Source organism: Rhinatrema bivittatum, chromosome 5, assembly GCF_901001135.1.
Source record: "Rhinatrema bivittatum chromosome 5, aRhiBiv1.1, whole genome shotgun sequence".
NCBI lineage: Eukaryota > Metazoa > Chordata > Amphibia > Gymnophiona > Rhinatrematidae > Rhinatrema > Rhinatrema bivittatum.
In genome coordinates, this window is record NC_042619.1 from 148572433 (window position 1) to 149641834 (window position 1069402).

Below are 1069402 nucleotides of genomic sequence, written 5' to 3' on the forward strand. Positions count from 1 at the left end.
AGTCAAGAGCCGGTCCGAGGGTACGATACACGAGAAGGGTCAAAAGCCAGTCCAGGATCAAGTCAGGAGAAGGGTCCAAAGCCGATCCAGGGGCAAGCCAGGAGAAGTGTCGAAAGCCGTACCAGGGTCAAGCCACGGGAAACACAAAAGCCGGTCCAAAGGTCAGAAGCCAAGAATCAATCCAACGGAGAGTGGAAGCAGAGCGGGACAAAGAACCAAAACAGGAACACGGAGCTCAGGATGAAACCCAGCCAGGAACCTTGATACCAAGGCAAGGTCTGAGGAGCAGACCTTACCTTAAATACAGAAATCCAGGGAGGAGTCTTCAGGAAGGAGCCATGACAACTTCCTGTCGTGGCCCCTTTAAATATCACTTCAGCCACGTGCGCGTGGCTCTAGCAGAGACAGAGGGGGAGGAGTCAGCCCGGCCAAGCAGAGCCCAAGTGGCCGGGCTTGGTAGCGGCAGCGGCTGTGAATGTAATTCCAGTGAGGCACCCTACCAGAGGGACCTCTGGATCAGACCGAGCCCAGGGTAAGTTTCAGTCCTGGTCAGGACCACCGCGACTGACGGTCCGGTCCCGGACGCGGACCCCTGCTGCTGGCGGCCATGACACCTGGCCCTGTCGTGGGCCGCCGTGGCCGGCGATCCTAACACTCATCCTGCCCTGGCCTATCCCTTCCCCTCTGTCCTGTCTCTCTAACTTCTTATGCTCCTCCCACCACTCTTCCCTGACTAACCCTTTCCCCCTCCCCCACCCTCCTATCCCTTTCCTCTTGCCTGGCCCTGCTGCTAGCCCTGGCCCTACTTCTACTCCTAGTTCTCATTCCCCTGCCACTCCTCTCCTCCTCCTCTCGCTCCCTCTCACTCCTCCTTCCGCTACTATCTCATAGGGATGTGAATCGTTTTTCAACGATTAAATTATCGTCCGATAATGTTTATATCGTCTTAAATCGTTATAGAACACGATACAATAGAAATTCTAACGATTTATCGTTAAAAATCGTTAAATCGTGTTAGTGCGCACTAACTCGAGTTAGTGCGCACTAACGGGGAGTTAGTGCGCACTAACGGGGAGTTAGTGCGCACTAATCGGAAAAAACGATTTTTAACGATTTTTTAACTAAAAAATCGTGCCTAAGACGATTTTCTTGCCCTGCCACACGATTTCTATCGTTAAGACGATATGGAAAACGATTCACATCCCTACTATCTCATTCCTTTTCTCACCTCTCTTTCCATTCCTGTCACACTCCATTCTCTCCCACAACTCCTCTGCTCCGCTCTCCCACCACTCCTCTACTCCACTCCACTCCTCCACCACTACTTCACTCCACTTCTCCACTCCACCACCACTCCTCCACAAAAATAGACAAACAAGACAAACAAAACTAGCAGTCCAACAAATATGACACAAGACAAAAAGGTTCAGGGACACAAAGGAAAACAAAGAGACAGCACAACTCACTCAGTAGTCGATCAACAGCTAGCTTCTTCCTCTCCGATAAACTCCGCTGCTCTCCTACACCTCCAACCACTAACACACCCTCAAAGGGGAAGGTGCAGGAAGTGTGCTTTTATACTGGAAACATTATTGCTAAACGCGATGACGTGTTCACAAAACACGATGTGTTCGCAAAATGTGATGACGTTTTCGCAAATTGCGAAGTTAGTTTGCCATTTGGGAAGTCACTTCGCAAATTGCAAAACATACCGCAAAATGAGATACTTACCTTTGCGAAGCGGTAATACCTTCGTTACCATAGACACGCCCATATTTTTATCCCATGCGTTATTGATGTGATATTTAGTGCATTTTGATAAATCCAGGCCTAAATCTCTTTTTGGGTGTGGGAAGGACTAAACTGAATTTTTGTGACCTACTTTATGTTACAAGGATATGATCCTTGACCTCCACTGAGGTCACTCCCCACACTCCTGTGTCTAACTCAGCATCTCCAGGTCCACAACTACTCAAAATGGTTCCATTTGGACTTTAAACCACCTCCACTAGCTCCACAGTTACTGTTGCAAAGATAACAACATCTCTCCTGGCCATCTCAGGTTATACAGGCAGCATGCTGACATCCAAGAACACATCAGCACTTTGTGATAAGAACATAGGATTTGCCATACTGGATCAAGCCCACCATCCTATTTCCAGCAGTGGCTAATCCAGGTCACAGTTACCTGACAGGATCTCAAAAGGTTGATAGATGCCATGTTGCTTTTGTCCAGGGATAAGCAGTGGATTTCTCCTTCCAGCCAGCGTTGTTGGTGTCTTATGCTCCCAGGTCTCATTTTCATTTCTTTAGGGATTGTTACGAGCGCGCGCGGGCGCGGTCGTCGTAAGCGGGTGGTGGTGAGCCCTTGGGCCACGGCAGGACTCAAGGAGGAGCCCCAAGCCACACCGTGGGAGGTGAGCTGAGCAGGCATGGTGAGCAAGGCAGGCAGGAACAGAAGCAGGGAGTCCGACCCTCAGCCGGACCTGCATGCCCATGGTAGCCAACACGGGGAAGTTGACTAATGAACGGTCCTCCGACTGTTCCCGGCCCTTTCGGACCTGCCGCAGGGAACGGCAATGGGCAGCAGGCCGGACAGAGGCGAGGGCAGACAGAGTCCTTAAACAGAAGACATCAGACGGGGCAGAAGCAAGCTGAAGCAAGACTGAGACATCAGGACAAGGGCTGAAGCGAGACACAGGAAAGATCCAGGCGAGCAGGAACTCCGATGCTGGGATACTCACATCCGAAGGCCCCCTCGGCTGGCAGAAGCTCAAGAGCCCGTGGGACGAATCCCTCCTGTTGGCCACTCCAGGGCCCAACAGGACAGAAGGCTCAGGAACCAGACGAGGACGTAGGTCAAGGCAGAGACAGGAAGACATCCGGGCAAGGGCTGAAGCAGACACTGTAGACAAGGCTGGACGGAAACATGGCACTGTCCATCAGGGCGCCCTACTCAGCCCACCCGTGGGACTGAGTCGCGGACCACCCTGTCCCAGACGCGCCCTACACAGCCCAGGAAGGCTGGTCGCGGACCACGCTGAGAAGGAGGGTGCAGGGAAACTCCAGGCAAACAGGAACTCCGATGCTGGGATACTGACATCCGAAGTCCTTACGGCTGGCAGGAACAGGATCAGACATCAAGGCAGAGACACTGGACAGGGATCCATCAAGCAAATGAGATCACGGAAGACCTGGATCAGCACGGTTACAGACAACTGTAGGACCTGATCCGAAGGCCCTTTGCAAGTGAACAGAAAGTCCTTAAATACTGGAGGTAGAAGGCAACTCCCTGGGAGGAGCTTGCCAGGACCGCCCACCGCTGGTCCTATAAGTCAGGTGGAGAGCTGCGGGCCAGCCCCTAGGAGAAGGGCGTTGCCAAACAGGAAGTCCAAACGCTGGCAAGCAAGCCACAGGCACAGCTAGGCCTCTCAGGCCCTGGAGCAAGTCCCGGATGGAACACAGGCCCTGGAGCTGTGTCTGCTAGGCCTCTCAGGCCCTGGAACTGTGTCTGCTAAGCCTCCAGTCCTGTAGTGCTGTCTCTCTTGGGCCTCCAGCCCTGTAGTGCTGTCTCTCTTGGGCCTCCAGCCCTGTGCCTTTGAGTCTCCTGGGCCTCCAGCCCTGCTGTTACTCCTGAGCCCTGCTGCTGCTGCTTCCTGCTTCCAGCCTCCTGCTTGCTTTTTCGGCCACATGTGTCCTAGTGGCCTCTTGTTTTGTCACCCCTCCTACCTTCCCTTCCTTTGTCCCATGCTGGTAGTCTCCGGCGCCCTCGCAAGGGGGCGCTGGGGTGCAATGGATTCTCCTTCCCTTTCTTTAGTTGTCTGTTTCTCCCTGTTTCTTTAGGAGGCGGGGGCGGCCTTTGGCCGCCCCCGCCTCCTCCCCACCCTCAATAGATGGCAAGCAAGCCACAGGCACAGCTAGGCCTCTCAGGCCCTGGAGCAAGTCCCGGATGGAACGTAGGCGAGGCCCTGGCTTCAGAGCGGCCTCCGGAGGAAGGTAAGAGACCTCCTGTAGCGCAGCAGCAGGGGGGATCGCAACAGGGATGCCACTTCAACTGGCAGAACCCCCAAGGACATAACCAGGGTCTAGGTTCTAGGCTATGGGATTGGCAAAATAAAGTTATCTATGGGGCCTGGGGCAGGGGACACCCTGAACTCTGAGAAATAAATCCTGGAAGTGCCCTTCCTCTTTTTGACAGAAAATTAAATTGGAGAAAAGCGAAAAAATAAAAAAAAGTTTCTTCCCAGTAACAGAGAGTAGACAGTGTGTGGCTACTCTCCGCTTTGACAGTGGTGGGGGTGGAGGGTCAGGGGGTTGAAGAGGAATTGGATTCAGATTACAACCAACACAGTCCCTGACTTTTAAGGCCTAAGGTGCTGATACACAGACAGAAGTGAAAAAGCACAGGACTGCTTCTAAGGCCAAGATGGTCAAGAACATAAGCAAAACATGACCGCACTGTCTTAATTTTGAAGAATGCTCATCACCCAGTAAAAATGTTGCTAGCAGTAAATTTTTTATGGGTTATCATAAGGCTTGGGAATAACTGCAGAGAATGGCAGTTCCTGCCTTTAAGTAAAACATGGGGATAATGTGCACGGCGCAGCACATACTGCCATAAGAAGCTTATTGGGAAGACTGGATGGATCATTTGGTTCTTTTCTGCTGTCATTACTATGTTACTATGCTACTCTGGGGCTGTCATCTTGGATCCCAAATCAAGGTATGTCAATCTTTTTAAAATATAAAAAAAGATCAATCTCTGTTTAAAATAAAAAGTTTCATGTTCCTTTGCTTGTTGTGAAGCATAGTTTGTACAATTGCATTTTTCTAAGGAATTCAAATCACGTTTTTAATATTAAAACCCTGTGGCGTGAGCATATTTTTTACACTTTCATATGGTAGTAAAAGATGCAAATAATTGAAGGATGTGCCTCTTTCAGTCCTCAGCGATGAGCAATTTTATACTCTGAAAATTAGGTCTATGCTACAAAACAGAACACCTTGAAAATTGAATATGTAAAATGAAAGAAGATATACCTGGACTTAATAGTTTTGCTGGTGATGAATTGGCATTGCTATTTGGCTTAGAAAATTGCTCCATAAAAAACAAGAAAAATGTAACATTTAAATATAAATCCATTTACCTTTCAAGAACAGATTTTTAGTTGTGCCCTAAATTGCTAATGTAAAAAGAAATACTTTTTCTTTAGTGCCAATTTTTTCTCTTCCTTTATGGGGAAGCCATAATTCTTTCTGTTTTCATACAACAGTTTATTTATATTTAGTTCAATTTTCTTTCTTATACTTTTCCCAACCTTATTTCAGTTCTTCCTATTTTTTACTTCACAACTGAATATGAACAAAGTGGATCTGTACTCATGGTTTCACCACCACTGAGGTGGTGACATAAGATAGTGTTTTACAATTCATAAGCAATTATAGGATTTTTTTAATCTATCACAGTAGGATCAGTATTTTACTATTTTGAAGCAACCTTGCTAGAATTAACTTTGGGATTGACATAATAAAATGCGCGCTAAACTTGGAGTTAATTTTCAGCACAGGTTTTATTTAGCGGGTGGGAAAAAGAGACACGCCCCCATCGGCTGCAGTAAGCTAATGGAATGCAAATGCAACTTTAGTAAAAAATCTGTGGTAAGTTAAAAAAGCACACTAAAATGACTTAAAACTAAAATGCAGAAAACCTCAGTAAAAATGGAACAAAGCTGGAAAGTGCTGCAGTGTTCTCAACTGATTGAGAACTGTGACCTAAGATGACCTCTTCTGTGACTGGTGGCACATTGCTTGTCACGTGGCAGAGTGATTTCATGTGCCCTTGGGCCTCAGCCCGACCCCAGACGGATCCAGGACCGAACCGAGGGTTGACGGTGTGTTCCAGCATGGCTGACGGTCTTACCCTCTGCCAGGTCTGCAAGCTCCCAAGGCCAACAACATGATGATGTTGGAATGTGAATGGTCCTCTGACCATTCCGAGCCCTTTCGGACCTGCCGCTTGGATCGGCATGGAGCAGCAGGCCTGGCCTGAGGATGAGGGCAGACGGGCCTTGACATGAAGACATAACACTAAGGTCGATGCTACGGCATCGCAGATGAAGACATGACACCAAGGCTGATGCGGACGGCATCAGAGACGAGGGCTGGCACAAGACATGACACCAAGGTAGTTGAAGACATGACACCAAGGCTGATGCGAAGACATCATGGACCAATGGTCGATGCGATGGCATCCCGGACCAGGGTCGATGCGACGACATCAAGAGCAAGACGTTGACATGATACCAAGACTGATGCAACGGCATCCAGGACGAGACGAGGAACTTGACGAAGTCCAGACAAGACGAGAGCTGGGAGGGTGAACATTGGCACTGTCTCTCAGGGCACCCTACACAGTCCACCTGCGGGACTGGTCGCGGACCACCCTGTCCCACTGCGCGCCCTACACAGCCCGAGGAGGCTGGTCACGGACCACGCTGAGAACGGGACGAGCGCAGGGAAGAATCCAGCCGAGGCAGAACTTCGACGACGGAGCTTTAAGTCATCCGGAGCTCCGCAAAGGCTGGCAGGACATGACGGCTCAGGAGCACAGGAACGAATTCCACCTGTGGGCAACTCCACGCTCGGGAAAGACGTCATCTGAGAGAGCACGGCCTGACAGGACCATAAGGCTCAGGAGCACTGAAGACACAGGAGCAGGACACCAAGGAACTTGGGACATCAGGAGACAGAAGATCAAGACGAGACACTAGGACACCTGGATGAGGACCTCAGGCATGAAGACTTGACTTGACATGACGAAACGAAACAAAGAGGAGCTCCACGAAGAAGACCTGATGGAGCTCTGGCAGGCAGGAGCCTCCAGAGTGAAGTAACTCCGATGCAAGGCGAAGACTGAAGTGACGGAGCAGCCCTTTATAGGGCTGGAGCAGGAAGTCTAATCATAGGTGGGGCCAGCAACACTTCCTGTGGCTGGCCCTTTAAATTCAGCAGAGAGGCGCGCGCCGGCGCCTAAGGGAAGCAGGAAGAAGCTGGCTGTGTGGGACCGTGGACAGCGGCCTGCTCAGCGTCGATGTCGCAGACGCAGGGCTGGCCTGGAAGGCAGGCCCCGAAGACGGCAGCGGCTCCAGTCGCTGCAGGAGACCCCGGGGGCAGCTCCAGCCTCCAATCGAGCCTGGGGCTTGCAGCCTCCGTGTCGCAAAGATGATGTGGACGTTGGGGGCGGCTCTGGCCGCGAAGAGGAACATGAAGCGTGGCTTCCAGCCGCGAGGGGAAATTAAGTCCGTGACTCCAGCCGGGTAGGCAGGCCCAACTTCGGTGGCGTCCAGCCGCATCAGGTGAAGGCAGCATGGGGAAGGTGAGTGCAGCCTGCTCGCGGGGAGACCCGCGGGCAGCGTTCCATAACATTGCTGTTCATCAGGTTTTCTGGGCACACCTCCTTGCAGGGAAATAAAAGGCAGCTTCTTCCAGGGCTATTTTCTCAGTGTTGGGTGGTGTTACATCAGCTCTGGATTTTGCATTGGAGGGTTTTTTTGTTTAGGACTTGTTGTTGGTTGGTTCATGTTTTCAATTGTTGATTAATGTCTTTTCTGCTGCTTGTTTGCCATGGCAAGTACTAGTCTACTCCACCTTCAACAAGGCCAAAGAAGCCTCATCGACTACACCATTGAATTCTGGACTTTAGCGTCTGAACTCGCTTGGCAGAAGGACTGCCTGCGAGCTATCTACCTGGACCGGCTCTCCCCGCAACTAAAGGACAAGTTGGCAGCATGAGAGCTCCCTTCCGCCCTCAAGGATCTTATCGATCTAACAGGCTGAATTGACCACCATCTCCAAGAGCATCACCGGGAAAATCAGATGCCCAAGAAACCCTCTCGGGTCCGTTCCCACTCGCCCCCTGCTACCAACCCTACTACTGGTAGGAATTCTGCTGTGGCCGAGACCAATGAACCCATGCAGTTGGGTTGTGGGCACCTGTCCCCAGAAGAGCGCCTCCGGCGGAGACAAACAGGCCTGTGTCTGTACTGTGGAGCACCCGGCCATCATCTACAGACTTGCCCAGTCCGTCTGGGAAACTTCCCGGCCTAAGTTCAGTTGGGGTCCTGAACTTGGGTGCAACGTCCCCGGTCTGCCTGTTACTATAGTCTCGGACACTCGATCGTTTCCTGTCCTTGCTCTGGTGGATTCCGGAGCAGGTGGTAATTTTATCCTTAGAGACCTGGTTCAACGCCTGGGTATCAATACCCGTCCTCTCGAGACTTTCTTGTGTATTGCTTCAATCTACGGAGAACTGTTATCCGGCCGAGTCTCCTTAACCACAGAGCCAGTTTGACTCCTTACTGGCGGCCTCCACTCCGAAGAAATTGAACTTTTGGATCTAGAGAAGTCTTTCCACCCGGTAGTTCTGGGACTACCTTGGCTCCAACGTCATTCTTCCCAATTCGATTGGGGATCTCTTCAGCCGACTGAATGGGGTTCCTCCTGTCACCAGACTTGTCTTCATAAAGTGGCGCTCCCACCAGTGGTTCCTCTGGCGACCACTTCCTCAGGCATACCTGCTTCCTACACAGATTTCGAAGACGTGTTCTCGAAGCAGAAGGCGGACCTCCTACCTCCTCTTTGGAAATCTGATTATCACATCAATCTTCTGCCTGGAACCACGCCCCCCTTAGGGTGTACCTATCCTCTGTCACTTCCCGAAACCAAGGCCATGATGGAATACATCCGGGAGAATCTTGCAAAGGGGTTCATTCGCCCCTGTACCTCCCCTGCTGGCACAGGGTTCTTTTTCATCATGAAAAACGACTGATCTTTAAGACCGTGTATCGACTACTGCTGTCTGAATGCGATCACTCTCAAGAACAAGTACCCTCTGCCCTTGATATCTGAATTGTTTGATCAGCTACATGGATCCTCTATCTTCAACAAGTTAGACTTACGCGGAGCCTATAACTTGGTGCGTATCCTCCCTGATAACATCTGGAAGACAGCTTTCAACACCAGAGATGGACATTACGAATATTTAGTGATGCCCTTTGGCCTTTGTAATGCACCTGCAGTTTTCCAGCGAATGATTAATGAAATCTTTAGGGATCTCTTATACATCAAAGTTGTGGCGTACCTGGATGACATTCTTATTTTCTCCAAGGACCTGGCCATGCACCATACCGATGTTCGTACTGTACTTCAACATCTTTGGGACAACCATCTGCTCATGAAATTGGACAAGTGCCTGTTTGAAAAATCCAGCTTGCCCTTTATGGAGTACATAATCTCCCAACAAGGATTCTCGATGGATCCTGTGAAACTAAAAGGAATTCAAGACTGGCCGCAACCCGTGGGCCTGAAGGCACTTCAACGTTTTCTAGGATTCACAAATTACTACCGCCACTTTATACCGCACTACTCTACGTTGGGTCAGGACACAGTAAGGGTCAAGACACCCAAAACTTGACCCCGGAGGCTATTTCCGCCTTTCATCGCCTCAAGAAGGCTTTCTTAACTGGATCCTGTCTCCATCATCTGGACCCTAATCGCCCCTTCTTGGTTGAGGTAGATGTCTCCGCAATTGGAGCAGGGGCAGTCCTGAACCAATGCTATGCTTCCAGATCTGTGGTCCCGTGTTCCTTCTACTCACGCAAATTCTCTGCTGCAGAACAAAATTACAGCATTGGAGACCGCGAGTTACTCACCATCAAGCTGGCTTTGGAAGAATGGCGCCCATGGCTAGAGGGCACCCAACATAAATTACAGTGTTCACAGATCATATAAACCTCGAACACTTGAGCCAAGCCCAACGTCTCAATGCCCGTCAAGCCCGATGAGCTCTGTTCTTTTCCAGATTTAACTTCGAGCTTCGCTACACCCCCCCCCCCCCCCCCCGGCAGAGACAAATCTCTGGGCAGATGCCCTGTCTCATTCATTTGAACCTGAAGACAAACCTGATGAACCCGGTCATATTATTGACCCAGCCTGCATTTGTCTTTCAGCTACTCATCCTGTTCCTTCAAGGAAAACGGTGGTTCCCCGTCGACTCCATGAAAGAGTCCTCCGGTGGGCACATGACTCTAAATTTGCTGGTCACCCAGGGCGAGCGCAAACCTTAGCACTGCTACAGCAGTTCTTCTGGTGGCCCACTATGGTCTCTGATGCTAAAGCGTACATCGATTCCTGCAGCACCTGCGCTCAACAGAAACCCCCGGCCGGGCAACCTTGGGGTTTACTCCAGCCACTCCCAGCTCCCGAAGAACCATGGACAAATCTTTCTACGGATTTCATCGTAGACTTACCACCATCTAAAGGCCACACGGTCATATGGGTTACAATTGATAGATTCTCCAAAATGGCCCATTTTGTTCCACTACCGGGCCTACCAACTGCACCCGAATTGGCACGCCTGTTCTTTCGACACATCTTCCGACTACATGGCTTACCCAAGGACATTGTTTCTGACAGAGGCCCACAATTCATCGACAGATATTGGCACGCCCTTTGTAAAATGCTTGGCATTAACATCAGTGTAACAAAGCATACCATCCTCAAGCCAATGGACAAGCCAAGCATACAAACTGCTCCTTGAATTCCTTCCTCCGTGCATATATAAACGACCGTCAGGACAATTGGTCGGAGCTTCTTCCTTGGGCGGAGTTCTCCCACAACTCCCTCATTTCCGCTGCCACAGGTATGTTGCCCTTTTCCATCGTTTACGGGAAACAACCACGACCACAGCTACCCATATCATTATCAGTGCCTTCTCCTGCTGTGCAAGCTATTGCCGATGCCCTCAAGGCACTTTGAAACCAGACGAATCTTTGCTTACGCCAGGCCGCTTCACGGGCCAAGAGATCTGCTGACAGCCATCGATGCTCAGCTCCTGAGTTCCTTCCTGGCCAGAAAGTCTATTTATTTATTGCACCAAGGTATATTGGACCTTTTCCAATCATTCGTCATGTCGGACCGGTAATCTACCAACTCCAGCTGCCGCCTACATTGGGAAACAACAATACATTTCACATATCACTCCTAAAATCTGTGGTCCTATCCTGGCCTTCACAAAAGGCTCCTGCACCTCCTCGGCTGATTGCAGAGACCGACACCACTTATAAGGTCCATGAAGTCCTTGATGTCCGCTGCAGGGGCTGCCGGTGGGAATACCTCCTTTCCTGGGAGGGTTACGGCCCTGAAGAAAATTTGTGGGAGCCAGCCTGTAATATCCTGGATAAGAAACTCCTCCTCCAGTTTCATCGTGCCCATCTGGGCAAGCCCAGACCTCCAAGAGGGGGCATGGGGGGGGGCACTGTTACACCCTCCAGCCGCAGCAGACCTGCAGCTCGGCACCCTCACCTCTTTCAAAGTGATCCAGCATCTGGCCCCTCGTCTCTGGCAGCTGTGGGCTGCTGGCTCCGTCCTCAGGCCACCCTAAGGCCTCCGGCTCTGCAGCAGTTCCTGATGTTCTATGTCGGGCCTCTCTGCATGGCCCGCGAAGAGACGCCATCCAGACCAGCGCCGTGCCCCTCTCTAGGCGTGGCCCCAGATGATGATGTCAGCAGAGCTCCAGTATATAAGCCCGGGCTCCACTCTCTCAAATTGCCTTTGCAACAGGTCCCCTCGCTAGTCGAGTACTTGTTGTCTCTTCAGTTCCTGGTTCCCAATCCTGATTGCCTTTGTTCCTGTTTCCTTGTTCCCTGTGTTCCTGTTCCTTCATCTCTCTTTTGGATTGCTAACCCTCCGGAACTCTGCCTCATCCAGTACAGACTGACACCTACACTAGTTGCTGCCTCTGGGCTGACTCCAATCCACTCATTCACGACTACTGACGGAGGCCACCTAAGTCCAGCCGGCCCCTGCACCCAAACGCTCAACCCACGGGGAATGAGGGCTGGTATTGGTGAAGCGCCAGTTCATCAGCCCTCTCTGCCTGCTGTAGGTGGGGAGCCGTAAGATCCCTCTTACGGGTAGCGTCAACCCCAACTCAGCCTAAAAGTCCACCTCCAGCACAACACATAGTAGCTAAGTCCCAGCTCCAGTCTGGCGTCCTTGGTGCTGCCTTGGACGAGGAAGTTCTCATGATCGGAGAGAATCAACCCGGTGCAGCAGGAAGTGATCCTCTAGCAAGAACCTGCTCTCCAGGTGGCGCATTGTCCTCTCACACTGAGGTTGTGTCTCCCAGGGCTTCTGCCAAAAAGGGAAGGGTCAGGTTGTCCATCATAGTTGGTGATTCGATTATTAGGAATGTAGACAACTGGGTAGCTGGTGGGCTTGAGGATTGCCTGGTAACATGCCTACCTGGTGCGAAGGTGGTGTACCTCATACATAACCTAGATAGGATTTTAGACAGTACTGGGGAGGAGCCAGCTGTCTTGGTACATGTGGGTAACAACGACATGGGAAAATGTGGGAGGAAGGTTCTGGAAGCCAAATTTAGGCTCTTAGGTAGAAAGCTGAAATCCAGAACCTCCAGGGTAGCAATCTCTGAAATGTTCCCTGTTCCACACGCAGGTACCCAGAGGCAGGCAGCTTTGGTGTCTCAATGCGTGGATGAGATGACAATGTAGGGAAAGTCGACAGTTGCTCAGCAGCGTGTGGTTCGGAGGGAGGTATCTTTTAAGGATACTAATGAAGCATTAGAGTTAGGGCATCCCAACAGAGAGGTTCCAATAATAAGAAACGTAGTCCAAGTGCTTATAATTAAAAACTTACCTGAGCTAAAAGATTCCAATTTATTCCTGTCAACTGAAAAGCAGAATGTAAATACAAACAAAAAACTCATTTTGAAATGTTTGTAGTCTAATGCCAGAAGTCTAAGAAGTGAGATGGGAGAATTAGAGTGTATAGCAGTGAATGATGACATAGACTTAATTGGCATCTCAGAGACATGGTGGAAAGAGGATAACAAATTGGATAGTGCTATACCGGGGAACAAATGATATCGCAATGACAGAGAGAAACATCTTGGTGGCAGGGTGGTGCTTTATGTCTGGGATGGCATAGAATCCATTGCACATACATCAAATAACCCCAGTAGTATATTCTTTTTTGTTTTTTAACAGGTGATTTGTAGGACCTTCATGACATCAGCTTGCCAATGATCACAAGCTGTATCGACCTCTGGTACAACTTAATTTTAATTTAATTATAGTGCTCACTCAGAGTCAAATATATTTTTTTATGTAGTTTTTTACGTTTTACTTAAAAAGTCATGAAAGGTCCACGGTTGTTGATACCTATATGAAATTGGTGCTTCGTGATGTGCAGAGGATGGAAAATGAGCCCAGTTTTAAAATATGGTTCAGGTCTCATGAATGGTCTCAGTATCAACAAAGAGCCATCAAACGATTGGCTGAGGATCGAGATATTATAGTGAAGGCAGCTGATAAAGGTGGTGCAATTGTGTTACAAGATCGAGGCAAGTATATGCAAGAAATACTTCGTCAACTGTCCGACAGTAGATATTACCAACCTTTAATTTGTGATCCTACTGATGAAATACAGAAGTGAATAGAAGTGATTATTAACCAAGTTATTGATCAAGGCTTTATATCGAACCGCGAGGTGCAGGCTATGAAAGTGGAAAACCCGGTTTGTCCTGTTATGTATACTCTGCCTAAAATACAAAAAATTTACAAGATCTACCAGGATGGTCCATTGTGGCAAGCCGTGCGTCCATCTTGGAACCGTTATCAAATTTTTTGGATTTTTTTCTAAAGCCGTTTGTTTTACAGACTAAGTCCTTTGTTCAGGATACTACCCAAATGCTGGCCCTTATTGAAGAGGTTACATTGTTACCACAGGATTGCATCTTAGTAACTCTTGACGTCGAATCTTTGTATACGAACATAGCTCAACAAGAAGCATTTGATTTGATGCTAAAGATCCTCAAATCCCGTGAACGACCCCATAGGGTCCCGACAGGTTTTTTACAATCCCTCCTTGAATTGGTGCTTTTCAAAAATTTTTTTAGTTTTGATGAGAAGTTCTATCTTCAAGTAAAAGGAGTAGCAATGGGTGCCACTGTAGCCCCTGATATAGCAAACTTATTTGTTGCGGATTTTGAGGTAAGGGTAGTCTATCCTTCTGAACGGCGTCGTTATATTGACGATATTTTTTTCATATGGTTGGGATCTTGTACAGAGTTGAAGACATTTGTAGAGTGGTTGAATGAACAAAGTCCCCATTTAAAATTTTCGGCACAATTCAGTGCATATTAAGAACATAAGAACATAAGAACATAAGAAAATGCCATACTGGGTCAGACCAAGGGTCCATCAAGCCCAGCATCCTGTTTCCAACAGTGGCCAATCCAGGCCATAAGAACCTGGCAAGTACCCAAAAACTAGGTCTATTCCATCTTACCGTTGCTAATGGCAGTGGCTATTCTCTAAGTGAACTTAATAGCAGGTAATGGACTTCTCCTCCAAGAACTTATCCAATCCTTTTTTAAACACAGCTATACTAACTGCACGAACCACATTCTCTGGCAACAAATTCCAGAGTTTAATTGTGCGTTGAGTAAAAAAGAACTTTCTCCGATTAGTTTTAAATGTGCCCCATGCTAACTTCATGGAGTGTCCCCTAGTTCTTCTACTATCCGAAAGAGTAAATAACCGATTCACATCTACCAGTTCTAGACCTCTCATGATTTTAAACACCTCTATCATATCCCCCCTCAGTCGTCTCTTCTCCAAGCTGAAAAGTCCTAACCTCTTTAGTCTTTCCTCATAGGGGAGTTGTTCCATTCCCCTTATCATTTTGGTAGCCCTTCTCTGTACCTTCTCCATCGCAATTATATCTTTTTTGAGATGCGGCGACCAGAATTGTACACAGTATTCAAGGTGCGGTCTCACCATGGAGCGATACAGAGGCATTATGACATTTTCCGTTTTATTCATCATTCCTTTTCTAATAATTCCCAACATTCTGTTTGCTTTTTTGACTGCCGCAGCACACTGAACCGACGATTTCAATGTGTTATCCACTATGACACCTAGATCTCTTTCTTGGGTTGTAGCACCTAATATGGAACCCAACATCGTGTAATTATAGCATGGGTTATTTTTCCCTATATGCATCACCTTGCACTTATCCACATTAAATTTCATCTGCCATTTGGATGCCCAATTTTCCAGTCTCACAAGGTCTTCCTGCAATTTATCACAATCTGCTTGTGATTTAACTACTCTGCACAATTTTGTGTCATCTGCAAATTTGATTATCTCACTCGTCGTATTTCTTTCCAGATCATTTATAAATATATTGAACAGTAAGGGTCCCAACACAGAACCCTGAGGTACTCCACTGTCCACTCCCTTCCACCGAGAAAATTGCCCATTTAATCCTACTCTCTGTTTCCTGTCTTTTAGCCAGTTTGCAATCCACGAAAGGACATCGCCACCTATCCCATGACTTTTTACTTTTCCTAGAAGCCTCTCATGAGGAACTTTGTCAAACGCCTTCTGAAAATCCAAGTATACTATATCTACCGGTTCACCTTTATCCACATGTTTATTAACTCCTTCTGTGGCATTTCTGGATATCACTATTTCTAAATGGGGAGATCGTTTATCTACCACATTATATAGAAAGAAGATGGACCAAAATCAATTTTTGAAGTACTCTAGCTGTCATCCGAGACATTTGAAAGACAGTCTCCCTATTAGCCAGTTTTTGCGTTTAAGAAGGCTGTGCTCTACGGTGAATGAGTTTAAAATCCAGTCTAAAACGATGTGGACAAGATTTGATCAATGAGGTTATCCTTGGGCTGTGATTAAATAGGCTTATAAACGTGCCCTTTTCGCCAATCGGGAACTGTTCTTGGGATATAAATCCACCAGGGACTTTGAAGGCACAGTGTGTGTCCTCCAGTACAGTAATAGGGCTCAGGATGTTGTAAATATCGTACGAAAACATTGGGCAGTAGTAGCCTTACATCAAGGGTTACAGTCTGCTCCCTGTATTTCATTTTCTAGACACCGGAACTTACGTAATAAAATAGTTCGAGCATTGATGCCACCTTCAACAAATGATAGGCCTCAGGGACATCATTCAGGAACTTCTCCGTGTGGTGCCTGTGATATGTGTGCGCTTTGTTTAAAAGGACCAGTATGGCAGGCCCCTGGTTTGAACCACGAGATCATTTTATACCACACTACAAACTGTAACTCTTCAAGTGTGATTTATGCTATACAATGTCCGTGCGATAAAATATACGTGGACCGGACGAAGCGTAAAATTCGAACAAGATTAGTGGAGCATAGGAGCTGTATTGAAACTCAAAAATTGACTGCCCCGTTGGCAGCGCACTGCATTGAAAAACATCATCAATTTAATGATTTACATTGGCTCATTTTAGAACAAGTGAAGATTTCCTCCCGGGGTGGTGACACATCTGCATTTCTCAATAAGAAGGAAAAATTTTGGATATTTAAGTTAGATGTGATTGCACCTAGAGGCCTTAATGAAATTATAAACTGGTATTCTCTGATTTGAGGTCTCTGACGTCAATTTGACGTCACGGATGAGAAAGAGACTGACGCCATTTTGTAAGTTTTTATATATAAACGCTAAAGCTATACAGGTAAAAGTATCGGGGAGTGTTGGAGATGTTGAGATCTTAAAAGTATTCACTAGGAGTGAATGGAAATCGTATGAGAAGACCCCCTGATGCAGAATGTGATTGAAACATGGCCATGTCGGGGTGATGTACAGCTTTCGACATTAAGTTAAGTTCCGGTTACTTGTTCCGCTCCTGGACCTGGGCAAAAATTTGCTTCATAAGATTTCCCTACCCCGTGGACCTTTCTTGACTTTTTAAGTAAAACATAAAAAACTACATAAAAAATATATTTGACTCCCAGTGAACACTATAATTAAATTAAAATAAAGTTGGACCAGAGGTCGATACAGCTTGTGATCATTGGCAAGCTGATGTCATGACGGTCCTACAAATCAGCTGTTAAAAAACAAAAAAGAATATACTACTAGGGTTATTTGGTGTATGTGCGATTGATTGATATTTCCTCAGATTTCCAAGGTTTGTTGGGCTTATTTTTTGATGGCATAGAATCCAACAGGCTAGGCCTTTTGGGGGATCCAAAATGGCGGATTGAAGGAGAGAAACAGAGGAGGCTCTCAAATCTCTGCTGGATATTTCTTACCTGTTTTGCTTGTGGCCGCCCGGAATTATGCTGCATACTAAGGGGCGGATTTTCATACTCCGCGAATAGGCCTACTTTTGTTTGCGCTCCAGGCGCAAACAAAAGTACGCTGGATTTTAGTAGATCTGCGTATCTGCTAAAAACCTGGATTGGCGCGCGCAAGGCTATCAATTTTGTATAGCCGGCGCGCGCCGAGCCGCACAGCCTACCCCCGTTCCCTCCGAGGCCGCTCCGAAATCGGAGCGGCCTCGGAGGGAACTTCCTTTTGCCCTCCCCTCACCTTCCCCTCCCTTCCCCTACCTAACCCACCCACCCGGCCCTGTCTAAGCCCCCCCCTTACCTTTGTCGGGGGATTTACGCCTCCCAGAGGGAGGCGTAAATCCCCGCGCGTCAGCGGGCCTCCTGCGTGCCGGGACGCGACCTGGGGGCGGGTCCGGAGGGCGCGGCCACGCCCCCGGGCCACCCCGGGCCGTAGCCACGCCCCCGGGCCCGCCCCCAGAACGCTCCCGACACGCCCCGAAAACGCCGCGTGGTTCAGGCCCGCCCCCGACACACCCCCTCCGAAAACCCCGGGACTTACGCGAGTCCCGGGGCTCTGCGCGCGCCGGTAGGCCTATGTAAAATAGGCTTACCGGCTCGCAGGGCCCTGCTCGCCTAAATCCGCCCGGTTTTGGGCGGATTTAGGCGAGCAGGGCTCTGAAAATCCGCCCCTAAATGTAAAGGGAAATTAAGAAAAGCAGTTTTGATTTCTTCTCCGGCTTGCCTGATGCAACAGAAAATAGAGAACTTCTTTACCATTGACCTTGGAAGGGCTCCAGTTGGAAGCGCTGTGACACCAGCCACGGAACTAATGGTGGCATCATTTGCTTCATCAACATCTTTTAGTCCTATGGCGCTGATAACACCCTCCCCACCCTTTAATGAAAGTTTAATGAAACTTTAATGAAAGTTATTTCTCAGAAATAACTTTCTGAGAAACCTGACCTGAGGAAAGTCTAACAACAGGCCAGTTGTTCGCAGAGGTGGAAGAGGGGAAACCTTCAGATGAGCCTGCAAAATCTGAAGTGGGAAAATCAACATCATTTTCCACAATCAATATACCTCGGGTTATGAGGAATGACGCCAAGAATTGGTGTTGGCATCGACTCCTTAGGGGAGAGGAGGAACCTCCAGTGAGCACAGTACTGTGGTAGTCCCTGGAGGTGTAAGCCTGGAGAGTGGCGTTTCTGAAAAGATAACTGTAAAACCTTCAGTAATAACTTTGGACTCCAATGTATTTCTTCCTTGGTTTTTGTTAAGGGCTATGCCCTAAAGTTAACTGTATTTATCTGTTCCTTGTAAGGGCTTCGCCCATAAAGTTCATGTTTTACTGTGAACCGATGCGATGTGCAAACGGACATCGGTATATAAGAGACATTAAATAAATAAATAAATAAATAAATGTGGACAGCAATAATGACATTGGAGCAGTCAATTATATCTTTAATATCTGCAGTTGCTGATATATATAAACGTTCACAGACGTCGGAACAATAAGTTGTATTGCATATAGCTAAATTAGAAGAAATGGAGCAGAAAATATCTCAAGTCCAGAAGGTTCAATCTGGTTTAATACAAGGTGACATCGCATATAAGGAAACTAGAGAAGATTGAAAATGAGATAAGGTACTTAAATTTAAGAGTACTGAATTTTCTACAGATTCAATATATTACCCCACGTGAGCAATTTAGAAAATATCTTCAAGAGGCTTTAAAAATAGAACCTGAAGCTGTGCCACCTCTTGCAAAGATCTATTTTGTATCTTTCAACAAAAAGAAGAATTATTGTCTCGAGAACAGAATTTAATATTAGAACCCTCGATATCCAACCTATCGGCATTCCTGGAATCATCATCTGGAGAAGAACAAGTAATAAAACGTGGAACATTATTAGTTAAGTTTATATTTCAATCTGATAGAGATTTAGTGCTTAAATTGTTTCTGCGAAATAGACAGGTTTTATATTATGGACAGAAGTTATGGATCTTTCCAGATATAATTAAAATCACTCAGCAAAGGAGGAAGGAATTTTTAGGTCTTTGTCCACAAACTAGACATCATGGTGCTCAGATTACTGTATGGTACCCTTGTAAATGTATCATGAGATTTAATAATGTTAAATATATATATTATGAGTCTTCAGACCTTAAGTCTTTTCTTGATGCAAAAGCTCTATTCGGGAACACCACAAGCTAAGCTGTTATCGCATAATGGAAAATCCGGGTAACTATCCTTATTTTTCTTTTAGTATATGCCTGTAGGAAAAGTTCTTTCGAATCATGTTCCCCCCTTATTCCATGGTAATTAGGATATTAAATACTATATATTAGGTAGAAGGTTAAATATTAAAAGCTGTATTAGGATAATATGGCAGTGATTTATGTTTCTCTAAAATGGATATTGGATTTCCTTGTTTTTCAGGCCGATTCAGAAAGAAGTGCGGGAGAGCAGGCGAGCGCCCACTGTCCCGACGTGCACACAGGCCACTCTTCTGGACGCGCGATTTAGTAAAAAAAAATATTCAAATGAGGGCCCACGGTAAAAGGAGGCACTAGGGACACTAGGGCGTCCCTAGCGCCTCCTTTTTTACAGAAGTAGCGGCTGTCAGCGGGTTTGACAGCCGACACTCAATTTTTCCGGGGTCGGTTCTTGAGCCCGCTGACAGCCACGGGTTTTGAAAACGGACACCGGCATAATTGAGCATCCATCTTCCAACCCGCGGGCTGCGGGCACATTTAAAATTGTTTTTTTTTTAAATTAAAATTGTTTTTTTATTTTTGGGGCCTCCAATTTAATATCGCTTTGATATAAAGTCAGAGGGTGTACAGAAAAGCAGTTTTTTCTGCTTTTCTGTACATTTCCCCAGTGCTGGCCGAAATTAGCACCTGCCTTTGGGCAGGCGTTAATTTTTTAAAGTAAAATGTGCGGCTTCGCTGCATATTTTGCTTTCTGTATCGTGCGGGAATGTCTAATAGGCCCATCAACATGCATTTGCATGTTGTGGGCGCTATTAGTTTCGGAGGGGTTGGCCGCGCATTTTCGACGCCCTATTACCCCTTACTATATAAGGGGTAAAGCTAGCGTGTCGAAAATGCGCGTCCAAACCCAGGCTAACAGTGCGCTCCACCGGAGTGCACTTTACTGTATCGTCCCGTTTGTTTGTTATTAATATCCTTGTAATTGACATGATTTATTACTGTCAAATATTGTTATAATCAATAAATAATAAATTAAAAAAAAAATCCAACAGGATAAATGCACAATCAAATCTATATGGGTAGAAATCCCTTGTGTGTTGGGGAAGAGAATAGTGATGGGAGTATACTACCATCCACCTGGCCAAAATGGTGAGAGAGATACTGAAATGCTAAGAGAAATTAGGGAAGTTAACCAAACTGCTAGTTCAGTAATAATGGGAGATTTCAATTCCCTCAGTATTGATTGGGTAAGTGAAACATCAGGGCATGCTAGAGTTATAAAGTTCCTGGTTGGAATAAAAGAGAGTTTTATGGAGCAATTGATTCAGGAGCTGACGAGAGAGGGAGCAATTTTAAATCTAATTCTCAGTGGAGCACAGGATTTGGTGAGAGAGGTAATGGTGGTGGGGGTGCTTGGAAATAGTGATCATATGATCAAATTTGAATTAATGACTGGAAGGGGGACAGTATGTAAATCCATGGCTCTAGCGCTAAACTTTCAAAAGGGAAACTTTGACAAAATGAGAAAAATAGAAAAAAACGAAAAGGTGCAGCTATAAAGCTAAAAAGTGTGCAACAGGCATAGACTGTGTTAGGGTTTTGAGGTGTTGGAGTGGATTCTTGGGTACTACGGTGATGACCACGCCCACGGGGAGGAGCCCCGTGAGGAGCCGCAGTACTGGGCTAGACTGAATACACGGAAACACAGTAAATTCTTCTTTATTATACAGCTTGGTGGTACTGCCTAGGGGTGGCAGTAGTGAGGTAACCCAGTAGGTAGTCCAGGGGTCCTCGGGAGAGGAGACCAGTCCCACATTCGTGTGGCAGCGCAGTGTGGAAGAGGGATCCCGGAAGTAGACTCCCAGCGCTGAAGCTGTAGATGATATAAGCTGAGAGGTTAGGATACTCACTGAAGTAGATAGCTGTATAGATGATATCCCGGCAGGCAGAAGTAGTAGAGCTGTAGGCACCAAGTAGGGAGAGCAGGCCCTTGAGGAGCGAGTATCTGATATCCCAGTTAGGTATCTGAAAGAAAGCACAAGGGCCCCCGAGGAGCGGGTACCCAGGTTAGAGTTGACCCCGAAGGGTAGAGAGCTTCCTGCGGCAGCTGGGAGCGGCAGAGCAGCTTAGACCGGTATGAGACAAGTCTGAAACAGAGTCCTTGCTAACTCGATTAGTCAGCAATGAAGGGAAGGCTAAATACCCGGATGGTGTGACGTCACTCAGAGGGGACGCCCCCGAGGTTCCCGTCATGATGTGGATAAAGACATGGGTGGCGTGCACGTGCGCACCCTAGGAGGCCCTCAGGAAATCCATGGTGAACACTGTCACCATTGCCATTCTGGGAACGCTGGAGAGAGCGGCATGAAGACGCAGCAGCAGCCATCTTCCCAAGGCTTGAGGAGAGAGAGTGAAGAAAGGTGAGGCACAGAGGTTGAAGCCGTCTGAAACCGACGGATGCAACAGACTGTTAAAAAAAATATCATCCTAGAAGCACAGACCAGATGTATTCCATGCATTACAAAAGGTGGAAGGAAGGCAATACGATTACTGGCGTGTTTAAAAGGTGAGGTGAAACAGGCTATTTTAGCCAAAAGATCTTCATTCAAAAATTGGAAAAAGGATCCATAAGAAGAAAATAGGATAAAGCATAAGCATTGGCAAGTTAAATGTAAGACACTGATAAGACAGGGTAAAAGAAAATTTCAAAAGAAGTAGACCATAGAGGCAAAAACTCACAATAAAAATTTTTAATGTCCAAAGCAGAAAGCCTGCAAGGGAGTCGGTTGGACTTGGATAATCAAGGGCTTAAAGGGGCACTTAGAGAAGTTAAGGCCATCGTGAAAAAATTAAACAATTTCTTTGCTTCAGTGTTTACTGAAGAGGATATTGGAGAGATTCCCATTCTGGAGAAGGTTTTCAAGGGTGATGATTCTGATTCACTGAACCAAATCACAGTGAACCTGGAAGATGTGGTAGACCTGATTGACAAACTGAAGAGTAGTAAATCACTTGGACCAGGGTTCTGAAAGAACTAAAAAATGAAATTTCAGACCTATTAGTAAAAATGTGTAACCTAGCATTAAATCATGATGTACTTGGATTGGAAGATGGCCAATATAACCCCTATATTTAAAAAGGGATCCAGGGGTGATCCGGGAAACTATAGACCGGTGAGCCTGACTTCAGTGCCGGGAAAAATTGTGGATACTGTTATAAAGAATAAAATCACAAAAAATTTAGACATAGTTTGATGGGACCCAGCCAGCATGGATTTACCTAAGGGAATTCTTGCCTCACAAATCTCCTACATTTTTTTGAAGTGGTGAATAAATATGTGGACAAAGGTGAACCAGCAGATGTGGTGTATTTGGATTTTCAGAAGGCGTTTGACAAAGTCCCACATGAGAGACTTCTAAGAAAACTAAAAAGTCATGAGAAAGGAGGTGATGTCTTTTTGTGGATTGCAAGTTGGTTAAAAGACAGAGAGTAGGATTAAATGGTCAGTTTTCACAGTGGAAAAAGGTAAATAGTGGAGTACATCAGGGATCTGAACTTGGACTGGTGCTTTTTAATCTATTAAATGATTTGGAAAGGGGAACAATGAGTGAGGTGATGAAATTTGCGGATGACACAAAATTATGCGGAGTAGTTAAATCTCAAGCGGATTGTGATGAATTGCAGAAGGATCTTGCGAGACTGGAAGATTGGGCTTCCACATGGCAGATGAAATGTAATGTGGACAAGTGCAAAGTGATGCATATAGGGAAAAATAATCCTTGCTGTAGTTACACAATATTAGGTTTTATCTTAGAAGTTACCACCCAGGACAGAGTTCTAGGTGTCATAGTGGATAATACATTGAAATCGTCAGCCCCATGTGCTGTGGTGATCAAAAAGGCAAACAGAATATTAGGAATTATTAAGAAGGAAATGGAAAATAAAACGGAAGATGTCATAATGCATCTGTATCGCTCCATGGTGAGATCGCACCTTGAATATTGTGTGCAGTTCTGGTCACTGCATCTCAAAAAGGATATAGCTGAACTAGAGAAAATACAGAGAAGGGCGACCAAAATGATAAGGGGCAGGGAATGGCTGCCCTATGAGGAAAGGCTAAAGAAGTTAGAGCAGTTCAGTTTGGAGAAGAGACAACTGAGAGGGGATATGATAGAAGTCTACAAAATCATGAAAGGGCTTGAACAATTTAATGTAAATCGGTTATTTACTCTCTCAAATAATAGAAGGACCAGGGGGCACGTCATGAAGTTAGCAAGCAGCTCATTTAAAAAATGTGAAGAAAATTCTTTTTTTACTCAGTGCATAGTTAAGCTCTGGAATTCACTGCCAGGGGATGTGGTTACAGCAGTTAGTGTAACTGGGTTTAAAAAAGGTTTGGATAAGTTCCTAGATGATAAATCCATAAACTGCTATGCAGTAATTTATAAGCAATAGTAGCTTGTGATCTATCTAATGTTTGGGTACTTGCCAGATACTTGTGACTTGGATTGGTCACTGTTGGAAACAGGATACTGGGCTTGATGGACCCTTGTTCTGACCCAGAATGGCATATCTCATGTTCTTATATTCTTATTATTTTTGCAAATTAAAATAATTTTATCTTTAGGTCACATATGACAATAAGGCTCTAAATAAACACTACCCTCATTGGTTCACAGCATGTATACTTTTATCTGCAGAACAAAAAGGGGTAGGGACAAGTTGGGAGAAAAGTATGTGCGCAAATTTCATTTTGAAATCTGTGTGTACTTTCTGGTGTGTACGTTATACCTGCTCCCATGTAGGTGCAAAGTTTGCAGGTACTGTTCTACCCATGTTGTGCACTGACTGATATTCAAAGGGAAACTACAAGGAGTTTCACTTGGAAAATGAGCTTGCAATCCTGCTGGTGGTATCGTAATTGCCCTCTTAATTTGCAATTTATTGCACATTTGTGCTGCACTATCAGCAATGTAATAGATACATACAAAATAGCAAGAGTTTTAAAGTAGCAAAAATCAAAATGCTTCTCTCTGCAAACTGTAATCAGTACAACACAGAACTAAAGAGAGATTTATAACTGTTACATTATTGTTATTGTATTTTATTTTTCCTTAACAGTAATTGCTGAAATATTTGGCTCTGACCAGATGAATAAATAACTGTTGTGCAAAATTTTAACTTGAAATTATTCTCTGATAAAAATGGAAAAAATTGCCTCTGGTTATATAGCAGTCATGAATCTTTCCAAGCAGTGCTGTGCTGCAGAATTTTATTGTATCATAGCTATATTTAAGTAATGTATTTCCTTAGATTTGATTTTTAAGCAGAACAAAGAACTGGATGAAAAGAAAATGGATATTTCAAGAGTGATACTGTTCTAAAATAACATCTTTAAGGTTTTTGAAAAAGCAAATGCATTATACTTAAAGTAGATTTCAGCACTGTTCAGTTTATCTCCATGAAATGAATAAACTGAGTGCCTCTGGCTAAAGATAGCAACCATTGCAGTAAATGTACTTTTCAATGCAAAGATACCCCTGATTTAGGGTAGTAACATCAGGAAGTTATTTGTTAGTCTGAGGTAAGCTTATCTAGACCCACCAAGTACAGAGGTTTGCTGCTGACACAGAGATGGGAGCTCAGAGAAGAGCCATAGGCTTAACCCATGCTTTGTGCTTGTGACATAAGCAATAAAATTGGAACAAAGCCTAGCACCCTAAGGAAATGATGCGATACCACTTGCGTAAAAACGTGCGTCCAAACTGGGCGCCCATTTCAACATGTTCACATCCACCTCTCCTGGGCATGTGATGCAATATTCTAATGAGCTGCTGCGTTAAAAAGGACATGCTAAGGTTAAATTGTGCGTCCCTAACGCTTAAAAGCATTGGATGCCCAGGCGACATGACCGTGCGTGGGTTAGGAAAATGGAAGCTCAATATGAGTGTCTGTTTTATTGCGCCGTAGAAAATATACCGGCACAATATACACATACAAGATACACAGCCCGGAGGGTGGATATTGTGCTTGAATATTGTGCTTGAATATTGTGCATCCCAAATTTTTTTTCATCAAGCCTTTAACTTTTTAAATCATTTTTAGTTATCGCAAGGAATAGATCTTAGTATTGTGATGATACCAAGTAGGCGGAACCACAGAAAAGCAGTATTTTTTGTTTTTAGTTGAGCCCTTGATGCGCAGCAAGACTTTATGCCAGCTCCGGGGCTGGTCTTAAATTTGCCATTTTAAAACATGCATGTTGGGCCTATGATGATTTTTTGCATCGGGGGTAATAGTTGTTTCTGTTGAATGTAGAGGGTTAAAGCCAGAATAGATTGAATCAAGAATTGCTTGAAATGAATGAAAGTCAAGACAGTGGTAATGAACAACATGTTCAGGTAGTTTGGAAGCAAAAGAGAGGAGGCAAATGAATGATAGCAGGGCAGGCAGGATCCAAAGAGGGTTTTTTTGAGGAGTGGTATGATTACAGCATGTTTGAAGGCAGGGGGAACTGTAGCTGTGGAAAGTGTAACACATAAATAAAGTTGTTGCTATCCCTGGGAGTAGGTAAAAGGAATTAGATCTACTTTATGGGATCTGCCTGATGCTTACGTCCAGGATTGCTTTCTGTCATTTACAAGACGCTGGGCTTGATGGACCTTGGTCTGACCCAGCATGGCAATCCTTGTGTTTTTATGACAGTCGTCTTGCTTGACAAGTGCAATAACAGACCGGAAGGAGTTTAGTATGAATTTGAAATATATGAATATATGAAGTTGGCATGGACAAAGGATTATAGCTAGGGATGTTCTGCAAAGCAGGCACAGCAATGTAGGAAGTGAATTCTAGGACTGAACCAAGGCTGAGGATCGGTGTGCCTTACAGGATGGGTAAGGAGAGGGGCAAGAATATCTAAAACAGAGGAGAGTATAGTTTTGTAAGAATAAACTGCCTCTTCAACTGACTGAAAATGCAGTGGAAGATGCAGTGGAAGAGAAGAAAGATGAGACAGTAGTGGAGAAGATATAAGGGTCAATAGCCTGGAGATTGCTGAAGATGTTGTTAGAAACTGGAATGAGGCTATGGGGAAGGGTAGTTAAGTGTGAATGTTATCAGATGATGGTCTGAGGGGGGAAGAACTGAGGCAGTCAGAGGAAAGAACTAGGTCAAGGCAGTGGCCATGCTTATGAGTAGGGATGATAGAGCAGAGTTGGAGATCAAATGAGGAGGTTAAGGCAAGGAATTCTGAAGCATAAGTCAGAGAGGTCATCAATGTGGAAGTTATAGTCACCAAAAATAAGGGAAGGAGAAAATGGTTCAAGGAAGAAGGAAAGCCAGCAATCAAAGCTTGTGAGAAAGGAGAAGGGGGCTTTATCAACGAATTGATAAATGACAGCTACCCAGAGAGGAGGTGGAGTGAGTAAACAGATGGAGTGGGCCTCAAAGGAACCACTTCTTTCACTTCAACCACTTCTTTCACTTTCAACCACTTCTTCCACTTTCACTTCAACCACTTCTTCCACTTCAATAGAAATTGAAGTGGAAGAAGTGGTTGAAACGTATAGGAGGGGGAGACTATCAGTCCAGCACCACCACAGAGGTCTACTATGTGAGGTGTATGGGAGAAGAGATAACCTCCGTGACAGAGAGCAGCAACTGAAGCAGAATTCTGGGGAAAACCAAGTCTCAGTCAAGGCAAGAAGATGAAGAGTATGATAGATAAAGAGGTCATGAATTTGAGCAACCTGTTAGAAACAGAGTGAGCATTCCACAGGGCACATGGAAAAGGAAAAGAAGGGGAAAAGAGATAAGATTGGAGGGATAACAGTTTGATATGCACAGATGGTGTGAAAGTTTATTTATTTATTATTTATTTATTGAAAAGGTTTTTATATACCACATATACACACACAAAGTGGAACCTAGTGGAAGTGGAAGTTGCCTTGGAGTGCCAAGACTGGGAATGATATCTCCAGCTGAGAGGAGGAAGATCAGGAGAATATGTACAAGAGAGGTAGTGTTATGTTTGCCAGCTTGCAGAATGCCCCTGCAAGCCGGCGCACTCACCCCCGAATGCCACAACAGCAAGCCTCACTTGCGCGGCACAGATGTTGCCATCCTTGCATCAGCCCTGCTCTCCTTTGGCACACATGTGCACCAGCCACCCAGACTTAAAGGGCCCTTTGTGAGAAAAAGGCCATGGTGCCCTTGGATGACATTATAGTCTTGAGCCCTTAAAGGACCTTTTGGACATCTAGACCTTGCTTAACAACGGGTCTCCAATGCGTGTTGCTAGTGTTCCTGTTCCTTGCCTCATCTTCCAGCCTTGCCTCATCCAGCCTTGCCTTGTTTTCCAGCCCAGCCTCATCTAGCCTGTCTTTCTTGTTCCCATCCTCAGTGTCTCCTGTGTGTCTACATCTCCCTCGGCTTGCAGTTCTGGACCTGACCACGTTTACTTGCTTCCTGGACATGATCTCTAGCCTGGATTCAACTACTCTTGCTTGTTGCCTGCCCCGATCTTGGCTCTCCTCTGACTTCTGTAATCCTGCTGCCTACCTTGGCTCTAGTCACCGCCACTGTCCTATAGACACACTTAAGTCCTGCTGGCTGCCAGAATCCAAGGACCCAACCTGTGGAGGAGACGGCTGGTAAAGGTGAAGCTCTAGAGACTGTCCTGCTACAGGGTGCATTTACCAGCTGCTGGTGTGGGCCTCAGAGGCCCACCCTTGAGTGCCGCAGCACTAAGAGCTCACACACCCCATATTCATTACAGGTAAAGGTTTGAAGACAGCGACAAGGATGAGATGCTGTCAGGAAGAATGGAAATGGTGAGTTAAGAGGAAGAAAAATGTAAAGCTCAAGAGCAGTGTACAGGACAGTTGACAGAATGGCAGGTGAAGAAAACAATATAGAGAAAGGGGACAGTTGACTTGGTATTAGTAGTGGTTTGCAGCAGGGAATAAGACTGGGGAGCATTAATATCAGGAAGAGAAGATGTAGTGGAGCCATGGGAAATAAAGAGATGGACAAATCTAGACTTGAGATAATGCTATAGTGTGTACCTCCTGGCTAGCTGGTAGAAACCCCAGGGGGATTGAAGTGTTCTCTGAAGCACCTGAGAGAAGTATGCACATGGGTTGCAATCTCCCCAGCACCTGACCAGCTGCTCAGGGAGCACCTGATGGGAGCAGCTGAGGTGAATTGTGGTGACTTCTGGAGTCAACCACTGAAGTAGCTTGCACAAGTATGCAGATGGCCTGCAACTTCTCTAGTACTTGTCTGGCAGCTCTGGAAGCATGGGGTGGGAGTAGCTCTGGCCCAAAGTAGTTCTGGAGCAGTGTTGCCAACCTCGCTTATTTACCGCAAGATTGGGCTTCCTTTTCTAGTCATTCGCGGGGTTTTTTTCTGATTCGCGGGTTGCTTTTAATTGGGCTATTTTTTTCTGCCAGTCGCGGTTTTTTGGGCTTGTTGGGCGGGACTTGTGCTCTGATGTTACAGATTGGCTGCTTGTGCTCTGATGTTACAGATTGGCTGCTGCTGCGATGAAGCCTGTCCATAGCAGGCGCACCCTATATTGCAGCAGTAAGCCAATCAGAGCTGCAAACCTTCACGAGCACATTTGTGGGCAGACCCAGCACCGTCCAGCACGGCATGCACAAGCATCCCACGTGGGCAGACCTGGAAGACCAGCAGCACGGCATTGCAGCGCAGCAGCAAGCAACAGAGAAGGAATCCTCCGACTGCAGCTACAGCCAGGTATCAGGAGGGGAGGAATTAGTATGTTGGGAGGGGGGAATGAGAATGTGGGGGCCAGAGATGTGCTCGGAGGGGTTAGGGAGGGGGGAATGAGAGTGTGGGAGCCAGAGATGTGCTCGGAGGGGGGAATCAGTGTGTGGGGGCCATGGATGTGCTTGGAGGGCGGAATGAGCATGAGGGAATTGAAGACGAGTTTGTAGGGGGTCGGAGAGGGGAATGAGTGTGTGCCAGGGATGTGCTTGGAGGGGGGTGGGGAGGGGGGAATGAGCATAGGGAATTTGCTGTACCAGCTTCTTGCCAGGTAGTAATATGCTGAAGCGATTCAAGGAAAATATGTATGGTGACAATGCTGACCATATAGAGAATGAAGAACTGGCTGTTATCACTAATTGTCAGACCTTGTTTTAGTTAACTGTGAGAGTTACAACAATATATTACAATAAAGTCAGCTGTTTTGTGTGCATTACAAAAGTATTTCAAGCCTTAAATGCTATAAAAAATAAAAAAAAGTTTCAATCTCACGTGTTTTGGGTTTTTTTTGGACTTGTTTTTTTTTGGAAAAAAGTGCTTGTTCTTTCATGAAAACCTGGCAGCCCTGTTCTGGAGTCAACCACTGAGGCAGCTGGAAGAAGTATTCTGATGGGCTGCATCCTCTCCAGTACTATATTGTAATTCTGTTTACTTATGACTTTCTGAGGGCCAAGACTCCATCCAACACATTTTAAAATAAGCCTATTACCATATAGGGTCCAAGTGTCTTTTTTGTAGGGTTTTCTGGTTGGCACCACAGCAATGAATGGAAATATGATATACATAAATGATGTTTTGTCTCAGAAGACTGTACTTTAAATGTCCTTTTTCATGTAAAATCTTCCTTCTTGGTTGGGGAAGTTGTTAAGAAGGAATTTTAAAATAAATGTATAATTTGTAATTGTTTGTGGGGAGGTCTGGGGGATGGATGGCACAAGCTGTAAGGTTCATCTAGGATGCCTACTACCCTTGCACTGGCCCTGAGAGAGGGTGCTACACACAGACTCCCACCATTTCCCCCATCACCCACATCCCGGGGGGGGGGGGGGGGGGAGATGCCGAGGGAGGGTGAGAGGCTGGTGGTAGGGTTACCAGGAATGTGGCAGGGCTGCCAGCTCCCTAGAAATATTGTCATTGCCACTCTGTGCCACTCTGCTGGGAGTCCTGACCTCTGCCTCCTCCCTGCCCCAGGATTACAAATCACAAAAGGGCCAGACTCCAAGGCACCCCCCCCCCCCAAGCCTTCTTAGTAATTTGACCTCTGCCACGCCTTTGGGTGGGGAGGGGGGATGCCATCTCATCCCTTGCCTCAGGCAGCAGATTATCTTGAGCCCCTTCCCCAGTCAGATATTCTCTAACACTCTGACCTATTGAATTATCCCATCCAGAGAGAGGATTTGTTCTATAGCCCAAAGCATGAAATTTAACAAATGTTTTGCATGCTCTCTGGGCAGGTAACTGTAAAATGTTCTTGTCTGAGTATTTAGGCATATGCTTGCTAGAGATGAACCTATTGATTTTTTTTTTCTGTGATCTGAGGCCATATGGATTAAGTGTCTCTTTTAATTGTTATCAGGTTTATAGATCACAGTTTGTGATTGCAGTTTTAATAGGGATTTTTTTGTTTAAATGACAAAACACAATGTTCTCTTCATCTTACTCACTGAGCCTAATTGGTGTTCGACAGTAATACCCAGATCTCAGAAGAGATCATGGATTGCAGTTCATGGATACCAAATTTAGGTGCCGCATACCTCACTGCAGAGAAAGCTGTATTTCCTGTGTTGTAAATGTAAAATTGCTTTTAATGCCCACAACGAAAGTTTCCTTATTCAGACACTTATTCTTGCATCAAGCCATAGAATGAATTGGTGAAGGTTCCAAAATGCAATAAGCTGACACAGGAATAACTTGTAAAAGTGTCCTTCTTTCATAATTTCTCCTTGGACAAGTATTCCATGCAAACTTACTAAGGATAAAGTTCTGAGATAACTATAGACTGACTATCAGTATAAGAGAAAATACTAGATGCCAGTGGCATACTACGGGGAGACAAGAGGCGGTCCACCCTGGGTGACAACAAGGGGAGAGGTGCTATTGCCACCAGCATATAGAAAGATCCTGTGGCGGAATGAAGTGACATGCTAGCGGGGTTCCCACTCCCCGCCAGCAAAAGTGAGGTCCTGCAGAAGAAGAGGACAACAGCAGATGAAGAAGAGGCCCTGTTTTACCGCCAGCATTTCCCCGGAGCCGGCGGCAGATGAAGCTCTCTGGTGCCACTGGCATTTCCCAGAGTCGGCAGCAGAAGAAGAGGCCCTGCAATGCTGCAGACATTTCCTGGTGTCAGCAACAGAAGAAGAGGTCCTGCTGTGCAGCCAGCGGCCAAAAAATAGGTCCAAAATGTATGTGAGAGAGCAAGAGACTGATTTTGTGAGAGTGGGTGCAAGTGTATGAGATGGGATGTGCATGTGTGTGTATGTGTATGCAAGGGTGTGTGTGAGAGGGATATGTGTGTATGAGAGGGTGCCTGTGTATGTGTGTATGAGAGGGTGCCTGTGTGTGTGTGTGTGTGTGTATAAGAGAGTGAGTGTATAGAAGAGTGAGTGTGTGTGTGCGCCTCTGTGTGTGTGTGTGTATATATATATATATATATATATGAGAGGATGTCTGTGTATGAAAGGGTGCTTGTGTGCATGCTGGGGTGGGGGTGAGAAAGAGAGGAAGCATGTATGCGTGTGTGTATGTGTGTCTGTGTGTGTGTGAGAGACAGAGAAAGAGAGATAGAGCAAACGTGTGTCTGTCTCACATACACACACTCAAGCTCCTTCTGTCTCTCACCAAGTGTGTATGTCTGTGTGAGACAGAGGGAGCATATTTTGTTTGTGTCTCTGTGTGTGTGTGCGTGTGTGTGTGTGTACCTCCAGTCCAGAACAATCTCAGGGTGACAGGTATGGAGAGTGGGGGATTTTTAAAACTCATATTAATTTTAATTACTGGATGTTATTTGATGTCTGCTATTTTGAAATATTTTATCAATGTTTAGGAAATTTTTAAAAATTTGTACAGGAGCTTCTAATTATTTAATATTATTGTATTCATCAGCTGTTTTGAAATGTATATTTTTCAGTATGGTTTTACTATTCTGATTGATTTATATTTCTTGATTGTATTGATTTGAGGAATAGTGATTTTCTGCTTTTCCATTGTTGCACTACATACAGAATCTGGCTTGTTGAGGTTTCCAGTTCAGCTTTTGTCTGCATCTATGTGTGTGTTAGTGTGTGTGTGAGAGAGAGAGACAGACAGTGAAAGGAAGCATTTGTATGTATATATGTGTGTAGCATGTGAGAGAGATACGAAAAGGAAGTGTGTGTGTGTGTGTGTGTGTATGTGTATCTGTTAGTGTGTGAGAGAGAGAGACTGAGGAATCATGTCTGTGTGTGAGAGAGTAACAAGGAAAGGTGTGTGTATGAGAGAGAGGTACAGAGAAAATGTGTGTGTGTGTGTGTGTGTGTATGTGGATTTTTCTAACACACATACGCTCGCTCTGTCATGAAGCATGTATGTATGTATGAGAGAGGGAGCAACTTGTGTGCGTGTGTGTGTGTATGTGTGCTCCCAGACTACAACAATCTTAGGATCACAGATATGGAGAGTGGGAGATTTTTAAAATCCTTATTAATTTTAATTAGTGGGTGTTATTTGATGTGCTGCTGTTTTGAAATGTTTTATCGATATTTAGGAAATTTTAAAATTATATATTGGGGGGTGGGGGGTGCCAAAGGAAGTAGCCACCCCGAGTACCAAATTCTTTAGATAAGAAACATAAGAACATAAGAAAATGCCATACTGGGTCAGACCAAGGGTCCATCAAGCCCAGCATCCTGTTTCCAACAGTGGCCAATTCAGGCCATAAGAACCTGGCAAGTACCCAAAAACTAAGTCTATTCCATGTTACCATTGCTAATGGCAGTGGCTATTCTCTAAGTGAACTTAATAGCAGGAAATGGACTTCTCCTCCAAGAACTTATCCAATCCTTTTTAAAATCCTTTTAGGTATGCCATTGCTAGAAGTTAACATTAAAATAGCACAAAATAAAACTTTTTGATAAGTAAGAGGATAATTTTCAATGGCATTTCTAGAACTTTACTCTCTGAAATGGCTGGATATGAAATTGCTTGCCTAATATGCAGGTAAACTTATGTGGGTATGTCTTATACGAGTGTATGTTACCTGGCATGAGCACAGACATTCCTGCAGCTGGGATTAGGGAGGGGTATGTGCTTTTGTGCATACTTTTGCATTTTAATAAATTTCAACGCACACAATATTTATATTGATTTATGTCCTTTCTTTTTTACTGCCTGTCTAAAAAGCTCAGGGTGGTATTCAACATATTAAAAACAATGAAAACCATAACCTTGTACATAAAAGAAAAGCAATAAATAATACCAAATTAAAAAAATAAACAAAAATATAACATCAAACAAAAAATAAATAAACTACTGTTAGCTTACCAAAAGGCAAAGTAAAACCTGAAAAATCTCACACAGAAAACCCAAATAGGAAAGCTGCAGAAAACAGCCAAGCCTTACAATGTTTCTGAAACAGCAGATAGTCAAATATTAATCTGAGATCTTTAGGTAATGAGATCCAAATTCTTGGGCCTAAAGTTGAGAGAGATCTCTTCCAGGTCTCGGCTTATTTAACGGTGAGTTCCTTAATAATAAGTCACGAGTTGAATGCAGCATTCTTCCTGAGGCATAGATAGTCAAATGGTGACATGATATATTTGTTTTTGCTGATAATATTGTTTTGTGAACTAAAGACATTAAATTTAATTCTACACTGCACTGGTACTCAGTGGAGGTTTTCAATAATCAGAGTATTGTGATATCTTTGTTTAACGCACCCACCCCCCTCCAATAACAGACTGGCAGCAGTAAACTGTACCGGATGCAATCTATGCAACTTCTGTTTTGGTAACCCAGAGTATACAATATTACAGTAATCAAGGCATATAATCAGCAGTGCATGAGAGACAGTAGTAACATCTCCCACATTCAGATCAGGGCAAATGTAATAAATAAATCATAAATATGAAAATACGACACTTGAATAAGAAAAGAGATCTGAGAATACATCGTCAAATTAGGGCCAGTTCTTACATTAGGTAAACTAGGCAGTCTCTTAGGATGTCAAAATTTTATGGTGGTGGCAAAACCTCTACAATCCTCTAGGTACTACCTACCTACTTTTAGGCCAGTGCTTTTGTATATGGCACACCTGGCATAGGGCTCACTTCATCATGGCAAGCCATCACCTCTCCTCCCTCCCACCCTCGTTTTCTTCCCTCTCCCCAGCACCCCTGGCATCATCACATTTCCTTCGCTTTTCCCCCCTTCCACCTGCATTATCACCTTCTTTTCCCTTCCCTCATCTGTCACCCTCTAACATCACCACCATCTCTTCCCCTCTCTCCCTCCACTCCACTGCAATCCCCTTCCCTATCCCTCCCGACACTACCCCTGGCATCATCACCTATACTTTCTTCCCTCTGTCCCAGCCTCCCAGCATCATCACCTTCTCTTTTTTTGCCTTCCCTTCCTTCTTCTCCTCTTCCCCACCCCCTGGCATCACCATTTTCCCTTTCCCTCCCTTCCTGCTGCCTCCTGGCATCATCACCTTTCCTTGTCTCTCCCTCCACCTCCCTGGCATCATCACCTTCCCTTTCCTATCATCTCCCTCCATCCCTCAGCATCATCACTACCACTTTCCTTTACTATCCTCTCCTTCCACCCACCTGGCTTCGTCACCATTACCTTCCCTTTCCTACCCTCTCCTTCCCCTTCCCCCCAACACATTCCTTTTCTTCCCTCACTCCCCATCACCTTCCCTTCCCTCTCCCCCCCCCCCCCCCAATATCCCCAGCTTCCTAGCACATTCAGCTTTCCCATCTCACCTATGTCCTGGAAATTGTAGATGTTGCCAGCAACACTTACCTGGTGCTGCTTCTTCTTCTTCCTTCTCTGCCTTTTTCTCACTGCAGAAATGCATGGGGCCAACAGGACTTGTGAGACTTCAGTTGTAGAGGAGAGCCAGCAGAGGGGAAAGCAATAACAGTAGCAGCTAAGCACTGCTCTCTGACTCCTCCTACTGGTGAGAGGATGTCCTGCAGACCAGCTGTTTCAGGCTAGCAATTGGAAGAACAGTTTATGGTACATGAGAACTACAATTGTGACACACCAGTGTGCTGTGGCACACCGGTTAGAGGGAATGGATGCTGGGTAGATGTGGGGGTTGGACTTGGAGTAATCTGGATTAGTGAGGAATTGTGGAGAAAGGATGCTGGGTAAGTGGAGAGTGAAAAAGGGCACTAAAGCAGGTGCTGGGTAGGTGAGAGTGGGATGAAGGGAGAGAGAGGATTCTGAGCAGGTAGGTGACTGCTAAAAGGGGGCAAAGAGATTGGGATGGTGCTGGTTTGCTGAGCAGGAAGTAAAGAGGATGCTGAGGGGGAGAAGACGAGAGGATAGAAGTTGTATAGAGAGGAGGAATGCTGGGCACTATGGACAAGGAGAAAAGGGAGGGAGATACAGGACTTGTGAGTGTGAGGAGAGAGTGAAAGGTGGATGCTGAGTGGAGCAGGAGAGGAGTACGCTATGCCAGAGCTTCTTCTGACTGGCAAGTGTGTAAAGGTGATGGTGTCTAATACCCTTGCACTGGCCCTGCCTAAGATTCAGTAGGATGCGTGACTATATATAACTTCAGCTATTCTTTTTAGCAAACAACGACAACATAATCCAATGCTGTTTTATTCAATAACGCGAAAGAAAGAACTTTAAAAGAGGTACAGTCCTCTGACACAGGCATATGCTGAAAAAGAACATAAGAATTTGAAATGTTCTTGATCCATAATGCTGTATAAGAAATGACCCTCCATGACCCTGATGTAAGGTATACATGTTTCTTCATGCTTCCCGACACAGCCTCCCCAGAGAAACACAGCCCTTGTTGGGGGACTGTACTCTGTTAAAATTCTTTCTTTGAAGCTATTGAAATAAAAAGCATTGGATTATTTTGTCATTGCTGTTTGCTGAAGTTATATGTAGTCAGGCATCCTACTTACTGCCTTATCTGAATGCATAACCTGTGACTACTCAATGCTCTTGCTTGCTCCTGGCTAAGATTCAACATGGAAAGACTTACTTGATGGATTACTTGAAATCTCATCATGTTGGGAAGATCATGTTTGCCCTTTTGTTTTTGCAAGGCTTAGTCCTGCTGGAATTCTCTTTGGTCCTAGCCTATTCTTTTGTTCTTTGATAGTTTTGTGTGCCCACTATACACAGATCCTAAGAGGCTAATTCTGCAGCTGTTTCCTTAATACCCCATTGCTAGACCACCCTGTGTCATATCTATGCTAGCAATACCTTCCATAGCATTCCATATCCCTGCAAACTTACTAAATGTTTCAGGATCATCATTGTCTTATTTTACCTAAGGAGCTTGGGCTCTATACTGCTTAGCCTCCTACTTCAAACCCTATGAGGGCCACAAGCCAAGTGAAAGTCCACTGTCTCTTATTCAAACATTGTGAATTGTTGAAATTATAAATAGCCTGAGAGGGGGACATGCCATATAAATACAGGGCACGAGAAAGGCAACTGTGTCTTCCATATGGGGAAAGCTTTCAAATCTCTATTACTGGCTGGCACAGAAGTCATTGTCCTGCTCTGGGCTATTACAGTACCTTGACACTGCTGCAACAGACTATGTAGTTCCCTGATTTTCTAAGGCACTCATATTCATATAAGGCTAAGAAAGGTCAGTGAAACCTTGGCTGAATATGCTGGAGCATTTCCCTTTTTTAAAAATTAGAATTGACGACATCATGCGCAACTAGAGATTTTACTCTAGAGCAGTGTTTCCCAATCCTCTGCTGGAAGCACACCTAACCAGTTGGGTTTTCAGGATATCTTACATGAATATGCATGAAATAAATTTGCATATATTGGACACCTAGGGTATGCAAATCTATCTCATGCATATTCATGGGCTCAATCCTGAAAACCTGCTGGACAGTAGTGTCTCCAGGAGAGGGTTGGGAAACACTGCTCTAGGAGGGATCTTACTAATTCCTATCGCTATGGCAGCTGCTATTAAGCCTGGCAATTTTCTATTTTCTCCTTCCAAAACACGTTCCCTGTCAAGAGCTGCACTCAATTTCTCATGCAAGTGTGTCACTTCCTCTTTCAAATCACAGTTCTGTGTAATTAGATAGGAAACTTGAATGTTTAATGAGATGTTTATCACTGAGGGAATCAACTTGAATTTGAAGCTATATGTTGCCAACAGTGACAATAATGTGCTTCCTGCTAAAATTCTTCGCTCCATTTACTAGTAGCCATGTTTCAGTGTTAGGTTTTGCTTTCTTATACTCGATATTATACAACAAGATATTAATTGTATTTAAGTTCTAAATCCCCTAGCAGAAAGCTCTCTTCACATGCCTTGGGCTGCCAAGGGGAGGTAACCTAATCTGCTATAATCTTCTCAAGGCTAGAAGTAATTTGAACATCAATTAAATCTTTCTTCGTGTCAAATTAATCGCGTCCTCTTTCCGCTTTCTTTCAAAGATAGGCATTTTCTGAATGAGTGAGCTAACTACTCGATTGCTACTAAAACAAGTTGCAAACGAGACACTGTAGCTGCTGTATAAACCACAAACAATGAATAAATCAATAACCATGTCACTGCACATCCTTCCCGCAATCTCAGTAAAAAGTACAATATATGCCGAGCATGCAGCAAATGGCTCACAATTGAAAAAGAGAACAAATGCACAAGGAATAACGCTTGCAACTGTGTTCCCTACCAGTGATCTTTTAAATAAAGGTATATATTACCCAATTACTCTATAATAAAATCAAATGAATGCCACTGGTGCTACTATATTAACTGTGAACAATAAAGACTGATATGGTGACATGCATGTTACCAGAAATTCTTTGCTAAGTGGTGACTAGGTCTCACAATAGGGATCTGCATTTGAAAAAGGCAAATTGTGATGGGCATTATATTCCCCTGGTGAATACAAGAAGGTGGACTGTGAGGAAAACTTGGGAAGGAGATCCAGTACGTAATGGAAATCAGATTAGGAGTTAGACTCCAACTCCCAGAAGGCACAGGGGTTCTAGAGGGGGAAGAACTTCCCAGACTTTGCCCTGTCGAGAGGACTAGAGAACCAGGGCATGGTGGGAGAAGAGTGAGAGCTTGTCTGAAGGAGGGGTGCAGAAGGGAACAGGATGGAGTCCTTCTAGAACCAGATGAAGAGACAGAGGAGACAGAGAGAACAAGCTGGAGCTAATGGACTTGGAAGATGAATATTGGAGACCCCCTCCAGAAGAAAACACACTTATGGAGCTTGCAGGTTAGGCATTTTAAGTGAATGCTGTGGTGGGGTACATGTAGTTGCAGCCATAGTGAAATGGGAAGCACAAACGCCAACTGCAGACTACAATGGGAAGTGGCAGTAGGGCCTGGTTTCCTAAGGGGTGGGCAAACTTTTTTGTGCTGGGGCCACATTATAAGCTATTGAGTGCGGGAGGGCAGGGTGGGGAAGGATAGGCATGGCAGGGCAGGGTTTATAGTTTATAGTTTATTAGGTTTTTTTATACCGCCGTATTGGCGTTAGCCTTCACAGTGGTTTACAATATACATATTATAAATAATACAATAAATCAGTTCAATAAAAGATGACAGCTAAAATTAATTAAAAGCACGTAAAAGTATTTTAGCTTTACAAGTAGAAATAAAGTTATAGATTGCTATTCCTCAGTGTGGTATTCAAGGGTAAAGTAAAGTTAAAACAAATTAAAACAAAATAATAAAATCAACATACATAAAATATCACACTCATAAAACATAAAAGTTAGCTCTGTGTCCTTGACACATCAATCAAATTTCCAAAACTTGCTGCAGGCATTTCAGTATCCTGCAGGCTTGAGCATCATTATTTTTAGCACCTAAGCAACCCCTTCAATCATGGATCCCAGCCTCTACCTAGCTTGATGGACTCTCTACCTGGGTAACAACAAGCTAGGTGGAGAGAACATTGCACAAATCTCATCTTGGAGTGAGTTTCCTCACTCCGTAGGTCATCAAATCTTCACAAGAGACCACTGTTCTGTTCATACATCTCACATTGAGTGTCAAAGTGGCCCCTACCCCCCTACACTAATACTTAACCCTCACCTCGAGTTACTAGGTGGGCTTCCCATAGGGATACAAATACCTGTCTAGGGAGGAGGACCTATAGCACGGCTCTCTCTCTCTCTCTCTCTCTCTCTCTCTCTCTCTCTCTCTCTCTCTCTCTCTCTCTCTCTCTCTCTCTCTCTCTCTCTCTCTCTCTCTCAACAGGCTAATAGTGCAACTTGCAATAACAGCCTTTCACATAGCTGATATCACAATTTGCAATACACATGCTTATTAGCATAAGATACACCCCTTTTTGGTATCGCATGCGATACCAATGTGATATTGGAAAATGAGGCCCTTGGTGTTTTAGGGCCTGGTGTAATATTTGCTGTGTTGCCTTTTCATAGGTAGGGTTGTTACTGTTTGAGTGCTAGCAGTTAGTGCTGTTTTCGTATGGGAGATTTACTAAATTGTAATTCAGTTTACTGAAAGCTTTCTGAAGGCTGACATGTTTTACAATAGTCCTAATGCCATATGACTGCAGGTGTCTTTTATATTTTGCAAAATTTTCTGATTGGTACTATAGCAGTGCATGCAAATAATATACATGTTGTAAGTGATGTTTTTACCTGAGAACGCTGAATTTCTTTCATGTAAAATCTGTTACTATAAATGCATATTTTTAAATTATTTGTGGGAAGGGTGGGAATGTGTATGCAAGACTGTAAGGCTCACCTATGATACCTAATACCCTTGGCTCCACCCCTGTCTCTACAAGGTAAAGCAGGATTCCATCGGGAACTGTGCTGCTTTGGGTTAGTGGCTCTCCCCAGCCTTGGCCAGGGCTTAATTTTCTCTTTTTATAAGCCTTGGGAACAGTGTTGGTCACTTCTGGTCCCCTCCTCCCCTGGAGTCAGTGGGCAGAGCAGAGCCTAGGGAACTATAAAAGCAGCAGACTTTGTAGCCTGCAATAAATGGGAATGCACTGGAGTGGTGGGAGGATTGCGGAGAAGTAGAGGCAAGCTACAGGCACAGGTCATCAGGGGGTAAGCCAGGTGAAAGTGCCTATGCAGTGTTGGGGAGACTTCTGTCTGAAGTGACTGCACTGAGCTCTGGGAGAAGCAGTTGGCTGGCTCTGGAAGCTGTGAGTCTCTTAGAGAATGAGATTGGGAAAGGGAGGGGGCTGCTGTAGAATAAGGAAGCGTTGGCAACAAGCAAGAACTTTACACCATGATGCAGCAATGCTGGACTGGGGGCAATGTTATGTTTTGTAGGGTTTGGGTGGACCCTTGGACACTGTGGGAGCTGACCACGCCCACGGGGGGAAGCACCGTGAGGGGCCACAGGTCAGGCTCAGCTCCGGACACACAAACACAGATTATATCTTTTACTAGACAGTTTATGAAGTCACCAGAGGTGGCAGTAGTGAGTAGAAGATGGAGCCTGGCTGGGCTAGTATTCCTCAGGGCGCTGGAACAGCGGCTTCTCTGGTAACAGTGCTGTAGGAAGAAGAACTGAGAAAATGAGTACACTGAGATATTCACAGAGTCCCCAGTATGGAGAAGCCCCGAGATAGGGAGAGCTGGCCCTCGAGGAGCGAGTACCAGATCCCTGGGCACAGAGACTCGTTGGCAAGTACTCACGCAGCAGTTCTCTGTGGAAGATGGCACTGGTGCTGGAACGGAGGCAGGCCCTCGAGGAGCGAGTACCTGTTTCCAGGGAAACAGCTCTGAGGAGTAGATGGTAGATGGTAGTAGTACTCACAGATGGTGTCTGTAGTGAATTCTTCCAAGTAGAAGAGGAGATGGACACAGGCAGCGAGTCAGGGAACATGGGCCCTTGAGGAGCGAGTACCGGTTCCTGATAGCGACCTGAAAGAAGCAGAGAGGCCCCCGAGGAGCGGGTACCTCATTAACAGCAAAGAGTCCAAATAGAAGTTGGAGGCAGAGTAGCTGGGTACGGAGAGTGAATCCCATCCATAAGAATCCCCTTGCTAACTCAAAGGCTAGCAATAAACAACAGGCTTAAATATCCGGGCAGCGTGATGTCATCACAGGGGGACGCCCCTGAGGTTCACGCCAAAGAGGAAATAAGAATGAGGGCCGCGCGGCGCGTGCGCCCTAAGATACCTGAGGAGCATGGCGGGAGGCAGCGCCGAAGCTGGTCCGGGGATGCTGAAGAGAACGGCGGACAGATGCCGCGGCAGCCAGACGTCCACAGGGAGCAGGAGGAGTCGCAGAAAAAGAAAGGTAGGCGGAGTGAAGCCATCAGGCCAGGACAGTTGCAACAGGCAATCAGTGTGTGAGCACATAAACAGCAGTACAACAGCAGCATGTCAGAGAGAGTGTTTGTGTGCCTGTGTCAAAGAGATTGAGAGAGAGAGATCCACACCCAAATACACTTTGTGTTTGGGTATCTTTCTCTCTGACACAGACATACACTCACTATATTGGTGGGTCTTTGTGTATGAGAGAGAATATGTGTTTTTGTTTGTATTAATATGTATGTGCCAATAAAGTTTCTGCAATCTAAAAATCTGGTTGTGAATGAGTGTGTGTGTGTGTGTGTGTGTGTGTGTATCTGTATCTGATACTGGCTGGCAGTGTCATTACTTGCAATTAGTTCAAGAGCCAGACTGGGAATCCAGGATATACTCTATAATATATAGAGATATAAGTAGATGAGTAAGAGGCCCAACCTATTTGCATGGTTGAAATGGGGGCAGCAGCTCTGCTCACCCCTGATCTAGAATGTGCTTAATTTCTTAGTTATTTAGGAAAGATGAAGTTTATTTTGGAGATATTTTGACTCAATTCTGTCAGGTTTCAGGGTTAACTTGGTGTGCTTTTGGGAGCTGTTGACACGTGTGCTGTAGGGAAAGGGCATGAGTGCGTCAGTTACCCCATGGGCTGGTTTTGAAAAAAATCACCCAGGCCAATATTTTCCTGCAATCCACCCCCCTAACAGACCACCTAACCTCAGTCACAAATGCAGGCCATAAGTATAAATCGTAAGGTGTAGACATAAACCTGGACTAGAAACCGCTAAATGCAGTGCAATAAATCAAAAACAGAAATATCACCATTCCTCATAAAACAAAGTCAAGAAATATAAATCAATCACAACATTGAGGAAACCATACTAATGAAAAGCATATTTCAAAACAGATAACAAATAGACCACCACCTAATAATTAAGAAGAATAAGGATAAAAAAAAAACCTTTTAACTTTTCCCTCACATCAATAAAATATTTCAAAACAGCAGACATATCAAACACTCAATAATTAAATTTAATAAGGATAAAAAAAAAATCCCCCCCTTTCCATATCTGGAAGCTTTTCATTTCCAGTCAGCCTGAGATTTTAAACACACTTTCACTGGCACACACACAAGCAGGCTCCCAATCTCTCTCTCTTTCTTTCATAGGCACACACACACACAAACAGGCTCCCAATCTCTTTCCCTATCTCACTGGCACACACACAAGCAGGCTCCCAATCTCTCTCTTTCTTTCACAGGCACACACACACACAAGCAGGCTCCCAATCTCTCTCTCTTTCTTTCACAGGCACACACACACACAAGCAGGCTCCCAATCTCTCTCTCTCTTTCTTTCACAGGCACACACACACCCAAGCAGGCTCCCAATCTCTCTCTCTTTCTTTCACAGGCACACACACACACACAAGCAGGCTCCCAATCTCTTTCCCTATCTCACTGGCACATACACAAGCAGGCTACCTCTCTCTCTCTCTCTGTCTCACAGACACACACACACAAGCTCCCAAACAGACAACCCGCTGGCCTGGGTTGAAGTGGCGGCCCACCATCCGGTCTCTTTTCTTCTCCTCCGGTGGGTAGTACTGCTGCTGCATCTCCCTTCTCCTCCTTTGGCCCCACTGGCCTGGCCTTGCTGTATCTTTTTTTTTTCTTCATTTTCGGACTCTGCTCCAGCGGGTGCTGCTGCCGTGACTTCTTTTCTTTCTTTTTTTCGGCCCTACCGGCCTGGGCTCTGGCGGGCACCACTGCCATGACTTTTCGTCCCCGCCAGCTGCTCTCCAGCGGGCGCCGCTGCCACATCGCTGTCTGTTCTCGCTGGCAGGAACCCTGCCAGCACCAACAAATGGGATCTCTCCTCATTGGCAGAGGTGGTGGTACTACCACCAACTCTGATGAACAGGGTCACTCCTCCCTGGTGGGGGACAGGATCCCCACCAGTGCTGACGAATGAGGTCTCTTCTGCTGGCAGGTGGTAGGAAAATGGCCGGCACCGATGAATGATGTCTCTCCCTGCTGGTGGGGGATGGGAACCCTGCCAGCGAGCCAACAAATGGGATCTCTCCTCATTGGCAGAGGTGGTGGTACTACCACCAACTCTGATGAACAGGGTCACTCCTCCCTGGTGGGGGACAGGATCCCCACCAGTGCTGACGAATGAGGTCTCTTCTGCTGGCAGGTGGTAGGAAAATGGCCGGCACCGATGAATGATGTCTCTCCCTGCTGGTGGGGGATGGGAACCCTGCCAGCGAGCCAACAAATGGGATCTCTCCTCATTGGCAGAGGTGGTGGTACTACCACCAACTCTGATGAACAGGGTCACTCCTCACTGGTGGGGGACAGGATCCCCACCAGTGCTGACGAATGAGGTCTCTTCTGCTGGCAGGTGGTAGGAAAATGGCCGGCACCGATGAATGATGTCTCTCCCTGCTGGTGGGGGATGGGAACCCTGCCAGTGAGCCAACAAATGGGATCTCTCCCTTGCCTCCCACCAATGTTCTGACCTCCCTGCTCAAGCATCATCAAGGGCTATAACTTGGCCTTTGATGATGATGCTGGGCGGGCAGGTTGGAGCATCAGCAGGCTGCTCATAATGGAGTGTCCCCAAGTGGTAGGCAGGCCAGATTAAAACCCTTTAATGGCTGGATTTGGCCCACAAGCCGTAGTTTGCCCACTACTGCCATAGGGCACAGTCAAGCTTAGGATGTACAGGAAGCAACTGTGAGCAGCTGCAGGAGGATTAAGGAGAGAGTTGCTTTCTTATCATATGAGTTTGAGACTGATGTGGTTTGATAAAGTAAAGTTATAAAGACTTTAAACTACCAGGAAAACCTGGGACTAAATCCAGTTTTAAACCCAGTTCACCAATTGGGGTGAAAGGATTTGAATCCATAACTATGACACCCTTCAAGAAATGGGGTAAAATATAGGCTTTAGAGACTGGAGCACCTGGCCTAGGGAGCCTCTGAGGGTGTAACTGGGGAAGCTGCAAGGAAGATTTGTCCAGCGGGACTGTGGAAAAGCACCCCCCAGAGGCTTAACCAGTGGTTCAGTTTCTTAGATAACCAGAGAATTCCAGCCAGATTATTTGTGATTGTGAGAGTGGTTACTGGCACAAATCCATGACAAAATGCATAAAATAGAACAAATGAAGCCATTTTCAGTTCGTTCCAAATGCAAAGAACTGAAAATAGCCTCCTAGGAAAATACCCAAATTTTTTTGGGCATTTTGATATTTGAACATTTTAAAAAGAAAACAGGCCTCTGGCAGGACCAACCCTTGTCTTGGGCCCATTGCTGACACCTATGCTACACTTGGCACTGGCAATAAGCCTGGACATGGTGCTGAGGCCTAAGCCGAATGCTGGGGCCTGGCCCTAGCCCTGGTCCTGTTGCTCAGAAATGGTCTTGTCACTGAGGTCTGGTCCCATTTTTTAGGTCTAAGCCTGATACTGGGGCCTAGCCCAAGGCTGGGCATCAGCACTGGGGCCCTGCCTGAGGCCTAGTCCTGTCACTGAGACCTGGTTCTATCACCAGGGCCTTGACCAAGGCCTAGTCCTATTGCCAAGGCCTAGGTTTGGCATTGGGGCCCAGGCTGAGACTTGGTTCGAGGCCTGGTGCTGTTGCCTGGTGCTGGGACCTGCCCTGAGACATGACCTTGGTGCCGATGCCTATGCCTGGTGACTAGGCCTGGTCCAAGACCTGGTCCCATTGCCAAGGCATGACCTGAGGCTTGGTCATGTTTCTGAAGCCTAGGCAAGGTTCCAGGGCCTGGCCCGAGGCCTGATCTCAGCACCAATGTCTAGGCCTGGTACTGAGGCACAATCCGAGAGCTGATCCCATTGAAAAGACCTGACCCTAGCACTGGGGCCCAGCCCTAGACCTGGTCCTGTTGCTCAGGCCTTGTTCGTTGCTGAAGCCTGGTCCCATTTCTGAGGCCTAGGCCTGATGCTGGAACAGGAGCCAGTCCAAGGCCAGACGATAGAACTTGGGTCCGGCCTGTGGCTTGGTCCTATTGCTGAGACCTGGTCCTGTCACTGGGTCCCGGGTCAAATCCTGGCCCTATTGCCAAGGCCTAGGCTCAGTGCTGAGGCCTGGGTTGAGACCTGGAATGAGGCTTGGTCCTGTTTCCAAGGCCTAGGCCTGATGCTGTGACCTAGCTTGAGACCTGATTTTGGTCTTGATGCCTAAACTCAGCACCTAGGCCCAGTCCAAGACTTGGTCCCATTGTAGAGGCCTGGTACTGTTTCATAGGCCTAAGCATGATACCAGGGCCTGGAATGAGGCCTGATTCCAGTGCCAATACTTAGGCCTGGTGCTGAGGTGCAACCCAAGAGCTGGTCCCATTGTCAAGGCCTGAGCCTGACACTGGGGGCCCAATACAAGGCCAGATACCGACACTGAGGCTCAGCCCAAGGCTTTGTTCTGTTGTTGAGATCCAGGCCTGGCACTGAAGTCTGGCTGAAGCCATGATTCCAGTGCCGATGCCTAGGCCTGATGCTGGGGCTCAGGCTGAGGCCAGGAACTGGCATTGGGATCCAGCCTCAGGTCTAGTTCTGTCTCTATAGGCTGGTCCCATAAGGTCCTGCCTGTCTTGATCTTGATGCTGATGCCTAGTCCTGGCACTGGGGCAAGCCCCAAGGCCTGGTCACATTGCTAAGGCTCAGCCTAAGGCCTCATCTTGTCAGGGGGGCCTAGGCATGTTGCTGAGCCCAATACCAAGGTCTGGTCTTCTCATCGAGTCCCAGTTTGGTGCCATAGCTCAGCCTGAGGCCTAGTCCCTATCTCCAAGAGTTAGGCCTAGTGCTGAGTCCCAGATTTAGGTCTGTCCCATCCCCAAGGCTCAGTCCTGGCACCAGGGTCAAGTTTGAGGCCTAGTCCTGTTGCCTTGGCTTGGCCAAGGCCTGAACCCAGTACCAGAATCCTGCCCAAGGCCTAATCCTATCATTGAGACCTAGGCCCAGCACCGAGGACTAGCCTGAGGTCTGGTCCCATTATCTAGGCCTTGGCCCGATGGCCTAGGACCAGGCCTCCTGATGTCTATTTTCTTCTTAAATCTTCAAAAAATGACACCATCCACTTGAAGGATGTGCTGCAATAATATCACTGCAGCACCTTCCTCCAAAGTAAACAGTGCCATTTTGATTTATGGCCTCAAGCCAAGCCCAAGCATTGGGATTGGCCTTTGGTACTGTGACAGACCTTGGACTGAGGCCTGGTCCTGATGCTGGGGCTCAGTACAAGAATTGGTCCTGGCCCCAAGGCCTGGTGCTGATGCCTGGCCAAGCTATACATCAAAATGGTGCCAAGCACTCCAGAGGAAGGCATGTCACTGCAGCACATCCTTCAGGCAGACAATGTCATTTTTCAAAGATTTAAGAAGAAAGATGCCATCTGGCACCAGGACTGGGCCTTTGCAACAGAACAGGACCTTGGGTTGAGCCCCAGCACCAGAAATGGGCTTTGGTGATGAGACCAGGCATTGGGCCAAGCCTAAGTGCTAGGCTTAAGCCTTGGCACTGAGACTAGGACTTTGGTTGGGTCCTGGAACCAGGCTTAGTCTTCAGCACTGGAAGTGGACCTCGTCACCAGGACTAGGCCTTGAGGCTAGAACTTAGCACTGGGACTGAGCCTTGATGCCTGGCCTAGGCCTTAATGACAGGACCAGACCTTGGGTCAGGCCTCGGTGCCTGGCCTAGGCTTTGGATCAGGCCTTAATGCTGAGGTCTAGTCCCAGTGGAAGCCTGTCTTTTTAAGTTTGGTTTTTTTTTTTGGGGGGGGGGGGGGGGTTTGTGCGTGTGTTTTGGTTTCATTTTTTCAGTTTTAGAAATGTTCTGAACCTAAAAAATTAAATGAACTGAATCTTAATGAAAACTCCCCTCATGAAATGAAAAAATGAACTGAACTGAACATTTTGGGGCTGCATATCCCTATCTCACAATTTCTTATGTTCTATTTCTACACATCAGAATTAATCGTTTATTCTGCTACTAAAATATGTTACAAGACAAGAAGTGTGCTGAGAATAACACATTTTATTATTATTATAATGATGCAAAGACCTTGTTGTATTAAATATTGTGGAAAAGCCTACCCAATAAGATAAAGAGTTATCTCACCCAAACTGTGACTTCTTCATTTTGCCAGAGTTCCAAAATCAGAGAAGCTGTTGCCTTCTGTTTCTTATGAGTGTTTGATCTTGATGCTGTCTGTCACTGACAGATTTGCTGACACATTGTGGAAATTTTGTAGGGCCATCTTTTGAAATTGTGGCTTTTGTTTCCCTTCTTTTATTTGTGATTTAACATTTGGGATTCAATGACTCTTCTGTATTGTTGACTTGTCCTTTATTCTTGACATAACTGAGACACAATGGATTGTAGAGAGAGCTTACTGTCTTCTGGATTGGTAAGAGGATGTTCCTATGACTGGGGAATAAAATTCATGTTGACCTGTGATTACATTCGTCCACCTGCAAACGATCTTGGATTCACCTGCCATGTAGTCTCTTCATGCCCTGGTTTTGGCTGCCATGACTCCGCCTCACCTGCAGAGGCCTTCAACAAGCCTCACCTCAAGCCTTGCTAAACTCCTCCTCACTTCTCTTGCCATATCCAAGTCCCAGCCCTTTGTAATTCAGCCTTGCCAGAACCACCTTGCCTCTTCATGGAGTCACCCTTGCTCTCTGATCTGGCCATTCTAGTCTCTTGCCTTGAGGCCTCCAGACCTTCTGCTGTTGTTCAGCTCCTTGTTTGTGGCCTTCGGGCTTGTTCTATTTTGTATCCTGCCTTGAGGCCTACTCTGTCTTGTATCCTGCCTTGTGGCCTTCCAGGCCTTTCTGTACCTAGGGGCCTTTGGGCCTCTAGCCTTGCTGCCTTTGGGATTCTAGGTTCTTTGTTCTGTGTTGTCTTGCCTAATCCTTGTCCAGTCCTGTCCTATCTGCCATGTCTAGTCCTGTGTTTGGTCTTATTTTGCCTGCCCAGTCCAGCCTTGTTATTGCCTGCCTTGCCCTGTATCAGTATCATGCCCAGTTCATGCCCATTATCTTTGCCCTGTTTCTGTCTGTACTAAGCCCCAGTCTTTGTTCTGTGTCCAGCTCCAGTATCCAGGATGCCTAGCCTTGCTCTAGCCTGTCTAGACTCACCATGATTACTGCCGCCACAAATACCTACTGGCCCCTAGAACCCAAGGGCTCAACTTGTGGGAGAGGGGGTTGACTAGGCGGAAGACCAGGCTTTGTCTAGTCCACTGTCCTGCCTTGCAGTCCTGCAATGCTCCAGGGGTGGTTTACCTAGACTCCAGCAAATGTGACAGACCTCATGGCAGCTTCTTTGTTTTGCAAGAAAATTATCTGTTTGTGGTTATACAGCGGTTTACTTGTCCATTCCAAACAGCCATACTTCTGCTTTTTGCAAGCTTAGAGACAGGGTTTTTTTCCTCACCTTTTCTGGTATAAAGGCCACATGCTGTTTATAGAAATGAAATCAGTCAATGTGAGTTCAATTGTGGTTCTCTGTGAGTTCAGCAGATTCTGTGTCGATTGGGGAACAGGCATTTTAGATTTGCAGACTGATCCCTGGCCTAGGAAAGAAAGGCTGACTTTGATCTCAACTTACCTCCACTGACTACTCTCACCTATTATTCCACCCAGGCTTTATACTTCCAACATTAATTGTGCATGTTATATCATTTTCATTATTTTTGATTTGTAGTTTTCTATTTTGTTTTGTAAACTGTTTTGATTTTACTATGGAAAAGTAGTTAATCAAAAAATATACTAAACTAAATAAATAATAGAAAAACTAAAGATGTGCAAGGCTGAGGTTGGAGATTGGATTTAAAAGAGTGCAAGTCTAAATCTGAAATGTATCTTTTTAGGCTTCAAAGATAAATGAACAGTGGGTCCTTACTTCAAACTAGGGCTTCATTTGTAGTCAGAAAGAAATTGAACTGTAAGGTGGAGTGGGGCCAAGGCTGTGGGAGGGGGTGGGGTCAGGACTGTGGGAGAAATTTTTCTCCATAAGAACATGCCATACTGGGTCAGACCAAGGGTCCATCAAGCCCAGCATCCTGTTTCCAACAGAGGCCATAACCAGGCCACAAGAACCTGGCAAGTACCCACAAACTAAGTCTATTCCATGTTACCGTTGCTAGTAATAGCGGTGGTTATTATCTAAGTCAACTTAATTAATAGCAGGTAATGGACTTCTCCTCCAAGAAATTTTATCCAATCCTTTTTTAAACCCAGCTATACTAACTGCACTAATCACATCTTCTGGCAACAAATTCAAGAGTTTAATTTTGCGTTGAGTGAAAAAGAACTTTCTCCGATTTGTTTTTTTTTTTTTTAGTGTAATACAATTTTTATTGAGTTTTTCAAAGAAAGAAAACAAGGGGGAGTGCGTTCTGATCTCCCCCCACACAAACCAACTCAACAATGTTACAACTTTCCCCCCCATCAGACACCTGCCCGTCCCCCCTCCCCCCCTTCTTTCCCCTTCCCTCCCTCCCAAGTCATCACAATGCGGGGTAGATCTGTATAAGGAGAATAGTGGACAAGACCAAAAAGATCACAGAGTAGCGCCAATCAGTCATTCAGGACCAGGCTTCGCGCCCGGTGAGGAAGTTGTTGAAGGTATGGGTTCCAGATGTTGGAGAACTGACGTCGGCGACCTGGCGAACCCCTCGCCGCCATGCTTTCCATTGTCATCATAGCGTGCAGCTGATTCCTCCACACCCAGAAGGAGGGTGCGTCCCGAGACCGCCAAACCAATAGTATAGTCTTCTTCCCCACCCAACCCGCTTTTTGAACAACAGGCGAGAGCCAGGATCTGTAACCCTAATGGGGGAGATACAACCAAATAAAAACCACATAGGAGAGATAGGCAGCGCCACGTCAACTAAATCTGCCAAATAATTCGCTATCTTACCCCAAAATCTATGCACCACAGGACATGTCCAAAAAACATGTGATAAAGTCCCTTCGGCCTGTTGACAGCGGGGACAGAGCGAGGTAGTGGCGATTGTCAATTGATGGGCCCTTTGAGGGGAAACATACGCCCGATTTAAAAATTTGAATTGCATTTCCCTGTAGTACATGCTAGTAGAGATCCTGGCTATTCGCCGAAAGCAGACACGTAAAATGTAACTGGTCACTGTAAAATCACCATCTTTGTTCCAACGAGCAACCAAAGCTGAACAAACATCTACTTGATTCCCTCTCCGATTCGTTTTAAATGTGCCACATGCTAACTTCATGGAGTGCCCCCTAGTCTTTCTATTATCCGAAAGAGTAAAAAAAACGATTCACATCTACCCATTCTAGACCTCTCATGATTTTAAATACCTCTATCATATCCCCCCTCAGCCGTCTCTTCTCCAAGCTGAAAAGTCCTAACCTCTTTAGTCTTTCCTCATAGGGGAGCTGTTCCATTCCCCTTATCATTTTGGTTGCCCTTCTCTGTACCTTCTCCATCGCAACTATATCTTTTTTGAGATGCGGTGACCAGAATTGTACACAGTATTCAAGGTGCGGTCTCACCATGGAGCAATACAGAGGCATTATGACATACTCAAACTCACTCTTCCTCCTCCTTTCTCCAGTGATGCTTCATCCCTAACCCCCATCCTTTTTTCACCCACCAGAACCGATACATTCCATGAGCTCTGCTCCACTTACTCAGATACAGGAAAAAAGGAGGCAAAACACAGTTTTAATTCATTCTTCCAGAAATTAAGTCCTGGCTAACAAACAGAAAACGGTGTGGATTTAGCACAAGTTTGAAACTTGTGAGCAGTAGTTAAGTAACTAGGGTTGAAGCCTTGATAGTTGGCACTACTGCTCGTGCTAATGTCTATTTCTGCACTGCAATGTCTGCTTCAGGATCACCCTCTTTTCTCCTGTTCCCTGCAAAACAGGAAGTGAAGGGCTGTTTTCTGCTCTGTTTGCTACAGGCTCTCCCTCTCTTCTCTCCTGGGCAGGCTGCCTGGAGGGGAGGGGCTGGAGCAGAACACCCCTGCTTTAGAATTACGGTTGCAAAAAGAATGGAAAGCAAGAGATGACCTACATCACATAAATTGAATTGCTCAACTTTGGGAGAGAATGGTTTTTAAAAAAATAATGTATCTAAAGCAGTAAATATGAACAATATGTCAGTATGTGGCAGGGCTTAATTTGGGGGACGGGGGGGGGGGGGGGGTGGAAGATGGTCTGGAACTCAGTTCCAGCACTTCTTTTCAGACTTAAGAGGCAAGGTAGCAGGGGTATTTTTTTCCAGCCTGCAGGTAAGAGGAGGGAAGGCGTGAGCTGGGGCAGTCAGAGTGGAGAACAATTACAATGCTCTCTAATTCGGCCCCTCCCCTCCTATTCTACAGAGAAAAGGACATGAAGAAGTGTTACTGAAGCTGAAACTACAGAGGAACAAATCTAAAACTTATAAGCAATAGCACCAGTCATCAAGGCTTCAACCCTGGGCTTGATGATTGGCATTACAGCTCACAAGTTTCTAACTTGAGCTAAGTCATCCCCTTTTTTATGTTTGTTACCCAGGGCTTAATTTCTGGTGGAACAACCCAGAATGGCATTCTGCCACTTTTTATCTGGTACCCAAGGAAGCGAAGTAGAACTTGTAGTGCAATTCAGATTTGGCTTCCACGCATAAATGGCCTTGTATATCAGCTCCAACTCTCTTGTAGAAATGAAGCAGAGCTGGTGGTGCCATGTGCTACTTCAGGATCCACAGGCTCCAGAGGAAGCACAGCAGAGTGCATTGGAGTTGCTTACCTTGAGAAGGAGCAGCCATGTGACCTTGATTTTTGTACAATTTCTTTGTACAATTGAGGAGGCCTTGAAGGATAATGGGCAAGGTTAGCCCCACTGCTTCTTCCATTACTGAGTGTGTCATCTTCCTGGCCAGGTTGCTGCTTATTTTACTGGCTTCCCATCTCTTGCTGCCTCTGCTGCTGGTAACCACACTATGGGAGGTGGAAGAGAGTGAGTGAAGAGATGGTTGGCAGAGGGGGGTGGCAGGAGAGTTAATGAAGAGATCAGAGGGAAGCAGAATGAGGGTGGGGAAAAAGTAAGAAAATGAATGAGGAGATTGTTGCGTCCGTCGGTGTCAGACGGCTTCGCCCGACATGCCTCACCTCTATTTCAATAATTATCAAAAGGGGAATCAAACGGTTCACTCACTGTGAAAGTCTGCATTTCTTACCATTTCACTATTATGCTATATCGTTATCACTTGTGAGGTGTTTATTTATTATTTTATAACCTACAAGTCAAGTGGGAATCATCTTATCCGGTGCTGAAAAATTTTTTTTGTGTTAAAAATTTTTTTTATGAGGGGTTGGAGAGGTTTCATATAACTGTGTAGGCAACCCTGCCTTTTTCAAGCATATTATAATCATGAACCCACCAACCGCCTCTGTTTTTTTTTTTTATATATATGTGTGTGATATTAAAAACTTTAATTAACTGATCTCTTCAAGATTCAAAAGTCTGTAATGACATCCGGAAAGTATCTCCAAGAGAATTTGATAATGATGTTCCTTGATGTTATTTTGAAATTATATTCCTTAATGTTATTTTGAAATACCACGACACCACCACTTGTACGCTGTTTGGTGTGATCTAAATGGGTTGCAAGTGACACTCTTTCTACAGAGAACTTACTCCTTGTTGGTTCTATATCACACCTCTGAGCCTATAAAAGTCCCAACATGTACATGTTTTGGACGATCCACATCCTTCCTCAGGGGATGTTCCAGCGGGTGATGTCTGACCCGCTTATTGATGATAGGAATTGATAACAGAAATTGGAAATTACTTCCCTTAAACTTGTGTAAAGATGTCTCCGTTTTTGAACCGCATTCCTTCCTTGTTGCGTTCTTCCATGGAGTCTTCAGATTTCTACTCCATCAATTGGGTACCTTTGCCGGTGTCCAGTCCGGATATTGACATTTCACCTCTATTTCAGCCTTCTCTACCAGCCTCAGGAGAATGGCGTCCGTAGTGTCTCCTTGCCGCACCCTCTGGCATGCCCGGAGCGGCTTTGGTGTGGCGTCCCACCATGTTGACCTGAAGCCTCCTAGGGCGCGCGTGCGCGCACGCCTCACGTCTTATAGCAGTGTTGGCGCGAACCTCGGGGGCATCCCCCTCGAGTGAAGTCACTGTTTATGACCACAAAAGGTTGCCCATTTGCTGACTCTCGCTGAGTTAGCAACGGATTGGATTCATTCCGGTCTGAAGCTGCTCTGCCGCTTCTGCTGCTGCTGGAAGCTATCTTCACCCTTCGGGGTTCTACTAACTTGGGTACACGCTCCTCGGGGCCCTTTGCTTATTTCCAGGTGCCTATCCTGAATCCAGGTACTCGCTCCTTGAGGGCCTGTGTGTCTATCCTGGTGCCTGCTATCAATTCTTCTACCTGCTGGAACACCACCTATTAGCTACAGAGAGTGAGTACTACTTCTCCCAGTCTGTTCATCTACAGCTCCTCGTTGTCTATCTGCATCGGGCCCTTCACCACCATTGTGGAATGGGACTCCTCTGCTGAGGATCACAGACTGTTGCTACCTATCCTCTCTCTACTGCTTATTGGGAACTCTATCTACTCAGCTACAAGGGAGTGTGTAATAACATCTGCCAGTCTGTCTCTCCTACAGCGCCTCACTGGATATCCGCATCAAGGCTTTATACCACCATTGTGGGACGGGTCTCCTCTGCCAAGGATCACAGACTGTTGCTATCTAATCCACCTCTGGTGAACCATACAAGCTGCATAATAAAGATATATTCTTTGTGTTTGTGCATCTGAGTCTCGCCTGGTGCTACAGTTATTTATTTATTTATTTTTAGTTTTTCTATACCGATTTTCCTGCATAAAATGCATATCAAACCGGTTTACAATAAAACTGAATAAGCAGGAAGTGAAATTCCTTAGTCTAATACATTTAAACATTTGTAACGACATTTTTTTTTTAAACAATGGAAACAATATAATAATAAAGATTAAATTGTTAATTAAATTAAATTAAATTAAATTGTGAGTCCCTACGGGGCTTCTCCCCGTGGGACTCACTATCACTGTTGCCCCTAAGAATCCACCAAACACCTCGATATCATGATGAGATGATGGACAAGAGAGAGAGTGAGGAGATTGGAGAGAGGAAGACAAGTAAATGAGAGAATTGTGGAGCTGTGGGTTGTGTGGAGACAGAGAGAGAGTGAGGCAATCAACATTGTGAGGTGTGAGTGAGGGGAACAGCATGATAGGATGTGAATAAGGGGATTGGAGGGACTATGAGGTATGAGTGAGATAAGAGTGGGAGGAAGTCTGTAATGAGGCAATTAGAGGAGGCAAGAAAAAAGTAAATGAGGGGAGGGAAAGGGAAAAGAGGCATGTGGTGAGAGGAGGGAGAGAATGAGTGAACTGATCACTTGCCTGAGGAGGCAAATAGCAGGATGCACTTTTGAATTTCAGACTCTCCCCTACCCTGTCTGAGAAGAGTGGATGGTGTAAACTAGTCTGTCCCCACCCCCAAGGCAGAGGATAGCCATCTGATTCTGGCTCGAAGAGGAGGCTTATACCTTACAGGTCAAAGAAGAAGAAGAGGATGTTATGGTTATGAGGTGTTGGAGTGGATTCTTGGGTACTGCGGTGATGGCCACTCCCACGGGGAGGAGCCCGTGAGGAACTGCAGTACTAGGCTAGACTCTATACACGCAGACACAGAGAAGTTGTATTTATTGTACAGCTCGATGGTACTGCTCGGGAAGCGGGCAGCAGTGAAGATAACCCATCAGTAGTCCAGGGGTCCTCAGCAGAGGAGATCAGTCTCACACTCGAGTAGGTGATAGACAGCGCGGCGTAGCAGGGACAGGTCCCAGATGTAGATACAGAGTGCTGAAGCTGAAGATGAGACAGACTGAAATGGTTAGTATTCACTGAAGCAGAAGCTGTATTTTTGAAGGTCCTGGCAGGCAGAAGTTGTTCAGTGGCAGGCACCAGATTAGGGAGAGCAGACCCTCGAGGAGCAAGTACCCGATATCCCAAGATAGGTACCTGAAATAGAGCAGAAGGGCCCCCGAGAAGCAGGTACCCAGGTTAGTGAAGAAATACCCCAAAGGGCAGAAAGAGCTTCCTGTGGCAGCTGGGAAGCGGCAGAGCAGCTTAGACCGGAGGCAATCCAATCCTTGCTAACTCAGTTTGTTAGCAAACGAAGGGCAGGCTAAATACCAGGATGTGATGATGTCACTCGGAGGGGACAACCCCGAGGTTCCCGCCATGACATGGATAAAGACGTGGGTGGCATGCGCGCGCGCATCCTAGCAGGCCCTCAGGAAAATCATGGCGAACACCGTCGCCGTTGCCGATCCGGGGACTAGAGAGAGCGGCATTAAGACGCGGCAGCAGCCATCTTCCCAAGGCTTGAGGAGAGAGAAGGAAGAAAGGTGAGGCACAGAGGTCGAAGCCGTCTGAGACCGACAGACGCAACAGAGGAGAGATGCTGGAGAGGATAATTTTCCAGGAAGGGGGAATTAGTGACCATGAGCGGGGATTGGGACCCCAAGAACCATCAGGGATTGGGAGTGAGACTTGGGGGCTCTACGACCACTGAGGGGAGATGAGGACCACTGGAGGAATCATGGAGTGTTCATGGGTGGGAGGTGGGCTTGGGATGGAAAACTAGGATCACCAGGGCAGAAAGGAGGAGGGGAGTAGACAAAAATGGCCCTATATTCCTCCTTTTCCTCCTTACCTCAGTGACTCTCCATCCACAGCCCTACCAGTGTCCAATCCCCAGTGCTTATTGAGCATTGATGGAGGAAGAATGGCTAGGAGTTGAGAATTGGTGGGGGCTGGGGATGAAGGATCACTGGGATAAGGAGACGGAAGAGTGTGTTCACATATATGTGTGAGAGAGTATGCTTGTGTTTCAGGAGAGATCATTCATACCCGGATCTGGTCCTGGCCCCCTCCCCCCTACAGGTCACATCCTACCTTGGCGCCCCCTCTCTCTGCAGTTCAATTTCCTTTTTGTCTACAAAACAAGCCCTGATGTGTGGTCACCCTCTGTTATAATAATGTACAGTAGCTCTGCAGGCACATTCACACTCTGTATCTAATCCATCACATTTGGGATTATTGAGTTAACATTGAAAAAATTATTACTAAGGAAAATTACATTTTGGAAATACTTGCATTAATAAAGAATCAAAGAGATGAAAGTCTGACATCTCTGGGTCCTCTTGTTTTCTCTTTAATGTCAAAATTTTATCATTGAAATCATTTATAAAATTCAAGTCTATTATATTAGAGTCTTGACTTATTGATAGAAACTATACATTATTTAATTTCAAGCATGCATATGAATTTTTCTTTGCTAGCAGAAACTATTTGAGAGATTAATTTCAAAGGTTTGCATCAAGTATTGAATGGCTCTGTGTGAAGTTTCATATAAAGAAAGAATGGTTTGTACACTTAAAAAATGTAAGAAAGACAAAAGTTTTTTAAAAAAAGAGAGAGCTGAATCAAAAACAGTTTGAATGCTCTTCACCCCTGGTTCTTTAACCATAGCCATTATCCTTAATCTTGACATTTCTATGATTCTGATAAGCCCTTTCCAGATGGTCTCATGTAAGCAGATAGATACAATTCTGGTTCATTTGAGTTTATCCTTATATATTCTGGATCCTTGTCCATCTTGGTTAATAAAGTCAGCAAGGAATAGTTTGTCAGATTGGTTCATTTGAATTGTTAATCTTATTTAAGTGAAGGATAGATGCCTGTTTCATTAAAGAAGGTGGCTATTGTTTGAAACAAATGAATAAAATGCAACAAATGAGACCATTTTGATGTAATTTCTGGCTCCCTGAAACAAATGGTTCTCACAAATATAAACAAAAATGGAGGGTACTCACAAATATAAACACAAATGTTTCCCTTTCAAGTCTATGGCCCATAAAAAAGCACTGCAGTGAGACTAGTAACTACAGCAACTAAGCAATGCCTGTGTGAGGTACTAGCCTGGACAGAGGAGAGGCAGGGGAATTAAACAAGTAGTCAAGAAAGAGAACCAATCAAGGTAAAGCATTTTTTTTTAAATTGGCTTATAGCTGCAATCTGGGTCGAGTGACACTGACATCCTTACACTGAAAGGTCTGAACATGTGCAAAGAAATTCCATTTCTCTGATTCTACAAGGAAAGTTTGTCTTTTCAGAAGCTCTCTTAGAATGAAAAGAAAGGTTTAAAAAAGAAGGAAATAGAAATTTGGCATGGGTAAAAGGCTTTTTTAAAATTTTCAGTTTCATGCACATATATATGCATGTAAAGCAGTGGTGATCTAGAAGCCTTTCTGGGCAGGACCAGTAGTTACACGTGTAAGTTTCTATTTTTTTTTTTAAGTTACATGCATACGTTTTCCAACTTACTTGCCTATTTTTGCATGTGCTAATTAGCTGGCATAAGTGATATTAAACGTGTTTATTCTATAGTACTGACTGGGTGGGAGGTCTGAGTGAACTGGGAGGAGCTCAAGCTGAACAACCAGGAGGAGCTTGATAACCTGGAGAAGGACTGGGTAAACTGGTGGACAAATTGGTTAAACAAAGGGCAGGCTAAGTACCAGGATGTGATGACGTCACTCGGAGGGGACGCCCCCGAGGTTCCCGCCATGACGTGGATATAGATGTGGGTGGTGTGCGCGCGCGCGCGCGCACCCTAGGAGGCCCTCAGGAAAATCATGGCAAACACCGTTGCCATTGCTGATCCGGGGACACCGGAGAGAGCGGCATGAAGACGCGGCGGCAGCCATCTTCCCAAGGCTTGAGGAGAGAGAAGGAAGAAAGGTGAGGCACAGAGGTCGAAGCCGTCTGAGACCGATGGAAGCAACTGTACCTTGAGCTGCTCATGCCTCACTTGGTGCCGTTTTGCCCCTCTTCTGGGGGGTTCATGCCACTGTTGTTGGTGCCTTTTGCTTCACTTTTAGCACCTTGAAATGTCTTTATCCCTCTTGCTGCTGCATTTCTCCTTTTACTGTGCCTTGGAGGAATCCTGCCAGTGCTGGTTGCATTTTTCCCCATTACAGTTCCTTGGCCTATTCATCCCACTTTTGGTGCAACATTGACACAGTCGTGGTGTGTTATAGTGCCATTCATCCTTCTTATTATGTCTGCCTACACATTTCTTATGAAATGATAGAAAATCACAATTTGGGTTCCCCAAATAGATTGCATTGCTTCCCTTATTAACTTCAATGGGAAATGAAAGAATGAATAAAACAAATTAAAAAAATAAATCCAGCTGAAACAAACCAAACAAATGATTGCTGCCTATGTAACAAATAAACCAAAACAAACGTTGGCCTCTGCACATCCCCATTATTCACTCTCTGTTGAAAAAGCCTTCACTGAACTCAAATAAGCTAGACAACTTTAGCATTATGTGCAACACTCCTTTTAATTTTTTAAGCAAAAGTGATTTAATGAGAAGTATTATTATAGGTCCAGAAGCTACTGGATAATGTTAAATTCTTGGACCCTTTACAATTTTTGGTTTTAGCTTTGGCTGTCCTAATGGTTTTGAAGGACAATTTGTACTGAGCATTAGATAGTGGCAGTATGCTTCTACTATTTTTTTACACTAGTCAGCTACCTTTGACCCTGTCAGCTATAATATTCTGTTAGACTGGGTAGGCTTGGGGGGGACTGACCTTAGAATGATTTCACGCTTTTTTTAAGGGGAGATTTTAACAGATGGTGCCTGAGAGCACAATTCTCTCTCTTCTACATGAGGCTATTAAATGAGGTAATCAGAAAATTGCTTGTTCCCTGGTCTCCTAATGCCTCTGCCTGACTTCTGATATGACCTTGGCCTTGGACCCTGACTTTGCTTATGGATCTCCACCTGCTCTGACCTCTACCTGGCCCTTGATGCTGCTTGTTCACCACCCGCCCTGACCTTGGCCTGTTACCTGGCTTCGTCTGACTGCTCCTTACGGGACTTTTGTCTAAGACCTGCTAGCCCCTGGAACTCAAGTGCTCAACCTGCAGGGAACAGGACTGGTATAGGTGAAGCCCTAGACCTAGTCCTAGTAAGAGCATGTCCACCTGCTGTAAGCGTGGGCCTAGTGGGTTTGTCTGCTAGGCTGTGTCAACCACACCATAGCCAAAGGGCTCATACTACATGGCAGACCCTGAGCAGGAAGCTCTGGGTAAGACTGTGGAGAGGTCCCGAGGAGTGAGGAGGAATTCTCCAGTAGACAAGCAGGCTGATGATAATACCTTGACTGAGACCCCCCGAAGGGGAAGGCGCCAGTCAGGCCATAGAATGGGAGGCTTGAGACTGGCGTGCAGGAGGGATAGCGGAGAGACACCCCGAAAGGCGGAGTTGCGGAGCGAGGGAGGTGTAGCTGTAGTGACACTGGCTAACCCGTGGAGCAAGGAAGCCCAAGACCGGTCTTCAATGATGACGTAGGTAGAACCCGAGGAGCGGGGAGCACAGACAGTCTCTGTATGATAGAGAAGCACAGCCCCGAGGAGTGGGGGAGGTGCTGGTAATCCAGTAGCATGTAAATGCAACTCCGAGGAGCCAGGAGGCACGGACAGTCACAGTAAAGCACAAGGACATTGTCCCGAGGAGCGGGATGATGCTGAGAGTCTCTTGAGAAGTAGGAGGATGCAGCCCTGAGGAGCGGGGAAGCGCTGACAGTCCAACACAGCACGTTGGCACAACCCCGAGGAGCGGGGAAGCACTAGAGTAAACTCCTGAGTGGTAAAGGTGTTCCAGGGGCAGCCCCGAGGATCAGGGAACCTTGCAGAGTAGGACTTCAGGAAGCGCAGAGCCAGCCTGAGGAGCAGGGGAGGCCAGGAGACAAGGTCCCCATAAGAGTACCCACTGGCCCCCGAGGAGCCGGTAACAGACAGAGTCCAAAGTCCAACGAAGACCAATAGCGTAGCCACTGGAATACAGAACAGGAGCTAGTAGCGACGTACGGAACTTGTTGCAAGTCGGCTAGCTGTGGGCGAAGGTGAAGCTTAAGTACCTTGATCCAATGACATCATCAAGCAGGGACACCCCCAAGGTTCCTGCCGAAGAGGCTTCAAAGGAGGGCCCGGTGATGTGCACGCGCACCTAGGAAGGCCCAGAGACGACGTAGTTGGCCACGGCATCTCAGCCGCCACGAGGAGCCATGGGGAACACGGCAGTAGAGATTGGCCTGTACCGTGAGCAGACCCAGGGAGGGCTGGAGAACGATGCAGGATGTAAGTAAGCGCAGTTGCAGCCGTCTGCGACAAATGGGCATAACATTAGATGACAAATCTGCAAAAGTAAAGGATGTTAACAAACAGAAAAGAGTAATCCTAACCTGGAGGTTATATGGAAATGTTTAGCTCTGCTTTTTTAAGCATTTGAGCTCAAGCAATGGAGCAGGAATCCCCTGTCAGCCTGAGAAGTGGAGAGGATTTACAATTAGTTATTCTGCCTCATGCCACATTCAGTACCTGGTACAGATAGTGGAGCAAAGGGCAGGAGCAGCTCCAGACACTACCTTTTAGCAGAACATCTCACATTGGGTACACACACATATGCAACACAGATAGACCCTTATCAAATACAGAATAAGAGACCACAAATTAGAAATAAAAATGTGTAGACAAAAACTAAAATGGAAAAACCAGTAAGTCAGAGTCTGGCCTGGGAGTGTTTGTGCTGATGCTATTCTTCCTCTAGGTTACAGAGACCTGGTTCACTGAGTCTCATGATTGGGATATGGCCATATCAGACTATAACTTGTTAAGGAAGGACAGAGAGGACAGAAAAGGGGGAGGAGTAGCTCTTTCTGTCAAAAACAATAATCAAGCAACTGAACTGCAAGGAATGAGGGATTGAGAAGAAGCATTATGGGCCATCCTAAAAAAAGATCATGGTGCATCCATTTTTACTGGAGTGGTTTACAGGCCTCTGACTAATGGAAGAACTAGATGGAGATCTGGTTGAAGACATCCAAAAGGTGGAAAAGAAGGGAAAAGTGTTAATTGTTGGAGATTTTAATCTGCTGGATGTAGACTGGAGAATCCCTTCTGCGGAATCTACCAGAAGTAGAGAGATAGTGGTTGCCTTTCAAGGGGTTCTGTTCAAACAAATGGTAATGAAACCCACGAGGGAGAGAGTTTTACTCAACCTAGTGCTCACTAATGGGGATAATGTCTCTAATTTTATCTGCACTTATACAATTCCATATATAACCAGTGTACATACCATCTGCTCCTCAAATCCATGTATATATCTTATCCTTATGTATCTGTTCTCACCCTCCCCCACCCCCCCTCTTGTCTCTATCCCTCCTTCCCCAAGTTTTTTAGTTATCTGCTTTGTTACTGTGTTACATATTGTTCTTTGTAAAGGCCTCGCCTATATATTCCTTGTTTATAAGTTACTTGTAAACCGGCACGATGTGCAAACGGTTGCCGGTATATAAAATAAAATAAATAAAAATAAATAAATAATGTCCGGGTGGGTGCCCACCTGAGCACCAGTGATCACGAAACAGTATCGTTTGATATTGCAAATAAGGTACAGAGAGGTCACATGAAGACCAGAGTTTTGAATTTCAAAAATATGGACTTTGTTGAAATGTGGACCTACCTGGAGGTAGAACTAGAAGAATGGGAGAAAATGAGAGAGGTGGAACAATAGTGGGCCAAACTAAAAGGAGCAATTACAAAGGCAACAAAATCTATGTATTAGAAAAGTAAACAAAAGTAAAAGAAATAAGAAACTGATTTGGTTCTCAAAGGACGTGGTAAAAAAAGGCAAAAAAATACAGCGTTCAAGAAATATAAAGGACCCCAAAAAGAAGAACACAGGGAAAAATATCTGGTTAAACTGAGGAAGACGAAGAAAGAAATCAAGAAAGCAAAAAGTCAGGCAGAAGAAAGGATTTCCAAAGATGTAAAGTGAAGTGACAAAACATTTTTCAGATATATCAGAGAAAGGTCCGAAGTTGAAAGGTGACAAAATCAATGTGTGGAGAGAGATAAAGAAATGACTGAAAAATTAAACAAATACTTTAGTTCCGTGTTCACTAAAGAAGACCCTGGTTGACAAGACTGGATGGGAGTGGCATAGACGAAATTCCATTTGCAGAAGAGAATGTATGGGAAGAAGTAGGAAAACTGAAAGTGGACAAGGCCATGGAGCCAGATGAGGTACATCCCAGGATACTGAGGGAGCTCAGAGATGTGCTGGCGGGTCTGCTGAAAGACCTGTTCAATAGATCCCTGGTAACAGGGGTGGTGCTGCAAGATTGGAGAAGAGTGGTGGTGGTCCCGCTTCACAAGAGTGGGAGCAGAGAGGAGGCTGGAAACTACAGGCCGGCTAGCCTCATCTCAGTGGTGGGAAAATTAATGGAGATTCCGCTAAAGGAAAGGATAGTGAACCATCTTCAATCTAGTGGGTTGCTGAGGCAGCATGGATTCACCAGGGGAAGGTTTTGTCAGACAAATCTGATTGATTTTTTTGATTGGGTAATTAGAGAATTAGATCAGGGAAGAATTCTGGATGTATTTACTTGGAATATGGTAAAGCTTTTGATACGGCCCCACATAGGAGAATTGTGAACAAAATGAGAAGCTTGGGAAAGGATGCCAAGGTGGTAGTGTGGATTGCAAACTGGTTGACTGACAGGAGACAGTGTGTAAAGGTAAATGGAACCTACTCTGAAGAAAGAATGGTATTAAGAGGAGTGCCACAGGGATTGGTTTTGGGACCAGTTCTGTTCAATATCTTTGTGAGCGACCTGGTGGAAGGGATAGAAAGTAAAGTTTGTCTATTTGTGGATGATACTAAGATCTGCAAAAGAGAGGACACGCATGAAGGAGTAGAGAGAATGAAAAGCGATTTAAGAAAGCTTGAAGAGTGGTCAAAAATTTGGCAGCTGGGATTCAATGCCAAGAAGTACAGAATCGTGCATCTGGGGTGCGGCAATCCAAAAGATTGGGAGAGGGACCTTGGTGTGGTAGTGTCTGATGATCTGAAGGTGGGAAAGCAATGTGACAAGGTGGTAGCTAAAGCCAGAAGAATGCTGGGCTGCATAGAGAGAGGAATAACCAGTAAGAGAAAAGAAGTGATAGTGCTCTTGTATAGGTCCTTGGTGAGGCCTCACCTGGAGTACTGTGTTCATTACTGGTGTCCATATCTCAAAAAGGATAAAGACAGGATAGAGGCAGTCCAAAGAAGAGCAGCCAAAATGGTGAGGGGTCAGCATTGGAAAACTTATGAGGAGAGGCTGAAGGATCTGAATATGTACTCTGGAAGAGAGGAGGTGCAGGGGAGATATGATACAGACCTTCAGATATCTGAAAGGATTTAATGATGCACAATCATCAAACCTTTGCCATTGTAAAAAAATCAATAGAACTAGAGGTCATAAAATGAAACTCCAGGGAAGATGAGTCAGAACAATGTCAGGAAATATTTCTTCATGGAGAGGGTGGTGAATGCCTGGAATGCCCTTCCGGAGGAAGTGGTGAAGCCGAAAACAGTGAAAGAATTCAAAGGGGCAGGGGATAAACATTGTGGGTCCCTATAGGCTAGAGATGGGAAATAAAGAAATGAGTGCATGGGGGGTATCTGGGGGTAACTTGCTGGTGTGGCAGTTGCTACCCTTAACAAATAAGCCTTGATAGTGATACTGTTAATGCAACTCCATCATTGCTCTCTACTTCAACGGCAGTGGGAAAAGGGGAATTGGATTCAGACAGCAACCAATGAGGGTCCTGACTTTTACGGTTTGGGGAACAAATAAACATGGGGGTAACTTGCTGATGTGGCTTTTACTACCCTTAATCTCTAAGCCTGATACTTTTTGATGCAGCTCCATCATTTCTCTCTGCTTCCATGGCAAGGGTTAATGGAAACTGGATTCAAATAGCATCTGAGGGCCCTGACTTTTACAGTCTGGGAAACTGATAAGCATGGGGGTAACCTGCACAGTGCAACAGATACTACCACAAGCTTGCTGGGCAGACTGGGTGGATCATTTGGTCCTTTTCTGCCGTCATTTCTATGTTATAAATGAACAGATCATGGAGACTCAGCATATGAAAATTTATCTCATGCATATTCATTGTGGATATCCTGAAAACCTGACTGGCAGTGGGGTTCCTGGAACAGGGTGGGAAGCCCTGCTCTAGCTGGTGCCTAATCTGCCTAATCCTTCTAGCCCTGCACTCTCTCTCACTCACATACCTTCATACAGTCTTGCTCCCTCTTATTTCTCATCCTTTTCCACTATTTTCTTCTCAGTCCTCTTTTCCACCTCACTCAAACCCCTTCCCTTTCCTCTCCTTCCCTCCCTCTTTCCCTTTCTTTGCCTCTCACTCACCCTTTCACTTTCAGTCACTCACTACCTGCCCCTTCTCCCTACTCACCTCCCTTATCAACCCTTTCCTTCCTTCCCCTTCCCCTTCCCCTTCCCTCTCACTCATCCATCTTGCCTTTCCTCTCAGAAACTTCTCCCTCTTCCCTTCTCACTCAATCATTTACCTCCTCCACTTCCCTCTCACTCACTCCCCTAAATTACCTCCCTTTTGACTCTCTTCCACCAGGTTTTCTTCTTCTTCCTACTGTCAGGGTATGGTAATCCCGCTGGCACATTATCATCTGGCACTGTCATAGGGATTTCTTCCTGACATCGGGATGTGGGAACCCCTCATCCCACTGTCTTGAACCCCTCCAGCACATCATCAACTGGTGCTGCTGAGTGGGTCTTCTTGCCATCAGGGTATGGAAACCCTGCAGGCATTTGAATGCAAAATACAAAGTGAAGCATCTGCCGCATGGGTGTTTTGGGGAGATATTAGCTGCTGCCCCAAAATTTGCTGCCTGAGGTGGCTGCTTCACCCTGCCTGATTATAGAACCATGCCATCCCTGAAAGTTGAAGTCTTATTTAAAGAAGGGAGGAAGGAAAAAGAGGACAAACAGACCTCTGGTAGATAAAAGAAGCTATGGAAGGAAGGGAGAGATTACATAGAGTAAAAGTAGGAGGAGAACAGGAAAAATCTAGGAGAGAGAGGAAACTGGGCATTATTCAACATTTGCTGCTAATCATAATTTATTTAAAAAAATATGTAGTCCACTAATCCGAAAATCTTAGCGGATAACAATAAGCATACATAATAAAATCATCAAAATACAAACAATCAACAAAATATCTAAAAGTACAGAACACAAATAAATTAAACATTACAAAAAAATTATGAAGGTAGATTCCAAATACTAGCTAAAGCAGTGTAGAAACCCACAATAAATCTGCAATGAATTTACCAAACAGATGGCACAGCACCTGGTGCCCCGATCATGACCTGGTTCCCAGATCTGGGAACACTTGGGAGAAAAGATAATTTTTGAGCTGCTTCTGAAAATGAAGCGGCTCATTTTCTGATCTGATTGTCATGGGTAATTTGTTCCATAAGCTAGGACCTGCTATACCAAAAATTATTTTATGAAGAGTGGTTAATCGTTCTTGTTTTGAGGTAGGGATATCTAATAACAGCTGAGAGGAAGAAGGTAGTTGATGACTTGGAATGCATTGTCAAATAGAAGATTGAATACTGAATGGTAAAAGTCCATGTAGGGCTTTAAAGACCATGGTTAGAACTTTAAATTTCACTCACCAGACAATTGTGAGCCAGTGTAAACTTTCAAGGATCAGGGAAATGTGATCACGTGGGAAGGAACCAGAAATCAATCTAGCTGCAGAATTCTGAATTAACTGCAGAGCCTGAAGATGGGAGTCAGGCAGACCTAAAAACAAGCTGTTGAAGTAGTCGAGCGAAGATAAGCTGAAAGACTGGTTCATGGCATGAAAATCATGAGTGGCTAGGATAGGCTTCAGAGAAGAGAGAGTCTAGAGTTTAAGAGTTTGTGAAGATTTTTCAAGACATGTAGTTACAGCAATCTTTATAATCAGGTGCTTTTTATACTGCTGTTTGTTGTATGCTGCAGTTTGAGTTCCATGGGTCTTTTCTATCAGTTGTTTTTCATGGGCTTTTTTTTTTTTATTTAAAAATTCAAAAAAATGATTAAAGATTTTTGAAAATATATTAAAAGTTAAAAAAATTAAGGAAGGAAGGAGGTTTTTCACTTAAGATGCCTTCTGCTCTATAGCGCAATGAAGTCTTCTCCTCCTATTTTTATGTATGTGAATAATTGCCTTTAAATCAATGTACCTATTGGGATTGGCATTTGCTTTTTAGTGCTAGCGTGGGGACACTTACTGTGTGTGCACATGAGCAGAAGGGCAACAGTGGAATGTATGTGAGAGTGAGTGTGTGTTAGAGAGAGACACACACACACACACACACACTTTGGGCCTCATTTTCTAAAGTATCGCAGGCCTGCGATACTTTAGGGAATGAGGGGCGGGGGGCCGAAACGGGGTGCGGGCCTGCGCTAGCCGGCAGCGATCGCACCGTCGCGGTGCAATCACTGCCGGTTTTGTACCCAATAGCGCCACCATAGGAGGTGTAGCTATTGGGAGCGAAATAGGCAGTGAAAAGGCACTTACCTTCTCGCTGTGTGCGCCGTCATCGCGGAGTCGGCCCCGGTAATGCCCCAACTCCTCCTCTTCTGGGGCCGACTCCACCCCCATTTTGGTATCACACGCGAAAAGGGACATTTCACATGCGAAACGTCCTTTACCGCGTGCGATATGTTTGGAAAATAAGGCCCTTTGTGTCTAAGAGTGTGTGTGTATTTGTGTATATGTGTGGGGGTTCTCTGACACAAACAAAGAATAGGTGTCTTTCTGGCACAGAGAGGTGTCTTTCTGGCACAGAGAGACAACTACACATACATACTCTCTCTCTCTCTCTGTGTGACACAGACAAAAACACACCAACACCAACTATTAGGTTGGAAAGAAAGGCACCCACACATACACACTTACTCTCTCTTTCTCAGACACAAACAAAGTAGATGTTTGTGTCTGAGAGACGGTGTGTGTGTGTATGAGTATGTCTGACAGTGTCCAGCAGTGTGATTGTCTCATTAGTTAGCAACTGCTTCAAGACCTGATTCATTGGCAAGAGATTGTAACACCAGACCAGAAATCCAGGATATTTATATATATCTATACACACATGAGAAATGTAACTACATTTTGTTTTGGGGGGGAGGAGGAAATTGATTGCATGAATGAATGTAAGGGGTACTTCAGTCCTGTTTGCTCATCCTTGGTCCAGGGTGTGCTCTATTACTTAGTCATTTAGAAAAAATATGAAATTTAAGTTGAGAGATCATTTTACTCAATTCTGCCAGGCTCCAGGTCAAATGACTGACTTCTCAAGAGTCAGTTTGACTTGCGTTTGGGGGCTATTGAACCATGCACAGCAGGGAAAGTGCACGAGGGAGTCAGATATCCTATGAGCTTGTTTTGAAAACATCCCTTGGACTGATATTTTCCTGCAATCCACCCCTGGTACCACAAAACACTGGGAGGAAATTTTCTTGTTATCCCCACTGAGCTCAGAGTGAGTAAAACCCAGGAATGTTTATAAATAAATGAAAGTTTTTGGTTTTCAGTGGAAGTGCTACAGAAAGTTATCTAGCTTTCAATTTCCTGATTTACAATGCCAATGATACTGCAGACTTCGATCTAGGGAAACCTACTTTGTAAAACTGATATGTAATGTATCACAGTCTTGCATGCAAATGCACTGAGTAATTGCCTTTCCTGTGTTGCAAATCTCTTTCCCCTAGAAAAATGTTAGCAATTTAAACTCAATGTCCTAAACACATTTTTACATTTATTGCCTCAAAATATTTGGGACTCAATTTATACTAGCATAGTTGTAATGCACCTTCTTCATAAAGAAGAATTCATCCTCCAGAAAAAGCTGAATCAGTCCTTCCAATCAAATTGAATGTTTTCTGGCACATGAATCCACATTAGGCTAGGCATGCTAGAATTATGGGGCAGCCATGATCTTTTTTTAATGGATCTTAGGATATTATTTAGTGAGTGGCTTAATATTCTATTACAGAAGATAAAGCAATTTTCCAACCTTTGTTATATCTGGCTTTCTTTCTTTCTTTCTTTCTTTTTAATCTGGCAGTTTTACTCTGCTGCTTTGGGCTTCTAGCTCATTAGGAGGCAAGCACCATGTGCCTTCATTTGCAACAATGGAGGATTTCCCCTCCTATTTTCTATCCCCTTCCAAATTTTCTCAGTCCTGGCATTGCAATGACCGTTCTTGACCAGGGGCTGTGTTCCAGGAACTCATTTCAGAACCTTGCAATTGTGGGGCTTAAGTCTGACCTCTGAGTGTCACTTTTGTGTGATGACCAGGAGTCCCACCCTCCAGGAGCTGTGAATATTACCTTTGCAGCTCCAGTCAGCCCAGGGAGCCGCGTTGTGGCCTGGGAATGAAACCGAGGACCTCCGCATGGCAGTGAACATTGCTGCCACTGAGTCACAGAGTTGTGCCCCAACATCATCCTTTAAAAAGGATCCTGACATGCTTTGCCAATATTGCTTTGTGAGATGGACGCTCTAGAACAATCTGCTGTTGAATGAAACATGATATGTTTTGAAGGACAGAAGACAGTAAAAAGACAAAAGTGAAATCTTCAATTTTAAAGTTCCAAAAGTAGGAACTATTACTTTGAAACTAGAGCATTTTATAAGTATATATTTTTGTTAGTATGGCTTAAGATAGGGGATGGTGGGGGTTAATGATATTTGTCTTTACATTGTTTTATTTGAAGATTTTATTGTAAACCGCTTGTATGCTTTATGATACTGGGTGGTATATCAAATGTTATTAAACTTAAATGTAAATAAACCTCCATAAACAAGTTGTAGATTCCTTTTAATTGGCCTGATTTAACGCACGTGTGACCAGATTTTGAGAGCTATTGTAAACCTCCAAAAACACAGGGGAACCTCCCACTCAGAGTGGCTTTAGTGATGTTAGGTGTTAAAATCATATCTTTTCTCTAGGGATCTACATAAAGGAAGAAAGTTTTCCCTTTCAAAATCCACCCCACAATCCTGCTTTCTAAGTATGTAATTAAGCAGTGGGTACCCCATGACCACAATGGGCCTCCCAGAAGTAGAAAAGAAGTTGTTATAAACTAATATAGATAGGGAATACAATAAAACAATCTCTAATGACTCTATATCAAAGTCAAAACATGCAAGATGTTACAAGTAAAATATTTTTTAGAATTGCCTCTGTTGAATGTTACTGTGAAATGGAAGAGGTTAGTTGGATAAGTTTGATTTTCTTCAGGGGCATCTTTAGCTCGAGGCACATGGGGCCATCCCCCCATGTCTGCTCAACAGTGTCTTAGTCTCAGTTGCTCCTGTTGATATTTTACCTGCTTTAGGCTTATAAAGAAAAAAAAAAGAGCCAGACTTGGTCTTTTTTTATATTTATTTATTTATATTATATATATATATATATATATATATATATATATATATATATATATATATATATATAAACAAGCATGCACCTCCTTCACAGTCCCAGTTTCAGTCTCTTTTTAACCTGCAAACTGTATAGTTATTGTATTGTCTTTCTTTCCCCTGTCTTGTTGCACTGTACTTGGCAACTTAATTATCTTTTACCAAATTATAACTCACTTTGTTCTCTTTTGGTGGAAAAGCATATTATAAATAAATGATGAGGATAATGATGAGGATATTCTGACCCGGAATACTGTGAACCTGCTAATATTTTTATGTTCAATTTAAAGAAGGTGAAGAGAACCTGTTACCTTTTATGTTATGAGAACATTTCTGTTTCAGATCCTGTGGCTATTAACAGGCCCAACTCTGGACAATAGGGGGAAAGTCAAGTGCTAGCCATTTGGTATGACCAAAGCAGATGCTGATCTACTCCTCCTACCCTTCCCAGCATGATCACCGTTCTGCCAGTAGGAGGAAAGCAGTTACAGTGCTTCTTTATCTGTGACTGCCTGCTTCCTTTTCAGCTGGCTTTACAGTAAAATCTGAATCTTGTGCAGTCAAACTTCACAGTAGAGCCAGCAGAGGCAGAAGCAGGTAAAAAGCACTGACACTGCTTTCCTCCTGCCGGTGGAAGGATGGATCTTGTGGTCTGGTGTGATGCAAGGAGGATCAAACAGGATAGTAGGAACAAAGGGAGAGTAAGGGCAGAAGAAGGAAGGGGGAAGATAACAGGGTTTGAAAGTACAAACTGAGGCTGGGGGAGAGTAGACAAAGGAAGACTGCTAATGAACTGGGGGAGAGTAGACAAAGGAAGTGGGGGATGAAAGTAGGGGAGCTAGAGAGGGGTAAGATGGTGTGTGAGAAGACTAGGGGTAAGTGAGTAAGGGAGGGCTAGTTGGTTAGAGCAGAGGTGTGAACGAGTAAGTGAGGGTGTGAAGGCGAGAGGAGAGTTAGCATGAGTTGCTGGGTTTGAGAGCGAGTGGAGTTTGAGAGGCTGAGTGTGAAGAAGAGGGACAGGGGTTGTGAATTAGCAGACAAGGAGGACTGGATGGGTGAAAATGAGTGAAGAGGAGGTTGGAGTGGAGAGTGAGTATTTAAGAAGAAAGAGGGAGAAAGCGACAGAAGAACAAACCTGATATGGGTCTTCACGTCATCTTTTGAACACATTAAATGTAAATGAAACAACCTGATCTTTTTAAAAATCAGATTAATTACATTTTGGGATATTTAGCCAGTCTTTCCAAATAATGGTCAAGGCAGTTTAGAGCCTTTTTTGGTTTTAGAATTTAGGTATACTATGTCTCTGCTTAAAATAGCTTACAATTTAAGGCAGTACATCAGACAATGGGATATATCTATATCTACTGATTTGCCCAAAGTCAGAAGAAATGTCAATAAGGGAAGTGAGACTAAGACCCTGGCTTTCCTAATTTTCAGCCCATTGTTCTAACCTCTAGGCCACTCTATTTAAAATTGGTTACCCATAATACTGACACCAGTGGAAATTCTCCAGAGACCCTATAAATTGCTCCCCCCCCCCACCACCCAGCATAGCCTGCCCTCCTGCTCTGAGCCCCAGTACAGCCTACTCAGCCCCATCACACTTGCCCCCTCCCCTCCACAGCCCCAGGATCAGCAGAGGCTGCCTTCCCCCCTCAACCACAGCCCAGGCTGCACCTCTCCAGCCTCAACCCCAGCAGCAGCAGCACAGTCACCCATTGAAATTCCATGGAGGTTCCGATTTATTGTCCTCCCCCTCCAGCTCCAGCACAGCCTGTACTCCCTTCCATCAGCAGCTCAGCCTGGCCCCCTAGGCCAAGCCATTCCACCAGTCCTAGCACAGCCTACTAGCCCCCACTCATCCCTACAATGCTAGTCTCCAGAGACTGGACCTGTTCTCTGAAGGCTAGGAGCTGTTTGCATCAAGTGAACACATACTACCTATCACCAATGGTAGAGGCACTCAATGCAAAAGTATGGATAGCCCCCCCCCCCCCCTTGCTGCTGGACTACTGTCTGCATCTTAATTCTGTTCACTTGTTAGTGATTTAAAATGTCTAAGGGAGTAAGGATGTTCAAATTAATCAAGCCTTCCCATAACCACTCGTCCTTGCTACAACCTCCACGGACCTACTCTTTCCAAGCTTAGATTCCTAAGCACATTTTTTCCGCTGGCCAAGATATCCATTATATGCATTTGATTTTCATTAAAGCTATTGTAACCCGCTTCCATCCACCACCCTCCCCTCCCCCCCCCATCCAACCCCCTTCCTCGGATTACCTTTTTTACCCTAAAAAGCCAATTCTTATCAGTTCTTACCAGTTTGATACGTTATATTTCCCCTTGCTTAAGTTGTATCCAAGTTTTTCTCCTCCTGTTCTATATAAGACAATTCTTGTCACTGTCTGTTTATGGTTGCAATGTAAACCGGAGTGATAATTAACTCTGTTATTTGAACTTCGGTATAGAAAAGTTATAAATAAATAATAATAATAAATAATCTAAAGTACTTTTGGTTTATTTTGTATTTGTCACTAATCCTCCAGAGACTACAATTACTCTACTTATACACCTTATGGACACTTGTTTTGAACTAACTCCCTGTTATTGTATTAAATAAATAAATTGTTGAAAATTGTATAGGAAGTGACGTTTTGGCACATGCCTTCTGATTCTCTGCTGCTAGAAAGAGAGCAGGGGCTGCAAAAGCTGGGGCTATGGAAGATGAAGCCTAGATGGCTTGCAGTGTCCTCTGCTGGGACTGCTGTGAGTAGTATACAGATAAGCCTTCTAGTCCTCTGCTGCTGGAAAGAGGGCAGGGTTTGTGGAAGATGAAGCCTATAGGGCTCACTGTGTCCTCTGGAGTCCTCTGCTGGGAAATGTATGCAGATGAGTCTTTCAGTTCTCTGCTGCTGGAAAGAATGCAGCGGAGACCCTCATTTAAGGTCCCCACGTCACTTATATTTCAAGGGAACTGCATCCCAATTGTTCATAAAGTATGGAACCTGGGAATTCTGCTTGATACTAACTTATCATAGAATTTAACATAAAATATCAATATGCCGATAATTTCAACATCAGTACCTGAAATAATGTTAGTGGAGAGTGCAATAAGTAATGTTGGATATAAAGTGTATTGTTAGTTGAATTAGAACCTGTATTTACCATTGGGTTGACCAAAAATGGATGACTATGAACTAGATTAACTACTTTTGATCGTAATGTCCTAGAATATGTGTGAATATGAACCAGAACATGTATTTATTATGGTGTTAACCTAGAATGTGAATGTTAACACACAGTATGTGATTATTGACCAAGGATATGAATGATGATATTATAAACCATTGTGATCTTCATTTGGAACGACGGTATATAAAAATGCCTAAATAAATAATTAAAATAAATTATCAGTGCAATCACATATCTCCAAGACTGTAACCTCCTTTTTTTTACAAGCTTTGATTACTTAAAAGGTTAAAACTCTTGCTTGAACACAAGGATTTTCGATTAGTGTTAAAATTTCTAATACTGACTCAGCTAGACTATTGCAGCTTCTTATATCTTGGATTTTCTACACCTACTACATGTCCTTTGCAAGTAGTTCAAAATGCTGCAGCATGAATCCTGACCAGCATATGGCTCAGGGACCATATAACACCTGTTCTATCTGATTTTCACTTAATGTAAAGTCCTAACTCTAATATATAAACAAGTCCTCAAGTACTGTTTGCTATGGCTGAGTGTATCACTCCAATTCTACAGACCAGCTACGCAGCAACAATCATCTACAAAAAATATGCTTTAGGTCCCAGCACCTAAGCTAGGTCAACTAGACACCACTCAGAAGACAGCCTTCTCAGTAGCAGACCCACAGCTGTGGCATTCCATCCTGCACCAAGCTGTTAAAAAAGGCATTAAAGACCTTCCACTTTATCAAGTCCTTTGACATCCCATATTTATTTCCAGAGCACTAAAGTGCTGTCTTGTTATATGGTGTAAGTTTACATCATCTTTGCTGAAACTGCATCCAGAGATTTTTTCAATACTTATGTCTTATATTATTTATTTATTTATTTGCAATAATTTGTATTCCGCATCATTACCAAATAATTTTGTTCAAAACGGGTTACAACAATATCAAATACAATAAATACAGTTAATACAATTAAAACAAACATTAAGAAGTAAAAACATAGGACATCTCAATTAAAAGCAAGCCTAAACAAATATGTAAATTGGCTTCTGTCTTGTCTTTTATTATGAATGTTTTAATCATTATCAGCTGTCTCAAATCAAAATCATAGAGTGCGGGTTAAAAATTCAACAAAATAAATGTTACTCATGTGAACCCTTGGGTTGTGACAAGATGGATGATCCTTCGGAGATGTCCCCAAAGGTTCTTGCTGTCAGCAGGCGGATTATCCCTTCGAAGACCAGGGGTTCGAAATGAGGGCTGGTTGGCACAGTCCAAAACAGGGCAGCAGCAAGTAAGAAGAGTCCAAGTCACAATCCGAATCAGGGCAGGCAGCAAGCAGAGAAGAGTTCAAGGCAATCTGAATCAGCCAAAACAGGCAAGCATTAGAGAAACGTGTTAGACAGAGACCTGTAGCTGAGGCACAGGTTCCAAGTCAGACTGCCCTAAAATCGGGGCAGTCTGATGAAGCTCAATTCGTGCGCCGCCGGGAATTCCTGCCGCGGACCCTTTATCAAGAAGTGGCTGCCCGCGCACGTGCCTAAGGGAAGCCGCGGCAGACAGTGGCGTTCCTAGGTTGGCCACATCTGCGGGGAGCAGCGGGAGCGCAGCAGCGGGACCACCACAGGTAACAATAAATAAATAAATAGATGCAGGTATGATAAAGCCTAGATGGCTCACAGTTTCCTCTGCTTGGAGAAAAGTATGCAAATGATCCTCTTATGATGGAAAGAGTTCAGGTGCTGTGGAAGGTGAAGCCTAGATAGGTTACCTTGTCCTCTGGAGTCCTTGGCTGGGGCTTAATCTTTTTAAATGCCAGTATTTTATTCCTAATGTTGGTTAATTTTTATATTTTTAGAGTGTAGTTTTTTAGATATTTTATAATATTATATTTTGTAATTTCTCTCTTCTAATATTTCCTCGTTTCTTTTTTTATTATATTGAATTGTTGTAAACCGTTGAGACGGATTTTCCATACAATGGTATATAAATTGTTTAAATAAATAAATAAAATAAAAGTATGCAGCTAGGTTTTCTAGTCCTCTGCCACTGGAAATAGAATAGGGGTTGTGGAAGCTGTAACCTAGAGGGCTCACAGTGTCCTCTGCTGGGAGAAGTATGTAGATAATATTTCAGGTCCTCTGCTTTTGGAAAGAGTATAGATGTATAAGCTGAAGCCTAGATGACTCATGGTGTCCTCTGGAGTCCTCTGGGAGAAGTATGCAGATAAGCTTTCTGATCTTCTGTTGCTAACACACAGGCACCACTTCCTCCTAAGCACATAGGGGTAATTTTCAAAAGGATTTACAAACAAACTGGGGTGTAAAGTGGGCCTTTGAAAATTGCTACAATATATACAATTGAATTATCAAGACATTTTATGCTTGTAAGTACATTTTAAGTGCATAAATAGGATTTTGGAAATTGCTATGATAGTATGTTACATTTACGTGGTAACTCCGGAAATTACTTCCCCTGAATATAGATGAATGTTGAGTTTTAGGCGAGGAAACTGTGACTGTTCAGTTAATTTAACAAAATGTTGGGAGGGGAGGGGATGCGGAGGGAGGAAAGGGAAGAAGGACCTCCTGGGTCATGCCCCTGATGTTTTAAGTACCTAGTAACATCTCTGGTATTCTTACTTATTTACATGTAACTCTTGTTCTACTGGCTAGTGTATTGCAAGGGTTCACCAAGGAGTGATGAACACAGAGGTCACATTCTGACCCACACTCCTGAGTTCTTCTCTTGATGGGGGGAAAGATAAAGTATTTCAAGACCCTTAGGCTGCCTGGAGGTCTTCTGCTATATTCCAGTAAAATAAACACACTACACACAGTCAGCTGTTATTCAAAAAAACTAAATCATTTTGCTGGTTAGCTTGATTGTATGTAAAATTTACAGCATGTACACTTTGGAATAGTGCACTTCAATGTAAAAAATAAAGCTCCAATAAATTGCAGATACAGTCATTGGTCAATCTCCACACTCTGTCAGTAGGTACCCTCCCTGGGCACTTCTTAAATGGTCCCTCAAGTTGGATGCAGCCTCCTTCATCATAGGAAACTGGAAATTCATCCTGATACCACTTCAGGTAAATCTCTGTTGATAATTTCTTTCAACAGGAACTCTGCAAGCAGATTTTCCAGTTAGGTAGTCCTCAAGCTCACTAACCAGAAATCTACTCTTCAGAACTCTTAGGTAATCTCCCATGGAATAAATGGAAAATGGAACTAACTGCTACTGATGTTAATTTATAGATTGATGCCACCTTGTGGCTGATTGTTATATTTCACTGTTTTCTATTTCCTGTTTCTCTTGTTACTTTAAACTTGTGGGTTGCTTACTGAGTAATACAATACAACAAGGCACCCATTCACCAGCAGCTTTCAGTTGTCTATATTTCTATATATGAAACCTGGTGTCAGAAGTATCTGAATCGGCATTGCTTCCTTATATTTGAAGTAGAGAGTTTCCGGAGTGCAGTGGGCTTAGGAACTGTGAGCAAAAGGCAAGGCTTGCAATGATATTAAGACTTGAGATTGCATTTGCCTTCTTACGGACACTGAAGTACAGAGAACACATCTATGCTCCCCCCCCCCCCCCCCCCCCCCCACCGCAGGCATGAAGATTAGTGGTGATTTAAGTATCAACTAGGAAAATTTTAGGGCAGGATTTGAAGACTACTCTATAGCCACTTATTTAAATGAGAAGTCAGCTGAAATGTAGGCTGTTACATTAAGGAAAGTGATATGCATATTCTATCTCTGCTATGCATTTCCAATGCACAGCTTAAACAGATAGCTTAACTCGGTCCTTACTGACTGACAAAGGAGGCCATTTCTTCAACTCCAAACAGGCAAAACAAATAAACAAAGTATTACTGTGCATAAACTGAAGATAACAACGATCATTGTAGTCTGTACCACAGAAATAAAGATAGGTAAAATGAGAATAATTCTTCAGGTTTGGGTCAGATTAGCTGCTGACGCACACAGGCTGGACAGAACAGAGTTGACTGAAAACATGAGACAAAAACTTGCAGGCACACTTCCTTCCAGTCAGAAGTTAACTTTTTAGAGCCAACTGCACTGATTATAACAGAGGCTGTGAATGTGCAGGCTGATCACCAGGTGACAATATAACAGCAAACAAGAAACTATGCAGAACAGCATGAACCCAGCATTAACAAACATAAAAGCTGCTGTGGAAGCAGGGCACTGTCAAAGCAGGACAAAAGTGAATAAACAGAGAAACACCTATGGAGACAGGACACTCCCCACCTGGAATTGTAAGACTCTACTATTAACTTTTCTTTAATTAAATACTAATTACAACATGGCAGTCCATGTGAGGAGTCCAACGGGCCGATGCAGTAAAGTGCGCTCAGGCTGAGTGCACTGTTAGCCCCCATTTGGCCGTGCGTTTTCGACACGCTATTTTTACCTCTTATACAGTAAGGGGTAATAGCGCATGGAAAACGTGCGGCCAACCCCCCTGAAACTAATAGTGCCCGCAACATGCAAATGCATGTTGATGGGCCTATTAGTCATTCCCACACAATACAGAAAGTAAAATGTGCAGCGAAGCCGCACATTTTACTTTCAGAAATTAACACCTGCCAAAGGCAGGAGTTAATTTCGGCCAGCACCGGGAAAGTGTAGAGAAAAGCAGAAGAAACTGCTTTTCTGTATACCCTCCGACTTAATATCATAGTGATATTAAGTCAGAGGGCGCAAAAATAAAAAAAAAATTAAAAAAAAAATAATTAAAAATCTGCCCGCGGCCCACTGGTTGGAAGACGGACGCTCAATTTTGCTGGTGTCCATTTCCTGAACCTGCAATAAGCAAGCTACCCCAACGCCTATTTGTTTACCCAGACTGTGTAGTTCAGTCCTTGTTGGTTGTTGTCTGAATGCAAATCCTCTTTTCCACATTTCCCCCTGTTGATTTCAATTACCCCAGTATTGACTGGGTGAATGTTACATCTGGACATTCTAGAGAAGTAAAGTTCCTGAATGAAATAAATGACTGCTTCATGGAGCAGTTGGCACAAGAACCAACAAGAGGGTAAACTATTTTAGTCCTAGTGCTTAGTGTAACACAGGATTTGGTGTGAGAGGTAACAGTGGTGGAGTCACTTGGCAATAGTGATCACAACATTATCAAATTTGACTTAATAAGTAGATGAAGTGCTGCAACAACAGTATTTAACTTTCAAAAAGGTGACTATTCTAAACTGAGGAAAATGGTTAGGAAAAAACTGAAAGGATTCAACTGCAAAAGTGAATGCTCAGACTTGGATGTTTTTTAAAAATACCATCTTGGAAGCCCAGATGTATTCCATGCATTAGAAAAGGTGAAAGGTGAGAGAGGCTATAATAATTTAAAAGATCATCTTTCAAGAAATGGAAAAGAAATCCAAAAGAAGAAAACAGGAAAGAGTATAAGCACTGGCAAGTCAGATGCAAAGCATTGATAAGAAAGACATCGTGGGAGTTTGAAAAGAAGCTTGCAGTGGAAGCAAAAACTCATAATAAAAACTTTTTCAGGTATATTCGAGGTAAAAAGCCTGCAAGGCAGTCAATTGGACCATTAGATGATCAAGGGGTAAAAGGGGCACTTAGAGATGACAAAGCCACAGCTGAAAGACTAAATTAATTCTTTGCTTTGGTATTCACTGAGGAAAATGTAAGAGATAAACCCATACTCAAACAACTATGGTGGAATGAGGACTCGATCAAATATAAAGCAAACAACACTGTCCTTTCTACAAATAATTAGCCACCAATGTAGCCAATCATAATAGGCACTTCTGGCAACAATTATACTTTCCTTTGCCTTATGCTTAATCATAGGTCAACAGTTCGGGTTTTTTTTTTAAATTTTTGAATTGCAAATAAAATGCACTTATCTTATCTTGCTCGATGACATCAATTCTCTGGCATGGAACTATGTTTCAAGATCCTGTATCAGGGGGTCATTTGTCTCATAAGATTGTAGTTTTCTTTCATGATTGTAGAGGCAAATAATATTTTACTAAAATAAAAATAAAAATTATATATACAGTCATTCCAAGCAACCATCTCCAAACAGACATCTAATCCATATACATGTATTTGAGTTGTAAAGTGCTGCAACTCAAATATTTCTAAAATTTCTATAATTGTTCTTTCATGATGAATGTGTAGAGTATGTTGCGTAGATGAATGAAACAAATTCCTACTTTAATGCATTTTGCTTTTTATTTTTTAGAAAGCAGAATCATAAAAATATACAAGGATTTTTAGAAGGCAGATTAAGCAGTTAATTGGAGGCCATCGGAGAATGCAGAAGCAGGAGCTGAATGACTAGAGACCTAAATGTTTAAATTAGTAATCTCCAAGTTAAGGAGTTATGACTTATGTTTTTAGCTCACTGGTAGGAAGAGGCCATAAGAGAGAAACTAATTTCAGTATGATTTAAGTTATCACAGAAATAACTACAATTTCCAAAATTGGTTAGCATACTTAGGGCCTGATTTACTATGGGTTGTTTCCCCCCCATGGATACAGAATGGGAACAAACCCTTAGTAAATCAGGCTCTTAATAGCTGTAAATTTAGATAATAATTACAATGTGTAACTATGTCCCCTTGCAGAGAGAGCTCCCTGCAAGAATTTCTTAGCACAACAAGCACTTAATTACAAAGAAACCTATGGTACCAAAGCATATTATTATTTCATTGTTTTCTATGGTACCCTCTGGTACCATAATGTATTATTACTATTATTTCATTTCTTATATGATGCCATATCTGGGGAGCCGTACAAATGAAGATTAAAAGAAATATGAAAATGACTCATTAAATGGACCAAAGAAAAACTTTAAACCAGGAAAGTTTGTTTATTTGATTTGTATTCCGCCTTTCAGGCATTTCAAAGTAGATTACATCCAGGTACAGTAGATTTGCTATCTGAGAGCCTTATTTATTAAGCATTTGTCCCATAGACACAGAATGTGAGAAAAGCCTTAGTAAATCAGGCCCTAAGTTTATACCTGAGGCAGTAGAGGGTGAAATAACTTGCCTAGAGGAGCAGCAGCAGCAAAATTTGAACCCTGATTTCTCTGTGTCACAGGCCACTGCTCTAACCACTAGGGCTACTCCTACCATATGAAACCATGTCAACAGAAACATTTCTAGAACCATTAAAGAGAACTAATTGACTTTATGTTGCATGTTAGTCAAAGAGCTAAGAGAAACAGATAAGTATGAGAAAAAAAATGTGTGAAGCTTGCTGGGCAGACTGGATGGGCCGTTTGGTCTTCTTCTGCCGTCATTTCTATGTTTCTATGAGAACCTATTAAACCTTGAGAAGTGTTCATGATCTTGCCAGGTCTGTATTATCAAAAGAATCACTCAGTTCTGAGGAAAACCAAGTTATACACAAGTGAACTATAATGTACATCTGTGTGTGCTCTGAAGGATTTGTACAAAAAATAGATATTGTTATTGTTATAATTGCAGTTATTATTGCTTATAAGATGCACAGCATAACACCCTGAAGAAAGGTGTAGTTATTTCCAGCATTAAATCGTGCAATAAGGCCCTAACGTGATTTGATGAATGACCCCCTAAAACAGTTACCAAAACAAATAAGGCTGTTGCCCTAAATATCTGGCCTTCTAAATCCCTGGACTTACTGGACATTTCTAGACCACTACCAACTTGCTGGCCCTGAAACAGTGGGATTTATGGGAGTTATAATCTAGTTATCTCATGGACTGCAATATTGCAAGTCATGCTTCCAATACCAATTGAGCGATCTTTGTCTGCGCAATTCTATATCTGGCACATTGCCAAGGACCCAAGCAAATCTTACTTTCCCCCCTTACCTCTTTGCCACCAGGCAGAGCTGTAGCTAGCCTATGGACCAAACTGGCCTCAGCCATAGGCTCCATCTACCAGGGGACACTACCATTCCCTCACACTGAAGTGCCGCCTCCCCTCCACTCGATATAGGCTTACACCTTAAAAGCTCTGCACCAGGGAAGAAGAGCTGCTGCATCTGTTCCTGGTGTCCTTCTCCCTTCAAATTTCTCCTGTAGCAGGGCTGGAAGAAGCATCTGTAGTGCGGAACAGTGAGATTGTGCTGCTGGAAGAAGCAGGAGGAGAGTACAGGATTATTTCTTCTTCACGACCTGAAGAAGAAATTGTCCCATCTGTTGCTGGAGCTGAAAGAAGAGACTCTTGCTGCTGCTTTGAGAGGTGGAAAAGCATGTGAGATTGAGAGAAAGCATATGTGTGTGTGAGTGTGTGTGAGAGCATGTGTATGTATATGTGAGAGAGAGCATATGTGTATGTGTCAGCATGTGTTTATGTGTGTGAGAGAGCATGTGTGCAAGAGAGCATGAGACAGCATATGTATGTGCGAGTACATGTGTGTGTGAGCATGTGAGAGAGCATGTGTATTAATTTTATTTATTTATTTATTTATTTGGTTTTGTATACCGACATTCGATCGAGATATCTCATCGGTTCACATGTAACTGAAACAGAAATAAGACAAGGTTGCTTATTTTTACATTGTAACTTATATAAGAAATTAGAAAGCTTAACTTACATAATAACTTAGAGATGTTAACATTTAAAAGAGATTTGGAGTAAAATAGACATAAATATAAAATGAAACAGATTTAACTATTTACAATGACTTTTTACAAAGGGAACAACATCTAGGGTAGTTGAGGGGGGCTGGGAAGATTGGGTGACAGGGAAAACAGGTGTCTTGCAAGGAGGTAAAAGAATGACATTAGGGTGGAGTGCATTTACAATGCGGTATGGAATTACAGGGGAAAATAGGGGCAGGGGGAGGAAAGCGGGGAAGGGTTGATATGCTTGTGCCAAAAGAGGAAGAGGTAGATTACGGGTTGTATTCAGGTTTGGTGGAAGATGCATTTAAGAGGTGCAATACAGGGGAAAGGATGATTCACTTCTAAGCAGGGTAGGGCCTGGGCGGGGGGGGGGGGGGTTAAGTTTCTGGCAAGAAGGCTTTCAGGAAGAGCCAGGTTTTAAGGTGTTTTTTGAAGATTTGAGTCGATGGTTCCGTTCTGAAGTTGATTTTATTTATATGTGACAAAGCATGTATATGAGTGAGCATCTGTATATATACTGTATATGTACATGTGTGTGTGCGCGTGCAAGTGTGAGAAAGAGGAGAATATTTGTGCACAACAATCCTCCTTCCTCTCTCCCCGCAAATCCAGGACAATCTCAGGGTATCCAGAAATCCAAAATTCCCAGTTATGGACAGCAGGGAATTAAAAAAAAAATCTTTATTAGTTTTAACTGTTGGGCATTATTTGAATTGTCTGTTTTGAAATATATTACTGGTGTTTGGAAAATTTGTACTCGTTTTTAAATTATTGGATGTTATTCTATTCATGGCTGTTTTGCATCATTCTTTTTATTGATATGGTTTTACTGCTATTGATATTTATGTATCTTGATTTTATCGTTTGATGTATTATGAGGAATGATAATATTTCTGTCTTTTTATTATTGTACTGCATGTAGAAGCTGACATTTTACAGTTTCCAGTTCAGCTTATGTCTGCACATTTTTATTTATACTTTATGGTCTCATTATTCTAAATTTGAGGGTCTGTGTTCTGCATGTATCTCCAAGGAGAGGTATTTTGTGTAGGGATCGATAGCAGCTTGGCTTGTTCTGTTTTCCTAATAGGTGTATTAGTGTTTTAGGGTCTGGTGTAATATTTGCAGTGTTGCTTTTTCATAGGTGGGTTTGTTGCTGTTTTGAGTGTTGACAGAGCTGTTTTGATATGGGGATTTATTGTAATTCCATTTCCTTGTGGCTTTCTTAGGGCCATGCCCACACCCATGTTACAACAGGCCTAATATTATGTGGGTTCCAAGTGTCTTTTTTTTTTTTTTTTTTGCAGTATTTTCTGGTTGGTATCACAGCAGTGCATGTAAATATAATACACAAATTGTAAGAGGTTTTTTTTTACCTTAGGAAACTGTACTTTGAATAGCCTTTTTCATGTAAATTTTATTATAAATGCATACATTTTAATTGTGAATGGGAAGAGCATGACATGCAAGGCTTAAGGTTCTTCTAGGACAGTAATACCCTAGCACCAACCCTGGCCATTGCTGTACACAAAAGAACAGCAGAGGACCAGAAGCCTCTTCATTAATGCCCCTTTGTACTTTCTCTCTGAGCCAGCACAGTCACTACTAGATTGAAACCTGTCAGGACAGAACTTTCTGGTGCTGTTCTTGTGATGCACAAAATCAGTAGCAGGATGTGCCCACCCTCAAGGTTTGAACCTGGTAGGGTCTGTGCTGGTGCAGCATGGGCACTGTCACATACATTTAATGAATGCATGTGAGCAGGATTAGGCAGGACAGATTCAGGAGAAGGGGGGGGGGGGGGTGAGGCAAGGGATACATTTAGCAGGAGAGAGGCAGGACGTATATATCATTGAAGGGGAGGGGCGGGCAGGCAGGGATCAGGTGCTGGGGAAACAAGGGTTAATGCTGAGGAAGAGGTTGCTGGTGAAGGAGGAAGAAGAAGCAGGGTTCAGATGGGGAAAAATGAAGGATTGATGGAGGAAAGGGAGAAAGAAATTCAGAGGGATATGATGTGTGGTGGGGATGGGATGGGATAATATGGGAAACAGTAGTGAACAGACAGCCTGTGTGAGGGAACTAAGAAAAAGAGTGCTGGTGCCGAGGATCATCCTGATGTAGTGCCGGGGTCCAGCAGAAAGGGAAAGAGCATTGGAGAGGGAAGCAGGGAGGAAGAGAGAGAAGGTGTTGGGGTCCATCCTGGGAGGGGAAAGGGGAGAATGCTGAGGTCTTGTCTTGAAGAGTGGGGAGAATGTTGGGATCTTTCCCCCCACACGAAGCTGACCTGAACTTTAAAGTCCAAAAATATGCTTCTTGGGGTTTCCAGTTTGTCTGAATATTTCTATTTCTAATTTAGTATCCCTCATTCTCTATTTGGTGAGAATCTGACCATGTTCCTTGTGTGTGACAGAAGTGAAAGATTTTGCTAGTGTTTAAATTTCTGTGTAGGAATCAGTAGTTCAGCTTATTCTGTTTTCCCAGTAGAAGGTGTCTACTGTAAATTATAAATAATTGTTATATTTTAAATGTAAAATACAAACCTTTCACAGAGTCTCCCAGCTTGTGGTGTCATGTGCTGTATATTGTGTGAGGGTGCAGTTTTTTTACTTGGCCATAGGTGCTAAGTTGTTTGGCTACAGCTCTGGCACCAGGGATCCTTTGTACTTATCCCATGTTTTTTTTTTTTTTTTTAATTACCTTACTGGTTTTGTCTCCACCACCTCTCCACTGGAAGTTCATTCCATGAAAGAAATATTTTTTGTTGTTGCTCCTGAGTCTACCTCATAGAGCAGTGATCATTACAGTTGCCTTTTAAATATTGCTTTGGCCTACTCTGACACCTACAGTTCCCTGTATCTCATGCATACTATGGGCCTGATTTACTAAGCTTTTTTCCCATAGATATAGAACTGGAAAAAGGCCTTAGTAAATCAGGCCCTATGTTTGTTATTCTCACATAAGCTTATTTTCACACCTGTTCACCGTTGAACACCCTTTATCTGTCAAATACTCATTCACTAAGGTTTCACACATTAACAAGAGCTCTATGCATACTTTCTAGATGCAAGCAAACATTTTTACACATGACAAGCTCTTACCTACTCAGACATAGTATACATCTGTAGGGTTACATCTAATCATAACTGTATCAGAGATGGCTATTACTGTTCTATTACTGAGCAGGATTCAATCACAGAGTACTCACATAATGCTAATAAATGCATGCATATCTTTATTACGAAAAGTTATATTTTACTAATTTTCATGCCATATGCACGTATCACCACTCAGATCTCATTTGTCATTTATAATTCACACAGGTCATACAAGAAGTAAAAATAGACAAAAGAATTAAACAAAATGTAAGCCAATATTAATGAAAAGATTAAGAAAATATTTTAGACAACTAAACTGCTTAGCAGGTGACTCTAGGGAAGGATCATGTGGTTGACAGTGGTGGATCCCCCAGTTTGGCTTCATGTAGAGCGTCTGCATGGGGGCTGCAGGGTGACCTCTCTCCCTTCTCTGACTGCTGTTCCTCCTCCTATTCATGCAGAATAAGCAAGCCAACCTGTGGCTAAAAAAAAGGAAACACTTGTAACATAGCAGGTATTTGATTCCCTCCTGAAACCCAATGTAACCATACAGCAGCCATTTTAATTATGTAACCTACAGAGAAGAAGAGAGAGCTGACAGTCAACGAGACTCGACAAGGCAGGAAACTGCAACAAAGAAAAGAAGAAAGAAAAGATCAACAAAGAAAGGAAGAAAGAAAAGATCACAGAAACCATAACAATGGTTAAAGTGGATTTCACACTTCATACAGCAAACCAAATATAATAATCAACGAAGATACCAGCTACTTACCAGTGTACCAGTGCTGTCCTTCCCCCCCCCCCCCCGCACCTTCCCCCAATGGAATGTGCCATCCTGCTGACACAAGTGGATTCTGTCATGAACTTGGAAAAAGATGAATTAGGGGAGATATGTAGCTACAGAAAATCATAAAATGTATGGAGAAATGAAAGCTGTATTTAATAGTCTATGGTTAACCTAACACTCCTGGTTCAGAGCATCCGTAAACCACGACTGCTGTAAATTGGGAAGATATAAAAGAGGATAGACCATTTTATACATAGCCACTCTCTTATTAACTTCCTCTAAGCAGCTGCTACTTGCCACTGCCTGATATGGCAGTTTTTAAGTTCTTATATTTGAAAAAGTGCCAGTCATGTAACAGGTTCTCAGCCTGAGTCATTTGGACTGTAGTTTCTGTACGAGATGAAACCTGGAAACGTTTTAGCATGAGACATACTGGGAATAAAGCATAGCTCACTAGAAAGAAGAGGAGAAACAGTCTTGCTGAGGGAATGTTTCCTTTGTGAAAAGAGATTCCAGTTGGCTGCTTGCCCTACATAATAGAGCCGAGTGAAAGAGAACAGAGGGAGTACAGTGTTACTCAGAAAGGGCATATTTTGCTAGTGTTTTAAATGAGCCCTGGCTATTATTCGACACTGACAAAATTCTCACGTGGCTTATCATTTTGCACTGATTTATACTGCTATAAAACATCTTACTTGTTCATACAACTATTTTTTCCTAGCAGTTACTGCACCAAAATTGAATCTTATATAGTATATGTTAAAAAAGAATATGGAGAAATAAGTTTATTGTTTCTGTTTTGTACATGAACCAGTTCAGTGTCTTTAGGTAATGCATTGCACTGTTAGGGGGATGATTCAGACCAAATGCACTGAAACATCACAAGTCAACAATGTCATGGAGCTACTGCTCTCACCTTAAGGAGAAGCAGAGTTTGAAAAGAAGGTAGGGATTCAAAGTTCATTATTCATAACCAGTGCTCACATTATGAACTATGCAGTAAAACTTGTGCTTTTTTTTTGTATTTTTTTTTTTAGCATTCACCCATTAAAAATTTTAGCATGCTACTAATATGTCTTTTAACAGGAAATGCAGTCAATATTTTTGTAAATGGACCATAAAGTAATCAAAGTAGTGCACATTATTAGCATGTACAATAACAGAAAAAAAATGTATTTATTTTATTTTATTTTAGAAATTTTTATATACCGTGGCATGTTAAGAACATCACCTCGGTTTACAATAAACAATAATTCAGCAACAGGCTTTACATTCTAAAGATCATAGAACAAAACATGTATCCAAAAAATTCCATGTATGATAGAAAACATATAATACAAATAAACAAGCCTAATACAAAATTAAACAAGCCTAACTTGGGCAGTTATATAGTAAGTAAGTATAAATAACTAGGTATTTTCAAACAATAGTAGCAAGGAGAGTCAATCTTGAATTCTAATTGTAGAATGGTGTTGTATTTCAGGAGAAACATATATAGATTACAAGGAGTTGCCGGTGGGAGTAATTATCGAGGTAATGTGGATAGCAGAGATGGGAAGGAGTGATTGGCAGTTCAGGTTAATAGATTTCCAGTTAAGGGTAAGCTTGTTTGAATAGCCATGTTTTGAGGTTTTGTTTAAACTTCTTATGGCAGGGCTCCTGGCGTAGGTCAGTGGGCATTTTGTTCCAAAAGTTGGTTCCTGCAATAGTAAATGAGCGTTCTCTCGTCGAAACATGTTTGATATGCTTGAGAGTGGGAGTTTGGAGTTTGGCTTGGTGGATAGTTCTTGTTGGTCTATTTGATTTGTGAAATGATCGGCAAACCATTGCATTTCTTGGTTATAGATAGACTTGTGAATGAGGGTAAGTACTTTGTACAATATCCTGGATGCTACAGGTAGCCAGTGCAGGGATTGTAGAGCAGGAGTGATGTGTTAGTGGCGATGTGCATTAGTTAGTTTGTGGGCAGCTGCATTTTGTAGCATCTGTAATGGTTGTAGTGAATTTTTTGGCAGACCTAGGAGGATCGAGTTGCAGTAGTCGAGTTTTGATAGTATTGTGGCTTGTAGGACTGTACGGAAGTCATTAGGGTGTAGGAGCGATTTAATTCTTTTTACCGTATGTAGTTTGAAGAATCCATTTTTGACAGTGGCCGAAATTAATTTTTTTAGAGATGTGGTTGTCAATGATTATGCCGAGGCTGCGTACCTGCTGTACCATGGGAGGGCTGGATTGTGGAGTGTGAGAATATATGATGGAAGAATTGTTCTGTGGTGAGATGATGAGTAGTTCTGTTTTCGCAGTGTTTATTGCCAGGAAGTTTTCCGTGAGTAGATTCTTTATTTCTGTAAGTGCAGTATCCCAGATTTTCAGGGCATTATGTAGGGAGTCATTGATGGGGATAAGGATTTGCACATCATCAGCGTATATGAAGTGCAGGAAACTCAGTTTATTCAAAAGTTGACAGAGGGGGGGGGGGGGGGGGAGTGAAGTAGATATTGAATAGAGTCGAAGAAAGAGAGGAACCTTGAGGTACTCTTTGTAGCAGATTTTTTGGTTTAGATTTGTGGCGGCCAATTTTTACACTGTATTTCCTATCACTCAGAAAGGATTGGAGCCAGCATAGGGCGGAACCAGCAATGCCAAAATCATAGCATCTATGTGCTAACACTACCTGAATGCTACATAGCATTTCACTGCTACATAAAATAGTACACACATGCTAAATACAGTATGATAAGGCCTTTTTTCCTTCTGGCTACACTTCTTTGTTAAAAAATTGCAGAAAATAAAACCAGACACATTGGCTTGGTTGTCAGTGGTGAGGGGAGATGTAAGAGAGCAACTGGACCCCAGAAGAGTAGGTTTAAGGACAGATGTGAGTTTGAGAAGATAAAACAGAAATAGCTTTAGCTTGTTATGTCTCTTGTACTCCTTTGTATTTTGCCCTTCCTCTGTCCACTGGTGAGAGAATGTTTGACTGAATATGTGTGTTTCTATCTTGTCAGATTTTGGCATCAGTATGTGCCTACAAAGAGCAAAGCGAGGGGATGTGGTTGGGGTGAGAATGGAGCGCTGAAGATGGAAAGCAACTGTGTATAAGTGTGGAAGGCATGTGAGAGTTATAAATGTGGGTAGCTGTAGAGGCGAGAGAGAGAGATGACTGGTCTTGTCAGGAGGAGAGTTGGGGCAACAGAAAGGAGGCCTACTACAGTGCAGTTAGAGGCAGAGAGGGAGAGGTGCAGCATAGCAGTCCGGCCACAGGGATACAGTAGGGACCCTAGAATGCCCAGGTCAGATCTATAAGAAACCAAGTGGAGGAATGCAGCAGGTGGAAAAAGGGATGGGAGAAGTGTAAAGGAGATGTAAAGGAGGCTAGGACTTCCCAAAGCAAGCAGCACCTACACCTTTCTAGGAGGTAAGGGACATTATGGAAGAAGAGGAGATGAAATGGATGGCGTGTTTCACTTGCAAAGGAAATGATTGTATGCTGGAGCTGGTCCTGGAGAATTATTGTGTTTTTTGGGAGAGACTCCACAAAGAAATCCCTGGCAGGAAAGAAGCACATTTGTAAATAAATAACCTCAGATGGCAATAGTCTTACAGTTAATCCCAGGTCAATACAACACATTAAACATCACTATTGGGCATTAAATGCAGCATTCTTGATGTTATGCCCATTAGAGATGTGAATCGTGTGATCGATCGTCTTAACGATCGATTTTGGCTGGGGGGGGAGGGAATCGGATCGACGCGGTTTTGTTTTTTTAAATATCGAGTAAATCGTAAATTGGGGGAGGGCGGGAAAACCGGCACACTAAAACAACCCTAAAACCCACCCCGACCCTTTAAAATAAATCCCCCACCCTCCCGAACCCCCCCAAAATGTCTTAACTTACCTGGGGTCCAGTGGGGCGGTCCCGGTGTGATCTTCCACTCTCGGGCCATGGGTGCGTGGATAGAAATGGCGCCGGCGCCACCTTTGCCCTGTCATATGACAGGGCAAAGGTAGCGCCGGCGCCATTTTGGTTCCTCTCCCCTGACGTCATGAGCGTAGGAGATCGCTCCCGGACCCCCGCTGGACCCCCAGGGACGTTTGGCCAGCTTGGGGGGGCCTCCTGACCCCCACAAGACTTGCCAAAAGTCCAGCGGGGGTCCGGGAACGACCTCCTGCACTCGAATTGTGTTGCCGTATGGCCGGCGCCATTTTGCAAAATGGCGCCGGCCATATGGCCATTTTGCAATACGGCAAGGTTAAGTACCGCAGAGCGAAGATGTCATCTTTCCGCCTCATCGCTCATTTGATTGTGCAATCAACTTGCTACCCAATACCGAACCACCCAGAGGAAGGGTGTACCCACTTTCTCTGATGGAAACGAAAGCTATATCTGAATATTTTCAAGTGAACTTGGCAAAAGGCTTCATCCGGCCTTCTAAATCTCCTGCCGGAGCCGGATTCTTTTTTGTGGGTAAGAAGGATGGTTCCTTTCACCCATGCATAGATTACCGCAGCTTAAATGAGATCACCCAGAAGGACCGATACCCATTGCCACTGACCTCTGAACTTTTTGATAGGCTCCAAGGAGCCAAAATATTTACTAAATTAGACCTCTGAGGAGTGTATAACTTGTTCAGGATACACCGGGGCGATAAATGGAAAACCGCATTTAACACCCGCGACGGCCATTTTGAATATTTAGTAATGCTGCCCCGGCATTCTGCAACGCCCCGGCAGTATTTCAAAATATGATGAACAAATTCTTCAGGGATATGCTTTACAGCTGTGTAGTGGTATGCCTGATGACATGCTGGTTTTCTCACAAGACCTTCAGAGCCACCAATTGGATGTCACGAATGTCTTACAAAGATTGAGAGACAACCAGTTATATGCTAAACTGGAGAAGTGCTCATTTCACCAGGAGTCTGTTCCCTTTCTAGACTATGTGGTCTCCAGCAGAGGGTTTCAAATGGATCCCCAAAAAACCAAGAGCATTCAGGACTGGCCACAACCCACCGGTCTCAAGGCCCTGCAAAGATTCTTGGGTTTTACCAACTATTACAGATCGTTCATTCAACACTACTCTACTTTGACCGCTCCACTTACGGCGATGACTCGAAAGGGAGCCAATCCCTTACAGTGGTCTCCTGAAGCCATGACAGCCTTTCAAAGACTCAAAGAGGCATCCCTGCAAGAACCATGCTAGCGCCACCTGGATCCCCAACAACCTTTCATCGTAGAGGTAGACGCTTCTGACGTCGGGGTAGGGGCCATTCTCAGTCAACACTCTGTCAACCACATGTTACATCCTTGTTCATTTTTCTCCCGTCATTTTTCCCCCGCGGAGAGAAACTACGGAATTGGGGACAAGGAACTTTTGTCAATAAAGTTAGCCTTTGAGGAGTGGCGTCCATGGCTCGAGGGAGTGCAACATCAAATCACAGTCTTCACTGACCACAAGAATCTTGAGTACCTTTGTAACGCTCAATGCCTGAATCACAGGCAGGCTCGCTGGTCTCTATTTTTCAACCAGTTCTATTTTCTCTTGCAGTACCGGCCACTCATTCATCTCAGAAGATGTTCCAGATACTCCATGCCACATTATTGACCCTACAAGGGTGCTCCTCTCTGCTACACACACGGTTCCCGTTGGGAAAACTGTGGTCCCACAACCACTCAGAAAGAAGATCCTCAAATGGGCGCATGACTCTCTGCTCACCGAACATCCTGGGCAAGCCAGAATGCTGTCCACATTACAAAGGTTCTACTGGTGGCTGACTATGAAGAAAGACGTCCATGCCTATGTAGAATTGTGCCCTACCTGCGCCCATCAAAAACCACCAGCAGGCCGCCCCTGGGGGCTTCTCCAACCACTCCCTGCACCTAGCGAGCCATGGACACATATAGCCACAGACTTCATTGTTGATCTACCTCCGTCCAGTGGTAATAACACCATATGGGTCACCATAGACCGTTTTTCAAAGATGGCACATTTTGTGGCGCTACCTGGACTACCTTCGGCCCCAGAATTAGTGAAACTAATCATCCGCCACATCTTTCGCCTTCATGGCCTACCAAGACACATCCTCTTGGATCGAGGGGTCCAATTTACAGAAACATTCTGGAGGTCATTGTGCAAGAAGTTCGACATATCACTGGATCTCACATCTGCCTACTATCCACAGGCCAATGGACAAACCAAAAGAACGAACCGCACCTTAAAACAGTTTCTTTGGGAGTACGTAAATTCCAGACAGAATGACTGGTCCGAACTGCTCCCCTGGGTCAAGTTTGTGTTAAACTCACACCAGTCAGCTTCCTCTGGATCTTCGCCCTTCCACATAGTCTACGGATGCCAACCACTACAGCCTCTTCCAGTTCCTCTGTCGGTATCATCCCCCGCTACACAGACTTCGGCACATGAATTGCACCGGCTCTGGGAGCACACCAAACAGCTTCTTCAACAGGCTGGCCAGAAGGCTAAAAGGTTTTACGATGCTCATCATCAGGCAGCTCTCCTCAGTTGCATCCTGGAGATAAAGTGTGGCTCAGTACCCGCTTCATACGCCTGAAACTGCCTTCTGCTCGATTTGCACCCAGATACATCGGCCCATTCTCAGTACTTCGCTGCCTAGGTCCAGTTACTTACAGCCTCCAGTTACCTCCTTCACTTAAAATCCACAACGCCTTCCACATCTCTTTCTTAAAGCTGCTCATCCTGTCTGAGTTCTTACAAAAGACACCTGAACCTCAACCGTGAAGAGGACATCATTTACCAGGTCAAGGACATCCTGGATGTCAGAAAATGTGGCAGGCGTTGGGAGTACCTCATCTCATAGCATGGTTTTGGTCCAGAGGAAAACAGTTGGGAACCCGCGATCAATATTCTCGACAAGGAATTGATCAAGCAATTCCACAAATCTCATCCTAGGAAACCGAAACCCCCGGGGAGGGGCCCTAAGAAGGGGGGTACTGTTACGCCCGTCATTCGCAGATGGCTGCGACCACTAATGCTCACCTCTTTCTTTGCTGCCTTGTCTGTATTGGGGAGAATGGCGACCTCTGCCAGTGATTGCCGATCTGCCTGGCGTTCCCGGAACAGTGTGGGCGCTGTTGAACGTTATCTTCCCCTAGGAATCACATAGGCATACACGCGCAAGGGCCACTTTTGTACACGTCATGGCAGGAACCTCGAGGGCGTCCCCTCCTGATGACGTCTTCGCTCTGTGGTACTTAATCTGACTGGCACTGCCTATCGACAAGTTAGCAAGGAGTTTCCTCGTTGCTGAATCCGCTCTCACTCTCGGACTTCCTGTTCCTGCTTTCAGCGTGAGATGCCATGGGTACCTGCTTCTCGGGGGCCCTTCCTCGTCTCTATCTGCTCCTTGGAGGGCCTTCTGCCTTGGACTGATGCCTGTCCCGCTCCTCAGAACCCTTCCTGGAGCTACCCTTCAGTGAGTACCTAATTCCACGGATCTACTCTACCAACTCTTGTGGGATCCTCACCGGTGTACCCTGTTCCTCAGGCCACTACCGTATTCTCTCTAGTAGGAGCTACTCCGGTTTACCCTGCGCTGCAGGCCACTACCATACCATCACAACGGAGAAACTACCTGGGTATTTCCTGTGCTACAGGTCACTATCATAGCGTCACTACTGAGATACTCCTTTGGTGTACCTGCACTGCAGGACACAACCTATCACCACTACGAAGAGACTTCCTCGGCGTACCCCGCCCTGCAGGCCACTACTGGATCTCCTCCTCTGAGGTAATCCCTCTGGGTATTAGGGATGTGAATCGTTTTAGGACGATTAAAATTATCGTCCGATAATTTTAATATCGTCTTAAACCGTTATGGAACACAATACAATACAGATTCTAACGATTTATCGTTATAAATCGTTAGAATCGTGAGCCGGCACACTAAAACCCCCTAAAACCCACCCCCGACCCTTTAAATTAAATCCCCCACCCTCCCGAACCCCCCCAAATAACTTAAATAACCTGCGGGTCCAGCGGCGGTCCGGAACGGCAGCGGTCCGGAACGGGCTCCTGCTCCTGCATCTTGTTGTCTTCGGCCGGCGCCATTTTCCAAAATGGCGCCGAAAAATGGCGGCGGCCATAGACGAAAAAGATTGGACGGCAGGAGGTCCTTCCGGACCCCCGCTGGACTTTTGGCAAGTCTCGTGGGGGTCAGGAGGCCCCCCACAAGCTGGCCAAAAGTTCCTGGAGGTCCAGCGGGGGTCAGGGAGCGATTTCCCGCCGCGAATCGTTTTCGTACGGAAAATGGCGCCGGCCATACGCGTATGGCCGGCGCCATTTTCCGTACGGAAAATGGCGCCGGCAGGAGATCGACTGCAGGAGGTCGTTCAGCGAGGGTTCCGGCGCCTCGCTGAACGACCTCCTGCAGTCGATCTCCTGCCGGCGCCATTTTCCGTACGGAAAATGGCGCCGGCCATACGCGTATGGCCGGCGCCATTTTCCGTACGAAAACGATTCGCGGCGGGAAATCGCTCCCTGACCCCCGCTGGACCTCCAGGAACTTTTGGCCAGCTTGTGGGGGGCCTCCTGACCCCCACGAGACTTGCCAAAAGTCCAGCGGGGGTCCGGAAGGACCTCCTGCCGTCCAATCTTTTTCGTCTATGGCCGCCGCCATTTTTCGGCGCCATTTTGGAAAATGGCGCCGGCCGAAGACGACAAGATGCAGGAGCAGGAGCCCGTTCCGGACCGCTGCCGTTCCGGACCGCCGCTGGACCCGCAGGTTATTTAAGTTATTTGGGGGTGGGGGATTTAATTTAAAGGGTTGGGGGTGGGTTTTAGGGGGTTTTAATGTGCCGGTTTTTCGATTTTTCGATTTTTTAACGATTTTTCACGATTTTTCACGATTTTTCACGATATTTTACCCCCCCAAACGGCAACAATACGATTCCCTCCCCCTCCCAGCCGAAATCGATCGTTAAGACGATCGAGGACACGATTCACATCCCTACTGGGTATACCCCTCTACTCTGACATCACCACTTTTCCTGCACTCCCGCTCCGAGGGGTGTGACCTTCTATCTATCTAATAAAGACTATTCCACAGCTGTCTGTGATGTCTGTTGGACCATGCCTCCCGATGGTGAGGTTCACAGGGCTCCTCCCTGTGGGCGGTGACACCTCTCACCTTGTCCCAGGCTCCACACACTAACAAACCATAACACTTGAAAAGCATGCTAAAATCTGTGCCAATTGCTTTACACTACTGGAACAATGCTTTGTGGAAACATTGGATTCAGATATCATTGCCAGCCTCCCAGAATACAACACTGGACAACTGAAACAGGGAGCAGAAATTGTAGATGACTGTAACTGGGAGCAGGATCAGAGGCTGGATGAATAGAGCTTCACTGGGGTAGATGCTGGGGAGTTTGTTAGACCAGCAACTGTGTGCCGTCTGGGAGTTATTTATATGTGGATCTCAATTTGGGGCACACCCAGTGCATGTCCAGTAGGAATCCTGCAGAGGTGTGTCTAGCTCTCCCGAAAATACAGGACAAATATTATCTGACTCCCTGGAGAGCTAGCAGCTTCTGCAGCTCTGCTGCCAGTAGTCAAAATGGCGCCGACGGCCCTTTGCCCTTACTATGTCACAGGGGCTACCACCGCCATTGGTCGACCCCAGTGACATAGTGAGGGCAAAGGGCCATCGGTGCCATTTTGACTACTGGCAGCCGACAGCCCAAGTCCAGGAGATCGCTCCCGGACCCCCGCTGGACCACCAGGGACTTTTGGCAGGTCTTGGGGGGGGGGGGGTCAGGAGGGGGGGGGGTTTGTAGTAAATTAATTTTGGAGGTCTTGGGGGGCATCAGGAGGGTGGGGGTTTTTATTAGATTTTTGCTTTTTTATTAAAGATTTGTCTGCGAGCCAGATGCAGCCATCAAAAGAGCCACATCTGGCTCACAAGCCATTGGTTCCCGACCCCTGCATTACACCATGACTTTCTGTATGCTCTGTGATTTTAATCTTTAGGATAGTTTCCACTATTTTTCCCAGTACTGAAGTCAGGCTCACTGGTCTATAGTTTCTTGGATCGCCCTTGGAGCCCATTTAAAATATTGGTATTACCCTCCAGTCTTCAGGTACAGTGGATGATTTTAATGATAGGTTACACATTTTAACTAATAGATATGAAGTTTCATTTTTTAGTTCCTTCAGAACCCTAGGATGCATACCATCCAGTCCAGATGATTTGCTACTCTTTAGTTTGTCAATCTGGCCTACTACATCTTCCGGGTTCACAGTGATTGTTGCGACCGTCGCTGCCTGACGTCTCCACTCCGCCCACCTTACCGCATTGGTGACTCCCTCCGGGGAGTCCTTTCGGTAGAAGGACTAGGGGACACCTCATGAAATTAGCAAATAGCACATTTAAGTCTAATCAAAGAAAATTATTTTTCACTTAACGCACAATTAAGCTCTGGAATTTGTTGCCAGAGGATGTGGTTAGTGCAGCTGGGTTTAAAAAAGGTTTGGATAAGTTCTTGGAGGAGAAGTCTATTAACTGCTATTAATCAAGTTTGCTTAGGGAATGGCCTCTGCTATTACCGGCATCAGTAGCTTGGGATCTTCTTAGTGTTTTGGTACTTGCCAGGTTCTTGTGGCCTGGATTAGCCACTGTTGGAAACAGGATGCTGGGCTTGATGGACCCTTGGTCTGACCCAGTATGGCATTTTCTTATGTTCTTAACAAGATGAAGACTCTGATGTTGAAGTTGATCAAAATCCTCTGCAGCTCCTTCACTCAGTGGTGATTCAATCTCGAGTTGGTCGTCGTCATCTAATAATAGACCAGGGTCCCCCCAGGGAGAGCCACATAAGCCTAAAAAGGCAGCATCTCAAGACCTTCTGTCTGCGCTTCCTTTACAGCTGCAGCCGCCTCTCGCATCCAAAGCTATGCTTCAGATTTGTCAGGCTCTCAATACCTTCTTCCAGGATTTACAATCCATGCACCCACGACCCGCAACTCCATCTCCACCAACAGATGCACCGGGTCCATCAAAACCTACTCAACCACCTACATCATTCTCCACACCGAGAGAGTGTCTGGATAGCCCCACCTCTCAGTGGTCAACCTCTTCACCAAATTCATCCACAGGTATGCCTTCTGACCCCCCAGAAGGTCTTCCGGAATCCTATTTCCCACCAGAAGACTTAACTTATGCAAAGTTTATTGAAAAGGTGGGTGCCCTTCTGAATATAGAAACTGGCAAAATACCGGATCCAAGATCAGAAGTTCTGGGGATTCTCAAAATTTTTGAAATGCCACCAGAGCCTACTGCAATACACCGTCATACAGTTTTAAATTCAGTACTGCACAAAATCTGGGAAAAACCTTTTTCTTCTGGTCCAACATCCAGAAAAACAGATTTAAAATATAGGATGTGAAACTCCATTCTTTACGACTCTACGCAATTATCTCATAATTCGATAGTAGTAGAGTCTGCCCTCTCCAAAGCAAAGCAATCAAAGCTCCATGCCAATTCGCCACCCAGTAAAGATTATAAATCTTTGGATGATTTTGGACAAAAGGTATATCATTCTTCGATGTTAACCACCAAAATTGAACATCATCAATTTTACATAATCCAATACCTCTTTGAAACACTTAAAAAATTGCGTCCATTCTGCCTAGTCTCTGACAACTCCTTGCCACAACCCTTCACTGACATGGAGGAAGGACTTCGACATTTACACAGGATAGTTTATGAGTCCTTCGAGTCTACCTCACGAGGTGCTACCGCGGCTATCGCAGCACGTAGAATAGCTTGGTTGAGGGCTAGCTCAATAACAGGCCAATACGGGGGTGGGGGGGGGGGGGTGGGGGTTTGTTGCCTGCAGAGAAGGTTGAAGGAGAGATCCAGAGGGGGCGAAGATACAGCTCAAGGCAGCAGGAAGCTGACTGAACACCACACTAATGCCAGGGTCAGGGTAGGCAGTAAATTTGCAGGTTAAAGACGCGGCAAAATAGCTGGTTAAAAAGGAGATAATCTGGGCGCACGTTACTGTATCGGAGGGAATAGCTAATCCGATCATTAAATATATCATATACATGCCGCGGGCGGAAAGGGATATGCGATTTCAAGAAGCGGTAAGGACGCGTAAAACCGGATACTGAATCGCGGGTTCACCTTACGCGTCCAAATTGTGCGTCCAAAGAGGGTTAGAAATGGGGTAACTGCGGCCGCACTTTACTGTATCGGCCTGTAAGAGAGGACTTTCATGAAAAATTGGCTGATATCCCCTGCATGGGAGACAACCTTTTTGGCGATAAATTTGCTGAAACCGTAGCAAATTTAAAACAGCAAAATTCGGCAGTGCTTTCACTTACAGCACCAACAGATCCCCACGCTTCCTACAAAAAATTCTACCCTAACTTTAGAAGGCGTACAGACCCAAGAACATCATTCAGACCTTTCCATCCTTATCGTCCTCAACAATATACTCAACCACGATTCCAGCCTCAACCTCACCAGTCTCGTGGACGCTTCTAGACAACAACGTCTGCAAAAGCAAGCCACTGCAGCCCCTCAGAAGCAACCACTGGCTTTTTGAGCTGTCCCGAGCCACCCCCACCACTATTCATAGAAGGTCGCCTACAGCATTTCTATACCAACTGGATAGCAATCACTACCAATCGCTGGGTGTTAGATAGCATCAGGGAAGGTTATTGCCTAAATTTCATAACTCCTCCAGAAATTCTCCATGTTCCCCCTTCTCAGGGGAACATCATTCCATGCCTCTTTTCTTCAAGAAGAAATAAGAAACCTACGTCTCCAACACGCCATTCAAAAACTTCTTCTATCAACACGAAATCAGGGATTCTATTCCCACTACTTTCTCATTCCAAAAAAATCTGGAGGCCTTCGTCCAATCTTGGATTTAAGGAATCTCAACAAACACATCCAAAGAGAAAAGTTCAAGATGACCTCTCTCAAAAACATACTACCCCTTCTACAACCCAATGACTGGCTATGTTCCATAGACCTGAAGGATGCTTACTCCCATATACCCATGCATCCTTCTTTGTGGTGATACCTCTGTTTCCAGGCCCTGCATGCACACTACCATTACAAGGTCCTGCCTTTGGCCTTTATTCAGCCCCAAGAGTTTTCACGAAATGTTTAGCGGTGGTGGTGGTGGCTCACCTCAGAAAATTATCAATCCAAATTTTTCCCTACCTGGACGATTGGCTGTTAGTGGCTTCGGATCCAACCACTCTACGTACACACACGGTACAGATGATAACTTGTCTACAGACATTAGGTTTCCTAATAAATTATGACAAGTCCAATCTACAGCCAACCCAGACACTTCAATTCATCGGGGCCCTTCCAAAGGACAGAATTCAAAATCTCTCGTCCCTAGCTTGCAGACTACTCAATCAATCCAATGCTCCGCATATCAAGTCCTCCAATTGTTTGGTCACATGACAGCAGCAATCCATGTAGTCCCATTCACAAGACTACACATGCGACATCTTCAATGGGGTCTAAAAACTCAATGGTCACAGTTCCTGCAACCCCTCTCTACCAAGGTCCAAATCATCAAACTAATGCGCATGGGTTTGCAGTGGTGGATATTAGGGGTGTGCATTCGTTTCCTATGAATTGGTAATCCACAACGTATAGGGCCATATTAGTTGTATTCGTGGGGAAGCGAAACACATCACGATTCCCCACGAATACAACGAATCTTCGCCGAATTATTCGTCTGTCTAAAGGAGCCAATTTAAACAAACCCCCCACCCTCCTGACCCCCCTCAAGACTTACCAAAACTCTCTGGTGGTCCAGCAGGGGGTCCGGGAGCCATCTCCTGCACTCACACCCTTGACTGTCGGTATTCAAAATGGCGCCAATAGCCTTTGACCTACTATGTCACAGGGGCTACCGGTGCCATTGGTCAGCCCATCACATGGTAGGAGCAATGGATGGCCGGCACCATCTTGTGCTCCTACCATGTGACAGGGGCTGACCAATGGTACCAGTAGCCCCTGTGACATAGTAAGGGCAAAGGCTATCGGCGCCATTTTGATTACTGGCAGCTGACGGCCCGAGTGCAGGAGATCGCTCCCGGACCCCCGCTGGACCACCAGGGACTTTTGGCAAGTCTTGGGGGACCCTCCTGACCCCCACAAGACTTGCCAAAAGTCCAGCGGGGGTCAGGGAGTGACCTCCTGCACTCGGGCCGTCGGCTGCCAGTATTCAAAATGGCACCAATAGCCTTTGCCCTCATTATGTCACAGGGCCGACGGTCGGCCATCCATTGCTCCTACCATGTGACAGGGGCTGACCAATGGCACCGGTAGCCATTTTGAATACCGGCAGCCAAGGGTATGAGTGCAGGAGATGGCTCCTGGACCCCCCGCTGGACCACCAGGGAGTTTTGGTTGTCTTGGGGGGGGGGGGGGGGGGGGTCAGGAGGGTGGGGCGGTTTAGTTAATTTAATTTTAGCCGGGAAACGAATAAGAATTAATGTATAAACGTATCAGGGGCCCCCTTTGCCAAATGCAATGTATCTACCCCCCGACAAATACGAATCCCGAATGCAACATATGGCATTCCTTTGCACATCCCTAGTGGTTATCCTCCGCAAACCTGTCCTCGGGAGCTCCCTTTCATATCAACTAATGCTAACAACGGATGAATCCAGAAAAGCTTGGGGAGCCCACCTGTTAGACCTAAAAACTCAAGGCTGCTGGTCGCGTCAAAAGACTACATACCAGATCAACCTCCTGGAACTTCGCACAATCTGGAGAGCACTCCAGACCTTCTCTCCTCAAGTCTGTCACAAAAGCCTCATTATTTACACCGACAACCAAGTTGCGATGTTCTATATAAACAAGGAAGGAGGGTCTGGTTCATGGACCCTATGTCGGTAAGCCCTTCACATACTTTTTTGGGCGAATGCGAACAGAGTAACACTTCACGCCACTTACCTACCGGGGCTGGACAATGTCACAGCGGATCGACTCAGCAAGATTTTTCATCCACACGAATGGACACTGAATCACAAGGTAGCTCACATTTTTCAACAATGGGGCTTTCCAACAATCGATCTCTTTTCAACTCAAAGCAATCGACAAACACAAACCTTTTGCTCCATTTACCCAAGCAAACTTAGTTATGCTCCTGATGCCTTCCTCATTCCATGGACGGAAGGCTTGGTGTATGCCTATCCACCCATTCCGCTCACCTCCAAAATGATTCAGAAATGCATTCAGGACATGGTGGACTTGATCTTAATAGCTCCAGCTTGGCCAAGGCAACCATCTCATGCGACTCTCTATATGCCCACCCATTCCCCTGGAATACCATCCACACCTGTTAACTCAGGAAGGGGGATCCCTCCTCCACCCAATGCACCAATCCCTCCATCTGACAGCATGGAGGTTGAAAGGCAGGTATTAAGCCACTTGGGCCTCTCTTCAAGATTAGAAGACATACTGCTCGCGTCTAGGAAACCCTCGAGTAGACGTAACTATGCGGGAAAATGGCATCGTTAAACACAATGGTGCCAACCAAGGCACCTAGATCCTTTTTCATGTACGTCGACCCAACTACTGGAATACCTTCATATGCTCTACCTCTCTGGTCTAGCGTACTCTTCAGTTCATGTACATATTAGCGCCATTGCATTTCACCACCATCATCAGGGTCTTCCAATTTCTAATCACCTGCTAATCTCTAGATTCATGCGAGGCATACTATACTTGAGACCACCAATAATGAAGCCTCCTGTACCATGGGATCTGAACATTTTGCTCGAACAACTCATGGCTTCTCCCTTTGAACTCATGCCATATAAAATACCTAACCTGGTAGACTGTTTTCCTGGTAGCCATTACATCAGCACGAAGGGTAAGTGAGTTACAGGCCTTAGTTCACTATTCTCCTTACTTGAATTTTATCATGACAAGTTCACCCTCCGCACTCATCCTACCTTCCTCCCGAAGGTGGTTACAGCGTTCCATCTCAATCAAATGATTACACTACCAATCTTCCAACCCAAACCTCATCAGAATGATCATGATAAACTCCTACACTCATTGGACTGTAAGAGAGCTTTAGCCTATTACAAACAGAGAACGCATTCTCCATCAAGGCCATCTCAATTATTCCTTTCCTTCAATCCAAACAATCCGGGGCAACCTGTTGCAAAAAGAACCATTGCAAACTGGTTAAGCCAATGCGTAGAATTCTGTTACAACAAACGCTCTATCATTCTTAGTAGCAAACCAAAGGCCCACCAAATACGGACCACCGCTACTTCAATTGCCCATTTCAAGAAAGTTCCACTACAGGACATCTGCAAAGCGGCAACTTGGTCTTCTCTACATACCTTCACATCACACTACTGCATTGACAAGCAAGCTTCTTCCAATGCTGCACTGGGCACAGCAATCTTGTCCAACTTGCCTGACACTTAGGACTATCTACTCTACTTATGGGTTGTCATCCTGAACTTAAACAGCACATGCATGCAGACACAACCCGGGAACGTGGAACTCCCAGAAAGCATGGCTAATTCAGCCTATCAACGGGAAAAAGCAAGTTTGCTTACCGTAAACAGTGTTTCCGTAGATAGCAGGATGAATTAGGCATGTGATCCCTCCCCACCTCCCTAGACAGTCCATTACTACTACTGCTTCCTACCTTTTTGCTATATATCTTGCTTGGTTACAAAGAGACTCAGGAGAAAAAATGGAATCATGCGGGAAGACCGCACAGACGCAGAGAGTTAAAAACTCTGTCACTACTAGAGAGAAACTCCGCCTACTCCGGTCATGTCGACGCTCCCAGAAAGCATGGCCAATTCATCCTGCTATCTACGGAAACACCGTTTACAGTAAGAAAACTTACTTATTTTGAATATTTTATAAAGCTGGTTAATAGGTTGTTTTTTTTATTTTTATTTTTTACTGTTTTGTGTTTACTTTCTAGGCAGCATGAAAGGATTACTGCTTTATGCTATACGGTGTTTGTATCCCTGATGCAAGCTATCCTGCCGCAACATGGACATGTCGAGTATTAGTTGAGTTTGTTATAGTTGTAATAGTTATTATGCTGATTTACAATACATTTTAATTTTTCATTCACATTTTATATCCTATTTTACATTATTTTTCTTTGTTCTGTGCTTCTGTATATTTGTACATTGTGACTCTCACTCCTCAACATTCTAGGAAAAGAAAACTAACAAAATTACTTCTATTGATTATAATGGAAGTTGTATAGCTATATCTGGGACTTTGGAGATACTCTTGCCCTGAGCATGTGAAAATATTTTGTTTTTGGGTTTAGGTAGGTGGAAAATAAGGGAATAAGTTTGTAGGAAATAATTCTTCTGATCTGATCACCGAATGGAGCACGTATAGTGGCTCTATTTCATGTGCACCCCCAAATTACTTGTTTGAGATGCACATAGCTTCCAAATAGACCCTTTTAAAAAGTTGCTATTCAGCTAAACTCAAATGTCACAAGAGAATTGCTTTCTAGAATATTAAAGGACCAGGGAATAATAGCTGTTCTTTACTTTCACTAAAATAATGTATAATTATTGCTATTTAGATATCATCACAGAATTCAGTTTAGAGGACACTAGAACCTACAGCCTCTGCTAGCATACAGATTTTACATGATATTGTCTGAACTGACAAATCTTTATTTTGCTCTGAGGAATAAAATTTGCCAAACCAGTTCTCTGCAAGGCATGCATATATTAGATATAACTGAGAGAGAAACATAGAATCAAACAAATTGAAATTATTGTATAAAAACTGCCAGACATATTGATAAGCAGTATAACTGTCATATAATGAGATGCAACCAAGATGGGCCTCTCACCTTAGAGTCTTTTTAAGACAGATGTTTCACATAGGGCACCGGGAGAGAAAAATTCACAGTATGTCTGCCAGCAAAAACAGATTGGGAGCAGAGATTATAGCTGGTGTACCCAGGCCAAATAATTCCATCTGTTCCAAGTGGATTATATCCTTTTTTTTTTTTTTAATGAGACAGCTATGCTATGCCCAATTTAGTAGTGCCAAATAAGGAAGTGGGGATTGCCAAGTACTAAATACGAGTATCTGACACTCTACCAAAGCTGCATAAGAGACAGATGCCTCAAGTCTTATTGGTGGTGTTGACAGGCTCCTTTACAAGTAGATTGCCTGGGTTGAATGCAATGCTATGGTAATTTTTTTTTTTTTTATAACTTTTCAGATACATACAGAGTATAATATACTTAGGAAATACTATATAAGCCAATTATGAAACAACATTAAATAAGCAAAGATAAAAGATGAAGAGAAGAGCTCTATCCTTGGCTTATTACATGATTAATAAATCAACCTAAGAGAGGGGGCCCATATATGAGTACAAAGACAAATAAAGAAGAAAAAGCATAATCCTGATTAAGCAGAGCTGCTTGAAAGTTAAGCTCTCAGCTGTTCTGGAGCAAAAAAGATATAACAATCATCTTTCTTAACTATACATTTACAAGGGTATCTTAATAGGAAAGTAGCCCCAGAGGAACAGTTTCTTGTCTCACAGCTAAGAAACCTTTTCTCCTTTCTTGTGTAATTTTTGAAATATCAGGAAACATTTGTACATTAGAATCATGAAAAGGAGAATTTAAATGATGAAAATAGCTGAACAAGACATTAGTATATTAATGTCCTGTTATCAATGAGACAAGTAAAGTGGGATGATCAATGATTTCAATGCCAGATGATTCCAAAAAGGTGGTAAGATTTTGCATATCCACAGAAAGTCCTCCAGGATCCATTGGTGGGCGTCTTTCCGCAGAGGTGACAGGTACAAAGTACACTTTATTAATGGAGGGAAGCTCTATCTCTGGAATAAGAAGTACTTCCCAAAGATATACTGCTGTGGTATCCTTTTAGTTTAGTAAGAGATTACAGTCATTACCCATTTGCCAGTGCCTACTGGTTTTGTCACACTATAGAGGGCTTAGCACATCGTACACAGATGCAAGAGCAACAACATTTTTTTTTTGGCTTGTAACATCTGAAAAGTTTCCCAGGTCCCAGTCTTATTTACCGCCAAGCAGTACTTCATAAGCAAATGATGACACTGCTACTTAAGCAGCAAGTTTCAGGCTGTGTTGACTAAACCAAAATTTATACTTATATTTTCAGCATGTTTTAGCCTCATTAAGAAAATTAATTTGACCAGAACGTAATTGAGTTTGTCAAATGTTTTTATTAGCAACCTCTGAAAAAAGTATTTTGAAACATATATAAATCTGTAGTGTTTATTAAAATTTCCCTTAAACTAAGCTTTTAGATTAATTAAAACCAAACACATCATGTATTCTAACTCAAATTACCAGTCAAATTAAGTTTGAAATACTGCCTATAACTAGTCCAGCCCAATCTGCTGAACACTCATACAGCATTTTTCATAATAATTGAATTTCTAAAATATACATTTTTGGAAATGAAGGAATGTATTTTCACAGAAATAAAAGAGGGGAAAAGAGTAGACACAATGTCCTTCAAAGAGCAGATTTAACAAGTCAGCCTGAGTCTTAAAGGGTCACAGCTTTTTGCCTAGGATCAACTTGTCTTTATGCAAAGTATAAGTGTAATAGGATGGCTATGGGCTAGATTAGAAAGAAGCTGAAGCTAATTTAGCTTCTGTCCCATAACCTCAGCACTGAGTAGAGATTATGCTGTAAATGACCGAGACCTCACACAGCTTACTGCAGTCACAGAGTTCTTTTCAAAGGTGTTGGGGGGGGGGGGGGGGGGGGGGGGGGGGGGGGGGGGAGGGCGGAGATAGGAGCAAAGCCTCAGAGCCCTTAGGGATAGCACAGTCAATCATACCCGGACTCCAGTAAGACACTTCTCTCCAGGGATTAGTTTTCCAACAACATCAACGTTATTTATTGATCAACTTTTTCAATGGTAATGATTTGACAATAGATCCATCGCCAAATAAATATGTAGGTTTTCAGACTGCAAATTCACAAGCACTCTCTTAGAATTCCCCTTGGTGTTTTTCTGTTCCTCAGATTCCCTCATTAAATGGCTCTAAGGGCTCCTCAGCTCTGGGGGATATTCTTTCCATGTTTTCCAATATGGAATAAGACCCACCCAGATTTAATTTAAGTGCTTCTGATTTTTCAAAATTAATCTGAAGGCCATAAAAGTTCCTCAAGAATCAATTTACCCTAATACACTGTTCAATGATTTACTTGGTTCACTAACAAAACATGATCTGCCCCCTTCCCAACTGTTTAAAAAAGGTAATTTGGGTCTGCAGTTTCCCTCCTTATCCCACCCACACAATTTTTTTTTTTATGCTGTTGGGTCTGAGGCCCACCTCTTACCTAATCTGTATAAAATAAAGTGGCTTGATTATCCCCCCATAGATCCCACAGAACAGCTCCAAAACCCCATATGCGGGCCGATACAGTAAAGTGTGCTCAGGCCGAGCACACTGTTAGCCCCCGTTTGGACGCCCGTTTCGATGCTCTATTTTTACCCCTTATACAGTAAGGGGTAATAGCGCATGGAAAACACGTGTCCAACCCCCCGCCCCCCCTGAAACTAATAGCGCCCGCAACATGCAAATGCATGTTGACGAGCCTATTAGTTAGGTCCCACGCAATACAGAAAGTAAAATGTGCAGCCAAGCCGCACATTTTACTTTCAGAAATTAAAGCCTGCCCAAAGGCAGAAGTTAATTTCGGCCGGCACCGGGAAAGTGTACAGAAAAGCAGAAAAAACTGCTTTTCTGTACACCCTCCAACTTAATATCATAGTGATATTAAGTTGGATGCCCCAAAGATAAAAAAAAAAAAAATCTGCCCGCGGTCTGGAAAAAGGACGCTCAATTTTGCTGGTGTCCATTTTCCGAACCCTTGGCTGTCAGCAGGTTTGACAACCGACGCCGGTAAAATTAAGCGTTGGCTGTCAAACCCACTGACAGCTGCCGCTTCTGTCAATAAGGAGGCGCTAGGGACGCGCTAGTGTCCCTAGCGACTCCTTTTTACCACGGGCCCTAATTTGCATGCCTTGGCTTAGTGAATCGTGTGCCCAGGAGCGTGGCCTGGGCGCGCGTCGGGAGAGCGGGCGCTCGCCGGCTCTCCCGCGAGGTTTACTGTATCGGCCCGATAGTGAGCTGGTAGAACTCCTTCTTACCTGCTCCGCATCCAGCGTCGTTGTGACAATGGTAATCTAAGTATACTGGCTAAACTAAAGATAGCCAGAGTAGGCTTGTCACAACAATGCTGGATGCTAAGCCTGTAGGAGATTACAGGAGAGCCCTTCTGCCAGCTCGGTGTGGGGAATTTTGGAGGTATTCTGTGGGGTCAGAGGAGGGGTTGGGGTGGGTTGAAGTCACTTTGTTTTACATAGAAACATAACAGCAGAAAGAGACTGTATTGCCTATCTCGTCTGCCTAACTAATTTAGCATTACAATTCCTATCACTCCCTCAGATAGCCCATGTATTTCCCATGTATCCCTCAGATATCCCATGTATCCCAGGACTTCATCGCCATCACCGAAACCTGGTTTAAAAATACTGACCAAGTAATCACAAATCAACTAAATAACAATGAATACGACCTATTTTCAATTCCCTGGAAATCCCGCAGAGGAGGAGGATTACTACTAATCATAAAAAAACATTTCACAATGAAACTGAACCCACACACAATCCCGCAACAATATGAAGTAACCATCTTCGACTCAGAAAACCTGCAAATTTTCATAGTATAACTGCCCCCCCCAAACTTCTAAACAATGACATATGCTCACTCCTATAATTCTTCATAAACATCAGCACGAAGAAACCTACAATTATACTAGGAGATTTCAACCTCCACATGGACAGCAGCCCCCGATCCCAAAACTGCCAAACCATGCTTGAAGTACTATCTACTTTAAATCTCACACAACAGGTGAACAACCCAACTTATAAAGCGGGTCACACCCTGGATCTGATATTCACAAACAACTTCTTCTCAAACACATCAATATCATATACACCAGTCCCATGGTCCGACCACTACCTCCTACACTGCAAGACCCAAGCAAACATTATCAACACGACTAAAACAAACGAAACATACTCCTTCAACTACCGACCACCCTTCCAACCTGACATCCTCCAACATGATCTCGGAAAACAGCTAATAAATCTGGATCTTTCCAACACCACCACCAAATCATGGCACAAACTCACAGCGGATACTGCCAACAACATAAACCCTGAAAGAACAAAACAGATAAAAAACAATAGAGAGAAAATAAACCCCTGGTTCAACACCCAACTAAGAGACTCAAAATTAACCCTAAGGAAAAAAGAAAAAGAATGGCGAAAAAATAAATCCCCACTGACATTGGAAAGGTATCGCACACATCTTGCCACATATAAAAAAATGATTAACAACACTAAGCGAGATTACTATAGCAATAAAATAAAAAACTCCACTAACAACTCCAAATCCCTCTACAACATAGTGAACAACCTAATATCAGAAAACAACCACCACCCCACATCACAAACCAAAAACTTAAGCCAAGAACTTGCTCTGTTCTTCAAAAACAAAATCAGCAGAATAACGGGAAACATAAACAAATCCACTATCCTAGATGACCAGATTACCTTCAAAAACATAATACCCTGGGGTCCAATTTCGATCCCATATCGACCACTGAAACAGAGAAAACTTAACCCAGTCTGCCACGATCTGGACACAATTCCAACTCGTGCCCTAAAAGAAAGTGCACAAAGCATTGTGCCATCCATCACGGCTATCATAAATAAATCTCTCGCAGAAGGTGAACTACCAGATATATTAAAAATCACAACTATTAAACCAATAATAAAAAAAAAGAACCTCAATCCAAATGACGAATAACTACCACCCAATATCAAACTTACCACTCCTAGCTAAAATGAGAGAGAAAGCTGCTCTGAAACAATTCAATGAGCATCTCGAAACCAACATCTTACACCCAGCCCAACACGGTTTCAGAAAAAAATCACAGCACAGAAACCTTGCTACTCAACTTATCAAACTCAATAATAAGAGGCTTCGACAACAATCTAAGATACATCCTCATACTACACGACCTCTCAGCAGCATTTGACATGGTAGACCATAAAAGCCTTATAAATAGACTTACTGACATCGGTCTTTCCGGTACAACTCTCAACTGGTACAACTCTCAACTGGTACAACTCTCAAACAGATATTTCAAAGTTAACATCAACAACCACTCCTCAGATGCCATACCTCTTGAAACCGGAGTGCCACAAGGCTCTGCTCTCTCTGCCACACTTTTTAATATATACCTCCTACCACTCTGCCAACTCCTCACAAGTCTCGGCGTCACATACTACATGTACGCCGACGATATACAATTAATCATTCCAATAACAACCACTATCGAAGATACAATGAATCTCTCGGCCTCCTAACTAGACACCATAAGAAACATGCTAAACCACATGAAGCTATGTCTAAACATGGACAAAACCGAATGTATTCTACTAGAGAGAAAAAACTCAGGATTGAACACAAATCACTCCATAAAAATCGACAACACATGCATCAAATTAAAAGACAACCTGAGAGATCTCGGAATATGACTAGACCCAGAGCCTAACCTCAAAAAGCACATCTCAACCAAAATCAAAGGCGGCTTCCACAAATTACAAATCCTCAAACAACTAAAACCACTACTGTACCACCCCGATTTCAGAACCGTTCTACAATCACTTATATTCACCAGTTTCGACTATTGCAACTCTCTACTGTTAGGACTACCCAAAGCCTCTATCCGACCACTCCAGCTACTGCAGAACGCCTCAGCCAGAATCCTCACCGGGCACAAAAAATCCGATCACATCACTCCTGTGCTAAACAGTCTACACTGGCTACCTGTAGAAAAGAGAATCGAATATAAAACCCTAACCATCTTACACAGTACAATATACAACAGTGAAGGAACATGCCTAAACAACATTATTAAGAAACACGTATCCCAACGCAATACAAGAACCACTAGCAAATTGCAACTAGACATACCATCAATCTCAACCGCCAAACATTCAAATGTTAGAAACAGAGCCATCTCCATAGCCGGTCCTCAACTCTGGAACTCACTGCCAAAACAACTAAGATCACAAAACACCACCAAAACTTTTAAAAAAGAACTCAAAACATGGCTTTTCAAACAAGCCTTCAAAGATGGAATTGGCTAAACACACATACAATAAAGGTCACAACAAACAATCACGGACAGAGAATTTCGATTACGGATAGTTATCTTACCGATGACGATAACCCACTGTATAGAATTTTAAAATGTTAACTATTTATTAATCTATTTAATAAATAGATTAATAAATAGTTAATAGTTAATATATATATATTAATAAATAGTTAACTACTTATTAATCTATTTAACTATTTATTAATAAATAATCGTATTGCGAATGTTCTCCGATTTCACTTACTGTTTTATGTAATGGTTGTTGATGATGTAAACCGGGGTGAAGGCAGCTAGCTATACCTCGGTATAAAAAAAGCTTTAAATAAATAAAATAAATAAATTTACTGATGGCGAGGCATTATGTTACGATGTTCCCATTTATTTTTTTAAGTTGAGCTATGACCAATTTGATTACGTAGTCATAACATGCACATATATATTGTCGCACCAGTTATATTGTTATACCAGTTGTTACTCCTCTTGTAATACATTGTTTTACCTGTAAACCGGAGTGAAGGCATCTAGCTAAACTTCGGTATATAAAAACACACAAATAAATAAATAAATAAATAAATAAATGTATTTATCCTATGCTTTCTTGAATTCAAAGACCGTTTCTGTCTCCACATCTCCATTGGAAGGCCATTCCATGCATCCACTACCCTCTCTGTAAAGACGTATTTCTTAAGTAGAAACCCTTCTATAGTTAAACCTCATGTTTTAGCCTTGGATAGCTTTCAAATTGCTCCCTCAAATCAAGTACGGAATTTAAGTATCCAGTTAGATGAAGACCTAAGAAAAAGCACATCAATAAATTAGTTAATACAGGTTACACAAAGTTACATATACATCGGATGAAAACTATTAACTTTCAAAGACTTCCGTACTGTATTGAAAACTCTTTTCTCAAACCTAGACTACTGTAATTCTTTATTACTCGGACTTCCTGCATATATCTTAAAACCATTACCACTATTACAAAATCCTCAGCTAGACTTTTATTAGGAACCAGGAAATTTGATCACATTACACCCTTGCTGATTTCATGGCACTGGCTGCCAGTACAATCCTGCATCTATGACAAAGTATTAACGTTAATATTCAAAATCATACATTCCAGTAGTACTGGTATGATAGGTGTGACATTACAACCATACAAACCTCAGCAAACACTAAGATCTCAAAATAAAGGACTAATGACTGTTCCCACAATACAGAGTACACATCTGACTCAAGTAAGAGATTGTGTGTTTTTCATAGAGGGTCCAAAGCTATGGAATTCTCTATCTGAGATGTTAAATATCTTTCTATGTGGTATCAAATGTTAAGTGTGAGCTAAAAACATGGCTATTCAAAAATGTATATAACCTAACTTAAAAACATCAGAATGTAAAGAACTAAAATAAGATGGATGAGAGATTAATTGAAGCATGAGGAATAAAATATGATTGAATGTAAGAATCACAAAACAATGTACTGACATTAATGTAATATTTGTTATATTATTTCCCTGTATTACTTGCCTTATGTCTTAGATGATTAGTAAGCGACTTACTATGTATTGGAGCTTCATATGATGTGTGTTAAGTCTGTGTATAAATGCAACTTATGTAAACCATCAAAATTTGATGATTAATAGTTATGTTACTTCTATAAACCACTATGATCTTTATATGAAACGACGGTATATAAAATGTCTAAAATAAATATTACTCTTTAGTCAATCCCCTTTCAGCCTCATCCCACGACCCTTTGTTCTACAGCCTCCTGTGCATGGAAACCTTTGAAATATTTAATCTTCTGTACCATATCTCCCCTATCTCACCTTTTCTCTAGGGTATACATTTAGATCTTTCCCTATATGCTTTAGAACAGACTCCTACATCCCCAACACATATAGACACACAGGTTCTACTACCCCTCACACACGTAACTGACAGACTCCCATACCCAGGCTGACACCCACATAAGGCCTCTTCTTCAGCCACTGCCATACTCCATCTTCACTGAATAGGGTATGGGGGTCCAGTAGCAGCCTTCTCCTTCTTTGGTCACCGCAGGATGAAAGCTGTGTGGCAGTCCTCTCCTTCTTTGGCTGCCGCAGCATGGGATCTGGATGGACATCCTGCAGGCTTCTTCAGCTGCTGCAGGATGGAGTCCTGCAGTGGCTGGCAATAGCAGACCTGTCTGTGTCACTATTTATTGCGAGGTCCTCTAAGTTTCCATATGCTTTTTGTTAATTACTTAGTATAATGAAACAATATATATCATTGTCAATTTTGTTTGCTTTTAATATTTATAATCTGTTATGGACCAAATATCCAGAGCAATGCCAGGCACTTTTCACTAGTTGGGGAAATAAAGGAGCAATTTTTGTCCACTGATTTTCAGCTGTTTGACTGGTCAATATAAATGCTGATAAATTCCCAAGGAAAATAATAAAAACTGAAAATAAAGGTCCCTAGACATACCACTTTATTCAAACCAAGGGTTACACTTGCAAACATTTATGAACTTCTATTGACTAGGTGAGATAAGAACCTTAAAGTCTTTAGTATGCCTGCTTAGGAAGAATAAGGGAATATATGCCCATAACGTTTGCAATAGTTTAGATAATTCAGTTGTTAGTTAATAGAAACACTATAATTAAGATCTGTGCTCCTGTGGAGATAATAGTGTCAAATGTTTCTTAAAGCACCTCCTATTAAACACTTCTGCTAACAAGATTATAACGATGCCTCTGTGCTGCTTATCAAAATGCCATGGAGGCCTCATATTAATGTATTTAAGTTTGATCTGTTTTATAATATCAACAGCTTTGATTTTGCGAGAAGCGACATATTAAGATAAACAAAACTGGACAACAGCATAAACCAAATGGGAGATATATTGGGATAAAAACTAAAATGCACCTAAAAGTTAGCCTACTCTCTGCCTGCACACCAGAAAAGCAATATAGCAGAGGCAGGTAAGTTGATATTTTGAGCAATCTTTCTTTTCCCTCTCTGTGCCCACTTACCTATGAACTCAGATACAGTGGCTTGCAGAAGTATTCAACCACCCTAAAAAGTCAGATTTGTGTGGATTACAAATGACGCTTACACAGATTGTTCCAGACAGTACTTACTGCAAACCAGTATTCTCAAAATATATATTCTAAGTCATAATTCATTATTTTCCTAGCATGTAGACAAACGGACTCAGGACCAGTGGGTTTATGCTCCCCTGCCAGCAGATGGAGATGGAACAAACTGACGACATGGTATATAGAGCCCTGCAGTACCCCAGCCTGCCAGTATTCTCCGTCTCCAGCAGATGGTGGATGTGCATCTCCCCATGGGGATTGCTTTGAGCTTTTTGGAAGGAGAAATTTGAAATTCTAAATTAAGGAAAAGAAAGTCCCGCTCCCCTGTGGTGACACCTAAAGGTCCCTCCCCCAGTGGAGAATTCCTGAGGTGATTTTCGTGGTCCCTCAGAGCTGTCCCTTGGTCCAGTAGCTGGGTTTCCCAGCTTAAATTTATCTGCTAGTTCAGCTGAAAGGTAGCAGGTGCAGGAGGCTGAGCACAGTGGTGATGGCAGATGCCCTCTCCCCCTGCAGCAGGTAAGCGCTGAGCTCAGGTAGGGTTTACAAAAAAAACAAACAAACCCCCAAAATGTTTTACCTTGAATCAGAAATAGTTAGAGGGGTTTCAGGACTTTCTCTGGTCTCTGTGCTTGTTGTGCCATACCGATAGTTGTTCCCGCTCCCGTTGGGGTTAGAGAACAGGGCAGCCTGGCGGATTGAGCAGCCCCTGGTGGGCTAGGTCCTGCACTTAGGCTTTTTTCTTGCACTTGGTGGTAGTGTTTTTTCACGCGCTCCTTTGCTGCCCTCTACAGGCCAGTGTGCGCAGTGCATCACCTCTGTGCACGCGTTGTTCACTTGTGCTTTGGGTGTGCTTTTTACATGCACAAATTTTACACTGTTCACACGCTTAGCCTGGCGCACAAGTTGTATGCCGCAATTCCTTCTAGGTGCTTATTTTTTGTGCACATTTCCCTTTTGAGCTTGAGCCGTTCAGACGCATGTTTACTGCCGTGATGGTGCCAGTAAGCAAGAAGCCTAAGCATCTTCCTAGTTGTGTTACTTGTCATATTAGGGCTTCTCAGCCTGACCTGGCTTCTAACCTACATCAGCACTGCTCAGACACTCAGGGAGAGTTGTCTTCCTTGGATTTTACTAAGCCTGGCTCCTCCTATTCTGATCATGGGTTGGTCACTGCCTTGACTAGAGGGACACCAGATCTTGGATCTCCCTTGATTAGCTCCTTCGCAGGCAAGGGAAGTTCTGTGGGACCAGTTCCAGTTCCTTCTGGACTTGGTCTGGACCCGGCTGCTTTTTCTTGGGTGGAATTTTTTCAAGGCTTACAAGCCTTGGCAGGCTGGGGTCCTCCGCTTCTCCCATTCCTGTCTGGTCAGACCCTCATCTGCTGACTATTCCCTCTTCCAGTCCTATGCTTAAGTGCCGGAGATTGCCTCGTCTCCGTGAGGGTGTTCCGACAGGAATCCGGATGGTACTGATGATAAGTTTGATCCTGATCCCCTGGAAGATGGGGAAATTCCTCCACGACAGGAACTGTATTGAACCATGTTCCAGTTCTTTCATAGAGATGAACTGCTGGCCTTGATTTCCCAGACCTTGAAACACCTGGGTGTCCCTGGTTTGGATGCCATGTCAGAGCTGAGGAACAATCTCATTTTGGTTTCCTTACATAAAGCCTCTTGTTTTTTCCCCTGTGATGGATGCCATTCAGGAATTGATTAATCTGGAATGGGAAGCTCCAGAGGCAAATTTTAATGGGGGTTGGATCTGGCTGTGAGAGCGCTTCTGCGTTTTCCCAAAGTGGAAGCACTGGTCTTTAAGTGGACAACCCCCATAGAGGGAGGAGTGGCCTTTGAAGGATGTACATGATGGAAGGAACATAAGAAATTGCCATGCTGGGTCAGACCAAGGGTCCATCAAGCCCAGCATCCTGTTTCCAACAGTGGCCAATCCAGGCCATAAGAACCTGGCAAGTACCCAAACACTAAATCTATTCCATGTTACCTTGCTAATGGCAGTGGCTATTCTCTAAGTGAACTTAATAGCAGGTAATGGACTTCTCCTCCAAGAACTTATCCAATCCTTTTTTTAAACACCGCTATACTAACTGCACTAACCACATCCTCTGGCAACAAATTCCAGAGTTTAATTGTGCGTTGAGTAAAAAAGAACTTTCTCCGATTAGTTTTAAATGTGCCCCATGCTAACTTCATGGCGTGCCCCCTAGTCTTTCTACTATCCAAAAGAGTAAATAACCGATTCACATCTACCCGTTCTAGACCTCTCACAATTTTAAACATCTCTATCATATCCCCCCTCAGCTGTCTCTTCTCCAAGCTGAAAAGTCCTAACCTCTTTAGTCTTTCCTCATAGGGGAGCTGTTCCATTCCTCTTATCATTTTGGTAGTCCTTCTCTGTACCTTCTCCATCGCAATTATATCTTTTTTGAGATGCGGCAACCAGAATTGTACACAGTATTCAAGGTGCGGTCTCACCATGGAGCGATACAGAGGCATTATGACATTTTCCGTTTTATTCACCATTCCCTTTCTAATAATTCCCAACATTCTGTTTGCTTTTTTGACTGCCGCAGCACACTGAACTGAGGATTTCAATGTGTTATCCACTATGACGCCTAGATCTCTTTCTTGGGTTGTAGCACCTAATATGGAACCCAACATTGTGTAATTATAGCATGGGTTATTTTCCCCTATATGCATCACCTTGCACTTATCCACATTAAATTTCATCTGCCATTTGGATGCCCAATTTTCCAGTCTCACAAGGTCTTCCTGCAATTTATCACAATCTGCTTGTGATTTAACTACTCTGCACAATTTTGTGTCATCTGTAAATTTGATTATCTCACTCGTCGTATTTCTTTCCAGATCATTTATAAATATATTGAAAAGTAAGGGTCCCAATTCAGATCCCTGAGACACGCCACTGTCCACTCCCTTCCACTGAGAAAATTATCCATTTAATCCTACTCTCTGTTTCCTGTCTTTTAGCCAGTTTGCAATCCACGAAAGGACATCACCACCTATCCCATGACTTTTTACTTTTCCTAGAAGCCTCTCATGAGGAGCTTTGTCAAACGCCTTCTGAAAATCCAAGTATACTACATCTACTGGTTCACTTTTATCCACGTGTTTATTAACTCCTTCAAAAAAGTGAAGCAGATTTGTGAGGCAAGACTTGCCCTGGGTAAAGCCATGCTGACTTTGTTCCATTAAACCATGACTTTCTATATGTTCTGTGATTTTGATGTTTAGAACATTTTCCACTATGTTTCCTGGCACTGAAGTCAGGCTAACCAGTCTGTAGTTTCCCGGATCGCCCCTGGAGCCCTTTTTAAATATTGGGGTTACATTTCCTATCCTCCAGTCTTCAGGTACAATGGATGATTTTAATGATAGGTTACAAATTTTTACTAATAGGTCTGAAATTTCATTTTTTAGTTCCTTCAGAACTGTGGGGTGTATACCATCCAGTCCAGGTGATTTACTGCTCTTCAGTTTGTCAATCAGGCCTACCACATCTTCTAGGTTCACCGTGATTTGATTCAGTCCATCTGAATGAGAAAACCCATGAAAACCTTCTCCATTACGGGTACCTCCCCAACATCCTCTTCAGTAAACACCGAAGCAAAGAAATCATTTAAACTTTCTGCGATGGCCTTATCTTCTCTAAGTACCCCTTTAACCCCTCGATCATCTAACGGTCCAACTGACTCCCTCACAGGCTTTCTGCTTTGGATATATTTAAAAATGTTTTTACTGTGAGTTTTTGCCTCTACAGCCAACTTCTTTTCAAATTCTCTCTTAGCCTGTCTTATCAATGTCTTACATGTAACTTGCCAACGTTTATGCTTTATCCTATTTTCTTCTGTTGGATCCTTCTTCCAATTTTTGAATGAAGATCTTTTGGCTAAAATAGCTTCTTTCACCTCCCCTTTTAACCATGCCGGTAATCGTTTTGCCTTCTTTCCACCTTTCTTAATGTGTGGAATACATCTAGACTGTGCTTCTAGAATGGTATTTTTTTAACAATGACTCTTGGACATTTTTTACTTTTGGACTCTTGGACATTTTTTACTTTTGTAGCTGCTCTTTTCAGTTTTTTTCTAACAATTTTTCTCATTTTATCAAAGTTTCCCTTTTGAAAGTTTAGCACGAGAGCCTTGGATTTGCACACTGTTCCTCTTACAGTCATTAAATCAAATTTGATCATATTATGATCACTATTGCCAAGCGGCCCCACCACAGTTACCTCTCTCACCAAGTCCTGTGCTCCACTGAGAATTAGATCTAAAATTGCTCCCTCTCTCGTTGGTTCCTGAACCAATTGCTCCATAAAGCTATCATTTATTCCATCCACGAACGTTCTCTCTCTAGCGTGTCCCGATGATACATTTACCCAGTCAATATTGGGGTAATTGAAGTCTCTACACAAAAGACGTCGCAAGCTACAAATTTTTCATTTTTCTGTGCATTAAATTATTTAAAGCGATGGACCATCATACCACCCAAGGTTGGTTAGGCAGTAAGCCAAGCTCTCAACCACAACGGGTCATGTTTAATCATCGGTCCGTTAAAGTCTTTAATTCCTCAAGATGCTGCTTTATTGTTAAATCAATTTTTTCTGCTTTTTAATTTTTTCTTATGTTATAAAAAATATTTTTAATATGATGGTGTTAGATTGGTAAAGGACGGTGTTTCCTTACTTATGCTGAGCGCCGCCGCGCTTCCAAGAGAGGGTGTTTCCTTACTTGTGCTGAGCGCCACCGTGCTTCCAATTTAGTCTACAGCGCTGCAGCGCTTTGTAGGTGAAAGTTGTTCAGGAATTTCTTTAAAGGGATGAACTTCCGATATTGAAGATGCTTGCGCAGTCCGACGTACGTTTCGCTTTGCGCTGCTTCAGGGACTGTATCCACATCGGAAAGTTATTATGCCTGAACTTAGAAAATGCAAGGTTTAATTCCCGTCAAGATTTTACTTGGTACTCAATACCTTGGTTTGACACCCGTCAGATTCACAGTTTAAAGAGGCTCATTACACTGCAAGAAGTTACCAGCTATATTTTCTGAAGGTGCGCTGCCTGAGGTTTCCCTTTTCTCCATTGCTTATAATGCAAGTTGGGTTATACAATGGGCTCTTGTAAAGTTAAATGGTAGAGGTGTCAAAAATGTCATAATTCCTTTTATAAAGGTTGGTAAGGTCTGCTAAAGCATCTGTGGTTGGTGGGGGAGGGGCTGAATCTCATGTTTGCCTGCCTGATAATTTCGTTTTACTTAGTGTAGACAGATGGACTCAGGACCAATGGGTATAGTGTGCTCCTGATAGCAGTTGGAGACAGAGTCAGATTTCAATCTGACGTCAGCACTACATATACCCGTGTTCAGTATTCTCCTCGAAAAGCAATAGTGGATATATGTGTGTTTGGATAACTTGATTAACTTGGATAACTTGAACTAGTTGACGTGAATTGTCGCTGGAGACCACCAGTATCAACCACCGAGAAATGCTGACGCCCGGTAACTATGGGCGTCTTAACTAGGGGTAAGTCTGGCTTACCCATGCTTGTCTTGCTATCAGGGATTGTCATCTGAGGTTTCAGTATGTTGAGGCAGCCGTGGGTGGGATACTGAGTCCACCAGTCTACACTAAGGAAAACAAAATTATCAGGTAAGTAATTTCTCCATTTCCTAGCGCGTAGCAGATGGACTCAGGACCAATGGGATGTACAAAAGCTACTCCCGAACTGGATGGAAGGCTGCCCGTGGCCCACTTAGTACTGCCCTTACGAATACTGTGTCCTCTCTGGCCTGAACATCCAGGCGGTAGAACCTCGAGAAGGTGTGAATAGAGGACCACGTCACCCCCGGAGGGTCTCCACGTGGGAGGTCCCTTGTGCTGGATCGGGGTCTAGCCTGGACGGGGCTGCTCAACCCGACTGAACAGACGCCGGAAGGAAGATCTGTGTGGCTATCCAAGCCTCGGAGACCGGAGACTTTAACAAAAATTTTCTACCTTACCTTGTCTCGGCGCTTCCCGGTCTCATGCCGGGTGGTCTCCGGCTGCGGGGGGAGAGGGAGATTACCTTCACCGCCGTGCTCGGTATTGCACCCGCTGCCTCTCAGCCACTCCCGTTCCTGGGGGCTAAGTCCACGTCGGGAGCCGGCTATCGGACCGAGGCTTACCCCTGAGGGATCTCGGAAATCACCTCAGGAATTCTCGACTGGGGGAGGGACCCTTAGGTATCACCGCAGGAGAGTGGGGCTCCTCTGTAGAGGTAAGATTTCTTCAGTGTTTTAGAATTTTCTTCTTTGGTTTGGACTTTCTAATGCTGTGCCAGCGTGTGTATAGTCCCAAACTGCTAAGGAGACAGAGAAATACTGAAGAGCAGAGCTTCCTGCTGGGGTATATGTACTAGGGATGTGAATCGTTTTTTGACGATTTAAAATATCGTCCGATATATTTTAAATCGTCAAAAATCGTTAGAGCCGCGATACAATAACAATTCCCCCGATTTATCGTCAAAAAATCGTAAATCGGGGGAAGGGGGAGGGCGGGAAAACCGGCACACTAAAACAACCCTAAAACCCACCCCGACCCTTTAAAATAAATCCCCCACCCTCCCGAACCCCCCCAAAATGCCTTAAATTACCTGGGGTCCAGAGGAAGGGTCCCGGTGTGATCTTTTACTCTCGGACCTCCTGTGCGTTGTAGAAATGGCGCCGGCGCTACGTTTGACCTGTCATATGACAAGGCAAAGGTAGCGCCGGCGCCATTTTGTTTTTTTGTCCCCGACGGCAGGAGCGTAGGAGATCGCTCCCGGACCCCAGCTGGACCCCCAGGGACTTTTGGCCAGCTTGGGGGGGCCTCCTGACCCCCACAAGACTTGCCAAAAGTCCAGCGGGGGTCCGGAACGACCTCCTGCAGTTGAATCGTGTTGCCGTACGGCCGGCGCCATTTTGTGCAAAATGGCGCCGGCCGTACGGCCCCCCAAGCTGGCCAAAAGTCCATGGGGGTCCGGGAGCGATCTCCTGCAGGAGGTCGTTCCCGGACCCCCGCTGGACTTTTGGCAAGTCTTGTAGGGGTCAGGAGGCCCCCCCAAGCTGGCCAAAAGTCCCTGGGGGTCCAGCGGGGGTCCGGGAGTGATCTCCTACGCTCCTGCCGTCGGGGGACAAAAAACCAAAATGGCGCCGGCGCTACCTTTGCCCTGTCATATGACAGGTCAAAGGTAGCGCCGGCGCCATTTCTACAAGCACCGGAGGTCCGAGAGTAAAAGATCACATCGGGACCCTTCCTCTGGACCCCAGGTAATTTAAGGCATTTTGGGGGGGTTCGGGAGGGTGGGGGATTTATTTTAAAGGGTCGGGGTGGGTTTTAGGGTTGTTTTAGTGTGCCGGTTTTCCCGCCCTCCCCCTTCCCCTCCCCCCCCCCCCACTGGACCCCAGGTAATTTAAGGCATTGGGGGGGGGGGGGTTCGGGAGGGTGGGGGATTTATTTTAAAGGGTCGGGTGGGTTTTAGGGATGTTTTAGTGTGCCGGTTTTCGATTTACACGATATTTAAAAAACCCAAACTGCGACGATCCGATTCCCTCCCCCTCCCAGCCGAAATCGATCGTTAAGACGATCGATCACACGATTCACATCTCTAATATGTACTGGTGGTGACATAAGATTGAAATCTGACTCAGTCTCCAACTGCTATCAGGAGCACACTATACCCATTGGTCATGAATCCATCTGCTACACACTAGGAAAGGGGTGTATTTGATTGACAATTGCAGTGTGTGTAGGTACACTTCTGAGTCAGTTTAATAGTGAAGTGTTAGGTTGCGCCAAAAAGCTGCATTTTTTGTCTCATCTGACCTCAAAACCTTATCCCACATTTTAGCTGGGTTATTCTGATGCTTTCTAGCAAACTCCCGATGTGGTTTAATGAGATTTTTCTTCAGTAATGGCTTCTTTCTAGCTACTCTTCCAGTTGTATGCAGAGCTCTTGATATGAATGACTGGTGCACCTCTAACTCCAGTCTCAGCCACTGAATTCTGTAGCTCCTTTAACAGGATTGTTGGCTTCTCTGTGATTTCCCTCACAAGTCTGCTTCTTGCTTTGACATTGAGTTTTGAGAGACTGCCTTGTCTAAGGGCTCACTGATATATCCAAGCACTTGGATATTATTTTGTAACCTTTTCCTGTCTTTGGAATGTCTATAACTTTATCTTTAGTTTCTTTAGAATGCTCTGTGGTCTTCATTTACACAGCTTTCGTTCAGATTCATAGTCTGATAAATGGTACAGGAATGGGGGGGGGGCGCGGCGCTTTTATCCAGAGAAGCTGACTTTGTTTTAATGATTCACAGGAAGAGGCCAACTGTAAGGCAATTGTTAGGGCAATATTTTTCATCTTTGTAAAGTTGGAGCTTCCACAACACAGGGGTTGAATACTTATATAAGCAGCATTTTTCAGTTTCTAATTTTATATTACAAAAAATGCAGAGAAATAATGACTCGTGACTTTGAAAATGTACTTTAAGAGCATACAGTTTGTAATAAACTATCTGGAACAATTTGTGTAAATGTCATTTGTAATCTACACAAATCTGCTGACTTTTAAGGGAGTGAATACTTTTACAAGCCACCGTATTTTAAGAACTAAACAAAACTTTAGTTACATGTAGTGTGCGCCATCATGCATTATATCACGCCCTCACTAAAACATATAGAATTATAGGAGATGACAGTGGCACCACATCTAAACGCTACAAACTCCATTAGTACAAAGCGACCACAACCAGTCAACTCGGTTACCAGGCTAATGACCTCCTTATCTCAGCGAGAACCTGTATCTTTTCTGTTACCTTAAGCACCCAAACTAAAAGCTGGCTCCCAACCCTCCATTCTGTTGTGAACAGTTATACATATCCACTTTCTGCACCAGACTCTCTAGCAATCGCAGCAGATCTGCAGCAAGACTCCGGCTCACTACCTCCCAGGAAACCCCGACAACGCGTGGAAACTGTGCCAACAACCCGAGCTCCCACTGACTCCTGCTCCCGTTTGCCAGCACTCGCCACGACTGCAGTAGCGGCGGCGGCGGCACGAGCGTCAGCCCGGCTGCGCGATGACGACATTGGCGCGCGACAGGCAGCACGGAGTTACTCGCCTTTGTTTCCCCGGCCGGAGTTAGTTGGAGCGTTCCGGCCCAGGCGCTTTCCCGTCCCAGTCTGGGCTTTCCCTTCCCGTTGGCCCCTCCCCTCCTCCATTCCCTTCCCCCCGCCGGGCCACCGCGCGCCTCGCTGACCCCTGGACACCGTTGAGCGCGTACCTGGTTGCCAGAGGGAGATATGGCGGGTCCCATAAGTTCGTCGCTGGCCGCGGAGGGCTGGTAAGAAATTCCCCCCTCTCTTCCCCCGCCGTGCAGGCCTGTGCTGTGTGACTCGGGGCAGGCCTACAGGCCGCTCGCCCTGTCTCCTTTTTTCCCTCCAGGGCCGGGAAGCCTCAGCCCGCCCGTAAAGTTGCAGATTTGTGGCTCTTTTTCTCGGGGTGCGAGCGCTGTTTGTTTCCCCTCCACGGTTTCTTTCCCGCCGCGTGGAAGTTCTGGAGCTGGCCTGAGCAGGCTCCTCCAGCTCCCCAGCACGGCCGCATACCTATGGGCCCTTTCTTCCCCGGGTTTAATTCTGATGGAGAACACCGGGACGTGACCGCTGCGCCCCTGCGATCATAGGGAAAAGTTTTGGAGCGACTTAGAATGTGTAACTAATGACAGGTTGTGTCAAAGGCTTTCCGGTCCATCTGATATACTTTGAAGCCAAAGCGCTCTCCTTGCCCTTTTTTTTTTTTTCTTTAGTCCTTGCAAGACATGTCAAAATTAATTTGACTCACCTTAAGAAGTGTTATTACACCTGTAAAATGTTATGATACCTGAAACCTCACAGATAGTGCTTTTAACACACAAATGTGTGTGTTGCTTATTGTATGTTCCGTCTTACATTTTCGTTGTAACTAGAGAATACCATGGTGCCATGAAGTATTGCAAAAGTAAACTTTGTATTGGATGCTTGCTGCCTCTTGTTCTTTGTAGGAAAGGATTTGGATACATAGTAACGGGATACGTGTCCGATACCTCCTAGTGCTTGATTTCTCGCAACGATTTTTCTAAAATGCATCAAAGAGTATTGTGAATGATGCCTTACTCTCCATTTTTACTGCCCACACTCACACATTTACCCCTATCCTGATAATTTCCCACTTTGATCACTACATATTTCGTACTGGCCTCCCTCTCTCCTGTCTTTCAAGCCCAATGCTTTGATCTTGCTTCTTACTACCTTGAATTCCTTCTGTGGTTTCCCATCACCTCCCCAGTTAAACACTTTGCACAATCCTTCAAAGCCATGTACACCACTTTCCCACTTTGCTTTTCATTTGTTTCCTCAGTTCTTTCTCATTTCTGGGTTGGAGTAGTGTTTTAGTCTTCTTTGTCTTATTAACTTTCCTTTATTATTTGTACATCTTATTTGTTCTTTCTGCAGCTCGTTAAATATCAGGCAACAATATAATTTTTAACATGTCTGAGGTCTCCTGAAAAGATATACCGGATACTATTTCATGTAGAACCCCTACAGAGCCAAGGCTGGGTTTACAGATGGCTAAAGATTATAAGAAAATCTCTGAGTAGAAAAAAATTAAAAAATCAAATATTCCTATAAAAAATTCCACTCTAGAAAATAGTAGCCGAATAAACTCAAATATATTTACTAATGACCATCATAAAAAAGACGCAAAAGCACCTGCTTTAAGGATTCTGAGTGACTGACAATGTCTATGTAATAATCTTTGGTCAGAAAAATATCCTGATATATTTTGATGTGCAAATAAAATGTCCAACACTTTTCCATTAAAGACATATATCAGTTCACCAAAAAACATTGTCTTAATATCAAAGTCCAAAAGAACTTATCTTAAATTTCAATGTTGCATCAAAATGGTCATGCAAATGAAAGAAAAACTGACACTGGCCAAGTGTTTCAAAGTTCAAGACTGTGCTCAACGTTATCTGCCATTGAACTTTATGTCTGTGCTTTGACCCGTGACACAGAGTTTTGAACTTTGATACACTTGGCCCTTGTCTGGTTCCCTAAAAATAAAGCTAAAATACAATAAAAGCAGCAGGCTACGAGATCAAGTGTTCATCATGACTAAGATATCACACTAGTCTTTCCACCATGCATGCAGAGCCATCAGGGCTTTAAATACCAGCACTATCACCTTAAACTGAATTCTTTCAGTTTGGCAGCCAATGATGTTGTTTTAATGCTGGCATATGTGTTCACATGCTGAGCAGAAACCACTAAGCATGCAGCAGCGTTCTGCAATAACTGTAGATTGGCAATTCAATGTAAAATGAGTTGCAATAATACACGTTCCTTTGTGTGCATTGCAGTCCTTGGATAATTGTCTTTGAGTGTACCCTCAGTCAGTTAAGTGCATTTGCAGGTTACTTGCAATCAGGCTTTGGAATGGGTTACAATCTGGAATTTGTACTGTTACTGATTACAGGTTGTTTAGAAAGAAATTGAAAACTCACTTTTTTCAAATAGCTTTTCCTTGATGTATCTTTCTTTGGAAGTTGTATAGGTTCATTATTTTGTGTTACATTGTTATGTCTATTTTATTGTGTTTTTTTTTTGTTTTATGTGAGATTTTATTATGTATGTTTTGTTTTGTACAGTATTTCCGATATGTGAGATATATTACATTCTTAAATACGAGACCCATTGTTTAATAGTGTCACTAGGCAAATTTGGGCAAGAATTCCATGAGACTGTCATAAGAACATAAGAACACTTTCATTTGTAGAAGATAACACCGTTCCATAATAAATAGTCCTATATTTTTTGTTAAGAAAGTGCTAATGTGCACTTTTTTCCATGTTTCACTCTTGTCCGATGTATGTCAGGGCCTGATTTTAGATGTTGCACTGATTTTCCCTTATAAGTAGCCACTGTTTAGCTGCCTGAATCTCCTGATTAGCATTCTATCCTACTGGGACAGACTGCATCACCCCTATGATACTCCCATCCCTAGTTCTTACAAGTAAATGGAGAACCATGGTCAGGATTGAACTTGAATCTTTCATATAAAATCATTCTTTGCATTTCACTACGCTCCAGTGTCAGGTTGAGATGTAATACATTATTTTGTTATGGGGCTGCTATACATAGAAGTTGGAAGTTGCTCAGTTTTGTACACAGAAGAGAAGGTACTTGGGTTCACAGTATTGCTTTAATCCAAGCTGTTTCCAGAATAATATAGTGGTATAAATGTTTATTTTTTTAAGTATAGTCTTTTCCATATGATTACTGTAATTGTTTGCTGGTGATGTCACATTACTTGTGATTGTTCGATCTCACTGATTTTTTGCATTGCTCCCTATAAACAAACAGAAATTGTATAAAGGGTTGCTTCTCATAAGTGTTAGTTGACAGTAGTTCACTTTTATAACTCTCATGTGAAAAAACAGCCAGTGACAGTAGCTCTTACATATAGCATTTTGACATTCATAGTAGTAATGATAATTATGAGACTGATATTCAATGCTACTTAGCCGGATAAGTATGGACTTATGGTAACATAGTAACATAGTGATGATGGCAGAAAAAGACCAAAATGGTCCATCCAGTCTGCCCAACAAGCTTCCCAAGGTAGTAACTGCTGCTCCTTGCGGCTACCCCCACGTTTCCGCCAATAGTAGTAACTGCCGCTCCGTGCAGGTTACCCCCACGTTTCGGCTAAGGGTAGAAACTGCTGCTCTGGGCAGGTTACCCCCAAGTTTCTGTTAAGGTTAGTGACTTAGTGGCAACAGCTGAATATTTGGTCCTGTTTAGCATTTGCCACTTAACTGGATAAGTCACTTATTGTCAGAGTTTGAATGCCAGTAAACGGGTGACTTCCAGGATAGAAGCAGTGCTGGATTTGGGGATAGCAGGATACAGTAGGCATGAGCTGTGCAGGACCAGATCTTCTGTCTAACCGGCCACTTCCTCGTCAGGTTGAGCCTTCAGATTCTGGTGGCCAGTATGACTTCAGTGGAGGTGCTGGCAGGGGGTCTGAATGGTACCCACTAAGATAGGGCAGATCTGGAGCATTGATAAAAACACAAGGGTGTTCACAATTTAGGACAAACCGATACAAACAAAGGGACCAGCATGCACACAAGAACAGGACAGAACAACAATGATGAACACACATACACAACTAGAGGGCCAATATATTGGCCTAAGCAGGACAGCGAACAACAAGGAAGCAAGGAAAGGACCAAGGTTAGACCCAGTCTGAGGCCGTGCACTGTGAGTGAGGCAGTGCTGCTTCAGAGAGCCTTCATAGCAGAATCTGTGCAGTCAGTCTGTGGCCCACTGAGGGCTCCTGCAGAAAGGAGGGCCGCACCATAGCCAGGATCTTTACACTTATCCAGCTAAGTAGTTAGCCAATTAAGTTGTGGGTGGGATGTGGTCATTCCGAGGTGGAGCTATTTATCCAGCTAACTTACAGGCCGATACAGTAAACGTCGCGGGAGAGCGGGCGAGCGCACAGGCCACTCTCCTGTGCGCGCAATTTAGTATTCAAATGAGGTCCCACGGTAAAAAGAGGCGCTAGGGACACTAGCGCGTCCCTAGCACCTCTTTTTTGACAGGCATGGCGGCTGTCAGCGAGTTTGACAGCTGACCCTCAGTTTTGCCGGCGTTTGTTCTCAAACCCGCTGACAGCCACAGGTTCGGAAAATGGACGCCGGCATAATTGAGCGTCCGTCTTCCGACCCGCGGGCTGATTTTAAATTTTTGTTTTATTTTTTTTAATTTTTTAAATTTTTGGGACCTCCGACTTAATGGTTTTTTCTGCTTTTCTGTACACTTCCCCGGTGCCAGCAGAAATTAACACCAGCCTTTGGGCAGGCGTTAATTTTTGAAAGTAAAATGTGCAACTTCGCTGCACATTTTGCTTTCTGGATCGCGCGGGAATAACTAATAGGACCATCAACATGCATTTGCATGTTGTGGGCGCTATTAGTTTTGGGGGGGGGGGGGGTTTGGACGCGCGTTTTCGACGCGCTATTACCCCTTACTGAATAAGGGGTAAAGCTAGCGCGTCGAAAACGAGCATCCAAATGCTGGCTAATAGTGCAGTCCACCGGAGCGCACTCTACTGTATTGGCCCGTTAGCCGGATAAGTAGCAATATTCATACTTAACTGGCTAAGTTAACTGGATAAGTTAGACTTGCTCAAAAGCAGGTTTGATGTTAGCTGGATAAGATTTATCCAACTAATTAGCAGGGATATTCAGCAACATTGCTGTGCTGTGTGAGTTATCCAGATAACTCTTATCCAGAACATAAGAAGTTGCCCAACTGGGTCAGACCAAAGATCCATCAAGCCCAGCTTCCTATTTCCAACAGTGGCCAAACCAGGTTACAAACACCTGGTAAGTACCCAAACATTAAGGAGATCCCATGCTACTAATGCCAGTAATAGCAGTGGCTATTCCCTGAGGGGTCGATTTTAACACCCATGTGTGCACATGGAGATGCTGATTTTATAACGTGTGCAGCGACGCGTGCATGTTATAAAATACTATATCCGCATGCAAATGTGCTTCGGATTTTAACATCCATGCGTTCATGTGCGGGTGGCCTGCGACTTGTACGCACAGGGGGGATTTTAAAAAGTGATGTGCGGCGACACGAGTAGGGCTTCCCCAGTTCCCTCGCAGTCCACTCCAATTAAGGAGCGGTCTAGGAGGGAACTTCCCTATACTCCTATCTAACCTTCCTACCTTTTCTCTTCTCCTCCCCGACCTCTACCCCCTAACTAACTATTAGAATTTTTTTTATTTTGTACCTTACTGCTCCTTTGAAGCAGCAGTAGACTCTGTGCGCCGGCTGGCTGCCGGCGTGCGCTTCCCCGGGACAGCAGCCCCCCCCTGCCCAGACCACGCCCCTTGGCCTGCCCCTTTCTTTGGGCCCGGCACTTTAGTGTATGATGGGGGTTACGCGCATGGCTGGTTCCTTTGTAAAATGTGTACAGCGCGCGCAGAGCCCGGCCACGCATATAACCCTTGTATTTTACGTGCGTGGGCCTTTTAAAATTGGGCCGTAAGTTAACTTAATAGTCAATGGACTTTTCCTCCAGGAACTTATCCAAACCTTTTCTAAACCCAGCTACACTAACTGCCCTAATTACATCCTCTGACAACACATTCCAGAGCTTAATTGTGCGTTGAGTGAAAAGAATTTTCTCCGATTTTTTTTTAAAAAATGTGCTACTTGCTGACTTCATGGAGTGCCCCCTAGTTCTCCTATTATCTGAAAGAGTAAATAACAGATTCACATTTACCCGTACTAGACCTCTCGTGATTTTATATCTCCTCTCAGCCGTCTCTTCTCCAAGCTAAACAGCCCTAAACTCTTTAACCTTTCCTCATAGGGGAGCCATTCCATCCCCTTGATCATTTTGGTCGCCCTTTTCTGTCTCTTCTCCAGTGCAACTATATATTTTTTGAGATGTGGCGACGAGAATTGGACACAGTACTCGAGGTGCGGTCTCACCATGGAGCGATTCAGAGGCTTTATGACATTTTCTGTTTTATTCACTATTTCCTTCCTAATAATTCCTAACATTGTTTGCTTTTTGATTGCTGCAGTACACTGAGCCGATGATTTCAATATGATGTCTAGATCTTTATTCTGAGTGGTAGCTCCTAATAGGGAACCTAACATAGTGTAACTACAGCATGGGTTATTTTTCCCTATATGCATCAGATGCATCTGCCGAAGTGGACTCTGTCCTCAAAAGTTTATCCTTTAATAAATTTGTTAGTCTAGAAGGTGTCAAATTACACTTGTCATTTTTGCTACACCAGACAAACATGGCTATCCCTCTGAAGATTCTTTATTTACAGTATTTGTATTTATAATGCCGCATATGTTAGAGCCCATGGTGGCTTACAATAAAAACATACACAGTAGTACTCATCACTTAAAACAAACAAATCAGAAACGAAAAAGCCCATGCTGCTGCACATTCCATCAATTGATATTTTTAAAAAAGCTTGGCTAAGTAGGAATGCTTTTAGAGAGCTCTTTAAATACCTTTGAACATTCTGCACCAGAAAATTTCACAACAAAGGTGCAGCAATTGATAAAGCACGTTTTCTAGTATCAACGAGCTTTGCCTGCTGAAAGGTAGGCACATTCAACAAAGCTCTCTAGAAAAGTGGAGTGACCTGGTAGGATTATATATCCACAGCATAGCAATGGCCAGGCAAGTGAGGTAATGGCCAGTAATTTATGTATTAATATAGAAATGTTATATTTGACCCTCCACTGGATTGGAAGCTAGTGGAGGGTCAAAAAAGACTGGAGATTTGATCTCTTTTACTATGACCTGTGATGAGATGTGCTGCTGCTTTTTGCAGTAGCTGCAATGATTTTGTCATTGAAGCTGGCAGGCCTAAATAAATTGAATACAGCAATATAATGTCATCATTACAAAAGCTTATACCACAAAACGAAAATATCCAGGTTATAAAAATGGTTTAAGTCCTTGCAAAAAATATAGTACCTGATTCACTAAGAGTTTTTCCCTTAGGCACAAAATGGGAGAAAATCCTTAATGAATCTGTCCCATTGTTTGTAAAAACTGGACCTGACAGTTGTTTTTATCTGGGGAATAAATGATAGACTGGAGTCAATTATCATTCCTAAGCTCCGCACCTGTGAAACGATTGGCAAGTCAGCACCTTCAGTACTTACAGTTGTGGAATTTACATTGTATTACTATGCTGAATCACTAAGATTTTTGTCTTTGACAAATTTAAAGCAAGCTTGTTATGTGTAAGCCATCGCTTGATGGTGGTCAGACACAGTGAGATCACAGAGGTGGTATCAGACCATGAGGGGGCCAGAGGAATATAGAACTGTATATTTTATTTATTTATTTAAATCTTTTCTATACCGGCATTCATGATACAAATCATACCGGTCACAAGGGACAGGGGGTTTGTAACAATAATATTGAAGAGGAAGAAAAGTTACAATAAAACAAGGTTATGTGAACTTGGAAACAGAATTGTGCCGGAGACAGAGGAATAACGTTGTAAACTTAACAAGGCTATACTGGAAGTGCATTGGGTCGGAAGTAAGGCACTCTAAATATATATATAGAACTTATATACAATCATGAAACTGGTTATATACAATCATGCACTGCTTCCATAACATGCACATTTTCTCTCATGCATATTCATTGTGGATATCCTGAAAACCCGACTGACTAAGGGGGGTCCTCAGGAAAGGGCTGGGAACCACTGCTCTTTAAATCTTTATCCATATGTTTTATGACAAAGAACACTGACCATTTTAGTGGCCGTCCTCTGCACCGACTCAATCCGTTTTATATCTTTTTGAAGGTGCGGGCTGCAGAACTGTACACACTATTCCAAATGAGGTCTCACCAGGGACTTTAAAAGGGGCAATATCTCCTCTTTTTTGATGACTGCTCCTCCTCTTATGCATCCAAGCATCTTTCTGCTTTTTCTGTTGCCTTATTCACCTGTTTGGCCCTGTTAAGATTATCAGATATGATGAAGTCCAGATCTCACTTTTGTTTCTCGTGTAGAAGAATTTCATCCACATTCTGTACCACTGCCTTGGGTTTTTGCAGTCCAAATACTTACTGCATTTTTTAGCATTAAATCAAACTCTAGACCAGGGGTAGGCAACTCCGGTCCTTGAATACCACAAAACAGGTTTGGTTTTCAGGACATACACAATGAATATGCATGAGATATATTTGCATATATTTGGAAGCAGTGCATGGATCTCTCATGCATATTTATTGTGTATGTCCTGAAAACCAGACCATTTTGAAGCACTCTAGGACCGTAGTTGCCCACCTCTGCTCTAGATCATTCCTTAAGCTTCATTAGAGCCCCCATGTTTTCCACACCTTCCTGAATGTCTACCCTGTTGCAGATTTTGGTGTTGTCTGCAAAAAGATAAACCTTTCCCGATTAGTCTTTCCACAGTATCGCTTCAAAAATGTTGAAAAGAACCAGTCTAAGGATTGATCCCTGCAGAACACCACTGGTAACCCCCTCTCCGTGGAGTGAGGTCCATTTATCACTACCCTTTGTCACCTTGCACTCATCCAGTTTCTAACCTAGTCCGTTACTTTAGGGCCCATACCCACTGTGCCCACTTTTACACAAATTACATCTAGTACTCTTCCGTGATCCTCGCCCAAACAAAGAAATTGATCAGATTTGTCTAACAAGACTGACTTCTGATAAAAAATCATGCTGCCTCGGATCTTTTAATCCATTGGATTCCAGAAATTGCAATTTCCTCAGTTTCAGCAGCAGTTCCTTTAAGTTACCACAGAAGTCAGACTAAATGGCTTGTAGTTCCTAGCCTCCTCCTTACTTCCACTTTTATGCAAAGGAACTACAAGCCATTTAGCCTGACTTCTGTGGTAACTTAAAGGAACTGCTGCTGAAATAGAGGATAATGCAATTTCTGGAATCCAATGGATTAAAAGATCTGAGGCAACATGATTTTTATCAGAAACACTCTCCCCATTGATAAGCACTAGGTCCAGTATTGCCCCCCTCCTGTGTAGGTTTTGTTACCAGTTGACAGAACAGTTCTCCCTGCAGATAATCCAGGATCTCTCTGCTTCTAGAAGATAATGCACTCAGGATGTCACAATCTCAACATCCATCAGATTGAAATTACCTAGCAATGGCACCTCCCCTTTCAGAGCAATTTTGTGACCATCATCCATTAAATCTCTATCCTTTTCTTGTGTTTGAGATGAAAATCTGTATGTTATACCACTATAAATAGGTGTTCCATTCCCTCAGTGCCTTCTCTCTACCTCATATGCCCTACAGTTTTGTTGCTTTAATTTTATAACATTTTAATATTATATAATATTTTATATATTGTTCCATTAGTTTATGAAATACAAAGGTTTGTTCTGTTGTGTCAGCCTTGTTATGTACTGCTTAGCACTAGGCTTTGGTATTTTACTCCCAGATCATCTTATCTGAGCATTTCATAAGAAATGCTGCCTCAAGCATAAAAGAGAAAAACTTATAGTACAGGCAGGGATGGAAAATATTTTCTCTGGTTACTTGGCATTGTCTGCTGCAGCAAATAAAAATTGCATAACAATATTATTGAAGTATTTCTTGTCATGTTTGATTTGATATGAGTAACTTGTGTTAAAATCTCATTATTGTTGCTTTTTGTAAGTGAACTAGTATTTCACACCTCTCCCTTTCGTAATGTGCTGTATTTTGTTTCCTGCTAAACAAATAAACTTTCACTTTGATACTCTGATTTAGCACCAGACTTGACACCTCATGTCTATTTTGAGCTGTGCTTTTTCTTTTGAAATTGTTTATGGGAAAAAAAAAGTTGTAACTACCTACAACTTCTTCTTACTGTCAGTTATTGGGCCCAAAACTGCTTTATGATTTTTCATAAATATTGTTTTTTATAAACTGGAACAATAAAAGCGTTAATGGTTAGACAAGTATTTGTAGGGTTGTCAATTGGCTTCAGATTTTCAGGACAGGGTGATCCAATCCTGGTTTTACTGCCCTGCATGCAGGTACTTATAGTCTTGATTTTCTTAGGGAATTCAATAAGTAATCCAGCATGCAATGGGGTAAAACCAGGACTGGATCAACTTGTCCTGAAAATCTGGAGCCAGTTGGCAACCCTAAGTATTTGCTATCCTATTGTTAAATTAAATTTGCTGATTAGTATGGTGCATTAAGTTTGTGTTGGTGATTTTTTTTTTAAGCTCCAATCCTTTTTTGGGCTGTCACATGAAATCCATCCTTCTCTTCTCATTTCTTGTTTCATAATTCAAATAAAATGTCACATAGAATAACACAAAATGTTCCTGATACAATAGGAAGCAGAATCATAAATATATTTATAACCAATTTCTGCAGATACATGGGGAATGCATCTTGTTTGAATGCTAATGTCTAACCTTATAATAATAGAATTGGTGCTTTTTCCATTGCAGTAATTGCATTTCAATAATTTATGTGCTGACACCATAACTACATAAAGTTCATCTAATTTGTAAATATCCCCTTCTCCCTAAAATAGCTGTTTTTGTAAGAATGAATTTTTTTCTCTATGAGATATCTGTTTATCTGATGTTGGAAAATATATTTAGCTGCTTAGTGCTGAAGGTTAAAGTGACAGTTTGGGCAGTACATGTAATTTATATTAGCGCTGGTATCGTGTTGGATATGTGGTGGCTGTCTAATGTTTTTTCTTACCCAGCTGGGCTTACTGTGTCCTCTTTATATAGATATTGTATGGACGAGGGGATTTTTTTAACTAGAGAAATTAGTTTCCTCATTATAACTTCTTTAAAACTCAGTTAAAACCTTCCTTTTTCAGGAAATGTTTTTTAACTTACAGATTTTGCTCTTTTTTGCTTTTATTCCTTTTTAATATATTTAACTTTATTGTTTTAGAATATTTTTTTTGTTTTTGCAGATAAGATTTTTTTTTTACTATGAATGTCCTTTATGTGAGCCACTTGGCAGCCAGCACTTCCTGTGGGCACTGACAGATGATGTCATCTCTGCTGTAGTATAAATAGAAGCTCAGTGCAACCACTCAGTACCTCAGCAAGAGGTCTTCTGCCATACTCCTGCCTGCAGTGCTAGTTGTTTTGTGTTCCTGTCTTCTTCCTGCCTCATTGTGTTCCAGTATTCCTGCCTTGTTCCTGTCCTGCTGTGTTCCAGTCTTGCCTTCCTGCCTTGTCCATGTCTTACTGGTCTTCATCTCCTTGGCTTCGCTTCTCAGTTGCTGACCTTGGACCAGACATTTACCTCACCTTGCCTGCCGCCTGCCACGACTCTTGCCTAGACACTGACCACGTTTTTGCCTATTGTCTGTCTCGATCCCAGCTCACACTCTGACCACGCTCGCTCTGCCATTGGTACTCCATGCTACTCCCTCCTCACCCTGGCCTAAGGGTCCACTCCATGCCATGTTACAGTGGATGTGCATTCTGGATCTAAAAGATGCTTATGCTCACATCCCCATCCTTCTCTTCCAATACTTGTGCTTTATGGTGGATTCTTCTCACTGTCAGTACAAAGTCTTTTCCTTTGGCCTCTTAACGGCACTGAGGGTCTTCATCAAATTTCTAGCTGTAGTAGCAGTGAATCTATGCCATCAGAGCACCTAGGACTTCCCTTACCTGTACGACTGGCTTGTGATAGTTAATTTACAAGAGGGTGTTCTAACCTCCCTGGAGAAATCAATACATCTCCTACAGTCACTTGGCTTCCTTGTGAATTTTGAGAAATTGATTTTGATTCCCTCCTAGAATATCAAGTTCATTGGGGCATGGATAGATTTTTTGTAGGAGAGAGCTCTTGTTGGCTCTCTGGGCATTGGCTCATAGTCTGCTGAATACAGATTAGTCAACTGCTCTAGAGGTGCTGGTTGTTCTTGGTCACATGGCAGCAGCAATAGATTTAGTATTGCTGACCTGCCTACTCATATGTGGCCTACAATGAGGCCATCATTTACAGTTGGGCCAGCCAATTCATCTCCTAACATCCAAAGTAGAGATCTTTAGAAATGAAACTGGAAATCAGTTGGTGGCTGAACACCTTCAATCTACAGGAAGGAGAACACTGTGACTAGCTCCTTATCAAATAACTTTAGCAACGGATGCCTCCACAAAGGGTTGGGGGTCAACACAGGCCTATTTCAAATTCAAGGGACATGGTCATTCCGGAAGAAACAATTTAAAATCAATTTCCTCAAATTGAGAGTGCTAAGTTACACTTAAACAACTTTTACTCACCTTCTTCAAGGGAAGAGCATTCTCATTCAAACAGGTTGCCATATTCTTCGTGAACAAACAAGGAGACACAGGATCTTGGACTCTGTCAAGGATAGATAAACATATGGGAGTGGGCAATCAAACAGGCTGAACTGCAAGTGACCTACTTTTCCAGAATTTCCAACACAATGGCAAATGGCCTCAGAAGAATCTTTTGTCCCCTCGAATGGTTCCTTTATCAGTCAACAGCCAACAAGACTATTCAGTCTTTCTGGGGATTTCCAGCAATTGACCTGTTTCTGTCAGTGCAAAACAGAAAACTGGAAAAGTTTTACTCCATACTTCCTAACAAACTCAGATCTGCTCAGCACATTTTTCTGCTTGTCTGGAATGCAGATTTAATGTATGCTTTTCCACCAATTCTGCTAATTGCCAGAACAGTGCAAAAAGTACTGAAGGACAGGGTCTGTCTAATCCTTATAGCTCCAGCGTGGCCCAGATATGTCTGGTTTGTATATCTAGTTCAGCTCTTCAGCCATCCTCTTCTTCTCGGGTCAGATGTGTTCTTATTATCTCAAGAAGAAGGGCCTCGTTTCACCCGGACCTTTTCTCCTTCAAACTGATAGAATGGATGTTAAATGCTGAATGATGGAAAAAAAAAAATGTCATTACTCAAAGCAGTGGAGGACATAATAGTGTCTGCCAAAAAAACATCAACTAGAAGAGCTTATGGATTTATATGGAAAAGGTTATCCACATGATGTCAGTGCAAACACTTGGATTTTCTTGTTTGCACACCAAAAGAATTATTGATTTATCTGCTCTCACTTTCTGATTCAGGCCTAACCATCAATAATGTGGTTATTTAAAACGAGCGCGCTGGCACCCATACATGCACGTATGGGCGTGTGTGCGAACATATACTGAAATTTTAAATTGTGTATATAGTTGCAAGTGTATAATTTAAAATGCACCTACCACACGTATGCGTGCTTCTAATTTTAAGTGGGTACTTGAGCAAACCTACTTTGCAAATGTGGCACCCCTACCGCTCTGGCCACTAGATGCCACTATCCCTGCCCTTATAACATACTTAGGGAGCCATCCATACCCTTCAGTCCCTCCCACCTGGAGATTCTGATTGGATGACTCAATGCTATTTAGCCCAACAATTTTAAGACTCGGGGATTCAGTTAGACAGAACAGCTGCAGACACGACATGTATTTTTTCCACACTCTGGTAGGACCTCTTTTAGAAGAGACACCTCACTGTGCACTCCCTGCCAGAGGGTCCTTCTTATAATTTACAATGAGATAGACTTTTAAAGCCTGATACCTCTTTGTGGCAAGGGCTCTCTACAGGGGACCAAAGACCTATGAGCCTACTCTATTCTCTAACAGGTCAATACAGTAAAGTGCGGCCGCGGTTACCCTGCTTCTAACCCGCTTTCTACTCACAATTTGGCCACGTTAGTCCAACCCGCGTTTCACTAACCCTTTTAACCCATCCTTACCGCCTCTTTAAGTCAACGGGAAACCCCTTCCGCCCGCGGCATGTATATGAGATGTAAACGATCAGATTAGCTATTCCCTCCCATACAGTAACGCGCGCCCCGATTATCGCTTTTTAAACCTGCAGTTTTGCCGAGCGTTTAACCTGCTAATTTACCGTCTACCCTTACCCCTGCGTTAGAGGCAGGGGTAAGGGTAGGCGGCAAACTGTCCCCCAGCCCTCGCTCACCTGCCCTGGCCGGTGAGCGAAAAAGGGGCAGCCCAGTCCTCTCTATCCTCCTCCCAAAGCAACGAAAGTGAAAAAGGAGAAAAGCGACATGTGAAGTGTAACTTACTTTTCTTGCAGCCCTCCTCCGGAGACGCACCGCAGCTCCCCTGCCTCCCGGGGGCTGCACCCTGCCTCCCGGGGGGCAGCCGGCGGCGAAAGTGGCCCCGCCGGCGAAGATGGATGCCTGCACGGGCCCTCTGACACGATCGCTCCAGCTGCGGCCACTTCTGCGTGCATTCAGCCTGTGCGTGCAATTTGGCCGGTCAAGGTGTGACGTCACTACATTTGGCGTCACGGCGTGTGACGTTGGCGTTCGCTGATGCACTGCCTTGAGCGCCCAACCCTCAGAGAACATATCACCCAGGTCCTACAACATCTACACTGGCTACCTATATCCTACCGTATTACAAAGAAAATACTTAACACTATACACAACTTTTTATACAATACATATTCAATATGGCTCTGCTCGCTTCTTAGAATTTACAAACCAACAAGACAACTAAGATCAATGGATAAATGCATGCTGGAAGTACCATCAGTAAAACTTGCCCATCTAGAATTTACAAGGAAACGCACTTTTTCTGTTGTCTGACCAATTCTCTGGAATACCATCCCAGAAGAAATTTGTTTATTGGCAAATGCAAAAGAATTTAAAAAGGCTCTAAAAACATATCTCTTTGCCGCCGCATACAACATTACCTAACAACTCTTTCAGTTTATTGAACACATTGTCATGAACACAACAAATTTGTTTTTTGATTTTAGTTAAAAAAAAAAACAGGTTGATCGTCTCCCAGTCCTTGGAGTTTATAGGAGGGATGTGTCTTTTTGACCCAGAAAAGGATGGACAAGTTGATCTTAAACGTTCTAGCCTTTCTGTCCCAATGGATGCCCAGGGCATGAGATTATCTCCAGCTCTTGGGCATTATGGTGGCCAACCAAGACCTTGTGTATGCCTCCACTGCAGTTGTTCTTGTTCAATGACTCAATGGTCTCCCATGTTCTAGAATTACAAGAAGTGTCTGCATGTGCTGCTTCCACTAAGGGACAGTTTTGGAATGGTGGGCGATGCCCTTGAATCTATTGAATGGAGTGGATATGGAATTTCTTAACTAGATTGTAGTAATCTCATATGCAAGCATGATGGGCTGGGAAGCCCACTGCTGCAGTCAGGTGGCCCAAGGTATCCGGGCCAAGGAAGAAGCATAGTAGCCATGATTGGAAACAAAGGCTATTAGGTTAGCCCTAATACAGTTCCCCCCACTAGTAAAAGGAATGTAAATCTGAGTGCTGTCAGACAATGTTATAGCAGTAGCACATGCGAACAAACAAGAGGGCACTTGAAGCCCCATGATGGAATTAGTAACTATAAGCAAAATTGTGTAGCTTTGTCAGAAGCACCACATAAATTTGTAACCCTGCACACAGAATCTACCCCTGAGCTGGCAGAAAAGACTGGGGGCCTTTGGCTGAATGTCGAGCCCTAACCCTTCCTTCTTTAGTGATCTCTGCCAGCTCACAAATCCATGCTTTATTCCTGCATTGTTTCAGCATTGCATTTCTCACTCAAATCTTGCACATATGGCAACAACAGTGGACTGCCCAGTGTCTGAACAATATATTAATGTATTAAGCTTACTTACTTTCGCAGTCATACTATATATTATGACTGCGAAATCCTTCCAGAAAAAATGCATTTTCAATGTATAAAGCTATAGCTGAGGAGATTATTTGGAGAATGACCCTTGTATATAGAGCTTTCTGGAGGACTGCTTTTGGATTTTGAGATCAGTTTACATTGAGTAGCCTTTAAAATTTCACATTTTTCTTTTTTTGGTAATGTGAAGATTTAAATTCAGTTCCATAACTGTCAAGTTCTCAGCCTGATTTTGTTTAAAGCACAATTTCATTCAGGTTCCAAACAGAATTTATTCTAAACAGGGTTATTAGAAACAAATTTGCTGGGGTTTTTTTTTTTTTCCACCACAGGGTTTCAAAACTCAAAAGCAAGCTTTCCACAGGGCATGGACCAGGGTAATTCTTAGATTCTTAATAAGAAGTCTAGTTAACTTAAAGGACTCGCACCAGTTCAGGGATTTCACTTCCAAGTATTTATAAGCAGATTCAGTTTATGGTATTCACAAAGAAGTCAGGTTCAAGATCAGAATATTTAGGTACTCACATGCATATAAACTTATCAAGTAATTCACTTCAGGGCCAAGCATCACAGATCACAGTATCTGGGTTCTGTAGCAGAGCTCAGCAGCTCTCAAGTTGCTGAGAGTAATTTAGTTGCTCTCAGCAAACCCCTATTCTAGTTTTTGGGACCGATATGTTTCTTCAGGGACAGGGTCTCTGATTCTCCCAGCAGGTTCAGTATAAGCATTCCTTATTTGCATTTCGTACTTTCATCAGTGTCCTCCAGTGCCTTAGAGGACAAAACTGGTTTCTTTCTCAACTGATCAGGACCACCAGAAGTCAGTCCTAGTAATATGCACATCTGCTCAGTTTTCTCAGACTTGCATGTTTACTGGGTTATAACATTTCTACATAGGTTGTTTAATAATTTCTCCTCAGTGACGCTATCATTTTCTTATTAGAGTAAATGCAAGCCCTTATTACGAGCATTATATGGATTTATTTATTCTATACCCCTTACCTTTTCTGTTACTGTTAAAAATGTCATTCTAGATACCTTCCTATCCTTGTATTCCATATCTCTCTCACATTTACTTTTCTCTTTTATTTATTTATTTATGTATTTATATTTATGAAAATGTATTAATCGCCTTCCAATTTTTATGATAATTTCCAAAGCAATTTACATACATTAAAAACAATAAAATAAATATAAAACAGCAAAATATTATAAGTATCTTGCTACCTCCATGCATCCACTCATCTGTTCCACAGTTCATACAGCATGTTCATCATTGCCTTCCTATTACCACCCGCCTACGCCATGTTATATGTAGCACATATATAAGTACCCTATATTTCCTCCCACCTACACCATATTTCTTACCATAAATGCATCACCCCCTTTCATAATACTACCCCCCACCTGCTCAGCTTCAAACCTGTTTAAACTTAGAAATCAGACCAGCTCACACTGATCTAATCACCCCTCTTAATCAAAAGCGGACTCTGAAACTATCAGCCATGTTCTCTTCACTTCCATTTACTGAACAAATATAAGTTCCTCCTTGTTTACTTTTGACATCTTTTGCCTACTTTTCCAGACTCTCTCTCTTTCCTATTTGGTCTGTGTCAAATTGGTTTTCCTCAGTCTTTCATTTCCTCTGGATGCGAGCTGTCAGATTACATGGCAGTCAATGCTCAAACGGTTTGTCTGAATCCCTTCTCAGTTACCCTGACAAACTCCAAGATTTGAATTTTCCACCCCTTTCACTGGCAAAATTGTAACAGGATAAAAAGAGGCTGGGCTGAGGGTATGGCTAACATTTATCTGGCTAGCACTGATGTCCAGCACTAGTCGGATACACTTAGTTGTGTAAGTCCGGTCAGAAAATGTACTGTCCTAAAGTCACCTGGATAACTTTAGCTGGGTATATTCAGCAGAGCACATACTGGCTAAGTTCCTTGAATATCCAGGTAAAGTTAGTCAGGTAACTCTCTCATGCCAAGCTTACTCAATATGGATTTTGTTATCTCCAGCCATGGTTTTTTTTGCATGTTTTTTTTTTCCCCTCTCTGGTTACCTGACAGCCATGTTATGCTGTCCAAATGGTATTTAATATTCATCATCAAATACAGTTATGTGTAAATGTTTTGGCATCCCTAGTCAAATTGTATGTTTCAGTGACTCTGTAAGTGGACAGAAACTGACACAACCTGTATATGTTATGAAGTTAAACATAACAATGTGAACATTGGTCATGAAAAAGAGGATAATACAAAAAGGATTTAAAGGGACCTACAATAAAGATATCTATAGAGTAATTACCGTGATGATTCAAAAAAGTAAGAATTTAACTGAGAGGAGGCTAAAAAAGAAACAAGCAGATATTGTAAACCTTTATGTAGCTGATATTGAAAATAAGCATCTCGCTATTTATTCATCCCTTTAAAGAAGAAAATGTTTATGGAAAAGATACATAGATTACATTTTTATCATGTGTAAGCTTATTGATTTCCACAAATGGCTTAATACTAGAGATGAAAATCTAAAGTTTCAAATTAATCCCAGTGCTACACACATTCCATTCCTTAATATCTTGATCAAAAAAGAAAGAAAATGTATTGTCATAAAGCTATATAAACTAATAATTTCTGCATTTTCAAAGTCAACATCCCAGAATTCAAAAAGAGAATCTGCCTATAAGTCAGTTTGTAAAGTTAAGGAGGCTTTGTTCCACCTGTATAAAATAAAATAAAATGACGGGTAGGTTTAAAGGAAATCCTAATGCATGAATCAATAAAGCATACCACTGAGGAAAAAATTCAGATAGGCAGTCACTCCTGCAAGGGACCAAAAAGGGAGAAGATCCTAAACTAGTGTGTTTAAGATTATCCTGTTTGGCACAGGAAATCAAAAAGATCTTGAGAAAACATTGGCATGTAATCCAAGCACACCCTGTATATGATTAAAAAAAAAAAAATATATATTTCCTAGCGTGTAGCAGATGGACTCAGGACCAGTGGGTATAGTGTACTCCTGCTAGCAGTTGGAGACGGATCAGATTTCAATCTGACATCAGCCCCTAGTACATATACCCCTGCAGGAAGTGCAGCTCTTCAGTATTTTCCGTCTCCATAGCAGTTAGGGACTATCTGCATGCTCTCAAGTGTTAGATCAAATTTAAAGAAGAAAACCCAAAATTGAAAGAAGAAAACCTACCTGAAGACGAGCCCCGCTGTCCTGCGGTGATACCCTCGGATCCCTCCCCCAGTTGAGATTCCCGAGGTGATTTCCGTGGTCCCTCGGAGGTGAGCCTTGGTCCAGCGGCCGAATCGCGGCAAGGACCTAGCCCCTGATCCTTTGGGCGTGGCTGAGAGGCAGCGGGTGCACCCTCGAGCGCGGCGGTGAAGGTATTTGCCCTCTCCCCCCGCAGCCGGAGACCGCCCGGGGCGAAACTGGGAAGCGCCGAAGACAAGGTAAGGTAGAAATCTTCTACTCGAATCCAGTCTCCGAGGGTCGAGGACGAGCACAGGTCACCGACTGGGGCCAGTGCCACCGGGTTGATCCGCCCTAGCAGGGCCAGGCCCCGGCTATTCCAAGAGTCTGCCCACGTGGAGACTCTCCGAGGGGGTCGCCATATTGTCCGTGTGCTCACTGTCGCCATCTTGGCCTTCTTGCCGCGCCGTTCGCCTCCGAGCCAGGAGCACAAAGCACTTGTGCGCATAGACTTACGCGCGCATAAATCCTTGCGCGCATAACTTGCACGCACATAGCCGAGCGCATATCTTTGGCACAACCGCGCGCACAACTTACACGCTCAATCTAAGCGCACCGGAGCGCATAAGACTTACGCGCCGACAACCATGGCACCCCCAGGAACAGAAATTAAAGCGCAAGGCCTCTGCCCAGCATGCCACATCAGAGTTGCACAAAGCGAGGAGGGTGACGCCCTGTGCACGCAGTGCGAGGAGGCCCTGGGAGATCCAGCTCAGGGCCAGTCCCACCCAGGGCCGAGTTCCAGCTCCTCAGGGGGCACCCCCCACATACGGGGACCCCCAAGGAACCAGCGCCCCTCGGCTTTGATCCAGCGTCCATATCCTGGGTGTAGTTTTTCAAGGGGATTCACGCCTTTGTTCAAATGCAAACTAAACCTCTGGCTGTCCAGCCACATGCTCCACCGGAGGACCCACATGCTCCAGGCCCCTCAAGACCTAGGCACAGGCTCCCATTACCCAGAAACCCCACCTGCGGGGACTCGGACACCTCTGAGGAAGAAGCCAAACCCCTAGAAGAAGGGGAGCTCCCCCCAGGGACAGAGCCTCACCGAACCATGAGACGCTTCTTCACAAAGGACGAGCTCCCGGACCTGGTTAATCAATGTCTGACGGAGCTCACTATCCCGGGCCCAGGCACTTCGGGGAACCGAAACCGAACTCCCTGCTGGAGGGTCTTCGACAGACTTCTCGCCATTTCCCTCTGTTACAAGCAGCACAACAGCTGATTGACCTGGAATGGAATGCTCCGGAGTCTGCATTCAAAGGGGGACGAGTCTTGGCGGCCCTGTACCCCCTGGACCCAGCAACCAAAGATCATCTTACATGCCCAAGAGTGGATGCTATGGTCTGCGCGGTCTCTAGGCGCACCACTATCCCAGTGGAGGGAGGAGCTGCGCTCAAAGATGCACATGACCGACGTCTGGAGTCCATCCTCAAACAATCATTTGACGTTGCTGCTATGTCTCTACAAATTGCGGCCTGCTAAACCATGGTGACACGTGCCTGCCTATCACAAACCAGGAGCAACACCCCGGGAGAAGACATGGAACCAGCGGTATCATTCCTAGTGGACGCTGCCTCCGACCTAGTGCGCACAGTGGCCAGAGGAGTGTCCTCTGCGGTGGCTGCCAGGTGTCAACTTTGGCTCCGAAGCTGGTCGGCCGACGCATCTTCCAAAACGCGCCTCACAAGGATGCCCTTCAAAGGATCCCTCCTGTTCGGCAGCGAACTAGAGAAACTGGCTGACAAATGGGGCAAGTCCCCATTGCTGCGACTGCCGGAAGATAAGACAAAGAAATCAGTGTCCCTTCCCCAGGTCCTCCAGGGGCAGAGGTTCGCAGCGCTTCAATCCTTACAGGAACAACTATCAAGCATCCTGCCCTACGGGCAGGAACCAATCCTTTCAGACCAAGCACAATAAGAGGGGAGCCAGCTCTGGTACGGGTCCCAGCTGCACCCCATAATGAGATTCAGCCGACCCATCCAAGGGAAGAAGCCATAGGGGGGCAGATTAGCCCTATTCTACCACAGATGGGTCAAGATAACCTCGGACAAGTGGGTCCTAGCCATCATTCGGGAGGGGTACTACCTGGATTTCCTACGAACCCCCCGGGACAAGTACGTGGAGTCCCCCTGCCACGACCCCTCCAAGAGGGTGGCAGTAGAAGCTACACTGTCCAGGCTACTGGCACTCGAGGCCATAACCCCAGTACCTCCACAGGAAATAAATACTGGCCATTATTCCATTTATTTTATCGTTCCCAAGAAAGAGGGAACATTCAGGCCCATCCTGGATCTCAAGTCGGTCAACCGCCACCTCAGGATCCCTCGCTTCCGCATGGAAACCCTACGATCCATTATAAAGGCGATACAACCAGGAGAGTTTCTCACTTCCCTGGATCTTTCGGAGGCCTTTCTGCACATCCCCATTCATCAGGAACAACAGCGCTACCTACACTTCAAAGTCCTGAACCGTCACTACCAGTTCCGGGCACTACCCTTCGGGTTAGCCACAGCACCCCGGACGTTCACCAAGGTAATAGTGGTGGTGGCGGCAACACTGAGGAAGGAAGGAATCCTTGTTCACCCCTACCTGGATGATTGGCTGATTAGAGCAAAGTCACCGGAGGAAAGCCACCAAGCAACCAGCAGAGTCATAACTCTATTGGAAAGCCTAGGATGGGTAGTCAACGCAAACAAAAGTTCCCTACAGCCCTCACAGTCGCTGGAATACCTAGGAGTCCGATTCAACACCAAAGAGGACAAGGTCAGCCTGACCCCCACAAGGAGATCAAAATTCTGGAACCGGCTACAAACCTTGCTGAATGATCCTCGTCCCACAGCATGGGATTACCTACAAGTCCTCGGGCTGATGGCATCCACACTGAAAGTTGTGCCATGGGCGAGAGCCCACATGAGGGCCCCTACAGCGCTCACTCCCATCATGGTGGAGCCCACGGTCCCAGAACTACACCATACGTCTATCACTCCCGGGCAGAGTTCGAACCCAGCTACGGTGGTGGCTGCAGGCCAGTCACATGAGCCGGGGATCAAAACTATCCTCCCCAACCTGGACTCTACTCACCATAGATGCCAGTCTACGAGGATGGGGAGCACACTGCGAGGAGCCAACCGCCCAAGGGCAGTGGAACGCAGAAGAGGTGGGATGGAACATGAACCGCCTAGAAGCGCGAGCAGTCAGACTAGCCTGCATGCGGTTCGTCCACAGACTTCGAAACAAAGCGGTCAGGGTAATGTCGGACAACGCCACGGCAGTGGCCTACATCAACCGGCAGGGGGGAACCAGAAGCCAACAGGTGTCCCTAGAAATAGACCCCCTGATGGCGTGGGCGGAAGCAAACCTCCAGGAGATCTCCGCCGTCCACATCGCCGGGAAAGACAACATCACGGCAGACTTCCTCAGCAGGGAAAGTCTAGACCCAGGAGAATGGAGGCTGTCACCCACAGTCTTCAAGATAATAGTGGATCGGTGGGGGACACCGGACATGGACCTTCTGGCAAACAGATCCAACGCCCAAGTATCCAGATACTTCAGCCTCAGGCGGGAACTGCAGTCCCAAGGGATCGATGCCCTGGTACAGCCCTGGCCCCCGGGGACTCTACTATATGCCTTCCCGCCATGGCGCAATCATTCACAAGATACACCTACACAAGGGACTAGTTCTTCTGGTGGCTCCGGACTGGCCAAGAAGACCCTGGTACGCAGACAAGAGAAGACTGCTGGCAGGGAACCCTCTACCCCTGCCCCCACACAGGGACCTGCTACAACAAGGTCCAATCCTCCACGAGGACCCAGCTCAATTCTCTCTTACGGTCTGGCCATTGAGAGGGCTCGCCTGAGAAAGAGCGGGTACTCAGGGGCGGTAATCGACACCCTCCTCTGAGCACGCAAGTTCTCCACATCACTAACGTACATAAGGATCTGGAGAGTATTTGAAGCCTGGTGCGAAGACCACAACATCAAACCATGCTCATTCACAGTTCCCGTGATCCTGGAATTCTTACAGAACGGACTACAGAAGGGCTTGTCCCTCAACTCCATCAAGGTACAGGTGGCTGCCCTGTCATGCTACGGCTCCAAGAGCGAGAGCGACAGCATAGCCTCTCACCCGGACGTGTCACGCTTCCTGAAAGGAGTCAAACACATTCGCCCACCACTAAAGTGGCCGGTACCTCTGTGGAACCTCAATCTCGTTTTGGACTTCCTAGCGGGAACCCCCTTCAGACCCCTATGAGGCCTGTCCCTTCGCCTGTTAACCTTGAAGACGGTGTTTTTGCTGGCGGTGTGTTCAGCCCGCCGCATTTCGGAACTACAAGCACTGTCCTGCCGTGAGCCGTTCCTCAGGCTCACCCCGGGGTCCATTCAACTACGCACGGTCCCCTCCTTCCTCCCCAAAGTGGTCTCTCACTTCCACCTTAACCAGACCATCTCGCTACCAACGACGGATGGCCGGAAGAATTCGGAAGAAGCCCGTAGTCTCCGCCACCTCAACATCGGCAGACTCCTATCCAGATACCTGCAAATGTCCGAGCCCGTACGAAAAACGGACCACCTTTTCATCCTTCACAGCGGAAAGAGACAAGGGGAAGCGGCCTCACGGGCAATCATTGCCCGCTGGATCAAGGAAGTCATCAAGGCGGCCTACGTAGAAGCTGGCAAGCCGCCACCTCTACAGGTCAAGGCCCATTCTACCAGAGCCCAGGCAGTATCATGGGCAGAAACTAGAATGCTGTCACCCGCCAAGATCTGCAGGGCTGCAACATGGTCCTCCATCCATACCTTCTCCAGATTCTACCATCTGGATGTTCAGGCTCGGGAGGACACAGCATTTGCAAGGGCAATACTAAATGGGTCATGGGCAGCCTCCCACCCGGATCGGGAGTAGCTTTTATACATCCCATTGGTCCTGAGTCCATCTGCTATACGCTAGGAAATGGAGAAATTACTTACCTGATAATTTCGTTTTCCTTAGTGTAGACAGATGGACTCCGCATTCCACCCTTGGCTGCCGTCATGCAGGGCCTTCAAATGTTCAAGTGTAAGCCATGTTTTTCATTTACCTCGGGCATCCACCGGGTGGATGCCGGGTGTCGACACTTTCCGGTTGAGTACACTGGCGGTCTCCAGCTATAGTCAATCAACCAGTTCAAGTTAATCAAGTTTAACATTTAACCAAGTTATGAAGTTATCCAAGTTAACCAAATTATTAAGTTAATCAATCAGTCTGTCACACATATATCCACAATGCTTTTTGAGGAGAATACTGAAGAGCTGCACTTCCTGCAGGGGTATATGTACTAGGGGCTGACGTCAGATTGAAATCTGATCCGTCTCCAACTGCTAGCAGGAGTACACTATACCCACTGGTCCTGAGTCCATCTGTCTACACTAAGGAAAACGAAATTATCAGGTAAGTAATTTCTCCATTACAGCATTCACCAGAGGAAAGAATTTAAGAGACAAAGTAGTCTCATGTGCTTCAGATTCCATCACAAATGAAAAGAAGGATAGATTGGATACTTCCCTTTTGGAGATTGCATAATCTGTCCACAAGCAAGGCAACAAGAATTTTTTTACACATCCTATCACAAAAGAACAGATACATATTAGATAATTTTCTAATTGTAGCACCAGAAATAATATCTATTCCACACCACAGATATCATCTGTGCCATTCAATGCCTATGCAATTTACTATACATTGGGAAAGCAAAAAGAAAACTAAAAACACACTTAAAATAACTTTTGATTAAAGTGATAGTTTAGAAATCAGGTATTTCTTATTTTTCTGCTAGAGTAGTCATATGTATGAGATTTCCCGCCTCCACAGTTGATGGAGACAGAAAATACCTCTTTTATAACCTCACTGTGGGCTATAAGGGAGGTGTGGTCCTAGGCCATTGCCAGTAAACACTGTCTCTGGCAACTGCGGACACGTGAAGGATGTGTTTGAGCCCTGGTTGCTTCTGGAACAACAGTTCTTAGGGATTGTTTTTCCCAATGGAAAATTCTCTCAGGGTAGATTCTGGTCGAGTCCCCTGGGAATAATCCTTGTACCCTGAGGGGGTCTGGTGATTCTCCAGGGAAGGGTTTCTTAATTTCTGTAAAGGAACCAGAGAGTGAGAGTGCTCTGTCTCTCTCCCTTTCTTCTCCTCCTCCCATGCTTACTTGTTCCTGTTCAGATCCAACAAAGTTAAACGGAAAAAAGGGAGTTCCAGGCCTGGAGAAACAGCCGGTAACACAAGATCCTTGAGGTGGCAAGTATGTGCAGAGGCAGCTTTAGAGTATAGAGCGAATAGCATTGTGATGTTTTTGGGATCTCCCACTCTGACAGAAGGGAAAGAGAAGTTTTTACCATGGCCGCAGTAAAGCACTTCAATGGACTGCAAACAAAAAAAGCCACTGCAATGGCACCTCTTGCCACAACAGGAAACTGCTAAGTTTCCTGTTGTGGCAAGAGGTAGTAGTGGTAGTAGTGGCAAGAGGTAGTAGTGGTAGTAGTGGCAAGAGGTAGTAGTGGTAGTAGTGGTAGTTGTGGCAAGAGGCTGTAGTAGTGGTAGTTGTGGCAAGAGGCTGAGTGGTAGTAGTGCTTTTGCGGTGGTGAGCATCTGACCCCCATGATGCATAGAGGTAGAAGGTGCCTGGCCTGTAGAAATAAGCAGGTCCTGAGCATTGCTGGCTCGTTTTGCCCTGTCTGTGAAAGTGAGCTAGACCGAGCTTCCCAGGGAGAAGTTAGTTCCTCGCCTCCTGCTCCTAGGGAGGAGCAAAGGCAGATTCAGCAATCAAGCCAGGTGAGCAAGCTGCAGGGAAACAAGATTTCCTCTCTCTTCCTCCAGGGCTGGTAGTAGGAGGTAGTTTATGTGCAGAACACCTACCAGAAGGGGCCCGCCCCCTAAGAGGAACAGTTGTGGCCCTGGCAGTGGTCTTTGTCCCCAGACTTCTTATTGGTAATGCATTAGGCATATATCGCAATGCGGAAGCCTGGAAATCCTTTTTCATCCGATTTTCAAGGTTGCAGTTACCACCAAAAGGGGGCACTATACAAGTGGCCGAAGGAGAGCTCTTACACTGCATGAATACACAGGACTCTAGGGAGCCATCCTGGTCCGGGGAGGGGTCACAGGAAGAAGGATAGTTGTCTTCAGAGGAAGATGACGTCATTATAGTTGGATAATTCTGGAAGGAGGTACAATTAGCCATCATTTCCAGTGTTTTATCAGCCCTAGGGATAGCAGATACCATCCCTGTTGATCCCACAGAGGGGGTCTCTATCTTTTAGGGTCTTAGGAACCTTCTGAAAGCAATCCCATTACATAGCACCTTGAGGCACATGGATTGCCCCCAGGCAGGGCTTAAATGGGGTAGAGTAGTAAGTAGAATTTACCCCTTGCCTCTGGAGGAGAGGAATCATATTCTTAGAGTCCCACGGGTAGATGCTCTGGTCTTGGCAGTCACATGTAAAACCACGATCCTAGTTGAAGGAGGGACGGTCCTGAGAGACCCTCAGGACAGGAAGATAGAATCAGTTTTCAAACAAGCCTTTACTACAAATGCTATGTTTCTGTAGGTCTCTAATTGTGGAGGTTATTTGGCACGGGCAGCTTTGTGGTGGGTTTAGCAACTCCCTAAAAGCACAGACACTGCCTGCCTAGAGGGGGTGGTGCACAGCCAGTTAGCCCAAGGGCAGTGGTCAAGAGAAGAAGCATCATGGCCAAGAAACTTCCTAGAGACGAGTGATCAAGTTAGCTCTGCAAGTCTTCCTCCTGTTGATAAAAGGGAAAGCAGTCAGAGTCTTGTCAGACAGTGCCACAACAGTGGCAAATGCAAACAAACAGGGGATAGTCGCAGTCTAGTGCAGGAGGCAGCTTGGTTATGCGAATGAGTGGAGCAAAATCTTCTCCTGCTTTCAGTGTTGTACGTAGCAGGGAAAGAGACTTGCCAAGCTGACTTTCTGAGCCAGATCAGGTTGGATCCTGAGAGTGGGAACAGAGCCCAAAAGGCTTCCAAATGGAAATAGATTGATGGGAATCACCTGGGCATGGATCTAATAGTGTCAAGGGTGAATGCCAAGGTCAGCATATTTTTCAGCCAAAGGGCGAGGCCAGATTCCAGTGACATAGATACACTTGTATGCCCATGGCCACAGCTCAGCCTGCAATATATCTTCTCTCCATGGTTGCTAGTAGGCAAGACAACAAAAAGAATAGAAGATCATCCATCTATGGTGATATTAGTGGCCCCAGACTGGCCAAAAAGGCCTTGGTATATGAACAGTGAGATCACTGTCTGGGACCCTGCTGCATATTTCCCATGGAGTGGGGCCTTTTCTGCAAAGTCCGATCCCAACAGGAGACCAGTCTGCATTCTCTTTTATGGCTTAGCCTTTGAAAGGGCATGCTTAAGTTAGAGATGTTACTCCTCAGCTGTGGCCTCAACCATGTTGGAAGCACATACGTTTTCTACTTCCTTAGTGTATATCAGGATCTGGCATGTCTTTGAAACATTTTTTGGCAGACAGGAGGCTTCTCCTGTATCAGTGGTATTGTACAAAGCATGTTCTCATGCTTCATTGATTCTTCCTTTGTCTTACCTCTTGATTCACTTAGAGCAACCTTCGGTACCCTACGAGATGTTTGTTCTTGAGAATATTGCATTTAAGGGGATTTCTAGTGGTCACTGTACTTAGGTTGTTGCCACTAGTCTACTGCCAAGGACTATACTGCCATTTTTGCCCAGAGGTATGAAAGAGTTGTGTCCCCAGCCTTCATCAACTGTGGAGGAGGGAAATCCCATACATAATGAGTAGTCTAGCAGGATTCAAGGATAGAAAATTATCAGATAAGAATTATTTAACTTTTTCATTTAAACTATCTTATTTGGTTTTTACTTTTACCTTTCTTATTCTCTCTTTCTTGGCCACTGCTCACTTTATTTTTCACTCTCATGTGGTTGGCTAGCCTCTGTGCTTTTCTGTTTACTTTCAACAGCCTTGAGCTCCTTTAAGCATCTTTTGTTGAGCATTTGAAAATGAAGATAATTCACTCATACAAAGTAGAGGAGTGCTATAAATTTTTTAAAAATGTTTCCAGCTAGTAATTTCATCTGCCAGTAACATTATTAAGAAATGAAAATTACATGGAACTCTAGTATTCAAAGCAATATCTGGAAGACCAAGAAAAATTTCTGCGAGAACTGTCCAAAAACTGGTCAGATCTGCAAAACAGAACCCACAGATCACTGGAAACATTGTGCTGAAACGTTTAGCTAACATTGGAGTAATTATCCACGGGCCAACAGTGTATCATTACAGTTACAGTATCTTGCGTGATTGTGGCTAAACAGTTCAGTTTTTGTTTCATTAGTTCAAATCACTTTGTTCCAAAAAGTTTCAGACATATCAATATTTTGTTTTGTTTATTTTAGAGCATGACTTTTGTATTGAGGCTATAGAAAGGTTTTCTTCTGACAGCTCTCCTATGCAAATTTGTTAGCTACTCCAGTGTCATCTAAATTTCTCAGCAGGTCACTTGCAGTGATCTATGGGTTCTGTTTTGCAGGTTTTGGGCAGTTCGATTGGAGGTTGCTTTTAGTCGTTAAGATTTTGCCTTGACTTTAACATTCAACATCTTCATTTGCAAATGCTCAGACAACTGCTGCTTATTGGAGCCCATGGCTGTTGAAAATAGATAGAAAAACAATCACAACCTGAGAGGTTAGAAAGGTCAGAGTATTTGTTTAGCCATGAAATTGTCTTCACTTAAGTGAAGGCCTAATTAGTAAATCAGTTTTTTGGGCCCTATTAACAACTAAAAAAAAAAAAAGTAGTAATGAATCACTGGGAGGGTATCCAAACCTTTGCACATAACCATATTGACTTTTTTCTAAAATTATTTTTAATCTGTTAAAATTAGCAAGCAAATAGTAATTTTTCATTAAAAGTTGCTGAAAGATGTCATATTGCTACTGAATCTATCATATGAACAGGACTTATTTTATATTTACTGCTCAAGTAATAGTCTAAAATAAAGAGACCATCATACATCCAGCTCTCCTCAATCTTGAATGAAATTTCTCTTCAACAACAAATGAGAGAATATTTTATAGTCATAGGTCTCACATAATGATTTCCTTTTTTTTTTCTTTTTTTAAAATGTATCTTGCTGCTAAAATATCAGGACAATATGGAGACTTCAAACTTATCTTAACTCTGTCTCTTCCCTCAGTTGAAACATGCTGGAAGAATAGAAACTCCAACTTATCTAGACTCTGCTTTGTATTCCAACTTTGTTTCTTTCCCACTTTCAATCACTTCCTGGCACCGATCGACATTTCAAAGGCATTTCTGCATCAGGAGAATTTGCACATAAAGTCACCTATTTTCTTCTATTTCAAACTGTCCCAAGTTTCTAAAGGCAGAAACAAACACCATTACTCTTATATGTCACCATACCTGCATTTGCAAGTGTTTTAGTAAGTAATGATTATAAGTGGTATCCTTAGTTCTCATATATCATTATGGGAGTCAAGTGATCTATAAATGTACTTTTCACTTGCTTAAGAAAACATCCTAAAAAAATTTAGATGCAAATGAAGAGGAGTTTTTAAATTTGAACTTTATATTGATTAGCTTATAAACAAAATATCACCCATGCTGTTTGTTTCATCCATTACATCTGCTTTTGGTCTTAGTTCTTTTTTTTTTCCATATTATAATTTTTTGTTATTTTTATTCTTTGTATATAAAGTCTATAAGAGTAGTGATAAATGACTCTTGTAAAAATATCTTGCAATTTTCAAACTGATACCCAAATGTAAGGTGATCAGCTGAAGAATGGACAATGGGAAGGCCACATTAAAAACTCCAGACATGAGGTTAGTAAGACGTGCACATTTTTTATTTTAAAAGGAGTGAATATATTGAAATCAAATATATTAGTACAAAAAATATCTTAAGAACAAGACCAAAAGAAGCATCAGAGCCAAGAAACAGGGAATTTGAAGTTTTGAAAAAATGTAATATGCAGAGAATATTGAAGAGGATGCAGAGAAAAAAAAAAAGCAAAAGAGAAAAATATTACAAGAAATACAATTAATAAATTGTAGCCAAATATAGGGCACACATTTTCACCAGTTTGCTGGAAATTTAAATTTGCAGATGACCCAGTTATTCAAAGTAGTTAAAAAAACAAGCAGACTGAAGAATTGGAGGAGGACCTTGCCAAGTTGGAGAACAAGGTATTTAAATGCAGCTGAAATTGAATGTGGACAAGTGCAAAATGGTAAATGTAAGGAAAAATAATCCCAACTATATATACACAATGCTGGATTCCATGTTCATAGTTATCACCTAGGAAAAGGATCTTGGAGTCATTATGAACAATATATTGAAATTCTTAGCTTAGTGTGTGGTGACAGCCAAGAAAAGATTGAATATTAGGAACTATTTGAAAAGGAATAGAGAATAAAACTGAAAATATCATGGTACCTCTTCATAAATCTGTGGTGTGGTCACTGCTTGGGTTTTGTGTGCAGTTCTGGTTCCCACATCTAAGAAAAGATATTTGTGGAACTAGAAGAGGTACAGAGAAGGGCAACAAAAATGATGGAAGGAAAGGCTTGATAGACTGAGGCACTTTAGCTTGGAGAAGTGATTGCTGAGAGGGATATGATAGCTATAAAAGCATGAATGTTGCAGAACAGTTATTTACTCTTTCAAATAGTACTAGGACTAGGGACACTCCATGAAACTAACTAGTAGCAGATTTAAAACAAATTTAAAAAAGTTTTTCAGTCAGCACACAATTGAATTTTGGAACTTGTTGACAGAGGATGTGATAAAGACCAGTAATATAGCTTACTTTTGGGGGAATTCTGCATAATTAAATTTGTATAGCATTTGTGCAGAATTCCACATTCACCCCACAGAATTAGGCACAAGTACTAGAAGCAGCAATGGCAGTAGAGGCTTGCACGTGCCGGAAGGGAGGATGGAATACTATTGGTGTCAAATGGACATGAGAAAGGAGCTGCAGTTGGCTAGCTTATGCAGATCAGAAGACAGTTGGGAGAGTGTCTGCATTGGTCCACGTAGGCCGGAAGAGATGATCCTGCATTGGCCTTGGCTTGCATGGCCCGAACAAAGGAGGGAAGCAGTGGGGGGTCCGATGGAGCCTGCATTAGTGAGGAGATAGTGAGTTTTGGGTAAGGTAGGAGAAAGCTGGGTAGTCTTGCTGAAGAGGAAGTGGCAGACAGAGCCTTACTGGTGTGAGTGGAGAGAAATGGAAGAGGGAACCTTTATCTCTGCCCTCCTGCAGGACTTAAGTCTGGGTGGGGGAATGGGCAGATAAGAGATAACTAGAGGCCTTGCCAAAGGGGTGTGTGTGTGTAGGGGGGAGCATCAGATAAACAGCTTGTGGGTTTTGCTGGGGTGAGTGGGGGGAACTAGGGAAGAACCAAGAGAGAGAGTGAGCTGGTGAGGGATTCAGGCCTTGTTGGTACTTCCTGGGAAGTGGGAGGAGAGAGAATGGGGGAAGTTTGAGCCTAGTGGGGGCAAAGGATGGGATAGGTCAACCCTGGGGAGAGGGAGAGGTAGTGAGCGAACTGGGGAATTGATCTGAGGAGAGGAGAGATCAAGCATGGAGAAGAGATTCAAGCCATAGGGGGAGATTGGTGGGGAAGGTCATTGAGCTTGGGGGATGGGAGAGCAATCTGGTGGGGCTAGGCCATATGATAGGGAAAACCCTGCACAAAATTTTTTTTAAAAAAATCTGAATCTTTGAGTAATAACTTGTTTCGGTTTTGCATTATAAAATAACTGTTACTCAGTGATTATATTGTATAATTAAACTAAACCTAATTTATCTTAAATTCTGTAGAATTTTGCAGAATTTATAATATTGTGCACAGAATTTGTAAAGTTTTTGTGCAGAATTCCCTGAAGAGTAATAGCTATGTTTCTGGGGGACAGATCCATTGGCAACTCTTAGCCAGGTAAGCTTGAGGAATGCATCTTTTTACTGCCTAGAGCTAGGAATGAGTAATAGGGAATGGATCTCTCCTTAGGATCTGTTAGATGCTTCTTACAAGCAACCCACATTAGCCTCTGTCAAGAGAGAGGATGCTGGGTTCAGTGGACTGTTGTTCTGACCCAGTATGGCATTTCTTAAGTTCTTTTGTAACATGTAAAGAGTTTTATTTCAACCTTCAGAAAATGTTCTTGTGTGTCCTAGAATACTAGGGTAAACTCATTAATTTAGTTTGTTTTTTTAGTTGTGTCCCTTGGTTACTCCTGAGGGAATCCTGTGCACAAAAACTTAAAATTCTGTGAATTTTATATTGGTCGAAATAACACAAATTACATGACAGTCTTTAAGTAATTACATTTTAAATTAAAACAGAAAAAAATTATTACTTAAAGATGCAGAATTTTAAATATTTTGAACAGAATTTCCCTAGAAATTCACTATAAGAGTGTCCCTTCTACTTTCTCTCCCTACTCCCCTGGCCACTTAGCCCTCTCAGCCCCAACTCCTCCACCTGCCAGTATCTCTCCCCTCCATCTCTAGGCTCAACCCTTTCCACTCTATTGCCAACCCCAGAATTTGACCCCGTTCTCATTACTGCCCCTCACACATGCTCCCTCTGTCCCTCCCTCTCTCACACACATGCTCCCTCTCTCTAATACACATACATACACCCTCATACAGGCTCCCTCATTCTCTGGCACACACGCATCCCCTCATACAGGGCCCTTTTTCTTGCATATACACCCACACAAGCTCCCTTTCTCTCTCACACATACATCCTCACACAGACTATGTCTCTCTCTCACGCACCCCTTCACACAGGCTCTGTCTCACACACACACAATCCCTTCACACAGGCTAGCACCCTCACATACACACAATCCCTTTTTCATACACACGAGCTCCCAATCTCTCTCACCCATACACACTCCTTCACAATCTCCTCATATAGGCTCCCTCTCTCTGAAACCACCACTCAAGCATCCCCCCACCCCCCCCCCTTTACCTCCCATGCTCTCTCTCACACCCTCCTGCTCTCTCTCACCCTCCCCTCCCCTCTCTCACACCCATTCTCTCTCAGCGGGGCCTTTATCTTCACTGCGAGCGGAGCACACTCCGTTCGCGGCATATGGGGGCCTTCCATTTTCACCGCGAACGGCATGCCGGGGCCTTCATCTTCGCGCAATGTCGGGGTCTCTGCTATTTTCTGCGCGGAATTCCCCCAGGACTACTTGTTTTTGGAAAGACTTGCTACTATGATGATGGAATAAACTATTGGCAAGCTTGATTTAATTTGTATGATAGTATCAACTTTTCTTCTACTTTCATTCCATCTACAGACACTTAATATTCATATTCACAGTTAAGAAATATTGCTAATTTGTTGTTGCTGTTACTGTAAATAGATTTATAATGCCTCCAGAGTTTATTTAGGATTTTGTAACAGAAAAAACTTAAGATGCTGCAAGAGATCCATGATAATTTAATTTTATAGAGCATTTTTGAACAAAATGGGAAGTAGCTGTTATTGTAGAGGATGCAAAATATTGACAAACATTCAGTTTTGAAGGCTAGTTGATTTGTGTTATGTATTTATGCATATTATTATATATGCTGCCTAGAACTTTGCTTTGTGCAGGTAATAAATGTTTTAAGTTAATTCATAAATAGTTCAGCAGGTGATGCTTGATATTCTAAGTAGAAAACTGTGTTTCAGTCCTTAGTTGAAGAGCTGTCTGAGGTTGGGAATTGCTGCAAAGTAGCTCTTATAGGCCCAGGTAAAGGAAGAATCAAGTGCTGCTCTCGTGGTAACATCATTTGATTGACTAAGTAAGAATTTATGTGTAGAAATAGCTATATACTGTTGTCATTTAAAGGACACAAAAACAAGTAAACGTTAATCGATGTTTAATCTTTCAAAGGGTACAAAGAAGATGAAGTTACTAGGTGATACATTTAAAACGAATAAGAAAACATATTTTTTTACTCAATGCATAATTAAGCTGTGGAATTTGTTGCCAGAGGATGTGGTGAAAGCTTTAGTGTAGCTGGGTTTAAAAAAGGTTTGGACAAGTTTCTGGAGGAAAAGTCCATAAAAAGTTATCAAGGTATAGGGAAATCCACTGCTTATCCCTGGGATATGCAGCATGGAATCTACCCCCTTGGGATCTTGCCCGGTACTTGTGGCCTGGATTGGCCACTATTGGGCTTGATGGACTTTTGGTCTGATCCAGTATGGCAAGCCTTATGTTCTTATATTCTTATAAATGTGCATTTTATGGTCTGTGTTTAAGAGGGATGAAAAAAAACATTAGGACAGGGGTCCTTATTACGGTGACCATGGATGAGCTTCATGGACTCTGAACTGGACACAAAATATTTTCTGTGTATGTGTTTATTTGCTCTGGGGAGGGGGATCCATAGCTTTCATTATATATATAGAAACATGGAAAATGATGGCAGGAAGGACCAAATGACCCATCCAGTCTGCCCAGCAAGCTTATTGTAGAATCTGCCGTGCCGTGCAGGTTACCCCCATGCTTAATAGTTTCCCAGACTGTAAAAGTCAGGGCTTTCATTGGTTGCTGTTTGAATCCAATTTCCCTTTGCCCCTTGCAGTGGAAGCAGAGAGCAATGTTGGAGTTGCATCAAAAGTATTAGGCTTATTGGTTAAGGGTAATAAAAGTCATATCAACAAGTTACCCTCATGCTTGTTTATTCCCCAGACCAAGTTGGGGCCATTGGTTGATGTCTGACTCCAATTCCTCTTTTCCCCCTGCCATTGAAGCAGAGAGCAATGATGGAGTTGCATCAACAGTATCAAAGCTTATTGGTTAAGGGTAGTAACTGCCGCTTCAGCAAGTTTACCCCCATGCACTCTTTTCTTCATTTCCATCCTCTTGCCTTTAGGGATCCACAGTGTTTATCCCATACCTCTTTGAATTGTTTCACTGTATTCATCTTCACCACCTCCTCCGGAAGGGCATTCCAGGCATTTACCATCCTCTCCATGAAGAAATATTTCCTGATGTTGGTTCTAAGTTGTCCTCCCTGGAGTTTTATTTCCTCACCCCTAGTTCTACTGATTTCTTTCCAAAGGAAATTGTTTGACGATTGTGCATCATTGAAACTTTTCAAGTATCTGAAGGTCTGTGTCATATCTCCCCTGCACCTCTTCCCTTCACATTCAGATCCTTCAGCCTTTCCTATTAAGTCTTCCGATGCTGACCCCACACCATTTTGGTTGCTGTTCCTTGGTCCGCCTCTGTCCTTTTTAAGACAAGGGCACTAGTACTGAACACCGTACTCCAGGTGAGGCTCATTCTCAACAGAGTCCATGACCAAAAAAGGTTAAGAATCACTGAATTAGGGAAACACTTTTATTTCTGCATGAGCAATTTCTTTCCATATTCTTTTTAAAAAATCATTTTATCTGTTTGACATATGGTTTGTTTGAGACAACTTGAAGAGCACAATTCGATTCTTCAGGCTCTCTTTGGTACCACCCTAAACCAGCTACCACATATGGTAAGTAACAGAGTGGAGAGCCCAAGAGATAATTTTTCCACCTGAGTAGGCACTTCCAGGGTCTGATTCATCCTAGTGGGGTTTCAAACCTCACCACCATGAGTATAGAGGTTCTAAGCCCTGCACTGCTATCCAATCAATGACTTTTTGATTAGATCCTGAGTCTGTAGCCAGCACTCTGCTTTCTATCTCTGAAAAATCTCCTTGTTGGATGAAAGCTAAGGATTTTCACAAACTGTTGGCCCAAAAGAACTTCCAACAGCTGGATCCTTTGGATTATTTTGACTACAGAGTGCATCTATTGGAAATTCATCCAGACTATTCACCAAGGAAAGTATTAACTGTCCCATTGTACGAGGAATTACTAAATTTGGATATCTCCTCCCTTTTACAGACCAGGGAAGTCAAACCTGTTCTGCCTTAGGAAAAACGTATGGGGATTTTACTCCAGGTACTTTCTGGTCCTTAAGAAAATGAGAATATACTCCCATCCTGGACCTACAGTGGCTAAAGAAACACCCTCCTTGAATATTTTTCACATTTTGTTGTTTCAATGTGTCAGACTTGCATTCATTTAAATGGCGATATTTTTTTCCACTCAACACACCATACTCCACACATTTCAGGTCCAAAAATGTTTTTTTGGGGTACAAAGCATATATAAACAAAACTGAAATCCATCAGTTAGCTAAGTCTTCACCCTCCATCCCTCCCAAGTCAATACTTGGTGGAAGCACCTTTGGCTAAAATAACAGGTCAATTTGTTCCAGTCTCAAACCACTGCTCTACTTTGCTGTGCAAGGGGTCTTCAGGAATGGCCAAAGGAACACCATGGAATATAAAGAAAAATAAAAACACATTCTCAATTTACTGTCCAGTGATCCAGAGGAAATAAAGAGTGTATCTGTTAAAAACAAAAACACCCCCTCCCCCCAAAAACATTTAGTTTGTAAATCCAAATCCAGGCAAAATTGCAATGATCAAAAACATGAGAAAAATCAGTGTGAGAAAAAACCTGGTCTTTTTATCCATGCCTTTCCTCTTTGCAGTTCTTCTCTTCCCTGCACCAGCATTCATGTCCAACAATTCTTCCCCTTGAAGGGTAGGATCTCCCATTTCTAGTTCCAGCATCTAAACCACTTGGAAAAGGTGACAAAACCCCTTGTCCTCAAAACTGAAAAAACTCTGTTAAAAAAGTCTTCAAAAATGGTTCTTCAAAACCATTCAAAAATAGCGTAGAAGTCAGAGCCCACTCACTGTCTCTGGTTAAGGGGAAGGCAACTGCATTTAGCAGTAACTACTCAGCAGGGAAGCACCAATAAAGCTATCAAAAATCTTCCACTCTTCAACTTAACTATTGACTCTTAAGCAAAGGCAAAAAGAATCAAAGCCAGCCCTTAAAGGTGCCAGGGGGAATCCCTTCTGTCAGGAACTGGTTCCATTTAAAATCCCAAGAGTAGCAAAATTCTTCAAACTCTTCTCTGGGTCTACTCTTCAAAGAAGTTGAGAAAACCCTTCTTCTGTTCAGTCCTCCTGGGAGGATGGCAAAGACCTCCTCCTCTCTTCCCTAATCACCTTCCTTCTAACTTATGAGTATGCTATTCCTACAGGCCTACCCTTCCCTCAACAACCATCTTCCTGATGACCCTCTAAGCTGTGTATAATGCATTCCCTGTATCACCCTTTACAATGTGCCCCTGTTGACTTTTTCTCACAATAACTTCCTTGATGACCTCATGAGCTGTTTACACTTTTCTCGATGTATTATCCTCACAATGTGCTTCTTGTATTATCTTTACAATGTGCTCCTGTCGACTTCTCCCTCTTCCGCCCCCGGTTGAGGAACCGTCGTTCCCTGTAAATAGTTACCCAGTTTCCAATTGTTCATGTTTTTTCTCTTGTATGCATCGTTTACTGTTCTATGTAATGGCACTGCCAAAAAGTTCTATGTAATGACACTGCCAAAAAGTTTTAAGTTATCTGTAAACCGACACGATGTGCAAATGGTTGTCGGTATATAAAAACCTATAAATAAATAAATAAATGCTCCATGGGTATTTATAGCCCATAAAAGCCTCTCACAAAAAGGTGGGGAAAACTCAAGGGGAGTATGCAAAAATATAATCCTCCCCCCCACTATCTAAACTAGAAAAATGTAGGAGAAAACTTAGTAATGGGCAAATCCGGGTCGCACATCATTTTGTATAACCTTTATTTTGTTGTTCTGTTTTGGTCTGCATTCTTTCAATGAAGCCCTTGAGTCTGTGGTGTGCCATCCTTTGTTTTGAGGAAATAAGAGAAAATTTTATAGCAGAAGTCATTAACTATAGTGAAAATATAGGAGTTGGCTGGACAAACCAGATTTTTAAAGTTCCCATCCCATCGGACGGGGAAATTTTAACCAAAATAATTATTATCTGATTAAAATTTAGCTGGATAAAAAAGAGGTGGTACGGGGGCATGGCTAGCTAGAGAAAGTTATCTAGCTAACTCTGGTTGGAAAAATTACCGGCCTAAAGTTAAGCAGATAAATAAATAACTAATAATAGAAAACCCCCCAACTATCTGTCTAGTGGTAGCTGATCCCCCTTCCTCTGAATTAAAAAAAAAAAAATCTAGTAGCAGGCAGGGAGGGCTGATCTTCCTTTTCTTTTGCTCCACCCAAGTTTAAAAGTACAAAACAAAAAGCCTAGTGGGGCCAAGCCAGTGATTTCCCCCTCCTTCCCACCCATTTAAAAAAAAAAAAAAAAAAAAAAAAACCAAAACAAAAACCAAAATGTTACCAGTCTAAGCAGCACCTCGAAGCCTTTCCTGCCCGCCCTACAATAGTAAAAAATCAGCAACCGAGCTGTCTGATTAACCCCACATCCCCAGAGTAAAAAATTGTGGGCCACAAATTTCCACTCCCATTACCACCCCTTAAACCTCCAAAAGTACCTGGCAACCCGAGCAGGAGGAGGAGATTCTCTTACCTCCTCCCACTGTACTGCTGTCTAAATGTTGGTACAGCTCTCAATTGTACTGGCATTAAATATTAATTTATTCACTTCACTGGATCACTGTTTGGTCCTTTCACTGACAGTTTACAGTTGTCAGAACCCATTCAGAAGCTTCTCCTCCTGTTTGGGTTCCCAGGCACTTTTGAAGGTTAAGGAGATGGTGGAGGTGGGAGTTTTGTGCCCTACAAGTTTTAACTTTGGGAATGGGGGGGGGGGGGGGGGTAAATGGGGGGAATCGGGCCTGGTGAGTGGCAAAGTTACATAGATAACTTTATCTGGGTATCTTTAGCTGAGAATATTAATGTTGTCCTGTTCACTTTCAGTTTTTGTTTTTTTATGTGCCTTATTTGTAGAAACTCTATACTTTCTCTCTAAAAATAAAAAAAAATGCTCACAGGTTGATGAAGCCTGAAGATGGCCAAGAATACATAAGTGTTGCATGTACTGTTAAAAATAACCCAAACAAGAAACCAAAACCATACTAATTTAATGGAGCACAATGCAGAAAATATTATGATGACTTAATCATTTCCAGTGAAAAGCTATGGTATATTTATTAAAGTTTGCTGGGTATATCCCGATTTAGCTAAATCTACGCAGCAGCGTAGAAAAGAATTTCTACTTATGAGACCTGAGACCATAGCAGCAGGGGGTAGTTTTAAATTACGCTACCCCTGTAAATGCATAATACAACTGGCCAGTAATACATATGTTTTCTTCTTACCAGCCCAGTTGAAGGATTTTTTATCTGGTAGGAGACCACCTGAGGAGTTGTAATGAGGTCTATGTGTAAAGGTGGTAGTTACAGGGCCAGTAATTTGTAACTGTTTCTTTTTGTTACTCCTCATATAGTTTCCTTTCCCCCCCGTATTTCCTATGTAATAAGAAAACGATGTTTGTCAATAAGAAATCTTTTGATTTTGTTTCTGATGTTAAGGGCAGGAATGGCCCACTACTAACTTTATAATTTCTGTATTTTCCGATACAATGATTTATTGTATATTTTTTGTAAAAGTTGAGAAATTAAAAAAAAAAAAAAAAAAAAAGTTTGCTGGCAGAGGCAGGAGCTGCTTAACCCCAATGACCTAAAAGCAGATAAAATGTCACCTGGTAAAGGACATGATACCTTGCAAGAAAAACCCAGTGGTTGCAGGGGAATGAGCCATTGTGTAGTAACAGAGCGTGAGTATCATACAATTAGCCATGACTCTGGAATTTGGGTTCCTTTATTGTCCAGCCTGAGTAGTTTTAGTCTTTTTTTTTATTCCTCTATTATGTTCTTTTTTCGGTGAGGAAAGTAAAAGAAAAATGAATTGATAATAAGTAGAACTGGCATCATATGTGAAACTTCCCACGGTTTCTTACTTCGTAATGAACGTTAGTATACTCCCAAGTAAGTGTTAGCAATATTGTTATAAAGCTCCTGTAAAGAAAATTTCAGACGATTTTATTATGCAAGTCCAGGGCAAGGTCTGTTTAGTTCTCATTTTTAGCTTTTTATAGAACTGCTAAGCTATGTAATCTGTGTGGTTTAATCAGCTTGGCTGTGCTGAGGCCATGTACACACCAACTGTTTACGCTAGGGGTTATAAAAATCAGTAGACTGTGACATTTTATTGGTGTCTTGAGTTCAGAGGCATAAACTTTAAAGCTTCCATATTAAGAATGGGCTAGAAAGCAAACTGCCAGAAGTATAACACATTCCTTATTTTAAATTAACTTGGATTATAGAACACATCTTACATTAGCATATCTGAATATGGCTTGAGCTCTCTCTAAATATGTGGCAATTTGTTTTGTAGGCTTTTTTGCTGCCTTTAGCAGATACAGTAACGTGTTTGATAAAGAATATTCTGAATTTAGTTGACATTATTGCTTGAGAGATATGCATACAATATTTCCATGATCATTATTTGTTTACTAAGAACTATGAAGTTTACTTCCATTTAGCCAGTTATGTTTTAACTTAGCTGGCTAAGTGGTGCAGCCGCCACTTAGCCAGTTGTTTAGTTAGCCAGATAAATGAGGGGGCAGAACCAGGGTGTTCCAAGTTGGAGCTACTTAGCCAGATAAGTGCTGATATTCAGTGTTATCCAGCTTAGTTAGCCAGATAAGTCCAGGACAGCTATTTGGCTATCATAGTTAGCCGATAAATTTATTTGGCTAACTGTAAGATAGCTGAGTATGTTCAGCAGCTAGCTCTTTAGCCAGATAGCAGATGAATATTAGCTTTTATATGTCTAAAATAATAAGGGCTGTGTTTTTAGCCTTGACAAATTTTTCAAGATTCTATTTGTCACAAGTGTATGAGATTCAGATCAGATAATGTGGTGATGGCAAGCTAATTCAACAAAAAAGTTGCACAGGGAGTGACAATAAGGTATTGATATGGGTGGAACATCGGTCCGCTTGTCAATAATACCCATTGCTGAACAACTGAACAGGCAAGTGTACTGATTAGCAGAGTTATTATGGCCCTCAGGGAACGAGAGGTCAGGATTTTCCAGCTCATTTGTGTTCAGTTGTGGCACCCTATTCAAAGACATGATGGTGTTGACCTACAACATGAAGCCACCAAGGTTCTTTTGTTGCTTCTGGGACCACAGGATGGTGGCCATGAATGACAAAACACTGGAAAAAAAATACATTTTGTATATTTTTTCCTCCATGAACAATTCTACTGCTAGCAAAGATAATATCTTTCACAATAGAAATGATACTACTGAGACAGCCTTGGTTTCCAGAGTTACTGAATTTGAAATATGAAAAAACGTTTTAGATACCAGAAGTTCCAGGTATCATAGAACAAGGCCCTGTACTTTATCCCAGTCCATTGTTTCTAAAACTGATGGTCAGCAGATGGAGTGGCAAGCTTTAATGGTAGTTTTAGCTATAATGGGGGGCAAGAAAGATTGCTACCAACAAACTCTATTATGCAGTCTGGAAGTGATTTCCCTGTTGGGCATATCAGGACCTCAAAATCCTTAGGTAGGTTTTAGATTTTTAGTTTATTGAGGATTCATGTGACTGGTTTGATTAATATTTATCCCAGGACAAGCAGGATGCTAGTCCTCACATATGGGTGACGTCATCCACGGAGCCCTTAAGCGGGAAAAACTTCTGGCAAGTTTCTAGAAGTTTTAACTGGCTGCCTGAGGCTACTGAGCATGCCCGGCATGCCATGATATTCCCTGCCACAGGGGTCTCACCCCAGTCTTCTTTTTTCCGCGCTGCTAGCTGCATCGCGGTTTCCAGGAGCCCCGTGAGTTACCTCACAACGACTAACTTTAATTCTCAACTTTTTACCCTTTACGGGTCTCGCTCGGTTTGTCACCGGCTGGTGACAAACTTCATACTCTTTTTTGACAAAAAGGAATCCGAATTCATCGACGGATGTCGACGGAGAAAACCTCCGGATTCAAAAAATGTCCGGCCTGCAACCGGACTATGTCCATCACCGACCCGCACGTGGAGTGCGTCCGTTGTTTGGGAGGAGACCACGACATCGCTTCTTGTGCCCAATGTCAAGAAATGACGGCGAAAGGTAGGAAGCTTCGCCATGAAAGAATGGCTCAGATTTTTCAAATCAGAGCACCGACATCGCCGTCGACCTCGACTAGATCTTCCCCGATAGGCGTATCGAAGAAGATACTTCTAAAGAAAGTCCAACAAGGTTCGGGAGATGCTTCCTCGCCAACCCCGTCATCGTCCAGATCCGTTTCTGAGATCCGTCCCAAACATAAACACCGGAGACATCATGCGATTCCTCCGTTGCCATCGCCGGAAGAACCAAGGGCTAAACAGCGGAAGTTGTCATCGACCTCGGTAATCCCTTCAGAGGAATCGACACCGTCGACGTCCGTGGCGGACTTAACAACCTTGATTAAGAAGCTTGTCGCCGATGCCATGAAAGAAGCCATCCCGGCTGCATCTCCAATACCGGCCCTGGTAGGACCGATGCCGACCTACGGGTCGATGCCGACTCCCCAGTCGATGCCGGCCATCGGGCCGATGCCGATGACTCCATCGATGCCGGCCATCGGGCCGATGCCGATGTCTCCATCGATGCCGACTACCGAGTCGATGCCGGTACCATCGTCCACATCGATGCCAGTGCCGATGCCAACGTCATCGTCCATACCGATGCCAATCTCGGTGCCGATGACTGCTGCAGCTCTATCTATTCCGATGGACGTGCCTATCTGCGCTCCAACGATGCCTGCTGCTCCATCGATGTCAACAGCCTCATCTTCGATGCAAATTGCACATCCTTCGATGGAATCGACGAGTGTACATTCTACAATGTCCACAAGTGCTTCCAGACCAATCTCCTCATTGATTCCCATCTCCATGTTTTTCCTTTCTCACTACATCACTTTCTACGGCGGCACAACCACCTCCACATTACACTGTAGCTCCTTCTGCAGCTTCAAGCCGGGGAAAAAAGGCAACAGGAAAGTCCAAACATCCAGAGATTCCCTCTGAGAAAAGATTACATGCTATCCTCACCAAAAGATATCATGATCTTTTATCTTCCTTGCCTTCATACCCGGCGGAAAACAGTGATACCAGTGATGGGGCACCGGACATCCAGGATCCTTTACCAGGACCCTCGGGGGTTCCTCCATCTACAATTCCAAGCCATCCTTCATATCCTCAACCAGAGGATACATGGTCTGACACACAATCGGAGTATTCTTCAGAAGAATTTTTATCAGAAGGTACTCCGCCACAAACCAAGAAGCAATCCCCTCCTGAGGATTTATCCTTTGCTTCTTTCGTTCAAGAGATGTCGGAATCCATCCCTTTTCAACTTCAGGCAGAGAAAGATGACAGACAGCAAACACTGGAGATTCTACAATTTGTAGATCCTCCAAAACATAACCTAGCAATTCCAGTTCATGAAGTACTACTCCAACTTCAGCAACGGATTTGGGAGCACCCATGTACAACACCGGGAGTTAATCGTAGAATTGATTCTACATATTTAGTCCAAGCGGCCCCAGGCTTTGAGAAGCCACAACTACCACACAGTTCATTAGTTGTGGAATCTGCGCAAAAGAAGTCAAGAAGGTCAAGAACTCACGCTTCTATCCCTCCTGGGAAAGATAACAGATTCCTAGACCTTATGGGGCGTAAGATTTACCAGGGAGCGATGCTAAATGCGAAAATTGCTGCGTACCAACTGTATATAACACAGCATCAAAGAAACCTGTGGAAGCAGATTGAGGAATTTCTTCCCTCTCTCCCTCAACAGCAGCAGGAGGCAGCACAACACATTGTGCAGAAAGGTCTGGATGCGGGCAAGCATGAGGTGCGAGCGGCGTACGACGCATTTGAGACTTCTTCCAGAACGGCAGCTTCAGGCATCAGTGCTCGAAGATGGGCCTGGTTGAAGGCGTCTGACCTACGTCCAGAGGTCCAAGATAAACTAGTGGACTTGCCTTGCCTGGGCGACAACTTGTTCGGAACAAAAGTACAAGATGCCGTAACGCAGCTTAGAGAGCACTCTGAAACATTAAAACAGCTCTCTACGTTGTCCCACGATGCTCCTACTCACCCTGCCCGCAGGCCGCCACGGCGAGACACCAGACGGCCTTTCTTTAGACCAAGAAGGTATTACCCCCAGACCTCAAGGCCACGCTCTACAAGGCCTCCGCAGCGCCCTCAGCAGAGACAGCAGAGAGCTGCAAGGCCACAGCCTCCGCCCCAAACTGCTTCCACCTCTGGCTTTTGAAAGCAGTCCCGGAGAACAGAGCCAACCCAACCCCTTTCCGAATTTGCCAGTGGGGGGAAGGATTTCCCACTTTTACAACGATTGGGAAAATATCACCACAGATCAATGGGTCTTATCCATAGTTCATCAGGGTTACCACCTAGACTTCACAGCTCCCCCGCCGGAGTGTCCACCACAAAACTCCTATCTCGATCACATACCTCAATTACAAATGGAATTATCTACTCTTCTGAAAGCAAGAGCGGTGGAACACGTACCACGCTCACAGAAGGGAAGAGGATTCTATTCCCGGTATTTCCTCATTCCAAAGAAAACCGGAGGACTGCGTCCAATTCTAGATCTCAGAAATCTCAACAAATTTCTAAGAAAAGAAAAATTCAGAATGGTATCCTTGGGCACCATTCTTCCTCTCATACAAAAGGGGGATTGGCTTTGTTCTCTGGATCTCCAAGACGCTTATACTCACATACCTATTTTCCCACCTCATCGCAAGTACCTAAGATTCAAGGTGGGACGCCAGCATTTCCAATACAGAGTCCTACCATTCGGCCTAGCCTCAGCTCCCAGAGTATTCACAAAATGCCTAGCAGTAATAGCAGGACATTTGCACAAACAAGGTGTTCATGTCTTCCCTTATCTAGACGATTGGCTTATAAAAAGTCAATCTCAACAAGGGGCGCTTACTTCTCTACATTACACAATAAAGGTACTGCACACACTGGGATTTCTCATCAATTATCAAAAATCCCACCTACAACCATCTCATCTACTCCAATACATAGGAGCAGAATTAGACACAAACCTCGCACAAGCTTTTCTTCCAGAAGACCGTGCACATACACTGTCCCAGTTAGCGTACGCCATGTCCACACAACTGCAAGTGACAGCTCATCAGTTCCTAATCTTACTGGGCCACATGGCATCAACGGTTCATGTCACTCCGATGGCACGACTTGCCATGCGACTTACGCAATGGACTCTCCGGTCGCAATGGATCCAAGCCATTCAACCGCTTCATTCTCCCATCCAAGTAACCCACCAACTTCGCTCATCGCTAAACTGGTGGACAATCAAAGACAATTTACGCAAGGGCCTGCCTTTCCAAAAGCCGATCCCTCAAATAACGTTAACTACAGATGCATCCACCTTGGGATGGGGAGCTCATGTAAACTCTCTTCAAACTCAAGGAACTTGGACAAAACTCGAAGCCACATATCAAATCAATTTTCTGGAACTTCGAGCTATACGCTATGCGCTGCATGCGTTCAAGGACTGCCTTTCACACAAGACTGTGTTAATCCAAACGGACAATACGGTGGCCATGTGGTACATCAACAAACAGGGAGGTACGGGCTCGTATCTCCTTTGTCAAGAAGCTGCGCAAATTTGGGACTGGGCCTTGAATCACTCAATGTTACTACAGGCCACTTATCTAGCAGGAATTCAAAATGTACTAGCAGACCGACTCAGTCGGCAATTCCAACCACACGAGTGGTCTCTGAATCCCTCGATAGCGACCAAAATATTCCAATGTTGGGGACAGCCAACAACAGACCTCTTTGCGTCGCACCTCAACCACAAGGTGACCAACTTCTGTTCCCTGCACCAACAGAAGCACCAACCAGCCAAGGACGCCTTTGCTCGCCCTTGGAACTCAGGCCTCCTATATGCATATCCTCCAATACCGCTTATCACCAAGACACTGGTGAAGCTACAACAGGACAAGGGGTCCATGATTCTCATAGCCCCATATTGGCCTCGACAAGTATGGTTTCCCACACTGCTAGACCTGTCAGTCAAGGATCCAATTCGCCTGGGAGTAGCTCCCAATCTCATCACTCAGGATCAGGGCCGGTTCCGCCATCCCAACCTTCAATCCCTATCCTTGACAGCATGGATGTTGAAAGCTTGATCTTACAATCACTTAACCTCTCAACTAATGTATCTCAAGTGCTTATAGCTTCCCGCAAACCTTCCACAAGAAAGAATTATTCTTTCAAGTGGAAACGATTCACTTCCTGGTGCAAGCAAAACAATACAGATCCTTTCACTTGCCCCACAACTACTCTGCTAGATTATCTGTGCTATCTTTCAGACTCTGGACTTCAGACATCGTCAATCAGAGTACATTTGAGTGCAATCTCAGCTTATCATGACAAGATAGGAGATGCACCTATCTCCACACAACCTCTCGTCAGTAGATTCATGAGAGGTCTAACTCAACTTAAACCACCAATTCGGCCCCCAGCTACGCAATGGGACCTGAATCTGGTCTTAACAGGTCTAATGCGTTCTCCCTTTGAACCCATAGATACCTGTGACCTTAAATTTCTCACATGGAAAACTATTTTCCTCATAGCCATTACATCAGCTAGGAGGGTTAGTGAATTACAAGCACTTGTCACATACGAACCTTACACAAAGTTCCTCCATGACAGAGTGGTTCTCCGAACACATCCAAAATTCCTTCCCAAGGTAGTTACGGAATTCCACTTAAATCAAACTATAGTTCTACCCACATTCTTTCCAAAGCCTCACTCTCATCAAGGCGAAAGAGCTTTACACACTTTGGACTGTAAACGTGCTTTGTCCTTTTACTTGAATCGCACGACGTCCCTCAGAAAATCCAATCAGCTTTTCGTCTCATATGACCCAAATAAGCCAGGTAAAGCAGTGGGAAAGCATACTCTATCCAATTGGTTAGCAGACTGCATACAATTTTGCTATACAAAAGCAGGCCTTCCTCTCCAAGGGCGAGTAAAGGCACATTCAGTAAGAGCAATGTCAACTTCAATAGCGCATTTTCGTTCAGTGCCAATCGTTGACATTTGTAAAGCAGCAACATGGACTTCTCTCCACACTTTTGCAGCTCACTACTGTTTAGACAAGGAAGGACGACAGGATTCAGCCTATGGACAATCTGTCTTAAAGAACTTGTTTCCAGTTTAATCCCAACTCCTTCTACATCCAACCTGCTGTGTACTTCGGCTGCATCATTTCCACAACAACGCATCACTGCTACATGCACGGACAATGACTCAGCCTCTAGCTTGCTAATCACCCATATGTGAGGACTAGCATCCTGCTTGTCCTGGGATAAAGCAAAATTGCTTACCTTGTAATAGGTGTTATCCCAGGACAGCAGGATGTAGTCCTCACGGAACCCACCCGCCACCCCGCGGAGTTGGGCCTCAGACTTTATTATTATATTTTTGCTTACGCTTATTGCTACATACAAGACTGGAGTGAGACCCCTGTGGCAGGGAATATCATGGCATGCCGGGCATGCTCAGTAGCCTCAGGCAGCCAGTTAAAACTTCTAGAAACTTGCCAGAAGTTTTTCCCGCTTAAGGGCTCCGTGGATGACGTCACCCATATGTGAGGACTACATCCTGCTGTCCTGGGATAACACCTATTACAAGGTAAGCAATTTTGCTTTCTGTTTCTTTTTCTTTTCATCCGAACATTCTGAGGTATTGTACAGCAGTGATTTTGTAGTAGTCTAATGCACTGAGGCCATTACCTCTGTGGACTTTGAATGCTGTGTTTGGTGCTCTTATGGATCCTGTATCTGAACATATCTCTTCAACTTTACTTTATGTTCTACTTTTTATAGTAGTGCTTTTGGTTGCAATTTGTTCAGCTATAAGAGTGTGTGATTTGAAAGTTCTGCCCTCCATTGTCTTTGCTATTATTTATTTCAGACAAGGTGATTATAAAATGTGATCCAAATTTTGTTCCTACTACTTTTTCACATCAAAAAGTTATTTTGCTTACTTTGTATCTAAAGTCCAAAAATCCTTAAGGGAATGTCAAGCTGCAGACCTGGAGGGCCTTAAACTAGTTTGGTTTTCAGTATATCCCTAATGAATATGCATGACATATATTTCCATACAGTGTAGGCAGTGCATGCAAATATATCATGCATATTCATTAGGGATATCCTGAAAACTGAACTGGTTTCCCTTTGAAAACCCCCACACACAAATTTGCACCTGCTTTTTTGCAGACGCTTTTCTTTTTCCTGAAAACAATGCACAGTTGCTACACCAGTCCAGACTAGTGGGTTATATCCATCTACTAGTAGATGGAGACAGAGGGCAAACTCTTTTCAGTGACATCATTTGATATAGAGGCTGGTGCTGCACCAGCAATAGCCAGTATTTCTCTGTCTCCAATAGATGGTGCTGCCAAGGTATAGAGTTTTTAAAGCTGCAGACAGGGAAGGTGCTGCCTTCATTCTGGAGATCCTCAAAGCAAGTGTAAATATTCATTGACATTATAGGACCTGCAATTATTGGGGAACTCATTCTGCCTTTATAAAGTCAAACACCTCTAGCTTTATTCCCTCCCAGAGGAAACAACCAGCCCATATGGGGGGATCTCCGCTGCCTGACAGGAGCATTTTTGATAGCATGCTCTGTGGCTATTCAAATTGAACTGAAACTTTTAACTATTTGTCCCATGTAAGAGAAAAGCTGCAAGGCAGAAGGAAGCAGACAGCCCTGCTACCTCGGCAGGCTGCTCTGGCAGCGCCAGCCGCCATTTTGGGGTAACTCATGTGACTGCATTTTCTTTACTCGTACTGATACTGGTTAGAGGTCCCCAGGGCTGAGTAGGCAATCACGAGCAGAGAAGTTGTTTCATGTTTACTTGTGCACAGGAGGTGTGAACTGAATGAGATTGCAGAGCACAGCACAGGGGTCATTTTCAGAGGGCATCATGTTAAAGGCATTAAGAAGACCTGCAGTTTAAGCCATGTGCAGAGGGCCTATTTTACTCTCACATTCCTGGTGTGCTTGTGGGGAAGTTTCCTGGCCCCAAGTAAAAATTACTGCTTGCTCCTCTCTCAGATTCCTTGAGTCTGTTCCTTCTCAGTGCTAGCTCTTAGAACATTTTGTATTTGGCAAAAAAAGAAAAAAAAAAAAAGGAGCTAGCTCCTGAGTGTTGGAGTCCAGGAGCCTTAGTGAGACTCTTCTTCCCTCTCCCTAAAAACCTTCTTCCATGCAGGAATATGGCATCCATCTGCAGAAGGCTGGCTAGTGAACCTTGGGCTCTTAGGTGCATCCACCAGATTCCCTTGTGGCCAACAGGGGATCTGATCATGGTGGAGGACAGTCTCTTGAAAACCTGGGTATAAGAAGAATTTTTCCCCAGAAGGGGGCCCCTCGATCCTCAGGTTATTCCAGAAAGTGGGGCTTGTTCTCGCTTGTCCTTTGAGTTGATTCCATGGTATTAGCCATGGACCGCCCGCAAAACAGGGCAGCAGGTTCAAAGTGTGACCCCTGTTTTAGTAAGTTTTCCATTTTAGGGTTACTATTTGGACAAGATCTGGGAGGGCTGAGTCCCAGAAAATAGTTTCTGCCAGCCTCAGGACTATTGAAGCCATAGTGGTCTTGAGGATGTCAGAAGAGTCAGCCTGGGGAGGTGATATGCTGTTCAGATATCGATCAACCCATTCATAGAGAGATGAAGACAAGAATTATTGATGCAGGGATTTCTCCAGATAATCATCCAGCCCATGAAGGGTCAGTGAATCCCTCCTCTCTCCCCAAAGCAATTCTGATAGGTAACCGGTTACAGTGGCCTATGATTTTGGTCACTCCTTTGTTCCAATGCCTTGATGGTATTTCCCTGCATGTCAGCCTCCAAGAGTCTGTGGTAAATGAGGAAGCTTCAGAGTTAGCTATGTGTCAGGTTCTGATTAAGATATAGGCACAATAGGCTCACTTCATCAGAAGTTTTAATCACTGTGCTTCCTGTCTTACAATAATGCAGGAGAGTAAACAAAGCCAAAAGCCTTGCCTTATTGGACAAAACCACCTGTGAGGTCCAAACAGCTTAAGGAGAGTTCAGTGCAGCTGTCTTCAGGCTCAGCTATAAGGATAGGGAAGAGCATTATGTCAACAGAGAACTCTCTGCTGGCTAGAACTTAAAACAGCTGAGCTACAAGGATGGATCTATCTTCTGGCCAATAAGCCTCTGACTGGTCATAACCCAGTTCACAATACTACTTCCCCCAACTTTCTGCCATGAACAAGCCACTTGGAAGGGCTTTAGCCTACTATTACTAAAGTCAGCAGTTATTGCCTTCCTCGATCTAACCCCGCCCCTGACTCCAACTGCTTTTTACCTAGGTAAAAGTAGGCATCTTGTTCATTGCTATGTATACTGTTACCTGGGAAAGGGGGGGGTGTCAATTTTCAGCTAATCTGTTTACTCTGGGTAAATGGCTTTTGATAAGTGCCCTGCCATTTTGGGATATCTAGGGAAAAGCAGTGTAACCAAGAACTCTCGTTATCGCTCTCCCTAAAAGAGGAAAAGCATAAATGATTAAAATTGCCTGAGAATGCTGCTCTTAGCGTTGTTGGTGTCACCCTGATGATAGCAGGTGAGGTGTTACTGTTTTCTCCTAGGGCAAGCAGGATGATAGTCCTCACATGTGGATGATATCATCAGATGGAGTCCGGCACGGAAAATGTCTGTCAAACTTTGACTGGCACACTGAGCATGCCCAGCATGCCACTATCCACGCATCCACACAGGGTCTCTCTTCAACCTCTTCTGCGGAACTCCATTTCATAGTTCTGAAGCTCATGCTCTTTTTTGCAGGAAACACTCCACAAAATGTGTGTATTTTTCCATTTCTTCCTGTGCTGGGTCTCTCTCTGGTTCCCCTTCACTTTTCTTCAGTCGATGGGTTTTTTTCCTTTTTCCTCTCCTCGGTATCCACCATCGTGGTGTCTTATGGGCTTCTGTGCACCTCATGGTGGCCTCAGGCTTCCGTGGTGCCCCCCCCCCCCGTGCCCTCGGACTATGTCCCTAACAGATCCTCATGATGTGTGCATCCTGTGCCTGGGGGCATCGCACGATGTTCGGTGCTATGAATTGTGTTCTCAGGGCTGCCATGCTTGGCTGGACAAGATAAATAAGGTTTTTGGATCAGGTAAGTCTGATTCTTCCACCGCGGCATTGATGCCATCGATGCCCAAGGACTGGGGGAACCGCTCGTTCCTTCATTGTCTCCTTCCCAGGCCCTTCAGGTAAGGGGACACCGGAGATCGGCCGATGTCGATTTCTTCTAAGTCCCGGACCTCTGAATCATTTTCGTCCTCGGAGCCAGGGAAAGACTGGGCCAAGTACCGTGGGAAATCTCGGAAGCACCACCATTGGTCTCTGTCTTCATGTGGTGCGGGGCTCGGATTGGCCTCGGAGCTTGCCGCCTTGCCATCGAAGTGGCCACAGCGAGAGGAGACCTCGCCCCCCCATCGCATCTGATGGCTCGAGGCCGTCCACATTGATTCCGGTGTTGGGCGTAGATCCTCCTCGGCATCCTGAGAAGAAGCTATCCTCTCTCCTCCCCTCACAGCCTACCCTTTAATCGAAGGCTTTTGAAGCAGAGCTCGAGCGTCGAGTGTGCCTGGCGGTGGAACGTGCTTTGTGCGACAGGGAGCCGGAGCTCCTGCCACCGACACCAGTGCCTCCCTTGATTCCACCTTCAGCGATATCTGTGTCTTCACCGATGCAGTCACCCACCCCGGTGCCAGGATCCTTACTGATGTTGGTGCCTGCACCGATGCCGGCGCTGGTGGTACAAGGGTTCATTATTGTAATCATTATTGGATTGGCACGATGCCCTCCTCAGTTGTTGCCGGCACCCTGCGATCCCGTCAGGCACCGAAGCCCCGGTAGTCCGAGCCAATTCCCGTCAGATACTCCTCCGAGAACAAGGGACCGTCAGTGCCCTCTGCATCGTTGGGACCATGTGTACCCCAGCCCGAGCTTCCTGGGCTGGTGCCTGGACCCTTGGGCCCCCGGGTCCTGGTGCCTCAGTCCCGGGATGAGCCTAGTGCTCCCAGACCTTTCTCTCTGGGCAGTCTCGATGAGCCAGAGGGCCCTTATGACCCTTGGGGAGACGATAACTCCGATGGCTCATCATTGGATTCTCTGCTGGAGGACCTAACTTTCGCAGGGTTCGACTGTGTTATGGCAGAGGCCATTACCTTCCAACTTATGACAGAAGAAGATGCCCGCCATAAAATGCTGGAGATCCTCCAGTTCATGGATGCCCCGAAAGAGGTAGTGGCAGTTCCCGTTCATGAGATCTTTCGTGAGGTGCTTCTCCACCTATGGGAGCACCCCCTCTCCATTGCTTCGGTGAACTGGAAGGCTGATGGGGGTGTATTTTGTGAATGCCCGTAGTTCTCTTAATGGTTGGTTTGCATTCCTATCAATGACCCAGGCTCTTGAGTACAGTTCTCTGGTCGCATTCGGTTTTACATAGTTTCAATCGGACCTCCGAGGTACCTTTTTACACAGTTGTAAATATAGGGATAAACTGTAAGTTTTCTTCAGTGAACCTGGCTCTATGTAACCATTTTTTCGAACAACAAAATAAAAAAAACCAAACATTTTTATGAACAATTATTTTTAGTTATGTCACGTAGTCATGTTCACTCCTGATTGGTTTTCACCGTGAGGCTTTCCCTGATTGGCCTGCCCCCTTTTTTGGCGCCAACTTTAGGGTTTTAAATGTCTTTGAAGTGATATCTCTGTACGAACTCTTACATATTAAAAATTGGAAAAGTTGTTGAAAGGTATGTTTTTCAATTTTTTGTTGTGCCATATGAGTGGTGTTCCGTATTTAGTCCTTACGTTCTGTTTTACATTTTCTCTTCTGTAGCTCTTTGAATTGTCCCTCCTGATGCAACCCTCATGGCGAAACATGGTGACCGTGTCGGGGGAGTTATATGGTTGACAAGTTGTCTTTTTTGTTCAAAATTATGGAGTTCTATATGTTTAAATAAAAATAAGACTTCTTCATATAACTCGATGTGAGGACATGCTCTCATTTGTTTACTGGTGTATTTGGTGCAGCAGACTACAGGGTTTGAGAAGTGTTAGCTCCTCCACCAGTCGGTAGTGATGGAGCTGTGCTAAAGAAGGCAAATAGGTCAAATATGCATGCAAAGAGCACAAGGCGTGGGATGCTATGGGTAGGAGGGGGTTTCAGGGCTCCATGTTAGTAGCCTGTATCACCTCCTCTCTTCAGTACATGACCCAATATACCCACAATCTCTGGAAGCAGGTCCAGGAGGTTGCAGACAGCCTACCACAGCAGCCCAGAAGGCCCTTATGTCCCTTATGTCCATTGTTCAGAAGAGCTTGGCATGCAGAAAACATGAAGTGCGGGCTACATATGATGTCTTCGAAATACACTGGGGATAACCTTTTCGGTGACAAGGTAAAGGACGCGGTCGCACAACTGAAGGATCACTATGAGACACTTCAGCATCTGTCGGCCGGTGTGTCTGCTTCCCTGTCCTTTTCCAAGAGGTCCTCGAGACCCGGTCCAAGAAGACCCTTCTACAGGCCGAGAAAGTATTATCCTCCTGCCCCTCCCTCCCGCCCATAGCAGATCAGTTGTAGGGGCAGATCTCAGCAGCAACAGGGCTCCAAGCTTCAGCCACTGCCTCAGACTAGCCCCGCTACAGGGTTTTGACTGGCAGTGAGGGAGCACAAATCAGGGGTTTCAACCACCAGATGGCCCACCGGTCTGGGCCTTCTTCAGTTCTTTGCGGACCGATGGCCATCTGTGACTTCGGACCAATGGGTCCTGGCTATCATCCATCATGGGTAAGGCTGAACCTCGTGGACGATCTGCCGGATTCGCCCCCATGTCGGTTGTGAGATCCCATCGCACATCAGAGCTGCTCCTGGTGGAGCTCTCAGCCCTCTTAATGGCCAGGGCTGTGGACCCGTCCCTCGGGACCAGCAGGGTCGGGGGTTTCACTCCCATTATTTCTTGATTCCAAAGAGAACAGGAGGCCTCTGACCCATCCTCGACCTGCGAGCCTTGAACAGATTTCTCAAAAGAGAAAAGTTCAATATGGTATCCCTGGGCACCCTGATTCCCTTCCTGCTTCCTCGACCTACAAGATGCCTATACATACATCAAAATATTCCCAGGTCTCAGGAAGTATCTCCGCTTTGTGGTAGGCTATCAACATTTTCAGTACTGCATGCTCCTGTTTGGCCTGGCCTCTGCACTACGGGTCTGCACAAAGTGTCTGGCCGTGGTCGGGGCCTATTTGCGCCAGTGGGGGATCCAGGTCTTTCCATACCTGGATGACTGGCTGGTCAAGAGCAGCACCCAGGTGGAGCTTTGTAGTCGCTTTCCCCCCACCATTTGGGTCTGGAGTCCCTTGGGGGTTCCTGATCAATTACCTGAAGTTTCATCTTCATCTGTCATTACTGCTGAACTTCATTGGAGCCGTGTTGAATATGACGGAGGCGAAAGATTTTTGCCCTGCGACAGGGCGGACACATTGATGTCCCTGGCGGGTGAGGTCTAGCGGCGCCAGAGGGTATTGACATGGTATATGCTGTAGCTCATGGGGCACATGGCCACGACCATCCATGTTATCCGTTTTGCCCATCTCCATATGTGCCAGGCTCAGTGGTCTCTGCAGTCCCAGTGATGTCCGGCCACCCAGAGTCTTCAAGTTCGCATTTAAATTTTCTCCTCTCTCAGGGCCTCCTGGTCTTGGTGGAGACTCTTTCCAATCTGGAGCAGGGTGTTCTCTTCCAGGCTCCCCCCACCCAGATTGTGCTTACCAAGGATATATCCCGCCTGGGTTGGGGTCCCATGTTGATGGCTTCTACACCCAAAGTCTCTGGACCACACAAGAAGCTCTGTGTCAGATCAACTTCTAGGAGCTGCGGGCAATCTGGTGCACTCTTCTGGGATCGGTTAGTTGACAGGTTGGTCCTCATCTGGACTGACAATCAAGTTGTTATGTGGTATATCAACAAGCAGGGGGGGGGACCAGGTCCTTTCTCCTCTGTCAGGAAGCGGTGCAGATCGGGGCCTGGGCGCTAGCTCTGGGAATGCTGCTCCAAGCCGTGTTCTTGGCCGGTATGGAGAAATCCCTGGTGGACAGGCTGAGCCGAACTTTCAGACCCCACGAATGGTCCCTGAAGCAGGAGGTGGCGGATCAGATCTTTCGTCTCTGGGGACCCCGGATGTGGATTTATTTGTCTTCCCTTGCAATAGGAAAGTTCCCCGGTACTGCTCCCTGACCAGGTTGGACGGCCAACCAGCCATGGACGCCTTTGATCTTCACTGGGGGATAGGCCCTCCTGTACGCATATCATTCACTTCCATTGGTGTCGAGGATTCTCTTGAAGCTTCACCAGGACAGGGGGGACTATCATCCTCATAGCCCCCCATTGGCCGAGACAGGGTTGGTTCTCACTCCTGTGAGACCTCTCTCGGCGGGAGCCGGTCCATCTGGGAACTGCCCAAGACCTCCTCACATAGGAGCAGGGCAGACTGCGCCACCCCAACCTCCGGCTCTGTCACTCATGGCTTGAATGTTGAGCAGTTGATCTTGCAGTCTCTTGATCTCTCAGAGGAGATGTCCCGAGTCTTGGTGGCTTTGAGAGAGCCTTCCACCAGGAAGTCTTATGCTGCGAAGTGGAGGAAGTTTATCATCTGGTGTGAGCAGAAGGGTCTTGACCCCCTTCTCCTGTGTTGTCCAGCAACTCCTGGATTACTTGCTGCACCTCTCGGAGGCTGGGCTTAAAACCAACTCCGTTTGGGTACATCTGAGTGCCATAGGCGCTTACCACCGGGAGGTGGATGGTTCGCCCATCTTGGCGTAACCCGTGTTAGGGCGATTCATGCATGGGTTGCTACAGTCTCATGGGTTGCTACGGTCTCTTGGGACCGTGGGTTGCTTGGGTTACTGTGGTCTCTTGGGATCTTAACGTGGTGTTAGCCCCGCTGATGAAGGCTCAGTTTGGACCACTGTGCTCCTCTATCCTCAAGTATTTGTCCTGGAAGGTCATATTCTTGGTAGCGATCACGTCGGCACGCAGGGTCAATGACCTTACATGCCTTGGTGACTTATCCGCTGTACACAAGATTCTTCCATGACCGGATGGTTCTACGCACACCCCCTAAATTCATGCCGAAGGCGGTGACAGATTTCCATCTCAACCAGTCCATCGTCCTGCCTACTTTCTTCCTTAGGCCTCATTCTAACCAAGAGGAAAGGGCGCTGCATACACTTGATTGTAAGAGGGTCTTGGCCTTCTGCCTGGGCCAGACAGTAGGCCATAGATAGTCCACCCAGCTCTTTTGTCTCTTTTGAATCTAACGGGCTGGGTGTGGCTGTTGCTAAGCAGACTCTCTCCTCCTGGCTAGCGGACTATGTTTCCTTCTGCTATGAACAGGCAGGACTGCAACTGGGGGGGGCAACGTCATGGCTCATTCTGTCAGAACCATGGCAACTTCTGTGGCTCACCTGTGTGCAGTTCCAATGGAGGAGATCTGCAAAGCAGCAACATGGAGTTCTCTCCACACCTTCATTATTGTCTGGATGGGAACGGCTACCAGGATAGCAAATTTGGCCAGTCTGTCCTTAGGAACCTCTTTCAGCTGTGAACCCAACTCTTCCTACCTAAGGCCCCTGGTTTGGGTTCAGACTGTCCCCGCTGTTACCAACAGCACCTCTGTTGTGGTGTCTGTTAGTCCCATTATTTTTCGGGGCCAGCCTGTAGCTAGGGATTCACCCGTACGTGAGGACTACCATCCTGCTTGTCCTAGGAGAAAGCGAAGTTGCTTACCTGTAACAGGTGTTCTCCTAGGACAGCAGGATGTTAGGCCTCAGGAAACCCACCTGCCACCCCGTGGAGTTGGGTTCCTGTAGTTTATTTTATTTTTTTGTAATCTACTTACGAGATTGAAGAGAGACCCTGTGTGGACACGTGGATAGTGGCATTCTGGGCGTGCTCAGTGTGCCAGTCAAAGATTCTAGAAGTTTCACAGACGTTTTCTGTACCAAGCTCCATCTGATGATGTCACCCACATGTGAGGACTAACATCCTGCTGTCCTAGGAGAACACCTATTACAGGTAAACAACTTCGCTTTCTGTATGCCAAGTGCATCTTTTTTTGTGACTTTTGAGGGTGTGACTAGGATATCATTCAGTAAACATGCTCTCCACTAACTGGACTTGACAATTTTTAAATTTTACCACTGACATATGATAAGCATTTAACCTTTTCAAAACAGTTTATCTTTCTCTGGAGTCAACGTAAACAACTATTTTTTCATATTTCTCCCATGTCCCTTATACCTATAGAGATCTTGACGTGCATTGATATTTTGTGGTAAGTATAAACTTGCAGCCCAGAGAGCTACCCATAAAAGATTTTCTTTGGTCTCCCTTTAAGAAGCACTGTGAGATGTTTCTGGAGGTATTATGCCTGCATACACTTGAAGTATCCTCTCCCGTACCCCCCTTTCTCTCTCCCCTCCTTATCTACTCTCTGTTTACTCTCTTACAGGCCGATACAGTACGGACATGGTAGAAAGAGTGCGGCAGTGCCAGGCGCACCCGCGCTTGCCGCACGCACAGTTCGGATGACATACCGCTCGATTCAGTATTTAAATGGCATGCAAATGCCAGCCACTTCCAAAGCGCGTCCAAGAAGCGCTATACAGCGCCTATACAGTATCCTGGGTGCGCTGGTACCTGTCATTTCAAATGACATTTGAAATGACAGGTACCAGGAAGTGGTTACAGGAGAAGGGATGACTGACCCCTAACTCCCCGGGACAAGACCAAAGTGAATCGGGCAAACTTTCCACCAGCCCCCGCTCACCTGCCCTGGCCGCATCCATGGGTGCCGATCTCCCACGCTGACAGCTCCGGAGCAGCCCCAGTCCTCTCTCCCCTCCTCCTGGGGACAGCCGGCGGCGAGAGCGGCTTCAGCAGCCCAGGGTGGATTTGGCACTCCCCATGGCTCCCTATTCTCTAAAAAGGTAATGAGCGCACGCCGTGACCTCGGACGTCGCACGCCGTGACCCGAGCGCCCGGCTGGACGTCCGAGGTCACGGCGTGCGCTCATTACCTTTTAGAGAACAGGAATCCTGGGAGCCATGGAGAGTGCCCGATCCGCCCCGGGCTGCTGAAGCTGCTCTCACCGCCGGCTGTCCCCAGGAGGAGGGGAGAGAGGACTGGGGCTGCTCCGGAGCTGTCAGCGCGGGAGATCGGCACCCATGGATGCGGCCAGGACAGGTGAGCGGGGGCTGGTGGAAAGTTTGCCCGATTCACTTTGGTCTTGTCCCGGGGAGTGAGGAGGTCAGGCAGTGAAGCGGGGCTGCTCCGGACCTGTCAGCGCGGGAGATGGATGCGGCCAGGGCAGGTGAGCGGGGGCTGGTGGAAAGTTTGCCCAATTCACTTTGGTCTTGTCCCGGGGAGTGAGGGGGTCAGGCAGTGAAGCGGGGCTGGCTGGGGCTGCTCCGGACCTGTCAGCGCGGGAGATGGATGCGGCCAGGGCAGGTGAGCGGGGGCTGGCGGAAAGTTTGCCCAATTCACTTTGGTCTTGTCCCGGGGAGTGAGGGGGTCAGGCAGTGAAGCGGGGCTGGCTGGGGCTGCTCCGTGGCCCGTGAAATTTCGTCTCGGCTTGCCTGACGCTCCACACTAACGCAGGGGTAGGGGTAGGCGGTAAATTAGCAGGTTAAACATGCGGCAAAACTGCAGGTTAAAAAAGCGATAATCGGGGCGCGCATTACTGTATGGGAGGGAATAGCTAATCCGATCGTTTACATCTCAGATACATGCCGCGGGCGGAAAGGGTTACCCGTTGATTTAAAGAGGCGGTAAGGATGGGTTAAAAAGGATAGTGAATCGCGGGTTGGACTAACGCGGCCAAATTGTGAGTAGAAAGCGGATTAGAAGCAGGGTAACCGCGTCCGCACTTTACTGTATTGGCCTGTTTGTAAATACTCTGGTTTTACCCTCGCCTGATAGCACTTACTGTAACCCCCTCTGCATTCCCCTATCCTTTTACTCCTCCCCTTCCTCCTTATAATCTTAATAATCTTGCATATTATCACCTCCTGGACAAAGATTCCCTTACATCCCTTTACTTTCTCATCCTGTACATAAATTTATTTCCTAGTCCTCCCCTGACTATAGCACCTGCCCCGCTTCTTGATTAAATTAGTTTGCTGTTATGCGCTCAGTTACAGTTGTTAAGCCTGGTTGATAGCTTTTCTTCTCTCCGAGCCTGTAGCTTATTCCCCTTTTCATGGTTAATCAGTTTGATTTTATGCTCTCAGTTCCTTTTGTAATGCCTGATCGATAGCTTTTTTTTCTCCTTGTTTCATTGTAAAGCTCCGATGCTGCTTTTTGTTTCATGTAAACCGAGGAGATGTTCTCAACGTTCCGCGGTATATAAAAATGTTTAAATAAATAAATAAATATATGCAGCATTTGTGTCTCCTTCAGAATATATGTTTTTTCTTGACAGGCTACATGGTCTCCTCTCCTGTTCCTGCTACTGTCTTTGGGACAGCTGCGGTTCCTGTTTCATTAAATTGGAACCATGCAATGCCTGTACTTCCGCATTGATCCATGAGAAGCATGGGAGTATTGGTATAGCATGGCTTAAGCTCACTGAGGGCCATGCAGAGGCATAGAACAGAAGTAGCTGCCATATTGGGAAAGGTGTCAGAATAAGGGTAGGATGGGGTTAAAGAGGGCAGTGAGGGTGGGGGGGGGGGGGGTGGAAGAGTGTCTGATTGATGGATTGATGGAGATAGATTTCAGAATTTAACAAATTTTAAAAATATTGTATGCAGGATTTAAAATTTTTTTTTTGGCACAGAATCCTCCCACGAGTATCTAATAATGTTACTTGCTGAGCCACACTTAAATGTGCATTACTGCCAGCTGAAACCTGGAGGTCAGTGCTCCACTGAGGGTCTTGTATCTTCAACCACACCTGTATCTTCACCACTGTCAGCTAAAAGTGCAGAATCCTGAGTTAGGGACTGACCCCCAGATTTCTCATCTGGAAGTGAGAAGTGCCATTTATCTTCATAAGGTCCCTGTTCAACAATATTTAGCCATCAGAAGTTATCTGGCAAATGAAGATTTGAGCACTTATCTAGTTAAATGCTCGCCAGCTAAGTTAGGGCGTTTTCCGGGGCTAAACTTGGAGGAATTGAGATAGCCAGATAACTTAGCTGTGCCAAAAAGCTGTTATAAAGTTAGCTGGATAAAGTTATCAGGCTCATTTTAAGATAGCCATCTATATTCAGTAGTGTGGTTTCACTATTGAATATACCTCCAAAGTTAGCTGGAAAAGTTTATTCACCTAACTTTGCTATCCGGATAGTGATTGATCCTCATATTTAGAAGTTTCAGATTTGTGTATAGTACGCAGGTTAGATCATTCTTGTAATTTTGTATGCTTTAAAATTTGCATTCAAATCATACTGCTCGATAAGTAACTTTCTTGATTAATTCTTATGGCGATTGAAACCAAATCATTTTATATCCTTTTTAGTTCAGATCTTATTTTTCATTCCTTTATAGAAATTTGTGTTTAACATTTTCAAATGTGTGTCCAACTTTCATGCTTTTTGTCACTTTAATCAATTAAAATGTAAGTAAATTGGAGCCCTGCACTGTTGATACATGTCAAAACCCAATGCAGATATCGTACTGATACACAGAAAGCATGGATATACCTACCTATACAAATGAAGAGTGGATTTGGAGAAGAACATTTTTAAAACCAGGAAGTGTGGCCAAAATAAAAGATAAATGCTTGAAAATGTCAAATAAAATATAGGACTTGTAAAGAAGACCTAGGAATAGAGTGAAGAATAAGCAATAAACTCATAGTTCAGATAAATGACATTTTGACAAATATAGCTAGTATTACTTCTTCAAACTGAAGCTTTGCTCCTGATTGAAGGTTAAATAGTTTATTTTTGGGGTTAGCTACATAGACAAAATTTGGTTTTGTGTAAATTAATTTAAACAGTAATTTTGGAAAGCTGAGAAATTTCTACAGCTTTTGCTTAAGGTTATATGAACAAGTCAAGGTTTTGATTTTCAGGCTGGTTTATCAGAACATGGAGATTTTATCATGTTTTTGGAGGTGGATGTGGCTACATGATACTTGAGTTATTTTTTTCTTCTGACGTATCCATCTTTGAAAATCAGCATGTATTTATTCATGAAATAACATATTATAGCACCAATTTTCTTTTTCAAGATGAAAGAAAAAGTTTATCTGTGGAAACATGAATAATTTAAGTAATTGCTGACAGTGCTAATAATTCTGATAAGTTGTTAGTCACTGTGATAGTCTCAGTTTAGGAATAAAGTATAAATCCTTAACTCTGTATATTTAATGCTGTTGAACTAGAGCCAAATTACTGTTGTTAGAGCCTTATTTACATAGGTCGATGTTTATCCCTGTGTTCCGCATGTTAATGAGGAAATAACAAGGATTGTGCATTTGAAGCATAGATAAATGGGGAACTGGGTGGCTCAGTAGATTGGAATAGTGATATAATGCCTTTCACGTTTAACTCACTAGTTCACTCCTGGCTCAGATTGGTAATGACTGGACGTTATGGCCATCTGAAAATACACTAAGTGGCTTATATGAAATGAGTTGGTAGTCGCAAATGAGTTCCCAGTGAACAGGTGTCTGTACATCACTAAAATATAGTCACACTCAAACTCCATACCCAGGATTAAAGAAGCATGAAACGAGACTTGCCCCTGTATCTTTACAGCAAAGAGTTGAGATGTAGCAGAACTATATTTTTTTCTATTACTATTGTTGCTGTTCTGTTGGTTTTCCATCCCTATTTTATCCTGTATTTCTCCTAGTTAGGTTCTCTTCAACATTTCTTAGTTTTTCTTTTATTTTTGTCATTGGTCGATGTACTGCAATGAGCCTTTGTTTTTTTTTGTTTTTGTTTTTTGCTATTACAGATCTTAATTTAACTTTGGCTATTTTTCTCACCATGGCTGAGAAAAATGCAGCGACTTAAATGTGGCACACACTGCAACATCGCAATTGCTCTCACAAATCATCACAAGGTCTGTATGGGATGCTTGGGACTAGGGAATGATTTCTTTGTATATGACACCTATTCAGAGGTATCACCCAGGGCTATCAATTTCCAGAAGTTGAGACTCCAGGACATTGTATCTAGAAAAAAGTCTGGTCTGACAACTTTATTACCAAAGGCATCGACATTGAAGGATCCAACAGTTGCAGTAGTTGCTGGAGATGATTTGGCACTAAGAGAGCCTCTATTCGCTTCTGTGATGAAGCATAGGTCCAGGAGTAGGAAATGAATACCTCCCATCACTCAGCATCCAAGAAGGGTTCTTCACAATTCAGGTCCAGGGAGTCATGGCACAGAGGAACAGAGACATTCTTCGTAGCATCAATGCCAGTCTTTAGTGGTACAAGGACCTGAGAGTCCTGAGGTTGGGACTATTCAAGGTCCACCTCTTAAGCGGCTATGTTAGGAGGACAACTTGTTTTCCTGGCACATGATTCTGCTGCAGTAGCCTCCAAGGGTCGTTATCCACCTTCCCTTCTGGCTACCCAGAGTTTGTTGAGTCCATTTCGATGTTAGCCTCCGAGATTCTTGAGAGACAGTTGGCCAGACGTTTCTTCAAGGTCCTTTCTCAACACTTTCACTATGGGGCCGATGCAATATAGTGTGCTCAGCTGAGAGCACTGTTTAACCCAGAGTTGGACGCAGGTTGTGTAGGCGCAACCAAATCCCCTTATGCATGTCAATGAGGCTATTAGTTATTCACTCCTGATGCAAAAAAAAAAAAAAAAGTGTGTCTAATATGCACATTTTTGCACTCAGAAATTAACGCCTTCCAGGAACAGGCTTTACTTTCTGAGCACCCAAAAAATTGTACAGAAATGCTGAAAATACTGCTTTTCTGAACTTCCTTTGACTTAATATCGTGGCGATATTAAGTTGGAGGAACAAAAGAGAGTTAGGAAAAAAAATCTTCTCCTTCCTTGACAGCATGAGTGTCTGACCTGCCCTAAGCTCCCTCCCCCTGAGGGAGCTTAGGGCAGGTCAGAAGGAGTGAATAAATCAAAATTAGTGTCGGGCCCTTAATATAATTTATTCACTCCATCACTTATTGCCCATTGGTCCTTTTCATTGACATTTGTCAGTGAAAGGACCAATCCCCTTTCAGGATAGCCTTCTGAAAGGCGATTGGTCCTTTCACTGCAGGATTATATATACTGTAATGTCAGTTTGCTCCTTCTCCATCTGCTAGTAGACGTGCATAACCCACTTGTTCTGGATTAATTTGACTGGACGCTAAGAAACACTCTTTACAGGTAAGCAACTTCATTTTCTACTAGGGATAAGCAGGATGATCAGCCCAGTGGTGTACCTAAAGTATTTGGCATCCAGGGTGGATAATTCCTTTGGCACCCCCCTCCAAGATCCACTTCTCTGTCCCTCCTCCCCCACCCCAGTGATCTCTGGTTCCCCTCTCCTTCACATAGGCTCGCTCCCTCTCTCTTGCACACAGTTTCACACACTCCTGCACACAGGCTCTTTCCGTTTCTCTCTCACATACATACCCCTTCACAGAGCTCCCTCTCTCACACACAAACATGCACTCTCACTCCCATACACACACACACACAGACATGCTCTAACACAAAGACACACACAGACTCTCCTAGACACACACAGGCATGCTCTCACACACACACATAGACACAAACCCTCCTCACTTCCTACCCCGCTCCCCATCAGAAGCACAGCAGCAGTTTCCTCCTTCCGCCCCCATGCAGCACAGGATCGTGGATGATTCACAGCCAGCAGAGAAAAAAACCTGGTAGAACAGACAAATGCAGGGTCTGTAAAACAGAACTATAAATGGTTACACAGCTTGCTGCTGGAGGTCAGGTGCTGATGTGAGAAGGCCTGGATACAGAAAGGCATAATAAGGTGGCCCGGCTTATCCTCTATCTCTTTTATTTCTTACAATCCCAGTTCATTAGCCCTTGTTAATTGTAACTGCTTCTCTTCTCCACGTTTATTTATGTTTTTGGTTATATTTTTGCACCCCTGTTTTCTGTAAACCGACATGATGAGAACGAGTTCTTGAATGCCGGTATAAAAAAAATCTTAAATAAATAAATAAATAAATGACAGATGGCGACTCTTCATTTTTCTTGAAGCGGCACAGTTTCTTCCGGTTTTCAGTAGGTGTGGAGTTAGCTGCTTACATAACTGAAAGGCAGCGGGTGCAGGAAGGCCCAGTGTGGCGGTGACTGCACATGCCCTCTCCCCCCACAGCCGGATACCGTCTCCGTACTCAGCCAGGTAAGGCTGAGCTCTTGTAAGTTAAAAAAAAAAAAAAAAAAGAAGTAATATATAGAGACTTAGGAGGCTTTTGTTATGTAGGGCTTCCTCCTTCCCCCAGTCTCTGTGCTTGGCACACCATTCCGACGCTTGTCCCATTCTGTGGGTGGTTGAGGAACGTGGGCAGCCTGGTGGATTGAGCAGTCTGCTTAGGCTAGGTCCCGCTTCGAGGCTTTTTCGCTGCGCACCGTGTGGTAGGCCGCAGCGGCATTTCGCACGCTTTCTCAGGCTGCCAGCAGTGCTCACTAACTTGTGCCAGCGCTATTTGGAGACTCAGGGAGAATTATCTTCCTGTAATTTCACTAAACCTGGTTCTTCCCAGCCGGATGTAGGTTTGGATAAAGACAACTCAAGTGGGGCGCCTGAATTTGGAACTCCCCTAACTGGTTCCTCAGTAGGGGATGGTAGCTCATTGAGATGGTGCCTGCTGGTTTGGATATTTCTACTTTTTCATGGGTAGAATTTTCCCAGGGGTTGAAATATTTTCTTCAGGTGCCGTCTTCAACCCTATCCAATGCTTCCAGCGCAGAGGCGCAGTTGGGAACCTTGGCTGGACCTTCTGTTGCGCCAGAATACTCCTAGAGTGGCAGCAGGACCTCCTGATAGAGATCCGGATGGCACATCTTGAACGTCTGTTGCGACCCTTGGATGTCAAGAGACATATTGTCAAGTATCTAGAGGTTCCTGAGCCTTTGTAGAAGTCGGATTGCCTGTTTGTCCTCCATGGCAGTACTAGACAGGAAGAGCCAGCCTCACAGGCTACAATAGCTCGCTGATTAAGGAGGTAGTCACGGCTGCATACGTGGATGCTGGGAAACTATTACCTAGTCAGGTTAGGACTCATTCCACTAGGGCTCAGGCAGTGTCATGGGCAGAAGTTAGATTGTTGTCTCCCATCGTCATTTGCCAAGCTGCAACGTGGTCCTCCTTAAACACCTTTTCCAGTTGGTATTGTCTGGATGTTCAGGCCCGGGAGGATGTGACCTTTGCACATGCAGTTTTGACTTGACCGTGGGCAGCCTCCCACCCTATTCGGGAGTAGCTTGGGTACATTCCACTGGTTCTGGATTCATCTGACTGGTCATTAAGAAATGAGAAATTACTACTTACCTGATAATTTCCTTTTCTTTAGGATAGTCAGATGAATCCAACTTCTCTCTCTGGGTTGTGGAATGATTGCATAATAATCCTCCTGTGTGCCTACGTGTTACAGGGATTACTGGTAAGTGTTACTCCAGTCCCTAGACTAATGTTAATACATTCTTGTCTGAGCTCAGTGTTGTTGGCTGAGTATTGAAATGGTTATTTGTTTTTAATCAGTTTTTTTTGCTAGTCTCTCCACAGTTGCTTTTTAAGAGAATATTGGCAGCTGATGTCACTGCAGGGGTATATATACTCTGATGTCAGTTTGCTCCATCTCCTCTGGTAGAGGTGCATAACCCACTTGTTCTGGATTCATCTGATTCATCTGTATAAGACTGAGCAGGCCTGTGTGGTGGCGGCTGTGTGGGAAGTCTCTCTTGTGGCCAAAAATCCTTCTAGGTTTTCCCTTGCAGCTGTAGAAATTCTTTGCATTGTCTCTGTTGAATGACATTACCCATTTATGTGGCTAATTATCCTGCTGCCCATAGAAAACACTTATTACAGGTAAGTAACTTGGTTTTATGGAATTGTACAATATAAAATGCAGAAAATAATGCTCATAACATGTTGCTTTCTAGCATGTGTGTTTCTATTTTTATCAAACTGATTCTTTGTATTAAGTCAAAACCTTTGAGAACTGAACTTTACTGGAAAAATACTCCCTGAGTTTCAAATGGTATCAACAAGCCTGCACAGTTTTCCTATGTATTAAGAGTGACACCCGGTGGCAGTTGTACTGAATATCTCTCATGATTTTTCCATATGCCAGAAACCCTCTTTCTGTTATGTTAAGACATTATACTAGTGCATACTGTTAAGTATCTTCTCATTTTTGGCACTTATTTGCCCAAACTTTACATCAAGAAAACTGAAAAACTCTTGCAAGTATATTTTTTGTTTTTTTTTTCCTTTTTTACAACTGTAGTAGAGAATATAGAACTAGGCAAACAGATGATGCTGTACAAAAAAAGAACAAGAAATCTGCAGTGACATCCAGTTGTGGAGAACCTCAGTAAACTTTGATTAGAAATATCTGTAAAAGCAGTCAGCCCTGATTTATACTGTGATGTGGTATGGTATGTCCAAAGGATCCCAAGTTAGGTGGAGGCACAGCACATGCCACAATTTCATATTTTTTGGTTTCAAAGCTGTGTTGTTAGATTAAAACCTGGAAGTGAACTGTATTGGATTGAGCTGTATCAGAATTCCAATATTTTTCTTTCCAAATATTTTTAAACAGGTAACACAAATAACCTGAAAGAGATAAAAACAAATACAGAAAAGTCCAGAAAGGAGAAGACTGAGGCCAATATTTAAAGCTAGCCAGCTATTTAAATTAGCTGTATAAGACTTATCTGGCTAACTTACAAGGGGTATTAAATGGCACGGCAGTGCCACTGAATATACTTGTATAAGTATTAAAGTTAGCCAGATAAGATTATCTGGCTAACTTTAGACCTGCTAAGGGGCACGTCTTACTTATCAGGTTAACTTAACTGGACTGTCTGGCTAAGTGGTATAGCCAGATACTCAGTGGCAACCACTTAGCCGGATAAGTCAACCTTATCTGACTAAGTAATGTTTGAATATGGACCTCTTAGGGTGCTGGAACAATGAACAGATGCTCCAAACAGCTCAAACACACAAAAACATGGAGCAGGAGAAACAAGCAGCTTTTCTGGAGCTTCAGTCATAGAAACAGACTTAAATTTGAAGCTCAGGCAAGGCCTAAGCAAGTTGTCTTTTTATTTATGAATCTAAAGAAAGTATTGAGAGAAAGTAAGATGTTCTTTAACATGTGTTTATTCATCTTAAAAAGGTGTTTCTCTTAAGACGAGCAACCTCATTGGAGGGATACACATGAACTCCATTGTGCTGCTGTCCTCAGAATTTCACATTTGATTTACTTTATTTGGGTTTTCCTCTATAGTTTGATGGTGCACAGCCTTGTAGATAAATTGCATAAACTAAGCCAGAGAGAGTTATGCATAACTTTTAACTTTTAGGTGCTAATTTCAGAGAATATTTTTAATGTGTAAATCTTGTAAAGTTCTTCTATTTGAATATTTGATATGTTGCTCTGTATTAATTTTTAAGAGCATGAATAAAAATTCTTAATTTGGGCATGTTAGAAAACAGAAAAAAAATAAGTATAGTCTGAAAAAGTAGCTTTTTTTGGGGTCAAATCACTTTTGGGGAGATGCTTTGACAGTGACTTGTTATACTTGGCAAACCTGTGGATAAGGGAAGTGAATTTTTTTTGCTGTGGAAACCTGTTTTATCCCAAAGGCTTTTTCTTCAGCTGTCAGGTGGAAATACACTTGAACATCCATTTCTTGAAAATTCTGAAAACATTGTTTATCGTTTTTTGCCATTTCCTTATGCTCCTACTGGCTTAAGAATGACTTAAAAATGAGTTGTTTTAGTGTGCTATGGCAAGCCACTTGTCTGTTCAGAATATAGCTTTATAATCCATCTCTCTTGGTCCTCTCATACTCCAGGCAAGATATAAACAGTCTTGCAGTAAAGAGTTTAGAAAATGCATAACTAGAAAAAGAATTGTGATGATGAGGTGGGAATAGTGAAGTGAGAATTAAAACTTGCATTGTCCTTGTCATTTAAAGAAAAAGGAAGCCATCTATTTTCATGAGTCACACAGGATAGCTCTAAATTTGTTCAAGGTACATAGTAGTATTAAGTGTATAAAAACACTTAAAATGTTGCAAGAATGTGACATTCTGTTCTTTACCTGATTTGTATGTAGTGCAGTTGGAATTACGTATTACTACTAATGTAGCTGAGATAGAAACCAATGAAAAATTATATTGATGAACCCTTCCACAAAAAAACGGTATATAGGTGAAGGTAGTATCTACTCAGAAGTATTTAAAATCACTCCTTCTCTTCTCCATAAAATATTGTTGGAGCCATCAGTTACTTAGATGATTGTATGTGTAACAAAATAAATGTTGGCAAGTATACTAAGGAAGCTGTCTGGATATGATCTGAAAGATAGATCCATCTGCAGAAAGAAAAAAGTTTATTTTTACAAATTAAGAACCTGATTCACTAAGATGGTAACTTTTAAATAGGCACACAGGTGCACATGAGTGTTTGCCAGCTAGCATTCAGAGACTCGTCCATTTTATAACATATGCGTGCACGTTATAAAATAGCCTGGATGAGCGTACATGTGCGAGCAATTTAAATGGATGCATGCACGTGCGCAAATGCCGCTTCTATCGCGTAAGTGGGAATTTTATAAGGGATGCGCACTGATGCCATTTGCTATTTTCCCAATTTGTTCCCAGAATATCCAATTAAGGGATAGGACTTCCAAACCCAGCTAATTTAATAGCCACCCTTCCCCCTGTTAGCCTCGATCTTTAAAATCCCACTGACTAGCCTAGATTTTTTTGTTTTAATACTTACACTCCATCCATAGCCGAACTATATGTATGTGGCAGGGGACTCCGGCGTGCAAGGATGCATAAGTATTTACATGTACATTTCTTGGCCAGCTCTTGACCAGGTCCTGACACGCCCACACCCAGACCATGCGCATGCTCGTCCTCTTTTTAGAATCTATTCACTTGTGTGCTCAGCAGGAGATATACACTTCAGTGGGCAGCTTATAAGAACAATAAGACTTGCCATATTGGGTTGGACCAAAGATCCATCAAGCCCAATATCCTGTTTCCAACAGTGGCCAAGCCACAACTACTGGATAAAATCCCAAGGGGTAGATAGATTCCAGGCTGCTTATTCCAAGAATAAGCAGTGGATTTCTGCAACTCTACCTTAATAATGGTTAATGGACTTTTCCTCCAGGAACTTGTCCAAAGCTTTTTTAAATGCAGCTACACTAATAGCTTTCACCACATCCTCTGGCAACAAACTTCAGAGCTTAATTATGTGCTGAGTAAAAAAAACATATTTTCTCTTTTCAGTTTTAAATGTATTACCCAGTAACTTCATTGTTATGTCCCCTGGGCTTTGTACTTTTCAAAAGAATAAACTGAATAACGTTTACTCATTCCATTTCACGCATTATTTTTATAGACCTCTGTCATCCTCTCTGGTGCACACCAGTCCAACATGTGCATGTATAACCCGGTTTTGGCAGGTGCAGGGCTTTTTAAATTTGCTTTTAAGGTTTTTCCCCATTGTCACAAAATGGGGAAAAAAGCCTTAATGAATCTCTCCCTAACTTTTTTTTTTGACTCTTTTATCATCATCCTCCCAGAATACATTTTTCCCCTATTTGGAGAGTTTGAACATCATCTGTTCAAATTCATGACAGATCTATTTTTTAAATGCAGTATTTTTCATAGATAATAGCCTGTACTTTTTGTACTGCTTTCCCAAGCCCAGTATATAAACTGGAAAGATTAATGTAGAACAAAAGACAGAGGTAAAGTTATGGAGTAGCAAAAAAAGGTTTTAATATTTATGTCTGCATGCGGGCCATAAAAACAGAAAAACTGAGAATGCAATGCATTTTTAAAGAGAGCTCACTGCTGAACAGAATAAATCTTATTTTAAATGTGGTTAATCTGATTGATTTAGTTCGATACTAAGTACCCACAGTTCCAGTCACTTCTAAATAATATGTAATTTTTATTGGTGTGATCCATCGTTTTTAAACGGCTGCCAGCAAAAACATTTTATTTCAGTGAATTGTGATTGTCACATTCCAGGCATGTGTGCATGCTGCATAGCATCATAACCATGATTTTCATTTTGGTCTGGTGGTTGCTCTCAGGATGGGAAAATTAGCAAAATTCATTTTCAGAAGGATTGGTCCAGTGTATTGTTTGCATTGATGTCAAAAAGAGGAAAGTTATACTTTTTGGTACACAGGCTATATTTTTCCTGTTATTCAGGGATTAAGCAAGACACAAAAGAATCAGAAGTGTAGGGATCAATGAAGCCCTAGAAGCACCCATGGGCTGCTTCCCCACATTCTGGGGCTCAGAGGCACAGGAAGAAGCACCATGCATTGGACTTGGCAGTGCAGTTGGCATCAAAGCATACATTGTTGACGCATCATCCCTTGGTACTGTCAGCATACTGAGTCTCGGCTCTATCGTCCCCGTCAGTGTTTCCAGCATTAGCACTGCCTATGCTTCAGCCTTCAGAACCGTCGATGGTCTGGACCCTGGTGCAGTTGGTGCACTGATTCCTGGTACCTCAGTCGTGGACTTTCTTTAGAGACTCTGGATCCAGTCTGCTCCATTATGCCTCTGGTTTCCATATAACTACCAGCACAGTTAACCCAGGAGAGGGAGCACCTCCTCCTGAAGTCCAGTAGAAACTTTGCAGGAGAATGACCATATACTGGTCACGGAGAAGGATGTCCCTTCCCCAACTCTGATTCAAAGAACACAATAGTCCATTGACCAGGTGACTGAATTGGTGAAAACTTTCTTTACCTCATTGCAGCCAGTGACAAGAGGGTATCCTTCAGCCTCTCCTGTTCAGACTATCAGATTTGTTTCCACAAAGAGGAGTCCCTCTTGCTTCCATGCTCAGTAGCTCTCATCAGAGAGTCCTAGTGGCTGGATCTAGCCCTCCTCATACCTTTTTTTTTATTTATTTATTCCATTTTATATTCTGTCAATTCCATCTCCAAGGCAGATTACATCTTTTACATTCATTGTAACACAAGTAACATTGTACATTAAAAATCATCAATTTAAAATAAACAGAGGAATCCAGCCAGTTCAATGAAGGAGCATAGGACACATGCCCCAGAAGTATTCCCCTCCAAGATGATTGAGGACCCTACCTCAATCGCTTTCAATCTTCTTTGAGGTCATGGATTAGCGTTTTTACCCCTCTTGGTTCCGAAGATGTTCCCTCAGACCCTTTACCTTATCATCCAGAGCAGTGGTTCTCAACCTTTTTTCTGTCATGACTCACCTGACAGATGATACTGAAGTGTGTGACACATTGCACACTACATTTAACAGCTATATTTAAAAAACCAAAACAAAACCCTAGATATTTTATTGTTGAAAATAATGCAGGAGAAAGATCAAACATTCTTTAAACTTTAATAACTGCTCATAAAATATTAATTTTTTTCACAAAAATGTTAATCTTTGCTTACTGTATCAGTGAAAAATCTGGGACTGATATACATATGCAGCACACAGTTTTTCAAAACAGACAAACTTTCATGCATTTCATTGTCAGTCTCAGGAAGTTCTGACCTCGTCTGGAGTTTATAAATAGCAGAGTTAGGAAATCTCCCCTTTCAACTCACCATATAATATATTCATATTCTGGTTTCCCCTCAGTAATAAATAGTACTTCAAAATCCCTTCCCTGCCAGCCACTTTGTGAAATAACATGAAAACCTGCTAAAAGACAAGTAGAAATTATATAGTATACCAGCCATACTATAAGAGTACTAACCCCCAGCAGCAATCTTACCTATGAAAAAAGTAAGTCTGCATATATATTTTGAACATGGCACCCATTATTATAATTTAGAATGATTTTTACTTGTGCAGCCATTTTTTGATCAATTTTTAGTTATATTTTACATCGTTCATAATATTTTATATTATTCTGAAGGTTGAAATAAATCATATTTAAAAGATACTTTTCAATTATTTTGACATATAGGATATTATATTTTTATATTGTCACCAACATCAGTTTGCGTTTTTGTTAAATTATTATTAATTTTTTTTAAAATTTCACCTTTTTCATTGTTCACTTTTGAAGCTACATTGCTATAGGTGAATAGCTTGATGTACCTCAACGCACTAGATCGTCATTCCACTTCTGAAAGCGTTTTTACTAAAGTGCATTTATGGCGCAACATTAATGCAAGCAGTGTTTCAAGGCACAGCAGGTAAATAATTGTGTAGGAAACCTCTATCTTTGTTCATTTTCATTTTTATTTTTATTTATACAGATTCCAGAATTTGATGTGATTACCTCTTTTTTCTCTTTCATATATAGGCACTAGTCTAGCCTATGTTTGACACTGTGTCATCAGCCCTGCAGGTTATTTTTGAGTCCTGCTCCATTTGAGTAAGCATTCCAGTTTATATATTCATCCTTGTTTTTTCTGTTTGGTTCTGATATCACCACTTATTTTTCCATTATGATCAGAACACAGTTTTTCTAACACAAAGTCCTCCACTCCAGTCTCATATTATATGCACATTAATACAGTGTTTTAGTTATGTACTTGTACACAATATGGTTTTTTGTTTCTTAATCCACATTCTGTTTGTATACCATTATCTATGTTTGTCACATATGCATGTATTATTTTAAGCTTTTGAGTTTGTACACCTATATATGTTTACTGATTTTAATTTTATTTGTTTGTATTTTTGCTTTTAGTTGCCCCTGAGGAAGCTCTATTTAAGAGCGAAACTTGGCCAGAGTCGGGCATATTTTAATAAAGGGCTTGTTCATCATCCAATCCTCATTTTGTCTTACTGTTACACAGCCAGCTGGATCGACTACCAGTCTGCATATATAGACACAGTACACTTACCAATGGAAAAACAAAGCAAGCCAGACTGCTCTAGATTCCTGCACAGAATCTACATCCTAGTTAGCAGAATCCCTCACTTTTGTCAAACATGCAGCATGCAGACTGATTCTTATCTAATACAGAATAAAAGACCATAAATTATAAACAAGCATACAGAGAAAAACTGAAACACCAAGAAGCTGGGAAAGGGGAGGGGGAGAGGTGTGGCAGGATATAGCATGCCTGCAACATTTATGGCTTGGATTGGTAGTGGCAGTGACTGCCAGAGTTGAGGGAAAAGCAGCAATAGAGAGCAGTGATGAGGAATTTTAAGTACCAGCTCCTTACTCTGCACTTTCCTCAAGCGGCAAGCACATGTGCCTGTTATAGAAAGCATAGGCTTGCTATGTCAAATTTTTGGTGACACACCTTCCACCCCTTGGTGACACACCAGTGTGTCCTGACACACTGGTTGAGAACCACTGATCCAAAGCATTCATCTCCACCAGAAAGCCTCTCATACTCTAAATTTCTGGACAAGCTGGGCAAGGCAGTAGGAGTTAATGTGTATAGGGACAATAATCCCCACACTGAGGTTTTCTGGCTACTTTAGATTCTGTAATGAATCAGGATCGCTGCAGGTTCAGAAGATGTTTCCAGAATGCATCCTTCATGCTCATTAGAAATACCTCAGATTCATAGTGAATTCCTCTCACTATCAATGCAAGGTTCCTTCCTTTGGGTCCTTGGTGGCCATGAGGGTCTTCATGAAATGCTTAGCAGTAGTGGAGGCACACCTTTATTGCCAGGGAATTTGTGTTGTAATGTTTGGTTGACTGCGACTGCGTTTGGTTGAAGCTGTGCTGATGTGGCAAATTCTCGGACACCAGAGACTCTGACAACGCTGCCCTTCCATCCCTGTGCAGGACCTGGCCTTAGGTATACGCATCTGTTGCACTCTTAAAGGGCCCGCGGTGGGAACAGCTCCTCTGTGCACCCTGATGACATCATCTGCCTCTGATACTTAAATGCCAGTAGTACAATGCTTTGATGCCTCAGCTACAGGTTCTCTGCCATGCCAGCAGTGCGTGTTGCCTTCCTGCTCTGTGCCTTGTCTCTCCTAGTCATGCTCTGTATAATGTCCATTCCATCCTTGTTCTGTATCCTGCCTATTCCTGCTTCTGCCTTTCCTTGTCAGCCCAGCTTCTGTTTTGTTCTTGTTCCGGCCTTCCCTCCTCTTGCTTCCACCCTTGGCTTGATCTTCATGGCCTTGACCTTAGCCTGGATACTGACATTGTATGCATGCCGCCTGCTCTGACTTCAACTCGGACTCTGACTTGGTTGCTGCTTGCCCTGACTTCAGCTCGGTCTCTCACTCTTCTTACTTGCTGCTTACCCAGACCGCAGCTTGTATACTGACAATGCCTGACTGCCCTTTCGCTGGTTCCTTGCCTACGTCTTGCTGGCCTCAGAACCTACCTCAATCCTCTCAGTTCCCTGTGGGGGAAGAGGCTGGAATAAGTGAAGTAGCTCCTGTTCTAGCTGGAGTGTGCCTGCTTGATGTCAGGGTGGGCCTAGTTGGTTCTCCATCCAGCTGTACCAATCATGCCACAATCAAGGAACTCACACATTGTGATATGTATCGTTCCTTAACTGGATGATTGACTGGTGATGGGACTTTTCCAAGCAGGGTTGTTAGACTCCCTGAAGAAGATGATCCAGCTCCTTCAGTTGCTAGGATTCATAATCAACTTTACCAATTCAAATCTTGTTCCTACCCAAAAGATTGGGACATGGATGGACTCCTTGGAGGAAAAAGCATTCCTCCTATTGGATTGGGTGTTCTGCCTTCGAACCTTGGTCCAGAATTTACTACAGTGGGAGAAGGTCCTAGCCTAAGAAGTCCTGGTAGTCCTCAGGTATATGGTAGCAACAGCAGTATGTGGGGTCCTCATGACCTGTCTCAACATGAGGATTCTCCAATGGAACTTTCACACCTCGTGGGATCAACTTCTTCAGCCCTTCTTGCACCTTTGAGGGTTACTGCAGAAATTAAAATGTTTCTCCTTTGGCAGCAAGATTCAAAGGTCCTGGAGATAGGTATTCTTCTTCAACTTCTGCCTCAACAGGCAGTGCTAGCAATGGATGCATCCACCAGAGGTTGAGGTGCACACTTATAGGCTCCTTCTGAACCCAAGTGATCTGGTTAGTGATAAAATGTCTGTTTCAGCTCAGTCTCTTACAGCTACGAGCCTTCTGACATGTGTTGAGAGTTTGCTTGCATTTCCTTCGGGGACAGAAAATTCTGATCCAAACTGACAAGATAGCTATTTTCTGTGTGATCAAACAAGGGGTCGGGGTCTTAGATCCTCTACCTGGAATCTCTAAAAATTTGGGAGTGTACTTTTTGCCACAGCTTTTTCCCAAGCAATTTACCTTCCCAGGATCTCCAACACATTGCAGATTGCCTGAGCAGAGTTTTTTATTTCCACAAGTGGTCTCTAGAACATAATGTGGCAGACAGGCTATTTGACCTCAGGGGTTGCTTGCCAGTCAACCTATTTGCATCGGAGGACAATAGGAAAGTTGAATAATTTTGCTCCATTCTTCAAAGCAAGTTGAGATTCAATCCAAATGTTTTTCTGCTCAAGTGGGATGTAGATCTGTTGAATTCACTATCACTCTCCGTGGAAGTTGAGGACATTGTGATTTTGGCCAGAAAGCTGTTTACTAGTAGAGCATTTAAATGGAAGCATTTTTCATCTTGGTATCAGGCAAGCTCCTTTAACCCATTTGCCTGTACTCCAAAGTATCTACTTCTGAACTTAATCTCCCTCTTACCTTCTGGCTGCATTACGACATATCTGTGCAATTGCCGCTTACCACACTTCTCTGGTTTCAAAGTTCATGAAAGGCTTGTGGCATATGAGTCCACCGATTGCCAAGCCACCAGTGCCATGGGATCTCAATGTTGTCTTGGTGCAACTGATAAAGCCACTCTATGAACTGTTAGAATCAGCTTCCTTAAATTTCTTTACTTGGAAAATGATGTTTCTAATGACCATCACTTTGGCTAAAAGAGTCAGTTATCAGTTTTTATACAACAGAGTGGTGCTTCGCACTCACCCCAAGTTTCTGTCCAAATTAGTTTCAGCCTTTCATTTGAATCAAGCCATTGTGTTGTCCATGTTCTTTTCAAGACCTCATGATCATAAAAAAGAGAAAGCCCCTCCATTCACTGCTCTGAAATAGGGTCTTGGCATATTATCTAATGAAAATTCAACCACATTGTCAGACTTATCAACATTTGGTTTCCTACAGTCCTAACCGATTGGGATTAGCCTTTGCCAAGTGCATGTTGCCCAACTGGCTAGCAGGCTGTATTGCTCTTTGTTATGCTCTGGCTGTCCTCCAGATCCCAGACTCTATCAAGGCTCATCAAGAAAGAGCTATGGCTACATCAGTGGCTCATCTAAGAACCGTGTCCATTGGACATCTGCAAAGCTGAAACTTGGTCATCAGTTCACGCCTTCACATCCCATTACCCTTCTAGACGATCTCTGGAAGCAACAGTAGTTTTGGACAAGTAGTTTTTCCTAACCTGTTCACCCAGTAATCTGCTGTCCATGGCGGGGGCGGCAGGTTTTGCAGTAACTGCTCCTCTGTGCAACTCTCAACTTGGGACTTTCCACCTGTCATGGCTAATTCAGCCCTGCATGTTAATGGAGAAAGCTAGTTTGCTTAACATAAGGTTCTCTATAGCCAGCAGGATGAATCAGCCTTGCTTAGTACTTGCTCTCATCATTGGAGAGTCGACCACCTAGCTAAAGCTAAGCTCTACAATTGACTGAGGGACTTAAGAGGCAGCATGTGAGTGGGAACTCCCATGTATACTCAGTGGTAAACTTTACTGAGCTAGAGAGATAGGTCTGTTTAGCACCGTCAGATGACATCCTCTACATGTAATGGCTAATTCATCCTGCTATCCATGGGAAACCCTGGTTTTCCTATTATGATTGATATTTTATATTTCCTGATTTATTTTTTGTTTTATGAAGAATGGTGGTGATTTTCGTTTTCCATTATTGCACTGCATACAGAATATGGCTGTTTGTGGTTTCTAGTTTGGTTTTTGTCCTCATGTTTCTATTTATAATTTGTTTTCTTTGTTCTGTATTTGGTCTGTCTGTTTTCTGCATGTGTGATCAAGGTGAAGTATTTTGCTAGTATGTAGTTTCTGCAGAGGGATTTATTGCAGCTTGACTTGTTCTGCATTCCTAATAGATGGTGTTTTGTTGTTTTAAGGCCTGGTGTAATATTTTCAGTTTTGCTTTTTCCTAGAAAGGGTTGTTATTGTTTCAGTGATGGCAGTTAGTGCTATTTGGTATTGAAAGTTTACTATATTGTAACTGTAATTCAGTTTACTCATGGCTCCGTGAGTGCCAAGCCCACACTGAACACGTGTTCCGGTAGGCCTAATACTATATGGACTGCAAAAATTTTTTTTTTTTTTTGCTTTTTTTAATGGTTTTCTGGTTGGTACCACAGCAGTGCATGCAAATATAATATACATGTTGCGATATTTCTACCTCAAAAACTGTATTTTTGAATGTCTTTTTTCATGTTAACTCTGTTATAAATGCATAAATATTAATTGTAGAGAGGGCTGGGGGGGGGGGGGGAGGCACCATGTGTGCAAGGCTGTAATGTTCGCCTAGGGCATTGGCCCCATAGAGGACAGAGTTGAATGTTTTAAACGGGACGTGCAGTCAGGACCGGTGCTAGCTTTTTTGCTAACCTGTGTGAAAAAGGACTGTGCTGCCCCCCCCCCCCCCCCCCCCCCCCCCCCCCCGATTCATTCAGTACCTATTCCGGGCCCATTAAACAAAGCTCAACTCCATCCTTCAATCTATATTTTTAAAAACTGCCCCCCCCCCCCCCCAACCCATGGATAGGGAAGGGTATTAAGTTCCCTAGGCAAACCTTACAGCCTTGCACACATGCCACCACCCCAACACCCTTTACAGAAACACACAAATTATGCTTTTATAACAAATTTTTCATAAGAACATAAGAACATGCCATACTGGGTCAGACCAAGGGTCCATCAAGCCCAGCATCCTGTTTCCAACAGTGGCCAATCCAGGCCATAAGAACCTGGCAAGTACCCAAAAACTAAGTCCATTCCATGTAACCATTGCTAATTTATTTATTTATTTAACACTTTTTTATACCGACCTTCATAGTATTAACCATATCGGATCGGTTTACATAAAACAAGGGTATAACTGAAGCAATAAATAAAAGTAATTAACAAGAGAAGTGCATAAGGTAAAGTTACATTTAACATGGAGTAAAAACTTGGGAAGCTTAAAAGCTGGAAGAGAAGAAAAGGCAGAAGGTAATTAAAAGATGCATAATACAAAAAGTAATTTGGGTTAGAGCATAAGATGCTTTAACCAGTGAGTGCCAGAGTTCTTCGTTAGAACGGTTGGAGGACCTCAATCTTCTACGTCCAAGTGAGGAAAAAAGATGACTAAGGATTGTCTGGGGGATCATCGAAGGCTTGGTGGAATAGCCACGTCTTAAGTTTTTTTCTGAATGTAATGAGACAGGGTTCTAATCGGAGGCTTGAAGGAATGTTGTTCCAAATAGACGGACCTGCTATTGAAAAAGCTTGGTCTTTGGTCGAGGAAAGGCGTGAGGCTTTAGTTGGGGGGTAAATCAAAGTACCTTTAAGATTATCTCTAATTGGTCTGTTGGAGGAATGTAGTTTGAAGGGTATTTCAATGTTGAGTTGGAGTTGGTGATGGATGGATTTATGTATTAGGGTGATTGATTGCTAATGGCAGTGGCTATTCTCTAAGTGAACTTAATAGCAGGTAATGGACTTCTCCTCCAAGAACTTATCCAATCCTTTTTTAAACACAGCTATACTAACTGCACTAACCACATTCGCTGGCAACAAATTCCAGAGTTTAATTGTGCGTTGAGTAAAAAAGAACTTTCTCCGATTAGTTTTAAATGTGCCCCATGCTAACTTCATGGAGTGCCCCCTAGTCTTTCTACTATCCGAAAGAGTAACATTCAAAAGTATAGTCTTCTGATGCAAAAATATCACTTACAACATGCATTTGTTATATTTACATGCACTCCTGTGGTGCCAACCAGAAAACTGCAAAAAAGATACTTGGAACTCCTATGGAATTAGACTTTTATAATGCATGCTGGGTGTGGGTTTGGCCCTCAGAAAGCCATGAATGAATGAAATTTCCATTATAATATAGTAAACCTCCCATTCCAAAACAACCCTAACAACTTTATCTCTGAAAAGGCAACTCTGCACATATTATATCAGGCCCTAGAATACCAATAAAAGTCTTATTAGGAAACCAGGCTGCTATAGATCCCTACACAGAAATTACATCCCAGCAAAATACCTCGCTTCAGTCAGGTGCAGAACACAGAAGGACCCTGACCAAATACAAAATAAAGAGATCAGAAAGTATCAATAGAAATATGCTGAGAAGAACTTAACTGGAACCCACAACCCATGAAGAACTGAACTGGAACCCACAACCCATGAAGTTAGCATGGGGCACATTTAAAACTAATCGGAGAAAGTTCTTTTTTACTCAATGCACAATTAAACTCTGGAATTTGTTGCCAGCGAATGTGGTTAGTGCAGTTAGTATAGCTGTGTTTAAAAAAGGATTGGATAAGTTCTTGGAGGAGAAGTCCATTACCTGCTATTAAGTTCACTTAGAGAATAGCCATTGCCATTAGCAATGGTAACATGGAATAGACTTAGTTTTTGGGTACTTGCCAGGTTCTTATGGCCTGGATTGGCCAGTGTTGGAAACAGGATGCTGGGCTTGATGGACCCTTGGTCTGACCCAGTATGGCATTTTCTTATGTTCTTATGTACAACAAGCCAGCCTCTATATGCAGAGCAACAATGGAAAAACAGAGGCAGTTTCATTCTTCATAAATCATGAAATAATAAATACAAGAAATATAAAACATCAATCATAATAGTAAAATCATATTCATATAAAGAATATTGCAAACTAGTTATTGAATAGAATATCAAAAATTTACCAAATACCAATAAAATATTTCTTGACATCTGATGAATAAAAATCCAATAATTAAAACGTTCTATTCACCCCCACAAAAATTAAATATTTTGAAAGAGCAGAATCATCAAATTACACCCCATAATTATTAAAAATTCTCCTGCTCTCCATACCTGGGATCTGATTTACAGTCACCCTGAGATTGTCGTGGATTGGGGGAGGTAGGGCTGCACACATTTTATCTTCTTTCTCACACACATGCACATTAACGCATTCATTCTCTCATGCACTCCCTCTCTCTAATATCCACAGGCTCCCTCATTCTCACAAATACATTGTGTGGGTGTATGTGTACGCCTGTGAGAGCCTATATGTGACACAGGATCACACAGACACATAGGTTCTCACACAGACACACACACACACACATACATACAAGCCCTCGGCCTCTTCTGCTGCCACCAGCCTCCCGGTTGTGCCGTTCCGTGCAAATGCACGGTATGTACACCCAGTCGCACTGGGCCTGAGTGCGGTGTACACCTCCTAATAGAAAATCATCGGAGTTTGAAATCCAACCAGCAGTTTTCTGCCTAGCTATTTGGCAGATGATGCAAAAGCATAGACCTATTTTAATTTTGGGCAGTGGTTTATAGTGTTAATATGAATGTGTTTTATGTGAGAACAGAAATAATTGTGTTTAAAATATAATGGAACCAAAATCTTCATTAGGGAAGAAGAAAACCTGTGTTCTCGCTGGTTGTTTTCAAAAACAAGAGTTCTCTAAGGTACTTTTCTTCTTTAGAGAACTACTCTAGGGGTCCTTTATACTTAGAGATGGCACGAAGGAACTGATTAGAAAACACAAGTTGCTTTGTTAGTTCCTTCCCTCGATATTCATCAGTGTAGATGTGTTCAGGGATCATATGCTGATGTATTTTTTTCACTTTTCAATTCTTACTTGCTGATTACAGCAGAGTACTGCTGGTTGAAATTGTTTAGGGTTTTGTGTGGTTGTATATGAAATATATTGGCTAAAGCATAGTGTTAGAAAATGTTTAATATTATATAGTATAAATTATTTGGATTCCATATGGAAACTAATTGACACAATGACTATGAGCATTCAAGTGATCAGTAAGTGGATGTTGGAAAATCATCTGCTTTTGAACATAAACAAGACAGAAGCTATTTGCTTATCTGGAGACCCTGATTACTTATTTATTTCTCAGCTTTTCTATACCGCCCAACAGAAGAACTGGTCAGAGCCGTTTACAACATAATAAAACCATTTACAATCAGTCGTATAAAACAAAAATAAAAACTCAATTTTAAATGTTAAGGGAGACAATCCATTTTAAAGATTTTGTGCAGAATCTGGGGTGCATATTTGGCGCTAATTTTTCTTTTAAGAACCATTTACAACAGATTTTAAAATCAGGTTACTACAAACTCAGATTATTGAGGCACCTTAAGTTTGTTCTTGATAGGCAAGACTTTCGAATAATGATGTAAGCATTTGTTTTATCAATTGACTAATGTAATTCTTTGTTTATTGCATTGCCAGTAGCTTTTCTTAGGGTGCTGCAGGTTTTACAGAATTCCGCAGCACGCCTTATTGTAGGTTGCCAGTGGTGGGAGCATATTTCTCCATGTCTTCAAGAATTGCGTTGGTTACCAGTAAAATATTGTATTGATTTTAAGATTTTGGTTCTAGTTTTTAAAATGTTGAAATCTGATTGTCCGTCCTACTTAGCACATATACTGAAGTGTTATGCTCCTGTCCACTCTTTGTGTTCTAGTAACAAGAAGCTACTGGTAATTCAGTCAGCAAGGGAAATAAGATTGAATATGATCCGAGCAAGAACTTTCTCGCTGATGGGGCCTAAAGTCTGGAACTCTTTGCCAGAGTCTCTGAGAGCAATTGATGATCTTTGCTCTTTTAGAAAACACTTAAAGGCTTATTTGTTGAAGCAGGCATGTAACTTGTAGAAAGTGCATTGCTGTTTGGTTGTTAGCATGATATGAAGATTTTTTTATTTGTATTTGTTTTTTATTTTAATATTTGTTTTAACTATTTGTTGTTTATTATGATTGTTAAATTTATTTTATGATGATGCAACCCGCTTAGTACAATTGTTTTGAAATAAGTGGGGATATAAGTATTATTAAATAAATAATAAATAAATTGATCTACTTTGACATCTGCCAGGTATTTTCCTATGATCCAGATTGGTCTGACCCAGCATTGCTCTTCTTTTGCTGGGCAGACTGGATGGACATTTTTGGTCTTTACCTATCTTCATTTACTATGTCAATATATAATGTTCTCATGAGCAATTTCTGGTATTGAGTGAGTTTCAGTGCTCTTCTAGACAGGTGATTTGGAGGGATTCTCAATAAGTGTAATCTGTTATTCCTTTATGATCCTCAGAATGGAGTTGTCTGGGATTATAAAAGGCCAACAATTTATAAAATAACCAGCCTCTCACCTACATGAAGGTCTTCAGAATAAGAACTTGGATTCTGGTTATCTCTTGTGAGTTCAGTCAAAAACTAGGTGGTAGTGTGGAGTTTAGAGCTTTGCTCACAATGGCGAGGCCTAGAGCTTTGCAGCCTGGAACAGGTAGACTCTGGGTAGTGTTTCTTTTGAGTAAAGGTTTTTTAAGGTAGTCCATATTGAAATCTCCAAGATGTGAAGTGTGGTTTGGAGCTAGCAGTAGATAAGAGCTAAAGCGTAAAAGGGTGATCTTCATAAGTTCTACCTTTTTCCTTGACCTCATCTCTGTTGAGATTTCCACTACTGCATGGCATGTCTTTGAAACGTTCCTGCATATCATCACAGGAGACTGTAGTTTACAATATCTGATTAAAGATGTAGTGAAGAATCTACATAATGTTGGAGGCATTATGGTTTGCCCCAATAGGTTTCTACTGGAAGGCAGTATATGTTTTTAACTATGATACAGTCTAAGAGGATATTTTCAAGCCATAGTTCATACATTTTCTTTGTAATTTGGAAATAGTATCTATACTCAAAATACGGACTTATATAAGTCGCTTTCAGCTCATACTTACCAAAAAATGAATATACAGGGACAGTGTTTATTATTAAGCTCACAAAGTATGTGAACATTGCTATCTAGCTAGGTTTTAACAGAACATTTCCTTTATTTGATTATTTAAAAATATTGATGTAATGTTTTAATGAAAGCACACCAGTAGGTGATGTATGCTAACAAAGAGTCCCACATTAGTAAGACTTTGCTCCATATATACAGTTGTGCTTATAAGTTTACATATCCCTGGTAGAATTTGTAAGATATGTAGCATTTTAAGAAAAGGCGAGTGATTCATATTCCACTTTTTTGACACATCAAAACAGATTACATTCAGGCACTGTATGGTCTCTCTAAACAAGCAGAGAGGTTTAGGCTTTATCTTCTTTAGTTGGGCTATTGTCAAGGTGTGAAACTAGGTGATCTTATATGTAAAAACCTTGAGCCATGTATCAGGCAGGAAAAGCAACATCCTGGCAGTCAGGCTCATTTGTCATTTCTACCCCTATGAATAGTTGCTGGATCAGAATGTGGCAACCAGGTTTTTGTTTGAGTGGGATACATCTGAGCTGGACCGGTTTGCACAGCCTTAAACAGAAAGGTAACGGTCTTCTGCTGCAGGAGGAGATCAGAAAGTAGACTGACAAACACCTTTACATGTATCCTCACACACCAAAATCGTGATTTGATTCAGAAGGATTAAGGGAGCCATGATTCTCATAGTTCTTTTTTGACTTAGAGAGATTTATTTTCATTGCTTTAGGATTTGTCCCAAAAGAAACCAGTCCAATTTGAATTTCGTTTAGCTTTGACTAGATAGAGCCACCTCAGTATCTAGCCTCTGACTCTCCCAACTTGGATGTTCATGGGATATAAACCTGTCCCTCAGTTTCTCCGATAATGCCTCTCAACTCCTTCTGGCTTCTAGAAATAAGTCAGACTAGGAGGACTTATATTTTTAAATGGATAGGTTTTGCTGTTTGGTGGGAGGATAAGGCCCCTTCTCTTGCCCCTCATAAAAATCGTTTGAATATCATCTACATCAAATCTACCAATTACTATCTGATGCTCATCCATGTTGGCATGAATGATACTAGGTATCACACAGAGTGCATCAAGAGTAATTTCATTATGCTGGAAGAAAGGGTAAAGCAGATAGGTGTACAGGTAGTATTCTCAATCTCCTAGTTGAGAATAAAGCAGTGGATAAACACAGGAGATCTCTTAGGGAGTGGTAGGGATCATAGAGCTGAGTATTTGGTTTGGGTAGGCAGTCTAGATAGGTTTTATGGCCTTTTTCTGTCATATTTCTATGTTTCAGAGTCTGGGCTAAAAAACAACTGTACTAGGATTGATCTATATGCAGTTGTCATTTATTACCATCCTGTAGAATGAAACTCCATTTCTGTACAATCTCTAGTTGACAGATTTATGCAGGACTTGCTTCAACTAAAGCCTTAAATGGTGTCATAGGACATCAATTTGATTCCCTCCCAACTATTGAAATCACTTTTTGAACCTCCTGATTCTTATGAACTCAAGGAGTTGACCTTGGAAGGTTGCTTTTTTTGGTAGCAGTCACATCGTCCACTGAATCTGTATGCCCCAGGCCTAGTGACTTATCCACCTTGTACCAGATTTCATCCCAAGAGGGTGGTACTCCACCTAGATTTTGAGTTCTTGTTTTAGGTGGTGTCAGACTTCCACCATAGCCAAACATCCTTCCAGCATTTTCCTATAAGCCACATATTCTTAAAGGTGAAAAAAACTCTTTGTTCCCTGGATTGCAAGAGAGCCATCACCTTCTAGCTGGGACAGACTTCATTCTCTTAGAAAGTCCCCTTAGCTTTTTGTTTTAGAGGCCATGATATCAAACTCCAAGACAGTAGACTCGGGAACCATATCAGGAAATATATTTCACAGAAAGGTTGGTGGATGCTTGAAATGTCCACCCAGAAGAGGTAGAGGAGACAAAAACAGTAATGGAATGCTTAAGGGAGTGGGATAAACACAGAGGATCCCTAATGGCCCAAGGAAGGAAACGAAGAACTGGGGTAACCTGTGATAATTTTTAGTATAACATTTCTGCATGGGGGTAATCTGCCTGGAGTTACAGTTAAAATTCTAAACAGAGTACATGGGGGTGACCTGCACAGAGCATCAGTTACAACTCTAAACACTTTGGTGTGCAGACCAGATGGATCATTTTGACCATCTGCCATCAATTACTATATTACTATGACTTTAATAGGCCTGCTGCTGCAGTGGCATTGGATAGCAGTTTTCTTTTCCTTTTGTTATGCCCCGGAAGATCTGACCTTAGAGGGGCATGTCAAGGGCCATAGGGGACCAAGGGGACTTCAGTTGGCTATTTAAGGACTACTTCTGAGGAGATTTGCAAGGCTGTGATGTATTCAGTTGCACATTCACATTCCATTTCCTTATGGACACAGCCTCCTGGTAAGATACAAGGTTTGGACCATCTGTACGTCACAGTTTCTTTGAGGAATAAAGCACAACTCCATCCCTTCTGGAGCCCTTTTTTAAATAATTTTTTAGTCTATTTTCTGTTTGAAAAATTAAATATAGTAAAAAAAAAAAAAGGGCTTTTTTGAAAAAACTTCCTGTTTGTTGACTGTTCTTGTTTTTGTTTCCCTTTTTTGTCGAAGACAACCCTTAGCTGGGGAGTCCTATGTGTACGGCTCAGTGAAATACTTTTCAGAAAAAGCAAAGCTGCTTAACTTTAAGAGGTGCTCTCTGAAGTAAGCAATTCACTTATCACACAATCCTTCCCTCATCTTCTTTGGAGTTGCTCTACCTTCAGCCAAAGTTTTAATGGAAGTGAGGGGAGCCACTGGGCCACTGCAGACCATGCATGGGTAGGGAAGGATTTTTGCTGTTTCTAGAAAGCTCTGGAAGAATCGGTCTGCTTGGCGCTGAGCGTGGTAATGTGATCCATATGAGTAACTAGTGAACTGCTGTCTTTAGAGAACATTTGTTACAGGTAAATAGCTTTGCTTTATTCTCTTAACTCACTGAAAGTATTTCTTCTGGAAATATTAAGTCCTGAATTGAAATAAATTGAACCAAGGGTGATTAGAGCTCCCTTTTTGAGAGGAACATGCATGCCATCAAATATTTTAGTACATAAATAAAGTGAAAGAAGTCCAGAACTCGGGTCAGGTTAAACTCTCTATTTTATGTGCACTATGACATTTCCTAGGTAGTGATTCTGATGGTGATAAAACAAAAAATTGTGTCTTGATAGCTCAATTACTTGGTGAAAAAAGTTCCTTATTCCAAATATTGCAAGCAACTGCCCCTGCACCTTTTCTTATCTGTTGTCGTTGCTGTACCCTAGATCCTTTTTTACTTCAGAAACATATTGAGTTTTATTGTGAAGTTGTATGCATGTCTCAACAGAGTATTGCTTTATTTTATTCCTCTTTAAGGAACCCTTTTGCTAAAGTTTGTGAAATATTTGTATCCGTAACTTGAGGATTAAGGTTTTAAGGTTCATATAGGAAATAGAACCTTGGTTTTATTTTTTATTTTAACTATATTTTTCTTAGTACAATATTCTGCAGTGTTGCTGTAACGACAGGAACTTAGTGTTTTAACTGTGTGATATAAATGTAATCACTGAACTATTATTAGATATGACATAGTTCCTGAAGACAAGCCTGTAATTGTTTGGTACTTTTGTCATAGGTAGTTGTAATTAAGCCTCTGTGACTTTAAGTTAAATTTAACTTGATATGTTGAAGGGTGAAGATGCATTCTTTCGGGATAGAGAATGACAGAGTAAGGAATTGTGGTAATGAGGGAGGACTTTGGGAGACAAAGAGCAAACAATGAAGGATAGGACAATGCAGTGTAACACTTTGTGTGAATACCCGGGTCTTGGTCGCAATACAGTGCACAGCAGCACATGACAATCTAGTCACTGACAGCAGGATTTGAGCACATCACAGTAGTTTGGGGATGGTAGGGAGGAGGAAAAATAATGCTTGACACAATTACTACAAGGACATCCTGCTATAGAAAAGGGTGTTGAGCTTGAGTGGGTAAACCTTTTGGCCTGAGTTGCTCTGAGTTGCCAGGGAGTGGGGGATAGAGTACCTCCCAGAATGTCATGGCAGCATCCTCCGTCAGTTGCTGCTGCCCAGTACTATCAGAACCTGAATCACCGCTGTGGGCCCAGTTTGGACCACTGACCGTAGTTCTCCGAGAACGCACACAAAACAGCTTCACATGTTGGGTGACGTCACCGATGGCTCCGATAGCGGACCAATCCACTCTTTCATAGCTCCGAAGAATCTAGAAGAAAACTTCAGAGCTTGTGTAGTAGTGCCTGCATGTAGTTACCGCTCAAATCACCTCAGTCAACTATTTCCGCTGAGGAGTGTGGACACAAAATCCATTGCTCTTCCACAGGTTACCGCGATTTAAAAAAAAAAAAAAATCATAAGAAAGAGAGAAAGATAATAAGAAATAGGACTGCTATAGATGGAGCTAAAGCTAAGACACCTTTTAAGTTATGCCATACCTGCCCAAAAAGAATGAATTCCTTAGATTTGCACAAGGTCTGCATTATGTGTTTGGGCCAGACCATGACCCCACCATTTATGGACCCTGTGGCAGAATGTCCCCTAGGGTCTTATAATATTTAGGTTCTACAAGTTACAGATGGAGCTCAGTGAAAACAAATATCTTTCTTTAAAGAGAAAGAGGCATGATATACTTCAAGACCCTCCTAGTCCCAAAATAAGAAAGAGAACAGACAAGTCCTCCTAACGTTCCCTGTCATCTTCTAAGCACTCAGCGACAAGGCGCTCATCTAGGGAGTATTCAGGCTCACCCTCTAGACCAAGAGTTCCAATTAGAACTTTGACAAGAAAGATGCACTACGGAGAGCTCCAGCTAAGCCCTGCATTTTAAAAGATGGCTTAGAGTGAGAGACTCCTTCTAAACTAAGCCGTGAAACTGCTCAGTCGCCTACACCATGACAAAGAGATTCGGTGCTATTATCACCTCCTACTGGTAGGCCAAGTTCATCGCGCATTAGACCAAAAGCACCATCTCTAGACTGAGAATTGCACCATTCAGAACTGGCGCCATAGCGCAGTAGAGATTGAGCGCTGTCATGGTGCAAAAGAGATCCTGTGCCATCTCCACGCCATAGTGATCCTGCACCATTGCAGCACCATAGAAGAGGGATGCTAACACTGTGCCATACAGAACTGGAGTCATTACCGCGCCATAGAGACACAGTGTTATCACTGTGTCATAGAGAGCTGGCGCCATCACCATGCCACAGAGAAATAGTACTATCATTGGTTCATATACAGCTAGCACCATCATCATGCCATAGAAAATTGGAGCCATCAGTGTGCCATAGACATTCAGCTCGATCACTGCACCATAAGCACAAAGCACATCTACTGCGCAAAGACAGTGCTAAAAGCCATTCAAAGAACAAGAAGTTCGATTCTGATTATAGAAGACATAATGCGGGACATAATTCAAATAATAGTCCACCTTGAAAAGGAGTCTTTGTCTGATAACTCAATACAACTAGTGTCAGTGTCAGCAAACCAAGGAACAGATTGCTCTGTTGAGAAATTTATGCAATACTCTGATGCAGAACAGTCAGTCAAACAAGATCACTCTGTTACCAATGCAGAATCTTAAGTTATTTCAGTAGTAGGTATCGATGATAGTCCCAAGAGACCAAAGAAGAGAAAAAGAATTAGATCTCCTTCCCCAACCAGAGAACCTCAAGAAGAGGAAAAAGGTATTTCTTTGGAAGAGAATCTCCTTGTACCTAAACAGTTTGTTCAGAAGTTATGGCACCAATTTTTGCAGAAACACTTCAGAGATATAGATCTAATGAAGTCAACAGAGGACAGTCCTCCAGCACTAGAGCCAAGGATACTACCCAAAAATGATCCACCTAGAGATGGTAAACAAGAGGATTCTATAGGGAAGGACTCACATAATATGGAAGAGGACAACTTCTCATACTCAGATTTTGATATTCCACCCAAGGGATCTCCTTCATACAAGCTGGATTCCCCACCTCTGGATACTTTTAATCCCTTGTTTGTAGACAAAATGGCATTAAAAGTTCCTTTTCCTGCACAACCTGCTGAAACTTCGTAAGAAGATTTGCCAGGGATCTGAAAGTGCATTCAGCCAAAATTGAAGTCAAAAGCAATACCTGTTCACAAAGCACTGGAAGATGTACAGTCAAATCTATGGACCATGCCATACACAATCCCAGTGGTAGCAAAAGCAGTGGACTTAAAGTACAGTCCTGGTATTCAGAAAACCCAATTACCACACGATTCAGTGATTGTTGAATCTGCAGTAAAGAAGAACAAAAAAAAATCAAAAGTATTTGCTGTGCTACCACTCACGCGTGATATGAGAATGGACAACATAGGGAATATGACCTTCCAGTCATCTATGCTGATGGCAAGAATAGCAGCACATCAATTGCAAATGGTGCAATATTTATTTAATATTATGCAAGTATAAAGAATGATTTTTAACACTTGTTAAAAGAGGATAGATAGATGCTTCTCAGCCATATTGGATTGCTGGAGGAAGCTACGGGGCATTTGACAGGATCAACCTATGACATCTTCGACTCGGCAGCTGGAACATCCACAGTGTCGATCGCAGCAAGAAGAATTGCTTGGCTGAGATTTTCAAGCATTCACGAAGATCCATTTGACAGAACTGCTGATGCCCTTTGTCTAGGAGACAGTTTGTTTGGACAGAGGTGGTACTAAAGATGAAAGAGAATTCTACAGCATTACAATCAATTGCAACACCGTTTGATCCATTCCAGACAAGAAAACAGGGCTCGTTGTTTAGGGGAAAAGCCTTTAATTTTTATCAAAGAAGAAAATACCCATACTTGCAGAACTACAGACAAAGAGCTTATCCTCAATCATATTTCCAACATTCACACACTCCCTCCTCGACTAGAGGAAGAGGAAGACCCACATCAAAATCCACACCACACAATCTGGGAAAGATTTCTCAGTCCTTTTGACAACTTGTATTCACAGATTCCAGTAGGGGGGAGGATAACTTTTTGCTCGCAGAAATGGAGGGCAATTATGCAAGATTTGCGGGTACTTTTGATTGTAAGGGAGGGTTATTTTCTAAATTTTTACACTTTGTTTAAAATGAACCAACCACCAAGAATGAGATTTTCTGACCACCATGCTCAACTCTTAAGGGCGGAGATTCAGGATCTTCTCAAGAAGATGGCAATACAATCAGTTCCCATCTCAGATCAATATCAGGGATATTACTTCCGTTATTTTCAAATTCCAAAGAAAACAGGAGATATGTGCCCAATATTAGATCTTTGAGCTCTCAACAAGTACATTCTGAGAGAGAAATTCAAAATGAACTCTCTAGGGATAATACTACCATTCATGAGCAAGGTTATTGGTTAATGTCTTTGGATCTGAAAGACATCCCTATAAGAAAGGATCACAGGAAATATTTACAGCTTAGTTTATTTCAATACAAAGTGCTCCCATTCAGTCTTTTTACTGCACCAAGGTATGCTGCGGCATATCTGAGAAAGCAGGGCATATCGTTTTCCTTATCTCGATGACTGGCTTGTTGCCAGTCAATCAAAATATCAAATCATTTGATGGTGCTATTTCAGATCTACCTCGTGTAATCGCTCTTTTACAATCCCTAGGTTTACTGATAAATTGGGAAAAATCATCAGTATTCTCATCTCAACAATTAGAATTCATAGGAGCAATACTGGACACCAAAGGACAAAGAACCTTCTTGCTGGCAAACTTAATACAGAATACAGTCATTTCAGACAACAGTAAGATTTGTTATCCAAAGAAGACAAGTTTCAGTGAAGCATTTCATGAAAATGCTGGGACACATGTCAGCAGCAATCCCTCAAGAAAGACTACACATGAGAGTATCACAATGGACGCTGCGCTGCCAATGGAATCAAAACAAGCAGAGCCTTTCATTCCCAGTCCAAATAACTCAGTTTCTCAAGAAAGATCTCATCTTGTGGCTACAGACAACAAATCTCACCACAGGAAAACCTTTCAAATCTACCTATCCAAGAAAAGTTTTGATGACAGATGCATCGTTACATGGTTGGGGAGCGCACATGGAGAACATATTGCACTCATGGCACCTGGTTGTACAGAGAATTCAGAATGCACATAAATCTATTGGAATTGAAAGCAATTCACAGAGCAATAAACATATTCATTCACTGCTTAAAGGAAACACAGCACAAGTCAACACAGACAACCAAGTAGCCATGTTTTATGTGAACAAACAAGGGGGAATGGGGTCATTACCCCTATGTGTGGAAGCTTTCAAACTTTGGAGAATGGCTTTAAAGAATCAGATCACAGTGATAGCAGTTTATGTTCCAGGAGAACAGAACCATTTAGCAGATAGTTTGAGCCATCAATTCACACAACACGAATGGGAATTGAACGAAGAAGTACTTCTATTTAGGAAATGGGGCAGGCCATCAATAGATCTATTCACATCTCCACAAAACAACAAATTTGAACGCTTCTGTTCCAGAATCCATTCAGAGAGGGTGATAGCATTGGATGCCTTCCCGCTCAGTTGGAATCAGGAATATCTCTATGCCTCCAATTCCATTAATAGCAAGGACAGTACTCAAGATACAGGATGACAAAGCCAATGTTATTCTTATAATGCCAAACCAAGGAGAGAGGAGATTCAACTCACTCACCAAATCTAAACAACGACTCTCAATGAACTTGTTATCCAACAATTAATTTCCGGCAAATGACAATATCATAAAGATTGTTGCTCTAGTGTTGTAATCTGCAGCCTCTCACCACGCAATGGGTCGCAGGCCGTTATCAGCTTACAGAGCTTAATGTAGTATAATCATTTACTGTCATTTGTCCACCCACCAAATACCTTTATTCAATAACCCATCTTATAAAATTATTACTATATTTCTCAAATTGTAAACTTTAACTGAACAGAAACGTTCTTTAAAAGTCAAGTTCATCACAAATAGGAATACTTAGCCATAAATTTTCATCGAGCAGCTACAATGCTTTGCTGTTCAATTTCAACATCCCAACATGTTTCGACTGAAATGTCAGTCTTCTTCAGGGGAAACGTAATATCTCGAATCAGGCCAACATATTCATTTTATCCTAAAAGTTAAAAACCAAAAATTAAAAGGACACACTCAAAGCAGACCACACAGCTAGAAATCTAAGCTAAACCAATGAATAGCATGAAATTCATTGTTGCAACATATAGAAATATGCTACACTTACCCGGACCGAAGTTACAGGTCTCTCTAGAGATTCAAAAATGGCGCCTCAGCGTCCTAGTTGGTCACTACAGTCGTAATCACGCTGAATTTAAACACATCCCATCCATTCCAGCAACCGGAAATCCGGATACTCTGTGCCCAATAAACTACATTGCCCATAGTTCTATGCTCTTAAACCACCCTAATTTCTTTAAAAGACCGACCAGTCGATGTCTTTGTTTAATCCTTCTGGATCCACCGTATTAAAATAGTAGATCCATTTTTGCTCTCTTTGAAGAAGATACCCATCAAAGTCTCCTCCACGATTCTTAGGCAAAGGTTTTTCTATTACAGCAAATGTGAGATCATCAAACGTGTGAAAATGTGAAAGGCAGTGCTGCACTACCGGCGCTTCTACCTTACCACGTGTGATGGCACTCCTATGTTCGATCATGCGGGTCTTTAAAGAACGTATGGTTTTACCAATATATAAACGAGGACACGGGCACCATAACCCGTAGATCACGCCTTTAGACTCGCAGTTGGTGAGAGAACGAAAATGAAATTTACCATTTGCAAAAAACGGTAAAACACTGCCAGCAAAAGATTGAGTGCATACAGTGCAATTCCCACAAGGGAAGTGTCCATTAATACCAAGGTCTCTGTTCTCTCCATCACCCTTTTCATCTGCGAAATCAGAATGTACAATCATGTCCCTCAGATTTCTTCCTCGCTTAAAGGCAAACCTGGGAGGTTCATTGAACCCTTCATGTAGATGTAAAATGTGCCAAAATTTTTTTATGATGTTCTGGACTTTATAGACTTGGGAAGAGAAAGGCAATACACACACCAGCCTATTATTGTCTTGTTGAACATTCTTAGGCAGAAACAATAAATCTCTGTTGATCCAGCGTGCTCGCTTATACGCCTTCCTAACAATCTGAAGAGGATAACCTCTTTGTTGGAAATTCTGGCTCATCACTTGGGCTTTCGATTTGTACTCTCTAATGTCTGAACACAATCTTCTTAACCGCAAAAATTGACCGTAAGGTAGATTGTTGCGTAAATGATGAGGATGACAGCTGTCATACCGTAACAACGTGTTTCTGTCGGTCGGTTTGCGATATATAGAAAATTCAAACCCCATAGGTTGTAACATAATTGAAATATCCAAGTAAGCTACTCGGTTCTTATCAAAAGTGTATGTAAACTTCAAATTGGTATCACAACCTTCCAACCATTCCATAAATACTGTAAATTCATTAAGTTCACCCTCCCATACCACCAGAATATCGTCAATGTATCGTCTCCATAATTTTATATGGTTGTTAAAGGGATTGTCTTTCACAAATTTTTCTTCAAAATTCCCCATATAAAGGTTAGCCACATCAGGCGCCATTGTGGCACCCATAGCCACCCCTTTCCTTTGGAGAAAAAATTCATTGTTAAACATGAAAAAATTTTGTTCCAGGGCTATACGTGCCAGATTGACTAAAAATGTAGATGGAATACGAGATGCCACTCCACTCAATTTGGCTGCAATAATTTCAATGGCCTCTTGCTGTGGAATATTCGTATAAAGCGAAACCACATCAATTGTAGCCAGCGCCAAACGGTTATTGGGGAATAATTGTGCCGTCAAAAAATCTAACTGACACATCAAATCAGACGAGTCCCTAACATATGATGGGAGTTTACTCACCATCGGTGCCAAAAATTTGTCGACGAAAATAGATAGTGGTTCCAACAGTGAGCCCCTGGTAGACACAATGGGTCTACCAGGTGGATTCACTAATGTCTTGTGAACCTTCGGCAATATGTATAATACAGGTATCTTTGGAAAATGAACTGTCAAAAATCTCTTCTCACGAGACGTAATCCAAAACCTAGAAAAGGCCATTTCAACCAAACAATCAATGTCTTTTTTCATTTCTATGGTGGGATCTTCTGATAGTCTAGAATAATAAACTGGATCGTTCACCTGACGCATCACTTCAGTCCGGTATTTCTCTACGTCCATTACGACCACCGCCCCACCTTTATCGGCGGCTTTGATGACAATTGAAGAATCTTGTTTAAGTTCAATTAATGCACTGTGTTCAGACTCAGAAATATTAGATTCGTTTATGAATACCAACTTCTGTAGATCACGTATCTCTTTCACCACTAAATCTCTAAACGTACTAATAGCAGGATCCATGATACCCGGGGGACACCACTTAGTTTTGGGAAAAACTATTGAGGAATCACTCTGCCACACATGATTTTCAAAATAGACCCTAAGCCAGAGTTGGCGAATGAATTTATACAAGTGTTTCTCGACTTCAAAAAGATCGAATCTTACAGTTGGTACATACGATAGTCCTTTCTCTAGTACAGCTATTTTCTTATCACTTAATGTACAAGAAGATAAATTGATTACCGTTGACTCACTTAATCTTGATCCTGTTGCGAGCGCGTGACTGGACGGGATCGAGTTTGTTGTTGACTCGTTTTGGATCCTCGACCCACAAACTTGGAGTTTTTTTGCTCTTGAAACTTCACTCGTCTATTCTGTTTTCCATCATTGGAATTTGTGCCGTCTTCACCAGACGACTCAGACGACGACGATGAACTTGAGTTCTCAAAATTGCGTGATTTTTTATTCTGGTTGCGCTTATAATTCGGTTGCATCCAGTAATACACAGAACCCTTATTGTAATCGCGTTCATCGCGTAAAAATTTTTCCATTTTAGTCTGTTTGATTTGTCCTGCCATAGCCTCTACTGCCTTCTCGGTTTCATCAAGTTTAAGCTCAAATTCTTGAGCAGGCATATCCTTCTTAACAGGTTCCATTAACTGAGCAATCTCGGTGTTAATGCCATCTACTGTAATTTTGGTTTGTTCTATAATTGCCAACATCAAATCGAGGGAACACTTGTTTAAAATGTGGTTCCATTTTTGCATAAACAAAGTGTCCTCAGTATATAATAAGGGCTCTTTATTAACCCTTAACCCCCGAGGAATTCTTTGTACTCTGCAATATTCATGTTTAACAATGAATTTTTTCTCCAAAGGAAAGGGGTGGCTATGGGTGCCACAATGGCGCCTGATGTGGCTAACCTTTATATGGGGAATTTTGAAGAAAAATTTGTGAAAGACAATCCCTTTAACAACCATATAAAATTATGGAGACGATACATTGACGATATTCTGGTGGTATGGGAGGGTGAACTTAATGAATTTACAGTATTTATGGAATGGTTGGAAGGTTGTGATACCAATTTGAAGTTTACATACACTTTTGATAAGAACCGAGTAGCTTACTTGGATATTTCAATTATGTTACAACCTATGGGGTTTGAATTTTCTATATATCGCAAACCGACCGACAGAAACACGTTGTTACGGTATGACAGCTGTCATCCTCATCATTTACGCAACAATCTACCTTACGGTCAATTTTTGCGGTTAAGAAGATTGTGTTCAGACATTAGAGAGTACAAATCGAAAGCCCAAGTGATGAGCCAGAATTTCCAACAAAGAGGTTATCCTCTTCAGATTGTTAGGAAGGCGTATAAGCGAGCACGCTGGATCAACAGAGATTTATTGTTTCTGCCTAAGAATGTTCAACAAGACAATAATAGGCTGGTGTGTGTATTGCCTTTCTCTTCCCAAGTCTATAAAGTCCAGAACATCATAAAAAAATTTTGGCACATTTTACATCTACATGAAGGGTTCAATGAACCTCCCAGGTTTGCCTTTAAGCGAGGAAGAAATCTGAGGGACATGATTGTACATTCTGATTTCGCAGATGAAAAGGGTGATGGAGAGAACAGAGACCTTGGTATTAATGGACACTTCCCTTGTGGGAATTGCACTGTATGCACTCAATCTTTTGCTGGCAGTGTTTTACCGTTTTTTGCAAATGGTAAATTTCATTTTCGTTCTCTCACCAACTGCGAGTCTAAAGGCGTGATCTACGGGTTATGGTGCCCGTGTCCTCGTTTATATATTGGTAAAACCATACGTTCTTTAAAGACCCGCATGATCGAACATAGGAGTGCCATCACACGTGGTAAGGTAGAAGCGCCGGTAGTGCAGCACTGCCTTTCACATTTTCACACGTTTGATGATCTCACATTTGCTGTAATAGAAAAACCTTTGCCTAAGAATCGTGGAGGAGACTTTGATGGGTATCTTCTTCAAAGAGAGCAAAAATGGATCTACTATTTTAATACGGTGGATCCAGAAGGATTAAACAAAGACATCGACTGGTCGGTCTTTTAAAGAAATTAGGGTGGTTTAAGAGCATAGAACTATGGGCAATGTAGTTTATTGGGCACAGAGTATCCGGATTTCCGGTTGCTGGAATGGATGGGATGTGTTTAAATTCAGCGTGATTACGACTGTAGTGACCAACTAGGACGCTGAGGCGCCATTTTTGAATCTCTAGAGAGACCTGTAACTTCGGTCCGGGTAAGTGTAGCATATTTCTATATGTTGCAACAATGAATTTCATGCTATTCATTGGTTTAGCTTAGATTTCTAGCTGTGTGGTCTGCTTTGAGTGTGTCCTTTTAATTTTTGGTTTTTAACTTTTAGGATAAAATGAATATGTTGGCCTGATTCGAGATATTACGTTTCCCCTGAAGAAGACTGACATTTCAGTCGAAACATGTTGGGATGTTGAAATTGAACAGCAAAGCATTGTAGCTGCTCGATGAAAATTTATGGCTAAGTATTCCTATTTGTGATGAACTTGACTTTAAAGAACGTTTCTGTTCAGTTAAAGTTTACAATTTGAGAAATATAGTAATAATTTTATAAGATGGGTTATTGAATAAAGGTATTTGGTGGGTGGACAAATGACAGTAAATGATTATACTACATTAAGCTCTGTAAGCTGATAACGGCCTGCGACCCATTGCGTGGTGAGAGGCTGCAGATTACAACACTAGAGCAACAATCTTTATGATATTGTCATTTGCCGGAAATTAATTGTTGGATAACAAGTTCATTGAGAGTCGTTGTTTAGATTTGGTGAGTGAGTTGAATCTCCTCTCTCCTTGGTTTGTGATTAATTCAGGAGAGGTAGTTGCTTCATAATAATTGATTATTATTCTTATAATGCCTGCATGGCCATGCCAGGTGTGGTTCTTATTGCTGCTAGCTCTAGCATGCAACAAGTTTCAGAGATTGCCACTTATTTCAAATCTTCTCACTCAGAACCAGGGTTCCTTGTTACACCCTGATCTCAAAACCCTCAACCTAACAGCATGGAGAATTCTATAAATAAAATAGAGGATTATCCTAAGGAGATTAAGGATATAATATATGCTTCCAGGAAACCAGCAGCATGGAAAGCCTACTAACTAAAATGGAACTTTTTTCCACGTGATGTAAACAGATACATGTAAGTCCAGAGGCTGCAGAGGTTATACAGGTTCTTAGATATCTTCTTAAGCTATCTAATTCTGGTTTAAAGACTAATTCTATAAAGAATCATCTAAGTGTAATATCTGCTTTCCATACACCTTACAATGAAAGATCATTAGCATTACACCTGCATGCATCCAGATTTATGAAGGAAATTTATAAGCTAAGACTGCCCTTAAAAAGACCAACTCCACAATGGGACTTGTCCTTGGTATTTATTGTTCTGTCTTAGGAAGCCTCCATTTGAGCCCATTCAAAGCAGCAATCTTCAATACCTGACAAGGAAAGTTTTGTTTTTAGTTGCAGTGGTAACTACATGCGGGCACTACTGCACATGCTCAGAAGTTTTCCTTAGTGATCCCGAGGAAGTGAAAAAGGGAGAAATGAGGAAAATAAATGAAAGTATGCATCTTTAAAATATAGTTGGAGTTTATTTTTGAAGCCTCTTATTTGTATTGCCTGAATGTTTTGACTGGATTGAAAGCTCCACTTAGCAGGAATTATCTCTTATATATCTGTACATCACAGCAATAGTGCTGTAGAAATGATTAGTAGTTGTATTTTGGGTTTCTAGTGACCTTTAGTTTTGTGATTTATTACCTCTTTATTGAGTATACATTGTTGAAAATAGTGCTGTGCACCATAGAAAAAAAATTGAAATCATGTAGTATTTTTTTTATTAACTTGGGGATTGGTGTGCACTAGGAGAACTCATTTGCTTTTTGATGGCATTCCAAGACCATGCTGAATATTTTAAGATATAACATAGGTTCATACAGTATGTGTTATCTGATAGGATAAGCAGGGCATTAGAATGTTAACCACACCTGGAAGAAACCTCACAGTTTGGAAAAACAACTTAAAAAGCTATTTTTTTTAAGTGTTAACTTGCAGTGTATATAAATGCACACTTCAGCTTGATGCTGGTGAAGCTAAAATCAACAGTGTTATGGCACTTATGTAAAAAAAACAATCTAATTAGGGTACAATAAGGTAAGGTACTGTAGAGGTGGACCCTTGGGCCGAGGTGGGGTTGACGCTACCCGTAGAGCAAGTCCTATGGGTCCCCACCGTCGGCAGGTGGAGCTGACTGACTGAAGGAGGCCGGCTGGAGCTTCGCCAATAGCTGCGTTCCCTGCAGGTTGAGCCCTTGGGTACTGGGGCCGGCTGGGCATAGGTGGGCCTCTGTCCGAGGTCTTCTCAGGGACGACGAGGAGGTCAGCCAGGGGCCAGCAGCGGTAGTTGAAATAGGTGGTCTGATCTGGACGAGGCAGAGTCCCGGAGACCCGGGCACCAATGGGAACAGGAGGCAGACAGAGGCCAGGAAGTCAGTCAGTGGAACAAACAAGGAGGATACAGAACACAGGAGCAGGAACGGGTACCAAGATCAGGAACAAGGACACAGATGAACCAGGAACACGAAGGAATCACAGGAACAGCAACTAAGGACACGACCACCCAGGCCTGTTGCCAAGGCAAGGAAGCACTGGCTAGGCCCGGCCTTATGTACCGGGACCCAGTGATGTCATCATCCGTGGCCGCGGGTAAGCTTCTCACCACGGCCCCTTTAAAAGAACAGCTGATGCGCGCGCCTAGGGAGGAGCGCAGCGTGAGACGGCAGCATCTCCCAGCGGACCATGCGGGGATACCTGCTGCGGAGCAGAGACATCCGCTGTGGAGCTGGGAGCAAGGGGAACGGCCCAGGGTCAGAGGTGGTGGCCACCAGCCGCAAGAGCAGCAGAACCAGGCACTGGAGCAGGCAACTGGGGGTAAGAGGGTGTTATTGTTTATAAGGTTTTGGGTGGACCTTTGGACACTCTGGCAGCTGACCACGCCCACAGGGGGAAGTCCCGTGAAGGGCCACAGGTCAGGCTCAGCTTTGGGACATACAACACAGAGTTATATCTTTTATTAGACAGAGTTGAGAAGCCACCAGAGGTGGCAGTAGTGAGTAGAGATGGAGCCTGGCAGGGCTTTGGGTTCCTCAGGATACTGGAACAGCGATTCCCTCTATGGCTGTGCTGTAGTGGAGAAAACTGAGATAGTGAGTACAGTGGAGCATACACAGAGTTCTGGTATAGAGCCTCGTTGGTAAAGTTACTCACACAGTGGTTTCTCCCAGAAGGTGACACAGAAGCTGGAATAGAGGCAGCCCCTGGAGGAGCGAGTACCTGGTTCCAGGGAATAGCTCTGAGGAAATAAAGTTGGTAACTCACTGATGATGTAGGCAGCGGTTTCTTCCAAGCAGAAGCGATAAGCTCAGGCAGCGAATCAGGGAACATGGGCCCTCAAAGAATGAGTACCGGTTCCTGATAGCAACCTGAAGAAATGAGAGAGGCCCCCAAGGAGCGGGTACCCCATTAGGATAAAGTCCAAAAGTTGGAGAGGCAGAGTAGCTTGGTACGGAGAGTGAATCACATCTGTAAGGAGATCCCTTGCTAACTCGATTAGCTAGCAAAATGTGTAGGCATTTGTATCCGGGATGCATGACGTCATCACAGGGGTACGCCCCTGAGGTTCGCGCCAAAGAGAGAATAAGAAGCAGGGCCGCGCGGTGCACGCGCCCTATGGTACCTGGACAACATGGCAGGATGCAGCGCCCAAGCTGGAGAGGATGGCAGGCAGACGCCGCGGCAGCCAGATGTCCATCAACCGCGGGAGGAGTCGCAAAAAAGGTAAGGTGGGAGGAGTGGAGACGTCGGGCAGTGACAGTCGTAACAGAGGGCCTGCCCGCGGGCCTGCCGCAGCTGGCACACGCAACAGGTACACGCTATTTAACTATTAAATTGAACCTTGCTCAATATTAGCAATTTCTACTTCCTTTATTTAATTTTAATCTTAAGTTCAGTGACCTATTTATAAAAAAAAAAGTAGTCTTTATAAATTTAACACTTATTTCAGATTAATAAAAACACACCTACATCCATACCAGCACTGATACACAAATCCAATTACTCAATCTATTCCTTATAAAAGCACCTGTAGCATTACAGAAAAGTGACACTGTAAGCAAATTAATGCTGACAGTTCCTTATATTATGTCTTGATAAACCAATATTCTTCCATGTTTTACCAGAACTTCATGGGTTGGTGCAAACAGACCATTTCTTGCACACGCAGTCATGTAGTTAAGTTTAATGCACCAATTTCTTCATTGTTTCTGACCTGTTCTTATATGTTGCTGTAATAAGAAAGTGTTCCACTATTATTTACAGTCATAAAGCTTGGATGAATTTAAATTCTTTGTCAATCTATTACCTATGGATGATCATACTAACTGTGCTCCTCATTACTAGTCACAAGAATATTATCAGGGGAATGTTTAGAGGCTTTTAGGTTTTGATTTTGGAGCGGATTTAGTGTTTAATTCAGGCTTTTGTTGCTTTTGTTTCCTTTTACTATCAGAGTTTACATAAAACTCTGTCAACATGGCTGTGGTGCATAGTTATGGAACTGTTGCTCGAGGGTTTAATTAGAACTCATTCAACCAGAACTTCAACCAAAACCATAATCAACCTTAGATTCTATTTTCTTCTTTGGATTTTTAAAAAAGCTGTTTAGAGCTCATTACATACCTTTGCAAAATACTGTGTTTCGACAATGTGCTGGATAGAGATTTCAAGTACTTGTAAATTGTATTAAGGTTGATGTCAATAACAAATTTTGTTTTCTTCCGCTCCTCGGAACTATAAGTGCAGCTGGTTTACTGCCTCCCTCCTTCCAATCCCACACCTATGGTTTTCTGAAGCCCCACTCCCCCCTGGCAGCTCTCTCTCTCTGCTCCATTTCTTTCCCTCAGTTCTTTCCCCTACCCCCTTGGCATCTTTTTACCTCCTAGATCTCTCAGCTTCCCCATTGCCTGATCTAAACTCTCAGATACTGATGTTCTGAGAAGGCAGTGTGCATGCAGGAAGTAAGTCACCTTGTGGCCCCACATACTAACAGGCCAAATGGTGACACTGCTCTCTTTGGGCTTCTGTGCAAGAGGTGGCGGTCTGTGTGGACAGGGTTGTGGGCTAACTCAGTCCCTGTGCACATGCTGACTCCTCAAAACAGCAGCAGCAGTGGAGATCTGAGGTCATGGAAATGATTGGGGGGAGAAGGGGTGGCAATAGCACAAATAATCAGAGTATCACTTTGGGGAGACAGGTGAGAGAAAAGATAGGATTGGAGGCTTGAAGAGGGGGGGGGGGGGCTGGAATTTTGCCAGTTCCTTTATTTTGCCACCCTAGGCATAGGCCAAGTGTGTCTGTGTGTAATTCCATGCCTGGGAGCTGTTATTGAGTGCTTAGTTACTACCGCATTCCTTTAGTTGTGTGTCTAGAGACATCTTTTGCTTAGTAGATGAGATATTGCAGAGTGTCTTTTCAAACTCTACTAAATGAAATCAGAACAAGCCAAAATACCATTTACTATTTTTTTATCTTTGACCTAACACAAGTTTTTCTTAACTTGTTTTATAATTAAAAATAATTAAAAAAAAAAAAGCAAACCAACAATTGTCTGCTTTATAAATGTACAGCAAACTTTTAAATAACTAATGACACAAACACAGAATTTCAGTGAAATCATTTAATAATAATTTTAAAATTTATGTTCTGCTTTTGTCCTTTGGCAATAAAAAAAAAAAAAGTGCCTTTTTGTTGGCTGGTATAAAATCTACATGTAACTTAGCACTACAAGGAGTGATAAACTAGACTTCCAAGAATCTTATAAAGGACTGTATATATAGCTACCAGTGAAAAGACTTGCCAAAAGACCCTGGTGGTCCAGTTGGGGTTCGGAGCGATCTCCTGCCCTTGGGCTGTCGGCTGCCAGTATTCAAAGTGGCGCCAATAGCCTTTGCCCTTACTATGTCACAGGGGCTACCGGTACCATTGGTCGGCCCCAGTCACATGGTAGGAGCACATTTTTGGGGGGAAAAAGTACGTCTTTTGGAGCGAAAAATAAGGTAAGTATTTTTTATTGTAAATAATTAACAGCTGGCATTTAGAAACTTGGGGAAACTTTCCATAAACTAAATTGACAATATATTAGAGTCTCTTGTTGCTGAACTGTAGAGAGCGCTAAAAAGCAATTGTTAAAGAAGAAGATCCCTGGGGCACTGTAAAAGTTACAATCATCCTTTGAGAATTTTACTCTGTTTTCCATCCTTTAACCAGTTTGGAATCCACAACAGTGATAAAGCCATGGGTAGGCCTGGGTGGGCCATGGTCTACCCACTTAGGGCTCAGTCTCAAGCAATCAGGGCTGCCTGACACCAGAAAACGAGGTCTGCAGGATGGCGGCTGTGGTTCAAATACTACAGTGGCCAAAGAATTAAAGAACCGTCATGGACCCCATTCCGTGGTAGCTAAAGAAGGTGTCTGGGAGTGCCTGTAGAAAATACCCTGAGTGTGTGTGTGAGTGGGAGGCCGAGTATGTGTGTATGCATTGCGGGAACCTGTGTATGTGAGTGTGTATGTGTGTTTTGTGTGCCTATATGTGTGTGTGCCTGCCTGTGCCTGTGGGAGTTTGAGAGAAAGGGCTTTGTAGACAAAGCATATTTGCGAAAAGTACCTGCTCTAGTTGTCTAGTTCACAACTGATGAGCTTTTTCAAAACCAAACAAAAGTGGAAAAGATCAATATTCTTTAATGTCTTAAATTAAGAGAAGAGCCTGTGTGTCTGTGGGTGTCTGAGAGACATGGCTTTGCAGTCTATTGTCTTTGCACAATGCACCTGCCATTGTTCAGGGCACCACCTGGTGGCCACAGACAGACACAACAGTATGACTGAATAAGCCTTTTATATATATATATATATATATATATATATATATATATATATATATATATATATATATGTATAAAATTGAATTCAATTTTAGGGCATATTTCTAAATTTAAGAAACACAAACATATCTACAAAAAGGAAAATAGGTTCATGCCTGATAATTTTCTTTTCTTGAGTCCCCACTCCTCAGCTGCTGGAGACAGAGGGCACCCTACCTTCATGAACTCATTCTTGGCCATAAAGGGGGAGTGGTCTTGGGCCCTGCCAGAAACCTTCTGTTGAAACTGGACAAGGACCCCATTTTCACTCCCTTTTTTTCTTATAAAACAATATTTGCCCTTCAAATGTATTCCTCCTCTTGGGAGGGTGAAGTGGGAGGAAAAAAAGAGACAGATTAACTCAGGCATTTGCTTGATGCCCCTGAGTTCCCAGGTGGATCCTGGACTAGTGTAGCAGAACTTAAGGAAAGAAAATTATCAGGTAGCAACAAAGATTACCTTTCTTTTCCTCTTGCAAGACCAGTCCTTACACTTGGGAGTTAGAAAAGCTACCCCTAGGCTGGGTGGGAGGAAGACAGGACTGCCTTAAGGACCCTTGACCCAAAGGCTGTGTCCATCCTAACGTGTTCGTCCAGCTTCTAATGTTTGGAAAACGAGTGCAGAGTTGACCAGTTGGGGACCCTGAAGATTTCATCTGGGGAGACCGATGATGCTTTTGCCTGGTATGAAGCCTTGTTGAGTGAGCTTGTAGTGCCACTGGTGCTTGCCTACTGTTGAGCATATAAGCCAAGACGAGCGCATCTTTGATTCATCTAGCTAATGTGGCCTTGGAGGCTGCTTCTTGCTTTTGTGGTCTACTGAACAGCATGAACAACCTATCATCCTGAAGAGTTTTGTCACCTTTAGGTTTCTTAATAGAACGTGATACACATACAGGAGGTGTGCAGTCTTTGCATGAGAGAGCTTATAACTCCAAAATTTGCCTAGTGGAGCATATTGCTACCAAAAAGATAGCTTTTACTGACAGATCCTTCATGAATACTTGCTTTAAGGGTTTGAAGAGTATTCCTACTAATGCTTTAAGGCTAAGATCCACTGAGGAAAAATCAGTCTCAAGGCTGGTCATATATACTTATCCCTTTAAAAAGTGCACTACATCTGGTATGTGGCTGCCTGGGTACTTTTGATATGGCCCTTATAGCAGGATATGGTTACCACTTGCACCTTCAGTGCCCTGAGTGCTAAGCCTTTGTCCAGGTCATTCTGCAAGACGTCTAGGATTTGTGGGCTGTCCAACTTTCATGGGGAAGGCTTTTGATCCCCGCAGTAAGCTTCAAGTAGCCTTCAAACTTGAATATATGCTAATGAGGTTTCAGCATGGTCATCACGACTGCCTAGGAATAACCTCTGCCTCACAGCTATGCCTCTTCAAAGACCAGGCCATAAGACAAAATGAAGATGGGTCTTCCATTGGGACTGGACCTTACCACAGCAATCCCTGTTTTCTTGGGAATTACATGGGGCCACCACTAGGAGCCTTGTCAGGTCTACATACCAAGTCATTGTCAGTCAATCCTGGGCTATCAGTATCACCTCTATTCTCTTTATCATTTTGCCTTTCAGGACTCTAAGCAGCGTTAGAGATGCAGGGTTCTGTCTGTTTCAAGACGCTGCCAGCTGCCCTCCCACCTTATTTGCGATCCTAAGTCAGGGAAAAGACAACGTCTATTCTCTTCAGAAATTGACTTTTATTTATCAGATTTGGCATAACAAAATAACAATTCCTATCTCTAACATCCTGGCCACTAAGCACCAGTTTTCCTTAAAGAAAGTTCTGTATCATGGGTGGTAACAAAACATGCTATAAACTTTAGCCATGTTTGTATATTAATGGGCAATTTTGAATTCCCTGTATCCCAGTTATTTGTATTCCCTCTCGTTCCATGTAACGCTCCCATGCGATGTTAATCTCGTTGTAAACTGGTGTGATTTGTATGCTATACAGGAATGTCGGTATATAAAAGTTAAAAATAAATAAATAGCCTGCTTAATATGTTAATACTTAGGCTAACTTACTCACCCTAGGTCCAGACCAGGCAATATCTCTGTTCACCTCTGAAGCAGGCTCCTTTTGGACAGCTGGAGAATGTGAATATAAGAACATAAGAAATTGCCATGCTGGGTCAGACCAAGGGTCCATCAAGCCCAGCATCCTGTTTCCAACGGAGGCCAAACCAGGTCACAAGAACCTGGCAAGTACCCAAACCTGGGCAGGGGAAAGGCTTGCTTTCTGGGCTTGGTACTGCAGAGCAGGCAGGTTGTCCAGATGGGAGTCTAGCTTCTGGCTCTGATGCTTGCCAGCTGTCTGGGCTTCTTTACACCCTGTCTCATCTATGACTCTGTGTCACTCTCCATGCCTGCGCCGGGGTCTCCTCTCTCCAATCACCTGGCCACACCTGGTGGTCTTCCTTCTTAATAGCTGGGAGGGCTGGTTTGCTTCTGGTCCCTCTTTGCTTTCATGGATGCTTCAGCACAGGTTTCAAGGTTGCTCTCATGATCTGCTCTCCAGGTTTTCTCCCAGGGTTTGTGTTCACCCCCCCCCCTCAATACTTTCCAGTTGATTACTATGCACAACCTCGTGGTGGGTGGAGGTTTTTTTGCCGCATTGTAGGTCTTTTTCCTTCCTACCCATTACTTCGGGAGGGGTCCTGGCACGTTGCAGGTTCTTTTCCCCCCTCCCATTCCTTCATGGGTAGAACTGCCACGTCTGTATGCCAAGCTGTGTGTCAGAGTATTTTTCTCAGGCTGCTCCCCCCTCCCCCAAGGGTGAGGGTCTCTCTGACCTCTGCTTGCTTGGCTGTCCCTGACACTTGCTTGGGATCTTAAGTCGTTGCCTCTGTGCTTTATATTTGCACAGGAACTGACAAACAGGCACATAGAAACATAGAAATGACATAGAAATGACGGCAGAAGAAGACCAAACGGCCCATCCAGTCTGCCCAGCAAGCTTTCACACTTTTTTTTTCTCAAACTTATCTGTTACTCTTGGCCCCCATCAGCAACCCCCTGGTTCCAGTTTCCCCTCCACCCCGCGATCTATGTAGAGAGCAGCGCTGGAGCTGCATCCAAGCGAAGCATCCAGCTCAATTGGTCAGGGGTAGCAACTGCTGCAATAAATAAATTATAAAAAAATGAATCCAGCAAGCCATCCCATTGATAACATCCCCACACAAACTATCAAATTGATTGAAAACTCAATAAATAAAACAATAACTGAAATTGTTAACCTATCACTCACAGAAGGGATATACCCTAATTGCCTAAAATCAGCTATCATCAAACCTTTACTAAAAAAGAACCACCTAGACCCAGAGAATATTCAAAACTAGAGACCCATATCAAACCTACCCTTCTTAGCAAAAATCATCAAAAAAATCGTCTACTCACAGCTATCTGACCACATAGAAATGAATAACATATTTCACCCCTCACAATTTGGATTTAGAAAAAATTTAAGCACCAAATCACTACTATTGTCATTAAATGACACAGTACTTAGAGGATTCGATAAAGGAAAGAGTTACATATTAATCCTGCTGGATCTATCTGCTGCCTTTGACACAGTTAACCACTCTATCTTACTCAATTGACTATCTGAAATAGGAGCAACGAGAACCACACTAAAATGGTTCACCTCTTATTTGTCAAACAGAAGTTTCCAAGTAATCTTCAAAATAACAAGGTAAAGCACTGGAGTCCCACAAGGATCTGCCCTGTCTGCAACACTTTTCAACATCTATCTGCTACCTATCTGCCACACACTGGATTGCCTAGGCCTAACCCATTTCCTTTACGCTGACGACATCCAAATTTTGATCCCAATTCAGAATACAATTGAAGAAACTTATAAGAGAATAACCAGCTATCTCGCAGAAATCAAACAGTGCCTATCCTCTATAAAACTCATAATAAACATTGAGAAAACCGAATTAATAATCCTAGACAAAAAAGTCAGTGAAGCTCCAATGCAGCCGCTCAAAATGGATGACCCTAAAACACTGATCTCTCCTGTCAACTACGCTCAGAATATAGGAATAACCATAGACAAAGATCTATCTTACAAAACCCACATAACAAATAAAATCAAAGAAGGATACCACAAATTACTCACACTCAGATGCCTTAAACCTTTTCTCACACAAGAAGATTTCAGAACAGTACTACGACTACTTATATTCTCCAACCTTGACTACTGCAATGCCCTACTTCTTGACCTACCTCTTACTACCATCCATCCACTCCAAATACTACAGAACACAGCAGCCAGAATTCTTACAGGAACAAAGAAACACGAGCATATCACGCCAACCCTTATCTCTCCACACTGGCTCCCAATAAAATACAGAATAGAATACAAGGTTCTAACAATCCTTCACAAAATAATCACAGGACAACAAAATCTATGGCTGAACAAACACATCATACCCCATGTACCAAAAAGGAACCTTCGATCAATGAACAAAGGCCTCCTCAAAATACCTCGTGTAAGATCCACTCATCTGAACACAACTCGTGAGAGAGCTATTTCCCTCGCCAGCCCCACCCTTTGGAATGCATTACCAAGTGAAATAATGCAACCTGATATCAAAACCTTTAAAAAAGACTTGAAAACCTGGATGTCTACAAGAGCCTACGCAAATGATCTCATCCATCAACACAACAAGAATTCCACACAAACTTCCACCAAGAAAAGTCCACAACCTCAAAGAAACATAAAAGCATCTAAGACAACCCAAGAATTTACAAGACAATCCACTTACCCACATCCAAAGGGCTAGCTTAACTACCTAAACCATATAGTAATCAGGATGCAAATTCTATCGATGAAAAATATGATGTAACAATGTTATCTATTACAACTCAGCGTTTGTTTAACTAATGTATCTACTGTGAACCGTTATGATCGAGACTCAGCGTTTGTTTAATGTATTTATTGTTTAATGTATTTATTGTGAACCGTTATGATGGCGAAACCAAATGACATACAAACATAATAAATAAATAATTAAATAGGCAAGTTATTCCCATGCTTATTTGTTTACCCAGTCTGTGTCATTCAGTCCTTGTTAGTTGTCTGAATATAATTCCTCTTTTCTTTATTCCCCCTGCCGTTGAAGCAGTGTGTTGCGCTGGATAAGTATTCCCAGTGAAGTATCAGGCTTAATTGATTCAGGGTAGTAACCACTGTAACAAGCAAGCTACTCCCATAATTATTTGTTTGCCCAGACTATGTAATTCATTCCTTGTTGGTTGTTGCCTGAATATAAATCCTCTTTTCCTCTCCCCCCCTGCCATTGAAGGAGGAAAAGAGGATTTATATTCAGGCAACAACCAACAAGGAATGAATTACATAGTCTTGGCAAACAAATAATTATGGGAGTAGCTTGCTTGTTACGGCGGTTACTACTCTGAATCAATTAAGCCTGATACGTCACTGGGAATACATATCCAGCGCAACACATCTGATAAGTTATCCCTCAGTGTATCAGGACAAGGCCTCTTCATTTTCCACAGAGACAATGTTTTAAAGTTCACTGGGGCAAAATTCCTTCTCTTGCTGTGACAGTTCCTTTTTGGGGCCTGTCAGAATTTGGCATGTACATGACTATTATAATAATTCACCAGAGTGGTTGGGGCTAAATCAGCTCCAGGGCCAGGTCTCTTCTATAGCCCTTCCCCTACTCCAGGTGGGTCTTCGCTGGGCCTGTCCAGGGAGGTTGAGTTGGGGCCCATGTTGTATGCCAGGCAAAAGGAGCCTACAACACTGGGGACCATTTTATGTCTGTAGGCTATGTACCTGTGGCCACGCAACATTTTTTTTTTTTTTTAAGTGGCCTGCAGTGCTAGAGCAGCTCCAAGGCTGAGGGCCTGAAAAAATAAGCAAGAGATTCAGTACACTGCACTCAGTGCCACTTTCCTTCTACCAATTTCCTTGCAAAGGCCCCTGCAATACTCACCATCTCAAAGGAATTGCTGCAGACAGCCGGTTGTGTTGCCTGTCCTTGCTGCCCTGCTCAACCATTGTGTGTGTGTTTTCTTTTGCTTTATTCATCCTGCACAAACCCAGGAGGAGCAGAGGCAGGGAGCAAGAGAGAGTGAGAGAGCCCAATAGTTCCTTATTTTATTTATTTATTTTTTATAGGGCCAGGTCCTTTAGGATCCTTTACTCCCTAAGGAGTGGGGTCCCCCTAGGAGCGATTCTTAATTCCCTAGGAAAAACAGGGAGACAGCTCCACTGTGGAAATCAGCCCCGAGAGACTGTTGCCACAGGAGCTAAGAGAGCTCTACCAGGCGAGGCTGTACCTTGGCTCTGGGAAGATTAAAAAGTCCGTCTACACTTGTCTGTAACCGCTGGAGGCAGAGACTATTGGCAAGGGCCTACGACCTCATCCCCTTTATGGCCAAGAGTTAGGTCATAAAGGGGTTATGTCCTCTCTCTGGCAGCTGAGAAGTGGGGAAATCCCAGGTGTAAGGACTAGTCTAGTAGAAGGAAAAGGAAAATACTTTTTTGACTGAATTATTTTTAAGCAAACTTAAGTGCAATTTCAAGACTGAGTCAATAAACCAATTTCTGTTATACAGCAGAATTCTTAATATAAGGTTATTCTTAAAATATCTAAGTTGGATCATATTGTCTTTTTTTAAATTTAGTTTCCACTGGTTTGGACTAATGCAGATAATGTCATGAAATGAGGTTTTAGTAGGATCCTGTAATATATCTGGATAATATATAATAAAACAATGTGTTTGAATTTTTGATTTTAATTTTTGATGCAAACCAAGTACTTAAAATGACACTATAACTCAAAGTATGGTAGCATTTTCATTATCTTTTCACAGACTAGAGGGATTTAAAATAGTTATCCCCTGAAGAAAAGTGTGTGTGTGGTGGTGGGGGGAATCTAGTAGATGACAGCAGGAAAAGATACATCGACTTATCCAGTTAGACAATTTATTCTTATCCATACTGCAAGGATATATCCTAGCTGCCAGCTGTGCAAACTTGGCTTCTTATAGGATGCCACTCTTTTTCAAAGTAAGTTTTGTATTTGGCAAACAAACCCCTCTACCCTCCATAATAGTCTACTTTTTAGAAAATAGATTTTGAGGCAGTGATTCAATACTTCATTTGTAAAAGCCAAGAATTCTTCATAAAGTTTGGTGAAAATTTTGATAGGTTTAAAAAGATAAATAAAAATTATAAAGATAAAACCAAAAGTTGGAAATGATGACTTTTTAATTGGACTATCTTAATACTTTGGTGACGAGCTTTCAAGAGTTATACTCTGTGCACATCAATAAAAACAGATATGACGAAACAGGGATTTCACACAGGCATAAGCAGCCTGAAGAGACAGGACTTTTAGGTTGTCCAGAAGACAGAGTGAGTCCCGGGCGAACAGTGCCTTAAGGCAGAAAGAAAGAGTGAACAAGAGTTGGCTAGGGGGATTGCAAATCGAGAAGGAACAGGAAGCACAAGACTGCTGGGGAATATAGTTTGAAGATTTTTGGCAGGGAGCCAATTAGGATAACAGCTGCAGAAAGGTGTGGTGGTAATTGGGAGACACAGCTGAGGTCAATTACACAGCTGCTGCAGGGAATTGGTGCATCTCTTAAAAAGAGAGAGAGGCACTGGAGCCAGGAGAGGGCTCACCCAGATGCAGAGATGTGCATAGCATTTGGTTATGGATTTTGAATCTGCACTGGTACATTTGTGAAATAGGTTCTGCACAGTCCTGGGGAACTGGACTGGCCTACCAGTGCATTCTGATGCAGAGATGCCCAAAGCCTTCGATTAGGGATTTTGAATCTGCAGATGTACAGTTGGAAGCAGATTTTATATGTCCTTGGGGAATTTGGCTGGCCTGTGAGCGACTACCAAGCTATAAATGGGAAGTGAAAAGTGATGCATGGAATAAAGTTTTTTTTTACTACAGATGGCTGGATTTGAGTTATATGTTCCAGAGAACTGTCAGTAGGTCTTGCTGGGCCCAGACAGCGACTTGTGCCAACAGATTTTGCATGAAGTTCAATTAAAAAGTTCTTAGCTACAACTTTATTTTTATCTTTAAATGTCTAAGTGGACCAACAATACTATTTTATTCGAGGTTCAAGTTTAGTCTGTATATCTAAGGTGGGTGATGCCCATGTGGAAGAATTTTGATAGACTGCAGTACAGTATTTGCTATTCTCACAGGACAAGCAGGATGGTAGTCCTCACATATGGGTGACATAATCAGGATGGAGCCCAATCACGGAGCACTTTTGTCAAAGTTTCTAGAACTTTGACTGACACTACTGAGCAGCATGCCACCAACCCTGCATCCAGCAGGGGTTCCCCCTTCAGTCTCTTTTTTTTCCGTGCAGCTTTAGCAGATTCCCGACAGGAATTTTTCCTCAGGGATTATTTTCAGAATTTGAAAAATTTCTCACCACGTTCAGAAGAGAGGCAAAAAGATCCACCTTCAAAGCACGTAGTTACTACCCTCCTCCGGCTCGATCTCATCCAACCAGACCCTATCAGTGGGCTCAATCTCGCCAGGCCTCAGAAGACACAACCACTTCCGCAACCTGGCCCTTCTTTGGGATTTTGACTCCCCACTAGAGAGCAATTGTCGACTTCCAACTCTGCCATCTCTACCAGTAGGCAGCCATCTCTGCCACTTAGCCATCATGTGGAACACAATCACCACGGATCAGTGGGTCCTGTCGGTCGTAGCTCAAGGTTACCATCTAAACTTCCTCTCAGTATCGTCGGACTCTCCACCTCGTCCGTGATGGAGTTCCACCGACCACTCCACTTCTAGAAGAGGAAATAACATCCCTCCTACAATTCAATGCCATAGAACAAGTTCCCCCTCTACAAAGGGGAAAGGGCTTCTACTCCCGATATTTCCTAATACCAAACAAATCGGGGGGGCATTCATCCAATATTAGATCTTCGTGCCCTAAACAAGCATCTTTGAAAGGAGAAGTTCAGGATGGTAACCTTAGGCTCTCTACTCCCTCTTCTCCAACAGGGAGATTGGCTTTGCTCTCTAGATCTACAAGACACGTATATGCATATAACAATAACCCTGTCTCACAGAAAATACCTCCGGTTCCTCGTCGGAAACCAGCACTTCCAGTACAGAGTGCTTCCATTTGCCCTGGCATCGGCCCCTCGTGTCTTCACGAAATGCCTGGCAGTAGTAGCCGCATACTTAAGGCGACTGGGCACTCACGTCTACTCTTACCTAGACGACTGGTTACTGAGGGCCCAGTCTGCAGAGGCGGTTCTTCAATCCCTCCATCTTGCCTTGCGACTACTACTGTCCTTGGGATTTCTAGTCAGTTATCAAAAGTCCAATCTGACTCCGTCCCAATTCCTCTGCTTCATTAGAGCGGATCTCGTCACTATCCAAGCAAAAGCTTTTCTTTCCAGGGACCGTGCTCATATGCTTGCAATACTTGCACACACTATGTAGACTCGCCAAACCACGATGGCTCGTCATGTTCTCATCTTGTTGGGCCACATGACGTCCTCGGTCCATGTTACACCGATGGCTCGACTTGCCATGAGAATAACACAGTGGACATTAAAGACCCAGTGGTCTCAGGCCCACCAGCCAATGTCCAACATTTATTATTTAAAAGTTTTTATATACCGCACAATAAGGCATTGATATGTCCATCTAGGTGGTTTACAAGAATACAAACATAATTTAAAATAAAAGCAAAATTAACACAATTAAAATTAAAATACATACATTAAGATTTAGACTGTGGTAGTATTATATTCATAGTAATATATAACTGAGATTATTATGTTCTATAGGCACTGTTAAACAGGTAAGTTTTCAGCATTTTTTTAAACTCTTTGTGATTTGGTAACAATTGGATTTGTTCGGGAAGAGAGAGAGCGTTCCACAATGTTCGACCTGCTACATAGAAGGCCCTTTTCCGTATTAAAGCTAAGCTGACAATTCTAACTGAAGGAATTTCTAACAAACATTTGTCCATAGAATGGAGTTGTCTTGACGGTTTATATATTCACAGCAGAGAGCAGAGCCATACCAAATTGGGGTTATAGAGGAGGTTATGAATAATGTCCATGTCACCAGGCAGCTTCGTCTCTCACTGGCTCCGTGGATCCAAGAGTCCAACCTTGTCAGAGGGCTACCTTTCCAAGCTCCAGAACCCCAGATAACTCTGACAACAGATGCTTCCACTCTAGGTTGAGGAGCCCATGTCAACAACCTGCAAACCCAGAGAACCTGGTCTGCAGCAGAATCACAACATCATATAAATTTTCTGGAGCTCAGGGCAATCAAATATGCCCTTCTAGCCTTCAAAGATTGCCTATCCAACAAGGCAATCCTAATCCAAACAGACAATCAAGTAGCGATATGGTACATCAACAAGCAGGGTGGAACTGGCTCCTACCTGCTGTGTCAGGAAGTAGCACAAATCTGGGCTTCAGCTCTCTCTCATTCCATGCTACTGAGAGCAACCTACCTGGCGGGCGTGGACAATGTACTAGCGGACAAACTCAGTCACACGTTTCATCCCCAAGAGTGGTCCCTGAACTCCACGGTGGTGGAGAACATATTCCAGAAGTAGGGGTATCCGAGTACAGACCTCTTTGCGTCGATTCACAACCGCAAAGTAGAGAACTTCTGCTCCCTACATCGCAGTCACAGAACTCCACCAAGGGACGCCTTCGCCCTCCCTTGGGCAATAGGTCTCCTGTATGCCTATCCCCCACTTCCACTCATAAGCAAGACTCTCGTGAAGTTACGACGGGACAAGGGCCTCATGATTCTCATAGCCCCTTACTGGCCATGCCAGGTGTGGTTTCCCATCCTTCGCGACCTCTCAGTCCGTCAACAAATTCGTCTAGGCGCAGATCCATCTCTGATTTCTCAGGACAGCAAACAGCTGCATCATCCGAACCTCCAGGCCTTGTCGCTGACAGCCTGGATGTTGAAAGGCTAATCTTACAACCCCTCAACCTCTCTGACTCAGTATCCCAAGTCCTGGTAGCTTCACAAAAGCCTTCTACTAGGAAATCTTATCATTCCAAATGGAAGAGGTTTTCCTCATGGTGCACATCAAAGGAATTAGATCCCATTACCTGCCCCACAACAAAGTTTCTAGACTACCTCTGGCACCTCTCAGAGTCTGGTCTACAAACTGCATCCATTAGAGTTCATGTCAGTGTGGTGGCCGCCTTCCATAAAAGTACAGGTGATGTCTTGATTTCAACATAACCCTTAGTGGTACGCTTTATGAAGGGCTTGCTACATCTCAAGCCCCCTCTCTATCCCCTGGCGCCTCTGCTTGGGACCTTAATGTGGTATTAGCATGATTCATGAAACCTCCGTTTGAGCCTCTGCACTCTTGCGAGTTACGTCATCTCACTTGGAAAGTGCTCTTCCTTCTTGCTTTGACCTCTGCTCGCAGGATCAGTGAGCTACAGGCGCTGGTAACATACCCCCCTTACCTGAAATTCCTTCATGATCGGGTTGGTCCCTTGAGAATATGGTGTTAGTATGAAATCAGACATTCAAATCAGCATTAAATGTTGTTTTACTGAAGACACAACAGATATCCACATTTAAAAGCTCACCATGGTTAATGAAGGAATTGCACTCTTTAAACGTTGTAAATATAGAGCTGAAACAGTTTGGTGAAAGAATTCCACACAAGAAAATAAACAGGATTAGAAAGAGCATGATAACCTTTATAGGAATTCTATTATTAAGACCAAGCCCAGAATAAACCAAGACAATTATTTAGGATAGTGGCATGGTTGTTAAAGCCATGATCCCCCAATTGGAATGTTGGAGCATTCTAAGAAAGAATGTGAGAAGTTTTTGGATAACTTTTTAAATAAGAGTTGACTAGGATATCTTTATCCCGAGGAAAATGAATAGGTTCTTTAGACCTTACTGGTAGTACATTTACAGAGATCCCAGGAGCTAATCTGAAGCACGATCATTTTACCCATGAGGAAGTAGCAAGACCATAGTATGCTAAAATAAAGGGAGAACAAGGATTAGATAAACTGAAAGAATTTCCCTTAATAACTATAACGGAAATAGAGCTGGTGGCAAAAACGTAAGGGCCACAACTAGTTGAGAGGATCCTTGCCTCTCATGGTTGGTGCAAGCAGGAATTTCTTGTCTTAGTAAAGAATTTATGATAGATAATATGTCCTTGAAGAAGGATGTTGAAGCAGGAGATTTAAAACTAGCAGTGTTCTGTCCACTTTTAACCTAATCTGGATGAAAAGTATCTTAATTTTAGACCTATCTCTAATTTGAGTAAGATCCTAGAAAACCTGATGCTGCTTCAAATCACATCAGCCTTTAAAAGAACATAATGTGCATAACTGAGATGTGATAATCCATTGTATGAGTTAGACAGAGGAAATGATTCTGCTTGTTTTATTGGATCTAAGTTCAGTTTTTGACACAGTGGATCACTAGATACTGCTGCTGTTGCTGTCTGGATTTGATTTAGAGGGTACTATGTTGAAATGGATTACCCCATTTCTCACGAATAGATGGCAGTTAGTGACCATAGTGGATATGGTTTCCAGCCCCCATGGGGTGACTTATGATGTCTCTCAGAGATCATATCTCTCTTCTGTACTATTCATTTTGTGTGTCCATATTCAGCCGCTGTATGGCTCAGCTAGTTGGCTGGATAAACTTGTCTTGCTAACTTAGCCTCTTTATTCAGCAGTGTGGCCGCACCACTGAGTATATCCAGCTATTTTAAAGTTAGCTGGATAAGTTATCTGACTAACTCTAAATATCAGAGCCAACTTATCCTGCTAATTCAATTCCTCCCTGTTACACCCATTCATCTCCTACCACTTAGACATAAATATTTAGCAAATATAAATCTGGCTAAGTGGCAGCCACTGACTGCTGCTAAATATTTAAACCGCACCATTTAGCTAGATAAGTTGGAACTTATCCAGCTAAGTGGTGCTGAATATTGGCCTCTTTATATCTATAACCTTCTGGGATATCTGAGATTTTTGGAATTGGTTACCTTGTATATACTGGTGACATCCAGCTGGATATGTCATTGGGACTTTGTTGATCTGAGGTTTGACGGACTATCTCATCTTGCCTTCTGGCTATTAGTAGTTGGAGATCTAGGAACATGAAAAACTGTGGGAAAACCGAGGTCATGCATATTTGTAAACTGGGGATAGATCCCATTCTAGTGCTGACCTTACCTGATAATAAATCAGTCCCAACTAAGAAGAGTATGAAATATAGGTGTGCTTCTTTCTGAGCATATGTCCATGTGACCACTTATTCAGTTGGTGATTAGAATTCTTCAGGTGATTGAGGCTTATTTGCCAGTTGAGGCCATATTTGGAAAGAAAGGAGTTAATAAAGTGGTTTGTGCTTCAATTTCCTCAAGGCTTGATTATTGCAATGCCTTGCTGATAGGATTATCAGAAAAATCTATTCACAGCTTACAAATAAATCACAACTGAGCAGTCTGTAGTTGCGAATGGTAAGCAGTGAGACAATGACTCTGACCTTACTGGTAGAATTCTGTCCTCAATTTAAGATTATTTGCTTGCATGCAGGTCCTTGTGATGTCAAGGGTCCATATAGACAAATTGAGAAGGTACATCCCAGACTAGATTTTATGCTTCTCTCAGAAAACTTTATTAGAGGAATCGAAATGGAAGGAGGCCCGCCTAGCTAGGCAAAGGGTCTTTAAATGCTGTACTCCACAGCTTTGGAACCATCTATCCATAGAGGCTCCTTAGATTATCCTTTATTTAGGAAGCTAGTGAAGATGGCCCTTGCTGGGATGGTTTAGAGCATCTAATGATTGAAAAAAGTGATGGTGATGCTGTGGTCAGTGCAAAAGGTTAATTACATTGATGATAGATGATCTGAAGACAAGTCATCCAATGTTTAGTTGTTATGGGGGGAATTGGTAATGGATGGTGGGCTTTTTAAGAGAAGGGCTGGGATGATGGGTCCAGAAGAGAGGCAACTTTTATGGGTTGGTTGTTGTGCTTGATAAGGGGATTTTTTTAAACTTATGTTTTTATGTTGAACAAAGATAATTGACAAATACCACAAAGGAGCAGGAGCTGCACTCAGCATTACAAGAACATACAGGAAAAGTGCAGAATAAACTTGCAGGTCCGAAAGTTTATCAACTTAATCATCAAATTTATTAATGTTTCTTATAATGGCAACTCCACTGGGTTTATAATAGAAATTCAACGGGTCCCCCGACATGGACCCCATGTTTCGCCGTTAGGCTGCGTCGGGAGGGACAGATGTCTTTATACCAGCATTCTGTAAACATAAATATACACATCAGAACCGAAATAGAGAGGGCAAGCAGACATAGAAATAAGAATACATTATCAACATACCGTATTAGTTGTAAGCCAAAGTTTCCAGGGAGCACACTAGCTTCCAGTACTACAGCAATTTAAAGCCCACATTTTGGCACGAAAAATACAGAAGGCTCAGAGAGAAGGAAAAGTAGCCAATCAGAACGCTAAGATTCTAAACCAATGAAAGAGCAGAAAACACTGGCCACAAGGTTTATGTCCACTTTGTGGTTGTATATGTGAACTGTCAGAGAAATGTGCAGAATGAACCATGTCCCTTACATACGTCTGCTAACTGTATTCTTCCATTTTCCACCTCGAGTGCAAAAATTACTAAAATTATTCGTAAACACTGGTTCTCGTCATTAGATAAATTCTTCAATTGTCCCCCACCTGCCGTGGGAAAAATTTAAGGGACATGTTGGTTCATTCTGCACATTTCTCTGACAGTTCACATATACAACCACAAAGTGGACATAAGCATTGTGGCCAGTGTTCAGTTTGCCCACTGACGTCTCACACGACATCATTCACACATCCAATTTCCAATAAAACTTTTGTGTTATATGGCTCCTCAGATTGTTCCACCTCTGGGGTGGTTTATGTGATTTGCTGCCCATGCCAGAAATTATATGTAGGCAAAACCACTCGGATGATAAAAACTCACATCATTGAGCACCATTCTAACATAAAAAACCAAGGGGAAAATGCTCCCCTAGTCGACCATTGGATCCAGGCATCACATTCTTTACAAGATCTGCATTTTTTTGTTCTTGAAGTGGTTTGCCCCCCTTTGCGGGGAGGCAACTATTCAGAGTTGTTACTGAAGCGGGAACAAAAATGGATTTATTTATTAGATACAGTTACACCTAAAGGATTGAACACTGAATTAGAGTGGAGCTATTTTACCTGACGTTCCTTTGCAGTGATTGGATTGGCTGTCCTTTCTGCTCTTTCATTGGTTTAGAATCTTAGCGTTCTGATTGTCTACTTTTCCTTCTCTCTGAGCCTTCTGTAGTTTTCGTGCCAAAATGTGGGCTTTAAATTGCTATAGTACTGGAAGCCAGTGCGCTCCCTGGAACTAATACGGTATGTTGATAATGCATTCTTATTTCTATGTCTGCTTGCCCTCTCTATTTCGGTTCTGATGTGTATATTTATGTTTACAGAATGCTGGTATAAAGACATCTGTCCCTCCTGACGCAGCCTGAAGGTGAAACACGGGGTCTGTGTCGGGGGACCCGTTGAATTGCTATTATAAACCCAGTGGAGTTGCCATTATAAGAAACATTAATGAATTTGATGATTAAGTTGATAAACTTTCGGACCTGCAAGCTTATTCTGCACTTTTCCTGTATGTACTTGAACAAAGATAATTGGACATGTTTTATTTGTTATGTAGATGTGTTGGTTAGATGAAAGGATAAATATGTGTATAAATGTGGGTTAGGGTTATCTGTGGCAAGAGGACTAGGTCTTATGTAGAGAGGTCTCTTTATATGTTTTGTATCTTTTTTTATGGGATATTTATCCTAAAATTGATCTGCAACTCTCCTTGAGCACTATGTGCACAAGATAGGAGCAAAAAATGTGACAATTAAATAAATAAAACACGCTGAATGCCTTGGAGGAGACTACAGATTTCATACTGTAGCATTATGCTGACACAGTTTGTTGTTCCATATCTTAAATGGTTTTTTTTTTTGCTCAACCTGAAAATGGATTTTCTTTTTAATAAATGGTGATGCAGTATCTTGCCTACAGCCTTTATTTCTCAGTGTAACATTTGAGTTCCTTCAAAAACATCCAGGCAGGGGTTTATGATGATTTTTGGGTCAAGCTCTATCATGCTTTAAGTTCCTCTTTATGTTAAAGGAATGATATTCAAAAATTGAGAGATCAGACCTGTTTACAGTGTCTAGCAGTGTGTGTTTCTTCCTTATATTAGTTGAGTTGAAAGCAACATAAAGGCAATATCCTGCAAACGTGTTTCCTTCTGATTGATCTTGATTAAATTGAGCTTTTGCTGACAAGTACATGCAGAAATAGTTTTAAATCCTGTTTAATGTTTAAATCATTTGACACCCTTGGTGGGCGCATGAGGTGTTGAGTTCATTCAGTGCTGCCAGGTCAGTTTAGTTCAGACATGTCATGAAAGGGATGTGCTTGAGCTCTGTGGGGAAGGAGCTGATTGTGTTTTAACACTGGTGCCTCCTGCGAGCAGCTGTGGAGCCCTGATGCTTTCTTTTTCAAAGGAAATTAATGCCATGTGCCTTGCTTTCCCAATCAGAGTGGTAACACCCTTCAGGTGTTCGTAAGGGGTGGGAATAGAGGAACAACATTTGGTGTTAGTTTGGTAACCTCAGTGGTGTTTGGGCCAAAACTTTTAGAGCTTCACCTGAATGGCTTTAAGGATACCACTAAAAGAAAAAAATACCTAAAGGATTTTTATTCTGTACATATTCTTAAAATAAAACTATTCATTTTCTTTTAACAGGTATCTTTCAGATGAAGGAATTGAAGCTTGTACAAATTCTTCTGACAAAGTCAATATGAGTAACATTATTCCAGTTGTCCTCAATGTACGTCACAATTTGAAATTTTCTGTAAAGTACCTAATTATATAGATTGAGATTTTTATGTATAAAAAAGTTGATCTAATCCAATGTAAATTTTAACTAATAGTTGCATGCTTTTCATTTTTATTGATTATATCATCTGGCAATGTTTGACTTCATGCATCAATTTTAAATTTTAGAATAGTCATTTCTTATTGATTGAATTAGTTTTGCTAGATATTTAATAGCACATTTTACATTGCAAAATGCATCAATTTAGTAGTTTTCTGTCTGTTTTTTTTAAATTTAAAACAATTAATAATCCACTTTCCTAATTTAAAATCACAGGAGGATACAGCATGCATATTGCCAAATAAAAAAAAAACCTAAATGCATAAATATGTATGTATGTATAAAACAATATGGAGTGAATTTTCAAAGGAATTATGTATGTAAAAGCAGCTTTCAAAAGCCTATTTACATGCGTAAAGTCCATTTACATGTGTAAAACTTTTTGAAAATTGCCTCCTATATATATATATTTATGTATGTATAAAACACTAAAAATAAGTATAACAATAAAATAAACAATAAAACAGTCATAATGAATACTTCACCTAAAACAGTAGCCTATCAGGCCAATTAAACTATGCATGTCGTTAAAATGCTTTCATCAACTAAGAAGTCTAATACATTTTTCTGCTCAAATTAAGTGTTAAAATGTCATGTTCAGACCCTTCCTATGGTTTGGTTCCAGCCTTAGCTCTTGAGGAAGACTACTCCAAAGGCTTGGTACTGAGGCAGAAAAGGCTCTTTGCCTGCTTACAGTCATTGACTTATGCAAACAGTTGAGGGAATTCACTGCCAAAGTTTGCTGCTGTACTGTTCCTTATAAATGAGTGTCTCCCTTAGTAGGGTTCATTTGCCGATATTATAATGCACTATTAATCTATCCCAGCAGGGTCTTCACACTCCAGAATTGGAAAGTGGCGCGCTCTGATTGAATAACAGATTCTGCTTTAAAATGCAAATTAAAGAACAAGCTGTCTGTTCCATCGTGGAGTGTTATATTCATTTAAAACCTATATAGGGAATTTTCTCAGTATTAGTGAGCCTTTCGTTCCTAGATCATCCGTTGAAATTTGGCTCATCCTTGGTAGAAACCTGAAAGGGTGGCTTATGTGAACTGAGTTGGTAGTCTCGGTCCAGGTCCGAGTGGACAGATTTCACATCACTAAAACCACCATTAGAATCTGGTACTAATTGGCTACACTGCTGATTGTTTCAGTAGAGAGATAAAAAATTATGCAGCCATGCAGATTGAATTAAACCTCTCACTCACAGAGGTGGTTCCTCAAGGGCAGGGCTGAGATACATCAACAGGGCAGTATGGGGAAGCCTGCACTACTGCTGCTGCTGCCTATGCTACAACTTCCTTGTGGATAGATGAAGGACTTTAGTTTCTAGTGCTGTCAATTTGGCACTTATTACATAAAAATAAAACTATGTGTGGGTTTCATGTAACTAAAATCTTTAAAGTAGATTGTCTTTACAATTTCAGAGTTTCCTTAGTGATGGATTTAATGTATATTTATAAGGTCTCTATTTGTAGAGCTATTACTAGCTATTACTCCCTCATATTACTATTACTTGCTATTACTCCCTCATATTTCAGAGGTGTATCTCTTTGTGAGTGCACAGTGTGAGGAACTCTTTTGTAAACTTAGATAAAATGATTGAAGGAATTATTGAATTGCATATGGCATTATAGTTTGTTTTAGAAACAAGCACTATAATCACTCTTTAGGTTGTCAGTTCAAAACTCAAACCTTCATCCAAGTGTTTCCTGTTAGGTGGGATTTACAGGATCATGATCCTAGATCCATAAAAACTGTGGGAAAAATAGGATTGGGAATATGATTTGGAAGCTTATCCTTGATATTTTATGCCCTGTAATATTGGAATCCATTGAACGCTAGCTAACTAGAAATGTCCAAGAGATGGGTGGGATTTTGTATTATCAGCCTGATTTGTGATAATTTTGCCCATTTCTTGTCTGTTTGAATTTGTTGGGGTTTTTTTATATTAAAATTATGATGTCATAAGTAGGCAATGTTTTCTACTTTTTTGGGGAATGGAATTTGATGGTACAGTTTTATTATTTTCTGAATTAAAATGGAATTTTACAATGCCATTAAGAGGTAAGGTGCTGGCAATATATATTTGGAGGAAAATTATAAAGCTTTCTTTGAACAGTAAGGTGCCTTGCTGACCACAAGAACGATTAAACAAAACAGGGACCACTGACAACTCTTTGAATAGTGAGAAACAGAGATCCCTAATCCCCAGTTAGCAGTCTATTTCTGTTACTTTGAAGGTGAAGGTTTCACTCTCAGGCTTGCTAGGATCTTCAGAACATTAGGAAGTTAATGTTGTAGATTTTAGATTTCTTTCTATGGTTAATATTTATTGTACAAAAACAAAAACTCATAAGATTTTGGTTTTGTGTTTATTTTTTAGTGCAGAAAATGAAAGTTAAATTAACCATAGAACAGTTAAATATATATACATTCACAGTGCACCAAATGTAAAGAGCATCCTTTAGTTATTAGATGACTCAGTGCAGAAGAGATAATCAACCCTTAGCCTTAAACGATATCCAAAATAACAAGCACCATTTGGTGAACAGTGAGCTCCCTTGAAAAGGTTCTAATGAATTAGTAGTTCTGCTTTATATATGACAAATATTATGGCAAACTTTGGTTTGATAGTGCTGGTAAGACAGGTTTTCTATTTTAAATACTTCCCTTGCTGCTTCCCTGCTTTTTATGTTTTCCAGCTTCACCACTGAGAGCAAAGTTCTCAACTGAGTCTTCAATTTTATCAGTGTGGTGGATTTCTGACACTCCTTCCCCCCAGTACAAGCTTCAGCATGCCTTTTCTGTAGCACAAAGCAATTCCCTTTTCTGCATTTGTAACACTGAACAATGGCAGATTGCATTAATTATACATTTACACTGGAAGTGCAGCAGCACTGAGGAGTTAACCTGCAAGCTTTTCACTACATTAAGATTTCTATCACAATCTTCTTGGCTTGTTAAGTCCCAGTTCAGGTCCTCTCTGGTGTATTGTTAGAATGCAGATATGTAGCTGATATCATTTGTGTCTGCTTTTCTCCTAGAGCTATTTAGAAAATAACATTCCATTTTAAATCTGTTATAAAGTTTGTTTTGTAATTCATTTTAATTTCAGACAGATTTAAGAACCATTGGCAAGAAATTTCTTCCAAATGACATCAATGGAGGAAAGGTGGAAAAGGTAATGGAAAATAATGATCCCTGCATTGTTATTTTTTATTTGCATTGTTTGTGATTTATGCTTTTTTTTTTTTTTTTTAACTTGGAATATGTTGCCCTATGGTATTAGAGACATATTTGACCATTTTTTCTGTGGATTCCAAATCTCATAAGAAAATATAAACTGTGGTGTAATTGCTTTTGTGGGTTCTGAAAATGAAGTGCATGTGAATTACACACAGTTTTTTGTGACTTGTTTTAGGCATTATGGGCTTCCAGTTCACTGGGGTCTTTGCCTCTCCATCTTCTGGCTATTCATGTGGCTGATGAGCGGTGCACACTAGCATTTTATTAGTGCTACTTAGGGGATTTAGTTACTGACCTAAATCACAGCAGACTTATTGGGAGGAAAGTTTCTCTGTGTGTGGGTGGAGAGGATAACCAGATGTTCTGATTTGTACATCATCTGTTGCTACCTTTTCCAGCCGAAGTCGTGATAAATGTAGCAGTAGTTTTAATCAAGGAAAAGCACGAGCAGAGCAGAAATGCATAAAAAGTAAACAGCCAAAGGAAATAAGCATTGCTTTAAACACCTTTTTATATTGCTGAACAGCTGTTGAGACTGCTTCAAGTAACAGTATGTAACCACCTAATATACAAACTACTAAACTATGTCCTTTAACTTATAATAGTGTTAAAAAAATATACTTTCTTTAACAGCATGGTTGTATTGTACTGAAAGATCCACTAACGATTTTATAAAATGTCTTTATATTTTTATTTCCTTTCTTTTTCTGTCTTTATCCCAGGACAAGCAGGATGCTAGTCCTCACATATGGGTGACATCATTGATGGAGCCCTATTGTGGAAAACATTCTGTCAAAATTTCTAGAAACTTTTGACTGGCACTCTGAGCCCACTGAGCATGCCCAGCATGCTATGATATTCTCAGCCACAGGGGTCTCCCTTCAGTCTTCGTTTTTCCGCGCTGCTGTTGGCATCGCGGAGCAGGAGCCTGTGTGAACTTTCTCACAGTTTGTCTGACTAAAAATCAGATTTAAAAAGCATTTATTCTCTCCCACATCGGGGTCTCTTGTGTTACCACTGGCTGGTGAGTAAATTTAGTCTCTTTTTTACTCTTTGGAGTAAAAATAATTTTCTCATTTTTTTCTCTCATTTTCATCGACTGCTGTCAGCAAAAATATGGCCACGGGATTTAAAAAATGTCCCAGCTGTAATCGGACAATGTCCATTACAGATCCACACCTCGAGTGTGTCCTTTGCTTAGGTCAAACACATGATGTAACAACCTGTCCCAAGTGTGCTGAAATGACTGCGAAGGGTAGAAAGGCCCACCAAGAAAAGATGGAGCATTTATTCCATCTACAACTTCTGCCTTCCCCGTCGACGTCTACGCAATTGTCTCCGGCCGGAGTCTCAAAGCGTTTAATACTCAAAAAGCGTCATCCGGAAGGCTTGGGGGATCATTCATCGCCGACCCCATCCGTAGCATCGACGAGGTCAGCGGCGGAACATCGACCAAAGCATCGCCATCGGCACAGACACCCATCGATCCCAGAGGCGCTGCTCTCCCCAGAGAAACTGACCGCAAAAAGGCCTCGACTCCAAGAAACACCGAGGCCTTCGACGCCCATCGATGCACCGATCATCGAACTTCCACAGGGCCCTGTGGAAGGACCATCAACACCTCCACCGCCACCATGTGCAGCTGCTCTGCATGCACCAGCTATCACGGAGGAATTGACGGATTTTATCCGTCAAGCGGTGCTCCAAGCATTAAAGGACTAGCAACCATCGCTACCTTTGCCGACGTCAATACCGGTGCCATCACCGATGCCGGCGCTCCCGCCGATGCCGGAGCCTGCACCAAGGCCGGCACCAACACCAAAGTGTGCAACGATTACGAGGCGGCCATTGATGCCGATGCCCGGCCCAATACCGGAACCAATTCCATCGATGCCGATGCTACCTGGGGCTCCAGGATAGCTGGACTTGGCACTGTTCCAACTTTTGATGAACAGATTCGACGCAATAGTCTGTGTTCTACCATCGGTTCCGACCAAGCCACAAGAAGATGTCCCTGGACGGATACCATTAGATGATCCACAGCCAGATCCTTTCTCGACCGCCAAGGTCTTCTCCCACGTCTCCACGTCAAGATGACCCATACAATTCCCGGGAAGAAAGACATACAGATACTTCTTCTGAAGGGTTTATGTCTGATCCTTCTCCTCCAGAAGAAAGAAAGAAATCTCCACTGGAGGATTTATTCTTTACAAATTTTGTTAAGGATATGGCAGACACCATACCATTCACTTTGGTATCAGAGGAGTACACAAGACAGCAAACACTGGAAGTCCTTCAATTCGTGGACCCTCCAAAAGAAGTCTTGGCTATACTTGTCCACGAAGTTCTCCTAGACTTACAGCACAGACTCTGGGAGCATCCATGCTCAGTGCCATCCATAAATAAGAGAGTGGACACCACTTATTTGGTACAATCTGTCCCCGGATACCAGAAATTGCAACTGCCACATCAATCAGTTGTTGTGGAGTCTGCACAAAAGAAGTCTAAACGAATAAGACCTCATTCCTCCACTCATCCAGGCAAGGATCACAGATTCCTGGACTCCCTGGGCAGGAAAATCTATCAAGGGGCCATGCTAAATACAAGGATTGCGTCATATCAGTTATATATGACGCAATACCAGAGAAACCTGTGGAAACAGATGCAAGATCTCTCAAATTCGTAACCACAGCAGTATCAAGAAGCAGCTCAAACAATAATACTTAAAGGACTTGAAGCTGGCAAGCACGAAGTCCGAGCCGCTTATGACTATTTTGAAACTGCTTCCAGAGTAGCGGCCTCCGGCATAAGTGCACATCACTGGGCATGGCTTAAGGCCTCGGACCTCAGGCCTGAGGTCCAGGAAAAATTGGTTGATTTGCCATGCGTAGGGGACAATCTCTTTGACTCTAAGGTGCAGGATGCTGTAGCCCAGTTAAAGGAACATACAGAAACCCTGCGTCAACTGTCATCAGTTCCGCAGGACTTTGCTGCATCTTCATCTCGCTGCCCTCCTAGGAAGGAATCTCGAAGGCCTTTCTACAGGCAGAGACATTACTACCCTCCAGCATCAAGGGGCAGATCTTCACGTCCGCAGCAAAGATCTCAGCCCAGGCAACCTAGAGCTGCTAGGCCTCAACCTCCACCGCAGATGGGACCGGCTGCAGGCTTTTGAGGCCATCACCAGAGACCAAAGCCATCTCCACAACCGGAGCTACCAGTAGGAGGCCGAGTTTCCTCCTTTTACAACCATTGGATACAAATAACAACAGACCAATGGGTACTCTCCATAATATCTCGAGGTTACCAACTCAATTTTGTCTCAATTCCAAGAGATTCTCCTCCAAAACCTCTTCCATTAAGCGAAAATCACATAATTTATCTACAAGCAGAATTATCCACCCTTCTGAGAGCCAGGGCTGTAGAACCGGTGCCTGGGACCCAGCAGAGCAGAGGATTCTACTCCCGTTATTTCCTCATTCCAAAGAAAACCGGAGGCCTACGTGCCATCCTAGACCTCAGAAATCTCAACAAATTTCTGAAGAAAGAAAAGTTCAGGATGGTTTCTCTAGGCACCATGCTTCCACTTCTTCAAACAGGAGATTGGCTTTGTTCTCTGGATCTACAAGACGCTTACGCTCACATTCCAATATTCCCTCCTCATCGCAAATATCTGCGCTTCCTGGTGGGTCATCAGCATTTTCAGTACAGAGTACTACCATTCGGACTCGCTTCAGCTCCCAGAGTTTTCACCAAATGCCTGGCAGTAATAGCAGCAAACTTACCCAAGGAAAGGGTCCACGTCTTCCCTTATCTGGACGATTGGCTAATCAGGAGTCAATCTCAACAAGGAGCAATAACTTCTCTCAATCGAACAATTGCTCTACTTTACTCTATGGGATTTCTCATCAATTATCAAAAGTCCCATCTCATTCCGTCTCATCTGCTTCAATTCTTCGGAGCAGAATTGAACACCATCCTCTCAAAAGCCTTTCTACCTGACGATCGGGCAGAGACACTTGCCCTATTGGCAAACTCACTACACTCAAAGAAACAAGCAACAGCTCATCAGTTTCTGACCTTACTAGGTCACATGGCCTCCACAGTTCATGTCACTCCTATCGCAAAATTAGCCATGAGACTAACCCAATGGACATTAAGATCACAATGGATCCAAGCCATTCAACCACTGTCCTCTCCAATTCAAGTAACCCACCAGCTGCGTTCATTTCTACTTTGGTGGGTGCACAAGGACAACTTGTGCAAGGGCCTGCCCTTCCAACAACCAGTCCCTCAGATAACTTTAACTACAGATGCATCCAACTTAGGTTGGGGAGCTCACATAGACAATCTCCAAACCCAAGGTACTTGGACAAAACTCGAAGCAATGTTTCAAATCAATTTCTTGGAACTTCGAGCTATACGTTATGCTCTGCATGCGTTCAAGGACTGCCTATAACACAAGACTGTTCTGATTCAAATGGACAATACAGAAGCCATGTGGTACCTGAACAAACAAGGAGGTACAGGCTCGTATCCCCTTTGTCAAGAAGCCGCACAGATTTGGGGCTGGGCCCTAACACACTCAATGTTCTCCAGGCCACTTATCTGGCAGGCATTCACAACGTAGTGGCAGATCAACTCAGTCGTCAGTTCCAACCACACGAGTAGTCTCTGGATCCCTTAGTAGCGACTAGGATATTTCAACATTGGGGGCAACCAACAATAGACCTCTTTGCATCACACCTGAATCACAAAGTGGACAAGTTCTGTGCTCTGCACAGGCAGAAACACCAGCCAGCCAAGGACGCTTTTGCTCGCCCTTGGAACTCAGGCCTTCTATACGCGTATCCTCCGATACCGCTCATAACCAAAACTCTAGTGAAGCTACAACAGGACAAGGGGTCCATGATACTCATAGCCCCGTATTGGCCTTGACAAGTATGGTTTCCCACACTTCTAGACCTCTCAATCAGAGAACCAATTCGCTTGAGTGTGGCTCCCACTCTCATAACTCAGGATCAGGGTCGGTGGTGCCGTCCCAACCTTCAATCCCTATCCCTGACAGCATGGATGTTGAAAGCTTGATTTTACAAACACTCAATCTTTCAACCAATGTATCTCAAGTGCTTATAGCTTCACGTAAACCTTCCACACGAAAGAATTATTCTTCGAAATGGAAAAGGTTTACTTTGTGGTGCACACAAAAGAACATTAACCCTTCCTTCTGCCCCACAACTTCTCTACTAGACTATTTATGCCATCTTTCAGATTCTGGTCTCCAGACTTCATCTGTCAGAATACACCTAAGTGCAATCTCAGCTTACCATAACAAGATGGGAGATGCACCAATATCCATACATCCTCTTGTCGGTAGATTTATGAGAGGTTTAATTCACCTTAAACCACCAATTCGGTCACCTGTCACAGAATGGGACCTGAATCTGGTCTTAACAAGACTCATGCGTTCTCCTTTTGAACCCATGACTTCCTGTGATCTTAAATTTCTCACATGGAAGACTATCTTCCTCGTTAGATGATCGAGGGGTTAAAAGGGCACTTAGAGAAGATAAGGCCATCGCGGAAGGATTAAATGATTTCTTTGCTTCGGTGTTTACTGAAGAGGATGTTGGGGAGGTACCCGTAATGGAGAAGGTTTTCATGAGTAATGATTCAGATGGACTGAATCAAATCACGGTGAACCTAGAAGATGTGGTAGGCCTGATTGACAAACTGAAGGAGTAGTAAATCACCTGGACTGGATGGTATACACCCCAGAGTTCTGAAGGAACTAAAAAATGAAATTTCAGACCTATTAGTAAAAATTGTAACCTATCATTAAAATCATCCATTGTACCTGAAGACTGGAGGATAGCATATGTAACCCCAATATTTAAAAAGGGCTCCAGGGGCGATCCGAGAAACTACAGACCGGTTAGCCTGACTTCAGTGCCAGGAAAAATAATGGAAAGTGTTCTAAACATCAAAATCACAGAACATATAGAAAGACATGGTTTAATGGAACAAAGTCAGCATGGCTTTACCCAGGGCAAGTCTTGCCTCACAAATCTGCTTCACTTTTTTGAAGGAGTTAATAAACAAGTGGATAAAGGTGAACCGGTAGATGTAGTATACTTGGATTTTCAGAAGGCATTTGACTAAGTTCCTCATGAGAGGCTTCTAGGAAAAAGTCATGGGATAGGTGGCGATGTCCTTTCGTAGATTGCAAACTGGCTAAAAGACAGGAAACAGAGAGTAGGATTAAATGGACAATTTTCTCAGTGGAAGGGAGTGGACAGTGGAGTGCCTCAGGGATCTGTATTGGGACGCTTACTTTTCAATATATTTATAAATGATCTGGAAAGAAATACGACGAGTGAGATAATCAAATTTGCAGATGACACAAAATTGTTCAGAGTAGTTAAATCACAAGCAGATTGTGATAAATTGCAGGAAGAACTTGTGAGGCTGGACAATTGGGCCTTTAAATGGCAGATGAAATTTAATGTGGATAAGTGCAAGGTGATGCATATAGGGAAAAATAACCCATGCTATAATTACACAATGTTGGGTTCTATATTAGGTGCTACAACCCAAGAAAGAGATCTAGGTGTCATAATGGATAACACATTGAAATCGTCGGTTCAGTGTGCTGCGGCAATCAAAAAAGCAAACAGAATGTTGGGAATTATTAGAAAGGGAATGGTGAATAAAACGGAAAATGTCATAATGCCTCTATATCGCTCCATGGTGAGACCGCACCTTGAATACTGTGTACAATTCTGGTCGCCGCATCTCAAAAAAGATATAATTGCGATGGAGAAGGTACAGAGAAGGGCTACCAAAATGATAAGGGGAATGGAACAGCTCCCCTATGAGGAAAGACTAAAGAGGTTAGGACTTTTCAGCTTGGAGAAGAGACGGCTGAGGGGGGATATGATAGAGATGTTTAAAATCATGAGAGGTCTAGAACGGGTAGATGTGAATCGGTTATTTACTCTTTTGGATAGTAGAAAGACTAGGGGGCACTCCATGAAGTTAGCATGGGGCACATTTAAAACTAATCGGCGAAAGTTCTTTTTTACTCAACGCACAATTAAACTCTGGAATTTGTTGCCAGAAGATGTGGTTAGTGCAGTTAGTATAGCTGTGTTTAAAAAAGGATTGGATAAGTTCTTGGAGGAGAAGTCCATTACCTGCTATTAGAGAATAGCCACTGCCATTAGCAATGGTAACATGGAATAGACTTAGTTTTTGGGTACTTGCCAGGTTCTTATGGCCTGGATTGGCCACTGTTGGAAACAGGATGCTGGGCTTGATGGACCCTTGGTCTGACCCAATATGGCATTGTCTTATGTTCTTAGCCATTACATCAGCTGGAAGGGTTAGTGAGTTACAAGCACTTGTCACGTACTCACCGTATACAAAATTCCTACATGAGAGAGTGGTTCTCCGTACATTTCCAAAATTCCTCCCCAAGGTAGTTACGGAATTCCACTTGAACCAATCCATAGTTTTACCCACATTCTTTCCAAGACCTCATTCTCACCAAAGAGAATGGGCCTTACATACCTTGGACTGTAAGCGCGCGCTAGCATTTTACTTAGACCGCACTGCAATCTACAGGAAATCCACTCAACTCTTTTTTTTTTTTTTTTTTTTTTTTATTATTTATTTATAATTTTCATGATATTCAATCATAGAATTGAAACATATTAACAGAAAGAAGGTTAGATAATCACCTAATCAGTGTTATTTTTATATTACAATAACAAAAACATATTACTATCCTTCTAAATCTGAAGTTACCATACTACTAAATACTGGGAGTCCTGTATACGAGCAGTATAGAAACAAAAATAACATATCCTAATCTTAGATAAGTATTTTGTGGAAGAAATCATTTAAACTAAGCCATATTAAGTAACAGATTCTATCCTTCACCCTGGTTTCGTTGTGCCTCCAAGACTCTTTCCAATTGCTCTGGTTCATAGTAGACATTTCTTTCACCCCCCTTATACATTATGCACTTACAAGGAAATCTCAGTTTAATTTGTAATCCAAATGTTCTAGCCTGATTTACTAAGGTCAAAAACCTTTTTCTTCTCTGTTGAGTATCTTTAGATAAATCTGGATATATCCACACTTTCTGTCCCAAATATAGAGAGGTTCTCTTTGATATAAACATTTTCAATATTTTATCCCTATCAGACATTTGATTAAATTTAACCAGCAGAGTGCCTCTTTTCTCCATTTGGGAACTGAAAGAAGTTTCAATTAACTCTGTAACATTGAGTGATGTTTCCACTTCATTTGGTGCTATTACACTATCATTTTTCCAACTGATAAAGTAGGCATTATAGATTGTGGGAAAATCTTCTCCTGACATTGATAGTATTTCTGAGCAATAATTTTTTAATTGCTCACAAGGAGAGATCATTTTACACTTCGGAAAGTTTACAAATCTTAAATTTGTATACTTAATAGTATTCTCAATACTTTCAATTCTTTTTGATAGTATATTTTCACCTTGAATTATTGTTGTTTGTACCGATTTTATCTGGGTTACCTCTTGTTCTATTTTATCCATTTTCTCAGCCTGACTTGTCACTGTTGGATTTTATATTAAGCAAAACAGATTGCATATCTTTGATATTAATATTTAGACTTGCAATATTTTTTTGCAGTGCAACTATAGCATGCCAGATTATATCCATTGTTATATTTGAGGGTTTTCCTGGAAATATACACCGTCTGTCGCCCCAACTTATAGCTCCAGGCACTTCCTGCTGATGTCACTCAGGCTCCGCCTCTCCGCTACGCTCGCGGCAGGCACGTGGGATGTTCCGGGGTCTCTCACCTCCTAGGAGCGCCGAGGTAGGCCTCTCTGAGTGTTGGTACGAAATTGGAAAGTCTCTCCCTCTTTTCCTCTCCTCGGACTCCCAATTCTCAGTGTCTGTCGCCCAAACTTATAGCTCCAGGCACTTCCTGCTGATGTCACTCAGGCTCCGCCTCTCCGCTACGCTCACGGCAGGCACGTGGAATGTTCCGGGGTCTCTCACCTCCTAGGAGCGCCGAGGTAGGCCTCTCTGAGTGTTGGTACGAAATTGGAAAGTCTCTCCCTCTTTTCCTCTCCTCGGACTCCCAATTCTCAGTGTCTGTCGCCCAAACTTATAGCTCCAGGCACTTCCTGCTGATGTCACTCAGGCTCCGCCTCTCCGCTACGCTCGCGGCAGGCACGTGGGATGTTCCGGGGTCTCTCACCTCCTAGGAGCGCCGAGGTAGGCCTCTCTGAGTGTTGGTACGAAATTGGAAAGTCTCTCCCTCTTTTCCTCTCCTCGGACTCCCCTCCACTCAACTCTTTGTATCTTATGATCCAAACAAACCGGGAAAAACAGTGGGTAAACAGATTGCATACAGTTTTGCTATGAAAAAACAGGCCTTCCTCTCCAAGGATGAGTAAAGGCGCATTCAGTAAGAGCAATGTCAACCTCAGTAGCACACTATCGTTCAGTGCCAATTCTTGACATATGTAAAGCAGAAACATGGAGTTCTCTTCACACCTTTGCAGCTCATTACTGTTTGGACAAAGAGGGACGACAAGATTCAGCTTACGGACAATCTGTCTTAAAGAACTTGTTTCCAGTATAATCCCAACTCCTTCTACTTCACGGAGAGGGTGGTGGACGCCTGGAATGCCCTTCCGGAGGATGTGGTGAAGACCAGAACTGTGAAGGACTTCAAAGGGGCGTGGGATAAACACTGTGGATCCATAAAGTCAAGAGGCCGCCAATGAAGAGTGGGTGACTCGCCAGAATGACAGCTACTGCCTGGAGACAATACCCTTATTCAATAAACATACACATGCTTACTGTGACTTCAACATCGCTCTAAGCTTCAACAGCAAGAGGAAATGTGGAAAAATGGATTTACACTCACAAAGAGGGGAGTAGCTGGCTTGTTACGGCGGTTACTACCCGAAACCAAATAAGCCTGATACTTCACCTTCAATGCATATATAGCATAGTTCTCTGCTTCAACGGCAGGGGAGAAGAAAAAAGGGTTCGCACTCACAAAGCGGGGAGTAGCTGGCTTGTTACGGCGGTTACTACCCCAAACCAAATGTGTCTGATACTTCACTTTCGATGCATATCCAGCATGGCTCTCTGCTTCAACGGCATGGGAGAAGACTGATACATCACGCATTTCCAGCATAGCTCCCTGCTTCAACAGCAGGGGAGAAGAAAAACAACCATTAAGGACTGTATAACATAGTCTGGGTAAAACAAATAAGCATGGGTGTAGCTTGCTTATTGCGGCGGTTACTACCCCTACTACCCTTAACTAATCAAGCTAGATATTTCAATGGTGGGGGTGGAAGGGAAATAGAACCAAGAGCTAAGAAAAACAGATAAGTATGAGAGAAAAAATGTGTGAAGCTTGCTGGGCAGACTGGATGGGCCGTTTGGTCTTCTTCTGCCGTCATTTCTATGTTTCTATGTTACATCCAACCTGCTGTGATCTTCGGCTGCCTCATTTTCACCAACAGTACTGCAGTGTTGCTTCACTACAAAATGACTCAGCCTATAGCTTGCTAATCACCCATATGTGAGGACTAGCATCCTGCTTGTCCTGGGATAAAGCAAAATTGCTTACCTTGTAATAGGTGTTATCCCAGGACAGCAGGATGTAGTCCTCACGAAACCCACCTGCCACCCCGCGGAGATGGGTCCGATACGTTTTATTATTTTATTTTTTGCTGAAGCTTACTGCTACATATGAGACTGAAGGGAGACCCCTGTGGCTGAGAATATCATGGCATGCTGGGCATGCTCAGTGGGCTCAGAATGCCAGTCAAAAGTTTCTAGAAACTTTGACAGAAAGTTTTCCGCAATAGGGCTCCATCAATGATGTCACCCATATATGAGGACTACATCCTGCTGTCCTGGGATAACACCTATTACAAGGTAAGCAATTTTGCTTTCTGACCTGGTAGTTTCTTCCTGCTGCCTTGGGCTTCCATTTAGTCAGAACTGGTCTGTATTGGGCTGTAGCATGATGAGCCTTCATTCACAAACTATCCATGGTTTTCCCCTTACTTTTATGTCTTTCTCCATAAGAACATAAGAAATTGCCATACTGAGTCAGACCAAGGATCCCTTAAGCCCAGCATCCTGTTTCCAACAGTGGCGAATCCAGGTTACAAGTACTTGGCAAGGGCCCAAACATTAAATAGATCCCATGCTACTAAAGCCAGTAATAAACAGTGGCTGTTCCCTAAGGGGTCAATTTTAAGACCCATGCGTGAGTGCACATGGACCCACTGATTTTCTAACGTGCACATATGTGGGCGGTTGGGTGGTTCCTGCGGGGTGGAGGGGGGGATTTTTGAAATTGCGCGCTGTGACGCGATTTGCCTTTTTCCCAGTTCCCTTCCAGTCCATTAAAGGAGCGGACTGGGAAGGAACTTCCCTACACCCCTACCTGGCCTTTCTACCTTTCCCCTCTCCTCCCCGACCCCTAAACTATCCCTAACTTTTCTAAATGTTTTTGTCTTTTTACTTACATGCTCTAATGAGCAGACGTAAGTTCCGGCTGGCTGTCAGGTGCGCACTTCCCTGAGACAAGGCCTAATAGCCGCTGTCCTGGCTAGCCCTCTCCCCGTCCATACCACGCCTCCCGACCTCCTTTTTCCTCACTTGGCACTTTTGCGCGTATCGGGGTTTATGTGCGTCGCCTGGCCCATTGTAAAATGCGCGTGTAAACCCCAAAATTTACATTCATTGCCCTTTTAAAATCCAGGCTTTAGTCAACTTGATTAATAGCAGTTTATGGACTTCTCCTCCAGGAACTTATCCAAACCTTTTTTAAACCCAACTTCACTAACTTCCTTAACCACATCTTTGGCAATGGATTCCACAGTTTAATTGTGCATTGAGCGAAAAAGAATTTTCTCAGATTTGTTTTAATTGTGCTATTTTTTAACTTCATGGAGTGCCCCCTAGTCCTTGTATTATCCGAAAGAGTAAATAATCAATTCATATTTACCTATTCAAATTCTTTAATGATTTTATAGACCTCTATCATATTCCCCCTCAGCCATCTCTTCTCCAAGCTGAATAACCCTAAATTCATTAGCTTTTCCTCATAGGGAAGCCATTCCATTCCCTTTATTATTTTGGTTATCCAAACTGTGCCTAGTCATTTCAGTGACTGTTCTAGGCCAAGGGCTACAAACTGCAGCTCCTTCCGGACTCTGGTTTAACACTTGGATACTTTGTGTCACCACTAAGCGATGATTGAGACTTCCTCCCTTAGAAGAGAAACCCAGCCTGGGAATCAAACCTAGTATTTTTTTGTATGGTACAGCACAGCCCTGATAATGATTTTTTAAAAGAGCAAAATAATTGAATCCCACACATGGTTTCTGTTAGTTAAAACCTAATTTAGATTATTTAATTGACTGTTAAAACAGACATAGTGATTCAGATCTTTCCTTTGCTTTCTGATCTATACTACTTTGTATGAGCAGACTAGTGTTTCTCTGAAGGCAAGCATTTCACGTTTCATGTAAATGGATCAAGTGTAGAGTAAAATATATTCTTGAGCAGTGGTTCTCAACCTTTTTTCGGCCAGGACAGATCTGACAGATGGTTCTCACATGCGTGACACACTGAGCATGTGACCATCATGGAGCTAAATGTAAATATACATTCTGCATCCTCAGGAACCCCCTCGACCCCCAAGAATGGGTACAGAGCAGAACTAGGGCATTACCCGTACAACTCACCATACAAAAAAAGATATTCTGGTCCTGATGACATCTCAGTAAAAGCAAAACAAACTCTCTTTACTGGCAGGCACAATACCCCTCCTTATGAAAAGACAGTATTTTACCACTAATGCATGTCCTATTGAGAAAACACAAGAAATAATTTGATACAAATGCCTACATGCTAGTAAAATACCTCACCTCTGTCACACACCCAGAAATGACCTTCACCACAAATTATAAATATGGAGACAAACTGGAATGGAAAACCAAAACAGCCACTCTGCATGCAGTGCAAACCTGGATAAATGGAAAGAGAAATATAGCACCTAACATAGTCCCAGGATCTGCAATAAAACACAGAAACTAACCCGCACAAAGTTACACCTATATTATGGAACAACTCAAACAGTAACAACCCTATCTATGAAAAGGTAACACTACAAATATTTAACCAAGCCCCAAACACTAATACACCTCCTATTAGGAAAACAGAGCCAGCCAAGCTGCTATAGATCCCCACTTAGAAATAATTGTAAAACTATACTAATAAATGTTACAAAACAGCTGATGAACAGAACAACATCCAACAATTAAAAACTCATAAAAATTATTAGAAATTGTCCAAATATCAATAAAATATTTCAAAACAGCAGACACATCACATAATACCCAATAAATCAAGAAAAATAAACTTAAAAAGCCACTTTTACACTACCCCTTTCCAGCAACTCTCCTACTTCTTTCCCTTGCAGCCAATAGAATTCATCAGAAGCAGCAGTGGCTGCTGAAGCTCTGCCCTCACAGTCCTCTTCCTTAGGGCCCACAACCTGTCACTCACACACAGTCTTTGTCTCACACAAACCAGTCACCTTCCTGACCAGTCTGTCTCTCCCACACACACACACCAGGAGAACTTCTGATAGCAAACCTCGAGACTAAGCAAATACGGGTAAGCCGCGGCCTACCCCTAGTTCAAAACACACACAGTTTGTCCGGTGTCGGCGTTAATTGGTTGAGTGCACTGGCGGTCTCCAGTTTGGAAATTACTTGAACCAGTTCAAGTTTTAATCATGTTTAATCAAGTTATTTAAGCAAAGATATATCCACAATGGCTTTTCGAAGAGAATACTGAAGAGCTGAGGTTACTGCAGGGGTATATCTAGAGTGATGTCAGCTTTGAAATCTGACTCTGTCTCCCATCTGCTAGCAGAAGAGCACAATACCCACTGGTCCTGAGTCCATCTGTCTACACTAAGGAAAACGAAATTATCAGGTAAGTAATTTCTCCAATTTAGCTGGTGTTGATGTCATCAAGGAGCAACCCTTCAGGTTTCCCACTGCGGGGCCACTAAAGATCAGCGTGAGCCTAAGGGAGGGAGGAGCAGTATAGTGGTGAGTGAGTGCGGCTGGTTGCAAGGCCGTCCTGTGGCTGGACAAAAGTTACACCAACTTTTTTATTTCCCAGTCAGTGAGCTCCAGATCCCAGTGATGTATCTGTCTTAAGCTAAATTTCATCATTTAGCACACTCCCTAAGTTCCTGTCTAATAAACTTCCATCTTAATCGTTCACTTATTCTGCCAGTATTCTTTCCTGCTCCACATGCCATAAAGGTGAAGCAGCTGTTCATACTTTAGATTGTGTGATGGGTATTATATTCCCCTAGTTAATACACAAAGGTGGGCTGTAAGGAAAACCTGGAAGGAGATTCACTATGTAAAAGAAATCAGAATAGGGGTCAGACTTCAACTCCCAGAAGGTACAGGGGTTCAGGAGGGTGAGGAACTTCCCAGGCTTTACCCTATCGAGAGGACGAGAGAGTGTGAGTATGATGGGGGAAGAATGAGGGACTAAAAAAGCAGCAAGGAAGGTTGCTTAATAAAGCCGTGAGAGCAACAGTACACAATAAGCAACCAAATGTCCAATCTTGTACAAATTTATTATAGAACCAAAATATGCAAATGAGCCCAACTCCAGCCGAGTTTCGCCCTTGTTCAATAGGGCTGCATCAGGGGCTAAAAACATACAATAAATAACATTAAATAATATGGAAATAAATAAACAACTGATTGGACATTTGGTTGCTTATTGTGTACTGTTGCTCTCACGGGGGAAGAATGAGAACTTCTCTGAAGGATGGGTGGGGCAAAAACAGGAAGGAGCTCTACTAGAACCAGATGGAGACAGAGGAGATGGAGGTGGAGGCATTGAGTAACCCTGAGGTCAAGCCAAAGCCGATGGACTTGGAAGACGAGTGGTGGAGACCCCTCCAGAAGAGGACACACTTATAGAGACTACAGGTCAGGAACTTTTAGTGAACACTGCCAGTGGGTGGATGTAGCCATGGTGAAAAGGGGAGTGTCAAACCCCAGTTGGGAGGTGGCAGTAGGGTCTGCTTTCCTAAGAACCAGTCTGCTAGAGTGCAGCTGAGCTTAAACTGTGCAAGAAGCAATTGTGAGTAGTATGCAGGAGGATTATAGCGAGAGTTGCTTTCTTTCTGTATAATTTGGTGACTGTTGTGTTTCAATAAAGCAAAGCTACATAGTCTTTAAACTACCAGGGTAATCTGAGGCTATGTTTGTTTAAGTCCAGTTTACCAACTGAAGTGATAGGATTTGAACCCGTAGCTGGGACTTTATTTGTTTAAGCCTTGCTCACCAGTTGAGGTGAGAGGCTTAGAAGCGGTAGCTGTGACATCTTGGAAGGAACAGAGTGAGAATACGCAATAGAGGCTTAACCAGGGGTTCAATATCTCTTGTATCCAGAGGGATTCCAGCCGGATTGCGACTGGGAGAGTGACCAGTGGCACGAACCCACGACATTTGTAAAAGAACTTTTATCTGGAGCAGACTCAAGCCCTTTGAAAGCTTTTTTTTTTTATATTCCAATAGATTGAACAATGCAGAAACAAAGCATATAATTTCCAATTCGGTAGCAGATTGCATCTCCTTCTGTTATACCCAGGCAGGATTGATCTTAGAGGAGTGTTATGGCCCATCATGTTAGTACCATGGCAACTTTGGTTGCCAATCTAAGGTCTCTCTCTCTTGAGGAGATTTGCAAGGTTGCATTTTGGAGTTTGTGCCACACATTTTCTTCTCAGTATTGTCTGGATATGGCTTCCATTGAGATGCTTGGTTTAGACTGCCCATCTTCCATCGTCATTTTGATGCATAGAGCCCTTCTCTCTCTCTCTCTCTTAGGGCCCATTTCTCTGTTTTCTAGTTATCTTATTTGTTATCTCTGTTCGTAACCCCCTCACCCCCTCAAAAGAAAAAGCAAAATAAAAGCAAACTTTTACAAGATGATCTCCTGTTGAAACCTTTTTTTTGTTGTTTAACAATTGTGGTAGTTAGAAGCCCGAATTGTATGACATGATGATCTTGCTTGTTTTCAGAGATGTCTTCTGAAGACAGCAGTTCACCAGTCACATAATTCCACCAATCTCCCCTTTTGAGAGTTGTTCTCTTTCTGTTCAAGCTTGTTTAATTAGGAAGAGAAAGCAACTGCAGGGCTGCTACAGCATGGAAGGTCCTATGCATACTTGGAAAAGACTTCTAAGAAGCTGTAGAATGCATTCCACTTGGTGTCCTGTGTGATTAATGAACTGCTGTCTTCAGAGAACACCTGTTATAGATAAGAAACTTGGTTTTCTTATTGTTCAAAATGCCTGTTGTATAATAACTTCCACATAAGTAAAACAGGGTGCTACTGCTCTGAACAGAGTATGTTCATGAGTATAAGTAGTGTGATCTTGACTGAAGGAAAATGAAAGTACAAGTGGCTACAGAAAAAAGGGGAAATGAGAAACATAAGCAGGAAATCTGCCAATGATATTTCCTACTTAGCTCACAATACAAAAAAGGGATCCATCACAGAAAAAAGGAAGCTTAAAAAGGAATAAAATGAATAAAAGAATCTACAGTCAAACTGTAGCAAATACCAATAATTTAAGTGCATGTTAGTATACTTCTATTTTCATTAATTCTGGTCCATCCCGCCAAAGAGAAGGAAAAAAAAATAAGCATTGACCACCTTCTGGGTTCCAAGATGGCTGCTGCTTGAGAGGCACGGGTTGTCGGCGCTCCTCTTTTTCTTTCTAATTATTACCGCTATGCCTCATACCAAACAGAAGGCAAGGATTCAAAAATTGGGGTTAACTACCCCGGTTTTAGACTCTTTACAACCAACTATTGATGGGTTCCTGCTCCCGGTCTCAGACACTTCTACTCTGGTGGTGTCCTTGGCGTCTGGCCCTGAAAAGCGGGTGGTCAATTCGCCGGACTTGCAGACCACCCCAAGCCCCGGAGCGCCATTTACCCCCCCATTTCTCCCAGTACCTTCAAATCTGGATGATTTTTCACCATCATGTGTACCCTTGGGTACTAGATTGGCGGTTTCTGAAGGAATTTCTCCTACAGCGATTGCGGCTCAGTCAGCTGTTTCCATTGTTTCCGGTTTGGAGACCTCTGTGTTTTTGGAGGGCTCTCTGCCTGGAGGGGATCCGCAGATCTCTCCTCAGCTGATGGTTTCAACTCCACTGGGGAATATTGAAGAATCTGGGGAGTCAAATATCAAGCAGGAAGACTGAGGTATGAAGCCTAATTTGCTACGTCCTGCTCTTCCAAATCTCTTGGTGATTACCATGGACTCTCTCTGGTCAGCCTTAATGGTTCTGGAGAAATCCATTTCTTCCTTAGTAGATGTTACTTCTACTTTTGCTGGGCGATTTCAAACTCTTGAATCTGAATCTGCTTCCCACATGCAAAAAATTTCAGCATTAGAACTTCAGGTTTCTTCTTTGCAACAACTCAGGACTTGTTGGTTAAATCTGATTTTTCTCATCTACGGAAACTGGAGAATATAGAAAATTCCATTCGGTATCTAAATCTATGTATATTAAATTTTCCCCAGTCAAACTTAATTTCCCCAACAGATATGCTTAAGAAATACATAATGGAGATATTGAAAGTTCTTAAAGAAATTATTCCTACTTTTGCTAAAGTGTATATGACAAAGTCTGCTAATTCAGATACAACTGATCATGTTCCTGAACCAGAACTAGACTTAACTCAGTTTTTGGAATCTTCAATAGATACTATAATATCTAGATGCGGGACTCTTTTTTTGTCATGCGTTTTTGCTCATGATAGAGATTTGATATTAAGATCCTTTTTTCGCCACAGACGTATTCTTTTTATGGACAAGTGTGGATTTTTCCAGACATCACTCGTTCCACTCAGGAACGTAGGAAAAAGTTTCTTTTAATGCGTTCCGAGGTTTTGGCTTTGGGAGCTAAGTTCATTCTTAGATTTCCTTGTCTGTGTATTATTGTTCACCATGGTGTTAAACATATATTTTGTTCCTGCTCATCTACGTTTATATTTGGATGCTCGTTCCACAGCTGATCCTATTTGAATTTTTAATTTTGACTAACGGTATTTGTAATTAATGGTATTATGAGATGCCTCTCATTTCATGTATATTTCTTTTTTTTCTTCTAAAGATATGCTTTTATTTCTTTCCATCTAGGAACTCCCGCTTATTTCCTTAATTTTACAAGTGAGGTATACTGTATTGCTTTATTTTCTTATTTCTTTTATAATTTTGTTTATTACCTCTCATGTATGTTACTATAAGCTGGTGTGCTTGTTAATAATTTGAGAAATTACAATAAATATAAGTTTAAAAAAAAAAAAAAAAAAGCATTGACTACCTTCTGATTGGAGGAGTTTTTCTCATTAAAGAAAATTAAGTACCTGGGTTCTCAGAAAAAAATTTCAGTAGTTAATTTAATGAAGCATTTGCATGGATAATGTAAGAAATATTCTGCACCGAGCCAAGACCTTTCTCTTACATAGAGTTCTTTGACAAACATCAGGAAATATTCAAAGCCTGTGGCCTATAACAGGCGAACTCCTATAGTGAAATCAAAGTCTTAAGACCCAATCATGTTCTGGATCCAGAACAAGAGAAGCCATAAGAATAGCCCTTGTAGTTTTCTTATCTAGTGATCTTTCCAGCATCTGGATATAAAGTTAAAGCTGTCCATGAATAACTGAACTTCATATATCACCACTTCCTGATCCCCAAGCTTCTTATCAAATAGATAATACACTCTAGTTGTGGAGGGAATAGACTCCTATGGAGTCTATAAGACTTCCCAAAAGTATTTTAGCATCTTCTCTGGTAAAATAATGGGAACTCTTCTGAAAAATAAGTAGCTTTAAATTAAGCCACTTTACCTGATTTTCTAATGTCTCAGGTTTATTATGAATGAATATTTTATCACTGAAGTGATGACATCTAAGGTATTAACTCATTGGTCTAACATCAGTTTTCATGGCATAATCTTTAAACATAGAAACATAGAAATGACGGCAGAAGAAGACCAAACGGCCCATCCAGTCTGCCCAGCAAGCTTTCACACTTTTTTTTTTCTCTCACATACTTATCTGTTTCTCTTGACTCTTAGTAATCTTTTTTATTCTATTTCCCTTCCACCCCCGCCATTAATGTAGAGAGCAGTGTTGGAACTGCATCTAAGTGAAATAGCTTAATTTAGTTAGGGGTATTAACCACTGCAATAAGCAAGCTACACCCAAGCTTATCTGTTTATTCAGACTATGTAATTCAGTCCTTGTTGATTGTTGCCTGAATATAGATCCACCTTTCTTCATTCCCCCCTGCCGTTGAAGCAGAGAGCCATGCTGGCTATGTATTGAAAGTGAAGTATCAGACTTGCTCCCCTGCCGTTGAAGCAGAGGGCTATGCTGGATATGCGTGAAGTGTCAAACTTCCTTACCTGCTGTTGAAGCAGAGAGCTGTGCTGGCTTTGCATTGAAAGTGAAATATCAGACTTGCTCCCCTGCCGTTGAAGCAGAGGGCTCTGCTGGATATGCGTGAATTGTCAAAATTTCCTCCCCTGCCGTTGAAGCAGAGAGCTATGCTGGATATGTGTGAAGTGTCAAACTTCCTCCCCTGCCGTTGAAGCAGAGAGTTATGCTGGATTTGCGTTGAAAGTGAAGTATCAGGTATTTTTGGTTTGGGGTAGTAACCGCCGTAACAAGCAAGCTACTCCCCTGCTTTTATTTGGTTGCAAATCCTTTTTTCCACATTTATTCTTGCCGTTGAAGCATAGAGCAATGTTGGAGTCGCATTATTGAATAAGGATATTCATCTCCAGGTAGTAGCCATCATTCCCTCAAGCCACCCCCATGCCTCTTTTCTTCATTCACATCCTCTAGACTTTATGGATCCACAGTATTTATCCCACGCCCCTTTGAAATCCTTCACAGTTTTGGTCTTCACCACTTCCTCCGGAAGGGCGTTCCAGGTATCCACCACCCTCTCCGTGAAGAAATACTTCCTGACATTGGTTCTGAGTCTTCCTCCCTGGAGTTTAAATTGTGACCCCTGGTTCTGCTGATTGTTTTGCAACGGAAAAGGTTTGTTGTTGTCTTTGGATCATTAAAACTTTTCAAGTATCTGAAAGTCTGTATCATATCACCCTTACTCCTCCTTTCCTCCAGGGTGTACATTTAAAGGGTATTTTGCTAATATTGAGCTTTGTACCTAACATCCAAAGAAGAAGTTGCCAAATCTTTAACACTGTTTGTTCCTGACTTTCCTAAAATGATTGTTAGTCCAAATTGAGTCTAAAATGACTGCTTCTGGCTTCTTTAAAGCACTTCCCTGTACAGTGATGGTATGAACAATTTGTAAGGGGAGAGAAATAAAGAGGTTGAACAAATAACATCCAGAATTGCTTCAGTGGCTGCTCCCAAATTCAGTTCACTCATCCCTATTGCTGTTACTCCTGGGGGCTGGTTCACAGTTGAAACCACTGATGAGCTTGGCAATCATCTTGCCACTTCACCAGGGGGAAGTGCTTGAGCCTCAGGGCTCATTGAAACATCTCAGTCCAGATGGAGATCCTCTTCCTGCTCACTGGCAGTAGATACCTCTGAGGTTGATACATGAGCACCTTGAACAATAAACTGCTGTGTTGTACCTTGAGAAGGAGGGTTCTTACTCACTCACCCTTTTCTCTTCAACATATTTATAAAGGAAAAAACAGTGCGAAGAAACACAGGCAGTGGGGAAATCTAAGCACAGGCCATCTTGGGGACCCCATGCTAACCTGGCTGCTTTAATTAAAAAGTAGAACATTAATGTAGTGGCATGTGCCAGGCAAGTGATTAATATTTTATCATTAGACAGCTCTGATAGGGTATGCAACACTGCAAAGTAAATGAATACATCAGCACAGGGTTACAATGAATGATTAACAAGAGTCAGGTACACTAGATAAAGGAGTTTGTTTCCCCAGAGTGCTTAAATATCAAAGTAGGATGACTGACTGAAGTACATATCCAAGCCTCTAGTATGTAACTGAGCCAAGGTCATAATTTTGGCAGTATTTTAAAGTATTCTCTCTTTTATGGTGTTGGGAAGGAATGGAAGCATACATATACTCTAGTTAGTATTCCAATGCAATAAAAATTAGGTTAACTAAAGCACCTCTTGCAGTTGTTTGTTTGGTTTTTTTTTTGGTAAGACCCTTATGAAAATTTGTTATATATAAAATGAAAAGTTTACTAGTAGAAGGGATACATTAAATAAATATGGAAAATATATCTAATCTTTTCTCACAGGACAAGCAGGATGGTTGTCCTCACAAATGGGTGACATCGAGGATGGAGCCCACCACGGAAAACTTCTGTCAAAGTTTAAACAGAACTTTGACTGGCCCCTACTGGGCATGCCCAGCAAGGCACTGACCCTGCAGCCAGCAGGGGTCTCCCTTCAGTCTTCTTTTTTCCGCGCAGCAGTTGCCACGCGGTGAAAGGAGCTCTCTTACCACGTTCCTGACAGGAATTCGGTATTTTTCTATCCGAAGAAAATTTGCCCCTCAGGGGTCTCCCTTCGACAAATTTTTGTCACTTTCGCGGAAACCGGTAAGTTTTTTTCCCTTTTTTTAATCGGCGGCCGTCGATTTTGGCCCTTGAGGCCTGTGGGAACTTACTGAGCCCGCGCCTAAATTTGGCCTTAAGCCATGGCGACGGGGTTCCGTCGATGTCCGGATTGTACCCGGACTATGTCCATCACTGACCCCCATAGGGTTTGTGTTTTATGTTTGGGTAGTGAGCATGATGTCCTGACTTGCACCAAATGTGCCTTAATGACACCTAAGGGTCGCAAGGCCAGGATGGAGAAGATGGGGCTCCTCTTCCATGCACCCACCCCAACGCCATCGATAGCATCGACGTCATCGGAACCGGCACCGTCGAAGTTGCACCACCATCGCCAACCCGCCGGTGACCGTCCACCATCGATGACTTCTCGGCCGTCGACTCCTGTCCCCTCCCCGGATGACCGAGGAGATCGGAAGGATAAGCATCGCCATCGACGGCACAAGTCTCGGCCCGTCGAGGATCCGCAACCATCGACCTCTGAACAGGCCGAGCCACCGAAGAAAAAGCCTCGGTCGGACCTGGCACCGTCCACGTCTCGTTCGCAGGCACCGAGGAAACCCTCACCCTCCCGGGGTGCGGGGGCCGTGATCCCACCGGTTACGGTGGTCCCTCCGGCCCTGCCTCAGCCTCCCTCTCCCGTCGAGCCGGGTATGCTTACCCCTGGTCTCCGGGCAGAACTGGACCGGCTGGTCCAGGAGGCCATCGAGAATGCGATGCGAAGATTCCAGCCTCCACCGGCACCGCCTCCGGCACCGATTCCGGCACCGCCTCAGGCACCGACCTCAGCACCGACTCTGCCACCGAGGATGGAACCGACCACCGAGCCTATAGTGGAAGCGTTGGCACCGATACTAAATCGTATGGAGGCACTTATGCGCGCCCTTCCATCGGTGATTTCATTAGCACCGACTACACCATCATCTCCGGAAGGACATTCATCGACAGGAGAAACACCGTTCCGGATTCCTCCGTCCGGTGTCGTTCCATCGGTGCCTTCACATACCTTTCCACCGATTTATCCTTCGGCTCCATCGATTCCAAGATCGGCACCGATTCCATCGGTGGCCCCGAAGCCCTCGATGCCGTTCACTGTTCCGCTTGCAGCACCGGTTCCATCGATGCCTTTGGATCCTCTACCAGGTCCTTCAGGACAGCAAACCTTACATGATCCTTATGATACCTGGGGTGATGATTCATCTTCAGATACAGATTTACCATCCCCACCATCTCCTACAGAGAGTAGAAAACGATCTCCTCCTGAAGATCTCTCCTTTATAAATTTTGTAAAGGAGATGTCAGAAGTTGTGCCTTTTCAGCTGCAATCTGAGACCGATGACAGGCACCAAATGATGGAGCTGCTCCAATTTCTGGATGCCCCCAAGATCATCGCTTCCATCCCCATTCACCAAGTATTTCTGGATCTTTTAAAGAAAAACTGGGAATCACCTTCATCTGTGTCACCAGTCAATAAAAAAGCTGACTCAACCTACCTCGTTCAGTCAGCACCAGGATTTCAGAAGTCTCAACTGGATCATCGCTCTGTTGTAGTTGAGTCTGCGCAAAAGAAAGCCAAGCGTTTAAAGCCACACTCTTCCACTCCCCCTATCAAGGACAACCAATTTCTTGATAGTGTGGGAAGGAAAGTGTATCATGGGGCTATGTTGATATCTCGTATAGCTTCATACCAACTTTATATGACTCAGTACAACAGAGCTATCCTTAAACAAATGCAGGACTACGCTGACACCTTACCGGACCAATACCAGCCACAGCTTCAAGCCCTCCTTCACAAAGGATTTGAAGCTGGGAAGCACGAGATCCGAACGGCCTACGATATCTTCGATGCTTCCACGAAAGTCTCAGCTACTGCCATCTCAGCCAGACGTTGGGCTTGGTTAAAATCATCCAACCTTCGCCCAGAGGTTCAGGATCGTCTAGCCGATTTACCCTGCTTAGGGGATAATCTGTTCGGAGAACAGATTCAACAAATTGTGGCGGAATTGAAGGATCACCACGAGACGTTGAAACAACTTTCGTCTGTTCCATCTGAGGTATCCTCCAAACCACCACCTAAGAAGGACTCCAAAAAGTCATTCTTTCGGCCACGTCGTTATTACCCTCCGTCGACTAGGCCTCGTCCGGCTCGATCCTCCACCAGACCTCAGCCACGCCAACCTCGGAAACAAAGACCTGCTGTAGCCCCACCCCCCGGGCCTGCGGCAGGCCTTTGACTTCCCGACTCGGAGCACATGCCATATCCCACTCCCCCACATCCCTGTAGGGGGTCGTCTGTGCCACTTTCTACAGCATTGGATACGGATTACCTCAGACCAGTGGGTGCTGGCGATTATCGCACAGGGTTACCACCTCAATTTCATAACTCTTCCGGCAGACTCCCCGCCACTTCAAGCGTGGAGTCTATCCAGCCATTTGGCTCAATTACAACAGGAAGTATCTCTTCTTCTGCAATCAAATGCTATAGAACTCGTTCCTCCCTCTCAACGAGGCAAGGGATTCTATTCCAGATACTTCCTAATTCCAAAGAAATCAGGAGGGCTACGTCCAATTTTAGACCTTCGAGCCCTCAACAAGTATCTGCAAAAAGAAAAGTTCAAGATGGTAACCCTGGGCACGTTACTCCCTCTGCTGCAGAAAGGGGATTGGCTATGCTCCCTCGACCTCAAGGAAGCTTATACCCATATTGCGATAACACAATCCCATCGCAAATATCTGCGGTTTCTCGTAGGCCGCGACCATTATCAATACCGAGTACTGCCTTTCGGTCTGGCATCTGCTCCACGGGTCTTCACCAAATGCCTCGTAGTTGTAGCAGCATTCCTCAGGAAGGAAGGTGTCCACGTATACCCCTATCTGGACGACTGGCTGATCAGGGCCTCCACCCCTCAGATTGCCCGGTCCTCCCTACAATTGACAATCAACACACTCCTTTCCTTAGGGTTTCTTGTCAATTACGAGAAATCTTGCTTCGTCCCATCTCAAACCTTATCTTTCATTGGGGCAGACTTGGACACCTTACAGGCAAAGGCCTACCTTCCGCTACAACGGGTCCAAACTCTCATGTCCCTAGCTCACCAGCTCCAGTCTCAAGACACTGCCACAGCTCGCCAATTCCTAGTTCTCCTAGGACACATGGCATCCTCGGTTCAAGTCACTCCCATGACCAGACTAGCCATGAGGGTAACACAATGGACTCTACGACAACAATGGATTCAAGCTTTTCAGCCTCTGTCCTCCATAATCACAGTCACACAAGCGCTGCGCCTATCCTTAACTTGGTGGACGACTCAGGTCAACCTCCTTCAGGGCTTACCCTTTCTTCCACCGGATCCGCAAGTTATCCTAACCACCGACGCTTCCCACATCGGTTGGGGGGCCCATGTGGACAATTTTCAAACCCAAGGGTTATGGTCCAACGAGGAAGCCGAACACCAGATCAATTTCCTGGAACTTCGAGCAATCCGCTATGCGCTCCGCACTTTCAAAGATCATCTCTTTCATCAGATAATCTTAATCCAGACGGACAACCAAGTGGCCATGTGGTACATAAACAAGCAGGGAGGCACAGGCTCCTTCCTTCTGTGTCAGGAAGCTGCGCAGATCTGGGCGGAAGCCCTCTCCCACTCTATGTACCTCAGGGCCACTTACCTGCCGGGAGTAGACAATGTATTGGCAGACCGGCTGAGCCGTGTCTTCCGACCGCACGAGTGGTCACTCGATCCTCTGATAGCGACCTCTCTGTTTCACAAGTGGGGTTCTCCCCGCATAGACCTCTTTGCGTCCCCTCAGAACCACAAAGTGGACGATTACTGCTCTCTCATTCGGAGCCAGAACTCTCAGCCGAGGGATGCATTCTCCCTCAAGTGGACAACCGGTCTGCTCTACGCATTCCCCCCACTTCCTCTTGTGTCAAAGACTCTCGTGAAGCTACGCCAGGACGGAGGAACCATGATCCTGATAGCACCTTACTGGCCACGCCAAGTATGGTTTCCAATACTCCAGGATCTCTCCATCCGCAGGCACATTCCTCTGGGAAAGGACCCGCATCTGCTCACTCAAAACGACGGATGCCTCCTCCATCCCAACCTCCAAGCCTTGTCCCTGACGGCATGGATGTTGAAAGGTTAGTCCTTCAGCCTTTCAACCTTTCAGATTCCGTTTCTCGAGTCCTGATAGCTTCACGAAAGCCTTCCACAAGAAAGTCTTACTCATACAAATGGAAAAGGTACACATCATGGTGCACTTCTCAGTCCCTTGATCCCCTTTCCTGTCCAATTTCCAAATTCTTGGACTATTTATGGCATCTCTCTGAATCAGGTCTTAAAACCTCTTCCATTAGGATGCATGTCAGTGCGGTAGCCGCCTTCCATAAAGGTGTACAGGGTGTCCCTATTTCAGTACAACCCCTAGTAACACGTTTTCTTAAAGGCTTGCTCCATCTGAAGCCACCCTTACGGCCTCCGGCCCCATCCTGGGACCTTAATCTGGTTCTTGGTCGTCTAATGAAACCTCCTTTCGAACCTCTGCACTCCTGTGAGTTAAAGTATCTCACATGGAAAGTGTTATTCCTTTTGGCTATCACTTCAGCTCGCAGGGTTAGTGAATTACAGGCCCTAGTTACCTATCCGCCTTACACTAAACTCCTGCAGGACCGGGCGGTACTCCGCACTCACCCTAAATTTTTACCTAAGGTAGTTTCTGAGTTTCATATCAATCAATCCATCATACTACCTATCTTTTTTCCCAGGCCCCATTCCAACTCTGGAGAACAGACCCTGCATACCCTAGACTGTAAACGAGCTCTAGCCTTTTACCTAGACCGTACAGTTTCTCACAGGAAGAGCACTCAATTATTCGTCTCTTTCCATCCTAACAAGTTAGGACAACCTGTGGGTAAGCAGGCTCTTTCCTCCTGGTTGGCGGACTGCATTTCTTTCTGCTATGAGCAGGCTGGCATTCCTTTCCAAGACCGTGTCAAAGCACACTCTGTGAGGGCCATGGCGACGTCAGTGGCACACCTTCGATCGGTGCCGCTTCCTGACATCTGCAGGGCTGCAACCTGGAGTTCTCTCCATACCTTTGCAGCCCACTATTGTTTGGACAAAGCTGGAAGACAGGACTCCATCTTCGGCCAATCTGTCTTGCGTAACCTTTTTCCAACCTGATGTACCAACACCCTTCCACCTTCCCGGTAGGGTGCGGATGCCCTTTCCCAAATTCCACCCCACTTGTACTGCCTGTTGCACGTCGTTGGGTGCATTTGGTGCAAGTCAGGACATCCTCAGCTCGGTACTCACCCATTTGTGAGGACAACCATCCTGCTTGTCCTGTGAGAAAGCAAATGTTGCTTACCTGATGTAACAGGTGTTCTCACAGGACAGCAGGATGTTAGTCCTCACGAAACCCGCCCGCCACCCCGCGGTGTTGGGTTCGTTTTGTTTTTACTTTTTAGGCACTGCCTGTAGCTTTGAAAATCAGACTGAAGGGAGACCCCTGCTGGCTGCAGGGTCAGTGCCTTGCTGGGCATGCCCAGTAGGGGCCAGTCAAAGTTCTGTTTAAACTTTGACAGAAGTTTTCCGTGGTGGGCTCCATCCTCGATGTCACCCATTTGTGAGGACTAACATCCTGCTGTCCTGTGAGAACACCTGTTACATCAGGTAAGCAACATTTGCTATACTGTTTTGATACAAACAATATTATAAATATGACCATATTCTTCTTTTTATATTGACTCTTAGTATGTTTTTAAATGTGTTTCTGTGTTTATTTAAACTTACAGTACATTCATTGATTATATAGCAAGCATATAGAGTAAATAGCATTGCAGGATAATGAAGCAATAAGAAAGAATGTACAGTCTGTGACACATCAAAGTTAAGATTTAGAATGGATAAAAAGGCACTCAAAAAATTAATGGGGATGTAGAAGATGGAACAGGAGTGACTCTTGCCTTCCTTATACGAACATAGTTTTAAAGATGCTGTTATCTATACTATAGTTTTATAAAGGGAGGTTTTACTTGTCCAAAATCATTTTAGTTGTCTTCGTTCCATGTTTTCCTTTTTTCACTTGTATCTTGTCTGGCTATCCTGGTGGGATCTCCACAGCCATGTGCCCGGAGCCCACCTTTAATGGGTGTGCCGGTACGATGCTCCGGGGATTTTGGGGGAGGGTGGTCCTCTCTGATGGCGCACCCTACTGCCGCTCTTCCTGCCTTCTTCCTTCTGCCCGCCTTCCTCCTCCCCCACCTTCGTATTAGGAAAGGTGCTCTGGGGCTGGCTGGTGTGGTAATGACAACAGTGTGACAATGGGGGGGGAGGGAGGGAGAATGAGAGGGAGCGTGGGCTGATGACATCACGGCCAATTTAAAAGGGCCACAAGGGGCCTTTCACCTGTTTGATCGCACCAGCTTTTCCTGCCCCTACCCTGAAAGCAGTCTTTTGGGGCAGGTTTTATTATGGTTATGGCCCTAAAGCACATGTATTCAGGTATTTGCGATAGCTTTTCAGTTTATGTTTTTGAGGTATGCAGGGGTTTGTAATTTACATATTACTAGGTAGTTTGACATGTTAGTTCCACTTGTGTACTATATATATAATCAGACAGCAGCACATGTTATTCAGCTTAGGAAATGTGTTTGTACAGCTTGACTATATTATTGCCGCTAAGGGGAAGGGGGTGGGTACCCGAGCCTGTTAGGGGGATTTCAGACAATGGTGCAAGGGTGTATCACTGTAAGGAAAGTACCAGACTGATACCGTTCGGCGAATGGTGGGGAGGTGTGACCCCTTGCTTGAGGATCTGGCAGGGGGCCCGGCAGGAGGCTGTCTTGCTTGGTACATGGCAGGCGGTGGAGTCAGGTTGTAGCCTGGTTGGATGTTGTGGGTTAGCTCGGGTACAGGTCATTTTAGGTAGATATGCTTGTTAATAAAGCTGAGGCCTTTTACATTCCATTTCAGTGCTTATGTTTTGATTGTGTCATGCCTGTGTATCCGTATGTGGGAGAGATGTGAGCGGGACGGCAATGTTGTCACAGCTGCTAGAGTTAATACCTAGCAAATGGAAAAGGACTAGTGATCCCTGAAGCTCTCTAAGCACCTAGAATGATGCAAAAGAGGCTTTTCCCTCTTTCAACCTTTGTTGAATGCTTTGTGTTTTGCAGAGGAAATTCCTGGCGTTATCTGCTACCCCTGATTGTTTCATGCATTGATTGAGATGTCCTGAAAACACTGCTGCTTTCAGGAGATCTATTTAGAATCTATTGAATGAAATTGAAAAATAATTTGCAGCTTTGAATTTGCTTGCTGATAGGAAGATAACCATGTGCCATACCTGGTTGTAAATTTGGAAAATAGATGATGCTATTATCCAATTGCTAAGATTTCCATTTTTTTTAATTCAAATAGCTATTTTTATTCTTTACCATATACCTATGGGGTTCTGAAAGACTAAAATGAAACTTGTTTTGTATAACTAGGGCATGTCCAGTTAGGCATAAGGGGACTTGAAATGAGCTCTTTTCCTATAGCTTAGGTGAACCACTGGCTGATTGAACAGTGCATGGAGTAAGGGTGACACACTGTGGTAGGAGAAATATTTTATGTGTTTGCATCTGTATTAAAATTGATTTCTTTGTTGTCCTTTCTTTATAACTCTTGTCAGTCAAGTTCAAGGAGTAAAAGATTCATTAATTATTGTCTCTGGCATATCAGCCATTCTTCCATAGCAGATGTGCCAAATCTAATCCTTAAGGGCCACAAACTGGTCTGGTTTTCAGGATATTCTTAATATGTGTGAGTGAGATTTTCATGCAGATGGCCTCATTTCTATGCAGACCTATATCACACTTATTTATTAGGCATATCCTAAAATCTGGACCATTTTGTGGCCCTTGAGGAACAGAGTGGGCCATCTTTTTTTACAAGGTATATACTTTTTCTGCTTTTTGTTTTAAGTGAGCTGCTTTTTGTGTTGGTATAGCACTTCTTTCTGCTCCTGTCACTCAGTTATTTGGAAATAGCCTGTCTTTGCATGGACCTACATCTACCTTACTTGACAGGTTCTACTTAAAATTCCCAGCCAGTCATAAACTTTTCATGTATGTTTTGAAGTCAGTCTGCTTTTGGTGTTTGAAATGGAGCAAGTGATTGAAGTTCAAGTTCTTTATTCCATTGTTAGCTGGTTTTGTCCGTCTCTTATATGGCTACCTGATATTCCCTCCTTCTTCCTCTTTTTTTTTCCCCAGCATTGAGATTCTGGCACCAAGAGCCTTCATTTGCAACTACCCTGGGATTTTTTCCCCTATTTTATTAGGCCCACAATCCCATTGTCCCTAGTCTGGTCATTGCAGCAACAATCCTGAGGCCAGGAGCCATGCACTTACTAAGGCTTTAATTCCAGGCATCATATTTCACCCTTAATGATGACAACTATTCCCTTTTCCCCCAGGGGCTGTGATTGTTTACTTCACAGCATCCTTAGTGCTACTTGATTTGGGGTGCAGTTGGCCCAATTAAGCCAGGGATTCTTCGCATGGCAGCGAATATCACTGCCACTGAGCCATCATGCTAGCTCTCCTCCTGTTTTAGCGCAGGGGATTACGGTCCATGTTCAGACACAAATGTTGGAAAATTTCATTTCTAATACTTCAGTGTGAAAAGGAGTGGAAGGATAGCCTAATGGTTAGAGCAGGAGACCAAGGAAGCCAGGGTTCAAATCATATTTCTACTGCTTGTGACTTTGGGGAAGTCATTTTACCCATTATTTCCTCAGATTAGTTTGTATATAAGGCAATAAAGGGTAAAGTGACTTTCCCAACGTCACAAGGAGTGACTGAACATGGACTTTACAATCTAGTAAGCCCTTCATGGCTAGGGAAATACCTAAACTACCTGAATATAATTTGCTTTGAAGTGTCAAAAGGTAAAATAAAATAAAATAAATAAAATCATATATACCTTTCTGGAATCCCTTCATATAATTTATCTTTTATAATTTAAGATAGCAATAAAGTGAATCTTGTATGCCCACATCAAACAGTGTTATATTTATACCTTTATGCTTGAAAGAAAAACACCTCTCTTAAAATTGTAGATAAATAAAATGCAAAACAGTTGTATTTTGGTAGACTTGAAACGCAACTCTCCATTAATCTGGGAGGAGGAAGAGCCTAGTGGTTAGAGCAGTGGGCTACGAACCAGGAGACCAGAGTTAGAGTCCCGCTGTCGTTCCTTGTGAACTTGGGCAAGTCACTTTACCCTCCATTGCCTCAGGTACAAAACTTAGATTGTAAGCCCTCTGGGGATAGAGAAATACCTACAGTACCTGAATGTGAACCAATGTGATATCTCAGATCGAATGTCGGCATATAAAAATAATAAATAAATAAATAAATAGATAATCTCTAATGGCCAGAACTGATCTATGCTTGGGTTTTGTTTCTTCTATTAAAAGCACATTTTAATTTTGTTATGCACTTCTACCAGCAGATGGAGTAAAAGCTGATGTCACAGACATAGAGCCTTACCCCAACATCAGCCTGCCAATGTTCTCCATCTCCAACAGATGGTGGACATGCATTTCCTTTCTGGGGATTGCTTGTGGTTAAATAATAATGAGAAAAGAGAAGATGGAAGATTTTCCGACACCATTTGAGTTCCTGAGGTGACACCAGTAGGTCCCTCCCTCAATTGAAAGTTTTCAGTCTGTGAGCCTACCTCAGGTTTGGCCTTAAAAAAAAAAAAAAAAAAAAAAAAAAGCAAGCCAGAGGGGTGGCTTAGTGGCGATGGCTTGTGTCCTCTCCACCCGTATCAGAGATCTGTTTGTGCTGTCAGCCGGGGAAGATCAGGTAAGCAAAAAAAAAAAACCAAAACCAAGCAAACAATATATAGTGAAGTTTTAGTTTCCTTTTTGCTGGGTATTTGGCATCCTTCCCCCCCTTTTCCTCTCACTTCTCCGTGGAGTTCAGTGTAGAGCAGAGGCAGTGCAGGCTCGGCAGGTTATGCAACTCTTGGCTAGGCTCTGCTTCAAAAGCTCGGATTCCTCAGCTGCGTGGTAGGCCATGGCGGCTTTTTTTTCTTGCACGCTGGTGGGTGAGCGCACTGTGCAGTGGTGCATGAACATAAGTGTGCATGTGTGTGTATTCTTGGGCACATAAAACTGCAGCCTATATTTGTGCACATTCTTGAGCGCAGGGGTTTTTGTGTGTGTTGGTTATGAGCGTGCAGGCATGTGGGCACGTTCTTTCTGAGTGCATACTGACTGGGCGCATCCTGTTGGAGTGCCTACTATCATTGCAACCTGTATGAGCATATATTGTCTGAGCGCATACTATCTGGGCGCATCTTGAGTGCATATTTCTGGGTTCATACTATCACTGCTATTGTCCGAGCTCATACTATCAGCGCATGCTGTCTGAGAGCATACTATTTAGGCGCAGACTACCGCGACCATTTGGCGGACATGTATTGTACATATACTCTCGGACACGGTTGCTGTACGCAGGCAGCTGTCTAGCACACTGTGCCAGAGAGCTATAGCGCTGGGGACATAGAGGTCCCATAGTTTGTCCATGCAGCTTGCCATATAAGGACAATACAGCCATTGCTTTCTCTAAGTCTGTGTCAATGCTGTTTGGACAAGGTAATTTTGTTATTACAGATGTGACCGATGCTGGGCCATCCCCTCAGATTAAGGGGAGTGGAGCAGAAGGCGATATAATGAATGTATCCCTTCCTAATTTATTTCACATGACCGAGTCATCTATGAGAGATGTGGGTCAGTTGGGCAGTGTTAAGTTTGGGCCTATGAGTCCAGGTGTGGATCTATCCTCTTTTTTGGGTGCCCCGTCAGTGCACGTTGCTTTCCCGGTGGCATTTGCAGTCACAGGAGTGCATGGTGTGATTTCACTTGCCCCTGGCAGTGTGCGTTCAGGTGCACTGGTGGCTACAGGCTGATTGTTTTAGGAAGGAGATTTCCCTGGAGGCACCGGGCTGGTTCGTTCTCTTGACAGGAGCCTTCTGAGTTGGGGGGGATCATGGTCAAGAGTTGGAAGTGTATACAGTTCCATTGACATGTTGGTGGCTGCTGGAAATTCATGTGGTCACAGGACTGTCTGACAATGAATTGACAGTGGCTTACATCAATCATCAAGGCGGAACCAGTAGCTTTTTAGCTTATGGTAGTGCGCTGGGATAGTCTGTTTCTGGTTCTGTGGGTGTCCTCTGCCAGCGTAGAGGTACCATGGTTCTTCAGTTGTAGTATTGTAGTTCATTGAAGATAAGAACGCTTAAAGCCACTAGCATAGAGAAAAGTTTATTAAAATGATTTAAAATAATATAAATCATACATTAAATAATAAGGTATCTTATGGAGAGGCAGAGTACCATGCAAGACACTAGCATAAACTCCCTCTCAAATGATTTTACTGATAACACAGCATTATATAGAATTTTAGTTGTTTATTTCTAACCCCTAAACTAGGTTACATAATTTTCAAAATTTCTATGATTGGCTTTCTATTATAAACAAATAATCTGAATGGCTGTATGGTAATTTGCTTTCATTCTCCTAATTAATGAATCCTCGTCTCATATGTAAATGTTTTCTTGGAATTTGCCAGCATTAACAACCTTGTATTTGTTTTAAGAATAGTTTCTATAACCTTAGATGGAATGTAAACTGACTCCATCTCTGTTCTTAGATGGAATGTAAACTAACGTCATATCAATACAAAATGTTCTAAAGCCTTGTATTTCAGCAGCTTTTATCTAACTTACGGAGTCTTTTGTCTAAGAAAAACTAGTGCAAGGCTGAGACTATAATGCTGCTAGTAATTTTAAAACTGATTATGATCAAAAATAAAAAACCCAGGAGTATGACTTCATATGTGACACGTCAAAAAGTGTTTTACTGAGACTAAGGGCCTTATGAGCACCCACATCAGTAGGAGTCCGAGAGCACAGGCTATGGAGGTTCTCATTTGGATGTGGCTGCTGGACAGGATGGTATAGGCCTTCTCACCATGGCTGCTGATAGGCAGGATCATGTAGAAGATTGCAGACCGAAACCATACTTATGATGGCTCCGGATTGTCTTCGGAGGCCATAATAGGCAGTCCTCTAAAGTAGCCACTCAGGATGGATTGGTTACATCAGTGATTCATTCCACATGACAATCTGCGTTTTTGTTGTATGGTTTGCTCTCGAAAAGGCTTGGGCGTTGAAGCGGGATTATCCTTTTTGCAGTGATTTTCACTTTTCTTTGGGTCAGAAAGGTTTTTTTCTTATGTCTCTGACCTTTGTTATTGTTGGATAGTTGAGAGGCCTGGTGTGAGGAGTGAAGTTCTCAGCCTCTCAAGTGAGAATATCTGCTAGTGAGTTTGCTTAAAAGCTTGGCCCTTACCACCCTGAAGGTTCAAGTAGCAACTCTTGCTTGTTATAGGGGGCAAGTCAATGGTGAGCAATTGCCTTCCCATCTAGAAGTGTTCTGGTTCTTGAGTGGTTCCCATTTTTCGTCCAATGCATGGTCTTTTGTTGCGGCTTCTTGCCTTGAAGGCTGTTTTTTTCTCATTGCAATCTGTTCAGTGTGTCGGATTTCCGAGCTTCACAATCTTCTTGTCATGGGCCATTTCAGTGTGTGACTTCCTTTCTTTTGCTGATAGTGATTTCGGGGAGTTTCAGTTGGATCACTCCTTTTCCCTGCCCATGCTGGACAGGGCTAGTGCTGTGCGAGTGTATTGTCTTTTTTGGGCCTTGGATGTCAAGCAGCATCTGATGAAGTACTTGACAATTTCTAAATCTTTCAGGAAGAAGGATTGGCTGTTTCTGATCCATGGTGGAGGTAAACAAGGGGAGCCGGCAACAGGGGCACCTATAGCGTGTTGGAAAAATGATGTAATCATGGCTGCCAGTGTGGTTGCCAAGATTCCTTTTTCTAAGCGACTTAGAGCACATTCCATTAGAGCTCAAGTGGTATTTTGGGCGGAGCCTTGATTATTGTCTCCAACCAAGTTTCCTGAGCAAGCAATGTGGTCTTTCTTGCATACCTTCCCAAGCATTATCGCTTGGACATTCAGGCTCTGAAGGGCGCAGCCTTTACTTGTGTGGTGGTAACTGGACAACGGGCAGCTTCCTGCCCTGTTCCGAAGTAGCTTTGTTACATCCCATTTGTGGACTTGGCCTGCCTGAGTGCAGAGGAAGGAGAAATTACTACTTAACTGCTAATTTATTTTCCTCTAATGGAAGCAGGCCAGTCCCTGACCTGCCCTTGCCTGCCAATTTTTGTATTTTATTCACCCTTTAGGTGCAGACATTGCAGAGTGGTGTTCTTGCTATTTGTTGTCTTAACTGGTCCCTCAGTCTAGTGAATATTAATTCTTTTCTCTGAATTCAGTGTTCCGTATTGGTTGGTAGCATATGTGGATGATTGTTAATAGTCAAGTTTAATTATAACCAGTTTGTCCACAGTTTGGCTTTTCCAGCGAATGGTGGTGGGCTGATATTGGGGCAGGGCTATATGCCCATGATGTCAGCTTTACTCCGTTTCCTTCTGCTGCTAGAGGTGCACAACCTCCTTGTGGGGATTGGCCTGTCTTCATTAGAGGAAAGGAAATTATCAGGTAAGTAGTAATTTCTCCTTTGTGCAATTTATAGATGGAATGAAGCGGGACATTGCTTTATCATAACTTATTGCTTTTTCAAAATGGATTGTAATTTAAAGTTAAACTGACAAACTATCACCGATAAACCTGCCGAGAGATACCCACTAGCAAAGTAAGGTAGAATCTCCCCAAAGTAAAGTTACAGTGGTGCTGTGAAATCTCAGCTTTTTCCAAGAACATATGCTCATCTGCTGGTGCAGCCGTTTCTCATTTCTCAGATACTTTAGTTCAGGATATCTTAAGGCAGAGGAATGAAGAAGAGGCACAGGTACTGGAGGCATCACTCCAAAGGGGCATATCAAAGGGGAAATTTCTTTTGTGCATTCCTTTGTGCACCACTGAGTTGCGGGGCATATTGATTTTGTGAGTGTGCATAATTGCTCTATTTTTGGGTGTATATGATTTTTGTGTGCATTTCAATTTGTGTTATTTTGGCCTTTTTTTTTAAATCTTACTATCTGTCTATATGGTATAACTTAGATGAACTTTTATGTGTCTAGGTGGGGGCAGTATGGAGGGTAGACAAGGCTAGCCTAGGCTTGATGGGTCCCTTGACTCAGACAGAAGGTGTTTCCCCAGACACTGTATACTGCCATATTTATTTTAGTTAACATTTTCTGTTCTACTGAATACAGCAAATTTTTAAATAAAATAAATGTGGCAGTGTACAGTGTCTTAAGCATCAAATGATGGTCCTTTGACATTTACTACTTTCTCATCCTCATCTCTGGAGAGACTGCACTCATGATAGATTAGCAAATCTTTCCTGCATATCTTCATGAAAATCTGTACTAACTTTGGTACCCTGTAGACTAGAGTTTTTCTGAAGAAGCAGTTTTTTCCTCAGGAGACACTACCAGGGGCCCTCTTGCCTAAGATGACAGGGCTGAAAACCTTACCATTGAGATCAGAAGAGCTCAAAGCCCTATACTGCTATCTAGTCAAAGCCAGAGTCAGGGTTTTTACTGGATCAGCAAAAATAGCTAGTGTTTCAGTTTCTGCTCCAGAAGACCTCCCTCTGATGGGGGGAGGGTGAGCTTTTTGGCAAGAAACTGACCAATTATTATATCAGATAGCTGTGTCCTCAGGACATAGAATATGGTTACATCTCATACACACTGCAGGTCTGATTTTCTATAGTTTGAGTTAGTATATGTGACAATTTCGAGTTGTTGTAGTTAAACTGTTGGAAGTGTATGCATGCCACTTCAATAAAAAGTATTTTGCAAAAAACAAAAAAAAAGAGGACAGTTAATGATTACATCTTTGAATGATACCTTCAAAAAGCCCACACAAAAAGCCATATAATTTCTTCTAAAACCAAGAACTACACAGGTCTGAAATCTCTTTCGTCTTGTTCAGCGTTGCAGTCAGACCTGCCCCACAGGTCTGAATTTGCCCATAAGTACACTAAGCCTGTGCCTAGAGTGGGAAAAACCTGGGGTGGGGGGAGCAGCAGGTCAACTGAAGATCTGTTGCCTTCCGGCTGGGCTGAATGTCACTTAGCAGGGAATAACTCTTTGCTGCATTCCCTCCCCTCCCAGGTAGTGTGCAGGAAAAGGAGGGGAGAGGATGAACTTGGCACATACACAGTTGAACAAAGGAAAGCAAATCTGCTACCTAATCCAGGAAGCCAGCCTGGAGTAGGCAGAGCAAAGAGGTATCTTGTTAAGGAAGTTAAGAGGGGCTGAGACGGGTGAAGAGTGGGCTGGAGGATGAGGGAATTGGCTGGGGGCATATCTGTGTGTAAAAGAAAAGAGGGGGCAGTGTTTGCATGTTAGAGAGAGAAGTGATTGGTGCTGGGTGTGTCTATGTGTATGTTCAATTGCATGGGAGGCTAGAAAATGGATGGGGATGCATGGGAGAATGGAATTGAAGCACAGGGAACCCCCAGCCTCCACAGTTCATTCCCTCTCTTGATCTCTGATTCAACTTCCCAGATCCTGGAACCTCTCTTCTCCCCAGGTTATCCATCATCTGATCCCCCTCCTATGCCCTACTCTCCTTTCTCACTTCTAGAACCTTCCTTCCTCTGCTTCCTTTTTTTCCCCCTCCTAGATTCCTGATCCTTTTCATCTTCCATATCTCCTGCCTTTCTCATCTCTAGTCTTCCTTCCTTCCCCCATCCCTAGTCATCTTACTTTTTCCTCATTCCCTTCCTGTTCCTCTTTCTTTTCCTTTCCCCATCCATGAAATCTCTTCCCTTTAATGATACTTGAGATCTTTTCCTCACCCAGTGAAAAAATAAATTATACAGGCACAAGCAAGATTGGAAAATTATTTTTATTTTTATAACATAATCCAAAAAATGTTCATGCTAGGAAGCATTTCCAGTTTTCTAATTTTTGCTGCAGACTTCGTCCCTGAGCTGCTCACAGAAAACTGTGGGCTGTGCCTTAGACATTTGCATTCTGTTGTCCGACATTACTTAGAAGGGCCACAGTGTCAGTAGTGCCTAATACAGCACTTCTGTCCCACATAGAGGACAGATACTATGATTTTTACTTCAGGTACTTTCTGGTTGTCAAAAAGACAGGATTCACACCCATCCTAGCCATAAGGACTTTGACCAAATTCTTGATGATAAAGTTTTAAAAGGTTCCCCTACTAAATAAAGGAAACTAGTTATGTTCTCTGGATCTAAAGGTGTTATACATCCCAGGCCCAGAAAGCATCACTTATAGTAGAGAAATTATATCTATAGAACCATATTCTGCCTTTTGACCTAGTCTGAGCATCACAGAGATTCACGAACAGGTGACTTTTCAAAGGAGTTATGCTTATAAAAGTAACATGCTATTGTAGCAATTTAAAAAAGCCATTTAGGCACGTAAAGTGCACTTAAACATGAATATCCTATGGACAATTCAGTGGCATTTATTGTAGCAATTTTCATTAGTCCACTTACACATGTAAAGTGTATTTACACATGTAAAGCCTAGTTTTAAGCATGTAAATGCTTTTGAAAATCAGTCCCATTATATTTTGTTTCTTTGTGTTTCCCTGCTTGGATAGTTGGTTGTTCAAGAGCATATCCAGATTCTTGCAGTCACATTTTACAACTTATTCAGAATGCAGTTTCATGATTCATTGACTGTAATTATAGAGACAGAATTACACCTGTCTTTTCCAAACTTCGCTGGCTTCCCATCATTTGGGGAGTTAAATGTGAAATTCTGATGCCCATATTCATAAGTATATAAGATTTCCCATACTGGGTCACACAAATATCCAGCAAGCCCAATATCCTGTTTCCAGCATTCTCACAGGACAAGCAGGATGGTAGTCCTCACATATGGGTGACATCATCAGGATGGAGCCCAATCACGGAAAACTTCTATCAAAGTTTCCAGAACTTTGACTGGCCCTTACTGGGCATGCCCAGCATGGCACTAACCCTGCAGCCAGCAGGGGTCCCCCTTCAGTCTTCTTTTTTCCACGCTGCAGTAGCCTCGCGGTTTAGGAGCTCTGTGGAGATTCCTGACAGGAATTTTTCTCACGGAATTAACTAACGTTAAATTGCCCCACAGGCGTCCCTCCTCTAACTTCTCTCTAGCCGCGGTACTCCGGTAAGTTTTTTGACAGTTTTCCGTCGATTACCGTCGAGTTTGGCCCTTGCGGCCTGCTGGCCGTCGTCCATCCCGCGGCTCGATTTTTTCTAAGGCCATGGCGTCGGGGTTCTGCCGGTGCCCGGACTGTACTCGCACCATGTCTATCACAGACCCTCATGATGTCTGTGTAATGTGTTTAGGTCAGGAGCATGATGTCTTGACTTGCACCAAATGTGCCCTCATGACACCTAAAGGTCGCAAGGCAAGGATGGAGAAGATGGGACTCCTCTTCCGTGCTCACACCCCGACGCCGTCCATCGCATCGACGTCTTCGGAACTGGCACCGTCGACGTTGCACCAGCATCGACCACCGTCCGGTGACCGTCCGCCATCGACGTCTTCACGGCCATCGGCGCCCGTAACTCCCCCTCAGGATCGAGGGGATCCTAGGGAGAAACATCGCCATCGGCATCGAAAGACTCGGACCGTCGAGGGAGCAAAATCATCGTCCTCGCCACCATCCTCGCCACCGTCGAAGACGCCCTGTCCAGGAAAGGCACCAACCATTCCTGCGACTGGGTCATCGAGGCCACCCTCACCTGACTGGGGTTTGGGAGCCGCGATTCCGCCTGTAAGGAATGGTCCCTCCGGCTATGCCTCTGCCTCCCTCTTCTGTTCCGGAGCCGGGGCTGCTTGCTCCAGGTCTCCGAGAAGAACTGGACCGGCTGGTCCAGGAGGCCATCGACAAGGTGATGCAACGACTCCAGGTCCCTTCGGCACCGATTGTGGAACCGGTCATCAACCCGATTCCAGCAGCGCTGGCACCACTGCTATCCCGGATGGAGGTGCTCATAACTGCCCTTCCACCGGTGATTCCCGAGTCTCTGATGGCTCCGGTGCACTCCCCATTGACAGCTTCATCGGGAAGAGAAACGCTGTTCCGCATTCCTCCTTTGGGAGTTTTGCCTCAGCCATCGATGCCAATTCGTCCCTCGCCACCGATTCATTCATCGGGGGTGATACGTACGTCGGCGCCATCTATGCCTTCGATACTGGCACCGATGCCCTCCAGGCCGTCCACAGTGCCCCCGGCGATTCCTTCGATTTTCTCAGAGCCTCGGCCGGGGCCGTCGGGTATCCAACTCCCTTATTGTCCTACAGGTCAGTCTGCTGATCCTTATAACACCTGGGGTGATGATACTTCTTCAGACACCGATGACTTACCTTCCACCGCCCTCTCCTACTGAAAGTAGAAAGCGTTCTCCTCCAGAGGACCTTTCTTTCATTAATTTTGTGAAGGAAATGTCTGAGTTGGTCCCTTTTCAGCTTCAGACGGAGTAGGATGATAGGCACCAGATGATGGAGTTGCTCCAGTTCCTGGATGCCCCTAAAGTGATCACTTCTATTCCCATTCTTCAAGCTCTTCTTGACCTCCTCAAAAAGAACTGGAAAAACCATGGATCCATTGCCCCAGTCCATAGAAAAGCTGACACTACCTATTTAGTGCAGTCAGCCCCCGGCTTTCAAAAATCTCAGCTTGACCACCACTCAGTTGTGGTAGAATCAGCTCAAAAGAAAGCAAAAAGGACAAAGCCTCACTCATCTACCCCTCCTGTTAAGGAACACAAGTTCCTAGACAATATTGGTCGACGAGTGTTCCAAGGGGCCATGCTCATCTCCAGAATTGCTGCTTACCCAATACAATAGGGTCATCTTCAAACAGATACAGGACTTCTCTGAAACCCTGCCTGAACAATTCCAAGACCAGCTTCAAATCCTTGTCAACAAGGGGTTTGAAGCAGGAAAGCATGAGATAAGAACAGCTTATGATATCTTCGACACCTCTACTAGAGTGTCTGCAGCTGCTATTTCAGCAAGACGATGGGCCTGGCTCAAATCTTCTGACCTTTGCCTAGAAGTACAAGACAGGCTTTCTGACCTAACATGTGTAGGAGACAATCTGTTCGGTGAGCAGATCCAGCAAATAGTGGCTGAATTAAAGGACCATCATGAGACCCTTAAACAGCTCTCATCAATACCTTCTGACTTCCCCTTAAGACAGCCCTTCAGGAAGGACTCTAAAAAGTCATTCTTCCGTCCAAGGAAGTACTATCCTCCACCAGCAAGGTCCCAAACTACGAGACCTTATCAAAAGCCTCAGCCTCGCCAGGCCCAAAAGCAAAAGCCACAAGCAGCTCCCCAGCCGGGGCCTGCTTCCGGTTTTTGACTTTCGCTTGGAGAGCAGCAGTCTGATTCCTCTGCCAAGTATACCAGTGGGAGGTCGATTATGCCACTTTCACAACATGTGGCAATCAATCACAACCAACCAATGGGTGCTAGCAATCATTGCTCAGGGTTACCACCTAAACTTTCTTACTCTTCCACCGGACTCACCACCTCTGCAGGCGTGGAGAGTATCCGACCACTCCGTCATTCTGGAGCAGGAGGTTTCCCTTCTTCTCCAGTTAAGAGCAATAGAGCCTGTCCCACTCTTGCAGCAAGGCCTAGGGTTCTATTCCCAGTACTTTTTGATCCCCCAAAAATCCGGGGGGCTTCGTCCAATTCTGGATCTACGTGCTCTCAACAAGTACCTCCAGCGGGAAAAGTTCAAGATGGTAACCTTGGGCTCGCTTCTACCTCTTCTACAAAGAGGAGACTGGCTCTGCTCTCTGGATCTCCAGGACGCATACACACACTTTGCGATCACTCCAACTCATCGCAAGTACCTCAGGTTTTTAGTAGGCCCAAAACACTATCAATATGGAGTGCTTCCTTTCGGCCTAGTTTCTGCACCACAAGTCTTCACCAAATGTCTCGTAGTTGTAGCAGCTTTCCTCAGGAAAGAATGTGTGCACGTCTACCCCTATCTGGACGACTGGTTAATCAGGGCTCCAACCCAGCAAGCCGCTCGGTCGTCCCTCGATTTCACACTACACACTTTAATTTCTCCAGGATTTCTTGTCAATTACGGGAAATCCTATTTAACCCCCTCTCAAAACTTGTCGTTCATTGGGGCAGACTTGGACACTTTACAGGCAAAAGCCTTTCTACCTCGACAACGAGCGCTAACACTCGTGGCCCTCGCTCACCAGTTGCAGTCTCAACATACGGCAACAGCTCGCCAATTCCTCGTCCTGCTAGGACACATGGTGTCCTCCGTCCATGTTACTCCAATGGCCCGCCTGGCCATGAGACTCATGCATTGGACTCTGAGGTCACAATGGATTCAAGCTGTTCAGCCTCTGTTGACCATTGTCCACATCACCAACTCACTCCATCTGTCTCTCGCCTGGTGGAAAGATGACCAATCTCCTCCAGGGACTGCCTTTTCAAGTGCCAGATCCTCAACTCATTCTCACCACCGATGCTTCCAACCTCGGGTGGGGAGCCCACGTGGACAATCTACAGACACAAGGATCTTGGTCTTCACAGGAAGCCAAACATCAAATAAACTTCCTAGAACTTCGAGCAATGCGATATGCTCTCAGGGCTTTTCAGGAACTCCTATCAAATCACGTCATCCTGATTCAGACGGACAACCAGGTGGCCATGAGGTACATCAACAAGCAGGGAGGCACAGGCTCCTTCCTTCTGTGTCAGGAAGCTGTGCAGATTTGGGCGGAAGCGCTCTCCCACTCGATGTACCTCAGGGCCACCTACTTGCTGGGAGTGGACAATGTCTTGGCAGACAAACTGAGTCACGTCTTCCAGCCACACGAGTGGTCTCTCAACCCCTCGGTAGTGACCTCAATATTTAGCCAATGGGGATACCCCCAGACAGACCTCTTTGCGTCCCCTCAGAACCACAAAGTGGACAATTACTGCTCCCTCATTCGGAGCGAGCGCTCTCAGCCCAGAGATGCATTCTCCCTCTCGTGGGCAACTGGTCTGCTCTATGCATTCCCTCCACTTCCTCTTCTTTCGAAGACTCTTGTGAAGCTACGTCAGGACAAGGGAACCATGATCCTGATAGCACCTCACTGGCCACACCAAGTGTGGTTTCCCATATTCCAGGATCTCTTCATCCGCAGGCTCATTCCCTTGGGAACGGACCCGCATCTGTTCACTCAAAACGACGGATGCCTACGCCATCCCAATCTTCAGGCCTTGTCCCTGAAGCCATGGATGTTGAAAGGTTAATCCTTCAACCACTTAACCTTTCAGATTCGGTTTCTCGTGTCCTGATTGCTTCACGAAAGCCTTCCACAAGAAAATCTTATTCCTATAAATGGAAAAGGTACACATCATGGTGCACTTCGCAGTCCCTTGATCCCTTTTCCTGTCCAATCCCAAGGTTTTTGGACTATCTCTGGCATTTGTCAGAGTCAGGTCTAAAAACCTCTTCCATCAGAATGCATGTCAGTGCGGTAGCCACCTTCCATAAAAGTGTCGGGGATGTCCCTATATCAGTACAACCCCTCGTAACACGATTTTTAAAGGGCTTGCTCCATATCAAGCTACCTTTACCTCCTCCGGCCCCTTCTTGGGACCTTAACCTGGTTCTTGGTCGGCTCATGAAACCACCATTCGAGCCTCTTCACTTCTGTGACCTAAAATATCTCACATGGAAAGTGATTTTCCTTTTAGTTATCACTTCAGCTTGCAGGGTTAGTGAGTTACAGGCCCTAGTTAATTATGCGCCTTACACTAAACTCCTGAAGGACCAGGCGGTACTCCGCACTCACCCTAAAGTTTTACCCAAGGTAGTTTCGGAGTTTCACATTAATCAATCCATCATACTACCTACCTTTTTTCCCAGGCCCCATTCCAATCCAGGGGAACAGGCTCTGCATACCCTTGACTGTAAACGAGCTCTAGCTTTCTATCTAGACCGTACACTTGCCCACAGGAAGAGCACTCAGTTATTCGTCTCTTTCCATCCCAACAAATTAGGGCAACCTGTGGGTAAGCAGACTCTCTCCTCCTGGTTGGCGGACTGCATATCTTTTTGCTACCAGCAAGCAGGCATTCCTTTTCAAGACTGTGTTAAAGCACAGTCTGTGAGGTCCATGGCGACTTCAGTAGCACACCTAAGATCGGTGCCGCTTCCTGACATTTGCAGGGCTGCCACCTGGAGCTCTCTCCATACCTTCGCAGCCCACTATATTGCTTGGACAAAGCCGGAAGACAAGATTCCATCTTCGGCCAATCTGTCCTGCGTAACCTATTTCCAACGTGATGTACCAACACCTTTCCGCCTGCCCGGTGGGGTTCAGGATGCCCTCTACCAAATTCCACCCCCGTTGTGCCTGTTGCACGCTGTTGGGTACATTTGGTGCATGTTCGGACATCCTCAGCTCTGTACTCACCCATATGTGAGGACTACCATCCTGCTTGTCTTGTGAGAAAGCAAGTGTTGCTTACCTGTAACAGGTGTTCTCACAGGACAGCAGGATGTTAGTCCTCACGAAACCCGCCCGCCGCCCCACGGTTTTGGGTTCGTAACATTTTGTTGTTTTATTTTTTCGGCACTGCCTGTAGCTATCAAATAAGACTGAAGGGGGACCCCTGCTGGCTGCAGGGTTAGTGCCATGCTGGGCATGCCCAGTAGGGGCCAGTCAAAGTTCTGGAAACTTTGATAGACGTTTTCCGTGATTGGGCTCCATCCTGATGATGTCACCCATATGTGAGGACTAACATCCTGCTGTCCTTTGAGAACACCTGTTACAGGTAAGCAACACTTGCTATATCTAATCCAGGTTACAGGTACCTGGCAGGATCCCAAGGGGTAGATTATTATTATTATTATTTATTTCTTTTGTATACCGACATTCGATCGAGATATCACATCGGTTTCCAGATAACAGGTTGAATAGAGCCGGAACTGCCCTATTTTTAAATAAATTTTTAAATAAATTTTAAATAAATTTTAAAATAAATTTTTAGATAAATTTCATACTGCTTATCCCAGGGATAAGAAGTGAATTTCTGCAATTCTAGCTTAATGGTTTATGGACTTTTCCTCCAGGAACTTCTCCAAACCTTTTTTAAACGTGACTACACTAATAGCTTTCACCACATCCTCTCGCAACAAATTCCAGTGCTTAATTATGTATTGAGTAAAAAATATTTTCTCTTATTAGTTTTAAAACTAACACCTAGTAACTTTTTTTTGTGTCCCCTGTTCTTTGTACTCTTTGAAAGAGTAAACAACCAATTTACGTTTACTCATTCCACTCCACTCATTATTTTATAGACCTCTATCATATCTTCCCTCAGCCATTTTTTCTCCAAGCTGAAGAGGCCTAACCTTTTTAGCCTTTCTTCATAGGGGAATTGTTCCATCCCCTTTATCTCACCCTTCCTTTCCTTTTCAGAGGCATATTAAATGGAAACAAGATAAGAAATGCAGGAATATGAAGAGCAGCAGGAGATCTTGTCTGCCTATGCTGCCGTCTTAGCTCCTCCCAGTTCCCTACTTGAAATTTGGGTTTGCTTTTGATATATTTACTTTTGACCTACCCCATTTATTTTTGATCAGGGTTTTATATTGAGGTAATTTCTTATTGATTTTTCCCCACTGAATTTATTCTGTTGAGATTTTATCTCTATGAAATGAATTTTATTTGGAGCCCTAGGTGTCATATGTTGAGGTTTTGTTAAAGTTGTGTGCAAAAGTTTAGGTACCCCCAAGTCAAATTGTATGTTTCAATGAATCTCTAAGTGAACAGAAGTTGGTACAATCTCTCCATGGTACAGACTTAAATGTGTCTGCTTTCTGCAGTTCTTAATGCAACATTACTATTTATTGGTTTTAAGAGTTGAAAGTAATAAGGCATATGCAAAAGTTTCTATACCCTTCCAATTGATTCATTATGCCTTTTTAAAAAAGGTTAATAAGAAGCCCAAAAATTTGATTGACTCAGGCTTTCAATTAGTCAAGTGAAGACAGTTCAACAGTTGAACAAACACTCTGACCCTTCTAATCTTTTAGTTTGTGATTGTTTTTCTGGACCACTTTCAATAACTATAGGCTCCTCTAAGAAGCTGTCAGAGCATCTGAAAATAAAGATAATTCACTTTTGTAAAGTCTATTAAAAGAAAATATCTGTTAACATTTTCAATTGGCAATTTCAACTTTGTTAAAGAATTAAGCTTTTGTTTAGGAATTGTGATGTATTAGTGGGGGGACTGGAAAGAAAATTATGTGATAGAATATCACCAGAGTGACTGTACTCTGGAAAGTTGGTAACTGTGGGGAGCTTGGAAGATAGTCTTGAGTTGTATAAATAAAATAAAGTTCAAACTGTTAACTGATGAATTGATTTTTATTAAAGTTACTGAAAGGAATAAAGGAAGGTTGATCTAGGGAGCTTAAACAGGGAATAAGGGAAGCACTGTACCCATTCCACATAACTCCAGGCCAAGTCACATGACTAGAGAAAGGAAATAGGCACTTCAACTTCTCAAAATCATAGGTATATGCCACAGCACCAACCTCTGAACCAGACTACAGAGAGTGGCCATCAGAGACCCATCTAAACCCATCTAAACCCAGCAAGATTGGCATCATGCCACAAATGGTGTCAGTAGTGGGATTGACAGACTTCACACTATAGGAGAAAACATTACAGATGAGCTCCTATGCACTGGTCAAAGTTCCTGAGCCAGACAAGGTTACTGGGAGGACCAACAGGGATCCAGAGGAGTGGACCAGGTAGAAGGAGAGCTGTGGGGAGTTCAAGATGCCTGTTGTTGCTGTTGCAGTCTGGTAAGAGTACCTGTGGCCAGGCATACCAGCCAGAGAGGCATGGAGACTTAGGCGGCCCTGTACTTTTCAAGGTGATGAGGGTGGTGGAGTATCCTGGTTTAGGGGCAAATAGTATAGTTTTGATGCGCTGAATTTTTTCATAATCCAGTGTGAGCACTGAGAGGAGAGGATCTTCTTGCTGATGGCTGAAGAGGATTGGTAAGTATTGCTTTGGGAAATTTTAGAACTTAAAAAGTTTTGGGGAGAGAGAAAATATTGGGGTATATTTGTTATTGTGTGTTTGTTAATAAAAGCAAGCCAAAAGCTAGGAAAAAACTTAGTTTGTGTGTTTACTCTAAAAAGCTAACCAAACAGTTGGAAAAAGCTTAAAGTTTGTGTGTGTTTGTCTTTCCCTCCCACCCACCCCAGCTCATCCTTTGATTTATAAGCAGGAGACACTTTCACATTAAAAAATCAATCAGCCTTTTATCTAAAACACAGGATTGTCTCTAGCCTTATCAAGAGTTTAATTATCCCATTGCAGGTCACTACCAGATTAATATTGAATATACTAATAAATTTATAGGACTCTTATTTATACATTCCTACTCCCTTAGCAACCTAAATTTAACTAAGAACTCAACAAAATTAAGATGAAGGCAGCAATCCAGCAGCAACAGCGGGGCCTCCCGGTCTTCTGCATTGAATGTCATCTATATGATTTTTTTTTACCCACCGCTGAGAGGTTGTATGTGTGTACCTGGTGCAAAGAGTTCCTGACTCTCAGAGAACGAGTCCGATCTCTGGAGGCTAGAGTGGCAATCCTGGAGGAGCTGAGACAGATAGAGAAGTTTATGGATGAGACCTTCAGGGACATAGTAACCAAGTCCCAAGTGTAGTCTGGCAGTCCTGGTGCTACCTTGGAGGATGAAGATCTCCTGGTTGGAGAGTTTAAACCAGGTACAGCAGGAAGTGATCCTGTAGCAAGCCCCTGTTCTCCAGGGGATGCATTGTCCTCTTGCACCCAGGATGTCTCTCCCAGGGCTACTGCCCAAGAGGGAAGGATTAGGTTGACTGTCATAGTTGGTGGTTCGATTATTAGGAACGTAGATAGCTGGGTGGTTGGTAGGCGCGATGATCGTCTGGTAACATGCCCGCCTGGTGTGAAGGTGGCAGACCTCACATGTCGCCTAAATAAGATTTTAGACAGTGCTGGGAAGGAGCATCTGTTGTGGTACATGTGGGCACTAATGGCATAGGAAAATGTGGGAAGGAGATTCTAGAAACCAAATTTAGGCTCTTAGGAAGACAGCCAAAATCCAGAACTTTCAGGATAGCATTCTATGAAATGCTCTCTGTTCCATATGCAGGTCCCCAGAGGCAGGCAGAGCTTTGGAGTCTCAATGCGTGGACGAGACAATGATGCAAGGAAGAGGGATTCAGTTTTGTAAGGAACTGGGGAGCCTTTTGGGAAAGGTGGAATCTTTTCTGAAGGGACGGGCTCACCTTAACCAGGACGGAACCGGGCTACTGGCACTAACTTTTAAAAAGGAAACAAAATAGCTTTTAAACTAGAACAAAGGGGAAAGCTGACAGTCACTCAACAGTGCATGGTTCGGAAGGAGGTATATTTGAAGGACACTAATGAAGCAGGAGAGTTAGGGCATCCTAATTGAGAGGTTCCAATAAAAGCAAAAGTAGTCCATGTGCCTATAAGTAAAGAATCACCTGAACTAAAAGATTGCAAATCATCCTAGTTAACTGAAAAGCAGCCTGTTAATAAATACAAACCAAAACACACTTTGAAATGTCTGTATACCAATGCCGGAAGTCTAAGAAGTAAGATGGGAGAGTTAGAGTGTATAGCACTGAATGATGAGATAGACTTAATTGTCATCTCAGAGACATGGTAGAAGGAGGATAACCAATGGAATAGAGCCATACCAGGGTACAAATTATATTGCAATGATAGGGTGGAGCAAGTTGGGTGGGGGGGTGTTACTTTATGTCTGGGATGGCATAGAGCCAAGCAGGATAAGGATCTTGCAAGAGACTAAATGAACAATGGAATCTTATGGGTAGAAATCCTATGTGCTGGGGAAGAATATAAAGATAGGAGTATACTACCATCCACCTAGCCAAAATGATGAGATGGTCAGTGAAATGCTAAGAGAAATTAGTAAAGCTAACCAAATTGGTTATGCAATAATAGGAGATTTCAGTTATCCTAACATTGACTGGTTAAATGTAACATCAGGACATGCTAGAGAGATAAAGTTCCTGAATGGAATACATGGAGAGCTTTATGGAACAACTGGTTCAGGAACAGATAAAAGAGGGAGCTTATTATAGATCTAATTCTTAGTGGAGCACAGGATTTGGTAAGAGAGGTAACGATGGTGGGGCCGCTTGGCAATAGTGAACATAACATGATGAAGTCTGAATTAATAACTAGAAGGGGGACAATAAGTAAATCCATAGCTCTAGCACTAAACTTTCAAAAGAAAAACTTTGATAAAATGAGAAAATAAGAAAAAACAGAAAGGTGCAGCTGCAAAGAGTGTAAAATAGGAGTGGATATTGTTAAAAATACCATCTTACAAGTGTAGTCCAGATGTATTCCACGTATTAAGAAAGGAAGGCCAAATGATTGCTGATATGGATAAAAGGTAAGGTGAAAGAGGCTATTTTATCCAAAAGAGCTTCCTTCAAAAATATGAAGAAGGGTCCATCTGAAGAAAATAGGAAAAAGCATATAAACATTGGCAAGTTAAATATAAATCATTGATAAGACAGGCTAAAAGAGAATTTGAAAAGAAGTTGGCTTTAAAAAATATATCCGAAGCAGGACGCCTGTGAGGGAGTTGGTTAGGCCATTAGATGATTAAGGGGTTAAAGTAACACCTAGGAAAGATAAAGATCATCACGGAAAGTCTAAATGAATTCTTTGCTTCAATATTTACTGAGGAGGATGTTGGGGACATACCCGTTCCGGAGATGTTTTTCAAGGCGTGATGATTCAGATGAGTTGCCCCAAATCATGGTGAACGTAGAAGATGTAGTAGGCCAGATTGACAAACTAAAGAATAGCAAATCACCTGGACTGGAAGTTATACATCCCAAGGTTCTGAAAGAACTGAAAAATGAAATTTCAGACCTACCTACCAGACCTACCTACCAGACAAGTAACTGGTAACCTATCATTAAAATCATCTGTTGTATCTGAAAACTGGAATGTGGCCAATGTAACCCCAATATTTAAAAAGAGTTCCAGAGGTGATCCAGGAAACTATAATCCGGTGAGCCTGACTTTAGTGATGGGGAAAAATTGTGGAAACTATTATAAAGAATAAAATCACACAACGTATAGACAGATATGATTTAGTGGGACACAACAGCATCGATTTACCCAAGGGAAGTCTTGCCTCACAAATGTTCTACATTTTTTTTGAAGGAGTGAATAAGCATATGGGTAAAGGTGAACCGACAGATGTGCTGTAACTGGATTTTCAGAAGACGTTTGACAAAGTATCTCATGAGAGGCTTCAAAGAAAACTAAAAAGTGATGGGATAGAAGGCAATGACCTTTTCTGGATTGCAAACTGGTTAAAAGACAGGAAACAGCAGGATTAAATTGTCAGTTTTCACAGTGGAAAAAGGTAAACAGTGGAGAGCTTCAGGGATCTGTATTTGGACCAGTGTGTTTTAATATATTTATAAATGATCTGGAAAGGGGGTACAGCAAGTGAGGTGATCAAATTTATTTATTTATTTTTAACTTTTATATACCGATGTTCCTGCATAGGATACATATCGCACCGGTTTACATGAAACTGAACTGTCGCTGGATGGCGAATACAAAGAAACATAACCCATGCTGTAGCTATACGATGTTAGGTTCCATTTTAGGAGTTACTACCCAGGAAAATGATCTGGGCATCATAGTTGATGTTACATTGAAATCATCAGCTCAGTGTGCTGTGACATTCAAAAAAGCAAACAGAATTTTAGGAATTATTAGGAAGGTAATGACAAATACAATGGAGGATGTCGTAATACCGCTATATCGCTCAATGGTAAGACCACACCCTGAATACTGTATGCAATTCTAGTTGCTGCATCTCAAAATATATAGTTGCACTGGAGAAAGTACAGAAAAGGGTGACCAAAATGATAAAGGGCATGGAACGGGTCCCCTACGAGGAAAGGCTAAAGAGGTTAGGATTGTTCACCTTGGAGAAGAGGCAGCTGAGAGAGGATATGATAGAAGTCCTCATAATCATAAAAAAGGGTTTGAATGTGTAAATGTGAATCTGTTATTTACTCTTTCAGATAATGCAAGGACTAGGGGGCTCTCCATGAAGTTAGCAAGTAGCACATTTAAAACAAATTGGAGAAGATTCTTTATCCCAGGACAAGCAGGATGCTAGTCCTCACATATGGGTGACGTCACTGATGGAGCCCTATCACGGAAAACTTTGTCAAAGTTTCTAGAAACTTTTGACTGGCATCCTGAGCCCACTGAGCATGCCCAGCATGCCATGATCCCTCGAGCCACAGGGGTCTCCCTTCAGTTTTTTTTTTTCCATGAAGCCTTTAGCCTCGTGGTTATAGGAGTCCTGTGTGGTGAGTTTTCACTACATAAAAAAGTTTAAAAAACTCAGAAAAACTTTAAAGCGCCGTAGGGGTCTCCCTTTTTTCCACCGTTGGTAAGTCTTTAAATTTTTACGGTCGGTTCTGTTACCGCTAAACTGAGTCAGAAGGTCGTCGACGGCTATCCGGCCTTTGCTATGGCTATGGGTTTTAAGAAGTGCCCGAATTATTCCCGCACTATGTCCATAACGGACCCACACATCGAGTGTATACTTTGTCTCGACGAGGGACATGATGTTTCGACGTGCCCAAGATGCACCGAGATGACGCCGAAAGGCAGAAGACTGCACATGGAGAAAATGGAACATTTATTCCATCTTCAACTAATGCCATTGACCTCAACTTCCCCACAGTCCTCTCCGGCTGGAGCGATTAGGAAGGTCATCCTCAAAACAAAACGAGACCGAATGAAGCAGGTGATCGGCCTTCACCAACCCCTTCAAGATCATCGATAAAGTCTACATCTGTCATCGAAAAAGGCGTCTAAACATCGACAGAAACACCATCATCGACACTGGAGGCCTCACGATCCTGAATTGAATCAGATAACCGGAGTTCCATCGACAAGTCTCGAATCAACTCTGAAGAAGCCTCGGAGAGAGGACTCTCCATGTCCACCGAGGCCTTTGACTCCTAGGCGATCCCCACCAATATCGGTGCTGGGAACCGTACTTCCACAGGGCCCTGCGGAGGTATTGGTATCGCCTTTACTGCCTCCCCCCATAGCTGCTCTGGTTTAACCAGCTATGAGGGCGGAACTGGACGGTTACATCCGCCAGGTAGTTCGAGACGCACTTCGTGACATGCCTCCGATGCCAGCACCGATCATGGTTCCGCCATCAATGCCAGCACCATCGCCTGCACCGGTTCCACTCCCTTCACCGGTACCCATTCCAATGCCGTCGCCGAGTCCATCGCCGGTTCCAGTTCAACCAACACCGATGCCGATGCTGATATGTCCTTTTTTGCGCCAAGTTTAGCGAAATTGGACACACTCATCGGTGCCATCCCGGTACAACCACCCGATGTCCCGGTGCCAAGACCGATGGAAGAAGAAATAGTGAAGGAAGTACCGATACCTGAACCTATTCCAGGTCCATCGGGGATCTCACGTCCATGGCCATCGTTTTCTCCACTATTTCCATCGAAACCACTGGAGAAACCATCAATGCCGTCGATGCCATCTCTTCCTATTCCATCGACTTCTCCTTGTCCACATTCATTGGACACTTGGGAGGATCCAAATACTGACTCTTCCTCAGAGGAAGTCCTCTCAGAACCTTCTTCTCCAGAGGAAAGAAGGAAATCCCCTCCAGAGGACTTTTCTTTTTCAAATTTCATCAAAGACGTGGCTGATACCATCTCTTTTCAGCTGGAATCTGAAGAAGATACTAGACAGAAGACTCTGGAGGTATTACAATTTGTGGACCCACCTAAAGAAGTCCTGGCGATACCAGTTCACGAAGTCCAGTCGACTTACAACACAGGCTATGGGAGCATCCCTGTACCATACCACCGGTAAATAAATGAACTGATGCTACATACCTAGTCCAGCATATCCCAGGCTTCCGAAAAACTCAACTACACCATTAATTGTTAGTAGTAGAATCAGCTCAGAAGAGGTAAAAAATGAATTAAACCTCATTCATCAAATCCTCCTGGGAAAGACAACAGGTTTTTGGACCCCATCGGCAGAAAAATGTTTTAGGGGTCCATGCTGGTATCCAGAATTGCGTCCTACCAACTCTATATGACGCAATATCAGCGTAATTTGTGGAAACAAATTCAGGAGCTCTCAGAATCTCTTCCCCAACAATTTCAAGATTCCTTCAATAGTATCATCCATAAGGGCCTAGAGGCTGGGAAACATGAAGTTCGTGCAGCCTATGATAGCTTCGAGACTTCATCTAGAATGTCTGCCACTGGCATAAGTGCCGGCAGATGGGCCTGGCTCAAGGCCTCCGACCTGAGACCAGAAGTACAAGAGAAACTTGCTGATCTTCCTTGTGGAGGGGACAATCTCTTTGGAGATAAAGTATGAGAGGCAGTTTCCCAGCTGAAGGAACATTTGGAAATCTTTGCAGCTCTCCTCTGCTCCTCAGGAGTCCCAAACATCCTAACGAAGACTCCCAAGGAAGGATTCAAAATGGCTATATTATAGACCACGGAGGTACTATCCACCTCCTGCCCGTGGAAGGTCATCTAGGCCAGCACAAAGACTGCAGGCCCGACAACCAAGTGCACCTAGAGCTCAACCCCCTCCACAAACAGGCCCGACTTCGGGATTTTGAAATCTCACCAGGGAACAGAAGCCTACCTGCCAATCCGACCCCAAATTTGCCAGTAGGAGGTCGGATCACTTTCTTCCATCACAATTGGTCGCACATCACTACAGACCAATGAGTACTCTCGATAACATCTAAAGGGTACCACCTGGACTTTCTCACTGTACCAAACGATACTCCACCCACCTCGTCTTGGACAGTAAACAATCCACACTCTTACAAAAAGAGTTATCCACCCTTCTGAGAGCCAGGGCCGTGGAACCAGTTCCCCGACCTCAGCAGGGTAGAGGATTCTACTCCCATTATTTCCTCATTCCAAAGAAAACAGGAGGCCTACATCCCATATTGGACCTCCGGCAACTCAGCAAATACCTGAAAAAAGAAAAATTCAGGAAGGTATCATTGGGCACCATGCTACCTCTACTTCAAAAAGGAGATTGGCTCTGTTCTCTGGATCTTCAAGACGCTTACGCTCACATTCCAATATTCCCTCCTCATCGCAAGTATCTGCGATTCTTAGTAGGAAGTCAACATTTCCATTACAAGGTGCTACCATTTGGTCTTGCCTCAGCACCTCGAGTGTTCACAAAGTGCCTGGCAGTTGCAGCTGCCCACTTGCACAATAAAGGCGTGCACGTTTTTCCTTACCTGGACGATTGGCTCATCAGAAGCCAAACAAGACAAGGAGCTCTCAACTCTCTCAAGCTCACAATAACTCTACTCCATTCGTTGGGATTCCTAATCAACTACCAGAAATCCCACTTCATACCATCTCACCTGTTACAATTCATCGGAGCAGAGTTAAACACCATAACGTCAAAAGCTTTCCTTCCAAAAGACCGTGCACAGACACTTGCCTCGTTAGCAGGCTCTCTCCGCTCATGCACGCAAGTACAGCTCATCAACATCTCACTCTTTTGGGTCACATGGCCTCCACAGTTCACGTCACTCCTATGGCCAGATTAGCCATGAGAGTTACTCAATGGACACTCAGAAACCAATGGATACAAGCCATTCAACCACTGTCTTATCCAGTTCAAGTAACTCAGCAACTACGGTCCTCGCTCCTATGGTGGACAAACATGGAAAACTTGCTCACAGGGCTACCTTTCCAACAACCGATTCCGCAAGTGACATTAACTACAGATGCATCTACCTTCGGGTGGGGAGCACACATTGGTCATCTGCAGACTCAAGGTACTTGGACAAAACTCGAAGCTACATTTCAGATAAATTTCCTAGAGCTTCGAGCTATACATTATGCGCTGCATGCGTTCAAGGACTGCCTTGCTCGTATCTCCTTTGTCAAGAAGCAGCACAAATTTGGGACTGGGCCCTAACGCACTCAATGTTTCTCTGGGCCACTTATCTTGCAGGCATTCACAACGTAGTAGCGGATCGCCTCGGTCGTCAGTTCCAACCTCACGATTGGTCCCTGGATCCCTTATTAGCGACCAGGATATTTCAACGTTGGGGTCAACCAACAGTAGACCTCTTTGCATCACAATTGAATCACAAAGTGGACAACCTTTGCTCCCTGCACAAGCAGAGAAACCGCTTACCTAGGGACGCCTTTGCTCGCCACTGGAATTCAGATCTTCTATATGCGTATCCCCCGATACTGCTAATAACCAAAACTCTAGTGAAGCTACAACAGGACAAAGGATCCATGATACTCATAGCCCCATATTGGCCTCGACAAGTATGGTTTCCAATACTCCTCGATCTCTCGATCAGAGACCCAATTCGCCTGGGCACAGCACCCACTCTCATAACTCAGGATCAGGGCAGGTTGCGTCATCCCAACCTTCAATCCCTATCCCTCACAGCATGGATTTTGAAAGCTTGATTCTACAACCTCTCAATCTTATCAACTAATGTCTCTCAAGTGCTTGTAGCTTCACGTAAACCCTCCACACGAAAGAACTATCGTGCTAAATGGAAAAGGTTTACCACGTGGTGCACACAAAACAGTATTGACCCTTTTTCCTGCACTACATCATCTTTTCTATGGCATCTCTCAGACTCTGGTTTCCAGACCTCATCTGTAAGAGTACATTTAAGTGCAATCTCAGCTTACCACAATACCGTCGGAGATGCACCAATATCAGTGCAACCCCTAGTTAGAAGATTTATGAGAGGTTTAATTCAACTTAAACCTCCACACCGACCACCAGTCATGGAATCGGACCTTAATGTAGTTTTAATGAGGCTCATGCGTTCTCCTTTTGAACCCATGGATTCCTGTGATGTTAAATTTCTCACTTGGAAGACTTCTTAATAGCCATCACATCTGCAAGACGGGTTAGTGAGTTACAAGCACTTGTTACATACTCCCCCTACACCAAATTCCTCCATCACCGGGTGGTACTCCGGACACACCCAAAATTTCTCCCCAAGGTAGTTACGGAATTCCACTTGAATCAATCCATCATCTTGCCTACTTTCTTCCCAAAACCACACTCTCACCAAGGAGAGAGGGCTTTACACACCTTGGACTGTAAGCGTGTGCTTGCATACTACTTAGATCGCACTACAGCCCATAGGAAATCCACCCAGCTCTTTGTGTCTTTTGATAAAATCAAACCTGGAAAAGCGGTGGGCAAGCGAACTCTATCTAATTGGCTTGCAGATTGTATACAATTTTGTTATGAAAAAGCAGGCCTTCCTCTCCAGGGGCGAGTAAAGGCTCACTCAGTAAGAGCGATGTCAACCTCAGTAGCACACTATCGTTCAGTACCAATAACTGACATATGTAAAGCCGCAACATGGAATTCTCTTTACACTTTTGCGGTTCACTACTGTCTCGACAAGGAAGGACAACAAGATTCAGCCCATGGACAATCTGTCTTAAAGAACTTGTTTCCAGCATGATCCAACTCCTTCCGTATCCAACGTTTTGTGATTTCAGGTTGCCTCTTTTTCCCAACAGTACACCAGTTGTTGTGCCTGTTGCACAAATTGTACACTGTTGGTCCAATACAAAGATGACTCAGCCTGTAGCTTGCTAATCACCCATATGTGAGGACTAGCATCCTGCTTGTCCTGGGATAAAGCAAAACTGCTTACCTTGTAATAGGTGTTATCCCAGGACAGCAGGATGTAGTCCTCACGAAACCCACCCGCCACCCCGCGGAGTTGGGTTCGATACGTTTTATTATTTTATTTTTGGCTAACTCTCATTGCTACAAACGAAACTGAAGGGAGACCCCTGTGGCTTGAGGGATCATGGCATGCTGGGCATACTCAGTAGGCTCAGGATGCCAGTCAAACGTTTCTAGAAACTTTGACAGAAAGATTTCCGTGATATTGGTGACGTCACTGACGGAGCCCTATGTGAGGACTACATCCTGCTGTCCTGGGATAACACCTATTACAAAGTAAGCAATTTTGCTTTTTCACTCAATGCACAATTAAGTAGGTTGAGGCAGGTGGCAGATAGCGGAGGACAGACAAACAGGCTAGGGGTCGGGACAAGTGACAGACAGAGCAAGATCTGGTCCAAAGCAAAGGATCAAGTTCAGAAACCAATCAAGGAATGTCTGAGTCCAAGTCAAAGTCAGGATCCAGGAAGTCAAGCCTAGGGGGAACAGGGAGACAAGGATCAAAGAAGACAAGACAGGACAGAAACAAGGCATGGACAAGGCAAGAAACAAGCAAGATGACAAACAGGCAAGTCTGGAACAAACAAGGCAAGGGCAAAGCTCACATGAAGTGCAACATGCACTGGGATTGAAGTACACCAGTAGACCTGTTGCTGAAGCAAAGTAAGAACATCTGGAGGGTCCTTAAGTTAGGGCTAAGTCAGTGATGTCATCAGCGGGCGCTTTAACTAGCTGGCAGTCAGGTGCGCGTGCGTCTAGGAGGGCTGAACGTTGACGGAGTAGGTGGCGGCATTGTGCCACCAGAGAAAGGGAATCAGTTGAGAGGCATTGAGGGATGAGTGCAGTGGCTGACAGTACCCTCTCCCATAAGTCCCCTTCCTCATTTTCTGGCCTTGAGTTTCTTGGGGAATCTTCAGTGAAAGTCCCAAATCAGTTGGGGAGATTGGAGGCTGGCTCTCCCACATTTTCCTCTGGCCTATATCCCTTCTAGGATATGAGATACTGGAGGCTATTGCGAACTCGTCTAGCGTGTACAATATTTTGTCCACTTCATATTGGGTATCGCCTTCTGCTGATACTTGTGAAGTTTGGAGCGGTGGCCAACCTTGGCTAAAAGAGAGAGACTGGTTTAAGCAAGGAGACTTAGAACACATCATGCACTCAAAGAGATAGTGATAGGTGGAGTTTGTAGGCTACTGGGCCCAGTCATGCTACTGGAAAAGGTCCAATAAAATATGGTGCAAATTTTAGAGAGCATTCTCAGCTGGAGATTCTCAGCTGGAGATTTCTGGTACTTACCAGACTAAAGTTCCAGAGGTGGAGCTAGGCGCAGTTTCTTATCAGCTTGGGTCTTGAAACGTTTGGCCCAAACATTCAACGGTATGCAAACTCTTGAACAGGACCATTTTATTATTTCTTTTATTGCTATGTTTTGTTTAATGATTGTACTATTCTCTGATGCATAATAGCTTAATTTGAAACACATTAAAAATAACAGATGCATTTTGTCTGATTTACTCAAGTTTTCTTAAAATGCTACACATCTTACAAATTCTGCCAGGGGTGTGTAAACTTATGAGCACAACTGTATATATTTGGATTATAGCAGCTTGAAAGTGCCCCATAGTGGGCATGTCCTACCAGCTATGGATTTGAGTTTTGTTATGGGTATTATGTTCTGTATTGCTTTTCTGGAAACTGATTTGGATTGAAATTTTGGATCTTGTGGGTTTTTTTCTTGTTAATAGAAACCAGAACAGTAACAGAATTTTAAAAAAGCCTGGAATAAGCACAAATTGAAATTTTTAAATTTATATTCTGCCTTGCGTGACTGGTTAGCCACTTCAAACTGGATTACATTCAGGTGCTATTGATATTTCCCTTTCCCCAGAGGCTTATTTACTAAGATTTTCTCCCATTCTGTTTCTGTGGGAAAAATGCTTAGTAAATAGGGCTTTTAGTTTGTACCTGAGGCAATGAAGCAATGTGTGGCTTGTCCAAGGGGGATTTGTCTGCAGGATTTGAACCCTGGCTTTCATGGTTTTGTAGCCTGCTGCTCTAAACATTCGGGTAGTTATCCACTCCACACAGAATGTTTAGTTAGAAAGCTGTGAAGCGAAACCCAAAGATCTACTAGGCTCTGCAATATTGCATCAGGAAGAAGCAGACTACACTAGACTTGCTGTCCTTATTGCCATCATTCCCTACGTTTCTGTGTTTGAGGTCCTGTTGTTCAAATGCCACTTCCAGGATCTGCCACAAGATGGCCACATTAGTTCAGAATTAAAAATATAACTAATTTTCCCTCTTTCCACACACACCAAAAATAGGAAAAAGGTCCAGAAGTATTCATGGAAGCTGTAACTTGTACAAATGTGTAAACTGTGGAAATTATTGTTATAAGAAAGTGGCACTGCATTGTTTGAGTTTGCTTGTGGCTTTTTTTCTTTGAAGCATTCTGATTAAACACTCTTGTCAGCTAATACAGAACTCCACAGGAGCACAGTTGGACATGGAAATGTATATTTATTTTTGTGCTGGGTTGATTTATCATGCATTTCTGACTGCTGTACCTTTTTTGGATATTTTATCTGTCCCAAATATTTTATTCTAAAGAAAAATATGCTCCTTTTGGTTATTCACTTCTAGTTAAGTATTAGTGATAATTTCTCCCTTTAATTTATTTGTTTTGTTTTGCTTCTAGTAGCATGCATGGGCTAATACTGCAGATGTAGGAAATGTATTGTAAAATATCCACCCAAGGTTTATTTGCAATTCTTTCTGCTATTACAATAAATGGTCACTGTGTTGGTATATAAATTGTAGCAACTGGAAGGTGCCTCATAGTGGGCATTTCCTATTGGGTATGAATTTCAGTTTTGTACAGGTATTATGTTCCTTATTGTTTTGACTTGGATTGAAGTTTGGGGTCTTGTGATTTTTTTTCTTGCTGTCGATATACTTTTCTTGGGCATACTTGAATTGTATGCACACATTTTTCATTGAAAATTGGACTTTTTCTCAAAAAGACACTCTACTGTAATATCTGTAGTATCAAATTGTGTTTCTTAGGAAAAGTTTTATTTTAGTCTGTTCTTTTTTTTGTAGCTTACAGATGTAATTGCAATGTAAGTCCTCATTATCTTTTAAAGGGTTTTTTTCCTCTCTTCCCTTCTGATGTAAATGCATCCTTTTTAAATGACATAAACAATTAAAACCATAATAAATTTGTACATCTGGTCTAATAATTTACTGTAGTACACTACCCCAGATGTTTACATAAAATGCAGTGGCCATACTACAGGTTCTGCAGAGAGCTGTGGTTTGTAGCCTCTGGTTGAGGAATGTCACTGCAGGGGCTGAGCTAGACAGGAGAAGGAAGATCACAGAATGGTTTCTTGTCACTGTCGTGCTCAGTGTGCCTTAGTCTAGCAGGGGCTGGTTTTCTTTAAGCTGGAAGTCCAAAGAAGCAGGTGGAAACCACAAGGCTCAAAACATTTTCCCAAATTAAGTGTTTTACAATTTTATATTAATTATAGAGGAATGTCTTAAAAAAAAAATAGACCTCAATGGCAGCTACTTTTCAATATTCTTTGTTTTGTATTGAAGACCTGCCTCATTTACCCTTTTCTGTATACCACACCAGTCTTCCCATTCATTAAATAATGTGGCCAGTTCACACACCACTGATTCTTTTTAATGGGCTCCAGAGGATCTTTTTGCCATTTGTTGCCAGCCCCATTCTCTGATTATATTGACCTATTCAAGCCAATGCTCTTTCCAGGGGCATTGGTTATATATGGATCCATGGGGGAAAACCCAAACTTTTTTTGTTGTGGGAAAATTGAATCCTTTGTTATGAATAACAGCAAAACACCTTTTTAATAGACCTCCATCTTCTTTCTTTTAAAATCATTAGTTTTAATGGCTAACATCAGGCTACACAGTTTTACTGAAATTTTTGGAGAGAATGCTAGGTAGGTTGCGCTTGCTGTAGATTCCCCAGATTTTAGGATATTATATTTCTTCTCAGTAGTTCTATACTAGGGAATAACCCTTGTTGTTCTAGCAGAGAGAGTATTGGTTTTAGTTTTATTGTTCAGTTTTATTTTTTCTTCTGATGTCCAGCAAGAAGTAACCTACAGTGAGTGACTTTAAGGACTGTGTATGAAGTAGGAAAATGTCTGATATGGATGGACATGACCTTTGTTATCACTGCTTTGGACTTGAATTATGACAGGTTAATTATTACCATTGTTGCCTGTTGTCCCTGTATTCCCAAAAATCGAGGACCTGTAAAATAGAGGAGCTGTGTAAGTCTCTCAGAATCCGCAGTCAATCCTCTTCCCAGAGTGCAGCCTTGCCTGTTTCCTGGGTATTGAATTGAGTAGGAGCTCCTCAAAAACATTTCCCCCTTTGGCGAAGCAAGTTGAATCATCAGGGTTAAATAAGTGTAAAATGTTGGGGGAATGCATCGAAGAAAAAGCGCCACTTGGAGATGCTGGTATAGCTAGCGCCGAAAATCACAGAGTCTCAGCACCATTAGTACACCAGACACATCATTCTTCAAAGCATCAGCCCTCAATGCACAGAGCCTTGGCCCTTGATGCATGGCACATCAGTGGTGTCAACACAGAAGTCCTCAATGTACAAAATGCATCGAGCCTCAACACTATTGGCCCTTAGTCTATCAGAACAGACTGTTCTATTATCATTGCATCGTGCTACAATTCATTTAGTGCAACTGTATGCTGACCTGCTGAGAATTTTGTCAGGGGCAGAGGGGGATATTATTCACCTTCACCTACCAATTATCAGAACATTTACACCAACAAAGTTAATAGAACAAGGGCTATAACTAGAGACACCAGACCCCATTTGCTCTTTGGTACCTCTCACATCTAATTGGCCTCCAGCACAAATTCTGCAGAGCCCAGAAGATATGCAAGATTCCATTTTAGTATCAGAAGAAGACGTTCTACCACCCGTGCCAGGATAGAGGGCACATCAGCCCTTCGACTAAATGGTGGAGTTAGTGAAGGATTTTTTTTTTTAACTCCATAGCAACTGAAGATAAGGAAGTACCTTCCAACCTCTTCTATTCAGAATATCAGATTTACTACCTTGAGGAGGAGTCATATCTCCAGTAGATAAAGATACTCCATCAGAACCCATATGAGGTGATTCTAGCCCACAACTCTCCATTGCAGCTGAGTCCATCCATTCAGAAAATATAAACCAGGAATATATTCCTCTAAGGTGACCAATGACTCTTCTTCAATCAGATAGTAGTTAGCAATCCGTTCGGGATTTGTAGTTATATATGAGAGTTAAGGGTGGATCCTTGCACCAGTGGCAGATGACCACGCCCCCAGGGAATGATCCCAAGAGGGACCACCGGTCAGGCTCAGAGTTAGGAGACAAACACACACTAGTACCTTATTAGACAGTATACTGAACCACCAGAGATGGCAGTAGTGAGCTGGTAAGCCCGGCTGGGCTGTAGACCCTCAGATACTGGAACAGCGATCCCTGGAGGCTGAGCTGAAGAGAGACAGATATAGTGAGCAGGCAGGGTATGCAGATGGTAACACTCATACAGTGTCCCAATGAAGCCCATGAGTTGGAAAGAATAGGCCCTTGAGGAGCGAGTACCTGGTTCCAGGGAAAGCTCAGAGAGAATGTTGGTAACTCACTGATGTAGCTGGTATAGTTGGTAGTGAAGACTTCCAGGCAGAGGAGTATACGAAGCAAGTCTGGGATCAGGGCCCTCGAGGAGCGAGTACCGGTTCCAGACTGTCACCTGAAAAAACAAGGAGAGAGCGAGGACCCGAGGAGTGGGTACCTCTGGTAAGTCTGAGGAGGCAGAGTAGCTTAGGTAGCGAAACCCCTTGCTAACTCGATTGGTTAGCAAATTCCAAGACCTTAAATATCCGTCGCGGGTGACGTCATCTTCAGGGGATGCCCCGAGGTTCGCGCCAATGCTGGTACTTCAATCGGGGCCGTGCCGTGCGCGCGCCCGCCCCTAGGCCTCCAGAAAACATGGCGATTGCAGTGTCGAGCCGGTCCAGGAACGCCCGAAGACAAGTTGCAGGAGAACGCCGCGGTAGCCAGTCTTCCCACGGACGGAGAGGGAGGCACCAGAGAGGTAAGGAGGGCGGAGAGTGGGCATCGGACACCGACGGACACAACACCAGTCAAATGTGTCTTTGTTCTAACCAAAACTTTATACCGTTCTTATCACACCCATTTCCCCATTGCCTTAATTTGGTATTACTTCTCGCAGTTTCTCTGGTATCTGTAACATTTTTGAGCCCTGAGCACATGTCACCAAAGTGCTTTGGTATTGACGTGATACTTAGCATACATATAGAATCTCTTGATGTGATTGGGATTAAAAAGTTTTAGACCCATGTATAGGAAATGATAGGAAATAGTAAAGGTTAAGATCAAAAGGTACTGTAAAACAATTAAAATCAAAGGCTTTGCATACAGGTTGTTTCTTGGGACTTTTGAACTGCATCTGGGTCTTATTCTTCAATGAAGAGTAGTTTTTGTACCAGTGAAGCAATTTTTTATTTGATCCTCCACTGGACAGGTAGCCAGTAAAGGTCAATCAGAACTGGCATGATATGCTGTCTCATGCCAATCTCTAAGATCAGCCATGCTGCCGCATTCTGTAGAAGTTGTAATGCATGCAGGTTTTTTTTGTGGAAGGCCTAAATACAGTGAATTGCAGTAATCTAAAGATGGTAAAATAAGTGCCTGAACAACTGATTGGATAAGTGTTCCTTCACCACTAGGCTTTGAGGAATGTTTGATGGGAATACCCTCCAACCCCCTTTCAGAGCCTCCAGAAAACACGTCTCCACCCGAATACCTCTCTTACTCCAGATTTCTTGACAAGTTGGGGAAAGCCCTGGAGTTAATGTATGTAAGGAAAAAGGTCCTCTTGCAAAGGTCTTTTGGAGTCCTCCAGATTTTAGAAACACAGATGGAGCCAGCAGCCATTCCAATCCATATCTGGCAAGCATTATAAACAAGAAAATGGGAAAAACCTTCTCCTGTGCCCCAGTTGCAAGGAAACTAGTCATCAAACATAGATTGCAGAAGTCCTCGAAGTTTGGAATAGTACAGCCACCATATCAGTCAGCTATATTAGATACTGCTCTTAAAAGAGCAATGAAAGCAAGAATATACTCTTATATTCCACCAGAGAAGGTTCCCAGGCTACTGGTCAATTTTGTAAAAGCATTTTCCAAAATTCCATGCTTAATGTATGGATTTCTGCTCACCAAATCTACATGGTTTAATACTTACACGATTGCATACAAAAAGGCTTTCATCCATTGAAAGCGGCTCCGCATACCCTCAGCCTCAGTTAAAAATGAATTCTCTCTATACAGTTCTCCACTTCATCCAGAGGGGGAAGTGGATGTGTGCTTTGGATCTAAAGGAATCTTATGCTTTTCCATTCCATCTCCCACTGGCATTACCTGTGCTTTATGATGGGCTCCTCCAACTATCAATTTCTGGTGAATTTTGAGAAATCGATTCTAATTCCTTCCCAGAAAATCAAATTCATTGGAGCATGCATAGATTCTCTATGAGAGAGAGCTTTCCTTCTGTCAGATTGGGTGAACACACTCAGGTCCCTTGTATACAGACTGTTGAATGTGGATCAGTCAATGGCCAGGGAAGTACTGGTCATTCTGGGCCACATGGTGGCTGAGATTTACATAGTTTCACTAGCTCACTTTCACATTTGGGTCCTGCAGTGGGGCCCCTGATCCCAGTGGTACCAGGTAGCACAACCCCTGACAGCCAAAGTGGAAATTTCACAAGAAATGAAGCAGCAACTGTTCTAGTGGCTAGACTCCTGCATTTTTCAGAAGGGAGCACTTGTTGGATCTGCCAGAAATAGGGCATTCTGAGGAGCCCTACCAGAGCTCCTTTAGGCTAGGTTTTTTAAACAGTAAACACACCCAGTGACTACGGAAATATTTCTCTTTATTACTTAAATGTAAAGAGATCAGCAAGATCATATGCTAATTAACTATTTTAGATATTACAGAACCTTATATCATTTTAGATCATTCATTAATAATCACTATTAATAAGTTAGTATTCAGGTGGCATTTGGATCATTCAACTTCTGGGAGGATTTACCTACAACATGATGTTTTCCCATATAAGGTAAAACTTTGATTTAGTCCAATAGTAACTCTATTTGTTAACTATTTCTAGCAGTTTCTGTACCTTCATGAATAATAATTTGTTACAGTCTTTGCTTCTTTAAATGTTTTACTGCTGACAGTAAGCAACTTCTATGCAATCAAAACAGCTTCAGATTGGCTACTCCATCTACTTCCTCACCAAGTTATTTTGTTGATGGATACCTCCACAAAAGGTTGTGTGGGGGGGGGGAACATACACTGGGCCATTTCTAACTCTAAAAACTTGATTATTCATAGAAAGTCAATTTCAGAACAACCTCATAGAACTGAGAGTGATCAGATACACTCTTAACAAATTTCATTTGCTTCCTCCAGGGGAAGAGTATTCTCATTCAAACCGGCATCCAAATAGCCATGTTCTACATGAACAAGCAGGGAAACATAGGGTCATGGACTCTCTACAGAGAGGTGATAAAGATATGGGAATGGCATGCAAACATCAAGCTGTCATGCAAGCGACCTACCTTCCAGAGATTTCCAACATGCTAGTAGATTGCCTCAGCAGAGTGTTTCATCCACACAAATGGTCTCTGCAGCAATCAACAGCCAACAGGCCGTTCAGTCTATGGGGACTTTAAGCAATCAACCTATGTGAGTCAAAACAAAACAGAAAGTTTTAAAAGTTTTTCTCCATTCTTTCCAGCAAACTCAGATCTGCCCAGTACATTATTTTACTCGACTGGAATGCAGATCTCATGTTTGGTTTTCTATCAAGTCCATTGATAATCAGAACAGTGCAAAAAGTGTTCAAAGACCACACCTGACTAATCCTCATAGCTCCAGCATGGCCCAGAAAAGTCTTCCAATCCCTTTTCCCACTTCATTGGATCAGTTCATATGCAAACCTAAAGAATTACTGAGCCATTTACTCTTCCTTTCTGCTTCAGGTCTTTGCATCTCATCAGTAAAAATACATTTCAGAGCCATAGTGGCTTATCATGTTCAAATTAAGGGTGAGCTAATCTCCATTCATCTGTTAGTTTCCAAGTTCATTGTGTTTCTAAGTTCAATGTGATTTATCCACAGCTGATGAATCCGCTATTTAAACCACTGGAGTTGGCTTCATTCAAGCTTGTAACATGAAAAGTATTAATCTATGTAGCAGATTAACAGCCAGAAGAGTCATGAACTTCAGGCTTTGGTTCATTATCCTCCTTATATGCAGTTCTCCGCAGTATGGTGGTGCTCCACACCTACCCTTCCGTAAATCCCTCAATACGGAATCCCTTATCATTTCTCTGACAGACAAAATCCACTCAGGCCTCGACAAAAAGACCTCATACCTGCTGGCTCTACTTGATTTATCAGCGGCCTTCGACACGGTGAAGCACTCCATTCTTATCAACCGTCTAGCAGACATCGGTATAACAGGAACAGCTCTGGACTGGTTCAAATCATTCCTCGACAACAGAAAGTTCAAGGTTAGAATAAATAACAAAGAATCGCAACCGGTCAAAGCCACTCTTGGGGTCCCTCAAGGATCATCTTTATCCCCCACTCTATTTAACATCTACCTCCTACCTCTCTGCAGACTCCTCACAAACCTAAAAGTGACGCATTTTATCTACGCCGATGATGTCCAGATCCTGATACCAATATCAGATTCAATAGCCAAAACACTCAACTTCTGGAACACCTGTCTACAATCAATCAATACACTCCTCACCAGCCTCAATTTGGTGCTTAACACTGCAAAAACTGAACTGCTACTCATCACACAGGATGAAAACTCCCCTTCAATTCAAACGCTCTCGACCACACATGTAAGAGATCTAGGAGTAACCATCGATAACCGACTGAATTTAAAAAAATTTGTCTCTAACACAACTAAAGAATTTTTCCACAAACTACATGTACTAAAAAACCTGAAACCTCTCCTCCATCTACAGGACTTCCGTACGGTTCTCCAAGCTATCCTATTTTCGAAAATAGACTATTGCAATTCCATCCTAATCGGCCTTCCAGCAGTCACTACAAAACCACTACAAATGATCCAAAACTCCGCAGCTAGGATTCTGACCAACACCAGCAGATGTGAGCACATCACCCCTATACTAAAGAGCCTACACTGGCTCCCCATTAAGTTCAGAATCCTTTACAAAGTGCTTACTATTATACACAAATCCATCCACGCACAAACACCACTCGAATTAAACCGCCCTCTCCAAGTCCATACAGCGTCCAGACCCATCAGACAAATACATCTAGGCACCCTCTACGTACCCCCAGCCAAATCTTCAATGAAGAAACGTGCCTTCTCCATAGCCGGTCCCACACACTGGAACAATCTACCATCAGACCTCTGCCTAGAACCATGCCTGCGGACTTTCAAGAAAAAAATTGAAAACCTGGCTCTTTACGGAAGCCTTCACGTAAAACCACATGCCAACCTTAAAGGCCCACACTTAACCAGTGTTTAGGAGAACCAGCCCAATCCAGTTTAACCTGTTTCCTTCTTCAGTTCAGTTTTTTCTAGTGTTTCCTTTCTAGCATATTTATTATTATAATTACTCTTTGCTCTTGGCTTTATGCTCAATGTCTATCGATCTCTGAATATTGACTATTGTTCTATATACTATATTTATTATCATAATTAATCACTGTTCTATGCTTGTGTTCAATTTTTTGTTCTCTGATTAGCGATTATTGTTCTATGTACACCATATTTATGGTAATTCTGGTTATATGTAAACCGAAGCGATATGTACCAGTACATGATCTTTGGTATATAAAAAGTCTTAAATAAATAAATAAATACCCGGAATTTCTACTGAAAGCAGTATCTGCTTTCCATATTAATCAAGCTATCATGTTATCTACATCCTTCCTAAGGCCATATGCACATGAAGGTGAGAAAGCCCTTCATACCTTAAGACTGTAAAAGGCCTTGGCTTATTACAAAAGAGAACTCAGTCACATTGTCAGGTTTCCCAACTGTTTGTCTCTTATGATTCTAACAGACCTGAGCATAGCATTGGCCTAATGTACATTGTCTAACTAGCTAGCAGACTGTATTGCACACTGCTATGCACCTGCAATGTACAAGTTAGATACCATCAAGGTTCATCAGGAAAGGCTAAAGAGGTTAGGACTTTTCAGCTTGGAGAAGAGGCGGCTGAGGGGGAATATTATAGAGGTTTTTAAAATCATGAGGGATCTAGAACGGGTAGATGTGAATTGTTTATTTACTCTTTCAGATAATAGAAAGACTAGGGGGCACTCCATGAAGTTAGCATGTGGCACATTTAAAACTAATCGGAGAAAGTTCTTTTTCACTCAACACACAATTAAACTCTGGAATTTGTTGCCAGAGGATGTGGTTAGTGCAGGTAGTATAGCTGTGTTTAAAAAAGAATTGGATAAGTTCTTGGAGGAGAAGTCCATTACCTGCTATTAATTAAGTTGACTTAGAAAATAGCCACTACAATTAGTAGCAACAGTAACATGGAATAGACTTAGTTTTTGGGAACTTGCCAGGTTCTTATGGACTGGATTGGTCACTGTTGGAAACAGGATGCTGGGCTTGATGGACCCTTGGTCTGACCCAGCATGGCATGTTCTTATGTTCTTATCAAGTTAGAGCAATAGCTGCATCAGTGGCTTAGGTGCGAGCCTATCTCTCGAAGACATCTGCAAAGCTGTAGCATGATCGTCCGTACACACCTTTGTATTCCATTACAGTCTGGACAATCTTTTAAAGAGTGACAGTAGATCCAGTTTTTTGTTATGTGTTCACCCAGTAGTCTATTTTACGGGGGGGTTTAGGTTGCTTATTCAGTAAACACTTCGCTGAAACCTTCAACTTGGGACTCCCCACATGTCATGGCTATTCCTGTTTGTCCATGGAGAAAGCAAGTTTGAATACCATAAATGGTGATCTTTGTAGACAGCAGGTTGAATTAGCTGTGTTCAGTGTTCGCCTGCCTACTCGCAGAATTGACTATCTAGCTAGAATTAGCTCTAAAATTGACTGAGGGGTTCACGAGGCAACATTTATATGGAAATCCCCGAACATGCTCATTAGGACAAAAGCTCTACAAGCTTAGAGAGAAGGGTCTGTTCTGTGCTGCCGGATGATGTCACTCATATATCATGGCTATCTCAAATTGCTGTCTATGCAGAATACCATTTATGGTAAGCAAGCTTGCTTTGTTCACCGCTGAGAACATAGGATCGTGCAGTATATGTATTAATCAACAGGGAAGCATTAATAATGTATGGTTTGTTTTTTGTTTCCGTAATTGGATGAATGCCTATAGTCCTTTACTAATGATATATCAGCCTTCAAGCACATCTGTTTAAGATCATTAAATTCAGAGAGAATATTGCCAAATTCTCTATTAATGTTGAAGCTGTCAGAACAACTCAGGCTACATGTTACTGTAAGCTGTCCATGATGGGGCATGCAGGATCCATTCAATCAGAGGTTTGGCATTGCTGTCAGAAGTGCCTGCCTGTGATTTCAGTGTTGGCCAATTGAATAAAACAAGAGACACGTACAATGCAGAATTAAAGTAAAGTAGGGAATAGCCATTGCTATTACTGGCATGGGATCTATTTAATATTTGGGTACTTGCCAGGTTGGAAACAGGATGCTGGGCTTGATGGACCCTCGGTCTGACCCGTATGACAACTTCTTATGTTCTTATGTAAAACCCCTCTGGAGCTAATAAAGCGACATATTAAGGTGTGCTTGTAAGTTCATTTTAATCAGGCTTGTGCGACCTAACACAATTAGGTTATTTTTGTGTTTTTTGCCCTATGTTCCTGTTCTTTGATTGTGTCTCATGAGACTTGATCTTCTGTCTCTGGATACATAGTATCAAATAGTCATTTGGTATTGATATTTCTATTAGCAGTGCTCTTCTTGTGCTTTTCTCCTTTACTACTATGTCTGATTTTCTAATATTGAAACTTTTGTCAGTTGAAATGATAATGTCCCATGTGATCACAATTTATTTATTCATTGCAATTCTGTCAGGGTAGTGAGCTCTATGTTTTTCTGGTACTGTGATATAATTTTTACACAGTTTTGAGTGGATAAGCACTACTTATTGTACCTTTCTATATTCAGACCTTCATAGATCAACACCCATAGCCAGCCATGAGACAGGAAACCATCTCCAGTTCTGTGCTACAGAATCTGCACTTACCTGTTTCTCTTTTTTTTTTTGTTGCTGTGAAGTATTCTGTGAGTAGTCTACTGTCTTGTGCTGCAATTATCAGTCTCGTACCTTTAGGATTAAATTCACTCTCTAAAGCCATTCCTGTGTCATATTTTGATTTATAATTGTTTGTTCATACAACTATCTATTTTCCACTATATTTGTGCATTTCCTCTTGTTTTTCTTTGTTTACTAGTCTAACTCTTTAATTTTTCTGTTCTGCAAATTCTATTGCTGCTTTATGCTGGTAGGTTCCCACTTATTCCTTCGATTCTTTGGAGCGCTTGTACAAGTTTGATGTTGGAAATTATTTGTGGCTGGTTATTTTCATACTTTGTAGATTCCTTAATGTGCTATTAGAAAAAACTTATCCCGCATTCCCAATTCCAATTGAATTTACTCCTGCATTCTATATACACATAAGGCCTACCTCATCTAATGTAAGTTGTCAGGCATTTCAAAATAACTTGTGAGGACATCACTTTCTGAGTATTGTTGAAGGTTCTTCTTCTTATATAAGTTACCAATTATTTTAAAAGAAAGTTTCACCTTTTATACTTCTCATAAATGTGGGTTTACTAATGTTATATAGGGATCTGCTTAAGCTAGAAGTTTGTTCCACATTCAGTAAATAAACATGATCTTTAGATAGGTGCTGGGATCTATACCCTGTCTTCAGGGCTTCTTGTATTTTTTTATTGCCTGGTTCCTAGTTGGTATTTCCTTGCCTTCCATGGAGAAATTGAAATGAAAATCACGAACCTTTCCTGACGTTTATATCTCTGACAAGTTTGTTCTGACCTCAGAGGCGCCAGAGCAGCTAGAATTACCACGTGAGAGAGCAGCGTCATTGGGCGTGGATTCTGGCTAGGGTTTGCTGATCCTCTCCCCAGAAAGGGAGATTTCCTTGTCCCTGGAGAACCGCGTTCCTCCTTTAAAGGGCAGGGAAAGGAAGCCTCGGTGCAGTTTTTAGTCTTGGCTGAAAGACATCACAGCTTTTCTCCTTGATGTGGCTCAGACATTGATAGTGCAAGAAGGGGGAGAAATCCTGATGATGGAGCTGATTGGAAATATGGTGTCACCCAGCTGTTTGCGAGAAGATTTTCCAGCAGAATTGCCTTTTAAATTTATATTGGTGAAGCCTTCTAACATTACTCTAGGTTCAATATGGGCAGCGTTATGTTTGCTTTCTCCTCAGTTGGTTCAATTTGTGTTAGAGCAGAAAGCTCAGACTCATCCCATGCAAAAATGTTGTCAAGACTTAAATCAGTTAACTACTAATATCATTGTGTTAGAGCTAAAAATTACTGTGCTTCAAGAAAACGTTGAGATTTGAAAGTTTATCAGATATTACAAAACAAAATTGAAACCCTGGTGTCATGATTCCACTTGCTATGCAGCCTCCCTTCCAGCAGAGGGCATCAGTGAGCCTCGGTCACAGCTGCTTTAGCCACATTCTCGCTGACTACATGATGCAGCAGTTCCAGCTCTACTATACCCAACCTGTCCAGTCCCTCCTTGCTTCTCATCGAGTCACCTCGGCTCCTTCTCCTGGCCATCTATGCTTCCTTGACTGGTTTTCCTGCTTTGTGGCCTATCTGGGCCTCCTGTCTTGCTCTGTGGCCTTCCAGGCCTCCTTGCCTTGCTCTGTGGCCTCCTAGGCCTCCCTATCCTGCTTAGTGGTCTTCAGGCCTACTAGGGTTACCTTGCCCAGCCTTCCACCTTGTTTGGGCTTTCTTGTTTACTGTTGTTTGTCCTGTCCTTGTCTAGTCCAGTCCTTGCCCTTTCCTCATCCTGTCTAGTTAAGTCCAGCCTGCCTTGCTTCCAGGCCGGTCTGTCTTGCCTCCATTTCCAGACTGGTATCCTACCCCCCTATGTGTCTCCAGCCAGTGCCCCCAGCCTATACTTGTATCCAGCCCTCAGCCTGTGCAAATATCCAACTCCTAGCCTGTGCCTGTATCACCATGATGTTCTCCAGAAGGAAAGTTCTACTGGTCCCTAGAGCACAAGGGCTCAACCTGTGGGGAAGGGGGCTGGTTAGACAGAAAACCATCTCTAGACCTGCCTTACAGTCCTGTGTTGCTTCTGTAGGGGGTGATCCTATATTTCAGCCTGCCTGACCTTGACACCTGGAGAATGTGGCAAGAAGTAGAAATATCAGGTTGATAAATTTTCTTAGTTAAAAATCTGTGCCACCTATTCAAATGTTAAGAAAATATTTCCTGGAAATGTTAAATAATCCTGAGAATCTACTGCTACCCATTACCAAGGCTTATTATCTGCCGTCTGCTAAAAAGATGTCTCATAAAGATTCTTTAGTATAAGAACTGATGGATATCTTGAATCTAACTGACTTTCTGGAAAGTTCATCTTCTGAAGAAGTTTTTGAATGTACATTAGTGGCCATGTTTTTGATTAATTCAGACCTGGATTATGTATTCAAATTATTTTTTTGTAACAGATCTCTTCCATTTTTTAGATCTTAAAATGAACGTTTCCTGATGTGGTTAAAGTAATGCAAGCTAAGAGGAAGAAGTTTTTTGTTTTTTTTCCCCCCGCTGAGATCTGGGGTTTTGCAATTGGGAGGGCTTTTCTGCTTTAATTTTTCTTATAAATGTGTGGTCAAAAATGGCATGAAATATATTTTTTGGTCAGTTTTATTTCTTTGTGACAGAGACTGATGGTTTTGACTATATCTTTGGCTCCTAGGGAAACCTCTTCAGTGGGGAGAGTAAGGTTCATATTGTAAGTAGCTGTCTGGGGTTCTTTGGCTTTTTTGTTACTTATGTGAAAAATTTCTTCTCAGATTGTGTAGGTTTTTCTTTGTAGTAGATCACTGAATGTATTAGAATTTAATTTCTTTTCTTTTTCTTGGTGTGATTAATTTTGATGTGCTGCTGTTTTCTCTTTATACTTATTCTGTACTAGATTTTCTTGGTTTTTAAATTTATAAATAAAACATTTAAAAAGTGATCTTTTAATGTTTGTGGGTTTGTATATGTTTAAATAAAATGCATTGTCCAAAAATTATAGAGAGCAAGCCACAAAATATAGCAACAAATGAAAAGGAGAGATGACAAATTCAAATACAAAAACACTCACCAAGCAAAATATTAGAATAGAAACAGTGAGGTTATTAGAAATCATATTGATACTTGGTGAACAAAGCAACCTAGTTAAATATGTAGAACATCTCAAAATCAAAATATGAAATTAAGTGTGGACTTTGTCACAGTCGAAAAACCTCAGTCTCATCTGGCTAATCAGGATGACCCAAAATCCAAGAATATTGAACTGAAACATAAAACAAAAGCAGAAATTATTAGCGCTGCAATAATATGTTCTCACAACGTCATACAGATCTTGCAATATTTTTGTAATTCTTTATCTGTGTTAAGTGCCACAGGTAACAAAGATTGCAGGTGATAAATCCAGCGTTGTTTGGAGCATAATAGGAGGGTATATAAATCTCCCCCTTGCCAATGCAGAGAAACTTAGTCCTTGGTGAATTGCCTCGTTTAAAATCTCATGTGGGAATTCTTAGCAGTAGGTCATGCCAGAAGAGATTATTGCCATATTCAGTACACAGAAATGATTTTTCCTCTTTTCTCTTCTCTAATATTACATAAAATATTTTAAACATTTCCACAATCCATGCCTGGGGGAATTACTGTCATGCATGGTATGTTGGCCAGGTGTTATTGATGATCAATATTTTAGTTGAAACCTAAAGGAAATGATTCATATGAAAGATTCACTCTGTTTATTTTATTTAAATAAATACTTCTATTCCATTCTCATTTTCAGTCTTTTTGCTTTTTTAATACCAAACAAGCAGAAAGTCAAAGTGAATTGTGTTGGGACACTGAGGAATTTGATACTCGATAATTAATAGCTCTGCTGTTCTCTTGTGTACGAGTCTTCAGACTTTTTGTGGCACACTTTGTATGGACAAAATTGGAATCATTCTATGTACAATGTAACACAAACTAAACTTTATCTCATATTTAATATAGGTTTTGATCACATTTTTCTATTATGCTGAATCTTAAACTTTCATACTTGATGCATACTGAACAGGGATGACATATAAATAGGTGGTCTCAGGGGAAATTAGTTTCTCAGCCGATCAATCCATTGTACATGCTACCCACCAAGATATTTTTCAGATTCTTGGGTCTTTTAAAGGAAAATTTTGGGATCCATGTATTACATGCCCATTTCTGCGAACAATGTACCGTATCACAATTAATTAATTAACCAATTTATATTCCAATTTATATTTGCTTATAATGATGGATAATAAAATTTATCTTGGTTTTATTCCCTCCACCTGGCTGTTGTAATTTTTCCTGTAATAGTTTCCCCCAACTGTGGTATGAGCTTGTCTGTTAGCTACTGGTAACCTCTTTCCTTGAAGAGATGTATTAAATATGTGATTAGTTCCATAACATTACAGTTTTGGGATTCCTGCCTTATTTCAATTAACACTCTCCTCTCTAACCTACATCTCGCTTTAAATGTAACAAAAACAGAGCTCCTCACAATCTCCAATCCCCCAGCTCGCTCGTTCCCTGCCTTAAGCAACACCAACCCTCCACCTGATACATTCACCTGCAGTGTGAGAGATCTCGGTATCCATCTTGACCAACATTTAAATTTCAAATTTCACATCCACAATACCATAAAAACAGGCTTCTTTAAATTGCACATCCTAAAGAAACTTAAACCCCTTCTATATACCCAAGACCTCCGCACAGTCCTACAGGCAACTATCTTAACTAAACTGGACTATTGCAATTCTTTATTGCTGGGCTTCCCTCTCTCTACTATCAAACCCCTCCAAATTTTACAGAATGCCATGGCCAGAATCCTAACAAACGCATGTAAATCGGATCACATTACCCCTATCCTAAAAGATCTCCACTAGTTACCCATAACCTCATGCATAAAATACAAAACTCTCACCATCCTCCACAATTTATTGTACAATCAAAATCACACTTGGTTTGAGAATGCACCTCTTTTCCGATCATCTACCCGCCCCTTCAGATCCAACCTTGCTGGTACCCTATACACCCCCCTCCCTAAAAACTGCTCACTACACCTCAACCAGAGAAAGGGCTTTCTCTATTGCCGGCCCTTCCCTATGGAACACCCTGCGCACAGCCCTCCGTCTAGAACCTAACCTGTCTAAATTTAAAAAAGGGCTCAAAACCTGGCTCTTTATATTAGCTTACCCAGACGTTGACCAAACTTACCGTAGCTTGCACTCAAACCCTGCAGCCCACCCTTTCCCCTCTCCTCCTTTCTGCCTCTCCTTTTCTCCCCCATTCTTCACCCCAAGCAAAGATTCTAAAATATAGTGGTTCTCCCCCCCTAAGCAATGACGCCTAAATTCTGTTATTAGTTTCCCCTCCTCCTCCTTTAAGCCTACCCTTCCATTCTCCCCCCCCCCCCCCCCCCCCCCACCTCTCCCTGTCACTGCCTTCACTGGTCTGGTACCTACCAGCCCACCTGTACATAGTGTCTATTGTTAATTTATTTTCTTCAAATGTTCCTATCAAATTTCTCTCTTTCCCTATCCTTCCTACTGCTGTCCTTTCTCCTCTTTCATTGCTGCTCCCCTTTCCCCATCCCTGTTTATTGTATTTCACTCTCTTGTTGTTTTTGTTACAATGTAAACCGGCATGATGTTCCGACAAATGTCGGTATATATAAATCAATAAATAATAATGACTTTGTATTAAACATAACTCTGAGTCTTCAAAAACTGTCCTGTTGGAAGTTTCTTAATCAGCTGTGTGGAGTGGGCATCTGGCCATGATAAGTACAGGGCTCTATTGAACATTTTAGTCTGCCTGCTTTTAACTTGGTCCACATACAGACAACTTTAGATCTTTATCAAGCTGGTATGTTAGTCTTAAATTTATAAATTAAAAAAAACAGTTAAGGTATTTCCAAAATTTCATGTCATTTATCCACTGATCCTTGCTTGATACATACTATGTCATCAAATCTTTGCCACAGGATAATGTGTTCAGACCCTACCCATCTCACTTCAGAAGGCCCTGTGTTCTCCCATTAACCCAAAACAAATTGGCACCTGATACATAAATGTTAGAATGTAAAGCTTATAATCAAATTTATCATCATGGGCCATTTGACTGCTAAAGTGGGATTCTAAATATATGAGTACATTGTGAACTGATTTAGAATCGAACACAATAACAAAAAAAATTAATAGAATTCTGTCACAGTCACCAACTTCTCATAATTAATACATACTTTGGACAAAAATAATTAGCTAGATATACATGGACATCTCAAGATGGCACAATAAAAAATCAAATTGATTTATATAATTGGTAATTCATTTAGAAAGAGTATAAAATATGCTAAATACAGAACAGATGCAAACTGGATCAGATCACAACTCTGTCTGGATCTTCAAAACATCTAAAATTCTTCTGTCTTACAGAAAGGAATCCACCAGGAGGGCTTATTCATTTAAGTGGAAGAGGTTTGCCATCTCTTTTGAGTTTAAAGCTTTGGATCCTTTTTCTTGTGCCATACAAAACGTGCATGAATACCTTCTACATCTTTGAGAATATGGCCTATAAACCAACTTTATTAGAGTTGATCTCGATACAGTTGGCATTTATTATCATATAGAAGGCCACACCATTTCTGTTCTGCCTCATGTCAGATTTATACGAAGCTTGCTTCAACTTAAACCTCCCATCAAGTCTCCAACAGTGGCATGGGATATCAACATAGTTTTTAGCTGATTAAATCCTCTTTTGAACCTCTAAAACAGTAGTTCTCAACCGTTTTCCTATCATGACACACCTGACGGACAGCACTCACATATGTGACACATTGCTCATTAAAATCTACGGTGGAAATGAAATTTTAAAAAAAAAAAAGGCTCCATATTACTTTTATTGTTAAGAATGACACAAGGGAAAAACAAGAATACTCTCTGTGAACATAAATTATATAAACAGTAAACCTTCCATACCAGAATAGTACCAGCTTCCAGCACTCAAAACAATAACCACCTTATCTAAGAAAAGGCATTACTGAAAATATTATACTAGGCCTTAAAACTTCAATACTTCTATTAGGAAAATGAAACAAGCTAGGCTGCTATAGAGCCCTACCTAGAACCTACATGCAGCAATCACATGTACAGACCATGACATAACAAAGAATAAAGTGACCATAAAGCATAAATAGAAACATGCGGACAAAAACGAAACTGGAAACCGCAACAAACCAGTCTTTGTATGCAGTACAACAAAGAAAAAAGAAATCGCCAGTCAACTTTTTCCTCTCTCTCTGTCACACACAAGCTTTCTCAATCACACACTTACTTACACGCTCTCTCACTTACATAGGCTCTTAATCACACAATTACATACATTCTCTCTCACTTACATAGGCTCTTAATCACACAATTACACACATGCTGTCACTTACATAGGCTCTCAATTATATAATTACACACATGCTCTCACATAAGTGCTCAGTCACACAATTACATACATGCTCTCTCTCTTATTCACACAGGCTTTTAATCATACATACACAGATTCTCAATCTCTCTCACACACACACACAGGCTCTCAATCACACACTTTCATATACAAGATCTCAATCGCTCACTTACATATATGCTATCTCTCTCTCTCTGACACACACACACACATATACGATCTCAAACACATATGCTCGCTCACTCACTCTTTCTCTCTCCTCACCGAACTAGTGGCAGCAACATCCTCTTCCAGCCTTCGCAGCCTCAAGAAAGGAGTCCCATTGGCCATGGGGCTGACGATGCTCCTCTTTTTGCTCCAGGCCACGCTTTTCTTCTTTGGGCTGATGCTGCATGCACTTTACCTAGCATGGTCTCTTCAATCTGCTCATGCAGCTGCTGCACTGCACTTCCTCTTCCGGGCTGCGGGTGTGTGTGTGTGAAGAAGGGACCATTCTAATGTCGCTGACTCCAGCTCTCCTGCTGTGTTTAGCCCGTGCTATCAGCATTTTAAGCTCAGGCGAAGGAAGAGTTCCCGTTTCGCTGGAGCAGGAATGAAGCTGAGTCAGCAGGGGACTGGGAAGTGTGGTGACACACCTGCATATGCTTGGTGGCACACTAGTTGAGAACTGATGCTCTAGAGGCATGCAAACTGAATTAGCTGACAGGAAGGTTGCATTTTTGGTGTCAGTTTAAGCATTCAAAGTCAGGGAGCTAAAACCTTATAAAAGATTTCATCATAATTGGGTGGTACTCTGCACACAAACTTAAGTTCCTTCCTAAGATGGTATTGGAATTTCACCTTGGTCAGTCAATCATTTTTTTACCATATTTATCCCTAGGCTACATCTCTGTAGCGCTGACAAGGCTCTCCATTGCCTAGATTGCAAGAGAGATGTCACTTTCTTCCAGACTGGACTTAAGCCATGGAAAGTCCACCCATCTTTTTGTTTCATTTCACTCTAGTAGACGACCTATAGTAGATTGAAGCATCTGTTAAACTGAGGCAGGTCTGACCTTGAAGGAGCATGTTAGGGCCATGGTGTGTTGATGGCTCATGAGACTTGAAATACTACAACATGGAGTTCTGGTCATATATTTATATTCCTTTGGTATCTAGATGCATCATTCTAGCAGATAGTAGGTTTGGACTGTTTGTTGTATGTGGTCTCTTTGCTGGGTAGAACCTAACACCATACCTTCTAGTGCTCATTTTATAATTTCAGGTTGTCTTCCCTGTTTAAAAAGCAAAAAGAGAATTAGAAAATAAAAAAGCTTCTTAACAAAATATTTTCTGTCCATTGGTAGTTTATTGCTCCCTCCCCAACCCCATTTTTTTGTTGAAGACCGACTTTAGGTAGGGAGACCGATGTCTATGACTTAGAAGAATGTTAAGTTGCTTACCTTTAACAAGTGTTCTCTAAAGACAGCTGTTTATCAATCAATCAGTGAATGATGAGCTAGACATAATTGGCATCTCAGAGACCTGGTGGAAAGAGGATAACCAATGGGACAGTGCTATATCAGGGTACAGATTATACCACAGTGATAGGGAAGATCAACTTAGTGGGGTGTAACACTTTATGTCTGGGAGAGTATAGAGTCCAACAGGATAAAGATCATACGAGAGACTAAATGCTCAGCAGAATCTATATGGGTGGAAATCCCATGTGTGTTGGGTAAGAGTATACTGATGAAATGCTAAGAGAGATCAGGGAAGCTAACCAATTTGGCAGTGCAGTAATAATGGGAGATTTCAATTACCCCACTATTGACTGGGTAAATGTAACATCAGGGCATGCTAGAGACATAAAATTCCTGGATGAAATAAATGACAGCTTCATGGAGCAATTGGTTCAGGATCCAATGAGAGAGGGAGATATTTTAGATAGAATTCTTAGTGGAATGTTGGATTTGGTGAGAGGTAAACGGTGGTGGGGTCACTTGACAATAGTGATCACAACATGATCAAATTTGAACTAATGACTTGAAGGGGGACAATTTGTAAATCTGCAGCTCTAAAATTAAATTTTCAAAAGGGAAACTGATAAAATGAGGAAAATAGAAAAAATCTGAATGGTGCAGCTGCAAAGGTTAAAAGTGTAGAACAGGTGTGGACATTATTTAAAAATATAATCTTAGAAGCGCAGCCCAGATGTGTTCCATCCATTAAGAAAGGTGGGTGGAAGGCAAAACAATTACGTCATAATTAAAAGGTGAGGTGAAAGAGGCTATTTTAGCCAAAAAATATCCTTGAAAAACTGGAAGCAGGATCCATGTGAAGAAAATATGAAAAAGTATAAGCATTATCAAGATAAGTCAGGCTGAGAGAATTTGAAATGAAGTTGATTATAGAGGAAAAAACTCATAATAAAAACTTATTTAAATATATCCGAAGCAAGAAACCTGTGAGGAGTCGGTTGGACTGTTAATTGACCAAGGTAGTTAAAGGGGCTGCTAGGGAAGATAAGGCCATTGCAGAAAGTCTAAATGAATTCTTCGCTTCTCTGTTTACTATTGAGGATGTTGTCAAGATAAGGGTTCCAGAGATGGTTTTCAAGGGTGACGATTCAGATGAAGTGAACCAAATCACTGTGAACCTGGAAGATGTGGTAGGCCAGATTGACAAGCTAAAGAGTAGCAAATCACCTGGACCGGATGGTATCACCCCAGGGTTCTGATGGAACTCAAAAATGAAATTTCAGATCTATTATTTAAAATTTGTAATGTATCATTAATATCGTCCATTGTACCTGAAGACTGGAGGGTGGCCAATGTAACCCCAATATTTAAAAAGGACTCCAGGGGCAATCCCGGAAACTATAGATCAGTGAGCCTGACTTCAGTGCCAGGATAAATAGTGAAAACTATTCTAAAGATCAAAATCACAGCATATAGAAAGACATGGTTTAATGGAACACAGTCAACATGGATTTATCCAAGGCAAGTCTTGGCTCCCAAACCTGCTTCATTTTTTTTGAAGGGGTTAATAAACATGTGAATAAAGGTGAGCCAGTAGATGTAGTGTATTTGGATTTTCAGAAGGCGTTTGACAAAGTCCCTCATGAGAGGCTTCTAAGAAAACTAAAAAGTCATGGGATAGGAGGCGATGTCCTTTCATGGATTACAAACTGGTTGAAAAACAGGAAAAAGAGAGTAAGATCAAATGGTCAATTTTCTCAGTGGAAAAGGGTAAACAGTGGAGTGCCTCAGGGATCTGTACTTGGATCGGTGCTTTTCAAATACATTTATAAGTGATCTGGAAAGGAATACGATGAGTGAGGTAATCAAATTTGCAGATGATACAAAACTATTCAGAGTAGTTAAATCATAAGTGAATTGTCATAAATTGCAGGAGGACCTTGCAAGACTGGAAGGTTGGGCATCCAAATGGCAGATTAAATTGAATATGGACAAGTGCAGGGTGATACATATAGGGAAAAATAATCCATGCTGTAATTACATGATGTTAGGTTCCATATTAGGAGCTACCACCCAGGAAAAAGATCTAGGCGTCATAGTGGATAACACATTAAAGTCGTCAGCTCAGTGTGCTGCGGCAGTCAAAAAAGCAAACAATTTTAGGAATTATTAGGAAGGGAATGGTGAATAAAACAGAAAATGTCATAATGCCTTTGTATCGATCCATGGTGAGACTGCACCTCAGTACTGTGCACAATTCTGGTTGCCGCACCTCAAAAAAGATATAGTTGTGATGGAGAAGGTAAAGAGAAGAGCGTCCAGAATGATAAAGGGGATGGAACAGCTCCCTTATGAGGAAAGTCTAAAGAGATTAGGGCCATTCAGCTTGGAGAAGAGATGGCTGAGGGGGGATATGATAGAGGTCTTTAAAATAATGAGAGGTCTAGAACGAGTAAATGTGAATTGGTTATTTACTCTTTCGAATAATAGAAGGACTAGGGGGCACCCCATGAAGTTAGCAAGTAGCACATTTGAAACAAATTGGAGACAATTCTTTTTCATTTAATGCACAATTAAGCTCTGGAATTTGTTGCCAGAGGATGTGGTTATTGCCGTTACTGTAGCTGGGTTTATAAAAGGTTTGGCTAAGTTCTTGGAGGAGAAGTCCATTAACTGCTAATAAACAACCAGTATGGCAATTTGTTATGTTCTTATGCCTCCTCCTCCATTTGTAGATGTTCTGTCCCCAGTCAAACCTATTTTATGGAAATGAGGAAAGCCATTGGGCTTACAGCAGTGTGGGACTTAGCAAACATGAGCAGTGAAAGACTTTTAGGTCTTTCTAGATAGCACTGGAGAATCCTTTCTTTTGGTGACTATTACAATCACATGACCAGTTTTTGTGACTGGTGACCTGTCTAGAGAGAATACCTGTTATAGATAAGCAGTTTTGCTTCCTTAATCAATATGAACTTTTAAAAATCTGTCTTCATTCTAATTTTAACATGAGAATTCCCCAAAATTCTCCAGAAATATATTTGATGCAAAACAAAATATCTGTTAAGTGATCCATTGAAATAGTACTGTTAAAGTACCTGAAGTGTACTTAAAAAAAAAACAAACCACGTTTCAGAAAGGTTCCTTTAAAAAAAAAAAAAAAAAAAAAAAAAGTAGTATTCAAAAAACAGTGTTTGCAACCTAGTCAAATTTACTAATACACCACCATTTATCAGCAACTTGCAAGGGAAGTAAACTCTGCAATACACAGATGGATGGCTGCAAGCTGAATTTTGTAATAGTTTAATATTTGATTTGCCCTGGAAACAGAATTGAACAAAAATATCATTCATTCATTGTACTGTTCTGCATGCCATTTAGTTATCTGTAAGCTTTGCTTTAGATATATATTTATTATGGAAACCTTTTCTGTTTTTTTAGTATTTAATTCTCTCTTCTCTCTCTCTCTTTGTATCTTTGTCACAAATAAAATATGCAGCAGAATTCATAGCTTTGCAAGGAATATGATAGTGTTTACAATGTGAATGCTTCTGGCTAGAGCCACTGGAAGTAGACTGGTTCCACCAACTCATTCACATAGATCTTTTTTTTTTTTTTTTTGTTTCAGTCAGCCTGAGCTGGATTTGAATTGGTGACATAGAGGTGAAATATTTTGTAAGGCTGTGACAAATCCCTGAGCCATTTAGTGAGCTTTACAGGCTATGCCTAGGGGCAACTTTGTTGAAGAACGGTTCTTGGGATCTATATAACATCCATCAAAAAAGTGATGTCCCAGCTAGGCCTGCAAGTATGTGTCTGTAGCAGGGCTTATGCCACCTTTGCAGCATGTGGTTGAACATGCTGGACCAGTGATCTGAAATCCTTTCTACTGTGCTACATTGAGCAGTATTTTTTAGGGATATGCAGAAGGAAAATGTTTGTTTTAGTTCATTCATTTGGTTCGTTTCATTAGTTTCATTAGTTTTCCTTTAAAACCTATGGGGGAAGTATTACATTCTATTATGGGCTCCAGAATAGTGGTTTTTAATCTGTTCTAAAGAAACTTGTGAGAAGAAATCCTCAGAAGGGGGAAAGAACTGCAAGGCATTTAGTGTTGCAAAATGACTCCACAAAGGGATACCAGGCTTACAGGGTTGGCAGGAGTTCTGTAATGCAACATGAGTAAAGCAAAGAAGCAGCAAGAGGAGGAAGAACACTTCAGGCCAACAATAGTTTCATGGACACTTGATGGCATCAGGAGAGGCAAAGTGACACTAAAAGTAGCATCAGTACCCTAAGGCACATGAAGAGGCAATGAAGCAGAAAATGTGGTAGAAAAAATCCAAGGTACAGATAAAGGGACCAAGAATCAGAGTGGCATCAAGATTTCAAAAGCATAGGAGAGGTGCACAGTAGCATCCTAGATTGGCAAGAAGATCTCAAAGTGTAAGAGCTGGAGTATGCCAGGAAGGTACATTGGCAGAAAGAAGTAACAAATCCCAAGGTGTAAAATCTGCACATGACATCAAGGCCAAACGGCACAAGGATCCAAAGGTATAGGATGAGGGGCATAGCATTAAGTGGCAGGGGGGATGCCAGTCATTCTGTTGAGCATACAGGCAACCATAGAGAGAGATGTCTATTCCTGTCGAAGTATGGCAGCTCCTGGCTGATCCATTATTACAGTAGGATATGTTTGTGTCATGGAGTAAGCCATACATGTCATAGGTAGGTACGCAAGTGCGCGGTGTAGTGAAATGCGAGTGGTCCATGAAATCAGTTATGGTTCATGGAGCGGTGCTGCAAGTGTGCAAAAAAAATGGACAGCCATGGCAAAAATAAGAGATGGCAAGAAGATGAGTACCATAGATGAAGAATGGTACTAAAATCCTGAGGAGTGTTTCAGTAAGTTTGCAAAGTGTTGTATGGCTAGAGCATGATGAAAAGTGGGCAGGTACTGTAGGGGAAGGTGATTTGGCAAGAACCTCGAACACAGTTTGAGAAGGAGGAAGCACCCTCAGGAACCAAAGCTGGCTTGGAATGGCAGCGGCAGCAGTGGTGCTGGTATATCTTTAGAACTTGAATGGTAGGAGCAGAGTAATGCAGCAAGATGGTTATACATAAAACCCCCAAAGACATTTGTCAGTTCTTGCACATGCACAGAGCCGTGGAGCGAACGAGCACCGTAATGTGACAAGAATGGCTTTAAGTAGTGGCAGCAGAAATGTTGGTTAATAATTTAAAAAAACGGGAATGGTAGGAGCAGAATAATGCAGCAAAGAGTGTAGTTGTAATACCCCTACAGCTGTGTCTTTTTCAGCTTTAGGTCCATGTAGCATTTGAGAAATACCTTTGCAGGTTGAAAATATAGCATTCTTAGGGACTGCAACATTTATTGGAAATTATTAAGGATACTGAGCCTTGCTAAGACTGTTTTGATATGTTTGGAGGATGACATGCTGAAGCTGGAAGTGTCAGGTCCCAGGGGTTGTGGTTGGAGCAATTTCAGGCCTGAATGGATATGGTTGAAGATGGGATGCTGCAGCTGGAAGCGGCAGGCCACAGTGGTTATGGTTTGAAAATAGCATGCCATAGTTGTGTCAGGTCTCAATGTTAATGGTTGAAACAGGGCATGCCACAGCTGTGTCAGGCCACAGTGGTTATGGTTTGAAAATGGCATGCTTCAGGTGTCAGGACTCAGTGTTTAGGGTTTGAAAATGGCATGCTGGAGCTGTAAGTGTCAGGCCACAGTAGTTATGGTTTGAAAATGGCATGTTATAGCTGTAAGTCTCAGGTCTCAGTGGTAATGGTTGGAACATGGCATACTGCGCTGGAAGTGTCATGCCATAGTGGTTTGGGTTGGAGTAAGCCGCTGATAAAGGATAAGTTATTCTTCAGTGGTGGTGTTTGGAGAAGTGGCAGGGTATCTCAGTGGAGCCATGCCCCAGTGGTGTTTTGCATACATCATTGGGCATGACTTCACTGTCCTACCCTTACTGCTTCGCTCCTAACAGTTGTTGAGGCGAAGCAGGTAGGGGAAGTCATTGGAATCATGCTTCAGTGGTGGTGTTTGCTAGAAACCACCACTGAGACATAACTCCACTGACATCTCCTGCCTGCTTCACTCCAAACAGTTGTTGAGGGAAGACAATGGAGGTATGCCTCGGAAGTGGCAATTGGGAAAAAGGCATGACTGTGGTGGCACAAGCAGGCAGAGGAACTCAGTGGAGTCATGAACCTGTAGTGGTGCTTGGGTCATGGCAGGCAGACAAAGGATGTTTCAAACCCCTGAGGTTGTGTGAGGTGTTTGGCACTGTAAAGCTGCTGTTGGATATGCCGCCAGAACCAGTGATGGGTACAGTGGTGTGAGGCTACTGCTGGATGTGCTGCTATACCCTGTGCTGTTGGTTTGGGGTATGGTAGTGAAAGGCTGTTGTTGGATGTGCTGTCAAATCCTTATAGTGTCAGGTCCTGGTGTTATTGTGGACATATCAGGAGGAAGCAGGAGGATTGAAGCCCCAGGGGCAGATTTTCAAAGGGGTAAGCGCATAAGATACGCACGTACCCCCCGAAAACCTGCCCCAAGTTGAATAGGCTCAGTGGTGCGTGCAAGCCCCGGGATGCGCGTGTCGGGGGCATGTCGCTGCGCATCATTCGGGGCGGGGCCATGGGTGTGGTTCTGGCCCTGGTTCCGGCCCGGGGGCATTTCAGGGGGTGGCCGAGGCCTCCAAAACAGCTCCCGGGCTGGGGAATCGCGTGCCGGCCAGCTGCCCGGCGCGCGCAAGTTACACCTGCCTCTGGCAGGCGTAACTTTTAAAACAAAGGTAGGGGGGTTTAGATAGGGCTGGGGGGGGGGGTTAGGTAGGGGAAGGGAGGGGAAGGTGCGGGGGGGGGGGGGGTGGTGGTGGAAGGAAAGTTCCCTCTGAGGTTGCGTGGCTCGGCGCACGCAGGCTGCCAATTTTGGGCAGCCTTGCACACGCCGACCCCAGATTTTAAAGGATACGCGTGGCTATGCGCGTATCTGTTAAAATCCTGCGTACATTTGTTTGCGCCTGGTGCATGAACAAAAGTGCGTGCGGGCGTGCTTTTATAAAATCTACCCCCCCCGTGTTTAGGTTGGGGACGTGTCAGGAGGAAGTAAGCTGAGTCAGACCCTGTTGTTGCAGGTGACATGTCAGGAGGAGGAAGGAGGATTGAAGCCCCAGTTATGAGGTTGGGGACATGTCAGGAGGAGGAAGGAGGATTGAAGCCCCAGTTATGAGGTTGGGGACATGTCAGGAGGAAGCAGGAGGATTGAAGCCCTAATGTTGAGGTTGGGGACATGTCAGGGGGCGTGAAACCTCAGTGTTGATGTTTGAGACATGTCAGGAGGAAGGAGGAGGATTGAAGCCCCATTGTTAATATTGGGGACATGTTAGTAAGTAAGATGTCAGGAGGAAGTAAGATGAGTCCAGACCCCTAAGGATGGGGACATGTCAGGAAGAAGCAGGAAGATTGAAGCCCCAGTGTTAAGGTTGGGGACATGTCAGGAAAAAGAAGTAGAATTGAAGCCTCAGAGATGTTGGGAACATGTAGGAGAAAGCAAGAGGAAGTAAACTGTCAGACCCCAGTTCTGGATGGAGGTCAAGTCATGAGGTAGCATGTTGTGAAAGGCTCCAGTTTTCTGGGTAGTCAGATCCCAGTTTTTTGGATGGGGACAAGTCAAGAGGCAGCAGGGTGTGACAAGCCCCAGTTTTATGGGTGGGGGACAAGTCAGGAGGAAGTAAGCTGAGTCATACCCTAGTAGTGTGGATGGGGACAAGTCAGGAGGTAGCATGCTGTGAAAGACCTCAGTTTTGTGGATGGGGACAGTCGGGAGGTAGCAGAATGGTAGACACTCAGAAGGCAAGGCAGGCAGATTGTGTCAGTGCATGTTGGCTTTTCAGGCCAGGGAGGCAGTAGCAGCATGGTGGTTGAAGTGTGGCCAAACTGGCAGTGTTGGGGACACAGCAGAACTCAGCATTGGTTTTTTTTTTGTAGCTCTTGGTTTGGCTTTTCTTGCTGGGAGGCAGCAGCAGTGTGGTTATTGAAATGTGGCCCATGTGGTGGTGTTGGGGACATAGCAGGACTCAGCATTGGTGTATTTTGGACCAGACACAGAGTATTAAAACAGCCTCTTCCTACTCTCAAAGTAAAGGGATGGTATTGTAGCACAGCTAGTAGCGCTGGAACTACACTGGTTCAGACAGGAACAGGTTTAAAATTTGACAAATCACTGCAAACACAGCCACTGCCAGGCAGCAGCCTGCTTTCCCCGAAGGGAGAAGGAGATGAAAAAGACTAACCTTCCTCTTTGTCAGTGACAGTAGCAGTGAGATGTAAAAAAAACCAAAATAAAACAAAAAAACCCCCATCGTGACAGCAGCTAAAAGGATTAGGAAAGATGAAATGTTTCTAATTTTGAATAAAAGCACTGTTGATAAAAGAAGACTAGTAAAATACACAATTCCCACACAACAGGAAAGCATTATCAGGCCGATGCAATATTGGTGTGCATTAAACGGGTGCTCATGATTGAGTGCCTGCTTCCTTAATGTGCACCAATCCACCTCTTCCGGGCACCTGATTTCCCCAGTTTAATATTTAAATTGGGTGCCGTGGTAAAATGGAGGTGCTAAGGGAAATTGTGTGCCCCTAGCTCCTCCTTGGCAGCGGGCACCCAGGAGAGGTGGCTGTCAGCTGGTTAGGAAAATGGATGCTTAAATTTGGATGCTTAATGGATGCGTTCGTTAATTGAGTGAAAGCTGCTTCCTAAATCGTATTTTTTAAAGAAGACTTGCAAAGTAAAGGGATGGTGCATATATAGAGTTGTCAGAAGAATGCTTGGACATGTTGTAGTGTTTTGCAGCAGCAGCTGAAACATAAGTAGATTAGTCTTGAATATCACAACGATATTAAGTCAGAGGAATAGTGAAGCAGTTTCTTCTTTTCTGTAATTTTTTTGGGCTCTTCAAAAATTAACGCCTGTGGCAAAAAAAATCAAACGAATACAGCATATTTGTTGCAGATTGGCCATTCGTTTTAAACGAATGAACATTCCTAGTATTTATGACAAATCATAGATTCAACCCTTATGTGGTGTTTCTTTATTTGCCTTTCCTGGTTCTTCTCATGACTTGTGTTACAATAGGACTGAAAAAAGAAACCAATTTACTCATGCATCATTTTCAGCTTTTAGCCTTAGACACTGTGAATCAAATGTGAGTAGTTCACTTTCTGATCAAAATAACCCCTAGAGATGTTTCAAAGTACTGGTTGGAGTCGTTCTAAGACTATTGTTGATTTATCAAACAATTCTCTGGAAGATTTGTAGTGCTATCCTATTTCCTTTTGCTGATGTGTGCTTTATTAATTTCTGTTTTTTTCCTAAAACAAGTAAAGTTAAGCTACATGTATATAAAATAATTTTTAGGAGAATATATAACTGGGGGGGAACGTGTAATTATATTGTTCTTTGTGGTGTTCTTTCCCTGAAAAGTGAAATCATTCCAATGCTACTTTCTGCTTCAATCTGTATGTGAGTGGTATATTATTCAAAACAAACCAGAATGGTATTTTGCAGTAATGACTTAGGAATGTAGATTCTATACAGCTTGTGTAAGTTAATAAAATTTGACACAATGTAGTTAATAAACCATGAAATAGACTCATGAAAAACAACTTAAGCTAGCTTTTCTCTTGCATTTTTTGTCACAAAGCTGCTAACTGAAACATGCTTTATGCTGCCAGGATGAATGGCTTATAAAGATTTCTAAGAAATCTCTGGTTGTTCTGATAAACACACACAAAAAAAAAAAGTCACAAAAGTACATAGAGCAAATATGACTGTTGAGAAGTTCCCATTATTGTCATCTTTCTCCAGGTGTTCTCAAAACCATTCAAAAACTAGCATGAATGTGTACAGTGCATGACAAAGAGGAAACTATATAGAAGTGGCGGAAATGATCCTTAGAAAGTAGATCTTTTCATGAATGTGTTCTAATCATGTTAATAGGCTGGTTGTGCAGCCTTGTGGTTGTAGTACAGACTTTTTAAACCTGGAAGAGAGGTTCAAGTCCCTACCTTATTGCTCATGCATTTTTAGCTTGGTTCACAGAAAACATGTCAAGTCATGTTAAATCTTTGAATTACTGCTCACTATATAATTGTATGTGGGGAAGGGGGCTCTAGGAAAAGGCTACCCCCCCCCCAATGGTATATAAAACTTATCGGTAAAAACGCACTATAAATTTCTTGAATTCATTGCTAGACGATGTGGTTAAAGCAGTCAGTGTAGCTGGGTTTAAACATGGCTTGGATAAGTTCCTGGGGGAGAAGTCCATAAGCTATAAATCATGTTGACTTAGGGAATAGCCACTGCTTATTACCAGCATCAATAGCATGAGATCTATTTAACGTTTGAGTACTTGCTGAGTACTTGCCAGGTACTTGTAACCTGGATTGGCCACTGTTGGAAACAGGATGCTGGGTTTGATGGACCCTTGGTCTGATCCAGAAAGATAACTTCTTATGTTCTTAAATTGTATTCACGATCAAGAAGCTGATTGGAACAAAGTCTTTGCTTACAGCTTATTGTTTAAAACCTAAGTGCTATGTTTTAATGTCCAGTTATACGTTCAGTTTCTTGGGCCATATAATTCAGATGTTTGCCAGAGTCACATTGAGTATAGTTTAATAACACCCCAATGTTCATTTGTGTTGTGCGCTCTTTCAGAATAGGGCATGCCTTGAAATGTTGAGATGTTTGCAATCTCTGTCTAATGAGAAGGCAGGGTGCACAATATCTCTGTTTTGCCTGTAATGTAAGAAGATAAAAATGAAAGTTGTGATATTTTCTGGTTGGGTACATGTTTAGTGAAATGACATTGAATGCAGTGACCACTTCCATAATTGGTTTTTTTTTGTTTGTTTTTGTGATTATCCCAGGACAAGCAGGATGCTAGTCCTCACATATGGGTGACAGTAGTAATGGAGCCCTATGTACGGAAAACTTCTGTAAAAGTTTCTATGAAACTTTTGACTGGCACCAGAGTGCCTACTGGGCATGCCCAGCATGCCATGATATTCCCTGCCACAGGGGTCTCCCTTTAGTCTTCTTTTTTCCGCGAAGCAGTTAGCCTCGCGGTTATCAGGAGCCCTGTGGGATTCTCCACATCTTTTCCTCACGGAAAGCTTTCAAAAAAACTTCAACCGCAAAGGGTCTCCCTTAGTTTAGTCATCGCGGTGAGTTTTTACCGTTCTCGCGGTTCCGTTCCGTTTTTTGGTTAAAAAACATTTTTACCTGAGTCTTAGGCCGTCGACGGCTGTCCGGCCACAAAATGGCTACAGGTTTTAAAAAATGCCCAAAATGCGCGAGAAATATGTCTATCACAGACCCTCACCAAGACTGTGTACTTTGCCTTGGTGAAGGTCATGATGTAAAAAATTGTCCCTTATGCGCTACGATGACCCCGAAAGGTCGACGTCTACGGCTGGACAAAATGGAGCAACTATTCAAGATACAGCTGGTTACTGCTCCGTCTACTTCCACACAATCGTCTCCGGCTGGGTCGATTAGGAAAGTAGTATTGAAGAAACGTCACTCAGGTGAGTCGGGAGACGCTCCATTTTCCTCCCCCTCTCCATCGTCTAGAGCGTCCACATCGAGCAGCGAAAAAGGGCGCGAAAAAGATAAGCATCGCCATCGGCATCGCAGGCCGCATACGGCAACCACCGCCCCGATACCCGGCGAGCCATCGACTGACGACGGGGCACCGGTTAAGAAAGCCCGGCTCCAAAGTAAGGCTTCCGAGCCATCGACAGGCCAACCCTCGCCGATTCCGGCGGAAGGAATCGTACCTCCTCAGGGCCCTGAGGACGTACTACTGTCGTCACCACCGCCTCCCCCCATGGGTGCTCTGTTTACATCATCCATGCGGGCGGAACTTGACAGTTATATACGTCAAGCGGTTAAGGATGCCTTTATCGAGGCGATGCCACGGCCTCCTACTCCGGTTCTGCCATCGACACCGATCATAGTACGATCTCCGGTCCCATCACCAATACCTTCAATGCCGATGCCGAGGAAATCACCGCTCTCCTCGATGGCGCCGATTCCATCACCGGTTCTACCTAGGCCGCAACCAGCGGTTCCAGCAATGCCGATTCCCCGGTTACCATCGATTCCACCACGGCCACCGACCCCGATGGCACCATCAATACCTACTCAAGACTCCATTTTTCAACCCTTAATGGACAAACTGGACTCACTTATCCATTGCTTCTCATCTTTACCACAACCTGTAGATGTGGATGAGAATCAGGAACCATTACCAGGTCCCTCGGGGGTCATGCCACCCCTTAGACCTCAGACTCCACTATCTGAACTTTCAGCTAAGCCTACTAGGCCATCAGAGCATCCTCTGGATACTAGTGACCAAGAATTCTCCTCTGATGAAGATCTCCTGTCCGAGCCTTCCCCGCCAGAGGATAGAAGAAAGTCTCCACCAGAGGATCTGTCTTTTTCCAACTTTATTAAAGAAATGTCTGAGACAATTCCCTTCTCCCTCCTTTCTGAGGTAGACAGCAGGCAAAAAACCTTGGAGGTGCTTCAATTCGTGGATCCTCCCAAGGAAATTCTTGCTATTCCTGTTCATGAAGTATTACAAGAATTAATGTACAGGATATGGGAACACCCTGGGTCGGTGGCAGCTGTTAATAAGCGGGCGGATGCCACTTATCTAGTGCAACCCATCCCGGGGTTCCAAAAAACTCAACTGCCGCACCAATCAGTGGTGGTTGAGTCGGCCCAAAAGAAGGCCAAAAGATTAAAGCAACACGCCTCCATACCTCCTGGAAAGGATAACAGGTTCTTGGACAATCTTGGTCGAAAAATCTTCCAAGCTGCTATGCTGGTATCTAGGATAAATTCATACCAGCTTTTTATGAATCAATACCAGCGTGACCTATGGAAGCAAGTTGAATCCCTGTCTCATCAGTTACCTGACCATCTTCAGGGAGGATTTCAAACCCTCGTACATAAAGGCCTAGAGGCAGGAAAACACGAGGTTCGGGCCACGTATGATTCATTCGAGACAGCCTCCAGATTGTCTGCATCCGGAATAACAGCTAGAAGATGAGCCTGGCTTAAATCTTCAGAGCTGAGACCTGAGGTACAGGAGCGCTTGGCAGACCTGCCTTGTTTAGGGGAAAACCTCTTTGGCGATAAAGTCAAGGAGGTGGTGGCAACCATCAAAGACCACACAGAAACCCTCAAACAGCTGTCTCAGCTGCCACAAGAGGTACATCAACCTTCAAGGAGGCCTCCAAGAAGGGAACAAAGAAAGCCATATTACCGCCCTAGGCGGTATTATCCACCAGCAGCCAGGCCCAGACAACAAAGGCCTGCTCAACGGTCTCACCCTCGCCAAAGACCTGTTAGGCCTCAGCAGCCTCCGCCTGCGGCGTCCACTTCTGGATTTTGAAGTACAACCAGAGGGCATGAGTCATTCCCAAAATCCTTATCCACAAGTACCTGTCGGGGGCCGAGTTGCTCACCATCTTCAAACTTGGACCTCCATCACTACAGACCAATGGGTACTCTCAATCATATCTCAAGGGTACCACTTGGACTTCCTCACTGTACCAAGAGACAATCCCCCTACTCCGTCTTGGACAGTGTCTCATCATTACACAATCCTGCAAGCAGAATTATCCACCCTCCTGAATGCCAGGGCCATCGAAAGAGTTCCCAGGCCTCAGTGGGGCAGAGGATTCTACTCCCGATATTTCCTCATTCCAAAGAAAACCGGGGGCCTACGTCCTATCCTGGACCTCAGAAATCTCAACAAATTTTTAAAGAAGGAAAAATTCAGGATGGTGTCCTTAGGCACCATGCTACCTCTTCTTCAAGAAGGAGATTGGCTCTGCTCTCTGGATCTTCAAGACGCTTACGCTCACATTCCCATTTTCCCTCCTCATCGACAGTACCTGCGATTTCTGGTACAAGGTCAACATTTCCAATACAGAGTGCTACCATTCGGCCTTGCATCAGCACCTCGAGTATTCACAAAATGTCTAGCAGTAGCGGTGGCACATCTTCACAAGCAAAAAGTGCATGTGTTCCCCTACTTGGACGATTGGCTCATCAAGAGTCATACACAAAGCGGAGCTGTCACATCTCTCCATCTCACAATAAGATTGCTTCACTCCTTGGGATTTCTCATCAATTACGACAAATCCCATCTCACACCATCTCACCAGTTGCAGTTCATAGGTGCAGATCTCAACACCATCACAGCAAAGGCCTTTCTTCCAAAAGACCGAGCTCAAACGCTCGTTCTCCTGGCGCACTCTATTCGCAATCAATATACAGTCACAGCTCATCAGTGCCTCACCCTGCTCGGGCACATGGCCTCAACAGTTCACGTCACTCCCATGGCCAGACTGACCATGCGACTAATGCAATGGACACTCAAATCCCAATGGATTCAAGCCATTCAGCCACTGTCCACTCACATCCAGATAACACCAGATCTGAAGTTTTCCCTTCTCTGGTGGACATCACCGATCAACTTGCTCAAGGGCCTACCTTTCCAGCAACCAGTTCCACAAGTGACTTTAACTACAGATGCGTCCACCTTAGGATGGGGAGCGCACATTGCTCATCTGAAAACACAGGGCAAGTGGACAAAGCAAGAAGCCTCCTTTCAGATAAACTTCCTGGAGCTTCGAGCTATACGCTATGCTCTATATGCATTCAAGGACTGCCTTTCACACAAGACTGTTCTGATCCAAACGGACAACACAGTAGCCATGTGGTACATCAACAAGCAGGGAGGTACAGGCTCGTACCTCCTTTGTCAAGAAGCAGCTCAAATATGGGACTGGGCCCTAGCACACTCAATTCTACTACGGGCCACCTACCTAGCAGGCATCCACAACAAAGTAGCGGATCGCCTCAGTCGTCACTTCCAACCACACGAGTGGTCTCTAGACCCGACCCTGGCAGCCAGGATATTCCAACGCTGGGGTCAACCATCAATAGATCTCTTTGCGTCCCATCTGAACTACAAAGTGAGCAATTACTGCTCTCTCCTCTTGCAGCAGAACAACTTACCAAAGGACGCATTTGCCCGCCATTGGAACTCAGGCCTGTTATACGCGTATCCACCAATACCGCTCATAACCAAAACACTAGTGAAGCTACAACAGGACAAGGGGACTATGATACTCATAGCCCCATATTGGCCTCGACAAGTATGGTTCCCCACACTGCTAGATCTCTCAGTCAGGGATCCCATTCGCCTGGGAGTAGCTCCCACTCTCATAACTCAGGAACAGGGACAGTTGCGCCATCCCAACCTTCAATCCCTATCCCTAACAGCATGGATGTTGAAAGCTTGATCTTACAACCATTCAACCTTTCAACCACTATATCTCAGGTACTAATAGCTGCACGTAAACCTTCCACTAGAAAAAATTATTCCTACAAATGGAAAAGGTTTACGTTATGGTGCACTCAGAAAGATTTAGATCCTTTCACTTGCTCCACTACCTCGCTACTAGATTACCTTTACCATCTCTCAGACTCTGGTCTTAAGACGTCATCTGTAAGGGTACACTTAAGTGCAATCTCAGCTTATCATAACAAGCTAGGAGATGCGCCTGTCTCCACACAGCCTCTCGTCAGTAAATTCATGAGAGGCCTAACTCATATTAAACCTCCAGTTCATTCCCTAAGCATTCAATGGGACCTGAACGTATTCTTAACCAGGCTTATGCGTTCTCCCTTTGAACCCATAAATACCTGTGACCTTAAATTCCTTACTTGGAAAACGGTATTTCTCATAGCCATTACATCAGCTAGAAGGGTCAGTGAACTACAGGCACTAGTAACTTACGAACCCTTCACGAAGTTCCTTCATGACAGAGTAGTCCTCCGTACACATCCAAAATTCCTTCCTAAGATTGTCACGGAATTTCATTTAAACCAAACAATAGTTTTACCTACATTCTTTCCTAGGCCTCACTCTCACCAGGGAGAGAGAGCCTTACACACTTTGGACTGTAAACGTGCGTTATCTTTCTATTTAAACTGCACTACAGCCCAAAGAAAATCAAATCAGCTGTTTGTATCCTATGATCCAAACAAACCAGGTAAAGCAGTGGGTAAGCATACTCTGTCAAACTGGCTAGCAGATTGCATACAATTTTGTTATGAAAAAGCAGGCCTTACTCTCCAAGGGCGAGTAAAAGCACATTCAGTCAGAGCGATGTCAACCTCCGTAGCATACCTTCGCTCTGTACCTATTCTGGACATTTGTAAAGCAGCAACATGGAGTTCTCTTCACACCTTTGCAGCTCACTACTGTTTAGACAAAGAAGGAAGACAAGATTCAGCCTATGGACAATCCGTCTTAAAGAATTTGTTTCCAGTTTAATCCCAACTCCTTCTACATCCAACCTGCTGTGATCTTCGGCTGATTCATTTCAACAACACTACATCACTGTTGCTTCAGCACAAAATGACTCAGCCTCTAGCTTGCTAATCACCCATATGTGAGGACTAGCATCCTGCTTGTCCTGGGATAAAGCAAAATTGCTTACCTTGTAATAGGTGTTATCCCAGGACAGCAGGATGTAGTCCTCACGAAACCCACCCGCCACCCCGCGGAGTTGGGTCCGATACGTTTTATTATTTTATTTTTGGCTAACGCTATTTGCTACAAACAAAGACTAAAGGGAGACCCCTGTGGCAGGGAATATCATGGCATGCTGGGGATGCCCAGTAGGCACTCTGGTGCCAGTCAAAAGTTTCATAGAAACATTTACAGAAGTTTTCCGTACATAGGGCTCCATTACTACTGTCACCCATATGTGAGGACTACATCCTGCTGTCCTGGGATAACACCTATTACAAGGTAAGCAATTTTGCTTTCTGGTACAATGAGAAAAAAAAATGCAATTGCTGGCCTTCAGATAAGGTCTGTGCATCTGAACAAATAAGTAAGGACTTTTGTAGTAATAGTTCAGGTTGTCTTCGTTAGCAGCATATTCCATATTTTAACCAACTATCAGCCTGAAGAAGCCCACCCTCGAATGTGTCCCTCTGACTGAGATGGGTGAGCCTTTGTTCTATATTTGGCTCTGTGTACAGATATTCTCTTTCAGCTCCTGGTAAAGTCATTTTTGGTACTTGACCCCCATCTCTCCTTCCTCTCCTGTTTCCTTATTTTTGGCTTATGAAATACTGTCAGCATTGACCACATTGCCTACCCTCCCTTAGATAAGCTTAGATGAGATGGAGAAAGAATCCTGTATCTACATGATTTTATTTGGAACAGTACTGCATAAGCTTACAGCTTTATTTCATAATACTGGCATTTCAAATATATTAAATGTATATAAATATATTATTAGCTTGACTAGTTCTATAAAGCACAGACTTGAGCATAATTTTAGCTGCTTCTTCCTAAATCATATTTTTAAAAAAAGACTCTCAAAGTAAAGGGATGGTGCAAATATAGAGTTGACAAAAATATTGTAGTTTTTTGCAACAGCAGCTGAAACATAAGTAGATTAGTCTTGAAAAGACAACCGTGACAATAAGGCAGACTTTCTCCTTTGCTTTCTCTCTGTGGGCCAGATGTACCAAAGGGTTTCTCCAAATTTGTGTGTGGGGAAAAATGCCTCGTACGTCTGGCCCTGGGAAAGATAGAAATAAAGGTCAAACAAGCAAGTTGCAGGCAATATTGTTTTATTTGACACATTTAATACATTTGTGACTTGTTGCCTTCATCACACTGTATAAAGTGAACTAATACAGAAATCATCCTACTTTATTCTTTAAGTCCTTCATTTATTTAGGTTTTAAAGGCATGACATGTTCAATGTAGATTTGTCATTTGGTGGAAGAGCCATCCCTTAGACCTAGGATATTACTGTGACGTGTTCAGTTATGGAAGGCTAGTTGGCTTCCATCAGCATATTGCAACACAAGGTTTGCTTTGTACCTTCCGTGGCGGTTTTGTCTTTTTTTTTTTTTTAAAGTATTGTAATATTAAATTAATATTTTAAAGCTAATGGGATTATGCATAAGCAAGTTCTTGAGTTTCATTCTTTTTATCTTAAAGCCATTTAGCTTTCCAAGTAGGTTTAAAAAAAATAAAAGAAAAACATAATAGCTGATTTTCTATTAGACAGTTTACCATGTTCATAAAAAATATTATTGAACTCTTGAATGGAAGATTTTAAGCCTTACTTGCTGCTGTTCATTTGCAATTTTGTCTTTCTTTTGCCATAAAAGCTTGAAGGCCCGTGTGTTCTGCAGATTCAGAAGATCCGTAATGTTTCTGCACCAAAGGATAATGAAGAATCTCAGGCTGCTCCCCGAATGTTACGTTTACAGATGACTGATGGTCACACAAACTGCACAGCAATAGAATTTAATTTCTTGTCTCAAATAAGGTGAGTGCCACATATGAGGGGTTTTTTTGTTTCTACTCTGGTATGGCACTTTTTCTTTTAAGGATTGAAATTCAAGACTTTAATTACAATAAAGTGAATATTTTCAAATCGGAGTCCTTTTGAAAATTGAGTAGCTATAAAGAATTAGCCAACTATCAGAAATGGACTCAGGGCCTGATATACTAAGGCTTTTTATCCATTTGTATCTATGGGGGGAAAAAAGCTTAATAAATAAAACCCTCAGTCATTTTATTCTTTGTCTTTTTAAAAAGTTTGATTAGGCTTTACTGTGAGTTTTGTAAGAAGTAGGTCAATTGAATTGCATTTATTTTCCTAAAAAAGCAAATATGTTCCATTTTATCTTGTTTGCGTATAATAATTAACAAAAAAAAAAGTATCTATTTGCAAGTGGACAGCTTGAAGTTCAGTCCTCAACCAAGAGGATTACTAATATACAAGTGAGTAATGGGCTGTCATACAGATAGTATAGCTACAGAGGATGGGTGAGCCCTTGCTGTAGTTCTCAAGTATAATCATTGGCCCCTTTTCAAACTGTGATGCAGTCTAATGTGCCATACCTTCTTTCTCTCTCTCTCTCTACATATATATATATATATATATATATATATATATATATATATATATATACAAACAGCAAAAGAAAGCAAGAAGCAAAAAAAAAAAAAATATATATATAGCAACAATTATATATCTATATATCTTATGTCATGCAGCAGACAAGAAACAGAAGGAAACCTCAGTAGTCTTCAGTTGAGAATATACCAAGCAAAACCCAACAGTCACCTTTTCGACATGACGAGTTCCTGGGTGATTGGAATATACAAAAGCACCTTCTTTTGTAATCCCATGCATCAAAAAGTATTTCTTTTACACTCAAACTAATCTTAACATGGCTAAACAACTATCGATGCTATTAACAAAGTTGGCAAAGAAAGGTGCTATGGAAAAATATCACATGCTCTATTTTAAATTAATCAATCTGTGTTAGAGACTGAAAAGGAAGGTGCTTTGGCATGTGCCAAAATGGTGACTGCTGAGTTTTGCTTGGCATGTCTTAACTGAAGATTGCTGAGATTTGCTTCTGTTCCTCACCTCCTGTCAGACAAAATCATTTTTTGTTGGCCTGGTCCATCACAGAGTTCTCGTATTTGTGCCTTCCATGATTATTTTTGGATGAAATGTTTAGAAGATATATATAATTGTTGCTATAAATGTCACATATCCATAAGGTGTGGGACACTAGACTGTATCAAAGTTTGGAAAAATCTTTGAAAAAAAATGGGCCGATGATTATGCCTGTGGACTGCAGGAAGGGTTTATTCATTCTTTCATCTGTGTGTATGAGAGCGCACCATCCACTTAGGTATTAATTTCTCTTGGTTGAGAATTGAATTTCAGGCTGACCACCTGTGTTTAAATAATGAGATTTTCCCTTTGGACGTTTTGGCTACTTTTTTGATACTATAATGTTCACCAAAACCTGCAGAAATAATTGCCTCCAACCAGTTGGCAGAAGACTCACTTGAGCATACAGGGAGGGCGGAGTAAATAGCGCACACACGTAGAGGAAATACAAAATAAATAATGTGTGGCACACAGTGTCAACTGGTCAATACATATGAACAAACAGACTCTTTATTGTAGACATAGTCACATCAGTGGTACAAATTCAAAGGCGCAAATAATGTTATATGATATCAGAGCAAGGACCCCGACATGGCTGTGTTTCGCATCAGGGCTGCGTCAGGGGGACCGGAACTTCCATATATCTATAAACCAAAGAAATTTGTAGGTAAAATATTGAGCAGGTAGGCGAACACATAATACAAAAAAATAGAAATCTTAGTATTTATATTGTCGTGACTCACTTGTACATATCTGTGCCTTGGTCCTTTACGCTCGTGTTAACTGTCCTAGTATCCAGGGCTAGAAAAATACTGGGAGCCTAAGAGTTTGACTTTGAGCAGGAAAGGAGCAATTGAGATTGAAGCTATTTGGGGGTGAAAATGGAACCGTTGGGTCCAGTATCTGCTGGCTAGGAAGAACAGTGGCCACTGTTGGTGGGGCTTCACCTGGGGAGAATTATGATAGCTGCTGGTGGCAGGATCCCATTGCTGCATCTACATGAAGAAGCTAGAAGGAGGGGGGAGGAGGTGGGATGGATGAGAAGTGCTTGGAACCAGTGAGGGAGGTGCATGACAATGGGAGAAGGAGGGGATGCTGGAGGATATGAGAAGGGGGAGAAAAGTGCCTGAAGGAGAGAGAAGGATGTAGCAAAAAACGAAAAAGAAAAGTAGCAAAAAAGATAAAATCAAAAAATGGACAAAAAATAAAAAGCAAAAGAAAGATTGTGAGAGAAAGAAGAAAATAATTTTCCTGTCTCCTAAATTTTTTTGACTGGTGCCTAAGTTTTCTATATATTTTTCTATCCTAGGCATACTATTTTTGCTTCTCTCTCCCACCTTCCTCACTTTAACTGGTTTATGATCTAAACTTGAGCTGTCTCTCATTCAGTCATGTGGGATGGGTTCTTTGAGGCCTTTAGAAATTGTGTTTTTTTTTGTTTTTTTTTTTAAACATTCCTGTGTGGAAAACAAATTGGCGCAAAATAATTAACCCCAAGAAATTGGAACAAAGTGTGATTGAAACTAAACAATGAAAATATACAAGTAATAACTACAAATGATCATATTTTAGACAGTATTTCCACCTGGGTGATTACATGTAAGGATGTTCCCTGGGTGTATAATATGGTTTTATAGTGCCAGTCACATGTTGAGGCAAAATGAAATATTATTAAAACAAGTTCCTCCATAGTCAGATGTTCATGCGTGCCAAGATTGTGCAACTCCATCTCATGGGGGTGCTGCAACACTTTGTTAGGCTCAATTCAAATTTTCTCTTTAATGAACAAGAGAGTACTCTGCCATAAAGAGCTTCACATTTTTTGTTGTAGCTTTTCTGCCAGAGCTGGAGACATTAATTTAGTCTGTTTTACTGGCTTTGGAAAACCTAACAATTAGAAAGAGGCTCTTCAAATTATTTGCAGCGCTCTTTCGAGCGGTGTATTTTGTTGCTGTCAAGCCAGCACACGACTGCAAATGTGAGAATGTCGCTGATGTTTTGTGCTTGCAGTATATTGACCTTAGGTAAAATAATAGAGCAGCTCAAACATTGTTATAAAAGCCCAGGTGTATGTAATTGCATATCAGCCTGTATTTAGATCATAATAAAATAGATTTATAGTTGAGGTTTTCTGTCAACAGTTTCTTTTCTTCTCTGTAAATGTGCTGCCATTTAATACTCTGTTGTGGAATTTTAACTAGGCTATTAAAGAGTAGCCTAGCTTCCCCCCTTCTTCCCATTCACATGTAAGATATAGTTTGTAGTTGAATTTTTCTTGCTTTTTGAATGCCAAGTTTAACATGAAACATGGTTTCTGCTGAAAGGAAATAAGGTAATACTAATGAGGTAGAAATGTAAAATTTATAGTTGGGATAAACTAGTCAGAAAGGTACTAATTATATTGTACCAATTTTCATGTCATCCTGTTCCTGAAACCTTGTGTACTGAAACACACAACTCTGTTTCTTGTCAGTACCTGGATGTCTTTTGCAGGTTTCATATGTAAACCCTGGAAGTAGGACGGAATAGGGGCAGGATATGATAGACGTTTAAAGATCTCCAAGATTTCCATGCACAGGAGGCTATCCTCTTTCCAAGGGATAGGAATGAAAAGGGGTAGACTCAAGTAATATTTCTTTTTCCATCGATAAGCAGGCTGAATTAGCTATGATCTGTGGGTGATATCATCCGGTGGCACCAAATGGACTCATCTCTCCAAACTAGTAGAGTTTTGAGCTCTACTGAGCATGTGCGGGAACACCCACATGGGTGTGCCTCGAGAGCCTCCAGTCTTTTTTTTTTTTTTCTGAGCACAAGCAATCTCTCCTCATACATTTTTAAATTACATTATATTTTCTTAATTTTTAGCATTCAGACAAGTTAATCCATACCAGTGGGTTTATGCACTGATGGAGCAAAGCTGATGTCACTGTATATATACCTCTGCACTGACATCAGCCCACAGTATTCTCCATCTCCAGCAGATGGTGGATGTGCATCTCCCTACTGGGGATTGCTTTAAAAAAATAGAAAATGAAAGAAAAGAAAAAGGAAATTAATTCACCCCGCTTTCTTGTGGTGATACCCTATGGTCCCTCATTCCAGTTATCCTGAGTGATATCTGCAGATCCCTCCCTCAGTAGAGTGCCTCGGTCTGGTAGCTGGTTTTCTGCATGGACTTAGCTGTAAAGAGCGAAACAGCTGAGAGGCTAGCGGGTGCAGGAATCCAAGCTTGGCGGTGAAGGCCTTTGACCTCTCTCCCCCACAGCCGGAGACAGACTGTGTGCTTGGCTGGCACGGGCTGAGCACAGGTAAAGAGTAAATAAAAAAAAAAAAAGAAAGAAAAGGAGTGAGGATTTCCATTCCCCTTCTAGTCTCTGAGCCTTGGTGCGCCTTCTATTCCCGCCTCCAAGGGAGCTTGGGGAGTCGTGGCAGCTTGGGTTGAGAAGCCTTTTGGCTAGGTCTCATTCTCAGGCTTTGCTTACATGTCATTTGGTAGCCACGGCGGAGTTTGTGCATTTTTCTCTACACAAGTCTGCTGCGAAACAGTGTCTGATGTCGTTTTGCTCTTGAATGTCCGGGTGTGCGATCAGGTGGGTACCAAGGTAGACACACAGGTGGGTGCCTACATGGATTACATATTATGTGCCTGTATTTTGAACGCTTATTGGGCAGACCTTGTTTTTGGGCACCCTGCCCATGTTCACTTGTGCAGGTGCGCAGCTGGGTGCACAATTGTCTGATGCTTTGGGAGTGTGCTGCTAGCGCTGCTTGCCATATTCAGGCATCTCAGTTTGACGTTCTCCCTAACTTGTGTCAAAGCTGCTTGGAGGCTCAGGGAGAGTTATCTCCGGCTGCTTTTACTGAGCCCATCCTTCCCAGATTTGTGTGGCAATGGTACTGGATGGGGACCTGTCAGAGGTTTTGCCTGGTTTTGGGGCTCCCCTAACTGGTTCATCAGCAGGGGAAGGCTACTTAGTGGGTGCAGGACCGACACCCCCTGGTTTTGGTATGGATCATGGCGGCATTCACATGCTTTTCTATGTGCAAGTCTGCCATGAAACAGCTTGGCAGGATGAGCAGCCTTTTGGCTAGGCCCTGCTAGCTGGTTTTGCTCTGTTGCCGATGTGGTAGACCTAAGAGTTCAGGATCGTAAACTGCGGATCCCTGCATGCCTGGTACCATGGGTAAGCATTGGAATATGTCTACACCTGCTGTGGGTCATGCTGATAGGGACCCAGGTGGCACGGATGATGAAGGCAACCCTTACTCCCTGGAGGAGGGGAAATTCCTCCGGGATTGGAGCTGTCTAGAACAATGTCGTGTTTCTTTCATAGAGATGAGTTGCCAGCTTGGATCACCCAGGCACTAAAGATGCTGGGGATGACGGGTGCTGATTCCATGTCTGAGCCAAACAAGAATCCCATTTAGGTTCCTTACGTAAAGCATTATGGATGCTATTCAAGAATTGATCTTGAATGGGGCGCCATGGAAGCTAATTTTAAAGGGGGTTGAGCCTTGGTAGCACTATACTTCCTGGATCCGGCAGAGAGAGAGAGCACTTTCTGAAAGTGGATGTGCTGGTGGGTGCCATTACAAAGTGGACAACTATCCCTATGGAAGAGGCAGTGGCTTGAAGGAGGCGCAGGATAGGAGAATTGAGACTATCTTTAAGCAGACCTGATCGCATGCGAATGAATTGCAGATGCTTCTTGCTGCTCTCCGGTGGCTCACTCTTGCTCTCTCAGGAAGTCTGATTTGAATTTCAGGGCAGTGACCTTTAAATCTCACTACCCTGGATGCGCCCAATCTCATCTGATCTTGGAAGCTAAGCAGGGTTGAGCATCAGCTATGGCTGATGAATTGGTACTGTGTCAATTTCAAAGTCTAATCTTTTAAAGGATCACTTTGGTTTGGGAGTAAATTAAAAAAAAAAAAAAGACCAATAAGTGGGATGAATCCAAGGTTCCTTGGTTACTAGAATATTAAAAGCAGGCTTCGTGTTCGTTCGGTTCGTGAGATTGTGGTAGGGGTTTTCAAATGTTTTTCGACCCTACAGATGAGTGGCTTCTCAGAGGGCTCGACTTTTGGGTAAGTCTCAGTCCTTTGTCCCAGGCAGCCCAGATGGGGCATGGGCTTGAGTGGTGGTGCCTCCCCCAACCCTCTCAATAAGGGTGTGCTGAGCCACTCCCAGGAACAGGAGATAGGGGAATCGCCTGCACTCCTTTTTATTGGAGGTGGATTGAGATCACGTCAGACCAGTGGGTTTTGGAGGAGATATGAGATGGCTCTGCTCTAGAGTTTATCAACGTTCCTTGAGACGTTTTTGTCGTATATCTCTGCAGCTCTCCACAGAAGAGACAGACAGTGGAGTGTACATTGCCAAGACTCCTCAGCCTGCAGGCTGTGATCCCAGTGCCTGTGTCACAAAAAAATACAGGCCGATATTCCAGCTATTTCATTGTACCTGAGAAAGAGGGATTTCTTTCACTCCATCCTGGATTTCAAGAGTCAACCGTCTTGGGCAAGTGACTCGTTCTTGCATGGCAACCTTACACTCGCTGATAATAGCTATAATCAGGGGGAGTTTATTAAGTCTCTGGATAGTCAGAGGCATATCTGCATATTCCCATCCAGCTGGAGCATCAACAGTTTTCTGCGTTTTGCTGTTTTGGGGCGACATTATCACTTTTTGAGCACTACCCTTAGTTTTGGCGACTGTGCCCAGGAGCTTTTCAAGGGTCATGGTGGTAGTAGCAGCATTGTTGAGGAAGGATGGCATTCTGATCCACCCATACTTGGATGATTGGCTAATGTGGGTTAAGAGCCATGAAAGAGAGTTTTCAGATCTCATGAAAGGTGATCTCCTTGCTACAGGAACTAGGTTGGGTAGTGAACTTGGCCAAGAGCCCAGACACTGGAGTATTTTGGTGTTTGACACAAGTACCTGGCGGTGTGGTCTTATTTACAGGTGCGCCTTTTGATGGCAGTCACCTTAGAGGTGGTTCCTTGGGCAAGGGCACACATGCATCCTCTTCAGCACATTCTGTTTGCACGTTGGAGTCCACAGTCTCAGGACTACTCGATATGACTTCAGTTACTGGTGGAGATCAGTATCCATCTGCAGTGGTGGTTGCAAGCAGATCATCTAATGAAGGGCGTTCCTCTATGAATACAGGACTGGCTACTATGCATTTCGGATGCGAGCCCCAAGGATTGTGGGGCTCACCATCAGGAGTTGACAGCGCAGGTGCGCTGGAGTATAGAAGAGAATTTCTGGAGCATCAATTGGCTGGAAACCCGTGCCATTCGGTTGGCATGATTGCGATTCTTTGACTGCTTGCATGGTCGAGCAGTCTGAATGATGTTGAACAATGTGATGACAGTGGCATATATCAATCGCTAGGGAGTAGCCAAGAGCCAGCAAGTGTTGCAGGAAATACAATGGGCAGAAGTAAATCTTCAGGTGATCTCACCCTCACACATTGCAGGAAAAGACAATGTAAGAGCTGGCCTTCTTCAGCAGACAATCTTTGGATCCCGGAGAATGGGAATTGTACTACGAAGCAGTCCAGCTCATAGTGGACCGCTTGGAACTCTCATTTCTTGGCTTACTGGCAACATCACACAAAGTGAAAGTTCATCGATTCTTCAGTTGCAGGACAAATCTGAAGTTTTCGGGCATTGATGCCCTCGTACAGGAGTGACTGGAAGACAAGCTTCTATATGCCTTTTCCCTGTGGCCCATGTTGGGTGGAATGATTCAGAGGTTCGAGACTCACATGGGGTTGGAACTTCTGGTGGTGCCAGATTGGCTCAGGAGGCTGTGGTATGCAGATCTGTGGAGGCTTCTGGTGGAATATCCTTTCCAAATACTGGTCCACAGGGATCTGCTATGAAAGGGGCCTATTTCTTCTTGAACATCAGACTTGATTTTTATCTTATGGTGTTTTGAGAGGGCTCGGTTGCTGAAGTGTTGGTTGCTATGATTTCTACCTTTCCTCGAATGTGAAAGTTATTAACTTCCTTAGCCTATGTTTGCATTTGGCAAGTGTTTGAGTCTTGGTGCGAGGAACGAGGAGTTCATCCTCGTTCAGTTAAAATCCTGCTCAGTTTGGACTTTTGCAGGATGGGTTGTTTAATGACTTGGCCCTTAATTTCTTGAAGTTACAGGTGTTAGTTCTTGCTCATTTCCAAAGTCATGTGACTGGTGAACCCTTGTCGGCCCATTGAGTTGTGGCCTGGTTCTTGAAAAGGTGTGAAGCATATTTGTTCTTCCTTGCGGTTGCCGGTGCTCTTGTGGAGTCCTATTCTGAATTTCTGGCAGGTCCCACCTTTCGACCACTGTGTAGCCTCTCCTTGAGGCTAATTACTAGAGAATGTGTTCTGTGTAGTTTCTGAACTGCGGGCTGTCTTGCTGGGAACTGTTTCTGCGAGTGACCCCAGGGATGATCCAGTTGTGAACTGTTCCTTCTTTTATGCGGAAGGTGGTCTCTGATTTTCCCTTGAATCAATCAGTTCCCTGCAGACTCTGGACAGGAAGAAAAATGTGGATGACTTTTGCCTGTTACGGACCTTGGGTGTCAAGTAGTATATCATGAGGTATTGGAGGTTTGTAAACCTCTCAGAAAGATTGACTGGCTGTTTATACTCCCCGATAGGAATAAACAAGGTGAGCTGGCATTGTGGGTTATGATAGCTCGCTAGATTAAGGAGGTTGTCTCGGCTGTGTAAGTGGATGCTGAGCAGCTGTTGCCTAGTCAGGTTAGGGCTCAGGTAGTGTCATGGGTGGAAATTAGATGGTTGTCTCCCATCAGGATTTGCCAAGTAGCAATGTGGTCTTTCTTATTGAATTTCCAGATATTATCACCTGGATGTGCAAGCCTGGGAGGACGAAGCCTGTTCAGGAGTAGCTTTGGTACATCCCACTGGTGTGGATTAATGCTAAGAAAGGAGAAATTACTACTTACGTGATAATTTCCTTTTCTTTAATGAAGACAGGTTAATCTACTTTCCCGTCCTTGGCTGCCGGATGGTGGTGCTATTGTCCTCCTGAGTGGCTGTGTTTCTGGGGGTTACTAGTAAGTGTTAGATCCAGCCCCTAGATTAGTAATATTACACTCCTTGTCTGACCTCAACTGACCATTTGAATTGTTGTCTTTAATAGTTGTGATCATGTATTGTTTAGTTGTCCACAGTTGGCTTTTGCAGAGAATACAGGCGGGCTGATGTCAGTGCAGGGGTATATATACCATGATGTCAGCTTTGCTCTGTCTCCATCTGCTTGTAGAAATGCATAACTCACTTATGTGGATTAACCTATCTTCATTAAAGAAAAGTAAATTATCAGGTAAGTAGTAATTTCTCCTTTTCCTGTTGCCTTGCTGCCTCAGCAGCACTCCCTTCAACAGTGCTACTAAAAAAAAAAAAAAAAGAGAAAGTTTGTGGAGACTGTCTCTTCAGAGACAAAACCTTAAGGAACATCTCCTCCAGCCATGTTGGGAAAGAAAAAACCTACAATCAGTGGTTTCGAAAATTGTGTCTGCGGCCAAATAATGTCCCTTATGGATGGGCATGAGATCTGCTACTGCTGTTTAGGCCCAGAACATGATTATGCTAACTGCCAGGCCTGTGGACTGATGTCCCCATGGCCCCAACGGTCCAGGGTGGCTAAAATAGAGGCTCTGCATCGGGCCCAGAGAAGCTATAATAAATCTTGCTCCCAAGGTGCACACTAGGATATCTCATGAGGAAGGGAGTTAAGCTGTAGCACCTGTAATACTCCCCCATTGGCTCAAGCCACTGGGTTGAGCTTTGAAGACCAAAATTTATTTATTTATAAACTGTTATATACTGTTGTTTGGAACATGCCGTCACAATGGTTTACAAGCAAGAAAAATAAGAATGAAAAAATAATAGACTGTAAAATAATAAAAATAATACTAAAATTCAATGAAAAGATTATTATTTAAACAATAGGGTCTAAGGGTATAACATACAATAATTAAGAAAATAATTAAATAACTGAGTACAAGCCTTCAAAATCATAAAACACGATAAAATAACTACTGGGATGAAAATAAAAATTCTAAGTACTTATTAAAATTAATAAAAAAATCACAAAACTAAAAACTCAAAGGTGGTCAAAAATAATCCAAGTAAATAACATTATAAAACGGTGCAGTGTAGGTGAAATAAATTTAAATTTAGCCAATGCCATCCTTGTAAGCTTGCTCGAAAAGCCAAGTTTTAAGATGTGTTCTGAACAATATTAAGTCACTCTGTAACCTCAGGTTCGCTGGAAGAGTGCTCCACAATCCAGGTCCTGCTATCGAGATTGCTCTTTCTCTGACTATAGTGAGTCGTGCTGTAGATATTGAGGGTATTGATTATAGCCCTTTGTTAAATGATCTAAGGTTGCGTTGCGGTGTATGGAATCAAACCATGGTGTTTAACCATTCTACTTGATTGCCATAGATTGTTTTATGCAAAATAGAGTACCTTATACTCAATACGTTTTTTGATGAGTAACCAATGTAATGATTTTAGAAATGCATCAAAGTCCAAACAGTGGCATTTAGAAGAGCTTCCCTTTGCACCGAAGAATTAGATGAGGGAGTGTTGACTGTGAATAAAATCTCCAGTACTTCAGTGTACGATGTGTTGAAGACACCAACACATGGTGCTCCGACGTATGGTGCACTGATGCATGATGCATTGAGACATAATGCATTGAAGCATGGTGCATCCATGCATCTGATGCACTGAAGCAAGGTGTATCAATGCACCCACAATGCATCAGGGTACAGTGCATTGAAGCTACCGATGCACAATACATCCAAGTGCCCAGTGATGCATGGTGCATCGAAGCAGCACGGTGCATCGAAATGACACGTCCATCAGTGAATCTGGCGCAAGTCCCTTCGATGCAATACCATGCAACGGTACAAATTCTTGACACACCGTTGCATGATGATCAGAGCATTTTGTCACCCCATTTCACGCTTCTTCATTTGTTGCCTAAGAGGTCTCACCCCACTTCTATGTTTCCTTGAGGCATTCTGGTTCTTCTTCTTGATAGAGTTCCAAACACTCCAGACTGGCTTATACTTCCACTTCTGATCAAGTATTGAAATACTATTTGAGCAAATCTAAACATTCTATGCCTCTATGGCTTCTGGAGTCTCACTTTTTGCATGCAGCCTTCCCCACCCAATTCTGCGCTGCAAAGGCCAGTTCCGTGATGTCTAGTCAGTTTCTCCATCTGTCACCTGCTGTCATCACAACACTTTCATTCTCACAGTTGCTGTCGCAAGGTTTGCATCTGGAAACCCCAGATCCTATCTGTTCCATTGTTCCACTCTCTTCTAATAGACCTCCAATTGTGGAACAAGAGCCTATTCTGGATTTGAAAGAAGATGCCTCTTCTCTTACACTGTCTCAGAGAACTCAGGAAGTGATTGACCAATTGACACAGATGGTCAAAACTTTCTTTGCATCACCTTTTGGGGAATCCATCTTATCTTTTCCCTTACCTTCCACACTTCCTGCTGTCTCTCTCACACTGCAATTTCTAGATCACCACCAGTGCTAGATCCTCTGATCCATGGTTCTTTGTCATCCATTGCTGCAGATTCTTCACATTTGGGATTTGCTCAACCGCTTCTCCCCTCACTGCCTCGACTCAACAATCATGCCTCTATCACATGAATATTAAGGATGATTGTGGCCAAGTGGTCTATCTCCAGTGAATTCACCCAGAAGTTTCACGGGCAATCTCTTTGACCTGCTTCTGGCACTGACTGACAATTCATCTCCTCCCAAGACCTAACTTATTCCAAATTAATGGAGAAATTTGTCAGAGCCCTCAATATTAAAGTTTGAAAGGCCAAAGATCCTTGAACAGAGGTTCTGGGTTTGTCCAATATTTTGAATATTCCATCATAATCAGTGGCTCTACCAACACATACCCTCTTTTATGCCCTGTAAATGAAAATATGGGAGACACCCATCTCTGGCATTACGGCTGCCAGAAAACTGTATTTAAAATGTAGAATGCAAGGGGGAATCCAAGATGGCACCTCCAGGCTAGTTGAGAGTGTTTTGTCTCCTGTTAATATATTAAAATTTTCTGCTATTCTTACCTTGGTTTGGATATGGGGAAGAGGAAAGGAACTGTGAAGAAGTTCTCTATTCTCTCTACTCTGCAGACCACCTTGTCTGAATATGCTCCTTCTTTATCTCATATGGTTTCCACGTCCAGTTTTGCTGGCTGAGGAGGGGCATCCAGCCCGCTGGTGGTTGAAGTTTCACTCAACCCTGAAGACCGTGTCACATTTCGCCGCCTGGGTTGTAACGCTACAGTGGCTGAAGGAATGCTTGACCAGATTCTGAGCTCTGGAGTCTCGACCACATCATTGGACAGGGTTTCTCTGTTAAATGTTGCAGGCCAACTGCAGCATGGCGGCGTTTAATTCTGCTAACTTTTCTGGGGAAGAGGTGATGTTGCTGTGGCAGGCTCGATTGTGTGTTAGCCATCTTTGGGCTTAGACAAAGAAATTCCCTGTTCTCAGGAGGTACGGGATGCTACCTAGGCTCTTAAGGTCAGATTAGACTTGACTAAACCTGCTTTGGTCTCATTAGATAACTTGTGGTTAGTGCTTGCAAAGATTGAGAAGTCAGTCTCCTCTCTTGCGATTCTGACTATAGACATCTGTTCAAAAGAATTGTATCATGAACAATGTTTGGAAAGTACTGATGAAAGATTGTGTGTTTTTGTAAAATCTTTGAAAAGAGTTAAAGAAGTTAAGGTTAATATAATCAAGGATTAGGAAAATTGTTCCATGTTATTAAATCTGTGTGTTTTAAATTTTCCACAAACTCATTTAATCTCTCCATCAGAGTTGTTTAAGAACTACATGAAAGAAATATTGCAGATTCCTGATGTTGCTTTACCTCCTTTTTCTAGTATTTATTATTTGCCTATTTCCAATAGTAACGTAGTAACAATGTTGTTCCCAATCAGAGGGATCAAGATTCAGGTAACCTATCAGAGTTTTTGGAAAATCCAGATGATGTGATTTCTACTCAAGCTACTTTGCTTGTATCTTTTGCCTTTCTTCAAGACTGATATAGCATTTTTCTCTTTTGCAATAGAGAATCTCTTTATAAAGGACAGAAATGTTGTATGTTTTCTGACTTGGGGAAGACAGCACAAGACTGAAGGAGGAAGTTTCTTGCTATGAGAGCTGATGTTTTGTATTTGGGTGCTTTCTGTACTGTTCATCATCCTTGTAAATGCATTGTTCTTCTGAATGAGACTAAATATTTGTTTTATGAACCCTCTCAGTTCAGGCAATGCTTAGATGCCAGACTCGATGTAAGTCATTTGCCAGCCTCTTGAAGGTGACTTTATATTGGAAAGGCAATGTATTAGTCTGGATGCTGGCTTATCAAGAAGCAGGGACGAACTGACTCTTGATAGCTCTGTCAAGAGATGCTGGAAATATGGCAATGAGCAATCAATCATCTTGCCACCCTTCAAGCCACATACCTTCAAGGGATATCTAATATGTTAGTGGACCACCTCTGCAAAGTGCTTCAGCCTCACAAATGGTCCTTGTTAGATGAACTTTTCAAGTTGTGGGGTTGTCCATCTATAGATCTGTTTGTGATGGAGTGCAGTTGGAAACACACTCAGTTTTGCTCCATTGTTCCCAGTGAACTTCAAATCACTCAGGACGCTTTCTTAATAGATTGGGGACAAGCCTCATGTACTCTTTTGCTCCCCTTCCTCTAATAGCAAGAACAATTCAGAAACTGCTTCGATATCAAGCCTCCATGATTCTCATAGCTCCAGCATGGCCCAGACAAGCCTGGTATGTGTTTTTCATTCGTCTTTTGCAACATCCTCCGATTCATCTAGGAGTGCATCTTCATCCGCTTTCTCAAGAAGATGGCAAGTTGCTTCATCCAGACCTGGAATCCCTCAGCCTCACAGCATTGATGTTGAGTGCTCAATAATAGCAGACCTGACCTTGCCCAAGCCTATTGAAAATATTGTTCTCTCGGCCCGCAAGCCTTCAACCAGGTGCAACTATGCCTTTAAGTGGAACTGTTCTTCAACTTGATGCACTACGAATGGCCTTGACCCATTCTCCTGTGAACCATGACACCTCTTGTTCTACTTGAGCCTCTTACCAGATTCTGGCCTAGCTACATCCTCAGTAAGAGTATACCTCAGTGCCATAGTGGCCTGTCATTTAACAATGAATGATAAACCTGTCTCTCAGCATCCTCTGGTAGCGAAATTTATGAAAGGGTTATGGCATTTGAAGCCTCCAATTCATAAGCTGCCACCATGGGATCTCAGCGTTTTCCTTGCCTGGTTTTTGAAAGCTTCCTTTGAGTTTATGGACATGGTGTCCCTCAAATACCTTTCATGGATAGTGATCTTCTGGCCATAAATTCAGCACACAGAGCAAGTGAGTTACAAGCTCTCACCCACTATTCACTTTACATGCAATTCTTTCACAATAATGTGGTCTTTCACACACATACAAAATTTCTGCTGAAAGTGATATCAGCTTTCCATATCAATCAGTCAATGGTTTTGCTGATATTTTTCATGGCCACATGCTCATGAAGGTGAAAGAACCTCCATACCATAGACTGTAAATGAACTCTGATCTGCTATAAGAGAACTCAGCCACATTGTCAGGCTTCATAGCTATTCATTTCCATTGATCCTAATCGACTGGGTGCGCCACTTTCAAAGCACACCCTGTCCAGCTGGATAGCTGACAGCATTCAGCACTGCTATGTGTCAGCAGGACTTGATCTTATCCAGTAAAAGCTCATCAAGTTAGAGCCATGGCATTCAACGTTGCCTATTTGCGAGAAGTAACTCTTGAAGAATTCTGCAAAGCTGCCACTTTGTCATCAGTACATACCTTTACATTCCACTACTGGTCTGGATAAGCAGTCAGCTTCGGAAGTACCTTTGGACAGCCAGTGTTGTATAACGTATTTTAACTGTAGTCTTCTTTCCACAATGGAGTCCAAGTTGCTTTTCAGTAACGCTCTGCTGGAGCTCTCAGCTTGTGACTCCCCACACATCATGGCTAATTCAGCCTGCTAATCAACAGAAAAAAGCAAGTTTGCTTACCATAAATGGTGTTTTCCGTGTGTAGCAGGATGAATTAGCCATGAGATACCTGCCCTCTTCCTTGGAGAGTTGACTAAATGGCTAGTTAGCTCTGGACAAACTGAGGAGGCTCTCAAGGCAACACCCATGTGGGATTTCCCGCACATGGTCAATAGACCTCAAAGTTCTACCAGCTTGGAGAGATAAGTACTTGAATATAATCTGCTTTGAAATGTTACCCCCCCCCCCCCCCCCCCCCAAGAAAAAAAAAGTAGAATATAAATAAAATAAATGAGTACATTCAGTGCCACTGGAAATCATGATCCACATATTATGGCTAATTCATGCTGCTATTTATGGAAAACACAATTTATAGTAAGCAAATGTGCATTACAGAAAGGATAGTGGATGCATGCAACAACCTCTCCATAGAGGTAGTGGAGACAGAAAATATCTGAATTTAGGAAGGCATAGGATAACACAGAATATTTCTGAGGGAGTGATTAGGATCAAAAAGCTCATTAGTTGGTGTGGATGGCCATAATGTTCTTTTTCTGCTGCATGTTTTTGTACAGGTAAATAAGTGCTGATGATATGCTAATGTCCTTTACTGACAGGTTGATTTCCATACTAAAAGCATTTACTCTGCTTTTATATTTTACTATTTTGTTATTTATCAGTGCTAGGTATTAAGTCCAGTGCAATACATAACTATAAATGCTTATTATCTATCGGACTTCACTAGTACAAACCCAGGATATAACGAGACACGGTTAAGTTTTATATCTCTGAACCCACATGAACCTAGTGTAAGGTGACTGATTAAACAATACTAAGCATGTCAGGCTTGATATTATATTTGTTCTCTGAGCTGTGAAGGATAATATGCAAATATTTGGTCTTAGAGTTGAAGAAGTCCTTCATTTCTCCACTAGTTTAACTTGTATAGTATGAGCACATGTAGTTTTATGCAATAAAACACAAACACAATAGCTTAAAAAGTTTTAGTAAATTCTTCTTTTTTTCTCTTCCACATAAAGCTGCATGTTTCCATTTTTTTTATTTAATGTTTAACTCTGAACTACATATCTGGGTAGGGTAGAATATAAGAATGTTTTAAATTAACAAGCAACTTCCATCCAACATCAGATAGTCTGTAACCATAAGAACATTCAGATTTTTTCTTCTGAGCTCTGCAATGTACTCCAGAGGGACACAATATATTGTTGGTAGTGGATCATTCCAAATTTCACTGGGATATTTTTTTTTGTTTTCCCACTCTCACCTAACAGTTATATGCTGTGCTTTACAAACTCTGTGCTGGTGAAACACAGAAATTAGTGTGTCTAGAGAGGGAGGGCTGAGAGGACAGACAGAGTAATGGGGATGGGGATGCTAATATTAATGCACTCTTTCATTGCTTATTGGTGCTGAGAGCACCAGCTACCTTGAGAATGCTCTAAACAGCTTGCTTCCACAGTGAAACATACAGGGCTGGTGCAGTTTTCAATGCCTTAGGCACCATCGTCCTCCCTGAGCTTACATATTTATTGGTGGCAGCTCCAGCACAGTGCTCCCTCCTACTGGAGGTGACTGTGGCACAGCACCTCTCTAGGCCTTGTGCAGGAGGGAATTTGCTGCCTTCCTCTCCAAATTTTGGTATTCTAGGCAACTGCCTAGTTTGCTTAATAGAAGCACCTGCTCTGAAAGCACACAAAGCTGTCCATAGCCAGATTTGCTTTTTGAGTTGATTGTGATCTGATCTTTGGATTATGAAAGCTGCCAAACATTCTTATCTGAGAAAATCCAGTCCAACTTTTTGTACTTCTCTTCCCCTGCCCTTCATGTGGCTGCCTTTGCTTACTTCTTCAAAGCTGGCGATTGAATCCTATCCTTCTGCAGACATCTTTTATTCTCACTTTGAGAACTTTTAGGATTGGCATTCCATGAAGAAGATAGGCTGTTTGCTTCTGGAGCTTGACTTAGCAATTCTGAGAAACCCGACCTACAGTATTATGTGCAGAGCTAACATTTTAAAATTCCATCTCTTTCTTTTCCCAGCTTGAACACTCCACCTGGCACAAAAATAAAGCTAATAAAAACCATTGAAGTGAAAAATGGATTCTTGCTTCTGGATGACACCAACACTGTAGTACTTGGAGGTGAAGTGGAGCACCTGATAGAAAAATGGGCATTGCAAAGGGTGAGGTAACACACTTTCATATCTGCTCTGATAGTTTTTGCCATGGCAAAATCCATATGAAACTGACCTTGGCAAACAAAGTATGAATAAAATGTGACTTGTTGAGAGTCTGCATGGGCTGTTGAAACTTCATTTTCCTATTTGCACTTAAAAGACAGTGCAACCAGAACCAAATCAATGCACTATTCTGCACCACAGGCAGAATGTTGTACAAGTGTGATTGATGAAAATCATTGTGTTGTAAAAAACGGTTTTGTGGCTATTTTTATCCTTTAAAGAATGTAAACCCTTGCAATACTGGTTACAGACTTGTACAGAAACTACTCCACTGTAGGGATCTGCTGTCTGTCATTTGTTTCATTTAGTTAGTGCACATTAAATTGAATTAGCATGCACTAAATGTTTTTAGTGAGTGCTAATACCCATTTATGGGTAGATTTTTTAACAATACGCGCACACGTCCATGTGCGTGCGCTACCTGGCGTGTGCACATGGATGCACGATTTCATAACTTGCACGCGCTGGTGCATGCATGATATTAAATCCAGGCTGGCACGCGCAGGGGGTTAGATTTGCCCAGTTTACACGCGGTGACGAGATCGGGCCTCTGCCAGTTCCCTCCCAGTCACTCCAAGTAAGGAGTGGACTGGGAGGGAAACTTTCCTAGCCCCCTCCCTCCCCTCCCTCCCTCTTCCCTTCTCCTCTCCGACCCGTTGGAAGGCCCTACTTTTTTTTTTTGTTCTTGTTTTGGAACTTATGCCAGCAGGCTGCTGGTGCGTGATTCCCTGGCACAGCAACAAATGGCCACTGTACCGGCGGCCTCTAGCTCTGCCCCGCTCCCAGGACCACCCCTCCCCGCCCGTGGGACTGCCCCTTGGAAGAGGCTTGACTCTTGTGCATGTAATAGGGGCTACGCATGCGGCCAGGCCTCTTCTAAAATGCGTGCAGCTCGCACAAGGCCCGGCCGCATGCGTAACCCCTGTTTTTCCCACGCACAGGGGATTAAAAAATCAGGCCTTTAGTGAGCAGTAAATCGGTTTCAATGTGCACCAAAAAATTTGGTGTGTGCTAAAATGAAATAGTATAATAAAACTATTGGAAATGAAACAAGCAAACGTTTTTTTGGCTACACACCGATACTATACAGTTGCAGCGTAAGTCCAAATTAATGATACTTTGTAATTGGGGCGCTCTTGAGCAGCGACCAAGATGGCCGCCTAACTTTGGAGCTCTGCCGAAATCGCATACTTAGCCTGGGAACCAGCAGTTATTTTTGCTACGACCATCAAATTTTTTGCAATACGTTACTGATTAAGGATGTCTACTGCAAAATCTGGGAAAATTGAGGCGGCTTTTGCCGCGGGAACTGGCTCTAAAAGACAAAAACAGGATCCCCCTACACCGGACAAAGCAACTGCGTCAAAATCGATGGCGTCGGCGGATCTGGTTTTGCTTGAACTAAAACAATTAAAAGAGATGTTACAGCTTAACATCGATGCAACTACAGCAATACGAGGTGAACTGCATACTGTAACCCAACAACTGAATACATTTCAGGTACGTCTGGATGACGTTGAGGCTCAGGCTTCTTCGCTGCTTGTTGCAACGGCAGCCATTCCTCGTATGGTGACCAATATAGAACAACTACAGCGCGATATTGAAGATCTTTCGAATCGCAATCGCCGGAACAATATTCGCTTACTTGGTATACCAGAAGGAGCCGAAGGTTCAGATACCGTTGCTTTTCTCTCTCAATTTATCCCGTCGTTTTTTAAGCTTAAATTCGACTTACCTTTTGAAATAGAGCGGGCACATCGGATCCCTGCTAGGCCACTCCGGGACTCTCAATATCCGCGCCCTATTATTTTTAAGGTGTTGCGATATCAGCAAGTTCTCCTTATTCTTACAGCGGCGAAAAATCAGGCCCCATCGCAATATCAAGGTAATCAGCTTCTTCTGATCCCTGACTTTGCCAAAGCTACTGCAATGAAACGTAAACAATTTTTGGCTATGCGCCCGCAACTCCGATCCTTAGGAGCGCAATATGGACTTCTTTATCCGGCACAGATGAGGGTCACTCTTCATAATCACACTCAGGTTTTCCATCAACCGCAGGCTTTGGAAGAATTTCTCCAATCTCAATCGGCTTCTGGAATGATTACTTGAAACTGTGTTCTCTGCTCCCAGTGAGCGGTGGTTCTAAATTTAACCTAATTTGATAATTGCTCAGATGGCATTGTTCTTTATATATCCATACTTCACTCTCAGTTAAGTTGTTAGAGTGGATTTCCCTCATGCTTGGAATGGTTCCCAGGCGCCGTTATTATTTTTCTTTATTTTATGTTCTTCTGCACATAGCGATTCGGCAACCCCACTGTTAGCAGTGGCCTCTAGCTAATCAAGAGGCTCATTTCATGCCTACCAGCCTACGGGCGATTATACCTCTATTATTATTCCTCAGCTTTTTCAATATTTTTCGATATTTCTTATTTTCTTTTTCTCATCTAAAAAGTGACAATGCTTTTGCCTTGGTTTTTTGTATCTTGATGAACATTTGGAGTATACTCAGCTACAGCAATGCCTATTTGTTACTGTGCCCATCCAGATTTTCTATGCGGTTCTCATGGCGTCAATTATCACTCACATCACCGTGATTTCATTAAACGTCAATGGCTTTTCACACCAAATTAAGAGGAAAAAAATATTGACCTACTTACAATCTTTGCACGCAGATGTCGCCTTTCTTCAGGAGACGCACCTCTCGCCAGCGGAGTCTCTTAAGCTCAAGCAACAATGGGTTGGTTCCGTTCTGTTTAGCCCAGCAGATAAAAAAAAAAGAGGAGTTGCTATTCTCCTTCACAAACGTTTGGAGGCCGAAGTTCTTTTTCAAGCGGCAGATGTTGATGATAGATGGGTAGTGGCTCAAATTCGCATTGCCGGCCAAGTTTACAACTTCTTGAATCTTTATGCTCCGAATAAGGATGATCCTTCTTTTTTTCATTCTGCATTTGCCAACCTTTTAACATTGGATCAATATCCTACCATTGCTGGCGGAGATTTCAACCAACCTCTTGACCCTTTTCTTGACAAAAAGACCTCTCTACGAACTTCAATATCCAACTCCTGTAAAGCTCTACGACATATCATAGATTCCTACGGTCTCGTGGATCCATGGAGACTGCTCCATCCTACGACTAAGGATTACACGTTCTACTCATATCCCCACACGTCTTATTCCCGCATCGACTTCTTTCTTCTCTCCAAATCCTTGGTTTCCACCATCAAGTCGGCATCTATCCTTCCTATACTGATTTCGGACCATGCAGCAGTTGAACTAACCATTCGTCTACTCTCGCCCATTCAACTGGATCGGAAATGGAGATTTAATTCTTCCTTGCTGGCTGACTCTACATTTCAGACAGTGATTCGTCCTAAAATCCTGGAGTTTTTTCAATTTAATTCTTCTTCGGATGTCTCCTCTTCCACGCTCTGGAACGCCTTTAAAGCCACCATACGTGGAGACATCATCAGCTACACCATCAGGACTAAGAAGGTTCAAGCAGCGGCTCTTTCTTCTATGCAACGTGAAGTCGAAGCCCTGGAACAACAACATATTGCTTCACCCTCTTCCGCCTCTCTTACGGCCCTGTTAAAAGCAAGATACCAATATAATCAGCATTTGAGTGCCCAGGTCCAAGTTGGTATTGATCGTTCTAAAGCAATGTACTACGCAGAAAACAATAAATGCGGTCATCTGCTTGCATCGTATCTTAAGAAAAGACAGGAAAAGAAACGTATAGCTTCAATCTTATCTCCACAAAAACAATTACTGACAGCTGACACGGATATTCTTTCAGCTTTTCGTTCTTTTTATGAGTCGCTTTACCAATCGGAAGCAGCTGACGATCAAACGCCGCATCTGATACAACAATTCCTTGGATCATTGACTCATCCATCTCTTTCTGAGAGTCAAGCTGCTATGCTAGATGCTCCCATTACACTTCAGGAGATTGATGCCGCAATTTCATCATTATCCCGTGGCAAAGCACCTGGTCCCGATGGCTACAATTCGGACTTTTACCATGCTTTTAAACCTGAGTTGCTACCTCATTTACATGAATATTATTTGTCTTTTGGTTCCCAGGCACCAGGGCCGTCCAGCTTTACTGAAGCTTGCATTATAGTTCTCCCTAAACCTGGGAGAGATCCTGCCCTTATCTCTAACTATAGACCTATCTCCTTACTAAACACCGATTATAAAATCTTTACTAAAGTACTGGCTACTAGATTATCACATGTACTCTGCACCCTTATTCATCCCGATCAATCGGGTTTCATCAAAGGTAGACTAATTACTAATAATACTCGACTTTTCTTGCACGCATTACATCACGCTTCATCTCTCTCGACTCCTACTGTGGCTATTTCTTTAGATGCCGAAAAGGCTTTTGACCGCGTAGAATGGTCTTTCCTCTTTACAACCCTTAAATGGTTTGGCGTTGGCAATACCTTCCTCTCCTGGATTCAATTTCTCTATACTTCCCCTTCGGCTTTTCTATATATAAATAACCGTTCCTCCTCTGCCTTTCAACTTCATCGTGGAGCAAGGCTGTCCTATCTCCCCGCTTCTTTTTAACGTAGCCTTGGAGCCATTGCTATTGGCAATCCGCCAGTCGATAGACATCACTGGTATAATCTTAACCGCTACCCATAGCACAAGCACCCTCTACCCTTTCAACGACCCACCTCCCCCCTCCTGAAATGTGTCTCCCCACTATACCCATCATACACTACCCCGTGCGAAGGATTGTCCACCCAACACACAATCACACCCTCACACAACATAAATCACTAGTGCCCATCATGATCACACCCCTCACACAACTATTGGGTCTGGCCACCCTAGCCATCACCCTCTGCAACGCCCAATCAATCATAAAGAAAGCACCAATCCTACAAGACCTACTCACAGACACCAGCCCTGATATCTGTGCCATTACTGAATCATGGCTAAAAAACTCAGACCAGGTCTTCATCAACCAACTCCCAACACAGACATACGACATCTTCTCCATCCCTAGGCCCAAAAATAAAAGAGGAGGTGGCATTCTCCTTGCCGCCAAGAAATACCTGCACCTCAAACTACAGACCAACTCCCCCTCCCCCCCGAGACTCGAGATTGGGCTCTTTAAATCTAAAACCCTGCAGGTCTGCCTCATCTACGCCCCCCCCGGCATTCTGGAACAGGACCCGTCCCCCCTCATTGAATACATTACTAACAATATAAAGCCAGACACCCCAGCAGTAATACTCGGAGATTTCAACCTCCACGTAGACATCCACCCCCTCACCACATCCTGCGAAACCCTACTTGTCTCTCTCAAAGCCCTGGGCTTTAAACAGCTCATCACCAATCCCACGCACAAAGCTGGGCACACACTCGACCTCCTTTTTGCTAATACTAGCTTCTCTACACCCCATGCACCAATCACCACACCCATCCCCTGGTCCGACCATTGCCTCATCAACGCCCAGCTCAACATCAACACCAACATAAATGCCTCCAACACCAAATCACACAAAAAGACAATTTCCTACCATAGACCATGCTCCTCAGAAGAACTCTCCCAAGCCTTCAATAACGTAAGTGAAAACCTCGACCTCACCAACCCAGATAATGCTCTCCTGTCATGGGATAAGCTTACTGCTGACATAGCCAACAACATCTGCCCCACCATCCACAAAGTAATAAACCCCAACCAAACAGAAAGAAAACCATGGTACACCTGTGAACTCAAAAAATTAAAACAAGACCTTAGAGCCAAAGAACGCTCCTGGCGAAAACAACCCACCCCCACACTCAAAGTAGCCTACAAACACACCCTACACCTATACCGACAAGCAACACTCCACGCCAAACGTGACTTCTATGCAGCAAAAATTCACAGCTACAAATTCAACCCTACCGCCCTATTCTCCTATGTAGCAGAACTCACAAAGTCCACCACTCCTTCCCCCCAGGAAGATAATAGCATAGAGAAATGCAATAAACTAGCAGATCACTTTAAAAACAAAATCACCAACATTCTCAATCGTCTCCCCCCCAAACCCACTCACATCGACCTCCCACCCACCACCAACAACATTAACCTCACATCCCTTGATCTCACCACTACGATGGAAGTCAACGCCATCCTAAAAAAGATGCGGCCAGCCACCCACATCGCCGACAACATCCCATCTAAACTCCTCCTCACTATCCCTTCCGTCATAGCAAGACCGTTAGCGGATATCATAAACTGCTCCCTTACCTTCGGGACGGTCCCCGACCCGCTTAAACTCGCCATCGTAAAGCCCCTACTAAAAAAGCCCACCCTCGACCAAAATGATCCAGCAAACTACAGGCCCATCTCCAACCTACCTTTTATTTCTAAAATTCTGGAGAAAGTGGTCAACACACAACTTACCGACTTCCTAGAAGATAACAATATCCTCCACCCCGCCCAGTACGGCTTTCGCAAAAACCGAAGCACGGAAAAGCTCCTACTTGCAATAACAGACACCATCCTAAAAGGCATGGACCACGGCCAATCATACATTCTAGCCCTCTTAGATATCTCAGCAGCTTTTGATACGGTAAACCACAAAATCTTAATATCACGCTTAGCAGAGATAGGCATCTCTAACACAGCCCTATCATGGTTCTCCTCCTACCTTGACCACAGAAAGTACTTAGTCAAACTTGATAAATCCGAATCCACACACATTCCTCTTTCACAAGGCGTACCCCAGGGCTCCTCCCTTTCCTCCACCCTCTTTAACATCTACCTTCTCCCTCTTTGCCACTTATTATCCAAACTGGGACTAAAATTCTTCTTGTACGCTGACGACGTACAAATACTTATCCCCATCCAAAACTCCCTCAACGAAACCCTGCACTTCTGGGAGACATGCCTCACATCTATCAACGCCCTCCTCTCCAACCTACACCTTGCACTCAATACTTCAAAAACTGAAATCCTAATTATTACTAATCAACCCAGCTTATCCATTCACCAACTGCAACAGAACACTTCACAAAATCTCACACCTCCGTCCACTGTCAGAGATCTAGGAGTTCTCTTAGATACACAACTTAGCTTCAAATCCCACATCAAATCACTCCTAAAAGGGGGCTTCTATAAACTCCAAACCCTCAAAAAACTTAAGCCTCTCCTCCACGCACATGACTTCCGTACTGTTATGCAAACCACTATACTATCAAAACTTGACTATTGCAACTCACTGCTAATAGGCCTTCCAGCTTCCACAATCAAACCCCTCCAAATCTTACAAAATGCCATGGCTCGCATCCTTACAAACTCAAGAAAGACTGATCATATTACTCCCATATTACAAAACCTCCACTGGCTACCAATCACCTATCGCTCTCAATACAAAACACTTACTATCATACATAACACGCTATATAAAAATAACTCCCCCTGGATCGAAGATATGCCACACTTCCACCAGGCCAACCGTCCTACCAGAAACTCCCTTGCGGGCACCCTCCACACCCCTTCACTCAAAATTGCTCACCTCACAAACACCAGAGCGAGAGCCTTCTCCATCGCCGGCCCCACCCTTTGGAACTCCCTCCCCACCGAGCTCCGACTAGAACCTTCACTTAATCAATTCAAAAAAGGAATCAAGACCTGGTTATTTAAACAGGCCTATCCCAACGCCTCTCAACCCTAGCATTTGACTTCTCCTCAACACTCATTATTTCCCTCTCCCTAGTACAGTGTCCCCCCGCCCCCCTACACACCCTCCCTCCCTCACCACCCCATCCATTTTATGGCTTCCTGATATTCAGTCACCACCTCTCCTTCCCATCGCCACCACCTGCCCCCTTGTACAGTTCCTACCCCACCCCGCCTCCCCTATGCGCTTCATCCCCCACCCCGCGCTACCCCCCACTCTGTCGCCTCTTGTATATAATTAATTTATGTCCAACCTGGTTAACCACATGTAATCTCATTTAATAACTGTGGCGCCCGTTGGCTCTACAGTAAAGTTGTCACCTTTTAACTTCCTATCCTTCCTCCATCTATCATTGTAATTTCCTTTCTCAGTTGTCTGTAAACCGACATGATGTTTTTTTTACGAATGCCGGTATATAAAAGTTATAAATAAATAAATAAATAAATAAATAAATAACCATAGGCACGGAGGATTTCAAACTCACTGCCTATGCAGATGATGTTCTACTCTTTCTTACTGATCCTGATGCTTCCCTTCCTTCTCTTTTCCGTCTTATCTCTACTTATTCTTTAGCATCTGGGTATAAGATAAACTGGCATAAAACTGAGTTGCTCCCCCTTAATTTACTGGGCTCCTTGGTGGATCTATCGGGACTTCCGATTCAGAAAGTTTCGCAAGGCCTTAAGTACTTGGGAATCCGCTTCCACGTGGATATTCCTACCACTACTGGTTATTGTGAATCCTCTATTCTTCAGATGATACGAGAGACCACCCACAAATGGTCCCCACTACACCTCTCGTGGTGGGGATGCTTAGATACTATCAAAATGGTACTGGCTCCTAAGATTACTTATGTTCTGGCTATGATCCCAGTCCTTTTCTCCAAAGATTTTTATCATTATGTAGATAGGCTTTTGACAAGATTTCTTTGGCATAATAAAGCCCCCTGTATTGCTCTCCATAAGTTAAAAGGCCCCACTCAACAGGGAGGGGTTAATTTCCCAGATTTCTATCTATATCATTTGGCCTATATTCTCCAACAAGGATATCATTACTTTCAGTTCGATCATCACTCACCTGATCACCCTAGGTGGTTATCGATAGAACGCCATCTGATATCCCCTGCTCCGATGGAATTTTGGCAAAGTGTCCCTCTTGGTAAGATCGCTAAATCTAACCCTATTGTGTCTGCGCTATATAGAGCATTCCAAGAGTTGGATTCTATCAGACCGGATACCACACCTTCTTGGCATGACTCGTCCTTTGCCCCAATATGGAACAATCCACAAATTAAAGTTGGTGGCGAAATGATTAGTTGGCCTACTTGGAAACAACATGGTATATGGTTTGTTTCCTCGTTATTTCATAATAACTCTTTAATTTCTTTTGAACAATTGCAAACTCAATATGGGCTCCCTAGGACTCAATTTTATGCCTGGTTGCAACTCCGAAGTACTCTTTCTGCTATGGCTAACTCCTCTTTGTCTCTTGCTGAGCCTCCTTATGCCTTCTCCTTTTTTCATACATATGGTATGCTTGGTCATCTCGCATCCCGACTTTATAAAACTTTTAAGCTCCACCGTTTTGTCAATACTGTTACTAGTCTTCAATCTTTATGGGCACAGGATTTTGGTTTAACTTCTAATTTAATTAAATGGCATTATCTATGGAAAATCTCAGCTCGCATATCGCTCTCTTCCAGTCTCACCCAAACTACTTTTTTTGTCCTCCATAGGGCGACGTGGACCCCTTGGAAGATGTATAGAGCTGGGCTCCTTTCTTCTTCCAATTGTTGGTCGTGTCAATTGCCCAATGGTACTTTATCCCACGTATTATATTACTGTCCACTAGTTAAAAAATTTTGGAATCAGATCTGGACTGTAATCTCTCTTATTTTAGGGATTTCCCACCCGCATTCTTACTCTATCATCATACTAAGGGGCGCGGACCCTTCTATTAGTCTTAGGCCAGCTAAACGTAAACTGTTAGATTTTTTGCTTTCAGTGGCCCTCCATAATATCTTGGCGAATTGGAAAAGGAGCGATTTGCTTTCTGAGCACTTATGGTGGAATTCTGTATGTATGTATAGTAAATATGAGAAAGCAATGGCTATCAAATTTCATAGGCTATCTTCCTGGTGTCAGGTGTGGAAGCCACTTGACGATTACACTACTTCAGTATCACTGTGAATGGGTTGCTTATCTCATCATTAATGGTTTTTCTTTAGCTTTGCTGACTGAGGTACTCTGATGATAGCGTAATATGTCTCACTTACTGATAATGTGGTTTCGCATACGAGATTGTCACTCTCTCTCTTTCTTTCTTTTCTTCTCTTTCTTATTTTTCTTTCTCTTCTTTCTTTCTCTCTTTCTCTTCTGGTTTATGTGCCTCATTATATTCCAGATCTTTCTTTTTACACTTTCTTCTTTCCTTGTTTATAGCTATTTCAACTAAGACTCCTATTTACATGCATTGTCTTCTTTTGACGGCAGTATTGCTCTGTCTGGCATATGTTTTTTTTTGTTTCGTACCAATGTGGTAATATTGTTTGATTTATTTCTGTTCTATTGATCTGTCGTTTTGTAAGGACTGCTCTGTATTCATTATATTTCCATGTTGACGATGTATGTGCTTTGGTGAAAACTTTAATAAACATCATTTAAACAGAAAATGATACTTTGTAATTACATGTTAGTCTGACCAGGACTTTTTTTTTTTACTCCTTGGAAAATAGGAAGTACTTTTGTGATTAATATCTGGTTGTGTTGAATGAATCAGCTGGCTAAATTTCATTTGTAACCCAACATGCATGTTTGGATCAGGCTTTGATTACATTAAAGGCAAAGTTTAGATTCATTTTTTCTTCAAGGACAAGAAGGATGGCAGTCCTCAAACATGAGTGAGATCATCAGATGGAGCCTGGCATGGACATATGATTTCAAAGTTTCTAGACCAAGTGGGTTATGCTCCCCTGCCAGCAGATGGAGACAGAGCAAGCTGACATCACAGTATATATACTTCTGCAGTGACTCAGCCTGCCATTATTCTCCATCTCCAGCAGATAGTGTACGTGCATCTCCCTATGGGGATTGCTTGAAATTTTGGAAGGAGAATTTTAATTAAGACGGAAAAACCCTGCTCTCCTGTGGTAATACCAGATGGTCTTTCTCTTAATTGAGAATTCCTGAGGTGATTTCCGTGGTCCCTTAGTTGTGTGCCTTGGTCCGGTAGCTGGGTTTCCCGGGGTGGACTTAGCTGATTGTACAGCTTAAAGGCAGCAGGTGTAGCATGGTGGTAATGGCAGATGCCCTCTCCCACTGCAGCTGGAGACTGTCTCTGTACTCAGTTGGTAAGAACTGAGCTAAGGTAAGGTTTAATTTAAAAAAAAAAAAGAGGATTTTTTTTTAACTTCAGAGACAGGGGTTTGTAGGACTTTCTCCTGTCTCCATGCTTGACGCGCTATTCCGACGTTGTTCCCGCTTTCGTGGGGGTTAGAGGAACTTAGCAGCCTGGTGGGTTGAGCAGCCCCGATGGGCTAGGCCCCACAGTTAGGCCATTGCCTTTGTGCCTTGGCGGCCTGTTCACACGCTTTTTGTGCGTGCTTTACTGCCCTCTGGAGGACGTTGATGTGCGCAGTGCGTTGGCTCTGCACACACGTTGTGTGCTCAGTTTTGGGCGTGCCTTTTGTGTGCATAAAGTTTTAAACGTAGTAGTGCATTCAAGCTTGGGTGCACAGATTATGCGTGTGTTTTGTGGCGCCTATTTTTGAGGCACCTAATTTTTGTGCGCATAATTTTTTTAGCTCGAGCCATTTGGATGCATGTTCACCCTCACCTGTGCACTGATGGCAACGGTGAACAAGAAATCACAGCTGTGTTGCCTATCATATTCTGGCTTCTCAGTTTGATCTGTCCTCTAACATGTTTCAGTGCTGTTTGGACGCTCAGGGAGAGTTGTCTTTCTTGGACTTTGCTAAAACTAGTTCCTCCCATCGCGATGATGGTCTGGTTTCGGCTTTGTCTGGAGGTGCGTCGGACCTCAATATTCCCTTGACTGTCTCCTTTGCTGGCGATGACAGTTCAGTGGGCCCCGCACTCCAGTGCCTTCTGGGTTTGGCCTAGAACCAGCTGCTTTTCTTGGGTGGAGTTTTTTTGGGTTTGCAAGCCTTTCTTCAGTGCATTCCTCAATTTTGCCCAATCCTGTCAGGTCGGACCCTCAGCCGGTGGCCCTTCCTTCTTTCAGTCCTATAGTTAAGCACTAGGGCATGCCTCGATTCGCTGTGGGTATTCCTGACAGGAACTCAGATGGCACTGATGGTGAGGCAGATCCTGATTCCCTTGAAGACGGGGAAATTCTTCCGGGACTGGAATCATATTGAACCATGTTATGGTTCTTTCATAGAGATGAACTGCCAGGCCTCATTTCCCAGACCTTGAAGATGCTGGGAGATCCTGGCACGGATTCCTTGTTGGAGCCAAAGAAGAATCCCATTTTGGCTTCCTTGCGTAAAGCCTCTTGTTTTTTTCCTGTTATGGATGCCATTCCGGAATTGATTGATCTTGAATGGCATGCTCTCAAAGCAAATTTCAAAGGGGGTCAGACATTGGAAGGCCTGTACTCTCTGGATCCGGTTGTGAGAGAGCGTTTGCTTTTTCCCAAAGTGGATACCCTGGTCTGTGCCATCTCTAAGCGGAGAACTATCCCCATGGAGGGAGGGGCGGCCTTGAAGGATGTGCATGATAGGAGGATTGAGGTTATCCTTAAGCCTTTGAGGCGGTGGCGATGACTTTACAGATAACTTTCTCTTGTGCCCTTGTGGCACGATCTTGTCTGCTTCTCTTTCAGGAAGTTGATGATTCTTGAGTGAATTCCAGAGTGGTTATGAAACCCGCTTCTGCCTTTTTAGCGGATGTGGGCTGTGGTTTGGTCCATATCGGCCAGAGGAGTGGTTTCGGTGGTAGCAGCTGGGGGTCAACTATGGTTGTGAAATTTTCAGCTGACACAGCCTCCATGACTAATCTTATGAAAATGTCTTTTAAAGGCTCACAATTCTTTGGGAGTGAGCTGGAGAAACTGGCCAGTAAGTGGGGCGAATTGCCAGTTCCTCAGTTGCCAGAGGATAAGAAGCAATTGCAGTGCCCCTTTGGTATGAGAGGTCATCTCTGTGGTTCCAAGCAGTTTTGTCCCTATAGAGGGTCAACCTTTCAGAGTACTCGGCCTTTTGATAGATCTCAGTCCTTTTGTCCCAGACAGCCCAAGAGAGGAGCAGGCTTGGGTGGTGGATCTTCCTGAGCTTTCCAGTGAAGGTTTGCTGACCCACCTTCAGCAACAAGAGACAGGGGGATGCCTCTCTCTCTGTCAGAGGTGCGTAAAGATCATATCGGATCAGTGGGTCCTGGGGTGATATGAGAAGGATACGTGCTGGAATTTCGCAGTATTCCTTCGAATGTGTTCATGGTGTTTATTTGCCAGTCCCCGCAGAAGAAGCCAGCAGTAGAGTCTACGTTTCTAAGACTCCTCAGGCTGAGGGCTGTGGTTCCTGTGCCCATGTCTCAAGAAAGTATGGAGCGATATTCCATTTGTTTTGTGGTGCCCAAAAAAGAGGGTTCCTTTCGTCCCATCCTGGATCTCAAAAGGATCAACCTCATTTGAGGGTGACTCATTTTCACATGGAAACCTTGTGCTCTGTGATAATGGCCATTCTGTTGGGGAAATTTCTGACCTCCCTGGATCTGTTTGAGGCCTTACTTCATATTACCAACCAGTTGGAACACAAACGTTTTCTTCTTTTTGCGGTGTTGGGGTGCCATTATCAGTTTTGGGCGCTACCTTTTGGTTTAGTCACTGCTCCCAGAAAGTTTTCGAAGATTATGGTGGTAGTAGCAGCAGCAGCATTGAGAAGAGATGGGATCCTGGTGCACCCATAGTTGGAGAACTGATTGGTTCGAGCCAAGTCTCAGGAAGAGAGCCGCCTGGTGGCACACAAGGTGAAATCCTTGTTGCAGGAGCTCGGTTGGGTAGTGAACCTGGCCAAGAGCAGTCTTCAGCCATCTCAATCAGAGTATCTGGGTGTTCGGTTCGACACGGGGCAGGGAAAAGTTTTCCTGCTTGAAATTCGGATTCAGAAATCGATGTCTCAGGAGCGTCAGTTAGTGAACACTATTTGCCTGACAGTTTGTCCTATCTACAGGTGCTTGGTTTGATGGTGGCAACCCTGGAAGTCATGCTGTGCTCATTGCTGCTTGTTGGAACCCGCAATCTCATGACTATTCAGTTCAGCTCCTCTTGCTGATAGTAATCTCCTCTCGCCTCCAGTGTTGGTTGCAGAAGGCTCATCTTAGGAAGGGAGTTTCCTTGTCCTCCTTGACCTGGTTGGTATTCATGAAAGATGTGAGTCTCCAGGGTTGGGGAGCTTACTTTCAGGAGCTGACGGCCCAAGGATGTTGGAATGCTGGAGTCCCTCTGGAACATCAATTGCCTGGGCGGTCCGGTTGGAATGTTTGCAGTTCCATCACAGGCTGTAGGGTCAAGTGTCCGTGTGATGTCGGACAATGTGATGAAATTGGCCTTCATCAATCGCCACGGAGGAACCAAGGGCCAGCAAATGTCGTAGGAAATAGACCAACTTATGGAATGAGTGGAAAGACACCTACAGATAATCTCGGCCTCTCATATTGCAGGAAAAGACAATGCAAGAACAGACTTTCCTTGGTTGGCAGCCTGCTGCTGTAACCACTAGGCTACTCCTCCACTACTCTTGCCAGCAGATGGCGACAGAGAAAAAAGCTCAAAGCTGTCTTCACTCCCTCTATAAAGATCTGGTACTTCCATCAGCTCTAAGTCCAGGCTTTAGATCCAGATTCCCTTTGAGCATAGTCCAAGTCCTGAAGGTACTCCAGTTAATGGTCTGGTCGGACTGATTTTCCCTTTCCCCTTGGGAACTGACTCATTTGGGGTCTGCATTCCTGCACCAGTGGGTCAAGCATAGGGTGGTCCCCAGTGGCTTTGTTCTCGTGGTGGGTTCCGTAACAGGAGCTGCTGTCTGGGCTCCTAGGACAACAGTCTTCAGACTGATTTCCCTGGTAGAGCAGGCTTCTAGGGCAAAAGTATTTGGATCAGGAACCTAGAAATTAAAAAAAAAAAAAAAAAAAGGCTTGCAGCAAGGTATGATGGAATGACCCTGTTTTTCCTCTTTTTTTGTATGTAAGAGCAGGCTAGATGCCTGATCCGCCTTAAATCCCACAGAGGGAGCGAGCTCTGTGGGTGGGACCTTGCGGGGCAGGGGAGAGTTTGGAGGGCAGGATGAGAGTGTAAGCCCAGCTCGGTTAAGGCGGCCCCTGCATCTCCAGGAGAGGCAGCTCCTGTAAATCTATTCTTTTATTTTTTTTTTCTAGGTAAAAAAAATGTAACAAATATTTTCAGCATATCCTTGAGTAAGATGAACACTTACAAACTGAAAAAAAGGGAATTTTATGAACAGACTATGAAAAATAAAAGACCTCTAACCATGTATTCCCCCCCCCCTCCTTTGAATACAGTACTGAAAAATACTTTAATAACTTTTCTATTTCCTCCCACACCACTTTCATCACATTAAAATCCCAGTTTTCACAGAGTGGTCCATTCACCGGTAAGAAATGCACAGAAAAAGGTCACTTTACACAAGGTCTTTCAAAAAGGAACACAACACACAGTTTAAACAAGAATGTCTTAGTAAAACCACAACTGACAGTCTTTGGTCAGAGCAATGAGGTGACATTCTCATAAAAGAATGTGCTTTGTCATCCTTTGTGACTTGTGCTCCTGTGGGCATAGATTTAATTTTGAAGGATTTAAATAACCGTGGAAGAAAAAAAAGGCCTCAATTCTACAAAATTCCTGAGCCGGCCATATGGCTGAATATCTTGTGTTATTTGGTCTCTGGCCTTTTGTGCCATGCTGCAATAAAAGATATTCAGGACAGCTGGAAGGATATTCAGTTCTGTCCTGGGGAGATTCTCTGCTAGTAATATTCGCATACTTCTTGATTCTGCAGAATGAAGGCCAACTGGATTAAAATGGAATGACAGGATACATGATATCTCGATATTTGCTAATATCACCAACACTGCAGAAACCCTAAAATTATAACCAAAGAACTAGAAAATAAATATGGCTACTGTTGATTTCAATATTAACTGTTTATTAGAGACCGCTGGTCTCATCTTTTGGGTCTGTTGCCTGATTTCATAAGTCAGTGTATATAGCAATGACATAATACATGGAAAATTCTTGGATTTGTATGTTCTACAGTTGATTGAATATTGCAATGGTAAAGGCAAAGAGATAACCGTAATCCCATTTCAAACGAGCATAATTCAATATAAGTATGAACAGTCAAGTAGGACAACATAACCTGGAAAAAAAAATGGTACACATTTATAAAACAAGAATATTCATTTTATGTAAGACTAAAACAGAAATAAAGTTACAGTTAAGACTACCGAAGGCACAAACTTTCTATTCTGACCAAACCCAAGGGAGAGGAAGTGTATGGCAAAAGTAGGCAGTCATTTTTATTATTGACGTACTGTTAAAGAAAATAAAATGAAAGTGCATTTGAAAAGGCTGGAGTCAATGTGGTTTTCTGCTTCAGCCAAGGTGATTTGCTTGGCCACCCTCGCACATGGCCTTTTTCCTGAACTACCTCCTGGTCTCCTTTGTTGCTGTGCTGGATTTGGACTCTGTCAGTGTTTCAAAGGTGATAACCTTCCTCTCTCCCTCCCTCTGCTAACATCCGGTTTCTCCATGTGAAAAAAAAAAGATGAGGCAACATAGTAAGTTTTGACGGATCAGCATGTCAGCATGTGCATTCTGCCTGGCTTGTGAGAAGCAGGAGGGACGCATCCTGCCACAAGCAAAACTGAGTGGATTCCCCAGTTCAAGCCTTGGCCCCTATGGGGGAAGGCAGTGCTATGGTGCTCTTAGAACAGGACCTGGTCAGTGTCCCCGTTTTGGCAGGATTAGCAGCAAGTTTACTGTCACTTTGAGATCCCAAAAAACGTTTGTCAAGCATGCCACCTGTCTACTGTCTGATAGCTGAATGGAGAAGTTCCATGGGGGCTATAGATTTACCCTCAAGCACAGCAGAGTCTGCACAGCTACAGCTCATTATGGAGTTGATATTGTAGCAGGTGACCTCTAAGCCTGTTGGAGTTCCTCTCGTCTGCCCTGTCTGCTAGTGGAGCAATTGAGGGAACAGCCTGTAGAGCTGGCTATCTTCCTCATAGAAAACGAAACCTAGAAATGATGGCAGAAGAAGATCAAACAGCCCATCCAGTCTGCCCAGCAAGCTTTTGCACTTTTTTTTTCTTTCTCTCATACTTATCTGTTACTCTTGGCTCTTAGTAACCTTTTTTATTCTATTTCCCTTCCACCCCTGCCATTAATGTAGAAAGCAGTGTTGGAACTGCATCTAAGTGAAATAGCTTAATTAGTTAGGGGTATTAACCACCACAATAAACAAGCTACACCCATGCTTATCTGTTTATCCAGACTATGTAATTCAGTCCTTGTTGGCTGTTGCCTGAATATAGATCCACATTTTTTCATTCCCCCCTACCTTGAAGCAGAGAGCTATGCTGGATATGCGTGAAGTGTCAGACTTTCTCCCCTACAGTTGAAGCAGAGCTATGCAAAAGAGGCTTCTTAGAGGGGCTAAGACCAAATTTACCTTGTACTGCTGAAAATGACTGCAAATTATTGAAAAAAAAAATTCCAAGGTGGTTCTGCTTGAGCAGCACCTTTGGATTCCTCCTTGAGCAATTCCCAGCCATTATTCATGTTCCCACACTGAAGAACCTCAGGTTGACCTTGACAATGTTAAGAGAGCTAGATTGCAGCTCTGGTTGGTTCAGTCCTAGGTAATCAGCAGGACAAGAAGAGGAAACAACTGTGCCTCCTTGGAAGAGGGGATAATACCTCAATAGGAAGGTTGTTCAGAAAATAGGAGCTGGTGAACTTTAATTCTGGGTGGGGAGCCCCTTCAGTGCTTGGAGGAGCAATAGGAGACAATTTGTAAGGGGTTCATATCCACCCCCTCCCACCCCCACTGAGTGTTTCCTGCTATATCTGATTGTTGGCGATGGGATCTCCTCAGTACGGGACACCATTATCCAGCCTGAAGATGGTCAAGATTATGGGGATCTATATTACCTAACACTGGAAGAGAAAGAGAGGCTTTTGGGGAGGGAAGTTACCCACGTCTTTTAAGATCACAATTGGTGGAGGAAAGTAAAATGTTCAGGGATCCCCGCAATAGAAAGAGTGAGGCTCTGCTAAATGGTCTTTTGTTTGTTTTCCTTTGTTTTCTTCCTAGCTGCTATGTACGATGGCTTTGTGACTCAAATCCTTCTGTGTTGGGTTCATCATCCCTTAGTTTAGGTCATGGTGATGATGTGCAGAAGGGGGAGGTCTCAAACCTCCATACACAGGGGCAGACAGTTCCCAGACAGGTTCCCAGCTGGTGAGTCTCACATGCTTGGAAGTATGTGATGCTGGGAGTTCTTTTTGGTCAGATCCGGATCTGGCCTGATTAGTGCTAGTTCAAGATAGGGCCACAGATTGTCTCTCAGGAACTCTCCTACAGAGGCATGGCCATTGCAATCATTGCCTTGTTTTAAAGTTCTGTCCTCTCTAAGAGAACTATCATGGAATAGTCCTGGAAGTTTAGGGACCAGAGGCCAGCTAGGGGGGTTTATTTGAAGCTCCTCCTCCCCTTACTCCCCAATCAAGACCAGTCCTAGTTGAGGGCCATTTCAGAATCTTATGAGCAGTCTGCTCAAGCAATTCTCTTTCATCCTCAGGTAAGTATTCCAGGACAATGGATTTAGCTGGTATAGTCACCTCCTTGTGGTGGGCTGCTGGGTTCTGGGTGTGCTCCATCAGGGAAATACTTGGAGGCTTGTACATTGGGTGGTGGAATATCACTAGGGGGACTTCATTCTCCCCTCAGTGTAGGCCTTAGGGACAGTGGTAGTAGACTAATTTAGTCAGTCACAGTTTTAGGGGCACCATCTCTTCCTTGAAAAGATGTCAGAGGCGTAGTACTATTTATTTTAGGTCTCCTACTCGAGGCAGTGGATTCTCCTATTCTTGTGGTCCCCTTGGAGAATGGCAGACCTTTTGTTAGGTGGTTCTCCACATAGATATACAGGGGCATTCTCGCTTATTCTCTCCAGAGGCTATGATTAGATATTTCTCAGATGCTTTATCCTGGATCTCTCACTGGCAGCTACAAGGCTCTCTTCATGTGCTAACCAGGAGTCCAGATACCTGTTGGTCAAGGAGTAGTAAAGGATTCCCTATGTATTGAGAGAAACTTGCTCCTCCCTTTAGCAAATGTCTGGAAAGCCCAGGATTATGCAGGGATAGAAACCCTATGCTGACTGATGATTGTCTCAAAAAGCAATTATTCCTTCCCAGTCTCTGGAGTATAAGGACACTCTCTTGACTTCAAAGAAGAAAAGTGATCGTATGGCTTTGGATATCATGGGCTTAAGACCTCACTCTTGGTATCCATTTCTCCCATTCCAGATTCACCCCGAGCATGGTCTGTTTTGTAGGTCCTCATTCCAAAGCAATAGACTTGAATATAGTATCTTATGTACACACCGAGGTGCATCTCACTCAATTCACTCTCCTCTCAGGATGATATTCAGTAGCCTAGAATTGGAAGGTTATTTCTCCCTCTTTCTAGAGAGGTTATAAGGAGCCTAGCAGGTTATATTTTTTCACAGTTGCATCCTGAAAGGAATAAATCTTGTTTCCTTCAGGGTTCTTGCATGAGATACATTTGCATATCATGGAGATATAGTATATGCAAATTTATCTTCTGCATATTCATTATGGATATCCTGAAAACCAGACTGGCTATGGGGTCCCCAGGATAGGTTTGGGAAGCCCTGTCCTAGACTGACTGACTTGCTGTAAGAGACACATGCACGGAAACTCTCTCGCTACTCTTATAAATACTTTATTCTAAGGATTCAAGATTACTATTCTTCTGCTACAGGAGGTCTTCTTGACTTGAATGTGAGCTTAGTTGTGAAGGAATCCAGCATCCCTTCCTCTCTAGCTTAATAGGCTAACATCTTTCTAAGTTTTGTTGCTGAAGGCAGACTCCTTGGTATGTTTGGTAATTTTAAAGGAAAGAGTAACTTTGCACCCAATACCCCCTTGTTTTCTTGGATAGTAATGTTCCTCTCTTGTCAAAATCAAGCTTCTCACTTATGAGGGTGAGAAGGTCAGGTGATGTAGGCCAGGTTGGGGATGGCCAAGTCCATTGTAGACCACCTTGGAGATGTTTATAGGTGACCACATTTTTCTTGCATAGGTCTTTGGTCTATTAATGTTCTATTAATTAATTAATGTTTGGTCTATTAATGTCTTTGGTCTATTAATTGGTTCAGATCATTCCTTAACAATAGGATATACAAGGTCAGAATAAGCAACAAGGATTCTCACACGGTCAAGTCCACTCTCGGAGACCCTCAAGGATCCTCCCTCTCCCCTACCCTTTTTAACATCTATCTTCTCCCACTATGTCATCTGCTCTGAAGTCTAAAGGTCACACACTTTATATATGCCGATGATGTCCAGATTTTGCTGCCAATCACCGACTCCATCTCAAACACCATTAACTTCTGGAACAATTGTCTACAGTCCATAAACTCCCTCCTCACTAGCCTTAACTTAGTACTCAATACGTCAAAAACGGAACTTATGCTGATCACTCTGGATGACAACTTTCAGGCTAACAACAACTTAAACGCTAATGATCACCCCCACACACGTAAGAGATCTTGGCGTTACTATCGACAATAGGCTGAACCTCAAAAAATTTGTCAAGAACACAACGAAAGAATGCTTTCACAAACTACACATATTGAAAAAGTTGAAACCTCTCCTCCATTTTCAGGACTTTAGAACAGTCCTCCAAACAATTTTATTTTCAAAAATTGATTACTGCAACTCTCTGCTAATTGGCCTTCCAACTATCACCACCAAACCACTACAAATGTTGCAGACTTCGGCTGCCAGGATTCTAACCAACACTAGTAGAGGAGAACACATCACATCTATACTAAAAAACCTACACTGGCTCCCTATCAAATCCAGAATCATATTCAAAGTACTAACCATAACCCACAAGACCATTCATTCACAAACTTCGCTAGATCTAAGCTGCCCACTTCGTCCTCACGCATCATCAAGACCAATCAGAACCAGCTACTTAGGCACCTTATATGCACCTCCAGCCAAGTCATTGCTCAAGAAACGCGCATTCTCGACTGCCAGCCCCTTTCACTGGAATGCCCTCCCCACTGACCTTCGTCTTGAAACTTGTAGTCGAACATTCAAAAAGAAGCTCAAAACTTGGCTTTTCACAAAAGCCTTCACTTAAAGATCTCTCCCCGAGCCATGACTCAGGGCTAGACTTATTCTCACATTTCATAATCCCTTACGCTACATGTCTGATGCCGTAACTATTTCATCCTTTAACTTTGCCTCATGATTCCACCTGTTAGATGTACGTTATGCTGCACTCATGCTTATTAAGTCAGATGTAAACCCAACTTTTTGTTGACTGTTATTTGTAATTATTTTCAATTATGGGTATTTATTTATAATGATTTATAATAATTTAATTCTTGTTCTCTGCTTTATCTATAAGTTCTAAGTTCTTACGAAGTTATCCCTGTTATTTGTACCCACTTGTTTGATGTAATTTCCAACTTTGGTTCTATGTAAACCGACGCGGTATGTACTAGTACATGAATATCGGTATATAAAAGCCTTTAAATAAATAATAAATAAATAATAATGTATCCTTTTAAAGTGCATTGATTTCTAAAGCATTAGTTTCAGGACTAATAAGGAAAGGAACATATAGGCCTCCCAGCAAGAGTTGGCAAGTTTCAGTGACCCCACTTAACGAAGGTGAAGGAGTCCTCATAGGCAGAATCAGAATATGTATTTCCTGCAGATAATGGCAGGACAGTGCCTTTACCCCCATTGTATGACTGCTCCAAGCACCCCAGGATAAGTGTGCAGGTGGGAGAAGCTAGGCTTTGGATGCAGGAGTTCTGAGAGCTATCATGGCTTTATCCTACCCAGACTGGGTGGAGTTTTGGGACATTCTACTTGTCTGGACTGTTCTTCATGAACGATAAGGAAGGTTAAATTTAAACTTACCAGCTAATTTAATTTTCTTTCCTTTAGTTCTGCCAGACCAATCTAGAACCTACCCAAGGAAGCCACAGTATCAGAGGCTTCTAGTCTGATAAAGTCTGAAATCTAATAGCAAGTACGTTGCTGGGCACGCTGAAACAGCTGGCCTAATTGTGAGATTGGTGCAGGGATCCTTATTTCTGGGGTAATAAACATGGACTGAAGTTTTTTTGGTTGTGATGGTGATTTGGAAACTTGCCTTTGGTTGTCTTAGCTTTGACATAGGTTACTAAATTGCTGACAGCAGCCCCAGATCTTTATAGGGGGAGTGAAACCCGCTTTCAGCTTTTTTTTTTTTGCTCTGTGTCCATCTGTTGGCAGGAGGACATAACCCACTTGTCTGGATTGGTCTGGTAGGATTAAAGGAAAAGAAATTAACAGGTAAGTTTAAATTATACCATTTCATCTTTGCGTGAGGACTGACATCTTGCTGTTCTTGGAGAACACCTGTTACAAGTAGGGCAAGTGCTTAGAAATTGAATGTAGAAAAATAAATGTAAAAATTTTTTGTTCATAGACCAACTGTAAGCAACTTTTGTCTACCTATTAGATATGAAATGAATGCTGTTTAGTATAGTGGTTGAACAAATTGTATATGATATATAAAGGATGAATATAGTTATTATAGTAGGATCAGAAATGTATTTATTTTTTACAGCATCATTGTTTTATAAAAACATATCCAAAAAGCTGGTAAAATGACTATCCGCATACCCAGAAATTTTCAGAATTTTTTTTTCCTGTTTGTATGCTTTTATCCTTTTTCATTGTAGAGCCTTGTTCTTGTCAGTCCTGATTGGTTCTAGTCTTGCCATTCTCTCTGTTCTGAAATTTATATCTTTTTGTTCTGTTAAACCAATAGGGCTTTACAGTCTATAACAGAGAAGCAAAGATGTGACTATAGATAGTAAAACTCTGACAAGTCTATTTATTTATTTATTTATTTATTTATTTAAAAACTTTTTTATACCGTCATTAAGTTAAGTACCATCATAACGGTTTACAGGAAGGCACCAATATTAATATAGTAAAAACAGATAAAATCTATCACTAGACAAGTGCCACAAATATACGGTAACATAGTTAATTTATAATTACTCATAATTGTAAGTGTTATCATGTTCTATCATGTCCAAGTGTATTTGTAGGTGATATTCAAATTATTTTGCAGACATATGTATATGTATATATTTTTTTAATTAAGTCTGACAAGCACAGGAATATTTAACTGAAGAGTAGAAAATCACTCAATCACATATGACAAGTACTGAGTGTGTAGCAGGTTCTGCAGCTTTAACTGTGTCAGGATAGGGCCCCTTGGATACAACACGGTTCCTCTTCACACTTGAATGCAGTGGTTTTATTCACAAGACACAGGGTTATTACCAATTAGCACTGAACTTGGTCCAAAGAATCGAATACTCGTTGTGAATATTTTGTTCAGGTCTACTCATGCTAGGTTACTTCACCAACATTCCACCTTGCAGCCCTCAGCCATCGAAGTGCCTGAACATTGGGTTTTAATCAGCAGTCACTTTTTGAACCTCCTGAGAACTAAACCAGATCCTTGGGGTCATGGCTGTGTTTCAGGCTAACACTGATCTGAGGTTGCCTCAATTTAAGCTATGCTGTGGCCTCACCAGCAGGTCTCATACCTCTGACCGGGCAGACCCTGATCTGACAAATCATCTTTTTTCGCACTGTAAATGGCCTAATGCGGAGATAGCACGAGTATTTGAAATGATTCATGTTCTCACAGGACAAGCAGGATGGTAGTCCTCACATATGGGTGACATCATCAGGATGGAGCCCAATCACGGAAAACTTCTGTCAAAGTTTCCAGAACTTTGACTGGCCCCTACTGGGCATGCCCAGCATGGCACTAACCTTGCAGCCAGCAGGGGTCCCCCTTCAGTCTTCTTTTTTCCGCGCAGCAGTAGCCTCGCGGTTTAGGAGCTCTGAAGAGATTCCTGACAGGAATTTTCCTCACGGAGTTAATTAAACTTAAATTGCCCCACAGGGGTTCCTCCTCTAACTTTTCTCAGGCTGCGGTACTCCGGTAAGTTTTTACCCATTTTCTGTCGATTACCGTCGAGTTTGGCCATCGCGGCCTACTGGCCATCGACCGTACCGCGGCTCGATTTGTTTCTATGGCCATGGCGTCGGGGTTTCGTCGGTGCCCAGACTGAACTCATACCATGTCTATCACAGACCCTCATGGAGTCTGTGTAATGTGTTTAGGCCGTGAGCATGATGTCCTGACTTGCACCAAATGTGCCCTCATGACACCAAAAGGTCGCAAAGCCAGAATGGAGAAGATGGGACTCCTCTTCCGTGCTCACACCCCGACGCCGTCCATCGCATCGACGTCATCGGAACCGGCACTGTCGAAGTCGCACCAGCATCGACCTCCATCCGGTGACCGTCCACCATCGACGTCTTCACGGCCATCGACACCCGTTACTCCCCCTCAAGATCGAGGGGTTCGTAGTGAGAAACATTGCCATCGGCATCGTAAGTCTCGGACCGTCGAGGGAGCGAAATCACCGTCTGAGCCACCATCGAAGAAGCCCCGTCCAGAAATGGCATCGACCATTCCTGTGACTGGGGCATCGAGGCCACCCTCACCCGATCGGGATTTGGGAGTCACGATTCCGCCTGTAAAGGTGGTCCCTGCGACTGTGCCTCCGCCTCCCTCTTCCGTCACGGAGCCAGGGCTGCTTGCTCCAGGTCTCCGGAAAGAACTGGATCGGCTGGTCCAGGAGGCCATCGACAAGGCGATGCAACGGCTCCAGGTTCCTCCGGCTCCAACACCAGCACCGAGAGTGGAACCGGTCACTGACCTGATGACAGCAGCGCTGGCACCGCTGCTATCCCGGATGGAGGCGCTCATGACTGCCCTTCCACCGGTGGTGATTCCCGGGTCTCCGATGGCTCCGGTGCGCTCCCCCGTTGACAGCTTCATTGGAGGAGAAACACCGTTCCGCATTCCTCCTTCAGGAGTATTGCCTCAGCCATCAATGCCATTTCGTCCCTTGCCCCCGATTCATTCATCAGGAGCGATACGCACATCGGCGCCATCGATGCCTTCGATACCAGCACCGATGCCTTCCAGGCCGTCCACGGTGCCCCCGGCGATTCCTTCGATTTTCTCAGAGCCTCAGCCGGGGCCTTCGGGTATCCAACCCCCTTCTCGTCCTGCAGGTCAGTCTGCTGATCCTTATGACACCTGGGGTGATGATACTTCTATAGACACCGATGACTTACCTTCACCTCCCTCTCCTACTGAAAGTAGAAAGCGTTCTCCTCCAGAGGAACTTTCTTTCATTAATTTTGTGAAGGAAATGTCTGAGTTGGTCCCTTTTCAGCTTCAGACGGAGCAGGATGATAGGCACCAGATGATGGAGCTCCTCCAATTCTTGGATGCCCCTAAAGTGATCACTTCTATTCTCGTTCATCAAGTTCTTCTTGACCTCCTCAAAAAGAATTGGGAAAACCCAGGATCCATAGCCCCAGTCCACAGAAAAGCTGACACTACCTATTTAGTACAGTCTGCCCTCGGCTTTCAAAAATCTCAGCTCGACCACCACTCAATTGTGGTGGAATCGGCTCAAAAGAAAGCAAAAAGGACGAAGCCTCACTCATCTACCTCTCCTGTTAAGGAACACAAGATCCTAGACAATATCGGTCGACAAGTGTTCCAAGGGGCTATGCTCATCTCCAGAATTGCTGCTTACCAGCTGTATATGACCCAATACAATAGGGTCATTCTCAAGCAGATACAGGACTTCTCTGAAACCCTGCCTGAACAATTCCAACAACAGCTTCAAATCCTTGTCAACAAGGGGTTTGAAGCAGGAAAGCATGAGATAAGAACAGCTTACGATATCTTCGACACCTCTACTAGAGTGTCTGCAGCTGCCATTTCGGCAAGACGATGGGCCTGGCTCAAATCTTCTGACTTTCGGTCAGAAGTACAAGACAGGCTATCTGACCTACCATATGTAGGAGAGAATCTGTTCGGTGAACAGATCCAGCAAATAGTGGCTGAATTAAAGGACCATCATGAGACCCTTAAACAGCTCTCATCGATACCTTCCGACTTCCCCTCGAGACAGCCCTTTAGGAAGGACTCTAAGAAGTCATTCTTCCGTCCAAGGAAGTACTATCCTCCACCAGCAAGGTCCCGAACTACGAGACCTTATCAAAAGCCTCAGCCTCGCCAGGCCCGAAAGCAAAAGCCACAAGCAGCTCCCCAGCCGGGGCCTGCTTCCAGTTTTTGACTTTCACTTGGAGAGCAGCAGCCTGATTCCTCTGCCAAGCATAGGTCGATTGTGCCACTTTCACAGCATTTGGCAATCAATCACAATTGACCAATGGGTGCTAGCAATCATTGCTCAGGGTTACCACCTAAACTTTCTTGCTCTTCCACCGGTCTCGCCACCTCTGCAAACATGGAGAGTATCTGACCATTCTGTCCTCCTGGAGCAGGAGGTTTCCCTTCTTCTCCAGTTAAGAGCAATAGAACCCATCCCACTCTCGCAGCAAGGCCTAGGGTTCTATTCCTGGTACTTTTTGATCCCCCAAAAAATCCGGGGGAGTTCATCCAGTTCTGGACCTACGTGCTCTCAACAAGTACCTACAGCGAGAGAAGTTTAAGATGGTAACCTTGGGCTCGCTTCTACCTCTTCTGCAAAGAGGAGACTGGCTCTGCTCTCTGGATCTTCAGGACGCATTCACACACATTGCGATAACTCCAGCTCATCGCAAGTACCTCAGGTTTTTAGTAGGCCCAAAGCACTATCAATACCACGTGCTTCCGTTTGACCTAGCTTCGGCACCACGAGTCTTTACCAAATGTCTCGTGGTTCTCGCAGCTTTTCTCAGGAAAGAAGGTGTTCACGTCTACCCTGTCTACCCCGACTGGTTAATCAGGGCTCCAACCCAGCAAGCCACTCGGTCGTCCCTCAATTTGACCCTGCACACTCTAATTTCTGTAGGATTTCTCGTCAATTACGAAAAATCCTATTTAGTCCCATCTCAGACCTTGTCGTTCATTGGGCAGACTTGGACATCTTGCCGGCAAAAGCCTTTCTCCCTCAACAATGAGTGCTAGCCCTCGTGTCTCTCGCTTACCAGTTGCAGTCTCAGCATACAGCAACAGCTCGCCAATTCCTCGTCCTTTTAGGACACATGGCGTCTTCAGTCCATGTCACACCAATGGCCCGCCTGGCCATGAGACTCATGCATTGGACTCTCAGGTCACAATGGATTCAAGCTGTTCAGCCTCTGTCGACCATTGTCCACATCACCGACTCACTCCGTCTGTCTCTCGCCTGGTGGACAAATCACTGCAATCTCCTCCAGGGTCTGCCCTTTCAAGTGCCAGATCCTCAACTCATTCTCACCACAGACGCGTCCAACCTCGGGTGGGGAGCCCATGTGGACAATTTACAGACACAAGGGTCTTGGTCTCCAGGGGAAGCCAAATATCAAATAAACTTCCTAGAACCTCGAGCAATGCGATATGCTCTGAGGGCTTTTCAGGAGCGCCTGTCAAATCACGTCATCCTGATTCAGACGGACAACCAGGTGGCCATGTGGTACATCAACAAGCAGGGAGGCACAGGCTCCTTCCTTCTGTGTCAGGAAGCTGCGCAGATTTGGTCGGAAGCGCTCTCCCACTCGATGTACCTAAGTGCCACCTACTTGCCGGGAGTGGACAATGTCTTGGCAGACAAACTGAGTCGTGTCTTCCAGCCACACGAGTGGTCTCTCAACCCCTCTTTCGCCAATGGGGATACCCCCAGACAGACCTCTTTGCGTCCCCTCAGAACAACAAAGTGAACAATTACTGCTCCCTCATTCGGAGCGAGCACTCTCAGCCCAGAGATGCATTCTCCCTCTCGTGGGCAACTGGTCTGCTCTATGCATTCCCTCCACTTCCTCTTCTTTCGAAGACTCTCATGAAGCTTGATCTTCACCTGGAACTGGAAAGAAGCAGCGATGTAAGTGCTGCGATCATTAGACCCGCCCCCCCATGATGTCACTAACATCGGACAGTTAAGACAGCCTCAACATCAGGCGTCGCGTTTGGGAAGCCAGATAACATCAAGGGGCACCTTGCAGCGCTTCTCACCCCACAGTCATGGGAGGGGAAGTGAAGGAAACAGCTTGATCTTCACCTGGAACTGGAAAGAAGCAACGATGTAAGTGCTGCGATCATTAGACCCGCCCCCCCCATGACGTCACTAACATTGGACAGTTAAGACAGCCTCAACATCAGGCGTCGCGCGCTGAAGGGGAGCGACAAAGGGGCTCTTCCCTTTGTGCACCCCTTTGTGCAAACCTTTGTGTATATGTAAAAATTTATATTTATGTTTCCTTTGTTAACTAAGCTGTTTCATTGTATTCGACTAAGAAATTTTTTCCTGCTTTTTCTGTTTCACTGTAAACCGGCATGATTTGTATTTAATGCAAGAATGTCGGTATATAAAAGTTAAAAATAAATAAATAAATGAAGCTACGTCAGGACAAGGGAACCATGATCCTGATAGCACCTCACTGGCCATGCCAAGTGTTGTTTCCTATACTCCAGGATCTCGCCATCTGCAGGCACATTCCCTTGGGAATGGACCCGCATCTGATCACTCAAAACGACGGATGCCTACGCCATCCCAATCTTCGGGCCTTGTCCCTGATGGCATGGATGTTGAAAGGTTAATCCTTCAACCACTTAACCTTACAGATTCGGTTACTCGTGTCCTGATTGCTTCGCGAAAACCTTCCACAAGAAAATCTTATTCCTATAAATGGAAAAGGTACACATCATGGTGCATTTCACAGTCCCTTGATCCCTTTTCCTGTCCAATCCCAAGGTTTTTGGACTATCTCTGGCATTTGTCAAAGTCAGGTTTAAAGACCTCTTCAATCAGAATGCATGTGAGTGCGGTAGCCGCCTTCCATAAAGGTGTCTGGGATGTTCCTATATCAGTACAACCCCTCGTAACACGCTTTTTAAAGAGCTTGCTCCATATCAAGCCAGCTTTACATCCTCTGGCCCCTTCTTGGGACCTTAATCTAGTTCTTTGTCGGTTCATGAAACCACCATTCGAGCCTCTTCACTCCTGTGACCTAAAATATCTCACATGGAAAGTGATTTTCCTTTTGGCTATCACTTCAGCTCGCAGGGTTAGTGAGTTACAGGCCCTAGTTACCTACCCGCCTTACACTAAACTCCTGCAGGACCGGGCGGTACTCCGCACTCACCCTAAATTTTTGCCCAAGGTAGTTTCGGAGTTTCACATTAATCAATCCATCATACTACCTACCTTCTTTCCCAGGCCCCATTCCAATCCAGGGGAACAGGCTCTGCATAGCCTTGACTGTAAAAGGGCTCTAGCGTTCTACCTAGACCGTACAGTTGCCCACAGGAAGAGTACTCATTTATTCGTTTCTTTCCATCCCAATAAATTAGGGCAACCTGTGAGTAAGCAGACTCTCTCCTCCTGGTTGGCGGACTGCATATCTTTTTGCTACCAACAAGCAGGCATTCCTTTTCAAGACCGTGTTAAAGCACACTCTGTGAGGGCCATGGCGACTTCAGTAGTACACCTACGATCGGTGCCGCTTCCTGACATTTGCAGGGCTGCCACTTGGAGTTCTCTCCACACTTTCGCAGCCCACTATTGCTTGGACAAAGCCGGAAGACAAGATTCCATCTTTGGCCAGTCTGTCTTGCGTAACTTATTTCCAACGTGACGTACCTACACCCTTCCGCCTGCCCGGTGGGGTTCAGGATACCCGCTACCAAATTCCTCCCCAGTTGTTGTGCCTGTTGCACGCCGTTGGGTACATTTGGTGCATATTCGGACATCTTCAGCTCGGTACTCACCCATATGTGAGGACTACCATCCTGCTTGTCCTGTGAGAAAGCAAATGTTTCTTACCTGTAACACGTGTGCTCATAGGAGAGCAGGATGTTAGTCCTCACGAAACCCGCCCGCCACCCTGCGGTGTTGGGTTCGTAACGTTTTGTTATTTTATTTTTCGGCACTGCCTGTAGCTTTCAAATAAGACTGAAGGGGGACCCCTTCTGGCTGCAGAGTTAGTGCCATGCTGGGCATGCCCAGTAGGGGCCAGTCAAAGTTCTGGTAACTTTGACAGAAGTTTTCCGTGATTGGGCTCCATCCTGATGATGTCACCCATATGTGACATCATCAGTCCTGTGAGAACACCTGTTACAGGTAAGCAACATTTGCTTTACATCAGCTCTGGTACCATGTGTATTCAAATGAGATGATTAGCATGCAAATACATGACAGTCGGATCATAAATTTCCTAAATGATGCAAGTCAAATAATGCAGCTTGCTGAAAGAATTGCAAGCTGCGTTATTTGACCTGAAGTTAGCTACAACTCTTGAGTTGCAGCTAACTTTCCCCGACAGCATCAGAACATTAATGTATATTCCACTGTTCCCGGGACTCTGTCTTGAAGGGGCTGATGGCTCTGACGCAACCTTCTGATTCCTCCTCCCTAGAATTTGTAAAAATAACAAAAACAAAAACACTGGGGGTCTCCACAGACCTCCAACTCACCCCTCCGCCACCCTTGGAGGTGGCTCATTGTAGAAATAAAAAAATATAATTTTTGTATCTGTGCCAGGCCCTGCCCTCCCCCTCCCCCTCCCCTTCATTACAAAGATCTGTCTGCCTGAGGCCCAATCCCCACCATTCTAGCCCACCCCTTGGATCCACTCCAGGTTCCCACTACACCATCAAGGGTAGAATTGTGAGATGGAGAGATTGATCTAGAGTGTGGGCTGGGGGGTGTCAGATTTTTGTAATGTAGGGGGTAGGGCCTGGCACTGATGAAAACTTATTTTTGTTTAATTTTTTCAACTGGCCACCTCCAGGGACAGTGGGGTGGTGGGACAGGGGGTTATGGAGACTCCTGGGGTTTTTTTTTTTTGGCATCTTTTGCGGGGGGGGGGGGGGGGGGGAGGGATTTTCTTAGTGCCATCAGCCCCTTAAAGCAATGGTGGTTCACAGCCCCGGGGCTACCATTATGTGATATTTGGGGGGCTTTTACCGTCACAGTATTTTCCTCAAGGTTTTTAACCGTGAGGAAAAATATTGCGCGAGTCACAAAGCAGCAGGTCCCATTACCATGGCTTTTTGACTTCCAAAAATTACCCCGGTTTAGTGAATGAGCTCCTAAATTTGAAAATACTGATTGCATTTTGGTGAGAGAATATTGTACATAGGGCTTGAAGAATTGTGGAAAATTTGCAGAAAATAGTGGAAATTACTTTATGCTCATTTTTTGTATTAGATCTTTGTGAAGATCTGCAGATATTGCTGCTTTACTGGTTATTGTGATTGCATTCTCCTGCATTTAATAGTTTGACTTTTAAGATATGAAAACAAAGCTGGCCTTCACAAATTCTGCTAAAAATACAGTACATGCTACTTTCTAACTTGAAGTAATACTAAATAGATACAATTTAAGGGTGGCTAGGACTGTGGATCTCACAAGAGTGGGAAATGCATGCAGGAGAAGAAAAGGTAAAATGTCAGGAGCTGATTCATATTATTTGTACTTGTTTATTTTCCACTTATATATTGGCAACTTTCACTGGAAGTACCTGAATTGGTCTTCAGACTAATCATTTCTAGTGAATAGTTCTCTGTTTTTCTCTTATGAAATATTTTTTTTTCAGTTTTAATTTTAGAGCATGTTTTTCTCTTCTGTCCTGCAAACATCTAGTGCTTCTAGTCTTCATTATTTGCTTATCCCAGTACATGTGTAATATTCCTAGAACTCTTCTCTTATTTTTCATTGATTAGTCAAGTGGAACTATCTTTCTTAGTTAAGAGGTAGGACAATGAACTGGAAAAATATGGAATGCTCACTGGTTATCATTTTATTTCATTAGTTTCAGTTTATAGATTGTCTTTTATAAAGTTAATGCAAAACAGTTTGCAAGACAAATAAAATATAACTAATGAATTAAACATAATCGCATAAACAATATAAAATTGCATATAGACCACAATACAAAACCCACTGGTACAGAAACAAACATGCATAAATCACATAGACAATGCAATTCTATAGTTTTTATTACTTTCCAAAAAATGACTGGGTGTGCCTTCTCAGCCTCTAATGTGGACTTTTTCTGGTTTAGGCTTTAAATCAGGGCCCAAAGGTAAGTAGTTCATCTTTGACCTCTTGCTTTAATATAACTAAAAATGTAAAGCAACAGGTCTTCAAAGCTTGTCTGAAACGTTAAACGTACAACATTGGACACATTTCCTTTGTAAGCTGTTTCCACAGTTTGAGGATAGCACTAGTCTAACACTGATTTCTAACTTAGAAACAAAATATTTCAGGGGCAGCACACACAAGCCCTCATTTTGAGAGGAAAAGATGTGCCCAGGGACATAGCAAAGAAGCTTGTCTTACTAATTTTTCAAATGCATAATTAAATTGTATCCTAAGTTTTTTACAATTCTGAGAAGAAAAGGGAAATATTGATCTGACCTACTTGACCTGCTTGCCTCAATCAAGTTAGATAAAATTGTACAAGTAGGAGGTGCTATTAATCAAGTTGACTTACAAAATAGCCACTGCTATTACTAGCATCAGTAGCATGGGATAGACTTAGTTTTTGGGTACTTGCCAGGTTCTTATAGCCTGGATTGGCCACTGTTGGAAACAGGATGCTGGATGTGATGGCCCCTTGGTCTGACCCAATATGGCATGTTCTTATGTTTATCATATGCAATCTGATGTCTGTCTAGAGAATTTAATTTTTAAATGAAAAATTTCAGGGGAAACTAGTCAACCTATAGAGCCAAACCATATGTACAACTTCTTTTCCTCCCTCTGGAGACTTTTTGCCTACATAATCCACAGTGTCACTTTTCCTTGTTATATCTTCCCTCTCTCAGACTATCTGGATGTTCCCTGTACGTACCAGGATCAGTCCAGACGGTGGGTTATGTCCCCCGTCCAGCAGATGGAGTCAGAACAGAGCTCGAGGGCTCCACCTCCTATACCAGCTCACCCTCTGCTGGAGCTCAGTATCTTTCTGACTCCAGCAGATGTGAGTTGGGGAAACAGTGCTTCCCCAGTCTGACAGGTTTTTGAGTCTCTTTCTACTTTTCTTTGAGTTCTACCTGTCTTTTGTTTGCTAGCTAACAATTTGGATCAAGTTAATTGAGAAAAAAAAAAAAAGTTTTTATTCTGTCAGTGATTTGAGGAGGCGTGCTTCTCTGTTCTGCCTCCTCCTGCAGTGTCACTTTCCTACGTTTGGGGTAAGTGTTATTTTCTGTGTGGTTTTTCTTGCAGCTTTTCTCTTCACTTGTCGGCGTTTGCCGGTACACCCGGCTCTCACGCGGTCCTTGACGGTCCTGTGGCCCGGCGAACGCTATCTCGGGCCTGGGCGCGCCGCTAGCGGTTTTTCCCACCGGCGCCTACGGATTTGTCAGGCGGGTTGTGTTGGCCTTTCGGCCCCCCCGCGGTGCGCTTCCTTTTTGGCCCCCCCGAGGCGATTTCTCATAACGGCTTTTTCATGCCGCGCTTTTCCCGCTGCGAGACCTGCGGTGAGGCAGGGTCTCGTTTTTCAAAGGAGGGAGTTTGCCCGCGCTGCCTCCCTGAAGGGGAAGGTGGTTCGCGTGGCTCGGGTTCGCGCCCAGCGCCCTCCTCACCACAGCCAGGGATGAGCGGGCTGGCCACGTCCTCGCCAATGGCGGGAACGGTGGCCATTTTGGAGTGGGATTTTCCTTCAGGACACGCTCCGGAGGAAACAGACGCAGTTCGGGGCGCCCCCCGCCTGCACCGAAGCCCAGAGGAAGCTCTACCGGCCCGACCACCGCAAGGGGCCCCTGCGGCTGCGACTTCAGCCAGCCTGCCGTTTTTTTCCCCGGACTTCATTTTAAAGATGCACACGGCTTACCTGCAGGGCCTGACAGAGCCGGGGGGAGCCCCCTCGGGGCCTCCTGCTCCCAAAGTTTCCAAGCTCTCGTTTCCGGCCTCCGGGCCCCTGTCCTCGGCTGGGCCAGCCACAAGCTCCTCGGCTTTGCCATCCCAGCCTCGAGTGGCGGGAGCGGCTCCCCCTTTGGGCCCTGACCCTTCGGACCCTCCGGATCCGGCGCAATTGGAGGGGCAAACGGAGGGCGACGACCCGCGAGCCTTGCGGATCTTTCATAAGGAGGAACTAGAAGACCTGCTCCACCAGACCCTTCAAGAGCTAGATCTGGATCCTCTACCGGACCCCCCGGTGCCTGTGGCTCTGGCGGTCGCAACGTGCTCCAAGAAAGGGGACCCGGTCCTGGCCGCCCTTAGGCCTAGGGCTAAAGCTTTCCCGGTCCATGAGTCTTTTCTCCAGCTCCTCACGGGGGAATGGGACGTCCCTGAAGCGGCATTGAGGGTCACCCGGGCCATGGAAAAATTATATCCCTTGCCTGAGGATTTCTTAGATCTCATCCGTTTCCCTAAGGTAGACTCGGCGGTCTCAGCGGTGACTAAGCGAACTACGATCCCGGTGACGGGCGGGACGGCCCTACGGGACACACAGGACCGCAAATTGGAGACATTCCTCAAGAGGGTGTTTGAGGTTTCGGCCCTAGGGATGCGAGCTGTCATGTGCAGTTCTTTGACCCAGAGGGCTAGTCTGCTCTGGGTCCAGCAACTCCTGACGTCGCAACAGTTGCCTCCGGAAGAAGCAGCTCAGGCCGACAGCCTGGAATCTGCCATCGCTTATGGGGCGGATGCTCTGTATGACCTTTTTCGCGTTCTGGCCCGCTCCATGGTGTCGGTGGTGGCGGCTCGTTGCCTCCTGTGGCTCCGGAATTGGTCTGCGGACGCCTCCTCCAAATCGAGCCTGGGATCCCTTCCTTTTCGTGGGAAGTTTCTTTTTGGGAACGACCTGGATCAGATCATGAAGTCACTGGGGGAAAATGCAGTGCATCGTCTACCCGAAGATCGGCAGAGGCCTTATAGGCCGTTTGCCTCCACCAGAACCAGGGCTCGAGCACAGCGGCAAATCTACCCAATGATGCCAGACCGACCCACTCCTCCTGTCCGCCCATCGGGGGCCAACTCACAGATTTCGTCGAGGAGTGGGTGAAGATTACTTCAAATCAGTGGGTCCTGGACACCATCCAATACGGTTACGCCTTGGAATTTGTCCGTCTTCCTCGGGACAGATTTCTCTTCTTTCCGTGCGGCTCCGACCTCAAACGGATGGCGGTTCAACAGACACTAGACCGTCTGCAAGCCATAGAGGCTATCGTTCCCGTTCCTTTCGCCGAGGTGGGCTCGGGCCATTATTCCATCTACTTCGTGGTTCCCAAAAAGGACGGCTCGTTCCGGCCCATACTGGATCTGAAGGAAGTGAACCGCTCTCTGCGGGTCAACCGATTCCGCATGGAGACGCTGCGTTCAGTGATTGCTGCGGTACACCAGGGGGTGTTTCTGGCTTCCCTGGATCTGACGGAGGCGTATCTGCACATTCCGATACGTCCGGACCACAGACGCTACCTACGTTTCAAGATCCTCGGTCAGCACTTTCAGTTTCAGGCCCTACCCTTCGGGCTCGCAACGGCTCCGCGGACCTTCACCAAGATCATGGTGGTGGTGGCGGCGGCCCTCCGGCGGGAGGGGATCTTAGTGCACCCCTACCTGGACGACTGGCTGGTGCGGGCGAAGTCCTTCTCGCATGGACAGGCCTCGGTGGCCAGAGTCTTGGAGATGCTTCGCTCTCTGGGCTGGGTTGTGAATCTCCCCAAGAGTTCCCTCGTCCCATCCCAACGCTTGGATTTTCTGGGGGCGACCTTCGACACTCAGCAAGGCATGGTCTTCCTGCGGGCGGACAAGGCACTCTCCTTGAGGGAGCACGTCCGTCAGTTCGCGTCTTTGTCGGAACCCACCGCTTGGAATTATCTACAGCTTCTGGGAGTGATGGCGTCCACCATCGACATGGTGCCCTGGGCGTTTGCTCATCTACGTCCACTGCAGGCGTCCCTGCTGTCACGATGGAAACCGGTGTCACAGGAGTATCAGGTGGTTCTACCCCTCCCCCAGTCAGCTCGAGACAGTCTGGAGTGATGGCTGGTCCCGGCTCACCTGGCCCGAGGCGTCTCCCTCGACGTTCCCTCTTGGGTAATCGTGACCACCGACGCCAGCCTCGTGGGGTGGGGTGCGGTCTGCGAACGAGGCGCCACACAGGGGACGTGGTCCCCGGAGGAGGCGAGGTGGCCGATCAATCGTCTGGAGACCAGAGCAGTACGCCTCGCACTTCGACGTTTCCTCCCCCTGATTCGGAACCGAGAGGTACGGGTTCTTTCGGACAATGCCACCACGGTGGTGTACATCAATCGTCAAGGCGGGACGAGGAGCGAACAGGTCTCCGCCGAAACCATGCTCCTGATGGACTGGGCGGAACTTCATCTGGTTCGGCTCGCGGCCTCCCACATCGCCGGCGTGGACAACGTGCAAGCGGATTACCTGAGTCGTCAGCGGTTGGACCCCGGCGAATGGTCCCTTTCCGACGAGGCGATGACGCTCCTGGTTCGCCGTTGGGGAACACCGCGACTGGACTTGATGGCGACCGCCCTCAACGCCAAGGCCCCTCGCTTCTTCAGTCGCAGAAGGGAGCGCGGCGCGGAGGGGGTGGATGCTCTAGCGCTGCCGTGGCCGGCAGATCAACTGCTCTATGTTTTTCCTCCCTGGCCCTTAGTAGGCAAGATACTCCGCAGGATAGAAACTCACAGCGGTCCCGTGATTCTGGTAGCTCCGGAGTGGCCGCGTCGTCCTTGGTTTGCAGACCTGCTTCACATGGCAGTGACAGACCGTTACGCCTGAGTCATCTTCCTCGGCTCCTGCAGCAGGGACCGGTATTTTTCGAGCAGGCGGCACTCTTTTGTCTTGCGGCTTGGCTTTTGAACGGCGCCGCCTCCGCCGACGAGGCTACCCGGAGGCGGTATTCTCTACGATGCTCCGGGCCCGCAAACCTTCTACCTCTGTTGCTTATGTGCGAGTGTGGAAGGTCTTCGAGGCCTGGTGTACCGATCATGGGGCCCGACCCACGGAGGCGTCGGTACCTCTGATCCTTCAATTTTTGCAGGACGGGCTGGATAAGGGTCTTGCATACAATTCCCTACGTGTGCAGGTAGCGGCCCTGAATGTTCTGGTACAGACACCGGTCACCCTGCCTCTCCAGGCGGATATCGCCCGATTCCTGAAGGGGGCCAAACATCTACGGCCGCCGGTCAGGGACCCTTGTCCGTCGTGGAGTCTTAACCTGGTTCTCCGGGCCCTAGCGGGCGCTCCTTTCGAACCTCTACAGGAGTCTTCGCTTAAAGATCTTACTATGAAGACAGTTTTTCTCGTGGCAATATGCTTTGCCTGTCGAATCTCGGAGCTGCAGGCTCTTTCCTGCAGGGAACCCTACCTTCACATTTCGGAGGCGGGGATCTCGCTGCGTACAGTACCTTCCTTCCTCCCGAAGGTGGTCTCTTCGTTTCACGTGAATCAGACGGTGGAACTCCCGACGTTCTCTCCAGAGGAGTCGAGGTCTCTTCGTCACTTGGACGTCAAGCGAGTCTTACTCCACTACCTAGAGGTTACCAATGACTTTCGGGTTTCCGATCATTTGTTTGTGCTCTGGTCGGGACCTAAGAAGGGCTCCTCGGCTTCAAAGACGACCATCGCCCGCTGGATCAAGGATGCCATCTCGTCGTCTTATATCGGGGCCGGTCGGGATCCGCCCAGGGGCGTTCGAGCTCATTCTACACGCTCTCACGCAGCGTCCTGGGCGGAGTCTCGTGCCGTCTCCCCACAGGAAATTTGCCGGGCGGCGACGTGGATGTCGCTGCATACCTTCGCTAAGCATTATCGCCTACACCTGGCGCCCTCGGCTCCTGGGCAATTTGGCGATCAGGTTCTCCGAGCAGGGCTCTCAGGGGCCCACCCATAGTAGGGAAGCTTTGGTACATCCCACCGTCTGGACTGATCCTGGTACGTACAGGGAAAAGAAAATTATTCCTTACCTGCTAATTTTCGTTCCTGTAGTACCATGGATCAGTCCAGACGCCCACCACGTTGGGATCTTGCGACCTGCTCGGATTCATTGTTATCTACTGTCTCTTCTTTCTTCTCTCTGGTTCTCTATCAGAGTTGTACAGCTCCTCACAAGTTGACGTTGGCAACCTCTTTTTGTTAGGTCATGCCTGTTTTATTGTTCTTGTTGACTTTCGTCAGGGTTTTGATCCAAATTGTTTTGTTATTGCTCTTTTGGGCTTTGTTATTCACGATACTGAGCTCCAGCAGAGGGTGAGCTGGTATAGGAGGCGGAGCCCTCGAGCTCTGTTCTGACTCCATCTGCTGGACGGGGGACATAACCCACCGTCTGGACTGATCCATGGTACTACAGGAACGAAAATTAGCAGGTAAGGAATAATTTTCTTTTTGAGGTCTGTCTGGAGCTTTAACATCCCTGGAAGGCCTTATATGCCAAGTTTGGCACTCTTAATCATCAAATAAACTATCAGAATCTTAACTAAAATTTCACATTATGTTAACCAGACTCATCATATAAGTAGATCCATTAGTGTTCAATTGAAACTTCTTCTTGTAAGTCAGATTTATGCAAAATGGATAGAAATAGCATCAGCTTTCAAACTTCTAATATGATAGAATGGACCACATTCATTTGTTTTGTCGTATAGATCAAATATAAATTAAAAGAATCTTATAATTCTATTTTTCATATTTTTCTCTGTCATAGTATAATAGGGGGTCTACGTTCCTGCCTAGATGTAAAATGCAAGTGATTAGCTGAGTGGGACGACTGCCTGATTATGTACCTTTAGGCTGCTTGGCACCATAATGGAAGGGAGGGGAGAGAGCTATAGAATTTCTGAATTTTTTTGCTTCTGATCGTATCTGTCTAAGTTAAGGGACACACAAAAAAGAGGAGTTTTCTTAGTGTCCAGTGAGATGAATCTAGAACAAATGGGTCCCCTACCAGGAGATGGAGCAAACTGACATCACAGTAATTATATATATATATATATATACCCCTGCAGTGACATCAGCCTGCCAGTATTCTCCGTCTCCAGCAGATGGTGGACTTGCATCTCCCCACTGGGGATTACTTCGATTTGAGAAAAGAGAAATAAGGAGAAAAAAATAATTTGCCCTGCTCTCATGCGGTGATACCATAAGGTCCCTCCCCCAGTTGAGAGTTCCTGAGGTGATTTTCCTTGGTCCCTCAGAGGTATAGCTATTTTTTCAGCCAGCGTGGACTTAGCTGCTTGAGCAGCTAAAAGGCAGCGGGTACAGGAAGCCGAGCAAGGCAGTGATGGCAAATGCCTTCTCCTCACTGCAGCTGGAGACCGTCTCTGAACATAGCCAGATAAGGCTAAGCTCAGGTAAGTGTTTAAAAAAAAAACAAAGGCAGTGAAGGATAGTTCTGTTAGGGCTTCTTTCCTCCCAGTCTCCGTGCTCGGCGCGCCATTCCAAAGTTCATCCCGCTATGTGGGAGGTCGAGGGACATGGGCAGCCTGGTGGTTTGAGCAGCCTCCATTGGCTAGGTCCCACTCTGAGGCTTTTTAGTTACACATGGCGAGGTAGGCCTCAGCGGCTTTTCATGCGCTTCCTAGGCTGCCCTCTACAGGATTGTCGATTCAGCGTGTGCATCTAGCTGTGCGTCCAGTTGTAATTCCAGTTTCCTGGATGCCTAGTTGAGCTTCTAGGCCCATGCTTACTTGTGTGTACAAGTTAAACGAGTTTTTTTGTGCACATGTCCTCGAGCAGCGCATATTCTATGAGTGCCTAGGTATTGGGACGCCTACCTTTTTTGAATGCCTTGTTTGAAAGCGTTTTTTTTCCGGACGTACAATTTTTGTACATCTGGGAAAAAACCCCCAGCAAGATGTAAGCTTCCGGCTGCCGCTCAGCGCGCTGTCGGCCATAATGACAACTATACCTGAGAAGCCTAAGCACCTTTCTCTTTGCACTGCCTATCATATTAGGGCATCTCAGCCAGGAGTGCCCGCTAATTTGTGCCAGCGCTGTTTGGAGGCTCAGGGAGATTTATCCTCCTCTGATTTCATGAAGCCTGGTCCTTCCCAGCCAGATGTAGGTCTGAGTAAAGGAGACTTAGGTGGGGCACCTGACTTTGGAATTCCCCTAACTGGTTTCTCAGCAGGGGATGGAAGCTCAGTGAGTATGCCTCAGGTATCTCCTGGTTTGAATACTTCTACGTTTTCCTGGGTGGATTTTTTCCAGGGGTTGTAATCCTTTCTTCAGGTGCAGTCCTCAACCCGGTGCAATGCTTCTAGAGTAGAGGAGCAGGTAGGAACCTTACCTGGAATTTTTCTTAAGCACCGGAGTACTCCTAGAGCGGCAGCGGAAACTCCTGATAGAGACCCAGATGGCACGGATGATGATGCTGATCTTGATTCTCTGGAGGATGGTGAGATTCCTTCAGTCTGAAACCATATAGAACTATGTTACGGTTCATTCATAGAGATGAACTGTCAGCTCTTATCTCCCAGACCTTGAAAATGCTCGAGGTCCCTGGGACAAATTCTGTGTCTGAGCTAAAGAGAAATCTCATTTTGGTTTCCTTGCGTAAAGCCTCTTGTTTTTTCCCAGTGATAGAGGCCATTCAAGAATTGATTGATTTTGAGTGGGGTGCCCCACAGGCTAATTTCAAAGGGAGTTGTGTTTTAGAAGGCCTGTACCCTTTGGACCCAGTGGTAAGGGAGCACTTACATTTTTCGAAGGTATATGCACTTGTGTGTGTAGTTTCCAAGCGGACCACTATTCTTATGGAAGGAGGAGCGGCCTCGAAGGATGCTCATGATAGAAAGATTGAGACTATCCTTAAGCAGGCATTTGAAGCAGTGGCAATGACCCTGGAAATCAATTCTTGTTGTTCCTTGGTGGCTTGCTCTTGTTTGCTTCTCTCCCAGGAGGTTGATGACTCTGGGTTGAATTCCAGGGCAGTTATGGAAATGGCCGTTGCCTTCTTGGCTGATGCAGGCTATGATTTGGTCCGCTCTTCAGCCAGAGGGGTGGCTTCGTATAAGCGACCAGGTGTCAGTTGTGGTTGAGAAATTGGTTGGCTGATGTGACCTCCGAGGCTAACCTCACCAAGTTGCCCTTTAATGGCTCGCTTTTATTTGGGAGCGAGTTGGAGAAACTGGCCAGTAAATGGGGCAAATCTCCAGTTCCTTGTTTGCTGGAGGATAAGAAGCAGGCACAGCCCTTCTTTACCATGAGGGTTTGTGCTAGAGGATCCAGGCATTTTAGACCCTATAGAGGAGCGACCTTTCAGAAGACTTGACCTTTCGGTAGGTCTCAGTCCTTTCGCCCCAGACAACCCAGAAAGGGGTGCAGGCTCGGGTGGTGGAACCTCTCGAGCCTCCCAATGAAGGTTTGCTGACCCACCCTTGGGAACAGGAGATAGGGGGACACCTCTCTCTCTCTTATCAGGGGTGGGTCAAAATCACATCGGATCAGTGGGCCCAGGAAGTGATGCGAGAAGGACATGTGATGGGAGTTTTGCAGTGTTTCTCAGGACGTGTTAATGAAGTCTCCCTGCCACTCCCTGCAAAAGAAGCAGGCAGTGGAAAGTAAATTGACAAGACTCCTCAGTCTGAGGGCTGTGGTCCCAGTGTCCATATCTCAAGAAAATACAGGGCGATATTCCATTTATTTCATCATGCCAAAGAAGGAGGGTTCCTTTCATCCAATCCTGGATCTTAAAGTGTTAACCATCTTCTGCGGGTGAAACATTTCCACATGGAAACATTGCGCTCAGTGATAATGTCTGTGCTGTTGGGGAATTTCTGACCTCCCTGGATCTGTGAGAAGCATACCTTCACATTCTCATCTGACCCAAACATGAATGCTTTCTGTGGTTCATGGTTCTGGGGCGCCATTTTCAGTTTTAGGCGCTGCCCTTTGGTTTGGCCACTGCTCCCACCTTCATCAAGGTAATGGTAGTAGTTGCGGCAGAATTCGGAAAGGGTGGAATCCTAGTACACCCGTATTTGGATGACTGGCTGATCCGAGCCAAGTCACTGGAAGAGAACTGCCCAGTGACTCACAAGGTGATTTATCCCAGGACAAGCAGGATGCTAGTCCTCACATATGGGTGACGTCACTGAACGGAGCCTAGCGTGGGAAACCTTTCTGTCAAAGTTTCTAGAAACTTTTGACTGGCCCTGAGAGGCCACTGAGCATGCCCAGCATGCTATGATATTCTCTGCCACAGGTGTCTTTCTTCAGTCTTCGCTTTTCCGCGCTGCCTCATGCATCGCGGGACTGGAGCCATTGCATTCTTCACGAATTCTTGTGTGACTAAAACTTAGAATTCTCAATTTCTCGATATTCTCTCTCATAAAAGTCTCTCACGGGTTTTTTCTCGCCGGCTGGTGAGTACCGTTCACATTGATTTCTCATTTTTTCATTCTCACGAATTCACATTCACCGATGGCCGTCGATCCAAAATGGCGACAGGATTCAAAAAGTGCCCTGTTTGTAATAGAAATATGTCAATAACCGATCCACATTTGGAGTGTGTTCTCTGCCTCGGAGAAAAACACGATGTGAGTACATGTCCCAAATGTGCCGAAATGACAGTAAAAGGAAAAGGACGGAAGGCCAGTTAATTCCCTCTCCTTCGAAGTCATCGAGGTCGTCTCCGGCTGGAGCAACCAAACAAGCACTAGTTAAAAAGCCGCGTTCGGACGGATCCGGTGATCGCCCATCCTCACCATCGTCGGTGTTATCTACAAAGTCGGCGGACCATCAAAAACCTAAGCATTGGCATCGCCATCGACGTTCGTCATCCTCCACGTCGTTGTCCCAGGAAGAATTGATCCCGAAGCGGCCCAGAGAACAGGAAACACCGGCACCTTCCGCGCCTGGGCCCTCGTCTACGCCGATTCCAAGCACAACTCCAACTACGTCGCAGGATGTTTCCTTACCGCCACCGCTTACAACTTCGATTACTACATCAGTTGTACAGCCGGAATTGTCTATTTTAATAAGACAAGTGGTCCTCCAGGCTCTTCAAGAGCAAGTTGTCCCGGTGATTCCGCCGATGCCCATACTTCCAGTATCGATGCCGATGCCTCCAGCATGGATGCTGGTAGTAATGCCGGTAGTAATGCCGATGCCGGTGGGTACACCGATGACGGCGCCTTCATCGACACCAAGGACATCGATCGATTCGATCACAACTACGCCGAGGCTATGGACATCATCGACATCGATTTTTGCCCATATTCCATCGGGCCTGTCGATGACGTTCCCTATTCCATCGACGTCGATGACTTCGATAACGCTTCCGTCGATGACAACATTGAGGACACCCTCGATACCATCGAGGCAACCTTTACTTGAACCACCAGAAGTGCAAGACGAGGCTTTCTATCGGCGCCTCTTACAAAGGTATCAAGATGTAATCGATGCTCTACCATCTATGAGGCCACAGGACACTTCTGCAGCATTTTCCATCGATGATCCACAGCCAGGCCCCTCAGGCCTTCACTTCCCAAAACCTAAAGAAACACCAAAATCTCCTTACAGAGAAGATTCTGAGGATTCTTGGGATGAGCAACACTCTCAATTTTCTTCAGAATAGTTTATGTCCGACCCTTCTTCTCCAGATCAGAGAAAGAAGTCACCCCCAGAGGATCTGTTATTCTCCTCATTCATCGAAAGCATGGCTGACTTGATTCCATTCAAGCTCACAGCAGAGGAAGACACCAGGGCACAAACCCTTGAAGTTTTACAGTTTGTTGACCCACCCAAACAAGTACTGGCAGTGCCAGTCCTGAGGTCCTATTAGACCTAATTAGACCTATTTACAACTCCTTCAGAACGCTACTGCACGCATCCTCACTAATGTCATTCCCTGTACGTACAGGATCAGTCCAGACGGTGGGTTATGTCCCCCGTCCAGCAGATGGAGTCAGAGTAAAGTTTTGAGGGTGCTGGTATATAAGCTGGTGCACCCTCCTAGATCCTCAGTATCTCTCTGACTCCAGCAGATGTGAGGAGGGGATCTCATGGTTTCCCCTATTTAGTGGTTTTCCGCTATACATTTACTGATTTTTTCTATCTTTCGTATGATGGATCAAGTTTGACAAAAAAAAAAAAAAGAGGAAGAAGGAAACTTTGTTCCTGTCAGAGGGAAGCCGGTTCCCTTGGCCCCTCTGCTGATCCTGCCATCAGGACTGTCTTACCTGCTCTGTTTGTCTCTCGCGCTCCTTGTATTCTTGAGGGGTAAGCTGGGGGAAGCGGGTTGTTTGGGGCTTGTGTTCCTTTTCTTTCAGCACAGGTCGGCGCAGCCTGAGGTGGATGCTGGTGGGGCCAGCCTCTCCCCTCCTTTCTCTCGCGGCGACGCGCCTCCCCCGCGGCCCTGCGACGCTCATTCCCCGGGGCCGCAGGCGGCAAGGAGGTCCCATTCCCCTGCCGCCCCCGGGGTTGAGGGTGTTTGGGTGGTGGTTGAGGGCACGGCGAGCCCGCTCTCCCCGCGCCGCGATCGTCGTCTGCTGCGTGCTCGGGCTGCTGCGTCTGTTTCGGGCCTCGCGCGATGCAGCGCGCTCGTTGCCCGTCCTGTGGCGGTCCGAGTCACGGCGCCTCGAGGGACGGTCCGTGTGGTCGATGCCCCCCCGGGGGTGAAGCGGGCGCCGGCCCACCGACGACCTCGCCGCCGCGCTCGGAGCGCCGCGGCCCTCGGGGGATAGCCCCGCCCCCGTCTTTGGCGGGAGCGGTGGCCATCTTAGAGTTGGAGGGCAGCGTGGGCTCAGACACGGAGGAGCCGTCGGATGATTTTCTGCCTTCCGCGCCCCTGATCTTGGATGCCGGGCCTCTGCCTTCCTCGGCCGGACCCTCCAGGGACCCCATGCCTCCGCCCTCGGCGGCGCCGCTCAGTTTTTCGGCGGATTTCGTGGTACTTATGCACCAGGCTTATTTGCAGAGCCTGACTCCTCAGGGGGGAGCAGTTCTCTCTCCTCCCCCCGCCAAGGCCCCCAGACCCTCGGGCGCTACGACATCGATACCGGGGGCCGTAGGGAGCGGCGCCACGGGGGCCCAGAGTATACCGCTGTTCCTAGGTGGCCCGTCGCCCTCGCCGGATCCGTGGGGCGACCCTTTGGCACAAGTGGATGATGATTCGGGCATAACAGCACACCTGGAATGCGATGACCCATGGGTCCTTCGCATCTTTCGCAAGGAGGAATTGGCGGATCTCATCCCTCACGTTCTCAAGGAACTGGATCTCGACCCTCCCATTGAGCCACCGGGACCCCCGGCTCCTTCCGTAGCCTCCGCTACCTCTAAGGGTGACCCTGTCTTGGCAGGCCTGCGTCCCATAGCGAAGACCTTTCCCATTCACGATTCCTTTCTCCATCTTCTGGTGAGAGAGTGGGATAACCCGGAGGCGTCCCTTCGGGTCGGCAGGGCAATGGACAAGCTCTATCCTCTTCCGGGGGACTTCCTGGACCTTCTTAGGGTCCCCAAGGTTGATTCAGCGGTGTCCGCCGTCACGAAGAGAACTACCATCCCGGTCACAGGGGGCACCGCGCTGCGAGATATACAGGATAGAAAGCTGGAGGTCGCCCTCAAGAAGATCTTCGAAGTCTCGGCGCTGGGGGTCCGGGCGGCTATCTGCGGTTTTCTGAATCAGAGAGCCGGGCTTCGATGGGTTCAACAGCTCCTCACCTCTCAACAGTTACCGCCCGAGGAGGCAGCCCAGGCAGACCGTCTGGAGGCGGTCATTGCTTACGGGGCAGATACCCTGCACGATCTGCTGAGGGTCCTGGCGAGGACCATGGCCTCGGCTGTTTCTGCCAGGCGCCTTCTGTGGCTCAGAAACTGGGCGGCGGACGCCTCTTCCAAGGCGAGTCTGGGAGCTCTGCCCTTCAAGGGCAGGTATCTCTTTGGAGAAGACCTCGATCAGATCATAAAGACCCTGGGGGAAAATTCGGTCCACAGGTTGCCTGAGGACCGGCAGCGTGGTTTTCGATCGTCCTCTGGAACTCCCAGGAATCGCTACCGCGCCCAGAGGCGTTACCGAGGTTCCAGGCCGCAGGGACCTAGGACACCTTCCACCAGGTCGCAAACGTGGACGCGGCCCTTTCGGGGTCGCAGACCTGCCAGGGACTCCTCGGCACAGGGAGCCTCGGGCAAGCCTTCACAATGATGCCAGGCCAGTCCATTCCTCGCTGCCCCGGATTGGAGGTCGCATTGCTTTGTTTCGCGAGGAATGGACCAACATCACCACGGACCAATGGGTCCTGGACATCCTAAGCGACGGTTACGCGTTGGACTTTGTGCGGGCGCCCAGGGACCGCTTCATTTTCTCTCCCTGCGGGTCAAGTCTCAAGCGCCTGGGAGTGCAACACACGCTGGACAGGCTGTTGACCCTAGGAGCCATTTCGCCCGTCCCCTTAGGAGAGGTGGGCTCGGGGCATTATTCAATTTACTTCGTGGTTCCCAAAAAGGACGGATCCTTTCGTCCCATACTGGACCTCAAGGAAATCAACAAGGTGCTCCGGGTCTCCAAGTTTCGCATGGAAACACTCCGCTCTGTGATTGCAGCGGTGCATCAAGGGGAGTTCTTGGCTTCCCTCGACCTCACGGAAGCGTATCTGCATATCCCGATCCACCCGGCCCATCACAGATTCCTTCGCTTCAAGATCTTGGGACAACATTTTCAGTTCCAGGCTCTGCCCTTCGGTCTGGCGACCGCGCCCAGAACCTTCACCAAGATTATGGTGGTGGTAGCGGCTGCTCTCCGGAAGGAGGGCATTTTGGTTCACCCTTACTTGGACGACTGGCTCATTCGTGCGAAGTCTCTGTCGCAGGGACGGGCGGCGGTCGACAGGGTGGTGTCCTTCCTACAGTCCCTTGGCTGGGTGGTGAACTTCAGCAAAAGCAACTTGCGGCCAGCCCAACAGTTGGATTTCCTGGGAGCGCGTTTCGACACGGCTCTGGGCAAGGTCTTCCTGCGTCCGGACAAGGCTCAATCTCTGCGGGATCAAATCATCCGGTTTGCTTCTCTTCCGACACACACGGCGTGGGATTATCTCCAAGTCCTAGGGTCCATGGCGTTCGCGATCAGCTTGGTGCCCTGGGCCTTCGCACACCTGCGGCCTCTACAAATGTCCTTGCTCTCGAGATGGAAACCAGTCTCTCAGGACTATCAGGCGGTTCTCCCGCTCCCTTCGGCCGCCAGGTCCAGCTTGAGGTGGTGGCTGGATCCCAGGAACCTAGCTCAAGGCTGCTCCCTGGAAATGCCGGACTGGGTAGTGGTCACTACCGATGCCAGTCTGTCCGGTTGGGGAGCTGTGTGTCTCAGGAGCTCGACTCAGGGCCGGTGGACAACGGACCAGTCGACCTGGTCAATCAACCGCCTGGAGACCAGGGCGGTTCGTCTGGCCCTCGTGCAGTTCCTGCCTCTGATCAGGGGTCGAGCGGTTCGAGTCCTCTCCAACAATGCGACGACGGTGGCGTACATCAACCGGCAAGGGGGCACCAAGAGCCGCCTGGTCGCGTGGGAGGCCGCGCGCCTGATGGCGTGGGCGGAGCGTTTCCTGGATCAATTGGCGGCGTCCCACATTGCCGGAGTGGACAACATTCAAGCAGACTTCCTGAGTCGTCAGGTTTTGGATCCGGGGGAGTGGTCTCTCTCCGACGGGGCGATGTCGCTCATCTCCCGCCGGTGGGGGACGCCGGCGATGGATCTCATGGCGTCCGCCGCCAACGCAAAAGCTCCTCGCTTCTTCAGCCGCAGACGGGAGCGCGGTGCGGAAGGCGTCGATGCTCTGGCTCTCCCCTGGCCCACTCGGATTCTACTCTATGTCTTTCCCCCCTGGCCACTGGTGGGAAAGGTGATCCGGAGGGTGGAGCGACACTGCGGTCAGGTCATCTTGGTGGCTCCGGAATGGCCGCGGCGTCCATGGTTCGCGGATCTGCTCGGCGTGTCGGTGGACGGTCCACTTCGACTCGCGCACCTTCCACGTCTTCTGCATCAGGGCCCAGTATTTTTGGAGCAGGCGGAACCCTTTTGTCTTGCGGCGTGGCTTTTGAGAGGAGGGGGCTCCTGAACAAGGGCTACGCTATTCCCGTGGTGGACACACTCCTCAAGGCGCGTAAGGCGTCAACATCGGTCGCCTATGTGCGGGTTTGGAAGGTCTTTGAGGTTTGGTGCTCGGCGCGGGGTGCCCTCGCGACCGCGGCTTCACGACATCACATCCTGGCGTTTTTGCAGGACGGGCTGGAGAAGGGTCTTTCCTACAATTCGCTTCGAGTGCAGATGTCAGCCCTCGCGTCCTTGGCTCGCGCCTCAGGCAGGCCGGATCCGTCCTCCCATCCGGACATATCCCGGTTCCTCAGGGGAGTCAAGCACTTGCGGCCGCCGGTGCGTCCTCTCTGCTCCTCCTGGAGTCTCAACTTGGTACTACGTGCCCTGGGGGGGCTCCCCTTCGAGCCTTTGCGTCAGGCTTCCATCAAGGACGTCACCCTAAAGACTATCTTCCTGGTTGCTATAGCTTCGGCAAGGCGTATCTCAGAGTTACAGGTGCTGTCGTGCAGGGAGCCCTTCCTGCGGTTCACGGACTCCGGGGTTTCTCTGCGAACGGTGCCCTCGTTCTTGCCTAAGGTGGTCTCCTCGTTTCACTTGAACCAGGTGGTGGAACTTCCAGCCTTCTCAGTGGACGCCCCTGCGGCACTTCGGTGCCTGGATGTTAAACGAGCGATTCTTCGCTATTTGGAGGTGACGAATGAATTTCGGATATCCGATCATCTCTTTGTCCTTTGGTCCGGTGCTAGAAAGGGCCAACAGGCGTCAAAGACTACCATCGCGCGCTGGCTCAAGGAGGCGGTGGCTGCTGCTTATATTGGTTCCGGGAAGGATCCTCCGGCGGGCATCAAGGCCCACTCGTTGCGGGCCCAGGCCACTTCCCATGCAGAGTCTCAACTCGTCTCCATACAAGAAATCTGCCGGGCGGCGACTTGGAAGTCTCTCCACACTTTTTCCAGACACTACAGACTTCATGTACCAGTAGAGGAGGCTGGTTCGTTTGGGGACAGGGTACTTCGAGCAGGGTTCTCAGGGACCCACCCGGTTTAGGGAAGCTTTGGTACATCCCACCGTCTGGACTGATCCTGTACGTACAGGGAAAAGAAAATTACTTCTTACCTGCTAATTTTCGTTCCTGTAGTACTAGGATCAGTCCAGACGCCCACCCGGGGTGAACCTGCTCGACTATTATCTCCTGTCCTTTTGTTCTCTGCTCTTCCCCTTCGGGGGTAGTTGTTATTTGCGTGTTGTTCTGTTTGACAGTTCTCATTGCACGTTGCATAAATTTGGTTAGCTGTCTCAGCTTTTGTTTGCATTTATGCTTGATCCATCATTCTTGCTCTGTCCAGTTCTCTGGCTTGGCTTTGATATTCTCGATACTAAGGATCTAGGAGGGTGCACCAGCTTATATACCAGCACCCTCAAAACTTTACTCTGACTCCATCTGCTGGACGGGGGACATAACCCACCGTCTGGACTGATCCTAGTACTACAGGAACGAAAATTAGCAGGTAAGAAGTAATTTTCTTATAAGAAAGACCACATCACTCCCACCCTCATTGATCTCCACTGGCTTCCCATTCACTCACGAATTATCTACAAGACCCTAACCCTCATTCACAAAAGCATTACCAATGAACATTACAACTGGTTAAACCCACCTTTCCTCCCTCACACCTCCACAAGACCTACTCATTCCTCACTCCGTGGAACTCTAATTTCTCCCTCCATAAAATCTACTAGACTTATTTCCACAACCAACAGAGCCCTTTCCCTTGCAGGCCCCACCCTTTGGAACTCCATGCCTCTTGACCTACGCACCGAAACCTCCACACCCAATTTAAAAAAGAAACTTAAAACCTGGCTCTTCCTCCAAGCCTACCCCCTGTCATCTTCACTTACTAACACTCCCCTTTCAGGACCCACATCTAACACTTGCCCCCTCTAGCCCTCCCCTCCCGTCTTCTCTCTTCTAATCAAGAACCAGCAAGAATTACAAATGCTTCACTTAACCTTACATATAAAGAATTTCGTTATATAACCTTGTATATAATCTCGTATTAACGAATAGTATACGGGGTTATATAACCTTTGTATATAACCTTGTATATAACCAATGCTTCGCTAAACCTTGTACATAACCTTTCCCATTGTGTCATTGTTTTCCTCTTCCCCCGCCCCCACATTTGTCCCTCCTATTTTGAATCCCTCCTTTCCAATTTATCTAGTTTTTGCTCTGTTACTGCGTTCTATTGTTTACTGTTCTTTGTAAAGGCAACGCCTATATATACTTTAGTTGTAAGTTACATGTAAACCGACACGATGTGCAAACGGTTGTCGGTATATAAAACAGTTTAAATAAAAATAAATAATAAATAGATCTTCAAAAACGAATTTGGGAACATCCATCTTCTGTTCCTGCAGTGAACAAGCGTGTGGACACTACTTATATAGTCCAGCCAGCCCCAGGCTATCAAAAACAGCAATTACCACACCAGTCTGAGGTAGTGGAGTCTGCACAGAAAAAATCCAGACGTGTGCGCCCACACTCATCGACCCCACCTGGTAGGGACCATAGATTCCTAGACTCATGGGGAAAGAAGGTCTATCAGAGTTCTATATTAAACACCAAGATTTCTGCCTACCAGCTGTACATCACTCAATACCAGAGGAACCTCTGGAAACAAATGGAAGAATTTGTTACTTCCCTACCCACACAATTCCAAGAACCAGCACAAACTGTAATCAACAAAGGCCTGTAGGCGGGCAAACATGAGGTGAAAGCAGTCTACAACAATTTTGAGACTGCCTCCAGAACAGCAGCAGCTGGGATCACTGCTCGTAGATGGGCCTGGCTCAAGGCATCTGACCTCAGGATTGAGGTCCAAGAAAAACTTGTGGATCTGCCCTGTCTTGGTGACAGTCTCTTCGGGGACAAGATTCAGGAAGCTGTACAACAGCTTAAAGACCACACTGAGACCCTACGTCAGTTGTCTCAAACCTCACAAGAGCCTGCTACTCAGTCTTCTCGTCATCCTCCGCGAAGAGAAACCCGACGTCCTTATTACAGGCCACGCAGATACTACCCCCACACTTTTAGGGGTAGGTCTACCAGACCACAATAATGATCCCAGGCCAGACAATCTAGGCCTGCTCGTCCACAACCTCCTGTGCAGACAGGCCCTGCGACAGGCTTTTGAAATACAGACCAGAGGACAAATCCAACCTTTCAATCCCAAGCCAAATCTACCAGTGGGCAGAAGTGTATCTCACTTTCACACAAATTGGCAAAACATAACATCAGACCAATGGGTACTCTCCATAGTCTCTCGAGGCTACAAACTAAATTTCATCTCAATTCCTTCAGAATTTTCACCAACTTCCTGCCCAAAACAAAATTCTCAACTTCATCAGTTACAAATAGAATTATCCACCCTTCTGAGAGCCAGGGCCATACAACCAGTACCCCGGTCACAGCAGGGCAGAGGATTCTACTCCCGATATTTCCTCATTCCAAAGAAAACCGGAGGCCTACGTCCCATTCTAGACCTCAGAAACCTCAACAAATTTCTGAAGAAAGAAAAGTTCAGGATGGTTTCTCTTGGCACCATGCTTCCACTTCTTCAAGCAGGAGATTGGCTTTGTTCTCTGGATCTTCAAGACGCTTATGCTCACATACCAATATTCCCTCCTCATCGCAAGTACCTGCGCTTCATGGTGGGCCATCAACATTTCCAGTACAGAGTTCTACCTTTTGGACTGGCATCTGCTCCCAGAGTCTTCATCAAATGTCTGGCAGTAATAGCAGGACAATTGCACAAAGAAGGTGTCCATGTCTTCCCATATCTAGACGACTGGCTCATAAAAAGTCAGTCTCCACAAGGAGCTCTTACCTCTCTAACACGAACAATTGCTCTACTTCACTCCATGGGATTTCTCAACAATTATCAAAAATCCCATCTCACTCCAACTCACCTGCTTCAATTCATAGGAGCAGAATTGAACACCACTCTAGCACAGGCCATTCTACCTGTAGATCGAGCAGACACACTCATTCTACTAGCAAAATCCATCTCCTTACAGAAACAAGTGACAGCTCATCAGTTTCTGACCTTACTGGGTCATATGGCCTCCACGGTTCATGTTACAACCATGGCAAGGCTCGCCATGAGGATTACCCAATGGACTTTAAGATCACAATGGATCCAAGCCATTCAACCGCTACACTATCCAATTCAATTGACCTAACAACTAAGATCATCTCTACGTTGGTGGACAAACAAGGACAACTTGTACAAAGGCCTCCCTTTTCAACAACCAGTCCCACAGATAATTTTAACTACAGATGCATCCACCTTGGGTTGGGGAGCTCACATAGACAATCTCCAAACACAAGGGACTTGGACAAAACTCGAAGCAACATTTCAAATCAATTTCCTAGAGCTTCGAGCTATGCGTTATGCATTACATGCGTTCAAGGTCTGCCTTTCACACAAAACTGTTCTGATCCAAACGGACAACACAGTAGCCATGTGGTACATCAACAAACAGGGAGGTACGGGTTCGTACCTCCCTGTTTGATGATGTACCACATGGCTCCTTTGTCAAGAAGCTGCACAGATTTGGGACTGGGCCCTGAACCACTCAATGTCCCTCTGGGCCACTTATCTAGCGGGCATACACAATGTGGTGGCAGATCAACTCAGTCATCAGTTCCAACCACACGAGTGGTCTCTGGATCCCGCAGTAGCGACCAGGATATTTCAACGTTGGGGACAACCAACAATAGACTTCTTTGCGTCACATCTGAATCACAAAGTGGACAAGTTCTGTTCTCTACACAAACAAGAAGAATCAACCAGCCAAGGACGCCTTTGCTCGCCCTTGGAACTCAGGCCTACTATACGCATATCCTCCAATACCGCTCATAACCAAAACTCTAATGAAACTACAACAGGACAAGGGGTCCATGATACTCATAGCCCCATATTGGCCTCGACAAGTCTGGTTCCCCACATGCTAGACCTCTCAGTCAGGGATCCATTTCGTCTGGGAGTAGCTCCCACTCTCATAACTCAGGATCAGGGCCGGTTGCGACATCCCAACCTTCAATCCCTATCCCTGACAACATGGATGTTGAAAGCTTGATATTTCAACTTCTCAATCTTTCATCTCATATATCTCAAGTGCTTATAGCTTCACGTAAACCTTCCACACGAAAGAACTATTCTTCTAAATGGAAGAGATTCACTTTGTGGTGCTCCGAAAAGAACATAAATCCTTTCACCTGCCCCATCACTTCTCTACTAGAATACTTATACCATCTTTCGGAATCTGGTCTCCAGACTTCATCTATAAGAGTACATTTAAGTGCAATCTCTGCTTACCATAACAAGATGGGAGATGCACCTATTTCCACACAACCTCTCGTAAGCAGATTTATGAGAGGTTTAACTCACCTTAAACCACCAATTCGACCACCTGTCCCAGAGTGGGATCTGAATTTGGTATTAACAAGACTCATGCGCTCTCCTTTCGAACCCATAGATTCTTGTGATCTTAAATTTCTCACTTGGAAAACTATTTTCCTCATAGCCATTACATCAGCTAGAAGGTTTAGTGAATTACAACCACTTGTAACATATCCACCCTATACTAAGTTCCTACATGACAAAGTGGTTCTCCGTACACATCCAAAATTCCTTCCCAAACTAGTTACGGAATTCCACTTAAATCAATCCATAAATTTACCCACATTCTTTCCAAGGCCTCATTCTCATCCAGGAGAAACAGCCTTGCATACCTTGGACTGCAAGCGTGCACTAGCCTTTTATATAGACCACACTGCAGTTCAGAGACAATCCACACAGCTCTTTGTATCCTATGATCCAAACAAACCGGGTAAAGCAGTGGGTAAATATACTCTATCCAATTGGCTGGCAGATTGCATACAGTTTTGCTATGAAAAAGCAGGCCTTCCTCTCCAAGGGCGAGTAAAGGCACATTCAGTAAGAGCAATGTCAACTTCAGTAGCACACTATCGCTCAGTGCCAATCCTTGACATATGTAAATCAGCAACATGGACTTCTCTTCACACTTTTGCGGCTCATTACTGCTTGGACAAGCAGGGACGACAAGATTCTGCCTATGGACAATCTGTCTTAAAGAACTTGTTTCCAGTTTAATCCCAACTCCTTCTACGACCAACTTACTATGATCTTCGGCTGACTCATTTTCAACAACAATACTTCACTGTTGCTTCACCATGAATGACTCAGCCTCTAGCTTGCTATTCACCCATATGTGAGGAGTAGCATCCTGCTTGGCCTGGGATAAAGCAAAATTGCTTACCTTGTAATAGGTGTTATCCCAGGACAGCAGGATGTACTCCTCACAGAACCCACCCGCCACCCCGCGGAGTTGGGTCTCATACCTTTTATTATTTTATTTTTGCTAACACTTTTGCTACATACGAGACTGAAGAGAGATACCTGTGGCAGAGAATATCATAGCATGCTGGGCATGCTCAGTGGCCTCTCAGGGCCAGTCAAAAGTTTCTAGAAACTTTTACAGAAAGGTTTCCCGCGCTGGGTTCCGTTTGGTGACATCACCCATATGTGAGGACTACATCCTGCTGTCCTGGGATAACACCTATTACAAAGTAAGCAATTTTGCTTTCTCTGCTGCAGGAACTTGGCTGGGTGGTGAACCTAGCCAAGAGCAGTCTTCAGCCTACTCCATTGCTGGAATACCTTGGGGTTCTTTCTGCATGAAGCAGGACGAAGTGTTCCTGCCAGAAGCTTGAATTCAGAAGTTGCTGGTGCAGCTCCATCTGCTGATGAGCACTCTGTGCCTGACCGTATGATCTTACCTGTAGGTACTTTGCTTAATGACGGCGACCCTGGAAGTGGTACTATGGGCAAGGGTGCATATGTGTTCTCTTCAGCGCTGTGTGGCTACGTGCTACAGATAAGTGTTAGTCCAGTCCCTAGGCTAGTATTAATGCATTCTTGTCTGAGCTCCGTATTGGCTGAGTATTAAAATGGTTATCTGTTTTTAATCAAGGTTTTTGCTAGTCTGTCTACAGTTGCTTTTGAAGACTATACTGGCAGGCTGTGACATCAGTTTGCTCTGTCTCCATCTGCTGGTAGGGGAGCATAAATCCACATGTTCTGGATTCATGTGACTGACCTAAAGAAAAGGAAAAATATCAGGTAAGTAGTAATTTCTCATTAGAATTGCATGCCAATTTCAAAGAGCGTACTTCATGATTCCATGACGTGCATGTATACTATAGATGCTCTAGGTGGGTGGGTGTCTTGCTCTGTGAAGATGGAGGAATAGAGAGGAATAGAGATAGATGTCTGCATCCATGGCATTCTATGTCTGCATTCTATGCAAAAAAAATACACAACTTCATTTTCGACTCAAAGGCCCTTTTTTCTTACGTCTCCTCTCTAACCAAACCATCTCCTCTCACGATCCCAGACCACCAAGCGCTCAACAAAGCTAACGAGCTAGCCAACTACTTCAAGACAAAAATCACTAACCTTACCCATTCAATTACATCCAATAGCCCCACCTTAACACACCATCTAACAACAGTGCCGCAACAAAACACAAGCTTGGACTCATTCGAGCTCACTTCTTCACTGGAGATCGAAAATACACTCAAAAAACTAAAACCATCCTCACACCCATCAGACCCATTACCAACAAATCTCCTCATTGCCATACCAAACACCATCTCAAAACCAATAGCAGAAATTATCAACACATCCCTGTCTCAAGGCTCAGTTCCTAACCAGTTAAAATTGGCAATCCTGAAACCGTTACTGAAGAAACCAAATGCTTCTCCATCAGACCCAGCTAACTTCCGACCGATTGCAAACTTACCACTCATCGCCAAACTGATGGAAAAAATTGTCAACAAGCAACTGTCAGAATATCTGGAAGATCATAACATTCTATCCCCAGCTCAATATGGCTTCCGAAAACGACTAAACACCGAATCTCTCTTATTATCGCTCACTGATACCATCCTCGTGAACCTGGAGAAAAAACAATCTTACCTGCTGGTTCTACTTGATCTTTCTGCGGCGTTTGATACGGTAAAACATACTACACTTATAGACCAACTAACTAATATAGGGATCAAAGGCACAGCTCTCAAATGGTTTCACTCCTTCCTAAGCAACAGATTCTACAAAGTAAGGATAAACAACAAAGAATCGCATCCAATCCTTACAGAGCAAGGAGTCCCGCAAGGATCCTCACTTTCTCCCACCCTATTCAATATCTACCTCCTCCCACTCTGCCACCTACTCTCAAACCTCAAGCTTACCCATTACCTCTATGCAGACGACATTCAAATCCTTCTCCCGATTACAGAATCCCTTCAAAAAACCATCACTTACTGGAACGAATGCCTACAGCCCATTAAGGAATTACTCTCAAGCCTCAACCTAGTATTGAATGCCAATAAAACCGAAATGCTCATTGTCTCTCAGGATCCACTCACAATCTCTTCTAGCTTCTCTCTACCAAACGCTAATAACATGTTCTCACCGGACGTCAGAAACCTTGGAGCATGGCTTGACAATCATCTTAATCTAAAAAAGTTCGTAAACAATACCACGAAGGACTGCTTTTACAAACTGCAAGTCCTCAAAAAACTTAAACCCCTCCTTTATTTCTCCGACTTCAGGCTAGTACTTCAATCCATAATACTATCAAAGCTCGACTATTGCAACTCCCTGCTACTAGGTCTACCCAACAACACGATCAAACCATTACAGATGGTACAGAATTCTGCTGCCAGAATTCTAACAAGCACTAACAAAAAAGATCACATCACCCCAATCCTTAGTAATCTACATTGGCTTCCCATTAAACAAAGGATACTCTATAAGGTACTCACAATCATCCACAAAGCGACAAACAAAATAGCTCCCATCACGTTAAGCTTTCAACTCCAACCGCACACATCTTCCAGACCTATCAGAAGCGCTTACAAAGGATCACTGCATGCCCAACAAGTAAAATCATCTCTGAGCAAAAGAGCGCTATCCTTAGCAGGCCCCCACCAGTGGAACATGCTCCCCCCAAATCTAAGACTTGAACCCAATCATCAAGAGTTCAAAAAAAGGCTAAAGACTCTTCTTTTCCAACAAGCCTTCCCAGACTCACAATCCTACCAAGACGGAAAGTCTTCCAAATAAGAAGTATCCCCTAATTATGGTCACCATACCAAGTCCTACCTTCAGGTCTCTGTAACTGGACAACAATCTTTGAGTTCTAAAAAAAATTAATCTTATTTATATTTTCCTCTGCAACTGGACTACAATTTCTAAGTTCAAAATTCATTTTATCTTATTATTTATATTAGGCATGGTTAATATGTCACTATATCCAAGTTAAATATTTAAATTATACAGTTTATATTACATAATTTTATTAATTACAAGTAAAACTATTCTATATTATTTATTATCATTATGTTAAATTGTCATCCAGTTATAATGTTCCATATGTACCACTGTTCTATGTAAAGCCCCCTTATCTCTGTTGGGCAGTTTATCGTTATATGTAAACCGGAGTGATTTATAGTCTCTATAAGAACATCGGTATATAAAAATTAAAAATAAATAAAAATAAATAAGGTGTCAGTAAATAGGTTTGCTGGGGGGGGGTAGGTAGTGAATGGGGGATATTCTTTATCACGTGCTCTGTCCCCTTCTCCTTGTCCCTCTTCTTTCCCTATGTGTGTGGAGGTGATTTAGGTGAGATATATGTGGAGCTCGTAGTGGTATAAGGGGCATGATGGGAGTGGTGTAGATGTAATGTAAGTGTGTGTGTCATTTAGTTTACTTTATTTAATTGATGAATCACTAGTTATTACACTGGTAAAACAAACCAATGTACAATAAATAAACTTGACAGAATTTAAAAACATAAAATTACAGTAATAAAACAGATATAAATATTAACTGAATAATAACCAAAAATAAATAAATATAAATACAATAGCTTATAATAAGTAATAAACTGATCAAGCAATTTTAAAACAAATAGCTGTAAAGGTAAAATAGCAAACCAACAGTAACCATAATTTATTTATTTATTTTTATTTAAAAACGTTTCTATACCATCGCTAAGTTATATACCATCGCAATGGTTTACAAATAGGCACATAGACTAAGGTTAGTAAATCTAGGATATCGTACATTCTATCAGGTGCCAATAAAATTTGGTTACAATTTATGGAGAGTGTTATGTTCGGGCTTGTGGATCCTTGGCCGACGAGAGGATGGTATACCTTCCGGACAGTCCGTAGGCTCTCTCGTTGGGTGGCGAGGCAGGACAGGAGGTAGGACCAGTCGACCCTTGGCACTGGAGGCTGAGGTGAACACAGAGGCGATGAGGAGTCGGGACAAGGTGCTGTGTCTTCACCACTGGTGGTCTGCGGTCCCCCCAGGAGGAGCCTGTAGGGACCCGACCGCTGGGACTTAGGTGGACCTCGAAAGGTCAGGCAACGGTGCAAAGGCCAACTGGAGCTTCGCCCTGGAAGCCCGCGGTCCCCCCAGGAGGAGCCCGTAGGGACCCGGGCCACTGGGACTTAGGTGGGCCCTTGGAGACAGAGTCTTGAAGAAGTCCTAGGTCGAATACCAGAGGGTCAACGCTCACCAGTCCAACGTCGAGTGCCAGAGAATCACCGCTTGCCAAGCCAAGGTCAGGAGCCAGAGAATCACCGTCAGCCAATCCGAAGTCAGGAGCCAGAGAATCACCGTCAGCCAATCCGAAGTCAGGAACCAGAGAATCACCGTAAGCCAATCCGGTCAGGAACCAGAGAACACCACGACGTAACAGGAGCAAGAAGCAGGAACTCACTGAGGCAAGCAGACTCAAACAACACTCGCAAGAGACGTTGCCAAGTCAAGGAATGAGCAGAGGAAGCCTCCCTATATACTTCCTCTGCTCTGGATCATTGGAAGCAGGTGAGTCTAGTTAAAGGGACCAGGTCCCTTTAAATGCAAATGAGTTGATGGCGACCATCTTGGATCCCATGGCGGCGGCCATCTTGGATCTCCCCGGTGGAGGAGAGACGCCGCTGGGGGAAGCAGGACGGCTTCCCCTGCAGCGGGCAGCACAGGCCCGAGTCGGAGCCCTCCCCCGGGGCTTTCATGGCGCTGAGAGTCAGGTAGGGGGACGCAGTCATGGGGCGCCACGGCCGCGGAGCACAACAGAGAGTAAATCAATCAAATAAATTGGAATAGATTTGAGAGAAAAGGAAGCCTTTGAGGGCCTTTCTAAATTTAAGGAAACATTTTTCCTACTTACAAGGCTAGAGGAAAAGAATTCCAAATACTTGGTGAGAGAAATGAAAAACTGGTTTTGTTTTTTCGAGCCTGACTTATCTTGGTGATGGCAGCGTCATAAATTCTTGTTGGGAAAATAAGGTCTAATAAGATTGGCAAGATATAGTAGGTTGTCCCATCTAAAAGCCTTAAAAGTTAAGCACCTGTTTTTAAAAACAATTCGAGCTGAAAGTGGTAAACAGTGAAGCTCTTGAAAAAGAGGTGGTCTTCCAATCATATTTTTTCCCCCAAAATTAGTTTTTCTGCTGTTTTGTGCAACTTGCAAACTTTTGATTTGGATAGAGGAAAGGCCATGGAAAAGAGTGTTACAATAGTCATTTCGACTAAGAATGAGCAAGTGTACTAGAGTCTTCTAATCATTTAGACAGAGATAGACAGATTTTAAAAGGCCTGCGCGCGTAAACCCTAGTATGCGCACAAGTGTCAGGCCTTGTCAAAGGGGCAGGCCGCTGTCCCGGGGAAGCGTGCACCGGCAGCCGGATGGCATGTGTAAATTCCTTCTGCTCCCGAGGAGCATCAAGTAATGAAATAAAATTCAGGGCGGGTAGGAAGGAGAGGGGAAGGAAGGTTAGGCAGGGGGTTAGGGAAGTGGGGAAGATCCGAATGCATCGCCACATGGAGTTTGCATAAAATCACCTCCCCTTGCGTGCCGCCTGCACATATACACGCGGTTATCGATTTTTATAACATGCGTGCGTGAGCATGTTATAAAATCTACCCCAAAGTGTTAATCTTCAGTTAAGTCGCAAGAAAAAATAGGCAGATTGCACAGATGGGAAATTTGTGCTGAAAAATTTAAAAGAGAGACTAGGTGAACTCCTAAAGTGATAACAGCTTCTTTCACTTGAATCGGGAATCAAGTGAAAGGAAGAGCATGGAAGAGAGGGAATCAGGGCATTGCTTGCCGACAAACCAAGGGGCTTCAGATTTGGCAGGGTTTGCTTTTAACTTAAAATGCTTTAGCTATCTGGCAATTTCTGACAGTTATTAAAATCAGTTAAAAGAGCAGAGGATGGTGTAGGTTGGGGAGTGTATTAGGAAAGGGGGGCCCTGGGAAACCTCATCTTTTTACTGCTGAACTGATTCTGCTAGCCCTGGCCCTACTGTTGGTTTTATCTTGCTAACCCTGGTGCTGCACTGATCATGTCCCCCTGGTTCCACTGTCCGAGGTCTTCTGTCTTGGCATGCTAGTCTATCCCTCTTCTTTGGGTGAGTGTTGCTGCACATGCACATATATTCTGAATGTCAGATTTAATGCATTCAGAACACTCATACCTACTAGTAGCTGATGGTCTTAATAAAAGATTTGTTTATCATCTGCATATTGGCACGTGCTGCCATCTTATTATTCTCTTCCTGATAAAGGTCTAGTAAGGAATAGAACATTTCTCTCTAGGGTTGATGATGCTCTTTTTGTCATTGTGTTAATGTAGGAATGCAGTGAGGTTTAGCATAATAATTATATACTCCAACTGTTAACCACTATTCATAAAGAGCATTATTATCTCAGCACATTTGCACTGTAATAATATGTGTAATGAACAGAGGCTTACTGCAACCTTCTGTACTCAAATTATGTTCATTCTTTTGTTGAGCCAGCATTTAAAAAACTGATGCTGTATTGCCCCGAAATATTAATATTGGTTTGATACCCTTAATTCATTTTATTGTAATAAAGAAACATACCTTTCTTTGCACCTTTTGGAAGAGCTATTCATTTCCTGTCTATGTATCTGGTGATCACTGAGATGCTTGTAGTGGTGTTTTTTTGTTTTTTCTTTGAGTGTAATTATATATCTTTTTTGTGTCCTTGGATACAGCGATGACTAAGGCTCCTGAGTTACTGTGGCTGCTCCTGGGTAGATGAGGTGGCTAAAGTTAAGAAATTCTGCAGCACAGTTTTTAAGATTGTGTAGCACTTTGGAGACAAATTTACATACATGAATTATATATTACTTAATATGTACAAATACTGGTTTTTAATGTTTAAAGATTTCAATTTAAAAAACAAACTAAATAGTTAAACATTTTGTTATGTACCTGGATTATCTTTCCTTTATCTTTTCTTTTCTTTTTTTTTGGCCAGGCAGTTTCATCCAGCATCTTTAGGTTTTTGGTTAAATCAGACCTAGCCACGGTTGAGCTACAGCACCATGGATCTTTGTTTACAACCAGTGGAGGCTTTTTAAATTTTCCCCTTACTTTTATATCCCCCTCCCAACTTAGACCTTTCATCACGGTGACACTTCTTAGCCAGGAGCAGCAAACTATAGATTCCTCTAGAATTTGGCTAACATGGAACCTCAGTATGTTCACTACATTCTGTAAAAACAACCAAGGAGATGAAAATGTCCCTTTAATAGTGGCTGGAACCTGGTGTCCTGTCAATGGGTGCCACTCTTTGAGCTTTACCTCATCTCCTTTATCAGAGAGTGGGGCACACACATAGGCTCCTTCGAAACTAAAGGGACTTGGTTGATAATAGAGCATCTGTTCCAGATCAATTTCTTAGACCTTTGAGCCTTTTGGCACGCATTGCAACTTCAGAGATTTTGAAATGTAAATGTTCTATGTGAACAAGGGGGAACAGGTTTCTAGACCCTCTGCTAGGAATCTCAGAGAATTTAGGAGTTGGCTGTCAGTCACAGAGCTTTTCTTCAAGCAGTTTATCTTCTCAGAGTCTCCAACTTGCTGATGGATCGCCTCAGTAGCGTTTTTCAACCACACAGATAGTCTCTGTTCCAAAGTGTGGCAAATAGGCTATGTGACCTTTGGGGTTGACCATAAATTGACATGTTTGCATCAAAAGAAACAGGAACATCATCAGATTTTACTCCATTCTTCAGAGCAAGTTCAGAATTGCTCTGGATGCCTTTCTGCTCAAGTGAGAAGCAAACCTGCTGTTTGTTTTCCTCTTCTGTTGGTGGCAAGGATGGTGCAGAAGGTACTCAAGGACTGGACACATCTTATTCTCATTGCTTGACTTGACCTAGACAAGTGTGGTTCTCATATTTCATCAAGTTGTTAGTCTGTTTTCCGATTCCTCTGGGATCTGACCTGGCCCTGCTGACTGGAGAGGAAGGTTGTCTGTGTTCTCTGAACCTCCCGTCCTTCAACTTGATGGCATGGATTTTGAATGCTCAGTAGTTCCTCATTGTCATTAAGGAAGTTGAGGACATAATAATTTTGGATAGGAATCTGTCTACCAGGAGAATGCGCAGCTTTAGATGGAAGTGTTTCTTATCTTGCTGTCGAACAGGTTCTCTGAACCTGTTTATCCGTACCCCAAAGATCTGCTTCAGTACGATCTCCCTCTCTTCTGTGGATCTTAGTACATTATTGGTCAAAGTGCATCTAAGTGCCATTGTTGCTTACCAAGTGGATGGGAAGCTGATCTTCATCCGTCCTTTGGTAGTGAAGTTCATGGAGAGCTTATGGCATACAAAACCGCATGTTACAAAACCACCTGTACCATGGATCTCAGTGTCATCCTAGCACAACTTCGAGCTGCTGGTGTTGGCTCCCTGAGTTTCTTACATGGTGTTTTTTGTTACTATCATTTATGTTAGAAACATTAGCAAGCTATAAGCATTGGTGCCATTTTTCCGTACTTGCAGTTTTTCGCAATTGGGTGGTGCTCTGCACTCACTTTAAGTTTCTGCCTAAAGTGGTTTCTGTATTTAATTTGAGTTAAGCCATTGTTTTGCTCATATTCTACCCAAAAAAGAAATAAAGGTCCTCCATTCACTGGTTTGTATTATGGCCTTGCCCTATTACCTGAGGAGAACCCAACCACATCAACAGGCTTCTTAACTATTCTTGTTCTGTGATCTTAACAGACTGACATAGATTGTCTAAGTGGCTAGCAGAATGTAGAGCAGATTGTTATGCGCTGGCTGGCATTCGAATTAGAGACTCTGTCAAGGCTGATCAAGCAAGATCCAAGGCTACATTAGTAGCTCACCTAAGATGTGTCTCCATTGAAGACTTCTCAAAGCTGCAAATTAGTCATCAGTACACGCTTTCACATCCCACTACTGTCTGGACAGTCTCTCAAGCAGTGAACAGTAACTTTGGGCAAGCAGTTTTGTTCATCCTGTTCACCCAGTAGTCCATTCTTCACAGGGAGTCCTTGCCATTTTTTCCATCACAGAACCCTCAGCTTGGGTCTCCCCATGTGTCATAGCTAATTCAGCCCTGCTTGTCGATGGAGAAGGCAAATTTGCTTACTGTAAATGGGGGTCTCCATAGAGAGCAGGATGAATTAGCTATGCGTAATACCTACCCGTTTCTCTAGAGAATTGGTTACTTATCTAAAGCTAAGCTTACAATCAACTGAGGGGCTCATAAGGCAATGCATGTGTGGAAACTCCCACACATGCTCTGTAGTAAATCCTTAATGAGCTAGGGAGATGGGTCTGTTTGTTGCCATCAGATGATATCACCACTTGTCTTGGCTAATTCATCCTGCTGTCTCTGCAGAACCCCATTTATTGCAAGCAAACTTGCTGAATACATTCACACTATATAATGTTTAAGTAAAATGGGCAGAATAAAACAAAATGCCTTCATTGACAGCTTAGGGGTCATTTAGCCAATTATTAAAAACTAGTGATCAAACCAGTTTTGTTGCATTTGGCCATAAGCAAATGGTATAAACATCATATAACCTATCTACCCTTTGGGATCTTGTCAGGTACTTGTGACCTGGAAACAAGGTACTGGGCTTGATGGCTCTTTGGTCTGACCCAGTATGGCAAATCTTATGTACTTATATCTTTTGGTGGATTTGTGCCAGAAGAAATGTGAAAACTGTACATTGCTTCACTTTTGTATACTTCTCTGTCATGCTCCTGTTCTCTTATATTGTTAAATTTCCTGTCTCTCCACTGCTTTATCTTCCAGTATTGTTCTTGCTCCTAAAATCTGGAAATCCCTCTCTCCTCCTTTTGTTTGACTGATTCTTTCTCTTTTTATAAATGTTTTATAAATGTTTAAAAACATTTTTATCCCTTGCCTTTGATTCTCCATTATTCTTAACTGAATTGTTGACAGACAATCCAAGGAATAAATTCACAAAAAATGGGGCTCTTTGAATGGAAAGAAGACTCTGGAATTGAGAGGTCACAGGATAAGGGTGAAAGGCAGTAGACTTGGGAAATATTTCTTTAAAGGAAAGATGGTTGACACATGGACCAGCCTCCCTCGTGTAGGTGATGAAGTCGAGGAAGTATCAGAATGCAAGAAAACATGGGCCAAGCACAGAGGATCTCTGAGAAGAGAGGAAGGCACTATAAAGTTGAAAAGGAGATGTGAATAGACAGACCAAATAGCTGTATGGTCTTTTCCTGTCGTCATGTTCTGTGTTTCTATGTTTCAATCAAACTCGTAGTGTCTCTTTGCTCTTTCTATCCTGTTCCCAACATCCACTCTAGTGTGTTGTTGCTTTTTCACAGTTTTGTGCAACCTGTTCACACAGTAGTCCACTCTTCATAGGGACTCCAGGCACCTTTTTCCACTACACAACTCTCAGCTTGGGTCTCCCCATGTGTTATGGCTAATTCAGTCCTGCTTGTCGATGGAGAAAGCAAGTTTGCTTACCGTAAATGGGTGGGTCTCCAGAGAGAGTAGGATGAATTAGCCATGCTTAATACCTGCCCGTTTCCTAGAATTTGGGGATAAATTTACATACAAACCACTACATGAAACAAAACTACATTGTATTGCAATGCTTAGCACATGCAAATGACAAGGAATTTGGGGGTGGGGGAGAAGAGGAAAGGGTGGAATTAATGTAGGTGTGCAAGCTATTCAGGTGATACAACCAAAAACAATGAAAAGAGAGGATACCTGAAGAAGGGTGTGTGTGTGGAGGGGGGGGGGGGACCCTCTGTAATCTTGAAAGCTGATATACTACATCATTTTTGTTGGTTCAGTAAAAGCTGTCACAATCTACAAAGATTCAAGGAGAGTACCATAGTCTTTAGTAGGCATCAGGATTAGACAAGAGTGCAAGGAAAATACTGGGAAAGCTTCACTTTGTACAGAGGATCCTTTGTTGGCGAGACTTCCTATGTATTAGATTTGGTTCTTTGTCTGTTTGTTGGCTCAAATAGATTTATTAAAAAAAATGAAATGCAAATTTAACTATCGTCACTGATGATGGGTAATTTGTGTAGTGCAAATACAGCAGTTCATTTTTTTAGAGCCTGTCCATACTTGCACTAACAACATTTAATAATACCTTGTCTAGAAATGACAGTTTTCATATAGGGATGAAAACGGATATAGAAAAGTCACGCTCATTTGAAAACAAGAGCATGGAAACTGATTCTGAAAACCTTTGCAAAAAGATACATGTGAACTATCTACCCTAGCAAGTACAGGAGCAATTGACAAAATGTACAAAGAAACAATCTGGTCAGAAAAATTACTTAGTCATATGCCTCAGGAGGTGAAATTTTGCATTCAAACTAATGATTTGGGTCAGTGAGGCAAATCCTCAGCTTTCTGTCGACTAAGATTTAGTGATTGAAGTAGAAGTCAGCTACTTTACAGGAGGAGGCAGGATGTATAGGAAAGGAAACAGACAAAGGCAACTCATCCTCAGGAGAGACTAACATGCCAGAGAGGACAACGTTGCAATGCTGTTTTCCAAGATAATTTCCTACAGTAAATTCTGCACAGATTTTTATCATTTTGCAAATTAGTGAAAGTTAAGAGTCTAACCTACAGACACAGGAAATGAGATAAAACCAGAACAGCTTTGAATTTACTTTTGTTCACTGACAAGAATGATATCAAGCTAGCACAGCAGAAATGAGAGAACTGGGCATGCATCCCTATAGTAATGTTTTTCCATATCTAAGTGACGAACATTTGAGCACGAGCAGAACAAACGAGTTCTCCCAGAGAAGCACCGAATGCGGAATGTTTTATCAAGCACAGCACCAAGTAAAAGCTAACAAAAAGTAGTTTTTCATAGGTTCTCTGGCAGTTTAGCTTCTAGGAACCGAACAGCTTGTAATACTTTAAAAGCAAATGCTGATGTAACAGTTTACATTCTGGCTATTCTACACTCTCCATTTCATTAAAACCAGTATATATGTATTTTTAAATCTGAACATCCAACAGTTCCTCCATTTTAGCTCCTATCTGCCTCAATTACTGATACCTATCTTGACTGCTCTTCTCTGCTTTCACCTCTTATTAACTCTATTTTTCAAAATATCAGCTTGCCTTTTTCTTGGCATTATGGTTTCCTCTTTTGGTTGTACTTATTTGTATATTTTTCATTTATTTCCCTAAAATATTTTCTATTTCACACAATTTTTTTAAAATAAAATGTATTCACCTTTAATCAACCATACATAGTGGTGTAATAAAATTTTGTACTGCACATCTGCTTTTCGCTCATGTTTTATGAACTTGATTTTTTGGGGGCATGGCATATTCATGTTTTACTGAATATCAACTGTGGTAAAAAAAAAAATATATATATTTAGCATAGCTTACAAAAATACATTTGTGTCGTGTAAGAGGAGATGCCACTGCAAATGTTCCATTCATTAACATTTCCAGTTTAGCCCATGGATATACTGCTGATGAAAAATTAACGAAAATAAATGTGGTCCTTTGGTGCTGATCCTGGAAACCTGAGAGTCTAGAATTTACGTCTGCCTCACACAGAAGTAACTCTGGCTAGGACAGCTGTTGTACAGCATGGTCCCATTAATTTCTGTGGCAATTTAGCATTTCCCATAATTTTTCAAAGATGTTTTCTTTTGTTCTATCCTTGCCTCATATCCTACAATAGCTTAAAAAAATAAAAAATTGACTGTAAGAAAAGTATAGTGTTGGCTATCACGTAGCAGTGGCATCCTGTGGCCAAACCTATGGTCCATGTTAGGTTCCAGAGTGAGCTGTGGTTCACATGGTCCCTGGATGAGGTTTGTTACTACTGTTCTCTCTAAGCTGTGTGTGTGCATGTTCATAGAGGTCATGAACCCCATGCCTCCAGCAAAGCATAGCCTGCACAAGAAATCCCAATATTATATGCATTGCAGTGAAAACATTTGAACTTGACTTATAAAAAATTGCACAAAAAGAAAATGTTTGTGCATTCAGTTTTTTAAAAATTTGAGGGAACATTGTTTGTCCCTGAGAAGGCTGGGTTGAGTTGGGACAGCAATATAGACTTAGGCTTTTTCTGATTGAGTTGGAAGCCCAAAAAAGTAGGGGGAAACTTGCCATGCAAATAAATAAAATCTAGACAATAAAATATTTTCCCTTTTTCTGGCGTTTCAAACTGTCTTTCAGTTTCGTTTTAGGGATGCTTACCTTTTACTGTCTGTTTATTCTGCTTCTTAAGATGTCTAGAACAGGGCTTCCCAAACTTTTAGCTAATGTATTTTTTTTTATTTTTTATTTATTCAACGTTTTTATATACCGACATTCGTTAATAACATCACATCGGCTACCATTAAACAGAAATGCAGTCACAATGGCTTTATAGTAGAACTAATTATGAAACTGGGGAGTGGGGAGCACATTAACAAGGATCTACTAAGAGGGTGAGCTAAGGGGGGAATCTATAATTGAGGATAGAAGTTATAAAGTACAATATTTGTTATTACATATTTACATTACATATTTACAATGTTGACCCTATCTTAGCATTTGAAAATTCACATAGCTGCTGAAGACAACCAAAACAAATTAGCAGGGGAGCAGTCCCCCTCTAGCAATCACTCCCCTCTTGCCTTCCCCACATTCCAGCTGATTTCCTCTCTCAACCTCCATCCTCCATTCTTGTCTCGCAGTTTCCACTCCTCTCAACTGCTATTTCTCCAGCTGATCCCCTCTTACACTCCCCATCTCTCATCTTTCCAGCCTATTCCTTCTTTCTCATCCCTACAGCTATTTTCTCACCCCAGCTGAACCTTTCTCACACCAAGTCCTCTTTTTATAACTCCTAACTGATCCTTTGAGATCTTATCACACTCATCCCCATTCCTTCTTTTTCACCTTCTAGTCTTACCACCTCCTCTCCAGCCCTTTTGTTGCATCCTTCACCAACTGATTGCCACTCACCACCCAGTTCCTCTTACATTACCCAATCAATCTTATTATTCTCGTTCTTATCCTAGTCAGTCAATCCTCTCACCTCCTCCACATTCAAACCCTCTCTAGTTAAACCTTCTTCAAACCTCTCCCTCCAGCAGCTTCCTCTTCTGAAATTGTCTGCCAGCTGATTTAGCCCTTAAACCACTTCTGTATCTTAACCCTCCCTTCAAACAGCTTCTCCTCCAAACATCCTCCTGGCCAGAGTCAACAGCATCGTTTTTATTTTGGTCCCAGGCCAATGATGGACGATGACTGGTGGAAAGAGAGGGCAGATTGATGAATGGGGCAACATTTTTCTCATGCGTAGGTTCAGTGATGGTTGAGGATAGAGGAGCAGAGGCAAGCCCCACTGGTCCATGCACAATCAGCCCCCTCCTCATTGTCTGACTGAGCTGCAAGTGGCAGCTGCTGATGCCTGAAATTTTTGTGACCCCATTTTGGAAAGCATTCATCTAGAATATGTCTTAATGAAATACTTTCTCTTCTTCTTCCTCAACTTCACCTTTCTTTCATGATAAATAACCTTTCTTTAGAAAATCTGTAATATATACATTTTTATTAACCACACTGTAAACATCAATAGGGTGGGGATTGAATGACTCAGTTGCATGGTCACAATGTTTCAGAACCTTTAACAGCTAGACACACGTTCAAAACCCAGTAAAGGTGGCCTGTCTGAAAAGAGATGGTAGTTGTAGTCAGTATCGATGTTAATCACAAAACAGAAGCACAATCCCCTCACTATTAACAATATCCAAACAAAGAGAGGAAACAATTAATTTATCAGCAACCAGTAGTGAAAAGATTATTTAACAAAAGGGACAACGTCATCAGACTTTAGTGCTACACTTTTAATCCACTGTCTCTCGCCACGCAATGGGCCGCAAACAGCATCAGCCGCTTATAGGCACTATAATGTAATCACTTGACGTTGTACCCCCAACCTTTAACCACCCGTTTACCCATCTCATCAACCCCAATTTTCACATACCAAAAACAATTTTTATTATTTTTATTAAAACTGACATATTTGTATTAAAAAAATACTTAGCTCCCACTGTAGCGTTCCAAACACTGCCCCAACACGGACCATGTTTCGGCTGTCACCAATCTTCGTCAGGGGACACCTCATATCAGCATATAATCCAGACGCCTCCTTTACCCATGCTTTTATCCTAAGATAAACACACCATTAAAAACATTCTCACCAAATAACCCATTCACACACCATAAATTAAATACCATGTGTACCTGCCCACTATCCATTATATTACTTACTCTAACAAGAAAGATATGTAAAAATCGATTTTACATTCAAACGTTCTTTTTATCTATACTCCCTTCCATTCTCTTATACAAGTCCTTAATCAGGTACTTATCTTTTAATGCAAATTACTGCCGCTGTTGGTGTGTTCTGAACGCGACCCGCCCGACCAATGCCTGCTTCAGGGGCCTCTGGGAAAAATCAGCTGTTGTATCTAAATATGGGTCCACCAACAATAAAGCACATATAATTTTAAAACTTTTTCTAAAATCTCTTTTACCCCATTTATTACTACATCTATAACCCACTACCCAGGTATATAGTACTTACTTATTCCTCATGTAAAACTTCTTAATGTGAGCGGCACCTTCATGTGTAAATCTGGCATCTCTCCCTATTCGCGCACTCATATAGCCCTCTTTCCCCACTTTTGGCCAATCACGTTTGTCTCCTGTGAGACTAGGGTGCCCTTCAATCATGTGATCTGATGACATCACTCGAGATTATTTTATTTTTTCATTTTTTCTTTTTTTCTGCCCGATCGGGGTAATTAGGTAGTTTTGGATCACAAGTTGTGAAGTTATATGGATTTCTACAAAAAAAGGGTAGCAAAGATGAATAGGAGAAGTAGAAAAAAAGCAGAAAAAATGAAAAAATAAAATAATCACTATTACAGAGCAGGGGAAAGCTATAAAAAAATGTTTAAATATTTCCAGCTAGCAATTTTATTTGTCAGAAACAGTGATAAGAAATGGAGGTTATACAGATTCAGGCAAGATCTTGAGACCAAGAAAAATCTCTCAGTGAAATGCCTGAAAACTGATCAGATTTGCAAAACAAAACTCACAGAACACTGCAAACGACCTGCTGAAATGTTTAGCTGACGCTGGAGTAGTTGTCCACAGGTACACAGTACAATGTTGCTCACACTACAATTTCAGAAGGAGAGTTATCAGAAATAAAACCTTTTCTGTGACCTCATCACAAAATTCATCATCTAAAGTATGCAAAACAAAACCTTGATATGACTGAAAGTTTTTGGAAGAATACTTTGGACTGGTGAAATGAAAATTGAACTGTTCAGCCACAATCACCCAAGATATGATAATTCCATTTCCCAAGAATGTTTTTGACAGTTTAAATTACTAGCTGGAAGTGTTTAGAGATTTTTTTTCGTTTCCTCTGCTTTGTAAGAGTAAATTACAGTATCTTAATTTTTAAATGCTCAGACTGTATTTACTTAAATAGTGTTGATTTATGTTTAATTGTTGGTTAGAAAGCTTCTTTATGTATATGAAAAAGAAAAACAAATCTTCTGAAATGACTTGAATTCATTCATGGTGAACTCTGTTTTCTTTATCATATGGTAGTAATAGAGTGGCAGTTGAATCATGACATTCTATGTACAAATCATGAAATATCTGCCACCATTCTAAAACTCTGCATGTAAAGAAAAACAATTCTCTCTAGAAACATTTCTGTGTCTTCCTTAACAGTCATATTTTATCACAGACTGTCTTGTACCTTTTCCCTGTTCTGCGATGTTACCCTGCCTTTCTATTCAATTTTGGTATTCAGTAGAAGTATAGTGCATAATCAGTGGTACTTTGACAAGCTTGTCAGCAGTATTTGTGCTGTTCTGCCTCTAGCATTCCAGTGTATGTGGGTTTGTTGTTGGTCTGCAGTATCTTCATTCTCAAAGATAGACATCCAGGCAGCTGCTTTATAAACCTTACAGCAGAGGTTGGTATATTCCTTTTGTCAGGCATTAGCTGCTATCTTTCTTATCTTACATTGTCAAATGTTTGGGGGGAGTTGGATGCAATTTTCAACTCATCATTAAAAAGTGAGCACAGTTCTTGTATGGTGGCTACAGAATCAATTGCTTAAAAAATAATCATATTTTAGTAGTCCTAATAATGATATGACATTTACTATCCTTTCACATCAGATATTGCTAACTGTATTTTAGCAATAGAATCTTTGTCATAGAATGTAACTGGAGTAGCTAAATTGTTATTAAATCCCTTGAACTAATGTTGTTTGCAATATAATATATTTTTAAATCTTTTTTTTTAAACAGAGTTTATCAAAGCATAGTAGAAGCAACATTGGAACAGAAGGTGGCCCACCTCCATTTGTGCCTTTTGGGCAGGTAAGGCAAATTTTTCTAGCTAATCTTTACTGTTATAGTATGATATATATTGAATTTTTGAATTAAAAATATTTCAGAAAATCATATTTATTAAGGAATAATATTTATATAGTGTTATCAATCTGTACTTGTGTAAACAATAATGGTTGCAATATTCTTGCTACATAAAAGTCAGATAAGTTTGAACATAAGTGGTTAAGTGCTCAAGGTCACACAGTAAACATTGCTTAGAGAAATGAAATGTTTCTAGTTCTGTGCTATAGCAGCTACATTAATGGGTTGATATACCAAAGTGTTTATCAAGCGCTATGTACAGAAGCATTACTATGTTGTGAGAAGTGGGCTGAGTGGTGTCATAGAACACACACACATAATCTTGAAAAAGCAAAAATTAGTTTACTAAATATTGTAAAAATTGGTAGAAAATTGTATAATCAGTAATAAGCACACAGCATCACCTTAAGCATTGCATAGATTAATCAAGACAAATAGTTATTGCAATAACAAAGATAGAAATAAAGAAAAGTTTATATAGGAAATATTTTCCTCATAGGCCTTCCTTTCTCTGAGATAGTATCTTCTCAAGAAACAGAAGGCTGTTTGATGCTGTAGTCCATAAAATGGCTACTTGCTCATGTCCATGGCTCATCTAATGTAATGCCAAATGTAATTCCATATATTCTGAATTTTCTCTGGCTTTAATCCAGCATCTGCAAGTGTTAAGGTTGGAGTGGGACCACCACCACTCTTCTCCAATCTTTTGGCACTATTCCTGTTTCCAGGAATCTATTGAATAGGTCATGCAGCAAACCCACCAGCTCATCTCTGAGCTCCCTCAGAATCCTGGGATGAACTTCATCCGGCCTCATGGCCTTATTGTACTTTGTTTCCTAGCTCTTCCATACATTCTCTTCTATAAATGGAATTTCATCTACTCCATCTCCACCTAAGGTCTTGTCAACCAGCAAAGGTCCTTCTCCAGGATCTTCTTTAGTGAACACCGAACTGCAGTATTTGTTTAATATTTCCGCCATTTCTTTATCTTTATCCACACATTGATCATTGTCACCTTTCAATTTCATAACAACACTTTGGATCTTTCTCTGATGTATCCGAAAAATGATTTGTCACTTCTTGTTACCTCTTTGGCAATCCTTTCTTCTACCTGACTTTTAGCTTTCTTGATTTCCTTCTTTGACTTCCCTGTGTTCCTCATTTTGGGATCCTTTATATTTCTTGAATGCTGTTCTTTTTGCTATTATTTTGTCTGCCACTTCCTTTGAGATCCAGATCGGTTTCTTATTTCTTTTACATTTGTTCACTCTTCTAACAAATAGATTTGTTGCCTTTGTAATTGCTTCTTTTAGTTTTCTGTCTTGTTTTGTTGCACTTCCTAGTCGCATTTTCTGCTTTTTTTGAGTTGATTGATTTTGTTATTTTCTTCTCCCACTTTCTGTATTGCTTGGAGGTGACATGTCAGTTTTATTTATTTATATTTATGGTGATGGTTTTAGTAAAGATAGCACATGCAACAATTATCCTATACATCGCATAGAGAAGTTCCCGGTTCTTCAAATGAAACCATAGAGTTGATAATGGTCCCCTGAGGAAACCACCTCGGTGAAACGAAAGCTTGTCGTCGGGAATGTACAACAATAAAGAGGAAATTTATGAACAAATAAAGAACATGAAAGGGAACCAAGAGGGAGATAAGTTGATAATTGTTGGTTAAATAAAAACTGATAAATGTAATGCATATAAAATTTGGAGCTATCTGATTGTAATATTGTTTGGTAAACGGTATATGGATGTATTTTAATATATTAGCATAGGTGAATTGTTGTATTAGAATTAGGTGCAATATTTGTTTGTATAATATGATTGAGCATGTGTGAATGTGGTGTGAGTGATGGGGTGATGTTTTAAAGTGTATAATTTGAATAATGAAATTGTATTAGATTTAAAGATTTAAAAACAATAAATGAGATAAATAATACACAGGTATTTAGATATTATTTATGTCAGTTTTATTGGCCATATCCTGCCACCCCCATTCTTTAGATGTCTGATAAATATATGATCTGAATTTCTCACTTAACATCCTCCTCCTTGCTACAGACAAATGCAGGCCATCCTTTCCATGAAGCTTTTTATTGCTTCATACATGGTCCTAGCCTGCAATATATCCAAAGCCACTTTCTGTACACCAGGTTTTGAGCCAGGAATTAAAATTATCTATATGGCATAACTTTTTTTTCACCTTTCCATGAACAGGTAGTACTTCCGAAAAGGCAATAGTCTTATCAGTGTGTTTTAGGTGTCATAGCTGACTTTGTTAACAGTGATATAAGATCTATCCCATCTGCAAGATTTCTCTCTAGAGCAAACCACTGAGACATCTCATCTCTATATAATCACGTAAATACCCCCATTAGGCGAGCAGCCCAGAAATAAGCCTGGTCTCCACAGTGCAAAGACTCACCCTCGCAAGCTTTTCCTCCCAGAGAAAATGTATGAACAAACTATTAACCAAAGCAAAAATTACTGCTTGGTAGGAAACAAGGCACTTGCTGAAATAAATAAAATAAATGATGGAGTACTTTCATCTTCACAACCTTAACTTTCCCTCCCTATGATAGATAATGGCCCTTCCATTCCCATAAATCTTGCCTAATCTTAGTAAATACTGGAGCATAGTTCAGCTTATATAGATTCCCCATATTTCCAGTTAACAGATACTCAAATACTTAAATAAGACGTCACCTTTTTGAAGGGAGCAAAACAGCCAGGAGTATCTCCAGCCTCACGTGCCAGTGGAAAACACCTCAGACTTATGATAGTTAACTCTATAACCAGCCATCGACCTAACTCCCTCTAGTGCAGTAAGTAGCCACAGGCCAAATCTCTCAGGGTTAGCCAAAAATAGTAAAACATCATCAGCATATAAGAAAGCGAGGTGATGTCTACCACCCATACTTATGCCTTGTATCCTTGGGTCAGCTCACAAGTTTATGGTAAGAACTTCAACTGCCAGATCAAAGAGCAATGGCTATAGAGGGCACCCCTGTCTAGTTCACTTCTCGATGGGGAAAATTCCTGAGAGATACCCATTAGTGAGAATCCTAGCCTTAGAATACGCATACAATGCATGTATCCAGCCACAAAACTGCTCAAGGAATATGTATTTCTTGAGGGCCGCAAATAAAAAATGGCCAGCTTAACCTATCAAAGGCCGTTTCAGCATCCAAGCTTACTACCAGCCCTGGGATCTTATCTCTCTTTGCCAATCCAATATATTAAACAATCTCCTAGTATTATTAAAGGAGGTTCAACCCTTAATAAAGCCTGCTTGATCAGCTCCAACTAAGAACCCCATATAGGCCTCCATCCTGATTTGTAAGACCTTTGCCAGAATCTTCACATCTGTATTCAGCAAATTTATGGGCCTCAAAACTATCCTACCCAGGCTTATACAACAAAACAATATGAATATGCTTTTGTTCTTTATAGTTACAGGAGTTATATTAGGCACTCCGGAGTTCCGTTATTTATGTTAAGCCTGTTGCTATCATCTGTTTACTTCCTGTAAAGCGTGTTGTATGTAAAGCCTGTTGCTAATTTATTGTTTACTGTAAACCGAGGTGATGTATATTTTTACGTGCCGCGGTATATAAGAATCACTAAATAAATAAATAATAATATCAGTTAGATTAACGGTCTGATCAGGATGTAATTGTAGGTGATCACATACATATTTAAGTGGGCACATTAGCTCTGATATGAAACATTTATAAAAATCCACCGGATATCCGTCCGGGCCTGGACCTTTGTTGCCCTGCAGATGAAGAACAGCCTCCCGCAACTTCATAGTTGTAATAGGCACATTAGCTTATTTCTTTGCTCCTGAGACAGTATCGGCAGTTGCACATCACCTAGGTATCTAGAAATCATCTCTTCTAAGACCTTCCCATCTGCACTACATAACTGCATAAAATATTCTCTAAACCTCTTTATTGTCTTGTTAGAATATACTGAGGACCCGTCATACCTATAGAAACCAATTATTAAGGTCCCCTGATTCCTATGCCTTAAGAACCAAGCCAACATTTCCCCTGCCTTGTTCCCATACTCATAAATTTACTGCCTAGAATAGAATATTGATATTTCCATATCCTCCAGTAGCCCTTCTTCTTTCCAACAGGCGGTAGGTCCGATAAGACCTGGTACACTTATGGGCTCTCTCTAATTGTCCAATCTGTGTTTCCAGGGACTGCTCATAGTGTAACCTCTCTTTTTTACGATGGGAGGGAAAACTAATGATCTTTCCCCCTAATACAGTTTTCAGTTAGTTCTTGGGTACTTGCCAGGGTACTTATGGCCTGGATGGCCACTGTTGGAAACAGGATGCTGGGCTTGATGGACCCTTGGTCTGACCCAGTATGGCATGTTCTTATATTCTTATGTTCTTAGTATTTCCCACAAGAGAACTGGCGAATACTCATCGAGCTATGGATCTCAAAAAAACTCTTTTGTACACTTCTGGCTGAGAGCAAAGCAGGGAGGTGTTTAGCCTTGAACTTCTACCAACATTTGAGTTTGCTAACATCTGAACCAGGAGCAGTATGGGGCTATGGTCTGAAATGAAACAGCTTAGAATATCAGCTAACCCTATCCTCGCAATCAAGGATCTAGAGCATAGAAAAAAGTCTATTCTGCTGTTTAACCTGAAGCGAGACAAAAAATATGTAAAATCTTTTCCGGATGGATTTTGCTCCCTCCAAACATCTACCAAACCGAGGCATGTCATCATATCTTTCAGCGAATCTGCTTGCCCTCCTGACTGCCATCATGAAGTCCTATCCACTGTAGGATCCAAGCAAAGATTCCAGTCTCCCCCCATAATGAGAGGATAGGAAGAAAAGGCCTCGACTATCCCCCTCAAGCAAGCAAAGAACTCTTTTTGACACACATTAGGACCATAATTGCATCAGTAGCATGGGATCTTCTTAGTGTTTGAGTAATTGCCAGGTTCTTGTGGCCTGGTTTGGCTTCTGTTGGAAACAGGATACTGGGCTTGATGGACACTTGGTCTGACCCAGCATGGCAATTTTTTATGTTCTTATGTTCTTATAGATATTAGCCAAAACAGTGTTCTTCAAGCAGAAGAAATCTGCCCCCCTGGATCTTTTAAGTATCTTATTCAATTCCAAAGGCAGAGACTTGTGTATAAGGATACAAACACCTCTGCTTTTTGTATTATAAGAGGCATATTCACTTCGCCCCACCCAGTCCCTAACCAATTTGGCATGCTCTATATCCAAAAAGTGTGTCTCCTGGAGGAAGGCCACCTGTGACCCCTTCTTTATAAAGTATCCCAGAATCCTGCATCATTTTATTGGGGACCCAGTTCCATGTACATTGTTAGCCACAATCTGTTAGCATCCATTTCCAATGGTTCTGTATCACTATACATATAAGGCACTTGCAGTCCGCCTTATTTTGAGAAACCCCCCACCCCAGTATCCCCAATATAACACCATCCACCCAAACCCTCTTTAATAGTTTCCAACCCTCAACTCACGGAGCAGTAACATCCAGGCGCCCAACTGACAACAGCCCTAGAGTAACTAGCTCCAGCCTAGAACACCAAGACCCCCCCCCCCCCTCCCCACAAGAGAAAACCATGACAGGAGTTGGACACCCCGAAACCCATCTTTTTCCCCTCTATGTAACCTGACAAAACCTCCGCTGCCCCCTTTTCCCCACCTCCCTCCACCCCCATCCAACCCAAAACCCGCTGTTCCTTCAAGGTCCAATAAGTCCATCTCCAGTCTCAGGATTTCCTTCCTGATCCAAATAAAGTTGACAATGCTTTTGCAGACTAACACCAATGAAGAGCTTTGCCCTTCCGCATAGACTCATATGTTGCCCTCCATCTGTTGCTCCTGTATCCAAGTGCGAGGAATAAGCATGTCTGAGGAGCAGTGAGCAGGAAAAAACACCAGATTACTACCCCCACCCGCCCCTAGACTCGCTCTTCCAGCACCAACCATCAATTCCTGCTGCCCCCTTCCTCCCGACCCCAACCACAAAAAAAACAAAAAAACCCAAAGTAATATATTGTTATGGTTTTGAGGTGTTGGAGTGGATTCTTGGGTACTGCAGTGATGGTCACTCCCATGGGGAGGAGCCCCGTGAGGAACCGCAGTACTAGGCTAGACTCGAGACACGCAAACATAGAGATTTGTCTTTTATTATACAGCTGGATGATACCACCAGAGGTGGCAGTAGTGAGGTGATCCAGTAGTAGCAGTCCAGAGACCCTCGGCAGAGGAGACCCATCTCACAATGGTAGATGTTAGCAGCATATGGTAGTATAGGGAGTTCCGGTTGCAGGTTCCCAGTGCAGAGCTATAGATGAGACAGACTGATAAAGGTTAGATTACTCACTAAGTTGGTATCTGTATAGATGTAGATCCCAGCAGGCAGAAGTAGTTGGATTATAGGCACCAGGGCAGGGAGAGCAGGCCCTCGAGGAGCGAGTACCTGGTATTCCAGATAGGCACCTGAAAGAAAGCAAAGGGCCTCCGAGGAGTGGGTACCCAGGTTAGATGAAATACCCCGAAGGGCAGAGAGAGCTTCCAGCGGCAGCACGGAAGCGGCAGAATAGCTTAGACCGGAGGCGAATCCAATCCTTGCTACCTTGATTTGTTAGCAAATGAAGGGCAGGCTAAATACCCGGATGACGTGATGTCACTCGAGGGGGATGCCCCCGAGGTTCCCGCCATGACGTGGATAAAGACGTGGGTGGTGTGCGTGCGCGCGCACCCTAGGGAGACCCTCAGGAGAAACAAGGCGGATAGCCTTGCCATTGCCGTTCTGGGGATGCTGGAGAGCGTGGCATGCAGACTTGGCGGTAGCCATCTTCCCATGGCTAGCAGGGAGAGCAGAAAGAAAGGTGAGGCACAGAGGTCGAAGCTGTCTGAGACCGATGGACGCAACATATATAAAAAGGAATTACAGGAAAAAACCCCAAAAATACAGCCTCCCCTCCAGCCTATCAAAGATATAACCATTGCAACTTCTACAAACACTGACCTGTAGTGAGCCCAACCCTATTCCTAAGGAAATAAAAATGATATCATGCAGCTATGGCATAATTCACATGACTGCATCAGAAACCACCGGGCAAATTTTCTGGAGAAACTCCTGCACCGACTTCACCATATCAAACACAGACATCTTGCCATTGTAGATCACACGAGGTCGGGCTGGGAAAAGCATTGCGTATATCAGGCCTCTCTTCCTCAATTCTCGTTTGGTCTCCACAAATTCCATGCGGCGTCTCTGGACCTCTGCCGAGTAATCATGGAAAATGAAAATACGCTGGCCCTGGTACCTCAGCTTGTTTACCTTCTGGCTTGCATCCATCAATCGATATTTATCTGAAGTTGTGGACCTGAGGCATCTTCGCTCAAGGCCTCTTGTTCAGTTTGGGTGCGGGAGCCAAGTCCCGATGTGCCTGATCTAATTTAATCTTGCTGGCTTTGAATTAGAAGTTCATTAGAATTGGCAGCCATGCGGCAAAGAAGGCTGATGCATCCGTTCCCTCTGTATGCTCTGGAAGACCTATTATTCTAAGGTTATTGCGTTGATTTCTGTTTTCTGTATCATCCTGTTCCTCCACATCTTCTTATGCGCTCTTTCCAGGATGTCTGAGCGCTGCCTCATGGATGTAAGCGACATTTCTAGCTCTTCTACACGCTTGGTAATGTTGTCCAGCTGCACTGACTCACATACAGTGAAAACAACTTGGGAGACCCGGTCGACTACCATTTCCAACTTAGCATCGAGACTGGACTGTATTTTGTCTCCAAGCTGGTTAATTGCCATTTTCATTGCTTTTGCAATGTCTGCAGGAAGGGCTTCTTCTGCCACGTTGTCCTCATCAAACACAGGATTGTCATTGCAGGCCACTTTCTCTGCAGCCGTTTTCCTACAAGCCTATTTCACCCTGATCATTTGATCACTCCACATCATTGGTAGGGACTTCTTGACAACTTTCTCAGCCATGATTGAAGGTAGTTAGCTTCAAAAGCTAATAGGGGAAGCTGCTAAAGTATTGCGGTGTCGGGAGCAGAGGAATCCTGCATCCACTCAGAACAGCTACATCATATGACCCCGCTCTAAAGTATCTTTTGTCTTAGCCATTGCTTCATTCATGTATATTTGACTTTCTAAAGATCATCAGGTGTGATCACTAAACTGAGAACTGCTGCAGATGAAAAGATTTAGTCACACAGCCAACTTTGGACTTGGCTTCTACCCCCTCACTTGTGTGCTGTTAATAGTTACAATATACAAAATGCAGTTGAAGGGACATTGTGTTTTGCTTGCCACTCACCTCTCAGTCAACAAGAAGAGAGCTCCACTTTGGCAGGAACACTGAGGTACCTGGCAGCAAACCCCAATACTTTTCACTAGAATGCCTAGGTAATGATTCAGATGGACTGAACAAAATCACAGTGAACATAGAAGATTGACAAACTGAAGAGTAGTAAATCACCTGGACCAGATGGTATACACCCCAGGGTTCTGAAGGAACTAGAAAATGAAATTTCAGATCTATTAGTTAAAATTTGTAACCTATCTTTAAAAGCATCCATTGTACCCGAAGACTGGAGGGTGGCTAATATAACCCTAATATTTAAAAAGGGCTCCAGTGGCGATCCGGGAAACTATAGACCAGTTAGCCTGACTTCAGTGCCAGGAAAAATAGTGGTATGTGTTCTAAAGATCAAAATCACAGAACATATAGAAAGACATGGTTTAATGGAACAAAGTCAGCATGGCTTTACCCAAGGCAAGTCTTGCCTCACAAATCTGCTTCACTTTTTTGAAGGGGTTAATAAACATATAGATAAAGGTGAACCAGTAGATGTAATGTATTTGGATTTTCAGAAAGCATTTGACAAAGTTCTTCATGAGAGGCTTCTAAGAAAAGTAAAAAAGTAATGGGATTGTTGGCGATGTCCTTTCGTGGATTACAAACTGGTTAAAAGACAGGAAACAGAGAGATGGATTAAATGGACAGTTTTCTCAGTGGAGGGAGGTGGGCAGTGGAGTGCCTCAGGGATCTGTACTTGGACCCGTGCTTTTCAATATATTTATAAATGATCTGGAAAGGAATACGTTAGTTCTTTCAGTTTTTTTTCTCCCTTCCAGTTTTACCCTCCCCCACCCCTCAGCCCTTCCATACCCTGATCTCCCCCCCCCCCTTTCCATCCCTACCTAATTTAATAATTTTTGCAGTTCTTTGGCACTTATGTTAACTACTTATTGTATAATACTTTTTAAACTTTTAGTTACGGATGTTGGTTTCTTCCATTTATATTTATTTGTCTTAACTTCTGTAGATTATGTTTGTTTTAGTTGTAAACTGTTTTGATTAAATTATATTTGTAAAAGCGGTATATAAACACTTTGAAATAAATAAAAAAATTATTCAGAGTAGTTAAATCACAATCAGATTGTGATAAATTGCACGAGGACCTTGTGAGACTGGAAAACTGGGCATCCAAATGGCAGATGAAATTTAATGTGGATAAGTGCAAGGTGATGCATATAGAGAAAAATAACCCATGCTGTAGTTACATGATGGAGCTACCACCCAGAAAAGAGATCTAGGCATCTTAGGAGATAATACATTGAAATCATCTGCTCAGTGTGCAGTGGCAGTCAAAAAAGCAAACAGAATGTTAGGGATTATTAGGAAGGTGGTGAATAAAATAGAAAATGTCATAATGCCTCTGTATCGCTCCATGGTATGACTACACCTTGAATACACCTCCATGGTATGACTACATCTTGAGATGCAGCTGGTCGCCGCATCTCAAGAAATATATAGTTGCAATGGAGAAGGTACAGAGAAGGGCGACCAAAATGATAAAGGGAATGGAACAGCTCCCCTATGAGGAAAGACTAAAGAGGTTAGGACTGTTTAGCTTGGAGAAGAGATGGCTGAGTGGGGATATGATAGAAGTGTTTAAAATCAAGAGAGGTCTAGAGTGGGTAAATGTGAATTCGTTATTTACTCTTTCAGGTAATAGAAGAACTAGGAGGGCACTCCATGAAGTTAGCATGTAGCACATTTAAAACTAATCCGAGAAAATCATTTTTACTCAACGAACAGTTAAACTCTGGAATTTGTTGCCAGGGGATGTGGTTAGTGCAGTTAGTTAGCTGGGTTTAAAAAAGGTTTGGATAAGTTCTTGGAGGAGAAGTCCATTACCTGCTATTAATCAAGTTGACATAGAAAATAGCCACTGTTATTACTAGCATCAGTAGCATGGGATATACTTAGTTCTTGGGTACTTGCCAGGTACTTGTAGTCTGGATTGGCCACTGTTGGAAACAGGATGCTGGGCTTGATGGACCCTTGGTCTGACCCAGTATGGCAATTTCTTATGTTGTTATGTTCATTTAACTTTATTGTAATCTGCTTTGAGACCAGACTGGGAAAGGTGGAATTTCAAATGCTCATAAATAAATAAACAAATGCTAATGCTAGATAATTCCCTGTAGCAGGGGGCTGACAGGGTGGGTGGGTGAGTATGTGGATGCTGGGCTTGAGCCGCTTCAACTTTTTTTTTTTTGCACATGATCGGCTGAAAGCTGAACCATACTGTCTAAGCAAAATACAGGCACAGGTAGGAGCGACCTGAAATAGGGGACCATCTTAGCCGCCAGCGCACCTGTAGGCAAAAGCATTAAGGAGAACCAGACTGCCTTTCCTACTGTGAGCGGAACCCGCTGGTGTGATGAGACACAGTGGACAACTGATAAAACGCACACTCACAACAGCAGCTTGCTCAGATGCATGCTGCGGTACACAAAGGCTGTAGACCTTCTCCTTCCAGCTCACCAACAGTCAAAAGGAACCCAGCGAAGGGAGCCTCTCATGCAGGCAAAGTGGGGTGAAGCATTGGGCCAGCTTCTCTGCCACTGCTTGACCCGGAAGCTGGGTGGAAACATAGCCGACATGCCGCTGGAGTGTTGTCTTTCTCCAGTGAAGAAACCTGGCGATGGACGCTCACCACTTGAGGCTCCATTGTTGCAGTTAGGGTGGCTCCAAGTTTCTTTGCCGTGGTGCAGCAACAATGTTTTTACCCTGCTATTAAGCCATGTAGCTCACACTTCCGGCTGAAAGCAGCATGCACCTGGGGCCTTTATGGTGTGCAGGCTGCCAGGGTCAATGCTCCTTCTTCCTAGTGTCTGCTATGGCACATATTTAATTAAATAATAAAAGGGATGGCTCCGGCCTCACCTTCCAAACAGGCATGGTGTGAATAACCAGAAGAGGACCCAAAGAATGCCACATTCTGCCTCTTCACAAGGCCACATGGTGGTCCCAGGTGGATCTGGAGGCATGGAACGTTGCATTGCCAGCAAAGTTTGCAGCAAAAGAGAAAATTTGATCCGGCTCCATCAGTAACTGGACTGCTGGCCCTGCAGTGCTTATGCTGGGGGGCAGGGAGAGCCAGCACCTCTGACTGTAGCAGAAAAACAAAATGCATGAATCTCCTGCCCTCCTAACCCATGCTGCCGTCTCTCTGCCAGGTGGGTTAAACCCTGTGGACTACTAACTGCTCAGCTGGCTGCAAGGCTGTATATGGGCCCCTTGATAGTAACGTATAGGACACCAAGCCCCTGCAGCTGGCCCCACGTTTATTTATTTATTTGTGTTTATTACTGGAGCTCCAATATGCCGAAAGGGATGTGCCCTTGAGAGACCGTGGGCCTTATTAGTAATGGAGCTTGGAGGAGCAAACCCTGGAGATAGAAAATATGCAGCCTGCCAAGAACTACCCACTGCAGCGGCTCCAAATCCCCACTGTCACCGGCCCGAGGCAGGACAGGAATATGTGCAGGGTTCAGGGCTGAATCGAGCCCAGAAGCATCAGTCACTGGAGGAAGGGGAAGCAGAGTCACCCCCGTACTGGCCCCACCGAGGACCTCAATGCGGGTGGCACACATAGGCATAGGAAGCAGCTAGCCTCTAGTTCTTACCCAATGCACCCAAAATCAACTGGATGCATGCTGCTGCACACAAAACCACGGGCCTTTCGCTGGTAGGCCACAGGGAAAGTAGAGCATGCAACTTCACCTGCAAAAAGTGCTAAAATAAGAGACTGGCTGGTGGGCCATCCCTCCTTTAAATTGTTTGCTGGCCCACCCCAGCCTCTGCATACAGCCTTGCTCCGGAGGTGGAGCACCTCCCTGGTTGTAGCCTCCCCACCTTAACTGGGACAGGTCGGCTTCTTATTAGTTTGATTGTGTTTACATTGCCTTTCTTCTCCATTGGTCTCCATTGTTTTGGACTTGTATGTTATGCATGTTAAGATTTTCTTTTTTTAAGTAATTGAATTTTTGGATTATTATTTTTCTTTTTATCTGTGGTGGTGGTGGGGGGGTGAGGTATCAGCCCATCACTATTATTTTTCCCCAAGATATATTTTCCTATGCTAGGGCTGATGAGAGGAGTTAGTGATTTGGGGTTTTACTACCATAGCTTTAACCACAGCTTTTTGGGGGAGTAGCTGGTTTTGGGGTTTAAAATCCCCGGGAGCATGCCCAGTGGGAGAAAAGGTTGTAAGGTGTTGGAGAGGAGAAGAAGGAATTTTTGAGAGCTGTTTTTTGGAGATTTCTTCAGAATCTCTACGAAGGAGAAGATTTTTGCCATTGGAAATTTTTGCTTTTTTCCTGGTCTGAAGGTTTGCCCCTGTCTCTCTGAGGATTGGAATTTGATATCTTCTTGCCCAAGTGTTAAGTGAAGGTGGAGAGGAGTTTTGGGACTTTGGAGAACAACAATCCAGACCATCAGCTTTGGTTACTTGAACTACAGTTTGAAGTTTTTCCATATTGGAACTTTTTGGGATATTTATTTTGGACTTGGAATTTTTCCACTTGTTGCTGGTGGATGTTGGAGCTCCACTCTAGCTATCCCACACTCACTGGTGAGGATATATTCAATCAGGATAAAGGTATAAGAGCAGAGAAGGAAATAAGTAGACGAAGAATGGACAGAGAAACCATATGTTTTTTGATAATCATTGGATGTATGTTGATCCTTATTTTTGTGATCTTGGCTTTGATCTTTCTGTTTAAGTTACAGTAGATATTATTTTTATTTGAACCATTTTGGACTCCTGTGTTCTTTAGTTGTGCTACACCTGTTCTTGATGTGAAAGGGGATGGATAGATGGACCTTTTTGTGACTCACTGTTTCTCCTAGTGGTATTAATTTTGGCTTCTCTGCTCTTACCTTTTTCTATCTGGCAACTTTTGGATCTATTTGAACTAGAGTGCGAAATATTCAGTGAGATAGTGATTGACTGCTGTTGCTGTAGCTGAGGCACTGGCTGGTTGCAAAGGGCTTCCTTTTATACCTGGACAGGATGTGATGTCATCAGCCAGCACCACAGGAAGTCCTGGCTGCAGGACCTATAAAAAGTGCTCAGGAGTGCCGAAAGTTCTAGTCAGGGTGCATGGTACAGCACAAGCCAAAGGTGCTTGGAGGTAAGGGATGTTATACTTGTCTAAAAATAGGAAATAGAGAGTAGGACTGAATGGTCATTTCTCTCAATGGAGAAAGGTAAGTAGTGGAGTGTCCCAAGGATCCATATTAGGACTGGTGTTTTTCAGTATATTTATAAATGATCTGTAAAAGGGAGTAAAGAATGAGTTGATGAGATTTTCAGATGACACAAAAGTGTTCAAAGTAGTTAAATCACAATCCAACTGTGAGGAATTGCAAGAGGACCTTGAGAGACTAGGAGATTGTCTGTCTAAATGGAAGATGAGATTTAATATAGATAAGTGCAAAGTGATGAATATAGGGAAAAATAATCCAAACCATAGTTACATGATGCTGGGTTCCATATTAGGCATCACCACCCAGGAAAAGGATCGCGGAGTTATTGTGGACAACATTTTGAAATACTTAGCTTAGTGTGCAGTAGCGGTCAAAAAGGCAAACAGAATATTAGGTATTATAAGGAAAATAAAATGGAAGAATCAGTATTGACCCATTATGCAACTGCACCTTGAGTAGTATGTGTTGCCTCCATCTCAAAAAAAAAATGTAGTGGAACTAGCAGAGGTACAGAGAAAGTGACCAAAATAATAAAGGGGATCAGCATAAAGCTAAACAGGTTAGGGCTCTTCAGCCTGAAGAAGAGAATGCTGAGAGGAATTATGATAGAGCAGTGTTTCCCAACTCTTTCCTGGAGGCACAACTAACCAGTCAGGTTTCAGGATTACCACAATGAATATACATGAGATAGATTTGCACAGCATAGGTATCCAGTGTATGCAAATTTATCGTACACATATTCAGTATGGATATCCTGAAAACTCAACTGGTCAGGTGTGTCTCCAGGAAAAGGTTGGGAAACATTGTGATAGAGGTCTACAAAATAATGAGTGGGGTGAAACTGTTAAATAGGAAACAGTTATTTACCTTTTCCAATAGTACTAGAACTAGAGGACACTCCATGAAGCTAATTAGTCCTGTGGGAATTCTGAGCTACTGCGAGGCGCAGAATTCCCACAGAATTTGCGCAGAATTTGGCAGGCCCCGGCGTGCAGTGAGCGGGATGGCCTCTGCTTGTGGCACACCTGGGCCTGCTCCTTCTTTGCCACAAGAGGGTTGGCCTCCACTCACAGCACTCCTGGGCCTGCTTCATTTTCACCGTGAGCGGGACGGACTCCTCTCGTGGTGAAAAAGGAGCAGGCCCTGACGTGCTGTGGGCGGGGCGGCCTCTGCTCATGGCAAAGATGAAGCAGGCCCAGGTGTGCCATAAGCAGAGGCCATCTTACTTACGGCTAAGCTGAAGCAAGCCCAGGCATGCTGCGAGCAAAGGCTGTTCAGCTTGTGGCGACGATCAAGCAGGCCTCAGTGAGAGTGAGTGTGTGTGTGTGCATGTGTGAGACTGCAAGCCTGGGGTGTGAGAGAGAGAGGATGTGTGAGGGTGCATGGGTGTGGGTGCCAGAGCCTGTGTAAGGAGATTGTGAAGGAGTGTGTATATGTGTGAAAAAGGGATTGTGTGTATGCGAGGGTGCTTGTTTGTGAGATAGGGAGCCTGTATGAGGGTGTCTGTGTAAGAAAGAAAGCCTGTGAAGGGATGTATGTGTATGTGTGAGAAAGAGAAAGGGAGCCTATGTCTAGGGGTTGAGCGAGAGAGGGAACCAGTGTGCAGGGGTGTATGAGAGACATAGGTAGCCTGTGTGAGGGTGTATGCGTGAGAGAGAAAGGGAGCCTGTGTGGGAGTGTGTAGAAAAGAGAGAGGAAGCCTGTATGTGAGGGTGTGTGTGCCAGAGAGAGAGGGAGCCTGTATGAGGATGAGTGCGAGAGGGATTCTGTGTGAGGGGTGTGTGTATGAGAGAGAGAGGGAGCCCTTAAGGGATGTGTGAGAGAGAGAGAGAAAGAGGGAGCCTGTATAAGGAGGTATGTATGTTCACTAGCGAGAGGGAGCTTGTGTGTGTGTGAGAGAGAGAGGGACAAGAGGGAGCCTGTGTGAGGGGCAGTACTGAGAGAGGGGTCACACTGTTTGAGTGGAGATAGAGTGGAAGGGATTGAGCGTAGAGTGGGAGGGGAGACATAGTGGCATGTGGAGGAAATGGGACTTGAAAGGAGACTGCCCAGGGGAGTAGAGAGAGAGGGTAGAAGAGAGACTCTTACAGTGAACATTTATGGAAATTCTGCGCAAAACATTTAAAACGCTACTTCTTTAAATAATAACTTTTTTCCGTATTACATTTTAAATTAATTATTTAAAGACTATCATGTATAATGTTATTTTGACCAATATAAAGAATGCAGAATTTTAAATTTTTGTGCGGAGAATTTTAAATTTGTGTGCAGAATTTAAAATCTTTTTACGCAGAAATCCCCCAGGAATAAGCTAATAGATAACTCTTATTAGCTTCATGACTCTGCTTGATATCTGCCAGCCCTGACCTATGCCTACTCCATGACTATGCTTGATCTCCGCCTGCCTGGGCCTCTCCTGTGGCGAGTCAGCTGCTGTCTGTTGGAACCAAGTTTGAGCTTGCCCTGGCTTGGTTGTAATCTGACGGCAGCCCTAAGGACTCACGCCCTGGAACCTGACAGCCACTCACCAAACCACAATAGGGCATTGCCTCCTATCCCATGATTCTTTAATTTCCTGATGAGCCTCTTATGAGGGACTTTGTCAAACACCTTTTGAAAATTCAGATATACTATATCAACTGACTCACCCTTGTCCACATGTTTATTAACCCATTAAAAAAATGTAACAGATTCATTAGACAAGATTTCCATTTGTTAAATACATATTGATTAATCCCATTAATCTGTCTATCCAGATGGCCAGCAATTTTGTACTTCATAATAGCTTCTACCATTTTTCTCAGTACTGAGATCAAGTTCATTGGTCTGTAGTTTCCTGGATCACCCCGGAATGAGACATTAAAGATGATTAGTTTTAAGTTTGCAATTTCATTTTTTACTTCTTTCAGAACTCTATAGTGGATACCAGAGATGTGAATCGTTTTTTGTATTCGTGGTGTTCTTCATTTTTTGGCCACCGCGGGAAATGTCGTTTTTTTTGTGGGTCTTTTTTTTCCGCGAAAAATCGTTTTTTGAGTTAGTGCATGCTAACTCCCCGTTAGGGTGTGCTAACTCCCATTAGTGTGCGCTAACAAAAAACCATTAGATTTTGTTACTTTTTGTTAGCGCGCACTAATCCAAAAAATGAATTTTCGCGAAAAAACGAGAAATCCCGATAGTTTTTCTGGCTCCCCGAAACATGCCGAATTGGACAATTTCGTTGAAATTTTCAAATTCAGCAAAAACGAATGCACATCTCTAGTGGATCCCATCCAGCCCTAGTGAATTGTTACTCTTTAGTTTATTGATTAGCTCAGTTACATTTTATTGGTTCAATGTGATTTGCTTCAGTTCCCCCAGTACCCTCTACAGTAAGGACTGAAGCAAAGAATTAATGTAGTTTTTCTGCTATGGCCTTGTCTTTCTTGAGTGATCCTTTTAGCTCTCGATCATCTGGTAGTCCAACCAACTCCCTCACAAACTTCTTTCTTTGCATATACTGTACTTGCAAAAGTTTGTGTTTTAGATTTTTACCTTTCTAGCAAGCTTCTTTTCAAATTCTCTTTTGGCCTATCTTATTAATGCTTTTCAGATATCTTGCCCTTGTTTTTGCAGTTTCCTATTTTTTTCATTTGGATCCACTTTCCTGTTCCTGAAAGATGTCCTTTTTTGCTTTAATAGCATTTTTCACCCCACCATTTAACCATGGTTTCAGTCAATTGGACTTCTTTCTACCTTTTTTAATGCATGAAATACAGGTTGTCTGGACTTCCGAGATGGTGTTTTAAAGCAGTGTCCATCCCTCAAGCAAACGTTTTACTTTTGCAATTGCTCCATTTAGTTTCCTCATTTTATCATTGTCTCCCTTCATTGATTGTTAAATTTGATTAGGTTGCAATCTCTATTAACAAGTGGCCCTATCACCATTACCTTTCACACCAAATCTTGCATCTCAGTGAGATTAGATCTAGAGTATTCCTCCCTCCTGTTGGTTCCAGGACCTGCTGCTCTGTGAAGCAGTCATTTATTGCATTTAGAAACTTTATCTCCCTAGCATGTCCTGATGAGATTATTTATCCACTCGATACTGGGGTAGTTGAAATCTCCCATTATTTTTGTGCTGCCACATATTAACTTTCCTAATTTCTATTAGTATTTCACTGTCTGTCTTTATCCTGTAGGACAGCATACTTCACGCATATCCAGCATAGCTCTCTGCTTCAACGGCAGGGGAGAAGAAAAACTGATACTTCACGCATATCCAGCATAGCTCTCTGCTTCAACGGCAGGGGAGAAGAAAAAAGGATTCACACTCACAAAGCGGGGAGTAGCTGGCTTGTTACGGCGGTTACTACCCCAAACCAAATAAGCCTGATACTTCACTTTCAATGCATATCCTGCTTCAACCGCAGGGGAGAAGAAAAACTGATACTTCACGCATATCCAGCATAGCTCTCTGCTTCAACGGCAGGGGAGAAGAAAAACTGATACTACACGCATATCCAGCATAGCTCCCTGCTTCAACGGCAGGGGAGAAGAAAAACAACCAATAAGGGCTGAATAACACAGTCTGGGTAAAACAAATAAACATGGGTGTAGCTTGCTTATTGCGGCGGTTACTACCCCTACTACCCCTAACTAATCAAGCTTGATATTTCACTTGGTTGCAGCTCCATCACTGCTCTCTACATTCATGGTGGGGGTGGAAGAGAAATAGAACCAAAGAGCTAAGAGAAACAGATAAGTATGAGAAAAAAATGTGAAGCTTGCTGGGCAGACTGGATGGGCCGTTTGGTCTTCTTCTGCCGTCATTTCTATGTTTCTATGTTTCTATGTTTCTATAAGCAGTATACCACCACACAGAGAATTTCTATCCATAGAGATTTCACAGTACATTTTGTTTCCTGCAGGACATTTCTCCTGTTTGACTCAATGCTATTCTTAACATATAGCACCACCTCTCCACCAATTTGACCTAACCTGTAATTTTGATATAATTTGTACCCTGACATCACAGTGTTCTATTGGTTATCCTCTCACTAGGTCTCTGAGATGCCTATAATATCTACATCTTCATTCAGTGCCATACATTCTAACTTTCCAATCTTATTTTTCAGACTTCTGGCAGACAATTCAAAATATGATTTTTAATTGTATTCACAACCTGCTTAGTAGTTGATATAGATAGTTTGGAATCATTTCTTTCTGCTCTTTATTTAAATGTACCTGGACTGCTTCTGTATTTTTCTCATCCTCTCTATAGGGATATTCTAACTGCTCCATTATGCTAGTATTCATTGAATATACCTCAGTCTGAGCCATGCACTTCTGAGTGACTGTTGGTTTTCCCATGATCTAATTTAAAAGCTGCTTTGAGTCTTTTTTAAATATTAGTGACAGCAGCTTGGGTTATAACTTGGTTGAGGTAGTACACAATTTCTTCTCCTACTTAAGCTTATAAAAAATGTATTTTCTGAAAGAAGGCAGCTGATCTATTCTAGTTACCTTGTTAATCTGGTTTACTATGGGCAGAAAGAAGTAGCTAGCTCCAGGGTGGCCCATGGAAAAGTAGCCCGACTCCAATACCAGTGCCACGCAGGCAGGCAGGCCACTTTTCCATGTTCCATCTTGTATAATGCACTATAAGTTAGACAGCTTGACAATTAAAGGGAAACTATGGAAATATTATGGAGACTAGTGCCCAGTGTTTATCTATGTATGGCTTTCTGAACTTACTTCTTGATCCCTAGTTTTCTATGATTCCACAGCTGCAGAAGTTTCCTCTTGCTGCTGAACTGCAGCAAATGTGAAACTGCTTTTCTTTTTGCTATGTTTACTTCCTCAACAAAGTATTCCTGGCACCAAAATAGGCCTGGCACCAAATGATACTGGATTAGACTTTATATTGAATATCGCTAGGTCTCTCTCTGGCTTTTTATGGTGACCTTCAACAAATCCCAGGAGAAACCTTTGACCAAAATAGGTTACACTTTTCTGCACATGTTTTCAACCATAGTCCGTTTCATTTTGCATATTCTAAAGACTTGTGTCGGTCCTCTTGAGAGAAGACTTTAGTAAAATAATGCATAATCCTTTTTCCAAAAAACCCTTCCTGCAAAAATAAAAGGATTCCAATTGTACTGATCGCTAATCTTTTTAATGTTGATACTTCACACTTAAATAGCTTCCCATAAATAGGATATGAATGCAAATTTTAACCTTTGCAGCCACATCTTTTAGTTTCTGACTAATTTCCTTATTTTATCACAGTCTCCGGCTCTTGGCATGGTCTGTAAGCCGCTGTGCACTTCTCCTGCGGCAAACAGGCTCACTACTTCTATCTCTTGCACCAGATCCGGTGTCGCAGTGTGGATTTGATTTAGAGGAGCTCCTTACCTCTCCTATATTCCAGGCCAACTGCTTCATGAAGTACTCATTTATGGCATCTAGAAACTTTACCTATTAGCATGTCCAGATGAGACATTTGCCCAATCAATATTGGAGTAATTGAAATTTCCTATTATTAGGTGTTGCTTAATATGTCAGCTTTTCTAATTTCTGTTAGCATTTCACTATGTCAGGTCTTATTCTGGCCAGACAGATGGCAGTATTCTCTCACTGCTGTACTCTTTCCCATTACGCAGGGAGTTTCTGTCCATAGAGATTCCACAGTGCATTTTATCTCCTGTAGGTCTTTTATCCTGTTTCACTCTATGCCATTCTTAACAAATAGTGCCACACCCTCTACCACTTTGACCTATCTATTTATTTATTTATTTATTTATTTAGAAACTTTTATATACCGGTATTAGTGGGGACATCATACCTGTTCACATATTAACAAATTATTATTATCCTGCCATTGTGATATAATTTGTACTGTGTCATCACAGTGTCCTCTTGTTATCCTCCTTCCATCACTTATAAATCCAACTACTAAAGAAATAAATATCTCTGAGGTGAACTTCATGAGAGACTTCTGAGGAAGTTAAATAGTTATGGGATAAGAGGCAATATTCTGTTGTGGATTTGGAATTGGTTAAAAGCTAGCAAACACAAAGTAGGGCTAAATGGTCAATTTTCTCAGTGGGGAAAGGTGAATAGTGGAGTACTTCAGGGATCTGTTCTGGGACCACTGCTTTTTAACATATTTATAAATGATCTGAAAATGGGAGCAACAAGTGGGGTGATGAGATTTGCAGATGACTCAACATTATTCAAAATTTACATGAGGATTTTGAGAAATTGCAAGAGGACCTTGAAGACTGTGAGACTGGGCACACTAATGGCAAATTACATTTAATAAGATCATGTGCAAAGCGATGCACACACGGAAGAGCAATCTAAACTATAGCTATAGCAAGGTTCCATATTGGGAATCACCATTCCGAAAAAGAATCTAGGTGTTGTCAGGGATAATATGTTGAAATCTTCTGCTCAGTGTGTGGTTGCAGTCAAGAAAGCAAATACAGTGCTAGGAATTACTAGGAAAAGAATGGAGATTAAAACTGAGAATATCATATTGCCTGTATATTGCTCTATGATATGACCCCATCTTGAGTATGGTGTGCAGTTTTGGTCACCGTATCTCAAAAAAGATATAGCAGAATTAGAAAAGGTTCAGAGAAGGGTGATCAAAATGATAAAAGGGATGGAACAATTATGTGAGGAAAGGCTAAAGGGATTAGGACTCTTCAGCTTGGAGAAGAGATGGCTGAGGGGAGATATGATAGAAATCTATAAAATAATGAGCAGAATAGAACGGGTGAACACAAATTGATTTACTCTTTCAAAAAGTACAAAGACTAGGGAACATGAAATTAAGTACTAATTAGTACATTTAAAACAAATAAGAGACAATATTTTCTTACTGCATAATTAAGCTCTGGAACTCATTACCAGAGGATGTGGTAAAAATTGTTAGTATGCTGGGCTTAAAAAAGGTTTGGACAAGTTCCTGGAAGAAAGGTCCATAAACTATTATTAAGGTGAACTTGGGGAAATCCACTTCTTATCCCTGGGATAAGCAGCATGGAATCTATTTACCTTTTGGGATCCTACGGTTTCACTACCAGGTGTTTGTGATCTGAATTGGTCACTACTGGAAACAGGATACTGGGCTTAATGGACCTTTGGTCTGATGCAGTATGGCAAATCTTAAAATATATATATCTATTATATATGTTTCTCACAGGACAAGCAGGATGGTTGTCCTCACAAATGGGTGACATCGAGGATGGAGCCCACCACGGAAAACTTCTGTCAAAGTTTAAACAGAACTTTGACTGGCCCCTACTGGGCATGCCCAGCAAGGCACTGACCCTGCAGCCAGCAGGGGTCTCCCTTCAGTCTTTTTTTTTCCGCGCAGCAGTTGCCACGCGATGAAAGGAGCTCTCTTACCACGTTCCTGACAGGAATTCGGTATTTTTCTATCCGAAGAAAATTTGCCCCTCAGGGGTCTCCCTTCGACAAATTTTTGTCACTTTCGCGGAAACCGGTAAGTTTTTTCCCTTTTTTAATCGGCGGCCGTCGATTTTGGCCCTTGAGGCCTGTGGGAACTTACTGAGCCCGCGCCTAAATTTGGCCTTAAGCCATGGCGACGGGGTTCCGTCGATGTCCGGATTGTACCCGGACTATGTCCATCACTGACCCCCATAGGGTTTGTGTTTTATGTTTGGGTAGTGAGCATGATGTCCTGACTTGCACCAAATGTGCCTTAATGACACCTAAGGGTCGCAAGGCCAGGATGGAGAAGATGGGGCTCCTCTTCCATGCACCCACCCCAACGCCATCGATAGCATCGACGTCATCGGAACCGGCACCGTCGAAGTTGCACCACCATCGCCAACCCGCCGGTGACCGTCCACCATCGATGACTTCTCGGCCGTCGACTCCTGTCCCCTCCCCGGATGACCGAGGAGATCGGAAGGATAAGCATCGCCATCGACGGCACAAGTCTCGACCCGTCGAGGATCCGCAACCATCGACCTCTGAACAGGCCGAGCCACCGAAGAAAAAGCCTCGGTCGGACCTGGCACCGTCCACGTCTCGTTCGCAGGCACCGAGGAAACCCTCACCCTCCCGGGGTGCGGGGGCCGTGATCCCACCGGTTACGGTGGTCCCTCCGGCCCTGCCTCAGCCTCCCTCTCCCGTCGAGCCGGGTATGCTTACCCCTGGTCTCCGGGCAGAACTGGACCGGCTGGTCCAGGAGGCCATCGAGAATGCGATGCGAAGATTCCAGCCTCCACCGGCACCGCCTCCGGCACCGATTCCGGCACCGCCTCAGGCACCGACCTCAGCACCGACTCTGCCACCGAGGATGGAACCGACCACCGAGCCTATAGTGGAAGCGTTGGCACCGATACTAAATCGTATGGAGGCACTTATGCGCGCCCTTCCATCGGTGATTTCATTAGCACCGACTACACCATCATCTCCGGAAGGACATTCATCGACAGGAGAAACACCGTTCCGGATTCCTCCGTCCGGTGTCGTTCCATCGGTGCCTTCACATACCTTTCCACCGATTTATCCTTCGGCTCCATCGATTCCAAGATCGGCACCGATTCCATCGGTGGCCCCGAAGCCCTCGATGCCGTTCACTGTTCCGCTTGCAGCACCGGTTCCATCGATGCCTTTGGATCCTCTACCAGGTCCTTCAGGACAGCAAACCTTACATGATCCTTATGATACCTGGGGTGATGATTCATCTTCAGATACAGATTTACCATCCCCACCATCTCCTACAGAGAGTAGAAAACGATCTCCTCCTGAAGATCTCTCCTTTATAAATTTTGTAAAGGAGATGTCAGAAGTTGTGCCTTTTCAGCTGCAATCTGAGACCGATGACAGGCACCAAATGATGGAGCTGCTCCAATTTCTGGATGCCCCCAAGATCATCGCTTCCATCCCCATTCACCAAGTATTTCTGGATCTTTTAAAGAAAAACTGGGAATCACCTTCATCTGTGTCACCAGTCAATAAAAAGCTGACTCAACCTACCTCGTTCAGTCAGCACCAGGATTTCAGAAGTCTCAACTGGATCATCGCTCTGTTGTAGTTGAGTCTGCGCAAAAGAAAGCCAAGCGTTTAAAGCCACACTCTTCCACTCCCCCTATCAAGGACAACCAATTTCTTGATAGTGTGGGAAGGAAAGTGTATCATGGGGCTATGTTGATATCTCGTATAGCTTCATACCAACTTTATATGACTCAGTACAACAGAGCTATCCTTAAACAAATGCAGGACTACGCTGACACCTTACCGGACCAATACCAGCCACAGCTTCAAGCCCTCCTTCACAAAGGATTTGAAGCTGGGAAGCACGAGATCCGAACGGCCTACGATATCTTCGATGCTTCCACGAAAGTCTCAGCTACTGCCATCTCAGCCAGACGTTGGGCTTGGTTAAAATCATCCAACCTTCGCCCAGAGGTTCAGGATCGTCTAGCCGATTTACCCTGCTTAGGGGATAATCTGTTCGGAGAACAGATTCAACAAATTGTGGCGGAATTGAAGGATCACCACGAGACGTTGAAACAACTTTCGTCTGTTCCATCTGAGGTATCCTCCAAACCACCACCTAAGAAGGACTCCAAAAAGTCATTCTTTCGGCCACGTCGTTATTACCCTCCGTCGACTAGGCCTCGTCCGGCTCGATCCTCCACCAGACCTCAGCCACGCCAACCTCGGAAACAAAGACCTGCTGTAGCCCCACCCCCCGGGCCTGCGGCAGGCCTTTGACTTCCCGACTCGGAGCACATGCCATATCCCACTCCCCACATCCCTGTAGGGGGTCGTCTGTGCCACTTTCTACAGCATTGGATACGGATTACCTCAGACCAGTGGGTGCTGGCGATTATCGCACAGGGTTACCACCTCAATTTCATAACTCTTCCGGCAGACTCCCCGCCACTTCAAGCGTGGAGTCTATCCAGCCATTTGGCTCAATTACAACAGGAAGTATCTCTTCTTCTGCAATCAAATGCTATAGAACTCGTTCCTCCCTCTCAACGAGGCAAGGGATTCTATTCCAGATACTTCCTAATTCCAAAGAAATCAGGAGGGCTACGTCCAATTTTAGACCTTCGAGCCCTCAACAAGTATCTGCAAAAAGAAAAGTTCAAGATGGTAACCCTGGGCACGTTACTCCCTCTGCTGCAGAAAGGGGATTGGCTATGCTCCCTCGACCTCAAGGAAGCTTATACCCATATTGCGATAACACAATCCCATCGCAAATATCTGCGGTTTCTCGTAGGCCGCGACCATTATCAATACCGAGTACTGCCTTTCGGTCTGGCATCTGCTCCACGGGTCTTCACCAAATGCCTCGTAGTTGTAGCAGCATTCCTCAGGAAGGAAGGTGTCCACGTATACCCCTATCTGGACGACTGGCTGATCAGGGCCTCCACCCCTCAGATTGCCCGGTCCTCCCTACAATTGACAATCAACACACTCCTTTCCTTAGGGTTTCTTGTCAATTACGAGAAATCTTGCTTCGTCCCATCTCAAACCTTATCTTTCATTGGGGCAGACTTGGACACCTTACAGGCAAAGGCCTACCTTCCGCTACAACGGGTCCAAACTCTCATGTCCCTAGCTCACCAGCTCCAGTCTCAAGACACTGCCACAGCTCGCCAATTCCTAGTTCTCCTAGGACACATGGCATCCTCGGTTCAAGTCACTCCCATGACCAGACTAGCCATGAGGGTAACACAATGGACTCTACGACAACAATGGATTCAAGCTTTTCAGCCTCTGTCCTCCATAATCACAGTCACACAAGCGCTGCGCCTATCCTTAACTTGGTGGACGACTCAGGTCAACCTCCTTCAGGGCTTACCCTTTCTTCCACCGGATCCGCAAGTTATCCTAACCACCGACGCTTCCCACATCGGTTGGGGGGCCCATGTGGACAATTTTCAAACCCAAGGGTTATGGTCCAACGAGGAAGCCGAACACCAGATCAATTTCCTGGAACTTCGAGCAATCCGCTATGCGCTCCGCACTTTCAAAGATCATCTCTTTCATCAGATAATCTTAATCCAGACGGACAACCAAGTGGCCATGTGGTACATAAACAAGCAGGGAGGCACAGGCTCCTTCCTTCTGTGTCAGGAAGCTGCGCAGATCTGGGCGGAAGCCCTCTCCCACTCTATGTACCTCAGGGCCACTTACCTGCCGGGAGTAGACAATGTATTGGCAGACCGGCTGAGCCGTGTCTTCCGACCGCACGAGTGGTCACTCGATCCTCTGATAGCGACCTCTCTGTTTCACAAGTGGGGTTCTCCCCGCATAGACCTCTTTGCGTCCCCTCAGAACCACAAAGTGGACGATTACTGCTCTCTCATTCGGAGCCAGAACTCTCAGCCGAGGGATGCATTCTCCCTCAAGTGGACAACCGGTCTGCTCTACGCATTCCCCCCACTTCCTCTTGTGTCAAAGACTCTCGTGAAGCTACGCCAGGACGGAGGAACCATGATCCTGATAGCACCTTACTGGCCACGCCAAGTATGGTTTCCAATACTCCAGGATCTCTCCATCCGCAGGCACATTCCTCTGGGAAAGGACCCGCATCTGCTCACTCAAAACGACGGATGCCTCCTCCATCCCAACCTCCAAGCCTTGTCCCTGACGGCATGGATGTTGAAAGGTTAGTCCTTCAGCCTTTCAACCTTTCAGATTCCGTTTCTCGAGTCCTGATAGCTTCACGAAAGCCTTCCACAAGAAAGTCTTACTCATACAAATGGAAAAGGTACACATCATGGTGCACTTCTCAGTCCCTTGATCCCCTTTCCTGTCCAATTTCCAAATTCTTGGACTATTTATGGCATCTCTCTGAATCAGGTCTTAAAACCTCTTCCATTAGGATGCATGTCAGTGCGGTAGCCGCCTTCCATAAAGGTGTACAGGGTGTCCCTATTTCAGTACAACCCCTAGTAACACGTTTTCTTAAAGGCTTGCTCCATCTGAAGCCACCCTTACGGCCTCCGGCCCCATCCTGGGACCTTAATCTGGTTCTTGGTCGTCTAATGAAACCTCCTTTCGAACCTCTGCACTCCTGTGAGTTAAAGTATCTCACATGGAAAGTGTTATTCCTTTTGGCTATCACTTCAGCTCGCAGGGTTAGTGAATTACAGGCCCTAGTTACCTATCCGCCTTACACTAAACTCCTGCAGGACCGGGCGGTACTCCGCACTCACCCTAAATTTTTACCTAAGGTAGTTTCTGAGTTTCATATCAATCAATCCATCATACTACCTATCTTTTTTCCCAGGCCCCATTCCAACTCTGGAGAACAGACCCTGCATACCCTAGACTGTAAACGAGCTCTAGCCTTTTACCTAGACCGTACAGTTTCTCACAGGAAGAGCACTCAATTATTCGTCTCTTTCCATCCTAACAAGTTAGGACAACCTGTGGGTAAGCAGGCTCTTTCCTCCTGGTTGGCGGACTGCATTTCTTTCTGCTATGAGCAGGCTGGCATTCCTTTCCAAGACCGTGTCAAAGCACACTCTGTGAGGGCCATGGCGACGTCAGTGGCACACCTTCGATCGGTGCCGCTTCCTGACATCTGCAGGGCTGCAACCTGGAGTTCTCTCCATACCTTTGCAGCCCACTATTGTTTGGACAAAGCTGGAAGACAGGACTCCATCTTCGGCCAATCTGTCTTGCGTAACCTTTTTCCAACCTGATGTACCAACACCCTTCCACCTTCCCGGTAGGGTGCGGATGCCCTTTCCCAAATTCCACCCCACTTGTACTGCCTGTTGCACGTCGTTGGGTGCATTTGGTGCAAGTCAGGACATCCTCAGCTCGGTACTCACCCATTTGTGAGGACAACCATCCTGCTTGTCCTGTGAGAAAGCAAATGTTGCTTACCTGATGTAACAGGTGTTCTCACAGGACAGCAGGATGTTAGTCCTCACGAAACCCGCCCGCCACCCCGCGGTGTTGGGTTCGTTTTGTTTTTACTTTTTAGGCACTGCCTGTAGCTTTGAAAATCAGACTGAAGGGAGACCCCTGCTGGCTGCAGGGTCAGTGCCTTGCTGGGCATGCCCAGTAGGGGCCAGTCAAAGTTCTGTTTAAACTTTGACAGAAGTTTTCCGTGGTGGGCTCCATCCTCGATGTCACCCATTTGTGAGGACTAACATCCTGCTGTCCTGTGAGAACACCTGTTACATCAGGTAAGCAACATTTGCTATATCTTGTTCAGCACTACACTTTCCAATTCTCCAGTCTTATTTTTTAGATGTCTGGCTTTTGCTTTTAAAAAATTCTAAATATGTTTTTTTATTTTTATTCACAACTAGCCCAGTTGAAATGGATAGTTTGGAATACGTTGTCTGCTCTTTATTTAAATGTACCTAGGTTGCTGCTGCATCTTTCAGTTTCATTTAATTTATGCTTTCTTAACCACTCACTCAGGGACAGCCCTGGCTGGGGTGGTGTACAACAGTTTGTAAACAATACATAAAACACCTTAAACATAATTAATCATCTATCATGTTCTCTCTATTGGGATATTCTATCATCTCCATTATGCCAGTATGCTTTGAAGGTGCCTCATTCTGAACCATGTGTTTCTAAGTGACTGTCAGCTTTTCTCCTTGATCTAGTTAGTTAAAAAGCTGTTTTATTTTTTTTTTTTACATATTAGCTCTCCAGCACCTGGGTTCTAACCTGGTTAAGTTGGAGCCCATCCTTTCGGAATAAGCTGCCTTTTCCCCAAAATGTTGCCCAAGCTAGCAAATCTAAAGTTCTCTTTCCTGCACCATTGATGAATTGAAATTTCAGAACTCTGGTTCTATAGTCCTGCACATGGAATAGGGAGCATTTCTGAGAATGCCACCCTGAAGATTCTGGATTTCAACTTTCTACCTAAAATCCTAAATTTGGCTTCTAGACTTTCCCTCTCACACTGTCCTATGTCACTGGTACCCATTGTACCATAACCAGCTCCTCCCCAGAAATGTCTAAAATTTCATCTTGGTGATGGTTCAGGGTTCACCATCTTCGCAGCAGGCAGGTAACCAAATGATCTTCATGCCCACCAGCCACCCAGCAATCTACGTACTTAATGTTGAATCGTCAAGTACAACAGCCATCCTATCACGTCTCTCCTGGGTACATAATCCTGGAAAAGACACCCTTAGTGTGAGAGAATGCTGCATCATCTGGAGGATAGGTTCTATCCACAGGATCATTTCATGCCACACCATGGTGGTGATCTCTTTCAAGGCAACCTTGTTTCTCTAAGACAACACAGGGGCTGCCAGACTGGAAGTCCCTGAAGGTCTCCTCTGTATATTTCTCTGTCTGTCTCAGCTCCTTCAGGGCTGCCACTTTGACTTCCAGAGATTTGACTCATTCTGTCAAATCTCTGGAAGCTAAGAACTCTGCACTATGCACACACACAAAATTGCTCACCAATTGGTAGATAATTATGCAGTCAGTAGAAAAAACTGGACAATCCCCATCTCACTGCTGGACTGCTGTCTGCATCTTAATATTGAGTTGCTAATTAATTAAGGTTGCTAAAGAAGTAGGGATGCTTAATTAATCATACAGTTCTTTATATTTATTAGTTACATTTTATGTTGGTTGTCAGTGACCAGCAAGGTGACAGCAGTTTATATATACATGAGCAAGGTTATTTTTTGTTTTATCAAAATCCTTAATTGACTCTTGTGAAATTTTCTCTCTTGTTCCTTTAATTGGGATAACAGTCTATAAATCAGAGATTGATAGTAATTGGTGCCTGAGATTGGTGGTAATTGGGGAGGGAGAATGAGCAAAGAGATACAAGGATAGGGTTGTGTTTTAAACTCTAAAAAAAAAAAAAAAAAAAAATAAGATCAAGGGACACAGGGATAACCAATTTAACAGTCTCTCTCCTCTCTATTAATAACAAAAACTTCCTTAGAAAAGCAGTACTTACAGATCCTGATGACTCTCAAGCACAGGCAGCTTCTTCTTTCAGTACTCCCTCAGTTACTTAGCTTTTTCTTTAGATTTTTGTATGATGCCCTTTCCAGTACAAAGTGACTTGCACTATGTTTAATAGTTCAGCAAAACTGAAGGATTTTGGCATCAAAATAAGCTGGATTGAATTGGTCGGCTTTAAGATTTTCAGTAGACTGCCAAGGTGGTGGCATCATAGACACCAGGTAGATGTTTCTTCCATAGTGAGGGTGCTAGGAAGAAAAAAAAAGCACAGTGCATGGGATAGTTAAGAAAAATATGAGATTGGAGTGAGGAATAAGCACGTACTGATTGTTTATAGCTGCAGCATCAGCTGTTACACAATACGATAGTCACTGTATGACCTTATAAGGTGACTTCTTTCTGTAGTCCTTGAGATAGATTTTTAATGATTATTGTTTCTGACTTCTGTTTATATTGCCACTGCTAACTAAAATACTGGCAAAATATGTATTCAAGAAAAGAAGGGTATTGAAAAAGCATTTGGATAATGTACCGGTTTTCTGAATCTATATGTGAAAGAAACCATGAAAATTAAAATAAAGAAAACTGTACTCCTTTTATCTGTAACAAGGAAGAAGCTGCCAAATTATTTTAAGCATTCTCTTGAAAATTTAATATGGGATGAAATAAATTTGAAGCTTTGTGAATATCAAAACCTCTTGTGAGAATATATCTTTTAATGTAGGCATAAAAATGAATCACTATTGGCCAAAGTCTTTGATTTGCTTAAATGCTGCATATATAATTTTGTTCTCATTAATAGATGCATATTCCTCTTCACTCAGGCAGGCCAATGCACACCTACCAGCAGATAGAGACGGAATAAACTGATTTGCTGACATCACCAACATATAGTCCTAACCCGACATCAACCTGCCTATTCTCCATCTCCTGCAGATGGTGGAATTGTATCTTCCTAGTGGGGATTGCCTGTGTTACAAAAAAAAAAAAAAGGCTAAAAGAAAAATAAATAAAAGGAAGAGATTGTGCTCCTGAGGTGACATCAGGCTGGTCCTTTCCTCAGTTCAGCGGTTGAGCCTCTGTGCCAAAAAAAAAAAAAAAAAAGAGCATCTCAGGCAAGGGAGTGCTTGGTGGTGAAGGCTTGTAGCCTCTGGCCTGATCATGCTTTTAGCCAGGGAAGGGCTGAGCTCAGATAAGGGAAAAGGGGGGAAGTTATAGGCCCCCATTCCTTACGAGTTGTTTCTGTCTTTCAGCACTAAGAAGCCCCATGCACATTGGGGGAGTTAATGGAGAATAGAGGCGCTGTGGGTTGGCAAATAGAGCAGCATTCATCAAGGTCCCATATCGTAAGTTGGCTGCATGGTGGGTGGCTAGGCCGCAGCAAAGCGAGCTTATGCTGCAATGGGCATTTTTTCCTGCACACTCAGGTGTGTGTGTGTGTGTGAGTATTGTGATATTATCACAGTATGTGCCACGTGGATGTAGCTTAAAATCAGCGTGCACATACGTAAGTTTGCTTAAGTGCAAGTCCACAGCCTAGATTTGAGTGTGTACTTGCATGGGTACATCTGCGTGGACATTGGTGTGTGTGCAGGAGACTGCATGGAAGAGGAGCTGCCTATTTGTGATGAATAATGGCACCAGGGGCTAAAAAGTCTAAACGCCTTTCTATTTATGCAGTTTGCAGTATAAAGGTCATCCAGCGGTCACTCTCACTTTTCTTATGCCAGTTCTGTCTGGGGGCTCAAGGCGATTTACCTGACAAGGATTTTGCAGCCATTGGGGCATCAGCTTTACCAATGCAGGACTCTGTGGAAGGAGGGGGGGGGGGCACAGGAGGTGATATGATGGACAGTTCCTCTTCCCCCTTGTGTCTGATCGGCGGGTCATCCCCGGGGGAGGGTTTGGAGAGTGCCATGTTTGGTCTTATGGGTTCTGATGTAGATTAATCCTCCTTGTCCTGGAGTTCTTCCAGGGGTTACAGGCCTTTCTGAAAAGGTGTCCAGTGGAAGATAAGCAGCCCCATAAGGTAGAGACACGTCATAGGTCTTCACACTTGGTGACTAAGTCGGGCAAGCTCTGTAAAAAGACTATCCCTGATGAAGTAGAGGAGGATGAGGATTGTGACCTGCTGGATGATTTTGGTGATGACTCGGATTCCACACCTCTGGAAGAGGGGGAGTTTCCTCCTGTCTTAGAGATATATAGGACTTTGCTTCTCTCACAAGGATGAGTTGGTAGGTCTGTTGACTCAGGCCCTGAAAATGTTTGGAATAGACGGGGGGGGGGGGGGGGGGGGGGGAATCTATGGGATACAAAAGAAAGATCCCTTATTGGTTACCTTGTGCAAGGTGTCCTGTTTTTTTCCACTCCTGGAGCCAGTGCAAGAACTAATTGACCTTGAGTGGAATACTCTGGAAGCGAGTTTTAAAGGTGGGCATTCCTTGGTGGGCCTGTATCCCTTGGATCCAAAGGCAAGGGACCAATTGCAATTCCCGAAGATTGATACCTTGCTGTGTGTTGTCACCAAGCAAACTAACATCTCAGTCTAAGGGGGAGCAGCACTGAAGAATGCCCAGGATAGAAGGATTGAGGCCATCCTCAAGCAGGCATTTAAAGCGATGGCAATGAATTAGCAAATAGTTTCTTGGTGCTGCTTGTGGCATGAGCAGGTTTGTATCTCTCTCAGGAGACTCAGAATGGGAGCCGACAGTGGGCCACTGATAGATCCAGGGGCCACATTTTTAGCTAATGAGAGATGTGAGGTTCCATGACAGTAGCAAGGCTCCTCCTGTGGCTGCGGAACTGGTTGGTGGATATGATTTCTATGTCCAATTTGACAAGGTTACCCTTTAAAGGTTCTCTCTTGTTCAGAAGTGAATTGGAGAAGACAAATTGATGGGGTGCATCCAAGAATCTGTGCTTGCTGGAGGTCAAGAAAGTGGCAACGCATTTTTTTGCAGCAAGAAGCCACTGCAGGAGCTTCCATCGTTTTCACCCTTAGAGGTGCAACAAATCAGAAATCGCATCCCTTCAGAAGATCTCTGTCCTATCAGCCTAAGAAGGCAAATAAGGATGTGAACTCCAGGACCGGAGCAACTCGATCTTCACAATGAAAGTATGGGGGCCCACCTACTGATACCAGAGATAGGCAGACATCTATCTCACTTTTATCACAGGTGGGCCCAAATCACGATGAACCTGTGGGTCCTGCAAATAATGAGAAGCAGCTATGCTCTTTAATTTTTCCAGATGCCTTTATGGTTTCTCCATACAACTCGCTAGCGAAGAGAGTGGCAGTGGAGGCTTCATTGAGAAGGCTGATAGTCCTCAGGGCTGTTATTCCAGTTTGCAGGAAAATACAGGGTGATATTCTATTTATTTTGTCATTCCCAAGAAGATAGAGGGTTCCTTCTGACTGATCCTGGCTCTGAAGGGAGTCAACTGGCATTTGCATGTGACTCACTTCAAAATGGAAACCTTATGCTCCATAATTATGGCAGTACAGAAAACGTTTTCTTTGTTTTGCTGTTCTAGGGCACAATTAACAGTTTCAAACCCTACTGTTCAGTCTGGCTATGGGGCCCAGAACTATCTCCAAGGTCATGGTGGTGGTGGTAGTGGTGTCTCTGCACAAGGAGGGCATTCTAGACCATCCATATCTGGACGACTGATTCATGCCAAGTATGTGGAAGAAACTCAATTGATATCTTACAAAGTGGTCTGACTCCTTCTGAAGCTAGGATGGGTGGTGATCTTAGCCAAAAACAGTTTACAGCTGACGCAGACCCTGGAATACCTTGGAGTGAGATTTAATATGGATCAGAGCCTAATGTTCCTGCCAGAGAAATGCATCTGGAAGTTGTTGATTTAAGTTCAGTCCTTGGAGACTGGCCTTTTCTTCCTTATTTGCCTTCTTAAACAATGGAGATTTAAACCTACTAATGATCACCTTCCTACTAGTAAATGCACAAGCCATATCCAAAAAATTCCCAATCATCACAGATTTACTCTGACATCAAACCTAACTTCATTGCAATAACGGAATCCTGGTTAAAAAAAATCTGACACCGTTTTAAAAAACCAAATAGCCCACAAGAACTATGATGTATTCTCAATTCCCAGAGCAAACAAAAGGGGAGGCGGACTCCTAATATCTGAAAAAAAACTTAAATGTAAACTACTACCCATAATACCCCCAGCAAATCATGAAATTGCCATGTTTGAAACCCTCAACATACAAATATGTCTTTTCTGCCCTCCAAGCCTCCTTGAATTAAATTTATCACCGCTAATAGAATTCTTCACAACACACTTAAATACAACAAAACCCGCAATAGTATTAGGAGATTTCAATTTACATATGGACGTACACCCCTTATCAAACACCTGCCGAACATTAATGGACTTTATGACAGCCCTAGGGTTCACATTAATTACAGACAATCCAACACACAAAGCAGGACCCTCCCTTGACCTCACATTCATAAATAGTAGCTTCTTAGAACACTTTAAAACAAACTACTCACAAATTCCATGGTCCGACCACTTTTTAATACAGTCAACCATTAAATATACGAGGCCACAGCCAAAACATAGAACGGAACCAATAGAATTTAAATACCGACCGCCATTCAACAGTGAAACATTAGGAAACGAACTAGACGAGAAACTAAAAGAATTTTAGTTTAAAGATAGCCACTCAGCAACAAAAACATGGACAGATACAATGAATAAACTAGCTGACGAAATCAACCCGATGAAACACACCCTAATCAAAGAACCAAAACAAACAAACCCATGGTACAACCAAAAGATAAAAGAAATCAAGCAAAATCTGAGAAAAAAAGAAAAAGACTGGAAAAAACACAAAACCAATGAAAACCTAACAAGATATAGAAAATATCTAGCCTACTACAAACAAACAATCCTTGAGGCCAAAAAACAATACTATAGAACAAAAATTGAAAAATTCTCAAATAATCCTAGAACGTTATTCACAATAGTCAAAAACCTTACCAACGACACAGCAGAAGCTCCCACAGAGTTACCCGAAAACAAATGTAACGAAATAGCTCATTACTTCGATGACAAAATTAGAAACCTTAAAAACAAAATTCCAAACACAACAAAACAAGAAATCAAAATGCACACAAGGGACAGCATACATTGGTCCACATTTGAGGAAACAACAGAATCGGAAGTTGAAACCATACTAAAAAAAATAAACCCAGCCCCACATATAATTGACACCATACCAACAAACGACATCAAAAAACTAGCCAACATAGTCTCCCCCACATTAACAAAAATCATAAACCTCTCCTTAGAGGATCCCTTCCAGATAACCTAAAAGGAGCAATAATTAAACCAATAATAAAGAAAAGGAACAGTGACCCACTTATACTGAGCAATTACAGACCAGTATCTAATCTGCCGCTAATAGCAAAATTAATAGAAAAAATCATTCAGAAACAATTAGCTGAACACCTAGACAATAATAATATACTGTACCCATCACAACACGAATTTCGCGAACATTACAGCACCGAAACCTTACTTCTCTCATTGACTGACAGCATAATGAGAGGTTTTGACAATGGTAAACATTACATCCTTCTAATGCTTGACCTATCCTCAGCTTTTGACACAGTAAATCATGACATACTGATAAAAAGACTCGACGAAATAGGACTAAAGGAAAAAACTAAAGCCTGGTTCAGATCATATCTAAGCAACAGATATTATCAAGTTCAAATAAAAAACACATTGTCAGAGAAAATAAATCTAGTAACTGGAGTACCACAAGGATCAGCACTATCCGCCACACTCTTTAACATCTACCTACTGCCACTGTGCCATCTTCTAGCAGGCCTGGGTATCATACACTACATATACGCCGATGATATTCAAATATTACTACCAATCGAAGACTCACTGGAAAAAACACTAAACCTAGCAATCATGTACCTTGACATCATTAAACAACTACTAAACCAAATGGAGCTAGTCATTAACATAGAAAAAACCGAATTCCTCCATCTTGAATGAAAAAACATGACAGTCATCCAATCTCCTATTCTACTAAAAACAATCAGAAAATTGAAATAGCCGAGAAAGTACGGAACTTCGGTGTAATATTAGACACAGAACTCAGTCTCAAACAACACATATCATTAAAAGTCAAAGAAGGATATTCCAAACTAATGGTCCTCCGAAAACTTAAACCGTTACTAAATCAAACGAACTTCCGAACTGTCCTACAAGCCCTAATATTTGCTAGCACTGACTACTGTAATGCCCTACTATTAGGATTACCATACACGACAATTAGACCACTCCAAAACTCGGCCGCAAGAATCTTGACAGGCAAAGGAAAAAGAGATCATATCACTGAAACGCTAGCTGAACTACACTGGCTGCCAATTGAATACAGAGTAAAATATAAAACCGTTTGCACTATACATAAACTAATCCATGACGAAAAAGCTGAATGGCTAAACACAGCACTCCGCGTCCATGGCCCACACAGAAACCTGAGATCTGCCAACAAAGCCCAACTAACCATCCCCTCAGTCAAAACTGCAAAACTAACACAAGTCAGAGAAAGAGCAATATCATTGGCTGGACCGATACTATGGAACACCATGCCCACAGAGGTAAGACTACAGAGAGATGTCAAAGCTTTCAAAAAGAGCTTAAAGACATGGCTCTTTAGAGAAGCTTTTTTACAAAGAGAGTGAGAGAGAGAAAAACGCTGAAAGCTGTACAAACAAAATCTATACACAGCACTAGCACTGTATATGTATGTACGTCATGGTTTTGTTTACTACACCTCTTAATTGAATATATAACCTATTAGTCTGTATTGTAATCACAGGTCAGATTAGACATCACTGAACATATAGCCATTATTATGAAACTATGTAACCGAGCTTATCAGGCACCTCCATTAACAACAATAGCAACAAATACATGTACAATTTTCTATATGTGCCCCTATGTAAACCGTTGTGACGGTAATATACTGAACGACGGTATAGAAAAGATTTTAAATAAATAAATAAATGTGTGGACTTCTCTGCATGTTTTGGGGTCAATGGCCACACTGGAGGTAGCACCCTGGTCGAGGGTGCATATTCGTCCACTTTAGCGTGCAGTGCTCTCATGGTGGAATCCGCAATCATAGACATATATGGTAAGGCTCCACTTACCAATGGAAATGAGTGAGCAGTTACAGTGGTGGTTGCAAAGGGATCACCTCAGGAAAGGAGTGCCCTTGGTGACACTGGACTGGTTGGTGCTCACGACATGAGCCTCCTGGGTGGGGGAACTAACTATCAAGAGTTGATGGTGCACAGTCGATAGAATGCCGAGGAATGACAATGGAACATAATCATTTGGAAGCCGAAGAAGTTTGCTTGGCATGTCTATGCTTCACCAAGTGGTTGGCAGGTCAAGCTGTGTGCATAATGTCAGACAAAGCCATGCCGGTTTCCTACATAAATCATCAGGGCAGAACCAGAAGGCATCAGCTGTCAGTGGAGAGAGATGCTATCATGGCATGAGAAGAGCAACATCTTCAGGCATTATCTGCCTCTCATATTTCCGGGAAGGGCAATCTGAGGGCTGATTTTCTCAGCAGGCAGGCCTTAGACCCAGGAAAGTGGGAGCTGGTAGACAACGACTTTCAGCTCATAGTTTCTTCATGGGGTCAGCCGTATCTGGATTTAATGGCAAGCTACAGCAGTGTGAAGGTGCCATGGTTTTACAGTCTCAGAAAGGATCCAAGAACATTGGGAATCAATGCTTTCGTCCAACCGTGGCCATGGAATGGGGTGTTATGTGTTCCCTCCCTGGCCAGTGATGGGCAGGGTAATTCGAAATATTGCAAGGCATAACAAGGCCGGGCTTCTGGTGGCTCTGGATTGGTTATGTAGACTGTGGTACGCCAACCTTCAACAGAAGGTTGGCGTACCACAGTCTAGGCAGACCTATGAGACTGCCAGTCAGGGAAGATCTTCTGCATCAGAAGCAAGAAAATTGTGCAAGAAAATTTGGGTCAGTTCTATCTTACAGTTTGGCCCTTGGTCTGGTGAGGCCACATTGCTTAGCACTAAAAAAATTTCTTACCTCTCTGGCTTATATTAGATTTTCAGAGTATTCGAAACCTGGTGTGGAGTGAGAGGTTCTCACCCTCTTATACAAATATCACTGATTTTGGAATTTTTGCAGGATGGATTGTTAAGGGCTTGGCCCTAAACACCCTGAAGTTGCAGGTGGCAGCTCTTGCATGCTTTTGAGGGCGAATTAATGTTAGGCCCTTGTTCTCCCATTCAGATAGTTCTAAGTTCTTGAAGGGAGTCAAGCATCTATGGCTTCACTTGTGCCTACCAGTGCCTCTTTGGGATCTTAATTTTGGTATTGTGCTTTTTGGCGGGTCCTACGTTTCGGCCGCTATGTGAGCTTTCTTTTTGCAGTTGCTTTCTTTGAAAATGGTTTTCCTGGTGGCAATCTGTTCTGCAAGGCATATTTCTGAGCTGCAAGCTCTTTCTTGCTGTGAGCCATTTGTATGAATAACTCCGGAGGCAGTGCAGCTCAGTTTATTTCCCTGCCCACACTGGACAGGGAGAGAAATGAGATGGATTTTTGGTTGTTACATGTCTTAGAGGTGAGGCAGCATCTGATGTGGTACTTGGAGATTATTTGCTCTTTGAGGAAAACTGATCGGCTATTTGTTCTCCATGGTGAAAGTAGACCAGGATAACCGCCATCATGAACGACATTAGCCCATTGAGTTATTGAGCTGGTCATGGTTGCCTCTGTAGATGCAAATGTTCCATTATCTAGGCAAATCAGGGCACATTCCACTAGTGCACAGGTGGTCTTGTGGGTGGAGATTCGGTTGTTGTCTCCGGTCAAAATTTGCCAGGCAGCAATATGATCCTGCTTATATACTTTTTCCCAAGCATTACCGCTTGATGTTAAGACTCAAGTCACAACTTTCATGCAGGCTGTGTTGACAGGAGCACAGACAGCTTTCCACTCATTTTGGGAGTAGCTTTGTACATCCCATTGGTGTGGATTCGCCTGCCTGAGTGCAGAGGAAGGTGAAATTACTTCTCACCTGATAATTTCCTTTCCTCTAAGAAAGGCAGGGTAATCCACAACCCGCCCTGGGCTGCCTACTTGATTTTGGTTTTTGTCCCTGGGCTGCCTACTTGATTTTGGTTTCAGTTTGTCCCTTATCAGGGACGATATAGAATGTTCTTTGTTCTGAGTCATTTGAAGGACTGGTAAGTGAAGAGCCAGCCCCTAAGATGTTACATTTTTTACTGAGCTCAGTACTTATGAGTTGGCTGTTAATAGTTATGGTCCAAGTATAATCAGTTTGTCTGCAGTTTGGCTTTTGTAGAGATTCTGGCAGGCTGATGTTGGGGCAGGGCTATATGTCGGTGACGTCAGTGAGTCAGTTTACTCCACCTCCATCTGCTGGTAGGAGTTCATAACCCACCAGTGTGGATTGGCCTTCCTTCCTTAGAGGAAAGGAAATTATCAGGTAAGAAGTAATTTCATCTTTCTATGAGACCATGCCTTCATACTGTGTTCATGATTAGTATAGTCTCATAACTAGTGAGATTGCTTGCTTGCCCTCACCCGTTACTAGTTTTCAAGCCTCATTATTGCTGCATGCAGGAGAAGAGCAGTCTGTTAGTTCTGCTGCAAATGACTGGGAATATGTATTTTCCTATCTGCTCTTCTATTTAAAGCAAAGCTTTATAAAGTGCCTAAAAAGGAGAACGTTTTGGAGAAGATCATAAGTTAATATGTTATGCTTGAACCAGGCTCTTGGGGGAGCTCTTATTCATGAGCCACAGTTAAGAGTAAAGAAGGAGTTTTAAGTGAAATAATACCAGATAACTGTGTGAATATAGTCACGATTTAGGTTGGAACATGCTGCCTGAAAAAATTATGTCTGAGTATTTCACAAACTGTTAGAGTGAGTTGTTTCATGCTTTATTGCAATCTCTTCTACTCCGTTGGAGTGGAGAAATGTTTGACTTGAGGTATGGATGCACTGAAAAATCTGTTGCTTTTGTGCAGTAATATAATGTGTAGGTAAATGTTTAAGAAGCCCTCTGTATTATATACTCATAAGGTGGCTTTGTTTCACCAAAACATTAGCATTCTTTCGCGTGATTCAAATAATATATTTTTTTGTTTTCTGCTTGTGAGTGCATTCTGTTTTATTAACTCTAGACAGAGGTATTCTTTCATACCTTTCAAAATGGTGGCAGACAGCACATCACAGACTGTAAAATCAGGAGAATATAGCACAGAAAGACTAAGGTCTTGAAACTTGAACTGCTTCAAACCTTGATTAGATTAGAACAAGTGTTCGGTATTGATGAAATTTCCACTGTAGAGGAGCAACAAAATTCTGATCACTCTTGGGAATTAGTTCAGATCATGTGGGTTTATTTAAAAGTCAATGCAGCCACAGAAGTTGACACAAACTGACCTTTCTGTGCCTTAAGGTTGTGAAAATATTGGTGTACCAGAGATGAAGTTCAGCTTCTTGTTTTTATACTGCGTTGACTATTTTAATTAAGCCTGCCTGATTTGAGAATGTTTTACTGCAGTGCATTTTTGCATTTATGCCCTCCTATCTTGCCGTTAGCTGATGAAATTTGCACTATCTATTGCATGAAACTATAACTTTTTAAACAAAACGCATCCTTAACTACTAAGAAATAATGTTCTATTTTGAACGGAGCTACTGATAAAAGGAAAGCATTTTTCTTACCAGAATCTCAATCACAATGAATTTTGTATACTTTGGTAATTCTTTTCTATGATGCAAAAGCTTGACTGCTTTCTGAGTTAGCCTGAGTCTAGCCTGTGTTAGACTAGCCAAAAATCCATTCTGCGTATACAGTATATCAAAAATCTTTCAAGAAATGAGTACAAACATAGTATAAGAAATGTTATTCTGTGTGGACTGGAAGTACCTGCCAAATCCCAATATGGAAGTCTGTTTTATTAGTGCTCCCGAAGAAATAAGAGGTAAAGAAATCAAAGTAAACTGGCTAATAATTATGTAAGAACCTGAGCTCCAGAAATGTATCCAAAGCTTTTTAAACTTGTTTTTACAGTTAGCCTCAATCATATATTAAGTTGACAAACTGCATAGCTTTATTGTGCATTGGCTGAAAAAATACCTTAAGTTTTGTTTTATATGTTTTATACGTCGAAGAAAGCATAACTAACACCATCTCCCTCTGGACCTCGCTCTCCTTACAAATATCAAATCTCCTCACACAGATATCACTCACCCTCAACCATAAAAAAACCAAATCCTCTTCCTATCAAACAAATACACCTCCAACTCTAGCAATGACAGCCCCCCCCAACCAGCCACCCTCCACTCTCTCCAACGAGATCAGAGACCTAGGCTTCCACCTTGACACATCCCTCAACCTGAAGAAACACATCAACCACACAATCAAAGAAGGTTTCTACAAACTAAAAATCCTCAGGAAGCTCAAACCACTTCTTTTCCACCACGACTACCGCACAGTTCTCCAATCCCTCATACTATCGAAGATTGACTATTGCAACTCCCTCCTCCTCGGTCTACCCACCTCCACCATCAAACCACTCCAGCTACTCCAAAATGTAGCTGCAAGATCCCTCACAAACGCCAACAGATCCTCCCACATCACCCCCACCCTAAAAGCCTTACACTGGCTCCCCATCTCACACAGATCACAATACAAAACCCTCAGCGTATTACACAAAACCATCAACAACCATAAAACCAACTGGTCTAAAAACCCTCCCCAACTTCATCAAAGCCAGAAATGCCTACGCTCCCAAAACACAGGCCTCCTGGTCATTCCTCACACAAAACATGCCCACCTATCTTCCAGCAGACAACGCTCCTTCTCAGTAGCCGGTCCTTCCCTCTCGAACCAGTTACCCTCCCACCTCAGATTGGAACCCTCTCTCCAGACATTCAAAAAACATCTGAAAACATGGCTGTTCCAGAAAGCCTACCAACTAGCGACTTATCTCCCCCTCCCCTCCCCACCCCTAACCCAAAAGGAAGCCCGTCCGTATATAATAAATAAGACTTAAAAAAAAACAAACCATGTAAAAAGTTCTCCTCAATTGTTAATATGTACAAATACTGTCCCTGTGTTCCACTACGTTTCACTGTTAAACTATTAACTTGTGTTTCACTGTTAAACTGTTCCTACACATGTTCTAATGTTACAATGTAAAATGGTACGACTCCCGTCATGCCTTTATCCAGTTATAATGTGAACCGATGTGATGTACCCCAACAAATGTCGGTATATAAAAGCAAACAAATAAATAAATAAAATAATATGTACTACCTGTTAGTTTCAGGGATTATCTCTAGTCCTAATAATATTTGATAATGTATATAACCATTCTCTTTTAACCTGTTTAGTACTACACATAATTTTATAAACTTCTTTCACATCTCCTTTAAGTGGTATCTTCATCAAGCTGAAGAGCCCTAATCTGTTTTGCCTTTCTTCATAAGGGAACCAATCTCAGTATTGCCCATATGTAGTTAGGATTATTTTTCCCTGTAGGCATCAATTAGCATTTGTCTATGCTTAATTACATCTGCTATGTCTTGCAATGTCCTTCTGTATTTCCTTACAATAAGCTTGTTTTTAGCTACTTTGAATAATTTTGTGTAATCTGCAGATCTGATCATCTTGCTCGGTGGTTCTTTTTCGTTATAATTTATGAATATGTTAATATTTGTTTCAGTGTAGATCCCTAAGGTACTCTATTTACTTTTCTCCATTGGGAAAACATCATTTAGACCTACTCTCTCTTTCAGGTCGATACAGTAAAGTGCGACTGCAGATTCTCCGTCTGTGGGCGCACAATTGGGACGCATAAGGCGATTCCGCGATACAGTATCCGGTTTCACGCGTCCTTAGTGCTTCTTGAAACCGACGCGTAACCCTTTCCGCACCTGGCATGTATATGATATGTTAATGAACGGATTAGCTATTCCCTCCCATACAGTAACGAGCGCCCCGACTATCGCCTTTTTAACCTGGAGTTTAGCCGCGTGTTTAACCTGCTAATTTACCGCCTACCCCTACCCCTGTGTTAGAGGCAGGGGTAAGGGTAGACAGCAAACTTTCCCCCCCAAAAAAACCTAAAAACCTAAAATCCCCTCCTCCCGAAGCTACTCGACATGTTATCAACTTACTTTTGTTGCTTCAGCCCTTCAACCTTCTCTGCCATCCTCCGGAGGGGGCAGCCAGCGGCGAAAGTGGCTTGCAGCGGCCCCCCCGCGCAGGTCCCTGTTCTCCTGGCTCTCGACGATGTTACCACAGGATACTCCAGCTCGACTTCTGGCTGACAGCTACCCCCCCCAAAAAAAAAGACTGCTGAGTTACGGCCCTGGAAGCGAAACGAACTTTCATGGGCTTGAGCATCCAAATGACGGGCGCGCAAGCCAATGAAAGCACAGGGACGGCCGTGACATCTTTTTTTTTTTTTCCCCTTGGCTGCACCCGCGCTCTTCTTTTAATTTCTTGGCCGCTGGTGACATGAGCGCTGGAGGCAGCCCGCTGTCTCCTTTTATTTCCTGCTGCTGCCTATCTGGGGTCCAGTTGTGAGCCGTGGTCTCCTTTCCATTTCTTTGGCTGGCACCGGCCTGGGCTATGGAAGGAACCCGCAGTCTGTCACGTCACGGCCGTCCTTGTGCTTTCATTGGCATGAGCGCCCGTCAATTTGGGCACTCATGCCAATGAAAGCACAGGGACGGCCATGACGTCACGCCCCCCCCCCCCCCCGTCCCCTGTGCTTTCATTGGCTTGAGCGCCCGTCAATTTGGACGCTCAAGCCAATGAAAGCACAGGGACGGGCGGGGCGTGACGTCTTTTTTTTTTTTTCCCCTTGGCTGCACCCACGCTCTTCTTTTAATTTCTTGGCCGCTGGTGATGTGAGCACTGGAGGCAGCCCGCTGTCTCCTTTTATTTCCTGCTGCCGCCCATCTGGGGTCCAGTTGTGGGCCGTGGTCTCCTTTCCCTTTCTTTGGCTGGCACCGGCCTGGGCTACGGAAGGAACCCGCAGTCTGTCACGTCACGGCCGTCCCTGTGCTTTCATTGGCATGAGCCCCCAAATTGACGGGCGCTCATGCCAATGAAAGCACAGGGACGGGCGGGCGTGACGGTGCTCAAGCCCAGGAAAGTACGCTTCGCTTCGGTTTCAAGGCAGTAACTCAGCAGTCTTGAGGGGGGAGGAGGGGGTAGCTGTCAGCCAGAAGTCAAGCTGGAGTACCTGCTAGAACATCATCGAGAGCCAGGAGGACCGGGGGGGGGGGGGGGGGGGGAACACCAGTGCAAGCCGATTTCGCCACCGGCTGACCCCCCTCCGGAGGAGGGCAGAGAGGACGGCAGAGAAGGCTGAAAAGCAACAAAAGGTAAGTTGGCACATGTCAAGCCGCTTCGGGAGGAGGGGATTTTAGGTTTTAGGTTTTCATGGGTAAAGTTGGGATCCACTTCCTGGTGCCTGTCAGTTCAAATGTCATTTGAAATGACAGGTACCAGCGCACCCAGGATACTGTATAGGCGCTGTATTAAGCGCCTATACAGTAAAATCGGTTGCGCGGGCCTAACGCTTCCCCTAATGCTTCGCAGACGCGGCTTGCATTTGCATGCCATTTAAATAGAGTATCGAGCGGTATGTGATCAGAACAGTGCGTGCGGCAAACAAGGGTGCGCCTGGCACTGCCGCACTCTTTCTAACGCGTCCTTACTGTATCGACCCATTTGTTATCAATTGACTAGTTATCAAGCCACAATATGACATTGCCTGATTTTTAGTTTCCTGAGAAATTTTTTCATGAGGGACTTTGTCAAATACTTTCTGAAAATCAAAGGACACTATATTGACCGGCTTACCCTTATCCTCATGTTTGTTTATACTTTGAAAGGAATTCTAAGAGACTGGTAAGGCAAGACTTCCCTTTGCTAAAACCATGTTGGCTTTTTCCCATTAAGCCATGCTTATCCACATGATCAGTAATTCCTTTTTAGCTACAGTTTTACCATTTTGCCTGGCACTGACATCTGGTTTACTAGCCTGTAGTTTCTGGAGCACCCCTGAGCCTGTTTAAAAAAAAAAAAAAATTGGTGTTACATTGGCTACCCTCCAGTTAGCGGGTACAGTGGCAGATTTTAATGATATATTATACATAGAATTCTGGAGTGAATATCTTCAGGTCCTAGTAATTTGTTATTGTTTAGTCTATCATTTAATCTTAATATATATCTTCCAGTTTTTTGCTTTTGTTTTTCGGACTCATCACCTTCAAAGAATGATTCTGCTGTAGGAATCTCCCTGACATGCTCTTCAGTAAAAACTGAAAGAAAGTATTTGTTTAGTTTTAATGTGAAGACTGTGTCTTCTCTGAGCACCTGTTTTTCTTCCTGTCATAAAGTAGTACAATTCAGTTCCTTACAGGCTTCTTGCTTTTGATGTACAATATTTGAAAATGTTTTTAAGAACATAAGAACATGCCATACTGGGTCAGACCAAGGGTCCATCAAGCCCAGTATCCTGTTTCCAACAGTGGCTAATCCAGGCCATAAGAACCTGGCACGTACCCCAAAACTAAGTATATCCCATGCTACTGATGCTAGTAATAGCAGTGGCTGTTTTCTAAGACAACTTGATTAATAGCAGGTAATGGACTTCTCTTCCAAGAACTTATCCAAACCTTTTTTAAACCCAGCTACACTAACCGCACTAACCACATCCCCTGGCAACAAATTCCAGAGTTTAACTGTTCGTTGAGTGAAAAAGAACTTTCTCCAATTCGTTTTAAATGTGCCACATCCTAACTTCATGGAGTGCCCCTAGTCTTTCTATTATCCGAAAGAGAAAATAACCGATTCACATTTATCCGTTCTAGACCTCTCATCATTTTAAACACCTCTATCATATCCCCCCTCAGCCATCTCTTCTCCAAGCTGAAAAGTCCTAACCTCTTTAGTTTTTCCTCAGAGGGGAGCTGTTCCATTCCCTTTATCATTTTGGTCGCCCTTCTCTGTACCTTCTCCATCACAACTATATCTTTTTTGAGATGCGTCGACCAGAATTGTACACAGTATTCAAGGTGCGGTCTCACCATGGAGTGATACAGAGGCATTATGTCATTTTCCGTTTTATTCACCATTCCCTTTCTAATAATTCCCAACATTCTGTTTGCTTTTTTGGCTGCTGCAGCACACTGAACTTACTATTTCAATGTTTTATCCATTAAGATGCATAGATCTTTCTTGGGTGGTAGCTCCTAATATGGAACCTAACATTGTGTAACTGTAGCATGGGTTATTTTTCCCTATAGGCATCACCTTGCACTTATCTATATTAAATTTCATCTGCCATTTCAATGCCCAATTTTCCAGTCTCACAAGGTCTTCCTGCAATTTCACAATCTGCTTGTGATTTAACTACTCTGAATAATTTTGTATCATCTGTAAATTTGATTACCTCACTCGTATTTCTTTCCAGATCATTTATAAATATATTGAAAAGCACGGGTCCCAGTACAGATCCCTAAGGCAGTCCACTGCCCACTCCCTTCCACTGAGAAAATTGTCCATTTAATCCTACTCTCTGTTTCCTGTCTTTTAGCCAGTTTGCAATCCACGAAAGGACATTGCCTCCTATCCAATGACTTTTTAATTTTCCTTGAAGCCTTTCATGAGGAACTTTGTCAAATGCCTTCTGAAAATCCAAATACACTACATCTACCAGTTCACCTTTATCTAAATGTTTATTAACTCTATGCCATACCGGATATAAAGGGGAAGGGGGAGTCTCTTCCGGATGCTCTTCTTTGTCATTTTGATATATTTTGTACCCCGGTATAGCACTCTCCCATTGGTTATCCTCCTTCCACCATGTCTCTGAGAAGCCAATTAAGTCTGTGTCATCATTCACTGCTATACATTCTAATTCTTCCATCTTACTTCTTAGACTTCTGACATTAGCATACAAACATTTCAAAGTGTGTGTTTTGTTTGCATTTTCATTCTGCTTTTTTACTGATAGGGATAAATTAGAATTTTTTAGCTCAGGTGAGTTTTTATTTACAGGCACTTAGACCAGTTTTCTTATTATTGGAACCTCACTGTTGGGTTGCCCTAATTCTAATGCGTCATTAGTATCCTTTCAAGATACCTCCCTCCGAACCATGTGCTGCTGAGTGACTGTCGGCTTTCCCCTTTGTTCTAGTTTAAAAGCTGCTCTATCTCCTTTTTAAATGTTAGCGCCAGCAGTCTGGTTCCACCCTGGTTAAGGTGGAGTCCATCCCTTCGGAAGAGACTCCCCCTTCCCCAAAAGGTTCCCCAGTTCCTAACAAAACTGAATCCCTCTTCCTTGCAGCAGCAGCGTCTCATCCACGCATTGAGACTCCGGAGCTCTGCCTGCCTCTGGGGACCTGCGCGTGGAATAGGGAGCATTTCAGAGAATACTTCCTGGAGGTTCTGGGTTTAAGCTTTCTACCTAAGAGCCTAAATGTGGCTTCCAGAACCTCCCTTCCACATTTTCCTATGTCGTTTGTGCCCACATATACCATGACAGTCGACTCCTCCCCAGCACTGTTTAAAATCCTATCTAGGTGATGCGTGAGGTCCACCTTCTTCACACTAGATAGGCATGTTACCGGGCGATCCTCATGCCCACCAGCCACCCAGCTGTCTACATTCCTAATAATCGAATCACCAATTATGACTGCCGACTTAACCCTTCCCTCCTGTGCAGTAGCCCTTGGAGAGACATCCTCTGTGCGAAAGGACAATGCACCACCTGGAGAGCAGGTCCTTGCTACAGGATCCTTTCCTGCTACACCAGGTTGATGCTTTCCGATCATGAGACCTTCTTCCTCCAAGCAGCACCAGGGTTGCCATAGTAGCCAAGTCCCACCAGGGTTGGGACTTGGCTACTATGTCCCTGAAGGTCTCATCTATATACTTCTCTGTCTGCCTCAGGTCTCCAGGTCTGCCACTCTAGCCTCCAGAGATCGTATTTGTTCTCTGAGAGACAGGAGCTCTTTGCATTGGATGCACACGTACAACTTCTCACCGGCAGGTAAAAAATCATATATGTGACACTCAATGCAAAAGACTGGGAGGCCCCCCTCTTGCTGCTGGACTGCTGCCTTCGTCTCAGATTTGTTCAGTTCCTACTTAAGTTTTAGGTTGCTATGGGTGTAGAATGTGTCTTATTAGCATCCTTTTAAATGTATTAGTGAATTCATTACATGTCTGGTAGTGGCCTATAGGGGAATGATCAAACTCTCAATAAAGTGTGGGGAATTCGTGAAGTGAAGTTAAAAAGCTGATTTTTTTTTTTTTTTTTAGTGTGAAAGTGGCCCCTGACTATAAATTAAAGGATGAGCTGGTGGGAGGGTTGGGAAATACAAACACTCTAACTTCTGTTTATTAGCTGCCTTACTGACTATTAAAAGTATAAACATACTAAATAATATACCCCAATAGTTTACTTCTCGCCAATACTTAAAAAAAAAAAAATGCCCCAAGCAAAACTTACTGATTCCTTTCAATCACCAGCAAGGTGATCCTCTCCTCTCAGTGCTCCACTGGATTGTGGGTTACTGAGCTCTTCCCTTGCCTCCTTCTGTTTCCGGCCCCGTCCTCGCTGCGACCCTCGACTCCGGCCACGCTCTCGCGATCGGCGTTTGACCCATCGGGGTCCAGAGCAGGCCGCACCTCGCCGCAAGCACCCGGGACGCTGCCAACGATCCAGGCCGCGCCGCGAAGCCCGCCCTCGGCCCGACCCACCTGTGACATCACCGGCTGTGGGAGGCGCTACTCCAGCTCCTCCAGCCGTTTAAAAGTTAAGCAGTGACCTAGGCGTCGCACGCCGTGCGTCGCACGCCTAAGGAGCACGACCAAGGAGCTTGCCCCTTGGTGCGCCCCTTAGTGCAGCCCCTAACACTCCCCCATACCAAACACCCCTTGTTATACCTCAACTCCTCCACACCATTAATCTGTTCTACGCTTCAGAATCCCCTGTATATGTGATCTTCATTATATTCTCAGTGCTTCCCCTATCTAATTGCCTAGATACATCTGGGTAGTCATCACTCTAGTCCGGCCCTCAATTCTGCCCCAGACTAACCCCCCCCCCCCCAATTCCTTTATTATTGCTATATTCGTCCAAACACAATCACACCAACTCACTCCGATTTCTGAGCCATACATTCCTATTCCCCCAGGTAACACTCAGAACCCTCCCACACTCCTACCTGAATATGATATCCTACCCCATTCCCATTCTCAACCCCCGGCCCTATGTCCGAAAACAATGCTTCTTCCCCCCACCTACAACAAATATCAGATCCCTAGTACCCATATTGATCTCTCCGCTAACCCAAATGCTCTGTCTAACTACACTATCACTCCTGCTATTCAACTCCCAATCCTTAACCAAAAAATCCCATCCTGAATGACCTTCTATCAGACTCCCGGCCAGACATCTGTGCAATAACGGAGACATGGCTAAACCCAACTGATGTTGTTACTACTGAATCAACTCCCCACCAATCTATACAATATACATTCTATCCCCAGACTCAAAAAAAGAGGAGGAGGCCTCCTATTAGTAGCCAAGAAAGAACTCAACCTTATTCACCAAATAGTCAACATCGACAATAAATATGAAGTGGGCCTATTTAAATCTCCTCATCTCCAATCTGTCTGGTCTACACCCCTCCAGGCCTCCTCAATAATAATGCCTCCCCCCTTATTGAACTCTTGCTGATAAGATTGACATGGACATTCCTGCCATCATACTGGGCGACTTCAACTTACACATTGATTGTATCCCACAGTCACCCTCATGCGCAGGCCTTCCTTTCGGCCATCTCTGCTATGGGCTTCACACAATCTGTATCCAAGCCCCACCCACAAAGCAGGTCATACCCTAGACCTGATCTTTACAAACCTCCCATCTCCTCCTAACTGCACCTCCCACCTGCACATCCATTCCATGGTCAGACCACTCCCTCATTAACGCTACCCTCAAAATAAACAAAACGCACTGTACCAACAAAAAACAAAACAATACTATTCACTATAGAAAATCCTGCTCTTTAGAGGAACTTTCCTTATCCCTTTCAAAAGACCTACAGAATCTAGACCTCAGCGATGAAGCTACTGCCTACAGTTCATGGAAGAACATTACAAACCATATCGCTGATGAATCTGCCCCTGTATCTCTAAAGAAATTTCGCCATCCAACCCCAAAGAAGCCTTGGTACACCCAGGAACTTAAGGCACTCAAACTGCAACTACGAGACAAAGAGAAAAATTGGCGTAAGAACCCCTCCCCAGCCTCCAATTATCCTACAAACACACCCTCCACACCTACCGAACATCCATTTTGAAAACAAAAAGAGACTATTATGCTAGTAAAATCCACAATTATCAATACGATGCTAAAGCCCTCTTCGCTTATGTAACTTCCCTCACAAATTCAAACCACCCCCCCCATCACCGATATTGATGCAAGAAACAAATGTAATGAATTAGCCAACTTCTTCCACACCAAAATCACCAACCTTATCTCATCTCTCCCCCCTCCCCCCCCCCTCCCTTTCACCAGTCAGAAGAACCCCAACACCACTCTTAATTCTTTCGAACTCACTTCTGCCTCTGAGATTACTAGATTCCTAAAGAAAATGAAACCATCCTCACATCCTGAAGACTCCATACCTACTAAATCCCTCCTGGCTATCCCTGACATCATAGCCAAACCCATAATCAGAAATCATTAACTGCTCCCTCACTACTGGTCTAGTCCCCCCTGAACTGAAACAAAGCCATACTCAAACCCATACTTAAGAAACCTAACCTAGATCCCGCAGTTCCTTCCAACTTCAGACCAATATCCAATTTATCATTCATAGCGAAACTCATGGAAAGGGTAGTAAATGCTCAGCTTATAGAACACCTGGAAAATCACAGACTGTTATTCCCATCACAGTTTGGCTTCCGAAAGTTCTTTAACACTGAAACCCTCCTAATCTCCCTTTCCGACACCATGCTAAAAAGCCTTGATAAAGGCCAAACATGTATCCTGGCCATGTTAGACATCTCGCGGCCTTTGATACTGTTAGCCACAATATACTAATCGACCGACTCTCTGACATCGGCATCTCAGGCCCAGCTCTGAGCTGGTTCACTTCCTTTCTGGCGGATCGCCACTTTAAAGTTAAATTCAGCAACTACGAATCCAAACCCTGTTAGGCTATCCCATGGGGTCCCTCAAGGCTCCTCCCTTTCCCCAACCCTCTTCAATATTTACCTCCTTCCCTTATGCCAACTCCTTGCAGACCTAGGACTCACACACTATGTCTATGCAGATGACGTCCAGGTCCTCATTCCTGTCACCGACTCTGTGACTAACGCCCTCAAAAACCTGGGATACATGCCTCAAGTCAATCAACAGCCTCCTCACTAACCTCAGGCTTGCTCTAAACACCTCAAAAACAGAACTACTTTTTATCTCACCTTCCCGCCATATCCCCACTCTCCCTGTCACCTCCAACCCCTCTCCACTTCATGTCAGGGATCTAGGGGTTACCCTCGACAACCACCTCAATCTCCAAAAACACATTTCTAATATAACAAGGGACTGCTTCTTTAAACTTCACATACTGAAGAAACTAAGACCCCTCCTTCACTTTAGTGACTTCCGAACAGTCCTCCAAGCCACCATATTCACAAAGTTAGATTATTGTAATGCCCTACTCTTGGGTCTACCTTCAACCACAATCAAACCACTGCAGATGCTACAAAATGCAGCAGCTAGAATCCTCACAAACTCACGCAGATCGGACCACATAACTCCAATACTCAAAGAACTTCATTGGCTTCCAATCCCTGCCAGAATCCAACATAAATGCCTAACAATTATCCATAAAACTCTACACAATAAAGAGATGATTTGGCTAAATGATTCACTCCAATATCACTCCCCCAAGAGACCAACCAGATCCATTTATTTAGGAAATCTGTCAACCCCTTCCCACAAACTTTCACAGCTCGCCTCCACCCAAGAGAGAGCCTTTTCCATAGCAGGACCATCTCTATGGAACTCAATGCCCCCTGACTTACGTCTAGAGCAGAGTACAACAACCTTCAAAAAAAAGTTGAAGACCTGGTTGTTCAAACAGACATTCACCTAATCGTAGCATCCCTGGTCAACATAGCTCTGTATTAAAGTCTGTAATTTACAATGTAACATAATGTAATATACCTTCAGATAATGTTTATATAATACTCTACTACTGTACCGTATTATAATGTGGCAGTATGTAATATAGTTGCTTTCTTTCTTTCTCTCTTAACGTTAACTCTATCCCTCACTAAACTCTGCTTCTCTTTTTTCGACATCCCGTTCCTTGGAATTTACCTTTTAGATGTAACTATTATTTTCCTCCTACTGATGTTAATTGTTACCCCCTGTTATAATGTAAACCGATGTGATATCCATTTGAACGTCGGTATATAAAAGTTTTAAATAAATAAATAAATATTGTGCTTCTAAGGTAAATTAGTGCAAATCAATCCTTTTGGAGATTTATACTACAGTTAGTTGTCCTGAGTGACTCATTGCTGTTCTGATTAACAAATGATGGTACCTAAACAAATCAATCACACAACCTTAACAGCTTTCCAAGGTGAGTAACTTAACTTTTCAACCTTTTTACTTAGGTATACACTGCTCCTAGCTTATTTCTAGTTTCTGGCTAACTTTTTTTTTTTTAATATATATATATACAAACACACTAACTTCTGCTTATTAGCTGCCTTACTGACTATTAAAAGCACAAACACACTAAATAATATACACCTATAATTTACTTCTCCCCAATACTTAAAAAAAAAAAAAATCCCAAACAAACCTTACTGATTCCTTTCAGCCACCAGCAAGGTGATCCTATCCTCTCAGTGCTCCCACAGGATTATTATTAGTTTTTGCCTCTGTGGCAAGCTCCTTCTCAAAACCTTTTTTTGGTCTGCCTTATTATTTCACATCTGTCTTGCCAGGTTCTGTGCTGTTCTTATTCTCTATATTTGGACTTGCTTTCAATATTTTAAAAGAGCCCTTTTGGCTTTAATGGTTTCTTTCACAGCACCATTTAGCCATGCTGGCAATTATTTGGTCTTCCTTTGACATTTTATAATGCATGGAATACTTTTATCTGCACTTCCAAGATAGTGTATTTAAACAACTCTTGCAACTGCCCCTAAGTTTCTTCCTAATTTTCTCATATTCATCATAGTCTCCCTTTTTGAAGTTGAATGCTATTGCAGTAGTTTTCCTTAATATTCACCCATCGGTGATTACAGTATATTAAATTTGATTGCATTATAATCACTATTGCCAAGTGGCCTCCCCTTGTACTGCAATCCACTGAGAACAAAGTCTAAATTTGTTTCCCCTCTTCCAAGACCAGCTGCTCCATGATGCAGTCTTTTATGGAATCTAAAGGTTTTACCTCTCTTGGACGCCTGACATTATTATTATTGTGTTACCCAAATTATTAGCCTGTTTAATTTCTGTTAGCATTTTACAATCTGTTTCAATCATGCTGGTCAGGCAGGTGATAGTATATTGCTATAGTTATACTTTTCACCCCCATTTCACATGGCATTTCTATACCTTAGAAATTCCAGAGTGCTATTTGTTCCCTGTTGACTTTATCCTACTTGACTCTGTGCCATTTTTCCCATTAGTGCACCTAGCCCCCAGTTTGATTTGCCCTGTCATTTAGATATATCTTGTGTCCTAGTTTCAGTTTGTCCAATTAGTTAGCCTCTTTCCATAAAGTATCTGAGATGCATATTTTGTCGATGGCTTAACCTAGGTCCATATGTTTAACTGTCCAATCTTAGTTTTTAGACTTCTTACATTTGATACAGACTAGTAAATTTGTTTTATTTCCCTAATCATAGCCTGCCTATTTTTAGCAGTTGATTCAGGTAATTGAAGCATTCATATGTGTGCTCTTCATTTAAATCCCCCTGAGCTACCTCAGCCTTTACTGCCTTCTCTGTTTTAAAAGTATCATTTGGCAATATCTCAGTCTGAACCATGTGCTCCTGAGCGACTTCCAGCTTTTCCTAATAATCTCATTTAAAGCTGCTGCATCTTCTTTTCATTAGTGCCAGCATCTGGGTTTCACTCTGGTGAAACAGGCTTCTCTTTCCCAAAATGTTCCTGAGTTCCTAATAAGTCTAAAGTCCTCCTCCCTACACCATTGTCCCAACCATACAATGAGACTCCAGAATGCAGTCCTGTACTTAGAACTGGGAGCATTTCTGAGAATACTGTGCTGGAGGTTCAGGATTTCAGTCTCCTACCTAAAAGCCAAAATTTGGCTTCTAGAATCTCCCTTCTTCTTTTTCTTATGTCATTAGTACCTACATGTTTCTTGACAGTTGGCTCTTCCCTGGCGCTCTAAAATGTTTCCCTACCCTCTCTTGGCAGCACATCTAGCCAATTGGGGTTCTCAGGATTGACACATATATATGCTTGAGATTTGCATATACTGTATCTGTACAGTATGTAAATCAATATTTTGAATACTGGTTAGGTATACCTCCAGGAGAGGGTTGGAAAGCATTGCTCTAAAATTCTGTCTAGGGATGCATGAGTTCTCTTTCCTTTACACCAGGCAGGCAACTTACCTAGTGATGCTCAAACCCACCAGTCAGCCAGATATCAGCGTTTCTAATAATACTGGGCAACAATGAAAGTGTTACTGACCTAAAAAAGTCCTACTCTGTAGTATCTTGATGTGCTGAACACGAATATGACCATGAAAAGTTTTTATTGGCTCTCGTTTTGAAGATATTTAATATAGTTCACTTTCTATGTTTAGTCATGTAAATTTATCCAGTAGGACTGTAAATAAGCTAGAATGATGTAATATTGCATCATATTGCATAAATACCATCATGCACACATCATCCAGAGTTTATTACATCATTTTCTGATGCAATGCAGTTCCTACTGCCATGCTGCTGCTGAGTAAGCTGACGTCAGCAGTGTAACTATATGAAGCCCAGTCAGAAAGGGTGAGCATTGAAATATTCATGCTGGCTGACTACTGCTGGACACTCTGCAGAGCTGCTCCTGACAGGTGTACAAGAGACCAGCAAAGAAATCTAAGATGTAGTCTATGACTTCATTTTCAAACGGTATTAACCGTAGGTCTCCTACTATTGGCATACAATTCAAGATGTAATTATATTAGTGCATATTACAAAAAAACTAGAGCCAATTTTGCATTTTCACAGTCACATTCGTGTTAGCACATGGAAATGTATAAGAATTGACTAATTTCAATTTCCGTAACATGACTTTTGTGAAATTTGTTGCCCAGTGTAATCGAATCAACAATAATAAAGTATGTCTTATCCCTTCCTATCTGGGCACTCACTCCTGGAGAGACATCCTCTGTATAAAAGCATACATTATATTTTGAAGAGCAAGCAGTGATGAAAAACACAAATTTCAGAGGAGAAAGTTTAAGTTGTTATTACTTAAACATTGAGTTTGTTTTGTGGATGGACCTTGGTTGCCTTTGACTATATGGTATATATCACATTGCATCTTACTACCCTTTTTGAGGGTAAAGATTTAACAAATTTGTTGTATTTCAAAAAAGAAGTTGATGTCTATTCTGTTGTTTCTGGTGATCAAAGTAATATTTCAAAATTAGAAAAATAATGAAGCAGTTGATGTGTATACTTGGGTGAGTATAGTATGTCTCACATAAATATTAAGCTGTTACTGCAGAATACATTTATAGACTTCTACCATTTTTCTGTGATATGGAAATGATAGATATTTTGGTATAAGTTCTGTTGTAAGGAAGGTTTGTGGCTCTCACTATGGAGGTATTTTGCAAAGGATTTACGCACATAAATGTAACATTATATCGTAGCAATTTTCAAAAGCCATTTATTCGAGTAAAGTGCACTTATGCGAGTAAATCCTATGGTCAATTCAATGGTATATATATTGTAGCAATTTTTAAAAGCCCACTTGAGTAAAACCAGTTTTACTCGACCAAATGCTTTTTTAAATCAGGCCCCATGTGTATATACATTAATAATAATGTTTTTCTCTTAAATTAATGCATATTTGTTTTGTTTATAATGGAACATGGTGGGGGGGGGGGGGTGTGATACTTGTGAGTGGCTCTAAGATGGCTGCCAAACCTTTTAGCTCCCCAAGAACATCTGTGATTCAGGCACCAACATTTGTTATTTTTTTAATTTTTTATGGATCGTTTTGTTCTCATTCCCTTTGTTATGTCGGGATCTAAGCCAGGCAAGATTGAGGGCTGCTTTTGCTATTGCTTCCTGGTACCAAGCGGTGAAGCAGGATCCTCCAGCCCCCTGAAAAAATGCCACCAAGCAAAAAATGCTGCATCGAAAGATCAACTTAAAAAAATGCTGAAGGCAAATTATCTGTGCCATTTGGAATGAGGTGGCAGATCTGGCAATGCATGTTTCTAACTTTCAAGATCTGTTGGAGACTATTGAACAAAGTGCTGTGGATGAAGGCTGAATTGTGCTGCAATTGCAGGTGATAGTGAAAAGAACTAATGGCCTCCAGAGAGACCTTGAGGATTTATTAAATAGAAATCATTGGAACAATCTATGAATCCTCAGCATTACAGAAGGAGGCTGAGGGATTGGATCTAATCTCCTACCTTATGATGCTAATACTTGTTTGGGCCTCTATTTTACACATCTTTTAGAGATAGATAGGGCTCACCGCATACTTTCTTGGCCCTTAAAACATGTTTAGTTTCCAAGACCTTTTATATTTAAACTTCTGTGTTACTTGCAAGTGTTAGAGATCCGGAACACTACCTGTATGATAGCTCCAATCTACTTTGCTTTTTGTGTCAGATCTTGCTAAGATTACTTTGTCACGGTGAAAGGCCTTTCTTTGTTTTAGACCGCAACTTAAAGCTTTGGGGGCCAAATATTGGATTCTCTAGCCAGCATGATTATAGGACACCTACCATAACAAAATTCAAAATTTTGACTCACTGGAGGAGTTTAACAAGTTTCTTCTATCAATAGAGCACCCTGCAGAGATGATTATTTGATAGCTGTGGCACACTTTCTATATGCTTAATTTGGGGTCTTAAGGCACTTGCTCTGCTTTTGTTTTATTTTCTCTTAACCTGCAACTTGAAAAGGTTGCCAGTGAATGTTTCTTGTTTATTTGTGTCAGATCCGATCTTCATGCCATGTAGTCCCTTAGAGGACTTGGGCGCTAAATGATATGCTGTGAGGATGTTCAGTGAAGCTGAGTATAAAAGAACACAATTAATAAATTTGATTTTTAAATAAGAAAGTGTTGACAAATTGTGAGCTGATTCAAGATGCTTAACATGAAGAACTGTTGATACTACTTCGTTGTGGTCTACTGTTTGTTTCTGCATAGGAACTTTGACCTGTAAATGGTTTTTTTTAAGGATTTATTTACATTGATGTAAGATTTAATGCTTCAAAACAATTCACCTTAGTATGTGTGGTACTCTGCTTACTTTAATCTATTTTTCAATAAGAATATGAAGAATATTCTTCCTCAGAGCTGCCAACCTCATTTACAGACATAGGAATTTGAACCCAAACTGTTTTTTTTTGTGTTTTTTTTTAATATAGCACTACATTTGCACTAGCAAGAGCACTGTATTTGTTTAGGCTGGAACTTAGAAACACCTGCAGTTGCCAAAATTTATACATGAAACAAAATGAAATTTAAATGTTTGAAGTTATTCATAAGTTTTTCTTACATTAACAGAGATGTGTGTCTGTTGCGCAAGTGGACAGCAGAGAGCTAGATCGGAGAAAGACGTTACAAACTCCAAATGCTACGAAACCTCTAGGAGAGAATGATGAATTTGAAAAACAGAGAACAGCTGCTATTGCAGAAGTAGCAAAGAGTAAAGAGGTAAACTACATTTTATTGTATGATTTATCTTGCAATATGCCTAGTTATGGCATTTTGTTTTAATAAAACTCCAAATCTGATGCATTTTCTTTCAACCGATGAGTAGTTATTGCACTCAATGAGCCTTCTATTTATAAATTCCCTCTTATTCCATGATCACTGAGCAGCATTAAGATTTATAGTAATTTTTCAATAGACTTCATTACTTGTTACTGTTACATTTATGGCCATTGGTCTGATGGAAGGCTGCCTCTATGGCTGAGCACATCATTATTGCTCTTATTATTGTACTGTCATTGCTGACTCAGCCTTTGTCTCATGAAACTCTGGTGAGTCACCTGAATTTTGTCTTTGAACTTCATTGGCCCAGACCAGTATCACACTGGAATTTGATCCTGTGGGGTCTCAGAAGTTATGCAAGCTTGGTCAAAGTCAGTTCATGGAGAAAAAAGAATCGGGGCGTGCTGGATTGTAATAAAAGAGGTGATACCTCAACTGGAACTCATCAGTGTCCCACTATTGTTTTAAGAGCCACTGTATTGTTGAAGGTGCCATAGTTTTGATAGCATATTGTACTGAGTTCTCCAGACATTAAAGGTTCCATGGCATTTATTTTTGTTAGAGCAGGGATGATTCTTCCAATACCATGCATAAATTCCCAGGTAGGTTGCATATTCCCTGCTGTGAAGAATTGTGAAGTCTGCTCCTTCAAAAGTGATTCTATTTGTAACATTTTTTTCATTTCAAATGTAACAAATTAATATTTGACAAAATGGGTGATTGGCTTGTAGTTCTATGCTTTCTTTTAACCTTGTTGTCTTGCCCCTGACCACGAAATGGCATTTATTTGGTGTCCAGGCTCATGCAAACTAACAAGTTAATTTAAAAACAAATGTACATGAGCAAAGATACGCTTTAATATTAAATTGCAAATGCACTTGCACGCACATGTTTTAAAATACACTAACTGCATGTAAGTATGCTTCTAACTTTAAGAGGTTACTCGAGCACAGCTAGTGTGCGATTCGCACACTAGCTGTGCTCGAGTCAGCTGTGCTGACTTTTACATGTGTATGTAGGCAGATTTTAAAACATGCTCACTTGAAGAGCAACTCAGTTTTTCCAATTATTCTACCAGTTTGCCCAATTAATATTGAGGTCTTTCAGATCCCTCTGATTCTTCATTCTGCACACACTCCAGTTGACCCAGACTCCTTATCCTGTCCTCTAATCCCTAAAACTTGAGATATACAGACTTGCTTCTCATCTGGAGCAGTAGTAAAGTTAAGCAGATAAAAAGCCAATGCACACTGCAGTATCCAGTTTTAAAATACAGAATTACATACGTAACTGTTGACCCTGCTCCAGAATGTCCATGCTTGATCCCTTTTCCACCCTCCTATTTTTGATGTGTGCACTTTTTAAAATCTGTGTTGCTCGCACGCAGTCCACATATACATGTATGCGGCCATTTTTGTGCAAGTAACACTTTTAAAATCTACCTCTTAGTATATAGGAAAAAGATGGAGACAGGACATTTGCTGACTTTTTTCAGCTTGCTGATATTTTTAAAAGTGCGGCAGCTTTTTAAAAGCAAATTCTTCCCTATGTCAGTAAAATAATGTTTGGATAAGAATGTTGTATAATGGAATAAAAATTTTGACTATAATTAATAATAATAAGGTAATGGATGAAGAGTGTAACATTTCAGCTTCTTTCCTTGCCCAGACATAACTGCTTCATTGCATTTGTTTGCATAGAAATGTTCTGGAGTTTAGCATGTTCAGTGTTTAGTTTAGTTTTCTCTTGTATGCTTTTTATTTTTTATTTTTATTATTTATTTCAGAGTAAACTTTAAACACTAAACTTCCACATTTTTATTTACTGTCTAAAGTGTAATCATGACATAGTGCAAACACTAATGATTAGATTTTGCTGGGTTGTGAAAAGATTTGTTTTTACATTCAGCAAAAGCATAAGAAATATTGACCTTGCAGAGTTATTTCATCATACCCAAAGTAGTATGGTAGCAAGTGGTTTAGTCTTTGTGATATGGTGCTAAAATTGTATTGCTTTAATCTTGTCTGTAGACGAAGACATTTGGAGGAGGTGGTAATGCTGGAAGCAATCTAAATACAGCTGCTGGTGGAAACCGAAGCAGGGAAGTATTCCAAAAAGAGAAAATAATCAGACCTGAAGGGAAATTGGAAGGTGTATATCGTGAATTGGTAAGGCTGTGCAAATTAAGTGAGCTATAAATTTCAATTTGGCATGCATACCTGGGGAGATGAGAAATATCTTTATTTTTTAGATTTTATGAGGTTCATATTCAGATGTTGGCTGGCTAGCAAGGTTAGCTGGATAAACGTATCTGGCTAACGTACTCTGGATATTCAGTGACGCACCTGTACCCTGGATCATAAGAATATAAGAACATGCCATAATGGGTCAGACCAAGGGTCCATCAAGCCCAGCATCCTGTTTCCAACAGTGGCCAATCCAGGCCATGAGAACCTGGCAAGTACCCAAATACTAAGTCTATTCCATGTTACCGTTGCTAGTAATAGCGGTGGTTATTATCTAAGTCAACTTAATAGCAGGTAATGGACTTCTCCTCCAAGAACTTATCCAATCCTTGCACTAACCACATCTTCTGGCAACAAATTCCAGAGTTTAATTGTACGTTGAGTGAATAATAACTTTCTCCGATTAGTTTTAAATGTGCCACATGCTAACATCATGGAGTGCCCCCTAGTCTTTCTATTATCCGAAAGAGTAAAAAACCGAATCACATCTACCCGTTCTAGACCTCTCATGATTTTAAACACCTCTATCATATCCCCCCTCAGCCATCTTTACTCCAAGCTGAACAGTCCTGACCTCTTTAGACTTTCCTCATAGAGGAGCTGTTCCATTCACCTTATCATTTTGGTAGCCCTTCTCTGTACCTTCTCCATCGCAATTATATCTTTTTTGAGATGTGGTGACCAGAATTGTACACAGTATTCAAGGTGCGGTCTCACCATGGAGCGATACAGAGGCATTATGACATTTTCCGTTTTATTCAGCATTTCCTTTCTAATAATTCCCAACATTCTGTTTGCTTTTTTGACTGCCGCAGCACACTGAACCGGCGATTTCAATGTGTTACCCACTATGACGCCTAGATCTCTTTCTTGGGTAGTAGCACCTAATATGGAACCTAACATTGTGTAACTATAACATGGGTTATTTTTCCCTATATGCATCACCTTGCACTTGTCCACATTAAATTTCATCTGCCATTTTGATGCCCAATTTTCCAGCCTCACAAGGTCTTCCTGCAATTTATCTCAATCTGCTTGTGATTTAACTATTCTGAACAATTTTGTATCATCTGCAAATTTGATTACCTCACTTGTATTTCTTTCCAGATCTTTTATAAATATATTGAAAAGTAAGGGTCCCAATACAGATCCCTGAGGCACTCCACTTCCCACTCCCTTCCACTGAGAAAATTGTCCATTTAATCCTACTCTCTTTTTCCTGTCTTTTAGCCAGTTTGTAATCCATGAAAGGACATCACCACCTATCCCATGACTTTTTATTTTTCCTACAAGCCTCTCATGAAGAACTTTGTCAAATGCCTTCTGAAAATCCAAGTACACTACATCTACCGGTTCACCTTTATCCACATGTTTATTAACTCCTTCAAAAAAGTGAAGCAGATTTGTGAGGCAAGACTTGCCTTGGGTAAAGCCATGCTGACTTTGTTCCATTAAACCATGTCTTTCTATATGTTCTGTGATTTTGATGTTTAGAATACTTTCCACTATTTTTCCTGGCACTGAAGTCAGGCTAACCGGTCTTTAGTTTCCCGGATCGTCCCTGGAGCCCTTTTTAGATATAGGGGGTACATTAGCTATCCTCCAGTCTTCAGGTACAATGGATGATTTTAATCATAGGTTACAAATTTTTACTAATAGGTCTGAAATTTCATTTTTTAGTTCCTTCAGAACTCTGGAGTGTATACCATCTGGTCCAGGTGATTTACTACTCTTAAGTTTGTCATTCAGGTCTACCACGTCTTCTAGGTTCACTGTGATTTGGTTCAGTCCATCTGAATCATTACCCATGAAAACTTCCAGTACGGATACTTCCCCAACATCCTCTTCAGTAAACACCAAAGAAAAGAAATCATTTAATCTATCAGTGATGGCCTTATCTTCTCTAAGTGCCCCTTTAACCCCTCGATTATCTAATGGTCCAACTGATTCCCTCACAGGCTTTCTGCTTCGGATATATTTTAAAAGGTTTTTACTGTGAGTTTTTGCCTCTAGGGCCAACTTCTTTTCAAATTCTCTCTTAGCCTGTCTTATCAGTGTCTTACATTTAACTTGCCAATGTTTATGCATTATCCTATTTTCTTCTGTTGGATGCTTCTTCCAGTTTTTGAATGAAGATCTTTTGGCTAAAATAGCTTCTTTCACCTCCCCTTTTAACCATGCCGGTAATCGTTTTGCCTTCTTTCCACCCTTCTTAATATTTGGAATACATCTGGATTGTGCTTCTAGGATGGTATTTTTTAACAATGACCACGCCTCTTGCACACTTTTTACTTTTGTAGCTGCTCCTTTCAGTTTTTTTCTATTTTTCTCATTTTATCAAAGTTTCCCTTTTGAAAGTTTAGCATGAGAGCCGTGGATTTGCTTACTGTCCCCCTTCCAGTCATTAAATCAGATTTGATCATATTATGATCACTATTGCCTAGCGGCCCCAACACCGTTTCCTCTCTCACCAAATCCTGTTCTCCACTGAAAATTAGATCTAAAATTGCTCCCTCTCTCGTCGGTTCCTGAACCAATTGCTCCATAAAGCTATCATTTATTCCATCCAGGAACTTTATCTCTCTAGCATGTCCCGATGATACATTTACCCAGTCAATATTGGAGTAATTGAAGTCTCCCATTATTACCGCATTACCAATTTGCTTAGCTTCCCTAATTTCTCTTAGCATTTCACTGTCAGTCTCACCATCTTGACCAGGTGGACAGTAGTATACTCCTATCACTATAGTCTTCCACGACACACAAGGGATTTCTACCCATAAAGATTCAATTGTGCATTTAGGCTCGTGCAGGATGTTTATCATGTTGGACTCTATGCCATCCCGGACATAAACACCACACCGCCTCCCGGGTGCTCCTCTCTGTCATTGCGATATAATTTGTACCCCGGTATAGCACTGTCCCATTGGTCGTCCTCCTTCCACCATGTTTCTGAGATGCCAATTAAGCCTATGTCATCATTCACTGCTATACATTCTAATTCTCCCATCTTACTTCTTAGACTTCTGGCATTAGCATACAAACATTTCAAAGTTTGTTTTTTGTTTGTATTTTCATTCTGCTTTTTAATTGTTAGGGATAAGTTAGAATTTTTTTTAGCTCAGGTGAGTTTTTAGTTACAGGCACTTGGACTACTTTTCTTAATATTGGAACCTCACTGTCGGGATGCCCTAATTCTAATGCATTATTAGTATCCTTTGAAGATACCTCTCTCCAAACCATGCACTGCTGAGTGACTGTCGGCTTTCCCCTTTGTTCTAGTTTAAAAGCTGCTCTATCTCCTTTTAAAGGTTAGCGCCAGCAGTCTGGTTCCACCCTGGTTAAGGTGGAGCCCATCCCTTTGGAAGAGACGCCCCCCTTCCCCAAAAGGTTCCCCAGTTCCTAACAAAACTGAATCCCTCTTCCTTGCACCAGAATGCCTCTGACATAGCCAGATAACTTTTCAGCTGGCTAAAAACTTCTCTGATTAGGTTATGGAGAGTCAGATTGGCAGGATTTGCAAATCCCAGTGTTTGTTCAATTAATTGCAAGTCTTAGCCAAACAAAAGCATTGAATATGCACCTCTTGATTTATTTCCTCCCCCACCCGAAACTCTTCCTATTTTGTTTTTCTCTGATGACAAGCAAGATGACAATCCTCACACATGGGGTGATGACATCTGAGGGAGCCCACCATGGAAAATTTATGTCAAAGTTTATAGTACTTTAACTGTGCTTCATTGGGCATACCCTCACATGCCATTATACCACACGTCCACATGGTTCCTTCAATCTCTCCTTTTGTGCAGAGCCCTCAAGTCGAGGTTTTGATGCCACATGCTTCTGTTTTCTGGGCCTTTTGGGGGTTTTTCCAAGGTTGACAGGATTTTTTATTGCGGGGTTCTGTGAAGTTTTGCCTTGTAATACCCTAGGAAAGGATTTCTAGTTATTTTTCTTAAGTACCTGTTCATCTTCGTACTCAGTTTCATGGCAGTGAGCTAGTAATGCCCTCTGGCCTTTGGGCCATTTCCACCATCAAGTTTGACTTTCTGTCCCTTTTATTTTAGCCAATCTTATCTAATGGATTCCAGCAATACCACTTCATTGTATAGTGGATATATTCATGGGGACCTCCATGATAGATGTATCCTGGACCTGGAGGCATTGCATTATGTGCAATAATGCCACAAATGTGTGACCATAATCCAGAAAGCACACCAGTCTTGAATAGAACTCATGGAAAAACATCTTAGATGCTGGATCACCAATACATTGGCAAAGGAGGCATCAATATTAAAGGATCTCGGGGTTGCATCGCTGGCGGGAGTGTCGTCAGCATAAGGGGGGGACCGTTGGTTACCTTAGTGTCGCCAGTTGATAGGAAGCCCAAAGACAAGCCTTCGTCTGACTCCTCATGATCGAAGAAGGCATTGGGATTTGCTTCTTTGACACTATTATTAAAGAGATCCCATGCTGAATATAGAGGGAAGCTGAAAAAGAAAAGGCATTGTTTTCCATCCTCTGAGGCAGCATCAGGCACCTAAGTCCCAAACAGCAACCCAGTCAACACCAGGAAAGATTAAATTATTTCTTTGCTTCAGTGTTTACTGAAGAGGATGTTGGGGAGGTACCCGTACTGGAGGTTTTCATGGGCAGTGATTCAGATGGACTGAATCAAATCACGATGAACCTAGAAGATGTGGGAGACCTGATTGACAAAATGAAGAGTAGTAAATCACCTGGACCGGATGGTATACACCCCAGAGTTCTGAAGGAACTAAAAAATGAAATTTCAGACCTATTAGTAAAATTTGTAACCTATCATTAAAATCATCCATTATACCTGAAGACTGGAGGATAGCTAATGTAACCCCCATATTTAAAAAGGGCTCCAGGGGCAATCCGGGAAACTAAAGACCGGTTAGCCTGACTTCAGTGCCAGGAAAAATAGTGGAAAGTGTTCTAAACATCAAAATCACAGAACATATAGAAAGACATGGTTTAATGGAACAAAGTCAGCATGGCTTTACCCAAGGCAAGTCTTGCCTCACAAATCTGCTTCACCTTTTTGAAGGAGTTAATAAACATGTGATAAAGGTGAACCGGTAGATGTAGTATACTTGGATATTCAGAAGGCATTTGAAAAAGTTCCTCATGAGAGGCTTCTAGGAAAAGTAAAAAGTCATGGGATAGGTGGTGATGTCCTTTCATGGATTGCAAACTGGCTAAAAGACAGGAAACAGAGAGTAGGATTAAATGGACAATTTTCTCAGTGGAAGGGAGTGGGCAGTGGAATGCCTCGGGGATCTGTATTGGGACCCTTACTTTTCAATATATTTATAAATGATCTGGAAAGAAATACAATGAGTGAGATAATCAAATTGCAGATGATACAAAATTGTTCATAGTAGTTAAATCACAAGCAGATTGTAATAAATTGCAGGAAGACCTTGTAAGACTGGAAAATTGGGCATCAAAATGGCAGATGAAATTTAATGTGGATAAGTGCAAGGTGATGCATATAAGGCAAAATAACCCATGTTATAGTTACACAATGTTGGTTCCATATTAGGTGCTACAACCCAAGAAAGAGATCTAGGCGTCATAGTGGATAACACATTGAAATCATCGGTTCAGTGTGCTGCGGCAGTCAAAAAAGCAAACAGAATGTTGGGAATTATTAGAAAGGCAATGTTGAATAAAACAGAAAATGTCATAATGCCTCTGTATCGCTCCATGGTGAGACCGCACCTTGAATACTGTGTACAATTCTGGTCACCGCATCTCAAAAAAGATATAATTGCGATGGAGAAGATACAGAGAAGGGCTACCAAAATGATAAGGGGAATGGAACAGCTCCCCTATGAAGAAAGACTAAAGAGGTTAGGACTTTTCAGGTTGGAGAAGAGATGGCTGAGGGGGGATATGATAGAGGTGTTTAAAATCATGAGAGGTCTAGAACAGGTTAATGTGAATCAATTATTCACTCTTTTGGATAATAGAAATACTAGGGGGCACTCCATGAAGTTAGCATGTGGCACATTTAAAACTAATCGGAGAAAGTTCTTTTTCACTCAGCGCACAGTTAAACTCTGGAATTTGTTGCCAGAGGATGTGGTTAGTGCAGTTAGTATAGCTGTTTTTAAAAAAGGATTGGATAAGTTCTTGGACGAGAAGTCTATTACCTGCTATTAATTAAGTTGACTTAGAAAATAGCCACTGCTATTACTAGCAATGGTAACATGGAATAGACTTAGTTTTTGGGTACCTGCCAGGTTCTTATGGCCTGGATTGGCCACTGTTGGAAACAGGATGCTGGGTTTGATGGACCTTTGGTCTGACCCAATATGGCATGTTCTTAGGGATGGGTTTTTGACTGGATTGCAGAGAACCTAGCTAGTATCATGGTACCCATGCTTTTGGTCAGAGAGTAGCTGTCATTTTATGTAAACTGGTGGCCAGTATAACTTTGGATATGTGGGTCCTCAACATCCTCAGGAGAGGATATGGATTAAATCTATTGGGTCTCCCACCAAATCAGCCCCCAGACCCCCCCCCCCCCCCCCAGCTGGGGCATCCCTCACCTCATTAGGAACAGTTTCAGAAGGAATTCTCCTCCCGCTTACTGGCCAGTGCAGTTGAGCCTACTCCATTAAGACAAAAAGGATGGGGATTTTACTCCAAGTGTTTCCTAATTCTAAAGAAAACTGGAATACTCCATCCCATCCTAGGCCTAAGGGCTTTGAACAGATACATCAAAAGAGAAAAGTTCAAAATAGATTCCCTAGGCACCTTAATCCCCTTCCTTCAAAGATGGGACTGACTATGCTCTCTCAATTTAAAGAATGCTTGCACTCACATAAAGATTTTACCTGTCACAGGATCTATCTAGCTGCTGCCCCATGTGTCTTCACAAAATGCCTAGCCATACACATGCACCCCAGTTCGCAGCTACACAAATTGGGGTGCATGTGTATTTCTATTTGAATGAGTGCATTTTGGGCAGGAGCAGATAAACTGATGTGTATAACCATCTGAGTGTTAGAGTTACTAGAGTTCATTGTCGGATTATCCCAAGTCTCATCTAAGCCTGTCACTTCAATTGGAGACCATCGGAGCTTTGCTAGTCACAACTCAGGAAAAAGCCTTCCTTCTGCAATAAACAGCTAGAACCTCGATGTTAGTCGCCGTGCACATGTTATAAAATCTGGTACCCGCATGCACATGCGCATCTGATTTTATATTGGCACACGCATTTGCATGCGGGTTCCGACTCGTGCATGCATGGGGGGTGGGTATTTTGTGAAAAACGCACGCGATGCAGTCGGACCTTTGCCTAGTTCCCTCCCAGTTGACTCCAATAAAGAAGTGGGCTGGGAGGGAACTACCCTATCCCCCTAAATAACCTTCCTCTCTTTTCAGCTCTCCACCCCAATGCCTAAATCCATCCTAACTAGCCTATCTTTTTTTTTTTTTTTTTTGCGGAACTTACCTGGTCGATGGAGCAGCAGTAAGTTCTGCGCGCCAGCCAGCTGCCGGCTCTCACTTCACCGGGACAGAGCATAATGGCGCTGTTCTGGCCAGCCTCCATCCCTTCCCTTCCCCAGCTTACCCCTTTTTGCACAGCCAGCACTTCCATGCATACTGCAAGGTACACAAGTGGCCATGGTGTTCTAAAATGCCTGTGGCATGTGGGGCCCAGCCATGCGCTTATCTCATGGTTTTTATATGTGCCTGCTATTTAAAATTTACTTGTAAGGTCTCAGTGGCTGCTGGTCCTCAAGACTTATGAGACAGCATCCATATCACACAAGCTCTCAGGGTCTCCCTGTCCTGGTGGCAAGACAATTCATATCTGATCAGAGAAATCCCCTTTCAAATTTCTCTGATTCAAATTGTCCTCATGATGAATGTGTCTAGCCTGGGTTGTGGAGCTCATGTAGAGGGACGACTCATCCAGGACCTGTGATCTGCCCAGGAAAGTTCTTGCAGATAAAATTCCTAGAACGCCAGGTGATCCAGTACACTTTAAAGGTTTTCAGAGATCGGTTATCCAATAAAGTTGCTCTTGTCCAAATGGAAAACTAAGTTGCAATGTACTACATCAACAAGCAGGGATCTGAATGGCATCCTGGCTTGTGGCAGGACATCATTCAGCTGCGGGACTGGCAAGCATAGAGAACGTCTTTGAGGGCATGCTGAGTTTGGAGTTTGGAACCCCATAAGTAGTCCCTCTACTGGGGAGTAGCAAACTGGATTTTTCGTCAGTGGGGCATACTGATGGTGGATCTGTTTGCATCTTTCTAGAACAGGAAGGACCCACTCTTCTGTTCCAGAAAGAGGGCATGTGGCAAACTAGCCTCTAATGCCTTTCCCCTGTATTGGGGCAGGGGACTACTGTATTCTTATTCCCCGATTCCACTAGTAATAAACTTAACCAGTAAATCACCTTCCTAACATTTTATTACCAGGATACACATGTCCAGCAAGGTGAACAAGCATTGCACAATTTGGACTGCAAAAGAGCCTTGGCCTTCTACCTTGAACAGACTGAAGCCCATAAGAAAATCCACTCAACTTTGTTTCTTTTGACGCAAACAGATTTGGGATTACTAGTACCAAACAGACAATATCTAATTGCCTGCAGATTGCATCTCCCTTCTGTTATGCCCCGGGGGGCTGAATCTGGTGAGCCATGTCAAGGCTCACTGTGTCTGAGCCATGGTAGCATTGTTGGCTCACCTACAGTCAGACCCCCACGAAGGAGATCCGCAAAGCAGCAGTGTGGAGTTCTTTCTACTCATTCACGTCACATGACTTTTTGGGCAGGGATGGCTAGTTTGTCCTCTGGAACTTGTTTAAGGTGTAGAATCCAGCTGTTTTCCCTCCCAGGACCCTCATAGGTTATGTTGGTTACAAGGACCTCTGTCTCCCTGCAACCCCACCAGAAATCTCCGCTCAACCAATACAGGCTTACTCCCCATTCCCCCCATCAAGGAAGTACATTGAGTTTCCACAAGAGAACGCGCTGCATCCATAGCAGTCCCTTACCTCTGGAACAACCTTCCACCCTCTCTCAGATCTGACCCCCTCCACACCCACCTTCCGAAGAACCTCAAACCTGGCTCTTCCAGAAAGCATACCCTCTAGACAAATAATTCCACCTTGCTACCCTTTCCCTCCAAATAACAATCTCACCCCACTCACCCGCCCCCACCTAACCCTTCCAGTTCCCTCTCTGCCACTGTACATAGTTAATTAAATCAGAACATATCCCTGTTAAAAAGTTATTCTGTTAAGCAAATTATATTTGTAATACTATTTTGTAAAACAAGTTATATGTACCTAGCTAGTTATTCAGTTAATCTGTTCACTGTATCATGTCATAATAAGGCAGGCCTTAGACATCATGTTATATGTAAACCGATGTGAACATAAGAAAATGCCATACTGGGTCAGATCAAGGGTCCATCAAGCCCAGCATCCTGTTTCCAGCAGTGGCCAATCCATGCCATAAGAACCTGGCAAGTACCCAAAAACTAAGTCTATTCCATGTTACCATTGCTAATGGCAGTGGCTATTCTCTAAGTGAACTTAATAGCAGGTAATGGACTTCTCCTCCAAGAACTTATCCAATCCTTTTTTAAACACAGCTATACGAACTGCACTAACTATATCCTCTGGCAACAAATTCCAGAGTTTAATTGTGCGTTGAGTAAAAAAAATGTGATATGTCAAATCGAATGTCTTCATAGAAAAATAAATAAATAAATAAAATGAAAAAATGCATGTTGCCAACAAAAATATTTTGTGCTTGTTGGCACTAGTTATTATTGTTCCTGTCTTTTTTCATTGAAGGAGGCCTTTAGCCAGGAATTTCCCATGTGTGAGGATTGCTATCCTGCTTATCCTCATGGAAAGCAGAGTTGCTTGCCTATACAGATGTTCTCCATGGTCAGCAGGATGTCAGTCCTCAAGAAACCTGCCACCTCCCCTTAGAACTGGTTTCTCAGTTTTTAAATAGTAAAATACAAGACTGAAGGAACCCCCACATGGATGTGTGAGCATGCCAGTGAGGCACAGTCAAATTTCTAGAAACTTTGACATACATTTTTTTGCCGAGCTCCATCCAAATAATGTCACCATTTGTGTGAGGACTGACATCCTGCTGTCTTTGGAGAACGCTTGCTACAGGTAAACAACTCTGCTTTATGAGGCTTTTGTTGGGGGAAATCTGATAATTACATCTCTGATATCAGATCCTACTGAGATAAAATGAAACATTTAAGATTTTGTTAATTAAAAATTGAAGCCAGCCTGATGGAATACTTAAACTGGCTCAACAGTTTATTCTTACTGGGTCTAATGTGCCTTTAAGTAGGGAAGGAATTCCATTACAACTCATACATAAACATGAAATATGGCAGAAAAAGACTGTAAGGCCAATTAATTTGTATATTTTAATCTACCTTCTGCAGTTCCATTAAACCTACTTCATTTATGGTCTTCTTACTTCTTTACTATGTATTAATTAAAATTTGTGACACTTCATTCAAAAATACTTTTCTCAAAGCAAGTTAGATTCAAATTTTAAAAAATGCACACTATATAAACAAATCTACACAAATCTGCATATCTAGTGGTCCCAATTATCCTGTCGCCGATAAAATTACAATAATGTTGAATAAACAAAGAATTCATCAATCTGCCCTAAAAAAATCCAGCTGAGTTAAAAGATTCCAAATTACACCCTGTCAACTGATAAGCAGATTGTTAATGCAATCCAAAAACATTGCCAGAAGTTCTAAAAAGTAAGATGGGAGAGTTAGAATGTATAACTGTGAATGAAGAGGTAGACATAACTAGGCATCTCAGAGACCCTTGTGGAAGGAGGATAACCAGTGGGACAGTGCTATACCAGGGTACAAATTATATCGTAAATGGACAGGGTGGATCAACTTGGGGGGGGGGGGGGGGGTAGAGGAAACGCTTTATGTTAGAGATGGCCTAGAGTCCCACAGGATAAAGATTCTACAGGAGTACTAAATGCAGAGTAGAATCTTTATGGTAAAAATTCATGTGTGAGAAATTAGGGAAGCTAACCAAATTGGTAGTGCAGTAATAATGGAGACTTCAATTACCCCAATATAGACTGGGTAAATGTATCATCGGATCACGCTAGAGAGATAACGTTCCTGGATGGAATATAAATGATAGCTTTATGGAGCAATTGGTTCAGGACCGACGAGAGAGGGAGCAATTTTAGATCTAATTCTCAGTGGAGCACAGGACTTGGTGAGAGAGGTAACGGTGGTGGGGCCAGCTTGGCAATAGTGATCATAATATGATCAAATTTGATTTAATTGACTGGAAAAGGAACAGTGTGCAAATCCAAGGCTCTCGTGCTAAACTTTCAAAAGGGAAACTTTGATTAAAATGAGAAATGTGTTAGAAAAAAACTGAAAGGAGCAGCTACAAAAGTAAAAAATGTCCAAGAGGCGTGGTCATTGTTAAAAAATACCATTCTAGAAGCACAGTCCAGATTGTATTCCACACATTAAGAAAGTGGAAAGAAAGGCCAAAACGATTACCGGCATGATTAAAAGGGGAGGTGAAAGAAGCTATTTTAGCTAAAAGATCTTCATTCAAAAATGGGAAGAAGGATCCAACAGAAGAAAATAGGATAAAGCATAACATTGGCAAGTTAAATGTAAGACAATTGATAAGGACGGTGCTAAGAGAGAATTTGAAAAGAAGTTGGCTGTAGAGGGCAAAAACTCACCGTAAAAACTTTAAAAAATATATCCGAAAGCAGAAAGCCTGTGAGGGAGTCAGTTTGGACCGTTAGATGATCGAGGGGTTAAAGGGGCACTTAGAGAAGATAAGGCCATCGCGGAAACATTAAATGATTTCTTTGCTTCGGTGTTTACTGAAGAGGATGTTGGGGAGATACCCGTAATGGAGAAGGTTTTTCAATGGGTAATGATTCAGATGGACTGAATCAAATCACGGTGAATCTAGAAGATGTGGTAGGGCTGATGGACAAACTGAAGAGTAGTAAATCATTTGACTGAAGATATATTAGTTTTTAAAAAAACCTATTTACTCATATTTTTATAGTTCCAGTTAGTGTTGCTTAAAGTAGCTGAATAATATATTTACATGAAACTGTAAAAATGTAATGCCCATTCAGTATATACCATATATTTTGCTCCATAAGACGCACCTAGGATTCAGAGGGGGAAATTAACAAAAAAAATAAAATAAATAATGTGCTAAACCGGCTCTGTTCCCGGGCATCTGTGCATCTTATGGAGTAAATTAGGGGAATGCATAAACATTTTTTTTGTCCCCATTTCGTTTTCGGGTCTGGGGAGAGCCATTTCTGTCCACTCCTCAGATCAGAAAACTTTTATTTGTCCTCTTTCTGTGGGAAAAAAAATCCCAACCCTTTAAATCTAATTAACTAAACCCCCCCCCCCCTGACCCCCCCCCCCTCAGAAGACATGCCAAAAGTCCCCGGTGGTCCAGCGGGGGGTCTGGGAGCGATCTCCTGGACTTGGGCCGTCGGCTGCCAGTAATCAAAATGGAGCTGATGGCCCTTTGCCCTTACTATGTCACAGGGGCCGACCAATTGCACTGGTAGCCCCTGTGACATAGTAAGGACAAAGAGCCATCGTCTGCCAGTAATCAAAATGGCTGGTTGTATTCTTATTGATAAATAATGCTATATACTGCACCCTACAATAGCTTCTAAGTAGTTTCAGCGCCAATATGCATCATGCATGAAACTTTAAAACATTTTACCTCAATTATTTGAAGTACCTACCAGCATTAAAAATTCCATATTAATCTGTATTAATTTTTTTTATATTTATTGTAGTTTATAAATGCACAAGTATATCATGTAAAAGCAAAGAAAACAAACAGATCCAACAATCATGTAATAAAACAAAATCATTTCCTAGCGTGTAGCATATGGACTCAGGACCAATGTGTATGGTGTACTCTGATAGCAGTTGGGAGACGGTGTCAGATTTCAATCTGACATCAGCCTACCTATACCCGTGCAGAAGCTTAGCTCTTCAGTATTTCTCCATCTCCTAAGCAGTTAGGGACACTATACACACTTGCACAGTGTTAGAAAATCCAAACCAAAGAAGAAAGAAATCTTACCTAAGGGTCCCTCCCCCAGTCGAGAATTCCTGAGGTGATTTCTGAGATCCCTCAGAAGTAAGCCTCGGTCTGGTAGCTGGTTCCCGGCATGGATTTATCCCCCTGAGTGGGCTGAGAGGCAGCGAGTGCGATACCGAGTGCGGCGGTGAAGGTAATTTTCCCTCTCCCTACCCTCCGCAGCCGGAGACCGCCCGGCACGAGTCCGGGAAGTGCCGAGACAAAGGTTAGGTAGAAAACTTCCTTTAAGTCTCCGGTCCTCTGAGGCTCGGTTAGCCTTACAGATCGTCCTTCCAGCGTCTCTGTTAAATCGTGTTGAGCAGCCCTGTCCAGGCTAGACCCCGATCCTGTATGAGGGTCCTCAGACGTGCAGGACTCCTCCGGGGGGGGGGGGGGGGGGTATGTTTCGTCATCTGCGCACATGGTCATACGGCGCCATTCCCCCCCTTGATCGCCGCATTGCCTGCTCAACTGAGCTGTGCGCAGAGCGGCGAGCCTGCACACAAAACGACTTGTGCGCACAGCGGCGCACACATCTGTGCTGGGCGCACAGTGGCACGTACAACGGTGCCGGGCGCACAGATAGGCCTGTGCGCACAGCGGTGCGCGCATCCCCGCTAAGCGCACAAATAGCGGCCTGCAACACACATCTTCCGGTGTCCTGCACGCACATCGTCGGCGCACCTGGCGCGCACAACTAAGTCTCCCAGCGCGCGCACCTACATGCACAGACAAATTTTTGAACCACTCCACGCACACAAATCATGTCACCGTCCGGCCAAGAAAGCCAAGGGGACAAGGCCCTCTGCTAGCCTGCCACCTGAGAGCTGTGCAACCCGAAGTGGCCTCTGCCTATGCCTGCAGTGCCAAGAGACTCTGGGGGAACCGAAGCCAAGCCCCCCCCCCTCAGCCAGTAGAGGAATCAGGCTCCACCGATGATAGTACCCGGACCTCTGTATCACCAGCTCGGACCCTCCTCAGATGGGCACCTCGGGGAACTCCACTGGATTCCATATGGACCCAGGGACCTTTTCCTGGGTGGAATTCTTCAAAGGGCTGCCAAACCTTTGTGCCAGGCGCAATCGGTACCACCTGTGACACAGCCACAGTCCTCCAGCAGAAGTGCAAGACCTTCCAAGCCCTTCTCGGCCCTCCGAGAGGTGCCTCAGCTGGGCAAAAGCCTCCCCCTAGGGACCAGACACCTCGGGGGAAGACCCTGACTCCCTGGAGGAAGGGGAAATCCCTCCAGGGATGGAACCATACCAACCATGATGCGATTCTTCTCCAAAGACAAGTACCAGATCTCGTGTCTCTGAGCCTGAAGATGCTGGCCATTCCTGCACAAGTACCCACAGTGGAGCCAAAGACGAACCCAGTTTGGGTCGGTCTCCGTCAGGCCTCATGCTATTTCCCAATGTTGCAGGCTGTACAACAAACTGATTGACCTGGAATGGAAAGCCCCGGAGGCCAACTTCAAAGGGAGTATAGGGCCCTAGAAGCCCTATACTCCCTGGAACCCATGGCCAAAGAACTCCTAGGGTTCCCAAAAGTGGGCGCCATGGTCTGCGCTATCTCAAAATGCACTACCATCCCAGTCATAGGAGGAGCTGTACTCAAGGATGCCCAGGACAGACGTCAGGAATCTATCCTTAAACAGTCATTTGATGTCGCAGTAATGACCCTGCATATCGCCTCCTGCTGCACCGTTGTGACACGTGCCTGCTTGCTGCTCTCCAGGGATGCAACCACTTCCGCCGAAACATTAGAACTGGCGATATCTTTCCTCATGGATGCGACCTCTGATCTGGTGCGCACCTCAACCAGGGGCGTATCATCCATAGTGGCAGCCAGAAGGCAACGATGGCTCCGAAATTGGTCAGCCGACGCAACCTCCAAGATGAAACTCACGAAAATGCCTTAAAGGATCCCTCCTGTTCAGAAGCGAACTGGAGAAGTTAGCCAGCAAATGGGGCAAATCCCCAGTACCCCGGTTACCGGAGGACAGGAACAAAAGAACCCAGCGCTCCTCTCCCCGAAGAACCAAGGGCAGAGGAGTCCAGCGTTTTAGACCATACAAAAACACATACCAAGCAACTCGCCCCGCTGGTAGGGCCCAGTCCTTTCGTAACAGACAACAACAAGAGGGGAACCAGCTCAGATACAGTCCCCAGCCACACCCCACAATGAGAATCAACAGACCCATCCACAGGAAGAAACCATAGGGGGCAGACTTACCCTCTTCTACCAAAGATGGGTCGAGATAACGTCGGACAAGTGGGTCCTAACCATCATTCGAGAGGGATACTATCTGGACTTCCACAGCTTTCCTCCAGACAAATTTGTGAGATCACCATGCCACGCCCTCTCCAAGATGACAGCAGTGGAAACCACACTGACAAAACTATTCAGCCTAAAGGCGATAACCTCGGTGCCCACGCATCAACAAAATACTGGTCACTATTCCATCTGTTTTATCGTCTCCACGAAGGAGGTAACGTTCTGGCCCATCCTGGACCTCAAGACCTTCAATCGCTACCTGAAGGTACTGCACTTCCGCATGGAAACCCTACGCTCGGTCATAAGGGCAGTACAACTGGGAGAATTCCTGACTTCACTGGATCTATCCGAAGCCTATTTCCACATCCCAGTCCACCATGACCATCAGCGCTTTCTACGCTTTGTGATACTGGACCATCATTACCAGTTCCAGGCGCTACCCTTTGGACTAGCTACTGCTCCTCGGACATTCACCAAAATCATGGTGGTAGTGGCGGCGACACTGAGGAAAGAAGGAATCCTATCAGCAATCGTCCCTATCTGGACGATTGCTGATCAGGGCAAAATCTCCAGAGGAAAGTTACCAGGCGACCACCAGAGTCAAGGATCTACTGCAGAATCTCGGGTAGGTCATCTACACAGCCAAAAGCTGCGCAGCCCTCCCAGTCACTAGAGTACTTGGGAGTCCGGTTCGACACCAGACAAGACAAGGCCGTTCTTCCCCCTACAAGGAGAAGGAAACTGATGGACCAGTTGCGTAAACTGTTGAACTATGCTCGTCCCAACGTATGGGACTACCTCCAAGTCCTCGGCCTCATGACATCAACGCTAGAAGTCGTCCCATGGGAAAGGGCCATGTTCACTACTGTCACGATGGAATCCGATGTCCCAGAACTACTCTGTTCGCCTCCAGTTACCGGCAGAGGTTCGGACCCAGCTTCAATGGTGGCTACAGGAAGACCATCTGAGCAAGGGAATAAGACTATCCCCACCGACCTGGATCTTGCTCACCACGGATGCTAGCCTGCAAGGGTGGGGAGCCCACTGCCAGGACCTGACGGCCCAGGAAGAGTCGGGATGGAACATAAACCGACTGGAAGCCCGAGCAGTCAGGACTAGCCTGCCTACAATTCAGTCACAGATTCCGGGGTGAATCTGTCAGTCATGTCAGACAACGCCACAACAGTGGCCTACATCAACCGCCAGAGAGGAACCAGAAGCCAAGAGGTGTCACTGGAAATAGACCCCCTAATGGCGTGGGTAGAAGCAAACCTGCAAGGGATCTCAGCTGCCCACATTGCGGGGAAAAGACAACATCACTGCGGACTGCCTCAGCAGAGAGAGTCTAGACCCAGGGGAATGGTCGCTGTCGACCACAGCCTTCCAGTTGATGATAAACCACTGCGGAACCCCAGCCATGGATCTGCAATCTGGTCCAATGCCCAAGTTCCCAAGTTCTTCAGCCACAGACGAGAACCACAATCCCAGGGAATCGACGCCCTCGTCCAGACCTTGCCACAGGAAGACCTGCTGTATGCCTTTCCCCCATGGCCACTACTGGGCGGGATCATCCGCAAGATAGAACACCACAGGGGGCTAGTACTTCTAGTGGCCCCGGACTGGCCAAGAAGGCCATAGCACGCAGACAAGCGAAGACTTCTTGCGGGGAACCCCCTGTGCCTACCTCCAAACAGGGACCTTCTCTGGCAAGGACAGATCCTCCACGAAGACCCAACTCGATTCTCTCTTACGGTCTGGTCATTGAGAGGACTCTCCCGAAGAAGAGCGGATATTCTAAGGCAGTGATTGACATCTTGCTCTGAGCAAGCAAGTTCTCCACGTCTCGAACTTACATACGAATATGGAGAATATTCGAAGCTTGGTGTGGGGACCGCGACATCCTTCTGCAAACAGTCAAAATCCCCATGATCCTGGAATTTCTGCAGGACGGCTTGAAGAAGGGGTTGTCTCTCATCTCCCTCAAGGTTCAGGTGGCCGCGCTGGCCTGCTTCAGAGCCAAAGTGGATGGCATTAGTCTATCATCACATCCTCATGTTTCCCGCTTCCTGAGAGGGGTCAAGCAAATCCGACCATCACTAAAGTGGCCGGCGCCCCTATGGAATCTCAGCCTAGTACTAGACTTCCTAGTACACACGGTCTGTCACTATGGCTCCTGACTTTGAAGACTGCATTCCTAGTGACAATATGTTCAGCCTGTCGCATCTCCGAGCTTCAAGCACTATCCTGTCTGGAACCGTTCCTCAGATTCACACCAGGATCCATGCAGCTTCGCACTGTCCCCTCCTTCCTCCTGAAGGTGGTTTCTCATTTCCATCTAAACCAAACCATCTCCAGATGAATATAAGGACTCGGAAGACTCACACCTTCTTCGCCATCTTAACATCGGCAGACTCCTAGTCCGATACCTGGAAAGATCGGAATCTGTACGAAAGACGGACCAACTATTCGTCCTTCACAGCGGGAAGAAACAAGGGGAAGCGGCCTCGTGGGCAACCATAGCCGCTGGATCAAAGAAGTATCAAGGCGGCCTACGAAGAGGCAGGGAAGCCTCTGCCTCGACAAGTCAAGACCCATTCCACAAGGGCCCAGGCAGTATCCTGGGCAGAAACCAAGATGCTGTCACCCGCCGAGATTTGTCAGGCGACGACGTGGTCCTCCATTCACACCTTCTCGAATTTCTACTGCCTGGATGTCCAGGCCCGGGAGGACATATCATTTGCAAGGGCAGTACTAAGTGGGCCACAGGCAGCCTCCCACCCGGTTCGGGAGTAGCTTTTGTACATCCCATTGGTCCTGAGTCCATCTGCTACACGCTAGGAAATGGAGAAATTACTTACCTGATAATTTCGTTTTCCTTAGTGTAGACAGATGGACTCAGCATCCCGCCCATGGCTCCTCCAAAATCCGGAAACCTCGGGTGACAATCTCCGAGAGCAAGATAAGCACGGGTAAGCCAGGTATTACCCCTAGTTCAGGACACCCATAGTTGCCGGGTGTCGGCGTTTTTCGATTGAGTGCACTGGCGGTCTCCAATTGAAAATCAGTGTAGCCAGTCCAAGTTAATCAAGTTAATCAAGTTAGCCAAGGTAATCAAGTTATTAAAACACACATATATCCACAATTGCTTTTCGAGGAAAATACTGAAGAGCTAAGCTTCCTGCACGGGTATATGTAGGCTGACGTCAGATTGAAATCTGACTCCATCTCCCAGCTGCTATCAGGAGTACACTATACCCATTGGTCCTGAGTCCATCTGTCTACACTAAGGAAAACGAAATCATCAAATAATTTCTCCAATGTATTCTTTCATGAATCGTCTCTGCAGAAAGCCAAAAATCATCATAACTACAATAAAATAACATTAATTTTCAGAACAGGTGCAGAACAGAGCTAGGACAATTCACATTACAACTAACATAAAAAAAAAATTCAAATTCTGTTGTCACCTCAGCAAAAAATATCCCTTCATAGCTAAACATTTTGTGAAGTAACACAAACTCCTGCAAAAAAGAGACATTTAGAACCTTGTTATACCATACATTCACAGCACTGACTCTCAGGGCTCAAATAAAAGTAACCTTATGAAAAAGCAGAAATGCAAATACTACACCAGGCCTTAGAACATTAATTCAACACCTACTGGGATAACAGAACAAGCTGGACTAGTACAGAAGTACTATATGCTAGCAGAAATACTGCACTTCAGTCACACACACAGCAAAACAGAGACCGACCCCTTACCTAATATAAAAATAAGGGACTACAAATTAGAAACAGAAACCATGCAGACAAACCAAAATAGAAAGACTGAGAAGCTAGACTCTGAAGAAAGAGCAAAATAGAAACAAGACATGCATATTCCAATGGCTAAAATCTCAAAAAAAATTTTTTTTCAACCTGTGTGTCCTGATCTTTGTATTTTTCTAATCAGTTGGTCCTAGTCTCTCTTTTCCCACTTTTCCTTTGTTGGTCATTTCCTAATTTCTTTTTAGGATCTCCTCGTTCTGTTTCTTCTCCTACTGTGTTTTTCCCTTCCTCTCTCTCTCTCACACACACACACACACACTCAGAGACTCATGCTTTCTGTCACAGACTTCCTTATACACACAGACTTTCTCATATGCTCTCCCCCCAAGCTCTCATTCTCACATTCTCCATACACACATGCTCTCACGGTCACATGCTCTACCACAAACACACGTTCTCACTGTTATATACTCTCCCCCCACACACAAGCTCTCTCGCACATTCTCTATACACACTCATGCGTACACACACATACACACACACACACACACACTCTCACTCTCACTTCCTGGCTCCCATTCTACACACACACAGACGCACACACCAGGTTCCATTCTCACCCAGAGACAGATTCACACTCAGGCTCCCCAGTCTTACTCATATACACACATGCCCAGGTACCCATTGTCTCCCGCCACACCCCCCCAGACTCCCGGCTCACCCTCATATACACCCAGGCTCCCATTCTCACCCTCACACACATATCCAGGCTCCCATTCTCACCTTCACACACACCCAGGCTCCTATTCTCACACACCCCCTCCTGGCTCCCATTCTAATCCACATACCCCACCCACCCCCAGGCTCCCATTCTCACCCACATCACACATTCAAGCTCCCATTCTCACCTATACATACACAGGATTTTTCATTAGGCATGGCAAATTCTCCGCAGTAGCAGGGATGGGATCCTGTGATGGCCTTTCTGCTCTGGCCCTCCTCTTCACTGTTGTAGGGGATGTGATTCTGCAATGGCCTTGCTGCTCCAGCCCTCCTCTTTGCCGTCATGGGATGGGATCCTGCGAAAGCCTTACTGCTTTGGCCCTCCTCTTCGCTGTCATGGGGATGGGATCCTGTGATAGCCTTGCAGCTACTGTTCTCTTTGCCATCACGGAGGGTAGTATCCCACAATGGTCTTGCTGCTCTGGCCCTCCTCTTCACCATTGCGGGATGGGATCCTGTGACAGCATTGCAGCTCTGGTCCTTTTCTTTGCCGTCGTGAAGATGGGATCCCATGATGGCCTTCCTGCTCCGATGTCAGACAGCCCTGGTTGAGTGGGCCTAAGCCCAAAGTGAGTGGGCCATGGCCCACCCGTTTGCTTCAACACTGGTTCTCTCATACCTCCCCACACTGTGAGTGAGGTAGTGGCTACATGTACATATAGACAACAATTAGATTGGCAGTTTGTTATGCAGCTCTGGGAAGAAAAAATGCTTAGTCTTGGCCAGAATTGCTGGGATTTTTAAGTGCAGTTGCAGCTCCTTTGGGTTGGTACTAGGTCATCTCATACTGGTGCTTTATTCTTCCAATCGAGAACCATTACCATGAGTTATTTATTTATGTTATTAAAGGCTTTTATATACCGACTTTCTTGATACAAATCAAATCAACTCTGTTTACATCGAAACTAAGCAGTAACTATAACCAACCAATCAACAAGAGACAATTTTGAGTTTCTTTTGAGCTTGAGCTATCTTAATTAAACGTTTGGTTAAAAATCTGTTTCTCTTGTTCATTGGCTCTCAAAATGCTTCAGAGATGGCATTCATGATCTTTGGTTGAAGCCATTGCTTAATACTATCGCCAAACTTGGGGTAGAGGTGAACTGAACTCAAGAAATAGTCATTGTGGTCTGAATCAGAGAACTGTTGTTGTGATGTCTGGGCTAGATAGAAGGGGAGATAAAACATGGGTGAAAACTCCTGGGTATTCCTAAATGAAGGCTTATATCACTATAACTCCAATAGTGTATACTTGAGTTCTCAGAAGGCATGACAAAATCCCTCATGAAAAACTCCTCAGGAAATTAAAAGTTATGGGGTAGGAAACAATGTCCTGTTGTGGATTGGTAAATGGTTAAAAACAGGAAATAGAGGGTAGGACTTAGTTTTCCAAATGGAAAGAAGTAATTAATGGAGTACAACTGGGATCTGCACCGGCACCTGTACTGTTTAAGATATTCATAAATGATTTGGAAAAGGGAGCAATGTATGAGATGATCAAATTTCCAGATGACATGAAATTATTCAAAGTTGTTAAAACAGCAGCAGATTGCTAGGAACTGCGGAAGGACCTTGTAATTTTGGAGACTGGAAATCTCAATAGCAGATGAAATTTAATGTGGAAAAGTGGAAAGTGATGCATGTAGGGAAAAATAATCCCAATAACAGATAAACAATGCATGGCTCTATAATGGGAGTCACCATTCAGGAAAAAGACCTTGGAGTCCTTGTGGACGATACATTGATATCCTCAGTTCAGTGTGCATTGCTGATCAAAAAGGCAAGTAGAATGTTAAGAATCATCTAAAAAGGAATGGAAGATAAAATGAAAAATATCATATTGCCTCTGTATTGAGCCATGGTGCACACACACCTTGAATATTGTCTGCAGTTCTGGTTTCCCCATGTCACAAAAGACATGGGGAAGATGGTGCTTCCATTTACATTGGCCTCCTATTCAGACAGAAGAGCTGGACAGAGATCTTATCAAAGACATCAAAGATGGGAAAGAAGGGAAAAGTGTTGCTCATTGGAGATTTTAATCTGCTGGATATAGGCTGGAGTATCCCTTCAGCAGAATCTACAAGAAGTAGAGAGATAGTGAATGCCCCTCCAAGGAGCTATGCTCAAACAAATGGTAATGGATCCTACGAGGGAGGGTATGATTCTTGACCTAGTGCTCAAAAATAGAGATAATGTCTCTAATGTCTGGACAGGTGCCCACCTAAGTACAAATGATCATTAGATGGTATGGTTTGATATTGTGAATAAGGTACAAAGAAGTCACATGAAGACCCGAGTTTTGAATTTCAAATATACTGACTGACATAATGGGGATGTACCTGGAATAAGAACTAGAAGACTGTGAAAAAATGGGTGAGGTGGAACAGTGGGCTAAATTAAAAGGAGCTATTACAAAGGCAACAAATCTATATGTTAGAAAAATAAAAGCTCAAGGAAAAGGAAACCAATTTGGTTCTCAAAGGAAGTGGCTGCAAACATAAAGGCAAAAAGATCAGCGTTCAGGAAGTATAAAGAATCCCAAAAAGAGGAACACAGGGAACAATACCGGGTGAAAATGAGGGAGACAAAGAAATAAATCAGAAAAGCAAAAGGTCAAGCGGAAAAAAGGATTGCCCAAGAGATAAAGAGAGGTGACAAAACATTTTTCAGATATATAAGAGAAAGAAGGAAAGCCCAAAGTGGTATAGTGAAATTGAAAGGTGACGAGGAGCAATGTGTTGAGACAGACAAGGAAATGGCGGAAATGTTAAACAAATATTTCAGTACAGTGTTCACTAAAGAAGAACCTGGAGAATGATTGTTGCTGGTTGACAAGACCATAGAAGGAAATGGGCTAGACACAACTCCTTTTATAGATGAGTATGTATAGGCAGAGCTAGGAAAATTGAATGTGAACAAGTCCATTGGGCCAGATAAGGTACATCCCAAGATACTACAAGTACTCAGAGATGTCCTGGTGCATCCACTAAATGACTTGTTCAATAGATCCCTGGAAATGGGAGTGATGCCACGAGATTGGAGAAGAGCGGTTGTGGTAGCAGAGAGGAGGCTACTGAAAGAAAGGTTACTGATATCTACAGTCCAGTAAGTTGCTGGCCCCAAGACAGCATGGATTCACCAGAGGAAGATCCTGTCAGTCAAATCAGATTTTTTTTTTTGATTGGTTGAATAGAGAATTGGATCAAGGAAGAATACTCAATGTCATCTACTTAGATTTCATCAAAGCTTTTGATACCGTCCCACATAGAAGGCTTGTGAACAAAATGAGAAGCTTTGGAGTGGGTGCCAAGGTGGTAGCATGGATTACAAACTGGTTGACTGATAGGAGACAGCATGGTAAATAGAACCTACTCTGAAGAGAGCCGTGTTAACTGAAGTGCACAGGGATCAGTGTTGGGACCAGTTCTGTTCATTATGTTTGTGAGGAACATTGTGGAAGGGATCGAAGATAAAGTTTGTTTATTTGCGGATGATACCAAGATCTGTAGCAGAGTGGACATACCTGAAGGAGTAGAGAGAATGAAAAGTGATTTATGAAAGCTCGAAGAGTGGTCGAAGATTTGGTAGCTGGGATTCAATGCCAAGAAGTGCAGAGTCTTGCACCTGGGATGCGGTAATCCAAAAGAGCTGTATGTGATGGAGGGGTGGGGAAGGCTGATGTGCATGGACCAAGAATGGGATCTTGGGGTGATAGTCTCTGGCAATCTGAAGATGGAAAAGCAATGTGACAGGGCGATAGCTGAAGCCAGAAGAATGCTGGGCTGCATAGAGAAAGGAATAACCAGTAAGAAAATGGAGGTGGTGATACCCTTGTACAGGTTTTGGTGAGGCCTCACCTAGAGTACTGTGTTCAGTTCTGGAGCCCTTATCTCAAAAGGGATAGAGACAGGATGGAGGCAGTCCAGAAGAAGGGCTACCAAAATGGTGTGGGGTCAGTATCAGAAAGCCTATGAGGAGAACTGAAGGATATGAGTATGTATACCCTGGAAGAGAGAAGGCACGGGGTGATATGATACAGACCTTCAGATACATGAATGGTTTTAATGATGTACAAACATCAAACCTTTTCCTTTGTAAAGAAATCAGTAGAACTGGGTGTCATGAAATGAAACTCCAGGGAGGATATGTCAGAACCAATGTCAGAAAATATTTCTTTATGGAGATTGTGGTGGATGCCTGGAATGCCCTTCCAGAGGAGGTGGTGAAAACCAAAACAGTGAAAGAATTCAAAAGGGTATGGGATAAATATTGTGGATCCCTAAAGGATAAATGAAATGAAAAAAAAAGAGTCCATGGAGAAACTTGCTGGTGTGGTGTTTACTACTTTTTAACCAATAAGCCTTGATACTGTTGATGCAACTCATTCATTGCTCTCTGCTTCAACCACAAGGGTAAAAAGGGGAATTGGATTCTTACATTGACCACTGATGGCCCTGCCTTTTACGGTCTGGGGAAACAAGTATGGGGGTAACTTGCTGATGCAGCGGTTACTACCCTTAACCAATAAGCCTTGATACTGCTGATGCAGCTCAAACATTGCTTTCTGCTTCAATGGAAGGCATAACAGGGAATTGGATTCAAACAGCAACCAATGAGGGTGATGACTTTTACGGTGTGGGAAACTGATAAGCATGGGGTAACCTACAAGGTGTAGCAGATATTACTATAAGCTTACTGCGCAGACTGAATTAAACATTTGGTCCTTTTCTTCCGTCATTTTTGTGTTTCTATAGCAGAACTCGAAAAGGTACAGAGGAGGGTAACAAAAATGGCAAAGGTGATAGAACAACTCCCCATGATGGAAGACTATGCAGGTTAGAACAAGGCTGGTACAAGGGTATTAGATGCCCTAGGTGAACCTTAGAACCTTGCCTGCCCCCAGGGCCACCCACATAATAAACAATTGTGCATTTATAACACATTTTACATGTAAGTAGTTTTTTTAAACCTCAAAATGTTCTTTCAACATGTATATTATATTTATTTGCTCTATTGTGGTGCCAACCAAAAAACCCTACAAAAAAGTAACTTGGAATCTATATGGTATTAGGCCTATTGTAATGCATGTTGGGTGTGGGCTTGGCCCTTAGAAAGCCATTAGTAAACTGAATTACAAAATACTAATGGCTTTCTAGTAAAGTCCCATACCAAAACAGCACTAACTGCCAGCACTCAAACAGTAACAACTCTACCTTTGAAAAGGCATCACTGCAAATATTACACCAGGCCAAAAAACACCAATACAGCCCACTATTGAGAAAACTGAACAAGCCAAGCTGCTATAGATCCCTACAGAAAATCTACACACTAGAAGAATCTCTTACCTTGGTCCCACATGCAGAACACAGAATCTCACCAAATACAAAATTAAGAGACCATAAAATATAAATAGAAATATGCTGACAAAACTGAACTGGAAACATAAGCAAGCCAGACTCTGTATGCAGTGGAACAGTGGAAAAATAGAATTATCACCATTTCTCATAAAACAATAATAAAATCAAGAAATATAAAACATCAATCATATTAGAAAAACTATACTAATAAAAGGAATAAAGATTTCAAAACAGCTGATGAATATAATAACCTCCAATAATTAAAAACTCATATACAAATTTGTTAAAATTTTCCAAACACCAATAAAATATTTCAATATAGTATATATGTCAAACATCCAATAATTGAAACTAATAAGGCTAAAAAAATGTATCCCTAGATTGCCAGTCACCCTGAGATTCTCAAGGATTAGTGTATTGGGGGGAGGGATACACAAACTTTCTTCACTCTTTCACGTACATACACTCTCCAACACGCACACATGCTGTCTCTCTCTAGCCCACTCAAACACACACATAAACACAGACTCTCTCTTGCACATATACACACAAATGACCACTCTCTATCCCCCACATGTACACACACATGCCTGCTTTCTCTTTCCTACACACACATAAGCTTGCACTCTCTCCTGCATGTATGCACGCATGCCCACTCTCTCTCTACCCCACATATACACGTCTACTCTCTCCTGCACATATACACACATACAAGCTTGCTCTCTGTCTTGTACATATACACACATGCCCATTCTCTCTCTCTACATACATATACACACGATTGTTCTCCCTCTCCCACATAGACACATGCGTGCTTTCTTTCTCTTTTCCCACACATACACACATGCTCCCTTGCTTGCTTTCTCCTCACATATGCAGATAGCGATGCCTTCCCCACATATACACAGTCATGCCTGTTCTCTCTCCCCTACTTGCATATTACATGCCTGCTCAATCTCTCCTGCATCACACACATGTCTGCTCTCTCTCTCCTGCTTACACACACACACACAGACACACACACACACACCTATTTTCTCTCTCACACACACATGCATACTCTCTCACTTATTTAATTATTTTAAATTATTTATCAACCACATGCTCCAAAAGATCATGTTGGCTTACACACACACATATATATACACACACATACAATCTATCTCTCTTCCACACATTCTCTCCCTCTCACACATGCTTTTGCTCCATTCTCTCCCTCTCACACATGCTTTTTCTCACCTATGCTCCCTCACACATGCCCTTTCTCACATATGCTTTCACACACGCACATATGGTTTCACACATGCTCTTTCTCTTTCTCTGTTCCAGCAGCAACCTTTTTAGGCCCCCCCCCTCCTCTATCTCCAGTTTGTAGGGCAGATGTGCTGGTCCTCATCCTTTCTTCAGCCTTGGGGGCTAGTCCAACACTGCTCCTGCTTCTCCTTCTTCGGGTTCCATGTGTCTTCTGACGCCTGCTTCTTTCTTCTGGTCCTGCAGGGCCAATTGCCAATGTCTCCTGCTCCTTCGAATGGTGGTAATTGGCCCTGCGAAGCTAGAAAAAGGAAGCAGGCTTCGAGAGGCATAGAAGCATCGGTGATTGGCCCCACAGGGCTGGAAGACAAAAACAGGCATTGGCAAGCATGAAATTAGCTGTCTCTACATCTCACTTGTTTAATCTAGCTTTAATTCTAGTTAGATGCTCAGTCGCCGAGATAGGCGCTCAGGTAGGTGGTTTTCAGAATGCTCGGGCATTGATATAGGCCCCTTGAGTCGGCACTGACGCTTAACTCGTGTCCTGACCATGGCGGTAAAAAACCCGCATTAAAAAACCCACACTAGTATTAGCGCGGCTCCCTGCATTGCCTATGAATAGGTAATCGCCTTCTTTGCATGCTGTTAGCATGCATTTATGCAGGAAAAACCACGGATCTGTAAGCGCATTTGTACTTCCCCGTATAGGGCTTTGCACGTACATCCATACACAAACCCATGGCAGTTTCAGTACACATAATTACATTGGCACCAGTAAAAGCTAAGAATGAATAAGACTCCTTTCCGCCCAATTCGAATCTGGTTCAGATATACAAATCTTCGGTTTAAATTGACTTTGATAATCAGTCAGCCTCAACTTGGTTTCAATCTGATTTTTTTTTTTTTTTTTTAATCATTGGATTGCTTCAAATTTGTACTAATTTTCATAGAATCCAAGTATTTGGTGAATTCAAAGATAGTATGGTCTTTGAATAATTTGTATATAAATGTAGGTCTATTTGAAGTGGGTCAAAAAGATCAAAAGTGGAAGAATATTTATGTGAATGAAAACATTAATGACTCAGATTATTACATAGTAACATAGTAGATAACAGCCAAAAAAGGCCTGTTGGCCCATTCAGTTTGCCAAGTTATTTTGGTCCACTTCGCTAAAGATGTATTCCAACTGTCAGCTGCGAAAGTTTGACTGCTTGTTTGATATTTGTCCTTATCCAAATCAGTTTTTGTTGTCTTCCCCCTAACCCTGGCTCTCCATGGTTCCAGGCAGTGAGTATAGAAATTAAAACACCCAGTCCAATCCTCATCAGCCCCTCCCCCCATCCTACTTTGAAGCCCTGCAACAGTTTAAGCAGTCATCAAAACCGGTGAGGCACCACAAACCTGCTGGCATCAACTCATTTGATTTTTGGAGCGTTGTAGCATTCTGCTACCAATTCAGCTACCCCATGGCTAGCTGCATCACCATGTTTACTCCTCCTTTCAGTGCTGTTCTGACTAGACCACTGCCTTCCATATTAGGCCCAAGCATGTCCCGATCCTATTATAACTGCTGGCCTCCCTCATTTCTACTGTAGGCTATTTCGTCAAGTTCCTATTTCATTCTTACAGTCCCATACTTAATTCAACATTGAGGTCATCTTCTGTTTCTTATCACAAGTTTCATAATATCCATGTAGTCACCAAAACTACTGTGGCCATTTTCCAAAAATATCCAGACTTCCCATGCTCACGTATGAAGTTAGGGTTTAACTATGGTTTCTCCTTACAAAATACTCCAGCCTTCTTGGAAACCTGATGCATCCATACCACTGCTGTTAGGATTATATCTACTGCTCCATGCAGGTTACCCCAGGGTAGTTAATGTTTCTCCATCACAGCCTAATGCAGCTCTATCACTGCTGTTAGGGTTTATTCAAGCCTGATGAAGTTGTATATCCACTCTGTTACCACTGGCCTGTGGTTTACCCTCTATGGTCCTCCAAATTTCATATGCCTGGTCAAGCACTCAGGTTCCCTCTTTCATTTCTTCTACCTGACACCCCTTCCCCCACCTGTATTAACTATAATGTGCCTTTACAATTGCTCTCTTTTTCTCCCAAGCATGTTTAAATTGTTTGGTTTGGTTTTTACTGTCTATGCTAATAGGCTATTCCAGGTATCTACTTTCTCGGCAAAGAAGTATTTTTTTTTCTTCACTGCAACTTCACATCATGACCCCTTGTCCTTTAATTTCCTTTTCTATGGAAGAATTTACCTTCCCACACTTTAAAATCTTGCAAATATTTGAAAGTCTGTATCATGTTCCCCCACTTCTTCTTTCCTCCAGTGACAACGTTTTGAGTATCTTAAACCTTTCATTGTAGGGCTTATGTAGTAGACCTTGTATCATTTTAGTAACCCTTTTCTGAACTGTCTCCAATTTCTGACTCAACCTAATTTGACTCAAATTATCTAACCTGCTCTGGATTGTACGCAATTCAGATTTCTTCTGAGTTTGTTGATTCATCCCTAGTGAAAACATTTGAGTTTAGTTGAAGAATAGCCTTTCCAAAGTATTTATCATTAAGTATTAAAAAATAAAAACACATGTTTAATTATTAATATTCATTTGGAAAAAAATACTTTACATTTTATTGAATCTTGAAACTGCACTATAGCTTGTGGTTACAGTTGTATTTGTCTTTTATTACAGGTTGATGAAAAGGCTTTGAAACACATAATCGAAATGGGGTTCAGTAAAGATGCAGCAAGGCAAGCGCTCATGGATTATAGCAACAATTTAGAAGCTGCATTAAATTTTCTCCTTACTGGCAATAAACAGAAACCTTTGCAAGGTCCACCTCCAAGAGGTATAATTTGTGCATTTTTGTATGTGACTAGACTAGCTTCATTATAACCAAGTATATGTGGTTTACATGTTTTTCAATATGTGTAGTCAGTGGTGAAAATGAGCAGTATCACAACAGGAGTGTGTTTTTGTACCTTTTCATAACTATAAAAAATGTGTGTGTTTATTGCTATGTGGATAGTTTTTTCAAATACACTTAGGTATAGGTTTATACTGTTCATATGTCATGAAGTAATGCAGGAGTTATTAAATAATTAGGTTAATGAGACATTACAAGCTGTTTGTTGTAACATATATTGGTATATGAATCTTTTTATTCCATGCTCCTTGAATAATTGAGTAGTTATAATATATCATGATACAGCTGGGAGTACTTTCCTTGGCTATTACATCATATCTGTGTGCATTTAGAGTTACAAAGCTAAAAATTGAATGACTCAAGCACCCAAGAAATATTCTAGGAGCTATGTAAAACACAATCTCAAGTGTCTCTTGCTTATTATAGTAGTACCATATTTCATGGGGTTGATGGTGGTAATAGTCACTAAGGGTCACTTTTAGATATTTTGTATATAAATAGAATGTACCAACCTTTTTTCAGAATAGATCATGATGACCAAATACAGTCTGATCCAGAACTGAGCCAATGAGAGCTTGGCAATGCATTCTGACAAGCCAGGCATTTCATGGAGTCAGAGGAACCAATCACATATCTGAAATGCTTGGCCATAAGATAGCATGAACTGGTCAGAGCTGCCTAGCAACGGTTAGCAATAAAACAAAAGAGCTGCTTAAAATATTTAGAATGCTTATTGAAAGGAAGTTTCTGTCTTGTTTCTTTGCCAGCATGGCTTTAATTTTTGGGATGCTTGCATTGATAGTTATGTGATTTTGCTAAACTGCTGCTTCAATAAGACAGTATATCTGTGTATATGATAAGGTTATGTATAAAAGGCTTTTCACAGAAAGAGAAACTAGGTATTTTTCTGTACACTTGCTGAACTGAAATGTGTAGAGGCATAATGACAAAATGGATTTAGTTTTTTTTTTTTATTTTACAGTATAAATTGGGCCTGGATTTGTCAAAATGCACTAAATATCGCATGCGATAGGAAAAGGAGCGTGTTTTATGGTAATAGGCAGTTTATCGCAAAGTGTGCTATCTTAGCGCTTTGCATAGGTTTTAGCGCAAACTGCGATAACTTTTTTGCACTTTGAGATAAGTGCCAGAATTGTTGTATTTCCTACATACAACCACTGGGGGGGACAATTTTAAGCTGCTGGAGATCCAGGCTAGCTATCAGGGCCCTTCTACAACCACAGGGGGTGGGGTGGGGGGGGGGGGTTGAGAGAGACTAGCCATAATGCCCTCATACTAGGTAGATATTTATACCTCCATATGAGGCCTACCTAGTCACTCGAGGTGAGGTTTAGTTATTAGTGTAGGGGTTAGGGGCCACTTTGACATTCAAAGTGAGACGTACGAACAGAACAGTGCTCTCTTGTGAAGATTTGATGACCTTCGGAGTGAGGAATCTCACCCAAAGATGAGATTTGTGCAATGTTCTCAAGCACTGTTCTGTTTGTACATCTCATATAGAACTATAAATACCTACCTAGTATGAGGGCATTATGGCTAGGCTCTCTCTCTCTCTCCAGTGGTTGTAGAAGGGCCCTGATAGCTAGCCTGGTTCTCCAGCTGCTTAAAACTACTAAAAACAGCATTTGAGAAAACATCGCAAAGCGCGATAAAGCCCTTTTGCATGGCTTTACGCAAATGAAAAAGGTGTAGTTAAAATACACGTTAAAGCCGTGCGATATGGCTTTGCAAATCATGAAGCCAGCCCACTTGGCCACAAACCCGCCCCAAACTCCTCCCCTTTTTCTAATTTGCATCGCACTATGCGTTATGGCATTTTCTCATTTGTTAAAGGTGTTTTCGCATGCGTTAAGGCGTTTTTTGCATGCGAAATGCCTTAACGCATGCGAAAACGCCATATAACAGTTTGATAAATGACCCCCTTGGTTAGAAAAAGAATAACATAATAAAAAAAGCTGGAACTTAAAGGTGAATTTTCAAATGATCGCATAAACATTAGCACTTATGTACACAAAATATCACGTACACAAATAATGCTATTTTCAAAAATGCAACTAACATGCTCAAATTAGGGTCCATGAGTAATTTTGGGCAAGCTAGAGTCAGTCTAGGGCGTGACCAGCATTTAAGCAAATAAGGTGCTATTTTAAAACATGCTAAAGTTGATGAACATAAATCTTTTACTTGCATATAATTACTTCTGTTCAATATCTGGTGTAAGTGATCGTAAACAGCATTAAAGTGAAAAAATGACTGGGAAAAGGGTCTGGATGCAATGTGGGGACTTTAGACTGATTAGCCTGGAGGTTGTTCACGAGCTGCAGATGGACTGGGCGAACTGGTAGTCTAATTGGTAAAACGTATTTCATTGCTATGTTCATGTTATACCCTGACTTGTGCCTGTAAAAGCCGACTTATGGGGGGCAAAAGCATCAGATTAATGTGATTAAAATCTACAAGTGCATTCTTTTAAAATTGGAAGTTCAGATATATCGGTATATGATTTGCACACACTTATCCGGCTAATTTCCAACTTATCTGGCTAAGTACCATCTTTCCTGCTACTTAGACAGACACATTTGAATTTATCTAAGTAGTTATACTTATCCGGCTCTATTCCAGTTTCTCTGGCTAAGTAACAGCAGGCCTATAAATCTGAAAAGGGCTACTTGTCCATCTAAGTTGCTGTTTTTGAACTTATTCAGCTACGTGCTGCTAAGTAGCTGGATAAAAAAGGCATTTATCCAGATAAGTCTGAACATGACTTGGGGTTTTTACATATGTGAGCATTTGCATGTATATGTACTTGTATTTTATAACCTGCACATATTCTTTCCACACAGGTAAAAAATACAATACTAACTTTGCACATGCCTATATAGTCACACATAAATGGGCATTTGCCAGCAATTATGAAAGTTATCCTCCCTTCACGCAGTCTTAAAACAGACGGGAGGTACTACCTCCAGATCCTTGCTTATCTAAAATGACACTGTGCGTTCAATTAGAGTAAGATTTAGTATACATACATTGTGATATGATTTAAAATGAATTAACTTTTTTATATGAGAATTTAAGTTTTGCAGAAGAAAAAAAGAATAGATGGCGTTTGTCTTTGTTCGAAGATATTCCCCCTTTCCTTCCTCCCCTTTCCTCTACCTTTTTTGTTTTCAGAGAAAGCATGCTTATTTATCTCAATTGTTTTCTTTTCACAATTTTTTAAACAGATCTGAAAAGTTTTACTGTCTTTTATTATTTTTATTTATTTATTTTTCTGTAAGTAATTTTGAAGTTTATTTTAAAACTTTCTTTCTCACAGGACAAGCAGGATGGTAGTCCTCGCATATGGGTGACATCATCAGGATGGAGCCCAATCATGGAACACTTTTGTCAAAGTTTCTAGAACTTTGACTGGCACCACTGAGCATGCCCAGCATGATACCAACCCTGCATCCAGCAAGGGTCTCCCTTCAGTTTCTTTTTTTTCCATGCAGCTTTTGCCACGCGGACTTAGGAGCTCTTTCACAAGTTCCTGGCAGGAATTTTTTTCCTCTGGAATTTCTTTGCAAATTGCAAACATTTATACCCCTTTGGGGTCTCCCTTCTCCGCCGTCGATAGCCGAGTCTGTGCGGTATGTTTACCCCATTTTTCGGTAGGTTCCCATCGGGGACCGGTATAGGCCTCACAGGCACCAACCGCAACTGGCCTAAATTTTCAACAGCAGCGATGGCGACGGGTTTTCGTCGGTGCACTGATTGTCCTAGGACAATGTCTATCACAGACCCTCACCAGGTCTGTGTACTTTGTCTGGGCCCGACACATGACGTGGACTCGTGTACTAACTGCGCCCAAATGACCCCGAAGGGCCGCCGGGATCGGCTGGAAAAAATGGATTTGTTGTTCCACACAAAGCAGTGCCCGCCATCCCAGGCTTCTGCGTCATCGACGCCATCGGTTGGATACTGATGACTTGCGGTCGACGTTGAAGTCTACTGCGTCATCGTCCTCGGTGCCGGACACAGGTAAGGCCAAGCACCGAGCATCGCAAGTCCATGCCGTCGGCACCAGATGCACCGGTGGCTTAAACTTCCAAGTCTATCGAGCCACTAAAGAAAAAGGCCCATGCTGAGGAGCTCCCAACCTCCTCTGAATCAGGTGCACCGAGGCATTCCCCGCCTTCCGTGGGCGTGGCAGCCGAGACTCCACTAGGACCGGTGGACCCTCCGGTGATGCCCTCCATGCCTCCTATTCCGGACCTGGTGTTAGCTGCACCAGTGTTCCGTGAGGAATTGCACTGGATGGTGCAAGAGGCGGTGGTACAGGCCATTCAGGGCCTTCCGAAGACATCGACACCGGTTCCTGTGCTGGCTCTGGAACTGTTGCCAACTATGCTTGCTCTGCTCCTGGACAGGCTTGATGTCCTCATTGGTGCTCTGCCATTGGCACTGGGGAAAGTACCGATACCGCTCGGTCCCTCGACACCCATTCATCTCTCCTCGGATGAGGAAGGTTCATCGATGCCGGAACTGGTTCCAGGTCCTTCTGGAACATTTCCACCGAGGTCACCGATGCCGTTGGTGCCCCTTTGTCCTTCACCAATGCCGGACCCAAAATTATTGATGCAGGACCTGAAGCTGTCGATGCCGGCACCGAATCCCTCGGTGCCCAGACCTCCTCCGGCCGGAGAAGGTCCTTTTATACCATCTGACCCACCATTGGGTGCTGGGGATCAGCCTTACCATCCGTGGACCGATGACTTCCTCCGATTCCCAAGACACTGGCGATATCCCATCTGAGCCTTCGCCACCTGAAGAGAGACACACGTCTCCACCGGAGGACTTCTCCTTCATTAATTTTATTAAGGAAATGTAGGAGACTATACCTTTTGCCCTTCAAACTGAGGAAGACTCCAGGCACAAAATGCTGGAAATACTTCAATTTGTAGATGCACTGAAAGAAATAATGTCCATCCAGGTTCATTTTGTCCTGCTTGACTTCTGCAGCGCAACTGGGAGCATCCGGGTACGGTCCCTCTGGTCAACCGCAAGACTGATGCTACCTATTGTTATTGTTTGTAAGGTTTTGGGTGGACCCTTGGACACTGTGGCAGATGACCACGCCCACGGGGGGAAGTCCCGTGAGAACCACAGGTCAGGCTCAGCTTTAGGACACACAACACAGAATTATCTTTTATTAAACAGAGTTTAGAAGCCACCAGAGGTGGCAGTAGTGAGTAGAGATGAAGCCTAGCTGGGCTTGTAGTCCCTCAGGACACTGGAACAGCGATCCTTCAATAGCTGTGCTGTAGTGGAGAGAAACTGAGATAGTGAGTACAGTGGAGCATACACAGGGTTCTGGTATAGAGCCTCGTTGGTTGATTACTTACCCAGCGGTTTCTCCCTGAAGGTAACACAGAAGCTGGAATAGAGGCAGGCCCTTGGGGAGCGAGTACCTGGTCCCAGGGAACAGTTCTGAGAGAGTATAGATGGTAACTCACTGATGGTGTAGGCAGTGGTTTCTTCCAAGCAGAAGTGAGCTCAGGCAGCGAGTCCGGGAACATGGGCCCTCGAGGAGCGAATACTGGTTCCAGACAGCGACCTGAAAGAAAATAGAGAGGCCCCCGAGGAGTGGGTACCCCGATAGAGTAAGTCCAATGAAGGAGAGGCAGAGTAGCTAGGTACGGAGAGCGAATCCCATCCGTAAGGACTCCCTTCACCCCCTTGCTAACTTGATTAGCTAGCAAACAGAGTAGGCTTTTGTATCCGGGATGCGTGAAGTCATCACAGGGGGACGCCCCTGAGGTTCGCACCAAAAAAGGAATAAGAAGCAGGGCCGCGCGGTGCGCGTGCCCTATGGCAGCTGAACAACATGGTGGGATGCAGTGCCCAAGCCAGACCGTGGACGCCGGCGAGGATGGCAGGCAGATGCCGTGGCAGCCAGGCATCCATCAACCGTGGGAGGAGTCGCCAAAGAGGTAAGGAGGGCAGAGTGAAGACGTCGGGCAGCGACAGTCGTAACGCCTATTTAGTCCAGTCGGCGCCTGGTTTCCAAAAAACGCAATTGGCTCATCATTCAGTGGTGGTAGAGTCTGCCCAGAAGAAGGCCAAGAGACCAAAGCCTCGTTCTTCGGCACGTCCAGGGAAGGAGCAGAAATTCCTTGATGCTTTTGGGCGTAGAGTTTTCCATGGCTCAATGCTCATCTCTCGTATTGTGGCATATCAGTCGTATATGACCCAAAACAATAGAAATTTATTCAAGCAGTTACAGGAATTTTCCGAGTCTCTCCCGGATCAGTTTCAGGATCAACTGAACTCCATTGTCAAAAAAGGCTTCGATGCAGGTAAGCATGAAGTCAGGTCAGCTTACGACATTTTTGATACGGCTTCCAGGTTGTCAGCAGCCGGAATAAGTGCAAGGAGATGGACCTGGCTGAAATCCTCGGATTTGCTCCCAGAGGTACAAGACTGCTTAGCAGACCTCCCCTGTACAGGGGACAATCTGTTTAGCGAGAAGATCCAAGAAACTGTTGCACACCTCAAAGATCACAATGAGACGCTGCGGCAACTTTCCGCTGTACATGCTGATTTCTCTACCTCTTCTAAACGGCCGTTCCGAAGAGAATCAAAGAGATCTACTTACAAAGCACGGAGATACTACCCTCCCCCAGCTCGGTCTCGTCCATCCAGGCCTTTTCAGAAGCCTCCACCTCGACAACCCAGGCCTCAGAAGGCACAGCCACCTGAGCAACCTGGTCTGGCCTCGGGGTTTTGACTCCCCGCTAGAGAGCGATTGTCATCTTCCCCCTCTGCCATCCCTGCCGGTTGACGGCCGGATCTGCCACTTCACCACCATGTGACTCAAGTTTACCACGGACCAGTGGGTCCAGTCTGTCGAAGCTCAAGGTTACCATCTAAACTTCCTCTCCATACCATTGGACTCCGGGGTGGACTTCCTCAGACCACTCTCAACTCCTGCAGGGGGAGATAGCTTCCCTCCTGCAGGCCAACACCATAGAGCCAGTTCCTCCTTTGCAAAGGGGACAGGGCTTCTACTCCCGATACTTCTTAATACCAAAAAAGGCGGGAGGCATTTGCCTCATATTAGACCTTCGTCACCTAAACGTTCAGGATGGTAACCTTAGGCTCTTTACTCCCTCTTCTCCAACAGGGAAATTGGCTTTGCTCTCTAGATCTAAAAGATGCATAAATGCACATAGCAATTACCCCATCTCACAGAAAGTACCTCCGGTTCCTCGTTGGAAACCAGCACTTCCAGTACAGAGTGCTTCTATTCGGCCTGGCATCGGCCCCTCGTATCTTCACGAAATGCCTGGCAGTAGTAGCCGCATACTTAAGACGACTCAGCACTCACGTCTATCCTTATCTAGATGACTGGTTATTGAGTGCTCAGTCTCCGGAGGAGGTTCTTCACTCCCTCCATCTCACTGTGAGGCTCCCACTGTCCTTGGGATTTCTAATCAGTTATCAGAAGTCCAATCTTGTTCCGTCTCAATCCCTCTCCTTTATCGGAACGGATATCGACACTATCCAAGCGAAAGCTTTCCTTCCCAGGGACCGAGCTCATACACTGGCGGTGCTTGCGCACACTGTACAGTCTCGCCGAACCACGACTGCTCGTCATATCCTCGTCTTGTTGGGACATATGGCGTCCTCAGTCATGTTACCCCAATGGCTAGAGTTGACATGTGAATAACGCAATGGACATTAAAATCCCAGTGGTCCCAGGCCCACCATTCAATGTCCAACATTGTCCATGTCACCAGGCAGCTTCGACTCTCACTGGCTTGGTGGATCCAAGAGTCCCAACTGCTCAAGGGTCTACCGTTTCATGCTCCAGAACCTCAGATAATTCTGACAGTCGATGCTTCCACTCTGTATTGGGGAGTACATGTCAACCACCTGCAAACTCAGGGAACCTGGTCTGCAGCAGAAGCACAACATTAGATAAACTTTCTGGAGCTCAGGATGATCAGATATGCCCTTCTAGCCTTCAAGGATTGCTTATCCAACAAGTCAATCCTAATCCAAACAATCAAGTAGCGATGTGGTACATCAACAAGCAGGAGGGGAGTGGTTCCTACCTCCTGTGTCAGGAAGTAGCGCAAATTTGGGCTTTAGCTCTCTCTCATTCCATGCCACTGAGAGCGACCTACCTGGCAGGCGTGGACAGTGTTCTAGCAGACAAACTCAGTCGTACATTTCAATCCCACGAGTGGTCCCTAAACCCCGCAATGGTGGATCAGATATTTCAGAAGTGGGGGTATACGAGCATCAACCTCTTTGCATCAGTTCACAATCGCAAGGTGCACAACTTCTGCTCCCTACATTGCAGTCACAAAACTCCACCGTGAGACACCTTCGCCCTTTCTTGGGCAACTGGTCACCTGTATGCCTACCCACCACTTCCTCTCATCAGCAAGATTCTCATGAAGCTATGCCGGGACAAGGGCCTCATGATTCTCATAACCCCCTACTGGCCTTGTCAGGTTTGGTTTCCCATCCTTCGCAACCTCTTAGTCCGTCCACAAATTCACCTGGGCACAGATCCATCTCTGATATCTCAGTAGAACGGACAGCTGTGCCATCCCAATCTTCAGGCCTTGTTGCTGACAGCTTGGATGTTGAAAGACTAATCTTGCGGCCTTTCAATCTCTCGGACTCAGTATCCCAGGTCCTGGTGGCTTCACGAAAGCCTTCTACAAGAAGTTCTTATCATTCTAAATGGAAAAGATTTTCATTATGGTGCACTTCAGAGGAGTTAGATCCCTTTACCTGCCCCACAACGACGTTTTTAGACTACCTCTGGCACCTCTCGGAGATGGGTCTACAAACTTCCTCCATTAGAGTACATGTTAGTGCTGTGGCCGCCTTCCATAAGGATACAGGGGATGTCTCTATTTCGATACAACCTTTAGTAGTGCGCTTTATGAAGGGCTTGTTTCACCTCAAGCCCCCCTCTCCGTCCCCCAGCCCCAAATTGGGAACTTAATGTGGTTTTAGCGTGACTCATGAAACCTCCGTTTGAGCCTCTGCACTCCTGTAAGTTATGACATCTCACTTGGAAAGTACTTTTTCTTCTAGCTTTGACATCTGCCCGCAGGATCAGGGAGCTTCAGGCACTGGTAACATACCCCCTTACACAAAATTTCTTCATGATTGGGTGGTCCTTCGCACTCATCCTAAATTTTTACCAAAAGTAGTCTCTGAGTTCCATTTAAATCAGTCCATTGTTTTGCCTACTTTCTTACCAAAACCCCACTCATATCCAGGTGAGTGGGCTCTGCATTCCTTGGACTGCAAACGTGATCTGGCCTTTTATTTGAAACGCTCTGTGGGCCATAGGAGGTCCACTCAGCTATTTGTCTCCTTTGATAAAATTAAACTGTGAATCCCAGTGGGCAAGCAGATGCTGTCCTCCTGGCTGGCGGACTGTATTTCTTTCTGCTACCAGCAAGCAGGCCTTCTGCTCCAGGGACTCGTTAAAGTGCACTCCATTAGAGTAATGGCAACGTCGGTAGCACACCTTCAATCTGTACCTCTTGCTGACATCTGCAGGGCTGCTACATGGAGTTCTCTCCATACCTTCGCAGCTCATTATTGCCTGGACAAGGCTGGTACCCAAGATTCTATCCAGGGGTGATCCGGGAAACTACAGACCGGTTAGCCTGACTTCAGTGCCAGGAAAAATAGTGGAAAGTGTTCTAAACTTCAAAATCACAGAACATATAGAAAGACATGGTTTAATGGAACAAAGTCAGCATGGCTTTACCCAAGGCAAGTCTTACATCACAAATCTGCTTCACTTTTTTTGAAGGAATTATTAAACATGTGGATGAAGGTGAACTGGTAGATGTAGTGTACTTGGATTTTCAGAAGTCATTTGATAAAATTCCTCATGAGAGGCTTCTAGGAAAAATAAAAAGTCATGGGATAGGTGGCGATGTCCTTTCATGGATTACAAACTGGCTAAAAGACAGGAAACAGAGTAGGATTAAATGGAAAATTTTCTCAGTGGAAGGGAGTGGGCAGTGGAGTGCCTCAGGGATCTGTATTGGGACCCTTAATTTTCAATATATTTATAAATGATCTGGAAAGAAATACAAGTGAGGTAATCAAATTTGCAGATGATATAAAATTATTCAGAGTAGTTAAATCAAGAGCAGATTGTGATAAATTTCAGGAAGACCTTGTGAGACTGGAAAATTGGGCATCAAAATGGCAGATGAAATTTAATATGGATAAGTGCCAGGTGATGCATATAGGGAAAAATAACCCATGCTATAGTTACACAATGTTAGGTTCCATATTAGATGCTACTACCCAAGAAAGAGATCTAGGCGTCATAGTGGATAACACATTGAAATCGTCAGTTCAGTGTGCTGCGGCAGTCAAAAAAGCAAACAATGTTGGGAATTATTAGAAAGGGAATGGTGAATAAAACGGAAAATGTCATAATGCCTCTGTATCGCTCCATGGTGAGACCGCACCTTGAATTCTGTGTACAATTCTGGTCACCGCATCTCAAAAAGATATAATTGCAATGGAGAAGGTACAGAGAAGGGCTACCAAAATGATAAGGGGAATGGAACAGCTCCCCTATGAGGAAAGACTAAAGAGGTTAGGACTTTTCAGCTTGGAGAAGAGACGGCTGAGGGGAGATATGATAGAGGTGTTTAAAATCATGAGAGGTCTAGAACGGGTAGATGTGAATCAGTTTTTTACTCTTTCGGATAATAGAAAGACTAGGGGGCACTCCATGAATTTAGCATTTGGCACATTTAAAACTAATTGGAGAAAGTTCTTTTTCACTCAACGCACAATTAAACTCTGGAATTTGTTGCCAGAAGATGTGGTTAGTGCAGTTAGTATAGTTGTGTTTAAAAAAGGATTGGATAAGTTCTTGGAGGAGAAGTCCATTACCTGCTATTAATTAAGTTGACTTAGATAATAACCACCACTATTACTAGCAACTGTAACATGGAATAGACTTAGTTTTTGGGTACTTGCCAGGTTCTTATGGCCTGGATTGGCCACTGTTGGAAACAGGATGATGGACCCTTGGTCTGACACAGTATGGCATGTTCTTATGTTCTTATCTTTGGTCAGTCTGTTCTGCGCAATTTATTCTCAGCTTAATACCCAACTTCCTTCCAACAGCCCGCTGGGAATTTCAGGCTGCCCATTATCCAAAATCACCCCTGTTGTTGTTCCTGTTGCACGTCTTTGGGTGCTTTTGGTACATTGCTCAGGCATCCTTAGCTCACTATTTACCTATACATGAGGACTACCATCCTGGTTGGCCTGTGAGAAAGCAGAATTGCTTACCTGTAACAGGTGTTCTCACAGGACAGCACGTGCTTTTTACTATACACGAGACTGAAGGGAGACCCCTGCTGGATGCAGGGTTGGTACCATGCTGGGCATACTCATTGGTACCAGTCAAAGTTCTTTAAACTTTGACAAAAGTGTTCCGTGATTGGACTCTATCCTGATGATGTCACCCATATGTGAGGACTAACATCCTGCTGTCCTGTGAGAACACATGTTACAGGTAAGCAACTCTGCTTTTTTTTTTAGTCATTTTGACCTTTGGGATACTGTTAAATCTTATGTCCAGTGTCTGTGTGTATTCCCGAGAAATACTGTGTCTAAGGTTTGTCTGTTGATTTGTCCTTAGACTTCAAAGGCAAGAAATAAAAGGTTTATGCTGCCACTTTTAGAGCATTAAGAGAAAAAAAAATACAGGAAAAGTGCAGAAAGGGTATATGGGTCTCTGTGTTAATGCTATGTTCAAGGTTTATTAGTCAAATAATGGTTTGTGGATATAATATATTATATATATATATATATTAATTTAAACAAAATATATATATAATCCCCTTCAAAATATTCAGTGTCTAAGAATATTGAAACTCCTATATAGTTTTAAATAAATTATCTTTTATCAACTTAGTCTTAATATATTTTATTGCCTAACATTACTGCATGTTAAATAGCTTTAGACATTACATCATGAATTCACCATAAAATTTAAGGAGTTATGACAAGATTTCTTGTAAAAAAAAAATAAATAAAATTTAAAAAAAATCTACACACCCACAAGCACACAATTATATAATAAATTACAATCTTAAATCAAAGATATTTAAACCCCAGTGCATGGGCAGCATTCTCAAAAATCCATAAGGTAAAGATAGTCACTAAAGCTTCCTGAATCCAAGAAGAATATATAATCAAGATGCTCTTCAATGATCGCATAAGTCTCCAAATAATTGAGCTCCTACATTGAAAATTAGTTTGCAGTATTCTCAAAAGTCCATAAGGAAAAGTTAATCAGTAAAGCTTCCTAAATCTAAAAAAGATATATAATCAAATGCTCTTCGATAATCCCTCAAGATCCCAACAAAGGTCTTTGTTTCACCCTATAAAAGGCTTCTTCAGAGGATAATTATCATTGCTGGGATTCAATGCATGAATAAGCAATTTCAGCCAACAGCTTTATGTGAACACATCTAGGCAGGATGTTCATCACTGTTAGATCCATGATATTTTACTCTTAGTCTACCTATTGTCCCTCTCAGAATCTGGTCTACAGACCATTTCAGTGAGGGTTCACCTCAATGCCATTGGGGCATACCATCGGGGTACGGATGGTACTGCGATTTCTTCCCATCCCCTCGTGGGACGATTCATGAGGGGCTTATTACAACTGAAGCCCCCCACTCACCCTCCGGCGGTCTCCTGGGATCTCAACGTAATCCTCTCACAACGCATGAAATCTCCGTTTGAGCCATTGTGTCTTGCGATCTGAAGTACCTTTCCTGGAAAGTTATCTTCTTAGTCTCAGTTACATCAGCTCGCAGGATCGGTGAACTGGAAGCTCTCGTGTTATACTCACCTTATACAAAATTTTGTCACGACAAGGTGGTCCTGCGAACGTACCTGAAGTCCCTTCCCAAGGTGGTGTCAGAGTTTCATCTCAGTCTATTGTGTTGCCTTCCTTTTTCCCAAAGCCTCACGCTCACCAGGGTCGGTGTGCTCTACACACACTGGATTGCAAGAAGGCGCTTGCCTTTTACTCGGAACAAACAGTGCTTCACCACATCTCCATTCAGCTTTTTGTCTCCTTCGACAGAAACCACTTAGGAGTTGCTGTCTCTAAACAGACCCTATCCTATTGGCTAACGGACTGCATTGCTTTCTGTTAACACAGGCGGGCTTGCAGCTTGACAGTCACATCAAAGCTCACTTTATGCGAGCCATGTCAGTCTTGACTTGCGTGCAGTTCTCATTCACATGATTTGCAGAGTGGCGACCTGGAGTTCCCTCCACACTTTTGCCTCACATTACTGCCTGGACAAGGATGGCCGACAGGATAGTTGTTTTGGACAGTCTGTCCTCTGTAACCTCTTCCAGCCATGAAAACCCAACTCTTCCTCTGTGAGCCTCATCCTTGGGTGCAGACCTGCTCCTGTGGTTGTTGCAGCTCTAGTTGTTGTGCATGTTGGCACCGGTTCTCTGCTGCACATGTTCGGAGAGGCCTGGAACTACTTAATCACCCATGTGTGAGGATTACCATCCTGCTTGTCCATGGAGAAAGCAGAGTTGCTTACCTGAAACAGATGTTCTCGAAGGACAGCAGGATGTTAGTCCTCTCGAAACCTGCCCTCTGTCCCACAGAGTTTGGTTTTTCTCTCGGTTTGTTGTTTTATTTTTTTGCAAACTCTGTTATAAGACTGAAGAGGGTCCCTGCGTAGACACCCATGTGTGAGGACTAACATCCTGCAGTCCTTGGCGAACACCTGTTACAGGTAAGCAACTCTGCTTTCACCGCTGAAGGTCACTTTATAATCATCGGTCCTGAGAGCGTTCATGGCGGCTTAGAACTGTTGAATTCAAAGTACATAATTTCCTCGCCAGCAAAGAATGAATCGGGAGGCCCTGAGGCAGCCGTTGTGAAACTGATATCATGTCAGGCTCAGTGATTCTGTTCAAGGGGAAGTATTCTTTTTTTTATTAGCATTTGAAAAATTCAAAAAAACTTAATCTCAGGACCGATGATTATAAGTGATCTTCAGCAGTGAAAATACCAAATGGAAAAAGGTTCAGCATCTGCGGGGTAGTATGATGGTCCAAATTAAAACTTTAAAAAGTATTTTTTGTAATGTAAAATTTTCAAATCCGTATCTGCAACCTTTTTTTTCCCTTTATAATTGTTTTGTTTGCTGTTTGTTTCTAGACTTTTTTAGTGTGACACTTTAATAGTTACCATCCTTATAACCTCTGATCTAATATTCCTGTGGGCCAATTCCTCAGATTAAGACGTTTGTATACTTCTATAACAAGAATATAAAGCGCAAGCATATCATATGCACAAATTATTTTTGGAGAGGTTATCCTGTTAAAGTGGTCAGATGTGTGTATAAAAGAAGATTATATGCTAATAGAGACCTTTTGCTGCAGACAGGCTCAAACTAATCCCCAACAAGACCGGTCTGTGTGTTACTGTTTTCTGAAAAATCTGGCATTGTACAGTGAACAATATTGAAACCCTGGCATATAATTAAGCTGCATGTTTAAAAAATGAGCCTTTGTTCACACGCAGTTGAGGGCCCAATTTTTGGGACAATTCTGTACATACTTTACCCCATATTCCACCAGGGGTTAGACTAGAGATGTTTTTGAACATCTCAAACTACCAATTTGACATATTCTGCATGAACATTTTGACTGTGATACACCACAAGTGGTTTACGCAATCCTGTGCCCGTGCCACAAGATGAATATAGGTCAGACCAAGTTACCAATTAAACATAGAAATGACGGCAGAAAAGGACCGATGGTCCATCCAGTCTGCCCAGCAAACTTCCTATCGTAGTATCTGTGCGTGGTGCAGGTTATCCCCATGTATCAGTCAGTTTTGCTTGACATGCTCTGCCTATGGACTTGGCCGTAGAAGCAGTCCTGTATTTTTTTTCTTAATGTCTGTGCATCAGTACCCCAGACTATAAAAAAGTCATGGCTCGTGTTGGTTGTCCCTGAATCCCCCACCCTCCTCCTCCAAATCAGAGAGCAATGTTGCAGCTGCATCAAAAGCATCAAGACTTATTGGTTAAAGATAATAATCCCATGCTTCTATTAAGGGTAGTAACCGCTGCACTGTGCTGGTTACCAAAGAAACAAACTGGAAACCGATTCAATATTGCAAGTAGACGAAAAAGATTGAGCCTGACTCAGGCCGAGTTTCGCTCTATTAAGAGCTGCTTCAGGGGCTACATAGAAACAAATGAAACCAATATAAAGAACATATATAAACATATATGAACATACATATATACAACCATGCTGCACAAAAAATAAAAATAATAAGAAATTATATAAAGATATTGAATAAAACTGAACGACAACGAACAACCCATGAATACACAGATGTGATGGGATAAATAGTACAAAATTGATTCAAATATAGCCAATGACCGAGAAACTGAATATAAACTAGATTTTTTTTTTTTTAGATTTTTATATTATTAAATTATGGTTTTTATCATTATTTTTATATTTTATTTTTATTTTTATCATTTTCTATATAGGTACCAATTATAGATATTGTTATTTTTATTATTTTTTTATTTTTTTAAATGGGAGGTTAATGTTGAGTAATGGGAGGTCCCGTCTTAACACTGATACACCAAACCCTGCTTTCTTTAAGAGCTCAACAATATACAGTAATCTGTTTTTTTTAAAATATAAGATTTTTAGAAGACCATCCAATCACAAGTAAAGTTAAAATCAATCCTGCATCACTTGTCTCATCACACTAGTTAAATAGATTGGCTAAGAAATATACCACTTCTGTTTTGACAAACTGCTGTTCTTTTAAATATATGATTACTAGTTGACCAGTTTATATTCAGTTTCTTAGTCATTGGCTATATTTGAATCAATTTTGTACTATTTATCCCATCACATCTGTGTATTCATGGGTTGTTCGTTGTCGTTCAGTTTTATTCAATAACTTTATATAATTTCTTATTGTTTTTATTTTTTGTGCAGCATGGTTGTATATATGTATGTTTATATATGTTTATATATGTTCTTTATATTGGTTTCATTTGTTTCTATGTAGCCCCTGAAGCAGCTCTTAATACAGCAAAACTCGGCCTGAGTCGGCCTTTTTAATAATAAACTCTGTGCTGGTTACCCCCATGCACATCAGTTGCTCAGACCATAAAAGCCAGAGCCCTTGATGGTTGCTGTCTAGCTCCAATTCTGCTTTTCCCCAGCCATTGAAGCAGAGAGCATTGTTGGAGTTGCAAGGTTTATTTGATTAAGGGTAGTAACCGCCGCACTAGCAAGTTACCCCATGCACGCTTTCTTCGTTTCCTTTAGGTCTTGGCCATAGAAGCCATCCTGTGCTTTTCCCCTTATGTCTGCGTAACAGTATCCATGGAAGTCAGGGCCATTGGTTGTCATCTGAATCAAATTCCTCTTATCCCCCTGCTGTTTAAGTGTGGAACAATGTTGCAGTTGCATTAAAAGCATCAAAGCATATTAGTTAAGGATAGTAATCTTCTTGCCTTCTGTTAAGGGTAGTAACCGCCATACCAGCAAGTTACCCCCTGCACAATTATCTCATTTCTGTCTTCTAGCCTTTAGAGATCCACAGTGTTTATCCCATACCCTTTGAATTCTTTGACTGTTTTCTTCTTCACCACCTCCTCCGGAAGGGCATTCCAGTCCTCCATCACCCTGTCCATGAAGAAATATTTCCTGACTTTAGTTCTGAGTCATCCCCCCTGGAATTTAATTTTGTGACCCCTAGTTCTATTGTTTTCTTTCTAATGGAAAAAGTTTGAAGTCCAAACTTCACTGAAACCTTTTAGGTATCTAAAGGTCTGTAATATATCTCCCCTGCGTCTCCTCTCTTCCAGGGTATACATATTCAGATCCTTCAGCCTCTCCTCATAGGTCTTCCGATACGGACCCCACACCATTTTTGTCGCCCTTCTCTGGATTGCCTCCATCCTGTCTCTATCCTTTTTGAGATACAGACTCCAGAACTGAACACAATACTCCAGGTGAGGCTTCACCAAGGATCTGTACAAGGGCATCATCACCTCCTTTTTATTACTGGCTATTCCTCTCTCTATGCAACCCCGCATTCTTCTGGCTTTAGCTATTGCCTTGTCACATTGCTTTGTCATCTTCAGATCCCCAGACACTATTACCTCAAGATCCCTCTCTTGGTCTGTGCACATCCCTCTTTCACCCCCCATCACATACAGCTCTTTTGGATTACCACATCCCAGATGCATGACTCTGCACTTCTTGTCATTGAATCCCAGCTGCCAAATCTTTGACCACTCTTCCAGTTTTCTTAAATCTCTTTTCATTCTCTCTACTCCTTTAGGTGTGTCCATGTTGTTGCAGATCGTAGTATCATCCGCAGATAGACATACTTTACCTTCTATCCCTTCCGCAGAGTTGCTCACAAAGATATTGAACAGAACCAGTCCCAACACCGATCCCTATTGCACTCCACTTAACACAGCTCTCTCTTCAGAGTAGATTCCATGTACCATTACACACTGTGTCCTATCAGTAAGCCAGTTTGCAATCCACGCCACCACCTTGGCGCTATTCTCAAGCTTCTTATTTTATTCACAAGCCTCCTGTGGAGGACCATATCAAAGGTTTTGCTGAAATCTAAATAGGTCATCACATCGAGTGCTCTTCCTTGAGCCAGTTCTTTAGTCACCCAATCAAAAAAATCAATCAGATTTGTCTGACAGGACCTTCCCCTGGTAAATCCATGCTGCCTCTGGTTCATTATTCTTTCCTTCGCAGTGTCTCCATTAATTTTCCCACCACCGATGTGAGGCTAACCGGCCTGTAGTTTCCAGTCTCCTCTCTGCTACCACTCTTGTGAAACAGGACCACCACCACCGCTCTTCTCCAAACCCACGGCACCACTCCTGTTTCCAGGAATCTATTGAAATGGTCCTTCAGCGGACCCGCCAGTACATCTCTGAGCTCCCTAAGTATTGTGGGAGTTCTCTCAGTAATACAGCACAAGAGCTGTATTTGCACGGTAAATACAAAATCCCCTTTACTGAAACACTGGGTAGATAATCACATAGTAGATGATCTCAAAATTTTTGTAGTACAAAATCTAATTCAGAGCAGAGGAGGTGATATTTCATTGGCACTGTGACTCTGTGAACAATTTTATATCTATGCTTGGCACACCTTGCAGCCAGAAGGGTTCAACTTTAATACTGAGTGGGAACCATTCATATAATTTTAAGCTCATCAAGATATCTTTTTGGAACCTTTAGATATACTTTAGTTTCTAGTGGACAGTGTTCATACACATTTACAATTTAGAGCTTAAAAGGATACTATTTTTGCCATTTAGATTGACCCTCTGATGTCATTCATGTTTCAGCGTCATTTAGAAGAAATGTATAGCGCTCTTGCACAGCTGCACTTTACAGAATATACAAATACCGGTTAGATTCTGTGGCACCCAGCCTTGTTATGGTTTCCTAACTTGAATCGCTAGAGGAAGGAAGGCTCAGGTAACATCGGTGCGATTGAGGTCTTTTTTTTTTTTTTAACATTTGGTTGCTTAATTTTAAAAGGACATTGATGAGCAAATGTTTACTTTTAGGTCTTTGTTTGAAATTTTGAAGAAAATCCATTGTATAAGTCATGATTATACCCAGTTTCTTTATGCAAATTGTTGATCTCTGAGCTCCAGCGTCATAGTGGTATGTGTGAAACATATGCAATTGAGACAATAAGCATTTTTTAGAATGGGACAGATGTACATTGTGATGTTTTATTTACACTTATGATCCATTGACATACTGGAATCTCTTCCTCCTGATGAAGCCCATGCATAGCAAAACAAGGGGACCTTTGTCATGGGGAAATTCTCACACAGCAGCCATATTTGGCATTGAAGAATTAGTGGGTGCGCTCAGTAGAGAGAGGAGTTTTTATTCAGATATTTGAAGAACATTGAGCCACTGATTTTGGCCATAAGATGTTTTATTCAGACCTGTATATAGCATATTAGACCATTTGCCTTCACTCTAGAACATTATGAGTTTATGTCTATGCTATCAATACAAAGAATCTCTTAAGGATATTGTAAACTTTGTCTATTGTGGATATTTCCATTAATTTGTAATAACAATTTAAAAAGATGGTTTTGTAAAGTAATATAAATAAAATATATTTTTATGATGTATTTTTCATTGCTATTTTGTTGCTACATTATATAGAAACATAGAAGTGATGGTAGAAAAGGACCTAATGGCCCATCCAGTCTGCCCAGCAAGCTCCCATAGTTATCAGTTTTCCATACTTATCAGTTACTCAGACCGCCAAGGTCATGGCTCTTGTTGGTTTCTGTTTGAGTCCAATTTCCTTTCACCCCCTGCTGTTGGAGTTGAATCAGAAGTGTAGTATCAGGCTTTTTGGTTAAGGGTAGTAACCACTGTATCAAGCAAATTACCCCCATGCTTATTTGTTTTCCCAGACTGTACAGGTCAGTGTCCTTGTTGGTGTTGTCTGAATCCAATTCCGCTTTTCCTCTTTCCCCCTGTTGTTGAAGCAGCAAGCAATAATGGAGTTGCATCAACCATATGAAGGCTTATTTGTTAACGGTAGTATCCGCCACACCAGCAAGTTACCCCCATGCCTCTTACTACATTCCCCTCCCCCTTGCCTTTAGGGATCCACAGTATTTATCCCATGCCCTTTTGAAATCTTTTACCATTTTTGTATTCACCACCTTCTCTGGAAGGGCATTCCAAGCGTCTACCACCCTCTCCATAAAGAAATATTTCCTGACAGTTCTGATTCATCCTCCCTGGAGTTTTATTTCGTGACCCCTAGATCTGTTAGTTTCTTTCCAGGGGAGAAGGTTTGTTGTTGATCGTGCATCATTAAAACCTTTCAAGTATCTGAAGGTCTGTATCATATCTCCTCTGCTCCTCCCCTCCTCCAGGGTATACATATTTAGGTCCTTCACCCTCTCCTCATAAGTCATTTGATGGATACCTCTCACCATTTTGGTCGCCCTTCTCTGGACTGCCTCCATCCTGTCTCTGTCACTTTTGAGATATGGTCTCCAGAACTGAACATAGTACTCCAGGTGAGGCCTCACCAAGGGACCTGTACAAGGGGATTATCACTTCCTTTTTCTTACCAGATATTCCTCTCTATGCAGCGCAGCCCAGCATTCTTCTAGCTTTAGCTATCGCCTTGTCACATTGTTTCACCATCTTTAGATCACTAGGCATTATTGCCCCAAGGTCTCTCTCCTGTTCCATGCACAGCAGCACTTCACCCCTCCCCATCACATACAGTTCTTTCCGATTACCGCATCCCAGTTGCCTGACTCTACACTTCTTGGTATTAAATCCCAGTTGCCATATCTTTGATCACGCTTCAAACTTCCTTAAATCAATTCTCATTCTCTCCATGCCTTCCGGAGTGTTCACTCTGTTGCAGATCTTAGTATTATCCGCAAATAGACAAACTTTACCTTCTATCCCTTCTGCAATGTCAGTCACAAAAACGTTGAACAGAACCAGTCCCAACACCGATCCCTGCGACTCTCCACTTAACACCCTTCTTTCTTCAGAGTAGGTTCATTTACTATCACCCGCTGTCTTCTATTCGTCAAACAGTTTGTAATCCATGCCACCACCTTGGCGCTCACTCCCAAGCTTCTCATTTTGTTCATGAATCTTCTATGCGGGACGGTATCAAAGGCTTTACTAAAATCCAAGTAAATCACATCAAACTCTCTTCCCTGATCCAATTCTCTAGTCACCCAATCAAAGTAATACATTAGTGTTTTGTTTTTTTGGATAACATATTCACTGTCTATCTCTTTCTCTCTCTGTATGTGTATATGTGTGTATATATATGTATATATATATGTATATAAATAAGAGAAAAATGCCAGTAGCAGCCATCTACTTGGTGCTGGTGGCCCATACTGATGGAAACTAAAGTGCAATGTGAGGTTTAATATGTGACTAATGTGAAGACGTGCAGTCCAGTAAGGATTTACAAGTAAATTTTAAAATGTGCTTGCTTGTGCCCATAAACGCTACACATTGGGCACACGAGCAAAAATATGCTCAGTTTTTTAGCATGCATCCAAGTACGTGCGTACCGTTTAAAATATCCCTACCATATGTATTGTTGGAGTCTTTATGTGTGTACTCATAAGTTACAGAGAGAGTGAGTGGGGCACTTTCAACTCAGGTTGGGTTTTTTGGGGGGGGGGCAGTTTTACAAGGGTCTACATTCCCTTGTGCCCTTGGCAGGCCATTGTAAGCTACTACTGAAGCTATTTAGTGGCTTGCAGATTTGATGCTGAATAGTTGATTTTGCCATATGCTAGAAGAATTATAATAATGACAATTTTTGATTTTGCAGCTTTTTGATGTCACAGCAATACCTTTCCTAACAATTACTTCTTCTAAATTCTTACTTATATACAGTATTTGTTTCCATTCTGAGTGGATATCTTTTAACTTTCTTGTTTCTTTGTCAAAAACATTGTTCTCCTAGTATAGGATTATCCTTATGGCAAGCAGGATAACAGTCCCTATAGATCAGAGCTTTCCAAACTTTTCATGTTGGTGACACACTTTTTAGACAAACATAATTTCGTGACACAGTAATTCAGTCTACCAGCAAACCAGAAGTTAAAGGTTAAACGAACAAAATGTATTTCAACAATTTATGTATGTTTCCTTAAATATATACATAAATAAAATGTTTCACAACACAACCTATCTCATAATAAATATTTGCAGGCTTCCACGTCCTCCATGCTGATCTCGTACATTGTGAGATCGGCATAGAGAAAGTGCTACTCTTGCACATTCCCAAAGATTACATGTGCCAATCACTAAAAAGTAATTTTTTTTTTACCTTTGCTGTCTGATCTTAGTTTTCTAATCGGTTGGTCACAGGCTTTTTTTTCCACCTTTCCTTTCTTGTTTTTTTGCCAATTCCTTTTACAGGGTCTTTTTTTCTATTTCTTTTCTCTCCATCTGTCTTCCCTCAAACACACAATCAGGTTCTCATTCTCACACGCTATCTCACACATTCTCACACACACAGGCTCTCACTCACATGCAATCTCACACATCCACAGCTCTCACTCTCACATGCCTCTCTCTCTCATACATACATACATACATACTGTCTCTCTCGTGCACATGCTGTCTCACTCTCACACACACAGGCTCTCTCACTCCTACATGCTCTCTTGCTCAAGCACAGGCTCTCACTGGCACATGCTGTCCCTCTGCATGGGTTGCCGAAGGATGGGCTCTTCAGAGGCCTTGATCTTCCCTGGCCGTGACATGGGATCTGCAGCGGCCCTGCTATCGGGTTTCCTCCTCTTCTCGGGCCGTCGCGACGTGGGATACGCAACGGCCCATTAATGCTGCTCTTCTTCTGTATGCAGCAGATGCTCCTCCTCCTTCCTGCCCACGCTTTTCTTCCAGGGCTGCACAAGCAGGAAGGAGGAGGAGTGAAAGTGACCCTTTTCTTCGGGCCGTGGTGATGTAAGCTCCACCACTGCCCGCCGATCTTCCTGCTATAGTTCCCTGCTTCCGCCGGCCCTGTGGACCGGGCGACACACCTCCACACTACAGGCGACACACTAATGTGTCCCGACACACACTTTGGAAAGCTCTGCTATAGATAGTCAACATCATCTACGGCAGCCCAGGTCAGAGCACTTTTCTCAAAGTTTCTTAAATGCTCAAACTGAGCATGTGTGGGACATCCTGCATCATCGTCATTGCTCAGGATTCATTCAGTACTTTTTCTTCTGCAGACCACTACACGATCGGTTTGATCATATTCATTATTGAACTCTACTGAAAGGATGGTGCTGTGCTCCAAAACAGGCATCAGATCATGCTAACATTTTATGTGCCCATCAGGGGGTTATACATGCATACTTTTGCATTTTCAAAAGGATATGTACATTTTCTCACGAATGTTCTGTGAGGTGTAAATGTATGTGGGTAAATTTGGTGGGCTAATTTTTAAAATGGACTTATGAGCATAAGTCTGCTTTGAAAATTGGTATAACTTTTATATAAAATTATTCTGCAATGTCCATTGCAGACCTCCAAGCTCCCACCAATATGCATTGACTAGGTGTGGATCATGACATTCCAAAGGATGACGCTTAAGGCGTAGAGTCTCCAAAGAGATTGTCAGGAGTGCATCTACTGCTTAGCTTCAAAGTTTGGCCCTTCTGTATTAACATTGAAAGTTGCATGATTGACAGATCCAGGAGCTTCCATCGTTATCTGGTGGTATGTCAACATCAGCAGAGCATTGTTCTTCCTTGGGAACCAGCATTGGCAGGAGGCATAGAAGGAGGGAGTTTTTCTGCTCCTCCTACTCAATTACAAAAGAGCCTTAGCCTTCTACTTGCAGAAGACTAATGCCCAAAGAAGGTCCACCCAGCTTTTTGTTTCTTTATACCTCAATAGGCATGAGATTGCCATAGCCAAACAAACTCTGTCCAGTTGGATAACAGATTGCATCTCTTTCTGTTTTGCCCTGGCCGGCTTAACGCTGGAAGATAATGTTAAGGCACAGAATTTTATAACCATGACAGCATGGAAGCTATGACACATAATTCAGGCCATACATTTATCTCCCATTATTGTTTGGACATTGACTCCTAATACGGCAGGAGGTTTGTACAGTGTGTTCCCTAAGGTCTCTTTGAGGGGTAGAACCCAATACAATTCCCCCTAGAACCCATTTTATTGGTTAAGGTTTCCTTACATTAAAATAAAAATATATGTTTGCCTATTAGTGGTATCTTGTTTTCCGTCTTTTTTTTAGGGGCAATGCATGGTAATGGGATTTCTAGATGGTAGGGGAACTGTTATCATGCTTTTTCTTGGAGAAATCAAAGTTGCTTACCTATAAAGGGGTTTGCCAATGACAGCAGTATAACAGTCCACACATTTGCGCCATCCTCCACTAGGAGTTGGTTTTCTAGCAAAAGTTAGCATATAGGACTGAAGAGGGGCCCGCAAAATGATGATGACATGAGATGACATGCACATGCTCAAGTATGAGTATTTGAGAAAAGTGTTCTATCCTGGGTAGCTGTTGATGATATCACCCATATGTGTGCATTGTTTGTATATTTGTCATTTTCTGAATTGCTTTCTCTACATTGCAACTCCAAGCAATTTACAAACAGCCAGTTTAAATAAACATAACACAGTAATAAAACATACAAAGTAAAAACAAAAACAGATAAAATACATGTTATTCTTAACCATATAAACTATAAAATATAACTAAATGGTCCTCCAAAATAGATAGTATAGTCTGTACTTTCCACCTATACTATGGATTCTCTTGCTATCCTTGGAGAAACACCTGTTACAGGTAAGTAAATTTGTTATATCATTACAGGGAAAAGTGAAAAGATTAATTGTCAGTCTATCTTCATAGTTCACAGAGCCGTTCCTCTCTTTTGGCCTATACTTTTTCACCCTCTCCCCTTCTCATGTCCCAATCCTGACAAAATCTGACATCAGAACCTTGAGAGTCCCTTTACTCTTTTTATTTGTATTCGAGCTTGAAAACCTTAAAGAAGATCTAGAACTGTCACGTTTTAAAAAAAACAACTTTGTGGAACATGCATTGATTATAGTAGAAATAAAGATTGGATCTGAATCATTTCTGTTTGGCTTTGACAGGGAAAGGAAGAGGCCGAGGCAGGATAAGGATTGAAGATGAAGATGAATTGGCAAATGCCAGGCCCTCTGCTCCTAGCACATTGTTTGACTTCTTAGAATCCAAGATGAGCACTTTTTCAATAGAAGGTTTGTTTTGTGAACCGAAAAAGTACACTAAAATGTCAAACTATTTCCTGTATATAATCTATCTGTTTTGATAAATATCTATTGACTATTAATGTTATGTTTTCACTTTATTATAAAGATATGGTACAAGGTGTTTGATTTCCTGCAGAGACTTAAGGATTTGAATTTTACAAAAATGTTAGTATCTATAGAAATATAAATGGTTATTTGAGCTGCTGCAAAAGTATAAATGCTAGATTACCTGCAAAACTGTAAATTGTCTGAGCAAAGCTTACCTTCAAGAACAGTTACCTAGGAGTAAAAGCCTCGCAGCTGACTTGTTTCCTGAGAGACCTGCTTATATTTCTAACAGGCCGATACAGTAAAATTAGTGGGAGAGCGGGCGAGTGCCCACTCTCCCGGCGCGTGCACAAGCCACTCTCCTGTGCGCGTGATTCAGTATTTAAATGAGGGCCCATGGTAAAAAGAGGCGCAAGGGAAACTAGCGCGTCCCTATCGCCTCTTTTTTGACAGGAGCGGCGGCTGTCAGCGAGTTTGACAGCCGACGCTCAATTTTGCCGGCGTCGGTTCTCAAACCCGCTGACAGCCACAGGTTCGAAAACCGGACGCTGGCAAAATTGAGCGTCCGGTTTTCAACCCGCGAGCCACGGGCTGATTTAAATTTTTTTTTTTTTTTAAATTATTTTTTACTTTGGGACCTCCGACTTAATATCGCCATGATATTAAGTTGGAGGGTGTACAGAAAAGCAGTTTTTACTGCTTTTCTGTACACTTTCCCGGGGCCGACAGAAATTAACGCCTACCTTTGGGTAGGCGCTAATTTTTGAAAGTAAAATGTGTGGCTTGGCTGCACATTTTACTTAGTGAATCGCGCAGGAATAACTAATAGGGCCATCAACATGCATTTGCATGTTGCGGGCGCTATTAGTTTCAGGGGGGTTGGATGCATGTTTTTGACGCGCTGTTACCCCTTACTGAATAAGGGGTAAAGCTAGCACGTCCAAAACGTGCGTCCAAACGCGGGTTAACGGTGTGCGGAGCGCACTGTACTGTATCGGCCTGTAAGAGATTTAAACATTGTTGTATTTGCTGCTACATGCTTTCTGTTTGAACATTTATTGCATGGCTTCCGAAACCTTTAGCCAATGTGACCCCATTGTAGTACTTGAAAATTTGACATAGTTTGTTTGTTTATTGCATTCGATGGATCGCTTTTCTTAAGAAAAATCAAAGTGATTTACAATAAAATCAAAATGAGCAAAATATCTATATAAAGGAGCTCCAATTCCTCCTCATGCAGGGTTTTTGTACCATTGAAATTCATGCGTGGGCGGGATCACTGCAGGACCTGTGAGTGCATGCTGGCTTCCAGGCCCTATGCTGACTTTCATTGCTACTGCTGCTGGCAGTGTCTGAAGCACACTACCCTATGAGACACTTGTGACCCCAGTTGGAGGTTTTGTGACCCCATTTGGGATCTCGACTCCCCAATTTGGAAAGCCCTGCTTTACTGGAAGTGTGTAATAATTTTTTTAAAATTATTTGTGTGTCAGTTTCTGGATATAGCTTTTCCTAGGAGAATAAAAGAACTTTACATAAGAAATGCCATGTTGGCTCAGATCAATTGGCCATCAAGCCTTAGTATTCTGTTTCCAGTAGTGGCCATTCATAGTCTGTAGGAAGCACCTGTCAAATCCCAATATGAAAGTCTCCAGGGTTTCTTGTTAAGTTCCATATCTGACTTTAATCAAAAGAGATTGTTACAAACTATACTACATTTTGTTTGTAAGATGATATCCTCTTTTCACATAAATCAAACCTTTTTTCTCATTTCATTATGCCAAAACTATTCCTCTTTAACGGAAAATATTGACATATCCTAGATGTTAAAAGGATAATATAGTTTTAAGTGATCTTAAACATTAAGAAATTATTTGTTGCATTTTAAGGCTTAGGAAAGTCATCCAGCTTTGAAACCATTCTTATCTACTTGATTAAGCACATATATTAGGAGATTTATGGTGGTTAGTTACCAGACTTGGTAAAAGCCATTCCCCAAGAATCATGACTGTCATGGACAGAAACAGCATTTTCTTCCTCTGTGGAACTCTGCTAAACAGCTACTTGAACATTTATGCACATTTGTTCAACGCATTACAGTTAGATAAGCATATTCCAAAGTAGCTTTGGCTAGGAATTTACTTTCAGCAGTTATTATACAAGTGGTAAGTTTTTTCTCTTCCAACAAGATTCCTTTGAAAAAAATCTCATGGTTCGGGTTATTATGGGGAATGTCTGAGAAAAAATGTTCTTGTGTGTTAATTGAATTTTATGGTGTCCTTCCATAATAGCCTAGATATTTCACTTTCTGTGCAAATATTATTCTTTATGTCTGTAATTGGGGGAGGGGAGGAATAACTACGTGACAAATTTTAACATGTGGTATGTAAAGCCTTATTTTATATAGATAATATTTTGTTGTCAAGCACTTTGAAGTATATCTTATAGTATGGTATTGTTTTGTAACTGAGATGGAGGCAGCCAGATACCATGTGAGCAATCCCTTTTTCTGAATTTGCTCTGTCTCCATTTACTGAAAAGAAGGACTTAAGCCATGGTCTAAATATGGTGGAGCCTCGAGAAGCCCATTTAGCAGGTAAGAAAATTTTCTTTGGTGAGTCATATTTAATAATACATCGAAGTAAATATTTTTCTCTAAATTGTAAGACTGTTATTTGCCAGGAAAAAATACTATGCCTGTTGCTGTTGTGTCTTATGCAAATCCAGTATAAGGCCACATTTTACAATTTTTCTATATTGATATGAAAGTTCTTCCAGTGCCCCAATGCTGGCAGACTCAGCATAATCCTCCTCCCCGGGCTCATGCTGTATTCTATTGGGCAGTGTACCACATCTCTTGCTTGCTTCTTCAGCCCCTTCCTAACCTCATGGTAACCAGGATTGAGGAAGACCAGAGGGGAGGGGGCAGGAACAGGGAGTCCACACAGCAGCAGTGAATGGCAGGGAAGAGCCTTTGCTCCCTGCTCCAGCCCCTCTCCTCTTGTTCACTCCCTATCCCCCATCTGCTGCCTGGAGTACAGGGCTCTTCTTTGCTGTGCTCTGTTTACTTGGAAAGTTACTGCTCCAAGCCTTAGTTAGATTTCTGTGCTGCAGGGACTTGGGGCTCAGATGACAGCAGAATAGAGTTGCAACCAGATGAGCATGATTTGTGGGAAAGGAAAGGTGGGTGAATACTGAAAGGGGGTGAGGGGACAAGATGTGAATGCTTGAAGGGGTCAGTGTAAAAGATGGTAAATGTTATGGGAGGTTAGGAGTGTGTAAATGCTTGGGGGAAGCATAGGATGCTGACACAGTATTATGCATTGCTGCTCTTGCTGGTGGCAAGGGAGGTGTGGGACAGGGATAGGATTGAAAGGAGAAGCTGGGCCATACTACGGAATGCTAAAGGTGGGAAAGGGGGAGAAGGGAGAGAGATAAAGGATCAGGTGTGAAGGGTGAAGAATCAGGAGGGGCAGGGGAAGAGAGAGAGGGAGAAAGGACTCTGGATAAAGGGCCAGAGTGATGGAAAGTGAAAAAGGACCCAGGATAGAGAAAGAAAGAGAGGACAGGTACTGGGAAGATATAGAGAAATGCCAGGAATAAGGAGAGAAAAGGGATAAGAGAGAGAGGGGACTCTGGGTTTGAGGATGGGGAATTCTGAGGGATAATGGAAGAGAAAAGGAATGATGAATGGAGTAGAAGAAAGAGGAGAGCATCAAGGGAAGAGAAAGTATTAAAATATCTACTCAAGGAAAGAGACAAAGAATATGGGAAAGGCACCAGGGAGAGAGAGAGAGAGGAAAACAAAAAATTGAATGGAGAGAAGACTTTGAGAATGAGAAAAACAATAAAAAGTCACAATCAGGCCAGAAAAGCAAGCCAGAGACATCAAAGGCTGGAAACTTGTATTGCCTGATGAAGAATATTAATAACTCACCGGTATAAAATATACTGGAACACAAATCAAAGTCTCTGACCTTCATGTGTTTCCCCACATAGAATTTAAATGTTGGGAAGAGTGTAATTTTGTTGGCTAATTAACACTCCACATTACATTTATAATATACTCAGACCATGAGTATTTAGTACTGTATTTATTTTGAACTTTTGGCTGTGACTATAGTCCATTTATAGAAAAATACATAGTTATCCATTAAGTTATCCACTTCGATGGATAACTTAAAGTTGAGAGAAATCCAGCTAGACCACTGTATCTAATATTGCTACTTCCATTTTTCTATACTTATCGGGGGTGTTTCATCCCTGCGTTGCTTTCTGATTTGTATTGTGTAATAAATGGATGTTACTCTGTAAGTCTTTTTTGTCATCTGATTATTTTATTCTTTTTACAGCTTGCGCTTGCAGGTCTGCCTGAAGCACAAACCTATAAGCTATTAGTTTTTGCCCCCCACTTAAGATTATCCATCTAAATGGCAAGGTTTTGTATATTCAGCCCAATATCAGTCATTATCCAGCTTTTATCCAGCTTAAATCTAGCTGGATAAAAAAAGGCATTTTGGGAAGGTGTAGTCATCCAGCTAACTTAGCCTATTTTTAATTATAGCCACCTAAGATATCCAGCCTTGTGTGGCTCAATAACTAGCTACTTACCTGGATATTTTCAAAGAAATCCAGGTAAGTAGCACTCCTGTGGTAAAAAAAAAATAAAATAAAAAAATTTGCGAGCTTCCCGCCTCAATTTCCACATTCTCCCCCCAACACATCTCAAACCCTTACTCCCTGTTGGCCAGGAAACCCTTAGAAATGTTTTTAATGCAGACATATTACCACCACTGGACCTGGGTCTCTATCCCTCCTCCTCCTCCCCCCCCTGAAATCACTCATTCTCACCCCTAAACACCTTCCTCACAGGCTGACACCCTCCCCCAGGGGCTCTGCCATCCACATGGGAGGATCTAGAAAGGGATATGATGAGCGAAGTGATCAAATTTGTGGATGATACAAAATTATGTAGAGTAGTTAAATGTCAAGTTGATTGTGATAAATTGCAGGAGGGACCTTGTGAGACTGGAAGATTGGGCTTCCAAATGGCAGATGAGATTTAATGTGGACAAATGCAAGGTGATGCATATAGGGAAAAATAACCCTTGCTGTAGTTACACAATGTTAGGTTCCATATTAGGAGTTAACACCCAGGAAAGAGATCTAGGAGTCATAGTGGATGATAGATTGAAATTGTCGACTCAGTATGCTGTGGTGGTCAAAAAAGCAAAAAAAAAAAGCTTTTATTGGAACCTCTCTGTTGGGATACCTTAGATCTCCTCTTTCATTAGTATCCTTCAAAGATGCATTCCTTTGAACCATGCACTGCTGAGTGACTTTCAGCTTTCCCCCTTGTTCTAGTTTAAAAGCTTCTCTATCTCCATTTTAAAAGTTTGCTGTATAGATTTTGCATGTCTTTTTTTGTAGGGTTTTGTATTAGTTCACAATGTGTCTGACAATGGAAGAAGTTTGTGCTGCTATTACTGTGAGGTGCCTGTCTGGATGTGGTGGGAGGTATTTGCCCTTCTTTGTGTTTGTGTGTATCGGAGTGCTCCTATCAGCAACCTGAAGAGAATCAAAACTGGAATTTTGAGCTTCTGGCTGGCAGTGTGTTTGCCTGCTGTTTGGCAAACGGTTCAACGGCTGATTGGTTGGTGAGAGACTTTGACACACACACATATACACATAAAAGGGTAGATTTTCATACGTATGCCCGATTTTATAACATGCGTGCGCATGTTATTAAATCGGGGGTCAGCGCACGCAAAGGGGTGCACACTAGTGCATCTTGCGCGCACCGACGCCCATGGCCTTCCCCTGTTCACTTCCCCCTAAACTAACCTTCCTACCCCTTCCCCTAACCTTTCCCCCCCCAGCCCTACTCTAATCCCCCCGACCTCTGTCTTAGCTTTCGCGCCTGCCTCTGGACAGACGCAAGTTGCACTCACCGGCAGCCTGCTGGCATGCGATCCTCCGATACAGTGGCAAATGGCCGCTGTGCCGGGGGCCTCTGGCCCCACCCCACCCCACCCCTGTACCGCCTCGCCCCCGCCCCTTTTGTAAAGCCCCGGGACTTAGATGCGTCCCAGGGCTTTACGCGCGTCGCCAGGCCTTTATAAAATAGGCCCGGCACGCGTAACCCCCCCCCCCCCCCCTATGCGCGTAAGGCTTTTAAAATCCGGCCCATAGTATATATTATATACACGATGTAACCTGCTATTTGGCAAACGGTTCAACGGCTGATTGGTTGGTGAGAGCATTTGACACACACACTCACACACACACAAATATATATTATATGCACGATGTAACCTGATTTTCGTGGGTGGGGGGCACAATAAATTGTATGGATGGAAGAGGCGGCTGAGGATCAAAAGGTTTGCTCACCCCTGGTGTACTCTCAGTTGAAATGTACGCTGTCTGTTTTATTACCAGAGTAATGCTGGAAGCGACCAGGATTGCATTGCACAGCAATCCTGGCATAAATTACGGGGTCTCCAGTGCAGGTACTGAGTGGGTCGGAGGGTGTCAGCCTGGGAGGTGGTGTGTGGGGGAGTGAAAGTGCAATTTCTTTTTATCTTTAGTGTGAAGGGAGGGGAGGGCTGGAGGGATGCTAATATGTCTGCATTTTAAACTTTATTAGGGGTTGGGATTTTCTGGTCAGTGGGGTTTTGAGATATGCTGGAGGGGCGACTGTTTTTGTTTTTTGTTTGTTTGTTTTAGACAGGAGTGCTGCTTACCTGCATATCTTTTGAAGATATCTGGGTAAGTAGCTAGTTATCCGGCCACATAAGGCCAGATAACTTTAGGCCTAACCAGCTATATTCAAATGATGATTGGTTAGGGTTAAAGTTATCCAGATATATGTAGCTGGATAATTTTAAGCAAGAATGTTCAGTGGGAAAAGTTATCCCGTTAACTTGTTCACTAACAGCCCAGCTGAGTTTGAACCCCAGCACGTATTGGACACAAGTTAGTACTTGGAAAGCTGTTTTAGCTTGCAGAAGTTTAAAATTTGTGAGCCTTGATGATAATGTGACAGTCATAATTGGTTTCCAGTTTGCATAATTGCCTGATGAATTTATACTGGATCATATGGGCTAAGGATGTACTGTTCCATTTCAACTGTATTAAAGTTACAATGTCAAAATAATCAAGTTCTGTATTTTAATAAGTATGATTACAGCACACAGATTGCCTTACAATAGCTTCATAGAGGCAAATAATAGTTTCACTAGGTTCTCTGCAGTTAATGTATTTAGTTATTTTGATAGCAAAGAAATGTCTTACCTAAGAAGCTGAGAATATATAGGCTGAGTGCCTGTAGTTCTTTTAACTGTTTTACAATAGTTACATTTCTTAACAGTAAAATACAATGTGATATGTGTTTATGGGGGACTATTCATATTTTAAATGTTTCCTCGTACTTTTTAATTCGTTCTTTTTGATTTACTTCTGAAAGCTCAACAAATCAAAACTATTTTCAATTGATTTTTATTTCAAAAACATGGTAAGATTCCAGCAATAGTGTAGACTGAGCTACTTTATTTCAAACTTCTTTTCTTCTGTGAATTTTCAGGTTTTTTGCTATGCGGTTCTTTGAAAAAATGATTAGATATCCTTTGTATGTCTATCTTGCTCTTTCTCATAGAAACATCATCAAACATAACAGCAGGTAAAGTCTACAGCCCAAATGTATCTCATGGTTAACTTTATAATCACTTCCTCTCTCTTAGAGATCCTCTGTGCTTGTTCCATGCTTTCTTGAACTCCAACAGCCCAATTACTCCCAGATCCTCACCCCAACCACATCCACCAGGAGGCCACCAGTGTAAAGAAATATTTCCTCAGATTACTCCTGATTTTACCCCTTCTACCTCATTCTTTCTAGAGCCTCCTTTCCATTAACAGCTGTCTCCTGTATATTTGATCTTTGGCGTTACCTCTCCTCTCCCTCATTCTCTGCAAGGAATATGTGTATAGTTTTTAAGTCTGTCTTCATATGCTCCAAATGCTGTTGACCATTTTAGTAGCTGCCCTCTGAACTTACTCAATCCCATGTATATTCTATTGAAGATAGAATTTCAAGAATTCTACATAGTACTTTAGATCTCACCAAATACTTGTATAGAGGCAATATTTCCTTTTTTTCCCCTTACTGGCTGCTATTCTCCCTATGCACCCAATTATTTGATCCCCCATACCACTGGAATCTTGGGCACTTAGATTGTTTATAAGTCACCCATGTCAAAGGCCTTGCTGATGTCCAGGGACACTACATATAGTGCTCGCCCCATATCTCACCCTCTAATTACCCAGTCAAAGAAATTAATTACATTCAGAGACATGGTGGAAGGAAGATAACCAATGGGACAGTGCTATACCGGGGTACAAATTATATTGCAATGACAGAGAGGAGCATCCGAGAAGTGATGTGGCGCTTTATGTCCGGGATGGCATAGAGTCCAACAGGATAAACATCCTGCATGAGACTAAATGCACAATTGAATCTTTATGGGTAGAAATCCCTTGTGTGTTGGGGAAGACTATAGTGATAGGAGTATACTACCGTCCACCTGGTCAAGATGGTGAGACGGACAGTGAAATGCTAAGAGAAATTAGGGAAGCTAAGCAAATTGGTAGTGCGGTAATAATGCGAGATTTCAATTACCCCAATATTGACTGGGTAAATGTATCATCAGGACATGCTAGAGAGATAAGTTCCTGGATGGAATAAATGACAGCTTTATGGAGCAATTGGGTCAGGAACTGACGAGAGGGAGCAATTTTATATCTAATTCTCAGTGGAGCACAGGATTTGGTGAGAGAGGTAATGGTGGTGGGGCTGCTTGGCAATAGTAATCATAATATGATCAAATCTGAATTAATGACTGGAAGGGGGGCAGTAGGCAAATCCACTTCTCTCGTGCTAAACTTTCAAAAGGGAAACTTTGATAAAATGAGAAAAGCAGTTAGAAAAAAAATGAAAGGAGCAACTACAAAGGTAAAAAGTGTGCAAGAGACATGGTCATTGTTAAAAAAAAAAAAAAAAAAAAAAAATACCATCCTAGAAGCACAGTCCAGATGTATTCTACATATTAAGAAAGGTGGAAAGAAGGCAAAACGATCACCGGCATGGTTAAAAGGGGATGTGAAAGAAGCTATTTTAGCCAAAAGATCTTCATTCAAAAATTAGAAGAAGGATCCAACAGAAGAAAATAGGATAATGCTTAAGCATTGGCAAGTTAAATATAAGACATTGATAAGACAGGCTAAGAGAGAATTTGAAAAGAAGTTGGCCATAGAGGCAAAAAATCACAGTAAAAACCTTTAAAAATATATCCGAAGCAGAAAGCCTGTGAGGGTGTCAGTTGGACCGTTAGATGATCGAGGGGTTAAAGGAGCAATTAGAGAAGATAAGGCCATCGTGGAAAGATTAAATGATTTTTTTGCTTCAGTGTTTACTGAAGAGGATGTTGGGGAGATACCCGTACCGGAGAAGGTTTTCATGGGTAATGATTCAGATGGACTGAACCAAATCATGGTGAACCTAGAAGATGTGGTAGGCCTGATTGACAAACTGAAGAGTAGTAAATCACCTGGACCGGATGGTATACACCCCAGAGTTCTGAAGGAACTAAAAAATGAAATTTCAGACTTATTAGTAAAAATGTGTAACCTATCATTAAAATCATCCATTGTACCTGAACACTGGAGGATAGCTAATGTAACCCCAATATTTAAAAAGGGCTCCAGGGGCGATCCGGGAAACTACAGACCGGTTAGCCTGACTTCAGTGTCAGGAAAAATAGTGGAAAATATTCTAAACATCAAAATCACAGACATGGTTTAATGGAACAAAGTAATCTCAGTTGGTTTCTCTGGATAATAAAACACAGTTACAGATTACATATTGAAATCCAACAAAATTTCCCTCCAAAAGAGCTTTATTTTTAAGTCGGCACCATGAAATGTTGAAGCTTGAAATGCTTTACCTCCTGCAGATGAGAGTGAGTAGTGAGTTTTCTCCAGATATTTTCTGGTCCTCAAGAAAACTGGGGGGGGGGGGGGTTCTGATATATTAGACCTAAAGTTCTGAAAAGGAATGCTAAATATGATTTCCATGGGCACAGTAATTCTCTTTCTAAACAAAAGCAACTAACTGTGTCCTCTGGGTTTACTGGACATATATGCACACCAACTGATACTTCCTGTGACCTGAATGTATCTCAGTTTTGTAGTTGAGAAATGCCACATCAAGTATTGCATACTGCCTTTGACCTAGCATCAACTCTGTGGGTTTGTATGAAATGTGTAGCTGTCATAACATTTTTCTACAAACTTGGAGGTACATGTGTTTCCTTAATTGGCTGATTGGTTGACAAAGAGCACATCTCAGAAAGAAATGGACAAATCCATGTATAGTACAATCCGGAGTTTGTTATTAATCCAAATCCCTTTTGACCCCTAACACCACAATTCAAATGTGTAGGGTCGTTGCCATACTGGGTCAAACCAAAAGTCAATCAAGCCCAACATCCTATTTCTAACAGTTGCCAGTCCAGATCACAAGTACCTGGCAGGATCCCAAGGGTAAATAGATTCCAAGCTGCTTATTCCAAGAATAAGCAGTGAATTTCTGCAACTCTACTTTAATAATGGTTAATGGACTTTTCCTCTAGGAACTTGTCCAAACCTTTTTTAAACACAGCTATACTAATAGCTTTCGCCACATCCTCTGGCAACAAATTGCAGAGCTTAATTATACTTTGAGTAAAAAAATATTTTCTCTTATTTTTAAATGGATCACCTAGTAGCTTCATTGTGTGTCCCCTGGTCTTTGTACTTTTTGAAAGAGTAAACAACTGATTATCTTTTACTTGTTACATTCCATTCATTATTTTATAGACCTCTGTCATATCTCCCCTCAGTCATCTCTTCTCCTAACCTCTTTAGCCTTTCTTCATAGGGGGATTATTCCATCCCCTGAATCATTTTGGTCGTCCTTCTCTATACTTTTTCTAATTCTGCTATATCATTTTTGAGATATGGTGACCAGAACTGCGCACAATATTCAAGATGAGGTCACTCCATGGAATGATACCAGAGGCATTATGATATTCTCTGTTTTATTCTCCATTCCTTTCATAATAATCCCTAGCATTCTATTTGCTTTCTTGGCTGCTGCTGCACACTGAGCAGAAGTTGTTGCGGTCGTTGGCTGTGGAGGTCAGCATCCCTCACCTTCGGGAGCAGGAGGCCTGCTCAAGCCATACTTGGTTCCCTGTTGTCCCCGGACTACTCGTCCCTGCTCCTCGGCTTCTGCCACCTTGCACGCCACTGCCAACGACAGCTCTGCCGCCATTCTCTCTAGGCATGCATGTGTGACTCCTTCTGCAGTTTAAAGGGCCAGCGGCAAGAAAACTTCCCGCGGCCCTGGCTGATGATGTCAGCGTAGGGGACTGTTTAAACCCTTCCTGACCATCAGTTCCTTGCCTCAGCAACAGGTCCCACTCTGCTTCAGTGTAGCTGGTACCTGCCTCCGGGTTCTGGTTCCTGCCTCCGGGTTCTGGTTCCTGCCTCCAGGTTCCGGTTCCTGCCTCTGGGTTCCAGTTCCTGCCTCTGTCTTCCTGTTCCTGCCTTGTCTCTGAGTTTCTGGTCCCCGCTCTACTCCTTTCACTCTGTGACTTCTCTTCTGATTCTGACCTCGGTACATTCTAGGATCTCGTCTTGTCTGCTGCCTGCCCCGACCTTCTGCCTGTTCATCGGTTCTTCCTGCTCACTGCCTGTCCTGACCTTTGGCTTCTTTCTGGATACCACAGCTTGCCGCCTGCCCTGACCTCTGGTACGCCTGATTCCATCTGCTGTCGTCGTGGGATTCATCGTCATCTGGAGACCGGCGCCTAAGTCCAGCCAGCCCCGGTACCCAAGGGCTCAACCTGCGGGGAACGAGAGCTTGTAGTGGTGAAGGTCCTGTTGGGTCTCTACCTTCCCTCCTGTAGGTAGCGCCAACCTCGTCTCAGCCGGGGGTCCACCATGCAACAGTTTGCTGAGGCTGTGGACCCGGTGGATCTTCCTGGTCTGCAGGCCATCCCGGGCCTGGCCCAAAAAATACAGTAGTAGCAACTGTGCCTCGAGATGCTGGCCAGCACTGTGAAGTGCCTTGCTGCCCGCTTGGACGCTACTACCCCTGTTGGTCCCAGTGGTTCCACACTAATTTCGTCAGCAGCAGCAGCTATGACCATCCGTCTTCCGGCTCCTCCTCGGTACGCTGGACATCTCAGGCAGTGTTAGGGTTTTCTTAATCAATGCTTCATGCATTTTTCCCTTCAACTGGTTCAGTTCCCCAGTGACAGCGTCAAGACTACCTTTATTCTCTCCTTGTTTGATGGGAAGGCCTTGGCCTGGGCTTTCCCTTCATGGGAGCGTGGTGACCCAATACTACAGGACCTGCAACGCTTTGTGCAGACCTTCAAGCAAGTCTTTGATGCGCCTGGACGACTAACCACTGCAGGCTCTGACATTCTCCATCTCCGGCAGGGTTCCAAGACCCTGGCAGAATATGCTATTGAGTTCTGTACCCTGGCTACTGAGCTGAGCTGGTGGGAGGACAGTCTCCAAAGCATCTTCCTGGAGGGCCTGTCCCCTAGAGTCAAAGATGAGCTCGCCGCCCGGGATCTTCCTGATGGTTTGGATGCCCTTATAGACCTGGCGGGAAGAATTGACCATCGCCTCCAGCAACGGCTTCAAGAGTCCCGAACACCCCGCTGACCAGTACTGCTGGCTCCATCTTTCTCGCATCCCCTGGCACCGAGTCCCGCAGCCGAGGTTGGCTCTCCGTGTTCCAAAATTCAGTTAGTAGACATCAGCTTTGGTCAGTGTTGAGAATACTGGGGATCATGGCTTCCATGGATCTTGTGACTCCCATGGTGTGTTTCTATGTGTCATACGTCCAGTGAACCCTCAAATCCCTGTGAAGTCAAATGACTCAGGAGCTATGGGAGAGTATCTGTGTCTAGAAAGAGCTCAAACTCCCTCTTTTGGTGGCTGTTCCATTCCATTTTGACTCTTGGTTTCAAATTCCTGTTTTTTTAAGTTCTAACTACTAATGCCTCCAGTCTGGGTTGGAGAGTTCATCTTGAAGGACTTTCCAAGAGTAAGGGTTTAAGTAAAGGCTTTAAGAATTCGAGTGGCCAACAAAATTGGTAGCTAAAAAAAAGTTTAGCTAATGTGGACTATTGTATAAGAACATAAGAACATGCCATACTGGGTCAGACCAAGGGTCCATCAAACCCAGCATACTCCCTCCAACAGTGGCCAATCCAGGCCATAAGAACCTGGCAAGTACCCAAAAACTAAGTCTATTCCATGTTACCGTTGCTAGTAATAGCATTGGTTATTATCTAAGTCAACTTAATTAATAGCAGGTAATGGATTTCTCCTCCAAGAACTTATCCAATCCTTTTTTAAACACAGCTATACTAACTGCACTAACCACATCTTCTGGCAACAAATTCCAGAGTTTAATTGTGCTTTGAGTGAAAAAGAACTTTCTCCGATTAGTTTTAAATGTGCCACATGCTAACTTCATGGAGTGCCCCTTAGTCTTTCTATTATCCGAAAGAGTAAAAAACCGATTCACATCTACCCATTCTAGACCTCTCATGATTTTAAACACCTCTATCATATCCCCCCTCAGCCGTCTCTTCTCCAAGCTGAAAAGTCCTAACCTCTTTAGTCTTTCCTCATAGGGGAGCTGTTCCATTCCCTTTATCATTTTGGTCGCCCTTCTCTGTACCTTCTCCATCGCAATTATATCTTTTTTGAGATGCGGCGACCAGAATTGTACACAGTATTCAAGGTGCAGTCTCACCATGAAGCGATACACTTTTAGTTCAGCAATATTCTCTAATCTTATTCTATTTCAATAAGTAGTAATTAATATTCCACAATAGGTGACAGAGATCGTAGCAGGAGAGAGAGGATCCAGAGGGAGCAGGTGGAGAGGAGGGATCATGAGGAGCAGGCTATTCTGACTGGAACAGGCCACAGAAGGTTACAAAGAGAGCGAATATTTCACCTCAGGACCACGCTGCTGGGGATGCTGGAGTTGGATGTGGTGAGGACCTACAGACTGAGCTCCATTGCTGTCAATGGCTGTATCAGAGAAGACATTGATCCCCTGGCAGCACGTGGACATGCCATCCCAGGCCTGGTAAAGCTACTCGGAGCCCTTCGTTTTCTGGCCACAGGTTCTTTGCAGAACACAGTGACTGTGGTGGTTGGCATGGAGTAATCCATGTTCTCCCATCACTTTACCTAGGTTCTGAGGGCCATGCTGAAGAGGGTGAAGTAGTACATCAAATACCCACAGCAGCTTCAGGCGTGACGACAAATGAAGAGAGCGTTTTTCAACATAGCCGGTATTCCAAAATGTGATGGGAGCTATTCTGTTTGGAGAAGAGACGGCTGAGAGGGTATTTGGTAGAGGTCTTTACAATCATAAAAGGTCTAGAATGGGTATATGTGAATCGGTTATTTACTCTTTCGGATAGGGGGCAAGTTAGCAAGTAGTACATTTAAAACTAATCATAGAAAATTATTTTTCACTCAATGTACAATTAAGCTCTGGAATTTGTTGCCAGAGGATATGGTTAGTGCAGTTAGTATAGCTGGGTTTAAAAAAATGTGTGGATAAGTTCTTGAAGGAGAAGTCCATTAACTGCTATTAATCAAGTTGACTTAAATAGCCACTGCTATTACTGCAACAGTAGCATGGGATCTACTTTGTGTTTGGGTACTTGCCAGGTACTTGTAGCGTGGATTGACCACTGTTGGAAACAGGATGCTGTTATATGTTGAGTGGAAAAGAATTTTCTCCGATTAGTTTTAAATGTGCTACTTGCTAACTTCCTGGAGTGCCCCCTAGTTGTCCTATTATCTGAAAGAGTTTATTATAACCTGCATGAGAGAAAAATTATTATCCCAAACCTTCTCCACAATACACTTCCCGCTCTAGGAACCCAAGAAGTTATGATACCACTGGAATTTTTAAAGTGACGCTACTCACATGTTTAGAAGAGACAAGCGATGGAGGAAAGAATGCCAAGTATATGAAGATTCAGGAGAATAGAGGCATGTGCGAGGAGACGAGAGTTGCATGTGAGAGAAGCATTCGCATCAGCTAGGGGTGCACTAGCTCAATGTCCATATCCGCATACAGCAATGACGAGCAAAGATAGGCCAGGCAGAGGCAGGGAGGGAGAACTGTCTGTGAAAAGATGAGGTTTGCAGGCATGAGATTCATCAGCACCAGAAGGAAGTGCAGAAGCTGTTTGCCTCTCTCCACATATAGCATGGACGAGCGATAAAGTTAACATTCTTTATGGAACTGGCTTTGATTTTGTACCATGCACTCTCTTTTTTAGTTCTTGCTATCCTGATCCCCACTTCTGCCTTTGCCTTTGCCTCTGCCTCTACCTCTGCAAGAGGGGTAACTTTGGGTGGCTGAACTTTCGTTTGCTGAGTTTTGCTGAGCTTGCAAAGTAGCATTTAACTTCCTGATTGCATCACATAGGTCCTGGGTTGAGGGTCTAGCCTGCCTTCACATCTTTCTAACTTCTTTGTGCAGCTGCTTAATTTCATTCTGGGTAGCCCTCCATTCTGTGGTCATATTGCCCTGAATCAGCTCCTGCCTAGCAATGAGTTCAGCTGCCAGATTTTCTGCAAAGGCATACATGGATGTGTGTGGAGTTTCAAATGTTATCCCCTCCTCATTGCCAGCAGAGGTTTCTTCAATGGCAGGAGACCCTCCACCTCCAGAGTTGGGTGATGTCTCAATACAAGTTAAATTTAGCTGGTCATTATCATTGTTCTCTTGCAATTAACCCATGGACTCACTAAACAACATTATTCATTCGTCCTGAAACTCATCTGCTGCAATGGTGGAATTTTCTTCCTTTGCTCCTGTCTCCTCTTCAGCATTCTTCTTCACCTCTACGCTATGACCACAGCCTCCATCTGCAGCATCTGTGTCAGTCCCTCCTGTATGGACCCCTGTGATAAAATCCTTTTGTAGAGTGGACCTTATGAGATGTTCTACTTCTGTAAGCTGAAGCTCGCATGGTGGCCCTCCTCCTGTCTGGCGCTGTGACCTTTCTATCTGGGCCATCTTGGCTTTTATAGCTAATTTGGTGTCATGCCAGTGATGCTTTAATTGTTCCACTGACAGGCTGCTTACATCTTTGGCTATACTCTTCCATATTCTTCTCTTTAACCTTGTGGATATCTTTTGTCTAAAGAGTGCATAGTAGTTGTCCTGGCAAGAGATCCTTTTCTTTGTCTGAGAAACATGCCTTCCTCTGCTGCCTTTTCTCCTCCAAATTACTGGGACCAGCCTACTGTGGCTCCCTATCTCCCTGGCCCCTAATCCCTCTCCCATCTCCCCCTCCCCCACCCCATACTCTATCTCCTCCACCCGCCTTCTTTTCCCTGCACTCCCACCCCAGCTGCACCTTCAACCTCTTACCACTCTCCCAATTACTATCTGACTTAGGCCTCAAATTTTTCCTTTACGCAGATGATGTGCAGATCCTTATCCCAATCCAAAAATCCATTGATGAATCCATGCATTTCTGGGAATCTTGCCTCACCTCAATAACATCAATGCTATCCAACCTACACTTAGCTCTAAACACAGCAAAAACAGAACTACTCTTCATTTCCACTCGTCCTGACTACTCTCCCCACAACACACCACAGAACACAACTGCTTCACAACACAAATTACATGATGTAAGAGACCTTGGCGTCCTTATTGTTCATCAACTAAACTTTAAACCTTACATTAAATCCCTCATAAAGGGAGGCTTCCACAAATTAAATGTCCTCAGGAAACTCAAACCCCTGCTCAAACCCCTGCTCCAGACTACTATGCTTTCGAAACTGGACTATTGTAACGCCCTTCTACTCGGCCTTCCTGCTACCACAATCAAGCCACTCCAGATCCTCCAAAATTCCATGGCCAGAATCATAACAAACATTCGCAAAACAGAACACATTACCCCAATTTTAAAAGACCTGCACTGGCTGCCTATCTCCTTCCGCTCACAATACAAAACACTGACCATTCTTCATTGCTCATTATACAAATTCAATCACACCTGGCTGGAAGAAATGCCTCGCTTCCGCACTTCCAACCGCCCCACAAGAAGTGCTCATGCAGGTACCCTACACATTCCTTCCCTGAAGTCCGTGCATCTGTCCCTCACCAGAGAAAGGGCCTTCTCCATAGCTAGCACCTACCTCTGGAACTCCCTCCCCCCCCACCCTCCGAATAGAGCCGTCACTCAACAAATTCAAAAAAGGAGTCAAAACATGGCTCTTTAAGCAGGCATACCCTGACACAATTACTACGTAGACCTCGCCTAAATGGACCTTTTCTAAGACTCTCCACTGCCAGCCCATCCCCCCCTCCCCTTCCTCCTGTGCCCATACCCCTTCCCCCTCCATCAGTGCCCCTTACCCTCTCCCCCTGGAAATGTTGCACATTTGTAACCCCTGATTTACGTACACAATGATAAAGATAAAGTTGTATAGATTGTACAAAGTTATTCTCTTTCTACCTTTTCTACCCTCCCTATCAGTTTATTTTATGTTATTATATATGCGATATAATGTTTTTACGATGCTCATATTTTACACCATTTGCTTTAACTATATATGTTATCCTGTTCATCGTATTTTCCTCCTTTTCAGTTCAATGTAAGCCGGCATGATGTGCCTTACAAATGTCGGCAAAGAAAAGCCTATAAATAAATAAATAAATAAATCATTGCTGCCATGCGGTGTGAATTATCACCCATGAATATATTTGCCATGTTTTGTGCAGCACACAGTTATTCAAAATATTAAAAATACATTTCAGGGTCATACTTTTACTAAACAAGGAAACGCGTTCACAGCCAGATTCGTGATTAGCTAGGCGCTTTTCTGGGCACCTGAGCATCCAGACTGGTGATTACCTAGGTGCCTTTCTGGGAGTGCAATCGTCCAGATTCGTGGACAGCTAAGCTCCTATCTCGGCGCCCAATAGGCCAGATACGTGGACAACAGTGCACCTATCTCAGCACCATGGCGTCCAGATTGGTGATTACCTAGGCGCCTTTCAAGGGGCCTGATCGCCCAGATTCGTGGCCAGCTCAGCACTTGTCTCAGCACTCGAGAGGCCAGATTCGCAGCCAGAAGAGTGCATATCTTGGAGCCCAAGCGGCAAGATTCATGATTAGCTCTTCACTTGTCTGGCTGCCTGAGCATCCAGATTCACGCCCAGCTTAGTGCCTGTCTCACTGCCATGCCAGTGTGAATTATCACCCATGAAAATATTTGTCATTTTTTCTGCAGCACAGTTAATTCAAAATATAAAAAATACATTCCAGGGTCATACTTTTACTGAATAGGGAGACCCGTTCGCTCGCTTGCTTTTGTGCACGGATTATCAGCGCTGCTTTTCAGCACAGATGTGGCCACTTATTACATAGGGCTTTACCACGCTTAGGTACACGCATTTCTTCATGAGTGCACAGATTTCTGCGCGTAAATCATTTGCATAATTGACTTTTTTAATATCTGGCAGAAGCACCAGCTTTAGCTTCGGGCGGTGATCAAAACTCGCACTCGTAACTAGCGCCTGTTTTGCTGTGGGTCTTGTTACATTGGTCTTTTAGGGACATGTAGTGTTGTTTTGTTAGGGAATACAGTAGGGAAATCAGAACTTCAATTCCCTCATTGCAGTGGGGTAGAACCAGAACTTGGATCAACCTGTCCTGAAAATCTGGATTCAGTTGGCTATCCTATTCCCCTTCTCTCATACTTCCCCACCAAAGATGCTGCATGGGTGAGATGGAGATAGTCATTAACAGAGCATTCCGAATGGTAATGTGCTAGATAATCGAGCTTTTACTGTACCTCTTGTCATCTAAGCTTGAAATACACTTTAAAAGCAAAAGTTTAACTTTGATTTTTAACTTTTTTTTTTTAGCTTAACTTTGTGGACTAAAAGATGGTACATGAATGATGCACAAAGAAATTGAAATCATTCTGACCTTTAATTTCCAGAGTGAATGCATCTGCTTGTTATGGGCTACAATTATGAAAGCTGTTGAACATTTGTGAAGAACAGTGGTGGTGTCAGTAATTGCTGTGATTTTAGTATACAGAATATTTTATGAGGTAGGCTATGGTACCATGGAGGCTATTTTTAAATTTTCAATCTGCCTAATGTTTAGTTCATTGTTATCTGAAGCACAGGGACCCATTAGTTTCCACAACCCGGGACAGAGCAGTCGATTAGTGGAGGAGAAGCAAATAGACCTACTATTGTAATGAGTCTCACAACATACACCTGATATTAATGTAAAAAATATATATATATTCACAAGTAATTGATAAAACAGCTGCCAATAAAAGGCAAATGGGTAAAAAAAATGTGTGATACATCATTCATACATTTAAACTGCTGTGTATTAAAAATCAAGCCCTAAGAGGTATTACTGCCACTTTCACTGCAACCCGAGGCAACCACTGGTCAGTGAGGCAAAGCCATTTTTACTGTGTCCTAGTGTAGCCTCCTGCTGCTAGGTTGCAGAATAGATGAGCTGCTGTCACCAGGGCTTTTAATGTCGGACTGCAGAGAAAAGGGGTTGCTTTTGCCTTCACTGTAGCCTAGTGTAGCTGCCAGGACAAAAAGGAAAGGAAAGCTGTCAGCTTGGATGGAGAAGAGAACAGGGAAGGAAAGAGGCTGACTGGAATGAAGGGGAAAGAGGCTGATGGGATGTGTAGAGGAGGAAGAAACTTGTAAAAGAAAAATTGGATTGATACAACAGGAGGAAGTTCTGGCATTGGGGAAAGACATTAAAATGGAAAGAAGGTAAAAAAATATAAACTAAAAGAAACAAAATAATAGACCAAACAACAAAAAAGCTTAAAATTTTAAATTAAATAAAAATGTACTTCTGGCTACTAAAGGTTTTGGCTAACACCCATGTTTTCTAAATATTGTTCTACCTCACTATAAATAGATTCTTCTTTTTCTTAGTGGCTTTGTCTGTTTTAAATGTATTAATCTTAAAGTTCTTTAATTGTACTTGGAGTAATGCTTTTTAAAGTAAAATACTATAATAGAGTTAGTGCCCAAAAATAATGAATTAACTTTTAATAGAAAACACAATATATAAAGAAAGATTTTTTTTCTCCAAGGACAAGTAGGATGGCAGCTCTCACATCATCAGATAGAGGTCTGTATGGAAATTTCATTTCAAAGTTTCTAGGAAATGTGAATATGCCCTATTGGGAAGGTGCAGCATGCCATTCTGCTACATGTCCATGCAGAATGGCCCCTTCAGTTTCATCTTTTCTGCGGAGCCTTTTCTTGTCTCTTTTGCTGCTAGGAAAAGATTTTGCTTCCTAAGTGTGCAGGAATTTGTCTTATGGGGCCCCACAGTTTTTTCTTCATCTCTTTAGTCATCCTAAGTAGGTTTTTCATTTGATTTAGTCGCTTTAATTTTTTGTGCGATGCCCCTAAAAGAGAAGGCCAGTGGCTTAACAAGTGCCTGTTGTGTGAGAAGTTGTCGTCTTTCACAGACCCCCATGATAAATATGTCCTATGCCTGGGGGGCTACTGTGCCATCCAGGGGTGTCCCCTTTGTGTGATTATGACCCCTATGACCCCAAATTGAGCTTATGAAAAACACTTTGTTTCATAAGACTGGCCCACTGGTATTGACATTGAGAGACCCAGTAATTGTTGATGAATCAACATTGAAAGAGCATTGATCCCCCTCAACACTGAGCACCAAACAGGACTGAGAGGACAGGCCATAGTCTTGTTTCCTCATACCCAGAGAGTCTAAACAGTACAGCCTCCTCAGTTTCAGTCTTGTGAAGCGCCAATGTAGTGCATCAGGTGAACACTAACACTAAGAAGGATCAACCTCAGTCTCTATCAATGCATGATGCTGGGAGTGGGGGATATTCTAACAGCTGCCTTGAATCCCCCAATGTTCATGTGGAGAGGAGTGCTCATCCTCCATGCAGACCCAGGAATCGCACCAGTTTCCAAGGTTCTAGGTGTCAACCACAGATATACCCTGGTATACCAGGAAGACATAGCCTCTTCTCCTGCCTCCTAGGTTGTTTTGGCATCAGCAATTTTTGAAGAGGAACTGGATAGGAAGACCCAGGAGGCTCTGGACCGAAAGATGAGTGCATCACCATTGACAGCATTGACGTCCATACATATGGACATCCATAATGGAATCCTTGCTGCCACTTGGTGACATGATTCCAAAACCAATTACTGGAGATGACATTCGGAACTGCTGAACCGATGATTATTTCTAGCCTTTCAGTTAGGGAAACTCCTTTGAGGCACAGGAGTTCATTGGAGTCTGGGCCCCAACAGTCAAGTGTATCCCTCTTTGAGGCCTTGTCTGCTAGCCATGCAAGGTCCAGGTGCCCACCCCTGGCCTATCAGACAGACTGAGTAACTTCAGTCTAGAAGGACTGCTGACAGCAGAAAAGTCATCAAAGTAAATTTGTTGGGATGAGTGCTTAAATCTTGCAAAACATTTTGTTGAAGGGTTTGTGCATATTTAATTTGTTTTTGATTTATATTCTGCCTTTTATGAATGGTCAGCCACTTTAAAATGGATTACATTCAAGTACTGTAGGTATTTCTGACCCCAAAGGGCTTACAATCTAAGAGGGTTATTTACTATCCTGCGATAGGGCTTTACCAAGCAGTATTTGGTTGTTACCACATGGTATTCGCTATTGCTGTCCATTATTTGAAATACTGTGCATAATTAGAAAATCTCATGCAAATCACACAATGAGGTTCCCCCCAATCATCTTGTCACATTAAAATAACGCACGCTTTTTCAAGAAATAGCGGAAAACAAACGATAAAATTTGTTACAACTTTGGAGTTGTAGCTATTTGGAATTTGGACGAAATATTGTTTATGGACTTCTCCCCAGAAAACCTAACCAAACCTTTTTTAAACCCAGTTATACTGACTGCCTTAACCACATCCTCTGGCAATAAATTCCAGAGATTAATTGTGTGTTAAGTGAAAAAGAATTTCCTCTGATTTGTTTTAAATGTGTTACTTGCCCTCTAATCCTTGTATTATCTGAAAGAGTAAATAACCGATTCACATTTACCCGTTCAAGTCCTTTTATGATTTTATAGACTTCTGTCATATTCCCCCTCATCTGTCTCTTCTACAAGCTGAACAGCCCTAACCTCTTTAGCCTTTCTTCATATGGAAGCCATTCCATGCCCTTTATCATTTTGGTCGACCAGAATTACACACAGCATTCAAGGTGCGGTCTCACCATGGAGCGAAACAGAGGCATTTTGACATCCTCCCTCCATGACTTTCAATTCACCTCACTTATGCCTTCGCCTCTCACACCCAGTCACACTTCTGACACTTGCCATCTTCAATGCTAGCATGCACACATACTTTGTCTTTTCACACTAAACAAGAAAGGCCACAAAGATAAATAACAGATACTACAAATACACGCATGCTTCTTTTATACACAGATAGAGACACCAGACAATATGAAAGGTAAACACTGAGGAAAATGCAAAAAGACTAGACAATACAATCCAAGCAGGCACCAAGCGTATTTAAATGAGCTCATTAGTATGCAAAAGCAAATCAAATAATGTAGCTTGCTGAAAAGTTCGCAAGCCACATTATTTAATTTGAAATAGGCTACAACTCATTATTCCAGGTCTGGTACAGCGCATATTTAAATGAGCTCATTTAAATTCATGCAGTGCCATGCCTGGAATAATGCGAACTATTTCACATACATCGCATTATCCCTGTGTTAGGCTGTTTATTGAGCGGTAAATGGCCTAACGCAGCTTAGTGAATGAAGCCCATTGTATGGTGTGAGCTGCAGCATCTATTGTGCTCATACATTCCCTCCCTATCCCTTTACACATGTATAAGCCTACCCCCAATAGCATAGTTCATCACACTCAGAGTGAGGAACTCTTTGCACTGGATTCATGCATACAACCTCTCAGCAAAGGATAGATAATCATAACTCCCATCTCCCATCTCATTGCATCTTAATTTTTCTTGAGTTGATAAAGTTTTTAAAACTCTTTTAAGTTGTGAGTATGTTTAAATATAAGGGTTTATAAATGTATTAAGTGTACAATTCTGGTCACCGCATCTCAAAAAAGATATAGTTGCGATGGAGAAGGTACAGAGAAGGGTGACCAAAATGATAAAGGGAATGGAACAGCTCCCCTATGAGGAAAGACTAAAGAGGTTAGGACTTTTCAGGGTGGAGAAGAGACAGCTGAGGGGGGATATGATAGAGGTGTTTAAAATCATGAGAGGTCTAGACAGGTTATTGTGAATCAATTATTTACTCTTTTGGATAATAGAAATACTAGGGGGCACTCCATGAAGTTAGCATGTGGCACATTTAAAACTAATCAGAGAAAGTTCTTTTTCACTCAACACACAATTAAACTCTGGAATTTGTTGCCAGAGGATGTGGTTAGTGCAGTTAGTATAGCTGTGTTTAAAAAAGGATTGGATAAGTTCTTGGAGGAGAAGTCCATTACCTGCTATTAATTAAATTGACTTAGAAAATAGCCACTGCTATTACTAGCAACAGTAGTGTGGAATAGGCTTAGTTTTTGGGTACTGCCAGGTTCTTATGGCCTGGATTGGCCACTGTTGGAAGCAGGATGCTGGGCTTGATGGACCCTTTGTCTGACCCAATATGGCATGTTCTTATGTTCTTAAGTGTCTTTTAAGTCTAAGGATTTGAAAATTTATTTAACTGTCTTTTAAATCTATAAGGTACATTTTAAAACACGCGCTCACGGCCATAAACTCGTGTATAGTGTGGTGCGGCGTGTCACTAGGGGCACGTATTTTGCAAAGTTTGCGCATATGCGCATATGCGCATGACCTTGCAAAATACGTGCATGTTTCGCCCATGAGTTGTGTGTGTTCCTTGTGCGCACTGCACGGCGTTGCGTGTGCCCCTGCGCATGCTGAGCAATGGCACGTGTATGTTCGCTTGCGCGCACGGAAACGCGAAGGCAGGACTTACTTTTCCTCTTCACTGCATGCATGTAAGATAGCTGCAAGGGGGAGACAGCCCAGTTTCAAAACCATGGACATAGCTGTTCTGGCATCCTTGGTGGTGGCAGATGAGCGGCATCTGTTCCCAGTACCAGGCAGAAGAACCCAGTACCATGTGCTGCAGAGAGCGCCTGGTACCAGCTATAGTACCAATTCAATCAACATGCCCCCCACCACCGTGATGTAAGTTGAATGTCTTTACAGTCATGTAACCTACTGCATATGGGGACACTGGGGGGTGGGGGTTTGTGAAGGACAGATAATGGCATTGGCTACCATTGACTTTTATATTATATGGTTATGTATGTATGTATATGGTACTTTAACACCTAGAAATATTGTTATGGATGATAACAATGAGGTTATAATAGTTAACAAAGGCAGTAGGCAACATTTACATGGAATGATGGAAGCCTTACTGCTATTAGTATTGTAAATGTTGTAAGGAAGAGATGGCAGTTACTTTCTTAATTAATATAAACTGGTTTCCTGCTGTTATGTCCATCAATTTGTTGCACCCTCAGGACTGGCTTGCATCTAGGTAGTCAGCTTTTTAGGGTAGGCACAATTACTGGGCATGAGACAGTCAGCCATGTCCAGCTGACTATATTCCTTACTCATTAGCATGTATGCTCCTAGATGATAATAAGAAAAACTACATGCATTGTTGTTGGCCATTGAGTGACTAGAGAAGCACAGACATTAGGAGAGCTATTAATGAACAATGCATAGAGAAGGCATAAATGAGGGGCAGTTACAGGATTGATGTTAATGCAGCAGGATATTCCCACAGCTACCTGATTATTGAAGCTGTATAGCATGGTTTTTCATGGAGGCAAAATGTAGTTATAGCAATCATTGTCACATACAAGTTTGGAGGTTCCATTAGTACCTACAGAGCACACTCATGGTAGTCTTCCCATTTCTTTCCTATAGATAGAGGATCTGAAGAAGGAGGCCCGGTGGCTGTGCCTCAAGGAGGAGGAGGGGCTCGAGCAGCTGCATGCAGAGCAGGCATTGCCTGGTGATAAGTGATTCTTCCATGCTAATGGGCAATGTTCTTACATAGATGAAATGTTTTTCCACATTTAGGTACACTTCATTCTGACCTGCTTTTGTTTTAACATGCTCTAGAACCTGAAGAAGAAGATGGACCAGGCCCAGCTCCCACACCAGCAGCAGCAGCTGCTGCCACGTGGGAGGGAGTTCCAGCCATGGAACATCAGGAAATGGAACCACCTCCAGCCGAAGAGGCGCACTCCGGGTCTCTTCCTATTCCCCCACAAGTAGGGCCTACTCCCTGTTTTGCCCAGAGAGTTAGGAATGTGGGGACACAAACGGACCATCTCATTCCTCTGTGCTTCCCCACCCACTCACGTGAGCAGCCCAGAGGCTCATCATCGGGAGCTTTACTTTGTTCTCCTTTATTTTGCTGCACTTTTTTGTAAATAAATGCACTATCACCTTCTGAAATGTCTTTCAATGAGAGTGCTCCTTTGTTCTATAGCCTGCCTTTGACTCAAACGTATTTCCTGCAGTTCTTCCTGAGTCAGATGCTCTTCTTCCTCCACCTCATTCTCTTGATGGCCCTCCTCTGGAGAAGGCATGTGTCTGTTTAGTGCTAGGTTATGTAGCATACAGCAGACTAGAACTTTAGGAGGGCTGTAAAGAAGGCATCCTCCAGATCTGTCCAGACAGTGGAAGCGTGTTTTAAGTAAGCCAAAGGTTCTCTCCATGACAGCCCTGGTCTTAAGGTGTACCCTGTTGTAGCGACACTCAGCTGCAGTTCCTGGGGTGGCAATGGGGATCATGAGCCAGGTTTCCATTGGATAGCCTCTGTCAGCTGTAGGAGGAGAAGACACAGAAAATCAGGTTTACATATATCTTCTGGGTTTTATAGTGGCACAGCTCATAGGGCTAGTTTAGAGGAGCCCTGCAATGGCACCCTAAATATAAGGGTGACAAAAGTAAGCAGGGAAATAGTTATGTGTTAAAAGTGGCGGGTGTCCTATCCACGCACTCACTCCCACTTCAATGTCAAACCCCAGTGCTTTACACTCATTCCCACACACCCATCCCCAACCCCCATCTTGAGTCTCTACTATCATGAAAACTAAGCATATCGAATCTAATTTTAGAAATTAAGAAAGGATATCTGGTATCTGAAGAAGATCGTGGGTCGAGAAACTTTTCTGTTTCTCTGTAAGAAATCGAGCCCCTCCAAGTCCAAAATCCAATCTTCAGAAACTCAGTCCACGTCCTCGCATTCATATCTCAGGGACTGCTGAGCACCACATCTTGCTTCCAGTCTGGCACAGTGCTTGCCATGGGTTGCTACAGTAGTTGTGGTTAGTGATTCCTCGCATACTGACAGACTGGGCCACTCAGAAGAGTATAAAGGGACTTGTACCTGCTGACCTGCCTTACCATTCTTTTCAGTCAATGCTTCTTTGGAGGTATCTGCTACAAGAACTCCTACATGATCCTTTCCCGGGCTTCTCCTCATTCCAGCATAAGGCACCTGCTCTCCTCCTGATGGCCCCGCACCATTTTTTCCATGCGCCGTCACAAACACCAGAGCTGCGCTTGGTGCTACAACCCAAGAAAGAGATCTAGGCGTCATATTGGATAACACATTGATATCGTTGGTTCAGTGTGCTGCGGCAGTCAAAAAAGCAAACAGAATGTTGGGAATTATTAGAAAGGGAATGGTGAACAAAACGGAAAATATTATAATGCCTCTGTATCGCTTCATGGTGAGACCGCAACTTGAATACTGTGTACAATTCTGGTCGCCGCATCTCAAAAAAGATATAATTGCGATGGAGAAGGTACAGAGAAGGGCTACCAAAATGATAAGGGGAATGGAACAGCTCCCCTTTGAGGAAAGACTAAAGAGGTTAGGACTTTTCAGCTTGGAGAAGAGACGGCTGAGGGGGGACATGCTAGAGGAGTTTAAAATCATGAGAGATCTAGAATGGGTAGATGTGAATAGGTTATTTACTCTTTCAGATAATAGAAAGACTAGGGGGCACTCCATGAAGTTAGCATGTGGCACATTTAAAACTAATTGAAGAAAGTTCTTTTTTACTCAACGCACAATTAAACTCTGGAATTTGTTGCCAGAGGATGTGGTTAGTGCAGTTAGTATAGCTGTGTTTAAAAAAGGATTGGATAAGTTCTTGGAGGAGAAGTCCATTACCTGCTATTAAGTTCACCTAGAGAATAGCCACTGCCATTAGCAGTGGTAATATGGAATAGACTTAGTTTTGGGGCACTTGCCAGGTTCTTATGGCCTGGATTGGCCACTGTTGGAAACAGGATGCTGGGCTTGATGGACCCTTGGTCTGACCCAGTATGGCATAGTCTTATGTTCTTATGTTCAAACAATTTTTATTAGGTTTTCCAAACAACAAACAAATGTGGAGGAGGGTGGTTTCAGATCCCTCCCCCACCACAATGTCGAACACATACCGCAATCACCCCCCCCCCCCCCGAGTCTTATGTTCTTATGCTTTTCCATTCTCCATTTTCCTCTACTGACATTCTAGCTGGGCATATCAATCTGAATTATAGTTTTCTCTCCCTTAGTGCCTTTTTTGCTGGCATAAATTCAGTGCACCGCTTCTGAGTCACTGCACTGTAATCCAGAAAGATTGCCACTCTGTTACCTTTAAACTTGAGAGGTCCCAGCTCACGTGCTTTTCTCAGAACCCATTCTTTAGTCTGTTACCGATTGAGCTTGATAACGAATTTTAATCTTAATTACTTTTGTGTAGAACAGTGAAATTACTACTTTAAAGACCTTTGCGACAAAGCTGCCAAAGGGAGCAGGGCACAATATGGGGGTTGGATGGAGAACCAGGAAGGAAGGGAGGGGTAAGGGGCTAGAGGAGTAAGGGACTGGCAGAGGTCGGGCGGTATGCAGAACCATAAACGGGCTCTGGGCAAAAAGTGGTTGCACACGCTAGAGCATCCCCTTTTCACCAGTGGAAGCAGCCTTAGGTACTTTAAATATTTCCAGCTTACCTCTCTTCCCAAGAAAGTGGCAGATATCCAGTGGCAAGCGGGCGACAGCGGTATGGTGTAATGGCTAGGATTGCTCATCTGTAGTCGTAACGTTGCAGTAATAAATTAAAATAAAATAAAATATATAATGTATAAAAAATTAAAATGAAAAGGGGTGAAATGGTGGAATCAGGTCCACACGCCGAGTTGCCAGGTTTCCATAGGGGGCGAGAGAGGCACACTTGGGGAACAGGTGGAAGGCTGGAAGCATTGATCACATGGGGCGGGGTCCATGGCTTGCATGAGGGGGGGACATGTGCTGTGAGGTGAGGCAGCCAGGGTGGGCAGAGGTGCGGCTGGTGCACTGGAAGGCAGGCGGGGACAGCTGGTGAAAAGGGGGACAGGTGCAGTGATCGAGTTTGGCGAGTAGTGGAGGAACATGTGAGTGGATTGAGGCGTGGCTTCCCTTCTAGTGTCCCCCCTCCTTACAGGTGTCAAGTGAGGAGAGAGGATTGTGCTGCTGGAGGACTTTTAGGATGATTGCGAGCTGCCGAACACTGCATCAGGATAGAGTTTGCAACAGTGTGAAGACGGATTTTGGTCATTTGGCTCAGAAGTAGCAGGACGGCCGAAGGCGGCCAGGATGGCATTGGAAGTCACTAGTCAGGCAGCCATGTTGGGACTCACCATATAGTGTGGTAGGTAGTGGATGTGGAGGAGACATGGGGAGTCAGCCATATTGTGTGAGGCAATGACTGAAATAGCAACGGCCATCTTAGGTGTGCATTGAACAGTGGCCATATTTTAGAGTCATGGTTATTCAACAGTATTAGGTTGCAAAAAAAAAAAAAAAAATCATGAAGGAAATGAACAGTTTGATAAATCTGCATAAAAGGATGTGATTTAAAAACAAATGTGTGCTATGAGGTGAGGTTTGCTGTTAGCAGCAGTCACTATTCTAATCGTTTATGTATTGACAGTGGATGACAGAATGCAGAAACCACAGGTTTAAGGTATTTTGAGGCTAATATGTTGTTCTGTGTTAGCACTATTCCCTGCAGGTTATTAGCAGAGATCAGCATGGCACCCAACAAAAGAACCGAGACAGTTGGCGGGAACTCCAAAGCAAAACAGGAGAAGGAACAAAAAGATCCAGCAAGCGCACTGCGACACCAGCTAGACTACCAGAGCAGAAAGTCCTGCTCTGGTAGTCCTGAAGGCTACAAAGGTGGCATTGAGACCAGCAACCCATGGGAGCACCAAATGAAAAGCTGGAGAGCAGCGGGAGCTCAACATTCTAATGTTGGAGCGGAGGCAACAAGACCAGAAGCATGGCACCTTTTGGCATGTCAACACCAAACTCAGCCACGACAGAAGAGAAGGGACTTATACCATATGACTGGTATCTTTGCTGGAAACGTCAGTGGGGCAGGGGAGTCAGAGTAAGTCTGTGTGAGCACAATGAATATATCTTCTGACTCAGATTCAATGGTCGATTCCAGTGACCTGGAAATGTTGCTGGCTAATGTGATGCAGAGTGTAATAAAGGTGTTCAAAAAGAAGAGATCGAATGCGAAGGAGCATGCAGGGCCCCCTCCCCTCCTCCTCAGGGATTGTAAAGTTCCTGAGGCCATGTCAGTGCACAGGGGAATAACTTAAGCAGCCACTCAACAGAGGAAATTGTATGTGGGGTTAGCACTCTAGCATATGGAATATGGGATACCATGTAAGATGAAAAAAGAAAATGTGAAAACACGAATACATTGACAGGTTTTCATTGCTTATTAAGGAACAGGAAGGGGGCGAATAACAAGGTTAAGGAAAAGGAAGGAACTTGAACATAGAGAAAAGAAGCAAAAAAATATGGAAAAACATTCATAATTGGGTGTTGGCCTTCTATATTTTTATGAGTTTGGTTGTTGAGTGTGAACCAGAGTAAGCAACAAACCTGGTCCGTTATCTGGATACTATTATGCAAGCACATAGGCGTTGTGGAGGATGGGCCTGGCTAAATTATGACATCAAGTTTAGAAAGAGTATGGCAGAAGACAGATCTATCTCATGGAGGCATAGAGTGCTGGACCTTTGGCTAGATAAGGTGACCATGCAAAGGCTGGGAACTATGAACAGATCACACAACTTCCATAGTAACTTTCAAGAAAAAAGCACAACAGAGGTCAGTGGGAAGCATGACACGCGTCATCAGTTCAATGTTGGACACTGTTTGTGGTCCCTTTGCAATTTCCAACACGCATGTTCTAACTGTGGTGCTTTCCATCTAGCCTTGCAGTGTAAGCTTCTCAAGGAACGCAGGCATTGATCCGGGATGGCACAGTGGAACAGTGATGGAATTAGCACCTTCCCCAGTCAATATTAAAGCTCTGGCAAATTGGCTACATCGCTATCAGCTAGCAAAGCAGGCAGAGGAGATCACATAAGGTTTCCTGCAAGGTTTCCTGATCTCATGCTGATATGACCCCAGTGCATGTCCGGGAACATGTCTTAATTCACTATTATTGATGCAGCATGAATCACTAGCAGGCCCCTGAGAGACTTACCCCATTCAAAAATATGGTCATATCTCCCCTGGGTGAGATTCCAAAAAAAGAACCAGGTAAATTCAGACTGATCCACAATCTATCCTACCCCGAAGGCAGTTCGGTGAACGATGCAAACGACCTCCGCATATGAGCGGTATGGTACGCCCCATTAGACCAAGCGGTTGCAATAATTAATAAAAAAAAATAAAAATTGGGCAACCAAGCAAAGTTGGCAAAGGCAGACATTGAATCAGCCTTCCGCCTATTGCCAGTCCATCCTGAATCATTCTGGCTCCTGGGTTTCCAGTATAAAGTGGTGTCTATTTCGACAAATGCATTCCGATGGTTTCTTGATTTCCTGTGCCTAATTTGAAAAATTCAATAGGTTTTTGCACGGGTGATGGAGCAATCAGTGTCCACGAATATTGCCCATTATCTGGACGATTTCCTGTTTATCAGAAGACTCACCCAGGACTGTAGCTCACTCCTGGAAGCCTTTAAGAAATGAGTGCAATAATTTGGCATTCCTTTAGTAAAAGAAAAGACAGAAGGTCCAGCATCAGCCATCAACTTCTTAGGTTTTGAGATGGATGTCAGACTTCCACCAGAAAAGATTCACAGTCTGCAGGATGCTGTGACAGCGATGGGGCGAACTAAGAAGGCCACACTGGACAGTTTCAGTCATTGTTGGGGCTCCTCAGTTTTGCATGCAGGGTGATGCCCATGTGAAGGATATTCATGAGGAGGCTTGCCATGACGTTATCAGGACGCACAAAGAAACAGCACCATATTTGCATATCGAAGACAATAAAGCGAGACTTAAAGATTGGGGCAAATTTTTGAACTCCTTCAATAGCCTGGCAATCTGTCTGGAACAACCAGATACAATGAGTTAAAATTGCATACAGATGCCTCTGGTGAAATTGGATTTGTCTGGAAGACGTGATGAGCGGAAGCATGGTCTGATGCATGACACACAGCAGGCATCACGCAGGATATTACTTTCCTCAAGCTATTTTCTGTTATGGTGGCCCTAACCATATGAGAAGTTCATCTGTATTAAAGAGGTGTCATCTTTAGGTCTGACAACATCTGATGTTGAATCTATAAACAGGTTATCAGTCAGGACAGAGGAAGAGGTGGCTCTGTTAAGGAAAATCGTGTTGAGATGCCTAACAAATAATATCTATTTTCCCGCCATACCATGTACCTGGCTCTAAGAATTGTTTTGCCAATTCTCTCTCCCAGTTCATGTGGATGACTTTCTGGATGCTAGCTCCAGGAAGCAGATGCGATGAAAACACCTGCACCACCAGAAGTATAGCAACTTGGCCCCATGAGATTTGGGGAATGATCATGGATTTGCTGTCCCCTAGTACAAGAAAGAATTACGCGGCTGCCCTCTGTAATTTCCAAAGATTTCTGTCAAGTTGAGGCAAGGGATTCAGATGGCCCATTCACATGGAATCTAGTACAAACTATAATATAGGAGTGAAGATATGGTGCTGTCAACAATGGCAGCCTGCCTAGCCAGTATATCATTTTTCACCAAGGCGCTCAGACATTGTAACCCCTTATCTAGTTTCACAATACAAAGGTAGATGCAAGGATGGGGCCATGCATCTTTAAAAACTCAGGACATGCGGCACAGTGGACATCTTAAAATGATTGTTGAAAACCCTCAAAATTGTGTACTTTAATGGTTTTGAAAGTGTTTTGTTTTGTTGTGCCTTCTCTCTTGCTTTCTACGCTGCATTGTGAGTCAGTGAGTTAATTGCACATTCCAATAAGAGGCATCAGTCCAGTGGTCTGCAGTTGGAAGACGTAGGGGGTCTCTCGCGATAAGGTCGCCTTGAATATCGGGAAGTCCAAAACTGATCAAGCAGACAAGGGGATAAAAATTGAATTGCATAAAGTAGAGAAGGATAGCACATATCCAGTAAAGAATGTTATATCTCTCCTCAAGGAGCGCCTCCTGAATTTTGCTGGAGCATTGCTTGTATATGAGAATGGTCTCCCTCTAATCTATTTCCAGTTCCATATGGTGTTAAAATTAGCCTTTGAGGCAGCAGGCATTGAGGCCAAAGGTTATTATTTGCATTCATTCAGAATCGGCATGACTACAAATGCTGCACAGCTGGGCTTACCTCCAAAAGTCATAATGGTGAATGGTTGATGGCAATCCAAAAGATATCAAATATATATGAACTATGAGAATATTTTGAAAACATGTCACCTTAACTAAAGTGTGTTCATTTTCAGGTTCAGCTGCACAAATGTACCTCATCTGGATTGTAGGGCACTCCTTCATACAATGGGCCCATAAATGATCAAAGGAAATGCCTATTGATGAACACAGTTGGGCATAGCTGCTCACCAGATATCCCTGGTTTGGAAGGGACACCCTGGGATGAAGTGGGACAAAATTCCCCCCCCCCCCCACCCCCTTGTGCTATTGTCCTCCACTTGGGTGACAATGATTTGGCATCCTCACATAGCATGCAGCTGGTTCAAAGGATGCCAGTAGATTGTGTAATCCATGCAGGAATATTCCCTGAAGCCAGCATAGTTTGGTCCTGCATCACCCCGTGCCGTGCATGGAGAGGGAACGGTTATATCAAGCGCTGGAGAGAACAAGAAGAAAGATTAACAAGTGGATGTGCTGATTCATGCCCATTGTATGAGGTATTAATGTTAGGCACGAGTTGACCAACGAGAACTGTGCAGGCCTATTCTGTCCGGATGGAGTTCATTTGTCAGACATTGGGATGGATATTTTTAATAGTGACCTACAAGATGATATAGAGACTCTCTTGTCGAAGCATGGCCACAGTGTTTAAAGTGGGGATGCCCTTTGATAAAGAAAGTAATTACCAAGGGGGCAGTGACTGGGTGGCCAGCATGTAGTGACACCGGCTGGCATCAGGGGTCAATATAGGGACACAGTAATAAGATTATTCCACTTTAGGTGCATTTGGACCAGCAGGCAATGCAAGTCCCACAGCTTCAATGGCTGGGGAATGAAACAGCAGCTGCATTAGCTTCGGGGGCCCCTAGCCTTCTACCGGGCAAAGAATGAGTCCGATCATCAAAGATAGATACATATGTATGAATATATATATATATACATATGTATGAATATATATATATATATATATATATATATATATATATATATATATAATAACAGAAATTGGCCAATATATGTAATGTATAAAGTGCTCTGTGTTATTCATAAAAAAAATTCCCAAAATAGAAAAATTGCACTAATATGAAGATGTTAAACAAAATTGTATTCAAAAATTATCCATATTAAAATAAGTGAGCAATACCTGCTATCTTTAGCTCAGAACAGTCAACTATAACACAGTTGTACTCAATTGCTCACTTATTTTATTATGGATAATTTTTTAATACTTTTTTTTTTTAACACCTTCACATTAGTGTGGTTTTTTCCATTTTGGGAATTTTATATATACATATGTATACATATATATTTATCGATCTATCTATATATATCTATATATATCTATACCTATATCTATATACATATATATAGACCAAAGAACACTCCGAAGGAATGGAGAAAGAGCACTTATGTGGATGATATGGTAACAATTATAATCTTTATTAATATTATTTGAAACAAGTAAAATAAAAGAACACCTTGATAATGTTAAATATGGCACATCAAACAACCAAACATATGTCTCTATGTGCATGCATAGGTTTGACAATCTGATATAAATGTCTCCCTGCCTATCTTTTGTACAGATACTAAATCGCTGTTATAGCATATGATGATAATTCAAATACCAAGATCATATGGTATTACACTGAATTATAATATGGATGAGCTCAAAACATACATATGAACATTACAAATGTTTATATATCAAAAGCACATAACAATTTGTTGTAAATACCAACTCACATAAAGCATTGCTCAGAGCAATGAATTATCATATGCTATAACAGTGATTTAGTATCCATACAAAAGCTGGATATAGGCAGGGAGACATTTATATCAGATCGTCAAACCTATGCATTCACATAGGGACATATGTTTGGTTGTTTGATGTGCTATATTTAACATTATCAAGGTGTTCTTTCATTTTACTTGTTTCAAATAATATTAATAAAGATTTACTTTTAATTGTTACCATATCATCCATATAAGTGCTCTTTCTCCATTCTTTCGGTGTGTTCTTTGGTCTGTTTGTTGAGCACCATATATAACTACATAGTACTTGGTCTCTTTCTATCTAACTATCTATATACTGAGCAGTGCAGTTTTGACGACCTTCATGGTCTAATGGGGCAGTTGTATTTGGGCAAATGGTTTGATATCGCAATCAGGAGATACTGAAAGCAGGACGCTGGTCATGCCACGCTAAGTGAGATAACGTAATCGAAATGGGCCAAAGGTTCACTAGGATATTATCATGATGTTATGCATTGTATATGTTATAATGTTATGATGGTTCTGTATGTTATGCTGCAGCCATGTTAATTCCAAATTGTATGGTAATAAAGGCAAGTTCTGAGCTTTTCAATGGTCTCTGTATTTGATTGAAATGTACGTCAGGTGGAGTGTATTTGGCTAAAGTGTGGGAATATCTCCTGGGGCAAACAGCTAAAAGTGCACATGCACATTTTGCCTTGTGTTTTTTAGACAGAATGTGAAAAATGGGCAAGGGTGTGAAGATTTTTACAAGGCACTCTAATACAAAAAAAAATAATGGAAGCAGTATAAAAACATGTCTTCGCTACTGTTTCATCAAGGTGATGATAACCTGTTGGCTTAAGATATACTGGGTTCTCTTCCAGTGTAAGGGTGGCTGGAGTGGTCTGGTGGAAATAAAAGGAAGGACAAATTGGTCTTACCTGCTAATTTATTTTTCTTGAGTCTTACTGCTAGCTCATCTGAAAAAAGCTTTCAGATGAATGGTTACATGTTTGATATTTTCTGGTTTGGGGATTTTTATCTGTTTTAATTCCTCAGTTGGTGAGAAACCAATTACAGTATCTGTTAATATACCCCTTGTTCATTTAGAGGAGAGAAAAGGTTTGTTCTTTGCTTTTTTTGCCTCCCTACTGGCAGATGGAGATGGAGAACAACTAGATCACTGATATCATAGCTTATAGTCTTGTGTGGTTCTTCGGACCTGTGTACCAAGGTTGTCTTGGCCAATCCAGAGCTACTAGGACTATCAGTCCCCGATGAGCCTTGTTTTTCAAAAGATGGAGAGCTTTCACAATTTTCCTTTTCAGTTTAAAACTTAGTCCTGTGTGTTTTTTTCCATTGAGATAAAGATGCATTTCAAGGTTAAAGTAGTCATGGGGTAAAAAAAAAAAATCACATTTCCAGCCTCTTCACTTATTGGTATACTAAATTTGACAATATTAAATAGTCTAGTTCTGTTTTCCAAATCATCTTTTCTTATTCATGTTGACTTTCTCCCTATTTGCAGAATAGCCTGATCTCTTAATAGCAGTTTATCTTCTAACATGCTGATTCTATGTTAAGTCTCATCGACAGATTGATCCATCTTTGTTAAAATCATTCACCTGTTTCAGATTTCCTTTTAGACAGCTTCCTATAATCAGTCATCTCCTTTGTAACTGCTCACATCTCGCTGAACAAGACATTCCAATTCTGTAGCACTTTACTGACTGTCCTATTTCTTTAGTCAAGATCTGTGTTTCTCTCTCTCTCTCTCTCTTTTTTTTTTTGATCCTCATGTTGGTCTATGCTGGTTCTAATGTGATGGTGCTCAAATGTGTCATTGATGCCCTCTTCCCAACTTGTTTTTTCTGTATATCTCTAAAAATATACATGAACTATATGTGCATACATTGGAGAACGTGCATGCAAATATATCTGAATCATATTTATTAAGTTTATCCTGAAAACCTGACTAGCTAGGGGGCTTGAAGACCGTTTTAAGCACCACTGTTTTATTGTATCCTAACAGGATAATCTTTGATTTACTATCTTTTAACTAATATTGTCTTGAGTGACTTTTATTTATAATAATTTAGTTTCTTATTCAAATTGGAAATATTAATTTTGTTAAGAATTGTAATATTATGGGCAAAACACATCTGGCTAAATAAAACTATTTTTTTATTTAGATTTTTTTTAATATTCTGCTTTTTGGCACTTCAAAGTGGATTACATTCAGGTACTGTAGTTGTATTATGCTTTCTTTTGGTCCTTAATTTGTCAGTTTGACAAATATATTTATCTAAAATTCCTCAGTTGTTACCATGTGTCTTAGACCTTATGTGCAAAATAGAGAGATTTTAGTGCACTCTGCTTAAAAATCTTGTTATGTGCAGATCTGTTAAAGCTGTGTTGGGTACTCTACAGAAAACTCTTAAATATAGCTGTATTTTTAAACCAAATATTTTATTCAAGCTTATCTACAGAACATGTTGTTTGGTTGTTTCCTTTCTTTTGAGAAACAAAATGCTATTATATTCCTTAAAATACTTTTGTCATCTCTGAAAAATGAATACTCAGTGGTGGAAAAATCAGGGGCAATTTCCACAGAACATTGGCTAATGGACGCTGTCCCACCTGGCCTCTGCCACACCACGCCTAGTTTACACCCCCCCCCCCCCCCCCCATGCCCACCTCTTTTTCAGGTTGCAGCACTTGTGCACATATCGGGTCTTACATGTGTGAACGGGACCTTTTGAAAATGTGTGTGGCACGTGCAGGGCCCGGCCACACAGGTTATTCCTGATTTTTACATGCATGGCCCTTTGAAAATTCGCCCGTAAGTTTCCAGATGATTTGCCTCAAGTCAAAACCTCCACATTGTTTCATTGGATAGTCCTCATTTTGCTCAATTGATTTGATGGAGAACACTTAAGGAATTGTCTAGTTACCAAATTATTGTGTTTTCAATTTTGTATCCAGGCAGACTATCAGGTCAATCCAGTACCGAGCGGTAGGAAGAGCTGCGTTAGTGCCCAGCGCACCCGCGGTTGCCGCACGCACAGTGCAGCTCACCTACCGCTCGATCCTGTATGTAAATAGCTTGCAAATACAAGCTGCGTCTAAGAAGCGTCCATGAAGCGTTAGGCCCGCGCAACCCATTTTACTGTATAGAGCGCCTATACAGTAACCTGGGTGCGCGGGCCTAACGCTTCACGGACACGCTGGTATCTGTCATTTCAAATGTCATTTGAAATGACAGGTACCAGGAAGTGGCCAGTTCTCCGACGCACGGGATTGTCAGCCCTCTCCCCTCCTCCCGAAGCAAGGCGCGAAAAGCAGCCTTGCTCCGGGAGGAGGGGAGACGGGACTGGCAGTGTAAAGCGAAAAAAAAAGTAGCAAGAGCGAGGGGAAAGAGGACGGCCAATCCTACGCTCGGGATTGCCAGTCCCCCCTCCCCTCCTCCCGAAGCAAGGCGCAAAAAGCAGCCTTGCTCCGGGAGGAGGGGAGGGGGGACTGGCAGTGTAAAGCGACGAAGCGACTTACTTTTTGCAGCCCCCCTCCGGACATCGGCAAGGACGACCGTGGCTCCCCTCTCCTGCCTCCAGCTGCTCGCGAAGATGGACGCCTGCACGGGCGAAAGCGGCCCCTGTTCGTGCAATTGGGCCGCTCAAGATGTGACGTCACATGCCGTGATGCCAAACGTCGTGACTTCACGCCTTGAGCGGCCCAATTGCACGAACAGGGGCCGCTTTCGCCCGTGCAGGCGTCTATCTTCGCGGGCAGCTGGAGGCAGGAGAGGGGGTCGTCCTCGCCGATGTCCGGAGGGGGCTGCAAAAAGTAAGTCGCTTCGTCGCTTTACACTGCCAGTCCTCTCTCCCCTCCTCCCGGAGCAAGGCTGCTTTTCGCGCCTGCCTCGGGAGGAGGGGAGAGAGGACTGGCAGTCCCGAGCGTAGGATTGCCCGTCCTCTCCCCACTCTCTCTTTTTGGCGTCCATCATCGCGGGCAGATGGAGGCAGGGGAGGGGAGCCGCGGTCTCTTGCTACTCTTGCTACTTTTTTTTTTTCTTCGCTTTGGTTGCTTGCTTCTGGAGGAGGGGAGAGGGCTGACAATCCCGAGGGTAGGATTGCCCGTCCTCTCTCCCCTCGCTCTCTTGCAACTTTTTTTTTCGCTTTTTTTTTGCTTCGGGAGGAGGGGAGAGGACTGGGGCTGCCTCGGAGACCAGCACCCATGGACGCGGCCAGGGCAGGAGAGCGGGGTCTGGGGGAAAGTTTGCCGCCTACCCTTACCCCTGCCTCTAATGCAGGGGTAAGGGTAGGCGGCAAATATACATACATGCCGCATGCGGAAGGGGTTGCCCGGGGATTTTAGGACGCGATAGGAGTAGGTTAAAGGGGATAGTGTATCGCGGGTTGGACTAACGCGGCCGAAAAGTGAGTAGAAAGCCGGTTAGGAGCAGGGTAACCGCGGCTGCACTTTACTGTATTGAGCTGTATATTAGAAGAACAAACCCTGGGGTGGGTGGGTGGGTAGAGGGGTAGGGTGGGAGGGAATTAAACAGTCGGGACCCTTCTTTGCTGTGCTTAAGCCTTAAGTATCTGCTGTTGACTTGGAGCAGCTCCTCCCCCAGACAAACTCCCTCCTGTTAGGTGAGTTTTCTTAAATGAAAATCTTTTCAGTATCACTTTTGCATGCTGGGCAGGGAAGAGGAGAGAACAGGGCTGTCAGAAGAGGCAAGCAATTGCCCAGGGTGCCAGGCCCAGGGGGGCACTAATGCACCTCATCATGGGGTTGGCCACCAATGCTGCATGCCACCATTGTAGTGGAACAAGCGTTCTTTAGCCACTATGTGACTGCTGGCTCAGCTGGCTAGTCAGGTCATCCAAGGAGGCACTGCTTGCCCCCCCCCCCCCGGCCAGCCATGTTATCTACACTGCCCAGGGCAGGCCATCAATAGACCTGAGAGGAGCAATGAGGTAATAGGCAGGGGGAAGACTGGGTTCAGGGCAGGGAAATGGTCAGGAAAGGGGTACAGACATGAGCAGAGAGGGGGATCACTGCAATACATTATATGTTTCTGTTTAACACAAACTCTGAGTTGCTAAGGGACAAGATATGGGTCCAGAGTGAGACCTGAGGGAGGAAGGTACAGATGCAGCTGTTGGCTGGACTAAGCAAGAGACCCTGTGACCCCATTGCCTCCTTATATGCGCCCCTCTGTTTCTCAACCCTACTATGCTCCCTATGTATCTCCCTTTTCCTCCCTTCTGTGTCTCTCCTCACCCTGCCCCTCCATCTGTCTGTCCCTCCACCTTCCCCAACTCTTATCTGTATTTGTTTGGGCTGGCTCACTGCAGCCCCTTTCCGGGGTCCTGGCCCAGCTTGCTGTGAGGAGGCGAGGGGTGGGACCAAGAGGGCAATTGCTACAGAAATCTGTGGAGCCACTGGTTGCTGAGGTCTCTGCTGTGCCCCACCTCCTCCCTATGCTGGCTAATCACAGCAAAAGAAAAGAGGTGGGGGGTAGGAATACAATGCAGCTCTCCTCTGAGAGGCTCCCATCTTGACTCCCTGTCCCTGTAACTAGGAGACTGGGGGGGGGGGGGGGAGAGAGAGAGAAGGAACCACCTGCAAAACAGGACTTTTAGCGCTGGTCAGTACTTCAGACTGGATACTGAACAGCAGGTCTAAAAACCTGGCTGTCTGGTTCAAAACTACTACAGTGCTGAGCTATGCCACCAATTATAAAAAAGACTTTTTGGATAAAAGTTAAGATTTCAAGGAATTATCAAACACTTAGCTGAAGTTCCAATGCTCAGGCAGAGGCAGCCTACAATTGCACCCTTCTTTGCTGTGCTTAAGCCTTAAGTATCTGCTATTGTATTGGAGCAGCCCCTCCCCCAGACAAACTTCCTCCTGTTAGGTGAGAGTTCTTTTCTTAAATGAAAATCTGTTCAAGTGCACCACTTTTGCACTACTTAAAACTCAATATTCCACACTACAGTGCTGACCTATGCCACACAGTTATAAAAAGAGTTTTTGACTAAAAGTTAAGATTTCAAGAAATTATCAAACACTTAGCTGAAGTCTCGTGCTCAAACAGAGGCAGCCTACAATTTGTATATGCATCATGGGTTTAATTTTACCTTGACTGTAACCATGTCTGCTTAACATTTAAACCAGAGATACTAATAGGACGATGGCTTGGGAGAGAGTGGTTGATCTCATAAAAACACTGGAGGACCTATCTGCAGTTCTGTTAGGGGAAGATCTGCTAACAACTAAGAAATGTCACAGAGGACTTCATTTGAGGACTGGTTGGAGTGCAATGAAAAAAGGGGCATTTCTCTAGGAAAGAAATCACCCCATGCCATGCTTTTTTACTTGCTCGTCCTTCATCTGATTGCACCAGTCTCATCTGACTGAAGTTGCATGTTTCCCATGCATGCATTCTTCCAAATTTTGAAGCAAAAACTACCTCCCAAGTTTGGGATTATACGATACAGTTTATTCTAATCTATTTATTGCTGCCCTATTCCATTTTCTTCTCTTTTTCTACAAAAAAATTATTACTGTAGTGGTCTTTGGTCAGGAGGATTAATCTTATGTTTCCTTGAGAGATTCTAAACTCCACCAGTTCCAGACCTTGCTTTAGCAGTATTCCTGAAGGTAGCAGTCTCCTTTCTGCCCCACTCATCTTTCAAGAGTCCAAGCCTTTGATAACATAATTTCTTCTATAATTCAAGCAGGGCCAGAGCAAGGTTTTATGCTGCCTTAGGTAATTGAAATATAGCAAAGGGCCTCTCCACTCCGGCACCTGTCATGTGCCTGACCCACCCCCAAATACTTTGTCGTCTCTGCTGGCTGTCTCGGCTATCAGAGGGCAAAAAGAGACCATACTTCACCCCTCCTCGGTTCTTTGGTCTCCACTTACCTGTAACAGCCTACTCTCCAGCTACCTACTGTTTCTCCACTGTCTGCCACTTGCATCTGTCACCAGCTCTTGTAGGCCTTTCTTCAGGCTTCTGCTCTAGGAATTGAGATCTACTGAGATGCCTCTGACATGACAAGACCCAATCATGCTGCCACACACCTATGAAACCAAAATTGTGCCTATGTTCAGGGACAGAGCTCTGTTGCACACAGAGGGAGGAGTGTCAACAAGCAGAAGAGATGAGAAGCAGAATAATAGTATAACAAGGCTGAATGTCATCTCTTTAATTCTGTTTTAGATGTCATGATTGGTGGTGTCAGTCTTTTACTCCAGTCATGCTTTCTGTAAACATCAATGTGATAAATGGTAGCAGTATAATGGAGTTTAATTCTCATCGTTTTTGTGATTTTGTGATTGAATCAAGATATAACCTACAAAAGATTGCCTGTACGGCTGTTTTTAAAATTATTGAACAAGAACATGATGTGCTTGCTGGTCACTACAAAAGCAGCTGTCAATAGAGACAAAAAACATTAGTTAAAGCTGTACAGTATGCATCTGAAAATGCTCTAGATAAAAGAGAGAGTAAATGATAACTAGTCCTCAAATGTTGTGGGGAAATTCTACTTTGGTTACATTTACAAGGTAATGAGAAAGTTGAGCTGATGCTCTGTACAATTACATGCAAACCAGGTTTTTAAATGTTGTATAAGCATAATGCATTCCCACATAGAACTGAATTCTTTATATTTTTTGTTTAAATGAGCCATACTAAGTTCATTTATTATTTTATGACATTTGTTTTGTAGAGGAATAATGTGAGTGTTTAAAATTAAGTTCATTATTTATGTTTACATTACAATCTCAGTTAAACACTTCATATTGTTTATTTAGTATTTTTATTTATATAAAACTTATATTCCACATCATCCACATAATTTGTAAAGTATAGTTATCTAGAGTAAGAATATTGAAAGTTTTGTTTCTAAAATTATTTTTTCATGTTTTTATCCATGAAGTAAGATTTTGAGTCTATATATTAACAATGTGCTATTTATGTGAGGTTGGAATGACTGTTCGTTAATCAGATTAATATGTTCCATATGTAAAAATTGACTATGTTTTTATCTACAGCCCACTATGGAATATGCAAAATTTTAGCCTGATGTTAAATCCTTATTAATTTCAGTATATATGGAGTTGACATTAGTTGAACAAGATTGGAGGGTGTACTCCCTGGAGTATTCCTTCCAATCATTAATTTCCAAAATATGTTTGTGCAGGTTTATGCCCTTTTTCAGCTTAGATTCATAACTCTCAAAATCAAGAGTCTAAAACTATTAGGCACCTTGTTTTCGACTTATATGTTGAAGCAGAAGGTACATCTTTACCAAACTCCTTCAATATATGACTCTTGAGATCAGGGGGATACTAGAGTGTGCAATTCCCCCCCACCCCCAAGTGGCTTCTTTTAGAGGGAAGTATTCTCTCTTATCCAGCACACTTACTGGAATGCTCTCCGAAGATCCTACTTTAATCATTTCAGTTAGACCTTGGGCAAGTCACTTTATCATCCATTGCCTCAGGTATAAACTTAGATTGTGAGCCCTCTGGGGACAGGGAAATACTTACAGTATCTGAATGTAATCTGCTTTAAGATACTCTAAAGAAAATCAGTCCTCCTGCTGAGTCCCATTTACTCTTTGGAAAGGCAGTGTTTGAGGAGAAACTTGGGAGGCATGTGACAGAGGCACATAAAGAGTGCCAAGCAACAGGCATTGATTGATTGATTGAACTCCACTAAGAGGCCTGAGTGATCCACAGACTGGAGTCTTCTCTGTGCACTTGAAGCTTGATGGTGGGCTGATGATGTGCTGAAGACAGCCCATTATCAAACTTCAAGTGTCTAGGTTCAATGTCAATATCAAGCCTTAGTCAAACAGCCTCTAAGCCTCTCCAGACATTCATTGGCGACTAGTTCAAAGTCCTGAGAGTTGCCCATTTGTGCCAATAGGCAGTTAATTCTTGTCTCTTACCTTAACCATTAAGCCTTATGCTTTATCTTGGATGCAAGTCCAACATAATTATCTGCATCAACGGCAGGGGGTGGCAAGAAACTCGAATCAAACAGTTACCAACAAGGGCCCTGAACTTGGAGGTTGGTAAAACAGAGAAGTATGGGAAAATAAGTGTGGGAGCTTGCTGGGCAGATTGGATGGCTGTTATTTCTATGTTTCTATTGGTTGGTACACATTCAGAAGTCATCTCCAGTTTACATAGTGGACCTGAGTATTCTTGGGATTTCCCTTTGGACCCTCTCCTCCACTGCCGAGTTTTAGATCTCCACTTGAAGTCCTTACCTTTTCAGATTATAGCTGTCTATTCTCATTCGGTTACAAGTTGAGGAAGAGCTCAAAGCACCATTGCTTGTCTCCTTAACTATCTAGATGCCTCAAAAATGTCAGTGGCAGTACCGGTTTACCCTCTTTATCAGGAGGTGCATGAGACAATGTGGGAAACTATGCTTTCCATCCTCATATTTGATAAAGTGAACATTAAATCCTGTGTTTAGGCAGTGGAAGGAATTGAACACTCCCAAGTTCCACACTAGTTTGTAATGGTCAAATGTGCATTGACACTCAGTGAGAAGATGTTTCTGTCCCTCTTGGAGCATGAATCTCAGGCATTGGATCGTTTTGGTAGGAGGCATTATCATAATGTTATGCTCCAGTCCCTCATAGCATCTTATCAGACTACAAGGTCTAGCACTTATATACCATTCTGGAAAGGGCACATGAATTCACCAACTGCCTCCCTGAGGAGGATCAAGGTGAATTTTTTCCACTATTCTCTCAAAACCAGGTGTGTGAGAAGCATATTTTATATTCAGCATGTGATACTTTTGATATTGCATTGAAAAACTCTGCAGTAGCTGTAGATGAGCGTACACTCTAATGGCTGTGAGCATCTAGCCTACATGAGGAAATGTAGGAAAGGCTCGCTGACATGCCTTGCATTGGAGGAAATCTCTTTGTTTATAAAGTCAGAGTGTCTGTGAAAGTTCTCAAAGATCACCATTTGACACTTTAGGCTTTCTTCAGGACTCTGAGCCAGTCTTTCCATCTATTTATTTATTTATTTAAAGGTTTTTATATACCGATAACAGTTTGTGCATCGTATCGGTTTACATTGAACATAAAATAATGAGAGAGAAATTACATGGAACGATTAGATTGTATAGCATGGTAAGAGAAAGTACATAACATTAAGAAGAGAGTACATAACAGTTGAAATAAATATATATATATATTAGTAACTATATACAAATTGTCAATTTTAACGTAAGGGAGTAACTTTGTACAAAGTGAAGAATAGACATGAAGGGGATTGTGTCATCTTGAGCAGATAAGTTAGCAGATGTTTTGGGGGGCAGAGGGGGTGGTAAATGAATGAAAATGGGGATGCGGGGAGGAGAGCGAAAGGCGACAAGGGGTGAAGGTGGGGATTAGGGATAGGCTAGCTTGAAGAGCCATGTTTTTAATTTTTTTTTTTAATTTCTGTGTGCAGGGTTCAACGCGTAGGTAGAGCAGCATTGAGTTCCAGTTGATGGGTCCTGCTATTGAGAGTGCTCTGTCCCTAGTGGAGGATCGTTGTATAGTTTTGGGAGTGGGAATGTGAAAGGTACCTTTATAGGCAGATCTGGTTGGTCTGTTGGAGGTGTTGAAGTGGAATGAGTCGTTTAGCCAGGTGATGTTCTGGTTGTGTAAAGTCTTGTGTATAAGGGAAAGAAAAGGAAAGGAAATACTGGAGTCAGGAAACCAGGAGGCACTTCCAGGGTGCAACTCACCCCAGGAAGCAGTGGGACTTCACACCTTACCATCATGAGGGCCGAAGCTCTGAGCCTGCATTGCTACACAGATAAAACTAGGGATGGGTTTTTGAATGGATCCAGAATCCATAGCCAAAATGTCAGTTCTAGAGAAGCTTCCTCTTGGAGGGAAGGTAAAGTTTTATGTAAACACTACAAAAGATAGAGTGGACTGATGCACAGAAATCACACCAGAAGGAAAAACAAAAAACAGAATTGTGTGCTGCGATAACACTTAAAATGGATTATTTTGTTTTTATGTAACTACTAACAGTTGGGTCTTTTCAGATTGCCCACTGAGAAGGTTTGAACTAGAAATTCCTAAATTTGGAGATCTATGTCCTTTTGCAGGCCAAACTGGTTGAATCTGCCCCACTACTCTTAAGTACTTGTAAATAAGTACTTCCTGGTCTCTAAGAAAATACCATCCCTTCTTAGACCTAAGGGCCTTAAATCAGTATGTTATAACAGAGTTCGAGATGCCTTCCTTGGGCATGTTGTTATCCTTTCTAAAGGAAGGAGACTAGCTGTGTTCTCTGGATATGAAGGAAGTGTACACCTACATAGAGATACTTTCTACAACCTGGATGTATCTATCTATCCCTTGGGATCCTGCCAGGTACTTGTGACCTGGCTTGGCCACTGTTAGAAACAGGATACTGGGCTTGATGGACCCTTGCTCTGACCCAGTATGGCAAGCCTTATGTTCTTATCTCGGATTCATCATTGGAGCCCATCATCTTCAATACTTTGTGTTGTAACTTGACTTAGCATCAGCTGTATAGGTATTTTTGAAATGTCTAGCTGTTGCTGCATTTTTATGCAGATTGGATGATTGATTGGTTAAGGGCACCTCCCAGTCATAGGCAAATAAATCCATGTACTACATTATTCAAGTACTGGAGGGGCTATGGTTCGTCAAATCCTAAAGCAGCACAATACCTCTGCTAGACATGACTTGACTCATGACTTTTCTGTCTGCCAGTAGAATATCAGGCTTAGTGTCTGCAATGGAGGAAGTAAGGCAGACTCAGCAGACAGCCTGGACCATGTTAAGGAAGTTGGACCTTGTGCTTCAACAGTCCATATAATTCCTATGGAATGTTTCCATATATGAAGGATAACTTTCAAAACTGCTTGCATGTATATACATGGCAGTTTACTAGTGTATTTTAAAACCTGAGCGCAAATGGTATGCGTATGCTATAAAATACGAGTATATTTGCACACATATATGCTTATGCATGTAAAACTGCGAACTGCACAAGTTTGTATTTATCCAGAAAAGTAGTGGCACTTATCCGGATAAGTTCCAATTTATGTGGCTAAGTATCGGCACTTAGCTAGAGAAGTCTGAAAAGCGCTACTTGTCCATCTAATTAGCACTTTTTGGGCTTAACATGGGTTTGTAAGATAGGTGGATAAGTCTTAAAAAAAAAACCCAAAACCCGCTATTTATCTGGATATATTCAAATTTGTCCATCTAAGTAACGGCAAAGGCGCTACCTAGCCAGCTAAGTTGGAATTTAGTCATATAAGTGTATGCAAATGATATACACGCATATTTGTACTTCAAATTTTGAATGGATATGGGAATAGATTTTACTCACATTATTTAGATGCATTTATCCCCCCCCCCCAGTAAGTCGGCTTTTACACACATAAGTCAAAGGATTATATAACATGCGTGCTGCAATGAAATTGTTAGTTTTACCAAATAGTTTACCAGTTGTGATGGCTCACCGTCCCTGAGGCCTCGAGCTCCGCTTTTCCGTCTCCAGTCCTGAGTCGCCACCGGTTGCCCCGGTCCCTGGAGTTCGATGTGTTCTCGTAACTCCCTGAGTCCGTGCCTCTGCCGGCCCTGGTTTTGCTGGGCTTCTGGGTTCCCTTCGGGTAGGGTTGGGGGTAAGCAGTCCCCCCAAGCCCCAGAGACAACACAGAGAGAGGGACAGTTCCTTCAAAGCAGTTTAATAAGTACCAACTGGATGCATTACATGGGGTTTGTCCCGTCCCCCTCCAGCCCTCTGGTTCCCTTCCAAACAGTGCTAGTTCAGAGCAATCATTTACCTCCTCTGCTCAGCACTATTATAAGCCCCACTACCCCAGGCCCCTTCAGAGTAAAGATTATACTTCACCCCTCCACCTTGATTACTCCGTATCCATGCATGAACTGGAGGACTCCTCTATCCTTGAACCTACCTCCATCTCCTCCTCCTCTGACACTGAAGAGCTGAGTTTTTGTGGCCAGTTCCACCAAGGGGGCACGCCCTCTTCCTCCACCTCCATGGACTCATCGGTGACTACCTCATTATCCTCTATGCCTGCCATCTGTTCGCCTTCAGGCTTCCCTCCCCTGTCTGGTGGTGTTTCAGGGAAGCTGGGATACGTAGTCCTTCTCCTCTTCCCCTGCACCCCCTGCTGTCTGGCCCTGGTATTCTTGTGCTTATGGTAGCTTGTTAGCTCCTGCCTGCGGCCGGGCTGCGCTACATCACACAGTTTATCCAGTCCATCTGCAGCTTTTGAAGACTGTCCTGATTCTTCAGCCTGAAGGCCCCCCACAGACCCTTCACCCAGTCGATTTTTCATTTTTAAGATGTTTATGGTCATGTACACCAAATACTAAGCAGAAATAAAAAATAGCAAGTAAAAACCTTGCGCATGTCACTTTGGCAGGCTACAAAATATAAATATACATGCATAAATGTCCCTTTCCTGGCCCACCCCTTTTTTAGATATGCAAATTTACTCAAGGTCCCTGTTTTACATGCATATGCTATGGGTTTTAAAATAGCATATATTTACATATGTGCTATTTTACGCACACATCTTTTGAAAATGTACCTCACACTAAAAGAAGTTGAAATGGAATCAAACCACTCTGGGGCTATGGGAGTGCACCTGGATGCTGGTGAATCTGAGAACCATTGTCTTGGTGGCTTTTCCATCCACTCTGGCCAAGGTCATGCCATGCCGAATTCAGTAGTTTGCAGTTGTTCTGATCATTGATATGTTAACCTGGACTGTGGAACTCGTATGAAAAAGCTCTATGCCCAGATTCCCCAGTGCTTCCAGGAGAAAAGAATTCATATACATCTCATTGTACAAAGAGGTACATGCTTCAGTCTTAAGGTTTTATAAAATCAGGTGGCTAATCAAATTGTACTTGTTCAGAAAAAGAAGTAACAATGTTCTACCTAAACAAGCAGGGAGCAACAAGATTTCCTTTTGTGTCAGGAAATAAGGTTTGAAACTAGGCCAGCTTGTTTGAGACTGTCCTAGAAGTCACTTATCTGATAACAAAGCACACATTTTGGAGGACAGACTGAGTCACAATATATACCCTTACAAGTGATTTCTGAACAGCATTCTTTTTTGGTGGGGAACTCCTAAGATAGACTCGTTTGCAATGGAGCAGCCCAAGATAACAGCATTCTGCTTCAGAAAGTCTTCTAGCACAAGATGCTAGAGAGGGACTTCAGTGCATATATCTGCCGATTGCCACTGTGACAAAAACCTTAATAAAAAAAGAAGAGCCTTAGGGATAATGATTTTTATAGTTTCCTCTTGACTGATGCAGGTTTTGTTTCCATTCTTCTTGGATTTATTCATCAGTAAACCAATTAGGTTGGAAATTTTTCAAACTCTAATATTGGAGAACGAAGGAATATTGTTTTATCGGAACCTTCAGTTTCTCATCCTCATAGCCTGAATGTTGAGAGTGAGGAGTTACAATCTTTTGGTCTCTTCAGTTCAGTGTCCTAGATTGTTCGGGCTTCTAGGAAAGAATCCACTAAAAGATCTTGAGTACAATTCTGGTCGCCGCATCTCAAAAAAGATATAATTGCGATGGAGAAGGTACAGAGAAGGGCTACCAAAATGATAAAGGGAATGGAACAGCTCCCCTATGAGGAAAGACTAAAGAGGTTAGGACTTTTCAGCTTGGAGAAGAGACGGCTGAGGGGGGATATAATAGAGGTGTTTAAAATCATGAGAGGTCTAGAACGGGTAGATGTGAATCATTTTTTTACTCTTTCGGATAATAGAAAGACTAGGGGGCACTCCATGAAGTTAGCATGTGGCACATTTAAAACTAATCGGAGAAAGTTCTTTTTCACTCAACACACAATTAAACTCTGGAATTTGTTGCCAGAGGATGTGGTTAGTGCAGTTAGTTTAGCTGTGTTTAAAAAAGGATTGGAGAAGTTCTTGGACGAGAAGTCCATTACCTGCTATTAATTAAGTTGACTTAGATAATAACCACCGCTATTACTAGCAACGGTAACATGGAATAGACTTAGTTTTTGGGTACTTGCCAGGTTTTATGGCCTGGATTGGCCACTGTTGGAAACAGGATGCTGGGCTTGATGGACCCTTGGTCTGACCCTATGGCATGTTCTTATGTTCTTATGTTATAAATGAAGGACCTCTGCTATTTGATGTAATGGTAATGCCCTAGACCTCATTTCCTATCTGAGCTAAGATTTTCTTTAGTTTGTTTGTCAAAACAAACAAATAAATATACAAGGGAGACTGATTTCATTACAACCCTTAGTTGTAAGATTTATGTAGGGCTTGTTAGAAAAAACTAGACATGACTTACAAACTCACCAAATAGTATTTATTATGATATTATGTTACTGCATTTTTGATGGCACCTGTTTAAGAGTTAGAATTCTAAACACTTTATACAACATAGTTTTTGTGCCTTATTGTGAACCGTTGTGATGGCACCCGCTTAATGACGGTATAGAAAAGATTTTAAATAAATAAATAAATAAATAAACCTCCCATTAAGCCACTCACTATTATAGGATCTCAGTATGGCTTTAAGTTTTAAACCTCTGACCTTATCTGGGCCTAAAGCACCTCACCAAGAAGACCGCTTTTGTGATGGCAGTCACTTCAGCTCATGTAGTTGGAAAGCTTTAGCTCTTAGTAACATATTTTATACTACTCCATCATAACAGGGTAGTGTTGTACACATATCCTAAATTTCTGCCTAAGGTTGTGATGGACTTCCTCCTTAATCAGCTAATTGTCCTTTCAATACTATTCCTAAGACATATGCCAACCAAGGTCACGCAGCTCTGTATGGCAAGGATTTTAAAATACTTGATAAAAATAGCGTGAAAGTCAGGAGACGCTTAGAATCATAAACTATAAACAACAACTTCCCTCAAAAACTCAGCATAAACCCACACTTTTTTTTTTTTTTAACAAAGCCATCATACTAGATACTACCGGTCAAAATTGACCTTCATTGTTTTATATATAATCATTTGGCATTAGTCCTTTTTTTAAAATTTTTTGTTAGTGCATATAAAAACGAATCTTAAATCAAGAATCAATGAGTTCACATACCTGACATGGTCCGCGTTTTGAAACAGAGTTTCTCCATCAAAAAAATCAGAAAATGATCGTGCAAACAAATTTGGCACCAAAAAATCAGCTGAACGACGAGAAAGATACATTGTTTGTATGATCATTTTTTGATTTTTTGACTATTCTAAGAATGAATTTTCTTACAGAAAGATGGAGCAAGATACTTAATATGATGAAATAAACCCCCGATGCAGAAACTCTGCTTCAAAACGCGGACCGTGTCAGGGATGTGGACTAATTGATTCTTAATTTAAGATAACTTTTTATACATACTAACAAAAAATTCAAAAAAGGACTAATGCCAAATGATTATATATAAGACAATGAAGGTCAAGTTTGACTGGTAGTGTCTAGTCTGATGGCTTTGTTAAAAAAAAAAAAATAAAAAAAAATGTGTGGGTTATGTTGAGTTTTTGAGAGAAGTTGTTTATAGTTTAGGATTTTAAAAAAGCCATCACCTTTTTTCTGGAGTGGACTAAAGCCCTTAGAAAGTCTATCCAGCCTTTTCTTTTTGCCCCAGTAAGCTGTGTGGCACTGTGAGGATCTTTGGGTTGCCAGAGGACAGATTCATTCTAGACTCTTGGCTTCCTTTTGCAATTTATGTATTATAAGCAAATTAAATGGAAACCACGCCTGTTTATTTCAGTGCTAGCAACAGAAAATCAAAAGTTTATACCTATAAGTCATTTAACAAAGTTCCTACCTTTTCCTAGTCTTGTCTGGGGCCTCCTCTTCCCCCCTTGGTCTGGCTAGTTATATTCTTTTCCCAGGGATCTCCACCTAGGGCCAGGATTCCCTGCTGTACTAGGTTTAAGGTGGATTGGGCCAGATCTCTAGAGCAAGTATTTTAAGGTATTCTGAGGTTTTCTCCTGTATACCCCTTCACTAAACCTCTCCCTCAGCTCAAACGTCTCAGGTTGAGTGCTTGCCATTACCAGGGGTATACTCTAAGAAAACAGATGTCCTTAGTTTCCTTCCCCATCCTGGGGTGTCAGTTTAAGGGCTCCTGGAGTATCTGATGTTCTTCCTTTGTCTTAGCATGCTCTCTACCATCTTCTTTAGCCTTGGTTAACCAGCGATAATCTGGGTCCACAGAATTTTAAAGTGGGAATAATTGTGCCCCTGAACCAGTGGGTAGGGGAGCTTGGGAAAGCATTTTCACATCTACCCTGGCTTGCCTTGCCATAATCATCAGTACTACCTGGCAGGTAGAGAATTGTTGCAGAGCCCCAAGTATACAAGTGAGTGTCACAGTCATCTCATAGCTGACGTGCAGTCTCTGAGCTAACTCCTTCTTAATGAATGTCTTACTGCAACCTGAATCTATCAAGGTTCATGTAGAAAAGTACAGTTCAACTGGAAATGCAAAATGTAAGTGTCTCCCATGTGGACCATCCACCACGTTACAGCGATGAAGCTTCTTTAGATTGTGCCCCCATTCTTCTTCAAAAATGCGCTCCCAGTCTTTATCTACCAACCAGGGGCAATCTTTGACAACGTGCTCCTTCCCTCTACAATAGGAACATGTTTGTGGAGACTGTTCCTATTTATCGTCAACTCTTTCTACAAAGAGTTCTCTGTTCTCTTCTTTGGCATAAGGGCAACATTCCTCCTTATGCTGCCCAGCACAAAGCGAGCAAAAGGGGAAAACATCAAAATCTTGCTTCTTGTTTGTGCAGGTACCTTAGGCACTCTTCCTTCCTTCCAACCCAGAAGTCATCCTTCTTTTGGAGGTTTTCCTTTACTGATTTATACTTTAACTTTCAGTGCTGGCTGGATCACCAGGCTGACCTCCATGGGTTCACTCCTTTCATAACCACAGTCTTTGGCCCTGGCTGTTGCCACTTCCATCTGGCATATTTAAGCTGATTGAAAAGGCTGATTGAAAGGCCCCCTTGTTGTATGGTACTCCTTTGGAGCTGTTGCCATTAGGTTTCCATCATGTAACCTGCTCTTTCTAGGATGGTGTTTTTGACATCAGAATATTTGGCTCTCCCATCAAGATTGGCAGCTTGAGAAAAGGCTGCTTGGTTTTTGCCAGTAAGTAAATTTGCCAGATACATAGTCCAGATGGCTTCTGGCTAGCTAGTCATGTAGGTGGTTCTTTCAAAAATTTTCAACAAGATATCCAGGTCTTCCTCCACCTTCATCTTAAACAAAACAGAAGGCAAGGAGCTTGTCTGCATGGTGACAGTTTGCATTAGTTGGATTAACTGTGTTAGTGTCCCCTGTTGCTGGGTAAACTCTTAGAATAGGGTTTGAATCCTTTTCTGGAATTGCTACAGCCATTCGCAAGGACTTGTACTATTCGTTCCATGTCAGCTTATTGTGCTCCAGTAGCACATGTTTTCTTGGGAGCCTTTGCCCTGTTTCAGAACAATCCCACAACAAACTATGAAAAAAAAACAACCCTGCTGTTTAGCTCTAATTCACTAAATATAAATCCCTAACTCCAGGCAGAGCTTTCTTCCTTAGCCTGCTGTGGATTAAACTTTTGGCTGCTCCTGCAGCGAGGCCCCAGAAGAAAAGAGAAAAAAATACCTTTCCCCTTTTTTTTCAGCGTGGTTTTCTGCCTGTGTCAAGCTTAGCACAGAAATCCCACTTCTAAAACTATATGTGGCACCGAGAAGAGTCTTTGGATTGCCAGAGAACAGATTCAGTAATTCAAAATAACATCATAAGTGGAAGCTGTTGGTTTTTTTTTTTATTTTTTTGGGGTAGAGGGAGGAGACCTCATATATTCATATAAAGAGTACTATATTCATGTACTCACACTATCAAGTGGTAGGTTCCACAAAACAGTTTCATTTGGCATTTCATGTCTGCCATATTTCAGGATATATAATCATTGGTCTCTTAACCCTCTTTTTTTTTTGTTTTTTTGTTTTGTTCGTTTGTTTAACAAGCATAAACTTTTAACTTTTGTTATGTGCTTTCACGCTATGTAGCAAAAAATAGCACTTGTCATTTAAAGCGGAAGCTGGGTGGTAGACGCTGCGGTAGTGCTGCACAACGAGCTGCCCGACACGGCTCATGTTTCGTCGGCTGCTTCATCAGGGGCTCTCGGTGTGTCTGTGTTGTTGCTGTGATAGAAAAAACCAAGTTAGCATATCATTCATCTATTTAGCAAACTGGTTCGAACAAACCCAACCTTACATACACTCCGTGAGTCTTTTTGTTACATCAAGCAAAAATTGGACAAAAAGACTCACGGAATGTATGTAAGGTTGGGTTTGTTCGAACCAGTTTGCTAAATAGATGAATGATATGCTAACTTGTTTTTTTCTATCACAGCAACAACACAGACACACCGAAAGCCCCTGACGAAGCAGCCGACGAAACACGAGTCTGTCGGGCAGCTCGTTGTGCAGCACTACCGCAGCGTCTACCACCCAGCTTCCGCTTTAAATGACAAGTGCAATTTTTTGCTACATAGCGTGAAAGCACATAACAAATGTTTAAAGTTTATGCTTGTTAAACAAATGAACAAAACAAAAAAACAAAAAAAAGAGGGTTAAGAGACCAATGATTATATATCCTGAAATATGGCAGACATGAAATGCCAATGAAACTGTTTTGTGGAACCTACCACTTGATAGTGTGAGTACATGAATATAATACTCTCTATATGAATATATGAGGTCTCCTCCCTCTAAACCCCCCCCCCAAAAAAAAAAAAAACCCAACAGCTTCCGCTTATGATGTTATTTTGAATTACTTTGTCATAGTTACATCATATAAGCAGTTTATATTGGTATAGAGAACAGATTCAGCCTGGATTCTTATCTATCTTTTTGCAGTTATATAGTTATCATAAGCAAATTAAATAGAACACATGCCTGCTTTCTTCAGTGCTAGCAACAGAAAATCAGCAATTTATACTCATAAGTCATTTAACAAAGTTCCTACTTTCTCTTCATCTCATCTGGGGCCTCCTCTTCCCTCTTGGGCCTGGCTAGTTATCCTCCTTTCCCAGGGACCTTCACCGTGGTCCATGATTCCCCACTGTATTAGGTTTAAGGTAGATTAGGCCAGATTTTTGGAGTTGGTCTTTTAAGATGTTAAGGGTTTTTTCCAATAAACCCCTTCGCAGGCTGAGATTGCTGTTGAAGAGAATACTGTTTAAACTGGATAACAAACTGAATATTCTTCACTTATGCCCAAGCAGGTTTGTAAGCCTAGGCCCAAAATGTCAGAACCATAGCTGTGTTAGTGATCTATCTGAGGTTAGTCTTTGTTGAAGAGTGAGAGCTGGTACGTGGACTTCAAGTCACACATTTACATCATACTGTTATTTGTATGCCAAATCCAGACTCAGACAGCAGGTTTGGGCAGTCTGTTCTCCAAGATATCTGTTAAGGTTAAAGACCAACTTCATATCTTCTGGGGCTCATTTTTATTATTTCTGATTGTATTCATGTTAAAAAAAAAAAAAAAAAAAAAAAGATTTAAAGTCGACAAAATACAATTGTTTCATCCTTTTAGTACATTATTGTTTTTCCTCTATTTTTGTTGGGAGACATCCTTTGCTAGGTAATCCTATCTGTATGATAGAAGTGAATTGCTTCTTTTTAGAGAAACCTGGTTACTAACCAGTAGTGTGTATTATCTGAAGTCAGCAGTTCACCAGTTACACATATCCTCCCTCCTCCACTTTTGAAGTTCAGCTCATTACAGAACCAAGAATGCAAGAACTACCACATTTGTCCAGAAGGGTCTACAGGTCTTGACTGAAAAGTTCTGAAAAATGTGTTCCGAGTTGGCATTGTCAGATGAAGTCATCCACCTGTGTGACTGAACTGCTGTTTTCAGATAACATCTGATATAGGTAGGCAACCTTATTTTACTGTTTACTGTACATCAGAACAAATCACTGAAAAGATATTAACAGCTTGTTGTGGTACTTCATCCTCTTTGTAAAGATAGCATATTAAACAGTCAATCTTTGTAAACACTTTGTTGGTAATCTTCAAAAGGATTTATGTGTGTAAAACTGAATTTTGCATGTATAAATCGGCTTATGAAAATTGCTACTTTTATGCACATCACTCTTGAAAATTCACTCCATAGGGCTGAATTTTCAAAAGGTTTTACATGTATAAGTGGACTTTTGAAAATTGCTGCGATATATGCTATTTTTATGTGCCCTACTCCTTTGGAAATTCACTCTTTTCTGTAAAATTGTGCATTTTAAAAGTATTTCATTGAAATTTGTGGGATTAACTAGAGAATGTTCAAAATGACTAGCTCGTTCAGCTTGTTCCTTACCCTCACCCTCTTTTATCAGGATTTTCATCTTTCTCTTACATCTTTTAATAATTAGCATCTTTGTTTTAGTATGTTATTTTACCAGAAAGGCAACTTTATGTTGAAGTAAAAGAACTAGGAAGTCATAATGAAACCACCATTTTGGCTTGTTTCAGTAGGGAGGAGCTCACACTCAGTACTAGAGCTAAGACCTGCTCTCACACAACCCTAAAGCAAGTTCTCTATTAGGGGGAAGGATAAACCTCCAAGACCTTAGGTGCTATGTATACTTTGATCTTCTAAATGCCAATAAAGAAGCTGGACACTAGGATAGTATTCAATCATAAAACTTTACTGGGGTGTTAGTTCAACATCAATAATATGGTACTTAATAGAAATTTCATTATGGTAATATCTATAATGCAACTAAAAGCAGTAAATCTGGAGTCCCTTAAATTCTCCCTCAGGGTCCCTTCTATCTGCTTGGATGGAATGTGAAGTTCTCCTGGGCAAACTGGAAAAGGTCCTCCTTTCCCCATAGGTATTTCAGAGGAATTCCTGAGCTTTACTACTTGATCTTGAATTATCTCCTTTCCTTTCTCATGTACTTTGTGAGCACCTGTCTAGGGGAGTACCGATGTGATGGTTCTTTTCCTCCTCCTTTCCTTCTAGTTATAGTACCATCTAGACTATCTTCAATCAACTGCTGGATTGGCAATAGAATCTCTAGCACTGAGAGATACCCAGTTGACTAAACAAAAAACTCAACTTTTCACTCCTCTCTAGGGTAGGACAAAAATCACACAATGAGTAAACTACTCAAACACAAAAGAAAGAGAAGATACTGTTCATTGGATGTGAATAGGAAATCACTTAAGAGACTAAGACTCCTCAATCAAGGCTTTCTTAGCATTCAGATAGGTGAATCCAGAACCAGTGGGTTATGCACCTCTACCAGCAGATGGAGATGGAACAAAGCTGACATCACTGTATACCCCTGTAGTGACATCACAGTATATATACCCCTACAGTGACGTCAGCCTATCAGTATTCTCCATCTGCAGCAGATAGTGGATGTGCATCTCTCTACTGGGAATTGCTTAAAAAAAAAAAAAAAAATTTTTCAAAGGAGAACAGAAGAATTATTTGCCCGGCTCTTCTTCTTGGTCCCTCCCTCAGTTGAGAATTTCTGAGGTGATTTCTTTGGATTCTTCCATCAGAATAATGCCTTGGTCCAGTAGCTGGTTTTTCAGCCGGCGTGGACTTAGCTGTAAAAATAAATAAATAGCTGAAAGGCAAGCAGGTACAGGAGGCAGAGTGCAGCGGTGAAGGTCCTTACCCTCTCCCCCACCACAGCCGGAGACCGACCTTGTACTCAGCCGGAACTGGCTGAACTCAGGTAAAGGGGTAATTAAAAAAAAAAAAAAAAGAGAGAGAGGAAGGGGGAGTTAAGTAGGGATTCCTCCTACCCCCCGATCTCCATGCCCGGCTCCCCGATCCAGAGGTTGTTCCCGCCTCTGGGGGAGCTTAGAGGATGTGGGCAGCTTGGTGGGTTGAGCAGCATTTTTTTGGCTAGGCCCTGCTCTAAGGCTTGACTTGTTCGCCATGTGGTCGGCCGTAGCAGCATTTTTGCATGTTTTTCTGCATACAAGACTGCCCTCTTCAGTTCCGTTGGTTCATGCTTGTGTGCTTGGCTGTGGGTCCAGGTTGTGCGCCAGCTTGCACACCTAGTTGGGTGTATAGAAGTGCCTATGGAGTTCCCAGTTGTGCATGCGACATACATGCATCCTGGTGGGTTTTCAGTTTGTGAGCTTTTCAAGGCACAGTGTTGAGTTCCTAATTTTTGGGTGCCTAGTTTTTTGCAGCATGAACACAGCTGGGCACACTATTATCAGGTGCCTGTTAGAGTATATTGACAGAATGGCGCCCATTGCAAAGAAGCCTAAGCGCCTTGTCCTATGTGTTGCTTGTCATATTTGGGCATCTCAACCTGGTGTTCCCTCTAACTTGTGTCAGCGTTGTTTGGAGGCTCAGGGAGAATTGCCTCCATCTGATTTTACTAAGCCCAGTTCTTCCCAGCCTGGTGAGGGAATGGAGAAAGAGCTGCCAGATGTGTCACTTGATTTTGGGACTACCCTAACTGGTTAATCAGCGGGAGAAGGTAGTTCAGTGGGCCAAGTTCGATGCCCCCTGGTTTTGGTATAGATCCCTCTGCCTTTTCTTGGGTAGAATTTTTTCAAAGACTGCACTCTTTTCTTCAGGCGCAGACCCAGGCCCCAGCCAACCTTGACATGTCAGGATTGAAGGCTGTGGATTCCTGCACATCTAGTACTGTGGGTAAGCATCGGATTAAGCCCAGATCTTCTGCAATCCTCCCCGACAGGGATCTAGATGGCATGGATGATGAAGCCGATCCTTTCTCTCTGGAAGATGGGGAAATTCCTCCGGGTTTGGAGCCATATATAACTATGTTGTGTTTCTTTCATAGAGATGAGTTACCGGCTCTGATATCCCAGACATTAAAGATGCTGGGAGTTCCAGGAGCTGAATCTATGTCTGAGCGAAAGAATGATCCCATTTTGATTTATTTGTGTAAAGCCTCTTGTTAATTCCCTATTATGGGGGCCATTCAATATTTGATTTATCTTGAGTGGGGTGCCCTCAAAGCTAATTTTAGAGGGGGAAAAGTTTTGGAAGGACTATACCCCCTGGATTCAGCTGCAAGAGAGCAATTGCACTTTCTAAAGGTGGATGCTCTTGTGTGTGCCATTACCAAGCGGACGACTCTCCCCATAGAAGGGGGAGCAGCCTTGAAGGATGTACCAAATAGGAGAATTGAGGCCATCCTAAGGCTTTTGAAGCAATGGCAATGAATTTGTAGATAGCATCCTTTTGTTCCCTGGTGGCTCACTCTTGTTTACTTCTCTCTCAGGAGGTCGATGAATCTGGTGTGAATTCCAGGGCAATAATGAAATCAGCAGCCGACTTTTTCGCAGATGTGGGCTGCGATTTGGTTTGCACTTCGGCCAGAGGGGTGGCTTTAGTAATAGTGGCTAGGCGTCAGCTATGGCTGAGAGATTGGTTGGCTGATACAACTTCGAAGTCTAACCTTATGAAGTTGCCCTTTAAAGGCTCTCTCTTCAGGAGTGAGCTGTAGAAAATGGCCAATAGATGGGGGTGAGTTCCAGGTTCCTTCATTACCAGAGGATATGAAATGGGTGCCATGCTCCTTCAGCAGGAGAGGTCATACTAGGGGTTCAGATGTTTTTGACCCTATAGAGGAGCGGCTTTACAGAGAACTTGACCTTTGGGTAAATCTCAGTCCTTTCGTCCCAGGCATCTCAGACGGGGTGCAGGTGCAGGCTCAGGTAGTGGAACGCCCTGGGCCTCCCAATGAAGGTGTGCTGACTCATTCCCATCCTCTCTTTTTTTTTTTTTATCGGAGGTGGGTTGAGATCATGTCAGATCAGTGGGTTTTGAGGTAATAAGAGATGGCTATGTGCTGGTGTTTCGCAGTGTTCCTCGGGATGTGTTCATGGTGTCTCCCTGCAGTTCTCCACAGAAGAGACAGGCAGTGAAGTGTACATTGTCAAGACTCCTCAGCCTGCGGGCTGTGGTCAGATGGGCCACATCTCAAGAAAATACAGGCCGATATTCCATTAATTTTGTTGTGCCCAAGAAGGAGGGCATTTTTTGTCCCATTCTGGATCTCAAGGGGGGTCAACAGTCATTTGCGTGTGACTTGTTTTTGCATGGAAACCTTGTGCTCAGTGATAATGGCAGTACAGTTGGGGGAGTTCCTGATGTCTGTGGATTTGTCAGAGATGAACCTGCATATTTCCATCTGGCTAGAGCATCAATTTCTCCGTTTTGCAGTTTTAGGGCATCATTATCAGTTTCAAGCACTACCTTTTGGTTTGGTCACCATGCCCAGAACTTTTTCCAAGGTTATGGTGGTGGTGGCGACGGAGTTGAGAAAGGATGGGATTCTGGTACACTCATATTTGGATGGCTGCTGATTTGGGCCAAGAGTCTGGAAGAGAGCCTACGGGTCTCGCACAAGGTGATCTCCTTGTTGCAGGAGCTAGGTTGGGTGGTGAACCTGGCCATGAGCAATCATCAGCCATCACAGTTGCTAGAGTATCTCAGTGTTCAATTCCTCACAAAATAGGGCAGAGTGTTCCTGCTGGAGGGCCATATTCAGAAACTGATGGTGCAGGTGCGTCTATTGACGAGCACAATATGCCTGACAGTGTGGTCCTGTCTACAGGTGCCTGGATTGATTGCGGCTACCCTGGAAGTGGTGCCGTGGGCAAGGGTGCATATGCGTCCTCTTCAACGCACTCTGCTCTCTCTTGTTGGAGCCCACAGTCTCAGGACTATTCGATTCAGCTTCACCTGTGAATGAAGGTCTGCACTCTACAGAGGTGGTTAAAAGCGGATCATCTAAGAAAGGAGGTTACCCTAAGATCACCGGACTGGCTAGTACTCAAGACAGATGTGAGCCTCCAGGGTTGGGGAGCTCACTGTCAGGAGCTGACAGCACAAAGGCACTGGAGTACAGATGAGTCTCTCTGGAACATCAGTCAGCTAGAAGCCCGTGCGGTCCAGTTAACATGCTTGCAGTTCAGTGACTGATTGCAGGGTCGAGCGGTCTGGATAATGTCAGACAATGCAATGACAGTGCCTTACATCAACTGGCTGGGAGGAACCAAGAGCAGGCAAGTGTCACAAGAATTAGCCCAACTTATGGAATGGGCGGAAGTGCATCTTTAGGAGATCTCAGCCTCGCACATTGCAGTAAAAGATAATGAAAGAGTCAGTTTTATCAGCAGACAGAGTCTGGATCCAAGAGAATGGAAATTGTCAAATGACGCATTTCAGCTAATAGTGGATCATTGTGGCCTTCCATTTCTGGATCTGCTGGGGACTTCTTGCAATGCAAAGTTTCCTTGCTTCTTCAGTTGCAGGAGAGATCTAAAGTCCTTAGGCATTGATGCCCTTGTGCTAGAATGGCCAGAGGGCAAACTGCTGTTTGTTTTCTCCCTTGGCCCATGTTGGGCAGAATGATTCGGAAGATTGAGAGTCACAGGGGGATGGTGCTTCTGGTGGCACCAGATTGGCCCAGAAGACAGTGGTGTGCAGATTTGTGAAGACTTCTGGTGGACTCTCCCCTCCGATTTCCGGCACTCAGGGATCTGCTATAGCAGGGGCCTGTTCTTCACAAAGATCTGACTCAATTTTGTTTTATGGTATTGAGAGGCCTCAGTTGCTAAAGCATGGTTATTCTACTGCAGTGACTGCCACCTTGCTACGAGCGAGAAAGCTCTCTAATTCCTTAGCTTATGTATGGGTTTAGTAAGTGTTTGAGGCTTGGTGTGAAGATCGAGGGGTTCTTCCTCGTTCGGTTAAGATCGCACTCATTTTGGAATTTTTGCAGGATGTAATGAGTAAAGGGTTGGCCCTTAATTCATAAAACGTACAGGTGGTGGCTCTTGCCTGTTTCTGAGGTCAGGTGAATGGTGGACCCTTTTCAACTCATCCAGATGTGGCCTGTTTCTTGAAAGGAGTGAAGCAGTCTTGCGGTTACCGGTGCCTTGTGGAGTCTTAATCTAGTTTTGGACTTTTTAGCGGGCCCTACTTTTTGTCCAATGTGTAGCCTTTCCTTGAGGTTACTGAGGTTTTTGTGGCTATTTGTTGCGCACGTCAAGAATCCAAACTGCAGGCCTTGTCTTGCGGGAGCCATTTCTACGAGTGACTCTGGGGGCAATATAGCTGCGTAATGGTCTTGGATTTCACTTGAGTCAGTCCATTTCGCTGCCATCTCTGGACAGGGAAAGAGATGCGGAGGAATATCACCTGTTACAGCCCTTGGATGTCAAGAGGCATATCTTGAGGTATTTGGAGATTTTAAATCTCTCAGGAAGACAGATCGCCTGTTTGTTTTCCATGGTGGAAGTAAACTGGGTGAGCCAGCACCTCAGTCTACAGTAGCACGCTGGATTAAGGAGGTAGTCATAACCGCGTGGATGCTGAGCAGCCATTACCTAGTCAGATTAGGGCTTATTTCACTACGGATCAGGCAGTGTCATAGGCAGAGGTTAGATTGTTGTCACCCATCGACATTTGCCAAGCTGCGACATGGTCCTCTTTACACATCTTTTCCAGGCATTATATCGGAAGGACATAGCCTTCATATGTGAGGTTTTGACTGGACCGAGGGCAGCCTCCCTCCCTATTCGGGAGTAGCTTTGGTATATCCCACTGGTTTTGGTTTCACCTGACTGAATGCTAAAGAAGGAAAAATTACTACTTAGTTGATAATTTCCTTTTCTTTAGTACAGACAGGTGAATCCCTCTTCCTGCCCTTGGCTGCCCAATGCTTGTGCCATGGTCTTCCTGCATGGCAGCGTATTCCAGGGATTACTGGTAAGTGCCAATCCACTCCCTAGACTCGTGTTATTGCATTTCTTGTCTGAGCTCAGTGGTTTCCTGTTAATAAACTTGTTTTTTGTTAGTTTGTCCACACTAGGCTTTTGCAGAGAGTACTGGTGGGCTGATGTCACTGCAGGGGTATATATATTGTGATGTCAGCTTTACTGTGTCTCCGTCTGCTGTTAGAGGTGCATAACCCACTGGTTCTGGATTCACCTGTCTGTACTAAAGAAAAGGAAATTACCAGGTAATTAGTAATTTCTCCTTTAGGCCTATGCTATACAAACTTAATGAAGTGAAAAAGAAAGTGCCTAAACAATTCTAAACTAAAAAAAATCCACATAGACTCTTGAGGTCACTTGCTTTTATGCAAGCAAGAATAAACAACTGCAGCAACCTCCAGTGGAGGTGCTGTGTCAGAGGTGGTAGATTAGTCTATACTGCATGACCTTACTACCTAGGCCACTCTGCCAGGTTTCATATTGTATATACATAAATGTATATATGTGTGTGTATATATATATATATATATATATATATATATGTGTGTGTGTGTGGATATATATATGTGTGTGTGTGTGGATATATATATGTGTGTGTATATATATATGTGTGTGTGTATATGTATGTATATATGTGTGTATATATATATATATATATATATATATACACTCACACACACACTCACACACACGTGTATATACTCATACAGATCTGTATACAGCTCTCTCTCTCTCTCTCTCTCGCTCTCTCTCTCTCTATATATATATGTATATATATAGCTATTGGAAAAAATAGGTATATTTTTGACAGCTTTCTGCTACTATTTTTTAATCTTCTTTTTTGTTAGCCTACTTTTCAAAAGAAGAGGGTAAGAAGGGTTGTGAGATCAGCGTGTGTGGGTCTGTGTGTCTTGCCCCAAGAATTTTACTCTTTTGTGTCCTATCCACACAAAATTTGGAGGATATGTTTGGGTGGGGGTGGGGGCAAATGGAGGAACACGATGGGTTCTGTCCAGGGTGTGTTTTTATTTTAAATCGGATTCACGCACATTGCAGACTATGGATGCGTCTCCCAGAAAGTAAGCTGGACTAGTTATGGGTACAATTGCTTTATTTTCTGTCCTAGTCACTTTATTGCATTAATTTATTTTTATTTTATATTTGACATTTTTTTCTAAGATACTTCATTTCTTCTTCAGAGGATAGGTTGGTGGCATGCCAGCAAGACTGATACCAAGTTGAGATGGGAAAGGGATGTTGTATAAATAGTGTAGCTGGAATTTATTTTTATTTATTTACAAACATTTGATAGTCTGCCTTTTCCCAATATGATCTCAAGGCAGATTACATCATGATTATCACAGTTTGCAAATTATAATCATCACAAGAGTAATTGATCACAGTTAATACTAGTGGAAATGTGTCTGCTTAATATATTAGAGTGTAACTGTGGAGAGAATTATGAGTGCCTATGCCTAATTGTAAGGCAGACACCAAGTATAAAGGAGAAGAGTCAAATAAGAAAGCTTTAGGGGGTCGAGAGTTCTATTTATTGTAGGGAGGATCTTTACCATGCGATCTATGAGAAGGGCTGGTATTGTGTATACTGGAGGCTTAGCATGTGTTCTTGTATTTCTTGGATGGACAGTGGTTACAACAAATTGTGACAACTTTTCCTTTTTTATTTGCAATTCTGTTTTATTTTTTTAATGACATGTAGTGTACTGCTATATCATTATTGGGATAGCCATTTTTATTAATAAATTAACTACTTGAAACTTATCAATCTCCGGTGTCTAGCATGATCTCTGTTACATGTGAAGTAAATAGTTTGTGACATAAATGAACTACTATATGTAACTAACTTGATACCAATGTTTTTCTTTAGAAAACAAATCACAGCCCCAATCATACCAGCAGGGTCAACAGCACAGATTACTCAATACGGATCAAAATGGTGTAAAAGATTTTAACCAAACAAGGCATCCTCCTCGCAATGATACAAGGCAGCAAAGAAACGAGAAGCCTCCTCGTTTCCAGAGGGACATTCAAGCATCTAGGCAAGTTCTGGAAAGTAGTGGATCCATCAGAAGCAGATGTCCTGAGAGACAAAACTCCATAGGACCTGAACAGTGGACTGAGGATAGAAATAAGTGTGATAGACCTTTCCCAAGAAATGACCGACTTAAAGATTTTGCTTATCCTGCCAATATTCAACAGAATGATAGCTCCTTTAAAAAGAAGGACACTACTATGCAAAGCAGACAAGGAAAAGTTGCAACATTCATGGATGTGAAAGAGAATTCTACTAATCAAGATATCACTGATATTGCTAATCATAAAAGAGGAAAAAAAGAAAACCAAAGACACAATCCTGACTTTTATGACAGGAAATCACGAACAATAAACAATGAAAACTTTGGAGGTTTAAAAATTGAGAAACATTTTAACATAAATGCTGAGTACCAGAATCCTCTAAGAACTCATGTAGTAATTGATTTTCAAAATGGAGAGACGGATCAGAAAGGAAGAAGAGTAGGACCTATTAAACCAATGGGATCTCACATGATTGCATCAGTTGATGACAGAAACAAAATATTTTCTTATAACAGTGGACCTAAAAGGAGATCTGGGCCCATAAAGCCTGAAAAAATATTGGATGCAGATTATCCTTTAGAATCTGGAATTTGTTGGAGACCAGGAGATAAATGTTTTGCTCTCTACTGGGAAGACAACAAGGTATGATGTCATGAAAAAGAAAACATTATTTTAACAGTTTTTTTTTCAGGAGTTTTAAAGTATTAGTGTACACAAGCATGAAAACTGGTTTAGTAATGTATTGGTACTATATTAAAGTGAAAGTATAGTAAGTTATGTGGCATAATCTATTTTACTTCTTGATATGCAATAGAAAACAATATGAATGATACTGAAATGACTGTTAAACAGGCCTTTCATTTGCATTCCACAATTGTTTATACAAGTGACCGTCCAAGGTTAGATTTTATTTTTTCACCATTATGCAAATAGATTTATTAACAAAAAATTAGCTTAATTATATTATACACAATGATGCTTTTATCGATTGGACAATAGGCAGACTAATTTAAATGACTTTTCTTTTTCTACTTTAAAACCTTTTTCTATTTCTTTTTTTTTTTTTGCTAACAAATTTTATTAATATAGAATAGTGGTAGCATTTCCAGACTGGTTTCATTTTCTTTTATGCTTTTACTAGAAAGATCTTAACTGGTTATGTTATTCATTATGTAGCTATAATTAAAGGAATCAGCCAGTCAATGGGATTTGTATTAGGTGAAGTAGAAGCTTTTAAAGTTGGAAGAATCATTGTGGCTTGGATTATATTCCCACTCCCCCCCCCCCCCCCCCAACACACACACACACACAGGAAAAGCTAATTCAGTCCATTTAGCCTATTCAGACATTTCCTGCACAAACATTTCCTCTATGAGTAGAATAATTTTTGGAGCCCAAGGCAAGCATGAAATGTTACATTTTATTTTCTTTATTCTGTTAAATATTATAAAATATGTTAAATAGATCAATTCATCTGAGTGTTGAAATTACTCATGGTTATTGTTGAAAAGATAATATACACATGATATTCAACTTTAAAGTTGGCTGTCATATTTTGTTTCTTAATAAATTTTATTATATACTTGTCAGTGTTTCTCCTCTTGTGGGTATGAACTCTGAATTTGATTTTGCAAAAATCAAGTTGTTAATTGATGACACTTGCAAGTATAGAAAATAATGCAAGCAAACTATAATATGATTAAAAAGGCCACCCTGCTGGTGGGCCAGTCAGTGAAGGGCCACAGCAAAAGTCCTGTCCTTTTGCTTGAGCCTTCGATTGAACCCTTACTCTTTGAAGAATTTTTGGATGTAATCCTTTTATGTTGGGCCTTCTTGATGGGGTGGTATATGCCTTGTTATGGATTATCAAACTCTTAATTTAATTCAATTTATTTGGGTAGAAGTAGGTACATCCAGTATGCATGTTTAAATTAAAGTAGGTTGAAACCGAGTCGGGTGGCTTTGCCAAATTTGATATATCTGGTATCTGTAGCTACCCTGTCTATGATATATATTAACATTTGCGCCATAGGAAATGTCTGATGTGATGTTTGCTATATTGTTGGATATAAAGCTTGATATGTTATTATTGATGGAGTCTTGGCACTCTGATGCTGATATTTTGTTATTGAACCAGTTGTGTCCACCCAGTTAATCTTTATATCTCCAAGCAAGAGTTGGTCATAAGGGTTGTGGGCCATAGAAGTGAAAATTTAGCCATATATTTACATACTTGGGCCAGGTCAGGAAGGGATCTCACTAGATAGGATTATTCATTTTATTTCTTCATTATCAGACATCATTATTTATTGGGGATTTTAATGTGCAGGTAGATTGTACATCAATTGTACAGATTATGGATTTTTTGAGTTCTGTTTTATCTGTTGTATTATCTCAGTTAATAGCCCACCCTACGCATAAGGCGGATCACATTTAAATATCTTATTTCCAACCAATTTGGTATTGAAGAATATAATTTTTGATCTGGAAATTGAAGAAGTTTTATAGTCAGAAAATGTTTAAATAAGTTTTAGTTTGTGTTGGATAAGGGACCACCTCCATTCACCTCAGTGGGGATTCGGTGGCAGTCTCGCAGTGGGATTGATATGACAAAATGTGCTTCTGAATGGGAATCTGTAAAAGATATATTGGTGTATAATTCTTCAAATATGCTTGCTAATTCTTTGACTATTATTTCATCTTCGCTAATTGATAAAATTACTCCTTTAAAGATCTTATCCCTCCCAATAGTAAGATCATGAGTTCCTTAGTTCAATCCCTTTTTGGTGGGTTGGAAAAGGGCTGTGCAGCAGGCTGAAAAGGAATGGAGAAAGATACCAGAGAAAAATTTATTTCTGCTAGATTGTTGTATAAATCTGGCTTTGGCAAGGAAATTATACTTCACATTTGAAGCCTTCCATTAATCGCCCCTTGTGAAGGAGAATTTGGTAGATTGTGATTTAGTTGCATAATACTGTAGTAAAAAATAGCTAATGCTCATAAAGCTGTCAATTGAACGACTAGTAGTACTGTTTGTACCTCTGTGGAATCTGAAGTTGAGATAAAAATGGGAATGGGATAACTTTGATACAGTTTGCTTCTACTGAGGTCTTCTTTTTGTCTCCTTGTTGGGTGCCCTTTTTGGGTATTGCATTGTTTAAGCGATAGCTTTGTAGGTATTCTCGTGACTTTGGTCATTCTTTCTTTGTCTGAGGGGGGAGGGGGTTGGTTTTGGATTGATTTTAAAAGGCTGCTGTTAGACCTAGCCTGAAAGATGTTCACCTTCTGGTATATGAATCTGCTAGCTATAGACCAATTTCAGTTTTTCCATCTATTGGTAAAGTGCTGGAAAAAGTACTGTTGACCCGGTTTGTGGATTTTCTTAATGATGATGGATTTCTGCATAGCCATCAGTATAGGTACCATGAAGGCTACAGCACTAAGATGTTGGTTTCTGTAGCTGATTTTATCCTTGGTGAATTTGATCGTCCAAGTTCTTCTGTTGCTATACTATTGGATGCAACAGCAGCCTTTGATTCCATTTCCCATATGATCATGTTATGTAAGCTATTGGAAATAGATTGGAGGCGTTGTTGGTTTGCTTCTTTTCTGACATGGAGGTACCAGCAAGTTCTGTTGGGATAGTGAACTTCTGCTTGGTAACTCATCAGTTCAGGTATGCATCAGGGATCTTCCCTGTCGGTGATGCTTTTCAGTATTTATTTATGCCCACTTTGTGTGAAGTTACAGGATTTTTGGATTTTCATTAACATGTATATCGATGGTATACAATTATTGTATTGTGTCTTTATGACTGTTGATGATCCACTTGTACAAATCTCTAATCCCTTCCAGGTTGTGAATCAGTGGATGAAAGGAAATCATATTTTATTAAATATTGCTAACACTGAAGCTTGATTAATCTCATGGTTCTTGTCTTTGGCCTCCCCTTTGTCTTAAACTTTGATGGTTCTGCTATTCATTTCTCTAAGTCTGCATGTGATCTGAGGGTATGCATTGATTCTACTTTTAATTTTGTCTGATTTGTGTGCCATAGTTAAAATGGGGTTTCTTAAACTTCAAAAATTGAGGCAATTGAAGTATGTCTTAGATAAGCATAATTTTAGATCAGTTATTCAAGCTTTTGTTTTGACTATTGTAAATTATTGTAATGCTTTGTACGTTGATCTGCTGAAGTGTCAACTTAAGGTCTTGCAACCTTGTTGAATGCTGTGGCCTGTTTGATTTCTGAGTCACCTCTTAGTGAACATATTTCACCAGTTCTCCAGGCTCTGAATTGGCTTCCATTTGAACAGAGGAACAAATTTAAGGTACTCGTTTTGGTTTTCTATGCACTTCATAAAGAGAGACTGAAAGACCTGCTTAGTTGGTATTGTCCAATTAAGTTATTGCATTCTGCAGGCTCGCATTTGTCGATTAATGAAAAGATTGCTCACTTGCAGAAGACCCTTTCTTTGGCCTTCTCCTAGATTGCTCTCTCACACTGTGGAATAGTCTTCCCTTACAGCTACATCAAATGGATGATTATAAATCTTTTAGAAAACTTAAAATCATATTTGTTTCAAGAAGATTTTGTCTTCATAGGTGTGATTATATTTTCATGTTTATACAATATTTTATTTTGCCTGTTTCTTTTAAATGCTTGGTATGATATTGTATTTACATGTTGTGATCCACCTAGATCAGGAATACTGGCAATAGGTGGAATATAAGTTACTGTAAATTAATAAATGAATAGACATTCTACAATTTGAAAGAAAAATTAGTGAGGATGCAGCATAATAACTCATAGAACAGTTCAGAACTTTACTTTAAAAAAATGTGATTTGTGCTGAAATGAGACCTTCTTTTCTTTTAATTAATGTAACTTTTCTATAAACTTCATTCTGTTCCCAGAGGATGGGTATTTTTACTTCTAGTTGATTGAAGCATCAAGTTTTTTAACCTTACTGAATGAGATTCAATAATAAAAAAAAGCCAGCATATTTTCCAGTTTTACAACAAATAACACTGAAAATATAGAATAAAATTCAAAAAGTTGGGTGCCGAAAAAATGTTTGCCAACCCTTTGCGTACTATACAAGTTTTGTTTTTTGGTATTTATATTTCATATTTGTACCATCGTCACTTTGAAACTGTTGATAATATGTTTATAAATGTCTAAATTGGACCATAGTGTGTGAATCATGTGGTCTTAGAGTATACTGAGACAAACATCAATTAGATATTTTAAGTCACAGAGAAACCAATTAAACAAAAAAACAGCAAGGCTTCAACAAAAGTGTTGTCTCAACAGTGAAAGAAAGTGCTTCAAGTACCGAATGTCAGTGGTTCAAGCCCCATTAAGTCTTGAAATGTTGCAAGTGTCAATATGATTAAAAATAATTAAAAATATTAAAGATAAAATAATAAAAAGAATGAATAATAAAGATAAATGAAATGTTCAGTAAATAATAAAAAAATAAGACCTATATTAAAAATGTATATGTTAAGACCCTCGGTCATAGGCAGCTGCGACCGCTATTACTCACTGCGTATTCTACCTCTCTCTCTCTCCCTTGGGGAAACTCGCAGCTGTAGCCAGCCGCTTCCGCTGCTCATTGCTCCGTTCCAGGACTCCCAGGAGTGGCGAGGACGCTGCTGACCGCCATGTCTCCTCCGGGCCGCCTTAGGCGTGCGAGCGCTACATGGTCCCTCTTATGGATGCCAGGGCGGGAACCTCAGGAACCCCGTGATGACATCACTAACCCTGGACTCTTAAGCTCCATCGGGGCCTGGCCCTAATCGACTTGGCAGCGAGTTCCTTCCTTGCTGAATCCTACGACTCTCTCTACGGACGTCAGTTCCTGGTTCCGGTTCTTCCTGGCGTGAGACACTCTTGGGTACCCGCTTCTCGGGAGCCCTGTTCCTATCTCTGGCTATCTGCTCCTCGGAAGGCCCTTCGCATTGGACTCTGCCTTCCAGCTTCCCTGCTCATCGGGATTGCCTTGGAACCACTCTGCCTTGTGAAGACTCTATGTAAGTGTACCCCGCCCTGCGGGCCACTGCCTTCCTACTCTGCTTCGTGGGAGCTACAGAGGAGTACCCCACTCTGCGGGCCATTGCCTTCCTACCCTACTTCGTCGAGACCATCGTAGGTGTACCCCATTCTGTGGGCCATTACCTCACCACTCTGCTTGTGGAGACCACCGGAGGTGTACCCCATCCTATGGGGCCATTGCTTCATCACCTTGCTTGTGGAGACCACCGGAGGTGTGCCCCGTCCTGCGGGCCATTGTCTCACTACTCTGCTTTGTGGAGATCTATGGAGGTGTACCCCACTCTGCGGGCCATTGCCTTCCTTTTGTGACAGTATTGTGCCCCCTGCTCCTCGGGGCAGCACTTAGTGTATTGTGACTGTGCTGCACTTCCCCACTCCTCAGGGTAGCGCTCTCTCTCTCTCACTGCCAGATATCCCTGGGTTTCCCGCTCCTTGGGTAAGCTTGCATCATACCTTCTGTGCTGACTCTCCCCGTGGCTCCGCCCCTGGGGACGCTTCCTCTCTGCACTCCTTCATACTCAGCCTGCATCCTCGTGCCTTGGGGCCTGCCCAGCTCCTCAACACTAGGGGGACTTATTCAGACAGTTGCCTCCACATCTCCCTCTGTGCACTCTCTGGGCTGTATCACCTGTGGCCGCTGACCTCGCCTCCCAACAGTGAGGCCCCATGGGGCTCCTCCCTGTGGGCGGTACCATCTCTCATCGCGGGCCAAGGGCCCACTAACCCACGAGTTCTAACAGTGTAAAAAATATATAAATGAAATATATTAGATAAAGCATATTAATATTTAAATAAAAATGGAATAAAATCATAAAAATTAGGAATTTGAGGAGGCATGTTCAGATGACGCTCTAATGAGACATTAGACTTGAGCTCTGGCATTTCCTCCTCTTATCTCGCCTTCTCTTATGTCTTTTCCTCTCTGCGATTATGGGGAAGGGGAAAGGGGTTGCCCGTACTTACCCCTCTACCGGAACTTTGTGGCAGACCACCTTGCCTGAGCTTGCACTCACATCATCCTCTTCGATGCTGACCGCTGATTTGGCCGGTGGGGTGGTTGGCCCGTTGGTTGCTGAAACTTCACTTAGACCGGTCGCATGGTCATTGCCACTGCTTCCTGGATTTTCCAGTGGTGCGAGAGTAGAATTGCCGGAACAATTGCAGCTTTCTGGCGTCTCTCCCGCTTCTCTGAGTGGTGGTCTTGTTCCTGCTGCTGCTGAGGGACCGCAGTTTCATGTAGTAGAACAATTCCAGCTAAGTCAGGAGACATCGTTCGTTTGAGGGAGTGGCCCCTGGCGCTTTAGCAGCGGGTGACGTTTCTTCATTCAGCAAGGTCTCTGTCTCACAGGAGATTCAGATGCATTTAATACTCTTCAGGTTAGACCTGTGCTGATTAAACCTGCTCAAGTGACTCTGGATAATTTATGGGGTGTCCGCAAATCGGTTGAGAAGTATGTCACATCTCTGGTTACTATAACACTTGATATCCATTCCAAACATTTAAATCAAGATCAACGTATGGCTGCATGTGAAGGCTCTATTTCTAACCTGGAGACTTTGGTCTTTGAGATTAAAGATTTGCAAGCAAAGCAAGTAGTAGAATCTACAATGGTGTCACGTAAACTGGAAAGTTTGGAGAATGTTTCCAAGAATTTAAACTTACATGTTCTGAATTTTCCTCAGATCCCGTTACTCTCTCTAATTGAAATGTTTAAGTTCTATATGAAAGAAGTTTTGCAAATTCAAGAATCGGCCTAGCCGCCTATTCAAAAGGCTTATTATTTACCATCTACTAAAAATATTTGGATAGGAAATCACAAGAAGCTTCCTTGAATCTAACGGATTTTCTTGAGAATTATTCTTTGACATCTCATAATCAAGCTATTTTGCTTGTTTCTTTTGTGTTTCTACAAAATAGAGATAATATTCTTCGTTTATTTTTCCGTAAATGTGAAATGCTTTTTAAAGGGGAGAAAATGTGGGTGTTTCCTGACCTAGCTAGGTCTACTTAGGACCGTAGAAGAAAATGTCTTGCTATGCAACCAGATGTGTTAGCTTTGGGGACCTCTTATGTTATTAGATATCCATGTAAATGTATTGTGGTAGTAAATGCTGTTAAGAGTTGTCTTTTTCGACCCTGCTCAAGTGAGAGACTTCATTGAAAAACAGCTAGGCGTGTTGTTCTCCCTCAACCTACTTAAAGATAATAATCAAGTTTGTGGGTAATGTAACCCAGGTATGCTGTCTAGTTTCTTTTTTTTTTTTCTTGATTTGACTCTGCATATATGACCCAAGGGAGGAATTACAAATTCAGTTTGTGTCCTCCAATGGAAACTTCACAGAGGACCATAGGTTGTATTAATCTAATATATACTGTGGTAAAATACTATGATCTTGATTTGGGTTTCAGTCATTTATCTCAGAATGTATCTGATATTAATCAAGATTATCAGAATAAAATTAAAATTTAGTGAATATATATTGCAATGTAATGGAGCTCTGTAAAAATAAATATTGGTATTGATTTGAGACATGTTATCATTTATGATATCTTACAGTTGTAAAATCCAAGTAATATATGTTTTTGTAGTAACACTGTGGGACTCTGCAATCAGGGAGAATTCTAAATATGTTATAATTTACATTCTATCTCTTGTTAATATTATAGATGTGTGATGGTTGGGGCAGGAGCAGCCTAAACATACCCCTAGATTCAACAAAATGCTATAATTTTGCATAGATAAGGCCTATGATAATGCTGGCAGCCAGGATGGTCCCGTCCCCCCTCTGTTTTCCCCACTCATCGCCCGCCTTCCCACCACTCTGATATCCTATGAGTCTCTTCCATCACTTTAATAAGACACAGGACTCTGTAGTGGGTAATAAAGGCCACAGCTTTATTAATGAAAACACAAATGATATTTAATGTACCTAAGCCGGGTGAAGACCATGCAGTATCTCCGCACTGCCACAATTAGCCATCCACCACATTCAAGCAAGACTGCTTGATGCAACCGGCCCCCTGCCAGATCAAGGAAGGGGGACCACTGGGCACCTCCGTGCCCTGCTGATCTGTCGGCAGTCGTCCTAAACCAGACTTAACCCACTGTTTGCCTAATTGGCACTTCCGGCATTGCATTGCCATGCCAACCGGCTTGGGTATCCCGCCCCGGCTTACATTCAAATCAAAGCTGCGACATGAACAATGAAACAAAACATTATGACATAACTGGTATGGCTGTCTAACATAGAATTCTAATGCTACCCGTGGAACAGGAGACACGGCTATTTAACATGGAATGCCCGTGCTACCTGGGAAGCTATACCCGAACAAACTATGCAAAATGGGTAGGATGGGGATGCCACCGCCGCCCCGAAAATGGCACCTCGGGTGACGGACGGACTTATGTCAGGCCCAAGCACGTCATCCCGAGGTACCAGCAGTCGCCCCCCCATTGACACGCTCGACCTCAGTGGCCGAACTCCGAGATATGGGGGTTTGCCGCCACACGGCCTGCACACTTCCTCCCTCCTAGCCCCTGAAGCGAGGGTAAGTGAGCGGGAACGGCCAAGACCCCCGCCCCAGTGCCAGCCAGGATGGTCCCCTCCCCATCCGTTTCCCCCACTCACCGCCCACCTTCCCACCAGCCCGATATTCTATGAGTCTCTTCCGCCACTTTAATAAGACACAGGGACTCCATAGTGGGTAATAAAGGCTACAGCTTTATTAAACAAAACATAAATGATATTTAACGTACCCAAGCCAGGCGAAGACTATGCGGTATCACTGCGCTGCCCACAATCAGCCATCTGCCGCATTCAAGCAAGCTTGGTGCAACCAGCCCCCCCCCCCCCCCCCCACACACACACACACACTGCATCAAGCAAGGGGGACCACACCTCTGTGCCCTACCGAGCTGTCGGCAGTCGTCCTAAACTCACCGTTTTCCTAGTTGGCACTTCCGGCATCACATTGCTGTGCCACCCCAGCTCGGGTATCCCACCACCGGCATGAGGGAGTTGTTGACTTGCCTCACGCCCCCCCCCAACCAAAGCTGCAGCCTCAAAGGCTCAGATGCCCAGGCACACCTCCAACTCTTCCTGGAGGGAATTATTAAAAAAGTCCTGCCCTATATCGGATAGGTGAACCAAATCGTCTCAATACAGCCCTTCACGTTGCATATCTGCCCACTTGTGCTATTTCTGAAGACCCCCTAAACTCTGTAGGCATGCACCTATCTGTTGATTCAGCTTCCGGTGCCCCCATCACCTAACAAACTGAAACTGAATCCCCCTCTTCCTTCCAAAAACACCCGCAAAATATTTAAAAAAGTGGACCTATTGGACTAAAGAGCTTCCCTACTCCCCTCCCTCCCCAAATTCAGCAAGTAAATGTGGCCTCAGGGTACCCTCCTAATGCCGGCTTTTCCCCTTCTACCCGCAACCCTCTCATTCCACCTGGCATCCCTCCATAATCACCAGCCAGGAGTGCAGTAGGATTGTAGTGCTCCCGACTGTATCCAACATTGCTGTCATGTAATAGTCTGACAACAGTGCCACTTGGAGTACTACGATCCTATGAGGCACCTGAAAGCAGAGAGGTGTTGGGTGGGGCAGCTGAATTCGCGGGTTGGAGAAGGAAGAGGGATGTTCAGAGGTTACTTTTATTTGCTGAATTTGAGAGGGGGAGAGAAAGCTGTTTAGGCCAATAGAGTCTGCAGTGTTTTTAAATCTTTGGGGAAAGGGGAGTTCAGGCACTTTGTGGCAGTGGGCTATGAACCAGGAGACCAGGGTTCAAGTCCCGCTCTTGCTCCTTGTGACCTTGGGCAAGTCACTTTATCCTCCATTGCCTCAGGTACAAAACTTAGATTGTAAGCTCTCTGGGGATAGGGAAATACCTACAGTATCTGAATGTAAACAGATGTGATATCTCAGATCGAATGTCGGTATATAAAAATAATAAATAAATAAATAATAGTCTGGTAGGCCTCTAGGATTTTCTTCTTTTTCTGCCACTTAACCAAATATGTTTCATTATATCAGGTTAAGGTTAAAGTTTTCTGGAGAAATGTACTAGAGTCCATATTTATTTTTTATTTATTTAGTGCAAATTTGTTTGACCCCTTTTTGCTGTTCACTACAAGGCATTTAATAAATCATAAAAATCATATATGCTAAAATTTGGATACAGTGCAAATAGCATATATTATCTGGAAAAATGCAAAAGCATCTCAAATAACACAGGGGAGCAAAATCCTCATGGAAATTCATGATCAGATGGGTCTCATCCACTGTCGCCCCCCAATCAACCCCAGCCTACTCTTAGATCTGCTCATATAGCTATTTCTTAAATTTTTTTTTTAATATCTGATAACTATTTCTAATCAGATTTTTAGAGGTATTGCATTCTAAAGCAGTGGTGAAAAACAAATAAAAGCACATAAATATATTGAAGCCAAACATACTACAGATAGACCTAGAATTTCTAGTAAAGCATGAGTAGCTGGTTTCAAGGCCCTTATAGATTCATAGTGCACTAACAGATCTACAAGATATTTCAGCATTGTACAAGGTAGGCATCTAAATATAAATGAAAAAAATTTAAACTTCAATCTGGATTTATTTTATTTATTTATTTATTTAAATTCTTTTAATATACCGATGTTCTAGACCAGGTCTTATCGTACCGGTTTACAATGACCTAGGGGGAAAAAACCAGTTAACAATGAAAGCAAGAAATTACATTATAACAGGGAATGTGGAACTGGGCTATTAGAGAAAAAGAGGATAGGTTAAACAATTTCTAACCGGAGAGCAGAGCAAATAAGCAGAAACATAAGTGCTTACATGGTAAGCATTATATACAAATTTACATCTTGTGTAATATTAGGCAAGTTATATTAAAGTGCAGTTAGCCGAAAAACAGTTCCTTTGAATTGCTGAAAGATTTAGCCAAGAGCCAATACAATTTGTAATTAGCTTTACTAAGGCCCTTCTCAGTCATTCACTCTACAAGGGACTCATTGGGGAAACTGCTAAATATGACTAGGACAAAAACGCTTCCTGATCAGACAGTGTAAAAAATTGTGTCCTCTGCAAGAAAGATAATCAATAAGTAGTAGACATCAACCTAGTTAGTGTAGACAATGTTAGGCCTATTGGCTACAACTGCACAAGTTGCCACTGGGCATATTTCCTTATGAGGCAAGCGCAAGAGACATAGAGTTCTCACAGTCCTTGATTGCTCAGAGCCTCCTGGATTATATCTAGGTCTCATATAAGTTATAAGTCTTGCAGATCTTTTATGTTACCCATCCCAATCTTATTCAATAGCCTTCCCTTTCAAATTCCAAAACATCAAATTTTGCCAACTACAGATGTGTCTAACTTGGGCTATAGAGCATACCTAGAACTGTACTCAAAGATTGTGATCTTTTCTTGAAATAAGATTTTCACATTGATGCCCTGAGATGAGGGCTGCTCTGAACACTCTAAAAGCCTTCAGAAACTGAGTATTTAACAAAATAACATTTGTTTCTTGCTTACTCCCAGTCTCCCTGAAATCAACAGTTCAAACTTGGTTTGTCTGCAACAGATAAAGCAGTGAGGGAGGTCAGGACTACACTTTGAGATGTTACCAAATTGTTTTAAAAAAAGAGTGATAGGTGTGAGATGCCTAATAGGTATCAGTACGTAGGGGTAGGTGAAGACATGCAGGATAGGGTGGTGGAATGGAAAACTTTGGATTTAACTGAAAAAGAGATGGATAAAATTTGTAGAAAGACTGAAGATGGGAGTTGTAACTTCTGAACAGCAGCATTTTATATTGATGGAATCAGATGGATCTAGGATAAAAAGGTAGTGGAGGTTGCAGTAATGAAGAATAGAGATGATTTAAGATACTGAAAAGATTTAGGCTTCTGAGATGGTAACAAAAAGTAGATTTTGGCGATGTGGGGAACATAAGAACATGCCATACTGGGTCAGAACAAGGGTCCATCAAGCCCAGCATCCTGTTTCCAACAGTGGCCAATCCAGGCCATAAGAACCTGGCAAGTACCCAAAAACTAAGTCTATTCCATGTTACCATTGGTAGTAATAGCGGTGGTTATTATCTAAGTCAACTTAATTAATAGCAGGTAATGGACTCCTCCTCCAAAAACTTATCCAATCCTTTTTTAAACACAGCTATACTAACTGCACTAACCACATCTTCTGGCAACAAATTCCAGAGTTTGTGCAATGCGTGAAAAAGAACTTTCTCCGATTAGTTTTAAATGTGCAACTTGCTAACTTCATGGATTGCACCCTAGTCTTCCTATTATCCGAAAGAGTAAAAAACCAATTCACATCTACCCGTTCTAGACCTCTCATGATTTTAAACACCTCTATCACATCCCCCCTCAGCCGTCTCTTCTCCAGGCTGAAAAGTCCTAACCTCTTTAGTCTTTTCTCATAGGGGAGCTGTTCCATTCCCTTTATCATTTTGGTTGCCCTTCTCTGTACCTTCTCCATCGCAATTATATCTTTTTTGAGATGCGTCGACCAGAATTGTACATAGTATTCAAGGTGCGGTCTCAGCATGGAGCAATACAGAGGCATTATGACATTTTCCATTTTATTCACCATTCCCTTTCTAATAATTCCCAACATTCTGTTTGCTATTTTGACTGCCGCAGCACACTAAACTGACGATTTCAATGTGTTATCCAATATGATGCCTAGATCTCTTTCTTGGGTAGTAGCACCTAATATGGAACCTAACATTGTGTAACTATAGCATAGGTTATTTTTCCCTATATGCATCACCTTGCACTTGTCCACATTAAATTTCATCTGCCATTTTGATGCCCAATTTTCCAGCCTCACAAGGTCTTCCTGAAATTTATCACAATCTGTTTGTGATTTAACTACTCTGAACAATTTTGTATCATCAGCAAATTTGATTACCTCACTTGTCGTATTTCTTTCCAGATCATTTATAAATATATTGAAAAGTAAGGGTCCCAATACAGATCTCTGAGGCACTTCACTGCCCCACACCCTTCCACTGAGAAAATTGGGTGGTAGCTCTAATATGGAACCTAACATTGTGTAACTGTAGCATGGGTTATTTTTCCCTATAGGCATCACTTTGCACTTATCTATATTAAATTTCATCTGCCATTTCAATGCCCAATTTTCCAGTCTCACAAGGTCTTCCTGCAATTTCACAATCTGCTTGTGATTTAACTACTCTGAATAATTTTGTATCATCTGTAAATTTGATTACCTCACTCGTATTTCTTTCCAGATCATTTATAAATATATTGAAAAGCACGGGTCCCAGTACAGATCCCTAAGGCACTCCACTGCCCACTTCTTTCCACTGAAAAAATTGTCCATTTAATCCTACTCTCTGCTTCCTGTCTTTTAGCCAGTTTGTAATCCACGAAAGGACATCACCACCTATCCCATAACTTTTTATTTTTCCTAGAAGCCTCTCATGAGGAACTTTCAGATGCCTTCTGAAAATCCAAGTACACTACATATATAAGGTTTACCTTTATCCACATGTTTATTCACTCCTTCAAAAAAGTGAAGCAGATTTGTGAGGCAAGACTTGCCTTGGGTAAAGCCATGCTGACTTTGTTCCAGGAAACCATGTCTTTCTATATGTTCTGTGATTTTGAAGTTTAGAATACTTTCCACTATTTTTCCTGGCACTGAAGTCAGGCTGACCGGTCTGTAGTTTCCCGGATCGCCCCTGGAGCCCTTTTAAGATATGGGGGTTACTTTAGCTATCCTCCAGTCTTCAGGTACAATGGATGATTTTAATGACAGGTTACAAATTTTTACTAATAGGTCTGAAATTTCATTTTTTAGTTCCTTCAGAACTCTGGGGTGTTTACCATCCGGTCTAGGTGATTTACTGCTCTTTAGTTTGTCAATCAGGACTACCACATCTTCTAGGTTCACCGTGATTTGGTTCAGTACATATGAATCATTACCCATGAAAATCTTCTCCAGTACGGGTACCTCCCAACATCCTCTTTAGTAGACACCGAAGAAAAGAAATCATTTAATCTTTCTGCGATGGCCTTATGTTCTCTAAGTGCCCCTTTAACCCCTCGATCAACTAACGGTCCAACTGACCCTCTCACAGGCTTTCTGCTTCGGATATATTTTAAAATGTTTTTACTGTGAGTTTTGCCTCTACGGCCAACTTCTTTTCAAATTCTCTCTTAGCCTGTCTTATCAATGTCTTACATTTAACTTGCCAAATTTATGGATCCTTCTTCCAATTTTTTAATGAAGATCTTTTGGCTAAAATAGCTTCTTTCACCTCCTCTTTTAACCATGCCGGTAATCATTTTGCCTTCTTTCCAGCTTTCTTAATGTGTGGAATACATCCTGATTGTGCTTCTAGGATGGTATTTTTTTTAACAATGACCACGCCTCTTGCACACTTTTTACTTTTGAAGCTCCTCCTTTCAGTTTTTTTCTAACTATTTTTCTCATTTTATCAAAGTTTCCCTTTTGAAAGTTTAGCACGAGAGCCGTGGATTTGCTTACTGTCCCCCTTCCAGTCATTAAATCAAATTTGATCATATTATGATCACTATTGCCAAGCGGCCCCACCACCGTTACCTCTCTCACCAAATCCTGTTCTCCACTGAGAATTAGATCTAAAATTGCTCCCTCTCTCATCGGTTCCTGAACCAATTGCTCCATAAAGCTATCATTTATTCCGTCCAGGAACTTTATCTCTCTAGTGTGTCAGGATGATAACATTAACGCAGTCAATATTGGGGTAATTGAAGTCTCCCATTATTACCGCACTACCAATTTGGTTAGCTTCCCTAATTTCTCTTAGCATTTCACTGTCAGTCTCACCATCTTGACCAGGTGGACGGTAGTATGCCCCTATCACTATAGTCTTCCCCGACACACAAGGGATTTCTACGCATAAAGATTCAGTTATGCATTTAGTCTCGTGCAGGATGTTTATCCTGTTGGACTCTATGCTATTCCGGACATAAAGCACCACACCTCCTCCCGGGTGCTCCTCTCTGTCATTGAGATATAATTTGTATCCCGGTATAGCACTGTCCCATTGTTTGTCCGCCTTCCACCATGTCTCTGAGATGCCAATTAAGTCTATGTCATCATTCACTGCTATACATTCTAATTCTCCCATCTTACTTCTTAGACTTCTGGCATTAGCATACAAACATTTCAAAATTTGTTTTTTGTTTGTATTTTCATTCTGCTTTTTAATTGATAGGGATAAGTTAGAATTTTTTAGCTCAGGTGAGTTTTTAGTTACAGGCACTTGGACTACTTTTCTTATTATTGGAACTTCACTGTTGGGATGCCCTAATTCTAATGCATCATTAGTATCCTTTGAAGATACCTTTCTCTGAACCATGCACTGCTGAGTGACTGTCGGCTTTCCCCTCTGCTCTAGTTTAAAAGCTGCTCTGTCTCCTTTTTAAAGATTAGCACCAGCAGTCTGGTTCCACCCTGGTTAAGGTGGAGCCCATCCCTTTGGAAGAGACTCCCCCCTTCCCCAAAAGGTTCCCCAGTTCCTAACAAAACTGAATCCCTTTTCCTTGCGCCATCGTCTATCCACGCATTGAGACTCCGGAGCTACCTGCCTGCCTCTGGTGACCTAAATAGAGATAATGAAGACAGCTTATGACAAGCTTGGAAAGAGGTGGAAAAATAGAATTTGAAAAACAAAACTTAAACCATGCTAAATGAGGTTTATTTAATTTTATTTCTTTAAATGAAGTAGTACATTAACTGAGTACGTTGGTTGTTTTTATTTTTCATATCATCCTTTCTTAAAATGTAAAAAATGTAGTTTATTTTTCAAATAGTGTTGTGTCAGCTCATCATTAAGTCAGCATTTTATAATATGTTTAATTTCTTTCTAAGTTTTACAGAGCTGAAATTGAAGCTCTTCATTCATCTGGAACAACTGCAGTTGTTAAATTCAGTGACTATGGAAACTATGAAGAGGTTCTTTTAAGCAACATCAGGCCTATTCAAGCAGAGGCATGGGTATGTGATCAAAAAATGTATCCAAAGATATAATTCATATAAATATGTAGCTGTAATTCCTGGAAAATGTGTTGGTGCTGCAATGCAGAATAAAATATTTCATCAGGTTAATTATTAGTTGGTTATTACTTTCACGTGAATAAGTTCTTTAATTATCTTGCTAAATATATCTGAAATAAACATGAATTCTTTGGTAATACTTTAGATGTATAATAAAGTAAAACTTATGTTTTTGAAAATGGAAATTATTTACATGTTACATGAACAATTACTTGTAAATGCAACTGAGCATTTTATGCATGTGGTGTTGTCTTCCCAGTTTAGATATCAGTACCTTGAGCTTCATATATTTACTGATATTAAACATCCAGTAAATTCTGATTACATCCATGTATGATGTGTCTTTTGTAAATATATATCTCTGTATATATAGATATATATATAAAAACTCAGTGGTCAAGTCTTCTAAGCAGATGTTGGATTGATTATTGACAAGTGTTCTACAGCATCAGATTGTGAAATCTGCACAGTAATACCAATAGAAACATCACCACAATAACAATAGTACCACCACCTTCTGTACGCTTGCAAACTGGAAAACACTGACTTTAACTCTGTTTTAATTCATTGACAATGGATATATTTTCCAAGTAGTCCAATTAGTGTCAGGCATAGTAAGACCGAGTGGTTGAACTGGGTGTAACAGTGATGAAATAATAAATGAATTTTCTCAATATAGCCACATAAAGGCTTGGATTCACGCAGTATTCTTAGACTGTTTAGGCTGACATATCAACAGAGCTAATAAGAGTATATGCATATAAAACATACTTTGAGGCTTATAATTTCTCTGGACCCTAAATGAGGCTATATTGTGACTATATTACACATAAATATTCAAGTCCCCTGTGGTACCCTTATCGTATTCCAAGTTTGTAATTTAATTCTTTTTTTTAATTATATAAGTTGAAGCCCACAAAACTAGAAGCTTACAGTGCTTTGGAATGTACTTTTTTTTAAACTGCTCTATAAAATCAGTTAAATTAAAATTCATTTTTATAATATTAATGATCATAAGCACTGGTATCATTGGATTTGATTTTCTTCAGCTTATCCTATTTTCTTTTGGACCTCAGCTCTTCTGGCTTAAAATTAAGTAGCAGGAAATACCCTTACCTGTCAGTTTCTTAAGCAGTAACTCATGACGGATACCGTAGTTAGTGAATGCTCTGAAGGCGTTGAAAGCTCCAGGCAAAGCTAAGTGAATTTAGCCCAGACAAGACATTAAGTGATGGTAAATGTCTTATCTGGAGAGGGGTAGGGGGAATAATTGTTGATTTTGTAAGCCTAAATATGTGTGTAATTGAGTATTTTTTATTATTATATTTTTTTTTTTAAAGTAGTAAAACACACATATTTAGAACAGCTAGGTAAATTAAACTGTGTACCTCCAGGGAATCCAGTATATTATTTGGAATCAGACTAAGCATTCTCTTTAACTTAGAATGTATAAAAGCAATAAACCCTTAGCTTTTTGTGTTTGAAATTTCCCCATACTTTTATTCCAAGGAAGTCTGATTCATCTTATAAAAGAAACCACTCAAGTCTGATTCACCTTATAAAAGAAACCATTTTTGGAGAAAACACTCCTTAAACCAAGGATGCTCAACTCCAGTTCTCAGGAGTCACCAACTGGTTGGGTTTTGAGGATGTCCTTAATGAATATACATGAGCCAGATTAGCATGCAAATTGGCTCCACTGTTTGCAGATCTTGCTCATGCATATGCATGAGGGATATCCATAAAATTCAACCAGTTGGTGGCCCTCAAGGACTGGAAGTGCCCAGCCTTAAAACTAACTTTTATGAAACTTGGTAGAGAAATACCAGATGGGCATGTAGTATGAGGAGTTTTACTGCATGGTCATGTAGCTGCTCCCACTCTTTCTTTGCATTCTATTTTGAGTGCTACTTTACAAAATGTGCCCGTCCCAAGCTGATTTTCTTTATCTCTACTATCTTCTATAGCAGTATCTGCTACTGAAAAGATTCAGCAACCTTTTTCTAGCACAGGAATAGGTGGAGAGGGAGAATGAATTGTATTCTCTACTGTGATTCCCATTGCAAGAATCATCATTGCAAGAATTGGTCTTTAGAGTGAATATTCTAAGTCCATTCCAGATCTGTTCCCCTTTGGATACTTATTTACCAGCAAAGAGTGTATAAGGAGTCAAGAAACTGCTTGCAAACCTGGGTCTCCCACATTGCAGTATGATACGCTGTAGCAATGCCACCTTACTGGCATATGGGACTTTTAAGGTCTCTGAACAGAGCATGGGAAACTTCCGTGTCAGTTAAGAGTATGTTTGAATATTGGTACTTATTATAGTATCTATCTCAGATTCAAATAGAGACCTAAATCAAAACAAAAAACTATAGTAATTACAACTCTTGTAACTTTTTCCAGATACTTATTTAAATAACTGTAAGGCTTTCTTCTGTTTTGATAGTGATAACCAAAAGGAAGGCAAGTAATGGTCAATTGTGTATAAACAAAATGAAAACTTGTTAAAAAAAAAATTGTACAATTGCATGCAACTTAAAAAGACTCCTGTTTTTTACTCTCTGCTTACTCTCCATTTCATTCTCCTATGTTCCCTCCTCCATACTTTCTTGCATTGTCTACATCCTTTTTAAAAAAGCCTTTCCAATCCCTGACTGAGACCTACACCCGACATCTCAATCACACTATTAAAAATGGTTTTAAATAACAAACTTTGTCATTCGCTGCCATCACCTTCACATTGTTATCATTATCATTTACTATACAAATCACATTTAATCGGACTCAATCCTGTAACCTTGTAAATAAGTTGCTGTAAGTTAAATCCCCCTCTTCTCACCTCCAACTCCCAGTTATTTATTTCCCTGTTTTATTGTAACTGTCACTCTCCTTACAATCCTCTTGTTACAGTTGTTTGAGTTATCCCTTATCTTGCACACTTTGTTAAATGTAAACCGGTTTGATGTGATCCATGTCATGAAAGCCGGTATAGTAAAAATAATAAATAAATAAATAAATCCTCCCGCTCTTTCTTGCACCGATTTTGCTCCACTCACACTCATGCTCTTTTTCTTTCTATGCTCTCTTGCACCTTCCCCACTCTACTCCCCCATGTCCTTATTCCCCACACACTCTCTTGTGCCCTGCTGCACTCCACTCCCATGTTCTTTCTGGCCTCCTGTGGTAACTTGGATGATAGCAGCTTGAAACAGCCAGAAGAATAAGGAGGCAAACTCTGGCTGTTTCCCTTTTGTACAGTGAACAAACCAAAACAAACAACAGTGTACCTCACCTTAATTTCAGGCAACTCACAATCTTTAAACGTAGCAGCTCTTAAACTTCAGATAATTCACAACCTGGCCTGTCTAAATGTTCCAGGCCCTGAGTTCTTAAACTCTAGTGAGAGGCTTCTCCCTTCACCCAGGATTCCAAAGAGGGTTTGGATTTTAAAGAGGATCGGGCGAGACAGCTGTGTCCGGTCCTTTAAGGTAGTCTGAGGGAGTTTTCTATATTCTTCCTCATGCCTCCCCACTGTCTCTTTCCCTCCACTCTTCCATGTTGTCTCCCTATTCTGCTTGTCTTGGAAGCTTTGCTGCTGCATGGCTCTGCCTCCTTTTCTTTGCCGGTGGGGGTCAGCTATGCAGCATCAGTCACTGGCACAGTTTGTATTTATCCACCTGCTAGTCCTTGCTTGTGACTTCACTACCACAGATGGATAAACCAGATGCATAAGTGTATTTCATATATAATATATGCTAAAAAGTAGTTTTCCAAACAGGCAGAAATTGGCTGTGTAACAGATTTTAGTATGTAAGGTTTTGTTTGTGAATTTGTGTATCACATCATGTGTAAGTGACAGGGGTTGTATGCATATCAATGTGGTATAGTTTTATGTGGATAGCAGCTATTGCTACCTTTTTTTCTTTATATATATAGAGAGAGAGACAGTTCTGCAGTTGAAGCCATGAAAAAAAGTGACATTATTATATGAAATAATGACTTTCTTCTTGATAAATTAATTTTAACTTTTTCCATCATTATCGCTACTGGACATTATGCATTGCAGTGCACCAACAATGGAATATAAATCAAGCAAAAATAAGAATAAGAAAGCTAACTAATATCCCTCTGCATCTATTTAGAACATTATTTTGAAAATACATTGGTACTTTCCTGGAAAGATATCTGGTTTATCATATATGTGAGTCGTGTTTTTTTTAGATTTTGGGTGAAAAGTAGTACAGATTTATCAGTAAAGTTATGAAAATAAAGTTTTACTAAACTGATGCTACAATTTTGACTGGCACTAAAGGCTTATTGATGTGTAGTTTCTTGGCTTTTTCTTTTCTTTTTTGTATGGTGATTACATGGGTTTATTTTCTATTTCAGTCTGCTTGCCAGGGAAGTTGCAGTGTCCCAAGAGCTACTGCAATTTCTTCAGCTATTTTGTTGAGTACTCTGAAGTGTAATCATTGTGCTCAGGTGCCTTTTTTGCTTTTAGGTTCCTTAATTGCCATTTTAGCTGCACAATTTCAATTTCAGACCAATGTAGCTTGTCATCCACTAGTACTTTATCTTTTGATCAAGTACTATCTCCATTAATTTATTCCCTGTGAGCACTTTGTAGAGGAACTTATGGAGTACTTTTGCACCTTCTCTCTTTACAATTACTTTTCACTGAATTTCTTTAGAACATAAGAACATAAGTTTTGCCATACTACGTCAGAGCAAAGGACCATCAAGCCTAGTATCCTGTTTCCAACAGTGGCCAATCCAGTTCCTGGCAGTTATCCCAAAAGGTCAATGTATTTATTCCTTGCTGCTTATCCCAAGCAGTGGATTTCTTCAAGTCCATCTTAATATTGGTTTATGGACTAAATTCAAGAACTTGCCCAACTCTATTTTTAAATCCAGTTACACTAACATCTTTTATCATATCCTCCTGCAGTGAATTCCAGATCTTACTTAAGCACCGAGGAAAAAAATATTTATTTATTTATTTATTTATTTATTTAACACTTTTTCTATACCGACCTTCATGGTAGGAACCATATCAGGTCGGTTTACATCGAAAAGGGGAAACTATAACAGAAACCATAGTTACAACGGAAGGACAAAGTTACATTCAACAAGGGTAATATGGGTAATATGTTCTCCTATTTGTTTTAAATGTATTACCTAGTGACTTCATTGCATGTTCCCTAGTCTTTGTACTGTTTGAAAGAGTAAACACATGATTTGCATTTACCCATTCCAGTCCAATCATTATTATATAGATCTCTATCAAATTTTGTCCAAGTTAAAGAGCCCTAATCTCTTTAGTAGGGATGTGCATTTGTTTTAAACAAATGGGACCCTGATTGTTTCATTTGTGGGTCCCTAAAATGAATGGAGGGGGGTCTCATGAATAAAACAAATCTTATATGTCCCACTTGTTTTTCCTTTCCTATTCATTTCTGTAGGCTATTGAAGTCTATGAATCATGGAAATGAATGGGGAGCAGATGTAAATGACTATAGCAAACATCTGTTCCCTGTGAGTCATTGTGATATCACTGCCTTATCAGAACCTGGGCTGGACATGTTGTCAAGGAAACCACAGACATGACACATCACAGTGAAGCATTTTTCTAACTGCCCTCTCACTGCCATCTGGATCAAGTGACGCTGACCCTGAAGGCTGAGCATGTACAAGAAGAACTGCTCATTTCTTCTGTAGACTTTTTCTGAGAAGGACATAGTATTTGGAGCTCTCAGAGTTTCAAGTTTTCAAAAAAGCTGTTTGGCTTATGGCTACTGCTAATTTTAGTCTGTGCTGCACTGGTCTCATCCTCTGTGACAGTCAGCAGAGAAAGATAGGCAGTGTCAATTGTACTTTGCTGCTGATTTTTCTCTTCCCTGGGGTAAGGTGGAAGGTCTGGGTGTGGGTAGGAGAGAATGGCAAGAGTTGCAATGGTGCTACTGATTTTATGTCTGTCTGGGCAGTGAGCACCAGTCCAGTGAGGTGAGCAGTGCACAGAGACTGAACTGAAACATACTAGCCTGTTTAGTAGTCTCATCACTAGTGCATGCCACTTCACTGTCTGTATGTATGTGTGACTGTTCGCCACACATCCACACGTTAGAGTGCTACTGTCAATGGGTGTACATCAGTTATGGTACTACTAATAAAAAAAAAGTCTTTTAATATCCAGATCCCCAGAAAGCAATGATTAATTTCATCTTGTTCAGGGGAAGGCAGAAGCCAAGCGAAGAATATTGTTGGCAGGAGCAGCACTAACCAATACTTTTTAAATAATAAGGGAGTCCCACACCTAAATTGAAGAGACTTTTTCAAATCCAAAATGACAGGAGAAGGCAGGCAGCTCCAGCCAGAAAAAATTGAAATTTTGAAGAGGATGAGAAGAGTGTAAAGGTAGCAGAGTCATTGAAGGCAGAGAGTAGCAGGGCAGTAAGAGTAGCAGAAGCACAAGGCCCAAAACCAACGACATGTTCTTTAGTTACCACTATTTGCATCTGATTCTGAAGAAGAATCGTCTTGTATGGGATTCCCTGCATCAGAAATTAAAGAGCTACTAGCTGAAGAAGTTTTTTGGAGGATTAGTTAGTAGCGTCTTAGGCTCCATTTCGTTCTTGGAGGAGAAAGAGGAAACTGGGGATGATGGTGAGGAAGAGCAGGCAGCACAGGTAGAGAGCATGAGTAATGCCATTGTCATTGTTCCTCAGGGGTCCACCTTCTACCTCAACTCCACTGCCAGCATCCAACCCCCAGGATGTACAGAAAAGATCACTGAAGAAATTCCTGATCTCAAGGCACTACAACATGAGGGAGGACCTGTGCTTGACTCAATGTGCTTACTGTGTGAAGGAGATCAACCAGGGCAAGCAAATGGGACATCTCACAAATGCTGGTATGCTGCATTGCCTGCAGAAGCAGTATCCCTGGGGAGGTGGCAGTACTAGCCTTCTTCCAATCAGAGGAAAATGGGCTGAAAAGGGGAAGAATGTTTCCCAAGCTGGTCAAAGTAGTGGTATTGCAGCGAATGCCAGTGACTACCACCTTTCCTTCAGTGTGTTACTCCTAGGGAAATTGTATACACAATATTTCAAAATTCTGCATTGTTTGTCAAAATAATAGAATATAATCACTGTCTTTAGGTAATAATTTACACTTTAATACAGAAAATGTTTAAAGATTCAGTGTTTGTCAATTTCTGACAAAGAATTCCTCCAGAAATACTAAGAACATAAGAAGTTGCCATACTAGTTCAGACCATCAAGCCCTTTTTCCAACGGTGGCCAATCCAGGTTACAAGTACCCAAAACATTAAGTAGATCCCATGCTACTAATGCCAGTAATAGCAGTGGATATTCCCTAAGTCAATTTGATTAATTACAGTTGATGGACTTTTCCTCCAGGAACTTATCCAAACCTTTTTTAAACCCAGCTGTACTAACTGTCCTAACCACATCCTCTGGTTTTACTGTTATAGTCATTGTCACCACCTTTCTTCCCTGATCCTCCGATCTTCTAGCTTGTCACGACTAGCCTCTCCTCCTTTGTTTTCACATCCTCACCAGCTTCTCCCACCTTATTCCCCCATTCAGCCTCTCCCATGTCACTCCCACTCCCACCCCCACCCACCCTCACAGCCTCTACAATGCCATTCACATTTGCCTTTGCTACTCTCACCCTTAACTCCATCCCCAGTCTCTCTCTCCTATCCCCCAGCTCTTTTTCTCTCTTTTCTGCTCCCTATCTCGCTCTCCTATCCCTGAGCAATTCTCTCTTTTTTTGCCCTATACTCTTACTCTCTCTCCCCCCTACTCCCAATTATTTTTATTCTCTCCTACCCCCAGACCTTCTCACTCTCCTAATCCTCCTCCTACAGAGTTTCTCTCTGGAGTGTACTTTAAAAAGAGTCGCAATGTCTAAGAGCTCTGTAGTGCAGAATTCCTCCAAAAATAAAAGTTTGTGTGTCCATACAAGTGTAGCAAATCCATTATGAAGATGTTGAATATAGTTTTTGCTTTTCATTATTTTATTAGCTTTTCTTCATCTATATTTATTGCACTTGATGTGGACATTGCAATGTTTAAATTGTATCCTTGATATTTCTTTATACTTTTCCATTAGCTTCATCAATATCAAATAAAAATCAGTTTGTGTTTGCAGAATATTTCACATTCTCTTGGTATATGGCCTGAAGAAGTACTTTGTCTATAATACCCTATATGTTACATGATAGATATTCATGCTACTTAGACCATGTTTTCTGTGGATTTCTTCTTTGTTGAAATGACTAAGTACTGTTTTCTTAGTAGTAGTATGCCAATTTTTGTGTCAAATCAGTTCTGCTTTTCTTTTCTAGAATTAATGAATGTCATTTTTGTCATACCCTTGTTTTCATTGTTTCTCTTGTTCAAAAGTTTTCACAGCAGTGCTAATGATTTCTTCCCTGTACTTACATAGCACTTCCTCATACAGTTTAGAATATAATACTAGAAAACTGTGGTTATTTGTTATTTAAAACTTCCCTCATGCTTGCCATCCATTTTCTGAATATTATGTTTTCCATTGTGTTCCTAACTTTCATTCACACTTCATAAGCTGGATTTGTTATACTGTTAATGTATGATGTTTGTATCTGTGCAGTGTCTGCCTCCTTTCCACCAAACTGTTTTTGCCAAGCTCGATTTGCTTGACTTAAATTACTTGGCTACTATTGAACTTCTGAATTTCAATACCTCTATTTTCTTTTACTATTGTCTCATCTCTTTCACATACACAGTTATAGCACTGAAAGCCATTTTTTCTTCTAAAATGCTCTTCCACAGCCATTAATGTTATGTCTAAGTGAATTATATGACTTTATACATATAAAAAAACAAAGATGCAAAAATTGTTTTGTAATCTGTCTTGAAGCATATGTAAAAAGAAAACTATGCCCTAACCTGCAGTATATTCAAATATACACATAGCAATAATACCTTATATCAGTTTAAAGATATGTATTTTTTATTATCCTTAAATTACCCTTCTGCAGTTCCCAGACACTCTGGAAGCAGTCATGTTTGGAACAATGTCACAAGATACATCACGCGGATTGGTTCATGCAATGTCATTTTTACCATTTTCACAAATATTGACCAATTGTACCCAGTGTACATGAAATAATTTATGAATCTGTTGCTCTTATATATGCAGAGAAATTCAAGAAAAGCTGGAGAGCTCTTTGAAAAAGTTATTTGATTTCACAAAGCCCTCCCATCGATTCCCCTTCTGCTGAATCTTTTCTCATATTTTTCAATCTTAAGATCCAAAAATTATGCATGTCCTTTTCTTCAGTACGAAACTGGTATTCTGATCCATCTTCTATTTCTACTCGCTGGGAGAGTTTTGAGCATGTGCCATCTACAGAAGTTGAGGCATTTATAACCAAATCGAATGTCACTTTATGTCCACTATCCCTTTGTTCCTCCTCTATTTTTAAAGCCTCCAGAATATATTAGCTCCCATCTTTTCCAAATTGATAAACGTCTCTTTCAGTGAAGGCACTGTCCCACCCAGCCTTAAAAAAAGTGATAGTTCGCCCTCTCCTCAAAAAAAGTAACTTGGACCCTACTGATCCAAATAATTATAGGCCTATCTCGTCATTACCTTTCCTCTCCCAAATCCTTGAAACTGCTGTCTTAGATCAGCTAAATAGCCATCTTGAGAAATTCGATCTTCTAGATCCTCACCAATATGGTTTCCGGCGAGCTCTCAGCATCGAGATCTTATTGCTTTCTCTTACAGATCCTCTAAGACATGGAATAGATTCCAGTCAACAATTTCTTTTCATTTCTTTAGACATTTCAGCAGCTTTTGATACTATTCACCATAACATTTTACTCTTTCATCTACAGCAATGGTTCCCAACCCTGTCCTGGTGACACCCCAGCCAGACAGGTTTTAGGATATCCACAATGAATATGCATGAGAGAAAATTTGCATGCACCGTCTCCATAACATGCTAATTTTCTCTCATGCATATTCATTGTGGATATCCTGAAAACCCAACTGGCTGGGGGGTCCCCAGGACAGGGTTGGGAACCACAAGTCTACAGGAATGTGGTCTATCCGGTAATGTTCTTAATTGGTTTCAGTCTCATCTTTTTCAATGCTCTCAAATCATTACATTCAAAGGCAAATTTTCTAACCCCTCCAATATTACAACTGGCATCCCAAAGGGGTCTGTACTCTCTTCCACTCTTTTCAACATATATTAGCTCCCATTTGCAAAATTCTCTCCTCCTTGACTGACTGTTACAAACTCTTTGCTAACGACATACAGTTTGCCATTCGTATTCACCCTTCTTGGAATGATACTTTGAAACCTTAGACATCTGTCTCGCTGTGGTAACCAAATGATTGACACACATATCATTAAATATGTCCAGAACAGAATTTCATGTCATTCATATTCCATACTTTTCTTGCAAGGAAAAGACTATTAGTCTAAATAGCATAACCTTCCCGATTAAAGATCACATTAAGAGCCTTGGCGTTATCCTTGATAACACACTTTCTTTTTGCCCCCAGCTTAAACAAGTTATAACCCAAGGTTTTTATAGACTTCGTGTTCTTGCAAGTCTTAAAAATCTACTACATCCTCCTGAATTTCGTACAGTTCTCCAAGCCTCCATATTCCCTATTATCGATTATTGCAGCAGCTTATATACTGGTCTCTCTCAGTCATCATTGTGTCCACTAGAGTTGCTCCATAACTCAGCTGCATGTTTGTTTGCAGGTTTAAAATGAAACGAACACATCACATCAACCTTAATTGACCTGCATTGGCTTTCTGTCATTGAGCGAGTCAAATACAAGATTGATCATTAAGTAGTTTAAAAATGAGCATTGCAAACATGTCACTGGGCTAATGCTATACTGAAATTATATCAACCAACAAGAGCTCTTCGCTTCTCCCAGTGTGGCCTGTTTGAGGTGCCCTCCCCTAAGGTTGCATGACTCCATATGACTTGCGAATGTGCTTTCTCCATTACAGGGCCATCCCTCTGGAATTCTTTCCCAATTGACATTAGACAGTGTGAATCTATCAAGAATATCAGAAAGCAAATTAAAATCTATTTGTTCAACCTGTCCTATTGTTAATTCTGTTTTTACTTTAATTTATATTTTTATGTTGTAATTTAGTTATCTGTTTGTTTTTAATTTCATGCTTTAATTTTACTTATGCTTTTATATTTGATTTTATGATTAATTTTATATGAATGTATCATTTTTGTTTGTATGTTTTATGCTATGGCTATACTCTTGTTCATTGCCTAAACATTTTAAGTGTTTGGCGATTCATACATTTTAATAAATCTAAATTATTTAAATAATTCCTTTTTGTCCCTCTCATACTGTAATATATAACAAAACTTGCAAATCAGTAACATGTATAATTCTGAGCCAATACTGGAGTTTAAAAAATGATAATATCAGGGCTGATCAGTTTTGATCCAGTGGCATTCAGCTTCCTAGCCCACAGCACTGCCTGTTAAGCTGTTAACTAGTGATGATTGGCCTCCAGGTAGCTCTTCTATTGTCTGGGAGTTTGATTTAGACCTACATTCATTTACAGGGCCAGATTTCCTATTAGGCATAGTAGGTATGTGCTAAGGACACTTGCACATTGCAGGGCACTGTGGGATCACTTCCTTCCCCCCACCCCTATGCATGATCCTTTCCTCTCTCACTGCAACTGGTGGCAGGAGAAATAGGAGGGAAAGGGAAGGGGAGACATTTAAGATTCTGTGTCTAGGGGCACATAAGATATAAATATAGTGCTGGTCATCTTTTTATTTATTTCCAAATTTATAAACCTCTACCAATGAGGCTACAAAGCACTGTACAAATAAACATTAAAAATTAAATATATAACAAACATCATTTAATCAGAAACAGCAACATTATAATGAATTGAAAGCTTTAGAGCATGGGTTACCAAACCTGTCATAGTGGATCCCCAGCCAATCAGGTTTTCAGGATATCCACAATGAATATGCATGAGGTAAATTTGCATGCACCATCTCCATAGCATGCATATTTATTTATTTATTTATTTATTTATTTGAAATCTTTTCTATACCATCGTTAAGTATATACCATCACAACGGTTTACAGATAGGCACTAAAGTAAAGTGAGGGTTAAATTGGGTAATATTAATTAACAATGTACCAGTAAATTCCAGTTACATATTAAAGAATATTTGATGAATGTCATGAAACTTGTCCATTTATACGTGAAAGTTTACCTTACATGTATAATACTTTGGTACTGTATATTTCATTAAAGTTGGCAGTGAAATAATAACAATAACAATATGTGCACCTATTTTAATTACGTGCTGTAAGCTGATGACCTGCTGCCAGCTTTATTTATTATTTTTACTGTTCTCCGTTCTCTTTGTAAAACACTTGTTTGAAAAGCCAGGTTTTTAAACTTTTTAAAAAAAGATTGAAATTTTTCTGCAGTCTAATCTCGAGGGGCATGGTATTCCATAGTGTTGGTCCTGCTAATGTTAGAGCCCGCTCTCTAACTTGAGTCAGTCTTGCTGTCCTCACTGTGAAGGGATTGTTAGGAGGGCTTTGTTGGCCGATCTTAGATTTCTCTGTGGGACGTGCACACGCAGTGCTGTGTTCAGCGTTTCAGCTTTTTCTTCATTAATTAATTTGTGCATTGTGCATAGTGTTTTGTAATGTACTCTTTGTTTTATGGGTAGCCAGTGTAATTCAGCTAGAGTTTCAGTGATGTGATCACTTTTCCTTTTACCAGTAAGTATTCTTGCGGCCGAGTTTTGTAAGATTTGGAGTGGTCTTATTGTTGTGTATGGTAATCCCAAAAACAGTGTGTTGCAGTAGTCCATGCTAGCAAAAATTAGTGCTTGTAGTACTGTTCGAAAGTTTGTTGGTGTTAATAACGGTTTTAGCCTCCTGAGGACCATCAGTTTGGCGTAACCTTCTTTTACTTTCAGTGATACATGTTGTTTCAGGCTGAGTTCCGTGTCAGTTATTACACTGAGGTTTTTTCGTTCTAAATGTAGGAATTCAGTTTTTTCTATATTGATAACTAGTTCCATTTGGTTTAGCAGTTGCTTGATAATGTCTAAGTACATGTTTGCTAAATTTAAAGTTTTTTTCAGTTGAGTCATCAACGTGTAGAATTATCTTATGCATATTCATTATGGATATCCTGGAAACCTGACTGGTTGGAAGGTTCTCCAGGACAGGTTTGGGAACCTCTGCTTTAGAGAAAAAAGCGTTTTACATAATTTCCGAAATGCGGAATAATCATTTATTAATCTAAAAACAAGGGGTGATGCAGCGTACAAAGAAAATATCCTGTGCTTAGTTTTTAATAGTTTGACATTTAGAATTTTAAGCTGCAGACAAATTATGCTGAATATGAACCTACTAGTGTCTGAGGCAAGAGTGAGTAGGACCAAAGGATGAAGGAAATTGAAAAAGGATAGGGGAAGGGATGTGAAGACTCAGTGAGAGGGATGAGGATATAGTAACGATATTACCTTCTCTTATTTCTGATCTCTTCACCTTATCTACTTTGCTTCTTCCTCTAGTCTCTCCATCCATACTACACTACTACTACTGTTCTCCATCGATTCTTCCCCCATCTCCACTTCCTCTCCCCTCCTTTATTCCATGTACCTCCTGCTTCCCACCATGCTCCATCCACCCCTCTGTTTTCATGCTCCCTCTTACTCTCTCTGTGTCTCTTTTTCTCCTGCTTCACGTCTTCTGTGCAAACCTTTGTATTTCCATCTTACATCTTCTTTTCCTGTTGTTTCTGCGAGCATTTTACTGGTCTGCTTAAATGTTACTGAACCACACAGTGCTGATAATATTTTCTGTTTTCACAGCTTACTACAAAAACAGGATTAAGGCAACCCAGTTACTTCAAAATGTGTCTGCACATTTAATTATAAATGGATGATTACGCGATAATGCAATGCCAATGCTTAAATTTTACTGGCTACCTGTAATTCAGCATTTTCAGGCCGATGCAAAACCGTGCACTCAGGCTAGCACACAGGTTAACCCATGGTTGGACGTGCGTCTATAACTCCTGATGCAATAAGGGGATCAGCTCATCCAAAACGCGCGTCCAAACTAGGGCATAGCTAATAGCGCTCATCATATGTAAATGCCATGTTGATGAGGCTATTACCCCATGAAGTAAAAAAGTAACCATGCTCCTGACGCACACATTTTAACCCTTAAAAAGTAATGCCAACCCCAGAGCTGGCGTTGTTTTGAGAAACCCCAAAGTTGAACTAAAAAGCAGAAAATACTGCTTTTCTGTGGTTCCACAGACTTATATTATGGTGATATTAAGTTGGAGGAACCACAGAAAGTAGCAACGTGCAAACATTTTTTTAAAAAATGTCTTCACAGTGGTCAGGTTAGGAAAACAGATGCTCAATTTTATGAGCATACGTTTTTCTAACCCATGCACAGCCACAGGTTAGGAAAATGGCTGCTCGTAAAAATTGAGCTTCCATTATCCTAACCTGCGCACAGCCAGTTCTACCAGGCACCCAATGCCAAGGAGGCACTAGGGATGCACAGTTTCCCTTAGTGCCTCCTTTTTAACGCAGCGACTCATTTGCCTATTACCTCGTGTGCCTGGGAGAGGTGGATGGGCGCTCATTAGGAAAGCGGGCACTCAATGATGAGTACCCGTTTTTTTCCGGGTGGATATTACATCGGCCTAATTGTTTAAAATATTGGTTCTAGTATTTAAAACTTTTAAATGTGATGGTCCATCTTATCTGACTAATCTAATTTATCAATATCAACCATCACATTATCTTTCATCATCTAATTCTTCACAGATAGTTGTTCCATCATTTAAAAATGCTCAACTTTTCGCCATCCAAAATCACACATTTTCTGTCATTGATCTATCTTTGTGGAATGAGCTGCCTATTCCATTATGTTTTATAAAAACATTCCATAAACAGTTAAAAGCCCACATCTTTCATGAGGCATTTTATAATTGTTCATCATTAATGCTATGTGAATTAAATGTTTTAATGCTTGTCTAGTTTGTGATTTGAGATGTTTGTCTTCATGTTAATCACATAGTATGACTTATTCAAGTTATGGGTATTTCAAATAAATAAATAAATAAATAAATAAATAAATAACATAGAATAAATATAGGTTTGCACAGATCAGAACCACAAAATTGAGTACTGCTGCCAGATAGAAACAGAGAATGATGGCCTGGACAGTGGAGCATCAGAGACCATGTTAGGGCAGCTGCTGTAAGGGAGAGCGTAGAGTTGGAATTGCCAGTCAGCAATTCCACATCAAGGGGCAGATTCTGAGGTAAATGTCACAAGAAACTAAGGACCTTGTCTATAGCTATGACATTCTTTGATTTTTTTTTTCTTATGGGTTCTGATACTTCTTGCTATGTGGTACAAGCAGGGCTGTTGGAAGCAATGGGCAAGATAGGTGTCCATGCAGTGGTGTATAGGACAGTGTGACTGTCATCAGAGTTGGATCCCAGCCAACTGCATCATTGGAGGTGAACAAGTGAAGAAACCACTTTTAGATTTGAAAGGGTTTGAACTTGGGCCTCTCTACTGAAACTGCCAGTTGTTGCCAAATTGTGCTGGTGGTTTTTGTTTTTATTTTCTACTGCAGTGGATATTTGTGTAGAGAACATTGGACTGGAACCACTAACTAATTTTGCATAGACTTCCAAATGGGTTCAGATAGCAATCACTTTTGAATACAATTTTAAAGGGGTTATGTGTGGAAAATTAGCATATACACACCTAAGTAGCCTGTATTCGTGTATATGTTGTTTTATAAAGATCAAAACTACGTGTGTTTTTTTGCTTTCGCTTACACATTTACCTGCAGAGAAAAAGGGACAGTCTAGGGGCATTCTGGGGTGGGGCAAAGGATATATGCAGAAGTTGCTATTTTGCATCTGCTAATTAACTAGCATGATATCACTCGTCTGTTTCGTCTTTTATTTGCTGTTTATAGATGGGAAGTCTGGATAAACTGAGGGGAGTTCAGGGTGAAGTACTAGGAGGATCTCTGTAAACTGGTGATTTCAAGTATACACTCATATTTTAAATATACCTATCTCTGGATATAAATTAAGGTTTTATGCCTACACATAATATATTTTTTCATGCATAAAATATATGCACATATGTTTATAAAAAGTATGCGCTTTCAGTGGATTGCAAATATTTGTGCATAATGAAACATATACTTGTACTTTCAGACCTGAACTATGCAGAACAGTTTATAAAATACTAGGTTCCTGTACATACCCAGATCAATCCAGACCAGTGGGTTATGCACTCCCCCCAGCAGATGGAGTCAGAAAGCAAAGCTTCGAGGCACTGGTATCCCAAGTGTGCCACCTTCAGCTCATCAGTATTTCTCTGACTCCGGCACATGATGATCGTGTATACCTGCAGCTCTGTGTGAGATGGATTTTTCTTGCTCCCTGAGGTGCTAGGTTCAGTGTCTGGGCCATCCCTCAGGTAGAGCCGAGCAAACGGGGGGTTGGTTACCTCTGGCTGTGCTAGCCGTGTGGTTCCGGGTCCCCTGATAGCCAGGGGACTGGCTCCCTCAGCGACCCAAAGGCTCCCCCTCAGTGTCTGCGGTACAGGGAAGTAGCCCCTTTGGGGATTTTTTCTATTATTCTTAGCTTAGACTTTATATTTTTCTGTTACTTAAAGTTAAAAGTTTTTGTGTAAAAAAAAACAAACAAAAACCAACAGCTCCAAGTTCCCTGTTCACCGCGGCTCCCAGGGTAAATCAGTCTGCCCGGTGGTGCAGAGCCAAGCAGACCCCTGAAGAGGAGGGGAGATCATTTCAGCCCTGGTAAGAACCTCTGAGGATGTTTTTAGGCTCCCTGCCTCGTGTTTACTGCCGGCTCTGGAGCTATTTTTACCGTGGTGGCCATTTTGTTTTTTCTTTTTCAACCTCCCAAGTGGCTCCCCAGTGTTCCTGGGGCCGATTTTCGCCGCATTTTTGGTGGGGAACACTAGAGCTGGGTGGCAGCACCTGTTTTCTTCCAGGGGGAGTTATATGCCTCTTTTTGCAGGAGGAACATGGCAAAAACTCCTCTGGTGGAAGCCTGTAAGGTTTGCGGGATATGGTCAGCTTATTTAGACCCCCTGTCACTGTGCACGGAAAGTGGACTGGGTGGGGAAGGGGCCTCAGACAATAGGACCAAACCTAAAAAGTCTGCACACAGGTCAGGCTCGGCGGCTGGGTCTAACAGAAGGAGCCCAACCCCCACTGCGCACCCTGTGGAAAAGGTCTCCCAGATGACCCTCCCCCTCTGTCCCCCTCTAGGCAGACTCTGAGACCAGACGAATTGAGAGACATGGACACTGATTCTAGCAGTGACGAGACAGGACCTGGGGCGATTTTCACCGGAATTTGTGCTGCTCATGCATGAAGCATTTCTGGCTTGGAAGCTCGTGAAGCGCAGAGCCCAGGATGGGAGCGTGGGAGTTCCCAAGCGTCCCCATCTGCAAACTGACAGTCGTCCGTCCCAGGCAACTTTGGCTCGGGAGGATCTAGCGGGTACAGTCGACCAGCAGGGGAATGACTCCACTCTGCCCCCAAGGGACACTGCTGCAGATCAGGGTGAGGTTCCTCTGGACGTAGATACGAGCGACGACGATCAGGATCCGGTAGAATATAGTGCAGGGGGGGGGACACGACCCCTGCGTAGTCCGGCTGTTTAATAGTGAGGAATTGCGCCCCCTTATTCCCCAGGTGCTTGAGGAAGTGGGGGTGAGACCCTCGCTGGAAGATTATGAAAGCGAGGGAGTGAACCCAGTCCTGGACGGTCTCCGGGGTCCACCAAGTGCTTTTCCCATCCTGAAGAAGATTCAAAAGCTCATCAGCCGGGAGCAGGAATCCCCGAAAGCAGGGCTTAAGGTCGGCCGAGCGATTCAAAAACTCTACCCGCTAATGGAGGAACATTTAGAATGCCTCATAGTACCTAAGGTGGATGCGGCTGTATTAGCGGTGACCAAGAAGACAACCATTCCAGTGGCGGGAGCAGCTGCTCTCAGAGATGCGCAGGGCCGCAGGCTGGAGCTGCAACTGATGCAGGTGTTCGAGGTCTCCTCCTTAGGACTTCAGGCGGCGGTGTGTGCCAGCATGATGCAAAGAGTGTGTTTATGTTGGATTCAAAAACCGCAGGACCCATCGTCTTCTGGGACTTTGTCAGCTTCTCAGGCAGCTCGTCTGGAGGTGACGGTAGCATATGTGGTGGATGCCTTATATGACTTGGTGCGTTCGGTGGCCCGGACTATGGTCGTCTCGGTGGCAGCTCGGTGACTCCTGGGGCTCTGCAATTGGGCAGCGAATGCTTCCTTCAAGTCGTAACTGAGCAGTCTGCCTTTTCGAGGGAAGTTGCTGTTTGGAGAGTATTTGGATCAGCTGAAGAAATCTCGGGGGGATTCCAAGGGCAATAAACTGCCGGAAGATAGAAAGCCCTATAAGAAATAATTCAGTCCTCAAACACATTTTCAGGATTTCCGAAAAAGCAGGTCGGGGAGGAGTGTTCCACCCTCTGGTTCCAGACAGACCTCTTCCCGTACACAGTCCTTTCGTGGCTCCAGTCGTCCTACCAGAGGTGGTTTGGGTCAGGGAACCGGAACTGACCGTCCAAGAAGGTCCGCCTACTTCTTGGACGGGATGATCGGGGGTAGGTTGTCCCAATTTTACAAGGAATGGGCCAGGATCACCTCCGATCGCTGGGTGTTGGAGGTGGTAAAAGAAGGTTACGCCTTAGAATTTTCTCGGCCTCTCATGCCGGCCTTTGTGGAATCGCGAGCCGTGGTTGAAGACACTCTGCAAAGATTGCTGGCCCTGAAGGCGATCGTCTTTGTGCTGTCCGAGGAATGGGGGAGGGGACAGTACTCCATTTATTTCGTTGTTCCCAAAAAGGTGGGCACTTTCCGACCCATCCTGGACTTACAGAAGGTGAATCGCTGCTTGAATGTGCTCTGTTTTTGAATGGAAACACTTTGAACAATCATCGCAGAGGTTCGAAAGGGAGAGATCTTCGCCTCCTTGGATCTCATCGAGGCTTACCTAAACATCCCGATTCACAGCGCTCACCAGAGATTCCTACGATTCAAGATCCTGGGTCAGCATTTTCAGTTCCGGGCGCTGCCATTCGGACTGGCGACGGCCCCGCGCACCTTTACCAAGGTGATAGTCGTGGTGGCGGCGACCCTCCAGAAGGAAAGGATATTGGTCCATCCTTACATCGACGATTGGCTGATTCGAGCCAAGTCGGAAGAGGATGGCGAGCGGACGGTTCTTCCAGTGATCCAATGTCTCCAGTCCTTAGGCTGGGTAAACATCAAAGCAAAAAGTCATCTGACTCAGAGTATCTGGAGTATTTGGGAGCTCGTTTCGACACCCTCCAGGGCAGGGTGTTTCTCACGAACAACAGGATGTACAAATTGCAGCAACAAGTGTGTCTCTTGTTACAGCTTCCACTTCCCTGAGTGTGGGATTACCTACAAGTTTTGGGGTTCATGGCTTCAATGTTGGAATTGGTGCCTTGGCCTTGGCTCACCAGAGACCGTTGCAGAGAGATCTACTTTCACGGTGGGACCAGTGTCTAAGCAATACCAGTTGCCCCTGCCTTTGTTGCAGCGAATCAGGTCCAGCCTGCAGTGGTGGCTGTCAGAAGACAACTTACAGAAGGGGATGCCCCTTGAAGTCCTGGATTGGGTGATTGTGACAAAAGAAACAAGCCTTCAAGGCTGGGGAGCAGTGTGCCTCGGTCATGCGGCGCGGGGAACCTGGTCCTTACCCAAACGGTCGTGGTCTATAAATCGCCTAGAGACAAGGGGAGTCCAGAAAGCGTTGTTGGCATTCCAGTCCCTGGTGCAGGGGAGAATGGTTCGAGGTTTCTTGGACAACGCCACCACGGTGGCATATCTCAATTGACAGGGAGGAACCAGGAGTCCGGCTGTGGCACAGGAAGCACACCTCCTCTTCGCTTGGGCTGAGCTTCATCTGAAAGGTATTGCAGCCTCTCACGTGGCAGGGGTGGACAACGTGCAGGCGGACTTCCTCAGTTGTCCACAGCTGGATCCCGGAAAGGTTGGAATCACATTTTTGCCCGATGCGGAGTTCCTCAACTGGACCTCATGGCCGCCCATGTCAACGCCAAGACGGACCAGTTCTTCAGCCGAAAGAAGGAAATTGGGGCTGTAGGAGTAGACCTGCAAGTGCCAACCGGAATCCTCCTGTATGCCTTTCCTCCATGGCCCATGATTGGGCGCGTTCTCCGGCGCATAAGAGGACCATCCTGGTTCAGTAATTCTGGTGGCACAGGAGTGGCCGCAGCGTCCATGGTTTGCGGACCTGGTATAGTTGGCGACAGTCGGCCCGCTATGCCTAGCTCATCTGCCGAACCTCCTGCGACAAGGGCCCATTTTTTCGGACCGGAAGGATCACGTCTCTCTCGCAGCCTGCTGTTTGAGAGGCGGTGGTTACAGATGAAAGGTTATTCGAAACAGGTGATTTCCACCCTGCTTCAGTCCAGGCGGCCCTCGACGTCTATGGCACAAGTTCAAGTGTGGAAGGTGTTTGAAGTCTGGTGTGACCAGAAGGGTGTAGTGCCATTGTCGGTGACCATTCCTCAGGTCTTGGGGTTTTTGCAGCAGGGATTATCTAAAGGTTTGGCTTATAGTTCCCTGCATGTTCAGGTTTCGGCCCTAGGATTTCTCCTAGGGGCGGGTAGGTGGCAGGCCTCTAGCCAGCCACTCGGATATTGTCCGTTTCCTGAAAGGGGTGAAATACCTTCGTCCTCCTCTTCGTAAGTTATGCCCGGAGTGGAATCTCAATCTGGTTTTGAGGGCGCTTCGTGATCCCCCTTTTGAGCCTCTGGTACACGCTTCCTTAAAGGACCTCACCTTGAAGACTGTGTTCTTGGTGGCCATCTGTTCCACGAGGTGTATTTCAGAATTGCAGGCTCTTTCCTGTAGGGATCCCTTCCTTCACATCTCGGCTGATAGGGTGTCCCTGCGCACAGTCCCTTCCTTTTTGCCGAAAGTGGTGTCTGCCTTTCATGTTAATCAGCCGTGGAGTTACCCGGATCCCCTGATTGTGCTTATGACCCCGCTATGGGAGGAGATCTTCATCTGTTAGATGTCCGCCGGGTTCTCCTTCGGTATTTGAAGGTCACTAACTCTTTTCGAAAATCGGATCACCTTTTTGTGCTCTTTGGAGGTCAAAAGAAGGGTGAAAAGGCATCCAAGGCATCCTTGGCTCGCTGGCTGAAGGAAACAATTTGCTTGGCCTATGTCGGGAAGGGTTGTCCCGACTGGTTTGAAAGCTCACTCGATGAGAGCACAAGCGGCTTCTTGGGCGGAGTGTCAGTTGTTGCCTGAGATTTGTAGAGCCGCTATCTGGTTTTCCCTGCATACCTTCACAAGGCATTATCGTCTGGATGTTAGGGATCCAGACCAAGCACTTTTTGGGGAGCGCATCTTGCGAGCGGGTCTTTTGGGTTCCCGCCCGGTGTAATGTGGCTTTGGTACATCCCACTGGTCTGGACTGATTTGGGTATGTACAGGAAAGGAAAATTGGTTCTTACCTGCTAATTTTCTTTCCTGTAATACCACAGATCAGTCCAGGATCCCGCCCAGGTTCTACTGCCGAAAGACTGATTTCCTAACGGTTAGCTGCTGTAAATAGGGAATCTATCAGAATGATTCTATAATATTTTGTTTTTTTTGTCAATTATACTTTGCTTGGGTATCGGTAAATACTGATGAGCTACAGGTGGCACACTTGGGATACCAGTGCCTCGAAGCTTTGCTCTCTGACTCCATCTGCTGGTGGAAGTGCATAACCCACTGGTCTGGTATTACAGGAACGAAAATTAGCAGGTAAGAACCAATTTTCCTATACATTTCCATATATTTACTAAAAGGGAATTTCCTAGATGGACTCAGGACCAATGGGTTATGTGCTCCCCTGCTAGCAGATAAAGATGGAGTCTGGTTTCAAATCTGACATCACCCTAGATATACCACTGCACTGACCTCAGCCATTCATTATCTCTCAGTCTCCTAGCAGATTAATTGGAGGATGGGGAAATCCTTCCAGGCCTGGAGCCATACCAGACCATGCTATGGTTTTTCCACAGAGATGAATTGCCGGCCCTGGTCTCCCAGATCCTGAAAACTCTGGGAGTTCCCGGCATGGCTGCTTGCTATTTCCCGATGCTGGAAGCCATCCAGGAGTTGATTGACCTGGAGTGGGAGCCCCAAAAGCCAGTTTTAAAGGTGGTCGGGCCTTGGAGGCCTTGTACCCTGTGGACCCGGCAGCCAAAGAACGCCTGCATTTCCTGAAAGTGGACGCCCTGGTCTGCGCCGTCTCCAAGCAAACTACTATCCCAGTAGAGGGAGGAGCGGCCTGGAAGAGGATGCACATGATAGGTGGTTAGAGTCCATCCTTAAGCAAGCCTTAAGCAAGCAGACATTGCAGATTGTTTCCTGTTGTGCCCTGGTGGCTTGTTCATGTCTGCTTATCTCAAGAGAGGCAGATAGCTTAGGGGCGCATCCCAGAGAGGTGATGGAGCCCGCCACAGGCTTCCTAGTGGATGCAAGCTCTGACCTAGTGCGTACGTCAACTAGAGGAGTAGCCTCAGTGGTGGCGGCCAGAAGACAGCTCTGGCTGCGAAATTGGTCAGCCGACACGACCTCTAAGGCAAACCTCACAAAGATGCACTTTAAGGGATCCCTTCTATTCGGAAGCAAATTGGAAAAGCTAGCCAGTAAATGGGGTGAATCTCCAGTGCCTCGGCTACCGGAAGATAAGAAAAAGAGGTCATAGCACCCCTCGCCCATGAGGCTCCCAGCGCTTCCAGCCCTACAGAAACTCGGCATTTCAAACATCTCAGCCCTCGGGAAGGTCTCAGTCCTTTTAGAGCCAACAACCAAAAAGAAGAACTGGTTCGGGCTCAGGTTCAACCCAAACTTCTCAATGAAGTTTGGTCAATTCATCCATGGGATGAGGAGATAGGGGGCTGATTATCCCTCTTCTATCAGAGGTGGGTCAAGATCATGTCGGACAAATGGGTACTGGACATCATATATAAGAACATAAGAAATTGCCATGCTGGGTCAGACCAAGGGTCCATCAAGCCCAGCATCCTGTTTCCAACAGAAGCCAAACCAGGCCACAAGAACCTGGCAATTACCCAAACACCAAGAAGATCCCATGCTACTGATGCAATTAATAGCAGTGGCTGTTCCCATTAATAGCAGTTAATGGACTTCTCCTCCAAGAACTTGTCCAAATCTTTTTTGAACCCAGCTACACTAACTGCACTAGCCACATCCTCTGGCAGCAAATTCCAGAATTTAATTGTGTGTTGAGTGAAAATGAATTTTCTACGATTAGTCTTAAATGTGCTACTTGCTAACTTCATGGAATGCTCCCTTGTCCTTCTATTATCCGAAAGTGTAAATAACCGATTCACATCTATTCATTCAAGACCTCTCATGATCTTAAAGACCTCTATCATATCCCCCCTCAGTCGTCTCTTCTCCAAGCTGAACAGCCCTAACCTCTTCTGCCTTTCCTCATAGGGGAGCTGTTCCATCCCCTTTACCATTTTGGTTGCCCTTCTCTGTACCTTCTCCATCGCAACTATATCTTTTTTAAGATGAGGCGACCAGAATTGTACACAGTATTCAAGGTGCGGTCTCACCATGGAGCAATGAGAGAGTGCTTGCCATGTTCTTATGACCTGGATTGGCCACTGTTGGAAACAGGATGCTGGGCTTGATGGACCCTTGGTCTGCCCCAGTATGGTATGTTCTTACAATGAATTGTGACAATGAAAATTTACTTTAAGGGTATACTGGTTTGCAATAAACATACTGTCTGGAACAATCTGTTTAAATGTTATTCATAATCCATACAAATCTGCCGACCTTTTTTGGGGGACAAACACTTTTGCAAGCCACTGTATGTCATTCATTGCCATATTTACTCCCATGTATAAATGAAGAGATTTTATAGGGGTAATTTTTAAAGGGATTTCTATGGGTAAACAGTATTTTATACATAGAGGTGGCATCCTATAAAATTGCCCCCCCCCCCCCCCGATATGCGAGTACGTCATATTTATGCACAAGTTTACTTGGACTGAGTGGAGATGTTCCTGGAGGCAAAGGAAGGGAGGGGTTTGGGTTTACATATATACTTTGTTAAATTTGACCATATGTGAGTACATTATTAGGGAAATTTTGTGCACAACAAATAGCAAGTATAGATTTGATCGGATAATTTCCAATGTGAGCATACTCTTGTAAGTACACTTTGAAAAGTGGTTTAACTTGTATTTCTATTTGTAGCCTAAGTTATGTGGGACTTTTTAAAAGTTACGTTGAGGAATGGTAACTTTAAAATGAGCAAGCAAGCACCCAATCCTCAAATTTTAAATTGCGTGCTTCGTTACTTGCGTATGATTTAAAATAGCCTACTGCGCTTATGAGAAATCCTAATTTAATCTGTTACTAGAGCAAACTTATTTTGCATATGTTCCTTAGGATTTTATCAACTTTAATGCCCGCAGATAAGAGGATTTAAAAACATGCTTGTGTGAAGGACATTCCCAGTTTTACCAATTAGTCCACCAGTTTGCCCAGTTCATCTCGAGGTCATCCAGACTCCTCTGGTTCTTTAGCCTGCACCCACCCCCAGTTGACCCAGTGCCCTCACACAGTCATTTTAGGCCTAAACAGAGATTTATGCAGAATTAACCCCTCATCAAGAGCAGAATATACGCATGCAGCTAACAGCCTGCTGCATGCTGTAGGCACCGGATTTAAAATACGGATTTACGTGTGTAATTTTTGGCTCCGTCCTCGAACGCCCCTGATATGCCCTAACTCCGCCCCCTTTTTAAATTTATGTGTATGCATATACGCACGTAATTTGTGGCTTTTAAAATATGCATTGCTCACTCGTGCCCCTTATACTCACATATATGGTCCTTTTATTGCGAGCAACACATTTAAAATTCACCCCCCTATTATGTAAGTCTGGTGTAGCTATCCTGACATTTTCCTTTGGAAATATCTAGATTGATTGATTAGCAAACAACTGAGAAACAGGTGTGCCAGTGTTAAGCATTTCTACTTTTATTGGAGTAGTGGAATCAACCAGAAATTTTGAAAGAGGGAGGATTTCTCGGAAACATTGGCTTGTTTTAACTTAAGTAAATATTAAAACGTGTAAGAGTGTTGGAACACCTGTTGGTATATTTGTGAGACTGTCTAGTATTTCAAAATAAGACTACTTTGGGGCTGGTTAAGCTGAAATGCTTCCTTATTTGAACCTTACTGGCAAATATGCACTTTGGAAGGAAAGGAATTAAAATTAGAGGTGCAGGGAAAGGAAATGAGAGAGAAGATATGAAATGGTCAAAAGAAAAGTGCATGAAAAGTAAAAGAAATATATGAAAAAAATTACAAAATCCATATATAACAAAGATTAGAAAACCATTTTTTTAAAGAAACATTTAAAATGTGAGTTTTCAATTTTTTTGCTTCTTGCATAATGTTAGAATATGCAGATTTATGTAAATGTATCAAAATCTGCAAATCTGTGCTGCAAACGTTTCTAACTTTTGCAACAGAATATACTTATGTGCTACCACAGGATCAGAGAGCATTGGTTATTTGATTTATTATTAAAGTTTCTCGTGCCTGGGTTCTTGGACTTGATGATGTAATGCCCCTTAACTCCAAGTGCTTCTGGCAGAGCTTCCTGCAATTTGCTGCATCCTAGGGCCTGGTTGAAAACACCCTCACTTTTATAGACCATGTTGCAGGGATTTCCTGTGGGCACTGTCTGATGATGTTATCCCAGCTCTGGTATATAAGGAAGCTCAATTCCACCTCCCAGTGCCTCAGCAACAGGTCCCCTGCCATGCTTTGCCTATAGTGCATGTTGCCTCATTCCTGCTCCAGCCTTGCCTTGTCCTGCTTTTCGCCTTGCCTTGTTCCAGTTCCGATCTGTGCCATGCCCTGTTCCAGTCCTTGTCTTTCCTGTCCATTCCTTGTCTGTTCCAGTCCCTGTTTTGTCTGCCCATGCCTAGTCTTTTCCTGCCCTTGCTCCTGCCTCTCAGACTGTCTTCTGGTTACCTGACTCCGGCTTGGATTCTGATTTCTCCTGATCTCACCTGTGATCTCTTCCTGGGTACTAACATCTCTGCTCTCCGCCTGTCCTGACCTTGGCCTGGTTACTCATGCTGCCTGACCACACTCTATGGGACCCTTGCCTAAGTCCTGCCAGCCTCAGAACCCAAGAGCTCAACCTACGGGGGGAGAGGCAGATACAGGCGAAGCCTAGTCCTCGTCCCTTCGTGAGCGTGACTGCCTGCTGTCGGCAGGGGCCTAGCTGGTTCACCAGATGGGCAGTACCAATCTCACCACAACCCAAAGGACTTGTACTCTGTGACAGATAAATAAATGTTATGAAAATTTGTACGAAATAAATTGTAAGATATACTGGTTGATCTGCTTAATACAAAGATTTCAAATATGGAGCAAAAAACTATACCAGAAAAAATTGTTTTGCCATTTGACATCCTGTACCAACTCTAACATACCATTTGAATAAAGACATCTGTTGCGAAAAGGGGAAAAAAGTGCTTATGGATTCCTGACTTTCATTTAATCAGTGAAAACACATGTTCATAGCACCACACATATCCAGACTTGTTATTGTGTCAGACTGAGCTTCTATCCTGTCTTCCGAAAAGTGTGGAGTCAAAGGTGCATATGGGCTATTTAATGCTAAACCCATTTATCCTATGATGTATTATACAATATAATTTCCTATAATGAATTATGAAGTCCTCCTAGATCTGTGTGCTTTTTGGTCTTTCCCACATAGCATTGTAAAACTTTCAGTTATTTTCTTGAGAAGGTTATATGGTATGGATATACATTTTCAGCTATTGTATATGATTTACTATAGTACCAATCATATACTATCTTCATGGTCAGCTTAGAATTCTCTGAAATATTTTATGTGATTTAGTATCCCTACAGTCTAGTTCTTGGTTAACTTTCTCACAATATTTAAAGTTTGTTTTGAACTCACTGCAAATGTCTCATGATGGTTGATGCCAGTGTATACTGTAGTCTAAAATGACTTTGAAACAAGTTTCCAAACTCATTGGGTGAAACGTTTTTAGGAGAACTACACTATGCCTTTATTTTCTAGCAAGTCATTCTGAAGTCCTTTGCTTGCCTTAATTCTTATTGTTTGTAAGGAATTCTCTTAGAATTTGGATTTTTAAATATGAGCTTTCCATCTGTAAACCATTAAATACTTTCATACAGTCCATGTTCTGTAAATTTTTGTTCTACCAGATACCAATCATTAAGTCAAACAAAAAACTGACTGCATCTGGATCATCTTGTGGGAGACCCAATTTTGTGAGTGACTTTAGCACAAACATTTCATATCATCCCAAGCAGGGGGTGGGGAGCATAATCACAAAGTAAAGAATTATTTTTGTTCTTTTACAAGACATAAAATACATGACTTCATTGAAGGCAATTGATGCCCTCTTGCATTTTACACAGAAAAGTTTGTGTGCATATAGTGTACACTTGGTAAGAGACACAAAACGGAATTGTTAGTACAAGTTTGAAACTTGTGAGCACTAGTGCCAAGTACTATTAGATATAGTAATTTGGCACTTAAGTTAATGTTTAGGAGGAGGCTTGGACTGCATTATGGAAAAGGTCTCTCTAAGTGCTTCAGCAATTAAACACTAGCCAACATATCTTCTGTAGAGATATATTTTGATTTGCATCATTGTCACATGTAGTTAGAGAGGGCTTTTATGATATAATTGACAAAATAAATCTATATCTTTTGGCAGAATTAATTTTCATTGATGGGTGTGTCAGTTGATTATCACAAAATGTCTTTGGTCACTGGATTTGTAGTGACAATGACTAATGAGTTCCACCAATTACATTTGCAAGCAAGAAATATAGATCTCTTCCCAATAATAATTTTTTGCCATAGTGACAAAATGAGAGAAGATCACTAGTAGAACCAGAGGAGCTCATTGTGTGCTTTACTGAAATGGTTTACATTAAAGATTCAGGGGTACCATGTACATCACCACTATTTTGTGGAACTATTTAACTAGATTTTCAATATATGTGATTTATCTACAGTGGGTCACTGCATTTTTTCTAAAATATTAATTGGATAAATATAATTTGGTGCAGAGCAAATCTGATGTTTTTTTCTTGAGAATTTTACCTTTCAAACTGTGTCCAGGCTATCATAGTGGGACTCAAGGTCCCCCAGCTTTCAGGATATGGTGGTCTCTAAATCGTTTTTCCATCTGACAAGAGCACAGGTTTTTCACTTCATTTCTTTCTCATCATCTAATGACTGTGCTCAGAATTCTGTGTTCTTCAGCTATAGATGATAATATGGAAGCTGTTCTGTGAGGCAGAACATATTAATAGTCAGCAAAATGGACCCAAACTGTGTGCATTTGCCAGTCCTAAATCCTGAATGTTATCTTTTCTAGCATTCCTGTGAGCATATTGACCAAAAGATCCATATTGTTTTATCCACAGTACTGCCACTAAGCTGTGGTGAGGGTGATAGTTGTGTAAGGTGACCTCCTCCTCCTCCGCTTGTTTTGGCTATTTCAAAATGCAACTTTTTCTGTTTTTGATCAGTACATCATAGTTTATTGCCCTTACACATTTTTCTGGGTGATCATTTTTATAAAAATAAAAACTACACAGTAATTACAATTTTTCTAATGTATAGGAAAGAGGTTAGATGCTGAAATAGTTAATGATAGTTGCTCTTTTTTCTTATTATGATTAGCTGTATTTTTAGTTGAAAGATTGTATTTTTCTTTTTGCTTTCCGGTTATCAAAGAGATTTGTAGCACACACAGTACTTTTGGCGCTTTGAATCACCTTAACTGTACACAATTGCCTGCAGTTCACTCACATTAAAGCTGAAATATGAGTCTCCTAAGGTAAAAAAAAAAAAAAGACTAGTGTTTCAAGGCTATGAGGCTCCTCACATACTTCTGAAAGCTCATACGTCAGCTCCTTTTTGCAAAGAGGCTCCAGAAAAATTCCTGAAAATATTGGATGTTTCCTGAATTCTCACCACTAAAACAAGTGACCCAAGTGTGTGGATCTGCAGATAACAGAAAATTTCAACTATAGGTAAGCAATTTATTGTCCTAAATTAGACATGTTAACATTTTGGAAATAATGTTTCAGATCTTGCTAACCTGACGTTTGTTTGCTTACACTTGTTAATTGATTATTTTGAAACCTATACACTTTGCATGATTTTTTGCCTGTATAACTAGCAGCCCATATAACACATTTAGTGGACTGAGAGTATTCTGAGAATTTCTTCTGTGATATCTGAATGTTCCATTCAATTGCTTTTTTTCTAATAAAATGTTTTGTAATGTTAATTTAAAAAATGATTATGGAATAATATAATTTTAAGGACCCCCCCCACCCCCAAAGATATTCTTCCATATTAGATTAAGAACTGATGGAAAGAAAAGTCACAAGATTATTATGTATGTAAAGTCATTAATAGACTCAGTTTTCTACACAGTTTTTCACATGTTTATTATTAAGATGCCCTTTAAAGTTTACAATCTGATTTCGAGCAGAAATTAAGTGACTTTGTCAAAGTCATATAGTAGTAAGGGAATCAAATGAGTCTCTTGAATTGCAGGTCTCTGCTAAATGTTGGGCCTTTCTTTCCTAAATATTATGAGCAAGGCAATAGGCCACATACGATTTTTGCTTCTATAAAATTCACTTTATGCATGTATTTTTGAAATTACAATTGAATTCTAGATAGATGACAAAAGAAACTTCTTTTTAGATAGGCTTTCCCTGTTCACATTACTTCACAGTATTTTGCTTTACGTTGTGGTTCCTTCATTAGGAGACCATATTTGAGGAGCAGTAGTCTCAAAGGAAAAAAAAGATGTCAAACATATTTTTATTAACAGTGAAATAGTGGAAAAATATTGCCCCTTTAGGAGTGCATAGTGATGGTTATGATTATTTTTCCCAGTAACTTTTTTACTATAATGAATGTCAATTCATTCTTCTTTTTCCCATGCTTTTTAATATGTGATGTCATTCAATATATTGCCTGCTGTGTAAATTGTTGCTTTGAAGTGCAGCAAGACATTGTATTTCATTGTAGCAATTAGAAATCTTACAGCAAAATTAAACTTCAAATAGATAAAATTGTTAGATATGGGGCTTTATTGGATGTTTTTAATCAATTTAGAGAGATATATTTCTTTGCATTGCTATACTCTAGTCTCTTATCACATTTCTGGTGGAAGATTATGGTACAGCTAGTTTAATATATGAAAAAGAGCGTTATTTATTCATTCTGTCATTATGTACATTCTCTTGTTATAAAAATATAGTTTTTGAAAAACAGGATTGATTAGGCACAGTTCTTTTTGCCTTCAAAAATTACAAATTTTACTATGTTAAATGTAAACGTTTGTATGAATAAAGTGACAAATTTGATACAGCTTTCAGACTTCAAGAATAATCAACCTAAAAAATTAATTATCAGCCAGCAGCATAATGTCCTGTATTATGCCCATGTTTGTGGATCTGAAAAAGAGTTCATTTTCTTCAGCTGCTGATTATATTAGAATGTGCATGTCACAAGAATCATTAACATAGAAACAACAGAATAAAATGACAGATAATAATCACAAGAACATCTAGTATGCCTCCCTTTGTTTCCTGATGTAATTTAGCAGATCCTATTTGATCTTCATGATATCTTTCACTTTCTGGAAACTAAGGGTCTTCGGTGCTTATGTCATGTTTTTTTGAGTTCCAATACTGTTTTTGCTTCTGGCACTTTGTTAGGTTGCTGTTCCATACATCCAGTACCCTTTCTGTGAAGAACTATTTCCTCCTGAAGAACTATTACTTCCTTTCAGCTTCGTGCAGTGACCATTGTTCTACAATATCCTCCCCCTCAAAAATTATTTCTTTATGTGCATTATTTATACCTCGGAAATATTTCAATCTTTCTTTCATATCCCCTCTCTCCCTCTGCTCCTCTGGCTGCATTTAATAGGACTTATTATATAGACTCTGCATAATTTTGGAAGCCCTTTTCTGGGCTGTTCTTGTCTATATACTTTTGAAAATGTGGTGTCCAGAATTAGACACAATGAGGTTGATATTCAAAAAGTTTTTCTGGCTAACTTTGGAAGTTTACTTGGATGAATCTTGTCATTTCAGTTTATTCCCTTATATTTTATCTGGGCAAATCATTGAACGCAAAAACCTTAGCTGGATAAAGGGAAATGGTGTAGGAGGCATTCCTGGACTATTGGTTAACTTTAGCAGCTCACAGCTAATAATTGTCGCTGACCTGTCAAAGGTATCAGGTAACTTTGGTCAGCCAAGTATGAAACGTAAAGTTATCTGGCTTGCATTATGCAGATATATTCAGTGGCACATTTATCCAGGTAAGTGTCACTGGATATCTTGCATGCTCATTAGGTTTTTGAATATAAACCTCACTGCATCAGATGACTTATCCTTTATTTGTACAGAAGCATGATAGCTTAGATTTTTTTTTCTGATAATTATGCCTCTCCCCATGTTTCTTAGTGTCCCTTTGTTTCTCACTTCTGTCTTGTCACACTGTTTGGCAACTCAGAATAAAGTGATCTTCCTAAAGAAAATACTATAAATCTCTATAATATGAATATTGATTTTTATATTTTTCTGTATGATACAAACACTTATTTTTAATGTTATCTTGGATAAAAGTATTTATGTGTTTGATCACAGATACATTTTTTGATGCAAGAGAATGACTCAAGTCTGGCAGGCAGTGTGAAAAGATGAAATTCTGTTTTGGGATATAATACTGGTAATTGGAGATGCACCAACTGTAATGAGCGTATTTTGTAATTGTATTTGACTATATTTGTTGTAAGTTTTATTTGATTATATATGCTGTATGTTATGTTTGGCAGTTGGGATAATAGAAATGAGTGCAGTAGTACTGAATAGGTTTTGGGCATTTTGCTTTAATTTTGTTTAATTGGTGATATATGTTTTTATTTATACACAAAAAAACACTCCAACAGGAGTGGAAAAAAAGCGCACAAAAAATTATACAAAATCGAATTAGAAAATAAACATTTACTACAATTCTCTATTCAAATGTGACCACATATACAAAAAATAAACAAATATAAATCACTTGATTCTCACATAGAATCCTTATAACATTAATGTGTAATAAGGGATAGTTATAAGGATTCTATGTGAAAATCAACTGATTTATGTTTGTTTATTTTTTGTATATGTGGTCACATTTGAATAAAGAATTGTAGTAAATGTTTATTTTCTAATTCGATTTTGTATAATTTTTTATGTGCTTTTTTCCCACGCCTCTTGGAGTGTTATTTTGTGTATATCATAAGCACTAGTTAGTACCACATATTGCCTGATTTTTTGTTTCTGTTTTTATTTATATGTATTTGAGGTTATGATATTTATGTTTCCCATTTTGGGGGTTATACCTCACTCAGAGCTTAACTTTCAAACTTATTCATGGTACAGCATTTGCATGTGCAAGCGGATGAATGGAAATTTAACCAAGTATTTCACAAACTATGCGGTGGGAAGTGCACAGCTTCTAAAATGCTGCATTGTTCTTTGAAAGTACGCACATATGTTTCAGTATGCATGAATATTTCCAATGCAAGAACATGTTTACTTTCTCTTCCTATTTTATAAACATATACGTATATATTTTAGGTGAAAAAGAAATAACATGAATGCGTAATAACCCTCTAAGGCAAGTATTTTATAAAGTATACGTTATACTGTTTTGGAAGTACTTAATGCGCATATTGAAATCACCAGTGTGCTTATACCTTCGCCAGTTCTCCTAGACCCTCTAGCACTTCAACCTGAACCTCCACCAAATTACCCAGACCTTCCACCCAAAACTTGCAGACTACAAAATCTGATTTCACTTGCATGAGACAATTAGCATTGTAAAAGTGTACAAATAAGTTTAGGAAAAGAGCAACTACTGCATATACTTCTGAACCCCACCCAAAACACCTAGTCCGCCCCTTTTTTTTTTGTCAGTAAAATGTATACATAAAATGGACAAAACATGCATTGTCTTGATGTTTATAAAATAGCATATCCATGAGTACATGCTACTTACATATATATATGCTATTTTTCCTCACAAAACTCCTTTGAAAATTTACTCATAGAGTTTAGAAATATAAGTATGTAACAAATGTTTTAAAGTAGAGTATAGAAACAGCTATAGATAAGATACACATATGGCTTTTGTTCACAAGCTAGTTAATATTTTTAAATTCATGGCTAGCTTTCCCACAAGTAGATATTAAACAAAATGTCATATATTTAGGGATCTACAAAAAATACTGTAGACAATTTAAACACTTACAGCAAGTGACCAATCTATACCACTTCTGTGAATAGTCTTTTGTCATTTTTTCATGTTATTCCTTCTAGGGTAGTCATACATGTAGTATAATGTATTCGGGATGCAGTTGTCTCATTATTTAGAACCGCTGCTTATATAATCATGGGCCTGTGGAATTCTTTCTTTTTTTTTTTTTTTAAGCAACATTTGAAAACTCTTGTGATTAAAACTTCTTTGTCACTTTATTTCAAAGTATTGCAGCAAAATGCTCACAGGGATGGTAACTTTCAAATCAGTGCACATGAGCACATATGCACACATACATCAGTCTGCACCCAAGGACATGGCCATTTTATAATATACAAGCGCATGTTATAAGGTAGCCTGGCTGCGTTCACATGTGCGCCAAATTTTAAGTGGGTGGGCGCATGTGCACGCAAATCCGACTTCTACCATGTAAATCGTATTTTTAAAAGGAGTGTGTACCAACGCCATTCCCAGTTTTACCAGTTCTTCCCCAGTTCGCCCAGCTAAGAGAGAGGTTCTCTATCCCCCTTGATTTGATAGCTTTCATTCCCCCCAGTTAGCCCCAACCCTTAAAGTGACACACATCTGCCATTTTCTTTAAATTTTAATTTAACATGGCATCTATAGCAGAAGTAAAGTTACACGGCAGTGACTTCGGTGCGTACTGGGTTGTGTAAGTATTTTCACACACATAGGTTCATGGCTCGAAACACCCATGCCCTGCCCAGACTACGCCCACACCCCACCCCTTTTTGAAAACTTTAGATGTGTGCACCAAGGCATTTACATGTGTATCTGGGCACTTTTTAAAAACGGTTGGTGCGCACTAACCTGACTTATTCCTGATTGATGCGCATGCTATATAGCGCATGCTATACTTTTAAAATTCACCTTTTAAACATTCCACTATAGTATTCCTATAACCCTGAGGAATGCCATATAGACTTTAGCTTTCAAATGAAAATTTCCAAATAAAATTTAAGTGAAAGAGACTTGAAAGTACTGTAGGGGATACGATGTTTCACTACTGTATGCAATCAAATATGAATATTAACTCTGCAAGAGGGACGCCAACTTTATATAAGGGATGCTGAAATGTATGTTTCAACAGAAAAACAAGATGAGGAACTTTTGATCAGAATAACAATCTGATCTGCCCATTAACTTAAGGGCTATAGCTTCTTTTCAAAATAATGAAGTAAGCTGCCCTGGGACAGAGATAGGTCAGAGACACACAAATAACCCAGATCTCCCCAGAGACAAAAGACAACCTATACAAAGGTGAGTTTTATCAGATAGGTCAGTTCACAGAAAAGAAAAGAGCTGGCAAAGGGCAGCACTGGTCAAGAGATCGGACTCTGGTCCGGGGTCGCCATGTAGCAGGAGCAGTAAACTTCCCCCCCCCCCCCCCCCCCAAAAGGACAAGGATGCCAGTGGTCTGAAATGAAGAAACGACACCATATGCCTCTTTGTTTGACTATGCATGTGCTGTCTACATATGCATGTCTGAGCTGTTAAAAGCAGCCGGGAAGAGGGCTCAAGGAGGCAACTGGCAGAAGAATTCCATACACACCAGCAGAAGATGATGCCCGAAGCATCATCGCTGCCCCTCATGGCAAAGTAGATGAGCTCCTGTGTCCTAGAAGTCTGCACATAAGAGTCCTGCCTGTTACTTGGCTGCTCTTCTTCAGGGCTGAGACAAGCCGCCTCAGCTCCCCAAATGACAGGGACCAAGAACATAAGCTCTCTTTACCTAAGACTATCTCTGAGACCTGCAGCCAGAAACTGCTTCAAGGTGAAACAGAAGGTAATCTCCTAAAGTTATGGGGGTAGTTAACAAATTATTAATTATTACTATACCCAAAGCAAGTTAATGTCGCTGTATGTTTACTAATGAAGCAGAGCTTTACTCAGTGTAAACTGATGCTGAGCAGCAAGGACCTTACAGACTGGTATTGTATATTTTAATCTGCTAAACCTAAAAAGTATGACAAATAAAGGTCTGATTTTGTGGAAAACCGATGGCCGCATGCACATGCACGCTGGATTTAAAAATCCGCTCGCACACGTGCGGGCAGTCCGCAACTCGCACACGGAGCAAGGGAATGTTCAAATTACACACAGCGATGCGATCGGCCTTTTTTCCAGTTCCCTCCTAGTCCACTCCAATTAAGAAGCGGACTGGGAGAGAACTTCCTTAACCCCCTACCTAACCTTCCTCCCCTTTCCCCTCTTCATTCCAACCCCTAACTCCTACTTACCTACCCTATTTTTTTGTTCTGTCGTTTACCTGCCCTGATGAGAAGTAAGTTACATATGCCGGCCTGCTGCTGGCGCATGCTTCCCCAGGATAGCGTCGAATGGCGCTGTCCCAGCTCACCCCTACCCCTACCCTCCCAGATCCCGCCCCCCAGCCCGTCCCTTTGGAGATGCCCGGCACTTCACATTTAACGGGGGTTACACACATGGCTGGGTCCTTCTGAAAATGCGCGTGGCATGCTTAATGCCTGGCCACGTGTGTAACCCCATTATTTGTGTGCATGGCCCTTTTAAAATTGGGCCGATTCTGTCCAACTCCTGACACAAATATTTTGGCATTTCAAAGACTCCTGTTTCCTTTGCATGTAATTTCCATTTTATGTGTTTAGATATATCGTGGTATATTTAATATGGCAATTTTGTTTAAACTCTGAGTTGTCTTGTTTACTTTATAAGAGCTTGACCTTGGGATTCCAACAAACATAAAATTCTGTTCTGGTACATGTAGAGACATTGTCTTTCCACTTAACCTGGTCATTTATCATGACTATTTCTTACTGAGCGATGTTGTTGGGGTTTTGTTTTTTTATAAACTTTCAGCTGCCAATGATTCTTGTGAGTCTGACTCTCTTATTTGTTATGTATTATTAAAAGTTTATGAACAGCCCTCATGGCCCAAAAATCAAATCTGTGCACAATAATCCACAGTTAAAACATAATTTAAAAAAATACCCATCCTGTTCTAAAAAAAAAAAAAAAAAAGTACCCTTCACTTGCCAGAATGTCTACATATTTCTTGCCAGGCTATCTCACTTTTAAAATTTCATCTTCTGAGATTAGCCACATTTCAGTTTTTCTTGAAATATCAGTTCATTTCCTGCCTAATATCCACTGGCAATTTGTTCCTTATTTTGAAAGTCACCACTAAAAAAGTTTTAGACCTTGACTGCATACATAAGAGCATAAGAAATTGCCATGCTAGGTCAGACCAAGGGTCCATCAAGCCCAGCATCCTGTTTCCAACAGAGGCCAAACCAGGCCACAAGAACCTGGCAAGTACCCAAACACCAAGAAAATCCCATGCTACTGATGTAATTAATAGAGGAAAATTAGTTCTTACCTTTTAATTTTCGTTCCTGTAGTACCAATGATCAGTCCAGACTGCTGGGTTATGCCTCCCTTCCAGCAGATGGAGTCAGAGAAAAGCTGAAAAGCACCCACCATATAACCTGGTGTGCCACTTGCGATCCCTCAGTATAATCAGTATCAAAGCAGAATGAATAGCTGTTAATATAACTATTTTATTGTATTGTAATTCAACAACCAATGACTAGACCAAGTCAAACTTAAATGTCTTGAAGTAAACTTAATGAAGTAAACAACTTATAGTAACGTCTGAAATAATACCAACCATGTCACATAGATGTGTAGTCTGCGAAATAATCTGCCAAGAGAAATACAAACTTTTGTACGGACTCTCCTGCCAATGGGTGGGCGTCTGGATTGATCCTTGGTACTACAGGAATGAAAATTAACAGGTAAGAACTAATTTTCCTTTTCCTGTACGTACCAGGATCAATCCAGACTGCTGGGATTATACCCAAGCTGCCCTAAAAGGGATGGGGCTTGGAGAGTCCGGCGCGGAACACACTGCTGCCGAAGGAATCCACCTTCGGATCCTGGACATCCAACCGGTAATGTTTAGCAAACATGTGCAATGATTTCCAAGTGGCCACCCGGCAAATCTCTTGGGGCGAAACACATTGGCTTTCCACCCATGACGCTGCTTGTGAACTAAGAGAATGTGCCTTAAGGCCCTCTGGTACTGGGCGCCCGTGACATATGTAAGCAGAAGCAATAGTGTCTTTCAACCATCGTGCAGTAGTAGTTTTAGAAGCTTTAGACCCTTTCTTAGGGCCGCTCTACAACACAAAAAGATGATCAGACAATCTGAATGGATTGGTAACCTCTAGATATTGTAAAAGGACTCTACGGACATCCAGCCTCCGCAGATCCTTATCTGCAACAGAGAATGCAGGCAACTCGATAGACTGGTTGACATGAAATGCCGAAACTACCTTCGGAAGGAATGAGGGCACTGTCCGAATAGAAATCCCCGAATCAGAAATACGCAGAAAAGGCTCCCGACATGAAAAGGCTTGGCGCTCCGAAACTCGTCTAGCCAAACAGATAGCCACAAGAAACACCATCTTAAGCGTTAAATCCTTCAACGTGGCCCGCTTCAAAAGCTCAAAGGGAGACTCGCAAAGACTACGGAGAACCAAATTTAAACTCCATGATGGACATATCGCGCGCACTGGAGGCTTCAAGTGCTTGGCCCCTTTCAAGAACCGTGCCACATCCGGGTGAGCAGCAATGGAAGTACCATCAACCGTACCACGAAAACAGCCTAAGGCTGCTACCTGCACCCGGAGTGAACTATACGCCAAGCCCTTCCATAATCCGTCCTGCAAAAAGGCAAGAATGTGAACAATAGTGGCTTGCCGCGGGGGCAAAGTCAACCCACGGCACCAAGAATCAAACACCTTCCATACTCAAATGTAGGCGATAGATGTAGAAGTTTTTCTTGCCCTCAGAAGGGTGGTAATTACCGCTTCCGAGTAACCCTTCTTTCTTAATTGTCTCCTCTCATAAGCCAAGCTGCTAGACAGAAGCGGTCTGCCTGATCGAAAAATACTGGACCCTGATGGAAAAATCAAACCTGACGGGAACAATTCCTGGGAATTTTAGAGAGAACCAGGACCACAGGTTATGCCTCTCAATCTGCTGGAGTCAGAGAAATACTGAGGGATCGGAGGTGGCACACCAGGTTATATGGTGGGTGCTTTTCAGCTTTTCTCTGACTCCATCTGCTGGAAGGGAGGCATAACCCAGCAGTCTGGACTGATCCTGGTTCGTACAGGGAACAGTGGTTATTCCCTAAGTAAACTTGATTATAGCAGTTAATGGATTTCTCCTCCAGAACTTATCCAAACCTTTTTTGAACCCAGCTACACCAATTGCACTAACCACATCCTCTGGCAACAAATTCCAGAGCTTAATTGTGCATTGAGTGAAAAAGAATTTTCTCTGATTAGCCTTAAATGTTCTACTTGCTAACTTCATGGAATGCCCCCTAGTCCTTCTATTATCTGAAAGTGTAAATAACCGATTCACATCTACTCATTCAAGACCTCTCATGATCTTAAAGACCTCTATCATATCCCCCCTCAGCCGTCTCTTCCCCAAGCTGAACAGGCCTAACCTCATTAGCATTTCCTCATAGGGGAACTGTTCCATCCCCTTTATCATTTTGGTTGCCCTTCTCTGTACCTTCTCCATCGCAACTATATCTTTTTTGAGATGCAGCAACCAGAATTGTACACAGTATTCAAGGTGCGGTCTCACCATGGATCAATAAAGAGGCATTATGACATTTTCTGTTTTATTAACCATTCCCTTCCTAATACTTCCTAACATTCTGTTTGCTTTTTTGAATGCTGCAGCACACTGAACTGACAGTTTCAAAGTATTATCCACCATGATGCCTAGATCTGTTTCCTGAGTGGTAGCTCCTAATATGGAACCTAACATCGTCTAACTACAGCAAGGGTTATTTTTCCCTATATGCAACACCTTGCACGTGTCCACATTAAATTTCATCTGCCATTTGGATGCCCAATCTTCCAATCTTGCAAGGTCCTCCTGTAATGTATCACTATTCACTTGTGATTTAACTATTCTGAATAATTTTGTATCATTCGCAAATTTCATAACCTCACTTATCGTATTCCTTTCCAGATCATTTATAAATATATTGAAAAGCATTGGTCCAAGTACAGATCCCTGAGGCACTCCACTGTTTACCCTTTTCCACTGAGAAAATTGACCATTTAATCCTACCCTCTGTTTCGTCTTTTAACCAGTTTGTACTCCATGAAAGGACATCACCTCCTATCTCATGACTTTTTAGTTTTCTTAGAAGCCTCTCATGAGGGAATTTGTCAAATGACTTCTGAAAATCCAAATACACTACATCTACTGGTTCAACTTTATCCACATGTTTTTTAACCCCTTCAAAAAAATGAAGCAGATTTGTTAGGCAAACTTTCCTTGATTAAATCCATTTGACTATGTTCCATTAAACCATGTCTTTCTATGTGCTCTACAATTTTGATCTTTAGAATAGTTTTCACTATTTTTCCCAGCACCGAAGTCAGGCTTACTGGTCTATAGTTTCCCAGATCGCCCCTGAAGCCCATTTTAAATATTGGGGTTTCATTGGCTACCCTCCATTCTTCAGGTACAATGGATGATTTTAATGATAGGTTACAAATTTTAACTAATAGATCAGAAATTTCATTTTTTGAGTTTCTTCAGTACCCTAGGATGAATACCATCCAGTCCAGGTGATTTGCTACTCTTTAGTTTGTCAAACTGGCCTACTACATCTTCCAGTTTCACAATGATTTGGTTCAGTTCGTCTGACTCATCACCCTTGAAAACCATCTCCGGAACTGGTATCTCCCCAACATCCTCATTAGTAAACACGGAAGCAAAGACTTCATTTAGTCTTTTTACAATGGCCTTATCTTCCCTAAGAGCCCCTTTGACCCCTTGGTCATCTAATGGTCCAACAAACTCCCTCACAGGTTTCTTGCTTCAGATATATTTTTAAAAGTTTTTATTATGAGTTTCTGCCTCTACTGCCAACTTCATATCAAATTCTCTCTTCGCATGTCTTATCAAAGTTTTACACTTAACTTGACAATGCTTATCCTATTTTCTTCAGGTGGATCCTTCTTCCAATTTTTGAAGGATTTTTTTTGGCTAAAATAGCCTCTTTTACCTCACCTTTTAACCATGCCGGAATTCATTTTGCCTTCCTTCCACCTTTCTTAACGCGTGGAATACATCTGGACTGCGCACCTCAGATTGTATTTTTAAACAATGTCCATGCCTGTTGACACCTTTAACCTTTGCAGCTGCTCTTTTCAGTTTTTTCTAACTGTTTTCCTCATTTTAGCAAAGTTTCCCTTTAGAAAATGTAGTGTTAGAGCTGTAGATTTACTTATTGTCCCCCTTCAGTTATTAGTTTTAAATTTGATCATGTTATGATCACTATTGCCAAGTGGCCCCACCACCGTTACCTCTCACCAAATCCTGCGTTCCACTAAGGATTAAATCTAAAATAGCTCACTCTCTTGTTGGTTCCTGAACCAATTGCTCCATGAAGCAGTCATTTATGACATCTAGGAACTTTGTCTCTTGCATGTCCTGATTTACATTTACCCAGTCAATATTGGGGTAATTGAAATCTTCAAAAAACAAAAAAAAGGGGAACTCAAAAATATTTAAATATAGTAGCCTACAAAAAGGTGTCCAGACGACGTGCAAACATAAACCAACCAGTCTTCTGAATCATTCACCTTCTTTTATTTTATTTTAAAAAGAATTTTTTAAATTTTTTACTTTTCCTTAAAATGAAGCAATTAAATATTTTTTGAAGGAATAGTAATTCAATTCTTAAAAAAATAATAGCTTAGTCTTCCATCAGAGAAAGAGTATTATATGTTGCAAGAGCTGCCCCTTTTGAAAAATGCCCGACACGGCTGATGTTTCGCATCTATTATGCTTCGTCAGGGGCACTCTGATAAATTTTGGAAACAAGACTGTAAAATTTATCAGAGTGTCCCTGACGAAGCATAATAGATGTGAAACATTGGCCCTGTCTGACATTTTTCAAAAGCGCGCTGTCAGCTTTCCCACTTATTTATTTAAAAGCTTTTATTAATCGCCTAATAGATTATATCTTCCTAAGCGATTTACAACAAAACTTCAATCTAAAAACTACATTTTCCAAAATAAAATAAATCAAATCAGCTCAGTCAGTCCTAGAAAGAAATTCCTTATATCAACCCTGCTGGACAAAGTCTTTCATCAAACACGTTTTTAGAGCTTTCCTAAATTTTTACAAATTAACTTCTCTCAAACTGGGTGGCAAATTATTCCATTGTTGGGGAATCATACCTGAGAAAGATTTTACCTTTAGGCGAGAATGTCGAAACATTTTAACCTCTTGAACACTCAAGTAATGACCTTTCAAGGATCTCAAGCTTCTACTAGGCTTGTACCAACAGACGATTTTTCAGTTGCTGTGAACCAATTCCTTTAAGAATTTTAAAGTCCAGAGCCAAATTTTTAAACTTACATCTGGCACCCACTGGGAGCCAGTGTAAATCCAATAATAATGGCCCAGAAGGAGTTCTTCTAGTACTTCCTGTCACAATACAAGCTGCTGTGTTCTGAATGATCTGCAAATTTTGAATAGTTTTAGCAAGCAATCCCAAAAATAAAGCATTACAGTAATCAATATAAGACAGCACTAAAGCAAAAACCACTGACCTCAAAATCATAATATCCAGGAATGGTCTAATTTGTCTGAGCATTTTAATTCTCAAATAGCTATTTCTGTACCAAAAGTGAAACATGTTTTTCAAAACTCAAGGTAGAATCCAATTGTACTCCAAGAGATCTAACATTCTACTTAGGAAAAATCTCCTTCCCCATCAACTTCAGAGGTAAATCCAATTTGTTGAACCCCAAAAACAAGATCTCTGTTTTCTTAACATTAATTACCAATTTGCTTTCAGTAAGTTTATTCTTCAATAACTCAAAAAATAAATCCCAACTTCCTGAGACAATCCTCCCTATTTGATCCCAGAAGAACAAAGATCTGAATATTGTCTGCATATATATATACAATATTATATATGATATAATTGTGATATGTATTGTATACAGGAACTTCCGGTATATAAAAACCAATAAATAAATAAATAAATAAATAGAAAACCAGCATCTCTAATAATCTCACATATTTTGCTCAAGAAAATATTGAACAAAATCAGGGATATAGACGATCCCTGTGGAACTCCACATCCTACCTCATCGGCTGCTGAGTAATTTCCTTGAAAATATACCAGCTGCTTTCTCCCTGACAAGAAATTCTGTAACCATTTCAAAACCAAACCACAGATACCCAAAGCTTCACAACATCTAAAAAGAAGTTGGTGACTTACCAAATCAAAAGCACAGGAAATGTCCAAGATGACTAACAGGGAACCTTTATCTTTATCAACCAACGGCAAAGCATCATTCATTAAGGAAACTAACAAAGTTTCCATACTACACCCTCGTCTGAAACCAGCCTGAGCAGGGTCCAAAAGATTAGCTGTCTCTAAATATTCTGAAATTTGCTTTGTAACAGCCTTTTCCAATACCTTGGCTATAAAACAAAGGTTCAGAATTGGTCTATGACTACTACATGACCTAGGGTCTAACTTATTATCCTTCAGCAATGGAAACACTACCACAGTTTTACAATGGGTAGGCACAGAACTGAAAGACAATGATTTATGTTTATGTTTAAGTATCTTTATGTTTAAGTATCTTTATTAATTTTCACATAGAACCAACATTGTCACAGAATTGAATAATAATTAAACAGCTGAACAAATGAGCAAGAGTGACAGCAAATATAAGCTTGAAACATTGCATATATAAGCTCGAAACATTGCATTTCTCTAAGCCCACGACCCCCCCCTCGCATGACAAGCACAGGATTCTAAACAAAAAAACACTAAGAGGAGGCTGGTGGGATCTTCTCAGCCTCCCCCAGTACAATAAATAAACCCTCCCCCGTACCTCCCACCCTCCCCTAGGCCTTACTAAAGGGACATATCATAAGAAAAGCATAAGAAAAGAGAAATTATGGAGCAGAGGGGAGGGATATGTCATTGAGTATTAAGCTATGCGTCCAGGGCCAGATCTTAAAAAATATGCGTGGGCGTAGATTTGTTCACGTAACCCGGTGCAAACAAATCTACACCCTATTTTATAACATGCGTGCGCTGAGCCCAAGGGGAGCCCTGATGGCTTTCCCCATTCCCTCCAAGGCCGCTCTGAAATCGGAGCAGCCTTGGAGGAACTTTTTATGTGATCCCCCCACCTTCTTCTCCCTTCCCCTATTTAGCCCACCCCCCAGCCCTAACTAAATCCCCCCCTACCTTTTGTTTCCGAAGTTACGCTTGCCCGTGCCGGCTCGCCATCCCCTGGCACAGGTCGCTGTGCCGGAGGATTCAGGACTGCTCCCGAACTGCCGCCCCAGGCTGCCGCCATGCTCTCGGCCCTGCCCCTGGACCGTCCATTTTTGAAAGCCCCAGGATATATGTGCATCCCGGGGCTTGCGCGCACCACCGAGCCTATTCAAAATAGGTTTGTCGGCGCACGCAGGGGCAGATTTTCTTGGGTTACGGCCTCCCCCCACCTTCCCCTCCCTTCCCCTACCTAACCCACCCCCCTGGCCCTATCTACGCCCCCCCTACCTTTGTCGCGAAAGTTACGCCTGCTTGAGGCAGGCGTAAGTTGCGCGCACCAGGCCAGCTGCCGGCGCGCCATGTTCCGGTCCGGGGGCTGGTCCAGAGGCTGCGGTCACACCCCCAGAACGCCCCTGGGCTGGAACCACTCCCCCAATGACGCGCCCGGTCACGACACGCCCCCTGGCACGCCCCCCCAGTTAAGCCCAGGGACTTACGCGCGTCCCGGGGCTTTGCGCTCCGGAAGCCTATGCAAGATAGGCTCGGCGCGCGCAGGGGGGTTTGGGGTAGGTGTTCGGGGGTTACACTCATAACGTATGCGCGTAACCCTTTGAAATCTACCCCAAAATGCTTTACAAGGAAAAAATTGAATGGTTAACTTCATCACTTCATTTCCATATCCCTTCAAGAATTACTAGATCAACAGATACAGGGATGTTGCCAATTCCTTCCCCTAAGATTGCGCATCTGAATAATGTAAGAGAAAGGACTATTTCTATTGCTGGACCCCAACTATGGAACTCTATACCACAGGAATTACGATCCAAAGCAGACATCAAATTATTTAAAAAGGGCATTAAAACATGGCTATTCAAACAAGCCTTCCAAGAGCTGTTAACTTTTAATGATTTCAGACTACTGATTTTATACCAAGGTAATGTATATTTTTTATTTATTATCTCTGCTCTTTCTTTATTACCTCTAACTGTTTAAATTTTATGACTATTTTATTTAGTTTACTATTTTATTTATTTATATTATGAAACTATGTAGCTACTTCCTTTTCTTTTGGAATTGCTAATATTTTTAAATGAATATTTAAGTACTGTAAACTGATTTGATATGCTCACATGAAAAATCGGTAAATAAAAATTCTTTAATAAATAAAATAATAAATAAACAAATAACGCCATGCGTAGAGAAGAGGAAAGTATAGCAGGCTCTTTTTTAAGACAGTTGGGGCCAGCCGTGGAGTTGTATGTAAAAAATATCGAAGTGTGAGCCCGGGGTGCTAAAGCGACTGTTCAAAAACCATAGGTGTAAAAAATGATGTTTCCAGCATCTAGTCTGCGACATGTCGCAGACTGCAGGCTATACTGTATAATTTCAAGTCTGCGAGCCCTTGTCCACCGCAGTCTACCGCAGTCTTTCAATGGTCGTGAGACTGTCCACGACAGCTGAGGTGAGACAATGATTTATTCTGCAAAAAAGACAAAATATTATCTGAGCAGCCTTTGAGCAACCAAGTCAGAGAGGTGTCAAAACAGGAATTAGATGACTTAATCTGAGAAGCCAATTATTAATCTCTAACAAAGAGACTATTCCAGCTAGCAATTTCAACTGTCAGAAACATTGTGAAGAAATGGAAATTGCATGGAACTGTTGAAGTCAAGGCGAAATCTGGAAGAGCAAGAAAAATCTCTGATAAAACTGCCTGAAAACTGGACAGATCTGCAAAACAGAACCCACAAATCACTGCAAACAGTTTATTTAAAAATGTACCTGCCACTGTAGTAGTTGTTCACAGGTCACAGTACAATATTGCTTATACCTCAGTGATCAGCATGCAGAGTGTTATCTGAAGGAAATCCATCACAAAAGTCATCATCTAAAGTATGCAGAAAAAAATCTTGATATGTCTGAAATTTTTTGGAAGAAAGTGCTTTGGTTTAATAAAATAGAAATTGAATTGTTTGGCCACAACTACACAACATTATTAATTTATATTTCTTAACAATGTTTCTGACAGTTGAAATTGCTGGCTGGAAGCATTTAGAGATTTTATTTTTATAATCTTCCTCTGCTTTGTAAGAGTAAATTCAAATGTCTTTTATTTCAAGTGCTCAGACAACCTTAAAGGATCCCATGGTTGTTGAAAGTAAATACAACAACAAATGCAAATTGAGAGGTTAGAAGGCTCTGAGTATTTGTTAAACCATTGAATTGTCTTCAACTAATTAAAAGCCTGACAAATCAATCAACATTTTGGGCCTTAGCATTTATTGAAAGCTAGTCAAGAAATGTATTGTTAGTCCAATAGAAAGGCAGGAGTGAGCGCTAACGCCCTTATATATGTTTATTTTTATGTTACTATTTCTGTTAAAAAAAAATAATGAATCAACTGGAATCTTCATTTTTGCACATGCCATCTTCACTGTTTTATTATTTTCAGTCTGAGAAAATCAGCAAATAGTAATTTTGCATTAAACATTGCAGAAAGATGTGTGTTTAATTTGTACCATATAGCTTCTGTTCACTTAGAAATATAGTGAAATATACAATGGTTTATCTTTCCTCTCCTGCTTTGGCTTCTGCCAGATTGTCCTGCATTAGACTTTGTGCATTCGGGTGTTATGCACCAAAAGGTTAGGACAAGATACCTCTATTCCTACTTTCAGGATGAAATCTAATGCATGGTGTCATGGGCTGCCCCTGAAGTCACTTCCAAAACGAACCGCATGCCTGAAACAGTCCGCCACTAGAACTCTTCTCCTTTCTGGTAGGCTTCACTGCTACTCCTAGCAGCCTTTTTAGTTCAGCCAAGCCTGGTTCAGGCCTCATGAACTCTGTACAAACAGTCTCTATACTCTGGGGCTTCTTGGCTCCCAGTCCCGCCAAGTTTCTCCCCCAGATAAAACACAAAGCAACAGTGTAGAATCAGGAGGTAAGTGTCTCTTATCAATTTCTTTTACCCACAGTTTGTAATAGCACTGCAAAACTCCCTTTTAATATAAGGCTACAGGAGATCACGTGATGCACTGAGAGAGGAGGATGTAATTCCTTCCCTCTCGGCGTCTGACCTTCAACATCGAACCCCATCTGCATCGCACAAGTCAGATAAGTCAGCTTTGAAATATCCAGGGCGTTAGCTCTCACTCCTGCCTTCATTTTTTGCCCAGAGAAATTAATATGACCCACGGATACAGCTGAAAATCAGAAACTGTCACAATATAAATATTCAGCTGGAAAGGAACTCATTAGAGGGTGTATACAGCAACTGTCATAAATGGCCTCAATGTACTTGTGGCTTATTGACAAAGCCTATAATACTTTTCGGCTGGTATAATCATAGGTTGCATATGTATTTCATTATGCACCATATGGTGTTATAGAAAGCCGAAGCACAGTCACTGTACAATTTAAGTGAACTAGTGTGTGCACTTAACTTGAATCCACGTAGATGCAGGTGGCTTAAGGAGGCAAGCCACCTGCATCTACGTGGATTCAAGTTAAGTGCACACACTAGTTCACTTAAATTGTACAGTGACTGTGCTTCGGCTTTCTATAGCACCATATGGTGCATAATGAAATACATATGCAACCTATGATTATACCAGCCGAAAAGTATTATAGGCTTTGTCAATAACCCACAAGTACATTGAGGCCATTTATGACGGTTGCTGTATACACCCTCTAATGAGTTCCTTTCCAGCTGAATGTTCATTTTTTGCCCGGCATGCCAGCTCGCCTTGCAAAACCGGCCAAAGAAAAGGGAAAAGATGTTCCTCCAGCCCCTGTCATGGCCGCCGCCAGCCCAGGCGAACTGCTTAATATGCCAGCTCTCGCCGAGATAAAAACCGCAGTTTGAGGCGCTGGGGCCCGACTTAAAAAACATCTCCACTGCTGTTGCCGAAATTTCGGCCAACATAAATAAATTTGCGTGTCTGAGGCACAAGATGGTCTCCAAACAGCGCAGCTCGACCTTACCGCACTGAAGGCAGTGGTGGAGAAAAACACTGCTAAAATTGAAGACCTGGAGAATAGATGAAGAAGGTCTAATTTGCATTTTGTAGGTCCACCGGAAACTTTGGATGACACCAATCTCCCTGCCTTGCTTGAATCATGGCTGGAAAAAGAGCTTAATCTCTCACAAGCACATGGCTGCCTGCATATAGACCGTGCACATCGGCTGGGCGCATGGAAACCAGACACTACTAGGTCACGAGTTGTCGTGGCAAAATTCTTCAATTTCGCACACAAGCAGGAAATTATGACTGATGCGTAAAGGCCGAGCGCTGCACTATGATAATAATAGGGTGCTCATCTTTCAGGATTTCTCTGCAGCAGTCGTGGCCCAGAGATGGGCTATGGCTCCGATATGCTCTCAATTACTGTCAAAGGGCTTTCGAGCCTCCTTGCTTTACCTGGCTCGCTTACGGGTGGTGACTGATGCTGGGGTGTCCTGGTACAATACGCCACAGGACGCCAAATCCTTATTGAAGGAGACGGGGTCTGACACCGCTGGGTCAAAACCTGACTAATTTAAAGGCGGGATGCTTGGTTAAGATGTTTTAGTTCCCGCGCTAACATGGTGCCCGGAGCTGGCTGTCTATCATTAACATCAATGACTTTTTTTTTTTTTTCCATCTTTGTCCAGACAGTCTGCAGCTCTTTTTCTGCTTTTGTGGTATCTGGTCTGGAGACTGTATATTTTTTTTATCTCTTGGTCTTTGCTGGAGGCACCCTAGTAGTGCCGAGTTTTGGGATTTTTTTCCTTCTACATGGGCCTGTTCCAGTTCATATATCACTATTGCCCAGAACCTCCTAGTGAAGTTTTTTTTCTTCTTTCTTTTTCTTTTTAACCAGCTTGCATGGCTTCTGCAGCGGCAGACTATAAAGCTTGCTGAGGAGATCCCTGGACTGTGTTTTTTGTTGCTCCCTTACATGCGTACAATGCTTTTTTGCTTTTCAATGTTCATTTATGTGGCTTGGGGGCTAGAACTTGGTTTTTGCTGCTCCTCATTTCAACTTTGTTTTATCATTGATTTCCAGATATGAATGTAGCCTGCCCAGTGTCTTTCAGCCTCTTTGAGTGTTTCACAACCTTTATCCATACTCTGAGGTTATGTGGGGTTATAATTGTTTATATTCCTCATAGTTTGTGGGGTTATGATTGTTCATATTCCTCTTGTGGGCGATGATCTTTTCTCTTATATTATCACTAGCCGTTAAGCCTGTAACAACGGGCTACATTAAAACATTTTTTCGGTCCGCTTTCGGACACTGCACCTGTCTACACTTCTTTTCCCTCACTCCCCTTTCCCCTCGCTAATTCACCTCAGTCACTCACCCCCCCTTTCCTCCCCTGCCCCCACTCAAACTCCCTACTCTTACCTCCCCCCTCACTCTCACCTCCCCCCCTTCACTCTCCCTCCCACTCCCTCCCCTCACTCTCACCTCCCCCCTCATCCTCCCTCCCACTCCCTCCCCTTCCCTCATTCTCCCTCCCACTCCCTCCCCTTCCCTCACTCTCACCTCCCCTTCCCTCAGTCACTCCCCACCTTCTCTCAATCCCATCCCTCACTCTCATCCTCTCCCAGCTCATCCACACCCCCTTCCCACTCCCTCTTTTTCTCTTCTGCACAATGTCTTACCCATCCCACTTACTCACTCATCCCTTTTCCTTCCATCCCCTCATCTTCCCTTTCCTTCCACTTCCACCTCATCCACAACCCCTTCCCTCTCCCTCAGCCCTCCTCCCCTCCCTCTTTTTCTCTTCTACAGGGCCGGCTGGGAGGGACCAGGCTAAAGGAGGAGGCATTTGCTGATGGAACTGCAGCATGTTAACAGCCTGAGCCTGGCTCTCCGTCGCCGTCCCTACTTCTTATTCCCTCCCCCCTTCCCCGGCAACGGAGGGCCAGGCTCAGGCTGTTAACATGTCTGAGGAGCCTTTTCTTGGAGCGCCTGACCACCGCGTTCGTTGCTTGCCCGCCTGTCGCTCAGCTTTCACTGCCGCAGCTTCTCCACGCCGCATCCGCGGCTCTCTGTTGCTGGCCCGACTGATGCTGACATACCACCGCCACTGCCGCAAAACGCCATGTCCGCCGCTCAGACCGACGTGCTCTCTCACGGCACATCGGGCAGAGTTCTTTGTGCCGCGCATGCACAGTAGAACTGCTCCCTACTGCGCATTTGTGGCACGTCGTCAAGCCTCATTTATCTAGTAGATGGCTGTTCATATGTTATCATGGGTTTGCTCGCTGACTTATACACGGGTCGTCAAAAAAAAAAATTCAAAGGCAACAAACTTGAATAACATTCTTGGCTTGGAACAAGGTATCAAAGAATCCAGGAAACATGAGCTCATCGCAGGAACACGCTCACCGAGCTCATGGCCTTCGCAACCTATTGCAAGCACGGGGATGTGGCTGCTTGGTTGAGAGAGAGTGAGCCCTTGAACCACTGTGCAACCTCAGGCAAGGCTCCAATGTAGACACTGTGGGAGGCAAGCGTATCCAGGCACAGGCTGGGCTAGGAACTTGGAACATAGCTTGGAACCTGGAACAAGGCTCACTCAAGCCTCTGCTGAACCTGTGCACACAGAGCGAGACCCAACATCACAATGCTGGTCTCTGGGGTAGCCCTCTGACCACTTGATAGCCCTTTCAGATCTGCCACTTGGGAATGGCTTGTGCATCAGGACAGATGAAGGCTGAGGACAGGACTTGGAAGATTCTTGGAACTTGGGACGAAGTCTCTGGAGACAGACTCTGGAGTCTTGGAACATGCACAAAGGTTTAGGTTCAGGAATAGTTCAACTTCCCGGGGCACTGCACCTCAGCACACCCTATACAGCCCCCAAGTGGGCTGGTCACCGACCATGCTGTCCCGCTGCACGCCCTACACAACCTGCCACAGGTTGGTTGCGGACCACGCGGGGAGTGAGACAGGTCAGAACTGAGAATCGGATGAGAACAGAAGTCAGGATATCACTTGAAACGTGGAATAACACTTGGAACAAGGAACATGGCTTGGAATGAGGAACATGGAGATCCACTGGCTGGACAAGGTCCACGAGCCTGCAACTAGGAACATGACTAGGAACTCGAGACTTGACTTGGAACTTGGAACTCTATAAACAAGGATGGACTCCAAGGATTTGATCCAGCGAAGATGGACTTGGAAACAGGCCCTATGCCAAGAAGCGCCCTACACAGCACTCCATGGGCTGGTCACAACGCTGGCATTCCTGGGGGAAGGACGAAGGCAAATCCAAAAGCCTGACCTTGGAAAGAAGACTGAAACATCAGGAACTTGATTGAAGATTCAGACGAGGCGGAGATTCAGAAAACTTGGATGAGGAACCAACAAGAGACCAGGAACATGGAACAAGCACCATGAAGTAGCTACGATGAGGGAAAAAGAAACCAGGAACATGGAACCAGAATTTGGAACAGGAACATCCAACAAGAAACATGAAGACCATCTAGACAGGGGAAGACACACCATGGAGAGCCATGAACACTCCTTTCGAAGGTCCCAAGGAACTGACAGAAAGCCCTATTATAGGGCTAAAGGAGTGACAAGGTGGTGACATCAGCAAGGGTTGCGGGGCTTTTCCCGCTGTGGGCCCATTAAATTCACAGGAGACATGTGCATGCCTAAGGAGAAGCCGCCATCAAGACAGGAGCAGCAGCGTCGGCAGCATCCCTTCTGTGAAGATGGCTGAAGGTATCAGCGGCATGGCTGGAGACTCATGGCCGAAGATCAACAGCAGGGGCTCCCCAGCCGCAAGATGGCAAAGCAGCGGCTTAAGCCTTGAAGAAGGAAATGCCGAAGACACTCGGGCTGTGAAGAAAGTGGCAGCAGTGGCGGCTCCTGCCGCAAATATGGAAGCTGTGTCGGCGGCACTCCTGTCGCGAAGCAAATTTCAGCAGCAGCAGCTTCTGCCATGAAGAGAGTGGAGCTGACATCCAGCTGGCAGGCAGCGTCGGCGGCATCTAGGCCACGCTGGGAGGTGAGTGAGGGTGCTCGCGGTTGGGGCCCGTGAGCGGCGAGCACAACAGATATAGGGTACATAATGGCATAAATTCACAATATAGAATATGTTAAATACAAAATAAAGACAGGTAACTTTGTTGAACTCAGAACCTCTAAGGCCCCCTCACTGTCCTGAAAAAAGAAGCAAGACTCCTAAATGACAGAATAATATGATTCAGCTTTATTGCCAGTGAATTTAATGGCAACAGCATATTAAAAACACATTACCAGCAGCAAGACCTTTATTCTGCTTTTACACACAGCATGCTATGCAAGGCTGTCTGCAAAGTTTCACTGTAGGTATATTTTACTACAGGCCTTGAGTTTGTTATATCTGCAAGCCAAAAAATTATTAGTACTGCATATCTATAGAGATAAAAAGTACACAATTTTAGCTAATCTTGGGAACCTTGTACCAAGGCATGTTCACATAGTCAGCAGGTTCCAGGTTCCCCCAAACTTTCATTCCGAGGTCATTTCACTGATTTGCTACAGTGAGCTGAGTTGCGCTGAGATACACAACCAGGAGTTCAATAACCTAATCAGTTTTAACAATTTCTCTCATTTTTTTGCTTCTCTGAATTACTCAGCTTAGTAAGATTCCCTCGGTATGCCTTATATACATAACTCATATCTCCATTTGAAGGCTCCCTTAAAGAAAACAGCAAAAATTATTAAAACAGATTTATCTACATTAGCTGAGAATCCTCATTTTCTGGGGAAACTTTCTCCAGAGCTATCTGTAAATGGTCGGGTGAAGCAATCACAGCCATTATTGTAGTCTTAAGGGTAGATTTTAAATGCCCATGCGTGCTAAATCCGAGAGAGAGAGAGAGAGAGAGACATGTCTTGGGCCAGCACGCACCATGTGGATTTTAAAAAGCCCCTGAGTATGCACATATCTCCTGGTATGCGCATAAATCAAAAAGGATAAAAAAAAATGAGTGGGCGTGGGCGGAATCTGGGTGGGACATGAGCAGTTCAGGTCCATAACCAAAAATGTGCGCATAAGTATTTACATGCACAAGCATGCGCTGGGATCCGCTACCATGTAATTTTACTTTTGCTATGGAGAAGTTGTAAGTAGGAAAAAAAAACAAAAAACTAGGCTACTCAGCAGGGTTTTAAGGGTCAGGGTAGGTAGGGTAAAAGAAAGGCTAGTTATCTAGGGGGATAAGGAAATCCTGTCCCTTAACTGGGTGAACTGGGAATGGACTGGGGAAATGGGTATTGGTGTCAGCATACGTATCTTATAAAATCCCCCCATTTACGCAGTAGATGCAGCATTTGCGAGCATCCATATAGAATTATGCGCACATGTACACAAGTCCAGCCAATTTTATAACATGCACACATATATGCGCGTATGTTATAAAATGGATGCACACATCTGTGCCCGCATGCCAGAATGAAATTACTGTCCTAATGACAGTTTGCAAAAGGAAATAAAGCATTGATAACCTAAGTATAAAATAACATAGAAAATAAAAAAAATATGGCAATAATAGTAAGAAAATACATTGATCTCTTCCCTAACCCACAAAACTAAAAGCCTATACCCAAAACGTCCCACTACCAATTGGAAGAAAAATATAAGCCTGGTAGGCAGTATCATAGAGAGAGGAAGAATTCCTTAGTAGTTTATCAGATTTATCTATAAAAGCACAAGATAAAATAATAAATTGACAAACTCCTCCTTTTGCTGCAACTAACATGTCTAGAACCTATTGCTTTTGCATTACCATCACTGCTAATGATTTTATTTTGTATTGGTAAGCTTCCAAGGCTAAATCTATCATTAGCTAGACTTTCCATCAGGGCAGAGACATTGTGTAAGGTTCCTTCCATTTCAGCCACCCCTAATTTGGTGGGAAAAGGCTCTAAAAAACTTGTGAAACCTAGTTACCCTATTTGCAGTGGCATTGAGATCATGACATTGGTGAACAAAAGGGTGAATGTCTGCAAATGAAACATGCTATAAGCTGGGAAATGGAAAAACTGCTGAGCTATTAGAGCTAGGGTGGAAGTTTCTGAGCAACTGCTAAAATTATCAGCAAAGAGGTTGGATTAAGAGGAGAGTATCTATGAATAATAATATTAGGGCTCAGTAACAAAAGTTCCTTCTTTGAAAATTAAGCAGATGAAAACAATTGAGTTTTGACATGTAAAAGGAGAGTAGAAACTGAATGAGGAATGTATAAATGAAGAGTATTGTCTGGAAGAAAAACAGGAGATTTTTCCACTAGTGCAGCTACAGCTGCAACTGTTTTCAAACATACCAGCAGGGTCCTGCTGGTGGGAAAAGTAAACAGTAGGTCATCGTCTTTATGAGTCTGCATAAGAACTCCAGAGGCAGTTCCCTATCTTTCATGGTACAAGAGGGAAAAGGGAAGGGAATAGTTAGGTAAGCGTAAGGTTAGTAGAGAGGCAAGGAACTGTGTACGAAAAACAAAAGATTGCTCAGCTTCCTCTCTCCAGAGAAGAGGGAATGCCTTTGAGAATATCATATAGAGGACAGGCCAAGAAAGCAAAGTCTAAGACCCAGAGGCCGATGCAAGAAAAAACATATGTCCAAATTGGGTGCTCGTTTTTATTAATGCGTGCACATCCACGTTTCCTGGGTGCCCAATGCAATAATCAAATGAGCTGCTGTGCGAAAAAGAACATGCTAGGGATAAATTGTGAGTCTCTAGCATGTCCTTGGCATCAGATTGCCAGGAAATATGTGCTGTGTGCGAGTTACGAAAATGGACGCTCAATATGATCGTCTGTTTTATCCCACGGCAGGGAATTTACCAGCACAGTATACATGATCTGGAGTGTGTATATTGTGCGCCCGAAATTTTTTTTTTTTTTTTTTGGCAAACCTTTTTATTTTGTCATGATGATGCTTTCTGTGGTTCCTCATACTTAATATCATGATGATACTAAGGAGGAACCACAATAAAGCAATATTTTTGTTTTTTTGAGTTGAGCACTTGACGCATAGCAAGACAATACCAACTCTGGGTCTGGCATTACATTTCCCATGTTAAACGTGTGTTGAGCTCATAGTGATTTTTTGCATCTGGGTAATAGCTGATAGCCTCATCTACCTGGCATTTACATGTGATGAGTGCTATTAGCTATGCACTTATTTGGACGCGCATTTTGGATACGCAAATCCAATTACTACATCAGAAGTTATTCTAGTGTGTCCAAATCGCGTTTCAAGATATGCATTAGACTGAGCACACTATATTACATCAGCCTCCCCCATAGTCTACAGAAGTTAACAATGCCTAGAAAGCATACTTGTTTAATAGGTGGGTAAGAGAGCTGTAGGACGTCTTCCACCTTGTCTTGGGTGAGGGAGTATTGCCCCTGGGAGATATGATAGCCCTAATTAATTATAGAGGCTGAACACAATTGCAACTTGCTTTTGGAAACTTTAACTCCTTTTCAACTAAGTTCTGGAGTAAATACAGTGTGTCAGCAGTGGATGCAAAAAAGGAGGAAGAACAAAGAAGGAGATCAACATATTGTAAAAGTATAGAATGGAAGGGAAAGGAAAGGAAAGATCTGAGAGGACTGAAAGTAAAGCCTGTGAGAAAATAGACTGAATAAACTCCTGAGGTAGACGTGTCCACATATATTGCTGGCTCTCAAAGGTAAATGCAGAAAGATACTTAGAGGAGGAGCCAATTAGGACAGAAAAGAATGCAGAGCATAATAGAGAATGTATTAGAGTCTGGTGGGATTTGAGAAATCAGCATCTAAGGGTCTGAAACTACAAGGTCACAAGGAAAAACAATTGATTTAATGGGCAAAGGTCCTGTTAAAGCAATCTTTGACAGTTCCAGACTTCAGTATTGGCTGAATAAATGTATTGCAGAAACTAGGACCCCTTGCTGCAAAAGGCCAGCGTTGATGGGTCTGATGCCATTCAACCCCTCAGGACTTGAGGTGTACTGAGAAATAGAAGGAAGGGAGTGATGAGGGTTAGCAGTAATGGAAACTGGAGAAATGGATAGGTGGCTGATGTCATGATTGGACATGGCCCACAGTATAGCAGGAAGAGAAGACAAATCCAGCTTGGGAGGAGAAATAGCGTGAGCTGGTTCCAGGGTGACCAATTCCAGGTGGGTCTTTACAATTATATGAGTTTATTAAAGAAAGACTCTATCTGGAGTGCAGAAAATAGTGCAGCTGAGCTTGCAAAGAAGATCTCAGCCCAGTAAGCTTAGCGGAGAGGAAGAGAACAGAAGCAAAGAGTGGAAGGTGTTCATAGATCACAGGTTAAATAGAGACTGGGGAGGTCGGGGAAGAACCTCAGGTTTGTTAGAAACTCCTACTACATGGAGAGATTTGGAAGATAAGGCAAGATAAGGCCCATCTTGAGTTCTAAAAGTGGAGCATGAAGTTCCAGTATCTATAAGGCACTCTGTGGGTTGACCAAAGACCATAAAAAATATCAAGGGTTCCCAGAGATAAACAAAATTTAGTGGAAGTTCCTTGCAGTCTCCATTAATTCATAGCCAGAGGCATTTGGTGGTGATGACAGAGGAGGGAAGGAAGGAGAATACTTAGAGCTCAGGATGAAGCACTGGATTTTTCAGTGAACTATCTGGCCACAATGATCAGAAGGACCCTATCCAGAGGCTTGCAAGAAGTTGGGGCTAAACTACATAAAAACGGCATAAAAAAAACTTCTGGCCCATTCAGTCTGCCCATCCATATCCAATTAATTTAGCATTATAAATTCTTATCACTTCCTTAGAGATCCCCTGTATTTATCCCATGCTTTCTTGAATTCAGAAACTGTTTTTGTCTCCACCACTTCCACTGGGAAGCTGATCCACACAGCCACCACTCTTCTGAGTCTACCCCATTTCATCCTCATTGCATAGACCTGTAAGTAAGTTTAGGGGTACAGGGGCTTATCTGCTACAGGACACTTGCAGTTCCTCTCCCACTTCACGATCCTAAGTTCAGGAAAAGACAGCAGGTTCTCCTCAGAATTAGACTTCTATTTATCAGATTTGGCAGGATTTAGCATTTAGAAGATAATTTCTGTCTCTATCATTCTGGACACTAAGCACCAGTTTACCCTAAAGAAAGTTCTGTATCATGGGTGGTTTCAATTAAGCCATAAACCTTAGTCTGCCTAATATATTAATACTTATGGCTAACTTACCCCTGGTCCCAACTTCAGGTGATTTCTGTGTTTACCTCTGAAGCAGGATCTGGCCGGAGGTCTGGAGAATTAGGGCAGAGGAGGAGGCTTGCTTCTGGGTCTGGTACTGGCAGAGCTGCAGTGCAGTCTGGGAAGGAGGCTTGCTTTTGGGTCTCATACTGGCAGAGCTGCAAGGCTATCTTGGGGCTTGCTTCCAGATCTGGTACTGGTAGAGCTGCCAGGCTGCTCTCTGTTCCTCCCTGTCTCAGACTTCCTGCCATCGTCCGGGCATCTTCTCTGTCCAGTCTCCTGGCCATACCTAGTCTTCTCCCTCCTCAACAGCAGCGGTTGCTGGGTTGCTTCGGGTTTGCTTTCCTTTTTTCCTTATTTGCCCCATCTTATACTTTCCAGCTGATAAATATGCATAAGCTCTTGCATAATCATGTAGTGGGTGGAGGGTCTTTGCCGTATTTCAGGTCTTTTCCCCCTCCCCTTTTCTTTGTGGTGGTCCTGAAATGTCTGGACTGAGGCTGTATGCCAGCATCAGCGTTTTCGCCATTTCTAAATGCTCCCCCCTTCATCCAAGGGTAGAGGTCCCTTTGACCTCTGGACTTCCCATGGCTTGTCCATAACTTCTGCTTATGAGCTTAAGTTGCTGCATTGTCCCTCTTCCTTGGTTTTATTTACAGAGGAGCTTACAAACAGGTAGATCTTTGGTTCTAGTTTAAAGTTCTCATCTGAGCAAAGTTTCTTTTCTTTAGCTGTGACAGTGTTTTTGGGCATGTCAGCAAATATGTCTGCATCTCTCTTTGGCTATTATGATTCATTTTAGGTGCCTCCAGTGGTTAAGCATGGGATATCTCCCTACAACCCCTCATTCTAGAGCCTCCTTTCCATTGAAAAAGGCTTGATTCCTGTGCATGGAAACCTTTGAGATATTTAAATGTCTGTATTATATCTCCCCTATCTTGCCTTTCCTCTAGGGGTATACATGTTTAGATCTTTAAGTCCATCTTCATATGCTTTAGAATGAAGACCACTGATCATTTTAGTAGCCACCTTCTAGACCAACTCCATCCTGTTTAAATCTCTCCCTTCGGACTGGCCACATCCCTCTACTTCTACCTCTTTCCTCCACTGCATTCTCTAATTGTTGTTCCTGCAAGGCTATCAATTTGTGTTCTAATCCCTTGGAGAAGTTGACATTTGATCAAAACAGGCTTGTACAATGTCGCCATCCTCAGAGGGGGCTTGGTTTCCCATACCATACATGCTGATAATTCTTGGTCCTTAACATGGAGGAGGGATAAAGCCTACATAAAGAAGAAATTCAGGGCTGGTTGATCATTCTGAAGGGGATCCTGAACCCCTAAACAATTAAAAAACAGTTCTGACAATGTACTGAGATATTCCAAGGATTCCTCTGAAGACCCCATCTTATATCTGGAAATTCAGTCCTGGTCTGGCTTGTTGGGACAAACATCTTTTACTGCTCTAATGAAACTAGACTTTAAATTCTGCAATTTGATTGCGTAAGAGGCATCTGTCGTGGCAGCTAATTGAAGGGCTAGTGAGCACATTATTTAAACCTGTCAATTAAGTCTACCTGGGGGATCATGACTCTAAGAAGCTGATCTAGGTCCTGAAAATTAGACCTGTATACTTGAATTATAGTCTGAACTTTTTTGTCCATTTCTTGGGCTCCTTGTACATGTTTGGTAGCCCATCTAATATAGAGTGAAGATCCATCGGTACCAAGCGACATGGGCATCCTGTAGACCATGAAGTCCTAGCATCTGTCGTATTGGAGATCAAATTGAATAAATTCCTGTCTTTCAGGTTTCTCATTGTTCTCCCTCTGAGTTTGGGAATAAGTAATAATGGGCATGTGTAACTCAACCTAGTTAAAAATATCAAGAACCTTTCTTCTAACTCTCTTTTCTTTGGAAGGTGCAATCTGAAAAAGGGGTGTGGGGGAGGCATGGGAAACAGAAGGTGGCTGCTCATTAGCTGAGGGTTAAGACTGTAATCCATTAAGATCTGGGAATTCCTCCCCTCCCTTGAGCCAGAACTAGCAGATGAAGAGGTAGCTGGGTCTGCATTCTGGCAGCCTGGAAATCCCCACTTATTGGTAAGGCGGGTCCAGGTAATACTTTTTTTTTGGAGGGGGGGGGGGGTAATACAGTTGGTACTGAGGGTCATCTAAGATATCTGGCTTAGTTAGTTTTTGCAGTTGCTGAATTGGGTATAAAACTGCATAACCAGGAGGGGTTATTCCTTTGGTATGGGGAGGAGGAAGAGGTGAGAAAAGGGGTTAGTGGAGAACAGGAGTAGCAGGGGCAGAGGGAGCATGGAACTGAGTTCTTAAATTATCTAACTTCTCTCTTGTTTACTTAAGAGTATACTTTAACCCAGACATTTCATATTCCTTCTGTTTTTTAAAAGCCTCAGCATACCAATCAAAAAATGCATCCTACTATAGAGTTGGGATTCAAGAACCTTTGACCTGCAAGGCTTGTTTTAAATGTACAGTCTTGTCTAAATCAAAGTACCTTCCCCTGAAACTGGAGGAAAGGATTGTCATGGGTGTAAAAATGTCATTTACCCAAGTAAAATACATTTGCATGTTGGTAATTATCCCAAATACAGCATATAAGGCTGGCCTTCCCTTGGGGAGGCGGCTAGTGCTATTTTATAGCTGCCAGCTCCCATGTTTCACAACTTTCATTTCCTTTTCATATCACAAGTGCTCACATATACGCACAGCAAGATAAGTCCAAAATATAAACTTTAGAACAGTATCTCTATTTTTCCGCAGCTGTCTTTTTTTCTCTTTTCTTTCTTTTTCTCAGATATTGCTGGTATGATGCCGACCACAGTATCTCTGTCTCCCTCTTTCTTTATCTAGTCTGGACACTAATATCACATTACTGGAGAGTCACCAGCCACAGTGCTCCTAGCGTGCCTCAGATACACCACACACAATAAAACCAAGAACACAACACACAGGGCAATACACAACTCTAAAATCTTTGCCCACTCTAAAATCTTTGCCCACTGCAAATAGCTTCTCTATTTGCCCTGTTCTAGTCTAGTGGCGCTGCATTCTGTCGAGGAGGACCTACATACCAAGAGTGAGTGAGCATCAACAAGGTAGTCAAATACACACACACAAAAAAAATAAATTAAAAGATAGACTCATCTTGAGCGTGCATTACTCCCTGGTTTCAGCACTGGAACTATTGAAACCAGAATCTCTAGGCCTCCCTTGCTGCCCTGTTAAAAACAGACAGAACTCTTAAGATACAGTAGTGCTCATAAGTTTACATACTTCTGGCAGAATTTGTAAGATATGTAGCATTTTAAGAAAACATGAGTGATCAGACAAAACACGTTTGTTATTTTTAATGTTTCAAATTAAACTGTTATGTATCACAGAATAGCACAATCATTAAACAAACCATAGCAATAAAGGAAATAATAAAATGGTCCTGTTCAAAATAGATTACCCTTATCTCTTAATATTGTGTATTGCCCCCTTTTGCATCAATGACAGCTTGCAGTCTTTTGTAATAGTTGTGAATGAGGCCCTTTATTTTTTCATGTGGTAAAACTGCCCATTCCTCTTGGCAAAAAGCCTCCAGATCCTGTAAATTCTTTGGTTGTCTGGCATGAACTGCATGTTTGAATTCTCCACAAAGTGGCTCAATGATGTTGAGTTCAGGAGACTGGTGGCCACTCCAGAACCTTCACTTTCTTCTGCTGCAGCCGCTGAAGGATCGACTTGGACTTAATGTTTCAGATCATTGTCATGTTGGAAAGTCCAAGCACGCTCCATGCACATCTTCCTGCTGATGAATGCAAATTCACCTCCAATATTTTCTGATAAGATGCTGTATTCATTCTGCCATCAATTTTGTCTAAATTCCCTGTGGCACTGAAGCTCACACACCCCATAAGCAGCAGAAGATCCACTGCCATGTTTCTCGGTAGGGATGGTATTGACTTTTCTCCAAACATAGCATTTATGGTTGTGACCATAAAGTTTGATTTTGGTCTCATCACTTCAGATGATTTTGTTCCAGAAGTTTTGAGGCTTCCCTGGGTGCTGTTTGGCATATTGTAAGCAGGCTGCTTTGTGGCATTGTCCTTTCGTGGATTGCAAACTGGCTAAAAGACAGGAAACAGAGAGTAGGATTAAATGGGCAATTTTCTCAGTGGAAGGGAGTGGACAGTGGAGTGCCTCAGGGATCTGTATTGGGACCCTTACTGTTCAATATATTTATAAATGATCTGGAAAGAAATACGACGAGTGAGATAATCAAATTTGCAGATGACACAAAATTGTTCAGAGTAGTTAAATCACAAGCAGATTGTGATAAATTGCAGGAAGACCTTGTGAGACTGGAAAATTGGGCATCCAAATGGCAGATGAAATTTAATGTGGATAAGTGCAAGGTGATGCATATAGGGAAAAATAACCCATGCTATAATTACACGATGTTGGGTTCCATATTAGGTGCTACAACCCAAGAAAGAGATCTAGGTGTCATAGTGGATAACACATTGAAATCGTCGATTCAGTGTGCTGCGGCAGTCAAAAAAGCAAACAGAATGTTGGGAATTATTAGAAAAGGAATGATGAATAAAACGGAAAATGTCATAATGCCTCTGTATCGCTCCATGGTGAGACCGCACCTTGAATACTGTGTACAATTATGGTCGCCGCATCTCAAAAAAGATATAATTGCGATGGAGAAGGTACAGAGAAGGGCTACCAAAATGATAAGGGGAATGGAACAACTCCCCTATGAGGAAAGACTAAAGAGGTTAGGACTTTTCAGCTTGGAGAAGAGACGACTGAGGGGGGATATGATAGAGGTGTTTAAAATCATGAGAGGTCTAGAACGGGTAGATGTGAATCAGTTATTTACTCTTTCGGATAGTAGAAAGACTAGGGGACACTCCATGAAGTTAGCATGGGGCACATTTAAAACTAATCGGAGAAAGTTCTTTTTTACTCAACGCACAATTAAACTCTGGAATTTGTTGCCAGAGAATGTGGTTCGTGCAGTTAGTATAGCTGTGTTTAAAAAAGGATTGGACAAGTTCTTGGAGGAGAAGTCCATTACCTGCTATTAAGTTCACTTAGAGAATAGCCACTGCCATTAGCAATGGTTACATGGAATAGACTTAGTTTTTGGGTACTTGCCAGGTTCTTATGGCCTGGATTGGCCACTGTTGGAAACAGGATGCTGGGCTTGATGGACCCTTGGTCTGACCCAGTATGGCATTTTCTTATGTTCTTATGTTCTTATGATGCAGCAATGACTTTTTGTCTTGCAACATTTTTATTCAAGTACCTCCTTACTGTATATGCTGAAACACTCACACCACTTTGTTTCAGAGAAGTCTTTATTTCAGTAGAAGTTGCTTGTGGGTTTTCTTTGCATCCTAACACATTTTCCTGGCAGTTGTGTCTGAAATCTTTCTTGGTCTAGCTTGGTATTATTTTTTGATGTGAGTTTGAAAATTACTAATTGGCATTTTCAAATCATTGGATATCTTTTTATATCCTGTTCCTGATTTATAAAGTTTAACTAATTTTGCTTTCCCCATGCTTCAGTAACCACTAAATTCAGTACAACCCTGGATGAAATGCATAAGGGTTTCTGAAGAGCTAAAAAGCTCATTGACTATTTAGACACATACACTAATTACAGTCAGAAAAGGCACAGGTATGGATACCTACCTTTCGTTGCCATCGCAACCTGTGTGTGTCAACTTGAGTGTATGTTATCAGCCTGAGCATTCAAGTGTAGATAAACATTTGAACAGAATCATTTTATTATTTCTTTTATTGCTATGTCTTGTTTAATGATTGTGCTATTCTGTGATGCATAAAATAGTTAAATTTGAAACACATTTAAAGTAACAGACATATACGTTTTGTCTGATTACTCATGTTTTCTTAAAATGCTACACATCTTACAAACTCTGCCAGGGGTATGCTCACTTATGAATACAACTGTACCAGAATGACATGGTTCAGCTTTAATGCCACTGAATTCAAAAGGAGCATGGCAGAAGCATTCTAAAAACATATTACCAGCAGCAAGACCTTTATGCTGTTTTTACACACAGCAGGTTATGTGAGGTTATATACCAAATTTCACTTTTGTTATATTTTGCTTCGGGTCTTGTTTCGATTATATGTGCAAGCCAGAAAATTGTTATTAGTACTGCATATATATAGAGCCGAAGGAACTACACAATTATACTATAGCTAATGTTGGGAACCTTGGACCAAGGCTTGTTCACATAGGGGCAGATTTTAAAACCTGCGTGCGGGCGCAGATTTGTTCGCGCAACACCCGATTTTATAACATGCGCGGGCAGCCGCACGCATGTTATAAAATCCAGGGTCGGCGCACGCAAGGGGGTGCACAATTGGGCAACTTGCGTGCGTTGAGCCGCGCAGTCTGCCTCCGTTCCCTCCGAGGCCGCTCCAAAATCAGAGCGGCCTCAGAGGGAACTTTCCTTCCGCCCCCCCCCCCCCCTGCACCTTCCCCTCCCTTCCCCTACCTAATTCCCCCCCCCCCCAGCCCTACCTAGAACCCCCCCTTTACCTTTGTTGAAGAAGTTATGCCTGCTAGCCGACGGCCGGCCCGCGATCCCGGGCACAGCGGCAAATGACCACTGTGCCTGGAGGTTCAGGCCACGCCCTGCCCCACCCCCGGACCGCCCACACCCCGCCCCTTTTTGCAAGCCCCGGGACATACGCATGTCCCAGGGCTTGCGCGCGCCGCCGAACCTATGCAAGATAGGCTCGGCGAGTGCAGGGGGAGGCAGGGGTAGGTTTCCGGGGGTTGCGCATGTATCTTACATGCGTAACCCTATGAAAATCTACCCCATTGTTTGCAGCTCCAAGCTCCCCAAACTGAGTTGGGCTCAGATGCACAACTAGATGTCCAATAACCTAATCAATTTCAGCAACTTAATGCATAAACATAGTGTAAATACATAACAAATCAAAACAAACAGTAGAAAAACAGCGAAGTCCATATAGCATGAAAACAGTTTCAATTCTAATTGACTCTCCCTTGTACTGTGTTATATAGTTGGTTAGGTTAGAAAAAGACCATATATTTCTTGAATCCTGCCTTCTTAAAATCCACTTATATCTTATTCTGGCATTTACTAGCTTTACAATAATGATTTCCACAATCATCCATTACAGGCTTACTGGCTGCTTATTTTTCTTGTGGAATCTCTTCTGAAAAAAGCAAAATTCAGCTTTTTATTTTGCTGTATCAGAGAAACAGACCAGTAGCCTCAAACACAGCCCCAAATGCACACACATCTATTGCAGCCATCACAGAATGTGCAACTTACTGTATATGTGGGAAAAAAGGTCATGATGCCTCTGCATGAATGACTGTTTACTGTTTTCTAGAGTCTCTGGGATTCTGTTCCATCACCACATATGGTCACGTGACCTATGTGTGTGATTGGCGATCTGTTGTCTTCAGAGAACACCCATTACTAGTAAACAACTTTATTTAGTTTGAATGAATGAACTGTATTCAAAATTGATCTTTGAAACCCCATTTCACAAAATTAGCAAGACTACATCTCAACTTCACTTTCTAGCACTGTTTAATAAGTTAGGACCTAATAGTGTGTGAAGACACACATGGTTTTAGCAGTGAAATGCATTGCATTTATTTGTCCACATTTTACTAATGAATATCAAGATTTTATGCAGAGCTTTTTAGATACCAGGCAGCCTATCACCTCGTGTCCTGATTGATGGTGATTTTTTTTTTAACCAGGCAGTGTTACCTTTTGAAAAGTGGCAGATTGAATTGTCATGATCTAGTTGATATGAATTTAAAAGCATTTCTATAGTTGTGATTGTTTTAATATTTGGTAGAATTAATTACAGACCTTTTTACTTTTGCACCAAGTTTTTTCCACTCTGCTATAAAAGCCCAAACTACAATTATTAATTTGTTTATACAAAATACTAATAGCTCATGTCCGAAATAGCTGAGCTATACTTACAGATGTCTTGTTATCCGATTTGATTACTCAGTGTAGATGGCAAACATTTTTCTCTTTTTTCTTTTCTTTTAAAAGATTTCATGAGATGTGAGTTGTTTTTTAAAAAAAAAATGAAAAAAAGATTTTAAAAACAATACTTGAATCCGCTGCAATAAACTAAATTAAAATACTCTAAGGGGATAATTTTCAAAAGGATTTACAGGTATAAAACTAGGTTTTATGCATGTAAATGACTTGAAAATTGCTACAATATATGCTATTGAATTTTCAATTGATTTTAAGCAATTAAGCAGGCTTTTGAAAATTGCTATGATGTATGCTATTTGATGCATGTAAATCCTTTGGAAAATTACTCCCTTAGCCCTCATTGTTTGTTTATTTTTTATTTTGTCTAAAGCACATTTTCATTTTTAAAATTTTATTTTGTTGTTGAATTTCTGTATATCTGCATTTTAGAAAATTAATTCTAGAAATATAATAAGAAGGTACTTTTCAAGCAACTCTGTGTATCCCCATGTGCATGTATATATGGACGCATGAAGATCTACTATAATATTTTATAATTTGTGCACATCAACTATGCATAGATTATAAAATATGAGTATATCTATCCATGCATGAATATCTACAATGAATTGAACCGGTGAATTTTTCCTATCTATTTTATAAACATGCGCATATATTTTACATGCAAAAAGATTTGTGGCTTGCTCACATAAAACCCTGTTTACTTGCAGAAGTCAGTATATTTTAAAACATGTGCGTGTAATCGAAATTACTAGTTTGCTGAAATTTCCACCAGTTCACCCAGATCTTCTCCAGGTCATCAGGACCATCCTAATTCTTCACTTTGAAATCCCCCCAGTTCACTCAGGCCTCCAACCCACCCAACCAGTAGTAAACAATAGATGAGTCTGATATCAATTGCACAAGATAATTAGCAGGTATAAAATCCATGAACAATTTGACAAATGTACATGTGTCTCATATAAAATAGTAATTTGCACATGTACCTCTTGGACCTGTCCTGGAACACCTCAACTGCTTTTTGCACATGTAAATGTTTTTAAAATAGCATATATGTGAGTAAAAGCTATTTAAGCATGCATATACTAATTTTATGCCCGTAAATGTTTTGAAAATTCACACCTATGAGGTCAATATTCAAAGCTGGCCATTTAAGTAACTTTGCTAGATATAACTTATCAGCATAGTCATATAGGTTATAACCAGATAAGTTTAAACCTGCTCTCTGGCCTATCTAACTTAGGCCTGGATTTATCAAAATGCACTAAATATCGCATTCGATAGAAAAAGGGGCGTGTTTTATGGTAATAGGAAGTTTATCGCAATTTGTGCTAATATCTACGCGAAGTGCTAAGTTACCGCAAATTGCGATAATTTTTTCGCACTTTGAGATAAGTGCCAGAATTGTGGTATTTCCTACATACAGCCACTGGAGGGACCATGTTTACTATCAGAGCCACTTAGTGAGTGAAGGAGGGAGAGAGAGAGAGAGTGATATTAGCCATAATGCCCTAACACTAGATAGGTATTTATATCTCTCTGGGAGGCCCACCTAGTAACTTGAGGTGAGGTTTAGGCATTAATGTAGGGATTAGGGGCCACTTTGACATTCAAAGTGAAACGTACGAACAGAACAGTGCTCTCTTGTGAAGATTTGATGACCCTTGGAGTGAGGAAACTCACTCAAAGATGAGATTTGGGAAGTGTTCTCTCAACCTAGCTTGATGGACTCTCTACCTGGGTAACATCAAGCTTGGTAAGCTTGGTTGAGAGAACACTGCCCAAATCTCATCTTTGAGTGAGTTTCCTCACTCGAGGGTCATCAAATCTTCACAAGAGAGCACTGTTCTGTTTGTACGTCTCATTTTGAATGTCAAAGTGGCCCCTAACCCCTAGAGATATAAATAACCTATCTAGTTTTTAGGGCATTATCGCTAGTCTCCCTCTCTCTCTCTCTCACACACAGGGCCTGGATAGCTAGGCTGGTGCTCCCGGAGCTTCAAAACAGCTAAAACAGGCATTTGAGAACACAACGCATAATGCAATAAACCCTTAACGCAACCTATCGCACGGCTTAACGCTACTGAAAAGGTGTAGCTAAAATCGGCGTTAAAGCTGTGTGATAGGGCTTCGCAAAACGGTAAACCCAGCCCACTCCTGCCCCTAACTCCTCCTCTTTTTTGAATTTGCATCTCACCATACATTATGTGCTATTGCATGCGTTAAAGACGTTTTCGCATGCATTAAGGGGTTTTCGCATGCGTTAAAGGTGCTTAATGCATGCGAAAATGCCTTATAGCATTTTGATAAATGACCCTATTAGCTGCATAACTTATGCAACTAAGACTGAATATTGCTAGTTAGCTGCATAACTTATAAGCTAACTCATTCTGCCCCAATCCGCCCACTACATGCCTACAAGCTGTGCAGCTAACGTTTTAGTCACATAAGTGACTTATACAGCTAAACGGCAGCCGCTGAATGTTGGTACATATTCAGAGCCACTGTACTTATGCAGCTAAATTGCACTGAATGCATTTTTAATATTGACCTCAATGTGTTTAGCCAGTTTTTGTGCAATCTTTTGTATACTGCCTCATTATTGACCTTTTACCCTGAAGTATCATTTATCCTTACAGAAGGGATTGTACTCATTATGGGTGGAAAACATAGTAATTCTCTCTGCACGTTATTTCATTCTTGGATCTGCTTTGAGCAGAAAGCATTCATCCCCTGAAAATTGTGTTCAGCAGTCTTGTGGATATGGACCACTATTAAAATACTTCATGTCTGACCTAGGTTTGCTGCATGAAATAAAATAGACTAAACTGAACTGGCCTTTCTGAGACAAGTGTCCACACAGTAAAGGATCTCTTCAATCTTTTCTCCCTGATTGGTAGCAACTAAAGTGCTGAGTTTAGAGAGACAGGTGAATAAGGAGAGGGTATTGCTTTTCCCTTCACAGGCAGTTCTTTTATTTCAGGGTTGAGGCCATTGTCTGAATTTTACAGAAATTTTAGATTGCTTCTGTGTGAACCATTTTTTCTTGTACTGTTTAGTAATTTGGGTTTCTAGTTCTGCAAGCTTTCTAACTTTCACAAAGACGAAACATATCCTAAAAAATCATAAGATGTTTGAAAAAACATGGATCTTAACAAGATAAAGTTTTATTGCAATGAAGATTTTATAGTTTGATATGCTGTTAACAAATTTCTTGTCAAGGTATAAAATCGACTTATGTGGTTTATTTATTTAAAAACGTTTGTATACCGCCTATAAAAAGATCTAAGCGGTTTACAATGTATAACGTACATAATCTTACAATGATAACAAACATAAACAAGCTAAGGAACACATGCCAAGGTATAAGAAAGATATTAACAACATATACTCATTAAAAGAAAAATAAGTAAAATAAGTAAAAGAGGAAAATAAAGTAAAACAGCTTATTCTTTTGTGTGGTCTGGAATGAAAGGTCAGTTTCATGGGATTCCTATTTATTGAGGTTTGAAATATATTAAACTTGTTTTCTAAATATTCTATTCTTTGTCAGTGATTATTGCACTGTATTTTTAACGTTATTCATTTTCAAAATTTAGTTTCCATTCACCGACCTAGCAGAGTCCAGCACAAATGTTGGAAAATGTTGTATTGACTCAGTAAGATAGCATCTTCAGCCATTTTTTTTTCTGTAACTGTTGCTTCTAGATTAACAGTGTTATCATATTCCTGTCTCCTTATGGCCTGTTTGAGTCTTTAAAATCTCAGCAGCTAGTACACAGTGCTAATAGTGTACTCTGCTGTTTACAAAGCATAGTATATCACAGTCCTTGCTACAGAGAGCTTACAATCTATCTACATTATTGTAGATATTACCATACTTTTTTAATTGAAGTAGGTAAAATGGTTTTCAAGAGGTCACATGTATTGTTAGTGGTCACAGGATTTAAACAATTGTTTTCCAGTAGTTTATAATTTCTACTCTTAACTGCTTCACTTCATCTCTTTTTTTTATTTATTTTTTTGCCAAAAAGCAGCTCGTAGCATTGAATGAGAGAATGTGATTAGGAAAATTATTACATTTTTTTTACTTTTCTATTCCCTACAGTTTTCCCATAGGCATAAAATGGATGAAAAATCTGATTATTCAGTGCTGTTTTTTCATTTCTTAGTCAATTTGTTAATAATCAGTTTTAATTGAAATATAGAAATGTACAAAAAGATAAATGCAGGAAGGTTGGTAGCTGATAGCTAGGAAGAAATCTGTTGAATACACTGTTTGTAAAACCAAAATTAGTACTTTGTAGTCAGCTCAGATTATTGAATTTTGAATTTTGTCACAAAGTGAAAGAACAGGACAGAGCACTTTGACAAGAAAAGGAAGACTTACTATTAATTATATCAGCATGCAATGAAAGTTACAGCTCTTATTGAGTATTTAGTAACTACCATGCTTTGTGACTACTGTGCTTTGTAAAATTTTGTCTAGATGCAACCTGCATGCCAGTTTAGTACAAGAGGTATTTTCTCTGCACATCAGAAGGTAGTTTTTATCCAGATTTCTTGTTTCTGCTCTTTTAAGGGTGAAATAGAAATAAGGCATCATATCTTAATGTGCTATATAAAACACAAGGAACCTAACTGTCAAACCTATCTGAGTATAGCATTTATGCATGTAAGTGGATATGTGGAGATTAATGCTAGTATTTTATAAACTGTGTAGCGGGAGCCCCACAGTTTATGAAATACGGTATATTTCTGCTTCAACAGTATGCGCATATGTTTCAATTTGCACAAAACTTTCCAGTGCAAGAAAACGCATACTTTCTCTGTTTTATAAACATATGCATGTATATTTTAGGAATATAAAATAATTTAACATGTATTTGTAATAAGCCTGATTTATACGCAAAGGCAGGTATTTTAATGTAATTGAAATCACCAGTTTGCCAATACCTCTGCCAGTTCACCCAGTCCTCCTCCAATTCACTTAAACCCTCTAGCACTTCTTGAAACCCCACCAGTTCACCAGGCCTCCCATTCAAAAACTGCATACAACAGCAAATCATATTTATACTTGCTAATTGACTCATGCATGTGAAAAGTGTACAAGTTTGGTATTATGTATGTGTATACCTCTTACAAAACAGCAATCACCATACATACTTCTGAACCTCACCCCAGAATGCTCTTTTTTTCCCTCGGTAAAGTGTACAGGCATATGTAAAATACATATGTACTCTCAATGTTTATAAAACAGCATATACGCAATTACATGCTATTTATACACGTGAAACCCCTTTGAAAGTTCACTCTACAGTTCGCATATTATGCAGGACTAGAAATAGGAAATTGGAGATACAGAACTTATGGTACATACTAAATTATTTGAATCAAAAATCATATTAACTGTACTGCCTCCACTGTCTGCTGTCCTTAAAGCATGGGTCCTAAACACCAACAGGACACCAGAAAAAGATATTCCCATTTTGTTAATTAAAAAAAAAAAAAAAAGATTTTCTCTGACAGCCTGGCACATGTGCATAAACAAAGATGAGAAGTAAAAAAAAAAAAAAAAGGTATATTTAATTGTACTGAGTAATTACTATATATTTTCTCTAAAAGGGTCTTGTAGAGTGTCAAGCTATTTGATTGTAATTAGATTATAATAGGATTTATTGGAGACATGATATGTTTTCTCCCAGAAATAACTTTACACAAGTGTATATATTAAGTTACATGAAGAGCATAAGAATCATAGAAATAGAGCTGGAAGGAGACTTGGAGGGGGTAATCTAGCCGATTCCCCTACCTCCAGGCAAATTCTATTGTATCTAAATCATCCCTGACCCTGCTGATAAACACCTCTAATGTCAGTGATTCCATCTCCTCCTCTCACCATTTCTTTCCCTTATGCTTAGGAGGTTCTTCTAGTATCTAACCTAAATTATCTTCACTGCAATCTAAGACTATTACTTCTTGTCCTTTCCTTACTGAAGATGAACAATTGAAAGTCACCCTTATTGCAACCCTTTTTTTTGTAGAAGACTAATATAAATTCCCCCCTCAGTCCAGTCATAAACCAAACTTATTCAACCTATCATCCTAGGACAGTTATATAGTAAACCATAATGAGGTCCATAATCCAATGCAATGTGGATAGCAAACTTAGAAGGTCATTTTCAAATGCTTATCAGGTGCGATAGCATGCTGGGGGAGGAGTCGGGGCAGTGAGGAGGCGGACTCAGCGGTGTCTTCGCTGGCGGCGATAAGGTAAGCAATGTTATCGTTGCCAGTAGCACACCCAATAACACCACCTTTCATGGTGGCGCTATTGGGTGTGAAAGCCGGCAGCGAAAACACCGCGGTGTTTCGCAGGCCCGCCCCCCCCATTTTCGCTGGATTCACCATTCTGCGATAGAATGGTGAATCCAGGCCTTAGCCAGTTAACTTTGGAGGTATATTCAATAGTGCAGTCACAGTATTGAATAGAGCCAGTTATCTTAAAGTTAGCTGGCTAACTATAGCCACCTAACTTTACGGCAGTAATTTGACTCGACCAGACTAAGGGGGTCCACCGGAGCGCACTGTACTGTATCGGCCTGTTAGCTGGCTCAATTCTAGCCACTTATTATGTGGCTAGGAATTAGCCAGATACATGTCCAAATATTCATTTAGATGGCTAACTTCTGAATTAGCTGGCTAAATGTTTATGAATAAGGACCTCGACATGTATATACAGTAAATATTCTGTTCCATTTGGTTTCATTACTTATGCTGTCATTTGTATGACTGTGGTCATATAACAATTACTTTTGATTATGCCACACTTTTAAAGCAATGTCATTTATATACAGGATGAAGATGAAGCTTATGAAGATTCTTTAGAGTTTCGTAGAGGAGGTGATGGGCATGCAAGACGATCCACACGACCTACTCAACAATTTTATCAACCTCCAAGAGCAAGAAACTAATAATGGAAGAGGAAAAATGGTAAATTTACAGTGCTGTTTTATCTTTTATTTCAGTATTAAACATAAATTGATGATACATATTATTTTAGTTTAAGGCAAACTTTCACATATATAACTACACAGTACAATAAATTTGAATAGCCTTCAAAGCCCTATTTTTTCCTCTAAGATATAGGAGCCAACTTTTGAAATGATTGAGGGTGCTGAACACAATACAAATTACAGCACCCCCAGAAAAAAAAGAAAAAACAGAACACAATGGGGTGGGGGAGTATTTAAATGTCCAGAGAGTAGCAGCTAATGTGAAAATGGGAAATTACACTAGGGAAATTAGGGAAGACTCAATCCCATCAGTCATTGTTCTCCCCAACCCCAGCTCATCCCCACCAGTCTTCTCCCTCCTGCTTCTTTTCCCCCTATAGCCCATCCATACCTCAATCTTTCCCTCTATCCTCACTTGTCACCACCACCCTCTTTCAACACCCCTTTTCTCTCATTCTTCTAATCTTCTCTTACTCATCTCATCTTTTCCTCCCCTCCTTTCCTTTGCACTTTTAATAACCCCCCCCCCCCCCCCCCCCCCCCCCGGCATGGGCATGCTTTGAATTTTATATCTGGCAGAGGGAGTTTAATGCCCCTCTTCCAACTCCACTCCCTACAGCCCTTTAACTTTCTCTGCTCTCTATTTCCCACTGACCTACCCTTTTCTGTTCCCCTCCCAGTTCCTTTTCCCCATTAGTCCACTCCCCAACAGTTTCCTACTCACCCTTTCTTAGCCAGCTGTCCTCTTCTGCACGCTTGGTTCACCTGTCCCTTCACTGATTCCTACCTCTAATCCCTTCATTGGCAGGCTCAGCTCACCTCTCAGTCCGTGATTCTCCCTCCTCCACAGGCTTGGATCACTTCCCTGCTCTGCACTCTCTGAGCCAAGGCACTTTTCCTTTTTCTGGAACTGCTCCTGCCTCCCATTCCCATGCATCACTTCTAACACTCACAGATTAAAGGCCAGAGCCAGTCCCATGCCTAAACATAGCACACTCCATCATCTGCGTGTCTTGAACCCTAACAGCTCAGCAGTCAGTTTCTCCCTTGCTCTGCTTGCTCTTGGCTTTCTCTCTGCTTCCTCATTCCTTTTTATTTGAAGGCTTATTTTCTGGTCTTCCTATCATTTCTTTATCATTTGTTAGTTCTCCTTCATGTGTATACCTTTCTTTCCACTGGGTGTCTCCTCACAGTTCATTAGCTTCTCATACCTTGGCCTAATCTCACGCCTCCTATCACTTCCATCTCTCTCTCCATTGCTTCTTGCCTCTTTCATCTCTCTCTCCACTGCTTCTTGCCTCTTCCCTCCATCATGATTCCCTCTTATCACAATCCTTCTCAAGCTTCCCCATCAGCTCCTCCACCTCTGTCATTAGCTCCTTTTCCAGTTCTTTTCACCTCTCTCTTCCTCTTATATTACAATCACATTTTCCCCCCACCTCTGCTCCTCTTCTTATCACAGCCCATGTCCTCTCTCTCAGCTTGTTATCCGTTTCTCCCTTCTCTCAGCTACTGTCACCTTATAGTCCATGAGCTCTCTTTCAACTCTCTCTGGCCTCACAGCTTGTGTCTACTCTCCCTTTCCGACCGCTCCTCTCCCAGTCCCTCTTACCCTCCCAGTTCTTCATCTCCTTCTCTCCTGCCAGAATATGTTTCACTTCTTCTCCCAGATCTTTAAATCAATATTCTTTTTCCCAGTCAATATCCCCTTTTAATACCACCTTCCAACAGTTATCTCAGCCTATCCCTCACCCTCCTGAACTTCTCTGTCCCTCTTTACCTTTCCTAGTCCCTCTATCAGCAGCGTTCCCCATTTCCCTTATGCTCAGGAACCCTCTCTGTTCTTCAATGCTGCTGCTTTCTGGTCCCCCTGCAGCTCATTGGTCAGACATTTCCCAGCTGGCCAACAGGCTGCAAGGGAAGGCGGGAGCAGAAGACACAGGTGCTTTTTGCTGCCCTTCCATTCCACCCAATGGTCAGACATTCCATAGCCAGCCAGTGGGCTGCAGGAGGACAGTAGTAAGGAAACAAGCATTTCTTTACTGCTCTCGTCCACAGCCCTGCAGCATGGAGCTGTCAGCTCCCAATCTACAGGAGTTCAAAAGACAATATTGGGGGTGCTCAAGCACCCTCAGAGCTGGCTCCTATGCTCTGAAATGACATCCTAATAGAGAAAATGACACCTGATACAGACAATTGCAAGGGTAATCTTATAACTGTACAACACAGGCTATAGTGCTAACTTCTAAAATATCCCAGAGATTTGTGACTGATCCTAAGACCTGCTATCCTGGCTATATAAATTCTACTTTGGATCCAACGATTTAAATGAATCCAATTTATTGCTTTCTCTGATATTTGAGCAGATGGCACAAAATTTAATTTTTATTAATTAGCTTACTAAAATGGACTCTCTATTACAAGGGTCATGTATATTTCCCTTGCAGATAGGAGTGCACCTGTTGAAAAAAAAAAAGGGGGATTGATTAGCGTGACTTTCCTTAGTGCTTTATAATATACCATTAAGCACTTTAATTTGCTCATTACAATATGCCCTAAATGTTCTGAGGCATAAGACCGAAGGGCAATTGACTGAGGTACTGAAGAAATATTATGTCAATGTTAAGCAGTAGTTGAAGTGTGTTCATGCTGTAACGAAAGGAAGTAGTTTTCTTGATTCTATTTTGATTTTAGATTTGCTGATGTCTGTTCAGTGCACATTAGATTGACCACTACAACATGAGTGCAATAACATTACAAGCCTGTCACATTGCAACTGTAGTCTATTGGCATATATTAATGTATTATAATTAGAGAAAGTATATGTATTTTATTAAGCATTGTGGTACTGAGTGGATATCCTTAGGACTTCAGTGTCAGGTTTTATATATGGGAAAGAATAGAAGAACAGCTTAATGAGTTTAATAATAAAATAGTATTTGTTTTTAATTTTTGTGTTTCTGCTATTGGTAGTAATCAGGCTAAATTGGATTATAAGGTGGCACTTAATCAAAATAGAACTACTTTCCATGATGTGAAAACAAAGTTTTTTTCTTCCATACTTCGAGTCTCTAAGTCAGCACTGGGAACTTTTTCACATTACTAGTAACTTAACTAAGTCTACATGCCATATTACCTCCTGTGATCTTGATGTTAATTATTTTGTTAACAAAACTATGTTCCCATGTGCCACACAGAGATCAGCCTTAGCTATTAGGTATGTACAGATCAACAACCCAAGGCAGTGCAGAGGTGGGAACCAGTCTGTTGATATCTGCATGGTCGCAAGCAACAACAGGCCTCATCATTGTCTGTTCTTGGGCAGTGGGAAATCTCTAACCTCCACACCTCTGTGACTTATCTGCAGCTGCCACATAGTCTCTATGACCTGCTCCAGCTAGCAGCAGAACCTGTCTCCTGTAATCAGCAGGATAAAAGTGCCACCTAATCTATGCATCCAAAAGGTATGGCTTAACCTGCCAGTGTGAACATATGGCAGAGTAAGCCTCAAGTGATGCAGCCTTCTACAGATAAGTGGGTGAGTACGTCTCTGAGTAGAAAAAGGGAACATCAAATAAGGGTCCTGGCAGGGAGCCTGCCGCTAACCCAGACCCCTCTCCCAACCCATTAATCTGGTGAACATGAAAGTACCTGGTATCAAAGGGAGGAGGAATAGCCTAGTGGTTAGAGCAGTGGACTATGAACCAGGAGACCAAGGTTCAAGTCCCGCTGTCGCTCCTTGTGACCTTGGGCAAGTCACTTTACCCTACATTGCCTCAGGTACAAAAACTTAGATTGTAAGCCCTCTGGGGATAGGCAAATACCTACAGTACCTGAATGTAAACCGGTGTGATATCTCAATTGAGATGAATGTCGGTATATAAAAATAATAAATAAATAAATAAATTGCCATGCCATTTGGCCTCCTCCTTTCCTCCTTTGTATTCTCAAAATAAGTTTACATAATCTAAATCCCCCCCCCCCCCAAACACCATAGCCTCCCCGGCAGCTGAAACTCCTATAACCAGGCGCCCCCCACCAAAAACAGGCCCACTCTAGGTACAGGGACAGAAAGCCTCAGCTGCTGGGGAACAGGTGAAATTGTACACTACAGATAGATATCTACTCATCTGGCAAAATGGCAAGCACATTTGAGCTCTGATCCTGCCAATTTTTACCCCCTCCTCTCAACTGAATGAATAAATAGTTTCAGGCCAAGGTGGAATGTTTGCTATTTTCTCCTCGCCTACACATTAGCAAAACAGTAGCATCCATTGTAAAGAGTGTGTTCTAATTGTGTGCATACACACAGTGTGTGCTCTAGTAAATGCATTGGTGTGGTATGGAAGATAAGTACAAGCTCCACTTCACCCCAGGACACAGATTTAGACAGAGGCTAACACAGCACATCTCTCACCCAGGCAGACACAGATACACAATTTGGATAGGACAATGTTGATTACAGACTACCTCCAATACTTTGGTTACCAATTGAAGCCCAAATTTGCTTTTCCTGGCCTATTGGTCATCACCGTCAATGATGTCTGTGCCAAGCTTGCCCCTATGTGTCATTACTCCTCACAGAAGATTGTCTATACCTGGCAGCCTGACAGACATCTGTTGGAAGCATTTATGCTCACTGATTTGTCCTTGTTACAGACATGGGCCTCTCCAGGCCTCAGGTGCCCCAAAATGCTTGTCTTTCTACATAACATCGAAAGTGCAAAAGACATTGTCTACCACATGATACCTCAGGGAGCAGTTGGCCTATAGATTTTGCACAGTGGCAGGCTTCAGAAAGAGACTTGTTTTTGGCTCATGAGGTCATCAGCTGACAGCATCTTCTCTAGCCTCAATGCTATGCACTGAGCTGATGAGTGAGAGTCTATGAGTTAGTGGATACCTGCCTTGGTTTCGGAATCCACTAACTCAAAAATGCTGTAACTCCCCAGGAAACCCATCCTATAGGTCAGCAGCTCTGCTATGTTGGCCACAATTCTTAGCAGCCATGTGAACAAGCAAGGGCCTCAAACTTGAAAAGACCTGAAAAGTCACAACTCGGCTTGGAAAAAGAACATTCTTCTAGCTTGTCTCCCTGAAATCCTCAACCTATATGCTTTAAGAGTGGCCACGGATAGAATAAGGATTGTTACTGCTACTAGCAATCAGAACAAAGTTGACTTAGAAAATAGCCACTGCTATTACTAACAACGGTAACATGGAATAGACTTAGTTTTTGGGTACTTGCCAGGTTCTTATGGCCTGGATTGGCCACTGTTGGAAACAGGATGCTGGGCTTGATGGACCCTTGGTCTGACCCAGTATGGCATGTTCTTATGTTCTTAAACAAACTACTCTGCAGATTTTCTATGTTTCTACATAAAGCAGGACAACTTTAGCCCTCGACATTTAGCCCTCGATTTATTTAGCCCTCATTCATTTATTTAGCCCTCGATTTATTTAGCCCTCGATTCATTTAGCCCTCGACATCCTCTTGACACAGATCCTTTATTGCATACTATGTAAATATTCACTGTAAATGCGTTTTACTATGTAAATATTCCTGTCCCTTTTCTCTTTTTTCCTCCTATCCCAGTTGGTAATTTCCTTGTTCATTGTAACTATTATTTTCTGCACCAGTTCAATTACCCTAGTTCTATGTTTATTACACGACTTGTTAAATGTAAACCGACTTGATGCAACCTTTGGTCGTGAAAGCCGGTATAGAAATAAATAAATAAATAAAACTTGACTAGCCCTTAGCTGGACAGGCAGAGGGCCTTGCTGAGTCCTGACATTTCAGTATTTCCCAATGGCTACCTGTGACATGGCAGGTTAGTTTAATAGCTTCTAACACAGCTTTGCCTTATGTTCAGTGAAGTGAACCTTTTGTTATGTGACATGTGGGTGCTATTATCACTAATAAACTGTAACCTATATATTTCAGAGGTGACTTTCAACAACATGTGAAAGCATGACACCATCATATTCCCAGTCCAGCCTTCAGATAGTCAGACCAGCATCCTCATATAGCCTTTCCAAGCAGCTAACATAAACAACATGGCAGCCCAAGGGCCAAGACCCTCACCATCTGTACATGAGAGTTGACTGTTTGCTTATCTAGGTGTAGCAGGGCCCAGCTGCTCATAGTCATGTGCAACCCTTATGATATATGCTAGCTTGCAATGACCTGTGAGAAGTTTGGGATTGCCACAATATTTGATATTTGCTTCCCAAAAGACTGTAAGTGAAGGCCTGCTATGTGAGCACTCTAATGTCTGTACAGCCTTAGAAACAGCTGAGGCAGTGCTGAAACCTGTGTCTTTGCAGGCCCATGTGACACTATGCATCTGATGTACATGTGGATATATTCAGATGCATATGGATATCAGCTAGGGAATCTGACTGTAACATGTCAAGTCTGTGACTGAAGATTGTAACTGTCAACTTGAAGCTTCAGGCCGAGCCTTTAAGCAGCTGAACTACTTGTGATTTCTATGACTTATAGAGCATTTGGCTCCATGTCCTAGGCCCTGCAGGAGTTCCATCATATCTATATGACTATCTTGCCAACATGGTAGGGCTAGGATAGGGTTAAAGGCGTAGCTGAGGCAAGCAAGAAAGTGCAAGATATGAAAAGCTGTTGGCAGCCCTACATGGCGAGACGTGACTCTTTTGGATTGACAATCACTATGAATGCATTAGGCCAGCCACATCTCTTTGGTGTTAGGTTTATTTTGTGTCTACTTTGTCTAATACTATCTATTGCACCTATTGCTCTATTATTACGATGTTGTCTAACTAGGCCTAAGTAATTTCTGTTACACATTGACCCAGACAGAGGACCTGTGAGTAAAAGAAAATAAAGATGAAACCAGCTCGAACCACTCTGCAGGGCTCTCTTCCATGGAAGAGAAAGGAGTAGATGAGGACTAACAGGCAAAGTAGCGTTGCATGACGCTTTGCTGAAGCTAGCTGTCAGTCTGTGTGGTTTCCCTGGCTTCTGTAGAGAAACATGGGGGATCCTTGAATAGATCTGGAATACCATACCGTAGAGCTAGATTATGGAATACTCAGCAGAGCAGCACTATCTCAGCGACTCTGGATGGGGCATATATTAAAGATCACCTCGTTTTGTCCAAACAGCAAAACCTAATCTAAATATGTACACCCTGGAAGAAAGGAGGAGCAGGGGTGATATGATACAGACTTTCAGATACTTGAAAGGTTTTAATGATCCAAAGACAATGACAAACCTTTTCCGTTGCAAAAAATCTGCAGAACCAGGGGGCACGATTTAAAACTCCAGGGAGGATGACTCAGAACCAATGTCAGGAAGTATTTCTTCATGGAGAGGGTGGTGGATGCCTGGAACGCCCTTCCAGAGGAAGTGGTGAAGACCAAAACTGTGAAGGATTTCAAAGGGGTGTGGGATAAACACTGGATCCATAAAGTCTAGAGGATGTGAATGAAGAGAAGAGGCATGGGGGTTGACTTGCGGGAATGACGGCTACTACCTGGAGATTAATATCCTTATTCAATAAACATACACATGGTTAATGCGACTCCAACATTGCTTTATGCTTCAACGGCAAGAGGAAATGTGGAAAAAAGGATTTGCATCCACAAAAAAGCAGGGGAGTAGCTTGCTTGTTACGGCAGTTACTACCCCAAACCAAATAAGCCTGAAACTCCACTTTCATTGCATATCCAGCATAGCTCTCTGCTTCAACGGCAGGGGAATGAAGAAAAGATTATTTATATTCAGACAACTACCAACAAGGACTGAATTACATAGTCTGGGTAAACAAATACGCATGGGTGTAGCTTGCTTGTTACGGCGGTTACTTCCCTGAATCAAGCCTGATACTTCACTTGGAATACATATCCAGTATAGCTGTCTGCTTCAACAGCAGGGGGAATGAAGAAAATATGATTTATATTCAGACAACTACCAACAAGGACTGAATTGCACAGGCTGGGTAAACAAGCGTGGGAGTAGCTTGCTTATTACGGCGGTTACTACCCCTAACCAATTAGCTAGATACTTCACTTAGATAAGAACATAAGAAAATGTCATACTGGGTCAGACCAAGGGTCCATCAAGCCCAGCATCCTGTTTCCAACAGTGGCCAATCCACTGTTGTAAACAGTGTAGATGCAGCTCCAGCACTGCTATCTACATCGATGGCGGGGGTGGAAGGGAAATAGAATCAAAAAGTTACTTATAAGGGACAAGAGTAACAGATAAGTATGAAAAAAATAAGTGTGAAAGCTTACTGGGCAGACTGGATGGACCGTTTGGTCTTCTTCTGCCATCATTTCTATGTTTCTATGAGTACTACGAAGGTGCATTCTATGACATAGTGGGTAGAACATAAAGCCTCATTGTACCTTGTCTCTGCTGCTGTATTGGGAATAGCGACAGGTGTGAGAACCAGGTCCTGTAACCATATCCCAAATCTCCTGTAGCAAAGAGAGAATGGCTGCATCATTCACACCACTGGGATGTGATATCGCTGCCAACCCACAGCATGCTATTATACACTAGAAGCTAAGCTATAGCTTAACATGAGCCTTAAAAGGCTATTTACAAAACCAAAGTCCATGCCCCCTTTTACTGTGACACTATATGTATGCTATAGCATTTGCTTATGCTGTGTCAAATCTTCCTGAATGGAAAATTGTATCTGGGGTTCCTACACAATGTGTCCATGTCACTCACAACCAAGCTATCACTACCCATTTCTAGCACTTCTCTAACACTGACACTGTACATCACAGCTGCCACCCATGTCATTGCAGAAAGGCATTAACCTCGTGGTATGATTGTGCATGTCCCTGGCTATTCTGCAGTATGTCCTCCAGAGATACACATTTGTCTGACATGACACAGTGACTAGGATTGGGCCAAAATGCACAGTCCCCATCTTCAATTGAACTCGTGTAACTCTGTGATTGTCAAGACAAACTGTGACTGACATCCTGGCTGACAGAGCACCAACAGGGCACATCCCTAACAAGTAACACTTCAACAGCTCCAAGAAGGAGGATTTGAACAGCCACTTGCTTAAAGTTAAGAAGTTCAAAGTCTCCCCTATGAGGAAAGCCTCCCCTATGAGGGAAAGACTAAAGAGGTTAGGACTTTTCAGCTTGGAGAAGAGACGGCTGAGGGGGGGGGATATGATAGAGGTGTTTAAAATCATGTGAGATCTAGAACGGGTAGATGTGAATTGGTTATTTACTCTTTCGGATAATAGAAAGACTAGGGGGCACTCCATGAAGTTAGCATGTGGCACATTTAAAACTAATCGGAGAAAGTTCTTTTTCACTCAACGCACAATTAAACTCTGGAATTTGGTGCCAGAGGATGTGGTTAGTGCAGTTAGTGTAGCTGTGTTTAAAAAAGGATTGGAGAAGTCCATTACCTGCTAATAATTAAGTTGACTTAGATAATAACCACCGCTATTACTAGCAACGGTAACATGGAATAGACTTAGTTTTTGGGTACTTGCCAGGTTCTTATAGCCTGGATTGGCCACTGTTGGAAACAGGATGCTGGGCTTGATGGACCTTTGGTCTGACCCAGAATGGCATGTTCTTATGTTTTTATGTCTGTAGTGCTTAGTGGCAAGTACATTGTTTTGACACGCAACATTAGCAGGCCTCTTTAGCATGGAGAGAGAAAGCTGGGCCCTGGCACTATGGCTTGTAGACCCATCTGTGCAAGCAACTTGTCATGTAACTGATACAGTCACATCCCTGACAGCCCCCCACCCCCTCCCACTTGTCAGTGCCATTTGCTGTAAACACATAGCCGGAGAGGGACTATAGAAAAAAGCAGTGCTCTTACCTATGAGCCAGCCATCACTGAAGAGGCCGTCTTCAAAATTTTCAAACAGGCCAGATTTCCTAAGTATCAAGGAATCATGCACAGCTCCCAGGTACCTGGCAACCATATAGAGGATGCGCAGTTGAGTGTCACAGACCGTTTACACATTGATGGAGTGGAAGAGCTTTCTGTTTTGGTAGATCTCCTCCCTGCCACCGTGTGGGATGATGGCTACATGAGTGCAGACAATAGCTCCCAGAATATTAGAAAAGTTGGCAATGACATAAAAACCTCTTTTTAAGTCTAGCAAGTCCTGCCTTTCACGAGGGAATCTTATGTAACAATTAATGTGGCCACGTACAGTTGTTATGACTTGGCCCAGACAGTGGGAAAAAGATATTTGGGACATTCCTTCAATAACCCCGACTGTTGTTTGGAAACAACCAGATGCCATAAAATGCAGGGCACGCCATAATATGGTGAGACCTGGTATAGCGCGGAACCTTTCCGTAACGTGATCCAGATCCTCTCTGAGTTCTTAATATAATTTCATCACAGTCTGAGAGCTGAGGCGATACCTTATAAACACGTATTCCTCCGGCATCTTCAGCAATGTGGCTTGTGGATGAAAGATGCGCTCCCTGTACTGCCTGCATGCCCTCCTGCATGGCAAGCCCTCCCATGGGCAAGAGCAGTCCACCAGCGGGGCTTGAAGCTCTGGCTCCCATACGGGTACTTCCCTAGGAGGTTTTTTTTTTTATTTTAACCTCTCTTGCTTGTAGTCGTAGTTGTGGTTGAGCAGCCAAAATCTCACTACTTGTATATCTCCCCCTAACACTATAGCCTTAGGAAGACAGGGCAGGTAAGAAAAGCTGTTTTTATTGGGCCAACAGGTGTGTCTGAGAGAAGGCCTTATTTTATTGTGGATGATAATAGCCGCAATCCATGCTAACGGCCACTATAGCATAATAAAAACTTCTTTTCCACTCTACTACAAAAAAATAAGGTGGTGTTATTTCCCAAGTTAAATCCCACGTTATTATAAGTTATTTTACCTCAAAATGTGGTACAGTTTTCTGGGTTTTACATACTCATATTACATGCGAATGCGCAATATGCTAAACATTGCGTGTCTGTTGCGCGTTAAACCCCATTTATCATGCCATAAGGCCCTAATGCAGCTTGATGAATGACTCTATATGTTCTTAGCTTAATTGAAGAAACGAGATATGGAGATATGTGAATTATTTCTTCCTGCAGGACAAAGGACATTATGCTGACAAAATTCAAGGAGTGGATGCAAGTGGCTGAGAGACAAATGCATATGAAGAAAGAAATACACCGTGTTTCTGTCTTTGTGGTGACCATGGGATGCAGTAAATTAATCATATTTGAACAAGCGTGTCATTTGCCTCTTTTGTAACCCTTTCGCAACTCAGTTCACTTGCATCACTGTTACATTATTTACCTTAAAAAAGGCTAAATAATAATACAGGACTTCCCAACCATTTTGGGAGTGTGGACTTCTTTTTAAACCTCCATAGATCCCACATTCTTCTCTTTAAGTTTTACCTGCCATACATAGAAAAGTTATTAATGTAATAACAAATAAATAATTGTAGGCACACCAGACTCATTCATAATAGATAAAACTTATTAAATAATGCTTCCTGATGTAAGCTGAATACATATATTTATAAAGCACTGCAGTAAATGGGGAATAATGCACTCTTATTCAGTAACTTGTGTAGTGTAACTACAGGCAGCCACACAGCTGGATCTGTCTGGATCTGGAATGACTAGGGGGAATGGAGTAGTGGAAAGAGAAAGAGACAGAAACTAGTTGGGTGGGAGAGAGATACAGATTGGCAAAGTGAAATGGTAAAGGAGAGGGAGAGAGATTGACCAGGAAGGGCTGGTGAAGGGAAAGAGAGAGAGATACTGACTGGTGGAAATGGACTGGTGGAAGAAGCGAGAATGAGGGACTGTGGAGGGAGAGAGAGACTGGCAGACATGGGCTGGTAGAGGAAAAGAGAGAGAGAGAGACTGGTGGAGAGAAAGAAAGACTGGTGGGGAAGGATTGGTGGAGAAAGAGACTGGTGGGGATGGACTAGTTAGAAACTGGCGAAGATAAACTGATAAAGGGAGAGAGACTGGTGGGAATAAACTGATTAAAGGAGAGAGAGTGATTGACGGGGATGAATTGGTAGAGGGAGAAAGAGAGCAACTGATGGGGCCTGACAGGTGGAAGGAGAGAAAAAACAACTGCAGGGCTGATCTGATGAAGGGAAATAAATAGACTTGTGGGGATGGACTGGTGGAGGGAGAAAGGGGAACTGGTTGAGATGGACTGCAGAGCAGAGACGGGGAAGGAGGGATGTTTAAGACAGGTCCACATCATTAAACAGGAGAGGTGGTTTGGTGCACATAATTCCTTCCTCCCCTGCCACACACATGGTATTTTCTTTAATTTTAATTTTTTTTAAAGAAAATCACCTGTGATAGGGAGGCCAGTCTGTTAGTTTGATTTTGGTGGGGGTCCAGTGACTCTCCCCATACCTGCCTCTTACCAAATTCCATACATGCAGATACAGAACACCTCTGATCATAAAGCAAGAGGCAATGCTACAAACATTTTGCACCATTGTTTCAAGGTATTGGGCATATATGTACTCAGAACCTATGGAAAACCTGACATACCATAACACCCTAACTAACAGACTAAAACAGTAATAACTCTACAATGAAAAGGTAACACTATAAATGTTACCCCAGGCCCTAAAACACAATTCACCTCCTAGTAAGAAAACAGAACTAGCCAGGCTGCTATAGATCCCTGTACAGAAACTGTGCTAGTAGAATACCTTACCTCAGTTACACATGCAGAATACAGACAGACCCTCACCAAATACAGAATAAAGAGACCATAAAGTAGAAATATATATGTGCTGACAAAAACTGAACTGAAAATCACAAGCAGCCAGAAAAACAGAAACATCATTCCTTATAAAACATCAAACAGTACAATCAAGAAATATAAAACATTAATCATAACAATAAAACAATTCTAATAAAAAGAATATTTAAAAAGAGCTGATGAATAGAATACATCCAATAATAACATCTCAGAAACATTATTAAAAAGCTACCAAACACCAATAACATTTAAAAAAATGTCAGACACATCAAATAATAATGAAAACTAATGGTAATTAAAAAAAAAAAATCCTCAGCTCTTCAAATATGGGAACTTTTGATTTCCAGTCACCATGAGATATCTTGGATTAGTGACATGAGGCAGGGATGCACAATCTTTATCCTCTCTGTTATAGACACACATTCTATAACAGATGTTCATTTTCTCTCTCACACACACTCTCTTATGCACACACAAGCTTTCACCCCCAAGGCTCTCTCACATACACGCACACACATATATGAACTCTCATGTGTTCTCTATCTCACACGCAAACATACTCTCTCTTGCTCTCATTCCGACAGGCTCCTTCACATATACACAGACTTTCACACCCACAGGCTTCCTAACATACACGATTTCTCTCTCATATACACATGCACAGGCTCTCGCTCCCACAGGCTCTATAACATACACATACATGCTGTCAGTGCTTCAAGCTTCCTATTTTAAACACATGCTGTCACACACACACACACACACGCACACTCTCTTTCTCTCACAAGCTCCCTGTCATACATACACACACATATATGCTCTCAACCCCACAGGCTCCCTCTCGTACACACACATACAGCCGCCTCCATACACACACATTCACACAGGCTTTCACTCTGTACCTCCCCCTCTCTTCTGACTACTTCATCAGCCACAACAATCTGTCAGGCCCCTTCTTTAGCCACCGCAGGATGGGGGTCCGCAATGGCCTTTGGGGCTTCTTTGGCCACCACGAGATGGGATCTGCAGCGGCTTGTTGGCCTTCTTCTTTCATTGCCAGTACAGGATGAGGCCTGCTTCTTCCTCTTCTTAGCAACTACACATCCCACAGACTCCATGTTATGATCTGACAGACCCCTGGGGGTCCATAGACCACAGGATGGGAATCAGTGTGCTACTATATTCTGCGTGATTGAGAACGTTGATTGATTTTGGTATTTTTAAACTTGAATAGGTACTTACTGTATTTATATTGCCTTTTCTATATATATCTCTTAAAGATAAGTTTCACTTGTTTTTGGTAAATAGAAGAAACAGTTTGTTTAAATTGTAGAAGAACTTTGGTTTTGATATTATACGTAGCTTTATAGTACCATCTCTGTATTTATATCAGGCGTTGCTGCATCAACCTACTGCAAATACATGTATTTCAGTGGGTCAACAACAAGGCAGTATCATGAATCTGTGGGTCATTATCAGAAGTCGAAAGTGTTGACCATGAAAGTGTATATTTAACACCTCAGAAAAGTCCAATCCTTTGATAAAAAAATCAGTCATAGGAGGTATCAGGAAGCTGATGGACACACATGGTCCTCAGTGACCACCTCCTTAGCTGTTATATAAAGTCTTGTTTAGTGTTATTTTTATAATGTATTTTCTTAATGCAACTAAAACATAGTCAGTCACAAATGTTTTGTCCACAAAAATCAGACCAGTGCTCACAAGTGCTTGAAGATCAACCAATACCTGACATCAGCCGGTTTCATACCCAAAACTGCATCAGGGATATTGTAAAGTTCACTTACCTCAACATGGTGTTCTAATTCAGATGATGGTGCCTCATGTTTTCACTCAGAGTCCTGAATATATTTAAAATATGTTGATGGGGGGGGGGGGGGGGGGGCACTGGTGAGCATCAAGGAAGATGGCTGTTAATCCTTCAGCTCCTCAGATCTCCCTGCTATTTCCTAACTATTGTTGCCCTTCTTCAGCTTTTATTCATTTGTGACTTCAGTGCAACCCCATACAATATCTACCACTAAATGTGGGAAGACTGAAGCAGCTATCGCTGTAGCCTCAGCAACGAAAAGAACCAAACACAATCCATCCTCTCTGGAGAAGAGCCTGGCTGGGCAAACAACATTGACTCAGAACCCAATTCTCAGACAGCTGCAGCAATTAAAGAAAATGCTGCAACAGAGACTACCCGTGCTATTAAATTGTAACTCTCGGATTTAACGGCCAATGTTGCATCCTTAACACCACATTTGGACACCGAGGAATGCAGACTGGATTCCTGTGAGGCAGTGGTAGCTGACCTCCAGATCATCTCTCATAAACTTACCTCCTTACAATGCAATTTTGAAGATTTGTCCATCCGCAGCAGACACAATAACATCCGGATCTTTGGTGTGCCAGAAGGCTGGGAAAGATCTGACATACTGCTATTTCTCCAGCAGCTCATTCCAGCCAGTTTGGGCTTGCAATTTAAGCTCCCACTAGAGATTGAACACACCCATTGGATTCCCTCCAGACCGATGCCTCAAGCCCCATACACCAACCCATCATATTAAAGGTATTGAGATAACAGCAAGTCCTGATAGTTTTGGCGGCTGCCAAGACCAAGTCGACAATCTCCTTCGATAACATGTGTCTCCTCTATGTTCTGTATTTAGCTAAGACCACTGCCATCTGCAGGAAAGCCTTTTTAGGCCTACAACCACGACTACAGGAAGCTGGTGTCCAATATGGTTTAATCTACCGTGCTAGAATAAGGGTAACCCACAATAACTCTACCCGCTCATAAGATGACCCATCAGGGTTGATTGCCTACCGCGATGGTTTGCAGCTGACCTGCTTGATGGTTACTTGAACGCTGCCTGGTAACACCATTTTTTCTTCTTCCTTATGCTGTGCGCTCTGTTTCCGTGTCACAACTTTTCTTAACGTAAAGAAGCAACACTGAAGGTTTTTTTTCTACTCAGGTGATTGTGCCCCGCCATGATCTCTTGCATTATATTTTTTTTTATTTCTCTGTTTTTCTCTCTAGCTTCTGATGGTTGTTCAACTGTTCCTGGAAGATAATGTCAATAATTGCCACCAAACTCTGTTTATTCGCTGTTTTAGCACCATTCCAGTTGGCAGTTTCTGCGTGGCGTTCCGATTTTTATTCTACAGTATTAGAAAATATCATACATGGCTCTCCTGAAGAACTCATGTAGCAAGTTGATTTATATACATATGTGGTTATTTCTTTTTTCAATCTCTCCATTTGTAGTGATTTTTCATTTTAAGCTCAGAGCAACAACTTTAAAGTTTTATATTGTATTGTAATTACACAAGACATTCAATAAAGATATAATTATAAAAAATAAAATTAAAAAGTTTTTATATTTCTATAGGAGGACTGGGCGGGCTGTTTCCTTGCCCCACCACCTCCATCTAACCATTATTCTCCTTCTCTTGGGGAAACTAACAGCACTTACCTTTATATGCGCTTTTTCTTTTCTTCTTCCTTTTCTTTTTATTGCTTATGCTATACCCCCCTCTGTCCACGGAGCTTCCTCATGATTCTTTTCTCATAGATTTCCTGATCATATTGTGCTATGCTTTCTTTCTGTTTCTGCTGCTATATGTGTAGTGGTAACTTTGGCTCTCGGAATTTATTATGGCTAATGTTTTAAAACTTGTTACCTTGAATGTTAATAGTCTGAGCCACTGCATCAAATGCAAGAAATTCCTGACTTATTTTAAATCATTATGCCCAGATAAGAACACAAGAACATAAGAAGTTGCCATGCTGGGTCAGAACCAAGGGTCCATCAAACCCATCATCCTGTTTCCAACAGAGGCCAAACCAGGCCTCATGAACCAGGCAAGTATCCAAACACTAAGAAGATCCCATGCTTGTGATGCCAGCAATAGCAGAGGCCATTTCCTAAGTCAACTTGATTAATAGTAGTTAATGGACTTCTCCTCCAAGAAGTTATCCAAACACATTTTTAAACCCAGCTACACTAACTGCATTAACCACATTCTCTGGCAACAAATTCCAGAGCTTAATTTTGCATTGAATGAAAAAGAATTGTCTCCGATTAGTCTTAAATATGCTACTTGCTAACTTCATGGAGTTCCCCTAGACCTTCTGTTATCCGAAAGTGTAAATAACTGATTCACATCTATTCGTTCAAGACCTCTCATGAGGACTTGGATGGTCTTATGAAGCCTTTTTGGAGATTTTCCTGAATATATTCGGACATGGCTTTATTTTCTGCCAGGACAGGGGGTACACCCTACCCTTGGGTGGCTCCGTATTAGGCTTCAGATTAATAGCGCAGTCATAAGGTCTGTGAGGTGGAAGTACATCTGCAGCTTCTTTTGAAAAAACATCTTGGAAAGATGCATATTGAGGCGGCAACCCCGGCATCACTGGGGTAGTAGGCATACAGGGTAACGGAGCTACCTCCATCAGGCATTTATCATGGCAGTCTGGACCCCATGTTGACAGTTCAAGTGTAGCCCAATTGAATTGAAGCATATGCTGCTGCTGCAGCCAAGCTAATCCCAGTTCTATAGGGTGCATGGCCTTCTCTTAAATAAAGAAGGATATGGTTTCAGAATGGAGGGCACCGGTCCGTAGACACACTGGTTCGGTGTGTAGTGTTACTTCACCCAGTAAGAGCTCTCCATGGATGGATGAAAGAAGTAGTGGAGACTTCATAGTGGAAGTGGGGATCCGTAGGTGCTCCACTAATCGTTGGAGAATGAAATTGCCTCCTTCCCCAGAGTCCACTAGGGCAAGAGTCTGGTACTCTAAAGGTCCGCAAATCAAGGATACAGGAAGAGAGAACAGAGGAGAAGGAATGGTGAGACCCAAGAAGAGTCCTTCCGCAGTACTTAGGGCTGCCAGTTTCCCAGACATATAGGGCAAGTTTGGACAGCATGACCGGCTAGTCCACAGTACATACACAGCCCCAATTTCTTCCGGGTTCTTCTCTGTTTTGAAGTCAGATGGCTGCAGCCTAACTGCATAGGTTCATCTTGGCTGGCTGCTGGGACCGGGGGAACAGGCCTGGGAGTGGACTTGACTCAAACTTCACTCAGAAAGGGTCTCTTGGGAGTCTTGGTCTCTTGAACCTTGTCGCAAAGTCGGCGATCAATGATTGTTGCCAATTTCACTAGTTCAGCCGAGGTCTCAGGCATCTCACGAGCAGCAAGTTTGTCTTTCAGACGGGAGTTCAGTCCTTCAAAGAAGAGGGTTTTCAGGCATCTCAGGTCCCAGAATAATTCAGACGCTAGTGTCTTGAATTCGATAGCGAAGTCAGCTAGTGGTTTGTTCCCTTGCTTCAGGTGAACCAAAGAAGATCCTGCAATGGTATACCAGGCAGGATCATCGAAAACTGACTTAAACAGTTCGAGAAATCCTTCAAGGTCATGAAGAATCAGATCCTCGTGCTCCCACAGCGAAGAGGCCCAAGACAATGCTCGTCCATCTATACACGACAGGATATAGGTAGTCTTGGCATAGGCTGTGGGAAAGTAGCCAGGTTGTAATGTAAAGTGCATGCAGCACTGGTTAATGAAGTCTCTGCATCTCCAGACTTCTCCCGAAAAGCGGGTAGGAGCTGCTAAAGGCACAGTAGTCTTGACCGTCACCTCAGACGATTTAGCTTCTTTACTGAGGTGGAAGGTGAGTTCATCTGTGTGTGCAGTAGATTAAATGCAGCAGTCAGTCCCTCTAGCGCAGTCTGCTGTTCAGAGATGTGCTGGGCCAGGCCTGGAATGGCCTGCAACGCAGTGAGCTGAGCCGGATCCATGGAGTTAGCAATCTATTGTGGTTACGTGTGTTTTGGTGGATCCTTGGGTGCTGTGGAGATGACCACGCCCACAGGGAGGAGCCCCGTGAGGAGACACAGCACTGGGCTAGACTCTTCTAGAAGGATCCAACAGAAGAAATAGGATAATGCATAAACGTTGGCAAGTTAAATGTAAGACATTGATAAAGCAGGCTAAGAGAGAATTTGAAAAGAAGTTGGCCGTAGAGGCAAAAACTCACAGTAAAAACTTTTTAAAATATATCCGAAGCAGAAAGCCTGTGAGGGAGTCAGTTGGACCGTTAGATGATTGAGGGGTTAAAGGGGCACTTAGAGAAGATAAGGCCATCGCGGAAAGATTAAATGATTTCTTTGCTTCGGTGTTTACTGAAGAGGATGTTGGGGAGGTACCCATACTGGAGAAGGTCTTCATGGGCAATGATTCAAATGGATTGAATCAAATCACGGTGAACCTAGAAGATGTGGTAGACCTAACTGACAAACTGAAGAGTAGTAAATCACCTGGAACGGATGGTATACACCCTGGAGTTCTGAAGGAACTAAAAAATGAAATTTCAGACCTATTAGTGAAAATTTGTAACCTATCATTAAAATCATCCATTGTACCTGAAAACTGGAGGATAGCTAATGTAACCCCAATATTTAAAAAGGGCTCCAGGGGCGATCCGGGAAACTACAGAGTGGTTAGCCTAACTTCAGTGCCAGGAAAAATAGTGGAAAGTGTTCTAAACATCAAAATCACAGAACATATAGAAAGACATGGTTTAATGGAACAAAATCAGCATGGCTTTACCCAAGGCAAGTCTTGCCTCACAAATTTGCTTTACTTTTTTGAAGGAGTTAATAAACATGTGGATAAAGGTGAACCGGTAGATGTAGTATACTTGGATTTTCAGAAGGCGTTTGACAAAGTTCCTCATGAGAGGCTTCTAGGAAAAGTAAAAAGTCATGGGATAGATGGCGATGTCCTTTCGTGGATTGCAAACTGGCTAAAAGACAGGAAACAGAGAGTAGGATTAAATGGACAATTTTCTCAGTGGAAGGTAGTGGGCAGTGGAGTGCCTCAGGGATCTGTATTGGGACCCTTACTTTTCAATATATTTATAAATGATATGGAAAGAGATACGACGAGTGAGATAATCAAATTTGCAGATGACACAAAATTGTTCAGAGTAGTTAAATCACAAGCAGATTATGATAAATTGCAGGAAGACCTTGTGAGACTGGAAAATTGGGCATCCAAATGGCAGATGAAATTTAATGTGGATAAGTGCAAGGTGATGCATATAGGCAAAAATAACCCATGCTATAATTACACAATGCCTTCGAGTTCACCCTTCCCCCGACGGGCCCCACGCCGACCACGGGGCTCTCTCTTCTCGGCCATCCGACTCCCAGGGCCTAACTTACCCGGCGATCTCCATTCCAGCAGCCAACCAACCACGTCCAGACCCAGCAGTGACATCAGCTTCTAGCGGCGCTGCAGGGCTTCAAATCTGTGCTCCTCTTCCGGCGGCTTTCTCTTCCTCGGCAAGCATCGTGGGAATCGGCAGCTCGGGCCTGCGCGGTCGGCGCTGTAAGCCCATCGGGGTAAGGCCTTCGAGTTCACCCTTCCCCCGATGGGCCCCACGCCGACCACGGGGCTCTCTCTTCTCGGCCATCCGACTCCCAGGGCCAACTTACCCGGCGACCTCCGTTCCAGCAGCCAACCAACCACGTCCAGACCCAGCAGTGACATCAGCTTCCGGCGGCGCTGCAGGGCTTGAAATCTGTGCTCCTCTTCCGGCGGCTTTCTCTTCCTCGGCAAGCATCGTGGGAATCGGCAGCTCGGGCCTGCGCGGTCGGCGCTGTAAGCCCATCGGGGTAAGGCCTTCGAGTTCACCCTTCCCCCGACGGGCCCCACGCCAACCACGGGGCTCTCTCTTCTCGGCCATCCGACTCCCAGGGCCTAACTTACCCGGCGACCTCCGTTCCAGCAGCCAGCCAACCACGTCCAGACCCAGCAGTGACATCAGCTTCCGGCGGCGCTGCAGGGCTTGAAATCTGTACTCCTCTTCCGGCGCCGCACACCAAAGGAGCGTGACAAAGGGGCCTGCCCCTTTGTTCGCCCCTTCGTGCGCCCCCACAGCCCCCATTACCTACCTAATATATTCTCAAACCCTGTTATTCCAATTATATGTCAAGTCTCTACTTGTACAGTTTTGCCTAACCGTGCTTCAACCTCTCTTGTCTGCCCACTATAGCTTCTCCCCCCCTCCCCATCCCCCTCAGGATCCTCCTCTGACCCTCACTACCTCTAAACGGTTCACACCCCTACCCATTCAAAAATGCCACCACTCTTATGCTATTGTCCTTTCCCCTCTCAGAAAAAATACCCCATAAAACTCGTCCACCCTCAACCCTACACCCACTCACAATTGCAAAGGAGACTTACCCCCATCCTGATCTCTCCCCTCACCCAATTCCTTGGCCTCTCCCTCCTTTCTATACTCCTATTCAACGCACAATCCCTCCAAAAGAAAACCCATCTTCTCCATGACCTCCTAACTGACTCCAAACCTGAAATCTGCGCTATAACGGAAACATGGTTTAAGTCCCACGATACCCCTCTCATTAACCAGCTTCCTATAGATACCTACAATTTCTTCTCCTTACCCCGCAAAAAGAAGAGAGGTGGTAGCCTACTCCTCGCTGCCAAGAAAGAACTTAATCTCTCACCACAATCATGCAATCTCCCTAAACAATATGAAGTTGGCTTTTTTATGTCCAAAGTCCTCCAAATTTGCCTCATCTACACCCCCCCTGGCCTACTTGAAAACGACTCTTCACCTCTCATTGAATTCTTTGCTGACTCCCTCTCTCCAGACCTTCCTACAATCCTTCTTGGTGATTTTAACTTACACGTAGATACCACCCCGCAATCTCCTGCCTGTGAAGCATTCATCTCCTCACTAGAAGCTATGGGGTTTACTCAAATCATACACTCCCCCACCCACAAGGCCGGACACACACTAGACCTTATTTTTACCAACTCTGCTGTCTCTACCATTAATTCACCCACATGCCTCCCCGTACCCTGGTCCGACCACTCCATCATCCAAACCTTCCTTGCAATTCAGCAGTCCTCCCCATCCGCTCAAGCCCAGGCACATTCCTTTACATACCGCAAATCATGTACACTAGACACCCTCTCAACAACATGCTCAGACATTCCTAACCAACTCGACCTTACCTCAGCTGACAACGCCTTCTCCTCTTGGATTGACACCACCCTTAACATAGCTAACACACACGGCCCTATCACCGTGAAAACTATCAAACCTGCCCATCCTAATAGGAAACCATGGTACACGCCTGAACTTAGGAAACTCAAAACCCTCCTCAGAACTTCTGAAAGGCTTTGGCGCAAACATCCCTCCCCAGCATCCAAAACAACCTACTACCAACTCATGCATGAATACAGGAAAGCCACCCTCTCGACCAAACGAGAACACTACGCCAAAAAGATTCACAGTTTCCAATACAATCCAAAGGCGCTTTTCACTATGATCTCCTGCCTTACCAACCCCACCCACACGCAACCTCAAACCCCCACCTCAATAAACCGATGCAATGAACTTGCGCACTTTTTCCAAAACAAAGTCTCTTCTCTCACCACACGCTTCTCCTCCAACCCTAACAATGTGACACTTCCCATTTTCAACTTTTCTGCTAAACTATCCTCTTTTGATGCATCCTCCTCCCTAGAAATAGAAAACTTCCTACGAAAAATGAGACCCTCCTCCCATCCCTCTGACACTATTCCAACTAAACTTCTCCTATCTATCCCCAAAGTCATCGCCAAACCACTCTCCTCTATCTGCAACCTTTCATTAGAACAAGGCACTGTCCCCAACTGTCTAAAACAAGCAGTTGTTAAACCTACTCTTAAAAAACCCAGTCTTGATCCCTCCATACTAGCTAACTACAGACCCATTTCCAATCTCCCTTTCCTTTCCAAAATATTAGAAAAATTAGTCAACTCTCACCTATCTGACTACCTTGAACAACACAACATTCTTCCTCCCTCCCAATACGGCTTCCGAAAATATTTGAGCACCGAAAAGCTACTCCTCTCCCTAACTGACACCATCATCAATGGTTGCGATACAGGGTGCTCATTTCTCCTTGCCATGCTAGACATCTCCGCTACCTTTGATACCGTGAATCACACTATACTAATCAACATCCTCAGCAACATTGGAATCTCCGGTACCGCTCTAACCTGGATCAAATCGTACCTACAAAATCGTCACTACACAGTTTCCTCTGATAACAAGGAATCTGATCCAATCAGCCTCAACCAAGGTGTCCCCCAGGGCTCATCCCTCTCCTCCACCCTTTTCAACATTTACATGCTGCCCCTCACAACCCTCCTCACTAATCTTGGCTTCAAACATTTCATTTACGCAGACGATGTTCAAATTCTTTTCCCTTTTACTGACTCACTCCAAACTGCTCTTCAAAACTGGGAATCATGCCTTACTGCTATCAACCAACTTCTTACAGACATACACCTTGCCCTTAACCCCCAAAAAACTGAACTCCTCATCATCTCTACCAAACGTCCTCTACCCCCCATACCCCCCGCTTACACCAGCACTACTTTCCCCGCCCATACCTGTAATCTGGGTGTCCTCATAGACAATCAGCTCTCTTTCAAACCCTTCATTAAATCTATCATAAGTGACTGCTACTTCAAACTCCAAACCATCAAAAAACTCAGACCTCTACTCTACTTTACTGACTTTCGTACAGTACTGCAATCTATCATCTTCTCCAAGATTGACTACTGTAATGCTCTCTTCCTTGGCCTCCCTGCATCATATACCAAACCTTTACAACTCCTACAGAATGCCTCAGCACGCATCCTCACCAACTCCAAAAAACGTGACCACGTCACACCCACCCTGATCGAACTCCACTGGCTGCCTATACAATCCCGTATCCTTTTCAAGACACTCTCACTCATCCACAAAAGCATCAATAATGAAAACTCTGACTGGCTCAACCCTCCCTTACTTCTACGCACATCCACTCGACCATCTCGTTCCGTACACCAAGGAACACTCCGTACCCCCCTCTATCAAATCAACAAAACTCACCTCCACAATGAACAGAGCCTTTTCTCTAGCCGGTCCCACCCTATGGAACTCCATGCCACCAGACCTACGCACTGAATCCTCTACCCCTAAATTAAAAAAAAAAACTAAAAACTTGGTTGTTCCTACAAGCCTACCCATCCAACATGAACCTCTCTCCGAATGTTATCTGATCCATCCTCAGTCCGTCCCCCCCCCCGCTCACCTCCCACCCTTTCTTCCTATCGTGCTTACTCATCTCTACTTTCCCCCGCCTTTCCCTCCGCTCCTAATGTAATTCCTCCTATTGTTTGTCAAATAGTATTATATAATGCCATTCTCAATCTTTATTAAACTTTGTGTAAATATCCTTTTGCCTCCCATTCACCTAAGCAGCACCCCTTCCAGAGGTGCTTGCTCCTTGTAAATTATAGCCATCTTCCTACTCCTTTGTAAATTATAGCCATATTTATTTAGTTGTTTTTGTTTCCTTATTATCTCAGTTACTGTTACAATGTAAAGGCTTCGCCTAAAGTTATTAAGTTACTTGTAAACCGATGCGATGTGCAAACGGATGTCGGTATATAAAAGGTTTTAAATAAATAAATAAATAATGTTGTGTTCCATATTAGGTGCTACAACCCAAGAAATAGATCTAGGCATCATAGTGGATAACACATTGAAATCGTTGGTTCAGTGTGCTGCGGCAGTCAAAAAAGCAAACAGAATGTTGGGAATTATTAGAAAGGGAATGGTGAATAAAACAGAAAATGTCATAATGCCTCTGTATTGCTCCATGGTGAGACCGCACCTTGAATACTGTGTACAATTCTTGTCACCGCATCTCAAAAAAGATATAATTGCAATGGAGAAGGTAGAGAGAAGGGCTACCAAAATGATAAGGGGAATGGAACAGCTCCCCTATGAGGAAAGACTAAAGAGGTTAGGACTTTTCAGCTTGGAGAAGAGACGGCTGAAGGGGGGGGATATGATAGAGGTGTTTAAAATCATGAGAGGTCTAGAACGAGTAGATGTGAATCTGTTATTTACTCTTTCAGATAATAGAAAGACTAGGGGCACTCCATGAAGTTAGCATGTGGCACATTTAAAACTAATCGGAGAAAGTTCTTTTTTACTCAGCACACAATTAAACTCTGGAATTTGTTGCCAGAGGATGTTGTTAGTGCAGTTAGTATAGCTGTGTTTTAAAAAGGATTGGATAAGTTCTTGGAGGAGAAGTCCATTACCTGCTATTAATTAAGTTGACTTAGAAAATAGTCACTGCAATTACTAGCAACGGTAACATGGAATAGCCTTAGTTTTGGGGTACTTGCCAGGTTCTTAAGGCCTGGATTGGCCACTGTTGGAAACAGGATGCTGGACTTGATGGACCCTTGGTCTGACCCAATATGGCATGTTCTTATGTTCGTACTACACAAAACACAAGATAGTTCTTTATTAGACAGCTTGAAGAGAGCCACCAGAGGTGGCATTAGTGAGGCAGTCTGTAGTTGCAATCTCAGGGATCTCGGCAGAGGGAGCCCTTCTCTCCTTGATGACGTCAGGAGGTTCTGCAGCAGGTCTCCCAGCGAGGAGATACTGTGGATGAGATAGACTGAGAGTTAGAGTACTCACTAGGTGATTGCTGTTGATATGCAATTCCACCAGGTATGTGGTAGAAGGTACAGGCACCGAGGCAGGGAGAGCAGGCCCTCGAGGAGCGAGTACCTGCTCCCTGTAAGGCACCTAAAATAAAGCAGAGGACCCCTGAGGAGCGGGTACCCAGGTTAGCAGTTACCCTGAAGGGCAGAGCGAGAGCTTCCTGCGGCAGCATGGAAGCAGCAGAGTAGCGTAGACAGGAACGGATTTGAGTCCTTGCTAACTCAACGAGCTAGCAAATTAGTGAAGGTAATATACCTGGATGGCGTGACAGAATGAGGGAACGCCCTCGAGGTTCGCGCCAAGGGTGGTACAAAGACGTGGGTTGTGCGCGCGCGCACGTACCCTAGTAGGTACCTGGGAGGAGCAATGGCGGGAGGCTGATCCATAGCCGCTCTGGGGACGCCAGAGAGGTCGGCTTGTAGACGCGGCGGTAGCCATCTTTCCCAGGTAAGTGGGAGGAGCCGTGAATAAGGTGAGGCAAACGGGGCAAAGCCGTCTAGGACCAATGGACGCAACAATACTACTCTGGGTGCAGCCTCACCATGGGGTGGTACAGTGGCATTATGACATTCTTTGTTTTATTCTTCATTCCTTTTCTAATAATTCCTAGTATTGTTTGCTTTTTTTTTACTTTTGCCGCACACTGAAATGAGGATTTCAAAGTATTGTCCACTATGACGCCCAGATCTTTTTCCTGGGCAGTAACTCCTAATATCTTCTTGGTTTTCTATTACAACAGGTGTCCTTCAAGGCTCAGCCCTTTCTGCTGCATTGTTCAATATTTACTTAGCTCCCTTTTAATATCTTCTTGCTAGTTTATCTTATCATCTATGTTGATGACTTTGGTTTTTTTTTTTCAATTTCTGCATCATTGACATCAACATCCCAATTCATCTCACTATGCCTTTCTTCTATTGCTTGACTCACTCAAAACAGACATTCTTTGAACCTTAATAAAACTGAAATCATAGCATTAGGTCACTCTGCTCACTATCTGATCCCAGCTTCCATTCAATTTGACTTTCAGCTTATTTCTATTTTCAACTCTGTTAATTATCCATCTGGACTCAACACTATCCATGTTAACTCATATAAAAACTGTTATACAGTCCACATTTTATAAATTATGTATTCTTTGTCATTTAAAATCCTTGTTAAACCCCCAAACTTTAAAGCAGTATTACAGTCTATATTCTTAACTTCACTTGACTAATGTAATGTATTATATGAGAGGTCTAGAAATGGTAAATGGGAATCGGTTATTTACTCTTTTGGATAATAGAAGAACTAGGGGGCACTCCATGAAGTTAGCATGTGGCACATTTAAAACTAATCGGAGAAAATTCTTTTTCACTCAACACACAAACTCTGGAATTTGTTGCCAGGGGATGTGGTTAGTGTATCCAGGTTTAAAAAAGGTTTGGATAAGTTCTTGGAGGAGAAGTCCATTACCTGCTATTAATCAAGTTGACTGAGAAAACAGCCACTGCTGTTACTAGCATCAGTAGCATGAGATATACTTAGTTTTTGGATACTTGCCAGGATTGGCCACTGTTGGAAACAGGATGCTAGACTTGATGGGCCCTTGGTTTGACCCAGTATGGCAATTTCCTATGTTCTTATATTCTTATATATGTCTTTCATATAATAACATCATCAAACCTCTTTAGTTAATTCAAAACACTGCTTCAAGGGGGGGACCTTACCTGCTCCAGTGCCGGGACTCAGAAGTTTCTGTTCTTCAGCGAGGACATTTGTTGGGACACCCTGCCTGCATAGGACCCTGAGGACCATAAGAGCGAGGTGTACTGTGGCATACCACTGCTGGCGCACCGAAGCCGCACGCCAAAGAGGCACGCCCCAACTGCTGAATTTGTCTTCCTTTTTTTAGATTAATATGGAAAGAAAAAGGAAGGGAAAAATCTCAACAACAGCTTCTATGCTGATTTCAGTTTATGGCCCAAAGGATTCACATGTAATCAGAGTTAATTCGCCACTGCGTGAATCGAGTATGGAATTAGCAGGGATTTCATTATCCCCAGAAACGCGTTCTCCACCTCCCAAACCACAGTCTCCTACAGGTATGCCTTTGATTGACTTAAATATTTCTGTCAATGGCTCTCATAATCTTGGGAACATAAGAAAATGCCATACTGGGTCAGACCAAGGGTCCATCAAGCCCAGCATCCTGTTTCCAACAGTGGCCAATCCAGGCCATAAGAACCTGGCAAGTACCCAAAAACTAAGTCTATTCCATGTTACCATTGCTAATGGCAGTGGCTATTCTCTAAATGAACTTAATAGCAGGTAATGGACTTCTCCTCCAAGTACTTATCCAATCCTTTTTTAAACCCAGCTATACTAACTGCACTAACCACATCCTCTGGCAACAAATTCCAGAGTTTAATTGTGCGTTGAGTAAAAAAGAACTTTCTCCGATTAGTTTTAAATGTTCTATGTTTAAATGTTCTATGTAAGACAACTTTGTCACTGTTTTTTTATGGTTGCAATGTAAACCGGAGTGATAATTAACTCTGTTATTTGAACTTCGGTATAGAAAAGTTATAAATAAATAAATAAATAAATAAATGTGCTCCATGCTAACTTCATGGAGTGCCCCCTAGTCTTTCTATTATCCGAAAGAGTAAATAACCGATTCACATCTACCCGTTCTAGACCTCTCATAATTTTAAACATCTCTATCATATCCCCCCTCAGCCATCTCTTCTCCAATAGGAGTTGGCTCCTACGTCTACTAACTGTAATTTACTATTTTGGGAGCAAGAAAATCTGGATAACTTACTGCCCTCATCAATAGTTATCCACCCTGTTTCTGAGCCTGTTTTATTTAACTCAGTAAAGGAGGAATCTTCATTGAAAATACATGAGGAACCAGCAGAAGTATCAAGGATATTTGGAGAGCGATCTCTAGGATTGATAGTGCTTTAACTAACTCTGTAAAACAGTTATCTCAGTATACAGAAAATGTATCCCTTAAGCTTTCAGAATTGGAAAGTAGATCATCTAAGGCGCTATAATCTGAAGTTAAACTGTAGTCTGGAGTTATATCCAGCCTTCAATTAACTTCAGTTTCAGCTATTAAGGATAAATTAATTATCCATCAGAAATATGAAGCTTTAGAGAATCATATGCGTTCAAATTACTTACAGATATGAAGTTTCCTATAGCTCGCTTCCTTGAAGTGGTGAAGACTAAAACTGTGAAGGATTTCAAAGGGGCATTGGATAAACACTGTGGATCCCTAAAAAGCAAGAGGGTGGGAATAAATAAAAAAGCTTAACTGGCACGGAGCAGCAGTTACTACCCTTAAGAGAAACATGGGGGTAACCTGCACGGAGCGGCAGTTACTACCTTGGGAAGCTTGCTGGGCAGACTAGATGGACCATTTTGGTCTTTTTCTGCCGTCATTACGTTATTACTGTGTTAAAAAATATGCAGTTGAGACTCTTCAATTTACAAATGAGAAGATGTTTTTGGTATCTAATTCTTATTATTTGCCTGGATAAAAAAAGGGTGGAAAATAGAGGAGGGGTCTTTTGCAGCTTTAACACCAATTGTCAGTCCAAATATTTTTTCATTTCTGGAATCTGATGAAATAAAAACTAGAGCAACTTTTGTTGTTACTTTTGTATTAGAATCAGATAAAGATTTGTTTTTCTGCCAATACTTTGTTTAAGGAATTAAATTTTTGTGGTCAGAAGATCCAGATATTTCCAGATATCTCAAGGGAAACTCAAGAAGAAAGCAGTTTCTCTTGTTGAAATCTAGGGTATTAGATTTAGGGGCAACCTTTTATCTGAAATTTCCTTGCAAATGTGTTATATCTTTTCAGGGTAACAAGTTCATTTTTTGGATTCTGTAGATCTTGAGAAGTTTCTTATTGATAAGAGCAATCCTGGTTGAAGATTTATGGTTGGGATGGCCCAGCACAGCAACTTTCTAAATTCTTTTTTTCTTTTTCCTTTATTCCCCCCAATAATGTGGGCTTTAGCATGAGCATTGCCTATGTTGTTTTCTTCCTGGTAATTTACCTATTAATAAAGATGTTTTTCTTGTCTTATCATTGTAAATTGTGATGATTTGAAACATAATAAAGTGTAAATAAAAAAATAAAAAAACGCTGCTGCTGCATGATTACTCAACAATATTCTGAAATATGAACACATCACCCCAGTTTTGCAAACATTAGACTGGTTACCAATTGAACACCAGATTCAATACAAATTTACTTCACTGGCTCATAATTTATTATGTAAATGAATAGAAGTTCACTAAGAAAACCCTCTTAAGAGGATAAAATGTAGAAATATATAAGAAAGAGGGACAAAATACAATATCAGTTTTTTATTAGTGTTGTTGCATACTATTTTAACAAGATATAATGCGGCCATATTATAACATATGCATGTATATACATGCATAAATTGATGAATCCACAAGTACCAGGAAATAAATGATATCAACAATTAATAAACCATTCCTGAAATGAATAGGGGGTGGGAAGCTCACAGAGACCTCATATATTAAATGCCCAATAGCTAGGCTCATAAAAGCTTATGGTAGCGCAAGCTTTTCTTTGTTTATAATCATAGGTCTCAATGAGCTGTATTATGAGGGCGCTATATGATGTATAGCTGTCCCGATGCACTTGGAGTCTCAAATTGTACTGAAAAGTTGTACTTAACTTGCAACTTTAATGTCCAGCATCAAGATCAGAGTGCTGATGATAAGGATGGTAAAGTGGTGAAGTCCGACTTTGTTCCGACACGACGTGTTTCGGAGGAAACCTCCTTCCTCAGGGGGTCGGGTACCGCTGTTACCTGCTTCTATCACTGTCCGGAGATGCTTGACATTACTGTGGATAAAACAAGTACAAGGGAACAAGTGCATACTAGGTCCCACCACAAGAGAGAGATGGCAGTGTAAATTGAAGGAACACTTACTGTGTACAACGTGCTGACTTAAATTGCTGCGCCCAAAGGCGTCTCTGTGTGACTCTGCAAATGAAGCAATGCATAATAAAGGACACCAAACTTTAGTTTTAAAATAGGTACCTTATTCCCATGTATACTACCTTGTCACGATGCTGGAGCGTAGTCAATCGCTGGGCCGTGAATAAACTATCGGCAGCGAGAGACTCGAAAACACTGACCTTTAAGAGTGCAAAAAAAGGGCGCCAAACCTGTGGGTGTGTCCAAATATGGGCACTTACGTCACAGTCGGGGCCATTTTAGGACAAGGGCTGTCCATAAAAGGGAAATGACGTCGTCAGCGGCCATTTTGAAAAACTCCGGCTGGGGATTATCCATAAAACAGTCCTTCTACGAGCGCCATTTTGGAATTTAAACTATCCATAAAAGGGAAATGACGTAGTGGGAGGCCATTTTGAAAATGTTCGAACAAGAGTGTGCCCCAAACTATCCTTATATGGGTAATGCCGTCACTGTCCACTATCTTTGAGAGGAGGGAGATCGGTAAAAAGGGGGGGAAAAGAAAAGAAACGATATGGGCAATCACTGAGGAGAATCTAAATGAGAGTGTACCACTCGATCTTTTCATTAAGGCCCCGTGGTTCCACAGATTGGAGGCGGTGAATCCATTGATGTTCCTTCAGATTTAATATTGAGAGTCTATCCCCCCCTCTCCAGGATTGTATAACCTGTTCGATGACCAACCACTGGAATTGTTTGAACTTGTGTTGATGTGTGACACAATGTTGGACCATGGGGGCCTTAACATCTAGATTCTTAATCCGGCTCCTGTGTTCAATAAGGCGGACTTTAATTTTACGTTTGGTTCTGCCCACGTATATTTTATGGCATGGGCATATGAGTCCGTACACCACGAAGTCAGAATTGCAGTGCACAGAATGTCGCCGTGTAATTCGAACCTGGGTATTAGGATCTTGCCATTCAATACCTGTAATGGCTTGAGTACAAAAGCTGCAATTACCACACTGTGTCTGACCCGGGGGGCCGGGAGCATGATCAAAATGTTGGGTGGCACGCACTACTTGCTGTTTAATATTGGTGCCTCGACTATATGCAAACATGGGTGAGGTGCAGAAAATCTGATGTGGGCTGAGGACATGCCAATTGCGCTTTATGGACTGCCTGATTTGTTGAGTGAGATTCGTGTGTTCCAGCACACACACTATCTGTGACATCTGTTTCCTACTCTTATATTGTAAGAGGGATTCACGGGGGGGAAATTTAGCTCTTTTGAAAGCCCTTTTTATCGTTGCGGTCGGATATCCCCTTTCCTTGAACCTGTCACTCAGGATTGCACTTTGGTGAAAAAAGTCTTGCTGATTGGAACAAATCCTGCGAATGCGGAAAAATTGTCCCACAGGTAGACCTTCCTTAAATCTTCGTGGATGGTGACTTTCAAATTTTAAGAAATTGTTGCGATCGGTTGGTTTCCTGAAGAGGGTTGTTTGAATTATGCCTGCTCTTTTAGAAATGAGAATATCTAAGAAAGATAATTGCTCTCTATCAAATGTCATAGTGAATTTCAGATGGGGATTTGCAGAATTTAGCCATTTAAGAAATTCAGATAATTGATGTTCAGAGTCGTTCCAGATAAAAAATATATCGTCTATGTATCTTGACCATTGTTTCTTCAAATTGGGAGACATATAGGTTAGCAATGTCGGGGGCTACCGGTGACCCCATTGCTACCCCATGAATTTGTAAAAAATATTCTTGCTGGTAAGAAAAATAGTTTTGAAAAGGACCAGTTCCAATAAGGACACCAAGAATTCTGTGGGTATGCGTTGTGGACATAATCGCTTGCTCAAAATGTCTTTACCCAGCCTTAATGCTTCCTCTTGGGGGACGTTAGTACAGAGTGATTCCACGTCTAAACTTACTAGCAGGGCTTCTTCTGCAACTGTAGGTATGTCCTGAAGTAATCTTAACATGTGAGATGTGTCTTGTTTGTATGATCTAGACGTGCTAACAGCAGGTTGAAGAAAATGATCCAAAGATTTCGCTAATGGTTCCAAAAGGGAACCGTTGGCAGATACAATAGGGCGACATGGGGGGTTAACCAAAGATTTGTGTACCTTGGGTACCCCATATATCACTGGAACCCTGGGGAACTCCACATTCAAAAATCTGTATTCTTTTGTGGTAAGGAAACCTGCCTGAGAGGCTATTTGTAATAAATCCTGAATTTGATGGAGAAGGTCTGCTGTGGGATCTGCTGACAGTTTGCGATAGTACTTGCAATCCTCCAATTGTCTATAAATTTCTTGTTGATATGTAGAATGATCCATAATAACTACGGCACCTCCCTTATCAGCAGGTTTTATGATAATATCTGTGTTTTGTGTGAGTTGCTTTAATGCATAATTCTCGCCTTTTGATAAATTGTAAAAAGTACGTCGTTGTTGTGTTTCAATGTTGGCAATGTCCTGTAAAACCAAAGTTTGAAAGGTTTTAATATGTGGGTCAACTGGACCCGGTGGAAGCCAACGTGACTTAGGGTGCACTATAGACATATCTTGGGTGGTATCTGCCGCAGAGAAATAAAGCTTAATAATGAGAGATCGAAAAAATCTATGTAATGCAATCCTGCTTGTGAACGGGTTGTGTTTATTAGTGGGGACAAATGATAATCCCCGGTTAAGAACCGATTCCTCATCCAACGTTAAAGAATGGTGAGACAAGTTAATTACTGATGATTGGATTGGGATCGGGTGAACGGCTTGTGCCACAGCACATCTTCGTCTCGGGATTGTTGTTGTGTTTTTTTCTTGCCGCGGGATCGTCCGGGTTTGGGTGGAAACTTGCATTTGTCTAAAAAAGGTTTTTTACGAGTATCAGTTTGAACAACAGTTCCATTCGAGGACTCATCGGAATCTGCAAAGGCAACTGTTTTAGGTGGAGATGTTCCTTCCTTATATTTGTTTAGCCAGACATATACGTTATCTTCATTGTAATCGTTCTGATCGTGATTGAATTTGGTAATTTTTCTCCGCTTGATGTCCATTCTGAATTTGTCAGTGGATCGTTGGAGCTCCTCCATAGATGCCTGAACAATTTCCTCGGACGTACTTTGCTTATATTCATCCTCTATAACGATGATCTCAGCTTTGATCTCATCCGTCACTATTTTTGTGTATTCAATTATTAGCAGCATTAAGTCCAAGGAGCACTTGTTCAGGATGGCGACCCACTTGGAAAGGAATTCTGGCCGTTCCGTAAACATGAGGGGTTCCTTATTCATTCTTAAACCCCTGGGAATATATTGCTGTTTGACATATTCAATTAGGGATATGCCGTGCATTTCTGCACGGACATTCCTTTTATTAAAGGTTGGTAAGGTCTGCTAAAGCATCTGTGGTTGGTGGGGGAGGGGCTGAATCAGAAAACAAAGATTGTTCCTGGGCTATATTTGCCACATGATCTGCTGAATAGCTGAAGATGTTCTTCCAATCCGAAGCTGCCATCAATAATGGGATATTTATCGTATCAATACAGAAATTGATGAATCCACAAGTACCAGGAAATAAATGATATCAACAATTAATAAACCATTCCTGAAATGAATAGGGGGTGGGAAGCTGAATCAGAAAACAAAGATTGTTCCTGGGCTATATTTGCCACATGATCTGCTGAATAGCTGAAGATGTTCTTCCAATCCAAAGCTGCCATCAATAATGAGCTTCCCACCCCCTATTCATTTCAGGAATGGTTTATTAATTGTTGTATATTCATGCATGGCATAAAATAGACTGTACGCACATAGATGTGCACACAATTTTATATGAACACGCATGTGTACATAAATGCCGCCTCTACCGCGTAAGTGAGGTGATTGTAGTAGACGTGCACTGACACAGCTACCAGTTTCCCAAGTTCGTTCGCAGTGCATCTAGGTAAAGGATAGGACTTTCTAACCTCTCTCCTAATTAGCTTCCCTTTTACCCTGTTAGCCCCTACCCTTAAACCCCTGCTCACTATCCTAGTATTTTGTTTTATGACTTACACGACATCCATAGCAGAAGTAAAATTAAGCAGTAGGGCACTCTGGCATGCGCTTGTGCGCGTAAGCATGTACGTGCTGGTTTCATTCATAAATCTTGAAATGCCCATGCCTCACCCAGACTATGTCCACACCTCGCCCTTTTTCGGAAACATTTTTGTGTGTGTACCGGGAGTACGCGCATACACGGGCGCCTTTTAAAATCTGTGCAGCACGCGTGGGCCTGACCTCTGCGCATATCTCTTAGCTTTGTCTTTCTCCAGACTTTTAAAATTCACCCCTTAGAGTTTTGTCACAGATGTTCAGCTGTAGTAATGTTTCTTATTTCCTATTAACATGAATTGAACATGCATGAGTTTTTCCATTTACCTTTAGTAGCATTCTGCTGCTGCTTAGATCATTTGTTAAAACCCTAATTCTGTTTTTACATCAAACACTGAGACTTCATCCTCCATAAAACATAGTTGATTATACCTATAATCTGCTGTAACACATTTGAAAATCGAAACAATAGGATCACCAGAGAAAACAGAAGTAATTGTCCTAAATAGTGTAAACAAGAAACAGTGATCAATGTCATTAATTTTTCGTCATATCACGCATCTTAGATTGGTGTTCATGTTCTTTATTTTTCTTTTTGCCCGAGATGCATTATCCAAATAGCTATTGAGAATTATTAAAAACTACCTTTTAGGTAGGTAGAACAATGCTTAAACTGATTGTTGTATTAGTTGCATGTTACATATTTATGTTGCCTAGGGCTTTGCCTTTTGTAGTGATTTCCTTATTCGTACCCTATAGTGTAACTCTGTATTATATACTTCTGAAACTGCTTAATACTACACTAATTTGGTATCATATACGTCTGAAAACTGCTTAATACTGCTTAGAGGGGTTCCTCTGGTATATACCAGATGTGAGAGAAAGTATGTTTTTGACAATCATATTACATACATTTGGAGAATGTTATTGTTTTTACTCAACAGAACAATTAACTGTTATAGCCACTGAGAAATCTATTGTTTTTTTTACAGTGTTTTGTTGATACCGCAGTACGCAAAGTTTAGCTGACTGAAATATCTTCTATAGAAAAAAAGAGTGGATTACCATGGACCAAATGAATTTTATAAATCCTAGTTCTATGTTTCATTTTATTTTAATTTAATTTATAACTGATCTCCAGTGTTAACAAACCTACATGAGCAGAGATGATTCATTACTTTAAAAAAAGATGGTACATTCTGTGTATCCTGTGATAAAATACATTAGCTGAAAGTTGTGAAAAAATAATTTGATATCCAAAATTTAAACATGAGGGGAGGGTAAAATTTATTGTAATGAGTTTTGTTACTTTGTGCAGACTTGGATTATTTTGTTTTGCAGGTTAGGACTTGTTACAGAGCCTTTGGTATTATCTGGGTAGCCGCAACAGTCTGTTGCTAGGGAGGGGGGAGACAGCAGTATACTCCCACGTATACAGAATACCATAGAGACCATATGTGAAGTAAATTGGCCACTGCTTTATTACAACAATGTCAGTGTACAGCATAACTGTGTATCCGAGCCATAACATGGATAAACTAACATAGCATCCCCTTTTGGTGCAGGCAGCATGCCACCTCCGGCCTGGGACCCACCGCAAACAGGCAAGGCCCTGCCTTCTGGGAGATAATCACTGGGCATTCCAATCACCCGCCATATCCAAGCAAGGTGACTACCCTATTGAAGGAAGGGGGGCATCCGGTCTGCGGCCGCACCAGCAGGCCCTGGTAATAGCCCTCCATCGCATTGAATTAGGTTATACCGCATGCTGTGCGGTTCCCCCGCCATAGGACCCGGATAGCCAGACGGCTTATCAGGGACCCTCACCTAACACAACTGCGACCAATGACTAGGAGTCCAATAACACTCTGTGAATAGCACACTTCAAATTGTTCAAGAACAGGTCCTGTCTCATATCAGAGATGTACCCCGGTATTGCACAGCAGCTCAATGCAATCCACACATAGCCAGTCATTCCTTACAATCATGCCTCATGTGAATGCCACCCCGACATTCTGCTTGTTTAGTGCAATTGTCAATCTGCTTAAGAACCTAAGATATGCCATACTGGTCAGACCAAGGGTCCATCAAGCCCAGCATCCCACCTCCAACAACAGCCAACCAAGTCACAAGTGCCTGGCAAGTATCCAAACATCAAACAAATCACAAGCTATCACTGCTCATCATTTAATAACAGTTTATGGATTTTCCCTCTAGGAACTTATCCAAACATTTTTTTTAAACCCAGTTACACTAACTGCAGCAACCACATCCTCTGGTAATGAACTCAGAGCCCAGCTATGCGCTGAGTGAAAAGAACTTTCCTTGATTTGTTTCAAATGAGCTACTTGTTAACTTCATGGAGTGCCCCCAGTCCTTCCAATATGTGAGAAAGTAAATAGTCAATTTTCTCCTAGGGCAAGCAGGATGGTAATCCTCACATGTGGGTGACCAACCAATGGTACCCGGCACGGAAAGCTTTTGTCAAATTTTCTAGAAGCTTTGACCAGCAGACTGAGCATGCCCAGCCTGCTACTATCCGCATGTCCACGTGAGATCCTCCTTCAGTCTCTTCTTTTCCGCAGTGCAGTTGCCTCGAGGTCCATGGAGCTCCAACTTTTTCGAATTTTCTTTGATTGTTTCAATCCCTATTTCTGATCCTCGTTGGGTCCCCCTTTGTGGTTGTTATTGTTTGTAAGGTTTTGGGTGGACCCTTGGACACTATGGCAGATGACCACGCCCACTGGAGGAAGTCCCATGAGGGGCCACAGGTCAGGCTCAGCTTTAGGACTCACAATACAGAATTATCTTTTATTAAACAGAGTTGAGAAGCCACCAGAGGTGGCAGTAGTGAGTAGAGATGAAGCCCGGCTGGGCTTTTGTAGTCCCTCAGGACACTGGAACAGCAATCCCTCAATAGCTGTGCTGTAGTGAAGAGAAACTGAGATAGTGAGTACAGTGGAGCATACACAGGGTTCTGGTATAGAGCCTCGTTGGTTGATTACTCACACAGCGGTTTCTCCTGGAAGGTAACACAGAAGCTGGAATAGAGGCAGGCCCTCGAGGAGCGAGTACCTGGTTCCAGGGAACAGGTCTGAGAGAATAAAGATGGTAACTCACTGATGGTGTAGGCAGCGGTTCCTTCCAAACAGAAGTGAAGCTCAAGCAACAAGTCCGGGAACATGAGCCCACGAGGAGCAAGTACCAGTTCCAGACAGCGACCTGAAAGAAAAGAGAGAGGCCCCCGAGGAGCGGGTACCCCGATAGTAAGTCCAATTAAGGAGAGGCAGAGCAGCTAGGTATGGAGAGCGAATCCCATCCGTAAGGAGTCCCATCACCTTGCTAACTCGAGTAGCTAGCAAATAGAGTAGGCTTTTGTATCCGGGATGCGTGACGTCATCACAGGGGGACACCCCTGAGGTTCGCTCCAAAGAAAGTATAAGAAGCAGGGCCGTGCGGCGTGCACGCCCTATGGCAGCTGAACAACATGGCGGGATGCAGCACCCAAGCCAGACCGGGGATGCCGGAGAGGACGGCAGGCAGAAGCTATGGCAGCCAGATGTCCATCAACCGTGGGAGGAGTCACCAAAGAGGTATGGTAAGACTTTTTGTCCATTTTTTGCTCCAACTCGCAGTCAATTCCTGACTCCCCACCTCGCAGTGTCTGTTGGTCATCGACCGCACACCGTATATTTTTCATGATGGCGACCGGTTTTCATCTGTGCCCGCGGACCATGTCCATCATGAATCCGCATGAGATTTGCATTCTCTGCCTGGGGGCCTTGCACGACGCCCATGGGTGCTGTCTGTGTGATCAGATGACACCCAAAGGGCGTTGTGCGCACCTCAACAAAATGGAGAAACATTTCAGGTCCCCGGTCCTCCTCACCTGCAACAGTCTCTTCAATGCCCAAGGATCGCGGAGAGCCATCTCAGTCACTCCCTTTTGTGACCCTTCGTAGCTAGCACCCCCAAGGATCGGTGAGAAGGAGATCGATCCTCTGTGATCTCTCCACTCCCCCAGACCTTGGGGTCATCGACTTCCTCTGCACCGGGGAAAGACCAGGCCGAGCACTGGAAGCGGACCCGGAAGCACCTGCACTGATCACCGTCCAAACACAGTTCTAGTTCCAGAGTGGCATCGGTGGCTGCTGAGCCGACATTGAAGCAGCACCGGCCATCGAAGGCCCTATCCTCCAGTGCCCCCGGTAGCCCAAGGCGTTGCCCACCAACACTGGTGAAGGGCACTGTGCCACCTCGGGAACCTGAGGATAAGTCAGCGACTCCTCATCCCCCTCCATCAGTTCTGATCACCCAGGACTTCTAGGAGGAATTGGAGCACAGTGTGCAATTGGCTGTTCTCAAGGTTCTGCAGAGCATTGAGCTGCCAGTGCCACCAGCCCTCATACCTGTGGCCAGTGCCCGAGCCTCCGCCATTGGTGCTAGTACCTCTGCTGGGAGAGTCTGGACGCCCTTCTTGGCACCCTATTGACACTGCCAGTGCCCAAGGGGCACTTGATGTCAACGGGGCACTTGATGCCCCATTGGCCACTGATTGCTGGGTCCTGTTCAACTTCACCCATGGTTCCCCGAGCCTTTGCCGGATCCCTCCAGCTTACCACGACCAATGATCCCCTCGATACCAGGGCAGCCATTGGTACTGTCTGTGCCCCTTCGGCCTCTGAATCCTTCGGAGCCTAGGGCTGATGCCCCTTTCGGCCCTTGGCACCCTGGCCTAAGGGAGGAAGAGGGGTCGTGATGACTCCACAGACTCATCCTCTGAAAACTCCGACTCCCTCTTGGAGCCTTCCCCTTCAGAGGAGCGGCGCCAGTCACCACCCGAGGACCTGTCATTCACGGGATTTGTCAGGGCTGTGGCTGAAGCCATCAGCTTTCAGCTCCTTATGGAGGAGGATGCATGTTACAAGATGCTGGAAGATCTCCAGTTCATTGACGCTCCTAAGGCGATCGTGGAAGTTCTGATCCATGATATTTTTAAGGAACTCTTCCTATGCATGTGGGAACACCCCAGCTCCATCTCCCCAGTTAACAGAAATGCTGATGCCACCTACTTGGTGCAACAGGCCTGGGGTTTGGGAGAAGAGAGCTGCCCCACCAGTCGGTGGTCGTGGAGTTCGCCTTACAAAAATCCCAGCGTTCCCATACCCATGCCTCTTCCCCCTTTGGGATGTGAAATTAGGGAACTCGACGCCATAGGGAGAACATTTTTCCAAGGCACCATCCTGGTTGCCTGCATTGTGGCCTACCAACTTTACATGATTTAGTACAACCGCAGTCTCTGGAAGTGAGTCCAGGATTTTGCGGAGGGCCTTCCACACAACAGCAGGAACCCCTTTCGCCATTGCCTCATTGGGTCTGGAAGCAGGAAAACACAAGATGCATTCCACCTACAATGTTTTGAAACTGAAGCTCGCTTAGCCGCTGTAGGCATCGATGCCAGAAGGATGGCTTGGCTCCAGGCCTCAGACCTCCAGCCAGTGGTCCAGGATAGGCTCGCCGACCTCCCCTGTACAGGCGAGAATCTGTTTGGGGATAAGGTCCAGGATGCAATGGCGCAGTTGAAGGACCATCATGATACCCTCCAGCAGCTATCAGCTAGTGCCTCAGAAGGGCCATATGCAGCTAGGAAATCCTCCAGGCAAGGTTCTTGTAAACCCTTCTACCGGCAAAGGAAGTATTACCCTCTGGCCGCTCGAACTTACACACCCCGAACTGGTTCCAGGGGTCGCACCCGCCAGCAGCGGGCCCCCAGACCCCAACTGGGACCCCAGCAAGTCCCGGCCACGGGCTTTTGACTGGCAGCGAGGGAGCATAAGTCAGCCGCAGTTCCCCTGGCGCCTGATCCCCCAGTCGGCAGCAGGCTCCTCAGCTTTGCCAGGCATTGGGAAGAGATCACATTGGACTGCTGGGTCCTCTCCATCTGCACTTCAGTCGGCTCCCAGAGACCTCTCCCCCATGTCCATCGGTGGGGTTCATCGCCCATTTGGTCGTTCTTCAAACGGAACTCTCTGCCCTCCTTGCAGCGGGCGAGTGGAACCGGTCCCTCGCAAACAACAGGGCCAAGGGTTCTACTCAAGGTATTTCCTCATCCCGAAAAGGAATGGCAACTTGTGCCCCATTCTCGGCCTCAGGGCACTGAACAAGTTTCTTTAAGATAAAAATTCAAGGTAGTCTCTCTGGGCATGCTGAACCCGCTCCTCCGAAGAGGAGACTGGCTTTTGCTCCCTCGACCTCATGGAGGTATACACACACATTGCGATTTTCCCCAACCACAGGAAGTACCTCCACTTCTTGGTAGGGAATGCACATTTCCAGTACAAAGTGATGCCCTTTGAGCTGGCATCAGCCTCCTGTGTTTTCACCAAATGCTTGGTGGTGGTAGCTGCTTACCTCAGGCGTCCATGTGTTTCCATACCTGGACAACTGGTTGGTCAGGAGCGACTCTCGCTCAGGGCCTTGCATGCTCTGGCCTTGACGGTGTAGACCCTGCAGACAGTGGGGTTCGTCATCAACTTCCCCAAGTCACACTTCTGCCTGTCCTCCCAGCTGGACTTCATAGGCGTCAGGTTGGACACGGTGCAAGTGAAAGCTTTCCTGCCGAAGGACTGGGCGATCGCCCTTGCCTCACTGGCTACCCTAGTCCGCAACAGCAGGAGGGTGCCAGCTTGGCTCCTGCTCTGCCTACTGGGCCACATGGTGGCCTCCGTCCATGTGACTCTCCTGGCCTGCCTCTACATGAGGAGCTCTCAGTGGACCTTACGGTCCCAGTGGCAGCAGGCATCTCAGGATTTAGGAGCTCTGGCCTCAGTCACAGACCCTCTCAGAGTATCCCTGACCTGGTGGGAAATTCTTTCCAATCTGAAACACGGGCTTCCTTTTCAGCCCACACTGCCCCAGGTGACCCTCACCACCAATACTTCTCCCTGGGGGTGGGGAGCCCACACAAACGGCCTACACACTCAAGGTTTTTGAACCATCACCGAGGCATATTGCCAGATAAACCTTCTGGAGCTTCAGGCAATACAGTACGCCTTGTGGGCCTTCCAAGATCAGTTGTTGTCCAAGGAAGTTCTCATTAGGAAGGACAACCAGGTCGCGATGTGGTACATCAACAAACAGGGCGGAACAGGATCGTTCCTCCTCTGCCAAGTAGCAGTACAGGTTTGGAACTGGGCCCTTTCCCAAGGAATGTATCTCCAGGCCACCTACCTGCCAGGTCAGCTCAATGCGCTGGCGGACCTCCTCAACCGGTCCTTTCAACCCGGTCCCTCAACCCAGCGGTGGCGACTGACCTGTTGCGCCGGTGGGGTATGCCAGATATGGGCTTGTTCGCATCCCCTCTCAACCACAAGGTGAGCCGGTTCTGCTCTCTTACGGCGGGGAACGGCCATCCGGCCTGCGACACCTTCTCCTTTCACTGGGGGCAGGGCCTCCTGTATGCGACCCCCCTCTGCCTCTGCTACCGAAGACTCTGTCAAAGCTCCAGTAGGACGGGGGGACTATGATTGTCTTGGCACCCTCCTGGCTTAGGTAGGTTTGGTTTCCGCTTCTCCAGGACCTGTCGCTGCATGTGCCCATCCCACTGGGGACAGCACCCGACCTCATATCGCAGAACCAGGGCAACCTGCGCCACCCCAACATTCAGGCACTGGCCCTCACGGCTTGGATGTTGAGCACTTAATCCTCCAGCCCTTACAGCTCTCGGACTGTGTTACCAGGGTTCTGGTTAGAGTCCAGGAAACTTTCGACAAGGAAGTCCTACAGCTCCAAATGGAAACGTTTTTCCTTTTGGTGTGGGGGGCATGGGTTGGACCCCTTCTCATGCCCTCTCCCCCAGCTGTTGGACTACCTGTGGCACTTGTCCGAATCTGGGCTCCAGACCAATTCCATCAGGGTACACCTCAACACGGTAAGTGTGTATCACAGAGGTGTCACTGGTACGCCCATTTCGGTCCAGCCCCTGGTTGGTCATTTCATCCGGGGTCTCCTCCAACTGAAGCCCCCACTTCAACCACCAGCAGTATCCTGGGACCTCAGTGACGTCCTGGCACAACTTTGCAGCCCCCTTTTGAGCCTCTGCAGTCCTGTGACCTGAAGCTCCTCACCTGGAAAGTCATATTCCTGGTGGCGATCACTTCTGCTCACAGGGTCAGTGAGCTGCAGGCTGTGGTTATGTATGCACCTTACACGAATTTCTTCCATGACCGTGTGTTTCTACATATGCATCCTAAGTTCCTTCCCAAGGGTAGTGACTGATTTTCATATCAGGCAGTCCATTGTTTTACCCACCTTTTTTCTGAGACCTTATTCTCACCCAGGGGAACGAGCTCTCCATACCCTGGACTATAAATGGGCTTTGGCCTTCTACCTAGATTGCACAGCAAGCTGGGGATGGCGGTGGGAAAACAGACCTTGTCTACCCGGCAGGCCGATTGCATCGCTTTCTGCTACGCACACGTAGGCCTTCAATTAGCTGGCAGAGTAAAGGCTCACTCTGTGCAAGCGATGAAGGTGTCAGTGACTCACTTGTGTGCAATCCCCATCACGGAAATTTGACGGGCCGCAACCTGGAGTTCTCTTCACACGTTTGCAGCCCATTACTGCCTTGACAGGGATAGCCGTCAGGACAGCATCTTCGGTCAGTCTGTCCTGCACAACCTGTTCCAGACTTGAACTCATCTCTCTCTGTTCATGCTTCTTGTGGGAACCAGACCATCTCCTGTTACCCACAGCGCCGCAGTTGTGTTTTGCCCGTTGGCATCTTGTTCAGCCGCTGTTGGTCTCTCTAACTGAAAATGACGGTCTGGAGTTCTGTACTCACCCATATGTGAGGACTACATTTCTGGTTGTCCTAGGAGAAAGCACAGTTGCTTACCTGTAACAGGTGTTCTCCTAGAACAGCAGGATGTTAGTCCTCAAGAATCCCGCCCGCCTCCCCACGATGTTGGGTTCACCTTCGGTTTCTTGTTTTATTTTTTTACTAATCTGTTTTGCTATATTTCGAGACTGAACGGGGGCCTCACTTGGACGTGTGGATAGTAGCAGGCTGGGAATGCTCAGTCTGCTGATCAAAGCTTCTAGAAACTTTGACAAAAGTTTTACGTGCCGGGCTCCATCAGATAATGTCACCCACATGTGAGGGCTAACATCCTGCTGTCCTAGGATGACACCTGTTACAGGTAAGCAACTGCACTTATTAACTTGTTCATGTCCTTTCATGATTTTGTAGACCTCTATCATATCCGCTCAGTCATCTCTTTTCCAAACTGAAAAGCCCTTCTTTAGCCTTGTTTAATTTCTTCATCCACTGTCATCTGAGTGGCGAGTTCAGGGACTGGTGACGTGGGATGATCTCTGACCAAATGAGTCTTGTGTGGGGCATCAAGGATAAATTGAGCACAATGTCATTCCTCATGTTGTCCAGGAACAGGTGCCCTGACATGGTTCCTATGTCATTTCTTCCTAGGTATATGATTAATACCTCTGGAGGGGAAGAAATAGTTAATTGCTGCCTCAGCTGGGGGGAACAAGCTAGTCTCTCAGGGGACAAGCTGGTCTCAGCGCATGCCCATCCAACCCAGCCATCACACTTTCCATTTATAGCCACTACACCCAGTTGCCAACCAATGGTATTTTCATTGCACGCTGCTCCGCCCAAAACACAAATGTCCAGGGATCCATATCGACCGATGTCACCAGTGGGGACCTGAAAAATGGAAGGTGTTAAATTAGCTGTAGTGGGGAAGGGGGACGATAATGCTTGTGAGATTCCATATCCCAACTCGCTAAGGTATGTCGAGTCCCGGGGATCTGTTTACCTGTTAAATCTGTAACAGATGTGCTGGGGAGTGCCATCTACCAATACGCAGTATGGTGGTCCCCGACAGCCGAGAAGCAGCCGAACGGCCAAGATGTGCTTATGAATGGTGTTAACTTAATGCTTGCTCGGAGAGAGGAGTTGGCATGCAATTGAAACTGTATCCCTCCGGAGTGGCTGAGCGCCCTGTAGCATGCCGCATTAACAAAGGGGCAGGTAACCAGACCCAGTACTTTAGCGAGTGTGGCTGATGCACCCCCTGCCGAGCTGGTCGGTCTTTGTTCTCCATTTCCTGAGAGTAAATTTTCTACCGGCAATGGAGGTATCGCAACCTTGAAGCCTGGGGCAGTCATGCCTGCAGTTGGCCACAGTAACTAATTTGCTCATGTGACATGTTGCAAAGAGTACTATGCAAGAGGTGGCTTGGAACAAGACCAGCTTGAAACAATATATAACCATAACCGATACAGCTGTGAAAGTATCCCTTTTGCATAGTGAGCACGTCACCTCTGGCCTGTGGCCTGCCACAACTAAGCAAGGCCTTGGCCTCCAGGAGGTGATTATCCTCAGGGTGTTCCTGGACACCTGCCTCACTCCTCAGGGCGTTCCCAGTCACCCGCCTCACCCAGGCAAAGTGACTGCTCAATCATAGGATGGGGTGTCAGGTCTGCCGCCATGCCAGGGCCAGCGTGCCCAGGCGACAGACAGCCTCCTTCATCTTGAAGTAGGGGACACTTCCTACAGCAGATAGCTCCATAGGGCAACAGGTGATTATGCAAGGTAGAAAGCCTCCAGCACCTGGTATTTCCAGGCAGCCTCCCATCCAAGTAATAACTCACCCCAACCCTGCTTAGCTTCCAAGATCAAATGGGATTGGGCACATTCAGGGTGGTGAGGCTATAACCAGTGCATCCATAAGGTGTGGGCTGTATTTAGCCCGACCCGCAAGGATGTGCCTAAACACGAAATTCCTTCCTGGGTTGGGCAAACCCTGGGCCATAGAAAAGACATAACCTGCCGGGTTGGTTTGGACTGTGCCTCGAGACCTGTTCGCAGTCGTTCATTCCAAATATGGAACGCCACTACTATCGGGAACAGCTCCAGAAAGGTGATATCCAAAGTGCTCCTTGAATCCATCCACATCTGTGGCCATGATTCTGCACACCAGCTGCTGACAGTGTAGGCCAAAGCCAGTGCCCCCCTTCCCCCACCCCCCCACACACACAGAGGTCCACAGAACTCCAAAGACATGTGCTAGACTCTGAAAGCTGTCAAAAATGCAAAGGATGCCCCCAAGGCATGGGGAACAACGAGGAAATCGTCAAGGTAGTACGCTATGCTCATCAAACTCGTGCTCTGAGGCAGCTGCCGTGCAGAAAGCTATAGCCTCACAGTCAGAACAAGAGATGGAGGGTCCCATAGGCTTGTACTTGTTGAAATAGCAGGCACCTTTGGTCAAAAAGCCTCAGATATTGATGCTGTCTGGGTACACTGGGAGGAGCCAAAAAGGCTGATTTAATATCAGCCTTTGCCATTAAGCACATTCTCTCTGCATAGTGTAAGGAGGTCTAGAACACTATCAAATGATGTGTACCATGCTGAGCATGAATCGTTTGCGACTGATCCGCTGGCCGGGTAAGATAAGTTTGTTTATTTATTTGTTCCAGAGGAAAAGGCAATCTGCCTTTAGGAAGAATAGAGCCGGACTAATCATTCTTCATAGGAGAAGAGAAGCAGTGTGAACGCATCAAAACTTTTATACGCCACTTATACATGTAATGTATGGCAAACTGGCAGTGGAAACATGAACTCATTTGCAGAAAAGTTAGCTGGGCACCTTTCCGATTTCGCACAGTCCAGAAGACCCATCAAAGAACGAAATGCCCAAAATGTAGTGCTACAGCTGAAGCTATTCTAACACTATTTAAGGAAAGAGAAGAGCCCTGCTTAGAAAAGCTACAGCATAGCCCTGTCCACTCTGTTGAAAAAGGGATGGAGGTTTAGGAATTTTGTGTCCCCCCCTCTTAGGCAGAGCTCTAGCCTGTCAGCATGAAAGGAGTTTGAGATTAGGTAGCACTGTTGCAGATAAGTTAAGGATCAACTGAAATTAGCAGGCTCCTATTTGGGAACTATAACCAAGAGTGAGATTCTCTTGTCGGGAAATGTCGGATGCAGAAGCAAGCTAGCTAGCCAATCCAATTTTGTCCTGGCTGCCAACTTTCACCTCACCATAAGAGCCAAATCAGACTTACCCTGCTCCTTGGTTGGCCACGGCAATGGTGCTAGTATCTCTGCCGGCAGATTCAGTGTCTGTGGTCTGCTGCCAATGTCACTGAGATGGGGTTCGGCTGAGCGCTCTGGTGATGGATACCATCAACTTTGTGAACCCTTGCCCCAGGTTGATGAGGGCTGCTTAGAGATGCAAAGGATTTTTCACCGCATTATTTGTTCCAGAGGAAAAGGTAATCTGCCTTTAGGAAGAATATAGCTGGACCAATCATTCTTCATGGGAGAAGAGAAGCAGTGTGAACGCATCAAAACTTTTATACTCCATGGATACATACAGCGTATGGCAAACTGGCAGTGGAAACATGAAATCATTTGTAGAGAAGTTAGCTGGGCACCTTTCCAATTTTGCACAGGCCACAAGACCCATCAAAGAAAGAAATTCCCAAAATGTAGTGCTACAGCTGAAGCAACACTAACACTATTTGAGGAACGAGAAGAGAAGCTGCAGCATAGCCCTGTCCACTCTCTATTGAAAAGGGGACAGAGGTTTAGGAATTTTTCATCCCACCTCCTAGGCAGAACTGTAGCCTGTCAGCGTGAAAGGAGTTTGGGACCCATTAAAACATGTACCGCGAGGACAGAGTAGCTGCCTTTAAATCTTAACCCCTAACAGGGACATGGTGCTGCCTAGGCTCAGTAGCATCATGCAAATGATAGAAATAGCAAGGGCTGTTAGTGGTGGGGGGGGGGGGCAGCTGCCACCTTCACAAAGATTTGCTACCCCACCCCCTACGTTTCTCAGTATAATCCTGCTGAGGTATCAGAGCGAGCACCACCAGCCCAGAGAGACACGCTTCCCCCACTGGTTAGCAAGACAGTAACCCCATTCAGCGCCCTTCCTGACCTCGAAGGCTGTGGTACACCTGCAGGCCAGATACAAAAAGGGGCACGTATAGACCCCTCTAGCGAATTACGCCACCTCATTCCAGGAGGAAGATGGAAGAGGTCTCCCTGTCTGCTTTCTTTCCCCATCCAAACAGTACCTACATAGTCAGCCTGCTGCAGAGCAGTGCTACTGGGATCCACCCTTTTCTGCAGGGACAGCCAGGCTAGGAGCAATACTCACCAGCAAATGCGGTAGAAAACAGACATGTGCCAGCAGCAGGATCTTTGTGAAGTGGCAGATGGAGCACGTCAATTTCCCACCGCTGAGCCTCCAGCTCCCTGTTCCAAGTCCCAATAACCCCTCCCTACCACCACCGCCACCCCTGTCCTGGTTGGCTTCAGCTGGCAGCAGACAGCAGCTCTAGGTGTGAACCCCGCAGACGTGGGGACAGAAAAGGAAGGAACGGGAGGGGGGATTAGGCCAAACTCGTTCGCCCCTCGCTCCCACCCCGGGAAACCTTCCAGAATTCATGGCTTGGGAAAGGAAAGAGGAAAGCCTTGATGTATCCCTCTTTGAGGTAAGGTTGGCCCTGGCTACAGAGAGAGCGAAACCGAAAGCGGTGAGCCACAAAGAGAGCAGCTTTATTTGCTGATCGAAGGTTTCTGTGTGGGACGTGAACTCGTAATGCTGTGTTTAGCCAGTCCGATTTTTCATCATGTATTAGCTTATGTATGGTACATAAGGCTTTGTATTTTATTCTGTGTTCTATGGGTAGCCAATGTAATTCCACTAGGGTTTCTGTTATATGGTCCCTCCTTCTTTTTCCAGATAGTATTCTGGCTGCTGTGTTTTGTAGTATTTGAAGTGGTCTTAATGTTGTATTTGGGAGACCTAGTAAAAGTGCATTGCAATAGTCAGTGCTGGAAAAGACTAGTGCCTGAAGTACTGTTCTGAAATGATCTGGTGTTAGTAGTGGTTTTAACCTTCTGAGGATCATTAGTTTTGCATAGCCATCTTTTACTTTCAGTGATATGTGCTGTTTTAGATTGATTTCAGGGTCCATTATTATTCCAAGGTTACGAACTTTTTCAGCTAGTTCAATTTTCTGGTTGTCCTTGAGGATTATTGGAGTTTGGCTGATTTAGTATTTTTTCGTTCTAAGTGTAGAAATTCTGTTTTATCAATATTAATCACAAGTTCCATTTGGTTTAGTAGTTGTCTTATAATGTTTAGGTACATGTTAGCTAGGTTTAATGTTTTCTCTAATGTGTCTTCTATGGGTAGAATTAGTTGAATGTCGTCTGCATAGATGTAATGTATGATTCCTAGTCCTGCAAGCAGATGGCATAAGGGCAGCATGTATATGTTAAAGAGGGTTGCAGACAGGGCTGATCCCTGCGATACTCCTGTTTTGAGATTGACTTTTTCTGATAATACGTTGTTGACCTGGACTTGGAAGAACCTATTTTTTAGATATGAACTGAACCAGTTTAATGTTTTGCCGTGTAATCCGATTTCTTCTAGTCTATTTAGCAGTATTTTATGGTTTACTGTGTTGAAAGCTGCTGATAAGTCTAGCATTATTAGAATGTAGTGTTTACCGCTGTCAAAAGCTCTTAGAATGTTACCTGTTATTTTGGCTTTGTTTTTGCACACACCCCCCCCCCCCCCCCCAAAAAAAATATCATCTTGTTTAATGTTTATTTTGTTTCTGTCCTTTGCAGAAACAAAAAAAAAATTACAAAAAATCCCCAAAACAAAATAGGCCTTCCCAGGCCTCCATACACCCTCTCTCACACATACCCTAAAATTTGCTGGGTCCGGAAACCACCCCTATTCCCACTTACCCAATCCATGGGAAATTGTATCAGCATGGCCTGGTCCTGTCACCGGGACACAGCCTGAAGCCTAGGTGCAGCGCCGAGGCCTGGTCCCATCATCAAAGCCTAGGCCCGACACCAGAGCCTGGTCAAAGCCCAGGCCCAGTCCCGACTACAGGGCTTGGCCCAAAAGTAGGTTCTGATGCCAAGAACTCGGCCTAGGCCCAATGCTGAGGCATCAGTCCAAGCCCAGGCCCAAAACCAGGCTGACTTGGAGGCTGGGTCTTGTCTCCCTGGGCTAAGCCTAGGCCCAATGCCAGAACCTAGCCCAGAGGCCAGATCCCATTGCCCAGGCCTATGAATGGAGGTCTAGAACTAGGTCTCCAAACATCCTCTTCTATTCAGCTTTGCCTTGAAATGACACCCTCTGCTTGAAGGATGAACCAGAGTGATGTCACTCCGGCGCCTTCCTCCTGAGTGGAGGGTGCCATTTTGATGTTACGGCCTTTGAAATATATGACCATTCATCTAAATGGTGCACTCCACTGAGGAAGAAGGTGCCAGAGTGACGTCACTCCAGCACACCCTCCAATCAGAGGACTTCATTTCAAGAAGTCATAAGAGGCCTGATCTAGGCCTTCAGCCCTTGACCTCAGTGACATGACCCAATCTCGGGGTTGGGCCCCCACATCAGGCCTAGGCCTTGGCGATGGACCTGACATCAAGCCTGGACCCAGGCCTAGAACAAGGTCTTGGCGATGGGTCCCAGCCCCCGCCATGCCCTGGCGTTAGGCCTGGTTTATATCATTGACAGGACCTGGCCTATCAGTGAGGCCTGGCATTGGGCCTAGCCATGGTCCTGCACCTTGGTGACAGAGCCTGCCTCTGGGCCATGCCCAGGTGTGGGCCTGGATCTGGGCTGAGGCAATAGAACCCAGCCTCTGGGGTGAGTCTGGGCTGAGGTCTTGGCAATGGGACCTACCCCCTGACTTCGGGACTGAGATTCAACAACAGTACCTGGCCTCCAGACCAGGCCTTGGCCTAGGCCTCATATATGATGCCCAGCCTCCAGGATGTGTCCTGGCATCGCCAGAGGCATTGGCACCAGAACCCAGCCTCACGCTTGGCCCTGGCACTAGGCCTAGGCCTCAGTCCCAGTGAAGCCTCAAGTGGGCCCGAGGTGTCTTTCCTTTTTTTCTCCCAAAATGTAGCAAAAGAAAATCCATCAAAATCTTGTTGGGTTTTCTTTCATTCTGTTTTGAAACGGTCATGAAAGAAATGCACATCCCTTCTTTAAACTATTTACAAATAAAAAATGTACCAAGTACAAAACTCAACTATTTACCAAGATATATAAGTTGCAGGTTTTAAATATGAAATGTCATTTTTGTTTTGAATTGAAATAGTGAATCATCATTTTTATATTTTCTTGAGAAAGTCCTTGTCTTTCAGAGGATATTAGCTTATGTATGCCAAAAATGTCTTCGGCATCAGCAGTTTTTCATGCTTTTAATCACATAGAAATATACATGCAAATATATTGGGTAAATAACAGACACAAAAAGGAGTCAAATTAACACAAGTTTGAAACTTGTCAGCAGTAGTGTCAGTTATCAAGGCTTTTGTGAATTTAAATGAATGCTTTCTCTGTCAGCTGTGCGGCACTAGCAGTTGCATCCGTCCAAAAACACATCCAGATCTTTGTAAATAATGTACTATTGGTCACATATGGAGATGCAAGAACATTTGTATAAAGATGAAATTCTTCTGAAGGGGCATCACAACATCCATGAATTGTATCAAAATCATCTTTGGTTTGATTTAAGACATCTTTGAGGGATTAAAAATTCTGATTGCATTCTCTGTCCACTCCATTTTCACCTCCCCTCTTCTTCCCTTCAGGACTGGAGAAGAGGGGAGGGGAAATAATAGATGGAAAGGGCTGGATGAGTGAACAGAATGCCTCTTCTTTCACCTGCTAAGCCTCAGCCTCCCTTCCTACTGTTCCCTGCAGGCTGTTTACAAGGGGATTGGCTGGAGCAGGAGCAGAAAGAGTTGAGAATGAAGTCAGGCTTCCTGTAGCTTTCTTCAAAAGATTGACATAAGAAGGAAAGTTTCAGATATGTGGATTCTGTAGCAGGATGTGAATTATGCACAACATACTATTATGTGGTTCATCCTGCAGCCACACAATCTCAGGAGCTAGGGGCACTGATATGTATATGCACACACACACATTTGTGATCCATTTTAACAAAATCATATAACAGAATATTTCTTACCCAATCACAATTGATTATTGAGGTTTACTGGCTGTTTATAATATTTAATTTTAGTTCCTGAATGGATGGTAAATATTCATTTATTTTTGTACAGAATATCAACAATAAATGTCTTAATGCAGGATTTGCATCTGATATTTGTCTTCTTTTGTTTTTCCTATAGGTCTTGCTTGGGAATAAAAAGATTCATAGGAAAGAAGTTCTTCTGCTCCAATTTTGTTAAAGGACTTATGACTGTTTCCAAAGATTGTAATACAACATTGGTAGCTTTGGCTATTTACAGAGAAGCTAGGTGGATTTGAAAGTTTAACAGCCACACACTGACTGTATAAAAGTTCGTAGTAATTAATATTGCTTATGAAAGAGGCAACTTGTTTCTGATGTCAATAAAACCATAATGCACTATTATATTTTGACGTGTTTTATTTATTTTGTTCTAGTTATAATCATTTGGGTTTTGTCTGATATTGATTTTAGAATTATTGAATATGTAGAACAACAATTAAAGTCTGGTGGAACATCCCCATTAATTATTGTGAAATCAAACTGTAAGCTTTTTTTTCTTACATATTTCTCTGTGAAAATTACCTGACACCAAAGTAGTAACCATTTTGTTATCATCCTGTCAAATATCAGTAAAAAGGGAAGGATAGGTAATATTGGTAAGTTTTACAACCAAAATATTTTTGACACATTAAGCTTAACTTTTATCATATTTTAATGTTATGGGAAGCTACATACTGTCTTAATATGCTGTAAGTATGGTATCTATTATGAGACTCAAGATATAGCAAAGGCAAGTATACGTGGAAAATCAACTGTGTAATTGATGATATTTTTCAACATTATGAAACCATGTGATCAGATCTTTAGATGTATGCATGAGTCATATTATGCAACCATCATCCTATGCATTGTTATTGGCTTTGTGTAATATTGTTTTTTGTCAAGTTTTTATGTTGCATATTCTTTGGGAGCCTAGTTTGTTCAAGTGAAATATATATATTTTTTTATACTGATTATTTTCAGTTCTTACTCAGCAAATACTTTGTCCTTCCACTTGTTTCCACTCTTGTTTTTAGCATCTGCATGACATATCTGCTCTTGTTTCTTCTTCCATCCTATATCTTTCTGTACCACATCTGAAATACTGTTTTAGTAATGCAACTCATATTTGTATGTTGTTTGGTATAACAGTTTAGCAGTGTAATCTGTACAGAAAGCTACAAATAAGCAGCCATGACAAGATTAGGGGATTCAGTGGATGTAGTTTGTAAGAGAAGATGTAAGCTTTGAGCATGAAATTCAATTTTTTGGTAGTTGAGCAATTATGCATGGTTATCTGTATATACCAGCACAGTTTTCAGTCATCCAGAGCTATTCTAAACTTATGGCATTATAACTGTATAGTAATTACCAGAAAAATGGTCAACCATAGAAGAACATCTTGATTGAATATTAATATATATACATCAGACTTTCCTAACTTTTGACAGGTCCATTTTTCAGAAATATTTACCAGATTTACATGCAAGATACACACTTTTTTTTTTTTTTTTTTTACCATATTACTAATGATGATACCATTAGAACATAAGGTTTGCCATACTGGGTCAGACCAAAGGCCCATCAAGCAGAGTAACCTGTTTCCAGGGTTGGCCAATTCAAGTCACAAATACATGGCAGGATCCCAAATGGTAGATAGATTCCATAACGTTTATCCCAGAGATAAGTAGTGAATTTCCCCAGGTCCACCTTAGTAATTGTTTATGGACTTTTCCTCCAGAAACTTGTCCAAACCTTTTTTAATCCTAGCAACACTAACAGAGCTTAATTATGCATTGAGTAAAAAAAAACAAACTCTCCTGTTTTAAATGTTCTACTTAGTAACTTCATTGCTTGTCCCTTAGGCTTTGTGTTTTTAAGAGTAAACAACTGATTCACATTTACACATTCCACTCCACTCAATATTTTATAAACATCTGCCATCTCTTCTCCAAGCTGAAGAGCACTAACTTCTTTAGCATTTCCTCAGAGGTGAATTGTTTGATCCCTTTTATCATTTTGGTCACCTTTCTCTGTACCTTTTCTAATTCTGCAGTATCTTTTTTGATATGTAATGAGCAGAACTGCACACAATATTCAAGGTGGAGTGATACAGAGGCATTATGATATTCTGTATTTTATTCTCCATTCCTTTCCTGGATGCCACCGCACAGAGGATTTCAGCATATTATCCTTTTCCTGGTTAGTGACTGCTAATGTGGAACTTTGCATTGTGTAACTATAATTTGGGTTGCTTTTCCCTATGTACATCACTCTGCAGTTGTCCACATTAAATTTCATATGCCATTTGGATGCCCAATCTCACAAGGTCCTCTTGCAATTTTTCACAATCCTCTTGTGATTTAACAACTTTGATTAATTCTTTGTCATCTGCTCACTTCACTTGTTCCCAATTAAAAATTAATTATAAAACAGTGGTGCCAGTACAGATTCCTGGGGCACTCCACTATTCACCTTTCTCCATTCAGAAAACTGACCATTTAGCCCTCCTTTCTGTTTTCTGTCTTTTAACCAGTTCCCAATCAACATTAGGTCATTGCCTTTTTAATTTTCTCAAGAGTCTCTTGTGAGGTACTTTGTCATATGCTTTCCTTTATCCACATTTGATTCACACATTTTCCAAAAAAATTGTAGCAGATAGGTAAGGCAAGACCTGCCTTCACTAAATCCATGTTTGCTTTGTCCTGTTAAACTATGACTTTCTATATGTTCAGTAATTTTATTATTTATAATAGTTTCTATCATTTTGCTTAGCACTGATGTCTGGCTCACCGGTCTGTAGATTCCTGGATTGCCCCTAGAACTCTTTTTATATTCACCGTAGACTATTTTAATGATAGTTTACAAATTTCTAATAGTCTACACTTTCATTTTTCAGTTCTTTCTTAGCTTTGGGATGTATACCATTTGGTTCAGGTAATTTGCTACTTTTTAATTTGTCAGTTTGTCCTATTACATCTGTCAAGCTAACTGAGATTTTTTTCAGTTCCTCTGAATCATCTTTAAATATCATTTCTAACCTGGGTTATCTTCCTTACATCTTCCTTAGTAAAGGTAGATACAGTGAATTAATTTAGTCTCTCCACTATGGCCTTGTCTTCCCTTATGTCCCCTTTTTCTTCTCGATCATCTAATAGTACAGCTGAGCTTTTTGCTTCAAATATACCTGAAAAAGTTTTAATTATGAGATTTCGCTTCATGGCAAGCTTCTTTTCAAAGTCTCTCTTTGCCTTCTTTATCAGTGCTTTGCATCTAACTTGCCAGTGCTTATGCTGTTTCCTGTTTTCATCATTCAGATCACTTTTCCATTTTTTGAAAGATGTTTTTTGGCTGTAATAGCCTCTCACCTCACAATTTAACCATGCTGGCAGTCTTTTGGCCTTCCTTCACCTTTTTAATGTGTATAATACATCTGGTCTGGACTTCCAAGATGATATTTTTAAACAATGTCCATGGCTGATTTAAACTCTTAACCTTTGAAGCTGCTCGTTTCAGATTTTCCTTCATCATTTTCCATTTTGTAGCATAGTCTTCCTTTTGAAAGTTAAATGCTATCAAAGTAGATTTCCTTACTGTCTTCCTTCCATTTTTTAAACCAATGTAATCATCTTATGATCACTATTTCCAAGTGGCTCTAACACCATCACTTCTCATTCCAAATCCTGTATTCCACTAAAGACTAGGTCTAAAATAGCTTTCCCTTTTGTTGGTTCCTGTACCATCTGATCCAAGAAGCAGCCATTTATTTCATCTAGGAATTTTATCTTCTTAGCATGTCCTGTTGTGATATTTACCGAATCAATACTGGGGTAATTGAAATTGTCCATTTTTACTGTGGTATTAATTTTGTTAGCTTCCATAATTTCTGTTAGCATCTCATCGTTTGTCTATTCATTTTGACCAATGGATGGTAGTACACCCCTACTGCTATTCTATTCCCCTTGTCACAGAGAATTTCTATCCATAAAGATTCTACAGTGCATTTTGTTTCCTGCAGAACTTTAATCCTTTTGACTCAATGCCTCTTTAAATATAGTGCCACCCCTCCACCAATTTGATCCATCCTATCATTGTGATATAATTTGTACCCTGGTATCACAGTGTCCCATTGGCTATCCTTCTTCCACCAGTTCTCTGAGATATCAGTTATATCTACCTCTTCATTCATTGCTTTACACTCTAACTCACCCATCTTATTTTTTAGACATCTAGTATTTGTATACAGACATTTCAAAGTCTGTTTTTGTTTGTATTAACAACTTGCTTAAACTAGAACATCTCAAGGGGGAAGGGGGCGATGAGGAATCACCTCGTACAATCTTACTGAAAAAGAAGATAAATCTCTAAGTAAAAGTTGAAACAAAAGACAAAATCACTATATAACAATTGTGCAAAAGATATTCCAGGCAGCTATGAGGATCCATTGCCAACTTCATTTTTGGCCTTCAGGTAGTGCTGTGAGCTACTTGAACTATCTATCTAGACCTCCCAGCTCTGTGTCCCTCACTTACCCTACCAGTGGCTATCTTGTTTCCTGCCTAGACATGTATTTATATTCAGACTTTTCCTTAATTAGTTGTCAGAGCTTGGTCCTTCTTCCTGGTCCTCATATTTTGACTCCATCATTGTTACCTAAATACAGAAGACTTTTTTCATCTCCAGTTTCTGCCTTCAGCGTTCCTTCTTGTCTGCCTTTGAATTCCTGATTCCTAGTGTGTTCTATCTTCTCAATCTATGCCAGGCTTCTTGTTCCTTGTTTATATTGGGGGTTACCCCTGTTTCTTGTGCCTTGCTGGCCACCAGCATTTGAAGGCTTAACCTGAGGGAAACTGTCAGCCGCCTTGATTTGGAGTTCCTAACAAATAGTTTGCTTGTTCCTGGGGCAACCCATAGATGATTGACATCACATCAGCAAACTTAGATTTTTTTTTTATATGTCCTAGGTGTAAACCAGAAAAACAGCTCCAATAAACATTACCTTTGTTCTATTCTGTATCATAAATTAGAATAATGAAGTGGTGATTTCCATACTTTTTTTTAAACTTACTTTCTTGGTTTTACTTTTAAGAAAGTCCATTAATTGGTCATGGTTAAAAGTACAAACATATTCCCCCATTTCTAACTTTTAGTTAGATACCACAGAGAAAATCCCCTTCCACCTCCATATTGATAATATCCTGATGAAAATTCAATAATCTTCTCTCTTTCCTGTGAGGCCCTTGCAACAGAAATACGCAGTCTCTAATTAAAGAAAACATTTGATGCTGTAAAGATGTTCTCAGTATCTGGTCTCTATCTGGCTGAAGTGTAAAAGTAGCTAACATAATTTCACTGGTAACCTCACCCAGAGACTGCTGACCTCGCTAAACCACAACATCAGCACAATCAGCTTGGCTTACAGATTCAAGTGAAATATTGATAAGACAAGTGAAGAGAGAATTTGAAATGAAGTTGGCCATAGAGGCAAAAACTCATAATAAAAGCTTTTTTAAAAGGGCCATGTAGATAGGCGCTCTCTCTCTGTCTCTCTCCCCCCCCCCCCCCCCAGTGGTGAAATGAGCACTTTGCAGGTATTACCGCAAAGTACGAATACTTTGCGGTAATACCTATGTGAAGCGCTATGATAATGCACATTGCGATAAATAGCCTTTTGATAAATCTAGGCCTTAGAATTTCTTGGTGAACTACCTTCCACTTTAAGAAAATTTTTAAACTTCAGGTTATTAACCTTAGAAGAATTTTCCAGCTTACATCTGAAATAAATATAATCCTTTAGAATCATATTGGTGGCTTGGAGATTAGTAATTTGAGTCTAAATCTCATATTTATTTTTAACCAATTTCAAGAGAGATTCTCGATTGAGCAGTATTATTTAACTTCAGGTGTATTTTCTGATTTATGAATAGCTTCCAATTTAGTAGGACTGCAGCTTCCAGCGTAATCCATCATCCTTCAGAGTCTCCAAGCCAACCATCACCTCCTTTTGTTGGGTGACATCCACCACAGAGCCTGAAACCTCCACTGATGTGGTCCTAGCCTTAGGTTACAGGATTCGAAGCAGCATGGTTTTACCAGAGGAAGATTGTGTCAAATAAATTTGATCAATATTTTTTAGTTGGGTGACTAGAGTATTAGATGAAAGGCATATACTAGATGTGATTTACTTGGATTTCAGCAAAGTTTTTGATTCTGTCCCACAAAGGAGGCTCATAAATAAAATGAGCATCCTGGGAGTGTGTCCCATGGTGGTGGACTAGATTAGAAATTGGTTGACTGATAGACAAAGAGGATACTGGTAAATGAAAGTCACTCTGAGAAGAGAAGGGTGATTAATGGAGTTAGCAATACCTTCATTTTCAGAAATGCAGTTTGCAGAAAAGGAGAATTCACAATCTTATATAAGTAGGTAATTTCCTTAAAATAACTTTGTAAATAAACTTACTCCATACAAGTCCTCATTATAGAGGGGGGGGAGGAGAATCTCAGCCTCTATCAAATTTTAACTCATAATCAGAAATAGGCTAAAAAGTCTGTTGCACAGAGAGATATTATTTATGCGTATATAACAACAAGCTTTCTTATGGTACTCTCACAATCATGCCAAACTCACTATCTCTGGTGATTTATTTGCCAGGAAATTCAAGATCTGTTCTGGAGTGAAATTAATATATGTATTCCCTTGATACTTCAGGATGCATTTACAGGGAAATTTTATCAAATAGAAAGCACCTATTTCTAATGCTCTATTTTTTAACTTTAGAAATTCTTTTCTTTTAACCTGTGTAGCTCGTGATACATCAGGAAATATTTTATGTCCCAAGAGCAACTCTTGTCGATGTCTAAAGTAGAGTCTCATAATCCAGTCTTTATCAGATTGTGTAAGAAAAGTAACAATCATTGTGGCTGGCTCCAGAGATTCCTCTTGTGTTGATTCTAATATTCTCGATATACTCAACAGTGGGGGGTGGGGGGGGGGGAGCTGGTGATAACACTTGTAACCCCTCTTGATTAATAGCCATTTTTAAAAGGTGGTACAAAATAAGCTTTAGCAATTATTGGCAACATTTGCTCAGTTATTTTCAGGATTTGAAGCATATACTTCTTTATCGCATCTTTGACTGATATTAAGGGTTCTTTGGGGAAGTTCAGTATCCTCAAGTTTTTACTTCTTATAACGTTATCCAGCTTTTCCACCTTATTTGTTAAATCTTTATTCTCCTTAACTAAATTCATATGGAGATTTTTGCTATCCAGAACTTCCTTCTTTAAAGTCACCACAGTTTCAATCTTCTCAGCAACAATCTTTTCTATTTTATCCATACGTACTTCCATTAATTTCTGAGCTTCTAGGATAGGATTCATTCTCAAGTTCAAACTCTCATTCAGTGCCTGAATTGCCTGCCATATTTCTTCAAGAGTGATTTTTTCAGACCTTACTAGGTTCAGCACATCTTGAGAGAGTTTCCCTGCCGCTTGCCGTCTCTCCCATACTGGGCAACAGTGATATCGATGTCCCTTCTCTTCCAGGTGCGGGTTCTAATTCATGGGCACCCACAACGGCACCCTCTCCTCCTGCTCAGCATTCTTCTTTCCGGAGTCTTTCTACCAACCGCGCCTCCGCAGGATTTTCTGGGGCTATATGCTGTATCAGGAAGAGTGATGTTTGTAGCTCATGCGAGGCCCCGGTTTCCTCTTCCTCCCAGGGATCTTGCCGCGAGCCAGTTTCCTCCGATTCAAGTCCTCTCCGAATTAGGTGTGCATCCATCGGGCCAATCGTAGAAACTGCTTGGGGCGCTGAGGGTATCTCGCGCTCCCTTGCTCGACGCTTTCGCGCAGAATGTGGCATGGCTTAACCACAAAAAGGGGAAAAACACAGAGGGATGCTTTCACCAGCCAGCAGTCTGGTCGGCCATCTTGACTCCGCCCCCCTGTTCAGTATCTTTGTGTACAGACACACAGGCCGATACAGTAAGGAGCGGTAGGAAGAGCTGCGTTAGTGCCGGGCGCACCCGCGGTTGCCGCATGCACAGTCCAGCTCACCTACCGCTCGATACTGTATTTAAATCGCTTGCAAATGCAAGCCATGTCCAAGAAGCGTCTGTGAAGTGTTAGGCCCGCGCAACCCATTTTACTGTATAGAGCGCTATACAGTATCCTGGGTGCGCTGGCCTAACGCTTCACGGACACGCTGGTATCTGTCATTTCAAATGACATTTGAAATGACAGGTACCAGGAAGTGGACGGTTCTCCTACGCTCGAGATTGCCAGTCCTCTCTCCCCTCCTCCCGAAGCAAGGCGCGAAAAGCAGCCTTGCTTCGGGAGGAGGGGAGAGAGGACTGGCAGTGTAAATCGAAAAAGCCAAAAAAAAAAAAAAGTAGCAATGAAGTGGACGGTTCTCCTACGCTCGGGATTGCCAGTCCTCTCTCCCCTCCTGAAGCAAGGTACGAAAAGCAGCTTTGCTTCGGGAGGAGGGGAGAGAGGACTGGCAGTATAAAGCAACGACTTTTTTCGCAGCCCTCCTCCGGAGACAGACATCGGCGGAGACAGATCGCGGCTCCCCTGCCTCCCGGCGTAGATGGATGCCTGCACGGGCGAAAGCGGCCCCTGTGCGTGCAATTGGGCCGCTCAAGACGTGACGTCACATGTCGTGACGCCAAACGTCGTGACGTCACGCCTTGAGCGGCCCAATTGCACGCACAGGGGCCACTTTCGCCCATGCAGGCATCCATCTTCACCTCCGAGAGGTAGGGGAGCCGCAATCCGTCTCCGCCGATGTCCGTCTCCGGAGGAGGGCTGCGAAAAAAGTAAGTCGTTGCTTTACACTGCCAGAACTCTCTCCCCTCCTCCCGAAGCAAGGCTGCTTTACGCGCCTTGCTTCGGGAGGAGGGGAGAGAGGACTGGCAATCCTGAGCGTAGCAGAACCGTCCCCTTCGTTGCTACTTTTTTTTTTTTTGGCTTTTTCAGATTTTTTCCACTTTCGTTGCTTCGGGAGGAGGGGGGAGAGGACTGAGGCTGCCTCGGAGACCAGCACCCATTGGCGCGGCCAGGGCAAGTGAGCGGGGGCTGGGGGTAAGTTTGCCGCCTACCCTTACCCCTGCCTCTAACGCAGGGGTAAGAGTAGGCGGTAAGTTAGCAGGTTAAACGCGCGGCAAAATGGCAGGGTAAAAAAGCGATAGTCGGGGCGCGCGTTACTGTATGGGAGGGAATAGCTAATTCGATTGTTTACATCTAATATACATGCCGCGGGCGGAAAGGGATACCCGGTGATTTAAAGAGGCGGTAAGAATCGGTTAAAGAGGATTGTGTATCGCAGGAAGGGCTAACGCGGCCGGAAAGTGAGTAGAAAGCGGGTTAGGAGCGGGGTAACCGCGGCCGCACTTTACTGTATTGACCTGACAGAAAGTAAAACTTAACCCACTGAATGTATAATCAACATATATACCAAAAATCAGGGGTAAATGAAATTATATAATAGTCATAAATAGTTATTACACAACACACAATTATTTTTTACAAAAAGCTATATTAACTATACAAATTTCTTTAAAAAGCCAATCAAAATGTACATGAAGTGCATACTTTCAATTACATTCTCTATACAACACTCTTATACATTTTTTACACAATAAAATTTTAACAACACCATCCATCACTCTCACATATACATTTACCCACATCATAAAAATATGCCCCCAAGTTAAAATTCCAAACACACAAAAACAACCCACCAATTTTTTTACAACAATATGTCAACAAGATCCCTTGTTTTACGCACAAGGGCTTCTTCAGAGGATGATCTCACACAAACACAAAACCACTTCAAACGCCGAATGTACAAATCCAGAAAAGATGTCATCAAAACCTTTTTTTCTCAGACTCGCTTATTCCGTCCTCAAGGAGTAATTCAACCATATCCTCTTTTCCAACACCTCTAAAGGGCAAAAATATAAAATATAATTATTATGTGAGTTGCCCATAATAAATACTGGAAAAACCAATGTTTAACTCACATACCACTGCCACGTTACTCCCATTAAACTGTTGGGCTGGCATCAATGCTCAATCTGCTATAATCTAACCACCACACCGGCTCCGATATCAATTCAAACCGGTGGATTCCAAAACCTCCAGCATTTCAAGCTCACACCGCCTTCAGTATACATCCCTCCAATTGACTTACTGCGCAGCTAAAAATACACAAAAATACCTCTTTATGTTAAAATAAACTAAACACTCAAACTGAGCCAATATCTTCATTTTAAATACATAAGAACATAAGAACATAAGAAAATGCCATACTGGGTCAGACCAAGGGTCCATCAAGCCCAGCATCCTGTTTCCAACAGTGGCCAATCCAGGCCATAAGAACCTGGCAAGTACCCAAAAACTAAGTCTATTCCATGTAACCATTGCTAATGGCAGTGGCTATTCTCTAAATAAATACCTCTTTTTTACCCAGCATGGTCTTCAATCTCCTTCAAAGCACAAAAAAGTCTTCATCTTCATTATAAATCCAAATGGCCTCAAACGCCACCATCCATACTTGCTCTGATCCTATCACCATCTTTAAATAGTACATTTCCACCAATCGCAAATCGCTCTCCCACCTACTAACACCAATTCCACCAATCACATTCCACCAATCACATCAAGTCTTTTCAATCTCCATTCAAACTGCAGATTCCAACAAAAAATAATCATATATGAAACCAATCCACTTTTCAATAAAATGCCTCCAAAGGGTTCTGAAGTGTTCCACGTATAAATACATTTTTGTTCCTTCTACCTTAATAATTGAGTAACATCTCCCCGGCAATTGCTCTGAATCTGGTAAATAACAAAAAATTTAACATCCTCAATTTGATGTTTACTAGCTCTGCAATGCTCGACCAAGGGAGCTCCTTCTTTTCCCCGTCCTTAAATTACTTTTATGTTCAATGATTCTCTGTCGCACTTCACATTTAGTCTGCCTGATGTTAACCAAATTACATGGGCAGACTATAGCATCAACCACCCTACTCAATCAACAAGTATATTGACCTTTAATCATAAACGGATGTTTGTCATGTATGACTAAATGTATATATGTTCAATATCTTTGTGTGCAGTGTCGCAGAGATTTAGAAGGAAAAGTTTGTCTTTTTGTAACTGATACTAAGATCTGCAAGAGTGGAAACAAGAAATGGACAAAATAAGAAGCGATCTAAGAAAGCTTGAGGTGTGGTCGAAGGCCTGGCAATTAAGATTTCATGCCAAAAAGTACAGTGGCATCTGTTTGGGGTGCAGAATGTTATGAGCGCAGAAACGGATATTCGAAAGCGTGAGCCCCTGTGCTGCGACGCAACCTGCACAACACAGGGGCTAGCCATCATCCACGCCACTGGCGGGCAAACATATCCGGGCATGAGCTGACTGGATCAGGTACACTTGGGAATACTCTTGTCTTGGAACAATGCTTGAACTTGGAACATGGCTTGAAGGCCTCGCTGAACCTGCACACATGGAAGAAGAGACCAAACAATGCAATGCTGGTCTCTGGGGTAGGCCTCCTGCCACTTGAAAGCCCTTTCAGACTTGCCACTTGGGAGCAGCTTGTGTGTTGGGCCATATGAAGGCAGAGGACTCAAAATATGATGAAGGCTTGGACAAGATGAAGGCTCTGAAGACTTGGAGCAAGATGAAGACTCTAAAGACATGGAATAAGTTAAAAGACTTGGAACTAGACGAAACTCTGGGAGTGCCCTGTACCACTGCGCGCCCTACACAATCCGTGGGCAGGTTGCAGATCACAATGAAAGCGGTGCAAGCAATGGATTCAGGAACAAGGCTGAAGCTGGAACAAGAATTCCGAAGAGCAGGACGGGACTCAGGAACTCTGAATCAGGGTCAGGACACAGGAATTTAGGAACCAGGAACGGGACCCTGGAATTCAGAAACTTGGAACCAGGGATGGGACCCCGGAATTCAGGAACTCGGAACAAGACTTTTAAACCAAGGGATGTCTAGAGACTTGGACCAGCAAACAAAGAATGGAATGCAGGAACGAAGACTTGGGCTCAGGAACAAGACAGTAAAGACAGGAACCAATAAGAGACCAGGAATATGGAGCAGGCAACATGGAAGACCTTGAAAGCGCTAGCAGACCTTTGTGAAGGCAGCGAGGAACTGACTGAAGAGCCCTTTTATAGGGCTGGCTGGAGATAACACCATTGGAGCTGGATTTGTTGGCCTTCAGGCCACGAAGATCAGACAGCAGCAGTGGCGGCCTGGCTGCAGGAAGCATGAGGGCGGTGGTGTCTAGCCATGCTGAAGCAGGCCAGCAGAGAGGTGACTTAGTGCCGCATGGGAGTGGCAGCCTGGCTCAGCGGTGATGGCCACATCCAGTAAAGTGAGTGAGCCACTCAAGGGGCCCTCCCCTGAGCGGAATCACAACACAGAATTCCAAAGAAGTTGTATGCACTGGGGAGACTGATGAGCACAGGTGGGATCAAATTCTTGGGGTAAAATTATCTGATGATCTGACGAGAACAAAGCAATATGACAAGGCAATGGCCAAGGCCAGAGGGATGCTGGGCTGCTTAGAGACAGGCATAACTAGCAGGATAAAGGCAATAATATTCCAGTACAAAGCACTGATAAGACCTTACCTGAAATACTATGTCAATTTCTAGACTCTGTATCTCAAAAAGAAGGAGAAGGATAGAAGTGGTCCAGAGAGAGGCAACCAAATTAGTGTGGCATATATATCAGAAAACTTATGAGGAGACTTGAGAGATAAGGGGGAATATGATGCAAACACGGTTATTAAGATCCTCCCAGATTTATTTATTTATTTATTTATTTATTTATTTATTTCTATACCGGCTTTCACGACCAAAGGTTGCATCAAGTCGGTTTACATTTAACAAGTCGTGTAATAAACATAGAACTAGGGTAATTGACTGGTGCAGAAAATAATAGTTACAATGAACAAGGAAATTACCAACTGGGATAGGAGGAAAAAAGAGAAAAGGGACAGGAATATTTACATAGTAAAACGCATTTACAGTGAATATTTACATAGTATGCAATAAAGGATCTGTGTCAAGAGGATGTCAAGAGCTAAATGCAGTCAAGGACGGGGAGGGGTATGGGCTGGTGGGGTTTATTGGACATTTATTGGACATTCCTTTGGCAAAACAAGCTCTCCTCCATGCTTCCTGCAGATATAAAGGACTGTGCCTTCTCAGTAGCGGCACCTACACTGCAATTCACTCCCAGTTAAGCTGCATCGCCAGACTGTATAAAATCTTTTAAAGCAATGTTTAAAACATTTTTCTTTAAGCAGATATATTCATGAGAGAATTGTTACACTTCTGATCATAATTTTTTGCAGGTATTGTTAGTTCTTACTATAAGAAATTTTATTGATCTGATGCAAGGCTGGATTTTATTTTATGTTTTGTCTATATATTATTGAAACATCTCTTTCATGTAACTGATAATTATGTATGTTCTCTGTAAATCCCTTAGAGCTAAGGCATTAATGATTAAGAAATTTTAATAAAGATAAACTTTAAAATATCTGAAAGGTATTAATGCACAAGAGACAAACACTTTCCAATAGAAAGGAAGTTGTAGAACTAGGGATCCACAGAATGGTAAACTCAGGAATAACATGAAATATTTTTCTACAGAGAGGGTGGTAGATGCCTTGAATGCCCTCCTGGAGGAGATGGTGAAGAGAAAAACGATGACAGAATTTGAAAAGTATGGGATAACCACAGAGGATCCCTAGTGGCAAGAGGATAGAAATGAAGCACTGGGGTAACGTAACTTTTCTGAATTGAGGTGATTTGCATCTAGCAGCAGTTACAACCCTGAACAAGAAGGCAAGGGGGTAATCTTGTTGGATTAGCAGTTACAATCCTGAATACTTTGCTGGACAGACTGGATGGTCCAGTTGGTCTTTATCTGCTGCCATTTACTATGTTATGTTAGATGCATCACTAGCCTACAGAACCACTAACTTGCTTTGGGACTTGAACAACTCTGACAGCACACCATATCCAGCATGATGGAGAAGACTTTGAGAAAGCAGTGTTTGATGTGTAATCTTACTAGGCTGCTGATTCAGATTTACATTTTGTGTTCTATTATTTGTTTTTAAAATTTTGTTTTGTTCTGCCGATCCTTATGATTATCTATGTTCATCATCTAGGCCTTTTCTGTTAGGTGATTCATAAATTTTAATAAATGTAAATGTAGTCCCAAAAGTCTGGTCACTGAGGAGAAAGCAATTACTGATTCTTCCAAACCCCTAGACCATAGTGGTTCCTTAGGCCTGGCTACATGAGATCAGCTGACAGGTATTCTTGAATCTTTCCTTTCTTCACCATTAACACCATAAATCTGTCAAAAACAGCAGCACTTCAACCAGGAAAGATTAATTGAAACATTCCAACTTAATAGAAAAGTTGGAATTGGTCATGGTCTTAACAGCTAACAAGAACGCAATGAATGTAACTGCATTGGTCGGTGGCATCTTATCTCACTATGCCTGATTTAGATTTTGAAAGATTAGATAAGAACATATCTTTCTTGTAGAGCAAATAATGTAATAATATAATCCATCAAGCAACAACTAAGTAGCAGTGCCTTTTGCCTTATCTGTACAAACCCTAATTGGCAAATCTAATTGCCAGTTCCCATCTAAGGCACCCTATATCTTCCTTACAGTTATTTTTTTGCTGTTCTTTATACCCTAGTTCCATGTAAACCGGTACGATAAGACTTGGTCTTGAGCATCGGTATATTAAATAAATAAATAAAATATTTAATTTTTTCTTTATTCAGACCTGACATCCCAGTATTTTTTGCATACTACATGAAAACAATGAAACACATATATGTTCAATATATTGCGCTGCCTCTGTAGGACAATTACCCTCTTATAAAGAAAAAGAACCTCCAAAATGAATTTTAAATACTTATGTTCTTCACCCATTATAATTGGCACTCCCGGTATCACACCTTTATTTGCCTTATTTATCATCTGGTTAAGTCCATATGACAGATTTTTCTGACAATCTCAGCCAATTCATATGACAAAAGAATTTTTCAGTTTTGATTTATGCAAATAATATCTATATTCACTTATCTTGCTTTAATTATATTCCTTCAAGCCCCACTGGTTAATACATCTTTTTTGACACTAGCTCTGACATGGTCCATGTTTCGAAAACCAATTCCACACCAGGGGGATTCATACTCTAAATATTTCAGCAAATTCCTACAAAGAAATTAACACATATGGCAAATTACTGATCTATATTCATATATTATTTCTTTTAAAATCATATAAAAATGATTACCCTGTCTCAAAAATGGACTTGTACAAATATTCAATAATTCAAAAAGAACAAAGGAGAAAACAATGCAAAAATACAATTGATCAAAGTAAAACATGCTTAAACACATCAATATTTATTTATAACTGGAAGAAAAACTTCAGATGCCTAATCTCAGCAATAACTGCCTACGATCAAGTGAATCTGGGAATGATCATTACTTGAAAAAACCTCTATTGTTTAAACCCTTAGTGGTATTTCTTCTGTGTCTTAAATTTTTTTTTTTTATAATTTATAAAACTTCCAGTTATCTATATCTATTATTCTCAGTGATTTAGTGAATAATTTTTTTATAAATCAATTCTTTTTTAAGGATAAAACACTCCTTAGTCAATGTTGGACAGTCTTATACCGATAAACAAAGTGTCACAACCAATATTGCAAAGAAGTCAATTAGTCAAAAGACTAATCTTAATGACCAAAAGTACTCAATGGCGATTTACACTAGTGGCATCCAATATCCAGCTGCCAATGACTTCCACTCTGGATTTCTGCATCCCAACTCTGGACATCCACATCCAACGCTGACAGTGTTTCGCCCACTACGGACTGCATTGGAAACAATCCATGCAACACGTAATGCTCATAAAGACACATCTTAGAGAGTTTTCTTGAACATCAAGTGTCACCTGGATTGGTTCCCACTGCAAAGAATACAGGAGACCCATTGCTGAGGCCAGGTGAGGGAGTCCGGAGAGCCCTTGTATAGGGCTAAGGTCTTTGATGTCATCCATGGGCGCATGGTCATTTCCCACCATAGGCCCTTTAAATGTCCAGGCATCAGGCTTGCATGTGCCTAGGGAACATCGGGGGAACATTGACATTACGGTGCCCTGGGCAGTGGTTGGCAGTCATCTGGTGGCATCCAGTCACATGGAGGGAGTCCAGTGGCCTCTGGGCCACATCGAGGAGCCACGAGTCAGAAGTGTGATCCACGGCGGTCAAGGATGGGTCCTGCAACCGGCAATTGAAAAAGAAGGGCAATAGAGGAGGAACCCCAGAGGAAACACTAAAAGTGCAATGGGAGAAGTAAGAAGGAACCAAAATAAGCCAGAATCACGAAATCCAAGTGAGGAGCACTGGCAAGTTTACTAAAAGTACTATACTTTAGTGTCTTCTTGTAATCATTTTGTAAAAGTCTTGACATGATCACAAACTCAACACTGACAGGGCTACTGGAAGGCAGATATCACCAGAAGAGGAAAGCAAAACTCTTTTGCATTTTTTGAATCTTTTCAATGCACAAAAAGTCCTAATTAAATTAATAAATACCCTTCCATGGCAAGATTAAGACCACCTGGGGCTGTAGTGTTTAGCTCAAAAATCCAAAATTGTTCTCCAACCCTCAGCTGTTCTTGATGATTCCCACCTCTGAGTGAAGCTGGTATGTGTTCAAGAATTCCCCAACAAAGGCTGTCAAATTTATGATTTTCTGTTAAACAATACTATACTATTGGTATATTAGGTATGTTTTGTGGTTCTGTGTTCTAGTAAATGTTTTTATTTTTATGTTTGTTCTACCAATGTCAACCTTTTTGCAGTGGCAAGCAAAGTAATAAACTACAAAGGGAAGTAGTGCAATCAATAGAATGATGTAACTTAATATTTTTCCCTGATTGTGGATCCTGACAAACTGAGCTTGTTGCTTTTGAGTACAAAAATCACAATTGTCACATTGTCTATGTTCCTTGGGAAGACCATCATTTTCAGGAGACAAAGGAGGCAAATAACACAACCAAATCTTGTGTATTTCTCCCTTGAGTGTATTCTATAATAGGAGGTTGGTCAAATATTGGTTGTAATTTTAACACATTCTAGTGTTTTTTTGTGATAGCACTGATCACAGAAGAAATCAGTGAATAATGCCATACACAAACTAACCTAGAACTAGGGATAGTATCATGGTCTAACAGTAACTAAGTTCTATCTCCATTCAGAGCTTTCTCATATGTCTTCCTGATGATCCAAAATGGGTAATCTTTGACCAATAAACAAACACTTAAATCTTGTGCATGGATCTTAAAATCTTCTTCAACAGAATTACATTCGATGGATCTGTAAAAGTTGTCCTACTGGTAAATTACACATTACTTTGTACAAATTTCTTTCACTAGATTTTCAATAAAAGGAAGTACTAACATTCTTAAGGTCTTTAAGGATTAATATGTCAAAAAAAGAAATCAAATACAAATCATAATCTATTGTGAACTGTAGGTTGGAATTCAATTCGTTTAACCACTGTACACAATGTTGCAAATGTTCCTGGGTAGAGATCCATAGACAGAAAATGGCATATATGTAACATAAAACTAATATATAAAACGTTAGGTTACAAAATTTGAAGATAGTTCCGATTGACAACTTTATGTAATGTGATCAAGTGACTCTCATACGACGTGCACGTTTCGCGTCCTGTGCTGCTTCAGGAACTCCTCTGACTGTGGACATCTGCCAGAGAAATTTCTCCCAGACCGCGATGAAGCAACATTCACGCTCGCGGGACAAAATTTAAAAGTTACCGAATATGCTCTGGCAGATGTCCACAGTCAGAGGAGTTCCTGAAGCAGCACAGGACGCGAAACGTGCACGTCGTATGAGTCACTTGATCACATTACATAAAGTTGTCAATCGGAACTATCTTCAAATTTTGTAACCTAACGTTTTATATATTAGTGTTATATTGTTCGTTGGTATCAAGCTAAGGTTGGAGTCAAGTAATTATCGTATATATGTAACATATCCAGAAGAAAATGCATTGAAAAACTTACTGAAGAATACAAAAATTTCCTGGAGCTATGGAAAGATTACCTATGCTGGGGACCATTGTGGCCATGTTGTTGCTGGAAAAAAATTATCTAAAAATCTAAATTAATTCTGGCACAGAGCCAATTCAAAAAAGGTGGAAAGTGTGAGGAAAATTCAACAGTCCCAATATAAATCCAAACTACTGTTTGTTTATTTCAAAAATATAAGGTGCCTCAAATCATGCAACAAATGAATAAGTCCAGTGTGTAGATACGTTCCACAATATAATGATTAGATGATAGGTGAAATCAACATAACTGAGTCTACCTAGAGTCCAGCAGAGTGCACGTTAGATAGCAAATGAGTCCAACATAGTGGAGTCCCCCAACACTGCCATGCTTCACTGGGTGACTTCTTCAGGAGGGAAGCCCAGCTGGACATCCATAAGGGAGTAAAACGTTGATGACAGAACAAACCATGGGAACTCCACTAATCCACACCCTGCAGGGTGGATGCTTCTCTTGTCCTGGTTTTGAGAGTCATGCACAGATAGAGGGAAAAGACTAAGAGAAAAAAGAGACATTTGTGGTGCAGAGGAATTGGTTATTACTGCCATTCTACAACCTGATTGCCCATCAGTAAAGATTTTCATTTTGTACACTAAGACTCCAGTGTGGTTTTTGGGCACAAATTGCACACACACAGGGGGTAATTTTCAAAGGAGTTACGCATGTAAATGTGACATACTATCGTAGCAATTTTCAAAAGCTATTTACTCGAGTAAAGTGCACTTACTTGAGTAAATCCTATGGACAATTCAATGGCATATATTGTAGCAATTTTGAAAAGCCCACTTACTTGAGTAAAGCATTTGCTCGAGTAAATGCTTTTGAAAATCTGGCCCACAGTGAATGGAAGACACCACTATCCAGGGACAATGAGAGATGTGTATCCAAGTCACCCTTTGCATTCCGGGCCCTGAAAGAGACATAATGTCCCCCAATAGAAAAAAGATCCAGGCCTTGGGGGATAGAGACAATGAGAGAGCTAGCCTGAGGTTCCAGTGCTGAAGAGACTTTAAATCTTTTATGGCCCCACTGGAGCATAGCCAGTTCCCAGAGGTGGAATTACGTATGCTTTACCTTGCCTTGGTTTCTTCAAGACTAATAATTAAGCCAACACGCAGTCCCCTTCCGTATTTTATTACTAAGTTCGATAATAGTATCCATAGTCGCCAAGTTCCTCCATGCAAGAGATTTCATTCTTCTGGAAGCTTGATGCTGTTGTACCACTGTTTAGGGTTGTAATTGCTGCTCCATACAGATTACCTCAATTCTTTCTTGGAGACATGATGCAATCATATCACTGCTGATCAGGGTTGTAATCATTGCTCTGTGCAATACCTTCCAGAAAGCACAATGCAGTCATACCACTGTGTTGTAGGCTGTAGCTGCTACTACATACAGGTTACCACTGCATCATTACCATCCTCATACCACTAGGGATACTCTGTGATTGCTTTTCAAAACCATTTCTTACACACCTAACCACAAAGCTATGCTTTTTTGAATTCTATTACTGTTTGTCTCTACCACCTTTTCCAGGAAGCATTCCAGACATTTTCTACCATTTCCATAAAAAATAATTCTTGATGTTTGTGTCTACCATCTTGGGGCTTCATATTATGATCCGTAGATATACAACTTAATTTCCATTGAAAAATGTTAGCTTCTTATGCATTTATTTATTTATACATTTATAGCCTGCCTATTTGCAATACTAGGTAGGTAATATCTTTCAGATACAGTATTTATCTATCCTGTCCCCTTCTGACTGACCTCTCCTCTAGAGTATACATATTTAGGCCCTTAAATTTGCAGACATTGATAAATATGATCTGGGGAAGAATTGTATGTAGCACAAGTTCTCCGAAGGTACAAGAGAGAGTGCTAAATAAAGGTAATTATCTCAATCTGACCAAAGCATTTGACATTGCAAGAATTTGTGAAGCAGGACAAGCTTTGTTAAGGTTAATGACTGTATCAAATAATATGTTTGAAGTAGGTAAAGCACCCACAGCCCTAAGGCAAATACAGTAGCATAGCCACAGACAAAATGAAAAGCTTATGAAAAATATGTGGCAGGTGTGGGAACAAGCATGCATTGCAAAAGTACCATGCAAATGAGCCATTGTGACCCACATGTAAAAGGAACAATCATTTTGCTAGGGTGTGTAGGATATCAATGTGGATTCACAGGAGGACTCAGGTGACTGATCAATAGAAATGGTAACTACTAGTAGACACTCCAACTTTGTAAATGCTATTGAAAAGGAGCAATCTGATCAAGTATTTGTAGTGACAGCAGTGGGAAAACTAAAAGCAATTAAAGTTTAAACTGGACATAGTGCCCAAGTAAATGTGATACCTTTAAATATATTTCACCAGAAAAAGTTTTTAATACAAATGAAAGCTGCCACGCTATGGAGGGAAGCAGCTGGTTGTGAAAGATATGTGTATTTGGGACTATAAATACAAATGGAGTAAAGTCTGTCGCTAATCCAGTGTTGGGACTCAGAGCTTGTCTGGACTTAAAACTAATAGAGTTTTTTTCTGTGGACAATGCCAAAAAACACAAAGCATCTAAGAGTGACCACACTAATGATATATTAACAAAATACAGTATAAAGATGTTTTTCATGGATTAGGGCAGTATTTCCCAACCCTCTTCTGGAAGTACATCTAGCCAGTCAGGTTTTCAGGATTGCCATGATGAATATACACAAGATGGAATCGCCTACATTGGGGACACAGTGAAAACTAAATAGATTTTAGGTGTGGCTCCAGGAGAGAGTTGGGAAATACTTGATTAGGGCAATTTCCTGGAGATTATAAAATTAAAGTGGATGAAACAATCACTTCAACTGTGTATGCACTATGTAGAGTTCCTGTTGCTCTGAGAGAGAAACTTCCCAAAGAAATCAATAGAATGGAAAAGCTTGGTGTACACAAGGCTACAGAACAGGTAAATTTGATGATGATGATGATAATAGAAAACCCATCACAGGGAGCTAAGATTTTGTCTGGACCCCCATGACTTAAACAAGGCAATAAGGCGGTAGCATTATTAAATGTCTCCACTAAAGGACATCACTAGCAATCTTGGGGGAGCAAAATGTTTCACTGTCTTTGATTCCAGTTCAGGATACTGGGAAACAAAAGTAGACCACGAAAGCTCCATGCTCACAATCTTTAACACTCCACAAGGAAGATGTTCTTTTACTCACCTACCATTTTGCATTCACTCAGATTTTTTTTTTTTTTTAGAGAAAAGTATGCAGGTCCCTATGGTATTTCAGCATATGTAGATGACATACTAGTACATGGGAAAAGTGTGGAGGAACATAATGTCCACTTAGAAGCCATTCTTCAAAAACCCTAAGAAAAAGGTGTCAAACTTACAAACTGACACAAAATAAGCCCTTAAACCCAACGTATTCCAGAACCCTCACACACTGTAAACACACATCAACAGAAGGGGGTATCACTGGTCAAAAATAATACACAGTAAAAAAATAACCACCTATGCAGTGTCTATGATATTTGTTTGTAGGACCTACAACTTGATGAGTTTGGCTGACGAACAAACTCATGCTCTATGTAGAAGGTCCATTTGCTTTAAAAACTCATGCTACATAGAGCATGAGTTTTTAAAGCAAATTGACCTTCTACATACAGATAACCCCTTCTGTTGATGTGTATAAACTTACAAACTGTACATTAAGGGGCAGATTTTTAAAAAATACGCGAGCGCGTACTTTTGTTTGCGCTCCAGGCGCAAACAAAAGTACGCTGGATTTTAGTAGATACGCGCGGAGCCGCACGTATCTGCTAAAAACCTGGATCGGCGCACGCAAGGCTATCGATTTTGTATAGCCGGCGCGCGCCGAGCCGCGCAGCCTACCCCCGTTCCCTCCAAGGCCGCTCCGAAATCGGAGCGGCCTTGGAGGGAATCCTCTAATGCCCTCCCTTCCCCTTCCCCTCCCTAACCCACCCGCCCGGCCCTGTCTACACCCCCCCCTTACCTTTCTCCGGGGATTTACGCCTCCCTCCGGGAGGCGTAAATCCCCGCGCGCCAGCGGGCCTCCTGCGCGCCGGGCCGCGACCTGGGGGCAGGTACGGAGGGCGCAGCCACGCCCCCGGACCGCCCCGAGCCGTAGCCATGCCCCCGTACCCGCCCCCAAAACGCTGCCGACACGCCCCGAAAACGCCGCGACGGCCGGGACCGCCCCCGACATGCCCCCCTCGGAGAACCCCGAGACTTACGCGAGTCCCGGGGCTCTGCGCACGCCAGTAGGCCTATGTAAAATAGGCGCACCGGCGCGCAGGGCTCTTAAAATCCGCCCCTAAGAGAGAGTGAAGTAAAGTACTTTGGTCATGTATCATCAGTAGAAGACCTCAGGCCAGACCCAACAAAAATGATATCAATTTCTAATTTGAGACCACCAGAAAACAGTTCGGAACAGGAAACAATTTTAGAGATAGCAAATTACTAAGCAAAGTTCATGCCTTCATGATACTGTGTCACTTCTAAGCTGGGTTGCTTCCTGAGGCGAGGAATGAGATAGTGCCTCCTTCCCCTAAAGCCAGCGCAGGTCAAATCAGTGAGAGGACAAAAGGGTGGGGGGGCCCGTGAGTCTGGCCCTTTTCATGATTTGAAATGCTGGGAAGTTGGCGGCAGAGGTAAAGGTTCCCTTTTCTTTTCTCTTCCCTCCCCTTTTACTCCACTACCAAATGTCTTCTGTTGAGCTCTTATTCCTGCCAGTGAGGTGTGGGAACCCTGCTGGCATGTCAACTTTCCTGTACCATGGTTTTCTTCCTGCCCGCGGATATGGGGGATATCATTAAACCCATGCTATTGACATTTAGGGGCGGATTTTAAGAGCGGCCTTGGAGGGAACGGAGGCAGGCTGCTCGGCGCGCGCCAGCTGCACAAAATCGGCAGCCTTGCGCGCGCCGATCCTGGATTTTAGCAGATATGCGCGGCTACGCGCGTATCTACTAAAATCCAGCGTACTTTTGTTTGCGACTGGTGCGCCAACAAAAGTACGCGAACGCGCATTTTTTGTAAATCTACCCCTTAGTTTTTTGCATCTTGGGTGGAAGGTGAAGAAGCTACCACAGGAGTATTTTGGGAGGCCTAATGATAGAATTGCCCCTGCTCCTTAGAGTCCTTTTAAATAAACATTCAGATTTTCAGTGAGCGACACCAAAAAAAATGACAAGATAAAAAAGCTAATTTCAAATGCTGGCTCTCAACAAAAGAAGTGACTGTTCACGATGATGCTTTTAAACTAGAACTTGGAGCAGTATAACTGCAAAAAAGGAAAGCCAGTCATTTACCTTCAACATCCAAGCTAATAACAGACACTGAAAACAACAATGCCTAAACTGAAAAAAAATGTATGCCATTGTTTTTGGCTATAAACATTTCCATTATATAGGAAGCAAGTGTTTTATATATATATATATAGTTTGCTATTCTCATGCAAGATTACGAGGCTGCAAGCTAGTTACTAGTGGTTTAGCACTTTGGCTTCATAAGTAGAAATGGATGGCAGAATGGGGGGTAGAAATGGATGGCAGAATACATCGTTGCCAAGATAAATTGAAGAAACATACAACTGAGGAGCCAATATACATGCTTCATTAAGTAATACCCCATTTGGATAGTCGCTGGAAATTAATAATTAAAGTCCCTTGAGGAAGCCTGTTACGGAGTGAAACAGAGGCCTTTGTTGGGGTCTTTCACATTCACTGGAAACTAAAACCTTTTAGCAACAAAGTTGTTGATTGCACCTAACTGCTGTGGATTTAAGTACTCTTTAGAAACTGTTTGACAACTCATATATTTTTGTCCAGCAGATGTGGACTTCATACTTTCACAGTATAGGACTTTGACCATGCGACAGATTGTGTAAAGTTTATAAGGTAGATTTTAAGAGTCGCGCGGACTCAGTTGTGCATACATTTGCCGGTCCGTGCACATGGATGCACCAATTTTATAACATGCACACATGTTATAAAATCCGCTCCCTGCACGCACATCCGTGCATGATATTATATCTAAGCACGCGAATGCAGTCTCGCGCACGTAAGTGGGGGGAATTTTAGTAGATGCGTGTGGCAACGCATTAGGGCCTATTTCCCTGTTCCCTCCTAGTTTGTCCCTATAAAGGAGCGAACTTCTTAAACCCTCTTCCTAACCTGCTCCCTTCTACCCTACTAGCCTCGACCCATAAAACCCCACTGACTACCCTAAATTTTTTCATTTTACTACTTATCCACAGTTCACTGCAGCAGCAACTTATGCGGTCGTCATTTCTCTGTGCTTGCTTTTGTATGACTCAAACTTAATGGCACTGTCCTGGCCTACCCATGCCCCGCCCATACCCTGCCCCCTTTTTACAACAACCTTTCCAATGCACGTACCTGTGGGCCTCTTAAAATCCACGCATCCCAGTCACATGCACAGGGCTTTTAAAATTCACCCTTATGACTGTAACTTTCAAAGCGGTGCATAGGCGTATATGTGTACTCATTCATCAGCCCATGCCCAGGGATGTGGCTATTTTAAAACATACACGCCTATGTTATAAAATAGCCTGTCCAAGCCCACATGTGTGTTGAATTTTAAGTGGGTGGGTGCATGTGCATGCAAATCTCATTTCTACCAGGTAAGTGGGGAAATTTTGAAAGGGACATGCGCCAATGCCATTGCCAGTTTTCCCAGTTTATCCTCCAGTTCACCCAGTTAAGAAATAGGTCTTCCAAAGTCCTTTAGTTTAATAGACTTACTTTCCGCCTGTTAGCCCTGACCCTTAAAACCACACTGAACTGCATAGCTTTTTTTGTTTTATCACTTACTTATCATCCATAGCAGAAGTAAAGTTAAGTAACAGGTGACCCGGGCGAGCACCAGTGCGCAAAAGTATTTATGCGCAAATTTCAGGTTAAAATCCTGGAACGCCCATGCCTTGCTCAGAGCATACCCATGCCCTGCCCTGCCCCTTTTCAGAAGTTACGAGTGTGCACGCAGTGGCATTTATATGTGTATCCCGGCAGCTTTTAAAATCCACTCAGCACTCACCGGCCCAACATATTTGCACATCCCCTGAGTGATGCTCACATTGGGTTTTTAAAATTCACCTTTATATGAGCAGAGCAGTTTTGATACTTTGAGAGTAATTCTATAATTAGATGTTTGTCTATTATTTTCATAATTTAATGTGGATATGGATATATGAGCAGGATGTATGTTTTTTAATATTTTTATATTGATAAGTTGTAATGAGATTTATCATATTTGTGATGTGATTTCTAAGGATGTGCTTTATAATATCTGGTATAATAAAAATAAGTCTTTTATATATTTATACAAAACACAGCTCTATAATCCTTTATGAAGTTAAACTGCATAGAAATTAGGGGGGATTCTAGGTAAGATTTTGTTACTGTTTTAACTTCTTCAAGTCTCCTATTTGAGTATAGCTTTTGGATGCCAAACATTTTGTGACCATATATATACAGAGAGAGATATGTATGTAGAGATACTCTTAATGTGTATATACATGTATATAGTAATTCCCCTAATGAGGCAACATGCAGACATTACTTTAGGTGACATATTCACATATAAACTGTAAGATGGCTCATAATGGAATTGCTGGTTTCTTCATGTATACTATTTGAACATAGTGAATCTAAAGTGGCATTTCATATATATATTCTCCTTATAAATCATATTTGAACTCTTGTATGGCCATAAATTTCAGTCTTATTGCCTATTACATCTACTAATAGTCTGACAGTTGCTTAAGAAATTTATCTTCTTAACAGCCTTAAAATGTTCTTTGATCTTGTCTCTGAATTATCTTGTAATGCAACCAACATATTTTATATTGTCTCCTTATTTGTCATAAATCCTGTTTTAAAATGGATGAATCTTTCGATGGTAAAGATTAATTTGAGAAACCTTAAATTAGTTTAGAGGGTATTCCAAAGTAACATAAATGCATATTGCTATGTATCATAGTTATTAAGTTTCAGAGGAGACTATAATGTCCTTAATTTGTGATTAAATTGTGGTAATTTTTGACTAAAATACCTTGAAGACTTTTTAAACTATGAGAAATATTTTTAGGTAAAATTATTTTTTATTTTACAGCCAAATGGAAGATTTGCTTGTGTTTCCTTATAACCTACTTATGGTCCAGTTTAGTAAAGTGTGTGAAGACTAGTGAATTGTTAACATGGAGCAAATACAGACTGATATGATAAATGTCAATGAGCTGCTTTGCATGGAAATTCATACAAAGCTTATTAGTATTTAAAATGGATTAACACAATTTGTATTAAGCAACACAATTTGCATTAATCTGCAGGTAAATGCAGAATCTTATCTACAGATTGGAAAGGTGTAAGTGTATGTGTTGGATCTTCATGATAAATGCAAAGTATGCTTTTGCTGGCTGCAACCCTTACCTTGACACTTCTTTTCATGTACCATGTTGAAGGACACCTCTCCAACTTCCCTGAAAAAGATACAGACTCTGTCCAGTAGCCACTAGGGAATAAAATCAAATAAACACACCAATATGTTTAAAAAAAATAATAATTAGGGAAAATACTTCATAATCCCAACTGTGAAAGAATCATAGAGAATGGCTTTCAATAATTGTCAGTCAGGAAAAAAAACCCTCCTGTATAACTTAAATATATCAAATTATGTGAATGTGTATAGTGTCTGAAACTTTTTTTATTTTTATTAAATTTCAACAAATCCACAAGAATCCTCTTGCACAGAAACACGGAGCATAACATATAAATCAGGAAATATTATAATAAGTAACAGTCAGTGACTATATTAATTATCGCAAGCTCCATTTAAAGGAAATGGAGGGGGGGGGGGGGGGGGTGACAAGGACAAGTAAGCGGTTACAATTTAAATTAAAAGAAGAAGAATTCAAAAGCCAGGAATACTTCACTACATAATTATAGCACCAAGCCCAATAGGAGATTATCAGGAATGTGATTCGAAAAATACTTGTAATTGCATAGGTTCAAAGACATAATTCTTACCAGGAAAAAAACCCAAACTTTTACATGGATATCTCAACAGTACTTTTGCTCCTCGTGACAAAACTTCCATTCTCATTTCAAGGACATTTTTCTATGTAGTTGGGTGACCCTTGCTAGATCTGGATAGATCCATACTTTCTGGCCATGAAACATCATGGAACGTTTACGTAGAAAAAATCTTAATACAGCATTCTTATCAGAGACAAAAGTAAATGAAACCAATAGAGTAGCTCTTTGCTTCAATTCAGTATCACTAGAAAGCTTTAATATATCTGAATGATTTAAGGAAGATTGTGTGTGTTGAACTTCAGACTGTTCCTTCTCTCATTCATTTATGGGTAGGTAATAAATTCTTGAAATCACAGGTAAAGAATCCACTGAAAATCCCAAAATGTGGGTTAAATATGACTTAAACATTTCAAGAGGTGTTATCTGTTTAACATAAGGAAAATTAATAACCCGCAAATTCAATGCTTTCAAAACATTTTCCATATTTTCAAGTTTTTTAGCATGAACGAATTCTGAATGTACCAGTCCTTGTTGTATATTCTCTACAGCGATTAAACGAGTATTCATCTATCCAACTTTCTCACCGAAATTCTTAACTGTATTATTAGTAGACAATCGTTGATTAGTATCCAAGGTTATATTTGTCAATGTAGTAATCACAGATTACAAAGAAACTAATGCAGACCATAAAGAGTCCATTGTAATCGTGGCAGGTTTTGTCAGTGGAGGTCTAGATATTGAACGTACCTTCGAATCAAAATCTCCTGCTCCTAAGGAAGCAACAACACCTTCGCCAATTCCTGAGGTTCCAGGTATGTTGGTTAATGCTGAGGTCCGGCCAGGACTCTTTGTGAGTGTAGCAGGAAACAACGCCCCTTCTCTCTTTGGGGCCTCCTGCTCAGGATCTTCCACCAACATTTCTCACACCTCCTGATCCAACTGCGCTAAAACCATCTCTAAACCTATTGCACAAATCATCAATTGCTCCTTCTCTCAAGGGCTAGTTCCTGACCCTCTCAAAATGGCAATCATAAAACCACTCCTTAAAAAACCAAATCTTTCTCCAGATAACCCGGCTAATTTTCGCCCAATAGCTAATCTACCCTTCATCGCAAAAATCTTGGAACGAGTTGCAAATAAACAACTAACAGAATACCTAAACAACAACAACATTCTTTCCCCAGCGCAGTTCGGCTTCCGCCAATCTCGAAGCACGGAATCTCTCCTAATCTCATTAACGGACTCCATCTTACTGAACCTTGAAAAAAAACAACCTTGTCTTCTCATCCTCCTAGACCTAACAGCAGCATTTGACACGCTCAATCATAATACATTAATAGATCGTCTGGCAGACATTGGTATTAGAGATGTTGCCCTCACCTGGTTCAAATCTTTCCTACAGAACAGACATTATAAGGTTAAGGTCAACAAGGAGGAATCTCAACCAGTCACCTGCAACCTGGGAGTCCCACAAGGATCTTCACTCTCACCAACCTTATTCAATATATACCTTCTCCCACTCTGCCAGCTCCTCCTCAACCTAAATCTCATCTACTACTTATACGCAGACGATGTTCAGATACTGATTCCAATTACAGAATCTCTCCATAAAACTCTGGACTTCTGGAACTCATGCCAACAAGCCATCAACAACTTGCTCACTAGTCTCAATCTGATTCTTAATCAAAACAAAACAGAATACCTCCTCATCTCCCAAGATGGAACCTACACACATCCCATTACCAACATGTCTTCCCAATTAACAATGTCCCCACAAGTCAGAAATCTAGGAGTTATACTAGATAACCAAATGAATTACAGATCTCTCATCAATAACATCGTAAAGGATGGATTTTTCAAACTACAAGTCTTAAAAAGACTGAGACCACTCCTCCATTTTCAAGATTTCCGAGCAGTTTTACAAGCAATCATTCTCACCAAAATAGATTACTGCAATTCACTTCTACTGGGCCTCCCTGCTAACGCCACAAAACCTCTACAGATGTTGCAAAATGCTTCAGCAAGGATCCTAACCAAGACTAACAAAAGAGAACACATTTCACCCATCCTAAAAAGCCTACACTGGCTCCCTGACAAATTCAGAATACTTTTCAAAGTGCTCTCAACAATCCACAAGGCACTAAATAACATTGCCCCCTCGAGCTCAAAATCCCTCTCCAACTCCACACCTCGACCAGACCAGTGAGACAAGCCTACAGAAACAACCTTCAGATCCCACCGATGAAGACAGCATTAAGCAAAAGAGCATTCTCCACGGCCGGTCCCAAACTCTGGAATGCTCTCCCGTCAGACCTCAGATTAGTGCAATGCCCCATTATATTTAAAAAAAGACTCAAGACTTGGTTATTCAACCAAGCATTCTCTTAACATCAGCCAGTGGAATTTCCCTTCCAATGATCCCTTCATTGGTAACCCCCTAGAGAACTCTATAGGACATCTCTAGAACTCTCTAGAACCCCCCAGAGAATTCTCAGGTCATCTACGAATCCTTATGCAGTCTAAAATCAAAAAACCTAGCCTTATGCCTAACACCTGTTTCTCCAGCCTACAGTAGGCTCCGTATCTTTTACGTTATGTTAAGTTATTAACCCCATATATCTGTATCCAAGTTCAATCTACCTGTTCATTGTAAGACATCAACTTGTTATTGTTATTGTTTAAAATGTAAACCGAATTGATCAGTAATTCTGTTACTGGAAATTCGGTTTATAAAAGTGCTAAATAAATAAATAACTGTAAAAGGTAGGGGGCCTGCTGTGATGGCAAATTGGCAAGTGGAGGGGTAGGTGGGATAGGTGCACTGGGGCTCAAAGATATTCCTTCAGCCAGGGATGCTGACTCCCGCTCTGAGTAGCCGTTCACAGCAACTCTATCTTCTAGTGGAGTTAACGTTGAAGCCGCAAAAAGTTGTCAATCTGTGGCTGATGACCGGCTTGAGGAGGAGAAGAGACAATATTGTCCCTAATCTTCACCTTCCTTTTAGTATGAGGCTTGATGGACCCTTGGTATGACCCAGTATGGCATTTTCTTATGTTCTTATGTTCTTAGGCATAGTAAAGGCAATAACTTTCAGGCAAGAAGGAACAAATGGAGAGCAACCTTCAGCGTGCTTCCTGGGTGGTGGCCATATTGTCTACTCCAGAGTCTGAAACCTTTTGTTACAAAATATAGAGATCTTACCTTAAAAAAGTTCAAGATACCTTAGTCTGTTCTGAAGTGGCTAATGTTTCACCAAGTGACTGCATCGGGAACCAACAAATCACTATAAGGCAGAAATAAGGATAAAAAAATTCAGAACCACATAAAAAAAACTTTAATAATTCCACTTACTTAATATTAATATATGTGTTAAACAGTCTACTTAGACTGCTAATTCAAATTGCACACAATTGTTTAGCAAAGCCTTTTATAAAAAAAAAAAATGCTGGGAAACCAATCAAAAATGGTAGAAAAACCTGAAAAGTTACTGAGCAGATAACCAATTAAAATACAGAAACCCAGCTTTATGTGAAAAAGGGAAGTCTTAGAATATTGAAGGACCATTCAGAATATTTATTCATTAAAAAAAAAAGTTGCCATTCAATAATGGAATTAAGATCCATAGGTTCAATTGTAATTTAATTGAAAATCCATCTCACCCTTCTTCTTAATTCCAAGTTGTGGTCTCGCCCTCTGACATTGTCATTTAACTGTACACCGTTTTCTCTGATTTTTTTCACAGTTAGCATTCTGAAGTCTTTTTCCTCCTAATTAAAGTTTTAAAGACATATTGGTGTGTACATTTAATTTTAGTTTTCTCCCTACTGGGGCTTCTTTTTTGTTTCATTTTCACTCTACTACCTCCTTTTTTTCCATCTATCCAATCCCCCACAGTTCCAAATGTAAATGAAGAGCCTTCATTCAGTATCCCATCGCCACCATCCCGTTAAAGTTCCTTTCTGGCTCCCCACCTCCATGACACTCAAGAATGAAGATCCCTTCCCACCTGCCCAATTTATAGTAGCCAAAACTCCCATGGCAGGAGCCAACATGTCAGCCTCAGGCCCTACCAGTTCTAAAATCCAAAATGCCACTGTCTAAACCTACTTGGTTCTTAGCCCCAGCCTTGGAGGAGAGCTGGAAGGCATTCTGCATCTTTACTCAGGCAGAATATTGGAAGACTTAGGAGAGGCTGGAAAGTCTAAATATGCATATTCTGGCAGAGAGGAGGTGCAGGGGAGATTTGATGCAGTCCTTCAGATACCTGAAAGGTTTTAATGATGCTCGATCTTCAAACCTTTTCCATTGAAATGAAACTCCAGGGGAGACAACTCAGAACCAACACCAGAAAATATTTCTTCATGGAGAGGATGATGAATGCTTGGAATGCCCTTCCAGAGGAGGTAGTGAAAACGAAAATAGTAAAGAAAATCAAAGTGGCATGGGATAAACGTGGATCTCTAAAGACTATAGGATAGAAATGAAGAAAAGGGTACATGGCGGTATCTTGCTGGTGCGGTGGTTACTACACTTAACCAATAAGCTGTGATACTTTTGTGTAACTGCAACATTGCTCTCTGCTTCAATGGCAGGGGGAAATGGGGAGTGGGAGCAGCAACTAATGAGGGCCCCAACATTTGTAGTCTGGAGAACTGATAAGCATGGAGGTAACCTACATGGAGTAGCAAAAACCACCTTTAACAGAAAGCAAGGGATTACTACCCTTAACCAATAAGCTTTGATGCTTTTGACACAACTACAACATCACTCTCCAGTTTGACGGCGGTGGGGGGTAGGATAGGGTAGAAGAGGAATTGGATTCAGATGACAATCAACACAGGGCCTGTCTTTTATGGTCTGGGGTACTAGTATGCAAACATTAGTGAAAAAGCACAGGACTGCTTCTAAGGCCAAGTCCACAAGCAAAACACTTCAGCACTGTCTGAATTTTCAAGAAGACTCATCACCCAATAAAGATGTTGCTAGCAGTGAATTTATTATGGGTTACCGTAAGTCTTGGGAATAACTGCACGGAGCGGCAGTTGCTACCATTAAGAGAAACATGGAGGTAACTTGCACGGCACAGCAGATACTACCATAAGAAGCTTGCTGGGCAGATTGGATGGACCATTTACTCCTTTTCTGCCATCATTATTCTGTTACTCTATTTTCGATGTAAGAGGTGGGGGTTGTAGCCAGTGAGGCCTAATGTTCTTAAAGCTACTAGAGAGAGAGAAATCATGTGATGCTGTGAGGGGGATCGGTCGCAGAAACTGATCTCTCCGGGGACCCTTCTCGATAAACCAATTTTGGCAGTCCTTACAATTTTAAAATTATTCAGTGTCTTTGTAAAGCAAGAGCTCACCTCGGAAGTCTTCATCAGCAGTATTCTCAAGTTACATTTGTGTCCCTGATGTCCTCAAAAACCACAAAGAAGGAGAAGGCCCATGGGGGAGAAAGCAAAATGGCCGCCGCCGGCAACAGCATGGCTCCAACGGAGATGCCAAACCCAATGCAGGCATACATAGCTGCCATGATACTGGCAGCCCTTGAAGGTAAATTTGATCAGATATTTGCTCAAATGTCCAGGGTAAGCAATCAACTTACCCAAAAATAGTAGCAAATGCAATCAGCAGAGCAACGGATATCTGACTTAGAAGAGAAAAACAGAAATCAAGCAGCTAAAATCTACTTATGACACCATGCAAGCCAAAATAGATGACCTGGAAAACAGGTCACAAAGGAAAAATATGAGGCTGGTGGGGATACCGGAATCTCTTTCTGACAGGGACTTGGGGCTGAGACTGGAAATTTGGCTTAATCAAGTGCTGGGCCTCACTGATGCAAATGGCCCTTTAAGAATAGAAAGAGCTCATCACCTAAGCGCTGCGATTAATGGAGCTCTTTCTACCCCAAGACCCAGGGCAGTAATATTCAGAGTGTTAAACTTTGCCCCTAAGCTTGAAATTCTTTGAGCGTACCACAAAATGAAAGAGCTACACTTTGAAGGAGATAAAGTCCTAATCTTTCAAGACTATTCTATGGCAGTAATCCAGAGACATAAGGCATTTGTACCAGTTTGTAGTCAACTAGCACAGAAAAATATGAGATCTACGTTGTTGTTCCCTGCCAAACTGAAGATCTTCTATAAAGTGGAAAAACTTCTTTTTAACTACAGCAGAGGAAACCCAGGAGCTACAATCAAGCGCAGGTTGATCTGTACCACAGCCACTAAGGGACTTTTATTTTCATAACTAAGCTTGCTCAAAATGACTACAACTTCTCTATAAAGCTTGTTTTGGACCTTCAGCTAGAGGAGGGTTCCCACAGCACATATGACTTTCCCGATTTGGCTAATCCTGGCCGAGTTGGTTGGCATTGTGAGTGAGAGTCTCTTTTTTTTCAACCTTTTTGCCGAATGTCATTTATACTGGGTGTTTTCCAGGCTGGGGGAACCCATCTCCAGCTCAGAGATGGTGTTTCTCTTTCTTCAAATATATTTGTATTTTTCACAGATCTTATGGTTAATATCAGGTGTCTCACCTGGAATATATGTGGAATTGGCTCATTCACCAAAAGGTATAAAATATTGCAGGCAATGCACAGATACCATGCAGATATTGCATTCCTACAGGAAACCAAGTTAACTGAAGTAGAACACCAGAAGTTACAGAAACAGTGGATGGGAAAAGTTTTCTCTGCATCTTCCTTCCAACAAGGGGCTGGTGTAGCGATTCTATTCCACAAGACTCTGGCATGTGAAGTAAAACACTCAGTAGTAGACCCAGGGGATAGATATTTATTTTTGGTGACTGAGCTATTTGGCAAACAGTTCTTATTAGGGAACGTATATGCTCTGAATACATACTCTCATTCTTTTTTCAATAAAATCTTAAATATCCTCTTAACATACTTCCATTTACCTACTATTCTAGGTTGGTAATGGATAACGTAAACGATAGACAACCCCCTAGACCTTCTATGCGAGGGAACGCCTCCCGAGGTCTACAGTTCTTATGTAACAGTCTGGAACTAGTTGATGTCTGGAGAATCCTTCACCCTTTGGATAAGGATTATACTCACATATTGAGAGCATATGGGTCAAAGTTTCAACTTGATTACTTACTAATCAGTAAAACTCTATTCTCTCAAGTGAGCAGGGCTAAGAAAGACCTATGGCCATATTGGACCATGCGCCAGTATGGTTTGACATATCAGTCCCCTTGGGACTAATCAAAGATGGAAATTCCCTACTTATCTTTATTATGACACCTTATTTCATACAATCTATGAGACAAATGGAGAGAATTTGAATACTTTTAATGAAGGACACCATGATCAACCAATCCTGTTTTTGGATACTGCGAAAACTGTAATACGCGGGGAGGTAATAGCATATGCCACAAGGAAAAAAAACATGATGGCCAGCACCATCCTACAGTTAGAAAAACAACTGCAGCAGGCTAAAAGACGTTACACCCAAGATCCTTCTCCCACTTAATAGAACTCAATTCTTCACGGCACAGAGCACCCTTAATGAGCTAATCAATCAAAAAACTAAGAAAAGCCTACTATATTATAAATTTAATATGGGAACAGAGCTGGGAAGCTCTTGGCCAATCTCATAAAATCTTGGGGGGAATACTCATATCATGGCATTGAAGGACGATAAGGGCTTGCTCAAGCATACTTCCCAAGAGATTGGAAATATCTTTTATAGATATTACCAGAATTTATATAGTTCTGAAAGCGTAGAAATTAGCTCAATTCAAAATTACTTAAGAGCAATCTTCTTGCCTCAAGTTTCGGAGAACAATGTCAAGTTATTAAATGCTTTGATTACAGCCTTAGAAATTACACTAGCAATCAAGAGTTTAGCTCTGGGAAAATCCCCTGGACCGGATGGTTTGCTGAATGAGTTCTATAAGATTATACCTGAGGGAATTAGCTTGCCCTTATCTAGATTTTTTGACGCATTATCAACTGGATTTCTGGAGGAGTGGAGAACTAACAAGGCCATCATTTGTGTCCTTCAAAAACCCGGTCGGAATCCCACGATACCAGGCTCCTATAGACTGATATCCTTCTAAATTGTGATGTGAAACTTTTGGCAAAATTATGGCAGATCATCTATCTACATTTCTAATGCAGCTTATCATCCTAGCTCAAGTTTTGTCAAAGTCAGACAGGCTATAGTTAATGTTAGGCGAGAGCTAGCACCTATAGACTTCTCTCTTAAAAGACGTTTAAATTCTCTCTTAATCAGCTTTGATGCAGAAAAAGCCTTTGACAGAGTTAATTGGGCATTTCTTTTCAAATCTCTCTGAAAATACAGATTCCAGGGGTGTTTTATTTCTGTTTTACAAGCCCTTTCTTCAACACCACAAGCGGCAATATTGAAAATTCCCCGTTTACCAAACTATTTTGCCCTGTTGTGAGGCACTCGCCAAGGGTGTCCTCTGTCGCCTCTTATTTTTGTTCTCACGCTAGATCCCTTACTACACAGGCTTTCACTCTCTAAAGACGTTCAGAGGATAAATATAGGAACGGCCAACTTCAAGGTAGCTGCTTTTGCGGATGACCTTCTGCTTCACATCACTAACCCAGTCCATTCCCTGCAGGTAGCGCTGGAGGAAATAGTGGTCTGTGAGCTCCTGGCCAGTTTCAAATTAAACCTAGACAAATCAGAAGCTATGGTTATAGGATCTTGGGATGTAAAAGCATGTGGGGGATCACTTTCCTCTGAAATGGGCGGACAGCCAATTAAAGTACTTGGGAATATGGATGCAGGATGATCTTTCTCGCCTGTATAAGGTTAACATCACTATATTACAACAAATAATGGAGGGCTCCCTATCAATGTGGTGCCACTTACCTCTCTCTCTCTGTTGGGCCGCATTCACCTGCTAAAAATGACAGTATTGCCTCGCAGGTTATACATGATGGGAGTGGTTCCTATTTATCTCACCAGAGCCACGATAAGGAGGCTATACAGGGCATTTAGCCACTTCTTATGGGGAGGTAAGAAACCGAGATTGGCACTGGGGATCATGGTGAAACCCTTCCAAAAGGGAGGACTGGGACTTCCCAATCTACAATTGTATAACCACGCAATCCATCTCCACCACATAGGGGATTGGCTATTAAATATGAATTACTATGCAGATACCCTTTTGGAAGAGGGATTGGTGGCTCCACTTTCTCTTCCGGTACTTCATGCTCACTCCTCATTCTAAGCAAAATATGTACAATCTGCAATTTTTGTATCTCCTCTTCGTCAAACATGGAGATGGCTCTTGTCCCACGCTTCCCTCACTGTCAAATCTTCCCCTTTTCTCCCATTAGTGGGGAATGCCAAATTTCTACCAGGCTTGGGGCTCTCTATATTTCAAGCATGGACATTGGAAGGTCTGAAATTTCTTGCTCAATTGTACAAAGCAGATAAGATCTTACTACCTTTCCTAGAATTTAGTAATTAATACAATTTATCAGCGCCATATTTTTTCACTTATTATCAAGTCCATCACTATGTACAGACAATGGAAGTGAAGGCAATACCTGACCCGCGCTAGAAATTTTTACTAGAATGGTTTGATATAGAGGATCCAAACAGGCATTCGATTTCCTTTTTTTTTTACAAAGCTCTTGCTGTTAAGTTCAATAAATGGGCTTTGGACAGTGCATGGGGCAAGTGGACACAAGAATTGCAGATCCAGTTTCCTTTGCCAGCCTTTATTAAGAGTTTTACTGACACTTGTAAAATCACTTGTAATGTACTTATGAGAGAAAGAAGATACAAAATATTGTACAGAATGTATATTTTATAACATCAAGCATGTCTAGCTAAATTTATTGACAATGATACATGTATTAAATGCCAGCAAGCAGTGGACCATTTAGGCCATTTATTCTGGCACTGGATACACAGATGTAGATCTTTAAAAAGTACGCGCGCATGTACTATTGTTCGTGCAACTGGCGCGAACAAAAGTACACCGGATTTTATAAGATACGCGCGTAGCCACGCGTATCTTATAAAATCTGGGGTCAGCGCGCGCAAGGCTGCGCAAAATCGGCAGCCTGCCTCCATCCCTCCGAGGCCGCTCCAAAATCGGAGCGGCCTCGGAGGGAACTTTCCTTCCGTGTCCCCCCACCTTCCCCTCCCTAACTCACCCCCCGGCCCTACCTAAATCCCCCCTCCTTCCTTTGTTGGGCAAGTTACGCCTGCTTGAAGCAGGCGTAACTTGCGCGTGCCGCCTCGCATCCCCCGGCACAGGCCGCAGTGCCGGGGGACTCAGGACCGCCCCGGACACACCCCCTCCCGCCCCTTTTACGAAGCTCCGGGACTTACGCGTGTCCTGGGGCTTTGCGCGCGCCGGCGCGCGTAAATCCAGAAGGATTTATGCGCACAGGGTTTTTAAAATTTAGCCCATAGTCCTTTTGGAAAAAGGTACACCAGTATGTGAGCTGGGTTCTCAACCTCGCTGTTCCTTACTCCTCATCGTTGGCCCTCTTTGGGATATTTCCTACAACATTTCACTGTAAAGAGCCATGCAAAATGTGGTTAAGCAAAATATTTCTTTTAGCAATAGCAGCCATACTGTGAATGTGGAGGCAGTCAGAAGTGCTGAAAAAAGTGTGAAAACCGGAATATAAATCTAAAAAAAAAAAAAAGTGTCATTGGTGGTTCAATGGAAGAATAGCATTCACAATATGATGACTATGGAATTGATGATAAGCCAGTAGTTCTACCTTTCGTATGAAACAGAGGACTTTGGACATTTGGATGCCTTACATTATATCCCTACTGCACAGGGCATGAAGTCAGATATTGAACACTATTGCCTAATAAGCTAAGGGATATTTTCTACGGAATGTAAGGGAGGGGGGGATAGGAGAGGTATTTGGAAGAGGAAAGGGCGAGTTTGTTTAATTTTTCTCACTGTATGCACATGGGGCCAGATCTTAAAATCTACGCACGGGCATAAATTTGTTCGCGCAACCCGACGTGAACAAATCTATGCTCGATTTTATAACATGCACCTTGCGCACGCCGAGCCCAAGGGGAGCCCCGATGGCTTTACCCGTTCCCTCCAAAGCCGCTCTGAAATCAGAGTGGCCTTGGAGGGAACTTTTTTCCCAGCCCTCCCACCTTCCCCTCCCTTCCCCTATCTAACCCACCCCCCATCCCTAACTAAATCCCCCCCCCCACCTTTGCTCCAAAAGTTACGTCTGCCAGCCAGCTGTCGGCACACCATGCCCCGGCACTGGCCGCTGTGCCGGAGCACTTGACCCCGCCCCGGCCACGCCCCCGGACCACCCTCAAACTGCCACCACGCCCCCGGACCGCCCCTTTTTTGAAGTCCCGGGACATATGCTCATCCTGGGGCTTGTGCGTGCCACCGAACCTATGCAAAATAGACTCAGCGTGCGCAGGGGTAGGTTTTCGGGGGTTACGCACGTATCCCTTTAAAAATCTACCCCATGGTGCATGTCAGAACAAAATATGTATCGTGTCATTTGAATGTCTGTTACTTGTTCTACATTTTGAATAAACAGATTCAACATAAAGCTACTAGAGAGAGAGGCTCTTTTTGGTTAATTTGTATTTGAGCAGGACTTGAATATGGTTTGAAATTTTATTTTTGTAAAGCGCAGGTTTGTTCTTTGGGAAATGCATCTGGATTTACCCAAATGTAATGAAATCTATACAGGAGAGGAAGAAACTGTTCCTTGTTATGCAGCAGGAAGTTTTATCTGAGTGCTGCATTTTAGCTTAGATACCCAAGTATAGCACAAATTTTAAAAGCCCTGCGTGCGTAAAATTCAGGAGTTTAGTGCGTGGCTTGGCCCTGCGCACTCTGCGTGGGTTTGCAAAAGGGCCTGATGACGCAGAAATGCCAGGCCTGAAGAAAGGGGTGGGACGGAAGGCGGGGTCTGGGTGGGGATAGCGAGGGTAGGTTTAGGAATCAGGGAGGAGAAGGGAAAAGATAGGAAGGGTAGGATTAGGGAAGTTCTCTCCCAGTCTGCTCCTTAATTGGAGCGGACTGGGAGGGAACTGGTCTAGGCCTAATCATGTCGCTGCATGAATTTTTTCTAAAATCCCCCCTGTGTACGGAGGAGGCCACCAACCCACACATGCACGTGCGGACATGAAAATCCAGCACACATGTGCACGTGGGAAATGTATTTTATAACATACGCGCACCGGGAACCACGCATGTGTCCTTTTAAAATCTAGCTTTAAGTGTATCATCATGTATACTGGTAATAGATATTTCTTTATTCCTGACCAATTATCATTTTTCCATGACCAGAAGTTTCCATTTGTAGTGCCCAATGATGTTGTTTAAATTTAATATTTATCCATGACCATGTAACAAGTCAACACATTTTTTCTTATCAGTATTCTTTGTTTCTTCCATACTATACTCCCTTGATGCCTGTATCTCCACCCCCTTTTGATTGTGGACTAAGGCTATGTATTTTCTTTCTTTTCTGTTTTCTTTAAATTTGAAGTGTTTTGTTCAGACTATGCTTGTCATAAGATTATGGCTATGTAATTTGAAATGCATAGATTAAAAAAAAACAAAAAAAACTGCTGGGGCAGGAGGATGTTTTGCTTGGTTTGCCTCCATCAGAGTTTTGGCCATCTTGGATAAGTTAGGTGAGGGGCTTCATTTTATAGGAAAAGAATTTGGGTCTACCCAGATGTAACCAAGGTGACACAAGATAGGAGAAAACTATTCCTTGCAATGCGCGAAGAAGTAATTGCACTTGGAACATCTTTTATGCTTCGATAGCCCTGCAAATGTATAGTGAAGTATGCTGATATTAGATACAAAATTATTTCTTCCTAATCAGTTATGGTTTTTCTTACATCCCAAAAAAATTGTCAGTACTATTCCAGAGACACCAACTAGTGTTTAGTTGTTACGAGCGCATCCTCCACGCTGCTGAAGAACCAAGGGTTTGGAGGCCTTCGGGTTCTGTTGCGGGCGCGAGAAGCGCGGTCGCCTCTAGAGCAGGTGTAGTGAGCCCTTGGGCCACGGCGAGACTCAGGGAGGAGCCCCAAGCCACACTGTGGGAGGTGAGCCGGTGCAAGCATGGAGGGCTAGACGAGGCAAGGCTGAAGCAAGGACGAGAGAACAAGGTCTGACCCTCAACCGGACCTGCACGCCCACGGCAACCAACAACGCAATGTTGATTGATGAACGGTCCTCCGACTGTTCCAAGCCCTTTCAGACCTGCTGCTGGGTAACGGCATTGGGCAGCAGGCCGGACAGAGGACGAGGGCAGACAGAGTCCTTGGAACACAGAAGACATCATAGACAAGGGCTGAAACGAAGACATCATAGACAAGGGCTGAAGCAAAGACATCATGGATGAGGGCTGAAGCAAAGACATCATGGACGAGGGCTGAAGTAAAGACATCATGGATGAGGGCTGAATCAAAGACAATGGCACTGTCCCTCAGGGCGCCCTACTCAGCCCACTGACACGGGCAGACCACCCTTGGAACACAGAAGACATCATAGACTAGGGCTGAAGCGGAGACATCATAGATGAGGGCTGAGATGGAAGACATTGGCACTGTCCCTCAGGGTGCCCTACTCAGCCCACCGACATGGGCGGACCCAATGGGCTGGTCACAGACAACCCTGTCCCACTGCGCGCCCTACACAGCCCAAGGAGGCTGGTCGCGGACCACGCTGAGAATGGGGCAAGCGCAGGAAAGAAGCGGGATACTGCACTCCTGGCAGTCGAAGCGGGATACTGCACTCCTGGCAGTCTGAAGCAAGCTGGAACCTCGGGAACTGGAACAGGAACAAACATCTGGAACATCCGGAACAAACATCAAGGCAACAGGCAGAGACAAAGGACAAGAAGCCGTCAAGACAAGCGAGACCACGGTGGCCCTGGACTGGTCTGAAGACACAGGCAACTGTGAAACCCAATCCGAAGGCAAACAGGAACTAAAGTGAAAGTCCTTTTATACTGCTGCATGCAGGCAACTCCCTGGGAGGGGTTCACCTGGACCGCCCCTCGCTGGCCCTATAACTGAGGTGGAGTGCCGCGGGCCGGCCCCTAGGGAGAAGGGCGTGGCCGAACCAGGAAGTCCAAGCAGAGCCAAGCAAGCCACAGGCAGGCCTCAAGAACAGCAAGGCCTCCCAGGCCCTGGAGCAAATCCTGGATAGTTCGCAGGCGAGGCCCTGGCTTTGGAGCGGCCTCCAGAAGAGAAGGTAAGATGCCTCCTGTCGCGCAGCTACAGGAGGGATCACAACATCAGTGGTATATATCTGGACTTTGCACATTAGGACCTTCTGGCCTTGATTTGTTGGTAAATTTGCTGTTGTGCTCTCCTTTAGATTTCCTTTGTTCTCTTCCCCTCCTATAATTGGTGGCTATTGGAAATCATTAAATTTCCCTTGATATATATGTTTTTTTCCTATATATTTTCTTTTTTCTCATAATTATACTGTTGTGCAAATTCTTGAAATATAATTCCTTTGCTTCTTTACAAGATTGTTCTGATTTGTAATGGAAAATTGTGAAAAGATAAAGAAATGACACCTAGCGCTAATACATTTTTAAAATAATTCTTACATTTCTCTTTTAGTGTCAGATGTATTTCCCATGCTACACATGATACCTTTTCCTTGGTTATATCAACAAGGTCCTCCAGAAACTTAATTCAATAAACAATCAGAGGTTTCATAATGTGAACACTTTCTTCCAAGTTTAATAAATGATAGATAAAAATAATTTCTGCCACTTTGGCAGATCTTAATATTTTTGATCTGTCTTGTTTCCTCCAAGTTTGTTTAGTGTAAATTTCATTTAGTTGATATTTATGGACTTTTATGACTATATCTTAATAACTCTCTTATCTCACAATTACAGATCTCCATGGCTGACTGTTTTTCATCTCCCCACACTTTTTGGACACCTTTCATGCTCCATTTAATAATTAGGTATTATCCTGTGCTTATCATTCTTTGGTCTACCTTAGAACTTAAAACAAAGACTGGCCTTTTATGTGATTTATGCTGTGACATGCAGGTTAGTGTGTCAGCAGCACCATTTTGAATTGGCAACACTGCTGGGAGGAAGGAAATCGGCGCTCTCCTACTAATGATGATTTCTAATGATGAGTGAGGCCTAGGGGTGGGAGTTTAAGGACCAGAGACCCTTAACTACTTAAGGTGGGGGGTGGGAGAGGTTGCCTATCGTAACCAGCCCTTTCACTTGGGGCCAGTTATTGCAGGGAAAAATTGTGCTGATCAAAGGGCAAGGTGAATATGGCTGCTTTCTCCTTCACACAACTATGTTAACATTGTCATGTTGTGCATCTCATTAGCTTAATAAATCCCACACTGACATTAAAATCATTGGATCTGTCAGCATTGGATCTGTCAGCTTGAGCGTGGGTTAGTACATAGAACTCATAGTATTAAATGACAGGTCTGTAGCAATAGCTGAGATGGTATAATAGGCCAATGAAAGGTCTTTCTCAGCACCAATTGCTGAGATGATATAGTAGACAAATGAAAAGGCTTTCTTAAGTTACACTTTCCTTCCTGTGACTAAGTATAAAAGTCATAGAAGGAAAAAAGATTAAAACCAAGAAAGTCTTATGTTGGGCAGTTTGTCTGCAGGAAGACTTATGGTGCTCATCTTCACTGCTGGATAAAGACGCCTGTTTTTTAGCTAGCACAGTGGAGGCATATTCCATTCTGCATAGTTGGGAGCACGTGAGTACACTGGAACTTATAAGGACACTTTGTATGTAACCCTGATTTGGGTGGCGTCACTGAGTTATGAGGCTTACACTCAGTACTAGGGTTAATGTCTTGGACATCCTCTCTCTGCCTTGAATGCAGACCTTTCACTGAGGGGGAGGATAAACCTCCAAGGCCTTTGGCATTGTGTTATCATCTTCTGAGTGCCAGTAATTAAGATGGATGCTATAATGATGTTCCAACACAAAACTTTACTGAAGAAAAAAAAAATTAACATGAATACATTTTCACTTGATAAAATTTCTGTCATGACATTCACCCGGGCCGTTGGGCTGCTCCAGAAACGCCTACAGGAGCAGGCAGCGGCATCCGACGCTCTCTGCGTGGCCATTGCTGCCGCTGAATCCTGGCTGCATTGTCGGCCTGCCTTCCTGCTGACTCCTCCCCTGCCGGGCCTCCTAGGGAGTGCGCAGCTGCTGCTGCTGAATGGATTTAAAGGGGCCATGATAGGAAATAGTCATGGCTCCTCCCTGGGACTCCTTCCTGGTTTCCTGTATTTAAGGCAAGGTCTGCTCCTCAGACCTTACCTTGGTATCTTAGCTCTTGGTGTGGTGCTGTTCCTGAGCTCCGAGTTCCTTTTCCTGCCTTGTTCCTGTTCTTTGCTGCCTGTTCTCTTTGGTCCTGCCTCCATCCTCCTGATCACAGCTCCTGCTTCTCCTTTCGTTGGATGGATTCTTCTGGCTTCAACCCCTGGACCGGCTTCTGACCGTTCTTCTGGCTTTGACCCTTGGACCGGCTTCCAACCATTCTTCTGGCTTCGACCCTTGGACTGGCTTATGACCTGCTGGAGGTGCCAGCTGTCTGGATTCCATGACCTGCAGGAGGCACCTGCATCCAGACCTTTCTCCTGTCCTCAGGGGTTCACCTAAGTCCAAGCAGTCCAAGTTCCTACGGGCTCCACCCGGGGGATCAAGGGTTTCCAGTGGTGAAGTGTCTACTGGTTTCTGTTTTCATCTGGCGGTAGGGACCTAAGAGGGCTTTCTCTCTCAGGTAGCGCCAACTCTACCTCGGACAAAAGATCCACTTTCAGGACCGTAACAATTTCTGTGGTAATATCCATGATGCAATTGAAAACAGTAAATCTGTGAATCTGTGGCCTCTTAATTTATCCCTCTGGGTCTCTTCTTTCTCCTTAGATGAAGTAAACTAGATAAGGATCCACCTATCCCATAAGGATTCCCCTGAAATACGAGTAATCTATTGCTTGCTCTAGACTTCTTCAGTTCTATTCGTTCCTCTCTCTTGCATTTTGTGGATATCTTGGTAGCTGTTTGCTCTAAGAAAGTACTCTTTTGATGGTTTATTTTCTTTTTCTTTTCTTCCAGTTATAATATTAGCTGGATTTCTTCCCCTCCTCCTCAACCAATTGCCAGATTGGTAATGGAATCCCTAGGACTGAGGGATTCATGAATGACATGAAAAAAATTAAATCTTCACTTCCCTTTCTAAGATAACAAACATGGTAAAACTTACAGCAAAAATCACACAGAATAAATGACTCCAAAACACAAAAAAGATAGAGTACCAACCCCAGGATATGGATTGGAAAGAAATCTCTTAATTGTCTAGGACTCTTCAACCAAGGCTTTGGGCCTATATTTTGCAATTTAAATGAACTGAAAAGAAAAACTCCCTTCATCCCCAAACACAAAAATCCACACAGACACTAGGGGTTGCTAGCTAATATGCAAGTAAGAATAAACCACTGCAGCAACTCTAGGGTGCAGTAAGAAGATGATATATTCCTTAACTCTACTCTGCTGCACAATCTAGGTACTAGACCACATTTCCTTGTACGGATCCCAATGAGGTCCTAGATATATAAAGGAACTCTTAATGATGAAGTTGTAGCATTTTGGATGAACATCAGAACCAGAAATTGTGTCCATAAATCAATATTAGAGGGGTTCTAATATATTTGAGATAGCTGTACTACTCAAGTGAGTATTTGCATGTTTTGTTTATGTAGCAACTACAGAGTACATTCACGTGCTTGTAAGAAAGACATAGCTAAATTATTACAGATTAAGATGAAGGAAAACAGTTGATTTGCCCTCTAGTGAGAAAAGTTTAAAAGTAGTTTAAAATTAATTTACACTTTTTTTGTGTAATTTTTTTAATTGATTTTCTGTTGTATAAACAGTACAGCTTAAACCATGAAACAGTATACATAGAAAATTGTTTAACATACATACAACTTTATATGACCTTCCTTCTGGCTTTCTAATGAGAATGTTAACAATTAAACAGTTGTACAATAAGTTGTAGAGTGCTGCCCTTAATGTCCAACAGAACTTGCATCCCCCATTTCCCCTTATCTCCTCCCCCCCACACACACACACTTACCCGTCACCTTGGCTTGGATATAAGACAAATTATAAAGTCAAAAAGTCAAAATATAAAATATAAAAGTGAGAAATATCAAGTTAACTATGTGTGGTGATGCCCATTTATAGTTGTCACTGTTATCACCAAGTGGGCAGACCCAGCTAATTTAGTAAATAAGTGTAAATAATCGCAACTACAAAGCTCAAATCGTAAAGGAGCTCTCTCAAGGTTGGGCACTTGATGATTAAAGTGTGGTTAACTAGGTCTGTTCATAATGTAATGTTATCCTAGAGGTTACATCAGATGGTAGGGATCTCAAGAAAGTTGTCCATATAGCATGAAATTGCAATTTTTTCTTCTTGGAACTGGATTATGCAGATTTCTTTTCCAATAAAGATGTCTAGCATGGTTTCCATCCATATCCGTAGCGATGGCGTTGAAGATGTCAGCCAATGTCGTAATATCAGATGTAATGTCACTAAGAGACCTTTAAGTAAGAACAGTATATGTGTACTAGCAGCCTGGTTCTGTTTGTCCTGAATGCCCAGCAAGCAAAAACGTGCATCCCATCCCGGTGTCGCAGAGGGGGTAGATGTAAGAACCTGATGTATATGGGACCAGAATCATTGAAAACCGAGGAGAGAGGATCTTCATGCATCTCAGTTGGTGGCCATCTTGTCCCCCCTTTTAGAAGAATTTCATCTTTATACAAAGAGCCTGCATATGTAGCCAATCATACACCATTTATAAGAACCAGGATGTTTTTGGAAGTTTGCAACTACTGGTGTTTCATAGCTGGAAAAGATAGGATTAATTTCAATTCATAGAAGCCTTGATGACTGACCTATTCCTGACAAGTTTCAAACTTTTGTTAATTCAACTCCTTTTTTGTATCTGTTACCATGTGTCCAATATATATGCACATGTCTTTCTATGTAATTAACAGCATGCTAAACTGCTAATGATGAGGGCATTTTTAGCCTACAGAAGCTCATATATTAGAAAGATGGCGAGGACTTTCTCAAGGAAATATAAAAAGGATGGTTTCCTTGAGCTACTGATGAAAAGGTGTGAACTAAATACACAATAAATAAATACATTTCACAGTTAAAAATCTGTAACTTATATGTCTTAACTTGATAATGTGTTGATTTTTGTACATATAACATTTTTCATTTGTATGTAGTTTAAATATTATTTAAAAGTAAGCATGAATGGTTTTCAATTTAAAAAAATAATAATTTTTTTTGCTTAGAGTTATGAATCTTTATGCAATATTATGCAAGTTTGCCACATTTCTGCCACAAAATTTTCTAACTCATGCTGCAGAATCTTGAAAAATCAGCCTCAGGAAACCAGGGGTTCTTTGTATGTTTGTGGCATGTGGACACCAAGTGAATGCAAGAGATCTCATTAGATTATTATCAAGACAAAATAATATAATTTTCTCCTCTAAAATATATTTACCAAACATAAGTCAAGTTTATAGGGTTTTCAGGGCTTGCCTGGATGGAAAGTATTTAAGTGGAGGCTAGGCCCAACGTGTAATGGTAGAGCCCAGGGAGTGGCCAGGAGAAGGAAGTACAGCTGGAGCTGGATTCATGTATGCAGGAACTGGAGCTGTAGAAACAGCTGGCACTGACATCATTGGTGAAAGGAGAGGAACTGGAATTGAAGAGGCAGCTGAAATGGACTTCACCACTGCAAGATTAGGCACTGGAGTTTTAAGGACAGCTGGCACTGAGTTCAGCAGTGCAAAGACAGGAATTGAAGAGCCAGCCCATGCAGACTTCACTGGTACAAGGGCAGGCACTGGAGGTGTAAAAGCAGCTGGTGCTGACTTTACCAATGGAAGATCAGTTGCTGGAGCTGAAGAGGTATTTGATATAGAATTCATTGGTGCAAGAGGAGGCACATGAACTGAGGAGAGAGCTGGCATTGACTTCACTGGTGCAAGAACAGGCAATGGAAATATAAGGACAGCTGGAGCTGACTTGGAGTACAAGGACAGGAATTGGAGCCGAAGAGGCAGCATGCATGGACTTCACCAGTGAAAGGACAGGAATCGGAGCTGTAAAGACATCTGGTGTTGACTTTATTGGTGCAAGACCTTTTTGGAGAACTAGATATAGGTGAATGTCGCTTTAGGTGCAAGTTCATATGAAGGAAAGACCATGGTTATTTTTAGAACTGGAGGCACTAAAAGAATAGCGCCCCCTCTGATCACAAATCCAGGCAAGGCAAAGTCAAAAGCTGGTTGCATGGGCCAATATTTCCCCTGATCAGGCCCCCCAAAGGCTTGAGCCTGGATAGTCTTCAAGGAGAGGGCTGATACTCTCTAGCAAGAGGCAAGCCCATCTTAAAGCCTTACCTGATAGTAGGAGAATCAGCAGGGCTGCCTTTAGCCTCATCACTGGGTTAATCATGAGTAAATTTCTGGAACAAGTTGTCCCTTAAACTTAAGGAACTTCCTTTGAGTACTATTACAGCAATCTGGGAACTGTCTACAATGGTTCCAAGTACCTGGAACAAGAGTCATCAAAGGAGCAGGAACTTCTTGGAAAGGTAGAGTCATTGAAGCAGCAGGCACCTTGCGTAAAGCTGAAATCATCGAAGGAATAGTTGGCTCAGCCTGGAAGAGAATCATCAATGGAGTAGCTGGACCTGAAATAATTTGTGCAAGAGCTGGAACTGCTGGGACAACTGGAATTGCTGCATATATCCTGAAGCATCAGGTGCAACCTGGAGTGGAGACTTTGGTGCTGCAATCATAGAGGAGCTTGCTGCTGTAGGTCGAGAGCCCAGTCTGTAAAACTAATTGCAAGCATGAAGTTTTTCATACTGTTGGAAACTCCAGTCATGGGGCCCCCTTTGGCTTAGCCTCAGGCATGGGATGTACAGGGCTATCAGAGCTCAGCAATCAGGGGCTGCCCCAGATGGAAGGTGCATACCTGGAGAGACTAGGCCTGAAGTGTGATGGTGGAGCCCAGGGGTTGGACAGGAGCTAGGAGAGGGGAGTGGAGCAGGAGCACTGGAACAGAATCAGGCTCAGAGTTCTCATAGACAGAGGTTCCACAGGATAGATCCTGAGAAGGTTGGCCTCAATTTGGGGCACACTCAGTGGTGGTCCAAACAAACTGCTACAGAGGTGTTTCTAGTTCTCCCTAGTATAGAGGATAAAAATGCTAGGACTCACTGGATAACCAGCAACTTCTGTAGTTCAGCAGCAGGTTTGGAGCCTGCAACTCCCAGGGCTATGGGTTCATGACCCTGACACAAGTTAGTTTGGTTTCTAGCTATAACTGGCATTGCCTGATGAATTTGTAAGCTGTTTGTTTTTCTTTGACATTGTCTTGATAAGCAGACTTCAGGCTTGGTTATATTAACTGAAAAAATTAGGATTAATTGCAGTTTAGATTACTTTTTGGTAAGATACTTCAAATCAGAAAATTATATGTGATTTAAATATATCTTGGTCAACTTAATAGCAATCTACCATATAAATGGGCTTGGACCGACGTGCCGCAAATGCGCAGTAGAGAGCAGCTCTACTGCGCATGCGCGAGAGCACGTCGGTCAGAGGGGAGCCCAGCGGACTTGGAAACAGCGAGGAGGAGCAGCGGCGGCAGCACAGGAGGTCTCCGGAGGGTCTCTCTCTCGCACGGGGAGAAGCAGCAGCAGCAGCAGCACAGACACAGACATGGGAGGTCGCCGGGAGTCTCTCTCATGCGTGCACCTCATCACTGAGCATCGGGCGGGCCAGCAACGAGCCCGGTGGAGAGGCGTGTGCGAGAGAAAGACCCCCGGAGACATCCCATGGAGCAGCGGCGGTATCTAAGTGTCAGGCGGGCCAGAGAGAAGAAGAAAGAGTGGAGGAGGGCTGAGGGAGAGGGACGGGGTTGTGGAGGAGGTGGGAGGGGAAGGAAGAGGATATAAGTGGGGAGGGTAAAGTTGTGGAATACAGAAAAAGGGAGTGGAGGAGGGCTGAGGGAGAGGGAAGGGGTTGAGGTGGGAGGGGAAGGAAAGGGAAGATGAGAAGGGATGGAAGGAAAAGGATGTAAGTGGGAAGGGTAAAAGAGGGAGTGGAGGAGGACTGAGGGAGAGGGGAGAAGGGGAAGGAAAGGGAAGGTGAGAGGGGAAGGGAAAAAGGAAGAGGATATGACTGAACAAGTGGGAAGGGTAAGAAGTTATGGAGAAGAGAAAAAAGAGTGGAGGAGGGCTGGGAGAGGGAAAGGGTTGTAGATGAGGTGAGAGAGGATGGAAGGAAAAGGGAAGTTGTGGAGAACAGAGCGGCTCTAACTGTGCCGGTCTGACCGATAGAATCTCGCCTGTTTTAACGGGCTTAACGGCTAGTAAAGAATGTTTGAAATTAGAATACTTAGTAGCTTGTAATGATAAATGTGCTAACAAATGGACTGTTATCCAGTTTGACTAAAGAGATCAAAACCTGTTTGCCTGAAGAGATGTTATGCTTGCTAGAATCTGCCAGCAGCAGAGGAGTGTTACGTGTTGGACAGATTCCACACACAAGATTGGGCAGGATAGTTTTCAAATCTTGTCTGCAAGGAAAGAGAGCAGCAATTAATGGGCCTTTATGAGGTCAGGTAAGGTTTTATTTCAAGAATATTTAATTTGCAGGCAGACAAGGTTAGGTCTCTTCAGATTGCAAAATGCAACTTGTTAATGAGAGGAAACTAGCACCCAAGGTGAAGAGTATTCTGAAAAAGAATGTTGAGTTTATTTAGCAGGAGACAGAATCTATAGGCAGTCTGAAAGGTAGGCTATGGGAGAAATCTAATGTGTGTTTGCTATTGCTGATGCTAAAGAAGTAAATTGCATAATGTGACTGGTTAGAGGAAAGTGTCTGTAACATTCTGATCACAAAAAGCAAGCAGTACTTCCAAGTCAAGTTTGTCAAAGTAAGTGTGATGGGGAGATTGTAAAAAAATCAAAGAATGTAAGTATTTTGTTGTTATTGTCTACCATGTTAACTCTGTTTATTGTGCTCTATAAGCTTTATTTCTAGCATGATAAACCGTTCATCTCCTCAAATACTAGAGAGAAAAACAAGCTGTTCTATTCTTTGGTGGGGGGTGGGGGGAGAAAAGAATGTGTAGACATCTGTCAGTGGTGGCACGAGTCCAGATCTTGCATGATGTAGGTACAAATTACCTCTCTGTTTTGGCATGCTTGCAATCAGAAGATCTGAACTCCTTGTGCCTGGGCAGTTTGGAACAGAGCTTATTAAAACAGCATCTGCTATATCTCAGGCTACCCAGATTGTCTGACCTGACAAGACCCAACAACAAAAGAAGATTACTGCTATCAATGTCTCTTAGATATTTGATTGCATAGAAAGTTCATAAAAATTACGTGAAGAAGTATCATAAGGCCTACAAAACCTACTAAGTTACTTTTCAAGACTACCCTGCACTTGCGCTTTATGAAGTAAAATTTAAAAGCCAGGCATGCACCAAAATCGAAGAAGTGAATGCAAGGTAGGGCATGCATGACCACCCAATTTACAAAGCTGCCCACATGCGTGCACAAGTCTCAAAGCATGAATATCTCACATTGGACAAAAAGTGGCAGAATGTGGGTGTGGTGTGGGTGGGGCATGGGTGTTCCAGGGCAGGGCCAAGAGATGTGTGGCACTGGCCCCTGGGTGCTTGGGTGAGCTGCCAGGTCCAAAGCCATGTAACTTTATTTCTGCTATGGAGGAGGTGTGAGTCTTAATTTATATCCAGGCATCTGTGAGGGGTTTAAGGGGTCTGGGGTAACTAAGGAGAGTGCAAGCTAAAGAACCAGGAGGGTCTGGAGGACCTTGCTCTAGACAAACTGGATGATCAACTAGTGAAATTAGTCATGGCATGGACGTGCGCCTGTTATAAAAAGTCCTCATATACATGGCTCAAACCTAATTTACGCTGCTGGGTGCACATAAGCTTAAAATTATACTCATGGCTAGGCTATTTTATAAGATGCGCGTGTATGTGCACACGTTATAAAATTGCCGCATCTCTGGGTGCGCATTGACAGACGTGTATATGTGTGCCTGCATGCTCATTTGAAAGTTACTGTCCCTGATCCTAGCCAATAAGTCATCTCTTCTCTCTTCAATACCAAATTTCCTGGTCTGATTAGGTTCAACAACAAAATATTTGTTTGACCAATATCTCAAGTTGCTGAAGTAATTAAAATTTGTAGGCGTTATTAAACATTAAAGTGTTTGTCTAATAAATTTTCAGCATACACAAAGTGGAGAGGACAAGCAGTACACACAAAGGGTAATCCCAAAATATGAAAGTGAAGCACTAAAAGGTAAGGATCCCTTCTTGTAAAAAGTCAACTCAAATTGTTCAAAAGTAGTGAAAGTAAAAATTCAACTTTAATGTAAATCCATCTGTGATGATAATCTAAATCCAAATGGTGTCTCGAGATACAAGCAGTTCTAGTCCCCTGACACGGACCATGTTTCGCCACATCAGCTGCGTTGGGAGGGTCCAGTTCACAACAGCAGGAAGACCATAGAATACCGCAAATAGAATCCAGCAAAGGCTGGCCCAGCACTTAAAGCAACGGTAGGGTTACAGTAATTTGTGTAATAGGTTCAACAATTGGTATTGAAAATAGAAGAGATGTCTTATTGGGCTAGAATTCCAGGTCAAATACCAGAGCAAAAAAGGAGAAACAAGGGAAGAAGTATTTACTGTAAAGCTTCCTCTTGCTTTTAATATTTGTGAAGGAGACGCAGAGCCATGGCATTCATGGGTGCTGCCGATAACCCGGTGCTGCGAGCACCGGGAAGGGGGCAGGGGAACGTGGCCTCTCCCGCCATGCCAGCACGGGCTGATGATGCAGCCAGCACACCGACGTCATCCTCCCCCCCCCCCCCCAATGAGCCATCCGAAATCCCTGGCTATGCCTCCCCCCCCCCCCCCCCCCCGCCGACCCATGCATGTCTGGTTCCAGCCGAGGGACCCTCAGGCTACAGGTGGGGGGGGGGGGGGGGGAGCAGAAGAGGTCCACAACTAGGCACAGTCGGGGGGGGGGGGGGGGGGGTGGAAGCATAACCAGGGATTTCAGATGGCTCATTGGGCAATTCTAGCCCTGGGTCATCCCATGGGGTTGGGGCAGCCATGCGGGAGGGAGGGGAGGCATCTGACTGGAGCACAGTGCCCAGGCCCCTTTTGCTTCCTGTTCTCTGCACGGCTGCCTCACTAGGAAAAACCCACCCACCCAACCCTTTTCATGTGGTACAGGAGTCAGCAGGATTATTAGATTTTATGTTAGCAATTGATTTCTATATATTTATCACAGCTGGAGCAGGGTGGATGTACCCGAGCTGGGGGGAGGTGTTTCCAGCTAGAGACCGTGCACAGCACATGATAACATCAATGTGAGGGGGGCTATCTGTCGCCAGAGCCCGCTGGCCCTGGTGTGGCGGCAGACCAGATGCCCACATCCTTCGATGGGGCAGTCACCTTGCTTGGCCGCAGCAGGTGACTGGAATGTCCTGTGATTTCCTCCCGGGTGGCGAAGGGCCTTGCTTAATTGCAGCAGGCCTGGGCTGGAGGTGACGTGCTGCCTGCATAATGGAGGACCCTCAGATCAGGTAAGAAGCTTATTCTTACTCTTTATTGTAATAAAGCTGCAGCCAATTTTTCTTCCACATCCAGTTTACAGATTATTTTGTATATGTGAGTGTGTATTACTGCATCCTCCCCCCCCCCCCCCCCCCAACCCGGACAGTCGAGGCTGCCCGGGTTAAATCTTTAACACCCATTAACATGAATAACAACTGTTCAACAATGAAACCTCTTACACAAGTTACTGTAACTCTATCGTTGTTTTAAGCACCAGGCCAGCCTTCCTGCATTGTCAGTATTTTTCTTTTCTCATTTGACCAGGAACTGCAATGTAAAACGAAAGAGAGAGATTTTGTCTGCCAATTTTTGGTTATCTATTTTTACTTGATTTTTCATAGCTTCATGAGAATTCCTACTCTTCTCTTTAAGAGAGCTATGGATTCATGTGGTTTATGTTCTAAGCAAGTTCTACTTCAAAATAATATTTATTTTATCTTCAATCCATTTCTTCACTGTCAGATTTAGTTTTGACAAGAGAGCAAAGATACCTTTTTATTTTGTGAAAAAATGAAGTAAACATCTTTATGTCAGAAGATTTTGATCAGAATGTCAAACTTTATACACAGCTGTGGCCATTTGAAATAGCATTGTAGAAAGTAACATATAGCTAGATTTGTCAAAATGTGATGATTTTCACATGAATAACGTCCGTGATAAGGAAAAGGGGCATGGCTATGATAATTTTAGAGTTACTGCACCACATTAGCACTTTGCATAAGTACTTTATTGCAATATGTGTTAAAGTTATCGCACCCCACAATATTTGTACTTCACAGGTTGTGAAGTGCCCAACAGACATTTCTTACTTTTCGGCTGGGGGGAGGAGAGAGAGAGAGACTCTTTATAAGGATCTCATAGTAGTGAACTCTTTATACCACTATAGAAGGGCCTGCTAGTAACTCGGGATGAGGTTTTGGTGGTGGTCTAGGGATTTGGAGCCAGTTTTACATGCACAGTGAGACGTATGAACAGCCCAGTACACATCAGTGAAGATTTGACATCATTTGGAGTGAGGAAAGTCACACAAAGATGAGATTTCTACGATGTTCTTTCACCCTAGCGAGTACTGTGCTGTTCATATGTCTCACTGTGCATGTAAAATTGGCCCCCAAACCCTAGACCATCATCAAAACCTCACCTCGAATTACTAGCTGGCGCTTCCATAGTGGTATAAAGAGTTCACTACTATGTGTGCCACCCCAGAGGTTCTCTCTTTCTCTCTCTCTACTCCACTCCACTTCACTCCTCTCCCTCTCTCCCCTCTTCCTGCCTGAAACAGAATTTGTGATATTTTAGCATTTTCATTAATCCCACCCAAACCCCCTCTCCAATCCCACATTTGAATAAAATAAAAAACTTGCATTCGCGCCACGCGTTGCATTAAATATCACAATCATTATGGAGTTTTTGCAGGCTTTAGGACCCTATCACCCACGAAAATGCCATAATACATTTTGATAAATGACCCTGTTAGTTTGAAGACCTGGCAAGATGTACTGAATGTTACCTGGCTATTACAATCCACCTGGAGTGGGGTGCATTGTGAAGGTATAAGGCCAAAAATAGAGTGCCTCAAGCATCTGGGAAGTTTTGCAAAGTAGAGCATGGAAGTTTTTAATATTACAATGTGTAGCTTTTTACTGATTTACATATTACATTTTTGAACACTTGGGATATTATAATGTGGTGTTCTACCTGGTCTAGAGAGCATTGGTGTGACATCCCATTGGCATGAAGGCATATATAAAATAAAAACTCATTCATCCATCCATCCACATCCACACTCGTTAAAAATGATTATATCATCACTAACACAACATAACTACCTGATTTAATAAGGTGAACATTGTTTCAAAGTAACCCCAGCTACCTGATTTAGGGAAGGTATTTTGATACCAGTGCGCGGGTGCACATGTACACACACAAGTTGGCTCGCATCGAAGGACGCGGCCATTGTATAACATATGCGTGTATATGCATGCATGGTATAAAATAGGCTGAATGTGCGTACATGTGTGCCCAGTTTTATATGAACGCGCACACAAATGCAACTTCTACCACGTATTTTATGAGGGACGAGCACCGACACCATTACTAGTTTTCCCAGTTTGCCCAGTTAAGGGATAGGACTTCCAAACCCCCTAGGTTATTAGCCTTCCTTTCCCCCTGTTAGTCCCAACCTTTAAAACCCCACTGACTAGCCTAGTTTTTTTTTTGTTTTATTACTTACGCGCCATCCACAGCAGTAGTAAAGTTACATGGCAGGGGATCCCAGGGCACGCTTGTATGCGTAAATATGCGCACATTTCATGTTTCACGCACCTATGTCCCACCTTTGCCCTCCCAGACCATGCCCACTCCCCAATCCTTTATGGGCTTTCTCAGTTGTGTGTGTTCCAAGAAGCTTTTAAAATCCTCTTGGCGAGTGCTGGGTGGACATACTCTTGTCTCTCCCAGTTTTGGTGCACACCAGACTTTTAAAATTCACCTAATAATTACCTAAATCCCATTAAAAAAACCCTGAAAACCTGGCTATTCCAAAAAGCCTACCAACACACAGACTCCACCCTTCTCCGACAGCAGATTTAAGTACTCTATCCTCCCATTAATCAACTTCCCCACTTTACACGTTTTCAACATTCCAATGCTATTATACTTTGATTTTTCAACGCTACCATATATATTCCCCATATTTCAAGGATACCATGTATCACTGCTATGATACCGCAATCTTAAGTTAAATGTTAATAAGGCTCCTTAGTTCATTAAGTTAAGTTATTTACCTATTTGCAATGTTACAATGTATCAATAGTAAGACACCTTAGTCTTACTATTTCTCACAGTTATAATGTAAACCGATGTGATATACTCCAATGAATGCCAGAATATAAAAACAACCAATAAAAATAAAATAAATAATTAAACTCATCGACTTTTGTATTACCCTACCTATTCTAGGGAAGAGTCTTTAAGGCAGTAGTGATTATGTATGAAAAAAAAGTACCAGATCATGAGGGCCCAAACAGACTTTCCCCACCCCCACTCGCATGCTTCTATTGCTCAGACCATCTTTCAACTTTTCCCCATCCTTCTCCCACCCAGCCATACTGCAGGGGTCGGGTGGGTAGAGGCCTTCTTCAGTGGCTGGTGGGATGAACTCCATCTACCACCACATGCTGGACAGGTGGGCAGTGGCCTGATATCGGTTGGTGAGTATTTTTGGAGCTCCTGGGCCAGTTGATGTCCTGCCTTCCTCGCCAGAATTTAAAAAATGCTGATGTCCTTTATGGACCTTTCCTCTGTCTCTGGAGCCTTTATCTGCAGCAAGTTTATGAAAAGTGAATTTGCTGCAGTTTACAATGCTCCTGGTTCAGTGATCCAGCGGAGAGTCATCACTGCTTGAAGGGGACTTGAGTTCTAACCCTAATCCAGTCAGCCCCACCCCTACCCACCAAAACTGGTCAGGAATGAGATGGCTGAGCAGGGATATGATAGAGGTCTACAAAATCATGAAAGGACTTGAATGGGTAAATGAGAATTGGTTTTTTACTCTTTCAGATACTACAAGGACTAGGGGGTACTCCATGAAGTTAGCAAGTAGGACAAAACAAATTGGAGACAATTATTTTTCACTCAATGCATAATTAAGCTCTGGAATTCATTGCCAGAAGATGTGGTTAAGGCAGTTAATATAGCTGGGTATAAAAAAGGTTTGGATAAGTTCCTGGAGGAGAAGTACATAATCTGCTATTAATCAATAGGGAATAGCCACTGCTTGTTGCCAGCATTAGTAGCATGGGATCTAATTAATGTTTGGGTACTTGCCAGGTACTTGTAACTTGGATTGGCCACTGTTGGAAACAGGATACTGGGCTTGATGGACCCTTGGTCAAATCCAGTATGGCATATCTTATTATCTTATGTAACTATTTCATATTTATATTATTCCATATATTTCAAACGGTCTCTTCTTTTACAATACTTTAAAATTGAATCCTACCATTTTTACAACATAGATATTATTCCATAGATATTAGTCCATATATTCCAAACAATCCCAATTACTCTGAAACAATGTTCACCTTATTAAATCAGGTAGTTGGGTTGTGTTAGTGTTGACATAATCATTTTTAACAAGTGTGGATGGATGAATTAATTTTTATTTGATGATATGCCTCTACATTGTGAGAGTTAAATTATCTGTATGATTTTGGAATAAAGATACTGTGATGTTCTTCATTTGTCTCTGATGTAATAAGATAGAAGGTATTTAAAAAATTATTATGTTATTTGGTTTATTGGGGCTCCTCATAGATTTTGATTAGATAATTTTAGGTACCCATTATGAATAGTATTACCATGAAGGCACATAATTCAGGTTAAATAGGAACAATTTTTTCATGTGTTTATTTCATCCAAAGAGCAAGGCCAGTGTTATCTTCACCAGTAACATTTTTTTTTCTCACTGTGATTAGAATGTTCATTGCTGTGCTGCTGAGAATCAACAAGTTATTGAAAATGTTCTAATATGAATGATTCATGGCACATATGGAAATAATTTGATCTCTTGACCAAGAAAATGTTTATCTTAGATTGGAAATATGTTTAGAAAAAGATCTTGACTCAACTGCAAGGCAAACGTAACTTATAATGTAGCTATTGCAACAATCCTTCTAAATTATAGGTTAAAGATGAGCGTTTACCCCTGAAGGGATTTCAGAGCAGCAGGATTCTTTATTTCATCCCAATTTTTCCCTCTAGTTTAATTTGAAGCAGATCCAGGCAAATGATAAAATTTCACAGTTGAAGACTAACATTTCTTTTGCTATGTTTTTGGAATCATACATATATCAATGAAATAACCCTACCTTAGAAAATTAATTATCTTTAAATGCTTAAGCGCAGATTTTAAAAGCCTACATGCTTAAATCCAGGTGTATTTACGCACGCTGGGCCTATTTTCAAAAGGCCCAGCGGCACGCGTAAAGCCCTGGAACACATGTAAGTCCCGGGGCTTGAAAAAATGGGTGGTCTGGGGGTGGGCCAGGGGCGTGGCCAGAGGCTTCTCCATGGCTGCTGGGCCTGGGGATCGTGCGCCGGCCTTGGCCGGCACGCACAAGTTACGCCTGTCTCTGGCAAGCGTAACTTCTGGGATAAAGATACGGGGTATATTGTTTTCAAGCTGGGGGGCGGGACAGGTAGGGGAAGGTGGGGGGGACACGGGACGAAGGAAAGTTCTCTCCAAGGCTGCTCCAATTTTGGAGCGTCCTCAGAGGGAACGGGGAAAGCCAACGGGGCTCCCCTAGGGCTCTGCGCGTGCAAGGTGCACTAGTGTGCACCCCCTTGCGCGTGCTGACCCCAGATTTTATAACATGCGCGCGGCTTATGTTATAAAATCGGGCGTACATTTGTGCGCGCCAGGTAGCGTGCACAAATGTAGGCCGCACGCGTAGGTTTTAAAATCTGCCCCTTATTTTTTAATGGATCTTGTACATTTTCAGATTTTACTTTAAGGAAAACATTCTTCTATAATCATCAGTGGAAGAGGTTGCATATCCAAAGTTTTTTATTTTTCAGACCTTTATATCTTAACTTCCATTTTCTGATCATAGTTAACCTCTGTTGATTTTCAATCTTTTTTGATTCTGGAAACATTTCCCATGATGGCTTGGTCAAGTCATACTCTTATTCTTCAAAATGTCTAGTGTAATTTCTTCTGGCGGATAAAGTTCTTTTTTTCCTCCATTTCAGCATCAATTTAATCACATTTAGAAGTCTTACTCATTGCAATGAGCCCTAAATCTGAACAGGAAGTCTGGAGATTCATGTTGAATTTGCTGGATCGCCTGCTCTGAAACCAAAAAAATTTACATTCTTTTATAGAGTCCCAGCAGTGATCTGATCTTTTATGACCATTCTTCCTGCTACGCACTGACAATTAGAAAGCATATTTCTTTGTCATCAGGTGATCCATAGCTGAAACCAAATGCTTCAAAGTTCACAGGCCTTCAACTACAGAGATAGTATGGGGTCAAGTGAGCACTGAGAGCTACTATGGCATAGGATCATTCCATGTGGAACTCACCCACTGGCAGGAAATCCTCTACCACTATAACCATTTTTGCCTCAAAGGGCAACCCTGTATTGACAAATGCGAAGCTCATACCATAGGGAATTCAGATGTGAATGCTTCCAGGAACTTTGCTGACTGGACAACTAGGGAGCTATAAGTCTGATCCACATGCATATTAGAGGTGTCTAGCATCCCTGACTTCTTATAAGTCAAAGGACAGCATTCCTACCCAAGATCCCTTTGTAAGATACAGCACAATTACTTGGGGGCAGGAGGTGCTAAACTTCTAAAGAAACAATTTTTTTATTTCACCTTTCTTTTCCCATAACAGAGAACAGAAAGATTAAGAAAATGTGCTTTTCCCCATGGAACCTCAGGAAGACATCTCTAAGCAGATCAGTGGGTGGCAACCATCTTGGATCATCTTTCAGTTAGTTTATTTTCTTCATTATTTTTCTTTCTTATAGTTCTACCTTACTGTTCAAAGGGATTTTTTTTATATTCCCTGCAGACTTCTGTAGGACTGTGTTCTTTTGTATGACTGTGGTCTTTGATCTTTTCCAATTTTGAGACATTAAAAGGTGAATTTTAAAAGCTGGATGCATGCTGAAATCGGGAGATTGGCGAGCATCTGGCACTTGCGCGTATCCACCCAATTTTATAAGGTGGGCAAATACGCGCACACGTGCCAATATCTCACACCAACCAAAAAAAGGGGCTTAGTGTGGCATAAAGTGGGCTTTCTGGGGTATGGCCAAGAGATGTGTATGCAAGTATCTATGCACCTGGATGCACACCCAGATCCACTGCTGCATAAGTTTACTTCTGCTATGCATGAGGTGTAAGTTTAAAAAAAAAGAAAGTTACAGGTATCTGTGACTGGCTTGAGGGGTCTGGGGTAACTTGGCGGGGGAGTGCAAGCTAAAGAACCAGTGGGGTTGGGAGGACTTAGCAGAACACTGGACAAACTGATAGATGAACTGGTGAAACTGGTCCTCGCTGGACATGCGTCTATTATAAAATATAGGCAGTTGCGTGTCCATAAGCTGACAAATGCTTCTGGATGCACACAAACTTAAAATTAGGTGCACAAATATACGTGCCTAGGCTATTTTATAACATGCATGCATATGAAAAATGGCTGCCACATGGAGCCTAGGGGGCACTCTGGGCCCCCACTGGACCACCAGGGTAACTATTTAAGGTAAGGAGGGGCCTGGGAGGGGGCCCATTAGACTGTCAGGGAATATGTTCTGTGAAAGGGGGGTGTTGGGGAACTACTAGACCACCAGAGAATATTTTGTATGTTAGGAAGGGTCCAGAGGGACTGCTACTGGGGGACTGGGAAGTGTTTGGATGGAGAGCATTTGCCTTTTGGCAAAATAGAGAAGTTTGAGAAGTTAGATCTATTTGTTCAACTTTTTCTCCTGTTGGGCTGCCTCTATAGACAGAGGGGTGGAGGGAGGTTGTGATGGATGGAGTCTACCCAGACCCCAAGGGGATTTTAGTCCATTGAGAGAGGGTTTCCAGGCTGAGTGGCACATTCAGAAGTAGGATGGAGGCATTGGGATGTGCATTAGCTCATCCCAATACCTTGAGCCTACTTCTGAAAGGGCCACTCAGCTCAGAAACCCTCTCTCAATGGACTAAAATTATAGGTATCTTTCGGGAAATAACGTATCTTTAGCAAGCAGAGTGATTTTATTTGGCAAGGATTACTTATATATAAACTGCTTTGTATGGATTTGAAATTTTATGCATGCAAATCAGCTCATTTAAATAGGGATGGAGTTTTAGGCAAATATCATGCGATATCACTACAATATGTGATTATTGCACAATAAACACTGTTTTCCTGTATTAATAGCTTATGCCCTAAAGTTAGGAAATTTTCAGCCAAATCGAGGCCATCATAAGTTTTTGGCTGAAAATTGGCTTAAAGGTAGGCAACTAAATTTAGGCCTCTTTGTTTTTTTGTCTCCATTTAGGGTCTTAAGTCATGTATCTAGCAGTAAAAATCAGTGCTAGGTCCCTAACTTGTTTCCCCTGATCTCATCTTGCCCCTGGCTCCATCTGTTTTTTAGGAATCTAAAATATAGGTGCCTGGTGAAAATAGGTGCCTAAATTTAGGCATTCGATCAGGGTGGGGGCTTGAATTTTCATTTCGGCAGCTGGATCTTTTCATTAATGGACTCTGGGATGGTAACGTTTAAACAGCCACGTGGGCACATGTATGCGCATATGCAAGCTCGCGCTAATTGATGTGGCCATTTTATAATATACCTGCAAACATGCACGAATGACATAAAATAGGCTGTACGCATGTACATGCGTGCACAAATGCCGCCTCTATCGTGTGAGTCGGGGATTTTGATACATATGCACACTGACGCAGTTACCAGTTTCCCCAGTCTATTCCCATTTTGCCCAGTTAAAGAATAGGACCCTCCTAGTTAATAAGCCATCCTTTTAGCCCCGACCCTTAAAACTCCACTAACCTCTTTAGATTTCTTTTGTTTCAGGACTTACACGCCATCCATAGCAGAAGTAAAGTTACGCAGTAGGGGGCCCTGGCACGCGCTTACTTGCAGAAATACTTACATTAAGATTTCATTGATAAATCTAGGAACACCCATGCCCGACCCAGATCACGCCCACACCCTACCCCTTTTATGAAGAAACAATTTTGTGCGCGTACTGGAAGATAAGCATGGACTTTTGTACTTTTTTAAATCCACACGGCACACGCCAGCCTGACTTCTATGTGTATCTCCCAGCTTTGGCGCGTGTAGGGCATTTAAAATCTGCCTTTTAGTTTTTAACTAGATTAGTCAATTACAATTACAGGTCTGTTATGTTTCAAAGATAATTACAATTTAGAGTTAAGGCAGAAATGCTTAAATAAATCAAACTGTGGTGCAGAAAAGTAAATGTTAAATAAACATACTGGGGTAGACTTTAAAACATTGCACGCGCCACCGGGCGAGCACACATGGACTCGCGATTTTATAGCATGTGTGCACTGGTGTGCATATGTTATAAAATGCCAGGTCAGCACGCGCAAGGGGAGGAATAATTTTGCAAATTCACATGGCAACACATTGGGCCTTCCCCAGTTCCCTCCCAGTCCACTCCAATTAAGGAGTGGACTGGGAGGAAACTTCCTAACCCCCTAGCCTAACCTCCCTTCCCCTATCCTGCCCTCCCCCTATCCGTATCCTAAATCCCCCCAAATTCTTTACCCTACCTTTTGCTCCTGCTTCTGAGCAGGAGCAAGTTGCGTGCACCGGCACAGCGGCAAATCGCCCTGCCCCCTGGACCTCCCCGCCCCGCCCCCGGGTTTTACTTGCCTAAGTGATTTAAAATCCGGCCCACTATTTCTTTGACCCTGCTACATTTACTGAAAGATGTTTATGAACATAAAATTGATCTGTATCAGAGCTAGAGCTGACAATTTAATTTAGACTAGTAAGATAGTATTTTTGATAATGCACTGTAGCTTGCCAGTTTTACCTATAGGAGAGACGTTGAGACTAATTAAATGTGTGCAGTAATGTTAATGCAGTTTCAAATACTGTTTGAATAAAAACAGAATAAAATCTTCAACATTTGCATTTAATTCAGAACATTGCCATTAGGTTGCTTGTTGGGGGGGGGGGGGGGTAAAATGCAAGATCATATTTACCCATATTTTGTGGGACTTACACTGGCTTCCTGTTGAAACCAAAGTAGAGTTCAAAATGATCTCCCTGGTCTTTAAGTGTATTCATTGGGGTGGACCTTTCCTTTTTTGGGTTGATTTTATTGGGATATATATATATATATATTATTTTTTTTTAATTTTTTATTTATTGCAAATTCATACAGATAGCAACAAGCAAATACTTATTAGCTAGGAGCTTTGCAATGACCTTTTGATATAACTTAGTCATAAGAAATTATTAATCAAGATACTTCAAACAAAGTCCATGGTCATTGCGACAAGTCCACAAAAATTATGGATCCAAAAACTAAATGAAGGCTTTAATAGTAAGAGAACTTAAGGAAATATAGCTTTGGGCTTACTTAAATCAATTTGAGAATATTACAGCATTATTGTGGTATAGCAGTTTCTAGCCTCTCTACCATTGGAGCAGAAGAAATTATATCAGATATAAACTTCGACAGCTGTGATGGGCAAAAGAATATATAATTAACCTCTTTATATCTAATACAGCATTTACATGGAAATTTCAATTTAAATGTGACTCCCATTTGTATCATCTGAGGTCTCATTATCAAAACTTGACGTCTCCTCTTTTGGGTATCTCTTGCCACATCGTGGAATATTTGAACCTTCATCTGTAGAAACAATTCTTTAGTACGAAAGTATTTCTTCATTACTAATTCTTTATCAGTATCTAACAAGAGAGATATTATTAGCGTTGATGGTTGAGCTATTTCTGTATCAGAAGATTCCAAAATTTCTGATACATTTAATGGTGTTAAGGATTGAAAATCCTGTTTCCCAGTGTTTTTCAATCTCATAGCTGGTGTATAATAAACTTTGGTTAACGGTGGAAGTGTATTTGGGGTAAACTTCAATATCTCTATCGCATACCTGCTCCACATGTCTCTAGCCGAGACAAGTGGCACTTTAGGAAAGTTTATTAATCTTAAATTTTTCCCTCGTAGTTTGTTTTCTAAATTCTCCACCGTTCTTCCCAAGAGTTCATTTTCTTTAATTATTGATAGATATTGATCATTCAAATTCCCAACAGAACTTTGCATTGCTTGTATTACATGATCTTTCTTTATATTTTCCTCTTGTATTCTCTTTATATTCCTCTCATTTTCAACTACTTTATTAACCAAAGGGATTAATTGTGAAGAAATATTTTCATTAAGCAGCACTAAAGTTTCCCAAATAGTTTCATGAGAAAAAATTGTCAGTCTCACCATCGGAGTTGTTTTAAGAGGTAAAAACTCTTTACTACTTCCAGTAGTTGATTCGGCCCCATCTGCTTTTCTCCTCCTACTGCACTCACACCGGAGTCACCGACCGCGTCTAGTTCCAACGCAATCTCATTTATTGTTTCCTCTCCAAGGCTTCTAGGTGGGATGTAATCATCAAACCGCACTGGAGTACTCCCCCGCTGACCTCCTCTCACCATCACAGGATTTTCCGGTTGTGTTCTCAATACCGGGAATAAAGATATTGTAGAATCCTGGAGGGAATCCGCTGTACCCATGCCTTCATGGATTTCCTCCCACGATTGCCTTCCCGGTTGAGTAAGCCCAACAACCACGTGGGCGTCCATTGGGCCGACCAATGGTGCCAGGGTTGGGGCTTCAACTAGACCCCCCTTTCCTGTGCCCGTCTTTTCCAGCCCAAATGTGGCATTTAATTAAGGAAATATTTAATCAATAAGTAAGAGTAACGAAATGCTCAACAGGTCTAATCTATTACATCTTTAGGATCCATAATGATGGAGGAGGAGAGTTAAAAGTCCCACTAACATATCTCAGGATATATAATGACAAGAGCAAATGTTCCTACCTGAAGCAGAAGGGAGATCTTTCTTTCATTCCATTTGAAGTAAAAGCAAAATCACCAACAAGTATCACCAAAATCAGGACAAAGCCACACGCGGCTCAGGCAGCGTGCCAGCAGTAACTGCATGCCACACTGAGGCCGATTTTATAGGCCTCCTCAGTTTCGGCGGTGATGTCACTCAGCGTGACAGGAACTCCGTCGGGGCCGGGCTCGAAGCTTCATCCCCCAGTATCTCTTGCAAGGTAATTTCTCATAGTCTCTCCTCCTCCCTTATTGGGATATATTTGATATTATTTGTGTTAGGCTTGTTATTTATGTATAGTATGTTATGTATGAATTTTATTGTTTTAATATACTTTGTTGTATGGGGGTTGACTACTTTTAATAATGATATGCATTGGTATAGTGTCATATTCTAACTTGTCTTCTTAAGAACATAAGAAATTGCCAAGGGTACATCAAGACCAGCATCCTGTTTCCAACAGAGGCCAAACCAGGTCACAAGAACCTGGCAATTATCCAAACACTAAGAAGATCCCATGCTACTGATGCAATTAATAGCAGTGGCTATTCCCCAAGTCAACTTGATTAATAGTCGTTAATGGACTTCTCCGCCAAGAACTTATCCAAACCTTTTTTGAACCCAGCTACACTAACTGCACTAACCACATCCTCTGGCAACAAATTCCAGAGCTTTATGGTGCATTGAGTGAAAAAGAATTTTCTCCGATTAGTCTTAAATGTGCTACTTGCTAACTTCATGGAATGCCCCCTAGTCCTTCTATTATTCGAAAGTGTAAATAACCGAGTCACATCTACTCGTTCAAGACCTCTCATGATCTTAAAGACCTCTATCATATCCCCCCTCAGCCATTTCTTCTCCAAGCTGAACAGCCCTAACCTCTTCAGCCTTTCCTCATAGGGGAGCTGTTCCATCCCCTTTATCATTTTGATTGCCCTTCTCTGTGCCTTCTCCATTGCAACTATATCTTTTTGAGATACGGCGACCAGAATTGTACACAGTATTCAAGGTGTGATCTCACTATGGAGCGATATAGAGGCATTATGACATTTTCCGTTTTATTAACCATTCCCTTCCTAATAATTCCGAACATTCTGTTTGCTTTTTTGACTGCTGCAGCACACTGAGCCGACGATTTTAAAGTATTATCCACTATGATGCCTAGATCTTTTTCCTGGGTGGTAACTCCTAATATGGAACCTAACATCGTGTAACTACAGCAAGGGTTATTTTTCCCTATATGCAACACCTTGCACTTGTCCTCATTAAATTTCATCTGCCATTTGGATGCCCAATCTTCCAGTCTTGCAAAGTCCTCCTGTAATGTATCACAGTCTGCTTGTGATTTAACTACTCTGAATAATTTTGTATCATCCGCAAATTTGATAACCTCACTCATCGTATTCCTTTCCAGATCATTTATATATATATTGAAAAGCACCGGTCCAAGTATAGATCCCTGAGGCACTCCACTGTTTACTGTTTTCCACTGAGAAAATTGACCATTTAATCCTACTCTCTGTTTCCTGTCTTTTATCCAGTTTGTAATCCACAAAAGGATATCGCCTCCTATCCCATGACTTTTTAGTTTTTGTAGAAGCCTCTCATGAGGGACTTTATCAAACGCCTTCTGAAAATCCAAATACACTACATCTACCGGTTCACCTTTATCCACATGTTTATTATCCCCTTCAAAAAAATGAAGCAGATTTGTTAGGCAAGACTTCCCTTGGGTAAATCCATGTTGACTGTGTTCCATTAAATCATGTCTTTCTATATGCTCTACGATTTTGATCTTCAGAATAGTTTCCACTATTTTTCCCGGCACTGAAGTTAGGCTCACTGGTCTATAGTTACCCGGATTGCCCCTGGAGCCTTTTTTAAATATTGGGGTTACATTGGCCACCGTATTGGAAAGGTGTGTAGGAGAAGAACCATATATAGAGAGCAGCCAAACCACAAAATAGAAAAAACAAAACCTTATTAAATTGATTCAAATTGGCTCTGTACATGAGGCAAGATGGTGGCATAGAGGAGGTTGCATTGTTTTGCTGACCCAGCCCTTGCTGCTGTTTATTTATTTTTTGAAATGCCATCAAAAGAAAAGGAAAGAGCCAGGGACTTCCCTCCAGATCCTTCTCTCTTACTGGGGCAGCAAATTATCATCGCTTATGTGACCTCAGCAGTAGTTCTTCAGAACACTGGGAACTCTGATGTGTTCTGCAGTGTGGGAGAGCTGCAAATTCTGGCAGATGAGGTTTCCCTTAGCCTGAAATTCCAGGCCCCACCAATGCAGAGAGGTGATCAGACACGTGAGACCATGTTGCATGGCGATGACGCACCGAATATGCTCGTGATGGAGGGGTCACTTGCCCATATTCTGACGCCCTCATTTAACTCACTTCCTTCTATTGAAATCAGCGGGGAAGCAGATGAGAATCTCCCCCTTACCCCCTCCGTGGCTGGTCCCACTGAGAATGGAGCTGGTGGTGAGATCTTTTATGCCTGTTATTCCCTGGGAAGTTCAAAATACTGATGGCGGTGAGTCATTTATTGTACCATTGTGTCCAGAGGTGGTGACTTTGGAGGTTATTTGGGACTTAGTTGCTGGCTCCAGGAGTTCTCTTAAAGCTCTTAATGTTAAGATGGACCTTTTCTCCACTAATTGTCACCAAAAATCATCCGAATTTCAGGTACAAGTTATTGAAATTAAAACTAAAATTTCTAAAGTTGAAGATAATGTTCACTTAATTCAGGAGTTTAACACTGTAACGGTGAGAGACCGTAATGCTATCTCCAGGCGTATTGAATTTTTGGAAAATAATATGAAACATTTAAATCTGCACCTCCTGAATTTCCCCAAAGTTTTAGGGGAAATTCCATTTGTAACCTTAAAGAAATATTTTCAGGAGGTATTAGGGTTTGATCTGGAGCAAATGACTGCTGTTAACACTTATTTTCTTCCAAAAAGAATTCCTGCGGTTTCGACTATAGATTTTCAAGTAAATTTGACCAATTTTCTTGAAAATTCTACTCTTGAAGTTTTGGATACGAGTACTTATTTAGGGTAGATTTTAAAACATGCGCACATACATCCATGTGTGTGTGATTCCTGGCGCACACATGGATGCACTGATTTTATAACATGTGTGGGGAGTAGGAATTTTTAAAAGTATGCGCGGTGACGCGATTGGGCCTTTGCCCAGTTCCCTCCCAGTCCCTGCAATTAAGGAGCAGACTGGGAGGGAACTTTCCTATCCCTCTACCTACCCTTCCTCCCTTTTCCCCCTCTCCTCCCCAACCCCAAATCTAAGCCTATGTGCCCTCATTTTTCTTGTTGATGAACTTATCTACTCCTCTTATTAGGAGTAAGTTCCGTGCGCTGGCTGGCTGCTGGCGTGTGCTTTCCCGGGACAGGGCCTAATGGCCATTGTCCTGGCTGGCTCCTGCCCCTTTTTCAAAACACCTGCATTTCTGTGTGTACCTGGAGATACGCACGTGGCTGAGCCATTTTGAAAATGCACTCCGCACAGCCACGCACGAATCCCCCCATTTCAGCACGCACAAGTTTTTGAAAATTTAGGCTTTAGTCTCCTTTATTTCCTCTCCTGATGTAAGCAAAGTAATGCAGAATTACTTCCGTAAGTTTTCTGTTTCTTTTTGTGGTCAAATAAAGATATTTCCAGATCTTGCTCAAGCTACTCAAGTTAAGAGGAAGGGCTTTCTTACCTTAAGACAAGAAGTTGTATCCTTAGGCTTTTCTTTTGTACTTCACTATCCTTGTAAATGCGTTGTCAAGAGAGGCAACAAATGGTTCTTTTTTTTTTTTTTTTGCCAGAGCAATTGAAATCTTTTTTAGAGACCCATAGGCTGGTAACTTCTTCCCTTGTCCTTCAATAATAATTCAATCATGATCGTATACATTTAAGTACTGCTTATACTATGTTAAGTTCTTTTTGATGTATTGCTCGCACCAAATCGCTCGCACGCTTAAAATACAGGAGTTACGCGCTCGGCCGGGTCTTGCGTGCGCTGCGCACATTTTAGAAGGGGCCCGGCCGCGCGCGTAACCCTTGTTTCACGCACAAGAGCCGAACCTCGGCAAAGGGGCGGTCTGGGGGGCAGGGCAGGACTGGAGGCGGCCGGTACAGTGGCCATTTGCTGCTGTGCTGGGGGATCATGCACCGGTAGCCTGCCGGCACGTGCAACTTACACCAGCTCAGGAGCTGGGGTAAGTTCTTAAAGAAAAGAAAACAAGGTAGGAACTCTTAAGGGGTCAGGGAGGAGAGGGGAAGAGGGAGGGTAGGTAGGGGGGTAGGAAAGTTCCCTCCCAGTACACTCCTTAATTGGAGCGGACTGGGAGAGAACTGAGGGAGGCCCAATCTCGTTGCCTCACATAAATTGGTAAAATCTATCCCTCCTGCACACACAGCCCCCAGATTTTATAAGATGTGCACAATGAAAAATTAAGTGTAAAGCAACATTAATTAAAATTTGATGAATATTGTGATTTTTATTCTTTTTTTATATCACATGTATACTAATTGAATGTTTTTGTTACTTTCTTAAAAACTTTTTCATTCCACTACTATTTAGTGCTCAATAGCAAATCTAACTTAATAGTCTTTCCAAAATGGACCATATCGGCTACATTACTAATTACGTTTTGGTTTTCTTTTCCTTGAAGCTACCTTTTTGATCTCCAAAAATTACATCCCCAGTAATGTATCCAATTTTTTCACATGATTTGAAATTCCAATCAGGACTCAAGACATTGTTATTTCACACTGTAATGTAGTGATTTACAATCATAATAAAAACATTTCAGTACATAATACAAGACATTTAAATAAAACAACTTATTGTAAATGTTTACCCCCCCCCTTTTTTTGTTCTTACATTTTTTGTGTAGTAGCCTCCCTCTTTCAACATCTGCAAACATAATCATATCACCTCTATCATCATCATGTAAAACATATGCAGAAGTGCAGGACACACTTAGTGGAAAAATATATTACTGTTGTAAAAAAAACACTTTTTTTCAAAATTGAGAGTTTTATAGCAGATATATTTGCTTTATCAGATTACAGGTAAACCTTTGTCATAAAGATTTTATATTACAGAAAGTAGGAGAAAGTTCCTTTTTAAAAAATCAATATTAAAAAGTTATGGTATATTTCACTTATAATCACCATACATGAATCTGAAGTTAAATATATGATTGCATTTCATTGTGCTACAATTCAGAAATGTCTTGAAATATTCTTCTGCAGTTTATGATGTCAACAGAGTTGTCAAGTGAATTACAACCTTGTATTCATTTCAGAGACATCTATCTTCCTGTATCCAAGATTCCAACAGCAACTGTAAACTTCATAATGGCAAGATTAGAATAGTTGAAAGCTATTTATTTTCCTTTGGGCTTTTTAAGTAATTAACTGTTCATCATTTTTGAAGGAACAGTAATTGTGTATTGATTTAGAAGTGGTAAATTGACATAGTTACAGAGCATAAAATAGGTATGTACCAAAAAAAATGGCAATAAATCAAATCACGGAATCTAAGTATAGTAACATACTAATGTTGGAAATCTTGATTGACTAATAGGGTAGCACAGATCTGGAAAGTGCTACCTGCTGGAACAGGAACGTCTAATGAGGATGGTAAAGCATGACTATTTTGTTTTCTTTCAATTGTGATGGAACTGATACATAAGAACATAAGGCAGCACAGTATCCTGTTTCCAACAGTGACCAATCCAGGTCACAAGTACCTGGCAGAATCCCAAATAGTAGATAGATTATATTAATAAGCATTGGCTTTCCCCAAGCCTAAATAGTTCATAATGATTTACACACTTTTCCACTAGAAACCTGTCCAAATCTTTTTTAAACCCATCTATGCTATCTGTTTTTACTACATCCTCCAGCAATGAAGTCCAAGAGTTTAATTGTGCACTGTGAAAAAATATTTTCTACAATATGTTTTAAATGTGCTACTTAGTAACTTCATGGATTATCCTGTAATCTTTGTGTATTTGAAAGTGTAACCCACAAATTTGCATTTACCTGTTTCAGTCCACTAACATTAGAACATAAGAACATGCCATACTGGGTCAGACCAAGGGTCCATCAAGCCCAGCATCATGTTTCCAACAGTGGTCAATCCAGGCCATAAGAATCTGGCAAGTACCCAAAAACTAAGTCTGTTCCATGGTACTGTTGCTAGTAATAGCAGTGGCTATTTTCTAAGTCAACTTAATTAATAGCAGGTAATGGACTTCTCCTCCAAGAACTTATCCAATCCTTTTTTAAACACAGCTACACTAACTGCACTAACCACATCCTCTGGCAACAAATTCCAGAGCTTAATTGTGCGTTGAGTGAAAAAGAACTTTCTCTAATTCGTTTTAAATGTGCCACATCCTAACTTCATGGAGTGCTCCCTAGTCTTTCTATTATCCGAAAGAGTAAATAACTGATTCACATTTACCCGTTTTAGACCTCTCATGATTTTAAACACCTCTATCATATCCCCCCTCAGCCGTCTCTTCTCCAAGCTGAAAAGTCCTAACCTCTTTAGTCTTTCCTCATAGGGGAGCTGTTCCATTCCCTTTATCATTTTGGTCGCCCTTCTCTGTATCTTCTCCATCGCAACTATATCTTTTTTGAGATGCGTCGACCAGAATTGTACACAGTATTCAAGGTGCGGTCTCACCATGGAGCGATACAGAGGCATTATGACATTTTCTGTTTTATTCACCATTCCCTTTCTAATAATTCCCAACATTCTGTTTGCTTTTTTGACTGCCGCAGCACACTGAACCGATGATTTCAATGTGTTATCCACTATGACGCCTAGATCTCTTTCTTGGGTGGTAGCTCTTAATATGGAACCTAACATTGTGTAACTATAGCATGGGTAATTTTTCCCTATATGCATCACCTTTCACTTATCCACATTAAATTTCATCTGCCATTTCGATGCCCAATTTTCCAGTCTCACAAAGTCTTCCTGCAATTTATCACAATCTGCTTGTGATTTAACTACTCTGAACAATTTTGTATCATCTGCAAATTTGATTACCTCAGTCGTCGTATTTCTTTCCAGATCATTTATAAATATATTGAAAAGTACGGGTCCCAATACAGAACCCTGAGGCACTCCACTGCCCACTACCTTCCACTGAGAAAATTGTCCATTTAATCCTACCCTCTGTTTCCTGTCTTTTAGCCAGTTTGTAATCCAATAAAGGACATCGCCACCTATCCCATGACTTTTTACTTTTCCTAGAAGCTTCTCATGAGGAACTTTGTCAAACGCCTTCTGAAAATCCAAATACAATACATCTACCGGTTCACCTTTATCTACATGTTTATTAACTCCTTCAAAAAAGTGAAGCAGATTTGTGAGGAAAGACTTGCCTTGGATAAAGCCATGCTGACTTTGTTCCATTAAACCATGTCTTTCTATATGTTCTGTGATTTTGATATTTAGAACACTTTCCACTATTTTTCCTGGCACTGATGACAGGCTAACTGGTCTGTAGTTTCCCAGATCGCCCCTGAAGCCCTTTTTAAATATTGGGGTTACATTAGCCACCCTCCAGTCTTCAGGTACAATGGATGATTTTAATGATAGGTTACAAATTTTTACTAATAGGTCTGACATTTAATTTTTGAGTTCCTTCAGAACCCTGGGGTGTATACCATCTAGCCCAGGTGATTTACTACTCTTCAGTTTGTCAATCAGGCCTACCACATCTTCTAGGTTAACTATGATTTGGTTCAGTCCATCTGAATCATTACCCATGAAAACCTTCTCCGGTAGGGGTACCTCACCAACATCCTCTTCAGTAAACACCGAAGCCAAGAAATCATTTAATCTTTCCGTGATGTCCTTATCTTCTCTAAGTGCCCCTTTAACCCTTCGATCATCTAATGGTCCAACTGACTCCCTCACAGGCTTTCTGCTTCGGATATATTTTAAAAAGTTTTTACTGTGAGTTTTTGCCTCATGATTTTATAGACCTCTATCATATCTCCCATTAGCCATCTCTTTTCCAAACTGAAGAGCCCTGACCTCTTTAGCTTTTCCTTATAGGGGAGCCATTCCATCCTCTTTATCATTTTGGTCACTCTTCTCTATACCTTCTTTAGTTCTTTTATATTTTTTTTATATGTGGTGCCCAGAATTGCACATAGTACAACACTGAGTGAATCAGAGGTATTCTTAATTATATTCTCCAAAACTCCTAACATTCAGTTTGCTTTTTTGACCACCACCATACCCTGAACCAAGGATGACAATGTATTGTCCATGATGTTGCTTAGATCCTTTTCTTGCGTGGTGGCTCCTAATATGGAATCTAACATCTTATAAATACAGTTTGGGGAGGGGAAGGAGAGGAGAACTTTGCACTACCTGTAACTCTAATACCAGGTGAATATCGCGGGAACCGGGGGCAGGGAAGCCCTTGCCCCGATGGACGATTTCTTACACCGGAAGTGACGTCATCCCGTGGTTGAATTGAAAAGGGACTGCTTACTTTCCCCTAACGAGGGGAAGGAGAGGAGAACTTTGCACTACCTGTAACTCTAACACCAGGTGAGCATCGTGGGAACAGGGGGCAGGGAGGCCCTTGCCCCGACGGATGATTTCTTACACCGGAAGTGATGTCACCACAGGATTTTAATTATCTTTATAAGCCGGACTCTTTACAGCGCGCTGTCAACGTCAGCGCGCGGCTTTGTCCATGAAATCCCTGAGGTTCTCAACCGGTTTGCTTGCTTTTAAGTAAGTTAAATTAACTTAATTTTACTCTCCTGACCCTCCAGATTACAGTATACATTGAATAGTAATAGTGAAAGTGCTGATTAATTCTCAAGAAGTTCTTAAGGTCTCTATTACTTTAAGGCATAAATATGCCACATACAAAATGGAAGGAGAAGCTGAGAGAGGCTGTAGCATCATCCTCTCTTGCAGACCCCTCTCAGGGTAAAATTGAGAAATTTTTCAGCCCCACACTAGATAAACCTCTCGAAGGAGGCACTATGACTCCAGAAATTGAGCTGAGTACGGAGTTATCAGCCTCATCAGTATCACTCAGCCCGGGAGCACCAGCTACTCCTTCTCCTCCTCTCCAAATACTAGCACAAGGGACTGATTCTATTGTGGAAAAAGTATTATCTGATACAAGTGAAATTGAAAATATATCTAGTCTTGTGCTACATCAGAAAGAAGATAAAGATATAGATTCAGGAGAGATGTTTTCCAAGAAAAACTTAGAAGAACAACTCAAGATTCAAATGGAGACGATGGATAAGGAGGGGATAGTTTCGGCGAGAATTGCCCCCATGAAGAAACTTGAGAAACCGCCTACAATAACTTTGGATTCAGTCTGGACTGCAATTGTAACGTTAGAGAAAGCTATATCAAAATTAATCAATGTTACATTAGAAATAAATAATAGAGTGCTAAAAACAGAAGAAAATTTAGTTAAACAAAAATCACAATTGGTAGAACTTGAAAAAAAAATTTCCCAAGTACAGAAAGTACAAACAAATATTATACAAGGGGAGTTATCGCATGCTAGAAATCTTGAAAGACTAGAGAATGAAAATAGATATTTGAACTTAAGAGTAATTAATTTTCTTTTAGTAAGATTTTCAAACTTACAAGATCATTTTAAAAAATATTTAAAGGAAATATTAAGGATTCCAGCTGAGGCTATTCCTACTATTGCTAAGATTTATTATATTGTATCTACCTCAGTGAATGAGGAACAAACATCTGGTTTAAATGTTTCTGAACTATTAGAATCCTCAGCTGATCCAATTGTTGATAAGAAAAGAACAGTTTTAATTAAATTTGTTTTCCCCTCTGATAGGGACATAGTTATGAGGTTATTCTTGCGTAAAAGACTAGTAAAATTTTGTGATTACCAAATATGGATTTATCCCGATATCGCCAAAACAGCACAGCGTAGAAGGAAAGAATTCTTAGCCTTAAAAAATCTAGCAGAGCAAGTAGGTGCACAAATCCTTGTATGATATCTGGCTAAATGTATAATGCGATTTGAAAATCAAAGATATATCTATTATGAGCCAGGAGATTTATAAAGATTCTTAGAATCCAAAAAATTAATTGGAGGTAACATGAGCCAAACTAATAGCTGTTAGAATAGAATAAAAGGTGTGTGGACCTTTCAAGATATTAATAAATATATATTTCTTTTTTAATATATATATATATATATAGCTCAGTACTAAGAATGTATACTGTAATAATTACATTGTAATATTTGACCTCCATTTGTTTAGGATGATTTTGGATTTATGTATTTGTAAGTTTGTGTTATAAAAATTAACTATTACCTGTAAATGATGGATGTCATATATGTATTGACAGTTTTTTGTCATAATTATTTGAATATTAATAAAGTATAAATTAAAAAAAATACAGTTTGGATTATTTTTCCCTATGTGCATCACTTTGTACTTGTCTTGACCACCTTAAATTTCGTTTGGGATGTCCACTTTCCCAGTCTTGAAAGATCCTTCTGCAATTTCTCACAATCCACTTGTGATTTAACAACTTGGAATAATTTTAGGTCATCTGCAAATTTGATCACCTCACTCATTCTTGTTTCCAGATCATTTACAAATATGTTAAGAAGTATATCTTCCAGTACAGATCCCTGGAGCATTTCACTATTTACTTCTCTCCGCTGAAAAAACTGACCATTTAGTCCTACTCTCTGTTTCTGTTTTTTTAACCAGCTCACATTCTACAATAGGACATATATTGTGTGTCAGGCTGAGCCTTATAAAGAGGCTCTTACTCTCTCTTTCGTCCATTTACTATGTGGCCATTTTTGCATGCACAAGGCTTTTAAAATCTACCTCTATACTTACAATTATCCACTCTCCCTTCAATTCTTCCTTTTGAAATTCTTTTAATTTCACCAGCATATAGAACATCCTGCTGGTCTACTGTCCACCTGGATCAATCTATCATAATCCTTCAGTAATCATTGAAACTATATCCACACTTCCACTAGACCTTACTAATACTATCATTGCAGTAGACTTCAATATCCATTTTGACTCTCTAAATTGCTACACTATAGCTACCACTTTTATTGACGCCTTATCTAATAAATTTGGACATAGCCTAGATCACATTTTCTGTAACTTAGAATTTTTAAAACCTGATGAAACTACTCTGTCCTTACTTCCTATCCCATGTTCAGTCCACAATTTGATTCAGTTACATATTCATCTTGGGATTTGTATTAATCCCAATCTGACAATAACCCCTCAACCTATTTTCAAACGTAACAGTTTGTAAGACATATCACAGATAATCTGCCAAGTTCTATCCTACCAGATGTCAATTCCACTGGTAAACAGATTTCTGGGAACATTTTGTTTCTTCCACAACCTTCGGTGAAACCAGTAGATTTTAACAAGCTGAATACAAATATGCATTTATTATGACGGTAACACGTACCGTTTGCCATAAAAGAGCGATATACATTAAACATTGTTACGTGTCTGTAGTGGCATAAGCTATAATGGCAATGTTGGCACCAGAAACAGTCAGTTCTCACAGGACAAGCAGGATGGTACTCCTCACATGTGGGTGACATCATCAGGATGGAGCCCAATCATGGAAAACTTCTGTCAAAGTTTCCAGAACTTTGACTGGCCCCTACTGGGCATGCCCAGCATGGCACCAACCCTGCAGCCAGCAGGGGTCCCCTTCAGTCTTCTTTTTCTGTGCAGCAGTAGCCTCACGGTAAAGGAACTCTGAAGAGATTCCTGACAGGAATTCTCCTCATGGAATTATTTAAAGTTAAATTGCCCCACAGGGGTCCCTCCTGTAACTTTTCTCTGACCGCGGTACTCCGGTAAGTTTTTACCTATTTTTCCATCAATTACCATTGAGTTTGGCCCTTGCGGCCTACTGGCCGTCGACCGTACCGCAGCTCGATTTTTTTCAATGGCCATGGCGTCGGGGTTCCGTCGGTGCCGGACTGTACTCCACCATGTCTATCACAGACCCCCATGGTGTCCGTGTAATGTGTTTAGGCCGTGAGCATGATGTCCTGACTTGCACCAAATGTGCCCTCATGACACCAAAAGGTCCAAAGCCAGAATGGAGAAGATGGAACTCCTCTTCCGTGCTCAAACCCCATTCCATCCATTGCATCGACGTCGTCGGAACTGGCACCGTCGACTTCGCGCCAGCATCGACCACCGACCGGTGACCCACCACCATCGATGTCTTCACGGCCATCGACACCCTCTACTCCCCCTCAGGAACGAGTGGATCACAGGGATAAACATTGTCATCGACATATTAAGACTTGGACCATCGAGGGAGCGAAATCATCCACCTCGCCACCGTACGAACTGCTGTCGAAGAAGCCCCGTCCAGGAAAGGCACCGACCATTCCTGCGACCGGGTCAACGAGGCAACCCTCACCCGATCGGGGTTTGGGAGCCGTGATTCTGCCTGTAAAGGTGGTCCCTTCATCTATGCTTCTGCCTCCCTCTTCTGTTCCGGAGCCGAGGCTGCTTGCTCCAGGTCTCTGAGAAGAACTGGACTGGATGGTTCAGGAGGCCATCGACAAGGCGATGCAACGTCCCCAGGTCCCTCCGGCACTGACACCGTCACCGATTGTGGAACCTGTCATCGACCCGATTTCAGCAGGGCTGGCATCGCTGCTATCCAGAATGGAAGCGCTGATGACCGCCCTTCCTCCGATGGATCCTGGGTCTCTGATGCCTCTGATGCCCTCCCCGATGACAGCTTCATCAGGAAGAGAAACACTGTTCTGCATCCCTCCATCGGGTGTGTTGCCTCAGCCATTGATGCCGATGTGTCCCTCGCCATCGATTCATCCATCAATGCCGATACGTCCGTTGGCGCCACCGAGTCATCCCTCGATGCCTGCACCGGTGCCTTCGATGCCATCATCTGTGCCTCCGGTGATTCCTCCGATTTTTTCGGAGCCTAGACCAGGACCCTCAGGTATCCAACCCCATTCATTTCCTAAAGGACAGTCTGCTGATCCTTATGACACTTGTGGTGATGATACTTCAACAGACGCCGATGACTTACCTTCACCACCTTCTCCCACTGAAAGTAGAAAGCGTTCTCCTCCAGAAGACCTCTTATTCATAAATTTTGTAAAGGAAATGTCTGAGTTGGTTCCTGTTCAACTACAAACAGAAGAGGACGATAGGCACCAGATGATGAAGTTACTCCAGTTCCTGGATGCCCCCAAGATGATCACCTCTATTCCCATTTATCAGGTCCTTCTTGATCTCCTCAAAATGAACTGGGAAAACCCTGGATCAATTGCTCCAGTTCATAGAAAGGCTGACACTACTTATTTAGTTCGGTCAGCCCCAGGCTTTCAAAAATCCCAGCTTGACCACCACTCAGTTGTGGTAGAGTCTGCACAAAAGAAGGCAAAAAGGTCAAAACCCCATTCGTCTATCCCGCCTGCCAAGGAACAAAAATTCCTAGACAACATTGGTCAACGAGTATTCCAAGGGGCCATGCTCATCTCCCAAATTGCTTCCTATCAGCTTTATATGACCCAATATAATAGGGTCATCTTTAAACAGATACAGGACTTCTTCGAGTCCCTACCTGAGCAATTCCAAGATCAGCTACAAACCCTTGTAAACAAAGGATTTGAGGCAGGCAAACATGAGATTCGATCATTTTATGACATTTTTGACACCTCTACCAGAGTGTCTGCAGCGGCTATTTCGGCAAGACGATGGGCCTGGCTCAAGTCTTCTGACCTTCACCCAGAAGTGCAAGACTGGTTGTCCAACCTACCATGTTTCAGAGATAAATCTGTTCGGTGAACAGATCCAACGAATGGTGGCTGAATTAAAGAACCATCATGAGACCCTTAAACAGCTCTTTTTGATGCCTTCCAAATTCTCCTTAAGACAGCCCTTCAGGAAGGACTCTAAGAAGTCGTTCTATCATCCAAGGAAGGCCTATCCGCCACCAGCAAGGTCCCGTGCTACCAGACCTTATCAAAAGCCTCAGCCTCGCCAAGTCCGAAAACAAAAACCACAAGCAGTTCCCCAGCCAGGACCTGCTTCAGGTTTTTGACTTCCGCTTGGAGAACAGCAGCCAGATTCCTCTGCCAAGCATACCAGTGGGAGGTTGATTTGCCACTTTCACAACATGTGGCAGTCAATCACGACAGACCAATGAGTATTGGCAATCATTGCTCAGGGTTACCATCTGAACTTTCTCGCCCTGCCACCGGACTCCCTACCTCTACAGATTTGGGGGAAGTCTGACCACGCCATTCTTCTGGATCAAGAGGTCTCCCTCCTTCTCCAGTCAAAAGCAATAGAACCCGTTCTGCACTCGCAGCGAGGCTTATGGTTCTATTCCCGGTACTTTCTGATCCCCAAAAAATCGGGGGGTGTTCGTACAATTCTGGACCTACGGGCTCTCAACAAGTACCTCCAGCGAGAAAAGTTCATGATAGTAACCTTGGGATCGTTTCTACCTCTTCTACAAAGAGGAAACTGGCTCTGCTCTCTGGACTTCCAGGATGCATACACCCACAATGTGTTAATTCCAACTCATCGCAAGTACCTGAGGTTTTTAGTAGGCCCCAAGCACTATCAATACCGAGTGCTTCCGTTCGGCCTAGCATCTGCACCACGAGTCTTTACCAAATGTCTCGTAGTTGTCGCAGCTTTCCTCAGGAAAGAAGGTGTTCACGTCTACCCCTATCTGGACGACTGGTTAATCAGGGCTCCAACCCAGCAAACTGCTCGGTCGTCCCTCGATTTGACTCTACACACTCTAATTTTACTAGGATTTCTCGTCAATTACGAAAAATCCTATTTAGTCCCATCTCAAACCTTGTCATTCATTGGGGCAGACTTGGACACCTTGCAGGCAAAGGCATTTCTACCTCAACAACGAGCGCTAACTCTCATGTCTCTCGCTCATCAATTGCAGTCTCGGAATACTGCAACAGCTCGCCAATTCCTTGTCGTTCTTGGACACATGGCATCCTCGGTCCATGTCACACCAATGGCCCACTTGGCCATGAGACTCATGCATTGGACTCTAAGGTCACAATGGATTCAAGCTATTCATCCTCTGTCGACCATTGTCCACATCTCCGCCTAACTCCATCTGTCTCTCGCCTGGTGGAAAGATCAGACCAATCTCCTACAGGGATTGCCCTTTCAAATGCCACATCCTCAAGTTATTCTCACCACCGACGCCCCCAACCTCAGGTGGGGAGCCCACATGGCCGATCTGCAGACACAAGGATCTTGGTCTCCAGAGGAAGCCAAACACCATATACATTTCCTGGAGCTTCGAGCAATGCGATATGCTCTCAGGGCTTTTCAGGATTGCCTTTCCAATCAAGTCATCCTGATTCAGATGGACAACCAGGTGGCCATGTGGTACATCAACAAGCAGGGAGGCACAGGCTCCTTCCTTCTGTGTCAGGAAGCTGCGCAGATTTGGGCAGAAGCTCTCTCCCATTCGATGTACCTCAAGGCCACCTACTTGCCGGGAGTGGACAATGTTCTAGCAGACAAACTGAGTCGCGTCTTCCAACCACGTGAGTGGTCTCTCAACCCCTCAGTAGCGAACTCCATCTTCCAACAATGGGGGGATATCCTCAGACAGACCTCTTTGCGTCCCCTCAGAACCACAAAGTGGACAATTACTGCTCCCTCATTCGCAGCGAATACTCTCAGCCCGGAGATGCATTCTCCCTCTCATGGGCAACCGGTCTGCTCTATGCATTCCCTCCACTTCCTCTTCTCTTGAAGACTCTCGTGAAGCTATGTCAGGACAAGGGAACCATGATCCTGATAGCACCTCACTGGCCACGCTAATTGTGGTTTCCAATACTACAGGATCTTTCCATCCACAGGCACATTCCCTTGGGAAAGGACCCGCTGCTGATCACTCAAAACAACAGGAGCCTACGCCATCCCAATCTTCAGGCCTTGTCCCTGACGGCATGGATGTTGAAAGGTTAATCCTTCAACCACTTAACTTTTCAGATCCAGTTTCCCGTGTCTTGATTGCTTCATGGAAGCCTTCCACGAGAAAATCTTACTGCTATAAATGGAAAAGGTTCACATCATGGTGCGCTTCTCAGTCCCTTGATCCCTTTTCCTGTCCAATCCCAAAGTTTTTGGACTATCTCTGGCATCTGTCAGAGTCTGGTCTGAAGACATCGTCCATCAGAATGCATGTCAGTGCGGTAGCTGCCTTCCATAAAGGTGTCGGGGATGTCCCTATATCAGTATAACCCCTTGTAACACGCTTTCTGAAGGGCTTGCTCCGCATCAAGCCACCTTTACATCCTCCGGCCCCTTCTTGGGACCTTAATCTAGTTCTCGGTTGGCTCATGAAACCACCATTCGAGCCTTCTTCTCTCCTACACCCGTATGATTTCCGAACTGTATTACAAGCTACAATATTGTCAAAGCTGGACTACTGTAATTCCATACTTCTTGGACTGCCTAAAAACTCATTACAACCGTTACAAATGTTACAAAACGCAGCCGCCCGAATACTTACTAATGCACATCGCCATGACCACATTACACCAATACTCCAATACCTCCACTGGCTACCAGTTGCATCGAGAATTACATACAAAGTCCTAACCCTTATACACAAATCAATCTACAACCAAGAAATGCAATGGTTCTCTGACCACTTTACATTCCACAAATCCAATAGACCTACAAGAACAATACACCTAGCCAAACTCAAGACTCCCACTTTCAAACAAATTAAACATGTTTCCACAAGAGATTGATCATTTACTATAGCAGGAACAAACATCTGGAATAAAATGCCTACAGACTTGCGCCTGGAGCCCTGTATCAAGAAATTCAAACAAAACTTAAAAACTTGGCTCTTCAGAGAAGCTTATACATAATGCCCTTAGACTCCTCAAATAGCCTTCCTACCTCTAACAGCCTCCGTCTCCTTCCATTCTATCTCCACTCTATCAGCCAGCCTCTCTCCCCCCCTTCCCTCTTTCTACTTTCTGCCTTCCGCGACCTGAATGTATCTAATTATACATATATTGTATATTTGATTTGTACATTATTTACTGAAGTATATACCGTTGGTAAATATACATAGTTTCTCCCATAAGATTAGATGGGATTTAATTGTACCATATGCTGATTCATTGCATTGTTGATTTATATTTGCTTGTTCTCTCTAAATTGATTGTAAAGCCTGTTGCTAAATTATTGTTCATTGTAAACCGAGGTGATGTTTGAAACGTTCCGCGGTATATAAAAAACCTTTAAATAAATAAATAAATAAATAAATAAATGGAATTTGAGTTTCCTTTTGGCTCTTACTTCAGCTTGCAGGGTTAGTGAGTTACAGGCCCCAGTTACCTATCCGCCTTACACTAAACTCCTGCAGGACCGGGCGGTACTCCGGACTCACCCTAAGTTTTTACCTAAAGTAGTTTCGGAGTTTCACATTAATCAATCCATCATACTACCTACCTTCTTTCCCAGGCCCCATTCCAATCCAGGGGAACAGGCTCTGCATATCCTTGACAGCAAATGGGCTCTAGCTTTTTATCTAGACCGTACAGTTGCCCACAGGACGAGCACTCAGTTATTCGTCTCGTTCCACCCCAACAAATTAGGGCAACTTGTGGGTAAGCAGATTCTCTCCTCCTGGTTAGCGGACTGCATATATTTTTGCTATCAGCAAGCAGGCATTCCTTTTAAAGACCGTGTTAAAGCACACTCTGTGAGGGCCATGGCGATTTCAGTAGCATACCTACGATCGGTGCCGCTTCCTGACATTTGCAGGGCTGCCACCTGGAGTTCTCTCCATACCTTCGCAGCCCACTAGTGCTTGGACAAAGCCGGAAGACAAGATTCCATCTTCGGCCAGTCTGTCCTGTGTAACCTGTTTCCAACGTAACGTACCAACACCCTTCTGCCTGCCCGGTGGGGTTCAGGATGCCCTCTACTAAATTCCACTCCAGTTGTTGTGCCTGTTGCACGTCATTGGGTACATTTGATACATGTCCGGACATCCTCAGCTTGGTACTTACCCATATGTGAGGACTACCATCCTGCTTGTCCTGTGAGAAAGCAAATGTTGCTCACCTGTAACAGATGTTCTCACAGGACAGCAGGATGTTATTCCTCACGAAACCCGCCCATCGCCCCACGGTGTTGGGTTTGTAACGTTTTGTTGTTTTATTTTTCGGCACTGCCTGTAGCTTTCAAATAAGACTGAAGGGGGGACCCCTGCTGGCTGCAGGGTTGGTGCCATGCTGGGCATGCCCAGTAGGGGCCAGTCAAAGTTCTGGAAACTTTGACAGAAGTTTTCCGTGATTGGGATCCATCCTGATGATGTCACCCATATGTGAGGACTAACATGCTGCTGTCCTGTGAGAACACCTGTTACAGGTAAGCAACATTTGCTTTATATGATCTTTCTGTTCCTTCCATATCATTGGATGGCAAATGGCTGGATGGTTGCACACCTTTCAGCCAAACTTGCAGACTACTGGTGCAAGATGCGCAACATACATGAGGTGTTGCGTTGGAGGTGGTTCCTTGGGCCGAGGTGGGATTGATGCAACTTGTAGGTGCGGACCTATGGATCCCCACCATCGGCAGGCAGAGTGGGCTGACAGACAGAGGCCACTGGATCTTCACCTATACCAGCCCTCATTCCCCGTGGGTTGAGCCTTTGGGTGCCAGGGCCGGCAGGACTTAGGTAGGCCTCTGTATGTAGTCAAGGTATGAGTTGGTTCAGCCCAGAGACAGCACGTCTTACTCTGGACAAGGTAGTGTCCTGGAAATTCGGGCACCAAATGGAACAGAGGCAGACAGGAGGCACGCGAGCAAGAGCAGGCCGAAGCCTGAGTAAACCACGTCCAGGGAGTAAGCTGGAGAGGCGTCGAAGAACAGGCTTGAGTCAGGGCTGGTGGCAATCCAAAGGCAGTGGCAAGCAAGGCTGAGGTCTGATCACGGAGATAGTCAAGCACAGTCAAGAGAAGCAAAGGTCTGAGTCTGGAGATAGGCAATAGCATAGTCAGGTGAAGCAGAGGTCCGGGCTTGGAGAGAATCAATGGCTTGGTCAGGCGAAGCAGAGGTCTGGGCTTGGAGAGAGTCAATCATGTAGTCAGGCGAAGCAAAGGTCCGGGCTTGGAGAGAGTCAGCGGCGTAGTCAGGTGAAGCAGAGTCCGTGTAATCAATCCAAGGAATGAAGCAAGGTAGGAACAAGGAGACAGGAACCAAGAACAATGAGGAACAGGAATGCAGAGACGAGACGAATCTGTAGGAGGCAACGAGTGCTCAACCAGGAGGAGACCTGTTGCAAAGGCAATGCTAGGGAGCAGAGCCTGCACTTAAATACTGTAACTGAGTTGACGTCATCATCCGGGGTCGCAGCTAGGTTCCCGCCGCGGTACCTACTTAAACATCAATGGTGCACACGTGACTAGGGAAGGGCACGGCGCGAGTTGCAGCATCTCTCCGCGGGCCATGTGGAGAGGCCCAATGAGAAGTGGTGGCTGGGGCAGGAAAGCCAGGAGCTGCGGCAGGGCCAGAGGTACCGGGGAGGCCCAAGGACGGAGTTGACGGCCCATCGCCGCCAACGAGCAGGAACCAGGAGCTGGAGTCAACTTAAAAAGGTGAGGGGTTCGTGCCACGGGTCTGCCGCAGATGGCATGCGTAACATGAGCCCATGCTCTGTCCAGGTCACCAATTTTGCACCCGAAGTATAACTCGTATGCCTTCTTAATGAGTGCAGTCATACTCCTTTTCTGTGCTTTCAGAGTAAACTCACCATAGATGTAACAAAATGTGTCACGGCTATTACAACATTGGCGCAACATTTCATAAAGTATATGAAATTAAATCTGCAAGCTTTAAACTTAACAGTTTTAGTGATATGACTCACTCATTCACACAGACGTTGCATAGGAGACTACTCATCGCTGCTGCTTATATAAAGCTGTGTTGTCATGGAAACAAGTTGGAATCTTGCAGCCGAGCTAGGGCCTGCCTAAGCAAGTTCTGGCATGATTAGGCAGAATTTCTTGGTGTATTTAAAAAAAAAGTTAGTCTCTGTTACATGTTATGTTGCTTTTGGCCGTCAAAAATACATGAATTTTAAAAATCATAAAAACTACTTTCCAGTAAGAAAATATATGTACGTGAGATTATGTTTTAAAATTTCACAATTATTGTAACACAAAATTGGCTGTTTCTCAAAAACCTTACATGATGTACAAATTTCAAAGTAATATATGTGATCAGCATCAAAAAATCTATTTGAAACACCAAAAAGCCTGAAGGAAACAAAACTTTGTTTACCAGTGTTCTTCAGTAGATCTCTGGAACAAGACTATCTCTAATGTCTTAGACTCCATCGCACCTGTCACACATTCACTCCCCAAATCCAAAGTTACTGCTGCCTGGTACTCGGCTGAACTTAAGATATTAAAAACCAAATTGCAACAGTCAGAACGTGCCTGGAGAAAACATAAAACTTTAAATTTAAATAAATACTATTTCATTTGTCTCAGAAAATATAGAAAAGAAGTTTCCTTGGCTAAAAAGAATGTTTATTCTCTAAACTCAATGCAGCCAATGGTAATAATTCTACACTATTTAATATTGTAAAGAAATTAACAGTTCCTCCTACCTCTGTCTCCTCAGCTCTAAGTATTGACTTCTGCAATTTAGTTGCTTCCACTTCAAAAAGAAAATAATTAGCAGATCCTCTGAATTTTCACACTTATCCTACCCCAATGATTCTAACCATAAGGCGGACTGTACCTGGCCTTCATTCTTTCTTACTGACATAGACACAACATCTCGCATTCTTCATAAGACAAACATTTATTTTTCTCTATTTAATCCTTGCCATGGACTTTACCTAAAATAACTCACTACACCAATGTACAATTTTCTTGTTAATTTAATAAACCAGTCACTCAGTACAGGTACTTATCCTGATCACTTCAAAATGACTTCCATATTACCAATCCAACATAAGAAAAACAAAGATTTTTCTAATTTAAATAATTTACATCGCATCTCTCACAACATTAGCCAAAGTAATAGAATCTATTGTTCTTCATCAGCTAACAATTACCTTTATGACAATGAGCTGTTACACCCAAATCAGCATGGCTTTTGAAAAAGTCATAGCACCGAGACCTTACTATTATCATCCTTTGACACCTTACTGAGAGGCTTTGACTCTAATATAGATTATATATTGGTGCTCCTGGATATCTCATGCCTTCGATACCATTGATCATTCCATATTATTATCAAGATTACAGTCAATTGGTATCTCAGATATGGTTCTTAGCTGGTTCAATTCTTTTCTCACCAATCGTCAATGCCAATTACATATTGGCTTGTTTTCTTCCTCTCAATACTCTATTCCATCTGGTGTTTCACAAGGTTGATCCCTTTTCCCCATTCTCTTCAATATCTACCTTTTACCACTGTGCTATTTGTTAGACAGCCTAAATGTTCAATTCAAAATATACGCAGGTGACATTCAGCTTTTCGTTCTATACTCGAAGTTCTGGACCAATATGCTATTTCTAGTTTCTTTATACATCAACACTTTAAAATCTTGGCTTTCACATAATCGGTTGAAACGCAATACCTCAAAAAACAAAATAATTCACCTATCATCGATACCGCTATCCGACTGCAGCCCCCCTGCTCATTTAGATCTCAATGGTACACTATTACCTATCACTTCAAAAGCCCGTAATCTAGGAGTCATAGTTGACTCTAGTTTCTCTATGACCTACCACATATCGCTGATAGTAAAAAAAACTATTTTTTTCAAATTGCAAATGCTAAAATGACTTCGACCATTATTATACCAGGAAGACTTCAGAACTATTTTGCAATCTCTAATCTTCAGCAGCCTCAACTACTACAACGCCCTGTTTCTTGGTTTACATCATAATACAATTTGCCCTCTGCAGTTAATCCAGAATGCGGCAGCTCGCATCCTCACCAGCAAATCGCGCAAGACCACATTTCTCCAGTACTCTACTCATTACATTGGTTGCCCATTACCTACAGTTAAAATTGCCCGACTTGATATCATGAAACATTGCGCTTTTTCTGTGGCCGGCCCTCAGCTCTCGAATTCAATCCCCAACAACATAAGACATCTTGACAACAGGAAAGAATTTAAAAAGAGTTTAAAAACGTACCTTTATAAATTCACATTTAACATTGATGAGACTACCTAAACTTTCATCCTGCCAAGACCTTTTTTTTTCCTTTTAGTTTGTCTTCTCTAACCCTCTCATTTTTAATGAATGTATTTTTTCTTAATTTATTTATTATTTATCTGTAAATTATTTTTAATTTTTATATTTGTGACATTTTATTATGTATATTTACTCTGTAAACCATTTTGATTATACCCTTGAAAAAAAAACAGTATATAAAACATTTAAAATAAATAAACCCCTTTAAAAAATGTAGCAGTGAGGCAATCTTCCCTTGGATAAATCCATATTGATTTCACCTCATTAAACCATCTCTATCTATTATAATTGTGTTCATTAGAATAGTTTCAACCATTTTTCTGGCACTGATGTCAGGCTCACTGGTCTATAGTTTCCTGGATCCCTTTTTAAGGATTGATGCTATGCTACACTGGCAACCTTTCAATCTTCAGGTACAATAGACAATTTTAACTATAGGCTTCAAATTACTAGTAATAAGCATAGAATTTCATTGTTTAGTTTCTTCAGAAATCTGAGGTGTATACCATCTGGTCCAGGTGATTGGCTACTCTTTAATTTGTCAATTTTCCCTATATCTTCCAGGTTCACTGTGATTTGTTTCAGTTCCTCCAAATCATCACCATTAAATAAAATTCTGTTGTGATGCCGCTCGCGGGGCCCATTCTGTGAGCAGCCTCTCATCTAGCCTGATGCCGCCTGCCCTGCCTTGCGGTGGAGCTGCTACTTCTCTTGCTGCTGCTGCTGCTATTGTCACCGCTGCAGGCCTCTCTCTACCTTTGTGGCTGAGGATCCACCACTGCCGATGGTGTTTGCGGCATGGAGTGCTGCCACTGGCTCTACCTCCTGCACGGCTGGGGAGCCGCTGCCGCTCTTCACAACCGAGACTGCCGCTGTTGATTCCACCTCCTGTGCAGCTGGGCCGCTGCCGTTGCTGCCTCCCTTACCTGATGCCAGGCTCCTGCTTAGGCGCACATGCGCCTCTCTTCTAGTTTTAAAGGGCCTGCAGTGGGAAAAGGCCCGCAGCTCCTATTGATGATGTCACCACTTTGTCCTGCCTTCAGCCCTATAAAAGGGCTCTCTATCAGTTCCTCGGTGCCTTTGAAAGGAGTTAATGGTTGTCCATAGTGTGGCTTCCTTCAAAGTCTTCCATGGTCATCGCTCTGTTTTGATGATCTTCATGTTCCTCATTGGATGTTCCTGATTCTTTTGTTCCTGTTCCAGTTCTGGTTCCTGATTTCCTTGTTCCTCGCCGGAGCTCCTCATGTTGCTTGTTCTGTGTTCCTGGTCTCCTGCTGGTTCCTCGTCCAGTCTTCTGAATCTTTATCTCATCTGAATTTTCAATCAGATTCCTGATGTTCCAATCTTCGTTCCAAGGTCAGCCTTCTGGATTCTCCATCATCTTTTCTCCAGGTGTGCCAACATCGTGGTCCGTGACCAGCCATGGGTGGCTATGTAGGGTGCTTCCTGGCATATATGGCCTGTTTCCAAGTCCATCTTCGCTGGATCAGTCCTCAGAGTCCATCCTTGTTTTTAGATTCCAAGTTCCAAGTCAAGTCTCAAGTTCCTGTTCCTGTTCTAAGTTTCAGGCTAGTGGAGCTTGTCCAGCCATCGGATCTGCATGTTCCTCATTCCAAGCCTTGTTCCTCATTCCAAGTGATGTTCTGACTCCTGTCCTTCTCTGAGTCTCAGTCCTGAGCCTGTCCCACTACCCATGTGGTCCACGATTAATCTGTGGCAGGTTGTGTAGGGCGCACAGTGGGACAGCGTGGTCCGCAACCAGCCCACAGGGGACTGTGAAGGGCGCGCTGAGGTGCAGTACCCTGGGAAGCTGAACTCTTCCTGTATCTGACTCTCCTCAAGTTCCAAGTCTCCGTCTCAAGTTCTCAGTCTCCAGAGTCTTACAAGTCTTTGTCTGAGTTCCATGTCATGTCGTGTCGTATCCTCAGCCTTCGTCTGTCCTGATGCACTAGCTATTCCCAAGCTACCCCAGAGAACAGCATTGCATTGTTGGGTCTCACTCTGTGCGTACAGGCTCAGTGGAGACTGGAGTGTGCTATGTTCCAAGTTACGTTCCTAGCTCCTAGCCTAGCTCGTGCCAGTATCGCTCGCTTCCGAGTGTGCTTCTTTGGAGCCTCATCCTGAGGTTGAGCCATGGTCCAAGGGCTCACTCTTGTTTGAGCAAGCAACTGCATTCCCTGCACTTGCAACACATTTTAGCTTGGTTTTCTCCCCAATATCCTTCTCAGTAAACACCAAACAAAAGAATTAATTTAGTCTTTCCACTATGGCCTTGTCTTCCCTAAGTTCCTCTTTCATGCATCGGTCATCTAATTATCCAGCCAACTTCCTCACAGGCTACCTGATTTGAATGTATTTGAAAATGTTTTTGCTTATGCTTTTTCCTAGTTTCTTCATTTAGATTCTTTTTTCATATTTTGAAAGATGCTCTTTGGCTATAAAGATGTGGCGCTGCAAACGCCAGAGAGGGGGCGGGGAGACACGGCCTTTTCTGCCACATGGCATTGGCACGGGCTGATGACATGGTCCACGTGCACCAATGTCCCCCCCCTGCCGACGAGAGCATGCCCGATCCCAGCTGCCAGACCCTCGGGTTACAGGTGGGGGACAAAAGGTGGTCTCACAAGAGGGCTCAGTCGGGGTGGCATGAGCTGTAATGGGACAGCTCATTGGCCAACTCTGGTCCTGGGCCATCCCATGAGGTGGGGGCAGCTGAGCGGAGGGGAGGCATCTGACCGCGGCGCAGTGCCCAGCCTCTTTTGCTTCCTGTCCTCCACGCAGCTGCCTCACTAGGAAAAACCTACCCACCCTACCCCTTTTCATGTTGTACAAGGGTCAACAGGATAGTTAGATCTATGCTATATAGAGATTTCTATATATATTTGTCACAGCTGGGGTGGGTGTACCTGAGCCGGGAGGGATGGTGGTTTTAGCTAGAGACAGTGCACAGCATGTGATAAATAACATCAATTTGAGGGAGGCTGTCTGTCGCTAGGGCCCGCTGGCCCCAGTGAGCGACAGACCGGATGCCCACACCCTTCGTTGGGGCAATCATCTTGCTCGGACGTGGCGGATAACTGGAGCGCTCTGTGATTTCCTCCTGGGTGGTGAAGGGCCTTGCTTGGTTTCAGTGGGCCTGGGGACGTAGGTGAAGTGCTGCCTGCACAGTGGAGGACTCTTGGATAGTTTACCTATGTTATGGCTTGGGTACGAAGCTTGTAATACTGTTTATTATAATAAAGCTGTGGCCAGTTTTATTTCACATCTGGTTTACTGAGTATTGTATTTTATATATGTGAAGGTGTGTTACCGCTTCCTCCCACCCGGTGACAAACAGTCGTGGCTGCTTGGGTTATAGCTTCTTTTACCTCACCTTTTAATTATGTCAGCTGTCATTTGGTTTAAGTAGGTAATTTTTTTTTAATTATATCTTTATTAATTTGTAAACAATTTACAATAAGGATTATGCATACCTTACAATTCAGTTAGAACATCATTTCAAAGAATATAAACAAAAGGAAAAATAAGGAAAACAGAAATATTATAGAATTCCACTCTTTCAAGCACTTTTAAACATTTAACAACCTTATTATGCTCTCAATTTTACTAAATGCTCTTATCCTGTTCATACCATGAAATTGGGGAAAACAAAAGGAAAGGGGAGCAATAAAAATAAAATATATCTTTTTACATATATAGTATTTAGGAAAAGAAGGAAATGGTGGGATGAATAATTAAATACCTGAGTTTATAGACAGGGTCTAGGCAGATTCACTTTTAGAATTCAAAAACATTTCTAATTGCTCTGGCTCCATGAAAACATATCTTGTATTATCTATTGTTAGAATACATTTACATGGACATTTTATTAATATTAATACCCCTAATGAGCGGGCTTTAGGACAGAAATTCAAAAATGTCTTTCTACGTAGTTGAGTTGGTCTTATAATGTCCGGATAAATCCAGATTTTTTCTCCCAAGTATAGTTTACTTCTATTTCTGAAGAAACTTTTCAGGACGCCGTCCTTTTCAGTTGGTATCAAGAATTTCATCAGTAATATTCCTCTTCTCTCAATTTGTTCTTCCTGAGAGGTCTCTAAGAACCCAGACAAATCCTCAAGTGGGTGTGGTGACTCCGGATTCTGCCGAAAGGCTTCTCCGTCCTCATTCCTTCCACCTCTCGTGGTTGTCTCTGGTAGGAAATAGGCTTTCAAAATTGTAGGTAAATTAGCCGAAGAAAAGGACAACACCTCCCGCAGATATTTATTTAGCTGCTCCTTGGGAGATATAAGTTTACACTTTGGGAAATTCATCATACTCAGATTATTATATCTGAGATTATTTTCCAAATTTTCAAATCATTTATCTGTCTTTAAATCCCCCTGAATTAGGCTAGCATGTATTTCCTTCATCTTGCAATTTGAGAGTCTAATTCCTATATCTTATTAGAATTAGCCAAAACCACCGGATTAACCACACTAGATTGTTCTTGGAAGCCTTGAATTGCATGAGTCAGAGAAATTATAGCTTTTTCAAACACTGACACTGCATTCCATAAAACATCTAGAGTCATTATATCAGGCTTCTTTAACAACGTTATTTCTGGTATATTTACGGGTGTTCTCTGTATCGAATTCTCCAAACTGCCGAGGTCCGTCTGGCTTCTCCCTTCCGTGGACTGCTGCAGTGAACTGCCCGTTCCACTTAAAGTCCCGATGTTCATTTCCCTCAAGGCGGATAAAACTCTCTCGCCTTGAGTTTGCCCAAACGCCCCAGCAACCAGGCCTCCCTCGATCACTTCCTCCATCCGGGACAACTTCGGTCCACTGGAATCTGTAGGCCCAAATGTTGCGACGTAGGCTGGGGGGAAGGAGTCTCTCAGGGCTCCAGGGCTCAGAGATGTCTCGTCGAGCGGTTCAGAGATTTGCTCCTGCTCCGACACCGCAGCCGACTCTCCTGGAGAAACCCTCACCGCGGAGTAGAATTCTCTGATCGTCGTCTGTCCCGAGGTTGGCTGTCGGGGGGGTCGAGGTTCCCTCCCTCACCTTTCCCTTCCTTTTGGTATGTGGCATTAGTATTTTCCAGGAAAAAACAAAGTAAGAAGAGATGACTTTCGGGAGCTCTGCTTGCCGTGTCCTTCATTCACGGCGCCATTTTGTTCTCCCCTACATAAGTAGGTGATTTTTTATGTGTGCATGTTAATAGTATATATTATGATTAGTAGGCTGTTTTCAATGATATTTAGAATAAGGAAAAATAATTGATTACAAATCATGGTCCTAAACTTTATATATTTTCTGAGTATTTCTCAGTGGATGGGATTTAGTGGATCATAATCAAAATCAAATAGAAAAAAAGTCAATAAAAATGTTGGATAAGATATAATTTGAGACTTTATTCTCCATTTTTAGATGATGTAGGATCATCTTCCACTAAATCCTGCTTTACAGGAAACAGCTGCATGACAGGTGGTGTTTAATATTTATTTCTAAATCAAAATTATTTCACCCATATCTTATAATTTTACCATTAACACATACAATCATAGATACTGCTGCATTACTGGGATCCCTCATGAATAGATTTCCTATTTTACTCTATTGAATTCAAATATGCATTTTATTTCAGGAATTAAAAATAATAAGAAGAAGGGAGAACATGATTGATTCTATTTATTTTAATGGTGGACAGATGATTTTAAAATGTTCTTGTGCTTTAACACTGAGTAATGACTTCAATTATAATTATGCTTCAGGCATTTTAGAAATCTACATTGCTCAACAATGAAATATACATATTTGATTAGCTGGGTGAATAAACTTTGCTTCTTGTTTATATGGTAATATATGAAAATGCCACCCTTGATACTATAAGCAACTTTAAGCTAACTCTCAACTTCATGGAAGTCTATGAAATGCCATCTCTTTTAAAGTGACTTCATTTTAATAAATGCTTTCCACATAGGCTAAATCCTGTAATGTGCCTGGCACTTGATTTTCACATTTTAAATTAATTTCCAAGTTTTATTTGATAAAGTCAGGAATTTCTGATGCCCTAGAACATTGTAGTTAATGAATAGATTAGGTCTCAGTACTTGGATGGTAATTTTAAAATGAGCACGCATAAACTCATATATATGCTATGTGGGTGCATGCCCATATGCGCATGAATTTTATTTCGTCCATGCAAGTGTACGTGTGAGACATTGTTTCTAATTTTCTCAAGGGATATTAGAGTATTTTTGTATTAGATTTAAGTACTTCCCTATTGTTAGAATATCAGTATTTATCATTTTAACTTTTGTGTGTATATATATGAATAAAGATTAGTTGTAACAAATTATTCCATAACTTGCATTGCAGTTACTTAACCACATAAGTGCTTTTGTCCCATTCTTTTTGGAGGGTATAGCAAGCACTGGTTAGTGGCACATAGACATAGTGCCTGATCTTTTGTTTCTCTCTCTCTCTCTCTCTCTCTCTCTAGATATATATATATATATATATATATATATGTTAGGAATATTCCTTCCTTATTTAGTATTATTGTTGATACATCATACTGGTGAGGGATTCATCATTTTGCTATAAATTTTGTATATATAATGCCTGTGATTGTTACACCTGTCGGTCGCAGATGGCTCCGACTGCTGTTGTTCACCTCCTTCTTTGCAGCTTTGACTCTGTGGGGAAGACTTGTGGCCTTCAACAGCTATTGCCGGCCTGCCTACCATTCCTGGGCCTCAATGGACGCTGCGGATGAATCCCCTAGGTGCGCGCTCACTGGCCAGTCTTAAGCACATCATGGCAGGAACCTCGGGGGTGTCCCCTCCGGATGACATCATCCTTCCAGGAAATTTAAGTCCGCTAGCCCTGCCTACCTATGACTTGGCAACAACTTCCTTCATTGCTGAATCCTTTTCACTCGCTATGGACTTCCCGTTCCAGTTCCTGCTACTTTGGTGTGAGACGCTTTGGGTACCCGCTCCTCGGGGGCCCTTCCTCGTCTCTGGCTATCCGCTCCTCGGAGGGCCTTTTGCCTTAGACTACTGCTTGCCCCGTTCCCTGGGGGTTCTCCTGGAACCTTCGCTACTGTGAGTACCTCCACTCTAAGGACCACTACCGTACCATCTCTAGTGTGGAACCCTCATTGGTGTATTCTGCGCTGTGGGCCACTACTGCACCATCTCTAGTGAGGAACCCTCATCGGTGTACCCCGTGCTGTGGACCCACTACCATGTCATCTCTTCTGAGGACCCTTCACTGGTTTGCCCTGCTCCACGCACCACTACCATATCATCTCTATCGAGGAGCCTCATCGGTGTACCCCGCTCTGCAGACCATTGCCGTATCTTCACTATAGAGGTATTCCCCTTGGGTATACCCCATTGCACAGACTCTGTGTCTTTCTCCTCCACTCCCCGCTTCATGGGCAATGCCTTTCTATCTCTCTAATAAAGACTCTATTCCACAGCTGTGTCTGACGTCCGCTGAGACCTCGCCTCCCAACGGTGAGGTTCACAGGGCTCCTCCCTGTGGGCGGGACCATCTCTCACCTCAGCTCAGGACCCACATATCTACAAATCCTAACAGTGATTAAAAAAAAAAAAAAAAAAAGAAGGGGGGCATGGTTAGGGTAATTTTAAAGTTACCACAATGCATGTTATTGTATCACATCACATAGGTATTTTACCGCAACGCCAGACAGGCTTTCCACATTTTGGGCTGTTCCTGGAGAGAGAGAGAGGGAAAGAGAGATTCTATACAAGGCTCTCATATAAATAAACTATTGCACTCTCTACCTAGCTGCTTATCAAGCTAGGTCAAAAATACAGTGTACAAATCTCACTTTGTGTACCTTTTGCTCACTCCAAATCACATCAAATCTTCACTAATTTGTACTTTGCTGTTCTTTCCTCTGACTGTGCATGTAAACCTGCTCCCAAAACTTAGGCCACCACCAAAACCTCACCTCAAGTTACTAGTTGCCCTTTCTACAGTGGTATAAAAAGTTGACTAATATGTGTGCCTCCTCTCCCCTTTCCTGCCCAAAATGGGATTTGTAATTTTTAGGGCAAATCCTGTTTCAGGCATATCACACAGCATAATGCCATGAAAGAAGTTCTAGTTATTTCCGGCATTAAAACCCATGATGATATGCTTTACAGTATCTCATGCAATGCTAAGCATTCCTCATTTCAATTTACTCTGCCCAAACTCCTCCTATTCAGGAAAAATTTTAAAATTTGCATTTGCATCTCACAATTTGTTCTTTATCACGGGTGTTATGGCGTTATCGAGGGCATTAGGGCCCTAATGCCCATGATAAGAACCTAACATGATTTTGTTGTCTATATGAATGAAAATAAAAAGAAATATATATCTGTATGTAAAATTGGGTAAGAACAATTGAATAAAATGACTGAGGAAAAAATTGTATTAATGAATTTGATGAAAAACTGAATTTTATATAAAGTACTTCTAAAGTAGTAAGGGTTCACCCCAGCCCCAAAGATCATCAGTGGGATTTGGCCAACCTCACGTGAAGAAGATGGCATTAAACCCTGCAGTCCCTCCAGAGATGCTCTACAACAAGAGGCCCTAAAGTAATGGTGTCTAATACTTGTGGTAGTATTAGACATCATTATCTTACTGGGAGGTAACAAGGCATTGTGACCCAGCTAGAAAGTAAAAGAAGACAGGAACTACGGTTCCTAGTTGTGGTCTGCACTTGGATGTGGTTTTTTTTTTTCCTTTTCCCACAGGTCCTTCGGGATGGCAATGGAAGGGATCCTTAAGTGGATAGCCGAACACTCCCAAAAGCAGCAAGAGGAGAACAGACAGTTGGTAGACAATACTCTAAAGCAGCAAAGTCAGCAGCAAGGCCCCCTCCTGAAGTTTGACCTAGTCAACTGATTAGGAGTATAGTCCCCGCTAGGGAGAAGGGGCCTAGGGACGGGATGAGTGCAGGACCATTGCATACATGGTGATTTAAAATTATGCCCTACTCAGGAGATGAAGGTGATTTTGGGAGGTTGGAAGAGGACATTGACTATGCCGGTCACCAGATAACTGCCGTTCACAGCCATAATTGGGCGCAACTGTCCCAGTTTGACAAATCTGATAGGAAACATGGAAGTGTTAGTAAATACTGGATGGACCTGAAGAAAGAAAATGAGGCAAAACCCCAAACCTTAGAGGAACTGTTCCATTTTGAGGGGGAGGATGTGGAAGCTCCCCCCGGGAAAGCTCGCAAGGACAGGACAGAAAGGAAGAGAGGAAAAAGGAGGCAACCCTGGGAGGGTGTTTATGAGATCTTTCCAGAAGGGGATAAAGGTGGCTTCCAAGAGATAATTCAATGATTCCCAACCTTCCAGGTAGAACAAGAGATAGATATGAGTTTAAAGTACCTTTTGAGCAAGTGGCTAATGGTGATGTCCCACCTGTTGAGATGGGTGTAGGAACTGTTTGGAGTCCACCATATTTGGACTTCAGCTTACCAACCACAGATGGGTTAGTAGAACGATTTAATCAGACCCTCAAGGCTATGCTCTAGAAGTGTGTGGGTCCTGACCTAAGGGACTGGGATCAAATGCTGCCATTTTTGTTGTTTGCCATGAGAGAAGTCCCTCAGATATCCACAGGATTCTCCCAATATGAGTTGTTCTTTGGGAGACAACCCCAGGGTTTGTTAGATGTGATAAAGGAACAATGGGAACCCCAAGATACGGAGGTTATGGATGTGTTTTCATATCTGGATAGGTTGTACTGACAGAGGGGGTTGATCTATGTAATGGCCAGGTAAAACCTGGAGAGAGCCCAAGATAGGCAGTGGATGTACCATGATAAACGAATCCGAGAAAGAAAGCTGTGGCCCAGTGATAAGGTGCTGGTGTTAGTACCCTCCTCCCCCACAAACTCTTAGCTACTTGGAAGAGGCCTGTGAAAGTAGAGGATCAGTTAGACACCTATACCTACCGGGTTGACATGGGAGGGAAACAAACCTACCACTTGAACATATTAAAGGCTTAGGTTGAAAAAGGAGCTCTCTTAGTGGAGGGAGAGTCGGGGGAGAGTTTGGGTCTCTAGGGAACAGAAATGAGTAGGGAAGAGGCTGTGCAAATAAACCCCAAATTAACCTTGCCACGGTGGGAAGGATATTAGCTAGAAATCAGGATGTGTTTTCTCCTTTTCCAGGCAAGACCTCGCTGATATCTCATAAGATTGTGACAATCCCAGCAGAGATCATTTGACAACGACCCTATAGGTTACCCAAAGTTAAGCAAGTAGAGGTGAAGAGACAGGTAGCGGAGATGTTAAGGTTGGGAGTCATTGAAGAATCCCAGAGTCCATGGGCCAGCCTGGTTGATTTGGTGCCAAAATCTGATGGCAGTCTGTGGTTCTGCATAGACTTTCATGGGGCGATTGCAGTGTCCTGCTTCAATGCCTACCCAATGCTGCATGTAGATGAACTCTTAGAGAGGTTAGAGAAGGCCCAATATATCACCACTCTAGATATGACCAAAGGGTACTGGCAAATACCTCTTAGCCCCACGTTGAAAGAGAAAACTGCTTTTGTTACCCCAATGGGGTTGTATCAATTTACCATTATGCCATTCGGGTTACATGGGTCAGCTTCGTGTTTCCAGCTGATGAGTTGTTATGCCCTCACCAGGAATACGCTGCAGCATATATTGATGAAATTGTTATTTTTTGGAAGATTGGGAATCTCACTTGGATAAGGTTGAAGCAGTGTTAGCCTCATTAAGGGCGGCAGGTTTAACAGACAATCTCTAGAAGTGCGACATCATGCAACACAAGTTGCAATATCTAGGACATGTAGTGGGAAAAGGGGTTATTAAACCCATTACTGAAAAAGTAGAGGCTTTACTCGATTAAGCCTACCCAAGAACGAAGAAGGGTTGTGGCTTTTCTTGGCTTGTTAGGCTACACTAGGAGGTTTATTCACCATTTTGCCGACTGGGTAACCCCTCTAATAGAATTATTAAAGAAAGGGTATCCTAATCCGTTAAGGTGGGATACGAATACAAAGAACACAATTGCAGAAATGTGGCAGTCACTCTGTCAAGAGCTTGTGTTGAAGGGGGTAGACTTCAAAAAGAGTTTATTCTTCAGACTGAGGCCTCTGGGTTAGGGTTGGGAACAGTGCTGTTCCAAGTATACAAAGGTGAGGAACACCCCGTGATGTATCTCAGTTATAGACTATTAAAACACGAATTAGGATATGCTGCAATAGAAAAAGAGTATCTAGCCATTAAATGGGTGATCGAGAGCCTGAAGGGTACTACCTTTGGGGGCAAAAGTTTACTTTGGTTACTGACATGCCCCTTTAAAATAGCTAAGCTTGATGAAAGACACAAATGCCTGGGTAACTATTGGTACCTTGCTTTCCAAGAGTACAATTTTCAAATCCTGCATAGAACGGCTAAAGATCATGTCAATGCAGATTTCTTATCTAGGAAGCCAGGGCTAGAAGAAGAGGGACCGAATAGGGTTCACAGAAAAAGGGGGGGGGGGGTTATGTGAAAGAGAAAGGGTTCATCCCCAGCCCTGAAGACCATCAGAGGAAAAGGGGAAGATCTGTCAACCTGGGGCAGTACCAGCCAGCACTAGTTTAAGAAAGAATTCACAGGAACCCTGGGGTGAAGGCAGAGAGAGTATCCCTGGGGGAGGGACCATCTAACTGGATAGATCCTCCTCAGGCAGAAGGGACACCTTGGAAAGTCCTATGGCAAGGAAGTGGCAGGTCCCACCTCAGCCAGACCAGAGAAAGGCCAGAAACAGCTGACCTGGTGGGGGGGGGGGGGGGGGGGGGAGGGAGGGAGGAGATGCAAGTGGGATCAGAAGTTGAAGAGGGTGAGATGGAGTTCATACCTGCAGGAGAGAGACTGGAGGAGAAGGATACAATCCACCCCCGGGAAGGGGAGGTTATGGACAAGGCCATGGACACAGGGTGGGCCAAAGGAGTCTAAAGAGGAAGAGAAAAAAAATCTTCATTCAAATACAGCACACCTTTGAACAGGGAAAATTAACAGTGGGAGGTTGTGGGGGAGCTAAGCCTAATCAATGAATTAGTACCTGCATGGGCAAGCTCTACCACGGGTGGGAGGTGATTAAACCTGCTCGGGTTGAAACTGAGGTATAACAAAAAAGAAAAACAAACTGAAAAAAACAAAACTGTTTTCTTACTCTGAAGAGGAAGACTATGATTAACACTTTTTTTGTTTGTTTGTTTTTGGCAAAACCTTGTACTGAGGAGTGCTATGAGTTAAAGAAAAAAACCCCCTGTTTTCTTACTCTGAAGAGGAGGACTGTGATTAACAATAGTTTTTTTTGTTTTCTTTTTTTTTTTTTGGCAAACCTTTGTGCTGAGGACTGCTATGACTTAAAGTAGTGGTTCCCAACTCTGTCTTGGGGACTACCCAGCCAGTCGGGTTTTCAGGATATCCACAATGAATACGCATGAGAGAAAATTTGCATGCACTGCTTCCATAACATGCAAATTTTCTCTCATGCACATTCATTGTGGATATCCTGAAAACCCGACTGGCTGGGGGATCCCCAGGACAGGGTTGGGAACCACTGAGTTAAAGGGAAAAAAACCTGTTTCTTACCCTGTAGGGGGGAGGACTGTGATTAACTATAGTTTTTTTAAGCCTTGGGGCTGAGGAGGTTTACCATTCAGGAGGGGGACCCTGCCTAATACCCTGTAAAGAATGCCCAGGTTGGGTGGGGTTTTGCAAGACTTTAACCTGATGACTAAGGGGATACATCAGGACGGTGCACCAGCAGGCCAGGACAGCACTCTTATGGCGGTAGGGCTACCAGGCGGTAAGCCCTGAAAGAAAGTTTTACCCTCTGTTTACAGGAAGGGAGGAACCCTGCCAACTGGTCAGAAGAAGAAGATTGGGAACTTTGTGTCATATTTGTGGTGCTTGTGGAAAAAATGCTTTTTTCTTCTTTTTGCTAACTACGCTTGAGGGGTGCCGTAACGTAGCCCCAGGCAGAGACGCTAGAGAAAGAAGGGACTTTATGTTTCCTCTATCTCCTCAGGGTGACATTTAGGGTAACCAGGAGGCTCACAAAGTTTATATATGTAATTTATCGAATTTTGCCAAAGTGGGCCCTGGATTTCTGCAGAATGGAACAAGAGGTGGAAGACCCATCTGCATTCTGGTGGGCAGGGAGTGCCAGATGGCGGTGGATTCTTCACAGTACTATATGAAATAATTTACAAAATAATACAAGCTATTAATAAAATAATGCTCATTGACAAAAAATGATTGTGTATTTGAACATTTTTAAATCAAATTTTGTGAGTGTGAAATATTAGGTAAGTTATATAAAATTTTTAGTTTTAGAAAATAGTTTTTTTAATTCAGATTTTAATATTAGAAAAATGTATATCTCTAAACTGAATATATATACAACAAAAATCATTTTATGAAGGATCTTTTTAAAAATAAAAAAACAGATATATTAATGTGTATATGCTATGGTAAACATAAAAATTAAAAAATTCCATTGTGACAAAAATGATTACAGTAGGGGGTATATATACCCATGGATGCAGAAAACTAAAATCAAGTGTCACACCCGCAATTTTGATTCATCATCTAGTGAATCAGATGAAGATACATCATTTCAACACCGTACAGATAATCAGAGGTCAGTAACATTTAATCTGCCACTACATCTACGGACTCCTCAGTTCGGTCTCAAGATTTTTTACAGACAACATCCAGATGCAAGGATCTCACCGGGCCTCAGTCCCATTACCACACCAAAGAACATATGTGTTACGGTTCTGGCCGTGAGCGCAGCGACCAGACCCGTACCTCCGTGTTCCTGGACCTGTTCCCGCTTCTGTTGGCCTAGTTCGCGGCCTGTTCGGCGGCGTCCCCGCGAGGGCTGCGCCGCCGGGAAGCCTCCCATGGATGCCCTGCCTCTAGGCGCGCGCGCACCACTTGGGCGCTTTTCTAGGCCGTTTCCCGCCAGTGGTGACTCCGCCCAGTTTCTGATGTCAGACGCTGCGGCCTTGATAAGCTGGCTGCGGACACTCAGTCTTCGCCTTGCAACGGGCTTACCTACCGGTTCCCTGTTGCTCTGTGCCCCGGAGCTGCCTTTGGTACTCGCTCCGGGGCACGGAGCGCACGTACTTTTGTTCGCGTATTTTTAAAAGATCTACCCCTGTGATTGTGATACTACTCAAGTAGTGATGCTATTTGCTGTCCATGTTCTAAATTTTATATTGCACACACCAAATTGGCTATTAAGGTTTGCATTATCCAACATAAAAGTTGCATCCGTACTAAGAAACGTCAATCACCATGAGTGCAACATTGGCCGGATCACATTCACACAGTTGAAGATGTGCAGTTGTTTGTGAGTCATTGTCTTGTTCCAGCCAGGCAGGCAGGGCATCATTTCTCAGCTACTTCAATGAAAAGAACAAAGATTCATCTATAATTGGCAGACTCTTACCCCTCAAGGGCTTAAAAACACTGCTATTGAATGGGAAGCTTTTTCATGAAATATACTTTTATCATAATTTTTACAATAATAATTTTAACAAAAATAATTTTTACAAATGTTTTAAAGATTAATATTTATTTAACAGAAAACTTATTCGTGGCAGACTGGGAGGGACCTTATCTATCAGCCTCCCTTTTTTCCTCTCCTCCCTGACTCCTAAACCTACCCTACCTATGCTTTTTTGTTTTTTTTTGTTGCAGTACTTACTTCCTCTTCAGAGGAGAAGTAAGTTCTGTGTGCTGGCTGACTGCCGGTGTGCGCTTCCCCGGAACAGCATCTAATGGTGCTGTCCTGGCTGCCCCCACCCCAGCCCACCACTTTTTGCTCTGCCAGCACTTCTGCATGTATCTGATGGGATTTCACATGCCGGAGATGAAAAATGTACCTGTTAATGTTTGCAGACCTCTCGAAATATGGTTAAACTCTGTTGAAATAACCTTTTATGATATGCCTGACAATGCCGCGTTAGTACCAATTAGGTTTTCTATTGAAGTAATATAGCATATCGTGAATATTCTGCATTTATATATAATACAATGCATTTCATAATGATACAATAGTAAATTCAGCATGATTATATTTTTTAATACATGTGTTTGTTTCACAGTGCTCAGTGTTTCAGTCATTAATTTCTCCCCCCTGAGGAAGCCACTATTGGTGAAACATCTTAAGGTCTTTTGTCGGGGGTGCTCTCAGCTGTGAATAATTCTACTGACACAGACTTCCACTGGAGCAGCCTGTGTTCGACTGTGTACATCTTTACCCGTACAAACTCTTGTAGGAGCTGTTAACTAAAAGAACAACTGTATTGAACTTTTTATCAAGCAACTATTCTTCTAATTATTATTTATTTATTATTATATACCGACATTCAATCTGAGATATCACATTGGTTTACATTCAGGTACTGTAGGTATTTCCCTATCCCCAGAGGGTTTACAATCTAAGTTTTTTTGTACCTGAGGCAATGGAGGGTAAAGTGACTTGCCCAAGGTCACAAGGAGCAACAGCGGGACTCAAACGCTGGTCTCCTGGTTCATAGCCCACTGCTCTAACCACTAGGCTATTCCTTCTCTTATGAGGACTTAGTATATGAATTATCACTCCAAGTATAGACGCTGAAGCATTTTCATTATGCGGCAATAGCTAATATTTTCTCTTCTAATCTATGATTCTCTATATTTAAATCTTGCATAAATTAATAAAAATAATTTCAGTTTTCTTTGATTTTGTACGATGTTCCTGTTTTTGCATTTTTGATATATATAGATAGATAGAGGTATATATCTATATATAAGTCATAAGACTAATTGAATGATCTAGAATCTGTAAGATGGTAAACTTACTTTTCCTGGATAGGGAGAAGCCAGAAGAAATCTCTGGAGAAGATCTGAGATAGTTTCTCTCTGGATCATTTAGGGAAGGGGCTGGGATTTTAGGCTTACCTATAATCTTTCCCTTTGCTGTAGTATATTCATCAAAGGGTAAATACTGGATGAGACCAATAGTTTGAATAAAAAGTCCAAAAGGGTATATGAAGTCATATGAACATAAGAAATTGCCATGCTGGGTCAGACCAAGGGTCCATCAAGCCCAGCATCCTGTTTCCAACAGAGGCCAAAACCAGGCCACAAGAACCTGGCAATTACCCAAACACTAAGTCGTTAAAAGTAAATGGCAAAGATCTGTGTAAGGTATTATATTGGCATGGCAAAACCGATAAACAGCAAGTGTCAAGGTATAATTTGTAATTATTGTAAAAAAATCTTTTTTAATTAATTTTTTTCCCTTTTTATTTACAAATTTGTAATTACAACCAAGAATACTCTTGTAAGGGAAAAAAAGTTATGTAAGAAGAACGTGATCAAATGAAGAAATAATTAAACTAAATTCCCACTGCAGGTAAATACAACACATTTTGCTCACCAAAGTCCACAAATGAAAAGGGATGGAAAATCACACTCCCATCAGATGTTATCATCTAGTAGATATATTAGCAGTTAAAACAGAAATACAAAACTCCTAAAACCATAAATCCCCAAAAACCTACACAGGAGATTTAGGGATAGCATATGTTGTTATCTCAGAGGTTCAGTTACCCACTCCCAAACAGAGCGATGCAATAAAATGTGCGGAACAGCCGGCACTCCGAGGTGAGCGCCCACTCTCCCGACACGTGCCCAGGCACCTCCCCTGGACACGCAATTTTGTATTTGGGCCTGTCCTAATATGGAGGCGCTAGGGATACTAGCGCGTCTCTAGCGCCGCCTCATTAACAGAAGCGGCAGCTATTAGTGTGCCCGACAACCGACACTTAATTTTCGAACCTGCCAACCAGCAGGCAGATTTTTTATTTTTTTTTAATTTTTGGTGCCTCCTACTTAATATCGCTATGATATTAAGTCGGAGGGTGTACAGAAAAGCAGTTTTTTCTGTTTTTCTGTACCCTTTCCCAGTGCTGTCTATGGTTAATGCCTGCCCTTGGACAGGCATTAATTTCTGAGAGTAAAATGTGCGGCTTTCCATGTGCTATTACCCCTTACAGTATAAGGCAGGGGTGGGCAAGTCCGGTCCTCGAGGGCTGCAAACCAGTCGGGTTTTCAGGATACCCCTAATGAATATGCATGAAATAGATTTGCATACAACTGAGGCAGTGTGTATGCAGGTCTCTCTCATGTATATTCATTAAGGATATCCTGAAAACCCGACTGGTTTGCGGCCCTCAAGGACCAGAATTGCCCACCCCTGGTATAAGGGGTAATAATAGCACGTCTACAACACATGGCCAAATGGGGGCTAAACTGTGCGCTCGCACCGAGTGCACCGATCTGTATTGGCCTGAAAGAGAGCCTTTCATGGGACAAAGAGATACCTTATCAATATGAAGCACGATTATCTTCACTGGATCAAAGAAAACATGCTTAGCATTACAGCATTTGGTAATATATTTGCACAGACATTTTAGAAAGAAAAATGCCCCTATTTGCAAGACTCTAGACCTCAAAATAGGGAATTGTTTCTTTTTCCTCTGTGCAACCTTTGCCATATCTGTTAAAAAAAAAAAAAAAAGTATATTCTCATACTTTCAAAAAGAACATCCCTGAACTTGGAAAAACAAGACCCAGTCCTTGTCAGACTCCGGGATGAAATTGATGATTAAAGTTGACGGCATTGCCTGTACCCCTCCTGTATTTTCCAGAAATGCAGCCAGGTCCAAATCAATGATGCTTCCTGTTTATCCTCCAGTTTAGTTTCCATTTTTGCTGATGGTAAATAAAATGCCCGGACAACTGGAGGAAGAAAACTAGATGGTATTTTGAAGATTTCTATAAAGGTAATTTTTGAAAATTTAATTTGAATAAGTATTAGTTTTAAGAAGGTTAATCAAGCATAAGTTCTTCTATTTAATGATGTTTTCAAAATTCTCCAATTTGTTACGTAGCAAAAGATTATTCTTCATTAAAGAAGCTTCACTCTGCTGGAGTTTTTCCAACTTTGGTTTAACAAACATTCAGCTTCTTGTGACACTTTGAGATTTTTATATACTGTGCCTGAATCTTGAGATTTACTGATGAGCAATATTTGTCCCAATAGATACTTTCCCAGCCCTTCTATTGCCATCCATACTGCCTCCATTGTTATCTGTTTTTTTTTCCAAAATAAATGGGGCTGAGCTGGGCTTCCAAACAATAAAAATTCCTTAAATCCAGGTTGTTTTCAATTCCCCAAGTCAGGTTCCCACTCAGAAGGGGAGAAACACCAAACCTCTGGATATCAACAACTTCAGTGGGCACACTTTCCGAACCCTGTCCAGACTCCCAGTTGTGATGATGTCACTAATGTGCGACATCTGTAGCAGCTCATCAAGCACTCTTGTAGCTGATATGGTTAGCATCCTCCTTTCCCCTAGGCTTAGAGAAACTTCGATAGTCAGGGAGACCGACAAATTCCCTATCCTTGCTTTCACTCTCTAGTTTGCGCCTCTGGAGGATTATTAATAATGTTTGCAACTTGCTTGCTATACTTTCTTTGGATGCTAGAGGGTGCCCTTCACATTGAAATGTATAATCAATGAAGCAACTCAGTTCAATAGATATTTAAAAAATAAGATGCTAAATAATACAAATAATTCAAACAGTAATACTTGTTTAAATATATATTTATAATATCTTAGGATTATAAAGGGAGAGTAAAGTGGAGAATAACTTTAGATTTCTATGTTCTTCATTTTCTGCATTGATACTATCAGAAATCTTCTAACTGTCCAGGCTAGGAATTTCTTCAGTCAGTGGGGATTTAACTTTCCTCTATTTTCTTTGTCGGTGTCTCTGACAATTCAATTTCAAAAGTGTCTTTTCATCCTCTTTTTAGATACCTTGGACCTTCAGTTAAGAGTGCTTGATGTTCCCTGATTGGTTCTTGTATGTTCAAATACCCATAAAAAGGACTTCATGTACAATATCCCATATGGACAAGAGAGGCAGAAACACCCTTCACCTAAAGGCACCAAGGGAGGCTTGGAACAGCAGAAGCACAGGCATTTAAAACCATAAACCATCAATGTAGAACAATGCAGCAAGATGAGCGGCATCAACACCCCATGGTAGTGTTTCCTAACCCTCTCCTGGAGGAGACCCATCTAACTAATCAGTATTTCAAGATATCCGAAATGAATTTGCATGAGATAGATTTGCATACATTGGAGACCCAGGGAATGCAAATCAATCTCATGCATATTTATTGTGGCAATCCTAAAAATTCAACTGGCTAGGTGTGCCTCCAGGAGAGGGTTGGGAAACACTGCCCCAAGGCACCAAAAAAGTGGCAAGGTACTAACAAGAGTGACATGAGCAGCTCAAGATCCATGAGACGTGCAGCAAGTGTGAAAGCATTGGATTGTCAGGGCAAGACTAATATTTAGTAAGTACCCTAAGGGAATTTGTAAAGCACTTTGAAGACAATGGGATCCGGTGTTCATTTTTGAGCCATACTTTGACAGCTGATGGACAGTCTATGTACACAAGTTAAGTTTTGGTTATTGGTTAAACGTTTTGCTCCAAACTGATTAGTGACATCTAATCATTATAAGAAAAATGTATGTGTGCCCATTTAAAGAGAATTGGTTTTAAAGTGAAATAAATTGAAAGTTAAGAATTAAAATTAGAAAAATATAAAGTAAAAACTCTTTTGGCAAGTGATAACAGATGGTGGTAGTTACTGGCTTGCAGTATGGCTGGAGCTCCATTTTTAATGTCTTTTTCAAAAAAGTTAAAGAAAATGTTTCAAAATAAATATTTTTCTGCATATAATGTATGTGTGAGTGTGTGTGTGTGTGCATTGTGGTGAGTAACATTATTTTTTATTTGCTTTTCTCCACTTGTTTTGGTTATTTCTGTAAAGTGTGGCAGAGTGAATACTTCTTTTTTGCACTTATTTTAAGAAAGACCAACTTTTCTACCATCTCTGGCACAAGCTGTGAATGATGTTGACTCACAGTGTTCCCTGCCATTGAGAATATTCATTCACTAGACATGCTGGTTGATGAGCAGTATAGGAAATGCTGGACCACATTGTTAAAGTCTGGCCAGATTATGGCCTTGTGTGCCCAATATGCCAATGGATCTCTAGTAGCTCTGCCAGATAGCTATAACTATGGCCTTTTTCAAGAAAGAACATTCAGCCATGGGAGAAGGGGTAGGGGTTGGGAGGAAGGGAAGGAACAAGTGGATAAAGATGGGGGAGGATGTGGTAGCTGAAAGAGTGTTGCTCTGGGTGACATTAATATGTGGGATGCACATTCTTTACTGCATCTCTACTCTCCCTTTGCCTCTGGTGCTCCTGTTGCCAAACCATAGCCAACAACCTCTCCTGCCACTGAATTAGGTGTTGGACCTAGGGCAAATCTCCCTTTTACCAGTGGGTCACACTGTGCGGCTAGCATATAACTTTCCATATGGGTGAGAAGTTTCAGTCTGGCTTCCACTTGCTGCTACAAGGAGTTCATGAACAGTAACACCTTTCATGTTAGTCCTTGGTCCTACTGAAAACCATCTAACTTACTCTGAAGTAATCCCCATCATGATTACCCCCCTAACCCAATTAATAGGCCTAACAACCTTCACAATCCTCCTCTTAAATGCCCAGTCCATAGTAAAAAAAAAAAACAGCCTTCTCTACGACATCCTTTCTGATGACAGCCCAGATATCCGCGCGATCACGGAGACATGGCTAAAAACTTCTGACACAGTTCTAACAAATCAACTCCCAACCGACCTATACAACATATTATCTATTCCCAGACCCAAAAAAAGAGGAGGCGGCCTCCTTTAGCGGCCAAAAAACATCTCAATTTAACCCTCCAACCTACTGCCCCCCCCAAACTGGAAATTGGGCTATTCAAATCACCCTCACTCCAAATTTGTCTCATCTACGCTCCCCCAGGGCTACTTGAACAAGACCCATCCCCATTGATCGAATACATTACCAAATACCTAGACATACACTCCCCAGCCATTATACTCGGGGACCTTAATCTTCATGTTGACAAATCTCCTCTCACAGCACCATGCAAATTGCTACTCACTTCCCTGCTCTATCTCATCTGACTCAGTTCCCAACCCACTTAAACAAGCCATAATCAAACTCATTCTAAAAAAAACCCACCCTTGACCCATCTGACCCTGCCAACTACCATCCCATCTCCAACCTACCCTTCCTATCTAAAATCCTAGAAAAAATTATCAACACGCAACTTACAAGTTACCTAGATGAACACCACATCCTCTTCCCATCCCAATTCGATTTTCGCCGACACCACAGCACTGAAACCCTCCTCATTTCCCTCTCCGACTATATCCTGAGGGCCCTGGATAAAGGACAATCATATATTCTGGCTCTTCTGGACATATCCTCAGCATTCGACACTGTCAACCATAACATATTAATTGAGCGCCTTAGAGAAATTGGGATTTCCGGCTCTGCTCTACTTTGGATCCAACCTTACCTCACCAACAGACAATTCCGAGTAAAAAGTGGTCACTGTGTATCTAAACCTGTCAATCTATTGCAAGGTGTTCACCAAGGCTCTTCACTCTCCTCCACCCTCTTCAACATTTACCTTCTTCCCCTCTGCAAGCTACTATCCAAAATCGGCCTTCCGCACTTCATATATGCGGATGATTTTCAGGTACTCATACCTATATCCAATACCCTTCCAGAGGCATTAAACACATGGAACACCGCCCTCACAACCATCAACCCCCTACTCGCAGATAACTTCCTCGCGCTCAACACAGCCAAAACAGAACTACACAACTGCTACAGCCCACTCCCATTCCCTCACACCCCACTGTCTCATTCACCCATCACGTTCGCAGCCTTGGCGTTATACTAGATAACCACCACAACCATCAAAAATTCATTAATTCCACCCTGAAAGATGGATTCTTCAAGCTCCACACCCTAAAAAACTGAAACCACTGCTCCAAATAACTGATTTCCGTACAGTTCTCCAGGCCACTATTCTATCCAAGCTTGATTATTGCAATGCGTTGCTCCTTGGCCTCCCCAAACACACCCTACGACCTCTGCAGATACTCCAAAACTCAGCAGCATGCATCCTCACCAATGCCCATTGAGGTGAGCACATCACACCAGTCCTCAAGCACCTACATTGGCTGCCCATCAGCGCCCGGATCAAATACAAATCCCTCACTATCATGCACAAAACTATCTACAACCCTGACATACCCTGGTTCAAAGAACATCTACGAATCCGTACCTCTAACAGACCTATCAGAGTGCAACACTGTGCAATGCTACATACTTCCTCCCCTAAAATCGCAAAGCTGAAGTCTACCAAAGAACATGCTCTATCTCTAGCTGATCCCTCCCTCTGGAACAAGATGCCCCCCTTACTCCACCTGGAGCCCTGCCCAAAAAGATTTAAACAAAATTTGAAGACTTGGTTGGCTCTTCAAAGACACCTACACCTAATCCTCCTCTTCAAAAGGCTCTTCAAAAGGCTCCTCAAAGACATCTACACCTAATCTTCCTCAGCCCTTCGCCTCCTCCCCCCCCCCCTGAAAATTGGTAACCTACTGTTAATCTCTTGTATTTATTTGTAAATCTCTTGTATATATTTGCATATGTTGCCCCTCTCACTCAGTTCACCTCCCCTTATCCTGTTTCTTGTTAATTCTTTTGACAACAGTTCCCTGTGAAGCTTTTTGCTATGTTGAGTTATCTGTAAACCGAGATGATGTTCCCAACGTATCTCGGTATATAAAATGCTTAAAATAAATAAATAAGAGTGTCATTTACTAAACCAATCTCTTTCAATCTGGTTATTAAAATGTCATGATTGACTGTATTGAAAGCAGCCGATACGTCAAGTAAGATAAGAAGATATCTCTGACCGGTATCGAATCCTTTCAAAACAGTATCTGTAAGTGATATTAATAAAGTTTCTGTATTGAGGTGTTGCCTAAAACCAAATTGGTTTGGAAATAGAATGTTGTTATCCTCTAAGTGTTCAAATAGTTGTTTATGTACGACCTTTTCTAGTATTTTCGATATGAAAGAGAGATTAGATATGGGCCTATAATTAGATATTACTTCAGGGTCTAGGTTTGTTTTTTTTAAGATTGGTTTAATTATAGCAGATTTTAATATCTCAGGGATATGCCCTTCCTTTAGGGATAAGTTAACAATCTTGGTTATCATTGGAGCAATAGTTGGTGCTAGCGGTTTCGGGGCTGATGGTGGTATTGGGTCTAATGGATGTATGGCTGGATTTAATTTTTTTATTACATTTTTTATTTCAGCAATAGAGGCCTCCTCAAAGGAGGACCATTCCGGCACATCTCTTTTTACCATTTTAATTTCTTGATTACCGATATTAGGTAATGAAGCCACAATATTCTCTACTTGTTTTTTGAAAAACAGTGCAAAATCATTACATTTAGATTCATTTAGGACTGCTGAGTCAGTATTGGGGACTTTTGTAAGGTTCTTAACTAGTGTAAACAGTGCTCGAGGATTATTATTGAAACTCAAAATTATTTTTGAAATATTGTTTTTTTGCTTCGTTAGTCAAGTTTTTGTATTTATTGAGTTGGGATCTGTATATCCCTAATGTTTGGTTATTTTTATTATTTCTCCATTTTCTTTCGAATTTCCTTAGCGCAGCTTTTGCTTTACGTATTGTATCATTATACCATGGCTGGGAGTGTTTGGTTGCTTTTAAAGTTTTGGTTTTCAGAGGATTAATGCGATCAGCAATCGTATTTGTCATATTAGTCCAGGAAGATATAGCATTTTGGAAGCTAGTTAAATCAAGATTAGTCATTTGTTTTTCAAGTTCTGTTATTAGCATCTCAGATTGAAATTTGGGACAATATGTAACAGATTGTCTTGCATGATTAGTTATATCATTAGCCAGCCTACTTTGAATGATACAATTAATCAGGAAATGGTCAGACCATGGGACATGTACCTGAGAGGTTTCATGAGAGTGAAGTTTATTAGAATTAATTAGAACTAAATCTAGCGTATGGCCAGCTCTATGGGTGGGACCTTCAATTAGTTGTTCATAGCCGAGGCTAGCCATAGACTCCAAAAAAGTGTAACAGGTATTATTTAGAGGTTTCTTATCAACATGCATATTAAAGTCTCCTACAATTATGGACAATTTATCAGGTTGTAGTGATATTGACGGCTCACCCTAATCTATGTATTTATTTTTATCTTCAAAAATTCTAATAGTTCGGTAAGACAAGATTTCCTTTTGCTGAATCCATGTTGGTTCTTCCCCATTAAGCCATGTGCACACATATGACCAGTAATTTTGTTCTTAAGAATAGCTTCTACTATTTTGCCCGGTACCAACATCAGGCTTACTGGTCTATAGTTTCCCAGATCACCACTGGGAAATCACCTTTGTTACAATGGCCACATTCCAGTCTTCTGGCACCATGAATGATTTTAATAGGTTACTGATTGCATATTTGAGTTATTTGAGAGTTTGAGGGTGATATCATCCTACTAGTGTTTTTGTCAAATATGATTGTATTACGGTCACTATTGCTAAGTGGCTTCACCGTCTTTATTCCTTGCACCATGTCCTGCATTTCACTGAAAACTAGATCAGTAACTGAGTTGATACCTCTCGCATTCCAAGTGATAATCTTGATGGTAGAATTGCTCATATCCCAAATTTATATGTTTCTTTACTGTACCAAATCAAATATTCCATAGCAGGATGGGACCCCCAGCCTAGGTAACCTCTGCTGTTCCCCTGCTCACTATTACCTATCATAAATGTGCCCTTGTCAATTGTCAAATACTCCCATTCCTAATTCCCTTCAACCCCCTCCACACTACAAACCCCAACCTCCCCCTTCTTCCTCAAATTCTTAGCACAATCTATCCCAAAATAAGAGATCGTATACTTTAGGTATGGTGCCCTCCTACTCCACTCAGTCCATATGCAATGCCCACAGTATATGAGAGAAATGCCAAGCAGTTAATTGAATTACTGCTGGAATGCAAAAGAAAATACTAGAACAAAAAAGTTATCAAAATTTTTCTTTCCCAACATAAATAGCAAAACAAGCAACTTTAAAGGTGTTATGAGAGCCAACTGCCAGCCAATGAAGTTTCTACAGGATATGAGTCATATGGTCACTATATTTTGCCCCAGAGATGATACAGGCTACAATATTCTGGACCAATTGAAGACAAGTAAGTGCTTTTTCAGGAGCTCTAGTAAGAGGCTGTTATAGTAATCCAACCTTTTAAGTACTGATGCTTTGTTTACTGCCATCAAATGGTCCTTATCTAAAACAAAACTGACCTGCCTTATCAGATGTGAAAAGGTCAAACAGATATGGTATATCCCATGATTTGCTAAATCATAGATAAATTATTATCCAGCATTACTTCTACATTTCTGGCATGAAGATTCATAGGGATTTGTAGCTAAACTGTAAACTGCATATTTCTTTGTTTGGTCTGTCATTGCCTACCTAGAGAATTTCATTTTAATTTATGTTAACTGCAGTAAATTCCTGTCCAACCAGTTTTCAGTTAAACAGGGTCATTCATCAAAATGTGATGGGCCGTTATCTCGTGTGTTAAGGTGTTATTGCATGCAATAATGCCCTAATGTACGCGATAACAACCGCATCGTGATTTGAACATTAAATTAGGGAAAGGGGAGAGGTTTGATCAGGATTTAGGGAAATTAGGGGCCAGTAGTGCTGTGGGCAATAATGTATCACCAATTATTGATGGCAGTAGCACCGGAAATAGCTACAGCTATTTTATTGGCGCTATGGAGGAAATAGTGTGTAGCGTGGCTTCAACTGCGGCAGGTGAAAACCCACCACCACGATGCGGCCGCTTACTCACTATTGCTCCCGTGCCCATTTTTTTGTCGTGGCTCATCATTCCACTATATTTATATTTATAGCGGAATGATGAATCCAGGCCAAAGTAATTTAAACAACTTATAAACTTTCTTAAGGTAGGTGTTTGATCATGACCCATTGAAAATATAATTGCAAGTCATCCGTACAGAAGAAATATTTAATGTGGAATTCTCTGATCGACTGACCTGCTGAGCCCTGCCCTGCCTCCCTGAAGACCCGGAGGCTCTACCGCGAACTCCCTCTTGCATCTGGTGACTTATTTTTGTTTGTTTTTTGTTTACTTTTTTTTCCCTCTGCTCTGCTATTTTTTCTTTTTTCTTTTTTCCTTCCCCAGACCCAGCTCGCTGCCGGTCCCAGAAGTAGGACCCTTTGGATGCCCCTTCGTACGCCACTGAGAAGCCCTGGGACAGAGAACGAGCAAAGAACAAACCCAGACTGGACAAAAATGGAGAGAAACTACGAAAGAAAAGAATCAGAAATCTATACAATCATGACGTGCCTAAACAAAGGTAAATATGGAGATAACTATATAGAGACACATAAGAACAGACACATAACCAACAGGAAAAAACAAAATTACTCAAAACACAGCAACTTCATAAGAATAAATAGAACCAAAATCTCAACAATCCTCTAGCAAACAACATATTAATGCTAACCTACCTGTTAGTTAATGCCCAATCCATCACAAAAAAATTCCCAATCATTACAGACTTGCTCTATGACACAAAACCGAACTTCATTGCAATTACCGAATCCTGGTTAAAGCAGACAGACACAGTCTTGAAAAATCAAATCGCACACAAGAACTATTATGTTTTTTCAATACCCAGACTAAATAGGAGAGGAGGAGGACTCATGCTAATAATAGAAAAAAAATTCAAATGTAAACTTATACCCATAGCGCCGCCTAGAAACCATGAAATTGCCCTCTTTGACACAATGAACTTACAAATTTACCTTATATACTGCCCACCAAGTTTACTTGAACTAAACATATCCCCTCTAATTGAATTCTTAACAACAGATGTAAACACTGCAAAACCCACCATTATAATAGGAGATTTCAACATTCACATAGACACAAAACCCCTATCAAACACATGCCAAACACTGCTAGAGGTTATGACAGCACTTGGATTCACTCTAATGACTGATAAACCCACACACAGAGCCGGACACTCTCTCAATCTTTCTTTCATTAACCACAACCACCTAGAACACATAAAAACTGACTACACACCCATCCCTTGGTCAGATCACTTCCTCATTCAATCCTCGATTAAATACACTGAACCACAAACTCAAGAAAAAAAGACCCACATTAAATTTAAATACCACCCACCGTATGACTTAGAAACCCTGAAAGACAAACTAGAAGAAAATCTAACAAAATTAGACTTCACCAATTGCTGCTCCGCTACCACAACATGGATGCAAACAACAAGAAAACTGGCCGAAGAAATAAACCCAATAAAATATATCAATATCAAAGATACCCAACAAACTAACCCTTGGCATAATGAAAAGATACAAGAAGTCAAGAGACAACTAAGGAAAAAAGAAAAAGAATGGAGAAAAAATAAAACTACCAAAAACCTAACAAAATACAGAAAACACTTAGCATATTATAAACAATTAATTCTCAACATGAAGAAACAGTTCTATAGCTTCAAAATAGAAAAACATGCAAACAACCCAAGAACATTATTTTCCATAGTAAGAAACCTCACCAATGACAGTTCCGAATCTCCACAAGACCTTCCAGAAAATAGATGCAATGAGATTGCAATGTTTTTTACCGATAAAATCAAAAATCTAAAAACAAAAATCCCAAATACAGCAAAACAAGTAATTAAAATGAAGGAAAGAGATGTTATGCAATGGTCAACATTCAATGAAGTTTCAGAAATGGAAATTGAAACTATGCTAAAAAAACTTAATCCTGCACCCCATGCACTTGACACAATTACAACTGCAGACATAAAAAAAGTAGCGAACACTGTATCACCAACACTGGCAAAGATCATTAATCTATCCCTAGAGGAAGGATCCATGCCTGACGCACTAAAAGGAGCTATCGTAAAACCTATTTTAAAAAAGAAAAACAGTGACCCACTGAACCTGAGTAACTACAGACCAGTATCAAACCTACCCTTAATCACAAAGTTAATAGAAAAAACTATACAAAAGCAACTAGCAGAACACCTAGATAACAATAACATCCTTTATCCATCACAACATGGCTTTCGAAAACACTATAGCACAGAGACACTTCTGCTTGCACTTACAGATAACATCATGAGGGGATTTGATAATGGTAAACATTACATTCTAGTGATGCTTGACCTGTCAGCAGCATTTGACACTGTAAATCATGACATACTCTTAAATAGACTAGAAGAAATAGGCCTAAACAACAAAACTATCAAGTGGTTCAGAACATATCTCAATGACAGATATTTTCAGGTACAAATTAAAGACGCTATATAAAAAAAAATAAACCTTCAAACGGGAGTACCCCAAGGATCTGCCCTCTCTGCAACACTTTTCAACATATACTTACTACCCCTATGCCACCTGCTAGCTGGTCTGGGAATCACACACTATATATACGCTGATGATATCCAATTAATTTTACCCATTGACGACACAATTGAGAAAACATTAAACTTAGCCAACATGTATCTAGATATCATCAAACAGCTACTAAACCAAATGGAATTAGTAATTAATATAGAGAAGACAGAATTCTTACATTTAGAGAGAAAAAATACGGAAATCAAACATAGTCCAATTACACTAAAAAACAATCAACAAATAAAACTTGCAGAAAAATTACGGAATCTAGGAGTAATAATTGACCCCGAATTAAGCTTAAAACAACACATATCTCTAAAAGTAAGAGAAGGATACTCTAAACTCATGGTCCTCAGGAGACTTAAACCACTTCTGACAACGGCCAACTTTCGATTGGTACTACAAGCATTAATGTTTGCGAGCACTGATTATTGTAATGCACTTCTACTAGGTCTTCCATACACCTCACTAAGACCGTTGCAGGTTCTGCAAAACTCAGCTGCAAGAGTCTTAACTGGCAAAAGTAAAAGAGATCACATCATCGAAACACTGGCTGAACTACACTGGCTTCCCATTGAACAAAGAATTCAATACAAAACACTGTGCACCATACATAAGTTAATACATAACGAACATGCAGACTGGTTAAATACAGCCCTACGTGTACACATCCCTAACAGAAACCTAAGGTCAGCAAACAAAGCACTCCTAACCATTCCATTAGTCAAAACTGCAAGACTAACACAGGTACGAGAGAGAGCACCATCACTGGCAGGACCCATACTATGGAACTCCATGCCCCTAGATTTAAGACTACAAAGAGACAGCAAAACCTTTAGAAAAGGTTTAAAAACCTGGCTCTTTAAACAAGCTTTTCAGAAAGAGAAGGGAGAATAGAAACCAGGGACAGGCAAAGCACGATCAATAAAAACATCCACACACACTGCTGTATTCACTAAGTGTGTAGTCTTTAAAGGACAAGTCACAATTTAAAGTTAATTCTGTAATAAAAACCGAGATAGAGACATGGACATGATTAATTACATTTAACATTATTGATCACTAACTATATTACCGAACCTTATGGCACTCTTGTAAATGTGCAAATCACAGTGTCATTAATTTTATGTGCCTTGATGTAAACCGTTGTGACGGTCTCCTCCAAACGACGGTATAGAAAAGATTTAAAATAAATAAATAAATAATAAATTAAGTTTATAAAGAAGTGAAGAAAAGATTGAGCCATGGGGGAACCCCAGAAACCACCGGAATCAACTGAAAACAAAGTTTTTCCTTAAGAACATAAGAACATAAGAAAATGCCATACTGGGTCAGACCAAGGGTCCATCAAGCCCAGCATCCTGTTTCCAACAGTGGCCAATCCAGGCCATAAGAACCTGGCAAGTACCCAAAAACTAAGTCTATTCCATGTAACCATTGCTAATGGCAGTGGCTATTCTCTAAGTGAACTTAATAGCAGGTAATGGACTTCTCCTCCAAGAACTTATCCAATCCTTTTTTAAACACAGCTATACTAACTGCACGAACCACATTCTCTGGCAACAAATTCCAGAGTTTAATTGTGCGTTGAGTAAAAAAGAACTTTCTCCGATTAGTTTTAAATGTGCCCCATGCTAACTTCATGGAGTGTCCCCTAGTCCTTCTACTATCCGAAAGAGTAAATAACCGATTCACATCTACCCGTTCTAGACCTCTCATGATTTTAAACACCTCTATCATATCCCCCCTCAGTCGTCTCTTCTCCAAGCTGAAAAGTCCTAACCTCTTTAGTCTTTCCTCATAGGGGAGTTGTTCCATTCCCCTTATCATTTTGGTAGCCCTTCTCTGTACCTTCTCCATCGCAATTATATCTTTTTTGAGATGCGGCGACCAGAATTGTACACAGTATTCAAGGTGCGGTCTCACCATGGAGCGATACAGAGGCATTATGACATTTTCCGTTTTATTCATCATTCTTTTTCTAATAATTCCCAACATTCTGTTTGCTTTTTTGACTGCCGCAGCACACTGAACCGACGATTTCAATGTGTTATCCACTATGATACCTAGATCTCTTTCTTGGGTTGTAGCACCTAATATGGAACCCAACATTGTGTAATTATAGCATGGGTTATTTTTCCCTATATGCATCACCTTGCACTTATCCACATTAAATTCCATCTGCCATTTGGATGCCCAATTTTCCAGTCTCACAAGGTCTTCCTGCAATTTATCACAATCTGCTTGTGATTTAACTACTCTGCACAATTTTGTGTCATCTGCAAATTTGATTATCTCACTCGTCATATTTCTTTCCAGATCATTTATAAATATATTGAACAGTAAGGGTCCCAATACAGATCCCTGAGGCACTCCACTGTCCACTCCCTTCCACTGAGAAAATTGCCCATTTAATCCTTCTCTCTGTTTCCTGTCTTTTAGCCAGTTTGCAATCCACGAAAGGACATCGCCACCTATCCCATGACTTTTTACTTTTCCTAGAAGCCTCTCATGAGGAACTTTGTCAAACGCCTTCTGAAAATCCAAGTATACTATATCTACCGGTTCACCTTTATCCATATGTTTATTAACTCCTTCAAAAAAGTGAAGCAGATTTGTGAGGCAAGACTTGCCCTGGGTAAAGCCATGCTGACTTTGTTCCATTAAACCATGTCTTTCTATATGTTCTGTGATTTTGATGTTTAGAACACTTTCCACTATTTTTCCTGGCACTGAAGTCAGGCTAACCGGTCTGTAGTTTCCCGGATCGCCCCTGGAGCCCTTTTTAAATATTGGGGTTACATTTGCTATCCTCCAGTCTTCAGGTACAATGGATGATTTTAATGATAAGTTACAAATTTTTACTAATAGGTCTGAAATTTCATTTTTTAGTTCCTTCAGAACTCTGGGGTGTATACCATCCGGTCCAGGTGATTTACTACTCTTCAGTTTGTCAATCAGGCCTACCACATCTTCTAGGTTCACTGTGATTTGATTCAGTCCATCTGAATCATTACCCATGAAAACCTTCTCCATTACGGGTACCTCCCCAACATCCTCTTCAGTAAACACCGAAGCAAAGAAATCATTTAATCTTTCCGCGATGGCCTTATCTTCTCTAAGTGCCCCTTTAACCCCTCGATCATCTAACGGTCCAACTGACTCCCTCACAGGCTTTCTGCTTCGGATATATTTAAAAAAGTTTTTACTGTGAGTTTTTGCCTCTACAGCCAACTTCTTTTCAAATTCTCTCTTAGCCTGTCTTATCAATGTCTTACATTTAACTTGCCAATGTTTATGCTTTATCCTATTTTCTTCTGTTGGATCCTTCTTCCAATTTTTGAATGAAGATCTTTTGGCTAAAATAGCTTCTTTCTTCTGTTGGATCCTTCTTCCTTGTTACAAATTCAGTTCTATTTATCAAAAATAATGAACCACTCCAAAATGCTCCCTCTTTTACCTAAATATATTAGTTGTTCTAGCAAAATAGAATGGTCTAATGTGTCAAATGTAGATATAAAATCCACAGGAATCAACAGGTTATCATTTTCTTTTCCCTATCCAGGCATAGGTCATCAAATGGGACTATCAGAGTTTTCTCTGTGCCATGGCCCTGTTTCAACTTAGACTGATAGGGATCAAAAAAGTCGTTCTCTTCCAGGAAATCTAATAGTTTTCAATTTTTTCCTCAAGAAGATGGTAAGTTAGCCACAAGCAAATAATTACAGCAATTTCATAATTCTTATTGCATAGGCTCCTTAATGCTTTTTAAAAATTCTCTTATTTTGGTTGACCTACCATTGTGGGTTTGAATAAACAAAAATGTTGAGGAACTGCCCTTCATTAGAACTTTGTACATGCATTACCGTGATCCATGGGAATGAATGAAAACCGCAAAACTTCAGAACTACAGTCAAGGAATGAGAATGTAATTAAATGTAAGTGGAAATTAAAGTTACAAACCTTTTTTTTTTTTTAAATTTTATTTTTATTGAAATTTCACATTTTTAGACAGAAATAAGATAATACATTCTTATCCGGAAAAAATAAACAAATTACAATTCCTTATTTATCATTTAAAAGAAATCTAATAAAGTATATAGAAATTGAGAACAAAGGGTCACAAACACCAAAAATAGGAGCATTTTTCAAAAAGAAAAATTATATTAAGCAAATACTTGATGCTATTTCAACCCACTATAATTCTCCTTCCCCCATTATTGCACAGCTTCTTAAGAGTGTGTGTCCAAATATGTTCGCAGTTGTTCCGTATAGGTGAAAATAAATGTATTATTTAAATGTTTTATTAGACATCTACAGGGATATCTCAACTGGAATTGTGCCCCCCTTGACAATACTTCTGAACGCATTCCTATAAACTTTTTCCGTCTTAACTGAGTTAGGCGAGCTATATCTGGGAAAATCCTTATAGTTTGCCCATAAAAGATAGACTGATGTTTGAAATGTAATTTTAGCACTTCATCTCTATCTATTTGAAACGTGAATTGTACCAACAATATTGCTGTAGTATTAATTTTTGACTCAAACGATTTTTCTAAAAACTCAGTTAAATTTAACTCCTCTGATATCCCTCCATTCTTTTCATTCTCCCCTCCCTCTGTAGCAAATAATACAATTTATTTACTTTAGGTAAATTATCCTCAGAGTATTTCAAGATGTTCTTCAGATAGCTATAAAATAGATCTAAAGGTGTTATTAAATGACTTTTGGGGAAATTTAATAGTCTAAGATTGGGCTTTTTCATCTGATTTTCTAATATTTCAATTTTACTTTCATGATCTTCCTCTGACTTAATTAAGTTTAACTGAACTTTTTGGACTTCCTCCATTTGTTTATCCAATATATTAACACTTTTCTTCAGTTGATCTACTTTTTCCTGTACTTGATTATTTTGTTTCAATGCATCCTGGACTGTATTTGCTAACATTGATTGATTTTTGCATTTTAATCATCATGGACCCCAATTCATCCATTGAAAATTTTTTGGGAACAATAACAGAAACATTCTCACCACTATCCCCACTTATTTGATCATCACTTCCTCTTAACTGTTGCAATAACCCTCCTTTTCTTTCTGCATTAATCAACAAAGTTTCTTTAATTCCCATTTGTGTAGAATCTTCCATAACCTCCAAATTCTCAATTATAACACCTCTTTGAGAAAAAGAATCTTGTAGAGAGATATTTAAGTCCGTTTCAGATTCTGCAGATGGAGGGACCGGCTTCTCTGGGGCACCCGGGGTTAAGGATGTTTCAAATGCCCCGTTGTCCAACACCTGCTCCTGGGTTGGGCTACTAGCGGCCCTTCCGGGTGTAAATGTAGGGTTGACATGAAAGCAATCTGTGATTGTAGACTGAAACATATTACCAGGCATTGTTGAAGAGGAAAGCTCTCTCATCTTTGCTTTCCTCTTGGTATGAGGCATAGCAAGTAAGAGAGTTTTTTCTAAATCACAGAAGATTTTAGACAATATTGCCTCAATGTTAGCAGCAAGTTACTCACAGTTTGTTCCTCAATGTTCTCAATCCGGCCGCATCAAAAAACGAAAGTCTCTGGCTCCAAACCGCTCCAACCTGGGCTAAGCCGGGCAAAGCCGCGCCCCCCTTGACCGCGCGCGGCTTAACTGTCGCGCCGGCGGCGGCCTGTTTTTATTCGCCTACCCGGCTCCTCCTCCACGTCGCGGCATCCTCAGCTCTGCCGAATTGGAGGAAAATTTGAAGGTAGATTTTAGCGGGCTCTGACAACAGGAACCCCAAGAGGAAATGCTGCGGCTGTGTCCCGCCGGCGTAGGCCTGTTTTTATTCGCCTACCCGGCTCCTCCTCCACGTCGCGGCATCCTCAGCTCTGCCGAATTGGAGGAAAATTTGAAGGTAGATTTTAGCGGGCTCTGACAACAGGAACCCCAAGAGGAAATGCTGCGGCCAGTTACAAACCTTTAATCTTAGTAACAAGTAAAAATGTCGGACTTTGCCCAGATAAGTGGCCTAAAAGTTTTTATCTGCAAATTAAAAATGCTTCAAAAATAAAGGGACACAATTCTGCATGTATCTGACTGATGATTATTCTTGAAAAGCATCATATGATGCACAATTTGCAAGATTAGGCATTATATAATGGTCACTTTCTAAAATTTGAAATATTTCTCAGCAAGTTGTATGTGGGAAATAGCAATTTTTTTTCTATATTTTGTTTTTCCCTTTCGAGGTTGTTGTGCATTGTTTATTTTTTTAAAAGATAACAATGTATAAAGTTGGACAAAACAAGAAAAGAACCCCAAGCATGAGACAGGGGCAGCAATAGAGCCAAGAACAGGTAAGTTGGTATTCAGAAAAATATGAGAGGTGGAGGAGTAGCCTAGTAGTTAGAGCAGCGGGCTATGAACCAGGGAGACCAGCATTCAAATTCCCCTGTCACTCCTTGTGACCTTGGGCAAGTCACTTTACCCTCCATTGGCTCAGGTACAAAAGTAGATTGTAAGCCCTGTGGGGATAGGGAAATTCCTATAGTACGTGAATGTAATCCGCTTTGAAGTGCTGAAAAGCAGAATATAAAAAGGTAAAATAAAATAAAAGCAAAAAAAAATAAATATACATTGTATGTGAACTGTTCCTTACATGAAAGTAGGATTACAAAAAAAGAAAATGAATGGTTACACAAATGGAGTATAGTAATAATGAACTGTGATTATTGGAGAGGAGTACTTTCCATATTAATTGTACTATTATGAATGCAACTTTCCACCGATTGTGTTTTACTGATAATAACAAGTATTTCCTGTACTCCACCCAGGGCATTGCCAGTTTGAACAAGCACTGTTTTATTAAGACAGAGGCTAGTAGTTAAATGGTAAAATCTCTTAACTTTCCTGTTTTAAAATGGGTGGTTCATTCATCAATCTACTGAAGTTTCTCTGTACTCTTTGAAGTTAATGGTGTCTTAATCTTATGAAATTACTTGCAAAACAGAATAAAAGGCTATCAATCTGAGCAAATTCACTGTTAACAAAGTTTAAGAAGTGTATAAAATTGTTAATTAAATCTGGAGTCTTTTCTGGAGCAAAGAAGCAGCTTATGAGCTATTGCCAAAAATGTACTGTTATAATTAATTTAATTTCCCAGTAAGAAAAATATCTTTTGTGGATGGTTTCTCTATGTAAAGATGCTAAAATATTAAGCATTCTAGTAGTTGGTATTTTTAGCCAAAAATCACATTGCCAAGCTTTTGCAGTGTTATTAAGGAGAGATGTGCATATTTTTAAAATACATTTTGTGACAGTCAAATAATTGACTGGCAAGTGTGAGTTTAAATGTGTGGATGTGTGTGTGTGTTCAGTATTGTGTGTTCATGCAACATTATGTAAGTATATGTGTGTATAAGAAAGACATAACAAACACACAAGGGTGGAAATTTCATAAAGCCACTAATAAAAAAAACCCAGTGAGGACATGATGGTTGGCAATCAAGATATATAGAGGGAGGACAGTCAGAATGCTGAATATCTGGGAGGCTATGTACAAATGCTAATAGTCTGGGTAATAAAATTCCTGATTTGGCAGCCCTGATGGCAAAGGCAAATTCAGATATTATTGTTGTGATTGATAAATGGTGTAATGAGTCCCAGGCCTGGATTTGCCAGTAGGCACACTAAACTTGTGCCTAATGCAGCAAATATCTGGGCATTGCAGGTCACTTGAAGATTTGCTGATTCCCAGCTGAGTTGAATCTCACTCAGCAGAGAGCAGCCTTCTACTTCCTTCTCTCTGCTCCAACACCTCCCCTCCCAAACAGCGAGAAGGGAACAAGGAGGGGGAATGCATGAGGCTGGAACACAAAGCAAAGAAGATCTGCTGTGTTTCTAAATCCAGCCCCTCCTTTCCTGTTCTGTGCATAGGGCAGGAGGTGAATCTGGATCAGATGGCAGAGAGCAAAGAAGAACCACTTTACTCTTCAATCCAGCCACTCCCCTCCTGATATTCAGGGATGGGAGGGATTAACCAGGAGCAGACAGCAGAGTAAATGATCTATTCTGCTCCCTTATTCAACTCCCCTCCCTTCCTATCCTCATCTGGGAATAAGAGGGGAACCAGGGGAGAAGGGACTGAGAGATCATTGGAAAGAATCAGCTGCAGGGATGGGGGTGGAATTAAGGATAGACTGAGGATGCAAAGGAGGATGCTCCCTCCCTTGATCTCAGATTCTTTTCCCCAGATCCTGGAATCTCCCTTCTTTCCTGCCTCCTCCTCCTCCTCTAATCTTGGAGCTCATGCCCTTCCTACCAACCTCTGATCCCAAATCCTCCTCCTGATCACTTTCCTCCTTTCCCTCAATCTCAGAATCTCACTGCTTCTCTTTCCCATCCTGGATTCCCAATTCTTCCCCTCTTATCATCATAATCTCCCATCTTTTCCCATCTCCGGAGTTCTCTTCCCAACCTCCCCATCCTCTCTTCTCTCTCCTTCCTCTCTTCTTCCAATTTCTGGCCCTCTGACCTTCTCCTTCCTTCCCAATCCCCAAGATTTCCTGCTCATGCAGATACTTGCGTTCCCTTTTTCCTTGCCCAATAAAAACTAAATACATTATACAAACACAGGTAAGATTGGAAAACTATTTTATGAAGACCTTGTAGCTCAACAGTAGTGTGTTTGACTCCAGAAAACTATTTTATTTTTATAATATATTATAAAAGATGGAAATATATGCCAATGGGCTTCAGAATTTTCAAATTTGTGCTGCAGAATCTACACTAGAGTTACTGCAGGAATCTGTGGGGTTGCACCTTTGACCATCTGTTCTCTGTTATCCAATCTTCCTGGGAGTTGATGGGAGGGAGAGGGTTCTTTGACAGCACCACCATTGCCTAGAGGTGGCAAAAACCTAAATCCATCACTGATGAGATCCATGACTTTGTCTTAGCTATTACAGACAAAAAAGGAACCGCTGTATTGTTCACAATCATCTAATTGAACACCTAATTATATTATATAATTATCAAAAGTTAAAATATTACCATTTTTACAACCAATAATATGATATATAAAAAATATATATATTTCATTTCTGTTAGTTTTCTTTTGCAAATAATGTATTACAAAAACATTCTAAATATGTCATTCTCAGCAAGCAAAGACAACCCATAGAGACAATTAAAGTTACTTATTTTTTCCTTCACTTTTAAGAAGGTCAAATCACTAACACTATTGATGAAAGCCCATTAACAGTTCTTGTTCCTTGACTGATGTTGATATCCAAATTAATACTATTCCACAATGGGCTGTTAAAGTTCCTTGTATAATTTGCTGAAATTTATACAATCATGAAAACTTGTGATCTTCAACAATAGTTCTTTTCTTTAAATGCGTCAAATAATAAAAAAAAAATGATTGAATATACATTCATTTGTTAGCTTGTTCAAAGCACTAACATAACAGTGACTTTCTCCCACCTATATATCTCTGTTGTCTTTACTTGCTCATAATTACATATTCAGAATGTTTTTGTAATTAATTGTTTGCATAATAAAACTAACAGAAATGAAATATTATATATATATTTTTGGTATATCATGTTGTTGGTTGTAAAAATGGCAATCTTTTAACTTTTGTGTTAGCTATACTAAGTTATAGTTTGTTCAAGTAGGATATGGTAGGCAGGAGGGGGGGAAGGAGGGTAAGATCACTTTAAGTAAAAAAAAAAAATATATATATATAACATTAAAGCAACAGAAATGCAGGGAGTATGGGAAAGGGAGGAGTCACTGTGGATTATCTCAGAAAAGGGAATTATTGTTTCCATTTTCACAGGAATGAAAAACAGATCTCTGGCATTGGCATATGACTTAGATATACATTTGGTCGAAGACATTCCTAAAACTTAAATAAATGTGGCAGTGTTCCTGGTGGGAGATTTTAATCTGCTAAATGTTGATTGTTCTGCAGAACCTATAAGAAATTCTGGTTTCTCTCCAAGGTGCATGCCTCAGACAAATGGTAATAGAATCCACACTGGAGGGAGTTCTTGGAAATGTGGACCCTTGAGCCGAGACGAGTTTGGCACTACCACCAGGAGAGGACCCCTGATGGTCCTCGTCATCGGAAAGTGATACGGGCGGAGAAGACCCAACAGCAGCTTCACCTATAACAGCCCTCGTTCCCCGCATGTTGAGCCCTTGGGTATTGGGTCCGGCAGGACTTAGGCGGGGTCTCTCAAGGTGTGGAGCCAGAGAAAGGGGCTGACGCGGCACCAGACAGGCAGAAGTCGAGGCAGGCGGCAGACAGATGGATTTCTAATAAACCCCCAGGATGGAGGACAGTCTCCAATGTTACCTTATTACTCTATAACTAGTTCAACTGACATCCACAATTCTTTTATTAATTAACACAATATTCCATCACATAACATAATAAAAAAAATTATAAAAAGGTCACATGTGCTCTTTTCATACATTATTTAAACCTCATATATTTCCACTCACACTTCACACATACACATCAATTCAACCTATTCATCTAACTTAAAACTCATCCTTCAATCACATATTTTGAATCACTTTTGTTGTGACAAAACTTCCCATTTATAAAGCACAATTCACATTAATGTCCCTCTTCTTCAAATTTTCTCAACTTCACTTGTATGTTGCATCATCACTGTAGCACCTCAAAAGTCCAGCCCACATTTTTTCATTTCAAATGTCACATAATGTACTTCCAAATTTTGCCTTTATCACCACTTCCATTGGGGCGGATTTTAAAAGGCGCGCGAATAGCCTACTTTTGTTTGCGCTCCAGGCGCAAACAAAAGTACGCTGGATTTTAGTAGATACACGCGGAGCCGCGCGTATCTGCTAAAAACCTGGATCGGCGCGCGCAAGGCTATCGATTTTGTATAGCCGGCGCGCGCCGAGCCGCGCAGCCTACCCCCGTTCCCTCCAAGGCCGCTCCGAAATCGGAGCGGCCTTGGAGGGAATCCTCTAACGCCCTCCCCTCACTTTCCCCTCCCTTCCTCTACCTAACCCACCCCCCGGCCCTGTCTACACCCCCCCCTTACCTTTCTCCGGGGATTTACGCCTCCCGGAGGGAGAAGTAAATCCCCGCGCGCGAGCGGGCCTCCTGCGCGCTGGGCCGCGACCTGGGGGCGGGTACGGAGGGCGTGACCACGCCCCCGGACCGCCCCGGGCTGTAGCCACGCCCCTGTACCCGCCCCCAAAACGCTGCCGACACGCCCCCGAAACGCCACGACGACCGGGCCCGCCCCCGACACGCCCCCGACACCCCCCCTCGGAGAACCCCGGGACTTACGCGAGTCCCGGGGCTCTGCGCGCGCCGGGAGGCCTATGTAAAATAGGCTTCCCGGCGCGCAGGGCCCTGCTCGCGTAAATCCGCCCGGTTTTGGGCGGATTTACGCGAGCAGGGCTCTGAAAATCCGCCCCATTATGTGTAGTGCCCAAATTAAATTTAAACAGAGCTTTTCATTATCTTTTCATACAATCTGAGTGTGCGGTATTTTGGGCAGGTTGTAGTGAAGGCAGACAGACGGAACCAAGAACAGGCCAGAGGCCAGGATGGGCAGTGAACAAGTATAATTGAGAAACAGGCTGGAGATCAGGGCAGGCAGAGGTCAAACGGAGTCAGGCAGGCAGGGTCAGAACCAGGAGATCAATCCGAAGGGACGAGGAGCAGGAATGCAGGAGTCAGAAACAGGAAGCAAGGCTGGAACCGGATCAGGAATCAGGAGCAAGGCAGGAATGCTGGATCAGGCAGGAATCAGGAATGCAGAACTCACACTCAAGACTGCTGAGGCGAAGTGGTGGTGGTAGGAGCAGGTATAAATATCCAAGCCATCTGACATCATCTCCTTGGGATGAGGAGCGTTTTCCTGCCGCTGGCCCTTTAATTTCCCCGAAGGGATGCGTGCACGTGCGCCTAGGGGGCCAGGCAGGGAGCAGAGTGTTGGCGGCATGTGGAGATGCTGCAAGAGCAGATCACAGCTGTGGTATTCGGAGGGAGGAGACGGTGATGGGGGAGACCGGCACGGGCTTCCTGCCTGTCCAAGTGAGGGGACCCAGCAGCGGTCTCATATGGCCGGGAGCCCTAACAGGGGTGATACAGAAAGTGTTTCCAGTAATGCAGTAAGTGGTCACCTGAAGTCCAGTAATCAGACAATATAGTTTAACATTAGAGCAAAGGCAGAGAACAATCCACATGCAGGTCAGAGTCCTGGACGTCAAGACTACCAACTTTGCTTAGGTGGGGATGTAGGAAGCTCTGACAGGGTGGGAATCTCTATATGAAGAAGAAGAACAATGGGTTTAACTAAAAATGTGCCATTGTAGTGGCAATTAAATCTATGTATCAGGAAAGAAAATAAAAGCAACAAGAAAGAGACCAGTAGGGTTTTTAAAAGTTATGACTTTAAAAAGGTAATGATGAAAAGATTAATACTGAAATAGTACAATGTATGTCAGAAAGAGGAGAACAAGGCAAATATCTGGAAAGACAAAGGAAGCAGCAAGGGTAGTCAGAACAGCAAAGTTACAAAAAGAGGACAAGTATATGACAAGGTTTAGGTTTTTTTATTTTTCAGGTATGCTAGTAGAAAGAAAAAGTGCAGATCAAAAGGAGGAAAGGAGCCAGCTCTGAGGGTGCTGAAAATCCCCAGTATTGAGCAAACTCCTTCACTATGTCCAGGGAGGGATAAGTTGCATTGAAATTAGCACCCCTAATCATTTTGAACAGTTGGCTCCTATGGCACTGGAAGGTGAAAAGAAAAAGCAAACATGCTGAACAAATATTTTTGACACTGTTGATCACCACCTACTCCTTGATACTATGTCCTCAATTAGAATTTGGTAGTCTGTCCTGTCTTGGTTCTCTTCTTATCTTTCCCATTGTACTTTTAGTAGTTATCCTTGTGGATCCTCCTCTACTCCTATCCCACTATCAACTGGTATGCCTGTCCTAGGCCCTCTTCTCTCTGTATACTAATTCCCTTGGTGCTGTGATTTCCTCTCATGGCTTTATGCTGATGGTTCCCAGATTTACCTCTCTACACCAGAAATGCCATCAGGAATCCATTTCCAGATTTCTTCCTGCTTGTCTGACAATGCTGCCTGGATGTCCCACCTCGATTCCTCTCTCTCTCCTTTGCACATATCCAAAACATTGCTAAAATAAGCTACTTCTTTCTCTATAATCTATTTATTTATGTATTTAATTAATTTAAAATGACTTATATATTGCTAATATAGCCAAAGTGGATTACAATAAAACATACATAAAATTGTCATAAAATAGATCACACATTACATAATTCCGCACCACTACCATGTTGGGTAGGTTGGTTTGAGCGGCCACTCAGTCACCAGGATGCTATCAGTGACCCAAATCTCTAACTCTCTTTGTTCTATCCTTACTTCAGTAGCTCCTGGCGTGTAGGGGTTCATTGGCGGGGGGGAAGTATGACCCTTCGGGGACCACAGTTTGATGGTGGGAATAGACAACACGGTCATTCGACATCCCGACACTGACCGGTAGATACTCACTGTAGAAGAGTTCAGAGGCCCCAAAACAATGCTAATAGGCAGTGATATTGTAAAAAAAAGGAATTTAGTTTAAAGAACAAAATCCAGTGTAATATGGCAAAAATCATTAAAAGCAGAATGAGGCTCTGGCTGGTTGCTTGAGACTTCCTTAGTACTCCTAGAGGATGTAGCAAATAAGTGGAGAAGAAGAGCGGTATACTCACTGGTAATAGACCATGTATCAATGGTATAGCGCTAAGAGTTCTAGGATTCTTGTAGAGATGATCAAATCAAAAGATCAGTGAGGATATTGGTAAAGCATTTCCAGATTTTTATTTAAAGCTTGCAGTAAATTTCAGTCCCTCGATACAGACTGTGTTTCACCACATGGCCTGTGTCAGGTGGGACAGACACTTTATGGGTTTTTGAGTTCGTTTTATATAGAGCCAAGACATTCGGCAGGACTTGGTTTCCTGTGATTTAGAGACACTGCTGCAATGGCCATTTTGAATGTTTTGACCTGACCAGCATTTCCTTTGCATGTGTTTGAAGCTGCTCTCACTGAAGAATTCCTTGATGCAGTATAAATAGTTTAATTTCTGGGCTTCTGTCCCTCCCAACACAGCCCATGAGATGAAACATGATCCGTGTCGGGGGACTGAAATTTACTGCAAGCTTTAAATAAAAATCTGGAAATGCTTTACAGAGCATTATGGGTACCGGGTGTTTCCTAAGACAGGATATAATCTAGGCATAGAGGGGAGAAGGAGAGGGGCCTAGGAACCTGAAAGAAAGTCAATAACCTTGAGTAGAGAGGGGGATGCAGCAGTTGGAAAGAAATAGTGTTAAATGTTGTAGTTATGAAAGGCTACATAAAATGTTGAAGATTTGAAGCACTGTAAATAAAATGCATTAAGAAAAGCCTTGACTGCTCATGTGTTGTGCCACAGTGCTTTCTAATTACTCCAATTGGCCACTGTTAGAGACAAGATGCTGACCCTGATGGATGTTTGGCCTGATCCATCTTAAGTTCTTATGTAAATTGCAAGAACTGGTGAGCTGTAAGAACCATATAATCTCAAACAACTGTTAATGCTGAAGTCTTTGACTATCTGCTCTGGTTATTGGACACTACAGACTCACTACATCAATTACAGGAATGACCATCACTGTATGCCAGCTAATAGATTTTATGTAATTGACAACAGTACTGTGTGCTCCATTGACACCCTTCCCACTGCATCTACACCAATGCAGGACTGGCCATCTCAGAGGGACCTGGATTCAAGGTGGAAAGACTAAAGTGGAACATTCAAGTTTAAGAGGTCATCAAAGAGTCCCTTACTGTTGACCAGTAACTTCACAGACACTATTAGTTAAGGTCAAGGAAGTAGCAGTGTAGTGGTATGATTAACATCCCCCAATGGGAGGTGTCTTCTGTGAATGGTTTAGCAAAATTCATGAGTCCACTTGACTCACAGTTCTTTGAGTTTCCTTTCTTTCCTTCCTTCCTTTCTTTCTCCTGCCCTGAGAGGAAGGTTGATGGATCCTAGGATAGGATTTTCAGATCCTTAGGATCAGGGAGATTAGCTTGGGATTCAAGAGTTGACAAATTAGAGGACCTTGAAAATAGATCCTGAAGAAACAACCTCCAGGTTTGTGGGCTCCCGGAGACCAGCGAATATGAAGATGTGCTCAGGTGATTTTAATATAAGTATGGCCTTTTTGGCAGTGGTGAGTCAGATGCTGTTAAGCCTATACATATAAACATTGAAAGGGCTCACATATCCTTGGGGATCCCAGTGTGGCGATGTCCCTAGAGATGTGGTGGTCTATTTTAGAAACTTTGTGACTAAAAGAATTCTGGTGAAAACTAGAGAGAAGGGTGCTTTCATGTGGGGAGATCATAAATTAGAATTAGACAGTGACTTGGCATCCATTACTTTGCAAAGTCAGAGAGATGAAGGACGTGAAAACTAAGCTATGTAATGAGAATGTGAACTACAGGTCGCTATACCCATTTGGGCTTCTGTTTAATGTTGGTTGGACTACCTATAAGATTAAAAATAAGGAGGAGGCTCTGAAGGCTCTACAGAAGGCTGGCTTCCATCTGAATGGATTGCAGTGAAGGAGGCAAAGAGGATGAAACCATCTACTTCTCATCTTAAAAGGATTTTCTTTTGATGGCAACAAGTTCCAACTGAAGGGAAGAAGGCATCAACCTGAGGATTCGGGGTTTTGCCAAAGGTGATGAAGGATCTGCATAAGAGTGAGAAAGTCTTTTTAAATATTCCAGATGATGGGCTATTGAGGAGATCTAAATCTGAACTTGATGCTTATGTTCCTGATATTATGCTTGTTTGCTTGACTTTTTAATGGATTAGCTTCCTGAATTGGAAACTAGTTTGCTACAGTATAATTTTGCCTATTGTGGTTGTGGGGGGAGGCATTTCTGGCTGGGGTATGGAGGGGGGGGGGGGTCATTCTTCTTTAGGAACACCATTCATATGGATAGTGTGTTGGTGTTTGGGATGGGTCTATATGAGAAGGGGGATAAGTGGATTATGAGGAGAGGAAGGAGAGAGGATTCCTGTTTGGGAGGGGTCCATTTATGCTAGGAAAAAGGGAAATGTAGAAACGTGTGGAGAGGAAGAAGAGGGGAGTTCTGTGGAGGGTGGTTAGGGGGAATAACCAATGTGAATTTGAAGGTGATTTATAATTTTTATGGTTAATAAGAATTTTTTTACTCTAAACGTTCAGGGTTGAACTCACCCCAGAAAAGGAAATGGGTAGACTAAAAGTGGATGTGGCTTTTGTCCAGAAATCTCACTATAGGGCAGAAGATGAAGGACTTTTAAGAGCAGAGATTATAGTCAGGTGTCCCAGGTTTCCTATCACACACTGAATACAATATAAGCTAGCAATCATCATACACAACATACTTGACCATATTTCTCTTTGGATTGCTGCCACTCTGAGGATTTGCATGCCTACATGGACTCATTGATCCTCAAACCAGGATCTCCTCGAAATCACATCTCATAAATATGCCCATCTAGGTGAGACTCATGAAGACACCTTTTCAATTGCCGGCTCTATCCTTTGGAACTCTTTACCAGATGAGCTAAGATCTATAGAGGAGTCAAAATTGAAGGCTCTTAAGACTCATTTCTTTCAGTTTGCCTATAATGATCTCATCTGAGTCTTGCAGTTTTCAATGATGTTACTTATTGTTATGTGTATGTTTTACTTACTGTGAATAATTTCTTGTACTGAATGATGGAAAGGCAGCTGCCTTTTGTACAGCTCATTTCGAATAGTAGAAGGACTAGGGGGCATTCAATGAAGTTAGCAAGTAGCACATTTAAGACTAATCGGAGAAAATTATTTTTCACTCAACGCACAATAAAGCTCTGGAATTTGTTACCAGAGGATGTGGTTAGTGCAGTTAGTGTAGCTGGGTTCAAAAAAGGTTTGGATAAGTTCTTGGAGCAGAAGTCCATTACCTGCTATTAATCAAGTTTACTTAGGGAATAGCCACTGCTATTAATTGCATCAGTAGCATGGGAACTTCTTAGTGTTTGGATAATTGCCAGGTTCTTGTGGCCTGGTTTGGCCTCTGTTAGAAACAGGATGCTGGGCTTGATGGACCCTTGGTCTGACCCAGCATGGCAATTTCTTATGTTCTTATAGTGAATTGCTTTACAAAGAACTGCATTTCAAACTAACAGGAAGGAGATAGATTAAAAAAATATGGGTTGAACTGCCTAGTGGTTAGAGCAGTGGGCTACAAACCAGAAGACCATGGTTTGAGTCCCACTGTCACTCCTTGTGACCTTGGGCAAGTCAATTTACCCGGCTGAGGGGGGATATGATAGAGGTCTTTAAGATCATGAAAGGTCTTGAACAAGTAGATGTGACTTGGTTGTTTACACTTTCAAATAATAGAAGGACTAGGGGCATTCCATGAAGTTAGCAAATAGCACATTTAAGACTAATCGGTGAAAATTCTTTTTCACTCAATGCACAATAAAGCTCTGGAATTTGTTGCCAGAGGATGTGGTTAGTGCAGTTAGTGTAGCTGGGTTCAAAAAAGGTTTGGATAAGTTCTTGGAGGAGAAGTCCATTAACGGCTATTAATCAAGTTTACTTAAGGAATAGCCATTGCTATTAATTGCATCAGTAGCATGGGATCTTCTTAGTGTTTGGGTAATTGCCAGGTTCTTGTGGCCTGGTTTGTCCTCTGTTGGAAACAGGATGCTGGGCTTGATGGACCCTTGGTCTGACCCAGCATGGCAATTTCTTATGTTCTTAAATATTTTAAATAAATAGATTAAAAAACCAGAGAAGGGTTTCAAGGCAGGGCCAATCTTGAGAGGTATTAACTCTGGCAATCGGTTGTGGCCCCAAGCTTTCAAAAGGTCCCCACAGGCTGCACTTCTTAAAAATGTATTATGGATAATTGCCTATTGTAATAGTCCTTGGAAAAAAAAAACCAAAACAAAAAAACATTATGGACATTTGTTTGTTTGGTGAACACCAATGTGGCTGTGGTGCCTTGTCTGCCCTTACTCTTTGGCCTATTTGGTCTATGTTTCCAACATTCCTATGATATGTACACATTACACACTGGCTTGCTTATACTGGTAAGTATTGGGCTATTATCAATTGGTGATGCAGTACACTACTGCTTAAATGAGTGACCGCATGTGATGTCTTACATTTTTTGCAGTTGTGGTTATTCCCTTTTCTAGTACATTTTTGTCATCAAGTCAGTAAAGTATTTTGAAACTGAGTGTTTAGTACAGTAGTTGTACTGAAATGGATTGAAAATGGACTTCTGTGAATGAGTGCGTTGGGCAGAAAGTACATGCCAGGTGCTGAGAGTAGAAAACTGAAGAAATAGAAGAAACATGAGAGATCTGAACAGGAAAAAATGATCATGAAATTGACTATTTTTTTGCCCAAAATCCAAACCACTGCAGGACAGGACCAGAGTGGCAAGCAATCTGCAATGATCATGCAAATGGACACAAAAGAGATTAAGGTGAGAGTGGTTATAAGAAATTGGGTGCAAATGTTGATGACCAGGGTGATGCTATAAAGCTAGTTAATGTTGATGCAGCATTACATAATAGTGAGAAAAATGAGGCAAAGACATTGACAAATGCATAGACCACATTGCCAGTGATAATGAGGCATAGACTTATGCTGGCAAGAGCAGTAACCTAACAAATTAGCATTTACATATCGCTTATTCATTGCGAATTGAATTGGTTAAGCAAGAAACATATAAAGATACTGGTTTTCAGTTTCCTTTTAATCATAATGATGTTATTCACTAAGGAAAATTATCGTAAATTGCAGAATATTGAAATTATTTAATGCAGCTGGCTTATGTAATCAAAGTGGCATGATGCTGTTTTCTAATTTTCTTGTAAGCTTTTTGGAATTCCAAATCCCACCTTACTGAGAATGGCTATAGCAGTCAGAAGCATGTTTCTTCTTACCTGAGAAACCGTGAATGAATGCAGAACCATTTGTAATCAGTGCAGAAGTGGAAGCATTTGTACACCTCATTGAAGACAAATAGAACACTTTATGCACACACTTAGAAATTGATTGAAAATGAAAGAATTCACTGGCAAAAAGTTCTGTGCCATATTATAGAAATCAGTCAACATTTAGCTGAAAGAAGTTTACCATTTTAAGGAAATTATGAGAAACGATGAGCCAAACAATGGATATTTTCTTGGCCCAGTTGAACTACTTGAAAAATTTGACCCTTATTTTGACCCTTGTTTTGGAGAAGCATACTTGACATATTCAAAATAAAGAGATATTTAACCATTACTTGGATAACCATATGTTTGTGGATTACAAACTGGTTAAAAGACAGGAAACAGAGAGTAGGATTAAATGGACAATTTTCTCAGTGGAAGGGAGTGCACAGTGGAGTGCCTCAGAGATCTGTACTGGGACCCGTGCTTTTCAATATATTTATAAATGATCTGGAAAGGAATATGATGAGTGAGGTAATCAAATTTGCAGATGATACAAAATTATTCAGAGTAGTTAAATCACAAGTGGATTGTGATAAATTGCTGGAGGACTTTGTGAGACTGGAAAATTGGGCATCCAAATGGCAGATGAAATTTAATGTGGTTAAGTGCAAGGTAATGCATATAGGGAAAAATAACCCATGCTATAGTTACACAATGTTAGGTTTCATATTAGGAGCTACCACCCAGGAAAGAGATCTAGGTGGCATAGTGGATAATACATTGAAATTGTTGGCTCAGTGTGCTGCGGCAGTCAAATAAGCAAACAGAATGTTAGGAATTATTAGGAAGGGAATTTTGAATAAAATGGAAAATGTCATAATGCCTCTGTATCGCTCCATGGTGAGGCCACACCTTGAATACTGTGTACAATTCTGGTTGCCGCATCTCAAAAAAGATAGAGTTGTAATGGAGAAGGTACAGAGAAGGGCAACCAACATGATAAAGGGGATGGAACAGCTCCCCTATGAGGAAAGAATAAACAGGTCAGGACTGTTCAGCTTGGAGAAGAGATGACTGAGGGGGGATATGATAGAGGTGTTTAAAATCACGAGAGGTCTAGAATGCGTAAATGTGAATCAGTTATTTACTCTTTCGGATAATAGAAGGACTAGGGGGCATGCCATGAAGTTAGCATGTAGCACATTTAAAACTAATCAAGAAAGTTCTTTTTCATTCAACACACAATTAAACTCTGGAATTTGTTGCCAGGGAATGTGGTTAGTGCAGTTAATGTAGCTGGGTTTAAAAAAGGTTTGTATAAGTTCTTGGAGGAGAAGTCCATTACCTGCTATTAATCAAGTTGACTTAGATAATAGCCGCTGCTATTACTAGCATCAGTAGCATTGGATGTACTTAGTTTTTGGTACTTGCCAGGTACTTGTAGCCTGGATTGGCCACTGTTGGAAACAGGATGCTGGGCTTGATGGACACTTGGTCTGACCCAGTATGGCATGTTCATATGTTCAAAATGAAATAATTTTCTTGTTGTGAAGAACATTTTACAATGAATAATTAGTTCAATCAAACAGACTAAATAATTCTACATAATGTTGGATCACACAGCTGATGAAATTTGAACTGAATAGATGTCAGTTATTGTCAGATACATCAATTTGACTGCACAAAAAGTCCAAATCAAAGAACATCTTTTAGGTTTCTTGAATGTAAGTGAAACAGGAGAGTGTTTAAGTAAAACAATTTTGGTGTTTCTAAAGCAAAATTCTTTACATATACAGCATGCCCAAGATCAATGTTATGATAATGATAGAATAACTTAAGAGTACCAAAAAGTCCATCCTTCATACTGTCAAATTTTCAAACAACATGCGGTGAATGTTAATGACCTCATAATGTTATGATTCCTGCCTGGAGTTTCCCTCGCGAGCAGGCCGCTTACCTTGCACTGCCTTCCTGATGTGGCTGGAGACTGCCGACATCAATGCTGTGTTCCGCGGCAGTCAGGGCCTTCCGCTGATGTTACTTCTTCCGTGGCCCGGACCGCCATGTTTGGGGCCTACATTCGTGGCAGGGAGCCGCGAGCCAGTTTGTCTTCCATGGCATAGAAGCCGCCACCTCTGGGACCTGCCTAGTGGCCTGGGGCCGCCCGTAACTCTAACTTCGCGGCAGAAGTGCCGTAGTCAGTCTGCCTTCAGCGGCTGAGAGCCACCAACAGCTGCCCCGACCTTGCTAGTGGCCTGGGGCCACCCCTGAACTCTCCCTTGTGGCAGGGATGCCACCATCAGGCTCTCCTTGCTTCTGCCTGCCTCTCTAGGTACGTGGCCGCGCCTCCTTACTAGATTTAAAGGGTCCATGGCCGGATATGCCCTGGGTCCCACCTGATGACATCTCCCTGGGCATATTCCTAGTTAGCTCTATAAAAGGGCTTCTCCAGCACTCCTGCCTGGCCTTGCATTGGAGTTCCCTGCTCCTGGAAGTCTCGTCTTCCAGCGCTCTGTCAGGTCTTCATTCTTTGTTCTTCGTTGGAGCTCCATGTCCTGAGTCTTCATTGCTTCCTGAGTCTTCGTGGCTTCCTGATGTTCCATGTCTTCATGTTCCAAGGTTCCTAGTCCAGGCTTCCTGATGTACCACTTCCTGATGTTCCATTTTCTGATGTTCCGAGGTTCCATTCCTCCTTCGTTTGTTCTGAGCCCTCTTGACCCTCCAGCTCCTTTGGTTCTCCAGATGACATCTTGTTGGGGTAAATCCATCTCATCGGTTCCTGTTCTCATCACTGGAGTTTTGTTTCGGCTGTATTCCCTTCCTACGCTTGTCCCCCTCTCTGCGTGGTCTGTGACCAGCTTCTCCAGGTTGTGTAGGGTGTGCAGTGGGACAGGGTGGTCCGTGACCAGCCCATTGGGTCCGCCTGTGTCGGTGGGCTGTGTAGGGTGCCCTGAGAGACTGTGCCAATGTCTGAAACTTCTAAGCTCCTCATCTCATCCAGAGTCTTCCAAGCTCCTTGTCTCATCTAGAGTCTTCTATGGCACAAGGCCTTTGTCTGCCCTCATCCTTAGTCCGGCCTGCTGCTTTTTGCCGATACCTAGCGGCAGGACCGAAAGGGCTGGGAACGGTCGGAGGACTGTTCAATAACCAACATTGCGTTGTTGGACTTCCAGAAGCATGCAGGTCCGGTAGAGGGTCAGACCTTCAGTTTTCACCCATGCTTGGACATGCCTCGTCTACCTCAGTGCTGCTCTGGAGTCTCTGGGGTCGTGCCGAGGCCCAAGGGCACACAATCCCCTTAAGATGAGATCGCTCTCCTAGCACTCCCAGAACACATAGGGGTGGATTTTAAAAGCCCTGCTCGCGTAAATCCGCCCAGATTTACACGAGCAGGGCCTTGCGCGCCGGCGCGCCTATTTTCCATAGGCCTGCCGGCGCACGCAGAGCCCCGGGACTCGCGTAAGTCCCGGGGTTTTTTGTCGGGGGCGTGTCGGGGGCGGGACCAATCGACGCGGCGTTTTGGGGGCGGGCTCGGGGGCGTGGTTTTGGCCCAGGGTGGTCCGGGGGCATGGCCGTGCCCTCCAGAACCGCCCCCGGGTCGCGTCTTGGCGCGCGTGGATTTACTTCTCCCTCTGGGAGGCGTAAATTCGTGGACAAAGGTGGGGGGGTTTAGATAGGGCAGGGGGGGGTGGGTTAGGTAGAGGAAGGGAGGGGAAGGTGAGGGGAGGGCGAAAGAGAGTTCCCTCCGAGGCCGCTCCAATTTCTGAGCGGCCTCAGAGGTAATGGAGGCAGGCTGCGCGGCTCGGCGCGCGCCGGCTGCCCAAAATCGGCAGCTTTGCGCGCGCTGATCCTGGATTTTAGAAGATACGCGCGGTACGCGCGTATCTACTAAAATCCAGCGTACTTTTGTTTGCGACTGGTGCGCCAACAAAAGTACGTGAATGCGCATTTTTTTAAAATCTACCCCATAATAAGCTTCATCGTATAGTATTTCAACTTTAAAACTCAGCCTTATGTTTAATCATCGGTCAAAATATTTTTTAGAATGACCTAATATCCCAATTTTGTGACAAAACTAAGGTTTAGTGTCCAATTTTTTCTTCATGTTTTTTATATTTTATATTATGAAATTGTTGAAAACTTCATATAGATTCAAAATTCACTTGTCTATATGTAGAAACCATCAATTCAGAAACCTCAGGCCTGACACGGGACCGTGTTTCGGATAACAATCCTTTTTCAAGGGCTGTGATAACTGCATTTAAAGTAGAAAATACCTTCATATAAATTCATTTATATCAAGATAAGAACATAAGAACATAAGAAATTGCCATGCTGGGACAGACCAAGGGTCCATCAAGCCCAGCATCCTGTTTCCAACAGAGGCCAAAAACCAGGCCACAAGAACCTGGCAATTACACAAACACTAAGAAGAACCCATGCTACCGTCTCTGGTCTTAAGTTTGCCGTCACGGTACCTGGTTCTTCAGGGTTGGAGTGGTCTTGTTTCTCTAATTGAGGGAGCAATCCCTCAACTTCCACTGAGTCCAGTATGGAGTTTGCTCCTCCAGTAGACAACGGTAACGTTGGGGGCAATCTGGGATTTGGTAAATGGACTAAGTGTCACTGTTAACCGACTGGAGGGGAAAATAGACTCAGTAGCATTAGATCTCCAGCAAAAGTTTATAGGGGTACAAAGACAAACAAATGAAGTGGCAAATAGAATAGGGGAAGCTGAGAAGAAAATAAAGTCCTTACAAGACTTGAATATAGCTATGGTGAAAGATCAATTAGGATGTTCTAGAAGATTGGAAGTAATGGAGAATAATATAAGGCATTTGAACATAAGGGTAATAAATTTTCCTAGAATAGCAGGGGAAATACCTTTTGTTTCCTTCAAAAAGTTTTTGGCAGAAGTCCTTGGTTTTTCTGATATAAATAATAATATGTTGGCTATAAATTCATGCTTTTTTGTAAAAAGAACCTCTGCTCAAGCTTTGTCCATCCCTGCTAATTTAACGAGTTTCTTAGAAAATTCTGAAACACAGGTACTAGCCAGAGAAACTTTGATTGTTTCATTTATCACATCAATTGATATCAGTACCCTTATGAAAGCTTATTTTCAAAAGTTTCCCATTACATATTGTGGTCAGAATATAAAGATCTTTCCAGATCTTGCTCCAATTACAAGAACAAAGAGGCGTGAATTTTTAGACCTGAGACAAAGAGTTACGGCTTTAGGCTTCTCCTTCTTGCTAAGGTACCCCTGCCGCTGTATACTCAGAAGGGGTACAGAGTCATTTAGCTTCAGCCAGTCAGATCAGTTACGTCAATTTTTAGAATTGCGAGAACCACTTGCTTCATCCCCAGTTGAACCCTAAGTAGTGCAGGCGATATAAAAAGGCCAGCTGTAAAATGAGCTGTTTCTTGAATTAAGTGTTTTTCTTTTTTTCTTTCTCCTTTGTAATTGTTTAGCTGTCTCAGATGTAATATTTAATATTCCTGGAGATATGGTTGCTATTTAATTTAAGATTTAAATTACAATCACATATTGTTGCAATTATGTATAGTTGTATTGTTTCTGAAATCATTATAATTTTTTCTTTTTCTTTTCTGTCAGAAATTGCAGATATGTGATAATGTTTTTTTTTTTCTCAATTCAACCAAGTATTGAATGTAAATGATTAACCTAAGTGTAAATTGAAAAAAAATTTATAAATAAAAAAAAAAAAAAAAAAAGAAGAACCCATGCTACTGATGCAATTAATAGCAGTGGCTATTCCCTAGGTATAATTGATTAATAGCCATTAATGGACTTCTCCTCCAAGAACTTATCCAAACCTTTTTTGAACCCAGCTACACTAACTGCACTAACTACCTTCTCTGGCAACAAATTCCAGAGCTTTATTGTGCGTTGAGTGAAAAAGAATTTTCTCCGATTAGTCTTAAATGTGTTACTTGCTAACTTCATGGAATGCCCCCTAGTCCTTCTATTATTCGAAAGTGTAAATAACCGAGTCACATCTACTCGTTCAAGACCTCAAGACCTCTCATGATGACAGGCAATGTTATGAAAAATTCCTTATTACTTAATCCAACAAAAACCCGGGACTTAATGTTGATGTAATCGCTTCAGTGCTTCCGTGAGCAACTCCACATACTGCCATGCTGCTCCTGTCCTGGAACCTCCTTAGGTATGCACGCATACACACATGCATATGCACACATTATATGGGCCCCACAGCAGAAAACACTGAGCAGCACCCTTCGATGATGTCAGGCCAACTGGCCTATTTAGGTAAGGATCTTGCAGCATTTCCTCACCTCAGCATTGGGTATCCTGCCCTACAGTGTGTGTGTGTGTTGCCTAGCATTCCTAATTCTTATGTGCCTGCTTCTCATCCAGTCTTGCCTTCCTACCTTGCATTCCAGCCTTGTCTTCTCCAGCCCTACCTTTTCTTATCCATCTTGTTTAGTGTCTTCGGTGTGTTTTCGTCCATTCTTGGCCTGACTCTTTGGATCTGGACCTCTTGCTTGGACCTGACCATGATTGCCTGCCATCTGAACCTGACCACTCTTATTAGCTGCCTGCCCCAGTATTGGCCTGTCTCTGGCTCTGTTATTATTCTGCCTTCCCTGTACCCCATGCACTTTTGGACTTTAGTTATCTTCATAGCCCTAGGACCCACCTAAGTCCTGCCAGCTGCCAGAACCTGGCTAGAATGAACTAACAGACAATGAAATGCTAAAAGAAATTAGGGAAGCTAACAAAATCAGCAGCATAGTAATAATGGATAATTTCAATTACCCCAGTATTGACTGGGTGAATGTTACATCAGGATATTTTAGAGAAGTAAAATTCCTACATTAAATAAATGGCTGCTTCATGGAGCAGCTGGTAGAAGAACCAACAAGAGGGGAAACTATTTTAGACCTAGTCCTTAGTGGAACAAAGGATTTGGTACGAGAGGTAACAGTGTTGGAGCCACTTGGCAATAGTGAACAACATTATCAAATTAAACTTAATAACTGGAGAAAACACAAAAAAGAAATCTACTATGACAGCATTTAACTCTCAAAAAGGTGACTATGATAAAATGAGGAAAATAGTTAGGAAAAAACTGAGGAGCAACTACAAAGGTTTAGAGTTTGTACAAGTTTAGCTCAGGCATGGATGTTGTTTAAAAATACCATTTTGAAAGCCCAAAACAGATGTATTTCATGCATTAGAAAAGGTAGATAGAAGGCTAAATTACTATGGCATGGTTAAAAGGTGAGGTGGGAGAGGCTATAATATCTAAAAGAATATCTTTCAAGAAATGGAAAAGGGATATGAATGAAGGAAACAGCATAAGCACTGGTAAGTCAGATGCAAACATTGATAAGGAAAGCAAAGAATGAATTTGAAAAGAAGCTTGCCGTGGAAACAAAAACTCATAATAAAAATGTTTTCAGGTACTCTACACAACTCACAACACCAGGACAATCCAACCCTCTTTTGGGAGGCAAGCAAGGCCACATTAAGAGGGGACATTATTGCATATGTCATCAGGCAGAAGAAATTGGCTAGCAAACAATTAATAGACTTGGGGAAAGAAGTTCAAAAAGCCAAGCGCCGGCTGATTACCCAACCCACTAGTCAATATAAACAGGCATACTGGGATTTATTGTACACCTTAAACTGCTATATTCACTGACGAACCCAACAAGATATATTATATTATTCCCATAAACTATATAGATTTGGAAATAAAATGGGCAAGCTCCTAGCAAATGTCTTTTTATGAGCTGAATAAGATGGTAACTTTCAAAGTGGTGCGCGGGTGCAAATTGGCATGCATATGTCAGTCCGCGCCTAGGGACAAGACTATTTTATAACATATACGATATGTTGTGCATATCGTATATGTTATAAAATCGTATCGCACATCGTATCGCACATCGTATCGCATAACGATACGATGTGCGAACGGATATCGGTATAAAAGAAATGTTAAATAAATAAATAAATAAATAAATAAATAAATATGCATGGAACTGAATTAGCTGATGAACCTCACAACATTTGCTTACTTCTACCAGAAGACATTAAAAATGCAACGGAAATCTTGCAATTCATTGTGCCTAACAGTTTATGTGAAATCTTCCCCAATGTTGCAATTGGACTTTGAATTTTGTTGAAATCGCTTATGTCAGTTGCTTTGGCAGACTGCAGCTTTTCTAAACTTAAGCTTGTAAAACACTGTTTATGATCTAGCATAAGCCAAGACAGTTTAATGAACTTGTCAATTATATCAATTGAATGGGAAGTAGGTGGAAAACTGACTACAACAAAGTGGTAGATGATTTTGTGTCCAATCAAATTCATCGAATTAAGTTTAAACAGTCTAGAATGACATCTCTTTTACCTAATTGTAGACCTAGGTCTGCTACCAGTGGCTCTTACTTTGACATACTATTGGTGTTTCAGATCCTGCATTGTTGCTGTTATTGTCATTTAGGAATGTAATTTTTCTGGATTGTGTAGAACAATTAACCTTGCTTTGGTGACTTTATATTTACTTAAATGTAGTTTTTTACTATATTTTGAACTCTGGAAAGAGGAAACATCTGTAGAAGGGTAGGCCTTAACAGAGAGTTAACAGGATGACTGCATCTGCATGAGCACTGTCAGCTGTGTTGTTCTACATTGATCTAGGCCACAGAAAATAAATGCAAAATTATGTAATGATGGTAGTTATCAATAAAATGGGCCCCAAAATGTCCAAGACTTGCCATGTCTCAAGTTAGTCCCAGCATATTCCTCATTTGTCTGAGAGAGATTTCTTCACTATCTTGAAAAGATCACATAGAGCTGCTGCTTAAAGGAAAGCATCAGCACAGGAGTTTCTGAAATATATCAGCAGGAGTCTCCACTTTCCTATTGGAATGGACTCTGCACCCAGGTGCCACTGGGAAAATATGCAGGGAGGTTTGTGAAAAAAACCTACTGCTAGAGAGGCAAATTTGCTAGTGACTGTATCCTTGATTTTTCTTTTATAAATTAATTTTATACATTGATGTACACGATTCCAAAATGTACACCCTGTGCCTTTTCTCATCTGCAGTAAAATGATTAACATTTTAAACAACAGCTGGCTTATACAGTGTGTTTCTTTTTTATTGCAAGAAACAGAAAACCTTTGCAGAAAGCCTATGGACCTTGAAAAACTTTATCTTTCCCCTGTATCGGGAAAAATCCCCAGGAGCATGGGTCAGGAGCATGGGTCAGAATGTGGCTCCAGTAATCCCCAGGAAGCTCCTGAGCCCTGTTAACTAGCAGGACAGGGCCTAAACAAGCTTCGAGGGGGAAGAGGTTGACTCCTGACCATCCATCTTAGTTCTTACTCAGTGGCTTTTGTTAGTGACTTAGTCCTCACCTACTGCTGCTGCCTTGTCTCCACTAAACAACTGTCAGACAGGCTGTGGAAGCTATCTGAGTCCGTGCAGGGGATAGAACATATGATGCACAATGTTGGTGCACAATTATTGAAATGGCGAAGAAGTTGAGAGATGGTTCTCTTTTTCAGTTTCTCTCAGCATTGCGCTATACATCTTTGGAAGTATACAACAAACGGGTCGATACAGTAAGGCCACGGTAGAAACAGTGCGGCAGTGTCAGGCGCACCCTTCCTCCCCGCACGCACAGTTCTCTTCACTAAGTCCCCGATACTCTCTTCTAATTGCATGCAAATGCATGCCGCGGCTTTAAAGCGTTAAGGAAGGGTTATGCCCGCGCAACCCATTTTACTGTATAGGCGCTTAATACAGCGCCTATACAGTAACCTAGGTGCGCTGGTACCTGTCATTTCAAATGTCATTTCAAATGGCATTTGGAATGACAGGCACCAGGAAGTGTAAAAAACACGAAAAGTCTTTGTTGCTTCGTCGCTGTGTCTCTCCTCCTCCCGGAGCAGGGCGCGAAAGCAGCCTTGCTCCGGGAGGAGGTGAGGCACAGCGGCGAAGACAGACGGGAGAGGAGAAAAAGCCGAGCCGAGCCGAGCAAAGCGAAAGCGTGCAGCAAGCCGGCGAAATAGACCTGCGAGCAGAGGCAATAGCAGCGGTTCGGTAAGCCTGGCACCCTCCTTGATGTAGTACGTCCCGGATGCCCCCCCCTCCCCAGCGCGCCCGCCACTACCCCTTTCATCAGCTGCATCCACTGCGACCCGGCAGTCCCGTGAGGCCTACAAAAAAAAAAAAATCCCCGGCTCCCGCGCCCCCGCACTGGCCCGCCGACTCTACCCCCCTCCTCCCGATCAGGCGGGTAGGCGGAGGCGAAAACCAAAGCAATTTTTTTTTTTTTCAAAAAGCGACATCACACAATGCATAAAATAATTTCTCCAGCCTTAAAGCGACTTACTTTTGGGATCTGTCAAGTAAGTCGCAAAAGTAACTTACTTTTCTGAAGCCATCACGATCGTAGCTCAAGACGAAGATGGCCGCCTGCACGGGGGAAAGCGTGCAATTGGCCGCTGAAGACGTGACGTCACATCTCGTGACGCCAAACGTCGTGACGTCACGTCTTCAGCTGCCAATTGCACGCTTTCCTCGTGCAGGCGGCCATCTTCGTCTTCGTCCGGAGGAGCTAAGATCGTGTTCCTGATGGCTTCAGAAAAGTAAGTTACTTTTGCGACTTACTTTTGGGATCTTGACAGATCCCAAAAGTAAGTCGCTTTTGGAAAAAAACAAAATTGTCGCTTTAAGGCTGGAGAAATTATTTTATGCATTGTGTGATGTCGCTTTTTGAAAAAAAAAATAATTGATTTTGGTTTTTTTTTGCTTTTCGCCGCCGCCTACCCGCCCGATCGGGAGGAGGGGGGTAGAGTCGGCGGGCCAGTGCGGGGGTGCGGGAGCCGGGGATTTTTTTTTTTTTTGTAGGCCTCACGGGACTGCCGGGTCGCAGTGGTAGCATGGCGCTGTGAGGGGGGCGAAAGGGTATATACCCATGAACGGATTTGAGTGGGAGCGCTCTGTGAAGTGGGACATGCCCGTGAGGGGCATAATGGGTGGATGCAGCTGATGAAAGGGGTAGTGGCGGGCGCGCTGGGGAGGGGGGGGGGCATCCGGGACGTACTACATCAAGGAGGGTGCCAGGCTTATTGTTTTATTGTTTTTGAGTATCTTAAGCGGTGTCGATGGATTTGTTACTAGACTCACAGTCCTAACTCCTACTAGGGGGAGGCGGTAAACTAGCACGTTAAGGCCGCGGCAAAACAGCGGGTTCCTAAGGAGATAATATCAGCGCCCGTTACAGTATCGGAGGGGAATAGCTAATTCCTTCATTATACAGCTTTTTCGTTCATTTACATGCTGGGTGCGGAAAGGGTTATGTGTCTATTTTACAAAGCGCTAAGGACGCGTGAAACTGGAGACTGTATCACTGGATGGCCTTACTCGTCTGTATTGTGCGCTCCCAGCACGTTACAGACGGGGAATCTTTAACTGCACGTTACTGTATCGACCTGAATGTTAGGAAAAAAAAAACATTGTTATCTGAGAACCTTTAGTTTGGAAATTCATTTATGTTGCATAAACAAAAAGTGCTCAAGCATGTGTTGGCTTCTCTGCTCTATCACCTCCCACTCTGTCTCCTTCTACATCTTTTGTAAATCAAGGCCTAGTAATTTTTATTTACCATCGGCACGCTGAGGAGAGTGGAGGGACTAAACAGCCATTTTGGGGGCTGTGGAAGCTGTGGTCCGGTTATCTGGGTCTGGGGAAAGGCCAATAACATTCAGGCTGATAGTCCCTCCCTCTACCATGATGTCAGAGAATCCACCTCCTTGAGTCAGCTGGGAGGTTTCATAAGAAACCCTGTGCCGCTGCTGAGACTGAGATAATTTTTACTTACAATCAGGACGCTGAGGAGAGCAGAAGGACTAAACAGCAATTTTGGGGGCTGTGGAAGCTGTGGGCTGGTTATCTGGGTTCGGGGAAAGGCCAAGAACATTCAGGCCGATAGTCCCACCCCTTGCCATGACATCAGAGACTTCACCTCCTTGAGTCAGTTGGGAGGTCTTAACGCTGCGGCGTGCCAAAGGAGCATGCTTAAGTGGAACACTCCTTAGTGAGCCCCTTTGTGAGTTCCTTGTGAGTCTGGGGAGGATAAAATTGGTGGTAAGATGTGTTTGGGTCAGTCTTTCATCCCGCGGGTGTGTGGGAAAGGTAAATATGGGGGAGATGCTTTTAAGAAGAGGAGTGGGGCTGTTTAGTTATTGAGGTGGTGTGGGAAAAGAGGATAGAAAGAGGGAGAGAGGTGAAATGTTTGTTGTTAAACACTCGGTCAGTAGGAACTAAGGATACTTTAGTGCATGATATCATTGTGGCAGAGGGTATAGACTTAGCATTTTTTACAGAAACATGGTTATAAGATGACTCCTCTGCTCTTCTTCCACAATTTTGTCCAGTAGGATTTCTGGCTCTATTTAATCACAGAGAACTGCCAGTCTCTAGACCATTCCTCAAACTTCACTAGATCCCTCCTCATGTTTTTCCACACCTTTGTGGCTGTCTACCCTGTTGCAGATTTTGGTATCATCGACAAAATGAGAAACCTTTCCCAACAATCCTTCTGCTATGTTGCTCATGAAAATGTTGAAAAGAACCGGTCCCAGGACTAATCCCTGAAGCACACTGCTAGTAACGCCTCACTTTCCTGAGAAGTCTCTCATGGGGACCTTTGTCAAATGCCTTTTGAATATCTATATACTGGATCACATTTATCTACATGTTTATTTACACTTTCAAAAAGTCTAAATAATTGGTGAGGCAAGACTTCCCTTTGCTATAACCATGATGATTCTTCCTCATTAAGCTCAGTCTATTTAAATGGCCAGTGACTTTTTAAAATAATGGCTCTACTATTTTGCACTGTACCAACATCAGGATCACTGGATAATAGTTTCCTGGATCATCCATGGAGCCATTTTTAAAAGTCAGTGTCAAATTGACACCTTTCAGTCTTCAGGTATCAAGGCTATTTTAAATGATAGGTTACAGATTAGTAATTTCATGTTTTACTTCTTTTAGAATTCTGTGATAAATGTCATCCCGTTCAGGTGATTTGTTATACTTTAGTTTGTCAATCTGATCTATTACATCCTCCATTGTCACAGATATTTGTTTTAGTTGCTATAGTCTTTACCATTAAAGAATGTTTCAGGTATGGATATGTTCCCAACATCCTTCTCCATAAAGACCAAGGACAAGAATTTATTCAGTTTCTTTGCTATTTTCTTGCTCTCTCTGAGTACCCCATTTGCCCCTTTGTCATTTAGTGGCCTATTTGACTCTTCAACAGTTTTTTTGCATCAAAGGTAATCGAAAACGTTTTTGCCTCCTTGGCAAGCTTCTTCCCAAATTCTCGCTTGGCTTGTCTTACTAATGTTTTATATCTACTTGTCAGTACTTAAGCTCTTGCCTGTTTTCATCATTTGGGTCTTTCTATTTTTTGAATGATGCCCTTTCAGCTTCAACTGTATCTTTTATTTCACCATTAAGCCATGACCACATTCATTTGGTTTTTCTTCATCCTTTTTTAATGCATGGAATATATTTTATCGGGGCTTCCAAAATGGTATTTTTAAGCAATTTCCACACTTCATGCAAACCTTTACCTTTACAATTGCTTCTTTTAAGTTTTTTTTTCTAACTAATATCCTCATTCTATCATAGTCTCCCATTTTAAAGTTATACATTACAGTGGTAGTTTTACTTAATGTCCTTCCTCCAGTGACTGTGTCAAATCTGATTGCTTTATGATTACTATTGCTTGGCAGCCCCGTCACAGTAACTCTTTGCACAAGGTCATGCATTTCATTGAGGGCTAGATCTAAAGTAGCTGCATCTCTCATAAGTTCTAGGACCAGCTGCTCCACGAAGAAGTCATTTATGGCATCTAGAAATTTAACCTTTGTGTTTTAGTCATGCAGAAACAAGAGACTGTACCAAACAGTGATAGATCAATGTTCATTTGGGCCACAGTGCAAGTTTTCAATTTTTACCCTCTCTGAAATGCAAACATACATTCCACATGCCCAGTGTGCCCTTCCCATTACCACAGTGCTCTAACCTTACACTGTGGTCTGTGGCCCAATGCTCTCAATCTATACTTCCCTCTTCCAGTGTCCTCATCTCAAACCCACCACCACCACAAATTGATTTCACTCCACACATCTCCTTGCTCAGTGCTCACCCCAAAACTCTTCCTTTGCATGATGCTTTCACTCCACACTCCTCCACTTGCTTAGGGCTCTCCCGCCTGCTCTCACTGCACACACCTCTAGTTAGTGCTCTCACCCTACTTATGCACCCATATACTCTCTACCTAGGGCTCTCACCCCACATTCCATCTCATCCAATGCTCTCACCTCTCTCCCCACCCAGTGTTCTCACTGCACATTCCCCCTACCCAGTGCCCTTATTCCATTCTCCCCTCACTCTGCCCAGTGGTCTCACTATACATTCTCTCATCCCATGCAAGACTTTCACCCCACATTCCTCCTCACATGCTCCCCACCAGTGATCTCACTCCATACCTCCCTTCCCAATACTCTCACAACAAACTCCCCCCCCCCCCTCCCCCCCCCCCCCCCCCCCCCCCCCACACAGACACACTCAGGGCTCTTATACCACACTTTCCAACTTCTGCTTTTACCTTTTTCTCTCCTTTCCAGTGCTTTTACCACTCTCACCATCTTCAAGAGCTTTCTTATTTTCCTTCCCATGTCCTCTCAGTCTTTCAACCTATTCTTTGATCTCTCTCTCCCCCAGTACACACCCCCTCTGTTCTTGTACCATCCCCATTCCCATCCCCTTTCTTCCCCCAACACAGTGCTCCTGCACAGTATTTTCCCCTTGTTCTTACCTCCTGTGACCGATGTCGGTATTAGGAAGAAACCCTGCTTTGCACAAGGCTCCTTGTCTTACCTTCCACAGCTGATTGATTCTTGGGAACGGGTGGGGCAGCAGCTCATCTGTTTTCCATTGCAGATGAGTCAGAGAAAACATTGGAGAAGGCAATGGGGAGGGAGTCTGATTGCTGTACTTCCTGTCTGCTCCTGCTGGGTGTCTTGCATGTGAGCTGATTCTGAAGGCATGGCCCCCTTCATTGTGAGACCCTTGCACACCTGCCCTTTCTTCCCTGGGATAAGCAGCATGGAATGTATCTACCTCTTGGGATCGTGCCAGATACTTGTGACCTGGATTGGCCACTGTTGAAAACAGGATACTGGGTTTGATAGACCTTTGATCTGACTCAATATGCAATCTTATGTTCCTAAGTTCTCAGTTTCCTCTGCCCTAGTACCAAAATGGAATATACAAGTTTGGCAGTGACAGACCCTAATAGCAGGATAAAGTTTGCAAAAATCTCTGAAGTACATGATATGCAAAAATCTCTGAAGTACATGATAATAAAATTAAATAAATAACCATGAATTGTTAATTATCTTTCATAATGTTGATGTAATTAAGAGACATTTATTCTGCAAGTCAGTTTCTATCCAACACTGCATTAATATTGCAGTCTGTTTTCTAAGCTGCAGAATAACAGTGTGCAGAATAACTTCAGGAAGATTTCCATATGATTTATTAAACTGCAGTATCCAAGTATTGTACTTTAGTAAATACTGGGGTCATTTTTGGTGCATTGCCATGACTAGGAATTGTGTACTTTCGTGGCCATGATAATGCATGATGGCAGCCCCCTTCCATGGGCTGTCATTTTTTAAAAGGCTTGTGGCCCAATTAAAAGTTTACTCCCCCCCACTCTTCAGAAGTATAACAAAAGGCCCCCCCTCCCAGCCTTCTGCATGGGAAGGGGCCAAGGAGGGTTAGGGGTCAACTGGCCCCATTTTGAAAAATGGCACCAGTGGCGAAAGTATCAATAAGGATTACTTCTGCCCCCATTACATACACACATTGGACCACTAGGGACTTTCAGGTACATTTCTCTAAAGGCTTGGAGGTTGGGGGTGGGTCTCCCAACGAGGGGACTTTACCTCTAACCTGGGGGCAGGGTTTGGATGGCTTTTGTTAATCTTCTAAGGGTCAGGTAGGGATGTGGAGAGGGGGCTATTTTTAGACTACTGCCTCACCAGGGACTTGCACCCACTGAAGGAGACAAACTTTTGTTCCTGCTATGGGCCCTTTAAATTCATGCCCAGGAGCAGTGGAATGTTTGGGCACATTCTGATACTCCTGACAGTTAACTACACCTTTGGAGGTGCAGTTAATTTTCTGGGAATATTATGGCTTGTGCTGTTTCATGCTAGCCGCATTATTTCCTTTGAATAATAATGAGCTGATTTGCTTGTATTTGCATGTGATGCAGGTCATTATTTTTGGCCATGTTTTGGGCCTGATTTTGCCAGCACTAATACTGTATTAAGGCAATAAAGCATGCTTTTCACCAATTAACACACATTAATCTGTCAATAACTTGCATTATTGCCCTATTGCAGCTTAGTAAATGTCCCCCTAAAATTTTCAAAATATCAAAAAAATGAGAGAGCAAAATGTTGCGGTTTAGATTGTAAGAGTCAGTCCTTTTGTTCACCAGTCATTTCATCTGAAGACTCTTTTTAAGGCTGTTTAACATGTCTGGATAGGCTTCTGTTTCCTGATGAGTTAAGAGATATTTTATTCCTCCAAGCTGCATGTTTAATTCCTATTGTGTGGCAAGAGCTTAGTGTGCACTAGGCTTTGTTCAAGATAGAAAAGGCAGAAAGAAAATGAACATAAAATAAAATCAATAAATGAGCTGGTTACATAAACAATGTGAAAGCCTTTGACTTTCTGTCAATGCAAACTGATTAAACTTGCATCAGTGGTAACCTTAAGAGATTAGTATACTGCCATATCACACTGTGCTTTTGAGAATTAGAATATGTATTCATAGAAGAAGGAGATCTTACCATACAGATTCTAATGATCTATACAATTAAGACAATATAATTCTTTGTTTGCTCCAGTGGTGAAACTGAATGCTTTATTATATTCATCATTAATATATATTGTTATATGAGCTGATTTCCTATTGTAGTTTCATACCGAAGTAAACAATCACAGAAGGCCCAGCAGGTTATGTGAGTTTTGGATTTAGATAAGTACTCATTTTTTAATTCCATATAAGAAAATCTTTTGATAATAAAAAAATCAATATATTTAGCAAGGCAAGGTGGACCTATGATTATAAACTAAGGGCCAGCAACAGAGGTTGCTATCAAGGTAATTGAGATGTACTTTGCCCGAGTATATGAAGGTCCTGCCTAACTAATTTGCCACATGTACATACTATTACTTTTTTAAACTCATTTCCGTTTGGTAACATACAGGCCGATACAATAAAACCCGCGGGAAAGCCGGCGCTCCGAGGCGAGCGCCTGCTCTCCTGATGTGCGCCCAGGCCACTCTCCTGGACACGCGATCAGGAGAGAAGGCGCTACTTCTATCAAAAAGGAGGTGCTAGGGACACTAGTGCGTCCCTAGCACCTCCTTTTTGATAGAAGTAGCGGCTGTCAGTGGGTTTGACAGCCGACTCTCAATTTTACCAGCATCGGTTCTCAAACCCGCTGACAACCATGGGTTCGGAAAACGGACGCTGGCTAAACTGAGTGTTCATCTTCCGACCTGCGGGCCATGGGCTGATTTTTAATATTTTTTTTACTTTTGGGGCCTCCAACTTAATATCGCTATGATATTAAGTCGGAAGGTGTACAGAAAAGCAGCCTTACTGTATAAGGGGTAAAAATAGCGCGTTGAAAACGCGCGGCCAAACCGGGGCTAAAGGTGCGCTCGGCTGAGAGCACCATACTGTATCGGCCTGATTATCAGTACTGGTATATTTTAAGAGGAGTTTTTTATAATTTTATTTATGGTTTCTAATTTATGTATTTATATTTTTATAGTTTACTGTAAACCGGTACGATAAGACCTGGTCTTGAGCATCGGTATAGTAAAATAATTTAAATAAATAAATAAATAAATATTCCACTTTTTGGCACTTCAAAGTGGATTATATTCAGGTACTGTAGGTAAATAAATAAATAAATATTCCACTTTTTGGCACTTCAAAGTGGATTATATTCAGGTACTGTAGGTATTAAACATAGCATGTAATACCGAATCTACAATTTGCTTTGATTTGGTTGAACCCATACAAATGAAACATTTTTTGTTAAAAGCACTGATATGTAAAAAGTAACAAACATTCTTATTATTGTAGTGACCAGAAAACTCTTTTCCACAGGCCCTAAGTCTAAGATTATTGGAACATTTATTACTATCCTGAAAATGTAGTTAGTGTCATTGTTCCTGAATTTTTCTGGTGTGAAGTCAGTACAGGAAGAGGGTTACCTAGTGGTCTGAGTAATGGACTATGCAGCAGTTTCCCCTAGTTCAGACACCAGGGAGTGATGCGACACCCCTGGATTACAGCACACCTGCCTTTTTGCTAAATTCAGATCGTAATGTATTTAAGGATACAATTTGATCTACAAGTTAAGGATGGTGCCTTCTTGGCCTTATGGCTGAGAGGGAAAACCTGGTAAGTAGGGGGGGGGGGGGAGAGGGGAGGTTAGTACTCTGCCACCCAAGCCTACTAGCACCATGATGATGATGATGTAAAGTTCATTGCCAAAGCAGGAGGTTTAAATCTTCTAGGGATGTGAATCGTTTTCCATATCGTCTTAACGATAGAAATCGTGTGGCAGGGCAAGAAAATCGTCTTAGGCACGATTTTTTAGTTAAAAAATCGTTAAAAATCGTTTTTTTCCGATTAGTGCGCACTAACTCGAGTTAGTGCGCACTAACGGGAGTTAGTGCGCACTAACTGGGAGTTAGTGCGCACTAACTGAAAATGATACAATTTGACACTTTTCAGGTCAGTTAAGGTCAGTTTAGGAATGAATATGTATTCCTATTGGCTGCCCTCTTATTTATTCATGTTACCAAGTTTCCTACTGACAGTATATGGGGGATGGGAAATGGAAACAGTTGGTAGCTTGACAAAACAAGTAATGTGATCAGTCAATGTGACTAGAACTTGTGCCCTAACCCTGATACCAGGGGTATTGTGATCTTCCTGCACACAGTGCCCTATCCCTATTAATACCAGGAGTGTTGTGATCTTCCTGCACACAGTGCCCTATCCCTAATACCAGGGGTGTTGTGATCTTCCTGCACACAGTGCCCTATTCCTGATACTGGGGGTGTTGTGATCTTCCTGCACACAGTGCCCTATTCCTGATACCGGGGGTGTTGTGATCTTCTTGCACACATCCCGATATCAGGGATAGGGCACTGCATGCAGGAAGATCACAACACTCCTGGTATTAATAGGGATAGGGCACTGCATGCAGGAAGATCACAACACTCCTGGTATTAATAGGGATAGGGCACTGCATGCAGGAAGATCACAACACTCCTGGTATTAATAGGGATAGGGCACTGCATGCAGGAAGATCACAACACCCCTGGTATCAGGGATAGGGCACTGTGTGCAGGAAGATCACAATACCCCGGAGGAGTGAGGGTCAGGCAGCTCCCCCCTGTCTGTGAAGCCAGCCTCTCACTAGTAATGCAGGGAGGGAGCTGTCTCAGACTTCCCCATCCTCCCCCCCCCCCCTTACCCACACACCATTCACTAGCTGGGACATGGGGGAAGTCAGGAGTGAGGGTCAGGCAGCTCCCCCCTGTCTGTGAAGCCAGCCTCTCACTAGTAATGCAGGGAGGGAGCTGTCTCAGACTTCACCATCCACCCCCCCCCTCACCCACACACCATTCACTAGCTGGGACATGGGGGAAGTCAGGAGTGAGGGACAGGCAGCTCCCCCCTGTCTGTGAAGCCAGCCTCTCACTAGTAATGCAGGGAGGGAGCTGTCTCAGACTTCACCATCCTCCCCCCCCCCCTCACCCACACACCATTCACTAGCTGGGACATGGGGGAAGTCAGGAGTGAGGGTCAGGCAGCTCCCCCCTGTCTGCGAAGCCAGCCTCTCACTAGTAATGCAGGGAGGGAGCTGTCTCAGACTTCACCATCCTCCCCCCCCCTCACCCACACACCATTCACTAGCTGGGACATGGGGGAAGTCAGGAGTGAGGGTCAGGCAGCTCCCCCCTGTCTGTGAAGCCAGCCTCTCACTAGTAATGCAGGGAGGGAGCTGTCTCAGAGTTCACCATCCTCCCCCCCCCCCTCACCCACACACCATTCACTAGCTGGGACATGGGGGAAGTCAGGAGTGAGGGTCAGGCAGCTCCCCCCTGTCTGTGAAGCCAGCCTCTCACTAGTAATGCAGGGAGGGAGCTGTCTCGGACTTCACCATCCTCCCCCCCCCCTCACCCACACACCATTCACTAGCTGGGACATGGGGGAAGTCAGGAGTGAGGGTCAGGCAGCTCCCCCCTGTCTGTGAAGCCAGCCTCTCACTAGTAATGCAGGGAGGGAGCTGTCTCAGACTTCACCACCCTCCCCCCCCCCCCTCACCCACACACCATTCACTAGCTGGGACATGGGGGAAGTCAGGAGTGAGGGTCAGGCAGCTCCCCCCTGTCTGTGAAGCCAGCCTCTCACTAGTAATGCAGGGAGGGAGCTGTCTCAGACTTCACCATCCTCCCCCCACCCCTCACCCACACACCATTCACTAGCTGGGACATGGGGGAAGTCAGGAGTGAGGGTCAGGCAGCTCCCCCCTGTCTGTGAAGCCAGCCTCTCACTAGTAATGCAGGGAGGGAGCTGTCTCAGACTTCACCATCCTCCCCCCCCCCTCACCCACACACCATTCACTAGCTGGGACATGGGGGAAGTCAGGAGTGAGGGTCAGGCAGCTCCCCCCTGTCTGTGAAGCCAGCCTCTCACTAGTAATGCAGGGAGGGAGCTGTCTCAGACTTCACCATCCTCCCCCCCCCCCCTCACCCACACACCATTCACTAGCTGGGACATGGGGGAAGTCAGGAGTGAGGGTCAGGCAGCTCCCCCCTGTCTGTGAAGCCAGCCTCTCACTAGTAATGCAGGGAGGGAGCTGTCTCAGACTTCACCATCCTCCCCCCCCCCCCTCACCCACACACCATTCACTAGCTGGGACATGGGGGAAGTCAGGAGTGAGGGTCAGGCAGCTCCCCCCTGTCTGTGAAGCCAGCCTCTCACTAGTAATGCAGGGAGGGAGCTGTCTCAGACTTCACCATCCTCCCCCCCCCCCCCCTCACCCACACACCATTCACTAGCTGGGACATGGGGGAAGTCAGGAGTGAGGGTCAGGCAGCTCCCCCCTGTCTGTGAAGCCAGCCTCTCACTAGTAATGCAGGGAGGGAGCTGTCTCAGACTTCACCATCCTCCCCCCCCCCCCTCACCCACACACCATTCACTAGCTGGGACATGGGGGAAGTCAGGAGTGAGGGTCAGGCAGCTCCCCCCTGTCTGTGAAGCCAGCCTCTCACTAGTAATGCAGGGAGGGAGCTGTCTCAGACTTCACCATCCTCCCCCCCCCCCCTCACCCACACACCATTCACTAGCTGGGACATGGGGGAAGTCAGGAGTGAGGGTCAGGCAGCTCCCCCCTGTCTGTGAAGCCAGCCTCTCACTAGTAATGCAGGGAGGGAGCTGTCTCATACTGGTATCAGGGTTAGGGCACTGTGTGCAGGAAGATCACAACACTCCTGGTATTAATAGGGATAGGGCACTGTAAGAGATGACTGTAGTAGATTGAATAAAGATCTGATGTTTCTGCTCTCCTCACACCAAACAAAAACAACACACAAGCAGAGAAGCCCTTCTTACAAAGCTGAGCTAGTGAGTTAAGTAGGAGGAAAAGTAAACATACTGGTGCCAGTGTGGCTACTTAAAAAATACACTTACCAACAATCAATTACATATATTTGACCTGTGTACAGTTCCAGCCAGGACCACCTTTCTAAAATGCACAGTGATTGGCAAATTCAACATGCACTAGCATTTCAGGTGCCTGCTAACAAAAATAATAAACAAACAAGTTCTAGTCACGTGAGTGCTGATCATTACATTACTTTTTTTGTCAAGCTTCCAACTGTTTCCATTTCACATCCCCCCAACCATATTGGTAACATCAATAGATAAGAGCACAGCCAGCCAATAGGAATACATACATACATATTCATTCCTAAGTGACCTTTACTGACCTGGGAAGTGTGAACACTTTGTTTCATTTTCTGTTGGTGTTCGTTAGTTTCCAGTTCCATTTCCCATCCCCCCAACCATCACCTCAGTGGTAAGCTTGGTAATATCAATAGATAAGAGGGCAGCCAGCCAATAGGAACACATATTCATTCCTAACTGACCTTCAGTGACCTGGAAAGTGTTTATTTGTATCATTTTCAGTTAGTGCGCACTAAATCGAGTTAGTGCGCACTAACGGGGAGTTAGTGCGCACTAACTCGAGTTAGTGCGCACTAACACGATTTAACGATTTTTAACGATAAATCGTTAGAATTTCTATTGTATCGTGTTCTATAACGATTTAAGACGATATAAACATTATCGGACGATAATTTTAATCGTTGAAAAACGATTCACATCCCTAAAATCTTCTGCTAATCTTCTCCAGTAGGAAATATGTTCAAAGACAGCTATTCCATCCCCTTTAATTTTAATTAAATCAACACAAATAAAAGCAGTTCAACACAAAAACATTTACATTTAATAGGGCAGACTACATTTACTTCTGGAGTAGCCCTGATTCCTTGCAGTACAGTTCTGGATAGGTTCTTCAGTCCTTTAGATGCACTGGTGCTGTATCTGGAACCCTGCCTTGTGAAGGAAATCTCTGTGACAATTCTTGTGGGAAACCCCTGGACTGGTGATCAGAGCCCTCCAGGGGTCTCTTTTCCTAACTTCCTGTTAGAAGGAATCCAGGAATAATTAACATCTCTCCTTAGGAGCTCTGGTAATACCATGGAAGATTCCAATTGCTCAGCTATTTCTTAGGCTGACCTGCGTTGGGTCCCCTAAGTGAAAGATTTCAGAGCAACCTTTAACAAAGTCTTTTACTCTGGAGTTCTTTCTGACTTCCTGCATGAATAATTCATTTTCCACCTCTGGGTTCTGAAGGGGTTCAGACCTTGCAGGTGGGATTATCCTGATGATTTCTGGGATTTTTTTTGTCTATTTCTAGTGCTACAAGTCAGCTCATGAAAGCAGGGACACAGCAGCCACTTGAAGTGGTCTGAGAAGTGCCAGTGATTCAATAATTTAAACTGGATCAGCTGGCACAGAAAGAAGAGCCTGACTGCGAAAATGTTTGTTCCCTGCTGCTAATCTTGCTGTAGTTCAAGAACTATCTGCCTCTGTCTATGTTTTACTTGAGGGATGGGGTGGTTGTGAATATATTGATTTGATTGTGGAGCCTCCAGCTCTGGAGTGGTCTGAGATCGGTGCATCAGGTCTCAGCTCCCTCATGAAGTAATAAAGGGATATCCTACAGCTGTACTGCCTAAATATCACTCACAGAAGAGTTATCTATCCACAGAAGGGCTTTGGTCAGTCCTTCCAGCAGATTATTTCACTTCCTATCTACTCAACTGTTAAGAACCTCAATATGGAACCAGTTGGATATTGCAGGGGTGGCCAATTTTTCATGTACCAAGAGTGAATGAATCAGAAAGCACAGTACCAAAGAGCTTCACATTTTTAAGAGATGATGGGGGATAGGGGTCCCCTGTGAGAAACAAAGGGTGGCAAGTAGGGTGACTGGGGGACTACCTCACTACCCTTTTAAGTCTGTATGTGTTAGGGTCGTGAACCCTTGGACTGGCTGGGACTGCAGATGTTATCCTGTGGGAACCCACAGGGAGCATCACAGCCGGGAGGCAGTGCTGAAGAGACTCCAGAGAAAACTTCACCACTGGAAGTCTGAGGTCTCCCCAGGAGGAGCCCGTAGGAACCCAGACCTCTTGGACTTAGGTGGGACCCTATGCGACCAAGGATCCGGGCAGCGGCCGAAGAGATGGACGATGAGGATGGCTGGGCCCAGGAAGCTGGAAGAATCTTCACCCTCGGAAGCCCGCGGCTCCCCCGGGAGGAGCCCGTGAGAGCCTGAGCCGCTGGGACTTAGGAGAATCCTCTGGGCCAGCAAGTACCGGATACCTGAGGTGGTGGAAGAGGCTGAAGTCGGAGTCCAAGAATGAAGCCGGGTCAGAAGCCAGAAGCCAGAGGTAGGAAGCCAGAGCCAGGGGTGGAAGCTGGAATTAGAGTCGTGGGACGGAGCTGGGTCGGAAGCCAGAAGACAGAAGAGATGATCCAAGATCCTACGCAGCAACTAGCAACTCAGGGGACTGAGTGAACCTCGTTGCAAGGCACTGTCCTAGTCAAGCTGCAGGGTTTAAATACCCTGCAGCATCTGACATCATTCGGAGCGTCCTCTTCGAATTTCCTGCGCTGGCCCCTTTAAGGCTCCAGCCCCCGGGCGCGCGCGCACCTAGGGGCGGGGCCATGCGCGTCGGGTCGGCGGCGTCTCCCTCGCACAGAGAGAGCCACGGCAGGATGCTGGTCGGGCCTACTGGGCCGAAGAGGAATCCGTGCGGGCCGGGCTGGCCCTGAGGTAGGAGGAGGGACCGGGGCATGGCCCAGTCCCGTAACAGTATGTGTATCCAAAAGGTCAAGGGTGCCAAACGCAATCCTGCCTGGTTTGCTATTTTGTCCAATAACTGCCCTGCATGGGGGGGGGGGGGGGAACTGTCACACTGAGTGGTAGTGAGCCCTTGGACTGCTATTAAGTTGTCACTGCACTTTAATTGAGATGCTCTATGCTTTTTACTTTTTAATATTTAATTATTTTAATTGTATTATTGATATTGTTGTAATCCACTTTGAACTCAATTTGTTTGGTAATGATGCGTAATAGAAATTATTGTAAATAAATAAATAAATACATATTTTCTGCAAGCATAAGCTAGGCCTTACCAGGTAACAGCTGATTTGCTAGGAGATGAGCTTCTGCCTACCAGCCATTCCCCCTTTGGGTTGAGCCCTCAGATTCTGCCACCTGGCAGGACTTACAGGCTGAAGCAGAAGCAGATTTGAGGTCCAATCTGAAGTCAAGACAGATAGAAGATGAAGCAGAGTGAGATCCAGTCCGAGGTCAGGCAAGAGGAATCAGGCTAGGAAGACCAAGAAACAGGGGACCAGTCACTGATGATCATGGAAGAATAGAGGAGGACCGCAGGAACACCAAAGCCGCTGAGCAACTAGCACTGCTAAAGCAGGAGACCTATTGTGAAGGCACTGGATAGTTGCTCTGAGTGTCCTTTAATATAAGGCAGGATGTGATGTCATGTATACATATCACAGGAGGTGATACGTATATATGACATGCAGGACCTATAAAAGGGCTCAAGTGCGCAGGAACTTCAGCCATGTTCCTAGGATGCCATGTGATGCCATGTTCTTATGTTCTTAGGTGTTTTGACCAGAGGCGAGGGGTGTTACATAAGGGAATTCCCAATGGCAATTCCTCTTCCCCTCATTCCTACCAATATCTTTCTCTACACACTTTTTTTTACTTTTTTTTTTAACTTTAATTTTGTTTTTCCTCCTACTTAATATCGCTGTCCTGTGACCTCTGGCCTTCCCCTGGGTTCAGCTTCTCTGGCTCTGCTACCAGTCTGTTGATTTTTAGTTCTCCCAGACAGTCCAACTTTAGCAGTTGGTCAGATCTTCTCTTTCATGAAGATCGCAAGCTGACATTTTACACTGCCTTCATTACTGATGTCTGTTGGTTGGCTGTAGCCATGAGGGGTTGCAGACCTGCTCTCTTTCCCAAAGGCCCCGCCCCTAGGTACCCAACAGCTACTCGAGTCAGTTTCTGCTGACTCATTCTGACAGCATTATTTCTCCCTAGGAGCTGGTTTCCAAATATGTTACCACTTCATTCCCTCTTCTAGTGCAGGTCAGGATCTGCTACCTCTGTTACAGGCTGGGATACAGGAAACTAGTGTTCAAGTCCTGCTTCTCCCACTGACATACCTGGTGACCTTAGGCAAGTCACTTTATCTCTCATTACCTCAGTTACCCAATCAGACTTTTAAGATCTTTGGGGGCAGAGACTTGTACCTGTCTATAATTTCTCATTGAGCACTTTTGTTTAGGGCAATATAAATGCTGAAATAAATTAACACAGCATCACTATGTTAGTGATCGATCCCTGAGAGTGAACATGAGATGAGTCTGACTGATTTCATGATCTATGTAGGTGGCTGGATGTTTATTGTTGGTGCAGCTCAGGATGAAGTATGAATATCTCAGAGTTACCACATACCACAGTCACACCGGGAAGTCTTTGGCCAGTTACATTATTAGGAAAACTGACCTCAGTGTGATGAAGTAATTAAATAATTTTCTTTACAACCCCCCTTAAAGCAAAACAGCTCCACCAATAATTGTACATTCATATTTGTCTATATGCTAATTATTAACCAAAGCAATTTGGAGAAAACAAAGACAGAGCAGAGAAACACAAAGAAAAATAAAAAAAATAGAATGATTGACATGCTGTCACTCTGATTACTGCAGCACGGTGGTGTCATTTCAAGCATGGTTCATCTTGGGTATCAGGCCTTCTTCGGTCGGTAGTACCAAAAGAACACAAATCCAAACTCCGTCTTCATCCTTAGGCACAGAAGAAAAGTCTCTATGTGCCACAGGTAAAAAGCCTTTGGAGCAGAGCGCTTCAGATAAGTCTGCCTGCCCTTTATGATAATCCTTTCCAGATAGAGGTTTAGATAGCTTTTAAGCTTGTCAGATAAGAGCCTAGAGGCTGAATTTAAAAGTCCTTCCAGTTCCATAGCACAAAATTCATTACTCACTACAAACCCATATAGGAGGATAAACAAATACACTAGGTTAAAGAAGGAGAAAAATAAGAAAAAGTTTTGAAGAAGCCTCAGAAGTTGTTTAGAAGTAAAACAAACAGGACATATTTACAAAGAAAGAGTAACTCACTTCATAATTGGAAGTATTTTGTGGTTGGTTCTCCCCCCCTGTTCATTGAGCCTCCACTTCGTGAGCAGCAGCTGAAAACTGAGACTGATATTCAAAGAAATGAAATTTTTCACAAAATGGAAAATTCCTAAATAATGCTCCTTATTGCAAATAACGTGCACTATTTAGGATTTTGCATACGAAGCAACATTAGCAAAAAATTTCATCTTTGCAATTAATACAATTTTGCAGGCAGTTTGCCATGCACAACATTGTATTACATTTCAAAATTAATGACTTGCTGCAATGCATTATCATATAACAACTCTTAAATTCTGTATTTAATGAAACAGGCATGTGAACCTATCTTTGCAGGCTGGTTATTGCAATAAAGATATCTGCATCACAGTGAGGTGAAGTCACCTTTTCTGCTGACTTTTTTCAAGGAAATTTTGAGTGCAATTTTTACACCCAGTTCATTTCCATGAATAGAAAAACTGTGTGTGAAATTGGAAATTATCTGAATATCCAGACATAAAGGGGTTTATTCAATGACTATTCAGGGCAAGCAGATGCATATTTGGCCAGGAAAGAGATAACATTTTGACAAGCAGGAGACTGTACTACCATAGGTGCTCTGTTAATACCCTTGGCTCCATCTCTCATCCTCCTTTGAGATAGGGGATGTGATTGTATTGCCTTCCTCTGTGACTGTTACACCATGAAGTTCTGGAAAAGTAAATGAGGTTAACTACAGAATATGCAAAAAGTAAAGGGGAGTGTGAACCATACTTGAATAATCTCAAACTAAAAGATGAAAAAGCATGGTTATATCGTTGTAGTCTTCTCAATGAATGAAAGAATAGGCTTGGAATACTGTGTACAGTTCTGGAGACCGCACCTTCAAAAGGATAAAAACAGAATGGAATTGGTCTAGACCATGGCTACTAAAATGGCCAGTGGTCTTTGTTCTAAAACAAAGAATTCACAAAGAGTCAATTGCAGGGTAATTTTATTGTAGAGGGCTCCTAATGGAGACACAAGGACCAAGTGTTTTAAGTTTGATGTTAGGAGTTTTCTACAATAAAATTTCCTGCAATTGACTCTTTGTGAACACTTTCATTCATTGAGATGACTACAATGATATAACCATTCTTTTTCATCTTTTACTTTAACTATAGAAGATACCAATATGATGGATAGAAGAAACACAGACACAATCATAATATTTTAAAGAAATGGAATGTTCAAGAATGTAGTCTAGTAATAAAAGTAGGATAATGATAATTTGGGGCCAGAACCCACAACAAAGACTGAAGTCCACAAGGAAAAGATGAGAGTTCAACCATTAGGTATTCAGCAGATAAAATATACATTTATGGTAAAACAGAAAATGATAGCAGAAAAAGACCAAATTGGTGCATCCATGTTGAGATTCTTCCTAGCTGAAATTCTTCAACTTGGAATATTTATATTCCCATATACATCTCAATGCCAACTTCCTGATGTGATCTTGTCCTCTACTTGATCTCTCAATCCTCCACCCCTGCCCTCTACATCTGTCCCAAATATGCCCAAATTCTGCTAAAGTACTAGTCTTCACCATTTCCACTGATAGGCCATCTCAGGCCTTCTCATGTTCCATTTCAGTTCTTATAAGACTAACTTTTAATCCTATATCCAGGCCCTCTACCATGGCATAGTGCCAAATGTTCTAATATTATACACAGCTACCCAAAGTAGCTAAACCCTTGACCTCCCAATAGTCCTTGAAGTTTAGGCTTTAACCATGGTCACTTTATGAAATTTAACCACAGTGACTTTTTGGAAGCCTGGTGTAGTCATACCATTGATATTAGGGACATAACCTTCACTCCATGCAGGTCACCCTTTGATTATCCCCTTGCCTTTGTAATACCTCCTTATAATTTGGCCCACTGTTGTTCCACCTCACTGATTTTCTCCCGATCTGCTAATTCTTCCTCCAGGTATATCCCCATTTTGACAAATTCAAATCTTGGATTTTCATGTAACTTCTCTCTATCTTGGCTCCAATATCAAACCATATCATGTGATTATCACTGGTGTTCAGATGAGCACCTACCCAGATATTAGGGACAATATTCCCATTTGTGAGCACAAGGTCAAGTATCACACCCTCCCTCATGGTTCCATTAACATTTCTTTGAACAGAGCCCCTTGAAGGGCATCTACTATCTCTCTACTTCTTGTAGATTCTATAGTAGGGATACTCCTATCCACATCAGGCAGATTAAAATTTCTCATGAGCAACACTTCTCTTTTCTTTCCCACCTTTTAGATGTATTCAACCAGATCTCTGTCCAGTTTTTCTGTTATAGCCAGAGGTCTGTAGACTATACCAGTGTAAATGGAAGCACCGTTTTCAATTTTTAGGACAGCCATAATGCTTCTTCTCTACCCCACATCCCTTGGATACTGTTTCTGTCTTTCTGTCCTTCCTTAGCAAGATATAACCCAGGATGGCTGCATCCCAATCATTAAACTCATTGAATTATATCTCTGTAATGGCAATAATGTCCAAGTTCACTTCTACCATTAGGGATTTCAGGTATGAGATTTTATTGTCCAGAGTCCCTATGAGCATTTGTAGTCATAGCTTTCCAAGTTTTTACCCTAGGTTTGCTGCTCTTCCTAGTCAACTTTTCTGCTTTTTTGAGCTGATTGATTTTTTGATTTTTGCCTCTCATTTCCTGTATTGCTTGGTAGCGCATGTAATTTTCATTGGCCACTTCCTGCCACACCTGCCTTCCATTTTAAATGCCTGATAATGTATGATCTAAATTTCTTGATCAGAATCCTCTTTCCTGCCACAAGATCCTGGCTGTTAAAAATGATGGGTTATAGATTACTAATAATAGGTTTGCAGTTTAGATTTTCTTCAGGACTTGGAGGTGTATACCAACTAGTTCTGGTGATTTGTTACTCTTTAGTTTGTCAGTTTGATCTATAACATATTCCATTTGTATAGAAATTTTTTAAATTGAATATAATTGTCTCAACCTTTACTGAGGAGGATGATGGGAACATACCCACATTTGAAACATTCTTTAATAGATTCTGAGCAACTAAAACAAGTACCTGTGACAATGGAGAGTGTAATAGATCAGACTGACAAAGTAAAGAGTAACACATCATTGGGGACGTATGGCATCCACTCCAGAGTTCTAAAAGAACTAAAACATGACATTGCTAACCTTTTTCAAGTAATCTTTAATCTAACAATTTTTCTGCCATTATCTTGTTGTCTCTGAGCATCTCTTTTACTCCTCAATTATCTAGTGAACCAACTGACTTCCTAGTAGGAATGTACTTGAAAAAGGTTTTATAGGTCTTTGCCTCACTGGCAAACTTCTCAAAATTCTCTCTTGGCATGTCTTACTGCTGTTTTACATCTAACTTGCCAGGGTTATGCTCTTTGTTATTTTCTTTATCTGGGTCTGCTTTCCATTTTTTGAAAGATGTCCTTTTGGTTTTAATGACCTCTTTCACCTTAACATCAAACCATGCTGGCAATGGCTTTCTTCTTTTGGCTTTTTTTAAATGCATGGGATATATTTTATCTGGGCTTCCAAGATGGTATTTTTAAATAATATTCATGAGAAATTGACCCAATCAATACTGGGTAATTAACATTTATTTACCATTCTAATTTCTGCTAGTATTTCACAGTCTGCTTCTTCATCTTGGCCAGGTGGACAGTAGTATGTACCTATTGTTAAACTCTTACCCATCACAAATGGAATTTCTAGCCACAAGGATTTCACAGTGGAATTTTTTTCTGCAGGATTTTTATTCTGTTTAACTGTATGCCATTGTTTCTATACAGTGTCACTGTTTCACCAATTTGATATGCCTTATCACATTGCTATAATTTAGTGTCCCATTGGTTATCTTCCTTCTATATCATCTCCATGATGTTTGTTATGTCTATATTCTCATCTAATGCCATATATTCTAATTCTCCAGTTATACCATTCAGACTTCCGGCATTCTCATGTAGATATTTTAAAGAATTTTTTTACTGGTATATCTTTTCTATTTGTATTCACAATCTGCTTATTAGCAGAAGATTTAGGCAAGTGTGTGATCTTTATTCACACATCTGGGCTAGTTCAGCCTTAACTACAATCTCTCTACTAGGATATTATAACTTACCTATTTCACAATTATTCTTGGAATTTACCACCCTCCAAACCCTGTACTTCTGAGCAACTGCTGGCTTTTTCCCATGTTCTAGTTTAAACTGTCAAGCATTCAACCATCCCTCAAACCTTGTTAAATCCCTTATAATTCTACTTCCTCAGGGGTGTCCACTCTGTTGCCGTTCTTATTAGGGATGTGAATCGTTTTTTGACGATTTAAAATATCGTACGATATATTTTAAATCATCAAAAATCGTTAGAGGCGATATTTAGAAGGAATTCCCCTGATTTATCGTCAAAAATTGTAAATCGAGGGAAGGGGGAGGGGAAGGGGGAGGGCGGGAAAACCGGCACACTAAAACAACCCTAAAACCCACCCCGACCCTTTAAAATAAATCCCCCTCCCTCCCGAACCCCGCCCCAAAATGCCTTAAATTACCTGGGGTCCAGTGGGGGGGGAGGGGGGGGTCCCGGTGTGATCTTTTACTCTCGGGCCTCCGGTGCATTGTAGAAATGGCGCCGGCGCTACCTTTGCCCTGTCATATGACAGGGCAAAGGTAGCGCTGGCACCATTTTGTTTTTTGTCCCCCGACGTCAGGAGCGTAGAAGATCGCTCCCGGACCCCCGCTGGACCCCCAGGGACTTTTGGCCAGCTTGGGGGGCCTCTTGACCCCCACAAGACTTGCCAAAAGTCCCTGGGGGTCCAGCGGGGGTCCGGGAGCGATCTCCTACGCTCCTGATGTCGTCTTGCCATACAAAATGGCGCTGGCCATACGCTGTATGGCCGGCGCCATTTTGTACGGCAAAACGATTCAAGTGCAGGAGGTCGCTCCCGGACCCCCGCTGGACTTTTGGCAAGTCTTGTGGGGGTCAGGAGGCCCCCCCAAGCTGGCCAAAAGTCCCTGGGTGTCCAGCGGGGGTCCGGGAGCGATCTCCTACGCTCCTGACGTCGTTTTGCCGTACAAAATGGCGCCGGCCATACGCTGTATGGCCGGCGCCATTTTGTACGGCAAAATGATTCGAGTGCAGGAAGTCGCTCCCGGACTCCTGCTGGGCTTTTGGCAAGTCTTGTGGGGGTCAGGAGGCCCCCCCAAGCTGGCCAAAAGTCCCTGGGGGTCCAGCGGTGGTGCGGGAGTGATCTCCTACGCTCCTGACGTCGGGGGACAAAAAACAAAATGGCGCAGGCGCTACCTTTGCCCCCCTGTCATATGACAGGGCAAAGGTAGCGCCGGCGCCATTTCTACAACGTACCGGAGGCCCGAGAGTAAAAGATCACACCGGGACCCCCCCTCTGGACCCCAGGTAATTTAAGGCATTTTGGGGGGGTTCGGGAGGGTGGGGGATTTATTTTAAAGGGTCGGGGTGGGTTTTAGGGATGTTTTAGTGTGCCGGTTTTCCCACCCTCCCCCGATTTACGATTTACACGATATTTAAAAAAACAAAACCGCGACGATCCGATTCCCTCCCTCCCCAGCCGAAATCGATCGTTAAGACGATCGATCACACGATTCACATCTCTAGTTCTTATTATCATCTGTGGAAAGGCAAACTTTTCTTTCTAACTCCTTCACAATATTTCTCACAAAGATATTGTAATTAAGCTGCCTCAGAGCCAATTGCTGAGGTACTAACCATTTTACTCCTCAAAGTGAACTCGGTCTACCACTGCCCTCTATTGTCTATCACAGAACTAGTTCCTAATGCCATCAGCTACCTTAGGGCTCACCCTTAGCTGCTCAGTTTAACGAGTGTCTTATGTGGAACAATATCGAAAGCTTTACTGAAATCAAAGTAATTCATATCCAGCACATGCTCTTGATCTAATGATCTAGTCACCCAAACTATGAAATCAATCAGATTTGTTTGACACAATCTGTTTATGGTAAATCCATACTGAGCTGTTTCAGGTCCTGCAACTCACCATATTGTAAATATTCTTTCCTTCAGTTTCCATTAGTTTTTCCATTTATGAGGTAAGACTAACTTGTAGATTCCAACCTTCTTTCTGTTATGTAAGGACTGTGGACCTTTGTTGCTGTGGGGCAGTTGACCCTGTAGGTCCTCCCCAACAACTGGTGGGACTAATCAGGTGCAAGAATGGCCTAGGGATTTCAGGGATTTCAGGGACCAGCAGGACTTAGTTGTGAGTCTTGTGAAGCATAATAATGTGGGAAGTCCTGGTCATGGCTAGATTCAGAGGCAGGCAGCTGGCAGGGATGATCATGGTCCAGGCTGAGGTTGGAGGCAGACGGCTAGTGGGAATGGTCAAGTTCCAGGTCCAGGCTGTGGTCAAAGGCAGTTGTCAGGCAGAAATGGTCAAGGTCAAAGCTGTAGTCAATTCAAGAGTCAGTCTGAGGACAGGCTGGGTTAGAAGAGATAAGGCAGGCAGGCATGGCTTCGTGAGTTGAGGCAGGCAGGCTGGGCTTAGAGAGATAAGGCAGGATCAGGCAGAAATTGGAGAGATATAGCAGGATCAGGCAGGAACACGGCAACTCACACTAGAGGAAACTGAGGCAAGGAGTGAGTGTCAGGAAGCCCTTTAAATAGGTCTAGGTATCTGATATCCTCATTGGGTACAGTAGGCCTTTCCTGCTGCAGGTCCTTTAAATGAGACTGTATTTTGCGTGCATGTGCCAATGTGCGTTGGGAGGAAGAGGGAACAGTGATGTTCTGCCATGAAGAGGGGGGGTACATGGAGTCTGTGAGTACGCTGGCGCATGGGGCCTTCCTGTAAGCCAGCAAAGGTAACATGAATGAAAACCTTCATCTGTACTTTTTTCAAGTCCTATGGCATCAATCCCATATCCAAATATCTATTGAATATGACCTTCAGTGGACTTGCCAGAACACATCAGAACTCCCTTAGTATTCTAGGATGCATCCTCAATAACTTTATCCACATTTAGTTTGCCCACATCTAGATCCATGCAAACACTCTCTTCCATAAATAGCATTGTATCTATCCTACTTTCATATTTATCCTTGCCAAGAATCAGACATTCTTCTCTAAATCCTTCTTCAGTGACAACAGAATAGAAGAACCTTTCAGCATTTCTAATTTTTCCTCATCTCTCTCAACACATTGCTTGTCTCCTTTCAATCTTAAAATCCTACTTTTGGCCATTCTCCTTGCACTGATATACCTGAGAAATAAATTGTTAACTTGCTTTACTTCTTTAGCTGTCCTTTCTTCCACTCATGATTTTGCAATACTGATTTCTTTCTTCATCTTTTTCAGATATTCTTCACTGTGTTCTTTTTTAAATCCTTTGTAGAAAAATAGAAACATGATGGCTGAAAAAGACCATATTGCCCATCCAGTCTGCCTATCTGTCCAATTAATTTGCATTTTAATTCTCATCACTTCCTTAGAAATCCCCTCTATTTATCCCATGCTTTCTTGAATTCAGATACTATTTTGTCTCCACCACTTCCACTGGAAGGCTGTTGTGTTTTGTTTGAATCCTTTCAGCCTTGGCTTTTATATCAACCATACCATCTGATGATCAGAGGCATATTCATAACACCAAGAGGAACTGAAGTAGTAAAATATTCCATTTTTATAGATGCTGGAGTAAACATAATCCTAATTAAATCCCTGAAGATAAAATGGAAGCTGTATCCTGGTAAGCACAAACCATAATCTAAATAAGGATTACTGAAATGTCAAAGAGTAATTGGTACTTTCCTTTTGTGTTGTTCCTGTAGCCAGATGGAATCTTACAAGTCCATACTGAGTTCAGAATGGTGAGCAGAGTCTCAAAGTGGAATGCCTACCCCATGCCAAAATAGACAAATTCATAGAAAACCTGGGAGGTGGTATGATTTGTTATATTTGTCCAAACTAAGGACAATTGGACAGCATCCGTAAAAGAAGATGAGAAAGTGAAGTTGGCATTCCTGATACTGGAGATATTTGTTTTCAATTTATTGTTCTGCCATTTGGTTTACATAGGGCACCTGCTACCTTCCATTGGACTGTCTTCTAAAATCACATGTGAAGTATGCCTCTGCATGCTTGGATGATTTAATGATATATATTCCTGATTGGTACATCTACCTGAAAACTCTGCAGGCTGTTTTGGATACCATTAGAAAAAAAAAGAACTGATAGCAAACTGAAATAATACACTGCAAAGAATAAAAATTGAATGACAAGGGTATACCATAGAAAATTGGAAGATTAGACCCCAAATGGGAAAAGTAGATGCTTTTCATTAGGCACCAAGATCTGCAACAGAGATGGCCAACTTCAATCCTTGAGAGCCATAAATAGGCCTAGTTTGCAGGATATCCACATAACTAATCATGAGATAGATTTGTATGCATTGCCTCCTTTGTACACAATTCTATCTCATGCATATTCATAGAAACATAGAAATGACGGTAGAAAAGGACCAAATGGTCCATCCAGTATGCCCAATAAGCTTATGGTAATGGCTGCTGCACCTTGTAGGTTACCCCATGCTTATCAGTTTCCCATACCATAAAAGTCAGGGTCCTCATTAAAAGTCAGGGCCCTCATTGGTTGCTGTTTGAATCCAATTCCCTGTAATGCCTTGCCATTGAAGCAGAAAGCAATGTTTGAATTGCATCAATAGTATCAAGACTTATTGGTTAAAAGCTAGTAACTGCTGCACCAGCAAATTACTCCATGTAATCTTTTCTTCATTTCCATCCTTTAGCCTTTAGGGATTCACAATATTTATCCTATACAGTTTTGAATTCTTTCACTGCTTTGATTTTCACCACCTACTCCGGAAGGGCATTCCAAGCATCCACCACCTTCTCCATGAAGAAATATTTTCTGACGGTTCTGAGACGTCCTCCCTGGAGTTTCATTTCGTGACCCCTAGTTCTACTGATTTCTTTCCATCGGAAAAGGTTTGACATTTGTTCATCATTAAAACCTTTCAGGTATCTGAAGGTCTGTATCATATCACCCCTGTGCCTCCTCTCTTCCAGGATGTACATATTCATATCCTTTAGTCTCTCCCCATAGGTTTTCTAATACTGACCTCACACCATTTTGGTAGCCCTTCTCTGGACCTTCTCCATCCTGTCTCTATCCCTTTTGAGATAAGGGCTCCAGACCTGAACACAGTACTCCAGGTGAGACCTCACCAAGGACCTGTACAATGGCATTACCACCTCCTTTTTCTTACTGGTTATTCCTCTCTCTATGCAGCCCAGCATTCTTCTGGCTTTAGCTATTGCCTTGTCACATTGCTTTACCATCTTCAGATCATCAGACACTATCACAACAAGGTCCCTCTCCCAGTCAGGGTGCATTAGTATTTCACCGCCCATCACATATAGCTCTTTTGGATTGCTGCACCCCAGATGCATGACTCTGCACTTTTTGGCATTGAATCCCAGCTGCCAAATCTTCAACCATGCTTCAGGTTTTCTTAAATGACTTTTCATTCTCTCTACTCCTTCAGGTGTGTCCACTCTGTTGCAGATCTTAGTCTCATCCACAAATAGACAAACTTTACCTTCTGTCCCTTCCATCAGGTCGCTCACAAAGATATTGGACAGAATCAGACCCAAAACCGATCCCTGTGGCACTCCACTTATCACCGTTCTTTCTTCAGAGTAGGTTCCATTTACCATTATATGCTACTTCCTGTCAGTCAACCAGTTTGCAATCCATGCTACTACCTTGGCAACCACTCCCAAGCTTCTCGTTTTATTCAAGAGTCTTCTATGTGGGACTGTATCAAAATCTTTATTAAAATTCAAGTAAAACACATTGAATGCTCCTCCCGGATCCAACTCTCTAGTCACCCAATCCATGCTGCCTCGGGTCGAGCAACCCAACAGATTGTAGATAGTTCATTATCCTTTCCTTCAGCAGAGTTTCCATTAATTTTCCCACCACTGAGGTGAAGCTAACTGGCCTGTAGTTCCCAGCCTCCTCTCTGCTCCCATTCTTGTGAAGTGGGACCACCACTACTCTTCTCCAATCTCACGGCACCAATCCCATTTCCAGGGATCTATTGAACAGGTCCTTCACCTGCCAGCACATTTCTGAGCTCCCTCAGTATCCTGGGATGTACCTCATCCAGCCCCATGGCCTTGTCAACTTTCAGTTTTCTAGCTCTTCCCATACATTCTCTTCTGTAAATGGAGTTTTTTTCTACTCCACCCTCAACCACAGTCTTATTAACTAGCGACGGTTCCTTTGGAATCAAAGCATATTTTTTGAGTGCCCTAAAAATATTACTGCATTATATACTGAACGTGGATTCTTTTCTCAAGAGAGCTTTACAGTTTTTGAACTGTTGGAATGTACTTTTGAGAGCTTTGAAACTTTAGACTGTTTAGAAATTGAGAGTTTTAAAAAATATAATAAGCATTTTTAGTTTTTATGATAAACAATGTTTGTTTGAGCAGTGGGTGTGGTAAATATGGTATATCTTGGGGTGAAAAATGGGGGGAGGAGGTTTGTGTTTTAGGAATGGTTGTATGGTATGAATGATTGTGTATGATAAGATAGTGTGTGTATATTTTTGAGGGGTTATACCATACTGTATCAATGTTGTATTGAGGGATACAAATTTAAATGCTCTTTAAAATGTAGATAATTGTCAAAAGGAACATTTGGCTGTCAACTTGTATTTTTAGATTTTTGATAAACAAAATTTTGTTAATGGGATAACTTGTGAGAGACTGTTCCTTCGGGATTTTTGTTATTACATGTCTTGTTCTACCAGAGCCCACTGTAAACCATTTTTTCCTGGGTTTCTGAAACTTCTGTGAGAGATGGATGAAAGATACAGGATGGTTCAAGGTTAATTGAAATCTGGACAATTCCCCCCTTAGATGAATCCCCTCCATTTTAATTGCAGACATTTGAAGGCAAATGGGACAGCCCCACAGAAGCCCCACAGTTATTGCATTGAATGAAAGACATTTTGTTAAATTATCACTAATTCCTTCAAGTCTTATAGATAAGGTATGGTAATATACTGGCTATAGCAAAGATTTTTAATAGGTATCCACTTGTATCCTTGCTTTATTGAAGATCTACAAGATTATGAGGGCTCTTTGATTCATTGTGGATATCCTGAAACCCTGCCCTGTTTGAGGTTCTTGAGGACCGGAGTTGGCCATGCCTGACCTACAATGAAGAAGTAAGTCAATTCTTTTGATCCATATTGTTTAACATCATCAATTAATTCCAGAACTTGACTTGCTACAAAAAAAACATAAGTCCTCATCATGTCCAGTGAACTATTAAAGCAGAGAAAGTTTTCTAGGACTTGAAGAAAAATCTATATTCAGAGCACATTCTGGTAAGTCTGGACTTCATGCTCTCATTAAAGGTACAGATAGATGTCTCAGAAAGGCTGAGAACATCTCTAGTATAGAATTAAAATGGATAAGAACACCTGGTGATTTATATTATTTAAAAAAATTCCGGAGAAAAATTATAATTTTGTTTTGAAAAAGAACACAGAGAAGTCAAATGGACTCCTGAAACCTCAAGTTACTACTTTCTTGGGTGAAAATGAATGTAGGTAAAAAGACACCAAACTCTCATGTGGATCTGCTGAAATAAGTACCCCAATGGGAAGGTAATGTGGTAGTTCCTGACCCTTCAACAGTTTGCCTTTAAAGTGGAGCACTAATCAGTTAAAGGCAATGGGAAATCAGATTTTCTATACAGAGAGTTCCAGGAAGTATGGGCAAGTGCTTCCAATTAGTGGTTTGACTTAAGCAGGTGGGGGGCTTTATACAAGGATGTAAATATGTATATACTGTACGTATATATTATATCCACTTGTATCCTTGCTTTAGGAAGATCTACAAGCTTATGAGGGCTCTTTGATTTGCCAGACAGAATTTGCTTGATGTACTTCTGTACAATAGGTGTGCCTGGCTGAAACATGTGAGAGGACATTTGCTGTAACTGTCCCCATTCTGTGGAAAACACTATCTAGTGAGCTATGACTGATTAAATGTACCAGAACATTTAGAAAAGGTTTTCTTTCAATAGCCTTTTGACATTGATGGCTGTTCATAATATTGCTATCTGGGCAAATTATAGCTCAGGCTACTATAGGCAGCATTAGAGATTTTTGATGCATCAGTAGAACTATTAAACAATAACTGATGCAATGTACTTTGTGATTGTGGGTTTTTTTTTTGAATGTTTTATTGTTGCCAAGTTAGAACACTGGATTAGGCAGGTTAGAAATTTGTAATCTATATAAATAAAAATGTAAATGTTCGTTTGTTCAAAATCTTAAATCTCTGAAAGTTCTTCACCGATTGCTTTGAAATTTTGACACAACTTAGCATTTGAATAAGCGCGTGTTTTTATATACCTATATTATATAGATGTCATACCAGTGACAGGTAAAAACATGCTTTTTTGGAAAAACAGCGCCATCTGTTGGACGTACAAGCAACACACGCTATCTACAATATAAATGGGCTCTGACCCACGGCCCGCAAATGCACAGTAGAGAGTAGCTCTACCGCATATGTGCGGACCATTGAGCTCTGGGCTAAGTGCTGGGTGTCACAGAGGGGAGGAGGAAAGGGCAGACGAGTCGCCGCGCCAAGAAATGGCTCAGCCCATTTCTCCCCCGCTGGGGAAGGGGGGAAGGAGTAGGGACTGCCGGACAGTTACACACAGGAGGAGGAAAGGGTAGAAGAGTCACCGAGCCAGTCCGTCCACCGCCGGGCAAGGGGGGGAGGGAGTTGTGACGGCCGGAGCAGAGCAAATGCAATAGAAAGCGGCTGTGAAGAGATCACAAGCAGCTGCAGCTTGCAGCAGCCAAAGCACAAAGAGCTGAACAGAGAACAGCTCGCCCTCCTCCCCCGCCCCTGAGTCCCGCAGATAAGGAGAAACCAAGTAAATATCCCGCAACTGCGGGGGGAGGGATGGGGAAGGCAGTGCTGTCAGCCCACCTGTGGGTCTCAGCCACCACGGGAACAGTTTACATGGGCATCGCTCCACCCCCACTCCCAGCAAAGCACCTTGACAAAAGTGAAAGCCAGAGCCCTGCTCCCTCCTCCCTCTCAAGCCCCCGATCGGATTTCTTAAAGGCACAGGTCGGCCAGAAAGAGCAAAGTAAGCTAGGCAACGTGTCCCAAATCTGTTGCAATGCCTGCCGCCTGCCCTTTGCGAGGGGGGGGGGGACGGAGTGTTTTCCTCTCTCTCCCAGACACAACTGGCGTGGGAACTTTGCAAGCTCTTGCTAGTGCAGAGCAAAGACTTAGGTGGGGAGGGGACAAAAATCCCACCCGTTTTAACTGTGTGAGAGAGAAGTGTGGTAATGTGCGCTGAAGGCGAGTGTGAGTGCCAGAGAGAGAGAGGGAGACTACGTGAGGGATTGTGTAAGTGTGTGAGAGGGATTGGGCATGCGTGTGTGAGGGACAGAGGGAGAGTGTATGTGCAAGAGAGAGAGAGAGAGGAAGCCTATGTAGAGGGCTGTATGAGAGAGAGATTCTCTACCCCTCCCCCCAGCTCTCCACTTATAGGTTACAGTGGAAGGGGTTCAGTGTAGAGGGGAATGGGAGAGCAAAGGAGTTGGGGCCTGTAAGGATAGAGTGAAAGGGGTCTGAGCCTGTCCCTCCACCACCGGGGAAGGGGGGAGGGAGCTGGGATGGCAGGACCATTACGCCTCGCGAGATCCCCCTCGGCCACCACTGCAGCTCCTACCACCACTGCCGCCTCTGGCCCTTCGTGGTGCTGGGGGCGGGGGCGGGGGCGGGGGGGGGGGGGAAGCGGAGCAGAGCAAAGACGTAGGAGGAGAGGGGACAAAAATCTCGCCCGTTTTAATGGGCTTAATGGCTTGGACTAAATATTTTACGATTCCATTTCAATGTTTCCGATTACATTGTTAAATTGAATTTTCATAGATTTCGATTTATTTTCATTTTGATTTAATTATTTCGTGTGACATAGCATTGGAATTGAGCTGTGTCATTTACCATACTGTTCATTTAGTGAGTATAGTTTATGTTTTTTCTTTTTTCATTCTTTTTCATTTCTAGAATTATGCGGTTACATCTAGACACGGATTGCTTCTCACATGGACAATTATATGTTGCGTGTTCTAGAGTCAGCAAACCAGACAATCTCTATATCTATTGTATACACACAAGCATTGTGAAATTAACCATATTCAAAACGTGCACTTTCTCTTTTCTTTCTTTTCCATTTAACCAGACTGAGCCACAGCAACGTGTGGCCGGGTACAGCTAGTATTAAATACAAAATAAATATATATATATATCTATAGATATATCTTCCAATTGGAAGATCTAGTTCAGGAAACTGTGACATTCATCCACTAAAGGGTTCACTGGTGACTTAGCAGAATTGTTAAATTATTTTACCTACTTAGAGGTGCTAGCTATAAAGGATGGACCAGAAAAATAAGAGGAGTCTGTTTAGGAGAGTGGGGAAGGACACCAAGAGGACAAATTGAAAGGAAAATGTCCACAGAAGGGATTAAAATTATTAAGTGTATATTATTGGATTGAGAGGCTTAGCCTTGCCCTTGGCAATAAAATAGTTATTAATTAATGTGTAATTAGAGTTCATGAAGAGCTAAGACTTTTATTTTTTTATTTTAAATGTTTTTGCATGTATTGATTTTTTTTTCTCTAGTTTTCATTCTTGTGTTTGAAAGAACATTTGTGGAGGCTGTTTTCCCTCATCCAGATTTTTACACCTCTCAGGAATAGAAGCAGACCTTTGCTCATTTCTGTAACTTTCTTTTTCTCATTAAATCCAGGTTTAAGCAGCAGATTATAGAAAAAATTATAAGGATTAAGATCAAGCTTCTCAGAATTGTGCTAGTACCGAGCCTCTGGACCCAGATACAGCTCTTCCTCTACCTTATGCCTCACTGAGCAAAGCGATAAACAAGTTTAAATTATTTAACATTACAACTCAATCCAATATCATTTACAAGAACATGACCTTTATGGTGGCTCAGGTTTAAAACTTCTTGCATGAATTAAAACAAGACCATACAGGGGAAGGGCCCTTTTATAAACTAAAATCTTTTTATAATAAAAATGCATTTACCAAACTGGTTAAACACAATTCTCAACTTTTTAAGCTGAAGCAAAATATAAACCTTGTTGTTTACCTTATTCAATCAAATACAAGTAATAGAAGCCACCTTTAAACTTTCTAAGTGCTGGGTTGATCCTCTAGTTCCAGCTGCAACTTTTCCTCTGACTGGTGCTTAACTGAGCATAACAACAGAGAAGGGATCCCTGGTGCAGGACTGCTCAAACTGGTCCTCTGCCCCCTTCGGGTCTATAGGATATCCCTAATGAATAAGAATGAGAAATATTTGCATATATAAAAGGTGGTGCATGCAAATACTTTAAATCTCATGCATATTCATTAGAGAGGTCCTGAAAACGTGACTGGCTTGGGGGGGGAAGGGGGGGGGGGCAAGCACCGGTTTGAGCACCCCATGCCCTGGTGGCTAGTTCAATGGTGAATGGAATCTTAAAGGGATCTCATCTTATTTACTGTTCCAGTGGAGGAAATGAAATAGGGTTTACCTCCAAATAACAATAGATTACACAGACAGGGCTGGATTTTAAATGCCCTGCGCGCCGGCGCGCCTATTTTGCATAGGCCGCCGGCACTCGCACAGCCCCGGGACGAGCGTAAGTCCAAGGGCTTCGTAAAAGGGGTGGGAAGGGGGCGTGTCTGGGGTCAGGGGGCGGTTTGGGGCGGGACCAGGGGCGTGGTCGAGGCCTCCGGACCAGCCCCCAGGTCGGGTGATGGCGTGCCAGCAGCCCGCTGGCGCGCGCAGATTTACGTCTGCTTTCAGCAGGCGTAAATCTGCCAACAAAAGGTAGGGGGGGGGGGTGGGTTAGGTAGGGGAAGGGAGGGGAAGGTGCGGGGGATGGAAAGAAAGTTCCCTCCGAGGCCGCTCCGATTTCGGAGCGGCCTCGGAGGGAACAGGCAGCGTGCGCCGGGCTCCACAAATGTGCACCCCCTTGCGCGCGCCGACCCCGGATTTTATAAGCTACGCGCGGATCTTATAAAATCCAGCGTACTTTTGTTCGCGCCTGGTGTGCGAACAAAAGTACGCGCTCGCGCAAAATTATAAAATCTACCCCACAGAGTGGATCTAAACTGATCTGTCTTTATTATCCTAGTTCCATGCCATAGAAAACAATGAGTTTTCCAGGTCTTAACTTCTGAGAAGAACAATTAGATTATAAAACAGAATTTAAAAGGGGTGCATTTCAAGTAGTTGTGCCAGCACCCACTTGCTTCAAAGGAAGAGTTATGAATTGTTAAAGGGTGACCGATTCCCTGTCTTCTTAAAAAGTTTGCCACACACCATTCCCTCTGACCTGGCTTAAAGCCATGACACTGTCTTGTTTAGTGGGACAGACCCCCATGGTACTTACACATTTAGGAGTGGACTGACAATATTATGGGGTGAAAATTCCACAGGGGTGGCTTTCGTAAACCTTCCAGAGTACTTGTTCTCTATGCAAGGAAGACAAGCTTTTCTCCCCCTGCTTGCAGGCTTTTGCTCCAGCACCCCCCTCTAACACTAAGAACCCTTTTTGCCATACTCAGATCAACCTTGGTTTGGATTACTATTTATCCCTGCACAGAGTTTACTGGAAAAAATCATGAAATAGGGGTTACATTCCTTTTTCCACCCAGTCTTCTACTAAAATGCTGTATTCTTTTGGATACCATTGCTACTCATTTAGTCAAATACTGCTAGTATATTACTACTGCTTGTGTGGAGGAGTTTATTATTCAATTATATTATTTCACACCCATCTGGAGAACTGTCTGTGCTGGGAGGGGGTTGCTGCTGTGTCTATTGTTTCTGTGCATGTGGGATAAACAAGGAAGTGACTGCATACACATGGGCCGATACAGTAAAGTGCGCTCCGGTGGAGCGCACTGTTAGCCCGCATTTGGCCGCGCGTTTTCTACAGCAACTTCAGTGGAGCGGCCAACCTCCCCTAAACTAATAGTGCCCGCAACATGCAAATGCATGTTGATGGGCCTATTAGTTATTCCCGCGCGATACAGAAAGTAAAATGTGCAGCGAAGCTGCACATTTTACTTTTAGAAATTAACGCCTGCCAAAGGCAGGCGTTAATTTTGGCCAGCACCAGGGAAGTGTACAGAAAAGCAGAAAAAACTGCTTTTCTGTACATGCAAATGCATGTTGATGGGTCTATTAGTTATTCCCGCGCGATACAGAAAGTAAAATGTGCAGCGAAGCTACACATTTTACTTTTAGAAATTAACGCCTGCCTAAACAAGACAGTGTCATGGCTTTAAGCCAGGTCAGAGGGAATGGTGTGTGGCACCAGGGAAGTGTACAGAAAAGCAGAAAAAACTGCTTTTCTGTACACCCTCCGGCTTAATATCATACCGATATTAAGTTGGAGGCCCCAAAGGTAAAAAAAAAATAAATTTTAAATCTGCCCGTGGGTTTGAAGACGGATGCTCAATTATGCTGGCATCCATTTTCCGAACCCGTGGCTGACAGCGGGCTTGAGAACTGACGCCGGAAAAATTGAGCGTTGGCTGTCAAACCGGCTGACAGCCGCCGCTTCTGTCAAAAAGGAGGTGCTAGGGACGGGCTAGTGTCCCTAGCGCCTCCTTTTACCGTGGGCCCTCATTTACATATTTTTTTTACTGAATCGCGTGCCCAGGAGAGTGGCCTGGGCGCGCGTCGGGAGAGCGGGCGCTCGCCGGCTCTCCCGCGGGTTTTTCTGTATCGTCCTGACAGTGAGTAAATCTGCAGTATAAACTTAGCCTGAGGAAATGCTAGTAACTAGTTCAGAAGACAATTTAACAGTTATTAGAAGATAACTGCATATCTCCTTACAAGAATCAGCTAAATGCTTTGCATTGAAGGAGATAACAGCACAGTCATTTCCAGTCTTCTACCTGTTTGGCACATTGAAGCTATTTTAATAAAGTGCTCTAACAGTAATACAACCATTAATGTGTTAATGCACATTAACCGGGCTGGCCTTTAATGCATGTTAACAGAACTGTTAACATACTTTAATTAATGTGAGTAGTTTAATCCTCCAAGAATTGTTTTTCTCAAGTTTTAAATGCTTTTTCCCATCAAGTCCAATTTACCACTGTCAGCACTTCCTCTATCAGAGCATCTTTGTCACTCTCTGTACCTTCTAGCTATTTCATACTCACTTATATTTTTTACCCAGTAAAGACCAGAAGCAAACTTTAAGAATGAGTTTTCTGTATGATTTGGGACACCCTCTATGCAGGCAGTCTGCTGGTACCATATGCTCACTAGTACATTTTATTGATTGCTGCGGATTATTGCACAGAGCAGCACTATTCAGCTACAATTCAAACTGCAAAAAAATTCCCTGTTCATTGCTCTGGGATTGGGACATTCTCTGCAGGGACACTGCTACTTCTGATCTAGGTAACCTAACTCTATCACTATAGCTATACAATCAGTACCAGCAGTATCTCTTATAGGTTAAATCTAAATGAAAGTGAAAAAAAAAAAAAAAAAGCAAAAGTCATACTGGGGTAACTGGAGAAGGAGAAGTAGCACCACATTGATAATGGCTAAAAATAACATTGGAAGAATGTGTTGTGACAAGTAAAGAGAAACTAATAGGGTCATTTATCAAAATGCGATGTGGCCTTATCGCTTGTGTTAGGGCCTTAATACATGCGATAATGCCCTACCGCAAGTAATATTATTTAAATGAGGGGAAGGGGAGGGGTTTGGGCGTGGTTATGGCCCACCAGCGCTGCGGGCGATAATGTTTTCCACATTATCGCCAGCAGTGCCGTGGGAAATAACTACACCTTTTCCAGTGGCGCTATGGGTGCGAAAGTGTGGGGCCTGCCCGCAACCGCAGCAGGTGAAAACGCACTGCCATAATTCAGCTGGCTGCACAATTTTGCCCTATGACCCTTTTTTTAGCGCGGCTCATCATCCTGATGAATCTAGCTATAAGAGAGGTATTGCTAGGAGGTATAATACCAGGGAGAATTTTGTGCTTGGGACTAAGGGGTTAATGATTTACCCCAAATGCACCCTCCATACTGCCTCATGGTATGCATGGTCTGTAGTACTATCACTAAATGACTGCTGTACCTGCCTCGCATCTACGGTTGGAAACTCAATGCCGGCAGTGATCTTTGAGATTATAAGTAAAAAAAAAAAAATATCACCTGTTATTGTACTAGGACAGACATCATTTCCCTGTAGGTACATTTTAACCTCCTAATTCATTGATATATGTTTGTATAATGGAAGTTAATACACCATATACACTAGTGTGAGTGACAATACATGGTACCACTGACAATTGTAGCTATCCATCTTTTCCTGCTGCATACACCATGCCAGCAATTCCTGAAAGATAAGGAAAAGAAAAATCACTTTCACTGTAGGCATACTGGATCAACTTGCTTAACTAGTATACAAGCCCAGATTTAGGCGGAGACAGTACAGACAACAGACTAAGGTGCCAAAGTTTGAAGGTTCCAAATACGATGGATGTGCAGCAGAAAAAAATTTGTTTTGGTTCGTTCGTTCATTCATTCGATTCGTTGGGGTTCATTCATTACTTTCAATATGAAAACAAAATTGTTTATTTGTTTCAATAGTTATTTGTTTTCCATTAAAACCTATGGGGGAAGCATTACAGTCTATTCTAGTGATATTTTTGTTATCAGTTCTAATCAAACTTGTGAGGAGAAATCATAGGAAGGGGGGGGGGGGAAGAACTGCAAGATATTTAGAGTATGGCAAAACGGCATCAAAAGCGGCATAAATAGTAACCTAAGGCTCTGCAAAGAGACAAAGGGGTACTTGGCAGGAGTTCTCTACAGCAACTTGAGTGGAGCAAAGAAGGAGGAAGAACATCCCAAGGTACAAAAAGAGGATGGCTGCCCAGCAATAGTGTCATGAACACTTGATGGCATCATGCGAGGCAAAGTGGCACCAAAAGTAGCATCAGCACCCTAAGGCACCATGAAGGGGGAAAGAAGTAGAAAATATGGCATGAAAAAAATCCAAGGTATAGATAAAGGGACCAAGAATCAGATTGGTGTCAAGATTTCTAAAGCATGGGAGAGGTGCACAGCAGCACCTCAGATTGGCAAGAAGACCTCAAAGTGTAAGAGCTGGAGTATGCCAGGAAGGTACAGTGGCAGAAAAAAGTTAAGAACCCCAAGGTGCAAAATCAACACATGGCAGCAAGACTGAGCAGCACAAGGACCCGAAGGTGTAGGATGAGGGGCATAGCATTAAGGTAGCGTGGCATGGGGGGATGCCAGTCATTCGTTTGGCCAACAAGCTTTGCCATTGCCAAATTAGTATTGTAAATTAATGAGACCTCATATGTGTGGCGGGCTATTCAAACAATGCGGTGTACAAGGCATACAAAAGAGCATGGCATTCTCCTCGTGCAGCCCTGTTGAATTATAAAACTCGAGAACCTGTAACCTCTGATATCTGTGTGCTCACCCATACAGATAAATCGTATCTCATCATGCAAAGTATTCAAAGACATTGGCACATTCTCCAATTACACCCGATTTTTGCAGAACCACCCATGTTTGCATATCAGCGGAGTAAAAATCTACGAGATCAAATAGTACATGCATCTGTTATCCAACGTACCAACACTGGACTTCCAGGCAATCATACCTGCTGTGGCAAATGTGATATGTGCTCTATTACCATATTATCATATTACCATATTACCATATTACCATATTACCATGTGCTCTATTACCATATTATCTTGGCAACACCCTCACACCGGTCACATATATCACAAAAGATCTATCACGACCTGCGATTCCTCGTGGGTGGTGTACCTTATTCAATGCCCCTGTCAACTTCTTTATGTCAGATGCACCCGCAGAAAAATTAAAACACGGCTGTTTGAGCATCGCAGCCGTCTCAACACAGTCAATTTGGAGGCGCCCATGGTGAATCACTGCACTATTTTGGGACACAGTTTTGACCAGCTCCGATGGACCATTCTTGAACAGATATCCCCCAATCCACGTGGAGGGGATTCCGATCAATTTTTAAATGTTTGGGAACAATGGTGGATCTACACTCTGACGGCACAATCCCCATTTGGTCTTCATGATTCTGTTGAGTGGTCCTCGCTCATTTAGTGTCTCTGACACGTCATGTCAGCAGCTCTGATGTCACTATCTATCGTCTCCGCCCATCGTGGTAGGTATATAACCACCTGAGGTAAGATGGCGGATCCTGCTGCCCGAATACATTTGCAGCCTAGTAGCGGAACCGGTTGGCAGTATCGGGAACCGTAGGTATCAAGTAGCCAAGGGTTGCGTCGAAGATATTCCTACTTGGTGTTCTTTAACTCTTTTTCATTACATTTCAGCAATGGCATTCAGCGGCCCCTGAAGAAGGTTCACAGAAACACGAGCCGTGTCGGGCCAGAGCCAGCGTTACACCCCAGCTGCAACACCACGCTACGATAAGTGGAAAAAAAACCCTTACTGCTTTGTAAACTGTCATAAGTTAAGGTCACATACCCATTTCTTCTGTGAGACCAATGATTATAACATTAAGACGGTGCAAAAGTTATTAACATCACCGCATTCCTTTCTAATAGTGGCAGCAGGGCTGGTGTTTGAATAGCCCGCCACACATATGAGGTCTCGTTAATTTACAATACTACTTTGGCAATGGCAAAGCTTGTTGGCCTACATGATGTTGTTTAGAAATTGATATATAGATTATTTATTTATTTATTTAGCAGTTTTCTATACCGACCTTCATAGTAGATAACCATATCGGATCGGTTTACATTTTAACAAAGGGTAAAACTGAGGTAACAATTCTGGTAAATAATAGATAACAAAGGAAAAGGAATAAGTCAAAGTTACAATCAACAAGGTATGGAAAACTTGGAGGCTTAAAGACAAGCTGGAAGGAAGATAGAGGCAGGTAGAATAAATATAACATGATACGAATAATTTAACGGGTTAGAGCATATGCTTTAACCAGGAAATGCCAGTGTCCATTGTTCAGGAGGAAGTGTGTCAAGGTCCTTGTAAGAAGTGAGGCTCAAACTAGTGATTATCCGGTGGATCTGGGAAGGCTTGGTGAAAGAGCCACGTCTTTAGTCTTTTTCTGAAGGTTAAGAGGCAGGGTTCCAATCTGAGATTTGCTGGGATATTGTTCCAGATAGCTGGGCCTGCAATTGAAAAAGCTCTGTCTTTGGTCGTAGAGAGGCGAGTGGCTTTAGTAGGGGGAAATTTCAGAGTGCCTTTGTGGATATCTCTCGTTGGTCTGTTAGAGGAGTGGAGTTTGAAAGGGATATCCAGGTCGAGTTGGAGTTGCTGATGGATGGTTTTGTGTATTAGGGTAATAGATTTGTACAGGATTCTGAAATTTACTGGTAACCAATGTAGGTTTCTGAGGACGGGGGAGATGTGTTCACCGCGGCTGGTGTTGGTCAGCAGTCTCGCTGCCGCATTTTGTAACATCTGCAGTGGTTTGGTGGTAGATTTAGGGAGGCCTAGAAAGAGGGCACTGCAGTAATCTATTTTGGCGAACAGAAGAGCCTGGAGGACTGTCCTGAAGTCTTGGAAAAATAAGAGTGGTCTCAGTCGTTTCAAAACCTGTAGTCTGAAGAAACTGGCTTTGGTAGTTGTGTTGACCATTTTTTTAAGGTTTAGACGATTGTCTATTATTACCCCAAGGTCTCTAACGTGCGTACAGGTGATGTGAGCATTGTGCGGTGAAGGTGGAGGAAGATTGTTTTCATTTGAAGAGATGAATTACATCATAATTCAACAGTTTCTCTAAAATAAGTCATTCGTTTGGAGCACACAGACAACCATAGAGGGGGATGCACCTGGCTGATCCACCAGTAAGATATGTTTGTGTCATGGAGTAGTTACCCACAGTTACCCATGAAGTAGTTACCCATGGAGTAATTACCCACAGTGGAACTGCAAGAGGGCCATGAAATCAGTTACGGTTCATGGAGCGGTACAGATGAAGGGATAGCTGTTAAAAGAGCAAGAGATGGCAAGAAGATCAGTATCAGAGATGAAGAATGCTATTAAAATCCTGAGGAGTGTTTCAGTAAGTTTGCAAAGCAATGAAAGGCTAGGGCATATTGAAAAGTGGGCAGGTACTGTAGCAGAAGGGGATTTGGCAAGAACCTTCAACTCAAAAGGAGTAGGAGTAAGCAACCTCAGGTACCAAGACCAGCTTGGAATGGCAGCGGCAGCAGCAGTGGTGCTGGTATATCTTAAGAACTGGAATGGTAGGAGAAGAACAATTCAGCGAGAAGGGTATCTCTAACACCCCCCTAAGGCATTTGCCAGTTCTTGCACATGCACAGAGCAGAGGAGCAAGCAGGCACCATAATGTGGCAAGAATGGTTTGGAGCAGTGGCAGCAAAAGTGGTGTTGGTGTCTGTTAATAAATTTTAAAAATTGGAATGGTAGGAAGAGAGCATCACAGCGAGAAGAGTAGATGTACACCCCAAAAACTGTGGTGTTGTCAGTGTCAGGTCCATGTAGCATTTCGAAAATACATTTGCAGGCAAAAAATGTAGCATTCTTAGGGACTGCAAAATTTATTGGAAATTATTAAAGATCCTGAGCCTTGCTAATACTGTTTTGATATGGTTGGAGCATGGCATGCTGAAGCTGGAAGTGTCAGGTTCCATGGATTGTGGTTGGAGCAAAACAGGCTTATATAGATTACGTAAGGCCTGAGTGGATATGATGAAGCATTGTGTGCTGCAGCTGGAAGTATCAGGCCACAGTGGTGGCATTTTCCAAACATCACCATTGAGGCATGAATCCACAGACTTCCCCTTCCTGCTTTGCCTCAGCAACTGTTTGGCGTGAAGCAAGCAGGGGAAGTCGGTGGAATCATGCCTCAGTGGTGATGGAGCATGGTGTACTGTAGCTGGAAGTATCAGGCCACAATGTTTATGGTTGGAGCAAGACAGGCTTATGCAGAATACGTTAGGTCTTAGTGGACATGGTGGAGCATGGGATGCTGAAACTGGAAGTGTCAGGTCACAGTGCTTATGGTTGGAACAAGATAGGTTTATGCAGGGTACATTAGACCTCAGTGGATATGGTGGAGAATGGGATGCTGCTACTGGAAGTGTCAGGCCATAGTGGTTGTAAGACATGCTGCAGCTGGAAGTGTCAAGCCACAATGGTCATGGTTGTAGCAAGACAGACTTATGCAGAATACATTAGGCTTGAGTGGATAAGATGGAGCATGGGATGCTGCAGTTGGAAGTGTCAGGCCATGGAGGTCATGGCTGTAGCAAGACAGGCTTATGCAGGATACATTAGGCCTCAGTGGTGGTGTTTGGAGTAAGGGATGCAGAGGATCTCAGTGGAGTCATTCCCAGTGGTGGTGACTGCGGAAAAGCAGGCAGAGGAAGCCAGTGGAAACATGCCCTGGTGTTGGTGCTTGGGAAATGCCACCACTGAGGCATGAATCCACTGACTTCCCCTTCTTGCTTTGCCTCAGCAACTGTTTGGGGTGAAGCAAGCAGGGGAAGTCGGTGGATACATGCCTCAGTAGTGATGGAGCATGATGTGCTGCAGTTGGAAGTATCAAGCCACGATGGTTATGGTTGGAGTAAGACAGGATTATGCAGAATACGTTAGGCTCCAATTGTTGAGGCAAAGCAAGTAAAGGAAGTCAGTGGAATCATGTCTCAGTAGTGGCATTTCCCAAGCCCAACCACTGAGGCATGACTCCACTGACTTCCCTGCCTGCTTCACCTCAACAACTGTTTGGGGTGAAACAGGCAGGGGAAGTTGAAGGAATCATGCCTCAGTGCTGGTGTTTGGGGAAAAGGAGGCAGAGGAATTCTGTGGCGTCATGACCTAGCTTTGGTGCTTGGGGCTCAGCAGGCAGAGGAATTCAGTTGAATCATGACCTGGCTGTTGTGCTTGGGTTTTAGCAGGCAGAGGAACTCAGTGGAGTCAGGACCTGACTGCGGTGCTTGGAGCTCAGTAGGCAGAGGAACTGCTTACCTCCAAGCACCAGACCCAGTTCTGGTGCTTGGGGGTAAGCAGGAAGAGGAACTTAGAGGAGTCATGACTCTGCTGTGGTTCTTGGGGGTAAACAAGTAGAGAAAATTAGTAGAGTTATGCCCTAGTGGTTGTGCTTGGAATATGGCAGGCATAATCAGGATGTGAAAAACCACTGTGATGGTGTTTGGGTATGGCAGTCGAAGATTGCTGCTGGATGTGCTGCCAGACTCTTGTATTGTTGGAGTTGGGATATGGCAGTAGAAGACTGCTGCTGGATGTGCTGCCAGAGCCTTTTATTGTCAGGACCCAATGTTGTGGTTGAGGGACGTGTAAGGAGGGCGCAGGCTGAGTCAAGTCTCACTGTTGTTGGAGAACATGTAAGGAGGAAGCAGAAGGACGGAAGCCCCGGTGTTGTTGCTGGGGACGTGTAAGGAGGAAGCAGGGTGTGACAGGCCCTTAGTTGTCTTGATGGGGACAAGTCAGGACACAACAGGGTGTGACAGGCCCTTAGTTGTCTTGATGGGGACAAGTCAGGAAGAAGCAGGATTAGTTAGATTCCAGTGTTGTCATTGGGAATGTGATAGAGACATCAGGATTGGATACACCCCAGTGAGGTCACTGGGGATTTGACAAGAGGCAGCAAGCTGTTACAGGCCCCAGTTTTGTTGATGGGGATGTCAGGTGGCAGCAACGTGTGACAGGTCCAATTGTCTTGATGGGGATAAGTCAGTAGGTAGCAGGGTATAACAGGTCCCAATTTTCTTGATGAGGACACATCAGGAGGAAGCAGGCTGAGTCAGGCCTCAGTATTGTCATTGGGGACATGACAGGAGGCAGCAGGATTGGACATACACCAGTGCTATCATTGGGGATGTGAAAGGAGATAGCAGGATGTAAGAGACCCCCAGTTTTTTTGATGGGGATGTCAGGAGGCAGCTGAGTGTAACAGACCCAAGTGCTGATAAGGACATGGCAGGAGGAAGCAGGATCGGTTACTCCACAGGCCCCAGTTGTCTTGATGGGGACAAGTCAGTAGGTAGCAGGGTGTAACAGGTCCCAGGTTTCTTGATGGGGACACAGGAAAAAGCAGGCTGAGTCACTTCCCAGCATTATCATTGGGGATATGAGAGGAGGCAGCAGGATTGGATATACCCCAGTGCTATCATTGGGGATAGGACAGGACCCGTTTTTTTGATGGGGATGTCGGGAGGCAGCTGAGTGTAACAGGCCCCAATTGTGCTGATATGGACAAGTTAGGAGATAGCAGAGTGTTACATGCCCTAATTATTTTGATGGGGACATGTCAGGAAGAAGTAAGCTGAGTCAGACCCCAGTATGATTGATGGGGACAAGTCAGGAGGCAGCAGGGTGTAACAGGTCCCAGGTTTCTTGATGGGGACACAGGAGAAAGCAGGCTGAGTCAGTCCCTAGCACTGTCATTGGGGATATGATAGGAGGCAGCAAGATTGGACATACCCCAGTGCTATCATTGGGGATGTGATAGGAGGCAGCAGGATTGCACATACCCCAGTGCTATCATTGGGGATGTGACAGGCCCCAGTTTTTTGATGGGGATGTCGGCAAACAGCTGAGTGTAACAGGCCCCATTTGTGTTGATATGGACAAGTCAGGAGCAGGGCCGGTGCAAGGGTATTAGGCGCCCTAGGCGAAACGTCAGCTATGCAGCCACCCCCCCCCCCGCCCCGCCTCCACACACAATTAACTTACATTGTGTATTAATGAAAATAACGAAGTCTGTATTTATAACAGAACACTTATTTGACATTTTTATGCCATGTAAACCATTGAGATGATTTGTCTTATCGACGGTATAGAAACTTTTATAAATAAATAAATACAAATAAATAAAATAAACATAAACCAAAGCTATACTTGTTGCTCAAACAAAAAAAGCAGACACATCACATAATATTAAATAATTAAAATGGCAGTCAATCAAGAAAAATAAACTTAAAAAGCCATCTTTACTTACCCTCTCCAGCAGCTCTCCTACTCCTCTTCCATGCAGGCCATAGCACACAGCAGAAGCAGCAGTAGTGGCTAAGCTCGATACTCATGGACCTCTTCCTTAAGGCCCATGTCTCTCACACACACACCATATCAGTCATGCCCCCATGACCAGTTTCTGTCTCTCACACACCAATCATCTCCCAAACAGTCTTTGACAAACACACCAGTCACCTTCCTGAACAGTTTCTCTCATGCCATACACACACAGGCTTCCCACTCCCGAGTTCCACTTACATATATGGGCTTCTCACTCTCATAATCACTTTCTCTTTCTCACACACACTCACCAGTCTCTCACTCTCATGCTTGTTCTCTCCACATGCACAGGCTTCTCATTCCCATAATCACTTTCTTTCTCTCACACACATACACAAACACACACATCAGTCACCTGATCTCTCTCATGCATACACACACACAGGCTTCCCACTCCCATGTTCTCTTTCAGATATACAGGCTTCTCACTCCCATGCTGTATCTCACACACTCCCAGCTTTCTCACTCCCATGCTCACTCTTCACATGCACAGGCTTCTCATTCCCATAATCACTTTCTTTCTCTCTCTCACATACACACAAACACACACCAGTCACCTGTTCTGTCTTACATATACAGGCTTCTCCCTCCCATGCTGTGTCTCACACACACCTAGGTTCTCACTCCCATGCTCACTCTCTTCACATGTACAGACTTCTCATTCCCATAATCACTTTCTCTCTGTTACACACACACACACACACACACACATACACCAGTCTCTCTCTCATTTCCATGCTCGCTCTCCACGTGCACAGGCTTCTCATTCCCTGAATCACATTCTCTCTCTCTCACATTCACATACACACCAGTCACACCGTCACCTTACCAACCAGTCTCTCTCTCATACATGCACACACACACAGGCTTCCCACTCCCATGCTCTCTCTCTCACATAATCAGGCTTCTCACTCCAATGCTTTCTTTCACATACACCCCCACAACACCAGGCTTCTTACTCCCATGCTTTCTCACATACCCAGAGTTCTCACTTCCATGCTTTTTCTCTCTTTCACACACACACACACACACACACACACACACACACACACACAAGTCACATCCCTGACTGTCTCACACATCAGTCATCTCCTTGAGCAGTCACTTTCATTGTCTCTCACATATACACATACATCAGCTCTCTGACCAGTTTCTCTCAATCACACACACATTCTCTCAATCGCAGGCAGGCTGGCTGCTTCTCTCTCTTTCTCTCACTCACTTCCTCCCCCCCCCCAGCACAAACGGTAGCTGCAACAGCCTCCTCCTCCAGCCCCCGCAGGCCAAAAAGGAAGAATCCCATCGGCCGCGGGAGGCTCATGCTGCTGACTCCTTTCCCGATTACCGGCTGCTTCAATTGCTCGGGGGCCGATGCTGCTGTCGCCGCTATTTTTTTCATGCGGCACCGCTCTTTCTCCTTCCCGCGCATCACTTCCTGTTCCGGGTCAGGGGGGGGGCGGGAGGAAGAAAAGGCCAGCCGCGGATGCCACAGCTTTTTTTTTTTTGCCCTGCTGCCGTTCCCGCTGGGCTTGAACGTGCTGATAGCCCGGCGGCAACGGCAGCAGGGAAGAAAGAGCAGCAGGAGAGACCGGGAGCACGCAAACCGCTGGGGGAGGTCAGATGGGTCTTTTGGGGCGGGCTGCCGGCAGCGGCTCTTTTATTTTTATCGGGGGGGCGGCGGCTTAATGCAGCTCTTTTCATTTTACCGGGGCAGCGGCTGAGTGCGGCTCTCTTAATTTTACCGGGTCAGTGCCGCCCCCGGGAAGCTGGCGCCCTAGGCGACCGCCTAGTTCGCCTAGTGCTTCCGCCGGCCCTGGTCAGGAGATAGCAGGGTGTTACCGTCCCTAATTATTTTGATGGGAACATGTCAGGAAGAAGTAAGCTGAGTCAGACCCCAGTATGATTGATGGGGACAAGTCAGGAGGCAGCAGGGTGTGACAGGCCCCAGGATTCTTGATGGAGACACGTCAAGAGGAAGCAGGCTGAGTCAGGCCACAGGGTTGTCATTGGGGAGATGACAGGAGGTAGCAGGGTTGGTCATACCCCAGAATTGTCTTTGAGGATGTGACAGGAGGCAGCAGGATTGGTCAGATCCCACTGTTGTCATTGAGGACATGAAAGACAATATAGGCAAAAGGAGGAGTTATGTGAAATACATAAATTCAAAAAGAAAACTCCCCACACAATGTTTTAAATCTTCTCTCATTCACTTTGAGCTGCTAAACATTTTTTATTGGAGGAAACACCTCAGAATCCAGCAAGACAAATTTAATCTTGCCTTGGATATTTTAATCACCGGTCAAAAACCTTCATTACCAACCTATATTTTATTTACTGCAAAAATGTTTTTATATTATATTTTAATTTTTTTGCAAAATTGGTCTCAAAAGGTCTTCATAAATTCAAGATAGATATTTTTAGCTGAACAGCCATGCCACTGACATTGGCCAGCGTTTCACAATTCTGCTGCTTCAGGGCAATATGATTTGTGTGCTGTATGCTACAAAAAATTAAACCAATTAGTTATATTTTAAATTATTCTATTATAGACAAAAAAGCAGTATACACTACAGTAAATTCGATTCAGCAAACTTCTTTTTCCAAAGTAACTGGTTGAAATCTTTGTACTAAAAATGCCAACGCATGTAAATTCTTCTTAAATAGCCACTTTCACACATATGTGCAGTTCCTTGCCATGTGAGATATACAGCTATACCATATAATTTCTTGACTTAAATCAATGAATTATAATTTTTTATTTTGTTAGCAGATATAAAATGACTTTGTATGATAATTTATGGTCAATTTCTATAAAAAAACCAACTTGAAAAATCTTTTTTAATCTGTCATTCTAAACCTTAAAATCAAAATTTGATCCAACAGTCCATCTGATCAAGCTGCTATCAAAGAAACCTGACTTGATCTCTAAGCCATTGAGGAATGGCACTCAAGTATGATCAAAAAATGCTTGATCTTTCAGAAGTAATTGTATTGCATAATGTTGAATTGCTCATTATAAACCTGAATTCATGTCAAATTTTGTTCCTTACACTGGCACAATCTCTTAGCCATCATAGGAAAACACTCAAATATACTGTAGTACTGATGAAATACTCATGTTTATATGATGTTGAAAAATCCTTCAAAAATTGTTTTAGACATTAATGAACTGCTCATTATGGATCAGGATGCTGATCTATTAATTCCTCCAAAAATAATTGTATTTTACATTAATAAACTGCTCATTGTGGATCAAAACATTTGTCTAATTGTACTTCATACACAGAATCTACATATTGGATTTGTTCTTGTGATACCCAATGTGCGTTTACATAAACGATGTCCACTCAATAGTACTAATAAATCTAAAAGATTCAATGCTATTAAGATGGCATATCCAATGTTGCTCCAATTGGATTAGCATTTTCTCCTGATCAGCCCCTCTAATCTGTTTATCAACACGGTCCACTGCAAAACATTTCAGACTTGAAACACCAATGCGGAACAATAGGTGCCTCTCTTCTCAATCGCTTCAGTCAACTCTTGTGTTCTCAGTTCTAATATATGTGTCTTAAGATTCCTTTTTGTTTTTTCAATGTAAATCTTTGGACAAGGACCCAATATAATATATACCACATAGTCCGATGCACAAGTTGTGAAATGATTTAATGAATATGTCCTTTTATCCCCTAGATTTACAAATTCATTGATCTAAAATATGTTGACTCATAAAGAGCAGCTTCCACATTTAAAATGTCCTTGAAGAACCAATCCGATTAAAGTAGTTGTTGAAGCTGGTTTAAAAGTCGCAACAAAGCTGGACTTACATGTTTCTTTAGATTTTTTGATCTAGTGTAAAACACAAATCTTACAAACATGAAAATATTCATGTAAGTCCAACATGGGCAGATGTTTCTTCATGATCTGGACTATTTTTGCCATAGCGGTGGAAAACTGTGTCACAAAAGTGAGAATGCCTTCTCTAGAATATTCTCGGTTATTGTTAGATAACAATAAATCTCCAATATAAAAAAAACTTCCTTTATAAACCTCCAGATGTGGTTATAAGGGTAACCTCTGGTTAATAATTTCTTGGTGAATATGATGCATGTTTTTTAAATCCACCTACATTGCTGCAATTGTAATGAATCCTAAAAAATTGAGAAAAAAGAAGACTTTTTTTAGATGCTCTGGGTGAAAACTTGAGTACTCAGAAAAAAGAGTTACAATCAGTTGATTTCATGAACAATACTGCTTCAAAATTTCCTTCTTCATTCTTTTTCACAAGAGCATCCAAAAAAGAAATTCTCATGAGATTGTAATCCAACGAAAACTGTATACATTCTTTACAACTGTTGAAGTATTTACATTTATACTGAGCTAAAGGGGTTTCAAAAAAGTGTCCACATATGTTGATAACCACTCCAGAATTGAATCATTAGCCGATTATTATAGGCCTGCCTGGCGGGTTAAAAAAGTCCTTGTGTACTTTAGGCAAAGTATATAGAGTTGGTACTTTAGGACATTTTAAATTCAAATATTTATTTTCTTGATTAGTGAGAAAACCACAATCTAGTGCACTCATAGTGATAAGCTCTATTTATTTTTATAGCTGTTTAGTGGGATCCAATTTCAGTCATTTGTAAGTGCTTTGATCCTCAAGTTGACTCAGTATATTTATTTATTTATTTATTTATTTATTTATTAACTTTTATTTACCGACATTCGTGAAACACATCATGCCGGTTTACATAGAACTCAATTGGGAGATACAGAATAACAAATAGTATATGATTGAAACTTAATATTAATGTATTCATTCCTTCACTTATTGCCAATTGGTCCATTCATAGTCACATATCAGGCTGTCCTGAATCGGGATTGGTCCTTTCAGGATAGCCTTTTCACTGACAAGTGTCACTAAAGAGGACCAATCAGGAACAGCCCTGCTGGATTGGCCAAATCCTGGCCTGGAGGTGGGATTTGGCATCTGGTGAGCCTTCTTTTAAGACATGGACCTCAGAATGCACCATTTCAGGTAGAGGACCCCCGGGTCCGACCTGGACTGCTTGGGCCATCGAGCCAGACCTTGGGAGAGGGGAGGAGCTTTGGTCAGGACAGCAGCGTGAAGTTTAACGCCTGCCTCTGAGGAGGCATTAAATTTCTCACAATAGTAGGAGACATGTTAAGCAGTTTCTTGCTTAGTATGCCTCCTTGCATTGCATGGTAATAGCTAATTCGGCTATTAGCATGCAATTTGCATGCACCATGCGCTAAGCCTGATGAGGGTTTCTTAGTGTAGGTTTTTTGGCACTAAAGCCCTTTTTACATATTAGGGCTACATTAGCAGTGAACAACCTGTGCTAAAATGCAAGTAAAAACCCATGATTGGTTTAGCGCCCCTATCTTACAAATGTTGTAAATACTATTAATGTTAATATAGTTACTCTTCTCATTATCACTATGTCTAGTTACCATGTTACAATGTAAAATAGGGCGGACTTTGCCCTATTCTCTCAGTTACCTGTAAACCGATGTGATATCTCGATCAAATGTCGGTATATAAAATAAATAAATAAATAAATTATTGCATTGACCCCAAAGAGCTTGGAAAAAGCCCCTCTAACTTGAGAACTGTAGCACAGCTAACAGCACTACCTAGCTCTAACTGCCTGCCTGACTGGCACAGCTGCTGGTTCACTGCAACCAATTATTGCTCCACAGACAGAAGCTGCAGCCTTCAGCTTTTCCCCCACAGGGGAGAAAAGGCTTGACAATCAAACCTTCCACTTCAGTAGCAGTGAGATGTTATAGTAAATAAAAAGGTTCCAGGGGCGATCTGGGTAACTATAGACCAGTGAGCCTGACTTCAGTGCCGGGAAAATTAGTGGAAACTATTCTCAAGATCAAAATCGTAGAGCATATAGAAAGACATGGTTTAATGGAACACAGTCAACATGGATTTACCCAAGGGAAGTCTTGCCTAACAAATCTGCTTCATTTTTTTGAAGGGGTTAATAAACATGTGGATACAGGTGAACCGGTAGATGTAGTGTATTTGGATTTTCAGAAGGTGTTTGACAAAGTCCCTCATGAGAGGCTTCTATGAAAACTAAAAAGTCATGGGATAGGAGGCGATGTCCTTTCATGGATTGCAAACTGGTTAAAAGACAGGAAACAGAGAGTAGGATTAAATGGTCAATTTTCTCAGTGGAAAAGGGTAAACAGTGGAGTGCCTCAGGGATCTGTACTTGGACCAGTGCTTTTCAATATATATATAAATGACCTGGAAAGGAATACGACGAGTGAGGTTATCAAATTTGCGGATGAATCAAAATTATTTAGAGTAGTTAAATCACAAGCAGACTGTGATACATTTCAGGAGGACCTTGCAAGACTGGAAGATTGGGCATCCAAATGGCAGATGAAATTTAATGTGGACAAGTGCAAGGTGTTGCATATAGGGAAAAATAACCCTTGCTGTAGTTACAGATGTTAGGTTCCATTTTAGGAGCTACCACCCAGGAAAAAGATCTAGGCATCATAGTGGATAATACTTTAAATCGTCGGCTCAGTGTGCTGCAGCAGTCAAAAAAGCAAATAGAATGTTAAGAATTACTAGGAAGGGAATGGTTAATAGAACAGAAAATGTCATAATGCCTCTGTATCGCTCCATGGTGAGACCGCACCAGGAATACTGTGTACAATTCTGGTCGCCGCATCTCAAAAAAGATATAGTTGCGATGGAGAAGGTACAGAGAAGGGCAACCAAAATGATAAAGGAGATGAACAGCTCCCCTATGAGGAAAGGCTGAAGAGGTTAGGGCTGTTTAGCTTGGAGAAGAGACAATTGAGGGGGGATATGATAGAGGTCTTTAAGATCATGAGAGGTCTTGAACGAGTAGGTATGACTCGGTTATTTACACTTTCGAATAATAGAAGGACTACAGGGCATTCCATGAAGTTAGCACGTAGCACATTTAAGACTAATCGGAGAAAATTCTTTTTCACTCAACGCACAATAAAGCTCTGGAATTTGTTGCCAGAGTATGTGGTTAGTGCAGTTAGTGTAGCTGGGTTCAAAAAAGGTTTGGATAAGTTCTTGGAGGAGAAGTCCATTAATGGCTATTAATCAATTATACTTAGGGAATAGCCACTGCTATTAATTTTATCAGTAGCATGGGTTCTTCTTAGTGTTTGGGTAATTGCCAGGTTCTTGTGGCCTGGTTTTGGCCTCTGTTGGAAACAGGATGCTGGGCTTGATGGACCCTTGGTCTGACCCAGCATGGCAATTTCTTATGTTCTTATGTTCTTATTGGAGACAGGAAACTGGTCTTGATGGACCCTTGGTCTGTTCCATTTTGGCATATCTTATGCTCTTATGTATTCCTGATTATGTTTGGAGTTTCACATCCTCAGTTAATGAAAGGAAAGAGGTTGAAATATTTTTAAATTATTTTAACCTCTAGAAAATAGTGTATACAATTATATATGCTAAAGATGATAAACACAATAAGTCATCATAAGCATACAATGACATCTCTCAGAATAAACAACAAGATAAAATCAAACTTTCATATAGAGTGTAGCAGAGTATATACCCATGTACCATGGAACATCTTAAGAACAGGGCTTAGCTATTTGTTCCCAGTCCACTATAAGACAGGGAATTCTGGGTACAGGCTGTCTCCTCTAGCCCAGGGATATAATGTAGACTGAACGGAGAACAAGATGGCCCCAGGACTCCAGGGGCATGAGTTTGAAGGGAAAAGCAGCCCCTTGAGAATAGCTGACCTGTTTGTTTACTATATAATATAGGAAAAGGCGGCTCATGCAAAGCTGGCCTGAATTTGTGTTGTGCAAACTGTGAATGCTGATGGTTTTGTTGCACTGTAAAATAAAGCACTTGAAAGAGGAAAAAAAGCCTTGACTGCTCATATCGGTACCACATATGGTGTCAGCTTAGGGATTTTCTGTGCTGATAAAATCTTCCAAAGTGATTTACAACAAAATTAAAATCAAATTATAAAAAATAACGTCATAAATCCATGCCTCAGAAAAGAAATTTGGAAGTCTGTTGGCTCTAAACAGTTGCACATAGCAGAAACTGATGAGATTTATAGCAGCTCCGAGTTGTGCTTAAGCCAGAACAAAGAAGAAAAGAGAGAACATTTTTTTTTCCAACCTTATGGGACAAAGACATTTTTGGGAAAAATACACACACAGAAGAAAAGGATGAGAAGTTTTCCTGGGGACTGGCTACAGAGATAGTCTGGGAGTCCACTAGAACATGTTAAGGGGGCTAGTCCCATCTGAAGCAGTCAGGAGAAGAGTGAGTTAGAGCTGAACAGACAGGAGTTTTTATATTGTGTGAGATAGGAAAATGAAGTTTTATTTTTTTCCCCTCCCTATGGTGAAGAAATAAGTGGAAAACTGAAGAATGGAACAGATGGTTCAGGCCCTCACTGAGGGACCAATATAGTTACACACCATTATACAGGGACAGGGGGCAGAAAAACAGGGCGTCCTAGAGAATTTGAGCACCCTACAAGCAACCTTGATTGCTCTGCAGGAAGGTGCAGCTAAGCAATATACATCATTTACAGAAGCTTTTCAAGCTATTGCAGAACAGCATATCATGACAGCTCCTATAATACCGAGTTAGGATCCAGAAGCTTTTCTAGTGAACTTTGAGCAGACCACTCAAATTGCCATGTGGCCTGAGGCTGACTGGGCCTTATTTTTGGGAAATTTGTTGATTGCTCCCAGCCAAGTGGCTTATCAGTCTGCAAACCCAGATGAGCGGGCTAGTTATCCAGATGTTAAGATGACTATTCTTGAAAAGAATGGTGGTAACCCAGAGATATATTGACTTCAATTCTGGAAAGGGACCTTCCAATTTGGAGAAAGCCCCAGGAATCTTTTCCATTGTTTCAAGGACCTTGAACTGAAATGGCTACAGCTTAATGTGAAATCAGGCTGAGAAGTGGCTGACTTAAGTCTTGCTTGAACAATTCATAGAGAGGTTACATAAATCTATATGGCAATGGGTATGCCAATATACCAAGCTTAACTTGGAATCGGCAATAGAGTTGGCTGTTGCCTTCCATCCAGCCCAACTCACAACAGGTTATTCTGGGGTATGACCAAGAATAGAGGGATACCCCATCCCAACACCTGATTCTGAGAAGAATAAGGGGACCAGCAACTGTCCTCAGGGCAGCAAGACCCTGCCTTGACATTCAGAAGACAGCCAATAAGCTCCTCAATTTGTTTAACTTTTGGCAGGTGAGGCCATTTTCTAAATACTTTCGGTGAAGCCATGGATGGTGGCCTGATATTCCAGCTTAACTGAGAGGCTGTTGAGCATGTTAACAAGAGAGATCCTGTAAAGAAACAACAACTCCAAAAAAGAGAAAAATAAGGGGTCAGGGAAGTACCTGTGTACCCAGGTGGTGATGGTCTAGATGCTTTTTTTTTTCATGCCTTCTGTGCAGGAAGTGGATAGAGAGAAGACTGTTGCCCCTGGGATAAGGAAAGTCTTGGGGGAAACTATAAGTAAAGCAATGAGAATAAAATGGTAGAAGTCCTCTAGGAATGCTCTTATTTTAAAACTACGGACCAAACAGACAAGTATGGCTGGAAGATCTGGAATGGGAGCACTACCTAGCAGAGCAGAGCAAAAGAGACTTCAGTCAACCAAGGTAAGCAAAAGATGAACACTTGGTAGGCATGGTTGAATGTAAAGTAAAAAAGCATGTTGGCATGGATGACTTACACTTTGAGAATGAAGTGTGGGAACGGGAGTGGGCCTGTAATGCTATAAAGCTACAACCTGGTGATCCACGTCTGGGACTGGTGGACTTTTTGGTCCCAGTCTAGTTGATAGATTTGGGGTGCAGCAAGACACTTGTCAGAAAGGAGCTAAGTAAAAAAAAAAAAAATAGGGGTTAGCCTTAAGAGAAAGGCAACCCTTGCATGTGTACATGGAGATCAAAAACAGAACCCCACTGGTCAGGTGATACTAACAACTGCAGGACAGGCCTGTATGGAGGTTAAAATTCTGTCTCAACTCCCATATCTAGTGATAATAGGATAGGACCATCCACAATTTGAGGTAATTTGGGACCAATTCAGGACTCACTCGAACAGAAGAGACTATAAAGGATACCTCAAATAAAATAAAATAGTTGGACCATAGAAGAACCAAGAAAGAATGATCCCAAACATAATCCAGGGTTCAAGGACCATGGGAAGTAGGACTCTCAGAGAGAGGGGCAAAGAGTCTCACTTGGTTAGGAATAGGGGATCAATAGTGGTTAAGCCAACCTCTAGATGCATAGTGCGAGAAAAGGGCTTTCTTATCCCAGAGAGGTAGCCATGGCACAGGCAAGTACACAACCCTGGTAGACTGAGCTGAGAGAGAAAGGATATGTGACAGGGTATATTCCAGGTACCATGGAACATCTTAAGAACAAGCAGGCCGATACAGTACAGTGTGCTCCAGCGCACTGTTAACCCACGTTTGGATGCATGTTTTCGACGCGCTAGCTTTACCCCTTATTCAGTAAGGGGTAATAGCGTGTCGAAAATGCGTGTCCAACCCCTCCGAAACTAATAGCACCCGCAACATGTAAATGCATGTTGATGGCCCTAATAGTTATTCCCGCACGATTCAGTAAGTAAAATGTGCAGCCAAGCCGCACATTTTACTTTCAGAAAGTAGCGCCTACTCAAAGATAGGCGTTAATTTCTGCCGGCACCAGGAAAGTGCACAGAAAAGCAGTAAAAACTGCTTTTCTGTATACTCTTTGACTTAATATCATGGTGAAATTAAGTCGGAGGTCCCAAAAGTTAAAACTAATTAAAAATAAATAAAAATGTAAAATTGGCCTGCGGTTCGCGAGTTGAAAACCGGACGCTCAGTTTTGCCAGCATCTGGTTTCAGAACCCATGGCTATCAACGGGTTTGAGAACCGACACCTGCAAAATTGAGCATCGGCTGTCAAACTCGCTGACAGCCGCCACTCCTGACAAAAAAGAGGCGCTAGGGACGCGCTAGTGGTCCTCCTTAAGACAGGGAATTCTCTAGCCTGGAGATATAATGTAGGCTGAGAGGAGAGCAAGAGAGGCCTGCAGGACTCTAGGAACATGATTAAGAAGGGAAAGGCAGACCCTTGAAAATAGCTGACCTGTTTATGTTTGATGTGTAATATCGGCGAAGGCAGCTCCCTGCATAGCTGGCCTGGTTAATAAAACGGAAAATGTTATAATGCCTCTGTATCGCTCCATGGTGAGACCACACCTTGAATACTCTGTACAGTTATCTAAAAAAAGATATAGTTGTCATGGAGAAGATACAGAGAAGGGCAACCAAAATGATAAAGGGAATGGAACAGCTCACCTATGAGGAAAGGCTGAAGAGGTTAGGGCTGTTCAGCTTGGAGAAGAGACAATTGAGGGGGGATATGATGGAGGTTTTTAAGATCATGAGAGGTCTTGAACAAGTAGATGTGAATTGGTTATTTACACTTTCGGATAATAGAAGGACCAGGACGCATTCCATGAAGTTAGCAAGTAGCACATTTAAGACTAATCGGAGAAACTTCTTTTTCACTCAACGCACAAGTAAGCTCTGGAATTTGTTGCCAGAGGATGTGGTTAGTGCAGTTAGTGTAGCTGGGTTCAAAAAAGGTTTGGATAAGTTCTTGGAGGAGAAGTCCATTAACTGCTATTAATCATGTTTACTTAGGTAATAGCCATTGCTATTAATTGCATCAGTAGCATGAGGATCTTCTTGGTGTTTGGGTACTTGCCAGATTCTTATGGCCTGGTTTGGCCTCTGTTGGAAAAAGGATGTTGGGCTTGATGGACTCTTGGTCTGACCCAGCATGGCAATTTCTTATGTTCTTATGAATGTATGTTGTTGGAACTGTGAATGCTGATGGTTTGCTGTACTGTAAAATAACAGATGAACAAAAAAAACAAAATCAAGCCCCACTAAATTTAAAAACTTGTGTTAAAGGCAACACTGCACTATTTGCTTAACTGCAAAAATGCAAAACATTTGTAAAGATGGACGGTGAGGGTTTCAGTCAGGTGTACATCATTAGAATTACCTAACCAGGTAGTCCAATGAATAGTGTAATACAATCATTAACCACCCACCAGCCATCAAGTTATGTGAATGTAAAATAAAGTGCAGTGTCTCAAACAATGGATGTAGTTCACAAAAATTATATATATTTAGAAATCAATTTCACAATAGAAAAAAAATGTCTATCTGTAATATGAATGCCTTTAATACAAGTTTTTAAATTTAGTGGGGCTTGATTTTTTTTTTTTCACCTGTTAGATTTGCACTCACTTTAGTGCCAATTCTTTTGTTGCACTGTAAAATAAAACAGTTAAGAGGATAAAAGCCTTGAACACTCATATCTGTGCCACACAGAGGTAAAGATTAACATAAGTTCATAAGGTCAAGATTAACATAAGAACTGCTGATGGAAAGAGGAGCCTGATGCTATGACAGGAAGTGGTATAATTAGCACTTTGGATAAATGTCTAATTGTTATCAGTTCGTTTGGTTATTTATTCTAATAGCATGACCCATGCTGAGATCATTTGAGACTAATTATATGTGCCATGGATATTTCCAGTGCGTCATATGGATTTCAATATTAGCTTTCAAACAGGCATAGGACAAGGATTGGTAAAATGTAGTCAAGAAAAACAATATCCTGCTGTTATTGTTGGTTTGAAAGCTTAGGAAACAATTTAAGTATTTTACATTTTTAACTATTTATTTACATAATTTCAATTTATACAATACAAGTAAAAATTTGCAGTAGAAATAGAAGTAACCATGCATTCATAATATTAGAAAAAAACAATAACAAAAACAAGTCCACAATGAAGGGATCTAAGACATAAATGAAATGAAATTTAAATTACAATTTGAAAAAGAAGCAACAAACATGAAGTCATTATAAGATATAAGCAATTGGCCTTACATTCAGAAGGACTCCCTTCTGGAACTGAAGCAACAGCATTCTTATTATTAAGGAAAGCTGTCAACTGAGATGGAGAAAAGAAAATATATCTGTTGCTTTGCAACTTAATCAAGCATTTTCATGAGAATCTCAAAAAAATAACCCCCCTAATTATAATTTTGTCAATTATGGTAAGAGAAATTGTTTCCTTTTCTTCTGAGTGGCTTTGGAGATATCTGGAAATATACACACAGTACAGTTGAAAACAAGACCATCCTGATTAATTAAAAACATTTTAATTAATCAGTCCTTATCAGGATCTAAAGCCCATGCAATAATAATCATTGTAGAAGACACTGCCAAGTCTAACGCCAGTCTCTCCAGCATGTGAGATCCAAATTATAAAGGAGATCTGGGAGGGCAACCCAATCTCCTTTTTATATATGGAGACAAGTAAAATGCCTTGGAGAGAGGCGAAATATCAGTATATATTTTAGGAACAGAGGTAGCAGACTTTTTAAACATTTCTGAAGCTGAAGTAGTAGGTACTCTAGGGAAATTAAGAAGGCATAAGTAACATCTCCTCTGAAAATTTTAAAAGTTTTCCACCTTATCATGAATAATATCTGAGTCCAAACACCTCTTTCGTGTCCTGAACTCTCTCTTCTACAACCACTAAATTCTATCTAAGATTAAGGGATTTCAGTTTCTTGACTAAGAAATTTCAGCAACTACTGCAAATTCTCTTGAATTTGACCTGATAGAAACAGTTCCATAGGTCAAATACTCTCCCACAAAGTTTCAAAATTAAACTGAGTAGCTCTGATTGGCATTCTGCTTTCAGAAAGGGAAATAAACCCTTTAGTCTCTCTAATGAGGTTGAAGTAGTGCCATATTCAGGCTCCTGAACTGGTTCACCCAGCATTGCTCTCATTCCCTAGGCAGGCAGGCATTTCCCACTGTGCAGCTGAATTGGCATTCCCTTGCTTGCATGCTGTGCAACTCTTAATCCTTCCACCATACTAGATCCTGGGGTCATGTGCAAGCCCTCAATGTCATCAGAAGGCGCTGGCAATAAGCTAATCCCAAGTCCAAGGGCCATTGGAATGGAGGGTGGGGTGGGAATCATTGATCCAGGCTTAAGTTGACCAGAGTTTGTGAGACTCTTGCACTGGAAATTAAGTTATGATACCAGGCTGAACAAGGAGTCTATCAGCCCGCGAACTAACTGAGCAAGAGTAGATGGCACAAAACTCTGGTACCCTTTCTGCTTCCATCATATTTTGGAACCCATTATGGCCATTCATGGTTCTTATATTTTGATTAAATTATTTTAGAAAAAGGTGTTATAGAAAATGCTTAAATCTAGTCCCTAAAATACATTTTTTAAATGATCTTAATATTCTTTCTCATGTTTCAGTCACAGTATTCTAGTTAACGCAGTGGGTCCTGCTAGATTGATATTACATCAAATAAAAGTTTTTTTGTTCGATGCCTTGTGGCATGCAATATGAATGATTTACTTCTGCTTCCAATATGATCGATTTCTGCTATGAATTTTCACTACAGTAAAGGTTCTTTCTGGTATGACCCTTTGGTGTGCCAAAAGTGGTTTCTGAAGGCACACAGAGGCTCCTGTGGGACGTTTCCAGACTTCTCCAGGAGAATGGGAGTAAATAATGCTCCTAGTGGCTCTGCAGAGATTTAGGATGCCAGAAGAATTTGCAGGCCCTAGAGGGATTCAGCATGAACTCCTACCCCTCTCTTCTTTGCAAGACATTCTTGTCAACTGCAACTTTAAGCAAAAGGACTAGTGTGCCTTTAATCCAGTGGATCAGTCTTACCAATACCTTGGATCACTTTCCATGGGATCTGTGAATAGATTACATCTCGAGAATGACATCCCCAAGTAACCTTTAATCATGCTTCATTAGGAAAAGAACTACAAATCCCATGCTTTGACATGGTGGCCAGACAGTACCACACTGCTGGACCTAACAACTTAGGCTGGGCAACAATGAAATTTTTTCTTTTCTAAACAAAAAGATAACTCTTGTGCCTTGCTAACCAAAACTGGAAATAAAGCCATTGGAAAGATTGCATCTTTATCACTGAGGAGCAGAGAGAGAAAGAGAGCAGAAATTACCTGTTCAGCACAAGCAGGCATACTGACTGTAAAAAAACTGCTTATGTTGCTGTAAATACTTAACTTTCAATCAAATACACATGGTGGCATATATGTGTGAATATAGCCGCAAGTAGATCTATGCAAGCATTTTATAACCGTGTTTTATAAAATATGCGTGTATCTACCCTATAACGTGTATATGTAGGCTTACATGTGAATGCAATCCATTGCAACCACGTATATCAATGCATTGAATATGCGTACTTTTCTGGCTTTATTTCGGGCAAACTGTACGTATAGAGATTGAGGCCTGCTTCTGCTTCTTTCTTGGCATATGCCCAGGAATACTGGCTCCTTATGAAGCTCTCTTGTAAACTGCTTCTGCCCTTCCTGGAAGAGTTGAATCCACTCCTGTATTTCCTGCTCAGTCATCTTTTAATCCCTTCATAATTCATAATTCTCTTCATAAACACTTCACTCAAGTCAGCCATTTTGCAGGAACTGCCTTGTTCTGGAATCCCAGGGCCCTGTCTAAGTCTTCTAGGCCCCGGTTCTTATCCTCAGCTGTGGGTTCCTCCCTTGGACTATAATCCCTTCCTACACTCAGTTTTAAGATGGAATGAGTGAGATACAATGGTGCCGGTCCTTAAGGTGTTTTGGAGCTCTTGGGATACCCGCTCTGTCACATTTCCCTTATCCAGGAGCCATAAATACAGATGATAAACTAATACCAATAAGGTTTCAGTGCTGTTGTCTTTCTGAAATTGGGCCTGAAGGACATCAAGAACATTATTTTCTTCTAAAAAGTCAGTAAACTAAAATAATACAACCTTCTCAAGAAACTTAGCTCAGGCAAATTTGATATTAGACAATACCTGCTGGGTCACTAAGATCTGTATGCTACTAAGATCTGTATGCTGAACAGCTGCACATCTTAATGATCTAGGCACCCTGGCATAACTAAGTGACAAATTTACTAAAGTCGTGAGGATTTCTAGGACATTTCTAGAATAGTTGCCACAAATCCAGGCAGGGCAAACGTAAAGAACGCAATAAGAAGATTTAAGAGAATATAAACTTACTCCGCCTCAGATGAAGCAAAGTAAGAAAATTCATCCCATAATATCTGTCTCTCTAAACAATTTGACATAGTACTAGAAGTATCAAGAGAAGAAATCCCTACGCTAACTTATATATCTTGAACATTTTTGCTCATAAAAGGTAGTGGATTTAATTCAATGTATTTTATCTGGTCTCTTCATGGGACCAACTATTCTATTTACCAGGAAAAATAATTCCAAAGGATGATTCAATAATCCCTGTAATTGGTCAGAATAAGTCATGCGAACAATTTCAAAATGCTTCTTATAAACACTCCGCATTTTATTACACAGTTATATATATATATTTATCAGATCTAGAGTTCATAGTTTTGATCTTTGTCTTTTCTATGTTCTTCTGAACACTGGAAGCCATTCTTCTTCTCTGTTGTGCTTTATGGGATCCTCATATAAATTGCTCCTGAGCTTTTCTGCTTCAGTTTTGGTAGCTGATAATTTAATGACACTAACGATCATTCACAGTTCCCTGTAGAATTGCTTTTGGTTCTCTCTAACAGGGTCATTCATCAAAATGCATTATGGCAAATCTTATGTTCTTATGTAGCAAAAGGGAGGTAGAAATAAAAAAAAGACTTACCGATAATAATTACTGGACAGCAATTGGGAAACTTCTCTATATTGCAACAGTATCCAGACCTGACATAGCCAATGCTGTCAGTCTACTAAGCAGAAGAGTGACTAATCCAACTCAAGAAAACTGGACAACAATAAAAAGGCTAGGAAGATACCTGAAAGGGACACTTAGAACTGAAGTTTCCAGCCACTGAGCGTTCAAACCTGACTGGCTACGTGGATGCAGACTGAGGACAAAGCAGGTCGGATAGAAAATCAACAACAGGCCACATTTTCTTTCACAAGGATGCAGCTATCATGTGGTCAAGGAAGAAGCAGAAAGTTGTGGCTTTGTCATTTACAGAGGAAGAGTACTGTACTGCAGAGCAAGCTGTAAGAGAACCTGCATGGGCTGTACAAGTTATTCTTGGACTTTGGGATCAATCAACTGACCCCAATACAGCTTTATGAAAACAACAAAAGGTGTCAAAACAGTTAACACAAAACAAATCAGGCCAAACATGAACTATGTGGACATAATAGTACACTATCAGGTCGATTTTAAAAGCATTATTCGCACAAAAATGCCCACAATCATGCGTATGTGGGCTGCGCGCGTGCAATGTGTATTTTAAAAAGCTGCAAAATATGTGCACATTTTATACAATACAAGTCCTCTCACTATGCAGCCCAGCATTCTTCTGGCTTTAGCTATCACCTTGTCACATTGTTTCGCTGACTTCAGATCATTAGACACTATCTCTCTCTTGCCCCGTGCACATCAGCCCTTCTCCCCCCATCGAATACAGTTCATGGGGGGAGAAGGTCTCTCTCTTGCCCCATGCATATCAGCCCTTCTCCCCCCATCGAATACAGTTCATTTGGATTTCCATACCCCATATGCATGACTCTGCATTTCTTGGCATTGAATCTCAGCTGCCATATCTTCGACCACTCTTCCAGCTTCCTTAGATCCTGTCTCATTCTCTCCACTCCTTCCGGCGTGTCCACTCTATTGCAGATCTTAGTGTCATCCGCAAAAAGACAAACCTTACCTTCTATCCCATCTGCAATATCGCTCACAAAGATATTGAACAGGACCAGTCCCAACACCGACCCCTGTGGCACTCCGCTCAACACCGTTCTCTTTATCTTACGGATATCGACTTTGCTTTGTTTGACTACGTTTCAGTCTATCTCCAGACCTGGACCTCTGCTACGCCCGACTACTCTACTGCCTATCTCCAGACCTGGACCTCTGCTATGCCCAACTACTCTTCTGCCTATCTCCAGACCCAGGCCTCTGCTATGCCCAACTACTCTACTGCCTATCTCCAGACCCAGAACTCTGCTACGCCTGACTACTCTACTGCCTATCTCCAGACCCGGACCTCTGCTACACCCGACTACTCTACTGCCTATCTCTAGACCTGGACCTTTGCTATGCCTGACTACTCTACTGCCTATCTCTAGACCCGGACCTCTGCTACACCCGACTACTCTACTGCCTATCTCTAGACCTGGACCTTTGCTATGCCTGACTACTCTACTGCCTATCTCTAGACCCAGACCTCTGCTATGCCTGACTACACTTGACTTCTCCGTGGTCAGACCATCGCCTTGATTGACTACGCTATAGACTTCTCCGTGTTCAGAATTCTACATTGTTTGCCATGACCTCCACTTGCCGCCAGCCCTGATCCAAGCCTGTCATTGATGCCTCTCCTAGCCTACTCCCTGGACGTGGACATCAGACTTCGGCCTATCTTTGCTCGAGCACCTCCAACTACTCTCCGTTCCATTGGGCGCCCGAGTTCCAGTACCGTACCCAGTCCAGGGTAGGAGTATGCCATCTATCGACTGCTGTCTCTGGGCTGAAGCAACTTCTCTCACTAATCTACCTCGAGGCCCACCTAAGTCCTGCCAACCCCGGCACCCAAATGCTCAACCCGCGGGAAACAAGGGCTGGTATAGGTGAAGCTCCAGCAGCCTCTACCTTCAGCCCACTCCACCTGCCGACGGTGGGGACCCATAGGTCCTTACCTACGGGTTGCATCAACCCCACCTCGGCCCAAGGGTCCACCTTCGATGCAACAATATATAGAGGAACAATATCTAGAGGCTTAATCACTTATGACAACAGCTTATAAATGACTTTTGTGATAAGGAATAAAAGTAGATAAAGGACTATACTTAGTGATTGGACTTCCCCCAATAAGATCTAAACTGGGAGACAAACCTGCATTTTGCCTGCTCACATGAACATTTTAAAAGAGTCGCTTATGTAAAAAGCCCATATACGTGAGTACATGGGCCGAGCACGAACAACTCTTATTTCAAGTGGCAAAGTACACACATATATGCGTGTGCATGAGAAACAGAAGGCACATAAAAAAGGGACGTGTTGAGGCAAGTCGGGATGTTCTGGGCGGGGCCAACATTTATACATGTAAATCCTGATTTTAAAACCATTGGGCTCTTTTTTTAGGTGAAAATTAGAATAAAATGTATTAAAGCCAAAAATTAACTGGGCAAGGGGTCTGGGTAAACTGGGGAGAGCGCAGGCTGAAGAACCAGAGGGGTCTTTATGACCTATAGATAGACTGGGCAAACTGCTGGTCTAAATGGTCAAACTGGTTATTTCCTTCCTGCGTGCATGTTTTAAAATGTTCTCACTTGTGTGTGTAAAAGCTGACATATCTTAAGGAAAGATATGGGAATATCATTTCCTCACTTAACTACTTAAAATTAGGAGCACATACGTGTGCAGATGTAATTAATATTTTATGCGTGCACTTGCGTGGATGATTTAAAATTCCAGCATTTGTGAGCTTGCGCCCACATAAATGTGTATGTTGGTGCATATGTGCTCATTTTAAAGTTACTATCATGGAGAATATATTGAAGGATTAATTTGTACTAGAGAGTTCCTGATATTTTGAACTTTAGAGTCAAAATAGAATGCTAGGGTATGTTCTTTTAAATCATTGCTATCTGAAGTTGAATCAAATGGTTTACTCTGAGATGGCTCTCTAAGGGATTTGATAATCTGAAAAAGATCATATGGTCTTGTGGTCACTCGGAAGCAGCCACAGGTTGGAAAACAGCCAGGAATATAAAGTGAAGCCAAACTCTGGCTGGTTCCAAATAATCAAAAGGCTATAATTACAAGCAAAACCAACATTACAGCGTAAAAGCTGCTTACCTCAGCAATCTCACAACAGTCCAATACACATATTTCTTGCTCAGGTTGGCTTCCTGCCTTCTCTCTGGGGCCTTCTGAATTTCGCCTTAATATCCAAGGGTGCAGGGATCCTCCCTTGCCCAGAATCCATTGCTGGGTTGGCTCTTAAGGAGGACTGGGCCAGTCCTTTTAAGGAGTTGTGGCCAGTCCTTTTAAGGTGTTCTGAGGAAGTTTCTCATACACTTCCTCAGACATCTGTTCAAAGATGAGGATAGGTTATTAGCAATATAGGAATTCTTAAGTCTTTCTAATCCTATCACTATAGAATTTTAACAGGTTTTTTTTTTTACCCTCTTATATTCCACCCTAGCTCACCTAGCCCATTCATAGCAGTGACAGTTCTTGGCTAGGGGTTATTCAACAGTGTTCCTTCTGGAAGTCTGCAATCACAGGCCCAAAATCCAGCCACTAAGTGTCACTACTGGGACTCTCTGCTCCATGGTCTGTGAACACTGCCTCTGCAGCATCCCTAGGCCAGGTTGACCAGCCCAGAGAAATGGACTTGAACCACTGCCACTGAGGCAGCTGCCTGGCTTCCTTATAACGGTTGCTTTTTTGCCATTTTTACATTAGTTGGCCCTTCAGGGGCCAAACTAGTCTTGGGTGCTTTGGATCTATTTTGTCCATATGCAGTGAGAGCATTGTTAAATGTGTACAGCTTCCACCAGGGTAGTTCCAGCATGAATACAGTTCACTTGCTTTTTTTTTTTTTTTTTTATAGAGATGCACACATTAAGCAATGCCTTTTGTTTTATGAAAACAGTGGATGCTGGCTGGATAACATCTGCATGGAGCATGCATGCTAATCTTGCCATAATGAGGCTGAATGCTAAAAGGCATAGATAAGCAATTAGCTGGGAATTATTTTGAATGTTGCTCAGTTAACCAGCAGAAGAATTTTATGTGCATTTTATAGCTTTTTATTTAATGCTTATATTTTTAGGATAAAAGCTCTGTAACTAAAACTTTAAAAACTATAAATGTTTTTTTGCTTTGTGCTCTGTTCTTTTATTCTCATGGTTATTCTTAATGAGTGTAGAGTGAACTCCTCTCCAAGAATATTCCTCAGTTAACAGTGCAGGGAGCCTCTGGTGTTAACAAGTCACATCTGCCATAATAATTTGCTTTTATGCATTCTCATTATTTTCGACTGTTCCACATTTTCCTGACTTTTTTTTTTTGTCCTAGGTTTTCTGTAATGTCCTTTTTCTCTGGAATGTATCAGGGAAGAAAATAAAATCAGGACAGTCCATATAGCAATGCTCACAAGGAAACCAAGGCAAAATCAAGCACATACTTCCTGATTTATGGCTGCAGGTTGGGAAAAAGCTCTCAAAGTAGTAAAAAGATACAATTTCTCTTATCCGGTAGCAGAGGGAGTGACCCAGACCAGCTACCTTAATCCAAAACTCACTGCAAATGCTCAGGAGATGTTTGCTAGCAACTGCACTTCCTTGAGGCTACTATTTAAGCACAGCTATATAATTGATGTGAGTTTACCCACAGTCAATAGGGATCTGGCTGAACCTAGCCCTGCCCAAGTCGTCATGAGCCATCATAGTTCTCTCTGACTCACACCACACAAGAGCAGCAGTTCTGCAATTCCTTACAGAATACCCTCCTATTTGCATCACAGAATGTTTCATTTTTCTCCTTTCTCATTCATGTCCCTTTGGAAGATTCATTTGAACATGGACACATTCTGTTTATTAATCTTCTCCATTCTTTCCCTCTCTTATCACTATCTTATTTTCCCTTCTGTCCAGGCATGATTCTCCTTCCTTCCATTTAGTGACACGGACCTCTAACAGTCTATTTCTATGGTACCCATGACCTTTCGTCTCCCAGTCGATTCACTTTGCTTACTGCCTTTCATGCCACTCTCTGTGATCACTTTGCAAGCTGCTCTGAACAGGGAATATTCCATTGTTCCTTCCATTGTATGACATATTCATTATTTGTTGTACCTTTTCAGTAACCTGTCTCTGTATTCCTTGTATTGTGCTAAACATTGTATCATAATGCAATTTAAAAAGCACAGCAAAATAATTTCACTTCTCCGTTTTATGTCAGTATATGAGTTGCTGAGCTGAGTGCTAGTATATGAGTATTGCTGAGTGAGGATTTCTCTGCATCTAATACCTTGGTTGGTTGTCCACCATAACACTTGCAATACTGCAGTCATGCTCCTAAGATGCTCTGGCAGAGATCTGTAACCTCTGCACAGACACTGTAATTTGAAATTCCCAGCTGGGTTTTTATCTCTTACTTCTGGAGAGCAATAATTGAATGCATTTACAGAGATATATCAATTTGCTGAACCATCACAGTAGCCTAATAGTGGTAATTAAGAAAAAAATCAGTCATAAGCATTACACACTATACTGCACTGCTTCAATGCAGTATCTGGTCTTGAAAGCTACTGTACATGGTCGTCTACTAGCTGTTCAGTACACTCCTTATAAAATATATCTAGAAAAGAATCAATAATCAATTTACTTTTGCATCCAGCTGCATAAATGAAATAGAAATAAGATCTGTTTTCTTCTGGTTGTTCCTGATTCACCTTTGTCAGCAAATCTGCATGTCAATGCTGATGAACCCTGTGGCTTGGTGTACTTGGCACACATGCTTGGGAGAAAATGAGTTTGCATGTTAGTAAAACAATATTGTCAGAAATCTTTAGTTATGTCTATTATTCCAAAGCTTCCTGGTACAAAGTGGTGAGTTGAAGAAAACCTGATATGCATGCTGATGAAAGAAAGTTAACCTACATAGCGAGGGAAAAGTATTAAGCTGAATAATGATGACAAGAAAGGATAGTACTAGGAGACATGGTACAGGTTACTGTGGAAATTTCTTTGGCTTGATGAATTCTTTAAGCTCTGAAGAAAAGGGTTTTGCTAGCAGAAACTGTGAATGCGGAGTTTGTAAGAATATAGATACCATCCTGTGGAAATCTAGCAGTGCACGCATGTAAAGGGCGGCCTAGTGGTTATGACAATAAACTAAGCACTGGGGAAACCAGAGTTTTCAAATCCTATTTCTCCTACTGATAGAGATGGAGGAAGGCATTTTATCTCCCGTCACGTCAGGTACCCACTTAAATTGTAAGCTTTTCAGGGCAGGGACTTGTACACAAAGTCTATTAATACTGGAAGCTGCTTTGAATATTCTTTGGAAAGGAAGTCCAAAAAGTATTATTATTAAGGGAAAGACCTCCACAAAATAAGAAAAAGGCCCTATATCATTAATACTTGAATGCTGAATTTTATGGTAAAATGGGATAATAAAACCTTTGTGCATATTTGTATGGGGAGCTACAGTAATTTGCCGGGCAGCTGCAGTTTGAGCACAGTATTCCATTCAATAAGAAATGTCTTTATTTTATACGAATGACTATAACCGTGATTTTGAATTTGGGATACTTCACACCGAGAAATGACCAGACATGTATGATATTTGCTGGCAAATACTAATATGTGTTTGTGTATGTGTGTGTGCATGTGTGGTGCACAAGAGAATAGAAAAGGCTATCTTTCTTCATTCCTTGATTCTTTGTTTTGTAAAGCCACTGGCAGCAATATTTAGATTTTTTTTAAATTAATTAGTTTATTTAGATTTAATAATTTAGATTTAATAATAGTAACATTACCTCAGTTTTAGTGATTATAGAGATGTAAATGGCATGACCAAATGTGTCCTTCACTGCACTTCACACTATCACATGCTACTAAACCCTTGAAATACAGATTGGACAGTAAGCTGTACCAAATGATTGTAAGAGAGTGGCCGTACTCTCCCTCTAGAGACCTGGTCCACCTTAATTCCCATCGATGGAGAGATTTCTGTGGGTGGGATCCTGCTGGCAGAATAAGAGGCAGAAAGAACTCAGCTAGGAACAGGAGAATCCCAAATTTTCAGGAGAAGGAGGTCCTGAAACTTCTCTGGTAAGCCAATGCTGTGCAGTACACTGCTAGAAGGTAGGCAGTCTACTCTTGTTTTGCTAAATATTGTAATACAGTTGAGGTTGCTTGGAAAAAGGTTGGAGTCAGTGTGGGTCCTGCCTCCAAGAGCTCAAGGAAGAGGATTGTCCTTTTGGGAGTGCCAAGAGCCACTGCTTGCCAGTGGAAGGTCCTAAGAGGTTGCTTTGTTAGCAAGCAAATCAGCCATAGGCTCCTCTGAAGATAACAGAGAGAGAGAAAGAGAGGCAATAATATGGGTCGCTTCTGCCCACGCCCGTCCCTTTACAACCAATAAATACACTTAACACAGGTTGGGATCAACAGGCCGCAGCTTTTATTAACAACATCCCGGTGCCCGAGCCAGTTCACCATAACAACCAATTGCCCCTCCCCCCCCCAGCCCATCCGCCACGTGCCAGCAAGATGAGGCTATCCCAGCCTGTATGCAATTACATCATAAACATTCCTCCCACGACTCCCGCTGCCGCCAAGCAAGGGGCCGACCACTTCGACCCCCGCCACCTCCCAAGCAAGGAGCCATACCATCAACAACTGCACCCAGGTGTTGGTTAGAAACCACTGACCCTCCCCCCCCCCCCCCCCCAACCAGCTGCGACAATGCCAAAACCTTGAACAGTAACATCAACCAAATTAGGGACGGGTGGGCGGGTATCAGTGACTAGATGCCATGGCAGGAAAAATCGAATGCCTGCCGAATCCCAAGTACCCTCCCCTGACTCCTCCCATTCCCATCTGCCCCTGTTGGAAGTGAACCAATAGATTCCCAGGAAAATCAGAGGTTTAAAAATAAACCTCCGACACCCCCTCCCCTCCTCGTCTCACAGCACGAGCCCGAATACAGGCTGTTGCACCCCCCCCCCCACTAGCTTTTAACCCCCGGCATGCTAGCTAGAGGCCTGGTACCATATTACAGTAGCCAAGCAGGTACGGGACCTGCCTGACCTTACATAATATGGGTAGCCAGGACAGTCGCTTCTGCCCACGCCCATCCCTTTACAACCAATAAATACACTTAACACAGGTTGGGATCAACAGGCCGCAGCTTTTATTAACAACATCCCGGTGTTCACCATAACAACCAATTGCCCCTCCCCCCGCCCATCCACCACGTGCCAGAAAGATGGGCAATCCAAGGCTATCCCAGCCTATATGCAGTTACATCATAAACATTCCCCGCATGACTCCTGCCGCCACCGCCAAGCAAGGGGCCGACCTCTTCGACCCCCGCCACCACCCAAGCAAGGAGCTGTACCCTCAACAACTGCAACCAGTTGTTAGTTAGAAACCACTGACCTAACACCTGTCAAGTCAGACACTTAGCAGAGAAGAAATGGAGATCGTTGTATAAAATGCCCTTTATTTGAAATAAAAATGGCCAATAAAAGTTCCCAGGAAAATCAGAGGTTTAAAAATAAACCTCCGACACCCCCTCCCCTGCCTCATCTTGCAGCACGAGCCCGAATTCAGGTCAGTGTATAAAATGCCCTTTATTTGAAATAAAGGGCATTTTATACACCGATCTCCATTTCTCCTCTGCTATACAGCCAACTGGATCGGCTTCCGATTTGTTTTCTAAGTCAGACACTTATACCCACTGCATAATCCCCCAATCTGCTCGGGCTACTGCCATAGGCACAGGCAAATTACCTGTGACCCCCAAAGGTGTGGCCAGGATCCCTACATGTGCTGAAAAAAGATAAACAAAAATGTAAGTTTTTGGATATCAAGGAATAAATGATGTAAAACGTATATATGATCATCTCGCACAATCTGAATGCCTTTCATAATATTTTATAATACCATGTAGTAATCTTTTTCAATATTCTAAAAAATTGTGGGTGTGTGTGTGAGGGTTCCACTTTTTGTGAATATATTCATGGGTGTATTCCTTTATTTCAGCTTCTCTTTTTTATTATAAAACCCTTCACTAACCACCAGTCAAGCTGGAAGATGTAATTGTTTGCTTATAGATAAGTATTATCTGTTTCCAACTTTTGATATGCATTGAATGAGGTAACTTATTCCTCATGGAGATTACTCAATCTGGTGTTTGGTCTCTTCGAGTCAATTCCCCTGAAGAAGCCAGGAAGGCGAAACAAGGGACTTGTTGGGACAGATGAAAATAATATAAGCGGGAAACACCACAGATGAGGGATTAACAAATGCATTTTGGACATCTACTTGTTATAGTGCCGATCACAAATAGTGGTTTACAAATCAAGCTACAGTATTGTTGAAGGGTTATAATAGCACTACCATGTGGATGTATATATAAGCAATTTAATGCAGTGTGGTGTTTTCTGATATAGAAGATCAACAGCGATTAACATCAGACTATTGGAAATATACTGTATTTCAGGGAGAGATTGAGCTTAGAAGTAGAATAGTGTTGAGGGTTATTAACAGTTGGGCTGTAGTTTACATGGTTTTTGGATAGATGTCAAGGTAATCGTATGAAGTGACAATTAATATATTACCATAAGGGAATATTAAATATGGTTGGTTTTATATAAAAATAATTGAAAAATCATTGTTTTAAAATATTTGTAATAAATAAATTGATCTTATATAAATTGAAAAATTAGATTTATGGTGTTTTGCTTGAAAGCAAAAGTGCTTTTTTCCTTTTTTCTCCAACAATTAGTTTTGGGGGTATTATTTATATATATATATATATATATATATATATATATATAATCTGTTATTGAAAGTTTGACTGCTAGTTTTATTGCCTGATCAACATATGACAGCTAATAATCTTCCCCCCCCCCCCCCCCAGTTTTCTCCTTTTTCATAACCTGGCAGTTTCTTCCTGGTTCTCTGGGCTTCCAGTTCAATTGGAAATGGTTTCTGTTGGTCTTTGGCAGAGTGAAGGACCCTCTATTGTAGTGCCCACTGAAGTAGCACTCCATGATTTAGAGCAGTGGTTCTCAACCCAATCCTTGGGACACACCTAGCCAGACAGGTTTCCAGGATATCCACAAAAAATATGCATGCACTGGCTGTTTTATACGTAAATGTATTTCATGCATATTCGCTGTGGCTATCCAGAAAACCCAACTTGGCTGTCGCTGGCTCTTTCCATAGGTAAAACAATTTCACAAAATAAGTCTAGCTTCTCTTCCACCAGAACCTTTAAACAAAGAGTCTTGCTTCCTAGCACAGGGAAAGGTTTTCAGTAACAAACCAGCCTGAAACAAATAGTTTAATCTAGGGGAAAGAACTCTATACTGTTCCCAGTTTTTGGCTGAGTTTTTGTTAAACCTAGGCTTCAGCACAAATGCCACTGTGGCATGCTGTTTCTCTCTCTCTCGCTATGTCTGCCTTCTCTCATTACCAAGCTTTTTCTAATGAGAACTGGACATCCTGGGAACTCATGGCTAGCCTTCAGGATTTCCTTGATTTGATGCTTCAAGTTTCCTGCTTCTGTCTGAGTTACCTGGTAGGGCACACATATCTTTCCTCTCTATTTCTATATCCCTCTCCAAGCTCACCCTAGTCATTGCAGCAACCGTCCACATAAGAACATAAGATATGCCATACTGGGTCAGACCAAGGGTCCATCAAACACAGCATCCTGTTTCCAACAGGTGCCAATCCAAGTCACAAGTACCTAGCAAGTACCCAAGCATTAGATAGATCACAAGCTACTATTGCTTATTAATTACCATCATAGCAGTTTATGGATTTATCCTCTACGAACTTATCCAAACCTTTTTTAAACTCAGTTACACTAACCGCTGTAACCACATCCTCTGGCAATGAATTCCAGAGCTTAACTATCCGCTGAGTGAAAAAGAATTTTCTTCGATTTGTTTCAAATGATCTACTTGCTAACTTCATGGAGTGCCCCCTGGTCCTTCTATTATCCGAGAGAGTAAATAACCAATTTACATTAACTTGTTCAAATCCTTTCATGATTTTGCAGACTTCTATCACATCCCTCCTCAGTCATCTCTTCTCAGAACTGAACAGCCCTAACTTCTTTAGCCTTTCCTCATAGGACAGCCGTTCCATATCTCATATCATTTTGGTTGCCCTTCTCTGTGCTTTCTCCAGTGCAGCTATACCCTTTTTGAGATATGGTGACCAGAACTGCACACAGTATTCAAGGTGCGGTCTCACCATGGAGCGATACAGAGTAGGGATGTGAATCATTTTTATAACGAATTGAAATATCACATGATATTTCTTAATTCATTATATATCGGTTAAAACGATAAACGAACACTTTTTCCCCTGAATTTTCGTGAAAATCAATTTTCGGGTTAGTGTGCTAACAGGAGTTAGCACGCACTACTCCTGTTAGCACGCGCTATAAAAAAATGTTTATTTTTGTTATTTTTTGTTACTTTTCGTTATTTTTTGTTATTTTTGTAGTGCACGCTAACACGCACTAAGCCGAAAAATGATTTTTTACTAAAAAAAAAAAAATCTGATCCGCTGGAAAATGAGATTTTCCCGCGGCCACACGAACCCAAAAGTGCAAACGATAGGGCACCCGATGCACATCCCTAATACAGAGGCATTATGACATCCTCTGTTTTATTTTCCATTCCCTTCCTAATAATTCCTAATATTCTGTTTGCTTTTTTGATCACCACAGCACTCTGGGCCGACTATTTTAATGTATTATCCACTATGACACCTAGAACTCTTTCCTGGGTGGTAACTAACTCCTAAGATAGAATCAAACATTGTGTAACTACAGCAAGGGTTATTTTTCTCTATATGCATCACTTTGTACTTGTCCATGTTAAATTTCATCTGCCATGTGGAAGCCCAATCTTCCAGTCTTGCAAGGTCCTCTTGTAATTTATCACAATCCACTTGAGATTTAGCTACTCTGCATAATTTTGTGTCATCCGCAAATTTGATCACCTCACTCATCGTATTCTTTTCCAGATCATTTCTAAATATATTAAAACGCACTGGTCCAAGTACAGATCCCTGAGGCACTCAATGTTTACCTTTTTCCACTGTGAAAACTGACCATTTAATCCTTCTCTCTGTTTCCTGTCTTTTAACCAGCTTGTAATCAACGAAATGATATCACCTCCTATCCCATGACTTTTTAGTTTTCTTAGAAGCCTCTCATGCAGGACTTTGTTGAAAGCCTTCTAAAAATCCAAATACACTACATCTACCGGTTCACCTTTGAACACATATTTATTCACCCCTTCAAAAAAATGTAGGAAATTTGTGAGGCAAGACTTCTTTCACTTCAGCTCACTCAGGAATTCAGCAAACATGGACTCTAAGTCTTGCCTCTAGACTTTACTGTTGAGCAATATCCAAGACTCCCTCGCCACAGGGACTTTGAATGCTGGCTCTGCAGCATCGCCAGCCCTGGCTGGTTAGGAAACTGAACCCTGGTATTTTGCATGGCAGTGCACAGCATGTGCTACAGGGTCCCAGGAGGGAAGCTGGCTCTTTAGCAGAACTCTTACAGCTGTTCCTTGAACTGGCACAAGGTAATCTGAAACACAGAGCTCTTCATGCTTCAGAAGCCTATTGCTATTGCCTATTAATGGTATCACTTCTTCCCAGTCGTTAGATGAAGGGGAAGGTAGAGATCAACTATTACCTAAGGAAGTGCCACCGGAATTAAACTGAGTAAACCTGATGTGCCTTACAGTTCTTATCTGCTGTCATATTCTATAGTTTATCCATTTTGTTTTAATTAAGATTATTTTGGGTAAGCCATACATTACTCCCTATTTACAAATTAATACTATGTAAGTATTATTCTAATGGTTGTCACAATCACATTTGAAACACTCCATAGTTCTCAGTGTATACAGTTTCTTTAAAATTTATTTTTTAAATATATAGAAAATTATTTTTAATTAATAAATTGAGCAGACTCCTTGAATAACCTCATACATACTTCATGGAGATCATCTCATGACACCTGGTTTAATAATTAGGGTACTTCTACTCCTTCCTTGTATATTTTTATAGGTCAATATCAAAGTGGTTTGTCTGGTGAAGTCACAGAAACTGTGGGATTTAAATTCCCGCTGGTCTTATTGCCTTGGTCTTCGCTGGCTAACTTTCTATTCAGCTAAAAAGTTAGCTGGAAATGACAGGAGTGGGGCAGAGGCATTATGGGGTGGGACCAATTATCCACCTAAGTTAGCTGGATAAATGCTACTTTTCACTGTTATCTGGCTAACATAGCTGAATAACTTTAAGACAGCAAAAAAGCAGACCTGAAGTTAACTAGATAAACTTCTCCGGCTAACTTTAAGATAGCCAGGTATAATCATAGGTGCATCTGCACTGCTGAATATTCCAGCAAAGTTAGCTGGAGAAGTTTATTTGTCTAACTTTGCTAGTCGACAGATGGCTCAAAATGGACCTCTTCATATTTTTGTGCAGATACTTTACAAGAAGTGATGAACTATGCATGTTTCATATAAAATGCTTTGATTTGCTGATGGATAATTTAAACTGCTATTGATAACTGCTTGCAGTTCCCACAGAAGCTGAAACAATGGATCTTCTCTTCTCCATTTGCAATTATTACTGTACCATAAAAATCAATCAGAATTATGCTCACTTGCTTTAGCATTTCTTCTAAGGAACCCAGTTTTGTTCCTTTTCCATTTAAATCAATCATGGATATTTTCTGATAAGTATTTTTTTTTTTGGTAGTCATGGCAGTTATTCAGTTCATCATACTCTGAAGCTTTAGGATCAGGTTAGATGAGATCTAATTATGGTTCTTCTACAGTATAAGCTGTCACCATGCAGTTTAATTCTGATGCATTTGGACTTCCTTTTTCTGCTCTTTAATGATAATAATAATCATAATGGGACAGTATTGAATAACCTGCACCGTTTGCAGAGTTTGCAGCCACTTTTAGCTCATGCACGTTACAGCCAGTGTTCAAAAGGAATCCCTTTGAACGTTAACAGCTGAAATGTCCATGTGCTGAAAGCAATTCTGTACTTTGTGCCCACTGTTGTGGGTGGCCAAACAGGGGGCAAAAGAGCATGTGCCCACTGAAAAATCAATGCATCTGCTGTTTTCTTCCCTTGACATAAAGACACCCACAGGAGGGCTTCCTTTTCACTGGGCTAAAAGCACACATGCCATGGAAGCCCATGCCTAATCAGGCAGCAGATTTCACTTTTCAGACAGGCCAATTTATGAGGGTAACTGACTTTGAAAATGGTTCTCTCTCTCTATATATATAATTAATTAATTATAAGTAGTCATTTCATTAGACACTAAAAGGTTTGACAGAAGAAATGTCCTGTTTGCCAATGATCTTTCCTATTAATGCATAAAACAGGAAGTAGGATACCGTCTGCTTAGAGAATGTGTACAAATGAGATAAATGAGAGCAAATTAGACAAAATCTATTTCTCTCTTACATCAGTTGACCTGTTTTTCTTTGTATATTGGTCAAATTCCCTCCTGTACAACCTTTTCTCATGCTGTGAGCATACATACAAAGAGCTCATGAAAAATACTCCTTAGCTGCTGCCTCTTGTTGCTCCTGTATATAATGTAACCAAAATGAATGAAGCTGTCTGAATAGCTGCAAATCTGAAGAAACGTGTAGTGGATAAATAAGATACAAATAGTGGCAACTATGGGTATTTTTACTTTTCATTTTGCACAATTTGATTTACTAAATGCTTAATGTCCCTCTTCACTAACTAATTTGCCAGGTCATTCATCAAAATGCGTTATGCCATTAACGCATGCGTTATTTTTCGCATTGCGAGATGCAAATGCAAATTTTCAAAATTTAGTCAAAGGGAGGAGTTTTTGAAAATGAGGGGTGTTTAACATTGTGTGCAAGAGCGTTATGCAAGTTATAATGCCGGAAATAGCTACATCTTTTTTCCTGGCATTATGCTGTGTGATATGGCCGAACCAGGATTTGCGATATTTTTTGCAAATCCCATTTCGGAGAGGGGAGGGAGGGGGAGAGAGAGAGAGACTCTGGGTTGGCACACATATTTGTCATCTATTTATATCACTGTAGGAGGGTGACCTAGTAAATTGAGGTGAGGTTTTGGTGGTGGTCTTGGGTTTGGGAGGCAGGTTTACATGCACAGTCAGAGGTACAAACAGCACAATACACATCAGTGAAGCTTTGATGTGATTTGGAGTGAGGAAAGGGACACAAAGATGAGATTTTTACAATGTACTGTCACCCCAGCTTGACCAGATCCCTTGATAGCAACTAGGTAGAGAGTGCATCAAGCTAGGGTGCTATTTTTGCGAAATTAATAGCAAAATGATGAATCTAGGTCTAAAGTTGTTCTTTGACATCAATGAAGTATTTTGAGTGACTCAATAGACTACTAGACATACCTTGTGATAGGCTTCTTCCCCTGTCATCTATGGTCTCCTCCTAGCAGATATCTTCTCAGTAATACATTGGTTCATAAAATCTCAAAACATAGGGGCGGATTTTAAGAGCCCTGCTCGCGTAAATCCGCCTGGATTTACGCGAGCAGGGCTCTGTGCGCCGGTGCGCCTATTTTACATAGGCCTACCGGCGCGCGCAGAGCCCCGGGACTTGCGTAAGTCCCGGGGTTTTCCGAGGGGGGCGTGTCGGGGGGCGGGCCCGATCCGCACGGCGTTTTCGGGGCGGGAGGTAGCGTTTCGGGGGCGGGTCCGGGGGCGTGGCTGCGCCCTCTGGACCCGCCCCTAGATCGCGTCCCGGCGCGCTAGCGGCCTGCTGGCGCGCGGGGATTTACATCTCCCTCCGGGATGCGTAAATCCCCCGACAAAGGTAGGGGGGGGGTTTAGACAGGGCCAGGGGGGTGGGTTAGGTAGGGGAAGGGAGGGGAAGGTGAGGGGAGGGCAAAAGAAAGTTCCCTCCGAGGCCGCTTTGATTTCGGAGCGGCCTCGGAGGGAACGGAGGTAGGCCTCGGAGGGAACGGCCTCGGAGGGAACGGAGGTAGGCTGCGCGGCTCGGCGCGCGCCGGCTATACGGAATCGGTAGCCTTGCGCGCGCCGATCCAGGATTTTAGCGGATACGCGCGGCTACGCGCTTATCTACTGAAATCCCGCATACTTTTGTTTGCGCCTGATGCGCCAACAAAAGTATGCCAAATCGCGCTTTTTGAAAATCTACCCCATAAGTTTTAGTAGAAGTTTATTAAAAAACCCACTCTATGTTAAAATAGTAATAACATTTATTAAATGGGTTCATATTTAACACGTAAAATGGTCTTTCAGCAAACTAAGGGCCTCATTTTCTAAAGTATCGCAGGCCTGCGATACTTTAGAAAACTGCGCTAATGGGGGGTGGGGAACGAAGCGGGGGGGCGGTCCTTCGCTAGCCGGCAGCGATCGCACCATCGCGGTGTGATCGCTGCCGGATTCACACCCAATAGCGCCACCATAAAAGGTATAGCTATTGGGCGCGAAGTAGGACGCGAAAAGGCCCTTACCTTTTCGCCGTCCGCGGCGTGTTCGCGGAGTCGGCCCTGGTGACACCCTGACTCCTCCTCTTCCGGGGCCGAGTCCGCCCTGATTTAGGTAGCGCAGGCCTGCGATAGCCTTGTTAAATAAGGTCCTTAATCCCCCACAAACTGAAAAGTTTAATATATGCCTTTAATATATGCCTGATATTTAGTGTTATTTGTAATTGTTTTATATAGATTTTTAATGTTATTTGCAATTATTTAATTATTTATTTTGTTTTATTATATTGCTTTTATGTGTTTTTAGCAGTGATTGTTAGTCATTTTACAATTTTTATTGCTCTGATTTACTTTTGTAGTAAGTTGCAATCAAGAAATAATTAAACTAATCTAAATTAAATAGTTGCGTGGGCTACCCATCATAAGGGTCATATTTTAGATCTGGTCATTAGATTCAATCTGTTGATTTTATCAGGTCATTTTCAATGTCATAGGATGGATATGGTGCCCTGGTCAGGTCATGAGATGGTACATTTTAGCTTTGAAGGAAAGCAGGAGTATTTTAGGATTAAGAGTTATAAGGATCACTGCGGTGGAAAAAAGGTTGATTCTATTGATTTTTAATGCCATTTTGAGGCTAGTGGCCCTTTGGGGATAGCTGAAGGAGTAGGTAAGTTAGTCGAGTCTTGGAATGACCATGTTATATCTACATTAGATGACATTACTCTTCCTAGGTGGATTTCATGATGTAAGAAATACTTTTTGTTTTCACAGTAGCTTCGGTTGATGAGAAGAGAGGCTTGCAATCTGGAGCGTGTTTGGAAAAATTATTGCTCCTATTCTATTAGAGAACATTGGAGAAATATAGGAGATGTGCATTGAAAAGGGAAGCTTACTCTAATTCTATTAGATTAGCTAATAATGGTAATAAGGAAGTATTTAGGATAGATAACGGACTATTAGGTTATAATATTAGATCAGTAGATTATGCTACAATGCTTGATTTTCCTAATTTTCTTCGTTTTTTAGGATAAAACTTCTTTTTATTAAGGCAGTTGTTTACTGCCCAGAATTCTTCTAACTTGTTGACTAATATGGATAGTGCACCTGATGTGGGAGGACTGGAGGAGTTGATCAAGTTGTAAGGGATTTTGTGTCATTTGCAAATTTGATAACCTTACTCATTGCTTTTTTTTCCAGATCATTTATAAATATATTAAAAAGCAATGGTTCTATTCTCTGTTTTCTATTTTCTAACCACTTTGCAATCCAAAATAAGGCATTGCCTACTATCCCATGACTTTTTAATTTTCTCAGGAGTCTCTCATCAGGGACTTTGTAAAACACCTTTTCAAAATCCAAATCCAAATACACTAAATCTATTGGTTCACTATTATCAACATGTTTATTTACCCCTTCAAAATAATGTAGCAGATTGGTGAGCCAAGACTTCCCTTGGGTAAATCCATGTTGGCTGTGTGCCAACAAACCATGTATGTCTATATGTTCTGTAATTTTGTTATTTAAAATTGTTTCTATTATCCCTATTATTCTCAGCATCTCAGTAATATATGGAACAGGGTGAGCTCCCTGTATTGGCTGTCTCTATTACTCTCTAGAATATTAATATTATGGATATTCATAATGTCCTTAATGGATGACTGAAGATCAAATGATATGAAAAATATAGTCATGTATTTCCTGTGTATCTCTGTCAGTGACAGCATCAGAACTCTCACATTAAAAATTCACACATTTAGAATTCATACAATAACTTGTATTATCAGAACTCTTTTACATATACACACACACAAGCTCTCTCTTTCTCAGAAAAAAAGAAACAGAAGAAGGCATCTCTAATTCTGTAATGCCTGCCAAAGTGAGAAGACATAGACTGACTCATTTTGGGTGAGATAATTCCTTTTTAAAATTTGTTTTATGGGATAGCTAGCTAGCCATCTGCACATCTCTCAAAGCAAGCTAATCTACAATACTTAGTACAATTGAGTAATGTATAATAATAATTGTGTAATTCTCAGAAATTTTCTCTATTATCTATCCCTCCATAGAGCACTTCCTGAATGTTTTTAACAAAAGCAACCATTTAGAGTCTGAGTGAAAGTACTTGAAACACGAAGACTCCCATTCAGACATATACATTAACAACAATGGTAATTGTTGCCAACATAGAGCAAAGGAAACTCTCTGGACAAAAACATCTTAATGTCTTCTAATACACAGGGGCCATAAGATTACACAGATGAGTGCAATATGGTGAATGAAGGGCTTCACCATCTCCACTAATATAGAAGCTATAAAGGTGAAGAGATAGGGCCAGTGTTATATAGGAAAAAGCTTCAGATAATTAGGTCATCATCCACATATGCCTTGAATTCCTAACACCAAATATTTAGCATATTGGCCATATAAGAAAGTACTGTACTTATTCCACAAGAAAGGGGGGAGCCCTATACATGTATAAATCTGGTACAAGAATGTGTATTCAGGTTCTGTGCTAAATAGTACTTTCTATTTATAAAAGTACAAATGTAAATTTTCTGTGTGTAAATCTAGCCCCATCTATTTATAATTATGCTCCCATTAGGCATGCATGAGGGCTCAGGTCACATTGCCTATTTTCCAAACAGCACCTTACTTGGAGGCAAAAGATTCCTGTGTCGGAAGCCTAACTTCTAGCCACAGGAGGTGAACCTTCTTGTTAGGTGATGAAGATTCAGAACATTCTCTATGGAAAGAGTCAGGAAACTGGGATTATACAGAAAAGAGAAGACATGGGAGAAAATCCGCCACTAATTGATTGCTGTTTTCCCTAACAATAGAAATGTTCAAGACCTTGGTCACAAGAGGCAAGGCCTTAGCAGAAGATCAAGGAAAAACAGGCCAGAATGAGGTCAGAGTGATCCTCCAGCTGGATAATGTTCATTTCAGCAGAAAGGATGGTCCTGAGCACCACAGCAGAGGTATCTGTGCGAAGGGTTGGAGGGCAAGATGCCTCGTGCTCAGATGTCAGAGTTCTCTTTGTAAGAAAGGCATAAGGTACTAGTATATAGGATCTATTATAAAATAACTAACTATACATATACAGTATATACATATTTACAGACAGTCTATGGTCCTAAAGAAAGGTAGGGTCTATAGTCATGGGTAGTACCTTGTAGCAAGCCCACTTTTTTTGTCATGCCTGTTTGTCTTTGCAGAAAACAGCATAATCAGGCCGATACAGTAAAAATCACGGGAGAGCGGGCTAGTGCCTGCTCTCCCGGCGAGCGCACAGGCCACTCTTCTGTGTGCATGATTCAGAAAAAAAAATTATTCAAATTAAGGCCCGCGGTAAAAAAGAGGCGCTAGGGACACTAGCGCGTCCCTAGCGCCTCTTTTTTGACAGGAGCGGCGGCTGTCAACAACTTTGACAGCCGACGCTCATTTTTGCCGGCATCTGTTCTCAAACCCGCTGACAGCCACAGGTTCGGAAACCGGACGCCGGCAAAATTGAGCGTCCGGTTTTCAACCTGTGAGCCGCGGGCCGATTTTAATTTTTTTTTTTAATTATTTTTAACTTTTGGGACCTTCGACTTAATATCACCATGATATTAAGTCAGAGGGTGCACAGAAAAGCAGTTTTTACTACTTTTCTGTGCACTTTCCCGGTGCCAGCAGAAATTAATGCCTACCTTTGGGTAGGCGCTAATTTCTGAAAGTAAAATGTACGGCTTTGCTGCACATTTTGCTTTCTGTATCGTGCGGGAATGACTAATAGGGCTATCAACATGCATTTGGACTCGCGTTTTTGACACGCTAATACCCCTTACTGAATAAGGGGTAAAGCTAGTGCGTCGAAAACGTGCATCCAAATGCGGGTTAACAGTGCGCTCCACCAGAACGCACTGTACTGTATCGGCCACAATGGAAGCATAAAGACCCTAAAGCATGGTGGACTAGAAGGAAGTTTTGTAACAGGAGGCCATTGAGTGAGGCCTCTTTTGTTGTTCTCCATACCTGTAAGGGAAGTCCAGTGTGAGATGAAAGAGAGAACCGGATAGAAAGAGTCCGTTCTGATAGTTTGTGTACTTTACCTTCGTGCCGGTGAGGAAACACACCAGTGCTGCCTGAAAATCCAAAGGCCCCCAAGCAAGTCAGAAGCGGATGGGTGCCTGACAGGTGTAGCATGGTTTCCTTGTTGAACCTGAAGCTGTGCAACACTTGCTGCTCAGACAGATCCAAAAACTGTGACCTGGTCCTGTGTACTCTCTCAAATGGATGCTTCTTCCTCTGTACTCCCTCCCTCCTCAAACATTGCTCCCTGAATATCCACAAGTTTATACTACTCATTTTGTCTCTCACTTTACCCAGTCGTGTCCCCCCCCCCCAGTAGTTAGCTACCATCTGCCCTGGAATATGAAGTTTGGCCAACTAACTGATGCAATATATCAAGCTTTAATGAATTTCTGTCATTATTATTAATGATAAATTAATTAGCTCTGATCATCTCTATTTTGTTTAGAGGCAGTTTTATACTTTGTATTCTACCCATTTTTTTTTTCTTGACCTATTAATTAGGGTAGGGGAATAGTCTGGTTAGAGTAATGGACTGAGATATGAGATACTAACATCTTCAGTGACTTTTGGCAAAGCATTTTACCTCATTGTTTCCTAACCCTCTCCTGAAGGTACACCTCCCTAGTCAGGTTTTCAGGATATCCATAATGAATGTGCATGAGGTAGATTTGTATACAATGAAGACCCAGGGTATGCAAATCAATCTCATGCATATTCAATGTGGCAGTCCTGAAGCCCTGACTGGTTAGGTGTGTCTCCAGGAGAGGGTTGACAAACAATAGTTTACCTCCTTCTCCCTGTACTTTTGCAAAACAAGATGGTTTATCTAATGTACAAATTTAAAAAACTATGCATTTCCAATTTCCAATTCGTTTTGTACTGCTGGGTTGTGACATCTCTCCTGGGGAGGCAGTGGTAAAGACCATGAAAGGGCAAGAAAGAGATTATTACTTGGTGCTATAAAGCCTTCATTTGCATCTCTTGGCCACTTCTTCCATTCTTCCTTTCCCTCCCCTCCAGCTGTTAATTTACCAAAATCCAGTGGATGTATACTGGTGTTGTGTAACCCATGTTGTAGAGATCTGACCTTCAGATATGTCCCAGCAGGTTTGTGGTACTTGATTTCCTGCATTGTTTTGTGTGGCACATTATTCTGCTGGATATGTTTTCACTCACTTAGACTTTTTTTTTTTTTTAAGCATATTTGATTAAAGCCCCTTCTATATAAATGGAGTTTCCCATGCAAAGTTCTTAAAAACCTGTGGAACTTGATAAGCTTTGGTAATAGAAGAAGAAATGTTTCATGCAGCCTGAAATCTCTGTCTATATAAAGCAGCATTTCATCAGCTCTGCTGGCACAATGACACCCAATCCCATAGTTTCAGTAACTAGCTTTTTTTTTTTCTTGTCCTTGCCTTAGGGATTGGGACTGAAGAACGAGATGTTTTGTTGCTGAGGGCACTTTGGTGAGCAGGTGCATGGGGGCAGAAAATAGTATATAATGCTTATTGCCTTCAGTGGAAAAGATTTTACTTAAACCCAAATGGATTCATTCTTCCTGTTAATGGTAAATTTGCTCCAAAGGGCCCCATTATAAAGCAGCATGTTGGAGGGAAACTACTCAGATTTAATTTGTCACCTGAATAAAACAGGGCTTAAGCACATTCTGCTAGCATGATGCAATAGATACTGTCTTATATTGTCAGGTTCTATAACTGGATTTTTATGAGGACTTAAATTCCTCTAACTTAATTAGCATAGCATGCTAATATATAAAGCTAGTTTTAAGTTTCACACTGTTTCATAAATTGAATAAAAACTGCTAGCACATGTATGCAGAATGGTTTAGTTGTGAATGCTGGTATTTAGTATTTCAATAAAAGGTGGATGAAAGTTTAGACATCTGTATAGTATTATGTAAAGTAAATCCTTCTCTACAGTAGGAGATTAGTATACTATGCATGAAGTGCATTTGTAGATGTGCCAACTTCAACATAATGCAGTAATCTACTTAGTGGGTAGATTTTTTTTTTTACATAAGCTTTGTGTAGTAAAACTTATAAATTGAAGAAAGTACTACAGAATGGTGTTTGGCAGCTGTTGCAGCAATGCTGGTGTACGATAACACTGTGGTTGGAAGCTGTTGCAGTGATAATGGGGTTCTGTAGTACAGTGGTCAGAATATGTTGTAGTGATGCTGCGCTATTGTGACAGTGCTAGAAATTGTAGAGACGTTAGGGTATTGTGGTACAGTGGTAGGGAACTGTTATAGTGATGCTGTGTTATTGTAGTACAGTTGCGGTGATGCTGGAGTTACTGTAGCATAGTGGTTGGTAGCGTTTTTTGTGATGTTGGGAACTGAAGTGCACGGACCTCCCGGCTCCTTAAAGGGCCAGGGGCAGATCCCAGCTCCGCAGCGTGCCCTGATTGAACGCTGCTTAAAAAGAAGTTCCTGCCTGCACTTCCTTGCCTTGGCAATCAGGTCGATCACGGTGTGATTTCTAGTTTGCCTCTGTGTTTCCAGGATCTGTTCCAATCTCGTTCTAGTCCTGTTCCAGTGTTCTTCTGTTCCAGCATCTTTCTGTTCCTTCGTCCTCTTGTTCCTTCGTCTCCCCGGGTAGTACCTCTCAGACTGTCTTCTCGGTACTGACCTCTGCCTGTTCTTGACTACATTGATTGCCGCCTGGATTTGACCTTTGCCTGTTTCCTCGACCACGTCTGCATGCTGCCTGGAACTGACCTCTGCCGGACCACTGACCACGTCTGACTGCTGCCTGGAACCTGACCCTGCTTTGGCTGACTACCCACGGACTGACCACTGGTATTGATCCCTGCTTTGGCTGACTATCCACGGACTGACCACTGGTCAGCCTGAACTTCGACTGCGCACCCTTATTCGGGGTGGGCACACCTCTGAACTTTCTCTCAAGGAGATCCTGCGAGGCCCACCTAAGACCAGGCGGCCCGGGTAACCAAGGGCTCAACCTGAGGGAAGCCCGGGTTGCTATTGGTGAAGCTCCAGCTTGCCTCTGTCTCCTCCTGTGCTCCGCCTCCTGGTGGCAGGTGCTCTCTGGATCTGACCAGGGAACCTACCAATCCTGCACTAGCCCAAGGGTCCACCTGCCGGCGCAACAGGCATGGATAATCTTCAGAGAAGCAACCCAGCTAGTCCACCCAACTCTCCTGCTCCTATGAGATTCTTAACTCTGCTTCTCCCCTTCTCCTTTTCCTCTTTTTTTCACTTCCCTCATCCTCTCTTCATGCTGTCCTTTTTCTCTCAAAAATTAAATAACCTAGTCTCAAAATATTAAATTTCCTTATACTTATGCGTAACCTCCTTTCACAAAGGGCCACACTATTTAGAGATTGCAGATCACTTCACAACTTGGTGCAGCATCTGGAAAAAACTGGATTCTGCTATGGGGGCAGGCTAGCCTGTAAGACCCAGGGGATCATACTCAGTCACTCTAAAAAGAAAGTCCAAACACCAAGGATTGTATTTCAAAACAAAAGTAAAGATAACTGAATCCAAAATGAAGTGGTCCAGCAGTACAAAATAGAAAACAAAACAGTCTAAATAGTTTACCAGCTGAAAATACAATCCTCACGCATCTTGAGTAATGTGTAGCAGGAAAATTTAGACTTCTTTTGTTTCCTGAAAGGTCACCATTCCCTCAAAAGACCCAGAATTCAGGAATTCTGAAATAACTTGGTATTGTATGCAGTCAGGCCTATTTCCTCTCTTCAAGGCCTGGGGTCAAAACTTTCCTGGACTGTACTCCTCACAAGAACAACAGGGCACACCTCTCCTGTTAGACAAGAAAGGCAACTGACTTTTCCCTCAAAAGAAGGTGCTGTAAATGGATGTTATTTCCCACTAAGCTAGAAATTACCTATGGCATGCGAAAAACGCCTTAACACATGTGAAAAGCACCATAATGGATGGTGCAATGCAAATTTTTAAAAGGGGAGGGATTGGGGCGGAGTTGGGGTGGCAGGAATTTTGTAAAAGTGGGCTGGCTTCACAAAGTGTGAAGCCATAATGTATGATATCGCAGAAAATAACTACACCTTTTTCATTAGTATTAAGCTGTGCAATATGCTCATAATGCAAATTGAATTTTTTTTCGCAAATTCTGTTTTGGGCATTTTTAGGCTGGGGAAGGGCCTGATATATGTGTGTGTGTGTGTGTGTGGGGGGGGGGGGGGGGGTGGAGAGAGAGAGAAAGAGAGAGAGTCTCTTGGGATAGTACCATAGTAAGCAGCTGTATCAAGCTAGGTTGAGAGAACATTGTACAAATCTCATTATTGTGTGAGTTTCCACACTTCAAAAGACATCAAATCTTCACAAGAGAGCACTGTTCTGTTTGTATGTCTACCTCTGCATGTCAAAGTGGCCCCTAACCCCTACACTACTACCTACACCTCACCTCAAATTACTAGGTGGGCCTCCTATAGTAGCATAAATAGCTAACTACTACAAGGCCCTAATAGATAGTCTCTCCCTCTCTCTCTCTCTCTCTCTCTCTCCCTCCCTCCCCAGTGGTTACAGGTAGGAAATGCAATAATTGTGGTATTACCACAAAGTGCAAAAAGTTAACACACTTTGTAGTAATACCTATGCAACGCACTAAGATAACACACATTGTGATAAATAGGCTATTCACACAACAAGAGGCAGATGTAGAGCAAATACACATCCAAAAAATTAATGATTATGAGAATCGTTCTTCTTTTATTTTTTCAATATTTTCAAAGCGGCTCATCCAAAGCTTATCACAGTATAAACAGTTGTTTATAGGGTCACCCGACACGGACCCGTGTATAATTTCAACCACTAAAATTGAAACAAAAATAATCAAAATTACTAATCAATAATAGACTGTACAATAGGGCAACATTCAAATTTTCGCCAGAACACATACCTTAGCGTATAGTCCATATCTGAGATAAGGGAGAGCAGTGAGAATTGACAAGAGCAGGAATTTAAAGGGGTAAATTTGGCGCAATAAAATGTGCCAATGAAATTGTACCATCATAGAGCAGTTGAACCAATCACAGAAGGTTAACATCAGTGTCCAAAGAACATCAGAGTCCAAAAAACAAGCCACGTCAGATAAAATGATGCCAGTCTATCTCGTTGTTAAGGCATTTTGGGGATAAACAGCCCAGTTTATATATCCACTTTTGTTCCATGCGTATTAATATTTCAGAGAAATTCCCTCCTCACGTCAGAGGGGGAACATCAATTAACAAACATTTTAAATCTATCTCAGAATGTGCATAATCAACCCAGTGGGAAATTAAAGGTTCAGTATCATGACCAGTTTGGATATTAGAGCAGTGTTCAATAATTCTAGTGCGCATACAGCGGATAGTTTTGCCAACATATAATTTGGGGCAAAGGCAGACAATCACATATATTACTCCCTGTGAAGCCCAATTGGTAGAAAAATTGAGACAATAAATCATGTGCGAAATCGGATGTTCAAATGTAGTAGAATTCAACATTGGAATCTTTTGACCAACAACTTTCGGATTTCAAGACCAATTTGGACAAATTTTGAAGTGATCTAAAGGTCGTGGAAGTTTAAAAGATTTCAGAGAGACGAAGCGGATTAATCCAGGGGGTTCGTCTACATATGGATGTCTACAACACACCCAGCACACAAGAAAGTAGCCTTTGCTACCTCCTCTTCCGACGACTCTTCTGGGGATGAAATACCTGTAACAACACATCAGGAAGAAATACCCACTGGTCCTGGTACCTTGACTTCATCCTTACCTGTCTCTTCATTGCAACAACAACAACCTATTTTTTTAGATTTACCTCTGCCTGCACAGCCTCAGCTAGCAAAACCCAGATGGAACACTCGATACCGGGGCAAGTCACAACCCACATCAATGCCTCGCACCACTCGTACCACTCGGCAACAACAATACAGCAACCCATGGCAATAACTACCATGAACTCCGGATTATTCTTTAACCTTTCTTATCATTTATTCACTCAGCATGAACTCTCTGTTTTAGAAAAAGGACTATCATTTGTCCCTACTGTTCCCTATGATTCATTCGATGTACAAAAACATTTATACCGCTTTTTCTGTACACTACGAATTAAACATTTTTTTTGCAGATATTCCACCTAGCTCAACATTTCTGTAATCCATAAGAAGTCCCGTTGGATACCACCAGGTCCGGTTGACCCTGTTTTGCACACTTGAGCGGCTAGTTTTAGCTGATGTAAATCAGTTACCTGATCAACCTTTTGTAAACCATTACAATATTTCTAAAGCAGGGAAGCTGGCTATTAGCTCCCTGACAAGTGATCCTTCAATTGTAATTAAACCCACTGATAAAGGGGGTGGAATTGTGGTCATGGATCGTTCAAGCTATGTGGATGAGGTCACTCGACATTTACTTGACTCTGAATATTATCTACCTTTAATCGATGACCCCACCTCTGATTTACAGGATCTCATAAAAGAGTTGATACAGCAGGCTTTGGACTCTCAGCAGATTACTCCCCGTGAAGCTAACTTTTTGCAAGTAGAATTTCCACGCACTCCTTGCTTTTATATACTCCCCAAGATTCATAAGTCTCTACAAAATCCTCCCAGCATCCCATTGTTTCTGGGATTGGCTCAGTATTAGAACCACTTTCACAGTTTGTGGATTTATTTCTGCAGCCTTTTGTATGCTTAAGTCGTTCCTATGTTTATAATGACTAGAATCCCTAATCCTATGTTCCTAATCCTATAGCACAATTTTCTGCAGGAAAGAGGAATGAATGTTACCTAGGACTGTCTCTCCCATCAATCTTAGGCTCTATAGTTTCCTGACTTTTCAGGACAGGAGAGACATAATAACCTGGGCTTGCTCATTATTTATTTATTTATTTATTTATTATTTTTGTTATACCGAGTTTCATGATAGGGATCACATCAACCCGGTTTACAAATAACAATGTGTGCAAAGTATAGCGTAACTTAATAAATATTTCCAATACAAATTTGAACTTTAAATACAGAGAATCAATTAAAAGGTGTGAGAAAGTTACAATATAACAGGGAAAATTAACTTGGAACTGGAAGAGGGGAGAGGTTAAACAATGCAATATTTACATTTAACACAATTAAAGTGATAGTGCAGCAGAGTAAGTAAATAAGCCTATTTGCATGAATGTGACGGTACATAAATATGAGCGGTAATATAAACAAGAGAATCAATATGACACAGTAGAGTATGGTGATGATATGATAAAACTCAAAACGTAATAGTGATAAGATTATGATAGGTGGATTCTTAATTGGATCCAGAGGTTACATGGCAGTTTGTGTTGATGAGTGTATTTTATTCAAGGCTTGGAAATGCTTTTTTGAAAAGCCAAGTTTTTAGTCTTTTCCTAAATGTTAGAGCGCATGGCTCTTGTCTTAGATCAGGTGGTATAGAGTTCCACAGAACTGGACCTGCTGTAGAGAAGGCTCTGAGACTCAAAGATTTATGTTGATAGGTTTTGGCATTTGGAATTTGGAGTGACTCTTTGTAGTATTCCCTAATAGGTCTGGCAGAAGTGTATTTTTTAAATGGTATTTGAAGATCTAGTTGCGTGAGTTGGTTGATGGTCTTGTATATGATGTTGATGGATTTATACATGATTCTATAGTGGACTGGTAGCCAATGAAGTTTTTGGAGGATAGGGGAGATGTGGTCCATTTTCCTGGAATTTGAAATGACTCTGGCTGCGGAGTTCTGAACCATTTGTAGGGGTTTGATGTAAGAAGCTGGGAGGCCTAATAGTAAAGAGTTGCAATAATCTAGTTTTGAAAAAATTATTGCTTGCAAGATTGTTCTAAAGTCCATAGTGTGGAAAAGTGGTTTGATTCTTTTCAGAATGTGTAATTTGTAGAAGCAATCTTTGGTGGTTTGGTTAATGAATGTTTTAAGGTTGAGACGATTGTCTAAGATAGCTCCTAGATCTCTTACATGGGTAGATTGAAGGAGTGCGGTTGTAAAATTCAGTACCCTCAGATTGTACCGTAAAATTCAGGACCCTCAGATGTTGCTTGAATCCAACTTCCCTTAACCGTTGCCGTGGAAGCAGAGAGCAATATAGATTGTAATGCAGGCTGTGATTTACTTGTATATTCAGGCAACATTATCCTTTAGGGGTGTGCATTCGGATTGACCGCATTAGTAAAACGCAACTCATATTTTTTTTTTACTTAAAAAATTGATTCGACATAAACGATCGGATTTCCCACATATCGAACATAGATATGTTCGATATGTGGGAAATCGCGATTGTTGAGCCAAAATAAAAATATAAACCCCCTCACCCTCCTTAATCCCCCCCCCGACTTACCACAACTCCCTGGTGATGGAGCGAGGAGTGAGGACGCCATTTCTGCAATCCTTGGCGAGAAGCATGTGACGTCGGCGGCACGTCGAGTGACGCCGGCGTCACGTGATTCCCGGCTCGTTCGCGCCGGACGGCTCGTTCGGCCCAAAAAGAACTTTTGGCCAGCTTGGGGGGGTCAGGAGGCCCCCCCAAGCTGGCCAAAAGTTCTTTTTGGGCCGAACGAGCCGTCCGGCGCGAACGAGCCGGGAATCACGTGGCGCCGCGTCACTCAGACGCGATGTCACGTGATTCCCGGCAAGTTCGCGTCGGACGGCTCGTTCGGCCCAAAAAGAACTTTTGGCCAGCTTGAGGGGGTCAGGAGGCCCCCCCAAGCTGGCCAAAAGTTCTTTTTGGGCCGAACGAGCCGTCCGGCGCGAACTTGCCGGGAATCACGTGAAGCCGCGTCTGAGTGACGCGGCGCCACGTGATTCCCGGCAGGTTCGCGCCGGACGGCTCGTTCGGCCCAAAAAGAACTTTTGGCCAGCTTGAGGGGGTCAGGAGGCCCCCCCAAGCTGGCCAAAAGTTCTTTTTGGGCCGAACGAGCCGTCTGGCGCGAACGAGCCGGGAATCACGTGACGCCGCGTCACTCGACGTGCCACCGACGTCACATGCTTCTCGCCAAGGATTGCAGAAATGACGTCCTCACTCCTCGCTCCATCACCAGGGAGTTGTGGTAAGTCTGGGGGGGGGATTAAGGAGGGTGAGGGGGTTTAAATTTTTTTTTGCACATATGTACATATACCCAACTCATTGGATTTTTTTTATGTCCATATTGGCCGCAAGTGGGACCCCCTTTCGGACATAAAAAATATGAACATAAAATTTTGCTCTGCACATCCCTATTATCCTTTGTGTTGACTTGGTCATTTTGCTTAACCTGATGAAAAATACATAAAGCTCTTGAAAGCTGTTCAGAAAAATCTTAAAATTTGATCAATAAAAAAAGTCTTACTTACAACTTTCATTTCTATGTAAATGAAGGGATAAGTAAGTAATTTACTAAGTAATTAACACAAGGAAATAACAAAGACACCTGTGATCAATTAATTTTGAGACAGTCATCTGAAACTCAGTATCAGCAGCACAATGTGCGTGAGGAAACTTTAGGAGGTCTGTCATCAGTTGCTTCTGAATTTGGCAATAGTATGGAAAATTTTGGTGTCTGATTTATTGAGATTCTGAGATTCATAATAACTAAACCTGGTGGGTTTTTTTCCCCATTCATGAACATTTTTTTTAATGATCTGATGAAGTTAGTTTGTTATTGATAATTTCTTAACACTTTTTTTACAATGTCACACTGTTTATACATTTTGCAATTTTCAACTAGCTAAAATAAGGCCTTTATTATTGTCTAGATATTTTGTCTTTGTGATTTTTCACCATGAATGTCATATATGGGAAAAATGTTAATTTGCTGGCTGTCTACATTTCTCATTTGATTTATAGTTTGATGAGAATTTACTGATATAGAACTGACATTTTCTTTAAAATTAAACAAAGCCCCTAACACACTAGTTTGCCTCTCCAGCATATTGTTCTTGACTTTTGTAATGAGATTTGCTTCTTTAATACACTTGCAAGTTTTCCATGACTCATATATACAGTATATCTTTAAAATTTGGCACAATGTCTTAGCGTATGTCTATATGCTTACTGCAGGGTGATGGCGGTGTGCTTGAAATAGAGAAATGAGGCAACAAGGACTAGAAGAGAGTAGATTGGGAGTTGAAATGGTAAATAAAGGGGGAAGAAAGGTTTTCAGAAAAAAGAGAATTTAGAAATAAACGTGAAGTGAAGATGGCGTCTTGAAGGAGGGACGTGTCTTGATCAGCTCTGCTATGTGCGTTTTTTTTTCCTTGGCTGTAACTGGCAATTATGCCTCATACTAAGTGCAAGGGTAGACTGAGGGAGGCAGCCCCAGTAACCTCTTCAACCGACCCAACTCAGCAGAGAATTGAGGGCTTTTTCACTGCTGTTCCTGGTCTAACTCCAGGTGCAGGAATCGCTGTGACTGCCGGCATGGAGCGTGTGTCAGCGTCACCTGATTCACAAATATCTCTGAGCTCTGGAGCGCTGATAACTCCCTCCCCCCCTTCCACAAGCTGGCCTTTGGACTGCACTGACTGGTGAGACATCTGGACTCAGTGCAGCTAACTCCGGAGGTCACTGGGGCGGATCCTTCGGTTCAAGTCGGGATACCTGACATAAGTGTAAATCTAACTATCTTGCTTCAGTCGCTGGTACAATATACTCTGGTGAGGGACTCAGAATGCCGTGGTTTAAATGCTATGGCATCGACTCCCCTGGGGGAAGGAGGATCTGCTAGTGACCATGGTAGTGTGGTAATTTCTAGTGGGCTGGATGTGGTTGGTTCTATTCATAAAGCTAATTTGGTTAAACCTCCTGTTATCGCACTGGACTCTGTTTGGACTGCTATAATGACTCTGGAAAAATACATTTAATCTCTAATCTCTATAACTGTGGATATTAATAATCACATTCAATCTACTGAATTCTCGATTGGTTCACATGCTACTAAGTTAGAACATTTGGAGCAGTGTGTAACCCAAATTCAGAAGGTGCAGTCTGGATTAATACAGGGTGATATGGTTTATTCAAAGAGACTAGAGAATATTGAAAATGCTATGAGATAGCTGAACTTGAGAATTTTGAACTTTCCTCAAGTCTCTCATGATTCTTCTCGGGAACAATTTAAAAAATACCTCCAAGAGATTCTGAAAATTCCATCGGATGCACTACCACCTATTGCTAAAATGTATTTTATATTGTTTGATAAAAGAGATGATATATCTTCTCAGTTATCTGGCCCTGCACCTTCCACTGTTGATTTATCAACTTTCTTGGAATCTTCAGGAGAAGAGCAAGTTGAAAACTGAGGGACGTTACTGGTCAAGTTTTTTCTTCCATCTGATAGAGACTTAGTTCTCAAGTTATTTCTTCGTAATATAATATGGGCAGCCAGGACTGATACTTCTGTCCAAGGCTGCCCCTTTACAACCATATAATACCTAAACATAGATTTGGGAGTCAACAGGCCACAGCTTTATTAAACACTCCGGAGCCCGAGCCATACACATATAATCTTGAATTCCCCCATGTGCACCCATCCACCACAAGCCAGCAAGATGGGCAACCCAAGCTATCCCAGCCTGCAAATTATGTAAACCCAGGCTATCCCAGCTTGCCAGATGGGTACCCCCCCAGGCTATCCCAGCCTGTATGGTGCCCACCTTTATCACGTCCCCATGACTCCCGCCGCCATCAAGCAAGGAGCCGAATAAATTGACCCACACCACCATCCAGCAAGGAGCAGTACCAGCCACAACTGTACCCAGTTGTTTGGCTAGGGACCACTGACCTGCCCCCTGTCAGGTCAGCCACCAGTTACCAAAGCACAACCCCCCACCAATCGGCCAGGACTCCCGTAGAGAATACATTCCACAGCCTCCTGCAGCGAATTCAAGAACAAATCTAAACCAATAAAAAAAGATGCATCCCCCCGGAAGAAACCTTTCTCCCAGGACCATCATGGCGTATATGGAACCCCCCTATTGAAGTCAGCCAAGAACTGATCTGTTGATTGGCCTTGGTGCGACAAAGATGCCAAATCTTTTGCTTGATTGCTTCAGGATGAAGAGTAATTGACTGGGTAAATGTATCATCGGGACATGCTAGAGAGATAACGTTCCTGGATGGAATAAATGATAGCTTTATGGAGCAATTGGTTCAGTAACCGACAAGAGAGGGAACAATTTTAGATCTAATTCTCAGTGGAGCACAGGATTTGGTGAGAGAAGTAATGGTGGTGGGGCCGCTTGGCAATAGTGATCATAATATGATCAAATTTGAATTAATGGCTGGAAGGGGGAAAGTAAGCAAATCCACGGCTCTTGTGCTAAACTTTCAAAAGGGAAACTGATAAAATGAGAAAAATAGTTAGAAAAAAACTGAAAGGAGCAATTACAAAGGTAAAAAGTGTGCAAGAGGTGTGGTTATTGTTAAAAAATACCATCCTAGAAGCACAATCCAGATGTATTCCACACATTAAGAAAGGTGGAAAGAAGGCAAAATGATGTTGCGGTCTCCACCGCTTCCCTTCACCTACGACTTAAACCTGCCTACCTCCGCCTTAGGAATCGCCGCATTCCGCCCGCTCTGGACCCCGGGGACTTCTCTCACTCCACGTGGTGGCTGCCATTACGTGCCTGCTTCTCGTCAGTTTCGCACGCGTGTGCGAGGACCCCCGTCTTGAGCGCTCAACTCCCGGAAGCCTGGCCCCGCCCATGCTGCTGACGTCTCGCCCAAGCCCCAATATAACCGGCACTCAAACTCTCTCTCATCGCCTTGCAACGAGGTTCACAACTCCATAGTTGTTCTTAGTTGTGTTCCTGGTGATCTCCTCGTTTCCTGCTTTTGACCCCGGTCTGCTTCCGACTCCGCTTCAGCCTGCTGCCTGCCTCTGACTCCGGTTTGCCTCTGACTCCGCTTCTGCCTGCTGCCTGCCTCTGACTCCGGTTTGCCTCTGACTCCGCTTCAGCCTGCAGCCAGCCTCTGACCCCAGTCTGCTTCCGCTTCAGCCTATAGCCTGCTTCAGCCTCCGGTTTGCTACTGACTCCGCTTCAGCCTACAGCCTGCTTCAGCCTCCGGTTTGCTACCGACTCTGCTTCAGTCTACAACCTGCTTCAGCCTCCAGTTTGCTACAGACTCCACTGCCGCCCGCTGCCCTGTCTTCAGCCGGCCCTCGGCCCTGTACAGCTGGTCCCCTGCTTCCCGGGTACCTTTGGACTTCCACTCCCACCTGTTTGCTCTGGTCCCGGTCTAGCCTTTCTCAGTCCCTGGACTTTCTGCCTGTATTTCCAAGTCCCAAGGTCCCAGTGCCCTACAGGCTCCTCCCGGGGGGCTCCTGGTTCCCGGGTGAACACCTCCTGCCTGTGGCTCCGCCTCCCGGCCTACCCTGTCACTCTAGGTAGGCCGGCCAAGGGTCCACTATCCCGCCAGCAGTGTCCGACTGCAACAGTTTGCAAGGCCATGGACTCGGCGGAGGCCCCAAGCCTGCAGGCCATCCCAGGGATGGCACAACGCCTCCAGCAGCAACAGCACTGTATCAATACCCTTGCTGCTACTGTGGAACAGCTGGTCTCCCGCCTGGAGGCCTCTCCTCCGGAACCGCCTCCAGCCCCTCCTCCGGCACCAGCTCCTAGTTCAGCTTCAGTGACTCAGTTACCCATGCCGACCCGGTATGCCGGGGATATCAAAACATGCCGTGGTTTTTTAAATCAGTGCTACGTGCGTTTTGCCCTCCTTCCCACACAGTTTTCTTCTGACGCAGTCAAAGTAGCATATATATTCTCGCTACTGGACGGAAAGGCCCTTGATTGGGCTTCACCCATGTGGGAGCATCAGGACCCCTTGCTACAGAATCTGCAACATCCCTGGTGTCCCACGCCATGTACTTATTTTCCTCCATTAGGTCATGGAAGCGCTCATCATAATCGAGCCACGACCATCCCTCATATACCCGATTGGCATCCAAGATAGCATCAACATAAGCATATAATGGCCTGTACTGGGCAGGGTCATAATGACCCACCACACTGGCCAGCCGAAGGAAGGAGCGGATCCAATTCAGCACATTACTCGCCACCCGGCGATCCCCACCTTGCAGACTATCACCCCCACACCGACTTTTCTTCACCTTCCTCCTCCCCCCGGCAGCCCTCGAGCAGCGTGAAGATATCTATGTACTTCCGCTGCCGGAACTGCTGATGGAGAGCTTTTGGAACATCCTCCCATAGCTCTGATAGGCTGATGAGAGCAGGAGCCCCCTTTCCTGGACCTTTCTGCCCCCCCTCCCCGAGGACCAACACCCCGCACCGAAGCCTCGGATGAGTCAGATGAAGACAAAGAAGAAGAAGTGGAAGAGCTGGAACGGGAACGCTTCTTCTTGCGCCGAGACCTCTATGGAGCCACAGCACTAGCATCAATGGGCTCCAAAACTCCAGCCGGAGAAGCAGTGACCAATCACTTGCACCATCGACCGGCAGAATGACATCCCCGCCAGACACCGGTAACTCACCAATCGGACCGCCGGTACTACTGGAGTCAACAGGAGCAGGAACCATGGAACCGGATGCACTCTGTCCACTGGCTGGACCACTCATGCCAGTCAGCGATCCCGCGGGCCCGGGGATGTTGGTAGCTGCAGAGACAGAATCGTTACGCCACTCCTCTTGGTGCGAAGGTCCCGGACCATCATCCAGCTCGTCCCCCGGAGTAATCTGCGGATACAGAGAAGAAGCAACAGCCAAGGGCCCAGAAGACCCAAAACCACCCGGACTTGCCCGTGGCCCCTCAAAGAAGTAAGGCCAACCCTGGGGTACGCTACCCAAAGGGGCCAAGGCCTGTGCTCCCCGCCACAGGCCAGAAGTGACGCCCCAAGGGGGAACCGAAGGAGCAGGGAACCAACCCGACGGACCCCCATACCACAACTGCGAGGGATCTTGAGACCATGCAGGGAAATACAGTCCCCAGCCATCCCCAGGACCCCAACCCTGTCCTGTTCCTGCTAGCATTCCACCAGTCAGCATTCGGACCAGGAGCCATATTATGCCCCAAAGCCCCAAGAGGACCCGCCCTGGGAGCACCCATTAGGCCCAATAGCCAGGGCCCAACCACTGTCACCACCCCAATCCCTTACCGACCTGTCCCTGTCTCCAGTCAGCCCAGAAGCAGACCCATCGCTGGGCCCAGGCATAGGAGAAGGCAGCACAGCCTCAGCTGCTGCAGCTCTACACCTTCCAGCACCGGACAGCTCCGTGTGCACAAGCACTGGAGCTGCCGGCTTCAGTAAGTCATCATGAGAGAAGGGGGAGGGGCCAGGAACCAGCCGTGCCTCAGCAGGCAGGAAGGCTGCAGAGGAGCCAGCCCTCCTCCCGACTGACGCGGCCTTGCCCCCCCCCCCCCCCCGCACCCGACAACAGGAAACTCGGCCCCTCATCACGCCTGCCCCCGAACTTACTGCCGGCCTGACTGCCTCCGCTCCCACATCGCTGATGCGCTCATCGGGCACCACGCCCTCAGCCTCACCCGACGCCATCGCAGCTTCTTCAGATGCCATCGCTCTGCTGTGTACAACACTAGCACGACCACCACCCTGAACCACTGCCACCGAGCCTGCAAAGAGACAAAACCGCTGAATAAACTGAAAATGAAAAGGAACCCCATGCACCTACTAAGCCACGATAATGCAGCGCCAGAAGCCCATCTGGGAAGAGAGACAGACTCCGAGGAATCAGATAGTCTTTCCAGCTCCTCCCCCCCCAACAAATCACCTCGGGAGCTAATCGGCTCACATCATGATGTGGTTCAAAAGAACCACCAATCCTATTGCAGCAGGAAGCTCGAGGAGCCCGGGTGGCTGGCCGGCCACCTCAAGGCTCCTCTCCCCCCCTGCACAGCACCAGCCAGGCTTGCATCAGCGAGTCTGGAACCATGTTATCCTGGCCGGGCAGACATGAAGCCTACCCAACCTCTCAGAAAAGTTCTATATTATGGTCAGAAATTGTGTTTTTTTTCCGGATATAGTAAGATCTACTCATCAGAGAAGAAAAGAGTTTTTAGTACTTTGGCATCAAGCTAGATGAATAGGAGCTCAGATTACAATACGGTATCCATGAAAATGTATCATGAAAATTAGTAATGTTAAATATATATATTTTGATGCTGCTCAGTTAAAGTTCTTTTTAGATTCTCAGGTTTCATCTGATAATATAGCTAACTAATCAGTTATCGCAATTGTAGAAGTGCCGGGTTTATCCCTCCTTAATTACTTAATCTATTTTTTTTTTGTTGCAATATGTAAACGCTCTTTAGAATTTTGGTCCCCTCAATTTCTTGATATTTAGGGTAATGTACTGAATCACTGCCTGAGTATATTCTGCTTGTATTTTATTTCTATATCATTGTCCTTATCTATTGGCAAGTTTGTTATTGTCAAATTATTATTATAATTAATAAAGAGAAAAAAAAAAAAAGGAAAGAAACATAAAGAAAGTGGATTAACCTGGCAGCCACATCCTGTCTGAAGGGATCAAGAATAGAAAAAAATAAAGATGTGCAAATGACCATCCCTCACTCCTTCCAGAGAGCAACACACATTAGCTCCAGTGCTCAGATCAGCTGTTGAAAAGCTTCAGAAAATGTCAGAGATACTCGGAGGTTTTTTTTTTCTTTTTCTTTCTACTTCTTTATATATGCACTGTAAAGAAATTTATGTGTTTGATGGTTTTACTAGTATATTTTAGAATCACTTAAAAATAAAAACAGTTGGGAAGTTTTATTGCTGAAAGTTTTATAGCCACTGTGTTATTGTACCATGTAAGGTTTCAGTCTGAGGGTACAAAGCATTCTAAACTTCCCAAGCAAATTTTGCCTGTAGAAATGTTGAGCACTAAATAATGTAAGTATATTTTACAATGCTGAATAGCTATAGCATTATTCATAGCAGATTTGTTTTCACAACAGTTGAATATACAGTACCATTAACTGTTAAATACATTTTTGTTAATACAGCAAAATTATTAAGCTATATAGAAAAAGGACATTTTAAAGGATCTTTGCTGAACCCTGGTTTGCTGGGGAAAGAAAGACTTTCTGTCTTTCTCTGTGTTTATCTATATATGTATCACTCTCTCTCTCTCTATCCTCCCCTCTCTCTCTTAAAGCCCTCTGGAGGGTGTGTGTTATGTAAATCTTCTTGTGACATGGCTGATGAGAATTTAGCTTTTAAATGGGAATTTTCAAACTCCCTTTCTAGGTGCAAAGTCTGCAGTTACTTATACTAGGGATGTAAACTATTAGCCGTTAAATGATTAAAAGATAAGTAAGGTCTTACCAGTTCATCATTTACATGTTAACATCTGCCTGCGACTGCCTTCCCCTATGAGGAAAGGCTAAAGAGGTTAGGACTTTTCAGCTTGGAGAAGAGACGGCTGAGGGGGGATATGATAGACGTGTTTAAAATCATGAAAGGTCTAGAACGGGTAGATGTGAATCAGTTATTTACTCTTTCAGATAATAGAAAGACTAGGGGGCACTCCATGAAGTTAGCATTTGGCACATTTAATACTAATCGGAGAAAGTTCTTTTTCACTCAACACACAATTAAACTCTGGAATTTGTTGCAAACAGGATGTGGTTAGTGTAGCTAGTATAGCTGTGTTTAAAAAAAAAGATTGGATAAGTTCTTGGAGGAGAAGTCCATTACCTGCTATTAATTGAGTTGACTTAGAGAATAGCCACTGCCATTAGCAACGGTAACATGGAATAGACTTAGTTTTTGGGTACTTGCCAGGTTCTTATGGCCTGGATTGGCCACTATTGGAAACAGGATGCTGGGCTTGATGGACCCTTGGTCTGACCCAGTATGGCATGTTCTTATGTTCTGGTTTCCCAGCATCCTGCGAGGCTCCCCATATTGGGCCAGGCTGGGCTACTATTGAACAGCCCACAGAGCGTGCTCACATGTTGGGTAAAGGGCAGGAAGCTTGCAGGCACGTCGGAGGTAGGGTGGGGGAGCATGTGGGCATGTCAGAGGCACCTCATGCAGTTGCAGGTGGCCCTTCCTTATTTATCATTTCAAAGGATAGCCATGTAAATGGTCAACAATTTTTACATCCTTATGTTGTACCTGTGAACCTTCTACCTAATTTTCAAAGGGAACATACACGCATACTTTACACTTGAAAATTGTCTCTGGATACAAAGTATCTACTATCTAGAGACTTTGCACCTGTTTTTTTATACAGATAAAATTTATATGGAAAATAATGTACATGGAATATTTTCCTCTTCTGCCCTCAATGTGCCTCTGGGGATGCATTCTCATAGTCTGGCTAAATGCATGTGTGCCTTAAAAGGCCATGCATGCTGTTAACCAGATTGAGGGAAAGATCTTTCAGACAATTTACCTGGGTAAATGGTTTTGCAAATATTAATGTTGTTGCCCTGCTGATAAAAACTTGTCACAGACTTGATCTGGTGAGGCCAGGAAAGCACCATATCTGGGCTCAAGGTGTGCATCAGAGCTGCAAGATATTGCTGAAAAGATGAAGAAGGTAAGCTTCTGCTTGAAGCAGGCATCTTCCCCTGTGAGTTGGGCCCTTGGGTACAGGCAGCCACCAGGGCAGGATGCAGAGGTTGAAATTACTGGGCAGAACTTAGGCAGGAGTCAGGGCTTGAACACAGGGCAGGAACTGGGAGAGAATCAGATTCAAAGCAGGAACCAGGGAATTCTGCTAGAACAGACAGCGGTTTCCCAGAGCAACCTCTAAGATGACGGTTGGACCAACAAGAGTAAGTCAGGTTAGGGCTCCTTTTATTCAGCCTTCAGTTTGGGAGACACCCAGTGCTGGTCCAATGGAATCCTGTAGAGATGTGTCTAGCCCTGCTGCTCAGCTGCTAGGTCTCCCAGTCTTGAATGCCTGGGGCTGCGAGTTCAATCCCAATTAACCCTGACAAAAGTGCTTCGTTGTCCTGATTCTTAAGTGCTCCTCTATTGAAGATGCCTTGTGGTATGCCATATAGAGGTAGATAGGGCACCTTTCTTCCCTGCTCCTACTTTTCTGATATTACTTTTTTTGATGTAAGCATATCTGAGCTATCAGATGATTCTAGCATTGGAAAAGTTGAGTAGTGCTTCATCAAATTCTTAGATAGGTGCACTTAATCATCCAAATAGTGCATCAATCAAATGAGGTATTCAAGCATATTTGCTTGTAAAGACTGCAGATATGATGTTGTATACCTTACCAAGACACTATTGATAATATCTGTCTTAATATAAACATTTTTTCTGTGAGTTTGAGCACTGTGGTTTGTCCTGTTGAATATAATGGAGCCAGGGTAAATTGAGTGTTTTAGAGGGTATAAAAGAGGTTGTGTGAAGATAGAAATATAGGGGAATGTTTTTGGTTTTCTGCCCTTATGTTGCACCGAATCATGATTGAACATGCTCAGTGTGGTTTCCCCAGATTCTTGTTTTTATATATAAAACTTACAGTACTTGAGTGACATTGCATGTCTAAAAAGGAATAAGCAAGCTAATGCACAAAGAATTGATGTTGCTGATGCATTCTGCTGCTTAGAGCAGGAGACTTAAAATGTATCATTATCCATTCATTATCACCCAATTTACTTCTTTTGCCACTCTCCAGCTTTGCACAGCCTCTTTCAAACTTAGACTGATGTCTGCTCCCAACAATTTGATCCTATCCCTTTTCCTTCTGTTTCCATCACCTTGATCCTCAGTCTTCTTCCATTCCCTCCCTACCATTTCAGTCCATGGATTCTCTCATCTTCCCTCTTCACCATCATGTTCCCTGGTCTTCTCTTCCTTTTTTCCTTCCTCTGTTTGATCCCTATTCCTCTCTCCCTCTCTCCATTAACTCTTATCACCATCTCTCTCTCTGTCCATATCCCCATCTTGATCTCTAGTCCTTTATTCCTCCCATCCAGTGCAATCCTGTGCCCTTGCTTACCCCCCATGATCCTAGTTCTGCTCCCCACTTGTAACCTGGATTGGCCACTGTTGGAAACAGGATGCTGGACTTGATGGACCCTTGGTCTGACCCAGTATGGCAACTTTTTATGTTCTTATGTTTTTAGAGAGTGCTGGGGAGGAGCCGACTATCATTGTATATGTGGGGTACCAATGACATAGGAAGGTGCAGAAGGGAGGCTCTGGAGGCTAAATTTTAAGCTTTTAGGTAGGAAAATGAAATCAAGAATCTCTAGGGTGTATTCTTAGAAATGTTCCCTGTTTCCACGTTCAGGTCCCACATTCAGGCTGAGCTCCAGAGTCTCAATGCATAGATGAGACGGTGATGCAGGGGAGAGATTTTTAGATGTTTTAGGAACTGGGGAACAGTTTGGAGAAGGGGGAGTCTATTCCAAAGTGATGGGCTCCATCTTAGCCAGAGTGGAACCAGAACCGCTTTTAAACTAGATGATGGGGGAAAGCCAAGAGCTGGTCCGAAGTGCATGTTTTGGAATGATGTATCTGTTTTTGCACTCCTTTCTCTTTGGCTTGGGCAGACCATTACACCCAATATTCTTTTTCGTCTTTTAGATATTAATGATAATTTTGATATGTCCAATAGGTTCTCTCTATTGTTTTTATGTAAATCTTGCATCGTGATAAAGAACTGTATTCTTGTTCAATGGCTGAAATCTGAATCACCTAGCTTAATGATGTTGAAAAAACCTGATGCATGCCCTTATGATTATGTAGAGAATATCACACAGCGGTCTTCTGTGCATGGAGGAAAGTATTTCTTCAGATATGGACCACGTTTCCTGGATACCCTGTCACTATGACTTTAAAGTGATAGTCTGAATTCACTGTCTATATAATTGGTAATATTTGGGAGAAATGGGGGGATTTGGTTGGTGGAGGGGGGAGGAGTTCTGGAATATAAGTTGGAGTTTATGAAGTCACCAGAGGTGGCGGTAGTGAGTAGAAGATGGAGCCTGGCTGGGCTAGTATTCCTCAGGGCGCTAGAACAGCGGCTTCTCTGCTAACAGTGCTGTAGGAAGAAGAACTGAGAAAATGAGTACACTGAGATATTCACAGAGTCCCCAGTATGGAGAAGCCCCGAGATAGGGAGAGCTGGCCCTCGAGGAGCGAGTACCAGATACCTGGGCACAGAGACTCGTTGGCAAGTACTCACGCAGCAGTTTTTCGTGGAAGATGGCACTGGTGCTGGAACGGAGATAGGCCCTCGAGGAGCGAGTACCTGGTTCCAGAGAAACAGCTCTGAGGAGTAGATGGTAGCTGTACTCACAGATGGTGTCTGTAGCTAATTCTTCCAAGAAGAAGAGGAGATGGACACAGGCAGCGAATCAGGGAACATGGGCCCTCGAGGAGCGAGTACCGGTTCCTGATAGCGACCTGAACGAAGCAGAGAGGCCCCAGAGGAGCGGGTACCTCGTTAACAGCAAAGAGTCCAAATAGAAGTTGGAGGTAGAGTAGCTGGGTATGGAGAGTGAATCCCATCAGTAGAAATCCCCTTACTAACTCAAAGGCTAGTAATAAACAATAGGCTTAAATATCCAGACAGTGTGATGTCATCACAGGGGGATGCCCCTGAGGTTTGCACCATAGAGGAAATAAGAATGAGGGCTGCGCTGCGGGCACGCCCTAAGGTACCTGAGGAGCATGGCGGGAGGGCAGCGCCCAAGCCAGTCCGGGGATGCCAGAGGGGAACGGTGGGCAGACGCCACGGCAGCCAGAATGTCCTCAGGGAGCAGGAGGAGTCGCTGAAAAAGAAAGGTAGGCGGAGTGAAGCCGTTTGGGCAGCGACAGTTGCAACATCTTTAGTCTGAACCAGAATGGAAAAACTTACAGGGGAGGGAGAGACAGAGTGGGGGCAAGGGATGAGAGAGAAAGAGATAGGATGAGAAAGAGATGGGTGGGGGAAAGAAGGAGGTGGTAGTGAAAGAAAGAGAGAGAGAGCATCAGGATAGAGGTTGATTGGTTTGGGCCTCCCCAAACAAAAAAGCATTCTGCTGCTCCTGGTCTTTCATGCTTAATCTGCAGATTTTACAATGCATATAGTGTTGAACAATGAAATAAATGAAACAAAACGTAGAGCACTAATTGCACAGAACAGATCAGGATGTAGTGAATATGAAGAGCTGTGACTTAAAGATAGGAAATTAGAAATGATCTTCAACAATGAATACAACTCCTAGAACATCATTTAACATTGCTTAATTATACAGTCTCTTTATAGGCTAGGCAAGTTTACCCAGTTCTATGGAGTTCTTACTAAGATCTGATTGAGAATGTTGAAGAGTACATTTTTATTGCAGTGAGTCAATCAGAACATAGGAAAATTAAACTCTGGAATTTGTTGCCAGAGAATGTGGTTCGTGCAGTTAGTATAGCTGTGTTTAAAAAAGGAGTGGATAAGTTCTTGGAGGAGGAAGTCCATTACCTGCTATTAGTTCACTTAGAGAATAGCCACTGCCATTAGCAAATGGTTACATGGAATGGACTTGGTTTTTGGGTACTTGCCAGGTTTCTTGTGGCCTGAATTGGCCACTGTTGGAAACAGGATGCTGGGCTTGATGGACCCTTGGTCTGACCCAGTATGGCATTTTCTTATGTTCTTATGCTCTTATGTTCTTAAGTTATACAAGATTATAAACCTCATGGGAATGATCCCTGGTAGTGGGATACAGGATTTTACATACTGTGCTTGATATGCAAATTTTGTTTATTTCTGTTGTCTATTCTTATCCTCCAAATACTCCTAAATTAAACTAATTTTTAAATAAATCTGTTTAATCCACTAAAGAACTGTGATAATATGGCTGGCAGAATCTTAGAAATTTTGTATTTCTATTAGCTGAATTCTTTTTACTTCTGTGAATCAGTAAATAGAATTAGAACAGGTATATGCCATTTAAAAACTCATCAATATGTTAGAAAAGAAAAATATTATTTGAACTATTATAAAGCTGATCTAGAAGAATTGGATATTTCAGAGAAAGTCTGCAAATTTAATAAAAACGCAAAATACATTTTCCTAATATGTTGATTCAAAGACATGAATAATTGGAGACCTTAATTTGTACATTCTGCTGAATAGCACAAAAAGAGAAAAACAAAGCAAAATGTGTACCATGACATGTTCAAGGTAAAATGGAGGTGCTAACCAGTAATAACTTTGTTTTCAAAACACTGAGACCAGCTCATTTGCATGCACCTACTGCTAAATTGAAATAGGATTTGTCAACTAGTTATGGAGAGGACAATAAATCTGTGTGTCATCTGCATAGCAATGATATCTAAAGCTATTCTAGGTAATTTAATAACATCTGTCTGTGGAATCATGTAAGGGAAATGATACAAGGCTGAGAACGTAACTGTGCATTCTAACTGCAGTAAGGAACTAGAACAAGAGCTATAGAATTAAAAAGAATAAAGTATATGAACAGAATCCGGGCCACTGGGCAGCAGTCCTGGGGCATTTACAGAATGAGGGAAGAACTCCTCATTTAATCATAGAGCAGGGAGGGTGGTGATATTGCAAAATGTGAGTTTGTGAATGATGACTTGTAATTAATAAAAATCAAGTCAATAACCAACCGGAATATAGCAGTGATTCACAACCTGGTCTTCGGGCCACTTCTAGACAGTCTGGTGCGCAGGATATCCAAAATGAAATGTGCATAGAATATATTTACAACATCTTGCTTCTCAAAAACCAATGCATATCTTCAAATATATTCATTGCAGATAGATTTTTTTGAAACTCTTTATATTTTACAAAATAACATACAAGCGTAACTTGTAATATGTCTATATGCAAAGAAAACCAGTGAATAGTAGTTAATATAAAGGAAAAAAATTAGCAATACTGGCTAAGGCAGTCCCAAAATATAGAGAGGAGAAGACTAGAAATAAGGGAGTAGATATAATGGGGCCAGATTTTCAAAGGGGTACGCACGTAAGATATGCGCGTATCACCCGAAAACCTGCCTGAAGTTCTCCCTGCGTGTGCCGAGCCTATGTTGAGTAGGCTCGGCGGCGCGCGCAAGCCCCGGGACGCGCGTAAGTCCCGGGGCTTTCCCGGGGGGGCGTGTCGGAGGCGTGTTGCAGCGGCACGTCATTTGGGAGCGGGGCTGTGGGCGTGGTTCTGGCCCGGGGGCATTTCAGGGACATGGCCAAGGCCTCCAAAATGGCTCCCAGGCTTGGGAATCACGCGCCAGCGGCTGGCCCAGCACGCACAAGTTACGCCTGCCTCGGGCAGGCATAACTTGTGCAACAAGGTAGGGGGGTTTAGGTAGGGCTGGGGGGGGGGGTGGGTTAGATAGGGGAAGGGAGGGGAAGGTGCAAGGGGGTTGAAGGAAAGTTCCTTCTGAGGCCGCTCCGATTTCGGAGTGGCCTCGAGGGAACGGAGGCAGGCTGTGCAGCTTGGCGCGTGCAGGCTGCCAATTTTGCACAGCCTTGCCCGCGCCGATCCCGGATTTTAACAGATACGTGTGGCTACGCGTGTATCTATTAAAATTCCGCATACTCTTGTTTGTGTCTGGTGCGTGAACAAAAGTACACGTGCACAAATTTGTAAAATCTACCCCAATATGAATAGTACAAAATGAACATAAGAACATAAGAAATTGCCATGCTGGGTCAGAACCAAGCATCCTGTTTCCAACAGAGGCCAAAACCAGGCCACAAGAACTGGCAATCACCAAAACACTAAGTAGATCCCATGCTACTGATGCAATTAATAGCAGTGGCTATTCCCTAAGTAACATTGATTAATAGCCATTAATGGACTTCTCCTCCAAGAACTTATCCAAACCTTTTTTGAACCCAGCTACACTAACTGCACTAACCACATCCTCTGGCAACAAATTCCAGAGCTTTATTGTGCATTGAGTGAAAAAGAATTTTCTCTCCGATTAGTCAAATGTGCTACTTGCTAACTTCATGGAATGCCCCCTAGTCCTTCTATTATTCAAAAGTGAAAATAACCAATCTACTCATTCAAGACCTCTCTGATCTTAAAGACCTCTATCATATCCCCCCTCAGCCGTCTCTTCTCCAAGCTGAACAGCCTAACCTCTTCAGCCTTTCCTCATAGGGAAGCTGTTCCATCCCCTTTATCTTTTGGTTGCCCTTCTCTGTACCTTCTCCATCACAACCATATCTTTTTTGAGATGCGGCGACCAGAATTGTACGCAGTATTCAAGGTGTGGTCTCACCATGGAGTGATATAGAGGCATTATGACATTTTCCGTTCTATTAACCATTCCCTTCCTAATAATTCTTAACATTCTATTTGCTTTTTTGACTGCTGCAGCACACTGAGCCGACAATTTTAAAGTATTATCCACTATGATGCCTAGATCTTTTTCCTGGGTGGTAGCACCTAATATTGAACCTAACATTGTGTAACTACAGCAATGGTCATTTTCCCTATATGCAACACCTTGCACTTGTCCACATTAAATTTCATCTGCCATTTGGATGCCCAATCTTTCAAGTCTTGCAAGGTCCTCCTGTAATGTATCACAGTCTGCTTGTGATTTAACTACTCTGAATAATTTGTATCATCCGCAAATTTGATAACCTCACTCGTCGTATTCCTTTCCAGATCATTTATATATATATTGAAAAGCACCGGTCCAAGTACAGATCCCTGAGGGCACTCCACTGTTTACCCTTTTCCACTGAGAAAATTGAGCATTTAATCCTACTCTCTGTTTCCTGTCTTTTAACCAGCTTGTAGTCCACGAAAGGACATCGCCTCCTATCCCATGAGTTTTTAGTTTTCATAGAAGCCTCTCATGAGGGACTTTGTCAAACGCCTTCTGAAAATCCAAATATACTACATCTACCGGTTCACCTTTATCCACATGTTTATTAATCCCTTCAAAAAAATGAAGCAGATTTGTTAGGCAACACTTCCCTTGGGTAAATCCATGTTGACTATGTTCCAATAAATCATGTCTTTTTATAAGCTCTACGATTTTGATCTTGAGAATAGTTTCCACTATTTTTCCCAGCACTGAAGTCAGGCTCACTGGTCTATAGTTACTCGGGATTGCCCCTGGAGCCTTTTTTAAATATTGGGATTACATTGGCCACCCTCCAGTCTTCAGGTACAATGGATGATTTTAATGATAGGTTACAAATTTTAACTAATAGATCAGAAATTTCATTTTTCAGTTCCTTCAGAACCCTAGGATGCATACCATCCGGTCTAGGTGATTTGCTACTCTTCAGTTTGTCAATCTGGCCTACTACATCTTCCAGGTTCACAGTGATTTCATTCAGTTCGTCTGACTCATCACCCCTGAAAACCATCTCTGGAACTGGTATCTCCCCAACATCCTCATTAGTAAACATGGAGGCAAATAATTCATTTAGTCTTTCTGCAATGGCCTTATCTTCCCTAAGAGCCCCTTTAACCCCTCTGTCATCTAATGGTCCAACCGACTCTCTTACAGGTTTCTTGCTTTGATATATTTTTTAAAAAGTTTTATTATGAGTTTTTGCCTCTATGGCCAATTTCATTTCAAATTCTCTCTTCGCCTGTCTTATCAATGTTTTACATTTAGCTTGACAATGCTTATGTTTTATCCTATTTTCTTCAGATGGATCCTTCTTCCAATTTTTGAAGGATGGTTTTTTGGCTAAAATAGCCTCTTTCACCTCACCTCCAGGGAGATGACCCCCATCAAAACACTAATATGCATACATAAACCCCATCGTTTACCATTCAAGAGACAGCATTAAGTTCTCCAACATTGGACATCCTTCAAATCTAAGAAAAAATGGAGCTGAGAAGATTAAAAAAATATATACTTTTCTGAGGCACTGAAAATTAAACCTTTGCATGGAAATCGAAGTACAAAACATGCACACAAACCAGTTACTTCATTACACAGAGCCAAAAATATTTCCTTCTCACCTAAGTCATCCTAGTGAAGTCAGGAAATACCCAAACTTTAAATCCCATAAAACGCTTTTGAGCTGCATGAAGTTTAAGAATGAAATTGCACTCAGCAAGTAAGATAAAAGAGTTCAATAAAGTGGCCCCATGTTCTTCATCCACTACCATTGATTCCAAGAGGGCAGAAATGTCCACTGGTCCTGATGAACCCAGTTGACTTGGATCACTAGTACAGGATTAGCTCTTGTGGGAAGGTAATATGTCATAGAAGGAGAAATTTTCATTCAAATTCCCAATGCCTCCTGCATGAATGATTTAAATAATTCCAAACGAGAGATCATAGGGACAATAAGAAATTAACAACATGCAAATTCAATGCCCTAACATAATTTTCTAAGTTCTCAATCCCCTGAGAGTTCAGTCCTATCTTGAAGTAAAGAAACCTGGACCTTGGAAAAATTGTCGTGCTTGAGAAAAAACAATAGCCTCTTGTGATTTGATATGAGAGCGAATATTATTAGTTGAAACAGTCAAAGAGGCTAGAGACTATTCTAGAGATGAAAGGTGTTTGCCAAATACTGTCCAAAGTAATGGGAGATGTTTGACACTAGATTTTACCAGTGGTAGCAGCATCTGTGAGCTCTGAGAGCAGGAGAGGTAACAATTCCTGTAAAGAAAGCTCTCACCAACTGTGGAACTTCCAAAGAGACCACTGCTGATGAAACTGCAACACTCTGAATTCTTTCTGCTACCATGGTCTTCCTCTGTGTCTGTTGCCCCCCTCCTGAATCCATCTGGGTTAGTTATAATAGGGTCTGCATTATACCACGCTGATGCTGATGCGGTTGATAAAGGAGCAGGGGAAGATCTGCAGTCGGAGCTCAGGGACACCTCGGCATCCTGTCCCAGCTGACAAATTGTACCCTCTATCTTTCCAGCAGTGGGAACCACTACCAACGATGGATAAAACCAGCAGAAAGTTGGGCATAACTACATGTAGCAGGTGAGCTGGCTGAGGGTGAGGAGAGGGATTTCCTTTCAGCCAACCTCGCTGTTTGACCATGAGTCCAAAGGAAAAGACAGATACGGCAAAAAGAAACAGCAGGTCTGCTCAAGACGCCATCCTGGCCACTGTCAAAGATTGCAGATATTTTGAAAACCACAGCGGCTAGGGTTCAGGGAAAACACATTGCGGTATAATCTAGGATTACAAGGAGGGCATACATAACTGGAATGGCAAAGAAAACATCATTAAAAAAATACAAAAAAAACCATCCTGCAATCAAATCAGAGTATGTGCTTTAAATCTTTCTTTTGAAACAACCACACTATTTTCCAATTTTTCTAAAAGTCTAGGCCAGGGGTTTTCAACTCTTATCTTTAAGGATTGCCAAATTATGGGGCGGATTTTAAAAAGGTTACACACATACGTTTCGCGCGTAACCCTTAACCCCCCCCCCCCCCCCCGCGCGTGCCGAGCCTATTTTGCATACGCTCGGCAGTGCGCGTAAGCCCCGGGGCTTTGCTAGGGGGGGGCGTGTCGGGAGCGGCACGACGTTCGGGGTGTTCCGGGGCATTCTGGGGGGCATGGTGCCGGCCCGGGGGCGTTCTGGGGGGCGTGGCCGAGGCCTCTGGACCAGCCCCCGGGTCGGGGGGGGTTTAGATAGGGCTGGGGGAGTGGGTTAGGTAGGGGAAGGGAACGGGCAGCGCGCGCAGGGCTCGGCGCGTGCAAGGTGCACAAATGTGCACCCCCCCTTGCGTGCGCCAACCCCGGATTTTAAAAGATATGCGCGGCTACGCACATATCTATTGAAATCCAGCGTACTTTTGTTTGCGCCTGGTGCGCGAACAAAAGTACGTGCTTGCGCTTTTTTTAAAAAATGTACCCCTATGCGTGTAACACCAGGTACACATATAATTGAATATAGTGATGGACACGGACACATGGTACACATAACTGGTATATGGTGTCGTGATACTGGTCTACAGTATATTCAGGAAGGACCAGGTAGGAAGAAAGGTAGGAGTGTCACCAAAATTAAGGGAACATAATTGCAGGGATTCCAAGGTAAGGAGTAGGCTCTGTGGGTTAATATGGAAAGAGACAATGGAATATAAGGCATTGCCATACTGAGTCAGACTGAGGGTCCAGCAAGCCCAGCATCCTGTTTCCAACAGTGGCCAATTCAGGATATAAGTACCTGGCAAATACCCAAACATTAAATAGATCCCATGCTACTAATGCTGGCAACAAGCAATGGCTATTTCCTATTGAATAATAGCAGTTTATGGACTTCTCCTCCAGAAACTTATCCAAACCCTTTTTTAAACCAGCTACACTAATTTCCTTAATCACATCCACAGGCAAAAAAATTCCAGAGCATAATTGTGCATTGAGTGAAAAAGAAGTTTCTCGAATTTATTTTAAATGTGCTACTTGCTAATTTAATGGAGTGCCCCCTAGCCCTTCTATTATCCGAAAGAGTAAATAACCGATTCACATTTACCCATTCCAAACCTCTCATGATTTTCAACACCTCTATCACTGCCTCCCGGATGCTCTTCTCTGACATGGCCATATAATTTGTACCCAAGTATAGCACAGTCCAATTGGTTATCCTCCTTCCACCATGTATCTGAGTTTGTGGGAGGGAGAGAGTGACCTGGGATGAGGGAGGGGGTTTGTGGGGGTGAGGGGAGAGCAGCAGGTGAATGAGGAGTTTGTGTGGGGAAAGAGTGAATAAACTGAATGGAGATCATGAGGGAGGAGATGACAGAAGATATAGACCAAACGTGACAGTAAATAATTAGAAACAAGCTGAATAAAAAGAGTACAAAATTCAACATTTTTGCTACTGTGATTGGAAATGCAAGAAATTCACCTGCAGAGTATGTAAGCAAACATTAATTTGCCTTTAAAGGCTACAAAAGAGAATAGACTAGTGAGAAAAATGCTCCAATTAGAGCAAAAAGGTGACTATATTTGATCCTTGGCTATTTAATTAAGTACTTAATAGTAGGACAAATGGCAGTGAAATTTATTAAAGATATAGTTTAAGTTCTGAAAAGAAAGGAACTAGGAAAAAGTGAAAATCATGTGTGTTACCAAATGAATGTTACATTTTATATTGAAGAACTACTGAAAAATGTTTATTCTCTCCTGGCAAATATAGGGGGTAGATTTTAAAAGGTTGCGCGTGGGTGTACATGTGCGTGCGCTACTTGCACGCACAAGTTATAAAATCCAGCGTCAGCGAGTGCAAGGGGGTGCACAATTGTGCACCTTGCATGCGCCGAGCCGCGCAGTCTTCCCCCGTTCCCCCTAACCTGACCTTCCCACCTCCTTCCCCTAACCTTTCCCCCCTAGCCCTACTCTAACCCCCCCAAAAATTTTTGTTGTACCTTTTGCGCCTGCCGGCCGATTGCCAGCACGCGATCTCTGACACAGTGGCAAATGACCGCTGTGCCAGGAGCCCTTGACCCCGCTCCGTCCCCGGACCGCCCATGCCCCACCCCTTTTTGCAAGCCCCAGAACTTAGGCACATCCCGGGGCTTTATGCTCACTGCCGGGCCTTTTGAAAATAGGCCTGGCACGCGTAACCTTTTGAAAATCCGACCCATACTGCGCAGCCTACAGAAAAAATATCAGAAAACTTTTATGTGTAAAATCTTACATTTATTGACTAATATCTCCTATGACAGAATCCTGTGTATAATTGCAAAGTTTAAAACTGTAGTATGCATGACAGTAAAGTCCTCATAAAAAAATTAAGAAAATATTAAAAAATTTGCAGTCAGCTATATTACATAAAATTCCCACCTGAGCTGATTAGAAAAATCTCATAACATTTAAAAAAGTAAAAGCATGCTTTTAAGAACATATGAATTTGCCATACTAGATCAGACTGAGGATACATCAAGCCTGGTATTCTGTTTCTAACAGTGGCCAATCCAGGTCACAAGTATCTGGCAAGATCCTAAACAATAAATAGATCCATGCTACTTATTTGTGCAATGCTCTTTCAACCTAGCTTGATGGACTCTCTACCTGGGTAACATCAAGCTAGGATGAGAGAACATTGCACAAATCTCATCTTTGAGTGAGTTTCCTCACTCCAAGGGTCATCAAATCTTCACAAGAGAGCACTGTTCTGTTCGTACGTCTCACTTTGAATGTCAAAGTGGCCCCTAACCCCTACCCTAATACCTAAACCTCACCTCGAGTTACTAGGTGGGCCTCCCATAGAGAGATAAATACCTATCTTGTGTTGGGGCTTTATGTCTAGGTTCACACCCCTTTTTCTACCGCAGGCGATATTTAGTGCATTTTGATAAATCCAGACCCTGGGTAGGTGTGAACACAGGGCGATAATTTGTTAATTCTGTGGCAGACAAGTTGATATCTTTTTGAACTGGCCTTACCATTGCACGCTTCCATTCCATTGAAATGGAGCCCTCACATAGGGGGTCATTTTCTAAGTGTATCTCAAACGATAAGGGATTTTCGCGTGCAATACCAGAACAGGGGCGGAGTCGGGGCGGCGTCAGCCCCAGAAGAGGAGGAGTCGGGGTGGCACCGACTGCGCCGACAGCAAAAGGTAAGCACCTTTATCACTATTGGTTTGACCTTTTATGGTGTAGTTATTTGGCGCGAGCCGGGCAGCGATCGCACCACAGAGGTGTAATCGCTGCCGGCTAGCGCAGGACCGCTCCCCCTCGCTTTGCCCCCCCCCACCCCCCGTACTGCCGGGATTCAGAGCCCGGTGGTATTAGCAAATCCAGGCCATAGTGCTTTATTAATCATGTTTTTAATAGGTTCATAGGACAACTCTTTTAGAATTTTTACTATCACTAAAGGACAGGGATCTAAAATTGAGTGACACAAACTTAATCCTGAGACTTTCTGCTCTATTTCCTTTACTGTTATCATTTATTTATTTATTTATTTAAAATTTTTATATACCGGCATTCATGTTGCAAACACATCATGCCGGTTTACATATAACAGGGGTGTACAGTAAACAATTCAATAACCTATTTGTGTAGAAGGAAGCAGTTACAAATAACAAGGTAATAGAACTGGGAGGAGAGAAGAAAAGAAAGAGAATAACATTAGGTATAGGTATTTACATTAGTAATAACATTTTTACATGTGGAAGTGGTAGAATCTGGCTGACTCAAACTGTATCCATCTCTCTGACAGAGCACTCACTGATTCTGTCCTCAGTGTCCCTGACACTGTACTTATCTGTTTCTGAAGGGTCTGGATTTTATTATTTAAAAAATCAGCCAAAGTCTGACACGCTGGAGCTGAATTGTTTTAAATCACGATTCTACAGGCCCTGCACAGTTTCCAGCTGCAGAGGCTCATTTACAATCTTCTCCCAGGAGCCCCAGCAGATGATTCCAGAAGACACTGTGAACCATCTAGGTTTCAGCTTTCACAGCACCTGTACTCTTTCTAGCACCAGAGGACCTGAAGACTCATTTGCATACTTCTTCCAGCAGTCCTGCATGTTTATTTGTACCTTCAGAAAAATCTAGTAAATTGGTAAGGCAAGACTTCCCTTTGTAGAACTATGTTGACTCTCCCCATTAAACCACATCTCTCTATTTGGTCAGTAATTTTGAGGTTAATATTCAAAGGCATTTATCCAGGTAACTTTTGAGTTATTCAGAAAGATGCCAGCTTTTGAATATTATAGGCTTTGTTTTTAAGAAGAGCTTCTACTATTTTGCCCAGCATTGACCTCGTGCTCACTGATCTTTAGTTTCCCGAAGAATTATTATGAAAATTTTCTTGAAATAAACAGACCTTCAAAAATCAGCTGAATCTTCAATAGTTGTTTTCCGATCTTAATTCTTTAGATAAATAATTTCATAAGATTGGAGCTGCAGAAGAGAAGGCCCATAATCTGATTCTGGATAATTTAAATTTTTTAAAGGAGGCGAAAAACAACTGTTTATCCTTCTCTGATCAAAAGTGCTGCCCTCTAGAGAATACTTTAAAAGCTTAGCTGCCCAGTACTCTAGGGCTAAACCCTAAGTAGCCTTAAATGTAGGGCAAATAACTTTGAAATGAGATGAGATAAAATTGGAGAAATATGGTACCTCAAATTACTATTAGAAAACAGCCTAGCAGCAACATGTTGGACCATCTCTGAACTGTAAATGGTCTTGAGGGGAAGTCCCACAATGCTTGAAACAACAGTTTATTACTTGCTTAACTGATAAATAATTTCCATGTATAACATTACATTGAATGTGAATTTCTTCTGGCCATCTTATTATGAGTTGTACGCTAGACAGAGTTTGTAGCTTGGTAGATAGATCCTCCTGTTTGGTTACAGTAATGGCTGATAATGACAGGCTACGATATACGTTCAAGAGTATTCATGGGGTAATCAATCATTGCTTTACGTTCACGTTGCAGTCTAAAATCATATGCCTTCCTTTTACCAGGACAAGATAGATTAGAGCATTACATCCTTCCACGGGAGAGATTTTGTGAGTCTCGTGACCCTAGAGAAAGATGGGATTCTAGGCTTTGCATCACACACTATATTATTAAGCAAGAAAAAGATTCCCATCCCCTTGGGTATCATTGCTTGTTTCTAAAATCAATACAGGAACTGAAATGCTACCAACACATCAGTATCAAGATTATCCTTGTGTCAACCAGTACAAGGTTTTGAATGTAAAGCTAACTTTTCACAAAAAAAGAGACCTTTTACTCTTTCTTAATTTGAAGCAACATTTTATAATCAGGTATTTATTGACCACGATAGTGCAAACTGAAGAAATAGTGAAGAAATATTCAGCAGTCTATGGCAAATCTATGTCTGGCCTCCGTCTGTAGATCAGTTTCGCTGCTGACCACAGAATGTAGTTTTGCAGGGCTGATTTTATGACTGGCAAGCAGTCTGCAGTAATATTTCATAATACTAGCATAAAGGCACTGCTGATAATGAGAAAGCTGTGATTTAAACAGCAAGTAGTGGACAAATAACATGGACTTAAGCCTGAGATGACATTTCTGTTTTCCAGCGCATAAATCTGACCTGCACAGAGGAGAGAAATCATGAACTGCATAACCTGACACAAATTGATCTGACAGGATACAAATGGCCTGGTTTTAGCACATAAGCATCTCAGATTATCAGTAAACTGGGTAGCATTAGCACAGATGAAGAAATAGAAACCAAGAATGAGAAACAGTAGAACGAGTGCATGTTAGTAAACTGTTCTCAATAATACTCTCAAAATTGTCTGAAAAACAACTTGAGTCCACTGTATTTAAATATTTGTTCATCTTATTCTACTTCAAGTGACATTCAGTTGCAGGAAGCATGGCAAAGGGAAGTATTGCTGTTTCTTTTCTAGGACAATGGTTCTCCACCTTGCATGAATATTGTACCCCTTTCAAGAGTTTGAGATTTCTAGTATATGCTAGGGTTGCAAAAATGCAGAATTCACAGCATATGCTGTATAGACATTTCAGTGTGATTCTTGGATCTATTTCTCAATTGACGTTTAATTGCCATATACCAAGCTTGTGCGTATCACACTTTGAGTTCAAATGAGACTAGCATGAAATGGCATCAGTGCCATGAAGCTGGTGGTGCTGAGATGGCCAGAGCACACATTTCTTGTGGTGCTTTATTATCACATGTTGACAGTTTAAAGCTCCAAGGAGGAATGAAGGGAGCTGCAGCAGCAAACAGGGAGTGCCAGGCGAATGGGCACTGATCTACCCACCTCACTTCTTTGCACATTAACCCATATGATAAAAATGGTTTAAGATGTATTTTATTAGATGTTAAATGTCATTTTGTTTGTATTTTATAATTGTTTTATTTTCCTGTTATTCTGATGTTTCTTTGTGATTTTATCTGTTTGCATTTTATGGTTGTGTGATTGAATTTCGTGTTTTTGTAATTTTATGTAAGTCTTTATACATTGCTTTGGATGATTTTTAATCTGGAAAATTGTTTTATTGTAACTGCATTCCTTAGCCTTCGCTTGTTTTATGTTTTTTACTACTATTATTATTATTATTTATTACTAAATGTTATTTTTTGACTTTGCTCCCTATCCACTTGTTAATTGTAAACCGACATGATGCGATATTTATCGCGAATGCCGGTATAGAAAAACTTAAAATAAATAAATAAATAAATAAAATGATTTAGAAATGTTAAATAAATATGTACTTTTTAGAGCTCAGGCAATAGGCAGCATATAAACCATAATAAATGCAGAAAGCAGAGCTAACAAGAATACAGCAGTGCTATTTCTGTGTATTTACAACACAATTTAAAAAAACTATGCATAGAATATCAAATAATGTAGTAAGTCATATTCCAGGACTTAGACTGGATGTAAAATGCTTTCTTTAACACGTGATTTTCCTCCAAAAATTCTTCCAATTGAATATGTGCCTACTTCTCTATAATCTTATTTACAATACATGAGTTAGGTCTATAATTTAATAATACCTGCTCAAGCTTTGCTGAATCCTTTCTTATTGGATGAATTACAGTTTCTTTCTATTTATTAGTACCTGACCATCTGATAGAGCCCTATTAATCATACAAATAATCTGCTCTGGATAAAGATCTAAAGAATTCTTTATCAGATTAAATGGCCTGGGTTCTAGCACACACATATTACAATCCTCATATTTGATACAAGATAGTCTTCATTCTGACAACAGTCTAAAAGAAGACCTCTGTAGAGTTGCATTAGGAGAGCCAGCCATGCGTCTGAAGTGGGAACCCACCATAGAGGAAATAGAATGGTGTTCTATAGCACTATCCGGGGTTAAGATGCAGGCAGTATCTAAAATAGTAATGAGAAGCATCAGGAAAATAAATGCTCATGATGACCAGTCTTTGCAGGTAGTGGAGAATGTGGGCTTTATGCGTCTGCTGCATGTGTTAGCCCCTAATTGCAAAATGCCCTTCTGCACTACATTTAGTAGAAAGGTCATCGGCACCCTGTACAATCCGTGCCAGTTATGTATGCAAGTGTAACTGGCTACGGCAGAGGGGAGTAGTGTACATTTCATTAATAATATCCAGACCTGCATGAACATATGAATGCTTACATCTCCCTGAGGGATGCCCTAGGGATAGGGCTCAACAATGATGACAATCCATTCCTGAAGGACCTGATAGAGAGGTGCAGGAATATAACAGAGCATTTTTATTGAAGCATGAAGGCAAGGCAGCTTCTCTGTGAAAAGCAGAAAGAATTCAGGCTGCCTCACAAGCATCTGATTCAAGATGTTGGCACCTGCTGGAATTCCACCTATATGATGCTGCAGGTGTTAGTGGATCTATCCCTGGAAAGAGAGATAGGTATGCAATGCCCCTTGAGGCATTGCATACCTGTCTAATGTTACCTATCAAAATGTTACCTCACAGAGCCCATTGATAACATGGACACAGATGAGCTGGCATATTGGGCACACATGTCCTCAGTCTGATCAGAACTAGCCAAGCTGACTCAGCACTATCGTTCTTGCTCACCAATCAGCATGCATCCTCAATGGCAAGGAACATTGTGAGGATCTGAATTCCAGATGTGCCACCCTGGGCAGGGTCATTCATATAATAAATATTCTGGAGAAAAAGTTAAAGGGCTTCCATCAGCATGAGGGCATGGAAGCAGAGGTGTTGCAGTTTCTGGACTTCTTGCAACAGCAGCTGCAAGAAGTCCACTTTGTGATCCATGGGTGAAAGGGAGTTTTGCCCTTTAGCCCCATCATCTCATATCCATGAATGGAGATGCTGGTAGCTAGGGTGTGTGTGAAGAGGAGTGTCAGAGGCAAAGGCACAGTGAGGATGTAGTACAGGAAAGTGTGGCCATCTCATTGAGTAGTACAAAGATGAGGAGTACCCTGTCAGCTTCCACTTCCTCCCTCACCTATATTCATGAAAGCCACATTGCCCGCAAAGAAGCATCTCTGCTGACACAGGCCATGGCTAAAGCAGCTGAGCCACCCCAGCAAAGAAGACCAAAGCATACATTTTTTCAAAATGTTACCTCACAGAGCCCATCGATAACATGGACACAGATGAGCCGGCATATTGGGCACACAAGTCCTCAGTCTGATCAGAACTAGCCAAGCTGACTCAGCACTATCGTTCCTGCTCACCAATCAGCATGCAACCTCAATGGCAAGGAACATTGTGAGTCTTCATTACTAAAGGCTGGTGCCAGAGCTCATGGAAAAGCTGGTCTTTTTTGAAAATCAATTTGCCTTTTCTTGGGCTTCCAGAATTTCCATGTGAGTGGCTGGATGACTGAAAACACCTTGAAAGCCTTGGTCCAACTCTGCCTACCTGCTATGACCCATATGTACCACCTTAGAGATTATGTTGCTATCACTCTGCCTACCTGGCTTGCCTCTGATATACCACCCTAGGGGTCCTCCTGCTTCTATGCCTACCTGCAGTATCCCAGATGTATCACCTTAGGAGTCTTGCTGTTACTGATCTTCCCATTTGCCATGCCCCAGATGTACTATCTTAGGGTTCTTCTTCTATGCCTATCTGCCATGCACCAGATATACCACTTTAAGGGTCTTGCTGCTACCTACTTACCATGCCCCTGATATACCTTCTTAAGGGTCTTGTTGCTACCACTCTGCTTACCTGCCAAGCTGGGCAGTTCTATAATGAAGCAGGTACAGAGAAGGGCTACCAAAATGATAAGGGGAATGGAACAGCTCCCCTATGAGGAAAGACTAAAGAGGTTAGGACTTTTCAGCTTGGAGAAGAGACGGCTGAGGGGGGATATGATAGAGATGTTTAAAATCATGAGAGGTCTAGAACGGGTAGATGTGAATCGGTTATTTACTCTTTCGGATAGTAAGACTAGGGGGCACTCCATGAAGTTAGCATGGGGCACATTTAAAACTAATCGGAGAAAGTTCTTTTTTACTCAACGCACAATTAAACTCTGGAATTTGTTGCCGGAGGATGTGGTTAGTGCAGTTAGTATAGCTGTGTTTAAAAAAGGATTGGATAAGTTCTTGGAGGAGAAGTCTATTACCTGCTATTAAGTTCACTTAGAGAATAGCCACTGCCATTAGCATCGGTAACATGGAATAGATTTCGTTTTTGGGTACTTGCCAGGTTCTTATGGCCTGGATTGGCCACTGTTGGAAACAGGATGCTGGGCTTGATGAACCCTTGGTCTGACCCAGTATGGCATTTTCTTATGTTCTAATGAGGCAGGGAAAATTGGCAGCAAAATGTGGAGTTGGCAAAATGTGCCCCCAAAATGCTTATCTGGTGGGTGCCTCAACTAGCTGCCAACCACAAAGTTAAAAACTTGCCTGAGGAGTTCTCACACCTCCTCCCTCCCTCCCCTGTGGGCTAAAAGAGGATCCTTGTGATGGTGCAGGAAAAATCTCTACCCAATAGCTGAAGGAGAGAAGCCACCCAGCATGCAGTCAGAAAATAAACAGTAGCCCCGCAAGCGAGTTGAGGAAGAGACCTCTTGGTGGCCGAAGAACGGAAAAAGGCCCTGTGGGCTGCTGGTGGAGCCCAACCCACCAGCAGCTGAAAACAGAATGGAGTACAACCCACTGGCAGCCAAAACAAGAAGAAAAGAAGAGGCCCAGCCATAAGAGGCCAAAGAATATGAAAGGTCCCACCAGCGGCCAAATAATATGAAAGACCCAGCAGCAGAAGAAGAAATTAAAAGGCACCAGCCACAGCCAATACAGAAAGGGAAGACTGAGCCTGATTCACAGCATGTGTGTGTGTGAGGTAGAGGGGAAGTATGTGGGTATGCCTTTTGAAATTGCATGGGTGTGTGTGAAAGAGCACGTGTAAAAGTGTGACTGTGTGTGTGTGTGTGTGTGTGTGTGAGAGTATGTGTATGTGTAAGCGCATGAATGTGTGAGTGACGGTATGTGTAATAGCTTCTGTTTGTGTGAGCATGAGTGAATGTGTGGAAGAGAAAGTTTTCCCTTCCTGCCACTCCCTCCAACCAACAACTAATCCACAGAAATCCCAGAGTGACTGGAAATCAAAAGGTCCCAGGAATGAAAGGGGGAATTTTTAAATTCTTACTAGGTTTAATTTTCAAGGGTTTGCAGGGTTAAACATTTCATTTCATTTTTGTTTATTCTCCCCACAAATTTCACTACTTTAATGTTTATTTCATTTCTTTATCTTAAAAAAAAAATGAAATAAACATAAAACAAATGGAAGAAAAAAGAAAAACAGAGCCTTCCAAGGTTTTCTGCACCTACCACCCATCCCTCCCACCTGGAGAAATGCTGGGGCCAGGATCCTCCCTGGTCCCCACTTACCTCGTTTGGGGAGGATTTGCAGAAGAGGCCTAGGCCCAAGCCAAAGCCCCAACTTTGCATAGGCCTAGACCCTATGCAAGGCTTAGGCTTGGAGGTTTGGTCCCAATGCCTGGGCCTCTGCCTAGGTGAGGGCTTGGGCCCAGGCCTGACTCCAGAGCTTGACACATTTGCCTGGTCCTGATGCCTGGGACACATACAACACAGGGCCCAGGTCCTGGCTCATCCCAGAGCCCAATCCAGAGGTCTGGTCCTGATGCCTGGGCCTTGACTCACGCCTAGGCTTGATGGTAGGGCCTAGCCTGAATGCAGCTAATTGAACTGCCGTACATCAAAATGATACCCTCTGATTGGACGCCATCATTTCAAGTAAAAGACATTGCAAGAGGACCTCTGAGGCCTGGGCTCCAAACCTGGACCTGTTCCTGGACCGAGGCCTTGGCATCAGGACTTGGCTTGGGCTGAGACTCAGGCATCTGGATTGTACCTCTGGGCTGGGCCCTGGCATCAGGTCTGGACCTGGTTGCAATGTTGGAACCTTGATAAAGAAGGTAAGTGGGGTACGGGAAATTTCCTGATCCCGGCAAAATCTTTCTGGCCTGGGTCTTTGTTTGGGTCTCGGCTGAGGCCTCTCATCGGGCCCGTGCCAAAGCCAAGACATTGCACTCGGGCATAGGCCATGGCCCCTGCATTGGGCTTCAGCCTATTCTCTATATGTGGTTTTGGGCCTGGGCCTAGGACTAGGAAGACCACCCCCTTTGCCCTCTTGATGATTTGGGGAGGGGGAGGGGAAGCAGCAACTGGAGCGCCATCTCATTCCTCACTTCAGGCAGCAGATTTCTTTGAGCTTCCCCTGTGCCAAGCCTCTGATATACCACCTTGCTGTTACCTCTTTGTCTGTCATACCCCTCTTATATACCACCTAAGAGGTCTTATCACTACTCTGCCTACTTGCCATGCTCAGATATACCACTCTGCCTATCTGTCATGCCCCTGATATTCCACCTAAGGGGTCTTGCTTCTACTGTTCTGCCTGCCTGCTATGTCCAGATGTACCATTTTAGGGGTCTTGCTGCTACCGCTCTGCCTACCTGCCTTGCCTCTGATATACCACCTTTGGGGTCATGCTGATATGCCTACCTGCCATGCCTATTATGTACCAGCATGGGAATTTTGGTGCCTTCATGTTGCTTGCTGTTTGGATCAAAGCCTAGTTGTTTCACCCTGTTTGCTTGTTGTGTGGTTATACTGGGGTGTTTTGTCCCCAGAAAAAAATGTGAAAAAAGAAAAAAAATATTTGTTTCTTCTTCCACCCCAGCCTTTTCATCATTTTTCATTTTGTCTTCCTCTCTTCAGTTCCAGCCTAGTTCTCTCACCCTGTTTCTTTGTTGGTTGTACTGGAATGTTTTGTCCCCAGAAAAACAAATTGAAAAAAGAAGAAAAAATAAATACAGGTTTCTCCTCCCACCCCCTCCTCTTTCCTGGTTCTTCACCTTATTGTTTTATTGTACACCTCTATAATCCCAGCCTAGTTCTCCCCCCTATTTCTTTGTTAGTTATACTTGGGTGTTTATTACCAGAAAAAAATTGAACAAAGAAAAAAAAAATTCAAGTTTCTCCTTCTACACAATCACGTTTTTGGATCTCTACCATACTGTTTTGTTGTATGTGTCTAGGATGCCAGCCTAGTTCTCTCACCCTTCTTCTTTCTTGTTTATACTGGGCTACTTTGTCCCCCAAATCCCTCAATCAGAAGGAAGAAATGAAGGTACAACAGAAAAGATGCATAGGAGAGAGCTTTTGACATGTTCTGAATGTGGGAAAGGTTTCAGTCGGAAGAGAGAACTAATGCAACACTAGAAAATCAAGAAAGGAAAGAGACTGTATTCAGCTACAGAACATATGAAAAGCATTCTTAATAAAGCAAACCTTACAAATTACCAGGAAAGCCACACTGAGGAGTGATTCTGATTGTGACAATAGTTTTAATTGGAAAGCAAATTTAACCAGAAACCCAATATTCTACCCAGCAGCAAGATCAAGTTGAGTAGAGAATGTGATTAAAGCTTATATCACAAGAGTGATACTGATGACAAATCATTCTCTTGTACTAATTTTGGCAAGTGGCAAGTGCTTCAACAGGAATGCAGACATCTCTCGTGCCACCATGCCTTACTGCTATACCCCTTATCCTATACCTTAGGGGTCTTTCTTCCACTGAGCCATACCCAGACTTTGCACCTTGAGGATTTTTTTTGTCACTCTGCCTGCTGTCATACCCCAAACTTTACTCCTTGGTGGTATTAATACTAATATAGGGGCTGCTTTGCCCCTTTCATGATGCCTTGGTGTGTATGCAACTCTTTCTGCTGCTTTGTTTCTTTATCAGAGCCTTGGGATTTTTCCTGCCACCTTTTCTGTTTTGTTCCTTCCTATTGGTGCATTAGGATGTTGATGTCACTTTTGGTGCCATTTTGCCTCTTGTGCTACCTTCAAGGGTTCATGCCACTGTTATTGGTGCCCTCTTTGAAAGCCTTAAGGTGTTCTTCTCATTCTGGCAGCTTATTTGCTCCTTTCATGGTTCCTTGGAGAACATCTGAGACTACTGATACTCCTTTGCACATTATTTATTTATTTATTTATGTTAATATTTGGCTTTTGAGGTGCCTCAAAGTGGATTACATTCAGGTACTCGTGCCCCTGGACCCCCGCGTGTAGGAGGTCGCTTTGCCCTCACTATGTTATATGGGCGACCGTCGTCCGTATGACATAGTGAGGGCAAAGGTAGCGCCGGCACCATTTTGAAGATTGGCAATACGGCCCGCGTGCAGGAGGTCGCTCCCGGACCCCCGCTGGACTTTTGGCAAGTCTTGTGGGGGTCAGGAGGCCCCCCAAGCTGGCCAAAAGTCCCTGGGGGTCCAGCGGGGGTCCAGGGGCGATCTCTTGCACGCGTGACGTTGGAAGCCAGGAACCAAAATGGCGCCGGCGCTACCTTTGCCCTGTCACATGATAAGGGCAAAGGGCCACCGGCGCCATTTCTCAACGCAGCCGTGGCCAGAGAGCTGGAGATCACGTCGGGACCCCTCCACTGGACCCCAGGTAATTTAAAACATTTTGGGGGGGGTTCGGGAGGGTGGGGGATTTGTTTTAAAGGTTCGGGGTGGGTTTTAGGGTTTTTTTGGTGTGCCGGTTTTCCCGCGCCCTATTTAACGATACAATACAAATGCCCCTGACGATAAATCGGGGGCATTTGTATTGTATCGTGCACTCTAACGATTTTGGACGATTTTAAAATTATCTGACGATAATTTTAATCGTTCAAAAACGATTCACATCCCTAGTAGTAACTGCTACAGATGTGAATTGATACAGGACTCGTTTCCAGTATCAGGTTCGTAGAACCATGGGAAATCTTCGTTTCCTGTGGTTCTGAATGCTTTTTTTTCCGGCTGTCCTGAGCCGCAAAAAAAAAACAAACCCCACCCCGACCCTTTAAATCAAATTATTTAGAATCTCCCACCCTCCCGACTCCCCCAAAACTTTTATAAAGTACCTGGAGGTCCAGCGGGGATTCCGGGAGCAATCTCTTGCTCTCAGGCCATCGGCTGCCAGTAAACAAAATGGTGCCAATGGCCCTTTGCCCTTACCATTTGACAGGGGCTATCGGTGCCATTGGCCAGCCCCATCACATGGTAGGAGCAATGGATGGCTGGTGCCATTTTAAAAAATGGTGTGGGCCATTCATTGCTTCTACCATGTGATAGGGGCCGGCCAATGGCACCTATAGCCCCTGTCCATGGTAAGGGCAATGTGCCATCAGTGCCATTTTGATTAGTGGCAGCCGATGGCCCGAGAGCGGGAGTTCGCTCCCGGGACACCCGCTGGACCACCAGTTACTTTAGAAAGGTTTTGGGGGGTCAGGTGGGTGGGGGATTCTAAATAATTTGATTTAAAGGGTCGGGTGGGTTTGGGGGTTGTTTTTCTGTGTGCACTTTCTTCCTGCCCCCTCCCCAAAATAAGAAAACAACACAAAAATTTCATGGGGTTTTTCTATCGCTCTTGGGGACCCCCGATACCTGACGGATGAGAAAATATCATACAATATTTTCATCCATCAGAAAAACGATTCACATCCCTAGTAACTGCCATTCCATGCGGTCTGTTAAGGGTAGTAACTGCTGCTCTGTGCATGTTACCCCATGTGTTCTGTTAAGGGGACTAACTGCTGCTCTGTGCATGTTACCCCCATGTGTTCTGTTAAGGGGACTAACTGCTGCTCTGTGCATGTTACCCCCATGTGTTCTGTTAAGGGGAGTAACTGCCACTCCAAGCAGGTTACTCCCATGAATAAATGTTACACCATCCTTTTCTTTATGCCTTTAGTGATCATCAGTATTTGTCCCATGCCCTTTTGAATTCATTAACTGTTCTTGTCTTCACCACCTCTTCTGGGAGAGGATCCTAGGCATTCACCACACTCTCTGTGAAGAAATACCTCTTGATATTGGTTCTAAATTCTGAGTCTTCCACCCTGGAGTTTCATATCATGACCCCTAGTTCTATTGTTTCCAGGGGGAAAAGTTTGAAGTTTGTGCTTTAACACCTATCAGGTATCTGAAGGTCTGTATCATATCTCCCTTGTGCCTCCTCTCCTCCAGGGTATATATATTTAGATTCTTCAGCCTCTCCTCCTAAGTCTTCTAAAACAGACCCTGTGCCATTTTGGTCGCCTTCCTCTGGACCATTTCCATCCTGTCTATCCTTTTTGAGATACGGTCTCTAGAACTGAACAAAGTACTCCAGGTGAGGCCTCACCAAGGATCTGTACAAGGGCATTATCACTTTCCTTTTTCTGCTAGTTATTCCTCTCTCCATGCAGCCAAGCATCTTTATGGCTTTAGCTACCACTTTGTCCCATTGCTTTGCCACCTTCAGATCACCAGATACAATCACCCTAAGGTCCCTCGCCTGCTCTGTGCACAATAGTCTTGCTCCCCTCACCCCCCCCCCCCCCCCCATCACATAGAGCTCTTTTGGATTTCTGCACCCTAGTCCCATGTCAATTTGGCACCAAATCTGAACTGTTGAGTTGTGACAAATTTCTATGACTCAAAATAGTAAAAGATCTGAAAAGTCCAGTGCAACAACCTCCACAACAAAACAAAAAAGAAGATGAACAATGTTCCAGTATCAATCCAGAAAGCTTTTCTAATGCATATCATTTTCTCATCTTTCAAATGACATTTTCTGTGTTCTCTCTGTGGACTCTGGCAGTGGTAGCATCTACATCAAGTTTAGCGCTCCTGACACTTTCTCCTTTTCTTGCATGCCATAGGTCAGCCCAGCGGTTCCAGAGTGTCATCAACAAGCCCATGCAAACAAATCCGTGCAAAATATTCTAGGGATGTGAATCGTTTTTTGACGATTTAAAATATCGTCCGATATATTTTAAATCGTCAAAAATCTTTAGAGCCGCGATACAATAACAATTCCCCCGATTTATCGTCAAAAAATCGTAAATCGGGGGAAGGGGGAGGGGAAGGGGGAGGGCGGGAAAACCGGCACACTAAAACACCCTAAAACCCACCCCGACCCTTTAAAATAAATCCCCCACCCTCCCGAACCCCCCCCCAAATGCCTTAAATTACCTGGGGTCCAGCAGGGGTCCGGAACGACCTCCTGCAGTCGAATCGTGTTGTCTTCGGCCGGCGCCATTTTCAAAATGGCAGCGCAAAATGGCGGCGCAAAATGGCGCCGGCCGTAGACAACACGATTCGACGTCGTTCCGGACCCCCGCTGGACTTTTGGCAAGTCTTGGGGGGTCAGGAGGCCCCCCCAAGCTGGCCAAAAGTCCCTGGGGGTCCAGCGGGGGTCCGGGAGCGATCTCCTGCTGCGAATCGTTTTTCCGTACGGAAAATGGCGCCGGCAGGAGATCGACTGCAGGAGGTCGTTCCGGACCCCCGCTGGACTTTTGGCCAGCTTGGGAGGGCCTCCTGACCCCCACAAGACTTCTCCTCATCCACAGGTATCCGGTTCTTCACCCACCAGGTGGCCTCGCCTAAGTCCCAGCAGCTCGGGTCCTCACGGGCTCCTCCTGGGGGGGACCGCGGGCTTCCAAGGGTGAAGTTTTCATTGCCCTCCTGATGGTGGCTGCTTCCCAGGCCTATCTCGTCTGGTCCTCGGTCGCAGAGGTCCTCGCCTAAGTCCTAGTGGCTCGGGTCCTCATGGGCTCCTCCCAGGGGACTGCAGGCTTCCAAGGGTGAAGCCTTCCAGGGCCATCTCTTCAGTGCCACCTCCCAGCTGCAACATCCACTGTGGGCCCCAACGGTGCAGCACCATCCGTCTCAGCCGACTCAAGGGTCCACGTTCCTAACAAACATATATAGGTATGGAAATAAAAGAATGGAAGACCTTTCTTAGATAACCACAAAGGAGACGTTTCCTGGATTTGTTTAGTATATTGTCTATAAACAAATATTCCATTAACTAGAAATGTAACTTTTCATGGAAAATATCTACTGTACCTGAATCTGCTTTGATGTGGCTGATCAGTCTGAAAAGGTGGAATATAAATCAAATATTTTGAGTAATCTTTCTTTTGTCTGGAAGCATAAGAGAAGAAATATTAGTTTAACTGAGTACAAATTTATGGTTACTATTTACACAGTTAGGAATCTCTGGGTTATTGACCCTTCCATCATCATCATCAGTATCTCATCTCTCTTTGTCCTCCATTTCTTTGGATCTGTAAAGAGAATATCCTTTGTACCTATGCAAAATCTATCTAATTGTAATCACACAGAAAAATATGTTTGCCTATATTGGATACATGGTAACAGAGACAAAAAGGGGTTACAATTGCACAAGTTTGAAACTTGTGAACAGTAGGGCCAATTGTCATGGCTTCAACCATGGCTACTGTATATTTGTGCATTTTTCATATACATTCATAATTTAATCATCTTAGAAAACTAAATTTAAAGTGGAGATTATATCATGGTTGGATCAATAATGATTAGACATTCAAGCGTGGAGGGTATTTCCTTGGAAAATATGGGGAACAGTTTAGTAGGCGAAAGCATAAATGTGGCATCCAGAAACTCCTTATACTTTCTATATCATTGTTACTTAAATATACTGTAACAGCCTACTTCTCCCCAGCTCTCTAGAAAATATTATTTAGATGGTCTGCTGTCTTCATGGCTACTTACCATCTACCTATTTACATTTCTAATGATAAAATTATCAGTAACAATGGCAGTTCTATTTTTAGCTCCTGGGCAAATATCCTTGGAAATGCAATCTAGGTGCAAGAAGGTACACATTGTCTGGAAAGCAGGTGCAGTTGGTGATTTTCTGCTAGGTTATGCCAGGTCACCTGTTGTGAGTGCGGATGGGCGCTTGAGAGCATGAGTCCGTGTGCCGCGTTGTGACCTGTGCAACCTCAAGGCTGGCCGTGTTCCACTCCACTGGCAGGTGAATGCATCTGGGCATGGGCTGGTTTAAACAGGAATACTCTTGACTTGGAAACAGGAACATGCTTGGCTTATCATAGGAAGACTCGGAGGTCCAACATGCAGTAAGAACTGAGACCCAGCATTGCAGTACTGGTCTCTGGGGTAGTCCTCCGGCCACTCAAAAGCGATTTGAGTGTGAGGACAGGCAATGACACTGGACTCTGGAATAAGACAAAGGCTCAAGATTTAGAATATGATGAAGGCTTAAGACTTGGAACTAGAAAAAGGCTCTGAGCGAGACCGGTGCCACAGCATACTCTACACAACCCCGGGGGTTGGTCGTGGACCATGCCTATAGAGGCGCAGACACTGGACTCAAGGACTTGGAACAAGACAGAACCTGGAACAAGAACTCTGAAGACCAGGGACCGGACTCAGGAACTCAGATTTAGACTCAGACTCAGGAACTCAGACTAGGAATTGAGACTCAGACTTAGGACTCAAGAACTCAGAACTCAGACTCAGGAAGTAGGAAGGACTTCCAAAGGCTAGAACCATCAATGGAGACTCTGAAGACTCAGAGAGGATGAAGGCTTGGAACCAGGAGCAAGGCAAGGACTAGGATTCAGGAACAAGACAAAGACTTGGATTCAGGAACACGCTGAAGAGACCACAAGAACCAGGAGACCAGGAACATGAAACAGGAACCATGGAGGACCTTAAAAGCGCTAGCAGACTTTTGAAAAGGCTAGGAGCAAAGACCGAAGAGCCTTTTTATAGGGCTGCAGGAAGGACATCATCAGGAGGGGCCATGGGACTTCTCCTGCCATGGTCCCTTTAAATTCTAAACAGAGGCGCACGTGCACGCATAGGAGAACGCCAGCATGTAGGAGCAGGGCAGCATCAGTGGTGCTCCTCTACCACAAAGATGGCAGAGGCAGTTTCCAGCTGGCATAAGGAGCAGACAGCGTCTCTTCTACCATGGGGCACAGCAGTAATGGGTAAAACGGTGCTCCAGGCCATGTGGAATCAAGTGCAGTAGTGGTGTCAGGAGGGGTGAGTGAGTGGAATTACAACATCCCCAACCCAGAACTGTTTTGAATTTGTTTCCTTTTCCCCATCGAGACAAACTGGGAGATGTAGGCAGTTGCTAAATCTGACCCACTATGTTTTTTATTTAGAAAATTATCACTGGGAAAGTGCCAACTACAGGATCACTTTGCCACTCCAAGGTGAGACTCTCCTTCCTGGTGTGAAATTGCTTTGCCAAAGCAAAACAGGGGCAGTCAGAGTGGAGCTGGAATTTAGTATGTGGTTGAAGGTTTTCTCTCAATCTGCATAAGTTCCTTCAGGTCTGCCACTCTAGCTTCCAACAGCTGTACTCATTGTCTTGAGAAATAAGAGCTCTTTGCACTGGGCAAACATAGACCACCTCTCCTCAGCAGGCCTACTCAATGCAAATAACAAGATAGCCCTCATTCTGCTACTGTTTGCATCTTGTTACGTTATTAAAGGGGTGGGGAATGTTTAACATGTTTAAGTTCCTTAAATGAGTAAAGTTCCTTAAATGAGAGGTTAGATTTGGAATTTACTATAGTGGGGCTAGTAAATTTGGAATTTGGAATTTTCAATAAAATAGCCTCTCAAAGCTAATTTAGGTTTAATAGTCTAGTTCCTATTTTCCTCAGCCTGACCTACTGTAACCTAAATCTCAGGGTAGTCCAAATTTCAACAGTGAATTCTGCTAGCATCTCACTATACCCAGTTAATTAAGTAACCTCTTTGAACCTCTCATTGAGTGTGAGCTCTGTTGTTTATCTTGTTTAACTAATCAGCTACATATAATGTCCAATTAATTAAGTAATCCCTTTGAAATCTTTCACTTGGGGTGAGGCATATTGACTAATTAATGAGCCCTACAAAATTCCAAAGGAAATTTCAAACATCTCCTCACAGCAGTCCAACTCTCAGCAACTAACTCTTAGGTTGATGTAATAAACTGTATGTTAAACCTAGTCGTTGAAATTTAGCAAATAGTTTCTTACTGCACGTGCTAAAAAACCCCCAAAAACAAAACATCTAATGTGAAAGCTAATGACATGAAAATTAATTTGGAGTTTAAAAAAGGAATGTCAACTTTAAAAATGTAGACATGTAACGTAGTTTGCTCACGCAAATCATGTTTTCTGCTCCTAAAAGACAAGTTATGCTCACACATCATGTTTTGTGTACATAAAGTTTGTTTTGTGAGAAGAATAATAGGATCAATTTTCTCTTTCCCTCCCTTTCTCCACCTTTTCCAAATACTACAAAAATGCTTCCACAGGTCTGCAATCTTCTTCCCTTCCACCTTTAAATAGTTTGGGAATGTTTTTGCAGGACTGCAGTCTCCTTTCCTCTCTCCCTCCCTCTCTTTCCCTCTCTGCTATACCTGTGAAAAAGTAGCAATTGCAGCTTCCTCTCAAAAATGACAGTGATGACTGGGGATCTCCCTCCTATTCCTTCACTCCTATCCAAATAAGGGTTTGTCTTTTTCTGAATGGGAGATCCCCAGTCATTGTTACCCTTTATTGAAGGAAGTTGCCAGTTTTTGAGTTATAGCAGAGAGGAAAAGGCAGGGAGGCAGAGAAGGAAATTGCAGCTCTGAGAAGGGGGAATGGAGGACATTTCCAGACTATTTAAAGGGGGGAGGGAGAGAGGATGGGATACTGCTGCCTAATGGGGAAAAAAGATCCTAAGAGATAAATTCAAATATTATGCCATAAGACATTTAAACTAGACAACGGGGGTGAAAGAAGGAAACTGGAATGTCACCGCTCAAATCTCAAAGAAATGGGTGAAGGGGGTAACAAAAGTCAGTGAATAAGACAAAAAAGAAGTCCAAGAAGAGCAGTAACCTGAAGGAGAGAAGCTGGAAAGCTATGAGCACAAATACTCATAATCTGGGCAATAAAATCCCAGACCTGCAAGCCCTAATGGTGGAGGCGGACTTGGACATTGCTGCTGTTACAAAGACATGGTTTATGGATTCTCATGATTGGGAAATGGTCCTTGGTCACTGTAAGAGATGGCACCTCTCACAGGGCAGGGCCCTGTGGGGACTTGCAGCGATAGGCTAGCTCAAGGCAGAGATGGACACAGAGAATTAGCTTTATTGTACTGCAACATAGATGGTGACCCGAGGAACGGGTGATGATTCCAGCCAGGAGATGAGGAACCAGATAGCAATGTTCCGTCTATAGGTTGCAGGGTGGAAAGGGCAGTTCCACGGTCTCACCATATCTCAAGAGGGAGATGGATCCGGTAGTGGTCCGCGAAGCAGGGTAGGCTGAGAACTCAGACTTAGATGGAATAGCCAATAGATCCGGTAGTGGTCCGCGGTGTTGAGTAGGCCGAGGATCTATGGAAAGAGAGATGAGACAATGCAAGGGCAGAACTGAAGCAGCAGTACTCACTCTGATGCAGGTAGTTGAAGAGAGAAGGAACCCCCGAGGAGCGGAGTTCCTGGAAGAACAAGGCCCCCGAGGAGCTGGTTCCGTAGGCGTCCGAGTAACTGAGTAGGCAACCCTGAAGGGAAGGTAGGAGCACAGCAAGGCCCCCGAGGAGCGGGTATCTTAGGCGTCCTAGTTGGTAGGATATAACCCCGGAGGTTAAGGAGGAGCGAGGCAAGGCCCCCGTACAGCGGGTACCTAAGTCTTCCTGGAGCAAGCGTACACAGAGCGGGAGCGTCTTGTAACGTGGAGAGAACAGCATGGAGGATTCCTTGCTAACTCAAAGAAGGAATCGTGAGCGGAGATTAAATACCAAAGCTAGTGATGTCATGCGGTGGGGACGCCCCCGAGATTCCCGCCATGACGCACATAAAAGACGGGGCTGCATGCGTGCCCTAGGTGACTCCTGGCGAAAGATGGTGAATGCTATCACCCATGCCGGAGGGTTCGGTGAGGAGAAGCGGAGGCAGTCATCTTTCCAAAATGAACTGAATCAGGTAGAAGAAAGGTGAACAATAGAGGGCACAACACTTGTTAAGGAATGACAGAGAGGACAGAAAAGGGGGAGGAATAGCTCTTTATGTCAAAAACAATATCCAAGTAACTGAACTGCAAGGAATGTGGGGTAGAGAAGAAGCTTTAGGAGCCATCCTAAAAAAGATGATGATGCATCCATTTTTACTGGAGTTGTTTACAGGCCTCGAATTCAAATGGAAGAACTAGACAGAGATCTGGTTGAAAACATCCAAAAAGTGGGAGAGAAGGGAGAAGTGTTGATTGTTGAAGATTTTAATCTGTCGGACGTAGACTGGAGAATCCCTTCTATGGAATCTACCAGAAGCAGAGAGATATTGGATGCCCTACAAGGTGCTCTGCTCAAACAAATGATAATGGAATCAATGAGGGAGGGAGTTATACTTGACTTAGTGCTCACTAATGGGAATAAGGACTCTAATGTCCGGGTAGGTGCCCACCACAGCAACAGTGATCATCAAATGGTATGGTTTTATATCGCAAATAGGATACAGAGAAATCACATGAAGACCCAAGTTTTAAATTTCAAAAATACAGACTTTGTTGAAATGGGGAAGTACCTGGAGGTAGAACTAAAAGATTGGGAGAAAATGAGAGAGGTGGAACAACAGTGGTCCTAACTAAAAGGAGTATTTACAAAAGCATCAAATCTATATGCTAGAAAAGTAAACAAAAGCAAGAGAAATAAGAAACCTATCTGGTTCTCAAAGGAGGAGGCTGAAAAATAAAAACAAAAAGAACAGCATTCAAGAAATATAAAGGATCCCAAAAAGAGGAACACAGGGAAGAATATCTGGTGAAACTGAGAGAGTTGAAGAAAGTAATCAAGGAAGCAAAAAGTTAAGCGGAAGAAAGAATTGCCAAAGAAGTAAAGTGGGGTGGAAAAACATTTTTCAGATACATCAGAGAAAAAAGAAAGGTCCGAAGTGGTATAGTGAAATTGAAAGGTGAATAGGATCAATGTGTGGAGAGAGATGAAGTAATGGTGGAAATATTAAACAAATACTTCAATTCAGTGTTCACCTAAGAATACCCTGGAGAAGGACCATTGCTATTTAAGAAGATAGGGGTAGATTTTCAGAGCCCTGCTCGCCTAAATCCGCCCAAAACCGGGCGGATTTAGGCGAGCAGGGCCCTGCGCGCCGGGAAGCCTATTTTACATAGGCCTCCCGGCGCGCGCAGAGCCCCGGGACTCGCGTAAGTCCCGGGGTTCTCGGAGGGGGGCGTGTCGGGGGCGTGTCGAGGGGCGGGCCCGGTCGTCGCGGCGTTCCGGGGGCGTGTCGGCAGCGTTTTGGGGGCGGGTACGGGGCGTGGCTACGGCACGGGGGCGTGGCCGCGCCCTCCGTACCCGCCCCCAGGTCGCGGCCCGGCGCGCAGCAGGCCCGCTGGCGCGCGGGGATTTACGTCTCCCTCCGGGAGGCGTAAATCCCCCGACAAAGGTAAGGGGGGGGTGTAGACAGGGCCGGGCGGGTGGGTTAGGTAGGGGAAGGGAGGGGAAGGTGAGGGGAGGGCAAAGGAAAGTTCCCTCCAAGGCCGCTCCGATTTCGGAGCGGCCTTGGAGGGAACGGGGGGAGGCAGCGCGGCTCGGCGCGCGCAGGCTATACAAAATCGATAGCCTTGCGCGCGCCGATCCAGGATTTTAGTGGATACGCGCGGCTCCGCGCGTATCTACTAAAATCCAGCGTACTTTTGCTTGAGTCTGATGCGCAAGCAAAAGTAGGCTGATCGCGCTTCTTTTAAAATCTACCCCATAGTGAATGGGGGTGGAGTAGACAAAATTCCATTTATAGAAGAGAATGTATTGGAAGAGCTAGGAAAACTGAAAGTGGACAAAGCCATGGGGCCTGATGAGGTTCATCCCAGGATACTGAGGGAGCTCAGAGATGTGCTGGTGGGTCCACTGCACGACCTGTTCAATAGACCCCTGGAAATGGGAATGGTGCTGAGTGATTGGAGAAGAGTGGTGGTGGTCTTGCTTCATAAGAGTGGGAGCAGAGAGGAGGCTTGAAACTACAGGCTGGTTAGCCTCTCCTTGGTGGTGGGAAAATTAATGGAGACTCTTCCATATTAGGTGCTACAACCCAAGAAAGAGATCTTTCCATATTAGATGCTACAACCCAAGAAAGAGATCTAGGCGTCATAGTGGATAACACATTGAAATCATCGGTTCAGTGTGCTGTGGCAGTCAAAAAAGCAAACAGAATGTTGGGAATTATTAGAAAGGGAATGGTGAATAAAGCAGAAAATGTCATAATGCCTCTGTATCGCTCCATGGTGAGACCGCACCTTGAATACTGTGTACAATTTTAGTCGCCGCAACTCAAAAAAGATATAATTGCGATGGAGAAGGTACAAAGAAGGGCTACCAAAATGATAAGGAGAATGGAACAGCTCCCCAATGAGGAAAGACTAAAGAGGTTAGGACTTTTCAGCTTGGAGAAGGATATGATAGAGATGTTTAAAATTATGAGAGGTCTAGAACAGGTAAATGTGAATCGGTTATTTACTCTTTCGGATAGTAGAAAGACTAGGGGGCACTCCATGAAGTTAGCATGTGGCACATTTAAAACTAATCGGAGAAAGTTCTTTTTCACTCAACGCACAATTAAACTCTGGAATTTGTTGCCAGAGGATGTGGTTAGTGCCGTTATTATAGCTGTGTTTAAAAAAGGATTGAATAAGTTCTTGGAGAAGAAGTCCATTACCTGCTATTAAGTTCACTTAGAGAATAGCCACTGCCATTAGCAATGTTAACATGGAATAGACTTAGTTTTTGGGTACTTGCCAGGTTCTTATGGCCTGGATTGGCCACTGTTGGAAACAGGATGCTGGGCTTGATGGACCCTTGGTCTGACCCAGTATGGCATTTTCTAATGTTCTTATGTTGAAGGAAAGAATAGTGAAATATCTACAGTCAGGAGGATTGCTGGACCCAAGGCAGCATGGATTCGCCAGGGGAAGGTTCTGTCAGACACATTTGATTGATTTTTCTGATTGGGTGACTAAAGGACGTGCACTCAATGTGATCTACTTGGATTTCAGCAAAGCTTTTGATATGGTCCCGCATAGGAGGCTTGTAAATAAAATGAGAAGTTTGGTAGTGAGCGCCAAGGTGGTGGCATGGATTACAAATTGGTTGACAGTAAATGGAACCTACTCTGAAGAAAGAACGGTGTTAAGTGGAGTGCCACAAGGATCGGTGTTGGGACCAGCCCTAGTCAATATCTTTGAGAGTGACAGTGTGGAAAGGATAGAAAGTAAAGCTTGTCTGCTTGCGGATGATACTAGGATTTGCAACAGAGTGGACACGCCAGAAAGAGCAGAGAGAGTGAGATGTGATTGAAGGAAGCTTGAACAGTGGTCGATCATATGGCAGCTGGCATTCAATGCCAAGAAGTGCAGAGTCATGCATCTGGGGTGTGGTAATCCAAAAGAGCTGTACGTGATGGGGGGTAAAGGGCTGCTGTGCATGGAACAAGAAAGGGACCTTGGGGTGATCTAGTGTCTAACAATCTGAAGGCAGTGAAGCAATGTGACCAAGCAATAGCTAAAGCCAGAAGAATGCTGGGCTGCATAGAGAGAGGAATATCGAGTAAGAAAAAGGTGATAATCCCCTTGTACAGGTCACTGGTGAGGCCTCACCTGGAGTATTGTGTTCAGTTCTAGAGACCAGATAGAGGTGATTCAGAGAAGTGTGACAAAAATGGTGGGGGCTCTCCATAAAATGACTTATGAGGAGAGGTTTGAAGGACCTAAATATGCATACCCTGGAGCAGAGGATGTGCAGGGGGGATATGATACCTGAAAGGTTTTAATGATGCACAATTGACAAACCTCTGTTGGAAATAAATCAGTAGAACTAGGGGTCATGAAATGAAACTCCAGGGAGGATGACTCAGAACCAATGCCAGGAAGTATTTCTTCACGGAGAGGGTGGTGGATGCCTGGAACACCCTTCTGGAGGAAGTGGTGAAGACCAAAACTGTGAAGGATTTGAAAGGGGCATGGGATAAACACTGTGGATCCATAAAGTCTAGAGGATGTGAATGAAGAGAAGAGGCATGGGGGTTGACTTGCAGAATGACGGCTACTACCTGGAGATTAATATTCTTATTCAATAAACATACACATGGTTAATGCAACACCAACATTGCTCTATGCTTCAACGGCAAGAGGAAATGTGGAAAAAAGGATTTGCATCCACAAAAAAGCAGGGGAGTAGCTTGCTTGTTACGGCAGTTACTACCCAGAATCAATTAAGCCTGATACTTCACTTGGAATACATATCCAGCGCAGCTCACTGCTTCAATGGCAGGGGAATGAAGAAAAGTGGATTTATATTCAGATAACAACCAATAAGCACTGAATTGCATAGGCTGGGTAAACAAGCGTGGGAGTAGCTTGCTTATTACGGCGGTTACTACCCCTAAACAATTAGCAAGATACTTCACTTAGATGCAGCACCAGCACTGCTATCTATATTGATGGCAGGGGTGGAAGGGAAATAAGACCAAAAAGTTACTTATAAGGGCCAAGAGTAACAGCTAAGTATGAAAAAAAATAAGTGTGAAAGCTTGCTGGGCAGACTGGATGGGCCGTTTGGTCTTCTTCTGCCATCATTTCTATGTTTCTGTGTTTCTATGTATCATCAGTGAAGATTTAATGTGATTTGGAATGCTCTCTCTACCTTGCTTGATGCAATCTCTACCCAACTACAATCAAGCTAGGTAGAGAGAACATGGAACAAATCTACTCTTCTTTCACCTTTCATCACTCCAAATCACATTAAATCTTCACTGATGGTAACTGTGCTGTTCATATGAATGACTGTGCATGTAAAACTGCCCCCCAAAACCCAACTCACCCCAGAAACTTCACTCCAAGTTACTAGTGCCCCCTCTTGCAATGTATAAAAAGTTCAGATACAAGTGAGCCTCCACAGAGGCTCTCTCTCTCTCTCTCCCCCTTCCTGAACATTGATAAAAACATTTTTGGCCACTAATGCAGGCATAATGCACAGGAAAAAGGTGTAGTTATTTCCTGCATTGCTGTGCTTTACACCACTGCATGCCACGCTAACTGACCTTCATTTCCATTTACTCCTCCCAAACCTTTCCCACTTGAATACAAATGAAAACTGTGCATACGCCCACAATAACACCCTAACATGATTTGATAAATGATCCTCTTAGGCAGCAAAAATGCATGTAAGTTATATCAATTTTCAAAATAGGATTGCACAGAAAAGTCTGCTTGGAAATTTATCCCAATGAATTTACCCACATGGAATTAATTATGTGCTTGAAAAATGTTGGGGAAAATGTATACATACTTATACAAATACCAAAGTATGAGCATGTTTTCAAACTCTCCCCCCCCCCCCCCCCTCAAGAGCATCTCCTCATAGTCTGGGTAAATTTATGCACATAGATCATATATATACATAAGTTTATCCACATATCGGGCAGGCTATTTTGTAAAAGACCTTGGAAAATGACCTCTTACCTTGTTATGAGACCATATGAATCCTCTCACAGATATGCAGCTTTATATATGTGCTTGTTTTTGTTTTTGTTTTCTTTTTTGGCATGGCCTTGGATCTTTTTGCCAATTTTTATATGTGTATTTTTCTGCCAATGTGAATTGCAGGGGTTAATTTGAAGGGAGCATGGATGGGTACAGTGCTTTTTAAGCAGTTATGATCTACAGGATATTACCCAATTTAAAAAAAATGATGAATTCTGAACCGACAGATGGTTAATTATTGAGGAACAGTTATGAACTTACTGGTTTTCTCTGAATTATAATCTGGAGAAGGATTTTGGAGAGTTTATGCTTTTCTTTGAATTGAAAATGCTAATTATTTTGAAAGTAATACACACAATTAAATAATTGTGTCCATTTACAGAGTTAATATTTTGTTCGGTTTACATGGTTTCAAAATGCAAAGATGATGCACTTTCTGAGAGGCACATTGAAATCTGGCAAGACAGCAGAAGAACATACACAGAATCCAGGAACTTCTCAAGCTCTTGACCTTGCTGTATTCTTGTTCATTATTGATATTTTGAATTCTTTCTAATTTCTCTATTTTATGTCTAAAACTGTTTTGTTTCTGTCTTGGCAAGATTATGCAATTAAATACTTATGTTCTTATTCAGCAATGAATAACAGACTGCCTAATGATGCTTTAGAGTACAGAGGATTTGAGTTGGTTAATTGGATTGGTTGGTTGAGTCCTTCTGCACTCTTATGTCTGAATAAATATCCAGATGTTCTTTGCTGAATAGGGCTCTTAGTCTGCTAGAAAGAAGATACCAGTTCACATGCGTTCACTCTTGTTTAGATTATTCAAATTTGAATAATTGTCCATGGCGATACAGCAAAAAGAACTCTTGTTTCCTACTCCTAGTATAAATGGAGTCAGTTGCATTCCATGGATAAAAAAAATAACTTGATTTGACTCTGAGAAAGCAGTTGGTATCACTTCATATAGATTGTCATCTGCAATGTTATTGATGGCTAGATTTAGGTTTAGGACAAAAATATTGCATCTCTGTGATGCCTATGTTATTGGTAACAGTGTGCCTTTAAATTCTCTGTCTTCCAGCTAGTTCCAGAGAGCAGGAAAAAAGAAGATATGTAGGATATACTCGTTTGGTAGTTCATGACTGTGCAAGGTAAAGTTATAAATAGAAAGGATGTTAAGTTATTGAAAAGTCTGTTGTGTGATCTAAAGCAGACTATAAAACACTTTGGGATGTGGATCAGATCAAGAAAACAGAGAAAAGCTAGCTAGCACTTCACTGCTTGCACTTAATGAAAAACAAACAAACAAAAGGAAATCTGCCACAGATGCCAACAAAGCATCCTCTTTACAATAAAGTTGTTTGAATAACAATTCACAGTTTTTGTAGCAAAGAGGTTACATGCTTAGATGCATGCCAAATTTATAGCCCAAAGGATCTTAATGCTTTTATCCAGTTGCATAAACTTAGACGATAACTTTTAAACAGGCGCACGGGAGCACATGTGCGTGCGTTCATCAGCATGCACCCAGGGATGCGGCCATTTTATAATATGTGCACGCATATGTGCGAATGTTAGAAAATAGTGTGTACAATTTTAAGTGGATGCGTGCCTATGCATCCAAATGCTGCTTCTGCTGTGTAAGTGGGGAGATTTTAAAAGACTAGCACACCGACACCATTACCAGTTTTCCCAATTTATTCCCAGTTCACCCAGGTTAGGAATAGGACTTCCAAACCCCCTTTGTTTAATTGACTCCCTTTGCCCATTAGCTTCAACCCTTGAAATACCTCCAATCTGCTTATTTATCTTTATTTTATTACTTACATGTCATCCATAGCAGAAGTAAAGTTACGTGGCAATGGACCCCAGTACGCACCTGTGCAGGTAAGTATTTATGCACAAATTTCTATGTGAAATCCAGGAATGCCTATGTATCACCCAGACCATGCCCACACCCCGCCCCTTTTTGGAACTTTTCATTTGTGCGCCTAGCGGGCGATATAAGCATACATGGGCGGTTTTTAAAATCCGCTCGACATGCTCTGGCCCGACTTGTGTGCATATCTCCCTGTTTTGGCCTGCGCTGGGCTGTTAAAATTCATGTTTTATTATATATTTGCTGCAAGTTAAAAGTTCAAGGGCATTTTACAGTTTGGTAAATGCAAATTATATTCTAGTTGGTAAAAGAGGAATTCCCCTTGTATTGTCTTGTATTAGAGTACATTAAGACTGTTGTTATTTGTCTTTGATATTAGGTTGATCTGTAATGTAAAATAGTTTAAACTTGTTTGCTGCAACTAGGACCAGAGATTCATATCTAGTTCTGTTCTGAGAAACTTCGAGGAATGATCTTAATGCTTCTATTTATTTGCATAAGATGCTGAAAATGCCCTGGATATTGGAGGGAAAAACAAGCTACATTAATTGCCCACCCCATTCTAGAGGTTCCAGCTCTGAAAGAAGCAGTTGCATCTGGTGAGCAATAAGACATACCACTTGAATAATCTATTGCATATCTTTATTTATTTATAAACATTTGATATTCTGTGTTTTGTCAAAGTTTGTCTCAAGGTGGATTACAATGAATTTAAATGAAGAGAGGAATTAGAACAGCTTACAATCAAATCAGTATGTGCTATTAACATAGCATTGCAACCCAGCATAGGAAAATCCAATTGTGTCCCTGTTATGTATAACACATGCACTGTTATAATGGACATTGAATGGAAATTGTTCCGCTGAGGGTAGGATTACCATGATTTGCCTCACCCCATTTCCAGAGTCCAGAAAGCTGGTAAATAAGAGAGAAGTGAAAAGAGGGAAACTGAAGACTGGAGGATTAGAGAGGTGAAGATGAGAGATGAAATTAACTATGAGTAGATAGAAAGGTAGAAAAATAAGAAATGGAGAAAAAAGATGAAAGGGAAAGATCATTGTTGGAGACAGGTGTAGGAAGGGAAGAGAAGAATACAGGAGGAAAGCAAAGAAATAGAAACTGGAAAGGAGATCCTGGAAATGAACTTAGAAGACCAAAAAGAGATACTAGGATCAAAGAATATGCCCACACAACAAAAAGATAGAACCCCCCACCCCCCCAACACACACACACACACACACACACACACACACACACACACACACACACACACACACATATACACTTTATTTTCATTTTTTAGAGAGAGGAATATGTCAGCTTTGGGAATGTGCATTTCTTATATCTTTGTATTTTGCTCTGTAGAAGTGAAATACATTTCTTTTTCTGTTTTCTTTCTCCTGCGTTGCACTGCTCATAAATTCTGGCTCCTTAGGTTTCAATTTCAGTTTTGTTGGCATGTTTCTGCTCTGAACGTATGTTGTGTATAGGGCAAGGGCATTTTTTTTTTTTTACCTGGCCATAGGTGCCAAATTTCCTAGCTATGGCTCTGCTTCCAGGGCTAACTATAGCTTTCCTGGTTAATAATGTTTTATTAATTTTTCCTCCTTGAACTTGTCCAAATCTTTTGTAAACCCCTCTATGCTAGTTGACTTGACCATGTCCTCTGGCAACAAATTACACAGTTTAATTGTGCATTGAGTAAAACATGGCATTCAACAATTTGTTTTTATGCTTGCTGGTTGTTAGTTACATGTAGTGTCCCCTTGTTTTAGTATTTTTTGAAAGGATAATATCCATTCAATATTTATTCCTTCCAATCAACTCATGGTTTTATAACCTTCTAGCATGTCTCCTCTCAGCCATCCTTTTTACTAGTTCTAACCTGTGTAGTCTCTCATGATAGGGGAGTTGTTCCATCCTCTTTACTATTTTTTCTAGCCCTCCTCTGCCCCCCCAAACCAGGCCCTTTTTTTTTTGTCAGCCCTGTTTTTATTTACATTGATCTGCATATGTGTAAGCTGCTTTGATTGCATTAGGCAGTTTTATGCATATAAATGCAATCAAAGATTGCATTATGCAATATTACGTGATATCACCGTGATAGGGTGATATCGCATTTTACATGCTCTTTACTGTGCTATATCACCTTATCATGGCTTGTTTAATCTAGCTGTTAGTGTCCTCTGGAATGTCATCCCTTTGTCAAGAATTACTTCCTTTCTAAACTTCAAGGAATTTTTTGCTGTTACTTTATTAAGTTTTATTTTTCAATGTGCTTAACAATAGCAATAACAGTTAAGTTATTTGATAATTACTTTTCCTCAAATATTACTTTGCATATTTTTCACAGAATTAATTTGGCTTACTTTACCTTTTTATGTTGTTTCAGGAGAATTACATGAGTAATTTATCTTCTAGTACTCCTTTTCTCCAAAAGTCAAAATGTCTACTCATGCTTCTAATATTCTGCCAGAACCATCTCATAGTAAAAATTCACAATACACATGCAAACAGAATTTAATAAAAATAGATGAAAACAGGTTTTTGTTGTCTGTGATCAAGGTTTTATATTAACTTGGTTCATACTCCCTGATCTTATTATATTCAAAAGTTGTCAAAAACTGTCCTAAAATGGGACATATCTTGCAGTTCATTCAAACCACTGAGACTATGCTCATTTTAAAGGACCATTTTGATTCTTTTTTTGAGGAGCTTTTTAATTTCCTTCTCTTCTTTGTTTAAGAACCTATTTTAATCCTAGAAATCTCATAACAAGTTGGCTCCCATTTGTGAAATAAATTAGAATGCCTGCCTCATGAGTTTTTATAGCTACTCAGTGTCCCTGGTGAAACCCATATTTATTTAAATGTTATCACCTCCAAAGGGACTATCCATAAATACAGAAGCATAGAAAATGACATTGCACTAGTTTGGAATTAAATCCCCCCCCCCCCTCGCATAGTTCTTCACAAATCTCCAAACCCCTTTTCAACTTAGAACCCCCCCATCACAAAAGTGGTAACCCCCCTCCCCTTTAGAGCATGATATCAATTATGGACCGTCCCAAAGGACATAGATTGTTATTTTTTTTACATGTAGAACCTGCTGAGTTTGTGCAGAAATTAAAGACCTTATATGATTTTTATCATCCAGTGATAGATTGTCTTGTAAGGTTTCATGAACTATAGCAGCAAATGCATCTAAAAATTCCAAAGGCCATGTGATGTGTAAGGTGACAAAACCTGATGGGGACTAGGGAAAAGAATTCAAAGTACACACAGGCTACATCATGGATTGAACAGTACAATATCCTTGGGTGGGGGACCTTATTACAGACAGATATAACAATATAGATTTCAATATGGGGACAGGAAGCAGATTTCCTAATAACCCTTGGGAAATAACATTAGTAGAGGTTTTTCAAAGGAAAAAGTTGTAGAACTAGCAGAGGAAATAGCATAAGATGTAACAATCTGAATTGAATTACATATGTAAATCCAATAAAGGATGAAGCCACATATCAGAAAACCAATTTAATAATTCTACAAAAAGTAAAAACAATTTATAAACCATGCAATGAATGAAGCTAAACTCTAAGGCACAGAATTCACAAATGTCTGTATAAATGAAATCAAATAAAATAAATGTTGTCTCAAATATAAAAGCAGATTGCTTTCTGCTTATCCTCATTTTAGCTTTGTTCTTCAAAACCCTCATGCTAATCCTGGTGTCGACTCCTGCAGGGCTTTTGTAGTGAGAAACTTTGACTTACATCAGTTGCCACAGTGCGGTAAATAGTGACAAGCATACTCCCCTATTAAAAGCTCAACCCGAGGGTAGGAGTCCAGAAATCTACTTTGACTTTTGAGATGAAATTTGGGATACAAGGAAGGAGGACATTTCTTCACTGTGACTTTGTTGACTGTTCATTGGATCTACCATTAACAGTCAAACAGGCCAATGCAATATGGATGAGCTAAAAACGTGCATCCAAAGTGGGAGCATGTTTTTTTAACTCACGCACAATCACCTCTCCTGGGCGCCCGATGCAATAAGCAAATGAGCTGCCAAGGTGAGTTAATTACAAAAAAAGAAAAAAAAAAAAAAGGACGCACTAGGGATATAGGGGTAGATTTTAAAACATGCATGTGCGCAGGCATAAATGCGCGGAGGGCAGGATGCAACACGGGCAGCATGTATTTTGCAATATTCGCGCATATGCACGTGAACTATGGAAAATACGCGCATGTTTCACCCATGAGTTGTGTGCATCCTTTGTGAGCTGTTCCATCCCCTTTATCATTTGGTTGCCCTTCTCTGTACCTTCTCCATTGCAACTATATCTTTTTTGAGATACGGCGACCAGAATTGTACACAGTATTCAAGGTGTGGTCTCACTATGGACTGATACAGAGGCATTATGACATTTTCCATTTCATTAACCATTCCTTTCCTAATAATTCCCAACATTCTGTTTGCTTTTTTTGACTGCTGCAGCACACTGAGCCAATGATTTCAAAGTATTATCCATTATGATGCCTAGATCTTTTTCCTGGGTGGTAGCTCCTAATATGGAACCTAACATTGTATAACTATAGCAAGGATTATTTTCCCTATATGCAACACCTTGCACTTGTCCACATTAAATTTCATCTGCCATTTGGATGCCCAATCTCGCAAGGTCCTCCTGTAATGTATCACAATCCGCTTGTGATTTAACTACTCTGAATAATTTTGTATCATCCACAAATTTGATAACCTCACTTCTCGTATTCCTTTCCAGATCATTTATAAATATATTGAAAAACACCGGTCCAAGTACAGATCCCTGAGGCACTCCACTGTTTACCCTTTTCCATTGAGAAAATTGACCATTTAATCCTACTCTCTGTTTCTTGTCTTTTAACCAGTTTGTAATCCACAAAAGGACATCGCCTCCTATCCCATGACTTTTGAGTTTTCTTAGAAGCCTCTCATGAGGGACTTTGTCAAACGCATTCTGAAAATCCAAATACACTACATCTACTGGTTCACCCTTATCCACATGTTTATTAACCCCTTCAAACAAATGAAGCAGATTTGTTAGGCAAGAGTTCCCATGAGTAAATCCATGTTGACTGTGTTCCATTAAACCATGTCTTTCTATATGCTCTACAATTTTGATCTTTAGAGTAGTTTCCACTATTTTTCCTGGCATTGAAGTCAGGCTCACTGGTCTATAGTTTCCAGGATCACCCATGGAGCCCTTTTTAAATATTGGGTTACATTGGCAACTCTCCAGTCTTCAGGTACAATAGATGATTTTAATGATAGGTTACAAATTTTAACTAATAGATCAGAAATTTCATTTTTGAGTTTCTTCAGTACCCTAGGATGCATACCATCTGGTCCAGGTGATTGCTACTCTTTAGTTTGTCAATCTGGCCTACTACATCTCCCAGGTTCACAGTGATTTGGTTCAGTTCGTCTGACTCATCACCCTTGAAAACCATCTCTGGAACTGTTATCTCCCCAACATCCTCATTAGTAAACACAGAAGCAAAAAATTCATTTAGTCTTTCTGCAATGGCCTTATCCTCTCTAAGACCCTCTTAAACCGCTCTGTCATCTAAAGGTCCAACCAATCCTCTCACAGGTTTCTTGCTTCAGATATATTTAAAAAAGTTTTTATTATGAGTTTTTGCCTCTACGGCCAACTTCATTTCAAATTCTCTCTTTGCCTGTCTTATCAATGTTTTACACTTAACTTGACAATGCTTATGCTTTTTCCTATATATGTTGCTGTGATATTTTTAACTCTGAAGACTACTTTGAATATCCTTCATGTAAAATAATTTATAAATGCATACATATTTATTGTGTGTAGGGAGAATGGGGCTGGATTAGATATAAGGCTGTAAGGTTCATCTATGGTGCCTAATACTATTGCACCAGCCCTGGCTGCACTGGTTCCATTTGGGAAAGCAAGATTCTATCTGGAGCTGTGCTGCTTTGTGTTAGTGGCTCTCCCCAACCATATTCATACTTTGTGTTAGAGAGGGTGTATGGGTGTAAATTTTTCTGTCACAGACATACACACTCTCTTGCTCAGACACCCACACCCACACATTGAGAGTAACAGAATGTGTATGTGTCTGTGTTCTTGCTGCCTCTAGATGTGTAAACACTACCCCAGTACTTCACTTAGCAGGGTGCTACTTTTTGAAGCAATGACATGCCGCCAGCTCACTACGCAGCAGGATGCTACTGACTTCCACCAGCCACACACCTCCTAAGGTGCACGTGCACCTGACACCATGGGATTTAAAGGGTCCATGGCAAAAAAAGCCCTGTGGCATCCCCTGATGATCTCACATGCTCAGGCCTATAAAGGCCCCCTCTGTCTCTTCCTCACTGGCTCAGCAAAAGGTCCAGCTACTTCCTAGTAGTGCGTGTTGCTTCCCTGCATTCCAGTCTTAAGTCTTCATCCAGCTTGCCTTTAGTCATTGTCCGGCTTGTTTTCAGACTTCATCCAGCTTGTCTTCAGTCTTTGTTGAGCTTGTCTTCTGTCTTTGTTCCAGTCTGCTCCATCCATGCTGCCCACTTATTCTTGTCCTTGCCTTCTCATCTTGCCTATCAATCCCTTTTCTCCTCCCTCAGATGGATACTTGGTTTTGAGTATTGTCTGGACCTTGGATATGCCTGATTGCTGCCTGCCTATGACCCTAGCTACTACGGACCTTCTCTTCTGCAATCAGCAGAGGCCCCATCTAAGTCCTGCTGGTCCCACCCAAAGGCCCAACCTGAGGGGAACATGGGCTGGTATACAATAGGTGAAGGTCCCAACTAGTCTCTGCTTCATCTGGGTCCACCTGCTTACATTGGGAACCTGCAGGGCTCTTCCCTGCAGGCAGAGTCAATCCTGCCTCAGTCCAAGGGTCCATAGCTACAGCAAAATGTATGTGTGCGTATGTGTGTGTGTGCCTAACACTGAATAGCAGTGTGATTGTCTTATTATTTGGCAACTAATTTAAGAGCTGATTGGTTGGCAAGCGACTAACAGCAGACCAGAAATATAGGATATATATATATAAGAGATGTAACCAAACTTTTGGTGAGCCCAACCGATTGAATGGATAAAAGGGGGAATATTTGTTATTTCCTAGTATAGAGTGTGCTGTACTACTTAATTATGTAGGGAAAATGTGAAATCTATGTTAGAGATTTTTTGGCTCAATTCTATCAGCTTCCAGGTCATATAATGTACCTGTCACAGGGTGAGCTTTTGGGAGTTGTTGAAGCACGTGCTTTAGAGAAAGTATATGAGGTTGTCAGATACCCCATGGGCTGGTTCTGAAAAAATCCCTTGGGCTGATATTATCCTGCAATCCACCCCAGCCTGAATCTACTTCTGCCTTAGTGCTCTTCTAGTTGTATTATTCTATGGTGTTGACTTATCCTTCCCTTTTCCCTTCTCCTAGCATATTTGTTTTAATCTTATCTATGCCCTGTGTTCTTGTCATTGTGTACCTGTGATGAAGTTAAGCTCTGTATCTTGTCAGCTAGATCACTATAACAGCCTGAGGAATTTGAAAGGAACTCATTGTCTGCACTATGTTTGTCTGTGTGTATATGAAATTCCTTTCCCCGTGTCTTCCTCCCCCTTAGCCAGTAATATGAGTTTGTTATATAATATCTTTATCTACAAGATCTTTTTTTAATAGCTAAATACTGACTTCAAAAAACTGCATAATTACTTGATTGATTAATACAAGAAGGCCAAATTACTTTGTCTGAAGAGAACTTATACAATTTCCTGATGCTTATAAACTTCTACTCACATTAATCAATGTTTATGCTAATTTTGTTACATTTTAATTAATTGCTACACTAGGCAACATCCCTACTACTACTTTGATAAAACCTTAGTTGGTAAAGATTTTCTCAAATTTTGAATACTCTGGGAAAATCTTTAGTAAATAAGAGACTTAGGATACTATATATTTAAAGTGATAAATAGTGCCTGAAATCTCTGGAGTGCAAAAACGTTTGGAGGCATTAAAATGTAAAGTTAAATTGATGTTCAACAAAAATTAGATAAGCCAGTATGTTATGTACAATAAATCTTATTTACATACATTTAACAAGCAGTAAAAATATGTCATTAACATGTAAAATAACATAAAATATCAAGCATTGATTAAATGCTTGATATTTTATGTTATTTTACATGTTATTTTACATGATCAATAGCAAAGAGTCACCACCGTTCAGTTCCACATTAGGGGTCCCTCAAGGCTCTTCGCTATCCCCTACGTTATTCAATATCTATCTTCTCCCGCTTTGTCATCTCCTTTCCAATCTAAAGTTAACCCATTACTTATATGCAGATGACGTCCAAATCCTTATTCCTATCACCGAATCACTTCAAAAGACCGTACTTTTTTGGAACTCCTGCCTCCTCTCCATTAACAAACTCCTGTCTAACCTTAACCTGGTACTCAACACTGACAAGACAGAATTCCTCTTGATCACTCAAGATGGCACCCTTCCATTGAATAGCTCTCACCTTACGCCGCTCCCAGTTCTCTCCCCATGGGTCAGAAACCTTGGGGTGGTCATGGATAACCATCTGAGCTTTCCTGATTTCATCAACACTACGGTTAAAGAGTGCTACTACAAACTCCAAGTTCTAAAAAGGCTTCGACCCCTCCTTCATTTTCACGATTTCAGGTCAGTGTTACAATCCATCATCTTCTCGAAAATGGACTACTGTAATTCACTGCTTCACGGTCTCCCAGTCTACACCCTAAAGCCTCTTCAACTGTTACAGAACGCTACAGCAAGGTGTCTCACTAAATCCAACAAAAGAGATCATATAGCACCAATTCTAAAGAAGCTCCACTGGCACCCAGTCAAATCTCGAATCCTGTTTAAACTTCTATCAATCACCCACAAAGCCATATTCAACAACACTCCACTGGACCTCAGAATCCCTCTTCAGCTTCACACGTCTTCCCGACCGCTAAGATTAGCACAAAGAGGAACTCTACATGCACCTCCCATGAAAACATCTTTAAGTAAAAGAGCTCTATCCACAGCAGGCCCCAAACAGTGGAATCTGCTTCCTCCAGAGCTAAGGCTGATACATTGCCCCAACACGTTCAAAAAAAGACTCAAGACATGGCTATTCGGTCAAGCATTCCCTTAACTTACTTAGTCTTCCACAGCTCCCATAGACTGTTTTCATACTGTTGATGTCCAGAACCTATGCTCATGTTTTTACTCATCAATAAGAAATTTCTCCCTCCTCCCCCCTCCACAAACAACCTTCCTTTCCCCTCCCCATGTGCTAGTCTCGCTCTAATAGTGCATACTGCTACTGTTCCTAGTTATGTTATGTTATATTATCCAAGTTGTTCACTCCCTTGTTCATTGTAAGACATATGTTGTCATTGTTTTCTACTTGTTATAATGTAAACTGGAGTGATAAGTAATTCTGTTACCTGAACTTCGTATAAAAAAAGTTATAAATAAATAAATAAATACATAAATGCAGGGAAGGGCGACCAAAATGTTAAGGGACATAGATTCCCTTTGAGGAAAGGCTAAAGAAGTTAGGGCTGTTGTTGGATTCATGGACCATTGAGCCGGCTGAGACAGATCAAGACTCACCGTGAGGAGCCCCACTGTGGATGTCGAAGCCGGGATGTGGCACAGAGCAGGAGACTGGAGGGATCTTCACCACTGGAAGCCCGAGATCCCCCCAGGAGGAGCTCGTGAGGACCCGAGCTGCTTGGACTTACGTGCGGTCTCCTGAAGGCTGGGGTTTGAAGAGGAGTTCCTGAAGATTGAGAAGAGAAGGGCCGAAGCCAGGAGGCCAGCTGGAACTTCACCACTGGAAGCCCGCTGTCCCCCCGAGAGGAGCTCGTGAGGAACCGAGCCGCTTGGACTTAGGAGGGGCCTCCTGGACGGGAGCCGGAGTCAGGAACCAGTGGAGCCAAGCCAGAATCAGAAGCCGTGGATGAGCCGAGGTCAGAAGCAGTAGTCAGAAGCCAAAGACAAAAGTCGGAAGCCGGAATCAGAAGCCAGTAGTCCAAGCCGAGGTCAGAAGCCAGTAGTCAGAAGCCGGAATCAGAAGCCAGTAGTCAGAAGCTGAAGACAGAAGCCGGAATCAGAAGCCAGTAGTCCAAGCCAAGGTCAGAAGCCAGTAGTCAGAAGCCGAAGACAGAAGCCAGTAGTCAGAAGCTGAAGACAGAAGCCAGTAGTCAGAAGGCAGAATCAGAAGCCAGTGGTCCAAGCCGAGGTCAGAAGCTGAAGACAGAAGTCAGTAGTCAGAAGCTGGAATCAGAAGCCAGTAGTCCAAGCCAAGGTCAGAAGCCAGTAGTCAGAATCCGGGGCAATAGCCAGAAGACGAAGGTAGCAACTAGTAGCTCTCAAAGAGAGTGAACCTTGTTGCAAGGCAATGACCCAGGCCTAGCTGTAGGGTTTAAATACTCCTGCAGCATCTGATGTCATCTGGGGCCATCCTGCCTGTTCCCGCGTTGGCCCCTTTAACTTTGGAGCTCCTGTGCGCGTGCGCGCCTAGGGGGCGGGGCCAGCTGCCTTGGATCGGCGGCATCTCCCTCGAGGAGGGAGCGCTGCGGGAGAAGCCGAGACGGGCCCTGCCGGCCAGGACGGAGCAACAGCAGGCCGGGCCGGCCCTGAGGTGAGTGGAGGAACAGGGGCACGGTCCGGTACCGTAACAGTACTCCCCCTCTTACGCCCCCTTCCTGGGGGTTTCGGTTTTGCTGGATGATCCAAGTGGAACTGGTGGAGAAGACCCTTGTCCAGGTTGTTAGAGGCTGGTTCCCACGTGTTTTCTTCGGGACCATAGCCCTCCCATTAAAGGAGGTACTCCCATCTGCGGTGGTGGAACCATACATCCAGGACACCCTTTACTTGGTAGACCGTATCCTCCTGGGCAGGAGTGGCAGAGTCAGGAATCTTGTTATGGAAGACAGACAAGACTAACGGCTTGAGCAGCGAGACATGAAGAACGCTATGCACTCAGAGCGTAGCGGGAAGGCGAAGTCAGTAGGAGACAGCACCTACCCTTTCCGTGATGGGGAACACCCCAATCTACCTCGGAGCCAAGTGCCTAGAGGGAACCCCCAGGCGAAGGTTTTTGGTACTTAACCATACCTTGTCCCCGGGAAGAAATGCTGGAGAGGGACGTCGCAGACGGTCCGCGTACTTCTTCGCCGTGACTGTGGTGCATTGCAGTTTCTCCCGAGTAGAGCTCCAGAGGCTGCGTAGTTGCTGAGCTGTGAGCTGCACGGCAGGTGAAGGGACCGCCAAAGGTAAAGGCAAGGGAGGTCGGAGGCGTCTTCCTCTGTCTACCATAGGCATTCGTCTACCAGTGGCCGAATGCCTATGGTGATTGTAGGAGAATTCTGCCCATGGGAATAGAGCCACTCAATCATTTTGTAGATCTCCCATGAAGGCTCAGAGTAAGGCTTTCAGAGTCCGGTTTGTGCGTTCCGCTTGACCATTATCTTGGGGATGAAAGGCGGTCGTGAAGTCCAACTGGACCCCACATTTTCTGTAGAGTGCCCCCCAATATTTTGACGTGAATTGTGAGCCCCGGTCGGAGGCAATATGGAGGGGAAGTCCATGTAGATGGAAGATGTGCAGGGCGAACAGACTGGCGATTTCAGCTGCCGTGGCAACTTAGAGAGGGAGAGGAAGTGGGCCATCTTCGAAAACCAGTTTTCCCTTCAGACCGTGGCAAGTTTACGATGAAGTCGGTCGACAAATGGGTCCAAGGCTCGGTGGGGATAGGCAATGGTTGGAGAAGCCCCCAGGGCCATCCAGGCGGCATCTTCTGTTGAGCAGAGGTCAGATAGGAGATAACATAGAGACGAACATCTCTCCGGACCTGAGGCCACCAGTAATATTCGGTCAGCAGGTCCAAGGTCCGAGCAACCCCCGAATGTCCTGCGGTCAAGGAGTCATAAGCCCATGACAACACTTTCTTGCGCAGGCGAGCGGATTTGACCATCTTATCCATAGGAACCACCTCTGATGCTGCAAGGAGGACTGTGTGGCTGGATAGAGGATATATCGAGCCGGTTCTGGATTATCTTCAGTTTCCGTTGTGCATGAGAGGGCATCTGCCCTAATATTCTTGGAGCCTGGCCAGTATCAGAGCAGGAAATTAAATCTGCTAAAGAAGAGCGACCATCGCGCTTCTCGAGAATTCAGGCATTGGGCCTAGCACAAGGATTCCAGGTTTTTATGATCTGTATAAATGATCACGGGGTATCGGGCCCCCTCCAGCCATTGCCGCCACTCCTCTAGCACAAGCTTGATAGCCAGGAGCTCCTTATTGCCAATACCATAGTTTTTCTCTGCCAGAGAGAATTTTCGAGAGTACTAGGAACAGGGTAGGAGTTTGCCTTAAGTGGATAACTGGCTCAGGACAGCCCCTACGGCAAGGTCCGATGCATCCACTTCCACAATGAACTGGCGCTGTGGATCCGGGTGGTGGAGACAGACATCAAGAAGAAAGGCTTCCTTCAGATTCTGGAAGGCATTTATTGCCGTCGGGGACCAATTCTTCGCATCGGCACCCTTCCTGGTAAGGGCCGTGAGCGGGGCCACCATTCAGGAGTAGTGGGGTATGAACTGGTGATAAAAACTGGCAAAGCCCAGGAAGCATTGTAGAGCTTTAACTGCTACCAGTTGTGGCCAATCTCGAATGGCCACTACCTTATCAGGGTCCATATGGAAGCCCATATATGAGACTATATAGCCAAGGAACGGGAAGGATTCCTGCTCAAACTGGCACTTCTCTAGTTTGGCGAAGAGGCGATTATCGCAGAGTTTCTGTAGTACTCGCTGCACTTGTATGCAGTGTGTGGGTAAATCCTTCGAATAGACCAAGACATCATTAAGGTACACTGACCACTATGATATGCAGCATATCCCTTAAGACCTCATTTATAAGTTTCTGGAAGACTGCAGGGGCGTTGCATAAGCCAAAGGGCATGACCAAATATTCGTAGTGCCCATCTCTGGTATTGAATGCGGTCTTCCATTCATCGCCGGGTCGTGCATGTACCAAATTATACACACCCCAAAGGTCCAGCTTGGTGAAGATCTTAGCTCCTTGTAGACCAGCAGTTCTCAACCTGTGGGTCGCGACCCCGGCGGGGGTCGAACGCCCAAAACACAGGGGTCGCCTAAAGCAGGGGTCCCCAACCACCGGTCCGCGGACCGGGACCGGGCCGTGGGAGTTTTTTGCCGGTCCGCGGCGCCGCCAAGCACCGGCAGGTGTGTCGCGCGCTCCCGGTCTCTCCCGCTGCTGTTGCCCGCCGGGCTGTCAGCACGTTCAAGCCCAGCGGGAACGGCAGCGGCGCTAGAAGAAGCTCTGCACCCGCGGCTGGGCCTTTTCTTCTTCCTGCGCCTGCCCCCCCCCTCCCGTGACCCGGAACAGGAAGTGAATCGCGGTGCGCGGGAAGGAGAGAGAGCCGCGCCGCGCGAAAAAGTAGCAGCAGCGGCTGCAGCATCGGTCCCCGAGCTATAGAAGCAGCCGGTAATGGAGAAAGGAGACAGCAGCATGAGCCTCCTGCGGCCGATGGGATTCTTCTTTCTTGGCCAGCGGAGACTGCTGCAGCTCCCATTTGTGCTCGGGGGAGAAGAGGAAGTGAGTGAAAGAGAGAGAAGCAGCCAGCCAGCCTGTGTGTGATTGACTGGTCAGAGAGCTGATGTGTGTGTGTGTGTATGTGAGAGACAATGAAAGTGATTGCTCAGGGAGATGACTGATGTGTATGTGAGAGTGTGAGACATTAGTCAGGGAGGTGACTGATGTGTGTGTGAGAGAGAGAAAAAGCATGGAAGTGAGAAGTCTGGGTATGTGAGAAAGCATGAGCGTAAGAAGCCTGGTGTTGTGGGAGTGAGAAACCTGGGTGAGTGTGCATGCATGAGAGAGAGAGACTGCTTGGTAAGGTGATGGTGTGTGTGAGAGAAAAAGACTGGTGTGTGTGTGTGAATATGAGAGAATGTGATTCAGGGAATGAGAAGCCTGTGCACGTGGAGAGTGAGCATGGAAATGAGAGAGACTGGTGTGTGTGTAACAGAGAGAAAGTGATTATGGGAATGAGAAGCCTGTGCATGTGGAGAGAACAAGCATGGGAGTGAGAGACTGGTGAGTGAGTGAGTGAGTGTGTGTGTGTGTGTGTGTGTGTGTGTGAGAGAGAGAGAGAGAGACAGAGAAAGTGATTATGAGAATGAGAAGCCCATATATGTAAGTAGAACACGGGAGTGGGAAGCCTGTGTGTGTGTGTGTGTATGGCATGAGAGAAACTGTTCAGGAAGGTGACTGGTGTGTGTGTGTGTGAGAAAGTGATTATGAGAGTGAGAAGCCCGTATATGTAAGTAGAACACGGGAGTGGGAAGCATGTGTGTGTGTGTATGGCATGAGAGAAACTGTTCAGGAAGGTGACTGGTGTGTGTGTACCAAAGACTGTTTGGGAGATGATTGGTATGTGAGAGACAGAAACTGGTCATGGGGGCATGACTGGTTTGGTGTGTGTGAGAGACATGGGCACTAAGGAAGAGGACCATAAGTATAGAGCTTAGCTTCTACTGCTGCTTCTGGTGAGTGCCACGGCCTGCTGGGAAGGGGAGTAGGAGAGCTGCTGGAGGGGGTAAGTAAAGGTGGCTTTTTAAGTTTATTTTTCTTGACTGCCATTTTAATTGTGTGATGTCTGCTTTTTTGAAATATTTTATTGGTGTTTGGAGAATGTTTAATAGTTTTTATGAGTTTTTAATTGTTGGATGTTCATAGCTGTTTTGAAACATTTATTATGCTTATTAGTATAGTTTTACAATTATTTCTGTGTGGGGATCTATAGCTGCTTGCTAGTTCTGTTTTCCTAATAAGAGGTGTATTGGTTTTTTAGGACCTGATTTAATATTTGTATTGTTTCCTTTTCATAGATAGGGTTGCTCCTGTTTGAGTGTATTCCATAATACAGGTGTAACTGTGTGCGGATTAGTTTATGTGCATTACTACAGATCCTGGGAGTATGTTAGGTTGATTCTGTGTCTGTTACCGAGATGAGATATTTTGCTAGCATGTAAGCGTTTGTATCTGTCTTATTTGTTGTGTTTTCTCAGAGGACATGCATTGGTGGTAAACTGCTGTCTTTTCATAAGTAGGGCTATTGAGCCTGGAAATAGAAGGAGTTTGAGTTGCTGTTACTGAGATGTCACTAGAACCAGAATATCTTTTTTGTAGGGTGAGTTGTATGGGGAATGTCATAATTCTGCTTTACATCCATTATTGTGGGTCAGGGGGGTTCCTGTGGATACAAACTGTACTTTTACATCTAGCCCCGTGACGATCATGGGTCAGTGTGCCATGCATGTGAGAACCTATGGTGAGTTGAGTTACATTCACATTATAAATGTCATAATTAAATGATAAGTGTGCACTAAAATCCAACCCCATCCATAACCCCGCCCCCATATGACCAAAGCCCCGCCCTCACCCCACCCTCACGGGGCGAGGGCGGGGCGAGGGGTCACCGCAACATGAGGAACTGTATTGCGGGGTCACGGCATTAGAAAGGTTGAGAACCACTGTTGTAGATGGTCTAAGAGCTCAGGGATCAAAGACAACGGATATCTGTCCCGCTGCGTGATTGCGTTGAGACCACGGTAATCAATGCAGAGTCAGAGTGATCCATCCTTTTTGGCCACAAAGAAGAAGCCGGCCCCGGCGGGGGAATTAGAGGGCCGAATAAAGCCCTTGTCCAAATTCTCCTGAATGTATAAGGGCATGGCTCGAGTCTCTGGAAGGGACAAGGGGTAGACCCGTCCCCTAGGAGGCGTAGTACCAGGGATCAGATTTATGTCACAGTCAAAGGGCCGGTGCTCCAGGAGGAGTTCAGCTTTCTCTTTAGAGAAGACATCTTCATAGTCCTGGTACTGTGGTGGGAGTGCCATGGGTGAGGTCAGGAGAGGCACACTGGGACGAGGAATATTAGTCAGGAAGGAGTCAAAACAGGATGGGCCCCAAGCTGCGATCTGAAGGTTGTCCCATCGTATGACTGGGGAATGCTTCTGTAGCCAGGGTAAGCCCAAGATGATGGGATGCATGGACTTCTCCAGTATAAGGAATGAGATCTCTTCCTTGTGCAGGATGCCGGTACGAAGGACCAAGGACATGGTGCAAGTAGTAATGCTCCCCGGAAGGAGGATTCAGTGAATCGAAGACACCCGGATAGGAAGAATTCGGGGTTGGACCCCAATTTGCAACTGCTGGACAAGGTCTGTGAGAATGAAATTCCTTCTGGCTCCGGAGTCGACCAGAGCCAGCATATGAAATGTGCTCCCAGGGTAGATGAGGGTAACTGGTACAGTACATGAGGAGGCAGAACATGTATTACCTAGGGTCAGCTCCTCTTTGATCCCTATGTTCTGGCGTTTCTCGGCTGCTCACCACATCAGGCCAGGAAATACCTCATGCCTCCCCAATAAAAGTACAGCCCTTGAGCGTGGCGTCGTCTTCTCTCCTCCTGAGAGATGTGACCTCGACCTAACTGCATAGGCTCTACGTCTTGGTTTCCGGGAGAAGCAGAGGAGGAGGATACCGGTTTGGGGAAATGTGGGCCCAGAGTTACTGGTTTTATGACCGGACCCCCTTTCCCGAAAACGGCGTTGAATACGGCGGTCCACCCATCCAGCCAGATCGATCAGGCTGTTCAGGTCATCCGGGAGATCTCTTGCCGCTAGCTCATCCTGGAGTCTTGGAGAGATACCTTCCAGGAATATACCATGGAGGCTGTCATCCTTCCAGTCTAGCTTGGCTGCCAGGGTACGGAATTCCACTGCATACTCGGCAAGGGACCGGTTGCCTTGACGTAGCTGAAGTAACTCAGAAGTGGCAGTGGGCCTGCGAGAGGGCTCATCGAAGATATGTCGGAAAGCTGTGACAAACTGTTCCAGATTCACAAGGCGGGGGTCCTGACGCTCCCATAGTGGGGAGGCCCACACCAGGGGTTTCCCATCCAACAATGAAATAATATAGCTGGTTTTAATCCGGTCCATAGAAAACTAGGTGGGCAGTAGGTTGAATCGGATGTAACACTGATTGAGGAATCCGTGGCAGAGCTTCGCTTTCCCAGAATACCAAGAAGGTGCTGGCAGTTGCGTGGGCATGGCCGGTCCGATATTGGCTGTGGCTACAGGTACCAGAGGACTGAATGCAGCAGCTCCATCAATCCGATTGGCTAGTCTCTGCATGGTCATCATCATGGAGTCAATGCAGATTTGCTGATGTTGCAACCGCTGTGCAATTCTGGGAATGGCTTTCATGCCCGTGGCGTCTGCCGGGTCCATGGCCTTGCAAACTGTTGGATTTGTGGACCCTTGAGCTGGCTGAGACAGATGAAGACTCTCCGTGGGGAGTCCCACTGTGGATGTCGAAGCTTGGAGGTGGCACAGAGCAGGAGACCAGAGGGATCTTCACCACTGGAAGCCCGAGGTCCCCCAGGAGGAGCCCGTGAGGACCCGAGCTGCTTGGACTTACATGTGGTCTCCTGAAGGCCGGGGTCTGAAGAGGAGTTCCTGAAGATTGAGAAGAAAAGGGCCAAAGCCAGGAGGCCAGCTGGAACTTCACCACTGGAAGCCCACGGTCTCCCCAAAAGGAGCTCGTGAGGACCCGAGCTGCTTGGACTTAGGAGGGGCCTCCTGGATGAGAGCCAGAGTCAGGAACCAGTGGAGCGAAGCCAGAGTCAGAAGCCATGGACGTGCCGAGGTCAGAGGCAGTAGTCAGAAGCCAGAAGTTGGAAGCCGGAATCAAAAGTCAGTAGTCCAAGCCGAGAGCTGAAGACAGAAGCCAGTAGTCAGAAGCCAGAATCAGAAGCCAGTGGTCCAAGCCGAGGTCAGAAGCTGAAGACAGAAGTCAGTAGTCAGAAGCTGGAATCAGAAGTCAGAAGCCAGTAGTCAGAAGCCGGGGTCAATAGCCAGAAGACGAAGGTAGCAACTAATAGTTCTCAAAGAGAGTGAACCTTGTTGCAAGGCAAGGACCCAGGCCTAGCTGCAGGGTTTAAATACCCCTGCAGCGTCTGACATCATCTGGGGCCGTCCTGCCTGTTCCCTCGCTGGCCCCTTTAACTCTGGAGCGCCTGCGCACGCGTGCCTAGGGGGCGTGGCCAGCCACGATTGCTCGGCGGCATCTCCCTCGAGGAGGGAGCGCCGCGGGAGAGGCCCCGGCGGACCCTGCCGGCCAGAACGGAGCAGCATTGGGCCGGGCCGGCCCCAAGGTGAGTGGAAGGACTGGGACATGGCCCGGTATGGTAACACTGTTCAGTTTAGAGAAGAGACAACTGAGGGGGGATATGATATAGGTCTGCAAAATCATGAAAGGACTTGAACACGTTAATGAAAATCAGTTATTTACTTTCTCAGAAGGACTAGGGGCCACTCTATGAAGTTAGCAATTAGCTCCTTTAAAACAAATTGAAGAATTTTTTTTTCCCTCAGCGCATAGTTAAGCTCTTGAATTCATTGCCGCAGGATGTGATTTTAGCAGTTAGTGTAACTGGGTTTAAAAAAGGTTTGGATAAGTTCCTAGTGGAATAATCCATAAACTGCTATCAACCTAATAAATGAAGGTTGACCGACGTGCCGCAAATGCGCAGTAGAGAGCAGCTCTACCGCGCATGTGCGGGCGAGCACGTCGGTCTCAGCCAGCATCAGAAAAAAAAAAACAACATGGCGGCGTCGGGTGGCAGCGGCAGAAAAAAAACCCCAACATGGCGGCGTCGGGTGGCAGCGGCGGCCAGTAGCGAGGGAGGGAGGAGAGAGAGGGAGGGACGGACTGAGTGGGAGGGAGGGAGTGACTGAGTGAGAGGGAGGGACTGAGTGAGAGTGAGGGAGGGAGGGACTGAGTGAGAGTGAGGGAGGGGGAAGGACTGAGTGAGAGGGAGGGAGGAGTGGGTGAGTGTGTGGGAGGGAGGTAGGGGTGGGGAAGAGTGAGGGGAGAGGGAGAATGAGGGAGAGGTGAGAGACAGGGATGTGAGTAAGTGGAAGGGGGGAGAGGGAGAATGAGGGAGAGGTGAGAGACAGGGATGTGAGTAAATGGAAGGGTAAGAAGTTGTGGAGCAGAGAAAAAGGGAGTGGAGGAGGGCTGAGGGGGAGGGGATGGGATTGAGAGAGGGTGGGGAGTGACTGAAAGAAGGGGAGAGAGGTGGGAGTGACTGAGGGAAGGGGAGGGGAGGTGAGAGTGAGGGGAAGGAGGCAGTGGGAGACAGAGGGTGAGTAAGACTGAGTGGAGGGAAGGGGAGGCGTGAACGAGGGGAAGGGGGAGAGAGGGAAAAAAAGTGTAGAAGGGTGCTGTGTTAGAAAATGGACTGAAAAAAAAATGTAATGTAGCCCGTTTTAACGGGCTTAACAGCTTGTTAATTAATAAGCAATAGAAGCTTGAGATCTATTAATGTTGGGTACTTGCCAGGTACTTGTGATTTAGATTGGCCACGGTTGTAAACAGGATGCTGGGCTTAATGGACCCTTAGATGACCCAGTATGACATTTCTTATGTTCTTATGTTCTTATTGTGTATTAGCATACCTTGGAACATTTGTGTTGTGGTCATCCTGAGATTGGTGTTGATTAGTGGGGTGGTGGATACGCATCAACTTTCTCTCTCCCACCTCCTCCCCATCCATATTAATCCATTCTCTATCACATCCATTCTCTCTCTCTTTCTCGCACACATTCTTTCTTTTTCTCACTTCCACTTTCTCCCCTCTCCTCTCCCCTCCCCTCCCCCTTCCAAGGATGACCACCAGTTCTTGCTTCCTTCACACAAGTCTGATCCCATCAATCTGTCCCTTCTCTGACCCCAGCGCTGTCCTTCCCTGTCTCATAAATTGCTCACAGGCCACTGATTTGTCCTTTGAAGTGTCTTCTTCCACTCTTCCACTTTGCCCCCAGCTGAGTCCTGAGATCTAGAGTCACAAATTGCTGTAGGCTGCTATGTCTGCTCTTCCCTTCCTGTTTCTTCCTACATGCTAGGGATGTGAATCGTTTTCCATATCGTCTTAACGATAGAAATCGTGTGGCAGGGCAAGAAAATCGTGTTAGGCACGATTTTTTAGTTAAAAAATCGTTAAAAATCGTTTTTTCCGATTAGTGCGCACTAACGGGAGTTAGTGCGCACTAACTGAAAATGATACAATTTGACACTTTTCAGGTCAGTTAAGGTCAGTTTAGGAATGAATATGTATTCCTATTGGCTGCCCTCTTATTTATTCATGTTACCAAGGTTCCCACTGACAGTATATGGGGGATGGGAAATGGAAACAGTTGGTAGCTTGACAAAACAAGTAATGTGATCAGTCAATGTGACTAGAACTTGTGCCCTAACCCTGATACCAGGGGTATTGTGATCTTCCTGCACACAGTGCCCTATCCCTATTAATACCAGGAGTGTTGTGATCTTCCTGCACACAGTGCCCTAACCCTGGCACCAGGGGTGTTGTGATCTTCCTGCACACAGTGTCCTATCCCTATTAATACCAGGAGTGTTGTGATCTTCCTGCACACAGTGCCCTAACCCTGGCACCAGGGGTGTTGTGATCTTCCTGCACACAGTGCCCTATCCCTATTAATACCAGGAGTGTTGTGATCTTCTTGCACACAGTGCCCTAACCCTGGCACCAGGGGTGTTGTGATCTTCATGTACACAGTGCCCTATCCCTATTAATACCAGGAGTGTTGTGATCTTCCTGCACACAGTGCCCTATCCCTAATACCAGGGGTGTTGTGATCTTCCTGTACACAGTGCCCTATTCCTGATACCGGGGGTGTTGTGATCTTCCTGCACACAGTGCCCTATTCCTGATACCGGGGGTGTTGTGATCTTCTTGCACACATCCCGGTATCAGGGATAGGGCACTGCATGCAGGAAGATCACAACACTCCTGGTATCAGGAATAGGGCACTGTGTGCAGGAAGATCACAACACCCCTGGTATTAGGGATAGGGCACTGCGTGCAGGAAGATCACAACACTCCTGGTATTAATAGGGATAGGGCACTGCATGCAGGAAGATCACACCCCTGGTATCAGGGATAGGGCACTGTGTGCAGGAAGATCACAATACCCCGGAGGAGTGAGGGTCAGGCAGCTTCCCCCTGTCTATGAAGCCAGCCTCTCACTAGTAATGCAGGGAGGGAGCTGTCTCAGACTTCACCATCCTCCCCTCCCCCTCACCCACACACCATTCACTGGCTGGGACATGGGGGAAGTCAGGAGTGAGGGTCAGGCAGCTCCCCCCTGTCTGTGAAGCCAGCCTCTCACTAGTAATGCAGGGAGGGAGCTGTCTCAGACTTCACCATCCTCCCCTCCCCCTCCCCCACACACCATTCACTAGCTGGGACATGGGGGAAGTCAGGAATGAGGGTCAGGCAGCTCCCCCCTGTCTGTGAAGCCAGCCTCTCACTAGTAATGCAGGGAGGGAGCTGTCTCAGACTGGTATCAGGGATAGGGCACTGAGTGCAGGAAGATCACAACACCCCTGGTATCAGGAATAGGGCACAGGTTCAAGTCATATTGACTGATCACATTACTTTTTTGTCAACTACCAACAGTTTCCATTCCCATCCCCCCAACCATCACCTCAGTTGGAACCTTGGTAACATCAATAGATAAGAGGGCAGCCAGCCAATAGGAATACATATTCATTCCTAACTGACCTTTACTGACCTGGAAAGTGTCAATAATTTGTATCATTTTCTGTTAGTGTTCCTGAGTTTCCATTTCCCATCCCCCCAACCATCACCTCAGTGGGAACCTGGTTAACATCAATAGATAAGAGGGCAGCCAGCCAATAGGAACACATATTCATTCCTAACTGACCTTTACTGACCTGGAAAGTGTCAATTTGTATCATTTTCTGTTAGTGTGCACTAACGGGAGTTAGTGCGCACTAATGGGAGTTAGTGCGCACTAACACGATTTAACAATTTGTAACGATAAATCGTTAGAATTTCTATTGTATTGTGTTCTATAATGATTTAAGACGATATTAACATTATCGGACGATAATTTTAATCGTTGAAAAACGATTCACATCCCTACTACATGCTACCTGGTGGAATTATGTTGGCAGGATGAGATAAGAGTAAGATTGGAGCAAACATAGCAGAGATGAAAACAATGCTCTGTTCCCTTCTCCAGCTCCTTCCCTCCTGCTTCCTGCCTGCTGCCTGGAGGAAAAGGGCTGGAGTAATAACCAGAACAGTACTGCTTTGAGCTTTCTTTAGTTTCCCTGGAGACCTTGCAATTTTTGCAATTCTCAGGATAAAACCTGAAAAGTTCTTAGGTATGCATATTGATTAAGATTTTGCAAAGTGTCGTACAATTGCAGTAAACAGACTATAAAAATGGCAAATTGAAAATAAACAGTAGTAGTACTGTTTGAGAGGGAAAGAGCGATAGATTGTGCTAGTCTTTTAGAAAATAGGCAGATCTTAGAAAATCTGGTGATTTCCAAGTTGGTTGTCTTTGTGTACTGTTTTTATCTCTCTGTTGCAGTTTGGGTTCATATGTGTAATGTGAAGTGGTTAGTAGTTTGCAAATAATTATTCTTGTGATGATTTAAACTCCAAACAGTCCAGGTACTACAGGATAGGGATGTGCATTCGGATTGACCGCATATGGAAAACGCAACTCAATTTTTTTTTTTTACTTAAAAAAAAGATGGGGCGTATACGAGCAGATTTCCGACATAAATGAACATAGATATGTCGGATACGGCGAATCGCCATGCGCGCGCTTTCTCGCCGCCATTACCTGCGACTCGAGCTCGGAGCCCCGGATTACCTGAAAATGGCGGCGCCCCTGCGGTAACCATGCCAACCTGTCTGACCCTGTCCTGTGAGTCTCAGTGACTCACAGGAAAGGGTGGGACAGGTCGGCATGGATACCGGAACGCAGCGAATCTGCGTTCACCTTTTCAGAGAAGCACTGAATGCAGCGAATCGCGCTGTCATTCCGTGCTTCTCTGAGGATTTCCTGACGAGCCAGCAGCACTATAAAAGCAGCAGCAGCACGAGGACTGACGGACATTGTCAGCGATTCAGTGGGGAGGTGGGATCGGGATCGTGCAGGGTGGGCTTAGGCAGGCTGAGGCAGAGAAGATAGCAGAACCCGATTTGATAGACAACACAGAACAGAACCAGATTTGATAGACAACACAGAACAGATTCTTTGTTAGGGAAAAAAAAAAAAGAACATTCTTATTGAGTGAGTCTGTACATTTTATCCTGGGCAGTGCCAGGCAGGGCTGGCAGTACTCTGCCTCATATTTGCTATTTTTAAACAGACTTAAAAGCATTCTCCTTGAGTGGTTCAGTGCTGGGTGGGCACTGGGCAGCAGTTCCAAGGCTGGGAGTACTCTGCCTCATATCTACTTTAGTTCTATGTGCACTGCAGTGCACACAGACAGACACATTCCGTGCATTGCCAGGCAGACAGTGAGGCAGTGGGCATTGTAAACAGAGTGAACATTGCCCTTCAGCGAGTCTGTTACATTTGCTATTTTTACACAGACTTAAAAGCATTCTCCTTGAGTGGTTCAGTGCTGGGTGGGCACTGGGCAGCAGTTCCAGGGCTGGGAGTACCCTGCCTCATATCTACTTTAGTTCTATGTGCACTGCAGTGCACACAGACAGACACATTCCGTGCATTGCCAGGCAGACAGTGAGGCAGTGGGCATTGTAAACAGAGTGAACATTGCCCTTCAGCGAGTCTGTTACATTTGCTATTTTTACACAGACTTAAAAGCATTCTCCTTGAGTGGTTCAGTGCTGGGTGGGCACTGGGCAGCAGTTCCAAGGCTGGGAATACCCTGCCTCATATATACTTTAGTTCTATGTGCACTGCAGTGCACACAGACAGACACATTCTGTGCATTGCCAGGCAGACAGTGAGGCAGTGGGCATTGTAAACAGAGTGAACATTGCCCTTCAGCGAGTCTGTTACATTTGCTATTTTTAAACAGACTTAAAAGCATTCTCCTTGAGTGGTTCAGTGCTGGGTGGGCACTGGGCAGCAGTTCCAGGGCTGGGAGTACCCTGCCTCATATATACTTTAGTTCTATGTGCACTGCAGTGCACACAGACAGACACATTCCGTGCATTGCCAGGCAGACAGTGAGGCAGTGGGCATTGTAAACAGAGTGAACATTGCCCTTCAGCGAGTCTGTTACATTTGCTATTTTTAAACAGACTTAACCGCATTGTCCTTGAGTGGTTCAGTGCTGGGTGGGCACTGGGCAGCAGTTCCAGGGCTGGGAATACCCTGCCTCATATATACTTTAGTTCTATGTGCACTGCAGTGCACACAGACAGACACATTCCGTGCATTGCCAGGCAGGCAGTGAGGCAGTGGGCATTGTAAACAGAGTGAACATTGCCCTTCAGCGAGTCTGTTACATTTGCTATTTTTAAACAGACTTAAAAGCATTCTCCTTGAGTGGTTCAGTGCTGGGTGGGCAGTGCCAGGGCTGGCACTGGCAGTACTCTGCCTCATATCTACTGAAAAGGAAGCTTGTTCTCTGTGCACTCACTGCACACACACAGACAGACACATTCCGTGCATTGCCAGGCAGGCAGTGAGGCAGTGGGCATTGTAAACAGAGTGAAGATTGGCCTTCAGCGAGTCTGTTCAATCTGCTATTTTTAAACAGACTTAAAAGCATTCTCCTTGAGTGGTTCAGTGCTGGCTGGGCAGCAGTTCCAGGGCTGGGAGTACTCTGCCTCATATCTACTTTAGTTCTATGTGCACTGCAGTGCACACAGACAGACACATTCCGTGCATTGCCAGGCAGACAGTGAGGCAGTGGGCATTGTAAACAGAGTGAACATTGCCCTTCAGCGAGTCTGTTACATTTGCTATTTTTAAACAGACTTAAAAGCATTCTCCTTGAGTGGTTCAGTGCTGGCTGGGCAGCAGTTCCAGGGCTGGGAGTACCCTGCCTCATATCTACTGAAAAGGAAGCTTGTTCTCTGTGCACTCACTGCACACACACACACAGACAGACACATTCCGTGCATTGCCAGGCAGGCAGTGGGCATAAACAGAGTGAAGATTGGCCTTAAGCGAGTCTGTTCAATTTGTTATTTTTAAACAGACTTAACCGCATTGTCCTTGAGTGGTTCAGTGCTGGGTGGGCAGCAGTTCCAGGGCTGGGAGTACCCTGCCTCATATCTACTGAAAAGGAAGCTTGTTCTCTGTGCACTCACTGCACACACACAGACAGACACATTCCGTGCATTGCCAGGCAGGCAGTGAGGCAGTGGGCATTGTAAACAGAGTGAAGATTGGCCTTCAGCGAGTCTGTTCAATCTGCTATTTTTAAACAGACTTAAAAGCATTCTCCTTGAGTGGTTCAGTGCTGGCTGGGCAGCAGTTCCAGGGCTGGGAGTACCCTGCCTCATATCTACTGAAAAGGAAGCTTGTTCTCTGTGCACTCACTGCACACACACAGACAGACACATTCCTTGCATTGCCAGGCAGGCAGTGGGCATACACAGAGTGAAGATTGGCCTTCAGCGAGTCTGTTCAATCTGCTATTTTTAAACAGACTTAACCGCATTCTCCTTGACTTGGTCCGTTCATTTTGTTATTTTAAACAGACTGAGCATTCTTCTTGAGTGGGTCTGTTAATTTAGTTATTTTAAACTGACCGAACATTATTATTGTGGGACAGTGGGCAGTGTTACCACTAGTACTCATTGACATTAAATCCATAATGTCAGGGAAAGGGAGATGCAAGCGACTTAGTGGGAATGGCAGCGGAGGCACCGCAAAAGACACCAGCGCAACACCACCAGTACAGGTAAAAAGGCAACTGTCGCAATCAAACGTCTTTGTAGGGGATGGCAGTTCCATGGCAAAAAAAAAAGAAATCAGACCATGAAACTTTGCAATCGCCAGCACCTGTTTCTGGCACTGTAGTTTTGGAGGAGAGTGAAGAGGAGGCAGAGTCTAGCCAGACAAAAGTTACACACCCAAGAGCAGCCAGGGGACAGAAGTGTCCTGCAAAACTTTGCGGTGACAAGGTAGCGCTGGCACTGTTAGCTTCTGATTCAGAAGAAGAATCTTCTTGGATGGGATTCTCATCAGAAACGGAAGATGTAATACTTGAGCAATCTTCGGTAGAATTGTCAGTTAGTCCTGTTTTAGCCTCCACCTCCAGAAATCTGCGGCAGGGGAGACATTCCACTGCTATCGAGGAGGAGGAAGAGCTGTCAGAAGGGAGACAGAGGGTGACTGTTGCCCCCGCTGGCATTGCTTCGCCGGGTGCAGTGGGTGCACCACCCACACCCAGTAGTACCTCAACTCCAGTGCCACCATCCACCCCCAGGGCGGGAAAGAGAGGAGGATCACAAAAGAAATCTGCGATCTGGGCACATTTTAAAGTGACAGAAGACCCGCGTTATGCTCGGTGTAATTACTGTGCCAGGGATATTAGCAGAGGCAAGCAACTGGGACATCTGTCAAATTTTGGCATGGAGTATCATGTTAAGAGGCAACACCCAACAAGATTACTGCCATCTGGGGATGGTAGCATTTTCCGTCAGGGGACCCCTTCCCCTTCCAACCAGGGTGCAGTGGTAGGAAAGCAGCAGAGTCAGCCCACGCCCTCATACCCTTCTAGCAGTCAGGCGGCAGGCCAGAAACCCACTGACATGTGGGAGAAGCGACAATGCACCATGGAGGAAATGGGGTGGAGTGCGGTAACGCTATCCCGGGGTAGGAGGCAGGCAGCCGCAAAAGTAGTAACCAGGAGCATTGGGGAAATGATTGCCCTTGATGACCAGCCCCTGCAGTTAGTTGAGAATGTGGGTTTCAAACGTTTCTTGAAGGTCGTACTTCCAAATTACAAAGTCCCCTCCAGAACCACATTTAGTAGAAAGGTCATCCCCAGCCTGTACAAGCACTGTGTCAGTCGCGTGCAAGCACTGCTAGGTAAGGCAGACGGAAGAGTGCATTTCACCTGCGATATCTGGACCGCCATGAATGCTGCACACTCTTACCTCTCTCTGACAGCACACTGGTGGGACATGGCAGAGGCAGGGGCAGCCAGCAGCTCTATTACTGAACAAGCATCAGGGTGGAGGTGGGCTTTACTGAACACCCACCTGACGGACCATTCCCATACCGCTGCCAATATTCTAGCATGCATCAGAAAGATGCTGGCGAGCTGGAAAGTACACCAGCGAGACAGTAAAACGCGGGCAGGCTTTTTTGTCACAGACAACGGTGCAAACATGGTTAAGGCAATAAGCGATGGGCGGTTTAAGAACATCCGATGTTTTGCACACACTCTGCATCTGGTAGTGAAGTCAGGTTTGGGCTTGGAGTCCAAGGACAAGGAGACTGAATACCTGCGTCGGTTAATACACAAGTGCAGGAACATAGCAGCACACTTCCACAGAAGTGTCAGGGCGGGGCAGGTTCTCCGAGAAAATCAGACTGCTTTGGATATGCCCGAGAAGCGTCTCATTCAAGACGTTCCCACCCGGTGGAATTCCACCTTTATGATGCTGGAGAGGTTATTGGAGCTGCAGACACCCCTTCATGAACTTTCTGGTACAATAGACATAGGTGTACAGAATCCCCTAGGGCATCACGATTGGTTAGTCATGAGTCAGCTGTTAAAAATCCTGCAGCCCTTCAAGGACGTCACGGAGGAGCTGAGTTCCAGAAGTTCCCACCTTGGCTGACATCATCCCTATAGTGAAATTCCTGGATGACCATTTGGAAGGCATTAAACGGCAAGAGGGAATGACTGCTGAGGTGCTGCAGTGTGTGGACGTTTTGCAGCAGCAGGTGAAAGACAGATTAAGGCCTTTAACAGAGGACAGCACATACATGCTCGCCTCTGTCTGTGATCCCCGTGTGAAAGGTAAAATCGCCCTACAGACCAATTGTCTGTCATTTGTGAAGGAGCTGTTGTTAGCACAGGTCCGTGAACAGGAGCACCATAGGCGGAGACAGATTAGGCTTGAAGCACAGGTGGAAACAGCAGGCACGTCACAGAGTTGTGCTGCTGCTAGCCCTGGCAGGAGAAGGACTGTGTCAGTGACAGATACTATTACTAGTGCCTCCACCTCAACGTCAGAACGCCCAAGGCATGTTGGCCATAAAGATACATCAGTAGTGCAACAGGCGAGAGAGGAAAGTAACTGGATTGAGTGACTCTCAGCCCTCCCAAGCACAGGAGGAGACAGCAGCAGAGCTGTCAGTGAAACGGTATCTCTCAGAGCCGATAGAGAACACGCAGACAGATCCGCTGGCATATTGGGCACACAAGTCCACTGTCTGGCCACACCTAGCCAAAGTGGCTGAAGGATATCTGTCATGTCCACCAACAAGTGTGCCCAGTGAACGTGTTTTTTCAATGACAGGGGATATCATGAGCCCTCACCGCTCAAGGCTTTCACCGGTCTTGATGGAAATGCTAGTGTTTTTGAAAGTAAACCTGCCATTGCTTGGCTTTCCCGATTTTCCTTGTGAATGGCAAGATGAATAAAAGCTATTGAAAGGAGCCTTGCAGCAGTTCCAATTGCCTCCTATGCTCAAGATAATGTAAGCAGTAAGCACTGCAGCACATGTTCTTGACATGAATCGCTGTGTCTGACCGGCATCTACTGTGCAGCCCTAGTGTTCCCACAAGTGTTTTAACTCCGTTGCTGTTCCTGCCTGTACCTCCAGGCATTGTGTTCCTAGCTGGGCAGTTCCATTTGGTTATTTTAAACAGACTGAGCATTGTCCTTCAGAGTGGGTCTGTTGATATTGCTATTTTAAACAGACTGAGCATTGACCTTCAGAGTGGGTCCGTTAATTGTGTTCTTTTAAACAGACTGAGCATAGTCCTTGAGTGGGTCCGTTAATTTTGTTCTTTTAAACAGACTGAGCATTCTTCTTCAAGGCCGAAGTGGAGAAGGGTTCCATGTGAACAGCAGTTCAACATGGGTCAGCCGGTCCTAACAGATAGGCGAGCGCCGTTCGGAAGGGACGGGCGATGGCCTCCGTCGTCCTCGGCTGATCGAAAGGGAGTCGGGTTCAGATCCCCGAACCCGGAGTGGCGGAGATTCGGCGCTGGGCTCTTCCCTCTTCACTCGCCGTTACTGAGGGAATCCTGGTTAGTTTCTTTTCCTACGCTGCTTGTGTCCCTAGCTGGGATTGACATCTGTCCTCAATGATGTGCCTGTTCATCCAGACCTTGTGTTCCCACGCGTATTCTTATTTCTGAGAGATTTTCCGATTCCTTTGTCATCAGCTAAAGTGCATAAGATGCGTTGATGAATAGTTTTGAAGATGACACATATGGCTTTATAGATGATACGGAAGTGGACGGGTAGCCAATGTAACTCTTTCAGAATGGGAGATATGTGGTCTCTCTTTCTTGCGCCTGTTAGTAATCGGGCTGCTGAATTTTGAACCATCTGTAGTGGTTTGGAATAGGATGAGGGCAGACCTAGCAATAGGGAACTGCAGTAGTCTAATTTCGCAAAAATGACTGCTTGGATGATCGTTCTGAAGTCTTGAGCATGGAAAAGAGGGTCTTATCCTCTTCCGAACCTGGAGTTTATAGAAGCAGTCTTTGGTTGTTTTGTTGATATGTGCCTTGAAGTTTAGCCGGTTGTCTATTATCACTCCTAAGTCTGTAACTTGTGTGGTAGGTAGGTTGGTGGGAAGAGTAGTGTTGGAGATATTGTTTTCAGGAGAGATGAGTAGGATTTCTGTCTTGGATGAGTTTAAGATGAGGTGTAGGTTGTTTACTACTTGTTTGATTTTCTGGTGGCATGTTTACCAGTAGTCAAGAGTTTTAGAGTATGTGTCTTTGATATGGATGATGATTTCAATATCATCTGCGTAAAGGAAGTACTTTAGATTGAGGTCGGTAAGACGTTGGCAGAGAGGAAGAAGATAGATATTAAATAGGGTCGGAGATAATCAAGAACCTTGAGGGACTCCTATGACAGAGTCAAATCTTGAGGATTCCTTGTTTGGAGTTTAACTTTGTAACCTCTGTTATTGAGAAACGTTTTGAACCAGGATCGGACGGTGCCGCTGATTCCTATGGACGAAAGCTGGTTTAGGAGGATGGCATGGTTGACCGTGTCGAACGCTGCGGAAAGGTCTAACAAGATCAATAGGAAAGAGTTTCCTTTGTCGAGGCCCATTAAGATATAATATTATATCTTACAGTTGTGGTTTGGATCATATTCTTTAGGTGAAGACGGTTGTCTATAATTACTCCCAGGTCTCTCACATGATTGTGGGTGAGAAGGTGTTTGTGATGGATCTGAGATGGGAGGTTTTCTTGCTTGTAGGAAATGAAGAGGAGTTTAGTTTTAGAGGCATTGAGGACCAGGT

At 43.0% G+C, this 1069402-nt stretch overlaps 1 protein-coding gene across 8 annotated transcripts; it reads left to right on the forward strand.

The window, feature by feature from the left end:
• Positions 1-122394: 122394 nt before the first annotated feature.
• On the forward strand, positions 122395-754772 carry TDRD3 (tudor domain containing 3). 8 transcript variants are annotated; one of them, XM_029602994.1, is made up of 14 exons: positions 153014-153108; positions 243635-243719; positions 246948-247013; positions 344477-344637; positions 361991-362132; positions 434119-434190; positions 491729-491878; positions 493969-494106; positions 523510-523666; positions 548572-548697; positions 613198-614048; positions 630391-630516; positions 702726-702861; positions 754519-754772. In XM_029602994.1, the coding sequence occupies exons 1-13, from the start codon at positions 153029-153031 to the stop codon at positions 702840-702842; spliced, it is 2271 nt and encodes a 756-aa protein (XP_029458854.1). In that variant the 5' UTR covers positions 153014-153028; the 3' UTR covers positions 702843-702861; positions 754519-754772. The 8 variants fall into 8 exon arrangements, with proteins under 8 accessions (XP_029458852.1, XP_029458859.1, XP_029458854.1 ...); XM_029602996.1 differs by lacking the exon at positions 754519-754772 and adding an exon at positions 719398-719422; XM_029602995.1 differs by lacking the exon at positions 754519-754772 and adding an exon at positions 713977-714124.
• Positions 754773-1069402: the final 314630 nt, after the last annotated feature.

Excerpts from the sequence above, each read along its gene's own strand:
- TDRD3 (XM_029602991.1), top strand. The coding sequence starts at position 153,029 with ATGACCCAGTTATTCAAAGTAGTTAAAAAAACAAGCAGACTGAAGAAT. Across the intron at positions 548,698-613,197 it reads GAGCACTTTTTCAATAGAAG|AAAACAAATCACAGCCCCAA; the intron begins GTTTGTTTTGTG and ends GTTTTTCTTTAG. Across the intron at positions 630,517-637,304 it reads CTATTCAAGCAGAGGCATGG|GGGTCCACCTTCTACCTCAA; the intron begins GTATGTGATCAA and ends ATTGTTCCTCAG.